Source organism: Dama dama, chromosome 29 (assembly GCF_033118175.1).
Source record: "Dama dama isolate Ldn47 chromosome 29, ASM3311817v1, whole genome shotgun sequence".
Taxonomy (NCBI): Eukaryota; Metazoa; Chordata; class Mammalia; order Artiodactyla; family Cervidae; genus Dama; species Dama dama.
In genome coordinates, this window is record NC_083709.1 from 69,183,765 (window position 1) to 70,332,754 (window position 1,148,990).

The following is a 1,148,990-nucleotide window of genomic DNA, read 5'->3' on the forward strand; positions in this document are numbered from 1 at the left end:
AGGACAGGGAAGCCTGGCGTGGTGCAGTCCATGGGGACACAAAGAGTCAGACACAACTGAGCGACTGGACAAAACAAAGAGCCTTTGAGACTGCAATATTTGTTTCTTTTCCCTTAGAGAGACAAGATAACTGTTCTCTCCCAAGGTAACCTTTTGAGAATAATTAGCCCCTAGAACCTCCTCCCCAAGAAAGCACTCCAAGCTTGAATACTGAAGGACATGGACCACAGCTCAGATGCCACTCCAGTCCTGGTATTTTGTTAACTCTTGACGAGCTTCTGGGTTTTCCTTTTACCGGTAACTCCCTCCCCTTGGGCTTCCTGACCTTCGTTAGCAAGTTTCGTGTAACTGGGTCTGAATTGTTAGCTGAAGCCTCAACCAGGCTAAAACCAAGGCTCCTCCTTGAGAGAAAAGAGGAGAACAGGCCCCAATCTGCACATCCCACACAGTGACAGAGGCTGCAGGGCTTGCCCAGAGCACAGCGGCATGAGTCATCTTGGTGGGGGCACAAAAGGAAAACAGGCGAGGAGAGAGCGGTAAACATGTTCTTGCCTCACCCATTCAGTGTCAGGAAAAATCCATGACTACACCTATTTTCTTGCCTTGCGCCTCTCACCTCCCAGACCAACCGTGCTCCTGGCTGAAAGAGGAGTAACGAGCAAAGCAAAGGAAGAACTGAAAGCCCCAGGGGAGCTTGAAAAGGAGCAGGCAGGTAAGAAGCCAGGAGGGGGGATGAAAAGCTTGGCAGCACTTCCTGATCGACCTCCTCTCTGAGAGCATCATTGGGGTTACTCACGCCCGAGAGGACAGGCTGTGAACATGCTTGTCTTCATCCTCTAGTAAACAGTCCATGTGCATGGTTTTCTTTTTTCACTTCCATTTTTACCCCTGGTTGCTGGGCTTTACCTCTTAAGGTAGCCACTTTGAACATCACTAGCAGAAATGTACAATAGAAGAATACCCATGGTAAGGAGCTCACCAAGTCGGGCAACTGTCTGGGATGAGCACACGGGGACACAGAAATTAGCCTGATCCTGTAGACCTATGTTGTATTGCTTTAGTAGCCCAGGAAATGCAGTCTCTTTTGTCTGTAACTGATACCCTTCTGGAAAAACTTAAGATTTCAACCTCCCTGAACCAAAAGATAAAGCGATTGAGGCAAAACCATCATATTGAAACCTTGATCCATAAAATGTATGTGCAAAGGGATTTAGAAGACCTCTTAAAGACTAACAACAATATTCTTTCCAGAAGCAATAAGAAGTAGGAAGGTCCAAACAATTCAATTAAGGACAGGAACTAGGAAAGATGATTATCAGTGCTGAAAGCCAAAATCTAGTCACCCACTGACCAGCACGGGCAGATCTTTTCCCACTCTGCATTCCCCAGGTCCTGAGTGTGGGCCAGGGGACCTTGCTTCTTACTGCCTTTTCCGGAAACCTGCCCTGTCTCCTTCCTTGGGCTCCTGTCAACCTCACGTGTGCTGGTATTGTGGCTCCTCCACATAAGTGATACCTACCTGCCTCCTTAACTAAATTATCAGGTCCTTGAGAGTTGGGACCATCTGGTTCATCCCAGTATCACCAGCACAGCATCTGCACAGAGTAGCTGCTCATTAAATGTTTGTGGAATTAAATAAACAGAATGAATAATGCTGAATAAACCTACTCAGAGGCCTCACCAGCACTGAAAACTCAATGTCCAAAGCTGAACCCGATAACCAACTCAGCTCTGGTATTTATACACCTGTGGAAACAGGGAACACTCTACTTCAGAATAGCTCACTCCACTGTGGCCTAGCTTTCGCCATTATTTTTTGCAATAATAACAGGAAACACTTTCCAGTTCAGTTCAGTTCTATGGTGCTTAGTATATTGTAGGTGTTTCTAAGCATTTAAAATTTATTAATTAATTTTTGTAGCTACTCAATGATTGTATTCACTAATCCCAGTTTATAGATGAGATAATAAGGTACAGAGATGTTAAATAATTTATTCAAGGTCATAATCTAGTGACAGAGCTGAGTTCGACCAGGCACAGTCCAGCCCCGGTATCAATAATCTCAAGCACTAAACTCTGAGTCTCGACATTATTAACAGAATGTCTTCCTCTTACTTCTCCACTAGTACTCATTCAGAGCCGGGATCAGAAACCAGGTCCTTCCAATACGCTACATGGCTAATACCCTAATACATGGTCCCTGCAATGCCCTTCATGGCTTGAAACAAACAGGACTGTCTCTGTTTGAAGCCTCGTTTGAGAGTTACTGTTGCCAGTCTTAAACAGGACCAAAGGAGGATGAACGTGACCCAGGGCTCATTCATTATGTGGGTGAACTCCAATCCACATAATGGGGTGATAGTCTTACGGTTCCTTGTTTTCTTACTGCCCCCAATTGGGGTTTTTGTTTTCCTTTCAATTACCTTTATAAAAAGAGTGGTTGCAACTTCAGACCACAAACCACTTAAATTTTATTGGCAAGTACTTCCTCTAATAGTTGGAGTCCCATTGAACAGTGAACTATTTGTCACCAGGCACACTTGTTTTTACAGTTTTTACAATGTTTGGGAATTGGATGAGTGCCTCTGCCTTCCATCCCTTCTCTGGTCCTACTGCAGGCCTAATTCAGCTCCCATTGTCTTCTGCCTGAACAGCCTCCAGGCTGGTCTCCCAGTCTCTGCTTCTGACCCATCTTACACTTGGTCTTACAGTTTCATTTTTCTAAAGAACAGCTTTAGGGAATTCCCTGGCAGTCCAGTGCTTAGGACTCCATATGCTTTCACTGCTGAGGGCCTGGGTTCAATCCCTGGTTGGGCAACTAAGACCCCACAAGCTGCAGTGTGGCACCTCCCCAAGAAAAGAGTACATCTTTAACCGCTTGCTCAAAAATCATTTGACCCCAGTTCAGTTCAGTTGCTCAGTCATGTCCGACTCTTTGCAACCCCAAGGACTGCGGCATCTGACACCAAGCCTGCAGTTAATCCCCAGCACGTGTTCCAGCTGCCTTGGGGTGGGGACTTACCCCCCATGAATTTTCACTGAACTTTATGCTCTATCTTTTTATCTTCTAGGCTGGTCCTGCATTCCTCTTGCTTCTGGACTATTTCCCTCCCTGCAATTCTTTTGTTCATACACTCCCTCATTCTTTCATTTGTACATACATTCAATCAGCAACTTTAAGACCCCACGCTCCAAGCGAGGTCTTCTGCTGAGGACCAGGGATACAGCGACAAATTAATGATGCGCCTCTCAGGAAACTGATTTCCATTTCCTTAAAGATTAATTATGTGGAGTATCTTTTCATGTGCATATTGGCCATTTGCATATCTTGTTTGGAGAAATGTCTATTCAAGATCTTTGCCCATTTTAAAATTGAACTGTCTTTTTATTATTGAATCATAAGTTTTTATATCATAGATATCCCAGTTTTCTAATTGTTTCCTTTATGCTTTTGTATTTTCTAAGTTTTCTACAGTGATGAGTGACTCTGATAAGCAGAATATCTAAAATATGATACCAACCTACATGAAAATGTAGAAATCGTACTAATCAAACTTACGAATGATATTAAATTAGGAGGAATGTTAATGTATTTGGGGGTTTTTGCTTTACAAAATCAAGATCCATTCTTGGAGGAGCATAACTATGGGTAAAATATTCAGTGTATTAGTGTGAACTTCCTCATTTCAGCAATCTTGTCAGGGTGTTTGATGAAGTGGTCTTTCTCTGTGTAAGTGGGAGCTGAAATTATATCCTGCATGTTCAACCTGCACTGTCTATGATTTTCGGTTAAGGTAGGGGTAGAACCCTCTTGACAAGTGTTCATGAAAAGGCAATCTGAAGGTCTTGGTGTCTCACAGACTCAGTGGGGATCAACATGTGATGTGACTGATGAAAAGAGAGGATGCAATCTGAGATGACAGGAATCAAAGCAGGGTGTCTGAACTGAGGGCGGGGCCTGTCCTGCTGACTGAGCTGCTCAGACCACACCAGAAGCATGTCCCTACTTCTGAACAGCACTCCAGAGCACCATCCGTGTGGCTGGATTGGGGAGGGAAGGGCTAGGAGGAAAGTGCTGGGAGGACGGCCACTTCAGAAAAGTCGTGATCAAGGCACTCCATCTCTGAAGGGTTTCCCTGGGCAGAAGCGTCAGTGTGGTCTGCCGGGCCTTTATCGTCTCACTAACTGGAAATTCACAGCAGCCTCTCTGGGCAGGATTTCTTCTTACCTTACACCACGAGACCCAGGACGACACTCAATGGCAGTTCCGACGGCCCCTCATCTCAGAAGCTGAAGACCCAAACAGCAGTCAGGCGAGAATCTGACCCAAGGCCCACAGAGCAGGAGCAAGGAGACACCAAGGACACTCTAGGGCAGCAAACTCAAATTGTCCCGGGGTCCAAGCTGGCGAGGGGACCAACAGAGCCAGTCGAGCCCTGCCTTCTGAACGTATGCAAGTTTCCTCACTTTCACAGATAAGTATGTTGGGCTCCATTTTTTTTTAAACAAATGACTTGGTCTTTTACTTTTCCTCTTTTTCAGAAAGAACTAAAAAAAAAGTTTTACTTTTATAATTAAAAAAAAAACAGCAATGTACAATGAGAAATGGCATCCTAGTCCTCATTTCTGGGAGGACGACAGGGAAATGAGGGGAGAGCTGTGAAAAGACTGCAGCAGGCCCAGTGAAGCCAGGCCTTCCACTCTGTTAAAGAGGAGCTGAACTTTGGGATTTTTATGTGAAATCATCCAATTTCTAAATCTTGATGCTGATGGAGGGGACATATGTATACCTATGGCTGATTCACGTTGATGTTTAACAGAAAACAACAAAATTCTGTAAAGCAATTATCCTTCCATTAAAAAATAAATTTTTAAAATATTTTTTTTTAATTTAAAAAAGAAAATATCATACAGGAGCTGGAAATCCCTCTACAACACCTCTGCTGGGGTCATCTTACCTCTTCTGCTTGCATATCTGAGAACTGGACCTCAAGCCTACGAATTCAGCCATCTCTGTATGTGGACTGCTCCAACTGATAGGAACAGATTCTTCAAATGAAACTGAAATCAATCTCTTTATAGTATTCAATACACCCGCCTGACCACCCCTGACCTGCACAGCCTCTGCCACTCAGCCACTCCATCGATCCATTCACTCATTACACAGACACACAGACACACCAGGGGCTCTGGAATCATGCAGATAGGGTTCCCCACAAGCTGAATATGTGCTTTCTCTATCTTTGAGTCCCTTGGAGCCTGGAACACAGGTAGGTCCCCCAGGTGGGAAGACGGTCTCCCAACCCCTCTCCTGTGTAAAGACTGCCCCGGGAAGAAGTTCCCTTGCAGACCCTGTGTGTGCTTCTCCTGGGCAGCAGCCTGGCAGAGAGTTTACGGGGTCTACTGGACATGAACCCTGGAGACATCATTGATGTTGCAGCCCAGGCCTCCCTACTGTGCAAACAGGCATTAACATCCAGGTCCTGGCGGATTTTGAGGGATGTACAGGTTGTTTTAACGGGACCGTGCTACACACAGTGTCAGGACTGTGACAAGTGGTATTGACACAGAGGAATGGAAGGTACTTGGGATCCCACAAAGCTAGGTTTGAATCCAGGCTCAGACACTTTGGGCAGAATATCTGATTTCTCAGTTCAGTTCAGTTCAGTCGTTCAGTCGTGTCTGACTCTTTGTGACCCCATGAATCGCAGCACACCAGGCCTCCCTGTCCATCACCAACTCCTGGAGTCCACCCAAACCCATGTCCATTGAGTTGGTGATGCCATCCAGCCATCTCATCCTCTGTCGTCCCTTTCTCCTCCTGCCCCCAATCCTTCCCAGCATCAGGGTCTTTTCCAATGAGTCAACTGTTCGCATCAGGTGGCCAAAGTACTGGAGTTTCAGATTCAGCATCAGTCCTTCCAATGAACACCCAGGACTGATCTCCTTTAGGATGGACTGGTTGGATCTCCTTGCAGTCTGAGGGACTCTCAAGAGTCTTCTCCAACACCACAGTTCAAAAGCATCAATTCTTTTTTTTTTTTCTTTTATAACTGAGATTTTATTGGTTGTCTTGAGGATCACTACACAGACATTTCAATTTGTACACAATTCTTCACATACGTACCAGAAATGTAAAATATGTAGTTGTGATTCTTAACAGTTATTCCAGTGACTTTGCAGCTTAAAATTTGGAGCAAACTTTCCTTAACAGGATATCAAGTACCAATATCTTCAAATATTGATATGTTCTTACATCATAAGTCCCACTGATTCACAATTTAATATCATATACACTACATACCCAAACTATCAATTGTTCACAGCACATTAACCAAGTTACTAGGAAAACTGAACTACCACGACCAAAGATGTTATAGTATAGTGCACAAAATTCTGACCAGGAGAGCCAAGATCAAAAAGTGGTTTGCTGTAGGAAATAATTCTACCAAAACAATATGGGAAGAGAAGTAATTTAAAGTGTTCAAGACATTAAATGCATAACTGACTTCAACTGCCATTTAGTATGCTTTTGTATTATAGGATATAAAAGCTACCCTCCATCTATGGAATGTTAAGCTGACACCCAAGAAATCAAAGCCTCCCGTATCCAATATCCCACTATTTTCTGGTTGTACCAAAAAATAAACAACCAGCAAATGATTTTACCTCTTAAAAAAAAAAGCATTTACACTTAAAAATGGGATGAGGTGGGATTCCCTCCTTTTTAAAAATGTTGCTAGAGCTACTAAAAAACTTGCATTTACAAAACAGTTGATAAAAATATTCCTCTGGATTGTACAAGAAGGGAAACAGGGACCACTGACAGGCCTGAGTGTGTGGTTATTAATCAGACTTGGCTTCTTTCTCTTCTGCTTCATCGGAGGCTGGGCTCTCCTCGTTTTTGGTCTCCCCATTTTCTGCAGGAAAGTCTTCTTTAGTCTCTTGGTTGGCCACTTCCGCCTGTTTTCCCTTTGCTCCTCTTTTCCCTTTTGTTTGCACTTTTTTGTCTGAAGATTTATCCTTTCCCGCCGCCTTTTTTGGCTTCGTTTCCACTTTTGCAGGAGCCGGTTTAGCTGACAACCTCGCCGATCTCCTCTTGGGCTCCTCCTTCGCCGCCCCCTCGGCAGAGCTGACCTTCCTCTTGGGCATCGTGGCGGCGGGGCGGGCGAAAGCCGAGTGCCTGAGGGCCCGGCGCGCCGAGAGCCTTCGCGAAGCTGAGTAGCCTGACCGCTGCCGCTCCTCCCGCCGCCCGAGCTACTGGGACCCGCAAAAAAGCATCAATTCTTCTGTGCTCAGCTTTCTTCACAGTCCAACCTCACATCCATACATGACCACTGGAAAAACCATAGCCTTGACTAGACACACCTTTGTTGGCAAAGTAATGTCTCTGCTTTTTAATATGCTGTCTAGGTTGGTCATGACTTCCTTTCAAAGAGTAAGCGTCTTTTAATTTCATGGCTGCAGTCACCATCTTCAGTGATTTTGGAGCCCAAAAAAATAAAGTCAGCCACTGTTTCCACTGTTTCCCCATCTATTTCCCATGAGGTGATGGGACCAGATGCCATGATCTTAGTTTTCTGAATGTTGAGCTTTAAGCCAACTTTTTCACTCTCCTCTTTCACTTTCATCAAGAGGCTTTTTAGTTCCTCTTCACTCTCTGCCATAAGGGCGGTGTCATCTGCATATCTGAGGTTATTGATATTTCTCCCAGCAATCTTGATTCCAGCTTGTGCTTCTTCCAGCCCAGCGTTTCTCATGATGTACTCTGCATACAAGTTAAATAAGCAGGGTGACAATATACAGCCTTGACATACTCCTTTTCCTATTTGGAACCAGTCTGTTGTTCCATGTCCAGTTCTAACTGTTGCTTCCTGACCTGCATACAGTTTTCTCAAGAGGCAGGTCAGGTGGTCTGGTATTGCCATCTCTTAAAGAACTTTCCACAGTTTATTGTGATCCACACAGTCAAAGACTTTGGCATAGTCAATAAAGCAGAAATAGATGTTTTTCTGGAACTCTCTCGCTTTTTCGATGATCCAGTTGATGTTGGCGATTTGATCTCCGGTTCCTCTGCCTTTTCTAAAACCAGCTTGAACATCTGGAAGTTCATGGTTCATGTATTGCTGAAGCCTGGCTTGGAGAATTTTGAGCATTACTTTACTAGCATGTGAGATGAGTGCAATTGTGCGGTAGTTTGAGCATTCTGTGGCATTGCCTTTATTGGGATTGGAATGAAAACTGACCTTTTCCAGTCCTATGGCCACTGCTGAGTTTTCCAAATTTGCTGGCATATTGAGTGCAGCACTTTCACAGCATCATCTTTTAGGATTTGAAATAGCTCAACTGGAATTCCATCACCTCCACTAGCTTTGTTCATAGTGATGCTTTCTAAAGCCCACTTGACTTCACATCCCAGGATGTCTGGCTCTAGGTGAGTGATCATAGCATTATGATTATCTGGGTTGTGAAGATCTTTTTTGTACAGTTCTTCTGTGTATTCTTGCCACCTCTGCTTAATATCTTCTGCTTCCGTTAGGTCCCTACCATTTCTGTCCTTTATGAAGCCCATCTAAGAGCCTCTACTTCCTCATCTATAAAATAAGGATAAAACTGCCTAGTGGAGGCCTGTGTTTTGAATTTGAAATTAGCAGTAACGGCACACACTGAATGTCCTGCACTGTGGGCGCCCAGGAAAGGGTAAGCTGGTGGTGGTGGTGGTGTAACTGGTAACCAGTAGAGGGCACCAAACTACTCCATAAACGAGGCTGGCCTGCCATACTCAACCACAGAAGCAACAAAGCCTTTCCCTAGGCAAAGCCAGTGGGACACACACACACAGTCACACACTCATACCCATCTTCGTTGAAAAGTCAGAAATTACGCTTTACGCAGGGGGTTGATTTATTAACAAAAGCAGCTTGTGGTAATGGAACGAGCACCCACAAGTAAGGGAAGCCCATCCTGGGACAGGGGTTCTTGTCCGTGCTCTGTGACCCTGGGAAAGCCTGGACCCTTTTTTGAAGCCCAAGAGGGCTGAAGCAGTTGATCTCTAAGGGACCTTCTAGATGTCTATGACTAAGATTCTGGGACATGTATTTCACGAAGCATGCAGGTGGTCAGGGTTGCGATGGGGAGAAATGGACTGAATGACCTCTGGATGCCCTCCTGGGGCTGCGATCTGACGTTTGTACACAGTCACGGGAAGCCTTGCACGGGCTAATCCTAGCCTCACAAAGGAGTGCGGTTAGAGTCGCTGGGTGGTGGCGAAGTTTTCCTACGCGCACTCATGATGCTTATCATCTTTTGTGCAGGCTGCTGCTGAAGCCACAGAGACCACCCAGCCTGACAAAGAAAGGAATTCTTGTCTGCAGTTGACAGCCTTCAGGCTGACGGCTTTCCATTTGCCCCGGAGGCTGTCACTGGCAAACAATGGCGAGGAGCAGGGTGGCTCTCACCTGAGACGGGGAAGGGGGGTCACTGCGGTCTCTCCTCCGGGACGTGGAGGATGTAAGCCAGCAGCTAGCATGCAGGAGCCGTGCCTGGAGAGGCTGTGGAGGATTCTTTCCTGTGTAGATGGGGTTGTACTCTACAGATCAGAAAGCAGTAAGTGTTTAGCACATTACTGTTCATTTAAAAAAATTATAATGAATTATTAATACACACAAAACATAGATTAATCTCAAACCTCAAATGGAGTGAAAGAAGCCAGACACAAAAGGTTACATACTATATAATCCCATTTCTGTGACCTTCTAGAGAAGATAAAACTTAGCTATATGGTGCTAGAAATGAAATCAATGGCTGATTCCTTAGGAAGGGGAGAAGCTGACTGCAAAGAGACAAAGAAGAACTTTCAAGGAGATGAAAACTCCATGTCTTAATTGAGTGATGACGAGATGGTGTACCTTTGTAAAACTGTTTACATAAAATCACTGCATTTGATTGTCTGCAAATTATATTTCAATAACACTGATTAAAAAACTGAACTGCAAAAACAAGTTTAGGGACTTCCCTGGCAGGCCAGTGGTTACAACTCAGCATTTTTTACTGCTGTGGGCCTGGGTTCAATTCCTGGTCAGGGAACTAAGATCCCACAAGCCACACGGCGCAGTTAAAATAGAAGCAAAAGCAAATTTAATGACTTTCTTATTATCGAAATAAACACACGCTGGTCGTTCTCTGGTGGCTGAGTGGTTAGGATTCCAGGCTTTCACCGTAGGGGAACTGAGATAGCACAAAGGTGCACAGCACAGCAAAAAAAAAAAACAAACAAAAAATCTATGTTCACATTAGAAGACTGAGAAAATACAGGTGTGTTTAAAAAAAATAAAGAAAAGCCATCCATAATCCCATCACCCAGAGGTAAACACGGTTATCATTTCGATAAGGCTAGTGCCAGACCTTTATTATCAAAGAAATGAAATAATAATCTGCATTAATTTATTTGTGCATTAAATAGCCAACATAGGTACATAGTTACAAAAGGGCATAAAGTAAAAACTAAATCTCTTTCCCAGTCCCCCTCTCTAGAAGCAATTACTCCCATCATTCACTTGTATATCCTCCTGGAGATATGTTATACTTTTACAAGAATATATGTGAGATGTTCATGAAGGAAAGATGGTAGCATACTCTACGTACAATTTTCACCTGTATTAATCTATATTTTAATATAATATGACATGAATATCTTTCCATGTTATTGAAAATTTCTACAGTGTCATTTTTAAGCAACTTTTGATTCAAGCAGAACATAAAAATCTAAAATATGCAAAAATTATAAGTGTTAAGTTCAAAGTGTTTTCATATATTGAATCTACTTTTATATCCAGCACCAATGAACCAAGAACTTCCAAATGTTCAAGCTGGATTTAGAAAAGGCAGAGGAACCAGAGATCAAATTGCCAATATCTGTTGGCTCATAGAAAAAGCAAGAGAATTCCAGAAAAACATCTACTTCCGCTTTATTGACTACACCAAAGCCTTTGACTGTGTGGATCACAACAAACTGTACATTCTTCAAGAGATGGGAATACCAGACCACCATACCTGCCTCCTGAGAAACCTGTATGCAGGTCAAGAAGCAACAGTTAGAACCAGACATGGAACAATAGACTGGTTCCAAATTGGGCAAGGAGTACGTCAAGTCTGTATATTGTCATCTTGCTTTTTTAACTTATATGCAGAGTACATCATGCAAAATGCCAGGCTGGATGAAGAACAGGCTGGAATCAAGATGGCAGGGATTAATATCAATAGCCTCAGATACACAGATGACACCACACTTATGGCAGAAAGCAAGAGGAACCAAAGACCCTCTTGATGAAAGTGAAAGAGGAGAGTGAAAAAGCTGGCCTAAAACTCAATATTCAGAAAACTAAGATCATGGCATCTGGTCCCATCACTTCATGGGAAATAGATGGGGAAACAATGGACACAGTGAGAGACTTTATTTTTGGGGGGGCTCCAAAATCACTGCAGATGGTGATTGCAGCCATGAAATTAAAAGACGCTTGCTTCTTGGAGGAAAGCTATGACAAACCTAGACAGCATATTAAAAAGCAGAGACATTACTTTGCCAACAAAGGTCCATCTAGTCAAAGCTATGGTTTTTCCAGTAGTCATGTATGGATGTGAGAGTTGGACCATAAAGCTATGCACTGAAGAACTGATACTTTGGAACTGTGGAGTTGCAGAAGACTTTTGAGAGTCCCTTGGACTGCATGGAGATCAAACCAATTATTCCTAAAGGAGATCAGTCCTGGGTGTTCATTAGAAGGACTGATGCTGAAGCTGAAGCTCCAATACTTTGGCCACCTGATGTGAAGCACTGACTCTTTAGAAAAGACCCTGATAGTGGGAAAGATTGAGAGCAGGAGGCAAAGGGGATGACAGCATGAGGTGGTTGGATGGCATCACTGACTTGATGGACATGAGTTTGAGCAAGCTCCGGGAGTTGGTGATGGACAGGGAAGCCTGGCATACTGCAGTGCACGGGGTCACAAAAAACTGGACATGACAGCCACTGAACTGAACTGAATATAAAACAACAGGTCATTACCAGCATTCCAAAAAACCTTTCACTGTCTCCTCAGTTCAGTTCAGTTCAGTTCAGTTCAGTTGCTCAGTTGTGTCCCACTCTTTGCACCCCCATGAGCCACAGCACACCAGGCCTCCCTGTCCATCACCAACTCCCGGAGTCCACCCAAACCCATGTCCATGAAGTCAATGATGCCATCCAACCATTTCATCTTCTGTCGTCCCCTTCTTCTCCTGCCCCCAATCCCTCCCAGCCTCAGGGTCTTTTCCAATGAGTCAGCTCTTCGTATCAGGTGACCAAAGTATTGGAGTTTCCACTTTAACATCAGTCCTTCCAATGAACACCCAGGACTGATCTCCTTTAGGATGGACTGGTTGGATCTCCTTGCAGTCCAAGAGACTCTCAAGAGTCTTCTCCAACACCACAGTTCAAAAGCATCAATTCTTCTGCGCTCAGCTTTCTTTATAGTCCAACTCTCACATTCATATGTGACCACTGGAAAAACCATAGCCTTGACCAGATGGACCTTTGTTGGCAAAGTAATGTCTCTGCTTTTTAATATGCTGTCTAGGTTGGTCATAACTTTCCTTCTAAGGAGTGAGCATCTTTTAATTTCATGGCTGCAGTCACCATCCGCAGTGATTTTGGAGCCCAGAAAAATAAAGTCAGCCACTGTTTCCACTGTTTCCCCATCTATTTCCCATGAGGTGATGGGACCAGATGCCATGATCTTAGTTTTCTGAATGTTGAGCTTTAAGCCAACCTTTTCACTCTCCTCTTTCACTTTCATCAAGAGGCTCTTTAGTTCCTCTTCACTTTCTGCCATAAGGGTGGTGTCATCTGCATATCTGAGGTTATTGATATTTCTCCCGGCAATCTTGATTCCAGCTTGTGCTTCTTCCAGCCCAGCATTTCTTATGATGTACTCTGCATATAAGTTAAATAAGCAGGGTGACAATATACAGCCTTGACGTACTCCTTTTCCTATTTGGAACCAGTCTGTTGTTCCATGTCCAGTTCTAACTGTTGCTTCCTGACCTGCATACAGGTTTCTCAAGAGGCAGGTCAGGTGGTCTGGTATTCCCATCTCTTAAAGAATTCTCCATAGTTTATTGTGATCCACACAGTCAAAGGCTTTGGCGTAGTCAATAAAGCAGAAGCAGATGTTTTTCTGGAACTCTCTTGCTTTTTCGATGATCCATCTGATGTTGGCAATTTGATCTCTGGTTCCTCTGCCTTTTTTAAAACCAGCTTGAACATCTGGAATTTCACAGTTCACATATTGCTGAAGCCTGGCTTGGAGAATTTTGAGCATTACTTTACTAGCGTGTGAGATGAGTGCAGTTGTGTGGTAGTTTGAGCACTGTCTCCTAAACACTGTCTCCTCTCCTGCGAAAGAAGCCACGATCCTGACGTCTAATTTCCAATGAGTTTTGCCTGTTTTTTTTTTAACTTTACACATTATTTATATACTAATAATAGAATTACACAGTATTTATTCTTACATCTGATCTTTCACTCCACAGTATATGAATGAGATTAGCTCATGTCATTGCATATAGCAACATTTCATTCACACCTACTGCCATAGAGTATTCCTTTGTATAAATATATCACAATTTATCTATCCATTTGGCTGTTGATGGACACAGGGGATGTTTTCACGTTTTGGCTATTATAGCTGTTCATGTTCTGTAGAACATGAACATTCTGTAGATGTCTTTTAGTGAACATATGTGTGCATTTCTGTTGCATACATGGCTAGGAGTGCAACTGCTAGGTCATAGATATGCACATATTCAGCATTAGAAGAAAAAAAGTCTCCAAAATGGTCACACCAATTTAAACTCTCTCCTGACTGTGTGAGAGTTCCAGCTCCTCTACATTCCACCTACAAAGCCAGTTTTAATGGCCATATAGCGTTTCTTATTTTACACAAATATGCCATACTTTCTTTTACCTGTTTCCTGTAGTCCAGGGATTCCTAACTCTCTTGGGGCCATAGACACAAATGTTTGATGTTCTGACAAAACTTGAGGACCCCTTCTCCGAATATGATGTAGTAAAATATGACTATACTATTAACATGCTAAGTGATAATACCTAGCAGCAGGTCTAATAATCACAGTAACATCAAAATTCCAAAGTGAGCATCAATATTAAAATGCTTATTGGCCTTTAGTGTTGCTTCTCCTATGAAATACGTATCTTAGTTTTTGCCAATTTTTTTTTTTTTAGTTTTTGCCAATTTTTAATGGCCTTTTTATTTTCAAATTTTTATAAAAGCACTCGTGTGTTACAGATATTACCCATCTCTGTGAAATGTTACAATTTTTTATTTGTCATTAGCTTTGCCATTGTTTGTTTTTAAATAATAGCTTTATTGAGGAAAATTTATATAGCATAGAATTCACCCTTTTTAAAGTAGAGACTTTGGTGGCTATTAGTATACATCAGTATGTTTTCAGGGCTTATCCATGTCATCGCAGGTATCACTATTTCATTCCTTTTTATGGCAGAATAATACCCCTTTGTATGGTATGGCAGATCAGATTTTTATCAGTTGATAGTCAAGCGGGTTGTTTCCATTTTTTAATTATTATGAATAATGCTGCTATGAACATTCAAGTAGCAAGTTTTTGTGGGGACATGTATTTTCATTTATCTTGGGTATATACCTAGGAGTGTAATTTCTGGGTCATATGATAATTCTACATTTAAACACTGCTAGACCATTTTGCAAAATGGCCACATCATTTAAAAGTTCCACTAGCCATGTATGAGATGCTTATGGTTTTTTAATAAATTAAAAAATTTAATTTTACATAGAAAAATAAGTCAAATCTATGTTTTTCTTTATGCTTTTGAGTTATTCTTAGAAAGACTTTCACCATTCCAAAATTGTAGAAATAGCCTCCTATACACACACACACACATTCTTTTAGTACTTCTGTGTTTTTCCTTTTTGTAAATAGAAACTTTAAACAACCACTTGGAATCTACATTATACAATGCCAGGCCTTCCTACTCTCTCTGCCATTTTTAATAGACTCTTTTTTTTTGAGAGATTTCTTAATCCAGTTCTGTCTGCCTTATAATTAACAGCAATTTCCCCCAGATTCAGAGGTATGGTGAATTGTGACTAGACTCTTTTCTTGTTTCTTCAGTTTTTATGGTTGTTTGAGATAATTCTAGCCATGTCTTTCTTCTTTCTGACATAGGATTTTTAAATAGAGTGCTCATCTGAATGCATTTCTCAGCGGTATAAACATTTTATCAGAACCGAGGAGGAAAGGACATGGATGGTGTTCCAGACACACTTTATCTCACGTGTCCTGCCTTTTCCTGCTTTCATCATCTTTAGAGTGAAGAGAAACTCTGTGCTCGGCAGGAAGAGAAAGGCTGTCGGATAAGTGCTGAAGGGACTAGCCAGGGCTGAGAGAAGTGTGGGCGTCTCTGGGGAACATTCGGTGGGCTTTCCAGCCTGTCCTCTGCATTTCCTAATTCTACCCACCACCTCAGAAACAGAAAGTAGACTGTTTCCACTTGAAACAGTGTAATGAAGCCTTATACTTCCAAATTTCCACACCATTTTTATTCTGTTTTATCCTCATCACAGTCCGGGGAGGTGAGACAGGACCAGAGTTTATGAGCCCCATGTCAGGGGAAATGCTGAACCCATAAGCCTGGGACCTGGTAAAGTGGGACCTTAACAGTCCAGGACTCCTGACTCAGAGCCTTGAAAACCCCCGTTCAGCAGGCAAAGAGGGTCAAAGGTCCAGGGTGTGCACACACAGCCCTCAAAAGGAATGTGGGGTTTTGCGGTTTGGGTTTTTCTCCCCCTTTCTAAGCACGCTTCGCATGCCAGCCAAGGGTGTGCGTGTGTGCGTTGGGGGATGGGAGGGGTGAGTTTCAGCAGTGCAGGTCCTTCCCGAGCCGTTTTATAAAGGACGTCAGAGCACGGAACATGGGATGAAGCTCACAAGTCCCTTCTGGTCGTCTGGTGTCCTATCAGCGCCCAGCGTCCACAGGGGATGACGGCATGAGCCTTAAGCAGACGGTGGGGGCTGGGTGACATGATCCATCCAGGGGTTTACTGTGACCCGCACCTGAGCTTCAGACAGAAGCTCTGTGACAACAGAGAGGGCCACACTCCGCTTCGTGGGCCCCCAAATTAAAGCTGGTAGGTGAGAGCTCAGAATCCCAGCCCCGGACTCCGGCATCCAAGTCCCTGGCAGAGATCCCTGCCACCTCTCTGGGCAGACCTGCACCCCTGCTTTCAGGCAGGCATAAAATGCCATATAAAACGTTACACCAGGGATTCCTCTGGCAATCCAGTGGTTAAGACTCAATGCCTCCAGTGCAGGGGGTCAGGTTCAACCCCTGGTCTAGGAACTAAGATCCCACATCCCTCTTGGCCAAAAAAACCAAAACATAGAACAGAAACAATGTTGTAACAAATTAAGTAGAGACCTTAAGAAAATGACCCCTGTTAAAAAAACAAAAATGTTAAACCCAAGTACAGCTGTCTTTGTCTGTGTGCCATTAGACGATGTTTCAACCCAATATAAAATCACTGGTGGCTCAGACGGTGAAGTGTCTGCCTGTAACGCGGGAGACCTGGGTTCAATCCCTGGATCAGGAAGATCCCCTGGAGAAGGAAATGGCAACCCACTCCAGTATTCTTGCCTGGAAAATTCCACGGACGGAGGAGACTGGTAGGCTACAGTCCATGGGGTCGCAAAGAGTCAGACAGGACTGAACGACTTCACTTTCTTTCTTTTCTTTTCTTTCTTCCTTTCAACCTGACAAAATGAATGGGCTCTTATTACCAAATCCTTGTAATTCCTCAGTCAGCTTGTCTGAGCCCCAGTTCTGGGCCCTCTGCGGCTGGCTGTTCACCTGTGGCTGACGGATGCTGCACATTCAGGATTAAAAGCACGCAGAACTGGAAGGTGGCTTTGGTTTTCACAATGGCCACAGGTGTTCTGCTCTGCCTCGCTGCTTCTCCCTTCATACGCCTTGCCAAACGACATGGATGATGGTGAAGACTGGTCTACCTCTCTGAGGTGTTACATAGCAAGGACGATGTGCTCTGTGGGGCAGCTTTCATTTGCCTCCCTGTGTTTTCCCTGGGAAAGTGGGACTCTTAAAAATAGCTTCAAAACTTTGAGTCGGGGGAGGGGTGCAGTTCAGGCTCTAAAGTTAGTAAGAAAACATTAGGAAAAAATTAGAGTGACGTATAAAGAAAAGTCACACAGGACATGTATAAGACTAGGGTTGAAATTTGCTGGTGATGGCCAGAGAATAGTAAGAGAGAAACCAAACTGTATTTTTCTTTAAAACAGACAAACCTCACCATGAAATGCAGGCTCTTTGCCATCTGACATCATTACAAATAAATACAGTTTCCCAAATGGAACTTTTCCATTTTTTATTCTAATCCTTCAACTTTTCCTGAAAGACTGGGCTAGAAGATGTAATTTCCCAGTTTGGGTCTTAGTTTCCCTGTCTATAACATAGAAGGACTTTGAACACAGAACCACGCAGGATCCTTCTAGTATAGTTTCTATTATTTTTACATAAATTCAGCTTAACACACACCACTGAACCCTTATCCTGATCATTTCTTGTTCCTGGCTCTGAGCATGCAGAAGATGCTTGTTTCCTGCCCACAAGGAGCCACTGTTCACTGGGGCGGATGAGACCAGTGGAGAAGCTTGTAATTCAAAGCCAAGCCTGGTATACACACAGTCAAGGGATGCAGACAGCCAAAGAGTGACAGGAGGAGGGATGCTGGCCTTGAATGATAAGGTAAGGGGTGTGCAGTTCATTTGGCAGGGACTGAGGAGTCACTGAAGGCCTGAAGGAAGAGATGTAATGTCATCAGAATTGTACTTTAGGAATATGAATCTGGCAAGATGGGACTACTGGCTTTCCTAAGGGTCCCCCCAGGTGGCAAATGGAGGCACTGACAGTAGAACCCACACAGGCTGACCCCCAAGCTGGGGCAGATAACTCTCCAAGAAAGCCACAGAAACACTCTAGACAAGCTTCAAAACAACAGCTGCCTAGACTGTTTAGACCAGCATCCTATCCAAAGGATACACTAGGGGAAAATAACCTCTGCCAGGAAGGGCTGACGATTTACTGCCCAACTCCTAAGTATCGAAAGCTGACCCCAAAATATATGTCCACACCCTAATTCCTGGTGCCTCCTGTGTGGCAAGAGACAAGAATAAATTAAGGATCTTGGGAGGCGGAATTTACCCTGGATTATTCAGACAGCCCTACATGCAATCACATGCATCCTTACAAGACAGACACACAAAGAAAAGGAGGAAGAAGCAATGTGACCACAGAGACTGGTGTGACGTGGCCACGAGTTAAGGAAAGCCTGGGCCCACCAGAAGCTGGAAGAGGCAAGCCATGGATTCCCCTGAGAACTGCAGAGAAGAGTGTGGCCTTGCAGCACCTTAAGTACACATGTCTGGCCTCTAGAACTGTGAGCAAATAAACGCCTGCTGTCTCAAGCCACCGAGGCAATGGTCCTGTGTTACAGCAGCCACGGGAAACTAACATACAGATCACTTTTTGTTACATTTAATTAATTCACTTGAATTGGTAACGCATGCATGCAGGGTCAACACTCTGAAAGGGGAAAGGATAAATACTGAAAGGGAAATCTCCCTCTTTTCCACGCCCACCAGTCACCATTTTCCTCATCAGATGAACATTAAATCTTGTGTATGTGCGCCTACAGATGTGCAAATTTCCCCCAGATTATGTGGAAGGTAGCATGTGGTCATGGGGTAACAAAATAGACCTTATTCTTGCAGACAGACAGAGGGACCTGGTTCAGATTCCACCCCAATTCCAACCCATATACGGAGATGCTCTGGACAAGCTCCCCAACTTTGAAGAGACTGTGTCTTCCCCTCGGTGAAGTGGAGACTGGGACTGCGATGAGGATGGAATGAGATGACGCGGGTGAACCTCACAGCAGAGAGAGGTGTGTGACTGCATGGCTTCCGTCGTGTGAAGTACGGTCGCTGCTGCCCGCTGGCCTGTTGGGGGCGCTTCTGAGCTCAGCCCTCAGGATCAGTCAGCACCTCTTCTGCCGGCAAGCCTTGAGAGACGGCTGCATTCTCGTCATTCCAGGGTTGTTTCTGATGATCTGTCTGTCTGTGGGCCCTTCTTTCAGTGTTGGTGGAAAGCCAAGGGTATGTAACATCAATAAGCCAATTCTTAAAACCATAAAGTAAAGAACATGAGGAAAAGTAAGGAACCGACGTGCCTGGGCTACACGGACAGGATTCCTGGCTTTAACCCACACTGCTCCTTCGCTTGCAGGAGTACAGGTGAAGGGGTACAAAAATTCCAGCCGCAACTCTGCACTGGGGTCTTCAGTGTAACAGGAAGACTGGACTGGACTGAAGGCCACCATTTACTTTTACAGATGAGGAAATTGGGACCCCAAAGAGACAAATTACTTGCCTAAGTTTACACAAGGAGTCAGTAGCTGAGGCTGAAACTCAGCCTTCAAGAGACAGCCCTTTCCTCTTTAGCACACTGATGAGACATAGGTGATAAACCATCACATACTATGTAAATGTCATTTGAGGTCACTGGTCTTAATGATGGCTGGACCTTGGCCTACCTGTTTGTTGTTCTAAAGCTCTATTCAAAATGGATGCAAGCCCCAATCTTCTGCTTTTCAGCCTTCGAAGGAAGAGTTAAGGGGGTATGTGAATAGCCCTGACAAGAACTATGAGCCTCTGGTCCTAATTCCCAACGGCTGCTCCCCAACCTGTGTGCCCTGGATCAGGAACGCAGAGAATGACCCGTGTGCAAGGTCACTTGACCTTCTGCGGCAGGGCATGGTGATGCAGACAGGGCAAGGGCATCTTCTCAGTTCAGTTCAGTCGCTCAGTCGTGTCCGACTCTTTGCGAACCCATGAACCACAGCACGCCAGGCCTCCCTGTCCATCACCAACTCCTGGAGTCCACCCAAACCCATGTCCATTGAGTCTGTGATGCCATCCAACCATCTCATCCTCCGTCATCCCCTTCTCCTCCTGCCCTCAATCCCTCCCAGCATTAGGGTCTTTTCCAATGAGTCAACTCTTCGCAGCAGGTGGCCAAAGCACTGGAGTTTCAGCTTCAGCATCAGTCCTTCCAATGAACACCCAGGACTGATCTCCTTTAGGATGGACTGGCTGGATCTCCTTGCAGTCCAAGAGACTCTCAAGAGTCTTCTCCAACACCACTGTTCAAAAGCATCAATTCTCTGGTGCTCAGCTTTCTTCACAGTCCAGCTCTCACATCCATACATGACCACGGGAAAAACCATAGCCTTGACCAGATGGACCTTTGTTGGCAAAGTAATGTCTCTGCTTTTTAATATGCTGTCTAGGTTGGTCATAACTTTCCTTCCAAGAGGTGAGCATCTTTTAATTTCATAGCTGCAATCACCATCTGCAGTGATTTTGGAGCCCAGAAAAATAAAGTCAGCCACTGTTTCCACTGTTTCCCCATCTCTCTGACATGAAGTGATGGGACCAGATGCCATGATCTTAGTTTTCTGAATGTTGAGCTTTAAGTCAACCTTTTCACTCTCCTCTTTCACTTTCATTAAGAGGCTTTTTAGTTCCTCTTCACTCTCTGCCATAAGGGTGGTGTCATCTGCATATCTGAGGTTATTGATATTTCTCCCAGCAATCTTAATACCAGCTTCTGCTTCTTCCAGCCCAGCATTTCTCATGATGTACTCTGCATATAAGTTAAATAAGCAGGGTGACAATATACAGCCTTGACGTACTCCTTTTCCTATTTGGAACCAGTCTGTTGTTCCACGTCCAGTTCTAACTGTTGCTTCCTGACCTGCATACAGTTTTCTCAAGAGGCAGGTCAGGTGGTCTGGTATTCCCATCTCTTAAAGAACTTTCCAGTTTATTGTGATCCACACAGTCAAAGGCTTTGGCGTAGTCAATAAAGCAGAAGCAGATGTTTTTCTGGAATTCTCTTGCTTTTTCTATGATCCATCAGATGTTGGCAATTTGATCTCTGGTTCCTCTGCCTTTTCTAAAACCAGCTTGAACATCTGGAAGTTCATGGTTCACATATTGCTGAAGCCTGGCTTGGAGAATTTTGAGCATTACTTTACTAGCATGTGAGATGAGTGCAATTGTGCAGTAGTTTGAACATTCTTTGGTATTGCCTTTCTTTGGGACTGGAATGAAAACTGACCTTTTCCAGTCCTGTGGCCACTGCTGGGAATCTTTTAGTGGCAAACAATTCTTACTTGGGCTGGGTAAACATTCTTTGAACCCACACACACCTCTTAAACCTCTGTCTCCGTGACTTGGACTTTATTCTTTCCAAATTGTATGAAACTTAAAAACAACTTGGGAGATTTCTAATAAATGTTTACCAGCATCCAAAATGAAATGTCTTCTTTCTTTTTACCTATTATTCAAAATAAAACAATAGAATATACTATCTGGAAAAACAAGGCTGTTTACATTGATGGGGGCGGGGGGTGGTATTTGAATTAGCAGGAATGGGCAGAGAGGAGATAGGCCACCCAACCCTACAACTACTAGATAGATCCAACACTGTTTCCTTTATCTCATAACTAGAGATGCCAGAAATAAATGAATAATTAAACTCAGTAGAATTTAAAAGAGTCAATCAATTTTCACTTACAACAGATTAGATAAGTCTCGAATGAAGACGGCTATAGGGAGGTCTCCTGGAAACTACCAGTGTGTTTTATACTTCCATTTGTTTTCACGTTACTAAGCAGCATCCTTTCATTTCAGCTTGAAGAACTTGTGTCAGCACGATGATTCTTATTTCAGCGAAGCTTGACCATGACGGTTGCAAAACAAAAATCTTCCAACCCTAACATTCTCTTCACATTTACTGGCGGACATTTTACTGTAAGTGAGAGCCTTTTCCTCCTGTTTGTTCATCCATTTATTATTGATCTATTTATTATCAGTACAGATTCACAGAATCTTATTTTTCAATGGTCTGTTGTTCCTTATTTTCTTCATTATTTTGATGCTCAAATTATCCCAGATTGGCTGGCAGGCTCCTCTTCAAGCAGATTCCCGTGTCCTTTTGACTTGCCCCCATCTTTTTTTTTTTTTTTTGAGCACTGCTTTACTTTCTAGCACTGGATATACCAAGCTCATCTTGTGGAAAAAAAAGAAAGCATGGAGATTAGAAAAAGATAAAGGGGCATTTACAGATTAGTAAAGATGATTGTGCATTGGCAAAGTACGGTAGTAACCAAGAATAATTATTCTAAGTTTTTAACACATAAAGAAATAACTATGCATAGAAAAAAGAAAGGAACTGAAGAAAATGCTAGGAAACTAGAAGACACTCGATATAGGGATTATGAAATTTTTTTTCATATTGGTTTTTTTCTTAAAAATAATGGGTTAAGCCAGCCTCTGAGAACATTACATAAGGACTTATGAGTATGCTAACAAACACTATTAAAAATCAGTGAAAACAATTCATCCACTATTCTATGAAAACAAAGCCCGGTGGTATGCCACACACACCAGGGCACAGAGAACAGGCTGCTACACCCGGTTCTGCCCTGTATCCCTGGGTAACTTCAGGCAATTCACTTAATCAATTTGGGCCTCAATTTCTTCATCTGAGAAAGGAGATATACTAATTTCTTCCTCTATCAGCAATGTAATGAGGCTCAAATGAAATCATGTGTGTGAAAAATCCTTTAAAATGCTGCAAAAGTAAATTTTTTAAGAGCTTTAAAAAAAAGTTTGCTTAATGCTTTATTGAAAGGCTAGCCTTTTAGCAGTTTCCTTTTGTGGTATTTTTCTTCCAGCTTTATTGCGATATAATTGATCTACAGCACTATATGAGTTTAAGGTGTACAGTGTAATGATTTGACATACATATATAATGAAATGATTACTACAATCAGTTTAGTGAATATTCAACATCTCATGCAGAAACAAAATAAAAGAAAAAAAATTTTCCCTTGTGATGAGAACTCAAGATTTACTCTCTTCACAGCAATATTAATTATATTAATCATGTTGTATATTACATTCCTAGTACTTACTTACAACTGAAAGTTCACACCTTTTCCAATTCCTTCTCCCTTCAAAACCCTAGCAGATTTCTTTTTAAAGTGAGTGACAGAAAAACAGAGGAGTCTCTGTGAGCCTGCTTGAGTTCTGTCTTACAGTCAAGATAGCAGCATCTCCACGGCTGCCCCTTAAATCGGGTTCTGTAAAAGCAACCTTGGTGGGAGGAGTCATGTGCAAGTGATTTACTAGGGAGAGACATGGAGCAAACTGGTGAGGACATGAGGAAGAAGAATCAGAAGGGAAAGGGGGTCCAGCAAAGGTAATGATGAAACAAGTCGCTCAGAAAACACCTTTGGCTCACCCCCCAAGGGAACGCTGGCGAAAGTCACACCCCAGAGCTGTCCTAGGAAAGGGCAAGGAGCTCGAAGGTTTACACCTCTGCATCCCTGGTTACCCCTGGTTATGGGGGCAGGGAGGGCAGTGGGCAATCTCCTGGTCACTTCCAGGTCTCCTGGGTGCAGGCAAAACAGGTTGAGTGACTTGCCCAGGGTCACAAAGGTGATCACACAAGACTCCAGCCTTGGGCTGTCTGGGAGAAGTCCCTCCGATGTGACCACAGCCCACAGGCCCCACTGTATGCTGTGTCCTCACTACACTGGGACTAATGCCTTTCCTATCGAGGGCCACTCAACAGGGAATCCTTCACGTGCCACAGACGCTCACAGACCACCCGCTGTCAGCAATCCCAGAGTCACCGTGTGTGTCCCAGGATGCCATCAGCGGCTCTTTCCCCATAGTCACCCTTCTCTTCTAGAATTGTCCAACACAAGGCACCAGGATGGGCTGAATCATGACTTTATGAATTCCAAAAAGAGACGCCCATGTCTCAGGTACAGGGTGGCCCATCTCCTGGCTGCAGAGACATTGTTAGTGATTTGGGGAGAGTCAGTTAGATAAACAGGTACCATCCCAAACAAAAGACCTTGTGAGCTCACCTGCTTGGTTCTCCCCTGTTGTATTAATACTTAAGGGCAATTTCCCCACATCCTGCACGCTGAACATGAGCGAACATGTGAAGGAGCAGACACACAGGAGCTCAAGTCACGCAGACCTTGCATGTAGGTAGCGAGAAAGGGTCCGGAGCCCCAGGTCCATGGCCAACCCCCACAAGCTAGCTGAGGGATCTCGGGTAAGTCAGAGAATCTTGCCAGCCCTGAGCATCCCAGTTCATAAAGGGGTTAAAGCAAAAACTACCCCATTCGGGTGCTGGGAGGATCTATGACATGTTTCAGTGGCTTCATAAAGTGTCAAGCTGAATGCACATGTAAAGGTATTGCTATCCACATTTGTCCTCCCAGTGTGATTTTTTACAAAACCAAACACGGTCACTCCTCTTTCTTGGGATCATTGATCCAACATCCCCAGACACGCAGACGCCAGCCAGGAGTTAGGATATAAACCTGTAAGGCCTCTGGGCGGCTGAACCACATGACAGGCACCTTCTTCACAATGAAGCAACCGGGCTCCAACACCCAGCGCGTTCTCTTCCCGGCAGTTCTAACGAGCGTCCTTATTGTGTCTGGTTCTTAGAGGAGAAGCAGACAAAGACTGGAGAAGCTGGCCTGCCGACCCTAGGGGAGAGTGGCATTCAACAGCCCGGCAGGAGAGATGTCCGCAAGAGTGTAAGTGACAGCTGCATTCACTCAGTCACGCTCTGCATTGAGAGTCTACACATTCCAGAGCTGCTAAAGACACAAGCCACTAAGAATCAAGCTGCTTTGTGATCTGGGCTCTCTATTTAAGACTGCAGCATTTTGCAATAACTGTTCATGGATTGTAACCTTTAAAAATTGTATAAAAATTTAAAAGACAAAAAAGGGGTGCTGGGATAACTAGAAAAGTTGACAGAAAAATGTCCAACAACACTGGAAGCTAAAACAAAAGCACATCACACAATCATAAAGTCTGTGACGTTTAAATTCGCATGTATTTTCTGAAATGAAAACACTTAATGCTGGTGATGATCAGGTAAAACTGGCTCTACACAGAAAACAAAAACTGTATACATTTCTCAAAGGAAAGGTAAAGTGAATTTTAATTAAATACGACATTATACATTCACTAATAGTGAAAATTTTGAAAACTATACAGGAATATGAAAATTGCTTACGATACTACATGAGAAGCCATAAGACACTAAAAAACAATAGCATGCCCAGACCGAATATATTAATAACAGCCCATAACTATATGCCTAAGAAAAAGAGACTGGAAGGGGTATCACTGTGCTTCCTTCTTTCCATCCCCTCTTTACACACAGGGAGACTGAGGCCAAGTGGCTGCCCTGCCATTGGGAACCTGTCCCTACGGTTTCCATGTGGCCTACAGGGCCAGCTGAAGGGGCAGAGTGACCCTCCTGTGACCATTCACAGGAGGGTCAGGTCATGGAAGGCCTCTGGGGCTGGGGTGGAGAGGACCGGGTCAACATGTGGCCTTGGCACACGCTTCCTCAACGACAGGCCCTGAAGGACAGAGGTAGATCAGACCTGGTGCCCACCCTCAGAGCAGCTGGGAGAAAGAGAAGGCTTCTGCCTGAATTAATCAGGGAAGACATCAAGGGGGAGGTGGCATTTGGACCCAGAATCAGAGTGAGGACACCTGGCATGCTGGAGCCAGTGCATGCCAGCTCGTGAGAGCTGACTGCTAAATTTTCAGGAATATTGAGTGTTGGTGCCTAAACATAGCCACGATTAAAAATAAATTATATGAACTTGTAATTTCATAAATAATATTTGAAACAAAGGTAATACTCAATACGAATCACTTCCAAATTATTTTACTTTACTCTGCTAAGACCTATGTCCTTGCGTTTGTTCTCACCTATTGTTAACTGTATGGTCTGCACCCACGCATTCGTTCCCAACTCCATGCTGTTAGTGACACCCTGTCTGTGGCCTGAAACTGGCAGTGGTGGGAGTATTTACACCATGGAAATGGGTGTAATGCTTTGTTGCTTTCTAGAGTCTAGACTCTGGACTTTAAAAAGTGACAGAGAAAATATTAATAATGCAGATTAAATTTAAAGACAGTCATGTCTACGGTTTTCTTAAACATTATGAATAGCACCAAAATATGAGGAAATACTTCTAATATTCAAACTATTATCTGATTCAGCAAAATATTTGTCATTGATGAATGAGTGAAGTTCCATTAATTATTCTTCATTATTTCATTTTTGTCTTACTCATTAATGTAAATTAAAATACCAGCCAACACTTATGAAGGAACTTGACTCTGTGACATGAGTGACTTCTTGGCTGAATCCTGTGGTAACCAAGTATTTGTTTATAGTGTGATTTTGTAACCCTATTATTGTTGATAGAGTTGTACACACTAATAGTGGATTTCACAAGGAACGAAGTGAAAGTGTTAGTTATCCAGTCGTGTCTGACTCTTTGCGACCCCATAGACTGTAGCCTGTCAGGCTCCTCTGTCATGGACTTCTCCAGGTAAGAAAACTGGAGTGGGTTGCCATTCCCTTCTCCAGGGGATATTCCTGACCCAGGGATCAAACTCGGGTCTCCTGAGTTTGCAGGCAGATTCTTTACCCACTGGGCCACCAAGGAAGAGCAGCGCTCAAGTTTAAGGTGCATGGAATTTACCAAAAGAGAGTATTTCATGTTATTGTTTGTAAATGGTGTGCCATACAGCCTTTATATCAGGAAAACATAAACTTACGCACAGGTATCTATGCAGGTATCTTTTTTTAAGAGAGTTTTTGTTAAACATTTACTAACACACCGCTGGCAAGGCTCAGTCAGGAAGAGACAGGGCGGGCACGGGTAGAGAAGCGCATACAGTAGGGATGGTTCAGTGGGTTCTGCAGTAGAGCGAAACTGTGGGAGACGACGCGGCTGCTCGCTCTCAGCAGGGGACCAGCATCCTCACCACCCTGGATTCCTCTGGCCTGGGTCCCTGGCCCAAACAGTTTTCGGGAGGAAGGAGGAGGTCCTGGGTGTGGCGGCTCCCGACCTCCCACTGAGTGAGCCTGGCTGGAGATACACTGAGCCCGACCACCCCAGGAGGAAGTGCCCTGGGGCAGCTGGAGAGAGGGACCTTCCACATCCAAAGCATCCCGGGGGTGAAACAGCCAGATCTAGGAGAGCCCAGAGATCTCTGCACACAGTGCCAGCCCTCCTAAGGTCAAAGAGGAGACAAGTGCTGGGGTGGGAGGTCTGATGGCTGAGCCGTCTCCAGGAGGCCCTGCACACCCAGTCTGGAGCCTGTGCTTCCGCCCTTCGAGAACACACACCATAACCCCTGACTGCACTGCTTTTTTTTGCCTGGTTCTGCCACCGTTTTGTTTTGCTTTTTTTTTTTAATATTGGGGGTGGAAAAAGGAAACTTCATCTGACGCAAACCCGTTTGTATTTTGCTTTTTGTTTTTGTATACCTGAAGTATAGTTGACATGCAAAATTACATTAGTTTCAAATGTACAACGCAGTGGTTAGGCATTTATATCTAAAACAAATTGACTGCCACAATAAGTCTAGTAATCATCTGGGGCCATACAAAGTAATCACAATGCTACTGACTAAATTCCCCATGTGTATTACACTCCCATGACTTGTTTATGTTATAACTGGAAAATTTCCTCTCAGCCCCCTTCACCTATTTCACCCAGCCCCCCATGCCTCTCCTGCCATTATTACTTTGAATCTCAGTGAGACAGGAAACTCCAGGAAGCTCACTGGACATGCCCATCCATAAGTTCCTTTTACCATATTACCTCACTACTTACTTGTTTTCTACAGTTTTAAATGTCTGTGTCTATAGCCAGATCTTCTAACCCCTGCCCTTATTGTTGTTCCTGGTGTTGTTTGTGTCTTTTTCTCCCCTTAGTTACCCCTAAGACCAAACTATTTTATCAGCTTTTCAAAGGACTGGCTTTTGTTGTGTTGATCATCTGTACTGGGTTTTTAGGCTTGATTTAGTCGTTTCTTTTTCAATAATTTCTCGTTTTAGCTGTATCAGTTTCTTCCTTACACTTCTCTGGGTTTGTTTTACTGCTTTTCTAGCCTCTGGGATTGAAAGTTTGCTGATTCCACTCCTTAAAGCTTTCTCTTTTAATAGTGAGGACAGTTAATGGTATAAATTTCCTTCTGAGTATTACCTTGACAACATCTCACAGATCTGATATCCAATCATTCGACAAATATTTAAGTTCCTTCTCTGTACTAGGAACTAAGAAATGGTGCTCCTATTATGGAGTTCTAAATAATGTAATTTCCACTTGGATTTCTCTTTAACTTAAGAGTTATTTATAAGGGTTTTTTTGTTTCCAGGTGTATGTAATTGCAAGGGGGAGCTATCTGTCAATAACTGAATTCTAGTTTTGCATTCAGGTGAGTGAATACAGTTTGCTTGATGGCAGCATTCTGTAGTTCATTGAGATTTCCACTACTTACTATTTTTTAATGTCAAAAAAAGTGACGTATAATACATTCTCAGTAAAGTGCATTACTTGCATACAGCTTGATGAATTTCCACAAATATATATGCTTGTGTCCATGCTGTATTACCTAGACCACAGAAGACTTCTTGCCCCTCTCCAGTTAATACCCCTCAGAGTTCCAAATACTAAAAATAAAACTACCATATGATCTGGCAACTCTACTCCTGGGTATATATCCAAAAAAAATGAAAACACTAACTTGAAAAAATACATGCACCTCAATCTCACAGCAACATTATTTGCAACAGCCAAGATATGGAAGCAGTCTTAGTGCCCACCAACAGATGAATGAATAAAGAAGATATGATATATATATATATGATGTATGTATGATTCTTCTTGCTTCTTGATATTTTTTCTTTTGTATTTATATATCTAGGATTGAGTTGTTTTCTTTTATTTGCCTTTATTCTCGCTAAAAAATGTTGTTATAAAATTCCTGGTTTACCTGGCTGCTTCAGGATCAGTATGTACATCAGTGAAGTTAGAATACCCCCTCACACCATACACAAAAATAAACTAAACGTGACTTAAAGACATAAATATAAGACATAATACCACAAAACTCCTAGAAGATAACACAGGCAAAACAGTCTCTGACATAAATCATACCAATGTTGTTTTTTATACCAGTGTTTCCTTAGGTCAGTTCCACAAGACAATAGGAATAAAAGCAAAAATTAACAAATGGGACCTAATCAAACTTACAAGATTTGTATAGCAAAAGCAACCATAAACAATATAAAAAGACAGCCTATAAACTGGGAGAAAATATTTGCAAATAATGCAACCAACAAGGTCTTAACTTCCAAAATATGCAAAGGGCTCATACAACTCAATAACAAAAACAAACAATCCAATCAAAAAATGGGCAGAAGACCTAAACAGACATTTCTCCAAAGAAGACAGACAGATGGCCACTAGACACATGAAAAGATGCTCAACATCACAAATTATTAGAGAAATGCAAATCAAAACTACAACGAGGGGCCACCTCACACCGGTCAGAAGGGCCATCACTGAAGTTTACAGAGAATCAGTGTTGAAGAGAGCGTGGAGTAAAGGGAACCCTTTCACACTGTTGGTAGGAATGTACATTAGAGCAATCATGGAAAACAGTATGGCGGTTCCTCAAAAAACTAAAAACAGAGCTGCCATGTGACCCAGCAATCTCACTCCTGGGCATATACCCAGACAAAACTACAATCTGGAAAGATACACACACCTCTATGGTCACGGCAGCACTATTTACCACAGCCATGACACGGAAACGACGCAGATGCCCACTGACAGATGAGTGCATAAAGAGGAGGTCACCCTCACACGCACGCACTGGAGTACCACTCAGCCACGAGAAGACTGAGATAATGTCGTTTGCAGTTACTTGGATGAACCTAGAGATTATCATGCAAAGCAAGTCAGAAAGAGAAAGACAAATACCACATGACATCACTTATACGTGGAATCTAAAATATGACATAAAGAGGAGTCTTCCCTACTGGTCCAGTGGTGAAGACTCTCTGCTTTCAGTGCTGGGACTGTGGCTTCGATCCCTAGTCGGGGAACTAAGATCCCACATGCTGCATGGTGTGGCCAAGAATAAACAAATAAACAAGTATCCCTTCTGTGGTAAAAACTTACTGCCATGTTAAAAAATATTTCAAAAATTTAAAAAATAAAGTATGGTACCAATGAACATATCCACGAAATAGAAACAGACTCACTGACACAGAGAACAGACATGGTTATCAAGGGGGAGGAGGAAGGGGAGAGAAGGATTGGGAGTTTGGGATTAGCACATGCAAACTAGCATATATAGGATGGATAAACAACAATGTCCTACTGTATATAGCACAGGGAACTATACTCAATATCCTGTGATAAACTATAATGGAAAAGAATACATAAAAGAATATATATGTGTATAACTGAGTCACTTTCCTATACAGCAGAAATGAACAAATATTGTAAATAACTATACTTCAATAAAATTTTTTAAAAAAGAAACAGAAATGATCAGGAAAAAAATGCACAGTCGTGTTCCTCCTGCCCCAAACCTATCACCCCAGTCCTCCAGGAGCAGAACCCAGGAATCTGCATTTTAGCAAGTGTCCCTGGTGATTCTGCAGCTCATCAGATGTGTAAGTCTTCCTGGGTTCCAAGTTTCCATGGGTACGGACCCAAAAGGTGACTTATCACCACCCCCATGCAGCCTGAGTCCTTCCCTGCCCTCTTCTGAGGACAGTTATCACCACTGGGGCCTCCCTTTGCCCCACTGGCTTTGCTCCTAAAAGTTCAAGTAATGAAAGTGGATGATTTGTCAGAACTGTCAATAAATTTTGGTGGATCTGGTCCCTGCCCTCACTGTACTCATAGGAAGACCAAGGTCAGAGGATGAAGGAGAGGCAGGGCCCAGGAAGAGCCTCTCCTCCCTACCTCTATAATAAGAAAAACATCCCTGCAGAGGGTGATCTCCCAGTCCCAATCTCCTGGGAGCATCAGGAAGACGCCTGTCTCATCACAGAATAAGCATGGCCTTGGGAATCAGACAGACCTGAGGTCCAATCCCACTTCCTCTCCCTGCAGCAAATAAATGGAGGTTTCTGAGCTTCAGGCCCCCATCTTGAAAATGGGATTAGAGCTGATTAAGATTGTTGTTCAGTCACACAGTCTTGTCCGACTCTTTGCGACCCCATGGACTGCAACACGCCAGGCTTCCCTGTCCTCCTCCATCTCCCAGACCTTGCTCAAAGTCATGTCCATGGAGTTGGTGATGCCATCCAACCAGCTCATCCTCTGTCGTCCCCTTCTCCTCCTGCCTTCAATCTTTATTAGAATTAATATATATGAAGTGCCTGGCACATGGTATGTGAAATAAACAGATGTGACCTTTCGTAGGAGACTCTGCCACCTGCTACACAGGCTGGGTGGCAGGAGCCGAGGGGCAAAGGAGTGTTGGCTTTCCCAGGGCTTTACGTCCTGTTTTCCTTCCTCCTGTGACCTGCATGCCTCCACTCCAAGTCTACCTGGGAGCCCCCCCACTTCCTGAGCAGTGACTGTGGGCTGGGTCCTGTGAGGGGCACTGGAGTTTTGGCCCCTACTGGGAGGGGCGCCCAAGCTGGCAGACGTTTGGGCATGTGAATGGAGAGCTCAGTAAGATCGCCAACTGAGAGTCAGGGGGAGGACGTGGGGGCTGGGGCAGACCTGAGGGGCCAGGAAGGTGGGAGCCAAGAAGAGCAGTGAGCATAAGCCTGGCAGTTCGCAAATGGGGAAGCCCAGGGTCAGGGACTTAGGCAAACACTCCTAGTGGCCCTAAAACCCAGCTGCCTTGCCTCTATTTCAGAGTTTACCTTTTAGGGAAAGCAGAATGGATACACTGTCAATAAAAAGCCTGACAGATATGCAAGGGCTTAGTGTGAACTTGTAGGCAGAAAGCAAATCAAATATGTGAAGCACAGATTCACAGTCTTTTGTATGCCTATCTGAGCTAATATTTCACAAAGAGGACCCTCCCCGCCTTACCCGCGAATTTGTGATAATAAATGCTGTTTACAAAGCATTCTGGTCTCAAAATCACATCCACGTGGATGCTCAAATTCAAGAGCAAGAACTTGCTTTCAACAGCACTTTGCTCTCTTCAGGGCCATGCTTGGTGAGTCAGGAGGCCTGTGTTCCAGCCAGACTGTGTCTAACTTGCTCTGGGTCCGTCCCTGGGCTTCAGCATCTCTGTCTTGAAATGTGAGCATTAGGCTAATTGCCTCCCAGGGCTCCTTCGGGTTCAGAGTTCTCAGACCTGCCTTCTTTTTTTAGATCCTTGTAACAACCCCGGGAGGCAAACATCATCGTGCCCATTATACAGATGGAGAGACGAGGCTCACAGGTCACCAGAGATTCAGAGGCTGAATCAGAATCCAGAGTCCCAGACTCAGAACCCAGAGTCCCAGACCTTTCCTGAGTACTCCTTCTAGAGAGTCACGTATGTACACATGTGAAAGTACATACATACGTGGGAATCAGGGCACATGTTCCCACATGTGCCCCTGGGCTCCCTGCAGTCATTGCTGGACGCGGCATGTGCAGACTCACGGGCTGGGCCAGGCGTGTTCCAGGCAGTTCCACCCTGTGGGGAGTTGGGGCGGAGAGGGGAAGGGAGGAGCGGAAAGGGGGCTACACCCACATTTTTCTGCTGCCCGCTGATTTCAGTTGCTGCAGCGCAGGCTCCTCACTGCTGTGTACTTAGCTAAGTCTGAGTGACTCCATACATGGGCAGTGAGCTGGAACGCTTCCCTCCAAGCATCACAGCTGTGAGTTCCTCTCACAGCTGGGGTCCAGGGCTACGGCAGCACCCATGTCCCTTCTTACACATGCACGCAGAAACTAACACATATACATACACACATGCATGTCACAAATATTTTTCCCCACTCTTGTCCCATCTTTCTCATCAGTAAAATGGGAGAGAACTCTTTGCCTTGCCAGAGGACCTTCTGAGTTCAGAGACACTGCGGTTAACTTTGCAACCTGTAACGAGCTGGGAAAGACCCTGCTGAGATAATGCTCATCCATGGAATGGCAGAGAATGGGACTTTTTTCCTTTTTCTTATGAAAGAAGCCACATGAGCTTCCTTTGAAGGAGACTACATAAATTTACTCTGGTTTTATCTTAATACAAAATTGATGATTTCAACCTCAGAATCATACTGTCTGGGGTACCCTCCTCCTGCCAAAACTGGAACAGTTTGCAGAAAATATCCTGATTTCAGCAGAGGAAGAGTTGATTCGATGGCATCACTGACTCAGTGGACATGAATGTGAGCAAACTCTGGGAGACAGTAAAGGAAAGAGGGGCCTGGCATGCTGCAGTCCACGGGGTCACAAAGGATCAGATGTGACACAGAGACTAAACAACAACCCTGATTCACGATTCAAAAGGGAGATAACACAGTGAGGTGGCGAACAGAGTGAACTCTGGAATAAGACTCCAGGCTTCTAATCGCAGTTCTGTTACTTGCTAATTGTCTCACACTGACTCGGATGTGCCATTAATTGCCTTGTGCCTCAGATTCACTGTCGGGGGCGGGGCGGGGGCGGGGGGGGACTATAGTGCCTACTTCATTCGATAGCTATGAACATCTGCACATTCAAAACTGCTTGATAAGAGTGGTTATTTCTGATGAACATATTCAAGGTCACTCAGAGCTTCACTACCAGTGCCAAAGCTAGCCCTGAGCGCTCCTGTATCCCCTCCAGTCTACACTGGCTTTGAGGGAACCCTCTGTTTTTGGAGAGAAAGGCAGTGACTCTGCCCCAACTCCCCGTCCACAGCCTTGTCTAAGGTCCCACAGGAGGTTTTAACGAGGGAAAGTGAAGCTCTCACTGGTTAAAAGCAAGAAGGTGGGGCTTTCTGCACCAGCCTCTGCCAGGGATAGCATCGGTATCACTGTCACCTGTGTCTGGACACGAGCATCTTGTGGCTGAGGGTTTGGAAGCCTGAGGGTTGTAAGGACTCAGAAATGTATTGGAAAAGGAATAAACTAAATGAAGGACTGGGCTCCAATTTCTGCTCTGCCCTGACAAGCTGGGCAAACTTGGCAAGTTACGTTACTTCTTTAAGCCTCTGTAGAGAACAACAGTGGCTGCAGTTCTCAAGACTAGGATTTCCTAGGATCAGAAATGTCACACTCCCAAGGACGTTGATTAAAAAGCACTTGCTCAGCTTGGTGAAAGTGTGAGGAGAAATCAAACATGGAGGCTGACTCTAAGCTGCTGAGGGCAATCATTAAGACCTCAATACCGAAAGTTTATTTATGATGCTAATTTTATTTGCAATTCAGTCACTATCCAAGAAGCCAAGACACAAAATGTCAAGTCAAGGAAACTGTTCTGAAGGTGGCTGCCCAGAGGATGAAAACCAGAGAGGCTTAAGGCTGTGAAAGAGTCTTGTGGCAAAAGGGCTAAGCACACAGCCTTTGGTGTCAGCCAGACCTAGGTCTGAACCCATGCCTGGCCACCTCCTAACAGCTGATTGACCTTCAGTAACTTCCCCAACCCTCTGCATCTCAGCTTCCTCATCTCATGGCCCTTTGTGCAGGGTGACCTAAGGGGATGCAGTGAAAAGCTCCTGGCGCACGATAAGCTCAATAAATGGAAGGTGCTGCTCTCATTTCAGATTCTCTTGCCTGGGGGCAAGAAAAATAAAGCTCAAGTAAAGTTTTGTTTCTTAACAAAGAAGGCTTAGGTAGAGAAGGGATTTTTATTATTTTAAGTAACCAATAAGGGCAAGGGTAGAGCCGGCCTCCGGGAGGTCTGGGACCAGGGACTCAGACATCAAGACACTTTGTCCTCAGCTTCTCATCTCTAACTGTTGGCTTCATTCCATCCTGCCAGAAACGGGCTTCTCCTTGGGTGACAACACGGCTTCCAAAAGCTCTAGGTTCACATCGCCATCATGTCAGGACAGAATTCTTTCCAACGAGCTAAAAGAAATTCCAAGAAAAGGACTCTAATTTGCCTGGTTTGGGTCACATGGTCATCACTGAACCAATCACAGTAGCCAGGAGGTTGGCGTCCTCTGATTGGCTCAGCCTGGATCATGTGCCTAGGGCCTCGAGAGGTGTTTCTTCCTAGAAGAAACGGGGGAAGGAGATGCTGTGCAATTTTTTCCTTAGAGAGTCCAACACGTGGGTGGAGTCAGGGAACAGCTCTCTGCAGCAGGCGCTGCGCATGGCATGAAGCCACTTCTTATTAACACAAGCGCTACATCCTCTTAGCGTGTCTTTGGTGCCATGTTTATCCTAAAATGTACTCTTTGTAGAAACAGCTCAACTTAATACAGCTTAATGCTGCCCAAATCCACCATCTTCAGCTGCTGTTTGCAGAGCTTACACAGTGCTCACGGCAGATGGAGCCCAGGCAGATGGTGGGCTCCCTGGAGGGCTCAGAGGGAATCTTTCCCTGCCTCCGCCCATCACCTCCGGACAGAGGGGCCCTGGCCTCTGGTTCCTCCACTGACCCCAAGCTGCAGATCCTGAGAAGACTGGGGGTTTTGTACTTAAAGTAAAAAATGACAGCACTAGAAGGGTCCCCAGGAACCGCCTGGCCCATTTTACAGGTGGGGAGACTGAAGCCACAGGAGGACAAGGGGCTTGCCCCCCTCTACCAAGGACACAGAGCTCCTTTGGGAACTGTGTCATCATTGAGCACCCTCAGCCTGTGGATATGGTAGGTCCTCAATAAAAGAATATTTCTGGGCTCCTGATTCCGTATCATTCTGCTTCCTCTTGAGCTTAAAAATCTTAATTTCTAAATCTAAAGTCCTATCCCTTTCTAGGAGGATGGATGCCTTCTAAGGGGGAGGGAGGGTAGGAATGACCAAAATGCTCACAATCCCAGCTGAAGTGCCTGAGAACTGGTGTGCGGTAATGGGGACAGGCAGACGATGAGAAACACAGGGAGCAAGGTGAATATACGGTGGTGGTGGTGTTCAGTCCCTCAATTGTGTCTGACTCTTTATGGCCGCAGGGACTATACCTCAACGGGCTCCTTTGTCCATGTGGTTCTTCAGGCACGAATACTGGAGTGGGTTGCCATGCCGGTCTCCAGGGGATCTTCCTGACCCGGGACGGAGCCCAGGTCTCCTGGTTAGCAGGTGGATTCTTTACTGCAGAGCCACCAGTGAAGCCAAGGCCAATATATATGTGTCATCTTACAATTTATGATTTGGCCCTGTGTGTGACAGGCAGGGCAGGGGCTCCCTTCTCTGGACGAAAAGACTGAAGCTCCCAGAGGACAACTGACTTGCTCAGCGTCCTCCCATCCCCTACGCCCCGGCAAACTCTGGAGGCACTTAGACCCCTTCTCTGGTGTCGGAGTCGCAGCTCTGGCTTACCAGTCGTCTGTGGCAAACACTTTGTTCCCCGCCCACGAGCCCACAGCTCCCGCCACTCTGCCGGGGGACTCTCTCTACTGGTCCTTCCCAGCACAGGCCAGATGTGCTGGGGAATTAGCAGCCCCTCCCTGGCAGCAGTTCTCCACCGCTGGCTGACATGGGTTGGGGGGCACTGTCTCGCGCCTCAGGCGGGCCAACCCTGAGGTATACACGCTCATTCCCAGAGCCTGCAGGACATTCACGCTCCGGCTGCTCACAGGGGCCACTTGCCGGGTAGCATGTCATTCACTGTGTTCTTTGCATCCCTGCGTTACTTTCAGGCTCCCTGGCAGCATTTCCTGGGATCCCATCCCAAACACATCAGTTGCCTTAGAGTCTTAGACAAAGTCTTGACAAAGTCTTAAGTCAAATCTTTGTTTTAGAGTCTCCTTCTCAGGTAACCTAAACTCAGACAATTGGCTTCGTTTAAAATAAAAGAAGGTGGACCAACTGGCTATGTAATGACAAATACAAACATAAGAAGTGAACTGAGGTCAGGGCTAGAATGCCACAATGCCGGCCTGCCCCTTCCCTGGCCCCACCCGCACCAGTTCTGCAAGCTTCTCCAACACCCATTAGGAGGGCACTACGTGTGAGAGTGTCACAGGCCACGCTCCTGAGAACCAGCATCGTGCAGGGCTGACTCCATCCCTGAGCCCTGGGTGACACTTTCCCAGGGCTCTCCCAGGCTGTCGGGAGGGAGTCGGCACACACTCCGCCTTCTCAGGCAGGCGGCTGGCCTGGCCTGAACTCACATGAATTCCGCCTCGGGTCACCCATTGCTGGACTGGCCCTCCCCCACAGGATGACCTGTGTGGGCCTGAGACCAGGGTCGTGGAATGGGCCATGGAATGCTGAAGCAGGAGACAGTCCCAGGGACTGGGAGGGCGGGGGCGGGGGACAAGGTCTGTCCAAGGTCACACAATGCATCAAGAGTGGAATAGGGTGTGAACCTAGGCACTTCTCCTTTCTTTTTGAGTCTGATGTATTTGCTTCTCACTATCAGACTACACGGAAAAGGAGACGGGAGCACTGAACCTAAGGCAGGCGGACCTCAGCTTAAAACCTGCTTTCTCTGGCTGTGTGACCTTAAGCAAGTAACTTGGTTTCATGTGCCTCAGTTTCCACAATCGCTAAGTCGAGATTCCATTACCTTTCTAAAGGCGCTATTGGGAGGCTCAGCAGAGATAAGGGAGGTGGAAGGCACCTGGTTCATAAGAGATGCTCAATAAACACCAGGCGACTGTCAGTCTCAGAGGAGATCCCTCCCATCGTACAGGCTCCCACGTGGGTTAAACTCCAGAGTTTAAACAGAAGTATCCTCACCAACGTCATCATCACTTCTGGAAAGCCTATAGCATGGACTAGTGCAGAATTTCCAGACGGTGTGCTTTAGAATAGGTACTACTTCTCTGTGAGAATAGGTGCCACCCGAAAAAAAGAACTGTACTGCCAAGGATGCCGGGAAAGAGCAGCATTAACACCGACCTGCACGTGCCCTCCACTCCTCCACATACGCAGTCCCCAGGCAGCATCTCCCAGCACATCTGACCATAGAAGTCTTTGTCAGGAGCACTGAATGTCTCCCAGTAGTTGCAGATGCTCCAGGAAGCAGCCTAGGAAACAACCACTGTCCACTGGAAAGACCACCTGACTGAAGTCAGCTACTGTCCCTTTCTGGTATGACCTTAGACACATCCCTGACCTGTATGGGCCTCAGTTTCCCCATCTGTAAAAGAGAGGGGGAGTGGAATCCCTAAGGCTGCTTCCAGTTCTGACATGCTAGGGTCTTGAAGCTCCTTTCCTCCACCCTGAGCTCCCTGCTTATAATCCTGGCTCACCCAGCTCTGGCCAAGGACAGTTCTGGAGAAGGGCAGAGCACTCTAAGCGGGCTCTGGCAAGCAGCCCGACGGCTGGTCTCACATCTTGCCTTTGAACGTAGGTGGAACGGTGCCGGGCAGGGCCGCACCAGCCTCCTGCCTGAAGAGAAGACAAGCGAGCGGCCGTCCTCCCCTACTTCCTCCTCTACCCCCTTCCGGGACAGTCAGCCGCTGGGGGATTAAGAGTTGGCCCAGCACCCATTCAAGCCATTCAACCAGACAGGAAGCCAAGCTGCTCCTGCCTGCCTGCCTCGGCCGGGCAGGTCGGCAGGATTACACGCACCGCGCTGGGGAATGGCCCAAAGGCGGGCCCAGCCCATCAGGGGAGGCCTCGCCTGGGCAGGACCGCACTGCCCAATGGCCGGGGTGCCCAGGGCCGCCCTCCACCTGCACGTGAATGGTTCGGGGGTCCCAGGGGCACCACGCGTGCTGTCCCTTGCAGCGCCTCCTGAGACAAAGTCCCCGCATCCACACACGCAGCTCCAGCCTGCGTGTAGCAGTCTTTTCTGAGCACGAGGCAGACGGGTGCAAAGGGCAGGCGGGTGAGGACAAGTTCACCTCCCCGAGCCAGAGGCTCCTGAAGGCCTCCGGGGAACAGCATGTCCATCGTCACTGCCTGCTTACTGCAACTATCAAATCCTTAACCAGGAGAATCCGGATCTGCCTTTGAGGGCGACTTCAGACAGAGATGTCTCAGTGGGTTCCCCTGGGCCGATGGGCCAGAGCTGATTGGACAGCCAGGCTCCGTTCAGGGGGGTCCCACAGGGAAATATGGGCATTCATCACATAGCATCCTGTGGAGATTACTGCTCCAGGTGGTGGCAAGTGCCCTGAACTCCACTCACACCTAATTTCAGCCATATCTGTGTGTGTGTGTCTGACTCTGGGCGACCCCATGGACTGTAGCCCGCCAGGCTCCTCTGTCCATGGGATTCTCCAGGCAAGAGTACTGGAGTGGGTTGTTGTGCCCTCCTCCAGAGGATCTTCCCAACCCAGGGATGGAACTCATGTCTCTTACATCTCCTGCATTGACAGGCAGGTTCTTTACGACTAGTGCCACCTTGTAAGTGTGGTATTACTGACAGTATTTTTCTTTTTATAAACTTACTTTTTAAATTGAAATAGCTTCTTTAGCTTTTTGCTAAGCAATAAAATCTATAAAATCATGGGTCTTACATGCTAGTATTTACTAATACAATAAAAATAATCTCCCAACCATAAAAAATGGTATGTCCATACACTACCTACAGTCAGCTTGGGAATTATCAGTGGTAAGTGATATAGAATGACACTAGGTAGTCTCTAAGGCCCCTTCAACTTTTGGGAGCTGGGTTTATAGGATACTGAGAACCCTCAATGCCACTGATTCCAAAATTCTCCATAGTCATCTAAGCCAGACCCTCAGGAGTCCTTCCCAGACTCCCCCTGCTTCCTCACGCCTCTGAGGTAGTCACCAGGCAACCCTGCCTCCAGAACACCTCTGCCAACTGGGGGGCCACTGCCTTGGTTCAGGCTTGCCCACTCTCACCCAGCGGTAGCCCTGGCTGGTCTGCCTAGACCTCCTGACTGCCTCCAATCCACTGTCCACCCTGCAGCCAGAGCACTCTTGTGGCCATGCACATCTAAAGCACCTGGAACACGGGAAACACGCCATTGACGACAGCTGTGATATTTTTTAAGAATACAAATCTAATCATGTCTCTTTACTGCTCAAAAGCTTTCCATGGTTCCCCAGACACCTCAGGATAAATGGAAATTCCATAACCCAGTATATGGGCATGGAGCAGGGTGCCGGGATCTTGAAGAATGAACAGAGGAAACAGATGTCCCTAGGAACACTTCCCTAGGCTTCCCTAGGCTTGCACTTGTCACACGCTCTTGTCATAAGATAAGCCTAAAGATGGTCTTCAAACATTAATAAGGCCGAGAGACAAGAAAACATCCCCCGCTTGCAGGTGGCACAGGCGTCCAGAGAAAGATGTGTAAACATGGAACAAGGCAGACCCATAACGGATTCAAAAGGAGGCCCTCCCATAGTCAAGCGGTTCTTGATCTTTGGAGACTGGGACAAACTTTCAACGACAGGGCTTCTAGAGGCATAGATGAGGGATTATACTGTACCCCAGGGGTGCAGCATTTACTTGCTGGTCTCTCAGCATCATGACATTGTTTAATAGGACTGATGGCTACCCAGGCTCTATGCCCTTGTGAGTGTGAGTGTGTGTGTGTGTGTGTGTGAGTGTGAGAGTAAGTGTGTGTGTGTGCATGAGTGTGTGTGTGTGTGTGTGCGTGAGTGAGAGTGTGAGTGTGTGTGTGTGTGTGAGTGTGTGTGTGTGCATGCACGCGTGCTCAGTCACTAAGTCACATCTGACTTTTACAACCCCATGGACTATAGCCCACCAGGCTCCTCTGTCCATGGACTTCTCCAGGCAGAAATACTGGAGTGGGTTGCCGTTTCCTGCTCCAGGGATCAAACCTGCCTCTCTTGCGCCTCCTGCGTTGGCAGGCAGACTCTTTACCGCTGCGCCACCCAGGGAGCCCCGGAAGCCCTACATACCCACAAAGAAGAGCTCTGTGTGTGACCCTGCTTCTCGCTCCCAGGGAGCTGCACTCTAGCTACCCTTGATCCTATAATCTCTCCAGCTCAATATTCCAACCACATCCGGAATTACTGTCGCTGAAATTGAGTCCACACCTTTGTAGTACTCCAGAGTACATGGGTTAGGAATTGCTGTCTTAGCCATACAGTTAAGTCAATGAGACCCTCTGACAAGGAGCTGAATATTTATGTCAGAGATCACTGATTTGTACTATACTGCATATACTCTTATACATGATAAATATGTTAAAATACATGTAATTCTAGCCTAATAATATGCTTCATTCTTTTTTAGTAGTACATTTATTTAAGGTATTAAATGCATAAAGTACTGCAAATGTCTTTTATCTTGATTTTGGCATATGCTTATATATTCCTATAAATGTTGGAAGAGGGTATTTGCTGTGACCAGTGCATTCTCTTAGCAAAACTCTATTAGCCTTTGCCCTGATCCATTTTGTACTCAAAGGCCAAACTTGCCTGTTACTCCAGGTATCTCTTGACTTCCTACTTTTACATTCCAGTCCCCTATGATGAAAAGAAAATCGTTTTTTTCTAGAAGGTCATGAAGGTCTTCATAGAACCATTCACAGAAAAAGCAAGAGAGTTCCAGAAAAACATCTACTTCTGCTTCACTGACTATGCAAAAATCTTTCACTGTGTGAATCACAACAAACTTTGGAAAATTCTTATAGAGACGGGAATACCAGACCACCTTACCTGCCTCCTGAGAAACCTGTATGCAGGTCAAGAAGCAACAGTTAGAACTGGACGTGGAACAACAGACTGGTTTCAAATAGGAAAAGGAGTACGTCAAGGCTGTATATTGTCACCCCGCTTATTTAACTTATATACAGAGTACATCATGAGAAATGCTGGGCTGGAAGAAGCACAAGCTGGAATCAAGATTGCCGGGAGAAATATCAATAACCTCAGATATACAGATGACACCACCCTTATGGCAGAAAGTGAAGAAGAAGAGCCTCTTGATGAAAGTGAAAGAGGAGAGTGGAAAAGTTGGCTTAAAACTCCACATTCAGAAAACTAAGATCATGGCATCTGGTCCCATCACTTCATGGCAAATAGATGGGGAAACAGTGAGAGACTTTATTTTTTGGGGCTCCAAAATCACTTCAGATGATAACTGCAGCCATGAAATTAAAAGATGCTTGCTTGCTCCATGGAAGAAAAGCTATGACCAACCTAGACAGCATATTAAAAAGCAGGGATTACCTTGCCGACAAAGGTCTGTCTAGTCAAAGCTATCGTTTTTCCAGTAGTCATGTATGGATGTGAGAGTTGGACTATAAAGAAGGCTGAGTGCTGAAGAATTGATGCTTTTGAACTGTGGTGCTGGAGAAGACTCTTGGGAGTCCCATGGACTGCAAGGAGATCAAACCAGCACATCCTAAAGGAAATCAGTCCTGAATATTCATTGGAAGGACTGATGCTGAAGCTCCAATTCTTTGGCCACCTGATGCAAAGAGCAGACTCATTAGAAAAGAATGACGCTGGGAAAGATTGAAGGCAGGAGGAGAAGGGGATGACAGGGGATGAGATGGTTGGATGGCATCGCTGACTCGATGGACGTGAGTTTGAGCAAGCTCCAGGAGATGGTGAAGGACAGGGAAGCCTGGAGTGCTGCGGTCCATGGGGTTGCATAGAGTCGGACATGACTGAGTGTCTGAACAACAAGATTCCTATAAATACTATACGTTCCTGGCTTCTTCTGTTCAGCATAATGTTTTTGAGACTCATTCACACATTATTATATATATCAGTTGTTTGTTCTCTGCCACTGCTGAGAAATATTCCATTGTGTGAACATACTGAAATTTGTTTATAGACACTAGCACACCTCCAGTTTACAGATACTTTGAATAACACTGCTATGAATCATCTCATCTTTTGGTGAGCTACATTTCTTTTTGATTTATAGTCAATAGTGGAATTTCTGGATCATGAGATAGGTGTATATTTAGCTCTAGCATGGGATTTTAATAAATTACTGAGGTTTTTTCCCTTCGTAAAGCCCCTCCGGGTAGTTAGATGCAGACCCCTACACTGACTGGATTCTGCCTAAACTTCAGCCTATATAATATAGAATGCTATCTTAAAAAAGCATTTTTCTACCTTGTCTGTGCTACAGACCACACAGGCACTGTCTCACACTCCACTGCAAACACTGTTTTATATTCCATGCCCCCCTCCAATCCCCACTAGACTGAGTGTTCTTTAAAAGCAGATATTCTGCCAACTATATAATCTCCCTTGCCTGGCATGCAATAGGTAATTAATGTTTAAAGATTAAATACTAAATAACTAATTTATCAGCTAGCTGCTGCTGCATGACAGATTACCCTAAAGCTCAGTGGCTTAAAACAACATTTGCTATCTCAGAGTTTCTGTGGGCCAGAGAGCCAAGAGCTGGGGAGTCTGGCTCAGAGTCCCTCATGAGATTGCAGTCAAGGCATGGACCGGGGCTGCAGTCATCTGAAAGCTGGGCTGGGACTGGGAGATCCACTTCTGAAATCACTTGCTGTGGGCTGATGTTGGGAGACCTCAGTCCCTTCCCAGAAGGTTCTTAAATAAAAGCTGGCTTCCCCAGAGCGAGTGGTTTGGAGAGAGAGAGAAAGGGCCAAGCGACAGCATCTTTCATGACCTAGATCTTGAAGTCACATTGTTATTTCTGCTTTATGTGCTTCATTGTCAGTGAGGCACTTGGTCCAGCCAATACTTCAGAGGAGAATTAAGCCTCACCTCTTGAAAGAAGGAATACTAAGGAAGTTGTAGACATACCCTAAAACCATCACCTGTAATAGCAGTTGACATTTATTGGGTGATTACTATGGTCAGGGGCACACTATGTGTGTTTTTACAGAGCATTTTGTTTAATCCTTATAAAGTCCCTACAAGGGAGATACTATCCACAGCTTTTTCAGGCAAGAAAACTGAGGCGCTGAGAGATCAAGGAATTTTCCCAAGGTCCCTCAGCCAATGACAGAGCTATGATAGGAACCCAAAAGACTCCAGAGCTTTTGCTCCTAAGCACTGAGTTACTCAATGAATGGGAGGCAGCGGATGAGCCTATGAATCTAGGTTCTCAGATGGAATGGTGGGCTCAACAGTGCACCAAAGGTATGTCCATTTCCTAACTTCCCAAGACCACTACCTTTCATGGCAAAAGACGTGATTAAGTTAAGGATCTTGAGAGGAGGAGCTTAATCCTGGATTACCTATGTAGACCCTACATGTAATCACATGTACCCTCCTGAGAGGCAGAGGGAATTTTGACACAGATGGAGGAGGAGAAGACACAGAGGAAAGGTGAGGTGAAGACAGAGGCAGAGACTACAGCGATCCAGTCACAAGCAGAGGAATGCTGGCAACAACCAGAAGCTGGAAGAGGCAAGGAGTGAATTCTCTCCTAGGGCCTCCAGAGGAAGCACAGCCATGCTGACACCTTGATTTGAAACTTCTGGCCTCTGGAACCATAAAAGAATAAATTTCTACAGCTTTAAGCCACCGAGTTTGTGGTACTTTGTTACAGCAACCACAGGAAGCTAATACAGATGGTGAAATGTGTTCTATCTCCCTATTCAACAGTGTCGCTCTTGAGGACAGGAATGGGGTGTTTCGGGTTTGTTAGCATGGTTCTCATCTTCGGATCAGCTTGGCATCAGCTCAACCTGAAACAGCAGCAGCAAATTAAAATCAGGTTTTTTAAAAAAAGGAAGAAAATGTATAAAAATAACCTATATTGTTATTTGTTTAGTTGCTAAGTTATGTCCGACTCACTGGCAACCCCAAGGACGATATAGCCTGCTAGGATTCTCTGCCCAAGGGATTTTCCAGACAAGAATACTGGAGTGGATTGTTATTTCCTTCTCCAGGGGATCTTTCCTGCCCAGGGATCGAACTCATGTCTCCTGTGTCTCCTGCATTGGTAGGCAGATTCTTTACCACTGAGCCACCTAGGAAGCCCCACATTGATAGTACTGAGCTTAAATTTTACTCTCATCTTCCTAGTAGCTGAGACTAAAAGAAAATAAGAATGGATTACCTAATTTTCATTTTCTGATAAATAAAGGAATCTGTTCTTCAAGAAACACACATCTTTCCCTCATATTATATTCTAATAAGAACAGAGCAAGTAGGTCTTCATACACTGAACAAAACAAAAGAGAAAATGTCAACAGTAACTTAAGAAGGTCAAGGGGCTCTCCTCACATGGGGGTTTCTCATGGATAAAAACTACAGCCCAGCAGAGAAACACAGTTCAACACCCTGGCCACACAGGCTGGAATCCAGGGGTGAGAGCTCACATGCATAGAGGGTGCCAGGGTTCACAAAGTGCTTCTACATCCATCATCCTAGATGTGTTCAAACCGCTCCTGAGGGCCAGGCAGGGCAGAGAGTGTAATGTGCATTTTACAGATGTATAAACTGAGGCCCAGAGAAGTGAAGAAAGTGCCCAGGGTCACATAGCTGGGGACTGGCAGGGCTGAGTTTCAGTGAGACTCCAAGAAGAGACCTCCAGGCACGCTGGAGCTTAGTCAGCTGCTGCTGCTGCTGCTGAGTCACTTCAGTCGTGTCCGACTCTGTGCGACCCCATAGACGGCAGCCCACCAGGCTCCCCCGTCCCTGGGATTCTCCAGGCAAGAACACTGGAGTGGGTTGCCTTTTCCTTCTCCAATGCATGAAAGTGAAAAGTGAAAGTGAAGTCGCTCAGTCGTGCCTGACTCTTAGCGACCCCATGGACTGCAGCCCACCAGGATCCTCCGTCCATGGGATTTTCCAGGCAAGAGTACTGGAGTGGGGTGCCATTGCCTTCTCCGGAGCTTAGTCTACACCCCTCCCATTGTTCTCCGAGGATTTCATGCCCATCTGTTGTATCTCTCCAAGCACACTGCGCCTCTGCAGGAAGGGTCCTCCTCTCATACTTCTTAGGAAACCCTTGGTACCTGGGGTGGTCCTGAAAGATGTTCCTCCACGTGTCAGGCCCTGCCCCAGGAGAGACCATGCCCCAGCCCCACCCTGGCCTGGTCCTTTAGATCGGGTCCCAAGGCAGCTGAGAAAGCTGCCAAAAAGGGAGGAGTTAGAGGTTGGACTGGGGGCTCAAACCCAGCACCTCACAGAGGGATCTAGGAGTGAGTGCAATGCCCCGCACAGTCAGGCGCTGTCCACCCCACAGTGCTGACCTGCCTCCGGCTGCTGGGAAAAGATGGGACCCCCGGGGGGCGGCTTTGGCCTCCCCACCTCCCCACCTTCCACAACCAGAGGCTGAGGTGGCTGGAGACATCTGGACCCTTCTGGACCAGGAAGAGAAAGAGAAGGGGGAGCTGACCGCTTCTGCTCTTGGTCCTCACTTTCTCCCCACCCCATGGCCTCTGGTGCGTCTTTTTTCCCTCGATTCATCCTCTTCCTGGGCTTCACCACATTCCAGCCTCCTTGTCATTCCTCTGGAGGCACTTTCTGTCCACCTCCCTCATCCCTATCCTCTTCTTTGTTCTTCCTACCTCCTTTTTTTAAAAATTAATTCATAATATTTGTTTCAGGTTTATGACATAGTGATTCAAAATTTTTATACACTGTACCCCTTTTAAAGTTACTACCAAATAATGGCTATATTCCCCTGTGCTATACAGTACACCCTTGTTGCCTATTTATACTATACATAGGGGTGTGGGTTTAAGAGACCCAAACTACTATCTCACCCCTCCCCACTTCCCTCCCCTCACTGGTAACCATGTGTTTGTTCTCTATATTTGTGGGTTTGTCTCTGTTTTATTATACACACTCACTTCTTTTATTTTTTAGATTCCATATATAAGTGATAACAAGAGTATTTGTATTTCTCTGTTTTACTTATTTCACTAAGTATAATACTTTCTTGGTCCACCCACATTGCTGCAAGTGGCAGAATTTCATTCTTTTTAATGGCTGAGTAATATTCTATTATGTATACTAAAGGCTCAGATGCTCAGTCGTTCCTGACTGTCTGTAATTTCATGGACTGTAGTCCTCCAGGCTCCACTGTCCATGGGATTTTCCAGGCAAGAATGCTGGAGCGGGTTGTCATTTCCTTCTCCAGAGCATCTTCCCAACCCAGAGATGGAACCCACATCTCCTGCATCTTCTGCATTGGCAGGCAGATTCTTTACGACTGAGCCACTTGGGAAGCCCCCTATTATGTATATATACCACATATTCTTTATCCATTTATCTATTGATGGCACTTAGGTTGCTTCCATATCTTGTCATTGTAAACAGTGCTGCTATAAACAATGGGGTGCACATACCTTTCCAAATTAGTGTTTTCATTTTCTTTGGATATATACTCAGCAGTGGAATTGCTAAATACGGTAGTTCTACACTGTTTTACACAATGGCTGCACCAATTTACAATCTCACCAACAGTGTACTACAGTTTCCCTTCTCTCTACATCCTTGCCAATGCTTGTTATTTTTAGACTTTTTAATGACAGCCATTTTGAGAGGTGTAAGATGATATCTCATTGTGGTTTTGATTTGCACTTCTCTGATGATTAGCAGTGTTAAGCGGTTTTTCATAACCTCTTGGGGAAAATGTCTGTTCAGGTCTTCTGCTCATTTTTAATTGGGACATTATATATCAAGTTGTATGAGCTGTTTATAGATTTTGGATATTAACCCCTTATCAATCATAACTTTGAAAATATTTTCTCCCTTTCAACAGGTTGTCTTTTCATTTTGTCAGTGGTTTCCTTTGCTTTGAAAAAGCTTTTACGTTTAACTAGGTCCCCTATGATAAGGTACCACCTCACATTGGTCAGGATGGCCATGATTTAAAAGTCTGCAAATAACAAATGCTGGAGAGGGTGTAGAGAAAAGGGAACCCTGAAAGATTGTTGTTGGAATGCAAATTAGTATAGCCACTATGGAGAAAAGTATGGAGATTCCTTAAAAAACTAAAAATAGAGTTGCCAAGAAAGTGAAAAGTGAAAGTGAAGTCGCTCAGTCGTGTTTGACTCTTTGCGACCCCATGGACTGTAGCCTACCAGGATCCTCTGTCCGTGGGATTTTCCAGGCAAGAGTACTGGAGTGAGGTGCCATTTCCTCCTCCAGGGAATCCTCCCGACCCAGGAACAGAACCCGGGTTTCCCGCGTTGTAGGCAGACGCTTTACTGTCTGAGCCCCCAGGGGAGTCCACCTGAGTTTCCGTGTGACCCAGCAATTCCACTCCTGGGCAAATATCCAGACAGAACTATAATGTAAAAAGCTATATATACCCCTATGTTCATATCGGCCTATTTACAACAGGTAAGACATGAAAACAACCTAAATGTCCATTGATAGATGAATGGATAGAGATATGGTGAATGTATCTGTGTGTGTGTGTGTGTGTGTGTATACACCCACACAGTGGAATATTACTCGGCCATAAAAAAGAATGAAGTAATGCCACTTGAAGCTACATGGATGGACCTCAAGATTATCATATACTAAGTGAAGTAAGTCAGAAAGAGAAAGGCCAATAGCATACAACACCATTCATACGCAGAATCTAAAATACGACACAAATAAACTTATTTATGAAACAGAGACAGACTCGCAGACATAGAGGACAGACGGGTGGTCGCCCTGTCGACAGAGGCGGCAGGGGAGGGCCAGGCCGGCAGTTTGGGACTAGCAGATGCAAACTATTGTATAAAGGATGGTAAACAAGGTCCTACTACAGAGCACAGGAAACTATATTCATTACCTGCAATAAAACATAATAAAAGCTTTAAAGTCTAATTAGGTCCCATCTGTTTATTTTCACTTTTCTTTCCCCTTAGGAGACAGATCAATATATATGTATGTACATCTATATGTATGTACATATATATGTATCTATATATATGTGTACATACATACATACATATTTTGCTATGATTTACACTGAAGAGTATTCTGCCTATGTTCCCTTCTAGTTTTGTGGTTTCAGCTCTTACATTGAGGTTTTTAAACCATATTGAGTTTACTTTTGTATACAATGTGAAGAGATGTTCTAATTTCACTCTCTTACATGAAGTTGCTCAGTTTTTCCAGCACCACTTATTTTGAGAGACTGTCTTTTCGCCTTTACACATTGTTGCCTCCTCCATCATAGATCAATTGACCATGGGTGCCTGAGTTTATTTCTAGGCTCTCAACCCTGTCCCATGATCTGTGTGTATGTTTTTGTGCCAGGATGATGTTGTTTTGATTACTGTAGCTTTGTGGGATCACAGTCTAAAGTCAGGGACCATGGTTCCTCCAACTTTGTTCTTTTTTCTTAAGATTGCTTTGGCAATTCAGTCTTCTCCTTCCCTTATTTTGAAGCATATCTCAAATATCACATATTTTTGTCCATAAATATTTCAGTGTAGGCCTTTAAGTGACAGTTAACTTAAAAAACATAACCAAAACATACTTCAGTTCATTTCAGTCACTCAGTCCTGTCCGACTCTTTGCGACCCCATGGACTGCAGCACGCCAGGCTTCCCTGTCCATCACCAACTCCTGGAGCTTGCTCAGACTCATGTCCATCGAATCAGAGATGCCATCCAACCATCTCAATGCAAGAGACACAGGTTAGATCCCCGATCCAGGAGGATCCCACGTGCCACAAAGCAGCTAAGCCCATGTGCCATAACTACTGAACCTGTGTTCTCGAGGGCAGGAGCCACACCTACTGAGCCCGTGAACTACAACTACTGAGGGCCGAGAGCCTAGAACCCGTGCTCCGCAACAAAAGCAGCCACTGCAATGAGAAGCCCGCTCACTGTAACTAGAGAGTAGCCCCCACTCGCTGCAACTAGAGAAAAGCCTGTGAAGCAACGAAGACCCAGTATGCTATAAAGTTTTCTTAAAAAAAACAGTAAGGGAGCATTCACATTTCTAACTATTGTCATGTTTCTCTGCTCTCCCCTTCTGCCTCTTTTAATAAAAATATGACACTTCTTTCAGTGTAAAGCTCTCCAAACACACTAATGCAAAGCCCTCCAAACAGAGTATTTAATGCTCATATGTGCCCTTGGAGGATGTTCCTCCTTCTAGAAATGAGGAAAATGAGCCTCACGGAGGTGAAGAGACTTGCCCAAGGCGCCACGTGAGCTGGAGGCAGAGCCAGGCCCTGGCCCAGGCCCCGCGTCTCCCAGCCCTTGCTTCTCTCCACCCCAGGGACCTCACAACGGAAGATTTCAACCGTCAAGCTCAGAGGCTCCAGAAGAGTCTGGAGAAACAGGCTGAGAGACTCTCCGCCAGTGGCAGCAGGCTGAAGGGTGTGCATCCCCAGCTTGGGAGGTACCTCCAAGCCCTTTCCTCCAGGGAACAACAGGACTAATTCCTTGGCTCGGGCTTATTTGCATGCAGGAGCTCCTCAAAGCCCAGGCAGTGGCCGGGGCTCCCCACCCCGCCCCCTGAGCAGCGAGCCTTAAGCCCCCAGCACTATGGCAGATTGGCTGCTGACACCCGAAGGGCAGGCACAATAGCCAGATCACTCGGCCAACCTTACCCTAATTCTGCTTTTTGCCTAAGTGCAGGCGGAGGGCAAAGGTCTCTCTGTTTTTCTTCTGGCAACCTCCTTGCCTAGCCAGCCCTGCACATGCAGAGAATGCCATGGATTCCATTCTAAATCCCCTGGCTTTTGTGGCTAATTCTTCCATTAGTCTGCAGACTGCAGAGCAAGCCCCTCAGCCTGGCATTCAAGACCTGCAGTCTGCCCAGCACCACTGATGTAACCTATCATAGAGACCAAAGGGACCATGCTACAATTTTAAGGAAGGCCAAAAAAAAAAAAAAAAAAAAAAGCGTTATATTAGTTAATTCCTGAAATTATCCTATTTGAGCTTCACTTCTTTAGCTTTAGATGATGCATCTGTTTAAATGCAAGCACTGTTCCTGTCAGCAGTATCCATTAACCTCCTTCCACACTTTAAATGTAATGTCCTAACGTTTTCACTTGCTACTTGTTTGCCCATATAAACTGTGGCACATCGTACCTCCTCCCCTTTGCTCATTCAGTCTCCTCTGCCTAGAACCTCATTCCTTCCTCCTTCACCCACTCACTAATGGGCGCTGCCTCCTCTGCGGGATCTTTTTGAATGCCTCCTCCTCTCACAGACTTCCAATCCCCACACTGGGCAAAGGGCCCTTTTGAAGGTTTGACTTGACCACAGTCACATCTCACTGCATGGTAACCAGCCCACTGTAAGCCCCGACCCTGCACCCAAGGGTTAGGGATCAGTGTTGTTCATCTAACCCTCCGTAGGCCTGAACACAGGGCCTGGCATCTAGTAGCATCTCCACTTAATGGGATGGCTGAAATACTTTATCTCAATGAACGTATGCAGCCCCATGGGTTAGGCTGCTCCGGAATGATGGTTCCTCCCATTTTACAGACACGGAGGTTGAGACACAGTGAGGTAAAGCAACACGTCCCAGGCGCCCAGCACCGAGCGGGGGCTAAGGCTCTCCCCGCATCTCCTGTCTCCTGAGGCAGCCACTGCCCCTGCTGCTGCCCTCCACGGCAGCCCTGGATCCCGGGGGGCAGAGGAGCCACACAGCTGGGGCAGACAGATGCCAGCGCCCCGGGCACAGTGGAGCAAGCAGCTGCGCTCAGACACCTCAGCACGATTCCCCGCTGCCCGGGGCGACGTCCACATTCCTCATCCCCGCCTCAGGTCCTCACTCGAGCCCACCTCTGCACCTTCCCCCTCCACGACTCCCTCTCACACGCGCCTGCTCCCACCGCACCTGCCTACTCAGCCTTGTCTGGGCTCACCTGGCTTTTCAGAACCCAGCACGGGGTGCCCCGACTCTGCCCCTACCACTGACCACGATGATCAGTGCAGCTGCATGCACAGGCAGCGCCGATGCTGACGGGAGTCCTCCCGCGTCAGGGTGACGGAGCAGCAAGCGCAGAACACGCGGATCAATCATTCACTGTTCCCGCAGCAGCAGCATCCTGAGAGGTGCCCAGAGCTCCCTCCACGGGAGCCCCCTGAACGAGGCAACAGGAGCGACGTGCTGAGTGCTGTGTCCCGGGCCCCTGCAGAGGCTTTTGCACGCGATGCTGCCTTCTGCCCTCACAACAGTCCTGAAAGGCAGGCTCCACTTCATTTTCTCTGAACCACAAACGAGGAAACTGCAGCTCAGAAGGGCGAGTGAGCTCCCCCACGGGCACAGAGCTAGAAGGAGAACCGGGATCCAAAACCCAGCCTCTGCTCTTATTCTGTGAGACTGCCTTTGTCTCGTCTGCTGTACTGTTCCTTGAGGAAATTCCAGGTGTGATGAAGACCTGAGGATTCTTATTTAAATTTAATGAAATATTCTGCACCAACCCCCCCCCCCCACCGCCCCTGCCACTTGAGGCTGGAACCTCACCACCACCTTTATGTTACTGAATCCCGTTCACACCCCACAGAATACAGCGTTTCCCTAAACTCAGTGTGGGGGACGTTGCACTAGAAGCAGCAGCTCTCACTGTCCTCACAACCTCAGAGCAGCGGGTGGGGGAAGGAGCCCTGCAGACCCGGGCACAGCCCCTGCATCGCACACGCCGGGCTCTGAGACCAGACACCGGCCCGGGCTCGCCTCCTCAGGGCCACTGAGGGGAGGGGACTCCCAAGAAAGGCCTTCACTCAGGGCAGGCGGGTGAGGCTGGCAGCTCGGAATTCTCTCGGCGGCACGTGGAATTCACACACCTTCCTGCAGAGGCCGCACAGGCTTCGGGAGATGGAAACTGTTGGAAGCAGCACCAACTTAACGAATAAAAACCCTAAGTTCCAAGGACCAACGAAGCAGGACAGCTCCGCAGATCACACCAAACTTAATTTCTCCAACGTAGAGGCCCAGAGAGGGAAAGGCACCTGTCCAGGGCCACACAGCAAATTCAAAGCACAGCCGGAACTGGAATTTAAGCCTCCTGCCTCCTGCTCCAAGGACCTGGCTGGCCTTTCTTGAAATGCTATGTGTGTCTGTCTCCTCAGCCTGGCCAGAGGCCCATCGAGAGTCAAAACAGCGTCCAGTTCATGCCTGACTTCCTGGCTCCGGACACTTAGGGCTAAAGAAAATTTTACCCAAAACTCTTTCTCAGCTTTATCACTTAAATGGTTGCTTCTGAAAATGACTGTACCCTCAAAGGGTAAACATACTCTACCAAAGAATAACAACACCACCTGGAGCATGCCTAATATACATGTGTGTATACACACACATCTACACACACCCATAAAACACCACTCTAAGAATTTTACCTATAATAATTATATTTAAATCTTACAGTGACCATAAAAGGTAGGCATATTATCAATATAATTATCATCCCCATTTTGTATACAAGAAAAAATGTGACACAAGAGGTTAACTAATTTGTGTAAAGTAACACAGCTAATAAATAATAGAATCAGGATTTGAGCCCAGCGAGCGCTCTAACACACAAACCACCACCTCTCGAAGGCCCTATCTTTATCACACCTGTAAGATGCTCCAGGCTCTATGTTAAACCACTTACATCACCTGTGACGCTCACAGCAAAGCCCAGAGCTAAATGTTATTTTCTATTTTGCATCTGGAACAGTGGAGGCTCAGAGGTATAAAAGGACTTATTTGCCTAAAGCCACCCAGCTAGGAAGTGACAAAATTGGGATTTGAAGCTGTCAATTCTAGTGATATGCCCATAGTCATCTCTTATGATTTATGGCTAAAAAGCCATATACAATTTAGTCAAAACTTAAGTAAAAACTAATGCGTTATCATCTTCCGTAACATCCTGTGAAACATCTTCCTCTTGTTTATTAGTTTTGCTCCTAAGGTTCTCATTCGTTTGTTTGTGCAAATACTTCCTGGGTTACATACACATACACACATGTGATGCATGTGTAACCGGCCAGCATGTGTTATGAGGGGTATGATAACAAACATCACAGATGCTGTCCCTACCACCCTTGCCTTCAAAAACCTTACATTCTGGGACTTCCCTGGCAGTCCAGTGGCTAAGACTCTGCACTCCCAATGCAGGGGGAGTTCGATCCCTGGTCAGGGAACTAGATCCCACATGCCACAGCTAAGACTCCACATGCCGAAGCTAAAGATCTCGCATGTTGCAATTAAGAGCCGGCACAGCCAAACAAACAGACACATTTTAAAATAAATATTTTTTAAAAACTGACATTCTGATTAGACAGATCATCATTCAACAATTCATTTCACAGTTAATTAGCCAATTAAAATGATGGTAATGGCTACAAAGGAGAGGTAGAGAGTATGATTACCTTGCTCAGAGTAGAAAGTATCAGTTAATCTGCTGAATGTTTTGAAGGCTATCATTAAAATTAAATTTTCCATAACTCCATATGGCAGTAATTTTTTAAAAACAGAAAGAAGAAAGAAGTTCTTATTTATCTGAGGGAAATATGAAGTAATCATTGACTAACCCATATCCCTAGATAACAGGACTACTTAAGAGTAAATTAGAGAGAAGACAGTCAAGACACACTCAAGGAGAATGTGTCCTGAGCACCTGCTACACTCTCTGGGGGGCTTTCCCAACATTACTATTAAATAGAAGCTTTTATCCCCATTGAAACAGGAGAAACTGAAGATGCAGGGAGGCTAGCCAACTCGCTGAAGGTCAGCACACAGCTATCAAGTAGGAGCGGGATTCAAACCCAGGCTGATAAGACAGCAACACCCAGAATCTTTCACTGAGCCACGACGTATTTTCTAATCTTAAAAGCTGATCAGCCAAGAGTTGAAACTTTGGACTCTGACATCATAGGTATGCAGAGCCTCTTGTCAACTCCATCTCTCCTCCATGGGGCCCTGGAGAAGAAACACTGGGTTTTCCGGGAACCAAGAGGATCGAAATGAGAAGATCATATATGATGCAAACCACACTTCTTGGGGGAATTGTTAATTACTGGAATGATTGCATTCCTTTCCCCTGAGATATAGGTTTCTTGAACAAAAAGCTTTAATATTTTGTTTATGCAAATAGAGAAACCATTCTCCATCTCTCAAATAAGATGCCCAACTAAGGTCTTTTCTCTGTCTTTCTGTGACTTAAGCAAACAAACATTGTTCTCTAAAGCAACTCCACCTCTTGGTGCAACCAAGCCTTGCCCAGAGTTCCTGACCCCGATTTCAGGAACAACACCATTTCCTATTAATCCAGTTTTCTCAGAATTTAAAAGGGACAGTGAGGCTTGACTTTTGCTTTGAAGAAATGAGGCTCATCTTTTCTAGACTCATCCTCTGAACTACGGATGATCTTTATCCGATCACCCAGTAAGTCTGACTCTACACAAATGCCCTTCTCCATCAACAACAAACAGTTTGGAACGTTTTCCAACATTGAGAAAGAATTCAACTTTGGAATAGAAAAGTGTAGATCGTGCCGTGGCCAGGGTGCATCCTGGCCTTGAAGGCCTACTGCTTCCGCCGCCCCCCAGCCAGGCCCACCACAGGGGCTTGGGAGCCCAGATGTCCACTGAACTGCTGCTCCTGAAACAGACATTCTGTCTTCTTGAGAGTCAACAGGAAAGAGGGCACCTAGACAGGCGTGTTTGAACAGCCCTCCCGCCTAAAGAGCTTGCCTTGCAGGTTTCCTAAGAGCTGATGTGCCTGTGGATTCTATAATGAGGAGGGATTTGTTTGTTGAAGGATCTTTTCAGCTTTATTGCTTAACTCAGAGGTGAGAAGGGGGTGGGGGCAAGAAGAGAATTACTCTGCTTTGCCTCCAAATATCCACATTTAGGCTTTGTCTACAGCCGCCCTGAAACAGCAGCCAAGACGGTTTTAAGAAAGCGGAGCCAGAAGTCTGACTCCTGGACTGGCCTTCTAACCTGCTCTGTGACTGGGACAAATCCTTCCTTTTTTCTGGGCTAGAGTCCCCTCATCTGTTCAATGAGAAGGTGGGAAGTATTTTGTGTGTCTCGGTTTCCTCATCTATGCCATCTGACTTCACTCTCTGGGCTGTTAGAAAGACCAACATGGAATAATATAAACTAGATCTGAGAAATGAAGGCTTCCGTATGTGAGCACTGTGTTAGAACACTGTTGTGTTAGAACTATAAAGCTGCGCCACATTCTCACTGGCTTCGAGATTTCCTTGGTGGTGGCTATTAACTTCTTTGTGCAATAGATATATTTTATTTTATAAGTTTTTATTTTGGAAAAGCTTTCATGTAAGAGTTGCAAAAGACAGAACAGAGAGTTACTAATCATCATTAACTGCATCTTTCCCTGATATGAACATCTTACAGAACTGTTGTAAAAGTATCAAACTGATAACTACAGACTTCATTGAGATTTTACCAATTTTCCTACTTGCGTCCTTTTTTTGTTCCAAAATCCAATGAATGGTAACACATCACATTTAGTCATCATATCTCCTCAATCTGTGACAGATTCTTTTTTTCTTTCATGGCCTTGACATGTTTTGAAGAGTACTGCTCATGTATTTTGTAGAATGCCATGAATTTGGGAGCATCTGATGTTTTCTCAGGATACAACAGAGCTGATAAGTTTTTAGGAAGAATATCACAAAGATGAAGCTTTCTTCTCATTGCATCATATTGTGTCTGACTCTTTGCAACCTCATGGACTGTAGCCCACCAGGCTCCTCTGTCCATGGAATGTTTCAGGCAAGGATTCTAGCATGGGTTGCCATTTCCTCCTCCAAGGAACCTTCCTGACTCACGGGTCAAACCCGAGTCTCCTGTGTTTCCTGTGTCGCAGGCGGATCCTTTTACCACTGAGCTATTAGGGAAACCCCCACGTCAGGGTATGATATACACGATGTTATAAATGGTGATGTTAAACTTGAGCACCTGACTCAGGTGGAATCTGCCAGGTTTCTCCACTATAACATTACAGTTTTTCCCTTTCCACATCCTACTCGGAGTTGAGAAAGACTGAGTTCAACCTACACGCCACACCCAGTTCAAGGGGTGAGAAATTAAGTTTTACCTCCTGGGAGAAGAATATCAAAGAATTTGTGGACGTATGTTAAAACTACCACATTTGGGGGAGGTCCCTTGAGGCAACACAAATGTCCTGTTTCTCCTTAAAGTTTTGCCTGCCAATTTTACCATACTCAGGGTTTCTTGCAGTTACGACTGTGGTGTCTACTAGTGACTTTCTACTTTCCTCATTCCTTCTACATGAATTATCTGGAATTCTCCTGTGGTGAAGATTTGGCACCTCTTCCTTATTTATTAACTATTTGTCTGTATCAATACAGACTCATGGATCTTTCTTTAATATAATCTGGGTTATAACCTAATATGATGTTTATTCACTTAATCCACTGGAAGTTCTTTCAGGTTGACTCTTATGTCCTTTTTTCAGACTCCATCTTTTTTTTTTTTTTTAATACTTCCTTCTTCCTGACACTACTTGAGGCATTAGAATTCCCTTGTACTTTCCCTGACTTAGTCCTGTAACTGGCCATTTCTCCCTGGGCGGGGGTGGGGGGGGGGGGTTGGTTCCTTTCATTGGAGAATGACCCTTAGGAACCAAGGTCTGAGTTCATTGCTTCTGGGGTGTCACTGTCCATCTCTCAGCAGACCAGAGCAAGGCAATGCAGAAGTATGCTAACCCATGCATGCACATGTATCTACATTTGTTCCTGTGTCTATCTGTACATATATTAAAATAGACATGAATTCATACTGAGACTTCTAACTCTGTCCCCACAGAGTTCATTCTAGTCTTTCCCCTGTGCTCACGGGAGACTTCTTCCTCTGACGTGAGAAACCCGGCTCCCATTATCCACAATTCATCCACTTATTTAACTCTCATATACATGTAGCTTCAGAATGCTAACTTCTACTCCTATGACAAATACATTTAACAACTAGAGTACAGTGTTTCTATTCTTTTTGTCCTTACCCAAACATAATTTTTAGTATTTAAAAGCATGCCCAGGGCACTTCCTGGTGGCCAGGACTCTGAGCTCCTAATGTGGGGGCAGGGTTCGATCCCTGGTCAGGGAACTAAATCCCAAGTGCTGCAACTAAAGATCCTGCAGATTGCAACTAAAAAAGATCCCACATGCTGAACAAAGATCAAAGATCCTACATGGTGCAGTCAAATAAATTTTTTTAAAAATGCATGGATTCAAATCCCATCTCGGCCACTCAATGACTGTGTCAGTGTGAGGAACATACTTAACATCTGTTTCATCTCTATTTGTTCATCCATAAAACCAGAATAATAGCCTATCTGCTTCAAAGCCCTGATGGGGAGGGAAGAACGAGAGGAGATAAAATATGCAAAGGGGCTCAGGAAAATCGCCCCGCACTCCTCCAATGTTTGACGTATTCTTAACATCATAGTCACTGTGCTCCAGGGCTGGGCCCTGCAGATGGCAGCTCCTGTCCTGAGGCTTATCCTGCTCTAAGGCACATACAAGGGTCACAAGGGTCCACTCCTTTCTGCATCCAACTCAGTGGGTCCGATCCAGGCCAAGCTGGGCGGGAGACCGGTCTCTGGCTAAATAAACACTAAGAGCAACGAGGCTCTGAGAGGCTCTCACTAACTGCTGGGGCATCTCAGCCTAACCGCCTGGCCAGAGCTCTTCACTGGCCTTTCTCTCCTCAGCTGCCTTTGCTTACACAAGCAGCAGACCCTTCCGGGGGGGACCCCTCTCCCCCTTTGTTGGGAAGATCCCCAGCATCCCGAGATGGGAATCTTTGTTCACACTGTGCTTTGCAGACTGGCAGGGCCCCTTCCCTCCTCTGGTCTTCAGTTTTCCCATCTGTCAAATGAGGGTGTTGGATCAAGTCAGCCACCCAAGCTGGTAGCTGGATCCAGCAGGCACATGTTATATTTGGCCCATGGGGCACTTCCAGTATATATATTTTTTAATTAATAGCCCTTACTTTTAGTGTAGCTTTTAGGTTTACAGAAAATTGAGTGGGAGGTTGAGAGCTCCCATATGCCTCCTCTTCTACCCCTATCTTCTGTCCACCAGTTTCCTTTTTGTCAATATCTTGCATCAATGTGGTACATTTGTTACCATTGATAAGTCAACATATTATTAGCCAAAGCCCATCATTTATATTAGGGTTCACTCTTTGCGTTGGATGGTTCTGTGGATTGTGACAGAGACAATGTCATGTATTCACTATTTCAGCAGCATAAGAATAGTTTCACTGCCATAAAAATCCCTTACATTTTACCTATTCATAGTTTTCCTCCCAAACTCCTGGCAACTGCTGATCTTTTCTCTCTATGGTTTTATCTCTTCTAGAATGTCATATGCTTGGAATCATATAGTATGTAGCCTTTTAAGACTGGCTTTTTTCACTTAGCAATATACATTGCTTCCCCCTCTCCACGTCTTTTCATGGCTTCATCCATCATGTCTTTTTACTGCTGAATAATATTCCGTTGCATGCGTGTATCACAGCTTCTTTATTCATTCACCAGAATAATTTTAAGCTGGGATTATTTGCCAATAGTTAAGAATGGAAGGCATTATACTGAAATCCTTCTTTTCAGCTTCTCTTAAAAATGGGAAGATCTGTAACACTGGGCCTATCTCTCCAGATGGCAAAAAAAAAAAAAAAAAATGGCTTGAATTGAATATTATCAGGCCTTCTTGGATAAAGCATGGGTGACTGCCCACTACGGTCACCTCCTGCCTTCCTTATGTGACCTGCCAGTTCCTGGTAAGCATTTATCTATTTTTAAACAATCCGATTTTTTTTTTTTTTTTCATTTTACTGCTTTATTATGCTTTGTTGACACTTTTTTTTTTTTTGACACTGTTTCCCCCTCCCCCCCCTGGCTTCAGTATTTTATTTTATTTTTTAATTAGTTGGAGGCTAATTACTTCACAACATTTCAGTGGGTTTTGTCATACATTGATATGAATCAGCCATAGATTTACACGTATTCCCCATCCCGATCCCCCCTCCCACCTCCCTAAACAATCCGATTTTTAAAATAATTTTGGCTGGCCCTTTTCTGGCAGTGACGACCTCCTCACGAGAACATGCCTCCCACAAAGGATCTTCTTCATCCCTCTCCGGAAGAGGAGACGAGGAAACACAAGAAGCAGAGCCTGGTGGAGAGCCCCAGTTCCTATTTCATGGATGTAAAATGCCCAGGATGCTATAAAATCACCACCGTCTTTAGCCACGCACAAACAGTAGTTTTGTGTATTGGCTGCTCCACTGTCCTCTGCCAGCCTACAGGAGGAAAAGCAAGGCTTACAGAAGGATGCTGTTTCAGACGGAAGCAGCACTAAAAGTACCCTGTATCAAGATGAACGGGAGACCATCCCAATAAACACGTTTTGGATAAAAAAAAAAAAAAGAAAAAAAAATTTGGCTGCAGCACGCAGCTTGTGGGACCTCATTTCCCAAACCATGGGAATGAACCTGGGTCACAGCAGTGAAAATGCCAAATCCTAACCATTAGACCACCAGGAAACCAGGTGAGCATTTAGACTGAATTTGTTTTCATATTATTAGCATATTATTAGCAGAGAGACTTCAAGCAAATGTACTGTTTTCTATTTGCACCATTTCCTATCCCTTAGTCCTATGTCTACAGTTTTTTTGTCCTGCTCTGGGGTCTGCATAGACTGCATCTCCCGGGTTCTCTTGCTGGTCGTCTTCCAAGCGGGCTTGGCTACAGGAGAACTGGCGAGAGATGAGAAGTTGAGGAGAGCGAGCACCCACGCACACGTCCATCATGCTGCCCCCACAGCTCGGGCCCCACCGTCCAGCAGGGGCTGCAGCCCTCCCAGACCACTGACGGCTCTTGCTGAGGCCCCTGCCCCGCAGCGCCAACCTCTGGGCGTGATCAACGCCGTCCCACGGTGGCCAGCCTCTGTAGTCTCAACATCTCATATCTAATCCCTTAAGGTCGCTGGTCCCATGCCAGCAGCCCTTTTACTGAAGTCTCTCTGTCTGAAGCATCCAGGTGATTCCGTTTCCTGATAGAGCAAGCTGTTTATGCTCTTGTGCCTCGGCTTCCTCACCTGGAAACAGGGATCAAGTTAGTGCCCACCTCACAGGGATGATACGACAACTAAATGAGCAAATATGATACCCAGCACAATCCTTGGCATAGATGAGTGTGCAGTGAATGTTCATTAATATTATCATCATCATTATTATCACTAAAATGTATGGCCCCAGGGCTACATCATTCCTATAGTTCTTTATAGCATGGATAGAAATGAATGGATGATTCACTACACAAAAGCTGCTGCCAATAAATCTCCAGAGATCACCTTAATCTTTTGCTCCTAAAGTAGAGGTGAGGCTTGGACAGTGTAAACTGTAATTATCTTTTGCCATTTATAAGCAAGAGGACTGGGCCCTTTACAGGGACTGTGATATCCAATCTTTCCTCACATGACTGGCCACATGGGAACTTTCATCCCGCTTACAGATAATGGCTAACATTTATGGAGTCCTTTCGCTGTACAAATAATCCAAGTCTTCATATGTGGAACTATGGAACCACTGCACATCAGTGCCCCCACAGATGAGAAAAATGAGGTTGGTGAGAGACTAAATGACTTGTCCAAGTTCACACAGTCACCTATGGACTGAGACTACATCCAGCTGCTCAGGCCCCAAGTCTAGTGCACTTTCCACCACAAACTCTGCCCCTTCGAAGGCAAGGACTCGGCCACACCAATGCCCAGGGCTTTCTTCACCACAAAGGACCCAAGGCTGAGATGTCTCCCAGGAGGCTGGCCTGGCTACCCCACTTCTGCCCATGAGGCTCAGGAATGGCATTCAACCCCAGAGTCCCTGGGTAGAGCCAAGCTTGGGGACCCCAGGGCACTTGGCTGCCCACAATGCCTTCTCTAGCACTGCCCCTGACCCAGCTGTCACAGGTGAGTGGGCAGTCAAGCAGGTGCTGGGAAAGAGGTGGCCCGGGCTCCGGGGGACACTTGACTTGTCTCTCAGTGGAGCCAGGTACATGCTCCAGTGACACCCACGGATGCTTCCTCTGAGGGCACACTGCCTTCATCCCTGCCAAAAGAAGCCAGTGGGAGGTAGTGAGAGGGGTCCTGCCTGAACTAAGCAGCCAGAAGGGTCTGGGTGAGCAGAGAGTCACGGACAAACTCATGCATTTCCTTACTCAACAACTATTCACCAACTACCTGCTCTCTGTCAGACTCTGCACAGGGGGGCTAGGGATTCTGTAGTGAAATGGGCATGATGTTTGCTCTTTATAATATAGCAAGATTTGGGCCCAAGTAGCCAAAAAAAAAAAAAAAAACAGCAGAAACTGGCAGGGTCCTAGAAGAGGAACTCCAGAATCATGCTGCCTGGTCCAGTCTGCACCTAACCCCACAATGCTGGGTGGCCGTGAACAAGTTGCTTAACCTCTTAATCTCAGTTTCCTTCTCCAAGAGCTATTCTAAAAGTGAAATGAAACAATCAGCTTGTAAGCACTCTGCAGACAGAAACTGAAGATGATTACTACTGCTTCATAATTTCATCATTAATGTAAAGGCTACTTATTCAGCATCTTCAAAGTGCCAAGTATCTATCCAGTATCAAATGTAGTTCTTCCTACAACCATAATGACAATGTTATTACTAGCTATATTTTGAGAGATAGGGAATGGAGGCTCAGAGAGGAGTGGTGAGTTACCCACGGTCACACAGGCTGTAAGTGACAGAGCTGGGGCTGGAACCCAGGCCATCGGGATGCCAAAGCTTGTGTTCTTTCTGGATTTCCCTCTATGGCTTCCTTCTTCCGCTTCAGTCTTTCATTCAGCAATGGCTTACTGAGCCCTTTCTACGTCCCAGGCATTGTGCTAAGCTCCAAACATACAGTGGGAGTAAAACTGACCTGGAGCCTTCCCTCAGAGTTTCACAGTCTACTGGGAAGGAAAGCAGTGAAGAATAATAACAAGCATAACAACTGCTGCCAAAGCAGGGGGTCAGAGCCTCACGGGAATGTGAACCTTACCTAGGAATCAAACAAGGCCTTCAGGAGAAAGTAGTCTTGGCGACAAAATCTGGAGGCTGACTGAGAGTTGGGCAGACAAGATCAGGAGGAGTAGGAAGAGCATGAAACCCAGAGCCGCAGGTGGTCAAGGAACATAAGAGAACACGCAGTTCAAGGAACAAAGAGAGATGGGAGTGCAGGCTCCAGGGGAAAGCAGCACAAGAGAGGCTGGAGGAGGAGGGAGGAGCCTCAGAGCAAATGCCAAGATTGGACTTGACCCTGAGGGTCCTTGGGAGCTGAATCCATAGGGTCTCAAACCCTTCATTTTATGTCTTGCACTTTCCTCTTCTGCCCTCTGACTGGCTGGATCAACAGCTGAGGAAGTAAATACAGACGGGGCCAGAGGAGCTGAGAATGACCAGACAAGTGAAGGTCGGCACAGAACTGCAGGAAGGGCAGGAAGAAGCTGGGCCGGGGCAGCACCAGGGACAGCTCTCAGGGGCTCGTGGGGCTCAAAGGCCATCAGAGATCAGCCACTGTCTCATTTGCTCATTCATTCTACAAATATTTATTGAGTGCCATACTATGAGGGCACTGTTCTGGGCACTGGAGGATACACCAGAAAACTCAACAGACAAAACTCTCTGTCCTCCTCAAGATTAGTTTCTAATAGGAGAGGACATAACAAATAAGACAGGCATGCGTTGTATTAGAAGGTGACATGTGTATGGGAAGAACAGAGCAAGAAAGGGGAATCAGAAGGGAAGTCAAGAAGGGCAGAGTTTATAAGTTTAAACAGGCTGATCAGAGAAGGCTTTACCCTGAAAGTGACATCTGGGCAAATACATGAAGGAAGTGAAGAAAGGGTCGAGAGCATTCACCGGGAGGAGTGTTTCAGGCAGAGGGAAGAGCTGGTGCAAGGTTCCTAAGGCAGGAAAATGCCAGCCATGTTGGAGGCTCTGTGAGGAATCTGGGGCGGGAGAGCGGCGGTCAGGGATGCAGAGATGGGAGTCAGGGCGTGGAGGGCTGGTGCAAGGACTTGGCTTTTACTCCAGGTGAATGAGAGCCATAGGGGGATTTTGAGCAGAGAGGTGATACTACTTGACTTATATTTTCATGGGATCCCTCTGGCTGCTGGGTGGATATTAGATTGTGGGGTAAATATCTCCACTTTTCAGACAAGGAAAATGAAGTTCAAGGAGAGGAAGAACTCATCTGGAGTCACAGTTCACAGAGGTGGAGCTGAGATTTGAACAGAGGTTCCTCTGATGCCTTCAGGCCCTGCTCTGGCAGCGGTGTATAGTCCAGGCAGTATTCCCACTGGGCTTTAAAAGCTGTTAGACTTTGGACGTGAAAAGGGAAAACTGGGATGTGGAAGGGAATAAATAAAAGGAATAGCACTGGGAGGAGGGTAACTATGGGTTTCTGGATTTAAGGATAGAAACATCTTTGCTTTAAAAAAATAAATAAATAACAGAGAGTACATGCTGGGGAGTAGCTGGAACTAAGTCTAAGAAGGCCAGTTTATGAAAAAGAGCCTTGAATGCCAGGCTAAGAAAGAAGGATCAAGGAGCAGCCCCCTTCTCTTGCACCCAGAAAGCTTCCAAACTGGTGGCCTCCGTGGCAAGGATTAGAGAGGAACCCAAAAACACGAAAGAAAATGGTTTCTTGTATCACATCTAACCAAGCAATTTTAGTAACCTTTGGAAGAGAAAGATACCTGCCAGACTTTGCTTGATGGTATCTACAAGGGAATTTTGGAAACATACAGGGTGTGGATCAAAATATAATGCTCACCACTTAACCAGCTTTATTTCTCAACAGTTATGTAAGCCCTTAAACCTCTTGGCATAAGGGAAGTAACAGGCATCACTGCCCCTTGTGGAAGACAGATATCCCAGTTTGTGGAGACCCTAGGCCCTAGCTCAGATCCTAAGGCGGAAGTGGTTTTGGAGGATGCAAGAGGGCAGAGCAGCTGCTGGGTGGGGAGGTATGTCTTCTTAGATCTTGTGCCTACCCTCAAGCCCCACCCTGACCCTGACGCCTAAAAGGGAAATATTTTGAGGCCTATTAGGGGCTGAGGAATGGATTTCAAAGAGTCTCAATTTCCCACTACTCTCAGCATCTTGCTGGGCTTCTATTTGCTTTGCTCTGGTCACCTACCACTGCAGGGCTTTACCATATGAGAACTGTTAAAAAGCCATCTAGCTACCCCCGGCCCATCCTCAACAGCCCACAACCCACCCACAGAGTACAGGTCTACCAGCCTCTATTGAAAGTCAGGAAGAACAACGGAATTGCATCCATAAAACTTCAAATAGAACTCTTCCAAGAGTCCAAAGCAAAGTAGTATCAATCCTCTACAGGAGGTCTCCTTGTGTTTCTTGCCTTGAAGACCACTTCCTTTTCCCTTCTCTGTCAGTCCTTCACCAGGGGAGCCTCTGCGGCTAGGAAAAGATCAGCCTGAATCACAGGGATGGCATTAACCCAGAATCAAGGAGAGCCACAGTATGCAGTAACCCTCTGACAGTATCTCTCCCAGAATCTGAATCTAGAATAACCACGCAGGGCCCCAGGAAAACATGGTGTGGGCTTGGGCCCTCCAAGGATGGTGCTCATCCATGTGTCTCTACTAGGATGAGATAAAAACGCCTACTCGTTCTTCCCATCATCCTCCAAATGGTAATGCTCGGAACACACACACACACACACACACACACACAACCTTCCAAAGAAAAATCATAATTATCAAAGTCACTATAGGCTCTACACCATTAGAAGAAAGTCATTTTTCTAAATCCACATAATCTGCCTGGATTTCTCTGCCCATACGGGGATCCATCTCATATTATCATGCAAAGCAGTACCACCTCCCTTCTTTTGCTCAAGTCAGTTGGGACTGAGTTTCTATCAACTTAAACTAAAAGAGTCCTGACCAATGTACCTCACCTCTCTGAAGTGATTAAGAAGCTTTTAGCTGCAAATAACAGAAATGTATTATCTCACACGGGATGGACTTCAGGGTGGGTTGATTCAAGGATTTAATGATGTCTTCAGGCTCTTTCAAGCTCCCCATTCTGCTCAGAAACAAGGTGACGATATCTGATTTCAGTTATCATATCCACATGACATCAGCCCAAGGAAGCAGAGGGACCAATGTCTACTCTGTCTCATCTGTGGGGTGAGTTTCTCCTGAAACTGTCTCCAGCAGATATTTTCTGTGCTTCACTGGCCAAAACTGGATTTCATGCCTTTCCTCAGCCAACAAGTTGGGGCAGGGACAACAGCAAGTAAAATGGTTTTCCTGAGACCAATCAGATTCATCTCTGAATGAGGTGCTGGTTGGAGTCTCCCAAGGGCAGCTGGCTGTGACCTAGTGTGTGTGATGGGGCTTCTGTTAAGAGGGAGTCAGAGGAAAAACTAGATAATAAGGACCTACTGTAGAGCATAGGAAATTCTATCCAATATCTATAATGATCTATACTCTATATGGGTCAAGAACCTAAAAAGGGTGGTTATATATACATACAAGTTATTCACTTTACAGTACTGCAGAGACCAACACAACATTGTAGATCAACTATACTCCAATAAAAATTGGAAAAAAAAAGAGAGAGAGAGAGAGCAAGAGGAGGCAGGTATTGAGCTGGCAGCTAGTGACGTGTACTGCCCTACATCCAAAGGCTACCCTCGCTGAAGCTTTCCTTAAACTTAGGCCACAGCTAATCCTTTTCTCCTACTAGTTTCTGCAAGAAGTTGGACTGGGGTGAGGCAGTGTTAGGGGCAAGAGTTCCAGTGAGGAAGTCAGCCAGGCTGTCAGCCCAGGGCCTGGGAAATGAGGAAACGGGCCAGCCCAGTAATGCAGAAGCCTGAGTCATGAGCAAGTTTTCGGTGGGAAGAGTGAGGACAGAAAGGGTGTGCTCTCGAAGAGGACTGTCAGGGATTCTGCGAAGGGTGAACAAGCAGGACCCTGAGCTCTTTCATCAAGACCAGGCGGGGAGACGAGACTCTGAGTAAGGGGCAGAGGGCGGGGACCCCCTCCAAAGACACCTCCTTCACTTGCCCTGAATGGTGCCAGGCCCTCACCAGGCCTGCCCCTGACGGCCTCCACCCATCAACGCACTGGGCATACCTTGGGTGACTGCAACAGAGAATCTGGGGCTATCTCCTGCCGTACGTGCCCTCCTCTATCCTCATACCAGCCTTCACTCCCTGGACACTCTGTGCTCCTTCTTGCCTTCAAGCCCTTGCTGATGCTGTTCCCTCCACAGGAAAGTTTTCCTGCCCAGATGCCCAGGTCATCGTTCATATGCAGTCTCTAGAGCACCCCCTGAGTGAGTGGCTCCCTCCCTTGAGGTCTCCACAGCTGTAGAGCTGTATGCCTCACCCTGGATTGTAGTTTCTGTCTATAGTACATGCCAATCTGTCCAGAATGAGAGGTGAGCTCTTCAGGGCAGGACCCTGCCGTGTTCACCTTGGTGGCCTCTGCAGTGCCCAGGGAATGCGGGACCATAGCACCTACTTAGGATGAAAGATTAGAGAAGATGGAAGGAAGGAGGTTCCTTTAGAGCTGAGGAGTCCAACATGGTAGCCAAGTAACATTTAAAATGTAGTTCCTCAGTTACACTAGCTGCTTTTCAAGGGTTCACTAGCTAGTTGTAGCCAGTGACCATTGATTAGATAGGATATTTCCATCAGGACAGAACGTTCTAGTGGACAACACTGTTCTAAGAGATTCAAACTTGCTGCAGCTGAGAGGAGCAGACCATCTGCCACAAACTCCCTCTCCTCCAATCCAGCACCCAGCACAGAGCCAGACACCTCTCCATTTCTCCTCCCTCTCCACCCACCTTCCTATCTCCCCATGGGCTCAGAAGAATTCACAGTGGCTTCAGAGTTCTCAGAGCCTTTTTATTGCCTGTGTTTCTCTGACCCTTCACTCCATTCCTGAAAGCTAAGCAGGATAGGGATTATAATTTTCATGTTATAGGTAAGCAAGACAAAGCTCAGAGAGGTGAAGACTCTTGCCCAAGGTCACCCAGCTGGCGAACGCTGCTGTCTGGAACAGACCTCAGGTTGGACTCTGGCCCCTTCTTTTCCACCAGTGTCATATCACCCCTCACTAAGGAGTCACCTAGTCTAACCTGCCGTCTGAGGCACTAACCCTTGCCACAGCATTCCTTCCAAGCATTTACCTAGCTTCTGCTCGAGTGCTCCCGGGGACGTGAACCTCACCGCCGTCCCCTGAAGCAGCGCCATCCACCTTCAGATAGCGCTGCGGGAAGGCTCTTGCTTATGCTGAGTCAAAATCAGACTTCCTGTAGCTTTTCTGTCCTGAGACCTTAGAAATCACGTGATACAGCCACTAACAGGCCTTCTGCAACACCAGTTAGCTTCCACCTTCTGCCTGTACACCTCCAGTTTGGGGGAGCTCAGCACTGCTCAGGGAACCCCTCCCTTCTTTGGTCCTTTGAAAAGCAGCCTCAATCCTGCAGCTCTCCCCACTGGCTTTGCCCTCTGAGTCCCAGACTGTATCTGCTCTCTCTACCCAGGGCACCCCCTCAGAAACAATGACCGTGCCCCCTACTCTGCTTCTGTCCTGACTGCAACCTATACACATCATCAGAGACAGGATGCTCCCTTCTTCTGGCTTTCCTCTCCCATTAGCACATGAACCCCCCCCACCCCCTGCACTCCCCTTATTCCACGGGCCCCATAGGAAGCCAAGATCATGTCAATAGTAATAATCACTGCCATTTATTATGTGTTCACCATATGCCAGGCAACTTTCAAAGTACCCTGCTTCCATCTCCAAAACCCTGCAAGGTGATCATTACTATTCCCATTTCAAAGATGAAATGACTGCCTGTGTATATGTCTGTCATCCCAGGTGAGAGGACAATGGCAGGATGGATTTAACCTGAGATGACCCAGATTTGGGTCTGAGTCCGACCCAGGTCCCCAGGCCCTAAGGAGGGTAGGAGTGCAAAAGTAATGTGCACGGGCTATAGGGGCAAAAGATTTGGGTTTACACAGCCTCTTACCAGCCGTGTGACCTTGAGCAAGGTCACATCAGTTCTCCAGCAGTACGGGACACAGCTCAAGGGTCCAGTGAATGCTTAGCACCGTGCATGGCACCGCGTGAGGTCTCAGCAACGGGAGCAAACGCCGATATTAGCATCAACACCATTACGGAGACACCGTGCCCAGGGCCGAGGCAAACGCATCTCACAGTACTACCCTCCCACACGGAGTCCGGTCAGACCCAGGGGCTTTTTGTATCCTGTTGCGTCTCCCAGAAAATGCCTGGTGCCTGAGTTCAGATGTGCTGATGGGGATGGGGCATGAGGAGGCATGAGGACCCGGGCTGCTCTTCAGATGAGCCAGGCATCACCTATACTTCTCCACTGAAGAGACAGGAGAACACACAGGAAATAAAGGATAAGGGAACTGGACGTGGCAAGAAAAGAGACTAACAATAAGGATATCTCACGTCTAAAGCAAACACAACTTTGGACAAGTTCTCTTCCTCTCCGAGGCTCCATGTGCAACTCTGTCAAATGGGGTAACAACACTCTTGCTGTCTTAGGACGAGGAGGAAGGAGCTGCTTACATGGAAGCCCCCAGCCAGGGTGTCACCCACGGGAGCTCCTGGTGAGGGTCTGCCCCTGAAGCATCATGAGCAGCTGTCTAGTGAGCTCTGGCCATCACCACAGTCAACAAAAGCAACCTCGTAACAACATAATACTTATTCCCTGAATTCCTGCTCTGGGCCAATCCTACACAACCCCTGAGGAAGCTGTCATTATCCCCATTTACGGATGAAGAAGCTGACAGTTCAGAGTGAATGGGGTGACACGCCCCAGCTCACAGTAAGCCAAGACACCAGGAGTGGTACGCAGGACGGGCCGAAGCCAAGTTCTGTTCCTTGATTCCAAGCTGTGGAAACCCTGGAACCAGGCCACAGGTGTGGCAGCCTTTCACTTCACCTTCCATCCCAGGAGAGGGACCACCACCACAGCCTGGGACCATGACGCGCATGAGGGGCACGCTGGACTAGTGTCCAGAGCCCTGAGCTCTGGGTCTTGCTGCCCTGCAGAGCGGCTGTACACTCCTACTCCTTCCCCTCGGCCTCAGTTTCTCCATCTGTAAAGCGGGAGTAAAAAGTCAGACTCTTGGGATTTTTCAACTCTTTGAGATTGTGCAGTAGCAGGAGCTCAGAGGAGGAAAGCTGCCCTAAATGGAAACAGTGCACTGTGTTGCCCCATCCCTTAATAACCACTAATTACTTAATCCCCGCAGCAGCAGGGTGAGTTATCAGGTATTATTATCCCCAATTTACAAGCAGGAGGTTGAATGAGAGAGGGATTGGCCCCAGGCTCAGGGCAGGGATGGGATCAGTGAAAATGCTACAAATTGCTTCAGAATTGGGGGAGGGCTCAGTAGAGGGATGAGGGAGGCCTCAAAGGGGAAAAAACCACATAGAAATGTACTTCTGAACCTCAGGGAGTTGAAGTCCCTTCCAGGGCATCTGAGCCAACTCTCTCTCTGCACAGAAGGGTAGATGGAGGCCCAGAGAGGGAGAGAGAGTGGCCCAAGGTCACACAGCCAGAATCACAGACCAGAAGCACACTATTCCTTGGGTTCTCAGCTGAGGCTGCTCTGAATGGGGCTGGGGGGCGACAGATGGTTCTTAGGAGCTGGGCTCCCTCTGTGGCCCTCCCTGAATTCCTAGAGAAAGCAGTAAGCCCGCAGGGATTCTGTGTGTAGTAATGGCCTGTGACAAAGGCAGCAGGATAAACAGCCTGCTCTGCAGACTAAACAAGATGCAAGAAGCCAAGTCACACGAAAGCTGAGGTTTGGTGCTGGCCTGGCTGGGGGGCTCCAAGCAGCCAAGCCTCTCAGGAGGCCAGGCCTCATGCCCCCACCCAGAATCTCCTCTGGAGGCCTTTTCCCCTTTGCCACCGAGGACTGGACAGAAGTGCGTCCAGGACACACGACCATCCCCATTCATAGCACAGAAGGCGCTTTAATGATGTGGCCCCCAAGATGAGGAAACCGCGGGTCGGGGAGGGGAAGGAAGGTTCTGTCCCAAGTCACATGGCGGGGGTTTGGAACCCAAGATCTTTTGACTCCCCGCTCCACCTCAGCCTCCCAGATTCTTCCTTTAATTAGAGCTGAGTCACAGAGGGAAGTGGAAGGCTCTACTTTCTATCCAAAGTGTTGTCCTGCCTGTTATCTCACTAGAGTCCACAGCGCAGGCTTCAGGGGCAGAGAGGCCTGGATTCAAGTCCTACCTCCGCCTCCTTCTAGCCCCATGGCTTTGGCAAGTTACTTCACCACTCTGAGCCTCAGTCTGCATCAAAAACAGAACAAACAATAGCACCCCACTCATAGGCTTGCTGGGATGGTCAAAGGAGTGGATGGATATAAAGCATTTTGCTCCGTGCTTAGCATACGGGAAGCACCTGATTACTGGACTTACTAGGTAGCCCAAGGCCGGGCCCTCAGCCACTCTAAGCTCCCGCAGTCCTCTCCCTCTAATGAGATGTCACAAAGACTTCTTCTAGCTTGGTGGTCTCTACCAGCAGCCTTTCCCAACCTAAATGAAACTGCAGACTCCAGAGTCAGCAGAGTGGGCTGGAAGCCTCTGTCACCTTCTAGGCCAGGCTGCTTGCCCCACCCTCAGCTCCGGGGTGTTCTGGGTGTGAGTCCCCTCAGCAGGCAGTCTGTCCATCCCCACAGCTGGTTCTGAGTCAATCCTGTGCTGTTTCAAAGGTTTGCAAGTGACTGCAAATCATGAGACCATGGGCCTTGCAAAGCTCGGAGCACGTGGAGAGCAGGGTAAGAGAGATCGGGGGGTGCACGGACAGCATCACAGGCCGCTGCCCTGGCAATGCTGCCCTGCGGGTCCAGGGAGTCCAGTCCTCCTGCCTGTTTCCGGTAAAAACAGCCGAAGACCCTGCTACCTCCAGAGACTCAGAAGCGGCTCTCAATGGACCCCTTTAGTCATGTGTCAAAGGGGCCCTCTCCACAGGGCTAATTGTGCAGGGATTGCTCTGCTTGTTTCTGAAAGTGGCTTCCTTTCTATATTGTAGAACTTACTTCTGCAAAATAAGAATGATCTGACTTCAGGCCTGGGGCCATTTCTCACTCCTTCCCTCCTGGTTCTCAACAGGAGCAAGAAGAGATCTGCCTGGTGGGGATTAAGGCCGCCTGTTCTCTAGCAGGTAGGGAGGTGGCGTGAGGAGATTACCTCCCTGCCCCTGCTCACCTGTCTGTATGTCAAGTTTAAGCCCCTGGAGGGTTTGTGTAACACTGTTTAGGAATTTAAAAAGTAGAGACCCTCTTTACAGGATTACAGGGTGTGGAGACATTCTTGGCCTTTCACAATGAGGCTGCCAAGCCCACCCAGTCCTGCCAGTTGCTGAGCCCTGCTTTGCAGAGAAGCAATTTATTCCCATCTATAAAAATGAGTCACATCCCAGGAACCCCTCGCTTTGGGATACATTCTGTCACTGACCAATTTGGACTCAAAGTGTTGTTTCCAAACGCAAATGTAGTTGGGAAAGTGCTGGGCTACATTAACGGCTCTGCCCCCTCTAGGTGCTTCTCTGTGACCTTAGGCAAGGCATTTTCCCTCTCTGAATTTCCATTTCTTAACCTGTTATTGTATAACTTTGATAAAAATAAAAACTTTTTAAAATTATGTGTTGATAGCTGTTCTACAGTTCAGTTGAAACAGTACAGAGTCACTAAAGAAAAGTACATAGAAAACTAATCAAAGCAGGAAAAATAAAAATAAGTACAAAGAAGAGAAACAGAATTTTACTTGCTTAGCATTAAACAATATTTATGAAGTCACACTTGTGAAAACACTGAACACTGATTGAAGTAGATATTCTGATAGTGTGGTAAGAGGCTAAAGGGAGGGGGAGTTAGAGGAGGTTAGTTAAGAGGGCTCCATCCTCTTCTTCAAAACAGAAAATCAATAGACAATGGCATCAGGAAATACCAGTAGAAGCATACCAATCGGAAAGGCAGATATAACTAACAGAAGAACAGGATATAAAATGTTGGAGGGGGCAGCCCTGGGGAACGAGAAAGGACGAGGAAGAGTCAAAAATGACTCTCACTTATTATAATAAGACTTTCAGTATTATTTTACTATTCAAGTTGTGTGCATATATTCTTAGATTAAAATTAAACTTAATTTTTAAAAAAGAAGCAAGTGACAGCTACAAGGAGACTAATTTAGGTTCCAGATAAGGAAGCACTTTTAATATCTAGAACTATCCAAAAACGTTACCTCCGCAGATGTTGAATTCCCTGTCATTAGAAGCATTTAAACAGAAACTGTATGTCCATCTGTCAGAAATAAGGTAGAGAGTTCTAGCTTTGGCTGGGCTTTACTAAATAAGCTTAGGGATCCCTTTCAATTCTAAGATCCCTTCTAATTTCATGCATCTGTGGAAGCTGGGGTGTCCTTATCACTATCTCATACCTAATTCATTTATCCTGTGTATTTAATTAGCATCTGCTTAGTACTTATTTTGTTTCTGGTGCTATACCAAGTCTGGGTTGGGGATAAAGGAACCAAAATAGATGACATAATGCCTGCCAACAAGAATCACTGAAACTCAGTACTAGAAAGTTCCTCAGCATTTGTCTGATCCAGCTACTCAATATACGGAGAAGGAAACTGAGGCCCAGAGACAGGCAGACACTTGTACAGCGTCACACAGCATTAGTGCCAAAGTCAGGCTCACATCCAGACCCCTTGATTTCTGTGCTAGTAATCTTTCCCTCACAATCCTGCCTCTGAAGAGCATTTCCTCAAAAAATAGTTCAACAAAAATGAAGTTCATTCTTCATGGTATTTTACTGATCTCAAGTAGACACATCATTATTGTGCAATGAATCATTACTATTTTAATTGTAGCAAGGTTTGGCTTCCTGGATCTCTGCTTTAGCAGGGCAAGCAGTGAGCTTTCTGGAGACACCCAGTAAAAAAAAGTTCACTGAACCCAAACTCCAAGTCATTCACCAGAAAGATCTAAAACAACAGAAATAAAACTAATTGGCATCACTTTGTCTCACCATCTCAAGAGGTGCGTGAGAATTCTTAGGTAGAGAGTTACTGCCTCTGTCATGGGTAAAATCCCAAATCATTTTGTGGAGTTTGTTATTATTCCAACAGCAGTGAGAGCCAACATTTGCATGTACCAACATCTCCGTGGAGTATCACTTCCTGGATCTGTTTTGCTCGATTTAGTAGTCTTGTCTTTGCCACTTTGAAAAAAGTCCCACAGCTCACTGAATTTCAGTTTTCCCTATCTGCTTTGTTTGTTTAGTTGGTTGGTTAGGTTTTCTTGTCTGTCTGTTTTAGTAATAATCACCATGAGTACTAGACTACATCAGTGGTTCTCAGCCAGGGGCAACCTTGCCCCACCCCAGGGGCCATTTGGTGATGACTGGAGACACTTTGATCGCCACAGCTGGGATGGAGTGATACTGGCATCTAGTGGGATAGAGTCCAGGGTGCTGCTAAACATCCTAGCATGCACAGGGCAGCCCCTCCCAACACAGAGTTATCTGGTCCAAAATGCCAATACTGCTGCTACTGAAAAATCCTGGGTTAACCTCTTCGGCTGAAAGGGACAGGAACCCAAGTCCAGCTTGCTTTAGTAAAAGAAGAAAAAGAAGAAGAAGAAAAAAAGCAGCGTAATTATTAGAAAAATGTTATTTTTAAAAGAGAGACCTAAGAAAAAACTCAGGATGGATACACTTTGGAAATCAGCATAAGTAATTCAACTCCCTCCTTTCTGTCTTCCTTCTGTTTTCATTCTTTTGATATGACACAGGCCTATCCATCCTAGTTTTGAGCTCATATCTTCACAACTTCACAACCAGAAGGAAAAGATCCTTTCCTTTCCCAGATCCATGATCATAAATCCCAAGGAAGGATTCTGATTGGTCAAACTTGGATCACATCCTCATCCCTTGAACCAACTAAGGCCAGAGAAGGTGAAGTGCTCTATATAATGACTGACCTTGCCTGGGCCAATGCCTATACCTGTGGATCGAGGGATGAAATCTGTTTCCTGAAGTGGAGGAAGTAGGTCCTGGATAGAGAAAAACAATAGCCACTATAGCATGAAATAATAAAGTACTGACTAACAGTCAAATATCTGGATACTATTCTTGGCTTGCCTCTAACTTGCTGTGTGATCTTGGATAAGTCCCTTTCCCTCTCTGGGCCCCAGTTTCTCACCTGTACAAAGAAAATATTTGATAACTTTTGATTGGTGGTTAAGTATTATTCATGTCTCCAACAATGACACTTGAAAATACTTACTAAACCTACCTAGCTTTTAAACCGCTCCTTTCAGGATACAATACAGTCTTGTTGTTGTTCAGTCACTAAGCATTGTCTGACTCTTTTGTGCTTTATTTTTAAATAAATTAAAAATATATATGAATAAAATCTGCTTTCAACTTGGTATATACATTTTATATTAATCCTTACTTTGAAATGTATATAGTCAAAAGAAATAGATGGTGTTGGGAAATTTCCAACAGTATGGAAGATGAGGCAAATATTTCAATATCTCCAACCACTCATTCATTCAACAAAGAGTTCCTGAGTACCTATTATGTGCCAGACACTATTGAACGATCTGCCCCTATGTAACTCACATTCTAATAGGTACAGCTATATTCTAGTGGTGGAAGAAGGATTTTTTAAATCCTAGCCCATCATCAGTGAGATGAAGCCAATACCTCTCGGTCCTGGGCCAACCTCTCCAGCTCCAAGAGAACTCCCACTCATAACCTGCACCTCATCAAACAGAACTGCCAGATGGCTACCTGCAAAATTCACTAGCTCACTCACACCTCTTCTAAATGGAACCCTCCTGCCTTCTCCACACTTGTATCACTGCCTCTGGGAAACCTCTTTGAATGATTCTTTCCTCCTGCCCTCCTCCAGGGTCCCCAAACCTCACACAGATCTCCACCACTCAGCACCTCTCACTTTATGTCAGAAATATTTTCTATGTTTTTGCTTCTCTCATTGGAATACAGATTCCTCTAAGAAAAGGAAAGGCTCTTATTAATACCTGAGGATTTGGTGAGCTTGGCGATCAGTACACACAGACCAGGTCTTTCTGCTCTATTCCCCCTTCTCAAGGAGTGGTACCCCAGCCCCCATTTTCCAAGATGCTCAGTTTAAAAGCCTGGGCATCCTCCTCAATGAATCCCTTTCCCTCACCACCCACATCCAATCAAGGCTCATCACCTCTGGATAAATCCATTACTTCCCTTGGCCTAAATCAAACCTGCCCCATCCCACATATCCTGGGTAGCTCATTATTCAGGGTTTACTTTAACCTTGACCTCCTCTCGGAAGTCTACCTGAATTCCCGTCCCTCCAGGTTGGGCTGAGTGTCCATTCTCTGGGCAGTTTAGGTTTCCTGTGCCTCCTAACTTATGGCAATTGCTCTTCTCTCCTAGTAGACTGTACATACCAAGAAAGAGTTCTTGTTTATGACTGCACCCCCAGCTCCTAGCTTATTTCCTGAAGTATGGTAAGTTATGACCAATGACTTTTTAAATGAATGAAGGAACAAATTCATTTGAAGTCAGAAAGCCTGGATTCTACTCAGATCTGCCATTAACTACTTGGGTCACCATGCACTTAACTTCTGAGTCTCAATGTTCTCATCTGTGAATTCCTCCCAGTCTACCTCCAGGATTGAATATAAAAAACAAATGAGATAATAAATGTGAAAGCTATTTATAACCTCTGGGTTGCTCTACACATGTAAGGAGTTTACTGCTAAATGTTCTGGAGTTCTTTTGTTTTTTTGCATTTTCTCTGGTTATTTTAAATATAATTAGGTACTGCTCCTACTTGGGAATTTCCTGTAGGTACGGAATACAAGAAGAAATATGTTGCTGCTGCTCATCTCTGAAAAGAGTAGTAGTTAGATGTCTTGATCTCTTTTTAATGTTTTAAAGAACTGTACTGGAGGCACTGATAAAAATAATCTAAATTTCACTTCAATGACTAACACCAAATTGATATAAATTAAACAAATTAATCCTTTATAATACTGACAAAAGAGGGAAAACAGACAATTTAGGACAGAAAATTTAGGACGGTAAAGCATGTTGCATCCATGGGATGGAATATTTTACACCATTAAAAGCAATCTCTATGGAGGCATGGCCACAGCACTCTTCGTTCTGCCCACAGAACTCCTGTGATTTTAGAAAACTTACAAATTTTTGCCTAACTAAAACATTCATGGCATTTTGCTTTCACTTGTTTGACTCAGTATGAACAGAATGCTAATTTCTAATGTAAAAAAATAGATATGCAACAAGCAACAAAGGTTTACTGTGTAGCACAGGGAAAATAGTGGAAAATGGAAAATATATATAATATATTGGAATATAATGGAAATATATATATAATGGAAATATAATGGAAAATAATTTCAAAAACAATGCGTGTATGTATAACTGAATCACTCTGCTGTGCCCCTGTAACATCGTAAGTCAACTATACACAGCTGAGAGACTAAGACATACATACATACGTCAATAAAATATATACAAACAAAATTCCTTGTACGTCCTGCTTGACGGCTTCTTCATTATCAAGGGAAGGCCAAGCTCCCAGAACAGACCCCTTCTCAAGTCCTCAAGCATTCAGGGCCAAGTTTTCCAAGATGTTACTGATGAAAGTGTTCATCTAAAGCCAGAGCCTACACGATACTGACAGTGGTGGCAATGGGCATACTGACATCTCAGGAGCTTGGTACCTTACTACTGACTCTGTTCATGACGAGGCTGTCCATACCCCGCTGACCTTGAGGGAGACTATGGACACCTGGAGCAAGGCTGTATCTCTTGCAGCCAGTTCCTAACCAAGAGGATGGCCAGACTCCCCGGGGAGGAGTCCAGTGCATCCAAAGATGCACTGGGTCGGGGAGGAGGGGTGTCTGACACTGGACTCCCTGTTTGTAAGAGGGCCTCAGGAACTGCCTCATGGTATTTATGTGCTTAGACAGTACCCTCTTCTTGACCTGGACCAGTCCTGGTACGTACTCACTTGTAACTACAGAATATGGCAGAAGTGAAGCTCCTGAAACTAGGTTAGGAAAAACTCTCCACCTTCTGTTGGGAACACTCTCTGAAAGTCACAGGCCACCAGGTAAGGAGCCACATGACCGCCGTCCTAGAGAAGTCACTTTTAGGTATCCTGGTTGACAATTCCAGCAAAGCTAAGCCTTTCAGTCATTCCCAGTAAGGCATCACACATCCTTCAGACTAGTCCATCCAAGAGATGAATCTGCCTCCAAGTGACTTCAGCACCATATGGAGCTGACAAGTCGTTCAGCTAATCCTGGACCAAAATAATGAGACATAACTGAATGGTTGTTGTTTTAAGCCACTACGTTTTAGGGTAATTAAAACACAATAGTACATAGCACATCACCTTTGGAGGATGCTTAAGAATAAACTCATAATTCCAGAAATAGGTAACGGTAAAGAATCAAACATTTATCTTGCCTTTCCTTTATGAACTGTACTTCAGTGTAACCAAATAGTTGATGAGATCAAGCTCTTCTTTATGAAATAATTATAGCTAATAAATAGTGAATATCAGAATATCACCATTTTGAAATCCCTGATAACAGCAATCTTCAATGACTACTAAAATCATTAGGCAAACCCCCAACAAGGAACATTATAACAGATTAGGCTAAAAACACCTCAACCTGCCGATCAGTATCTTTTTAATAAGCCAAGGAGAGAGAAAAGCAAACATTATGTGCCTCCTGATGTGAGGCATCGAGAAGTACATGGCACAAACTTTAAAACTGTCCCCACATCAAACCTGAACCTGACAACACTTCTAGATTTCATCCCAGGGACCAGAGGACCACATTATATTATCCCCTCTGAATGTAATCCACAAAATCCAAAACATGGAAAGTTCTACAGGACAAAGAACCAAATTTTATCAAAATATAATTTTTTTTTAAATAGAGGAAGAAGGGGATCCTATTGATTGGAAGAAACTCAGGAGATATATCAACCAAGTTCAATGTGTAGACTATCTCTAGATTCTGATATCTATTTATTTGAACATATTTATTTATTATTGTGGCTATGCTGGGTGTACGGTGCTGAACGGGCTTTCCTCTAGTTGCAGGGCACAGGCTTCTCACCGAGGTGGCTTCTCCTGTTACAGAGCACAGGCTCCAGGGTGCACGGCTCGGGAGGTGCGCCTCATGGACTCTAGAGCACAGGCTTAGGTACCCCGTGGCATGTGGACTCTTCCCAGACCTGGGATCCAGCCTGCGTCTCCTGCATTGTCAGCTGGATTCCTTACCACTGAGCCACCCAGGAAGCCCAATGAACATTTATACATTTGAAATATATATTATATATATATATGTATGTATGTATGTATAGGCTTTATAAATAATTTTTAAAAGATCTTTTCTGTTTTAGAGATAAGATACACATATTCCAATATATCTGGGATTTTTTTTTTTTTTTTTCAAAACAATCCAGTGGGGGCGTGGGGCAGGTAAGAGTGGACAGGATATAAATGAAGCAAGATTGGCCATATATTGATATTTTAAAGCTAGGTGACAGGGATATGGAGGTGTGTTATATTCAATACTAATACCTCTACTTTTTATATATAATTTAAATTTTCATTTAAAAGAAAACTTTAATACACATAGCTCTAGCCAAAAAAAAAAAAAAAGTGGGGGAAAGGATTTCCTGTGATGCATCTCTGAGTGGTTTGAGTGCAACAGAGGCGGTCTTTACCTCGTCCCTTCTCACCAAATCCCCCTGCACTTACGGAAACCTACAGAGGCATCTGAAGTCACATTTTAAGGATGCATAATGGAGGGGAGCTTGGAGAGGGAACGAAATCATTAAGGAGGATTATACTGTCACCACTCGACACAATGGGGATTGCTGCTTTTAACTGCCTTAAACGAGTCTTACTTCATACCAGAGCTTCGACTCAAGAAGGCGTCGCCATGGGAAGTGATCCTGCCCAGAAGATCAAGTCTTTCTCCCTGGCTGAGTCTTTGAGTGCATGCTCCTGCCCTCCACAGCATGAGAACAGAGGGGCTTCTTAGAATGCACTTCAAATTCTTTTTTCCTCTTCATAATGTCCTTGCAGGCAGGGCTCTTGGAAAGACTAGGAAAGAAGGCGCCTTGGATAAAGTAGCTCCAGGGACTGGGGGGACAGGTCAAGTTTCTGCCTTTCTGTGGGTCTCTACTTCCTGCACATGCAATGAGAAGCAGTATAGCCTAGGGTCAGCCAGTGGCCTCTGGACACAATTGGTTCTGCAAGCCACCAGCTGTGCAAATGTACCTTACTGCACCCCTGAAAGTTACACAGTTCATCAGTAGCTCTGCTGGAGCCACCCACAAAAATCAAGCGGAGTTCTAACTCTTACTGCATCTGCTCAAACTGACACTGACTGATCGGGAAATACAGCCTAACTGTGTGCCACCAGTATTTCCATCAGTCCACGAAGGATACAGGCGTCATCAAGGAGAACTAAGTGATCTTCCTTGAATGGATTATCCAAGACGTCTACCTGACAAAACAATGCTAGCTCCTTGTACAAAAAAAAAAAGAAAAACCTAACCTTAAAAAAAAGTAGGGATGATAATTTTCAGCTCACATTGCTCCTGAAAGGATAAAATCAGGTAACGTATGTGAAGCACTCAGCATGGATGCTAGAACTGAGTCAGCTCTCATAAAAGGTTATTACTATTATTTATTTCTCCACAAAATGTGGATCTAAAGATCCTTATGGTTCCTCTTAATTCCAGTGCTTGAGGATTCATTCACTTATGCAAGAACCATTTATTTCCAAGCCCCACACCAGGCGCTGGTGCTAAGGTGGAGACCCCTGACATGGGAGTTGGCGGGGTAAAGCCATCATTTAAGGCAAACACTCTGCATCCTCAAAATTACTCTTGAAATTCCTGCACCATCAACGGACCTCCCGATCATTTGCTCCTCAATTCAGAGGTGCTGTCAGAGATGCTGCTGGTTGAAAGAGCAGCATCTTCTGGGCCATGGAGTGGCAGTGGCTAAAGGGTCTCCCGGGACACTTCATCTTGTCTCCACCCAGGACCCGGAACATGAAAGCCTTAAGTTTCCCTCATTCAGAGCAACGCTGGGTTCCCGCCTTTGCCTCTGAGTCCTGAGCCCCCGTGTTGGATGAGAAAATGGAGGGCAGTCTCAAGGGACACCTTCCATTAAGTTCAGGGTCGCCCAGACCATGTAGATGCAGACTCCAGCCACAGTTAAGTAGGGTCAACAGGACCACAGGAAGGCTCAGAGATGGGTGATGAGGAGCAGGGGGGAGAAAGAGCGCCCTGCCCTTCCTGGGCGATGACACTGAATCTGACCCCCGGAGGCCAGAGAAGACCTGGGGGCGAGACATTAGGGAAAGAGTAATCTGGGCCGAGGAGACAGCGAGAGGCAGTCTGGAGGCAGGAGATGCAGGCTGGGTCTCAGTCACAGCAGGCGGACCAGACGTCTGGGTGAGGCAGGAGGTGAGGCTCGAGAGTCACCGGGGCCGGGTGGCAAAGGCCTCAAGGTCAGCCCAAGGGGAGCGGGCTTGGGTGTGCAGCCAGCAAGGAGCCGACGGCCTGGAACAGTCTGAGACACAGGACCCAGCTGGGGCGAGGCCCTCCTCCCAGGGCCTGCCCACACCCTCTCCCAGGACAGTGCCCAGCACCCTCCCAGGTTCGGAAAGCCCCAACTATAAATTCCTCAGCCCCGAGACTGAAGCTTGCCATAATGGCTTCAGCAGCAACCTTAGGGTCAGGAGAGGCAACCCTTTAGGTTTCTCTGCACAACGGCCCTGCACCGTGGAGAAGCCACACCGAGACGGAGTAGGAGCGGCAGAGGAGAGGAAGCCTAGGCCTGGGGAGAGGGGCTCCTGGCAAAGACGGAGACTAAATATTCTCAAAGCCCCCTGCTACGAAACCTCCAGAAACGCCGGGTGATGTTTGCTTTAGTCATCTGAAATGTATAGGAGGTGTCGCGGGAAAGTAAGGGTATTTCCAAGATCAGAACAAGGGCAGAGCCGAGAAGCAGCGCAGGCCGAGGGCTGCTGCCTTGCAGAGGTGCTGTCAGGGTAGCGGCGGAACTAGGGGCTTGGACACCAAGCATGCAGGAAGACTGGCCAGGACTGTGCTAGAAGGGCGGGCCCCTGGGAGTTTCACCCTGCATGCACGACTAAGCCGCTGGCTGCCCTCTGCTTACAGCGCTTGGAAAAGCCAGGAATGTCCTGTCTAGGGAGACAACTGGTGTGGGGGAAAGAACCCGTGGCCCGGCTCTGCTTCTAACCTCCTGCCTTCCTTCTTCCCTTCTCTTAGCCTCAACTGTATCATCTTTGAAATGAAGCCACAACTGCTGCCACAGCTGACCTCAGAGGGTTACCAATGCAGCCCAGCGCCTCCGCAGCATGTGGGCAGTGGCTAAAACCACAGGGGGCAGTGAGATTGCCCAAAGAAAGCCTGTAGGGTGACAAGAGCTACAAGACAAGAACGGATCCTGAAGAACAAAAAAGTTAAGGAAAGGACAGAGGAGGCGCCCGCAAAGCAGACAAGAGTAGAAAGAGGAAAATTCAGTGTTGTATGGGCCAAAGGAGAGATGCCTCAACTGTGCAGCGCAGTGAACAGGTTGAATCAGATAAGAACTGAAAAGTTTCTAATGGGTTTGGCTGTTAGTGGCTCTTGGTATCCTTAGGGAAACTTAGAACAGAGGCAGTAGATAGGGTACAGTGGGTCGAGGAGTAAATTAGGCAGTGAAGAAGTAGAGACAGTGATTTTAGACCATTCTTTGAAGAAATCTGGTAAGACTCATAAACCAGCTGAAAGGCAGTTACAGGAGAGAAAGGAGATAATTGTTGGAACATGGTCCTAGAGAGAGTTAGAACAGATGAGGTCCAGAACATAGGTGGACACATTAGCTCGAAAAGAAGGAAGGATACTCTGAGAATGAGATAGAGGGGGCTGTGCTGGATTTGAAGACAGGAACTTAGGAAGACAGGAACGATCACACTCGATGGTCTCAGTTTCTCCAGGAAGTAGATCACACAGAGGAGATGGGAAGCAATGGGATACGAGTAAAAGTTGAAAGAAGTGGTGGGGGGAGTGGGTACAAAGATTAACAAGTGGCACTGGGAGTCTGGCTGAGACTGAAGACCTTGAAGTTGTTTCTACGTGCGTTCATTCACTCATTCACCCCTCTCAGGTCACATTAGTGGTTTTTGGTTCCCAGTGGGACCATTACTCAATGACTCAGTTTGGGTTATACAGATACACATCAGAGTATCAAGCCAAGAGTTTGATTTGGGACAAGTCAGGATGGAGACACCTATTAAACATCCAAGTGGGGGTACTCAACAGGAGGCTGGATGCTTCTGAGTCAAGTTCCAAGAGGCCAGCAGAGCTGGAGAGAGAGTTTGGGGAGACAGGGCTGCACAGAGTGTTCTCAACGTCTGGGCCAGAGCAGGTCACCCATGGAGAAAGTCATAGCTAGAGAAGAGGACGATGGCCGAAACTTTGAGCACTCTGACACTTGGAAGTCAAGCAGCAGATGAGATCACCAGCTAGGCAGACCACAGAGGGGCACCCAAAAGCATACACTCCTCCAAGAACCAGGTAAAGAAAGTAGTTCAGGAAAGTAGTGGTCTACTGCATCAAGCTCTGTTGAGAGATCAAGTAAAGACAGAGACGTGACCCCTGGAGGTTATCGGTGACCTCATCAAAAACAGTGGGCTGGAGAGGAGGTAAGCCCACTACAGAGGGCTGAGCAGAAAACAGAAGTGAGGAAGGAGAGACAAGTCCGTGGGAAAGGCTACTGTGAAGGACAGCAGGGAAGAAGGCCATCAGCTGAAAGAAGACGGCGGGGGCGCGGGGGGGGGGGGGGCGCGGGCGGCGGGGAAGGAACAGCTCTGCAGAGACTGGAAATGACGGAACAGGTGTGAGTTTTGTTGGAAATGCTGAGGGGAGACAAAGAAACTGGGGATGCAGCAGAGATGGGAGAACTGAAAAAAACCAGAGGCCGGAGGATTCAGCTCACAAGTTAAAGGGATATCTTTCAGTAAAAGTAAGGAAACTTCAACTGTAGCAATATGAAGGCAGGAGGGAAAGAGAAACACAAATTCAGATGGATTAAGAGGTGTGGTGGGAGGATAAGGGTGTTCCTTCGTAACTGCTTCTTATATTATCAATGAAATAGGAGATGAGGTGATCAGACAAAGATGGAAAAGGGGTGTGGAACGGATGGCTCCTACAAAGAAGGAGGTAAAGACGTGAAAAAACTGTCTTTGGGGACGGGAAGTGAACACCTAGAGAAGGGTGGCAGGACTGCTGAACAGGACTGGCTGATCATCTGAGATTTGTTGTCATGAATTTAAAGTGAGGCCAGTTGGCTTAGGTGTGTGTTTTCTCTTATGCTTGAGTTCCAGCATGTAGTAGAAGAGATATAGGCTTTAAATAGAGCAAATAAGAAGGAAGAAAAGTGTGATAAGGGAATTAGGAGTGTTTGAAAAGAATTTGTCAACAAAGATCCATCTAATCAAGGCTATGGTTTTTCCAGTAGTCATGTATGGATGTGAGAGTTGGACTATATAGAAAGCTTAGCACAGAAGAATTGATGCTTTTGAACTGTGGTGTTGGAGAAGACTCTTGAGAATCCCTTGGACTGCAAGGAGATCCAACCAGTCCATCCTAAAGGAGATCAGCCCTGGGTGTTCATTGGAAGGACTGATGTTGAAGCTGAAACTCCAATATTTTGGCCACCTGATGTGAAGAGCTGACTCATTTGAAAAGACCCTGATGCTGGGAAAGATTGAAGGCAGGAGGAGAAGGGGACGACAGAGGATGAGATGGTTAGATGGCATCACTGACTCAATGGACATGAGTTTGGGTGGACTCTGGGAGTTGGTGATGGACAGTGAGGCCTGGCATGCTGCGGTTCATGGGGTCACAAAGAGTCGGACACGACTGAGCGACTGAACTGAAAAGAATAGTTATGGCAACAAACACAGAAATACTTGCTGGTTAAGGAAGACAGAGAACTTAAGGGAAATGAGATGTGAAAAAGTGGGAGGGGGAGTGCATTAGAAGCCTTGATGAGACAGTGTAGAAACATTACCCTCTGGGAGCTGCAATGAGAGGACGTAGTGGTCAGAGAGCAGGATGCCTAGGTTCCGGGTGATGATATAGTCATGAGTATGACAAAGGAATGAGTGGCTAGGGTGGGACAGATCAAAGGAAAAAATCAAAGAAAGGCATGAAACCAACAGGCCAACATGTTAGATGGCTCATCCACAGGGATGTGCAAGTCACCAGGAATGATGTCAGGAAAAAGGACAGACAGGAAGACAGCGTGTCAGTGCTAAAGACACTCGTGAAGGAGGATAAAGAGTGGGTTCATGTGAACTTCAAGGGAGTGGAGTTTTAAAGGAAAAAGGAGAAGAATTGGATTTAGACTCAACAACATAAATCAAGGTGGCCCCACCTAACCCACCACACTTACCTCACCCACCCTGCCTGCTTCATCTCCGGGCCCTCAGTACCCAGTATTTAAGAGGAAAAACACCCTCCACTTGAAAGGGTTGAGAAGAAAGACTATCGTAAGTGGACACTCAGCTTTCATTTGGTACAGAAACAGAAGTGAACAGTCAAAAAAGAGGTTGAGGATATTGGAGAGTGTAACTGACTCCACGAGTCCCCAAACCCACAGAGGAAGGGTCTGGGCATACCAGAGGGGGTGGGAAATTGAGTCAGATCAGAGACTGAGGTTAAACAGCGTTCCAGCATCTCAGGATTCGTCTCGAGGGTCTCCTAGGGAAAGGCAGACTTGACACGGTGGGCAACAATTCTCTTCCGTGCCAGCAAGTGGGGCAGAAACCACAAAGCAAGCCCCTGGGGGACTACTGTCTCAAGTGGCCAGCACTGGAGCTGTTTGTGAAGACTCCTGGGGAGCGGCCACCTGCCCTGAAAGCAGATCCTCAGGGTCAACTTTCCTCTCTGGTGGGTCCATGCAATGGAGATCTGGAGCACAAGTCCGTGGTCTGTCCCTTCGCTCCCGGGTCGTGCGGTGCTGCAGTGGGTAGCTTCATCTGGAGGCAGGGTTACTGGATGAAACCCAAAACTGAACAGATAAATCTGAATTTCAGATAAATGACTTCTTAGTATAACGTCTCCCAGCTATTGCATGGGATATACTTATTACTTAAAATGTATAGCCTATCCCTGACTACTGCCACATGGTGTCAGTGCTTGTATCAGGCAGGGTTCTCCAGGGATCTACAGGGTGAGGGGCCAAGTTGGGGACGAAGCAGAGCCAAGTGGTTCAGTTCTGGTCCAAGCCCAAAGGCCCAAGAACCAAGAGAGCGGATGGTGTAGCTCTGGCTTAAAGGCTGACAGGCCTGAGATTCAGGGGGGGGAAAAAAGCCCGTGTTCCAGTTCAAAGGCAGTCAGGCAGGAAGAATTCTCTCCTGCTCAGGAAAGGGTCAGCCTTTTTATTCTAGGCAGGCCTTCAGCTGAGTGGATGAGGTCTGTCCACATCAGGAAGGGCAATCTGCTCCCCTCAGTCTATCCATTTAAATGTTTCTCTCTTACAAAAACACCAGCACGGAAATACCAGACTAATGTTTGCCCAAATATCTGGGTACCCTACGGCCAGTCAGGCTGACATGTAAATTAACCGCTATAGTGCCCCTGTGTGTACTTTCTGAGGGAGGTGGAACTAGGCAGCGGTATTTTAATTATAATAGTTAACAAGAAGAGAGAGGCAGGCCTAATCTCAAGGCATTAACTGAAGATTGAAATATCACAGGCCTGTAAGCTTACAGCAGCTCAAATGGAGAAAGCTGTGGGAGAACGAAGTCATCTCACACACACTGGAGAATGGGCAAGACGGAGCCCAAAGAACCTTCCCCTTAAAAGGTCAGTCCCACTCTGTGGGAGAAGGCGAGGGTGGGATGATTGGAGAGAATAGCATTGAAACATGTGTATTACCATATGTGAAATAGATGACCAGTTCAAGTTCAATGCATGAAGCTGGGCACTCAAAGCCAGTGCATTGGGACAACCCAGAGGGATGGGATGAGGAGGAAGGTGGGAGGGGGATTCAGGACGAGGACACATATATACCCATGGTTGCTTTATGTTAATGTATGGCAAAAACCACAATATTGTAAGCTAATTAGCCTCCATTTAAAATAGATAAATAAATTTTTAAAAAAAGGTCAGTCCCAGAGCAGCATTGCAAATAACTATTTAGTGTCAGCAAGAAAAAAAAAAATCCATCACATTAAATGCATTAGTCTGGATTTGATAGGTTTTGTAGTGTCGTATTTGTTAGATTTGTTTTGATTTTATTATTTATAAAGAGGCTATACCTAGTGTTATATCTGTACATATTAAGATTAAACTAAAATACACCTAAGTCAATACTGGGGAATCTATGAGATTTTTGTCCTTTTAAATGGATCCATTAAACTATTATCCTTAGTTTAAGAAACACATTTATATGTAATTTAAATGCATTTCAGACCCTTTTATTAAGGGATTTATGTTTTGGAGCATTTCATCTGTAGAATTCATTAAACTAGATATTACTAAAGGGTTTTTTAATAAAAAGTTTCAAAAGTGTGTACTATGTGCTACACTGGATTTGGAAAATGTACGTCCTATCTGCTCTCTGCCAACACAAAGCATTTTATCAAATAAAAGGCTCTGAGAAATCCAACAGAAAAATATACCAAATGTTATTTTACCCGGTGTTTCCCAAGCTTATTTGTGTAAAGAATACCTCTACTGCAGCAGCTATTAATATCCTGAGGAATAGCTTTCTTTGAAAAACCAAAGTTAAAACACTCATGTATAATGCTATCTACAATAAAAATATTTTATTCAACATTTTTGTGCCAAGGACCTCTCTAGCAGTCTAGCAGAGCCAACAGGCATCTTAGAATGATGTATTTAAGGGCATAAGATAAAACTACTATAGAGGATTACAACAGAAACTAATTATACTGAAATATAATTTTAAAACAAATGGGAGTACCTGAAGGAGAAAGAAAGAGTTAGAGACAGGAAAAAATATTTAAAGAAATAATGGCCAAGGACCACATATTATATGATTCCCTTTATATGAAATGTCTAAAATAAGTAAACCCACAGGGATAAAAACCAGACTAGTTGCGTGAGGGGCCAGAGAGTTTGGAAGCAGACAGCTAAAAAACAGGGCTTCTCTCTGGGATAATGAAAGTGCTCTAAAACTGTCTGCAGTGATGGATGTGCATCAAACACATAGATAATAACATACATTTGTACACTTTAAATGGCTTAATTATATGTTACACAAATTCTATCTCAATAAATCTGTTTAAAAAACAACGACCCAAAACTTTCCAATCATTTGTACTGAAAACTCTAAATATACAGACCCATGAGGCCAAATAAATTCCAAATAGAACAAACATGAAAACTACATACAGGCATATCATAATCAAACTGTTCAAGACAAAGAGAAAATCTTGAAAGTACTCTGATGATGATACATATAAAAAGACAAGATGACAGCAAAATTGTTGTTGAAAACAATGCAAGCTAGAAGAAAGTACAGCAAAATCTTTTAACATCTGAAAGAAAACACAGGCAATCCAGAATTCTACACGCAGGGAAACTGTCTTTCAAAAACAAAGGCAAAACAATGAGATGCCACTTAATACCCATTAAAATGGCTATTATCCCCCAAAAATGGAAAATTGCAAGTGTTTGTGAGGGTATGGAGAAAGCAGAACCCTGATGCCTCACTAGAAGGAATGTAAAATGATACAGCACTGTGGAAAACTGCTTGGTAGTTCCTCAAAAAATTTAACATAAAATTACCATATTATCTAGTAGATGTTCAAATAAAAACCTATACATAGTACCTCTAACCAACAATAAATGTGTTTATTATACACTTAACACTTTGCTAGAGGACTTCCCTGGTAGCCCAGTGGTTAAGACTGTGAGCTCCAATTCAGGGAGCCTGGTTTTGACATCCGGCCAGGGAACTTGATCCCACACGCTCCAACTAAGAGTTCCACTGCCACAACTAAAGAGCCCACAAGCCACACCTGAGACCTGGCTCAGTTAGATAAATATATATTTTTAAAATGTGTTAGAAAGGCAGATCTCATGTTAAGTGAACCTATACACAGTATCTATGACCAACAATAATGTATTATACACCCAAAAATTTGTTAAAGCTCACACACTGCAACTAGAGAGCTGCCTCCACTCCCTGCAACTAGAGAAAACCCACACACAGCAACAGACGCAGCACAATCAAAAATAAATAATTTTAAAAAATTGTTAAAAGGTAGATCTCATGTTAAATGTTATCACAATAAAATTTAACAATTTCAAAAAGCTATACACAAATGCTTGTAGCCACTATTCACAAAACCCCAAAAGTAGAAAAAGCCCAAATGTCCATCAACTAACAAACAGACAAAATGTAGTATATACATGCAATGGATATTATTCAGACACAGAAAGGAATGAAGTTCTAATACATGCTACAATATGATGAACCTCAAAAACAAGCTAAATGGAAGAAACCAGTCATAAAGGACTACATGTTGCATTTTTACACCATTTATTTCATATTCCATCATGAAATATCCAGAATAAGCAAATCTACAGAGACAATAAACAGATTAGTAGCTGCCTAGGGCTGAGGGAAAGGGTATTGGAGAGTGACTTAATGAATTCGGAGTTTCCTTTGGGGGTAATGAAAATATTATGTAACTACAATGATTTATAATATTATTAATATGCTAAATACCACTGGATTGCACACTTTAAAATGGTTAATTTTATGTTTTTGTGTATTTTATCCCAAGTTTAAAAACCACAGTGAACTACACTGCACATCTATTAAAGTGATTAAGGTTAAAAAGACCAAAGGACTTACGTGTCAGCCTGGATGGGAGGGAGGTTTGTAGAGAATGAACACATGTGTAAGTACGGCTGAGTCCCTTTGTTCACCTTTGTTCATCTTAAACTATCACAACATTGTTAATTAGCTATATCCCAATACAAAATAAAAAGTTCAAAAGAAAACAAACAAACAAACAAAGAGACCAAAGAACTAATGATACCAAGCGTTGGCAAGGATGTGGAAGAACCAGAACTCTCCATATGCCACTGGTGGGAATGTATGCTATAACCACTTTGAAAAACAGTCCAACAGTTTCTTAAATGTTCAACATACACAAGCTCCATATGATCCAGACTTTCCTTTCCTAGGTATTTTAAGAAAAATGGAAGCACATGCCCATACAAAGACTTGTACATAGATGTTCACAATAATTTTACTCTAAATATCCCAAAACTGGAAATAACCAAAGTCTATCAATAGAAGATATATAAACAAATTGTGGTCTATCTATACAATGGAATAGTATTCAGCAATATAAAAAGAATGAGTTATTGACTAGAAAAATCTCAGAAGGATTATACTAAGTTATAAGGAGGCAGACAAAAATGAGCACATACTATATGATACCATTTAAAATTCTAAGAAATGCGAATTAAGCTATGATGACAAAAGCAGTTCAGTGGTGGGCTTGGTGGGAAGAGACAGGACAGAGAAAGACACAAGAAAACTTTTGTGGGAAGGGACATATTCACTATCATGACTGCAGTCATGGTTTCACAGGCACATACATATGTCAATACTTACCAAACTATATACTTTAAATATGTGGCGTTTATCATATTTCAGTTACATCTCAATGAAGCTCTTGAAGACATTTTTAAATATGTGATAAGGTATATATAAGGAAGAGATGGAAATCAAGCTTATGTTTTCTATTAGATTGTGCAGCTGTAAATCTATTTTTAAATAAATAAATCTTGTTTCAAAAGTTGAAAGTTATGTTTAAAAAACTGACTAAGCATTCAATGTGTTATACTGATTGATTAAACTATAGTAACAAAAATGCTTGAATCTGAGTGGCTTAATATCACTGAGGTTTATTGCTCACTTGCTCTGTGAGTGCATAACAGTTGGTATGAACCCAGGCCAATAAAGTTCCAATATCCTGGAATGTGACCTCCTTAGTCAATACAGCGGGAGAAGAGAGGACTAGAGTCAAGCACCTGCAACTCGACCGTTCCATTCCACAGGTGACGAGCACCACTTCTAATCACATTTATTGCCAAAATTAGTCACATGACCACGCTTTCAAGAAGATTGGAGATTGCATGACACAGGGGAGAAGTGGATATTGGTGAACATTAATAATCTACCACAATTACCCATAACACAAAATTATTTCCACACTGAACGACAATAAGATTGAAAGAGAACATACTAAAAAAATGTGAACTGTCCAGAGGTTCCACCCAGAAAAGGCAGGAAAATTGCAACTCCATCCACACTCAGAAGTCCTATATTCTCTCAGTATGTTCCCTGAATGGAGAGCCACAGCTCCAGATAACCCAGGGACAGCTGGGTGGCAACTCTATTTCACTTTTAAAAGTCTCTTAGCTGTCTAGATATCACCTCTTTCACACTTGATATGCAGACCATCAAATACCTCCACCACTCACTCCTTCCGTATCTGCCCCTCACCACTCAGATGCTGAAGAAACCCATCAGGTGGGGCCTGTCCTCAAGAGGCCTAAACAAGGTGCTACATGAACACAGAAGAGGAAGCAATGAATTTTTTTAAAGACACTTTAAACTCTGACCTGTCCCATTCTTTTCCTGCTTTTGTGACACTAAGTACCAACACTGTCACTCACCAGCTTCATGGCCACAGGCAAACCCCTTCGCCTTTCCGAGGCTCGGTTTCCTCACCTGTGAAAATGGAACAGTAAGGCTTACCTCCCAGGATTGTTGTGAGAACAAGAATGAGATCATGTCTAATGGAATTGCTTTGTAAACTTTTTGTCAGTCCAACTTATCAGCAGCATCACCATCAGCATGGCAGTCTTGCACTGCCGAGAAGGGGAGCCCCAGGGTTGGGGGAAGGCCCAGAGGAGAGAGGGGCTCCCAGCCCGACCCTGGAGTCAGGGCCTCTCTCTAATTAACTCTTCCTGGCAAGAGCTCCTTGCTGGACATGTTTGCCTACCATCATAAAGCCAGGTGAGGCTTCCAGGGGCCGCCCACTGGCCCTGACACATGGGGGAGGAATGGTGAGTCACCAGCCCTCTAACAGCCTCGCTGACAGGGCTCCCGGCCCAGCCCCTGGCAGGGGATGCAGGGGCTGGCAAGGGTGCAGCAGGGCCATCCAGGCTTGTAAGGAAAGAGAGAGCAGTGATGGGGAGGGGGTGCGGGGAGCAAAAAGAGAGATAAGGGAAAAGAAAGAAGGGCACAGAAAGACAAAAGGGAGAAAGGAAAAAGAAAGATGAATGTGATGGCCGGGGACTGGGGCCGGGGGAACCGGGAGGTGTTATCCAATGGATCTGGAGTTTCAGTTTTGCAAGATGAAATGGTTCTGGAGATTGGTTGCACAACGTGAAAGTCCTTAACACTACTGACTGTGCCCTTAAACATGGTGATGACGGTAAATTCATATTGTGTGCTTTTTACATAGGTAGAGATTAAAAATTATTTTCAAAAGTGAAGAAATGAAAAGGGGAGCAAGCAGAAGCAGGGAAGAAGGAAAGGAAAGGAGGGAGGCGAGGAAGGAAAGGAGAGGCAGGGAGGAAGGAGAAGGGAGCAGGGCAGGAGGGAGGCAGAGACAGAGGAAGGCAGAAGGAGAGAAAGCATGGAGCAGGGCAGGGAGGGAGGAAAGAAGGGGGAAAGGAGAAGAAGAAAGAGGAAGGCAGGAGGAAGAGGGCGGACCGGCAGGGATGATACGGGAAAGAAGGGAAGAAAGGGAAGAAATGAAGATAAAAGGAAAAGAAAGCCTCTCAGGAGATCACCCGGCAGTGTACACACCGCCCCACACGGCTTTCTACCTGAGGCGGTGGGGAAAGCGGGCGCGGGGCGGCTCCACGTGACATCACCGCGCGTCCCGCCCTCGGTCCCCGCGCCCGGCGGCGTTGGGCAGCGGCGCGCAGAGCTGGTGGCTGGCCCTCCCGCTGGGTACCGCTCTCCTTGGGTGGCTGCGAGTCCCTTCGCCTTTGGCCTTCTGCCGGGCCAGTCCCGGCGGCGGCGGGAGGGCGATAATTGCCCAGAGACGCAGCACTTATCCGGGCAGGTTGTGCAAGGACCGCAGGAGCGAGGGCCCCGGGCGTCCGCTCTCACGCCTCAGCGGCCAGGCATGCGCGCGGGGGCGAGGGATGGGCGGGGGTCCCGGGGGCGCCTCCAGGTGTTCCCACTGGAGACTCTGCCTTGCTCCACGGGAAAGAACCGCCGCGATCATTACTGGCAGTAAGGAAGACCTGGGTTCCCAACCCGGCCCTGCCACCTGCCACAGTGTGTGATCTCGCATAAGTCACTTGCCTTCGGGCCCCCAGGCCTCTCGGCGCACGGAGCAAAATCACTGCCTCCCCTTGTGGTGGTGAGGCTAACAAACAGGGCAGGTGGGGCCCAGAGCAGTGCGAACGCACGCCGGGCGCATGGTGATTGATGGCCGCTAATTACTTCTATCACCTACTCCGCGAGCTCACACTAAAAGTCTATATGCTAGCGTCTCCTGCTTGGCCCACACACTGCCTATCAAGGCCTGCGATCAAACTTGGTCTGCCACTGGCTTGCTGGATGACCTTGGGAAATTTGCCTACCTTCTCTGTTCTTCAGTTTTCTCTTTGCAAACAGCGGGATGAAGGTCTCCACTTTGACAGTTTGATGGGAGAATTAAATGAGGTGGCCCTTGAAAAGTGTGAGGGTCATACCTATATCAGATTCCGCTGTCCTCGGAGAATTCTTCCCCCTTGACTTCCATGACAACAGGCACTCCAGGTTTTCTTCCCATCTCTCTGGTCCCTCCTGTGCAGTCACACTGCAGGCTCTGCCCCCCTCACAAATCCCTTCGGAGTTGGTGTGCCTTGGGGTTCTCTCTTAGGCATCCCTCTTTTCCTTGGTGAGGGGTGACTACGTGACTGAATTCTCTCGAAGACCTCAGCAGGTGCATGAAGGCCAGACCTCCCTTCCATGGCTCCCAATATTTACGGGCCACCTCCGCTCGGATGGGAACCACAGGAACTTCACATTCAACATGTTCCAAACTAAACACATCATTTCCCTGCCCCAAAATCAGATGGCGATGTCCAGGCTCTTCATTCTTCCCAGGTCAGTGAGGAGCCTGAGGACCACCCTTACAGCTTCCCTCTCTCCCATCCTCCTACCAGCCAAGCACTCACTGTGTCCTGTCCTTCTACCTCTTTAATGTCCCTTCCGTCTGTTTTCTGTTCTCACTGTCACTGTCCCAGTCTTGGCGACTGCTGTGTTGCTCACTTGGGGGACTGCAGCAGCCCCCTCACTTGTCGCTCTGTCTGCAGTCCTGCCCCCAATCAGACCTCTACGCTGAAGCCAAAGTGACCTTACTAAAATGCAAATCTCACCATATTGCTCCTTGTGTTACTCGCCTTCTCTCAAGATTCCAACCACATGGAAGTTATTTCTGTCCTCAGTTGCCATGCCTCTGGGCCTTCTCACATGCTGTTCCCTCTGGCAGGAACAGACATTCCCTTCTAGCCTGGCTCAGTCCAACTTGTTCGACAGATCTCCACCAGGACACTTCCTTTGCATAGCTTCCCCTGCCCGTCAAACCCCTAACTACCTCAGGGACCTTTCCTATTTGCTCTTAAAGTAGGAATACATGAACGTTTATCTCATGGTGAATTTGTTTTGATGCCAGCTCTCTAGAAAACAAAAGGAAATGTGTATCAAAAGCCTTTAAAACGCCCTATATTCTTCTTTGTATCCGATTCAAATACATAGCAATGCCAGTGGAAAGATAAAACAGTTGCTCTTTCAGTGGAAATGGATACCAGAGGAATTTTCATTCATTGGAGGAACTTGGCTTGGGAATTTCTAGACTGGTGGTATTTACTAAGATTATGGAGATCTTCAAATTCCACCCCCTCATCTTGGAACTGGGGAGCTGGAAATCCAAAAATGATTGGTGACTTTCCAAACCTGTTCCATCATACAGGAGGGTAGTGGCAGAGCTGGAATTTGAATATGTTTTCTCACTCCCTGGTCTCTGCTCAGTCTAAGTTATGTTCCCACCCCATTCCCAGCAATCGACCCCAAGACTCCCTACATACTCCACACACACACACACCACACCAAGGCAACCTGCTGGATTTCCATCCAAAGTCCATACATCCAGAAAGCAGACCACCCTTGAATTTACTTAATTTTTTATGATCTCTCATACTAATCTTTGAGAAGCTGACCCACCTGAATCCCCCACCAAGCTCTGTTCTAAAGCATATCCAACTCTGTAACAATTACATTCCAAACTGCACAGTTTTCTGTAAAGAGCATCCTCTGTGCTAAGCACTTTCCATAAGATACTTTCTTTGGGGTTTTGTTTTTTGGTTTTTTTTTTTTTTTGGTATTTTTAATTTATTCTTCCAATAGTGCTACAGTGTAGCTAATATTGTCCTTTTGCCCTGTGAGGAAACGGATATTCAATGAGGTCAAATAACTATCTCAGGGTCACAGCCATAAGTGCCACCGTCGGCTTTCAAGCTCCTACACTCCATAGAACCCGCCATGTGCCAGTCTGGGCCTGCCCTCCTGGTGTATACACCATACAGAGCAGGCGTCCCTTTGTGAAGTCTACTGAGAGGCACCTCAGACTCACGGGAAATCAGAGCGAAGAGACCTTGGAGGTCGTCATTTCACAGTTCGTTCCATTCTTCAAACAAGTCATGTTGTACGAGTGGTTTGTACCATGCACTGAGGACAGAGGACCTTAAACGCTGGCTCTGCCACTCACTGTGTGACTTTGGGTGAGTTGCTCCACCTCTCTGTGTTTCATATTTCTCACCTGCAGAGATGACAATGCTGTTTAATTAATAGACTTGTCACAAGGATTACATGGGTTACAACAAAGGCACATCAAGCAGTGTTTGGCACACGGTTACCTCTGTGGGTGAAGAACTTTTACCACCATCATTACGATACCATCATCACTGCTACGAGGAGTTTACCACGCACAAGGCATGACAACAAGACAATGAATGGGAAAAACACAGACGACGCAGACACTGTCTTCTGCTCAGGGAACTCACAGTACGGGAAAGAGACTTCAGGAACTGTATATAATTACAATGTAATAAGTGGGAAATGCAGTACAGAGACTTGTGTGGACACTGAGGGCGAGTGTGACTTTCCAAGGGAGCAGCACAGTCAGGACGTGAGCCCAGGTAGCCCAAGACTTTTTCTAGCCCGCCTCATCCACTGGCAATTTGCCCAGAGCACATAAACGTGTGACCCAAAGTCCTTCCAAGTGGCACCAAATCAGACTCCGAAGGCCATGACTGCCTTAGCTGAAGTTGTTACTAACGTGTCAGTGTAGTTCGGTCGCTCAGTCGTGTCCGACTCTTTGTGACCCCGTGGACTGCAGCACGCCAGGCCTCCCTGTCCATCACCAACTCCTGGAGGTTACTCAAACTCATGTCCACTGAGTCGGTGATGCCATCCAACCATCTCATCCCCTGTCATCCCCTTCTCCTCCCACCTTCAATCTTTCCCAGCATCAAGGTCTTTTCAAATGAGTCAGCTCTTCACATCAGGTGCCCAAAGTGCCGGAGTTTCAGCTTCAGCATCAGTCCTTCCAATATTCAGGACTGATTTCCTTTAGGATGGACTGGTTGGATCTCCTTGCTATCCAAGGGACTCTATCCAAGAATCTTCTCCAACACCACACTTCAAAAGCATCAATTCTTTGGTGCTCAGCTTTCTTTATAGTCCAACTCTCACATCCATACATGACCACTGGAAAAACCATTGTTTTGACTAGATGGTCTCTGCTTTTTAATATGCTGTCAAGATTGGTCATAGCTTTTCTTCCAAGGAGCAAGTGTCTTTTAATTTCATGGCTGCAGATACCATCTGCAGTGATTTTGGAGCCCCCCAAAAAATAAAGTCTGCCACTGTTTCCATTGTTTCCCCATCAATTTGCCATGAATTGATGGGACCAGATGCCATGATCTTTGTTTTCTGAATGTTCAGTTTTAAGCCAACTTTTTCACTTTCCTCTTTCACTTTCATCAGGAGGCTCTTTAGCTCTTTGCTTTCTGCCATAAGTGTGGTGTCATCTGTGTATCTAAGGTTCTTGATATTTCTTCCAGCAATCTTGATTCCAGTATGTGTTACATCCAGCCCAGCATTTCTCATGGTGTACTCTGCATATAGGTTAAATAAGCAGGGTGACAATATGCAGCCTTGAAATAATCCTTTCCCAGTTTGGAACCAGTCTGTTGTTCCATGTACAATTCTAACTGTTGCTTCTTGACCTGCATTCAGATTTCTCAGGTGGCAGGTCAGGTGGTCTGGTATTCCCATCGCTTTAAGAATTTTCCACAGTTTGTTGTGATCCACACAGTCAAAGGCTTTGGCATGGTCCATAAAGCAGAAATAGATGTTTTTCTGGAACTCTCTTGCTTTTTTGATAATCTGACAGATGTTGGCAATTTGATCTCTGGTTCCTCTGCCTTTTCTAAAACCAGCTTGAACATCTGGTAGTTCATGGTTTCTGTATTGTTGAAGCCTGGTTTGGAGAATTTTGAGCATTACTTTGCTAGCGTATGAGATGAGTGCAATTGTGCCATAGTTTGAGCATTCTTTGGCATTGCCTTTCTTCGGGATTGGAATGAAAACTGACCTTTTCCAGTCCTGTGGCCACTGCTGAGTTTTCCACATTTGCTGGCATATTGAGTGCAGCACTTTCACAGCATCATCTTCTAGGATTTGAAATAGCTCAACTGGAATTCCATCACCTCCACTAACTTTGTTCATAGTGATGCGTCCTAAGGCCCGCTTGGCTTCGCATTCCAGGATGTCTGGTTCTAGGTGAGTGATCACACCATCGTGGTTATCTGGGTCATGAAGATCTTTTTTGTATAGTTCTTCTGTGTATTCTTGCCACCTCTTCTGAATATCTTCTGCTTCTTTTAGGTCCATACCAGTTCTGTCTTTTATTGTGCCCATCTTTGAATGAAATGTTCCCTTGGTATCTCTAATTTTCTTGAAGAGATCTCTAGTCTTTCCCATTCTATTGTTTTCCTCTATTTCTTTGCATTGATCACCGAGGAGGGCTTTCTTATCTCTCCTTGCTATTCTTTGGAACTCTGCATTCAAATGGGTATATCTTAGCTTTTCTCCTTTGCCTTTTGCTTCTCTTCTTTTCACAGCTATTTGTAAGGCCTCCTCCTCTACTAACGTGTAGAGATAGTCAATAAACATTTGCTGAATGAGTCAATGAGTCGAAGGTGTCAGTGAGACAACAGCCAACTTTCCCCTCGACTATCAGCTCCTCAACCTGCAGGTATGACCCCCTGGCAGACAGCGGGTCACCCTCTCTCCACCCTCAACAAGGTGGTTTGTTGGGGCACCACCATTCACTGGCTTCTCCTTCCCTACAGTTGTTTCTGAAATTTTTAGTGCACTCAATTTAATCACTTTCATCCACAATTCTATATTATTTGTATATGTCCAACTCTGTAAAGAGGAAGGTAAATCAGCCCCAGTCCCTGCCCTCAGGAAGCATGAATTCCAGAAGAAGAAATCAGTCGAGACAGATTGCTATCCTGAAGGTAGAAAGCGCTCACGGCCCCAAGAAAAGAAAACAAAGACAATTGAAATCCAAGTAATGAGAGCTCGCACAGAGAGGGTGGCAGGCTGAATACTGGCCCTCAGAGAGGTCCACGTCCATCCCTGTGACCTGTGAATAGCACTTTACGTCTCTGCAGATGCGTTTAAATTAAGGATCTTGATATGGGGACATATTTCTGGATTATCTGTGTAGTAAATTACACAGATAATGTACTTTAATGTCAGGCCCTAAATGTAAACACATGTATTTTTGTTAGGAGGGAGATTTGACCACAGAGAAGAAGTAATGATGAAAGCAAAAGGTTAGAATATTTCCAGGAAAGGGCTGAAAATGAGGGGATGCAGGTTGCCTCCAGAAGATAGAAAATAAAAGGAAATGCATTCTCCACGAGACCCTCCTGGAAGAACCAGCCCTGTCGACACCTTGAAATTAACCCAATGAAACTATTTCTGACTCCTGGTCCCTAGAACTATAAGACAATTAATCTATACTGTTTTAAGCCACCAAGCCTATGGTGATTTGTTTCAGGAGCCGTAAGAGCCTTATGCAAACAGAATCACTGGTTATATGTTAGGCATCTAATTGGATTTTTTTTCCTCAGTCATATCTTGAGCAAGTAGTTTATTTTTACAACGCAAACATAATACACTGAATAATGAAGCACAATTATCTAAGGTCACCTAAGTGGGTTCCATGGGGTCGCTGAATCGGACACGACTGAGCGACTTCACTCTCACTTTTCACTTTCATGCATTGGAGAAGGAAATGGCAACCCACTCCAGTGTTCTTGCCTGGAGAATCCCAGGGATGGGGGACCCTGGTGGGCTGCCGTCTATGAGGTCGCACAGAGTTGGACAGGACTGAAGCGACTTAGCAGCAGCAGCAAGTGGGTTTCGTACATGAGCCAGACTGCCTGCGTTCAAATCCTGGCTTCACCTTTTTACATCTGTGTGGCTTTGGTCAACTTACCTGTCTGGGCTTCAGTTCCCTCATTAATAGGAGAGAAATAATACTTAGTACCCCTCCCTTGGGCTTCCCAGGTGGCGCTAGTGGTAAAGAACCCAACTGTCAAAGCAGGTAGACATAAGGGATACAGATTCGATCCCTGGGTCAGGAAGATTCCCTGGAGGAGGGCACAGCAACCCACCCCAGTACTCTTGCCTGGAGAGTCCCATGGACAGAGGAGCCTGGCGGGCTACAGTCCATGGGGTCGCACAGAGTCAGACACGACAGAAGTGACTTAGCACGTACGCATGCACCCCTCCCCTAGGAATGGAATGAGGAGGGAGTTGTAGGCGATATCACTGATGCTCACCGTTATGTGATCCTCCTGTCCTTCCGTGGGGTCTACACGTCCTGCTGTCTCTCAGTAAGGTGGCATCACGTGACCACTTCTGGTCAATGAGCTGTGAGCAGTGAAAACCCCTACGGAACTTGAGCCACATGTGCCTGTGAGCCAGTCACAAGCTCGTTCAGACTCAGTGACACGATGAAACTTTCCACGTCCCTTCTAGTACTCACTCTCCAGGGCTCTGAGCATCATGTGAGAAGACGGACAGTCACAGGAGAGGAGGCGAGAAGAGATTTGAAAGGATTGTGGGGACAGTGTAGAACACATGGGGAGGGGATGTGGTTTGGGTTCCCCAGAGCAAATGCACACACCAGCAGAGGAGAAACTGGGGTGTATGTACTTATAATAACTAATTAATTTAATTATCGTAGATGACACTAGGCTTCCATTTAAAGTTTCTTTTTAGAATAAATTTATGTTTCCTAAATAGTGAATTGACTTGAACAAATATTAAGCAGTCTCACAGGTAGTTGATGGATACGGTGCAAATTGTAAAGGAGCAATTAAAAGACTAAAATCCAGTAACTTCCCTAGAACAATGAAAAGAACATAGGCTTTGGAGTCAGACAGGCCAGGGGTTGAATCTAGTCCCACTACTTGCTGGCAGTGTGACCTCGGTCCACTAACTCAGGCTCTCTGGGATGCTATCCTTATTGTTTTTTCATGAAGATCATTATTCCTACTTCATAGGGTGGATAAGAGGATTACAACTTACTTTCACCATTGCTGACTTTGTATTCTTCTTTCTTATCGTAATCTGTAAGTCTTGACTCAATTTGTATGTTGGGAGTCAATCCAACCCATGTTCCCAGAAGGCCTGGCCAGGCTCTGGGAAGGCAGAGCCCAGTTGAGCCAGCTTCCTGCCCTCCAGGAGCTCCCAGTCTTATGGGGCAACTGGACACAAACTCAGAGGACCACAGTCGACAGCCTGAGTGCCGTGGGAGAGAGATACAGCGGAGGTAATGAGGCGGCTCCACGGAGAGCTGCAGTACCAGAGATGGGTCTCAAGCCAGGAGTAAGATTTCAACAGGCAGATGTGGGCAGGGAGTGCATACTAGGGTGCCTCACCCCTCTGAGCCTCAGTTTCCTCTTCGGTAGGATACAAATCCTGCCACCTACCTTTTGCCTGCTACTGTGAGGATTAAGTGGGATAAAGCCAGGGAAGCACCTACCACAGTGTCTGGTTCATACTAGGCACTGGATAAATGAAGGCAATTACTTTTCTATTATGCTGGATAATAAAGCCCCATGGGTGGCCCCCTTCCATAATGGAATTATCTTCTCCTTCCCTGTGAGTCACCTCCAAGAGCTGGCCCAGGGGCTGGGATGTCCCAAGCTCCTGGGCAGGTTGGAACTACCAAGCTCCCTAGAGTAAGGCCTTTATTCAAAAGAGATCAGTGTTCAGAAGAGCTTACCTCATCTCACACCCCCACTGTGCAAACACAGATCCTTGGTCCCCAAGAGAAAGCTTGACCTCAAGTCCAGATTTCCACCATCTCAGAAGAGAAAGTCCAGGTCCTCCCAGCCTTGTCCTAAACAGCCTGCAACGCAGGAGTCCAGAGAGACCTGCTGGGAAGAAGTGGGAGCACGGGGCGCCAGAGATCTGGGTTTAAATTCACCCAGTTGCTATCTGAACCAGAGTCACAGCCCTTTCCCCTTCTAGGCCTCCATGTTCTGAGACTGGCTGGAGTGGGTTGAAATTCCCACCCTTGGCTGACGGTCAAAAAACCACGAGGATAGCATAGACCAACCAGTGCAGACACAAGCAGGGTCCTGGTGGTCCTGTCCCAGGCTGGGCATGAAACATTTGCTGGTGGGGGAAGGACAAGACGTGCAGAGCGTGCAGGACATGTTTCCCCAAGTGAAAACGAGTCAAGCACAACTCCCCGCCTGCCCCCTCCTCCTCTCAGGGCCCAGCGCGGTGTCTGATCCGTGCTGGCTCCACCTCAGGATGGCCAGTGTGCGTCCTGCCGGCGCCTCTTCCCGAGGAAGGTCCATATGCCTCAAGAAGAGGCAGGGACCTCATGAGTTTTTTTTAACTGAATTGAAGTACAATTTATACACCATTAAATTAATATATTCTAAGTGCATAATTCAAGACTCACAACACAAATCTACAGAACTGTGCAACCACCACCTAGTCCAGTTTAAGGATGTTTCCAGCCTCCCCCTAACCCCCTCATGCCCATCACTCGCCATTCCCAGCCCCAGCCCCAGGCAACCACTAATCTGCTTTCTGTATCTATAAATGTGCTTTTCCTGGACCCTTCAAATAAGTGGAATCATATGACATGTGGTCTTTTGTGTCTGGCTTCTTTTACTTACCATGATTTTTTTTTTTTTTTGGAAATTCATCCATGTTGTGGTGTGTGTCAGTACTTCATTCCTTATCTCATTCATTTCACACCCCTGGTACCCTACCAGTGCCCAGCACACAGTAGGTACACGGGGGCTGAGGACTCTCACAGAGGGATCAGAAGACCTTCCAAAATGAGAGCAGCTACGAACCAAAGAAATTCCAGTCAATCCCCAAGCTGCTAGATGATTGAGGTGTATGCCCACTGCCAATGATGTGAATATAGCAATTTGTTATCAAACCCATGATTGTACACCAGCTCTCAACTTCAGAGGTGTGCTGCAAATCCATCTACTTATTCTGAATTACTCTGCCCTTATTCCCCCCTCATCCTGTTTCTGAAAACCATGGTGACTCATTGCTCTGCAATTAACTCTCTTTCTTCAACAATGAATTGCCTGAACTAGGTGGAGAAAAATGATATTCCAGATACAAGTAGTCTCCAACTATTACCATAGAATTGTCTCTCTCTCCCCTCTAGTCTATCCATTATTCTTCATATATTTGGGGGACTCTATATTCAGGTATATGCATATTTATAGTTGTTACCTAATTTAATACTTATTGATGGATTAAATTTTTATTAACATGTATTGTCCTTCTTCACCGCTTGTAAAATTTTTACTTAAATCTATTTTATCTCCAAAAGCACAGGCAACAAAAGCAAAAATAACAAATGAGACTCAAACTAACATATTTTCACACAGCAAAGGAAACAATCAACAAAATGAAAAGGCAAGCTGTGGTAGGGGAGAAAATATTTGCAAACCATGTATCTGATAAGGGCTTGCCAGGTGGCTCAGTGGTAAAGAATCTGCCTGCCAATGCAGGAGACACAGGAGACGTGAGTTCCATCCCTGGGTCCGGAAGGTCCCCTGGAGGGGGAAATGGCAACCCACTCCAGTACTCTTGCCTGGGAAATCCCATGGACAGAGGAGCCTGGCGGGCTACAGTTCATGGGGTTGCAAAGAGTCAGACACAGCTAAGCAATTGAGCACACACCTATCTGATAAAGAGTTAATACCCCCAAGTATATAAAGAACTCATACAATTCAATAGCTAAAGAGCAAATAACCCTATTTTTTTAATGGGCAAAGGACCTGAATAGACATTTTTTCAAAAAAGACATACAGATGGCCAACAGATACATGGAAAGATGCTCCACATCACTAATCATCTGGGAAATGCAAATCAGAACCACAGTGAGGTACCACCTCACACCTGTAGGACGGCTATTATCTAAGTCAAGAGATAAAAAGTGTTGGTGAGGATGCGGAGGAAACTGAACTCTTGTGCTCTGTTGGTAGGAATGTAAATTGATGCAGCCGCTGTGGAAAACAGTATGAAGGTTCCTCAAAAAATTAAAAATAGAGCTATCATATAATCCAGCAATCCCACTTCAGGGTATACATCTGGAGGAAATAAAATCACTGCCTTGGGGAGATATCTGCACTCTAGTGTTCAGTGCAGCGTTATTCACAATAGCCAAGGTATGGAAACAACATAAGTCCATCAACCGAGGAACTGGTAAAGAAATGTGGTATATACATACTGTGGCATATTTTTTTCAGCCTTAAAACAAAAGGAAATTCTGCCACTTGCGACAACATGGATAAACCTATAGAACATCAAGCTAAGCAAAATAAGCCAGACACAGAAAGACAAACATCACACGATCTCACTTATACGTGGAATCTGAAAAACAAACAGACAAAAACAGCAGAACTCATAGCAACAGAGAATAGAATGGCCAAGAGGTTCCCATCAAGGGTGCAAGCTTTCAGATACAAGACGAATAAATTCTAGAAACCCAATCAGTTCTAGAAAACTCATGTCTGTAGTTAACAATAACATATTATATACTTGAATTTTGCTAGTAACGTAAATCCTAAGTGTAAATTCTAAGAAAGTAAATCCCACACAAAATGGTAACTATGGGAGGTGATTTTTATGTTAATTAATTTTATAGGGGTAATTAGTTTAATTCTTTCATATATATATGAAAGAAACATGTTGTAGACCTTATATATAATTTTATTTATAAAAAATAAGTTAAAAAAATTTTGATCTGGGACTTCCCTGGTGGTCCAGTGGCTAAGACTCCTTGCTTGCAATGCAGGGTGCATGGGTTCGATCCCTGGCCAGGGAACCAAGATCCTACATTCTGTGTTGCACGGCAAAAAACAAAAAGTCAATATTTCATTAGTGAAAACATGTTAAATTACTTAAAAATTTTTAACCTATTTTGTCCAATAATACTGTAGCCATCCCAGTGCTCTTTTGCTCATTATTTGCATAGACTATGTTAAAAACATCAGATACCCACTTCCACAGGACGACTAATAGACCTGTTGTATCCAGAATGAGGCACCAGGTCTCCATAAGTCTTGGTGGTATGACCATTAAGAAGTTTCCTGTTTCTGTTTTCCTTTCCTATGAATTTTCACCACAGTTCACTAGCAAAGCAGTAACCTAAATCTTCTTACCACCTGAAGTGGTTGAACTATCAGAGCCTACTAATAGAAGAAAAAAAAAAAAAACCATAAGGTAGGAGGCAAGGCATCTCATAAATATGTACATCGCACATCTAAGATGCTGTGGAAGACCTTCAACTCAAGTGGTTCATTCATCCCTTACCCCGGAGCCCCTGAGCGCCTCTGCTATGCTGTGGCCCGAGATGACACAGCTCTGGGGCATTCTTGACCCCTGTGCTCTATGATTTAGAGGATGATGCAGGCAAGAGAGGCCATTTTAAGACGTTGACATGCTATACTTATTTCCAAATCTTTGAAGTGGTGACAATAGCAAACCTCACAGGACTGCTATCAGGGTCAGATTAGTTTAAAACGTGTAGCGCACTCAGCAGAGCCTAGTACAGTAAGCTCTCAGTGAATGTCACTTCTCATCAATCATCAACATCGTCACCACCAACAACCATAATTATTTCTTTGGAACCTGTATCCCGCCAGTTAAATTTTAAAATATTGTACTATAAAAACATTTAGCATAAACATTTTACATTTTAGTGTAAAAATGTCTTAGTATAAAGTAAGTTGGAGAAGGCAATGGCACCCCACTCCAGTGCTCTTGCCTGGACAATCCCATGGATGGAGGAGCCTGGTGGGCTGCAGTCCATGGGGTCGCTAAGAGTCGGGCACGACTGAGCATCTTTACTTTCACTTTTCACTTTCATGCATTGGAGAAGGAAATGGCAGCCCACTCCAGTGTTCTTGCCTGGAGAATCCCAGGGACAGGGGAGCCTGGTGGGCTGCCATCTATGGGGTCACACAGAGTCGGACACGACTGAAGTGACTTAGCAGCAGCAGCATAAAGTAAGTTATTTTTTAGAGCTTATTACTAATTTCATATTTGCAGTTTTCTTTTTATGTTTGGGCGCTAATACACTTTTCAAAAGTGCTTGAAGAGGTCATAAGACCATCCATCCGGACTCCAGGGGATAAAGTGGCGCTGCCCAGAGTGACCACATAGAGCTGACCAGTGGTTTTTCCTGCACACCTCTAAGGAAAACCAGTCTCGTAGACCATGAAGGGAACGCCCTCATCCCCATGTCCAGAGATGTGTACTGCTGCAGCCCCGGCCCTGCAGGTGAGGAAGTCAAGACTGACACACACAATGCAATAAAGACCACCTCCAGTTGAGAGAAAAGAGAGGACTTCATGGAGGGATGACATCTGAGTCAAGTCACGAAGAGCAGAAACACTTCAGCCCACAAAGATGCAAAGATGCAATCCAGGCAGAAGGGATAATAAAGGCAAAAGCAGGGACTTCCCTGGTGGTCCAGTGGTTAGGACTCTGTGCTTCCACTGCAGGGAGCATGGGCTCAATCCTCCCCAATCCTTGCAGAGCAAGATCTCGCATGCTACTTGGCCAAAAAGAAAAAAGAACAAAGGCAAGATGTCCGTCTGTGGAAGAGTGAGTAGCTCTGTTTGGTTAGAGCAAAAGATGTGTGAAGGGCACGGAAGAAGGAAATGAGTTTGGAGAGAGATAAAGGAGCTGGATGAGAGATGGCCTTGAATGTCAGGCTTACAGTTTACACTTTGTCATCTGGGTAATAGGAGTCATTGTACATTTTTGAGGTGGACATATCATAATCAGAGCTGTGCTCCAGGACAGCTCCTCTGGCAGCTGGTATTGGGGGGGTGGACTGGAGGAGGCAGAGGCTGGAGACAGGAGCCCAGTAAGAAGATGGTTACAATTCATGAAACTAGAAGTCCAAAATCAAGGTGTTGGCAACACTCCCTCCAGAGGTTTGAGGGAAATCCGAATCCATTCGTGGCCTCTTCTGCTGGCCATAGGTGTTCCTTGAACTGGGCTCTTCTCCCCAGTCTGTGCCTTCTTCAGCATGTGGCTTTCTCTTCTCTTTGGTCTCTCCTCTGTGTCTCTTTCATAAGGACATTTGTCATTGGATTTAGGGTCCACCCAAGGTCTCAACATCTTGAAGTTAATTATATCTGAAAAGAATACCCTTTTTCCAACATTCACAAGTTCCAGAGATGAGCACATGGACATGATTGAAAGGGGCTCCCTTTCAACCCAACCTGTTGGCAAAAATGTGGAAAAATTAGAACCCTCATATACTGCTGATGTGAATGTAAGATGATACAACCACTCTGGAGAAGAGTCTGGCAGTTTCTCAAATGGTAACATAGAGTTACCATGTGATCCAATGATTTCACTTATACATATAAATCCAAGAGAAATGAAAGCATGTCCACACAAAAACCTGTACGTGAATGTTCATGGCAGCATTTTTCATAATAGCCAAAAAGTAGAAAGAACCCAAAGTAGAAAGAATGCATCAACGAATGAATGGATGGATAAAACGTGGTACATCCATACAATAGGATATTGTTCAACCATAAAAAGAAATTAAGTGCTGACTCATGCTACAACATGGATGAATCTCAAAGGCATCCCATTATGCTAAAAGAAAGAAGCAGTTCACAAAGGGCCATGTATTGTATGATTTCATTTCTAAGAAATGTCCAGAATAGACAAATCTATTAGTTAAGATTAGCGGTTGCCTAAACTTAGGCATGGGGTTATAGAAGAAGTGGGTGGGGTGGGGAGGAACCGGGAGAGACTGCTGATACCCACAGGGTTTAGCGAAGTGATAAAAATGTTCTCACACGGACGGCAGGGATGCCTGCACAACTCTGAGACTGCACCAGAAACACTGAAGTGTACCTCACCGGGTGAATTTTATGGAGTGTGAATTACAGCTCAGTAAAGGTGTTCTTTAACGAATAAACATGGGGCTTCCCTGCTGATATGGTGGATAGGAATCTGCCTGCCAATGCAGGGGACACAGGTTCCATCCCTGGCCCGGGAAGATTCCACCTGCCGGTGAGCAACTAAGCCCAAGCCCCACAACTACCGAAGCTGGAGTGCCTGGAGTCCATGCGCCTCAACCAGAGAAGCCGCGCAGTGAGAAGCCCAGGCACTGCAGCTGCCGCGCGGCCCCGCTCACCACGACGGGACAGACAAAGGCGAGCACAGCCAAACACCAAGTAAATACTTTAAAAAATAAATGTCTAGCACTGCACCTAGCCCACAGAGGGTCCTCAGTACCCCCGAGTTAGCTTCCACCGGCTGGCTTCTCTGTGAATACTCTCCAGGCCCCACCTGGAGACAGAGGTGCGTAAGTTAGGGGTGCATTCAGATTAGCTGGACATGGTTGCTCAGACACATTCAAACATTTCCTGGATACCAGCTACACGGAGGAAGCTGCAAGGATAGTGAAGACCCAGAGATGAACGGCCCATGCACCCCACCCGCAAGATGCTCTTTCAGGGATTCCCTGGTGGCCTAGAGCTTAGGATTCTCGGCTTTCACTGCAGTGGCCTGGATTCAATCCCTGGTTGGGAAAGATCCCACAAGCCTCACAGGAGGGGCCAAAAAAATAAATAAATAAATGCTCTTTCACATTATGAAAAAGAGCGTGGTCTTTTCCTTCCTGCTCCTCCAAAAGTGCCTTAATACTCTCCCTGGGACTGCCCTGGTGAGCCATTGGTTAAGAATCTGCCTTCCAACGCAGAGAACTCGAATTCAGCCCCTGGTCAGGAGGAAGGAAGAGCCCCACCTGCTGGGGGGCAGCTAAGTCCACCTGCTCTAGAGCCCAAGCGCCACAAGGAGAGAACCTAAGCGCTGCAACAAAGGCCCCGCCTGACACAGCCAAATGAATTAACATGTGTTTTAGTCCCTTTCCTCTCCCCGCCCCCGACACCACAAGAGTCTCAGAGAAAACTGCAGTAACCATGTATTCACCATGACCACCCTTTTCTCTTTTAAAGGGAAATAATAGTTAACCTCAGCAGATTTCCCAGATTCACTTGCTCACAGAACATCTTACAAATGATCTTGCCCAACCTCCTCATTTTACCAATGGGGAAAATGATACCCTACAGGGGTGGGGAGGAACCTCACTCATAGTCACAGAACATCAAGAGCAAAAACCAGACGCACACCCCAGGCTTCTAATCCCTACCCCAGGCTCTGTTCCCTTTAACGAGATGCTGATGACACAGGTATCTTGTCTGTCGGGATGCACTGATCTCTGATTACCTCTGTGCCCCTCAGTGCGAGAGTGAGGGGTAACCCAGAGGAGTGGGTAAGAGCATGGATTCTAGAGCCAGGCTGCCGGGTTTAAGTCCTGGCTCCACCACCAGCTAGGGGTCCTTGGGACAGTTAACAGAATCTCACTGTGCCCAGATATCCTCATCTTCAATGCGGGGAAGATGAGGCTAGTACTTCCCTCACAAGGTCATTTTGAGGATTACAGGATGTAATATGCATAAAGAAATGTGCATAACTTGCCTCAAAGTACGCCTGGTAAAAAAAAAAAAAAAAAAAAAAGGAAAGAAATCCTGACACAACAAATGAAACTTGAGGATGTTAAGCTAACCAAAATAAGCCAATCACAAAAAGACAAATACTGTATGATTTCACTTATATGAGGAACTTGCCTAGCGGTCCAGTGGTTGAGACACCTGTGCTTCCACTGCAGGGGACACAGATCTAAGTTCCCAGGGAAATAAGATCCCACATGCTACATAGTGTGGCCAAAAAAATAAGCTAAAAAAAAGGTATACCACTTCTATGAGATTCCTAGAGAAGTCAAATCCATAGGAAGAGAAAAGAGAATGGTGGTTGCCAGGGTCTGGGAGAAGAGGGGAGTGATGAGCTGTTTAATGGGCACAGAGTTTCAGAGCTGCAAGATGAAATGTATCTGGAGATACCGTGCACGATAATGTGAACAGACTTGCCACTGAACCGCACATGGAGGCTGGTATATCTGTGTCACGTGGAGTTTCCCAGACTCCTGGCACTCGGGGAGAGCTGCAGTCACTTGCTGTCCCGTTCTCCCACGGTTTGATGGCGGAAGTGACTGGGGAGGCAGCACTCAGCCTTGGTAGCTGCTCTAGGTTCCCTGGAGGAAGTTCCTCCCTCTCTATCAGGACTTGAACTCCTAACAATTGCACCACAGCAGTGGAACGAGTTGTCGTCACTCCCAACATGTTCCCTCCCAGAGGGCTCCCACCTGAGTCTCCTTCTAGCTGCAAATTCCCCCATTTTTCCTCTTCCGGAGCTGAGGCCAAAGCCCTGCTCTCAGAAGACCTCCTCCACCTCCAGTTCTATCTCCAGGCAGGCTGCCTCCAGTTCTTCTGCTTTTGAGAAGAGCTGACAGTCTCTCTGTGGCCTTTCTACCTAGGATTAGGGTCCCGGTTTTAAAGTCCAACAGTGTGTGAGTTCCTGCGGGCAGGATGCAACCCCCACCAGCAGAGGTGCTTAGCATGCTGGATGCACGACTGAATGGATGAGCTGAACTCTTGGAGCTTCCAGATCCACAAATACTTCCTGCAGAGTAATGTTTCCCTTTCATTTCATGCATCTGTATTCCATTCCTCTCTCTGACAGCACTGAGTACTCCCTGCTTTATATAACCGAGGTGTCTCTCCACTCAGCACCATGAGCTCCCCGAAGCAAGGGACCAGGGCTGAACCATCTTTGTATCCAGGGTATGTATCACAGAATTTTACTCAAGGTTGAGATATAAATATGTTTAACTAAATTGTTTTGCTATTTAAAAAAAATATTTTATATTCCAAAATATTAACCATATTTTTATACTAGAGAAAAACTGAAAAGAATTTAAATATCCAACAATAAGAAAATGACTGAGTTAATTACAGTGAAGCTTGATGAAATATTCTGCAGCCATTCAAAATAATAAGCATGAACAATGAGTAACAAGACAGAAAAGTTTTATGAATTGAAGTTAAGCAGAGAAAGTAGGTCATGGAGATGTTACACACTCTGACTACAGATCTAATTATCAACATGTATGAAATGCTAAGCACTATATAAACATTTTCTCACCTACTTCTTATGACTCTTTGGATTAGGTATTGTAATCCCACTTTCACAGAAAAGAAAACAGAGGTTTGTAGAGGTTAAGCACCATGCTCCAGGTCTCATAGTTCGTGAGAGACACAGGCATGATGACCCAGATCCAGGTGGTCTATGGTGGCCTCAAAGTCCAAGCCCTTAACCACTTTGTTATACCGTCTTCTAGCAAAACCAACTCTGTAAGTAGTATTCTCAGAGAAATTAAAGCTGAAACTTCAGGAAAGAGGTAATATTGTTGCTTAGTTGCTAAGAGTTGCTAACTCTTTTTCAGCTCCAGGGACTGTAGCCCACCAGGCTCTCCTGTCCATAGGATTTCCCAGGCAAGAATACTGAAGTGTGTTGTCACCTCCTTCTCGAGGGAATCTTCCCGACCCAGGGGTCGAACCTGCGTCTCCCGCCCTGGCAGGTGGCTTCTTTGCCGCTGAGCCACAGGGGAAGCCAGTACCATCTTAATAATGTCATTCAACATTATCTGAATAGTAATTTTAAAAGATTTTAAGGATGAGAAACAGGGTGGCAGTGATAGAATTTCATGAGGGCAGCAAAGGGGAAGGATATTTGGAGACAGGGTTAACAGCTGAGAGCTGGCTAGATCGCTGGGCCGTAGTGGGAAGGGGAGCATAATTTGTTCAGTTCAGTGAGGCCAGCACAAGGCACCTAAAGCTTGGGAAGAGCTTGGTGGATGAATGAATGAGCGAGTGAATGGGTAAGTGACCCTGAGAACTGCTTAGCAGGCTACTGGTGCTAACTGTTGGGAGAAGTAATGGGCTAGTTCCTGAAACAGAGTGTGTGAGTCCCAGGAGAGAGAGAACGTGTAGGTGGGACGGAAGGCAGGAGGAAGAGGCAGGAGCCTCTGAGAGGCTGGGATCCAAGCAGTTTGGGTTTAGTCATTCTCTCAGCTCTAACCTCTCTCAGCCAACAGTGTGGATCCAGCTTGAGATCACCAATACGCCTGCGGAGCGTCCAGGCATCTATCCTGGCTGTCCTACCCCAGCCCGAGCCCTAGGCTCCACCTCAGTGCCCACCCATGCCAACCTCGGTGGGCTTCAGTCTGCTCTCCCATTGCCTGAAAGGTCTGGGCTTCCTGCAGACACATCGTGACTGCTTGCTACTTCACCTCTGTTATGTCATCCCACCAGCAACTCTGCAAGTAGGGAGCATGATTGCTCCCTGAGCATAATGTAAATACACTGGGAAAGACCAAACAGGTCTGTGCCTCCAGTTCCTCGCACAGAGCTCCTCAAGCCTTTGAAATTTCCTGAGTGATGGGGATGACACGGCTGTCGTTTGTTACTTCTTTCAACCATACTGAGTGTATGCTAATGAGGTCATGCTTGAGACTTCCAAACAGCTTCAGATGAAGGCTAGTTACCCAAAAGAACAAGACTTGATTAGAGAAAGTTGAAACGTTCAGCCCTGCCTTCCCACTCCTGACCTGGGAGGGAGCAAGGGGCGATCAGCTGGAAATTGAGTTCAATCATCACTGGTCAGTGATTTGTATGAGTGTATACAATCGATCGTATGTAATAAAACCTCTATTTTTTACCATCTGAAACACCAGGGAAGCCCAAGAATACTGGAGTGGGTAGCCTATCCCTTCTCCAGGGGATCTTCCTGACCCAGGAATCAAACCGGGGTCTCCTGCATTGCAGGTAGATTCTTTACCAGCCGAGCTAAGCCTCTATTTAGACAAAACAACAACAACAACTAAAAGATGAGTCTGAAGAGCTTCTGAGTTGAGGAACACATCAAGGCAGTGGCACACCCTCCCTCCATGGGGAAAGAATCACCTCGACTCCGGACTCGGGGATATTATCCTGTGTACTTCCTCACTTGGCTGTTCATTTATATGCTTCATAATAAACTGCAGTTGTAAGTATAGCATTCTCTGGAGTTCTGTGAATTGTTCTAGCAAGTTACTAAACCCAAGGAGGGGAACTGCGGGACACCCTGACATTGTAGCCGAGTGATGTGGCACGTAACCTGGGGCCCCACTACTTGCAAAGTGAGGGAGTCTTGGGACTGAGCCCTCAACCCGGGAAGTCTGACACTGGCTCCAGGCAGTCAGCGTCAGAACTGACCTGAATGGCAGGACAAGTGGTTGGAGCCAGAGAGCTGAAGAAGCGGTCCTGGAAAAGAGAGCATATATTTGATGTCAGGGGAAGAAAAAGAAACCCTCCTTCCCATTTAACAGACGACGATCCTGAGCCGGGAGAGAGGAAACACATTGTCCACAGTCACAGCCCCGGCAAAGGCTGAGCCCAGGGTCGGCCGGGCTGAGCCGAAGTTCTGACTTTGTCATTAACTCCCTCACCTTCCACAGGGGGTTAGGGAAGCCTGCTTCCTTCCTTCATGAGAGGCCGCAGGGATCTGCTGAGATGATGAACATGGAGCCGCTTTGTAAACTGGGGCGTTAAGAACTGAGGAACAAAAGGGTCTGACCTGGGTTCAAATCCCAGCTTCACTGTTCGTTTCCTGGGTGACCATGAATCGTTAACCTCTCTGGACTTATTTCCTCGCCTACAAAATGAGGGAAATAGCACTGACCAGTGAAGATTTAATTAGATATCAGATGTCAGGCGCTCCACACACTTCCTGACACAGTAAGGTCTAGTAAATAGTAGCTCTTAACCATAGCAGCATGTTAAATACAGAAGCTCACTAACCATAGTGTTTATTTTTTTTAACCCAAAGACAGGAAGACATAGTGTCAAAGCCAGACTGATACAAGGAATGTGATTTACATGGAAATAAGAAAATTGTGAATAAACAAAACTAGCCACGCCAGGTGTGAAAATAAGACCCTGAGGCTCTGGTATTTTTAGAAGTCATTTTGCCTGTCACTCTTGCTTCATTTCCCTAGCTCTCTGTGGATCTGGGTTTTTAAATAATTTGACTGCTGATCTGCAAACAAATCCTCATTCAAGGTGATCAACAAGTGTCCTCCATTCATTTTCATTCATCCAACTATCTGACCATTTAGCAAACATTTACCCAGCAGCTGCTTTGGGCCAGGTCCTGCAGTGAGTGCTGGTGACACAGTGGTGAACCCAGACCCATTCCTGGCACCAAGGAACTTCGAGTCGAGTCCAGAAAAACAAATCAATCATCTGGTGCCAGAGGGACAGCTTCCCTGAAGAGGAGGCACATGAAGAGCCACCTGGTGAATGGTTGGGACAGAGAGGTGAGGGCAGGTCAGGACCAGGTAAGAGAAAAGCCAGAGAGCTGCTTCGGAGAAAAGGGCAAGTGAGGCGATGTGGTGGAGGAGGGGCCTGGTGATACATTTCTCATATGTGTATGTGTATTAATATATCTGAAAACAAGAAATAGACGTGTCATTACTCACAGATTATAGGATTAACTACATTGAAAACCCAAAGAAGTTTAGAACAAATTATTAGAGTTTTTTAAAAGAATTGAACCAGTTACTGGATACAAATCAAACTTAAAAAAAAAAAATCAGTTGTATTACTCTCCATCAGTAACAAACAAGTAGATAAATGCAGTTTAAAAACAGCTAACATTTCTTAAGTCAGACAAAGATAAATACTGTATGATCTCGCTTATATGTGGAATCTAGAAAAGCTAAATTCATAGAAGCAGAGAGTAGACTGGTGGTTGCCAGGGGCAGGGGAGTGGGAGGAATGAGGGGATGTTGGTCAAAGGGCACAAACTTCTACTAGAAGAGGAGTGAGTTCTGGGGATCTAACATATAGCATGGTGACTATAGTTAACAACACTCTGTTGTACACTTAAAAGTCATAAAGGAGTAGATCTTAAATGATCTTACCACCACCACACAACAAGAAATGGTAATCATGTGATGAGTTTACTAACTTTCCTGTGATAAACATTTTGCAATATACACATGTATCAAATCACTACATTGTACACTTTAAACTTATACAGTGTTGCATGTCAAATATATCTCAATAAAGCTGAGAGGGAAAAAAATAACACCGAGCATATCCAATTTTATCCAAACAAGACAAAGTATTAGAAATAATTTTAATAAATGTGCATGATCTTTATGGAGAAAAATAGAAAATATCATTGATGGACATCAAGGAAAACCTAAATTAAAATGATAAGTAAAACATGTTCATAAATTGGAAGCTTGAATGTCATGTAAACTTTTAGCCCTCATCACCAATGTATGGGATATACAGAAGATAGAAAATATGTTAAATTGTACCATAAGAACACAATCCAAAACATGGGAAACACTATAAAACCAACAATCCAGTTTCTTCAACAAAGTCCAAGGAAAAAACTAAAGATAGAGCTGAAATTTCTATATTAAATGAAATTTAAGACCAATCAAGACCAATCCCAAGTGTTATCACAATTTTAAAAATTGTTTAAATCCCAAAATATAAAAATAAAATAATTATGTTTATGAGCAATCAGAAACCTGAACCTACTTTTAATAAGTCATCAAGTTGCCCTTGATAATATTAAGGAATTATTATGGCTTTTCTTTTTTGGGTATTTTTTTTTTTTTTTTTGGTTCAACAATGATATCAGGGTTTTACCTTTTACAGATACATATTGAATTACTTAGAATGAGTGTATATGAGGTCTAGGATTTGTTTCAAAATAAGGTGATAGTAGGGGAAGATAGGGATACAGATGGGACAGAAGTGAACAGGACTGATGGTTTTGGAGCACCAGTGTCTACGATATTAAGTCTTGAGAGTACATCATATTATTTATTTTGTATATGTTTGAAGTTTTTAATTTTAGATTAAATGTATATTAATTATACACAATTTCTCTAATTCATTTATAGATTCAATACAATCCTAATAAAAATTTCAAGAGACTGATTAAATAAATGTAACATATGTGTTAATAAAACCCTCAGCAGGTTTTAAAATGCTGCTCTTGAAAAATATTTAAGCACATTGAAACTTGTTTACACATGTTGTTAAAAGGCCAATTAAACAGCATTATGTGTAGTCAATGGCATTTATGTAAAAAATAGACCAGCTGAGGACCAGAACTGAGATAAGAAGTTTCTGCAGGAGGTTAAGTATTGCTACTGCTACTGCTAAGTCACTTCAGTCGTGTCCGACTCTGCGACCCCGTCCCTGGGATTCTCCAGGCAAGAACACTGGAGTGGGTTGCCATTTCCTTCTCCAATGCATAAAAGTGAAAAGTGAAAGTGAAGTCGCTCAGTCAGGTCCGACTCTTCCGGCCCCATGGACTGCAGCCTACCAGGCTCCTCCATCCATGGGATTTTCCAGGCAAGAGTACTGGAGTGGGGTGCCATTGCCTTCTCCGAGGCTGAGCATTAAGAGAGGTTAATTTAGATGAGTAATTCTTAATCTTCACTATGCATTAGAATCACCTATAAGAACTTAAAGAATATGCAGATACCAAGGTCCCACAAAAATATTTCCATTTTAACTGGACCAAGATGAGATCAGGCATCAGTAGACTTTAAAACCTTAACAGGTGATTCTAATATGCAGGGCTGAGAACCAATGATCTAGATTTGCAAAGAGAAGCACAGATATATGGATGGAGAGTAGAAAGATGGACAAATGATAGATATATAGACAGATAATTCATAGATAAGTCATAAATAATTTATACAGATTTTTATTGCTAGATAGATGACTGGTACATATTAGTTGATGTGAAAGTCTAAAGGAAGGGAAGATGGGGGGAGGATACGAGAAGAAAGGAGGGAATACGGAATAACATATGCAGATCAGAAATGAGCCACAACTCAATGTCTAATTGAACAAAGAAGAGAATGATACACAAGTGAATGTGGGAAAATACGATAAAATAAAAAGTGAATATGTCTAGCTAATACATGAAATTTGAATTGCTTATTCTTTTGTTATATTTCTTTAGAATCCTTACTCTCTACTCACTTTACAAGGATCCTTTGATATCTTAAAAGTTAAAGAGCGGGGAATAGCAGCTTAATGAGTAAGCAGTTTCTGTGTGGGGTGATGAAAATGTTCTGTAACTTGGATAGTGGCAAAGGTTGTATAGTGCAGTGAGCGTAATAAATGTCCCTAACGGTAAATTCTACGTTGTATATATTTTATCAAAATAAAAAACACATTAAAGAAAGACTGATAAGGGACTTCTCTGGCAGTCCACTGGTCAAGAATCTGCACTTCCACTGCAGGGGGCACGATTTTATCCCTAATGAGGAAACTAAGATCCAGCTTGCCTTACAGTGGAGCCAAAAAAAAAAAAAAGATTAAAGATTACGATGAGAGCCAATTAAAAGGAGCAGAGGATGTTACCAGGCAATTGGGATGAGTTAACTATTGCTCTAGTACTAAATTTGTTCCAAGCCTCCTAGCAGTTAAGGCAAAAGAAGAAATGCGGCGGGGTTATCAGACCCTCGGTATAAATTGAGGCTCTTTGTACATCAGGGGCCACCTCTTGTTTCATGTTGCCCACTTGCGATATCACATGCCCCGAATTGAAAATGGGAGTCCTTTTGGAAGGCTTGACTCAGCTGAGAAAGGAGGATTTGCCTCGGCCGTGTGAGGCAAGTCGGAGCGTAGCTCCTTCCTCACTAGAGCGCATGGCACCTGCTTAGACTGTCGTTAAACTGCTCCCAAGAATCGCAGCTCCTGCCGCTGCACAGCCTCAGTCTCAGCTGGTGGGGCTGAATGGCTGTTTGTTCAGCCTGAGCCAGGCAGAGTCAGCCCTGACAGTGATGGCCCAGTCGGCATTATGTAAGGAGACCCAGCTTACCTGCCTGTAGACAGACAAAGCGGGTGATTTGACAGGCAAAACAGAGCCAGCCTCTTCACTCGCAGGCAGCCAAGGGGCTATTCAAAGCCAGGGCCTGGAAGATTTTCATGAGGTGCTGACATATGGAGCCGGAATGCAGCAGGAACAAGGCAGAACGGACACCCCGTGCAGTCAGGCATGGCAGGTGTCTCCGGCATCCAAACGGGGCCTTCAGGAGCTTTGACTGGGCCCCACCCATGAGGGAGGGGAGAGAGCGAGCTTTGCGAGAGAGGCCCCAGTTTTCAGGCCTGAATCTGCAGCGAACCTCACCTTTACCACTGCCCTCTTTATTGTTGAACCGAGGAAAACATTCCAAGCCTTTGTCATGAGACACAGGACTCAGGCGTAAAGAGCCAGGAGCACTTGAGGCCTTGGTTGGTGGTCAAGCTGCCGCACCAGGGCTAGGGGAGGCAGCGAAGGAACAGGTTCTCAGTGCCCACCACACGCCAGACACTATCTACGGGCTTCACCCCACGGACACTGATTTCACCCTCGCAGGAGCCCTACGAGGGAAGCGATCTCTACGCTACACACGAGAAAACAATCTTCCAAGGAGGAACTTGCCCAAAATCACTCAGCTGGGAAATGGGACACCTAGGATTTGAACCCAGGTCTCCTCAGCACCAAGATGTATGCTCCTTCTACCTAAAAGCTGGTTCACAAGACCCACAGGCCCCGGACTCACATCCTGTTTGCAATCAAAGTGGCTTCGGCACTCTCTGGCCCTGTGCCCCTGGTCATATCCCTTCCCTTCTCGGGGCTTCAGGAACCCCATCAGTAGTGTGAGGCTCTTGGGAATACTGGATGAGACAGTTGCTGAGGATATTTGGTTGTTCAGTGGTGTTGGGTCAGCGTTTCTGGGCTTCATCACACTTTTCTTTTTAATCAGTGGTTGTCTTTATTTTTTTTTAATTGAAGGATAATTGCTTTACAGTATTGTTTCTGCCATACATCAGCGTGAATCAACAATATGAATACATACGTGCTCTCCCTCGTGAAACTCCTTCCCACTTCCTACTCCTTCATCACACGTTTTGATTGTTCTCAAAAAACCACCTCCATTCCCAGGGCGGTGGGGTGGGGGGCGGGTTATGTGTATAGGCCAGACATACATAAATAACTTTCTTGGTCCCCTCTCAGGATTTTGAAAAAACATTCTCTGCCCAGTGCCATGAGCACCTTGACAGCAGAATTGCATCCAACTTGTCTGCAGACAAAATAGTCAGCACAGAGCCCAGCATTTACTAGGACTTAACTAAGCGATCAAAAACATGAATGAATGGTTTGCCACAAGATATATCACGTATTGTGATGAAAGCAGCTGGGCAACCGAACACCTGGTCCCGACTTTGCCATTAACTCACCGTGCGGCTTTGGGCCCTCTCTGGACCACAGTGACCCCATATATAAAATGAATTAGGCACTCTCTAGCAGCCCGTATCAGCTCTGATTTTATAGGGTTAAGAGGAAAGAAAGATCACACTTTCTGCCGTGATCTTCCCCCGTCCTTTAAAAGCTAAAGCTATACCACAGTCACATAATGCGGGCAGTCAGGAGACATCCTAAATAGATGGCACATCTGCTATCCCTGGTTCAGTCAGAAGCAGACAAGCAACATTCTCAAGTCAGGTCCTTTGGTCTACGGGACAGACACTCCCTCAGGTATGCTCAACCCTTTACAGTTTGCAAAGCACCCCGCCTCCCTTTTCTCATTCGAACCTCAGCACAGACTTACGAGGGGACAGGGCAGATGTCACCGCCACCTTCACTGACTTGCCCCCGGGGGTACACGGAGGAGAAGAGGTAGACTTGAGATGTGAACCCAGAACCAATTCCTGACCTCAAAGTCTGCTTCCTTCCCTTCACCGGGCTCACGTGTACACCGGAAGTGAGATGACCTGGTTCAACCAAAACAAGATTCGGAGGGTTTCCCATCCACAAGGTCACCGTCTGGGTGGAAAACCTGTCTGGCATGATGGAGCATTTTAAAGTCAAACTGGGGGCAGAAGGGTGTGGTGGGCTTGTGGCCTCAGAGTCAGCCGTGCAGGCGGGAAGCGCCCGGGCCCATGTCCAGGCTTTGGACGCCACCTCCGTGCAGCCGCCGGAGACTAAGATACTGAAATACTGCGATGCCCCACAGATAACCAGCCACCGCTGAGCCCCATGCCCCAAGCTGCCCTTCCCTGTGCCTCCCTGGAATGCCCCTGAGATTCTGTAACTAAAAGGTTAAAGCCTGAAACAGCACGAAGAGCCGGGCGGCTACTGTCCTAGCAGGCTTCCGTTCTGATCCGGCCTGGTCAAGCACATATACTCTAACTGGTCAATACCCTTGGCTTACTGATTTTTTTTAAACAGCTTTATTGAGCTTTACTAAGTACACAAAAACCTGTGCATGTTTAATGCATTATTTTGATAATTTTGGACATATGCATATATCTGTGATACCATCGCCACATTCAAAGTGACAGATCTGTCATCTCAGAAAGATTCATTATATCCCTTAATTTCTGTGTGTGTGATAAGAACATTTAGCATGCAACCTACCCTCTTAACAAATTTTTAAGTACACAACTATAGGTACTATGTCCTACAGGAGATCTCTACAACTGATTCACCCTGTATAACTGTAACTTTATACCCATTGAACAACACACTGTTTGCTAAATACGTTTACTGGTATACCATCTGGCTAGAGAGGCCATAGGGAGTCTTTTAGTGCTTTTCAATTGTTTTGAGTGTGAGAATACTTTTTAACAGCTATAAATTCCACAGTTCTCAAAATGCATATAAGGTAGACATACATGCATATAAGGTAGACATATTTTTCGGTAAACATTGATAAATTTCAGGTCCAAAAAATGACCAACATTTCAGTAACATCTTTAAATGGATTTGTATTTTATTTAAGACAAAACTTTGCACACACTTAAAAAGTAGTCATACATATAGAGACAAGACCTATGACTGACTTAATCAATAGACAAGGCCTAGTCACCTCGTGGACTGGAGCATACTTTGCATTCTCCTCTTCCATGGGGTAAGGACGACTGCTGACTGAGCCAACCAAATCTTCGGCTCCCATTCGATGGCTGAAGAAACAGCCTGGAGAGGAAACAGAAGCTTCTCAAACCCACTGTTGGGCTGCAGCTGCAGGCCTGTAAGCCCTAGACTTGCTCAGCCACAAGACAGAAGAAAGAGCTCAGAGACAGGGACACAGTGCTTTATTGGACAGGAGATCTCATCACAAAACGGTCCTGGAATGACACCCCTTCGTGCATGCGGACCGCAGGCAGCCATCTTTGCTACCGTGGCGGGAGGGAGGTTACCAGTTACAGAGGGAACTGACATCAGATGGGTTCATCGGTTACCAGGGAAATGGTCAGAGGCAGGTGCCCCTCACTGCCCTTTGATAAACGGTCCTAAGGGAGACCTTCTGAGCTAAAGTTTAGAACAATCAGTAGCTGGGGCCAGGGGGACAAGTACCTAGGCATTTGCTGACTAGGGTCTGTGATCAAGAGGGAAGGTCAGTCAGATGAGTAGAGTATAGGGGAGGCAGGGCCTGGCTGGCAGGGGAGGCAGAGAGAGAACCACCACCTTGGATGGCCTGATCACACACCCACTCACCACCTGGAGCTAAAACTTGAAGCCGTTTCACCACCAAAATTTGTTGCATCTAGGGGCACTGAAATAGGGGGTGTTGACTGGGCAGAAGACATCTCAAGCTGGGCCACAGGTGACTCTTCCTTTATAAGGCAGGTAACATTCATGAAGATAGCCAGAGTAGAGACTTACTGTCTTTCGCTGATGGAGGTCAACCTCACAGAGGCCACTCAGGCCTTTCAGAGGAGGGGCTGCAGGGAGCTTTTGCACCACAGCTCAGTCTCCAAGGAGGACCCAGGCTGGCAGCTGAAACTGAGGGATCAGAGGCCCTGCACATTTTACCGCCCACTAGAACTTACTCCGAGAGGCCTTCTGAGCCCCGGAGGCACAGGACGCCGTGAGGCCGCGCTGAAAGTGTCATAGCGTGTGAGCAGACGAGGGGGCCACAGTGAGAGGCCATGGGCTTCGACAGGAAATAGAGCGGGTTCAGCTCCTTCCCAGGCGTACGGCCTTGGTGGAGTTTTACTTAACGTTCCAGATTTCAGTTTCTAAATCTGTAAAATGGGACTGTTCTGAGGACTGACTAGATGAGCTACCATCAAAGCCTGATACAGGTACATCGTTCAACAAATGTTCTGTTTCACAGAATCATCAGGAAAATGCAAACTCCTCATCCAGTAAGGAAAACGACAGCTTGACAAATCTTTTTTCCCCCCAGAACTGTCAAAACTGACAAATTGTCAAAAATAACAATTCTGTCCATTTTTCCAATGCTTTCTTCTTTCATTTCTTCTTCTCCCCAATTTCCTCAAATCCAGCACTATTCGAAAACAGCCTTAAAGCTAAAGCTTTGACCCATTTTAAGATGGGTCAGTTCTGCTAACCATACCCGGCTAAGCCACACCCAGATTCCTGAACCATAGAAACTGTGACATAATAAATAATTGTGGTTTTACACCACTAATTTTGGGGGGTAATTTGTTACACAGCAATAGATAATAAACATATCATTAGTCCTGAGGGAAATGCAAATTAAAGCTATAATGAGATACCGCTATATACTAAAAGGGGTAAAATTTAAAAGATCGTACTAATAGGTTTTGGTGAACAGATGAAGTAATTCAAACTCTCATCTACTGCTAACAGAAATAAAAGAAATACAGCCACTTTGTGAAAAGTTTAGCAATTTCTTAAAAATTTAAGAAATTGGTCAGATGGTAGACACTTCTCCTACGTATTTATTGAAGGTATTTAGCCACACAAAGACTTATACAAAACTATTCATAGCAGCTTGTTTAAAAGAGCCAAAATTGGAAACAATCCAAATGTCTAGCAACAAGTGAATGGATAAACAAACTATGGTATGTCCATGTAATGGAATATTATTTAGTCAAAAAAAAGAATTTGATTATCATCATAACATAGTTGAATATCAAAATAATTACACTCGGTGAAAACAGACAAAAAATACACTGTTATTCCATTTATATAATGTTCTATAAAATGCGAACTAGTCTGTAGTGACATAAATAGATCAGTGATTGCCTACAGATATGGCGGGGATGGGGAGTGGACGAATCAATCACGTGGGGCAGAAGGAAACTTTTTGGGGTGATGGACATGTTAATTATCTTTTTTTTTTCATGTTAATTATCTTGATTGTGGTGAGCTGCAAGATGTCCTGGAGACAACATGGTAGAACCATATTTAAAAACACAAAAATGTTCTTTATTCCATAAATCTCACTCTTAGGAATTTATCTTAAGGACGGTTCAAAGTAAACACAAAGTTCTTTATATAAACACATAGCAACATCACCTATATCAGAGGTATTGGAAGTTACCTGATTGCCGAGCTACCATAAAAGGATTAAATCAACACAAGACCATGTCACTCCCAACTAAAGATGAAAACCGGGAAGTAAGGGGCAACATACAGCTATGTTTACAAAATATTGTAAATGAATTGTGTATAGACTGTAGAACTGTACACACTCTATTGTTACACCTATGCAAAAATACATAGGTGCATAAGAACACACAGGAGGAAAAAAACAACATAGAAAAACTCAGTCGATGAACGATAGGTAATTGGTACGTGGGTGACGTTTTTCTTCCAGCTGTCTTCTGTAATGTTATGATGTTTTCATAACAGTTTTTTAAATGTCTTCTTGTTGGTTCTGGCTCAGTCTCCCAACCTGGTGATGATTCTGAGTCTTGCACCTGTCAGCTACCGGCATCGGCACCTCAGTGTGGTCGGCCCGCAAGCCCAGTCAGCTGGCCTTCTGTGCCTTCTTCTGTATCACTGATCAAATGCCGAACAGAGCTGTGATGTGGTGTGAAGAGCACACTCTTTCCCTCCATTGCTGTGAGTCTGCGTAAGTTATTTCAATTCCATAATTGACTGAAAGCCAGTTTCCAAGGCACGAGGACTAGGAGATGGAAGGAAAGTGAACCAGAGAAGGAGGTGGAGATGCTTACCTGAGTTTGGACTGTATGAATCACTCATTGAGTTAAATGTCAATGTCAATGATCCCAGGCCAGCAAATGCCCCCACAATCAGCTCCACAAACTACATATAGGCCATATATGAGAAAGTTAGAACTTAGTGGGGAAAAAAACGATAGAAGCCTGTAGATAGAAGCTACTGTATTATTGCACTGACCCAGTGCTAAATTCCAGCAGTCCATTTGGTGCCAGGACCTGGGGTCAGTGTGGCCTGGCCAGGACTCAAGGAAGACAAGGAGCCACATACAACACTTACCAAGGGTGAGACCCCCTAAAGGCACCCCAGGAGCAGTCTCTCACCTCTTCCCTACTCTTGGTGTATGTCCAAATCCATATCAGGAGGGTAAGCCCATGGCCCCCGGGCCTCTACCCTACTGGGTGGCATGTCTTCAGGACTGAAAAATATGCCTCTAAATATGCCCAGTTCCATGTTGACGCTCTCCTCAGCCCTTGTGCCATAAGTTGGGCCAGATCTGCCTAGACAGAAACCAGAGATGCATGACAGATCCAGGGCCTTAAGTTACCAGGACACCACAGGGAGAGGCTGCCCCATGACACCCTCAGACTTCAGTCCAGCAGGATCAAGCTGAACCAACTGTGCCTCTCAGATGTCCCCAGGTTCATCCCAGAGGCCTCCACACCTGAACCTAGGGCAGAAGATGCTGTTCGGCATCTGAACCTTCCTTTAGGCCCCATCTACCATGGCATCTGGTCCCATCACTTCATGGGAAATAGATGGGGAAACAGTGGAAACAGTGTCAGACTTTATTTTTTTAGGCTCCAAAATCACTGCAGATGGTGATTGCAGCCATGAAATTAAAAGATGCTTACTCCTTGGAAGGAAAGTTATGAACAACCTAGATAGCATATTAAAAAGCAGAGACATTACTTTGTCAACAAAGGTCCATCTAGTCAAGGCTATGGTTTTTCCAGTGGTCACATATGAATGTGAGAGTTGGACTATAAAGAAAGCTGAGCGCCGAAGAATTGATGCTTTTGAACTGTGGTGTTGGAGAAGACTCTTGAGAGTCCCTTGGACTGCAAGGAGATCCAACCAGTCCATCCTAAAGGAAATCAGTCCTGGGTGTTCATTGGAAGGACTGATGTTGAAGCAGAAACTCCAATACTTTGGCCACCTGATGCGAAGAGCTGACTCATTGGAAAAGACCCTGATGCTGGGAGGGATTGAGGGCAGGAGGAGAAGGGGACAACAGAGGATGAGATGGCTGGATGGCATCACCGACTCGATGGGCATGGGTTTGGGTGGACTCCGGGAGTTGGTGATGGACAGGGCGGCCTGGCGTGCTGCAGTCCATGGGGTCGCAAAGAGTCGGACACGACTGAGCGACTGAACTGAACTGAACTACCTGTGAGACCCCTGCTTCTGGGCTCTGTTGCAGCTGTCCCCCTGCCCAGATGACATACCAAGTCACTATACCTTCTGCAGCCCGCGCTCCGTCGGTTCTCCTGGATGTCCCCCGGTGCCCAGTGAGTCACAGGCCAGAGACTTGCTGCCAGGTCCTCCTGACACGTTAGTGCACTTCATGCGCAAAATGGCTTAAAACTGCATCTGTAAACAGCAGAGTTTTGCAAGCATTTGCAGTTAATAAAAGTTACCTTCACAGCTGTCTTATGACATTAGTATTATCCCCATTTTGCAGATCAAAAAGCTGAGGTTCAGAGTGAATAAGTGGCAAAAGTCACACAGCTGAGAAGCGGTAAACATAGGCACTGCCCTGGGACTGGTGACCCTGAGTGACTGGCTCTCACAACAGGGCCACATTTTTTCCCTGGGCCAGGCTCTGTGCTGATGACCCAGGTGCCCAGTTGCAGGAAACTCCCAGAGAAGAACAGCAACAGTCACATAACCAAATTACTACACCACAAAAATGTGTGACAAGTGCCAAAACCCAAACCTGCTGGGGCAGGCTGAAAGAGGGAGTGTTCGACTTAGGCAGATCAGGGAGGACTTCCCAGAAGAGGAGACATTTGGGCTGATGGGGGAGTGGAGGGAGGCCAGTCCAGGCAGAAGGGAAGAACTTAAGTGAGAGAACTGGAGAAGACTTGCCAGGGAGTCCTCTGAAGCTGGGGGCAGAGAAGACCAAGGGAGACAGCAGGGGTGGGAAGGGGCTGTATTGTGCTGGAGGGCTCTGACCTGCCAGGCCAGGGAAGGTGTACTTGATCTTGCCCTGGAGGAGGGGAGTCATTGAGGGCCTTTGAGCAGCCAAGTAGCCCAATTTGTGCAGAGACAATCAGCAGAAGAACCATGCTGATGAGGCCTATTTGGACTCTTAGATTTTTCCAAGAGGCCGGCATGGGGAACCTTGTGTTCCCCTCGTCCCCAGCCAGGCTCAGTGGAGTTCAGCGAGCTGAGGGCTTCCAAGGTGCCTGGGCAGAAAAGCTGAGGATCAGGACAGAACCTGTGTCTGTCCCAGCCCCGACACTGCCTGCACCATCCTCTGGGAGGGAAGGGCTGGCATGGGCAGCCCAACCCTGGCTGAAGTGTTCAGGCTCTCTTCCAAGCGACTCTGGGGAAAGGTACCCAGGAAGGGAGGATGTGCAGGCCGGTTCATACAGACAGGCAAAAAAGGCGGAGGGTAAGACTCAGAAAGATATACACCCTCAGGCTAGACAAACAATGCCAAAAAGCCGGAAGGAAAGAGGCCAAAGGAAAGCCTGGCCACCCATGCACGCATGCATCCACAGACAAGGGTCTCTGGGCTCCCTCATTACTGCCCCGCAGCGCTGTGGGCCCTGAGCAACCAGCAGCTGCCCTGGGTCCCTGCCCGAGCACTGCACCACCTCTAACCTTCTGGGTCCGCATCCCGCTCCCAGCCCAGGAGCCGAGAGAGCTTCAGGGTGCAGTGCCCTGAGGGTCACAGCCAGGCAGAAGGCCTCAAGGAGTAGAATCAGAGGCCAGGGGCTGAGCCTGGCCTGGGGAGGGAGGACAGATCACTGTTTCTTCCTGTGTCTCCGACGATACTTGAATCCAGTCTGGTGCATTTCCGCTTTGAGGGGGAAAGAGGATAATCACTGGCCCTCTGAGATCCTCTCGCAAACCGGGAACTCTGTCCACTGAGATGAACATTCACAATCTTCCCCGCTTCTCCGAGTCCCAAGGCCACAGGTAGAGCTCAGAACACCCAAGACACCAGGATGCCGGGTGATTCTGGAGAGCCACTCCTGCCCCACAGGCCCTCGAACCCAAAGGAGGACGTGAGCCTGCTGAGAACTCACCTCCTCCTCCGGGGGCAGGGCCACGGCTTCCCCAGGAGAGGCCCCCGCCTCTCTCCCGCTGGTCTGAGCGGAATCTACCTCGCGCCCCTCTGTTCTCGGCTCAGGACCCTGCAGAGCGCCTGGGGAAGGGCGGAGGAGCTAACCTGCGGGCGGGGGTTGCTCAGGCTCCCCTCGGACCCCAGCTCGCGGTACGCAGCGGGACCGGTCCGCGTCCTCCGGGAGGTTTGCGCTTTTCGATGCAGCCGCCGCAGAGCTCCTGGGCCGTCCCGGCGGCTCCTGAACTCCACATTCCGAGACCGGGGGGCGGCGCTGGGAGAGGGCTCGGAGTCAGGGGTTAGGAGCTTCCTCGAGGTGAGCTGGGAGGCTGGCGGCCGGGAAGCAGAAAGCTCGCCTCTCTGGGCCCCAGGTTGTCTGCCGCATGATGGGAATTCTCTGTCCGCGGTAGTGAACCAGCAGGAGAAAGCGATAGAAACCGTGCTGTCCTGACTAAGCTCCGTGAGTCCCTCTGCCTCCTTGGAGCAAAATAAGGCCATACTCTTGCGAACTCGAAAACTTCCAACACTCTCCCTACATACATACTGCCTTCTAGGCGAACAGAAAACAGTTTGCTTTAATCTACGGCTACTTCTTTGAGGAGAGCATCTCATTCCCGCCTGTGAGTGGGAACGACTTTAATTTTCCTCAGCAGCCTGTCTTTTTTTAACAACCATTTTCGTCTTGAAAACAATTTAAAAGACAAGATGATCATGGGTTGGCGAAGCACCCCACTTCATCCTCTTGACCCAGTGGAAATGAAGTGACAGGAAGTCCAGCAATTCCCAGATGGGGAAACTGAGGCCTAAGAAGGACAACAAATAGTTCAAAGCTGCTGGGCCCAGTGACAGCTCCCACGCAGTACCACTGCTGCAACCAGCGGCCTGGCTGAGTGTGAGGCAGACTGACTGCCTTTGTGGCGCTCTGAGGCCATACCTGCAACCCACTGACCCTGACTGACTGTCCCAGAGTAATCCAGAAGTCCCTGTGTTCTAGCTGCCCCGAGATCCTTAGATCTGATTGGCAAGCATCTGGGCCCAGGGCTTCCACTGTCCCCCTGTAAGGAGACTGGAGAGGGCCCAGACTTCAAGCCCAAGTGAGGACGGAGAACTCAGGAAAAGACAGAGGCTGCAGGCCCAGAAGGTAAGGAGCCCAAATACCTGAGTTTCCCTTCCAGTGTAGAACCTCCTCTGCACAACTTTAAGCAAGCCCCTTTGACAATCTGGGCCTGGTTTCCTTCCAGCTTGAATTTCCAAGATATCCTTAAGAGCAGGGTACCTCTGTATCTGCCTTCAGGGGCATCTGGGTCAAGAAACATGGGTCAAGAGATAATGCCATAACTCGTAGAATCCCCTCCTTTATATTTACGAAACTCTCCGAGGGCACTTCAAAACTCGGTAGTTAGGGGAAGAGCTCTAGCATCTTCTACAGATCACCAGCACTCCTCCTCTCCCCCCAAAATTTAACATAAAATAGCCTGTGAGGGGGCAGGTTTTTCCAAAAGGTGCTGAGGATACACTCAGGGCTGTAGGCAGTCTGAAGAGGATGAAAATTACCCAGCATCTGTCCACATCAACATCAACCCACCCCAGCTGGACTAGAAGAATGATTTCCAAGGGACAAGAACCAACTCTGGAGCTCTCAACAGCTCTCCATGGGTCTGCTAACCCTACACACTTTCAGGAGCACTGCCCCAGAGAAGAGGTGAAGACTGGATGAGAAAACTGAGGAAGTGGCCTGGCACTGAGCGGATCTTTCTGCATAGTTTTGATCCAAACGGGTTAACTGTCCCAGTGCACTCAAATCCTTTAATTCAAATCTCACATCTTCAAAGTGCAGAATTTTGAAATGTGTTATTAGAATAAAACATTTATGGAACAGCATTTTTAGCACTCTTTGTTCATGAAATCCTAGAATCATAATCTTAATAATTCTAATCTCAGGATGCTAACGCTTGGTCTGATGCATAGGCAGAGCTCAGTAGCTGAAAAGTTTGAGAAAAAGGAATCGGGTTTCTAGAAGAGTGTGTCCACAGTCACAAAACAAAGAGGATCAAAACATCCTGAGACATGAGGCTTCTAACGATAGTAACTGGAGCTTAAAAGTCTCCATCCATCTTAAAGTCATTAAAGCATATGGTCATAAATATTATAAGAATTGTTAGATTATTTGAGTTATAGAATAGTGGATCTAGTACTAATATTTTAGAATTAAATAAGAGAGATGTGGATTTATAGGACCCAAATCTTCCAATCAGACATTCCTAGACAGGAATTAAAATTAAGCAATATGTACCTTAGAGCTGTAAAAATGTCTAAAACGGAGAAGCTACAGCTGGCAACAGTGGCATCACATTTTCAGGCACAAAATCTTACTCCCGGCATCTTAAAAATATAAGGAATATGCTTTTACACTCTGAAAAGAAGTTTAAAGTCATAGGAATACAATCACAGTCAAAGAATTTAGACACTGGTCATAGAATCTCAGAATTAGAGAAACACATTATTTGATTTAGGGATTCATGCTAGGATAGTAGTCCAAATTTTAACATTTGGAAATCTGAATCTTGGAACCATAAAATTCAGTATTAAAAGACTGCTATTTTGTAATCTGGTTAAAATTTAACAATTTTGAAGCTTTTCCCCCTTTGGAAAAAAAATAGGATGAAACCTGGATTTTCGCAGCGTGGTTACTTTGGAAGAAGGAAGCTGGGAGTGTTTTGAGCGAGTGAAAAGCCTCCCCAGTCGTTCGAGTGTGCATCCGCGGAGGAAGGTCCTCATGCACATTGTTCGATTGGCTTCCACACCCGGGTCGGTGGAACGAAGACTTGGACTCTTTGCCCCCTGCTTCCGAAGGCAGTTGCCCAGTGCTTGGTGGGGCTGGGCCGGCCCGGAGCTCGTCGCCACGAAGAACGCGACTTGAAGCCCTTGAAGGCTGGCCGCCGCGCTCTCGCGGCTCGCTCCCCCCAACCCTGCACCCGCAGCCGGAAAGCTGCATCTCGGCCGGAGCCTCTGGGGTCGGCACCAAGTCTCGAAATCCTAAGGATAGAAGCCTTTCTCCCTTCTCTTTCCAAGATCTGCACGTGCTTTTCCGCCTTCAATTCTCAAAAGAAAACTGTGGGCTTGCGACTGGGAAGGGACTGGCCCAAGGTCTACCTGCAAATGATCATAAAAAGAATCCAGACCTGCGGGGCCACCGATGCAGGAAGTCTTGGGTGAGGCCGAGCTCGGTCTTGGGAGGTGGCAGGAAACGAACTCAGAAACCAGACACCCTCGAAGCAAACGGGTCCCCGGTGCCCGCCCCTTTCCAAGGAGACTCGCAGGCCAACGGCCACAGCACCCCCTCCGCCGGCCCCCGCTTCTCTCAGCCCTCCGCCCTGCTTCGGGATGGAGCAGCTCGTCTTCTTGGAGCCTGCTTGGCCTGAGCGAACTGGAGGAGAAGATCACCACGAGAGGGCAGAAGCCCAGCCTTCATCCTCTTTAAGCTGTGCTTCACTCCCCATCATATAGAGAGGGGTCCCGATAAATGATTGGAGGTGGGGGTAGTGCGGTGTTTCCCTAAATATCAGCAACGGAAGGACACGAGGTACAAAACCTCGGTACAGTGGGGAGCCTGGCACCCAAAGAGGGGAAGTGGCTGCCTCTGGCACATGGCGAGGAAACGCACTAACAGACGCAGGCAGGTGTGAGGTTTGGGGAATCCGCGAAGTCGCGGTGGAACTGTAGCAAGTCACATCCTCTATAAGACCTAGGAATTATGTCTGAAAGACGAGGGACTGGATGCAGAATGGCCAGGGCAGCCTGGACTTAGGGTTTGAGAATCATCCCAGAGACCTTGCGAGCCAATAACCTGGGGTGTCTTCTCCCTTCCTCCCCCCCCCCCCCCCCCACTCACAAGAACCAAGCGCCCCCTCAGTCAATTCTCACCCTCTTCAGCCAAAAAAGTGAAGCGAGCCCTTCCTTTCACCTGCGGGTCCCAGCCTTCTGTACAGGCTGATAAAGTCCGGAAGCGCTGAGTTTGGGCGCCGACAGCTCCTGCCTCTCTCGGCCTCATTCTGCCCGTCGGGGCGCAGAGAGGACAGGCCGGGGGGATCTCCAAGCGCCCTCCGCGCTCCGATCGTGTGGTTCCCGCCGCGCCGCCACAGCTGCTCCTACCTGGGGAGGTGCGCCGGGGCCAGGGGGCGGGTAGTCAGGGGGGTGGGGGGCGGGCGGGGAACCGGCACCGCCCCGAGCTTCCCGGCGCCTTTAAGGAGGAGAAACCCGCGGAGGGAGGAGCCGGTCCGGGTGTGTGCAGGGGAGCGCCTCGCCAGAAGTATTGGCTGCTGGAGGCCAACCCTACGGAGAGGAACAGTGGCTGGCCACCGCGCCAGGCCCGCGCCGCGACCTCGCCACCGTCGCCTCGCCTCCTCGCCCTCCGCGTTTTCAGCGGCCGCCCCCAACACGGTGCCCCAACGCCTGCACTAACTGCTACCGTTTCAGGCTTTGGGGCCCGCAACCTCCTCTGCACTGGCGACCTCAACGGTTATCCTCAGAATCAGCGGGAAGCCCAGAACTGATGCCTGCGCCTCAGCCCCAGGACCAATTCCAGACCCGTTGACCGCCTGGCACCAGCGCGCAAAGGACCCTTCAGCGCGAGAGAGAAGTCTAGTTCCAGTACCAGCGTCGCTGCCGGCGCCTGGCGTCGAGGCCCAGAACACGAGCAGCGCCGTCGGTGGGCGGGACACTTGAGCCTCGGTCCGCAGACCGCCAGTCCGGAAACCGCGGGCGCCAAGCCTGCCGCGAGCCCCCTCCAGGGAAGCTGTGCTCCCGGTGCCAGCTGCGAGGACCCTCTCAGCTCTCTGCAGAGGGGCCCAGCGTCGGCCCCCGTGACCCGGTGTCCCGGGCCCCGCAGCTCCCAAAGCCGCCGCCCGATTCTCGAAGGCAGCGGGGACGCCTCGGGGACGCGGGACGGCTGCGCCATGACGGCCGAGAGCGGGCCGCCGCCGCCGCCGCCGCCGCCGGAGGCGCTGGCGGCCGTGAAGGAGGAGCGCGGTGAGGCGGGGGCCGGCGCGGTGCCTGCGGAGGCCGCGGGTCGCGGCGCCGGTGGGCGGCGGCGGAAGCGCCCCCTGCAGCGGGGCAAGCCGCCCTACAGCTACATCGCGCTCATCGCCATGGCCATAGCGCACGCGCCGGAGCGCCGCCTCACTCTGGGCGGCATCTACAAGTTCATCACCGAGCGTTTCCCCTTCTACCGCGACAACCCCAAGAAGTGGCAGAACAGCATCCGCCACAACCTGACGCTCAACGACTGCTTCCTCAAGATCCCGCGCGAGGCCGGCCGCCCGGGCAAGGGCAACTACTGGGCGCTCGACCCCAACGCCGAGGACATGTTCGAGAGCGGCAGCTTCCTGCGCCGCCGCAAGCGCTTCAAGCGCTCTGACCTGTCCACGTACCCGGCTTACATGCACGACGCGGCCGCCGCCGCCGCCGCCGCCGCCGCCGCCGCCGCCGCCGCCATCTTCCCGGGCGGCGTGCCCGCCGCGCGCCCTCCTTACCCCGGCGCGGTCTATGCCGGCTACGCCGCACCGTCGCTCGCCGCGCCGCCCCCGGTCTACTACCCGGCCGCCTCGCCAGGCCCGTGCCGCGTCTTCGGCCTGGTGCCTGAGCGGCCGCTCAGCCCGGAACTGGGCCCCGCGCCCTCGGGGCCCGCCGGTTCCTGCTCCTTTGCCCCGGCCGGCGGCTCTGCGGCTAGCACCGCTTACCAGCCGGCCGGCTGCGCCGGTGCCCGACCCGCCAACACTTCCGCCTATGCGGCCGCCTACGCTGGCCCCGACGGCACGTACTCGCAAGGGGCCGGCGGGGCCCTCTTCGCAGCGGCCGGCCGCTTGGCCGGGCCCGCTTCGCCCCGCGCGGGTGGCGGCGGCGGCGGCGTCGAGACTGCGGTGGACTTCTATGGGCGCACATCGCCCGGCCAGTTCGGAGCGCTGGGGCCCTGCTACAATCCTGGTGGGCAGCTCGGAGCGGGCAGTGGAGGCGCCTACCACGCTCGCCACGCGGCTGCCTATCCGGGCGCGGTGGATCGGTTCGTGTCCGCCATGTGAGCGGAGCAAACAGGCGAAAAGTCATAGATACCTCGACTGTCCTTACGAACTAAGTATCCACGAAACCTGAGGACAGGACTGGACAGACGGCCGGATTGAGAGCCACGTGGCAGGGACCGAGCCGGCGTGACAGGCGCAGACTCGGGCCACCGCGTACCCCGGGCGCCTGCCGGGCGGCTTTGAAAACGGGAGGTGGGGAGAAGCGTCCGAGGCCCACGGACTGGGACAACAGACCCTCATAGAGGCGCAACTCTAAAGGTCTTGCCTTTGACATTCTACCGGGGAGGGCCCTCGGCTCTAAAAGGGGCAGAAGGTAGCGTCTACTCCAGAGTCTAGAGGGATGGTGGAGAATCACATGATTTCACTCTTCCCGGTACTTTTAGAAACTCTATTTACACAGTTCGACCTCTTGTGCCTTTGATTACCTTATTACAATAAAAGACTCCTGTAGCGTCTTCCTACATAAGGTGAGGAAGACTAATTTGCAAAAGAAGTAACTTTTTTTTTTTTAATGGGAAAGATCTCTGTTTAGCTTGACCGAGGCCTGCTTTTTCCAAGCCTCTAAGAACTGCAAACCTGGCTCTGAATCTGGACTGTGCTGGGTTGCCACAGTGTGACCCAGTTCCATCACTCACACCCCCAGTGTTCCCATGTGATATACAGGAAGGCTGCAGAATTCAACCGGGCCTCATATGATCTTTAAGGGCCCATCAGGGTTGCTGCCGCCCTGCACATTTGGCAGCATGAGTGGGCCACCCAAGGCCCAACCTTACTCCAGGGAATGGGAACAGAGCTCATGGCAAGCAACTCTGGATTAGCTCCAGGCCCCGATTATGTCATAATTTCTTGAATCTTTTCAGCATGATGTGCTGATCGTTCGGCAGCTATTACTGCTGGGTCATAAATGTGGTTTTCCAATGAGGCAGGTAGAAGTACATTTGTCCATTGCCCACTCTTTCTTTTCATTAAGCCCTGGGCCCAATGGGTGAGTTAAAATTCAAAGAGATGACAAAACTCTCTTGAGTCTCTTGGTGACGGCTTTCATTTTGTGGGCTGGCCCTTCCATCCCCGGCACCCTTTGCCGTACCTCCGTAGCTTCCTCATGCAAAAAAGAAAGAGAAAAACTAACAGGGGCAGTCAGTTAGGCTTTAGAAAGAAACCGGTATTTAACTTTGTTTTGTTCCCATTTATTTCTTTTAAGCTACAAGATGACCAAGATCAGAAAAATAATAAATCCAACCATTTCCCCACCTTTCTCATGAGAAATCTTGTAAGTTTCAATTCTGGAGCAAAACTTTCTAGCATTAAATATTTCAGAGGCTCATTGTGCAGTTTCAGATAACCTTGAGTGTTCATATGAACTGTTTCTAATAAAAATCTTTGAGTAAGTGAGTTCTGGCAAGAGAAAGGCAGCCTCTTTCTGCGTAATTAATTTACTAGGGAAGAGCTGGGGAGTGTGGGAAAGAAGACTGAAAACCATTGGTAATTTTTATTTTTAATTTCGCGGATTGCTCTATCCTGTTCACAAAGACATGTGAACGTAATTCAGTCCAGAAGTCTATCTGTCTAATAAGTGCTGCCCAATAGAAATATCATGCAAGCTGCCCGTGTAACCAAGATTTTTCTGGTAGCTCCATTTATTTTAAAAACAAGTGAAATAGATTGATAATATACTGTATTTAACACAATCTGTCCAAACTATCATTTCAAGGCATAATCAGTGTAAAAATTGTTGAGGTAGTTTATGTTTTTCCTACTAAGTCTTCAAAATCTGGAGTGTATTTTACACTTATAGCTCATCTAAGTTTGGACCAACCACAAGCCAGGTGCTCAATAGCGGCGTGTGGCTGATGGCTACGATGTTAGCGCGTGTCTAGACACTGGTCCTTCCTGACCCTGATGGTAGTGAACGACCACCTGGAGGCAGGGAGCAGCTGCAGCGCTGACCCTACGACCAGTAGGTCCAGATTTCAGACCTAGCCCTGTGACCTTGGAAATGCTGGGTGTCAGGCCTCCCTTGTCTCCCTATGGATCCTTGCAGGTTGAAATTCAGAGGTTCTCCTGTGCAGCTAGACAGTCTGGCTCTCCCAGGCAGAAATCAGGATGCCTTGCCTAGCTGGCAGTAGTCAGAAATTGAAAGGCTTCCACCCCAGGGTCTTGTCCTTGGCTGCCTAAAGCCCAGCTAGGGGATTAGGGCTGGAAAAGGGCAGTCTATGCGCCCGGTTAGTGTGGCGGTTGACCCTTTCTCTGTGTTTTATTTAGCAAGTCCAATGCTTTGACAGCGTCATTAACCAGTCCCTTCTCTAGGGTCCTCATTTGTGAGTGGGAATGTGTGACCCCTCACTTAAGAGTCCTCCTGAAGTTAAATGAATCAGGAGAGGTAGATACGCTATGTAAACTGTAAAGCGCTTGGCACACGAGGGAAGAAGGGCTTTAAAATTAAAAAGCTCCGCCTTACCCCGAAGCCTCCTGGAGCATCGAGGTAAAACCCGGGCGAACGAGAAAGATGGAGAGGCAAAGTGCAGGCGTCTTCACTCCCAACTCTCCCTGGAAACCGGGACGATAGGTGAGATGGGGCCAAAAGCCAGAGTATGTGACAGGGGAGGGGGCGCTGCGAGCTGGGAGCTGGGTGCGCAGAGCGAGCGCCCGGAAAGACAGCTGGACCTCGAGGTTTTGGAGAACGTCGGCGCTTTTCGGCCTCCTGCCTGCCGGCGGCAGCCAAAGCTCGCGGGCCAGCCGGGCAAGCCAATCACAGACGGGCCGAGCCGAGCCGAGCCGACCCTCCACGCGGCCGAGCCGCTCGCGCGATTCTAGGATCTTGAGAGCAGCCACTGCTGCGTCTAGCGACAGCCCGACTCTCCGAACCCCCAAACCGCGAAACAGGACCTCCCCGAGTAGGGGCTCAAGGTCGGGAGGTGCGTTTCTCTTTTTTCTTCTTCCTATCTTGAAACCAAAAAAATCGTGTGCCCCTCTCTGGGCCCTGCACCCCCAGCGTCGTGTGCAGGCGCCCCCGGGCTGTGGGTAATTAGATGCGTTCTTCTCTAATTTCCCAAGGCTCGTTAGAATTCGCCCCAGAGCTGTAACATTTATTTTCTTTCAAATTAACTTTGCTTGCAATTAAGTTTAAGAAACCAGCAACAAAAGGAGTCTTGGCCCGAGGTCGTTTACTACGAAAACGGATTAAGGAATCTTCCCGGGTTTAAGGGGGAAGATTCCTGCAGCGCCAGGGGAAGCGTTCCCACAGCAGAGGCCAAGCGGGCGTAGGAAGCTGCTGTCGGCGGCTGTGGATGGTGACGGCATCGCCTTCCTCAACTGGACGACCCGTGCGCCCGAAAGAGTAAGGGTAACCTCGCTGAAATGAACTCGTGAGCGTTTGGGCTGAATTCCACATGAAGCTGCTGTACACAGTTGCAGTTTATCCAGAACACTCATAAACATAATCTCATTTACTAAGAACTTCGTGAGAATTTTTTCATTAAAATTACGTTTTTATTACAAAATTGGTACACTTTCATTGTAAAAAAAAAAAAAAAAACACAACAAAAAAGAGTCAAAGTAACATTAATTCACCCAGAGAAAGCACAGAAAACACCTCGGTGAGTATCTTTTCTAGTTTTCGTTTCTGTTTTTCCTTTGCTAGAGGCCTGAGTCCCAGCTTTGTCACTGAAATGCTTTGAGATCTTGAGCGAGCTTGCACCAGCCTATGTTGCACAAAGCTGGCGGCAGGTCCCCTTTCACGTTCACATTCTTGAACTCCTCTTTTTTTGGTCATCTGAACCCAGGATGCTGTTCTCCAAGAGCCAGTAGAAAGGCTGAGAGCAGGCTTGCTGTCCCTGCACAGGAGACAAAGGCCTTGGAGCTCTAAGTGTGGGCCATAGACTCCCAGCATGGGCATCCCCCTGGGGCTCGACAGAAATGCAGACTCCCAAGCTCTACCCAGATCCACTGAAGCACAAACTGCATTTCAACAAGACCTGAAGCGATTCTCTGCCCTAGGTAAAGAGGCAAAGCTTTAGAGAAGTGTGGGGTGGGCGGGGTGGAAGGGTCGGTGAGGAGTAAAATGTTACATTGTTGATCAGAGACCCCAGAATAACTTCCAGAAGCTTCCAGTTCCTGAGCAAGAACCCCAACCAGAGATGGCTGTGGAGAGAGACGGCTGGGGTGGAGCCCTTCACCTCCAGCCTTGGGTATACTTTACAGTCTTGGAATCCTAACCTTTCGAATGCATCTCATCTCATGTTCCGTGTCTGATGGGTGTGACTGTGACAGTGACTTAAATGAGTGTATCTGAAACCATCTTGAAAGCTGGGGTGTCACAGCCTGGCCAAGAACCCAGGCTCCTGACTCCCTGCTGAGCCACTTCGGAGACCTCGGGCTCTGGGCTCTATCCTCTAAGTGGCCGTCATTTGCCTAAATGCGGATTAAGCTGGGCAACTCTAACCCCAAGTCTGGGCTAGTTGGGGTTTAGGAGAAAAATAAAGCTCACTTCTCAGGACCCAACAGCCAGCAGGAAGAGCTGAAGGATCCTCCAGTAAAGCAGTTTAAGGGTCCATGGAACAGCCCAAGATTCTGAGTGCCCTAATGAGTCTTCCCCCGCCCCCATCCCCACAGTTCCCCCATCCCCACCCCAGATACACACAGCTTTTTAGAGAATTTAGTTTCTGTGCTCATCTTGTTCCTGAGAAGTGCTGACTGCTGGGGCCGGCATGACAGGATAACTGTGGGGTGGGGTGGGGGGGGGGGGGCGGGGAAGGTCCCTGATGAAAAGTGGTTGAGACAAGGGGCATGTACCAGACTGGATTCTCTTCCCGGGATCACAGAACAGCTCAGTGGAAGAACCAGGACTCTGATCTCAGTGTTCACATGAGTTTTCAATAATGGGAGTAAATAGGAATACGATGTGTGTGTATAGAGCTTCTACAGAGCTAAAAGGACACATGACTTAACCCAGCTCTCACAGCTCTAAGTGTCCAAGCCTGACTAAAACCTATTCCTCCCTCAAGGGAGACTACATTTGATTATCATCCTCATAAAAGGCAATGTGGAAATGGAAGTAACCAAATGGTGGTGAAGATGGGGGTTGAGGGATGGGGAAGGAGTGAAACTGGGTGGGGGGCCTCCATTGTATGGATGGGTAAAGTGAGCCTGGGATCAGTTAAATACACAGCTTAGAACTACCAGAGGGAAGGCAGTGTGGCTAGCGCTTTTCAGCCCAAACTGAGTAGTGAACTAAAGAAAAAGGGCAGACAGGTAGGGCAGAAGGAGGATGGGAGGCCCTCCCTCTTCTCTCCAGGTAGGGGCCAAAGCTAGCAGAGCTCCTGGGATGGAAAGGATGACTGCTCCAGGCAGAGCTCCCCATGCCCCTCTGCCAGCCCCACAAGCCCTCTTCTGAGAGCTGAGGCTCGGATTTCCAGCTCAGCCCAGAAGGGTTAACCGGGTGCAGAGGCATGTAGTCAGAGAGGCCCTGGGGATCGCCTGTCAGCCCCTCCCAGGGTGAGGAAGGGACTGGGAGCCAGAATCAGGGTGGATCTCTGCCCTGGTCAGAACACCGGCTTATCTCACTATCTGAGAACTTGGAGCGGCTACCCAGCTATGATTTTTCATGCATGGAGGCAATCAGCAACCAGAGATGAAGTGTGAGAAGCACAGCCTCATACAGCCCAACTCTCCTCCGCTCTCAGCCTGTTGCCAGCCAAGCCCGCCCCTAGATGCTGTTACCTCCACCCCCCATTCTGCCCACACTGCCAGCCTCACTTCCAGAAGCTGAGCTCCAGTCCTGTGGGCGCAGGCTCCCTTTTGTCTGTAGCAGAGAGCCCAGACTCCTCACCTGGCATTTGGGACCCTCCAGGATCCTTATGCCAACCCGCTTCCTGGCCTCATCTCCCATAGTTGCCCTTCCTACACCTCTAGGCTCCAGCCAACACCCCACTTGCTGTTCCTAGACACCCCTGTGTGTTCCAGTCACCCCAAATTTGCTTTGACCACTACCTCTCCAGGAATCAGCTAATCCCATCTTGCACCTCCAAGCACAAAACCCAGCAGGAGCCTCCATCATCCTCTCCTGGATCACAGCATCAGCCTCACACACAGAGCTCCCCGATCCCTCCACTCCTCTCCTCACTCATTGCCCACAGCAGCCAGTGTGTGACTCAGCTCAAACGTGAATGGATCATGTTATTCTGCTGTGGAGGTCCAGACCTCAGGACAAGGGAATGAGATCAGAAGCCTGTGTGTTCATGAGCAGCCTTGTGAAGGGTTTCTTTTTTTTTTTTTCTAATTATTTATTTTTAGTTACGCAGGGTCTTTGTTACTGCGAGCAGGCTTTCTCTAGGTGCAGCAAGCACAGGCTACTCTTCGTTGCAGTGGATGGGTGCTCCTTGCAGTGGCTTCTCTTGCTGCGGACCACAGGTGTATGGGTTTCAGTAGTTGTGACACACAGGCTTAGCTGCCCTGAGGCATGTGGAATCTTCCTGGACCAGGAATCGAACCCATGTCCCCCTGCACCGGCATCAGACGCTAATCCACTGTACCACCAGGGAAGTCCAAGGGTTTCTTACACTATGAGAAAATTATACTTAATATGAGCATTTTCAAAATCTCCCCCTCCCATGTAACACTTTCCTTTTATCCTAGATTTCATCCAAGCTTCATACAACGGCTCAACATTGGGGTGTGCCCATGTTTTCTCTGTCCTGGTGCTCAAAAGAAAGAACAGTGTCCCATCAAGGGGACTGGACAAAGGGGTCTTTACGGTAGAGCTGAGACGCAGCATACTGGGGACAACTGAACAGTGGGCAACCCTGGACAGAAGTAAAACAACACGCTCTTTCTGGCTTATTCAAGAAGAAGGTATGCCAGGTACTGATAGCTGTCCACCCATTCATTCTGCCCCTCTCTGCTCACAAGACCCTGATTTTGTTCAGGTTGCAATTGGTCATGTGTTGTAGGGCATATCTTACCCACTGGAGTGCCCACTGGCTCAATCTGGACTTGTCTAAGGTAGACATGGTGATGATTCCATCACTCCTGCCACTGATTATTGCGAAACAGGCCCAGGATACTTTTCAGGCCAGTGAGATATACAGAAAAGTCTGCTCAGGACTTCTGGGAACTATTTCCTTGTTTTTAAAGCAACAGGGGGCAAGAAATAGCCATTTTCTTCCTCTTACTGTTGTTAGAGTGTGACTCCTGCAAGTGTGACAGAGATGTTGGGGTTGGAGGGTACCAGCCTAAGAGAACAAGCCAACCTGCTGAGGATGGCAGAGCCAAAAGGTGGGAATAACCTGGGTACCTAATGACATCACTGAGCTACTGAAAGAACCAACCCTGGAGCAATTCATTATACCTGTGTGCGACAGCAAACATCCTGCCATTTAAATCTCTCTGTTACTTGCAGCCAAATGCATCCTAACTAAAGAAGGTGACCCTTTTGGAGGCAGGAAAAAAATTGATTCTTGGTTTTCCCGTTGAGATTTCCTTTGCCATTCTTATATTTAAAAAAACAAAAACAAAAAACATACAGCTGAAAGGTAATCTAATCTTACCCCTTGATTTATAGAAGGAAAAAGCAAGGTTGGGCTTTCCCAATGGCTCATCAGGTAAAGAATCCAACTGCCATGCAGGAGACAGAGGAGATATGGGTTCAACCCTGGGAAGGAAAGATCCTCCAGAGAAGGAAATCACAACCCACTCAAGTATTCTTGCCTGGAAAATTCCACAGACGGAGGAGACTAGTGGACTATAGTCCATGGGGTCACAGAGTCAGACACGACTGAGCACATAAATAAAGAAGGTGACTTTCCACAGCTGTACAAGGAGCTAACGTCTTAGATCCTTGTCCAGGGCTCAGCACACCATTGCTCTTCCCCAGCTTCAAGTGTCTCAGCCATGGCGCAGCTGACTAACATAACTCTCATATTATCCAAGAGTGGCTTTGTTCATGCTGTTCTAAGAACTTCCACGTGTGCTCTCCTTTAGATCTTCACAACTGCCCTGGAAAGTAGCAGGTTTCAGGTGCATTTCTTCAGATGAGAAAAATAAGGTCCAAGAAAAGAGGGCAAGCTCAAGGTCACAGACCTTTGTCTGCAAGGGATTCAATCCAGGTGTAACAAAGTTCACAGCAAAATGAATCAAGCATGTGAGGATTTGTGCTCCTTGGGTATGGGAACCGGGAGGCTTGCGTGTGGGTTTGACCGCAGCTTGGGGGAAATCCTTTCTCGTTGAGTAGGGTGGATCCTCCACACGCCCCTGACTTACCTCCATGGGGCGTGTGAGGCTTAAAGATAAAGTTTGCAAAGTGTGTGGATCTGCTTGCTCCAGATCCTACAAAGCAGGACGGTTAGTGCCAAAGCTGAGGGGGACGTGGCTTAAAACGAGCTCTACCACCATGGGCCTCTTTTCACCCTCCTGTCACCCCACCCTGACCCACCCAGCTTCAGCCAGCGATGGTCCCACCAAGGCAGAGGCTGCAGGAGCAGGCCTGCGGTTCACAGAACACCTGGGAGAGGCTGTGGGCAGCTGGGTGGTTTCCAAATTAATTGTAGGAGAAACCTAACAAAACAATCTGCAGGCTAAGCGTCCCGGGAGCTCTCCACGAGACTGACAGCCTGGAATCCGGCAAGTACAATGCAGCGACCACAGACGGGAGGGCCTTTCCTCCTTGAGGGGAGGAGGGCCAGCTTCCTTCCAACAGGGGCCGGTCTGGGCCTGCAGCGGGCCTGATAGGAGAGCAAAACCCCAGAACTGAAACAGGCTTTCCACCCAAACCCCAAACTATTAATGAACATAAATGACTTTTCTGAAACACCACTACAAGGCTGGTTGGCCGGTGAGTTACATGCCCTGGCAGACACCTCACTTCTCACTAAGTGGCTTTCAGGTCTCTTTCTCTTTTTTTTTAATTGTATTTATTTATTTATTCTGGCTGTGCTGGGTCTTCCTTGCTGTTGAGGCTTTTGTCTAGTTGCAGCGAGCAGGGGCTCCTGTCGAGCTGCAATGTGTGGGCCTCTCACCGCGGTGGCTTCTCTTGTTGCGGAGTGTGGGCTCTAGGGCGTGCGGGCTCAGGGGCTGTGGTTCCCAGGCCCTAGAGCACGGGCTCAATGGCTGTGGCGCATGGGCTTACTTGCTCCGTGGCATGTGGGATCACTCTGGAGGGATCGAACCTGTGCCTCCTGCATTGGCAAGTGGATTCTTTACCACTGAGCCACCAGGTAATAAGCCCTTTCAGGTCTCAGTTTGAAGATTTCCTCCTGAATCTATCCTCAGGAAACCTGGGCTGCCCACCCCCCCCCCCCTACTCCACACCGTTGCACACGAAATGAATCTAGAGTCTGACACGCTGTTAGTAAGGGTCAAATCTGAACACTGTTTGGTCCTTTCCTATTTTCTGAGCAGTTGCCCACCTTTGTCACAAATGCACGGGTTCGAATCCTGGCTCCGGTACCTGCACACGTCTCAGCCTCAACTTCCTCAACAATAAAATGGGCACGACGACGCCTTCCGCTCTGACACCAGTCACAACAGCTAACACTGCGGGGCGGGGGGGCGGGCACTATCTAGAGCTTTGTCTCCACAAACCCCCCCTGAAAGGTACTGATCATGAACTAGAACAGGGCGAGCAGTTTGAAGCCAGGCAGTTGAGCACCAGAACGTCTAAGTGATAACACTTTGCATCATGAGGCTCCTGGGTTAGAGGGGCACTAGGCTAGAAGTCAAAAGACTCAGGGCTGCTCTCTGATTGCACGGCCAGCCTTCAAGCTGGTGCCGAAGAAAGACAAGGAAGCCCAAGAAGTCAACCTAGAAGCTTAATTTGGATCTTAATCATCCAGGAGAAGATGGGATTTTTGATTCTGGAAATTTTGAACCGTCTCTATGTGAGAAGGTTAAAATGAATGGAAAACCTGGAAATCTTGGGAACAATGTTTGCACTGAATGCTTCAAGAATAAAATCATAGTTGTTTCTGAGAAACAGTTCTCTAAAAGGTATCTAAAATATCTTACCAAGAAATACCTTAAAAAGAACAGTTTTGGTGACTGGCTTCAAGGGTTTCATCTGACAAGGAGACTTATGAACTCCGTTACTTCCAGGTTAGTCAGATGGAGATGGACCTGAGTCTGAGGAGTAGTGAAGCCACCCCTTATAGGGCTTTGCTTGCCAATAAAACAAATGAAACATACAAGACAAAGAAAGATCCAGAAATTGACTTAGTTTATCAGTGAATGGAACACATTGTACTCAGTGTGTTTCTAAATAGTCCATGGGTAAAAGAGAAACTCTAGGAGTTGGGGGAGAAATTAAATATGGAAGTGAATGAGAATGAAAATACAGCATACCAAAAGTTGTGGGAAATAGCAAAAATAAAATGCTAAGAGAGAAATTTATAGCACTAAAGGCATACATTGTGAAAAAGAGAAAATCTCAAATCAATAACCTAAGCTTCCCCCTCAAGAAAATAGAAGAAAAGAATCCAATCAGTAATATTATAACTGTATGGTGACAGATGATAACCAGACTTATCAGGGTCATTATTTTGTAACATACAGAAATCTTGAATCACTTATATACCTAGAACTAACATACTGTTGTAGGTCTATTAGGCTGGAAGGAAAGAAGGAAGGAATCAGGGAAGGGTGGGAGGGAGCAATAAAGAGTCAAAATCATTGAAACTGAAGATGGAAAAACAACAGATGAAATCAAGGAAATAAAGAGCTAGTTCTTTAAAAAGATGAATAAAATGGACAAACCTCTAACAAAACTGATAAAGGAAAAAAGACACAATCACCAATATCAGGAATGAAATGGAAGCTATCACTACCACCCTACAGATATCAAAGTATAATAAGGGAATTCTACAAACAACTAAAAACACATAAATTTGACAACTTAGATAAAATAGACCAGTGTCAAAAAACCAAAAATACCACAACTTACTCAATATGAAATAGATAATTTGAATAACCTTATAAGTATAAAGGAAACTGAATTCATAACTTTTTAAAACTCCCCAGAAGAAATGTCCAGGCCCAGATGATTTCACTAGAAAATTCTACCAAAATTTTAAAGAAATAATACCAATGACACAATCTCTTCCAAAAAGTAAAAGAGGAAAATATACGTCCAATTTATTTTCTATAAAGTTAGTATTAACCTGATGACAAAATCAGATTAAGGTCATATGGAACAACAACCATTAACCAGTATTTCTCATAAATATAGACAGAAAAGTCTTCAATAAAATATTAGTGAATAGAATTCAGTGATATATGAAAATAATTATATAGCATAACCAAACACAGTTGACTTCAGAGGATGTGAGGCTAGTTCAATAGACAAAAATTAATCACTACAGTCCACCATATTGATAGACTAAAGAAGAGAAAAATCACATAATCATATCAATCACTGCATAAAAAGCATTTGACAGAATTAATACCTATCAAGATAAAAACTCTCAAAAATACAGGGACAGAAGGGTTCTTCCTCAACTAGACAAGGAATATCTACCAAAAATCTATAGCTAACATACTTAAGACAGAATATTTTTCCCAAAGATCAAGCTCAAGGCAAGATGTCCATTCTCATCACTCTTATTCAACATAGTACTGGAAGTTCTAACCAGTACCAAAAAAAAAAAAAAAAAAAAGGCTAGAAATTAAGAGTTACATAGAATGGAAAAGAAGAAATAAAACTTTCTCTATTGGCAGATGACATGACTGTCTACAATGAAAATCCAAGGGACTCTACCGGGAGAAAACAACACCAACAAAGCTCCTAGAACTAATGAGTTAGTCCAGAAAAGTCTACAGGCTATAAGACAAACATACCAAAAAAGTTATATTCCTATGTATTAACAGTGAAAGTGTGTATATCAAACTTAAAAATATAATACCATTTATAATTACTCAAAAAAAACAGGTGGTAAATCTAACAAAACATGTACAGAACTTGTATGTTGAAAAGTATAAAATGCTGATGAAAGAAACCAAAGACAGTCTAAACAAACAGACAGACCATATGCAAGGTTGGAAAACTCAACATATGAAGAAGTTGATTTTCCCCAGAGTAGACGTACAAGTTTAAAGTAATTCCTATCAAAATCTCAGCAAGAGTTTTTACTGATACAGACAGGATCACTCTAAAATATATGTAAAGGCAATGGAACTAGAATAGTTAAAACAATTTTGTTCAGACTGCTATAACAAAATAGCAGACTTGGGGGCTTATAAACAGTAAAGAAATTCTTTCTCACAGTTCCGGAAGGGCGCCAGCACAGCCAAGTTCCGGCAAGAGCCCTCTTCCGGGTGCAGGCTTCCGACTTCCCCCTGGATTCTCACGTGGTGGAAAGAGGACAAGAGAGCTCTCTGGGGTCCTTTAAAAAGGACACTAATGTCATTCATGAGGGCTCTACCCTGACCTCCAAAAGGCTCCATCTCCTAACACTCTCACATTGGGGATTAGGATTTCAACATTTGAGTTTTGAAGGGACAGGAATATTTAGTCCATTTCAGGGAGAGGAATCATTTAACCAAATTCAACACTTCTTATATCCTATAGTGTTCAAGACCATCTTGGTATTGGTAGACAGACAGACACACAGATCCATGAAAAAGAACAGAGAACCCCAGAATGGACCCCCACATAAATAACCAGCTGATCTGGGACAGAGGTGGAAAAGCAATCCAACAGAGGCAAGACAGATGGTGCTGGAGCGACAGGACAGCCGTGGGCCAAAAAAAAAAGAAATTTGATCCTCAGTCTAAATCTCATACTTTATGCAAAAATTAACTTTACGTGGATAATGGACTTAAACATAAAATGTAAAAGTACCCAACTTTTAGAAAAAAATGGGAGGAAAATCTTTGGGATGTAGAATTAGGCAAACAAAAAGTTCTTAGAAATGACACAAAAAAGCACAATGCATAGAAGAAAAAAAAATTGCTAAATAGGACTGTGAAAGTTACAAACATTTGTCTAGGAAAGACTTTGTTAAAAGGAAGAAAAGACAAACCACAAACCAGAAGAAAATATTTTCAAACCACATATTTGACAAAAGATTCCTATCTAGAATATATAGACAAATCTCAAACTCACCAGTAAGGAAACAGTCCAACTACAAAATGGACAAAAGAGATATTGCACCAAAGAGGATACACAGATGGCAAATAAGCACATGAAAAGATGTTCAACATCATTAGTCAATAGGGAAATGCAAATTAAAACCACAATGTAATGTTGCTACATACCTATCACAGTGACTCCAAAAAAAAAAAAAAAACAATGACAACACCAAACGCTGGCAGGGAGTTAGAGAAACTGGATCAGTTATAAGATGCTGATGGGTATGTAAAATGGTACTGCTGCTCCAGAAAACAATTTGGCAGTTTCTTATAAAGCTAAGTAGGTAACAACCATACAACTCAGCAATTGCACTCAGGGGCACTTTTCCCAGAGAAATAAAGACTATGTTCACACTAAACTTCCTATGATAACAGCCTCAAAACTAGCCTCCTGACTTCTAGTCAAGGGCTCATCCTCTACACCCAGACCCACAGCAGAGCTGCCTTTAAGTTCCATTCTCCTGAGCATGACTAGTGTGTTAAATCTGACAGGTGAAAGTCATCCAATCCAGTGCTGCCTGGATGTGCAACTCCAGGGTCACCATGCAAGTATGACACCGTCAACTCTCATCTCAGAGGTCTGCTTTCACTCCCAGAACATCCCCTTCAAGGCACTCTGACATCCAGGCCAACTAACCACGCCTCTGACATAGCCAGGAAGGAGCCGAGTAGGGAAGATCTTGTCTACAATGGGTTCTCAACTCAGCATGTCCACCCCATTCCTTCTGCCCTTTGCCAGTAGACAAATGGCAAGAAAGGAGGAGGGACCTACTCAAGATGACCCACCAAGTCAGTGGCAGTGCAGGATCTGAGCTGCCAGCACTAGGCTGGTGGCAGTGGGGCCCATCCGCCCATCCTGCATGGAAGCAGTCCAGGGAATTAGCACTGATGCCAACGCCCCATTCTGGAGCTCCTGACACCTCTTCTTGGACCTAGGCCCTTTCAAAAGGAGCATTTCAAATAGGAGCCATCAACACTTACAGAGGGTGGGTCTTAATCCACAGAGGATCACTAGCTTCACCCAAGTGATGGGACATCCATCGGCACCTCCCATTCTTCCACCAATTATCTATCTGCTAATTATCTGGGATTAAGACTTGACACGGAGCAACGTGGCCATTAAACACATATTTGCACGGCTATTCATGTCAGTGGGGCTGCTCAGTCCAACTGGACACGCCCACAACGCTGCACAACACACCTACATGTGGTTGGCTGTCAACAGCCAACAAAGGACTGCAGGACGTGTTTCCTTCCAAAGGGACTTGGCTCTCAGCGAAAGCTTTCTGCAGGCAAGCTGGGTGCCTTGGCTTTCTGGCAGTACTGACTGAGGCTTAACTCAGAGCATGCATTCAATCACTTGTCAGATAGTCATTAGCTTGAGCACTGTAGCAGCCACAACACTGGCTCCGGGAGATTTTACAAAGGTGTGTGGGACAGTGTTCCTGCCGCCACAGAGTTTACCACCAGTCAAGGAAACACACGTAAGCAGAGAGAGCTAAGGGCCCTGAGAGAGGGGGAAACAGCATGCCGTGTGAACACAAGCCCAGGAGAGATCTGTTTGGCCTGGGAAATCAAGGGAGGCTTCATAGAGGAGGTGGCATTTTCAGCGCAGAGACAGAGGGAGGAACCAGAAAAGCAAGGGCCCAGAGATGTGCGGGCAGAACGGGGTGTGACTCAGTGTGGACGGCACATGCACCATAGGCGGGAAGGCGATGCCCTGGGTCGTATCACAGAGGGCACTGAATGAGCTGCTAGGCTTTGGAGATGTTTCTGCTGGTTATGAGGAACGTGGAAGGAATTTTGCTTTGGTGTGTGGGTGGGTGGAGGGGTGTTGGTAAACTTTTAATTGAAGTATAGCACACATACAGAGAAGTGCAAACATTTTCACAAACTGACCACACCTTTGTAAACAGCATCCAGCTAAAGAAAGAAATCATTACTAAAAACCCAGTAGCCCTCTTTCAGGAACTACCCAATCACAAGAGAAAACAGTATGCTGATCTTAACGCCATAAATTAGTTGTCCCTATTTTATTGTATTTGGCTTCTTTCACCGAACACAATGTTTTCAAGGCTCATCCATGTTGCCATATATAAAAGTCATTTGTTTTTCATCTTTATGCTAATATCCCATTGTATGAAGATATGACAATTATTAATATTAACGAGCATCACCTAGTTTCCAGGTTGGGGCTATGAAACTTCTTGCATCTGACTTCTGGTACTTTCATGGATGTCCATCTGTTTGGTACATATCTAGGAGTGAATTGCTGGGTCATAGGGTATATGCATGGGCTTCCCGGGTAGCTCAGCTGGAAAAGAATCCGCCTGCAATGCAGGAGACCCCGGTTTGATTCCTGGGTCAGGAAGATCCCCTGGAGGAGGGCATGGCAACCCACCCCAGTACTCTTGCATGGAGAATCCCCATGGACAGAGGGGCCTGGTGGGCCACAGTCCATGGGGTCGCAAAGAGTCGGACACGACTGCAGTGACCCAGCACGGAGCAGGGGGCACGTGTGTCTACCTGAATAGATACGACTAGTTCTCTACAGTCCTTTTGTCCACGTGCACACCCACCTAACACAGAGTGTAGTGCTTAGAAAAGGGGGGGCTGGCACACAGCAGCCAGCCAGGAGGCCAAGCAATACAGCCCTGGGGAGGCATAATGAAATCAGCTGCAACAGAACTGGGATTTTAAAAGGCTGATAAAAAGAGGCACTATAGGATGGAACACATCGGATGTGGAGGCAAGGGAGAAGTGTCCTTGAGAGAGAGAGACAGAGAAAGGTTCCTGTGTGGGGTGGCTGGTTGGGTGAGGGGTGTCAGGTTCCAAGGCAGGAGAAAAACATCTTAGTTTGGGACACATTGTGTTGAGATGCAGCACTGATGAGATGATGATGTCCCATAAACTGCTGGCTACCTGGTCTGTTTGCTAAAGGATGAGGTCAAGGCTGGAGACACAACGTTAGAATTTATCATCACAGAGACAGGAATTGAAGCCAGGGGTGTGGCTGAGGTTTCCCAGGCGGGCTGTGTGGAATGCAGAGGAGGCAGAAGACCAGCCGCCCACCTTGAGGGGATGAGTGGAGGAAGAGGAACAAGAGACAACATCGCTTCCCTCTGAAACGCTGGCGGGGGCTGTGAGCCGTGAGTCAGGCCCTCGGAGCCACAGCAGCATCCTGGGGTCCGACCCACCAGCCGCAGTTTCCTCCTGAATGAACTTGCATCACTAACCTCAAGGCTGCGTTGCGAAATCCGCATCAGATTGCGTACCTTTGGCGGCCGTCCTAGGGACAACGGGCACCAAAGGCTCATAGCATCTCGGGTCTGGGAGTTCGCCTCCCACCGCCACAACGGCGCTGCCGAGATGGTATCCGGCACCCCGGGCAGGAAGCTCAAACTTCCCACGGCAGCCCATTCCTCAGCTGAGCAAGTGAGGCTACAAGAAACACCTTCCCTTATAAATGCCATCTCATGACACTGGAAGTCAAGGGAAGAGAAAACAGCGACCCTTCAATGGTTAGGACCCTGGATAGAGTAAGATGCAAGGGGCTTTGCATTCCGGAAGATCTTTCTGCTAACGTGTCCACGACCACCTTCCTGTCGGGGTCACGGCGCTCCACTCCTCACCGGAAGCTGCAGTGATTTCACCGCAGCTCGCACCTGGGCTGGGAATGTGCTCACCGCTGCAGGCATTCCTCTGGCTTCATCAGGCAGCGAGTCCTGCCCTGGATGGTGGCCAGGCTCTCAGGACTGCGGCGGTGCATGCCACGGCACGGATCCACCGGGCTGGACACGCGGAGAGAACGAGCGGCGGCTGGCAGAGCGAGCCCACTGCATGGCACTCTGCCATGCGGTTCAACATTTGTTTCTAAATATTTACCTGCACCCGCTCTGCGTGGGTCTCTGGGGAAGAAGAAGGAAGCCAGACAGGATTAAGAAATGACTTCCCCCATTCCCTGTCTTGGGGAGATCCGTACAAGAAATGGGTATAGGAGACGGGACGGTGGCTGAAAAAAAATTTTTTTTGTTTGTTTTGTTTTTAGAAATTTTCAAAATACCCACCTAAGCAACCTCTGCATGATCTGAAATATGGAGATCTGGCTTCTGGAAAAGATATCAAAGGAAAACTGCCCTTGAGCCTTGATAGAGAGGGTCTCATCAGCCACTATTAACTGACAGCATGAACCTCTGAAGTGTTATCCTTGGATACACGTCTGCCAGCTGAAAAGACATGCCTCACTTTCTCCCGACTACAAACCATCCAGTCCATCAGACCGCAGACAAGATTCTTAGGAATTTTCCAAAACTGACAGACTTTGGAAGTGGCTAGCTTCTATCCGAGTTGACAGAACAGGATTAACTTTCTGATTCTACAGAATCCTTTTTCTTTCCCTTTGCTTTATATAGACACTTATCTTGCCTATTATTAAACAGGACACCCTCTGTTTTCTCAATACGCCTCCCATTATCTTCATCCTATTACTTTGACCCCCTATGGGCATAAGAATTGCCTAATCCACAGGCATGGAATCCCACCCAGCACGGCATATGACCAGTCAAAGTGGTAGGGGGATGGCCCATGGTCATGGGATGAATAGCTGGATAATCACCCAATGAAGCCAGAGGGAGCCAGCCTCACAGAATATTGAAATGCCCTTCTAAAGGCACAAGTGATGTACCATGCAACACGCTGAAAGAACAGAGTGCCATTCTTCAGGACGCAGTGCACTTATTCAGTCGGAGACCTCGATAGGTGTGCGCGCCCCAGCAGGAAGGCCAGTGGCCTGGGAGGCATCTGTGGCCCACCACTAGACCCAGTGTCCTGCTATATGCATCTTTGTGCTTCCCAGCCCAGCACCTCTGGGCTCTGCAGGGTCACACCTGCTCAATCTCATGTGAAGCCACCAGTATGGGAATATATATTACAGTTTATCAGTTGGATTTCTTGATTGGAACTTGTTTTACTAGTTTTCTCATCTTCTTGATTGTGGTGGTGGTTTCACTGGTGTATGCCTATGTCAAAACTCATCAAATTGTACATTTTAAACAACTGTGCCTCATAAAGCTGTTAAAAAAGAAATTTTGACTATATGAAATGCATGATATGATCTCAAAAGACAAAAATGTTGAGATTATTTCAATAGAGAGGGTGGTAAAAAATATGAAAAGTAGATGAGAAAAATCAAGAAATCCTTCATAGGAGAAATAACCTTAGGCATGATTCAAAATTGAAAGAAAGTGAAAGTTGCTCAGTTGTGTCCAACTCTTTGCAACCCCATGGACAACACAGTCCATGGAATTTTCTAGGCTAGAATACTGGAAAGGGCAGCCTTTCTCTTCTCCAGGGGATCTTCCCAACCCAAGGATCAAACCCAGGTCTCCTGCATTGCAGGTGAATTCTTTACCAGCTGAGCCACAAGGGAAGCCTGATTCAAAATTAATAAAGTATATTTTCATGTGTAATCCCAACTACTGCCTTTAAAAGTTGGAATGCTTAAAGAGAATGCCTCGCCTACTCTTCAAATCAGGATGGGTTTGCATATGCAGGTTTGGGCAGGGCTTTAGGAGAGGGGAACTGCCGTGTGTAATAAGGGAGAAGCATTATAATGCTGGGAAACAGGGAGGCACCTGGGAGAGAGGAGGGAGGGGCCAGCAAGGTGGACACTGCAGGGGTGAAGGAGGGAGAGCTGAGGGCCCTGAGAGGCACACTCAAGCAAGGGGATTTTGAAAGAAAGGGAATTCATCAGAGAGGATTTTTAAGTTGTTTACTATGGTGTATGTTTATGAGCCTGTCTCCCTCTGGTCACTCCCACACCGTCTTTTAAAAAAGGCTGCATTGCTCACTAATTCTTTTATGTGTAAGTGGATTTTTCTGAGAATAATGAAGGGAGCAAAGGATGAGTTGTGTGTCTGTGTTGATGCAAGGAAAAAACAGATTATGTGGAAAGGCTGGAGCTGAAGACTTCAGTGTATATCCCTGGAAATGAGCAAAAAATTCCGGAACTGAAAGAGTTTCAAAGTCTATGGAATTGATGAAGTTCAGGTTGAGATTTCCCAGGGGTAAAGAAAGATCTGGTTAACATCTAGTTCTAGGTGGAAGAAATAGGAAATGGCATAAGATAAATGATATGATGAAAATATGGAGTGGAGAGTAAAAAAGACCCAGAGAAGAGTGGAAGAATTTAGAAAAGCTTGAGGGACTGCTAGGCTGAGAGGATATCTCCCCACCCCCCAATCACCACCCTAGAGAAACTGAAGATGAGCCCCCAGCAGAAATTGAGGGTTTTTCTTTCCCTTCCCTCTTCCTAGTTTTCTAAATTAACTATGTTGGCCCAGAGAAACAACGGAGATGGGAACTCTCATGAAAGAAGACACTATCATCTTTGTGGGAGAGAGAGGCTAGAATATAGACTAGCAGGGCCTTTGTCCAATACCCACAGGCCATCTGTTTGGTGTTGTAACTGGCTCTGGGGAAAAACCCAGCCATGCAATTCAGGGGCCATGGACTGGATTATTAAGAGAGTTCAGAAAAACTGAAGAACAGTCCTCAACACTGGTTCATCAGTCATATCCCACCCCAACCCTGCATCCAGGTGTCTTGGCCAAGCCTCTCCTTTGTGTTAGAGCTGATCTAAACAGCAATGCTGAGCCTCTAATCAGACGCTGAAGCCACAGTCCTGTCGTGGAGCAGAACCTCACCTTCTGGAGCAAATCCTATCTGAGAGTGTGTCCCTTTGTTCAGGAGAGGTCTACCAATGGAAGAAAATCAACTGGGGACCCCACACAGACAACTTTAGAGATTTATATATATATATAATCCATTTTATAAATGAATAAAATAGAAACATAGGGCTCTGTTAATGCAATGTAGAAAGATTTATCTGTGAGTAATGATTTGCCTAAAGAGGGGAGAACAAGAATTGAGTCCAAGCCCCTCATTCTCTTCTGGTTTTTCAGCATCAGTGTGGACGGAGGAAGAGGAACAAAGAGGGAGCATTTGGTAGGTTAAGGTTCTGACTATTCAGTCCATAGCACTCAAGGGTTAACCTTAATCTCTCCTTTTCCTGAGGCCCAGGTAGACATCCACAGTCTGCTAGAGCTCAACCCTCTTAGAAAACAAAGCCCTCGTCGGAGAGAGTCACAGGAAGGAGCGACAACCAAGCCAACTTCACTGGGTTCCTGCTAGGTCCGTCCTGGGAGTGGAAGAACGATGGAGCCGGCCGGGGGTCTTGCCCACCAGGGGGCAGTGTGAGACACAGTGGAATGGATATCCGGAGGCAGACCTCTTGGGTCCTGATTCAGGACAGATTGTTTTAACTTTTCTAAGGCTCAGATTTCTCGAGACACACGTGACCTTCATCCCTCACAGTGTGATTGTGAGGATCAGATGGGATAAAGTATAAAACACTATCCCATCTTGAGCCTGTCTGCTGTTATCACTGTTTGACTTTGCATGCTGAGGCTTGGGGCTCTTGAAATCTAGTCTCCCAAGAGCTTCCCTCAGAGGACAGTTTTTTCCCCCCAATCATTTATTCATCTATTCTTTGTTCCTTTGTTCATTTACACAAAATTTTCCCTTTAACAAAAACACCGAGTATCTGCAATATATAAGCCACGGAGCACAGAGCTATGCTCGATTCAAAGATGCATCAAAAGCCGCCCCAGTTATCTAGAAGACTGGTTCATTTGGTTTTGCTCAGTCTCATATAAGATTCTTTGCTCCTTCCTTCCCTACATGTGACCAAATCTTCTGATTTCCTGGGGGAATTTTCCAGAAAGGAGTGCATATGACATGGGACCCGCTTGCTCTTTGGGAAAGCAGGTACTGATGAATTTCTTGTCTTGTCCCCCTCTTCCTAGCATGGATTCTGTGATTGCAGGGCCCCCGTGCAACCGTGGTTGACATGGGAGGGTAATTCTACAGGGAAGGGGATGTGAGAGGGACCCTCCTTGAGGCATGAAAGTAGCACCTTCGAGTCAGTGATCTGGAGAATGTGACTCCTGCCCAGCTTGCTAACCCTCATGCCCCTGTCCTGCTCCCAGCCGTAGTTTAAACATCCTGTTTTTGCAGCCATCTGGGCAGGCTTCTTGATGAGGACAGTTTGTGGAAGATCCCTGCTAGGAGCACCATGACAGGGTGATTGTAGCAGTCACCTTCCAATGTCTGGGAGGCTGGGAAGTTGCAGTGGCCGCCACGTTCCTTTGCCTTCCACAGTTCAGAGGCCTCCCCTCCCTTGGAGGCTCCGTCTCTGGGGAACTCAGCCAGCAGGTGTGCTGAGCTGGTAGCCTATCTTCCTCAGCCCTGAGCTCCAGGGGCTCCTGGAGACACAAGTCACAAAAAGAACTCATTTCCAAGTTATGGAGGAGAGAGAAAAGGAGGAAGCAACTTACCAAGTAACTGAGGCAGACTACCAAGGAAATCTTCCAGGACCACTTCAGAGTCTCTTGTGGGCCCACAGGGCACCCACAGGCTCCCAAGCCCTGTAGAGCATCATAGACAAACCACCGGTGCTGCAGTCCGCGGCAGTTCACAAGTCCCAAAGCTCGAAGGGACTCTCTGCAGCAGAAATGGAGCCAGCTCTTTCAGGGTCTCCCCTCTCAGCATAGTGAGTCCCTGGGGCTACTGTCCTGGCCTTGGGTGGCTGGTCCCCACTAGTGACTCTCTTTGTCTTATTCAGTAGATTCCCAGTCCATATTCAGGCTAAAGAATCCCCACTGTAGCCCCAGTCCACTCTGATCTTGAATCCCACCCCTAACTCAGGCCTACATGCAACCTCTCTCCTCCTCTGTCACCCCAGACAGGGCCTTCGCAGTGTCCTTCTCCGAACCCCGGGATGAAGTACAGTCTCTCAGGCCTAACTCCCAGAGCGGCACTTAACAGCAGAAGCAGCTGGAACTCTGGGTCCAGAGATCTCAGGAAGACTTCCATCCTCTCACTCCCAGCATTCCTCAGTGTAACATGGCCTCTCTGCCCTCAGGTACGAGGCTCCACCCTGGCTGGAGAACCTCCTACTAGCATTGAGATCTGGGAGCAGCTTTCATCCAACACTGGGCCCAGCTGGTGCAGAGACAGCCTCGGGGCAAACCGCAGGAATCACGAAGCTTCGGAGCCCTCTGTGGTGGGGCCAAAGCAGCAAGGAAGAATCTCGGCCACAGGACACTGAGGCAGCCAGGACATTTCCATGTCAAGGTGCTGGCAAAGTGGCCCACGAGAGCCCTGGCACACTGCCCGAGGGAGAGCTCTCAAATAACCCAGGTTTTTGGAAAGCCACCCTGTGAGGAGGACGGGGTCTGACTCTGAGGAGACAGGAAGTGACCTGTATGTCACCTGGGGGACTCAAGGGAGAAATCAGATCAGAGGCAACTGGAGAACACCCTGAAGATTCACCTGGACAAGGAGTTGGGTGGATGACTCTGGCAGGAGCCGTGTAGGTGAGCGGAGTTCATGGCGTGTGGCCCCCTGTACACTGCCGCCTCCTGGGAGTCAGGAGCACCATCTGAATACCTCTTGAAAACTCTTTAAAACATTATTTCTTTATCACTGTTTGTGCTGGGTCTTCCTTGTTGTGTGGGGGCTTTCGTCGTGGTGAGCAGGGGCCACTCTTTGTTGCAGTGCCTGGGCTTCTCATCGTGGCGGCTTCTCTTGTTGCAGAGCACAGGCTCCAGGCAGATGGGCTTCAGGAGTTGCAGCTCGAAGACTAAAGCTTGGGCTCATTAGTTGTGCAGTATGGGCTGAGTTGCTCTGCAGCACATGGAATCTTTCTGGACCAGGGATCAAACCCTTGTCCCCTACATAGGCAGGTGAGTTCTTATCCACTGTCCCATCAGGGAAGTCCCCTCTTGGAAGTGTTCTTGCCTGATCCAGATGTTAGACAAGCACCAGAAGCCCAGATTATATGGTTTGGGGGTACAGCAAAGTTAGGGCTTACCTCTCAAGCTTCTTGAATCCATAAAACCATATAGCAAATAGAGACTCAATCATGGCCTCTGCCTCAGTCCACCTTGCTCTCTCAGCTGCCCTTGGGATGAGGAATGGCTAGCTGAGGGAGAAACCCTTGGCAGGTCAAGAGACAAGCTGATCACAAAAGTTCAGCCCCCATCTTGGACAGTCCTCTCCCGGTTCCTCAGTTGTAAACAAGGAAGCTCAGGTGGCCCTGAGATGTTGGCCATGGTCCACACAGGACCTTAAGTCTGAGGAGAAGAGCAGACAAACTTTTTAGCTTCTCACACCCATCATCATGGACAAATTGGGGCAGAGCAGGAATGAATGGGGGACAAGAGAGGCAGTCTGGAGCCACTCCAAGTCAAATAATGGCAGGACATGACCCAAGAGATGAGAGTGGGGTCATGTCCCAACAGACTCCAGTCACAGAGGAGCAGAGACTCAGAGGCAGAGAAGAGAAAGGAAGAGGTCTGGAGGGGAGCATCTTCTTTCTACTTTAGGAAAAGGATGTTGGAGATTAATTTAGGAATGCCTTTGAAGGCCAAAAAGTCCAGGGAAGAAGTCCAAGAAGACTGCAGCTCCTGAGCCACAACTGAAGGATGTCCTGAGAGCCAGTGAGCTGGGAAATGCACAGCAACTCAATGGGCGTCCGAGTGGTCAAGGGGGTCCAGGGACCGAAGAATCGTCCTCCCCCCTGAAGAGTGCTGGTTGCCCAAAATCTGGAATGGCCAAGCCTTAACGAGTAGCTTGCTGATGGACTGAGGCTGATACTTCAGGTAGAGATGCAGAGCCGGTCTCCGGATTTTCCCACTGAAGTTCTCCTTGGCTCAGAGAATCTGCCTGCTCCATTTCCTTCCATCCATAAACCAATTTGAGGAGAGCTTATATTTTATTTTAATGATACCATGTTCTCTAATTTACAAACACTGTAGATCTCTCAATGTATTTAGGCCTTCTTCCATTTCCCTTGGCAAAGTTCTGTAATTTTCTGTGTACAGGTATTACACATACCTTGATAAATCTTATCTCTATTTCATATTTTTACAGAAATGCTATTTTAAGTTTCCAATTGTTCACTGCTAATAGATAAAATTGATTTTTGTTTGAAATTCCACGGTGTTCCAGTGGTTAGGACTTTCACTGCCATGGGCCTGGGTTCGAACCCTGCTTGGGGAACTAAGATCCTTGCAAGCCATGTGGTGCAGCAAAAAAAAAAAAAAATTTAACTTTTTAAATTTAAAAATTTTTGGTTTTTTGACCTTATATTCCATATAACTTTTGTTAAACTCACTTATTAGTCCTGTGGCTTTTTCTGTTGACTATTTAGGACTTTCTACAGAGATGTATCACCTGTAAATAAGGAAAATTGTATTTCTCCCTTTCTAACCTGTGTGCCTTTTCTTTTTCTTGCCTTACTGCATTAGCTAGCACCTGCAGTACAATACTGGGTAGAAGTGGTATGTATAGACATCCTTGTCTTGTTCTTGATCTTAGTCTGGAAAGCATTTCGTCTTTCACACTAAGTATGATGTTGGCTGTAGATTTTTTTGTAGATGCCCTTTATCAAACTGAGGAAATTCCATTCTATTCCTGGTTTTCTGACAGTTGTTACCAGATTGACTATTTGGTCAAATGTTTTTTCAGCATCTATCAAAATGACCATAGAGTTTTTCTTTTTCAGTTTGTAAATATGGTGGATTGTGTTGATTTATTTAATGTTAAAACCAACTAGACATTCCTGGGGTAAGCCCTACTTGGTCGTGATATATTATCCTCTAATATGTTGTTATATTAAATTTCTTAAAATTTTGTTTAGAATTTTTCCAAATGAGAGATAGTGGTCTATAGTTTTCTTTCTTGTAATATTTTTGTCTGGTTTTGGCATCATGGTAATGTTGGGGTCATAGAATGAGTTGGAAAGTATTCCCTCATTTTCAGGATTTTAAGAGCTTCTTTAGAATTTTTTTTCTTCCTTAAATATTTGTTAGAATTCACCAGGAGAGTCATCTGCACCTGAAGTTTTCTGTGAGAAAAGGTTTTTAACTACAATTTTGATTCCTTTAATAGATATAAAGGTGCTTCAAGTTACTTATTTCTTTAGTCAGTTTTTGTAATTTGAATATTCATAGTTTTTATTCGTTGCATCTACGTTTTTAAAGTTGGCACAAAGTTGTTCATAATATTCCTTTTAAATATCAGCACAGCCTACAGAGGTGTCACCTCTCATTCCTGATACTGTTGATTGATGTTTTCTTTTTTTCTAATCAATCTAGAGAGTTTATCAAATTGACCCAAAATAACCAGCTTTTGGTTTTACTGGTTTCTACTTTTAATTTTCTGTTTCCTTGATTTCTGCTTTGGGTTTAATTTTCCCTTTTTGCTGCAATTTATTGGGATTTTAGCAGGGAGCAGAAACAACTGCATGGGTTCACTAAATGTTTATCCAGAAATCAGAGATGTGATTTGAGGGAGAGAGGTGGTGTACTTGGTTTTAGTTCCACTTTATCGTTCTTCCACTGGAGTTTATGGAACCACGATTTGTAGATTCTTCTAGGCTGGAAGGCTTCCCAGGTAGCACAGTGGTAAAGAAACTGCCTATCGATTCAGGAGACATAAGTTTGATCCCTGAGTTGGGAAGATCTCCTGAAGAAGGAAATGGCAACCCACTCCAGTGTTCTTGCCTGGGAAACCCCACAGACAGAGGATCCTGGGGGGGGCTACAGTCCATGGGGTCACAAAGAGTCGGATACAACTTAGTGACTAAACAACAATAAAAATGTTTCTGGGCTGGAAACCTTGGAGTTATTAATGTTTAAGATGTTGTCTGTGCAGTCTGATAGACTCAGGATTTATGTCCTAAATTTTCCCACTTTCTAACCAGGAAACCTTGTAGAGTAATTTAATGTCCGTGAGCCTCAGCATCCCATCTGTACAACAGAGATAACAGTATCTTTCCTTATAATGAGATAATCCATACCGACACTCTTAACTCTTAACCTGTTAGCTATTATTACTTTTTCATAACTTTCATCACAGAAATCTATCCTGCCTTAAAAACCCCTTTTTCATTTAAGCATTTTGTCATGTTAACCCTCCTGCTAAATAAACTCCAGTCTTCCACTGCTCCTCTCAAGAGAGTGGCAGTTAAATGCATAAGCTAGCTTTTCTTTTATAGCAAATCAGCCCAAAAACAGTGACATAAAAAAATGAACAAGTTTCCCCTCAAGATTCTGTGTGTTGGCTGGGCCATCTAGGCCAACTCAAGAGTTGGATGATGTAGGAGAGCTTCACTTAGATGTCTGGGGACCAGTTCGGTGTCAGCTAAGACTCAGCCATGTATCCCTAACCATCCAGCAGGCTAGCACAGGCTTGTCTGTGTGGTAGGATCCCGAGAGGAAGCGAGGGCAAGCTCTGAGGACCAAGCTCCTCCCACCGCAGGACCCAGCAGATAGTCCGTGCACGGCTTCACCAATCAGTGCACTTTATGTTGCTGATTTTCCCTCCCCGCCTTCTTATTTCCAAGCACTTCTTACTCCTGTCGTCCTCCTATATGTAAGGTAACTTTGAAGGTGATCTTTTATCTTGGCTAATATAGGATGCTGGGCAAAGAACTAAGGAATAAAAATCTCCAGCTCCAATGTGAGGGGGTCCCTGACTTCTTGTCCCTGAAGTCCCTGGATAACCCACCTACCCCTCTGGGGCTCCGTCCTGCCTTGGCTCTGCCAGTTCTCTCAGACCTCGATTCCTACCCAACCCAGGGAGAGCCTGAGCCTCCAGCCTGTCGACAGCCCCACTCCACCACCACCGACAGACTCGGCTCTGCCACCTGCCACCGGGCCAGCCTGCCCCTCCGCCCAGTCTGCCCACTGCCACCTCCCCCTGACCTAAGGGAGCAGCTCATTCCCAGTTCTCAGTCTCTGCTTTCCTGCTGACTGAGCTCAGAATTCCCATCCAGTGGGTAAAGGCCGGCCCTGGGGGCCCAGGGAGAGCAACCCCCATCAGTCACATGGCCTGTGAACTCACTGAATCCAAGCAGACGGACAGCTAGTGGGTGTAGCTGACACATAAATGCACCCTGCAAGCAGAGACCCATTCCTTCTTCCAGACTGGATGAACTGCACAGGTTTGGCAAGCATGGGTCTAAGGTGCTCTCAGCAGCTCAGCCCTCTGCCTGAAACACCATCCAAACAGGCGCCTGTCTTCTGCCTGAAGGCACAATGCTTCATCCAGAACCTGGTCTCTGGGAGGAGAAAAGGTCCGTGCATACTTGGGAACAAGCTGCCCAGCCCCAGCCAGTTCACCTGCCCCAAATGGCTCAGCTCCACAGCTGATGTGTGACCTGGGTGGTTTCTGGTTCCCTGATCCACAGGTGATGCTCTAGGAGAAAAAAAAAAAAAGTCTCTATTTACCAGATCTTTTTTTTTGGGGGGGGGGGGGGGGGGGAGGACAAAGATACATAGTTTCATATTTATGTAATTGAACTTATTTAAGTTAGGACATTTTATTCTCCTTGTGCTCCACATATAAAAACAACAGGGGCCAGACTTCCCTAGTGGTCCAGTGGTTAAGAGTCCACCCACCAATGCAGTGGTTAAGAGTCCACCCACCAATGCAGGGGACGGAGGCTCGATCCCTGGTCCAGGAAGACTCCACATGCCATGGAGCAACAAACCTGTGTGCCACAGCTACTAAGGCCAAGAGCTGCAACTCCTGAAGCCCACTCAGCCCAGAGCCCGTCCTCTGCATCGAGAAGGCCCACAGTGAGAAGCCCACGCACCACAGACAACAGCAGCCGATGCTCGCGGCAACTAGAGGAAGCCCGTGTGCAGCAACAAAGACCCAGCGCAGCCAAGAAACTAAATAAATAAAAAATTTAAAATAAATAAAAATTACATGCTCACGATTAGAAAAAAATCTACAGTAGACTGTAGAGAAAAAAGTGAAAAGTTCCCTTAGCTGCCAAAGAACATGCCTCCCCACCAAGCAACCATTGTTAGCATACCTATCTTTATCCTTCCAGAAGTTTTCTACATATGTGTAAACATGGATTTGTTATAATTCTGTTTTACATGTATGAATAGAACATTGTAACAGATAGTTTACTGTTTATGTTGTATTGGTAAATTTTCTCATGTGGCTATATGACTAAATCTTTCCAAAATGTACAGTCCATGATTTAGAAGCACGTGATAACTCAAAAACCTATTTCATAAATAACTTTTCTAGAACTCAAAACACCCTCTCAGAGAAATAATGTTCTAAGTCAGGGTCCGTAAACGTCTGTAAAGGGCCAGATGGCCAGTATTTTCAGCTCTGCAGGCTGTGATCGCCATCACTGGTTCTGTTGGGGGGCTGTTTGTTTTTGTTTACAACCTTTTTAAAAAGTAAAGATCAATCTTGTCTCTTAAGCTGCACAAAAACAGGCTGTGAGCTAAACTGGGCCTTCAGACTACAGTCTACTGTGCCCTGTTTGAAATACCAGTTAGGCTCCCAGCTTAGCACCCAGAAGCAAAATCCACCCAAAATGTTGCTAAGATACCAAATGAGTCAATATATTTTCAATGGCTTTGCAAACCATAACATCTACACCACTGTGAAGAATTACGACACTTCTTCAGTGGTTAGCCTGTGGGTAATTTTTTTAAAAAATAAAATTTGTTAACACTGAATTTAAAAGCTTTCTATATCTTGAATTGCCTGAAGAATCAGTGAAGAATTAGTGAAGAATCTGAATAGAATTCTCCAGTTATCTATAGGGTAGAAGAGGTGGGGAACTGTATTACATCCACTCCTACTGTTTTTGTGAACACAGTGTAAATATACGTGGGCCCAAACTTGGTTGGTTTGTGTGGCATAAGCTCATAGGCCAAGCAGCCCCCTCCATCAGTAAAGAGAGAGAGTACCACTGAGTTCCCGCCTCTTCCCCCAACTCCTGCGGCAGCTGAAAGGCTTCTGGTGTTGGCACTGACATTCACATGCACGGACCTATGTCTCGAGTTCTCCGTGAGTTGCATTTCTGGTGACTCACAAAGGCAAGAGAAGGGGCAGACAGCAGAGTAACAAGGATGCTGCAGAGTCATTTGATAACTACCTAGATGAGGAACCTTATTTCTAACAATGGCCAAAAATCCTTATTGTATTTCATTGAGCTTTAATCCTTATGATTCACCTCTTTTCTGTCAGAGAGGTAGAACTTACCTTAATAACTGCACTTCATGACTACAATTCTACCTTCATACAAAAGAAGTGCAGACTACCCTGAAATACTTGGGCTGGCATCAGGAAAGAAGGCAGGAGAGAAAGGGTGCTGAGAAGGCTCATGCGTGAGGAAGGGCCTGAGCTGGGGATGGTGCGCGGGCAGTGAAGGCAGCCCCTGATACACGTACAATTTCAGGAGGGAGAGCCAGGTGGGCAGGTGGCATAAAGTCACCTGGGTCCTTAAGATGGGGGCACTTTGTGACAGATCCCTCAGCAAAACATCCTGTAACTGGCGAAAAGTCCTTTAAAAGAAAATTCTGTAACGATGATAATCATCACCATAAAATAAGGCCTTCCATACGCTGGACATTAAGCACCCCTTGATTCTCCTGAGTCTGCTTATCCGGTCCGTAAGCCAGAGCAGACTGTCAGAGAAAGCGTGTTGATGATGACAGGTACAAGTTAAAAATGACCTAAGTTGGACTTCCCTGGTGGTCCAGTGGTTGGGGAGTCCACCTGCCAACGCACGGGACACGGGTTTGACTCCAGGTCTGGAAGGATCCCACCTGCCTTGGAGCAACTGGACCCGTGAGCCACAGCGGCTGAGCCCTCGCACCCTGGGGCCCGTGCTCCGCAGCAAGAGGGGCCCCTGCGATGAGCAGCCCGCGCAGTCGTTAGAGAGTAGTCCCCGTTCACCACAACTGGAGAAAAGCCCCGCAAAGCAGCAAAGCCCCAGCACGGCAAAAATCAATCCACCTGTGAGTCTGTTTCTTAAGAAATAAAATTAAAATGACCTAAGTTTACAGACCACAGAAGAGTTTAGAAAATACTTTCCCAAGCATTGTCCTTGTAACAACAGGTCCATGACGTCAGGGAGGTGGAGATGGGCTCGGTGACCCGCCCAAGGTCACACGGGTAGCAGGGCGCGAACTTTCCGAGGCCAGTCACGGTGCTCCCACAGCTCCCACGCCGCGGAGCTGCCAGGCAGAGCCAGTGGGAATGGACATCTCTGCCCTTATTCTCCTCCCGCTTCACTGATGCTTAGACCCCCATCGCGCGGTTCTTCACTTAGTTGTCAGCAGCACGCTGTGCTTACGAAGCATCTGTGTGGGGGTCAGTTGCTCGGCCCTGTCCAGCTCTTTGCGAGCCCGTGGAGGGTGGCCCGCCAGGCCCCGCGGTCCATGGACCCCCCGGCGAGGATGCTGGGGTGGGCTGCCGTCCCTCCTCCAGCGAGGCGTGCGGAGACTCAAGCACAGCAGCAGGGTCAGCGCAGCATCCGCCCTGGCCAGGGGGAGGCGTGAGGGCCACGCTGGGAAGGGGGCCAACCCCAGGGCCAGGTCGGATGACAGGATGACATCCTCAGCGCCTGGCTGGCCCTGAGCACACCACTTAACCCCTGGTCAGTGGAGGGAGAGCACGCAGCCCAGTGCCAAGGACCCACTACAAGCGTAGTAGCTGACACAGATGTCATTATAATGGCGCCTTTGTCCTTTGGGACCGCAGCATAAAGAGAAAACTACCAACAAGAACTTGACAAACCAACAGCTCATGGGTTTAGCTAATTCCAGCCTCCACACACTGGAATAATCCATCCCACACCTTGAGCCAACTACAATATTAAAATGTAATAAATGGCACTCACCCTTCTCCTTTCTATATATATGTGGTTGACAAGGATCAGCATTCCCTGCGCTAGTGACTGTTCTGGAAAGCTGGAGCCCATGGGCGGAAAGCCAAAATTACCTGAACGGCTTGAGCTCCTGGAGTTACTCTCCAAGCTAGTGAAAATTATCAGCTCTCAGGGCTCCCCCTACGGGCACCGGAAAGCCAAGGTTAACCTGGAAGGTGGACGTCATCTGTGTCCCTTTCTTCTGAAAAAGTTCCCGAGATGAGAAGGAATAGCAGGTTTACTTCCAATGATTTCTCTTGTTGAGGGATGGAAGTTCATAACCCAGATAGGAATTTCCTCATAACAGGACATTTTCTTGCCTAGAGACAAAAGCGCACATGAGGGACTCAAGGTTTGGGGGTGGGTAGAGGCTGGAGAACACGTTGTGCGAGAAACAGCTAAAAAAAAAAAACACGAGAGGGTGGTCAGCCTCACGCTCGATGGCCCCGCCAGAGAGTGGAGTCGCCAGAGAACAGATCTGATCTCATGTAAAGGAAGACGCCTTTAATAATGAGCTACACCGGGCAGGGGTGAAGGGTCGTCACTGAGGGGCTCATGCAGGGGGAAAAGGCCAATCACAGGGAATACTGCAGAGACTGATGAGCTGGCAGAGAACTAAGCTGTGTTACATGTAGGGTTTCAGTTCCAAAACCCTGAGAGTGTATGTTAAAACCGCAAACAATGGAAGAGTCCTCTTGCTAGAAAGTTGACTGCTATGGTCCTCAGAGTTACTTTCTCCATATTAAATATCAACATTTTGTGTTTCAAGACCTGAAAGTGAAAGGGAAGTCACTCAGGCGTGTCCGACTCTTTGCGACCCCGTGGACTGTAGCCTACCAGGCTCCTCCGTCCATGGGATCTTTCAGGCAAGAGTACTGGAGTGGGTTGCCATTTCCTTCTCCAGGGGATCTTCCCAACCCAGGGATCGAACCCAGATCTCCCGCATTGTAGGCAGACGCTTTTACCGTCTGAGCCACCAGGGAAGTCACTCAGTCTCAAAGGGATTTTAAGAGATAGGAATTCAAAATCAAAATAAAGGATGGATTGTTACCAATGTCAATTTCCTAGTTTTAACATTATACCATAGTTATGTAAGATGTTACCCTGAGAAGAAGCTGGGTGAAGGGGTCACGGGCCCTCTGCACTATTCCTGCAATTTCCTATGAATTTATAGGGCTTGCCCAGTGGCTCAGTGGTAAAGAATCCACCTGCAATACAGGAGATGAGGGTTTGATCCCTGGGTGGGGAAGATCCCCTGAAGGAAGGAATAGCAACCCACTCCAGTATTCTTGCCTGGAGAATCTCCATGGACAGAAGGGCCTGGCGGGCTACAGTCCATAGGGTCACAAAGCGTCGGACACATTGAAGCGACTTAGCACACACATGAACCTATACACAGCGACTTAGCACAGACATGAACCTTTTTTCTCTAAATAAAAAGCTTTTACAAATCAAATTAGTAATACTTCCCCAAGAGGTTCTAGGTAACCTCAAAGACAATGCGGTTTGTTTCCGGAATGCAGTGCCATGAGCCACAAATGACTCTGCAAGTATCTACGGGCAGCAGGGCTGATTTCAAAACCATGATCAATCAGCTATTAAGATTTATGGTTATGATTAGGAAAGTCTGTGTCATGTCGACAGGTGCCTAATTTGGTTATGCTGATCATAAATCTTCAGCTATCTGGGATCACATCGCTAAAATCACCTATGGGCAACACATTCTTGAAGCTGCTTCCCGTGTGGTGCTCACACAGGAGCCGTGTACAGACTTAATTACTCTGTTTATCTGATGTAATACAACAGTGCGCTTGTGTCTTCTTCCTCCACAACTGTGGCTGGCAACAAGAACCGCATCCAGTTTATCTCATTCCACCACTGAAGCCCCACTCACGGCAGTGCTCAGTGAATGGTCACAGAATTAATAAGAAAGAAACCAGTAGCTAAGCTATTTTTCTTGGACTTCTCAGAAGGACTTTCTTTTTTGACACAAAGGCAGCCAAAGAAATCCTAAAGTCACCATTTTGGAATCAGGATTAAATATATACACATATGTGGGTGTGGGGAGCAAAGTCTCTAAAGAGCTTTATAACAACTTTGTTTTGTTAGTTTCTCAAGATATCGTAACTCAGTTTGATCTAGAACAAAATAGACAGATCAGGCTTTTTCAGACAAAAAAAACCCAACATGAATGGCTGACCACATCCCGTAGCTTCTGCCCAATTTTACCAAGTACCAAGGACAACTGACTTCTTTCGGAAAACCCTGACATAGCATCACCTTTGGATTCTTCAGTATTAACTGATCAAAAGCAATCATGATATGGTGATTTCTCCAAATTCTATATCTCTTAGTTTATTAAAATACATGTTTTTCAAATACATATGGTGAACAACCCAAATCACATGAAAGCAGTGAGATCACAAAGCGTCATGTTGCTTCCTTTTGCAAAGAAGGCATGTCATTAGCTTGTACTGATAACCCAACAGCCACACCCAAGTCAATTAGGCTGTCTTACACGCTCCATGCAAATACTCACGACCCCAGAGACCCCGGGGATTCTGCAGCCTTGCTCATCTGAACCGGCTCAGAAGCTGGCTTGATCCTCAGGACTTCTGCAAAACCATCACCAAACCAGCATGTGACGTGTGCTGTGTCTACAGTAAAGTAAAAAAGACGATCTTGGCAGAGCTTCCGGCGATATACAGACCGAGGATCGGCTGACAGCACAGCCTCGATGGCATGCCTTGCTTCCTCCGCTGACTGAAAATACTGAAATGAAGCCTGACCAACACCTGCAGGAAGAAGAACAGAGTTTGGGAATTCTCCGGCAGTCTGGTGATGAGGACTCCACGCATTACCTGCCATGGGCCCAGGTGCAATTCCTGCTGGGGAAGTAAGCTCCCACAGGGTATACAGCCTCCACCCCCCACCCCCAAAAAAGACGCCAAGGCTTAATTATCAAAATCATGCAAGTGAAATTTCAGTGCAGCGAGTTTCAGTGTGGAGGCTGGCTGGACCCTTGAGTATCACTTGGAAATCTACTTAGTCATCATAAAGAGTGTCACCTTCAAGTGGTACTGTCATTATACTGAATTTATGCACACTCAACCCAAATTAGAAATCTGCTGAGAGCAAGAAAAACCATGGCGATAATTTTCCTCAGTCTCCTAGCTGGACAGCTGAGCTTTCCCTTTTGTGCACCCAAAATGTCACTTTCCTATGCTCAGTGTAGAAAGTGAAAGTTAGGCGCACAGTCCTATCCAACTCTCTGTGACCCCATGGACTGTAGCCCGCCAGGCTCCTCTGTCCATGACATTCTCCAGGAAAGAACACTGGAGTGGGTTGCCATCTCCTTCTGCAGGGGATCTTCCCAACCCAGAGATCGAACCTGGGTCTCCCGCACCACAGGCAGATTCTTTACCAGCTGAGCCACTAGGGAAGCTCAACGTAGACTTGAATTTAATTCCTTGTCATTTTCCTCTCAGAATGGAGGCATGCTCCCTGAAAGGCATGACAGTCCCAGCGTTCTCAGGAGGCCACACACGGCCAGAGCACTGCCTGAAGACAGGGCAGGGCGTCACACACCCACAGGTAAAGCCACGCTACTTTCTGTACGAGGGATGGGAGAGCCCTTGTCAGAACGGCGGAGCAGGTACAGCAAGCTCGGCGCCATCACCGGGAGGAGGCCACCCCGTTCCCCGGGCTCAGATGGCAGTGAACACAGGAAGCGGAAAAACCTCCTGTGTTTGTCACACTGTGGGTGCGTTATAATGTTTGAAAATACGTTACACACAAAACTTAAATAAAAGATTAACTGTGACCTAATTTTTAACAGCTGCCCCATAACACACATCCAAACGAGGACCAGGCTCTTCCAGAAAGGCAGGTGCTTTACAGAATGTTGTTCCTGTTCAAAATATCATCTGGAGTGGAAGTGGGGGGTGGAGGTGCTGTCTATCCTTCTGAAAACAAATTCAGATTTCAGAAAATAGCCAAATATCACTCTGGGCTATGTCCAAGTAAAAAGTTGCTAAGTAAAGTCTTGAAATACAATCTCTGGTCAAAAACTGAGGACTAATTATGTAGTGCTAAGATTCCTTTCCTGTATGGTACATAAAACAATTCTAAGGCCACTCTAAAAAGACGAGTTCCCAAAACACCACCCTCTTCAGCAACTGTTTCCTGTAGAAGCTCCAGGTCCTCGCTTGGCTGTTCATTTGGCTCAAGTGCCTCACTTCCCTGCCTACTTATGTTTCCAAGCTCAGCCCAAATACTCACCCTTTCCTCCAAGAAGCCTTCTCAGATTTCCTCCCCAAGGAGATGGAAGCCTCCTCAGATTTTCTGCTCCCCAAGTCAGAATACACTCTCCTGCCTGTTCCCACAGCACTTTTTCAGTGCCAATCCCACCTCCCCATTCCAACATCTTTTTATCCTTTCTAGACTCTAAACGTTCTGAAGTCATTGCTTATTCCTGTCCTGGCTCACAATTCTGCTGCTATAAATCAATCGGCCCCCATTTTATAGTTACAGTTCATTATTTCTCTTTTTAACCATTTTTTAAATCAGTAAGACATAATGCAGCCTCTCAAGGAACTGCGGTTTGAAAAACACAAAACTTTCCAAAGCAGAAAGCATTTCATGATAACCACCAGACAAAGGGCAAACATGTGGTGCCTTTTAGGCAGCACCACCTTGTTCTACCACAAAATCCTTTTTTAAAACTGACTTTCCTTGGCAATTCCCTGGTGGTCCACTAGTCAGGACTCTGAGCTTTCACTGCTGAGGGTGTGGACTTAATCCTTGGTCAGGGAACCGAGACACCACAAGCCAGGCGGGGTGTGACTTCCTGCTCCCATGAGCTATGCGGCTGTTGGTTAGTCACTAAGTCACGTCCCACTCTTGCGACCCCGTGGACTGTGGCCCGCCAGGCGCCTCTGTCCGGGGGATTTCCCAGGCAAGAATACTGGAGCGGGTTGCTGTTTTCTTCTCAGGGATCAAACAGGTGTTCCCGCATTACAGGTGGGTTCTTTACCCATGAGCCATTAGGGAAGACCCCCATGAACTAGATGAAGTGATTAAACAATGTTCACGAAACGTTTAAAATAAAGAGATCAATTTAAAAATTAAATGTTCGGTTTAAACATAAAGCCTTAGGATACAACGAGAAGCACTCACCACCAGGTGAGATCTGACATCTCCTTGGCAACAACTAACTAACTGGCTACTTCTTACTGGAGCCACTGAACCCCCTTCTTAACGGGCCCTTTCTTCATTCTAGACAGCTGCTTGGAATCTGCTTGTGGGCTTGAAAAACCAGATGACAATGTCTGTTAACATTATGTATTAAACAGGTGCCAAGGAAAAGCCCTGTGGCGGCTCTTCTGCAGTGCCGGGACTTTATAGGGACAATTTCTCTGGTAAGACACTCTTTCCTTCTTACTACTGGGCTCTGCGCCAAAGGCTGAGCTATTGGCCCCTGACAGTTAAAATAAGATGAGACATTTCTCTAGTCAGCGAGTGAAACAGACGAAAGAAGATCGACCTAAGTATAGAACAGGCACAACTGAGCATCAGAATGCCATTTGAGAACTCCAAGAACGACTGTTGTGAGCTGACAAGAGGCCCTATTCCTGGGCAGCAGCTGTCCTCAGTAAACACGTGACTGAGCGGCTGGGCCTCTGCTGAACAGGTGCTGGCTGAAAGCCATCGGATGATGACACTGTCCAAGCTTGACTCTACACTCCCACGTTGCTTTACAAGGCATAGTGACCAATACGCTATATACCCGCCCTCAGAAACACCAGTTTGGTCTATGGCCACATCACCCTGAACATGCCTAATGTCATCTCGGAAGCCAGGCGGGGTCGGGCCTGGTTAGTATTTGGATGGGAGAAACACCCAGTTTGCCAAATCCCCTAGCAAAGGCTCATCTCTTCTTCACAAACAAGAAGTGGGAAGTACCTGGTTCACCTGAGCCAAGGTGCTCAAGGTCCATCTCTGCGTGAGGAGTGAACCGGACTTCCAAGCTGGCCACCGGGGCCTCGCTCACCCAGGCGGGGACCACGGCGCGCTGGGCTGCACCGGCCGCCCTGGGAGGAGCCCTGGGGGGCATCTCTGGGCCGCGTCCTTCCGGGACCGCGGCTCCTGCCCCTCTCTTCAGCCTGCTATCTTCGTGTTCCTCTGAAGGGCTCTCCTCCTGGCTCTGTGGGCCACTTTGCTCCTGTGCCACCCTGGGGCCGGACTCTTCCCTCAGCTCTGCCGCTCGCCCCCTGGGCTCAGCTGAGCTTTGCTGGCTGTGGGCTGCACCGTCAGATCCCGCCTTGCTTCCCCCTGACGTCCTGGCTCCAGGACACTTGGGCATCTCCTCAGAGCGGCGGCGGGGCTGTGACTCCTTGTGCCCTGGGAGCTGTTGCCAGTCACAGCTATTGCTGTTGCCTTCAGACTGGGACCCGGTTTTCAGCTTGTCTTGGTTATTCTGTAAGGTGAAGTCCCCTGAAGACTCGATCACATTTTGCGGTGAGTCATAATCAGCTATGTAGGGCTTTATATCTAGTACGGGGGTGCCATGAATCATGTCAATTCCAGAAAGGTACACAGCTCCACCTGTAATGCGAAAAACACCTTAGAGATATTAACAATGAGGAACAGCACAATCGGAGACTCAACACCGTCCGCCTAAACCTCAGCAGGCTCAGTCACGACGCCCTCACGCGCCAGGCTCCCTTACAGCTGGGGCCAATACACACTTCTCTTTCTGCCTAGAAACCCATTCTCTTTTCAACCCATCAGACTGCCGTGTGCTCTTCAAGGCTCTCACGGAACGCCTCCTTTCCAGGGCCTTTCCGGCTCTCAGACAAAAGTGTTCTTTCCTGTGGGCTCTGCAGAGGAAGCTGTGTCCAAACTTCCCTGGAGCCCTGGTCACGTGGTCTGGCAACGGCCTGCTTAGAGTCTCTCCCCCTAGACAGTGAGTAGGCCTTCGAGCACTAGGTGGGGCCAGCTCACCTTTGCATCACGGGGAGGTTTCTAGCTTTGCTCCAAGTACATCAGAAAGAAAGATGGTTGCTCAGTCGTGTCCGACTCTTTGACATCCCATGGACTGTACTCACCAGGTTCCTCTGCCCATGGAATTTTCCAGGCAAGAATACTAGAGTGGGTTGCCATTTCCTTCTCCAGGGAATCTTCCTGATGCAGGGATTGAACCCAGGTCTCCCGCATGACAGGCAGATACTTTACCGTTTGAGGTACCAGGGAAGCCCAGGTACATCAGAGTCCTCTATTACCTCTGTGGGACTGAAGATGGTTTCTACGGTGGCAAACAGCATCTGAGGTGGCCCTGTGATGCTCATCACCTAATGGTGTATAATTCCCTCCTCCTGTGTTATGACTTGGTATCACTCCAGTGACTATGTTATCTAAGACTCCTGCATTTGCTGCATTCACTTGAGAGACTCTTCTTGTGGGCTTGATGAAGCAAGCAGCCATGCTGGGAAAGCCCATATGACAAGCCCCTGCCTGACATGCTATGGGCTGCCTCTAGGAGCTGGAGGCAGCCACCAGCCAAAACCAGCGAGAGGCCAGGACCCTCAGGATCACAACTGTAAGCAAGTGAATTCTGCCTACGACCAGAGTGGGCTTGGAAGTGGATCCTTCCACAGTCAAACCTCCAGAAAAGAACTCATTCCACGTGACGCCTTCACTGAAACGTCGTGAGGTGCTAAGCAAGGACCCAGCTAAGCTGTGTCCCAACCCCCTAACCCAGAGAAACATCATAGTGTCTTAAACATGTAATAAACGTGTGCTGTTTAAGCTGATAGGGTGTGGTAATGTTACACAGCAAGAGAAATGTAATATTCCATCACATAACTAAGCAGGATGTAAGTCACCGTTACCAAACACTAAGGAGAGGTCTCCTGCTGTCCCACTTACACAGCTGTTGTCCAGTAGACTCTGCTGCAGAGTCTTCTAACTCAACCCTTGGAAAACTGGTCCAATGAGAATCAAAAAACTCCATGTGATCACATTTGAGCATATCTTCATTTAAGAAAAACATGACTAACAAAGGACTCTGATTTCTAAAACATGCTTATTGTGAATGAACATGGAACTCTGGAAAGAAGATTTTGGACTTTCTAAGTGATAGATTGTGCCTAATGACATCTGCAAAAGACACGGGGGGTACAAGTGAGAGTTCAAGGGATTTGAAGTCAGACAGACTCTTGCCCCTGGATGCCGTTGGGTATCAAACATCCAAGACTTCAGTGCCCTCATCCACAACAGTCAGACTGCTACTCTATCAAGTCCATGAGCCACTGTAGATAACACACATGAACACGCTTTATAAACTGCAAAGCACCACAAAAACACTGGTTTTCCCTATAATGCTTACTTACATAAGAGTGTCTGTAGAGCTGCCGTGTTTGTCTTCACCTCTTTGATTTGATTTCCCCATGAGAATGCTAAGTTCCTCTGGAGGGCAGAGGTTTTTATCTAAATTTGTTTGCCACTATATCCCCAGCACCTAGAATAATGCTTGACACATATTCAGTGCTCAGAAAATACGTGTGGGTTGCAAAAACAATCAGAAAATGTCCTAGTACTACTACCCAAGTTGGTTAGCCATCACAAATTGAGAAAACTCAAGTTGGATTGGCTCTAGAATTTTTCTGGAAAACCTAACCAAGGCCCTGTTGAATATAATCCAGCAAGGGAGTTCAAGCTCTCGGAAAGAACAAATCAAGTAATGGCTCTCATCTTTTAGCCTGTAATGTACCCTTAGAGCCTTCGTAAGATCCTCAAAAAAACATTCCACAGTGAATCCTTCTCCTTTGGCCACTTTACAAACAAGCAAGCTGAAGCCTGGAATGTCCCCTGATTTCCCACATACCTGCCACTCCATCTTCTGCCTCTTTCACAAACGTGCTGATCAGGTTGGACGGATTTGAGAACCAGAAGCTTTCAAAAACAAACAGCTCAGTAACAACGTTATACACAAGCACGCAGTTGAAACTAATCTAGTATTCTACACAGGTTCTCCCACAATCCGACACATTTTCAATCTAAGGGGTCTTCATCCCAGCTCTCTGCCTCATGTCTCAGCGGACAGCAGCACTGCAGCTGGGATGCGCATTCATTCTTCGGGGCTGCAAGGAAGAAATGACCGACCACCCCATGCGCTGACCATATATGCACAAGCAACCTGCTGCTGTGTGTTAAATTTTGAACATGTCCAATTATTTTTAGATCATTTTGCATTTACAGAATTTCAAGTTAGAAAAAAATTTGGTTGCTAATTTAATGATTGTGAAATCTTAACAGTTATTTTGAAATAAAAACTTCTGATAAGTGCAGTGACATAAACTAACTCTGAGCATCCTATGAGAGCTTATCTCAAAGTGTTTCAATGCTCACATTCCTTTAATCATTTCGTTCTCTTCAATATCTGGTGGGTCTCAGGGGCTAACACCATTTGTATTTCTGTGAATAACAGCCAGTGCTGAGTACTATGTTGATTTTATTAGACTTCTTTTGGTTAAGGAAAAAAAGGTAAAAGTAGAAATTACCTTCTACCCTTTCCAGTTTGGCCAGGGTCAGTCCTATTGCATTGGGACGATGTGGGCTCCTTGTAGAGAAAACGCCAGTCTTTGCACCATTCAGTCTAGGAGGCTGTACTTTTGCCTTACAGCTCAAATGACCATTTTTGTGAAAAACAAACAAAATCCTGTTGAAAATAAACCAAATTACTGAGTAAGAAAAGAAGACAAAGAAATTAATCTATCATAATGACATGGAGGAGGAAAAAACTCTAATCCTCACAAACTAAAACAGAAAGAACGCCTTTAATGGTATTAAAACATGATCAGTGGGGGAAAAATTGCTGGGGTGAGGAAGAATGAACGGAGACAAAATTTAAGTGATGGCAAGTAATGATAGTTAACATAGGCCTTAATATAGCTAACACTTTACCTTAAAAGTATCAAGATTTCTAAGGTCTCTTTTGTCTTTTAGGAAGAGTAGACTTAATACTTCACAGGTCTAGAGCAAAGTCCACAAACTTTTTCTTTAAAGGAGCAGCTGGAAAATATTTTAAGGTTTGCAGGTCAACCAGTCTCTGCTATAAACATTCAACTCTGCTGCTATGGCACAAGAGCAGCCACCGCCAACACATAAATGGATGCTCGTGGCTGTGTTCCCACAAACTTACTTACAAAAACAGAAGAAGAGATGGGTTTGCTCCATGGGCCATAGCTTGCCGACCCCTGGTCTAGAAGACAGAATGATGACCCATGGGCAAAACTGAGGTCTATAGATTTCAGCTGAATAGAAGTCACCCATCACAATTAGAACAACTGCCCCCTCAGTGGATCCCACACTTCCCTGAGGGTGTCCAAGTTATGCCAACATTCACATTCATGTCTACAGTCCAAGAATCCCATGCAATACATAAGGGTGGTCTGGATGGCAGTCTCCAAGGGTACTTCCAACTGGAGTACTCAGAGACAAGTTCTGGTCCAGAGTACCATTTCTAACTATAAAACAACTTACCAAACATGAGAAAACTGTTCTAAGCCCATCAAGGAATGTTCAGGATTATTAAAGATGCTTTTTCTAATCCTCAAACAAGCCCGTGAATGGCTACAAATGGATGGCTGCCTTGGAGTACCATTCTTGGCTGAGAAACAGGATTCCAAGTAACCAATTGGCTCAGTTAAAAGATTCCCTACAGAAGAAAATTAGGTAAGAAATCATTAATCAAAAGGTCAAGTAGAATGAAATAATGCCATTTGCAGTAACACAGACAGACGTAGGGGCTTCCCTGGTAGCTCACCAGGTAAAGAATTCCCCTGCAATGCAGGAGACCCTGGTTTGATTCCTGGGTTGGGAAGATTCCCTGGAGAAGGGATAGGCTACCCATTCCAGCATTCTTGGGCTTCCCTGGTGGCTCAGAAGGTAAAGAATCCATCTGCGATGAGGGAGATCTGGGTTCAATCCCTGGGTTGGGAAGATCCCCCAGAGGAGCCCATGGTAACCCACTCCAGTATTCTTGTCTGAAGAATCCCCATGGACAGAGAGCTTGGCCAGCTACAGTCCATGGGATGGCCAAAGAGTCGGATGTGACTGAGCGACTAAGCACAGCACAGCACAGACAGACCTAGAGGTGATCACGCTAAGCAAACCAGACTTCATGCTAAGTGAGAAAGCCAAACACATGATATTGCTTATAGGTGGAATCTAAAAAAAATGATAGAAATGAACTTATTCACAAAACAAATAGACTCACAGACATAGAAAAGGGGAAGAGGAGGATAAATTAGGAGTTTGGGCTTAACACATACACACTATTCTACATAAAACAGCCAAAAATGACCTACTGTACAGCATGGAGAACTATACTCAATATCTTATAATAACCTATAATGGAAGAGAATGTGTGAAAAGAATACACACATACACATAACTGAATCAGTTTGCTGTACGCCTGAAACTAATACATTATATATCTACTATATTTCAATAAACAATTTTAAGAATATAAAAATTTTTAAAAGAGAAGGCACAATTTTCTACATAATAGTGTTAACACAATGTATTAAAACCCACCATCATTATTTTTCTTTTCCAAGCAGGCAAAAACAAACAAACAAAAAAAAAGGTCAAGAAAAGATGTAGGAAGACGTGTTTTCTTTAACGCAATGACTTCATAGTTTTAAAATCTAACAGATGTTTTGTGCACGCGTGTATGCTCTGTCGTGTCCAACTTTGTGACGCCCCAGGCTATAGCTGTCCAACTTTGTGATGCCCTAGACTACAGCTGGCCAGGCTTCTCTGTCCATGGAATTTTCCAGGCAAGAATACTGGAGTGGGTTGTCATTTCCTACTCCAGGGGATCTTCCTGACCCAGGGATCCAATCTGTGTCTCCTGCCTCGGCAGGTGTATTCTTTTTTTTAAATTTTTTTTTTCATTTATTTTTATTAGTTGGAGGCTAATTACTTTACAATATTGTAGTGGTTTTTGTCATACAGCAGGTGTATTCTTTACCACTGAGCCACCAGGGAAACCTCTACCAGATGTTCAGTTCAGTTCAGTCACTCAGTCATGTCCAACTCTTTGCAACCCCATGGACCACAGCACACCAGATGTTATGCAACTATAAAACAAGATTCTTAAAACATTCATAAGTACATACAAATATCCTCATCAATACATATGCATTGTTATATCTTTTTAGATAATAAACTGGAAAGAACAGGGTGAAAGGAAAAATTCCTTTTTAGAAGACTTACTATAATTCAAATTCTATGCTACCATAACTATGTATGTGACCTTGGTCAGGACTATGGAGCATTTCAAATAGAGGGAATAAGGTGCACAAAGTTAAATGACAAATTTTCTAGCATAAGAAGAGAACGAACCAGTTTGATTGACTGGAGTGTTAAATACAAGGCAAAGAATAATAAAAGATAAGGAAACCGGTTGCATATAAGATGCTTTCAATTGAAAACAACACAATACATGAGGCGAACTAGTTTTGAGCAATAAAGGGAGTGCATGGGGTCACAGTAAACAGTAGTTCTTAGTGCACGTGGCTTTTCTGCCAGGAGCTTGCCAACCTTAGCCACCAAAGATCAAGAGAGATGACATCATCCCGCTCGCCTCAGACACGTCACGTGGTCGCCTGAGCACATGACCCGTAACTCCGCAATAAAAATGAAAAACAACCCTTGTCCATTCAAGGTCTCGCATGTTCCGTCCCCCCTCTGCAGTGAAAGCGGTTCCCTGCTCTTGGAGGTCTTAACGCGCGCATAACCAGCAGCCTCTTAGAAGTTACCTGTCTCCAGGGCCGGCTTCACACACCCGCACGGGGTCGCTGCGGGGCGAGGCCTGGACTCTTTCAAGTCGCGCATGGCTACGGGTCACACCGGCGCCCACCCGACGCGCGCAAACCTTCCGCTTCCGGTTTCCCTACTTGGCGCCTGCGCAGTAGCGGTGCCGGCGGATGGCGCCAAGATCGAGCACGCGCGGGGCGGGGGCGCTAGGGGAGTGAGGCGCCGGGAGGGGGACGGCCAGGCTGCCGCTAGGTGGCGGCTGGAAGCTGGAGGGCTTATTCCGCTGCTGAATCTGTCTTGTGCTGTCTCGCGCGGACCCGCTTCAGTTTTAGGGTCCAAGTTACCGCCCTTTCCATTGAGAACAAGTCGATGAAGATTTATGCATAAAGATACTCGAAATGATAAGCAACCTACACATCCAACGCATGACGCTAATTTTTAAATAAAAGAATATGTGTGTGCAGTTATCACATCGCGAGAGGACGGGATGTTAGAAAATGTTACTACTTCTTGAGTAGTGGGAATACACAGATGCTCATTTATACGTCTCTGTATGCTCCCAATTTTCCCGTAAGAAAAAGGATGTTTCGTCAGAGAAGAAACCCAAGTAAACGTCGTTTCAAATCTAATGGATGTGTAGCTCTACACCTGACTAGGTAGGGGTAAGAAGTGGGGACCATTCCTTGTGCTCCGTCCCTCACGAGAGCTGAAGCGAGAGTGGAGGTGAGTCAACGGCCATATACATTGGGATTGTAGTGATTGCCTTGGGGAAGCTCTAAAAAGTTGAGGGCCTACAAGAATCAGTTTTAAGCCCCTGCGATGACCAGTTACCCCTGCAGCGCTAGCCCGGCCTCTTACGTGTGTGTGTGTGTGTGTGTGTGTGTGTGTGTGTGTCCGACTCTTTGTGACCTCATGGACTGTAGCCCGCCAGGCTCTTCTGTCCATCGAATTCTCCAGGCAAGAACGCTGGAGTGGGTAGCCATTCCCTTCTCCAGGACATCTTCCCCACCCAGTTACTGAACCCAGGTCTCCTGCATCGCAGGCAGATACTTAACCATCTAAGCCACCAAGGCCTCTTACCTACTTACTTGTAACCTTATCTCTCACCTGTATATTTATAAAGTTTCTCTGTATACTTAATTCTACTTTTGAGCTTTTTATCCTGTTTTTTTCTTGGGCAGGGGGAGGGAGAGAGACATATTGCCTGCAAAACAAATTATTCAGGATCATAAAACTCCACAGATTTAAAAGTTTAACAACCATGAAAAGCTGTTCCTAAACATGTTTATGTGTCATGAACTAATAGACCACTATCAGAAAATAACCATCAGGAGTCAAAGATTTAGAGAGGATTGTGGGTTTTAAAACAAAAACTTGAAAAACTGATAAAATTCATATCCCTACATGTCCTCTGATAGGTTTTTTCCACGTGAAATTTGGGAAAGAATGCCTTTATTATGTTTGCAGGAGCGGACGTTCTGGACAGCTATGAAACAAAAGTTGAGAACTGTTGCGCTCTTTGCACGATGTAAAACTGGGGCCGTAATGGCTGCAACTTTCCACTAGATGGGGGTGTTGCGAAAAGTGATAGTCGTTTTGTGGACCAACAGAGGTATTTGCCTTCTTGGCCTTAGATCTATAGAATGACAGTCACGCCAAAAATACGATACCAAGTGTGACATGTTCTGAAATGCACAGCAGACTTGGACACATTGGTGAAGTAGATTGCTACTTGATTTAAAGGAAAAAGTTCGTTCTCCTTGTGGAAAGCAGGAACTTAAGTATGTAGCACTTGCATTATATGATTTGCAATTTTTGTTATCCTGTCTAGAGGATCAATGATTATATAAATAACCATTACATGTGATTATTTGTAGTTTATGATATAACCTTTTCTCTAGAGGTAGGATCTAGGAATCTGCCTTTAAAAAAAAAAAAAACCCTAAATGATTCAAAGTAGGTATCTGCCTACACTTTGAGAAACACTTCTCAGTATAATGATTCTTTTTTTTTTCTTAGTTGCAGCCTGGAGGATCTTTGTTGTGGTGTTCAGGCTTAGGTGCCCCGTGGCATACGGGATCTTAATTCCCTGACCAGGGATCAAACTGCATCCCCTACACTGGAAGGCGGATTCTTAACCACTGAACGACCAGGGGTGTCCCAGTATAATGATTCTTAATCTTTCATTTGAGTGAAGGGTCCTTCTGAAAATAAATTAAAGCTTTGGATCTTATCACACATCATATTAGATTTAATATCATAAGATTCGTGAATTTTAAAGAACAACCGTTGCACCCACAATGAGAGGAGGGTAGCCCAAGGTAGGGCTAGATGGATTCTTGCCAAACTTTAATTCTGCTATTCCACGTGGGCCCTGCATTAACTGTAGTACATGGCATGCAGTTCTTGAACATACCTTGAATTCACCTTTCTCTGTGTCACATACAATAATGCTGCTATCCTCACCTATATTACAAATCTTCTCCAACTTTCAAGGCTCCACTGTGCAATTTTTTCAGGTCACTCTGGCAAAAAAGTGAGTATTCCCTTGGTTGTATCTTCTATCCAAACAGCATTAGCATTACTCTCTTCCTTTGTAATTCTTTGTTTTCTGTTTTGTTCCTCCATGAGACTATATTAAACTCCTAGTAGGTAAGGACTATGTGTTATAGATCTTCTGACCCTCACAATGCTTACCATGATGCTGTCCACACAGTTAAACATGTACTAATGATTTAATGTACATTTTGCACAATTACAATATTTTAAAAGTAAAAATAGAAAACCAAAATTCAAATATGCAAGTGCAAACATCACTCGAAAATATCTTTAAAGAAGTCCTAGAATGATAAGAATTGTTAAAATTATTAAATTACTAAAAGCCAACTGAAGCCTGCATACAATTTTGATACTATTGTTACATTAATAATTGATCAAAGTTTACAAGAAAACTATATACTTCCCCAAATTTTAATTGTTCAGCTTTAAAAATGGAAAAAAGGAGGGGTTGAGCAAGAGCAAACATTTCTTTGATTAATTCTTAAGGGGAGTAAAGCTATTAAGTCTGTTCCCACCCCTATCCTCTCCCCAGATTACACATACATACACATATGTGCACACACACGTGCACACACATACACACTAGCAGAATATTGTCCATGTGGTAGAGCCTGAGAAAAAACATTAACTCTCTTTCAGATATAGTCTATATGTCTATAGACTATATATCTATAGGTGGGGGGATATTGTTAAAAATTAATGAATATTATAGAGATTTCTACCATATTTTGAGAAAATCACACATATGATGTACTAAGATGTGTATTTTGTTGGATGACTATGATGGTTGAACATTGTTAAAACAAAACATAACTATAGATGTCATTTTCTGGGTTACTCTCTTGAAGCACATTTGGAATTTCTATTATCTCTGGTTCTTCTGCTTTGGGATTTTCCTTCATTTCTGTAAAATAAAAAAAAAAATGTGAAAGTAGATTCAATTAATGGTATTGGGACAATTGGCTATCCATTTGGAGAAAAAAAAAACTACCTCACACTTTGCACAGAAACAAATCTCAGATGAATTAAAGATTTCAATATTAAGATATAATAAATGTTGTAGAAACAATAGAATATTTCTTTAATCTTAAGATTTTAAAAGACTTTCTAAGCAGACCACAGACTAGAAGCCATAAAGAAAAAAGACTGACAGGTTTGAATCATTAAAAACTAAAATCACGACAAGTTTGAGTAACTAAAAACTAACATTAAAATTTTGGTCATATAGATGTCCAAACCTCTATAAGCAAAGTTAAACCACAAACAACAAGAATAAAAATGTTTATGACTCAACTTATATGTAGGCAAAGATTTAATAACTATTATTTAAAGATATTTTTAATCAAAAAGATAGATATCCAAAATATAAAATGGAGCAAGTATTCAAACAGGTGATTCTCAAAAGGAAAAACTTAAATTCATAATAATCATAAAAGCAAGCCTGGTATCATAGGTCATCAAAAAAAGTGGAAATTAAAACAATTAGGTTGGTTGGTCTTTAAAAACCTAGCAGATAGGCGCAGATTTTTAAAACATAATCCTGTGCAGTGTTGGCAAGGGCATGGAGACTAGGCACTTACATAAATTCTTGGATTCTGTGAATTGCTACTTTTGGGCTAGTCTGACTGAATGTATCCAGACTTTAAATGCTGGTACCCTTTGGCCCAGCAAGTCAATTTCTAGGAATTTATCCAAGGAAGCAATCAGATCAACTTAAGCTTCCAGTGCCTTAGTTTCCTTATCTATAAAATACGGACATATTATTTATCCACTCAGGTTTCTAACATTGAATAAAGTAATTCACAAAAAATGTTTAATAGAGAGTTTGGCAGATAGAAAGTGCTATATAAACTTTAGTTAAACAACCAGTACTTCCCATGATGTCCATTGAACATTGTTATAATAGTAAAACTTGGCAGTAACCTAGGTGTTCATCATTATAAGGACTGGTTGAATAAATTGCTGTATATATAACATAATACTGGACGACTGTTACAAAGATGTCATTCGGATGGCCACAATATATATGACATGTGAAAAAAAGCAGGTTATAAAATAGAATGTATTGTACCATCTCATTTGTTAAAACAAAAACTTAACATTGGGGATCAGAGATAGGAAGTGGTATCATAGGGCACTTTATAGTCACTTAGATATTGCTTTAATTTATTATAATGAACATTTATAACTATCACTATAGCAATTTTATAATCAGCATAAAGGAAGACATTTCTACTTGTTCGGCAAGACAAAGAAAAAACAAGATAAGCATTAATTGCCAAAAAGCATAAAATAACTAATTAATTGCCTGTCTTAACCTCACTGGGTTTAGAACAAAGCCCTGAGGATCTGGTGCTGTGTTGATCAGAGCCGCGTCTCCAGCAGGGGACTCCCGTCAATACAGGTGGTGTTTCATATGTCTGCTTTTACTGTAATTTTAAAAAGGTATTTCCTCAAAACCTATATTGCTTGGAACCCAACTTAAGCCCAGGTTTTTGTTGCACTCATATGTTAGGAGAAAGAGAAAATAAGCAACCAAAGGAATTTCTTTAGAAAACAATTCCCTGGGGATAGACTGCTCGGCTCAGCCCATTTTCTACACTGAGAACACTACTGAACAAGGAGAACCAAGGCTGTCAGTTATGTCCCTGAGACAAGTAAAATTGAATAAAGATCACATTGTTTTTAAAATACTATGCTTTTCAGGGACAAATATTGAAATAGAAAGGTAAGCCTGTTAACTCCTATAACAACGAGTTCCCTAGTATCAGGACCCTATTTTATGTCTTTGTATCTTTCTCAGTACCTTGTACCATGAATTTATTTGCTTTTAGTTTGCCAGGAAATGTTAATTTTCTAGGAAAAAAAACTTTATTCACCAAGATTTTATGTTAATATAAATGTAATTGTCCAAAATATTTTGCACATAATCGACTCTACATAGGGTTCATTTTTCTTCACCTACTAAAGCTTCCCAAAATGCATAGTATGTACAGGTACCCACTATATACACTTATAATTTCAATTATTTTCTTTAAATTACATGGAAATATACCAAATGGATATTAGTTGAATGATAAACATTTTTCACTTAAAACTGGACAAAGACATCAAAGATCCCTGTTGAGATAACTGGGATAACCCAGGATTGTCACAGAAGGCTATAAATCAGTGCTCCAAGGGAGAGACGCCTATCTGGTGCTCTGATTATGAACAGGGAGCAGTTAAGAAATGGCAGTGTCACTAACTTGACCCCAGTAAGAAACCCATACCTTGAGGAAAAGTATAAACATCCTTAGCATCTTCCTGCTGTGCTTTAGGATCCTGGTCTTGGGGTCCACCTATTGCCTGGTACAGTTTGGAAAAGCATTCTTTAGGAACATCTTTGTCTTTATATGTCTTAGTAGAGAGGTCTTCAGGTCCAGCTGTTTCTTGGTATATTTCAGGTGCACCATCTTCAGGTCCTGGGGTTTCTTGGTATATTTCAAGTGAATATTCTTCAGACCCAGGTGTTTCTTGGTACATTGCTGGGGGATATTTTTCAGGAACAGATGTTTCTTGGGCTGTTTTATGAGAGGGGGCTTTAGACCCAGCAATTTCTTCATTTATTTTACGAGAAAAGTGTTCAGGTTCAACAGTTTCCTGGTGTATTTCTGTAGAAAGCTCTTTGGGCTCAGCCATTTCTTGCTGTGTGTTAGAAACAAAACTTTCAGTCTCAACTATTCCTTGACCTGGTTCAGAATCAGGTTCCTCGGGCTCAGGTCTTTTCTGGTATGTTTCAAGAGAGCATCCCTCAAGGTCAGCTGTATCTTCAGATGTTTTAGAAGAAAGGACTTTGGCTGCAATGGCTTCTTGGCATGTTTCAGGAGAGACGTCTTCAGGCTGAGCCACATCACGGAACATTTTGAAAGGCTGGTCTTGAAATATAGCTATTTCTTGGCACATTTTAGGAGAGAGGTCTTCAGATTCAGCCATATCTTGGCATATTTCAGAAGAGTGGTTTTGTACCGCTGTTGCTTGGTACTCAGAAGAATTTTCCTGAAGGGTAACACTTTCTTGACCTACTTCAGAAACATGTTTCTCGGGCGCAACTCTTTGTGGGGACACTGCAGGAGGGAGAGCTTCGGTCACATGCCCAGGTGGCTCGATTTCTGTCTCTCCAGGTGTTGGCGCTTTCTCCATCACTTCCTTTTCTAATTGTGACGGAAGCTCCACCTTCATTTCTGTGTTTTGTTGTCTCTTTCTGCCTCTTTCACTTCTTTTCCCTGTTCGTTGCCACTTGTGTTTTTTCTCTCTATGGAGAAATCAGAATTACTGTCAAAAACAGGACTCCAGAATTCAAATAAACATTTGACAGTAACTGTCCCAGGACTCCCACTGCCTTGTCGTGTGACTTTGAACAAGCCACTTAATCTCTCCAGGCCTCAGTCTCCTTGTGTGTAAAATGAAGAAGCAGTATGCTAAATGTTCTCAATTGTCCGGAGAGGAAATGACCCTTAGGACTTTTTTGTCTTTGATGACTCGTTCAACAAGAACCTTCTTAGTGAGCGGTGTGTGTGGGGGGGGGGGGGTGTATGTGTGTGTGTGTTTGAGAGCGTATACTTACACTCTGGTTATAGAAAATGTATTACTGATATTATAAATGAACAGACTGGCATTCTGTTTTACATAATAGTCTCTTTGGGTTTGGCCTGTGTGAATTCGTTTCTCTGTGCCGGTGGGGAAAACTGATATGATTGTGTTGCTAGGTCTGCAGCACAGCCGGGCTTCAGGTCTGGGAAGCCTGCAGGTGATGAGCCTGGCTCGCTCGCTTCATACACTGCCTTGTGTAAAACAGGCTAAGAGGCTGCAGCGCAAGTCAGATGAGATGTACTAAAAGCCGGGCCCAAATCTACAAAAACATGCTCTTGAGGTAAAGCAGCTTGGTGAAAAGGTGTGAGTGGTCATATTACACCTACTTTGAACTGATAAAGATCTAGAAGATGGAAAGATATGCATGAGAACTGCAGCCAATGACAAATTGTTAGGTATTGCAAATATAACCAAATACAGAAGGCTAATACAGATGGGTTGGGGGGGGGGGGGGAGGTACTATAAATAAGCATTTCATCGCTTTCTAAACTTACTGAAACTCTTGTTCCATGCTATCTGCCCCATGGAGCCTTCTCTAACAGACCACAGGGCTGAAAGGTTCTCCATGCTTACCACTCCTATAGGGTTTATCAGGAGGATTATGCTTAATGGAGAAACCCAAATTCTTTTAGTAAACTGGACATTCTTTCAAGATGAAACCAGTGTTTTTTTACACCTCTGCAGTTCTCACAGTTCATGCACACTCAAAAAATGTATACCCTATTCTACTTTTGTTGTGTCTGAAAATTCCCATAATTAATTTTTTTAAGACTCTGTCTCACCAAAACCAGTTTGAAGTCAATATTTAAAAGGTTTGTATTGTAATAGTATAGTTTAAAAGAAGTATTAAAAATAATATAGAAGGTAGGAATAATATGATGATATGAAGGTAAAAATGATAGCCCAGCATTTTGAAGTTTAATTTCAAGTAACCAAGGTAACAAGATAAATTATAAAGTCCTTATTATCAAGTTTTTAAAAGATGCTGTATAAAATTTTTTTAATTTAAAACGTTTTTTTAAAAAAAGGAAAAAAAACGTTTTTAAAAACTGATGTATGTGAACTTTTCAGGAAACACTTATTATCCTAGAAATTAAATCCTAAATAATTTGTTATGTAGATCTCTATATGAGGGAGTCTGAGTAATACAATGTTTCCTGTTCTTCCCAGGAGTTTCACAAAAGATACAAATATATCTGTGTGGTCTAAAATTTAATTTGTACTCTTAATTATCAGCTATGTGATCATGGGCAAGTCAAACTCTCTAAGCCTCAGTTTCTTCACAGGTAAAATGTAGTAAATAATATCTGCCCAGCCTCATGTAGTTGTTGTAAGAGCATGGAATAACTTACATGGATGAATTGTCCAAATAGAAATCTGTACTCATATTAATACAGAATATACCATATATGTGTGTATATATATATATATATGTATACATATGGTGCTTCTTCCATGTCAGGCACTGTTTTAAGTAATTTACTTATTCTGTTATCTCATGTAATCTTCACATAAACTTACGAGGCAGATACTATTATAAGCTCCATTTTGCAGATGAGAAAACTGAAGCACCGTTTTCTGAGTAACTTGCCCAAGGTGAAATGGCTGGGACGTGAGGGAGCTAGTCTTCATATCAAGTTATCTGACTTCAGCCACCGGGCTCTTAACCATTGCACTCTGTCCTTTCTCTCTGGAAATGAGGTTTCACTGTAGTGAGTACAGCCCTCAGCAGTCTGGAAATGCGTCACAACAGCAAGGCCAGCCCGCTACCAAGAGGCTCACCAAGGTTCCACCTACTCCGGTGATGTCTTCAGGCTTGGACCCTCCCCCAACCCAACGAGCACAGAAACCCAATTCTAAGAACATACTGAAACCAGCCTCATCCATTTCTCCAGTCGGGACTCAGCAACCAGCTCAAGGGGACTTATACATAAACCTAAAGGCCAACTTTTAAATGAACTGTGAGAAAAGCAAAGTGAAAATGCACTTTCTCTGGAGCAAGTACTTGAGAAACCAGTAATGACCAGAAGGTTGCTTGGTGAGTATGGAATTCAGGGAGCTACCAGGTATTCTTCAACAGAGTCACCTGTCAGAGGACCTGAGTACAGAAGTTTCCGCTAGAACATATATCCATTCCTGAAAAACCTCACTTTCTGCAAATTCATGCACTAAAAGTGACAGTGCTGATGGGGAAAAAAACAATATGGGGCAAATGAGTCAAATTCTATGCAACTTTATAACACTAGGATAAACAATAGTTGGTACAGGGGAGATAACTGGGAGAGTCCAGACAGGCAGCTTTTTCTGCGGGGAGGCTGCCTCGGGGATGGTAAAAATGCACAAAAGCACCAGTGTGAATGCAGGCTTTCAGTGCTGAGATCATGCAAATAAGGATGATGCTCTGAGCCAGCAGGGCTGCCGCTGAGCGCAGGAGGAAGTGCAGCCTGCTATATGTGGCGACTTCTGCAGAGCTAGTGATGTCCTTCTCTGCAGAAGGAGCCCGGATGCAGGCTGAAAAGAGTCCTGTCTACACAGCAGCCAAGCTGAAGGCTTCTTCCTTTCCTGCTGAAGTTTTTAATTCTATTCCCACTATTCTGGCTTCTTTTGACGAGGGAAAAATTACAAACTAACACAACTTCCACGTTAAACTGACACCACTCTCCTATTTACCAATTACATGTGAGCTAACTGGTGTTATAGAAACACATGTTGTCACAGAACAGATAACATTCTGTCCACAGTGAGAATAGGAACTTAAAACACCTGCATTGTGTGCTGTTTCAAAAATGATGCATAGAAAAATGTATACCTATGTTATTTTTGCCACTGAAGGACACATTTTTCCAAAAATGAAGAAATGCAGAGCTAAATCTTAATCAAAATTTTGTAAGGAGACTTCCCTGGTGATACTGGATAAAAATCCAGCTGCCAATACAGGGGACATGGGCTCAATTCTTGGTCGGAAAAGACTCCATATACAGACGAGCAATTGAGCCCATGAGCCACAACTACTGAGTCCATATGCTGAAACTACTGAAGCCTGTGCACTCAGAGCCTGTGCTCTGTAACAAGAGAGATCACCTCAATGAGAAGCCCGTGCCGCACAATGAAGAGTGGCCCCTGCATCTACAGAAAGCCCACAGGCGGCAACGAAGACCCAGCACAACCAAAAAAAAAAGTTTGTTTTTTTTTTTTTTAAGAAGAAGAGCACTTAGATCAATGGCACTCAACTGGGAGCAATTTTACCTCCTCTCCCCCCACCCCATGAGGCATTTAACAATGTCTGGAGGCATTTTTGCTTGTCATAACCGAGGAGGGAAAGTTCCATGTGTTTCCAGAGGCCAGTGATTCTCCTACCCACAGCATCAGTGGCAGCGGCGTTGAGAAACCCTGGCTCAGATGGATGTCGTACTGGGGCTCTCTGGGTTCGCCTTGTCTACCTCCAAGCACGCAATACCTCTGTCTTCATAGTTATATTCTAAATGGGGCCGTTAGATGCGGCCTGCTCTATAGTCATGCCCACGTCTTCCCTCCCTGAGATTCCATACAGCTGACTTTGGACACAGGAACGCTCAGGCTCTTCCATCACTCACTTACAGACAGTGCTTTGGTTTACTCCATGGAGAGTTAACTACACTCATTAAAGATGAATTTTACTAACAGAAAGCTTGGAGAACAAGCTTGGGGGTCTTCTCAATGGTATCTCCCACTCCCAACAACAATGGTTATGTTACTAAAGTGGTTGAATAGCAGGCCTCTCTACAATACACATAATTTGATCACCTGGTAAAAGAGAGCAGAAATAAGATTCTGTTCCCATCACTTTACTAGCTGTGTGACTTTAGGCAAGAGATTTAACCTTCAGAGACTTGGTTTCTTTCTTTTTGGGGGGGTGGAAGATGAATATGGATAACAGCTCCCGATTTGTGGGATTGTTGGAAAGATGATCTATAGTGTATAAAAGTTCTCAGCACCTCTTAACAAGTAACATATGCTAAGTAAATATCAGTCCCTTCTCCCTTGCAGTGACACTATACCGAATTTGCCATTGTGACGTTTGCTTTTCTTGTGCTTCAGCTTTTCTTTTTCTGAGTTGCTCTCTGTTTCGCAAGCTCCAAGTTCCAATGACTTCTGTAGGATCAAAATGAAAGTTATGAGAGATAGTGATGAATTATGGCATTAACAGCAAAAAAGTCCTATAGCAAAATGATAGAATCCCCTTACTGAGTGTCTAAGCTTTTCTCCTACCCTTTTGAGGACAAGGACTATCTCTTATTTATCCTTGTGCCTCCTGAAGAATGCCTGGGAGCAAACATTCAGTCAACATTTTTTAAATGAGGTCAGTATTTGTATATAAATGTGCTACTAATTTCTTCAAAAGAGTGTGCATACTGTACAAACATAAAAGTAAAGAAAAAAATCAGCCATGTTCTGCCATCCTTAACATTATAACCTGCTTTTCATTTCATTCCTTGTATTCATCTGGTGGTGGTTTAGTCGCTAAGTCATGTCCAACTCTTGCGACCCCATGGACTGTAGCCCGCCAGGCTCCTCTGTCCAAGGGATTTTCCATGTATTCATCTAGTCCCTATATTAAAGTTGCAATGATTGCATACCACAGTTTTACCATTTATTAACCATCAGAAGTAAATTCCATCATCTAGTCCTCATAATTGTAACTTTAGTGACTACATGATATTTAATCAAGTTGATGTATTCTCATTTATCCACTCATTCCTCTTATACTGAACATTTAGGTTGTTGCCAGTTTGTTTTATTTTGTTTTTGCCACTGTAGATCAACTATCATAAGCATTTTCACACACACAAAATTTTTTTTCTTTTGTATTTTTTTCCTTTGGATGATGTTTCTCCAAGTTTCTTTGTAATATTAAAGTTACTATCAACAACAGTTCTGTTGCCATCCAAGACTGTGAAAAGTTAACAGGTCTTTGATGTCGAACTTCTTAGAGCCAGGGGAATGATTCCAAATTTGCACTGGGACCTCCCAAAACGAACACACCTCATGGACCATGACACCTTTTGATTTTAGAACAGTAGTCCTTAACGGTGAACTTGGATGGGGGAAAATTATGCCTTTATTTTTACCAATCTAAATGCCCACTTCCTTCAATTATGAATGTAGATAACAAGCCGCAGTGGTTTTAGCAGAATATGACTTTGTCACAAAAAGAAATTATGGATTTTTTTCCATATCACATCACAGTTATTACAGATACCTTAGAATATCATTTATTTGAGATGAAATACTTGATTTGATACAGTGGTAATGAGATCCACCACTGGATCTTATTATTATGTGCACCTGTAAATAAGCACATATATTATTATATCACAGTTTTTTATTTTGATAATTTTCTTAATGTAACTGCTTCCTTTGTAATCATATGTATTTAACTCTATGTATTTAAAAAATTTAGCCTAAGAAGGTGTCTAGAGCTTCAGCAGAAAGCCAAAGGGATCCATGGCATAAAAAATTTTTAAATCACTGTCTCAAGGCCTAGGGTTCTGCAAAAGCAGCCAAAATGCTGCTTTAGCATATATACAAAGACTAACATTAGTCAGTCAACAGAATAAACACTCTCATAGTTCTTGCTACTTATTGCCAGATACCTTTCCAAAAGTTACACTATATTTGTGTTACATATATGGTTGTACTTGTTTTACCACACCATCCATTATTGGGTATTTTCATTATCATATATATATATATATGTAATTATTTATTTATTATTTCCTCATGTTTCTCCTGTTTACTAGAATCTTAGTGCTAGAAGTCAGCTCAGAAAGTTATACAGTCCCTATTCTTCCTTTCTAATACATGAATGTACCCACCCAATGATGCCCCTTTTTTGCCTGACCCATACAAAGAGGAAAGTAATCATAGCCCAATCCTTCCCAACAGGCACTGTCTCTTAAGGTTTCTTTCATTACCTGGAACCTGGGTCTCTTCTTGACGAGGATCAGGTGTCTGATGGAGCTTTGAGAGAGATTGGTCCTTTCCCAAATCCATCTTGCTGCAGTATCTTCCTGCTTTTGGTCTGACTTCTACAAGAAGCCTTTTTTAAAATGTCAAAAGTAACTAACAGTTAAAAAACACACACATAGATGAGTTCACTTGTCACTTGACCTCCCGCCTTAAAGTTTTATCTAGTTGGACCACAGCTGCTGGCTACTTCTACTTTCTTTATCGTCCTGCACGGGTGTGAGCAGGGTCACGGCTGATGCTATGTCCTCGCCTCCAGCACAGTGGCTAATTACACAGGCAGCCCTGCAGCCACGGGCTAGCACACCCCAGCCTCTGGCATGGCAGCCGTTTGCCTCTGCACGCTAAGAAGCGCTCAAGTCTGACGTTCCTTTTCACATACAGAGGTGGCATAGCATAGGAACGAGCACCTAACCAGCTCGATATCCTTGAACAAATCACTTCCCCTTTTTGTGATTCTCTTTCTTCATTTGCAAAGCAGATGAATTAATTCCTGACTTGCCCACCTCACATAGTTCTTGTGAAAGTGAATATAATGAATGCGAAAATTATAAAGATGTAAAATTAATCTTGCAATGTTTTCCTGCATGTGGCATTGTTTCACCTTAACTGTATGCAAAATAATGGAAAGTCTTGCTGTTAGACTTAGATAATAGACAAAAAGATATAAATTCAAAAAGATAGGAGTTCAAGACAAATTTGAACCCTCTTCTGCTCACCAGATCATTCATAAGTGACTCAAGACAACTAGTTAAATCCTCTGTATCAACCCAGAGAAGGTAAAAAATCATTTCTCAATGAAAGTATCAGCACGTTATGTCATAGAAATTAAGTGAAACCAAAGGAGTCACCTGTCTTCAATTGGTCACCCCATTTGTGAAGGCAAAGGGTCACAGAACACCAGGATTGTTCTCCTAGGGAAGGAGCACTGACTACCTCCTGATACGGGCACCGAGTCTGTGAGATGAAGGGTTAACAACGTGTCGGGAGTCAGATGTTGGGTTGAAGAGTGTTTGAATTCCAGTGTTGCCACATTCCCTAATTCAGCTACCTTAGGCAACTTGGTTTTGGAGCCAGTCTACTCCCTACAATATGGGACAATATTGGTACGCATCTCATGAGGTTATTGGGATGACTGAATCAAACAATGTCCTGGACCTTCCCTGGTGGTCCAGCGGATGAGAATCCCCTCCCAGTGCAGGAGACATGGGCTCCATCCCTGGTCCGGGAGGATTCCGCATACCAAGGAGCAGCTAAGCCTGCGGGCGACAGCTAAGTCTGTGCCCTAGAGCCCACCAGCCTCGGCTGCTGGAGCCCACACACCCAGAGCCTGTGCTGCGAGAAGAGAAGCCACGGTGACGAGACACTCGTGCGCCCCGACAAAGAGCAGCTCCCGCTCACCACAGCTAGAGAAAGCCTGCACGCAGCAGTGAAGATCCAGGGCAACCAAAAATAATAACTAAATACATAAAAATAAAACCTGGAAGTGTTCATTAAATTTAAAACAAAAACAAAAAAACAACATACATAAAGCATATTATAGGTGCCTGGCATATTGAATACATGGTGCCTAGAATATCTCGCCTGCTTCATAATGTTTACTTTTCAGGCAAGAATACTGGAGTGGGTTGTCATTTTCTCCCCCAGGGTATCTTCCCAACCTAGGGATCAAACCCCTGTCTCCTGCGTCTCCTGAACTGCAGGTGTATTCTTTACCTGCTGAGCAATCAGGGAAGCCCGTTAATAAGTGTTAGCTGCTGTTATTAGTAATAAAAATATAGTGGCAAGGTTTTGGTAAGTCAAGTCACAGTTTAAATGTTTTAAAGAAACTCAGAGAAAATCTGAAGGAAATTCTTTATGAAGAGAAAACCTTTATCATGTGAATAGATGCCCTCCACATCCATAGACTCATAAGGCTTTAGCATCCCTTCCTAAACCATCTAGTCCCTCCTCCTATTTTATATACAGAGAAACTGAGAAACAAGGAGGGGAAGGGTTCACCTGTCCTAAATTTCCCTACTTATTGCTGTCAGCACATCTTACTGATTATAAGGTGGGTCATCTTATAATGCTTGCTGTCACCTGGGTAGGAAAATGTACGTGTGGTGTGAACATATGAGAGAAGCAAGCTTTTTATTTTTTTTATTAATTTTTTTTCCTTTTATTTTTATTAGTTGGAGCCTTGAAGCAAGCTTTTTAAACACACTGAGAATTCTATAACAAGCACTCCAGGACTTACCACCAAAACTTAATGTGGAATTTAATGACCAGATTCTAAGCTCTAGCTTTAAGTTTCTCGGTTCTGCAGGCTTTCTCATAAGTAAATCTCTATCTAAAAACTCAGATAGCTTCAGGAAGTCCCTATTTCATGAAGGGAATGCAAAGAGTGATTTGTAATTTATCTCATGGTAATTTTTAAATTTTCAGATACAAGGTTTTAAAAACTCAAATACAGGTTAAAATAACTTTGAAAATTATAGAATAAGAGTGTTTTATAATTTAAACAGGCATTTTAAATACTAGTAGCCTTATTTGAGATGTTTAAATTCCGACTGATTAGTTTCTTTCTTATGATAGTGAAATAAGATAAGCTTTTAGAATATTTCTGGGGTACCTTACAGAAGATGCAAAATTACTTCTTAAATACAGTTATCCTTAAAGCTTCTAAGGCCCAGTTCAGTGATTCAGCAAACCTTACTGAATGTCTCCTCTGTGCCATGTACTGAGCAAGCTGTCAGGCTGCAGAGATGAACAGATGTTTGTCTCTGGGTCCTGTGTACCGTGGGCCCATAGAGATACGCACATCTTTGTTGGAGGGAAATAACATTTAGACCCTCTACACCCTGACGCAGCCAGCCTCCCCAGGCTGATTCCACCCCTGCCTGCCTCATGTTCTGATATCTAGAAGCAGAATGTGGAGGGACTATGTGAAGGTGGGGTCTCAAGTTAACAGTAAAATTAGGCAGCAATATTGGGTGGAGGGAGCTGGTGGAGGGAGTGTGGAGCAAACAGATTGGAAGTCAGGCAAGGTGTCTCTGGTGTGATAAGCAGGCCACAGCAGGAACTTGTCTGGAACAGAAATAGCCACATAGTAAGTGCACAAGCCATAGTTCATTGTCCTTTCCCTCAGTAGGGAAGTCTAGAGCAGTTAGCAGAATGTATCACAGAATGTTAGGCATTAAAGACTGAATATTTTCAACAAAGGCTGCCTCTTTCTAGAGTTATTTGCACATCTACAAGACACCTCTCTCTAGGCCACAAATTCTCTGAGGGTGGAGACCACTCTCGATTCATCTTTCTATCTCCAAGGTATAATCTAGTAGGAGGCTTGACCCAGAGCTGTCCCCACAGATGCCCTCACTCCTGTGTGCAGTGTCAGCCTCACGGGCGTGCAGCCTGTGCAAGGACTGTGCACACTCAGAGGGGCTGATGCTGCTGTGACTTAATTATAGTAACATCATCATTTGTTCCAGAGCTCTTTCTACTGTCATTCACTGGCCCTGACCCATGTGCTGAAGACAGAGCCGTTAAAAGATAAGTCTCTGCCCTTGCAGAGCCTACATGCTAATGGGAAGAAATCAACAATATGCATATAAATACAAAGGTGTATTAATATCAGATGGTGATGAGAGCTTTGGAGAACAGTGAGCAGGGAATAGGAATGAGGACAGGATAAGGGTAGGATAAGGAATGAGGGAGGAAAGCTGCTAGTAGTTGCTATTTTAAACAAGGTGACAGTTGAGCAGAACTGGCGGAGACTGAGGGGGCTGGCGGGCCAGCTGGGCAGCCCTCTTGGAGGACCTGTCGGCAGAGAGGCACTGGTGAATGGCCCGAGGTGAGGGGGTGGCAGGAGGTAGGTCCTGAGAGGGAGCTTATGCTCCTTGTAGGGATTTCTACTCTGAGAGATGGATGGTCATGGGATGGTTCTGAACAGAGGACTGATGCCATCTGATTTTTTTTTTTTTTTGGGCTGTGCCCCACAGCATGTGGGATCTTATTTCCCTGACCAGGGATGGAACCCAGGCCCTTTTCTGCAGTGGAAGCGTGGAGTTTTAACCAGGGAAGTCCCTGACATATTTTTAAAGGATTATTCTGTCTACTGTATAAAGAACAGACCATGGGGACAGGGCGAGGAGGTGGAAGCAGGGAGGCCAATTATAAGGATCATGCATCATCTAGACGACTAAGGCTTGGACTATAATGGGAGTGGAGAAGAAGTGGTCAGACCCTGGAGTAGCTTACAAACTGGATATGGAATGAGTGATGAAGAGACAAAGACAAGGGTTTTGGTCTGATCGACCGGAAGCATGGAGTTACCGTTAACAGATGAGGAAGACTGGGAGGAACAGGCTTGCAGGAGATGATCAGGAGTTTAGTCTGAGACATGCTGATAGACTAAGGAGAAAACAGCAAAGGAGCAACCAGTGTGGATGAGAATAACCAGGGAAGTGCAGTGTTCTGGAAGTCAAATGAAAACACTGTTTCAAGGAGGCTGTGATCAACCCTATCAAATTGTGCTAATAGAAGATAGAAGAAAGATTGAGAATCATCCTAAGAATTTAATTAATTATGGACTGGAGCCCAGAAAAGTTAAGTGACTTGGCCAAGGACACACAGGCAGGGCCAGTGACATAATTTACAGGGCCCAGTCAAAATGAAGATACAGGCCTCCTACTTTGAAAAGTGTTAAAAATTTCAAGACAGCTACAGCAGAATAGCAAACGCATCACAGGTGCTTGCCTGAATCTTTGCAGCAAACTTATAAAACAGCTCTTAGTATCCTCATTTTTCAGAGCATGGCACTGGGGCTCAGAGTGTAGAGTGGCAGTCTCCGTGTGAAACCCGAGCCTGCAAGTCTGGCCTTCTTCCTACTTGGACACTAGATATGGAGGGAAAGAACTGCTTTCCTGTCTCCTGACCCACGCGGAGCAGGTTTAAGTATTGAGGCCCTGTTCATGCACGTCAGAGGTCTGGTTGAACTGGGCAGATGTGGGAAGAGGGAAGCATGCTGCTAAGAACTTCTGCCCTGGGACTCTTGATGACAGGGGTGAATAGGAAGCATTGGATACTATTCAGTGAGAAATAGGATTTGATGAAAAAGTGCCCCCAAACTCATGTAGTTTTAGGTCACATTGATAGAAATACAGAAATGAGGATGGTCACTTCACTACACGTTGACTTGTCATCCCACACACGGAGGGTTATACTGTGAAGACCACATGAGCGGGATTTGAAAGTATGTAGGAAAAAAGAGCAAGGGATCTGGAGCTCTACCATTTCCTGGCTGTGTAACTTGAGGGGAAATTGCTCGATTCTTTCTGGTCCTCAATTTCTTCCCTTATAAAACAGAGAAAAAGTAATACCTCCCAGGGATTCTGGGAGGATAAAAGAAATCGTGAGAGCTTTCTATAAAACAAGAAGCACTGTGCAGACAGACATGCCATAAACGCACTGTGTTAACAGTATTATTAGAGAGTTCTTATGATGCACCTGGGCATTTTCCCAAAGTGCTTTTGGGTGGAAAAAGGAAAGAAAGGGAAGCTATCATATGCCTTTTTTCCCCTTAGTGTTCTTTCCTTGCTAAAATACTTTTTCAAAATTTTCAATTCTTTTCTAAGAGTTGATCAAGCTTTGTTTTCCTGAGTGGAGAGGGAGAGTTTCTCAGTTCCCTCTTGTCTCACAGCCTGTTGATATGTGATAAATAAGTCCCCTGTCTCTGCTGAAACAGATGGGGCCGTACACATACAGATACCATGGTCCCAGACTTTAGAATGGCTGTAACCTGACTTTCTATCTAGTTTCCAATTCCCTCCTCCGACCTCCTCCACCAATATTGCTTTCTACTTCTTAACGTATAGACGGTTAGCATCTCTGGATAAACACTGATGTGTGGTCATTTACCTTGGGAAGATCAATACTGCTCCCACCTTGCTCCCCCATCACATCGCTGTCCTTACATTCCTGAACTTCCAGAACAGTGTACGCTCAAGTCGACCGCCTCCTTCCCCCACATCACTTCTTCTTTCCTTTGCACCTGCCATCTAGTTTTCTCTTCCAGACATTGTTCTCTCATAAGTCAGCAATGACTTCCTAATGGCCAATGCCAGTGGTCCCTTCTCAATTCTCTCTGTGACCTCGCTGTAACTCTCAATTCCTCTGAACATTTCTGTCACTCTGTTCTTGGTTTTGGTGGTAATGTTCTTCATCCCTCCCTCCTCCCCGTCATCTTCCTCCACACACTTCTCTTTCGCTCTTCTAGCTGTGAGAAGTACTACTCAAGGATGACTCCTCGAGTCTCTTCTCTCTCTCTCAGACAGCCAATCCAACTGTATACCTTTAGCTATTCTCTCTATGCAGACACCTTCTAAATAATTATCAGTCTGAATTCTAAGATCACATTTTCAAGTGTCTCTTGAATGTCATTCCTCACCTGAATATCCCACTGCACCTTAAACTTAGCATATCAAAAAGCAAATATATTTTCCCCCTAAAGCCAGGCTCTCCTGCGCTTTATTTCTGCCATTCTTAGCTCTTCTGCTATAGCAGAGCAAACAGCAGCACCATGCTCCTGGCTGTCCAGTTCTAACTGGCGATCCAGTTCAGAATTGTCTTTGCCTCTGACCCTTCACTTGGCTTTTCACATCCAGCTAGACACAGTTCTGTGAGTTCATTCTTCCCAGTGTCCCACACACTCATTGCTTTTTTCATTCCCCAAGCCATCATCCCAGTGGGGGACCTCAACTTTTCCTGGGAAGTATTGGAGAAGCTTCTTAAGTGGTTAATTTGCTCCTATCTCCCCTCACCTTCCCCAGATTGCCCTGCACAAACAGTCAAAACATTCCCCATAAAATAAAGCTGGCTCTAAGGGCTTCCCTGGCGGCTCAGTAGTGAAGAATCCACCTGCCAATGCAGGAGACATGGGTTTGAGCCCTGATCCAGGAAGATCCCACATGCCGGGAAGCACTGAAATCCATGTGCCGTAACTATGGAGCCTGTGCTCTAGAGTCCCAGAGCTGCAACTCCTGAGCCCACGTGCCGCAACTACTGAAGGCTGAGCGCCCTAAAACCTGTGCTCTGCAACAAGAGAAGCCACTGCAATGAGAAGCCTGCATATGACAATGAAGAGTAGCCCCTGATCACCACAGCTACAGAAAAGCCCAAGCAGCTATGAAGACCCAGCACAGTCAAAAATAAATAAATAAAATTTTTTAAAAAAAGAAACTTTGGCTCTGAACTGGTCACTATCCTGCTTAGAAGCCTGTAAAGTCTCAGTGTTACGCGTAAAATAAAGACTAAATTTGTCAGCCTGGCATTTAAAGTTGATTTCCCAATCCTCTCTCCCATTACTTTCCTGAAAATACCCAATGATCCAGTCAAATAGTGCCACGTGCCCTCCCAGCTTGGCCTTGAATCTATCCAACGCCCACAGTACCTTGACTCACACCTCCTGGCTGTTCAGCGCTCCTCCCTTGTGTCTGCCCGTCCACATAGTGAGGGCCTCTATCACAAAGCCTTTGGTGATGATACTGATGATGGCATGCTGGTCACTCTACAAACCATAATAGGCAGTGACCTGTTACAACATGTCACAAGCACTTGAGATCACCCAATTCTTCTAAGGAGCATTATCCCCATTTCTCTGACGAGGAAGTTATGGTTTAAAGAATTTAGATTACATCCCAAGGTCACATAAGCTCATAAGTGCTGTAGTTAGGGCTCAAGACCGAAGCAGTCTGACTCCAAAGTTCACAGATGTGACCATTCATTCTTTTCTACTACCTTGCCTACATAGAGGTGATTTCTCCTTTCTGAGCTGAAGTGTCACTTGATCTGAGCCTCTTTATGATAAATATCATGTAATGTTTTTCATCTTAGTGTTCACGGGCACACATCTTTTCTATAATGTTCATTCAGCAAACATGTATTGAACACTTACTTCATGCCATCCCCTTTTCTAAAAGCTGGACAAGAAACAAACAGAAATCCTTTCCTCCAAGGAACTTAGTCTAGTTGAGGGTGGTAGACCACAAGTAACTAAGTTTAGAATGTAATTCATTGTGATAATTTTAATACCAGTATTTCAGGATGTTCTAAGAGTAGAGATAGAGTCTTTCATTTTGCTGTCATAGAAGTGGAAAGATAAAGATATTAAATAGTGCATCCTTGGCTGTAATTCTCTTTCATTGTAACTGCTTTGGAAGGACTCCACATTGGTCAATAAGTAGAACTGGGAAAATGACGAGGTTCTCTGTGTCACGGTACTAGCTGTTTTCTTCACTTGGCTATAGTATTAACCCTTCCCCTTTTATGATGGAGATAATAACAGCCGATGTTTACTGAGTGCCTGCCAGTCAGTCTTCTAGGTTCTTTATACATGATAATTCGTTTGGTCTTTACAACAGCTTTTAAGGTAGGTACTATTGACATCTCTATTCTGTAGATGAAGAAACTGAAGCACAGGTATTGCACCTGTGTCCCAAGCCACACATCTAGTAAGTGGCAAAACTGGGTGGTTTGGATCTAGGAGGCCATTTGCTTAACCACCTTACTGTCCTGCCTCTCAATTCTACTCCTTTCTTACTTAATAGAATAAGGCAGCAATACATTTTCTTTTTCAGTCCCTTCTCTCTTTCCCTTTTCCCTCTCCCTCATCCTCTCCCTCTTTCTGCAATTTGTTGACTGTGTAATCTGTGCCCCCAAAGTATGTAGGGTGCTGGGAATACAAATGCAAATAGAAACCTCCACAGAAAATTAAGGGAACACAGAGGTGGGACATCCAACCAAGATGGAGAGATGAGGTCAAAGGAGTCTTCCTGGAATATGTGATCTCGAGCTTAGTTTTGAGGGTGAATAGGAATTTGCTATGATGACACAGTCAGGCTCAGAGGAACAAACACAGGCTCCAGAGTCAGATCTAAGTTCATTCAAATCAGGTTCTGTGCTGCCAAGATCTTCCAGCACCGATTCCCTCATATATGAAATGGGTATTACTACACTTACTTTACATGACTATTATGAGAATTAAGAATGATGACTCTTGAGGACTTCCCTGGCCATTCAGTGGTTAAGACTCCACCTTCCAATACAGGGGTGCAGATTCAACTCCTGCTTGGGGAATTAAGATCCCACATGCCATACAGTGCGGCCAAAAACAAATAAATAAATAATTTTATAAAAAGAATGATGACTGTTGGAAAGCATCTGGCACATAGCAGACTTTCCTGCTCTGGCTGTCATTATGATTGTTCATAATCTCAATAACAGTAAGTGAAACAGAACCACTAAATAATAAAGCTAAGTGAGACATGAGAGTTATTTTATACAGGGAGTCAATGTCATATGGGCCTAGTGGCAGCTGGAACCGGAATCCAGATCCTCTGAGAGTTCTACCCTATTCCCTTTCCCTGACTGCTATTCCGAACCCTTCTATTTACAAGTCAATCTACCTTATCCTCTGGTTTGATGAAGTATTTCCCAAACTTTCCAATTGTTACATTCTCTCTTCATGATTTTTGCCATATTCTTGTCATAACATCTTCTGTATTATTATTTATTTAAAGATTTCTTCAAATAAACTTATTTTTACTGAAAGTGTTTAAAATGAAAATTTCATATCCCTAATGTCAATGGAAAACCAACAATATCACCTATGAAGTCACAGGTTTGTGGTATAACAAATTCTTCTAAGGCACATTCAAATAAACACCAAACTATTAAAGTAAAAGATATTTCATTTGAAATTTTCTGTACTACCCCAAGCAGAATGAGTGCATACCACCTCTTAAGAATTGCTAGCCTAAAAAAAAAAAAAAAAGAAAAAGAAATGCTAGCCTATGCAATTAATCACTGAATTCTTTTTATTTCACGGAATTTCTAGATTATGTCCAAATTATCCTAAAACCAAACTGCCCTTTACAGTAACTCATTTATAATTCAAAAGGGACAGAGCAAAAGACTCAAAACCATTCCCTGTCCTGCCACTGACCCACTGTTATTCATATTAGCTACTCTCCACAGGGTCTCGGGTTGAACATTAACCTGTCCCATTTTTGCTCTTTCTTCATCTCTTGGAGTTTTAGCTACTCTGGCATAGAATATGTACTAGAACCTAACATGTTGCTTTCATCTTTGTAAAAATATTTTCTCATAATTAAAAAGAATTAATTAACTTGGCTGTGCTGAGGCGAGCGGGAGCTACTCTCCACTTGCAGAGCATGGGCTTCTCACTGCAGGGGGGGGGCGTCTCACTGCGGGGGGGGGGGGGTGGGCGTCTGACTGCAGGGGGGGACGTCTCACTGCAGGGGGGGGGCGTCTCACTGCGGGTGGGGTGGGGTGGGGGGGGTGTCTCACTGCAGGGGGGGGCGTCTCACTGCAGGGGGGGGCGTCTCACTGCGGGTGGGGTAGGGTGGGGGGGGCGTCTCACTGCGGGGGGGGTGGGCGTCTGACTGCATGGGGGGCCTCTCACTGCGCGGGGGGGGGGGGGGGAACGTCTCACTGCAGAGAGGGGCGTCTCACTGTGGGGGCGGGGGGGTGTCTCACTGCAGGGGGGGCCTCTCACTGCAAGGGGGGCGTCTCACTGCGCGGGGGGGGGGGGGCGACGTCTCACTGCAGAGAGGGGCGTCTCACTGCGGGGGCGGGGGGGTGTCTCACTGCAGGGGGGGGACGTCTCACTGCATGGGGGGGCCTCTCACTGCAAGGGGGGCGTCTCACTGCGCGGGGGGGGGGGGGACGTCTCACTTCAGAGAGGGGCGTCTCACTGCGGGGGCGGGGGGGTGTCTCACTGCAGGGGGTGCCTCTCACTGCAGGGGGGCGTCTCACTGCGGGGGGGGGGCACGTCTCACTGCAGGGAGGGGCGTCTCACTGCGGGGGGTGTCTCACTGCAGGGGGGGACGTCTCACTGGGGGGGACGTCTCACTGCAGGGGGGGACGTCTCACTGCGGGGGGGGGGGGTGTCTCACTGCAGGGGGGGCGTCTCACTGCAGGGGGCGTCTCACTGCGGGGCGGGGGGCGACGTCTCATTGCAGGGAAGGGAGTCTCACTGCAGGGGGGGACGTCTCACTGCACGGGGAGGTGGGGGGGCATCTCACTGCACGGGGGGGGGGGGGGGCGTCTCACTGCAGGGGGGGACGTCTCACCGCAGGGGGGGCGTCTCACTGGGGAGGGGGGAGCATCTCACCGTAGGGGGGGCGTCTCGTGGACGGCTTCTCTTGCGGAGGAGCACAAGCTCTAGGCGCAGGGCTTCACCAGCCGCAGCACGCAGTCTCAGCAGCTGTGCTACATGGTCTTAGCTGTCCCGCCTGAGACATGTGGGACCTTCCTGTATCAGGGATCAAACCCATGTCCCCTGCATTAGCAGGCAGATTCCTAACCACTAGACCACCAGGGAAGCCCCACATTAGTCTTCTTTATTTGGAAACTTCACCTCCCTGCTTCCAGCAGATTACATCCCCTGGGCTTGACGTTTAGAGTCAGAATAACCTAGACAAGTCCTTGAACTCGGCTGATGAATTGCAGCCTTCCAAATGGTTCAGTGCCCGCTGAGGGCCCAGCACAAGGGATACATTCAAGTAGACGGTCATCACCTGAACCAGCTGAGGTAGAGGGGACTCTCGCTAGGACTGCTGCCACTAGAGGGACATAGAAGGCAACTGCTCCATTCTGACCTGTCTGACCTAGCGGCTCTGGCACTTCCCCTTAGAGGCAGCCGACCTTGCTCCCTTCTTCTCTGACGCTCTCTGTTCCCCCTCCCTACAAGTCCTCTGGATGAATTAGCACTGAGGGTGTTTGCACACCGAACACTAAGCTAACTGGTACTCTGCCACAATCTGTTAAACAAATGTTAGGCTTTTTAGTATTGTGTGTGTGTGTGTGTGTGTGTGTTTTAGTGACACTTTGGTTGTATTTTTAGCCAGGTTGGAGAGCGAAGAGAGGGAACTACTTGGGCAGGCAGAAAACATATTTCCAGGTCTTTCCTCCTTGGCATCCTCCTAAGCGGCTGTGAACACTCTTAACAGAGGGAGCTCAAGATGTGATCGGATCTGATTTTATCAGCATGTGTCCTGGGCAAGTTCAACGTGAGGGTGAAGACTTCCTTTGTGCTTCTTAATGTTCTGTATTGTCACCCTTGATTGTTAACGCTCTCATCTCATTTTAGGAAAGCCGGCCTTTCTAAGCTGTGATAGACACCAGCGTGGGAGTCGTGTAGCAAAGTCTGACGTTCCACTGGAAGAAAAAAGCAAGCAGCTCTGGCCCAGTGCTTTGTGAAGAGTTTTTTATTATTATTAATTTTAAATTTTCATACGTATTTGTTTATTTGCGGTTGCACTGGGTCTCTGTTACTGTGAGCAGGCTTTCTCTGGTTGCGGTGAGAGGGGGCTACTCTTGGCTGCGGTGCAAGGGCCTGTCACTGCAGCGGCTTCTCTCGCTGTGGAGCGTGGGCTCCAGGGGCCCGGGCTTCCGTGGACGCAGCGCGAGAGCCCAGTGGCTGTGGTGCATGGACTCAGTTGCTCCAAGGCCTGTGGAATCTTTCCAAATCCAACCCGTAACCCCTACACTGGCAGGCAGAGTCTTATCCACTGTGCCACCAGGGAAGCCCTGGCCCACTGCTTAGCAATGAGCCCTCCCCTCCCCATCAGCAACATCTTACTTTTAAATGTCAGGATGTTCTTGGTAGTCAAGAGAGAAATGAAAACAAACCCCCACAGGATAACCAACTTCAGAGATATCCAGCAATATACCCAGAATTACCCATAGCTCTTCTATCTGATGGACTTGGTCTTCTTGATGAAAATAAAATAGGCTGTTACATGTTATTATTGCTATAGCCTTCATTACTGAAATTGGATACCATATACTTCACTTCTCAGCAAACACTAACTAATGGGAGTGATTATCACCCTGAAGAGTGTGTGGTGCAGCAGATAGAGCCTGGACTCTTGGATTAGAAGATAAGCGGGGTATCTATTTCCACAGAGCTGCTATTAACTTCTGTTTTTATCCAGTTCAGATGGGTGTACAATACTTTGTTCTCAAGCAAGGAGACTGGACAGAATTATCAGGCAGAATGTAAATAACTTCGTTCATCCAGCCAAGACAGACTTTCCTTTCTAGAAAAATCCTACTCCTACCCTGATCTATGTAAAACTCCATTCCTGTATCCCACTACCAAATATGGCACCCACAAGGATTCAGACATCTCTCTGAGGAGGAATGAGCACCACAGAAAGTGAAATCGCTCAGTCGTGTCCGACTCTTTGCGACCCCGTGGACTGTAGCCTACCAGGCTCCTCTGTACATGGGATTTTCCAGGCAAGGGTACTCGAGTGGGTTGCCATTTCCTTCTCCAGGGGATCTTCCCAACCCAGGGGTCGAACCCAGGTCTCCTGCATTGTAGGCAGACGCTTTAACCTCTGGGCCACCAGGGAAGCCAATGAGTACCATGAACCTTCACTAATCCAGTCAATTCAATCCCCCTTTAGTGGAAATTAAATTAAGATCTCAATAATACATGGTGACAGTTCTGCTTTCTAGTCTTAACATAGAAATTATACCCGTAGCTCTATATTCTAGTCATCTCTGATGAGGAAGTGAACAACTGGTCAAGTAGTAGAGTTGCCACAGAGTAGGGAGTTAGAGTGGAAAGAATAGATTGATGACTGGGTGATACACTAAGGAAGAAATGGGCTTGAGGCTTTTTGGTAAGTCAGACAGGGATATTTAAATGGGCAGGAGAGGTATTTGTTTTGGAAACTACTTGAAAACTTATAATTGTACTACATGGAGTTATGTGAACCTGGGACAGAGTAAAACACGGTTCATAGAATTTCAGAGCTGGAAGAAATCTTTCATGTCATCTAGCCAAATTTCCCAAGAGATGTCTGAAAACCCTGTACAGATTCAATTTACTAGAAAATGTTTCTCATTTCAAAAATTTTCTCACAGAAAACCCCACAGAGACTTTTACAAATAACCCCATGAATTATAGTTCTGATTATTACTTCACAACCAGCCCTGGGAAAGTCGCTTCATTTTTGCCGGTCTTTGCTCAAAACATGCCCTTGGGCAAGTCACTTCACCTCTCTGGATATTAGTTTCCTTATCTATAAATAACAACCCAGTTCTGTCTTGCCTGCCCCCCAGGGTGGATAATGGGCTCAAGAAGATGATAGAAGTGCAAAGTCTTGGTAACCACTGGATAGGCTGTATTTTCTAAAACATAAGAAGCCTTGCTACCAGCACCTTCATTCCCCTGCCAGTGACCTCTTGCTAAGCAAGAGTAGCAATGTGTCATCCCTCTCCATTCTATTAAGATGTTCCTCCCCCTTGCCCATAATTCTCCCCCATAGAGTTTACCCACAGATGTGTCACTTCAGGAATATTCTCCAAGGGGTCCTATGTCTTTTTTGTGAAAGACAGTGGATGGGCTTGTGCACATCACGGAGTCGGCGAGGGAACAAGTCGCATGCATACAGGGAAGCTTTCAGTGGGAGCAACTGCAGGCCTCCTGCTTTCCCACCCATCCTCAGCTACTAGCGCCTCTTGGCCCTCAGCCTCTATGAGTGTGGGTGAACCCTGAGGAGCGAGGCAGCAGACCACACAGAGGACCCTCGTAGCACAACCTCATAATGGCACAGACGGCTGTTCTTTCTAGCAGGCGTTTAGTAAGTGTTCGTTATGAGTCAGGTCCTGTGCTTGCCGCCAGGGGTAAAAAGATGAGTCAGACATGCTGCCCGCCCTGGAGACCTCACAGTTCAGTGGGAGAAACAGACTCAGGAGTGTTATGTACAGGCTATGTTGTGACCAAGGCCCACACAGTGTTTGGGAACAACTGATGGATCCCTTGAGTCTGTCTGAGGGCTCAGGGTGGGCTTCTCAGAGGCTGTAAGATTAAAATCTAAACAAGGGTGTAGACATAAAATCTAAACAAGGATCAAAGGTGGAGGGGGGAGCTGTGAGGATGCAGAGGCAGAGGGGTGGGAGAGGGCAGCTTGGTCCTGGGTGCAGGAAGAGAGGAGCTGGCGCGTGTGGTACACACCAGAGCCTGAAAGGACCTGAAACCCAAGGGCGCGCTGGGGGCCCAACGCAGAGCCCTCGTGACACTGTGGGGTTTCAGGAAGGAGAATGTCATGGTCAGCTCAAGCTCTTAGCGCGTTATGGGGGCTGGCTGAGAAGACAGAGAAGATAAATTTACGGAGGGTATTAGAGGAAAGGACAGATTCTAGACAGATTTAGAAGGTAGAATCGATAGATCTTATGAGAAATTCCAAGAGCAACGGCACAGGAAATTAACAGAGAAAGAAGGCAGACTGAAAATTTTGTGAGGGCCCACAGGTAAGATGACAAGATATCTTGCATCAAATAACACTTGCATCAAATAGCACCCCCTGATTTCCATTTCTTGACTGCCTGGCTGAGATGGCCTATGTAATGTTTATGGACAGGAGGTCAAAAGCTTTCATCACAAATTATTTTTAAAGCTACAGTGGTGGAGTCAGCAGTCCTGGAGGGCTAGGCCAGAGTTCCTCATCTTTCCCTTCCTGTCCCATGAGTCTTAGCCCCAAAGCTAATGGTTCTGTCCAGGAGGATGCCTTCCCCAGACAGAGAAAGGCCACATTTTGGTTGTGCTGTGCTGTGCTTGGTCGCTCAGTCATATCCAACTCCTCGCGACCCCGTGAACTGGAGCCCACCAGGCTCCTCTGTCCATGGGGATTTTCCATGCAAGAACACTGGAGTGGGTTGCCATGCCCTCCTCCAGGGGATCTTACCAACCCAAGGATTGAACCAAGGTCTTCTGCATGGCGGGTGGATTCTTTGCCAGCTGAGCTACCGGAGAAGCCACACATCCATTTGGTTAGGGATTGACAAGTAACTGTGCCGAGATCGCCATTCTAAGCACTGTCTAGACCCATGCGTGACCACTAACAACTGTGTAACTCAGAATGCCTGGCAGTCTATAGCATACACTCACAGATCATACATGTGGCGAATTCCCAGAAGAAGTGATGTTTGAGCTGGGTCATGAAGGGGAAAGCAAAGAGAATATAACTACATCACATTGATATCCTACCTGTCTTGGCCCTTACTTATTTATTGGCCACACCATGAAGCATGTGGGGTCTTTGTTCTTCAGCCAGGGATCGAACAAGCACCCTCTGCATTAGAAGCACAGTGTCTTAACCTCTGAACCACCAGGGAAGTCCCTAGCCCTTTTAAAGAAGTACATCTAGAATGTTCTAGACCAGAACTGTCCAATAGGAAATTCTACAGTGTTGGGAATGTTCTTCTGTCTGATCCAATATGGTAGCCATGAGTCACATGTGGCTTTTGAACATTCTAAATATGGCTAATGTGACTAAAGAACTGATATTTTAAATTTAATTTTTATGAATGTTAATTTAAATAGCCACCTGTAGCTAGTGGCTATCAAGGACAGCACAGCTCTGGAGCCTCTTAGCAAGCCAAGATTCTGTTTCATGTGGTCTTTCTTTGCTTCACTCCTTATGCCCGTCTCTGCCCTCTTCTGCCTAGGCCCTCCAGCTTGATGTACTAATGGACTAACTCCTAACTTCCAACATTGGTCCTGTGTCCTGGTTATTGATTTCCTCTGTCTCTCATCACCACAGAACCCTAGACTATCCTCCATGTGACTCATACCTTAATACCCACCCCCACCTCCCAGCCTGTATTGATGTGTTGGCCCAGAGAAAATAGCCTCAGAGAAACTGTATTCCCTTCACCAGGCCTTATCCACTCCCTCCTGTCTTTTTCTGTTTCTTTTCTAGGTCGCTTTAATTGGCCAGCTAGTAACCTGGAATATCCTTCGGTGTTTTCCCTCCCTGCCAGCTTGAGTTAGAGTTGGAATAGCGGTGTGCATATTTGGATGGGGAGGGAGAGAGACATTACTGGTTGAATGAATACTTTGATTTCAGGTCTCTGAAAATAGGTGAAGAGCTCCATCCTGAGACCTCGCCTGTCAGGCATTTTAAGCTTTGATTTATAAACAGATAGCAATATTGATAGGGTGATTACACTTGTTGATGGAAAGGATTGATTCAGGACACAGAAAAGGTTCTTGATAGACCAAAGCACTGGGCCAAATTTAACAAGATGTAATGTAATGGTGATAAATTTCAGATCCTGTCTTGGGGTCTAAATGGATAATTGCCTAAGTACCAATATATGGCTTAAAAGATTTGGTAGTTTTAGCTACTCAGGAATCAGTGATGGATAACGAGAAAGACAATATGCTCTAGAAAAGCACTAATGGAATCATATCCAACAAGAGCATTCACATCCAACAGAGACCTACTGATTTCCACCCTGATCAGACCACACCGGGATCATTGCTTCAGGTTCTGAGTGCCTCACCATTTTTATTTCAAGAGGGGACACTAATAAGTTGAATCGCCACAGTGGTAAAGCGGCTGGTAACCTGTCCCATAAGGACCTGAGGCAATTGAGCCTTACAAGAGCAGACTGTGGGGAAAATGTCACTGTCCTAAAGGATAGTGACTAATCTCTAAAGGATAGTCACAGGACAGAATGCAGACATGTTTACATGGCTCCAGAGGGCAGAGCCAAAACAGACAAGTGAAAACAGGAGCAGATTTCAGCTCAGATTGAGGAAAATGTTTCCAATTGACAAAACTGTGATTCAGGTAGTTTAACCCCTGCAGAGGCGAAGTTCGGTAGAGACCCTGGAGAAACGATGTTAAACAGGCCCCAAAGCCCGTCTGCTCAAATATTGATTGTCTCCGCAGTGATGGATAACTAATCCAAAATGTGTAGGCCCTGCATGTGCTGACCCATTTAGCTTTCAGGTTCTATATTAAGTGTCACTCCTCTCATTCTAGCTCAGCATTCTCAGTAAATAACCATGGCTCCTTGTATGTGGGAAACAGGTTTCAAGCACGGAGTCTCTAGCACCAAGCAAAATGGCAACATAATTTTAGCTCCTGAGCAAAATGGGTCTCACAATAGCGTCAGTTTGGTGTGCACATTAACATTTGAATATGCTGTATAATAAGCGTGCTAATTACTCAGAGAAGAATACTCGAAGAATAAAATAAGCTGTGATCATTGGAGGAGAAGGGGGCTAGCAATTTATGGCATGGCTGCTGCTTGCTATTCAAAAGTACATGACAGCTCTCGTCACAGGTAACAGGTAATTACTGTGATTATAAAATGTAATGACAGTTGTAAGAAGTGATCAGAAGTTTATTGGAAATCAATTTGTGGTACAGTTTTTTTTAAATCACATTTAGATTTATTACTCATAAAAATGTGTCCTCATTTGATGGTTTGGTTCCTTCAAGCAGTTCGAACATGAATCCACTGCTCTGTTACTAATCTCAGCTTTGCAGGAAGTAGCCAAGTTTTCATTGTAAATGAGAAGCTGAGGTGGGGAGGCCTCAGGTTGGATATGGGGACATGACCATCACTTTGTGCTGGGACAGAAGCTGTCATGGGGAGCTGGCTGACACCCCACACCCTGGATGACCTAGACCAGCAGTTCTCAGAGTCTGCTCTGCAGACCTCTGGGGGTTCCCGGTACTCTTTCAGGGGGTCCATAAGGTCAAAATTATTTTCATAATAATCTTAAGAGGTTAGCTGGCTTTTTCACAGCATTGAAAGACTTCAAATTATATGACTCTACTTACATAAAATGTCCATGAGAGGCATCTATAGAGACTGCTCTGTTACTAATCTCAGCTTTGCAGGAAGTGGCCGAGTTTTCACTGGAAATGAGAAGCTGAGGTGGGGAGGCTTCAGGTTGGATACGGGGACATGACCATCACTTTGTGCTGGTAAGGAGTTTCCAGGGTCTAGGGGAGGCCAGAAGTGGGGGTGACTGCTTAATGGGTACAGGGTTTCCTTCAAGGGGGAGTGAAGATGCTTTGGAACTAAGTAGTGGTGGTGGGTGCACAACTAAATGCTACTAAATTGTCTCTTTTTATATGTTTAAAATGGTGAGTTCTGTTATATTTTACAATTAAAAAAAAAAAAAGGAAAGGTTGCACATTAAAGGAAGCATGAGGGGAGTTCCCTGGCAGTCCAGTGATTAAGACCTCTGGAGCTTCCACTGCAGGAGGAATGGGTTTGATCCCTGGTCAGGGAACTAAAATCCCACATGCCACATTGCACAGCCCCCCAAAATAAAATAAAACAAAAAAATAAAAGAACCATGAGAGCTTCTTTCCTTCTAGAATATTAAAGCTGCTGAAGGGTTTTCTAACCCTGGAAGTTCTCTTTGCTAGGTCTTTCAATAGCTGTAACTCTGAAAGTATGAAACATTTGTCCTTATTCCCCTAACTGGCTAAGCCCTTCTTTGAACTTTGCCTAATGTTAGTCTATACTTGAAATAGCCTTTCTCTCAACCTGGAAGGCTACTACCTGTTGTTTGAAGTCCATCTAAAATGACATTCCCTTCAACTGCTGAAGCCTGCATGCCCTAAAGCCCGTGTTCCGCAGCAAGAGAATCCACGGCAGTGAGAAGCCCTCACGGCGCGGCAGGGTAACTACCCCCAACCCCCGTGCAGCAGCAAAGACCCAGCAAAGCCGCAAATGAATAACATTATTATTTTTTAAATGACATTCCCTTGACGAAATCTTCCTGGGCCTCCACCCCCAACCCCACCTCAGAAAATGTGGTCCCTTCCCTCAGTCTAGGTTCTTACAGAGCTTTGGTCGTGCTCCTTATGTGGTACTCCTGACATAAGATCTTGTCACCTAGTATTACGGTTACAATACATAACATCACTTTTTGCCTCTCTTCAAAGGTATTTCTTAACAGTATCTTCCTATTATCTCTGAAGCCCAGTACACACACACACACACACACACACACACACACACACAGCGCTCTCCAAATGTACTAATTAATAAATTTATGTTAAGTACTTTTCAAAAGGCTTTATAAACATTGACTAATTTAATCCTTACAACTTTATATACATTTCATAGGTGGTTAAACTGAGGAAAGAAATACTTTAGGGCACGAAGAGGTGTTAAAACAGCAAAACGGTGTGACAGCAGAACCACATGATGGCATTTGGAGTCACACGTGGCTCCTGGTTGGTGCTCAGGAAACGGCTGCTTCATCTGACTGTGAGTAAAACAACGTTGCCTGCCACATCAGTAAACAAAGGATGCTGCCGCCATCAAGCTATCACCTTACAGCACCCCAGCGGCAAGCCCCGAGGGAACTCAGGATACAAACCGGCTGCCAGCTATCAAGCCAGCAGCCCCTGCAGCCGCTCGCAAGGTGTACCCTGAGGAGACTCGGGGCAGGAAAGCACAGGGCGCTGGTCGCAGGAAGGCTGAGGTGCCATCTCAGGGATATGTCACTGAGCCCAGGCTTCTGCATCTTCCCATACACAGAAAAGTATTAAATTCGTTAACTTGAGTTGTCTGGTTTTCTTTAATTCACAATAATATTTTGGACTTCCCTGGTGGTCCAGTGGTTAAGACTCTGTGATTCCACTGCAGGGGGCATGGGTTCCATCCCTGAACATGAGTTTTAGCAAACTCTGGGAGATAGTGAAGGACAGGGAACCCTGGCATGCTGCAGTTCATGGGGTTGCAAAGAGTTGGTCACGACTTAGTGACTGCACAACAAATCTTTTGAAGTTCCAACCACCTGCTCTTTGTTGCAAATACTCCTATGTATCCTAGCTCCTCCTCCCTTACCTCCTCAGAGCAGTCTCAGTGGTATCTGAGAGGCTGTGTCCTGGGCTTAAAGCTCTGTTTTGTCTGCCAAATAAAACATAATTCTTGACTTTTAGGTTGTATATATTTTTCAGTTGACATGACAAAAGAAAAAATGGCTAACAATATTAAGTAAATTAAAGAGATTTATTCTCGTGACTTGTTATATATTTCAACATATTTTTTAGACCTCATAGCATGTGAGACCTGGGAGAGACCTTGGTTATCTCCTCATGCAAGTTGGAGATTGGGGAGGGGAAACTCCAAGGTGACCTGTGGAAGAAATATGGATCTGGAGACTAAGAGGTGAGATCAGGAGTAGCAGAGCAGAGTGCTTAAAATAATAAAGAGAGAAAGCGTAGCTTTAAATTATTATCAACCAGCATTTAAGAAACGCCCTAGCCAGAAGAAAGACAGAGAAAGGCCGCAGACCTAGGAGATGGGAGAGTCCCAGAGCAGTGCAAGCTGCCCGACGACATGCATTATCAACGGGTGATACACAGAGTTTCAAATTAAAGAGCACTTCAAGGCTTCCCAACAAAACCAGCTCCCTTGTCTCGTCCCATCCCACCCTGACGGGTCTCCCCAGAGGCAACTACTGCCAACGTTTTTAGCTGTTTCTTCTGATGCTTACCTCGTATTTATAGACACACACTTCTGTTCTATGCTTTGGTTTTTTCCACTTTAGATATTATCTATTGACTATTATTAGAAGTTGAGGATTCAGTTCTCTGCGAGCACCTCTAAAAGCTGAGTGGGCACTAGTAAGCTGGAAACCAAGTGACCCATCTTAAAGACAGGCAGCTGTTACTCAGCAGGTTATTGCCAGAGCATGCAGCTCCCCATTGGCAGAATGTACCAAAGCAACACTGACACTTATGTTCGTATGCACATAATTAAAACACAGCCAGAAAACTGACTTAGCGATGAAGTTCACACCAAAGCACCACATCCAAGTGTGCAGCGTTAGTCACTCAGTCGTGTCCAGCTGTTGGCAACCCCAAGGACTGCAGCCCGCCAGGCTCCTCTGTCCATGGAATTCTCAGTCAAGAATACTGGAGTGGGTTGCCATTCCCTTCTCCAGGGGATCTTTCTAAGCCAGGGATAAACCCGGGTCTCCCACACTGCAGGCAGATTCTTTACTGTCTGACCACCAGGGAAGCCCATAGGGTTGTTTTGATTCAGCCCAGCACCCACGTCATCAAAGCTGACCTCGATGTGAGATGGTTCCAGACAAGCCCCAGAACTCTTCAACCACATCCAGACGGGTACAGGTCACTTCTGGAAACCTTTCTCTCAGTGGGCCTAGCAAGTCTCTGTGGACTTGCACCTGTAGGAGATGCTATGGGGGTTCGCCCTGATCCCCTCTTCGGGGAATATATCTGTCCCTCAGCTGCTGGGAATAGTCTTGCTCTCAGCCTCAGGAAACCATGCCCGCAAAGTTTTATACCCCCTCCCAGGGTGCAGTCTGAGGCCCATGACTGGCTGACGTGGGAACTCAAACGTCTGGCCCCCTTACTTCAGTCTGTGACAACTCTGAAGGGTCATCCGCATCCTAGGGTTCTTGGGGTCAGCTGAGACTTTGGTTGTAACTGCTGCTGCACCTACTTTGCTGGTCAGTTTCTCTCCACACCCACCTCTCTTCTTTGCATCCTGATCAGTAACCTTCTCTCTCAGTAAACCTTGAGCATCCAAGTCTCATCTCAGAATCTGTTCCCAAGGAACCCAGTCTTACAACAGTGCTTGTTTCTGAATCAATAAAGGTGACAAAAGGTAGAATTATGCTGATGAATTCAGATAAGTTTGCATATCATGTTCTAGAACCAGGGATGGGATCCATCTTTCCCACACACATAGCTGAACCAGAGGGGATAGGGACTTTACGAAAGGGGGAAACTTTAGTAAATTTTTGTTTACTAAGGGAAGAATCATTGGTGAGGCAGCTACACAGATCTTTGGATCTATCAAGAGAAGTCAGAAACAGTTTATGTAAAAAAAAAATAAAGCCTTCCTTTAAAGTTTGTTTTTTTTAATGTGGACTATTTAAAAAGTATTTATTGAATTTGATACAATGTTGTTTCTGTTTTTATGTTTTGGTTTTTGGGCCAAGAGGCATGTGAGATCCTAGCTCCCCGACTAAGGATTGAACCTGTACCCCCTGCATTGGAAATCGAAATCTTAACCGCCAGGAAAGTTCCCCTCATGATGTTTTGATGTCAAAATCTAATTTAAATATTTTGAAACATGGTCTAGTACTGGCCCACATTTCAGCAGTTTGTGATCTTGGCCAGAGAGCACACAGGTGTATTTTGCAGTCCAAAGAGCTAAGTTGGCATTAATGGTGATCATGAAGTCAAGATTTCAGCTCAGTCCAAACGGTTTCCTAATGATTTGAGCAATATGAAAATGGAATGAAGCACCTCAGGAGGTAGTGAGTTCCTTGGAACCAAAGGCCATTGTTTGAGTCTTAGAATCTGAATTATATGATTTTTGAATTCCTATTCATTGATATCCATATGAAGTGCTGTATATACATATCACCCATACACCCTTCAGCTAATGTCAATAGCACACAGCAATGGGATTGCACCAATGGTTCTACTGAAACGCAACTCAATTTCCTTTTCCTGGAAAACACACTCCACTTGACGCATGGCTTTGGGATACTTCAGCATCAAAGGAAATAAAAGGTGAAAAGAGAAGCATGTGTTTCACTGCCCTACTCTACTCTTAGATACAAAAACGTCATCAGCAAATCCATTACGAGACACTCTGTGGCTTAGAGATTAGCATCATATTCTAGATATCAGAGCTGGAAGCATCTGAAAGATCATGCAGTCTTGCTCTTTCATTCAAGAGGAGAAACCACAGAAAAGAGAAGGAACCCACCTGAAGGACACAGCAGAGCCAGGACTAGAATCCCAATCTCTTTACTCTTGAAGCTGAGTTCTCGCTACAGCCCCAAACCCACTTTTTTTTCTTTGTCATTAAATTGCTATCGGCAAGTTATCCTGGAGTGATAGGACTTCTGGGCTAATGGCCATCAAGATTCTCACAGACAGGAGGTAGCCAGACTCTGTCTTCTTCAGCAGTCTAGAATGCCTAACCATTTATAGAGATAGTTTATTTGATTCTGTTTAGAATTTTTTGTAAAAGGTAATATGCTCACATGGTTTAAAAAAAAAAAAAGTATGCACTAAAAGTTTCACTCCCACTTCTTCCCCCAATACGTCTTACCCCTCCTATAGGTGATCTTATTAGCTTCTTGTGAATCATTATAAGAAATTTGAAGTTACTTCCCTTGATTCTCAAAACCATCTTGGTAGGGCGGGGATATGCACTCATCTTCATTTCACCTATGAGGAAACCAAGACTTAGGGAGCCTCAGTGAAGGAAAGAAGGAAAAACTAACCAAATCCAAACTCAGTGTTTTTCCCAAAATGTCACTACGACTTTCAATAGCCCCACCATGTGTGGTAAGAGCTTAGCTACCAGGCCCAGGATGAAACAAGTGGGCCCGAAAGGCAGGCTGAGCTGCTGAACCAGAGCTCCTCACGTTTCCCAACACGACAGAGCCTGCAAAGGGAGTGATCAACCCAGGTCCTTCCTAAAGAGAAGAAGGACATACGAGGCAAATGACTACCTGGAAACACTTGTTTCATCCTGCTCCTTCATCCCATACACCTGCCACAAAGCCCTGTCAAGCTTTCCTGTGAAACATTTAGCCTATCCTTCCCCCCTTCTCTTTTCACAGCAAAAACACTGGTGCAGACTTCAGTCACCCTACATGTGGGTTGCTCTCACAGGCTTTTAATTGGTCTCCTAGTCCACAAATAGCTCTAACCTAAATAAGCATGTATTATACCCAATTTCCATTTGCAACATGGGTGTAAATTATGCTGGTCCTTTAAAAAGTCTCTTTTTTAATCTTTCAACTCCATGCTGTGGAAACAAGTCCATTAGTGTGTTAGTGAAGAAAAAATGAAAAAAAGGTCACGTAAAGAAGACTTGCTCCAGCTCAGAAATAAAGCTAGTCAAAAGAGAGAAGAGACTTATTTAGAAAATGGATAACTAACTCATGATGCATCCATATGCTGGAAGAGTACTCATACATAAAGAGAAATGAGCTACTGTTTTACTCAACAACCCAGATGAGTCTCAAAAACATGTTGAGTGAAAGAAGTCAGACACACAAGAGTACATGTGGTATGGTTTCATTCACATGAAGTCCAAAAACAGGCAAAATCGTCTCTCGGGGATATACCTGAGAACAAGGGCTGCCTCTGATGGGGCACTGGAAGGAGTACAGGGGGAGGCTATAGCAATGTTTTCTGTCTTGACTGGGGTGCCAGCTACACAGTTGAACACCTTTGTCACAAGGAGCCAATTGAAGACTTTCCTGGTGGTCCAGTGGCTGAGACCCTGTGCTCCCAATGCAGAGGGCACAGGTTCAATCCCTGGTAGAGAACCTATGATCAGTGCAGCCAAAAGAAAAACTTTTTTTCAAATTTTTAAAAGTTACCCCAAAAGTCACCAATTGTAAGTTTAACATCTGTGCATTGTACGTAATTATTCTTCAATTTAAGAGAGAAAGATAGGAGAAAAAGCAAGTGAGAGGGAGGCTGACCTTCTTAGGCTGTTGCAGAAAGGAGAACCGGATGTCCAAATACAGTAGCTTCAGAGTAATCCCTGACCTCTCTCAACTGCTCTCTAAAACACATTTTAAGAAATTGGGAAATCAGGGATCTCCCAGTTCAGTTCAGTCGCTCAGTCGTGTCCGACTCTTTGCGACCCCAACACTGTAAAAACCTGACAGAAATGTCATGCCAGAAACTTGGCAACATCTCTGCTCTTATAAAGTGTGTGTTGCAGCGGGATGGAGCAAATCTGACCCAGTTTTGAGCTCCTATCATGCCCACCTCCATGCCAGAAGCAGACTGCCTCAGAAAGGGTGGGGAGGCCCTCGGTCTGTCCTCTGTGCTCTGGGGACGTCCAGCCCTTTTGGAATAGATCTCAGGCAGGCAGAGCACCTTTTCCCAGCATCCATACCCACAGTCAGGAGCCACCTCTGCCAGCTTGCACACTTTTTTTTTAAGGAGACTCTGCTCACCCTTTTAATCTATTTATGATGTGTACACACTGCTGTATTTATTTGCTAGTTTGGCGGCACGGGGTCCTCATTGCTGTGTGCGGGCTTTTCCCTAGTTGCAGAGCAGGAGCTGCTCTGTAGCTGCAACGCACGGGCTTCTCATTGAGGTGCACGGGCTTCAGTAGCTGCCGTACAGGGGCGCATCAGTTGTGACTTGTGGCCCGAGAGCTTGCAGGCTTCAGGAGTTGTGGCAGATGGGCGCACGGGTTCAGCTTCGAAGACTCTGAAGCATGGGCTCAGTAGTTGCTCCACTACATGTGGGATCTTCCGGGGTCAGGGGTTGAACCCATGTCCCCTGCGCATTCTAAGAGGCGGATCCTTTTTTCTCAGAATTTCCTCAGGAGGCATCAAATCATCCACTGTCTTCTAGTTACCCGTGTTCTATTAAGTCTCATGCATTTTGATTTTTGAGCTTTTCATTATAACTTTTTTCTCTCTTAGGACACTTTGATTTGTTTTTTCATTATAAGATGCCTTGATGGGCCATTTCAGTCTGGAAATCCAAAGGAACTGTGTTTGTTATTGCTTGATAATTTCATCCTTTACAGCTGTAGGTACTGAAAATACTGGCATTTGGAGGTCTCTCCATGGAAATGCCAGCTTGCTTCCTGATCACCATGGAGTGATACCCACTAGTCTCTAAGGCCTACCGGTACATCAGAGTTTCTGATCATCTTTTAAGTCCCTCTCTCGTAAATGTGAATAGATATTCAAGGATGACCATATACTCAGGAAAGACTTGTGAATATTAAGAAAGAGAAACCTCACTAAAATAGAGTTGGGAGGCCAGAAGGGGAGCTCTCATGCATGTACTACACAACATCAATACAGATCCCCGCGGGCAGAGACCTCTCTTGCATCTCTGGGAGGAAGTGACACTACTGTACTACCTTGGGAGGAAGAAAAATTTCTCCTTGCCCGGTAGCATCTCAGCCAGTTTCCTCCAATGGGCTTTTTGTTTCTAACAGCACATCCCAATTTCTCCTTCTCTTCTGTAAAAGAGTTTCCTTTCTTTTTCTTAACTGGACTTGCCAGTGGTTCACCACAGTTGTGTGTCCCAAGTTGCAATTCTTTGCTGGTCCCAAATAAATTCACTTCGCTGGCAAAATAACTGGCTGTTATTGTTGTCAGTTAACAGACTCTAATATAAGAGCCAGAAATCTGAGCTGGTAAAAAGGAACTTGGAGGGGACTTCCTGGTAGTCCAGTGGCTAAGAATCCACCTTGTAATGCAGGGGACACGGGTTCAATCCCTGGTGAGAGGACTAAGATCCCACATTCTGTGAAGCAGCCAAGCCCAAGTGCCACAACTAGAGAGTCCCTGGGCCACAGTGAAAGATCCTGAGTGATACAATCAAGGCCCTTTGTGCTGCAAATAAAACCCAACACAGCCAAATAACTGCAATTAAAAAAAAAAAAAAAAGGAACTTGGAGAAAATGGAGACAATTCAGAGATCACGATAAAACTTACCTCCTCAAAGATAAGAGGTGTTACATCAATGAAATAAAAACAGGATGCTATAAAAATGAATAATTATAAAGACAAAAAAAAGAGCCCTCCCTTGGAAATTACAGCTAAAATAAAACAAAATTTGGTTATCTTAGATGTTTACTCTTAAACCAGTCACTTTCCTCAGAAGAGAATCCTCCAATCTCCTGCCTTTGGAGATAGCCATTAGCATCCTGGAACTAAGTGGGGGAAGGGGAATCAGAGGGGAACCTACATTTGGGATGTGGACTCCAATTTATCTTGGCTCTATTTCTTGAATTCTGATTAGTCAGATATTGGACCTCCTAGACTGATCCTTTGATTTTATTTGTCCTTTAGTATATTTCACTATCTTTTTGTTCAGTTTCTGGGAAAATTTTCTCAACAAATCCGCCACTGCTGCTGTTGTTCACTAAGTTGTGTCTCTTTGCAATCCCATGGACCGCAGCACTCCAGGACCCACCACGACCAACCAGAAATCCCTCTGATACTATCTTACGTCTTGTCTGATTATCCAGTCGACTCTTGAACAACACAAGGTTAGGGTTGCCCATCCTCCCTAAAGTTGAAGGTTCATGTAAAACCTTAGAGCCAGCTCTCCATATCCCATGGACTGCAGCACTCCAGGAATCCACCACGACCAACCAGAAATCCTTCTGATACCATCTTACATCTTGTCTGATTATCCAGTTGACTCTTGAACAACACAAGGTTAGGGTTGCCCATCCTCCCTAAAGTTGAAGATTCATGTAAAACCTTAGAGCCAGCTCTCCATATCCAATTTGCATCCGTGGACTCAGTGAATCTTATATTGTATACAAATGTAATTTATATTTACTGAAAAAAATTCACATGTAAGTGGTCCCACACAGTACAAACCTGCACTGTTCAAGGGTCAACTGTGTATTCTTTGGGGGACGAATGATAAGAAACAGGAAGGGAGAAATACGATGGGCAGCACAGGACTAGTGGCGTCGCTGTGCGCTCTGAAAGGCGTGTTCTCCACCTTTCACGTGGTCAGTGGAGACGCACTCTCACCTGGGCCTGACGTCCCCAAGTCCAGCGCCGCTCCAAGCCCATGCCTCCAGAGAGTAAATTTCTGGTCTTCTGCCATTTGTCCACTGGCTTCCCATTTGCTAAACTGTCCCAGAGTGTATAGACAGAAAAATAAGTGAATAGAGAAGGCGGTCCAGAAATAGACTTAAGAATATGAAGAATTTAGCATGTGATACAAGTTACATTTCATATTCATTGAGGAAAAGATGGTTATTTAACACATGGTATTGAGGCAAGTAGCTAACCATTAAAAATAAAGAAAATTAGACCTTTACTTCAAGCCATATATTAAAATATTAATCTATATAGATTTCACACAAAAATGAAACCAGAAGTATCAGATGAAAATATATGTGAATACTGATATAATCTTGGGATGGGAAAAGTTCTCATGACATGAGAGCAACAAAGATTAATTTTATCTTAAATAAAAATTAAAAATTTTTCATCACCCTCACTAGTGTGTGTGCATGTTTATTAATACATATATACATACAATTTTAAAAGCAAACAACAGGTGGGGAAAAATAGCTTGAAGATCAATATCAGGCTAAGTGTTAATATTCTTAACATATATGGAGCACTTGTTAATAATTTTAAAACACCAACAGGACATAAACAGGTAACTTACAAAGGAAAACAAACAGCCTTAAATACTTGAAAAAAAATTCAACCCCATTAGTTATATGGGCTTCCCTGGGGGCTCAGAGGTTAAAGCGTCTGCTTGCAATGTGGGAGACCTGGGTTCGATTTGTACATAAGAACAAATTAAAGTAAAAATGATATATCACTGTCAACTTGCTTAATTGATAAAAAAATTTTACAGTTTTATTGAGATATAATTCAGATACCATAAAGTTCACTTCTAAAGATGACAATTTAGTAGTTTTTAGTGTATGTTCAGAGTACTGCAACCATCAGTATCAAATTCCAGAGCATTCCTGGGGACTTACCTGGTGGTCCAGTGGCTAAGACTCTGCACTCCCAATGAGGGGGCCTAGGTTGGATCCCTGGTCAGGGAACTAGATCTCACATGCACGCAGCAACTAAGACCCAGCACAACCAAATAAATAAATACTTTTCTTTTTTTCTAAATTCCAGAGCATTCCGGTTACCCTAACAGAAACCCCACACTCAGTTCTGTCTGACTCTGTGCGACCCTATGGACGGTAGCCCACCAGGCTCCTCTGTCCATGGGGTTCTCTAGGCAAGAATACTGGAGTGGGTTGCCATGTCCTCCTCCAAGGGATCTCCCTTACCCAGGAATCAAACCAGCATCTCTTCCATCTCCTGCATTGGCAGGCAGGTTCTTTACTGGGAAGCCCTCTTTGTACACTGGTGCCAAATCAAATCCTGCAGATAGTTTTGGGTGAAGTAGCAAAGGATAACTTTAGTGCTTTGCCAGACAAAGGGAGACACACCAAGTTTCTACCTCAAAAACTATGTGTCCCAGTCCCAGAGAACTTGATTCTTGTTTTTTATAACAGTGAGTCAAAGGTCTCTGACAAGATTAAGGTGTAAGCTGGCCTTGCACTCCCTCCTCTCAGCCTCTCTCAAGTGGTGGGTCTCCTAGTCCTAAGGAGCTTTTCCAGTCCCTTTAATCTTGCCTCAGCTGATTTCTTGGCGTACCTTTCTTGGAGTACCTCCCTTGATTAACAGCTGTTCAAATCTGCCCTTTGGAACTCATGGAAGGTCACTCAGACTCATGACTGGAGTCTTGACTATAGGAAATGGGGGACAGAAAGGCCTTTGTGCCTGGGAGCCCTACAGGGCCCCAGTCGGTTTCACTAGCAGTCGCTCCCAATTACTCCCAGCCTTTGGTGACCACTAATCTATTTTCTGCCTCTATGAAAAAGTGAAAGCGTTAGTTGCCCAGTCGTGTGGGATTCTTTGGGATTCTGTGGACTGTAACCCACCAGGCTCCTCTGTCCTCATGTAGCCCATGCATGCTCCCCTTGCATGGAATTCTCCAGGCAAGAATACTGGAGTGGGTAGCCATTCCGTTACTCCAGGGGATCTTTCTGATCCAGAGAGCGAACATGGGTCTCCTGCATTGTAGGCAGATTCTTTACCATCTGAGCCACCAGGGAAGTCCGTATGGATTTTCCTATTTTAGACACTCCATATAAGTGGACTCACACAGTCATCTTGTCAAAGTTCTTTCAGTTAGCATAATATTTTTACAGTTCATCCATGTTGTAGCACATAGCAGTACTTCATTCCTTCTGATGACTGAAAAAAAATCCCATTGTATGTATATACCACATGTTGCTTATCCATTCATCAGCTTATGGACATTTGGGTTGTTTTCCAGTTTATGACAATTATTAATAATGTTGCTATGAACATTCATGCACAAATTTTGTATGGACATATATTTTTATTCTGTTGGGTATATACCTAGAGGTGAAATTGCTGCCTCTATGTTTAACTTTATGAGGCACTGCCAAGCTGTTTTCCATAGCAGCTGCACCATTTTACATTCTCCCCAGCAATGCACAAGGGTTCCAATTTTTCCACATCCTCACCAACACTCATTATCCATCATTTAAATTACAGCCATCCTAGTGGGTGTGAAGTGGTATCTCACTGTAGTTTTGATTTTCATTTCCCAAATGCCTAATGATGTTAAGTTTCTTGCTTATTGGCCATTTGTATATTTTCTTTGGAGAAATGTCTATTCAAGCTTTTCTATTCATTTTTAATTGGGTTTTAATTTTGTCATTGAGTTCTAATATTTCTTTATTCTGGATACAAATCTCTTATTAGATGTATGATTTACAAATATTTTCCCTCATTCTATGTATTGTCTTTTCATTTTCTTGATGGTGTCATTTGAAGCACAAAAGTTTTAAATTTTGAATAAGTCAAATTTATTTCTTGTTTTCTTTGGTTTGTTGTACTTTCACCGTCATATCCAAGAAAGCTTTGCCTAACCCAAGGTCATGAAGATTTACTTGGTTTCCTCTGAGTCTTATAGTTTTATTTGTGTGTGTGCTCAGCTGCTCAGTCATGTCTGACTCTTTTCAACCCCTTGGACTGTAGCCCACAAGGCTCCTCTGTCCATGGAATTTTCCAGGCAAGAATACTGGAGCACGTTGCCATTTCCTACTCCAGGGGCTATTTCTGACCCACGGAGTAAACCCTCATTTCTGGCGTCTCCTGCATTGGCGGCCAGATTCTTTACCACTATACCACCTGAGAAGCCTCTTATAGTTTTAACTTTTGTATTTAAGTCTATGGTCCATCTTGAGTTAATTTTTGTACTTGCTGTGAGGCAGAGGTTCAACTTCATTCTTTTGCATGTGGATATATGAGAATTGACGCTTTTGAACTGTGGTGTTGGAGAAGACTCTTGAGAGTCTCTTGGACTGTAAGGAGACCCAACCAGTCCATCCTAAAGGAAATCAGTCCTGAATATTCATTGGAAGTCTTGATGCTGAAGCTGAAACTCCAAACTTTGGCTACCTAATGCAAAGAACCGACTCAATGGAAAAGACTCTGATGCTGGGAAAGATTGAAGGCAGGAGGAGAAGGGGACAACAGAGGATGAGATGGTTGGATGGTATCACCAACTCTATGAACATGAGTTTGAGTAAGCTCCAGGAGTTGGTGATGGACAGGGAGGCCTGGTGTGCTGCAGTCCACGGGGCTGCAAAGAGTAGGACATGACTGAGCGGCTGAACCGATATGAGTCCAAGCACATTTTGTTAAAAGACTATTCTTTCATGTTGAATTGTCTTGGCACCCTTAGGTCTTCCACCTTGTCATTAGGTGAAAAATGATAAAGATTTTTAAAGATTATATCCAATTTAGGCAAGAATGAGGGGAAGTTTTACACACTGCTGAGGAACAGCCTCTGAAGGGTGATTTGCCATGTATATCTGATTTGAAAAATACATACTGATTCAGGAGTTGTACTTCTAGGAATTTATTTCAAGGAGATAACTGTAAAAAGATGTATGAATGAACTGTCGCTCAGTTGTGTCTGACTTTGTGACCTCATGGACTGTAGCCTGCCAGGCTCCTCTGTTCATGGGATTCTCCAGGCAAGAATACTGGTGTGGGTAGCCATTCCCTTCTCCAGGGTATGGTGAACAACTGAAGTAACATAAGTGTTTATCAGAAGATGAGGTGAATAAATTGTGTTACAGCTATACAATGAAATATGATGCAGACTTTAAAATGATAAAATGATTTATTGACTTGGGCCAATAACTGTGACTTACTGCTAAGTGAAAAATAAAAGCATGTTACAAAGCACCCTTTAAAGTAGTATTCCACTTACATATTTTACATATGCATCTACATTCATAGAAACAGCTCACTGCTAACAAGAAATGTTAACAGTGGTTGCTGCTAGGTAATGGGATTTTAGCTAGCTTGTGTTTTCTTCTTTATACTTTTGGTGCTTTTTATGCATTTGCACCATGAATATGTATTGTCTTTATATTCAGAAAGAGAAAAGCTATTTTCATTTTGCAGAAAAATGTCCTCAAGGAATATATATCGTAGAAGACTATTCAATGGCATGGAAATGTGTTCATAATATGTTAACTGAAAAGAGCAGGTTACAGTATCCCACTTAAATTTTTTAAATGTAATATACACATTATTTCCTAGGTACTATGATACCTTCTTTCACCACTTACTATTTCTGAAATAAAAATGTTTCTTGCCATCAATATGAATATTTAATGTAGCGGCTTCCCCCTCCCTGTCTGCCTGCAAAGCTGTTATTAATGAGATGACGCTTCTGGCAATCTGAGACCTGAGAAAGTGCCATATGTGTGTAGAGAAAAGACTGGAGGAATAGACACCAAAACGTGAGCAATGCTTAGCCCTGAACTGAGATTTTAATTTTTTTGTTAAACATACTTTCCAAGTTTTCTGTAGTATGTGCATAAACACACATAAAAGAAATCATGAAAGTGGCTGCTCCACTTTTCAAAGAAGCAGAGTGTGAGGGTATTTGGGACTTTGGGCCTTTACAAAATAAGAGACTAGCAAATTAGGGTCACGCACGCCACCTCATAGTGGTAGTGTCAGAGTCTGCAGTAAGGGAGGACCACCTTGCCTGCCCACCAAGGGGCCCTGGCTGGGCAGCAGCTGGTAAAGCAAGCTTGAGAACAGATGGGAGAGTTCAGTGAGCAGGAGCAGGGCTCTTGGATCAATCTTAGTTCTGTGTGGACAAGAAAAGCCCTATGAGGTAGGAGAGAGTCCAGATGGTGGGGATGCTGGCTAATTATGGATGAGAAGGATGCCCAACACCGTGAAGCCACACAGATATTTTCCAGGAGTATGTTCCCAGCCACTCAAGAGAGACCAAGGCTGCATGAAAGAGAACATGAGTCCACCCGTCTTCAACGTCAACACTTACACTGGTGAGGGAATTCCCTGGTGGTCCAGTGGTTAGGACTCATCACTTTAACTGTGGTGGCCCAGGTTCAATTCCTGGTGGGGGAACTAAGATCCCACAAGCTGTGCAGCACAGCCCCCCAAAACAAAAACAAAACAAAAAATATCTTATATTGTTTTGAGGTGAGCCTTCCCTCAGCCAAAGGGGCAGAGCAAATACATGAGATGAAGAGCATGGAGCAGAAGTGGAAGATTAATGGCCAGAGTAGAACTTCAACAGCCCCTCAGGAGGCCAGCAAGCTCTGGGCCTCTGCTAAGGAGAAGGGAGGGGTGAGTATTAACTCATTGGGCTTCCCCAGTGGCTCAGCCGGTAAAGAATCCTTCTTCAATGCAGGAGACACAGGAGACATGGGTTCAATCCCTGGGTTAGAAAGATCCCCTGGAGAAAGAAATGGCAACTCACTCCAGTATTTGTGCCTGGGAAATCCCATAGACAAAGGACCCTGGTGGGCTACAATCCATGCGGTTGCAAAGAGTCAGACACGAGTGGACACATAAACTCATCACTTATCATAGTAGGTGGAAAAACAAGTATCTGACGCCAATATTGTTTTTAAAATATGTATAATAATAGAAAAAAGTTACAAGGATATACATCTTAATGGTGGATATGTCTCAATAGTAAGAATTTAAAATTTTTTTCTTTAGTTTTTTTTTAACTTCCTCTCCACCTCCTCCTTGAGCATGTAAATCTTCTTAAAACAGAGAAAACAAAAAGGATTTTCAGAAGCAGTTGTAAAGACTAGTGGATCAAAGTAATGAGAATAAATACAGTGAGATTTTAATTACATAGAAATCCAGGTTCTTACTAGCTATCTGTGAGTTCTACTTGGCTTTGCTAAGCCTGTTTCCTAAACAATGAAAGGGGATTATAAAGTCTTGTCCCAGCGAGCCGTTGCCAGGATGAACTGAGATGCAATGTACACGAAAAGTCCCAAGCACAGTACTTGGCATAAAGATAGTGCTTAATAAATATTAAACTCAACTCTTGGTGGTCAAAGCTCTCCCTTGCTGCCCCCGGAAGGCCAAGCACCTCCAGCTGTTTCCGAGAGCAAACAGAACCTGGCTCTCTTGGCAGAGCCCCTTCCTGGACCTGCAGCTGCCTGCGCGCCTGACTCTCTCCCGTCGGCTTTTTCTTGCCATCTGGAGACTAGCAGGGCCTCATCCTTAACCCATTTTCACCCATTTGCCTTCCTTCTCTGCCTCAGTGTCCCAGCTGTCTTTCCATAGTATTTTTGAGTACACGTGAGATTATTTCAACATAACATACAATTGCAGGGCACCTATGTTCTAAAGATGGCCCCAGGCTCCTGCTCTCCATTCATATCGCCCAGAAATATTTGTATGAGCTCATAGTCTCGCTGAGAATTTAGATCCTTCAACAGCTCCCACGTGTTGCCTAACTGCTATAAAAGGCATACACACCATGCTGTGGAGACTCAGAGGGTAAATTTACCAGTGCATGCACATGCGCATGGGAGAGGAGGGAAAGAATGGAAGTATTTAGGATTTAAAGAGTAATGATCTCTTCACCCACATGTGTTTCATATACTGTCTTTCATAAAGAGAAAAGGTGCCCCTTCTGCCAAAATGGTTTCAAGGCCAGTTAAGCCAATGCCTGTGTGGGGCTCTTTCCTCTCATCTTTAGATTTGTCAAAGTCTGTTCATATACTTAAAGTTTGTGGAAGGCTCGGATCGTCCGATGACGTTGCTGGGATGGAGAGCAGGTCCAAGGAGTTACAAACTAGCTCAGAGTGTTCTCCTCAGATATTTTGGAGATAGTTGGAACACATACATTCTGATTAACAAGCAGTTTTAAGACTCAATGGAGTGCCAAAACAAGGCGATGTTTGAGATCTGTATTACTTATTAGACAAACATTAACATCAATGGAAGTAAAAAGAGATTTACCCATAGTTCAGATTCCCTCACAAACTAAGATTTTTTTCTCTTTCCCTTATTCCCTTCTAGTCGTTCCAAACCACAAATTCATGGTCATGGTAATAATTGGGGCTTAGATGCAGTTCAATATTCTACTTCTTTCTCACAGCCAGATGCACACACAGAACGATGTTAAGTGCAGCAATATTCAGAACTGGGGCAGTGTGACAACAGCCCCTTTAGGCCCGGGGACTGACGGTCCAGTGAGACACACCCTGTTCTGCCTGTGATTTATGCCTCTGGCAGGGAAGCCCCTGACAAAGCCGCGTGTCACTGGAACACACGCTCTTTGTTCACGGAGGTGCGTGCCAGCACGGCTGTGTCAGAAGGGACAGTACCGGCTCTGTCGTCTCCCCTTGGGCGCTCTCGCTTTCTTTTTATTTGCTGCACATTGTGGCTATGTTTATTAATTACTTTGTAGCTTAATTTTATAAAACACACATTTATCTTCTGAGTCCTCATACCCCTGAGCTGGGCTTCCCTGGTGGCTCAGCTGGTAAAGAATCTGCCTTCAATGTGGGAGACCTGGGTTCAATCCCTGGGTTGGGAAGATCCCCTGGAGACGGGAAGGGCTACCCACTCCAGCACTCTGGCCTGGAGAATTCCATGGGCTGTGTAGTCCATGGGGTCACAAAGAGTCAGACACCATTGAGCGACTTTCACTCACTTCACCCTTGAGTTGCTCATAAGGAGAGGATAAAGACCCCCAGATTCTGCCTTCTTTCCATAAGGATTGATATCACTTCTCCCTTGAGCTACCAGGTTCTACTCTAGCACAGAGCTGCCACATCACATCACCTTCAGCATCTCCCCTTTACCTACAAGATGGCACCTGCAGCCTCTGTTTGACATTAAAGGCTCTCTACAGATTGTACCCAACCTACTGTTCCAAAGCAGACCCCCACGCTATATGACTGCATTCCACAGACTGATAGTGTACCAGAAGAGACTGAGGCCTTGGGGTCGGACCCATCTAACTTCAAACCCTGGCTCCACCTCTTGTCGGCCACTTCTGCATCTCTAAAAATGACTAAAATACAATCTAGTCGACATTAATTAATCTGAGGATTAAATTAGAAAGAACAGGATCAAGCCCTAAAAGCGGATGCTCAATCATTGCTTGTCAACTCATGTAACTAATTTGCTAGCTTCATCTCACGGCCCTGTGGTTCTCATAAGCTTACAGTTAACAGACTTCCTGTGACATCCTGAAGAGCACTTTCCTCACTTCCCTCGCTCAGAGATGTCTCTAAGGCTAACATTTTAAAGACTTAGGAAACAACATACTAGCAATTTTTTTTTCTTTTTTCCATAATCCTTCTAAAATTTTTTTGCTTTGGCATTTTAATGCATCTGATGTTTTAAAAATTGATACAGTTTTGTTTGCCACTAAATGAATTTAAGTTAAATGGAAGAGTGCAGTCTTTCTTAACATTAAGAAAAACTGAGGTTAACGCATAGAATTATGCTTTGCTCTATTCATAAATTGTTCTCAATATTGGAGCCCCTCGTCTATACTAGAATTAAGACGGTATCTGATCTGACAAGTGACGTATTTACTTATTTTAAGCGGAATGTAACCTTACATTACATCCTGGAGGTCTGCAAAGCCGGCCTAGGGCTCTAACCCTGTCTCTCAGGGAGCTCTCGGAGGCAGCCCATTACAAAGGCTACCTGCCAAGCTTCCCCGAAATGGAGCCCATCAAGAATTCACACACCTCACAGGGGTGCCCTTAAAGATAAAAGTATTTGGGGAAACTCCGGGGCCCCGTTAGAAATGCTAATTGCTGCCTTCGTTAGCCTATATTTAAATGTTAGAAAACCCAGGGAGATCCTCCAAGACTGGGGGACTCTCGGCTCCTCTGTGGCTTGGGCAAGCGGCCCGGGCTACCCGGTCCCCGCCGGCCGCGAAGGTCGACTCCGCCCGGTGCCACGCGGTACAACCCCGGACCGCAGCGCTCCTGCCGCCGACTGGGGTCTTCGCAACACTTCCAGACCCATCCGCCCAAAGAGACGCGGGGCTCGGGCTGCTGGCCCCACACGGTGCGGAGGCGCGAAAGGTGAACCCGAAAGCCCTTGTCCCACGCTCTCTACACCTTTCCCGCCTTCGCGGGTGTCGGGCTGGCCTGGTCGAGTCTTCGCGGAAGAACTTGGTCTTAGGGACCCCCGAGGCCGGGCAGTAATTTACTCCCCCCAGCCCTCCCAGCAAACGTCCAAGCGAGGGGGTGGAGACCCGCCTCCGGACGCGTGGAGAAGGGACCCCACGGTCTCAACTCAGCGGCAGGCGGGGAAGCCCCTAGGCGGGTCTTACATCAGCCACCCCACGTACGATCGGAGGGCGGGAGTAAGTCGCTCCAGTCCCCGGGGCTGCGCCTTTCTCCCCCTCCCACCCCAGCCTCCGCCCCTCCCGCCGCGCCTCGTCCCCGCCCCGTCCTTGGTGCGCCGCGGCTGCCGAGCCGAGCGGCGCCGCGCGGGGCCGAGTCGAGCCGAGCAGCCACCCGCGCCGCGTCGCCGGTTTAAGCGCAGTGCGGGGCCGCGGCCGGGGGCGGCGGTAGTGAGACCAGAGCTGCGCTCCAGCCCCCTTTTCCCTCCATGGTTTCTCTCCGCTCCCGCGAGTAACTTGGCTCCGGGGGCTCCGCTCGCCTGCCCGCACGCCGCCCGCTACCCAGGACCGCGCCGTCGGCCTCTGCCTCGAGCAGACCCCTTCCGACGGCCCTCGCTGCGCAGGCTGGGACGCCTCTCCCCCCTCCGCCCCCGCCGCGGAAAGTTAAGTTTGAAGAGGGGGGAAGAGAGAGAAACATGGACATGAAGAGGAGGATCCACCTGGAGCTGAGGAACCGGACCCCGGCAGCTGTAAGCAGACCCCCTTCGGGCGCCCTCTCCCCCCGATGACTTGCATGTAATGGTGGCCACCTGCGGGGCCCGGACCGCGGGTTCGCCGGCCCCGGCGCGGGGAAGAGCGCAGCTCGCGGGCTCGGACGGGGAAGGCGGGCGGGCGCTGAGGGGGGGAGCGAGCGCGCGGGGATTAACTCTTTGGCGCCCGCGGGAGCCCGCGGCCGTCCGGGGAAGGCAGTGGGGGTAGGGGAAAGCAAACTTTGAGCTCCTCGCCCGCCGGGGTCCTTTCCCTGAGGAGCGCGTGTGCGTGTGGCCGGCAGCGAGGGAGGGAGGAGGGGATTGTGTAACGCTGGGAGCCATGTTTGCAGCCTCCCGGGATGCGCGGCCGGGCGGAGCTCGGGCCTGCCGAGGAGCCGCGCGGCCAGCCGGAGCCCGGCCCGCTGCGGGCCAGGCTGGGCTCGGCGCGCCCCAGGCCGGCCGGGGAAGGGGCTCGGGGTGCGGGGCTCGGGGTGCGGGGGAGGGTCTCCTCAGGCTAGGCCTCGCGGCTGGCGCCGGCCGGACCCGGGCAGGGGCCGAAGGGCGAGAAGGGGGCTCTTCGCCTCTGAGGGGGACGGGAAGCCCCCTCGGGCGCCAGGTGGCTAGAGCGGGCGCGGCTGGGCGCGCGCGGAGCGGGGGAGGGGCGAGTCCGGGCGGCGTAGGTGGCGCAACCGCCGCCCCTCCCCAGGCTAAGTTTGAAAAAAGGACGCGGTTCCCGCCATTTTTCAAGCCTAAAAATAAAACTTTCTCTTCCATTTCTCTCGCTCCCCTTTCTCCCCCCGGCCTTCCCCTGTCCCGGCCTCCCAAGGCGGGCGTCGCTCGGCCGGGCCGGCCGTTGTGGCGTAGACGGCTTCTCCCTCCCCCCGCGCCGCGGCGGCGGAGTCCGGGGGCCCCTGCCCGGGAGGCTGGCCCCTCGGTGTGGGCGGGCGGCGGCTCCTCGCGTCAGCCCGGGCGCGCCACAAGCCGACACAGCGCCATGTTGGCTAGCGCTCGTCTCCCTCCGCCGCGTGAGCCAACAGGCTGGCTCGGCCTGCCAGGCCCCGCTCGTCTGTCCCGGCGGTGGCTGTGGGCCGCCGCTCCCCGGGCCGAGCCTGCGGCTAGTTTGGCGCCCGCCTCGCCAGGGCTCGGCTCGTTCTGGCGGGAGCTGCGCGCTCCGGCCGCCGCCGACTCATCTCTTGGGCGCACTGCCGTCCCCTCCCCCCTTCTTAAAAGGGCAACGCCAGGCGGCCGCCTCCGCCCGAGTCGGGCGTCTAGGGCGTCCGGGCGGGTTTCGGCCGGGCTTGCAGGCCGGGAGGCCTCTGCCCCCGCACGTGCTACAGGCCGTCGACCGAGGCCAGCGCTCGCCTGCCGCTGCGGGTGCGCCTTTTAAGACCCGTCTTTCTTCTCTTCCCCTGGTCCTCCTCGCGACCCAGAGCAGCTTCCTGCGGCCCTCGCCGGGGGGCCGCGCCGCTGCCAAACCCCCTCTCCGGGTGAGTGGCGTCCTCTGTCCCTGGGGCAGCCCAAGGGAGGTCCTTCCATCTCCGCCCGAGCTGGCGATGGGCTCGCTTCGTGCAGTCAGGGTTGTGATAACAAGTTGCCCACTTGTGGAAATTGGTCAGCCCGGCCTTCCCTTGTGCGCACGAGGTTTTGAATCCCTGAGGTCCCCACAAATGAAGTGCGGGGTTGTGGCACCTCGTGGCCTCCCGACTCGTCCCTGGAAGACCTCGAGGGGTGAGCGTCTCGACTCGGTCCTCCGAGTTTTAAGGTTGAGGTTTGACCGCGCTCGTCCCTTCCGTCCATCAGTCAGACATTTTGTTTCGGCCACGTGCTAGTGTCCTGAACTGTTAAGCTTCTTCACACCGTAAAACTTGCAGAGTTGTGGTCTCATTTTGAGGCGTTGTTAATTTAAGACGTTTGAATTATTACTGCGTAGTTCCAAGTCAGTAGAATATGAAGGTATTGGATTTAGCCAAATTTTCCAAAAGAAAATACACAAGAATCTTCACAGTGCCTTAAAATGTAACATTTGAATTCTTCGAATATTCATAAAGCACTATTAAAATACTCGGCTAAGAGCACCGTTGTTCCTTCTGGGAAACACAACTGGGCTGGTTGTATATGGACTTTTTTGTATTTGAAATAACTAATTATTGCTTTTTAAAATACACATACATGTGCACGTGTTAATTTCTCTAGAAATCAACTTAAGCTTTGCCCTTTTGCCAAAAACAGGCTGAAGTCATGTATCTGTTTAACTTAAAAGGTTAGTTTCTCAGTTGCACTATTCACATATCAGGTTCTCAAGCCACAGGTGACTGTTGGCTACTTTATTGAACTTCACTCTCCTACTATATAATCCACTGGTTTTATTAAATAAATATTTGTGTACCAACAGTATGGCAGGGCCTGGAAAAGCAGTGTGCACAAGGCAGAGAGCAGCCCGTTCCCTCCTGAAGCCTCAGAACCCCGTGGCGCCTGTTGCCTTGTGCAAGTTAGAGGCCGTGGGAGAGTGTCATGGGGGCCAACCAGGATTGTGGGGTAAGAATGGCTCCCCAAGGGACTTAAGGGAGCCTGAGTAGGCCTTAGGTGTTTAGGAGAGGAAAGCTTCGACCTTAAACAGAAGGCTTTTTGAGCTGTGGGCGAGTGGGGTTGTAGATTTCAAGGAAATTTTAAAAGATTAATTTAAAAATGTTTTGCACAAAAGTATCTTTCAGGTAAGTGAGAAGTTACAGAATGATTCTAAGTCAGCTAGTCATGTGGCTCCCTGTGTTAGAGTAGGCTTGACCTCTGGGGTCCTGTAGACTTTTCATCTGGGAAAAGAGGAAGATTCCTGTCTCTTGTAAACCTATTGGTTTAAGACAAGAGGCTCTTAAATGCACAACAGTATATTCCTTGGTTGACCTTGATGTCATCGAGTGAGGTAAAAGACTGAGGAGGGTAAGTGGAGGTTTGATCTTCAGAGTTTGTGTTTGAAGATCAGATGGGCTTTTTTTTCCTGTGAGTATGGCTGCTTTGTTTTTATTTTTTTATTTGGAAGTTTGAAGAAGACCCTGGTAACACTTCACCTTCTTGTGTTCTTTAACTAAAACACATAAGACAGACCAAGAGAGTAGGTTCCATTTCACCTGTTACTAACGTGTGCTGTTTATCTGAGGGAGTGGCTCGTAAAGAAGTACATAATCGAGTTTTTTCTGAGTCCAAAACACCTCTTTATATCAGAAGTTTGTTCTCATAGTGGAAAAATGGCTTAAAATGGCATTATAAAGTCATATTCAAAAAGAATAGTGATCACTATTTTAAAATACAGCCAAAGGGTAGGAATTATTTTATTCAAAACATTGGTGTTGTCAGTTGTTTCATTGAGAGCAAATTGTCTAGCAGTAGAACATACAGGTGCACCACAGAAATTGTTGGTGCTGGCAGATGTGGTGACACGTGCAGTAATGAGATACTGATGCAACCTATATCTAGATCTGAAATTTAGATATATTCCAGAATTGGAGGAACAGTGTCTTTATGTGAGACTATCATTTTCCTATTATGCCATACATGCCACTGATAGGAGCACCTCGTTAACAATGAATCTAGGGACATCTGCCCTTGATGTTCCAGTCTGTTCAGAGTTAGAAAGTCATGCAATTACCGTGGTTTGCAGACTGCACCTGGCGGGAACACTAGTGGCCTGTATGCTAAACTGAGACATTTCATATTCCACAAGTAAGAATACTTTTTCCTTAGTACCAAGATATTGACAAAAAAAATTTTTTAAATACATCATGTGAGGGTTCTTCCCTGATGGTCGGGTGGTTAATACTCCATGCTTCCAATGCAGGGAGCGTGGGTTTGAACCCTGGTCAGGGAACTAAGATCCTGCATACCGCATGGCAGTGGCCTTTAAGAGAAAAAAAAAAAAAAATCTATTACATGAGAAAAACCTTTCCCCCAACTTTTGGCATTTATTGTGTCTTGTTATTTTAAACTCAAGGGCTTATTCAAATTTGCTGCATAGCAGCCAGTTGGGTTCTTTTTCTTATATAGAATATATATTTCTTGTATTCTTTAGTTTACAGCATCATTGAATGAAAAATTAGATACAGATAAGCTAAAAAAAATAGTAGATATAGATTTAAAAAAACTTTAAAAAAAACCCAGGAATCTCACACACACATTCTACCACCAAGATATTCTGGTATAGTCCACAGGAAAAGTTTTTTCTGAACTTGGATCTTGCTATTAATGAATATAATACCTTGTTAAAGTATAGTAAACATCTATCTTGCATTGTTAATGTCTGCATAGATCATAATTTAACCATCCTCATTAGGTGGTTAGAAAGTTTTTTGCTGTTTTAATTAGCATTGTAACAAACATTTTGTATTGTGAATCTCTGCCAAATTGCTTTTTAGAATGGTTCTCTTTTTTACCTACCCCCCAGTAGGATGAGTGTTTCTTTCCTTCCTACAGGCAGTTTTGCCACTCAAACACATTTCAGTACTACCAATGTTCTATTGTCATTTTGCAGACATTCTTTTAAAATAGTAGTAGGGTGGAAGGTCTGAAGGTTGGTTAACTCTGAAGGATGGGAGTTGTCAAGGGTGGCAAGAGTTACTTTCCATGTGTTTGGATTATTTCACTCACTATAATAATCATGTATTTTCTAACTAAAATAATTGATGACTTAATGATCTTTAATTCTCCATATTGTCTTTTCCTCCTCTTATAACAGTTGTAACTGATAATTGGGGAAGGTCACCCCAAGAGTAGCTAGGTAGCTCGTTCAGTAAAGAAAACTGCCTGTAGTGCTGGAGACGTGGGTTCAATCCCTGGGTGGGAAAGATCCCCTGGAGAAGGAGTCGGCAACCCACTCCAGTATTCTTGCTTGGGAAATCCCATGGACAGAGGAGCTTGGTGGGTTACAGTCCATGGGCTCCCAAGAGTCAGACACAATTTAATGACTAAACCACCACCAACCAGGGAAATAGGAAATGAGACCAAGTGGAGAGGATGAAAGGAAAACTCGTGGATCTCCTCTGTGGCTCCTAGCCCCAATCTCTGTAACTTGGCTACCATGTATTTCAAATTTTTCATGGGAAAACTAGAGTATCAGCTTTGCTGATAGCTATAGAAAACTAAAAAGTTGCATAGGAAATAGTTTGGATTTTTGTTTTTAGTTCTTAAGTGTTTGCCTTAAATTTGTGTTTGAGGAAAAAGAACTAATTTAGTTGGAAAATAAGGGATGAGGAAGAGTGAATTTGGCCCCCAAAGTTGTCAGGTATCTTCAAGCGAAGGCCAAGCAACTGTGGCTTGGATCAAATAGTGGTAAGTGCTACACACAGAGGTACACGTGCCTGCCAGCATTCCCTCCCGGGGAGGGTTTGGGACATAAGGAGGAAAAACTAGGGCTGTTTTTCCTGGATTCGAACCTTCCATTTATTCTGGGCCTGTATCAGGAGGCAGTGACAACATCGGTCCCCCATCGTGTCACACTCGGGAAGGACTTCACGAAGAGGGAAAACCTAGTTAATCTTACATGCTGTTGACATAATGCCTGAGAACAGACACCTTTTCCCCAAAGTCCTGTTTAGAACTTGAGGCTGGCCGGAAGGGTGCTTATGGCAGGCTTTTCAGGCCTGTCGTCCTTGGGCACAGCCCTGAGGGAACCCTCCTTTGGGCTCTGCAGTAATTTCCACTCCGCTCTATGCCTGTTTGTGGCTCGTCTTCTTGCTGTGACTCTGGACTTGGTTCTGGGGTTAACACAGTTCTTTACTGCATCCTCAGCCTTGCTGGAAAAGTTCAGGGACATGACTTCACTGCTGAGCCGTAAGCCCTTTCCTGTACTCGCCCCAATAAATTGTTTCCTCCTACTCATGGAGAAAATTAAAGGTCTCAGGTGTGTATGCCCTGACATCTCACTCCCCACTTGTAAACTTACCAGCTCCTTTTCTTATCCTATCTCTTCTCCATCCTCGAGAGTAGAATGACATCTCATTTTTAATACGTATCTTTTATGATTTGTTGTAGTCAAATGAGTTTGTTTACTGATGATTTATGTTTTTATGACTTGTCTGCTTTTTTGTCAGTATTTCTTTTGGGGTATTTGTCTTTTCCTCAGGGTAAAACCAATATGCTCAAGAAAAAGGTAACTATATGCATATACCTAGAATTTCTATATATCAAGAAAGGTAACAAAAAAAATCTTGAGAGAGGTTGATTGTCATTTTAAGATAAAGAACTTGTAACTCAAAAAGATTCTGATGTTTGTTTTTTCACCTAGCAATAGATTGTGAGGAGATAATCCTTATTACAAAAGAAATTTCACATAAAAAGATAGCATGGCATTATTTATAATAGGGAAAGTTGAGAAACATGTTCATTAGGGAGTATTGTAATTTATTTTACATCATATCTTTTAATTTCTTTAGACATTAAAAAGTATAGTTATTATTAAGTAATACTGTTTCATGTTACTGTATTTAAAATATACAAAGACTGAAAAAAAAAACCAAAATATTAAGTGACAAATAGCAACATTCTTTGCATGTGATTATGCCTATCATCAGAAAGTAGTTTCTTTCTATATCCAGGTTTCCTGTTTCATCATTTCCTCAGTCCCTACAATCCTGACACAAGCTCCTATGCCAGTTTTTCCATTTTGACTGTTGTAAATGTTCTTTCTCATATTGAAATATCCAGTTCAGTTGCTTAGTCGTGTCCGACTCTTTGTGATCCCATGAGCCGCAGCACGCCAGGCCTCCCTGTCCATCACCAACTCCCGGAATATGGTGGTAACTAAAATAGGCATGACCCTGCCATCGTGATGCTTGATGAAATTTAAAATCTAGCACTGACTCTTTTTAAACTTAATTTTTTTAAATAGATCAATAATCTCATTGTAAAAATGTTAGATAAGATTATGGAAAAGTCCCCAGGACAGTCACTTTTACTCCCTGAGAATATAAGAAAGTGAATGTGTGACAGGTTACATAAATGAAAACATTTTCTGTATTCATCCCCCAGTGTCTCCTGGAGATGTCTCTCCTTGATGGAAAAATTATCTAGTTTTTTCAATCCTCCCGCTTGCCCCGGTGACTTCTTATGCCTTATTTCCTAAGCCTTTCTATGTGTTTGAAACTAATGCTTCACCTTTGGGTACTGCTACTCTTGATTCTTCTCAGGCTTCCTTTGCAGGATCCCCAGGATTCCATCCTTGGTCCTTTTCATATGAATTCCATCCCCTTCCACTACTCTCTGCTCTGATGACTTCCATATACAGAAGTTAAACCTTGAACTTCAAATTCTCCTGTCCAACTCCTTGGGGATACTTTCACCTGGACTTTTCATGAGAACCTTAAACTTGATATCCTTTGTAGTATTCATTACATACCTGCTCCCCTCCCCGCACCCAAAACTGTTCCTTCCTATTTCCATCCAGTTGCATAGTTCCCATTTCTTTAAACCAGAACCTTAATTCTTCTCCATCTTCTTTCAGACCCAACAATTCAGTTTGCAGATTTGGACCACTTTTAACATCTTTTTTTCCCTACCAGTTTCTCTTTCTTGATTCCTATTCTGCTGAAGCAACCAGCAGACTTGTTCTCTTTGACTCTAATTAAAGCGGAATTTTACCAGTTGAGAGGAATGTCCAAGAGGTGATTTCACCCATGGGCTGGGAGGCAAAATGGCCATCTAAATTCCTCCTTATTTGGCTATTCCTCCGTATAGCATTTTTGGATTCTCTGTCAGATATAGTCATAGAAAAGCCCCAAATCAAATGGAAACATTTAGTTATATTGCAATATACTGCTTAGGTTGGTGGGTAGTTACAGTTGACTTTTTTTTTTTAATGATTTTTTGGTTTTCTTTTTTTTAATGCAAAAGAGATACATGTGTCCTTGTCATTCTCCTACACCTTTTCCCAGAGGTTATTTTCTCAGCTTTCACTGCGTCTGAAGCACTACTTTCTATAACAGTTCTACTTCACCTTGAGGAAACTGAGGCACAGATAGGTTAAGTGACTTGCCTAAGGTCACAGAGGTTGTAAATGGCAGGGCTAGAAATTGACCCTAAGCATCTGTCTCTGGCGCCCAGCTCTCCTCAGTTTACTTTAAATTTTCAGATAGGCTAATTTTTATCAGAAGAGGGAAGACTATCCATAAAGAGAAAAGTGGAAGGAAGGGAAGAAAGAAACAGCTGTAATGGGCCTGTGTGCATGCTGAGAGCAAGGCTTCTGAAGAGGAAGTAGAGTAGTGGAGAGTGCGAAGTTGTGGCTGTGTGGGTATCCCTGACTCTTAAATCTATTTCCTTCTCTAATTGGGGGCAGGGGGGTATGGTGGTAAAAAGAATAATGAGTTAATTCTCCATAAATGTTAGCAATTGCTAGAGTATCATCTTTGGATTTTGTGTGGGAGGATAAAGATACTAACTCCTATTTTCATTTTAGAGCTATCAGCATCTCATACATGCTTGATTACGCATTAATGCCATTAAGTGTGTTAGATTTACTGCAAGAATGCCTTTGGCAGTTAAAACTTATTTGCATCCGTGTAAATTTATCAAAACGTGTTTAAAACTAGGAAGTGTCATAGTCAACCACAGAGCAAGAATGGCAGTAGAGATTAGCATGGTAGATATTTACATAGTAGACTTTATTAAATAATCAGTATTCCGAATTTTCACATGTGATACTCTTGGATGGGTTTGAATTCTGAATTTCAGGACCTCTAAAGGAGATTTTGTGGTCTGAAAAAGGAATCTAATATCTAACTGTTCTCTTCCCTAGAAATACTTTTTTACACATAAAACAAAGTGATCTTGGTTTTGAATTAAGAGCTGTTGGATCTTGGTCTTTTCCTAGTGTCAAGATAATCTTAGTAAGGATTAATAAGACCAGAGGTAGAAATGTTAGTCCAGAAACCTGTAGCCACAGTCTCTTAGTGACCTTGCTGGAAAAGTTAAGTTTTCTTCTTGTGTCAGTCTCCTGGGCCTTGTGGCCTAAAGGAGTTTATGGGTAGGATGGGCCAAGAAGAGAGGTGGGTAGCTTCTCCTGCATTTGTAGTTAAAGCGCCTCTTGGAACAGCCTTGGGAAAAGGACTAAGAGCGGGTGTTGTTTCTCTTCACTTAACATCTTAAGAGCTGTATTTTCTGTCTCTGGAAAGTAGAGTTAAAATCTTTATTTATAACCATGGTCTGACATTTCACCCTTGATATCTATTAGAATATCGTTGTTAAAGGCTTAATCATTTTTTCATTTATTTACAACTATGATCTGGGTCTCAGTAGAGGCTGCCCTTCTATGTGGGTGATTTGTTGAGTATTTATGGTTGGAGGTTTTGCATTGTTCTTTGTTTTCTATATGTTTTTGAAAACTTTTCTTCCCTGCTTTGTCACCCACAGGTTCGAGAACTTGTCCTGGACAATTGCAAATCAAATGATGGGAAAATTGAGGGCTTAACAGCTGAATTTGTGAACTTAGAGTTCCTCAGTTTAATAAATGTAGGCTTGATTTCAGTTTCAAATCTTCCCAAACTACCTAAATTGAAAAAGGTAAGTGCTTTTTCTTTTAACAATAGAAGAGAACCATTCTGGGGAAGGGAAAAATAAACAATTCTATCTGTAAGGAAGCATTTAGTGTAACAGAGAGCACATGGCCTTTGTAACTGGGCAGATCTGGAACTCAGCGTTCCATCCGGCTCTATCATTTCCCTGATGGGTGACTTTTTCTCAGGTTATGTAATCTCTCTAAGACTCAGTTTCCTCACCCATAAACTGGTGATACCATCTGATCTTGCAGAATTGCTATGATGTTTGGAAATAATACATGTTGGATGCTCAATAAATAGTTATGATGAATAATTTAGTACTCAATAATTGTTATGGATTTGTTGCTATAATGTTAACTACATTTTGTTCTTAGTATGCTCTGGTTTAGGAACCATGGGTTCCTCCTGCTTTTCATGTTTAACGTTGATTAAGGGAGGATTTAAGTATAGACCTTTCAGATTTGTAGCCTATGATATTTCAAATCCATTATGTAATTCTTAATGACTAGGGAGTTTAAAATGTGTTGTGACTGATTGAGAATTCATTTAAACCAAACTGTATTTCCCTTGCCTAGTTAATGGTCCATTGTTAGGGCTTTATTGGTCTAATTATAAACCAATCACTATGCTCTCTTAACACTGCCCACCCCCCCCCCCCCACACACACCCCCTCATCCTTGCCATGCACCAAGAAAAAAAAAATTCTCAAGAAAAATGTTTTTTTGTGTGTGTCTTTGCACATTAACCTGTCACAAAGCCTCTGCCAGAACTGAAAGAAACTTAGATCTTCTAGCCTTGTTCATAGGCGCAGACCCAGCAGTAGACCCAGACAGGTACAGTAATTTGCCTAAAGCCACCCACAGAAGTGGTTTAGTACTAGAGCCAAAACTAGAACCATATTTCTTATTTGCTGACCCACTACCTTTTCCATTACATATGAAAATGTGTGTGGTCTTGGCAGTGTTGCAGAATTCTCCACTGTTTACCTAATCTCTTTATTAGGGAGTTTAAGTTGAAGCTTCATCTAAGAAAGATACACATAGAAAACTGAAATGAAATTTAGGCAACAAATAGGTAAGCTGTTCCTATATGCTTGCTTGAATCTTGAGAGGGACTTGTTTTTTTTTTAAATACATGAATTAAAATCCAGTAGTGCTGTGTGTTTTAAATGCTCAGGTAGTCCTCATGAGTTTCAAGGCAACCCTGCTATTAAAAAGAATTCTGTTATATTTAAATTTGTACATTTCTTTTCTTTTTTCTGATCGGTATCTACTTTACAGGTTCAAGTGTAATCCATTTTTGTTTATGTAGATTATCATGACATGGGAAGCTCTAATAAGTCCATTAGAAATGATGGCATTTTAGCCTGTGTCTGCACAGACTTGATCTTAGCAGGTCCCTACTGTGTGCTATGTTCTCTTCTCTCCTGGCGCCTGGTACACTTTCCTGAATTACTGTGGTCTCTACTGCCATCCTTACTCAGAAAGTCACAAGAAACAGGTTCTGAGAGAAATGTCACGAGTGTCCTAAATTACACATTGATTTCATTTCAAAATAAATATGCCACCAAATGTTTTGGCAGATTGCCTTGTTATCTCTCCTCCCTAAGATACTCATGTTGAAAGGATGTGAATATTATATATGTCGATATTCTAACCAACCAAGAGAAATTTTAGGTATTTTACTGGACTACCCATCAGAAGGGGGAAACAAATGTATTGAAATGTGGTATTTTTCTCTTCTGAAATGCTTAAAAACACCTAAACAGACTTCTTGTCTTTAAAACTCTTTCAGTGAATGTTTCAGTTTTTTAGAGTTCTTCTGTTCTGCATGATATACTTCATTTCTTTGCATGCCAGACTAAATTACGTAGGTTTTCCTTCTATTCTAGGTACATAGCACAGGGAGGAGCACATTGAAGCGTGTCTCCCTGGCTGCAAATCATAGGTTCACAACTGTAACAGCTGTGTGATCTTGGGCATGTTGCGTAGTCTATTCTTAGTTCATTTTCCTCATCTGTAAATGGGGGTAATAATTCTACTTACCCATAGGGTGGTTGTGAGATCAAATGAGTTCATGGATTTCTAGTTCTTTGAGCAGTGCCATAAGTACTTGGGTACTTAACACTTAAGTACTGTGTAAGAATTAGATACACCCACTCCAGTGTTCTTGCCTGGAGAATCCCAGGGATGGGGTCGCACAGAGTCGGACAAGACTGAAGTGACTTAGAAGCAGTAGCAAGGATTAGATACAGTTAACCATTGTTGTTGTTGGCAGTTAAAGTAGAATTGAAACCAGCTCTCTAGCCTTAGTGCTCTCATCTGCTAAATGAAGAGTTTGAATTAGATGCTCTCAACTGTCTTTACTTTTCCAGGCTCCAATTTCTTTCACTGTACTGTTCCTTGGTGAAGGCTCATTCCTTCATTGGCATACCACTTACGACTCAACTTGACCTGCAGCAAAGAAATTAGAATTCTTGTAAAGGCTCGTGATAGATCCGTGTAAGAAGTGTCCTCTGGGGAACTGGCTTCCCCAGCCCTGAAGCTGTTGCCGCATCCCCTCTCTTGAAGTCGTGGAACTTCTCTCAGGGCCTGTACCATTCCCGTAGCCTTCAGGGTGGCCTTCCCTGGTGGCTTCCAGAAGTAGAACCCTGTGGCAAGTCCGCACTGTACGGAAACAGGTTGGGTTTCAAGTAGGGATCATGAGTTTTGCTTGACACACAGAATAGCCGCTTAGAATGCGTTTACCTTTCCTGGCACATACAGCATATTGCAACTTCTCAAAGAATTCTAATTTGCTTTGACCCACTTTTTAGGTTAGAAAATGAATTCACTGATGTTAGGGCCCAAACTGTTAAAATTAGCAGCTGATTAAGAAAATGCAACCCTCTCATCCTTACATGTCTCTCCTTCCCTGAAGAGTTCCTAGGATCTGTAATTTGGATTTAATCAAACAAAATGAACATACATGCCCTAATGAAAAATAGAGGTCATTTGATCTTGGTAAGTGTCTGAGAACTATATTTGTTGCTTCTAACGCTTCAATGACGCCTGTTTCTCTGTGTGTTTGTGTGCTGTGTGCATTTTCTCTTAACAGCTTGAGCTCAGTGACAATAGAATCTGTGGAGGTCTGGATATGTTAGCAGAAAAACTTCCAAATCTTACACATCTAAACTTAAGTGGGAATAAGCTGAAGGACATCAGCACGCTGGAGCCTTTGGTGAGTAGCTGAGGATTTGGAAGCCAGGACTTATTGGTCATGTTCATTTCATATTTCTTTATTGTGAGGGAAATACCTGGAAATAATGAGAAGGTGGTTTTTTAATAATACTTTTCTATAGAAGGAGTCCAGAGTAAAAGATCAGAACCTCTAATTACATGTATTCCTGTGACTTTGCTCTCCCTCCCTGTTTATTGTGGCCGCTAACTTCAAAGGGGAATTCTTTTCTTTTTTGTTCTTTTTAAATGTCATATATTGACTATAGCCTTAAACATTTATCTTAAAAAATTTTCCCCAGACTGGCCAGGCTATTCTATACTTTTATAGAAAAGGCTGTCTATATTGGGTTGGGCATCTCAAAGGCAGCTCCAGTGAGGTTTAGGTCTTCTGATTCACAATTTTGAGCTCCACCTGGATCACTGTTTGCATGGGAACCCCCAAATTCTCCTCCTCTTACATGCTGGGATAAACTATAGAAAGTTCTATTTAAGTGCCAGTTGGGTTATAGACTTTGTTGTGTGACCTTGGGCAAGTTGCTTCTTCTCTCTGGGCCTCAGTTTCCTCCCTTATGAAGCAGGAAGGATAGTGATCCCTGCCTTAGGAGTTCTGAGAATAAAATAAGGTAATGTACTTAACATTGTAAGTTGGGAAGCTGTGCTGATGGGGGTCTAGTTAAGTGGAAGTTGTAGTGACCAGAAAAGAGCTTACGAAGCACCGTTGGGGGCCTGTTGCTCTCCTTTGCTCCATGAATTTTGCCTTTTTTTTTTTTCCTTGTTACAGGTACACTCAGATAGTTGGGCTCCTTCCTTTCTCACTAGTCCTGTTTTCTTCCCAGTTAATGGCGGGTGGGGGATAGCCCCACAGACTCTTTTCTTTTGATGCCACCTGGAAATTCCTGTAATTTCAAGATTGTTAACTGACTTTTCCCCCTAAACACGACATTCTATTCACAGACGTACAATTCTATTTTAATGAAGCTGATGAAACTCAAGCCTGTTTCATACCACCCAAAGAAGCCTGTGGCGGCTTTCTTTTTTTCTGTTTTACATAAAGTCAGTATTTCCATTGTACTTAACTTACGGACATTAATTGGGAGAGGGGCTAGTCAGGAGATAGGAGCTGTCTTTCAGGATCCAGCAGAGCAGAACTCAAGAGGAAAAGGCATCCTTCTGCTGTCTCTTATCTTTTCTGACATCACAATATATTAAAATATTTGAGCTTCTTATCATTTGCCTAAAATATTGATATTTCAAGGGAAGATAAGAGTTAAATTATGACTTCCTTTAATGAAGATTTCTTGCTGGAACTAATAGTTTTTTCTCTCCTAATCAGTAATCGAGGCTGTACTCCAGTGTAAATTTAATCACTGTTTACCAAGACCCTTTGTTCTTATGTTTCATTAAGTGGACGGCATTCAGCTTATTTCTCATAAATGTTGGGGGCCTTTTGCCTACCTTTGCTCTGTTTTTTGCCCCTTTTTTCTGTTAGGTACACTCAGACACCCGGGCTTCCTCCTTTTTCGTATTAGGTACACTCAGACACCCAGGCTTCCTCCTGTTTCACTGTTGTTTTCCTCCAAGTCAATTCCCATTTCTTGTGTATAAGCAGACTTTTATTACAGTTTTCCTTATTCAGAGATGTTAACATTTGCCCATTGTATCCTCATGTAATGCAGAGAAGAGAGAATGTCATTTTAGAAATGAGGAGACTGAGTTTAATTACACAGTAGCTGTGGAATAAATGGTGAGCAGGAATTCAAGTCCAAGGCCATTCTTTCCACTGCCCTTGGAACCTGTTCTTCTCTTTTTAACCTGTAAATTTACTCCATACCCCAATAGACCTAAATTGGGAGTTCCAGTAGTAAATTAAGCGCTGATGGTCTCCCTTCGGTCCCATGGGCTATACTAAACCTTTGTTGTGTGTTTAATGACAGCCCTGTCAGTTCACAGTAACTGTAAGCATAGGAACTCCTTTTCTCTAGAACAGAGTACCGGGCCATACCTTGCCACGCGAGATCACTGGCCGTTGCCTAATTCTCATGGCAACCTTAGTCGTCTTTGATATTTCATCAGAAGCTTGTATCAGTGTCCTAGCATTCAGAGGCAGAGCAGAAGCAAGCATTGTGTAGGAATTGTTTGCGTGAGTGCTCCCGACCTGATCAGTGATTTATATGGTAGGACCCTTTGGCAATGAAAGTCTTAATCCCCTGAAACCGTGAAGTATGAGAAATAATCGTTATATTTACCGTTTTTGGAGGATCTACTGTGTGCCATACACGGTAGTGGGTGCTTTATGTATGTCATCCATTAATAATCTTCAACATTTCTACAAAATGGATAGGAACAACATGGCCCTCATTTTACACATGAGGAAGCTGAGGCTTAGGAGAGGCTGAATCCCTTGTCCAGAGTCACACACTTGGCCTGCCTGTGACAAAGCCATGGACCGCACGCCCAGGGCTGTGGGGAAGGCAGAGCTCCTGCTGTTCTCCTGAACTTGCTGTTCCAGGTCCTGGGGGTGCCAGGTGGGTCTCCTGAAGTCATAACTTCAGGATAAATAATATTGTAGGAGAAGGTGAAGGGGGGAAGTGTTGGGTCCGTTTTAACTTCTCAAAGTATTCTTCAGTGGGGAAAACACCATCTCATCCTCATCAACCACATGCATTTTGAACACCGTCTACGTTGAGCCCAGTTCTTACAGTCAATGCAATGATTGTGAATGCCTCTGCTTACTACAGGGACATTAATCGAGAGACAAAGAAGGCATCAATTCAAACTTCCTTGGACACCTTTTTTAAGAGACCTGGGCCATCCAAACCATCCCCCAAAGCCCTTCTAAATTCTAAGAAGGCAAGCAAAATTATTGTTAATAAAATGTTTACTGTTTATTATGGCTAGCCTATTAGTTGTAGGCCAAATTTCTGAAATGGTAGAGTTGTGATTTTTTTTTTTTTTTTTTTTTAAGCAGTATTTACATATTACATTGGGATCCTGAATAATCTGTGTGTAGTGTATTTGGGGTCTTAAAGCACAATTTTAGAGCTGTAAACAGTTCTAGAGTACTCCAGTTATTTGGGATTTTGTTGTTTATTTGCTTTCACTTCATTTTCTAGCATACTGTTCGGCACGTCTGAGTTATTCATAATGGTTCCGTTCTGAAGAAGTAGCAAAAAATGTTATAGATTCAGAGTTTCAGAAACTGGGAAGCCTTGGAGGCCCTGTGTACTAGGCTAGTCAAAGGAGTTAGAAAACGGGCCTGGGGCACTGTTGAACATTAAAGATCAGGAGTTGTATGTATTTTTGCACATCCATTCCTAGGAAATAATGTTGGCCAATAAATGGCTCGTTCCTTTGAGCGAAGAATTTTATACTGAGCCTCTGTGGGAAAGTTACCAGATTTACTCATGGTTCTATCTTAAGTGGTATAGTGTCAACATACTTGTGAAGAGAAAAGTTTCCCCAGTTACCTGTTGTGGTATTTCAGCATTTTTTTCCTCTTGGGCAAGAAGTCATACCTGGACTTCTGGGGGTCAGGCTGTCCAGTAGGGAGCCTATTCTGACAGCTACATGACACAGAAGTCATTCTCCCTACAATCAGGACTGGGGACAGCTTTCTTACGACTTTAGGAACTAACTTAATAAGCACATTATTGGATCCACAAACTCTTGGATAACTGCACATTGGTGTTTTGAGGAATACATTTGCCTGTTGCTATAACCCTGTTCCGTGTTCCCTGCCTGGCTTTATGTTCCCAAGGGCTGTTCAGTGAGAATAAAGCCAGTGTGGGTACCTTTTTGATAAGGAATATGAAGGTGGTGAGTGCAGGGGTCGGCAACCCTTGCCCCTACAGGACCAGGTAGTAGATCTTCTAGGCTTTGTAGGCCATATAGTGTCACAGCTTCTCCACTTTGCCATTGTAGCACAAAAGAGGCCATACATAATCATAAACAAGTGAGCATGGCTGTGTTCCAGTGAAACTTAGTTTACAAACACAAGAGGCAGGCCATACTGGGTCAGCCAACTGTCACTTGCCAAGGTCTGCTTTAGAACAAAGATTTTTAAGTCATTTTGTAACTCCCAACAATTACACAGATTCTTCAAGTTTTGAAGACAGAGTTTTGTTTCATCTCTGTGTCTTCCAGGTGCTTGTGAAAGTTGAAGGAGATTTCTCAAGAAAGCATCAGTCTTGAAACAGCATTTGTTTTTTGCAATTTACTTCATAAAGAGATCCTCTTAGTAATATTTAGAGAATGCCAAACTTTCTGTATTGACTCAGAACCATTAAAGAGTTAAGTTTAGGAATCCATATGTCTGTGTTCCCCACCCCCACTCCCTATTGGAAAAGGCACCAAGCCACGTAGTAGCTCTAGCTCGCAGTTTGTGTTTGCTCTTTATCGGCTTGCCCCCTCTCCTCCTCCCTGTGAGGGTCTGTTGTCACTTTCTGTTGCTCTCTGCTTGTTTGTCTGTAATACTACCTCTGCCCTCCCAATCTCTTAATTCACCCTTAATCAAAACTTAATAGACCTGGTATTGAAATACTAGTACACTGAGGTAATACCAAATGATCTGAATAGAATACACAGATATTTTCCTATCAGTTTGGCTGCTCAGAAAACTTCCTGGGCCAAGTTTTTAGATCTTAACTATTTTAGATAATGAAACAGGTTTCAAACAAATGAGGTATTGCAACAAAACTTCAAGGTATGGTAAAATCAGAAGATTTTTGTATCAGGAAGGTCTGGTAATAGTATCAGTCTTTGCCCCCAAAACTAAAATAGAAGAAAAGAGTGAAAGTTTCTCTACTCCCAAAGTTTCAACTCTGAGTTCCCCTTGTTTTCTGCCAGCTTGCATCGACTCCCGTCTTCCCAGAAAACACTCAGATCCCCACACCTTGTGGTTCACTTTGCTCCGTTCTTGAGTGTTTCGCGTCTGTGTCCCCACGTAGAAATGCCAAGGATCTTGATGCTGACTGAATTGGTGTGACTGAAAAAAATGTTTCCCCTGTTTTCCCACCCCAAAAGCACTGATTGCTTGATAACCCAGCGTGGTCTCATTGGTCATTTGATTACTCAAGTCTCTGATTTGTCTCATACTGTAAAAAGATCCACCTTTAATATTTAAAATTCATATTTCTTAAGATTATTCATTCATAGTGCCAGAAGGAAACAGTTCTCTGAGAGGATAGTGGTAGAAGGGAACACTAGTTAAAAATCTAGTGACCAGTCATAAAGGTTGTGATGGACTTGAGATGTTTTCCTATGTACAAGGCTGAATAGGCTTATTGAATTCAGAGCCTAGAATTTTACCTCTTTAGGAGATGGTTTTTGTTGCTTATGTTCCTTTGGTTTAGGAGGTATGTTTCTTGATCCTTTTCTTCAGAAAAAGTTGGAATGTCTGAAGAGCCTGGATCTGTTTAACTGTGAGGTTACTAACCTGAATGACTACCGAGAGAGTGTCTTCAAGCTCCTGCCCCAGCTGACCTATCTGGATGGCTATGACCGGGAGGACCGTGAAGCCCCAGACTCAGACGCCGAGGTGGATGGTGTGGATGAAGAAGAGGATGATGAGGGTGAGTGGGCACTGAACGCTCTTGCTATCAGGAAAAGTAATTTATATCCATGCACGTAGGCCTTCTGTTAAATTTGGAGTTCTTAGGACATTGAATCTGCCTGCAATGCAGGAGATCCAGGTTTGATCCCTGGGTCAGGCAGATCCCCTGGAGAAGGAAATGGCAACCCACTCCAGTATTCTTGCCTGGAGAGTCCCATGGACAGAGGAGCCTGGTGGGCTACAGTCCATGGTATTGCAAGAGTCGGACATGACTTAGTGACTAAACCACCAGGACTTTGAAGTCTTCAAATGATTCAAAATAGACAGTGGTTTGTTAGCTAATTAGCTTTGAATTTGGAGCCTAGAGATCATAAACTGTGCTCCAACCCATTGAAGTGGTTTATGGTTTACTAACAGGACCATTGCCTCAAGTCTCTTGCCTTTCTCCCAGCAGTTCCCCTTTCCTGACTACTGCCTGTTTATTCTTCCCGACGCACCTTTGTCAGCTCTTCCGGGCAGCGTTTTGTGGTGCCGGAGTTCCTGTGTGCCCGAGCACTCCCTCGCTTACCTTCCTCACGGCCCTTGTTACTCGGCCACTCTCGTCTCTTCTGACTTTGCTGTGATTACCTTCTTAGCTCTTCATTCACAGGCCCTTGCACTTAGTGGGTACTTGGTCCATGGTTTTTATATTCAAATATAAATATCTTTCCTACTTTCGATAGATGACTAGAGTTTTAAAAGGTAATGATTTGAAAGCACTGTATGTTGATTTCCATCTTCTCTTTAATAAAGGAAATAATCTCTGGCTATAACATGGAATTAGAATGTACTTTTTACTTTTGACATTTGATCAGTTTTTTCACCCTGGTTCCTCCAGAAGTCTTAATATCTTTTCACCCAAACTAATCCTGCTCAGCTTGTGCTCTCCCTACACAGTGACTTGTTTAGTAAGAGTCACTCTTAGGCTAAAAGCTTTTTCACCTGAGAGGCTTAGAGGAAGCAGAGCTTATATCTCTTTAAAGATAGAAGTTTATAAGGCAGAAGTAATCAAGAAAAGTGAAGAACACCATATTGCAATCAGTGGCATAGTACTCTGGAAACATTTTGCAGTTTTGTTTTGCAGCAGATTTGAGACAAGGCAAAAAGACATGGGATATTAGATGGTAAAGTGAATAGGATGCTTCATCTTGTTCCAGATGTTCATATCACTTAGTCCCTTCACTGCTGGTTCTCCGTTTCTCTTACAAATCCGTCTGGCTGGCTGTTTAAGTTCACCGTAAGTGGGTAGAGCAGCCACTTGTGTGCAGACACCTGTAGAGGAGACTCCGTGAGGAGTGAGAGGCGGTTGGGAGCAGGACCAGTCAGGCAGGCATCTGGGTCTCCTGCACGCCAGGCTGCAGAAAATGGTTTTAGGAACAAACAAACATGGTTCCTGTCCCCTTGTCTACTAAGAAGAGAAATGTTAAGTGATCAAACTAAATAAATAATCGTAAGTGAGCAAAGTCTGTGGTGACGGAGAAGGACCCCAGTACGTGTGTGAGAGCGTATAGCTGAGGCTGCGGGTCTGGCCTGAGGAAGTGATGTCTGTCTGAGACTTGAGGGCTGAGCCGGGGTTGGTCATACAGGAAGGAGAGGGAGGAGGCAGGAGAAGGCACAGTGAGCTCCAGGGCCTGGAGAGGTGAGAACAGCCTGACCAGGGGCCTGCGCCAAATGCAGTAAAGATACAGGACACGGGCGCCGGCCACCACTGTCCCCGTCATGGAGTTGTTACGGGTGTTCCCCAGGTTCCTGATTGGCACAGCTGGTTTGTGGTGGAACGGGTTAACGCCAGAGGAGGAGGTTGGTGGGGGGATTTTGGTTGTTTGGGGGTTTTGTGACTTTGTACTATGGAGAATTTGAGACATAAACAAAGGTAGAAATAACAGTAAAACTATTGTGTTCCCATTACTGAGTTTCATCTGTGATTGGTTCATGCCTGATCTTATTTTATACACATGCATTCCTACCCATTTCTCCCCTTCCTTATTTTGAAGCATATTCTAAACACTGTATCATTTCATCAGTAAGAATTATAATGTACATAGGACTCCTGGCCTCTGGATTTTATGGATCTTAGGTCAGAAGACCTGAGCCTCAGCAGCTTTTGAGGAAGGAGGTGACTGTGGTTCATGGTTTTCCCTGACATTGGTGCGGCCCAGCATTTGTCCGTGGGCCCACCCAAAGCTCCCTGCCACCTCAGTGGGTATTCCTTGATGTGTTCCTTTTGGGCTGTTTTCAGAAGGAGAAGATGAGGATAAGGAGGAGGATGAAGACGGTGAGGAAGAAGAGTTTGATGATGAAGAGGATGACGATGAAGATGAAGATGCAGAAGGGGAGGAGGACGAGGATGAAGTCAGTGGGGAGGTCAGTGCCTGCCCTGCTGCCCTCTGCCCTCTCGTAGTTAAAGTGTGGTTTGTTTAAAAGGAAAACTCTTCTGAAGAAATTATTATACTTGTAAATAGACTAATAGTGGTTTGACTAATTTAACTTTTGTCCCCCTTTTAGTAAATATTAATACTAAATGGAATACTTACTGAATGCTAAACTAGACAGTGCTTGGCTGTGCAGAGTAAGTCTTGACCCTTTAACTTTGGGAGGCAGTAACAAGTTGAGGATTCATTCAGTAGGGTGAGAAAGCTGGAAATATTGAGAACTGATGAGATGGCCTTCCTTCTGTTGTATTGAAATGAAAGGTATCTTTACCAACTCTAAACTTCTTGTATATCCAGCTTAATGAAATAAGTACATTATGTACCTTCTGTGATAAACAGTTAAGGATGCAGAGTTGAATAAAAATGTGGTCATACTCTGAAGGAGCAGGGAAGGGGGTCTAATTTATGGGACATGTAGTAATAACAGAATCTCCGAGGAGCTGAAGAAGAAGCCATAGCTATCCTTCTAACCATAGAAGGATAGGAGAAAGGAGTGACTTTAATCCTAATGGGGATTTGTAAAAACAGGCCAAGAAAGTTTAGTTCAGTCGCTCAGTCATATCCGACCCTTTGCAACCCCATGAATCGCAGCACGCCAGGCCTCCCTGTCCATCACCAACTCCTGGAGTTTACTCAAACTCATGTCCATCGAGTCGGTGATGCCATCCAGCCATCTCATCCTCTGTCATCCCCTTCTCCTTCTGCCCCCAATCCCTCCCAGCATCAGGGTCTTTTCCAATGAGTCAGCTCTTCACATCAGGTGGCCAAAGTACTGGAGTTTCGAAACTTCAGCATCAGTCCTTCCAGTGAACACCCAGGACTGATCTCCTTTAGGATGGACTGGTTGGATCTCCTTGCTGTCCTAGGGACTCACTCTCAAGAGTCTTCTCCAACACCACAGGCCAAGAAAATTAGATATCATTAAAAAAATGTTCTTTTATAGTACAAATATAAGACTGAGCATTTTTATAATCTTGTAGATAGCTAATGAAAGTAAGTTTCTGAAAGAAGCATTTTATTTATTTTAAAAATGGGGGTGCTGGATATAGAAATATTTGTCCAGGGATGTCCCTGGTGGTCCAGTGGTTAAGAATCCACCTGCCAGTGCAGAGAACGTGGGTTGAGTCCCTGGTCGGGGAAGAGCCCACGTTCCTGGGGGCAGCTGCGCCTCTGCGCTGTAGCTGCTGAAGCCCGCAGGCTCTGGGGCTCCTGCCCCACAAGAGAAGCCGCTCAGTGAGAAACCTGGTGCCTTGCAGCCGGAGAAAGCCTGCATGCCACAGTGAAGACCCAGCGCAGCCGGAAATTAAGTAATTAAGAAGAGAAATCTTTGTCCAAACCTGCTTTGAAGTTGAAGGTTTTAAAATTAATTCTGGAGTTATCCATTGTAAGTTGTATACTAATGAAAAATGTCTGGCAAATAAAGTGCTTCTGAAAAGCAGTTTTTAAAGAAAAATTTTAATTAAGCCCATTAAAGAAAAACCAGCAGCTCTCAGTATCTTAAATAAATAAAAGTAACGTTACAGTTTTCTCCTTGAATGAACTGTTAAGTTTATTGACAATTCTTATTTTTCTTCGTACTTCTCAGCTGGGCAGAATTAATCTAATGATGGTGTCTGTTTACCGTTCTGTAGGAAGAAGAGTTTGGACAAGACGGAGAAGTTGATGAAGATGACGAGGATGAGGACGAAGATGAAGATGAAGATGAAGGTGGGTTAAGGCATGCACTTTGGTCCCCCTCAGTTTAGCAATACAGAATTGGAAATCATGGAGAAGAAAATAAAATACCTTTGGCCCTGGTGGTCTTCAGAGGCACGGATAAAGGCCGTGAGTGTGTGTGTACCGGCCCGTCCCCTGCTCCGCAGCAGGTCGTGATGCCCGTGTGAGGGAGGAGGCCCTGGCCTCAGTCCCTGCACGCTGTGTTTTTAGACCCCGTCATTTGTGTCACTGTTAGGCAGGCGATTCCTGTGTTCAGAATTTATTCATTAAAAAAATTTTTTTAATTGGAGTGTGATCTTTGCAGGATAGATAAATAGCACTGTTCCAGTTCTCCTTTCCCCGCCACAATTAAAACCAAAGAAACACTTGTTTATTAAAAAGTAGATTTTAACACTGGTGTAAGTTTCAGAGCACTGAATTGTTTGCTGAGCTTTCTGTGAGTTTATACTTCCCAGCAGCATCTTCGCTCTGTGCCCATCTCGGAACTAAATTTACTTTGGATACAGCAGTGATCAGGGCCTGGTCTTTGCCTTCAGGGGGATTTTTAAAACAGCGTTTAGTGCAGATTTAGTTAACTTCATAAAAGTAATCATGAGTTTAGTAGTTGAAAAGACAGAACGATGTGAAAGTCTCTGGGTCTCAAATACCTAGAGTCTAAGAAATCTCTTAAAAGTTAATGTGAACTGCAGTTTGAGTCTTGCCGTTTTCTAGGCTAAGTACTTTGCACTGGTTCACTTAATCCTCAGAATAACCCTATGGAGTCAATGCCATTGTCCCTATTTTACTAATGAGAAAATAGGCTTAAGGAGCTCATCTCCTAACCATTAAATTCATTTTTGTTGCTTCCAATTGCAACAGTTAGGCAAAGTACATATATGCCTTTCCAATTGTCTCAAAGTGAATTTTTGTTCTCATACAGAAGAGGAAGAAAGCGGGAAAGGTGAAAAGAGGAAGAGAGAAACAGATGATGAAGGAGAAGATGATTAATAAGACCCCAGTAACCTGCAGAAAAAAGAACTGTTCAGTATTGGTTGGACTGCTGACATGGATTTGGTAGCTGTTTTTTTTTTTTTTTTTTTTTTAAAGAAAAAAAAAAAAGGTAGCTGTGATACAAACCCCAGGACACCCACCCACCCAAAGAGCCAAAGAATAGTTCCTGTGACATTCCACCTTCCTCCATTTAGTCCCTCTTGGAAATCCACCACCAAGCTTGGGGACTTCACCCCAACAAAATTGTAAGCGTTGTTAGGTTTTTGTGTAAGACTTGCTGTAGCGTGGATAGCTGTGATTGGTGAGTCAACTGTCCGTGGCTACCAGTTACACCAAGATTGTAACAGCATTTTTACTTTCTGTACAACAAAGAAGCTTTGTAAATAAAATCTTAACATTTTGGGTCTGTTTTTTTCATGCTTTTCTTTTCAAAGACTTTTTTTTTTACATTAGGACATTGTGACAACTGGCAAAAAAATATTTTTAAGAATTTAAGTGAAATAAACACATTCCTCTTTGATAAAGCCTAGTTGTATGCTTACATTTGTAAATTAAGACTTTGTAAGCCTGTGTTAAAACACACTAAAGAACTGGTTTCTTTGGTGTTTTTTTTATTAGTGGTTGTTGAGAAATACACAAGTGTGTAGGATCTTTGAGCATTTAAACCTAATCCTCATTCTTGATGACTGTGGAAGTAAATGATGTACACTTTTGAAAAATGATGTTTGAAATTCAGTGCTGTGGAACCCCGGAAAGGCAGTAAAAAAATGTTAGGTCCAAATAATAGATGAATTAAGGAAAGGAGGGTCATATAACAGAGAAGAGTCCCAGGAGATCTGAGTTGTTCTGGCTCTGCTACTGGTTTCCTGTGTGGCCTTGTGTTGCCCTCTGGATTACCTCCCAGTCTATAAAATTGAGGGGGTGTGACCAAATGGCTTCTGAAAGTTTTTTGCAGCACTGATGGTCTCTGACCCTCACTGACAGGAAGGTCTGAAGGAAAAAATGAGCTTTGTGCTAAGGCTGAAACATGTAGGGATTGACTGACAGGTGAAGAGAGTATGGTTATCAAGGCAGGCGTGCTAAGGAGGATGACGTGAGAAGCTTGGCTGGGGAGCGGGTCAGCACTGCCTGAGGTCAGCTCGGCTTTTTTTTTTTTTTCTCTTTTGCAGAAAGATGGAAATTTGCTCTCTTACAGATCTTAAAAGGACTTGGGGGAGGGGTAAAATACTCTGCAGTCTGTATGCAGTGGTTCAATACACGTGTGACTTGTCAATAATTTTTTTTGTAGTGGAAGATCTGAGGATTGTTTTGGTAACTCTTAGCTGTAAGCTACTGGAATGAGTGGGTTTTTACACATGTAAAAGCAATGTTAAAGGTTGGAACCTAATCTGAATTTAGTTCTAGCAAAAGTTTCATAGTGTCAGTGGACCCCTGGATATTCCGAAAGACTGAAGGCAGGAGGAGAAGGGGACGACAGGATGAGATGGTTGAATGGCATCACCAACTCAATGGGCATGAGTTTGAGCAAGCTCCCGGGGATGGTGATGGACAGGGAAGCCTGGCATGCTGCAGTCCATGGGGTCGCAAAGAGTCGGACATGACTGACCGACGACAGCAGCAACTAGGCTTTAGAGTGGACGTTGGTTTTTACAAAGGAATATTAGGAAAATCAGTTTCTGGTTTGACATATTTCCCCAACCACGAGGTCTTTCTCAGTGCCCTTTGGCACACCTTCAGTACATTAAAGTTATTTGTACAACCTGAGCGTCCGTAGGTTTTGCATATTTTGTCAAACAATGAACAGTAACTTCGGATGCTTTTGTTTTCCTGCATTTTCAAGTTTATAGAACTTTTTGATATCTTCCAAGCTCCTGGGATATGCCAGGCTCTCCTTGGCTGGACAAGAGGGAGGGGGTTGGGATAGAGACAAGGCAGCTCTTGGATGCTCACTGGAAATGTAAGGAAGAGAAGATGCGGAGTGATGCTTACCAAGACCTAGAACAAGTGGTCTAGTAAGAGGGTGATTCAGAGGTGGGAAGGGTAGCTTTCAACTGGGAGGATTAGGGAAGAAGTTCCCTAGAAAGGGAAGTATTTGAGCCACACATGTGGATATGGGTGACTAGAAATACAAATGGAGAAAGGAGGGAAGAACATGATGGACAGAGGTCAGAGGTAGGGAATTGCGTACGCTTGGCTTCAAATAGGCAAGTTTGACCAGAGAATGAGGAGGAAGAGAGGAATGGCAGGTGAGACATGAGCAGTGATTTGGGACCTTATCCCATGGGGACTTGAACGGCAGAGCTTTTCTGCGCATTCACTTTACAAAATGTCAGTTTGACCTATGACCTGTGGCCAATGAGGATTTCTAGGGAACCATCAGACCTGCTTTTCCTTTTAAAATGAAATTTTCCAGAAGCCTGTAACGTGCAGACCTCTGATAGGGCCTTGAGGCCTAGGTGCTCTCAACTGAAGACTTAAACTTCTTGAGAAACAGGCTATTTGGTGATGAGGTCACAGAGCAAACCCTGTTTCTGGAGTTCTCTCTCTGAAGGAGACGTTGGAGTGGACTTGCTCTCCGTTTTTGCAGTGAATGTTTTAAGTTAAACATCTGAGCTGGGTGGGAGCTGTGATGGGCTGGATAACTGGTCCTTACCTGCCTCCTGCAGGGTGGGGAGAGGGGTCTTTCCCACACGCAGCTGCCCTCCAACCAGAGTAACGACCCTGTTTTGTGTGACACGGAATGTCATGATTGCATTTGTCTTTTAAAAACAAAGGAAGGGTTAGGAACTTCCTTGTTGGTCCAGTGGTTAAGAATCCGCCTTGCAATGCAGGGGGCGCAGATTCAATCCCTGGTCAGGGAACTAAGATCCAACATGCTGCAGAGCAGCTGAGCCCGCGCGCCACCACTCCTGAGAGCCCGTGTGCTCTGGGGGCTGTGTCCCACACACGATGCAGCTAAGACCTGAAGCAGCCAAATAAACATTTAGAAAACAGAACTCTTGCTCCTTGTACATACGGGGAAACAGGCATAGAAAAGCATCAAGGGCTGGCCCAAGGCTTCCTGAGGAAGTAGTGAAAGAACCTGGCCCTGTTCTCAACTTGGCTCTTACCTTTAGTTTCCTCCTGCTGTAGGAATCCAGGCCCTAAAGAGTGAATGACACTTCTGATGGAAACGCAGAGCAGTTTGTGTAAAATGCGCGCCCACGCTCCTCGTCACCACCGCTGGGACTCCTACCTGGGACACATGTGAGCAGAATTAGAGTCCTTTTCATTTCTGGCGTCCTATTTGGGCTGCACCACCCTCCCATCAGAGAAAGATGAGACAGAACCACGTGGTTCTGTCCCTAGGCTATGACCTTCCCTCTGCTCCAGCCCTGTCAAGTTGTGCTGACATCAATTTTAATGAGACTGGTGATACCACTGTGTTGACAGTTTGAAAAGGGACTCAAGTTACCAACTGACTGAAGCTTCACCTGCCAAACAGTTGCTCTGCAGGAAAACCACCAAGATTGAAGCAAGTGTAGATGCTCTTTCTAGAGCCAATTAGGTCAGCTTCGTAATCTCCAAGTATACTACAACTTGTCCCAGAGGTGTCAGAAGGGCATTACAAAGAAAATGACCCTTACTCTGTCTTGTTAAGGGGATTTGACCCAGACCAGCTTGTGTATGTTTGTTAGAACACTGCCGCAGCCCGGCCCTGGAGAAGAGGAGTGGAGGTGTGGTGAGGGAAGCCTCAAAGAGAACCCAGAGATCTGTTCTAGCCCCAGCCTAGCCACGAGCTGATATTTGACTCTCCTGAGTCATTTCCCTTCTGGGAACCTTCAGTTCCTCGACTGGAAAGATGAAGCCCAAGCTTAAGTGAGCTTGCAGCCCTGATAGAGCTATATACATCGGGACGAGGTATGTATACTCCAAGTTCTAACCAGCAATAGACGTGATAGTAGTTACTCAAGCTGTTACTCCCACTTACCCCGCCTTCCTGAGGATCAGGTAAGGGTTTGGGCTGGTGGAAAATATGAAAGCTGTGCCTTAGGCTGATGGAGTAGAAGGGGATAGACCTGTAGCAAGAGGTCAGTGAGGAGGTGGTTACAGTTATCTGGACAAGTCTGCATGAGGGCTGCACCACTAAGACTGATGGTGAATGAGATGTCTTCCAAAAACTGCAATAGGGATACTAGTAAGTCCATTTTACGACTGCAGTATTGGAGAAGACTCTTGAGAGTCCCTTTGGACTGCAAGGAAATCAATCCAGTCAATCCTAAAGGAAATCAACCCTGAATATTCATTGAAAGGACTGATGCTGAAGCTCCAATACTTTGGCCACCTGATGCGAAGAGCCAACTCATTAGAAAAAGACCCTGATGCTGGAAAAGATTGAAGGCAGGAGGAGAAGGGGATGACAGAGGCCAAGATGGTTGGATGGCATCACTGACTCGATGGACATGAGTTTGAGCAAGCTCCAGGAGATGGTGAAGGACAGGGAAGCCTGGTGTGCTGCTATCCATAGGGTCGCAATGAGTCCAACATGACGGAGCGACTGAACAAGTCAGACTAGTCAGTCTGGGGAGTATCTATAGCATTATAGACTCACCGTAGCATGTGCAGGATGGATATCTGCCCCTGGGGGGCACTAATGTTCTGAGTTGGAGGGAGGGAGGGAACTTGTATTCCTCACTCCACAGCTGTGGAAACTGCAGGATTTAGAGGTGAAGAGCCTCCAAAGTCAAGTAGCCAGTAAATAGCCATCCTGGCTGGAGTTCCAACCCAGCTCTGCCCAAATTCACAGCTTCTGCTGATGGCTAAATGCTCCTGCTTAGGGCTGTCCGGCTCCTGACTCTGTTCTAATGAGCATGTTAGTGGACCTATTTCTTCTCAGTCTGGAGCAAAGGAGATGCAGGCTAACATGAGGTTCAGGGCAGAGTTACAACAGAGCTAGTTTTTAGAATTGGAGCCATGAAATGTTTTAGGGGTGCAGATAAGCACTGAACATTCTACAAATACAGCTACCATGCTTAATCATAATACTTCCACACTGAGAGAAGCAGCCCTGCCATATACCAACTTAGCGAGCCAGCGAAAGACGCTTTGCTTCTTGGAACTCAGTTTTCCGTTCCTAAATTGGGACTGCCCTGCACACTCTCTGCCTTAAGTTAATGAGTGTGAAAGTGCTGGACACTGTGAGGGGTAACGTGGGGAACGGCTGGGAACAGCCAGCCCCTGAGGAAGGGAATTCCTTGACTTTGTCCATTCTAGTGCTAGGTCAGGACCCTGCCTGTCCCCGATCTGTCATTTGGCTCCCTGACTGCTGGGACACCGGCCCACCATAACCCTGTTTTTGCAGCCACCTGGTGCTCCCTGCCTGTCGACATCCTATTCTACCACCTCTCTGCCAAGCTCAGGCCTGACTTGTCCTAAGCCCCACTTCTGACACAAGGATGACGGTCCCCAGGTTTTCCATAGTATGCTGCCGTTTGCAGAGCTCACATCCATTATCTTGTTCCAGAGAGGCAGTGTGAGGGTTCCCACCCCGTCTTTCAGATGAGGGAACAGTCAGGGTGCCTGTTGCAAGGCCCCCAAGTGCAGAGCCCTTGTACTGATCGAGGGGAAAAGGCCAGGGATGAGCCAGTAACTAGACTACAGGACCCAGTCCTCTGAGCTCGGATGAGCTCATCTCAGAGGATCCCTGACGTGGATGGGGACTTCTGAAACTCAGAGCGCTCCACAATACAGGTGCTTCAGCAGGAGGAAGATAGAGGGAAAGGGAAGACATGAGGCCGAGGAAATCCAAGTTCCCACATCAAGGGCCACTGGAGGTCTTGCAGTGTCCCACCCAGGAGCCCTCCTCTCTAGGCTGCTCAAGGGACCTCGCCACAGTTGGGCTCTCCTGATGCCACTCAGGAACTTTCAGTGACTTTCCAGCACCACCCCCCTCAAGTCCGTGTACACCACATCCCAATTTTCCTTTCAGCCCTACTTCCTTCCCCGAGGCCCCACACACCCTGCCAGCCATCTGAACGTTCCTGTGTGTTTCGCCTTTTGCTCCTGCTGCCTCCTCTGTCTGCACGCTTCCTGCATCTGCATAAGCAAGTCGATCCCAGGGCCTTCCGTGGTGGTCCAGTGGTTAGGGTCTGCCTACCCATGCAGGGGACACAGGTTCCACCTCTGGTCCTGGAACGAAGGCCCCCCATGCCGTGGGGCAACGAAGACCACGGGCAGCAACTACCTCCACTGGAGGGAAGGCCCACGTGCCACAGCAAAGATCCTGCATGCCGCAACTCAGACCCGCTGCAGCCGAAAATAAATATTAAACAGACAAAACCCAAGCAAGAAAAAGACCCATCCCGGTTTCAAAAGCCAGTGCAAAGGCGTCAGCCTCCCCCGTGAGCCAGCAGACAGGAGACGTCCGTCCCCGCGTTCCTTGTCCAGTGACGCTGACGGCCTCGTTCTCCCTGCCCTGGCTCTGGCTGCTCTGCTCGCCGCCTCGCCTCCCCTGCCGGGAAGTGAGAGCTCCGGGCTGCAGGCCGGGGCCCCTTTGCTGCGCCTCACACTGCGGTGCTCCGTGCAAACCTCCGCAGTGATTTTTACGCACGTGTGTTAGCTTCCTGGGGCCGGCGTAACCAAACACCAGAGCCTGGGCGATATCAACAGCAGACACATGTCATCTCACAGTGCTGGAGGCTGGAAGTCCAAGGCCAAGGACTCGGCAGGGTTGGTTCCTCCTGAGCGCTGTGAGGGGAGGGTCTGTTCCAGGCCTCTCTCCCTGGCTGGTAGATGGCCATCTTCTCCCTGGGCCTCTTCAAGTGGCTTTCTTGTGTACGCGTTCGTGCACAAATTTCCCCGTTCTATAGGGACATTTATCTTGGGTTATGGCCCACTCCAATGAACTCAACTTAATTCATCGGCAATGACCCTTTGTCCATGTAAGGTCACATTCTGAGGGACTGCGTGTGAGGACTTCAACACACGCATTTAGGGGAGGGGTCACACACCTCCCAGAATATCGGAAATAAAAGCAAAAATAAACAAATGGGACCTAACGAAACTTAAAAGCTTTTGCACAACAAAGGAAACTATAAGCAAGGTGAAAAGACAGCCCTCAGAATGGGAGAAAATAATAGCAAATGAAGAAACAGACAAAGGATTAATCTCAAAAATATACAAGCAACTCCTGAAGCTCAATTCCAGAAAAATAAATGACCCAATCAAAAAATGGGCCAAAGAACTAAACAGACATTTCTCCAAAGAAGACATACAGATGGCTAACAAACACATGAAAAGATGCTCAACATCTCTCATTATCAGAGAAATGCAAATCAAAACCACAATGAGGTACCATTACACGCCAGTCAGGATGGCTGCTATCCAAAAGTCTACAAGCAATAAATGCTGGAGAGGGTGTGGAGAAAAGGGAACCCTCTTACACTGTTGGTGGGAATGCAAACTAGTACAGCCACTATGGAGAACAGTGTGGAGATTTCTTAAAAAACTGGAAATAGAACTGCCATATGACCCAGCAATCCCACTCCTGGGCATACACACTGAGGAAACCAGATCTGAAAGAGACACGTGCACCCCAGTGTTCATTGCAGCACTGTTTATAATAGCCAGGACATGGAAGCAACCTAGATGCCCATCAGCAGACGAATGGATAAGGAAGCTGTGGTACATATACACCATGGAATATTACTCAGCCATTAAAAAGAATACATTTGAATCAGTTCTAATGAGATGGATGAAACTGGAGCCCATTATACAGAGTGAAGTAAGCCGGAAAGATAAAGACCATTACAGTACACTAACACATATATATGGAATTTAAAAAGATGGTAAAGATAACCCAATATGCAAAACAGAAAAAGAGACACAGATGTACAGAACAGACTTTTAGACTCTGTGGGAGAAGGCGAGGGTGGGATGTTCTGAGAGAACAGCATTCAAACAAATATACTATCAAGGGTGAAACAGATCACCAGCCCAGGTTGGATGCATGAGACAAGTGCTCGGGGCTGGTGCACTGGGAAGACCCAGAGGGATGGGGTGGTGAGGGAGGTGGGAGGGGGGATCGGGATGGGGAACACATGTAAATCCATGGCTGATTCATGTCAATGTAAGGCAAAAATGACTACAATATTGTAAAGTAATTAGCCTCCAACTAATAAAAATAAATGGGAAAAAAAAGAAAAAGTAAAAAAATAAATAAATAAAAATAAAAAATATGATGTATAAAAAAAAAAAAAGGAGAGGGATCACAATTCAACTCAGAACACCAAACACAAGACCTGTGAAATCCTCTGGGCAGAGAATGGCAGTCACGTGCTGAAAAGCCCCCACTTGGGTGTTTGGACTTATAAGCAATGTGATGAAAAGCTGGACCTGGGTGCTCAGGTTTGGACAGGCGAGTCAAATACAAATTTTTTGTGGACACATTTTTTTTTTTCTCTTGGGCATATATTTAGGAGTAGACTTGCTGGGTCATATGGTAATGAGATGATTAACCTTTTGAAGAACTACCAGACTGTTTCTCAAAGTGGCTGCACCATTTTACATTCCATCAGCGGTGCATGAGGGTTCCAGTCTCTCCACACCTTTATCTGTCTTTCTAATTCTAGACATCCTACTGAGTCTGAGGTGGTATTTCACCATGACTTTGATTTGCATTTTCCTGATAGTTAATGACATTGAGCAACTTTTCATGTGCTTGAAATATTGGAATATTATCTTTTAACACATTAGGATCAATCTGGTTGGGCTTGAGTTGGCAGTATCACACAGTTGAGACCGGGTTGCCATAGGGTGTTCTGGCGTACTGGGGCTGTTTCTAGAGATGGTTGTGAGCTGAGCAGGCAACCAGGTGAGCAGTCAGACTGGGGTTGGTGATGAATATCTGGGAGTTGCCCATGAGGGTGTACATCTTGAAGCCCTGTGAATGGATGATATTCCCAAGGACAGCATGAGGGAGAAGGAGTGAAAGTTGTTGAAGTTTTGGGGACTCTTGGAAGTTAAGAGTGAGAGGACGAAGGGGAGACAACAGATTCACTATTTTTGGGTTTTTTTTGGCTGCTCCGCACAGCTTGCAGGATCTTAGTTCCCTGACCAAGGATTGAAACTGGGCCACCACAGTGAGTACCTCGTTTAATCACTGGACTGCCAGGAACTTGCCGAGACCCACTGACCTTAACTGGGGTGGTGAGGGGGTAGGACCTTCCGGACAGCGGGGCATGGTGGAGGGTGAGGAGGACGTGAGGCTGGTGACAGGTATAGACTGTCAAGAAGATGAGATATGAGGAGGGGGACGGTCCTCCAGGCCACAGGCCGTGGAAGCAGGCCAGGGGGCGGGAGCTCAGGATGAGACTTCTCTCTGTGTCTCTGCGGCAAGAACTCTGGGCAAGCGGGCCCAGCTGTTAGGGGCCTCACGAGCCGAGTCTCACACATTCTCACTCCTTCTCTCTGGGGGTGGCTGTTTTCATTCGGCAGGAAGTTGAGAAGGAACAGGGCTGGGAGGAGAACCCGGGCGTCGCTTATTCCAAACACTGCGATTTTTTTTTTCCAGGACACTATAATGTTTCAACCTCCTGTGGGGACCACGCTTGCAAATAGATTATTATCATGTGGAAGGAATTTGGGAGGGGGGCCTCAGCTTCAGTGTTGATCCTTCAGACAGACCCTTCCTGACCACCTGTGTGAAAAATGTCCCCATGTTAGTCACACACAGCACTCAAACGCTTTCCTCATGCCCTCCCTATTACAGCTCATGATTTTATAGCAATGTGTGAGTATAGTTTACTTTTATCATAAACTACATTTACTGTAAAATGCAGTTTATAGGAAGAGGCCCCACGCTCTTTGTTCCCCATTCTATTCCTGGTTCTTGGCATGGTGCCCGGCATGCAGCAGCCCAAGAATCATTTGTTGGACGGGTGAGTGAGGTAGCATTTGGAAAGTGGAGGCAGGTATGGTGTGTACCCCAGGTCCAAATCCTTCCAACAGAGATAGTGTGAAGTGACTTCCACCTCCCATACTGCCCCAGGTGTGACAGTGGGCTTGTTCGCTCGGGGACAGTATAAAAATGATGCTTCTGTTCCAGGGATGAGGATCAAGGCTGAGGAAGCAGGAACTGGGTGTTAAGTCAGGGTGTGTCCATCAAGGGTGCCTATAAATGGAGCAGACTCTTTGGCCATTTGACACCAGGGCAGGTCCTTGGCGCGGCTTGGGGTTGGGGAACTTGGGTGGATTAATACTTGACTTCTTCCTCGGAGGAACTTTCCAGAAAGCTGACTTCAGGGAATGGTTGTGTTCACCTAAGAGGCTGAACGCAGCCTGAAGAGTAAATGTGTGAAGTCCGTTATGCCTCAGTCTTCACCGTCATCTTTCCTTTCCTGCGCTGAGCCATTCGGAAAGCGTTTGTCCGCACCTAAGAAGTGTTAAGTTCTGTGCTTGTTGCTACGGATATAAGAGGAAACGGGTGAGGCCCTGCTCTCAAGCAGCTCTTTGTCCTGGAGGACACAGTTACAATACAAGGCTCTAAGCCACGTAAGGGCAGAGGCCTGGTCTGTTTTGTTTGTTCACCATGGTGTCCCTAGAACGCTGCCCTGGGTTTAGCACTGACTAGGTACTCCAGATGGTTCCAACCCAAAGGAGCTCACACTCTATAGAGAGAAAGACAGACAAGAGAAGAAGCAGTTCCATAAAGGGGAGAATGAAGAGGGTCATGCAGGAACGTAGAGAAGGCTGTTGGGGAGATCAGAGAAGGTCCTGAGAGGAAGTGACTTCTGCCCTGGAGGACTTGCAGAAGGCAGGGGCTCAGCATGGTGGGTGTAGGGAAAGAGGGAGTGTGCAGGTTCAGGAAACCGCCTGTGTCAAGGCCTGGAGGAGAGAATATGATCTTTTAGAGGAACTCAGAATAGTCCACTGTAACTAGAACATGGAGCGGTGACAAAAAATTAATCAGAGTTCTAGATTGGAGGAGGCTTTGCAGGAATCAACTTCAGGAGGGGCCGAGCACAGTTGAACTAGCTCCTGAGGTCCCAGGCCCCAGCGTCTCAGTTCTAGGATCTATGTCCAATCCTTGACCTTGACCCTTATGACCCAGCACTCTGGGTACCCTAGTTTCTCCAAAAGTAAGTTCTTCCTTGCCCTTTCCTGCAAAAAAAAAAAAAGTCCCTCACTGGTTTTGTTTTTAAGGACCTTCCCACATGTCCTCATCCATTTCGACAGACCGAACACTGACTCATTACCCAAGCATGGAAACTGGCTTTAAAAACAAGAACAAGAGTGGAATAAACATTGCATATTTTCCTCCTTATTTGTGGTAGGTATTAAATAAGTGTGTATTTTAATTTATTGAAAGTTCTTATTTAACCACAAGTAACATTAGCCCAACTTCCTTTCATGGTATCATATTTTTAAATGTGATGTCACCTTTTTTTCTTTAAACTTAATTTCCACTTATATATGAATTGTGCAAAACCATAATGGTTTTCTTTAGTCAAGTGACTGAGTTATTTTAGTGCTGGGTTTAATTTTCTCTGTAATCAAGGCCTGTTGCTCAACCTCACCCAGCTGTGAAAGGCCATTTAAACTTGAGAGACCTAAAGCACAAGGCATCTTAGTCTAGACATATTGCAGATGAATGGACCCCGCTGCAATCTCCTTGTTCCTTGGTTACTTTCTTGCTGTCTATCCAAGCTCCTCAACCCCAGCCACTGAAGACCTGCTCTGGTGTCAAGTGTCCAAAGAGTCTGCTTCTCCCAAGGCTCTCAGCTGCTCCATTTATGGGCACCCTAATCTACACCCACTTCCTGCTTCTAAACTTGCACTTCTTTGGAACCCCTCCACTTTAGGACAACCCCACCCCCATCCCCAGCCCATGGTCCATTTTCCAGCTGCTTTATTTAAAAAAATATAATTTTAGTTATTTGTTTATTTTGGCTGTGCTGGGTCTTCACTGCTGTTCAGGCTTTTCTCTAATTGCAGCGAGGGGGCTTCTCCCTGCAGTGGCTTCTCTTGTTGCAGAACACAGCATCTAGGGTGCATGGACTTCAGTAGTTTTGGATCATGGGCTCAGTGGTTGGGGCTCCTGGGCTGTAGAGCATAGGCTCAGTAGTTGTGGCCTATGGGCTTAGTTGCCCCGAGGAACGTGGGATCTTCCCAGCCTAGGGATTGAACCTGTGTCTCCTCCACTGGCAGGCAGATTCTTTACCACTGAGCCACCAGGGAAGCCCCTTCCATCTGCTTTTAACAACTGATCTTTTTTCAAGGAAAGATCCATTTTTGCCTCCTCTGTTTCCCCATCGTCCCTCGGCCACCAAATCTGTTTTCTCTAGCATTCCCCCTGCTCCCCATGTCCCCCACCGAGTTCTTGCTCCCCGTTCTCACGCACTGCTCTGGGCCTTCAGCTCTGCGGGTCTCCCCTCCTCAGGACACACCCTGCTTCTCCGTCCTTCCAGGGCAGCTGCACAAGGCTCACTCCTCCACCGCTCAGTCCTCTGCACACTCTCTCCTTTGGGCGTCTACCTAGTCAGTTCTTCCTCACTCAGAATGGCTTCCGGATTTCTATCTCCAGCCAAGACCCACACTGAGCCTCAGAGCTGCCTCTCCTCCTACCTAATGAACAGTTTCACCTGTATATTTATTTTTTAATATTTATTTATTCTGGCTATGCCTCGTGGGACCTTCAGTCTTCTGTTGCAGCATGTGGGATCTAGTTCCCTGACCAGGGATTGAACCTGGGGCCCCTGCATTAGAAGCCTGGTCTTAGCCACTGGACCACCAGGGAAGTCCCGCATCTGCATATTTATACCAAATGTCCCAAACCTACCCTTCTCCCTTCCACCCAGAAGTGCCTCTTCCTCTCTCTTCTGTTGTTACTTTGCTCATTAGTTCTGGAAGTCAAGCGGAGAATCAAGTTTGCTTTTCCCTTCAAACTTATTTCTCAATTTTGTTTGCAACTCAGTATAGGGTATTGCAAGGGCCCTAGGTTGGAAGGCAATCCAGGGTCCTAGTCCCAGCCCCACCGCGGCTTTCTGGATGGCTTGTGGACAAGTCAGTGAACTTTTTGAACTTGTTGCATCTCATATAATAGGACCAGCAACCACTTATCAAAAAAGCTTACAGGCCAAGTGCTGTGATCAGGGTGATCTATACGCTATCTCACGAACCTTAGGATGTAGAGTGTATAATTTTTCCAGTTTAGAGAAAAAGAAGCTCAGAAAGTGTAAGGTATTCATGATCAAGAGCAGGGGTGGGCTCGAACCAGCTCTAACTGTAACTCCAGAATCCATTCTTTCCATTACACCGTAGGGCGCATTCTGTCCACGCCGAAGGCAGCCAGGCTTCACCCTCCTGAGGGGAATGTTTGCTCACCGATGCACGCAGCCTACGACCGTCGGAGGTTAAGCTCGCTGCCGCGAGCCACATTCCAAGCTCCAGAGAAGGCTGCCGGACTTCCTTCTTCCGCCGCACAGCGCTCCTAGAGGGTGGCTCCGCCCCCTAATCTGATTGGCTGTCGGGAGTGAGGCCGTGCTTGGGGATTGGCTGCCCGGCGACCAGGACTGACGTGGCGGGGCCGGCGTGTGGGTCCACCTGGGCTGCGGACCTAACCCACCGAGGCGGCGGGACCCTCGTTGGTGGTGCAGCAGGGAAGCGTGAGCCGCCACCATGCCGCTGGAGCTGGAGCTGTGTCCTGGGCGCTGGGTGGGCGGGCAGCACCCATGTTTTATCATTGCCGAGATCGGCCAGAACCACCAGGGCGATCTGGACGTGGCCAAGCGCATGATCCGCATGGCTAAGGTGAGGGGACAGTCTAGACAACTCGGGCACTAGCCCGGGGGCGGGGGCGGGGTAGGGAAGGGCCTGGAGGAAGAGCGGCCTGTGCAGGGGTGGGGCGGGGCTGCGCAGAGCCCGAATCATCCTCGCTCTGCCTCTCGGTGCCCTGCGTCCGGCCTGGCGTCCAGCTCTCCAGGTCCAGTTCCAAATGTTTCGAATCCTGTTCTGCATCCCTTTCCCACCCTCCTGATTTCTTTGCATCACTACAGTTGCCCCCTAACCCGACCTCTCTCGCCCCTTGCTGGTGGCAGAATGATCTTTCTGAAACACAAACTTGATGAGCCTTCAGTGGCTATGCACTGCCACTGTAGAGTCGAAACCCTTTAATAAAGTCTTCAAGACCTTAATGACCTGACCTCTTCCAGCCTATCATTTTTTAAATCTCTGACATTTTCTGCGACAGTGAATTACTTCCGGGAAGTTCCTGAAAGTTGCTGCTGTCTCTCTCATATGCCATTCCTTGTAATTACTTCATAGAATTTTGAGAATAAAATAAAGATAAGATGTAAAGCTCTTAGTACAGTACTTGGCAAATAGGACTCAATACACGTTAGCTGTTAGTGATATGATGTTAATGAATGCTCATGCTCCCTCTTCTCTTGGATGCTTTCTCCAACTCCAACTCCAACCAGAGTTGGGTTCCTGTAATTTTTCCCATGGCATTGCATTGTCACTGTCTGTTTAAACTCACTCTGTTAGACTGTGAATGCTCTGGAGGGGGGACCTGTCACATTCTACATTGTGAACCCAGTTCCCAGCATAAGATCTGCACTATGAGTCCTTGGTTTAGAGGTAGTTCACGAAATCTTTTTTTTCCTTTCACTTCCCTTCAGCCAGTGCTGTTCTGTCATTTGTGATTAGGTTTTCTTTTACTTTTTGAGGACTAACTCTGCTTTTATGGAACAGAATCATAAAGATACTTTATTTTGGGACTTCACTGGCAGCCCAGTGGTTAAGACTCTGCTTCTACTGTAGGGTATGTGAATTTGATCCCTGGTTGGAAAACGAAGATCCTAGGTGCCACGTGGCCAAAAAAAAGAAATACTTTTATTTTAAAATTTTATTTATTTTTTCATTGAAGTATAATTGATTTGCAATAATATTAGTTTCAGGTATGCAACAGTGATTCAACGTTTTTATAGATTATACTCCTCCATTTAAAGTTATTGCAAAATAATAGTTATATTTCCCTGTGCTGTATAGTATATATCCTTGTTGCTCATTTATTTTATACATAGTAGATGGTACTTCTTAATCCCACACCCCTTTCTTGCCCATCACTCCTTCCTTCTCCCCACTAGTATCCATTTGTTTGTTCTCTAGATCTGTGAGTCTGTTTGAAACCTAAGTGTCCATCAACAACGAATGGATAAAGATATAGTACATATGCACAATGGAATATTATTCAGCCATAAAAAAGAGTGAAATTCTGTCATTTACAATGATGTGAATGGACCTGGAGGATATTATGCTTAGTGAAATAAATCAGAGAAAAACAAATACTGTATGTTATCACTTATGGGCAAAATCTAAAAAGTAAAATATGCTTTTAAAGAGGAACAATTGTTAACATTTTTGAATGCTTACTGGGTCAGGTGCCTTAAAATGCACCATCTAACTTTCAAATTTGATGCAAAGGGTGTGTTTAAGACTTATTTGGTAGTTTGCTTTTTTGCCAGTAGAGAAGCAATAAAAGCTTGAACAAAGAAACCATCGGCAGTAGGGTAAAACAGGGACAGTGATTGTGTTTTCTGAACCTGGAGTTGACCGTAGCATTAAACAGATACAGAAGGGTATCTCGTTTAGGAAAGAAGCGGAGAAAAGAAGGGGGGGAACCTTTCTGTCCTCCCAGTACCATTGTTGTCATGTGGGATGTGGTAGAACTTTACCTGATCTCTTATCATTAGAACTTTCTGCTGTTTTACTTCACTTTACTACTTCCTATAAAGGGAGGGTTTGCCTAGATGGAAACGAGCTTTGTAACTTGCCTGAGGCCAACTCGAGAAGAAAGGAGGGGAGCATTGCGCTCTGAAGACCATGTCGTGCAGCCTCCAGGAAAGCCCTCTGGCAGCCACCTCTGCCAGAGAGTCTCTGCACAGTTTTGGTCAGGTCCCTGTAGGCCTTGGGATCTGTATCCAGACAATGAGGACTCTGTCGTCCAAGGTCACTTTCAGGTCTAATGTTCTTTGAACTTCTTTCTAGAATTAAGTTCTGACCACGCCGTTTTGTGACTTTGCCAAGTGAAAGTGATGCTCTCAGCACAGACATTTCTGGAGCCCAGGTTGCCAGCAACATGAAGACCTGTGTGTCTCCAGCAGTGTCCGTGAGCTGAGACTTGAGAGAGTTTTCCTGAATCTTTCTACTGAGTGGTTTTAAAAAAACAATTTTGAGAACTTGGAGGCTGACTGGCAATAAAATTATAGCTTTTATAGTCAGACAATCCAGCTTTTATATTATAGCTTCTGTTCGGTAAAGCCGGGGCATTTCTAAATATTTTTTGCTTGCCGTTGCCCCAGAACCTCTTGTTCAAACAAGATGCCATACAGAAACCACATGTGCAAAACAGCTAACAGCCACCCCCATCAGGGAGTCCTCAAGTTATAGACCTTGGAGCTGTCCCACATGGCCATTTGTACAGATAGAGAAACTGAGGCCAGAGACAGGGAGTGACTTATCCAGGAGGGTCAGAGTTAAGGCAGATTCTTTTCCCCCTAAATTCTGGTCCAGTGCTCATATCCTCTGCTGAGTTATACAACTTAAAATCTTGATTGTTTGATTAATTATTTTTAATATTATAATGTAAAGTTCCCCCCCCCCCACTTTTTTTTCTTTTTTTTACAACTTAAGAGGGAAAAACAGAGGGGAAGCCCTATCCCCAGCCTTTTCTTCTTTTGAGACTTCCTTACTTCTCTTGTTTCTGTTTTTTTGGAGTTCTTAAGAACTCTGTCATTCAATGTTGGCATTTGTTTGTTTGTTAAATTTTTGTTCATTTACTCATTTGTTTGGCTGCATCAAGTCTTAGTTCCTGAGCCTGAGTGAGAGAATGAGTGGTCTTAGTTGCGGCATGCAGGATCTTTTAGTTTTGAGGTATGTGGAATCTTTAGTTGTGGTAGGTGGGATCTAGTTCCCTGACTGGGGATTGAACCCTGGCTCCCTGCATCTGGAGCATGGAGTCTTAGCCACTGGACCAGCAGGGAAGTCTCCTTGATGTTGTTTATAAAGATAATGGTTTAATAGCAGTTGCCCCAACATTTCTCTTCTCTCTGAGAGCCCTTGACCGAAAATTAAAGGAACCCTAACATGTGTTGCAGGAGTGTGGGGCCGATTGCGCCAAGTTCCAGAAGAGTGAGCTGGAGTATAAGTTCAATCGGAAAGCCTTGGAGAGGCCGTACACCTCGAAGCATTCCTGGGGGAAGACATACGGGGAGCACAAACGCCATCTGGAGTTCAGCCATGCCCAGTACAAAGAGCTGCAGAAATATGCCGAGGAGGTTGGCATCTTCTTCACTGCCTCTGGCATGGATGAGGTGAGCCCTCTGCCATTTTAGCAGACCTAGGGGACAACAGGTGGCCTGGTGTCTTTGACTTCAAGCCAGCTCCAGGCCTTGCTCACTTTAGACTGTTTCGTGTTTTCTGAGCTAGAGCTTCCCATAACGTTGACCAGGTAAATGTCCAACTAAACAGGAGGCCGGGGGGATTGGAGGCCCAGTGAGATTTGGAGGAAAGAGAACTATGGTTTTCAAAACAGGCTGTCTCTGGGAGTAGGGGGCAACCACCCTGGAAAGCCAGAGTCCCTGAAGCCCCTTGGAGACCCCACTGGGCCAGTTTGCTGCCAGTGGAAAGTGGCCTAGACTCAGAATCAGGAAACTGCAGTCCTAGCAGGAGTCCTCCTGTTGCCAAGTGGCTGTGGGTGATCTGGGTGGGGCGACGCTGCATCTCCCAGAAGGGAGTGGCTCCCCGGATGGCCATGCCCACATCCTGGAAGAGTCTAGCTGGTGCCAGGTCTCAGGTTCCGTCTGCTCTGTGACCTGCCTCAAGACTCCTTCGTGAGCTCTTTTTTCAAATATAAAAAAATTTAGTTATATGAATAATGTCACAGAAAGTTTAGAAAACAGGAAAAAGAGAAAAACTGACTCATAATCTCTACACGGCAGCTCTCTGTACATATTTCCTCCTGAACTTGTTTTATATGCATATTTTATTACCTGGTTGCTATATTTGTGAATGTTTAGTTCTGTGTTTGCTTTTTCCGGTTAATATTATACCACAGCTTTTACCCATATCCTGGTTTTCTTTCTCAGCTTTATTGAGCTATAATTGACATGTAATTCTCCATATCTTTTGCTGAAAGTTATTAATGGTGGTATAGTATTTCTTTTGAGAATTTATAATGTATGTGACTATTTCTTTATGTTTGAACATGAGGTTACTTTCAGCTTTTTGTGCTTTTAAATGACGCTGAGATGACCATCTTTCTGTGTTTTGAGTTGTTTCCTTAGGATAACTTTGCAGAAACGGATCAGTAGACGAAACTTAACATTTTTAAGGCTCTCGGCTTGTGATTCTTTTAGTCAGCTAGGTTATTTGAAGAGACTCCAGTTCCTTCTGTAGGCCTCTGACCTCTTGTGTTACTGCCCCAACCCTAAGCTGTGTCCGTAAGTTAAGTCAAAAGAAGCGTCACTCTAGTCTAGACCATTAGTAGAGTAAAAAAGGAGGGGAAGCAGAGCACCTAGACGTCTGGGAAACTTGACAAGTTCAGGCATCAGTTCTGTAGCCCAGATTCATTCTTTAATTGACAGCATTCATAAGCATGACATTCTTCAGATCTAGTGATTCATCTAATAATCATAATTTCCTACATCTGAATTCGATGTTATAGTTGATGAAGCATCTTCACTTACAGTAGCATATCTTATCCCTACTATGTCCCATTTTACAGATAAAGAAACGGAGGCTCCAGGGGCTAGAACGTCTATGTGATGTCGCACAGTTGGGAAATGGGTCTTGAGGGCAGATCTGACACCTTTCTGGGATCCCCCAGCGGCCACCTGGGTGCTGGTCCAGGCATGTGCAGCTTCCCAGAGCTCAGCAGAGCCTTTGGGCTTCTCCCTGTTCTTCACCGCCCTCCATGTTGGTGGCTAGAGAGTCTTGGACCCACCTTGCCCCCAGGACAAGGGGACAGATTTTTTTCTTTTTTTTTTTTTTAGCCTCGTCATGTGGCTTGCAGGACCTCATTTCCAACCAGGGACTGAACCTGGGCCAGGGCAGTGAAAGTGCCAAATTCTAATCACTAGACTACCAGGGAATTCCCAGGGATAGGTTTTTTAATAACAGCTTTATTGACACATCATACACTCAATTAATTTTAGAACATTTTTATCACCCAAAAGGAAGCCCTATACCTGTTAGCTGTCATTCCTCAATTCCTTCAATTCTCCCAGCCCCGCTGCTGCTAAGTCACGTCAGTCGTGTCCGACTCTGTGTGACCCCATAGACGGCAGCCCACCAGGCTCCCCCGTCCCTGGGATTCTCCAGGCAAGAACACTGGAGTGGGTTGCCATTTCCTTCTCCAATGCACGAAAGTGAAAAGTGAAAGTGAAGTCGCTCAGTCGTGTCCGACTCTTAGCGACCCCATGGACTGCAGCCCACCAGGCTCCTCCGTCCATGGGATTCTCCAGGCAACAGTACTGGAGTGGGGTGCCATTGCCTTCTCCGCTCCCAGCCCTAGGCAACTTCTAATCTGCTGTCTGTCTCTATAGATTTGCCTTTTCTGGACACTGTATATAAAAAGAATCAGACAGTATGTGGTCCTTTGGGTATATATATATATTTATGGTAACTCAGTGTTTAACTTTTTTGAGGACCTGCCAGACTTTCTGAAAGTGGCTGCACCATTTTACGTCCCAGCAGCCATGGTGAGGTTTCTGCCTCTCATTCCTGGGAAGTCCGGGTGGAGGTTGTTTACTTTCTTCGTGCTTCTGTGTCTTCAGCTGGGCTCATCTCGCAGGGCCGTGGTGAGGACTAAGTGTGATCGCCCACAGAAGGTGAAGCGCTCAGCCACGTTAGTTACAGCTGAGGAGGCGGCCCGGGCCGAGGGTCAGGAAGTCCAGGTCCTGGCCCTGCTCCGCTGAGATCATCTCCATGTGCGCTTGGCGAGTCGCTGCCCACCCTGAGGCCTCCATTTCCTTTGACGTGTGAGGACGCTGCCATCCACAGGCTCTCCCCGCTCTCTTGTCCCGAGTCAGCGCAGAATCTGGCAGGGACACTCAGGCGGCTGGGACCCGGAGTGAGGACTTCCCTGTTCAGGCTGTTTCCGGACACCCGCGCGCCCGGATGTGGGCTCCAAAGGGAAAGCCTGGCCTCTGCTTGCGGCTGGGCCGCCGCTGCTCAGGCAGTCACTTCTGTAGGTCTTCTGCTGCTGGTGGCTTTGAGGCTAAGAGTCGGGAGCAGCAGGGGAAGGAGAGGAGGCTGGGCGCTGGTGACTGGCCCTGCCTCTTGCTTTCCCAGGAAGCCGTTTGGTGTCAAGTTGAGCTCTGCAGCCGCCCTCTGAGCTCAGGTGCTGCGAGTGCGGGCTGGTCATGCAGCCTTTGGGTCACAGGTGTCCATGCGTGAAAGGGAGGTGATCAGGATGCCCACCCCTCAGCTGCAGTGAGGGCCTGGCGAGATGGACCAGGGGCTTGCAAGATGTGTACCCGTGACTGCTAGCTGTTGGTGCTTAGAATCCTTTTCTCTGCTTCACGCTTAACGGGGCAGGGAGTCTTCCCTGTCCTAGGAGTGCCGCTCGCTCCCCACTGGTGTCCGACAGACCAGGGCACAGGCAGCGAGGAGAAAGGTGTTCTTTGTTGTTTTAGGTTTGTTGGTTTACTTTTGCTGGGCCGGGTCTCTGCTGATGTGACGGGCCTTCTCTAGTCGCGGAAAGCAGGGGCTGCCCTTCCGCGCTGTGCGAGGGCTTCCCGCAGCGGCATGCTTAAGGGCCTTTGCCAGAGTGCCCTTTGCTTTCCCTGCCAGGGCCCTTTTCGCTGAAGCAGCAAGTCCTGTCTACCCGGCTGTCGGAGGTGGGTTGGTCCCTTGTTCCGTGTCTGCCTGGCGAGTCGTTCTGAGAATTACCCACCCCGACCCCTCATGGACTGCAGGCGTGTACTGAGTGCCGTCCCGGGGCGTTCCTTGCGGGCTGAGGGAAGGTTAAGGCATGGTGCAACTTTATGAAGGCCCAGAAAATACCCGGGCACCTGGTCAGAAGCTGCACAGAGGCCTGTGGAACTCGACTGCAATGCGCAGAGTGCCTTTGGTCGAAATGGAGAGTTCTATTGAGAGAGCAGATGGGAGCCATGACGTAGAGGCGGCCCTTGGCGGACCCGTCCCGGCAGAGCCGCCCTCCCCTCCTCGTGCCTGCCTCCGCGGTGCCCGCCCTCCTTCCTCCAGCACCCCTGCTCCAGGGCACCCCTGCCTGCCTTGTGGTGTACTCTGGCTGGGCTGAGGGCCGGCCGGGCCTTTTTGGCTCCATGCTTCCCCGCCTCATCCTCTCCTCAGCCTGGGCAAGCCCTCCGGCACCGGTTCTCCCGGCTCATCATCATAGCTGCGGAAATCAGGGGAGTGGAAGCAGCTGTAGAAAACCCCCCAGCTCCACTCCTGTCTTTTCTGTTACCCCTTAGATCAGCAGGCTCCCATATTTCTCATGGGGTACATTGTGCAAAGGGGGTTCCTCATTAATTCATTAATTTAGAGTCAAAGTCCCTTCCCCAAATAAACAAAAGTTCTGTGCTGAATTAAGTGTGGGAAAGACTAGGAGTAAAATAGCCAGAGGAGTGTATTCACTAGGCCCCTCCAAGGTGAGGCCATGCAATGCAGCGCTGCACCCGAGCCAGTTTGCTGGGAGGACCCTCTGCTCCGTGTTTAGCCCAGCTGGATGCCCAGGGAGGGTCATACTCGATGGAGTTCCTTTCAGACCAGGCTCAGAAAGCCCTGGTGATATGGGGCAGAGGAGAGGAGAAGTTATGAGGCTGCCTGGCTGCCTTTTATCGATATCCCGTAGACGGAAGGGGGACTGAAAGCAGCAAAGACAGAGGAAGCCAGGAAGTCCACAGAGAGAAAGGCAGCCACTGGCGCTGACCCAGCCTGACGAGGCCTGGGCCCAGTAATACTTCCAGATAACTACTGAAACTGGCACCCTTTGCAGAAGAGATTAATCCAAGATGCCAGTTTTCTAAGTGGCCACGAGGTGGGGCTGGCTCCCTAGGAAGGCTGCAAGAAACCAGCTGCATCTTTCTCTGCCAACAGAAATTTACCCCTTTGCTCGCTTGAAAATTGTAGAGCTCCATGCATATTTTCCTGGAGAAGGAAAGGGCAACCCACTCCAGTATTTTTGCCTGGAAAATCCCATGGACAGAGGAGCCTGGCAGGCTACAGTCCATGGAGTCGCAAAGGGTCAGACACGACTGAGTGACTTCACTTTATGCAGATTTTACAATCAGCATAGGTAAACTTTTGCAAAGCATTTTTGCTACATTTGGCCCCTCCTTGCCCCTCCGCGCCCTGCGCCTCTCCTGATTGGGCTCATCCATCTCTTTACGCCCCCGGGGACTCCGATCATGAGCCATGCTCTCACAAAGTAGAGCGTCAGAGACGGAATTTTGCGTAGGATTTTCCCTCTTAAAATGGAAAACACTCTCTTCATCTGCCAGACAGAGTGGGGAGAGTGGGGACACTAGACTTTACTCAGTAAATATGTTTGAAACAAATGCTTTTCAGTTTCATCTTAGGGCTGGTTAATAGTGTGAGAGACACATACACAGGAGAGAATGACAGCAAACTGTGGAAGGGAGGAGAGAGACAAGCAAGACATAAAGCAGAGGGGAGGAGGTGGCGGCAGCTTAGCGCCTTGGAGGTGAGTGGCGCTTCAGCCATCCTGGAAGGTGTCTCCTAGACAGAGGAGAGTGCCGTCTGCCCCTGGCCTGTTCACTGGCTGCTTAGTCACCGTATGTCTCTCCAGCAGCGCTGCTGCTGCTGCTGAGTCGCTTCAGTCGTGTCCGACTCTGTGCGACCCCATAGACGGCAGCCCACCAGGCTCCCCCATCCCTGGGATTCTCCAGGCAAGAACACTGGAGTGAGTTGCCATTTCCTTCTCCAATGCATGAAAGTGAAAGGTGAAAGTGAAGTTGCTCAGTCGTGTTGGACTCAGCGACCCCATGGACTGCAGCCCACCAGGCCCCTCTGTCCATGGGATTTTCCAGGCAAGAGGACTGGAGTGGGGTGCCATTGCCTTCTCCTCCAGCATCTCTAGCCCCTACTTATTAGAGGAAACTGATTCTCTGAGTGAGGCCAGCGATTAGAGTAGCTCATCATCTGCTGGGAAGATGGAAGAAAGCTCAGGCAATAATGGTTTGATTCAAAGAACCTGCTGGCAGAATGACCTCATACTGTTCCTTACTACCCCTGAACCCTTTGGACTTCCATGCCAGTAACCTTGCTCCTTGCTAATCTGTTTCACAGAGCAGTAACACTGGTATTACTGAGGAACTTACAAGAAACGCAGACTCTTGGGCCCCACTCTAGATCAGTAGAGTCAGAACTTGCATTTCATCTGTCCAAGACCCATGGCAGGTTCGTGTGCCTGTGTTAAAGTGTGAGAAGCACTGACCTAGCTAATCAAGTCTTCCAAACTTACTTCTGAGACTTGGCCAGCATTTTAAGGTAGATGGAACTTAGACACTGGGAAATATTCCAAGGCATTGACTCTCCCTGCTTCTGATTTTCAACTTCAATTAAAAAAAAAACAGTAATGAAAAGTAATTTGGGAGGTTTTGGTAATTGAGATTTTACTCTTAAAACTTGTGGTCCACTAATTCTTTCAGCAGGTGTTTGCTGACATTTGCCAATTTCCTGAGGGTTATTGATGAAGCCCAGATAAGGATGGTGAAGGGCCCTAGAGAGGTAGCCTCAAACAGTCAGGTTGGTTTTTTTTTTCTGTGGGCAGCATAATTTGAGGTCTGAAAGGGCTTGGGTTTGATGGGCCCTGCCAGCCGTGGATCAATGGCCCAGCCCTGACACACTTCACTTCTTCTACTTTTGGCAAGGATTGAAATGGCCTCTTTTCCCGGCCGTTGGGTCCTGAGGCGAGGATAAGGCTGCTGAGGGACACTCCCTTTCTCAGTGCCTACTTGTCTGAGTCAAGATTAGGTCATGACCCTTCTTGTTTGTTCACTGGGCCTAGGCCCCTGGGGAAAGAAGGTCTGGCTAGGGGTCTGATTCTTTTCCAGATTTTCATAGAAAGTGTGCGCCAGGGTGCAGTGTTTGTTGGACAGATGGATGGGTGGGATATGAGTGAAGGAATGTTTGAATTTGAATAAAATGACTGATAACTGATCTGTGTCTGCTTTCAAGTTGCTGGGGAAGAGAAGGTGTTTCTATTTGTAGGTGGCTCCTCGCCTGTCTTGAGGACGGTGATTTTGAAACGTGGTGAATGTGAACTCCCTCTTTGACTTTTGTAGATGGCAGTTGAGTTTCTGCATGAACTGAATGTTCCCTTTTTCAAAGTTGGATCTGGGGACACCAACAATTTCCCGTATCTGGAAAAGACAGCCAAAAAAGGTGAGTGTTCAATTTTCGTCATACAATCTGAGTCTAGACTTTTTGTGTTTTTACACCATTGGTAATAACCCACTAAAGGAGTCTCCTGAAGACAGATTTTTCCAGTCAGCATATACTCCCACTTTTTCATGTGCTGACTTGAGAGAAATGAAAGATATACAGTTTTTATAAGAATTTTTAAAGATTTCTTTTTTTTGATGTGGACCATATTTTAAAAGTCTTTATTGAATTTGTTGCAGTATTGCTTCTTTTTTATGTTTCAGTTTTTGGGCCATGGGGCATGTGGGATCTTACTTCCTTGACCAGGGATCGAACCCACACCCCCTGCATAGGAAGGTGAAACCTTAAGCCCTGGACCACTAGGGAAGTCCCCATAAGAATTTTTAAATGAAAATTATTTTTAATTTCTAATAAAATATTGATATAAAATGAAGGCTATGACAGGATAAATGAAACGCCTTAGAGGCAGCTCTGCCTTTGAGAAGTACTCTCTCGGTATGTTGGAACATCCAGCCTCTGCACATCAGAACTTGTACAGTGGTTCCACGTGAGTGATCTCATGTGGGCCTGAGTCAGTACTGGGGCTGAAGCAGGTCATATGATGATGCTTTCTACTTACTTCATAGCCGAGGATCTGAGACCACACAGGTAGGACGTGGCAGCTCGGGGCCTCACCCTCCTGAATCTGGGGCATGCTCACCCTACCACGCAGTGCAGCCTCTTAATACAATGAGATGCTCATCCTTCTCTAAAGAGTGTCAGATCCCTCTTCATTTGGTTCACTTTGCTGCACAATAATGTTGTGGGGTAAAGGGAGTCTACGTTTCCGGTGGTTGAGGACAGAAACCCACCAACCTCACCTGTGTTCCCCCACTGTGTAAGAGCTGTTTGAATGATGAGAGCATCAGCGGGGGTGTGCTTAAGGGAGAGTCAGGACCCCTGAAAATAAGGTGATGATGGTACTGGTGTTGGGTCCTTCAGGCCGCCCGATGGTCATCTCTAGTGGGATGCAGTCCATGGACACCATGAAGCAAGTCTATCAGATTGTGAAGCCCCTCAACCCCAACTTCTGCTTCCTGCAGTGCACCAGTGCCTACCCCCTGCAGCCTGAGGACGTCAACCTGCGTGTCATCTCGGTGAGCGTAAGGAGGGCGCCTGTCTGCCCGGGTCACTGGCTGTGGGAAGGATGCAGCCAAAACTAACCAGCCTTGACATGCTTTGTCACTGGGACCTCCTTCCAGTGTTCTGGCCTGGAGAATTCCACGGACTGCATAGCCCATGGGGTCACAAAGAGTCAGACATGACTGAGCGACTTTCACTTTCACTTGATAGTCTTGCTGTTCCAGAATCAAATTAGAACCAACTATGGAGTTAAGCAGTCAGATACATTCTAAAGATTTTAAATTTTCTTAACACCAATCTTAATGTCTCTCATTATAACATTTAAGGTGGAGTCTTTCGGGGTTTTATTTTTTTTTGTTTTTTGTTTTTTTGTCGTTTTAAGGTGGAGTCTTTGTAATTGTCCATATACATTTTCTTTACCTGTGTGTATTGGCCATTGGGGTCCCTTTTCTGCGAATTGCTGGCTTTTCTCTTTTCTTCATGAGTGGTGGATTTGTTTTTGTAAGATGTACATAAAATTTGCCATCTTAGTGATTTTTTGGTGTCTAGTTCAGGGGCACTAGGAGCGTTCACACTGCTATGCTACCATCGCTTCGTCCATCTGAAGAACTCTTTCCCATCTCAGAGTCGCATCACATTCTATGCTCACTAACACTGCCATCCCCCACCCTGCCAGCCCCTGGCAGCTGTCATTTTAGTTTCTGTCTCTATGAACTTGACTACTCTAGGTTTCTCAAATAAATGGAATCATACGGTATTTGTCCTTCTGTGTCCATCTGCTTTCACTTCGCATAATGTCTTCAAGGTTCATCCATGTTCTAGCATGTATTAGCATCTCATTCCTTTTTAAAGCTGAATAATATTTCACTGTATGTGTATACCACTTATGGTTTATCCGTTCATCTGTTGATGGACATCTGGGATGGTTCCACCCTTTTGGCTATTGTGAATGATGCTGACACGAATGTTGGTGTGCAAATATTCACTTTTCTTCACACTGAATTGTAGGAGACCTTCTTGAAACTTCTGGTTTTTCCTGTTCTGTTATTTACCAGCTCTCTGATTCTTTCAGTACAGTATTTGACATTCTGAGGTTTTCTCCCCCTGATTATGTAAGCTTTTATACATTTTTCTAGAGAGTCTTTCATATTTAACTTTTAAAAAAGTAATCTTTTTTTGAAATGACACGGCTGTCTTTTTAACTAAAGTTTTAGTCCCTCCCAGTTTTGTAGTCTTTTCTCCATTCCTAGCTCATCTCTAAATCATATTATTTTTAAAATTAAAACATGATTTAAGAAAAAAAACTCAGCCCTGATGTATATAACATAGAAAGTGAACATCCTGTATAATCCCATCCCACAGAGATTACCGTAATTGACAGTTTAGTGTGTGTGTGATGCCAAATATTTCCCTCGGTTTTCTTCCTTTGTGAAGCGCAGTCGTTTCCCTTCCACCGTCCCCCCTCACCTCCCTGGTTGCTCGTGTCCTTTCTCCTGAGAGCAGGGCATGACCAGAGCTGAACTGCCAGCCTGCTGCCCACCCCTGCCAGCCCAGCCCAGTCCATCACAGCAGCGTGGGTGCTCCAGCCTGCAGCCTGCCCTTCCTCGCCCATCACACACCCTTGGGCCTGGTTCCTGAGGCCTTTGCCCCTCAGCCGCCCTAACCTTTTATTAACTCCCATCTGGGTCTTTCTGCTGCACTTAAGCGTTCTGGTGACCCTCCCTGACAAGGCTCCCTCGACTTAGCACGTCTTTTGTTCCATCCAGTGAATTATAGATAGCCAATTAATTAATTATTTAACACTTCCACCGAAGGATTGAGATTGGGCTGTTTGTATCACTGACGCTGATCTTTGTGCATGTAGTGCGTTTGCTCTCAGCAGCTCAGCCTGATTAAATGTGCCAGATGCTTTCTGCGTGAGTGGAGGCATTCGGGTACAGTTCCGGTGTTATTCCTGGTGGTTTGCGATGTGTTCCTGATAAGAGCAGCCAGTGGCTTTGAGCCTTCACACTGTGCTGAGCGCCCTCCGCGCGCTCACAGCAGCTCCCACTCGGCTCCCGTCATCCCCAGGAGAGGCTCCGAGAGCCTCAGAGACTTCCTGGAGCCTCACAGATAGTGAGTGGCTGAACGGGGCCTCAGGTCCATCAGCCTGACTCTGGATTGTATGTGGAAAGCACCACTGTTTAACTTTCTTTTCCTTTTTCTATTTTAAAGGAATACCAGAAGCTCTTTCCTGACATCCCCATAGGGTATTCTGGGCATGAGACTGGCACGGCAATATCTGTGGCCGCAGTGGCTCTGGGTGCCAAGGTCTTGGAGCGTCACATCACTTTGGACAAGACCTGGAAGGGGAGTGACCACGCAGCCTCGCTGGAGCCTGGAGAGCTGGCCGAGCTGGTGCGGTCCGTGCGCCTCGTGGAGAGGGCGCTGGGCTCCCCGACCAAGCAGCTGCTCCCCTGTGAGATGGCCTGCAATGAGAAGGTGGGCTCTGCCGGCCCGCCGGCTGCCAGCGCTGAGAGGAGCTGTGGGGGCTTCCCCGAGAGGCCGTGGGAACCAGCCCCGCCTGTGCCCACAACGGTGGGGTGATGCAGGGATGTTGCTGCGAGCCTCTGAGGTTTTTGGAGTTCTTGTTAGCAGCGGGAGGAATGTATTGAAGGAACTTTAGCTGTTCCTCTGGTTCCCAGGCATCATATTATGGTTTTCCATTAAGTCTCTGAAGCCTGTGGCCCCAGCGCTCAAGACCTTGGTGGTGTGTGGGGCCTCATGAGGCATGCGGAGGTTGAGTCTGGGGTCCCACACTGTAGGTAATCCTAGAGGCATGTTCAGGTGGAGGGTTCCATGAGGCAGGGGGAGGAGGGCTGTGATAAGTCGAGGAATCCCGAAGCACGGGGAGACACTGGAAGCTGGGGCAAGGGTTCTCACGGGCTTGCTGGGGGATGATGCATACATTCCCCTGGGAGCCCTTTGAGCCAGCTGTGTAGCATTAACCTTCAGGCGGAGTGGACGGGGGGAGGCCAGCACACTCCGCCTGGAACAGGGGCCGTGGGGCGTTCTGGAAGCCAGGGCCTAGACCTGGCTCAGCCTCTGAATCGGGGCTGCGAGGGGAGCAGGCACTCCTCCGATGCTGCGGGCTGTTTGGGCCGAAGCCGAGATCCCACACCAGGCCTGTTCCGGGAGGGTTGTCTTTTATTCCAGTGGGGCCTACTTGCTGCTCTCAAAGATGTATATACACCGGAAACTTAAAATAACGGTAAAAAGAAACTAACTGCCTTATAGGAGAAGAGAGGAGCAAGCTGGCTCAGAAACTGGAATAAGTTTCAGCAGCTGCGCACTGAATTTGGTTCTGAGCATCCTGGCTCCGTGGGTAGACAGTGAGACACCACAAGACACAACATCTGACAATCATTGGCTATCAGACCTTCCAGAATGGGTTCCTTGGCCCTCACCTGGAAGATGCAGAGTTAGATACTTTGTGGGACAGCATTTATAGACCAGACCTTAGAGATGCTGGCTCTGAGCTTCACGTCCCCATTCCCCTCGTTGCCCATCCTGTCTGCCCCTTCCTAAGAGGCCCCCTTCCATGATTGTCTCGTGAGCCCTCCGTATTCCTGTTGTACTGAACGAGGAGGCCGTAAGGTTTGTGTCCGTTGAGCCGCGGGCCAGGGGTCAGGAATCCCAGGTTCTCCTCTTGGCTCCTTGCGACCTTGGCCAGCTTACCCGCCCTCCGTAGACCTCCGTTTCCTTGTGTTTAAAATGTGATACTGAACTGGATGATGACAAAAGTAATCACCATCTTTACTGACCAAGTCTGTGTTCCAGGTAGATTACGGGCATCATCATCACAAATCCTTATAGTCGTCCCACGGGATAGAGGCACTGTTATTTCCTGTTTTACAGAGACTGTCAGCCACGCCTTGTCCCCAGGTGCCTGGGATTCGGGTCTTGCTCTCTTTGGCTACATAACCTGAGTCCTTGATTGTAAAGGCCACCCCTCTGAGTCTGAGTCCACCCCACACTGGCCAAGACCCTGCTGTGCGTGAGCTATTGTTCTAGGCACCGAAGGGGAAAACAGACTCCCTGCTTTCCAGGCACCTCGTATGAGAACACTGGTCAGGGACCCTGGGGATCAAAGACCATGCGCTAGTTACTTGTGTGGCTGGCACTGAATCTTACATTTCATCCACAGCTGGGCAAGTCTGTGGTGGCCAAAGTGAAAATCCCAGAAGGCAGCATTCTGACACTGGACATGCTCACTGTGAAGGTGGGGGAGCCCAAAGGTTACCCTCCCGAAGACATCTTTAGCCTGGTGGGCAAGAAGGTCCTGGTCACTGTGGAAGAAGACGACACCATCATGGAAGAATTGATAGAGAATCATGGGAAAAAAATCAGGTCTTAAAATAAAGTGCCATTCTCTGAATTCTGAATTGCCTTGCTGGTACCATCAGGTGCATTTGCGTGAGGTGGGCAGGACTGCTGGTCACTGGGGATCCCCAGACAGCAGACATTTCGGGGCCAGGCCCTGGGTCAAGCCCATTGGAGAGATACAAGGGGCAAATATAGGCAGCCTCTGCCTCAGGTTGGCTGGCCCAGAAGGTGCAGTGGGCTCAGAAGCTTCTCATCATTGCCCATTGCAGTGCAGAGGGGTGAACGCTGGCTGCATGGGCCCTTCCTTTCAGCCTGCCTTCTTCCGGCCTGCAAAGCCAACCCTAATGACCCCAAATGTCCCTTCCTTCCGGCTCTCTTCCCTTATCTCCTGCCTGCCCTGGGGTTGAATCCAATTAGCTGTATAGTGATCACTTGGCATTAGAGAAGAAGGTGTTGGGCAAAGTGTCTTACAGGCAGAGGAATGAGCAGAGAGGGAAACGGCATTTATTTCTTCTTTCAACAAGTGTGGAGGGCTTGCCACGGGCCAGGCCCTGCTCTGTGGCCTGAGGATGCAGGACTTCCGTTCTGATGGGGATGAATGCTTCATTAACCAGCAGCACAGGAAGTAAACCAGTGTTAGGTGACACGTGCAGTGAGGCATGTGAGGGAGATGGGGCTCGGCGTGTTTGCAGCTTGTGGTGACTTGTACGTATGCCGGTGATGCTAAAATCAGCCTTTCCATGATCTGCAGTGAAATTACACCCAGCTAACAAAGTAGCCTCAGTGCTGGGCTTTATTGAACTACAGCATGAACCTTTCACAGGCATTCCGTATCATCTTCCTCTTTGAACCAATACTGAGATTATTCTCAGATTCTTAGTCTTTGTTCGTATTTATTTGACCTGGTTACTGTGACTCGTGTTTCAGAGAGTGTCTTGGAGTCTCTCTTCAAATATGTGAATTTGCCTTCTGAAGGTTCTTTACTTGTGAAGATAGGGCCTCCCTCTCCTGTGGGTCCCAAAACAGTTTCTGGAAAGGTACCTACCTGTGTTTGTATGTGTGGGTGGGGTGGGGTGGGACTCTTGGGTCACACGAGAATCCATAAAATTGACATGCTGAGAGCTACAGTGTGACCGCATCCATTTCTGGCTGCTGTTTACTCCTTTCACTTCTCTGTATAAACAATCATGAGCAGAAAATCAATTTTTCTGATTCCATAGCCTTTTTTCCTAAAAGACTAGAGATGACATTAAACTAAATACCCGAGACTTCCTAGTGAGAAGAGACTTGGCTCGGCAGCAGACGGACGTGTTCCGGGGCCTGGGAACAGGATGTGGGTCTGAAGGGAAAGGGGGGAGGCGCCCAGCTGGGCTCCAGCAGAGACGGTTTCTGGTCAGCCGCCTCCAGGCCCTGTCAGACCGGGATGTCGCTCCCAGGCTGCTCTGTAGACCTCAGAGGGCGGAAGCCAGGGGGCCTCACACTTTGAGGAGCAGCTGAGGGCATAGGTCTTTTGGGACGAGGACTGTGAACATGCTGGCGAGGAGGGCCGTTACCTAGAACATGCTTCCCACTGGCAGGCAGAGGTGACAGCCTGGGTGTGACGTGTAGGGGTCAAGTATGGGGCTGCCTGCGCTCTCTGCAGGAGGGCCGGCCGCCTCACGCTGCGCCAGGCCCTGAGGTCAGGAGGGTGGACATCTGGGCGCAGCTCTGGCCCATCTGCATGTCCCCAAGTACCTGCCAGGAGGGAGGATCCAGTGCTGAGTGCGCAGTGTGGCAGCAGACAGTCCCTGTCTGCTGGTACCTCCACAAGCAGGCCCTGCATGTGTGAACTGCTGAAATGTTTTCCAAGCCATGGGAGCTAGAAGAGTGGGCCTAGGAGAGGAGGCATTGGCCAGGGAAGCTCTCCTGGAGGCCGTGGCACTCTTAGATCAGTCTTGCAGGTTGAGAAGCGACTGAGGGACGAACTGTGGGATGTGAGGCATGGGAGGGGCTGTGGGTGTCCAGGTGATAGTTGGGCAGGGATGGCCACATGGAGAGGAAGGAAAAGATTTGGAAGGTGGTCAGGAAGCACGCAAGGGCTTAAAGCCTGCTGACTTTGAACTGCATTCTATAAGCAATGGGAAGCCACGGAAGGCATCAGAGCAGGACATGGGGAACTCAGCCTTGGCCCTCTCACTCTTAACGCTTATCCACCCCACCTCATATGCAGCTTGGCTGCTTGGGCAGGCGGTCTCCTCCTCACGGCATGGGCTCTGTCCACCCGGCCTGGCTGTGCCGGGCCATCTCTGTGCCCTCTGCTAGGCTGCCTCCTGCAGGCTATCATCACTGTCCCCTTCTCCCTGACAAAGAAGAACTGCAGAAACAGAAGAGATGATGGAGGGTCCCTGAAATCTCTAAATATTAGTAAGTGACCACAGATGGCTTCGATGTCAATCAAAAATTACATAATATTATCTTGGATAGGAACAGCTGGAAGGCAGGATTTATTTCCACATGAGCAAGAACTTAGTGAACTACCTTTAGAAATAGTGACCACCTCCTGCTCTTAGAGATACTCCATCAGGGACCAACTGACCGCAACAAGGCATTTGTGGAGGGGGTGGGAGATGAGCAAGGCCCCGTCCAGGCCTAGGTGCCGGGTACTCGAAGCAACACAAACTCCCAATGAAGAACATGGTTAAAAGGGATGGTATTCATGTTTTATTAAAACAAACCACATCTGCAAGCAATTTGCTCTTATTAATAAAAAAATTTCTACAAATTCAAGTCTGAAAGACAGTAAGTGATGGGCACCGTTTCAGACCTGGACCCCGAGAAGGTTCAGTCCTGTGCCGAATGCTGCCGGAGGCGCCTGCCCCTGCCAGATGGCGGCTAGGAGTATAGGCTGTGTCAGCACTGCCAGGCCCAACAGGAGCCCCGCTGGGATGCTAACAGGCCCTGGCATGGTACGGCACTGTCGTTTTCAGGGTAGTTCACATCCTCTGGGCGCGTTGGAGCCTCACGGCACTGGTAGGTAGGGTCATTAATCCCACTTTACAGATGATCTCCCAAGTACAGTGACTAGCCTGAGGTCACAAATGATTGTGCAGTTTTTGTCCTTTATAGTTCAGCTCTGACTCCTGCTACAATACATGAGTCCCAAAACCTCAAATCTCCCTCGGGGTGTAAGACTTCCTCTCAGAGCCCACGGAAGGTAACCCCAAGGCAGACTCAATCCCACAGTGTAACCAGGGAAAAGCGGGGCATCACAGGCCTCATGAGAGGGGCCAGAGCAAGTAGGCACCGGCTAGAGACTGGCTGCATTCCCCAAACACGGTGGAAGCGTACAGACCCCAGCCCCACCACTAGCTGTGAGACATTGGGCATGTTACTCATTCTCTAAGTTTTGCCACGTGTACCACTGTCAAACTATCTTTATCCTAGGGGTGATGTAAGGATCAAATGAGTTAATAGTTGTAAAGCATTAGAACAGTGCCTGGCAAAATAGCAAGGATTTTTACTTGGGCCCTGTGGCTGTGAGTCTGGGAATAAGTCTTGGTGCGCAGAGACGAACAGAGATGTGGGGTCAAGCGTACCCATCTCCCTCTCTCAGGAATGCCCTCTACCTGTCAGAATTCAGCTCTGGGCCATCCCCAGTAGACTTAATTTCCCTTTTCCTGGAGTGCAGTGTTTAACACATCTAGCCAAGCTGGAGGTTTAAATCATTTGGTTAGGACGAAAGCCACTTTCGAGGTTCCTCTCTGCCTTGTATTCTACTCGTGTTATACTGCCTCATATCAAAGTACTGTTTTTAGGTAAAAAAAAAAAAAATAAAAAACCACTGGAAACGGGCAGTTTTATATGGTTCAAACTAACTAATGCACTGACAGTCTGTTTAAACCCCAAGGGAGACACAGCCTTGCATGTTCCTCATCCTACCACTGCCCTCCTGCCAAGCACCTAAGGAGATAACTGAGGACAGTGTAACTTCAAAACCACGTAAGGGACTTGACAAACAGGACGCTGAACGTTCAGAACCGAGGCACAGACCCGAGAAAGAGGCCTTTCCCTCCCTCCCTCCCGGAGGAGCCGACTTCCCCGGGAAATCCTGCTGATTTAAGCCTTCTCTATTGACAACATCTCTACTTTCTGGAAAGCAGGGGCTCTCCGCATTTCCTTGGCAACATTTTGGACCTGAGGAAAATAGGGATACCTGAGCTGCCCAAACCCCACTCATGGTGAGTTCCTCTCCTTTTGATTCCAAGACCATTGGGAAAACTGCCTGTGGTTGCTTAGCAACAGTCATCTGCTGATTTCTTCCCAACATCCCCTAAGATATGAACAAGCAGTAGAATCTTTCAGGCTGAAAGCTGGGCTGGAAGGGCTGGGCCAAAGACACATGGCTGAGTGCTGGCCCAGTCCTTAATCTCTGTGGGTGACTTGAGGCAACTTTCTTTCACGACCTTACTCTCCCCAAATGTACAATGAGGTCAGGCTGGGTGATCTGTGAGGCCCTCCCAACTCAGCAGTTTTGATTCACTAGCAGTTGGCTAGTGGTCATCAACTCACTGCCTTGGAGGGAAGGGACATTCTGAATTTTTCAGGGTGAGGAGGGCGTAGGACATAGCTGCCCTTAGAAATCTTCCAATCTAACTGGAAAGACAGGTCCCAGACTGTGGATTTCTTGTGGTTTGGGGAGAATTCCTGGAGCAGTTAAGCCTGGGGCAGACAGACAGGCAAAAAGAAGAAAGGGCTTTCCTGTATAAATGTGTTTGTATGGGAAACGGCAAAGGCAAGCATATACAGGTGGAACCATATGACCCAGTTCTGATTGAAGGGTCTCTTTAAAGAGTAGTAGGAGCTAGATAAGGGTATGTACTTTGGGGCAGACTAGAAAAGTCTTGAATGCTAGGGTAAAGTGATTCCCCCGTCCCCCTCCCCATTGTAGTCCTTGGGAAGCTTTTGATAGTTCTAAGAAATAAAATGAGGTTACAGGCAGATCACTGGCTGTAAGGCAGAAAATGAGCTTGGGAAAGTGTTCAGGCCAGGAGGTGGTAAGAACCTCTTGCAGCTGCTCGTAAGGGAGGTGACATGGACAAGCTGAAGGAGAGTGAAGAGCAGGAAGCAGATCCAAGGGACATTAAGGGATAGAAGAGTCTTAGCGACTCTCGCTCATTCACATATTTACCTTGCGCCTACCGTGTGCCAGGCAGTTCTGGGTGCTATGTGAGCGGATGCTGGGGATCATGTTCACTGACATGGTCAGGGTGCTTAAGGCTCAGCTGTGGCTGCGTGCTTTCGGGAACCTGAACTACAAGCAGTGTAGTGTGCGTGTCCCGGTGGCGGTGGCGAGGTCGCGTGAGAGAGCAGCAGGAGAGGACCTGCAGGCTTAGGGCTCGTTGGCAACTCGCCTACTGGGAGAGGAGCTGTACAAAGCACAGGCCAGGACTGGTGGGGGAGAGGATGGGAACGCTTACGGCGGAGGCCGTAGACCAGCTCCGTCTGGATGCGGTGAGAGCAGAGCCGTGGAGAGCCCAAGGCGCTCACTAGGGTCTCGGCCACTAGGGCAGCCGGGAGATGCTGATGGCCCCTTCCCAGAGCCGCAGGGCCGGGTAGAGCGGCTCCTGGAAGGCGGCCCGGAAGGTGTGTAGGTGGCTCATGCCGCCCGTCACATCGTAGAAGGCCAGGACTCCGGCCTCGTAATCCAGGAAGACGCCGAGCCGGTCAGGGTCGTGGCGGGGCCGCAGGCGGCTGCGCTGGCCGTCGTGGAAGGCCCAGTACTCGAGGTCATAGCGTTTGAGGCACCAGGACTGGCGGTTGCAGCCCAGGCGGGCGGCGTCCGACGCCCCGTGGCGCCGCAGGGAGCCGTAGGCCGCGCCCACCCACCAGCCGACGCCCGCCTCCTGCACGTCCACTTCCCAGTAGTGGCGGCCGGCGGCGAAGCAGTCGCGGCCCAGCACCTGCCACAGCGCGTCGAAACGCAGCGCGGGAGTGGGTCCCAGGCGGCCGAGGAGTCCGCAGCGCACCGTCAGGAGGTCAGCAGAAAGGCGCAAGCGCGCGTGCATCGTGTCCCGGTCCAGACAGGGCGTGCGCGCGTCTGCGGAGGGCGGGGACACCGGGCCAGGCCTGAGGGGCGGGGCCAGTGACCCGGCCCCGCCCCGCCCCCGGGAGAACGGCAGCGCGGCAGCGCGAGCGCCGGCTGTCCTGCGCTTGTTCACGGTAGAAAACTGGAAACACGCAAATCACCAGTGGGGAGGTGATCGGGGAACACGGGGAGGAGACAGCACTTTAATGCGCATCCGTTGTACAGCTTGAATTTTGTACAATGGAATTTGTTGCCAATTTCTAAAAATTTAAAAATAACCCTATCACTATTTTAACACTTAAGTGTCCTTCCAACTTTTTTTACTTGCCCCTTTATGGTTTTTTCTTTTCTTTTTTTTTCCTTTCTTTATTTTTTCTTTTTTTTTCTTTTTTGGTTTTTTCTTAACATTGGTGTCATGCCATACAGACTCTTGGTAATTTGTTTTTTAAAATGTATTGATGTATTTATGAACATTTTACCACGTCGTATAATATTCTTTTATAAGAGCATTTAAATGGCAACGTTAAGATTTTTATGTATAGATGAATTAGAATTTAACCTATACCTTCCCCCTGCTTTAAAAAAATATTTAAACTTTTAAGAAGACTTTTGAAAACACTAATGAATCCATTTTTATATATCTGATTATTTAGGCTATATTCCTAAAAGAATTGCTGGGTCCATGGGAATGATTGCATTTTTAAGGCCTTTGCCAAATTGTCCTTCAGAAAAGTGGTGGTGATTTGAACTCCCAGTTACAGTTCTTGTTGCATTATACACATTTGGAGACATGAAGTTAGAGAAAAGTCTAGGTCTTAGGGCATGTGGATGTTCAACTTTAGTAGATAACTACCAGATAATTTTCTTGGTAATATTTTGAAGTTTTCTGAAGAGAGGTTTTATATATCTTTTGTTAGATTTATTCCTAAGTTTTTAGAAAGTGTTACTGAAAATGTTTTTTAACATTTCATTTTCTAATTGTTTATTGCCAATACATAGGAATACAATTAATTTTTGTATGCTGACATTACATCTGGCAGCTTTCCTAATTCATTTGTTAACTCTAATTGATAGCTTATTTTGGGTTTTTTGTAAACAATCATGTCACCTTTGAATAATGGTCTTTTTTTACTCTTTTCCTATCCTTATAGCTTACATTTCTTTTTCTTGCCTCAAGGCACTCTCTAGGACATCTAGAACAATGTTGCATAGTAGTGGTTATAGTGCACATCCTTTTCTCCTATTCCTGGGTAAATATCCAACAGAAATGCATATAGTTGCATCAAAAGATATGTACAAGGATGTTCATAGCAATATTATTCATTATAGGCCAAAGCTGAAACAATCCATAATGTCCATCAATAAGCACTAGGTATGCTATGTTCAAATGATGGAATACTACACCACAGTGAAAATCAACAAACTACTGCTACACACAATCATATGGGTAAATCTCACAGATGTTGTGTTGTTCTGTCGAAGAAGATACAAGAGTACAGGCTGAGTGATTTAAGTATATAAAAGTCAAGGACAGGCAAAAGTAATCTATATTGTTATAAGTCAAGAGAGTAGTTACCCTTTGGGAATAGTGAACTGGCATGAAGAAGGGTTCTGGGAGCTGGAAATTTCCATTTCATGGTCTGAAGGAAGTTATTGAATGTGTTTACTTTTTAAAATCATTGAGCTGTACACCTTTGATTTGTATTCTTTAATGTATTTTATATCTGCTAGCGATTAGTTTAAAAAAATACATGCCCAGTAATTTCACTTTGAGAAATTACTCTTAAAAAAATAATCCAAAAATGAACTAAGGTGTATTCAATCACTTATTAATTCAACAAATAAGTACAGGAATGGATGTTTATTGTAGCATTGTTTACAGAAATGAACATGTAAAGCAGCCTAAATGTCATAATGTATGAGATTGATTTAAACATGGCATACTCAATGGAATGCCATGTATCCTATAAAAAAAAAGATGATATCTGTATTTATTGAAATAGGAAATTGTCCAACCTATACTATTAAATTTTTTTAATTACACAAGAATCTCTATAATATGATTCCATTTTAAAAAATCTGTACACACATGTACTTTTAAAATGTCTGAAAGAACATATGCCAAAATACTAACATTTATCTCTGGGGGAGGCAATTGTTTTCTTTTCATATAAGTAATTTGTAATTCTCTACAAGAAGCATGCATTACTTGTAGTTTTTTAAGGAACAAAGATATCCATAATATATCAGTAAATGAAAACAAAGATTGCAAAACAGTGTGTATAGTATGACACCATGTTTGTAAAATATATATATATTAAATATTTATCATTGTATGTATATATAGATATGCCAAAGAAAGTTAAAAGGGCAAATAGTAGTAATTATCTACTATTACGTGTCTGCTTGGTAGGTAAGCAGAAAAATTTCCGAAGCTCTTCAGTGATTTATAAGTGATTTTCTTTTAAAAAATTTTGTTTTCTACAGTGAACATGTATTATTTCTGCATTAATAAAAACAAAAGCTGATAATAAGGGTTGGAAAAAAACAAAGGTGTGTCTCTCAGGAAAAAAGGGAGGCCCCTCAACTTCAGTGACCCTCCCTCCCCACCATTACACCCCACCCTCTCTCCTCTCTCCCCACACCTGGGGTCTTACATTTTAAGAAGAGTGATCGCTCTGCTGAAGGGCGTGTTTTCAACAAGGAACCCGGCTTGACGCAGGAGGAGCCCGAGAGCTGACAGTTCCTACCTGTAATGAATTGTGAGAAATCAGTGCCTGGCGTTTAGGCAAGCAGCACAAACTACAAAACATTACTAAAAATATTACAGAACTGGAGATTCACATAATCTCTCCCCCAAGAATGGCATATGCAAATTTAAGTAGGAAATGCAAATTCACAGTAACAGGAAAACTCCAGGACAAGGCTCAGACCTACAGAGAGGCACACTTTCCAAGACTGGAAGCAAATTAAGCACTGGCAGGCCAGTGTGAGTGAGCCCTGGACATGGGGAGGAAACTGCAGCTTCCAGGACCATGCTGAGAATCAACCACGTAGTCAATGGTCAAGGAAGGGGGCAATTTCATGGCAGACGTGCAAACTCTAGGATAAAGATAGAAAACAGGAAATTAAAGCTGAGCCCTCAGCAAGGTCATATTCATCCAGGTAAAAGGTCATACTCATCCAGGTAAAAGAGAGTTCAGGGGAAACCCAGGTCACAATCCCTGTCTCTAACAATTCAGTCAGGTCAGTGAGGAGAGAAATGGGAGTGCTTGAGCTATACTGCAAGGCAGAAAGTGCTCTGGATCCAAGAAGAGACATGAAAGGGTTCCAGGGCTTAGAAGGGTCAGCGAAGGCTTCCTGGGGGAGGAAGCACCTCAGCTGGCCCTTAGAGATTTGGGGAAGGTTTGGACACCCAGAAAAAGGATGAGAGGCTTTCCCAAGGATATAGCAGGAGCAAAGACAGGTGCTTGGAGTATTATGTAAAAAGTGAGGAGCCAAGGAAGGTGTTTGAAGGAGTGTAGACATGAGCAGAAGAATTTCCAAGGCTCCCTCTGATGGGGAATGGACGGGGGAGGCTGAGAGTAGACACATCCTGTGGGTAGGCTCAGGGCTGACCTGGGGCAGCAGGGATGGAAAATGAGCCAGGTTCAGGATATACTGCAGTGGTACAAGTTCCAAGGCTTGACTCTACTGGGAGCAGGGAATGAAGAGTAGATTGGAGGCAAGAAGCAGCAGTTTGGGGGTTAGCGGGTGGAAGATGCTGGGTTCCATTTCAGCCTGTTGGACCTGCAGTGTCTGTGGAACTCACAGGTAGGGCGGTGAGGCGGGATGTGGGAAGCGCAGTGGTGCTGCAAGACCCCCATCTCCTCGGGGCCTTCCTGGGAGGCAGTAGCTCTCGGTATTACCTGTGATAGTGAGAATGACGGCCTCATCTGGAGGTGGATGAGGAGGAAACAGATTCCCGCGGAAGAGAACACAACCCCTGGGACCACAGTCTGTCTGAATTCTGCCTCGACTCCCACCAGCTGTGTGACCTAGGGCAAGTCAATTAACCTCTCTGACCCTCAGCTTCTTCACCTGTCAAACGGGGGTGATGAAGGCATCTACCACATACAGGCGGGGGTGCTGCTTGTGCTTTTTAGCAAAGCGCAGAGAATACATGAAGCAAATGACCGCTGGTAATCTTCCCATCAACCTGCGCGTCAATCATGGTCTGCCGTTTTTTGATCATGGAGCATAGTTTGACATGGATAAGATCCATGCCATGAAAGGCAGTTTTGCCCTTAACATCTTGGAGCTTCCCTGGTGGCTTAGAGGGTAAAGTGTCTGCCTGCAATGTGGGAGACCTGGGTTCGATCCCTGGGTCAGGAAGATCCCCTGGAGAAGGAAATGGCAACCCACTCCAGTATTCTTTTTTTCTTTTTTTTTTTTGAGGGAATCCACTTAATTATTAAATATTTATACCGAGAATATGGTTAAGTTAGTAGCTTTCTTCACATTTTCACATTTTTAAAAGAGCCACAGAGGTTCCATTCACATTCTAAGCAGTTGAGTTGGCAAATATCCATTTCATAGGACATAGATCACATTCAATTACTCCTCACAACAGCCAACTGGAAGACTATTCCATTGCTTTTGAAGCACTGGTTGGGTTGGCATCTGCGATGGTAGCCAAATAAATGAGATTTCTGTGTAACACATGCTGGTACTGGACGCACTCATTCGCCCGGCCTTTGTTCTGATATTCCACGATACAGCGGATCAGCTGGTCATTCTCCTCCAGGAGCCGCTGGATGGTCTCCTGATTGACTTCTGCCTTCCCTCTCAGCCAGTCCGGTACGAAAGCCACCGACATCCCGGGAAGCCAGGGTGGAACTCGGCCTCAGGCCGGGCAGATGCCCTCACATCTAGACCTGAACGGACCTGCAGCTCCAGGCGCACTAAGGCCGCAGCAGGGACCAGGATACACTCACCCACTCCAGTATTCTTGCCTGGAAAATCCCATGGACAGAGAAGCCTTTTCGGCTACAGTCCATGGGGTCACAAAGAGTCGGACATGACTGAGTGACGACACGTTTTTGGGAATTAGCTTTAATTCTCTAAACGCAGCTTCATCATTCTACAGATCAGCAAGACTCACTTCAAAAGGTGACCTTCGAGGCCATCAGATGCAATTTGGGTTGCTAGAGTTCTTGTGACTAGGGTTTTTCCAAAATTTCTTATTTGGAACATAGCTGCTGCTTTCACCACCTTTCTTAGAAAACGGATCAACCACTCATTTTTCTTCTTGGCTTCCTTTTTGCTGCCTTTTGTCAAGCACTTGCTCTTGCAAATCCCTATGGTGCTACTCAGACAGCCAAAAGCGCTGTTCCTTCCAATTCTAAGCGCTCTTTTTCATCTCAGAATATGACAGCTTCTTTCTAGTTGTTCAGTTCAAAATCTTTGAAGTTTCCTTGGTATCGCTCTCTCTTCTTCCCTTCTTGTGCCTACATCTACTCCAATTGACTGCTTCCGCCCCTTGCCCTTTGCTCTTCCCCCAGCAAGTCAAACTCACCCTTGCCTTATGCCTCAGGACCTTTGCACTTGCTTTCCCCTCTACCTAGAAGACATTTCCCCCCAGATAACAGCAGCAGTAACAATAATAGCTAATGCTCACAGGTGCTTATTACGCCTGAGCACTTTACATGTAAGAACCCACTTAATCCTTGCAACAACTCTATGAGATGGGACTATATTATCATCTTCATTCTATGGATGCGGAAACAGAGGCATAGAAAATAACTGCCCTGTTCAAGATGGCAGGGTTAGGAAGTGGTGGGCCTGGGATAGGAACCCAGGCAGTTTGGCTCCAGAGTCCATGCCTGTGACCACTAAGCTCTCCGGCCCATGCTTCAAGTCAGCTCCCACATCCCCTTTTCAAAGGGGCCTTCCCCACTTCCCCACAGAAGATAGCTCTTTCTCCTGGGCACCCTCTGTTCTCCTTACTCAGCATTTAAAAAAAAAATTTTTTTTTTTCAGCATTATTTTTTCAAGGCCCTTCTTATTGCTGATACGTATTCATTAGTTGGCTGTCTTCCCCTTAAAAGACTGAGCCCTGCAAAGGCAGGATCACTGTTTTGTACCCTGCCGCGCCCAGCACATAACAGGGCTCAATGACTGTTTTGGACGAACCCTAATAACAGAGATGAAGGGATGGATATTTCTGAGCAGCTGCTTTGTGTCAGGCCCTATGGTGACCTCAGAGATGGACCCAAAGTGGTTCTTGCCCTCCAGGCATTTAAGAGGCAGAGAAGGGCCCCTGTATCCAGCTCACAAACACCCCCAGGCAGGAGATGGAGAGGGCCCAGGACGGCTGAGCGAGCAAGGGAGCCCATGGAAGGGCTTCCCAAGTAAGGGCAGCTGTGAGTCTTGACCAGGCAGAGGAGGTGGGGGGAGCTGGTCCGTCCAGCTGGAAGCTGAGTGCAGGCATAGCTGAGGTGAGGCAGGACCCCGGGAGCGACTGAGGGAGGGGCAGGAGAAGAGCCGCGCGGCTGTGAGAGACAGGACCCATCTCGGGACCATAGGAGGTGAGGCTGGCAGGGAGGACTGGGCCCAGCCTTGGGCCTCTGTGCGGGAGAGACATGACTCAGACTTGACTGCACCACCTCTAGTGACGGCACCAGGGGAGTGAAGGACCCAAGGGTGGACACAGTGACTTACTCTCCTTAAGGCGGACATCCAGCGGCGTCTGCAGCAGGCTCTGCATGGCTTCCACGAGGTCCTTAAAGAAGCTCTTGACGGGCTCGAAAGAGTGGGGCACGGGGTGGCACAGCTCCCCCAGGCTCATCTGCTGCTGTACCTGCTGCTCAGCGGCCGTGTACTCCTGCCAGGGCACGCGGGGCTCAGGGTCGCCTGGGGCCGTGTTCCAGTCTCCACCATCACGCCAGGGACAAACCCAGCCCGCGAGCACAGGGCCCACCCGGCCCTGAGCCCTGCTGCCAGCCCAGACCCGCCCCCAGGAGCAGACCCCGCCCCCAGGAGCAGACCCCGCCCCAGGAGCAGACCCCGCCCCCAGGAGCAGACCCCGCCCCCAGGAGCAGACCCCGCCCCAGGAGCAGACCCCGCCCCCAGGAGCAGACCCCGCCCCAGGAGCAGACCCCGCCCCCAGGAGGAGGCCCCACCCACCCAGCCGACCCTCAGTACTCCCTCCCTGCGCTGTGTACTGAGGTCCACTCTGAGCGTCGGGGGCGAGGGAGGAGGCAGGGTGATTGCCCTGGCCTTGAGCTCACCGCCTTGAAAGGGGCCCCAGAGCTTTACAGACACTGTGACAGGGACTGGTCTGCAGTCCAGGGGAACAAAAGGAGGGGCCAGTTTTCCTGGGGGGAGGCGCTCCTGGGGCATGTCCAAAATGGGGAACAGAAAACCATGTCCCCCAAAATGAAAGCCAACGACTCTGGAAGCTCAACCGGAAAGCGAACTGAGGGGGCGTGCCCACCACAGTGGGGGGCTGTCCTGTTTTCTGTCTGGGCAGTGCCTTTTATTAAATAACCTTCCTGCGTCAAGTGTGGCTTTGCTAAGGAGAAGCTTGAAAACGGTCTTGATCCCCCTTGCACCCACAGCATCTCCACTCCAAGTTCTGGATGTGGAAGTGAGGGTGGGTGGGACAGCGGCGTGTGGCTGTCATGGGCAGCAGAGGCGTAGGTTCTGGGGGCGGCCCTGGGTCGGTGGTGTGAGCCAGTGACATCTCGCCCCGGGGAGAAGCGGTGGGGTCTACACTGGAGCAAGCCTGTGCCATAGCCTTGGCTTCACTCCTGTGGCCTGGTCTTTATCCTGACTTTCCGGCCCTCCTGCAGATCCTGTGTGCTACCTAATACTTTCAGAAACTGCTTTCCTGCTTAAAACAGTTACAGAGGATTTTCTTGTTTGCACCTAAGATCCGTGTCCACACTTTCTGGAGAGTAGTCCCAGGCAAGGATTTAGAAGATAGCAGATTGCCTTAGGCGAGCAGGCCCCGCTGGTTGGCAGTGCTGCCTGAGATGGGAGGGGCAGATGGACTCCTCAGGAAGGAAGGCAGGAAGGTGGCTCAGCAGTCGGCAGGAGAGATGCTGGGCCTCGGGAGGGGATGTGGATACTCTCTAAGCCCTGTCTGCCTAGGAAGCTACAAGTCTAGAGCCGGTCTTCATCTGGGCGGGGAGAAGGGAATTTGTGGGGAAAGAGGGCTAAGGTCACACCCAGAGGGCTGGCCAGGGAGTCAGAGCACTGGCAGAGAGGGCAGGGGGCGGCTCTGGGTGGCCAGACGGTGGCCAAGAGGGAAGATGGGGGGTGAGGGACAAACGGGACGACCTGGTAACACCAAACTGCAGCGTTTAGCACAGAGCCCGACACATAGAAGGTTCCTGATAAATGTTCATAATGGAATAAATGAATGAAACCAAGAATATCTACCTCTTGCCTTTGCAAACTCAAAGAACAGCCATATAGCCACGTATCTCTCTGCCAGAAACCAACTGTCATCTTGGATTCCCCTAATCACCAATCCTGTCACACCTCTCAAACCTGCTTGCTTCTCCCCATCCCCACTGCCCCTTCACTGGTCCAGCCCACCGTCGTCTCTCTCCTGGATACCTGTGGTCTCCTCCCAGCTTCCCTTCCAGCCTCAGTCCTGCATGCCCAGTCCATCCTCCAACCTGTTACAGTGACCTCTCTAAACCATTGATCTGACCATGTCATTCCTCGGTCCCAAACATTCCCCTGACCCCTTTTCTCTTTACAAGACAAAGTCTAAGCTCCATGACTAGGCACGTAAGATCCTTCGTCAACTAACCCTGGCCTCCTTACCCAGTTGCATCTCCTAACAACCCCTCCCCTTTTGTAACCCTGCCCCGCCTCCAGCCAGGCTGAACCCAAGCGGTTCTCCAGCCTGCCGAGCTCCCTCAGGCACATGGCTCCTCCTGCCTGCTGTGTCCTCTCTGCCCATCCCTCTGTATACACCCAGTGAGCTCCTCCTTATCCTCTCACACCAGCGCCCCTGTCACCTCCTCTTGGAAGCCTTCCCTGATTCCCCACACAGAGTTGGACTTTTTTGGACACACCTTTACTTGCTAATTTGAGCTATGTTATGTTATGAATATTTCTGAGCACATTTCCCCACCCAAAAGCTCCTAATGTGAAGCAGGGGCCTGTTGTAATCACGTTGTTCAGTGTATATTAGATGAAAGAGTGAGCAAATCAAAGGAACAATTAATGATGATAATCAGTAACTCTGGAACCAGGGAATTTAAAAAAAAAAAAAAAAGCTCTGAAACTGTATCTATGATGAAAGATTAACACTCTTCTCCATGGAAGCATTCCTTTGCAGTAGATATTCTTAAGTGTATCATCATTTTAAAAGAAAGAAAGAAAAGTATCCCTCTGCATCTTGCTTCTCAAGTACAATGTCTAAAGTGCCTGGAAGAGCACCTCACCCAGAAAATTGTTAGGCTTTTTGTTGCTACTGTTGCTATTATTTGACAGCGATTCACAGGCTGAACTGACCAAGGCCACATAAAGGTATAAGAGTGGAAATATCCTCCAGGGACTGGCTTGACTAGTTTTGTACTGACTTATTTCCCTGCCTTATTTTGCAACCAGAGCCCGTGCTAATCTGTGGTTATTATCAGTGCCATCTTTACTTAGTTGTACTCTCATCCTACAAACCTTTAAAACATCTTACAAAAGTTATCTAATGCTGCACAATTTGCCTTTACTGAGAAAAGTGAAGCCAAGAGAGAAGAACCAGGATAAGAATATAAGCTAGAAGGCAGTGAGATGAGGCACAAACTATATGAACAAAGTCTGTTCCAGCTATATGGAACATATTTGGCTCTGAGCTTCCCAGAAGCTATGCCAAAGAGAAAGAGGAAGAGTCAGATGAGTAGAAAAGGAGCCTGGTGGATCAGATGGTGAAGAATCTGTCTGCACTGCAGGAAACCCGGGTGCGCTCCCTGGGTTGGGAAGATCCCCTGGAGGAGGGCATGGCAACCCCTTCCAGTGTTGTCTGGAGAATCCCATGGACAGAGGAGCCTGGTGGGCTATAGTCCACGGGTCGCAAAGAGTCGGACACTGAGCGACTACACTTTCACTCTCACCGACAGAAGAGCTTCTCCCGTGGCTCCCTGAAGACAGGAACTCCACCCTCAACAGCACGCTTCACTCAGAATAGCAGTGAGCATCACAGGACTAGTTTTTAGATGCTCCTTCAGTAGAATAGCCTCCAACAGAGCCCCGTGGCCAAGGAGGCCCGTTCTTCTCTCCCCTTTGAGCAAACTGTGACTCAGCTCTTGAAGTCTGCTTAGTAGATTTTGCAAGGATACCTGATTTTCCCAGAGTGATGTTTCCATTAAGACTGTATAGTCAGAGGACCGGGCAGAAATGTCTTGTGGCTTTAGATTCAGACAGACCCGATCCCTGATCTACCACCTACCAGCTGTATGACCTTGGATGACTTCCTGCATCTCCTGGAGCCTCAATTTCTCCTTAGTAAAATGGGGTGAGAATGTCCAATTTGCAGAGTTCTTAGTAAATATTAGAGCTAAGATACCTAAAGTGCTTGGAACACAGAAGCCCTCAAAAATGGTGGCTGATAATGTCATTTAACTAGTCCAAGATGTATATTATCTTCCTAACAATGTATATCTTCTGACTTGCGTGGGGGCACGGAAGTCTATGTGCTGGCAAAGCAATTCTCTGTGTATTTACTCAACGTATAAACCCCGTGTTCAGCGCCACATTAACCAAGATGAAATAACGGCGGCCAGAGTCCACTGTGGAGCGGAAACCCAGCATTACCTGCAGCAGCTGTACGGGATTAGTTTCTTGGCTGATCGTCCAGACCCTGTTGGACAGAGTGTTCATGACATCAATTTGTTCCCCACAAGACTTGATTTGCTCCGTGTACGCCTGCAGGGCAAGCTGTGTGTTTTTATCAATGAATTTCTTGGCCAGAGCTTCCTCTTCTTCAAGTAGTAATCTGAGTTCAGTAAATTTCCCGGTCAGCCAGGTTTTACTTGACTCTGCCTGAGCCTAAAAAACAAACAACACAAAACCAGTTGTGGATGATATAATTGCCAACCAGGAAATCTAAAATAACCAACATGAAAAGAAACTATTATAACTTCTAAAAAGAGAGTTCAGCACTTTAGCTTTTTTATAAAAAGCTTTCCTAAGTACTAGCTATAACCCGTTGGAAAATGTATGGAGAAATAAAGATCATTTTTAAAGCAGCAGAAAAAACAGCAAAATTTTTAAAATTAAACCCAACAAAAACTGTAAAGGCCTAGATAAATAAAAGCATAAAATTGTATGGAAAGACAGAATCTGAATGCATGGAAGAAAAACCATATCCTTGTCTGGGAAGATTGATTACTATACAAATGTCATTTGTCTCCAAATTGCTGTATAAATTGGATACAATCCCAATCAAAGTCTTAACATGCATATTAACCAAATGTTAATTTACTGTGAGAGAGAATAAGCACAGGAAAAGTCAAAAACTGTTTTTTAAAGGATCAATGAAGGGGAATTCTCTGGCGGTCCAATGGTTAGGATGCCATGTTTTCACTATTAAGGGCCGCATGTGATTCCTGGTCAGGGAACTAAGATCCTGCAAGCCTCATGGCATAGACAAAAGATAAATAAATAGAAGATCTATGCAGATGAGCTGCCTTGTTAATCGCTAAGTCATGTCCAACTCTTTGCGAGCCCACGGACTTGCAGCCCAATCTGGCTCCTCTATCCATGGGGTTTCCCAGGCAAGAACACTGGAGTGGGTTGTTCTTTTCCTCTGCAGGGGATCTTCCTGACCCAGGGATGGAACTCGGGTCTCCTGCATTGCCGGCCTACTTTTTACTGTCTGAGCCATCAGGGAAGTCAAAACGAACTGTGAAGGTACAGGATTTAAAACCACGTGGTTTAGGGACAGACAAAAAGATCGAGAGAAAGAACAGCTTAGAAAAGTATAAATATATGTATTTGTTGAATCATATATAATTATATATTAATATGTATAATTGTTTATATAATTATATATTAATATTATATACATTATATAATTATATATAATTCAAGAGCTGGTATTGGTACAGCATGCAATTAATCATCTATTTGATAAAACTATTAGATACTTACTTTATTCTGTATACAAACATAAAGTCAGACAGAACCCCACCTGTGAAGTACTCGTGTGAAAAATGTATATCTGAATCTGATTAAGCCTCTAGATCTAACTTAGAGATATAATTTAGAAGACACGTGGAGGACAGAGGAGCATGTTTACCATCAACTTAAGAAATACACCAATCAACTGCATTTTGAAAACTTTATTTCACTCGTAATTCAAACAAACAAAATGTAACATTTATAAAACAACTGGGAATGTGACTACTGGTTGGATAGTTGATGATATTAAGGAGCCATTGTTAATATGGTGATATTAATATCATCTTAATATAATGTGATATATATGATATATATATGATATGATGTATATAATATGATATATATCATATAATATGATATTAATATGATGATACCGATTTAAAATGATACTTTTTTATGTATTTAAAATTGATACTTGATTTTAAAAATGAGTCCTTATCTTATAGATACAGGTAATATGCTCAGAATTTTACCGATGAAATTATATGTCTGGATGACATCTATGTATGTATGCTTGAGGTTTTCCACAATAAAAGCTAAACAGACTATTCTAAATAAATTAAGGCACTATACATTAAAAAATAATAAGCCTATCAAAATGAAATATAGAACAATTTTATGTTTAAAAATTTGGGAAGGGAGGACCTCCACAAGACTCAGAGCAAAAAGGGAGTCATGACAGGTTGGATCACATGAAAAAAGAAACGCTTCGCGAGAGGCAAGGCAGCGTAAACAAAGCTACATGACAGGTGACCAACTACACAGGCTTCCTGTCCATAACGTATAAATCACTCCATTTAAAAACGGACCAGAGATACACAAGTGTCAGCAGACATATGAAGAGGTGCCTCAGCATCCCAAACAATCAAGATCAGGGAAGTGTATATATTGGCCATCAGACTGGAAAAAGTGCTAACTGATGGATAATATCAAGAATCCGTAAGGGTGTGTGGAATAGGCATTTACATACACCGCGAGTGGCGGTGTCTGTTAGTAGCTGTTAGAATTTGTAGAGGGTGATATAACATCGAAATTTTAAATGCTTAAATCCTGTGATGCAGCAACTCCTCTTGCAGGAATTGATCCTAGAAAATGTCTTCACATGTGCATAGAGGTTTGTGTAACAAGACACTCACTATAGCCTTGTTGGCGACAGAAAAGTTGGATAAAAGTTTCAATATGAGAAGTGTATGTATGTTCATTGTACAAATTATGCCGCATTCACACACTGAAATAATATCCAGTGATTAAAACGAATTCAGTGTTCTGATATGTGCTATGATTCGGAAGAATCTTGAAGATATGATGCTAAATGAAATAGGCCAGACCAGAAGAACAAATGTTGTATGATTCCACTGACATGAAATATCTAGACTAGTCAAATTCATACAGACAGGAGGTAGACCAGAGGTTACCAGGAGCTCGTGGGAGGGGAACAGGAAGCACTTCTTAGTGATGACAGAGTTATGTTTAGGGTAATGAAAAAGTTTTGAAAACAGGGCTGATGGCTGTACCACACTGTGAATGTAACTAATGCCACTGAATTATACGCTTAAAAATGGTTAAAATGGTAATTTATATGTGTATTTTGCCACACACACATACACACACACACACACACACACAAAGAATGCAGTGGACCTATATATCCTGTCGTGGAAAGCTCTTCAAGACATCATGTGAAAAGGGGCTAGCTGCAGAATAATACATGCAGGATGGTCTCATTTATGTAAAAAATCACAAAAGAAAAAACATATATGGATATCTTCATCTGTATGTCTGCCAAGTGCATTTTAAAATATCTGTCTGGTCATGTCTGGGGAGAGGTGTGGGATTGGGGAGAGGGTCAAGAGGGATTCTCACTTTGTACTTTCCAAAGTTCTACACTATATTCTAATACACTATTTAAATTTTTAAAACTGAGATGTGTTTATGTATTACTAGTGCAATTAAAAACTAAAATCATAAAAAAAATTAGGCCAGTATCTTTCCTCAGACCAAACATTTATACAGCCCACAAGCAAGAAGATCCTTGGTATCCAGGCAGGCGTGGGGGTGAGCAGGCTCCCCTGTGATGCCACGTTCTCTCCTTGGTTGGGCAAGAATGTGTGGTTTGTCAGGATCTAGGGGACGAGTTCCCAAAGTCTGTGTTTCCCATACAATGTTCTACGCACGGTCAGGCTCTGAGTCTAACTTATGCCACCACATGCCATAGAGATTAAACAGTTTTTGGCTACCTTGGGAATTAGTCTACAACATGGTTTCTATGAGTCAGCAAGCCTGGAAAGCACATCTTTGTTGAATGACTGACTGAAGGAAAGAAAATGTGTTCTAAACCCTTGATTTATCAACACATTTGGGAGGCAACGTATGTACGTGGAGGACATTTTTCTAGAAACTGAGAGCAAATATCTTCTCCCAACAAACCTGTACTCCAAGCAGTGTCCACAGATGCACTTTTTAAAGAAGAATATACAAAATAAGCTTAATGACAGTACACATTGTTATAAATCTCAACACAGAAAACTTAAGGTGTAAGCAGCCTGAGACTGATTATGCAATATGGTTTCAAAAAAAAAAAAAAAGACTGAGAGAATTCTGGCAATGAAACAAAGAAGTACACTGGTTTGGGCCACATCAGTTCAAAGTGAACCAATATACTATATATATATTATATATATTGTTGTTTAGTCGCTAAGTCATGTCTGACTCTTTGCGACCCCATGGACTGTAGCCCACCAGGCTTCTCTGTCCATGGATTTCTCAGGCAAGAACACTGGAGTGGGTTGCCATTTCTTTCTCCAGGGAATATTCCCAACCCAGGTGTCAAATCCACGTCTCCTGCTTGGCAGGAGGATTCTATACACTGTGTATCTATATACATTTTTGTTGTCATTTACAAAAGTATCAAAAGCTCGCTGTAGAAAATTTGGAAGATTTGAAAGAAGACTACAACCACTCTGATATATGGTCATCTTATCCCAGTTTGAGTAAAAAGTTAGGGCAGCAGGCAAGTGCTGATTTTCCCCACACCTGGATGTATCAGCCCCCTGAAGAGCCGTGATGGGGAAGCAAAGAGCCTATTCAGGAAAAATCACTTACAGGGTATTGGGTGGGGACTCAAGATCAAGCCCTTCTTGATTGCTCTCTGGAAAGGCGTGACTGGGTGGGCCTGGTTGTTGGCTTCTGATCAGCAGACTTTGGCCAGTTATGAACTTTATTGGTTTTAATTTGTTTACCAAGCTGTTTCATGGGTTAATTTCCAGGCTGATGGTCTTTGCCCTGGTACTGCCTCTGAGAAAGCAGGGACGGAAGGGCGTGGTTGCCCCAGACCTCTCTGCCACGAGGCCTGCGCGCGCCGGCCGCAGTTTGGTACAATGCACCAGGGCCCCCACAAACGCCTGTGGCTGTTGAGCCAGCTGACTCACGCTGGGAACGTGTCCCAAAGGAAATAAATCAGGTGCCAGTTATCACTGCGGTGTTGCTTCACCTGAGTGGAAACAGGACGCGATCTACATGTTCAACATTCGGAAAATGGTTTCATGAGTCATGGTTGAGCCATATAATGGCACATACAGCCTCTAATACCAACACTGATAAACAACTTTTAATAACATAGGACAGGGTTAGGATCTTAAAAAACAACCACAGCACCCTACCCCGTAATGACAAATGCACTGCGCTCAGCCGCTCATCCGTGTCCGACTCTTTGTGACCCCATGGGCTGTAGCCTTCCTGTCTAAGCCACCGGCGAAGCCCGGGAATACTGGAGTGGGTAGCCTACCCCTTTCTCCAGGGGATCTTCCCGACCCAGGAATCGAACCAGGGTCTCCCGAATTGCCGGCAGATTCTTTACCAGCTGAGCTACCAGGGAAGCCCAAAATGACGCGTGTGTCTGTGTCAGTCGCTCAGTCGTGTCCGACTCTTTGCGGCTCCATGGGCTGTAGCCCACCGGGCTCCGTCGTCCATGAGATTCTCCAGGCAAGAACACTGGAGTGGGTTGCCATTTCCTTCTCCAAAATGACATAGTTGAGTCAAAAAAGGGAGAAGGAGCAGACATGGGAAATCTTCCTTCCTACTACTTTCAAGCACATGGAAATGCTGAGCAAATGTTAAAGTTACACGACCAGCTTAAAAAAAAAAAAAAAAAACCAACCCACAATCAAACAAACAACAGAAAGGAAATCCCCAGGTCCCCCAAACAAAGAGGAAGTCAGTGTCAGAACCATAGGCAGGAGCTGCGCTGAGTGACTGGGTGGCTGGAGGTGGAGGGGCGTGAGAGGGCCACAGCATGCTGGAGCCCGGGTCACCCAGGAGGGCTCTCTGGGCACCTGGCATCGTTCCCGCGGGAGTGGGACCAGGGCCATCTGACCGCATCAGACCAGACGCGCAGAGGGCCGCTCCCTCCATGGACCAGGCACCGGAAAAAGTCTATCCGCTGGCCTGGGGAAGGGGCAAGGAACCTTGTCATCTACTCAGGGTCACGCACTGCTTTTCCAGCTTCCCAGAAACCTGTAATTACTTCAAAATAAAGTTTAAGTTGGGTCAGTGAGTGTTAGTCGCTCAGTGGTGTCCAACTCTTTGTGACCCAATGGATTGGGGCTCACCAGGCTCCTCCATCCACAGGATTCTCCAGGCAAGAAGACTGGAGTGAGTTGCCATGCCCTTCTCCAGGGGACCTTCCCGACCCAGGGGTCAAACCCGGGTCTCCTGCATCGCAGGCAAACTCTTTACTGTCTGAGCCACTAGGGAAAACTAAAGTTGGGGAAAGCTTCAAAGACAACCATTCCTTAGATTAAGCTGAAACCTGCCCCCCTTAAGACTTTCCACATGGACACTAACTTTTTCCTTGGGAGTCTCCAGACTATATCTGCTCAGAGATTTACAGACAGTGAGCCTGTTCTCGGGTCTAAACATCCCCAAGCACCTCCCCTATCCCTTTGGGTGTGCCAACTTTTAGTTCCCATATTGTCTTAGACTGATGCAGTTGCCTGAGCCCAGAGCCGTGCTCTTGAAGATGACATGATTAATAATTAAGCCAGGGCCACAGGTGTAAGACATCTGTCCTCAGTAAACTGGGGCAGGCTGTCACTCAAAAGATAATGGATGTTGGACAAACAGGGGGCCAATTCTCTGGCCTAGTCTGGGTGCTAACTACTCCCATGGTCAGAGCCAGTCTCACTGCCTGACTTGGGGTAGCCAGTCTGGGTTCACAGAGCCCTCAGTGAGTCAGGCCTTGGGAGGGCATCCCACCCCAGCCCTCACTTTGAGGAGGCAGCAGATGTGGCTGAGAAGGGAAGGGACTAGCCAAGTTCACCTAAAAGGCTCCTAAAGAGCAATGATACCATTCTCACAGTTAAAACAGCAGCTAGGATCATGTCAGTCCTAACTTCCTACCTAAAACTCACAGAAGAATCCACTTAAGTAAACATTATTATGACAGGATAAGCCTGAAAAACATGTCATGAAATATATTTAAACCTATTTCCTTTGTTTCAGCAGTGAAACTGAAAGTGTGATTTGCATGTTCCTTACCTTATATTTTCTTTGCTTAAGGCAATTTGGGGTGCAGGGGGTGGAGGACTAGTCTGTTCAAGAGGAGGGCCTTGGCGATGGAAGGAGAACAGGCCATTCCTCCACTTTGTCAGGCGCTTCCGGACAAGGCTAGGGCTCCGGGTAGAGGCAGATTCACTGCAAAGCTAATGAACGAGAAGCCCCAGGCCACTCTCTAGAATGACCCCTTCATGGTCTTGCAACTAATTTTGTGCTCTTTTTCTTCAAAGGGGTCCCCTAAATTACAGAAGCTCCAGGCCCCACCAAACCCCACTTTGAGGTTGGTTTTCCTTTTCCCTGGCTCCATACTGGGGAGAACCCTGTGCCGGAGCAGAGAAGTGGACATCTCGACCAGGATCAGGAAGAAGCCCCCACTTGCCTTGAGCTTCTCAGCAGCATCTTCTAGTTGGGTTATGTTGTCAACTTGCTGCTGCTTCTTGGTCGCCAAATGCGTTAAACACTCTTGGGTGAATTTCTGTATGTGAAAAAGTTAGGACGAAAGTCTTAATGTTGTCACTTCTGAGATAACAAGTCACCCCCAGGGGTCATCTCCTCTCACCCCTGTATATTTTTCAGTGGAGGTATCTGAAACTCAGAAGGTATGGCGACTTGCCCAAAGTCATGAGGTGAGTTGGAAGCTGAGCTGGAACTGGGGCCCCTCTGATCCTCAGAGACCCACATCAGGTATTCTCCGAACCCTGAGGTGTTCCCTTCTTTCTAGAACAGTCCTACTTGGGACCTGCTTTTCCAGGCCCTCTAACAGGATTTTAGGGAAGCAGCTTGGGGTCAGCCGAAGAGCATGCACTTCTAGAGTGAATCCTGAGTACTGTTATGCAGTGGGCCTGTTCTAGGAGCTGCCTTCACGGAACCTCCCTCCAGGCTTGGTCTGTGGTCCTCTGGCCTGGACTGGTGTGCAGAGGGCCTGCATGTGTAAGAGGTCCCTCTCCCACCTACATGGCTCCGGACTCCCTTCCATGTCTCTGCTCTTTGCAATTGCCGTTTCTTCAAAGACCTGCTCTGCGGTGCCCCCTGCAGCTGTGACCTTACCTCCACCTCACCTTCTTGCGGCTCACCTTACATTCATCTATGTGCTGGACCAACTATGAACTTTCAGAGGGCAGATCTGCTCCCTTCTTGGCTCCTGCTCCCCGACAGGGACAAGGGGGTGTCCCTAAAGTGTTTGCTGAATGGAACAAAACTACCAGGGGCTGCCAGCTTCAAGTGGAGAGCTGGAGCTAGCTATGTATGAGCCCAAGTCCCAGAGTCAGACAGGACCTGCTGGATCTGAGTCCTAGCTCCCCTTCCACATGACTTAGGCAAGTGGCCTCACCTTTCTAAGCCTCCGTTTCCTCAGCTGAGAAAAAAAAAAAAAAAAAGGTGGGGGGGGGGGACAACCCCACGGAGTCGCTGTAAAGAATGAGGACACACAGTGCTTGCTTCAGTGCCTGGCACACAGAATGCTCAGAAGGTGTCGCTTCTGCGGCGGATTGGGAGTGAGCGGTGGGCGTGGGAACACAACAGTAACCCAAGGATAAGCCACAGCCTCACCTTCCGCCTTCCAGGAACACATCCTCCATCCACCCACCCCCCACCGCCCTTGAATCTTCTGGTCAACCTCCTGTCTGTCAGCCAAGGATAACGTGGCATCCTGGCGCTTGAGCCCTCCAGTCACAGCGTGCCTCTCCTGTCTAGGTGCTTGGTGAAGCCCCACTTACTGTCATGGCCAGTTTCAATGGCACCCCCCCCACCCCCACCCCCACCAGGAACTCTTCCTGGGCTTCCAGCCCCTGGTTCACATTTCTGCTCTGTGGCTCCCACTGACCACTGCCTCAGGCTCCCCGATTACAGTCCTTATCTTACTGTGTTGTCACCGGTTTGTTCTTCCCCTACTAGCCAAGGAACGCCTCCAGGTCAGGGAAGAATTGCTCTGTTCCTTGCCTCCAGGCACGGGTAGAAGCTGAATGGATGTCTAAGGAATGAATGGGTGGGTGGATGCAAAAGAGGGAGGTGGACCTACCTATTAGAAGACGTATCTCTGAAAGCAGCCTTGTTAACTCTGAAAACAGCATTTTGAGGAACTATTGTTATTACTATTTTATAGATAAGAAAAAGAAGATCTAGGAGACAAAACCCACTGAAATGTTGTGAAGTAATTAGCCTCCAACTAATAAAACAAAAAGAAAAAAAGAAAAAGAAGATCTAGGAGGCAGAGGAAAGCCTTGAATCCTGGGCTCCACCCGCTAGATTAGCTTCAAAGTCACAACGGCTAAGTCAAGTGCAGGGAATGGCCGCAGGACTGGATGAATCACAGGCGGCTTCCTGAAGGAAAAAGTGGTAGAATCAAATCAGGGAGGGGAGCACCCATCTAGCCCAAAGAGGGCTTTGCAGGGGTTTGCCCAGTCACTGGACAAGTTGGCCACCAGGCGGCAACAGGAGTCCAGAGCCCCCTTCCACTATTAGGATTAAGCATGGATGGGCCCAAAGTGAGACTGGGCCCGTGGGGAGCAGTCCTGGGTTCAAGGCCCAGCCTCTGCCTCCAGAAGCCTCTTTTTGTCTGAAAACGGTTGACCTAGCTCCCAGCTGACTGTTAGGCGCGGGGCGCGGGGCGCGGGGCGCGGGGAGGGGGAAGGGCAGGCCGGCCCAACCCCAGGGCCAGGGGGTCCGCAGCCCCTCCCAGGAACTCCAGGAGGGAAAACCGGAGGAGGCGTGTGTGTGGCTTTCCTGAAACAGTCGTTTTCTAAGCGGGAGGGGTTTTTCCGTCTTTGTTAAAGGCAGCTTTTCTTTAGGTCCAAAGGCCGTGGGGTGGACCCACCGTGGTGGATGAGGTCCAGGATACCCGGCCAGCCGGGCGCCCAAGTTCTTACTCCCAAACCCACCTCTTCTGACGCTTAAATGATGGCCTTGGCTCGCCGGTGCCCCTCCTCAGTCTCTCTTTCTGAACACAGGTCGGCCGCCGAGACGGTCCCCGGGCCGCCTTGCCGGTCCTGGTCCCCCGGGAACTGCCAGGGCACCCGGCACGCCCCTCCCCGCCCGTCGCTGCGGGGCTGGCGCCCCAGCGTCCCCACCTGCACGCGCGCCGCCTCGTCCAGCGCCAGGCCGACCGGGTGGCCGCGGTGCGAGCCGAGCACCGGGCAGAGCGCGCAGACGCAGCGGCGGCAGCGGCGGCAGAAGAGCTCAGCCGCGCGGTCGCCGTGCTCTGAGCAGCGCCCGCCGCGCGCGTCTTCGGGCTCCGCGGGGCCCAGCCCCCCAGGAGTCCCCTTGAGCACCGCCGAGCCCGCCATTCGCCCCCCAAGTTTCTGGGCCGCGGCCGAGCAGCCGCGAGAGGCCTGTGGGGAATCGAAAGCTGGGCGCTGGGGCGGGGCGCGCACAGTTCCGGCAGGGAAGGGCGGGTGGCAGGGCGCCGCTCGCAGGCCGGCGGGGGGTGCTGGGGGTGGGGGTGGGGTGGGGTGCTGGGGGTGGGGTGGGGGTGCTGGGTGGGGTGGGGTGCTGGGGGTGGGGGTGCGGGGGCTAGGGTGGAGGCGGTGGGGTGGGGTGCTGGGGGTGGGGTGGGGGTGCTGGGGGTGGGGGTGCGGGGGCTAGGGTGGAGGCGGTGGGGTGGGGTGCTGGGGGTGGGGTGGGGGTGCTGGGGGTGGGGGTGCGGGGGCTAGGGTGGAGGCGGTGGGGTGGGGTGCTGGGGGTGGGGTGGGGGTGCTGGGGTGGGGTTGGGGTGCTGGGCGTGGGGTGCGGGGGCTAGGGTGGAGGCGGTGGGGTGGGGTGCTGGGGGTGGGGTGGGGGTGCTGGGGTGGGGTTGGGGTGCTGGGCGTGGGGTGGAGGCGGTGGGGTGGGGGTGCTGGGGTGGGGTTGGGGTGCTGGGCGTGGGGGTGCGGGGGCTAGGGTGGAGGCGGTGGGGTGGGGTGCTGGGGGTGGGGTGGGGGTGCTGGGGTGGGGTTGGGGTGCTGGGCGTGGGGTGGAGGCTGTGGGGTGGGGTGCTGGGGGTGGGGTGGGGGTGCTGGGGTGGGGTTGGGGTGCTGGGCGTGGGGTGGAGGGTGCTGGGGTGGAGGGGGGTGGGGTGGGGATGCTGGGGTGGGGTGGGGTGAGGGTCAGTGGAGGGGGGTGGCGGGTACGGCCGCCGCGTCAGCTCCCTGAGGACTGCACCGTGCCGTCCCGCCCATCTGCCCCGGCAGTGAATGAATGCTCAGGCCTGGGCTCCCGGCTGTGTCTGGCCCAGAGGCAGCCACAGCAGAAATGGGGGTCACGTCGAATGGGCTACCTGAAAGGAGGTGGGCTTCCCCCGCTAAGTGACCCATGTCTTGATCAGGAAAACTGCGGCCCTGTGGGTGGGACCAAAGTTGGCTGTGGCCTTCTGGGATGTTGTGCATTACCTACATTTTTCATTTTCCCTTAATTCTCTCTTGCCTGATTTCCCCGAGAGACATAACCATTCCCGCAATTGTGAGAAACCATTCTGGAAACTCCAATTGCCCCCACGCTAAAGTCTCAGCATCTATGGAATGTCAGTTGGCATTATGGGAGTTCCTCAAAAAATTAAAAATAGGACTACCGTATGATCCAGTAATCCCACTCCTGGGTGATTATCCAAAGAATATGAAGTCAGGATCTCTGAGCTATCTGCCTCCCATGGTCACAGCAGCACTGTTTACAATAGCCAAAATATGGAAACAAAGGTGTCCATCCATGGATGACTGGAGAAAGAAGGTGTGGTACATGTATGTACAGTGAAATGTTATTCAGACTTAGAAAGGGAAATCCTAACATTTTCTAAGTAAATGAGCCTAGAAGACATTATGCTAAGTGAAATAAGCCAGATGGAGAAAGACAAATACTGTACCATATCTAAATATGTGGAATCTAAGCAAAAAAAAAAGTCAAACTCATAGGAACAAAGAGTAGAAAGGTGGTTGCCAGGGGCTGACAGAAAAAGGTAGGGTGGGGGAAAAGGGTACAGACTTTAAGTTATAGAACCCATAAGTTCTGGGGATCTAATGTACAGCATGGTGACTGTCATTAATAACACTATATTGTGTACTTGAAATGTGTTGAGATTGGCTCTCAAATGTTCTTACCATGCACAAAAATGGTAATGTGAGGTGTTAACTTGATAGTGATGACCATTTCACAGGGAATTGTGATGAGTAGTCCCAACTGCCCCCCACAGTCCAGGGGAAAGAGAACCAGTGAGGTTCACCCACTTCTGGCAACATGGAGTATACACAGGAGTGGCTATGGGAAGCATAGCCTTCCAAGACCCCACGTGCCCTGGATTTCCTTGCACCCATAGCCGCTCCTCTGATGTCATCTCATCCTCCTCAATCTCAAACTGTCCAAAGAGTTCATAACCATCTCTGCGGGACACTCCCTAGGCATTGCAGCTCTCCATCCAACTGCTTTCCTGGCTTTTCGAAACAGATCTCTCCTCTGCATCTGTCCCTGCAAAATATACTCCACTCCCAGGCTCCCTCCGAAAGTTCACTGTATGCCATCTTGCTTTCACAAAAGACCTACATGAGTATTTGTTTTCACTAACACAAAACTGAAGCGGATTCTCGCTTTTCTAAAAAAAAAAAAAAGAAAGAAATTCGGCATCTGTTTTGCGGAGTTATTACAGAGGCATCAGTCACCTCCCAGCGCCCCCGGGCAGCTGGAGTGGCATTGTCATGCTCCTTCTGCAGGAACGACACTCTGCATCCTTAACATGACGCTGTCTTAGCTTTGAACTGCGTCTGTGAGCATCTGTGCTTCCCCTTGACTTATTTTGCATTAAGGTAATTGCTTCTTCACGTTTCAGCCATTTTGGCTTATGAAAGTTTTCATGAGCACCTTCTACTTTCAGATAGCGAGGGAAACCTGTATTTGTGAAACAAATCAAGGAAAACTCCATGTATTAAAATGTCTAGGCAGATGTTTATTATTTTGTTAACTTCTTTCCATTGCACAATTCCACATCTATTTATCTTCACTTTTAGTTATTTTTTTATAAAGGTACAAGGAATTTCAGAAACAATATTAAAACAATCAAAGGGTTTCAGGCACGGTTTCGTATTAAAAGCATAGCTCGATTTCTGACTTCTGCTTCTGTCTATGATACAATCTCAATGATTGTAGATAGATGCCAGAGCTCATCTCCCAGTGCTGTCTTCACTCTCAGAAAGTTCCTGAGTCAACAGTCAGGGGCTCCTTAGGGTATGGAGTAAGGAGATGAGAACACAGTCTGCTTGTCCTGAGCCTGAGGGCCCTGCAAATGCTGGGCAAGTCCTACTTCATCAGTCAACAACAAAAACAATTTTTAAAAAATGACTTAAAAAAATATCTGATAAAAATTACCTATCCCTCTCCCTTGCTGTGAAATAATTTAAATAATTTATTGTAGATGTTAAAAAAAGAAAGGAAAAGAAGTTTGTTCATGGATGCCTTCGTATTGTTTTTAAGCACGAGGTACGGGTCCCTTGGGGTGAGGAGAGCTTGAGCAGGAAGGAAAGGCTCCGTGTGGAGGAGGCATGTGGGCAGCTCCCCAGACAGGACCTCACCTCCCAGCCTTTCCGCTTGTGCCTTTGGGCTTGATGATTCTTCATTCTCTGAGACTAGGTATTCCCTTTTGAACTTGGGGATAACAACGCCTAGCTCACCTGTATTAGAGGAGGACGTGTCAGTGAGTGGGGGTGAGAGGGCTTTGTAAACTGTGAAGTGCTGGTCACAGACGAGGTGGGGGGAGGTAACCCCATTCAGTGGAGCTCTGCTTCCCCGACAATGCCTGAGATTTGGCCTTTGGCAAGCTTGGCAGGACCCAGCAACTCAGTAAACACGACAGGGAACGTGGGCGTATCTGGTGTGTGTGGGCAAGTGAGGGGACTCGGCCATGGCAAGGGGAGGGGGCCATCAGGGGCACAGAGCCCTCATCGTGTTGCAGTCGGGGGTCCCAGAGACCCTCAGGATGACGTTTCCTGCTTTTTAGGAGCTTTCAGCCTGCACTTAGAAGATGGGGTTGGAGTCCCAGATCCTGTCTGGTGCTCACGATCCCCATCTTCACTGAAAATAGGTACAGATGGGCCAGTCCACTGGGTCTCTGTCCTGACTGTGCTGCAGAATCATCTGGGAACTTAAAAAACATATAGCAGGCCAGGCCCTACTCTGGAGATTCCGCATCAGTGGTCTGGGGTTGGGCCTATATGTCTGTGGTTCCTGAAGGCTCCCAAAGGAATTCGAACATACAGCCTGGGTTGAAACATACCAGGCCGGAGTGGCCCTCCTGCAGTTCCCATCTTAGTTCCAGGATCACCCTGTGTTTTGGGCAAAACTCATGGCTGGCACAGCCTTGGTAAGGAGGGGCACATTTAACGTCCAGCATTCCCTGTCTCTAGCTGGGTTGTACTGACCACGGAGAGAGAGAGCGCCTTAGAGAAAGGGCTCAGAATACACAATAGAGAGACACAGAAAAACTGTCAGTCTGGAAGGGAAGTCAGGGTCATCTGGTCCCAGTTCCTTGCCCACTACAGGCATCCCTCTCCAGAAGCCCTCCTGGGTGGGTGCCACACTTCCAGGGCTGGGGCTCCCCACCTCCTGGGGACCTCTCCTGTAACCTTGGGCTGAAACCTACATACATCATCCTGGAGGAGGCAGGCTCTATGACCTCGGGGCTTTGGTGGTGGCGGTCAGTGGTCACAGGTACCACTCTGCTGTCTGCATCCCCACCCAAGGGACAGTGTCTACACATACTTGGCTGATTCCAGTTGAAGGGAGAGAGGATGGCCTTGTGTCTGTGTTCCACAATTAGGCGGAACCTTGACTTATTTCCTGGAAGTTAAACTTCCTCTGCCCCTTTGTCAATATCTTTTTGAGTTCCTGCAGCAAACCCAGATCATCACCCTGCAAAGTAGCTTTCCTCAGGTCAAGGCCAAGGCTTTTTCATTTCAGGTGGCAGATCCTCTAAAGGACAGCACATTCCAGGGGCCTCCTTGCTCAGATGGAGAAAGTGAGGCCAGAGAGTGAATGACTTCGGAGAGGTCACAGAGCAAGTCAGGGGCACAGATGAGCCCAGAACCGATGGATTCCTGCCCCGTGGGCTGGGAACCGCACACGTGCTGCCTCACAAACAGCAGACAGACCCAGGAGACCAGGAGCTCAGCCCAGCCCAGCCACGTACTCTCTGGGGACCTTGATTACTTGCCTGTCTCTGGGCCTCAGTTTCCCCATCTATGGAATAAAGAAGCTGGACCATGCCACTTCTTCACAAACTTCTGATTTTTAGTAGGAGAATTATGTATTCCATAGAAGCCAGTATTACAAAACAAAACAGCCCTCCTGGCTTCACCTTCCCCACCCTGCCTTGCTATGAACCACAGCTTGAAAGCCAGAGGCAGCTTCACCTCCTAGGTCCTTCCAGCTCTAACTTTCTACAGTACTGTTTTCCCCTTGAGAAGTTATCATGGACCCTTCAAAGCAAGTCGACCGAAGGCAAGGTATCATCTAAAAAGATTCAGTTCAGACACCATAGTTTGAAGAAGGCAATTGGAAAATCGGCAGCAGGTCCCACTGGAATCTTTCAGCGACCAAGAGTTTCATTTCTGGTAAAAAATATAGAAACAGTAGCTGTTCTTGGAGGACCTGTGGTTTGGTTCCGGACCTCCGCATGGAGCCGACTGGTGTCCCTGAGGGCGAGGAGGGCAGAGGACTCTGCTCAGAGCCTTGGTGAGCTCATACGCAAGTTTCTGATCTCCAGTTCCAACTGTTTGGCCTGGACCTCGCGCTGGGTCACCAGCTCCCGGAGCCTTCGGATCTCATCTTGTTGCCGATAGAACATCTGCAGCAGCTGGGAGAGCAAAGAGCGGAGGGGAGGGTCACCGGGAGGGCTGTCCTGGGATGCAAGGGGGCAAGACACCAGCAGGAAGCACTGACACTGCCCCTGTCACTCAGAAAGGGGGGTGATTGCATTAACAAGGCTGAGACTGGAGGGGGCAGCCATGGTAGATCTTTTACAAAAACCTTGCTTTCTTCACCCAGTAAATGAAATTCAAAAAAGAACTGACATTTCAGATATTTCATGTCTCCTTAGACTTCCCCACAGGTGGAGGAAAGGATACTTGGCCCTGAAGTCCTGGAGACTGGAGTTTTCACCACCACTAAACTATGTGACCTTGGACAGGCTACTTATCTGCTCTTGAACTTCAGTTTCTTCCCCTGGAAACTGGGGGTCAAAAAACTAACCTTGGCATTATTACAACTGCTGCCGGTGTACGGGATGGCACTAGATGTTGGGTGTTTCCCCTAAGGATCTTCGTTATTCCATTGAACGCTCACAAGACCCCATGAGGGCGGGAAGTAGCGTTAGTGCTCCCACGTCACCGCTGCGGAAGCTGAGGCTGGGGGAGATTCAGCCCCTGGGTCCCAGAATTAGCGCTCAGGAGAGCCAGACTCAGAATCCCTCCACGAGACACCAGCCCTTATATCTCAGAGCTGCTACTTACTCCCTGGGCCGCTGAGAAAAAACAATCAGATGATATGAGTGCCTGTCTAACTGGGACCTGGCACACGGGATAGACACTTAACAAAAGTTGACTCTGAGAGCACAGAAAATCCTAGAGAGTCAGAACCAGAAGGGACTTTAATACCCAAGTCAAACCCTCAGCTTTTTACACCATCTGTAAGTAAACCCACCATATCTTGGCATGCGGATGGTGCTCATGACCTGCTTGTTAAATGAACCAGCAAGGTGGGTTCAGTGGCCAGGCCGGGCCACACCGCTGGTCATTTTTCTCGCCCTCACTTTCTGCCTCCCCACCCCAGCTGCTCCCCATCCTTGGTAGACCCACCCCCACCGCGTTCGCACCTCATTCTCTGTCTTCGGTGGGGGGCATTCAAAGATGTCAAAGCCATCTGTGAGCCAGGTTTTCTTCTCCTCCAACCTGTGTTCTGCTGCCCATCTTGGCGCCTTCTCCTCTGGCACGGAGAAGGGCCCCCGGCCATCCTCTGCAAGCAGCCTTCCTGTCTGGTTGAGGAGATGAGGCGAGGTGGGGGCCGTGGGCACGGATGGGGTTCTCTCTGAGGGCAGAGGCTGCGGGCTCAGCGGCTCGGCACCAGGCCTGAGGGACATCAGGACAGGCTCTGGGAGGGAAGCAGAGGGCTGTGAGAGGTCGGAGAGCCCCTGAACAGACGCGCCTGAGGGACGCTGATACACACGGAGCCACACACAGACCCAAAGATGCATGCCACACGTGTGGCCCCATGCAGACAGGCACAAGCCCACAGGCCAGAGCGGAGCGTAAATGCACGCATGTGGTTAGGCGAGGCTGGGTTTGCAGGGGCCGCCCCAGAACACCGCGAGCTCCTCCTGCCTGTGGGGCACTCTGCCATCTACCAGGTCATGAACTCTCCCAACACCGGCCTCCCACTGTGCAGGCCCTTGTGTTGGCAGACCCAGGAGGGAGGGTCAGGGTAGGCAGAGCGGGCAGGAGGGCCCGGGCAGGGGCCACTGCCTACAAGGTCTCTGGGGTCAAAGAGTAATTGCAGAAGTGGTGGGCGGATGGGCAGGGGATCCAGCTGAGACGGTCCAGGCACTCTGCACAGCCCAGGGTAAAGACATTTTCCATGGAGCAAAATTCCTTGAATTGGGGGGAGTTTCCTGAGCCACTCTGGGAAAGCCCCTTCCTGCCTCGATCCACGTGTATGCATCCTAATGGCCGGAGTTTCACCCACTGGACCCCCAGGAAAGGCCCCTAGTTGCTCTTAACCAGCTGTCAACCACCAGTCCTCTGGGGTTATGGGTTATGGGAAGACACAAATATCAGGCAGACCCTCTCAGTCACTTGGGGCCACTGGACACTCCAGTGTCCCCCACATTTACCCAAGCCTTTTCTCTGCCTTCCTCACCTTTATTCATCCCACTGAGCCACTCCTGGGCTGTCAGAGAGGGCTGGGCACTGGCCGTGGGCGGGTAGATGTCCTCTTGGTAGGATTCTGACTGCAGGAGCAATCAGGACAGTGAGTGGGGATGGTTGGGGGGACCTCTTAGAGAGCCTGGGGTGCAGACTCTCCCCCAAGCCCTGTGAGTGGAGGAAACTGAGGCCCAGAGCAAAGGGCCGTGCCCCAGCTCACGGAGCAACTCACTGAGAAAGCCTTCCCTCTGAGGAGGGGCCACCAGCCTCCGGCGGCTCCCCCGGGGCACGGGCGCCAGGCTCCAGGCCCCAGGCTCCTCCTCCTCCAGGAGGGGCTCCTCCCTCCCTCGGAGATGGCTCCCACCGCCCTTACCCGTCGGGGTACAATCATGGATACGGGCTCGATGAGGCTTTTGGTTGTGATCAACTTGTAGAAACGGAAGATCTCACAGGAGGACACGTCGAGACCTCTCTTTGGCATAACACCTGTGGGTAGATGACGGAGGAGGGCCAAGAGATTCCTCAGCTGGGGCCTGGGGCAGCAGGGCCCCAGGGCGAGTGGCAAAGCCAGGCTGCACACCTGGGTGTGGACAGAGACCACCTTCCTCCCACAGTTCTTCCCTCAACAAAGAGTCCTGCACTGGCTCAGGCCCCGTGCTGGGGAGACGGGGTTGGAACCATCAGACTTTGCCTGCCATCTTTAAGGATTTTAGCCAGACTTTTACAGGAAGTGTGCTCTGCTCAAAGCCCTCCATCACTATCCCCACAGCTCCCAACCCAGATGGCCTTTTTTTAAAAAATTTATTTATTTAGGTTGTGCCGCTTAAAAAAAAAAATTTAGGTTGCACCGAGTCTCAGTTGCAGCATGTGGACACTTAGTTGCAGCATGCGGGGATCTAGTTCCCCGACAAGGGGATGAACCCAGGCCCCCTGCTTCGGGAGTGTGGAGCGTGGCCCGCTGGACCGCCAGGGAATTCCCCCAGATGCCCTTAATACAGCGACTCCAGCTCCCCTTTGATTAATGTCAGCACGCTCTCTTATCTTTCTCCACCTTTACTTTTAACCTAGCTGTGTCTTTATGAATAAGTGGGTTTCCTGTCGAGGGCACAGAGTTGTATCCTGTCTTGTTTTGCTTCTTACCCCTAAACATACTTAAAATCTAGGGCCTCTCTTAGGTCAGGGTCCCCCACCTTCTTGCTCCTGTTGTAACTGCTCAGCTTTCAGCTACAACACCTCCACACTCTCCCCAAGTCTCCCTCTGCTTCCCTTTTGGCGCCTCGGGTCTTGCCTCCTCCAGGAAGCCCTCCCTGGCTTCTTCCTATGTGCTCCCAGAGAACCTCCCACGTACGTCAAGTAGAGCTCCCATCAACTCAAAGTCTTGACCTGCTGTCTCCCCTTCCACATGGGGACTCTTTTAGGGCCGGGCCTGCAGCTGACTCGTGCCTGTCTCCCCAGGCCCCACGTGGCCTCCGCGTCCCACACTCACCGATCCCCTTCTGTGGATTGTAGGAGTGGTATTCCGTCAGGTAGTTCAGGTGGGGTTTGTTGGCACTGATCTCATAGTAGTGGATGTTCCTGTCCCCCTGTGGGAGAGAGGGCACTGTTCAGGGCTGGGTCCCGTGAGCCCCACTCCTGGCCCCACGGCCACACGTCAGACACCTGATGCTCACTATGAGTGTGACTTGGCAAAGCCACCTCACACAAGGGCATACCAGGGGACCGTCTCCACGGCAGCAGGGGGTCCTCACTTTAACACTCAATTCCCCCAACCATGACCCAAAGCCCCCCCGTGTGCCTCCAAGGCAGAGGCGTGGGGAGCACAGACCTGAACCCCACTCCATCCAAGAGCTACACACGAAGGTCAAGAGTGCGGAGTCCTGAGAGCATCCAGCGGGTCTCACCCCTGGGGCACTTCAGGTTGTCACTGTCATAATGACTGGGTGGGCAGGTGGGTGCTGTGCCTGACCCTGGGGTGAGGGGCCAGGGATGCCAAACACAGGACAGTCCTACCCGGTGAAGACCCCCCTCTGCCCCAAATTCGAAGCTGCCCGTGCCAAGAAATACCAGCTGGCCCTCCTCATCTGGACCCAAAATCTGGGGGGTGACTAGCTCACGGTGTCCGGCCAAAGCCCTGGCCCCAGGTGCTCCTGTGGAGCCCGGAAGGTGGGACAGAGCTGGGGGCTCACCACGGGGGGAGAGGATCCAGCCACTCCTGCCTGGCCCTGCCCCTGCCCTGCACTCCAGGGGCCCCAGGCCGGCGGGACCAGGCAGCGGCTCCCTCCCGTGCCAGACTGACCTTCCCCACCACGTAGAGCATGCTGGTGTCCGCGTCGTAGAAGGGAAACAGCACACCGGAGGAGCCGTCGAGGTCCACCTCTGTGACAGGCACAGACAGGTCATCCTGCAAAGGAAGGAGGTCCGGGAAGGCCTGTGGGTCACCCACGGAGGACCTCGGCGGTGCTAAGATAAGAATTCCTGCCCCGGGGCTGTGTGTGTGTGTGTGTGTGTGTGTGTGAGCCGGGGTGTGTGTGTGTGTGTGTGTGTGAGACAGACCACCTCCTTTTGCCTTGCTGGCATTTTGCCGGGGTGTGTGTGTGTGAGCCGGGGTGTGTGTGTGTGTGTGTGTGTGAGACAGACCACCTCCTTTTGCCTTGCTGGCATTTTGCCGGGGTGTGTGTGTGTGAGCCGGGGTGTGTGTGTGTGTGTGTGTGTGTGTGTGTGTGTGTGTGTGTGTGTGAGACAGACCACCTCCTTTTGCCTTGCTGGCATTTTGCCTTTAACAAATCACTTCTCATACTCATGAAGTCACTCCAGCCTTCCTCCTCCTGGATTATATCTACTGTGAGGCAAGGAGATTCAGAGATAGAGAAGAAGCAGCCTGTTCAACTCTGGCCAAGAGCTCCTTGAAATCAGTACTACTTGGCCTGGTCCTCACCCCCCTTCCCCACCCCCACCCACACTGAAGAGGCAGCTCTTCTTGCTCACATGCCTCCCTATTTCATCCTAAGTCCTTGCCCCAGCTTTTCCCCCCATCCAGAAGGCCCTTTCCTTCTCCCACCCCACCCCAAGTCCTGGTCCCAGGCTCAGCCACCTCCCCTCCCTGACACCGAGGCTTCTCCTAAGTCCTGACCCCTCCCCCTCCTTGAATGACAAGATGCACAAGATCTGGGTGATTGCCATCAGGCTGTTGCACCTCCCTGGTTTTCATCAGTTTGGTCAGTGAGTGAATGCGTGAATGAACAGATGAAGCCAGCATTCAGCGAAGGGGTGCTGGGGGGTTGGTGTGGTGAGGGGTGCTGGTAGGGCTGCTCTGGTGACTTACCTGGTCCCAAAGGGCCATCTGCCGGTTGTTCCACCGGGATGTGCCGGTGGACAGCAGCTTCTTCAAGTTCCCCAGAAATAGCACTTTGCTGGCCCGGTGCCCTTTATAGTTGGCTTCCTGGAGTGACATGTGTGGTCAGGGACTCCTTGTCTTCCACCCGAAATGCCTTCTTTTCTCATCCCAGTTCTGCCTGGGGAATCCTTCCAGAGGCACCACCTCCAGGAAGCCTTCCTGGATCTTTCCCAACCACATAAAGTCTCTCCCACTATTTTTGTTGCGGGTTCTTTTTTAAATTAAGACAGAGGCAGACTTCAGCCCAGCTCCACGTTTTTGCTAAGATTATTACTGAGCATCCACTACATGCAAGTGGGCACCATCACCTGGGTTATTTCATTTAAACTTCCCAGAGGAAGGACTAATGTCCTCTTGTTGCAGATGAGAAAATAAAACCTCAGAGAGCAGAATGCGCTTGTCTAAGGTCACACAGTGGATAACGGTGGTACCTTACGGTCTCCTGACTCCACATCACGCCTCTTGACAGAGCCGAGGCATACTGACAGCTTTGGAGTTAGACCCGGTTCAAGTCTCAGCTTTCAGTGTGGGCAGGTCCCTTAGCCTTTCTTAAGTCTCACTTTTCTCAACTGAAAATGGGTATGATATATTCAACACCTCCCAACAGATGGGGACACCATGCATAAAGACCTTGGCTAGAACACCGACAGCATTACTGCTCTGTTCTCAGAAGCCCCTGTGCTTCCCCCATGCCCACTCCACTCCTGGCTCCTCCGACCCCAAGCCAGACCCCAGCCTGGCACCAACCTGGAGGACGGTGCCTGCTCGGGGGTCTAGAACCCGAATCTTGCGGTCTTTACAGGCGGTGGCCAGCAGGCTGCCGTTGGTGTTGAAGGACATGGAGAGGATCACGTCCTGGTGACAGTTAATTGTCTTCACGGGGCTCATGATTACAGTCTCCTTTGAATCCAGGTTCCAGACCATCACCTGCACAGCAGAGAGCCGGCTCTGAACCCAGCCCCGCCCCCAGCCCCCACAGTCACACGCCAGCCAGGCTGCAGTGAAACACGGTATCCCCGGGAGGGAAGCCACAGATGGCAGTCTGGCCAAAAGGCCTCGGGTGAGAGGATGGATCTGCCCGCTGACGTGGCCATGTGGCAGGAGGGGGAAGTCAGCAGTCAGGCGGTCCAGCGGTGAAAAGAAAACACCATCTGCTTGGAGCAACGCAACATCCACGCTGGGAGGACCCCAGGGAACTGGCTAATCCAGGGGGTTTCAAACAGTCATTAGCAAGTTTCCACCACACAGTTAATAAGGGATGCCATGTTTAGCTGCAGAGGCTGTATACAGCACAGCTCCAGGGCAGCCCATTCCCACAGTCCAAGATGTGAACCGGGCCCCCTGGAGTTGTGTGCAGATAGAACTGCACAACCGTAGGCAGTGAAGTGAAAGTCGCTCAGTCGTGTCTGACCCTTTGCACCCGTGGACTCTAAGTCCACGGGATTCTCCAGGCCAGAATACTGGAGTGGGTAGCCTTTCCCTTCTCCAGGGGATCTTCCTGACCCAAGTCTCTCGCATTGCAGGCAGATTCTTTACCAGCTGAGCCACGCGGGAGACCCATGAGCAGCAGCACACCCTATCTAGACAGACAACAGAGTCCTTTTGGTCAGAATGGGGCAGAGGACCTTTCAACCACTCCCATCCCACCCTCCGATCCATCACAGAGGCTTCTGAGGTGCCTCTGTAAAGCCTTATCGAGTTGTGAAAGGAAGAGTTCAGAAGTCAGGATGGCATCAACCCCATTGGTGTACAGACTGAGGCCCAAAGGACGGGGACTTTCCCGGGTCACACTGTAAGTCAGAGACTGGGACAGTGGGAACAGAATCAGATCTCCTGTGCTGTGAATGTCCTCATCCCACAGGCCCATGGCTTGCTAACTTGACAGTCAGTGAAGGAGGGTGAGGCATCTCTGAGCAGGGTCCAGCTCACCCCCTCCAGGAAGACTAATGGATGGAATAGTGTCCCACACCAAAACTTATGTCTACCCGAAACCTCAGAATATGACCTTATTTGGAAATAGGGTTTTGACAGATGTAATGAAGTATCAATACAATCAGGCTACACTGGATTTGGGTGGGCCCTACTATGACCGATGTCCTTATGAGAAGACACGTGGATACACAGAGAAGACAGAGATGGAGGCAGAATGCAGTGAGGCAGCTATACCCCAAGGAAAGCTTGGAGCCCCTAGAAGCTAGAAGAAGCACAGAAGGACTCTTCCCTATAGCCTTGGAGAAAGCATGGCCCTCCTAACATCTTGACTTTGGATTTCTGGCCTTCAGAACCGTGGGAATACACTTCTGTTGTCTTAACCCACCCAGTGTGGTTCTATGTCAGGGGAGCCCCAGGAGACTAATACACAAACCCACCTTGTAGTCATAGCCGGAGCTGAAGAGGATGTTGGCAGCCGTGGGGTGCCACTCCACCAGGCCCACTTTGCGGGCATGGCCCACCAGCTCCTTCCTGAAGGCTGTGAGGTTCTTGGTCAGCAGCTGCTTGGGGATGTCCCAGAGTTTAATCTGTCAGGAGAGACACGGCCCATGGGGAGTGTTAGCTGGGGTCCCCTCACACCCCGACAACCCTGAGCAGCAAAACCGGCAGTGCTCCGCAGAAGGGCCAGGGCAAGTCTGTCTGCATCTACCTGTTACCCAGTGGAGAGGCAGCTGGGGCTCCTCAGAGGGACAGGGGCTTTCCCGAGGTCCTCCAGCCCAAGCAGGGGCTGGAGATGAGCCCAGGCTTCTGGGAATCTGTGCCATCCTAACCGGTAGGTGAATGGACGGGCCACAGGCCTGATTCCCAGGCTGGAGATTACAGCAAGTCCACCTCTCAGCCTAGAATATCCCTCAGAGTACCGTGGTCCCAAAGGCTCAGGGGAGAGCTCCGAATGCCAAGAGGAAGGGTTTATGCTATATCCTTAGGGTACTGGGGAGCCAGCGCAGTCTCCGGAGCAGGACAGGGCAGGGACAACCCCCAACCCCTTCTGTGAGAGGGGCCCCCTTGGATGGCCCAGAAAAGGAAGACTAAAGGCGAGAAGGTAGGCATTTAATGCTCCCAGTCTTATCCTTTTAAATCTTCCCTCCAAGTAAGCTCTTCCCTCCCCACTCTCTATGAGATTATATGGCATAATATTTTCAAGCCACAGTAAAAATGCCCTTCACAGCATTTTTTTTCCCCTTCAAAGCATTTTATAGTTTTCCCAGAAGACATGCATTCCCATCAGGAAATGACACTGATCCTCATTGGAGGGTTGGGAGCTCTTAGGCCCATTTTATAGATGGGACCGAGGCCCATAGAGAGGAGGGGCGGCACCCCAAGTCCCACGGAGCCCAGAACTTCTCCTCTCTCTAACTCATGCCCTCCTCACACAGTGACCTCACCTTGTCAAGGATGGAGGAGTCAGGAGCGTCAGAGCTGCGTCCAGATGCCATTCTGTCTCCCTCCACCCCAACCCCACTCCTCTTGGGAAAGGGGCACTCACCGTGGCATCTTCAGAACAGGAGGCGATCTCAAAATCATTGAAAGGGTTCCATTTGACATCTAAGACATTCCCTCTGTGCCCGCAGACCTTCGGGTAGTGGGGGTCCAACTTTCCTGTCTGTAAAACAGTACCCAGGGAGGTTGAGGAGAGGATGTGGCTAATTCCACGTTAGCACCTGGAGGAGGGCCACTTGGGCAGCCAGCAGTCACTGCGTGGACAGGAAGACGCAGAGGGCAGAGCTAACAGTGAATCCAGGACCTCCCACTAATCCCTGTGTGATCCTGGGGGAGTCACGACAGCTCTTGAGCCTCAGGAAAATGGAGTCAGTAATAGATATTTCAGAGTTTAAGTGAGGTTCACAGGAGGTGAGGTATGGGAAGGGTCTAGCGCAAGTGTCTAGCACATGGTAGGTGTTTAATAAAAGGACGTTTCTCTTCATATACTGCTGGCAGGAATGCAAAAATGGTGCAGCCACTGAGGAACACAGTCTGGCAGCTCCTCAAAAGGTTAAACAGAATTACTACATGACCCCATAATGCTACTCCTAGGTCCAGCCCCGGGAGAAATAAAAACATAGGTCTACAAAAAAACTGTACGCCAGTGCTCACAGCAGCATTATTCAAAATAGCCAAAAGGTGGGAACAACCCAAATGTCCATAAATGGATAAATAGATTATAAAACCGTAGTATAGTCATACAATGAAATATTTTTCAAAAAAAGGAAGGAAGTCGTGTCCAACTCTTTCCGACCCTGTCGGCTAAAGCCCACCTGGCTCCTCTGTCCATGGGATTCTCCAGGCAAGAATGCTGGAGTGGGTTGCCATTTCCTCCTCCAGGGGATCTTCCCAACCCAGGGATAAGAACTCGTGTCTCCTGCATTGCAGGGAGATTCTTTTATCGCTGAGCCACCCAGGAAGCCCCAGTATATTCATGAAATGAAATATGTTCAAAAAAGGGAATGAAGTACTAACACAGGCTACAACGTGGGTGCTAGCTGGCAGACACCAGACATAAAAAGCCTCATCCTGCGTGATTCTGCTTAGATGATGCACCAGATGTAGCTTTGCTACTTGAGCAAAGGAACACACCCCCTGGTACCTAGAACTCTGAACCCTGACTGATGCATGTGAGAAGTCCAGGACAGGGGTAATTCCCTGGCTGTCCAATGGTCAGGACTCTGCTTTCACTGCTGGGGGCCTGGGCATGTCTCAAGTTGAGGAACTAAGATCCCAGAAGCATCTAGGTGTGGCAACAACAACAAAAATCCAAAACAGTTAAATCCATAGAGACGGAAAGCAGACTAGTGGTTGCCTAGGACTGGGGGAGAAGGGCATGAGTGGCTGTTAATGGGAATGGGGTTTCTGCGGTGATGAAGTTATTTTCAAATTAGTGGTGACGGTTACACAACACGTGAGTATCTAAAACCCACTGAATCACACACTTAAATGGTGAATTTTACAGTATGTGAGTTATGAAGGTGAAAGGCGCTCAGTCATGTCCGAGTCTTTGCCACCCGTGGACTATACAGTCCGTGGAATTCTCCGGGCCAGAATACTAGAGCGGGTAGCCTTTCCCTTCTCCTGGGGATCTTCCCAACCAGGGATCGAACCCAGGTCTCCCGGATTGCAGGTGGATTCTTTACCAGCTGAGCCACAGGGGAAGCATGTGAGTTATACTTCAATTAAAAAGAGTGGGTTTTTCCTGGGGGCACAGTGGATTAAGAATCCAGCTGCCAATGCAGGAGACACAGGTTCAATCCCTGATCCAGGAAGATCCCACACACCATGGAGAAGCACGAGAAGCCTGCGCGCTGCGACGAGAGAGGAGCCCCCACTCACCGCACCTGGAGAGAAGCCTGCGCAGCCAAAAACACATCAATCAAGAAGAGAAAAAAGAAAGGGTACTTCCTCCCTTCCCCTCTTTCCTGCTGAGAACTCCTGTCTCGGGGCTGGGAGGACACACAAGGTTCACAGCCCTGCAGCTGAGAACTCCTGGGTCACGAGAAAACGACACCGGTTCAAGCACAGAAGCTGGCGGCTGGCGGGGACCCGCACACGGATTTCACACATCACGCTGCATGGCCCTGGCAGTACAGGGCCCAGAACCGGGCCCTCTGCCTGCCAACGCAGACACCGCCCACATCCTCAGGTTCCAGAGCCCACCCACTGGAAGGCTCCACCTTACATCTCAGCGAAGGAGACAGGGGTAAAGAAAACTGGCGGACACCCACCCCTCTGGCAGATCATTACAGGGAACCTGGAGGACAGGCCCAAGGCAAAGTGCTGGGTGAACACAAGACGCAGTACTTGACCTCACAGAACTAACAGTCTCGGGGATATTTAGTGAACTCAGGGCTTACCCACAGGCTCTTCTTCCCTCCCCTGCCCAGCTCGGCAGAAACCCCTGCACTCTTGTGGGATGCCCTGAGACCATGCCCAAGGGAGAGGAAGTGAAGACCAGGGACGCTCTATGGCCTTGCCGCCCAGGGCTCCAGAGAGGGCAGCTGCCGTGACTACAGACACAGGGCACCCCATTACCTCGGGCAAACTAGGAGACAGACACCTGAGCCTCTGGTTCATGCATCTCAGCTCTGAAAACAGGCCGTGGTCCCAGGCTCCCCTTCAGAAATCCTCTGCCCAATTCTGATCTCATTCCTTGGGAAAGGGTCTTAGACATCTCTCCCTAGACTGGATCCCTTCCAGGAGGGGGAACCCTATAAAGCACATTATTTGATACATTGGGACGTGAATGGTAGATAAAAGTATTGTAAAGCTCAACTGAGTGAATTTGACAACGTACTGTGGGTACGTAAGAAAAAAAATCCTATTTTTAGGAAACATACTAATATTTAGGGATAAAGGGCAAAGATATAGGTAACTTACCATCAAAGGGTTTAGGAAACAAAAAAGTACTTTCACATACATTGGGAAAGACCCTGAGGCTGGGAAAGACTGAAGGCAATAGGAGAAAGGTGTCAGAGGATGAGATGGTTGGATGGCATCACCGACTCAGTGGACATTAATCTGAGCAAACTCTGGGAGATGGTAAAAGAGAGGGGAGCCTGGCGTGCTGCAGTCCATGCGGCTGCAAAGAAGTGGACATCACTGAGCGACTAAACAACAACAGACATTCAGAGAGGGAGAGAGAGAGAAAATAAAGACTTTGGATGTGTCATTTGATAGTGCTGTGTGAGGAGGTGAGCAAAAGATTAACGTCCTTCAGATGGTTTAGCCTTCTTCACGGATGAAGAAAACGGGCCCCCGGGCGGGGACGGGAGCAGCAAGGCAGCACCTGGAGTGAGGGCCCAGCACCCACGGGCCCAGCTCAGGTCTCCCAGGGACCAGCGCTCCAAGCCCCCAGGTCATTCTCCACTGTCCCAAAATACGACGAATAATCTGTCCCTTGCAGGGTGATGAGGGTAAAATGATGTCCTGTGGCTGAAAAGTCCACCAGTGATCTGCTACAGGAAGTGCTCCAATAAGAGCTTTTATCACACGTACCTGTGTGTGCACACGCACATGCATGCGTGCTAAGTTGCTTCAGCTGTGTCCGATTCTTTGCGACCCGAGGCACTGTAGCATGCCAGGCTACTCTGTCCGTGGGATTCTCCAGGCAAGAATACTGGAGTGGGTTGCCAACACACACATGCATCTACATATGTGTATATATACATATATATATAGATTTTTAAATAAAAGTTTTTGGTTGTGCCTCTTGGCGTGAGGGATCTTAGTTCCTCCCTGATTAGGGATGGAACCCACATCCCCTGCATTGGAAGCACAGAGTCCTAACCATTGGATGGCCAGGTAAGTCCCACACATGTACACTAAAGTTGAGAAAAAAAGACTGGGAGGAAATGCATCAAAATGTTACTCATGGTTATCTCTATACGGCGAGCTAAATGGGTGTGGCTTTTTTTAAAATCATCCTCTGTATCTTAAAATTTTGTCTTCTAAACTATAAAAACTGTGTAAAATTTTGCAATAAAAAGGTATTTAAGAGGGAGGTTCAAGAGGGAGGGGACGCGTATCCCTGTGGCTGATTCATGTTGATACACGCCAGAAACCAACACCACATTGTAAACCAATTATCCTTCGATTAAAAATAAATAATTTTTTTTAAAAAAAGGTATTTAAGACTACAGACTTTCTGAAAAGATCAGGTCCTTGCAGGATTAGCTAAAAATTTCTGATAAAACTGCACAGCCTGAGGGGCTCTGCGATCAGGAATGGTAAAAAAACCCAGCAAAGCTCAACTAGCCTGCACCTGTGGCAGGTATCACCAATGGATCCCTGACCACCCCCACCCCCGCCCCCCAGACTGGAGGAGGAACTGGCCCAGGGTCACGGGGAAGGTGAAGGGCTGGAGCCCAGGGTGAGCCTGCGGCATGCTCACTGTGGTCAGAGGGAGCACCGGCCCTCTCTGAGTCGGTGTCCTGACCCCCTCCCTGCACACAGGCTTTCCCTTCTCTAGGATCGTTTTCTGGGCCAAAGCAGTCAACAGCGCTGTCTTTGGCTGTGGCGCACCCAGGTGCTCATCAAGGCTCCAGGCCTTGATCTCTGCACTCTGGCCCAGCGCCAAGCCCCAGTCTCTGCCCTGAGAAAGGTTTCTCGAGAGAGCGGATTGTCCCTGGCCTTAGCTGACTGGAGGCAATGTGCCCAGGAGCCCCGTTCAGACTCCAGCCCCCGGCTCTGTGAGCCTCAGACTCGGAGGTGCCTGAGAGCCAGGCCTGGCTCTGGAGGGCACTCCTCCCAGCCCTCCGAGAGCAGAGGCCCCAGCCCCACACAGCTTCTCTTCCTTCTTAATGAACCAAGGATGGCAGGTGGTCCCCAGAGGCTGGTCGGCCCTGTGCCTAAGAGGGTTTCTGTGGGAGGACCCACATTAATAGACATTAGCCAGTCTGATGGGCTATTGACCGGGCTGCTAAAAGCCCTGTCAGGACAGGGATATTTATAATCCAGAGGCCATTGCTGTCTTTCAGCCCATTAGGCCAGCAGTCAGCCAAGGACAGGACTCTGATTTATGTGTGTGTGTGTGTGTGTGTGTGTGCGCGCGCGCGCATGTGTAGGTTCTAAATGGGGGCTTCCCAGGTGGTGCTAGGGGTAAAGAACCTGCCTGCCAATGCAGGAGATGTAAGAGATGTGGGTTCAATCCCTCAGGAAGATCCCCTGGAGGAGGGCATGGCAACCCACTCCAGTATTCTTGCCTGGAGAGTCCCCACGGACAGAGGAACCTGGAGGACTACGGTCCATAGGGTTGCAAAGAGTCGGACGCAATGAAGCGACTTAGTGCACACAGCACAGACTCTCATCAGAGGAGGCACGCCTGTCCTCCTCGTGGACGCCACGGAGCTGCTCAGCCCGGAGCCTCTGAGGGGCTGTCCTGGGGCAGAGGAAGTGGATGGGACTGTAGGACCCAGAAGGCAGGAGCCAGGTGGGGGGGACAGGAGAGGTGGTGGGGCTACTGTCGTGACCTTAGGGCTCACAGGGAACCTGCCTCTTGGTCAGCATCCTCACCTACAAAATGGCAAGGGCAGTAGAATCTCAGGGTGGAGGTGAGGATTAAACGGGTTCACACACACACAGTGCTTAGGACTCTGTCTCAGGAATCCCCTGGTGGCCAGTGGTTAGGACTCAGAGCTTTCATGGCCAAGGCCTGGGTTTGTATCCTGTTCAGGAAACTAAGATCCCACAAGCTGCGTGGCACGACCAAATGAAAAAAAAAAAAAAAGACTCTACCTGGTACATGGTGAGCTCTCAGGAAATTCACTAATATAAGTTCATCAGAGCTAATCACAACTAGCCAGTTTTATTGTTGCTCGGAACTCTGCAGGGGCCAGGATGTACTTAGTGAGGCCAAGGTGTCCCCAGTGAATGCACTCAAGCACATTATTACACCTATAAGGAACATGTTTGCAAGTATTTTTCTTTAGGAACCATAATTTCAAGAGTCATTTATGTGCCAGGCCCTGTGCTAGGGGCTCTGCTCAATTATTTAATTTCCCTCCAGCCACCCCAGGAAGGAGTGCAAGAATCCCCATTGAGAACGCAGAAGCTGGGGATAGGAAGGGTTGATAATCAGAGCCACTCCAACCACGGCAGAGCCGCGAGAACTGGGAATGCTTTCTCTCACTCATGGTCTGCCTCTTGCTATCGTCACACCATAGTTATGATCAGCATCAAGCAGGCCTTTCAGTGAGGGCCGACTATGTGCCAGATCTTATGTCCCATGCAAGTGGCGGCAGAAGATGAATTACTCATGATCTGTGCCCTCGAGGAGCTGCCAACCTGTGGAGGAGGCAGGATATAGTGCACTCAGGGCTCAGAGGCAGAAGAAATGCCCTGGGGGATCAATCAAAGAAGGCTTCCTGGAGGAGGATGCCTTTGAATTGGGCCTTAAAGAAAGACTTTGATCAGACTAGGTTGAAGGGGAGGCACTGCAAGTCAGAAAGGCTGGGCCATACACAGATAGGTTTTAAGTGGAGAGATCCTAAAGCAAACAGGAGGAAAGGTAGGCTGATGGGTAGGAAGGTAGAGAAGTCCAGACAGGAGGGGACAGGTCACCTTGCATAGAGAGAGATGCACATGGAGAGATGGACAAGTGGACAGATGAGACATGTCCTAACTAGAGTCGGTGAGACTTAGCCAGAGGGCTGCTCAGAGGAAACAGCTGAGGGGAAAAGAGGACAGGAGTGTTCCCTAATCTTGTGAATACATGTGCTGCTAAAATGCAAATCACGTTCCCAGGAGGATTTAGGGAACGCATCATTCATCAGCCCTCCTCTCACAGGCACAGAGGAGCCTGGGGAGGGTCCACTATAGACCCCACACCCAGGGCTGGAAGTGGTGGACAGCAGAGGCTATCTGGTAACCTTGCCTGGTCACCTCCAGAGGTGGGGAGCCCGCGTCCCCGCTAGGTGGCTTATTTCACTTTCAGACCTTGTTACAAACTGTGAGCAAACACTTCTTACTCGGAGCCTAGTATAGCTTCCCCGTGGCCCTCCCCACTCCCCTTACTCTCCACTTCTGGTTCCAGCTCTGTCCTTTGGACCCTGAAGGACACCTCCACCCCACGCCACCTCCCTGGTCCCAGGCCAGCTCCCTCCAGGCTGAACAGACCCTCAGAACTGGAAGAGACTTTCTCCCCCAAAGAAAAACAGTAAAACAGTCTAGCACACAACCTGCATCTCTCCATTTCTAGAAGGGGAAGCTGAGTATGGAGGGGACGGGTGTGTGCTGTGGGGGGCTCTGCGGTTTACGGCGTCAGCTGGGATGTGGATGGAGAGTTGTGGTGAGAAAGGCAGGACTTTGTGAGCAGGCAATGGGAGGGGGGTGGGTCCCAGGAGGGACGTGGCATGACGCAGGCTTAAGCAGGGTCTGGCTGGCCTCCAAGGGCACGGCAGTGAAGTGCCCCCCTCCCCTGCTCCCAGGCACCTGTTCACCACGCGTCCCTCCGGCCCCCAAGCCCACACCCTCCTCCGGCCTGGCCTACTCCCAGCGATGCTGCAGGGCTTGACCCCAGAGCTCTGCCTGTTCTTGCTGGCATTCCTCCTGACCTCCACACCTCACAGCAAAGTCTACCTCCCACCTGATCAGGTGGGTCTGCGGGAGGCCTGGTGCCAGGGTCCAAAGCCCAACCTGGCCTGTGCCCCAGGCTCAGGGCGGGCGTGTCCCCAGACCTTCCCATTGAGCCTTTGTTCCCTGAGTGCAGCCCCTGGTTGCCTAGGCTGCCAGCGCCACCCTGCAATGGGTTCACCCTGGGGCACAGGGCGGAAGAGAAAGGGACTGTGGAGTCACTCCCTTCGGGACACCTGACACCGCATGGCCAGCCTGGCCCTTCTGAGAATAAATCCCATACACGGTGGGAAAGCCAGGAATCTTCCAGTCCTGCGCGAAAATGAAGAATTCGCTAGCTTGTCCCTTCGTTCCCTCCTTTACTGACATTCTCTGTGCCTGGATGGGACTTAAACCCTGGTAACTGACAAGGAACCGACGTGAACCAGAGCCAAAACTCAGGAGTGCAGGTCGGCTGAATGAGGGTGGGGCCCCAGGACCATGCCCAGGTCTGGGTCCACACCTCTCCTGAGCAGGGTCCTTTAGACAGTTCCCTGAGCCTCGGCATCCTGATGCATATAATGGGGCAACACCTCCCATAAAATGGGTTAATAAAGGTGCAGCCTAAGCCCTGTCCCTGCTGACTACATGGAAATGGGCCCGCAGGCCTGTCTGCCCAGGTAAGCGCAGCACCGTGGGACCAGCACGGGTCCTTTTCCTATCTCAGCCTCTGCCTCCTGCTCCGTCACGCTGGATGTGGTTACTTAAGAAAATGTCAACCAAATGCAACACGTGGACCTTCTTGATGCTGATTCAAACAAACCCGGAGCAAAGAGGCATTTATGAGGCAATCAAGGGCTTCTTCACATAATAGGAAATTGCTGTGATCCTGGCATTGTGGTTATGTCACATTCTGTCAGTAACAGAAAATATTATTTTATAGAATTGCAAACTGAACTCTGGGGGTAAAATGACAGTCTGGGCTTTGCTTTAAAATATTTCAGGGAAAAAAAAGGGATGGATGAAGCAAGCATGACAAAGTCTTCAAAATTCTTGAGTCTGGGTGTGAAGAGTTCATGATATTGTTTTTCCCTACCTTTGTGTTTGAAAATTCTTTTTGTAACGATAAAAAAAAAAAAAAAAAGGAACTAGAATAGAGCCTGGCATCACCTGGGAGTCGAGACGCCAGATTTAACAAATAAAAAGAGGATACCTGGTAAAATTTGAATTTCAGATAAACAGCAAAGGATTTTTTAGAAGTTATGTTCCATGTAATACTTTACTTATGCTATAAAACTATTTGTGAAAATAGCTTGGCAGTTTCCTATAAAATGTAACATGTAACTACTTTATGATCCAGAGGTTGCACTCCTAGGCATTTATCCCAGAAAAATGGAATTTACTTATGTGCACACAGAACCCTGTATACAAATGTTTATAGTAGTTTCAGTCCTAACAGCTCCAAACTGGAAACAGTCCAGACGGCCTTCAACATCCAAGGGTTCAACAAACTGTGCAACCACACCACAGAACACTACTCGGCAATAAAAAAGAATAAGCAGCCGATACGTACAACCTGGATGGATCTCCAGAGAACTCACTGACTGAAGAAAGTTAAGCCCGAAGGCCTACATACTGCATGGTTCCATTTGTATGATATTCTTAAAAAGCAAATGTATAGAAACAGAACAGATTTGTTCAATCAGTGAAAACTGATAAGTACCAACTGTGAGTGCCCACGGGGTGATATATGGGGAAGCAAAGTACTGGTTCTCCCCAACCCCTCCCACACTGCAAATACATTAAGAAGTACTACCAGAAGGACACAAGTGACTCTGATTCAAAGTACTCAGGGCACGGTATCCCAAGAAAGCAATGTGCTATGGAATACAGAGTGAAAAGGAGAATGCTCTGGACATTTGGAGGAGGGTGGAAAAGTGACTATTCATGAACATGGCACACGTTTCCATTTACTGAGGCCGTCTTCATTATTAGCCTGTCCATGATGCTCTGTAATTTTCTCCTATTCAGTTTTGCTTATTAATTCCTGGGTATTTATTCTTCTCACTCTACTGGAAATATTTACATTTTTCTAAGCACTCTTGTTGCGTAAAAATGCAACTCTGACTTAGATTCTGATTTTTCATCCAGTCACCTTCCAAACACTTATTATTTTTCTAGTAATTTGACTCTGTGCTCTTCTGGTTTTCTATGTAGACAATCACATCAGTGAATAATATGGTTTTATTTCTTCCTTTTCAATCCTTATACCTTTAACTTATTTTTCTAGTCTTACTGCGCAGGCCAGCACCTTTTATGTTCTTTTTTTTTTGGGGGGCGGGGAGGGGGTTAGTTCCCTGACCGTGGGTCAAACCTGGGCCACGGTAGTGACAGCTCAGAGTCCTAACCGCTGGACAGCCAGGGAATTCCCTAAAGGGATGTTCCTTTTTCATGAGTGATGTTTGCACCATATTAACAAAGAGATCAAACATCACCAGTATCACCAAAAATGGGACAAACTGACCTCACGTGTCATATGACATAATGAACTGAGGATACAACATCACTTATTTAACATTCTTGCCAAAAACGTATAACATGAATCTAATCACAAGAAAACAATGGGTTAAATTCAATTTTAGCAACATCCTTCAAAACAGCTGGGCTTTACAGCTTTAAAATGTCAGTATTGAGAAATGAAGCAAACTAAGCAATCTAATGAGTAAACTGACAACGAAATACAATGCATGATCCTGGGTTACACTTGACCAGAAATAAAATTTGTTTACGCACACGTACAGAGAGAAAGATATTTAAAAAACAGTAAAGTAAATTTGGCAGAATTGACAAAAAGTAAATTTGACAAAAAGTAAATTTGGCAGAATCTTAACAACCAGTGAATCTTGGTGAAGGATAATCATTTATTCAACTATTTTTTGCAAATTTTCTGTAGGGTTGAGAGTCTTTCAAAACAAAAAGTTTAAAAAATTCTGTTTCCTAGAAGACAGGAGCCAGGTGGGGTGGGACAGGAGAGGCTGTGGTGCTCCTTCCCTCGTGGCTCAGTGGTAAGGAACCCACCTGCCCAGGCAGGAGACACGGATTCGACCCCGGATCTGGGAAGATCCCACGTGCTGCGGGGCAACTAAGCCCACGCATCACAGCCACCGAGCCTGTGCGCCCTGGAGCCCATGCTCCGCATCAGGAGAGGCCACCGCAGTGAGGAGTCCGAGCACCGCAACTGGAGAAAAGCCCGTGCCCAGCAACCCCGCACGGCAGAAGATAAATAAGTTTTTTAAAAATTCTGTTTCCTATGTTAGTGAAGATCCCTTTTCCTAGTGTGCAAAGACCTTTAATTCTGCTCATGAATGGACTGAATTCTGTGTGTGTGCGCACTCGATTACTGTAGTTGTGTCTGACTCTTTGCGACCCCAAGGACTGTAGCCTGCCAGGCTCCTCTGTCCGGGGGATTCTCCAGGCAAGAATTCTGGAGTGGATTGCCATTTCCTCCTCCTGGGGAACTTCCCAACTCAGGGATCAAACCCACGTCTCCTGCGACTCCTGCATTGGCAGGCAGATTCTTTACCACTCCCTGGGAAAGCCCAGGCTTTACCTGTGAAGCCCAATATAAGCATTGCTGCTACCGCTAAGTCACTTCAGTCGTGTCCGACTCTTAGCGACCCCATGGACCGCAGCCTACCAGGCTCCTGCGTCCATGGGATTTTCCAGGCAAGAGTACTGGAGTGGGGTGCCATTGCCTTCTCCAAATATAAGCATTAGTGCTGCACATTTCCCTTGAAGCACCACTTCCCTGCATCCCCATTTTACTGATATATTTCATTTTCATTCATGTCCAAGTATTTTTAAATTTCCATTTTGATTTCTTCTTTGATCTAGAAGTTATTTAGGAAGGTGTTTTTATTATTTTTTTCAGCCAGGCTGATTGGCATGAGGAATCTTAATTCCCTGACCAGTGATTGAACCTGTGCCCCCTGCAGTGGAAACATGGAGTCTTACTCAATGGACCACCAAGAAAGTCCCTAGAAAGGTGTTTTCAAACTTCTAAATGAATGAGAATTTAAAATTTCTCTTTTGTTATTGATTTCTAACTCAAGTGCATTGGGATCAGAAAACCTGATCTATGAATTCGTTTTATGTGTGGTTTCAACTTCTAAAGCCCTTTAGGACTCCAAGTCTGTTGTTTGTTTTTTCAGCTGATGCTTACTCACAGGGGCTTACATGCTTGGTAGCTCTCAGCTTATGAACTTCCCTAATCTTAATCTGTGGGAGTCCTGTTCACACTGAGATACTTTTCTCTGGAGAAACTTTCTATCTGCTTCTGTCGCAAACCAGAGGCACCACCAAGCCCTCCAAGTCCCTTCACAGATGCTGCCTCAAGGCAGAGACTCAGGATCCTGAAAAGATCTGCTGTTAAATTAATCTATATGAAACTGCCATTTTGGGGATCAAAGTCTGTTAAACATCAGCAATTGCATACGTCCCAACTTCTGCTGTCAATGATTGCCACAAGACAAGCCTGTTCTTCCTGTTCGCTTGCTGCTTACCTCTCCTTGGATTTCGCCTCAAGGTCCTTTTCTCTCTTGGAGAGAGGAGCTGGCTTTGGAGACTTCCCCAATGTCTCGTGAGCCCGGCAATGCATTTAATGTTATTCAGGAATGAATGAATTTGCAGTGGGGTGGAGGGTTGGTCATAGGAGTCCTAAACAACTGCAAGAAGCTGAAATAAGACACCAAGACTGAAGGGGTGAAATGACTCATTCTTGGTCACACAGCAGGGCTGGGACTTGAGCCCATGTATGGAATCCAAACTGAGGCTCCTTCTACCTTCCCTCTGTCCTATGCTGCCTCCAGAGAGCTGTGTGGGGCCGGGCCTAGCAGGCGTCCTTACCTGGTGCAAGGGGATGACGAGGAAGGCACCCCCGCCGGTACACTCAGTCACGACCGCGATGAAGTGGGGGTTCACAGCGCAGAAGTGATTGTCTTGGACGCTGTGGGTGATGGGCACGGAGTCGTAGCAGTTCTCCTTGCTGGCTGGTTTGCCAAAGACGTGGCGGAACTTGGAGCTCCGGTACTGGGGGTTCCATGACATCTGGGAGAGACAAATGGGACAGAAGAGACGTGAGGTTCGCCAGCTGAGAACAGGACATACGGAGTCTCACCTCCTCTCAAGGTGAGGGTGTGAGCAGAACAGTGGTCAGTTCTATGAGGACAGTGATGGGCTAGGAAAGGTACCCAGGTGAAAAGGCTAGAACTGCGGCTACTTGGAAGGGCCTGGTGAGATGGTGTACAAGTACTACTGACCCGTGTGCTTTTCATTCCTTCGAGTGCAAACACAAAAAAGCAGAAAAACTGGAGAGACCTCACCCCACCCCTTTCCTTATTCAGCACCTCACCAGAGAGCCCAGCCTCCCTACCCAGCCCCGCCCAGCCACGTGGGTTAACAACTGCATCCTCTGGAGCCAGCCTGCCTGGGGTTCCAATTCCAGTTCGGAGCTTACCAGTTGGGTGGGCAAATAACAATTTCTGAAGTCTCGGTTTGCTTATTTATAAAATGGGGATAAAGAAAGTATCTGTCTCAGATGCATCATGAGATTAAATGAGATGATACACTAAGATCCCTTGCTCAATAGTAATAATTACTACCACTACTATCATCCAGGCATCTTGACCTCCCCTCATCCAGCCTTCTATTTGTTCACTCAATATGTACTGAGCATCACAGCGTGACTAGGCCCTGTGCCGGACACTGGGGGTTTGGAGAGAGCAAGCCTGAGCCCAGCCTTACAGGAGAGAAGAGTCCCATGAGTGAGGCCATCAGGGGAGTCTGAGCCGCTGGGACGCAGTGTACCGTAGGTAATAATGGAGGTTTGTACGTGGCAGTCAGGAGGACTTGCTGCCCTCAGAGGAAGTGACACGTGAGCTGTGATTTGAAGGATGAGGAGTTGGCCGTGTAAGCTAGACCAGGGTAAGCTGGGAAAAAGGTGTCCTAGGCAGATGGAACAGCCCGAGCAAAGGCCCTGAAACAGAGGCCAACATGGAATGTTTGGAGAACTACATATGCTATATATGTAAGATTAGCAAGATGCTAAAAAGAAAAATAAACACACACACACACACACGTATCCATGTAAACTGGATGATGTGAACGAGAACAGACGCTGGAGGGGTAAGCAGGGCTATGTCATGAATGGCCCATAAGAGGACCCAGGGTTCATGAGTGGCCAGATCAACAGGGCCGTGTGGCCTCCTCTTGCCCCTGCTGAGGCTCAGTTCAAACCCCTTCCTCTTGGTCTTGTTGACTCACTGGGCCCTCCCGCCCTCTCTCCCCCTGCAGCCAGAAGGACTGTTCTGCACAGCAAGCCTGGCTGTATTCCTCCCACCAGGCCCCCACCTCAGAGCTCCCTTCGATGCTTCCCATTCACTGCTGCTTCATAGGATCAAGGCCAAACTCAGCTTGGGTGTCACCCCATATGCCAAGATTCCCTTTTCCTTGCTCATCTTCTAAACAGCACCTTCCAGATAAAGACCACCACCCAGTCTCCCTGGTACCTACTCCTGCATCTTCGGTCCTCTGGGCCTTCACCCGTGTCTTTCCCTCTGCGTGGCCTGCTCTTCCCAGGCCCCTGGAGTCTGCACTCGTCTCTCCTCTCCCCCAGCTCCCTCCCAGGCGGCCTCCACCAAAGCCAGATTGAGCAGCAGAGATCTCATTCTCCTGTCTCTCCTCCCTGCTCTGAATTGGAGCTTGGGGTCAGGGCTCCTCTACCAGCCTGGAGGTTCCTCAGCGGAAGGCCTGGGGCGGCCCCAGGAATGCCCGGCACAGTGCTTTGCCCACCCCATGCTCCCAGGCACTTCCCAGGGGAAGGCAAGTTTGACTGAGAGGTCAAGACAGGGCTGGTGCGGGCCCAGCCTGGGTAGTCTGCCCCTGACGCTCTTCTCTGTGCTCATTCCAAAGGCACAAAATCAGACTGTTGACCTCAGGAGGTCACAGTGATCAGGGGCCTGACACATGAGCCAACCCCTTATACAGCACTAGGTAGCCCATCAGCCTCATGGCAGGAGGTCTGTCCTGTGAAGCTCAGACATTTCAACCCTCCTTTCGGGAGCTTTGCCCAAAACCCTGATGGCATTTGCTAGAGCTACAGGGAGCAGCAAAGAACGCAGGGACTGCTTAATTAATGCCCATTTGATCCCAGAAAGGATGCGAGAAGCCTTACAGAAATAGAAAGAACACAGGTAGAAGGAAATAAAAAGAAAAAGCCATGGTGAGGAAATGGGCACAGAGGGAAAATGCAGAAAGAAAGAGATCACTAGGAAAGTAGGAGGAGCAAAGCTATGAATGTGGGTTACCCGATCCCGTACACAGAGGAGGCGGGCCTGGGGGATTTGTGTCTGAGCTTCCTAGCAGTCAATTTGGCAAGGAAACAAAATCAAAAAGGGATTTATTTACTCAGTGCCTGTAAGACAAATGCCATCATTTGCTAAGGAGCCACACGGCTCTTCTCTGCACTGGGTCCCGAGAGAAATAAGTCCTATAGATTGTCCTAGGAAGGAAGAGCAAAGATAACGGTCTCCCTTCAGTTCAGTTCAGTAGCTCAGTCATGTCCAACTCTTTGCGACCCCATGGACTGCAGCACGCCAGGCTTCCCTGTCCATCAGCAAGTCCTGGAGCTTGCTCAAACTCATGTCCATTAAGTTGGTGATGCCATCCAACCATCTCATCCTTTGTCATCCCCTTCTCCTCCCACCTTCAATTTTTCCCAGCATCAGGGTCTTTTCCAATGAGTCGGTTCTTCGCATCAGGTGGCCAAAGTATTGGAGTTTCAGCTTCAGCGTCAGTCCTTCCAATGAATATTCAGGACTGATTTCCTTTAGGATGGACTGGTTGGATCTCTTTTCAGTCCAAAGGACTCTAAAGAGTCTTCTCCAACACCGCAGTTCAAAAGCATCAATAGATTCAAGGGATTAGATATGATAGACAGAGTGCCTGAATAACTATGGATGGAGGTTCGTGACATTGTACAGGAGGCAGGGATCAAGACCATCTCCAAGAAAAAGAAATGCAAACAAGCAAGAATAGCAAGGAGAGGTAAGAAAGCCTTCCTCAGAGATCAATGCAAAGAAATTGAGGAAAACAATAGAATGGGAAAGACTAGAGATCTCTTCAAGAAAATCAGAGATACCAAGGGGACATTTCATGCAAAGATGGGCTCAATAAAGGACAGACATGGTATGGACCTAACAGAAGCAGAAGATATTAAGAAGAAGTGGCAAGAATACACAGAAGAAGTATACAAGAAAGATCTTTACAACGCAGATAATCACGGTGGTGTGATCACTCACCTAGAGCCAGACATCCTAGAATGCGAAGTCAAGTGGGTGGGCCTTAGGAAGCATCAATATGAAGAAAGCTAGTGGAGGTGATGGAATTCCAGTTGAGTTATTTCAAATCCTAAAAGATGATGGTGTGAAAGTGCTGCACTCAATATGCCAGCAAACTTGGAAAACTCAGCAGTGGCCACAGGACTGGAAAAGGTCAGTTTTCATTCCAATCCCAAAGAAAGGCAGTCCCAAAGAATGGTCAAACTACTGCACAATTGCACCATTCTCACCCGCTAGCAAAGTAATGCTCAAAATTCTCCAAACCAGGCTTCAACAGTACATGAACCGCGAACTTCCAGATGTTCAAGCTTTTTTTTAGAAAAGGCAGAGGAACCAGAGATCAAATTGCCAACATCCGCTGGATCATCGAAAAAGCAAGAGGGTTCCAGAAAAACATCTGCTTCTGCTTTATTGACTATGCCAAAGCCTTTGACTGTGTGGATCACCACAAGCTGTAACTCTTAAAGAGACGGGAATACCAGACCACCTGACCTGACTCCTGAGAAATCTGTATGCAGGTCAGGAAGCAACAGTTAGAATTGGACATGGAACAACAGACTGGTTCCAAACTGGGAAAGGAGTACATCAGGGCTGTATATTGTCACCCTGCTTATTTAACTTATATGCAGAGTACATCATGAGAAATGCTGGGCTGGAAGAAGCACAAGCTGGAATCAAGATTGCTGGGAGAAATATCAATAACCTCAGATATGCAGATGACACCACCCTTATGGCAGAAAGCGAAGAACTAAAGAGCCTCTTGATGAAAGTGAAATAGGAGAGTGAAAAAGTTGGCTTAAAGCTCAACATTCAGAAAACTAAGATCATGGCATCTGGCCCCATCAGTTCATGGCAAACAGATGGGGAAACAATGGAAACAGTGTCAAACTTAATTTTTTGGGGCTCCAAAATCACTGCAGATGGTGACTGCAGCCAGAAACTAAAAGACACTTGCTCCTTGGAAGAAAAGTTATGACCAACCTAGACAGCATATTAAAAAGCAGAGACATTACTTTGCCAACAAAGGTCCGTCTAGTCAAAGCTGTGGTTTTTCCAGTAGTCATGTATGGATGCAAGAGTTGGACTATAAAGAAAGCTGAGTGCTGAAGAATTGATGCTTTTGAACTGTGGTGTTGGAGAAGACTCTTGAGAGTCCCTTGGACTGCAAGGAGATCCAACCAGTCCATCCTAAAGGAAATCAGTCCTGAATATTCATTGGAAGGACTGATGCTGAAGCTGAAACTCCAATACTTTGGCCACCTGATGCGAAGAACTGACTTACTGGAAAAGATCCTGATGCTGAGAAAAATTGAAGGTGGGAGGAGAAGGGGATGACAGAGGATGAGATGGTTGGATGGCATCACCAACCTGATGGACATGAGTTTGAGCAAGCTCCGGACTTGGTGATGGACAGGGAAGCCTGGCATGCTGCAGTCCACGGGGTCGCAAAGAGTCGGATACGACTAAGGGACTGAACTGAACTGAACTGAACTGATGAAATATTGCTCTTTACGGCATCGGACTTTACTTCCATCACCAGTCACATCTACAACTGGGTGTTGTTTTTGTTTTGGCTCTGTCTCTTCATTCTTTCTGGAGTTATTTCTCCACAGATCTCCAGTAGTATATTGGGCACCTACCAACCTGGGGAGTTCATCTTCCAGTGTCCTATCTTTTTGCACTTTCATACCGTTCATGGGGTTCTCAAGGCAAGAATACTGAAGTGGTTTTGCCATTCCCTTTTCCAGTGGGCCACGTTTTGTCAGAACTCTTCATCATGACCCGTCTGTCTTGGGTGGCCCCACACGGCATGGCTCATAGTTTCACTGAGTTAGACAAGGCTGTGGTCCATGTGATCAGGTTGGTTAGTTTTCTGTGATTGTGGTTTTCATTCTGTCTACCCTCTGATGGAGAAGGATAAGAGGCTTTTGGAAGCTTTCCATAGGAGAGACTGACTGAAGGGGAAACTGGGTCTTGTTCTGATGGGTGGGGCCATACTCAGTAAATCTTTAATGCAATTTTCTGTTGATGGGCGGGGCTGTGTTCCCTCCCTGTTATTTGACCTGAGGCCAAACTATGGTGGAGGTGATGAAGACAATGGCGACCTCCTTCCAAAGGTCCCTGCAGCAGGCCACACCTCCACCAGGGACTCCTGGACACTCACGGGCAATCCTGGGTCAGTCTCTGTGGGGTCACTGCTCCTTTCTCCTGGGTCCTGGTGCGTACAAGGCTTGTCTGTGCCCTCCAAAAGTCTGTTTCCCCAGTCCTGTGTAAGTTCTGGCAGCTCTGTGGTGGGGTTAATGGCGACCTCCACCAAGAGGGCTTATGCCATACCCAGGTCTGCCGCACCCAGAGCCTGTCCCTGCGGCAGACCACCGCTGACCCATCCCTCCTCAGGAGACGCTCAGACACCGTCTATCTCGGTCTCTGTGGGGTCCCTGCGTCCTGGTGCGCACACGGTTGGTTTGAGCCCTCTGAGCGTCCCTGGCGGGAATGGGGTTTGATTCTAAACGCGAATTCGCCCCTCCTACCGTCTTGCCGGGGCTTCTCCTTTGCCCTTGGACGTGGGGTATCTCCTCACAGCTGCTCCAGCACCTACCGTCTTACCGGGGCTTCTCCTTTGCCCTGGAACGAGGGGTATCACCTTAAAGTTGCTCCCGTGCCTCGCAGCCGCCACTGTGGCGGCCCGCAGGTGATTAGTGCAGCTGAGGAGTTGCCTGGGGCCTGGGCTGGGGGCAGCAATGTAGGCCGGAGTCAGCAGGCTCAGCTCCTGGCCCACACCCCGGCCTGGAGCAGCAGTCGGGGAGGGAGGGGCATCTGCCTGTGGCCCTGATGCTCACCAGACACTCCATCACTCTCCTTATATCCCGGCCGCCCTGCAGTCAGTCCTAGCCTGGGCTTCTCAGGTGGCTCCGTGGTAAAGAATCCGTCTGCCAGTGCAGGAGAGGCAAGAAACTCAGCTTCAATCCTAGGGTCAGGAAGATTCCCTGGAGAAGGGAATGGCAACCCACTCCAGTATTCTTGCCTGGGAAATTCCACGGCCAGAGGAGCCTGGTGGGCTATAGTCCATGGGGTGGCAGAGAGTCGGACGCAACTGAACACATTCGTCCTAGCCAGTGGATCGTGGGCGGACGTGATATGTCACCCGCCTGTGGCCCTCCAGAACTCTCGTCCTCGGCTGGAGGGATGAGGAGGCCACAGGTTCCAGATGGTGCAGCTTCCCTCATCCTGAGTCCCCCAGGCACTCTGTGAAGACGGTACCTCTTGCCAACTGACTCATGGTGGACACACAGCGCGACAGAGAATTAAACTTGCAGAGTGAGCCACTGAGACACAGCAGAGGTATCTGTCACCGACCATAGCCTACCGCTGGTGGCTACCGGGCTTCCCTGTGGCTCAGCTGGGAAAGAATCCGCCTGCAATGCGGGAGACCTGGGTTCGATCCCTGGGTTGGGAAGATCCCCTGGAGAAGGGAAAGGCTACCCACTCCAGTATTCTGGCCTGGAGAATTCCACGGACTGTATAGTCCATGGGGTGGAAAAGCATTGGATACGACTGAGCGACTTTCACTTTCACTATAGCCTCCCACTCCTGGCTAACACACAGGGCTGGATGTGACTCAGTGACTGAATTCACAACGGGCACTGCTCCTGCGTGCATGTATTTGTCAGGTCACGAGTGAGTTTCAGGATGCAGCAATTCAGAAAGCAGGAGTTTTACTTTCCCCACAAGCAGGTACTTGCCTGGAAATGAGCACTACAGTGGGCCCTCAGCACTGCGAGGCCGCTGCCCACAGGCTGGGCCAGAGCCCAGATCTGGGCCAGGTCTACCCCGTGTCACTTGTCCTGTCCTGCCTAGTCCCATCCAGCTGGGCCCACATCAAAGCCGTGGCAGGCCTTCTCAGGTGGAGCGGGCCAGCCCCCCGGGGCACAAAGCAGGCGGTGGCTCCTGCTGCTGCTGCTATCCCAAGGGTGCTGAGCGGGCCAGATGCCACCGGGTTAGGCTCTTTGGGCTGTGAATTCCCTGCCCTGCAAAAAGATTAGTCATCACCGGGTTTAACATCCCACTGAGGGTTTTTTAGGGAAAAAAAAAAAAAAAAACTTTTTATTTTTTGGCTGGCCATGCAGCATGCGGGATCTTAGTTCCCTGGCCAGGGCTTGAACTCACAACCCCCGCACTGGGAGCACGGAGTCCTAACCACTGGACCACCCGGGAGTCTCCATTGAGATTATCTCTTAATGCCTGGCAGTGGAACAGCTCGATGCCCTTACAACCCTCCTGAGGCCTGTCGTCCTCATTTGGTGCTGAGGAGGCGACTTGACCGAGATCACAGCAGTAGGAGCAGGGGAGTGGGTAAGCAGAAGCCACGACCTGGTCTAGATGCTGCTCTTCTGAACTCCTGCTCCTCTGGGACTTTTGAGAGAGGTGGAGACATAGATAGGGCACAGAGACCCAGAGATTGTCCTGCCTGGCCCCAAGGGCCTGTCTTCCCAGCCCAGCCCTGAATCATTGCAGGACAAGGGTTAGCTGCAGGGTGGCTGAAACCGAACCCAAACTGGGTGTGGTTCAAAGCAGCATAGCAGATTATTCATTAATGGTGCTGATTCTGGCTTCAGGGAGAGAATGAAATTACTTGATTTGGTCTTTGAATGTCAGGGGTGGGGAGGGTTATCCACCTGTTCCAGGCTACTACTGTCCCCTTAGTAAGCTTATGTTCCACATCTAATATTTGGAATTACATTTTATTCTTTCCCTTCAAACCCAACCTTGTGGTCATCAAGCTGCCTCCAGACACACCTCCTGGGAAGGTATGAATCACATTTAACTTCAGCCACAATTAATAGAAGGAGATTAGAATCAAAAGTTTCTTAGCTTCACAAAGTGAAAAAAGATGATCATAACTGTAGTTGAAGGTGATCTACAAAGACCAAGAATGAACACAATACCGAGAATTAACACTAATTATAGATAGGTCCCATATCTTGACTTCAATCCTGGGTTGACAGTTATGGAACAGGAAGGAAGAGGGCAGGGCACAACCTTTGAAATAATGTCATAGCCCGAGGGCACAGCATAAACGGATTAGAACCAAATGGGTCCAAGACGGCAGACAAGTCAACCTGACTAGACCTTGATCCTCAGGATACCCTCACTACCATGTCAGCAAGCTAGCTGACACACCCAGAGGTGCCATGACAATCATCAAAGACCAAAAAGTGGGCAGGGGCCCAACCCCCGACGTCCACACCCTTTCCCCAAAATAGCTGGAATAATCCTCCTACTCATCAACCTATGAAATTACTCAGCCCATAAAAGCTAACCACACCACGTCTTGAGGCTGCACTCACCCTCTGCAACGGCCCACACTCCGTGGAGTGCGTTTCTCTCTGAATAAAAGCCGCTTCTCACCCATCAGTTTGTCTCTCGCTGAATTCTTTCTGAGATGAGACGTCAAGAACCTGAGCTTCATTTGGCTCTGAAACCAGGCCTGTGATCGCAGTTGGAAGGCCATGGGTTTTGACTGGGTTCAAGTTCCATCTACTTCGTTTTGGCGGGGCTGGAATCCCAGCACATGGGTTCAAGCCCCATTCTGAGGTAAACGGTTTCAGCTTTCCATCACAGAGTTTATTTTGATCCTGGCTTTGACCCTAAACTTGACAGGAAGCTTCTAATTCACTCTCTAATTCCTTTCTAATTCACCCTCTCAGATCCCCCACCCTCACCCCCAGGACGGGGTGAGATATCTGGTTCAGGAAGCCAAGGCCCCCCTTGCTGTCAGGACAGGTCTCTGCCTAACCATGGAGCCCTCCTTTATTACCAGGCAGAAAGGAGAACCCACAGGTCTCAGCTACTTCTCCCAATAAGACTTCTGTCCATCTGAAGCCAGGCCCTGGCTTAGCTGTCACCTCTTGGCACCGGCTGTCTTTATTTTTGCCTACAACAGGCCGGTGACAGGGTCTGAAGTGATGCGGGAGGGCGGTGGGGTGGGGCGGGGTGGGGCAGAATCCAGGGAACTGGGACCTCAGGGTCTCACCCCACAGGCTTTTCTTCCCTCTTTCGAGGCAAGTAGAGTCCTTGTTGCTCCCCACAGAGGCAGGGACACCAGTTGTTCTGGTTTGTCCAGGTTGGGGTGTGGGGTGGGTATTCCTGGGACACAGGGCTCTCAGTGCTAAAATCAGGAAACTGTTGGACAAACAGGGAAAAGTTGGTCAGCTTGCCACCTACCATAGAGGCCTGCAGAAAACTTCTGTCCTGTTCATATGCCACGATTCTACTATAAGTCACGAGTAGCCTTGACTCTGACAACTTGCCTATGAGACAGAAGGCTCCAGAATGACTTCTTAAAGAGCCTGTCATACTGAATCAAAGAACAGAGCATCTCAAAGCAGAAAAAGCCAAGGTCTGTGAAGAGAGGTGAATACGCGTGCATGCCTGCATACTCAGTTGTGTTCCCACTCTCTGCCACCCCATGGACTGTAGCTCCTCGACCCATGGGATTTCCCAGGCAAAAATACCGGAATGGGTTTTGCCATTTCTCCAGGGGATCTTTCCGACCCAGGGATGGAACCTGAGTTGCCTGCATTGGCAGGCAGGTTCTTTACCACTGAGCATCAGGGAATCATTTAATTCGATCAGCAGATTCATCCATTCATACTGACTTAGTGCTTATTCTGTGCCAGTCCGAGGCTGAGTGCGGGGGTAAGGGGGCAGTTCAGTCACTGTTCTCCCCCTGTGTGTACTTCTCAGGGACGTGGCTGAGAGCAGGAAAGAATGAGAGGCCGCGATCTCAACAGGATGCTAAAGCACGGGGCAGTGGTTTGCAATTTTGAACGCACATCAGACTCACTTAAGTCAGATCATCCGGTGAGGGACCCCAGCACCAGCTCTGCCCAACATGGGAGTCTTTAATCACACATGGCTTCTAAATTAAAGTTAAAATCAACTAAAATGAATTAAAATGTAAAACTGGCTCCTCAGTTGCACCAGGAACATTTCCATTGCTCGGCAGTCACACACAGCTGCCAGGTACCCAGCTGAACAATATAACTAGAGAACACGTCCACTGTGCCTGTGTGACCTGGGGCCAGCTACTTAACACGTCTATTTCTCACTAGCAAAATCAAGCATAACAACAAATAACAGCTAACACATTGCTTACTGTATGTGAAGTATGTTCCAGGTACTAACTTGATCCTCACCAGGTAAGTATAGCTGTTAGGGACCCGTTGACTGGAGCTGCCCTCCCTGGCCAGGCAGGATACTGTTATCTCACAAGAGGAGGGCCCAGCAAGGAACATGCTACCTCCAGACTGCAGAAACCAGGGGGGCCCAAAATATAATATACCCTACCAACCTCCCAGAAGCCTTTGCATATCTGGTTTCCATCTTGGCTGAGAGATGCAGGTGACACGAGGAAGGACCTTGAGTCAGACCAAACACGGGCACAAGGAAGATGACTGCCTGGAGACAACCCAGAAACTAAGCTTTACCATAATACCTGAGCCTGCCATCCATGTGGCAGAGCGGTTCTCCTGGGCCCCCTCACCCCACGCCTCTCCCTTTAGGGGCCCCTTTCCAATAAAGTCTTCTGCTTTCTCAGCACATGTATTTCCTGGGACAATTTATTTTTGAGTGTTAGACAAGAGCCCACTCTTGGGCTCTGGAAGGGGTCCCAGAGCAACATTATTATCACCCCATTATTACAGATGAGAAAACTGGGGCACAGACAGGTTAAGTAATGTGCCCAAAATCATGCAGCAAGTAAACGGATGAGCTGGAATCCAGAACCCAGTTGAGTCCTGGGTCCACACTCTCCCATTGGGCTGCCCCGACAACTAGAAAAGATAATCCATAGAGTACATGGACCAATGCCAGTGCACATCGTTCCCAGCAGATGTTTGCTGTGAATGTTAGGGGAACCATTGACTGAAACTGCCCACACTGGCTAGGTACCATAGTAACCACTTGCATGAGTTGTCTTAAACAGGAGGTCCTGGTAAGGAACGTGGAACTAACAAACTACTACCAACTGGAAGAATTCGGGAAAGGTCAAAAGGAGAGAGGAGACGCCAGTCCTACCAGCCTCCCAGAATTATTCTTACTGGAATTTATCTTGGCTGGCAGATGTGAAAATTGAGACTATTCACCTGATGTGAAGAACTGACTTGTTGGAAAAGACTCTGGTGCTGGGAAAGATCAAAAGCAGGAGGAGAAGGTGATGACAGAGGATGAGATGGTTGGATGGCATCAGCGACTCAAGGGACATGAACTGGGGCAAACTCCAGGAGGTGGTGAAGGACAGGGAAGCCTGCTGCAGTCCATGGAGTCGCAAAGAGTTGGACGTGACTGAGCGACTGAACAACAAAATGTGATTTAGTACACAACGGGTACGTGCTGAGGGCCCAACATTTTGGGGATGTGAGTAAAAAATCCCAAACCAGAAAGGGCAGAGCAGCCTGCTGGTGCAGAGTTCTGACCCTCAGTAATCATCACACTGATGAACCACATGAAAAGCTAACGACCCCTGTAGATCCAGAAGAACCTGGAGAGGAAAGGCATATATTCACCCGTGTCTCTGGCCGCACTCTCTAGGGTACAAAAGCCTGCAGCCTCCTAGACTTCCCCTTAGCTCCAACAGGCAGATTCAAACACTTTTTAATCTTGGAGGTGAGGGAATGCAGAAACAAAGGAGACGCAGTCAAACAACAGCACGGTGATAAAGAGTTCTGGTTCCTCCTTAAGGGATATACGCAACAATATATCTCTGGGCTCTCAACAGGAACTAAGGCCCCCCCTACCTAGATGAACCAACTTTTAGGCTGAGCACAAGATTCCTGGAACATCACTCAGTTGCCTCACCACCAACCAATCAGAAGAAAGTCACATACCCTGAAGCCCTCACCCTAAATGTTGCCTATAAAAACTATCCCCCAAACACCACGAGGCAATTTGGGTCTTTTGAGCAAGGACCACCCATTCTCCTTGCTTGTCCCTGTAAGAAACCTTTCTCTGCTCCAAATTCTGACTTCTCAGTTCATCTGGCCTCACTGTGCATTGGGCACGTTGACTTGGGTCTGGTAGCAGAGGCCAGCAGCCTAGTTCGTCCCTGTGCTGAGGGGACCAAGGCTCTTGGTGGGAGTGGGAGAGGAGGGTGGAAGGGCAGAGGAAGCCCTTTGGTTCTCTCCATGGGCACAGCCAGGGCTTCCCTGATGTGGTTCAGTGGTAACACATCTGCCTGCAGTGCAGGAGACCCAGGTTTGATCCCTAGGTAGGGAAGATCCCCTGGAGAAGGCAATGGCAACCCACCCCAGTATTCTTGCCAGGAGAATTCCATGGACAGAGGAACCTGGCGGGACTACAGTTCATGGGGTTGCAGAGTCAGACACGAGTGAGTTACTAACACTTTCACTTTCACACGGGCACAGCCCAGGCCGGAAAGCAGAAAGATGCTGCCTGGGGACGATTCCCTCACCAGCCAGTCCTCAGCTGCCCGGCTTCAACAGCAGTGGAGGCTGAGCAGCAGCCAGCGTGGAGACACAGTCCTGTCCCCAGGTTCTCTTTCCTCGAGCACCCTCCCGCCTCTGCCTTTCTCACCAGCTCTGCGGTCCTTCTGGTCCACACAGATGCCTCCCCGCAGGCCCACAGGAAATACAGATGGAGACAGAGAGAGCCAAGAATGCCTTTTTCCTCTTGATGAGATTAGGCCTGAGCTAGTGCCTCCTCCAGACATCTGACACTGCCCAGAGCCAGGTTCCTGGGCCCCGAGGGCGAGCAGAGCACCTCCTGAGATGACCCAGCCTCCTGGCCCCACGGCGCCCTTGCTCTTGACCCTTCGCTTAAGCTGTGCAAGGCCTGGCCAGCCTTTTTTCTCATTGACTCTGTTTCTCCTCCACCCCAGCCCAGGCCTCGTACCCTGCCCCCACCCTAACCCTGTCATTTCCCTTAAGAGCTCCCCCTACCCCCGCCTCACAGATCACCTCCGTCCTCAGGATAAAGCCCTCTGCTAGACTTGCGTTTTGAGGCCCCTGCTCATTTCCTGACAGCCTTCCCCTCTGCTCCACACACCTGCCCTTTGAGCCACACTGGTTTATCTGAGCTCCCCTCAAAGTGTTGGCTTTCCCAGACACCCGTCTTTGCTCACACCCCTTCCCTCGGCCTAGAGCCAAGTCAGCCCAGGTAATGCCAAGGCTGGCCCTCAGCTGGGTTCCTAGGATGCCCCCTCCTCTCATTCCACATTCCTGGGCTGGCTCAAATAGGACTGCCCCCAGGGAGCCTCCCAAGTCCAAGGCCTGGGCAGTCTCTCGAGCCCATGAGGACCCCATCCTGATACTCGGGGAGGGGAAGAGGAGGCACCTGGTTCAAATCCTGGATCTCCATTTGTCCTTGGGTCTGCCTGCAATGTGGGAGACCCTGGTTTGATCCCTGTTTTGGGAAGATCCCCTGCAGAAGGGAATGGCAACCCTCTCCAGTATTCTTGCCTGGAGAATTCCATGGACAGAGGAGCCTGGTGGGCTACAGTCCATGGGGTCGCAGAGAGTCAGACATGACTGAGTGACTAACACGCACGTCTCCCTCACGGGGCCTTGTCTAGGATTAAAGGAGGTAACAGACGTAAAATGTCTTGCCTGAGTCTGGTACTGTAATTGGACACAAGTTCTTGTGCCCGACGCGTGGTGAGGACAAACCAACTCAAAGTACGGAAACACTGGAGTTTGGAAGAAAGAAAGTTTAATTGCAGCGCCAAGCAAGGTGCTCATGCTCAAAAATCCCAAACTCCCCAATGGTTCTGGGGGAGGAGATTTTAATAGGAAAAATTGGGTGTGAGGGCTGCAGGGTGCGTGACTTTTTTCTGATTGGTTGGTGGTGTTCCAGCAATCTTGGGTCCAGTCTGAAGTTTCCATCCTTCTCCTGGGTGGGGGCCTCAGTTCCCACAGAAGAGCACAAAGGCTCTTCCGCTGAGGAGGAACCTGGACCCTGCTTTAATCGCTACTCTACAGCTAATTTTTCTTTTTTAAATAGTTATTCATTTGGCCGGGCCAGGTCTTAGTTACTACATACAGGGTCTTCGATCTCCGTTGCGGCTTGCGGGATTTGTAGGCGCGGCATGTGGAATCTTTAGTTGCAGCCCGTGTGATCTAACTCCCTGACCAGGGGTCAAGCCCAGGCCCCCTGCACTGGGAGCTGGGAGTCTAAAGCACTGCACTCTAGTTTCCTGATCATTTCTCCTTTGTTTCTGAATTCCTTATTTCCCTAATTAATAGCTTTTTGCATCTGCCCTTTGGAACTCTGGGAAGATCTAGGAGACTGAAGCCTTTATCCTACAAAGAAGAAATGGGGAAGCCAGGAAGGCTTTTGGTGAGACCCGGGGGGCCTCACAGGGTCCTACTTGGCTTCAGTACTAAGAAGAAGCTCAGCTGATGGATGTTTCATTCCATCTCCTCTGTTCTGTTCCCTGTGTTCCTTCCTTCTTTCATCCAAGCCATCCAAGCCCAAATGGTCCTCTCCCTTCAGCTCTGGCCACCCACAGGCCAGACCCCACAGGCGGGTACCCAGGAGGAGATGCCCTAGCTGCTCTTCTGAGCGCTCACGCACTCCACAGGCCTCTCCCGAACACCCTCTCTCTGGGCACTGGGAGCCGGGGATGGGCCCTGTCACTTCCACAGGAGGTTTGCTGGTCAGGCTGGAGAGTCCTAATTCTGATGCCAATTTGCTACATGACCTTGGGCAAACCTGTCCCCTCTTGGGTTCTGTGTGTCTACTCATAAAAAGGTAATGCCTCTGCCCTACCCACCTGTTAGAACCATTCATTGAGGGTTCTGCAGCCTGTAGGCGCCAGACCCGGAGGCCGTGAGGGCATTGGGACTGTGAGCCTGGCTGCTACCCCAGTCCTCATAGCTGTTCCTACCTTGACCTCTGGAGATAGAGAGCAGGGCTGCTTCCTGTCTGTTCCCCCTGGCCAGGCCCCAACCCAAACTCCACAAAGATTTATTGCCCCACAATTTCCTTATCTGGGAGTTTCGAGAGACAAGGGTCACAGAGACTTTTTAAAGATGCCTCCTGGAGGTTGAAAATCTGGTAGCTTCACTTCCTGCTCAACTGTCCACCCTCTGGCAGAGCCTCTGGACCTGTCTTTGGACAGAGAGGGACACCGAGACCCAGAGAGGGAAAATGCCGCATTCAGAGCCCCACGGTGACTCTGGGGGAGGGCTGAAGCAGCCCCATCCTGGGATGGGCACCCAGCCAGGGGGCCTAAACTCTGTGGTCAGGGATCTGGGGCCCAGAGTGAGTCCAGGTAGCATCCCTGGGACCCTCTCTGAGCCCTGCCTGCACCAGATGCTGTAGGACAGAGGCAGGAACAGTGCTTACCCCGCCGGGAGCCCAGACTGAAGGGGAAGGCCAGCGAGCTCAGTTCAGGGCAGTGGGGAGACTGAAACCCGGTGAGGGGGTGAGGACCACCAGGAGGCTGTTTGATCCCAGCTTTCAAGGCTGAGCAGAGCGAGCCCAGGACACAGCAGGGCCCGCGCTGCAGCAGGAGGGCTCAGTGAGGGCGGAGCAGGGCTCACGGGGCGGGATGGGCAGGCAAAGACATCTTCAGGGCACCTGAGGGTCCAGTTCAGCTGGGGCCTGCGCAAACGCAGAGAAGCAATGAGGGCTGAGGACTTCCCAGGTGGCACAGTGGTGGAGAACCCGCCTGCTGACGCAAGAGACGCGGGTTTGGTCCCTGGGTTGGGACGATCCCCTGGAGGAAGAAATGGGAACCCACTCTAGTATTCCTGCCTGGAGAACTCCACGGACAGAGGAGGAGCCTGGTGGGCTACACTCCATGGGGTGATAAAGGGTCGGACACGACTGAGCGACCGACTGAGTGAGTGAGGGCCGGACGCTGGCTGGGCGAGGCTCTGAACACCCGCTGAGCTGGCACTTGAGTCCACGGAGGGTCAGGTGTCAAAGTCTGTAACCAGGGTGTGACCTGCTGTGGCTGAGGCAGATTAGGAGGGCAAGAATTTTCCTTCCTCAACTACGGGCTGTGTTCAAGAAAGAAATGAGTGGGTTCGTTTCATGCCTGGCTCCCATCTGCTGGAGGGGCTGTGGGGCAGGATGAGATGAGGAGGATTCTGAGGCCTTCCCTGTCTGGACTCAGGAGGAGAGGAGCCTCACTGACCAGGGAAGAGCTGGCAGGTAGTTGACCAGGGGTCAAGGCCTGACTGACTCCCCCCACCTCCCAGACCTCAGCTCTTTGAGAGAAACGCTGAGTCAGGAGACCCTGCCTCGAGCCCATTCCTGGGTCACTTCTCAGCAGCTGGAGCTTAAATCAGAAAAATAGTTTCCTTCCATCATTCAACCCATCTCCCTGTGGAGAGAGTCCCCAGGTATGACGTGGGGCTGCCTGCTCCCGCCTGAGCCTGGGTAGCCCAATATTTCATTTCCTGGTCAAGCCACACACACACAGAGGATGATGGAAAATTCCTACCTGCTTCCCCCCACTTACTTATCCACCTGGAGATAAATGCCCCTGCACAGCCTTAATCCATTCCCCAGGCATTGTCTGCAACAGACGCCAGGAGAGGATAGTGAGGCCTTCTCCCCGTTTCCAGCCTCCCTGGACTCTGCCCACATCTGTTCAGGCTGGTCCTACAGGCCAGGGAGGGGTGGGGGTGGGCGATCCAGTGCAGGACAAAGAGTGGAGGAGAGATGTCAGCACCTCCGGCTGGGGAGGCCCTTCTGCTCCGGGACTGACTCTGCCAGGACCTGGGGCAGTATCTCATCTACACTTTGTAAGAATCTCTCCCACAAGGTGTTCCCTGATGATCCAGGGGTTAGGAATCCACCTGCCAGAACAGAGGACACAGGTTCAATCCCTGTTCCAGGAAGATCCCAAGAGCCACGGAGAAACAGCCCATGAGCTGCAACTCCTGAAGCCCACAGGCCGGGAATCGCGGGCCTGCAGTGAGGGAGGGCATCGCGACGGAAAGCCCAAGCGCCGCGATGAAGAACCATCTCTCTAACGGTGGTTCTAGACTTGAGAGCGCATCAGGGCTTCCTGGAAAGCTGATTACTACTCGGACTGCTGGACCCATTCTTGAGTTTCTGATTCAGCAAGTCTGGGGTAGACCCTGAGAATCCTGCATTTCTAGCAAGTTCCCAGGTAGCACTGATGCAGCTGGCTCAGAAACCACGGTGAGAACCACTGGCTTACAGCCCTGCTCCGCGATCTAGAGACCTTCCCATTCACGGTTCAATTCACTCCTCACAACCACTGTGGGGTGGGGAGGACCAGCCCCGCTTCCTGGATGTAGCAAGCTGCACTCAGCTGGGAGCGGCGGAGGCACTTTCCTGAGGTTACACAACAAGGGGGAACCTGACCTCCTAACTCGGGGCTCCTGGGGGCCGTGGTCCTGGGCTTTCTCTCTCGGGTCTTCTTCCAACACACAAATACAGTTCAGGCCAGCATCAAGAATTGGGCAGGTGTTCTCACGACAGCTTCTGAACAGCCATCTGAATAACAAGCATCGAGGGCGGGTGGTCAAGACGCTGGCTTCAGAGTCAGAGACCTGCCCACCAGCCCAACTCACCTTCCCTGTGTCTCGGCAGCACACGGCCCCTCCAACAGCCAGGCCGCTGTGAGATGAGGCCAGTGGGGGATGGAGACCCTCGCCTTGGCACACAGTGAGGCCTCGAGGAACTGGTGCGCACAGACGAGAGCGGTGAGGGGTGTGAGGAAGACCCAGGATCTCTCTGCGTCCCAGTCTCCTTAACCGCAGACTAGGGTCAAAACCAAAAACCACCTTCTAGGGGAATCACAAGGATTCCACTGCCTCGGAGCAGCAGCTGGCACAGGGCAGGCTGTGTCAGCGTCCTACGTGTGGTCCCTTGGCTAACACGATGGGTTAGCACTGAGAGCTCACGTTTCATCCACACACGGAAGCAAACCACTCAAGAACAGGACACAAAACAAAAAAGAAAACAGTAAAAATCAAATCAAAACCAACGAACAGGGCAGGCGGCGAGCGCAGGCGTGCTAAGTGGCTTCAGTCCTGTCTGACTCTGTGGGACCCTGTGGACTGTCGCCCATCAAGCCCCTGTGTCCGTGGGATTCTCCAGGCAAGAATACGGGAGTGGGTTGCCATGCCCTCCTCCAGGGGGATCTTCCCAATCCAGGAATCGAACCCTCATCTCTTGTCTCCTGCGTTAGCAGAAGGTTTCTCTACCAGGAGGGCCGCCTGGGAAGCCCCAGAGCAGGCTGTGGGCAGTCAAAATGAATGTGCTTCATGACACAGAACGGGACACTTAAAAATGGTTAAAGTGATACATGTGATGCTTTGTGTATTTTACCACAATAAAAAAAAAAAGAAAAAAGCCCAGCAGCCCCTGCCAGACCAGGGCCCAGCTCCCCTGCATGCCTCCACGGTCTCCGTCTCGGCTCCCACGCTTGTTTTCCTGGGGAGCTCCTGCTTTTTTCAACGCTCCCCGAACTCTGTGCTTAGAGTTGGTCCCTGGTGTGACTTCAGGGGGTGCAGGACAGGTTGGTTCCCCCCGCACCCTTTCATTCTGGCCTTGCACAGAAGGGGCCCCGTGGGGGAGGCTCCTCACTGCTCTTCCAGGCAGGTGCCTTCAGGACAGCCTCGCCCCGCTCCCAGAAAGAGGGTGGATCTCCCATCGACCTCCCTCTGGCTTGCTGGCCCTGCTCCTCGTGGTGAAGGAAGGGGCCCCTTGAGGGAGCAGTGCCCTCCGTGAGCAGGCTGCAGCTGGAGGCCTGCTCTGGACAGGGAAGGTGCACGGTTACTGACGCCAGGGGCTGGGCTCCAGGCTGCTCTGCCCTCGCTTGCTGCATGACCCTGCTCAGGTCCTTGTCCCTCTCTGGGCCCCAGTGCCCCAGCCATAAAATGCGAACGTGCATCCCGCCTGAGACCCTTCCTAAGGCTTTAGGGAGGCACTGAAGGGAGAATAAAGGCAAAGGTGCTTTCCTTCTTTATTATATGACATGACCATGTCAAGAGGCGGCAGAGCAGTGGTTACAGACACGGTCGGGAGCCCGCCGACTGGGCTTGAATGTCAGCACCTCCTCACACCAGCGGGAAGACCTTGGACAGGTTAGTCGACCTCTCCAGACCTCAGGTTTTCCGTCTATAAAATGGGGTGGTAATTGGTAAGTGAATTCATGTCTGACAAGCACTTACAGTGCTGCCTGGCCCACGGTAGTTACTAGCTAAGTTGTGTCCAACTCTTTGTGACCCCATGGACTGTAGCCCGCCAGGCTCCTCTGTCCATGGAATTTCTCCAGGCAAGAATACTGGAGTGGGTTGCCATTTCCTACTCCAGGGGATGTTCCTGACCCAAGGATTGAACCCGGGTCTCCTCCATTGCAGGCGGATTCTTTACCGGTAGTCTGAGCCACCAGGGAAGTCAAAAAAGTGTTAGTCGCTCAGTCGGACGCAAGATAAATTCAAAATAAGTAACAGCGGCTACACCGTGGGACGGACCTAGACTACTATGCTAAAACACAAGAATGCATACAACAGAGCAGAAACAGATTCGCAGACATAGAGAGCAAACTAGTGATTTCCGGTGGGAGAGGGAATGGGGAGACGGGGCATGGGATTAAGAGATACAAACTACTATGGATAACATAAATAAGCACCCGGGATATACTGTACAGCACAGGAAAATGCAGCCATTATTTTTTAATAAGTTTAACTGGAGTGTAATCTACATAAAGATACTGAATCACTATGTTGTACACCTGAAACTAATAAAATATTTTAAGACGCCTATACTCAACAAAAAACAATTTAAAACATAACTGATAACTTCTATTGACTACTCACCATGAGGAGGCACGGTTTTAAACTGTTTACCTGTATTGATGGATTGAAATGAACATTTAGCAAAAATGAGTCAGGACTTTGAACAGGGCTTACAGATTAAACCAGAAGCACAAAGAGCCCATGTTCCTTTTCTCTTCAAAGAGGCAACACCTAAAGACCTAAAGATCCAGGGATGGGAAGGGTCATCTGTGCTCAGAGCCAGGAAAATCTCCTTAATTGGAGGAAAACAGAGGAAGCCTTTCACCCCTCCCCCACCCTCAGTGAAGATTTTGAATCTAAAGCTCTAATTCTTATCTAATCTAATTCTTAGCCAGGCCCACTAACTCCGTCTGTCAAATGATCTTATTAGATCTGGAGGCAAGAAGCAGACGCAGCATCCCAGGACTGCCCAGGGTCAGGGACCCAGAGGGGCATGCAGCCCAGCTCTCCGCTCTCCTCTCCACACCATTTCATCTGAAAAGTCTGCAGGTCTTAGGCTTGCCCCATTCTACTACAGAGAAGCTCACCCCTTCCGGGAACAGAAGAGCTCAACGGTTAGACTTCCTCCTTTTACTGAGCGGAAATCTACAATTTCCCCTACGGCCCTGTCTCCATCCCTGAAGCCCCGCCAACCACAACCGTTTCTCTGCCCCACAATGGCCCTTCCAGAGATGTGAGGCACCTGATCACCTATCCCCGGGGTGGCTCTGCTCCAGGTTGGGGAGCTTCTTGTGTGACTCAGTTTCCCATTTCCCCATTTTCGTTACCTCCCAGTAATGCAGCTGGCTCCATCTCTCACCCCGTTTGGAAGGATCATAGCCAAACCCTCCAGATGGAGGCTAAGAACCACTCAGCAGAGCAGGTCTCCAAAAATATCCCAGGCTTTGCATCTCAGAGAAGCAGAACTGGCCAGACCCCACAGAGATCATAAGGTAGAGATGGGGAAACTGACTTACTGTGCCTAGGGCCCCCCACACAGGGCAGAACCAGGAACGGGACCCAGGTCTGCAGCCCTCAGGTCTAGGAGAGTCCTCTAAGACGCGGAACAAAGTTTCCTTTGATCCTGCGTCCGGATACAGTGTCAAATATTTTATTCCTTATCTGTGCTGCTGTTCTTGAAGGAACAAATTCCAAGGATAGCGGGGGAAGGTCTTCTAATTGTGAGGCCGAGGGTCACATCCCCTAGCTAGGGCCTCCCAAGGCTCCCCTTTGGAAGGTGGGCTGTCTCCAGAGTGAGGTTCAGACTGGGAGAGATGGGGCTCCTTAGGATATGGAGAGGAGACAGACCCCAAGTCTTTGCTGCTAGAAAGTCCAGCAAAGCATGAAGGGTAAACTGAAGCACATGAACTCAGCTCATATTTTCTAAGTTCCTGGTTGGAGGCAGACCCTTAGGTTGGGCTCTGCAGGCCCAGAGGTAGTCTCGGAGTCTCTGCCCCTGGCACGGGAAGAAAAATGAAGAAATCGCATCCTACTCAAACAAAGGACGATCACAAACGTGGTGGTTTGTCAGAACTGGCAGCAGCAACGAAAAGACCAGGAAGTTGGAGCAGCGGGACCCTAAATGTTTTGATCATTTACTACTTTCAAAGGGAAGAAGACTGAGCTCACCCACCCACATATATTACATACAAGTAACCATGGGCTTCCCTGTAACTCAGATGGTTAAGACTCTACCTGTGATGTGGGAGATGGGGGTTCAGTCCCTGGGCTGGGAAGATCCTCTGGAGAAGGGAATGGCTACTCACTCCAGTATTTTTGCCTGGAGCAGAGAAGGCTGGCAAGCTATAGTCCATGGGGTCCCAAAGAGTTGGACACGACCGAGTGACTAAAACTTAGGCACTTAAACATCACTAACAGACATAAGGTACAATCTATACAAGAGGCAAGATTTAATATTAACCAGAGTGACTAAATCTCTACTTCAAATAGTGTCCTCCCCCTCAAAAAATCTTGGACTAACTTCTTGTCTCATGGTTGTTTTTTTTCCTTTCCTTGTGGGTGATGAATTGATTGTGCTAAAAAGCAAGTGTTCATTCTCTCATATTCTCTTATCCTCACGCACTAGCATTATCAGAATTACTAACAATTCAGCGTCCTGGTAGGAATCTTTTAAAATCACTTGCCCATTTATTGAGAGTTAGTTTAGTTAAAACTAGTCAATATAATCCACAAATCCAATCTGGATTAATTAATCTAGAATGACCTGAATTGATGGACCAGGTTAATTAGTTATTACCTGCCTAAAATGAACTAAAGAGTGGGGTATCCTTGTCACCCCTTTCTCAGAGACTTCTGGGGACATGAGACATGGGGCTGCCTGACCCCTTCCTGGAGAGGGGGTCAGTGTGTCTACACCTGGCAAATGATAGCAAACTTGAATTATTTTCTTGTTTAGATAATATTTTTTCCTGCACCGCACTGAGCATTTTGCGTACCTTGTCTTGGATGCCACCAGAATAGAAGACAGGGAGATGCTCAGAGAAGATATTCAGGCTGCAAGGGACAGGAGGGATCAACCAGTTTAACCCCTCATTTTGCAGGTGGAGAAACAAAGACCCGGCAAGGGCTGTAACTGGTCCAAGGTCACCAGGTTGGTCAGTGGCCGATCCCAGAGGGAATGCAAACCTCTAGTTCTAGTATTAGCGAATACCTCTCTGTCCTGGCCACAGTCAGCCCCTTTTGGCCTCTCTCACTGGGCCATAGGCAGCTCCTTGACCTCTCAGCCTTGGAGCTGCCTCTCTTGTGATGTAAGATCACCTGCTGGGTGGCAGGGAGATGTGCATCTCAGCAAAGGTTACAAGTGCTACCAGGATGGAAGACACGGTGTCTCAGTAGGCCCCGGTTCTGACAGTCACTCTGAAGCCTCAGTTTTGTTATCTGTGAAATGGGACTAATCAGGTCCAGCTGTTGTCTGAGTGCCCATGCGGTCCCGGCAACATCTCTGTAGGGGGAAGTAACCCCAAAGGGTATTACTACTACTGTCCTGATGACTCTGGAAGGCTCTGTTTAGGAGGGTGAGACCTGGGGTGCCCTTAGAGCCCAAGCATTCTGCCTCTGACCACCAACTGCAGCCCAGGACACCGTAGGACTTGGAGCTCTGCAGCACAGTGGTCCCCAGGCCTGGTAAGGTGGTGGGCATTTGTAGGCGTGGACCCTGGGCCTTCTGAGGCATTGGCTAGAATCCTGCTCCTGTCTCTAGAGCTCTCTTCTCTCCTGCTGTGAAGGGGAAGCCGGGGCGGCAGAGAGACAAAGGCAATAGGGAGCTGAGCAGTCAGCTGGGTGTAGAAAGTAAAGGGGTGCTTTTTCTATAGAGAACTTAAAAACAATAATAAAATCAACAAAAAGCCCGGCTTCATTATCATGATGTGCCTACAGTTCTAAACAATGTCGGTGATAAAGCATTCCTTCCTGCCAGCGTAGGCTGCTCCCACCTCTCTGCCCTTGGTGTCTGGCCAGCATCTGATACTATCCCCTCTGGGTTGAGTCAGACCAGACTGCATGTTTACCACATCCCAAAGAGGCTCAGGGTGCCGTTCCAGCCCTTGGCCTCTGCTGTTCCTTGGCCAACACCTCCCTCCTTATCACTCTGTAGGTCCAGTTGCTACAAGGCCCAGCTTAGATGCTTCCTCTTCCAGGAAGTCTTCCCCCATGCAGTCCCAGCCATCCCTTAGCTGCCTCTGACTGTCCTCCCAAGATGCAGAGTAAGCAGTGTCGTGTTCTCAGCTCAAGAGCAAGAGTGAGAGGGATCACCCTCTGAAATCTGGAATCCACAGCACAGAAAACCACACCAGGGAGTCACTTCTCAGCTGTGCGACTTCAGACGAGCCCCATGACTGAAACAGTCCGGCCCACTTCCAGAGTCACTAGTTCAAGCACCCCTTGCTGACCACATCCTCCCTGCTTCCAGCTTACTGGCACCTCCATGACGATGACCCTCTGTCATCAGCCCCGATGGATCAATAAAAACAGGTTCAGGCTCAAGGAGAGAGCTTTGGACCAGAGGCCCCTCTCCAGGACAACATAATCCCTCAGGCTTGGCTCCAGTTTTTCTGAAAGGCCAGCTTGTAGGATGGTGTCTGGGCCATGTGATATGTGCATACCATGATGCCCATTCCTTGTCCCAAGCAACCTGGGACATCAGGCCAGGCTTCACCCACCGCAGACGCCTTCATCCAGGAGAGTTCCATCACTGGCTTCCTCTACCTTCTCTACCCCACCTGCCCATTCTCCACTCTCTTTCTTTTTTTTTTTCTCCACTCTCTTTCTTCCAGCCAGTTCTGTGGTCTGTCGTCTCACTCTTAAGAACACCATAAAATCTTTCTTCCTCCTGACTTCTCATTATCATCTGGCAAAACCCTGATGGATGAACCAGGATATCTAAACACTTTGGGGGAAAAAAACAGATGAAAAACAAACGAAAACCCACAGGGTGAGGTCCTTCTCCACCACTCCTGTCCCCCCCAGCACAGATCCTCTGTCAGGCCTTGTGAAAGGCGCAGCGGGGAGGTGCGATCCCAGCGGCGTCCTCCACATGCATCCGTGTGCCGTCGCTCAGCCATGTGTGACTCTTGGCGACTCTGCGGACTGCAGCTTGCCAGGCTCCTCTGCCCCTGGGATTCTCCAGGCACGAATACTGGAGTGGGTTGCCATTTCCTCCTCCAGGGATCTTCCCGACCCAGGGATCCAACCCACTTATCCTGCACTGGCAGGAGGATTCTTTAACACTAAGCTATCTGGGAAGCCCCTTTCTCCCTGTATCTAAAGCCAATCCATCATTCACTCTCCCTCCTCCACCTCCTAAACATCTCTTAAACCATCCACATGGGCTACGGTGCCCACGGCTACCACCGTGTTCTTACCTGGTCGCACAGTCTTGGATATCAAACACCTTGCCCCTGATCTTTTCAAAATATGGAAATTCAGACTTCCCTGGTGATTCAGTGGTTTAAGAATCTGCGTTCCAATGCAAGGGACATGGGTTTGACCCCTGGTCGGGACACTAAGATCCCACAGGCCACAGGGCAAATAAAGCCCGTGTGCCACAACCAGAGAGCCCGTGCGCCACAGCCAAGACAAGGCCCAACCAAAAAAAAAAAAAAGGTGGAAATCTGCCCATGCCACTTCATGGCCACTGTTGCAAGGCCTGAAGGGTTTGGCTCACTCTACCTCTCCAGATTCACCTTGGTCAGGGATCTGAGCTACAGACACTTGGGGCTTTGAATTCCTCAACAGTCCATTTCCTCTGGCCTCAGGGCCTTTGCACAGGCTGTTTCTCTGGTCTAGCATGTTCCATTCTCATGGAGCATGTTCCACCCTCACCCTGCTACTCCCTGCTTATCTTTCAGATCTCAGCTCAAAAGTCCTTCCCTAAGAACAGCCTTCTGCAGTGATCCTGGACTAGGCACATTTCTCCTCTCTGCATGCTCCATATGCCCTCCCTTCTCCAGGTTTTGAGGGACCCTCTGGTTACTGCCCAACTCTCCTTTGATCTGTGAGCTCACTGGGGCAACCCCGAGGTTATCTGTTTTGCTCTGTTTGATATCCCTAGCACTGAGCTGCGTGATGTGGAAAGTGATCAATATATGAACAAAGGTCTTGTTCAAGTAACTCAATTGAAGAATTACTTATTTAGGGAATGAATGAGTGGGCCAGTCTAGGTGAGGTTCTAGGATTATCCGTGCGGGACAGGCCTCTGCAGTCTCTTCAGGGCAGGCCATGGGCCAACCTACTCTTGGAAATGGTCATAACAAGGATGAGATTAATGACTCAGCCAGCAAGCTCTCAAGCCTCCTTCCTGTCCATGAGCTCCTCAGCCCTCCTCCAGGCCCCCCATTACTCAGAGCACCTGGCATTTAATGGCCAGTCCACCAGGGCATTTCTGCACTGACAATACGTTTACTCTGCTGAACATTACTGCCAACAGTCAGAGCTCAGGAGTTGGTCTTTGTGGAGTTGGATTAGGAGAAAGTGGTGGAATCCAGTGAGAACAGGGTTCAAACCTTAATTTTACCTCTGGCTGACTGTGTGATCTTGCAAGCCAATTCTCTGGGCCCTGGTTTCCTCGTCTGTAGAAAGAGGCCAAGAATATCTAGGTACTAGGTTGCCGCACGTATTAAATGAATGGATATGTAGTAAATCAAGAATCTAGGTAGGGGCTGGTCACATGTTGTATTTAACTGATTCTAAGACACACAGTTTTCAACATCTCTGAAACTGGGATGCAACTTATAGTTTAATTGCTTGCCCTTTTTCTTCCTAATGGATTATAAAATAATGGTGTATCTTACAACAGGCGGTGCTTTGCATTCCATGAAGTAGCTCAGTAGCTCGATTTTTCTCTTCTCTTTGCAAAGAGGTGGGACAGTCTGTGAGAGTCCCAGGGACCAAAGGCTGAGAATACATGTCACTGAGGACAAAGGGTCTTCTGGGGTCTGGCACGCTGAGGCGGAAGCCTGGAGCATCGGAATGAGGCGGAATCTGAGAGCACAGGCTCCTCCCCAGCCTGGCAGCCTCTGGACCACTCCCAGCTGGCCCAGTCCCACTTGGGGGACAGCCCAAACTCCAGCAGGACCCTCACTTCTCTGGATCTGACTCTATGCTTCTGCTGATGTCACCCGGGGTCCCTGGCTTTGGGCAGTTGGTCATAATGCTGACTGCTGACCTAAACTTCTAGTCTTTGTCCTAAAAGAGAGCCCTGGGAACCACTCTGGAGACCCCCGGAGACCTCTCCTCCCGTGTGATACCTACATCAAGCCATTCCTGGCCCCTGCCCTCAACTGTTCTGGAAGATCAGCACCAAGGATCCACTCCCCAGGCTTTACCCAAGTCCTCATGCTGCGGGTACCTCCTTAAACCCTCCAGCCTGGAGACAGGAGACTGGCTGGATTACTATACCATCTACATTCCATTTTAACACACATTACATACAGCCACCTCTTTATAGAAATAAAATGTCTACTACAAAAACTTCAAAATACAGAAAAAAAAAAAAAAACCCACCCAAATTTTGCCATCTAGTGATAATCAACCAGCTTGATGTGTGTCGGTCTGAAAATTTTTCTGTATCTACATGTGTGTAGATCTAGTCTTTCTTCATATTCAAACCAAAATGGACTCACTCCATACTCTTTCCATACTCCATACTCCACGCTCTTTTCCTTGATTTTCCAGGGAAGACAAATTCGCAGACCTCTCACTACACAAGCTGGTTTCTTCCTGGTGACCTCACGGCGCCCCCATCCGCTCCATCCCTTCACCTGGCAGGTCCCTACAGCCCCCTTGATCAGGTCCCTGAGGCCTGGCCTGGGTGTCCAGCCTCTAGCAGGATGCAATGCTTATGGCCTGGAAGGTTCCTATGGACACGTGCCCCCCTTCCTCAGGACAGGGCTGTGACTGGATTGCAGTCACCCTCAGGGACTCCTCAAAGCACAGCCGCACCCCATCACAGAAACATTCTAGAACGCTTAAATCCAGGGTGTGAGGTGAATAGTGGCTGTCTGCCCCTGCTGGGCTTGGCCACAGACCTTTGAGAACAGACCGAATGTTCTCCTGGACTCGTTCTCCTGCTGCCCCGGTATTTCCCTAAGCCCTGGGGACTTCAGAAAACATAGTAAACAGCAGTGAACAGGTGCCTGGCGTTCACAGTTCACTGAGTGTTCGCATGTTCTCGGTCCAGTTTGGGAGCTCACAACCACCGTATTCATTAAGCAAAGCAGGTGTTTATTATCCCCATTTTACAGGTGAGACTGAGGCTCAGAGGTGGGGCAATTCACCCATTGACCTTTCTCGCTTCTCTCCCCTTCAGAGTCTGGCCAACTTCAAATCCCACTAACAACCTGGCCCAAGCATTACTTCCTCCAGGCAGCCTCCCCACTCCACCCGCCTCCCCAGGCTGCATTAGATGCCCCTCCTTGAGGGCCCACAGCTCTGGGGCTTCCCTATCTGAACTGAGCCCCTCACCAGAACGCGTGCCCTTGAAGGCACTGATGGGTCTGGCTTATTCCCATTCTTACTCCCCAGGCACAGTAAAACCTCAATAGGTGGCTGCTGAGGATAACAGATCCCAACAGATGGAATGAAGATGGTTACGGTTATTAAGGCAGGAAATGCCCTCCCCACTTTACGGAAGAGGACAAGGGGTATAAAGAAGGGACAGGACTTGCCTACAGAGCATGCCATTGACCAGGACAGGTCTCCCTCCCTCTTCAGAGGGCTCTTTTGTTCCACTGTGCTCCTTGTTTGCCATCTTAGACTCCAAGCCTCTGCGTGGGGTTCATTTCCGTCTGCTCCTGCACTGGCGAGGCCTCCGTGGCCAAGCAGGTGTGAAGGGGAGCACTGAGACGGGGGCTCCGGCTGGGAAGGCTTAGTCCCCTGGCCTGGGCCCACACCCTGGCGTAGCCCTAGGAACAGCAAGAGCAGTTGGCTCTCCATTGAGCTCTTCCATGCACTACGCCCTGTGCCAGAACTTTCCATCTACATTTCCTTAGTCCTGCAGCTAGCAGGTGGGGAGGGAAGGATCCCGGCCTGAAGCTCACCCAGTGGCTGTGTTGGGATCAGAAGCCAGGGCTGCATCCCCAGCAGCAGGCGGCCCGGGGAGTCTGCTGGCACCAGCGCCAGAAGTAAATGCACAGTCAGAGTACCAGAGACAACTCCCAGGGGGCCTGCAGGCTTGGCAAGGTCCCAAACTCTCCTTCCCTACCCTGGTCACCTCCCAGCAAGGCCTGCTATAGAGCTGAGCCTCCTGGGCCCAGGGAAGACAGGCCTGCCCTGGAAATGCCCAGCACTCTGTATGAGCAGGTCATGGCACCTGCCAGCCCCCTGCAAGCTCTGGGCTCAAGGCCAAGCTGGAAGCAGCTGTCCCATCAATGCTACAAATCCTCAGCTCCCTGTTTCTTCTTAGAATGAGATCTCACATGTCTGCTCCCAACTGGCTGAGCGAAGCTAACTAAACAAGACCTCATCCCTCACCGGGCCTTAACTTCCCTGTCTGTGAAATGATGCTGGGCGTGGGCTAAGTGGGGGCCGTGAGTCTCAGTGGAACTTACCAATGGACATTCTAGTTTGCCTACAGGCAACATAGCTCAGTGATTAAGACCCTGAACATTGGAGTCAGATGATATGGGTCCAAATATATGACCCCGGGCAAGCCGCCCAGCCACTCTGGGCCTCAGTGTCCTTATCTGCAAAATGGGGATAACAGTGGAACAAAAGACAAAGTAGATATAACTAAAATATTTATATTGATTATCTGAGATAGAAAGAGAAGACTGAGTGATGTGTTTTGTTTCCCTCTCTTTTTTCTAAATTCTCTATTATCATCAAGTATTGAAAACAGAAAAAACAAATATACTTTCTTGGCAAATTAACTTCATTGAGATATAATTCATATATAATATAATACATCCATTAAAAATAATAAGTAATAGTAACTATTCTACAGATTGTTTTGACGATTGACTGGGCCAGTTAAAATCTTAGATGGTGCCTGAAACAAAAGAGGTACTTAAAATATTAAGTATTTGTTAATACCAAAATCAGATTGATTATATTCTTTGCAGCCAAAGATGGAGAAGTTCTATACAGTCAGCAAAAACAAGACAGGGAGCTGACTGTGGCTCAGATCATGAACTCCTTATTGCCAAATTCAGACTTAAATTGAAGAAAGTAGGGAAAGCCACTAGACCATTCAGGTATGACCTAAATAAAATCCCTTACGATATACAGTGGAAGTGAGAAATAGATTCAAGGGACTAGAGCTGATAGACAGAGTGCCTGATGAACTATGGATGGAGGTTCGTGACACTGTACAGAGACAGGGATCAAGACCATCCCCAAGAAAAAGAAATGCAAAATGGTTGTCTGAGGAGGTCTTACACACAGCTGTGAAAAGAAGAGGAGAAAGGCGAAGGAGAAAAGGAAGGATATTCCCATTTGAATGCAGAGTTCCAAAGAATAGCAAGGAGAGATAAGAAAGCCTTCCTCAGCGATTAATGCAAAGAAATAGAGGAAAACAATAGAATGGGAAAGACTAGCGATCTCTTCAAGAAAATCAGAGATACCAAGAGGACATTTCATGCAAAGATGGGCTCAATAAAGGACAGAAATGGTATGGACCTAACAGAAGCACACGATATTAAGAGGTGGCAAGAATACATAGAACTATACAAAAAAGATCTTCACGACCCAGATAATCATGACAGTGTGATCACTCACCCAGAGCCAGACATCCTGGAATGTGAAGTCAAGTGGGCCTTAGGAAGCATCACTATGAGCAAAGCTAGTGGAGGTGATGGAATTCCAGTTGAGCTATTTCAAATCCTGAAAGATGGTGCTGTGAAAGTGCTGCACTCAATATGTCAGCAAATTTGGAAAACTCAGCAGTGGCCACAGGACTGGAAAGGTCAGTGTTCATCCAATCCCAAAGAAAGGCAATGCCAAAGAATGCTCAAACTACCACACAATTGCACTCATCTCACACGCTAGTAAAGTAATGCTCAAAATTCTCCAAGAGAGGCTTCAACAGTACATGAACCATGAACTTCCAGATGTTCAAGCCAGATAGAGTAAAGGCAGAGGAACCAGAGATCAAATTGCCAACATCTGCTGGATCATTGAAAAAGCAAGAGAGTTCCAGAAAAACATCTATTTCTGCTTTACTGAATCTGCCAAAGACTTTGACTGTGTGGATCACAACAAACTGTGGAAAATTCTTAAAGAGATGGGAATACCAGACCACCTGACCTGCCTCTTGAGAAACCTGTATGCAGGTCAGGAAGCAACAGTTAGAACTGGACATAGAACAACAGACTGGTTCCAAATTGTCAAGGCTGTATATCGTCACCCTGCTTATTTGACTTATATGCAGAGTATATCATGAGAAACGCTGGGCTGGATGAAGCACAAGCTGGAATTAAGACTGCCGGGAGAAATATCAAACACCTCAGATATGCAGATGACACCACCCTTATGGCAGAAAGCGAAGAAGAACTAAAGAGCCTCTTGATGAAAGTGAAATAGGAGAGTGAATAAGTTGGCTTAAAACTCAACATTCAGAAAACTAAGATCATGGCATCTGGCCCCATCACTCCATGGCAAATAGATGGGGAAACAGTGGAAACAGTGAGAGACTTTATTTTCTTGGGCTCCAAAATCACTGCAGATGGTGATTGCAGCCATGAAATTAAAAGATGCTTGCTCTTTGGAAGAAAAGTTATGACCAACCTAGACAGCATATTAAAAAGCAGAGACATTACTTTGCCAACAAAGGTCTGTCTAGTCAAAGCTATGGTTTTTCCAGTAGTCATGTATGGATGTGAGAGTTGGACTATAAAGAAAGCTGAGTGCTGAAGAATTGATGCTTATGAACTGTGGTGTTGGAGAAGACTCTTGAGAGTCCCTTGGACTGCAAGGAGATCCAACCAGTCCATCCTAAAGGAATCAGTCCTGAATATTCATTTGAAGGACTGATTCTGAAGCTGAAACTCCAATACTTTGGCCACCTGATGCGAAGAACCAACTCGTTTGAAAAGACCCTGATGCTGGGAATGATTGAAGGCAGGAGGAGAAGGGGATGACAGAGGATAAGATGGTTGGATGGCATCACTGACTCAGTGGACATGAGTTTGAGTAAACTCCGGGAGTTGGTGATGGACAGGGAGGCCTGGCGTGCTGCAGTCCATGGGGTCACAAAGAGTTGAACACAACTGAGTGACTGAACTTAATTGACTGAAATAAATAAGGCCAAAAGCCAGTGTGGCTTCCTCCTCCTCTGGCTTGGATTCCTATCTCACCTGAAGGACCAAGCTCGGCAGATCCTCTGCCCCCATGTTCAATGCTTCACGCTGCCCTGGTCCAGCTTCATCATTCCAGGCCTGGGCTCCTTCCACAGCCTTCTCTATGTTCGCCAAAAGAATTGCACTTACACTCAAATGTGGCCATGCTCTTTCCTGTTCAAAGCTTTCCATGGCTCCCACTACGCTTGACCAAAAGCCCTAACTCCTCTATGAGACAGTCTCACCAAGTCACTGAAACTCTCTGTATCTCTGTTCCTTTAAATGAAAGAGAGAAAAATCCTACCGCCTTCAAACTTCCAGGATTCCATATTGCAGGAGACGGGGTACACAATCTGACCCCGGGCCTCCCTCACCTTCAGATTATGAGACTGACGCGCTGCCTACTGCGCTGAGGAGGCAGATCTCCCTCACCTGTGTCCTCTTCCCTCTTCCCACTACTCCAGTCTGCTCTTCCTGAAGGTGCCAGGCGTGGTCCTACCTTAGGGCTTTTGCACTGCTCATTCCTTCTACCTGGACCGCTCTTCCCCCAGGAAGCAGCCAAGCCTTCCTCCAAAGGTCACCTTCTCGGTGATTCTCCCCACCAGCTATTTGAAACCACAACTCTTCCCTTCATCCTCCCTCACACGCTTGAAATATGCTCTTATGTTTTATTTGCTCCATCTCATTTATCACCACCTATTTTATTGTTTGCCTGTCTTCTTTTCCTATTAGACTGTAAGCTCCTTTAAGACAGATTTTTTTTTTTAGTCTATTTTGCTTACTGTCAAGAACCCCTCCCCACCATACCTAGAAAATAACCTAGTGCAGTGAAGGTGTTTAATAAATGAAACGTTGAATGATCAAATGGGAAGCCCTTAGGACAATCAGGCAGGTGGTAACTACTCAATAAATGTTAGATTATTATTGTTATTGATTATTCAAGGTAAGGCTCCCGTGTTCTTCCTCCGTGACTTCTCTGAGCTTACACAGTAATCACTCTTTCCCCCACCACACCCTGCCAATCTCTCAATTATATGGTAAGGAACACAGTGCTTTTTAATTATCTTTTTCCATTTAGGTTGAACCAAATAAAATGGCCATTTCTTGTAAGTCAAAAATAGCCAGATATTGGCCTTTTCACATAGTTTAACTTAATACATTTCCCATGGTGGCCTGCAGACCCCCGGGAGGCACCTCAAGGCCTAGTACACAGTAGGTGTCCAGTAAATGTTTGTTCCCCAACTCCTGGCCCTTCATAATAGGTGTGATTGCTAAACACCTATAATCTGTTCTGAAGGAGGCAACATAAAATAATACATGGAGAATCTTGGTGAATTATTTTCTGATCCTCCTGGAAAGTCTCTGTCCCCTAAAATAATCCAGGTTCTGGCCATTTTGAGATAACAAAGCTCTATAAGGCTGAGGGAAACCCCTTCCCTAGAAGAAAAATGCTAGCTAGTTGTTTGCCTCTAAGGGGATTTATTTAATGATGGGGTCATGGAGTAGGGAGTCTGGAACATTCTTTGGTTATCCTTGTGTTCCCTGCTCCTCCTAATAAAGGCTTCTGCTACAGAGATTTGCTCAGTCTAGAACATGAGTTGTCAAGAGCTCAAGGAAATTCAGGAATCACTGAATCTACCCCACTTCACAGACAGGGGAAGTGAGGTATAGAAAAGCGCAGGAATTGCCCTGAGATCACAGGATGGGGTGAGGAAGAATCTTCGCTGAATCTATGCTGACATGAGTCTTGTGGCTTTTCCTCTGGACCACACTGCTCCTGTATTAGCCAGACTCTGGCAATGGAAACTTCAGTATCACTATTTTAAAAGGTGTACTTTTTAAATGAAATGCTTATTCAGCCATAGTAAAACACCAAGCACTTCTTCACCATAAGATACCTTCTTGTAAGTAACAGCACTACACTCATGTCTCCTATAATTACTTCCTTACGGCAAAGTCCTCAAAGTAGAAGGCTAGGGGCAAACGGAAGTTAGGACCATTTTCATGGACTTTTGGAACAAGCTGCCAGATTGCCCTGCAAAATTAAATGCTACTGGAGAATCCCTATAGCTTTACCAGCATAGAGTTTTATCCTTTTATATTTATTTCTGCTAATTTTATAGGAATAAATAGAGAGCTTTCATTTACTATATGGTATGTGTTTTCAGACACACACACACACACACACACGTCCTGGAATCAAGACCCCTGGGCCTGGTTGCTTGTCTGCTGTGTGATCTTTGACAAGTCACATCCCCTCCAGGGACAGAGGATATCTACCTGTAAAATGACGGGGTTGAATGAGATGATTTCTTAAGATTCCTTTCAGCTTAGATATTTCATAATTCCATGGTGCATTTTAAAATTATTGGCCTAGGATGACTGTTTAATACCCAGGACCTGCCATACCTCTAAATCAAGGCCCAAACAGCTTGCACTAGGGGAACAGGAAAACAGAGCCCGGACGATATACGGGTAGAGATGACGGGAGACATAGGTAGCACTTAGCTGTGCGAGGGCGCTGCGCTTGAGTGACAGTGAAGATCGTGAGTCTGCTTGGACAAGGGATAATAACACTCATCTGTGGTCTAGCCTCCAGTCCCGTGCAGCTCCACCATGGCCAGAAGGTAAGGTCGTGGTCACTCTACTTCAGCCCGAGAGTCCCAGACTTGCAGTCAGAGGTGGCTCACCCTCAGCAAGGGCTTGGCCACCCTCTGCCCACTCACCTCTGAGGACCCAGCGGGCACCCCCTGCCCCAGCAGCCTCGTCCTTCCTTTGGCTGTAAGAAAGCTCCCGGGTGAGGGACAGTCTCGCGGGAGGACAAGGGAGACCAGAGGCCCAGACCCGAAGCTCTGACCCGGCGCCCTTGATTAGGGCAGGTGACTGGGGAGGATAAGGCCTGGAGACGGGCTCCTCTGGCTCTTCACTGCAGACCTAAGGCAGCTGCTCAGCTGCAGGTAAATCCTAAGGAAGCGGGTTGTGCACAAGCCCCAGGCTGACTACTGCCCCCTCTGGGGCAGACACTTCAGCTCCCTGGTCCCGCCTTAGCTCTCTTCAGCTCCAGCAGGAGAAACAACACTGGATGTGGGGCTGTTCATCCCTGCGGTGAACTGACCTAAGGGTCCAGAGGACTGCCTCAGGGTGGGGGGCGGGTGGGCAGGAGTCGGATGCTGCCCGTGCGCTCAGAGCTGGACTAGCGGTAGCTCTGTTTACAGCTAGTGAGATTCCCACAACAAGGGGTGTGCAACTGCGCAGCAAGACCTTCCAGAGGGGATCTGACCAAGGGGCTGGGCCAGATGCCAGGATTCTTCTTTACACGGAGAGCCTGGAACCACACACAGTCCCCCGGACACCTGCTCTGTCCCAGCCCCAGCCCCACCCAGACATGGCTCTCCCGGTGCCGGAGCCCCGCTGGGGTCCAGGCGTGGACCTAGCCCTACGGCAGGCTGGGACACCCAGCTGGGCGTCAGCAGCTGGTAGGGAAGGGAAGGGAAGGGAAGGGTATGGGGCGGGCAGGTTCCACACATCCCCTAAATCCAGGTGCCTGCACAGGTCTGGTCTAGGCAAGTCTGGGGCCAAGAGCCCCACTACCTCAACCCAGGGCTCCCGCCGCCCCAGACCGCGAGGTAGACTTGGCTGGCAGGCTCTGATGGCCCCACCCTGCATGCCCAGGCCGGCTCCACGGGTACCTGGGGGGTGTCCGCTCCCCCTGCCTATGTCTCATGCTGGGAAGCTGAGGCCCCGCAGGTTTCTCAGCCAGGAGCAGGTAGAGCACCACACGGGTCCCGCGGGGTACCCAGGCCGCTAGCGGGGGGCGGGAGGGAGGCTGACGGTAGGGCCCGCCACACCCAGCATGAGCCGCGCTCACTCCGGGTGGGCCGTGCAGACAGTGCCCATGCGGGCCCCGCGCCGTCGGGAGGCCGGAGCTTGAGGCGGCCCCTACTCCAACATCCTGGCGAGGAACGTGCCACCACTGCGCCCGCGATTCCGATGGGGAAACTGAGGCCTGGAGAGGAGCAGTGCTTTGTGCAAGGTCACGCGGAGGGGCTGGAAGCCAGGTCCCCCGCGCCCCGCCGGGTCCCCCGCGGTGCGCCGAGCCCCAGCATCCCTCCCCAGGCGCTGCAGCCCCGAGGCGCAGCGCGCACACATCGCACAAACTGGGAAGGTATGGCCGGCGGCCCGGGGCCGCCCTACCTTGATGACTGCCGCGCAGGTGGCGGTGGCGGCGGCGGCGGCGGCGGCGGCGGCGTCCAGCTCCGGCTCCGCTCTCTTCGCCGCCGCCGAGTCCCCGCGCCCAGCGCCTCCGCCTCCTCCTTCCCACCGAAGTCGGCGGGCGGGGCCGGTGGGCGGGGCAAGGGCCAGGCACATGCCCCGCCCTGGCGCCCCGCGAGTCCGCGGGGCGCCCCTCCTTTCTCGAGCCCTCGGCCGCGCTCCTGGCCCCCGGGGCTGGTCCCGGGGCGCGCACACGCGCGCAGAACGGGCGCGCACACCGGCGTGCACACGCCGCAGTGATTGGGGCGGGCTGCCCGGCTCACCGAGCCGAGGCTGGGGACAGCCACACTCGCCTGCCTTCGCGTCCCGCCGCCCCCTCGCCGAGTGGCTTGGAACAAGGGACTCGACCTTCCGGGAGCCTCAGTTTCTCCCCTGGTGAAAAGGAAACAGGAACCGTGTCTGCCTCAGAGAGCTGTTTGAAAATTAGATGAGACGATCTCATTTACCCGCCTGCTGAAGTGCGTGCGCAGAGGCGGCCTCGGAGCGGCGCTCGGTGACCTGGGCCGGTGGAGTCATTCCTGAGGCTTCTCAGCCCGCCTGCAGGAAGAGGGCGGGGAGGGCCCCGAGGCCGCCCTTCTTTCTCTCTGCGGCCGGGAGGGGCGCTGCTGCCCGTTCTCTCCGGCTACGGGGTTTTGCACGCTAGGCGCTGGGACAGAGATGGGGGTGGTCCAGCCTTTTCGGAATACCACCAGCCAGCACTTAATAAGCCGGGCACAGTTCTAGGCACCTTCAGTGCATCACCATAGCTTACGTCACACAAACCTATGAGGTTACTCATCTGTTTTACACGAGGAAGCTAAGGCACAGAGGTTAAGTAGTTTGCCGCAGATCACACACGGAGTGACTCAACCCTAGGCAGAGTGGCTCCCAAGCCCAAGCTTGTAACTACACACCACACCACCTCTCTTGTGAAGAGCTCTTTGTTTAGCGTTGTGTGTCCAGGAGCTAGAGCAGTGCGTGGCTCAGTAAGTGTTAATTCGCCTAGTGCCGTGGCCAGTAACAGGTGCATCCCCCACCCCGCGCTCTGTCACATGTCTATGCCTTTGTTCACGCTGTCCCCTCTGCCTGGACTTCTCTTCCCTCACCTCCTACTGCCCTTCCTTCCAGGGCCGGTACCAACGTCCCTCTCTGGGAAGTCCTCCCAGATTCCAGCGGATGTGCCCTCCCAGCCGCATATCTGCCTTTTACCCCTCCGTGCCATGATAGTGGGTGACTGGGACTGCGTTTGGGGAAAGGCGGGTTGACAGGGACCTTTCAGGGGGGCCTGGACATATGGACCAGTGGGCCAGAGGGGAGGCCATTGGAGGGTTCTGCAATAGACACAACCTGGGACTCTTCCTAGAGATGCTCTTCATCCTCCCGCCCCTTCCGTCCCCCTAATGCTGGTCCATTTGATGAAGGCTACCTGCCCAGTGATCACGTACGGTTGTGAGAGCTGAACTGTGAAGAAGGCAGAGCGCCAAAGAATTGATGGCTTCGAATTGTGGTGCTGGAGAAGACTCCTGAGAGTTCCTTGGGCAACAAAGAGATCAAACCAGTCAATCTTAAGGGAAATCAACCCTGAATACTCGTTGGAAGGACTGATGCTGAAGCTGAGGCTCCAGGATTTTGGTCATCTGATGTGAACAGCTGACTCATTGGAAAAGTCCCTGGTGGTGGGAAAGACTGAGGGCCGAAGGAGAGGGTGTTAGAGGATAAGATGTCTGGCTGGATGGCGTCACGGATGCAATAGATGTGAACTTGTGCAAACTTCAGGAGGTGAGGGACAGTGAGACCCGGCATGCCTCTTTACGAGGCCATGGCATCGTAAAGAGTCGGACATGACTGAGCAACTGAACGTCAACAACACCCACTCTCTGAATTGCACACGTGGAGAAACTGAGGCCAGAACAGGAATGACCTATCCAGGCGTCTCTAGCTAGGAAACACACAATAGGTCTGGTCCCAAAGTTGGGTCCATCTGCTAGGACCTTCTATTGGGCCTTATTGCTGATTGAGATTGGCCAGAAATCCAGCACCTTCCTGTGTCAGCATGGCCTTTGTTTAATTTGCTGTATGTTGGGACGTTCCTGGTGGTCCAGTGGTTAAGACTCTGTACTTCGAAGGCAGAGGGTGCAAGTTTCAACCGGTGGTTGGGGAAGTAAGATCCTGTATGTTGTGCGGTGGGGCCAAACTCCGTTTTTTTAAATTAACCTGCCATGTGTGGGTGAATGTCTTCTGGGTGACCAGAACCTGTGTGTGTACGTGCGCAGGTGTGTGAGAGAAAGTGGCAAGTTCTCCCCTATCTGCCCCCCACGGAGCTTTCTCTACGACGTGGTACTGTGCCCGAGACAGGCTGAGGTGGGGAAGGAGGGCACGTGCGCGCCTGGGAGGGCAGGTCAGGGGTTGGCTCCACGCTGAGCACAGGCGTGTAGAGGTGCACGTGCGTCGCCCACTGCAGGGCGGGGTCTCCCACAGCGCCCCCCCCCCCCCCCCCCCGTTTTGCAGCCCCTTTATTCTTGGGGACATTGCCCCAGGAAGGTACCCTGGGCAACTCCTTTCCCTCACCTGTAGGATGGAGCGTGTCCTGACTGCTGGGGGCCTCGTGTCTGGGAGGGGGATGCTCTGAGCCTGGGGGCCCGGCCCTGGGGTAGGGAGGTGGGGCTGTGAGGGATCAGATCCTCCAGCCGGGAAGGCAGCAGTCCCTGGGGACGGTGGGGGCGACAGCTGTGGTGCGGGGCCAGGAACCTGACACGGGCTGGGCCCCGAATGCCTTTCAGGAAGAGCTGAGGGCTGGTGGGCCGGCTCCCGAGGCACAGCAGCGCCCCGGAGTCTCAGAGTTCGCCCCACCCCCGCCACCCCCGAGCCCCTGCTGCAGCCTCTCGTCAGGCAGATGGTCCTTCCTCCCGGTTTCCTCTGCCTGGGGTATCCCCACCGGCCCTCACGGCTCAGAGGCCATAGGCCAAGCTTGCCCTTTCTCCTGGGTTCCGGGGGAGGTGTTCTAGCTTGGAGGAGCTCTCCCTGGATTTTCCAGTTAGCAGCCTCTCAAGCTTAAGCGTGGCTGAAACACTTGTGGCTTTTGTGACTTTGGGCAAGTTGGTTAACCTCTCTGAGCCGTGGCCTCATCTGTCAACCAAGCTCTGTTCTGAAGTGAGTGGGTGCTCTGGGACAGGCAGCTCACATTCCTGGCTCCTGCTCCAGCTCCCTGATGCCGGGCTGGAGGCCCCCCGGTCAGTCCTCGTTGCCAGTGGTCCCCAGCCCTGTCGCTGGACCACAGCACCCACGCCCCCCAGCAGGCTCCGAGCCAGCACTCAGCTGGTACTGCGGTGACACGGCGCTGACTCAGCGGCGCAGCAGGGGAGGACACTCAGCTTCGGGCAGAACTTCCCTGCCCGGGCGTGGTGTGTGTGTGTGTGCTTCGGGCAGAACTTCCCTGCCCGGGAGTGGGTGTGTGTGTGTGTGTGTGTGTGTGTGGTGGGGGCGGGCAGGGAGAGATGATGTGTGTGTGTGTCTCTGTGTGTGTGTGGGGGCAGGGAGAGATGATATGTGTGTGTGTGTGTGCAGAACTTCCCTGCCCAGGCACGCACGCGTGTGTGTGTGTATGTGCGTGTATGTGTGTGTGGAGGGGGGCGGGCAGGGAGAGATATGTGTGTGTATGTGTGTGTGTGTGTGTGGTGGGGGGCGGGCAGGGAGAGAGGAGGCAGAGGGAAGGCAAGTGAAGAGGAAAGATGAGAGGGAAGTGGAGGCAGAGGCGGGTGGCAGACGGGCCGGCAGGGGTGGGGATGCTTTATCCAGCAGCCCCGGTCTGAGCTGGGGTCACGTGCTGTATTTTTGCTGAGGGGGGAATCTGGTTTTACAGGCTGGAGTCAGAGGGACCAGCTGGACCCAGTCTCCCCTGGAACCGCGGGCCTTTCCTGGCCCTCCGGGCCCTCCTGGTGATGCCATCTTTATGGAGGCCGTTCACTGCCCAGGCTGTTGCTTCACTCTGCCGGGCAACCAGACTCAGCACCAGCGTCATCTCCTTTAACCCTCCTGGCGTTCCGGGAGGCTGGACCCCCGGTCTTCCTGGTGATGGCCTTGAGGGATACAGCCTGCAACCTGTTGGGGGTGCAGCCAGGGCCCCCCCACTCCCCCAGGCTGCCCTAAGACCACCATCATGCTTCAGTTACTGTTTGGTGATGAAAGGACCTCAGCAGATGAAAAAAGTTTAGCAAATATGAAAGGGCCATCAAGCCTTGGTGTAGCGTGTTCACAGGAAACGGAGCTGGCCAGCCGCCCTGATGGATGTGGGAGGAAGGGAACCCTGAGGGTCCCCTCCCTGGAGCTGGTGGGGGTGGTGATGGGAGGGAACAAGAGGTCTGCTGCGCCAGCCCCTCCAAGTTCACACTGTGGGTGAGAGAAGGGCCTGTCCCTTGTCCCCAGCAATGGGTGTGGCCTCCTTCCCAAGCCTCGAAAAGAACCTTGGATCAGAGAAGGAGGCTTTTCTCTGAGAACCCCCACCCTAGTCCCTCATAGCAAAGACTGCTGAGCCCAAGGCTAGCCTGGCAGACAGTCACAGGCTTTGCTGAGGAATGAGCTGCCCACATCACTCGCGCAGCCTCGACCCCTGCATGGAGTGGGATGGGGGAAGCCTGTCTGCTGAGGAAGGGCCTGGAAGAGCCCAAAGAGCAGGAGCTGAGTTCTGCACAAGCCAGCCCTGACTTGGCTGCAGGCTGTCTGTCTCACCACCTTTTTCTCACTCTCTCCCAACCACCCAGTTTTCAAAGAGGTGACTCTTCTTGCCCCTGACTATGAAGTTGGTGGTGGGAGATCAGACTTTGGGCAGCTAACTAGGGCTCTCTGCTCAATCCCCGCACCAAGTTTCTCTTGCTGGTGGACAGGGGTTTCCCTGGAAACCCCCCAACACCCCAGATGGGCTGTGAGGAAAAAGGAGAGGGCAGGTGCAAGGCTCAGGAAAACGGGTAGGTGGGAGCTGGGCCTGGATCAAAAGCCCAACCAGTATTTGAGAGACGCTGTCACCTGCAAAGACAGGAGCGGTAAAGGCATACGGACCCAGCTCCTCTGGGAACCAGGACTGGCCCTGCAGAGGCAGCGTGAGAAACAGCAGCCGGGACGTCCTGGGCTGAGAAGGCCCTGGTGGTGTGACATCCCGGAGCCCCAGGCCCACCCAGGGACAACCAGTTACTGCAAACTGTTTAGGTTCCAGAGCTTGTGAACTATTTCCAGTATTTACACTGTTGTACACAGATAAAACTTAGAGAATGTTCAAGGCTACCCTATAAAGACAGCACTCTTGCTTGTCCGGGTGCTAAAGTGCTCTGCGGAGGCAGTGAGAAGGGGTGCATCCCGGGTGGGCCGTCAGCTCACGAGGAGAAAACGCAACCAGCGGCTTCAGAAGCCAGCGTTGCAGTGGGGAGACTGGGCCCCGGAGAGCAGAAGGGACCTGCCCAGGGTCACGCAGCGCTCCACGGCCGTCCTGCTCTGGGCCTGCCGGCCCAGGCAAGAAGGCGCTTGGGGAGCGCGGGCGGCCACGTCAGGGCTCTGCGTCCCCCTCGTCCTCGCTGGGGCAGCCCTCGGTTGCCGAGGGGCCCTGGGCCGCCCGGGTCTCCAGGTATTCGGCCTTGAGCTGCTCCAGTTCATTCAGCTCCGCCTGCAGCCGCTCCCGGTGGGCCGCCCGCAACTGGCGCAGCTGTTTCATGGGAAACGGGTTCATGTCGTTGAAGGCGATGTGCATCAGCTTCCTGCGGGGAGAGCCGAGTCAGGGTCAGCGGGTGTCCTGGGCGCCCCGCGCTCACCCCTTCCTGAGAGGAAACTGACCGAGAAGACAGTTTCCACCCAAAGGGTAAGTACTGAGGCCGGAGGCAGCTTAGGGCTGAGCGACCTCTAACCCTGGAAGAGCAAGTTGGTCAGGGAAGGCTTTCTGGAGGAGGGGACTGTGAGCTGAGTTTTGAGGAAAAAGCACTGGTGGGCCAGACAAAGACGGGGCTGGTGGGAGTGCAGGGGGGCATTCTAAGCAGAAGAGCCTGTAGGGCCAGAAGCTCAGAGATGAAGGCTGTCTTGGGAACTCACATAGCTCTGTTTGGCAGGATCCTAGGGCATGGGTGTTGGGGGCAGGAGAAGGTGGGCTAGAAACAAAACTGCGTGGGGTCCTTGAAGGCCATGTTAAGGGGACAGAGAGATTCTGAGGCAGTGGAACGTCCCTAAAGATTTCTAAGCTGTGATGGAGGATCAGTGTTGCTAATGAATCTACACTGGGAACACCAGCCTCCTCTCTGCTCTATGTCCTGGGGTGGTGGAGGGGCGGGGGCAGGAGCGGGTCTCACCGGCTGTCACAGATGGTCTTGGTGAAGAAATGTAGGTACTGGTAGATCTCCAGGCTGTCCTGTAGCCTCAGGAGTGCCTCCTCATTGTACTTGAAGATGGCCAGGGCATAGCGGAACACCACCTGGGGGGCAGAGTGGGGTTCAGGGTGGGGAATGGGGAGCCAGGGCAGGGAAGCCCCAGAACCCACACTCCCAGGCGGTGTGGACAGCCCTGGACAGGCTGCAGAGATTGGAGGCTTGGAAGAAACATGTGGGGCAAAGCCAAGGCGGGGGGTGGCTGGAAACCCCACGGGGGAGCTCAGCTGGCAATCTGGGAATTGGGAGCCTGTCTGTCTATGCAGGGAGCCTGGGCAAGCTGTTGCCCCTGTTGGATCTAATGAGGGTAACCCTGTCTTTACATGGCATGCCAGCAGGAGTTGCATGGAGAGATGGATCCGAGGGCGCCTGGTGAACTGTGAGGTCCACCGCCATGGGGAAACGTGGCGGAGGCCAGGGGAGGGCCTGCCCAGGGTCTCCTCACAAGGAAAAGGGCAGAGCTGGGAGCAGCCCCCCATCTAGGGCTCAGTCTGAACAGGAGGAGGAGGCAGTAGTGATGGGCCTCCCAGGGCGGCTGCAGCCCCCTGTCCAGGGGAGGGGAATCCTCCCAGCTCTAGGATGGTCTTCAGAGGCAGAAGCGCCACTTCCTCTCAGGGGTGCAAAGCACTTGAGCTGATGAAGCCAGGCTCCCTAGAGAGGTCCCCCAGAGCCCCGCTGGGTGGGCTCCATCCTCCTGTCATCCAGGGGCAGAGTCAAGACCCAGAGGAGGCAGGGACTTGTCCAGGACCCTCCCACTCACCCTCTGCAGCGCCCTACCTTGATGCCCTCGTAAAGGAAGGCGTCCCAGACCTGGAGGAGGATGTTGCTGATGAGACTGTCCGCAAAGACCACAAGGAACCAGTTGAAGGTGATGAAGGACAGGTCCACGTGGCGCTGTCCCAGGTGGGCCGTCAGCCGGGGCAGCTTCTCCAAGAGGAGGTCCTGGAGCACCCGCTGGTCCACCTGCAGCCAGGAGAGGGCCTGTCGGCTGCCACCCCGCCTGCTTCCCCTCTGCCCCTCACACCCAGCCGGCCCACACACTGCCCTGGGGCTGCTCCCAGCGGGGGCTGCCCCGTCTGCGGGCACAGCGTGTCCGGAGGAGCTGGTGCAGCCTGACAGGGAGACACGTCACTCCACAGGCGAGTAGCCTTCCAGGTTGGAGCTCTGATGCAGAGGTCTCCGTAGATCAGAAGTTCTGAGCCCGTGGGGTTTGGGCCCCTTTGTCCTGAACCCCAAGCCAAGCAGGAGCTGAGGCTGGGATCGGTTGACCACAGCCACGACTCGGCACCTGTTTGGGTCTGATGCACGAGAAGCTCAGGGCGAGGTCGTGGGCCCGGAGGTGATGCTGCGGAGCGTGGTCACTGTCGTGCCTCCGTCCTTGTTTCACTGGACCTGGCTGATCACTCCCAGCACCGGCTCCTTCCCTGCCTAGGATATGGTTGTTCTGTGGTTGCCTCCTATCTCAGTGATGAGCTCATTTTAGGGTCCTCTTGCTCTTCCTTGGAGCTGCTGGTTTCTCAGCCCTCTCCCCCGTCTAAGTCTTCTTCCAGGCTTAGCTCTCGGCTGTGGTGAACACCCTCTTCCTTCCTTCCTCACCCTGGACTCCAGGTCCGCTGTGGAGCTCAAAGCCTAGGGTAAGTCACTAAATCTAAGACGCCTCTGAACCCACTGAAGGATGCATGGATGGACTGATGATGTCTGAGATTTACTTCAAGGCCATCAAAGTAGGGGGAGTGCTGTGAGCATAGATGAGAACAGTACTGGGCTCCCGGCGTTGATAATTATTGAGGCTAGGTAATGCATATGTGACGGTCCACTACACTTTCTGTTTTTGTACATTTGAAATTTTCTGCATTTCAGAAAATACATGACCAGCAATGGTGTGGCCATCCTGTGATCAGAACAGCCAGCCAGAAGGAGACTTTAGCTTTCTCATTGTCTGTGAAAAATAATCCCCCATGTAAGCCACTATTAGGAGAGATTAGCTCAAGTTGGAGGAGCAGAAGGAAGTGAACTCACCCCTTCTTATGAAAACACCAAAATCACAAACAACTGCTGAACAGCCACCAACAAAAAAGTCGCTGGAACCTCCCAAAACAGGCGTTTTTAAGTTGGGCCTCCCTGCCACAGAGCAAAACACAAGCCTCACCTGGTTCACTACCTGTTTCCTGATGACTCCTAAGTCTTCATCTCCACCCCGATCTCTCTCCTCACCTCTCCACCCAGAAGGAGAAAACAGTGTCGGGTGGTTGAAGTAGGAAGGGGGAACAGGATGGGGGTCGCGGTGGGGGGTGTGCAGGTCGTGGCTTGGCAGGTTTTGATGGGGAGTGAGAAGGTTCCCTCTGAGTAGCATCTGTCTCTTCATCAAGCAGATGCACCGATACAGCAAGAATAGGACAAGCGGTGAGGAGGGTGAGGCTGGAGGGAGGAGGTGGGGGATGGTCTCGCATTTACACCTCTCAACAATCCCAGGAAGCAATGCTACTCCCGTTCAGAAGCAGGCAGGCCTGAGGTTCGGAGAGGGGATGCCACCTGCCAAGGGCACAAGACTGTTTGCCGAGGGGCGGGTTCTGACCCTAGCTCTGCCTGACCCCAGGGCTGGCCTGCGCCCAGAGGGCGGTGGAGGGGTTGTGAGGGGACAGAGGCAGCTGTGCTTCTCAATAGGTGATTATGTGAGCGTGTGAAGCATCCCGGTCATCCCGCCCTCCCAAGTCCCAGCTTCCTTGTTACCTGACCTCTCTTCTGAAACTCTTAGCTGGCAAACACCAAGTTACACTAGATTTTCTCCTCTTCTCTTCCCTAGGATATCTGCTGTCTCTCATAACATAATGTCCTCACTGGAGTAACAGCATCCTATGGTGTGGGCAGGGCCCTGACAATTCTCAAGGCCATCAGCTCACTGGAATATCACAGCAGTCCCAGAGCAGGGTTTATTCATTGATTCAGAGATTCATTGGCTCCTAGGAACAATTCAGCGGCACCAGCCTGCATGGCCCCCAATCTTCTCCCTGCCCGCTCACCTGGGATGCCAAGAGCGTCTTGCTGTAGTAGTCGGCTGGCATGATGGTCTCCACAATGGCCACCAGACACCAGAAGGCACTCTCCTCCTCATCCAGGACCAGCAGAGCGATGGCCGCCAGTCTGGAGCGGGAGGAAAGGAGGCCTGGAGTGACTTGCGGCTGTCACACGGGGGCAGGTGCAGCTCCCTGGGGCGTGTCCTCCCCACCACACTCCCTAACCAGGCTGGTGTTCCCAGAAACTGGGGCGAGATGAACATGCTTTTTAAGAGGATGACCTAGTGGATTTATGGAGCAATGGGGATCATCTTAGAGCAGGGCCTCTGGAGTCCTGTTGCCTGGGTGTGAATGCCCGTCCTGTAGCTTCCTTGCTGCGTGATGGTGAGCAAGGCACTTACCCTCTCTGAGCCTCAGCCTCGTAATAATCACAGGACTGATACAAGGATGAAGAGTAAATGCACACGAACTGCCTAGCGCAGTCCTAATAGGCTTCCCAAGTGGCGCGAGTGGTAAAGAACCCACCTGCCGACGTGGAAGACGTGAGACGCAGGCTCGATCCTTGGGTTGGGAAGACCCTCTGGAGGAGGGCATGGCAACCCACCCCAGTATTCTTGCCTGGAGAATTCCATGGACAGAGGAGCCTGGCAGGCTACAGTCCATGGGGTCGCAAAGAGTCGGACACGACCGAAGTGACTTTGCAGGCATGCACGGTGCCTAACGTGCAGTGAGATCACTTTATCAGGTTTAGCTACCCTCATCTTAACATTCATGGGCTTTGAGACCTCGGCAAGCATGTTAATCTCTCCCAGCCTCACTCTCCTTACCTGTCAAGTGGGGCTAACAGTCTCCCCCTCCCAGGTCTGTGAGGCGTGAAGGAGACAGACACCAGCGTCTTGCTCACTGTCTGGCACCTACCAGGTGCTCTGGGCTCAGGGTTCTCTATCTCCTTTGCTTCCCCTCTGCCCCAGAGTTACCACGAGGCTCTAGAGACCGTGGGTAAAAAGGAGAAAACTCCCCAGTGCTCTGCCTGGAAGAAGCACTATTTTCTCTCCTTCTCTGGCAGATTTCACCCAGGGTGAATCCTTTATTTTTTTTGTCTTTTTGGTTGTGCCAAACAGCATTCAGGATCTTAGTTCCTGACCAGGGATCGAACCTGTGTCCCCTGCAGTGGAAGCACAGGTCTTAACCACTAGATCGCCAGGGAAGTCCCCAGGGTGACTCTGAGAATACATTGCCCAGGAATGTTCATGGCGTTATTCGTAACAGTCAAAAGGTAGGAACAATCCAAACGCCCATCAGCTGGTTAGTGGATACTCAAAGTGTGGCATATCCATGCAGTGGAAAGTAGGTTGGTAAAAAAAGAACAAAACATATGGTATGACAAGGATGAACCTCAAGAACATGCTAAGGGGAAGAAGCTTGATGCAAATGACCACACATCATATGACGGGCATATGAAATGTCCACAACAAGAGCACTCACAGAAACAGAAGGAAGATTTGTCATCCAGGGCTGCAGGTGGGAGTGGAAAGTGACTGTGAATTGGTACAAGATGTCTTTTAGGGGTGATGGAAATGCTCTAAAGTTGAATTGTGGTGATAGCTACACAATGCTGTGAATTTACTCCAGATTGTTGAGTTTACACTTAAAACCGGTGGGGAGAAAATGGTCAGTGATGAGAGGCTGCTGGTGTTCACTAGGGGCCTAGCAACCTCTTGGGGCTACAGCCAGACTCCAGCTGAATACATTCAGGCCTGAGAAGGTCTGCAAAGGAGGGTGATGTGGGAAAGAAAAAAACTATTAATACTTTAAATAGCTCTACTTAGATATTAGAGAGAAACGAATTTTAAAAGTTTGTTCTGAATTAGCATTAAATCATTACTATGATATCTGTCTTGCTCTAAACAGGCTGGGTTTGTTGCATATAAGCAGGTTCTGTCCTCCTGAGATGCCACACATGCAGTTCTAATGGATAGCAGCGCTCAGACAAATGAAAGGGGCCAGATGTGAAGGGCCTCTGAGAGAATACAGCACACTCTCCACATTTCAACAGGCTCTATTACAAATGTGTGTGCACGTGTGTGCACGCGTGTGCGCTCCGTCATGCCCGACTCCTTTGGGATCCCATGGACTGTACAAATAACCTTCTGTTTAAAGCAATAGTATGAATATCTGCCTAAAAGCCAATAAATACAGCGTTCAAAGAAAGTAAAGAAATTCCTCAGGCCTTGGTCTCAGCTGTTCCTCTGCAGCCCTCAGCAGCCGTTGTGCAGCCTCTTTCCACCCTGGGAGAAGCTTCTTTCCTTCCTGCTATGGGAAGTTCCCCCTGCTCCTTCAGCATAGATTAGACTCCAAAACTCATATGTGGCTAACCCCATTCTTGCTCTCAAAAAAGTTAAATCTGATCAGGAAGAAAAGTTTCTGCGTGCTCTCAGCACACTCTGCCACAGCTCCCTTTGTGAGTATGGGCAGACGGTAGGAAGGACCAGGTCTGGGGGCTGGAGACCAGGGTTAGCAGCTGGCTCAGCCCCTATGCATAGTGAGACCCAGGTCAAGTTCCTTAGCTTCTCAGACACTCTCTGTGTCAGAGGGGCAATGTGGGCACCAACGCCTACCTCTCAGGGCTTTCCTGAGGATTAGATGACATCAGATATGTACCTGGCATCCAGCAGGCTCTCATTAAGCCTTAGCTCCTACCTGACCTTTGCATGAAATGTACAAATCATTCATACTAATCTCACAGCTTTCAGCTCCCTTCAAATCTCATCTTAAAGAGGATTCAAAGGTTTGTTCTTTCTGAATTTTAACATGTTCAAACAGATAAGTGAGCATGTTTCTGCTCAGCTGCTGAATGAATAAATGTATAAATTTCTACGGACATCCCCTATAGCGGATGTTTAGAGTAGTGTGAAATCTGAACAAGTTTCCAAGGGCATTATTGTTCAGGTTTAACTCTGAATTCCCAGAAACTGTACATGTACAGGGCTTCCCTGATGGCTCAGTGGTAAAGAATTCGCCTGCCAGTGCAGGAAATGCAGGTTCGATTCCTGGGTCGGGAAGATCCCATGGAAAAGGAAATGGCAACCCATTCCAGTATTCTTGCCTGGGAAATCCCATGGACAGAGGAGCCTGGCGGGCTACAGTCCATTGGGTCGCAAAGAGTGGGACATGACTTAGCAACTAAACAACAAATCCTCAGTTTCAGCCAATCTGAGCTGGGAAAAAGGTATTAAAAACAGCTACCTTTGGGAACCATTCCAATTTGAGTAGGGACACTCTGAATATTTATTTGGTGTTAAGTAAATGCATACACTTACTATTCTGAAAAAAGAGCTTATATATGAATGGCTTATGTAAATTTTGTCTGAGTATATATGTGTTTAAATTAAGTTGAACCAAAACTTGCTTTAGGAAATATTTGAGATTAGGCCACCTCTATGGGGACAGCCTTGAGAGCTCCCCACAGTACTGGAAAGGCACCTCTCTGTCTCTTTGGAGCCTCCCAAGAAGTCAGAGAGGTCAAACGGACAGGGACAAGCAGGCGAAAGGACATGTTGAAGACAGAGTTGGGCCGGAGCCCCGGCCCTACCAAGTCACCCCGTCCCAGCCCCACCCTACCATCCCTTGTCTCCTGCTGTTGAACCAGAATTAATCCAGGCTGGGCCAGACTCCTTCCTTTGGGAATTTAGGCCTGCGACATGAGGGTGTCAACAAGTGGGCTGCTGAAAGCCTTGACTCAGGGGCTAAGGTCTCTGTTCTGACAGTCCTGATGGGCCGGAAATATCCACAGAATGAGTGAGGCTGGTCTGCTGAGAGAAGGAAGCCGCCGTGTATCACGAGGGGTCAGAGACCTCCAGGGAGGGCTGCACAGTCTCAGGGGACGGCACGAACGGCAGCCCTGGGTTGTGCTGTGGCCCCACTAGAGACAGCGGTCGCTGTGGCTTGCAATGACCGTCTGCCCCCGGCTCTGCTTCCTCTCCCGACTCCCGGGAGCTCCCTCTGGAACATCTACAAATCTCTTTTCCTTGGGCTCCTCCGAGTGGCTTTTGTTCAAAGCCATGACCCCTGACCCAGGCAGTGAGCAGGACGGGAGCCGGCAGCGGGCCACACGACCCCAGCGGCCCTCTCGCGTGCTCTCCGTGGGAGCGGCAGCACCCCGAGGACGCGTCACGGGGCGGGCACAGGGCGAGGAGCCTGGGGCTCTGGCCCAACTCTGTCTTCAACTTGTTCTTGCCACTGCCTGTGCCCGTCTGCTCGACCTCCCTGGCTCCTTGGGTGGCTCCAGCGGGACAGAGAGGTGCCCTGGAAGGTTGCGGCCGCGTAGCTTACCTGTTTAGGCCCTGGCAGTAGCCAATGGTGGGGTTCTGCCAGGAGAAAGCCAGCAGCACCCGGCGGAGCTTGTCAGGGAAGCCGGAGGTGGGACAGGTGAAGTGCTTGTTGTTGGGGAAGGTCCGGTTCAGGTCCAGCTCGATCTGGCGGGCAGCAGGGTGCTTGCAGGCCTGGCTCCGGCTCAGTAGCTCCTGGTAGCAGCCGGGGGCCTGCAGGTGCTGGACGCGGAGGCGGATCAGCCACCTCCAGACACGTGGCCGGTGCTCGTGGGGCACGCCCGCCCGCAGCAGCTGCTTGAGCTCTGCTGAGGGGGCCAGCTCGCCCAGGGCGGCCCAGCGCTCCCGCAGTGGCCGCTGCACGGCCTCGTGGGCCAGCAGCTGGTGGGAGTGCACTTCCAGCACCTGGATCTTGGCCAGCAGCCTCAGGTCTTCCACCTCGTAGCTGGGCACCGTCAGGAAGCCGTACTCGTCATACTCACTGCCAGCAAAAGCCCAGGTCAGCGACACTTTGCAAGGCCCTTCCCCAGATAAGGAGCAGCGAGGAGAGCGCGGGCCCGGGCAGGGAGCCTGCGGGGCTTTACTGTAGGTTGGCCATGTGATTCCGGGCAGGCCGCTTCAGTGCTCCGGACCTGTTTGCTCTGCACAGTGGGTACGGGGCCTCTGCACTGCCTCATGGAGACCCAGTGAGATCCTTGGATGTAAACTGCTAGGGGCTAGACAGTGCCTGGTACATAGCAAGTGCTAAATGAGATATGCTCATTCATTCTGTGCAAATATAAAGGGCCCTCGGGACTTCCCTGGTGATCCAGTGGTTAAGAACTTGCCTTGCAATGCAGGGGACGTGGGTTCAATCCCTGCTTGGGAAACTAAGATCCCACAGGCTGTGGAACAGCTAAGCCCATGCACTGCGGCTAATGAAGCCTGTGCGCTCTGGGGCGTGTGCACTACAACTAGAGTCTGTGCGACACAATGGGAGATCCCGCAGAATGCAACAAAGATCCTGCATGCTGCAACTAAGACCTGATGCAGCCAAAGAAATAAGTATTAAAAAAAAAGAACCCTCTTATTACTCCATGAAGCCGTAGGTCCGAGGAGGCCTGTACTACCCTTGGACAGCCACACTTCCGCAGCCAGGAAGCCCGAGGCCAGACGGGGAGCAGGCAGCACAAGCAGCAGCAGGACCAGGCAGCAGAGACCCACCCCACACAGCCTCTCACCAGTCAGCATTCGTTTGCCCCTATTACGTGCTCTGCCTGTGCTGTCTCATTTAATCCTCACGATCCTGCGAAGCTGGTGATCTTAGCCTACGCCTTAGGGAGGCTGAGTAGGAGGCTCAGAAAGGTAAAGTGACTTTCCACGGTTCCACAGTGAGAAAGCCAAATCCGGCTCCAAAGCCTGGGTGCTGGCCACTGGACCACCCAGCCTCTAGGGACCTTTGACCTCAGCCACAGCCCCTTCTGTTTTATTTAACTGCCCAGGTCCACTGTCCTCAGCAAAGGATTGGCTCAGAGGAGGCAGATGGCTTGTGTCCCCTCCTCCCCTCTCTGACAAAGATCTCTGGGAGACAGTCTGGGGCAGCGGGAAGAAAACAGAACTCGGGAGCCAGGCCCATGTCAGCTACACTAACGCGCTGTGTGGCCTCAGGCGGGGCCTGCGCCTCTGTGCCTGCAGGGCCTCTCGGCTATAAAATGGGGTTCATCCCATCCACACGCTCATCTGTCTGAAGCTCCAAGGAGGTGAGGGGTGGGCAGCGCTCACACACGGTCAGCAGGACGGGCAGCAGGGTGGCCGGCGGCACCCGGGGCCTGCAGACCCAGCCCTGCTCTCGGCTCACCTGACGGCACTGGGGCTGAGCACGGCGCTTTCGGCCGAGGCCTCGCTGGCTTCCCACTGCAGCGCCTCCTGGATGAGCTGCCTCAGGAGCCCGGAGCACTCGCCGGCCTCCGCCCCCAAAGCCTCCTGCAGCCTCCGCAGGCCCGCCAGGTACTTGCTCTCCACCCGACAGTTCTGGGCTTGGAGGTAGGCGCACTGCGGGAGGGAGGGGTGGCGGTGGTCAGGCCGCCTGGCTGGGCTCGGGCCAGAGCCCCGGACCGCTTTAGGCAGTCCAGCCCTTCTTCCAGCTCTCACCTCCCACCGCTCCCCGCCACCCCTGCCACTCATATGAAGAACAGGAGAGGAGCCCCGAATGCAGGAGTTTACAGGAAGGCAGAAAGGGCTCCAGGCGAGAGAAGCAGGCCCAGGGCTGCAGCTGGACTCAGAAACACGAGGGGAGAGGTGGGCAGGGGCAGCACCGGCCCTCACATGGCCTGCAGTCCCGTCCTAGTTCAGCCCTAGGCGGGGTGACCAGAGCGGAATTATTAGCCTCTGTGCGCTTTAGTGTCTTCATCCGAACACTGGACAACAGACTCTGCCTCAGAATTCCTGTGTGACTCAGATGAGCCAAGGCATCTGAAGCCCTTGCAGGGCACTTGGCCCAGAGCAGGCTCCCGGTAGGGGGTACACCCGAGCAGTGCCCCGGGGATGGACGTGGAGCTCTGGACACTGCCCTCGTGCCTTCTAACGTCACCTGGGGGGCTTGTTCTAGTCCTCCAGCACACCACCTCTCCCCCACCTCCTGGGGCACACACTGCACATTCCCCATCTGCCTGCCCCCATATCTTCCTGTTCCTCAGGATGCCTCGGGATGTTTTGTTGCAAATGGAACATCTGAACCTAATAAGGTGGGGTGGGATGAATTAAAGAAAGCTCAGCGAAGAGAAGAGTCCGGTCAGGCCTGTATGGGGACCTCTCAGGTCCTGGCACCTGCAGCACTGACCCCTCCAAGCAGGAAGAAGCGCACACCTACATCTCTGACGGGCAGGCGCCTCCGCTTCATTCTCCAGCAGGAAAAGCAGAGACTTCAGCAGTCCAACCAACGGGCAGCCTCCATACCTGGGGCTCCCAGTTTCCTCTAGTGGACCTTCTGGTTATCACAGTCCCTCCTAACCCTTCCCGTTTCCCTATAAAAAGCAAGTTTCCCTTCCCTGTTCCTTGAATTTGCCTGCAGTTCACCACAGTTCATGGATCCCAAGTTGCAACTCCTCTGGTTAGTCCTGAATAAACGCGCTTTTGCTTGTAAAATAACTAGCCACTATATTGTTAAAGCTGACAGTGGTAACTCTGGAGATCAGATTCCCCCTGTTACTCTAGGGTTTGCTGTTTTTGTTTTGACTGTTTACACCTCAAGGGCAGCCTGAGGTACAAACTTAAGTTCTTAGGTCTTTTCTGCGCCTTTCCCAGGACATGTGTAGTCACTTTCTAATTTCCCCCACATTTGCAGTTGTTTTGGAATATATAGGCAATACCTGGCTCCCAAAAGGGGAAAAAGAGAAGTATGAAGTTGGCAGGGGGTGGGGGGGAAGGCTGCTGGTCCTTTAAATCCCTGGGCAGTTACTTTAGACGGGGGCCAGGGCTTGCTACAAAGTGGGGAGGTAGGACAACGGTGGCTGCCTGCCCCTTCCTCTCACCCCGTGGTCAGAAGCGGCAGGCAGCAGAGCACAGATCTCTGACATGTGGACAAAGCTCACCAAGGGCGCAGTCCGGAGGGCGAGCAGTCGGATCAAGAGGAGAGAGTGAGACAGTGGTGAGGGGGTGAGTGGGCGGGAAGGGTGGCCGGAGACAGAGCTGCCCAGACCCGGGCCCCCAGCCCTCACCTTCATCAGGAGGGCCTTCTCCTTCTCAGCCACCTTCCTCCAGATCTTTGTGACCTGGTGGATCTCAGAGTTGAGAAAGCGGTTCTGGGTCCGGTATGCTTCCATGTCATCCTGAAGAAGAGAGCAGAGCATTGAATGGGCTGCACCAGAACCATCTCCCTGGTCCTCACTCTCAGATGTGCTGCCAACACTTCCTTCAGAAATTTCCAATAATTCCCAATACTGGCAAACAGAAAAGGAACTCTGAAAGAAAAAAAAAATATTGATAGTCCCCGTCTCTAATCTTGACACCAGTGAGATATGGGAGAGAGAGCATCAAGCCTAGAGTCCAAATCCTGGCTCTGAGTTCCTGGGTGGGAGGCCCACTGAGTCACTCTGACTCTGTCCCTCTTCTGTAAAAGGGGCAAGTTTCAACAAGCTCAGTGAGGTGATGTGTACCCTGCTACAAGAGCAAAACAGCAACCCTTCCGGTAGTGCTTGTGTTTTAAATAAACATATTTTGTCACATACTGGTGGATCATATTGAGCAATTTTGGGTGACAATTTTTTACTTAGTGTCACTTTGTCAATATTTTTCTTTCTACAGAAGCTTCCTAAAGATGAGTTTTGATGTCCAATGACTATACCATTAAGTGAATTTACCATAACTTAGATATAATCCTTCTCCTGTGGCTGTTTTTCCATCTGAGCCCTAGATGTTTTTGGTTTGCCTCTCTCATGAATAAATCTGTGAGGCTTATCCCTAAGCCGAGAGTTCTCCTTGTTGCCAGCTGTCCATTGGAGGCAGCATGAGTCCTCCCGCCTGGGGCAAGGAGAAGCTGGCCGCCACTGAGAGGGTCAAGCAGGAGCCTGTAAGAGCGACCCCGGCCACCACAGCCCTGGCTCCATCTTCACTCTGCTTGGAAGGACTCTGCAGAAGCAGTGGACCACATGCTCACGTGATTCCAGGGCATTTACTAGCTGAAACTCAATCCCTTTCTCTTGCATTCAAAAAACTGTACTGGGCTGGCTGTAGGTGAGTGTGAGAGACTGCTGCAGGTGTGACTGGATAGGACCGATAGGGGCAGAGTGAAGGGACAAAGTAGGTGATTAAATAATTAATAACTCAGGAAACTCACACCGGGGCTCTGTAACAACCTAGAGGGGCGGGAAAGGGTGGGAGGCGCAAGGGAGCTTTAACAGTGAAGGGAGATATGTACACCTATGGCTGATTCATACTGATGTTTGGCAGAAATCAAACCAATATTGTAAAACAATCATCCTTCAATTAAAAATAAATAAATTAAAAAAACAGCAAGTCCCACTAGGGGATTATAAATAGAAAAATCATAGCAGACCCTTGTGAGTTAGTGATTACTTGGAAAAGAAGGTTTGCTTAACCACAAAACCAAGCAGGCTTGCTTAGCAACCAATCCATGCGATAGAAGCATGAGACATGCCCCCAGGTAGTAAAACAATGGTGGCCTGAGACCACAGCCTGCTCAGTGAGCTCAATAAGTTAGGACATGTTCTCTGCACACATAGAAAACAATAATCTGTGGACCTAGCTTGACCATGGAAGGACAAGAAAACTCTCAAGCTCAACTTGGAGAAGCTGATGATGGAAGCATGATGTCTTCTCAAGAAAGACAAAGAAGGTCTTCTCCCTCGCCATATTTTTGATTATAAAACTGTAGCCCAGTAAGCTCTCAAGCATGGCACTCTCTCACCTGGCCTCTTGTAAGCCTCACAAACGTCCTATTTCAATAGATCACTCCTTATCTATCACTCTGCGTCTGGTTGAATTCTTTCTGTGCTGAGACATAAAAGACTATGGTACTGGAGCGCCTCGGAACCCCCTGAAATGCCACCCGTCTCTTTCAGGCCCTGGTTAAGAACAGCACACCTTGCCTGTGGCACTTCAACCACAGGGACGGGTCACATGCTCACGGCTGACAGGCCATCCTGACCCCGATCCCTCCCAGCCCAGGAGCTCCGGTTCACGTCCAGGGGCTCTCCCAGGCTTGGGACGTGTTGCGCAGGGTGCCCTGCTTGCAGTCCCAGACAAGGAGGGCAGGGACGAGTGCCCCGTGGATCAGCTGCGGGCCTGGTGGTGTCCGGGGGCGGCGTCCGGGCAGTGCCTTCCCGTCCACTCGCTGCCCGAGCCTGAGTGTTCTTCTCGGCTCAGAACTGTAGGAAGGAGAGACAGACCTCAGAGAGGAGAAAAGCCACGCGACCGTCACCAGGGGAGCACATGAGCAGAGCACAACTGGAGAGGGACAGGGAGGAAGAGTCTGCCCACCTGAGCTCACAGGGCCGAGGGGGCCGGGACTCCTCTTTGGAAGCGGTGTGTAGACCAGCCCTGGTGCTACTGTGGGAGCGAGTAGATTGGACATGGGGAGACCCAGGGTCTGGCTGTAGCCCTGTCCCTTCTGTGGTGTGACCCTGGATCAGTCCTTCCTCCTCTCCAGGACATGGCTGACCCTGCCAGCCAAGCTCTGATAGTCAGGAGGTCAGTGATTCTGTTCTCGCGCTGACAGTTTTGACAACAAGGGGGGATTTCCTCAAAGTTGAGTGTCCTCAACCACAAGGGCAAGCAGGAAATGTGAGCATGTTCTGTCCCCAAAACTACAGACAGTGGAGTTTTGATGGATCCTCTATTTTTTCCTGGATCAGAGACCCAAAGGCTAAAATTAAGGGAGTCTAGTACGGACAACTCTTTCTAGCATAGAACACCTGCAGGGTGTCAGCTGAAGGACTGATGGCCTTCTGACAACCTTGGAGGAGCAGCCGTCAATGTAAGCATGGGAGATGTGAGTCGTACCAAGTCTCTGCATCTCTGAGCTCAGTGACATACTCCTGGACATGCAAATTCAGGGGCGCATTCCGGCTCCTAGGTGAGTCCAAGCTTGCGCAAGTCCATCTCTCTCACCCCCATGCTGCTCCACTGGGGCCTCAACAGTGGGTTCCCGCAGAATGGGCACAGAAAGGAGGAAGACACTTGGCAGGCGGAGCAGAGCAGGAAAGCGATCTGATGGAAGCAGTTTTTACCACTTTGTGAGGGACTCAGGGCTCCCCTTACAGCTCAGCTGGTAAAGAATCCACCTACAATTCAGGAGACCTGGGTTCAATCCCTGGGTTGGGAAGATCCCCTGGAGAAGGCAAAGGCTACGCACTCCAGTGTTCTGGCCTGGAGAATTCCATGGACTGTATAGTCCATGGGATTGAAAACAGTTGGACACGACTGAGCGACCTTCACTTCAGAGCTTTCTAACAACCTAGCTACATCTGCATTTGAAAGATTTTGTTTTCCTTTTAAACTCAAAAGAATCTCTGATTTTAGACCAAATAAGGGAAAAGGTTCAGAGACTGGTTATGTGCTTTTTCCTGATGAAAAAGAAAGGCCAAGAAATTTGGGTTTCATGTCATCTTTTATCCTTCTAGCAACTGTAGACAGGCTAGGCCATGTCATAAAGGCGAGGTGATTTGCCCAAGGTCACACAGCTAGTAAGAGGCAGTCTGCCTGACTTCAGAGCTTGGGCAGTGGCTACTGCACCACATGCCCACTGGTTTCTCAAAAGCTCCTGCATTTCTTTATTTCTTTTTTCCTTTCCCCTTCCTACGCCTGCCACCCGTCACCCCCTCCGACCCCCACCAAGAGCAGTTCTTTGAGTTAATGGTTTGGGATTCCCGTGGTAATCCGAAGTATATTTATGTGGCTGTGAGTGTCAGGCTGTGAGTCCCCAGCCCCTGTCACCACCCGCCGGGGAGGAGGTTGTGGCCTGTGGCAGGCATCACACCTATCATAAAGTCCTCACCTCCTGAGCTCTAAGTGGTCCCTGGGAGATGGGTGAGAGACACGGCCTGCACGAGGGTGAGAAAGGGATGGCAGTGGCGGCTAGAAGCACCGGGAAGGCAGCAAAGCGGACAGAGGTCAGAGAAGGGAGCTGGAACCCGGGTCAGTCCCCTCACTTCCTCCACACAGCCCTGGGCAAGCTACTTCCCCTTTCACAGCCCTGGCATCCTCATCTGTACGTGGGGAGCACGTAAGTGGCTGCCTTCCAGGGCTGGTGCGAGGATTAAATGGAGTGATGTAGAAAAAGCACTTGGGATGGTGGACGCCTCACCAAAAACAATCTGTGTGTGGGGGTGCCGACTGCTATCATCATCGTGACCAAGTCACAGCAGCACAGGTCGCCGCTTGTATGCAGGACTGCTGACGAGGGCCACTGGGCGCCTCGGTGGCTTCCAAGGACATCGATATGGCACCGACGGAAGCCGACCAGGCTGGCCCCAGAGTGCTTAGGAGTTCTGACTCCATCGTGGGCTCTTCCATCTTTACTCTGATAATTTAGAGATACGTTCACTTTTCAGCTTAGGGTATCATGAAAACGTTAAGCTGCATTGGGTCCTCTGGTTAAGAAAGTAAGGGGGCGTGCAGCGACACTTTCACCAACCTCTGTCTCAAATGTGAATGCTCCAGGATTAAGGATCATCCCAGTTCCACCTAGAAAACCCCTGGGGTCAAGATCGGCGTCCTCCCCGGGGCCCAGGGCCCTGCCTACCTTCAGGTGCTCCATCTTCTCCTGCTGGCTCAGAAAGTCCCTGCCGGCCTCCTCCGGGGCCTTCATGAAGTCCTGCGTGACCTTCTCGGAGAGCTTGCAGATGACCTGCTGCTTGGCCTGATTCTTGTCCAGGAGCAGCTGCACGTGCCGCTGCAGCTCCTGAATCTCCTGCTCCCGCAGGCTTGCCGTCTGCGCCAGGCTCTCCCGCTCCCGCTCCAGGACCTCCACCCGCTGGCCTAGCTCCGCAATCTGCCGCACTTTGTGGCGCACCAGCTCCAGCCGGTCCTTGTCCTGGGCGGCTGCCAGGTATGCGCTGGACACCCTCTTTTCCTGCTGGGCTGCCTCCAGCGCCTTGTGCAGGATCTTCACCAGCTCCTGCGTGGGAAAGGAGACGCGCCCCGTGAACTCGGGGACGGCCTGTGAGGTGCCGGAGGCAAGGCGTACACCGTCACCAGCTCTAAACGCCCTGGGAGGTGGTGGGCGTCATCTCCTGCACGCTGAGTGCTTCCGTCGTGTCCGACTCTGTGTGACCCTCTGGACTGTAGCCCGCCAGGCTCCTCGGTCCATGGGATTCTCCAGGCAAGAGTACTGGAGTGGGTTACTGTGCCCTCCTCCAGGGGATCATCCCGACACAGGGATCAAACCTGTGTCTTTTATGTCTCCTGCACTGGCAGGCGGGTTCTTTACCACTAGAACCACCTGGGAAGACCATCATCTCCTGGGATATCTCATTCTAGCACCCACATTCTCTCTTTCTATTTAAAAGAATTTTAGGGACTTCCCTGCTGGTGCAGTGGCTAAGACTCTAAGCTCCTAGTGCAGGTTCAATCCCTGGTCAGGGAACTAGATCCTGCAAGGTGCAGCTAAAGATCCAGCAAGCCACAGCAAAGATCCAAGATCCTGCAAGCTGCAACTAAGATCTGGTGTAGCCAAGTGAAAAAAATTAGTGTACGTGTGTGTGTGTGTGTGTGTGTGTGTGTGCTCAGTCTGGAGAAGGAAATGGCAACCCACTCCAGTGTTCTTGCCTGGAGAATCCCAGGGGCGGCAGAGCCTGGGGGGCTGCCGTCTGTGGGGTCGCACAGAGTCGGACACGACTGCAGTGACTTAGCAGCAGCAGCAATGTGCTCAGTCGCGTCCGACTCTTTGCAACCCCAGGCAGGACTACTGGAGTGGGTTGCCATTCCCTTCTCCAGGAGATCTTCCCAACCCAGGGATCAAACCTGAGTCTCCCACACTGAAGGCGTATTCTTGACCGTCTGAGCCACTGGGGAAGCCATCAAAAAAATTAATAAATACTTTAAAAAAGAGAGTTTTAGTTAGACACATGGATCCCCAGCAAAGGATTACATTGCCCAGCCAAGCTCATAGCTAGATGTGGCCAAGTGATTATTCTGCCTAAATGGGATATGAGAAATGCTGGGGGCAGCTTCTGGGTCATACCTTCCAAACCACTGCATGCACACTGCCCTGGCCTGGTTCCCTTTCCTTCTGCCTGGGAAGTCGCAAGAACTGAAGTGGCCACGTTGGGCTCACAAGCAGAACGTGCATGCTGAAGACGACACAGTTGTCCTGCCAGCTCAGAACTGCGCACGTCACTCTGGATTCTTCAGTGTCAGGGAGAAATTAACTTCCAATATGTTATAAGCCACAATACTTTAAGGCTTCTACCCGTACCCTAACACATGTCTGTTTCAGAAATGAACAGACGGAGGCCCAGCAGAGGGGAATTTAATCCCAAGGCTTTCCGCCACTGAGCCCTGTGCTTGGTCAGCACTGAAGGTGGAGAGGCAGCGGTGGGCACTTGGGCACGGCTCCTCCCTCTCACTCCTGAGGCAGACGTTAGCACTCAGTCTCAGTGCTCCTTCCTGCTAACCCTAGCCGGGGCCTCAGAATCCTTCTGAACATGGCATCCACGCAGTCACTACCAATCGAGTTGAGGCGGCATTCGAGAGAAAACATGCTGGCAATCCTCACACCAAGCCAGAACGCCTGGGGCTTCATTCAATCCACCTGTGTGCACGCCTCTGCCCGCCAAACGATGCCTGTGAGGCTGGTGCAAGGAAGCAGCACGGAGTTCAGAAGCAACAGACCTTGATTTAGTTCTTGGCAGGGCCACGAGATTCATTCAAGTGAAGTGAGCATTCAAGGTTTGGTTCCCTGTGCCTTTGAGCTTCCAACCTTCCCAGCACTGGAGACCTGTTCTGCCCCAAGGCCGGGATATGAATTCATCCAGGGCCAGGACCAGGATGTCAGAAACCAGGCAGCTCAGCGGGCAGCCTCCTGTGAACCTCAGGCTGCAGCTGGGGTCTCAAGGTCACACTGCCATGCTCCGTGCCAGTCTCTCCTGGGAAAACGTGGTTCCCCGGAGACACATTAACTGTATGTGAGCCAAAGCATTAAAATAGATGACTGGCTGGACAGGGTGGTTTGCTAAGAACAATTCCATTTTGGAGGAGAACTGCCCCGAATCATAACTTCATTTGAGAAGCTAGTGATAAGACCAAGTTAGCACACAACTTCTGAAACCTTGGTGTTACTGACGGTCCCTTCTCTGGTTCTCTCTCTTCTATCCGGCCATCTAACCTGTATCAGCTGCTCACTCAGTGCCGGGCCCCATGCCAGGCCCTGGGGCCCAGAGAGGGACCAGTCACCGTTCCCACCCTCAAGGGCCACAGAGGCTGGTGGGAGCAAAGGCGAACCACTGCTGTGGAGTGATTTACTGCGAGAGACGGAAGCAGGGGTGTCTCCCGGGGTACAGGGCAGTGGGTAATGACTTTCCTCTGGGGTGGAGGCAGGGCTGCCAGGGGGCGGGGCGACCAGTACACTTCATAGAAAGGCGGAGCCGCTTAAACTGATCCTGAAGAAAGAGGAGGCCCAGAGAAGGTCAAGCAGCAGGTGGGAGACCCGGGGCAGATGGAGGGAGCTGAGGATTGAGAGGATTTTGCAGATGGGGCTGAGCCAACTGCTTAGGCAAAGCCTCAGTTGAATGAAAGAACAGGTATGGAGCTGCAGGTCCTGGGTGTGGCGGGAAGGTGGGGTGGGAGGGCAAACCAAACCGGAATGTTAGGAATTTTTAGAACTCAGCTTCCCAGGGCTGTGCAAAGAGAGATTAGCATTCCTGCGGCTGCGGGTAACTGAGAAGCCCAGACCATTTTCTGCTTCAGCTGAGATTTGGAGGCTACCCTGGGTAACTTCCTGGTGAGTTAACCCCACACAGGCCACCGCCTGGACTTGCCCTAGTCTCTGAATCGGGTGGGTATGTCGCCCAGGTTTGGCAGAGTCAACTCTGAGGCCCATTTCATTGCATCAGCTGTCTCCCGCTTCCCACATCTGGCTCTCAAAATCCAAAACCAAAACACCAGGCCAGGAGTCTGTCCTCTCATGCCAGGATCCGGGCACCAGAATGAGACAGGAAGAAAGGGACCCGGAGATAGTGGAGCCAGAGCAGCAAGTGAGGGGAGAAGCAGAGTGGGTCATGGATTTGGGAAACCTGCAGGCTGGGCGGCCCTGGGAGGCCACCTGGTCCCGTTATCACACTGTCACATGGGGAGACTGATGCGCAAGAAAGCAGAGAACTAAAGGGACCTGGTGGATCCCCACGAGTGGGGAAACTGCAGCTACAGCAGAGGGCTCCCAGTTCCAGTCCTAAGACCTTTGACTTCTATGATGTGTAGTTAATGGGTTTTGCATAGAAATGCTTCTTTTGATTTCTTTAAAAATAGAAATAACCCATATTCATAGCAGCATTATTCACAAAACCCACGAGGTGCCAACAACCCAACTGTCTACTGATGGTGCATGGATAAATGAAATGTGGCATACAATGGAATACTGTTCGGTCTTAAAAAGGAAGGAAATCCTATTACATGTTACAACATGGATGACCCTTGAGGACTTTATGCTAGGTGAAATAAGGCAGTCACCAAAACGCATATATACATCAAATAGAAATACTAAAAACAAAAAGAAAAGCTAGAACATCCCATTTTGAAGCTGCTTTTGTCCTTACAACACGTGAAAGCAGCTCTCCAGGTCAGTCATTATCGAACAACACTCATGTGCAACAGTTCAAGAGTACTCCTTGTATGGATCACACAAAGCCCTTCATCTCAACCCCGAGGATGGACACCTGGCCTGTTTCCAGTTCCCACAATCCCCAGCAAGGCCTTAGGACCAAGGCTTAGAAGAGCTGGCTGAGTGATACTTTTCATATTTCTTAATTGAATCATTGTTTGGTCCACCTTAGATTTTAACAATGGGTAATAAGTTGTTGTTTTAGTAAGTATTATAAAAGTCAATAAATCATTTATCTTATGAACGAGTTGATACCTTCATCACTCACTAAAATCAAGGTGGGTGGGTCCAACAGTGCTTGCAGGAAGACCACTGGACTGGGCATCCTCTTACCCCTAAGGGGCTCAGGGCCAGCTGTGAGTAGGTGAAGGAGCACTGGCTTCAGAGTTACAGAGGCCTCGGTTCCCATTCCAGATCCATGAAGGTGGACCTAATGTGGGTGTTTCAGAAAACTGAACCTCAGCTTTCTCATGTGTAAAACAGAGATAATGGTCCTACGCCACCAAGAGGCACCAAAAGGATGAGAGAAAGTGTGGCAAGCGTCCTTCCCCATGCTGAAACACCCCTCTCAATCTCTCAGTGCTGGAGGGGCCCTCTCAACCCTCCCTCTGTGACCCCAGGACCAGTGTTCCTAAGTCTCTGGCTACAGTTCTGGGAAGTGAGAGGTTGCACTTTGCTCCACCCAAGTTTCCTAAGCGAGTTACACGCCTTCACCAAGTAATCCTGAAAGCGCTAAGCTGGCCCCAGGCAGGGCCCAGGAGGAGTTCGCCCTGCCTAGGAGCCAAGAGATGGCCAACATTACCACCAAGAGTGGCCAGCCTTCCGTCTACTGGAGCAGACAGCCTTCAGACTAGGTGCAAGGCTCTCGACTCTAAAAGCCTGATTCACTGGGCCAAAGCGGCCTGGTGAACTCTGGACACCTCCCAGAGTCCAGATCTCCCCTGGGGCCAGCATTGCAGGGGCCTAGGATGGGTAATGGCCTCATGGGTATTGGAATCACAGGAAGTGTGTTCATTTCTCCTGAAGAGCAGTTGCGGTGCTTGTGACTGACACGGGGCTATCCTGTGAGACTATAGAGGAGGCAGCTGGGCTGTGAGGAGTCCTGGACTTGGGGAAGGATACCAGTGCCCAAGGCCTGGCTCTTCCAGCTGTGTGACCATTAGCAAGTCACCCACCTCCTCTGAGCCCCTTGAACAGGGTGCAGTGGAAAGGGCAGAAGCTCTGGAGGCAGACTCCAGAGCCTGATCCCTGGTTTGGTGCCCAGGAGGTCATGGGCATGCAGAGCCTCCCAGGACTTTGGTGTCTGTCAGGAAAGGCAAGGATAACTGCTGTAAGTTAAGGGGACAGCGCCGGAGCCGCACTGCACACCAGCGGTGACCTGTGCTCACACCTCCTCCATGTACCGGACAGCCAAGGAACTCTGTGCCCTCTAGAGCAGCCAGCAGAGCCTGAGATGCAAACTCTCTAACAATCACCAAAGCTATTGGCAGTGTCTGCCTGGCTGGCTGAGCCAGGATAAGACCCCCCAGGTCCTGGGTCCTTTTACAGCCTGAGGCAGGAAGGTGGTACCTCCCCACTGAAGAGACACAAGCAGGTATCTTATAGCTCCAGGCCCAGGAAGTCCAGTGGACTCTTTCTGCAGCTGAAGAATTAGACTTAGGTGGTTTCAGATGGAGAGTTGCTCTCTGAGCAGCATTTCTGAGTGCCTGGGATACCACTGGGCACCCCAGGATGGTGCCAGCCTCCTCTGTTTCATCTCCGGGTCAAGAGTCCACCTCCTCTCCTTCCTCTTTTTGGTGTTGATATTTGGGTTGAAGGCAAAACCCCAGAGTTGGTAAAACTGGGGTCCCCGCTCCAAATGTGGAATAAAGGTAAGGACAGCCTCTGTCCCACAAGTAGAATTCCCAGAGACCCTCGGGGTGTGTGCGGGAAGGAATCAGCAGGGAGGGCAGGGAATGCCCAAGTCACAGCCAAAATGACCACACTTGCATGTGTGGGGCAGATGCTGGGTGCCAGGTACTGGGTTTTGTGAGTGTTGACACAGGCCTTTTCAGTAAAACATGATGATAGCTCCATTTACAGAGGAGGAAGTGGAGGCTGAGAGAGGTTAGGGAACTTGCCCAGGGCCAGGCCGTCTTGTTTAAAGGCCTGTGCGCTGAATCGCCCACTAGACTGAAGTGCATCTGGGAGATCGGTCGGAGAGCATGCAATTCACTCATTCCCTGAGGCAAAAGCTCAGCCCCAGGACTTAATCTCCTCCCACTCTCTGTCCCAGGAAAGTGCATGGTAAGAAAGTCCAGATTCTCTAATGCTCGAGCAACTTCCCCCTGATGTTTTCAGGTTGGCTGTAGGCGAGCTGTCAACAGCCTGGGCGGCCCTTACTAATGTCCAAGAGCTTGCCTCATTTACTGAAGAGCGGAGAATCCTCCGGGGTTGCAGAACCACTGGGGGCAACCACTAGGTCTTCACTTCACTTGACAATAACTAATGCCCAAGAGGAAGGGCCACCCACATTTCCTAGAAAGATGGGAGAAGATGCACAGAATGTAGATGTCTGCATTCTACATTTCTCTTCCTCTCCAGGTCAGGTTTAGGGCTTCAGCTGTCCTGGTCCAGGAATCAGGAAACTGCTGCAGCTCAGCGTAATGCCCTTGGTTCTCAGGAGCGGGCTCACGACACTCATGACGCGAACACAAAGGTGACGGGAGGCAAGAGTGATGGCTAGGCTGCTAGGTGGCGTCAGAGGAGACTTCATGTGCTCTAAGGATATATTTGGGTGTCTTTTCTCACTGTTCTCCAGCGCCTAGAACACTGTGTGCCCGTAACAGGGCCTCAGAGAAGGCTGGGTAAATAAACAAATGAGTAGAGAACACAGGAATGGATGAGCTTCCTCCTTTGAGGACTCTAATCACCTGCTGCTTCATTAACTGTAACCCCTGACCTGCCAGGTATAAAGGCACTCCTGGTTCCCAAAATAACTGTTTAGGGGTGTGAAAGGCAGAGATGGGGCAAAAATGAGGTAGGGAGAGTGCTTTTCTGGACTGTGTTCTCCAAAAACAGAACAGAAAGGAAAAGAAGAAACGAACAAAGGAGAGAATATTTATAAGTAAATACAGTAAACTCTTTACCCCCCAGGAGCAAGAGCAGAAATAACGCAAAAAGAGACTCAGGGTTTCATGGTAACTTTCATGTTGGGTCTTAGCCAAGGCTCAAGCATGAGAGTGTAGGCCTTTCTCTCAGAGGGAAAGGAGGCTGGGACCCCAGTGGGGCCCGTCTCTAGAGCACCTCAGGCCCCGAGCTCGGGATTTTAGGTAACAGCTGTGCTGGTGTCGTCACCCTTACTGTGCTGAGAGAGCCTACTGCCCCTGCTGCGTCCCCGTCGCTGCTCTGCCACGTGACCCTGACCACTTCGTGAGGTCGCTGCCAGATGTGAACCTGATTTACTCTCTGGGTGGTAGGATTTTTGAAGGATTTGCACGTCTGTGTATGTGTGTGACCTGTTTACTACAATGACCACGTAGCTCTTTAACTGCTAGCATTAACTTCTCTCTCTACAACGCCTGCATCTTCCTCCCTGTCCTCTGTGCTCAGCCTGTCTGCTTTTTCTGTCCCGTGACAGTCCTTCAGAAATCTGTATCCAGTTACCAGCTGCCAGCTCAAAGATCCCCCAGTTCCTTCAGTGGCCCCTCCCAGGACCCTGCATGCAGATCTCTCCCCTCCAAACAGTCCCCCTTCAGGTCAGGTCATCACAGTCTCCCAGGGGAGGTCTGAGAGGCCCTGTCCTTGGTGGCCTTCGGTCACCTAGTCTGAGGGACAGCATGTTCCTGACTGATCAACAGCACAGCATTCCCAGCCACCTGCAGTCTGGCCGTTTAAGGACCTTGACTAGCGAACACATCTCATCTGACTGTCCAGGGGCACCAGAGCACCAGAGCCTGGGGCCTCCCTGGGGCTGGAGCTCACCTTCTGAGCCTTTAGCTCCTTGGTGAGCATCAGAACCTGCTGCTCCAAGGCCAGGACTTTCTCCTGGGCAGTTCGGTTCCGCACGAGCCCTTCGCTGAAGAGCGGGAAGGTGTTGCTCTGGCTCTTGGCTTTCTGAATGAGATTGGTGGTCAGAGAGGACTTGGGTGTAGGCTTCGGAGAATTCGCTGGATCTTTCCCTGCTCAAAAGGAGAAACACAGAGGTTGTGATCAGCAGCCTCAGTAGTTCTCAACCTTGGGGTTGCTGCAGAAGCCCTGAAAGGCCTGGTAAAATGTAGATTGGGGACCCGACTCCCAGAGTTTTTCCATCAATAGGCCTGGGGCTTGAGAATTTGCATTTTTAACTGTTCCTAGGTTCGTGACATTGTACAGGAGACAGGGATCAAGACCATCCCCACATCCCCATGGAAAAGAAATGCAAAAAAGCAAAATGGCTGTCTGAGGAGGCCTTATAAATAGCTGTGAAAAGAAGAGAAGCGAAAAGCAAAGGAGAAAAGGAAAGATATTCCCATTTGAATGCAGAGTTCCAAAGAATAGCAAGGAGAGATAAGAAAGCCTTCCTCAGTGATCAATGCAAAGAAATAGAGGAAAACAGTAGAATGGGAAAGACTAGAGATCTCTTCAAGAAAATTAGAGATACCAAGGGAACATTTCATGCAAAGATGGGCTCGATAAAGGGCAGAAATGGTATGGACCTAACAGAAGCAGAAGATATTAAGAGGCGGCAAGAATGCACAGAAGAACTGTATAAAAAAGATCTTCACGACCTACATAATCACGATGGTGTGATCACTCACCTAGAGCCAGACATCCTGGAATGTGAAGTCAAGTGGGCCTTAGAAAGCATCACTATGAACAAAGCTAGTGGAGGTGATGGAATTCCAGTTGAGCTATTTCAAATCCTAAAAGATGATGCTGTGAAAGTGCTGCACTCAATATGCCAGCAAATTTGGAAAACTCAGCAGTGGCCACAGGACTGGAAAAGGTCAGTTTTCATTCCAATCCCGAAGAAAGGCAATGCCAAAGAATGCTCAAACTACTGAATGATTGAACTCATCTCACATGCTAGTAAAGTAATGCTCAAAATTCTTCAAGCCAGGCTTCAGCAATATGTGAACTGTGAACTTCCAGATGTTCAAGCTGGTTTTCGAAAAGGCAGAGGAACCAGAGATCAAATTGCCAACATCTGATGGATCATCAAAACAGCAAGAGAGTTCCAGAAAAACATCTATTTCTGCTTTACTGACTATGCCAAAGCCTTTGACTGTGTGGATCACAATAAACTGTAGAAAATTCTGAAAGAGATGGGAATACCAGACCACCTGACTTGCCTCTTGAGAAACCTATATGCAGGTCAGGAAGCAACAGTTAGAACTGGACATGGAACAACAGACTGGTTCCAAACAGGAAAAGGAGTACGTCAAGGCTGTATATTGTCACCCTGCTTATTTAACTTATATGCAGAGTACATCATGAGAAACGCTGGGCTGGAGGAAGCACAAGCTCAAATCAAGATTGCCGGGAGAAATATCAATAACCTCAGATATGCAGATGACACTACCCTTATGGCAGAGAGTGAAGAGGAACTAAAAAGCCTCTTGATGAAAGGGAAAGAGGAGAGTGAAACAGTTGGGTTAAAAATCAACATTCAGGGGAGGAGCCAAGATGGCGGAGGAACAGGACGGACCACTTTCTCCCCTACAAATTCATCGAAAGAGCAATTGAACGCAGAGCAAACTTCACAAAACAACTTTTGATCGCTAGCTGAGGTCATCAGCCGCCCAGAAAAGCAGCCCATTGTCTTCGAAAGGAGGTAGGACAAAATATAAAAGATAAAAAGAGAGACAAAAGAGCTAGGGATGGAGATCCGTCCCGGGAAGGGAGTCTTAATAGAGGAAGTTTCCAAACACCAGGAAACCCTCGCACTGGCAGGTCTGGGGGAAGTTTTTAAATCTCCAACGGCAAACTAACTGGGAGGGGAAAAATAAATAAAACCCACAGATTACGTGCCTAAAAGCAACTCCCAGCAGAAAAGTACCCCAGATGCCCGCATCCGCCACCAGCAAGTGGGGGCTGGAGGAGAGGAGGCGGTGGCATTGCTTAGGGTAAGGACCGGGCCTCAGTGCCCTGAGGGCAATCGGAGGGAGCGTTTGTGAGTTACCAACTTAAACTGTTGGGACAGCAAAAGAGAGAGAGAAAATTAACCTGCCCGAACACACTGCCGGCTCCCGTTCACAGAACAAAGGGACTGAGCAAGTCCGGAGGAGCTAGACGGCTGCGGACCAGCCCAGCCCCGCTGGAGGCAGGGGGGAGGGGAAAGGGGCAGGCTGGCCCCAAGGCCGCATCCCCCACCGCGCTGCAAACAGGCCCCCAGTTTCTAACCAAAGACCTCCTGAGATTCTGGATGGTCGACATCCGCAGGGAGGGTCGCGGGGAGACACAGGGCGCAGGCTCCCAACCGGCGCGGGCGGGGACTGGGGCTGGGACCGCGGAGGGGAGAAGGCGCGCCGCACCGGGGAGAGCGCGCCCGTCAAGCCCCTGGCTGCCTGGGCCGCTCGGACGGGGAAGGCACAGAGAGCAGGCGCAGCTTTGTGTTCCGCGCTTCTGTGGAACACCCGAGGGCTGGAGCCGCGCGCAGCGCAGGGCGCGCTCCATACGGAGCAGCCGGGAGCCTGAGCGGCGCAGGGAAAGCAGCGCCCGTCCCTCCCCGCGGCGCGACGGAACTAGCGAACCCGAACAAGACACCACCTCCGCCCGCCTGTGTCAGGGCGGAAATGAGGCTCTGAAGAGACCGGCAAACAGAAGCCAAATAAAGGGAACCGCTTCAGAAGGGACCGGTGCAACAGATTAAAATCTCTGTAGAAAACACCGACTACACCGGAAGGGGCCAGTAGATACCGAGAAGCGTAAGCTGGAACGAGGAGCTATCTGAAACTGAGCCGAACCCACACTGACCCCAACAGCGCCAGAGAAACTCCTAGATATATTGTTACTTTTTTTCCTTAAATTAAAAACAATTTTTTTTTCTTTTATTTTTTTTAAAAATTCCCTATTACTCCCCCGTTACTCCTTAATTTTCATTTTCATAGATTTTTACAATTTTTTTTAATTAGGAAAAAATTTTTTTTCTTTTATCTTTTTTTTTTCTTTTTCTCTTTTTTCCTTTTAAAGTCCTCTATTACTCCTCTACTACTCCTTAATTTTCATTTTCATTTCACTATAACCTTGTAAAAAAAAAAGAGAAGTCCTATTTTTAAGCCGAACTTCATATATATTTCTAAAATTTTTTGTTTTTGTTTTTAATACTGTATGTTTAAGAGTCTAACCTCTACTCTAGATTTTTAATCTTTGTTTTTCAGTATGTGATATAAATTGTGGACATTTAAGAATGCAATATTCAGATCCCATTTTTATTCAGGAGTGTGTTGATTGTTCTCTCCCAATCTTGACTCTCTGTTTTCTACCTCAGAACACCTCTGTTTCCTCCTTTCCCCTTCTCTTCCCAGTCCAATTCTGTGAATCTTTGGGGGTGTCTGGGCTACGGAGACACTCTGGGAACAGACAGCTGCGTAGATCTGTCTCTCTCTCCTCTTGAGTCCCCCCTTTTCTCCTCCTGCTCATCTCTATCTCCCTCCTCCCTCTCCTCTTCTTCATGTAACTCTGTGAACCTCTCTGGGTGTCCCTCACGGGGGAGAATCTTTTCACCATTAACTTAGAAGTTTTATTATCAGTGCTGTATAGTTGGAGAAGCCTTGAGACTATTGGAAGAATAAAACTGAAATCCAGAGGCAGGAGACTTAAGCCCAAAACCTGAGAACACCAGAGAACTCCTGACTACACGGAACATTAAGTAATAAGAGACCATCCAAAAGCCTCCATACCTACACTGAAACCAACCACCACCCAAGAGCCACTCAAGCAGGCAGGATTTATTAAGCAAGCAGCAAGCAGTGTTGCTTGTCCTCTGTCAACTGGCTACCTTGGACCCCTGAGCTGGAGCAAGAGAGGGAAGACTAAGACCACCGCTGCAGGATGGCTTTGGATTCACTAGACCTGGCAGATGTATAGAGCTGACTACTCTGTGAGCACATTTGTGGTCACTCTCCAGGGACTTCTTGCCAAGGACCACGCTTGGAGACTTCTCACAACCTTGGCATGGACACATGTTCCTTCACAATGTCCACAGCCCCTTGAAATTTCTTAGTACATCTCCAGATTCTGTCTCCTGAGGCCCTATCATGCTTCCAAATAAAGATACGCTACATTTGGTTAAAAAAAAAAAACAACATTCAGAAAACTAAGATCATGGCATCTGGTCCCATCACTTCATGGCAAATAGATGGGGAAACAGTGGAAACAGTGTCAGACTTTATTTTGGGGGCTCCAAAATCACTGCAGATGGTGGTTGCAGCCATGAAATTAAAAGATGCTTACCTCTTGGAAGGAAAAGTTATGACCAACCTAGACAGCATATTAAAAAGCAGAGACATTACTTTGCCAACAAAGGTCCATCTAGTCAAGGCTATGGTTTTTCCAGCAGTCATGTTTGGATGTGAGAGTTGGACTACAGAGAAAGCTGAGTGCTGAAGAATTGATGCTTTTGAACTGTGGTGTTGGAGAAGACTCTTGAGAGCCCCTTGGACAGCAAGGAGATCTAACCAGTCCATCCTAAAGGAGATCAGTCCTGGGTGTTCATTGGAAGGACTGATGCTGAAGCTGAAACTCCAATACTTTGGTCACTCATGCGAAGAGTTGACTCATTGGAAAAGACCCTGATGCTGGGAGGGATTGGGGGCAGGAGGAGAAAGGGACGACAGAGGATGAGATGGTTGGATGTTATCACTGAGTCGATGGACATGAGTTTGAGTAAACTCCGGGAGTTGGTGATGGACAGGGAGGCTTGGCGAACTGTGATTCATCGGGTTGCAAAGAGTCGGGCACGACCGAGTGACTGAACTGAACTGAACTGAGGAGATACTGATACAACTTTTGCAGGCATCACATTCTGAGAGTCAAGGGACTAAATCCACGTTGTTTACACTGTGCTGGCTGGCTCCTCCAGCCCATCCTCCAAACCATGCCTATTCCCCACTCTCCAGTCTCAGCCTGCAGGTGCTACCTCCTATGACCCTGCTGGTGTCTGCCAGGTGGTCATCTCCTCAGCCACAGGCCCAGGCTGGGTACTTTTTCTTATTTCAGGATTCCTCCTCTACACTCTGGGCCATTTTCAAAACACAGATCTGTCCACTGCTAAGAGCACAGAATATCCATACTCTGCCTTCTTGCCCCAGTGAGTAATGGAGACCTTTTTTTGATTCTAATTACAAGCTAAATTAGGAGAGACATACTTTCCATAGCTGAATGAGGCTATATCCTTTTATTTCCTCTAGAGCCTGGGTCAGCAGCCAATGGCCCATAGGCCAAATCAGGCCCTGGCCTGCTTTTGTAAATAAAGTTTTATTGGAACCCAGCCCTGCTTATTTATGTGTGCACTGTCTGCACTGCTCTGGCACCATAAAGGCAGAGTTGAGTACTTGCCATAGAGACTGCATGGCCCACAATGACTCAGATATTTGCTATTCTGGCTCTTTGCAGAAAATGTTTGCTGAACCGTGCTAAATTTTATTCTTAAATCAAATCTAGTGTTTGAAAAATCACTTGCCCAGACCTTCTTGTCCCACCCTACTCCCAGCCTGTGCTTTAGGGCTCTGCCATGAGCCTGCATGCAGGGCCGTGTAATGGTCTCAAGGTTAAGAGATCTTGAGAATTTTGACTGCATGGCATACATCATGTCTGTTATGAGGCCCCAACTGAAATTCTTCTCAGCTCTCAGTGCCAGAAAAAGCTTTGATTCTTTCAAGAAAATGTGTTTAGTTTTATGGACACTGAAAATAATCTAACTGCTTACATTTCCCGCTTTGCCTTGGCTGCTGAGAAGCTCAGAGCCACATTTGCTGCCCACTTTGTACAGTGTAGGATTTTTTTCTTGAGCCATCTAAATTTTCTAACTCAATTTACTCATTTATATTCCCCCAATAGTATATCTTAGTGAGACATACCTAGTCATTTTAGGACTAAGATGTTAAAACTAAGGATGAGGTATGAGATGCCAGGGGAAAGGACAGATTGGACTTGCAAAATGAGCTGGATGACTTTAGCAACTTTCTTCAGGGGCCAGGCCAAGGGACAACCAGATAGTCTGGAACAGATGAAAAACAACTCCTTGGCCTTGCTGAAGGTAGGAACCGAATGGTCTTATTCCAGACTTAAAAGAAACCTGATTGCTGTTATTGAGTCGCTTGGTCGTGTCCGACTTTGTGAACCCATGGACTGTAGCCCACCAGGCTCCTCTGTCCAGGGATTTCCCAGGCAAGAATACTGGAATGGGCTGCCACTTCTTTCTCCAGGGGATCTTCCCAACCTAGGGATCGAACCCTCATCTCCTGCTTTGTAGGCAGATTCTTTACCACTGAGCCACCAGGGAAGCCAGGGCCGCCATGGAAGCCTAAAAGAAATCTGGTTGGGCCAGGTTCAAAGCAGGCTGCAGTGCGCAGATGAATGCAATGCTTCTCTCTCTCTCTCGCCACGGGGTCTAAGAGAGCAGGGAGGCTCCCTGGAGCCCTGCTGCCCTGTGATAACACTGCTGTCCACCAGCCCTGAGGGCAGGCAGTGTAGCACCACTGTGCCTATCTTAGAGTTGAGGAAAACTAGGCCTAAGGCAGTGGTTTTCAATCAGTACCCTAGGATTTCACAGGAGAGCCTCAAAGGCTGACTAGGGAGAGGCTCTGGGAGAGCCTAGACTCCCGGTTCTGCTTTTATCTGCTTTGTGTATCATATTTTGCTTGTGGGGACAAGGTTTCGTGGCAATAAAGAGGTAGATTGCAAAGGCAAGACTTAGAAATGAGGCTTCAGGCAGCAGTATGGGGCCAGATTGTTGGGCCTGAATCTTATTCTGGACGCACTGTGCAGCCGTGAGCCAGTCACTCCACACATCCGTCCCCAGTCCACTCAGTTGTTAAATGAGGAGAACAACAGTACTTACTGCTCAGTCGTTGTAAAGACTAAACGGATTAACGGAGTGTACAGCCTTTCGTGCATGTGGATGAAACTTGAAAAGATTCTGCGTCAGTAAAAGGCACCCATCACAGAGGACTACATGTGGTAGATTCTGTTTCTATGCAATGTCCAGAAAAGGTAAATCTATAGAGGCAGAAAGTAGATTAACATTTGCCTAGAGCTGGAGGAAGACGGAGACTGAGGCTGATGGCTGAGTAGTACAGGATTCCTGCTGAAGGTAATAAAAATGTTTTAAGGACTTCTCAGTTCAGGGGCCCTGGGTTCAGTCCCTGGTTGGGAAACCATATCCCACATGCCACAACTCAAGAATTCATAAGCTGCAATTAAAAGATTCTGTATGCTGCAACTAAAACCTGGCATAGCTGAGTAAATAAAATAAGAAAAAAGAAAAGTTTTTAAGTAGATTACGGTGATGGGTTGCACAACTCTGTGAACAGACCGAAAGCCACTGAACTGTATACTTCAAAGGGGTGATTTGCATGGTATGTGAATTACTGGCAATTTGATCTCTGGTTCTTCTGTCTTTTCTCAATTCAGCTGGTACACCTGAAAGTTCTTGGATATCTTAATGAAACTGTGACCCACCCCCTCCAAAAAGAAAGAAAAACGTTTAGGGTAGCCCTGGCACAAAGAACCTGCTATTGATTAGATATGGTGCTGATCTTCTCTTGGGCTGTTGGTTGTGATCTTCGGGGCCTCACCAGACACTGCTCCATAGTGGTGCTTTTTCTAAAGTCACTTCTGTCCAGCCCAGGGGTTCTCTTTACTATAAGGCTTAGCTAGTTTTTTCCCCAATTGTTTCCAAGTTAAAATATGTTCTAAGGGTATGAATGCCCATTTCAAAGATGCCAACCCACCCTGATGGGTCACTCATATTTTGAAAAACAAATAATAAAGTGCCATATCATGGTAGGAAAGAATACTTTGAAGTCACTTGTTCTGCTTCTTCAGGCTGATCTGATTTTAATCATCCTAGAAAAGCATTTTCAAATCCTTTCCTTATAAATTTTAAAAAAAAGGAAGAGAGAAAAAGTGAGAGATATTTTCCTTTATTACTTCAAGAATCATTGCTTGGTGTTTCAGTTTGGGAAAATGAAAGGTATTCTGGAAATAGATGGTAGTGATGGTAGCACGAGAAATGTGCAAGTACCCTACACTTAAAATTGGTTAAAGTGGTAAATTTTGTTATGTATTTTTACCACAATTTAAAAATAAAAGTGGGGGGGACTTCCCTGGTGGTCCAGTGGCTAAGGCCCTGCATTCCTAATACAGGGGCCCAAGTTCAATCGCTGGTTGTGGAACTAGACCCCACATGTCGCAACTAACGGTTTGCATGCCACACCTAAAGATCCTGCCTGCCGCAAAGGAAATTCAGCACAGCTGAATAAATTCAATTAAGAGAAAAAAAGAATCGTTACTGCTGCTAGACCCACGGAAGCCCAGGACTGATCTGGAGCAGTCCATCTTTGACACAAAAGCAGGGACGCTGGTTTAGGGAAAAACAGAGGACACCCACATAGCCTCTGGAGGCAGCTGGGACCCGGGCAGGGCTCACCTGGGGCACCAGGGCCGGGGGGAGAGGCCTGCTCCTCTCTCTGCGCCTCCTCACTCAGTGGGGAGTCTGCACCGGGGGGTCTGTGGCCTGCTCCGGGGGTCTGCTTGCTGCCCCGGATGTTGCACACTGTGTTTCTGAAAGGAAAACAGAGGGTCAGGAGGCTGCTGGCCCTGCTCTGCGGCCCGCTGCCCGCTGCCCTCCCCGCTGCCGCGGCTGGTGCTCAGGCTGCGTCCCCAGCCCCGATCACAGCCTGATCAGCCTGCCAGACTCCAGGCTCCCTGCAGGATTCGGCCCCTCTGAGCCTCTCCCAATACCTGCATCCTTCCCCTTTCCGCTTTTTCATCCCCACATCACCTTCCGTAGGTAACGTTCCTCGTAAGCAATGCAAGCTTGGCTCCTCTGCCTCCAGCCCCACTGCTGGAGTGTAAGCTCCATGAGGGCAGGGGTGTCTGTCTTCTTTGTTCACTGAGATGGACTTGCCAGATTAACTTTCCTGAAACCTTCACCTGGTCTTATAATGATTTGGCTTAAAAAGCACTAGTGGCTCCTGACTTCTGCTGAGAAAAGTTCCAAACAACTCCCGGCCTCCTGCTCCCCTTGCTTTCTTTCCCTGCTCAGACCTGTTCCTCGGCAGCCTTCACTGATCACCTCACAGCCTCCAAGGAGCTTATTGCACTTCAGGGGTGGGCCACCCTTTGACCAAGCACTTGCCTAGGCTAAGTAATGGTGTCTTTTCTTCAAGAACTGGGCACTAACCTACCTGCATGCCTGTGGGTACCTGGCACTGGGTCACATGCGCCCAGAGTGCAGACTCAACAGACTTTTTTTTTTTTAATGTGGACCATTTATTTTTAAGTCTTTATTCAATTTGTTACAATATTGCTTCTGCTTTCTGTTTTGGTTTTTTGGCCAGGAGGCATGTGGGATCTTAGCTCCCCCCGACCAGGGATCAAACCTGCACTCCCTGCATTGGAAGGCGGAGTCCCTGATGAGAAAAGTTCCCTCATCAGCTGTTTGCTTTGCAGGAAGGAACTCGGTATAACAGACAGCTGACCGGGCAGTGCAGACCACAGAGAAATTCAGTGAGTTGAAATGGATGAAAAGGCAGTTTAACTGCATTTATTTTCCCTTTGCAAAGCGATAAAAGCAGATATATTCCAAAACATAAACAAGGAAGAAAAAAATGACTGAAGAGTTCACTACGTCCATGTTTTTTAAGCAGGATATGAACCATTGTGCAAGCTCAGTTGTGTCTGACTCTTTGCGATCCCATGGACTGTAGCCCTCCAGGCTCCTCTGTCCATGGGACGAGAACACTGGAATACTGGAGTGGGATTGCCATTCCGTTCTCCAGGGGATCTTCCCAACCCAGGGATTGAACCCGGGTTTCCTGCATTGCCGGCAGAGTCTTTACCATTTGAGCACCAGGGAAGCCCTTGGTAGACTGAAAAATCAGCTTGCTATCATGATAAACATCTAAAAAATGGAATAGAAAATATCAGAATGCACCCCACTTAGAAAGGGTTTTCTTTTGTGTATTACATATATGCATACTGAGCTATAAAATAAGATGGTCCTGTGTGTGTGTGTAAGTTTTTGATAATTAATTCAATCTCTTTGTTATAGGTCTACTTAGATTTTCTACTTTTGAGTCAGTTTCAGTAATTTGTTTTACTTGTAATTTGTCCATTTCATCTGAGTTATCTAATTTGCCAGCATAGAATTGTTCATACTATTCCCTAATAAACCTTTTTATTTTTGTGAGGTTGGTAGTAATGTACCCCTCTCTTGTTTCTGACTTTAGTCATCTGAGTCTTTTTTTTTCCCTTGGTCTTTCTAGCTAAATGTTTGTCAATTTTGTTAACCTTTTCAAAGGACTATCATTTGATCTTAAACTTGTTTTTAAAACAAAATCCAGTTTTTTAGTATAGTTGGGTCCAGAATAGGAAAAGAATGAGATTGTTCTCTTATGGCGAGTACAGCTGACTGATGGAAGGTAAAATTAATCAATTAAATTAAGAACAGAGAAGAAATTAGAACTCAGCACTCCTAACACCTGAACTTGAATAAGGTACCCTTGACTCCTTGGGCTAGACATTTCCTCTTCCTAGTTCTTACTTTGAAAGTATTAGTTGCTCAGTTGTGTCTGACTTTTTGCAACCCCATGGATTATACAGCCTGCCAGGCTCTTCTGTCCATGGAGTTCTCCAGGCAAGAATACTGGAGTGGGTAGCCATTCCCTTCTTTAAGGGAGATCACAACCCAGGGATCGATCCTAGAGGAGCACTATTACTGATTATCACTCTGTGCCGGGTCTTGTACTGAGCCCCATCACATGAATCTCACACATGATTTGGTGAAGACCCTGGGGAACATCCCTGCAGCCGGAGGCACGGTCTGGTGGGATGAGTGCACTTTGCCTCGCCCAGGGACTGCAGCCTCCCCAGCATGTCCAGGGCCTCACAAGTAGTCACTCCTGGGGTATGGGAAGGCATAGAAACCCCAACTTCGGTCAGTAAAGATCATTCTAAGCCCTAGCATATGTCTCTGCTGGGGACAGGCAGCTCACTAACCACTGTCACAGGCCCGGTGGCCACAACCCAGCCAAACCACCGTGCTTAGAAGAGGCATCTCCACTCTATTGACTTTGCTTAGAGCAGTTCGTGGATCATTTTCTGTGTAGGTTTAAGTAGGTCTGAAAGGCCTGGTTGAGCATGGGGGCAGTGGTCATAAAGCCTTGTTCTGGAAGGACAGATAACCTTGGGCAGGTCATTTATCCTCTCTGAGCCTGGGTTTTCTCATGTGCAATGAGATGCGGGATATATCCACAACCAACAATGACCTGGCCCTTGCATGGGCCAGGTTCCAGATAAAGAATAGGAATTCACTCATCTCATCCTCACCTACACACATTCAACTCATTTACTCCTCACGGGAGCCCAATGAGGTTAGTCCTATTATACCCTCCACTAGACAGGGAGAATTGAGACTTGGAAAGGTTAAGGAATCAAAGCCACAGAGCGAGCAAGTGGTGGAACTGAGCCACAGATGCGGATGTCTAACCCATGTCTGAGAACTCAACCATTAGATGCCACCTTACGGGTTTGTCCAGACGTCTCAGTGAGAGCGTAAAGCACCTAGCACAGTGTCCTTCTTCGAGTATGACCAGGGCTCATGGCGTTACCAAGAGCAAACACCAAATCCAGTCAGGCAAGGGCGTGCAGGAGACAAGGGTCTTTCCAGGGCTGTGGGCAGACAGGGCACTTGCAACACCATCTCACATTTTCTGCGGGTTATTTCAAGTGACTGAGTGATCCTCGGAAACTTCCTTTTTTGCATGTTCTTGGTTCCACTTCTGTTGTTTGGTGGCCGTCAGTAGGCATGACCCTGGCTTGATCTTCGTGAGACCACTCTGGACACACACTGGCTGGGTGGTTGGGCTCCTCAAGGCCCCTCTCCCCGCAGCAGGCTCACCCCCCGTACCCAGCTCCCTCCTGCTTCATCCCAGGGAAGACTCTCTGCAGTGCACCCTCCTCGGCCACTGATCCTGGGGGGCTCAATCATGCTGCATACCCCCAAGTCTCTCTCTCCAGATCAGACCTCTCTCCTGAGTTCTAGGCCTTTCCATCCTAATGCCCGGGGGTGGGGGTGGGGCAGTTCCATCTCTAGCCAGTAGGCCCTAAAGGACACTCATCGTTCTTTTCCCTAAAATCTGTTTCTCTCCTGGGAACAGCACCACACCCCTACTAGTTACCCAAGCAAATTCAAACACTGAAGCCGACAGAGAGAGGAATGCTACGCTTGAGTCACACAGAACCAGGGTCTCTAATTCAAGTCCAGCAAACTATTCTGCTTTCTAAAAGGCCCCAGCTCATCTGACGTCCACAGAGAAAACAAGCACCCAAACAGGATCACTACTGGGTATCGTCTGAATTCCCCAAAGCTTCTATCCCTTCGATTAGAGCAACAATAAAAGCAGCAGATAACATTCAATATTTAAGTGCTCACTGATACCCAAGCACAGTTCTAAAGCATTTTACCTTTAAACTTCTTGCCCCAAACACGCACACGAGGCAAACATTACTGCATTTACATTTACTAACAATCTGAGTGAAGCACAGAGAAATCAAACATCTTGCCAAGGGTGGAACAGCCTATGACTGGTGGGGCCAGGATACAAACGTAGGCAGTGTGGTCTGAGAGCCAGGCTATACTGCTGTCTTGTTATAAGCTGTTTAAAACAAAGCCTGCCAGTAGGAAATATAAATTATATATATCACACATGAGTAAATGAAAAAGAAGCTGAGACATAATCGACATACAGTAAATTACACAGGCGAAAAGTGAATAATGATGCATTTGACATTTGTAGAAAACCGTGAAGCCATCACTCCGTTAAACTGAATAGATCTCAATTATGCACATATCTATGGGTTTCCCTGGAGCTTAGTGGTAAAGAATCTGCCTGCCAATATAGGAGATAAGAGTTCTCTTCCTGGGTTGGGAAGAACCCCTGGGGAAGGAAATGACAACCCACTCCAGTATTCTTGCCTGAAAAAATCCCATGGACAGAGGAGCCTGGTGGGCTACAGTATATAGGGGTCACAAGAGAGTTGGACACGACTGAGCAACTAAACAACAATGTGCATATGTATATGGAAAATGTGAGGGAGGAGATGCTAAGAATGCTTGCCTGGGTAAAGGACTATGGGTAATTTTAAAATTTATACTTTTCTGGGTGTTTCTAATTTCTTACAGAGAATGTGTACTATTTTAAAAATCAGAACAAATGTAGTATTTTAAAGTAATGATGTCATTAATTGAAAATAAAGAGCCTAACCCCCAACCCAGGTCCACCTCCCCTCAGGGGAGTAATACCAGATCGCTGTAAGCTCTGGAGGAGGGGCTGCCTGCAGCTTGGCAGGCCCCTCAGCTGCATGGCACTTACTGTATTTCAGTTCCCAGGTGCTTGAGGGAAATATTCTGAAGGGCCGAGGGCTTGGCATGGACTGGCTGCCAGGCAGCCGCCATGCCCACAAGCTCAGTGGGTGTTTTCACGGGACACAGGAACGCCTCCTGCTCCTCCTCCTCTTGCTCTGGGGAACAAAGAAAAGGGAAATCATCCATGCTCTAAGTCACTGCACTTAGGAAGACAAGCCGGGCAGTGTCATGATTGGCAGCAAGTGAGAGTCTGTGAGCTGCAGAGCAAGGCTTCTCACTAGGTTAACAGCAACCAGAGGCAGGCTTTTCGCCAAAGGTTTTGCTGGGACAACCTTCCTGGAAACCCCCTTAAAAATATGCAGAACTGCAGATATTTCTACATCTGAGAATCCATCCCAAAGAAGTTGTCGGAAATGCAGACTAAGCTTTATGAGCTAGGAGGCTCATCCTGGCACTGTTTGGCCTCACACTGGAAATAATGTTAAGGATCTGGGGATAGGTTAGACACATCATGATGCCTTCAGGCAGTGGACTATCACTCCACCATTGAGAACAATGCTAATGAAGAATGCTTAGGAATATGGGGAACATCCACGGGATATAAAATGGAAAAAGTTGGGATTCTAGTATGATCTCAACTGTCCAGAAAAAGTCTCAAAGATATACACTCTGCAATCTTAACAGAGGTCAGAACTGCATGATGGGGCCAGAAGTGGGCAGGTTACGCTCATCATAGTTTACCTCTCCCGCCACCTCACCAAAGTTTCTACAGTAAACATGGATTCTTTTTATAAACAGAAAATATATATTCATCAAAAGCAGATTTTAATAGTGAGATTTTGTAACAGGGAAATTTTAGGGTGCCAATACTGAGTGCCAAAAAAGCCAAGTGCCTTTTGTATTATTACACGATCAGAGGTATGTTTAAATAAAAGGCAGGCAGGAGTCCATGACATAACATTAACACTGGCTGTCTCTGGGTGATAGGCTTATGGTTACTTTTTCTTCTAGTTTTCTGTGTTTCCAATATGTCTGCTACCTCCAAAATGTTTAATAGTAAGGAAGGTTTCAAGGCTAAGGAAGCATTATTTGAAGTATAAGAGAGAGGGAGGCAAAATATTTTGAGGTCACTTTTGAGTGTTACAAAAAGTGGGAAGAACGAAGGCCACTTGAGGGGTGGCATGACCCTGATCAGGCAGCCCCTGAGGGTGACAGGATAGCAGACACTCTTCGTTTGGAGCCCTCTCACTGAGAGAGTAAAAGATTGCAGGGGTAGAGGAAATTTATTTTTGCAGTACATCTACACAGAGGGCACGGGTGCAAAAACATATAAAACACAGGCTCACCTCTGAAGGGCTGAGGGCTTGGCATGGACTGTTTTACGGGTTCAGTTCCAGACAGATGCCCCCATAGAAAACAGAACTGATGTGACCCAAGGCTCTGGTCTAGGGTCTCTGGGCCCCTCTCCAGCCTAGAGAGGGAGGTGTACCTGCCCTCAGAGAGGTGCCCACACAAAGAGCTTTCAGCAGCATTTACTTGTAATACTCTTTTTGCCTGAACTCTAAGGCCTGCCACATCACCAGTCTGAAGAAATCACCACAATGAAATTGCCTACCCAGAAGGTCGCTGCTTCCCCAAAGGGCCCTGAACACATGACCAGCTGTCCCCACAGTCTGAGGGGTGTCTGGGGTGTGTGTGTGAGTCCGAAGACTAGGGTTCAAATTTCAGTGCTGACATTTTCTTGCTGTCTGACCTTGGACAGGTCTCTTTTTTTTTTGAACACTTCACGAATTTGCGTGTCATCCTTGCGCAGGGGCCATGCTAATCTTCTCTGTATCGTTTGACCTTGGACAGGTCTCTTAACCCCTTCGAGCCTCAATTTCCTCTTCTGCAAAATGGGAATAAGTATCTACCTAAGATCTCTGTGAGGATTAGGGAACTTGAGGCACGTGAAGTGTGAGAACACAGTCAGTAAGTGGTATACATATTTCTATGATGATATACATAAACATCCTTCGTAAACTGTGTCCTACTTTGGCAAAGTATTATTATTATAGATCTGCTGACTCCCCCTTGATCTTCCATGGCTCTTATAGAGACCAGGGTTTAGGGCAACTATAAAATAAAGGTGTAAACACTTAAACGCTGCAGAGAGCATGCCTTGCAGATTGCTCAAGGACATGACTAGACACTTCTGTAGAAGATGAGGTGTCCGTGACTCAAAGTCAGATGCGAGTCTGTTGGTTTTTGCTCCCCTAGGAGCATGCCTCTGCTTCCTCCCAGGAAGGGCGGAGGCTGGAGAGGTGGGGCAGTCTGCTCTAGAGGCTGATCTGGGGTTGGCCAAGTCACTTAAGACTCCGGAAATGTCTTTCTGGGGATGGGATGCTGCTATGGGATAAGAAAGGCTTCCGAGGAGAAGCCTTACCCCCACCCCATCCCCCTACCCCGGTCCCCCGCAGGAGACTGGCACCTGGTCATTAAGGCAACCACTCCCCTCCCCCCGTACCCAATGCAGGGGCAGGCCCAAAGAGGCCCACCGAGTGTGCTGATCCAAAGGCATTCTTCTGCTAACCTGGTTCTTTGGACACTTGGGAGTCCTGTCAACGGAAGGCTTCCTTGGTACTTCTAGTCTGAGGGTGATCTGGCAACTGTGTCATTCAGCCACAGGTTCTGGCCTAGTCAGGGTTATTGGCTCTCCCGGAGATGGGAGTGGAGGGTGAGAAGTGCAGAAGCAGGAGGTGACAGTGTAGCGTGGCCGGAGAGCATCAGCGGGGATGCGTCAGGGGGACAGCAGCAGGCGGGGACGCCGCCAGTGCTGCTGAAGGGCACAGCCCAAGGTGGGCATCGGGTGCACAGGCAGAGGCGAGGCCGGGGAGGACAAGGCCCGAATCTGTGCTAAACTGCTGGGCTGGGACACGGAGGGCGGCCGCGGAAGGGGTGGGGCTCAGGCTCTCATCTGAGAAAGCTCGCTCGGGCTGCAGTGAAGGGGTCGGGTCTGCGGTGGCAGGCTGGGGTGTGCGGATGCCAGAGGAGGCTGCTGTGGTTGCCCAGCTAAGAGTGGAGCCCTGACCCAAGGCAAGAGCCGTGAGGGCCTGGATCTGACGTGCAGGCCAGAGAGCAGACATTGCTGGCCCAGGGGACGGACTGGACTGACCTGAGATTCAGGAAGGGGCAACTGTAAATGAAGTAAATGAAGGGGCAAATGGTAAATGAAGGCCATTTGCTGAGGGAAGGAAAAGTGGGGAGAAGGATAAAGGCAGATGAGCTCGGTCTGTAATGCATCTGGGTACCAGGGTCTAGGAGGCAGCTGGCCACAGGTCCCGCCCTTGCCCACAGGGGTCCCTGTCAACTGATGGTGAAGCGCGACAGACACGCTCCAGCCCTGTGGGTGGTTTTCTGTCTCACTTCTAAAGCCTGCCAGTCACAGTCCTGGCTGCAATACGGGGGTGGGAGGGTATGAGCCCCAGGACTCCTCCGTGCTGAGACGTTTCAGGATTTGGGTTCTTATGGGTCACCTGGGGGTGAAGGTTCCGCCCTACAGAAACATGGGATTTGATCACGGATCTACTTGACTCCAGCACAAAAGCATTTATGTCAGAAGCAACAATAACTGCATTTTCTCATTAACCTTCCTCACAGGTTGTGAAATTTCTTGAGACCTTCACATAATTGCCATCATCATAATATTAGCTGACGTCTACTGAGCTCTGACAATCAGGCATCATTCCAACCACTTAAGCCGCGTGGATTCATTTAATCTTTATAACAACCCTAAGAAGTAGGTATAGTTTATTAACCTCATTTTACAGGGAAAGAAATCGAAGCTCAGAAACATTAAGCAACTTGCCTGTGACTGCACAGGATGAGGATCTAAAGTCAGCCAGCGTGGCCTCAGAGCCTGCGTTCTTGCCATGGATGCTACACTGTCGCCCTAGCTGATCCTGAGCCACATCCCTGGCTCTCTGCTTCTTTAGCAGAGGACTCCTCCCATTCACTCCCAACAGGTGGGTAGAGGCTTGGTCACCAAAAGCCCTGGGTGTGTGGGCAGAAGGCAAGCCCGTTGGGTACCTAGCTCAGGGCGCAGGGCAGGCCCATTCCCAGCCAGAGCAGCGTCGGGGGCAGCAGGAGGTGCAGGCAGGCTGTTGTGGAACTCCCAGCGCTTCATCTGCAGTTGCTGCAGCCAGTACAGCATCACTTGCTTGGTGGCAGCCTGGGAAGCACAAGGGTTAGTTGGCAAGGCCCTGCGCCCACATGGGGGCACTGGGGTGGGAAGTGAGGTTAGGGGAAGCTTGGCAACTCTCTCCTTCCTGAGAAAACAAAAACCAAACAAAACACTGCCACTGTGGATGGGTGCCCATCTTTGCAACACCACATGTTCCTCAGTCACAGGAGATAACCAGCCTCTGAGCTTCTACTCAGAGATATCTTAACCTTTTTGGGCCTCAGTTTTTTCATCCGTACTACAGTGATGATAACACTCACTCCATAAGGTGGCTATGAGAGTGAAATGAGGGGAGGAAAGTGTCCAGCAGAGTTCCTAACATGCAGGTGCTCAAAAAGTGCTCAGTGGATAAAAGAGTCTGGAGACATTGACAGCGAGGGAGAGAGCTTTGACATTCTGACTTGGCTGGGGCCCGGGTAGCCTCACTACCTTCTTGTGGGACATCGCAGTGTCCTAGTCAACTTTGTGGAATGAGGAGAATCCCTCCTTTTTGAGAATGATACGACTGGGACCTGGAAAGTTATACACACACAACAACAGAGTGGCACCTCCAGGCCGCCCCCACGAGGTGTGCCTGATGCTGGTCATCAGTCCCCCAGTACTGGATGGTCCGCACACCTACTCTCACATCCATTACGTGGCCTGACCCTCCACTGGGGAAGCCGGGCAGGAGTGCTTGGCCCCTTCTATAGACGGAGAAACTAAGGCTCTGAGGTGGCCCAGGCAGGTGGTGATAGAGCTGGTCCCAGAACCCGGGTCTCCCACTTCCAAGCCAGAGACCTGTTATAATTTACGGCCAGGAGATTGTGACTTATGGAGAGAAGGCCGGGGATCAGATGGGCTGCAGAAGCTGGGCAGTTCGCTAGGATTGGAAGGTGAGCCTCACAGAGATGACCACAGTCAAGGCCACGTGAGAACATGAGCAAGCAACCAGCGCAAGCCCTCTTCTCAAGAGGACCACTGGTGAGGTGTGCAGAAGGTGGGGGCTCCATGAAAGGGGCCCTCAGCCTGCCATGGAGGGATCAAATCAGGTAAAATGCTGCCACCATTCTCTTTCTATATATCAATGTTTTCCCTGAGAGACCTCAGCTTCTCCCAGGGCTTCACCATGACCTTGTGCTCACAAACTCCCACTCATACCCAAACATCCCATTTTATTAATTCTTTGGACACGTGTGTATTGAGCATCTATGGCATGTGTCAGGGACTGTGGTAGGCAATGGAGACACTGGTGAGCCCACACGGCCCCTCTCCTCTGGAAACTTAAGAATCTACCAAGGGCACACATGACTGTATGTCCTGTTGTTCCCTCCTCTGGGGTTCCCTTCCATCAGTGACTGGCCCAACCGGGCCTCCTCTCTCATATCCATAGCCACCTGCATGTGTCTCCTTCCCCAGTGCCACAGCTCAGCCATCATTCTCTCCCGGCAGACTCTTCCCCACCCCCCCATTGCAGCCTGGTCACAAGACTGGCCTGGCCATTAAAGTGCAACTAAAAGCTCTGAGCTATATCCAAGGGGCTCAACAGATTCCCCATTGGCAGGAAGTGGGGGTGGAGGCGCAGGAAGACAGGGTAGGGGTGGGAGGGATGCAGTCTCCGGGCACACTCCTCTCTGAGTGTAGATTCCAGGACTCCGAGCCCACACCAGTCTTTCTCTCCAGCTAAGTTCTAGGCACTTTCACTCAACAAGTACTTTCTGACCTTGGTTCTGTCACTATGTGTGTTCATTCAGAAAATACGTATCGAGTACCCACTACGCGCCAGCAGGAGTCTAGGCTGAGATTAATTCCACAACTTGTAGCTGCCTGTCATGTGCCAGGTGCTTACGTAACTTGTTTTAGTCTCACAAACTATCTAGGTACTAAGAGGTTAACTTGCCTTGAGTCACACAGTGAGTAGCTGATGCAGACTTTGAATCCAAGCCTGTCTGATTTCAAAGCACGTGGCCTTTGCAATGCTTCAGGCTTTTCCAGTTAAATATGATAATAAAACAGAACTTACTGATGAGAAAACAGGTTTGGATATGCTTCAATGAACAATGTAGGTTGATCAGTGAAACCTAAGTATTTATCTCCCAATCTCTGCCAACGTTTTCTCAGCATTCACTCCCCTTGGCTACAACATCAGGAAAAGTAATTCAGAATCCAGGCCTTGAAAGATGATTGCAAAGCTCATATCTTGACTATACTTCAGTCCTAAGTAAGAAAGTTACGGTAACTGCCTAGTTTTTTGTTGTTAAGCTGGTAAGTCTTGTCTGACTCTTTTGCAACCCAATGGACTGTACCCTTAAAGTTTTGATAGGGTACTGAGAGTTGGAAAGCTATGAGATTCCAAGTGTGGGCTACACTACTTTCTAGTGGTGTGACTCAAACCAGGCCCTTTACCCCTTTATGACTCAGTTTTTTGATCCGTAATATACGTCCATCATCCCGGCCTTTACTGCAGGAACCTAATGAGGAAACGGGTGTGACTGCGCTTTGAAAAGCACAAAACCCTGGGCACTCAGGGCTCACTGAGGTGATCGGGGTCGGTGATTGGGGAACGTTTATTGTGACCACCCACCTGTGCTTGGCGGTGCCCCGGGATCCCATCCCGGCCAAAAAGGCGAAAAGAGTGCTCCATTTACCTTCAAGGTAATTATCCGGTTGGGAGTCTTGATTTCAAAAGTCCCCTCCTCGGCGTCCGCCTTGCAGTCAAAGACCGCACTGGAGAGGTCGATGCTGTCCAACGGATTCGCATCCTGCGCGGTCCGCGAATAATACAGGTGACATTTCCTCTCGTCGAAGAAGAACCAGCGGGATTTCCAGCCCCGGATGGGCCCCTTGCCACCAAACTTACTTAAATATCCACAGAGTTTTTGGGGGGCCGCCTCCAGGGGCCGGGTGCAGCCCTCCGACTCCTCCGAAAGCGACACCTCGGGGACCCTGGCCGAGTCAGCAGGCTCTTCGGACCACGGGACGGAGGAACCAGACTCCGCGGGGTTCTCCTGCGCGCCCTCCATCGCAGAGGGACTGGAGGTGAGTGGCCCAACCCCAGTCAAATCTTCAAAACTCAGGTGATAACCTTCCAAGAGGGAGTGATCCGACCGGGGCGCGGCCAGTGGTGACCCGCCTCCAGGAGACGACGGAGGGACTCGGTTGGCCGCATTTGTGAGCCTCACAGATCGAAAGCCCAGTAGGGGCGGGCGGCCACGCCCATTCGGGCCTCGCCCGCCAGGACACGCCCCGACACGCCCCTTCCGGCCCCTCCCCATCCCGCCTTTTCCTCGTTGCCTGTCCGCCATCTTTACTGGGGGCAGCTTCCGGCGTGAGGCGGTCCACAGGTTGAAGGCGTGGTGTCTCCGGGTTAGTTCACCCGCGGCAGGGAAACGGAAAGAGACATCGGTCCTCGGGGACACTGCTCTGGTAACTCGCGTCATGACGTGGAAGGGTGGCCCTTTCTCGCGCCTTGTGGGCCTCCCGCCTTTTCTCCTCAGGTGCCGCTCCGGTCACCGTCGGACGGCGGACAGCGCGGCGATTGGCTGAAAGGGACGGCCTTCTCAGTGTCGCCACTTCCGGCCCCGCTCAAGGCGTGTGGGGCTCGTGGGCTCTGCCAGGGTCTCATTACCCGCGGCTGTTTATTCGTGGCTCACCCCTGACCGCGGCGGCCTCTCCGCCCTCCGTCCCAGCCTCGTTTTCTGGCTGCCAGCGTTACGTGGGGCGCCTGGTCCGGCTGCTGCCCTGACGGGGGTCGGACTCCACAAATTGCAGACAGACAGTTTGCCTGGATGTGTACCTAGGCCCTGACTGACTCGCTCAACTTCATGTCTCCTCCTACCACTTGACCTTAAGTTTTGCCCCTTCCTTCCTGTCTTAGGTGCATCCCTCCACGTCTGTTCACCTCATCCGCGGCTTCATGGTGCCCTGGCCCTTTCTTAGCTCCCCTCCCTTTAGCTGCTCTTTCTCTGCAGCCCTTAACAGAATTCTCATTTTTCCGGGTAAATTATGCCCAGAGACTGAGATTGTCTTTGCCAGTACAGTAATTTTTTTTTTTAATATAGGTTTACTGCAGAAATTATAATTTATAATAACAGTATTTCCCAAGTCACTAGTATACGGGATAATGTCTCTTAATAAGCTAATGAAGACGTAACATCCTCCGAACCGTAAGAGGGCCACAAGGTTAAAACTGTTTTGATAGATGATTTCTAAAACTGTTTTTCCTGTCTTCCCCTTGCTTTGCTGGGAACTAAATTTGCATTCTTTGTTACTGATTAATGCTGGCTGGCCTTCTTGCTAGTTTTGCTTGTCCCTCAACCCCAGTCTTAAGACTTTCCTTAAATACTCCTGGTTTCTCCCCAGAAGGCAGGCTGGTAATTGTCAGGAAGTTAGTCTGCTACTGTCCTCATTTGCTGGCAAATCAATAAATTTTGCCTTCCTTTATCCTCAGAACCTTCTCATTATCCTCAGTCTGCATTGGGAAGGAGGACCGAATTTTCAATTACAAAATCAGTGATATGTTAATTATACTGTTGTTCCAGCCAAAGGGGAGAATGAAAGCAATAAAATCCAACTTTAGTTCAGGTGTACCTTTCTATGAGTCGGTTCCTGGTATAGCCAGTCATTCCTTCCAGTTGGGTCCCATTACCGATGTTTGTAGAGGTTGCTCCAGAGATTATTCCTCCAGAGGTTATTCCTCCAGGGACCCTTACACGGCTTGTGCCACTGTCTACAAGGACTGGCACTGCCAGGTTAGGACCAGGTCTCCCTTCTCTTCTGAGACTGCTGCACAGTTTAACGCTGCTGTTGACCAGGAGTAGCCTGGCTGGGGCCAGAGCAAGTGTCTGCAGAGCTTCACCGAAATATTTGAATCAGCAAAGAGTAGCCTTGCCCAGACGGAACACCCTAGACTTGCTCATCAGACCTCTTGGTTTTTATCCTCTAACAGTCCATCATCTGATGGACACTACTGTCTTTACTCTAGTATAATGATGTAATGGTCCTCTCCACTCTGGGTGTGAAAGTTCTGTAAGAAAGTCCTAATATCCTACTTCAAAACAGTTTTTTCAAAGCAAATTCAAACCACAAACAACTTTGTCCCCAACAGCTAGTTTTCCAAAGATGGATTTGAAATCATCATCAGTCGATATCAGACACTGGTGCACTCTCAGTGATGGTGACGAGAGGCAGTGGATGAAGGTGAGGGTTCTGTGGTCCCTTTCCAGCTCTGCAGTCTTGAGCAATTTGCTCATGCAAGGTCTCAGACTTCTCATCTATAAATATGGGAGACAGATTTAGGTAAAGTTAATGAAACATAAGCTCACCTTCAGGGACTACTCAATTTGTTATATTTATTTTTTTATTCTGAAAAAGCATCCATCTTTGTATCTAGCTTTGTGTTCATAAATGTTTTTTTTTTCCCCTCAAGTTGTACAGATTTGATAGGCTCATTTTCTTTTCTTGTTTTTTAAAAAATATTTACTTATTTATTTGGCTGTGTCGGGTCTTAATTGCGACATGCGTGATCTTGAGTTGCGGCAAGCAGAATTTTTGTTTGTGGCATGCGAACTCTTAGTTGTGGCATGTGAGATCTAGTTCCCTGACTAGGGATGGAACTCAGGCCCCCCACTGCATTGGCAGCATGAACCACCAGGGAAGTCCTGTGTATTATTCTTCAATACTGTATAAATTCCAGTTTCCATAAATCTGGATCCACATGATCAATATTGCGAGAGTTACTTTGCTTTTAAAGTAATTTGTGTGAAACTACAAGCACAGAGGGTGGGACACAGTAAATGTTAACTATAATTAAAACTCAGTAAAGAAGACCTCGAGGCAAAAGGCAGTAAACCACAGACAGGATGGTAGATTATATAGTAGAATTCATACCATTTAAAACTTGGAAATACTACAATTACAATTGGAGATTGTAGCACACCACTTTTAGCCTTTGTGAGATTTGCTGGAAAACAGCCACAAAAAACAAAGATACAGAGATCAGAATGCAATGATAAGGTTGAATCAATTAAATAGGGATTTTTTTATGTTATGCTCCATGTCAAAAAGACATTTTTTTATCTAGAAAGATTTTGTGTCAGCAAGTACCTTGTCATGAAAATTTGAAAATAATAACAAAAAAAGTTAACCAAACAATCTATCTCGTAGAAGTAAAAACAAATTTTCTAAATAGCTATTGGGTAAAAAGGAAAATAGCTGCCATTATGAACTATTTGGTGGAGGAAGGTAAAGACAATAAAAGTTGTGCTTATCAATATTCAGCTTTAATGCTTAGTCACTGGTGTCATATGGACCTCCAGTATTTGAATTCTAGCGCCAATGATTATTGTGTGATCTTGGGACATAGACTAGAACACTGCCATTCTTGTGGGTAAAGAGTTGGAAGGGGTATTGCACGTTTCTCAACTTTTTCATCCTGTTATAGGTTGAATTGTCACCCTTAAATTCGTGTGTTGAAGTTGCAACCCCAGTATCTCAGAATGTGACAGTATTTGGAGATAAAGTCTTTAAAGAGGTAATTAAGGTAAAATGAAGTCAGTAAGGTGGGCCCTACTCCAGTTTGACTCATGTCTTTATAAGAAAAGATTGGCACACACATACACACCCACAGTTACTAAGATCTGGGGAAGACAGCCACCTACCAACCAAGAAGAGTGACCTCAAAAGAAAACAGCTCTGTTAACACCTTGATGTTGGATTTCTAGCCTTCACAGTTGTGAGAAAATGAATTTCTGTTGTTTAAAGCCCAGTGTTTCTTTAGGGCAACCCTAGCAAACTAATACATTCCCTGAACAACAGAGAGTTTCCTTGGAAACCATCACAGGCACAGTTCATAATGAATTAGAGCGCCATGAAAACCCTCTGAAACTTTATTTTATAAACATAAATAGATGCAAATTCATGTCAGTTTAGTATCAAATATTTTACGTTAATTTCTAAAAAGCTGAACAGTGGGACCCTACTCCCAACCACTTCCACGCCGAGGGATGGAGGAAAGGAAGAGTGTACAGGTCCCAGCTGGGGTGGTGTGTGTTGGGAAAGCTGGTCACTGGAATTTTCATTGGCCCATTATAACCCCTCTGGGTTTTGGTTTCCTCATCAGTAAAATAAGGATAACAATTCCTCCTCAGGGCATCCCATCGAGTGTTTGTGAAGACTAAGAAATAATTATGGCAAATTTGGGGGTTGGTATCCCTAATCTGCTGTAATGTTAACATGCTCATGGTGGGAATTCCATGGTGGGCCAGTGGTTGGGCCTCTGTGCTTCCACTGCAGTGGGCACGACTTCCATCCCCAGTCAAGGAACTTGGATCCCTCCAGCTGCAAAGAAAACAGAAAAACGTGCTCTGGGTTGCTCCAGGGGAAAAGAAGATGAAAACGGTAAAAATAGATTTAAGTTTTAGGTTTAGGGATATTAGAGGGAAACTTCTGTTAATCTGGATGCATTAATTGCTGTGTGTTCTGGTGGATGCACTTCTGGTTATTGCATCAAAATATAGTAACATCCTCCTTCTTCCCCTTCAAAATTTGGTAACATCCTTCCCCTTGAAGAAAAGTGTCCGCTGCACAGCTAGAGGTGGTCAGAAAGCGACACCTTGTGGCCTTTGTGGTGTACTGTCCTTGGGTATATTGGGCGTTCCCAGGCTCTCTGAAAAAGTTGGCTTAGAACTCAACATTCAGAAAACTAAGATCATGGCATCCGGTCCCATCAGTTCATGGCAAATAGATGGGGAAACAATGGAAACAGTGACAGACTTTATCTTTTTGCGCTCCAAAATCACTGTAGATGGTGACTACACCCATGAAATTAAAAGACGCTTGCTCCTTGGAAGAAAAGTTATGACCAACCTAGACAGCATATTAAAAAGCAGAGACATTACTTTGCCAACAAAGGTCCGTTTAGTCAAAACTATGGTTTTTCCAGTAGTCACGAATGGATGTGAGAGTTGGACTGTAAAAGAAAGCTGAGTGCCGAAGAATTGATGCTTTTGAACTGTGGTGTTGGAGAAGATTCTTGAGAGTCTCTTGGACTGCAAGGAGATCCAACCAGTCCATCCTAAAGGAAATCAGTCCTGAATATTCATTGGAAGGACTGATGCTGAAGCTCCAATACTTTGGCCACCTGATGCGAAGAACCGACTCATTTGAAAAGACCCTGATTCTGGGCAAGATTGAAGGCGGGAGGAGAAGGGGATGACAGAAGATAGGATGGTTGGATGGCATCACCAGCTCAATGGACGTGAGTTTGAGTAAACTCTGGGAATTGGTGATGGACAGGGAGGCCTGGTGTGCTGCAGTCCGTGGGGTTGCAAAGAGTCGGACACGACTGAGCAACTGAACTGAACAGGCTCTTTTGCTAAAGGGCTTAAAGTTAAATAAGAGTTGCTCAGTGGTGTCCAACTCTTTGTGACCCCATGGACTACACAGTCCATGGAATTCTCCAGGCCAGAATACTGGAGTGGGTAGACTTTCCCTTCTCCAGAGGATCTTCCCAACCCAGGGATCCAACCCAGGTCTCCCGCATTGCAGGCGGATTCTTTAGCAGCTGAGCCACAAGGGAAGCCCCAAAAGGCTTAAAAGAGGTACCAAATAATGTTCCCTTTTCCCCACAATATATCCTAAACAGGCAGGTTAATAATTTGACATCTTTAAAACATATATATTTTACATATTCCTGCAGCCTGTTTTTTAGTGAAGGGTAGAGAAACAGATTTTCTATTAACAAAATCATGTATTTCTTTGTATTCAATATAAGGGTTTATTACACGCACTAATGAACATTTTTTCTTAAGTAATTTAGAGTTGCCTTCAATGTTGAGATTTTTTACTTATTAATACTTTGGGACAATTTCAGTTCTCTTATTAAAAGGAAGGAGTACTCATGCTGCTGCTGCTAAGTTGCCTCAGTCGTGTCCGACTCTGTGCGACCCCATAGATGACAGCCCACCAGGCTCCCCCGTCCCTGGGATTCTCCAGGCAAGAACACTGGAGTGGGTTGCCATTTCTTTCTCCAAGGAAGGAGTACAGTCTTATTTAAAATATGATTTTAAAATTTTAGGCTTTCTGGTCAGGAAAACGTCATCATATAATGTCTAACATTTATTTTTGAGTAATATTTTCAGTTGATAATAAGCCCAAAGAATTCATGTTTATTTGACAGTTTTTATTTTTAAATACATTTATGATTTTGTTCTTCCAGTGTTACTGAGGCATAATTGACTTACAGCACTGAATAAATTTAAGGTGCATAGCATAATAATTTGAGTTACATACATCATGAAGTGATTATCACAATAAGTTTAGGAACATCCATTATCTCATGTAGTTACAAAATTAAATAAAAAATTTAATGGAAAACTATTTTTTCCTTGTAAAGAGAATTCAGGATTTACTCTCAACTTTCATATATAACATACATACAGCAGTATTAATTATCTTTATCATGGACATTTTATCCCTAGTACCTATTTATCTTATAACTGGAAGTTTGTACCTTTGACTTCCTTCATCCATTCCCGCCATACCCTACCTCTGACAACCATAAATCTAATCTCTTTTTATGAGTTTGTTTGTTTTTGAAGTATAATTGACTTAAGACACTGTGTTAGTTCCTTGTACAGAACATAGTGATTTGATATTTCGGTACATTTCAAAATGATTACTGCGGTAAATCTACTTATACTCTGCCCCCATACAAAGATTAAATAATTATTGATTATATCCCCCAGAATGTACACTGCATTCTTGTGACTCATTTATTTTGCAACTGGAAGTTTGTACCTCTTAATCTCTCTCACCTATTTCTTTCCTCCCTCAACCCCCTCTTCTCTCACAACCACCTGTTTGTTCTCTGCATCTGTTTAAAAAACCCTGTTCTGTTTTGTTATATTTGTTAATTTGTTTTATTTAGTTTATCTTTTTGGCCACACCACTTGGCATGAAGGATCTTAGTTCTTCAACCATGGATCGAACCTGTGCCCCCTGTAGTGGAAGCTAGGAGACTTAACCACTGGATTGTCAGGGAAGTCCCACTTTTCTTCTTTTAGATTCTGCATATAAGTGAAATCATACAGTGTTTACTTTTCTCTGTCTGACTTTTTTTTTTTACTTAGCATAATGGCCTAACTTTATCTGTATTGTCACCAATGGCAACATTTCATTCTTTTTTGTGGCTTTGTAATACTCCATTGTGTATATATGCCAGATCTTCTTTATCCATTCATCTGTTGATGGGCACTTAGCTTGCTTTCATATCTTAGCTATTGTAAATAACACTGCAGTGAACATAGGGGTGCACGTGTTTTTATCAGATTTGTGTTTGCTGGATTGTATGGTGGTTCTATTTTTAATTTTTTGAGGAATCTCCTGTTTGCCATGATGGCTGCACCAGTTGACATTCTCACCAACAGTGCATGAGGGTTCTCTTCTTCACAACCTCACCAGCACTTGCTGTTTGTTATCTCTTTGATAATAGCCTTTCCTGTGGGTGATTTTAATTTGCATTTCCCTGATGATTATGATATTGGGCATATTTTCATATGCTTGTTGGCCAGCTGTATGTCTTATTTGGAAAAATGTCTGTTCAGATCTCTGCCCGTTTATTAATAGGATTGCTTGTTTCTTAAATATTGAGTTGTATGAATTCTTTGTGTATTTGGAATCTTAACCCCTTATCATATAAATTGCTTGTAAATAGATTCTTTCATTCAGTTGGCACCCTTTTTGTTTTGTTGATAGTGTCCTTCACTGTGCAGAAGTCTCTTAGTTTGAGGTAGTCTCATTTGTTTACTTTGGTTTTGTTTCCCTTGCCTAAGGAGACATCCCCCCAAAAAAAAAAAAAAAAAAAAAATGCTGCCAAGATTGATGTCAAAGAGCATACTGCCTATGTTTTTAAGTCTTTAATCCATTTTGAATTAATTCTTGTGTGTGGTGTGAGAAAGTATTCCAGTTTGGTTCCTTTTGCCTGTAGCTATCTAGTTTTCTCAAATACATAATTTTAAGGGAATTTTATTTAAATTTATTTATTTAGTTTTACTTAGACACACAAGTCACTTGCAAATAGGATTCTCACTGACAGTTTTCCTATTAAAATATTGAAGTAGGCAGACAGAGAAACAATGTTTAGTTTTGCATGTATACTTCATAATGTCACATGATCTCAGAAGTTAAGATAGGCTTCCCAGCTACCTGGCAGGGTCACTGTAACGTAACGAATGTTCACTACATTGATCAAATATTGCATGATTGAACATAATGGAAACTCAGTTCCACGTGTCCAGCACACATTTCACAGCGTTTAGTTGTAGACTCTTGAAAGAAATGACCTGACATTGAACAGTTTTATTTTATATTCCCTTTCGAATTCTGAATGTAAACCAGATTCTGGAAAAGGAACTTCAGTTCCAAGGAAACTTTCCTTTTTAATTGTTCTATATTTTAAAGACTCACATAGTGTGGGAGAATATTTTTAGTTTAATTTTCACAGATTTGTAAACCAGAGAAATGAAAGTCTGAACCTCTGTGTTTTGTGTTCTTAGTGGGCTTGGCCAGAAATGTAGCCACATCAGTTAATGGGCAGGGAAAAGAAATTCCTGTGGGAAATGAACTGTCAAATATTGGTGGCACTGTCATCATTTCTTCTCTAGCATCTCTGGAGTTAGACTGTCTGGATTTAAATTCTGGCCCTATCATCACTAGATGCGTGACTTTGGGCAAGTTACTTAACCTCTCTGTGCCCGAGTTTCTTCTGTATATCTGAGGATAATCTTTTTTAAGAAATTAAAAAGTTTTTTTTTTTTGAAGTACAGTTAATTTACAATGTTGAGTTAGTTTCAAGTATACAGCAAAGTGATTCAGTTATAACTAAGGATAATCTTAATACCTATTCTGTAGTGTTATTACATGTGAGATAAACCACCTAAAGTGCTTACACAGTGTCTGGCCTATAGAAAGCATTTAGTAAGTGTTGGCTACTATTATTAGTATGAGTTTTAGGAATCATAGGTTTTTTTAAGCTAGTAGGACTCTCAACATTCATTTGATTCAGGTCATTGTCCAAAATCTCTTATTTTTATTCCAGTCTAGCAGATAAGATAGTTTTTCTATTTATTAGAATAATAATAAATAAATAATAATAAAATGGTTTCATTAACAGGATGCTCCAAACTCTTCTAAAAGGTAGTCAACTAGATGGCAGTCTTCATTCAAGGAGGAATAATGTTTCTTTGAAAATGCAAATACTTTTGAACTGTGGTGTTGGAGAAAACTCTTGAGAGTCCTTTGGACTGCACGAGATCAAACCAGTCAATCCTAAAGGAAATTGGTCCTGAATATTCATTGGAAGGGCTGGTGCTGAAGCTCCAATATTTTGGCCACTTGATGTGAAGAACTGACTCATTGGAAAAGACCCTGATTGATGCTGGGCAAGATTGAAGGCAGGAGGAGAAGGGAACACAGAGGATGAGATGGTTGGATGGCATCACCAACTTGATGGACCTGAATTGGAGCAAGCTCCGGGAGTTGGTGATGGGCAGGGAAGCCTGCCATGCTGCAGTCCATGGGGTCGCAAAGAGTTGGACACAACTGAGTGACTGAACTGAACTGAAAAGCATAAAATGGCCACTCTCCTGGAGGTGGTGTTCTTGGTAATGGGTGCATGACCCATTCGTCCCTGCACATTTCAGGAGCTGCCTTTCTCCTTTCCATTGGGTTATTGGGAAGCTTGCTCCAGGGCTGAGTGCAGACAGCCATTTGGTGATTTTCCGTGCTGTTGACATGCATTGCAGATGTTTGGGAGCACAGGGAGAGAGGGATAATTGAGATGACATAGCTCTATGCTCCTGTTTCAAATGAAGGTTGAGAGTTGATAGAGTACAGCTGAAGTCACTTGATCACTCACCTGCAGAGAGAAGGCAGGCAATAACATACATGGGTTAAGTGGGTTGAGTACAAGGGGAAAACCCTGCAGTGCAGGCAGAGTAATAAATGTCAGTGAGCACGTGGCTGTGATATTGGGTAGAGTGGGGAGTGGTGCTGGCCATGGTGAGCTAAAGAACATAAGACCCGTGGAAAGGGGCACATCCGCTCAGCTCTGTCCCCAGTAACAACAACAGAACACTCCGAAGGCACACCGTGTACTAACAAGAGCAAGTGCATCTGTTTGCCCCATATGACATGCATGTCATCAGTTTGCAACCTCCAAACAAAGGTCTTTGGGCCGCATTCCAACTTCTCACCTGCTATAGGGATTCCCTTTCTCACCTCCCTATTTGAACACTTTTGGAGAGTGGCCACTTCCTCACGAGGCTCTCTGCTGAACCGAAACTGTCTCTTTGAGCTGGCTGCAAGTTGTCCTCCTTTGTCCCTCTGTAGAGATGAGGAGTAAGACACGTCTTTGATAGATGATAACTTCCCATAGGAGGTAATAGTTGTCATGCTGCGCTTCCCCACTGCCCCCGTCCTTCTTCAGCTGTGACATGACATGGTTTCTAGGCCTCACTGTCTGGTTCCTGTCCTCCAGAGCTGCTTGTTCAGAAGCCTCATGATGGGAACTGCAGGTCTGAGGGTAAGGCGGCACTTGCACACACCTTGTAACTTTGATCTCCAAGAGGCCAAGCAAATAGGGACGTCTGTCCTGCCAAGTCCTGTCTTCCTCCTCTGACATATTTTGGGTCCATCAGAGAATGGCGAAGGAAAGATCTCACTTTTGCAAAGCCATGTGGAAAAGTGGAAGGATTTTCCTGAGAAAGGAATTTCTTTGAAGATGATAGGTGTTTGCCCTGGGACCCTGAGCTGCTCTGAGAACAGAAGGAGATACAGAAGCCTACTCTGGAAACTCAGCCTTCTCCTCTCTCCTTAGCCTCTCAAGATAGTTGCAACCCCCACAGCCTTCCTCAGTGTTCATTCAACCCACGGGAAACCTGTATCCCATTTTAATCCACTTTATGGGAATGCTACTGACCACCTTGGCCTCCTCCTCCCCTCAGGCTGGGCCATCTTTTCCAGCCCCTTTCTCCACACTTCAGCAGCACCAGCTCTAGGCATTGGGCAGTCCAGCGGTTCTGAGATTTTCAGATAAAAGGTGTTGCCAGTCCTTTATTGGTGAAGGGGAGAAGGTATGTACAAATACTTTGGGTGCCCTTAGTCTTACAGGGGTAGGAGAACTTGTCTAATGCCCACCCTGCTCCCTAGGGCATGGGAAAGCAATGGGTGTTGCTCCATGAACTCTACACTTTCTTACCTCCTCTGCTTTTGACCAACAGTCCCCACCTCTGCCACCCTTCAGGCTGTATGTATGGGGTCAGAAGTGATTAGTGAGTGAACGTGCATGTTGGGCCTGCTCTGCAGAAATCACATGAAATCACAACTCTGTATAGGCCCTGCCTTAAGATAACAGCCTCACATCTGGTGGCCCTTTGAACTCAGAATGGAAGCTCTAAAATCAAATCCAGAAATGCTGGTAGCATTCCAGCGTGCTTTCCCAGTGCTAAGTTAGAATTTACTTCCAAGTAACCTCTACAAACAGTGGGACGAGGGTGGCCTGGATTTTCTCCCTTCCCCAGATTCTTCCCATACAGTGCAGACTGCTTTAGCTTTGATAAATGTGCATGAGACACTTTCTCTAGTTTCAAGAAATGGTCTAGGTAGAATTGTTGTATGGATTTCCCCCTGTTGGGTGAGCCTTTGTAGCATGAAGTTGTGAGAGGGAAGGGGTTCAGTGCATGGGCTTCTTTTTTAAAAAATTTTATTGAAGTATAGTTGATTTACAGTGTTGAATTAACTTCCGCTGTACAGAGTGACTCAGTTTTATACATATATATGTATATATGTTCTTTTTCATATTCTTTTTCATTCTGGTTTATCACAAGATATTGAATATACTTCCTTATGCTGTACAGTAGGACCTTGTTTATCCGTCCTATATGTACTACTAGTTTGCATCTGCTGTTAATAATCTCAAACTCCTTCCCTCCTCCACCTCCCTTCCCTTGGGAATCACAAGTCTGTTCTCTCTGAATGTCTGTTTCTGTTTCATAGATATGTTCATTTGTGTGGTAGTTTAGATTCCACATAGAAGTGATACCAAATGGTATTTGTCTTTCTGACTGACTTGGCATAACATGATAATTTCTAGGTCCATTCATGTTGCTGCAAATGAAATTATTTCATTCTTTTTTATTTCTGAGTCATATTATATTGCTTATATATGTAACACGTCTTCTTTATCCGTTGATCTGTTGATGGGCATTTAGGTTGCTTCCGTGTCTTGGCTATTGTAAATAGTGTTGCTGTGAGCACAGGGTGCGTGTATCTTTTCGAATTAAAGTTTTGTCTGGGTATATGCCCAGGAATAGGATTGCTGCATCATATGGCAACTTTTAGTTTTTTGAGGAATCTCCAGATTGTTTTCTATAATGACTGCACCAGTTTACATTCCTCCCAACAGTGTAAGAGGCTTCCCTTTTCTCCACACCCTCTCCAGCATTTATTATTTGTAGACTTTTTAATGACGGCCATTCTGACTGGGGTGAGGCGGTATCTTGTTGTTTTTCTTCCCTGGCTGCACTGGGTCTTTGTTGCGGCACGTGGGTTTCTCCCATTGTGGCTAATGGGACCTTAGTTCCCCAACCAGGGATTGAACCCATGTCCCCTGCATTGGAACGCGGATTCTTAACCACTGTACCACCAGGGAAGTCCTTCATATAGCAGTCTTTATTTAAAGTCTATTTTGTCTGACATGAGTATTGCTACTCCGATTTTAATTTCCATTTACATGCATACCTTTCTGTATCCCCTCACTTTGTTTGTATCCTTAGATCTGAAGTGAGTCTCCTGTAGACAGCATGTATATGAGTCTTGCTTCTGTATCCATTCAGCCAGTCTCTGTCTTCTGGTTGGAGCATTTACTCCATTTACATTTAAGGTAATTATTGATATGTTTGTTCTGATTGCCATTTTGTTAATTGCTTTGGATTTGTTTTTGTAGCTGTGTGTTTTTTTTTTTTAATTCCCTTTTCCTTTTGTTCTCTTGTAATCTGATGACTCTCTCTCTATCTCTCTCTCTCTCTTTTTTTTTCCAGTTGTGCCGCTGTGCCTTGCGGGATCTTAGTTCCCTAACCAGAGATTGAACCCAGGCTCCCACAGTGAAAACGCCAAGTGCTAACTACTGGACTGCCAGGGAACTCCTTGATGACCATCAAGGAGTGTTTGGATTGCTTTTTCTTTTGTGTGTGTGTATCTGTTGTAGATTTTTGGTTTGCAGTTAACAATGAGATTTTGATATAGCAGTCTGTATATATACAAGATTGTTTTAAATTGGTTATCTCTTAATTTCAACTGCATTTCCAATGTTCTGCGTTTGTACTCTCCTCATGAGAGAGTACAAAACCTTGCTGGTTTTGATACCATATTTGTATGCACATGATTTCCTGTTGTTACTGTATGTTTGCTTTTACCTGTGGGCTTTTCCATTTGTAATTCTCTTGTTTCTAGAAAAGTTGTTAGAGAAGTCCCTTTAGCATTTGTTGCAGAACTGGTTTGATGGTGCTGAATTCTGTTAGCTTTTGCTTGTCTGTAAACCTTTTGATTTCTCTGTTGACTCTGAATGAGGGCTTTGCTGGGTGTAGAGTATTCTTGGTTGTAGGTTCTTTCATCACTTGAAATATATATTGTGCCACTTCCTACTGGCCTGCAAGATTTCTGCTGAGAAACAGGCGGATAACCTTATGGTAATTCCTTTGTATGTTATTTGTTGCTTTTCCACTGTTGTTTTTAATATTTTTTTTCTTTGTCTTTCATTTTTGTCAGGTTGATTATGATGTGTCTTGCTATGTTCCTTTTTGGTTTATCCTGCCTGGGACTCTCTGCACTTCCTGGACTTGGGTGACTGTTTCTTTTGCCATGTCAGGGAATTTTTCACATGTCAGGGAGTTTTTCACATTTTTAAAAAATCTCTCCAAATATTTTCTCAGGTCCTTTCTTTCTTCTCCTTCTGAGACCCCTATAATGTGAATGTTGATACATTTAAAGTTGTCCCAGAGGTTTCTTAGACTAACCTCCTTTCTTGTCATTCTGTTTTCTCTATTCTGTTCCACAGTGGTGATTTCCATCAGTCTGTTTCCCAGGTCACTTATTTGTTCTGCCCCATTTATTCTGCTATTGATTCCTTCTAGTGTATTTTTCATTTCAGTTATTGTTCATGTCTGTTTGTTCTTTAAATCTTCTAGCCCTTTGCTAAACACTTTTTGTATCTTCTTGGTCTGTACCTTCATTCTTTTTCTGAGATCTTGGATCATAATTGTTCTGAATTCTTTTTCAGGCAGATTGCCTATCTTCACTTCGCTTAGTTATTCTTCTGGGGTTTTCTTTAGTTCTTTGTTTGGAACATATTTCTCTGTTATCTAATTTTGTTCGACTTTCTGTATTTGTGGACTTCTTTCTGCAAAGTGAAGGGCTGTACGTCTTCTTCCTTTTGCTGTCTGCCCCCTGGTGGGTGAGACTAGGCCAGGGGCTTGTGCAGGCATCTTGTGGGAGGTAACCACGAATAGGTTTACCTGTGTTTTCATTTTAAGGTCCTCTAAAACAAATTAGTAGGTATGTTCTGGGTCACCTGAACCCAGCTGCTTCTGCTGAGGCTCTCCGTTGAGCTGCGCTCAGTGGCTTCAGTCACGTCCTGGCTCTGTGACTCCGTGCACTGCAGCCCGCCAGGCTCTTCTGTCCGTGGGGATTCTTCAGGCAGGAAGACGAGTGGGTTGCCATGCCCTCTTCCAGGGGATCTTCCCAACCCAGGGGTCGAACCCAGGTCTCCTGCATTGCAGGAGGATTCTTTACCGTCCGAGCCCCCAGGGAAGCCCTGAGGCTATTTAAAAAGTATAAAGAGGGTATATTACGGCACTGGACTGCTGTGTTCAAATTTCCTCTCTCCGTCCCAGCTGGGTGATACAGGACGGCACTCACACTCTGAGCGCCTTTAGCTGCGAAAGTGCGGCAGTAATTGTTCCTGCTCTGGGGTCCCCATGAGCTCTAGGTGAGATTATGTTTGCAAAGCCCTTTGCCTAGTGCTTTATGAGCATCAGCACTCAATCATTGTTCGATTTGTGTGTATTATCTGGATGGCCCCACGATTGTCAGTAGCTCATGAGAAAAAAACATCGGTGGATTTAATAGAGAAGTGATGTGTTAGAGCTGAGTGAAGGCCAAGTGATATTACAGTGTGCTGAATAAATGAAGTTTTCACAGTACTTTAAATAAAGAAAAGCAGTGTGATAATTGAGTCATCACACCAGGCAGGCTGAACTCAAAGAGACATGCCCGGGAACAATTGGTACTGTGCTTGTGTTAAGAGCTGCGCAACTTATTTTTCAGCAAAACCTCATTTATTCCTTTAAATATCTGTGTTGTTAAGATGTTTTTATTGGTCTTGTCATTTTCTGTGCATTTAAGTCATAAGTCTATTTGGCTTTTATATGGAAGATATAAGCATGAGTTTACATCTAGTTTGAACATATTTAGGTAACTCACTGTATAATAAAGCCAGTTACCTAATGCATTTGAAAAGGTATCCCTGTGGTTTCAAGTACTACCCTAGGTCTTTTGCATTGGAATTCAGATGGAGGGAATGAGCAAATGTTTTTCCTTTTGGTGGAGGGCTCTAACTCTCCAGTTAGGGTGTGGTGGACCAGAGTAGAGAGCTTGAGTGTGACCTCAAAAGCAAAGCCTGCCGAACTGACAGCTCTTCAGCACCAGCATTCTGAGTGCAGGCTGGCGGCTTCTCCAGTTCTAACCCCCAGAGCTTTCTGTGTGGACTTGATTTTGTGATCCAGTTGACCACAGTGTTACTGGCTGTGTTAGTGTTGTGTTAGTTGCTGCATCGTGGCCGACTCTTTGTGATCCCATGGACTACAGCCCACCAGGCTCCTCTGTCCATGAGATTTTCCAGGCAAGGATACTGGAGTGCCACTTCCTTCTCCAGGGGAGAAGGGATCGAACCCGGGTCTCCTGCACTGCAGGCAGATTCTTTACCGACTGAGCTACTTTCTGGTATTTCCGCCTTTGCAGTCAGGATCTTTGAGACGGCTCTAAGGGATAAAATGTCTCCTGTTACTTATGTAACCTGGATGTCAGCAGGGGTTCCACTGCCTAGTGAGATCTAGAGGGGATTAATCCAAACTTCCCATCCCTGCCATACCTGACTCTGGAAAAGGCCAGTGCCTTTCCGGCACATGTGTGGATTTCCACAGACCTTGTGCTCATGCTAACGTCTGGCTCCCTGTTTCTGCTTGTGCAGGGAGATTATTTTCCCCTCTGCATCTTCTTTTATCCCCACTTTGATTTCCATCCAGATGTAGAATTTGTCCCTTTCTTTCATTTCCACTAAAACCCCCAAGACTTCTGCTTGTATAGTAAACTAAACTGGAGGTTTAGGGGTATTTGGTGGGAGAGAGTGTAGGGAAGGGTAGAGGAGATTTTATTTTATAGCCTGGCATTCTGCAGTCCAAGGGGTGACCAAAGAGTCGGGTATGACTCAGTGACTGAACAAAATGACTGGATGTCAAATGTTTAATGCTTCTGTTCTTCCAGGTCTTTTGGCCACTCTGCCCTCTTCCCCTCTCACCTTTCTCTTTCCTTCTACTCCTAAATTTCTAGTCCTTTCAAACCTAACTGTTCTCCTGTCTCTATTTCAGCCTTGTCTTCAGAATCTCACTTTTCTCCCCCACCTCTTGTCAAGAGAGTCTCCCTAACAGTGTCCTTCCCAAGATGGATTCCATTGTTGGGGAGCTAGACTGTGGGGTGCACCTTGCGCTGATTGAAGCTCTTCACTTTACATTCCTCTTGTCTGGGAATGAAACAAATATCATCTGAGTGCTTACAAAGCACTTTCACCTACATGAGCCCTTGGGTGAGATATGCCCATTTTACAGATGTGGAACAGAAGCTCAGAGAGGTTGAGTGAATTATCCAAAGCTACATAGCCAGATGAGTTGGGGAGTAGAAATCTGCACCCAGATCTGAAGATTTTCATCTGTGACCTGTGTCATCGTACACAGATATGATGTACACAGGATGAATGCTGTCTGAACCTTCCGGCATCAGGGGCCACACGGATTCCACTGTAGATGATTAACATGGGCTAAGCCAGTCGGCCTGAACGGGGTGTGTCGGGGCAGCCCCGGCAGCCGCAGTCGGTGTGTGCATTCTGTGGGAGTAGGACTGCCGGTTCCCACCCCATCCCTACTCTCCCTTCCCTCTTTTGCTGGCTAGCTCTTTCTCATCTTCAGGTCTAGGTGTAGAACTGGCTACATAATGTATGGGACTCAGTACAAAATGAAAATGTTGGGCCTCTTGTTCAAAAGTTATTAAGAATTTCAAAATGGCAGCAGAACATTAAGCTAACTGTTGGACTCTTGGAAGCAACTATACCATCACATGCCCAGGAAGGCAGACCTGTAGGGACGTTACACCCCCCAGGAAGCATCTTCTGGCTCCCCATTCTGAGCTCCCCACTTTGAGCTTATTACACGCTGTCTTTGTTTCTTCTTTATGCACCTGTTCCCCCATTACCCTGCGAGACCTGTGTCCTGTTCACTGCTGTTCCCATGTTCCCAGCACAGGCCCTGACAAAAAGCAGGGGCTTAGTAGATGCCCTCTGGGGGATTGGGGCCCCTGAAAGTGGGACCTGGAGGAACCAGGTGGTGAATAGTCATGTCCAGGCAGGACCCACGAGGCCCGTAAGAGTTTAGACCAGTCATGACTGAGGCTGTGGGACTGGCAAGGATTTAGGGCATGGGGTGCAGGTTGGGTAGGGACTGATTTTCTCTTAAGGAGACTGTCAATCATTTACCGCCCAGAGCCTCAGAGGCCCTACTGCTCAGGACCACGCAGGGTGTGAGCAGCCGGGAGATGGGGCACCGGCAGAGGACCGGCTCAGAGAGCATGGAAGGGACAGCCTGACCCACACTGGGCCTTCCCTAGCCTCCTTAGGCTTCTCAGGCCCCCTCTCCCCTTAGCTGCCCTCCTTGCTCAGTGGTGGGTGTGGGAACAGATGTATTTTCCTAATGTCTCCTCATAGCCAAGGGAAAAGAGGGGGCAGAATTCTCAAAGTTTCAGACAGCAGAGAGCCTCTAAGGCAAGTATGTCCTTAGGGATTGCTGATCCTTGAGCCCGGGTGATGTCAGAGCTCAGTTTCTCTTTTCATTTCTCTCGGGTTGTAAGGCAAGATTTGAGACTAAGATCTGGCTGAAACCCCGAAAGGGCTCTGATTGGCTGGGCTTAGGTAACGAGCACATCTTTAAGCCAATCTCTGTGTCCAGGGAATTGGACAGCCCTTGTGGCTCAGCTGCAATGTGGGAGACCTGGGTTTGATCCCTGGGTTGGGAAGATCCTCTGGAGAAGGGAAAAGCTACCCACTCCGTATTCTGGCCTGGAGAATTCCATGGACTGTACAGTCCTTGGGGTCACAACGAGTTGGGACACAACTGAGTGACTTTAACTTTCTTTCTGTGTCCAGGGAAGGGACCAAGGATGGTTCCTCCAGGGTCCCTCCCATAGGTCCCTCTCGTCCCCCAACAAACAGAGCCCTGCTGCCGGGGGAGGGGCAGGAATGGGCTGGACAGGCGGAGCAGCCAGTGACTACTGGTGCGTTTTCTGTTTTCTTTTTAAACCCAGCACCACGTCCTCTCCCTGACCTTGGCTTCTGAGCCTCTGGAGTCCGATCCCGTGAGGATTCTTATAGAGGAGACTGCTGAGCATGGAGAACAGTCTGGAAGGTCAGGGCTCTGGCTGGTGCCCCAGGTTCAGTGTTTTCTAGAAGCCTTTCCCACCTTGCTTCAGAGCATATCATCCCAGGGTCGTCTCCGCAGCACAGGGCAAGGAGACTGCCAACCAGCGTTTTCTCAAAGTTCTTCAACTCCGGAACACTTCTCGTTGAGGCTCGGAAATAGTCTTCAGTTTCACCTCAAAAACAAGCTAATCATAACCAAAGAAAGTCAAAGAGACCCCTAAATGAAAGAATGAGGTGCCCACCATTCTTGCGTCCTTTCCTTTAGACTTCAGTTACCATAGAGCTGCTCCCCGAGGCCAAGCAAGGCATGAAGAACTCTACTCATGATGGTGATGAGCATTTTCTTCAGTCCCGAGAGAATTTTCAGAAGTGTTAGGAGGAAAGGCCAAAATTTTCTTCACTTGATTCCGTATTTAGTGGGGAAATAGGAAGACTTCTCAGTAACCTGAGGTGGTGGAGCAGTGTCTCCGTGCTGTGGTTGTTCTGGGTCAAGTGTGAGGAACGAGCTGGATCTCAAAGTGAGAGAATCCAGGTTCCATACCTCCCTCTTAGGACTGTCTGCTTGACCTTGGCTCCTGTCATTGGTCCTCAGCTCAGCCCATGTGTGAAGTGAGGCGCTGGACAAGCTGACCCCTGAGGTCCTTCTTAGCTCCTAATTTCTGTGAGTCTAGATCAGGTAGAGAAGGCGGACTAATCAGGATTCTGGTTCTGTCCCTGCCTTCACCATGGCTCATTTGGTGACCTGAGATAAACTTGTTGGACCTGTTCCCCACTCTTGACCCTCCTGTGTCGCAGAGGGGGCTGTGTAGAAGGTGGCCAGGGTTCAGGAGCCCTGCTCCCTACAGGCTCACCACTGAGGATCCTGTGCACTGGGAAACCCCAGCCTGGACCCGCCTTCTCGTGAAGTCTGTGCGTCCAGCCCCCGTTCTGGGCCCCCCCACCCAGTCCCATGGCCTCAGGCCTCCCTGGCCGGCTTTGGCCGCGTTGGCTCTGCTTAGTCTTCCAGACCTGGAAACCAACACGGACACGCCTCAGCCACACGTTCAACTCTGCAGGAGCCTCGTCAGGGACTGTTCCGAGCCAGTGGGAGAGCTTGATGCTGGGGGAGGTGGGGACATGGAGGAGGTAGACGTACCTCCCATCCGTGGGGAACTCATGGTCTGGGCTGGAGAGGAAGGGCCAGCGCGAGCCTGTACCCAGTGTGGTGGGGGAGGCACAGCAGAAGAGAGCATCGCAAGTTGAGGGGACTGAGAGGGCATTGGGATGAGACCTTGAAGGGTGGGGTGGGCTTGCGATGGAGCTGCAGACTCGGGGCCAGTGTGGTGAAGGAAGTGCAGACAGTCTGCAGGGTCCGGGGGAGGTGGGCCATGTGTCTGGAAGGAGCTTGGGACCGAATCTCCACAGGCTGTCATGGCCTGGAGTGGGAGTCAGGGCTAGGGAGGCAGTGAGGCTTCTGAACTGGTCAGGAACCTTCTGGTTGCAACTGCTGGGAACTGAACTTGAACTAACCTAGGCAGAAAGAGTGGCTCATTGAGAGAACTGACCATCTGCGGACCAGGGGTCTGCTGTCCTTCAGAAACAGCTGGCCCGGTGCTCAGACACCACCAGCAGGGCACATCGTTTGATCCCGTTTCTCTCTGTGCTGGCTTCGTTTTCCTCTTCTGTGTTGGCGACTTCTCTGCCTTGGAAAGAGACTGACTGGCCCAGGTGAGGTCAGCTTCCCTCCCCAGGACTGTCACCAGAAGGCAGCAGGGCTGCTCTGCTCCTGTCTGCAAAGGCAGCGTCTGGAGGAAGGGGCATGCTGGGCAGACTCTCCCAGAGCTACCCCCGAGTTTCTGAGCAGAAGGATATGGCCTGATCTGACCTGCATTTGGGGAAGAGTAGGCATTAAAGACAGTTTTTTTCCTTTTATTCATAAAAACAAATTTGCAACAATTTATTAAAAATTGATACCATGCAACAGGGGTACGAGAAACTCCTCATTTACATTTGATTCTGGCAGTTCCAGCCTAATTTAAAGCATTTGTGCACTAACGTTCATTGGAAAACACCTTCAGGCTGAAGCCTCTTAGGAAATGTATGGTGTGTTTGCTGCATATAAAAGAACAGAACTGTTAAATAGCTAGAGTCACTTCTGTGGGTCTTGTTATTTGTGGGGAAATTGAAAAAAAATCGGGTGAACCTACAGTATCATTAAGACAGAGAATGTACTGTGTGGGTTAATCTAGAAGACTGTGCACGCTCAGGAGTCACAACGGGTCACGGACGCACACACTTACCTCCGACTGTCTGATACTTTTGTGTTTTTTTCCTGCTATGTTGGATTAATATTTCTACAGGTATTGTTTGTGTGTGTGTGTGTGTGTGTGTATACATTATGTACAATGAATTGTCTCTTTCCCCTTGAAAAATTAAATGTGATCCTTTAAATTAAATCTGGTTTGGTTAAATCAAGAAAGCAAGTAAATACTGTAATACACAGTGAGTGACAACACCGATTTTTAGTGCCTAAACAGACAGTGACTTCAACTTGACCTGTGATGTGTTAGCATTCTTTTCCCCCCTAAAAGCTACATTCCTCCATAACCTCTCTTTGGGGGAGGGGAGGGGAATGCTGTGCTACGTGAAATAGGGTGTTTGGAAATGTTGGTGATGGTTGAGATTCCCGTGGGCCCTTTTGTGGAAACCTGGTGGTGACAGCGCTGTATTCCTGACTTCAGTGGTCTGGGAAGAGATTATTGCCTGCCTGCTGAAGCTGCCGTTAGGTTTCTGTAGGGAGCTGAGCGAGTGCTCGGTTGTGGAGACGTCCCGGACGTTGTCACTCAGGCCTTTCTTTAGCAGAGAATGAACCTGTCTAGGAATGTCACAGACGTCATCGGGAGCCCCTCTCCCGCTGGGTGGATCCTGGCAGAGGGCTGTGCTGGGTGCTTCTCTGGGCCACAGCCCTGACTGTCCTGAAGGTCATGGTCATCCTGATACCTCACGGGTCAGGGCCGCTTCACTGATCGGTAGGAAGCTTTTCTGGACAAGATCAAGTTTTGATCCTCAGAGCGACCCTGTGAGGTAGGCAGGACGGGTGTTATTTCAACCCCAGTTTGTTAGTGAGGGGAGACAGGCTCAGAGAGACATGACCTGCCCAGGGTCATGGAAGGACTTAGCAGTGGAGCAAGGGCCCCAACCCAGGTCTGTCTCACTCCCAGGCCAGTGCTCTCTGGGCTTCCTTTAAAAGGGAAGAGCGATCTTATGAATGCGACTAAGTATGCTGATTGATCACCCCCACCCCGCCCCGGCCCCCACCAAGGGCAGAGCCTGCAGCTTGTCTGGATGAAGGCCGCCTTCTGGAAGGTAAGGGAAGCTCTCAGCTAACAACATTCTCCCCATGACTGCGGGATGTTCTCTAGCGGATGCCCCCGATTCACTTTGGTCAGAAACAAAGTCAGTGGAAAAAAACAAAACAAAACCCCAGCCAGCCCTTGGGCCCTGATGAGAGAGGTTAAAGTGCACAATCTTTCTTTATCGTGTTTGCTGGGAACAGACATTCTGTGATTAGCCCGGGTGTTCCCCTTATTATGGGGAGCACCTGATAGGAACACAAAGACATGGGCGGCGTGGAAGGTGCATGGCCGACTGTGGGTGAATGCTGCAGCGCGTGTCTGCAGTGACGTGCCCTAAATCCCCACGGTCCCGGAATGGGTGTTATTGTGTTAATGTGTGAGTCGGCCTACGGGTACCCCAGCCCTTGGCCCGCAGAGCTGTGCCTGGCCCCCCTTCCCGCAAGACTCCCTGTTCCAGGAAGGCTGGGGTTGGCTGGGCTGGCCGCTGGAGGCTTGGCTGCCCTGCCTGCCTCCTTCCCCAGGGGGGAGACGGGCTGGCCCGGGGGCCACTGCCAGTGGCACGTGTGGAGCGGCAGAGGCGGTTTCTCCGGAAGCCTCCGCCTCGTCTCAAGGCTGCTCAGGGCCACTCAGTGACTTCTAGCTGGAGTTGTAGCGACTTTCTCCTTGTCTAGGATTTTTTTTTTTTTTTTGCAAAGTTTCAAATATCCTAGCTGCTCTTCCTTGGCAGACATGAAGGAAGAGGTCATTTTCATTCCTCTTCTTTGTGAAAGAATAAAAACTTCACAAATAAGGCGCGAGGTCGGTGCCAAGTGCCCCCCATCCTGTGGACCGCGTGCCATCTGAGCAGCCCCACAAGGCCAGCCGTGGCGCCAGCTGCTCCACAGCCAGAGCCGACAGTGTTCCCGCAGCAGCGGCCTCTGCTCCGTGTGGTTCTGTCGTGGGGAGGCCCCGGCCCCAGGCCTCCCACCCTCACAGGCCTGAGACCATAACTCGGAAAGAGGGTGGCACGTGTCTGTGACGGGGGCTGGCGGTGGGGCTGACGCAGGGGCTGACGCAGCTGGCGTCCACGCCTCCAATGGACGGGAGGTAGGCGTGGTGGAGGATGGGGAGCTGGAGGGACAGCCGGCGCTGGATGCTGCGGCAGGAGAGAGAAGAGAGGAGCGTTAGTGAACGCTAGCTGGCTGCGCTCACCAGGAAGGCCCCTGGACTCGCCTGGGCCAAGAAGCTGATGGTAGGATTGCAGTTCTCGCTCAGTCCAGGGTCTGACCATCCTGTCATCCAATCACTTACCTATCTGGCAGGTGTCTAATGCAGGCCTACCTGTGCCAGCTGCTGCCCGGCAATAACCACGGTGACAGTAAGCAGGGAGGAGGCCGGCTTCTTGAGCTTCCAGTGCTTCCTAAGAACAAGACTTTGCCCTTTGAGCAGGGCTTTGCTGCAAACACAGATGGTTCTCTGCTCTTGCAAGTCTCCAAATGGACTTGGCTTTGGGTTCCATCCCTGAAAGGCTTCTCAGCTGCTCTGTCCTACCTCATTGGTGTCCCTGATGCTGGCCAGTTCCAAAAGGTTCCCTCCTGGTCTTTGGCTTCTTTGGTGACTAGTGTACTCTTTCCAACACTGGAGTGGGGCATTCAGGGCTCCCCAAGATCTGCTTCTTGCCAGGTTCTCCAGGTGAATCTTCTACCCGCTCCCACCAGACATTTTACCCTCTTGTGGCTAGTTTCCCCTAAAACCCTGCTCATGGGCAGTCTTCCAAGCCTCTGCACACGCTGTTTCCCCAGCCTAGAAAGCTCTTCCTCTGCTTTCCCTTTAAGGTCCAGTTTAAATGTCATCTGTTTTGTACTACCCACCCCCACCCCCCCCCCCCCACTCCCCCCCGGAATGAGCTCTTTCCTCCTCTGAGTCCCCACAAGTCTTGGTAAATTCCAAGAAATGCAGTAAAAAACAAAAAACCAAACCTGGGGCTGGGCAAGCAGGATGACAGAGGAGGAGCGGAGAGTCCCTGCTCACTGCCTGCCCTTCTGCCTGCCTTCTCATTAGTCCCCGTGAGCAGCAGGCAGCAGGGCCACCTCAGCTGTCGTGAAGACTGCCTTGGGGGTGCGCATGGGCCACTGCTCCCCTGCCCTGCTGCACCTTGCACAGTGCGCCGCTGCATCTGGGAAGTTGCCTTCCCTGGACTCTCAGGCCACCTTGTGTCCCACAGGCCACTCGGGGGAAAATCCCTAGGCCTTCACAGAAGCCGCTAGGCAAAAGAAGTACTGCTGTTTCCATTAGAAAGATGAGGAAAGGGTACAGAGAACCTGCTCTTCTGGGTACAGAAACAACCAGGACTGGGAAGGTGGGACTTCTTCTGTTGAAAGACAGTGCTTCATGGGGCAGTAAATCAACTCACAGGTGCCCCTGGTGTGCAGGCAGGGTGTTGGTGGGGCTCTGAGATGCACGGAGCCAGAGGCAGTGCTGCCCTCATTCCCTAAGGCCCTGCTGGCCAGAATGGTGTACCCAAGTGCTCATGAGAGATGAGTGTGTTGGAGACCTCATTTTGAAATTCAGGTTGAACTTGTATAGTGTCATCGGTATTGGCAAAGAGTCCAGGAAAATGGGGAGCTGAAGGATGAACCTGACCTGGGAAAGGGTGTTGTGCCTGAGCATCCTGAGCAGGGTGGGATCTGTGTGTTGCTGTCAGAGCCTCGCGTTCTGCTGTCTGCTAGGATCCTGTTTGCTTTTCCCTGAATTCAGTGCTGGAAGCTGTGTTCAATCCCAGGGACATAGGAAGGACTTACACCTTACCTTCAAGGTGCTTGCACTCTAGTGCACGGAGCTCATAGGTGGATCACTGATGAGTGCCATGTAACCATCAGTGATTATACTGGACCCATCAGCTTCAAGGCCTTGGAGCTAAGTGGGTCGAGAGGCTCTCAACTCTGTGACCACCTGGCCCCAAATGACACTGCAGTTGGTGAACAGGCTCCTTTTGCTGGCTCCTCCCTGTGCTGTTACTTCCTAGGGAACAAGTTTCAGGGTTGACACTTCTAATTGCTGCTTCTAATCTGCCGTAAACTGGGAAGAACTAAAAATTACCCGTGGGGACAAAGCTACCAGAGATGTCCAGGGCTTTGCTTAGATGTCACGTTCTCACTGAGCCTGCTCTGACTTTCCTGTGTAAAATCATACTCTCTTAATTTTTCTCCAAAGCACCTACCATTTACATACAGGGGTTTGCTTTTTTGTTACGTTATTGTCTTGCCAGATAAAAGGTAAACTCCATGAAGGGAAGGATTTTTATTTATTTTCTTCACTTCTGTGCTCGATACATATAGGTCTCAGTAAATTAGTGTTAAGTAAATGTATTCATTTTACATGTAACAAAGGCTGTGTGCCTCCTCAGTTGGTTCAGTCATGTCCCACTCTTCATGACCCCATGGACTGTAGCCTGCCAGGCTCCTCTGTCCATGGGATTCTCCAGGCAAGTATACTGGAGTGGGTTGCCATTTCCTTCTCCAGGGGATCTTCCTGACCCAGGGATTAAACCCGTGTCTTCTGCACTGCAGGTGGAGTCTCCTGCTGAGCCATCTGGGAAGCCCAACAAAGGAAGAGAACATGGGATTTGATGTTGGACAGACCCAAGTTCAAACCCTATCTCTTGCACTTGGCAACTGGTAAGCTTTGGCAAGTCACCTCGCTTCTTTGAGTATTAGTCTTCTTATCTGTAAAATAAGCATTGTAATTTGATCTGTATCATGAAATTACCGTAGAGTTCAAATAAAGTAATGCATGTGAAAACATGGTGCCCATTGTAACTCTTGTGCAGTGCCCTTTGACAGTAATTCCAAAGGAGAAGGTACTTACTGTTCTGGGGAGTTTATATCTTCTATAGGATCTTTGCACGTTCGAGAGGGCTCTGTTGTGTTCCACTGTAGCTGGGGATTTTGATCGAGGTGATTTTTTAAAATGGCCTTTCCCCCATCTGAATGCAGAACAACAATATTGCAATAATTCTATTAATTTTAAAAAATTAACATTGTATCTATTTTTAGGATACTGCCCAAGAAGACAGAATGCAGAAGAGCCCATCTCCCCTGAGTTCTCTAAGCCCTTGTCCCTGAGTTGCTCTCTTGAGCCCAAGGCAGGGAGCCTAGAAGCTCCCATCCAGGGATGGACATGGCGTGCTGGAGATGTGGATGGTGTACCGTGGGACCTCCCTTTCTGTAAGAAAAAAGGGAATCAAGTTGACCAATGTAGGTAACATAACTTAGTAATGAGAGGTTCTAATATGAAGGTTCTTTTCAAGGGTGTGTTAGGAATGTAATGACAAAGGAAAAAGAACTCCAAGAATGCCACGGATTGAAAAGAATAATAATCATAAACTGCTGGTGGGAGTATAAACTGTCATAATCTTTCTGGGAGGTACTGTCAATAAGTATCAAACACTTTAAAAAGTATGTTTCTTTTACTCAGAATTTCCACTTTGAGAAACTATCCCAAAGAAATAGTTAACAATCTGTGTGATGATATATACAAGATGTTTAAATCACTATCCTTTACCATATCAGAAAGTTACAACTAACCCAAATTTGTGCAGTAATAATGGATTTGTTATTTTCTAATATGTTCAAATGGGGCCTCCAAAGAAATACTGTGTAGCCACAAAACATGATGCTTTCAACCTTCTTTATGCTTCAGACCCACCTGAAGAGAACTAAAGAAATATAAAAACATGACCTCGACCTGAGAGATCTGGATTTATTTGGTTTGGAAAAGAGCTTGGGTGTTTTCTTTTTCTGCTACAGGGGGCAACCTTATATGTATGCCATTTTGCATCCACGTGAGCACAGTCAATTCTCTTCATTCACGGATTCTGAATTTGTGAACCTGCTGACATCTATTCGTAACCCCAGAGTTGCATACCCATGATGCTTTCACTGACATTTGATAGCACACACAGCATTAAAAACCTGAGTCACTCTCCCAGCTGAGGTTGAACAAGGCTCTGCCTTCTTGTTTTCGCTCTCATGTTACAAGTATGCCTATTGTGGTCTCTCAAGTACCACACTATTCGCAGTTCTGGGTTGTGTTGGTGATGATTTCATGGTTTAGAATGGCTCCCTTGCCTAAGGCTGAAGTACCATCCAGTGTTCTGGTCAGCCTCTTCTTTTGTGGTTTCTCTGTTTTACATCAAACTGAAAAGATTCCCCTTCCCCTGCTGCGATCACAAAAGAAACTCTCCTATGGTTTCTTCTGGTACATCCATGGTGTCACTTTCTTATATTTAAATCTTCTATCCATCTGGAATTTATTTTTGGGTAAGTTGTGAGGTAAGGATCTAACTTTATTCTTTTCCAGGTGGCTACCCATTTATCCCAATGAAATGTACTGAATAATTCATATTTCTCCGCTAATTTGAAGTGCCCAATTTCCTTGTTACTTATCTCAGTCTAAACTTTTAACAATCAACCCTCAATATATAAGAATTATATTGTTTATAAAATAAAATACTTCTTACTTATATAATAAAAAAGAAACTAAAGATTTTTCACTGATTTAAACAAACTGATTTTATAAAATTAATGACTATATGCTAATGACAGGATGCAGAGTAGAGAAGTATTAATGAGTAGTATGCAATAATAGAGAATTTATATAAAATTAAGTTAGTTTTCTCACCCACTCTCCTTACATACTGTCCCTTTCACACAGGTGGATACTGTTAATAACCTGGTGTTTATTCTACCAAATCTTGTTTAAAAAATGCACCCATACAAACACATATACATACATGTGTGTACATTTGTGTATATCTTAATTCTGGTCTTCATTGGACTTTTCTTCGAGATCTTTCCATATCTGCACAAATAGATATTTGCTGTTTGGTTGCTGAGTCATATCTGACTCTGCAACACCATGGACTATAGGCTGCCAGGCTCCTCTGTCCATGGGATTCTCCAGGCAAGAATACTCGAGTGGGTTGCTCTTTCCTTTTCAGGGGATCTTCCTGACCCAGGGATCAAACCCACTTCTTCTGCATTGGCAGGCAGATTCTTTACCACTGAGCCACCTGGGAAGCCCTGCACAAATAGATACACCTCACTCTGTAACAGCTGTATCATGGGCCTTGTTGGGGCTGTATCATAGTAAGACCACCCCAAATGACAGGCAGGGAAGTTAATTCCAGCTTTTCTCACCTAGCAGGTAGTGTTACAATAAGCACTGTGTGTCTACACCTTTGACCATGTGCAACTGTTTCCAAGTGGCAGCCTCTTGCTAGGGGAGTTGCTAGTGAATGAGCTTAACACCTGACATTTAGACAGCGCCAGACCAACTTCCCGAACACTGCAGGAAAATGTCCATTTCTGTATGCTCTTAGCAACAGTGGTGCCCTTTTAAAAGATTTTGCCTAAATGTAGGCAAAAAATGGACTGTTGTTCTTCAAGTGGTTGGTGGGATTGAGCATCATGTCATTTTACAGACTATCCCTTTCCTGTACATAGATGAGGTGTGTTTGAAACTGTAACGCTGGGAGAAGTCTGAGTACCTTATTCACTAAGAACAGTGTGCCCCCGAGACAAGTGCTCCGGCCTGGTGCACTGGGAAGACCCAGAGGAATCGGGTGGAGAGGGAGGTGGGAGGGGGGATCGGGATTGGGAATACATGTAAATCCATGGCTGATTCATATCAATGTATGACAAAACCCACTGGAAAAAAATAATAATAAAAAAAAAAAAATTTAAAAAAAAAAAAAAGAACAGTGTGCCCCTAGTCAGAACACCGGGAATACCAGCAGTGCTGTGGACACGTGGAGCTGAAGCCTGGGGGACTGAGGAACAGAAGCGCTGTGTGTAGGTGGGTCCCCAGGTGGGGCTCCAGACACTGAACTGTGCTCAAAAGTCGTGGGTTTCAGACCCACTTGTGGGGCTTCAGGCCTGCCCTGCACCGCCCCTCTGCGCCTCAGCGTCCTCAGCTGTAAAACACCTCGTACCCAGAGTCCCGCCGCCTCCTACCTGTGCTCTCGGTGAAGTTCCCCAGGCTGAGGATGTCGTTGAGCTCTTGGTAGTGGTTCTGTTTAATGTAGGTGGTCTTTTCTGGCGTGTCCTGCAGCTGCATGGTGACCTCCTCCAAGTCTTTGTCCAGCTAGAAGACACAGGCTCCAGCTGAGTGAGAGCTCCTGCCCTGGCCCCAAGTAGGAAACTCCGTTTTCCCAACTCATTGCTCTAATCTGGGGGCTCACAAATCTCTTAAGAACTCCTGTTAAAGAATGTCTTGAGTCGGGCATCACTGGACCCCATAGCCTGGGCCAGGTGGGCAATAAACTCCTGTCAGATTCTGTGTAGTTTCTGTTCCCCCAGTTCTTGCTGCAGCCACAGTGACAGGAGATGGGGCTGCAGCATCACGACGTGGTGATGCTCTGGGGGATGTGGGGGGAAGCGGCAGCCCGGGGAGTCCCTGCCCGAGGCAGAAGGGCCCGGGTGGGAGGACGGGGCCCTGAGACCCGCCCTGTGGGAGGTACCTCTGTGATCTTCATGCGCAGGCGATGGTTTTCTGACTGCAGGCCCTCCAGGCGGGATGTGCTTGCTTGGTTCACGCTGGTGACTGAGGTGGAGGTTTTAGAATCTTCTTTCTTCTGATTCTGAGTGAACTGGAATCGTCTGTTCTGAGTGGCTGCGTCTGGGTTTGTTCTCAGAGTGATGAGCTGCAAGGACAGAGGAGGGCTGAAAACAGGACTCTGGGGTCTACACTCCCCCCTGTCCCTCCAGCTGCTTCCAGGGGCCCTGTCCAGAGGCAGCAGGGGACCCTAGGGACCACGCAGCCTGGGCGTCGGGAGCCCAGGCTCAGCCTTTCTCTGTCCTTTTGTCTGGTGTGTGCCCTTGGGCAGGCCCTTCCTCTTGCTAAGTCTTGGGTTTTTTCCTTGCTCCTAGATGTCTGGTCTCCTGACCCTGATTCCATGAGAATCCCAGCCATCCTGCAGAGCCCACCCAATGCCCCTTAGCCTCACTCCAACTGAGCCTCATTCCACCTTAGGCCTTACTCCACACAGAAAATAAAAACAGCTGTAGGCGACAGCTGTGAAGACAGTGCGCAGGCTTGTGCTTTTGTCAGAACCAAGGCCACAGCCTCTGTTCGCCAGGACCTCATGGTTCAGAGGCAAGGAGCAGGGATGGAGAAGGGATCTTCCCCAGGCCAGAGTGCTCACCATGCTGCTCTGGGCCTGGGCTCAGATCCAGGGAGGGTCTGTGCAAGGATGGTGAGGATGAAGGAAGTCTGGGGAGAAGGGATGGCATGTGTGAGCATGGGAGGGCTGGGGCTCAGGCGCTTATAGAGAAGGGCGGCTGTGTGGGGACAGGGCTCTCTGGGAGAGACAAGGAGATCGATGGTCCTGGAAGGCAGGCCCGTGGTGGGGACCCAGTCCTGGAGCCAGGAGCGCAGTGAAGAGCTAGAGAGGGTGAAAAAGCAGAGTGACCCGATAAGAGCTGGGCTTAGACTCATCTGGCATCTTCCACAGGGTGGAGAGGAAGTCAGCATGCAGGCAAAGAAGCTGTGGCATTAACCTGGAGCCTGGGAACGTGTTGCCAGCTAAAGGAAGGAGTGTGTGCCAGAGGCCTTCTGGAACAGAGCCGACGCTGCCTACGCTCGAGGCTGCAGGAGCTGGGGGACCCCCAGTGGTCTCCCTCCCCCTTTTCTAAGGCAGATACTCCCTAACTCGGGTCAGTGGCTTCTCAACTGTTTCTGTGTCCTGCTCCTCCTCTTACTCTTTTTTTTTTTTTTTTTTTCCTCTTACTCTTGAAGGTCAGGTTTCCCTCTACACAGATCAGCCTCCTGCAGGGGTCAAGGCCTCTGGGTCACCTGCCCACTGCTGGATAGGATAATGTTTGGGAAATACCTCTCAGGTCAGCCCTTCAGATGAATGAAAAATATAAGTGGTTATTAAAAATGCTTACTCCTTTTGACCCACTGACTACTTTTGACCCACAGAAGTACTACTTCTGTGACTCCACCTTAAGGTTATAATTAGAAATAAGGAAAATATATTATGGAGGAAAAAAAGTTCATTTATAATATAAAAATCTGGAAGGAACTGTAATACTCACCAATAAGGGAGTATTATTTACTCACTTGTGGATGAGTCAGTTATGGAACTTGCCCTCCATGATGATCATAAAATGTGGGCCAGTACAAAGGGCAGAAGTTAAAAAGGCAAACCACAAAGTGTATGGTAATTGTAGCTATATCTGAGAAAGCGTCACTGCCTAAATCATTTAAAAAAAAAAAAAAAAGACTGTTAATCAGAAATACTAACAGTAAAAAAACCAAACCATAATATTACCAGTGATGATTTTTGGGCAGCAGGACTATGTAAGATTTCTGAAAAATCTGGTTTTGCTTTTCTGCATTTTCCATACTTTCTGAGATGTGAATTGTGGTCATTATTTTTTTTTTTAAGTGTATAAAACTTTCAGAACGTGGAAGAAACATAGCAATCCCCTGTGACAGAGCCAGAGGCCAGATGCCAGGGTGGGGAGGTTGGGGGTTGTCTGTGGCCGCCCCGTACCTTTGGCACAAACACCAGGCAGAGGGTGATGGTGCTGCAGAAGATGATGACTAGGGCCACGATGCAGAACTGCACGTTCGGCTGGTCCCGGGTCAGGAAGGAGACGGCCGCCCCAATGATGCACATGATGCCCACATTGTAGACGCTCATCCCGATGTACTTGCTGTCGTTGAGCGCGGGGATGCTGACATTTCGGGTCTCCCAAGCCAAGAAGCAGCCGAACAACTGGAACGGCGAACAGAGAAGGGGGTGGTTGTTAGCAAGTGGCAGCATACACGCCTGCTCTGAGAAGCTGCGGAGCCGAGGGTTTTTCTGTTACTCCTGCCTATGCTGAAGTGAGGACCAGAGAGGGGGAGGCTGGGGGATCGCTGCTGGCCAGGTCTTCTGGGTATCACAGTCTGTCCCCACTTGTGGCCCTGGGTTGAGTCCTGCCAAGGAAATGCAGAGTGGGGTGTTACACTGTCTCTTCTCCTTGACTTCCACCACTGGTTTACACACAGATTCCCAGGAGGCCACAGTGGGAAGGAGTTTCAGACAGTCTCAGCCACATCCCCCCCTTTACAGAGAGCTGGAAGGCCCAGAAAGGCCGATGGGACTTGCCCAAGGCCACAGAGCAATATGGTGACAAAAGTGGACTGTGTCTTTAGACATTCAGGCTAGTCTTTTTTTCTGTTAAACCAGGCAGAACTCATGTGTCTAGGACTTCTATTATCCTCCAATGCACCTAGCCACCCAGAGTAGTGAGACTCCATTTCCTAGCTGTCCTTGAAGCTAGATGTGGCATATGACTGGGTTCAGGACAATGCCATGGAGGTAGAAGTGGTGTGCATAAGCTCTGGGAAGTGTCTTCAGAGGAGAAGGCTGTTCCTCTTCCACCTTCTTAGTAGATGGAGTGGAATGTGATGGCAGGAGCTTGAGCAGTCATCTTAGACCATGAAGTCATCTTAGACCATTGTGTGGAAGCTATATGATAAAGGTGAGGGAGACAAGATGCAAAGGGCTCAGATTCTAGGAGCCTCCACACTAGCCCTTCTGCTTACCTGAGAGGGAAATTATTCCTAAACCCCTATTATTGTGAGTTCTCTGTCACTTGCAGTTCTGAAAAGTGAAAGAGTTAGTCACTGAGTTGTGTCTGACTCTCTGTGACCCCGTGGGCTGTAGCCTTCCAGCCTTCTTTGTCCATGGGGTTTTCCAGACAAGAATACTGGGGTGGGCTGCCATTCCCTTCTCCAGGGGATCTTCCCAATCCAGGGATCAAACCCGGGTCTCCTGCATTGCAGGCAGATTCTTTACCATTTGAGCCACCAGGGAAGCCCTCACTTGCAGCTCTATTCCTGATCAATACATTTCCAGCAGAAATGAACAGGATAGAGGTCAAATGTGATCTGAAGTAGGATGTGCTCTGAAGTATGCTCATCCCAATGTACTTGCTTTCATTGAGCATGGGATGCTGAGGTTTCAGGTCTCCCAAGCTAAGAAACAACAGAACAACTAGAACAGTGAACAGAAACGAGAGATGGTTGAGGGTGTAGCCTCCCCTCAGGGTTGTCTGAGGGGAGGGCAAGGTGCAGAGAAAGTGCAGATGGGGTGCAGATGGGGTGCTGGGCCGAACGGCGGTGTGGGTGGGAGAGCTGTCCACAGCTCTTGACTGGTGCAGGGGCCTCAGCTGGGGTCCAGCCCCTCCAGGAGGCCATCCTACAAAGTGTTCCTTTCCCCCTAGCTCTATCACTGAAGACATTTGGGCGTCCAACAGCTGCATGAGCCAGTTAACATCATCCCAAGGGCCTACACTATCTCACAGGGCTTCTATCCAGATGAAATGAGAGGATGGATGTGAAAGCATTTCATAAACTGGTATATCCATTATAAGTTAATAATTATTTTGTAATTTGTATATTTTTACAACCATAGTTGTTTTCCTCTCCTCTAGGTGTGTTATCTCACAGACTGTTTAATTGTTATTTTTAATTCCAATCAGAATGGGAACCAGAAGCCCAGGAAGCAGATACTGAGAGAGGGAAGGAAACCACACTGCTGAAAGCCGGCTTCATTCTGGCTCCTTCAGTCCTACAGCTGGGTATGGCTGTCTGCATCCCAGAGGGGAGGAAGCAGAGACCGGGCAAGTCCACAGCCCTGCCTGGGTTCTGTCGGCAATGTGCAGCAGGGCTGGGGGTGGGTGCCGGGACGCCTGCTCTCTGACAGGGTGTCTGGGTACTTCTGCCACAGAGGCAGACGGTGGCTTAACTTTGCTGTGGAAGGGTCTGAGGGTGCAGTGGCCCGTGTCCTGACCCTGAAGGTATTTAGGTGCGGGCGTGTTTTGCACAAGATGTGGAGAGAAGATTCAAGGGTCAACCCAGGATACGGTCGGGTGGAACTGCCCCTTCAAGTCCTTTCCAACCTTGAAACTCACCAAGTCGTGTGAGGTGGGCTTGGTATGTGATCTTTGTATAACAGATGAATGGAGTGGAAAGAGTATTGGGTTTGGAGGTTACCAGGTGGCCGCCAGCAAACCCTTGAACTTGTCTGAGCCTGACTTTCTGTGTCTGCAAATGGAGATGGTTCCACTTGCCTCCCACAGGATGTGAACGTGCGTTGGATGTCAACAGACTGCTGTCGGAGCAGGACTGTGGCAGCCGGGAGGCACACCCGTAGGTCTGGGGCTTATTCTGCCACCTACCACCAGCTCGATGACCTGGGGCAAACCAAGCCTCAGCGTCCTCACCAGTGAAGTGGGGATGCTGTTTGTACCTCTCTCGTATGGTTGCCATGGGACTGAACCGGTCCGTGCCGGGCACTGAGAGTGGCAAAGAGCACGTGCCTGGTCCTGGGGGTTCCGTTCACTTTTATGGTGACGGAGGCCCCGAGGAGAGGGAGCTCTGCCAGAGACGTGTCTCCCCACTGTGCCTGCAGCTCTGCACCTACCATGAGAAGCCCCTTGTAGGCGTAGACGATGCCAAGCCAGATGGTCATGTGGGTGTTCTCACAGTGCTCCAGGAGAGGCCGGATGGAGATGTCCCGTCCCGCTGGGTCCGGCTGTGCGAAGAGAAAACAGAAGCCCAGGGATGGCGCTGCACACCCTCCTGACAGCCAGGTCCCTGTTTCATGGCCCACTCCATCCCGGGAGCCACAGCCAGGGCTACCATCCAGGAGGCCTTCGGAACCCCATCTCTTGTCATCATTGGGCTCAGCCCTCAACCCGCATCGACTGCTTTCTGTTTGTTGGTTGTGATTCGCTCTACACCTCAATTATCTGAGTTTTCAATGCCTGTCCAGCTTGAATCAGAGCAAAGAGAGTAGGGACTGGGTCACGCCTGTGCCCATAGTACGTAACACAAGACCTGGCCCAGAGCAGGCATCCATCCGTAACGTTTGTTAAAAGAGTGAAAGCAAGAATGAGGCACAGAGTCAGGTCAGGAGGCTTCAGGTTTCTCTGGAATTAACTTGGGTCGTTGGAAATACAGTATCTAGTGGCTAGACCAAGCATGGGGCCTGCCAAGCCCTGTTAAGGAGATCCTCTTGCCCACTACCTCCACGGAGGAAGCGGTGGGTAGCAGCCACGTTATGTACCACACGGCGCGCTCTGGGCCAGGGCTGATTTTATAGGGAATGGGCCCCTGAACTCAGGCAGCCAATCCAGAGGCCTGTCAGAGACCTGTGCACTTTCTAGTGCAAAGTGCTCTGCCTCAGAGGGTGGTAGAGAGGATTCAACCCAGGCGTCCTTCTCTGAGGAAAGTGAACCGAGAAACTCCAGGGAGAATCAGCCAGATGGTGGTAAGAGGAGAAAAATACAACCAGAGAATGAAAAAATATAAACTCTGCATATATTTTTAGTGAGCCATTTGAGAGTTAAGCTTCAGACATCATGGCCCTTCTTCATCCCTAAATAGCATGTATTTCCTAAGAACAAAAAGATTCTCTTATATAACCACAGATGCCTACCAAATTCAGGAAATCTAATATTGATACAGTATATTATCTAATACACTACCTATTTTTAAATTTTGCTGATTGGTCCAGTAATGTCCTTTAAGGACCCAGTCAAGGACCATGTGTTACCTTTACTTATTGTGTCTGTAGTCAGCCTTGGAACCAGCCCTTTCTCTTTCAACCTCAAGACCTCAGGAAGCCTAAAAGTAAACCCACATACAACTACAATCAATTAATCTTTGACAAAGGAGGCAAAAATATAAAATAGGGAAAGACAGTCTATTCAGCAGTGGTGCTGGGAAGGTTAGCTGTATGTAAAATGATCAAGTTAGAACACACCCTCACACCATGCACACAAAAAAACCGAAATGGCTTAAGATTTAAACATAAGATAGGACACCGTAAAACTCCTCGAAGAGAGCATAGGCAAATCATTCTCTGACATAAATCACATCAATGTTTTCTTAGTCTCTCAAGGCAGTAGAAATGAAAACAAAAATAAACAAATAGGACCTAGTTAAGCTTAAAAATTTGCACAGCCAAAGAAGCTATTTTAAAAAAAAAAGCCAGGAACTTCTGTGGAGCTCCAGTGGTTAAGACTCCAGTCCCACTGCAGGGTGCAAAGGTCTGATCCTTGGTTAAGATCCTGCATGCTATGTGGTACAGGCCAAAACCCAAAGAAGCAACAACAAAAACCCCCAAACAGTCTGTGGAATGGACAAAAATATCTGCAAATGAGGCTACCAACAAGGGCTTAATATCCAAAATATATAAACAGCTCACACATACAATTCAAAAACAACAATGAAAAACCTCCAAACTGAATCAAAAAATGGGTGGAAGACTTTAAGAGACATCTCTCCAAAGAAGGCATAGAGAGGGCCAACAGGCATATGAAAAGATGCTCAACACCACTGATTATTAGAGAAATGCAAATCAGAACTACAATGTGGTGCCACCTTATACTGATCAGTATGACCATCATTAAAAAGTCTACCAATAACAAATGCTGGAGAGAGTGCAGAGAAATGGGAACCCTCCTACACTGTTGGTGGCAATGTGAGTTGGTGCAGCCACTATGGAGAACGGTATGGTGGTTCCTCAGAAAATTAAAAATACAATTACTCTCTGATCCAGCAACCCCACCCCTGAGCATGCACCTGGACAAAACTATAATTCAAAAAGATACATGTACTCATATTCACAGCAGCACTATTGACAATAGCCAAGACATGTCCAGTGCTGGGTGACTGGATAAAGAAGATACACATATACAGTGGGACAGTACTCATAAAAAAGAAGGAAATAATGCCATCTGTAGCAACACGGGTGCAACGAGAGATGTCATTCTTGGTGAAAGAAGTCAGAGAGAGACAAATACCAAGTGATATCACTTATATGTGGGATCTAAAATATGGCACAAATGAATGTATCTACAAAACAGACAGAGACCAGCATTACGGTTGCCAAGGAGGAGGGTGAGGGGGAGAGGGATGGACAGGGGGTTTAGGGCTGGGAGGTGCAAACTATTAAGTTTAGAATGGATAAACAACAAGGTCCTATTGTATAGCACAGAGAACTATATTCCAGTCTCCTAGGATAAACCATAACGGGATATAAAAAAAGTATGCATATAACTGAGTCACTTCACTCTACAACAGAGACTGGCCCAGCACTGTAAATAAACTTCAATATAAAAAAGACCTCAGTCCACGTCAGTCTTTCATGTCATTGTCATTTCTGAAGATTCCAGGTTATTTTGTAGAATGTCCTCCCATTTGGGTTTGTCTGAATGTGCTTTCATGACCAAATTCTAGTTATACATACTTGGGAGGAATTCTGGGTAAGTGATGTTCTCATCTCCTCAGTGTTTCAGATCACGGTCACTTTATGACACTTTGTCCCATTATTGGTGATGTTTGTGATCATTTGGTTGAGATGATGTCTACCAGATCTCTACACTTCAGAGGTACCTATTTCCCTCTTGTAATTAATAAATAATCTGTGGGAGATACTTTGAGACTGTGTGAGTATCCTGTTCTCCCACAAACATTAACTCAGTGGTTGCAGCTTGCATTGATAATTCCTATTTTGAGTCATATTACTTTGGTGACTGCAAAATGGTAATTTTCTAACTATCATTCCATTTAAGTACTTGGCAATATACTGTTAATAAGATATTTCCTTTCCTGCCACTCATTCATGTATATCCGTGTAGACTTACGGGATCCTTTTAGATTCAGTGTCTTATAATCCATTACTGTTATTCATTTTGTTTGAAATTTTCCAGATTTGGCCAGTAGGAAACCCCTTCATGCTGCCTCCTGTGATTTTTCAACATGTCCTCATAGTTTTTTGGGCGCACTTTCCTACTTCTAGGCACAAGATGTTCCAGGCTCTCCTTATATTCTCCTTGCTCTAGTCTTGGAATCAGCCATTTTCCTGTGGAGTTCTGGTTCTTTTTAGCAGAGAATAGTATTTAGAAACATATCTGGGTACTTGATGTGCTCACTGTTCCTGGGCTATCATTACTTCTACACCCTTTTATCTGTCTTTCTATCTGTCTATCCATCCATCCACCCACCATCACTCTAGCTATCTCTTCATCATCTATCTATAGGTATAAATAAAACCAAATACCACTGCTTCTTGCTTACTCTCCCCCATTCCATATTTGCATTTTTATTCTCCCACAGTAAGATCCCTGGTTTCTAGCAACATCAAGATAGTCACCCATTTCCTCAATTCTATAACAGACACAAAATAGTTCAAAATTGGTACATCTATACACTACCAATAACAAATTTACTATGCTGAAGGTTTCCTTGTAAATTTGTTTGTCTGTAGCACAGATCCCACTGAGGGTATCTCATCAAAGAACTGTGTTCTGGATGTTGCCTTTTAAGGCCCATAATAAAGCCCCACTTCTGAGGGTGAAAAGCAGGCAACCCCCAGGGTCAGTCACAAGGAAGAAGGGGCATGTTGGTGGGATCCAGGGATGGGAAAGGTCTTGGTCAGGTGGAGGATGGAAACCCTATTTCTCTTAGCCCTGCTCACTAGGTTTGACCTTCAAGGCATGCCATTGGGTACCCAGGGAAAGATGATGCTCTCACATGGATGCAGGAAGAGCTGGGAGGGATGGGGCCAGTGGCCTCAGGCCATTTTGTAACTAGATCATCCAGTGGCATGCTCTCAGGATGATTCCCCTTTCATTGTCCCAAGCCACAGAAAGCCTCAGCTTAGCCTCTGCAGTGGTGGCCGTGGGGAGACACCCCAGGGTGAGGTGGTCCCCAGGATCACAGTCAGAGAGGCTAGGTCTAGAGATTTCCTCTCCACTGCTGCCGACCCAGATTCCAAGAGTGGCAGAGGCTTCTTGGTGTCCTTTCAGTGTTTAATTGAGGAGACTGGGAAAGGACTTGGCCCCAAGGTCAGAGTGACCTAGTGGCACAAGTTGGTTTCTCCAGTGTCTGACAAGTAAGCAGACCTCAGAATGCAGTGAGTGGCACAGGCCCATCACAGCCTTGCGTGAACAGCAAGCCCGTTAATGATGGTTGTGTCTGTTGTTCTACAATGAAAGGTGATCATTTATGATGAACTCTTAGGTTCTGGGTAGAAAGGACTGATTCTGTCATACTCCATTGTTCAATGTAATGAACAGTCCATTCATGGGAAGCTGACAATGACTGCTTGGCTTACATACTGCCATGGACAGAGCCCCTTCCTCCCACTCTTGGTGAGACGGCTGCACAGGTTTTTTTTCTTTTCTGTTTTAATTGAACCAGAACCTTCTATACCTCCCACCACTGATATCAAACTCTCTCCTGTGTCTGCATGCTCTTCCTCAGAAGGGCAAGATCTAAAGTGAAGCATATGTCGTCTCTCCCCACGACTTGCCTGGTCCTCCTAAACTGCTTGAGTTTACTTTTGATCGGCAAACCTAGAGCTGAGCTCAGCACTTCAGGTGGTACTAAGTACCTTGCTCCAGATCCCTGTGGCTTTCTAAGTAGCTGCCTTCCACTGGTGATTCACACGTTCCTTATGGTTAGGACCCCCTAGGTGGAGACTTCCCTAGTGAAGGCTCCATGCTCCCAATGCAGGGCACCTGGGTTTGACCCCTGGTCAGGGAACTAGATCCCACCTGCCACAACTAAGAGTTCACATGCCACAGTGAAGATCAAAGATCCTGCCTGCCGCCAACTGAGACCCAGCCCAGCCAAATAAATGTCTTTTAAAAAGAGCCCATAGGTTGTTTTCATGGAACTGCAGCTAGCTCTGTCTTTTCCCTTTGGCAGCTGACATTCCAGCCTCATTACCCTTTGCCTTGTTAGTAACCTTCTCCTCATGCCCTCCATCCTGGCCTGCTCTGCCCTCTTCGAATCCTGAAATCCAAATTCTTGTATCTGGTCTTTCAGTCCCCCATCCACCCCATTAACCTCAAGCACAGCCTTACCTGCAGAGGTGTGAAGGAAGCGAAGAAACAAGGGTCTGCCTAGAGTCCGAGGGTCATGGTTGGTAGACATGGTTCTACTGCATCTCCCAGCATGCAGGCACTGACGCAGAAGTAATGTATCTGCTGGTCACCAGTGTCTCTCTCACAACAGCCCCATGTCTGCACACTGGTCACAGATCAGTGATCTGGGGGGTTTCATGAGCGATGAAGTTTATGTACTCACGGGGCTGGAGGGCAGGGAGTCTGAATACAAAGTCAGATGAGCCCTGCATTGAGTCTCGAAGCCAACTATAAGAGCCGTGCCTTCTCTGTTACGATCCATCCCGACAGTGCCTGGGGCTGGAGTTCAGAGCGCTCTGAGCAGTCACACACATTCCTGACCAGGGACGGGAGAGCAGGGGACCTGGGCCGCTGCCCGAGTGCTTAGTTGGGGTCCTTGGCGTGCACCGAAGTGCCGCTAGAGGGCACCAGAGAACCGCGTGGGGGGGTCCGCCCTGCTGAGGCCCACCCTCTGCTGGGCGGACAGAGCTACTCCTGAGGCTCCGGGGGGCCACAAGTGGTGAGCTGTCAGCAGCATCCTGTGCTATTCGAGAAGGCACTCACCTGGCCTTAAATGAGGCCAGACTTCAGGCACATTGGAGGAGCTACCCCTCTACCCCGCCCCCCTTTGGGGCAGTGGGTGAAGCAGAGTTGGGGGGATATGGGGGGATACTGGGGAAGGAGGGGTCAGAGGGCACTCCCCCTGCTTCTAGTGGGCTGGCCATGCAGGCCAGCGTCAGGGAGCACAGGGCATTGACCCCTGGGATCTGATGTCCGGGCTTGAGCCAGGATTTCAGGCCCACTTCTCTGTACAGTTGTGGACGTATTATTTCCACTGGCCTAAGACTGTTTCCCTTTCCCCAGATGACTGGCCTACAGGAACTTTCAGCTTGCTTTTTCCTCTCTTTTCATTTTCCTTCCTTGTTGTTCACCTGGGCAATTTCCTAAGTAATCATTTATTCATTCGTTGCATAACTGTTAAGTACTACACTGCCATCTTCCAGGTAGCTGTTCTGGGCATGGGGAAGGCAGGACTGATGAGAGCCGTGTCCTCAGGGGGCCTCCACTCTAGTAAGATCAGGACAGTTTCATGAGAGATGACCTCAGAGGGGAATGGGCTGGCCTCAGCCAGTAATAGCTGCCTTGTCATGAGTGACAGGTGTGCCAGTTGTGAGCCTTGAGCTCTATACGTGTTGCTGAAGGTGCACAAGAACCTTACAAGGTGTTAGTCGTTTTACATGAGGAAACAGGCACCAGGAGGTTACAAAACTTGCCCTAAATCTCCAGCTGTTAAGTGTCAGAGCTGAGATTCAAACCCAGGTTTGTCTGACTTCCAAACCAGTGTTTATGCTTTCCTCTCTGTGTGTGCCCCCTGACCGGCCCCGCCTCAGATTCCAAGGAGACAGTGGGTCTAAACCTGCTCTCAGGGAGAAACGGCTTAATTGCTCACCATTCAACAGGGGCCTCCCTGAAGCCCCCGGAGCTCTGGGAAGGCTGTGCTCTGGTGCTGCGAGAAATCAAGCTGATAAAGTGCTCTTTCTGCCTAACGGGGCGCAGTGCCCAGCAGAGCGGCCATGCCTGTCTGTGACGGCCGGAGGCTGCACGCGCTCACACCTGACTCTTGGTCCGGCCGCTGCTCAGCAGGAGGCAGGCAGACGTGGCCCGGGAAAGCCTCCCCCATCTGTGCAGTGAAAGGAGAGCAGCTGGCCTGAGAGTCCCTCTGCATGATGCAATTGTTCACAATGTAGGTCAGTGGCCCCTGCAAACATCCGGCTCTGTCAGGCCGCACAAGTGGAGCAGCAAGGGTCTGAGCATGGCTTGCAACCTGGAGGCCTGAAAGGTCAAAGAGCTGCGTCCTGCTCTAGACTCACCGGGTGACCTTGGGCAAGTCCTCGCCTTTTTCTTGACCTCAGCTTTCCATCTGCGAATGAGCCCAGGGGTTAATTTGAGTACAGTTAATGTAAGCCTGGGTAACTGAGAGATGACGCTGTTTGTATCACATCTCACAAGTGTGTTTGTCCTGCATCCACTCACTCAGAATCGATTTGGCCAGTGGTTCCGTGCCTGCTGCGTACCGCACGCTGCCCTGGATGCCGGGGCCTGGCTGCATGAGGATGGGGAAGGCAGGACTGATGAGAGCCGTGTCCTCAGGGGGCTTCCACTCTAGTAAGATCAGGACATAAGGATGTCCTGATATATATAAGGATGCTTGTCTTCTTGGAGCGTGCACCCCGGGGAGGGTGCAGCAGTGTGATGAACCGCAGGCCACAGGTACAAGTAGAGGGGTGAGAAGTGTTCCTAAAGGGAACACAAGGCTCTGGTGCTACCAGCCAGAGGACCCACTTCAGATCAGGTTGTTTAGTGGTTAGGTTATTTATGACGATATTTAGTCTGAGACCTTAATGGTGGAAAGACCAGTCAAGTGAAGCCCTTGGGGGAGCGCATCCCTGGGAAAGGGAACAGCAAGGACCTGAAATGGCAGAGACTTTGGCACATTTTAGGAACCAAAAGGAGGCCGGTGTGGCTGGAGTGTAGTAAGTGAGGGGCCAGCATTGCTCCTCACTCCTTATATAATGTGCACACAAACCACCCCCGGGGCTTGTTAAAGTGCAGACGGCTCAGTAGGTCTGGGCGGCGTGAATCTCAGTAGCTCCCAGGGATGCCTGATGCTGCTGGTCCAGGACTGGCCTTTGGGCAGCAAGGCCTCGAAGGATCTTAAGCAACAGGATGACATCTGGTCCTCAGCTTAGCAGGCCTGTGGTTAAGAATGCAGACTTCTTGAAAAGGGAACCCTCCTACACTGTTGGTGGGAATGTGAGTGGGTACAGCCGCTGTGGAGAACAGTGTGGAGGCTCCTCAGAAAACTAAAAACAGAATTACCACATGATCCAGCAATCCCTCTCCTGTCCTGATACCCGGACAAAAGTACAATTCAAAAAGATACGTGCACCCCTATGATCAAAGCAGCACTCTTCACAATAGCCAAGACATGGAGCTACCCAAATGTCCGCTGACAGATGAATGGAGAAGGATGTGGGACATATATATACAGTGAGTAATGAACAGATAGAGAAGAATGTGGTACGCATATATACAGTGAGTACCACTCAGCCGTAAAAAAGGAAACAATGCCATTTGCAGCAACGTGGATGCAACTAGAGATTATCATACCAAGTGAAGTGAGTCAGAAAGACAAATGACACCTGATATCACTTACATGTGGAATCTAAAGTACCGCACAAAGGAACCCATCCATGAAACAGAGAGACAGACGGACGGAGAGGACAGACAGGTGGTTGCCACGGGGGGGAGGGGGTCGATGGAAGGACCGAGCGGGTGGTCGGGGTTAGCAGATAGAAGCTTTAATATATCGGATGGATGAACAACAAGGCCCTACTATATAGCACAGGGAACTATACTCAATATCCTGTGATGAACCACAGTGGAAAAGAATATATAAAAATGTATATATACATGTGACTGAATCACTTTGCTGTCAGCAGTAATTAACACAACATTATAAATCAAATATAATTCAGTTGAAAAGTGCAGACTCCTTCTGTCACTCACACGCCTCTGAGACAGAGTGACAGGTAAGCACAGGGGCAGACTTGTCATCACACGTCTGCGTGTTCAGACCCTGGGTGGGGGGTGAGGAGCCTGGTGGGGGCATGGAGGGCGCCATGTGCGTCCCCTGTGATTGTGGGGCCCTTGGCTACGATCTCAGACCTTTCAGGCTGCCTCTGCTGTAGGTAGCTCAGCTTCCCAAGCCCCACCTGGCCAGAGCTTCTATAAAGGAGGGGGTTCCTTCCACCTTTTGACCAGCTCCCAGAAGCTGGCTTTTGGTCTCTTTTTTAAATTTTAATTTCAAAGCTGACTTTTGAAATAGATGGTAAAATTGGTAGGTTTCTCCCTTGGACGTGTGTGTATAAATGTGAGTTTGAGAGTGTGTGGCAGGGAGAGGTGGGAGCATGTCTGATGTTTCTGGGCTGCATTTCCGTCTCGAGATGCTTCTCTTGTCCTGGGAAGGCATGTGAGTCAGCACTGCCTCTTTTAGGGGAAGAGTGTGGGGTGGGGCGGGGGTCCCACCAAGGAAGCCAAGGCAGGGAGACAGCGGCCACTGGGCTCAGATCCCAAGTCCATCCCTCGCCAGCTGTGTGACCGTGAACACGTCCCTAAGCCTTTCTGAGCCGTGATTTCCTCATCTGCGACCTCCCAGGTTTGGCACAGTGATCAAAAGTGGTAACTAGCATGTTTAGCAGGCTTTTGAAACTGGAAAGCCTGCTCCTTATGTGTAAACCATCATCATTATCTCCCACTGCAGAGAGCCGCAGAGCGCTGGAGCCAGGAGGAAACTTCCAGACTTCTCCGGGGCCGGCTGCTTATCTCAGCAGCAGCAGCCCCACATCTCCGAGGCAGCAAAGCTCTAAGCTGTCACTTCAAGGTAAGATTTTCTTTTTAGACTGTTTGATCATGAGTTTAGGTGGATTTTTTTCAGAATCCCAGACCCAGAAGGGACCTGTGAGATCACCCTCAAGGGTTTCTCTCTGGGGGCACTTCCGGCAATTATTTCCACGTGATTCTTTGTCGGGAGGGACCGTCCTGCTCAGTGCAGAGCACTCAGAAGCTCTGGTCTCTCGGCACTGAACGCCAGGAACGTCCTCTGGTCACCATGGCAGCCAGAATCTCCCTCCCCAGGCTTCCTCACTTTTAAAACACTTAAGGGATTATGTTCTAGTCTGATTCTTCTTTTTACAGATAGGGAAACAGGCCCAGAAAAGGACTCCTGGCAGGGGGGTGACTGACTGGGGACACAGGCGCAGGTGTGTCCTGACCCTGATCCCGTGCCCTTTGCTGCGCAGCCTCGGGGCTGCCCCCCGGCCAGCGTTCGCCGGAATGTACCGTTCCCAGGCGCCAGTCGTGGCCAGGTCAGCCCCCGGAGCTGGCCTGAGGGCCGGCCTCTGGCTTGTGGACTTACCCAGCCTGCTGGTACCGGGCACCCTCGCTCAGGCGTGCCGGGGCCCGGAGCAGCTCGCCCTGTCCTCCCTGGCCCCACTGCCTGCAGCCCTGCTGTGTGGAGGGGAGATGAAGGCGGGGAGGTGGCTTGAGCCTGGGCTCAGCATTCGAATCCCTGCCTGGTCCTGTTCAGAGAGGCGTCCTGAGTTTGACCTTGGGATCTAACAGGAAATTCTGTGGTTGTGTCAGGGTCATAGCGGAGGTGAGAATGATCTTGGGGGAAGTTAAGGGCTGACAAGTGTGATAATAGGTCCTAACATCTCTAGCCTGTCACAGCTCATACACGCATTCATATTAAGGTCTCTCTTTGATTTTGACCTCAGGAGCCAGGAATTTTATACCCATGTTACAGGTGAGGACACGGAGGCTCAAAGAAGACGAGAGACTTGCTTATGGTGACAGAGCAAGTCAGAGGCAAAGCCAAGCCAGACCTCTGTCCTACAGAGCAAGTGGGGGCAGCTCAGCGTCTGTGGCTGGCTTCTGGTCCCCTTCCTGCGGATACAGGCCAGCTTCTGGTCCCCTTCCCGTGGATACAGGCCAGCGGGGGTGCCCTGCTCGCTGTAGGCCTTTGTCTGAGGCCTCTGGGGCAAGCTCAGAGCAGAACTCCCAAGAGTTGCTGCTGAATGCAAAGCCAAGCGGTGCTTGACAGGGTTGGGGGCTCCCCCAAGGCACTCTGCCAATGGGTAATGGTGCCGCTGCTCCGCCTGACTTCACGGTCTGCGGCGCCCTCCCGGCACAGGGGCAGGGCGTCACACACTGTTCAGCGGGCCCGGCTGTGCTGGGCAGTGAGAGACCAGGGCCCACACTGGCACTTCTGCAGAAGAGATGATGACCCAGTGCTGGGGACGGGGAGGGGCCAGCACTGCCCAGGAGAGAGTCACCAGGCCACGGCAGGGCCCTGGCTGGGCAGCCCTCCTCCGCCCGGGAGCAGAGGGCCACTCGTGCCCCTCAGGCATGTGCAGGGCAGCGGGTGTGTGGAACTTCACCTCGACAGCATTTAGCGTTGTCAGATTTCATAGTCAGTGTTTAAACCTCAGGTGATGCCACGCAGCACCCAGATTTCTGGCCTCTTTTGGAAATGAGGACTCAGCGGCGCAGGACCGTGCACGCGTCACTGCTCCTGAGCTGGGCCCATCTCCGCCCTCCCGTATCCTGGCCAGCGCGGCTCCAGTGTTCGTTACAGAATCAAATGCTTGGAAGGGCTTATGATTCTAAGAGCATGTTTGAAGCAAGTGTGACAGCTGTCCTTTCTTAAGTTGGTAAAAGAACTGGAGAGAGAGAGGTGGCTGAAAGCAATGGATGTGGGTGAGGACAGGCGGACTTCACCGTTGGAGAAATCACCGCTGTCTCAGCAGCTGGAGGAGGATTCCCTTTGGGGGAGCAGTGACTTTGGTGGAAAGCGCTGGCTCTGGGAAGGTGAGCGCCACGGGCACCACGCGTTCAGAGGAGGCCAGATGCACCGCGGGAGCCAAGAAAGAGACTGGCTTGTTTCTGGGAGAGAGGACCGAGGAGGCAGGCAGCTGATCCGCCGTGTTCCTCCCCCGCAGGCTTGTGCAGCTTTAGGGAGTTCTACTAAAATGCAGGACATGTTTGGTTGGTGAGAGAGGAATGCTGAGGAACCTGGCAGAAAGGCCTGAGACTTGTCCCGGGTTCTGTGGGATGGAAGAGGGATGGCATCCATGACCTAGGAGCTGGACCAGGCCTACCAGAAAGGAGGGAGAGAGCCACCATCTCTGGTGGGCCTGGGATGTCCCGAGGCGTCCCCACCTTGGGGCTGGAGGCAGCTTTTCCCGGCCTGCCCTGGAATATGCGGAACATGGGGGAGCCGTTCCCATGACCTCCTGGTGTGTGTGGGGTCGGTGTTGAGCAGAAAGGTCTGCAGGCCCACTGTGGGCAGGCGAGCCCTTCCCCTCCGAGTGCCGATACTTGTGGTTCCGCAGTGGCAATGCCAGGCAGGAAGCACAGTGCCCAGCTTGGCGGCCTGGAATCTGGCATGCGCCCATGTTCAGCGGGACCGGGACGCCGAGACCGTCATGCTCTAGCCTGCGGGGGCCCCTGTGTTTCCCAGGGGGCGCGTGAGGACCATGTGTGCCCACATGCCCTCCACCCTGAGAGCACAGCCTGCTTCCTGTGGTCCTGGGACCTGCCTGACCCACCACAGCTGGGCGTCTGGGCCTCGGCCAGGGGTGGGGGAGTGGGGCGGGGGTGAGCAGAGCAACGAAAGGAGAGCAGACAGCAGAAGGGAGCCCCGTGTCCCTCAGATACTGATGCGGGACAGTGAGGCTCTGCGAAGCTATAACCTAGGCCCCGAGAAGGAACAAGAGCTCCGGGAGGCACCAGCCACTGGCACCGACTGATGGGTGATGAGGGCGGGACACCCTCCCCCGCCTCCCCCGCCCCACACACACTTCCTGCTCCCTGAGGCCTCTCTCCTGTGGGTCACTCTGCTGCTCTGCCCCAGCCGGGTCCAAAGCTCCTTCCTGCTTTCTGCTTCTCAGGCGATCTGGCCCCTTTCTCTGGCCTCCAGTGGAGTTTTCCGAAAGCCTCCCTGTACCCCATCCACATTCCCTACCTCCTGCCCTGAGCAGGACTCCCCATGGACCCAGACCTCCTCGTGGCCAGAGGCAGGGACACGGGTTAGTCCTGACTCTCATTTCCAGGCCGGGTCCTCTCAGGGTTCTGTGGTCCTTTGCCCTCCTTAGCTCAGCTCCCTACTTTCACGCCCTCCATCTGCTGATCAGCCCCCACCCTATCTCCTGAGCCTTTCCCAGCCGGAACTCACCACTTGCTCCCTATGCCTTCATTCCTGTTCCTCCCGGGTTCTCTGGCTCTGAGAGCCGTCCCCGCATCCGCTCAGGTCAGACCAGGACCTGGGCCGATTCTCAGGACCTCTCGATGCTCCTGTGCCGTTTGCCTTCCCCCGTCTCCGCCTACCCTGCCCCAGCTCCTCCTCTGTGCTGCTTCCAGAGTGGTCTTCCACACAAAGTTAATGCCACGTTCAGAGAGCTTCAGTGGCTCCTCAGACCTCAGCAAAGTCACCCAGAGCCTGAACGGGCACGGTGACCCTCTGTGATCAGACCCGGCATATCTGTCCAGCCCTGACCGGTCACCCAGCCTCATCCACGGCCCAGTCCCCTGATCTCCCTCCCGGCCCTTCGCTGCCCTTCCTTCACCCCATTCCTCCGTCTCTGAAATCTTCCCAGGCCTTCTCACCCCAGGCCTGCCCCTCCAAGGCCCCTGTGCTTCCGGCCTCTCTGCGGGGCGGGCTGCGGCCTCGTGGTAGACTGGACTTCCTCCCCCCTCCCTGCCCCCATCCCCGCCACCGCTCATGCTTCCTGTCCGCTGACTCGTGCTAGCTACTCGCGGCGTGCCAGCTTCGGAGCTAAGTCCCACTTCCTCTAAACTGTCACCACGAGAGTGAACCCCAGCACACCCCCCATGTTAGGGGGTGCTGGATAGGGCTCAGAGAGGCTGAACCACGGGCTCAGGATTACACGGGCATCTGCTGACAGCTGAGGCTTGAACCTGGGTCTGCCTGACTTCCCAAACCTTCGCTTTAGACGCCAACCCAGAGCTCCCTGTAGTGATGCCTGTTACCCGTGTGCGGGTAACAGATTACAGACGTCCCAGGACGGTGTCCTCTTGTCTCGGGGTGCAGGCCTGGGGCCAGGCATCTCCAGCCACAGCAGATGGGGCCACCCAGGTCCCATGAGGATCATGTATCACAATGTGAAAAAGGATGGAAAACCCTGCCCTAAACTGGACTTGGTCTTGGCCCTTAGCTGGCCCAAGGCAGTTTGCTCACCTTGTGATTTCAGCCTGGCCTGGGAATACCTGCTTCCCTCCGACATCCTACCTCTTGGCCAGCAGCCCCCAGGCCAAAGGATCTCCATGTATGTGTAACTGTCCCTGGCCTGGGATAGGATCGGTGGCCCCAGATGTGACTGGAGCTTCCAGGGGACACTGCCCAGCTCAGCCCTTGGCCAGAGAGGCCTCTCGCCTGCCCAGCCTTCAGACCTCTCAAGCTCAGGCCTCAAATGTGAATGGAGCTTCCAGGGGACACTGCCCTGCTCAGCCCTGGCCTGGCCACACCCATGCCTTGCCACCCTCTCACAGGGGTCTGCTGTGAGCTCAGGGCACGACCTGGCTGGTGCTTCATGGAGACCCTGCTATCAAGTCAAGGCCAGCTTGGTGTGAACAGGGAGGTGACAGAACTAGGGTGCAAAGATGCTCTAAACCAGGAGGCTGGAGCACTGGGATCCTGGACAGACCTCCTCTCTCCACCGCTGCTGGGCATACCACTCAAGTTTATGCTTTTCAAGTGTCTTTAGGTCTGCCTAACCGCGCTAGGAGTTTAGCTTCATTGCTATTTTGCATAGATCTTGAGCCCAGGAACAGACTTACTCACCCAAGGTCACACAGCAAGAAACCCGAGGAGCTGGCGCTTGACCCCAGGGTCCTCTGTTGTCTGTAAGCCTCCCTGGGAACTCTGGCTAATTGTGGGAGTCCCAGCTCCCAAAGGAAGGTGGCTGCCTGGACAAGCCTCCGGGGTCCCCTCTCCCGTGCCCTCCTGCATCTCAGGGTTTACAGTTGGCCAGTAGCTAAAGGCAGCCACCTGCCTTGCCTCTGAGCGAGGTTCTGGCCCGGGGCGGTCACATGCTCATTCCACGCCCCAGATCCTCCTTTGGGACATGCTGGAGTCACCTGCTTTGTGAGTGGTTCTGAGCATCGAGCAAGAGCATTGAGACCAAGGGCCACGAAGCAGAGACGCACCCCCTCGTTCCCGCGTCTGTTTCATCTGCCTGTCGCCGTTCAAGGAGGCAAGCGTACTGGGAGCCCGACAAGGTGGCAGAGATTGCTTCATTAGAGGAGGGGATCCCTGGGCAGCAGCGGGGTGGGGGCGTGTGCACGACCCTCTTCCCTCTGCAGGGGCTCCTTTCCTGGGGCAGGCTCCTCTTCCCGGTCAGTGCTTCCTCCTCCGCAGCAGTGTGGGGTTTCCGAGGGGAGCAGGATGCTCCAGTTCACTGCAACCATAAAGCTGTTGTGTGTCTTTCACACCCCAAAGCAACAAATGGAAGTCTTCTGAGGTCAGCCATTCTGGTTTGTAATCACACAACTTCTGGGCTCAGACGCACTCAAGCGTCTTCTTTTGCCTCCTCCCGGTAGTGTGCCGTCCCTGCCAAAAACTCGTCCAACCTTTCTTTGCACAACTCTGGTGATGAGACACTACCCTCTCCAGAAGCCCGGTGAATTTCTGGATGGGGCAGACGGAAAGGTGGGTGTTCTTCCTCATCCTGAGCTGAGGCCTGTGTCCCCAGAAGTGGCCCCGCTGACCTTGGCTCTTCCCTCCGGGGCCCTGCAGGTCCTGCCTCCTGTCTGGGACCCGGGACAGCCCTCTGAAGTGCAGTGACGGCGACAGTGTCCCTCTGAGCCTCCTCTTGGCCAGGCTGACATCAGCCTTTTCTGTGCGGCGGAACAGTTTTTTGTTCTTTGCCTGTTCTGGCCGCTCTTCATCTTGTCACCGTCTCCACAGGGTCCAGGGCCCAGATAAGACACAAGACCCCAGGAGGGTCTTAGAGGGTGAGCCTGCTGCCCCCTCCCCATGCCCAGGGCCCGACGCACCGGGGGCTGCCTTTGAGCTGGCGCTGGTTATTCTGCAGCCAGGCGTCACCGTGAAGCTGACGGCCCACACTGTCAGTGTCCGCGTTCGGGGGCCTGCTGGTGCTTGGAGCAGCCACGTGCACCCCGCCCCTGCCCCGGTGCTCCTTAGAGACCTGCGGAACCCTGGAGCACATGGAGAGGCACCCCGGGAGTGTTCCCGGCCGTCCGGCAGGAACATGCCGGTGGCCTCCTCACTCCTCAGGGCGTTCCAGGGTCACGTCTTCCACGCGGGGTGTGCTTCCTGGTGTGCCGTTCCAAAAAAGAGGCCACCAAAGGCTACTCATAAGTGGCCTCAATGATCTCACTGAAAAATAGTTTCAAAGACTCAAACAAGAGGAGGAGTGGGCGGTCCAGAGGTGAAGTGGACTTGGGGGAATAAGAACAGCAATGTCGATTTAAAGAAGGTTGATGTCATAAGTTTTTCCTATGAACTGACGAGTGTGATGTGGCTTTGGCAGAGCACAAAGTAAGCGTATGCGCACTTCTAACTTTGACTTAGCATCTTTCACACACATAATTCCGTGTGCCCCTCTAACACCGCGATGTGAGGCAGGACGGGCCGTGGGATGAAGGGCTGGCAGAGGCTACAGCTCCCCAGACACCCCACCTGCAGGCCCATGGTTCTCAGCCCCTGTACGTTGTGGGAGTCACACGACTGATTCTGGCTGGTGGGCAGTGGGCGGACGTGACATTTGACCCTGATGGGCTGAAGCACAGAAGAGCTGTTTGCAAGACCCGTGTGCTTCCTTGTGTTGGGGTTCAGATCCTGGAGCTGTCTTATGGGAGATGGTTGCTATGGAGACCACCCAGCTCCACAGGTGGACTTTGTAGGAGTGAGGAGTAGAGCTTTGTTGCGCCCGCCTGTGAAGATTTAGGGGTTCTTTATTACTGCAGCCTCGCCCAGCCTGCCGTGACTTATATGGAAAGGCAGTTATTTGTTCTTACGTTATCGTATGTCAGGCACTGTGCTAATAAGGACTTTGCACACGTCCCCTCACACATCCCTGAAGCTGTCCCGTGAGGGAAGGGTTGTTCCTCTCTGCTCTAGGGGGAACGGAGACACAGAGGGGCAGAGCCATCTTCCCAGGGTCACAGCGCCACGGAAGTGCGGGCTCGGAACCTGCGTCTGGGTCTGTCCGCCAGGAAGACCTCGATGAGCTCTGATGAGTTGCAGAAACAGATGCTATCGTGTCCCAGCACCCCGTAGGGCTAACTGCTTCCTTGGAAGATGGAAGACTGCACAGACTGCTTTTCTCATTCAGATTTTAAGCCTGAGTAAAACCCTTGTACTGTGATTTATTATAGCAACACTGATTTTCCAATTTCAAGACCACAATGCAGCTTGAAATAAAATGGAAAGAAAATACTGAAACATTTGAAACCTTCACTTTAGATCCTTATTCTGTCTTGCTTGAACTGTTCCAGGCCTATATCATTTTCTCCTCCTTTCTCCAGTCTCCCCTCATTCCAACTGACTGCCAGAGCCACCTCTGTAAAGCCAAATCTAAGCACGCCCTCTCCGATTCAGAACCCACAGAAAGGTTCCTGGTCTCCCCCACCGGTACTCCCTAAATTACATTGCTCATATATGTGATGTAAATACGCTACATCATGCAAGTGAAAAAGGAGTTCCATGGCCAAAGAAGCTTTGGAAATGCTGATTTAAAATATTTACTATTGACTTCCCTGGTGGTCCACTGGTTAAGAATCCGCCGGCCAATACAGGGACATGGGATCGATCCCTGGTCTGGGAAGAGACCACACTCCGCAGAGCAACTGAACCTGCCCACCACGACTGTAATCCTGAAGCCCGTGCCGCCTACGGCCTGTCCTCCACAGGAGAGACGCCTTCGTAGCGGGAAACCCAATACCTCGCCTGGAGAGTAGCCCCTGTCTGCTGCCGCTGGAGAAAGCCCACATACGGCAACAAAGAGCCAGCACAGCCAGAAATAAATAAGCAAATTATTTATCGCTGGGACTCTCCTAGTGGTCCAGCGGATAAGACTGTGCTCTCAAGACAGGGGCCCCAGGTTCAATCCCTGGTCAGGAAACCAAGGTCCCACATGCTGCAACTACTGAGCCCAAGAGCCCCAGTGAAGACCTAGTACAGCCAATATGAATGTAAATTAATTAAATATTTATCATTAAGAATTAACGTTAAAAACTTCTGGTTAAAAATTGTAAACTGTAGGGCTTCACAGAGCCTTTAACATGCTAAAGCCCACTGTACTTTTCCAAGAGGCAGATTCATCATTTTTGCCATTTCTTAGACTTTTGGACCATGAAATCTCGCCAGTCCCTTTCATGTGGGGATACCTAATGGAATTAGTATTCCATGATGTACACTCAGCAAGGATGCTGGCTCTTGGGTAAAGTCTGGACTTCTCAGCTAACATTCAAGGCTTCCTGAGACCTGTTCCTAGGTCACTTTCCAGTCATCTCACAAACCTGTTCCTCCATCTACCCCAGGGTTCAACCCCTCTCATCCTCCTCCTGGAAATGTCACTACTCATCACTCAGTGTTAGGCTGTGGGACCCTCTGAGCTGTGACCGGAGAGGAAATGAGGATTGAGGAACAAAGTCAGAAGCAGCACAACATAGCTTCCGTTTGGGACAATGTTAAAAACACCCGACCAGTGACACGGCTGAGAAGAAAACAGGAATGATGACTATGAGACTAATTGAAAGCCACGTGTTTACCGAGGCTCAAAGAGTCCCTTTTAGAAGCGGGAACTGGGCCCGCATATGCCAATGAACAAGGCAGAATGGGTGCATGCTAGAAACAAAAAGCGCCAAGATGTGCTGGGCAGAACCAAAGATATTAACGTAATTAATAAAGTAATTAACATGCAAAGGAATGCAAAAGCTGCCAGGAGGCTGATAAGGGAGGGTTATTAAAGAAGAATGAGCAATGTAGCAGGGAAGAGAAATTAAGTTTTGCATTTCTTTTTTTATTATGGACCCCCCCCCAAAATACTCTATGAGTAATAAATAGGCCTTGATTTACTGCAAAAATACCCATAGGCTGGGGCCAGAATTTGCTGTTGACCCTCTCCCTGGCAAAATAAACTGACCGATCAATCACTCAGTCAGCCAGTCTCTGAGAGTATGGGGGGATCTGGATCCAGTGCTGTAGTTGGGAGCAAGGTGGTTAAAGATGTCAGATCAGAGGCCAGAGTGTCTGACCTCTAGTCCCAACCCTGCCACTTAGAAATGCTGAAACCCTGCAGCAGCTATCCAGCCTCACTGTTACCATCTGTAAAATGGGTCTAAACACAGGATCTCCTCATACAGTTGGGGATTAAATATACGGATAGGAGTAAAGCCCCCTGACCAGCACCTGGCCCAAGTGAATGACTCAGAGTCAGCGGTTGCTATTAATCACCCCATCTCCACCACCCTGCAGCAGTCTGTACAACAGAAAGTTCTCAGTTAACATATAAATTCAGAAAATGTCTCAAAGGATTCACTAAGAAGATCAGAGCAAATTCTCGTTTCTCCTGTCTGGTTCCCAGAGCACTAAGGGGATGGGCAGGAAAGGAAACAGGCACATGAGGACGTGTGTGAACTGGTAGCTTGTCCCAGTCACTTCTCTGGCTTTGGGACTTTGGGTGAGTCTACACCTCGGTTTCTCCATCAGGGAGATGAGGGGTTGGTTTAGGTGATTTCTTAGGTCATTTCACGCTCTGAAATTCTATGAGTCATGTGTTATGTTAGTCACATTAGCGAGCATCCATTACCAAGAGAGCAAAAATGACCCTCCGTGGAGGCTCCTCTTCCTCCTTGGCCGTCTTGCAGCTCTTTTCCTGGCCCTGGGGTCCCCCTGGGACCTCAGGCTGGAAATTGCAGTCATGAGACGACTGTGCCTCCCTCATCTACATGCCCACCTGCCCCAAGCCCTGTGTCTCGGGTCTCTGCCCATCTCAGCATCGGGCCACCTTTGGCCCCAGACCATGGGGTTTGGGCTGTCATGCCCTCAGCGCACCAGTTCCCCAGCCTGTCCCTCCCTCAGAACGGTCTGTCTCTCCCACTGCCACTTTTCTTCTTTTCTCAAATTGTTATGAAAAGCTAAATAGTACAATGAACACTTGTGTACTCTCCTTCAGGATTCAAAAATTGCTAACATTTTGCCATATCTGCTGGCTCCCTCTCTATATATACACTGTCCCCCAAACCATTTGAAGGTAAATTTCAGGCTTCATACACTTCAGCATGTAGTCCTATGTGACCACAATATTATTATACCTACAGAAAGTAGCAATATCTCCATAATATTATCTGAGAGCCAGAAGGAGCTTTTTCAGGAGTCCCTCACGCTGCTATGCTGCTGAAACTCCTTTCCTGGCTCCCCACGGCCTTCAGGTTATGGTTCAAGCTCCCTTCAGCTCTGCACTTACTTTCTGTCCACAAGCAGCCAGATCCAGCAGATTCCTGAACTTCCCCCAGACACACCCTCTACCTTCCTGCTCACGGATTTTCATCCTGGAACGCCATTGCCTCCAATATTTTCTCCTCGAGGTTTTGTCCATTATGTAAAGCTCAGCTAAAATTCCACATTGTCCAAGGAATCTTTTAAGGTTTTTCTAGTTGAAACGTATCTTTCTTTTCATATCTCCATAACACATGGGAAGCTAGTATGATGACAGAGTTCAAATATGGAGGAAGGCAGAGACAAAAGAGACAGAGAAATGGACTTAATCTCGGATCAAACTGTGCCTGAACTCTACATTACCTCTGGAATTTTCCAGGGTACTGATAACGTTTCCTCTAGGCTCAGTGGTAAAAGAATCCACCTGAAATGCAGGAGATGCGGGTCTATGGGTTTGAGGCCTGGGTCGGGAAGATCCCTGGAGAAGGAAGTGGCAACCCACTCCAGTATTCTTGCCTGGAGAATCCCACGGACAGAGAAGCCTGGTGGGCTACAGTCCACGGGTCGCAAAGAGTCCGACACGGCTTAGCAACGAAACCACCACCGCTGTATACTCCAGTTTGAATTAACTGTAGCCAAAAGCACCCTAATGAATACTGTAGGGATCAGGGCTGACAGTCCTTCAGCCTTCTAAAGCTGTGAAGCAACGGTAGAAAAATACAGTGCATTAGACCCGAGGTACACTGGATGCTTCCTGTTCCCCAGACCGTTCCCCTTCCTCCTACCCTTGCTCTGGAATGCCCTCACTGACCTTGTCCTGGCTTTAAAAAAGAAAAAAAAAAAAAAGAAAAACAGGTAAAATTCAGAAAAATTCACGACTTAGCCATTTTAAAGTGTACATTTTGAAGTTTACAACGTGGTTTAACCATACTATGTAATTTCAGATAATTCTCACCACTTCAGAAAGAAATCTCATATCCATGAGCAGTCACTCCCCCATTCCCCATCCCTCTAATCTAGGTTCTATCTCTATGGATTTGCCTGTTCTGGATATTTCATATAAATGGAATTGTACAATATTTGGCCTTTCGGCATCTGGTTTCTTTCACTGAACATTATATTTTCAAAGTTCATCTGTGCTGTAGCATGCATTCTTATTTATGGCCGAATAATATTCTATTATATGGATATACCACATTTTATTTATCCATTCATCAGTCGATATAGACATTTGGATTGTTTCCACTTTTCTGGCTTTTATACATTATGATGCTGTATTTGAGTATACATTTTCATTTCTCTGGAGTGTATACCTACGAATGGAATTACTGGGTCACATAGTAATTTTAATTTTTTGAGAAACTGCCAGACTGTTCACACAGCTCCTGTTTTCTGTCTAAATCCAACTGTTCTTTCAAGAATTAGAAGAAAAAGTACCTCCTCTTTCAAGAAACATTTCTCAAGGCAGGATGACTAACCACGTCCTCTGTGCTCCCCCAGGGCTGGAGGCTAAGCTATCCCAGCACTTACCACCTGCAGTGACATTCTCCATTTATACACCTGTCCTTCCTGGACTGGGGGGGGGTCCTAAGAGCAGGGGTTATACCTTAGCCATCGCTGTGACCCCAGCATGTGGCACACAGTGAATGCCCAGTAACGTGAGTTTGGCCACTGAATGAACAGCATATGTCTCTCGAGTGTCCCTGTGGTACCCAGCCTAGCTTACAAGGGCTTCTTCATCACAGAGGGTGGGCTGTGCTGAGAGCCTCCTGGGTGCGGGAATGAGGTCGCGAGGGTGGAGCAGGGGGTGCGGACGCATGAAAAGGCACGTGGAGGGGGGTGGGAGTGTGCATGTGTGCATGCAGTTCTGCAAAGCTTGCCTGAGTTCAGAGACTGCCGTGGAGCCAGCTGAATGAGACTGACCCCACTGGCTTATCCTGGAAGACGGAGGACAACACAGGTGGGTGAAAGGCTGTTAGGATGCCTGATGATCAAGGAGGTGCTTGAGATAATCACAGTGACAGACCTCAAGCTGGGGCAGAGCTCTGCTCCCCAGGAGGCAGCTTCCCATCCATCATCTCACTGAAGAGTCAGCATGGGGTATGGAAGGAGCCTGCCTGTGGGGAGAGGCGGCCTGGCTGAGTGCCTCTGAACCTCACTTGCTGCCTGTGTGGTCCAGAGCCCATCAGTTCAGTTCAGTCACTCAGTCATGTCCGACTTTTTGCGACCCCATGGACTGCAGGACACCAGGCCTCCCTGTCCATCACCAACTCATGGAGCTTGCTCAAACTCAGGTCCATCGAGTTGGTGATGCCATCCAACCATCTCATCCTCTGTCATCTCCTCCTCCTGCCTTCAGCTGTTCCCAGCATCAGGGTCTTTTCAAATGAGTCAGTTTTTTGCATCAGGTGGTCAAAGTACTGGAGTTTCAGCTTCCACATCAGTTCTTCCAATGAATATTCAGGACTGATCTCCTTTAGGATGGACTGGTTGGATCTCCTTGCAGTCCAAGAGACTCTCAAGAGTCTTCTCCAACACCACAGTTCAAAAGCATCAATTCTTCAGCACTCAGCCTTCTTTATGGTCCAACTCTCGCATCCATAAAACCATAGCCTTGACTAGACAGACCTTTGTCGGTAAAGTAATGTCTCCAGAAATGCATCCAAAGGTGTGAATCTACTCCACAGGCAGCAGCACTGCTCAAGACCTCCCGGGAGGCAGGGCGAGCCATCATGTCACTTTCCCTGTAAAGGCAGGAAGTTCTGAGTCGGGGGTGGGAACAAAAGTCACAGTGATGGGTCTCCTGGGTGTCAGGCTTAGCGCCAGGCACTTGAACACATCACTCCAGTCAGTGCTTATGGTAAACCTGTAAGGGAGGCGCATATATTTCCTGATGGCCACTGAGGCTCAGAGATGGCGAGTCACTCACACAAGGTCACACGGCCAGGAGGTGGCAGAGTATGGATCCAACCTTGGATCATAGTGGTTAAAGCGACCTTGTTATTCCTCCAAAGCCCACGGTGCGGGAGCCTGGGTTGGTGAATGCATTCCATTTCCTTGGTATGTGAATGCATCTTCAGAAGGCTGCCATATATGTTTAATAATTGGTATGACCATATAATGTCTTGTCAGCCAGCTTCCTTTCTGCTGCAGGACGCGGATAAGAAAGAGCAAGCAGGGTGGACACAGGAAAATCCCGCACACTTGTTGGCAGATTTCACTCTGGCCCAGAGTTACCTTCTTGATTTAATTCCCCAAGACTTCTATGTCTGAATCATGTAGGAAAATGACTTCTTGGGTGAAACATTAAAAGGCCACATGTGGATGTTCACAGTCTTCCTCTCACAGCTCTGGTGATGATGGCTCAGAGGGAGAAGTGGGCTCTGCAGCCTGCATCTGGGAGTCAGACTCGAGCGCTCTGAGATTCCTAAGCCAGGAACATGCTGGGCTGGGCTCAGGGGGCCCAGTGACAAGGAGTCAGACACGGGAAAGTGGTAAGATGAGGGACGAGCTCTGAGGGGGCTCAGGGCAGGGCTGCTAGAAGCAGGTGATAGATAACGCTTCATCTCATATCTCACCTTCATTGATTGGTTTCAATATGCTGGCCACATGCATGTGCTTCATAGGCACACTGCCCCTTTTAATCCTAACCCCAAAGCCTTATGAGGTGGGACCCATATTATGCATGAAGAAACTGCGACCCTCAGAAGTTGCCACTGATTCTACTAGTTTCCTAGGATTGCCAGAAATCTCCATAAACTGGGTGGCTTAAAAGGAACAGAAATTTATTCTTGCACAGTTCTGGAAGCGAGAAGCCTAAAGATGCTGGCAAAGCTCCGCGCCCTCTGCAGGCTCTTGGGGAGAATCCAGGGCCTGTCCTCACTTCTGGTGCTCCCGGCATCCCTTGGTTTACGGCCGCATCTCTCCTATCTCTGCTTCCATCTTCGTGTGACCTTCTCCCCTGTGTCCTCTCCTGCTTCTTTGAATGACACTGTAACTGGATTTAGGACCAACCTGGGTAATCCAGGATGATATCATTTTAAGATTTTTAGTATAATCGTATCTGCAAACCTCCCCCCCCCCCCCCCCCCAAGTAAGGCTGCATTCCTGGGTAAGGATGTTGATGTATCTTTTGTGGGTCACAATTCAACCCACAACACTTACGTAACCTCACACAGTAAGTGGCTGAGCTGGGATCTGAAGGTTAGCCTAACTCCACAGTTCATCTGCTTGACCACTGTGGGCTAAAACCGTGTACTTGCCTGCTATGTGGCTGTGGCCATGCTATTCAACCCCTCTGGGCCTCAGTTTCCTCACCTGCAGACTGGGGTAACAGACAATGATGGTGATACTTCATGAGGTTGTTGGGAGGATAAACGAGTTGATAAAAGAAAGCACTTGGAACAATGTCTGGCACAAAGTATGAACTCAACCAAAGCTGCTGCTATTATGACGTTTGCTATGGTTACTGTGAAGACAATGCAGCTTTGCTGGCATCTTGGATGGAGGCTGAGCAGACCTGCTACTGAGGATGAGGCTGGACCTGGAAGAAATGCTCTCAGATCTGGATTTGCTGGGTTTGCTTCACTCTTAATGAAACATCAACCAGACAGTCACAGGTGAGAGACTTAAATATCTATAAGACAGCCCTCTGTGCAATGGATTATGATAATTTTCAAAGCATCAATGAAGGGAATGTTTCTTTAAAACAAAACCAAGTAAAACATAGAACCAATGCAAAAAGAAGCAGGAAGTATGAATGGACCAACAGACCAATCCCAGCAGAATGGACCTGAGTCATCTAATGCCACCTGGCCCAGGCTGGGTGTGTTTCCAACATACAGGTCTTCTCAGGTCAGTCAGTTCATCTCTCCAGCCTCAGTTTCCTCCTCCAAAATGGCAATGGCAAGGTGCTTTGTAAACTGTGCCTGCCGTAGAAGTGTGGGGCATTCTTATTATTACAGCATGTATTTGCCAATGTGGGACAGACTGGGCCCTGGGGGTGGGGCCCCAGCCCAGAAGAGGGCAGAGGGTGGGGCGCTGGGCACTGATAATTGGGATGACAGCGCCGTGGTCCCCTGAGCCCTTAGGAGGGACCCACGTGTTGTGTCCGTGTCTTCCGAACTGAACTGAGCGTCTTCGGGTCATGTTAAGTGTTCCATCCTATGTCAAGGTCAAAGTGACCCAGTGTTTGAGGCTTAATCCACTGTCACTTTAGGGAGACACTCTTGGCCAAACAGTTGCAGAAAGAATGAACATCCCACCAAGTGGCTGGTGGTTCTGTCTCAGAGCTGTGGGTGCTGTGGTGCCCGGACACGCTGGTTCCCTCGTCCCTTGCTTCCCTGGCAGTTTCTGTGGCCAACGGCTTCCTGCAGCTGCAGGCCAGGTTTTTTAACCTGCCTAAAGTTCCGGTCTGCAACTTGCTCACCTTCTGACTCTCAACTGCAATGAAAAATGCTACAGAAGACAGAAATCTCCTAGTTTTTCCTTCTTTCCTGTCCCTTGCTCTCTGTCTTCCACAAGGGAAACAAATGTTCAAATGATGATTCAGGACTTTCAGGAAAACGTGAGTGTGGAGGGACTCATTCAGGTCTGTGGGGTCTGCACATGTGAACCTCCCCAAGTGGCACCCCCCCCCCCAACTCAGTCTTCATTTTCTTTGTCCCCATCATGGTCTCTCGCTGGGGGTCGGAGGGGGGGTTGGTAGGGGGCCTGGGCACCTGGACTTCAGGGCTCTTGGATTCAGGTTTTTCTTCCCTCCTCTTTGAGCCTTAAATGTACTGTCCTGGATCTGTTTCTAACTCTGGTACCCAAAGTGCAGTCCTGGCCCTTCTTAGAGGGTGGTGAGGGTCTGGGTTCAGAAAGTTACAACCCTGGCTGCACGCTAGAACCCATGGCAATTTCTAAAAGATCCCAATGTCCAGGCCTCTTTCTAAACCAATTAAATCAGAATTAATGGAGTGTGTGGCATAAGTACCAGTACTGTGACAAAGACTTTTTCTGGGGTGATGTGGCCAGGATTGAAAACCACAAATCTAGCCTACCTTTATGTAAATAACTCTTACAGCTCAACAATTAAAGGATAAATAATTCAATTACAAGGAATGGGCAAAGGACTTAGGTAGACACTTCTCCTAAGAAGATAATACAAATGGCCAATAAGCACATGAAAAGTTGCTTAACGTCATTAGTCATTCAATAGTGAGTCTTATCAAAACCACAATGAGACACCACTTCATACCTGGTCGGATGACTGTCATCAAACGTGCAGGTGAATAACAAGTGTTGGCGACAATATGGAGGCCCTGGAACCCTCATGCATTGCTGGTGGGAATGTAAAATGATGCAGCCACTGTGGCATGGTCTAGCAATTCCTAAAAATGTTAAAAAGAGCTACCATATGACATAACAATACTACTTCTATATATATGTGTGTGAATATATACACGTAAACACATATGTATACACACACACACCATCGTGGTTATCTGGGTCATTAAGATCTTTTCTTGTACAGTTCTTCTATGTTTTCTTGCCACCTCTTCTTAATACTTTCTGCTTCTGTTAGGTCCATACCATTTCTGTCCTTTATTGTGCTGATCTTTACATGAAATGGTCCCTTGGTATCTCTAATTTTCTTGACGAGATCTCTAGTCTTTCCCATTCTATTGTTTTCCTCTATTTCTTTGATTGGTCACTGACGAAGGCTTTCTTATCTCTCCTTGCTGTTCTTTGGAACTCTGCATTAAAATGGAAATATCTTTCCTTTTCTCCTTTGCTTTTTGCTTCTCTTCTTTTCTCAGCTATTTGTAAGGCCTCCTCGGACAGCCATTTTGCTTTTTTGCATTTCTTTTTCTTGGGGATGGTCTTGATCCCTGTCTCCTGTACAATGTCATGAACCTCTGTGCATAGTTCATCAGGCACTCTATCAGATCTAATCCCTTGAATCTATTTGTCACTTCTAATGTATAATTATAGGGATTTGATTCAGGTCATATCTAAATGGTCTAGTGGTTTCCCCTACTTTCTTCAATTTAAATCTGAATTTGGCAATAAGGAGTTCTTGATCTGAGCCAGTCAGCTCCCAGTCTTATTTTTGCTGACTATATAGAGCTTCTCCATCTTTGGCTGCAAACAATATAATCAATCTGATTTCTGTATTGACCATCTGGTGATGTCCACCAGTCATCTCTTGTGTTGTTGGAAGAGGGTGTTTGCTATGACCAGTGCGTTCTCTTGGCAAAACTCTGTTAGCCTTTGCCCTGCTTCATTTTGTACTCCAAGGCCAAACTTGCCCGTTACTCCAGGTTATCTCTTGACTTCCTACTTTGGCATTGCAGTCCTTTATGATGAAAAGGGCATCTTTTTTTGGTGTTAGTCCTAGAAGGTATTGTAGGTCATCATAAAACTGTTCAACTTCAACTTCTTTGGCATTAGTGGTTTGGGGCATAGACTTGGATTACTGATATTGCAGACATCCTGAAATGTGAAGTCAAGTGGGCCTTAGGAAGCATCACTATGAACAAAGCTAGTGGAGGTGATGGTATTCCAGTTGAGCTATTTCAAATCCTGAAAGATGATGCTGTGAAAGTGCTGCCCTCAATATGCCAGCAAATTTGGAAAACTCAGCAGTGGCCACAGGACTGGAAAAGTTCAGTTTTCATTCCAATCCCAAAGAAAGGCAATGCCAATGAATGTTCAAACTACCGCACAATTGCACTCATCTCACACGCTAGCAAAGTAATGCTCAAAATTCTCCAAACCAGGCTTCAACAGTACATGAACTGTGAACTTCCAGATGTTCAAGCTGGATTTAGAAAAGGCAGAGGAACCAGAGATCAAATTGCCAACATCCGCTGGATCATCGAAAAAGCAAGAGAGTTCCAGAAAAACAACTATTTCTGCTTTATTGACTATGCCAAAGCCTTTGACTGTGTGGATCACAATAAACTGTGGAAAATTCTTCAAGAGATATGAATATCAGACCACCTGACCTGCCTCCTGAGAAATCTGTATGCAGGTCAAGAAGCAACAGTTAGAACCAGACGTGGAAAAATGGACTGGTTCCAAATTGAGAAAGGAGTATGTCAAGGCTGTATGCTGTCATCCTGCTTATTTAACTTACATGTAGGGTACATCATGCGAAATGCTGGGCTGGATGAAGCACAAGGTAGAATCAAGATTGCCAGGAGAAATATTAATAACCTCAGATATGCAGATGATATCACCCTTATGGCAGAAAGTGAAGAGGAACTAAAGAGCCTCTTGATGAAAGTGAAAGAGGAGCGTGAAAAAGTTGGCTTAAAGCTCAACATTCAAAAAACTAAGACCATGGCATCAGGTCCCATCACTTCATGGCAAATAGATGGGGAGACAGTGGAAATAGTTACAGACTTTCTTTTCTTGGACTCCAAAATCACTGCAGGTGGTGACTGCAGCCATGAAATTAAAAGATGCTTTCTCCTTGAAAGAAAAGCTATGAAAAAACTAGACAGCATATTAAAAAGCAGAGACATTACTTTGCCAACAAAGGTCCATCTACTCAAAGCTATGGTTTTTCCAGTAGTCGTATATGCATGTGAGAGTTGAACCATAAAGAAAGCTGAGCGCCAAGGAATTGATGTGGTGGTGTTGGAGAAGACTCTTGAGAGTCCCTTGGACTGCAAGGAGATCCAACTAGTCCATCCTAAAGGAAATCAGTCCTGAATATTCATTGGAAGGACTGATGCTGAAGCTGAAACTCCAATACTTTGGCCACATGATGAGAAGAACTGACTCATTTGAAAAGGCCCTGATGCTGGGAAAGATTGAGGGCAGGAGGAGAAGGAGATGACAGAGGATGAGATGGTTGGATGGCATCACTGACTCGATGCATCTGAGTTTGAGCAAGCTCCAGGAGTTGGTGATGGACAGGGAGGCCTGGTGTCCTGCAGTCCATGGGGTCGCAGAGTTGGACATGATTGAGCGACCGAACTGAACTGATACACATACACACACAAGTACACACCCAAGAGAAGTAAAAATACATGTTCACATAAAAACTTGTACATAAATGCTCATGGCAGCGCTACACAAAACAGTCAAAAGTGCAAAGTACCCAAATATCCGTCGGCTGAGAAGTGGACAAATGAAATGTGGAATGTATCCACACAGGGGGGTAGGACTGAGCCATAAAAAGGAATGAAGCACTCATACATGCTACAACATAGAAGAGCCTTAAAAACATTATGCTAAGCCAAAGAAGCCACACACAAAAAGTCACATGTTATTGTATGATTCCATTGGTATGAAACCACCAGCGTCAGCAAATCCACAGAGCCATGAAGTAGATTAGTGATTGCCCGGGGCTGGAGAGGAGGAAAATACAGGGTGATGGGTAAAAGGAATAGGGTTTCTTTTAGGAGTGATGAAATTTTTTCTGGAAGGGGATAGTGAGGATGGTTGTACAACTTTATGAATGTACTGAAAACCACTGCCGTATATATTTTAAAACTGAACTTTATGGTACGTGAATTATATCTAAGAAAAGATATCTGCCATGCAGAATGGCTTGGAAAGGGCTACAAGTGGGAGCAGGCCTGCTTAGAAAGTCGTGGTAACAACAGTGAACAACTGAGTGAGACCTACACAATGAAGGTTCTTGACTCACTGTCCCTGTTGCGCGGTGCGTGTCAACTGTAGCACCCCACTGGGATGGGAGACGATGCTCCTTTGGACCTCCGTGGAAGGAGTGAAGTGGTGGACTGGGATAGGGTTTGGTAGTAGAGTATGCAGGACTCAGCACAGAACTTCTCAGAGAATATCCCACTGATCTCATAATAAGATTGCCCTGAGACTGGCTTCATTCAGTTGCTCAACTAGTATTTACTGAGTGTGTTCCGTGTGCCAGGCATGTTTGCCGGTGCTGGGGATACAGCAGTGAATAACACACAATTCTGCCTCCTCCCTCTTCTCATGGAGTTCACCCTCGTGGAGGGCAGGCAGCTGTGACAGTGATGGGAAGTGGATGGGAGGCACCACAGTAGGCATTACGGCTGACATCAACACCTATTTCCTTCTCTCCTGGGTGCATAGTAGGACTGCTCTTTCTTGCCCTGATGAACCCAGGCATGAGAATTAAAATATTAGGGAGAATGAAACATGAGTGGAAGTGACATGTGACGGTTTGGAACGGAAACTCTTGCCTCGCGTTCGTTCCGTTTGCCACAATAACCATCCTAGAAGGTGGCCCGCCAGGGGTGTCCTGTGGTGACGCTGCTGCGGGTGGAGGCTACAGTTGATTCTCTGTGAACAAGTGCTATGATGAGCAAAACCTTGCATACCCGGTTCTCTTCCACTTTTCACCCTCTGAGGGACATTGCATCCAAACCCAATCCTGGCTCGTATTCTAGAAAAGCAAGCCAGTATCTCAGCATATAAGGCCAGCATAAACCCAGTAATCTGGAGACACGTGTCACGGAGAAGACGACAGCCCGTCCCGTGTGCCTCTCATCCCGCCCATCAGGCTGTGCAGGCCGCCCGGGAGCCAAACGCGGCGCGCAACAGGACTCCCGGCAGCGAGAAGGCGCTGCTGGCTGACACCGTTTACAGAGAGGTGGGCTGGTCGGAATCCCCCCAAAACAGGCGACGTCTCTGTGTTGCCACAGCCCGTGTTTCTGCCAACATGGACGTGGCGGGAGTCGTATTTAAAGGCTATCTTTGCTCAAGAACTGGAATGTCTTTACTAAGTGGTCAGAAGATGCCGGTATGGCAGATAATTTTCCAGCTGTTTCGCCCCTCGGCACTTGGGAATTCCTAGCACACAGCCCACTGGCCTGCGGAGCACCTGGACAGGGAGAGACCAGAGGACGTCTCACCACAGGGCCGTCCCCTGGTGCCGTGGGTTCTGTGTCTTTAGCTTTGTGTCCTGAGGGGCCTCAGCAGCCCAGGTACCTCCTGAAGACACTAGGGAAGTCAATAAGGAGGCTGAAACAAACTGCAGTCTCCCATGGGCCCAAGATGCCTTCTGAGGAGAGATGTTCCAGAAACCCAGCTGTGGGTTTCCGGCAGAGTGGCCTGTCCATCCCCGGGGCGCACAGTGCCGAGGGCAGCTGGAGCTGGGCCGGGATTCCTGCCAGAAGGAAAATGTGTGCGGGCATCCTTACGATGTCTCTCTGGCATATCATTCCAATTAAATCTCACCTAGTTTTCTCATTTTAATAACTTAATCTGGAACTTACACCTTGTCTCTTCTCCCAGAGGACCTGAGGTAGCACACAATAAAAGCCCAAACACAACAGGACAGTTAAAAATAAGGATAAACGATCAGAAGGCGAGATAATCCTTCAGGAACTTGAGAAACGATGGTTATGACGCCTGAGCGTTGAGTTTGGCTCCAGCTTTCTGGCAGCCAAGGTTAAACAGGAAACAGAGTGGCTTATTCAGTTAGGATTGCTTGATCAAAGGAAGGAAGTAGATGCAAGTTCATGCCGGGGCGGGGTTGGGGGGTGGTTTGGGGTGAGCACAGCCCATTTCCTGGCACTTTTCTGAGGATCTATCCTGTGGATCTTTATGTCGGGGGCATTAAGTCACACACTGAACAACAGTCTTTTATAGAAAATGCTGAATCATTCTTCAATTGACAGCTTTAGCTTCATAAGTGGGCCCTTGATAAAAGGTAAGAGTGTAATATTAAATTAAATTGCAACTTGGCAGAGACATTTCTTAGAGAAGTCGGCTTAATGGGCCCAGACAGATGGGGTGAATTCGGACATATGGAGGCACAGGGAGAGAGTTCCAGGTGGAGGGAACAATTTATTCAGTAAATATTTACTGAGTACTTACTGCGAGCTAGGCCCTGCCAGTGGGTGTTGGGGACTTGCAGATGGCCTTGGCCTCTGAGGAGGTCCCAGACTAGGCGAGGCCAGGTGCGCAGACAGGTAATGACCAGTGTTTGACCAGATGAGGGGCCAGCAGGGTGAGGCAGGGCCCAGACGGTGGCGTCCAGGGCAGCCTGCTGCTCCAAAGGCTCCCGGAGAAGATGCTTCTGACCGCCTCTTGAAGGTCAACTAGGAGTTTTTAGCACGGAGAAGGCACACTGGGGTGGGAAGGAGGGTGTCCCGGGCAGAGGACAGCAGGTACATGGGCGTGGAGGCAGAGAGTGGGACGCTGTGGAGAAGTGTCAGTGTTAAGGGGAGCTGAGCACGGGCTGAGGGAGGGGTCTGAGAGACGAGGTGGGGCAGGGGTGGAAGTGAGGCCAGATTTGAGGGCCTCCTGAACTGCGAAGGAGTGAGCTCACCCTCCGGTCGATGGTGGCGGGAGGATTTAAATGGCAGAATGACAGGGCCAGGACGTCAGATGGTGTGACCCCTCCCCTGGGACGGCTTAGGGTGCTGGGGTGCTCTCAGCGAGTGGACCCAACCAAGGTCCAGCGGAGTCCCACGACCCTGGCTGGGATGAGGTTTGCCTCAGGTGGGGCCTGAGCAGGGCCATCCAGAACCCACGGATGGCTCGTGATGAGAGCCCTGTCCTGCCGCTCAGGGCTGGCAGTGATGACCCACTGGTTGGATTGTGACCTTGGCATTGGAGCCTTGGGCCACCAGGATGCCCAGGAGCAGCCCACAGAGCACACCCCTCACCCCACCATTCTCATCTTTCTGATTTCAAAATGAACAGTGGGAGATGGAGCTTGGGCAAGCTTTATGAAGATACCAGATGTTTCTGAAAGAGTCTGCTTTAGGATTGGATTTTCTTTTTTTCTTTTCAGTGCAACTATAGAGGGAGGCAGAAGATAAGAGTTAAAATTATTTAAAACTCTTATGTATTTGCCTCTTCCAATATCTGTTTCCATAGAAACGTAACTGGAATAAGACACTAGTTCCAGCGCCAAGTGCAGCCCGTGACTTCCAAAGCCCCCATCTGCTTCCACCAAAAAACACGGCCAAAGCAGAGAATTTGGAGGGAAGTTTGAAACACTCCTCTGGCCCAGCGTGCCCTTTACTCAGTTGCTGTCTGGATGGCCAGAAAGCCACAGGGCCCAGCACCTAGGTGGTTCCTGGGGTGGAATGCCTGGCAGCCCGTGCCGCCAGCCTGCTGCCATTTCTGTGAGTGAACGTCACAGGTGGCTCCCGGGGGTGACCATCTGCACGTGATTCCATCTCTGCCGCCACCTGTCTGGGAAGCAGATGGGAGGCACTCAGGGAACACAAGGCAGCCCGGGGATGCTGCCTGAGGGGCTGCTGGGGCGTCAACGCTGGTGGTCTTTAGTGCTGTCGGCCTTTAGAGGTCATCTCCCCTCCCTTCCCAAAGCCCTCCAGAACAGCCAGGTGGAGGCATGGTCAGTGGCCCGGTAGAGAAGGCAGGCTTGGAAGAAAGCAGACAACCCTTCCATCTAGATTCCCAGGCTGCCCTCACACCATCCTTACACACTGCTTTCACTATGGGGGAAATGATCTCAAATTATTTTCCTTAAAAAAAATTCCACATGGGTGTGTGTGTGTATGCACACACATCCACGGTGTCAGTTCTTGGTTTTCATCTTACTTGATCTAAAAGCAGCATTTGACACGCTTCATCAAAACTTCCTTCTCGAAACATTTTCTTCATTTGGTTTCCTAGACACCAGACTCATCTGATTTTCTTCCTGTCTCTATGGTTTCTCCTTCTAGGTCTCCTTTGCTGTCTACCTCCTACTTCCCAGACTTCCAAGCACTGGGGTAACTGAGGGTCCGTCCTTGGCCCCTTGGTGTCCCCACCTATGTGCCCCCCGCTGGCCCCGGGGCTCTCAGCCACGACGTGGGTCATCTATATGCTGACTGCACCCAAGCTCCCCTTTCCAGCTCACATTCGCCCTGAACACCACACCCATATGTCCAACACCTACTCACCATCACCACCAGTAGAGTAGGTAGACAAAAAAGGAGAGTTTCCCCCTTTTTGCCAAGAATACAAATTGTATTTTAAAAATCTTTTTAGCATATTTGGCAGACTTGTCCACACCTGCTGCATCTGAAATACAGAGACAGCCAATCTTCCCATCAGACTCCATAAAGCAGAGGATGCAGGGCTGAGGTGCCAGGCAGGAGCACCGAGGCCCGGGACAGGCCGTCAGGGTGGAGGGGGCCTGTGAGTCCTGGTCTTGGCTGGAAGCCTTCGTCTCTGGAGACCTCTCCCTCCTTCTTCAAACACCTCCCAGGCAGGGACAGCTTCCTCTCCCTTGCCCCCATCTCCGGGGAGCTCTCTCTCCTGGCTACCCCCGTGCTTACTGATCCCCAGGTCAGAGTCCCCTGGCCTGACCGCATCCTGTTTCCATCATTGCTTAGTGATTCCTTGGGCTCCAGTCAGGACGTCTTCATTCTGACCAGACCCACTCCCTGGGTGACCACACTCAGCCCCACATCTCCTACGCTCAGCGTGCTGACCACCCCTCTCCCAAATCCCTGCCCCTTGGAAGAACTGCTCCCTGGGCTCTAGGACCCTGCATCATCTTCTGAGGCCCTCTGCCCAGAAAGGAACCCCTCACATTCCCTCCAGAAACTGCTCCTCATCCTGCACCTGACCTCCGTGATGAGGTCCAGTGTCCATCACCCAGTCAGAGGTCCGGGCACCGCCCTTGCTGCCTGCCTGTCCTTCCCCCTTGGAGCTGATCAACCGCCAACACCTGTCACGTTTGCTTCTGCAATGTCTCTCAAACCCACCCTCTTCTCTCTGTGCCCACTGCAACTGCCCCACCATAGATCTCCGTCAGCTCCTGCTTGGATTACTGCACAAACTGTCTCTGGGCCATTTCGGCCCTTTGGCCTCACCCCTTCACCTGTTCTCCTCCTGCAGCCCGGAAATCTGACCATGCCACTCCCTGATTAAATGTCTTTAATTCTGAATTTTAAACTCCTCTGCTTAGCAAACAAGGTCCCTAATGACCCAGGCTCCACCTCTGTCATCGTTTGTCCTTCCTGTCAGCTCCCCAAAGGCACCCTCAACTTTGGACAGCAGAACCACACTATATATATTTTTAAACCATTTAGAGAAAAATGATAAACTAACATCAAGTTTAATGTTGAGAAGCTAGGTGCTTTCCCTCTAAGATCAGAAGGCAGGCAAGGCTGTCCTTTTTCACCTTCCTGATCAACACTGCACTGGGAATGCTGGCTGACACAGAAATAAGACAAGAAAGGAAACAGAAGCCCACAGATTGAGAAGGAAGAAACAAAACTGTCCTTTTTGCTGACGACATGATTATGTAGAAATTCTTAAAGAATCAACAGAAATACTCCTGGGACTAACAAGCAATTATAGCAAGGGTGTACGACTCAAAAGACTTTGTAAGATGCAACAGTCAGTTGCTTTCCTATACAATGAGCAATTGATTTGAAATTTAAAGACACACCATTTATATTAGCACTGAAAACAAAGTATAATACTTAGGTATAAATCTAACAGAATATGTATAAATTTATGAGGAAATCTATAAAGTTCTGACAAAAGAAATCGACGTAGATCAAAATAAAAAGCTATTCCATGTTCATGAACAGAGACACAATATTGCCAAGATACCAGTTTTTTTCCAACTTGATCAATAAAGTCAACACAGTCCCAAACAAAATCCCAGCAAGTTACTTTGTGGATGTTAACAAACTAATTCTAAAATTTACACGGAAACACAAAGACCCAGAATAGCCAACACTATACTGAAGAGTGAAAGTCAGAGAACTGATATTATTCAACTTATTTGACTTATTAGGACTTGGTGGTTTCACTGCTACAACCCAGGGTTCAATCCCTGGTTGGGGAACTAAGATCCTGCAAGCTGTGAGACATGGCCAAAAAACAATAACAACAAACAAAAAACTGAAATATACAAAGAATTCTTAAAACTCTAATTAAAAAGTGCATAAGAGATATAAATATATACCTCACCAAAGAAAAAATATAAGTGGCAGATAAGCATACGAAAAGATGTTCCACATCATACGTCATCAGGGAATTGTGCATTAAAACAGCGATGTGCGACCACTACACGCATTACAAGGGCTAAAACCCAAAATACTGACACCACCAAACCCTGGCAAGGACGGAGCCACAGACATGCCCACTCGTTTCTGATGTGAATGCAGATGTCACTGCCGCAAGATGGTCTGGCCAAACTAAACATCATCTTAGAATATGATCTTAGCAGTCTTGCTTCTAGGTGTTTACCCAAATTAGTTCAAAACTTATGTCCACATAAAACTCTACACAAAAATACTTACAGCAGCTTTATCCCAAACTTGGACGCAACCAAGATGTCCTTCAGTGGGCAAATAAACTGGTATATCCATACGACAGAATACGACTCAGTGATAAGAAATGAGCTATCAAATCATGAAAAGACATGGAGGACTCTTAAATGCATGTTGTTAAGTGAAAGAAGCCAGTTTAAAAATGTTACATCATGTGTGATTTCAGCTACATGACATTCTGGAGAAGGCAAAGTCAGGCAGACAGTGAGAGGTCAGTGGTCTCCAGGGGCTGGTGACACATAGAGGGTATTTCAGACGGCGATACTGTTCTATGTGACACTGTAATGGTGGATTCACAACTTTATGCATTTGGCAAAGCCTGCAGCATGTACGGGGCTTCCCTGGTAGCTCAGCTGGTAAAGAATCCGCCTGTAATTGCAGGAGACCCCGGTTTGATTCCTGGGTCAGGAAGTTCGCCTGGAGAAAGGATAGGCTGCCCACTCCAGTATTCCTGGGCTTCCCTGGCGGCTCAGAGGGTAAAGAATCCGCCTGCAATGTGGGAGATCTGGGTTCAGTCCCTGGGTTGGGACGATCCCCTGGAGGTGGGCATGGCAACCCACTCCAGTATGCTTGCCTGGAGAAACCCCATGGACAGAGGAGCCTGGCGGGCTCAGTCCACGGGGTCCCAAAGAGTCAGACATGACTGAGCGACTAAGCACAGTGCATAAGAATGTACAACAGGAAGAGTGGATTCTATGTGAACTATGCACTCTAGCCAGTAATAATGTATCAGTAGTGGTTCATCAGTTGTAACAAACATACCACCTAATGAAGATGTTAATAGTGGGGGAAACTACGGTGTTTGGGGGAGGACATACGTGGAACTCTCTATACTTTCCATTAAATTTTTCTATAAACCTGACAAGTACAAAAACTTTTAAAAACTGCTGAACATCATGTATTTAGAATAATATCTAGCACACGACAAGTGTTATACAAATATTTGTTACATACAAATGAATAAATGTGGAGCTGGGAAGCCCCCAGTGGGACTCCAGAATCAGTTTCATTCCCCCGACACTTCCACAAGTTGCTCCAGGTCTCTTCTGTTATTCTCGAGCCTGTCACCCTGTTTACTGACCTCCAGCTGCTCCCAGAATCTGTGCGGTCTCACGTGACTGTGCTTATCTGCATGTGTACTGTCCGCCCCCCACTAGCCTGTGACCCATGAGCTTGAGGTCACACTACGGTGTTCACCCCCATCTCCCAGGCAGCTGAGGTCTCGGTTCAGGAGGCTGATCTACAAAGCGCTGTCCTGCAGATGCGGGCGGCCCCGCACACAGCAGGGGTGAGCCAGACAGGCTGCCTGTCCTCAGAGGAACACCTAGATGCTGGGGACAGGAGTGGGGCAGAGCAGGGGCTTAAATCTGGTGGAGCTCAGGAACCCATCAGCTAATACAGGGGTCTGGAACTGAAGTTCTTTTACTTGTCAGAGAAGGTTCTGGAAGAAGGGGACAGCACGGACAAAGGCTTGAAACTACAAACAGAGCCAGGCCTGCAGGTGGACTCCTGAGGTGTTCAGAGCATCCAGGGAGACCACAGGCATCCGAGGTCGGTGTGGTCTGAGGATGGGAGAGAACAGACCACAGAGACCTTTCATCACCTCACCCCCAAGCATAAACGTTCCCTCTCGCTGGGGGTTCCGGAGAAAACAGCCCCTCGAGGAGAAGTTAGCACCCTCAGTCCCTGGGCACACTGCTCAGCCATCCTGCTGAGTCTGACAGAGGAGGGTCTGAGGGAAATCAACCGACAGCTTGGCGATGTTTGGTGGAAAAATGACAATAGGCCGACAGGACTGTGGGTCCACAAATCAAAGGTTCTGCTGCCATGGCGACAGAATGACAGGGTGCCCTGAAATTAGAGAAAAGAGGATCCTGCCAGGGAAGGTTCGGGGAGAAGTCTCAGCAGATGCTTAGAGAGAAACGCACAGACAGGGGCCCGGGGCCTTGATCCAGGGCTGTGGCCAGACCCCCTTCAGAGCCTAGAGGCCACCAGCAGGACCCCTCCTTCCCGGGCTCTTCTATACAGAGAAGCACTTGTGTGGCAGCCGGCACCTCCTCAGTTTGAGAGCCATCCCTGGAAGGTCTGGAAAGGGCTCGGCCTCTAGGCACAGAGCCATGGGCAGCAGCAGAGCTTACCACAGAAAACGAGGGAGGAAGGTGATGTGAGCGATGGTGACCTGTCACTTACACTGATGGCCCGCACAAGGTCCATCTCCTGTAAGTGGTCCAAGGGGCAGGCTTCCTGCATTTATTTCCGGAGTCAGCTTATTCAGGCAGACTCTAACCCTGCAGCCTCTCCTGCCACAGCCGGATCCCGGGGACCCTGTTGCCCCTCGGCCCCACCTTAACCCTGAGTGAAGGTGGCAGCGCCCGGCCTTGCCGGCGGCCGTGGGGCTCAACACCAAGCCGTCGAGGTCTGCTCCCTGCTCCCTGCCCCAGCTCCAGGTCTGCCCCGGGCTCTGCCTGACTATTTCTGTTAGCTAACTTTAGGCTTTATCTGCAGAATGTGAAAGCACTTCTTTGCCCAACCCACTTCACAGACCAGTCAACAGTCTATGACAACACCTGAAAACTACGAAGCACTGTCGTGTACCGAAAGACGGGATGGGGACGTGGGTGAGGCAGTAGCTGGTGGTGTTGCCTCTAAACCGCAAGGTGACCTTCGTGTGACAGTCGCTCAGTCCTGTCCGACTCTTTGCAACCCCGTGGACTGTAGCCTGCCAGGCTCCTCTGTCCATTGAATTCTCCAGGCAAGAATGCTAGAGTGGGTTGCCATTTTCTTTTCTAGGGGATCTTCCCAATCCAGGGATAGAAACCGGGTCTCCCGCATTGCAGGCAGATTCTTTTACCGTCTGAGCCACCTTAGGTGCCTTACATAATCTCTCTGGGTTTCTGTTTCCTCATCATTAAAATGGGAATTCAGGATAGCACCTATTCCACAGAGTCACTGAGACAATTCAGTGAAATTAACACACACCTCTAGCTACTAGCATCATCATTATCATTACTCTTATTAGCATTACTGCTTATGATTATCACCTCCCGAGCCAGGGGGCCCAGTTAGCCAATAACAGCTCTTCCTCCTGTTCACAGCCTGTCTGGATTTCCAAACCCTGGTGGCGGGTGGTGAATTCCCCTGGGATGGAGCTGGGGGCGGGGCCACTCCTCTGTCAGCTGGGCAGACAAGTGATGACCAGACATCACCTCCCCTCCAGCCACAGCCTGTCTGCCTGAGGGACCTCAGCTGAGCGCCTGCCCCCTTGGCCCACGAGCACAGCCAGCGCAGGTCTGTCCTCTGCTGAGTCTGGCTCTGCCTGTCTGGAGTCCTGCTTCCTCCCAGGATGGACACTTAAGGCAGTGAGATAAAGGCTCACAGCGCTAAATCCTTCCCCTAAATCCATGTTGTCAGGAGACGGCATTCTCTGCCACTGCTCTGACTGTGTAACTTCTTAACCAGGCTCAGCGAACCCTCTGCCTGTCTCCAGACAAACGAGGCTGGGTGACTTACTTGCTAGAAAACCTTCTTGCCCAGAAGGATAAACACCTATGTCCCCAATGCATAAAAATTACTGTTTCCAGTTTAGTTTTGAAATTCACACTAAATCCCACAAAAAGGTTTCCCTGATGATGCAGTGAGAGCCCTAGAGAAAACTCCAGTTTTCTCGATAGAACCTGCTAACCTACAGGGAAATCAGATAGTAAAGCCACTGCCTTCAAGCTGGCTCTTTCCAACAAAGGCGTCCTTAACTCTTCTAAGAGAAAGTCATCACTACAACTTCCTTAATTGTGAACTTCCCTAACTGGAGCATCCTAGAAGACCAATGTGAGTTAAGAGCAAGGCCAAGTGCAAGACTACTAAAATATATATTTAACGGTACTTTTATGTAAGGTTCTCCTTTTTGACAAGACATCACTTTGAAGATTCTCTAGTAACTAGAAGGAGCTTTCAGAGTATTTATTCCCTAACAGCAGTCCTGAGGGAACTCACTTTAAAGGAGAGATTAAAAAAGCAATATAATTTCTTGACTGAAGCATCGTATAAATGGGGGCTTCCATAATGTGTAAAGAATACACTGGTTTAAACGAACCAAACTTTCTCCTTAATTCTGCATATAGTAATACATCTAGGCAAACTCACCATATTTTCCCAGGAGTGATGACCTTATACTTGGCCTTCCTGAGTAATACAGATCTCAAGGGAAAGGAACAGAAATAAGGAGATGTTCCTGATAGGGATCGTGGGTCCACACAGAGCTATGATGATTTCCTCGTAATCACCTTGATTTCTTCTCAAGAAGCACCTCTGGGGCAGCCGGGGAGACTGCCTCCCTCCGGTGGTGCCGGGTGCTTACCTCCACGCTGTACCTCTCCACCGTCCTCCTCAGGGGGTCCACAGCCTGCCAGCAGATCAGGATGCAGAGGTCGATCAGCAGCATGCCCCCGACGATCACGAGCAGTTTCTGGTCCTTGATGATCTGCAGGGAGGGCCGGGGCAGAAGGGACGTAAGAGGGCTTCCCGAGCAGCAGCCAAGGGTGGCTGAGCAAATGGCCCCCGGGCTCCTCATCACCCACGGGGTGAATCCAGACACGCTCCCTTGCTTAGCATTCCAGGCCTTTCATGAGCTTGGCTTATCCACGCCCCCCCCTCCCCCCACCCCCCCCACACACATGTGCTGAGCTAAGTTTGATGACTCTCAGGCTCTGGCCCTGCCGTGATTTTTCACCCCAGGCCTTCGTGGGTGCTGGTTCTTTTGTCTGAAACATTCTGCTCTATGTGACAGGCTGCTACAATCCTTGGAGACTCAGACACACTGTCGCCTCCTCCAGGAAGCTTCCCTAACTCCCACTGCAGAACTAATTACCTTTGTTCCCATGCTTCATTATACTTAACAAGTTCAATACTTACTATTATGATGACTAGTAATAGTAGTGACTCCAAGAAGGAGAATAAATACAAATGCTACCATTTAGTGAGCACTGTGCCTGCCTCGAGGTTGACTGTTTCATATATATCATCTCATATAAAGGCAGACACTGTTATTATTCCCATTTTTCAGCTGGAGAAACTGAGGCTAACACTGGGGGCTAAGTCACTTGCTCAGGGGAATAGAGCCACTAAGAGGTAAAGCCTGCAAGCTCCTCCCCTCGCCAGAGAGCACACCCTCAAACACTTATAGCACCTACCAGATGCTACAGTGACCAGGTGCCGTATTAAGCTGTATACAGTCTACCCTCCTCAGTAAAGTGGGGAGCCCCAGACAGAAGGGAAGCCTGTTTTATTTATTTGTTTACCTTCAGCACCGAGCAGGGCCTGGCATGCAGTTGGTACTTAAAAGTTTGATGGATTGAATTGAGATGAAGGAATAGAGAAGAAATATAACTCCTGTCCCACTTTGCAGCTGGGGATATCTTTATTACACTGTGAGATTCCCAGCCCACTTTATGTGCATTTGATGGGGACTGACCTGGCGACAAATGCTGTCAGGGGCAAAGCTAGCCTGTATTTCCCTCAGTGGGTCTTTATGTGTCCTCGCCCCCCTCCCCTAGCCCTGCCCCAATGCCAAATAAAAGCTAATGTGATGAAGCAGTTCTGGAAAAGACTGTAGAAAAATAAACAACAAAACTGAGGTAGAAGCTTAAGAAATATCACCAGGTCTGGCTTTTAATGATTAAAGCCATCCTTAAAGGAGAAATAAAAACTCAAGAGGCCTCTCTGTGGCTAAACTGTGAAAAGAACAAGAGGGCACTGCCGAGTTAAGGCCAAAGAGATCAAATCCACCAAACCACCTGACCTGGGGGCGGGGCGCTGACCAAGTCCCATCACCTGAGATTTTACAGAAACATTCAGGGAGCCCATGATAGCTTTAGAAACCTGGCTTGACCCTTGCCCTCAGGGGAACCAGGTCATACCCCATTAGCCTTGAGAAATCGGGGCAAAAGGAAGAAGTGCCTGAGGAACTCAGGACAGGCTAGAAGTGGACTCCCTACTTGATGCTCACCCAGCTTCCCTGACGTCCTTCCTGATTTTTCAGCTTTCTCTTCAAAAGCTGCACAAACTCTCCTCCGTTAAGTCTGCACAGTGATGCTGTAAAACTCAGTTCTCTCTCTGAGACTAGGAGGTTACCAGTGCTCCGCCCTCACTGAAGGAGAGGTTGGGAGTGAAGGTGCCCAGGAGCAATTAAACATCAAGTTCTGGAATCAGAGCTGAGTTTAAGTCTTACTAACTAGCTGTGTGTCCTTGGTGAGGTTCCCAATCCGTCCGAGCTAGTCTCCTCATCTACACCATAGGGGATGATGACCACACAGATGGATAGATTACCATAGTCTGGTCGACTTCACTTTCACTTTTCACTTTCATGCACTGGAGAAGGCAATGGCAGCCCACTCCAGTGTTCTTGCCTGGAGAATCCCAGGGACGGGGAGCCTGGTGGGCTGCCGTCTACGGGGTCGCACACAGTCGGACACGACTGAAGAGACTTGGTGGCAGCAGCATGGTCTGGTTTACAGTTCCTGATCAATAGATGTCAACTATTATTATTAAATGTTACTCCCCGTGGTTTTTCAGGGCACAGATCAGCAAACTGAATTTGGCCCCCTGTCTGCCTTTGTAAGTAGTTTTATTGGAACACAGTCACATCCAGGCATTTATGAGTTTGTCTCTGGCTGCTCCTGTTCCACACCAGCAGCTAAGTGGCTGTGACAGAGACTGTGTGGCCTGCAAAGCCGAACATATTCACTATCTGACTTTTAACAGGAAAAGTTGCCCGACATCTTCTTTTGAGAAGATGGCCTCTCTTTATTTCTTCAAAAGACTTCAGATATTTTGACTTGATTGAGACTGGTCTTCCACGAGGCTCAGCTCATTGCCTGCTTCTAGGGATGCCATTCCAGAGGGAATAAAGCATGGATGGTGCCCCTGGGTTGTACAACCAGCGGCGCTGCCTTCCTGCCATCACTCAGATGACAGATACGCTCCTGGCATTTTCCTAAAGCTGAGCCTGGATGAAATTCTGAGCCTGATGGTATTATTTACAACAGTACCAAGCTATATATGTAGTAAACTTTCTTTGTCTTCCAAAAAACATCTGGCTGCAAAACAGAAGATCTCATCTCTGAGTTACTGCTCTCCTCTCAATGTTTCAACTTGGTCCTTAGTAAGAATTAGAGGCAGAATAAAGATGGTGGTAGTGAGGTTTCTCAATTCAAGATTTTAGGATTGATCTTTAGGAAGAAAATGGTTACATACTATAACGATACTGAATTTAGAAGCGTTAAGTCACCACCTGTCAATACTCCCTTTACCAGGCTTTGTTTCGCTTAATGCCTTTAAGGATGCAGCCAAATGGGGTAAAGTTTGTATTTGTGTGTGTTTGGGGAAGGCATGACACGGTGGGTGGAGGGAGGACAGATGAAGTGGGAGCCAGGGAAGGAAGAAAAGGATAAAGAGACTGAAAAAGAGTGTCAGACTGCATTTAAAAATTCAGTTAAATCTTGTATATGTGTCAGTAAAAAAAATTAAGGGGCTCACTTTTAAAAAGTCTAAACTTAAAAAAAAACCCAAGAAAATACAAAACAATGACAATAAAAACCGACCTTATGGCTCCATAAAAGGTTGGAATCATGGAGAATTCAATCCTACTTTTGCCCTGTGACTGCCACAACCCTTTCAAAGCGATCTGGTTCCCGACTTGAGATTTTGATCTGTGAAAGGTAAACATTTCTCTTCTATACTCCTAACCTCCTCTAATTTGGCTGATAAATGATACTCAAGCTTTAGGGCCACAAGGCTGTTACTGGAATAACTAGAAAGCCTAGAGCAAAACATGTCTCACATTGGAAAGGTGTGTTCATCTGGCTTAAATCATTTTCACAACAGACTCAACTGGTGACTGAATCTTGTACTCAAAGCCTTTGACAGTGTCTCGGACAGACCCCCTCCCTGGACACCTGCCTGGCTGTCCCTTGGCCCAACCCCCGGGGGTGCAGCAAGTCCCCTTGTCCCAGGCAGCATAGCCGGCTGGGGCCACGTCACAGCTCCAGCCTCCGTGGAGTTTTCAGACAGCTCAACTCCTGACGTCTTCCCTGGCATGTTCTGTCAATTGTTGCCAGACAATCTGAGTGTTCTTGCTTAGTGATCACATGAGTATTGGAAAACAAAGGCTAGTTCTTTATTACCAATAACAATATGCATGAATCACATATTGACACAAAGGAACCAATACTGATTCTTCAAAACCTCGATGGACTTTTCATAAACGACAGAGCCACAGAGCAGGAGGGGCCCCAGAAGTCACGAGTGCCTGTCAAACTTCGGCTTGCATCAGCTTCACTGAGAGGGCAGGTGGAAACACATATTCCCGGGCTGCAGGAACCTGACTCTTCGGGCTGGGGTGGGGCCCAAGAAACTGCATTTCTAACAAGCTCCCAGGTGATGCCAGTGATGCTGCTTTACGACTTATACTCTGGGTAACCCTGGTCTAGACAGAAACCCAGGCTGTATATTAGTATAACTCGGGGAAGTCTAGTAACTCCTACTGGTCAGCTCCAGCCCAGGAGGTGCGGGCTGGGTTACTTGTTGTAGTTTCCAAAAGCTCCCCTTTGATTGTAATGTGCAGTCAGCTCTGAGAAGGACCAGGTGGCCAGGCTCCTCATCTGACAGACAGAAGGGTGCGTCACAAATGCCCCTGAGGCCCGGTGAGAGCAAGGCCTTCCAGGTGAGCACAGGCAGTGGGTGGCAAACCTGAGCTCTTTTCTCCCTCCAAATGCAGCCTGTAGTTTCCCAAGATGGTCAGTAAGGGGGGTGGGGGGGACAGAGACCGAGGCTACAGTCCCCTCCCCCAGCTGGAGAGCAGTTCCTAGAATAGCCCTGGTGGTGAAGGGGCAGGTGGTGGGGCCGCCGCCTGAGAGGGACCAGAGGGCAGAGACAGAGGCACAGCTCAGGAGACAACACCATTTCAGGGCGCCCCTGTTGCACAGACGAGGAATCAGAGGCCCCGAGCGGTGACGTGTGTGTGTCCTTGTTGCTCAGTCGTGTCCTACTCTTTGCAGCCCCATGGGGTGCAGCCCACCGGGCCCCTCCGCCCATGGGGTTTTCCAGGCAAGAACACTGGAGTGTGTTGCCATTTCCTTCTCCAGGGGATCTTCCTGACCCAGGGATCAAAGCCGGGTCTCCCGCATTGCAGGCAGGCTCTCTACCATCGGAGTCAGCAGGGAAGCCCCTCATCTCAGCAGGGAGGAGACGGAGAGGTTTGCCCAAAGGACCCACAGCAGGTCAGCGGTGAGGCAGGGAGGAGAAGCCTGCTCTCCTGCTGGCCCCACCACCTTGGGCTCGCTGCTGTCTGCCACGGGCGTGGGGGCTCATGACCCAGGTAACGGGATGGCAGATGCAAGTCTGGGATGCAGAACGGAAAAGAGGCACCATGTTCCAGAGCAGGGTGAGGTCATGGGGCAGGATCTTGGAAGGAGAGGTCTGTGAATGGGTTTTACACACATCAGGGGTTTAAAAAGTGTGTGAGGGGGGACGTGGGCGGTAGAGGGGGAGTTGAATCAAGAAGAGGACTTTTGGAAAGTGGTGTCATGATGTTATCTCACCTCATCTCCAGGTGAGAGGATGGGGGATATGCTTCCTCTATGACCTCAGATCAAGAGGGAGGCTTCAGGAGAACACTCAGATGGCTTGAATGCTAGGCTCCCTGCAGCCTGGGGACCTGGTGAGCCTATGTCTGACTCCCGCCTGAGAAACCCCCGGGGGGATGACGGGTCAGCAGAAGAGGGGACGCGGCTACAGCCGGGTCAGTCTCCACCTGCGAGTGTGCAGGAGTGAAGGGTGCGTGAGCGCCTCGGGAGCAGCAGTGCGGGCGCCAGGAAGGGAGGGCTGTGCCCAAGGCGAGCTGGAGGGGCGAGCCCAGGACTGGGGCACTGCTGCGTGCCTGCGGAAGGAGCTACAAGTGGCCCACCGGGGGCGGGGTATTTCCCCCATGCTGGGGGCACTGCAGGAGAGTAAGTCCCGGTAATGGGGCTTTGACAATCACACAGAAGGACTCCATGAGCGCCCAAAGTGAAAGTCGCTCCGTCGTGTCCGACGCTTTGCGACGCCATGGACTATACGGAATTCTCCAGGCCAGAATACTGGAGCGGGTAGTCTTTCCCTTCTCCAGGGGATCTTCCCAATCCAGGGACCGAACCCAGGTCTCCCGCATTGCGGGCAGATTCTTTACTGTCTGAGCCACAGGGGAAGCCCAAGAATACCGGAGCGGGTAGTCTTTCCCTTCTCCAGCGGATCTTCCCAACCCAGGAATTGAACCAGGGTCTCCTGCATTGCCGGCGGATTCTTTACCAACTGAGCTATGAGGGGAACCCATGAGCGCCTAAAGGGCCCGCTTATCCTCTCAGGAGCAGCAAGGTCAGTGCTGCTCCTGAGAAGTGAGGTCTTTCCTGCCCCTTCCTCCACTTGAAGCCCCAACTCTGGAGGGTTCAGAAACCTTGGAGATGGGATGGTGGGGAAGAAACTCAGCCTGGCAAGACAGAATGGCATCTCATCCACAGCCCCTCCTCTCCCAGGGCAGCTGGGGGAGGGAGAGGCGCTGCCGCTGAGTGCAGTTTGGGGTTTTGAATGTAACGCTGGACTCCATGTATTAGTTGTTGACCAGACAACCTTCTAAGTCAGGAGACTTGCCTGAATTTTTCTCTAGGAGTAAGGGAAAATAAGTGTCAGCTGTCGGCGGAGTTAAAGAAGGCCAGTGTGGGGAAAGCTCTCTGAATGCATCCTAAGGGCTGAGCTTCACCAACACTGGTGTTGACGGCCAGTGACACGGGTGGCAAACGCTTTCCATCCACACGAAGGCAGGGCTCCTGTCCTCTAAAGTCCTCTCTGAAAATGGAAGCACTGCATCAGGCCCCTTCCCTGTTTCACTTTCCCCTTTCAAGCCTTCTCACTGCCCACAGGTTACAGTTCAAATTCCTGACTGTGGCTCCTGCCTTCCCCTGCAGCCTCCTCTGTACCCTGGCCCCAGGGGCCCCTCAGCAGCTGAGCTCTCCCCTCCCTTCCCCAGGCCTGCCTGCACGTCGCTCCCTCTGGGGGATGGCTAGGCCCTCAGCCTCTGCCTCCCGCTCAGCCTCCAGGTCTTAGCACGGGTGTCATTACCCCAATCCCTGAGTGCTGTACCCCAGGACCCCCACACGCACACAACCAGCCCTTATTACCCTGCCTTGTAAACAATTTGTCACGTGTCTGATCTCCCCAGGAGGCTGAAGGAGTTGGGGGTTTGGGTTGGGAAGAGGGGGGCGGGTTGTGTTTAGCTTGAATCCCCAGCAAGCAGCCCAGTGCCTGGCCGTACAGTAGGCGCCTAAGAAGTCTTTTAAAAACAAATACGGGTGAACACTGCAAACACTCTGCGACAGAAGGAGCCATTACCTTCTTCTTCATTTTCACGTTTTTGAAGATGGCGTGGACTCTCCATGTCTTAGCAAACATTGCCCCGAAGGCGGTGGTGTAGCCCACGGTGAGAATCCAGGTCCTGACCTAGAGGCCGTGAGAAAACAGAGGGTCAGCATCGCCCAGGTGGACGGACCTGGTCTTTTATGATAGTGTCCCAGTAGTGGGACTCCGGATGGTAGGGGCAGATGCTCTACTTTACATGTGGTGGAGTTTCACTGGCCTCAGCAGTCCTTCCATCGCGTGTCAATCTGATAGACCTTTGGTTCTATCAATCACTCACCAGACCCAGGGCCCTAGGTGCAGAGGCATGTGAGATTCAAACTTTGCCTTCCATAGGCCCACAGCCCAGTCACTCAGCGAGGCACAGAGGGTCCCCAGGAACACTGAGGGGCCACAGACCAGCCTTCCGGTCCTCCCTTCCTCCTTTCCTTCCTCGATGGCCTTTTGCGTGCCTGCGAGGGGACCGTAATTGCTGACTTCTCCGCGTCCTCACCCAAGTCTCTAGGAGACCAGGCGGCCCCAGGAAGCTCTGCTACAGTCCTCCTTGCTCCCGGGGTGTAGACAGCGGGGAGGGGGGGTGCTGAGCCCCGGGGGCTGAGATGGGGCAGGACAGCAAGCTTGCATGGCCCTCCTTGGGCATTAGTGACCCGGCCACTCCACGAGGCAGGAGGACTGCCCACTCTGAGGGCAGGACTCAGACAGAACCGGCCCCGGGGACCCCTGACTGGCAGCCGCACCAGCCCAGCTCCCGGCCGTCATTCGGGGCTGCTCAGTGAGGGGTGGAAGGCCAGAGGAGAGGGGCTGAGGCCTCCCCACTCCCACCGTGGGCCTATCTCCTCAGGCCTTTAGAGAAAGACAGGAGCAACGCTGCCTGGGTCTAGCCTTGGTCCCCGAGCCCACGTTTGGACCTGAGGTCCTCGCTTAGGACTAGGGCTTTATCTGGCTCTCACCTGACCCCAGGGCTAAAGTGTGCCCTGATCCCTGGCCCCAGGCTGGTGGCTGCCGGAAACCACCAGCCCTGATAAGAGCAGAGAGCCTGATTCCTGCAGGCGGGGGTGGCCGGTAACCATCTGTTAGGTCGTGGGGGCATCCTGGGTGCCCACTCTCCACCTGCACGGCCATCGTGGCCAGGCCCCAGCCTTTCCTGAGTCCACCCTCACTGGCTGGTCTGGACAGCCTCCAAGACCCAGGAGACGCATCTCCCGGGCCCCCAGACACGGCCCAGCCCTGGGCTGTGTGCCACTACTTTCTGGGGCCTCCCACTCACGGGGACGGAAAGGCTGTGAGCCCCGGCTCTAGGCTATGGTCTTTCCTCTGCTCTCCTGAGTTAACCTCTGAAAGGCCCCCACCTGGACTCAGCAGGAAGGTGGGTATGGAAGGGAAGAGAGAGACGGCTAGGGTGGACAGGTCAGCTCTCCGTGTCAAGCCCAGCAGGTTTGCCAGGCCTCAGCGGCCCATCCAGCCCAGGGCTGCGGGCGGTCGTGTAGGAGGTTCCCAGATACGCTCCCTTCATGCAGTCCCTTCACTCTGCCTTTTAGCAACTTGGCTCCCCAGCTTCTTAGAGACAGAACATTTCCTCTTTCCATTTTATCTGCAAAAATAGGAACTGGCTAGGGAGATGGAAAGACCAACCCCCTAAGCGAAGACAACAGTATTACCGCAACTGATCAGAAACACAGACACGTGAGGCGTGAACGCTGGTAATGGCACAGGTGAGGACTCAACCTTTTTTTCTTTAAATTTTGAAAATTTCAGACAGGCAAGAATGAATCACAGTACTCTACAGAAGGTGTAGGATGGCCATATTATAAAACAAGGATGCAAAAAAGTAAGCAGAGCAGAGACAGGGAAGGAGTCAATTATTGGGAACTTAGACCTGAGCTTATTCAATGATAAGATTTCATATTCCTAGACTGTTGGAGTTACATAGGACCTTACAGATCATTTCATTCATTCATTCATTTGTTCATCTGTTCATTCAACAAGGATTACTAGGTCAGAAGCTAAATATATAATGATAAAAACAAATGAATAAAACAACCACCACCAAAACCAGGGTGATTTTTTTGGAGTCATCAGTTGAGTGAGAAAAGCCCTTTGCAGAGACTCAGGGCATTGAGGTTTTTCTCTCAACCATGCAGCCTGGCTCCAGAGCTAAGCCTGGAACTCAAGGCCGTGACCTAGTCCAGCCCTTTCTCCTCTGCATCCTGCTGCCTGTCCCTCAGAGAGTCCCCCGACCCCAGCCAGGTCCACCCTGCCCAGGAGGTAGCCGCCAGCACAGCACACCTAGGGAAGCCGCTGACCAGCCTGGGAACACTTCCCCGGCTGACTCCAGCACACTTTGAGAGCTAGTGGTTGTGTAAAGACCAGTGGTCTCCAAGTGTTTTTGACCATGTTCCTCTATCAGCAAAACCCATTTAAAACATGAACACACACAGAACAAGCAGATTTTAAAAGGACGGTCAGAAAAAATAAAAAAATAAAAAAATAAAAGGACGGTCAGAGACGGAATATTTTTCTTCATAAAGTGGCAGACAAAGACCTCATACTCTGGGTACAAGTATTACTCCAATATGCTTGGCATTATTATATTTGCTTTGACTTATGCTTTCTCTGGAGCCATTATTTTCAGGCCACTTGTCTACTCTGCAGGGCCAAACTCATTAAGACATAATAGTACAAATGAGTTAAGTTACTTAAAACTCGACAATATACATTTAACTGGGCATCTGGAAACTGCAATGTGGTGCCATAAACTGAAAGCAAAGAATGGGTGAGGATGCCTGGGCAGAAAAGAGGGAGCCTACAGGGCCCAAAACCTGCTGCCAAGGTTCGCTTAAGCCGGTGTCTGAGGAGCTGGGTTTGGGGAGGCTCCCACCACTTGCCCAGCGATAAGAGTGACCCTGTGCCTGAACGGTTTGTGCAGACAGCGTCTTTTATGCCGCAAATCTGCCTTCCTTCTGAGAGCCTGGAGTTTGGGTAAGTGTTCAGGAGAGGGGACCCAGGTGACTGGCCCCCAGTAAAAACCGCGGGCGCCGAGTGTGCTGAGCTCCCTGGTCAACATTCCACCTGTTGTCACAGGTCGGTGCTGGGGAGTTAAGGGCATCCCGCGAGACTCCGCTGGGAGAGGCTCTGGGACGCTGGCACCTGGTTCCCGTGACTTCCTCACACGTGCCTTTTCGCTTTGCTGACTTTGCTTTATGTTCTGTCCCTGTAATTAATCATTGCTGTGAGTACACGTCTATGCTGAGTCCTCCTAGAGAATCACGGAGCTGGGGCTCATCCTGGGACCCTGGACACCATGCCCTGGGGCTGGCTGGTGTCACAGCTGACCAGCCACTGCGTCCTCAGGAGAATTTCTGCATGAGACCCCCAGACACACCCGCCATTAGATTTTAGTAAAGCTTCATTTCTTTCATTTTTTCTACATATAACGTAAGTCAAGGCTGTAATATATTCTTCCACAGCCTCCCTGGCGGCTCAGACAGTAAAGAACCCACCTGCAATGCAACGACCAGGGTTTGATCCCTGGGTCAGGGAGATCCTCTGGAGGAGGGCATGGCAACCCACTCCAGTATTCTTGCCTGGAGACTCCCATGGACAGAGGAGCCTGGCAGGCTACTGTCCATAGGATCGCAAAGAGTCAGACATGACTGAACAACTGTCACCTTCAATTTCTTTCATTTTTTCTACATATAAAGTAAGTAAAGGCTGTAATATAGTCTTCCACAAGATGATCCCAGGGGATTCACCTCCCTTTGGAGACAATCTGGAGCTCTTTAGAGCATAATGAAACAACAATAGAAGAAATATTCTGAAAGCAGGACAGAATCGGACCTGTGGGACCCCTACCAGCAAAGCCGCCCACCTCGGGCTGCCCCTGCTTAGGGTCACCCCTGGGCTTGGCCTTTGCAAAAGGAGGTAGAATTTCTCTCTCCACTCCGCCACCATCATTTTAGATGGGAATGGACACTGGGGCTCAGTCCCGAACCCGACGTGTCCTGAAAGGGCCTTCCCTAGGTTATCACTCCCGTCCTCAGGTGTCAACCATGGTCCTTGTGCTGACGATTCCCTTAGCCCTGTCCCAGCTCCTCCCTCTCTTCTGACTCCAGGCCTGCGTGTGCCACCTTCACTGGAGACCAAGGGGACACGCAGGTGCTCAGCAAACCTTCACACTCTGGAGCCAGAGCTGAGCCCATCAGCCCTTCTGCTGAGCAGCCCCACTGCCAGCTGATTCAGGGATGGTGCCTGTACCCACCTGTCACTGGAAATAGGGACTGGAAGTCCCCCAGGAACCCTCCCCTCTCCCTCCAACACTTCCCATTCAGTCCCCAGTGCTTCTCCTTCTGCCGCCCGTCCCATGCCTGAGAGCCGGGGCCCTGCTCTGGCACCTCCCAGCTCCTCTGCCCTCTGGTTTCGTCTTGATGGAGGGCACCATCAGGAGACTGCAGAGGGCAGGAGAGAGAGAAGACGGGGTGTGCACTCCCTGTGGCCAGCTCTGGCTGCAGCTGGGCTCCACGTGTGGCCTGGCCTCTCTGGGTAAAGCAAAACCCTGCCTCTCTACCCCTTCAGGCCCAGGAGTGGTGAGGGCTTCCTGCAATGGCCTCTATGCCTGCTTCCTTAACGCCACCCACACCTCTGTAGGTGGTCCCCTCACTGCCCCTCTCTAGGGAAGCACCCAGGTGGCCTCCGCCTGCTTCCAGGACTCTGACGACAGTCTTACTCCCACAACTCCTGTTTGTAACCCCTCCTCTCTGCTCCCGTGTGCGCTCCAGATGGGCCGTCATGAGCAGGGGCTCTGGAGAGAGACTGACAGAAGTTCCAGTCCTTGCTTTCTCACTTACTGTCTATGTGAACCTGCGCAGGTCACATGACCTCTGTGAGCCTCAGTTTCCTCATCTGTGAAGTGGGGGCAACTAATGTATCTGATTTCGTGGGGTGGTTGTGTGGATGAGATGAACGAAGGTGTGTAAAGGACTGAGGTTCTTAATCAAGACTTGGCTTCCGTCCATGTATTCCTTATCACTGCTGACAGGACCACGGCACGAGCCTCCTGCTGGCCTCCCGCCCCTCGGCTCAACACCTGCTCATCCATCAAACACCCCCCAAGAGGAGCAATCCTCCACAGCAAATCTAAACAAGTCTCCTTGAGTTTAAGCCCTTTACTGCCCCATTGAGCCCACGGGTTAAACTCCAGATTCTTAGCAGGGTGTGCCCTCCGTCACCCACACCCCTCCTGCCACTCCCCACATGGCATTTCACACCCAAGCAATTCCACACCGCTTCAGCATCCCCATACACCACACGGCTCACGCTGCGGGCCTGGCACTGGCTGCTTCCTCCACTCAGAATGCCATCCCCTCTCTCCAAGTTCCTTCGTAAATTTTCATGAGTCCTCCAAAATCCAGATTCACAGGCCACCCCCTCTGAGAAGCCCTCCCAGGTCTTGCAAGGAGGTCACAGCTGCCTCCTCCCCACGACTTCTGTCCTCATGCATGTCTCTGCTGTGCTCACACTGAGATCACGTCCATCTGATGACCTGCCTGCTTCTCCTATGATATGGTGCAGGGCCTACACTGCCCACCTTTAAATCTCTGGATTCAGCACTGAGGGGGTGACTGGGCTGGGTGGGCTTGCTTAGGAGGTAATGAGATCTGTCACCAAAACTGAGCCAGCACATGAAAGGAGGACCACAGAGGGAACTGGAGCATTGCATGGCGAAGGAGGCTGAGCCAATGGCCTCAGGGGTCCCTTCCTTGCAATGAAGTATCTGTGAGGTAGTGAGCTCCCCATCACTCCATGGATTCAAGCATGCCTTGAAGGACCCCGTGTATAAGGGTGTTACAGGGCATTTCCTGCACTGGGGAGTTTTATTTGATTTCATCCCATGTGTCTCCCTTCTGGGTGGTTCTATGATGCCAAATAAACTAGAAGGTTCTGCAGGGCTGTAATGATTCTGTTTCTCATTGTTGTTGTTAGTTGCTAAGTCGTGTCTGACTCTTTCGTGACACCAACCCCTGGAGGAGGGCATGGCAACCCACTCCAGTATCCTTGCCGAGAAAAGTCTCGTGGACAGAGGAGCCTGGCAGGCTACAGTCCATCAGGTCGCAGAGAGCCGAACACGACTGTAGACAGCAGGGCACAGACTGTAGCCCGCCGGGCTCCTCCATCCGTGGGATTTCTCAGGCAAGAGCACTGGAGTGGGCTGCCATTTCCTCCTCCAGGGGATCCCCCTGACCCAGGGATCAAACCTGCATCTCCTACACTGGCAGGAGGATCCTTTACCACTGAGCCCCCTGGGAAGCCCCTGTTTCTAATACAAGTCTAAACTGATGCGTCGACATAAGACAAATAGCTACTCCGCTCTCTCCCCGAGTCTTAAACATATTTATTCTAATTAAACATAATTATTCTGATGTTAAAGTCTGCCTTTTTCTCTCCTGAGCCATAAAGTTTCCTGGCCCCTCTGCACACAGTGTGATAACAACCATGGGGGAGAGCATGAGGCAAAATGCTCATCTCAGTCTCAACTACGAAGAAGGAAAAAGCAGTGCACATCTCCAGATGGAAAGAAAAGTCCACACCTGAAACAATTCTGTTTAGATGCTCGCTCAACTGATTTGGGGAAAGGCCTGCCTGGCAGAGTGAAGGGCTTTCAGTGCTCTCTGGGGACTAGTAGGAAAAGAGACACACAGTCCCTCCCCCAATTCCGTCCTGCCGATGTCTGGGGGTGGAGGAAGCCTTGTCGGCTGGGTGGATGCTGGGGGGCAGGGTGGTTAGCTGTTTGCCTGCTGTCCGGAAAGGTTAGAAAAAAGGGCCTTTTGTTTCATTCTGGCCATCCACCCCAGATGATCAATAGTGAGAAGGCAGGCAAGCGAGACCCAGACCATCCAAAAGCAAGCCCCAGACCTCCGTTACCATGAGGTGCTGTAGCCTGGAGCTGAAAGGCTAGGGTTCCACCTGGGATCTCCAGGGCCTGCCTTGTCTTCCCGGGGAGAGTGTGGGTGCAGGAGAGGTTCGCAGTGCTTCCAAAGGCGGGGTGCCTCTGGAGAGATGCTCCAGAAAGAGCTCCAGAAGACTCTGTCTTACCCAGGGTCCTTTAAGTAAGACCTGCATTGAAAATCCTTCCAGAGTTTATAGAGTACAGCAAAGACTTTCTGGGCTTCCCCGGCGGCTCGTGGTAAAGAATCCGCCTGCAGGAGATACGGATTCAATCCCTGGGTCGGGAAGGTCCCCTGGAGAAGGAAATGGCAACTCACTCCAGTGTTCTTGCCTGGGAAATCCCACGGACGGAGGAGCCCGGCGCGCTACGGTGCTGCTGCTGCTGCTAAGTCACTTCAGTCGTATCCGACTCTGTGTGACCCCATAGACGGCAGCCCACCAGGCTCCCCCGTCCCTGGGATTCTCCAGACAAGAACACTGGAGTGGGTTGCCATTTCCTTCTCCAATGCATGAAAGTGAAAAGGGAACGTGAAGTCGCTCAGTCGTGTCCGACTCTCAGCGAACCCATGGACTGCAGCCCACCAGGCTCCCCCGTCCGTGGGATTGTCCAGGCAGAGCACTGGAGCGGGCTGCATGGCCTTCTCCGGAGCTTCAGGGCACAGGGTCCCTGAAGGGTCGAGTACTACTTAGTGACTAGACAACCACACAGACTTTCTAGGGGAGCAATCCAAGGGCTCATGGCACAAACAAAGGTGTTCTGGGACTCAAGTTAGGGCCAATGGGGTATCTTAGGAGCCCGGGTGCAAATCAGAGAAAGCTGCCCCTCTCTCTGAAAGGAAGAGTTTCCAACAGGAACCCCTCAAGACCCTTTTTGAAAGAGCCCCACCTCCATAAGACCTACTGGCTGAAGAACTCGATCCAGAGAGCAGATCACAGGCTGAACTCAGCGCCTGCCCACTCCTGACACCAACAGCCTGACGCAGTGCACAAACACACAACTGTACTTGGCGGCCGCGGCTCAGGCTCTGAGACAGGGAGGAGGCCCTTCTCCCCTCCCCGCACAGCCCTGGCGGTGACTGGAGGCTGGGGAGCTTCCTGGAAGCACGGCGTCCTCGAGCCGGGCAGGGGAGACAGGGGGTGTGGGGGGGTGCTGGGGAGGGGGCCGATGTGCGGCTCCACGCAGCTCTGCGGACTGAAGACGTGGCTGAGTGGGTGCGGGGGCAAGAGCGGAAGGGAGGCAGGCCCCGGGCTGAGGAGCTGCAGCTGGTTCAGGCCCCAGGCTGAGCAGATGCACCTGGTCTCCTGCTGACACGTCAAGATAAGACACCAGCGGGAGCATATGATCCTGATCAGGGGAAGGACAGTGAACACAACATCTTCATTCTCATGGCCAAGGGGAGGGCCCAGAAGAGGCCCTCACTCGAGGGGAGGGACAAAAGCAGGAGGAGGCACCAGCTCCTAATATATCCTGCCAACCTCCCAGAAACCTTTGTGCTGGAAGCCATCTTGGCTGAGAGATGCGCCTGCCACCAGGTAAGGACCCTGAGTCAGACCAAGCATGAGCACAAGCGTGATGACTGGCCAGAAACAACAGGAAAACTGCCCCCTCCCCGCCCCCCGCCCCATATAAGCAACCGAAGCCGCCCCGTTGCACACAAAACACAGTTCACCCACGTGCTCTGCCACACACACTGGGCTTCCAATAAACGCTTTTATCTGTCCACAGTCGTGGTCTCTGCTGAATTCTTTCTTCAAAGAAGACAGACTGAGGTCTGTCTTCCAGCCATTCCACCGCTGGAATGAGAAGGGGAGGTGGATATGCCATCAGGACTGCAGCTGCCAGGGAACTTGTGAGCAGACAGGAGGCATCTTTCGGGACTTCCAGAAATAACTGCAGCCCATTCTGAAGGGGTCTCCTATTTTAAGTCTCCCCTGGTTGCTCCCTCTGCATCTGGCCCTCACTCCCGCACGCCGGCCTGTCTGCATCAAGGCGTAAAACACGCTGAATGGGAGTTATTCAACTACAGCCTCCCATCTGCACTGGGGACTCCCTGCGGGCAGTCACCTGAGTGTCCAGCTCGGGGCCTGCAGAGCCTGGCACACAGTAGGTGCCTGGGAAATACCATCGCATCAATGAATGAACTGTAAGACAAGGATCGGGGCTTGCAGTAACCCATGTGAGGGTGTGTGGGATGAGGGGACATCATCTGTACATTTGCTGGGAGATTTGGGGAGCCCCTGGCACTCTCCTCAGCCCCCTCCTCTGGAAGCCAGAGGTCCAGGGAACTTTTCACAACTAAAGGCCCAGAGCAGATGGGGGTGGGAAGGCTGCAGCCTGCCCAGGGTCCTAATTGGTCGAAACAGACTTTGTTAGCACCAGTCCCTGTAACCACAGCCCTAAGTCGCTCTAAACCAGCCAGGAAAGGCCACCATCAAACCTTGCGGGCATCCCCTGGGCTAGCTTTCCAGACACCTTCTGAAATCACAAAGCGCTTTACTGTGGCCAGCCACAAAATCATGGGGTCACATGCTGAAACAGTCCCCAAAACACTTTCTTACATCAGATTCTCTCTCAAAGGTCTCAAAAAAAAAAAAATTCTCTAAGCAAAAAAATAATCACAGATATTTATGGTCTTTCACTTGAAAACATCACTAATTCCTATCCCTCTTCAGTTTACTGGGAGGTCAGTTGGGTGTTCCCAGGTAGCCTTGTGAATCAGTTATAAAATCCTAGTATCTCTGGGGGGCTTCCTGGGTGGCACTAAGTGGTAATGAAACTGCCTGCCAATGCAGGAGACATGGGGTCAGGAAGGTCCTTTGGAGGAGGGCATGGCAATCTATTCAGGTATTCTTGCCTGGAGAATCCCATGAGCAGAGGAGCCCGGCAGGGTTACAGTCCATAGGGTCGCACAGAGTTGGACATGCCTGAAGTGACTTCGCACAGCGTCTCTAGGGGGCTGGAAGAGGACACTGTGCTTCTGAATCCAGTATCTGTACCCCTCACGAATTCAACCCTTCCCAGCTGCTGCCTATGTAGAGCTCGTCCATACACCTCTGAGAGGGTGGACGGCTGAAAGCATGCTCCAGGACCCAGAACCCAGCGCTCTGTCCTGTGACGGGATGGATGGCCCTGCTTCTGAGATTCCGAGGTGGAGGTCTATGATCCCCTTTCCTCCTCCCACTGATCCTCACGGGACAAGGTTTCTGGTGCTTCCATTGTCTTGCATCACTGGTTTCCAACAGACAAACTCAATAATAAAGCATGGTTTCTAATCTTGACCGCGCTACTCCCACTGTGGTCTGTGGATGCAGCAGCAGCACCCCAGAGCTCATTTGAGCTGTAGTGTCTCCGTCCACCACGGACCTAACAGTCACCTGAATTCCCCAAGATCTGCAGGTGATTTACATGCCCTTTGAGCAGCGCTGTCTGTGCAGGCAGAAGTTAGGATCGTGGTTACTCTGGGGAGAAGGGTACAGACAGTAGCTGGAATGGGGTAGGAAGGGCTTCTGGGAATAAGGGCCTGTTTGTTGATGTAGATTCACAGTTGAATCCAGTTTGTGAAAACTCACTGAGCTATACACTTATGAAATGTGCATGTGTGTATTTACTTTAATAAAAGGTTAAACAATAAAGGAGTCGGGATTCTCAGCAAGTGGAGGTAGCTGGGAGGTAAAGCGGTGCTGTACTCCTCTGCGCGGCTGAACTGGCTTATGCAATGACTGGGGACTCACGTCCAAGAACGTGCCCTTGGAGGTCTCACGAGCATCATTCTCCCCTCCCCAACAGCCTGCCTCGAGGCCTCTCTCTGCACTCAAGGTGGCAGACGCACAGCAGCTGGGCTTTGACTTAGGCTGCCCCGAGTCTGTCCCTGACCCAGATTGAGCAGAGCAAGATGGAAAGATGGAGGTTTTGCCATGGACGCACTGACACCAAATCGATCGGCATCAGCCTCGGTTTTCCAGCCTCTTCTTCATCCCAAGTTTACTCTGTTCTATTGGTAACTCTCTTAGAGGCGTCCAGAGGTAAACACAGTGGTCCAGACACAGTCTCGTCACTCATTCACAATGATGGTGACTAGCACTTACTGAGTCTCATGCGACAGGCACGAAGTCCTGTACATACACTATCTCATTTAACCCTCACAATCCTATGAGAACGCCCATTTCACAGAGGAGTCAACTAAAGCTCAGGGATGTTAAGTAACTTCAAGTCACAGAGCAGGGAGGTAGTAGAGTTAGGATTTGAATGCAAGCAGTCTAACGGAAATTCTCTTATACACCAGGCACTATGATATTACTTTGGGGATGTATAAAAAAATAAATGAATAAATACACTAAAACAACTGAATTATACACCTTAATAGGGTGAATTTTACAGCATGTGAATGATTGTCAGTCTCCGTATCTATGTGGAATACCATATCTATGGATTCAAACAACAGGGAACAAACTGAAAACATTTTTTTAAAAGTTCTAGAAAGTTCCAAAAAGCAAAACTTGAAGTTGCCACACAGGCAACTCTTTACATAGCATTTACATTGGATTTACAACTATTTACATAGCATTTGCATTGTATTAGGTATTATAAGTAACCTAGAGACGATTTAAAGTACATGGGAGGACTGCATAGGTTATATTCAAATATTACACCATTTTACATAAGAGACTTGGACAACCTCACATTTTGGTATCTGTGGGGGTTCCTGGAACCAGTCCCCAGTGAATACTGAGGGATGACTGTATACCCCAAGTTTAAAAAATCTGAATGGACAAATATTTTGGTTGAGATACATATTGCTCACATCTCTAAGAATTTAGTTGACCTGTTTCTCCTGGCATGAACCAGCTAACGAAAAAATAAAAATATTTCTTTAAAAAAATGAACGAAATGTCCCAGACATCTCTGTATTCTGAGAGGGCTGGTTCCATATCTCAGCCCCGCCACCCAGCCACGCATTAGAGCTCCCTTACGAAGCAGGGACAGGGAACCTTCCACGCAGGTGGCTGTGGGATCTGAAGGAGAGGCTGCACCTGGCGGCCGGCCCGAGGTGAATCACAGCGGAGAGAGCTCATTTATGAGGGCACGAGCTTGAGGGGGCGCAGGGCACCCCCAGAGAACACTCTGGGCGCCCCTGCGGCTGTGGAGACCCGCCCGTGACTGAGGCTGCCTGGGTGGTCTTGCCCTGGCCTGCAGAGAGCTTCCTCACCCCCCACACTGTGCCGGGCTTTCTGCCCGGGACCCCACGAGGGAGGCAGCACCTTGTCTCTGCCCCACCTGCCCTGCTCAGGCTCTGGACTGCCAGGGGCTGGGTTTCGGAGCTGCGTAAGCGAGCGTGAGGGCTCCCCATCCCCCCGGCGCCGGGGCCCTGGCCCACACCCAGCACTGTCCTCACAGGTAGCCCTGTGCCCACCGGGGCCACGTTGCTATGGCGACTCCACTACCCACACAGTGTCCAGGGAGACAGCCCGGTGTAGCTGGAGCTGTTAGCAAGACTTGCTGAAACTAGGCTGGGAAGAGGCCAGGAAGGGTCAGAGGGAACGGGGGGTGGATCTGAGTGTAACTGCTTCCCTAGCTCTGTGTGTGTGTGTCTGTGTGCACGTGTGTGGATGTGTGCTCACACGTGCACTCAGCCCACGGCCCTTCTGAGCAGAGGCACTGCCCCGTGACTGTCACAGGTCGCCTCCTGAGCTGGTATTCACTGTCTATCTCCGTGTTTAGCTCCTATGCTGAAAACTAAAAGGGGATCGCGTGGCAGTCGTATGGCAGCAGAACAGAGTGAAGGGAGACCTCTGCAGCTCCACGTCTGAGGCTGCTTCCTGGGCCACCCTGTCTCTTGTCCTCCAAGATTCCCTGTGGAACACAGAGCGGACGCCAGGAGGCTGTGCCTAACAGGGAGCATGATGCCCCCTTCTTCCTGCTTGCCTTGTGCCCCAGGTGGCTTCTCTGAGTCGTCCCATGAAGGCCACACCACAGTCTTGCCTGGGGCTTCGCAGGTGGCACTAGTGGTAAAGAACCTGTCTGCCAATGCAGAAGACAGAAGAGGCGCGGATTCGATCCTTGGGTCAGGAAGATACCCTGGAGCAGGGCACAGCAACCCACTCCAGTATTCCTGCCTGGAGAATCCCATGGACAGAGGCGCCTGGTGGGCTACAGTCCATGGCGTCATAAAGAATCGGACACGAGTGAAGTGACTTCAGCATGCATAGGGGTGACACAGTCGTGCATGGGGGTTTATTGTGCTCATTTTACAGACGACAAAGCTGAGGCTCAGAGGAGCTAAGTCACTCCCACAGTCTGGAGGCAGCATGTGTACGAGGTAGGGGTGAAGCTCAGGCTGTTGAAGACCGGTGCTCTCTGCACTAGGGGGCCCTGCTCCACCTCCGTCTCCCCACTTGGTGAGAGTTTACTGGGGCTGTCTGCCAGGTTCAGAAGGAACGCAATCCAAGGCACCACATGAAACAAAGAGCCAGCCCCCCTGGAACAGCAAGTGGAGGACCACCCGAATCACACCCACTGAGACGGGCACTTAGGCTCTAAATTCAAGAGCAACACTGCGGATTATTAGATAAGTGACCCTGGTGCTAACCACGTACACACTGGTGCTGACCCAGTTCAACCCACAGTAGTTATGCCTTTCCCCCACAGTCACGAATGTGGGCGCCCCCTTGCAGAGCCTCTGAAGCAGCCCTGACTGCAAACAAAGGAATCCTTGGGGTGGGGAGAACAGGCCCTAACATCTTCAGGGCCCTCATGCTCCAGCTAATGCTTATTTGTAAAGCACTTTATGCTTTATTCATGCCGCCTTGCCAGGCTTCCCAGGATAGCCTTCCCCTCACACAAGTGAGCGTGACTCCCAGGACCGGACGTCAGGCTTCATTAAAAGAAGGCACCCGGGTGTGCAGGATGTCCTCAGCCAGGCTCCCTCGTCTGCGTCACCCGTTGTCTGAAATTTGGGGCACACGGCAGGGAGCACGCGTGCCCTGACAGCCTTTGGCTCGTGAGGCGGCAGGAGCTCCGCTCTGGGAGGGATTGGCTCCCCGAGGGCTGGGACTCGGATCTCGGCACCAAAGACTGGACCTCAGGCCAGCGGCTGTGTTTCCGGGGGGCAGGTGCCAGTGACAAGGAGGCGGGAGGGACCAAGCAGAGCTCTGCCCCCCGATTCTCAGCTAGGAGATGGAGGCGGGCCCCGCGGCGCTCGGGGAGTCACTGCGAGAAGCGTAAACGAGAAGACACCAGGCTGGCCCCAGCACCATTTTCATTATTGCCGTCGTCACGGTCTCCTCAAGCGTGGGCCGGGCGTCCCCAGGGACAGAGGGGAGCGACATACTCTCCTCGTTCAGCTTTTTCAGGGTGCCTGGGGGACAGCCCCTTCCTCAGGCCTCCCTGCTGCCCAGGAAAAGCGGCCACAGACACACGCGGTGCCCATGAGCCCACAAGGCTGCACAGGGCACGTAAGTCACGCGGAGGCAGAAATGAAGGGGGACCTCATGCGCTTCACAGCATCCCCAGAGAGCAAGACACAGCCTGCAGTCACCATCCTCGTGTCAGGGGTCACACGTCCGAGGGGGCAAACCACAACCCACAGCCACGAGGCCTTCCAGCCGTCTGACGCCAGGCATGTGGGGGTGCGGTGACTCCAGACTTCACCTCCTTGGCCCCCAGAAGGGCAGAGTGAAACGGAGGCAGAATAAAAAACTCTGAGCGGGAGGCCCGAACCAGGTGAGCTCTGGAGCACGTGGGGTCTGACGGCCCTCCAGGTCCACCCCAGAGAGGAAGGCTGCCTGAGCCGCCCAGGGAGCCCCAGGGTACTGGGGACTTGACTGTGGACTTGTCAAGGGGAACCTTTCAAAGTACGTGTTGCAGGGACATCTCACTAGCCAGACAATTCATGCTGAAGTTACTGGTGGTCAACAGAGTCAGTCCAGCGTCATCATCTGCAGGAATCAGGGGAACATCATCACGGGCTCCGGGGCCCTCCCTCCGGTCCACGGGCTGTCCCAGAGTCTCGGGACCCACTGCGGTCCTGAAAGTCCAAGGTGTGGCTGGTGACCTGCCGCACATTTGGGGAGGTCCTCCTTTTGTTTATCCCTCGATGGCAACCTATACTTCATAATCATCTGGTAGTGGGCCACACTGGGACCACAGAACAGCGATCATAATCTCTTAATGAAAGGGACTGCGTCTCCCAAAATGGACCTAGATTGCTCTCAACACCTTAAAGGAAAATAACCTTAATACAAGAGTTGATTTTGGGTTAATATGGTCAACCCTGATCCTTTGCCCGTCCCTTCCAGCTAATACCGGCAGAGTATTAGATGAACTACTGCATTAGGGACAATAGAGAGACCCAAACGTCTAACCCAGTTTTGAAATATCACCGTAAAGTCCAGAAATAAATCCCAGCTGGTCATCCTCATCTTAAAAGGTCACCAAAGATACTTTCAACTGAGAGTTCTACACAATTGCTAAAAAAATTAATTTAAAAACAAAACTAACAACAACAACGACTAGGCATCAACGTTTTTAAAACAGGTTAATTTTCAAAACAACATTGCTAAAATACAGTAAATAAATTACACTGTTTTGGGCTTCCTTAAATTTATGCATTCTCAATGGGAGTGATAGTAGTTCCCAAGGGGGACAACACTGGTTCTTGAATGTGAATAAATATTACTCTTTTATGTAGAAAGTATACAGTTGCAAAGAGTAGGGCACGACGCAAGCATAAATGTATATATGTACAGCACATAAACAGACATACAGCATATCTTTGGAATTTAAATTTCAAGAATGGAAAATCAGAAAAAAGTCTAAAGAGGTTTCTTAGAGGGGCAGTTAGCAAAAAAAAAAAAAAAAAAAAAAGGGGGGGTTGAGAAACAGTGCTATTAAAAAGAGGATAAGGATCATGATCTTTTCTGCACAACTCGAAGTCATCCATGCAGACATCTCTCCTTACACTCTGTGATGGCTGTTGAGGTTGATGGGCAGAAGTGTTCCTTCTTACGTGGCTCTGACCCTGACTCCAGGCACAATGCTTTTCTGGGGAGGGGGTGATTTTTCTCCCTTGCTTTTCAAGATTACCCAGTCAATCTTAGTGGGCTGTCTTCTAGCAATGGCCTGTTAAATCCATGATCTTAATTTTACAAGCACTACTTAATTTTATAAGCAATATTCTGTTCTGGTCCGAAAGCTACACCATGCTTGCCCTGCTGAACTGCCTGAACGGCTGAACAAGTTGTCTGCCACCTGTTCATGCATTTTCACGCAATTCTGGGTTGTATCTGTATTTCTGGTGATCGTGGCCACCAAAGAAAAGCTTATATCACAAACCACTAGAACGTGCGGAATGACTTACGGTGCAAAGGGTTTCGAAAGTCTTTTCAGAGACAAAGGACCCATCAAGGCCAAAGAGAAAGATGGATGCATAGGAAAGCATTCCTCCCAGGATGATAAGGTTGTTCATATACGGACTCGACATCTTTATCAGCCTGACGAGAGAAAGAGATAACTACAGTTAACAGAACTGCTAATGTAGCTATTCCTTCAGCAAATATTTTCTGAATGTGCATCTTGTCACCAAGACTAGAGGGGGAGAGAAAAACGGAAGCCCTGGTTTCGTCCACCGCCCCCTCCCCAAGGCGCTGCCACCTCCAAGGGGCTCGTCTGCCCCTCACTAAAGGACCCAATGCTATCGATTTCTAGGTGTTGATTTTCCTGTCTTCTCGGTCAAGTTCACCTATCACTTCTCTGGGGATAGCTTGTAGTGTTGGCTTCTTCAACCATTAATTTTTAGTTTACACAAAGACATTAAGTCAAAATTTTTTTGGGGGGGCAGGGCGCTGGGTCTGGGAAGACAGCCAAATCTAGAGAATTCTGAGTTCAGCAACCTGTCACAATGCTGGGCTATACCACACTCTCCCGTGCTGAGTGGACCAGATCTAGGAGGCATACAGGTGAGAATCCAGGGCTGCTCAGAGCTGCGGTCATCGGGCGGTGAGCCAGCATTACCGGGGCTGCCTGAAGCTCACACCGTCCAGAGCACAGACAGGGCCACCGCACAGCGCCTCTCAGCACCAGATGACGGGGGGGATGGGGTCCCCACCCCCGCTCTCCCCGTCTTCAGCAGGCTGTGTTAAACCATCAGACGGCTGCCGTTTACCCTCAGAGGTGCCTGGCTCCCCAGCACACTCTGTTCAGAATGTCCTGGACTTTCAGGTGCCCCCATGGTCCAGGTGATCTTTTGCAGACTGCAATTATAATGTTGTTCCCTGAGCATTTCTTTTGCATTCTGCAGTTCTGTTTATCCTTCCACACTTAAATGCAGCGTCAAAGTACTAATAGGCGAGAGATAAAAGACCGGCTATCAATTGTGGACCCCCCCATGGGCTTTTGAATTAGGAGCCCTAAGTCCAGCAAGCGCCTGTGTAACCCCTCAAGGCACACCCCCAGCAGTCCAATTAGCACACTGAGTTTCCTCTCCTATAAAAGCACAGACGTCCTTGACTAGGGCACATGCAAAGCTGAGAGGGGGCTGCGTCCCTGAAGGTCCTTTTGCACACCATGAACCCCTAAGGCTCCTTCATTCTTATTACCATAGGAAGCTGGGGAGGGGAGAGGCCAGGAGTCCAGGCAGGCTTCCTGAGTGGGGCAGACCCTAAGGATGAGCAGCATTAAGGCAAAAGGAGACGAGAGCGGCAGAGGATGAGATGGTTGGATGGCATCACCTACTCAATGGACAAGAGTTTGAGCAAACTGTGGGAGATGGTGAGGGACAGGGAAGCCTAGCGTGCTGCAGTCCACGGGGTCACAAAGGCATTAGGAAGAGAGAAGAGGGGGGGATCTGAAACTACAGGGACATCTATTTCCTATCTCTTTGCAGACTCTTTAATCTGCAAAAAATTTATACAGAAGCCAGCCTACTGGAAAGAGTAACCCCCAGGAGGCCAAGAGGGGGCAGTTAAGGAATTAGAGGAGCATAGTCATACTACAGGGACCGCGTGCTGCTCTGGTGAGAACTCTTGCAACTTGTAGGAAGGAAATCTAACACTGAGAGCTGACTATGTGCTCAGACCTTGCACCAAGTGCTAACAGGCATGGTCATCATTTAAGGTCCTGCAGCCCGGGAGGCTACCCTGTGTGGCTTCTGGGCCCGATGTCGGCAGAGCCGCCCCGCTGGGGATAGGCACGGGCCTGTGAGCTTGATGGCCCACACGCTGAGCCCCTGCTCAGCACTCCTGCAGCAAGGCGGGGAGCAGGGTGCGGGGATCTGCCGTGGAAACCAGAGAAGATGGCCATCCTCCGTGAAACCACTGCCTGGGGCGGCGGCCCGTTCTACCCCCGGCTGACCAGAATAACTCAGAAAGTGAGCTGCTCTCCTCCGGAGATGGAAGGGCAAGTGTGCGGGAAACCCAGGGGATGGCCTCTGCCCCACGCAGCAGTGCAGTCTCGGGTGATGGCGCTCCAGCCTCCACCACTGAGCCAGCAAGGTCTTGCGGAACTGGGATCATTATTCCAGGGTCAGTTGAGGCGATGAAGGAGGTCACTTCCTGCCCATGATGTGCTGTACGGATGGGGATGCCCTGACTGACCTCAGTGGTCCCCTTGCGGCAGCGCTTCCTGAAGGCCTCGGGCAGTGGGGCAAAGACGTGTGCGGGATTCTACACTTTGTCTACGAGGCTTGTCAATCCAGAAAGCGCTATCCAGGAGAAGGGCCTGAGTGACTTACTTCTGATTCCGATTCTTGATGTTGAAGAAAAGAAAAGCGCTGGCCATGATCATTCCCAGGATGGTAAGGGCGGAGAGGATGCTGTAGAGAGGCAGGGAGATCTTACGAAGCTGCTCCAGGATGATGGTCTTGTCCTTTGGCGGTTCGGACCCTAGAAGATCAAGGAAAAGGCGTGAGATGAGTCCAGTGCCCACATCAGACCCCGAAAACACCCCTGCCTGGCTGTCCTTGGCACTGGCCCCCTGCACACAGTCTGCGCAGCACGTGTCCCTGGGCGAGCGGACCCCAGCGGCTGGCCGGTGTGCCCAGCAGGGAGCCTACGTCAGGACTTCTTTCTTTCTCAAAACAGAATCAGTAAGGGATTTGTGATGCATTTAATAGCCATTAGCCATTAGAAGACTAGAATTTGATTTGGTCTACCACCATGTTGAAAAACCATCACCGTTTATTCCCCAAAAGGTACTAGTGGTTTGGAAGGGGCAGGGCTGGGTGCTGGGAGTGGGTACCCCTGGGTGCCTCTGAGGATGAGGAACTCGGCTTGAGCTCTCAGGGATTCTGTTCCAACACATGATCAAGGTGTCAAGGGCTGGACACCTTGCCTGTCAACTCCATGAGACATACAGGTGCTCTGGCTGTGGATTTTTCTGCCTCAAGGTCACTATGTTACAAAAGCTCTTTCAGGTTTTCCACTCTCATAAGACTCACTAACTGCGGGAGGCAGAAGCGATGGGCAGTCCTTCCCCTCCCCGCGGTGCCAGGACCGGACAGAAACTGTAGGATTCATCCTGCCATGTGACTGCGGCGATGGCCCTGCTTATTTTTCAGGGACACCAGGCACCTGGGGGGAGCTGCGAGGGCCTCAGAGTAAACTCACCTTTATGGGTGGTGGCAAAATCGTCCTGTTCTACCAGGAACAGACTGCAGGGACACCCCCTCCTCACCTTCCCACCCCTCGTTTCTTACAAATCCCCCCTTTTGCAGTTGCTATTTCAGGCCAGGTTTCTGCTGTGGGACTGTGAAACTTTGGAGTGTATCTCCCAGTGTGGAAATGTGGAACCAGCCAGAGGCTCAAAAGCGCTCAAGCCTGGGGGAACCACCAGGATTCACGGTGACCCCACCAGGGCTGTGCCAGCCTCGGTTATGCCTCCACTCCCAGGAGACGAGCAGAGGATGGGCAGATGGGGTTGCAGGAACCGAGAACTCCCCTGAACACCTGTGTTTAGAAACTCTGTAGCAAGTTCAAGTGTGTTTGGAAACATTCCGTGGATAAAAAGAGGATGGACCATCTAAACAGTAGAGGGGAGCTGTTAGGTTCAAAAGCAGCTAAGACGCCTCCGGCTTGATTAATGTAAAGCATTAAGCACATCTATGCAAGGTAATACATGAGCGACTTTGAGGGCCAAAAGCCAAGGCAAAAGCACACTCAAGGTGACAGAGGTAACCCCTGGAAAACTTTCCTGCTACCTCCCCCACTCCTCTCCTCTCCCCATCCCCCGCCCCGACACGCAGCGTGGGCTGCACTGTCCAAGAGCCTTCTGGGTAGAGAGGATTCTTCCCCTTTGACGGGCTGAGGGAGCAGTTTTCCAGGGGCTAAGTGGTTTTTATAGAGAGGGGCAGAGCTGGCCGGACTGGAGCCCGGCTCGGCCTCGCCAGAAGCCTGTGCCCTAAGCACGCTGCCCGTGGTGCTGGGTGCGGGGGTGAGCACCAGACGCAGGGAGGCCGGAGCGGGGAGCAGGGAGCGGGGCGCAGGCTCGCCCCGCGGGCCCAGGACAGGCTACAGAGAGGAGACGGGTGGGAGCCGAGTCTCGGGGGAAGGTGGGCAGTTGGCTGTTTGTGAGGGAGACATGGACGAAGGGGGCGTGCTGGCAGTGGGCCCGGTGCAGGCGAAGGCACGTTGGCAGAATTGTCAGCAGTCCTGTCTCGGAGGCTGCGGAGGGGAGACACAGAAGTGGGGGCAGGGTGCCATCCTGGGGGTCCGGACCCGCCCTCCCTGTGAGCAACGGGGGCCGCGTGAGCCTCGGAGTGGGCCGTCTTTCACTGCAATGTGACGGTCAAGGGCACAACAGGCTTGAGGGGGCTGGACTGGGGGTGGGTGGGTAAGACCCGGCGGCTGGATGAAAGCTGAGCCCAGGCGGGGTGCGGACAGGAGAGCTGGGCTCTGCCCTGCGTCCAGAGGCGTCCTGACTCGGCTCTGGGCTCAAAGGCTGGTCATCCACCCTTGGGGAGGCACGGGGAAGCTCTAAGAAGCAGGAGGTGAGACAGGAACAGCGGCTGCCTCAGGGTCACCTTGGCCTCATGCTTCCTAACGAGAACCAGCTACTATCCCGGCGGGGCTGTTAACGCTTTTCGCTCACATTTTCCCTCTCAGTTATGTTTTGTGTTTTTTAGTTTATTTTTTGTTTGATTTTTTCTTTCAGTTTGTAAACCCAGAATCCTTATTCAGCAAACCCAGATCTCCCGCGTCCAGGAGCAAATAGCCCCGTCTTGGGGATCAGACTCTCGTGGTTAGAACTGGCTTTGTCTCTCACAGGCTGTGTGAATTTGGGGTTTTCTGAGCCTTTTTCTCATCTGTACAACAGGGATGACGGGACTCACCCAACCACCTTTCAGAATTTTTCTGTGGCTCCACGAGGTAATAGGTGACTACGGGCTTGGCGACAGCTCCCTCAGGTGGGAGCAGGAAGATCACACCTCCTCTCTGAGACCACCTGGAGCTGGGGGGAATCCCACAGATCCAAAAGCGAGCCAAACGATTCATGGGATCGCCTTTTCTGGTGGTTTTGGATTTAGGAAGGAACTCCAGGTACAGAAAGCCAGATGTCTATTCTTTGCATTCCCGGTGGAATCAAAGTAACAACATCCTGGTGCTGTGGGGATGCAAGCTTCCTTCCCAGACACTCCATGACGAGGCTGGCCATCTACCAGTCCCCCATCTATCCATCCATCCACCCACCTGTCCTTCCACCCATCCATCCACCCACTTCCTCACTGACTAATACGCTCACCCATTCACTCATTTATTCACCCACCCACCCATCCACTGACTTGATCAATCATGAATTATTTTTTTATCACACATCACTGAGCCCCCAACATGTGCCAGACCCCGGCTGGTGCTGGGAATTTAAAGTCAAATAGGATCCAGTCAGGGAGCTCAAGGTCGAATAGCCTAGTGATTTCAATGCAAAGGGACGGTGGCCATGGGAGGGACAGAGATGAAGGACTGTGGAAGCAAAGAGAAGAGCGCCGTGAACTCAGGTGGGGGCCACCAGGGCAGGCTGAACGGAGGAGGAGTCATCTATCTGGTTCTCGGTGCTGAGGAGGAGTTCTCCAGCAGAAGAGAGGGAACAGTCTTCCCAGAAGAGCAGCAGGTGGAGAGGCCTGATTACCAGCCCATCCACATCTTCTCCGAGGGGGAGACACAGCAACATTTAACTGGGCCACACGTGAAAAGGATCACTCCTGGTGACTCGGTGGTTGAAACACAGATGCCTTGGTGAGAGCTAGCACTCCACGCAGATACAAGTGGCCCGTCCCAGGGGCTGGGACCCAGTTCCCATGTGAGCGAGGGTGGCCCATCCTCAGGGAGTGAGTGGACTGAGGATGTTCCCTCTTTCCCCTGAAACCAGTGACTCTGAGCTTGTCCCCAGCTCTCAGACAATGCCCAGGCCTGGGAGGACCTGAGCAGGCCCCCTCCTCTGAGAAGTCCACCTGCCTTACCTTGGAACCTAATGGTGTCGTTGATGATCTCCAGCGTGTCAGCCACGGCATTGTATTCTCCCACCTTCACCTCCCGGCTGTCTGCGGGAAACAAGGGGTCGTGGCTGGTTAGATCCGAGTCCTGCGTTTGTGGTCTGGGTGCTCCTGTCTCAGCGCTTGCTTGTCCGCAGGCCCCAGCTATATTCTTGCAGGCTTTTCCTTTACCCCAGGGCTTTTTCCAGGTGGACTCACGAGACATCCAACCTGTTCTGGGCTGGGACACTCTCTCACATGGCTCATCAGCTGGTCATTCATTCTCTGCCATACATCTATGGATAGGGAGTCTATCCCCCACCAAGAACCAGACGCTCCGCCTGTTACCAAGTCTTCTGTGCATTATGGAGCTGAATGCTTTCTCTGTAACTTTACTCTGCCATCTGGCTCTGCCCTCCAGGACCACACAGACCACCCCCGCTTCCTCTGCCCCGGGAGAGCTCTAGAGACTTGAAGACAAAAACGCATCACCCCCCTGGCCGTAGCCCCGAACCCCACCTTTTGTTGTTGTTTAGCTGCTAAGTCGTGTCCGACTCTTTTGTGACCCCATGGACTGGGGCCCACCAGGCTCCTCTGTCCATGGCATTCTCCCAGCAAGAATGCTGGAGTAGGTGGCCATTTCCTTCTCTGGGGGATCTTCCCGACCCAGGGACTGAACCCACGTCTCCTGCATTGCAGGCAGATTGTTTATCACTGAGCCACCAGGGAAGCCCCCGCCCTCCAACCTCAGTGCCCACGGATCACCGGGATGGAGACATCCTCGGGTCTGGAGCTGGAGGAGCAGGGGTGGGGGGTGGAGAGAGCTGGGGTCACTAGCACTGAGCATCATCACTGAACATCATTTCTACTTCCCACCATAACCAGGCCCAAACTTAGACCACACCTCACAATATCACTGTCTGATAGGGTGTAGAAGGACTGACCAATACCCTTCAGGCATGATCTAAAGTCATGGAAGTAGTCAGCAACAAGTAGACAGGACAACCCCCTCCTTCATTCTGCACCTTATATTCCTATTAATTCATCCTGAGGCAAAATTCACATCCTTCAGAGGCTGCACTGCTCTATGTTACACCCAGCACCAAGCCTCTTTTATACTTCCCTATTCTCGGTTCCTCCATATATACGCACTTGTTCAGGTATCTTTTCAGATCCAAGTGATCCATGTGAATTTGCCTTTATCTTTGATACCATTCTGTTGGCAGGTTCAGATCATGACGAAGACTTGCACAGGGTGGTGGTAGGAGGAGTGGAGAGGTGGGGATGAGATTTGACAAGTTTTTTTTCTCCAGGTAAAATGTGGACCACTGGGTGATCAGTGGGTGGAGAAGATGGGGAACAGGGGAATGAAGCAAATGAGGGGGCTCAGGGCAATTCCCAATGGGGAGCCCAGGAGAGGTCAAAGAAGGTGGAAAGATGACAAGTTCCAGTTTGGACATGCTGAGCTTGAGGATCATTGGGACAGAGATATCCCTGGGTCTGGAGCTGGGGGAGCAGGGGTGAGGGGTGGAGAGAGCTGGGGTCATTAGAATGTAAACTGGGAGTTGGAGCAGGGGGCAGGAAGGAGACCTCCAGGGACGGTGCCAAGGGAGAGGAGAAGAGGACCGAGGGCAGACCCTGGGGAGCACCGATCTCTGGGGTGGGCAGAGCAAAGGCGAGGCAAAGAGACTGGGGAAGAGGGGCCGGGACGCCAGGATACAGTGGGCGCGAGGAAAGGCACAGCTTCATGAGGGAGCTGGCCAGCCATGCCACATGCCACCAAGACAGGGACAAGGATCCCTTGAACAGAAGGTTCATTCAAGGTGGGGTGAGAGGCAGAGAGACAAAGGCAAGGAGTAGAGAGTGGGCCCCGGAGCTGAGCAGACTGGGACAGGGTGGCGGGTTGGCGGGGAAGGGCCAAGGGGATTCAACTTTATGTGCCTGTCCTCGTTTAGTTCTCACAGTTGTGTGGAGTTGAGTGGTTTCAGTCCCACTTTACAGATGAGAAAACTGAGGCTCAGGCAGGTTACAGCCTTGCCTAGGGCCCCACTGATCCTCAGAGCAGAGTTGAGGCTCAGACCCAGGACTGTTTAGACATGTGGCTACCTCAATGGGACCTCTGAGAGGTGACAGCGGGCCTGAGCTGCCCACTCCCTGGACCACCTGGGCATTCTGAGTGTAATAACTACAGAGAGGAGTGCCCACCTGCCCACCAGCAGGGCAGACCCTGGTGCTCAGAATGCCCAAGGGTCATAAGGAGACACGGCAGCAGGAACTCCAAGACCGTGGCTGGGGGAGCTGCCCCCGGGGGCTCTGGCTCTCAGCGGATTTCTCTGCAGAGATGCAGGTGTGCTGCTGGTTCCTTATAAAAATTCAGGAAACGAAACGGAATCCCACCGGCCACATTTCCGCCTGCCTTCCTTTGACTGTGGGGTGGAACACAGGGCTGTGAAAGTCACTTCCTTCTCCCTGCAAAGGTCTCCCTGCCACTCGTGGGGGGGCCTCATGCTGTGTAGGCGGCTGTCACTTGCCGGGGTCACCCAGCTCCTAAATGTCACATTAGCAGACTCTGCTGGGAGCTCCAGCATCCCTGCTCTGGCCTTTTGAAGTCTCAGCCCTAATCAGCTCCCACTGCTCAGAGGAGGCTCTGATTTATTTATTTGGTGTGGGGAGGCAGCACATGAAATATGCAGGCTGATTGGAATAAATCACCAGGAGCCGGAAAGCGGTGTGGCTGGCACCTCACCGCGCCCCCAGCCGCACAGCCCGCCCCTCTGACTCACACACCCCACTGTGTCCTGTGGCACCAAAATAATACTCAGCTTCCTGCGACGGCCACAATCACCGTAATCTCTCCCTGGGGGCGCTGCTTGGAGGCTGGGGGAGGGGAGCGTCACACATTCCTGCATCCAGAGTTTCCCAGCAAACCCTGAATCAGGCATAATTCACCCCAGTCTGCAGGTGAGGGAGGAGCCTCAAGTTGGTAAGTGAATAGTGAGTGCCACATGCTGGGCAGCGACTAAGGAGTTGCCTGAACTTGAGTCTCAGTTCTGAATTCAGAGCATCTTCGCTACGCGTACTGAGCAACTCGGGCTGCTGGTTATTCAGCCTATGCTTATTGAGTGCCTACTGCATGCCAGGCCCCGCCTAAGCTATTTCATAATGAAGAATCCCTCAAAAGAGCAGGTGGTAGAAGGTTAGCTATGTTCTCTCCCCTGACCGAGCTGACCTTGGACATCTGGGTGCTGAAGGCTGTTTATATTAAATCCCTTAATCACTTCATTCATTCAATAAACGTTGGGGTGCTAGCTCTGCGTTAAAGTTACAAAGATTAAAAAATAATTCATAATCTCTGACCTTGTGGTTTCGTGACTGTGACCTCACCCAGCTCTACTGGGTGGGCAAAATCTTCCCAAGTGCAGGTCCTACGTCCCTTCCCGCTGCGCCCTGCGAGCGGCTGGGCTCTCAGAGAGGCCGTGAGGACCGCAGAGGAGGCTCCAGGCAGCTTCTGGCCCGGGGCCTCATCACAGCAAGTGCTCAGTAAGCTGCAGCTATTGAGTCACGACAACAGTAACCGTGAGCTATCTGTGGGGTTCCTGAACACGCTGTCACTACACTACGGCGCTTCCTTACTGCCGTTGTTTCCCACAAGGGTCTCTCCGCTTGGAAGGTGGCTTTCCCCTCCCGCTAGCACACCAACACGTCCGAATCCTATTCACCTCTTCCAGGAAGGCTTCCCCGAGAACTGCTCCTCTCCAGACGCTGTGGGCTCAGGACGCTGGGTGACATGTGAGCTATGCTGGAGCCGTGCCCTTGGTGTGCCCAGGCCTTGGGACCTGAAGTCTCGCTTCGGCGGTCCTGGGCAGCACTGGGGCCCCTCCCCGGCACTCGGCCCAGCCAACCCCACCCCGCCTGGCTCCCAGGGGGAGGATGGTATCCCCGGTGTTTCTCCCTTCACCCACAGCCCAGCCAGGTGGTGACCACGAGAGGTGGGCACTTGCAACTTTTAACTCTGGGAGTCCTCGGTAACTGTTGTGCAAAGAACATCAACCACTCATGCCGACCTGCAGACGGCAGCACAGGGGACTATGGACAGGCTAGAAAGAGGACTCACAGGGGCAGAGAGAGCAGAGCAGGGTGGCGGGGAAGGGGCCGTGGACTTGCATCTGCCACTGGCTCGCTTCCCTGCCCGCCTGTCCTGCTGGAAGTTGCTGCTGACTTATCGTGTGATCCTGGACAGATCATTCTCTTTTTCTGGGCCTCAGTTTCTCCACCCACAAGCAGGGGTTCCAGTAGTTCTCAGTCCTGGCCAGGCACTAGAGTCACCTGGGGAATTTATAGAAAATTCAGATGCCTGGGTCCCAACATGGATCCATTATATTAAAATTTCCCGTTGCGGGTGGGGTCGGCTGGGGTTGAAGGGTGAACCCTGTGGCAGTACTTTTAAAAGCTCCCTAAGTTGACTAACGCATAACTAGAGTTGAAAACCGCTGGATAAAACCAAGAACCCTGCAGCACTGACACTTTCTGTTCTCAGAGGCTCAAAATACTGTAAAACGCAGAATCCCTTTTCCTGTAGGTAGGATAATACCGGCTCCTTGTTGTGGTGCCAAAAAAAAAAAAGTGTTTTCCTAGAAAAGTGCATTTTTAATTTTTCTTTATTTCAAACTTTGGATTTGGATGATACATAAAGAAAATAAGTCCTATTGGTGAAAATTAGGCTGCCGGAAAAAGTCCAGTCTGAAAATACTCTCTGGCTGTGGGCCTGAGAGCATCCACAAGACAGCTGGGGGCCGCTTAAGTCACAGAGTGACCCTGCCTCCCTCCTGCCTGAAGCCCGCGGGTGGGAGGGCCATACGTACGGTCGCCCACCTCCTGCTGCAGCTGGGACCCCACATCCTGCTTCCTGTTCTCTATTCCCCTCCCCACCAAAGGTTCATTCTTCCTCAATGGACTCAAGGTCTGCACTGTGGAAGTATGCATGTGCGCTCAACCCGTTCAGTCATGTCTGACTTTTCATGAGCCCATGGTTTGTAGCCTGCCAGACTCCTCCGTCCATGGGATTCTCCAGGCAAGAATAGTGGAGTGGGTTGCCAGGCCTTCCTCCAGGGGATCTTCCCGACTCAGAAATTGAACCCCCATCTCCTGCGTCTTCTGCAGATTCTTAACCCACTGAGCTACCTGGGAAGCCCGAGGGAAGTATATGTGTTCTTTAAGGTTTCATTGTTGTTGCAAACATCTAGAAACGTAAAACTCTGAGATGTAAAACAGAAGACAATCTTGGCTCAGCGAGAATCAAAGATTCTATAAAATTACTCCATTCTAGGACTCAGGAAAAGGAAAGAGCTCTGGTTGGAGGATAGGGCCCCTGGAAGGGGTCTTGGTTTTGCCGTCTTCTCAGTAACGAGTCCTGGAGAAGTGCCCTCCTCTGCCTGGGTGTTGATAAAACAAGTGGGCTAGATGGGGAAATCTCTGTGCCCTCCTGCTCTTGTTCCACGATTCTGCAACTGCTCTGAAGGGTCTTCCTCACTCCAAACTGAAGTGTGCACCTGAGACTTCCCCTCCCAGTCCTGGCTCTGCCTGGGGCCACACATCATAGCCACTCCCACTCCTGACCAGGCTTCAGAGACAGGGATATGGCGATTTTGAGTCTTGATTCTGCTTTTCTCCAGGTTGGCCAGCCATCCCTCGGGAAGTGATTTTTTACTCCCTTGACCCACCCACCCCATGGACAGAGCAGCCTGGCGGGCTACAGTCCGTGGGGTCACAAAGACTTGGACACAATTGAGGGATTGAGCAGGCATGCACACACCCCATCCCGTGAAGTCTGGTCACTGCCTGTGGACAGGAGCTAGACGGTCACTGTCTTCCCACGGGGCGCAAGCAGGTCTCAGCAGAACCTCTCAGCAGCACCAGGCAGAGAGGGCTCCCTTGGCCTGGGGCCCTCCCCCGCAAATCGTCTCTATCACAAACAGACGCCATTGCCACATTTTTAATAAGTTAACTTCATCGACATTTGTTTTGAGATTTTTAACAGGCTAAGTGGACACTGGCCAAATGCCCCAGGAGTATGATACTTTTGCCATGGGTAGACTTGTCCACTGATTTATGCAAACTGTCCCAGAGACAAAAGCTGAATACCTGGGGAGACACAGAACATGGACAGACACAATGGGCTATTTGCGTCTAAAACACCTTTCCTCACTTCTTCTTGGCTAACTCCCGCTGGTCCTTTAGAGTTTATCTTGAATGCTGCCTCTCCCAGGTAGCTTTCCTGGAATCTGCCAAGTGGAGCAGATTCAGACTTTCCTCTGAATGCCCTTATCACCTGTATCACTCAGGTGGGGGTCCTGTGTCTGCCCCCCTACTAGACCAGGGTTCCCTGATGGCGAGGGCTATGTGTTGTTCATCTCAGTACCCCGTGCTGTGCTGATGCCAGGAAATGACCACTGAGAAACTTCAAAAGCCCAAAGTGTAGGATGGAAAAAAAAAAAAAAAAACAAAGGAATGAAAATTAGTACATCAAAATTAAGAACTTCCGTTCAATAGGGACTTTAAGTCTAGAGACAAATGACCGAACGGGAGATCTTTATATCTTCTAAAGCCCCAATAAGGAGCTGAAATCGAAATTATGTGAGGAACTCTTGCAAATCAACAAGATAAAGACAATACCTCAAAATAAAAGTGGTCCAAGGATCAGAACCGACAATGAACAACAAATGGCTGACAAGCACAGAAAGAAATGCCCAAACTCATCAGTAATCAGAGACAAATGATACCTAAAACCACAGCAAAATATTCCTTTATGTCTTTAGACTGGCAAACAATGAGAGAGCTGGGAAACACCAGCTGAAGGTGGGAGGCAGGGACATGAACTCCGCATGCTGGGAGGAGCTGCGGGGCCAGGGACATTTCTGAGAGCTGTCTGGCAAATCTTAGGCATGTTTAGTGTTGACACATCTTCTGACCCAACAATTCAGCTCACGGGCATTTGTCCTCAAGAAACGCCCAGTTGGGTTCACAGGGAGCATGTACAAGGACACTCATTACGTGTGGAGGCAGGGAGTTGAAGGTGATCTAGGTGGTGTCATCAGGGGAGTTGGAGGGCTACGTCCTGTGAGGGCCACAGCCTAGATGTACACCCGGCCATGTGGAGTAGCTTAAAAGCAAAGTGCTGAGTGGGAAAAGAAAGAAACATCCAGTTGCCTCGATGCAAAGTCAAAACATGCACACAAAACAGCAAACCACATTTTGCAAGGACACATACAAACACAAAAGATGCATTAAACGTTGAGAATGCTTGCCTTTCTTGGGGTAGGCGGGAGTGGCAGATGAGAATAAACAAGGGAAATAAAGGTATAACCAAACAAGCAGAGGGGCTTCCACGGACCAGTGATAACAACATTCCACGGAATGAGGAGTGGGAAGTGTGTTCTGAGGAAGCAAGCCAGCACCCTGCTCAGGCAGTTCTGGACGTGGGAAACCTGGGATCATCGTGAGGAGCGTCCGTGAGAAGCAGAAAGCCAGTAGCTGTCATGGCTCTTATCTGTGCTAGTCACTGAGCCAGGCTCGTTCAAAAACTCAGGTCAGTGGATGCTCACCGTTACTTTTAAGCAAGAAAAACCTTTCATGTCACTACTTTAACTCATTATTGACCAGAGAGGTATTAACACACCCTTTCTTAGCCAACTGTTATTCACAGGAGGTATCTCAATACTCACTTGCATAACAAATCGCCAGTCACAGGTGTTAGTTTCTGCAAAAATCGCCTGGTCAATAATGTGTTAAAATAAGTGCTAAAATCATGGCTCAGATAAGCCACAGAGCATGGCTAGCAATGATTAGGTATGCCTGCTTCGAAGCTCATAAACTTTCCACATAATAGGAGGTGAGTTCCCTGTCACTGGAGGCATTCAAGCAGAGGCAATGCTGTAAAGAAAAGTCAGGGTTCCCCTCAACATGGAGTGTTTGTGGCTCAATGAAAGACAAGGTCTGCTAAATAATTCTGTCTTTCCAAGCCATCTTCCTTGAGCTCCAAGAAAAAACAAGCCCTGGATCATGAGGCCTGGGAGGCATCAAGCTCAGGGTCAGACTTCCAGCCATTTCCGCTGACCCACAACCCATCAGGTGTAACCTGCAGTTGAGTGGACTATGTCTCCACTCAACCACGTCAAGCTAAGTGGCAGTCCAACAGACTGCGCTTTCCAAACCCACGGCTTAGTGAAGAGGGCTGCGATACATGCCTTCACGGAAGGAGAAGGATGTTAAAAAATCAGCCTTGAGTTTCAAACTGGAGTCAAACTAGCTCCGAAAGTTTTCTAGTAGGTTCTTGGAAATGATCTTCCCTCCTGGGCCGGGCACTGGCACCGGCCCAGGGAGATGATGAAGCCCCTGCGGGGAGGGGCTGTATCTTATTCAACTTGGCTTTCCCAGAGGGGCTGCTAGAGCACCTGGCAGATGCTCAGGAAATGAACACTGAATAGAACCTTATCTGTTACCCTGAAGACCAAACGGTAATTAATGTTTGCAAATGGGGAGGACAAGCCTGCATTTCATAGGCACCTTCTGAATGACAATTATGTCGTTAGATGGTGGAAGACCCCATTCTTTCAGATCAGGTGCTGAAGTATAAAACTCCAAAGTCGGAGTCCTTTATGCTGCAGAGAAGCAGTGCAGAATTCAAGCAGATTGTCATTCACCGAATTCTTACAAACGGGCCTAATGAAGGCAGGGGTGGTGAGCTAGAGCGGCAGATGCTGGGGTTTCACCAAGAACAGCATAAACAAGGCGCTAATCATGGCTTCGCTCAACTTCCTTCCCCTGCTGCAGATTCTGAGCCATGTTTAGACTTCGTTAGTAACATGGATTCTTTCCTCTCTTGTGGGGGAAAAAAGCGCCAATTCCCTAGTATTCATCCTTATCTACACGTGATTTGGTGCAAGTCAGCAAAGGCGTGGAGGGAGGGGTTCTGAACTTGGAGCTGAAAGGGGGTTAGGCCCACTGCACCCCAGGTGTGTGGTGAGGGGATCCTAATACCTGCCTTACCTACTGCCATGGGTGGATCCCTCAGAAGGGTGCCTGAGGCAAGAGAGACAGTGCATGTAATTTATTTGGGAGGTGATCCTTGAATACTCTAACAGGAGCTGGGAAGGTGAGGGAGGGAATGGAAGGGAGCCAGGGCAAGGTGCATTAACGAGCAGGTTCCTGAGAGCCCAGCTGAGGCTCAATTCCACGGGGACCTCGGACAGAGCAGACACACCTTGGAGTCCTTGGGAGTTTCCAACCAAGGGAGGAAGGACGCTGGGGGATTAATCCTCTACTCCTCATCCATCCCCAGCTCAGGGCTGCCCTGGAAGCATTCTCTCCCTGGATATTGGCCCTGCTCCTTGCGCAGGGTGAAAAGTACAGGTGCTGTTAATAAGACGATTGTTTGGAACCAGGAATGCTCAGGGACTACGGTGGGTGGGACAATGATGGCATCCGCCACACCTGCCCTCTAGGATTGTCCTGTTGGGAGGTAAGGTCCCTGGGAAGTCTTGAAAATGGAGTGAATGGAGGGAAGCCAGGAGTGAGGAAGGTCATGCTTGGGCTTTGAATCCCTCTCTGGATTCAAAATGTTTCACCCTCAAGAGGGACCAGGAGGTCCCTGACAAATTATTTTAGAGGTAGTTCTGTCTATCTGGCACTCCTAAGTTTGCAAAAAGAGTTCATTTCTCTAGCCTGGGACAGCAGTGGCCACCATTGTAAAGTAGCTTTGCTTTATGTTTCTGTTGTCAAGACCAACCGCTGTTTGTCAGACATTCTGCCTAGACTCAAGCCACTGGAGACCACGAATAAATGAACATGCTTTCAAATTTCCATGAGCTGAATCACTCTCCAATTCGGTAAACATTTACCAACTGCCAGTCAGGAACGAGGCAGCATGCTAGTAATGTGACTAGTTTCCTATCACCCAGAATTTATAGAGCAAGATCTCATACAGCCCAGGCCCAGGGGACAGGTGGGGTTGGCATTAGGGTCATCCATTTTCCAGAGAAGGAAACTGGGGCTTAGGGAGATGAAGAGACTTGCCCAGGGTCACATTGCTGGTAGACTTCAGAGCACAGGCTTGAATTTAGGTCTTTTGCCTGCAGATTAATTCAATAGACTTGTACCAGGGTCTACTGTGTGCCACGCTCTTGCGATACCAACCCTACAGTTCTGGAATCAAAAAATCAAGCAGGACCATGGATTCCTGGCTCTCCTTTTCATCTTTTCCCCTAAACTGCCTCCCATTTCCAGCTACTTTGTGTTTTAGTTTTACAAAGACGGTAACAGAGCTTCCTACTAAATGTTTCCTCTACAACAGATAAAAGGGTTTAGAAGGCACCAGGAACTTTATAAACAAGAAGCCAAAAACAGCATCTTTCAAGGTCTTCAGAGGGAGGGTGGGACGGGCCAACTTCCAAGATCCTGCCAGCGAGCACTGAGACAGCCTGGGTGTCTCTGCAAAGGTGTCACTGCGGGGCTGGCTGTTTGCAAGTCAGCTCTACTGTCCCCGCTTAAAGAGAGCAGGAGGGGAGGCAGAGAGAAACAGACAGGGAGAGGGAGGACGAAGGGCACAGCAGAAAACAGCACAGCGACCTCATTTAGAAGCCTTTTTTGAGGTCAATGGCATGAGGCAATTTAGGATCTAGCAACCCCAAGGTAGAGGTCAGGCCCACCCTCTGGGTAAATTCCAGAAAGGTCCCCGAAACAGTCTAGGCCAGCCTCTCTTGGAGGTGAACGGTGAGCCAGAGAAGTGAAGGAACGAACTCACTGTCCCAAAGCCAGTTCCTTCCCACGTCTGAGCCTCAGCTTCCCCTCTGAAGTCTGATGATAACCAGGAGCCCTTCCAACTTGGGCAGCCTACTCAGTAAATCAATGCCTCTCCATCCTGGCAGTAAGGCACATCTGAGATCCTATGAATTTGGAAAACTGTTGTGCTGATGTGAACATGCTCCCAGCACAGTATCCTCTGCCAACAAAATCAGTGTCTGTTTTAAAAACACGTAAACGGGGGTATCTGCAAGGCCCGGCTCTGACAGTCTATAAAAGCTGGACACAAGAGTGGCGAGGGGAGGGCACTTGGGCATAGGCGGGCATCTGCGCACCCAGAGGTTGGCACTCGGGGAAAGCTGAGGTCGAGTCCCTGCTATGACACCGGCCAGTTGGGTGTCCCTGGGTGGAACACCTCCCTTCTCTCAGTTTCTCCATTTATACCAAGAAGTAGTGGGGCGAAATCACGCCTAAGGCCCTGCACACATGACACCGTACATGACATTAAGTGGGGGAGCATCTCTAGGAGGCAGGCGGGCTTCCCACGTGGTGCGAGCGGTAAAGAACCTGCCTGCCAACGCAGGAGACATGGAGAGACAGCGGTTTGATCGCTGGATCCCGAAGAGTCCCCCTGGAGGAGGGCACAACAACCCACTCCAGTATTCTCGCCTGAAGAATCCCGTGGACAGAGGGGCCTGGTGGGCTACAGTCCACGGGGTCACAAAGAGTCAGACATGACTGAAGCGATGTGCACGCAGGAATCATAAGGGGCAGGCAGAGAACGTGGCGCCCAGAGGGTTTCAAGACGCCAAGGAAATGTGGATTTGCCCCAGGTAAGTATCATAATTTTTGAGTAAAAGCTAATCATGATAGCTACTACTTGCTGAGCAAGAAAGACATGCACACGTTTCTCTGTGCTGTCTCGTGTAGCTCTTCCCACATCCCAAGACGGTAGATAGGACCATATCCCTGTCTTACAGATGAGTTCCCTGGCATGTGACTCAGAGCGGTGACTCGCGTGCCTATACACCTGACTTGTGCTCAGGAGGTTTTCAACTCACCTCTGAACTGCTGTTTGCTACAATGCTTTCTTTACAAATGCCTAAGACCAGTCACTGGAGTTGGCGTCTAATCCTAACATTTAGGGGGAAAAAAGGCAATAAAACTGGCATTCACTTGTAGCTGTGATTGGCCAATCAATATTTTACAAAATATTCTCCCAGAACGATATAATTTGAGAACTGGAAATGTGACAAGAGAATTTAGTTGCAATCACTCAAAAAAAAAAAGAAAAAGTAAGTATATCTTTGCCAAGATGCTTACATTGTTCAGCCAATGAAGAAGTAAGACTTAACAAATGGAAAAATAATTACGTTTGCCTAAAATTACATCTTTTGTGCACAGCAGAGAGCTGACATGCGTTTCAATTATCCGCCACAGGAAGACAGATGGGCAAATCTACAAGGTCGCGCCATGGAACGGTGGTACCAGAGAACACCTGATTGATCCAAATCTGGTTGAGATTTGCCTGAATGGATCTGAATGACTCGATTTCATTTCTTGCTTTTCCCGGATGATTCTGGGATCTGCTCAAAATGAGTGGACGCAGGAGGCACTGCTCATTTCTGGATTTTCCAGAAACATTCAGATATTGAAAAACATCGCATTAATGAATGGTCTGTCTCACGGTTCTGCCTAACAACCCTACTAATGACCATAACAGGCTGAATCGAGGTTCCTCCAGGCAGAACACCTGGCCCCGTTCCTCACAGATGCCCTCTGGGCCTCCATTTCCTCATGGTCACCTGGGGAGAGTTGTCTGAATGGCTGCTGAGGTCCCTTCTGATTCTGACAGCAGGAAAATCCAACAAATGATTCGTTTTCTTAAACAAAACAAAACAAAACAAAACAACAATAGTTGTTTTGCAAATAGTGTGTGTGGGATGATTACAGATTAAAAGGGACTAAAGAAACACATCAACCAAACGCAATGAGTGGACCTGAGTGGACTCCCTGACAAACCAACTAGAGAGTCGTTTTCAAGATAATTAGAGGAGCAACAGACTTGGAATAAACATATTAAAACCTGTTAAATGCTGAAGGTACAATAATAGTATTGGGGTGATGTTTTAAAAAGTCCTTATCTAGTAGAAATGCATACTGTGATATTTATAGATTGAAATGAGATAATGTCTGGGAGCTGTTTTAAAACATTATAGCAAAAAATGGAGGGGATGGGGCGAGTCAAGATAAAGCGAGACTGGCAAAAAGGAGGAAACAGTGAAGCTGGGTGACGGGCACGTGAGGCTCACTGTGCTATGATCTCAACTTTAGAGTCTGTTTGAAAATCTCTATAATCAAAAGAGAAAACAACGCCAGATTCCTCAGGATCCTGGCACCGACCTAACTCCCCGTACACTCATGTGCCTGAGTCATGTGGAAAGACTGAATAGCCCTGAAAAATAATGCAGTCAAGAAAAAATATTCTGAATAAGTTGAAACTAATGTTTTCACAGAGTATTTTCTATTGACTTTGCCTTCTCTTATCTGGAACATTGTACTTTCATTTCTTCTGACATATTTTATTGCATAAACATAACACCTCTGAATATACAATCCATCAGCTAGAAAGAATAAGCATCAAAAAAGCCTACCTTGAAATTGAGTAAATTTAATGGTCCCCATTCTCTCCCCGTTCCGGAATACAACTTGACCCTAAAAACAAAACAAACAAGAACAAAGAAGAAATGCCATATTAGCCCAAACACTGGTGATCTCAACTGAAATTCATTAATTGTAGAATGCAATTATTACTGGAGAAAGAGCAGACTCCTGAGGAACCACAGATGCAAAATTAAACTAATTGGTTTTAGAATGGTTGTGACTTTATCTGGATAATTTGAGGAGCACAAAATAACGAAACCAACACATGTATATTAAGGCCAAGATATGCACCATCATTATCATCATGACTATTTATTAAACACCCATGTGCCCTGTGTCATCCCAGGACAAGGTCTTCCAGGGTGGTTGGAAAGATGGAGGAAGAGATGAAGCCAGTGGAGCCTGGCCCTGGCTCTGCTCCTATGCCCATAAACATGTGGGTCTTTGCTGAGGCTCTTTATCTGAAGGGTCAGAAGGGATACAGGAATGCAGGGTCGAGGCCTATATATCTTATTAAGGACAGAGAATGTTTCTGTGAGTTCTTCGTGAGTGGTGATGTCAGCCCCAATTATAACTGGGCTATGGGGCAGCACAAAATTAAGCTTCTGGAGCCAGTGAGACCTGACTAGTATCACAGGCAGCTGAGCACCCCTCATTAGGGACCCCAGGAGCTAAAGACAAGAGTCATCTGCTGCATCTGCTTTGCTGGCTAATACCCGGCTTCCATATGCTGGGCTAAATAAGCCAGGAGCGTAAACAGGGGGTGTGGGCTCTCTTTGTCTATTTACGGTCCCCCTAAAATTCTGCAACCGAGCAAGGAAACTGACACAGGTTATATCAATGAATCTTTATGACACGCTTGAGTGGAAAGAGGGGACGATTCTAACTTTACAGATCAAGAAACTGAGATTGAAGGAGGTTATGCCAAGGTCATTGCAAGTGAGGCTGCTGGATTCAAACCCGAGTTTGATTTTAAGGCCTGGGCAACTGTACCGCAGCATGTTGTTTCTGATCCAGAAATAAAACTCTTCCATTCTTTCCATTAATGTGAAATTAAGAAAATGAACTGTCTTAAAGGTACACAGCTTTACGAGCACAGTTATGAGCTTGCATCGTCAGGGAACAGCACAGACGATACCACGGATTCTGTGCAATTCTCAAGAGAAAGTGACAGAAAGTACATGTCTTCCCATGGTGGAAATCCAAAGTCTGAGGCCCTGAAGATTTTGGAACAAAGAGAATCACTCAACCTGTTGTCGGAATGAGAGACACCTTCTAAGGCTACTTTGACACCTTTTTGAAATCCTGAAGACAGCTGTGAGTAGTATCAGTTTGAAACTAACGCCCACCGAATTCTATATTCAGGTGACGGTAAGCAATTCCCTGAAGTGTGAAAACACTTCAGCGTAAGGTGAGACAGGAGCTGTGATTTTATTTCTAGGGATGATTGAAAAACACAGAACATCTTCCAGAGGATCACTTTTATGCAAATGGACCACTTTGCAAGGGTAGAAAGGATGCAGATACTGTTCACAAGACATTTCTTTGACAAAGGTGGACATCTAACTAATTCACCCATCTTCTGCCAAGCTTTGAGGAGCTCCAGAGAGCTCTGGATATAAAATGTGGACAAATTCCAAAGAATCTTTATTAAATGAAAAAAGTATATTGAAAGGTATTCCATGTGTGGATGGAATAATACTGGAGTGGAATACAGGATGGGAGTGAGAATCTCCTTTCACTTTTGGGTTTTCTTCTTTTTTTTCCTTTCTCCTTTACTTTTTAGATAAAACTAATTAGTTCATCTTGGAAGTGAGGTCTGTCATATTTTATTTTTCTCACAGTAACTATGTTTGTAAACAGGAGCTCCTCCTATCTCAATTTTTCAGGTAATGCAGTGGAAGGAGGTCAGCGTCTGAGCCTCTCAAAGCTGGATTCAGGGCCCCCTCGGGCAAGTGCCTGAGCACCTGAGTTATGGACCTAGCACAGCTCCTGGTCTTCAAGAGGCACTCAGTAAAGGGTACCAGTAATTTTTATCTAAACACACTTAACAGCAGAGAGCTGAAATAAAAAAAAAAGATTTCAAGCACCAGGAAGCTTTACATCCTTTGGGAAGACATTCTCAACATCACATGATTTCAGCTGGCAGAGGGGTAAACTGTTGGGCCCTAAGCCAAGGTGACGTCACAGCTCAGAAACGCCAGCCCCTAAGTGACTGAGTTTCCAACCACACGGGCCACTGTGCGCAGTCAAAGGCGGAACGCGGAGAGCTCTGTGACTGTGGTCACGGACAGTCACGTGGCCGTGTGGGCGGGCGACTGGCTATGACCTAGGTCTGTGCCAGAGGAGGGCGGCGAAGCTCGCCAAGCCCCCTTCTCAGGGATTCGGCACGTGACCGTGGCATCTGCTGGCCGACTCTGCTAACTTGACCATGGCCGACTGGATGGGGAACCAGTGTCCCAGCCAGGCCCAGCTGGATAAGACGACGCGAGTGAGGAGGGCCGCAAGCCAATCAGGTGATGTTCATGACATTCTGCCTGATGGATGTCCTCTGCGTGAGCAGGTGCCCAACTCACGATATCCCACAAATGTTTACCTGCTCCGGGCCGAGTCCTCTTTTAGGTGCTGATTTCTGCTCTCAGAGACCTTTACATATGATCAGGACAGACAGGCAAAACGTGTTCACCAATAAATGAATGAGGTCACGTCAGTCACGAAAGAGCGCTGGGAAGAAAATCAAAAGGCAGTGCCAGGGTGATGGAGAGAGTCTGGAGGCGCACACGGTCAAAGAATCTGCCTGCAATGCAGGAGACCTGGGTTTGATCCCTGGGTCAAGAAGATCCCCTAGAGAAGGAAATGGTTACCCACTCCAGTATTCTTGCCGGAGAATGCCATGGACAGAGGAGCCTGGCGAGCTATAGTCCATGGGGTTGCAAAGAGTCAGACATGACTAAGCGACTAACACACTTTCAGGGAAGGCCTAATTGAAGAGGGGACACAAGAGCTGAGGCCTGCACGGCAAGAAGCAGCTACTCCAGGCGAAGGGAAGGGCCAAGACAGAGGCCCTCGGGTGGGAAGGATCAGAAAGGGCCAGCGGGGGAGCGAGGCAAGGTAGGCAGAGTCTGGGGGCCCCGACTGGGCTCTGGAGGGGATGCTAAGTGCAATGAACAGCCATGGGGGTGGGCAGCCTAAACAAAGAAGTAATGTGATCTGATTTAAGATTTGAGAAGATTGCTCTGGGTCTCGGACAGAAAGTGGGAGAAGAGACACGGGAGGGAGGCTCAGGCATCTGGTCATCCAGGTGTGAAGCTCCAGAGACTTAGACTATGGCGGTGGTCACACTCTCCCTCTGACCAGTTCAGAGCGCGTCGCCAAGGTGCCTGAGCACTGTGGCTGGGCAGCAGACACTTCCCTTCTACTTCTGTCCTCTGGGAGGGGATGTGGTGAGCACCATGGTGTGTGACCAGATGTCCCCAGGATACAGACATATTTCCCTAGCATCTTGGCTGCCGCTGGGTTGCTCAAAGGGTGATGATTAAGGTTAAGTCCCTCCCTGGGGGCAGCCTACATTCACTGGTCAAAGTGAAGGCACACAGCGGCTTGAGTCCCCTTGCTCAGGGCAGCTGTGAAGGACCGTGGGCTTTCCAGAGGTCCCCTGGGGTGACTGAGGCCGGGACGGCCACTGCACCCAACTCAGCTCGTTGCTTCCCTGATTCTGCTTCCCTTCCTTTGGCTTTGTCCCGAGAGCCTCCCTGATAAATCTCCTGTATGTGGATCTCTGCCTCAGAGTCTGTTTCATGGGTAACCTGGCCTAAGACATCTGCCATCAGGTCACTGGAACAATCTCTTTTTCACAAACCAAAGGAGCCTGAGTGATAACCAGTAATGGGTTAAAGTCTGCATGGCAACTAGACCCTTTGGTTTCACGGTGGCCTGGCATCCTAGCCAGGGAAGCCGGGCTGACTTTGGTTTCTAAAACCCCAGCTTGATCAGGGATTATTCTCTGCTCTTCTCCCCACACGCATATTCTTTACGTACAGAGAAATGCTGAGACTCTCCTTAGCTTTTGTTGCATGCGGTCCAGGCTCTAACAGAGGATCATCCCATCAACCTGAGACCAAGCCACGTGATGCCTTACATTCCAAAGCAGTGGGGTTCGATAACTTTGGCTGGGGTGGGGGCTGGGATCTGTTGGCTCCCAGTCCACGCTCACTCTACCATGTGCCCCTCTGTGTCACAAGGGCCCACAGCCCAGAAACCACACTCCCCAGAAGCCCCTGCCAGGTGGTTTCTATTTAGGTTCTGCTAATGAGAAGCATTCACAGGGGGTTAGAGAGTGTGCAGCAGGGAAAAGCTTTTTTCATTCTTGTTGCTTCTCTGGTCGCAGCAGCAGGAGCTGAGTGACTGCAGGTGTCCAAGGCCCCAGCAGCTCCGCACCGTGAGTGTCTGTAGCGGGGCTCCGACTAACTGCTCAGTAGCAGTGCTGGGGTCCCAGCGGCAGCAGAAATTGCAGTGGCAGGAGCCTCAGAGGCCAGAGTGCTGGGGTCTCCATGATTTTATCTGCATTTCCAGTCTGCTCTGTGGCCACTTAAAGACTCCGTGGAGGTTGGAATCCATTACCAATCAGCACGCAGCCAAGAAAACAGAACGTACCTCGGGCATGTCAGAGGCAGTGGCAACACCGGCCCACTTACTGCTCCTGCAGCCCAAGGGGCCTGGTCATTTTCTGTAAATACTTATCTCTGGTGACAGCGCCTACCTGATTTGCTCCTCCATCCCTTCCAACAAAGTTGGAACCAGTTCCCTGTATTAAATCTCCCTCTGAAATGCCTGAAGTGCTTTCTGCTTTCTTGACTGCGTGCTGATTGATAACGGATTCTAACTTCCAAAGGAGCTTGTCAGAATGACCACAGAGCTGATTTGGAATGCAAATAAAATAATGGAGGTAAAACCCCAAGTGGATAGTTTATAAGGAATTTTCTTCTTCCTGAAAGAGATGTTGCTCATGTCAAAGACAGCAATCTGTTTCATAAAAGCTGATCCAAACAGTCCAGGTTGAATTGGGACCAGTAAAGCTGAATTTTCTTTTTTAGAGGAATCTTCAGAACACACAGGATAACATATGGAAAAAAGAGTTTAGTTTCTGCATTTACCAGACAAGAGTAAATTAGCCATCAGTGTGACCTTGAACAGTCATTGAATGTTTCTGAACATGAATTCTCCTACTTGAAAAACAGGAAGAAAAATACTTCTCGGGATTGTCTGTGAGAACTAAAGAAGACAATTATGAAAAAAGCAAAACCCAGAATTGCCGCACACAAAGATTAACTCTTATAATCCTCCAGATAATCTGAGTTTGCAAAATTCCACCATGATGTCAGTTGAGAATCCCCAGAAAAATCAGGGGAGTAAAACGTACACTAAGGATTCCAGCAGTCAGTAGGACTCAGTGGCACCCTCTTAGAAAAATCAATTCTGCTTTCACTGTTCATCTTTAATGTTTCACCACTAAGCATGAAAGAAATTTATTCCAACAACAGTTTATGAATTGCACAGGCCAAGCCCTACATTGGAAATTTTTTTTTATCTCTTTCAATTTTACATTAAAGGGCAGGGACGCCCTGCCTGGAAAATTATCTGACGTCGGGCTGGAGCCGGAGGCTCCAGAGAGGGAAGACTTGCTTGGCTCAGCCTAATCTCATGGAACTCTAGGCCCACTGAGGGACACAGTCTCAGCCAGACACACTGCATTTAGGGAAGGCGTTCTGTCTTTAATACGGCTCTGACTGCACTCTTGTCTCTGGGCAGTTGTGTTTGTCTTTGGGAGGTGTGAGCAAACACGATCAGCTGAGTGTTTGATTTACGCTGTGCGGAAACAAGATCTGCCCTGACGTGCCACACAGACAGCAAAACCTCTAAGGAGATGGAAGCTGGAGGGTGCTGGGGGCCCTGGGGGACCCAGCCCATCACTGTCTGTGTGGATGATTCAAGACCACTGTAGGCTGCACAGCTGCGAGCCCTTCACCTGGGACAACAATGCTCTCAAATGAATAACGAGGACTTTGAGAAAATTTGGGGGTTACACTGCTGGTCAGATTTTCCATAAAGAGCAGAGCTTCTCATCATGTAGGCTTGAAGATGAAGGTGTTTTCTGTTTCCCAGGGGATGACAGGGCACAAAAGAGAAATACCGAGAAACTGGGTATATCTACCCACATGTTCCGCAAAGGTGAAAAATACTCCTTTTTCCCCTACATGGCCCTTGGGCTATAAGACAAGGCATATTTTGCATACTATTTAAGATTTCTTACAGAAAAACGCTTTTGATAGACCTAAGTCTTGAGGAAAATGTGATGTATCCATTGAGTCTTCAGCAGCTGGTTTTCGGGGAACTAAAAGGAGGGGCAGGATGGGAAGGGTGCCCTGTCCACCGCCATCCTTCTGCTGGTGCCATTAAATGCAGGGGCATCCTTCTGCGGGATCGTGATCAGACGGCCCATAGGGCTAAAGTGGTGTCCAGCCACAGAGGGAGTGGTGGTCTAAGGCAGGGTTTAGTGAAGTGGAGAACAGTGGAGACCAAGAAAAGGTGGCTGGCAGGATGGCCCAAGACAGGTGGGGCCAACTCTCTCTTTGTAATGACACAAGAGTCAAGCTTATTTAGAATAGCAAACTATCAGATATGACCAAGATATCCAAGAAATAAGGAAACACTGAAGTAAAGTGAGACAGACGCCTGATGAAATATTATGATACACGCATTCAATCAATCAGCTCTGTTGAGCACCTATATGTCAAAGCTGGGCCAGGCAGGCACTGGATAAAGAGTGAGCAAAGGTCATGTGGTCCGAGAGTACACGGAGTTTGCAGTCTGGTGGGAGCTACAGACATTAAGCAATAAATACACTGATAAATATATAATTACAAACTGCAATAAGTGATACAGAGGAGAAGAACAGGGTAGTGGAAGAGAGAACTGCAAGACCCCGATTAGACAGGGGAGCAAGGAGCACTTCTGGAGAGATGGCATTTGCATTGAGACCTGAAGGAGTTAGCTAAGAGTGAGGGGAGAGTTTCCCGGGAAGAGGAACTGCGGGTACAAAGGTCCTGAGGCAGGAAAGAGCCGGGGAAGTGGGAGGAGCTGAACCAGAGCCAGAGGAGCTGAGGGGAAGGAGAGCACGGAGTGGAGTGGGCAAGGCGGTTGTTGTCAGTCGCTAAGCTGTGTCCAGCTCTTTGTGACCCTATGGACTGCAGCACTCAGGCTTCCCTGACCTTCACTATCTCCCAGAGTTTGCTCAGTTCATTCTCTGCCACCCTCCTCTCCTTTTGCCCTCAATCCTTCCCAGCATCAGGGTCTTTTCCAATGAGTCAGCTCTTCACATCAGGTGGCCAAAGTATTGGAGCTTCAGCATCAATCCTTCCAATCAATATTCAGGGTTGATTGGTTGTTCCTGGGTTGTGGGATTATGGCTTTTTTGTCTTTTTACTTTTCAATATTTTCCAATATCCTCTAATGAGCATGCATTATTTTAATAACAGGAAAACTTTATTGAAAGGCTATTATAAGGAGGCACATTTTTTACAGATAAAAATAGCAACATCATCACCGACAAAATAATACTCCCTCTTGGAATAGATTAAGTTTTACTGACAGCTTAGAGTTTTCCTGAATAAGAGCCAAGGATCTGTGCAAGCATAAGCACATTTCCCCCTCAACTTAGGAGAATGGAAAGAGCAATGAACAAGGGGTCTGAGAGGCAGATTTGGGCTGTGCGCTGCCATTTTCCAGAAAGGGAAGCTGGGGCAAGCCCCTTTTCATCTCTGTTCTCAGGTTTTTCTCTGCAGAACATGCAGTGATAACAATCTTTAACTTATTTTTAGCTCTGCTAAAACACTTGTGTATGTTATCTAAGATTTTTTTTCCTGGGGTTCTCCTTTATTAATTAATTCTCAACAACAACCTCAATGGAATGCACTACGCATTATTATTATCATCTCCATTTTAAGGATAAGAAAACTGAGGGCCAGAGAAGAAAGTTGCCTAGGGTCACATCCAGAGGCAGGAGAACTGAGACCCACCCTACTCATGTCTAATTTCAAGCTCAATCTTCTAACCACATACTACCCGGCCTTCCTTTCAAAAACGAGTCACCGATCAGAAGATTAGCCCTTTGTGGGAGTGAGAGTGAGTGGGCTCGGGGGAAGGAGGAGGGGTGGAATAGGAGGTAGGTAGAAGAAGGAGTCAAGAATGTGTTGGTAACTGTGAAACTGGCTTTTTGGGGTGGGGGCTGACCTGTAGTGTTTGCCAGTTTCCATAGTATAAATATTCTCACCAAGGCAGATTTCGAGTGATCGACCATTAACAGCTGGCTCCGGGCGGCCTGCAGGAGCTGGTTCCAGCACAGTGGCCTGGTCAGTCTTCTCAGGAATGTGAAGCTGAAGAGAAATTCAAATGCCTACTTTTTACTGGCTCAAGGGATGGACGAGAATCTCTTCTTAAAGCGGGGGCGGGGGGGGGGGGGCCTTCACGCTGCCCTGGTCCACTGGGCTCTGGGTGGCTGGGCCTGGGACTCCGAGCCATGTCTCCCAGCCGCCTTGCCAGCTCTGCCAACAGCCAACCCTAGAGCGAGCGGAAACTGGGAGGAGACACAGACGCTACTGTACTGGATCCTTGACACTTGCTAAAGGGGCAGATCTTAAGTGTCCCCAAGACTGAAAAAGAAAAGAAAAACTAAAGATAAAGAAAAGGTAAATCTGTGACGTGATGGCTATGTTAAGTGGTGATCATTTTACAATGTACTCATACATCCAATCATTAGACTGTACCCTTAAATATATATCATTCCTATTTGTCAGTTATATCTCTATAAAGGGAAAAAAAAAAAAAGAAAAGCTACTTTGGCTGCTGGGTGGAAAATGGATGGTTACGAGGGCAAGACTTGAGACAAAGAAGCCAGTTAGCAGCTGATGTGGAATCCAAGTGAGAGATGAGGGAGACACAGGCAGAGAAGAGCTGGGAAGGAGATGGACTCCTCGGGGTCTAGAGGCGGCTGGGATGTGAGGCGTGAGGAAAGGCTTTTCGATGCGGTGGTGCCACTTCTCACCAGCACAGCTGGAGCGGGGATCTGGCGGGGCCAGTGCGTGGGGTCCTTGCCCGGGTTCCTGGGTGAGTGGCCATGTAGCTCTAACGCCAAGCATCATGGAGCCTCCTCTAAGCTTTTTGCCCGCACCCTGGTCTTTTGCAGATGCAAGCATCCCCACGATTAGAAATATTTAATTTTGCTTTACTATATGTTCTATTTTTGTTAAATAGATTAGTCTCCACAAGGAAAACCAAACTGCTGACCAGTCGACCTGAAAGTCTGAGACATGCAGTTTGCAATCTGTTGGAATCTTCACTTTAAGCCAGGTGGGCTGCAGACTGGCCTGGGGGCCAGAGACAGAGTTCAAATGAGGCAGCTGGTACCGCAGCAGTCCAGGCAGACCGCCAGGGGGCTCGGGCTGCAGGAGGCAACCAAGCAGAAATAAGGGCACAGACTGGAGAAATAATAGAGAAAAAATGGTCAGGACTTGGTGACTCAAGGACCAGTGTTTCAGAAAGGGTGTGGGGCTGGGAGGTAGGCTGCTGAGGTTCTAGCCTGGGATCCTCCACTCGATTTGGTTGTGATCTCTCCTATTATATAAAGAGAGAAAATTTATATTATCTGAAAGCTGGGCTAAGAATTCCCCTTACAGAGGGAACAAGCTTGAGGTAGAGAGGAATCTTGATGAGAAGAAAATGTAGGAGAATATCTTCAAAGCCTAAGGGCAAGGAAAAACTTCTCAAACAAAACTTCAAAAGGACAAACTATAAGGTAAAAAATTTGATTAATTTGATTATATCAGAATTGAGCGTTTCTGTTAGACAAAGGCCGCTGAACAAAGTCAATAGGCAGATGACATAATGGAAGATTTTGTAAGGTCTACAATCAAGATGATATTAACATCCAGATTGGACACAGCTGAAAATTAACACTATATACAAGCAGCAAATCCATCAGAAAAATGGGCAAAGCACAAACAAGCAATTTACAAAAGGCGAAACCCAGAGCAAAGAGGCACATGAAAGGATGCTCAATATCATTAGAAGTCAAACTTAAATTGATGTCATTTTATACAAATGAAATGGCAAAAATGAGAAATACAGATCATGCAAGTACTGGTGAGGACTTGATAATGACCTAGTGGGTCACTGGTAGGATGTCATAGGAGCAGATGTTCTGAGCAGCATCTGTCACTGCTTGGTCCAATTAAGCGTCCACACACCCTCTGACCCAGCATTCCACTCTTAGGATACAGCCTCAAGAAGTTCTCATGGGGGACTCAGAAGAGTGCTAATTATACACATTACAGTGTGTGTGTGTGTGTGTGTGTGTGTGTGTGTGTATGTGTCTGTGTGTGAGAGAGATGGAGGTGACCTGGGGAGAGTCATCAGCAACAAATTAGGTATACAACGAGCAAAATGAATGGATGCATACGACTTAATAAAAAAGTAAGAAGAAAAGATAACCTATAACACAATACCACTTACATAAATTAAAAACACACACAACAATACACATTTTGCAAAACTACATACAAGAAAAAAGGTATATTTAGATTTATTAGAGTGCCTGTTGTGGAGAAAGGGGGGTGGCAGAGGAGAATGGGGATAAAAAGGAATGAATAAGTGAATGAAGAAATGAAAGAGTTGGGCCAGTTCTCTGCAACCGAAGGAGGTTAAACAAAATAAAACAGAACCTAGACTTTGTCTTAAGGGCATTAAAAGCCAGCTGGAGTCAAAGAGGCTTGTGGTATGTTCATTTGTATGTTGTTCATTCATCGCTTCTCGGCCTTTTGGCTAAGATCCAGTGTATGTTGTTCATTTCGTCAGTCATTCGTACACTCATTCACTCATCAGGTATTGGGGACCTTTCTCCCTTGGGCCAGGCTTGCTGGGCTCTAGGGACAATGTAGTGAACAAACATATTCCTGGGCTCTGGTCCTACTTGCCAGGCTAGGTAGTAAATGGATCCAAGTTTGGGTGAACCAGGTGGCCCGCAGGCCTGGGGATATCGCCATCTCCCATTTCTTGGAAGAGGAAAACGAGGCTCAGTCCGGTGAGTCACACGCCCTGGGTCACTGCTGTGAGATGCAGACCTGGGCTGTGAGCTCCGGTCTGCAGACTCTGAAACCTCCTACTTTCCCTCCTGCCCGACTACAGCTCTGCCCTAGATGGGCTGTGGTCCCAGACTCAGCTGCCGTAGCTTACTCACTCAAGGAAGGCCTGTGAAGGCTTCAAGGAGGAGGCATAAAAGACCCAGGCTGGAACCTTCCAGCTAAGTCACTCCTGAATTCCTGACTCACAGAAACTGTGTGAGATAATAAAAGTTTATTGTTGCTTTAGGCAACTACATTTTGGGATAATCTGGTATGAAGTAATAGATAATAAACACAAGGTCACAGGAGGAAACAATTCACCCTGAATGGTTCAAAAGGGACTTTATTAAGGATCACTTACGGAGCGAGGGGCAGATTAAAGGAGCAGGCAAGGGAAGGTTATGTGCCTGTACACTAGCAAAGGCGTGAGCTGTTATTTGAAGGCAAAGAAGGCGTGTCGGTGGAGCTTCATGAGATCGGGAGACACAGAGAAGACTCAGCCCTGGAGGAAGGGCACCACTGTTTCAGGAGGCGCAGCCCCCAAGTGGTGGTGGCAGAGGGGCCCCTCCCGCCCTCAATCTCCTGCCCATGTTCTCCACGACCAAATTCAACCGGAAGCCCAAGGACAAGAGACCCTGGGTGACCTACGAAATCAGCCTCGCAGGGCACAGAGAATGGTGGAAAATGGGTCCGTGGGAGGGAAGAAAAAGAGAAAAAAAACCAACAGAGGGATCTTCTAGACTCTACTCTCGGTCTTGAAGTTTTGTGAGGCTGAGTCTATGCAGGGCTGGATTGCATGACTTCAGTTCAGTCGCTCAGTCGTGTCCGGCTCTTTGCAGCCCCGTGAACGGCAGCGCACAAGCTGGCCCACAGGACTCGGCCCGAGCCAAGCCCACAGCCTGGCCTCCGGCTGCAGTGACTGGTTCAGGGATGCACACACCACCCAAGACCGCCAATCAAGGCTAAGAGGGGTCTCCAGGGCTTTTGTTGGCACCTTTGGGGAAATGGCTTCTCCACCCCCACCACCCCAGGCTTGGTGCTGCGATAATGGGAAGAAGCAGCAACAGGGCAGAGGCTGAGGGCGGAGCGGAGAAAGCAGAGCCAGAGATGGAGAAACGAAGATGCCTCGTCCTGAACCTCACAGTGGTCTTCGGCTAAGCACGGCTTTCAATTACTTGCACCAGAAGAGTCCTGAATGAAACAGTCTCACCCATAGCTTTGATGATCTTCGTGGCCCCTCCCTGGGGTAGGCTGGGCAGAGGTTATTAATTCCATTTTATAGATGAAGAAAATGAGGTTCAGTTCTCTTTATCACTTGGCATCCAGTTCATTTAAATTCATAATTAAGTTCATTACGCTAGCCTAGGTCTTTGCTGTATATTTTGTCCTTACATTGTACGGTTTTAGATTCCTGACTTCTGTTTCAGTGGCCTCGATGTATGTATGCCTATTATTGAAAGCCGCTGCAAACTCTTTGTAAGTAGATGGCACTCAGTAGTGATTTTGATCAAACAAGCAAGCAAAGCGTGGAGATCTCCACGGCTCTCCTTCTCTGTGCAGCTCTCTCCTCTCTACTGCTCTGCCTGCAAATCCCAGCCTCCTTGGACGCTCTCAATTCAAATTTTCAGCTCCCCTCAATGTGGAGAAGCGTCAGCCAGGCTCTGTTTGCCTGCCCCCTCTCCCCACGTTGTGGCCTGGAAACTCTCCAGGCAGTAGGCTGGGCAACCATAAAACTCATGATCTTTGCGTCCCTTCTTGCAGAGGTCACTGTCCTCTGTGATCTGTAGTCCAACGTCAGAAAACTATTGTTTCACACCATCTGAATGTTATTTTAGTTGCTTAAGCGTGCATGCATGCTAAGTTGCTTCAACTGTGTCTGACTCTGCGACACTATGGACTCCTCTGTCCATGGGATTCTAGGCAAGAATATTGGAGTGGGTTGCCATGCCCTCCTCCAGGGGGTCTTCTCAACCCAGGGATCGAACCTGTGTCTCTTATGTCTACCTGCACTGGCAGGAGGGTTCTTTACCACTAGCACCATCTGGGAAGCCCAATTGCTTAATGCAGGAGGGTCTATCCAGACCTTGGATATTATTTCTCTATCCTGACCAGAAGTAGAAGCCCCCCTCCCGCCGATCCAAGTGCTCCAGACACGCTGCCCCTAGACTCTTGCACTGGCCGCCCATTGCCTGGATCACTCTTACCCCAGTCATTGCACGTTTCGGTCTCTTACTTCCTTTAAGTCTTTTCCTGTATGTTACCTTCCCAGTGAGGCCTCCTCTCACCATCCTGCTCCCCTTCCCCTCCACTGGTGGCATTTCCAGTCCTCCTTTCTCCTGCATGTTTTTCTTTTTCTTTTTTTTTTTTTCTGTTTGAATAGCAAGCATGCCTTCTAACCTACGATATAATTTACCTATTTACTGTGTCCATTATGGACTGCCTCCTTGCACTAGACTGTAAGCTCTCTGAAGGATCTCTGTTCACCTGCTTCACGGCTGTATCCCTAGCTCCCAACACAGTAGCTGGCCCAGCGTAAGTTCTCACGAATGATTCATTAAATGAATAAATGATTGAAAAGATGACAGAAAAAAAAAAACCCATGAGCACTGTCATTAAGGTTAAACATTATGATGCGCATGGGGGAGAGCTGCTAGCACCCCTTCCGAGTGAAGATCAGGCTGAGGAGAAGCAGCTGGGAATGCAGCTCAGAGCCTGGGGTGGGGGGTGGGACTCCTCAAATGCCAGGCTGTATCCTGTAGGCAGTGGCGGGGGGCCATGGAAGCTCTTAATAAGTAATAACACAGTCATAGGTTATTCAGGAAGAATAATGTGGTGAGTGCCCAGTGAGAGCCAGAATAAATGAGCGGCAAAGGGGAGAGAGGAGAGAGGCAGGACTGGATGTCAGAGGCAGCAGAGACTGGCAGGGAGGGAGGAGTGGGGCTGACGCCTGGAGACGGCTCTCTGGGAACACGGCTGGTGCGCTAGAGCAGACTCGGATGCCAAGGATCCCATGGAGGGAGGTGGGCAGGGCCGTACAAGGCTCCTGGGCACTGGAGGCGGCAGACAGAGTGCCTGAAGCCTGGGCACCATTCGCCCTTCCCACCGTGTGAACGTGGGCAGGCCACACAGGCTCCTGAACGCTGGTTCCCTCCTCTACGAAACAGTACTGATCACATCTCCCTCAGCGGCAGGGCTTGCTCCCTGGACATTCAGTACCTCGGGGATTTAGTCAATTTTGGTTCCTGTTTTGAAAACCTTTTCTCTTACACTATTTCAGCATCACAAGAAGCCTGAGAGATCTGAGAGGCCCTTCTCTGATCACTTGTCAGACAAGGTCCCCCCACCCCACAGATGAGCTGAGGTCCACAGCTGTCCAATGGAGGGGACGTCTGATGAATCCCGCTGCCTATTATGGTTGCTGCTACTCATAAAAACGGGTAGGAAGCAAGAGGCCAGGGAGGAGATGCCAAGCTGGACATCTGCTCCGAATCTCGTTTCTGTGGGGCTGCGGTGGGGGAAACTGGACTCCCTTCCATTACACTGGAGTTTAGAACCTCAGGATACCCTGTTCACAAGAGACTTTAATTCCCAGGACAGCTGTCTAGTGGCTAAGGCCATTAAACATGGATTACTGAGGCAGCTCTTTATAAGCTAGTTGATAGGATGACTAGATTTGAGGACAAACGGAATTTTTTTGTGCATCTCAGAAAGCACTGGAGAGCCTGCACATACTGCAGGGACCCGGCCAAACTACTGCAGGGGATTGACAGTGGTTATGGGGATTAGCGATCACTACATATGGCTTCCCAAAGATCCTGTGTGCTGCAGGGAGAATCTAGGTCACTGTTTTATCACATACTGTGGGCCTGTTCTAATATACACAGGAGTACGTGCATGTATAAGATACATACGCACTCATACAAAATCATGCACTCTTCATCCATGTACACTAAGAGGCTACAAGAGCTGATCAGTCACAAACAGTAATTAACTGTACACACCCTGAGCCCTCCAAACCTCAACAGCCCTCCAAAAGACGTTTTCAAGCCAGCCTATACCCTGTGTTAGGGTGTGTAACACCCTATGTAATTTTTATTATACATATTCAAGATGAAATTGCATAACATGCCCTCAGTTAACTAGACTCCAACTAGCGGGGATCAACTCAGCAGAGGCTGGCATGGAGGAGAAAGGAGATGGAGTCAGTTCCTCCAGGCCCAGAAAATTGAGGCCCACACCAAGGCAGAACATACTGAAGGCCTCTCTGACATTTGCTCCCACCCTTTCTCCCCTATCTGCCCCGCTCTTTTCGAAATTGAATCACCAAGCAATATATTATAAACAATCTATGCCATTAGATATTTTCCCATAACAACTATTTTTAGTGGCTGCCAACAATTGTACTGGAAAGATGCATCGCAGTTTATTTAGCTAAGCCCAACCACTGGGCCTTTGGGGTTATTTCCAGGGTTTCCTCTGCCCCTACTCTGACAAACCACACCGTCACGAGCACTCCAACTGGCCGTGTCTTTGCTCACGCCATGACTGCTTCCAGAGCAAAAACTCCCTTTGCTAGAAGGACAGTATTTTAGGTCTAAGGGGATATAGTCCTCCTCACACAGGGATGGACAAGTCTGGGTGCTTCTTTCTAGAAAACATTTTCTTCCCTGCTCTAATTATCTCTGATTTTCCAAACCCAACCTGTTCTTTGAAGTCAAGCCCAACTGTCTAGACTAAAAGTCTAGGCCACTGGCCCAGGGGCTCCTTCAGTATTTAAACCAATAGGATATGAGTCACGAATGTCACTTAAAAGACTTCAGGAACCAAAACTAGTTCATCACAGGAATCAAGTGTTGTTTCTGCAGCATCAGGAGGGACGATGGCCCCATCCAGTTTTCCCTGGGCCACCGTGCAAATTTTCAGCTTATCTGGTGTTAAAATGTACAGGATATTATATAGTCTATATACGAATTTTTTTAATTTACTGCAATAATCTTCACAGTGTATATAATTTGAGAACCATTTGGTTCACAACAGGAAGCAACTGCATGAGGAGCACGTACTGGATCACCCCCTTTCCTACCATAGCTGGTCTATAACCTCACCCCGCGGTTCTTCTCCTGACACGTGCCTCGCATCCACCTGCCTCTCTGTGCCCTCCACTGCCGTGGTTGGCACCTCATCCCTGCAGTTGCTCTTGCCTCCTTCTCCACTGTTCCTTCCCACTGCAGCCAGGGGAAGCTTCTTGAGAAGAGCAACCAGGTTCCTGCTGATCTTGGGATAACAGGCACGACATGACCTGTCCTCCACCTACTCATCTTCCCCACACCCAGGCTCGTCCCATCCCACCCTCAGCTCGTTACATGGGCTTTCTGTTGCTTTCTCAAAGGTGCCCCCACCTCAAGGCCTTTGCATTGATTTTTTTCCTTTTTCCAGGAATAGCCCTCCAACCTTTATGTAAATATCTGAGACTTTTTTGAGGTTACCACTGGTAAGGTGGAGGGGACAGCATGCAAACCTAGGTCCAGGGACTGGATGTCCAGCGCTCGTTCTGCCACTCCTAGCTTCCTCTCCCAGCCAGCTAAACACACACCCAAAGGAGTGTCACTTCAGTTTTGCCTGGCATTTCTCTCAAATGCTTTCAGAATCATTTTTGCAACTGAAACATCTCTCAAAGGAAGAAAACTAGTTCATCACAGTAATCAAGTCTGTCATAGAGGATGTGTGATGATGTTTGAAAATATAATCCTATGAACATCAGAACTGACAACTCTGAAACATCTCTAGGCTAAGTCTGCTAATAACAGTCTTTAGCATTCAGGCTGGCACTCACATGGGTTTGGTGTGATACATTTCACAGCAGAAATGCCCTAACAAGGAGCTTCCTCAAAGAGTAACTGGATAGAGGACAGATTTTAATGAGGCCCAGTCCCTGAAAGGGTGAAGTGTGAGGGAAGAATAAAGGCCTGAGATGAAACATGGATTTCTGTGTGAGTCCGATGACAAGTGGGACCTCACATCAGAAAACGTGGCAAACACTTTCTAGAGAGGTCAGGACTTGTACAGGAAAGGAGTCAAGATGTCAGGGCTATCACCTCTGAAGATCCTCCCGGAAAAAAATGTGCTTTGATTAGAATGAAGCAGACACATATGAACTGCCAATGCCTCTTCTAAGTCTGATATTCACTCATTCACTCCTTCTCACCCACCTATCCACCCACCAACTTATCCACTCATTCATCTGTGTCTATCCACCCACCTGCTCATCTACCTACCTATCACCTACCCATTTATCAATCCATCTGTCCACCTACCCACATGTCTATTCATTCAGTCACCTACACATTCGTCCATTAATCCATTTACTGATCTTGCTCCCTCTTTCTCCCGCACCCATTCATCTACATCCATTCACCTACCCACATATCCATCCATCCACTCACTTATTCACTTGGCCATCCAACTACCTGCTCATCTGCCCAGTCCTCTCACCCATCCAACTGGCTAGCCAGTCTTTCCTGTATACCTACTATGCACTAAGCCCTGAGGAGATGCTGAAAGAGGCTGGAGACAGGAGTGGTCAAAAAAATATCTCCGATGTATTTGTCCCTTTACTGTCAGCTGGAACTCAGATACAGGCCAAGCTGTGGACCTGAGAACAGAGAGGTGAACCTCAGACAGACGGCGCCCTCTAGGAGCGGGCAGCAGAAGCCTCTGCTGGAAAGCTAGCCAGCTGCCTGGGAGTCAGAGCAATGGCGCAGCAAGGAGTGACGGGAGGATTTCCACTCCGCGCTGCGTGGGTTCAAGGGCCGTGTTTCCACGGCCACCACAGGCAGCTCCACCTGAAGAGCTTGGCTCGTGCCTGTTGAGTGGACACCCACCCCCTGAAGAAACCCATTTTACTACTAATACCACACCGATGTGGTGAAAGGGGATCAAACAAAAAAGGCTATGAACCCTACCACCAAAAACTCGTGTGTACAAGGACAGCACCATTTGCTGCTTGGATAACTGCACATGCTGGCTGAGGGAAACAAAGCTAAACTGCTGGTCCATCTCTCCCTTGTTCTCTCTCTCATTCTCTCCTACTCTTTCAAGATTCATTTCTTAACCTTTTAAGAGGATGACCATAGTGCCTTTCAAGACAAAGTGAGGATAAATCATCATACATGTTCCACCTTCACAATTTTCAGCCATCTGTGCTTTTATTAACTACCTGCCTTTTAAAAAAAAACTAAAAGAGAAAAAGAAAACATATCTCACTACCTTAAATACCAGCTACACTTTTACAGTACAGATTAAAATCAAACAGAGCTATTAAAATAGAGTATAGGTCCTCAAAAAACTAAAAATAGAAAAATTACCATATCATTGAGCAATTCCATGCCTGGGTACATACCATAAGAAAATGAAAACAGTGATCCAAAAATATACATGTACCCCAGTGTTCATAGCAGCATTATTTGCAATAGCCAAGATAGATATGGAAGCAACCTAAGTGATCATCAACAGACAAATGGATAAAGAAAGTGTGATATATACATATATACAAACATATATGCATATATATATATATATATATATACATGCACATATATACATACACACACAATGGAATATTATTACTCATCCATTAAAAAAAGAAATTCTACCATCTGCAACAACATGGAGGTATCCAGAGGGCATTATGCTCAGTGAAATAAGTAAGACAAATACACTGTGTTGTTACTTACATGTGGAATCTAGAAAATAAAATGAATGAATATAACAAAACAGAAGCAGACTCACAGATACAGAGAATAAGCAAGTGGTTAGAAGTGGGAAAAAGGAAGCAGGGAGAAGCAAGATAAAGGCAGGGGATTAAGAGGTAGAAACTAATATATATAAAGTAATTGAGATATTAGGATACATTGTATAATACAGGGAAATACAGCCATTATTTTATATATAATAATTTTAAATGGAGCATGATCTGTAAAAATATTGAATCACTATATTGTACACTTGAAACTAATATTGTCAATCAATTATACCGAATGTTTTTTTTTAAAAGAGCGGAGGCTTGGGTACCAGCTAAGACCATCCCCTCCGCCACCTCCGAGGCACCGTCAAGGGACCTGCCGCCAAGGCAGGCAGCCTTGAGTCCTTCTCAGGGGCCTGACCAGGCTGGGCTGAAACGATGGTCCAGGCCAGATTCCCCCTTAAGCCTTTGCTTCATCTTTACTCCTGAAGAAATGTGTTTGCTGAGTTTTAAACAGAAAAGAATGGTTCATGAAGTCTTCCAAAGAGGAAATTTGAAAAAGATAAAGTAACTTTAAGTATAATTTTAATGTTAATGTAGATGTTAAATGAGGAACTATGATATTGGGCTTATATGTAAAATCTCCTTTGAAAAACAAGTTTGAAAACTAGTGGAATAGACTGATAAATCGCTCTACATGCAATGAACGTGAATACCCATAAATCACCTTTAGGAGTGTGTGTGTGTGTGTGTGTGTGTGTGTGTGTGTGTATGACTGTGCCGCTGTGTCTATGAATATGAGAATGTGAATTACCAAAGACAGCAAGAGCTGCAAGAATGTAACCGAAGCAGTGATGTGGCGATTCACTAACCCCGATATCTCCTGGAAAATTAATTATAGGTGCTTGAGGGTCTAGAGAACTGTGTGTCGTTGGTATCCAAATGGATCCTTGCTCATTATCCTTGTGCTAATTTAGGGCTTACTATGGCCCAGGCATTCTGCCTGTCTAAATCTCTTTAATCCCCCAAACCCAGGACTTCCCTTGTGGTCCAGGGGTTGAGACTTCGCCTTCCAATGTAGGGGGTGCAGGTTTGATCCCTGGTCGGAGAGCTAAGAGCCCACATGCCTCATGGCCAAAAAACCAAAACATAAAAAAACCCCCAAAACCCAGAAATTCAATAAAGACTTTAAAAATCGTCCACATCAAATTAAAAAAAAAAAATCCCCACAACCCTTTAAGGTGGGCCCTATTGAGGGTCTCAGAGAGGCCACTGCCATGGGGAACTGCCTTACCTAGGGACACATCTCTCCTGGGCCCAGCCATGGCCAGTGGCTGACTGACAAGAAGATCCAAAGGCTCATGCCCCGCGCCTCACTCTGGACAGTGGTGAGGGCCATCCCGGCTCCAGAACTCCTCTAGGATTGGCTGTAGCCTCAGCTGCAAACTTCAGATCAACTTCTTGCTCTGCCCAATCCTGCCACCCTCACTTCCTTACAGTATATTTCCTAAGCTCATTCTTCCACAAACCTTCTACATCTAAGACTCTGTCCCCGAGTCTGTTTATAGGACGTCCAAACTAAGGTGTCATCCCATTTCAGAGATGTGAACCTAGGAAGTCTGTCTCCAGAGACCATGCCCTTAAAGCATTTCACACTATTGCCTCTTAAGGAAGACAAAAGTGGGCACCTCCCTGCATCCAGTCCCTTCTGGACTTACCCCCACCTCCACTCCTTGCTCCACAGTCTACATTGCTCTGTTTAGACTCCAGGTCTCTTTTATTGTCATTTAGTCACTACGTCATGTCTGACTCTTTTGTGACCCCATGGACTGCAGCCGGCCAGTCTCCTCTGTCCATGGGATTTCCCAGGCAAGAATACTGGAGTAGGTTGCCACTTCCTTCTGCAGGCGGTCTTCCCGACCCAGGGGTCAAACCTGTGTCTCCTGCATTGGCAGGTAGATTCTCTACCACTGAGCCACCTGGGAAGCCCCCGGGTCTCTACTCACTGAAAATTAATAAAATTTCACTAAAAATTGTCGTCAGGAGGCCAGAAGGGGGAGCTCTCACACACAAATCACTCATATTATTCACTCTCTCAACATCCCAACAGGAAGAGACATACCTTGTATCTCTGGCAGGAAGCCACCCTAGCTTACTATCACCAGCAGGAAAGAAGATTTCTCCTTGCCTGGCAACAGGTCTGCCAACGAGAGACTGCCACAACTCAGCCCATAAAAAGCCACTCTGATTGGAACTCCCCACTTCCTTCAATGGACTTCTGTTTATAACGGCCACTTCCGACGTCCCCTTCTCTATAAGAGTTCCCTCCCCCATGCTGAGCTGGACTTCCATGTGGTTTGCCATGGTTGCATGTTCTGAACTGCAGCTCTTTGCTGCTCCTATATAAACCCCTTTTGCTGGTAACGGGCTTCTTGATTGTTTTAGGATAACATTACCAAACACTGGTTTAAGCAAGAATTTTAGAAAGCTTGAATTCCACTGAAAAAGAAGAAAGGGGGTGAAACGGCATTGCAGTTCCATGAGAAAAGGAATCTTTCCAGCTTCTTTCACCCCTTTCCCACAGGGCTGGCCATTAGCTTGGCAGGCACAGGGGTTACATCCAAGTGTGTGTGAGTAACCCCCGCTCAAGTACACACAGGCTGAGCGGGCGTCCATTAGCGTTCAAAGCTTGTCAGCTGAAATTTACGTCAGCTGTCCTGCCCTGACCATAGACGACGTCCCTCCTGCTCAGCAAGCTCACAGGCTAACAGCCCTTGACACACACTGAGAGGCATGCTGATCCGATGCAGAGAGAAACGCACGGCGGGTGTTAGTATTACAGACCTATCCAGATTTGTTTCCCGTACAGGATCTGGGTGTATCTTTATCTAAAGATTTTCCTTAATAGTGGGGATACCATTAATGTCTAACTATATTACTTACTTTAAAATGTTTGCTCACTATTTATATTCTCAACATTTTAAAATGTACATTCTTAGGTTTCTGTATTGGAAAGGCAAGCAAACTTTTGCTGGGTTAATAACTGTTTGGTTGGACACAGCTTGCAAATACTATAATTTCCCTTTAAAATGACTTAGCAAATAACTTATGATATCTTGACAAACACTTGAAAATAACTAATAAATATCCCCGTAACAAATCATAGCTTTAAAATGATCACACCTAATGGGGAGCTATTGTTCAATGAGCACAGAATTTCTGTTTGGAAAGAGGAAAGCATTTTGGAGATGGATGTGGTGATGGTTTCACAACAGTGTGAATATGTTCAGGGTCAGTGAATTGGATACTTACAAATGGTTAAAATGGTAAATTTCATGTCACATACATTTGATTATAATTTTTAAAAAAGGAGAGATGAGGTAAAAAGGTTGAGAACCATTGCCACAGAAGAAGCTTTATAATGTGAGGGATCAGAACAAATGGCTGGAAAGAATTAAAAAAAAAAAAGATATCTGAGTGTGAAGTGTAAGTGCTTACAGGACCCCGCAGGTCTGTCTGAATGGAAGTTATGGTGACTTCAGCTTTCTTTTTGGTGCTTGTCTTGTGCTGTTTACATTTTCTGTAATGGAAATGTGATATTTCAGTAACCAGAAAAAGGAATAAACATGTATGTGTGTATAAATGTAAATATATATGAATAAGAGGGTAGTAAAATTCCCTCCCTCTCCCCAATCAGGGACGCAGTGAGTAAAAGCCAAGCTGCTGCTTCTAGGATGACCTGGCCAAACTGAGACCTGTAGAACATACCCCCAGATAGCAGCAGCTGGGTATCAAGGAGGGTCGCCCACCTAGAAATGAAGGACCAGAGTCTTGGCTTCAGCCTTGCCTCTTATTTATACAGAAAGCTGAGCACCAAAGAACTGATGCTTTTGAACTGTGGTGTTGGAGAAGACTCTTGAGAGTCCCTTGGACAGCAAGGAGATCCAACCAGTCCATCCTAAAGGAGATCAGTCCTGGGTGTTCATTGGAAGGACTGATGCTGAAGCTGAAACTCCAATATTATGGCCACTCAGCTCCTCTCTCATGAGCTTTGTGATGCTGGGTAAACTAACCTCTCAGTTTTCTTGCCTGAAAAATGCTGATAATAACAGTCTATAACATCTCCACTGTGTGGGGTTGTACTGAATATTAGTTTGGTAGGCCTGCCTTAACAAAATACACAGACTGGGTGATTTAAAAGAAATTTCTTGGTTCACAGTTCCAGAGGCCCAAGACAAGGGTGTCAGCAGGGCTGGTTCCTTCTGAGGGCCGTGAGGGAGAATCAGCTCCCCAGCTATAGGTAGCTTGCTGGCAGTCGTCGGCATTTCTTAGCTTACGGACTCCATCTTCTCGTGGAGTTCTTCCCCGTGGGTATGTCTGTCTCCAAATTTCCTCTTTCGATAAGGACACTATTTGCACTGGATTATCCTACTGCACTATGACCTCATCTTGACTAATTACATCTGTAAGGATCTGATTTCCCAATAAGGTCACATTCTGAGGTACTTTTCATTAGAGTTCAACACATGGATTTTTGTTGTTCTTCAGTCGCTAAGTTGTGTCCAACCCTTTATGACACCCATGGACTGCAGTACACGATGCTTCCCTGTCCTTCACTATCTCCCAGAGTTTACTCAAACTGAGGTCCATTGAGTCGGTGATGCCATCCAACCATCTCATCCTCTGTCACACCCTTCTCCTCCTGCCCTCAATCTTTCCCAGCATCAGGGTCTTTTCCAAAGAGCCAGCTCTTTGCATCAGGTGGCCAAAATATTGGAGATTCAGCTTCAGGATCAGTTCTTCCAATGAATATTCAGGGTTGATTTCCTTTAGGATTGATTGGTTTGATCTCCTTGCAGTCCAAGAGACTCTCAAGAGTCTTCTCCAGCACCACAGTTTGAAAGCATCAATTCTTTACTCTCAGCCTTGTTTGTGAAAGTGGTCCAACTCTCACATCCATACATGACTACTGGGAAACCCATAGCTTTGACTATACGGACCTTTGTCAGCAAAGTGATGTTTCTGCTTTTTAATACACTGTCTAGGTGTGTCATAGCTCTTCTTCCAGGCTCCTAACAGGGGTTATTATGAGAACGAAATGAGACACGACATTTAAGGGCCTCGCAGATCACCCAGCACACAGTGAGCAGGCAACACTGTTAGCCGTTCCCAGCATCATGACCTCAGTTATCACAGCAAGGTCAGCACAGCCACCGAGTCACTGAACCTTCCCTTAGTCTGCTTCTTGCAGGGACCCGAACAGAATCCGTACACAGGGCTTCTGCCGAAGTTCTCATAAGACGGGGCACTCCCCCACACTGCTTCTCACAAGGAAACAGCTATTTTTGCCCTGACTTGAGGAAGTCAAACCTTCAAGCTCTGGAAGGCTAGGCATCAATTCAAACAAATTGCTAAACCACATTATTTTGATCTTTCAAATTTACCTGGCGGCAGAAGGAGTAGGCTTCTTCCCTGCGCTGTACATTATCTGCAGTCATTTGTAACTGTGTTTAAATAAACGGGGGGAGAGCAGCCAGGCAGTACCCAAGAACAGATCTGGAGACACTTGCATTTAGAATCAGAAGCCTTGGGATGTGGATCTGAGACAGGCTCCCTAGCAATGCACCGTGGGACCCAAGCACAGCTACTTTGCCTTGCTGAGACACAATTTCCTAATTCATTCAGTCAGCAAACGTGTTTCATGGAGTAAGGGCCAGTGTTACACAGGGATAGAGAGGATTACAGGCCCCAGGGCCGGGAGGGGCTCAGAGACTCACTGTCCAACGGGGAGGGCCAGGTGGACACACAAATGACCCAGTGCAGAGGGGGGACCTCAACATCCTCTCCTACTAACACGGGGAGAGCGGTTCCTGCTCTCCCTCCCGAGCATCTAATGTGGCTGTTTGGACAGTGAGTTCCTTGCCGGGCAAGCCTTTTATCTTACTCTTCCTGCCTGGCCCAGGCCTGGCTGATAGGGTGTGCTGGAAATGCTAGTTGAGTTAATAGAACACCTAAATGGTTAAGAACATGGGCTTCTGAGTCAGCCAGACTGGTCAGCTTTGAATGCAGTGACACTGGCTATTTGTCGGATGCTCAGTAAATCATTTATCTTTGCTCAGCCTGCTCAGCCTTTTTTTTTTTTTTTTTTTAAATAATGATATGGTTGCTAATTAGCTAAATCATTCACTCATTTAATAGATATTTAGTAGGCATCTACTACGTCCTAGGTACCCAGTTCTAAGTCTCAGCGATATGGCAGAAAATGAAGCAGACAATGAAGAAGAAAAAGAGTGCACATCAAGTCAGGTAACTATTGTGAAGAAGAACGAAAGGGATGGGACTGCAATTTTGAATAGGGTGCCAGGGAAGCACGTGTGGATGTGTGGACAAAGACGCGACATCGGTCAAAGAGGCAGATGCAGCTCACTGGGAGGAGCATTCCCGGCACTGGAAATTGCACACCCCCTGCCGGGTGGCCGTCTTAAACATCACGTTCAACAACATGTGTACGGTGCTCAAGATGCTGCCTGGGATGCAGTAGGGTCTCATTAATGGAGAGCTATTATTAGCATGACATTAATAAATGTAATTGTATTGAGGAAAGAAGAAGACAGAGACTATAAATGTACCCTCTGCACACGGCAGTCACATCGAGGGTTATTGTTACAGTTGCTGTTTATTACTAGCAATTAATTACCTCCAGGAAATGCTCCTGACAGTCTGAAGTTACAGGGGGCCCAAGAGCCAGCCCCTCCCTCCTCAGGCTCTGGGACTTGAGTCCTAGCGAGATGCTGATGGGGAAGACTCGGGGCGGGGTAAAGGCTGGGTTTCTCTCCTGCCTCACAGAGGAAGGAGTGAGAGCCCCTCATGCCCACCCCCACACATACCTGGGTCAGGGAGATTTCCACAACCTGCGTGAAAGTGACACCAGCTGTCACGGCAGTAATTTGGGAATCGCCATCAGCAGATTCAAGAACGATAGACCCTGTTAAAACTTCTGTTGTCAGTTCTGATTATTTACTGGATAGCAAAAGTCTTTCGTTTATAGCAGCCTGGAAGGCAGCAGAGTAGGCGAGTGTGACCGAATTTCTCCATTGTGTGTGGATTCAATCCCAAGAAGTTAACTCAAGGTTACCAGTGTTTACTGAGCTTCCTCCAGGTGTAAGTGCTAGGCAAAGTACTGTGGGGACCGGAGGGGTGAAAACTGTGGCTGCCACAAGTCCGGGAGCTGCCAATTCATTGGAGAATATGAATACGGCTTTCCCACAGGCAGACTGCAAGAGGCAGGGATAGGAGCCGGGTGCAATGGACCATAAGGGAGAGGAGTCTGGAACTGGCTACCTGGTGTAGGGGAGGAGATGGGAGAGACTTCATGCTAAACTTAATGCACAGTTAATAATTAGCTTACAGTAAACATTCCCTCTTTAAAATGCTTAAGATTCCCACACAGACACCTATATGTCTCAGATGGGGTCCCCTGGAAGTAGAGCCTAGGACAGGGACTCATGTGCAAGGCATAGATTAAACGCGTGTTCTTGGGAGAAACCTGTAGGGGGAGAGGAAGAGCGGGGAGGCCAAGCTCTGTGGGACGTGTTTCCGAGTGAGGCAACTCCCCGCCCGATCCTCCCAGGAGCCCCTGGAGGTGAAAGGCGCCAGCGTCACACCAGCCAGCCACGGCTGCGGGCTGCGGGGGGCCGGGGGGTGAGGCCCAGGCACCTCCAGGCTGGGAGGCTCCATCCGCGTGGGACACTGGCGGGGCACACGCACGGCCGCGGGACGGGCAACCCTCAGCTAACTCCTGAAAGGGCAGGGCTCTGGCGGGGGCCCCAGCAGCGCTTCTGGGAACGAGACCGAGTGAAGATTCTTAGGGCTGCGGGACCCTCAGTGCCATGGGGCTCGGCGACAGGGAGGGACGGGGACTGGGCAGATGCCTTCCATCTGCACGGTGACAATCAAATCCCCAGCCTGCATGGAGGCAGCAGGTAGAGAACGCGAACGTGCCCCGACAGCCTTATACGAGTTCACAGGTGTGTTGAGAGAATTAAATGAGAATTAAATACGTGAAACAGACTGGCACTTCAGAGAGAATGATTGTGAGACTTGATTCTGAATATTCCTTGATTTAGACCTGCATAAACTGGGCTTTGAAAAATCATCATAATAGCTTGGGGATAATAATAATAGTCATGATGATGATACTACTGGGTACTGAACACCATTGTTACTTCTCATATCAACCCTATGAAGTAGGTTATATTTCCCTACATAGATGAGGGAACCGAGGCACAGATAGGTAAGCAATTTTCCTGAGGTCACACAGCCCTAAGAGCTGGACTGAACTGTGGCCTCCTTTTGCCTGACTTTTCAAATCTTCATTTCCTGTTACAGTTCATCACTGCCATGCCCTGGGAAATGGTGCATTTTATGTGAGTTTGAGGGTAGGCTGCTTAGCCAGGGAATAAAGGGAGAGAGATTAGGTTCCCAAACCAGCGCCCATGTTAAGTTTGTGGATAATGCAATTTCAGTGGAACTGCTTGGGTCTGGGACAGGGTGGAGACAAGTGGGGTGCAGGGGAGGTTCTGCAAGGGTTTGCTGTTGATCCTGGGCAACGGCCAAGAAACACTCATGAAGGGAGACCTTAGAACAGAAAGCAGAGAGTGACGTCGGGAACTAGTACGAGGTCACTGGGACAAGCCCCGTTTTCTGAGACGCGCAGTTGGCACATCACACTTGGACCACGGCAGAGTTTCTGACAAGCTCTCGAGGGACTGCTTCGAGGATAAAATCCAAACAGGTGGGATCAGGAGAGTCCAGGGGATGGAGTCATGACTGGTTGAATGACCAGCCCCCAAAGGGGTCAAATCCTAAGTTGGTAGGGTTTTCTCTACTTCTGGGTGGAGTTCCTATAGTATTCCAGTTCTTGTCTCACTCAAATTCAACCTAAAAAAAAAACTATAGGCAAAATGATGATATCAAATATAAGGCACAAATGGGTCACTGGTGGGAAGCTTCTGTATTGGAGAATAAAACCAGGACCTCAAAGATCAGAGAGGCAGGAGAGATAGGCAGACTTGAACAACATGGCGTTTAATTCATGTGTGTGTGTGTGTGTGTGTGTGTTTGTGTGTGTAGCGTAAAGTTTCCTGTTTGATAAAAAAATCAGCTTCAGGATCACAGCGTGGCCAGGCAACAGTGGGAATGAAATAAATGAGGCTTCAGTCAACAGTGCGTCATTTTCCTGGGACGAGGAGCTGGTTAGCTTCCTCTAATGACCTGGTTCCAAGAACTTTGTTAGTGATTGGGATCCCAGCCAAACAGCTTCCTCTAGGATGTCCTCTTTTCAGGCAAAATATTGATTGGGGATGGGGGCAGTATTTGAGTCTTAGTAGAGATAAGAATCCCATGGACAGAGGAGCCTGGTTGGCTGCCTTCTATGGGGTCGCACAGAGTCGGACACGACTGAAGCGACTTAGCAGCGGCAGCAGAGATAATTTTTTTAAAATCTCAATTAAAAACTTGAAGTTTAAGGGGCACACCGATGAAGGCTGGATTCCCATTCTTCAGCAACAAACACAAACAGATCAATGAACTCTGCAAACTGCCACCTGCTGTCTTCGTAACCTTCTTGGTGAGATCAATTAGTGATAACAGCCATCAGAGGTGACTGCATGAACTTAAGGCTGCAGGCCTCTCCCAAGATGTTAAATTGAGATGTCTAGGCCCGCAGCTGTTTGAGAGAGTCTGGGCGGAGGATGAAGATTTGGTCTATTATTATATCTGGAGGAACTCATGGGTCACCCTCTTTGCAGCTGCGATCGCTTCTACATGAGATCCACCCACAGGGAGTGAGGAGGTGATCACAGGAAATAGTTTAGAAAGAATGGGCCCCCTTCTCACGGTCAAAAATATTCCCAAGAGCCCCTTTCAATTTCTCTGTGCCCAAGTGCTCTGGTAAGCCTCACAGCCCTGACCCAAGCCTGGGGTAAAGGCTCTCAGTGACTTCCTGGAGAATCTGGTGCACACAATAGGATATAACGAGATTCTATGAATTTAACCTTTGTCAAAGGCACCACAAAATAAACATGGTGTCGTTTCAAAAGACAAACCAGAAGAAACATTCACTAAAGGACGGACACTGCTGGTTAGAGCCCTCCTATCTTGGTCTGACACACCCAAAGGATGTGTCCATTTCGAGGGCTGGAACATCATCCTTTTTTGGGGAAAGAGACTGGAAACTGGGAGGAATTAAAACATGATCACCCCCCAAAAATTTAAGCTTTGGTTTTTTCACCTGTAAACTCAGCACACATTCCCAAGTAGCCTTTGAAGGGTTATGGATATTAGCTTGTTGATGAATTCAGTGCCTCTTTGGTAGAAAAGCCTTCTTGGAGGAGTCTATTAAGCCACAGTGTATGTCCTGAGTGCTAGGGAGGAGGGAACTTGGCATTGCACCCTCACTCCCCAGGGCGTGGCAGAGGGAGAACTCACAGCCCAGGCACCTGTGGTTACCCACACATGGAGTTTTGCTTACTGAACTGCAGGAAAATCCAGGACAGCTTCCTGGTTTTCACTCTCATAAGCAGAATGGAGTCCCTGCTCCAAGGGTCTGGGCTGACCTTGGACAGTGACTGGCAATTGTTATCTACCATCTCTCTACCACGGGGTAGGGAACCCACCGACCACATCATTCTTCTTTGTGCTCCCAGCTCCTAGCACCCAACACAGGATCTGCTAAGGAGTGAATGAATGGAGGAACAAATACATCTGACAGAGCCCCAAGCAATTCTCAACGTCGCTATTTGAGACTCACCAGGACTACCTGTTAATAATGGGAATTTTTTGGCGCTGCTGCAAAGCCACTGGATCAGAAGTTCTGAGGCAGGGCTAGGAAATGTGCATTTTTAACGAAGTTCCCTGGGAGATTCCCACCTGTGTATAGAAGTTTATGAATCGCTGCCCTAGAGGAACTCTGCTGACTGGGATTCTCAGAATACTCTGGGCTTTTGAGACCTAACAGCCAATTGGAGCCTGAGTTTTATCCGGTGTTTGTTAGAAGAAGGGTTTCCAGGTGAGAAAGCATTCTGAGATTCGCAGCCCAGAGAGAGGTAATGACAGGGTCAGAAGCCGGCACTGTGGGCTCGGGGAATCAGAGGAGCAGGTGCCTGGACCATCGGGGGCGGCTGGGGACACAGGTCCTGTTCGCCAGTATTCTCAGAGGAAGGCGGCTGGGAGGAGAGCTCTTAAGAAAATTAAAGAGACGAGGGCCCCAGACCAAGCCAGAGTCCCGACCTGGGGTGCCCGAAGAAATCTCTGTAACACACCAGCTGGCAGCCACAGGCCTGGCTCCCAGGCGAGAATGCATACTGAATCAATTGAAATTGAGTCACGGATATAATTAATTTAATGTGTTTAAACGATTTTCCGTATAGTAAACATGCTGAATGAGGGTGACCCAGAATAAACTGACTGCCTCAGAACGGAAAAACGGAGACCGTGTGCACTGTATAATAAAAACCCTTCAGCAAATAGAAAATGCTTCAATTTATTTCTACCTCCTGTTCCTTTCCTTTCCAACTCTTTATTTATGTCTGAACTTGGCCTTCTGCGGTCTCCTAGGACCACAGGGACACTTTTTATTTTGTCAGAAGTCGGTCTTTTTCCTCTGATCAGAAGACAATTTTAATGAAACCTGTCTCGAGCCCAGCGACAAGCACATATTAATGTGTGACGAAGGGAATGAGGAAGGGGAAAAAAAACCTGAAGACCTGTTTCACTACTGCAATCCTTCCCTCAACTAATGGAAGATTTGTATAAAGAGGAGAGAGACAGCACCAGTGTGGTGATGGCAGGCCCATCTGAGCTACTGTCCTGCCTCAATCGAACCTTCTTTCTATGTGACTTTGAAACTCCCCGGCCGTACCTCACATACTCATCCGTGACCCAAGGGGGTTGAATTTGAGGACCTCTAAGATCGCTTTCAGTTCTGACATTTGCTGAATCATGAGCCACAAATGAGACCAGGCGTAAATACGCATCAAGGAATGCCCCATCAAAGAGAAACTCATCTTCAAGCCGTGCAAAGCCTTTCGGGCCTCAGGCAGGGATCGTGTATTATTTGGCAGCATTTAGGAGTAGTTATAAATGATCTCCACCTAAGCTACATCAGGCATCCAGACACAATGCTGCGTTCCAGGATTAGGAGAGGCTTCCTAGATTCTGTAGCTCTCTATCCAGCCGCTTCAACTTGGGGTACCACAAATTCATTCTCTTAAATGGGAAATAAAGCATGACAAGATGGCCTGAAAAAGTGGACCCGTATTTTGAGACAGCTTCGCCACAATGCTACTAGTGGGACCCCTGGTGAATTCCACCCTTCTCTAAGACCCTGTCTGTGAATCTGTTCCATGGATAGAAAGGACTTCTGAGGCCTCTGGTGCTCTGTGGAGACTTTCTGAGGGAGAGGTTTCAGGAGAGGAGAGGTGGGACGTGGAGGGGGCTGATCTGGAAGGGCTCTGGGCTCTTCTTCCATTCACCCGAGAATCTCCTCTTTAATTTATATTACACACCAGGGACCACATACAATCTGATAACAAGAAGTTCTAAGGATGAAAAAAAAGAACTTTTTGAAACCACCAGGCTGAGGAAAGTTGTTAAAGTTTTCAGTCTGCGTCCAGGCTGCCCTGCAGACATGACCTTTACCGATAACTAACAAGAGCCTTCACTTCCAAGTCGTGGGAGCAGATGTCCAGGTCTCAGGTCGAGAGGGGCTCCATTTAGGAACTTGGAACTCTCCTTCTTTTCAGCAAACCTCAATGTTCCCCAATGCCCAGAGCAGTGGTTCTAAACTCTACTGTGCATTAGGGGGTCTGTGATGGCTGTGCCCCAACCCTGAGATTCTGATCCAGTGGGTCTGGGGTTAGGCTCAAGAATTTGCATTTCTAACCAGCTCCCAGGAGATGCTGGTGCTGCTGGTCAAGGCACACTTGGAAAATTGTTGGCCTGTAAGATAAGGCCAGCCTCCTTAGCTTTCCCTACAGAGCTGTGCCCCAGCTCACCCTCCCAGCCTCACCACCCTCCCTTTCAATATTCCCAACAAAGTACATGCACCCCACCACACTCCATCTGGCGTGACCGCCAGCCCCCTGTCTGCAGGTCTAAGGCACAACCCAAAAGATTCCACTTCCAAAGTCTTCCAGGACTCTTTGTTAAAGGTCACAGAAATGCGCCTAGGCTCACACAGTCTCTCCCATGGTGCGGAGCACTTTCAACCTCTTAATGTCATTTAAGTCCAGGTCTCACCCCTGCATCTGGACCACAGACTCCAGGACAAGGAGTCCACCTTACTCTGCAGTCCACACCACAGTTTACCCCCAGCACCTGCACAAGTTCTGGCCTGTCAGACCAACCGCCCAAGCCTGAGCACACGCACAGAGGAACATGGACATGTAAGAAATACCCCAGTCAGCTCATCTCATATACTCCCAAGACAGACTGATTCTCCAAATGCCTTTTTAAATTAGAACAATGGGCAGCACTTTAGCCATTTCAAACTATTCTTTAGGCAAATTTCCCTAATTTTCTGGGAGCACAGTCAGTAACAAATACATCATCATGAGACATAAATGACGACCATTTATGTTCATGACGAGAAGGTAGTGTGATGCAGCTATTAAGAGCTAGACCCAGGTTCAAATCCTAACTCTACCTCCGATTAGCTGCTGTGGTACTTAAATGTTCCAAGCTCCAGGCTCCTCAGCTTTATCAGGGGTGGTAACAGCACCCACTTCCTAGGGATGGCACACAGATGCAGTGAGACAATTATTAACTACAATGACCACTAGCATTTCCTCCGTGTCTACATGTGCCTAGCACTGGGCATACACCATCAAGCTAATCTACATAAATGCTTAGCACATACCTAGCACATCATAAGCATTCAATAAGTAGTGATTCTCATCATTGCCAATTTTCCTGACTTCTCTGCAAGCCAGTCATTATTATTCCCATTTGCCAGCTATTTCAAGAATCTTGAAACTCAGAACAAGTAGCTTGCTCAAGCAACTGCTAGGGCAGTTTTTAATCTATAACAGCTAATGTTTATGACTGCCTTGCCAGGTAGGTATTATTCCCATTTGGGGGCTGAAAAAACCCTGTAGTCTGAAGACCATAACGTGAAAGTGAATGCCCAGGATTTGAATCTGACTCTGGATCTAGAGCTTCTGTTGGCTCACCCCCACCCCGCCAGCTGGTGGGTTCCACCTGCTCTGTGTCACCTCACTATGGCCTTTCCAATCCTCGAGTTACATAGAGAGGCAGTTTCCCAACACATCGAGGAGCGTTACTGGCCATGCCCGTTTCAGCAGCCTTGCAATCCCAGAGCCCACAGGAAGTTATTTCAACAAGCGAGAAAATGAACCATATATCAGAGGGCCTGTAACACAGTGCCTCTTGCCCAGGACGTCTCCAAGAGGCGCTAAGGAAAGCAGAGCCCGGGGGCCTGGGACTGACCGTGACCCCGAAGAAGTTGGTCTCGTTCATGGCATTGAGGATGATCTTGCCCAGCGTGTGGTCTGTGTAGTTGAAGTCCTGGATCCGCTGGTGCCGGCTGCTGGCGTGCAGCGTCTCCATGGCTCTCTGAAGCGTCTTGGCGATGACCCAGATGCCGTCGTAGGCGTACCCGTGGAACTTGCTGGGTCCTACCCCTGACCGCTTGTTGTTGTATTCTCTCTCATACTGCTGCGGCGTCTGGAAAATAAGGAGGCCAGGGAACACCAAGTTACAGGCAGCTGGGACATGAAGCATGCCGTGCTGAGAGCTGACCCTCCCCAGTGCTTATCGTCAGCCAGGCACGGTGCCAGGCTCTTAACGGGCATCACCGCATCTAACCCCCACAACGACCTTGTACGCCGGGACTGTTACTGTCCCCATTTGCAGATGAGAAAATTGACTCAGGAAAGCTAACTTGCCTAGGACCAAGTGAGTGGCAGGGCTGGTATCTGAACCCTGGCTGTCTGCCAAGACCAGTGGGAGGAAAAATGCATCCTGAGCAGGCCTCCTCCTGACATTAGCTGGGCCTGGAGCTACAGTAACAGTGGAGGCCCATATACCATATGTCTAAATAGTAAGTTATAGACGACAAACAGACTGTTCAATAAAATATTTTCTATCTTTTTGTCATAATGGGTTAAAGGAGGGTAAATAAACCATCCTAACAAGCTGGAAGGCCAGGTTTGAATTCAGAAGTCTGACTCCTCAGAGCTTCAGTCTGGACACAGAAGCACAGGGGAAGCTAACTTTGCTCCGGGGCCCACCCCCTTCTCTTCCCACTGGACTCCACCCCACAGGCCAGTCAAGCTCAGTCCACCTTCTTCTAGCATCAGTAGTCCCATGACCACCCAGACGCTCAGACCTCCCTGAAGAGGCTCCTTGGACCCTGGATGTGGCTCCAGGCTCTTGGGCAGGGAATTCAGGGTATGGCCCAGGCTTGGGAGGGGCGCAGTGCAGGGGGGCAGGTCCCTGTGGCCTTGTGGAGTTTGAACCCCGTGGGGCTTGAGTGAGGTCCTCTTAGAGCATGGGGTCCAGGGCTGGTCCTAGTTGTCCAGAGGTAAGGTCCCTTCTGATCTCTACATTGTGCTCTTCCCTTTCATCTTCCATAATGTAGCAGGGTCTGCGAATAACTTCACATTAAAATTTTTTTTTCTCCCATTGAGCTGGATTTCATAAAAGAATTTCATTGGTAATATTAACATTCTGATTGAGGCCACAAAGTAATGAAACTGCCTTTTTACTCTAGTCCCTGAGGCTTATAGATCCAAATGAATGCTGCTCCAGGGGAACCCATTACCCTCAGCTCTTCATGGGCCTTTTCTCAAATCACTTCTGGACTCCTCTGCCAGAAATGTCATCAGAGCCCATGGCTTAGTCTTTGGATAAACCCTCCTTGGGGACAAATCAAACACAGAAACCAGAACTCACTGTCAGTTTATACCAGAAAAGGCCCCTTGGAGACGGTCACACACGCCGTCTCAACCTGCAGCAGGGGACACAGAGAGGTCTAGCGACTTGGCCAAGGTCACACAGCATTAGTGTGTGTGTCTCTGTGAGTATAGCTAGACTGTCTCATTTTATCTTTGCTGCTTCTCATATGTTTGAATTTTGAGGTCATAACTGCCTTTTGAAAACCACTCCGAGTTGTTCGAGGCCAGTTTTGGTATCCGAGTAGAGTGGTGAAGCTGAGCCATTGAAGGCTGGGTCACTCCGTGGCTGGATCTCAAGTCTCTCACCCTTGGCTCGAGCTGTTAGCAGAGCCTGGGTACAACCAAGCCCCTCCAAATGTGGAATCTGCAGACAACCAAATGAGGAATCTGCCTGACCAAATACGAATGGTATCTCAGCAACAAATCCACCACCTTTAAAAAAAAAAACAAAAAAACATTTTGGCTCCTACTGGATAGCTCAGGTTTTATCTATTTATGATTTCCTTTGGAAATGCATCATGTCCAGCCATCACTGTTTTGTTCATCAGTCAAAACACCCAGCAGAAGTTCTTCAATTCCAAGGGTTCTTCAAGGAGACAGCACCGTCTCTAGCCCAGCCCAGCTCCTCAAGCCCCTTCTCATAGGGAACTGCACCCCTCCACCTGGAGGCTGGCTCTCTCCACAGGCATCCTTTGCCTGCTCACTTCTTATCAGGGAGCATGAGATAGTGTATTATGAAGCTTTCTCTCTTCCCTGAAGCTGCTGGGTCTCCCTCACTCACACCAAATTTGTTTGCACTCGAGACTGTTGCATTAGATGCCTCCTCTGCCAGGAAGCTTCTACCCCAGCTCTTGCCTGATATTCTCAGCACACAAACGTCAACACGTGTCATCTCTCAGGGATGCTTCCCTGACCTACCCTTTCCACAACTTCCTCCTGCCAGGCAATCTCTATCCACTAGTTTTATCTTCTCTATTGCAATTTTTACTTCCTCCAATGCATCTACCCAAAGAATTAAGCTCCAGTGGGTCAGGGGTGTTATCTTGATCACAGAACCCAAAACAATACCAGCAGATACCCTTTCTAAGCATCAGTTTCTCCATCTGAAAAGTGAAGAGGTTGGACCAGGTGATCTAGAAGCTTCCTCCTGGTGAGTGATCCAGGCAGGAGCCTGGCACAGTGGTAAGAACACAGGATTTGGAAGCAGGCTCACCTGCCCTCCAGTTAGCCCAGTGGTTTGGTAACGTGACCTGGGGCTGGGGTCCCATCTGCTGCAGGTCTCTGCAGCCTCCCGTCTAGGTGGCTGTGACAGCTCGGTGAGGTGAAGTGTGCGCAGCACTGGTCCTGTGTCCAGGACGCGTTGCTGCCCCAAGCACCCCAGTCACCGCTAGTGACAGCACAGGTGCTTGCTCACCTGGCCACCTGGAACCGCTGCTCGCCCACGATGCCCTGGAGACCCCGGACTTCGCCTGTGCCGATAGCGGGTAGCAGCCCTCCCGTGTGTGAATGGCCTACTTTTACTTCCTTAGCTAATTTCCAATTATTGGACATTGAGGCTTTTTCTAATTTTTCCCAATTACAGGAATGCAAAAAAAGCATCCTTGTATCTAAATTTTCTGAACGCACACTGCTAATTATTTTTTCGGAAGAAATTCCCAGATATATAATTGCTGAGGCAAAAGGTATAAAAACCTTCAATGCTATTCACACATCTAAAGGGCCAAATTATCCTCCCCAACCATGAAAAGCTAAAATTCCACTTCATATGAAAGTGCCCATTTCCTTGCATCCTGGACCACAGTAGGCATTTCTTTCTTTCTTTCTTTCTTTTAAGCTGCTGAGCATGCAGGATCTTGGTTCTCCAACCAGGGATCAAACCTGTGCCCCTGCAGTGGAGGTGCAGAGTCTAACCACTGGACCACCAGGGAAGTCCCTCAATTTTTAAAATCACTGTCAGTTTCCCAAGTTAACAAAAAAATGTACATCCCTTTTCATTTTAATTTGCATTTCTCTGGTTAACTATGAAGAGTGATCTCCTTTCACACACTGATGGGCAACTTTCACTTCTGAGACGTGTTTCCTCTTTATATACCATATTGCTATACTGAGAGTCACAACTTTTAAAGCTTTGTTTCAACATATCCTTGTTATTTTTCTATTTGGCTATATTTTTCTTAACTTTAAAATGTAATTTGGGGGAATTCCTTGGCAGTCCAGGGGTTAGGAGTCCATGTTTTCACTGCAGAGGGCCTGGATTCAATCCCTGCTTGGGGAACTGAAATCCTACAAGATGTGCGCTGTGGCCAAAAGAAAGAGAAGAAGAGAAAAAGAAATTTGGGTCTATTTCAGGCTGTTAATTCAGCTATTGGCTATTTTTAAAGTATTAAAAATTTACCTGAATGTCTATTTATCTAATTAATTGCTTAAGCATCAAAGGAACGAGGCCTCTTGAACTCTTCTCTCCAAGACTGCTGCTGCGAGGCTTTTTCTGATGCAGGCAAAGGCATCCAAGGGTTGGTGGTGTCTCTCTGAGTCCTGTTTGTTCAACCTAATGAGTACATTCAGATGACGTTTTGAGACTTCTTCGCTATCCAGGACATGCCACTGGGGCATCCTTGAAGGTTTCTGTGACATTCTTAAAGGTGTTGTGGGTGGGGGAAGTCAGACCTTCGGTAAACAGACAGAGTATTGCCTCACCAGGAGGTAAATGAGTGTAGTTTTAAAACTTCTTTGATATAGTTTATTGGCGATATTTTCATATGTGTAGATAATAGAGTGGATCAGGATCAGACTGTTTATTCATTTGATACTGGGGCCAACACAAGCCCCTATATATTTTTTAGGTGTACCTCTTATAAATCCCTATATTTTTCCATCTCATAAAACTGTTCATCAGCCAGGGGAAAGGGGTTTGGAGAACACTGGCAACGTGCCTCACTTCTGTGGGTAAAGTCCTTGGAGTGGGACACCCGGGTAGCTTAGCCCTGAAAGGTGACCTCATCCTCACTGTCTTTGCAAGCACCAGGCTGAAGTCATTGCTATCACACTATGTCCGGGACCATTCATCACTGTTCCCCGGTGAAGCTGGCGCTGATCTCCCTCAGGCAAAACAATGACAGCAGGAAGAGACACTCTCACAATTGTCTGAGAAAAGCTAATAGTTGTTCTTAAAGCAGGTCTCCAATTATTCAGGGCAGAAGAATTCCTTCCGCTGTAAAGCAGACACTGAAAACTGATTGATTACTCACGCTCTGAGGTCAAGTTTATCTTGAGAGGCTAAAAGTTTCTGAGAAAACAAGTTTTACATGAAGAGTCCCAGTTACTGACAGGTTATGCCCCACATATTTTTGAGAGGCAGTTGCTGGAACGTGGAACATATTTTCATACAGAAATTATGTTATAAATAGTGGTTAGGTTCCCAGGCTAGCCCACACAAGTTAGCTACCCCACACCGTGACTAAACGTTATGGGTCTGTCATTCCAACAGAACCAGGCTGAGTCCTGCTTCTTGGGGGAGGGGAAGTCTCACGGACAGAAGAGAGGAGAAGAGGGAAACATCTCCCTCCATGTCTCCAACTGCCGCCCCCAACCCCACGGAGCGGCAAAGCCAGCAGAGTTTCTCTCTAGCACCCTTTGTGGGATGCTGCGACCACAGTCTCCTTTGGAAGGTCCACTAGGGGACAGTCTATGGGCTCTTCTAGTCTAGTTTGTAGGTCACCCAAGGAGCCTGTTGAGAATGCAGGGCCCTACATTTTGTTTTGTTGTGTCTGTGGGATAACTCGGACAACTGTATTTTAAAAGCTCTTTTAAGACTTTAAGAATACATAAATTGGTTAACATTGATTAAGTCCCTCTTACAATCTGATTATTGGATTTTCTCAATAGCAACCTCCAGGTGTTTTCTGAGCTCTTTCTCAGACTCTTTCAGTGCTGGTAAAGTCACTATGTCTTCAGCGAGAGCCTTCCACTTGAGGAATGCCTGACATCTATGAGATCAGTCTTCCAGATACAGAGATTACACCTACCTCCCTGCAGCTTGCTATGTCTTTCTGTGGAGCTGCAAAGAACACGTCTGCATCCTCTTATCCATAACATATCTCAAAGAGCCGAAGTCAGTGACACGCTTACCCTGTCCTCAATGTGCTATATTCTTCACCTTTTAAGCAAAACAGTCTCAAGTCAGACATCCACTCTATGACGAAATAGGTTATATGAGACTAAAGCTCCCATGAAGAACATTAAGGAAAGCAGAATAAAATATAAATATAGCTATCCAAAGGTATCAGAAAGAGACCAGGACATCTATGACTTGAAGAACCAAGATCCTGGAGGAAAGAGAGATGTTTTGAATAGAGTCCAACACTCTTTGCTGCTTCCCCTGGAGGCAGCAGTATTTGTTGATCTGCAAGTGGGAAGGCCAGTTGTAGGAACAGAAAACAGTGGATCCGTGTTTTCATCAGTCCCTCAGAGATGGGAAGACAAAAAACCATAGTTCAGGGTTATCAGGGTGGCAAGGCTCATAGGGCCAAGGTCTCAGAGGAAGGGGATCCACAGGGTACCAGTGTGAACACTGACATCTGCACTTGCGATATTTGCTGATACCTAAGCTGCATTTGGTGATGGACAGGGAGGCCTGGCGTGCTCCCATTCATGGGGTCGCAAAGAGTCAGACGCGACTGAGCGACTGAAATGAACTGAACTGAAGCTGCATAAGGAGGATGGCATGGCAAACCACTCCAGAATTCTTGCCCGGAGAATACCCATGGATGGAGGAGTCTGGCAGGCTACAGTCCACGGGCTCGCGAAGAGTCGGACTTGACTGAGTGACTAGGCACGCACACGCCGCATGAAACGGGGATGAGAGGCCAGGTGAGAAGTGGTGGCCAAGGGGATAAGAACACAGGCAGGCATGTTCAAAGGCTCAGGACATTAGGAACAGAAGTTGGAATCCAGGGTCAGTAAACATCCCAGGATTTTAGTTTAGAATGTTGAAGGACAGATAGGAATAAAGTCAAACCAAAACAGACCAGATATTATGGAAACTAAAGCCAAGCCTGGAACCATCTCAGTTCTGGGCTGGATAAAGTGAACTGCCCCTATTCCACTTGCTCAAAGAGAAAAGTCTTCTCTGAAGAAAGATAATGCCACCTGCAGCTTCTTTAATTTTTCATATCGAATTCAATTAATTACACTTACTAGGTATACCAGGTAATAGGATCAAATCTTAAAAAAAAACAAAAGAAGGAAAGAAGGAAGAAAGAAAGGAAAGAAGAAAAATAGGCAAGATCTACAGGTGGTTCATATCTTGAATTTATTAGGCCTGGACTTTAATGTAGCAGGTTTCTATGTTCAAGAAAATAGACAAAAGATACAGAATATCACTGGAAAGCAGTGAGCAAAGAAAGAAAAAAAAAGAATAAAATTAAAATCCTAAAAATTTTAAAATATTAATACAGCAAATGAAACTAATAACTCAACAGATGGATGAAACAGCATATTAGACACAGCAGAAAGCAGGTTAGTGAACTGAAGAAATGTGAGTCGTGAATATTCAGCCTGAGGCACAGGGAGGGAAAAAGGACAGAAAATAAACATAAGAGACATAGGGAATGTGTTGAAAATGTATAGCGCATGTATGACCGGTGTCCTAAGATGTGAGAAAAGGTTAAAAAGGTAGAAGCAGTATTTAAGGGATATTTTCCTAGAATTTCCCCCAATACATATCAATCCACTGATTCATGAAGTTCCATAATGCTTAGACTCCAACCAAGATAAAACCAAGCAAAACCATACTTCAGCACAGCATATAAAACTGCTGAAGAGTCAAGCAAAGATAAAATCTTAAAAGCAGTTAGAGAGAGAGAAAAAAAAAAGGATGTATTATCTTCAAAAGAGCAACAATTAGTCTGATGGCTGATTTAACAGAAACAAGGGATTATAGAAGACAATGAAATGGCCTCTGAAAGTGCTAAAAGAAAATAGCAGACCACCTAGAATTCTACACCCAATTAAAATATCTCTCAATATTAAAGGTGAAAGAAAATTTTAGACAATCAGAAACTGAGAGAATGTGTTTCCAGCAAAACCAAAAAAAGTCTTTTCTTTCTTTAAAAGAAAGACCAAGAGAAGTTCTACAGGCAGAAAGAAAATGATCACAAACAGAACAGAAATGAAGGGAGGAATGAGAAGTAAAGTGTAAATATATGAGTAGATCTAAATGAAACATGACATCAGGTTCAAGGACACCCAAGAAAATCTTCTAGAAGAAGAACAAAGATGAGGGACTTAACATTACCAGTCATCAGGTCTTAAAAAAACTTCAGTTATTGAGGTAGTGTGGTACTGCTTAAAGGATAGGCAAATAGGCCAGTGGAAGAGAAGAGAAAGTCCAGAAATAGATCTACACACACTGAGACTAAGTCGCTTCAGTCGTGTCTGACTCTTTGCGACACCATCCACTGTAGCCTGCCAGGCGCCTCTGTCCATGGAATTCTCCAGGCAAGAACACTGGATCGGGCAGCCATTCCCTTCTTCACGGGATCTTCCTGACTCAGGGATGGAACCTGGTTCTCCCGCATTGCAGACAGATTCTTTACCGTCTGAGCCACAGGGCAGCCCCAAGAATCCTGGAGTGGGCTGCCATTCCCTTCTCCAGGGGATCTTCCCAAACCAGGGATTGAACCCAGGTCCCCCACATTGCAGGCAGATTCTTCACCATCTGAGTCACCAGGGACGCCCGCCTTGGATGTTACATAAAATCAGTTTCACATGATTTCTGTATCTAAAAGTGAAAGGTAAAACAAACTTCCCAAAGACAAGATAGAAAAATATCTTCATGAGCTTGGGTAGGCAAAGTTGCTTAAATAAGACACACATGATGTAAGTAATAAATATAACTGTCTAAGAATTCATACCCAGAATACATAAAGAACTTTTACAAATCAGTGAGAAACATGCAGAGAATCCAAGTGGAAAAATGGGCAAAAGACTTGAATAGTCAATTTATAAAAGAGAATATCAAAATGGCCAATAATGATAAGAAAAGATCAACAACTTAATTACTTATCAAAGAAATGTAAATTAATATAAAAATGAGATACCACTACTCACCCACTAGATTGGCTAAAATTTAAAGGCTAACAATGCCAAAAGTTGGTGAGTGTGTGAACCAAATGAAACTCACAATGTAAATTGGTACAACCACTTTAGAAATCTGCTTGGCAGTGTCTATTGTAGCTGAGCATATGCATTCTCTATGACTCAGAAATTCCACCCCTAAGTATGCACCCAATAGTACTGTGCACATATATTCACTAAAATACATCAAATACCTATAAATAAATCAAATAAAAAACATGTGAAAGTTCCACACAAAAGATTTCTGAGAGACACTGGATGGAAAGATTCTGTATTACAAAGATATCAGTTTTTCCTAAATCAGTCTATAGAATCAGTAAAATTCCAACCACAAGCCAGAGAAGGTTTGTGTATATAAATTGACTCATTACTCCTTTCTCCTGACCTCAAGGCTGCTGCACTGATGAAGGAAGAGAACTACAATTTGTTGAACACCTATTGTGTGCTTGGCACTTAGCAAGGTATTTTCCTCTGTATTACTTCATGTAATCCTTCTAAATCTGTAAAAGACATATTACTCCAGCATAATCAGAAACAACTTGAGAAAGGCCAAATGACTTGCCCAATGTCACTGCATCACTGTTGATTAGGTTCAGCTGTATAATAAAACAGACAAAAAATTATTGGTGACTTAAAGGAAACAGTTTATTTCTTTCTCAAGTAAAAATTGTCCATGGGTAGGTGGTGCAGGGCTTCTAGGGCAACTCCACAGTGTAACCAGAGACTGAGGCTCTTATCTTCACGCCCCGCTATCCTAGTCTCCCTCTCAAGGTCACCTCTTGATACAAAACGGCTGCTATAACTCCAGCCATCTCATCCATATTTCAACCAATACAGAGGAGAAGAAAGAAGAAGGGTAAGCTCTCCTCTTAAAGTAGGCTTTTAGAAGTCTTGTATAATACTTCTCCTTAAATCTCACTGGTTAGACTTAGAATCCTGGCTCTATCTAGCTACATGGGAGGCTGGGAAATGTATATTTTTCAGATGAGTGGCAACATACCCAGTTAAAAATCAGAGTTATGCTACTGAAGAGGAAGAAGGGCTATGGCTGTTGCATGGACAACTATCTGCCACACCACACCCTTCCTCCTGAGCCCATGTTCCTCTGCCACACCGCCCGTCTCCCAGGGACGTGAATATCTGGGGAAGCAGCCGGTAACAGGAGCTTTGTGGGGAAGGTGGGGGCAGAGGCAGCAGCATCGGAAAGCTTGACTCCCTGGGGAGCATCTCTACTTTTCCATAGCACCTTCTCATCCTCCTCTCTGGAGCCCAGAGCTTCCTAAAAGCCCCAGGTTCTTTGTTATGGAGCTCCCATGCCAGTGACAACGAGATGCGTGCAGCTTTTCCCAGGTCATTGCTCTAATTTGAGGACTGGCCAGATTTCTGTTTCCTTTTGTTCTGCTGTGTTGGATAAACAGTCGTGGGTGGCCACAGAAGTTTCTTGCTGGAAAACACTACAGAAGTCTTCAAAAGAAAGAGCCTGAGCCTTTAGTAGAAGGCTGGGGCCACTTCTGAGGTTCCCACGGATTCCGGGGTTCTGTGAACACTTCCGTCTGGTGCCTTGGCCCAACTGTGTGTATCTCAGCAGGAGAATGGTAGCAGGGAAGAATATGTCCTTATTGGAAAGGCTAAGCCATCACTGGAATTTTATACCAAAATTATAAATACTCACAGTGGAAACAATCCCAATGGGACACTGAAAAGTGAAAGCTGACACTGGAAATCACCAATGTCAACAGAGTCACTTTAGGGGAATAGAGTGGTGATGGGGAAGGGAACTTTAACAAGGAGAAACAGACATGAGAGCCAAAGCAAGTATCCAGAGGCTGTTTATGGGAGGTTCTGGAAAACTGAACTCTGAACGTGGCCAGGGAAGCCCCAAGGCCTGCACTTGTCCCGTCGCTGGGAATTCCAGCCGGCAGGGAATGATGAGTGTGCCGGGAGGGAGACCCTGTTACTCCTCCTCCCAGAGATTCCCTGGACGCCAGTGAACAAGCTGGGGCGGCGCGGCCTGGAGGCAGGCACATGGAAGAGGGAACTGCAGAGAATGCATTCCGGGAGAGCCCACCATTCCACCCGAGTCTGTGACTTTATCACGGGTCACCTCTCTCCTGGGGGCTCCAGTTTAACGTTATAACCACATCACACAGCTCACTGTAATAACTCAATATCATACCTACACAGAGTCAGAGAATTTTACTGTGAAAGGATACCAGGGGTTATATGGTCCAAACCTCTCGTTTTCAGTGGAGGAAACTGAGGCCCAGGGATGGTGAGGGTCTAGCTGAGGCGGCAGATGAGTTGGTGGCTATGCCAGGATTGGCACTAAATCTCCTGATTACTAGACTTATGCTGTCCTGTTCTGCCACTTACTAACAGGTCCACTAAGACATCACAAAAGGGGCCAACTTGGATGTGCTCGGCTCCTAGGCATGTCACACATTGAGAGGAAGAGCATGGTAGAGGGGAAGGGGCAGTGAGCAGGAACTTAGCCGTCCTGGTTTCCAGTCCCCGGATCTGCCCCTGACCTGCTGGTGACATTATCAGTGTCCTGGGGTAGCCATAACAAATTCCCGCAAACTCGGTTGTTTAAACAGAAACTTATTGGCTCACAGTTACAGAGGCCAGGAGACTGAAACTAAGGTGCTGGCAGCGTTGCTCCCCTCTGGAAGCTCCAACGGGAATCCATTCCAAGCCTTTCTTCCAGATTCTGGAGGCTGCCAGAAATCCTCGGATTTCCTTGTCTTGTAATTCCAATCTCTGGCTCCATCTTCACACGATCTTCTCCAAACGGGAAACCTCCCTCTGCCTTTTCTTTATGAGAATATTTGTCATTGGATTTAGGGTTTACTCAGGTAGTGGTGCTAGTGGTAAAGAACCTTCCTGCCAGTGCAGAAGATGTAAGAGATGCAGGTTCTATCCCTGGGCTGGGAAGATCCCCTGGAGGAGGAAATGGCAACCCACTCTAGTACTCTTGCCTGGAGAAGCCCATGGACAGAGGAGCCCGAGGGCTACAATCCACGCAGTTGCACAGAGTTGGACACGACTGAAGCGACTTAGCAGGCACGTATGCAGGTAGTCTAGGATGATCTCATCTCAAGATCCTTAAATTAATTACATCCATAAAGACTTTTTCCAAATAAGGTCGCGTTCACAAGTTCTAAGTGTTAGGAACTGGACATATCCTTTTAGGGGCCACCATTCCTGTTTAACGTGCTACAAGGATCCTGGGTGTGCTATTCCCCTCTCTGCTCCTCAGCTTTCCTATGTGTAAGCAGTGAGGGTGGATGAGTCCACTGACGCGGTTCTGTAAGTGTTTGCTTGTTCTATGGATACTGACGGACCCCAGAATACAGGTGCTTACCCAACAGCCTGTGCCATGCTGACCAAGGTCCCCAGCAGTCACATATACCACAAAACCAAATTCAATAACTACTTCATGACTTTCTAGAACATTCTTGAGCCATATATTCTTGAGGGTTGGTTGGGGAAGTTGGCTTGTGGTCAGACCACAAATAGGAATGCCTCAACTCTGGGCCCCACACCCTGTTGAGAGCGCATTCAACACGATCAAGTACAGAGAATGGGCTGAGCACGGGCCGGGGCCTGACAAACACAATCTGTGCAGGGCAAAGGCCAAGGGGAGGTGAGCGAGGCCTTCCCTTCAGAAGCAAAAGGAAGAAGCCGCCTAAAACCTCAGTAAAAAAAAAAAAAAAAAATCAAAACTAATGCCAAAAAAAAAAAAAAAATCCACTGAGCAGAAATTTAAATAAAGACAAGATGTGTTTCTGTAATTATGTGACTCAAATCAGTTCACCTTAATGGTGGCCTTGTGGATCCTGTCTTTATTTAACATTTTGATATTTTGTTCATCATGGATTTTCCCACTGAGGTCCTTTGCACCCCCTTAAATTCTGCCCTTAGACCTGGCCCTAGAACTATGAGTTACAACCAGAGGGGTGGGCCCACCAGGGACAAGGAATGCCTACAGGGATGTGGTGTTTGCCAACAGGACCTGTGGAGGCCCAGAGGGGCCAGAGGGGAAAATTAGGGGATAAGTAGTAAGACCTGTGCTACTGGAAGGATCTGAGAGTCTGATGGGAGGCTGGTCTACGTGACCCACTGTTGTTGTTTAGTCGCTAAGTCACGTCTTTGTGACCCCATGGACTGTAACCCATCAGGCTCCTCTGTCCATGGGACTTAAACCAGGCAAGAATACTGGAGTGGGTTGCCATTTCTTTCTCCAGGGGAGCTTCCGGATCCAGAGATTGAACTGGAGTCTCCTGCATGGCAGGCAGATTATTTATCACTGAGCTATCAGGGAAGCCTGCTAGGAGAGCCCTAAATCCAGAATCCCAGAGGCAAAGAGGCTGAAAAGTTCCCTGTGTAACTTCAATCTTTCGACCTTGAGAGTGTAAGAAATGCTGCCTCTTGCCTCAGTGACTGTGGGACAGGGACTGGGTCACCTTGAATGTCAGAGCTGCCCCAGGCAGGAAGGCTGCCTGGCTCTGCTCCTGATGGCATAGCTCCACCTGGGGAAACCCAGGGGTGGGTAGCCCAGACCGTGCGGTGAAGTGAAGAGCCCCAGGAGCAGCTCCAAGCTGCCCACTCGTGTGTTCAGTGACACAGGGGTGAGGCCAGCTCTTCGTGCTTCCTGCTCAGTGGCTGCAGTCACGTCCGCCTCTCTGCTGCCCTGTGGACTGGAGCCCGCCAGGCTCCTCTGTCCACGGGACTCTCCAGCCAAGAACACTGGAGTGGGTTGCCATGCCCTCCTCCAGGGGATCTTCCCGACCCAGGGATGGAACCCTCGTCTCTTGCATCTCCTGCACTGGCAGGCGGGTTCTTTACCACTAGTGCCACCTGCAAAGCCTCAGACTCCTCACTGGACCCCAAATTTAAAAATTCAAAATTGAAAAGGAAAGCCAGTGACTTGGGAGATGTTAAGATTCCCAGATAGCTCCAATGGTAAAGAATCTGCCTGCAATGCTGGAGACCTGGGTTCAATTCCTGGGTTGGAAAGATCCCTTGGAGAAGGGCATGGCAACCCACTCCAGTATTCTTGCCTGGAGAATTCCATGGACAGAGGAGCGTGGCAGACTACAGTTCATGGGGTCGCAAAGAGTTGGACACGAGACTGAGCAACTAATGCTTTTTGGGAGATGTTGTAAAGTCAAAATGTTTAATGCAAAAAACACTGCCAAAAAATGATCTTCCCAAAATGCATTCCTGTGCATTTCTACATCCATGCCTAGGTAGCATTCATGCTCCTTGGAATGACATTTGCGGCCCCTGGGGCATCTCATGGCTCTTAACCATACTTAGCTTCACAGATCTCATGTGTAATCATTTTCATCTTTGGTCTTCCTTAAGTTTCTCATTTTAATTATTATACTGTCTGCCTGCATGGAAATTTCTTCTTAGTTTTTGTACTTTCCTCAAATTTTATACTATTTTTAGATTAAAGTATAGGGTATCCCTGGACCCAAGTATCTTCTAATAAACTGCAAACGTCAACACCTTTAAAAATAACATTTAGTGAAATAAAAATGAGTTGTCCCTACTCATTATTCAGCATGTCCCAAAACTTTATATGGTCACTGACTCAGGCATGAAAATACTTCTTTCAACATTTTCTACCCAGAATGTCTTTCCAGGACCTCTCAGGTGCCACATGATTTAAAGAGCTGCTTATAAAATGTGTCCTAATGATTTGCCATTTTTGGACAAATCAATAAATCATTCTTGTAGTGTTGGCTCTGAGAATAAATAATGGATAAAACTAAATATATATTATATATTTACTTTACTATGAAACTGACTCTTTAAGTGAAATTGAAGGTGGGTGAAGGATTTAAAAATCTGAGACTGGAGGAGACAGAAAAGAATCACGTGCCCTGCTGTACTAAACTTTGGCTGGTGGTTAGAACTGAGAGATGGATGTTGCCATCTTCACTGGGACTGTCATCATCCGACTGTTGATAATGCTTTCAATGACAGAGAATAGTATACTTTGGAAATACTTTTACATACACCATGCTACCTGTTCTCTCACAGCCCTATGATAAAAGCAGGCCAGGGGTTAGTCGTCCCTAGTGGGAACATCGCTAGTGGAGGCCTGAGGACGTAAGCACCCTGCCAAGGTCCTCCTCCCAGTTAGGACAGCACAGGCGCCATGCCAGCCACCTTGCACAACCTGCCAACCAGTCATCCTTTTGACCCCAGAGGAGGATATCTGCACTGCCAGGATACAGATGAAAAAAGCAGCAGCTCAGAAAACGCAAGCTCAAGGTCACACATCTGGTAGGTGGCAAAACTGGGGTTTGGACCAGTCTTTCTGGTCTTCAGTACCTATTTCCCCAAGTCTACTTGAGGGGTTATTCTTCTCCTCCAGGCTGACAGCATCAGTGCATCAGTGAGACTGAGAAATGACATTCCAGGTCAGAGGGTGCAGGGGATGAGACGGTGGTCTCGTCTGAAAGTCAGTGCCTGCAGCTGGTGCTGTTAACAGTCACGACTCCATCCCTTACACTTACACTGTGTTATGTGCCTAGAAAGCATCCTTACCTCATCTGATTCCCACGATTCCCTAGAAGAGGGAGACGGCCAGATATACTCCTTTAACAAATAAGTGAGGCTCAGAGAGGTCAAATGATTTGCTCAAAATCACAGAGCAAAGGCCAGAACAAGATCTGGGCGCTTTTTGCCGACATCACTGGACAACACGGCACTGACCTTCCCGGAGATGGTCTTGATCTGCTTGGAGCTCAGAGGCTCGAAGTCCACGCCGATGTAGCCCTCCATGGCAGCGAGCAGATGCTTCCGGAGACAACGCGATGAGTTGGCTTCTGTGTGCACCTGCTCCCACCAGGAAGGCTCATACCAGCCCGGGATGATCCACTGGTATTTGCTACCATACATATTCTCCTCATATGCCTGCAAGAGATGGGTTGATCATGAAGGCACCAAGAGACAAACATTTTTTCCAAAGCTTTGAAACCTGTGGGAAAGGTTGGCGGCGGGGGGGACTTGGACTTCCTCATACCAGAGGATTTGTTAATTTTTCCATTACTTGCTTGGTCTCCTCATCATCATCTCTCAAGGTATCCAAGGTAGTTAGTTTATAGGAAATGTATACTAAAATAATAAAACACTGAATAAAAATGAAAACATAAGTGCCTGGGAAAATGTAAATTACAATATGCTTACTGGAGGTAATATGCTTATTGGCAGTATCTTCCTGGGTCAGGAAGATCCCCTGGAGAAGGGAATGGCTACCCACTCCAGTATTTGTGCCTGGAGAATTCCATGGACAGAGGAGCCTGGTGTGCTGCAGTCCATGGGGTCGGACATGACTTGGCGACTGAACAACAACAAATAAGAATCCGCCTGCAGTGCAGGAGATCCCAGTTCAATCCCTGGGTCAGGAAGATCCCTGGAGGAGGGCATGGCAACCCACTCCAGTATTCTTGCCTGGAGGATCCCCAAGGAAAAAGGAGCCCGGCGGGCTACAGTCCATAAAGTCTCAAAGAGTCGGACACGACTGAGTGACTAACACTACTGGAGGTAAAGGGGACAGAAGACAGATGAGCCCACCGAAGATCCCAACGCTATAGGCGATGAACTTCCTGGCAGCCCGAGAGAAAAGGGCAATGATGTTAATTGCAGAGCTCTCACTTTCACTAAGGAGAAAAAACACCAGTCCCTCAAGGACACAAAATGTTTTCTAGGCTTTAATCCCTAAAAAAAAAAAAAAAAAAAGAAAACAAAAAAGCCTCATATGGAGGATACTGTCAAATTAGCTAGCATGGTATCAACAGTGTCCCCACAACAAACAGATTTCATAAGGCTATTTTTGTATAGATTTTTACAAAAAGCTGGGATCATAATCTTAAAATATAACTCAGGGGGGAACAATTTTGCAAGGGGGCCAAGAAAATTTAATGTAAGCATGCAACTTATATAAGATGCCACTTGGCAAACTGAACATCCCTCTGAATCTTTACCCAAAGCATGGTGGGCATAAATCCAGATCCTAAAAAAAGTCCTTTTTATTTATATGCTTTATGCCCATCTTATTGGTCCTTCATGTTCACCATTTGAGATGGTCTGGGCAGACTTTATTAACCTCATTTTAGAGATGAAGAAATTGAGAACCAGAGAGGGAAAGTCACTTCTGCAAGGTCATAGAGTCTGGAACCTAGGTCACCTCCTCTTATGCTGCAAAGCCACACTGCCTAACTCCCATTTAAGCAAAAAATTGTCAGACTGTTCTCATACACCCCTACTTGGCTTTAATTCTTACTGTGATGATTTTGCATCAGGAAAAACATGCTTTTTGATAGCTTATATGCACCCAGAAAGTCCCAAAGTGTAGGAATGTCACATTCCATCAAAGCTGGGTCCAGAAGGGGGTTTCTGAGTAGAGCTCACAGCCCTCTCAGGAATCAAAACGCCCGGAAGTGACTACAGAGAGTGATGGTTATGCAAATGCTCTAGGTGTGCTGTAATGAACTCCATGCATTTAAAATGTGAGCCTGAAACAATCCAGCAATTCGTTCCTGGGGAGTTACCTATGTTAGGAGCACACATGGGGAAAACAATTCATGTCACACACTTTATGTTCCTTGACTTACAAGAAAGACAGCATAGAGGCCAAGAGGGTGTGAAGGGAGGAGCCTGTAGGATGGTTCTGGATGCCTGGGGGGTTTTGGTTGCCCTCCACTTAGGCTCTAGCATGCTAGGCCAGGGTCTGCCCAGAAAGGTGGGCCAGAGCCCCTATTATTTGTGTCTGGTACAGAATAGTTATTATCAAGTCCATGAATGAAGGAGTGTTCCTTTCATTTCTACATCTGGGGAGGCAATTCTAAAATTCTCTCAACACCTGAAAAAGCCCAGCCTGCAGTGTGAAGCATCTGCTTGGGGGGTAAAGGTGAGTTAGAATATTTGTTCCTTAACTTAAGCTCAGATTCCATCTCCATGGCCTCTATTCACTGATTCAGTGAAGACTCCAGGCAGTAAACAGATTGTTTCATAAAACAGCTCCTCAACTATCTCAAGTCAATGATCACATTGCCTGTTCTCTAGAATCCTCCAGTGATACGGAACTTTCACCTCCCTCATTCTAGACACTGAACTTTTCATGATTGCAGCCTCACATCCTAGTCATTTCCCCAGGAACTACATTATACTGTTGCCCCAATCAAAGCTATTGTAGAAAAACACAGCCCTTATATTACAATCACATAACAAAACCGCAGTTCAACAAAAGAAGGCAGCCACCTGGGCTCCCCTCTAATAAACGGGATTTAGCCCACAGAAACTTTTTTTTATTTTCTAAAGAAAATCCCGGATCCTACCTGTGGGCTAGACTTCTGAACAAAAAGGGCATTCCAACGATCCCAGGTTATTTAATCAGTGGTCAAACCTGTGAGGGGGATTCCCTGGTGCCCAGTAGTAAAGAATCCTGCATTTGAGGAGAAACAGGAGATGCGGGTTCAACCCCTGGGTCAGGAAGATCCCCTGGAGCAGTAAATGGCAACCCACTCCAGTATTCCTGCCTGGGAAATCCCATGGACAGAGGAGCCTGGCGGGCTACAGTTCATAGGGTTGCAAAGAGTCAGACATGACTGAAGCGACTTAGCACTCACTCACTCAAAACATGTGAGACTTCACAACTCTCATCTTTCACTGTCAGGGAGGAACTCACCTATATTGAACCCCTATTATGTGCTTGGCCATTTATATACAGTATCTTATTTTATTCTCACAACAACCCTATGATGTGTATGCTATTATCTCTATTTTATAGATGAAGAAATTGAGCCTCACAGATTGAGGAATTTGCCCAAACACATTCAGTTAAGTCAAGAAGACAAGACCCAAAGTCTATTTTTTTGTTTTAATTTCCTTCCATTCTTAGCAAAACAAAGTAAAACTTCTCTGAAACTTTCTCAATCTTTTTTTATTTTGGCCATATCAGCTTGTGAGATCTCAGTTCCCCAACCAAGGATTGAACCTGGGCCATAGCAGTGAAAGCCCAGGATCCTAACCACCGGGCCACCAGGGAACTAAGTTTTCTCAATCTTAAAAGGTGAGGCCAGATCGCCCCACCTATTAAGAACGTATGTATGGTAAGTAAGAGTGAGTAGAGAGGCAACATGAGGAGGTCTTCTCATCAGACACAAAGGCAGATTTCCATTCCTCTCTGAGATCAAAGACCATGTGATTACTTGGAAGCAGCATGGCGTGGGAATCCAGGAAACTCCCAGGAATCTGCTGTGATAGCTGTTTGACTGGCCTCTGTTCTATTAGGTGTTCCTTGTGAGTGAATTTTCCAGAAAACAGAAGCTCAGTCTATTTGAACGACAACATATTTTGTTTAAAACATTAGTCAATTTCGATGAAGGTAAAATATTTTCCACTGATCTCCTGGGGAAAAGAAGACTATATAGTCAAGCTGATTCTGTGCCACATAGCATCTGGGTAATCTGGCCCATAGCTCCCTGGATCTTGCTTTTCTCACCAATATCCTGTGGAAAGCAAAGCCCATCTCATTAGGTTGGTGTCAGAATTAAATGAAGTTATATGTGAACAAAAATGCAACCTAATCAAAAATAGGCAGAAGATCTAAACAGACATTTCTCCAAAGAAGACATACAAATGGCCAACAGGCAAATGAAAAGATGCTAAACATCACTAGTTATTAGAGAAATGGGAATCAAAACAATTAGATTTCACATCACATGATCAGAATGGTCATCAGTAAAATACAAACAATACTGTATTTACAATATCTACAAATAATAAATGCTGGATAGAATGTGGAGAAAACGGAACTTTCTAACACTGTTGGTACGAATGTAAATTGGCACAGCTACTATGGAAAATAGTATGGAGGTTCCTTAAAAAACCACAAATAGAATCGTCATCAGTTCAGTTCAGTTGCTCAGTCGTGTCTAACTCTTTGCGACCCCATGGACTGCAGCACGCCAGGCCTCCCTGTCCATCATCAACTCCCAGAGCTTGCTCAAAATCATGTCCGTTGAGTCGGTGATGCCATCCAACCATCTCATCCTCTGTCATCCCCTTCTCCTCCTGCCTTCAATCTTTCCCAGCATCAGGGTCTTTTCATCTGAGTCGGTTCTTCACATCAGGTGGCCGTATTGGAGTTTCAGCTTCAGCATCAGTCCTTCCAATGAGTATTCAGGACTGATTTCCTTTAGGATGGACTGGTTGGATCTCCTTGCAGTCCACGGGACTCTCAAGAGTCTTCTCCAACACCACAGTTCAAAAGCATCAATTCTTCAGTGCACAACTTTCTTTACAGTCCAACTCTCACATCCATACATGACTACTGGAAAAATCATAGCCTTGACTAGACGGACCTTTGTCAGCAAAGTAACATCTCTGCTTTTTAATATACTGTCTAGGTTGGTCATAGCTTTTCTTCCAAGGAGCAAGCGTCTTTTAATTTCGTGGCTGCAGTCACCATCTGCAGTGATTTTGGAGTCCCCAAAAATAAAGTCTCTCACTGTTTCCATTGTTTCTCCATCTTGCCTTGAAGTGATGGGACCGGATGCCATGATCTTAGTTTTCGGAATGTTGAGTTTTAAGCCAACTTTTTCACTTTCCTCTTTCACTTTCGTCAAGAGGCTCTTTAGTTCCTCTTCACTTTCTGTCATAAGAGTGGTGTCATCTGCACATCTGAGGTTATTGATATTTCTCCAAGCAATCTTGATTCCAGCTTGTGCTTCATCCAGCCTGGCATTTCACATGATGTACTCTGCATAGAAGTTAAATAAGCAGAGTGACAATATACAGCCTTGACGTACTCTTTTCCCAATTTGGAACCAGTCTGTTGTTCCATGTCCGGCTCTAACTGTTGCTTCTTGACCTGCATACAGATTTCCCAGGAGGCAGGTCAGGTATGATCCAGTCCTGGGCATATATCTGGAGAAAAATCTAACTTGAAAAGACACATGCACCCCTATATGTGTGCACATATAGAGCTGAGAATACTTTGCTACACAGCATAAACTAACACGACATTGCAAAGCAACTATACTCTTTGTATAAAATAAAAACTTAAAGCTTAAAACAAATCAATAAAATAAAAGATACACAGAGCCCCTGTGTTCATAGCAGTACTACTTATTTACAATAGGCAAGACATGGAAGTAACCTAAATGTCCACTGACAGATAAATGGATAACAGAGATGGGGTACATATATCCCATGTGTGGGATCCCACATATCCCATATGTGGTACATGGAACATTACTCAGCCCTAAAAATGAATGAAATAATGCCATTTGCAGCAAATGGATGGACCTAGAGATTTCATACTAAAGTGAAATGTCAGACAAAGAAAAATACCATATGATATCACTTATACATGGAATCTGAAGTATGATACAAATGAACTTACTGACAAAACAGAAGCAGACTCACAGACATAGAAAATAAGCTTACGGTCACCCAAAGGAAAAGGGGGAAGGGATAAATTAGGAGTTTGGGATTAGCAAATACAAAGTAGTATATATAAAACAGATAAATGACAGGCTCCTACTGTCTAGCACAGGGAACTATATTCAATATCCTATAATAAACCATAATGGAAAAGAATATGAAAAATGTACATATAACTGAATACCTTTGCTGTATACCAGAAACGAATACAACATTGTATGCCAACTATACTTCAATAAAACAATAACAATAATAACAAATGAGGTAATATGTGTACCTGCTTGGCCAACGCCGCGTGCAGGAACAGTCAGCTGCTCCTTCTCATCCCATTCTCCTTCTAGTAACTCAAGGCTTTATTCTGAACATCAGCCATTGTTTGGGCTATGGGCAGTGACACTTTTGAACGTAGGGAAGATTGGTCCAAATACCAAATGGCCCCAGACTGTTGCTCTTGGAGTTTTTGATCTGTTTTCGATGGCTCTGTCTCCTTCCTAGCTGCCAGGTCTAGGCTGTCACTTTCACTGTCATTAAATCCCTCTCCCCACTCTGAATCTGCTGCTTTTAAATTGCTATGGAAAGCGGGGATTGTTAAACGTTTGTGTAGAAAAAAAGTACACCGGCTTTGAGTGAGGGTCTAAAAGGCTCTCCTGCAAGGGAGGTAGACTGGGCTTCTACGGCAACTGCAGAGAAGCCTCCAGGCCTCTGTTTCAGCATTCCCACATCCAGGAGGGCTGAGACTGTGGGACACTGACCTTTATGAAGCTGCTGGTATCTTTGTTTGTCTCCTCTGCCAAATAGGGAGTTTTCGGGTGGGGTGGGGGTGGGGGGGTCTCTGCTCTTCCCAGGACCCCCCCCCAGTGCCTGATGTATAAAGGGCATCCAGTAACTGGTTGTAGAGTGACTGACTGGACACATTTTCAGTTGACTTGGTCACCTTGGTTTTCACTTTTTTTTTGCCTCTAGTAGCAACGTGGTCTCAGGCCCTGTGGCCACCAAACAGCCCCGCCAGGTGACGATGGGCGGTCCTGAGCCCATGTTCTCCAGACCCATGGACCCTCTGTCCTCATTAGCTGCAGACAGGTGGCCATGAGGTAATTAAAAAATCCAATTTCCTCTTTTTATTAAGTTTCGTTTTGCCTTCTCACCTCCCCATGCAAGAAGGACATTTCCCTTTTACAGGCATTTCACACCACAGTAGCAATAAGTCCTCACATCAGTAAAGCAGTTCACAGGTGGGATGATGGTCATCGTTTGGCGACCTTGTTTAAGACTCTCGAGCATCCAGTGAGGCACAGAAGGCAGAGGTCATGGCTCCCACTTTAGGGGTGAGGCGGCTGGGGACTGGAGGTGCACAGTGGCCGGTCTGAGGTCACACAGCTGGCCGAACCAAAACCAGAACCCAGGTCAGAATGCTTGAGAATTTAGAACAGACCACCCAGCAGAGAGGAGACAAAAGTGACAGGTCACGCTCATCCTTTGCTGGAGCTAGAGTGAACGTTTTGCCAGAAGGCTATAAAGAGGCTTTGCATTTGCTGGAATCTGCTCTCCCATTGGTGGCATGAACATGCAGCAACATGCTGCAAAGTCTGCACCGCGTGTGGCATTTGGATGGCAAAGACGCAGCTGTCTCCATCTGGTTGCGCCTAGACCCTGACCCTGACACAGGCGGCAAGGCCCTGCATCTCTGCTCTAAGCAGCCTCTCCCTCCACCACATGCCACAGTCTTGATCCAGTGTGAAGAGCAGACTCGCCTTGGGATCTTCCATGCCTGCCAGAAGAGCTCCTTCCGAAGCACATAAGACAGAAAGTCCTGACAGGGAGGTCCATCTGAGGATCTGACACACGGAATAAACACCGAACACAAAACTTCTGAGAAACACTTCAACGAATGAAGCTGCCAGCAAAGACTCTAAGAGAAAGGCCGCTTCAAAATACCCAAAGTCTAAGAGAAAGAGGAAAGTGGGATGAGGAGGTAAGATGATGTCCTGTGTTGTGGAAGGCAAGCAGCCTGGGGCTTTTGGTTAAGAGGGAGACAGCCACGCTGCCTGTTCCGAAATGGAAACCACACGGCTGCAAATGCCACTCGGAAAACAGTCCCAGCATGGAGGGAAATCACAGCCACACCCTGGCTTAGGGTTTGGCTCAAATCAGAACAGGAGGTCTGTCTACATCTTGTGCAAACAGGAGATGGCCAGGGCCCAGTGTGAAGTCTTTCCAGGTCATTTTTATTGATTTATTTTTCCTATTGGATCAATAATCACTCACCATGTGCCAGTTGTTTACAAGGCTTCGGGGATATGTGGGGATAAAATTCATCTTCTCTAAATATTTATGTCTTCTAATTTGGAGCATTATTTTCCTTTTTCAAATGGGCCATTTCTGAACCTTAGATGGTAACATGCAAGGTATTATGAGTTTGAAGTAAAACGTATCAAATCAATTTGCTCTGTTTTTTCAATTTTTCTCATGCTCCTCCTTAGATTTTCATATGAAAGACTCCTTGTTATCCTTAACTGAGACATAGGATGCTTAACACAATCTTGTAAAGTTCACCAGTTAGTAACCTTGCCAGCCCAATGGTGGTTAGGGTTCATTCCATCCTCAGAAACCTACATAAACAAAAAAAGATTGCTGACATCTGTGGAGAGTTCACTGCATGTCAGGTATTATGCAAAGTGTTTTTGCTCATTTAATCTCTGCAACAACCCTATGAGACAGGTGTTATTATTATCCCCATGTTACAGATGAGAAAACTGAGATTCAGAAAGTGTCAACAAGCCCACATTCAGTTACTAAGCTGCAGACCAGGGGTCCAAGCCCAAGCAGACTGACTTTTGAGCACTAAGTGCTAAACTCAAGAGACGTCCCTGAAACGGCAGCCGGTAGCTTCTGCCTCCTCCCTTCTATTTTGAGAAATCAGGCGGTTCCCACTTTGCTCCTAAGCCTTCACAAGGAAACATCCCTGTGTGACTGTGTTTTCCAACCACTGCTCTCTCCTCACTCCTGGCCTCTTCTCCGTTCCTTCACCTCTTCTGAAACAGGTCACCAGGAGTGGAGCAGGACGCCCTGGGTGGGGTGTCTCCAGCAGACAGCAGAGACCACCCGCCCTGGGGTGGGTGTGCAGCCGGACGGTCACCTCGGCCCCCTGGTGGCTGTGCTCACGCTCGTTACTCACGGGAACCTTGAGGTTGCCGGAGACGCCAAGTCTCTTTTGCTCTAAACACAGAGTACTCACCTGTGTCCCTCAGACACAGGCAGCCCAGTTTGTTCTAATATAACCTTATATTGTATGTTAGTCGCACAGTCGCATCCAACTCTTTGTGACCCCACTGACTGTAGCCCACTAGCTTCCTCTGTCCATGGGATTCTCCAGGTAAGAATACTGGAGTGGGTTGCCATTTCCTCCTCCAGGGGATCTTCTTGAACCAGGGGTTGAACCCGGGTCTCCTGTGTTAGATTTAGCCTTCCTAGATTTAACCAAACATTCCGGGTTGGTAAGGTTCGTTGCATCCTGGATCTATCTTCCAACATAATTCACAACTTCTAAAATTCCTATAAGCATATTTTTATAATCACATCCAAGTTACTGAAAAAAGGTCAAAGAAAACAGAGGCCCGTGGCCCATCACTAGAGACGAGACCCAGAAGAACCTCACTCTGAGAGGAGGACCTTGCTGGGTTGACAATGACTCACGTGACTCGGCTCTCTCTCTGTTGACTTCTCTCTTGACCCTGAGGTGCAGGAGGGGGAACCAGGGCATCAGAATAAAAAGGCAGAGTTCCCGTGTTAGAACTCTCACGTGTGCTCAGGTTAGATTATCGTGTGGAGAAGAGAGGGTCTGACTGGGAATCAGGTGAACGGGGACGGAGTCTCGGCTCTGTCCTCGGACAAGCCCCTCCACCTCTCTGGACCCCTAGTTCCTCAACTATAAAACCAGGGTAACAACAGAAGTTTCACTCGGTTACTGAAAAGCTTTTAAAGGAGAAAAGGTTTAAAAACATACTTTGTCATCTATCACACACCAGACCATGAAAAGGATTTGGTGGTAAATGCTGAACGGTTGACGGTCTGTGCTAGGCCTGACACTCCGAGCCCTGCTTTCAGGGCAGGAAGGGGTTGGAGGCGCCCCTGTCCCCCCGTGGAGTCCTGTGTCCCCCCGTGGAGTCCTGTGTCCCCCCGTGGAGTCCTGTATCCCCGCTGTGGGGTGCACGCCGCGCTGCTCCATTAAGGGAGACTTAGAACTAGCCGGCAGCACAAAGGCAGTGGTTAGTCAGTTAGTGGGTTGGTAAACTGAGGTTCCTGGTTTCTCCACAACCAAACTGTTCTGAGCCCTGGGGTTTTAGCTCCCCGAAAAGAGCAGTGAGAATAACGCGTCTGCTTCCAACACCCTGGACTCTGGTCCTACTGAAATGGATCAGGACCCAATGGTCCTTGCCCGCTCCATGCCCCCTGCCTGCCTTTTGTCTGTGGAAAACTTTGGTCAAAGAATAAGTTTAATCAGAGAAATGAGACCACGTGGAAACAAAGGAAAACAGTCAAAGAAGACCATATAATAATAACGTAGTTATGAAGCACAGTCAAGGACCTTTAGTTTCTTCTCAGGGGCTGTAGATAATACTCTGAGCCATATCCTGCGAGTTGTCTTATAGAGACTGAAACTCCAGGTGGAGAAGTTAAGTGCATGATGGCCAGACTATACCCATGACAGAAGCTGCCACAATTCTGAGAAATGGCCTCAAAGAAATGGAAACAGACAGACCTGGGAACTGAAGATTAACTGTACCCCATCAACCAAGATGACACAGGTCAGACCTCTGATGACCAATTTGACGATGACTGGCAGAGCTGACTATGCTGTTTCTGAATGTAGCCCCCTCTGTCTGTCTATAAAAGAGTGTCAGTGGTGGGGAGCTGGCCTTTGGACTGACATCCACCTTCCTGCCGAGTTGCTGCCATCTGAAACAAAGCAAACTTTCCCTTCCACCAACCTGGTCTGTATATTGGCTTTTGAGCAGCGAGCAGCCACACCCATCTTTCCGTAACACTGTGATGCTATTTAAGGATCAGGCAGTAAGCATGAATCCAAGAAGAAGCTTCATGAACCTCCCCAAAGACACGAAGGATGCAACCGAAGTGTTACTTACACAACAGAACACTTTTGCTGCCATATTCTGGTCAAATTGGCCGAGGATGATCCGCACGTCATTGCCCTGTGGACAGAAGACACGGATGTGGAGGTGAGCGTGTGATCGGCACAGCCCGGAGGCCGCAGGCTGCAGGCCGAAGCCAGCGGCTTGGAAGGGCCGCGCCCTCCCCACTCTTCTCCAGCAAGAGCAGGCAAGCGCTGGGCGACGCCGACACAGCGTCTGCTTTCCATCCGCGCTCTACGCTTAGGGAAACTGAGGCCAGACGAGAGAAAGCACCTTCCAAGGTCCCCAGGGGAGTTGGCGGCAGAAACGAGCTCCCAGTCCACACCCCGCCCCTCAGTATGCGAGGCTTCCCCCTTCCAGGAGCCCACAGAGCTTCCCAGTTAAGGCACTGCAGAGTCTCTTCGCGTTCTGAGCTTTGTTCAAATCTCAGCTCCACTCGGGTGGCCTCAAGTGGCTCTTTCCCCCAACTTGGCCTCAGTTTCCTCATCTGCAAGATGGGAATAACGGCAGTACTTACTTATAGTGCTTACTTAGAGGGCTAAATGACATTATCCTTATGAAGTGCTTAACACAGTTCCTGACAAAGAGGAAACACCCAGCTAGAATGATTTTTTTATAACCTTCTCCCAACCCATTCTTCTCCTTTTATTTCAAAGGAAAATCTATATTCAAACGTTCTATAAACAGTTATCATCTTATTACCGCAGTGGGGTTAATAGGTACATACTCTACCATAGGTTCTATGTTGCATGCTAAGTCATTTCAGTCATGCCCGACTCTTTGCGGCCCCATTGACTATAGCCCACCAGGTTCCTCTGTCCATGGGATTCTCCAGGCAAGAATACCGGAGTGGACTGTCATTTCATTTTCTAGGGGATCTTCTCAACCCAGGGATCGAAGCTGCATCTCTTACGTCTCCTGCATTGGCAGGTGGTTTCTTTACCACTGGTGACACTCGGGGAGCCCCACCACAGGTCCTGTGACTCGTTTATTCATTCAACAAAGATTTACTGAGTGTCTGCCTGAAGTTCTCTCCTGAGTCAGGGTAAGGGGTTCTTGGTTGCTTTCTAGGGGATGGGATCCAGGCTGGGCCGTGCCCCATGGAGAACAGGCAGAAGGAGGTTGAACAGGCAGAAGGAGGATGTACAGGCAGCCCCCAGGAGACAGCCAGGCCTCAGCCCACATGCTTGCTCCCCATCGCAGTCCTGCCCTCTGCACTGAGATTCAGCCCTGCAGGTGATGCTACCTTCCTGACATTTATCCCGTCCTTCCCAGCAGGTCGCAAGGCTCTTTGATGCATAAAGAAGAGAAACATCCCTTTAAAGATCAGTTTTTAGCATCTTTCAAAATTGGAAAGTGCTGACTGGGAGGCCATTTTACTCATCATGTACTTTAGCAAAATAAAAAAGGCTTGGATTCTAAAATCATCCTTCGTTTGCAAGCAAGAATGGAAAGACGAAAAAAAAAAAAAAAGCCTTGCTCTGAAAGGACTTTAAAAGATCTTTAACAGAGCCCAGTCGAAGGAAGGCAAGCCTTTGTCATCACCACGTCTGCAATGCTATAAAAAGTTCTAAGCTGCTTCCGTTCTGTGGCCTTGCTCCTGGGACACTTCAGGGTCTTTCTGCTTATTTGTTGAATTTTTTATAATATCTCTTGCTGCTAACACTATTCACCTGTCCATATCCATCCAACAAACATCTATGGAGCATCTGCTTTGTGCCAAGCGCTGTGTTGCTAAACATGGTACAGTAGAATCAGCTTATTGGATTTTGGAGTCAGAGAGACCTTGGCTCACATCCCAGCTCCAGCACCTACTAGGTGCATGACCCTGGGTCTTAATCTCCTGCAGCCTCAATTTTCTTATCTCTGAAACAGGCATAACACTCCTTACCTGACCCGGTGGCTGGCGGATTCATGATCAATGAGCCCCCCTCTGCCCCCTGGTGCTGGCTTCCATGATGCGGCCCCCTGCTTCCTGGTCGTTCCCGCTCAGATTCTCACTCAGCCCCTCACCCTTCTGCCCACCCCGAATGCTGGTGTTCCGTACAGGTCTGCCCTCATCACTCTCCCTGGGCAACCTTATTCACGACCCCAGCCACAGCTCCCCTCTGAAAGCTGGGGACTCCCGAACCCCTCTCCCGAGCCGCCTTTTCTCTAGCTGTCCCTTGGATACCTCCATGTGGATCTTCCCAGGCACCTGAAGCTCAACGTGTCCCAAGTGGACTCACCATCATTCCCAAAATGCCTCTTTCCTCCTCCTGTACTGCCTGTCTCTAGAATGGTGTTGCCAACCTCCCACTCCCTAAGATAAGAAACCTGGGAGCCACCTGAGGTCCTCTCCTCATCCCAGTCCTAGCCAGGACCTGTTGGTTCTGTCTGCTCACCAGCTCCTGAATCCCTCTGGTCTCTCCAGCCCCATTGCTCTGGGTTGAGCCATCATCACTCCCTACCTGATGAACTACTACAGCCTCCCAGCTGGATCTCTCTGCCTTCAGTCCTGCCCCATCCATCCAGTCTCCGCAGAGCAGACAAGGGAATCATTCCAAAATTCAAATCTGATTGTGTAAAATCTTTCCATGGCTTAGACCTTGACAGATCAAACTCTGAGCTCCTTAGAACATCGCAGATTCTTTACCAACTCACTCCTGCTCATTTCAATAACCACAGTTCTTGCTCCTCCACATCCCAGAGAATGAGCCACCTGAAGTTCTCTTAGATGGTCTGCCACACACTCACTCACTCACTCACTCACTCATTCATCCCCTTTCTCACCCGTCCTCTCTTTCTGTATACAAGCTCACCTCTCCAGAATGCCATTCCCTCCACCCCACTCGTTCTGCCTGGAGGGCTGCTGCTCTCCCTTCCTGCCTTAGCTCAGGAGCTCCTACTTGGAAAAATCATCCCTGTCCCCAGGCTTGGGCCACTTTCTCCTCTGTGAAGTTCTCTCCTGGGACCCAAGGGATCACGGATCTACTTAACTCCTTCCTAGAGATGCAAAAGGCTTTCCCAAATCCAGCACAGCTCCCCAAAACCAGCACGCTCACCTTGGTGTCCCCTGACCATTAGAGGGCCCTGGAGAAAGAGCCTATCCAGGGCTAGGTGGCACTTGATGCAGGAAGATATTCACACCCACCCTGATTCTAGATGGTGAGAAAAGGGGCAAGGTGCTGCAAATCTAGGAGAAAAGAGGACAAGCCAGCAACTGTGCAAGTGGAGCCTGGATCCAAGGGTTGGGAGAGGACAATGGGAAATGTGACTGGAGTGATACTTGGGGGGTGCCTTGAGAAGCATAAAGAGTTGACGGTGTTCTCAAAATGGGATATGTGTGCTCCCAGGGCAGAGGAGTTCTGAGAGTACAAAAACTGCAGATATACCTGGTTCTTTCTGGGGTAGCAGTTTGTTGGAAGATTCAGGGGTGAAGGGAAAATTTTGGATTGGAGGAATCTTAAAAGTTTTAACACACCCACATTATCACAAAAGTTCCAGAATCACAGCTTTCAATGTTGCATAACTTGTATGGTTTCCTTAAAATCCTGAGAAAGGAAAGAGCTTTGTTGGCAGAGGACCCGCTTCTGGCCACGGCCACGCACCTCCCTGCCAGGGGTATAAAGGCACTTTTCTCTATAGGTGAAAGGACTTAGGGGGCAGTTGAAGGATTGTCAGAGAGGAGGGGAGGAGAGCCATGACCATCTCTGAGGATGAGCGTGCAGAACAGTGCTGTGACGTTAGAAACCCTGGAATGTGGCAGAGGGCAGGGTCTCAGAAGTCCCCGCAATGGACTCTTGCTTGGCTCTGCAGGGGGCTGTCTGGAGTGAACATAGATGTCCTGAGATCAGACAAATGACAGCTTCTTCTTAGAGGGCTAGATCTAAAGTCATGGAGGGTAGCGGAGACCTATGTTTACACCCTCAACAGGCCACACTCATAGGCGAGTGCAAAGATGGAAGGGAACAGCCATGGGGTGGAGGCCCCGAAGGTGCGCTCAGTCCAAACCTTGGGTGGATTTCCTTTCCTTTTTCCTGGCTCCTCTCCTCTGTTGTCTAGAAAGAAGCCCTTTGTCTCTGGGGCCCTTAAAGGGAGCTAAAATCTCACACAAAAATAACACTTAAGAAGCATGACTCAATTCAAAGCACCAGTGTACAACCCTCACAAATGACAGCTCCTAAACTCTTTCTAGCTATTGCCTTAGGAGGTGGGTGCTATTATTATGCCCACTCTGGACACTCTGGACAGTCTCATGTGCAAACAGAGCCCCAAAGCCTTAAGTGACTTTCCTAGTCACAGCATATGCTGGTGGTCCTATGGGACCCCCTCCTCGGGGCTGGAGTACCAACCCAGTCCCAGGGAGGGTGGGCTGCCACCAGCTCCCTCCCTTTCCTGGAGAACTTCCCTCAGCCAAGGGGAGCTTCCAGGCCCTGGAAGGTCATGCTGCACCTCACCCTCCATAGCGGCCAGTGGCTGACTCACACGGTAGGAAACTCCAGCCCCCTGTTGAAAGGTGGGACCAGCTCTGCGGTGCAGAGAGCCCGCAGGGCCAGAGTAACCCGCCACCAGCCAGAGGCATTCTGACCGAGCCCCCCTCTCGCCCCACCCCGCTTCTGTCCCCTTTTCCAGAGCACACTCCCAGTGAATCTCTTTCTCAAGGGCCTCAGACTCTGTCTCCAGGGCGTTCAACCTAAGACACTAGGTCACAGAGATAAGAAGTGGTGGCTTCAGCCTCGACCCAAGGTGAGTTTGGCCCCAGAGCCCAAGCATTTGACCACTCATCCCTATATATTCCCTCCCAAGCCGAGAAGGCCACCGCCCCGGGGCCTGGGCTGCTGGGGCTCAACACCCAGTCTGCTGCAATGACAAAATGTACCTTGGATTTTGAAGTGGAAGGACTTGAGGGGCAAATGCAGTCCTGAGACATTAAAACAGCTGATGTGCATTTAAAGGGGCAGGAAAGCAGAACGCCGTCCATCTTGCTTCCCTGCGACAGCAGAGTGGGGGTTCTGCTAGGAGGTCAAGGTGGACCCTGACACTAACCTGTGAGTTATCTGACGTCTCCCGCCACCTGTGCGTCTGTCTAAGCCCACGTTTAATAGCTTCCTGGCTTTTTCTGCAGCTTGCTCTACCCACTAGGGAGCTGAAAAATCAGAAGGCATCATCTTCCATGTTGTAGAACGGGGTGCAGTGCAATGAGCACAGGACGGCTGCGCTATTAGAGGCCAGCCCGATGTGGGCCGGGAGGAGGCCTGGCCTGGGCAGTGAGTGCTGGGGAAAGGGTCAGAAGCCCGGGCCTGCTCCCGCTGCCTCACTTTGGTCATGAGACCTGGGGTAAGCCTGAGGGGATTTGCCTAGATGCTTTCCAAAGTTCCCCCTGGCTCTGACAGACTGATTCCACACCCGGAATGAGTATTCTCTTTCATTTAGCTAAAATTAGTCTTTCTTAGACTATTTTTCCTTCCCCAGAAGTGTCCCTAAAAGCGGAGAATCAGGAGCCGTCTACTCTTAAGGACAGGAGTGAAAGAGGGAGCGGCCCCAGCAGCCCTGGCGAGGCACGGCGCTCCTTTAGAGTTTATCATCGTATCTTGAAAATTCATGTATACTTAGCATTCTGATAACATATGTATGTTTATCTGAGGATAAAAGTTATGCTTTCCTTCCCACGTCTCTGAGAAAAGCTGGCCTGATGGGAAGGTACACCACACTTATTCCGTAGCTTCGAGTCCCTTTGGGGTACTTGTATGAACCTCAAGTGCAGGCAGTCAGGCTGGGCTCCTGGCCCGTGGGGTAGAGAGTAATTCCCACTAGGACTTTCCCATGCAGCAAAGTGGGGAACAGTCCTCCTCAGCACCTGTCTTTGTGGCCTTCCTGTAATGGCTTCCCAAAGATGTCCATGTTCAAATCCCTGAAAGCTGGGGACAAGCTATGACACAGCAAGCGGGAGTTAACCTTGCAGATGAATTAAGGTTGCCAGTCATCTGATTCATAAAACAGGGAGATTTCCCTGGAGTTCGAATCCTGAATGACGGGTTGGTGGCTGCTCCAATGAAAGCCAATAAGGCAACTGAAATTGATAGGGACAGTGTAAAGAGACAAAGCAGGCAATTAAATAGTTAATCCCACTAAAGGATCATAAATAAAGAAAAAAGCATGGGAGATCTTGTAAGTGACTGATCCATCAAGAGAGCAGTCTTGCTTAGCAACGAGTGCAACAGAAGCGTGAGACGTGCCCCCAAACAATAGAACAGTGGTGGAATAAGACCCACGTCCTGCCCAGTGAGGTAGGTGAATTAATGACTCCTAGGACGTGCTCCTCTGTGCACATTAAAAACAAAAATATAGGGAAAACATGGCCTTAAACTGAAACCTGAGATGATCTGCCATATTTTAGTATATTTTACCACCTTCCTGCTCATTTTCATAGCTCCATGACAGTCCTAGTTTGACTATGCAGGGACAAGAAAACTCCCCTACCCAGCATGGAGGAAGAACTGATGGTGGAAGCCTGACGTCTACTCAAGCATGAGGAAGAAGGTGGCCTTCTCCCCCTCCTCACTGTCCCTTTGGTTATAAAACCGGAGCCTGGTAAGTTCTCAGCGCAGCACTCCCTGGCCTGCCGAGGTGCGTCTCTCACAGCACCGTATACTAAAAACTCTTCCCTTACCCGTCACTCTGCCTCTGATTGAATTCTTTCTGCACCAAGACAGAAGAACCCTACGCTGTACTATGTTCTGGAATGCATTCTGTGGCTTCAAAATGAACAGAGGGGTACATATGGAGCCTGGTGTTCTTCCCAACACAGCCCTGGGCTTCAGTGTGAGCACCATGGAAATATTCAAGGTCCTGAAAGGGGTGGCCTCCTAGCCCAGCCTGGTGACCACTTACATTAAACATTCCCGATCAAAACAGATCCATCCAGAGTGAGCTTAAAGGCCTGGGGTCTTCATCTCACAGAGATGGTTTTATTTCCTGACTTTCTTTTAGACAAACTTTGATATACGTATCTGCTAAATCAGCCTGATCAATCCGATTATTCAGTTCCTCTATGTTCTTGCTTATTTTTGAATGGCTGATCTGTCCAAGACTGAGAGAAAAATGTTGCGGCTCCCAATACTACTGTGTTTGTGTCAATTCTTCTATAGCAGGCCATTCTCTATATATTTCAGTGAGGTGTAATTTAGAGCAATAATGGTCCATGATTATGCTATTCTCAGGGTGAAATGTACCTTTATCTATAGAAACCCATTTATCCTGGTCAATGCCTATAACTTGAATTCCCTGTATTCTAATATGAACCCTGGATCCTTGCTTCATATACCTTGATATACCTTTGCTTGACCTTTTACCTTTGACCTTTCTGTGTCACCGTGTTGTAAATATAACTATAACTATAGCTAATTCTTTAAAACACAACCTGCAAGTCTTTGCCTCTTCGCAGGGAGTTTGACCTATTTGAATTTCTGGTCAGAATGACTATATTTGATTTTCAGTCTTACTTTATGTTTTCCGGTTTTCACTTTTGCTTTGTTTTTTGATATGTGGACTAGATTTTCTTTGCTTTTATCTTCTGTGTTTCAGGAGCTTTGGGTTCTGCTTATATTATAGTATTAACATGTTTGCTATTAAGTTATTCAAAGCCTTTTAAACTTATATTTTTCTAATTATGAAAGTCATAAGCAAAATAGTCTCTTTTGAGCCCCACTTCTAATTAAGATCAGGACTTTTTTTTAACGCACATTTTTACCCCTGTTAATGGAATTTGGGTTTTTATATCTCCATTACTGTTATTACAGTATTTATTTGCATTATATGTATATTCATGTTTGCTTCAAAATGAACTTCTGCATCTGCACGCACTTTTATAACAACTACTCAGCTCTCTCTACGGCGTCCATGATCCCTGCTCACCTGCTTCTGTCACGACCTCAGCTATAACGTTAGCTGTTGTTCAAGGCAGGCTGACATAAGACTTCAAGGGTTAACTTCAAGGGCACCTGGCTAGTGAGCCTCACATGGGGGAAAATGTCTCCTAGCTGCTCCATCGTTTCCGGGATTGAACGTTGCAGGGGCGTCGAGGAGGACTGGTTTTGCACCTTTGTGGGCAATTTGTTTGATTTTTTTCTGGCCTAGGTACTTGTAGATTTTCCCTTTTATGTTTTATTTCAAAACTTTTAACAAAATGTGTCTGGGTATGACTCTCTTTTCACCAATTCTGCTAGAATGTAGAAAGGCCAGCTGGTCTGCACATATAGTCTATGCATTTCCTTATGAAACTGTTGACTTTGTAGTTTCAAAATGGTTCAGTATTGGCAGTTTCGTATGGTCCAGTCTAGGAGTTCTCTCTTGAATCCTCTTAAGTTTGTTGCTTATTTTTTAAAATAAATTTCATGAGAATAGTTTTAGATTTATGGAAAAATCACAAAGGAAGTATAGAGAATTTTTATATGTCTCTCACCCAGTTTCCCCTATTAGTAACATCTTACTTTAATATAGTACATTTGTTATAATTAATAAATCAATATCCATTCATAATTAACTACAGCTCATACTTTATTCAGATACTCTTAGTTTTGTTTTTTTTTTTTCCTCTAGTGTCCTTTTTCTCCTCCTGGATCCCATTCAGGATACCACATTATATATTGCTGTCATGTCTCTGCAGGCTCATTTTGGCTTAGGCATTCCTTAGTTTTGAAGACCTAAAAAGTTTTGAGGAGTCCTGGTAAGGTTATTTTGCAGGATGGCCTTCAACCAGAATTCACCTGATGTTTTTCTCATTGTTAGACTGGGTTTATAGGTTTGGGGGAATCATATCAAAGGTACAGACTATCAACAAGACTTATCCTGTAAATGCTGACCTTGGTCTCTTGGCCAAAGTAGCGTTTGTCAGGTTCTTCCACTCTAAAGTTACTCTTCTTTTCCCCCTTTTCATCCTGTGCTCTTTGGAAGGAAGACACTTAACAAGTGAGTTAAGTGTCCACTGCTCCACTTCCTTGGGCCTGAAATATCTACACAAATCATTTGGAATTCTTTGGCACGGAAGATTTGTGTATTCTCTCCCACTTACCTACTCGGTCATGGGCATTTGTTTTATACTTTGGGTTGTAATCCAATACTACTTTTATTTTATTGCTCAAATGTTGCAGTTCTGGCCACTGGGAGTTCTTTCAGTGGCTACTTTGGTTGGCTGGTGGACAATTCTGACACCGCTCCCCCCACCAAATCAGGGTGTGTTGTTGACGTGGTTTGAGCACGTCTTCAACTTTTTGGCACTACAGGACGCTCCAGGATCATTTTGTATGTTTCTTGTCTCAGTCCCAGGTCAGCCATTTCTCCAAGGATCCCCGGGTCCTTTCCATGGAGAATGGCATTAGAAACCAAGATCTGGGTGGGAGCTGAGCTTACTGATACTCGGGTGCCTACTTTGTTTTAGATTTTGGTTCTGTTTCATGTGTCCCAGTGTTTGGTTAGCATCTCTCTTCTCCCGTGTCCATAACTTATCTTTCCTCTCATTAGATTGATCTCTTTGACCATTTCCTCTGAATTTTGGGAAAGCATTTCAAGTTTGTCCTGCATATTATTGATTTTTATTTTTCGTGGCATTAACTCTGCTCTCTACTGCCTCCAAAGCAGGTTTTAATTCCGCTAGTCACTATTTAGTTTCCTTCCTTGTCCGCTGTACCTCCTTCTCTATCTTACCCCACCAGATATCTGCTTCTTCTCTGAGCTCTCCAGAAGTTACTTTTCTCTGAGTGCTTTATCCTTGTGTTCTGTTGGCTTTGTCTGTCCAGATTTGGTATTTGGTTTATGCCCACTCAGCAAATTTGTCAGGCAAATTAGGTTTGGTTCCAGGTGGTGGGGAATAAAACAGTGATCCAGACATACAGACACTGCTGCTTCCTACAGCTTTCATCCTAGTGGGAAGAGACAGATGACAAAACAACCGGGAAAAACGAATAGGAGGTCAGATATTGTTATGGGTTGATCTGCATCTCCCAAAGAGATGTTGAAGTCTTAACCCCTGATACCTCAGAACGCGACCTCATTTGAAAACAGCATCATTGTATTAATAGATGAAATCAGTTGAGGTAAGTTCACACTGGAGCAGGGCAGGCTCTTAATCCTCCAAGACTAGTTTCCTAAGAAGAAAATGATGTGAAGGGAAAGAGGGGAAATGTCAGCTGGGGCAAAGGAGTTACACAGCTGCAAGTCAAGGAATGCCAAGGATTGCCAGTCGACACTAGAAGCTTAGAGAAAGGTATGGAAGAGTCCCCGAGCCTGCTATAGAGCATGGGCTTGCCAACATCTTGACCCTGGCCTTCTGTCCTTGAGATGTGAGAGGATAAACTTCTGTGTTTTAAGCCCCTTGGTTTATGGTGCTTTGTTATGGCAGCCCCAGGAAACTGATACGGATCTCCATCAGTGAAATGGAGGAAATTAACAGAAAGGGGGAGTGGGAGTGTGAGGACCTGGGATTTAAATTTTAAATAAAGCCTCCAGGAAAGGCAGACCCCTGAGAAAAGACTAGAGGCAGGTTTGAGAAGTAGCGATGCAGGTGGTGAGGGAAGAGCTCCATGTTGAGGGGAGCCTTTGCCAAGAGACTGAGCGTGCTGTCCTTGGCTCTGCTCTCCCGGGCTTCTGTGATGCTGGAACCCTCTCTCAGAACCGCAGCTGTGCGGGGCGGTGGGGGAGCTGGACCGTGGTGTTGCCCAGATCCGAGTTTGAATTCCAACGCACCACTTTCCAGCTGGGTGGCTAGGGGTGAGGTCCTTAACCTTGCTGCGCCTCAAGTTCCCCATTTGTGAAATGAGGATACAAAAATTCCCTCTGTCCTGGGGCTCTGGGGAGGGCTGAATGGGCAGGTGAAGCCGAGAGCTCCAGCCCTTGCTCAGGGCACTGGAAAGGCCAGCTGCTATTTCCATCAGCATTCAGATCACTCCCGCTTCTGGTGGCGCTGGCTGGCTGGTTAGCAGAGCACCAAGTTCTATCCCCAGTTTCTTGCAGACTTTCAACTCGTGCGTCCGCTCCACACACAAAGGCTCTTCACATTTTAAAGCCCGCAGAATTCCGCCGGGCCCCTCAGGTGCAGGAAGCTCTTTCCAGAGCCCGGCCTGGGGAGACGCTGCGTGGGGCAGGAGCCTGTCCGCGCAGCACCGGGGTGCCGATCACCCCAGGCGGTCCCTGCAGAGCGAGCACTCCTCCCCTCCGGATGCACTGGGCCCCACACAACCCAAGGCCACCCCCAGACCACACGGCCTGTGGGGCCAGAGCTGGGCACACACCTGGGCTGCCTGCGGGCCCTTCCTCACTACCGCTTCCTCATCGGCAGAGGCTTCCGGGGCTGAAACTCCACGGGCTCATGCGGTGTCTGCGCCCGAGCAGGTGACAAACACTGCTGCCTGCTCCCCGTCCCCATCCCTGCGTCTCCGCCTCCCCACGTGTGAACAGGGGGCTTCATAAGCTCTAAACTGCCACCTGCTCTGATCGGTAGAATCTGGGATCAGGCCAAGAGAGAAGGGACATGTCAGCAGCTGGCATCTGCGGCCCCAGGCTACTTTCAGTGTGGGCATGGGGCCTGGAAGAGTAGGTGACAGCTCTAACTATGTCTGTACCTGCGTACGACCCCCAGCAGCTCCCCGCTGCCTGGCATAAAAGACCAAACTTCTTAGCTCAACATTCAAGGCTCGTGGAGACTGGCTCCAAATTCTATTTCCACCCTTGGCATCTTTTCCGTGTCCCCATCCCGACACTCCAGCTTCCTGGAATTCCTGCTGATCCCCAGGGCACGGTGAGCATGGCTGCCCTGCCCTCTGATTTTCACCCTGTGGGTCTCCACCCTGCCCATCCTCCAGGGCTGTCCCTTCTCTGCAGCCGTGTCTGAGCCCTCTCCTGGGTGGGATGAGTCACTCTCTCCCTGTGTTCCCCGGCCTCTCTGTTCCTGCTTTCCCTGGGAGGTATCTGCCTTCAGACGCCTGAGGACACAGGCAGGCCTGATGATAGCGGTGAACCCAGGAGAGGGTCTGGCACAAACATGGCATTTGAGAGAGTTTGGGAAATGAATGTGCAGATGACAGCGGGCGACTACTTAGAACCGCAAACATCTAGTTGACCCTTCTGTTCCTGGAGTGAGCATCACCGGAGGGGGTCAGGAGCCTGAGCTTTCAGTTCCAACCACATTACTTCCTTGCTGTGGGTCTGGGCAAGAGAGGTTCTCACTGTGAGCCTCTTCGCAACAGGAAGGAAGTCCCCTGAAGGCAGGGGCCAGGTCTGAGTCATCAGTGTTCCCCACTAGCCTGTCCTTGAGTGGGCGCCAGGGATGTCTGCCGTGCCCTGCTTGCCTCTCAGGCTGTGCTGAGAGATACGAAATCACCCAGTAATTCCACATGGTCACACACCCGGCAAGCAGACCTCTGGCCAGTGCTGGACAATAAGCAAGGGACAGCCAGCTCCTGGGGGCTTTTCCTCACATCTCAAATGCCAAGGACAAAATGGAACAGCCTGAATTCAAGACTCCTTCGAAGTCAGGGATTTGGAGAACCCCAGGAGCATGCCATCAGTCTGGCCTCCAGGCCCTGGCCAGCTGCACCTACCTTAAGCTTTTTGACACTGGTGCAGGGATCATTGGAGAAGCTCTCGGTGTCCGAAATCTCGATGTCCTCACCGTAGAGAACCCCGGTCAGGTCGTTTCTCACCTGCCAGCAAAGAGAGGAGAGAGGGTGGGTGTGCCGGCAGTCACAGGACGGGCCACTTCACAGGGGTCTGGGAAGCGGCTAGAACAGGTGAGGTGATTTTCTCCACCGATGTGAAAAAGGAGTGGGTTTTATCTTCATTAAAAACTAGATTGCCCCCTGGGACTTTGGAGATTCCCCTCCCCTGAGGACACACAAGCAGAAGGAGGCCAGACAGGGAAGGGACTGAAGTTGCCCAGGAATTTCCTGGAAGAATTAAGACAAGCATCCAAGTCGCTGGACTTTCAATGCTGGTGTCTCATATCATCTCCAAATCAGATTAGGCAAATACATCACACTGTCTCCAAATTAGACTATTCAAATACTTCTCTATATTTTTCATTATTTATCTGCAATATTACCTCATTTCTAGGGTGAGGAAATAGCTGAGATATTGAGATAGACAAAGCAAAAACAGAGGAGAGGGTGAGGGGGCGCGGAACCAGCCTGTGATGTTAAACACAACGATGTATCTGCGGGCACAGAATGACTAACATCTATGTGCTTAAAGCAGAGAGCTGCAAACCCCAGTGTTCACACGCACTAACCAGTGTGCGACTGTGTGGAAGGATACTAGGGAGGGGTGTGGCAAACTAAAGCTTCACCTAAAGACAGACTTGCTGCTCAACTCCAAACATGCTATGCCGGAGTGTGGCTCCAGAATCACCAGACCTTCTGATTTGGAAGGGAGAAATAAGAAATCTACATTTTTATTTATTTTTGGGCCACACTGCACAGCATGCAGGATCTTAGTTCCCCAACAAGGGATTGAACCCGTGCCCCCTGCAATGGGAGCATGGAGTCTTAACCATTGGACTACAGGGAAGTTCCTAGATTTTTAAACTAAAGTAGGATCCCTCACGTCTTAAAGGGCTTCCCAGGAGGCACTGGTGGTAACAGGAAGATCCCCTAGAGAAGGAAATACAAGCCACTCCAGTATTCTTGCCTGGAGAACCCATGGACAGAGGAGCCTGGCGGGTTACAGTCATACAGAGCATCTCAGCATGAGCACATTTTAAAATGTTGACACTATTTTCAAATTAAAAAAAAAAATAAAGTTAGGATCAAAACAAATAAATCTGAAATCTGTATGTGGCCCATGTCTATGACTGTACACCCTTGGACAGAAAGCCATGGAACTAGACTGTGTTTTAGTAGAAATAACCAGGTGGGATTCTGGGGACCCAGGTTCCAGGTCTTGCTCTGTCACTGACTTGCTTGTGACCTCAGCCTCTCTGAGGGACGCTTTCCCTCTTAGCATTTCAGTCTCTTCCTCTTTAACTGAAGATGAGCTTTGAAAGCACTTCTTGTCTATACCTATTAAGATAGTTATTATCAAAAACCAAAACCCTGCAAGTGTTGGTGAGGATGTGGATAAACTGGAAACTGGAACCTTGAGCACTCTAAAAATTTCCCACAATATGGTAATATGATCCAGCAAGTCTACTTCTGGGTATATACCCAAAAGAAGTGAAAACGGGGACTCAAAGAGGTATTTGCACACTCGTGTGCATAGCAGCATTATGCCAAAAGGTGGAAGCAACCATCTTTAGGAAGCAATGTCCATCAACAGATGAGCGGATAAACAAACTGGGGTTTATACATACAGTGGAATATTATCCAGCCTAAAAAGGAATGAAATTTTGACACGTGCTACAATATGAATGAAGACATTATGCTAAGTGAAATAAGCCAGATGCAAAAGGACAAAAGTATGATTCCACTTAGGTGAGGTACTTAGAGTAGTCGAGTGCATAGAAATACAAAGGAGAATAGTGGTTTCTAGAGTTGGGGGGTGGGCCAATGGAGTTGTGGGTACAGAGTTTCTGTCTGGGATAATGAAAAGTTCTGGGGATAATGGGTGGTGCTTCCTGCACAACAATACGAAGGTACTTAGCACCCCTGCACGTAAACTGTAAACTTTACAGTGGTAAAATGGTAAATTTGATGCTACGTACATTTTACCATGATAAAAAAGTACTTCTTGTTTCAACAACTGATAGATCCTCCCAATGTATATATCGAAATGTTTTGAATAATCTGGCCCTGAATGTTGCAGGATGGTCACTGGGAAGCCCCCACTACAGAAGGGGAACAAAAAGGGTTGTGGTGGGAACTGCCATATTTCATTTCTTAAAAAGAAATGTGATGCCAATAGAGGAAACCATGAACACATTAACTCTGGGCAGCAAGACCATGGGTACTGAATGCTCTGTGCTCTGCTGAACACTTGAAATACTTTGTGATATGCACGTTTGTAAGAAGAATGAAACTGTCTCAGTCAGGGTGAACCTTGTCCATCTTTAGTTTTTACCTGTATTTTGATGGAAGATTGGGAACTAGTTGGCTGAAAAAAAGTTGACTTTGCCATTATGGCTTATTTCTGCTGTGTCAAATCCTTTTTGGATGCACATGGGTTCCATTGTTAGGTTTATGTGTCATGGGGGTGCTGTGGACCAACAATTATTGATATGCAATATTAAAATGTGCAAGTTTGGCCCTGCCAGAAGGCAGAGCAGCCAATGCACATACTACTAAGGCATGCAAAGGCGAGCCGTGGCTCTTCGTGTCCTCGCCACCCAAAGTGAAGGAAACTTCTTGAACTCTCTTGAGTCTCGGTCTTTTCACCTATAAAATGGGAGTTAAACAGCATGTAACTTACAGGGCCCAGCAAAAACACTGAGGATGGGAAATGGCTTTGTAAATTCTAAAGTTCTTTACGCTGCCTAAAAGCTGGAATGATCATTTCCAGGTATAAGACCCAGCATCAAGGCTGTCAGTGGCTTGGAGTATCTATCTGTAAATAAGTGTGGGCATGAGAGCTGTATATAATTATGGCAAATATAGGCGCTCAGAACTCGAAACAAGCCAACCCCAAACACCCTAGAGGTCATCTCATTTTTCTCCTAATTTCACAAATGAGGAAGCTGAGGCATGACTCCCAGGCCAGTGCTCTCTGAATGGTCCCAAGCTGGCTCTTTTGGATCCTGCCAGATGTGGACAGCTCCTGAGGCTTATGAGCCAGAACAGGTCAGAACAGACGGCTGGGGCCGTCAGCCACTCACTGACCATAATTTCAGCACCAAGAAGTCTACTCAGCTGGAGTATTTACTCTAATGGACATTTTTAGGGAAAACAAATGCAAAAAACTAGTAATAAATGGTATTTTAAAATAACCAAAGCATGATAAAGAACTAATGCAATTGATCTACCTCACAAGGAAATAAATTCATACTCTCACATGTAGAAGGAAAGATCATTCAATGCACTGGTCAAAGATTACTAAGTTAGAAAAAACACCTTCCTTTTTTTTTCCATTCTGGTACTGCAAATATCTCTTGTTTTACAGGGCCAGTGTCTTTTATCAGCTTGCTATAAATTGCATTTCAGCAAAGTGAATCCTATTTTTTATTCATCTCCACTATAAAAGCAGAAATATGTTCTTCCTGGAAAGGAGTAACACTTAATTTTCAAGAAAATAAAATACATTCACACATACACACATGCTCAAGTACAGCCAGAGTCCAACTGGGCCCTCATCTGCATATGGGGCCTCGGGAGGCAGCCATCAGGAGTCTGATTTGCTAAAGGCCCCGGCCATCCTGGGAGGAAGGGAGAGAGATGGGTGCTGATTGGGCCGGGAGGGGATGGAGAAGGCTGTCGGTCGCTTGGAAGGGAGGGTCAGGCTGCCAATGGAATGAGGAAGACAGTGAGTCAGGCCCCGAGCGCTGCTACAAGGGGGACGAGGAAGGGCTGGGAGTCCTCGAAGCCTGGGTCCTCAGGGCCAGCTCATAGGGCTGAGGCTGCCTGAGGGAAGAGCTCCCCCTGCTTCTGGAGCGATGAGTCCCGGCCCGGGCCACTGGAGCAGATCTGGAAGGAACCCAACCCACGTGGCATCAGGGAGAACCAGGGGCCAGAACTCTAGGAATACATGATAGAAAATAGGCTCAGAGGCAACAGCTGTTGATTTTTCTCCCTTTAAGAACTGGTATGGACTGTGGATGCAAAGTCACACCAGAAAGCCTGTCCCTAAAGCAGTGGTTCTTAAAGTGCAGCCCTGGACTAGTAACACCAGCATCATCTGGGAGAACCTGCTAGAAAGGCAAATTCCTGGGCCCACCTGAGACCCACTGGGTCAGACCCTCCAGGGTGGGGTCTAGCAATGTGTGTTTTAATCGGCCCTCCAGGTGATTCTGACATATGTTCAAGTGTGAGGACCACTGTCCTAAATGAGGCAGGATAACTTTTAAGTGACCCATTAAATGATATGAAAAAAGTGCTTTCTATGGCTTGGATATTGTCCCCTTGATTAGGAGACCAGGATGTGTTGCTGTGAGTGAGGCAGTTGCCAAAGGGGTGAGTAGGACTGGGACCCACATTTAAAAAGACATCACGTCTAGGACGATGGAGGGGACAGTCACCCTCCAGTCTGCCCGCCGCAGACTGCACCTGGCGTGCTGGGCTCAATTCTAGTTGCATTTATCAGGGACCATGACAGCGTGGCTCAGGCCCAGAGGAGGGAGGTGTGGCTGCAATAGGGACCAAGAATCTTCTAAGAAAGACCGTGGACATGGGGGCAGAGGGGTTGGGAGGATAAAGGTCACAATGGGTGATATCAATGACTCCTCAGGGATTCCAGTACAGCCTTGGGAATCACAGATCCAAATCCAAGAATTGTAACACTTAAACTCATATTTCAAGCCTAGGGAAATCCAACATCTTGAAAGAAGTCAAGAGCCAGGCAGAGTCAGTGGCTTTAGGGGAAAGCTCAGAGCTCGAAGAACTGTTCTGCTCAGGCCAGCAGGAGAAGACGCCATCAGGTCAGATCAGCTGTCTGAACCTCGAGTCCCGGGGGCTGATCCACAACTTCCCTCCCAGCTTGGTTCACGGACTGTGGGAGAAGGGGTGACAGGGACTTGTCACTTCGATGAAGCCATCACAATGGCCTCACTCCTCAACTGCGCACACAGTCTCTATCCACAGGCTTGGGACCGGGGACACACAGCTGGTCCTGCGAGGGCAGGCTGGAGGGGGAAGAGGGGATCAGAGGAGAAGGGGAAAAGCTAACAGAATCAGGAGAAGAGTTAGAGGTGAACAGACTCTTGGGGAGAATTTCTTGGCTTAGTGTGGCTGCGTTCATGTGACCCATTTTGAGCGTAAATGGGTCCACCTTTTCGAGGAGGGAGGCTCGTCACTGCCTCTGAGCAGACCACAGTGCTGGGCCACCTGCAGGCCTCCTCCCTGCTCCGAGGCAGCACCTCTCCACTAACACACCCCAGATGCCCAGATGATTCTCCCTCTCTGGAAATCACCTAGAGATTGGGCTTGTGAAATAATGGCATCATGTGCTCCACCCTAAACAACAGCCTTGTGGGTCAGGCTGTTGTCCCTGCTTCGGGTCCTGGGACCACATCTGCATGTCCCGCCAGGTTCCTGTCCGCCTGCAACCTTCTGCCCGCGAGCTCCCTTCCCCTAGAGAGGCCCCGCTGCAGCCCTGGAACCCTCTTCCTCTAGCACGGGAATGTTAGGAGCCTGAGGCCAGGGAGCCAGCGTGGCGAGGGGCCTTCTTACACCTCAGCTTTTCAGTCAGGGCTCCTGCTTCATTTCTGGGGCTGGAATTCCATCACTCCCTAGCCTCTGGGCTTCATCCTTTTCTGGACTGCTACCGAGCACCGAGGCACCATCTTCCTTTATATCTGGGCCTTCTCTCCTGCCCCCATCAATATTATGTCTCTTCTTTAATCCCTAGATCTTTCCACTCCTGGCCCCCAGCAGCACGAGCAGATCTGGCCATGTCAGAAGGCAGAATGGTGAGAAGGGGGGAAGAGGGGATGAGAGAGGGAGACAGGAAGAGAGAAGCAAAGGACTGTCAGAGCTGCAGGCTCTCACCCTCGGGCCACGCGTAACAGGCCAGCAGGGCTCTGACGGAAACGGGGAAGCACCAAGTGGAGGTCTATCAAGACCCCAGGACACTGGGGGTCAGCAGTGCCCCCAGACACCTTCCCTGAGGAGGCCACTGCGCCAGCTGTGGAACCATCCAGAAAGGCAGAGATCCAGGTGAAGATGGGGAGAGCCAGGCCTGCACCACTTGCACCTTACAACTCTTTGAAAATTCTAATTAGGTTACGAAATGAACTTGAGAGCAAAGCGAATTCCCAGATCTCCTATGGAAGCTGAGGTAACCTACTTTGTCATTCAAATACACTCGCTATATATAGCCCTAGATTGTGCCGAAATGTCACTCCTCTTACCTGACTAAAGTGTATAATTATAGATTTACTTCTATTCATTCATGAAATGTGTCTTCACTTGATTAAACAGTTCATTCAAGTAAAATCCATTAAAATATGGAACATGTGAAAATGTGGTTCGTTAGAGGCAGAGGGCACTGCTGTAGTTAAGATGCTAATTAGGATAAACAGGCATTTGAAACACTCAGATCTTTGAATATTCAGGTCACTTTTACTGGGGCTGGAGCTCCCCAAGAACCACCATTAATTTAAGCTAATTAAAAGATTAGCCTGGAGAAGAGTAAACCAAGGCAGGAAGGCTGGACGACTTCAAACACTGAAGGACTGTCTCCTGGGACGGAGGGCACCCCTGTGTTGGAGATGGGACCAAGAGATGGATGAGTCAGGAAAGCAGATTTTGTTTTAAAGCCAAATGAACTTTCGAATGGTGGAGTAGGCAACCTTGGTATATAGTGAGCGCCCTGTCATCAGGGGTGTGCAAGGAGAAGCTCATCAGGATGCTGAAGAGGGGATTTTTCTTTCACCACCAATGTTTGTGATTCTAGAAGAGTAAGTTTCAAAACCTTACCTGCGCCATCCCCCCACTCTTTGCCTTTCTGAATTTTACAGTTGCTAAAGCAGCCCTCTGCAGCTCTGAAGTTTTTCAAAGATTTGAGGCATGGACTTACAGTCCCAGAGAAGTTATCCATGTGACTGTATTTCTACCTTTCTAATACTGATGAGCACTTACTGAAGAAGCTGTTCCTTTTGAAAAGTGGAGCCATCTAATTTTCAGATTTCTATTAGCTCTTAATAACCTATAGCTGGAGTTAAGTATAACTGAAACTTGTTAAAAAGAGTCAGTACATAAGTGAACACGAACGGGATCTACTGCACATATGTGATACTTGCACATGCCCCATGACATCTGCATGTTCACACTGCAGAGCCAGTGGGTTGGATGGCCAAAAAAGGTGTGTCCCATCCTAATCCTCAGAACCTATGCAAGTGACCTTACTTAGAAAAAGGGTCTCTGTAGATATAACGAATTCAAGGATCATCTTGGATTACCTGGAGTGGGCCCCAACTCCAATGATAAGTGTCCTTATATGAGAAAGGCAGAGGGAGACTTGGGCAGAGGCCTAAGGGAGAAGGTGACGTAAAGAAAAAGGGAGGGACAGGAGCGATGCAAGGACAAGCCGAGGAGCGCCTGGGCCCACCAGAAGCTGGCAGAGGTAAGCAGGGGTTCTCTCCGAGAGCCTTCAGGGAGAGCGTGGCCTCACTGATCCCTTGACTTCAGAACTCTGGCCTCCAGGACTGTAAGAGAACGAATGTCTCTTGCTTTCAGCTTTCCGTTTGTGGTGACTCATGACGGAAGCCCCAGGAAACTAACATACCTGGGGCCTCCTGAGACCTCGTGACTCGCTGGTTCAAACCACGCTGCCATGATTAAGCCCAGGTTTCTTGTCCTGCTTACACCCTCCCATCACAGGCTGAAGTTTTTCCTGAAGGAACCCCAGTTTCCCTCTATTCAATGGCCACTGATCTGTTCCCCCCCAAATATGGTTTTTCTCACTTCCCCAGAGTTACCAAGAGCCGGAGAGCAGGCAGCAGACCATGAGCGGCGGTGTTGAGACGTGGGGGTCTCTGTGGGGGCCGCCGGCCTCATGGGCCTCCCTGGAGGGCTCAGGAGTTCGGGTCACTGGCTCTGTGCTGCTTTGCAGAGCTGACCACAAGCGCCAAGGCTGTCACATCCCTTCCCCAACTCACCCGGCAGTGCTGCAAACTGGGGAGGGGGGCGCTTTGTTTCATTCCCAGGGTCCAGCATCACGCTTTGCATGCAGTTGGTGCTCAAAGCTGTGAGATGAATGAATGAACACTGCCCATCTAGTCTATTGTGTAGATATTCTGAGCCCAGGAGGGTTTATGCTACATCTTGAGATGGTCATGCAGGGCCGAGACAAATGCCCAGGGGCTGGGCTGCATGCCTCTGCCTGAAGACACAGCCTGCTGATGTGAGGACCAGGCCTGGGGACGGGACTGGGGTCTCTGTGGGCACCCCTGTGGGGATGCATGGGATCTGAGGGCAGAGAGTGTCCCCTGGGACAGCTCCTGTCCTCCCATTAGTTAGGCACAGAGCTGAGGGGACCTGTGACCTGAGCTCTGCCCAGACACATCAGCCCTTCTGACAGCGCCCACCCGCTGGGGCTTGTCCAACGAGTGCACCTGCTGGCTTTGAAGGTGAAGGATGGGGCCGAGAGCCAAAGAAAGGCGGCGTCTAGAAGCTGGAAAAGGCAAGGAAACAGATTGTCCTGGAGTTGCCAGGAGGAACCAGTGCTGCTGACACCTTGATTTTGGCTGAGAGAGAGATTTTAAACTTCTGAGCTCTAGTACCGTAAGATAGTATATGTGCTATTTTAAGCCACAAAGTTTGTGATGATTTGAATAGGAAATCTGAAATCCTACACATCCTCAATCGCCCCTGAGTACAGGAGACTTTCCCTCATTTCCCAGATAGCGGTGACCACCCCCACTGCTGCCACCCCCACTAAACTACAGGGTCCTGTGCTTAATTAAGGCCACTCTCCCTGGCTAAAAAGAGGCTGTTCTGAAAGTCTACACACCCTCCATCTTGAGATCCCCAGGGCCCAGACCAGGGCTGCCTGAGGAAAGGGGACCAGGCCCAGGCCCGCTTCTCAGATAAGGCATAACCTCCTATTCTGGACTCCCCAGCCAGCAGCCTTCCCTCTGCCAGCAGTCCCAAGGAACTCACCACTCTGCTGGCGGTCCCTGAAGTCAGGCCACACGAAGTTGTTGGGAATGAAATTAGCCTTCGGAACCGCGTTGCTTTCCTGTGACAAAGTGCCTATGGCTTCAATTGCAGCGGTCTCCTGGGACCAAACCAATATTTACAGAAACATTTGGATATTAATAAAACAGGAATATTATCCAGTCAAGATGATGAGCGCAAACCTCTATAGGAAATCAACAAGATGCAAAGTGCACCTCTGACGCCAAAACAGAGCAGCAATATTAGAGAACTCACACCTGTGAGCACTAAGGAACGCAGAGCACAGAGTCCTCCTCTGGTTTCTTGAGCCCCAGGCCGGCTCCCTGTCACTGGAGGAGCAGCTGAAGGGACAGGAGGGAGCCAGGTGGACAGGAAGCCCGGGCCCGTGAGACATCCCCCCTGCCCGTCCCAAGGAGCTGTCTCCAACACTCGGGGAGTAGCACGGCATCTGGGAGCCAGGGGAAGGGTCAGCATCAGTCGGGGAAGCCACCAGGAAATAGATTTCAGCTCCCGCAGAGGCGGAATTTTCTAACAAAAGAGCAAGCTAGGGGTGGAAGGGCCTCCCCGACACCGGAGTGAGCTCCCCACCACTGCAGTGGTGCAGGCAGAGGTGGGGTTGCTAGAGAAGGGATTCAGGCATCAGATGGAGAGGCAGAAAAGATGGCTGGATCCCCAAGGAACATCTGGGATTCTCGAGTCTGTGCCCTAGTTGAGCGGGACCCTTGCCGAGGGCAGCCCGGGAGGCATATGTTCACCCCTGCAGGAACAAGACCACCTAATGCAGCTCCACAAGCTGGAGAAGCAACCGGATCCGAGGCCCAGCCGCTCACTTCATGCTGGAGCTTAAAGGACTCCTCTCAGGCCCTGGGGCCTCACTGCCCTTTTAATGCACAGCTTTGTCTCCAGCTCTATATTCCAAGGTGGGTTCTTTGACCTCCACTCCAGTGTTCTGCCAGGACATCCTACAGCCTAGTATTTGAAGCCCTCCTCAGCCTACCTGGACTCTCTTCTTCCTCCAGGACTTCAGATCTAGGGGGCAGGTAGGGGAAGGAAGTGACGGTACAGGGGCCAATGGCTCCCCAGAGCCTGCCTCTCTTCCCCCGACGCTTTCTCAGCCCCCTTCTCCCACCCCTCACTGTAAGCCCTCAGGGAGCAAGCAGGCTGTAGAGGGCACAGCAGGATAATCCTGGAGTGAATTTCATCCTCTCAGCAACCTTAGGAAGCAGAGGTCATCACTGTGCTCTTTTCACAGATGATGGACCCGAAAGGTTGCATGACTCACCCAAGGCCTTACAATGAGTAAGCCAGAGGTCTGAGGCTCACACTCGTGTTTCCAGGAGGGCTGGGTGGAGGGAGAAGAGAGCAGCGACCTAGGAGGCACCACTGACCACGGTGCTGTGATCCCCAGTGACAGCACCCAAGTAGGGCTTGGTCACTTGAGTGTCTTCCCCAAGACTGGGAGGCCTGGAGGGCTGGGACTGTGTTGGAACCTCTTCATGTGCCCATGTGGGACACACATCATGACCAGAACATTCGGGAGAGACAAGAGGGCAGAGCTGGGCACGTCCAGGGAGCGATCATTTCGACCAGAAGGTGAAAATGATGAGGAGATGGGCAGATGCCCCAGGAGCACTGTCGCTCCTGGCCCCAAGGTCACCGCAAAGGAGGCCTTCGGGCAGTGCCTCCACCCCAGGCCACTGCCCACCCCCCGAGGGAGGGGCTGAGCTCAGAATGGGCCTGGCTGTCCCACCAATCCACCAGCCCTCGCTGGACAGGGGAAGAAACTGAGGTTCCGAGAGGGGCTGGGACACGCCCCGAGTCACACAGCTCTCCTGGGGCAGAAATGGACTCAAACAGTTTCCTGCCTCCCAAATGCTGCCTGTCGCCCTGTTGCTGACAGCAGCAACATCGGCAACTCTGCAAAAAGCCACCACCCGGGGCCTTTAGGACCCTTTCCCAAACCCCTATAATACAAAAGCTGCTCGAGGGCACTGCTGGGCCCTGTTCCTTGGTGTCCAGCACCCAACACAGGGCCCTGCGAAGAGACGGCACAAAACCGGAAATCTCCCTGACATCAACTACCCTTGGGTTCAGAGATTCATGAGCAGTGGCTCCCAAGCCTACAGTGTATCATGTTCCCTGGGAGCTCTGCAGAAATACAGACTCCTGGGGCCCACCCAAGAGAGCGGTATGAGGGGAGCAAGAAGGAGGCTGGGATCCTATTTGTATAGAGTGCCCTGGGGTCTTGGTTACACAGCCAGATTGGGGGCCACTGGCTGAATTATGCCATTTCAGCTGCCCTGGGTTGACTGGTCCGTTAGCCTAAAGAGAAGCAGAAGATATTAAGAAGAGGTGGCAAGAATACACAGAAGAACTGTACAAAAAAGATCTTCACGATCCAGATAATCACGATGGTGTGATCACTCACCTACAGCCAGACATCCTGGAATATGGAGCCAAGTGGGCCTTAGGAAGCATCACTACGAACAAAGCTAGTAGAGGTGATAGAATTCAACTTGAGCTATTTCAAATCCTAAAAGATGATGCGTGAAGTGCTGTACTCAATATGCCAGCAAATTTGGAAAACTCAGCAGTGGCCACAGGACTGGAAAAGGTCAGTTTTCATTCCAGTCCCTAAGAAAGGCAATGCCAAAGAATGCTCAAACTACCACACAACCGCACTCATCTCACACGCTAACAAAGTAATGCTCAAAATTCTCCAAGCCAGGCTTCAGGAATATGTGAACCGTGAACTTCCAGATGTTCAAGCTGGTTTTAGAAAAGGCAGAGGAACCAGAGATCAAATTGCCAAGATCCAGGATCATCAAAAAAGCAAGAGAGTTCCAGAAGAACATCTATTTCTGCTTTATTGACTATGCCAAAGCCTTGGACTGTGTGGATCACAATAAACTGTGGAAAATTCTGAAAGAGATGGGAATACCAGACCACCTGACCTGCCTCTTGAGAAACCTGTATGCGGGTCAGCAAGCAACAGTTAGAACTGGACATGGAACAACAGACTGGTTCCAAATAGGGAAAGGAGTACGTCAAGGCTGTATATTGTCACCCTGCTTATTTAACTTATATGCAGAGTATATCATGAGAAACGCTGGGCTGGAGGAAGCACAAGCTGGAATCAAGATTGCCAGGAGGAATATCAATAACCTCAGATATGCAGATGACACCACCCTTTTGGCAGAAAGCGAAGAAGAACTAAAGAGCCTCTTGATGAAAGTGAAAGAGGAAAGTAAAAAAGTTGGCTTAAAGCTCAACATTCAGAAAACTAAGATCATGGCATCTGGTCCCATCACTTCATGGCAAATAGATGGGGAAACAGTGGAAACAGTGGTGGAGTTTATTTTTGGGGGGCTCCAAAATCACTGCAGATGGTGACTGCAGCCATGAAATTAAAAGACGCTTTGCTCCTTGGCAGGAAAGTTATGACCAATCTAGACAGCACATTAAAAAGCGGAGACATTACTTTGTCTTCTCTAAAGGTCCGTCTAGTCAAGGCTATGATTTTTCCAGTGGTCATGTATGGCTGTGAGAGTTGGACTGTGAAGAAAGCTGAGCACTGAAGAATTGATGCTTTTGAACTGTGGTGTTGGAGAAGACTCTTGAGAGTCCCTTGGACTGCAAGGAGATCCAACCAGTCCATCCTAAAGGAGATCAGTCCTGAATATTCATTGGAAGGACTGATGCTGAAGCTGAAACTCCAGTACTTTGGCCACCTAATGCGAAGAGCTGACTCATTTGAAAAGACCCTGATGTTGGGAAAGATTGAGGGCAGGAGGAGAAGGGGACGACAGAGGATGAGATGGCTGGATGGCATCACCGACTCAATGGACATGAGTTTGGGTAAACTCTGGGAGTTGGTGATGGACAGGGAGGCCTAGTGTGCTGCAGTCCATGGGGTCACAAAGAGTCAGACACGGCTTAGAGACTGAACTGAACTGAACTGAACCTAAACTCCCCTTTTCCCAGGGCCCTATGATGGATACTACAGTGCACTCCTGGAAACTTCCATTTTCCCAGCTTCTGACAACTCACATATTGTTGGCTACTGACAATTCACATCTGTGTGTCTCCCTGGGATTTGCCCTTGAGTAAAGGGGGTAGCCTTGTCTAAGGTCACACCCCTTTCCCCAGGGCAGCATGTACAAAATGGGCAGTCCAGCCTCTTGCCTCGATTTGGGACAGTCTGAAGGGCCAGCCCAGCTCCAGAGCACTTCCTCCCCACGGGCTTGGCTCAGGACTCTATGACAACTTTATTTTGTGTCAACTTTTTCTTCCACCTCATTTCCTCCTCTGAGCATTCCCCAATAAACCTTCCACAAGTCTCAGGTTCCTAAGGGAACCTGACTGAGGCAGGTTCACCCATGTTTACCTTGGCTCAGCTTAAGCCAGTGGTTTGTTCTCTGTTTTTAAACAATGATAACTCTTACGCTGAGAACTGAGGGACAGCTGCTTGCTTCAGGGTACTTCTGTGCAAAAAAAGGCCTCCTACCAGTTCAGACAAGTTGCAACCTTTTGACTCAAAGACTTTAAGCTTGTCCAAGTAATTTCTAAACTTCACTGAAAGTCTGAGAAAAGGGGAACAGTGATACAATTATCCATATTTCCAATACAATAAGCCAACTAGTATAATATTTTGTGTTCGTTGCCCTCACCCACACTTTCCAACCTGCTCTCTGCTACTGTATTTCTGGAATTGGACTTTTACGTATGGCAGGACTTGGGCTTCCTCGTCCTGTGACTTCTAGGTAGGCTTGGTCAATAGGAGGTCCTGGCAGGAGTCAGAGGGCTAATGGGAGGTCGTGGCAGGGGTCAGAGTGCCAATGGGAGGCCGTGGTAGGGGTCAGAGGGTGGGAGGAGAAAGAGCTCACAGCCTCTCTCCCCACCTGCTCCCTGGCTTAGTTCCAGCCCTTGTCAAGCAGCTCCTCCTCCCAGCCCCAGTAAGCTGCTCCTTCCCCTCATTCTCCAGGGCACATGGGTGGTCTGCCTCCCACTGTTGCTAGTCCATGGTTGACTCCCTGGTCCTGTTCAAAGTACTTCTTCACTATTCGAGTCCACTGCCCCGTTGGGCTTATTCCAACGGTCAAGAGAGGTGAGATGACATGTGTGAGGGACTCTGCGTGTGACAGGCACTCGGGAGACATGAGCTGCCATCATTACCGCTCTCACCTAGCACAGATGTGCGGCCTTCTCCACTTTCTCTGCAGCTTCCTTTCAGGAGCATTCTGACATTGCTACTTGAGAACCCTTCATCTTCTCTAATACCCCACAGCACAGACGAAGCACAGATGCTTCCCTAGCCTTCTCCTTAGAATCCTGGGCAGCAGGCATAGCCTCTCCCCCCTGAAGTCCTTCTGGATTTTCCAATGAGCTGTGCTCACCCTCCTGAATGCCTACATTCTCAGCCCCTTTCTCCGAGGCCTACATTTTCTTGGCCCAGTTCTGGAGGAACTGGGAAGCTCCTCAGGTCACCCACACCCCCATAACAGCACATATCACAATATGTCCTTGGCTTTAGTGAGGTGGCTAGGGGAGAATGCCAAGGCCTCATGGACTGATGGAGAGGAGCTAAGGCTGTCAACAGCTCCTCCAAGATCGGGAAAGATGGTCTGCCCTTGCCCTGGCCCAGAGCCCAAGGAGACAGCCCCAGCCCAGAGAGGTGCTGAGTATGTGTCCTGGGAGGGAGGTGGTGGGTCAGGTGAGCCAACCACGTCCTGGGGTGGACCCTGCATCAAAGAGCTGAGCATGCCAAGAGCCTAGAGTGGGGCTTGAAGGTGTGCTAAGCTAAGCAGTTTCTGTAATGTATCTTCCTGGGAGCAGCATGCAGATGCTGGGGAACAGGTACCTACTCTGCAGACTGCAAGGGGAATTTTCCAAAGGGGACCAGAGTTTGGATGCACCATGGTTATGGCTATTATGGTGGCTATTAACCCGTGCAGAAAACCTGGGTTCGAATATTGGGTCAGGAAGATCCCCTGGAGTAGGAAATGGCAATCCACTCCAGTATTCTTGTCTGGAGACCCCCATGGACAGAGGAGCCCAGCGGGCTATAGTCCATGGGGTCACAAAGAGTCAGACATGACTGAGTGACCACTAACACACACTGCCCCCAAGCTGAGAGCTCCCATAGGACGTGCAGCCCTGCTGAGGCCCCGTCAGACTTCAGCATGTGGGTCCGGCTCAGTCACCACTGACTGACTGAATGAATGAGACCAACAGAACACACCATTCATCCGCCTGAGGTGAGCATCACTTATCCCTGCTACCCAGGAGTCTAAGGAGAAGGCTCGGGAAGCATCTGTGCTTCGTCTGTGCTGTGGGGTATTAGAGAAGATGAAGGGTTCTCAAGCAGCAATGTCAGAATGCTCCTGAAAGGAAGCTGCAGAGAAAGTGGAGAAGGCCGCACATCTGTGCTAGGTGAGAGCGGTAATGATGACAGCTCATGTCTCCCGAGTGCCTGTCACACGCAGAGTCCCTCACACATGTCATCTCACCTCTCTTGACCGTTGGAATAAGCCCGAAGGTATTGTTGTGACTAGTTTATGGGTAAGTAAAATGAGGTTCAGAGATGTGAAGTCAGTTGCCCAAGGTCACACAAGGGAAGTAATGAGCATCTGATTTAACTTCCAGTCTATCTCTTTCCACAGACCTGATGTAAACCATGGTCAGCAAATGTTTTCTGGAAAGGGCCAGATAATACATATTTTAGGTTTTAAAGGCCATACGGTCTCTGTCACAAGGACTCAACTCGGCCTTTACACTGCGCAAGCAACCACAGACAACAAGATGAATGCTCATGGCTATGCTCCAATAAAACTTTATTGACAAGGCAGGGGCTGGATGTGGGCCACTGGCCCACGGCAGGAGACCCCGGCTCTGAACCCATGACAAGGGCCTGTGGGTCTACTTTCCCCTCGGGGAAGGCAGTGGGAGAGAGGAAAGAGTACACACTGGAGTTGGCTGGCTGCAGGCTGGAAGTCCTTGGCTATGCCTCGTACTGGGCCACCTCGGGCCAACAAGGGACTTCTTGAAGCACCTTCCTCACCTGTGAAAGGGCCATAAGCACAGCTTACCTTGAGATTGTTACACAGACTAAAATACACTGATGGCATGCTGCATCCACCACGGCTGAGGTCCAGGCAATGGCGGTGTTTAGCATCAGCCGTGATACTGGGCTCGGGAGAAGGGAGGAAAGAGCTACTGGTGCCGCTGGAACCAAAGCCTGCTGGGAGCATCTTCTCACGAACGGTGGGCACTTTGGGCTTTCTTCAGGGGGATGTTATTCCACACCCCACAAAGCCCCCAGGGGAATTCACAGGCACCCATGGTGGCAGGAATCTCTGCGCTGTCCACGGAAGGAGCAGATGTGTGGTGCGCGGTGGCTCCCTGACAAGGGTACGCAGGCAGCTGTTCCCAGACTTGAGATGGCAAATGGTGTGATGTGCTGTCTTCCTGGGGCTGCTGGCCAAGCAGCGAGGGGGGCCTCTGCCACCCTCTCCCCCACCACCTGCTGCCCACGTCTGCTGATTCACACGGGAGGGCCTGCGTGCCAGAAGGAACCCGAAATGGCGCTAGTGCAACAAAAGGCTTAGAAAGGAGACTAAGGGCTTGGGGGCAGGAGGAGGGTTCCTTCTCTGTTTCCGTCTGAAGGTCATAGCTCCGGCACAGAAAGGAGGATGTGGGAAACGCCATCAATACTGCTGGAACCCTGGCTATGGCCTGTGAAGCCAGAAGATGAGCCCCTGGCAAGGGCTGGCACTCACCACCGTAAGGCTGGAACACCATGTTTGCTGGGAGCATTTATCCATCTGATCAAGAGGATGCTAAATTGAAATTTGAGAGGGAGAGGAAAAGTGTTCAGAAAAAATATAAAACCAGATATGATGCGGGCCAGCATACATAAGGAATTTTCAAAGGGGGCCGCAGAAAAGGAAATGCCCAGGATCTGTCATATATCTGTATTCCAAAGTACAAAGTATGGGTAACTGTTAACTGTGAAACTTTTGAGAAAGATGGTAGAGCTGAGCACAGATGTCCAACTCCCACCTAAGCTACCTCCTTCTGCAAGTGACAGAAAGGACCAAGGGAGTGTAAAAATAGGGGAGATCTGCTTCGGCATTGGAAAATAGGAAAGCATGCCATCGGTATGCCACCAACTTTGAGGAATTTCTGCTGGGGAGAGTGCCAGTGGAGACAGATTGAAGGCTGACTCACAGCTCTCCTTCCTGAGAAAGCAGGACGGGGCTGCAAGGAGGGCGGACGTGCCCACGGCGCCCACCTCACAGCCCTCGGTGGCCAGTGACTGAGTGCTAGGGAGGCCGGGCCGCAGGAGCGGTGCAGAGGCCACGCAGGGGGCCCGCCTCTCATAGCCAACTGTCTCTAGGAGTGGCTGGGCCATCTGATCCAGGACAAACAAAGCCTACTCAAGCCCCGTTCTCCCAGGCACAGAGAATGGAAGGACAAGGAAGAGACCAGAAGGGATGAGATAGGACATGTTGGACACAGCTCTGCCAAAAAATCAGAGAAGAAATGTGCACAGCACGAAGTGACCCCCAACCCTTGAGGCTGCGTGTCCCTAGTTGGTCATGTGAACATTCATCACCTGCTCTTCCAGATTAATGTCGGAGGGAAAGCATCCAGACAGAGTAATGAGGGGGTCCCAGGAGATGTGAACAAATACCGGGTCAGGGGTGACCTAAAGTGCACATGGAACCTATGAGATCTTCTAGAACATAAAGGAGACAAGCAAGGAATGCACACGGAGGAGGAGCATCACCCCTAAAAAGATTCGCCACAGGAGCCAGAAGTAAACTGTATCGTCTGTTTTGTACTTCAAGGAAGTAAAGAAAACCTGGCCTCTGAGGTGTAAGAAATAGCATATGCAACAGAAGAGATTGAAACTAAAAGAAAGCTGGTAGAACTAAGATGATAATGACAGGAAGTGAATAACTTTATGAGAATTTTGAGAGGCATTAGAAGCAGTAAAGAACAGAATTTAGCTGTAGGAAACCAATCGATGTTGTGGAGTACAATAATGAGATATTTTCTCAGAATATACAGAACAAGGACTGAGACAAAAATGGCCAGAGAGAAAATAATAACATGGAGAACAAACAACAGAGACACACTCATAAATTATTGGTATTTCTAAAAAAGATACCAGAACAAAAGAGTCTGATATAATTAAAGATATACTAAAAGAAAACTTCTGCAATCTGAACACTCATTCTTCAAATCAAAAAACGGTAATCATATTTTAAACAAAATAGACAAACATCTGACATGAGCCATACTTTCTTTTTTAATTCCAAAGATTAAGAAAGAACCCAATAAACATCTAGCACAGGGGAAAAAAAAAAAACTTATTGACAAAGAGATCAAATCATATTACATCAGACTTCATTACAACATTGATGTAAGTCTACAGAGGTTTGAGGAAAAGTATTACAATCATAAAAATCTACACTTCATAGGAGAAGCAACAGAGACAGACTGTGGTCTATGCAATGGCACAGCAGATAGAAAAACCATATGCTTCCTGAAAAATATTATTCAAAGATGTATTCATGCCACAGAGAGATAAATCAAGATACAACTCATGAAAGATATGTCAATAAAAATTGAAGCCATATAAATACGGATCTAAATCTTAAAATCATAGTTATTGTAACACAGTTTTCAAATAAAATCAGTATTCTAAATAATTATTGCAAAGGAATATCCATAAGCTCCAATACTTTGCCCACCCGATGTGAAGACTTGACTCATTGGAAAAGACCCTGCTACTGGGAGTGTTTGAAGGCGAAAGGAGAAAGGGGCGTCAGAGGATGAGATAGACAGGTAGCGTCACTGGCTCAATGGACATGAATTTGAGCAAACTCTGGGGATAGTGGAGGACAGAGAGCCTGGCGTGTTATAGTCCATGGGGTCACAAAGGGCTGGACACAACTTAGCAACTGAACAACAACAAAAAGAATAACGTCAAAACAGACAACAAGACTTGTGGCTGACAAGGGGGAGGGGAGGGCGGAGGGGGAGGGTAGACTGGGATGTGGGGATCAGCAGATGCCAACTGTTACACACAGAATGGATAAACAGCAAGGTTCTACTGGATAGCACAGGGACCTATATTAACATCCTGTAATACACCATAATGTATGAAAAAGAGAAAAAATATATAACTGAATCACTTTGCTGTATACCAGGAACTAGCACAACACTGTAAATCAACTATACTTTAATAAAAAAAATAAAGTCAAATAAAAACTCAAAGTATAGCAATTCAAAATTAGAGATGGTGAGGGATGCACAGTAAATAAACGTGCTGATTTCTGTAGCTAACGATAGATATTGTATTTTCATATTAGTACTTACAGGAGTAGATGCCTAACGTTTTAAACTGAAAATGCACTTATAGAATAGTCTTATTACAATGAGGATGCCATATTATTTAGCTAAAAATATAGGATTTGGCTAAAGTTGTAATCAAAGGCAAATGTATTGGCTTAAATACATTTGACAGCAACTAAAAAAGAGTAAAAAATAAATATGCAAATCAAATAGTTAGAAAAAGAATGGCAAAACAAACATAAATGAAGAAGGATGGTATTAATAAAGATAAAAACAGAAGAAAATAAATTAGAAAGCAGGCAAATAGAATCAAAGCCAATAAAAACCCAAGTGCTGGATCTTTAAGCCAATAAAAACCCAAGTGCTGGATCTTTGGGCTAAAAAAAAAAAACCAAGATAACAGGATGTTTTTAAACTGAAAATTTTCCTTGTGTTTTTGCTTTATGTTCTTTAGCAAAGGAAATGTCTGGAAAATTTGTTTATCTCTGGGGAGGGGGATAAATCTTTAAAGGGGAAGCAAGTGGGCCCCCAGAAGAAGCCAAAGTGTCCAATTTAAAGAGGATGAGCAAAATGGAACAGGACTGTTTAGGGGTAAGGCTGTAAAAGAAATCTTTCTGATTCTTGAGGAGTATGGTATCACAGTAGAAGACGCCAACAAAGGTTCTGGACCCACAGGAGGAAAATGACCAAGTCACCTCTGACAAAGTGATCCTGCCTCCTGGGAGCGGCTCCAAAAGGAGCCTAGAGCTGGGCCTGCAGATGCCCGGAAGTGTGTCCAGGGACCTCCAGCAGTGGAGGTGGCCAGTTCAACCAGTATCAACAGCACCACTATGTGGCTGCAAAGGACAGCCTCTCCCAGCTGGGCCAACAGGCTACTTTGGAGGAGGGTGTGACAACGAGAGAGAGGAAGAGGCCGACCCCAGTAAACCCGGCTGGTGGGCTGCCTGGTGCAGGTTTTCATTTAATTTGGAAAAACTACAAATGGGACCATTTTTTGCACCCTGAATTTAAGATGTTAATACCAGTTGCATCAGTAAAGAAGCAAACCAGCTGGCTTAATCAAGATAAAAGTGGGGAAACATCTGCAATGAGAAAGCATATGACGAAAGAAAAAAAATATCAAACTGCACCGAAATACATACTAATAAGTTAGAAAGTCTCAAGCAAATTTACTATTCTCTGGAAAATGTAAGTTCCAAAATCCACACAAGAATCATAAATCTAAAGTGATCAAGAAGCAGGTAGTAGCAGCAGTAGTTAAGTCGCTAAGTCGTGTCCGACTCTTGTGACCCCATGGACTGTAGCCCGCCAGGCTCCTCTGTCCATGGGATTCTCCAGGCAGGAATGCTGGAGTGGGTTGCCATTTAAACCAAAAAGATAACTTGCAACAAGGGGGGGATGGGGGACAAAAAAAATCCTGAATGGTTTCACAGACTCACTGTTTGATTTTCAAAGAGCAGCTAATCTGTATATTCTCTAAACTGTTCCACAGCACCTAAAAAAAGATGGAAAGCTTTCTGATTCATGCTGTAACACCAGAATAACTCCGACAACTAAACCTGATTGAAGATGACATAATCAGAGTAAAATATAACTATTATCATGTGTTTACAGAAAAAAATGAGATAATTAAATTGATTAAAGAATAATTCAGCATAACAAAGAAAAGTCTATTTTAGGAATATCAATAGGGTTTAATGTAAATGTGAATTCCAGATCCATTTATGTTGCTGCTTAGTCAACATCTCCATCTGAATATCCAATAAGCATATCTAAACTACCTGTTGATTTCCTTCTCTAAAATTTTCTCCACTTCAAGTTAATAAGTAGTAACTAATTCCTTCCAGTTGCTCAGATCAAAAATTTCGGTGCTGTCCTTAATGACTCATTCTTTTTCACATTGCGCATATATTCCATCAAAAAATCTACTTTGCCAGCTCTACTGTAAAAGAAATATCCAGGATCCAGTTGGTTTTCATTATCTAGTTCCAAGTGACCACCTTCTACTCAGCAGCCAGGGTAATCCTTTTAAAATGTACATCAGATCATCCCCTTCTTTTTTTAAAAAAGTTCTCAAGTGGTCCAGATATAAAACCATACCTCTATGGTCGACTAATTTTCAACAAGGATGCCAAGACCATATAATGGAGAAATAAATCTTTTCAACAGATGGTGCTTGGACAACTGGACAGCTTCATACAGAAGACCCTTACCTCACACCGTATATAAACATGAACTCAAAATGTAAAAAAGATCTAAATGTAAGAGCTAAAACTATAAAACTCTTAACAGGAAGCATAGGTTTAAGTCTTCACGACCTTGGATTAAACAATGGCTTCTTAAATATGACACCAAAAGCACAAATAACAGCAACCAAAATAACCGAACAGATAAACTAGACTTCACCAAATTAAAGGTTTTTGTGCAAAGGACGCCATTAAGAAAGTACAATGACAACCCACAGAATAGGAGAAAATATTTGCAAACTAAACATCTGATAAAGGTCTGCTTTCCAGAATATATAAAGAACTAAAACTCAATAGCAAAAAGACAATAACCCAGTTAAAAACTAGACAAAGGATTTGAATAGGCATTTCTTCAAAGAAGATATACAAACAAGCCAGACACAAAATGCCATGTATTTTATGGCCCCCCTTTTTCTTAGTTTCACTGGGACATACTTGACATATCATATCATATAAATTTAAGGCATATAATATAATAACTTCATATATGTATATATTGCATGATGACTATCACACTGTGTGTGCTCAGTCATGTCCAACTCTTTGCAACCCATACATAGACTGTAGCCCATTAGGCTCCTTTGTCCGTGGGACTTCTCAGGCCAGAATACTGAAGTGGCTTGCCATTTCCTAATCTAGGGGGTCTTCCCAATCCAGGGATCAAACCCTCAACTCTTGGATCACCTATATTGGCAGGTGGATTCTTTAACACTCCACAACCTGGGAAGCCTGAATACCAAAGTAAGCTAGTATCCTTCATTGCTGTGGTTGTTCTGTTGCTCTGTCATGTCCAAATCTTTGCGACCCCATGGACTGCAGCATGCCAGGCTTCCCTGCTCCTCACCTGTTCTCCTGGAGCTTGCTCAAACTCATGTTCATCGAGTCGGTGATGTCATCCAACCATCTCATCCTCTGTCGTCCCCTTCGCCTACTGCCTTCAATCTTTCCCAGCATCAGGGTCTTTTCAAATGAGTTGGCTCTTGGCATCAGGTGGCCAAAGTATTGGAGCTTCACCTTTAGCATCAGTTCTGCCAATGAACACCCAGGACTGATCTCCTTTAGGATGAACTGGTTGGATCTCCTTGCAGTCCAAGGGACTCTCAAGAGTCTTCTCCAACACCACAGTTTAAAAGCAACAATTCTTCAATGCTCAGCTTTCTTTATGATCCAACTCTCACATCCATACATGACTACTGGAAAAACCATAGCTTTGACTAGATGGACCTCTGTTGGCACTTAATGTCTCTGCTTTTTTAATATGCTGTCTAGTTTGGTCATAGCTTTTCTTCCAAGGAGCAAGCGTCTTTTAACTTCATGGCTGCAGTCACCATCGGCAGTGATTTTAGAGCCCAAGAAATAAAGTCTGTCACTGTTTCCATTGTATCTCCATCTATTTGCCATGAAGTGATGGGACTGGATGCCATGAGCTTCATTTTTTTTTAATGCTGAGTTTTAAGCCAGCTTTTTCATTCCTCTTTTACCTTCATCAAGAGAAGGTAGTTCAGTTCCTCTTTGCGTTCTGCCATAAGGGTGGTGTCATCCTCATATCTGAGGTTATTGATATTTCTTCCCGAAACCTTGACTCCAGCTTGTGCTTCCTCCAGCCCAGCGTTTCTCATGATGTACTCTGCATATAAGTTAAATAAGCAGGGTGACAATATACAGCCTTGACGTACTTCTTTCCTGGTTTGGAACCAGTCTGTTGTTCCTTGTCCAGTTCTAACTGTTGCTTCTTGACCTGCATACAGGTTTCTCAAAAGGCAGGTCAGCTGGTCTGGTATGCCCATCTTTCAGAATTTTCCACAGTTTATTGTGATCCACACAATCAAAGGCTTTGGCATAGTCAATAAAGCAGAAATAGATGTTTTTCTGGAACTCTCTTGCTTTTTCAATGATCCAACGGATGTTGGCAATTAGATCTCTGGACCTCTGCCTTTTCTAAAACCAGCTTGAACATTTGGAAGTTCACAGTTCACGTATTGCTGAAGCCTGGCTCAGAGAATTTTGAGCATTACTTTACTAGCGTGTGAGATGAGTGCAATTGTGTGGTAGTTTGAACATTCTTTGGCATTGTCCTTCTATGGGACTGGAATTAAAATTGACCTTTTCCAGTCCTGTGGCCACTGCTGAGTTTTCCAAATTAGCTGGCATATTGAGTGCAGCACTTTCACAGCATCATCTTTTAGGATTTGAAATAGCTCAACTGGAATTCCATCACCTCCACTAGCTTTGTCCGTAGTGATGCTTCCTAAAGCCCACTTAACTTCTCACTCCAAGATGTCTGGCTGTAGGTGAGTGATCACACCATCGTGGTTATCTGGGTCATGAAGATCTTTTTTGTATAGTTCTTTTGTTTATTCTTGCCACTCTTCTTAATATCCAGCATGTCACAAAGTTAATTTTTTTTTCTTGTGATGAGAATTTTTAAGGTCTATTCTCTTTGTTGAGAGTTGGACTATAAAGAAAGCTGAGCATCAAAGAATTGATGCTTTTGAACTGTGGTGTTGAAGAAGACTCTTGAGAGTCCCTTGGACTGCAAGGAGATCCAACCAGCCCATCCTAAAGGAGGTCAGTCCTGGGTGTTCATTGGAAGGACTGATGTTGAAGCTGAAACTCCAATATTTTGGCCACCTGATGTGAAGAGCTGACTCATTGGAAAAAACCCTGATGCTGGGAAAGATTGAGGGTGGGAGGAGAATGGGACGCCAGAGGATGAGATGGTTGGATGGCATCACTGACTCAATGGACATGGGTTTGGGTGGACTCCGGGAGTTGGTGATGGACAGGGAGGCCTGGCGTACTGCGGTTCATAGGGTCGCAAAGAGTTGGACACGACTGAGTGACTGAACTGAACTGAATTTTCTTTGTTGTTGTTGAATCAGTAAGTCATGTCTGACTCTTCTGTGACCCCAGGGACTGTAGCACACCAGGCTCCTCTGTCCTTGGGATTTCCCAGGCAAGAATACTGGAGTGGGTTGCCATTTCCTTCTCCAGTGGATCTTCCCAACCCAGGAATTGAACCCACGTCTCCTGCATTGGCGGACAGTTTTTTTTTTTTTTTTTACCACTGAGCCACCAGGGAAGCCCTATTCTCTTTAGTAACATTCAAATATACGAAACATTATTATTAACTACAACTACCATCCTGTATATTACATCCTCAGAACTCATTTATCTTATAATTGGAAGTTTATACCTTTTGTCACTGTCACGTATTTCCCCTGCCTCACATCTCCATGGTTCCATTTATATGAAAAATCTATTATAGGCAAATCCATAAAAACAGACCAGTATTCTGGCTTCCCTGATGGTTCACTCGGTTAAGAGTGCCTGCAATGAGGGAGACCTGGGTTCAATCCCTTGGTCAGGAAGATTCCTTGGAGAAGGAAATAGCGAAATAGCAACCCACTCCAGTATTCTTGCCTGAAGAATTCCATGGACAGAGGAGCCTGGTGGGCTACAGTCCACGAGGTCACAAAGAGTCGGACACGACTGAGTGACTAACATTTTCACTTTCACTTTTCATGGATACAGAAAGTAGATTTGTGGTTGTCAGGGGCTGGAGGGAGGGAGTTACTGCTACAGTAAATGAGTTACTGCTAATGGAAATAAAATTTCTTTTTGAAGGGAGGAAAACGTCCTGTGTATATACCAAAACTATTTACCAAAATTATTTATTATAGATAATAACATGGTTAAAATGGTGGATTTTATCTTACATGATATATCCTCACTAATGTCTTGTGAGGGCCAGAGACCACCCCCCCAACTCTCCTCCCCCTAAAAACTGCTCCATCTCCTCCTCACCTGTTCTGTGAGGGGCTCCCCAGGCAGCACCAGTGGTAAAGAACCCGCCTGACAATGCAGGTAAGACATAAGAGATCTGGGTTCGATCCCTCGGTCAGGAAGCTCCCCTGGGGAAGGAAATGGCAACCCACTCCAGCATTCTTGCCTGAAGAATTCCACAGACAGAGGGGCCTGGGGGGCTGTAGTCCGTAGGGCTACATGTTGGACATGACTGAAGCAACTTAGCAGCAGCATGTTAATGTGAATTGCTTCTCAATAAAAATAAAACCCCAAATACTCTCTAGTAGCTTCTCAACTGACTCAAAATAAAAGCCGAAGTCCTCACCAATGTCTTGTAAGGGCCAGAAGCCCCCAGCTCCCCTTCCCTCTAAAAACTGCTCCACCTTCCCCTCACTCATTCTGCTCCAGCCATAACGGCCTCCATGACGTGGTTCAGCGCCATCAGATTCACTCCCGCATCAGGGCCTTTGCACGTGATGTTCTCTCAGTCTGGAAACCAGTTCTCCCAGACATCCTATGACTTGCCCCTTACTGCCTGCATGCATTTACTCAAATGCCACCTCATCTTTGAAGCTGTCCTTGACCTCACCCCACCTCCCATGGCATATTCTATTCCTCTTACCCTAGATCAGTTTTCTACCTAATATTTACCATTATCTGATATACCATATGTCTATTTGCTTAACTGTTTTTTTAAAAATCATGTGTCTCCCCAACTAGAATGCAAGCTCCTTGGGCAGGGATATAGCTTCATCCACAGATGTGTCCACAGGGCCTAAAACAGTGCTTGATGTGCGGTAGGTACTCAATAAACAGGTGTTAAATGAATGACACATTACAGAATGAACACAAGGAAACTTACTCCTGTAATCTGCCACACTAATAGAGCAAAGAAAAAAACCATGCAAGTTTTTATATAGATTCTAAAAAGACATCTGATTTTTTCAGCATGCTTATCTTGGCTTAAACACTGAATAAATAAAATAAAGCATCCCTTAAAATGACGATGAATATCTGTTCTTCTAACAGACATCATACCTTACAAACAGCATTCTCACTGAAGTCAAGAACAAGACAAGAATATTCACTATTATCATCATTTTAAATGTAATACTAGAATATTTAGTGAATAAAACAAAGATAGTAACAATAATAATAGCCATAATATATTGGGCACTCTTTTGAGCACTGTTCTAAGAACTAAGTGCTCTATATGCATTCATTTATTTTAATATTCACAATATCTGAGGTAATATGAGTACATTCCCATTATCAGGAACATGGAAAAGTTACATGATTTGCCCCAGGTCACAAAGTTGGTAAGTGGCTGAGTCAGAATTGGAATCCAGGAAGTTTCTCCGTTCTAACCATTATACACTACCTCCTCAACGAAAAATTATGAAGATAAAAATAGCGTAACTGTGGAAAACAGAAAGCAAGTTTTCTCTTGCTCCAGATAGCATTGTTGTCTGTCTGAAAAACTCACACAAATTAAGAGAGGAAAAACTACCAGAAGTAATAAGAATTCGATATAGGCAGTCAAAGACGTAAAAACATGATCAACAGCTTTCCTATATTCTAGCAAGAACCATTTTTTAAAACGTCAAGAAAATTAGATCTCATTCCCAAAAGCAATAATAAATATAGAATACTTGAAAATAAACCTAACATAAAATGAAAAACATCTATATGAAGAAAATGACAAAGCTGTACTGAGGACCTTTGAATGGAGAGATGGTTATTCATGAATAGATAGACTCAGTACTATAAAGATGTCAAATGTCTCCTAAATTAATTCTGGATTTACTGAAATTCAAATAAACACACCAATGGCATTTTTAGAATCTTACAAAAACTAATGGGTAAAAATAGAGACAACTGTGAAAAAGAAGGCAAGACTGCACATAAAAGTATATCAAAGAAAGAATATTCAAAACACTGGGATGCCAATTCCAGAATAGTTAGATCAAGGGAACAAAATTTTAAAAATGCATAAACAGTCTAAAGGTGTACTGTTTAACAGGTGGCCATTAGCCACATGTGGTTCCTCTGCATTTGAAATGGCTAGTGCCACATGTTCAAATGATAATGTTTGGGGTCCACAGCATTAAATAAAATGTATTATTAGAATTAGTTTTTCTGATTTCTTTTTTCTTTTTAAAATGTGGCTACTAGAAAATTTTATTTTCTTGGGCTCCAAAATCATTGTGGACAGTGACTGAAGCCATGAAATTAAGACACATGCTTCCCGGAAGGAAAACTATGACAAACCAAGACAGCATATTAAAAAGCTGACACATTATTTTGCCAAAAAAGCCCTGTATAGTCAAAGCTATGGTTCTTCCAGTAATCATGTAAGAATGTGAGAGTTGGTCCTTAAAGAAGGCTGAGCACCAAAGAAATGATGCTTTTAAATTGTGGTGTTGGAGAAGACTCTTGAGAGTCCCTTGGACTGCAGGGAGATCAAACCAGTCAAACCTACAGTAAGTCAACCCTGAGTATCCACTGGAAGGACTGATGTGAAGCTGCAGCTCCAACACTTCAGCCACCCGATGTGAAGAGCTGACTCACTGGGAAAGACCCTGATGCCGGGAAGACCGAAGGCGAAAGGAGAAGGGGGCGACAGAGGATGAGGTGGTTGGATATTAATAGCATCACTGGCTCAATGGACGTGAATTTGAGCAAGCTCCAGGAGACAGTGGAGGACAAAGGAGCCTGGCGTGCTCTAGTCCGTGGGGTCGCAAAGAGTCGGACATGACTTACAACACGAACAACAACTAGAAAATTTAAAATCACATACATGGCTTATATTATATTTATATTATATAGAACTGGAAATTAAATGCAAAAAGCAGTATGTTATTTTCTAAAGATAATATTTAGCATAGGCATTTTAAATGGGTCAGAAAAAGATAGCTTCATTAAATGCTGGAGAATTACTGAATGACTATGGGGGCAGAAAAAAGAAAGGTTTGATCTCAGGCCACATGCTGAAATTCTGGGCCAATTAGAAGTAAAGAAGAAAATGAAGGTGAATTTATGGAAATTTGGGAGGTGGGAAGAATAAGACAAACTAAACTTAAAAGTGAGGAAAAACAGTCTTCTTAAACTTGACTATATTAAATATTAAAATTTTTAATATTATCAAAGAACATAAAAAAACAAAATTGAATGTCACTTGAAACATGAGGGGATACTTGTAACAACTGTGACAAAGAGTTGATATCCTTACTTTATAAAGAACACTTATAAATCAGTAAGAAAGACTCCAACAGGAATATGTGCCAATAACATTAACAGCCAATTTACAAAAGGAGAAACAGAAATGAGAACGATTCCTAGTAAAAAAGAAATTCAGTCTTAGTAGTAATCAAAGAAATGCAAATTAAAATAGCAATTGCCAAGGATCAAAAAAGAATAATATACAGTGTTGGCAATGAGTAGTCTCATATACTGCTCTGAAACTAAATTGGTATGATCTTTCTGGAGGACAATTTGGCAACATGTACAAAGGTTGTAAAATGTGCACACGTTATTTCTAGGAATTTATCCTTGAAAAGTAATCAGAGATGTTCACACAAAAATACAAGCATGGATTTACTGCATTGCTGTTTGTAATCAGGAAAAATTGGCAAGTATCTATCTCCACGTTTAGTAATGGGAGCTTCCTTGAGTAATTATGGTATATCCAAAGGGTAGAATTTTTTTTCACCAGCTATTAGGAAAAAAAAAAAATCAGCAACAGAGAACACTTCCTGTACCATCCCAGATTCCTCAAAATGTCAAAGATTTTTTAAAAATCTCTAAACGTTCTGGAAAATGATTAAGAAGACCACCGATGGATAGACTATTTGCAGAACTATATTGGAAGACAGGAAGGGAACAGATCAAAGGATAAAGAAGACTGGAGAAGAGCAAACCCAAACATATCAGGCTGTGGCAAAGGTGGGGACATTTCATGGGGTCGCCAGGCCCAGAGCTGCCAGGCCATTACAAGTTACAGTGGTGGAGAATATCTGCCAGCTGGGGAAAATGTTCCCACTGGGTTCCAAGATTATGGAAGCCGTTGCTATAGTCAGAGCATGTATTTGTTAAGGCAAGTTCACTCATGTGTAGGGAAAAAAATGGTAAAGACATATGCCTATAGATGTTAACACTGACCTTTCAGTGGGTAGTTATGGCCAATTTTTACTTTTCCCTTTTTTTGTTCTGTGTTTTCCAAGTTTTCTGCATTGAGTCCATATCAATATCATGGTTAGAAAACATCATATGAGTATTTTAAAACAAGCAAAAACTAATAAACAGAACTTGAAGTTTTTATGTAAGAAAGTGACTACAGTCTTATTATTTTTCTTTTGAATCCCTGCAATAACCTTCTGGCTGGTTTCCCAGACTCTAGTCTGCTCGTCCCAATCATTCCTCAAGATTGCTAACCATCTCTCACCCGTGATCTGAAACCTTCCACGGCTCCCTGCTACTCCTGCTGACAGGTGGAGTCCAAACGTGGAGGCATCACCATCACGTGGGGCTTCACCATCCATTCGCCGGCCCATTCTTCCCTTCTTGCCCTAGCTACCTTCCATTTCCCGAAGGTTCCCTACACCTTCCAACTCCACTCCTTTGCACACATACCTTGGCACGACCAAAGCCAGGCAGAGGGGCCCTGGGGGTGGGGAACCACAGCCAGAATTACCAGAAGAGCTCTGGGGACCCACACGTGACAAGACGCAGCGCCCTGTTAGCCAAGCTCAGCCAAGGCTGCGACAGGGTCCCCTGGGACACTTCGCAGGAGCAGATGCGGACGGACGGCCCTGAGATTTGGGATCTGGGAAGGTCGTAAGACGTGAATGCAGAATCTCAGGGACTGTGAGGAGCCCTGCTTGAGACCTGGATTGCTTGTTCTGGATACCTACGTCCTTGCTCCTTAGGTGGGTGTTGGGTGGGATGGATGGGAGATACAGGCCCAGGCCCATGCCCCCCTCTCTTCACAAGGAGAGGCAAAAACCTGGGTTCACACCTACACCTGCCCCTGCTTGGTGAAGCCTTGGCAAAGTGACTTCACCCTCCTGAGTCTGTTCTACCAAATGGAGACAGACCATGCTGGGCGACTAAACGTCATCACCTGCGTATGGTAGGTACCCCGCAAATGGCAGGAGATGATGTCATAACTATTAAATACATTTTCCTACCCAGGTTCTGGAGCAGCGGATGCTTCATGGGGCTGCAGCCATGCTCCGGGAACCTGGCCCAGGGACTGTGCAGGGTCCCCCGGGAAGCACCCCTGTTCAGGGCTGTGAGGTGGGCGGCCAGGACTCATCCTCTCTCCCCCTCTGGAGACCTTCAGGAACTCCTCTGGGCCCTCACTCACTCGTGTGTTCCAGGGTCCACACTGCCTGGGTGGAGATACAGTTATCTAATATCACAGCCCTGGTGAGCAGTGAGTGTGGCACTCACCCTGGCCCCCCAGGCAAGCACCCCATCCTCTCTGAGCAGGGTCCAGGGCAGCTCCTTTCTTCTAAGAGTTGGGGTGTGTGAGGTGGGAGGGTGCTTGGCTTTGAAGACCTGCAGGGGAGTGTCAGGAGGAAGCATCTGCCATCTCCTCCCCAGTCTGAAGAGGAGAAGGGAGGGTGTGGGCCATCCTTCCAAGGGTGGAGCTCTAAGCCCAAACAAGGCATTCCCCTCAGAGGCCTGCCTTGTAGGCTCAGCCTCTGCAGCCACCTCTGGATAGGAAAATATCCTAAAAGCATGAGCAAGGTCTTCAAATAGAAGTTGGGCCATAGAGTAGAACCATCAGGGTCAGAATCTGATCTGTCAGGAGTCCCCTCTGGCCTCCTAATAAGAAAAGATCTGCAGGTCTGTGGGTGACCCTGCAACCTAGAGGAACGCCAAGGACAAAGACCAGAGCTGGCTCTGGCCCTCCTTTCTGATAAGCACAGGGGCCTCAGTTGAAGGCTTCCCATTCCTCTAACACAGCGATTCTCCAACTCCAGTGTGCTGAGCCCCACCCCCAAGGGTCTGATTCAGGGGGCCTGGGGTGGAGTCCTCAGATTTGCTGGGAACAAGTTCCCATTGCCAGTGCTGCTGGTCAAGGGCCACACCACAAGAACTGCTTTAGGGGATGGGATGACCTGATCCTGGTACAAGCGGATACTGAAGTGATGACAACTCAGAATGAACATCCCAGAGAGCCAAAAACACAGCTCAGACACAAACTACAGTGAGCTCATTCCCAATACCCAACCCTGACACCACCCAGAAGAACCACCGAGCAGGTCCCAGGTCACTGCTGCTTCCAGTGGCTGGCCCAGAACCTTCCACTGAGATCTCTAGCAGAATCCTCCACCAACAAACAATGCCACATCCAAACAAAACTCAGTTAACAGATGTCAGAATGACCTGAGCTGAGCTCTGTGGGAACGTGACTTCCCAACTTTGTGGGTGCCCCCCTCTCCCCGATGGCCTCTGTGACTGACAACAGGGACTGACATGTCCCTGCAGCCCCTCACCACCATCTCACCATCCTAGTGACCCCAAAAAAAGAAACCACTGCCTTGGCCTCTAAGAATCTGGCCTAGGAGACAGAGATTGATCTACTGAAATCCTTACTGAACACATATGTGCCAGGCAGCACGCAGGGTTAGGGGACAGAAAGGCTCTTGTCCACAGGGTCCCCCCACCCTCCACTGTGGGCATGTCCTCCAAGCCATATCAGTGGCAACTTTAGAGAAGGTGACCAGAGGCGACCAGACTTTGGTTGGGGCAGATGGTGACCTGGCAAGCAAGGAAGGGCTCCAAGGGCCATGGAGGGCTGAAAGGGCAGGTGCTTTGAAGAGGAAGCTCTGCAGATGGTGCCCTTTTGGTCTTGGACAGATCAAGGGCTTCAGTGGGTCCCAGCTCTTGAGGGAGGCTCTGTTACGGAAAGCTCAGCCCCAGCAGCGCCGAGATCACTAAGGGCCAGCGACTGGGCAAGGCGTCTTTGAGCCCGCCTGCAGGAGCAGAGGAGACAGGACTGGCGCTGGGGCAGGCACTAAACCCCACCGTATGCCTGGGTTGCCGAACGGCGGCCAGCCATGGGTTAAGGAACCAGATTCTAGATGACAATAAAAATAACTGCCACCCCTTGCAGGGTGCTTATTATGAGTCAGGCACTCCTCTTAGCACTTTCAGAACACATGCAATCCTCACACGCACCCTAAGAGTTAGTTATCATTATTATCCCCATTTTTAAGAGGAAGAAACTCAGTAATTCTCATGGTCACACCCCTGGGAGTGGCAGGATCAGGGGCAATGACCCTGAACCTTCACCACAAATTCCTTGAGCTAGGAGAGCTCTCAGAGGTCAATCGACCCAACTCTCTTATCTTACAGAGGGGAAACTGAGGCCAAGAGAGACTGAGGGGTCTGTTCTTAGTACCAGTGGTACTAAGCTGGTTAGTTTAGCATCTTGGGATCAGGAATCCAAAGAATAACTTAGTGCAGATGGTTTGGTAGACCACAGAACCAGGGGCTGGGAGAATAGGTTCAAATAAGCCTCTGGCTGTCTGCTGGTCCTCAGCTACCCCGGCTCACTACCTTCATCCCCACCGCATCCCCGCCTCATCCTATGCCTTCGGTGCACACACAGACACCACTCAGCAGCCCTAACCCTAATCCTAGTGACCTCTGCCTCCACTCAGCTCTGGCTATTCATTCATCACCAGGGCTTGCCCCCCAGTACCTACATCCCTCCCCAGCTCTGCCACAGCTTCCCATTCTTCGAGCTCCTTCATCCCTACACTCTCAAGCTTTCCAGAGACTTCCAGAGCTACACTTCCTTCAAGCCCACAGGCCACCGCCCCGGGTCCCACGGACCACCCTCTCAGCAGTACCCTCTTTATCACCACTTTTACCTTTTCTTCCACCTGGTGATTCTGATGAGCAACCAGAGCTGAGAACTCAAAGGAGGAGGCCTGACACTTACTGACCTTGAAGCCAGGTCCACTCCTCCCTGGCCTTCCATGGCGCAGGCTCTGTGCCTTCACAGATGTTGGCACATCGTAGGCCATATCCATATTTTTTGAGTGAATGGATATGCATTCCTAGGGCTTGTCCCAAGTACCAAGGGAGGCGAGAATGTCTATTTAATGAACTCCAACTACGCAGAAGTTTTTCATTTATGTTTTTTCATCTAACCCTCTCATCTCCCAGTGCCTGTGAGGTGGGGATAAATATCTCTACTTTATACAAGGGAAACTGGATCTCACTGAGGTGTAGTGAATTGCCTGGGGCCACAAAGCTCTTGCTTGGCAGATCTGGGCTTAGAGATCTTCTGGTACCAAGTCTTTCTTTCTCTCCTCTGATATAAGTCTTTGACCCAGAGAGGGTAGAGCTGAAGCAAGTGCCATCTTTCTGGTCACTAGTTCCCCATGGACCCCTGATTGTCCTGGCAGCAGCTTTAGATCTGGTACACCCAAGCCAACAAGGTGAAGTGAACTGCCTGGGGTCCACAGCCACTGCTTGGCAAAGTGGGGCTCAGAGATCGGCTTATCTGATCCAAGGCCGAAGCAGCTCTGGGTCACTGCACACTAGCTTTGAATCTCATGGACGGGGGCTCCAAGGAGCAGCTGGTTCCAGGGTGGGATAACCCTCAGCCCTCTACCCCTTTCAGTAGGTTAAGGTTTTAATTAAGGCTTCCCCCCATTCCCCTCTAACTGGAGGATTGCTTTCATTTGACATTCCTTCCAGAATTCCGGAACAGAAGTGCTTGATGCTGCTGATCGACCAGTTTCATAAAAGGAATCCAGTTTCCTCTGCACTCACGAAAAGCTGTTAGCCCCTGGCGAGTTTCCAGGGTCTGCACTCCAGTGATGCAGCCAGACATCGGGAGAGGGATGCCAAAGCCCTTGGGCACAGAGAGGAGTCAGCTGGGCTGAGAGATTAAAATCGAGAGGGGTCCTTGCCAGCAATACCACCAAGCAACATCCTGTCCTTAGAAAAGAGGCTTCCCACTGAGATGTCCTGAAACCTGGCTGAAGGCTCTCACACAGCCGTGCGGGGACAGACAGGTGGCACCAAACTGGCATCTCCTGACCCCCGTGAGGTCAGAGGAAAGGAGAAAACACTGACCAACAGTCTGGCAGGCTTCCAGCCTCAGCTGGGCTCTTTACCAGCAAGTGCCCCGGGGCAAGAAGGCACCTGCCCCCTGTGAGCCTCAGTTTCCTCATTTGTAAAATGGGAACCATAACCTCTCCCTAAAGGGCAGCTAGCTGTTTGCAAATCTACAAAGCTTGGGGCTGATCACATATCCTCTTTAAACCAAAGATTGGGGTTTTTCAAACCTCTCTACACAAAGGTAGTTCTCATGTGACTTCAGGTAGTTAGTTAGGGATGGAAAGAAGGAGTCAATGGGCTGTCTGGATCTGGAGTCTAGATTCTTGGATTCAGTCTTGACTTCTCTGTCAACAATCTTTCATGACTTCAGAGGTGCTTGGAAGCCCTGAACTTTGTTCCTTCCTCTCTCTGGGCCTCAGTCTCCCCTTCTGTACAATGAGGAGGTTGGGGGAGATGTCTCTAAGAGCCCTTCAGGCTGCGTCAGCCACAGACTCCATTGCAAAAAAGCAGGTCCCTCCAAGTCTCGGCAGAGTCTCACGTGGATGGGGCCACAGGACTGGCCCTGCCCACCCTCACCATTAATCTGCTTCACACTCATACCAGAACTTTCGAGGCTGCCGTATAAAGGGCAGGCTTCCAGCAACAGCCTCTTCAGGGTTTGGCAGTGAGTCGCTCCCACTGGAGGTCAAGTTCTCTCTGCACCTCTGCCTGGGGACTGGGAAACAGAGGTGGGAAGCGGAGGGCCATTCTTGTCAGGGAAAAGCTGGCCTGGTTTGGATGACTGCAGACCACTTCTGCTTTTCAAGCGCCTCTGAAAATATCCCTCTCGGCGCATAAACTGTACAGCTTGCAAAACTCTTTGAAATTCATGACTCATCTGATTTTGGCAGGAGGTCTGCAGGATGGGTTTGGGAAGGGTTATTGTCCCCATTCTATAGGGGCAGAAACTGCAGCTCAGAGAAGTGTGGTGACTTCGCCAAGGTCTCACAGCTAACACATGGAGTGGCCTCTCCTTCCCAGGGAAGGATGCGGCAGAGCCTCGGAGAGGTAAGTGCAGAGCTGGCGTGGAAACCGGGTCTGGGGGTCCCCGGCCCTGCTCTGCTCCACCTCCCCCACCTCATCCCCCCACTGATAGAAGGGGTGAGTCCTCCCCAGCTCCTCTCACAGAGGTCTGCCTACACACCCACCTCACACATTTCCCTGAGGATCTGCTCACAGTGGTTTCTCTTTTTTTCTCTTGGGCTCCTAAGCAAACCTGGACTGAATCATCTTGTGGGGAAGCTCCAAGGACCAAGAGCACACTAGAAGAAGACAGGAAAGTAGGGACTCTAAAGATGAGGGGAAAAAAGAAAAGAAACCATTCTGCACTCCGCTGAATGGAGAAAGCTTTTTAAGATTTGCTAATATCCGCTGTTTGTAAAAATGTGTGGAAATTTTCAAAGCGGTTGGAGGAACTAGAAATTAGAACAGGCTTTCTGGAGGTCAGTTTGTCTGAACGTTTTAAATGTCCCAGTAATTCTACTTCTAGAAATATACTGTGAAGACGCACGCCTAGGTGGAAAGGTGCTGGCTGTGATATCAAAAAGCTGTAAACATTCAGTAATTTACCATCTATTCACCCGACAAGAACATCATAGCCCATTAATAAGAACGAAGTCAATCAAGATCTCGAAGACCTGTTGCAAAGTGAAAAATGCAAAATATCTACCTAGTATGAGGACATTAGGTTTAAAAGTACTGAAAAAGGTCTGGGCAGATGAACAATACACAGAAAGCCAGCCTTGACTTGGAAGAGAGAGTGGATTCAGAGGAATTGGGTAAAGCAGCCCTTTTCTTTCTTTCTTTTTTTTTTTTTAACTATATGTAATTTAACTCTTCTTTTCCTTGCAACAACAACAGCAAGCCTCAGAACACCAAGTATTGATGTATATTTGTAAATCATGCAAACAAACAAAAACTAAAAAACACCCCCCCCAGTCCACAGTGACTTTGGAATCTTCATTCCAAGCCGGCTTCTCACCAAATTCTCCTCACAGGAGAAACACTCTTGGTGGCACCTCATGATTTTAGATCATCACTAGGTTCGGCAGCAAGAACAACACATCTACAGGGGTGGTGAGGGAATAAACCACATGATTTAGCCAAAAGGCACAGTGGAAGGGAAGGTTCCACTCCTGAGCCAGTTGGAGGTCTCCAGCGGCCCCACGCACAGCCGAACGCCTCAGCAGCTCCGAGGCCCGGAACAGCGCCCGCCCTGACGGAGCGGGCTCGCCCCTGGCCTGGAGGTGGTGGGGGCGCCTGCCGGCAGCCCGTACCTCTGAGAAGCGCTGCACATCCTGGGTCAGCGTGCCCACCCGCCTCCACTGGTAGTGCTTCAGCAACTTCAGGATGGCTGGATTCACCGCGTTATCCGATGGGACCGTCCGGAAGAAGTAAGGGTATTTCTTCTTATCTGCTAGCACAGGGGTGGTGGCAGCAAAGGAGAGCTGGAAGACACAAAAGAGACAGCATTTTACTGGGGGGACCTCATAGCTGTGGGCCCAGGATCTCTCCTAAGGGAACAGAGGTCTTTAGTTCTCACTTCAGGTACAAGCACACCGGCAAAATACTTTTAACCTTCTTACTGCAGAAGTAACATGTTACAACTGAAGAGGCTTTTAAAAATGCAAAATAAGGAGAAAGAACCTTCGTTAATGTTGTCGTCTGCCTCCTTCAGACCCTTTCTCTGTGCATGGCGACGAACTAAAAAAAGATTGAGCTCATTCTATATACACATTTGAACTGTTTGTTTATTCCCTCATTAAACACTGTCTTAAAAGCATTTAACCATCCTGTTAAAACTTCTTGCAAACATTTTAGCATGTAAACTTTTTAATAGTTCCATAACATTCTAGCATCTGAACATACTGCAATTTACTAAATTGTGTTTAATTTGGGGACATTTAGACTATTTCTAATTTGTCATTATTTTCATATTATTCTACAAGCACCTTTGTGCTTAGCATTTCCCCCCTATATTTCAGGTTTTTTCCATAGGATAGTCTAGGATGTGAAATTTCCCAGAGAAAGAATGTGAGCTTTTAAAGACATGGGATGATTTGAGAGAATAGCACTGAAACATGTACATTAACATTTGTAAAATATACAACCAGTCCAAGTTCGATACATGAAGCAGGCCACCCAAAGCCAGTGCTCTGGGACAACCAGAGGGATAGGGTAGGGAGGGAAGTGGGAGGGGGTTTCAGGATGCGGGGGACACATGTACACCTGTGGCTGATTCAAGTCGATGTACGGCAAAAACCAGCACAATATTGTAAAGCAATTATCCTTCAATTAAAATAAAGAAATTAATTAAAAAAATAAAGACTTCACACTTATTTCCAAAAAAGACTTCATCAATCTGCACACCCACTAGCCAGGTATAACTATAGAGGATCAATCTTACCACATTCTTGTCAACAGACAGAAATAAAACATCTTTCTATCTAATTTATTAATGATTTATCACTGAAAAACTGGAATCATATTGCATTTATTGGTTATACATTATGTTGAACCTTTTTCTATGTGGCTGATTACTAGTCATAGGTCCTATTTCAGGAATTGCTTTTTCATGTCTCTTGTTTATTTTTTGAGTGGTATTCTAATGCTTTTCTTATCAAATTTAATGAAGACTGTTGTACGTACAGCATTCAAACTCAAGCTATTACAGGTGCTGCAAACACCCCAGCTTCTTCGCTTTTACATTTCATGTGTGTATATTCTAATTTATGGTCAGTAGTCAAATCTGTCCATCTTCCCCTTTATTAGTCTTTCTTTTTCTTTCAAGTGCCTATGAGTTGCTAAATTGGATTTTAATTATCTGTCCTACAGGGCCCAGCATAAATGTCACCTCTTCTATAACATTTCTTCTGATCTCTGCTTTCTCTTCCCCTCAGCCTCATCCACAGAAGGTGGTTATCAAATTTTTTGATCTTTGCTGTGTGATGGTGGAAAAATGGCACCTTCTTGTAGTTCTGATTTGCATTTACCCTATTAAGAGTGAGGTTGAGGATTTCTCTGATGTTGAAGAACAATTTGCAGTATCTTTCTGGAAAGTATTCTCATCCTTTGCTTGCTTTCCAATTGGACTTTGAGTCTTTCCCTCACTGGTGAGCAGAAGTGAGGAGACTCGCCCTTTGTGATGTAAGTCGCTAATTCACCCTCAGTCTGTACCTTTGCTTTTGATGTTTCTCATGATGCCCTTTGCCATACAGAGGAGTCTGTGTGCGTGTGTGTGGCTGAATTTATTAATTTCTTTCCTTTCTGTTTTCAGGCTTCATGTCATATTTAGAAAAATCTTCCCCAGCCTGAGTGTAAAAGAACCCCTCCACAGTGCCTTCTAGCCTGTCTGTCGTCCTCACGTCTTTTCTCCAGGGTGTCGCCTGGTGAGGGAGGAGGAAGATTCTGTACCCGCATGTGACGAGCACTGACCCAGCTGATGGTTAGGCTTAACGTGATCCTGTGGCCTCTGACAGATTATTTTGTTTTTCATGTGTCTAGCAAGTATTTTGGAGAAGGCAATGGCACACCACTCCAGTATTCTTGCCTGGAAAATCCCATGGATGGAGGAGCATGGAAGGCTGCGGTCCATGGGGTCGCTAAGAGTTGGACACGACTGAGCGACTTCACTTTCACTTTCACTTTCACACACTGGAGAAGGAAATGGCAACCCACTCCAGTGTTCTTGCCTGGAGAATCCCAGGGACGGGGGAGCCTGGTGGGCTGCCGTCTATGCGATCACACATAGTCGGACACGACTGAAGTGACTTAGCAGCAGCAGCAGCAGCAGCAAGTATTTAATAAACTCTTGTATAGTTTTTTGTTGTTGATGAGAACTGGTAGCTCCAGAATTTTGTGACCACTGCCATGGTTATGTCTGTGCATCACTTGTTAACACTACTTGGTTTAGGCTAACCTTCTTCAGTATGCTTCATTTACCAAACTTCGTGCCCAGAATGCCTAAGTATTGTTTTATTTTTGGCCATGCTGCACAACTTCCAGGATCTTAGTTCCCTGACCAGGGTTGAACTCATGCCCTCAGAAGTGAAAGTGGGGAGTCCTAACCACTGGACCACCAGGGAATTCCCAATACTATTTTTAAAAAGTAGTATTTCCTTCCTTGTTTTGTTTCGTTTAAATCTTTGATCCAGAGAGGGCAAGGCTGAAGCAAGATCTCGCTTTGCTGCTACCAGCTTTCTCCCCCAACGTTTGCTACTCCGGCAGCTTGAGATTCAGTACAGCTCAGAGTCCAGCTTCAGCATCTTGGGAAGAAACATCCTGGCACCCCCAGCCCCCAGCTGAAGTTGCTTTGCTGCTCTTCCTGTGATCTGAGGAAGTACTCCTTCCCCACCAAGACTTCAGCAGAGCAGGGCAGTGGCAATCTTGCCCCTTCGGTGACCTGGCTCGGGCAGTAGGTCGCCACTACCTAGGGTCCCCGGATCTCCTCGGTTCACTTGGCAGCCTCAACAGGTCCCATTTGTTGGAGCTGAACATACAACAACCCATCAGCTGTCACCAGAGCTAGAGAGCACCAATAGAAAGCAATTTCTAAGATCCCCACAGACACAGGACACCATCCTAAGTTTGGTAGAGGTCAAAGATAGATCAGCTGTTAAAAAAACTGGGGGGTAGAGTAAGCCCCAACAGGGAGTAGCCAGAGAGAGGAAATCCCAGTTGGACACAATGAGGACACTCATATCCAGAGCGGTCCAGCAAGGGAAGGCCTGCTGACAGAAGTAGTGAGATCCCCGTGTCTGGAGGCGTGCAAACGGAGACTAACCCATGGCCCAGAAAGAGCACAGAGGGGCCTCAAAGTGTCTGAGAACTCTGGAAAAGCTCTATGAAAACACCTGTGGGCATGCATGTGCATTCAGACACACACGTTTTTCTGAAAAGGGGATCCACGGCTGCCATCAGATTTATAACAAGGATCTTACAATCAAACAAAGTGAGCACACCTGCCTGAAGGTGATACTTAGGTCCCATAGTGATGTAAGAAAACAGAAGCTCTCTACAGTCTGCTCACACCCAGTATCTGGGACTCTTCTCTCAAGATTAAAACAACACTTCCAGTTTCCTACGGTCAGTGTAAGAAGGAGCTATTAAAAAGTCAAGGAGACACTATTTCAGAACCTGGGATGGTATATGTGCAATTGCATCCCCAAAAATGCTTATCTAATACAATTTGGAAAATATTGGTTTTCTGATGTGATTTCTGAATCACACTCTGGTTGATACTTTGCTGTTATTGTCCCATTAGTTCCAGGTCCACAATTAATTGTTGCTTGAACAACTTCATATGTTTGCCCTGTAGGTAATTACAGTGGTTACTGTTCAGTGAATAAATGGCCCATTGTGTTTACAATGGGCTTGGAGTACAATATATGCCCCGGGTCTAAATCATGTTGGGTGCAAAATATTAACTGGCACTGACATTTTCTGCACCATTTGAGATAATGCACACTTTGATTAGATTGCTTTGCATCACTGTTCTTCTAGCTTTAGCCTCCTAAAACTTTCTTCTACCGGCAAAAGCTACAGGCGCTGGGGAGCACTGCTGGATCACTTGAGAACCGAAGGAACCTGAGAAGTCATCTAGTTCTGGGGTTCTCTCTGTACTCTGGCTACACACTGGAGTCACATGAGGAGATAGTTTAAAATATTGATGACTTCGTCCCACTCCAAACGAAGTGAATCAGAATCTCTGGGCATAGAGCCCAGGTATCAGTATTATTTAAAAACTTCCCAAGGTGATTATGGAGCCCAGAGAAGGTTGAGAATCACTGATATAGCTCAACAGCCCTAGTTTTGAATAGGTAGACTAAGGTCCTAAAATGGAAAGACATCGAGATACCCACCAAAGTAAGAGGTAGAAACAGAATTCGAACCCAGAGCTAAAGCACTCTAACATCTGTGCCCTTTCTTCCTCTGACGACCGTCCTCTGTGGCCTGTGGGCCAGGCCTTCCCCCTCCAGCACAGTCACCCAGTATTTGCGACACGTGGCCTGTCAGCATCAGGAACCCCATTCAAAGAGCCAATCTCTTGCCTCGTTTCACATAGCCAAGTCCATTTCTAGACAGACTATGATTGAGGTTTCAAGTTAATCCCTACCAAGGATTATTTCAGAGGGTACTTTTAAATTTATTTTACAGTTTTGTTATCATTTCTAGTTTTATTGTATTGTTTTGAGAATTTGGTGTATACAGTGTCTGCTTTTGGAATTTATTGAGATTTTTTTTGGGGGTGGCTTATTATACAATCAATTTTTGTGAAAGTTCCATGGTAGTCAGAAAAACAGATGCAGTCTCTAGTTGTAAGCTATAAAATTCTTTATCAAACTTTTGATGTATAAGAGGTATAACCCAACTAACCAATTATATTACTGCTTTGTATTTTTGTCTACTTGACAATCAAAGACTGAGAGGTATGTTGAGCTTTTTTCTATTGTCTCTGACAATTTCTCCATGTTACTCAAATTTTTTGCTTTTTACATTTTATGTTGTTTTGAAGATAAGTGCTCATTACATTGTTATTTTTCAGCAATGTATATATGCCCTTCCCTGGTGCAAACTGCAGGTGCTTACCAGAGAATCACTGAATGATTTGAGAATTAAAATATTTATCAAGATAAAATAGCCCTGTTTGTCATTTATTGCTGTTTGTTTCATATAATATCTTGCTCAATATTAATACTGAATTAATATCTTGATATTAATGTTGAAACCCTTTATTTTTTGCTTGCATTTACCTGTCATAGCTCTGATTCTCCTTTTATTTGTATTCCATTAAGATTGTTTTTAAGAATATTTCTTGAAATGAGGACATGAATGGATCTTAAAATACATGCTTATTGCTGCAATAAATACTTGACATTGCATTCATCATCTTGCTGGCAGTCGTTTTTTAAAAAAATGTTTCCTTTTGTTCCCTTCGGTATTAGACTTCTCCATTCTTCTCCATTCTGGATATATTAATCTTGCTTTTTGTCTTAACCTGTTAGACTATCTTTTCAAATTCTGAAGAAGGGTGAGGGGTTGAAAATTTGCTGAGGATGACCCTATGTTGCTCTGACACATGGCAGATATGGATCTATATCTGTACAGATCTATCTATATCTATATATATTTTTTATCTGGATATAAAATCCTTGGGCTACCATTTTTCTGCTTTGAAACTACAAAGTGGTGCAGAGGAGAAATCCGAGGATAGTTTGACTGTTATTCATTTCCAGGTAACTGATTTTCTCTGTTTGGACACCTGAAGAGTTTTTTCCTTTATTCTTAGAATTAAAAAAATTTGCCTAAATAGATGTGGATGCGGCACTCTTGATTTTATCTGGAACACAGGGAAGCCTTCAGTCTATATGCTCAAGTCTTTTAACTAAAAAACATATATATATGTGTGTGTATGTACATACACACATATATACATAAGTATAAATACATTATATAAATGTGGCATTTATATATAATATATAATGCTATATATTCATTATATTTATATTACATTAATATTCATATATATTCTTGCCTCTAGACTACTTGACTATCTACGTGTTGTCTTTCATTCCCCAAATCCATATCTGTCATATTTTTTCTAAGATTTAACATCTTGGTCCTTCTCCTCTACATTCTGAAAGACCATCTCATTTTATCTCTTATTAGAGGGTACCTGAAAATTCAGTCTCACTAATTTCTGGCAAAAGGGCCGTATCATCCACAGTCCCAGCGACAGAGCACCACGGTTCTCATTTCTTCACATACTAACCAACATTTCGCATTACCTGCTTTCTCCCTTTTTGCTCATCTTTCAGGGATAAGGCAGCTCTTTATTAATAGTTGCTTCTGCAGCCCGCTGAACATAATGTGGTCGAGAAGCTTTACAGACACGCCGTTCAAGTTCTCTATTCAGTGGGCTTGCTTTTCAAGTCACTCTTAGTGTTGCTGTCCTTGCCATATTTTTTATTGCTATTGACTTCTTCCATTTTCTAGTAATTTTGTAATGATCAGAACCCTTTTTGCTCCATCCTATCTCATGTTTCATGGAGACCATGTCTTTTCTGCATACGATTGAAGCTGCCGGAAGTCCAAAGTTTTTTTCTTTATCCTACAATAGCTCATCTTCAGAACTGAATTCTTCCTCTACTTCTGGGTATTGAGAGTCTTTGGTTATTTTCACAGTATTTTTTCAAAGGCTGAATGTTAGGTATTTTCAATGTACTCATCCTCAAAAGCAAGGCAGGTATTTTGAGAGGTGGCCTATTAAGAGACGATACATGGATTGCCCACAGACCTATTTTCTGTTTACATTATAATTGAGTATTTTTTCTCAGAAAACTGAGGAACAAGAATTTGAGCACAGATTTTGGTGTCTAGTACACTCCCACCTTACATAGTTCTCTGTTAATGAGTGCCTTATTTTCTGATTCTCTGGATCAACACAGTACACTAAATTTCTGTCATGCATTACTGCCAGGAATTTTCTTTTCTGCCTATAAAACTTTACTTTGGAGATTTCTGTTTAAAACTTCTTGTGCTCTCCTGTCTACCCTCTATCTAGCTTTTTCTAGGAATTTATAGCTCTGTTTGAATTTAGAAAGATAAATGAAAATGAAGAGAAAAAAAGCATCTTGATTGCCTCAAAGATCAGCAACTGTGACTAGAGGCATAGTTGTCCAATTTTCTGATTGGGTGGTAATGAATCTACCTGCAATGCAGGAGACCCAGATTCGATCCCTGGGTCAGGAAGATTCCCTGAAGAAGGAAATGGCAACCCACTCCAGTATTCTTGACTGGGAAATCCTATGGACAGAGGAGCCTGGTGGGCTACGGTTCATGGGGTCGCAAAAAGCGGACATGACTAAGTGTTACCCAAGGAAGGAAGGATCTGGGTCCCTAATAGATTCTGGGGGTGGGGTGGGGGGAGAGAAAAGTCTTTTATTTTACAGGGCAGCTGTAATTTTATGTGGCAAGGTTCCGAGTGCCAAGAGACGACATCTGGTAGAATTTTCTCAATCATGTCCCAGCTACTTTATAATCAGTGAAGCTTCCAAACATCTAGATCGTCAGTGAGTCTGAGTCCCTTAGTTCTTTGAGGTGGGATTTCCTACCCATTTTACAGCTAAATAAACCGTGGCCCAGAAAAGTGACACAATCCATGAAAGTTCAGAGCAGGAAAATGTAATTGGTCTTTTGACTTCATATCTGGTTTTCTTTCTTTTTTTTTTAATAAATTTTTAATTAATTTATTTATAACTGCACTGGCTCTTCATTGCTGCACATGGGCCTTTTTCAGTTGTAGTTGTTACATCGCTGCGACCCCATGGACTCCAGCACACCAGTCTTCCCTGTCCTTCACTGTCTCCAAAAGTTTGCTCAAACTCATGTCCACTGAGTCAGTGATACCATCCAATCATCTTGTCCTCTGTCACCCCCTTCTCCTGGCCTCAATCTTTCCCTGCATCGGGGTCTTTTCTAATGAGTCGGCTCTTTGCATCAGGTGGCTCAAGTATTGAAGCTTCAGCATCAGTCCTTCCAAAGAATATTCAGGGTTAATTTCCTTTAGGATGGACTGGTTTGATCTCCTTGCTGTTCAAGGGACTCTCAAGAGTCTTCTCCAGCACCACAAATCGAAAGCATCGATTCTTTGGCGCTCGGCCTTCTTTACGGCCCAGCTCTCACATCTGGCTGTGGTGCGAGGGGGCCCCCCTGTGTCACCGGGCGCGGGCTTCTTATCCCGGTGACTCCCCTGTTGCAGCACACAGGCTCCAGGTGCTTGGAATTCAGCAGCGGGGCCCACAGCTTCTAGAGCACAGGCTCAGCAGTTGTGGTACATGGGCTTAGCTGCTCCGCGTGGGGTCTTTTCAGACCGGGGATCAAACCTGTGTCCTCTGCGCTGGCATGAAGATTCTTAACCATTTAACCAGAGAAGTCCTGGTTCTCTTTCTTCAACCAGCTCTGACCCATCAGTCCAAGATGAAGTGGGGCAATGATCCAAGGCTTGCTCTCTCTTCTGAGACCCACTAGCAAGAGAAGAAACTGCTTATTTCAAGGCTTTCAGGGTGTCTCAAACATAGCTGGTGGGCATGGTTGGTCCTGGGAAATTCTGGGGGACACACCCTTAACCAGAAAAGTAGAAGAGGAGGCAGCCATCAGCATCTCTCTCTGAGTTCTGGCTTGCCGTGGAATATTCTGTAAAAGTTTAGGGTGAGAGTATGGAACTGTGAGTCTCTTTCACATTAAGGGCCCACAGGTAGAGAGAACAGGAGAGTGAAGACAACTATACAGGCACTCAGGGAGCTGGAAAACTTGGAAAAGTTACCCTTGTCTCTATGGCTTTGACAGCAAAGTAGAGCATTTCCCCTCTGTGGTGTCTGTTTTTCTCATCTCTAAAAATGATGGGTTGAACCAAAGACTTGAAAGCTTCCTTCATCTGTATACCACACAACTCTATACTTCTCTCTCCAACAACTGAGGAGAATGATTAAAGAGTTGGTTAGTTTTGTGTGGGTGTGTGTTTCATTTGATCTGATTTATTCTGATAATTGCCATTGTGTTTCACTTCTCTTTGCAGATTCAAGCCTAGATGAAAAATGTAAATACACCTCCCAATTTCAGGGTCTTTATTAAACTCTCAGCCACTGATGAATTCTTCTCTATATGTAATTCCTTCTTTACCTGGTTTGGGGCCTCTAGGTTTAACTTGTCTGCAGAAATAAACCATTTTTCAAGTGGAAAATCTAAGCAAGAGCAGCCCGGGTTGCTAAATCCTAGGTGAGAAGTGCAGGCCAGATGCCGGGGGGGAGAAGATGATTGAGGCTTGCTCTTTTCTCCACTTGGTTTAATCTCCTTCCATGGGTTTGCTGACTGTTTCTGTAATTAAATGAGGGAGGTATTTGTCATCTAGGGTTCCTTTCAGCCAAGATGAATGGAATGCAACTTTCTCAGGAAGCTTCTGACAAAACCCTGTTTGTGGCCAGTGCCAGGACGTATACAAAGGCGCCAGGCTGTGTGCGTTGGGAACTGGGGTCCACTTCAGATCTGCGCCAGGTCACTGCTGTGCCCAAGCCCTGGAGAAAAACTGTTTGGACACAAAGTGCCTCAACACAGATGCCTGTGAGACTAATGTGACGTGGGGTGGCCACAAAGCATCTCCCAAGTTAAGGAGGGAAAATGAAAGCCTGGCATTTGGGCGAGTTTCTGCAGCCCCACTCCAATAAGGCTTGCTGAGCAGCACAAGCAGACTGGCTCTGGGGCTTGAAACTTCTTCTGGAACCCCCTGGGGACAATCAACCTCCTTCCTATTGATGAAATTTAGTGCTAATCACTCAGAGATGCACAGCAGTTGAGTTGTTACCACCCATGTCCATTGTCGTGTCCTTGAAAACTGGGGACTCGCAACGACTGCTGATGGAGGCAGAGAGGGCATAATAGTGTTTGCTCCTCATGGAGAGACTGGAGCTCAGAAAGCCACAGCGCCGTGCCCAAGTCCCCATGAGCAGCAAGGGGCAAAGCTGGGATTTGAACTCAGATATTTTGCCTCCTTCAAGGTATTGCCTAGTGAGCACCTACCTTGGGGCCAGCACTGTGTGCAGGGCTTGACGTGAAGGGCTCACTTTGTCACTGAATGTGCGAAACCACCTATGGGACAGACATTATTTTGATCTGCATTTCTTGATGAAGCAACGGAGGCTCAGAGAGGTTAAGCCACTTGCACGTGATCACACGCCAAGTGACTGGCAAGCAGGGAGACTAATGTCACCAGCTTCCACTCCACAGACTGTTACGCTTCTTCTGTGTGATGAACAACTTCCAAAATTCATTTCCTGCTTTAGCCTAACTTTGATCTTCACAAAACTCCACGATACAGAGTAGACTTTATTGCCCTAATTTTATAGATGAGGAAACTGAAGCTCAGAGAGATAAGTGACTTGCTCAGAGTCACATGTGAGCAAGTGGCAAGGTTAGGGCTCAAACTTGGGACTTTTGTTCTTGAAATCTGGTTCATCTCTCCATCAAAAAGGCTGTTTCTTAGGAAGGCATCCAGGTACAATACGGGAAAGCAAGTGGAACCATTTAAGAGAAAGCAGAAGAAAAAAAAAGATTTGCTTAAAAGAAGAAAAAAACAATACTAAATCCATGGCTTATTATGCTTCAATTGCCTGAGATGCTACAATTCAATTATATGAAGCAAAACTCATATGTATATTTGACATTTCATTGAAGACCAAATTCTTCACATTTTTCTTTTTAAACTTTTATTAGGATTATACACTACATGTATAAGTATATAAAATATATATGTTCAGTTAAAGGAGTAATAATAAAATCAATATTCAACTGTCGATCACCCAGTTTAAGAGAAAAGCTTTTATTTATGTGTAAATATTAAATTGTAAAGTAACTTAATTTTTTGGTCTTTAAGATACTTTTTTTTTCCCCATGTGACATCCTGTGACTTTTATTTCTTTCTTTACTCCCCTCTATAGTATTTCTATCATTGTTTTATGTAAAGAAGTTTGCAAAACAAATATTGCTTCCTCAAATCCTTTTTTTCCTCCTTTAGAGTGAAAAGCTGGAGTTAAGTAGAGAAACCACAACCAGGCCGGTGCTGAGAAAGCGGTACGGTTCCAGCTTGGACAGGCTGGGGCTGAGTGCGGGCTACACCGCTCCCCACACGTTCCCGGAAAATCACTTCACCTTTGGGGATCGGTCCCCTCCAAACCAGGGTGATGAGCCCCCTCCCCAGTCTTAGGGCTATTCTGAGGATCTGAATGCACAGGCATCCAGTTAATGATTGTTAATGTTAGATCACAGTTTCTAGACTGAGAAGTTATGAGAACTGGATGGTATTTCTTACAATTAAGAAAAGCCTTTTTTACTGACAAAATACTTTCCTTCAGTAATACCTCAACCCCGTGAGGGCAGAATGGAGGAGAGTTTACCCATTTTAACAGGAGAAACCTCAGAGAATAGAAGGGTCTGCTCACAGTGACGAGGCTACTACCAGGCTGAGACATAATTCTAACTCATAATTAGGATCTAATTCTAAATCCTAAGCTAGCAACTTAAAAATGTCTTGTTAATTGGAGGACTTCCTTGGTGGTCCAGTGGTTAAGACTCCATGCTTCCAACAAAAGGGGCACAGCCTCCATCCTTGGACAGGGAACTAAGCTCCCACATGCTGGGCAGCATGGCCAATAAATAAATAAATAAATAAATAAAATCACTTTAAAAATGTCTCATTAATTTTAAAAAAGTAACGATTGTTTTGCTTGTCTAACTGTGCACAATTATAACATATGTCTTTAATTTTTATTAAACTTCTGGTTAGATGCCTCATTCACTTCTCCCTTACAGCTGCGTAGGTGACAAATGCAGGAAATTAACAAATTACAACAGAAGACTCCGGTTTCCTCAGCTCCTTTGCACTTTGCCTTCAGCTGATGTCTTTAAGGGTAAGAAGCCCTTGTGTGTGATCACAGCTGTGAAGCCAACTGCCTTTTCATTACCACACTGCAAAAATCATGTCTCCTCATGTCAATTTAGCGCCTCTAGTTAGTCGATAAGTTGACATCACATCTATGGAGGGGGAAAGGCATGCTGGGGCCCAGCTCGATGCTTGCAGTGGGAGAAGATACAGCATTCCCATCTGCTGAGTCCTCCCGTCTCTTTAGAACCAGCTCCTGCTCATCTGTCCAGGCCCGCTCACAGCCACCTCCTCCAAGCAGGCTTCCCTGCTATCCCTCAGTTCTTCCAGCACTGTCTCCTTCCCTTCCTGTGGCGTGCTGAGAAGTGATTGATGGCTAGGCCCGTTTCACTGACTGGTCTGGGTGCATTTTGTGGGCTGCTGCCAATCCTCTCTGTAGCTATGAGAGAAAAGAAAAGAAAAGTGGACAGAGGAGGCAATAGGATAACAAGAGGCCTCCATGCCTGCCTTCCAGACAAGAACTCACCATGGTTTTCACACAGAATGGGGCTGAGGAGGAAATGGTTTCTGTGGCTGAGGAAATCATGGTTTTAGCAGGGCCTGTGACCTTGGCGTATCTAAAGGGAGTCCAGGCAAAGCTCTGGGCTGTAGGACTCGACTCAGGAATCACTTCACCAGGACAGGCCAAGACTCCTGAGGGGACCCTGCAACGCCTGCCCCTCCAACACAAAGACAGAGAGCCCACACAGAGGTCAGAGGGCGGAGGTCACCGGCATCTCAAAGGCCAGCCAACTGGGCTCTAAAAGAAGGGGTCACTGTAGGTTCTATTTACAACTGTGAGCCAACACCTCCCAGAACCGAGGAAGGAGAAGCAGAATGTTGGACTCCAGACCTCTCAGATTTGCTTCATGATCAGTCCTGGGGAAAATGAGTAAGTTAAATCAAGATAAAAGATTCAAAGGTGCTTTCCAAGAATGTGAAGTCTTCTTCAGGGGGACAGAGAAGGTCATCCTGGACCAGTGAGGCTGGGGCTAGGGCCACAAGGAAAGGAGCGTGACTGTGGAACAATCAAGACCCAGCTCTTCCAGGGTAAGCTGCATGCCCACCAGCAGTCCATTAAACCTCAGCCTCCCTACCTGTGAAATGCAGAGAATAAGTCCTGTCAACTCTCCGGGGCTCTTTTTTTTGAAACGAGAACTTAAGTGTGAAAATGTCCCACAGGAAGTAGGTCCTTGTGCTAATGGGACACGGGGGTTCTGTCACCGCCGCGTCAGCGCATCCGTCGCCACCGCGTCAGCGCGTCCGTCACCTTTCTCTATCACTCTAGCCTCCTTTCTCACCCTCCCTCTCCAGCCTTTTACTTCCCAAGGCATACCAGGCTCTCTCTCATTCCCCCACGAAGAAGCCTTCCTAAACACCTCCCTACACCTCCAGTCTGAGCCAAGCGCACCTCCCCGCCCCCATCACATCTATCACACTGAACTGTGACTGCATCCCTGGCTTCCCTCCAAAGACAGTAAGATAACAAGCACTCAAGTTGTTACGTAAGAAGCACACAAATATTAATATTTGTTAAAAAATAAGAAAGCTCTGATCAAAATATGACTGTTTCAGGGAGGCTAATATGAACCAATAAAGAAGAAATACTTAGTAATAAGGTATTCAAGAATGAATCAAAATCTTGCCAAGTAATGAGTTCCCCATCACTGCAGGTATTCAAGGAAATCTTGAGGATCGTCCACCAGGGTCAAGGATGGGATTCCCAAACCAGCAAGGAGTCTGCATGAGACGGTGCTATGTTTTATGTGAACTCGTGGCACTCCCAATGGTTTTAGGTGAGCCCCAATCTAATATTTTATATCTTAATAGGTATGTTTTTCTCTTCATTTACTTTTATACTTCTTCTTCTTAGTAAGTGATCCTGATTTTCCATCCATGGTATTTAAATAAAAGGTTGAGTTAATTTAAAGGAAAATACTAAATAAATTAATAACACAAGTGGTATGGAGATTTGGCAAAATCAAGAAAGTCACAGCCAAACGGTGTCTGGGAAATATGGTGTTGCAGGTGTACAAGAATATATGGCCCTTGGAAATAAAAACCTCAAATCTTCATCACTTTCCACTACATTAAACCATAATATGAATTTAAACAATATAGAATGAGCTAGATTCTTACCTTGAGACTGGAGAATGGGCACTATCAGAAGTACCAAAAAGAGGGTGGATCTCTCAGATGAAATTAATTACATAGAAAAGAAGAGAAATATCTGTAGAAGTAGAAGTGACCTAAGAGTGTTGCCATATTTAGAAATATCAGGGACAACACACATGTACTAAAAACTTATTCTTTATTTACCTGAAATTCAAATTTAACTGAGTGTCCTGTAATCTATCTGGTAATCCTAAGTAACCATCTAAGCCAGAGATGATAAATAAATAGGCTTGAGCCTATGTGACATCATTGACAGGCTGACAGTGGCTGGGGAGAGAGATGGGTTAAACCAGTGAAGAGCGTGTGGCAATCAGTTCGTTATGTCTGCAGTTAGCACAGGATGGGGGAAATAATGGCACTTTATCTGCCATCCTGGACTTGTCCAACTCCTGATTTTACACAGTGAGGACCAGGGAAGACAAGGGACTTGACCAGGCTCACAGCACAAGTCCACAGCTGGGCTGAGCTAAACTCATTTGCTGCTCTATGCTGCCTGCTTGGAATCAAAACAGAATGCTACCAACGCCATGATTATGTAATTTCCGACTACACTCAGTAACCATGCCCACCCACATCATCAGCCAGAATGCACACAGCCAGCCAATCCCTCCACCTGATCCAGCTTACCGTCATGACCACATTTGAATGCCCCAGAATAACATAAAAGATGCGAAACAAAATCCATTTAAACTCAGAGAGCTCTGTTTAACGAGAGGTGGTTGAGACAGAAAGCACTCGGGGGTCTGAACAACCATGCCTTTCACATGCGATCTTGGGGGTACCCGGTAGCACAGTTTTACATTTGACAGTCTGCCTTATTACAAAGCAGATATTTCACCTACTGTTCATTGAATTGGGTGGAATCAAACTAAATTTGTGTCTTCTTTATCTTTCTGTTCTCTTATATTTCTGGGCCTGAGGTTCCTTACTGCTAAAATAAGGAGACTGCACCAGGTGGATTTTTAGTTCGGCTCTAAAATTTCATGATTTTGTAATTCTATGCTTAATTTACAAACCAAGGCAAAATTCTCTCTTTAGGCGAGAAAATAAAAATCACTGGACTAGAGACGTCGCCAGAAGGGTTTTAAGCCAGCCTCTTTCACAAAGAGAATTATTTAGTCTAATTGCTTTATGTCTCCATTTAGATACCAGCCTTTTACTTTCTGCTCTTCTTAATCAAGTTCGTTCATTAGTATTCTCATTCATTCAATAAAGCTGTATTTTCTAGAAAAATTAGAGATGCACTTTCACTTTGACCTAGAAATTCCACTTCTAGGAATTCATCCCCAGCTTACACTCAGTCAAATACAACATGTGACCAAGGTTATTCCAACAGGTTGGACACAACCTAAACGTCCATCAATCGGGGACCTGCCATAAAAATTACAGGGCACGCGTGCTAAGTCGCTTCAGTCGTGTCCAACTCTTTGTAGCCCTATGGACTGTAGCCCATCAGGCTCCTCTGTCCATGGAATTCTCCAGGTGAGAATACTAGAGTGGGTTGCTATGCCCTCCTCCAGGGGATCTTCCCCACCCAGGGGTTGAATCCAAGTCTCCTGCGGCTCCTGCACTGTCAGCTGAATCTTTGCCGCTGAGCCACTGGAGAAGCCCACAGATTACAGTATATTCACACAAAGAAGTGCTACGCAGGTGTAAAAAGAATCAGCAATGTCTTTAAGTAGTGATAAAACAGTAAGCTCCAGGAAAATTAAGTGAAAAAGCAACTCGCCAATAGCATATATATAGTATGTTCACTTTTACATAAGGAGAAAGAAAATTAAACACACACACGCACCCGTTTGTGCTTATCTGCAACAAGAAACACGAGAAGAATGTCTGAAACTAATAAAAATTGTTATCTACAGAGGTGGCATGGAATAAGAGGGATGTTAGATTGGAGCCAAGAATTCTCTGCTTGTTAAATAGTCTTGACTATAGAGTCATATAAAAGTTGTAAACATTTTACATGCTTTCCCAGAGGTCATACAATCAATATAAAACATAACACCAAAAACAAGGCACTTAAACACAGATCTATTTGTTCTGAAGCAATTCAATAAATTGTAATCGAATTCAACTGAAATTAACGACACTGAACTCGTCCGACTGCATATGTACAAAGATTGTGTGCTAGCTGGGGCTCTCCAAGAAAACACCACAGGATAAGCCGAAATGGCACAATTATTCAGATGAAGGGGAGAAATAAATATTTTAAAATGGCTTAAACCATATTTTGCAATCACTTAGCCTAAGAGAGGATCTGAGAAATAGTAACTCTAGAAAGGTTAGTTTGAAATGTACCTAATAGGAAACATCAATCACAGGAAAGTTAAATTAATTTAATTAAATGTAAATTAACTTAAAATTTTAATTTAAAAATTTGTTTATATTTAAAAAATAAAATTAATTAATAGTAGGAAAAACATCAGACCCTGAAAACTGAAAACAAAGGCACTTTAAAGTATATAAATTTTTTTTTAAGTATATAAAGCTGCTAATGTAATCACATGGAGAAAAATCTGTAAAGGGACTTTTGGACACATCTTTATTGACCAAATAAGGAGGGCTATAGTCTCTCCCCAACCCAAACCCCACACAGATTCATAGCTTTTTATTGTGAGAATATTCAAACCTACAAAAAAGTTGAAGAAACAGTAGAATGAATACCATATATGTCCTTCGCCATTCACCATTTCCATGTCTGCTTTCTTTCCCTATAAATACATACATATATATATGAATATATATGCACACAGACACACACATACATACAGATACACTTCTGTTTCCAATGCATTTGAGGTTAACTTATAGGCCTTTTGACAGTTTACTCCTAACTAGCTCAGAATGCTTCTCCTCATAATGACATTCTCCTGTATCCTTACAGTATTAGTATCACACTAAATGAACAGTAATTCAGTATTGCCTAATGTATAGTCCACATTCAGATTTCTTCAATTTCCCAAATATGCCCTTTACATTTTAAACATTCAGGATCCCATCAACACATGAGCCTTGCCTTTGATTGTTATATTTCTTTTTCAATCTCTTTTCATCTAAACTAGTGCTCTGCCCTTCTGCCACTGTTCTTGTTTTCTGCAACATTAACTTTTTGGAAGAATCCAGGCCAGGTGAATTGTAGGATGTTTTATATTTGCATGATTATCTCCTGGTGGTCAGATTCAAATTAAACCTTTTTTTTTTTTTTTTGCTTAAAACATTAAAAATTATAGTTTCAACCTGAGTTCACTGAAAAAACCCAGAAGCAGTGAACCCCAGTAGCAATGAGCATGCCTAGCAAGCAGGTCGTGGTTTCTAAACATGATTCCCCATCAGGAAGAATCAGGACTCTTGGGAGAAGTAGCTGACTCCAAGTCTAAGGCAGAGAAAGGAGGGAGGGAAAGAAGCAGGCAGGAGGAAGGAAAGGAATGGTCAAAAGGGAACACTCTTCTGTAGATAAGAATATCAGCTTAAATGTGGAAGGAAAAATAGAACTAGAAAATGACCATTTTTGCAACCCCAATATAATTAACAATGATTCAGGTAAGGACCATCAACAGATGCTAAAACCAAAGATCATGGGGGAAAGGATATTCACAGGGTCTCAAAGTTTCACCCCACAGATTACATCAGAATTACTCAGGGGAAAAGGAATTGTCACAATAAATCTAGCAGATACCACTGTAACCTAGTGATCAAACCTAGTGATCAAACCCAGCATCGCTGATAACAGCTCACACGTGGGCCTCCTGACACGCTGCACTGATATAAAAAATGTAGCTCCACCTTGCCCAAACTGTTTAACCTGAATCTAATTGTGAAGAAACAAATTCAGATTCTGGTCTTGTGGGACATTTTATAAAACAACTAGCTTGGGATTTTCAAGAAGGACAATATCCCAAAAGTACCCCACCCCAACTCCCACCGAAGTAGGAGGAATGTTCTAGGTTAAACAGACTGAGCACATGATAACAAACATAACACATCCTCCCAGCTGGACCCTTGATCCCTTCCCACCTACCTTTGCAAATAAATGGCAAAAGGGACATTTTGGGGACAAGTGGGAAAATTTGAATATGGACCATATATTAGGTAGCATTACTGTATCATTGTTAGTTTTTTAGATGTGATAATTATACTATTATTAAATAAGAGAATATAACTGCTCTTAGGAAATTCACACTGACATATTTAGGGATGAAATATTGCCTCTTCAAAGTATCATCAAGTGCTTTAATAAAAGATAAGAGTGTAGTGGCAGGGTCAGGCAGAGGGAGACAGAGGGATAGGGAAACTCATAGGGCAAAATGCAAACAACTGGAGAATCTACATAAAGGGTGCATGAGGTTCACTGTACTGTCTTTTAACTTTTTTGATGGTTTTGAGATTTTTCAAAATAAAAAGCTGGAAAGAAAATTTGGAGGAAAGTCAGAAATATAAGTAGAGCAGAAAAACGGCTTTAATATCTATATTAAAAAAATGCCTGCAGCTGATTGGAATACAGTCCATTTAATATATTTTTAAAAATCCACGAATTCACAATGTTACCTTCCTAAAAGTGAGAGATTAAGAAAGAAGGAGCTCCCAAACAAAAACAAAACAAGGAGTCCTTGGAGGTTCTCCTGTATTCCAGGCCACATGCTGGCTCTGGGATTCCAGCAGTGCCGCAAAGGAGATGTGTGGTCTCACCCTCATGAAGGGAGCTGACAGCACTCAGGCAGGCTCAACAATGAACCAGGATTGAACCTGCGATGATGCTGCAGGGCTGGGAGAGGTGGGGGCCATGGACATGTCTACTGGGGGCTGTGATCTGGCTAGAAAGGCTTTCCAGAGAAGTGGCGTTGAAACCGAGAACTGAGCAAAGATCCCTTCTTGCTAGTGTGGGCGCTGGGTTGGTCTGGGACTGCTCTGCTGGGCTGAGGGTCTAGGCATCCATTACTTTAGCAAGGGGCCTGGGGTTTTCGAAGAAACCCAGGACAAGAAGGGAGCCGTTTCCTGGTCCTGCAAAGCCATGTAACAGTTTGTGTGGGAAGCTGGGGAAGTGTGAGAAAATGATGCCTACATCTGCATTTGGGCATAAGGTCTCAATAGTCATCTGACCTCGGATTGTTTTTCTCAAGTTGAGTGCTTCCTACTGAATAAGGCTCAATCTCGGCATCAGGGAAATAATCAATTATTTAATCTTCTTAGTAAACAGATTCAAGGCAAAAGCCTTCTATATAATTCAAAACGAAAGTAGGCTATGCTCTATTTTTTTTAAAAATCAAGCCATTCATTACAAAACCACCTAGAGTAGAACTCTAAGTACTGTATGCTTGAAATACTTAGCATGTTATTGATTTTTATGACAACCAGTCCATCTATTTTCTGAGTTCAAAGGAACCATTCATTTTTTATATACAACAAGTTACTGGATGAGTAATAAGTCTAAAAGTGTGTGTGTGCGCATGCACATCATGAATGATTTACAGCGAGAACTCTGTCTGCAGAGACAGACTCACACCAGCCGGGGTCGTCATCTGCTGACAGGCAAGTTGGGCTGGGGAGGAACCCCAGAGACACGGCGGGAGCCCCCATTGCTACACCCTGAGGCCTGCTCGCAGCGGGAAGCAGGGAGAGTCTTGCTCTCGGCATCTCCCTTTCCTCTCTCCGCCTCTCTAGGATGACACCCGCTCTTCCCTCCCCGCGGTGCTGCCCTGAGGACCGGATGAAGTCGTGAGAGGCAGTGCGCCGAGGGATGCCAGCGCAGGCTCCAGAGCTGCTTCATCCCGGCGGTCCCTTGGCAAGACACTCAGCCTCCCCGTGCCTCTGTCTCTTCATCTGTGAAATGAGGAGAGTGTCCAGGTCACGGGGTTGGTGGGTGGCGAAAACGAGCTCATTTATGCACAGTGTTGAGAACTGTGCCTGCCCCACGGCCAAGGCCAGTGGTCCTGCAAACAGATGGGCTCACTCACGCTTTCTGAGCGCCGACTAAGCGCCAGGTCCTACGCAAGGTCCTCTGGGTACAGCCGGGGCTCAAGGAGCCCACAGAAGGAGTTCACAGTGTGGTGGGCAACACACAAGCCTCATGCGAGAACTGCCGTCCACCGAAGAAGCGGCACAGGTGAAATGAGGGAAGAAAAGGCAAAGGGAGCTGGCAGGGAGCTCCTGCCGCTGGAGCGGGCTGGGGAAGATCGGAGACCTGCAAGGACGCAGCGCTTGGACCAAATATCAGAAAACGCAGAGGACCCTGCCAGGTGCAGAGGGGATGGAGAGGGCGTGAGCGTGGACAGCACAGGCAAGGGCCTGGGAGCTGCAGAGAGCAGGTCTATCCCTCAGCACGCAGGGAAGGAAGAGGGGGGCACCCAGCAGAACGCTGGCCCCGCAGATCTGTCACCGTTTGTGGTGTGACCTCCTGCAGGCCGTCTCACCCCTCTGGGGTCACTTCCTTCCCCTTGGAAGGCAGGGTTCTCTGCCTGGAGAGCCCTGGGGCAGACTGCCGTACCTAAGTGGTAAGCAGCTTAGAAATGCAAGGGGAACCAGGCCCTGGGCTGTGAGCCCCGAGGGCAGGGAATCGCATGCAGGCCCCAGGGAAGCTACCAGGGTGAAGGCAGGTGCTGACGGCTCTGAGCCACAGGAGGTACTGGGAATCAGGACACGACATTATCAAGGTCATCTGGCCCATCGGCCGTCCCAGGAGGCCCCAAAAGGGATGCACCGAGGCTACACAGCCAGCCTCAGGGAGCCGGCCCAGACCCCACGAGCCTGCCCGTACCTGGGAGGCAGAGCAGGAGGCCGTGTGGGTGCCCTGGTCCTTGAAGGAGTGTAAGCATGGATCATGTCAGATCATCTTACAATCAGCCAGGTCAGTACAGTGCCGCTGAGGTCACGAACGAGGAGCTGAGCTGAGCATGGGAAAGGCTAAGTAATCTCCCAACAGTTCAGTTCAGTCGCTCGGTCGTGTCTGACTCTTTACGACCCCATGGGCTGCAGCACGCAGGGTTCTCTGTCCATGACCACCTGCTAACAAGTGCCAGAGCCTGGGTGGGAATCCCAGCCCGTGTGACCGAAGCCCAAGGAAAACACTGCTATTATTAGTATTAGGAGTTGACCGGACACATTAGCCCCTCTGGGCCTCCGTCTCCTCCTCTGTACAAATGGGCAAAGCCCACCTTATCCAACAGGACAAGGACGGGGCCGTCGGCGCCTCACTGTAGCACAAAGCCTGTTATTTCTGCCCCAGAGCAACCAAGCAGCCCAGGCTGTGCCCCAGGTGAGCGTCACCACGGTCCGGGGGGAAGCAGGCAATCACAGACAGGACGCTCAGGCTCCAGCAGCAGGAGGTGCTCTGTGTAAAGCCACGCAGCTGAAGACGGCAGGCCCAGGATGGCCAGCCAGGGGTGGCCGTGCTGACCCAGTGCCCTCTCCTGCTCCCCGTGTGGAGCTCCAGGCCCCTCTGTGCTCCTGGCCACCATGGCTGAAAGCGCCTCCCGGGTCAGCCGTCACACTGAGGCTCGCGCGGCACAGTTTGACAAGAGCCCTGTGGCCCCTGATGCTGAGAGGAGCTGAGAACACTACTGAACCGCAACTTCACTCTGATATTCCAAAAGCGGATCCTCAGCCCGAATCCGGAGAAGGCAATGGCACCCCACCCCAGGACCCCTGCCTGGACAATCCCAGGGATGGAGGAGCCTGGTGGGCTGCAGTCCGTGGGGTCGCGAAGAGTCGGACACGACTGAGCGACTTCACTTTCACTTTTCACTTTCATGCATTGGAGAAGGAAAATGGCAGCCCACTCCAGCGTTCTTGCCTGGAGAATCCCCTGGACAGAGGAACCGAGTGGGCTACAGCCCATGGGGCCACAAACAGTCGGACACGACCGAGCACACACGCACTTTGTCCTGTCACCCTGTTTTACACACTGGCCCTCCTGGAGGAACTTCCTTTTCTGATTCCCTTTCCAGTTCTTTCCAGATTCAACTTGTAATTCCAGACTCGACTCAACATAATGTGCAGTTGAGCTGCTTCCTAGCAGCATCAGCCGTACCGTAAGCAGTGCGAGTAATTTATTTATTTAGAATGAATTATTTACACCCAGCATATTTCCAGGCGGTGAGAGATGCATCAACAATAAGGCCACTGGAGTTACACGCTGGGAACTGATATTACTTTAGATACCGTGGTCTTGAATTAAAAATGGGGGTCAGAACCTTGAATTGAATCTTTTACCAGATGGACAAGAAAGATATGGGTTGGGTCGTTGGCAGGAATAGACTGGAAACCGCCATGCACTCGATAGCATCATGCCCTTCTTTGCTTCTGCTTCTCTGAAAACTCAACCAGGAAACAGGGCGTGCACATTGCTTACAGATGCCTTGGGCTTGTCTGGCCTCTCCTGCAGGGTCTCTGTTTTAATATCACTGTTCTGAATCACCTTCCCGGTTTGTGATAGTTCATTTCACCCACAAAACTTTTAATCTAGAGACAAATGAAGACAGTTTTTCAAGGAATTTCCCCCTGCCTGGGGCCTGGCTGGCATTTCCGGTGCCAAAAGCGTCAGTAATGGTAATATGAACCTTAATCTATCGGGGCTGCAGTCTGAGAAGGGCCCCCACCTGCTCCACCTTCCCTGGCCCCAGAAGGGCAGGTTTAGATAGCCCATTTCACAGATGAGTTCCGTGAGGCTCCAGGAGCTGGCCAATTTGCCCAAGCCTACTGTCAGTGAGAGACCTAGGAGGGACAAAGACCCAGAGCTTCTAGATTCCCGGTCTCTGTTCCAGCTACTAGGCCTAACTGCTCTTCTGCCAACACCCACCTGCCCTGGGGTAGCAGCACTGAGCAGTGGGATTTGCGCTGGTCTGGGAGAGCGCACACAGGCACTCCTTTGTTAAAAAAGGAATGAACACGTAAACATGAGCATGAATGAGCGGGGACAGGGCGCTTCCCTTTCCCCACAGACTCTCGCTGGGTTCTGCCAGCATCCTGGCTGAGGCTCATACTTCCCCCCACCCATCTGCATGCAAACCAATAGCTGGAAACCTTCGCTCCCCTCATGAACGCCCTCCACGTGCTCTCAGAACCTTCCTTGCTGCACCCGGCCTCCAACGTCACCGCCATGAAGGGCCATCTGTAATCTCCAGTCCTCAGGGCTTCTCCTGCCCCCCTCCACACAGCCCATCGTGCACGCTTTTCACATTTCTTCTCTTTCTCCTCCCCCACCTTTCTTTCTTTCTTTTTCTAATGACTCCAGAAGGTGGAAGCATCTCATAGATTATTAATGTGCTAAGTGGCCCCTCTGGAGACCAGTGCCGAGAAATGGCTCCAACCCGCCCTGGATCACTGGCCTCCGTTCTCTTTCTTAGAGAGCTGCGCGGCAGCAGCAGAGTTCCTAGCCAGGCCTGAGCCCGCCACGGCTCCTGCGTGGTTTCCAACCAGGCCCACCGCCCCCATCGCCCACCCCATGGCAAGGGCGTGGCAGTCCCGTGGGCTGGGCAGTGGCAGGGTTCCGGCCTGTTGGACTTTGACCCCAGGGGGCTGAGAAGCAGAGGTCATGTGCACTTTGAGTGTCTTGCTGAAGAACCCCCAGCCTGCCCGCTGTGTCTTTGTTTCTGGTCTGCAGGGCCAGAGTAAGTAACCTTTGCTATTGACGCAAAATGGGGGCAATCATCAGAGGTCTGCTTCTGGGAGGAGTCCCTGTCACTGTGACATTGTCATATCACGGCATCATAACAGCAGTCTCTAAAGGTGCTTTCAGCCAAAAAAGGAAACACCTTCATCAATTCTCACAGCTGTACAGAACATATGAGGCTACTTTGCTATTTCCATTTTACATGAGAGAAAAAAGGGAGGCTGAGAAAGAGAAAATAAGGCCAGGGGGTAATTACAAAGCTCTGGGAGTGAGCCACGGGATCCAGCTTTGCTTGAGAACTTGGTTAACATCCTACCCACTTTGGGCCTCTGCTCCCAGTCTATACAGCGGGGACGCTGGACCCAGTGATTGCTAAGACCTGATGTCTTTCTATGAATACTTGTCAAAGTCCACAAACTGCAGCTAAGTAAGAAACAGTCTTTTGATTTCTCAGGCAACCAACAGCTTTCATAAGATAACCACATGAACAAATCAAGTCAGATGACAAATTTTCTGTTCCTATAATGGAAATGGCATTGACTAACAGTTTAGGGCTATGCTGGAATTCAGTAAATAGCAAAAGGCCTGATTTAAGGGTTTTCACAGATTTGGTTTTTTTAATGTCAAAACCAAGCATGATTCAGATTTTTCAGAAATCAAGTTCTAAATGTGCCAACATTTACACAGTCAGGGTTCTCCCGTCCACATGCCCTCCTCACCTCCACTCCCTCACGAGAGCTCTGCCAAGGAGACCGCCCCATCACACAAACTGAAATGGTCCTGCCCAGGAAGGTCCTCAAGGGAGTGTCACGGCCGTCCAGGAGGCAGGGTGGGCTGCCCGCTGAGGGGAGGCTTGGGACGGTGCCAGGAGAAACGCATCTACAATTTAATAATCTGCTCCAGCTGCCTCTTAAAGGACAGGCTCTGCGGGATACGGTTCTTGACGAAAGAGTGTTTGCGTTTTCCAGTGAGCAGCCCTTTATCCCTTTAGGAACCTGACTTTATTTTCATCAGCGAGACTATTTCTGTCTGCAACCTGAGGCAACTATCATCTCACTCCCTAGGAAGAATTTTGTCCTGGTCTCAGGGTTTGAACCCTCTCTGGCCACATCTCTTGCATTTTTGCTGGCTTTGCTTCCATCTCTTGTTCAAGCTACCCTGCCTCCATCTTCCCCACCCAGCTCCAAATCCTCCCACTCACCCCCAGGCTCCGTGCTTTCAGGGGGACAGACTACACTGGGGGGAGGTTTATGGAACGTCTCCAAAACTGTGCAAGGCAGAGTCAGAAGCTAGCCACCTTCAGATCTCCAAGGAAAGGATGCTGAGCAGGTCTGAAAACATTTTCAAAGGAAGCATATCAGTTACAGAGCATCAGGGCCAGAGATGGGAGATGTGGGCTAAAGCCAAGCCAGAGATCATTTCAGATGCCCCTCCACATCCTTTTACCAAGGGGCTGCAGCTGGGAAGCCCTGGGGTCCCCCTGAGTCTGAGTCTGAGTCTGCCGTCATCATTAGGGACGAGCCTAAGGTGCAGAAGTCAGGCATCCAGCTCCAGGGACCACTCAAGATCTGAGTTGGGACCACACCAGGCCCTGCCCTCCAGCCACTTGAGGGCGGGGGTGGAGGGAGGCGTGGTAAGACTACGCGGGGAAGGGAGCTCAGGGGAAGAACGGGGAGCTGCACAGAGGAAGAAGCGGCCAAACCGCATCTGGACGAAGGAGCAAGCTCCGCCAGGGGGAGGGGCCACAGACCGAGCAAACAGCCTGTAAGTGGCCGCGGGACAAAGGAGCCGGTGGGTGACAAAGACGGGGCGCGATGAAGGAGAACTTCCTGCCACGCGTGGGCTGCGGCCTTGGTCCTGGGCTGCTGGCCCCAGCAGCAGCCCCCGCTGCCTCCTCCTGTCCTCTTTCCAACAGGGGCCGCGGAAATTAAACCTGTGTGAACCAGGAGCACTCGTCAGCGTCCTGAGGTCTGGGAACCGAGCAGGACTTAGAGATCACCTGGCCGAGCAAGTTCCCAGAAACCGACGGCCTCTGTGTCACCTGAAACGACCGCGGGCATGAGGAGCGGGGTCCACAGTCCCTGAAGGATGTGATGAGTCCCTTGACCTGGACCTGCTCAGGGGGGAGCCGGACGTTTGCGTTAACAGGAGCACATCTTTGGCCCTCATAAATGACGCTCACCATATAGTGTGACAGCCAGCAACCTGGTGTATGCCTACTCTGGGTATTAAATCTCCCTAACAGTAGGACCGGTGAGACCAGAATGTTAGGGGAAACTGGGCAGCAGGGAACTCACTACTTTGCAGCCAGGAAGCCTGCTCCATGCCCGATGCCTCCAGCAGCAAGGGCATGACGGCAGGGAAGCCCTGCTTCCCTCTCACTTCTGCCTTGCTCCTGCATCTCCCCACCCACGTCTCAGAAGCCCGGCCAAGTCTCTCAAAGAGCCACGCAGCTCGGGCGGCTAGGACTCCTCTGTCCTCCCCAGCGGCACTGCAGGCTCTCCAGTCTAAACACGCTCAGCCCTCCAACAGCCAGAACCCTCCCCTCCCCAGATGCCCCCCAAGGCTATGCCCTGGTGGGGCTCCCGCGGGGTGAGGCCCAGATCTGAGCCCGCACCCTGAGTGGGATCTGACCAGGAGGACAGGGACAGAGCCCGCACTGCCGCCCTGGACTCCATGAAGATCCTCCGCTCTAGTTGGAGGAGCTGACGCTCCCAGTGACTCACATCACGACTTAAACAATATTAGCCTCTCGATGCAGCAACCATGAATCAAGAAGCCCGGCAAAAGGCAAAAGTTAAATTTAACTGATTTTAGCACCAGGGTGAATTTTCACCCCTTTGTGGCGCAAATCTCTATTTTTGTAGCAGCAGGAAACAGAAACAACTGATTGTGCATTCCAGGCTGCCTCTGTCCAGCAAGCATTGTTCCCCCAAAGGGCAGTCAGAGCTCCTTTTCAATTACACAAATTACATGCATTTTCCCATTTGTGAAACTCGGTTTCAGAGCCCAGTTTTGAATAAGTTAAGGGACTGATCAAATCCCTTGAGCGACGACAGACTCACCCACCCAGTCCTCCATCGTCTCTTCAAACTCAGTCTCAGGGGGTGGGGGGTCCCCAGAATCCAATCCACAGCAAATGGGGCTGTGTTCTCCAAGAGCAGGGAGGCCAGAAATTCTCCAGGGCTACTCTCCATCGGGAGGGACCCACATCTTTGTTCCTACCTCCTCCTTGCCTGGCTTCTCAGGCTGAGCTCCCCCTGTGACGCAGGCCCCAGGAACTCTCCAAATTGCTGGGCACCGCCCAGTTCGAGCCCCTCGGTGTCCCTCACCCATGCACAGCTGGAGCCCTGGATCCGCCCCAGCGTCTGGCAGCAGATGCCTAGGGCAGCGGGGGATGGAGACGAGAATCGCCCTGTCGACAATGCAGAGGGACCCTGCTGAGCTGCAGGCCGAGGGTCTGCATTGTTCTCCCCAGTCCTTGGCCTGCTCACGGTCAGGTCCACGTCGTGAGAAACCCTGCCACGGAGGGTTTCAGACCCCGCGCTGATTCCCTGCAGCTAGTTCAGTGTAGCGCTCTGTGAGGACCTCCTTGGTACCGGGCAGGCCTTGTGCTGGGCACTGGTAACTAGGAGATGAAGAAAACGAGAGTCCTCTGCCCCCAAGAAGCTTACAGTCTAGCAGGAAACATCTGGATACAGGATAGACTATTCTCCACACAGTGTAATCCATTTATTAATGGAACACGCTATGTGATATGGAAGTGATGTAGAACCATGCTCTTCAATCTTTTTTTCATTATCATTCTCCTAAGAAGCCTGTATTTTTCCTAACCCCACCACACTCATGAAATTGTGATACCACAGACATACTGTTTCTGCACTGTATGTGTGAGTGCTAAGTCGTTTCAGTCTTATCCGACTCTCTGCAACACCACAGACCCGCCAGGCTCCTCTGTCCACGGGATTTTTCAGGCGAGAACACTGGAGTGGGCTGCCATTTCCTCCTCTAGAGAATCTTCCTGACCCAGGGATCGAACCTGTGTTTCCCGTGTCTCCTGCATTGCAGGCAGATTCTTGACCCACTGAGCTATCAGGGAAGCAATAAATAATACAGCCCCCACCTCATAACCCATTTCTTGTCCTGTCAGCTTCTCTAGGCCAGAGGCCCTTGTGTGCATATACCAAGGCTGCAGACCCACTAGCTGCCGAGCCGGGCGTGTGCAGCGCTGTGCTTGCTCCTGCAGCTCCTAGAGGACTCTGAGGGCAGGCAGTTCCCAGAGGGGCTGTGAGAAGGCCTGGGAGCTCCTGGATTCCTCTCTGGATGGGGATTTTCCAGGGAACTCACGTCAGGGCAAAACATCCATCTGCAGATCCTTCCATCCCTCCCAGCCTCCCTCCCTCTGACTGTTCAACAGATACCTAATAAGGTCTGTGAAGTGAGAGGCACCAGAAAACACGGGAGTAACGCAGGCCCGTTTTCTGTCCTCAAGGAATTCACAGCCCAACTAAATACGTCCCCAGAGCTGCAAAGTCCCAAGAGGGGGAAAGGCTGAGGGGCTTGGGGCGGGGTGGCCTGTGTACACGCTCTGCTAGAAATAAACAGGGGAAACGGAGGGAAAGAATTTCCAGAGCAGCTACTCTAGATAGTGCAATAGGTAAAGGCTTCCTAGAAGAGGCAGCATTTAATCTGTATCTCTGAGACGGGATTGGTCTTGGCATATAGGTCACGGGGAGAAGGGGATATTTCAGGCAGTGGGAACGGTGCTTCAGGAAAGACAAGGAAGTAGTGGGGGGATGCAAGTGGGTAACCAACTCTGGGAGCAGCAGAAGGCGGGGCGGGGTGTCAACAGCAATGAAACAAGAAACCCTTACTGCTGAGGACGCGCCAGGGCACAGTTCTAACCCCTGTTTACTAGCTTAGCCCCCACAGCGGTCCCGTGAGGTCCACCCTCTTACTGCCCTGCGCTCCACAGGGAAGGCTGAGGTTCAGAGAGGCAGCACCTGGCGCGACCAGCAGGAGGCTGGCGTGCTCCGGGGAGCTGGGGAGAGGCTGCTCAAGGACAGAGAAGGTCCCTGACTCCACTAAGGTCTCACGGCTGTCGGCAGCACCCCAGACAGGTGCCCCTGGGAAGCCAGGGGCCCTCGGCACCCTTGAGCTGCGCTGGGTCCCATCACGTGGCTAGGTTTGCACCAAAGCACTCTGAGCTGCTTTCCCGGCCTCAACCACGGTTGCATCCACCCACACTCCGCATGGCCTGCTCCGGCCACAGTGAGTGACTCACTGCTCCCCGAGCCCACGTTCCTTCCCACCTCCCGCTTTTGCCCGCCCAGTTTCCTCTGCCAGCAGCGTGCTCCTCCACGTCTCCAGCTGTCCAACGCCCTCTCCTCCCTCGCAGCCAGCTTCACGTCACCTCCCCTGAGAAGCCCTCCTGAACCCAGCGCTGGCTGAGTGGGTGGCTCTCCCTGGGGACCCCGCCCTTCCCTTGCCACAGCTCTGCTGCTGCGGCCTCCCTCCCCTCTGGGCCCCCAGCTTGGGGCTCCACCCTCAGCACCCCATACACCCAGGGCTGGACTCAGAGGGGACTTCAGTCACTGTGAACAGAAGGGAAGGGCGGGGTCCCCGGGGAGAGCCACCCACTCAGCCAGCGCTGGGGACTGGCTCCTGCCCACCCCTTCATCCTCACCCTCCCCACCCTGACTCCCCGCCCTCCACTCCCACACTGCAGCCCCAGGGTCGTCTCTGCTGTTCCCCCAGCAAGCCAGGTTCGTTCCCGTCACGGGCTATTGTGCTATTACATCCTGACGTAGAATACTCCTCATCCAACCAAGCCCGTCTCGCCCTTCAGGTCTAAGCTCCTCCGAGGGGCCTCTCCTGTCGAGGGGACAGCCACTGTTTACCCCTCAGCCTGTTTACCTCTGTTCCAGCCGTTCCCTCACCCCAATCTTATTTCAAGGGTGAAACTGCCTGAGTTTAGATCTTGGCTATATTACCTATCAGTTGTGGGTCCTTGGGCAAGTTATTTAGCTTCTGTGTGCCTCGGTCTTCTTATCATAAAATGGGTTACTCAATAGTACCGACAGCATAGAGCAGCCATAGTGAGTAAATGGGTTAATGGAAATACAGGCTCCGAACGGTGTCTGATATGTTGCAAGTCCGACATACATACTACACAAGTATCGCTTTTAGCATTATTACAACTTACTTGTTTATTTGCTTCCTGCCTGCCTCCCTCCTAGAATGTAAGCTCTGAAAGGGCAGGAACCACGCCTATCCTGTCCAACACTATATCCCCAGCGTCTACCCAAATTCCAGGCACACAGTAAGTTGTATTATATTTGTTGCATGGATGAATGGATGGTGGATGGATGGATGAAACAAAGAAATAAAACATGTGCCTGGGCCACCACTCATCCTAGGTTCTCATTTTTTATATTTCTCTCTCACATTCCAAATAAGAGTTAGCACTGGTGATTTTCACCCGCAACAGACCATATACTCATTGGTGGAACATTTGACAGTGTGTAACATTTGCCAGTGTAAAGAGTGAGTAACAGCCAAAAGCACCAGGAAAGGCTTAACCAAGGAGACAGGCAGTCTTAGCAGACCAAATAATTTCAGTGAGGGAGGGAGGTCTGGATCACCAGGTTAAGGAAATGTCTAGAGGAGGACCCTGAGGCTGAAGGTCTTGGGTGTACTTAAGGAAAGGCGGGTTGTGCATGGAGTGAGTGGCAGGGATAGAAGATGAGACTGGACAGAAGGACTAGTTTGATGTCAATGGCCCTGAAAGTCGTGCTAGGGAGTCACTGATATGTCTCAGACACCCAGCGATGGTGGCAGGGCCACCCTTTAGAGACCCACTGTGTTGGCCAGGACAGGACAGAGAATCAGGTCAGGAGGTGAGGACAGTGGGAGGCTGTGCAACCATCCAGAAAAGAGCAGGGGAGGCCTGAACCTGGCAATTTAGGAACCATGTTGGGCAAGGAACCATCCCTGAAAAAGACTAGTGGCCAATCAAATACAGCTCCCCCACCAAAGGGGGCCCAGACCTTACCTGTACCAGATTCCAGCCTTGGAGGGACTCTGCGATGATGGACGTAACAGATGGACAGACTCCTCCAAACACCATCAAGTGGTTCGGCCCGTATTTTATTGCATCGTAGAAGGCTTTCAAGCCTTTTGCATTATCACACTGGGGAACAATACAGAAAGAGAAGTCAGAATGAGAAAGAGCTTTGCCCAGGGACACTCACACAAACAGAGCTCCCTCAAGGGAACCTGGGCATCGGTTTCCTATCCCGAGGCCTCGCTTCAAGCCAGTCTTGAGCCCATACTGTGAGCACTATCAGGTGTGGTCTCAGGACCCCGCTTCCCACCTCTCCTCCCTCTGAGTGCCCTCCAAATCTAGGACCTTAGGCTCCTAGCTATCTTCCTTCAGACCACCCTGAGGAAGGGGCCCCAAACTCCTCAACCTGGGCCTCTCCCATCACGGTCATCTGTATTTTAAAAGAAGATTAAATCCACACCCATTAGGATGGCTATGATCAAAAAAGCAAAAAACGAAGTATTGGCAAGGATGTGGCGAAATTGAAATCTTGGTGCATTGCTAGTAGGGATATCAAACGGTGCAGCTCCTACAGAAAACAATACTGCAGTTCTCCAAAACAGAATTCAACAGAATTATTACAGGATCCAGCATTCTGCTTCTGGGTTTATACCCCAAAGAACTGAAAGCAGGGACTCAGAGAGATGTTTGTATACGCATGTTCACAGCAGCCGAAAAGTGTAAACAACCCAAATATTCATCAAGAGATGAATGGATGAACAAATGGTGATTTACACAAACAATGGAGTATTTTTCCGCCTTAAAAAAGGAAGGGAATTCTGACACATGCTAAAACGTGGATGAAACTTGAAGGCATTATGCTAAGTGAAATAAGCCAGACACAAATGGACAAATATAAAATTTCTCTTAGATGAGGTACCTATAATAGTCAAATTCACAAAGATAGAAAGTTACCAGGGGCTGGAGGAGGGGTAATGGGGAGATTAGTGTTTAATGAGTTTTGTTTCAGTTTGGGATGATGGAAACATTCTAGAAATGGATGGGGGAGGGTGATAGTTGCACAACAGGGTGAATATACTTGATGTCACTGACCTGTACACCTAAACATAAAGTGGCATTTTTTAATGTTATATATATTTTATCACAATAAAAAAGGAGGAGGAGCGTGAGGTGAATCTAAGTGGAAGAATTCACTCAGCAGACACTTGGCAAGCATCACCCTGTGTTCAGCCCAGGGCTGGAGGCTGAACAGAGAAACTTGGACGCAGCCCCCACCAAGGAGCTCGCGTGTGAGAGAAGAAAGCAGATCCTGGTGACCCGCTATGGAGATGAACAAGGACAGATGTCCTCGGATGTTGGGAGTCAGTCACAGCTCACCTCCCTCCTGTCCACCTCCTCCTCCCTCATCCAGTCGAGGGGCCTTCTCTCCCTGGACAGAGGGATTGGCTGTGAACGGGGTGTCTTGCTCCCCTGAGGCCCAGTTAAGCCTGTTCATCACATCACAGTCTGAGGCTTCTTTGTAAAACATAAATTAGTCCTTTTTACTCTGCTGCTTTCTGTGCACCTAAAACCCAAACTTCTATCAGAATATAATTTTCAAAAGGTTAAAAACATAATTCTCGTGAAAATCAATAGTGGGTACACATCAACCTTTTATTTAACTCATTAATAAAGGGAATTTGCTGGACAACAAGGTGGATTCAAAAGAAAATTTGAGATAGGGATTTTTTTTTTATAGGGAATGGAAAAACAAGAAATAAGACTGCTAAATTAGGTACAAAACTGGTTAATGTCCCATGGGGCAATAAAGCGACCACCTTTAGGGACAGAAAAAGAAATTATTGAAAACCAGCACATCTTACCAGTTTTAGAGAATTGTAAGATGTCTGGGCCTTAAATTTCACCCTCCTCCCCATCAGATAACCCTAAAGCAGGGCTGTTAGAAAATGCTCTACCTGGGTTATATAATAACTGTTTTATATTACTGACTATAGTTTGGTATGATATGCTTCACCCTCCTTATCATAATGGATGCAAGAAGCCACAAGATCTAGCCCTGCCTCCCACTCTGACCTGATTTCCCTCCACCCTCTCCCTTGCTCACCAAGTACAGCCTCACCAGCCTCTTTCTTGATCCTGGAAAGGAAAAGCAATTTCCCTCCTGCCTCCGGGCCTTGGCACTTGCTTTTTACTGTGACGAGAATACTGTTTGCTTGCTTCTCAGCACGGCTCACTCCTGTCATTCAAGTCTCAGCTGAGCCGTCACCTCCTCAAGGAAGTCTCCACCGTTGCCTTCCCCGAGATGGTCCCCACCCCCGTCACTCTCTAACACGCCACCCTATTTAATGCTATGCTGGAGTTCCTAAAATCGTCTGAAGTCATCTTTTCTGCTCTTGTTTTTCTGTGTATTCACTGTCCTTTAATTAAAAAGAAGCCGCCTCGAGGACAAGGCTTTCGGTCGCCGTCTCTGCTGCCGGCTCCCCAGGATCTACACAGGGGCCTCCCCAAGGACCCAGGAAGGGTCTGCGGGATGCCCGAGGGGCGCAGTGACTTCCTCCCTGCGTCCGTTGCCCCGCTTCCTACTTCCTCATATCCCGTCCGAGTGTCGTCTTCCTCTCCACTCTGTCTTCCTCCTTCCCTTCGCTGCCTCCTCCCCTCCCCTCAGGTGACGCCAAGGGGACCAGCGCGGGGTAGTATCTGCCCCTCTCTCCTCCTCTGTTTGAGAGACTCCAGGCTGAGAGCCACTGCGGGCGTCAACAGCGATGGAAACACGAGTCTAACGTGGTTCCTGGCCCCAGAGATCGCACTGGCCAGTGAGACAAGGGTACAGGTGGCCCCAGGAGGGGCGGGCAGGGCTCAGGGCGGGGGCAGAGGCACCGCAGGGGAGTGCCAGGGCGGGCTCCGGGGCTGGTGCTTAAGACCTAGGATGAGGACACAGTGCCTGGGCTAAGGCTAAAGAGCGCTCTGAACGACAGCCTAGAGAGTGTGGTCGGTACTCTGCAAAGGTTCAAGAAATGATTAAATTTGAAAATTTTAATTTAACTTAAAATTTTGTAGCTACCTGGCTTCCTAGGTGGCACTAGTGGGAAAGAACCTGCCTGCCAATGCAGAAGACTTAAGAGATGCGGGTTCGATCCCTGGGCAGGAAGATCCCCTGGAGGAGAGCATGGCAACCCACTCCAGTATTCTTGCCTGGAGAGTCCCATGGACAGAGGAGCCTGACGGGCTACAGGCCATAAGGTCGCAAAGAGATGGCCACGACTGAAGTGACTTAGCAGGCATAAAAATTAGCCAAGCTAGTTTTTCTTTTTGCCAAGAAAGAGAGAAGGAGAGAAAGATGGGAAGGAAGGAGGGAGTTCAGAAGGAAGAAAGATGAAATTCTTGTTGTTTCTTGGGGCCCTCTATTAATTGTTCCTGTTCCTTGATTGAAAGCAAAACTTCCTTCGTGGGTGGAGCACAAGCAGATATAACAGAGCAGTTCATGCTTTAATTGTTTCTAACGTGATTTACTGAATCATTTTCCATTTTAATACATTCCTGTAATGACTTTAGCTTGCTTTCTAATCTGTACTAATGACCATGATGATACAGTACCATAAGATTTATAATCAAAGCTGCATTAAAATAATATTAGCAACAATGAACTTATTAATACCTGTTTGTTCAGCGAACATTTCCCCAGTACCAGTCCCTGCAAGACTCTTCATTAATAATGATTTCCTGCCTTCTCACAAACAGATATCTTCTGAATATGTCAACTCAAAAATCTGAGCATATTTGGACATGGGTATTCGAGCTGCAGAAGTTTATCTGAGTCAGTTTTCACCAGACTGTGTGGAGGGCAGAATTCTGGCTCCCATGACATCCATGGTCTTACTCTCAGGAATATGTTATGTTTTGTGGCAAATGGGACTTTGAAGATGTGATTAAGGTTACTGATCAGCTGACCCTAAAGTGTTACCCAGGTGGCCCAGTGTATTCACACAAGCCCTGAAAAGCAGAGATGTTTTTTGGTTGGCAGCAGAGGGGTAATCAGAGATTCAAAGCATGAGATGTACTTGACGTGCCATTGTTGGCTTGAAGTTGAATTCTGCCAATAACCTGAATAGTCGGGCCTCCAGAACCCAGCCCCGCTAACACCTTGATTTTGGCCTTGGGAAGCTCTGAGCAGAGGGTTCAGCAGGGTCATGCAGGCCTGGATTTATGGCCATGGACTGTGAGACAATGTGTGGTTGTGGTGTTTTAATTTGTGGACATTTGTTGCAGCATCAATAGAAAACTAATGTAAAATGAGAAAAATAAGAATAATATAGCAAGATTTTCCTTAATGTTAAATGTACTCCATTTAGACAACTATCCTTAGTTTAAAGATCCTTTGTGGTTTGTATGGTGTTGAAACATTTTTCTGTTATAAAATTGCAGATAGTAGCAGGATTTTGTTCTTAATTTCCTAACGTGGCAAAATAACACATTAACACATTTTCTAACCTATGTACACTTCTGTTCCATGCTCCCCTGGGACCCAGTCTCTTTAGCCTTTACTGGAGTGTAAGATCCAAATGTGGGGGCATTGCCAACCCAGCACCCTCATTTTCAGATACAGACAATGAGGACTAGAGAGGTGAAGAGACTTGTCCACTGTCCTTTCAGGATTAGGGGAGATATTTCGGGATCCCCAGTTCAGAGTTTTCTCAATAAACTAGAGAACTCAGCTCAAGGGGTGGAGGGAAGGGAAGTCAGCAGTGTTCTGGAAAGGACCATTCCCCTCAGGGCAGTGCTGGGAGCCCAGGCCTCTTCCAGATCAGCACACTTGACCTGAGGCAGGAGAAATAATCTACCGGACACCAAGGAAGAAAGAAAAGGAGAGAAAGATGGGAAGGAAGGAAGAAGGGCGCTTCTCCGGCTCCCCCGAGAGAGCACGTCCACAGTGAGGAACAATGTAAAATTCACATGCGTCTACCTGTCCCATTTGAGATGCTACTGTCCCTCCCCCTCACTTCTAATATTGTCTCTTCCGAGCTGACATGGTCAGTGTCCCCAGTAGATGGGCTCTCCAGTTGACCAAAGCTGAGTCTCTGTGGCTGGACCAGCTTGGAGGTTTTCACATTCAGTCCATCAGGGGCCTATGACCCAGCTGAGATGTTTGGGGGCCACAGTGAGAGGGGCTCTGGGAGCCTCGCTCTGACTTCAACCAGCAGTTCTCCATTATCTGTTCTATACACAGCATCAAGGGGCTATATAATACTTACAGTGGAAAAGAGGATTTCATGGAGAGCTGCAAAAAGAGGGCTGAAAACCCCAGAGGAGATGCCCCCAGAGGTCCCTGCCCGTGTATGGCTTTTGTCTCTGGCTCAGGGAAGCGCGGCGGGAGCCCTGCAGGCGAGCCTGGGCACACATGACAAGCCTCTCACCGAAAGTTCACCCACTGCACATCAGTTTGCCCGACGATCAATTCTCCAAACCACGGGGGGATTTCTCTAAACTTGAGTTTCTCAAGGGATTCCTTGCAGATACTTCACATGGCTATTTCACAAGGATTGTCCTTGAGGCGCAAGTGAAAGTCAGTTTCAACTGTATTTCATATTTCAGCTCTTCCTAAATGCTGTACTTGGAGACGTTCCCCTAATGCCTGTTTATTACTGTCCTCTTCTTGTGGGGTCCAGACCTCCCCCTCCAAGAGCCAGGAAAACGCTGAAGCTTTTCTATTCCCCACTTAAGGTGTCTGTCAGATGGCTTTTAGTGAGCTGGTCACTGGGCAAAACCATCATTCTGAGAAATTATTTATGACATGTTGTCTTTGAGCGATCTGGCTTTTGAAGAATTGCCCTCAGAGCCCCTGTAAGGGGGTTCTTGTGTCCTCTAAGAAAGCTACAGACTTTATCATGTTCTCTTACTTTCCCCTCCTCCCCCACTAGGAAGCTCTCCCCTCGCCCTTACCCTCCCCCACTTCCCCATCACTCCCCTTTGCAGGGTATTCTGACAGCCAGCACAGCCACACCTGACCCGCAGGCACGGAGCTAAATGCACCAGACTTCACGTTCTCCTGCAAGAGTTTAAGGCTAAATGACCAGCTACAGCCTCTGATCTGCAGTCCTGCCACTTGGACGCGGGCTCCGGCACACGGGAGGTCCTCATGCTCACCCCGCTCCCTCCCTCCCTTCTCTTCACCAGTATTTCCACCCCCTTGCCTTCCATTGACTTCACATTTCCAGTAGCTCATGGTCACTCCCTCCAAACTCCCTTCCCGTTTCACTTCCAAAGGGTTCTCCTCCCCTGCCAAGATGGACTTGTCACAGAGAAATCATAATGGACACATACAAGCTCTTAAAATTCAGCACCTATAAATGGGAATAGATCCAAAAGCCATGAAAATCAATTTTTTTTTTAATGAAAAAGTAGAACTCTAGAATAAAATCCATTTTCATTTAAATCTCATTTTTAAAGAATTAAAAATACTTTTTTGACTGAAAAATTTCAAAGGAAATGTAGCTGAGAGTTAAAATGTAGAAACGCCAAGAAAATGTCAGAGTTAATAACGACCAATTTGAGACGGGGGATTACTCTGCACAGAATTTCAGAGTTGAAGGAGAATGTAAAAGCTAATGTGTCCAGCTCGTGCCCCCCGGTACAAAGTCGTCCTCTGGGCATCCTGCTCCTGGAGTGGTCAGCATCTGCTTACATCCCCCCAGGACCACGGGCTCACTGCCTCACCAGGGAGCTACTTTGCCTTAGGGCAGCTCCTCTTCTTAGAAGTTCCTATGCTAGTCTTGAGATCACCCTGCTTTTGCATCCCCCATTCTAGAGCAAAGGTCTGCAAATTTTCCTGTAAGTGGCCAGGTAATTTTTAGGCTCTGTGGGCTACACGGCCTCCGTTGCAACTTCTCAACCCTTTGGAGCAGGAAAGCAGCCGCAGACAATATATAAATGAATGAACACAGGTGCAATCCCATAAATTTTTATTTACAAAACAGGGAGCAGGTGGATTTGGACCACTGACTGCAGTTTGCCTACCCCTGCTCTAGAATCTTACAGAACATGTGCAGTCCTCCACCCCCACAAGAGCCCTACAGATACGTAAACTCAGCCAGCTTGCCTCCAGGAGATGCTTTCAGGCCAAATGACAGTAAGCTCTTCTCCCATCCAAGTAATAGCCAGGTCTGACCCTGCTTAGCTTCCAAGATCAGACAAGATCAGGTATGTTCGGGGCAGTATGGCTGTAGACCCCTTAGCTCTTCTAAACATCTCTGAATGATATGGTTTCTTATCCTTGTCATCTATGGACACCCTCAGGAATGCCTTCAGAGGACAGATATTTCTAGGGAAGCACCCCAAAGACCTGCATCTGCCCTGCAGAGGAAAGCAACACGAGCTAATGTGTATCGTGCACTCGCTCTGCATCAAGCATGGTGATAAGAACGTCACATAAATCATCCTACCTGTTCCTCACAGTATTATGTAAGGTAGGTACTATTATTATTTCCATCTCACGGAGAAGGAAATGGAGGCTCAGAGGATTTAAAAATTTGCCCCAGGTCCTAAATGGTAAGAATTCCATCTCTAGCCAGTGTCATTTCAGAGCACCGTTTTATTTTAAATAATAATTTATTATGAAATATTTCACTCCTAGGAAAGAATATATATACACATATAACTTATACACAGGATGGAAAATAGTGATGTGAACACACAGTATGCCCAACACCCAGCTTATGCTGAAGCCCCTGGCGCCTACCCTGCCCGTGTTCGTCCTCGCAAGAAGAACCCTTAGCTGAATTTTGTGTTTATCCTTCCTTGCTTTTCTTTGTTATCACATGCATGTTTCCCAGACACTGTATTATTTAATTTCACTTTGTTTTAAGTCTATATGTAAATGGAATCATGCCTGAAACATGCTTTTATAGCTTCACATCATGTTTGTGAGATTTCTACTGTTGAATGAAGCTGAAGTTCATTCATTTTGACAGGTATTCCGTTGTGTGAACGTGCCATGGTTTATTTGTTAATTCCCTTGTTGATGGATACTTGGGTGGTTTCCAGTGCTTTATTTAGTTGCTGTTGTAAACAAGACGGCTAAACATTTCTGTATGTGTCTCCTGCCACACATATGTAGAGCTTCTCTCGGGTATAAACCCAGAAATGGACTTGTTTGTTCATAGTATTTCCCACATTTTGTCAATGTGATTTTATCCGTTTACACTTCCACCGGCAGTATTTGAGATATCTCATTACTCCACATCCTCACTGACTTTAGTTTTTGCCAGTCTTGCGGGTATTTGATATGTCACTTCAATGTGTCTGTTCCTGATCATTGAAGAGGATAAGTCACTTTTTCGTACGTTTGTGTTTCTACTTCCTCTTTCGGACCGGTGGCTTTGCCTGCTTTTCTGTTGGATGTGTGTCTTTTCCTGACTGATTTGATTACAGGACGCCTAGCCACAACTGCTAAAACAAATGAAATGGTGACCTCCCACATTCTGGGCACAGATTTCTATTAATGCAGCCTCAGGCCACAGTCCCCATTTCACACAGCGTTTCCTATCAGTGAAAATCACAAAATCAGCATGTGTAATCTTGGTAAGAAAACACCTATGAACCGTTCTTAGAAAGAAAAAAAAAAGGAAGGAAGGAAGGAAGAAAGGAACTACTTGATGTTAAAAATCCAGCCACCCACAAAAAGAATCAAAGTATAGATCTCAGGAAAGGAGGGCTTGTGATAAAAAGGAGTGACTGTGAGAGATGGACGGTTTAACATGAAACAATGTGAAGATAATAATGTAACATCAAATTCAGAATGTGGAGGAGGGAAACGGAGTGGTGAGACTGCGAAGCTCCTCTCCTTCCATGTAAGGACTTTAACGGGTACCACCTAAGGCAGAAAACTCCCGTTTAAAAGCCAGGACTCTAACCTCACTGCTCCTCATCATCTTTTTTATTACCCTCATATATTTTAAAAACAAATAATTTCTAGAGTGAAGAAAAATTGTTTAATGTTGAGCAATTTCTTCTGCTTTACGCTTCCTTATTTTCTTCTGTTACATTCATATGAATAAAATTTAACAGTAACTTCACATAACATGTAATAATGATCTTTTTATAAAAGTGTTCCTGTCCATCTTTTCTGCTCATAACATCTGCCTAGAGAGATGTCTGGACTAAAAGTCATCTCAAGTTAAAGATGGTGAGATTTTGAGTGAGTTTTTAAAAATTCTCCTCTTTGTACTCACTTGTTATGCTTGAATTTTTAAAGCACATATTATTTTTATAGACAGAAACTCATTTTTAAATTGGTAGGCTTTTCACACTCCAAGATGCTTTATCAATCATTTGAGTTCATCTCTTCCTGTTCTTTTGTGATTGACTTTCTGAGCCAAAGCACAGGACTTAACATTTATTATGGTTAAACCATGTTTAAAAATTAGTCCAGCACCATGGCCAACTGGAATCCAAAACCCTGTATTATTTTTTTCATTGAAATTAATTCATTCAAACATTTCCTGAGCATCCACTAAGTGCCAAGAGAAGCAAGTAAGTCCCCGCGACACTTAATTCCTTGAATAGAGTAGTTACTCAAGAAGCATTTACTGACGCATTAAATCTGGAAATAAGAATGGCAATAATAGCACAGCAATCTCTATAAAGCATTTTTGTTCCAGACACGACTATAATTTTTTAATATTTATTAACTCAATCCTCCCCAGCAACACTGTGAAGCATGTCCTGTTAATATCCGTATTTTAATAGGTGGAGAAACGGAGGGGCAGAGGGGTGAGTAATTTGTCCAAAGCTTGACACAGTGAGCAGGAAGCAGAGCTGGGATTCGGTCCCGCCGGACGCTCAGCCACAGTCCACTCCCCAGTTCCCCTTGCAACTGGGCGTGACCGCTGAGTTCTGGGCAGTGGGAGGCGAGCAAGGGTGATGGGTACTATGCCCGGGATCGGCCTAGAGCGCCTTCCCACGGGGGCGCTGTGCTCGCCTCCCATCTACAGTGTGAGTGGGGAAGCCACCAAGGACCCAGACCTCCCTAAGCCCAAATCCTCATGCCCACCGTGGAAGGCTACTAAAGCTGCCACAGAAGGATCACAGGGCGGGCAGCCTCCCAAGGGGACGGGCTCCGGGGACAGCGCCTGCAGCACGCGACTCACTCTTCGCAGGCGACCCCAGCCCCCAGCAGCCCAACAGACGCTCACCATCGTTTCTGGTCGGCACAAGACTCAGCTCTGGGCAATCGTGAGCCCCTCTGGTCTGGCTGAGACTTCCTCAGAGCTGCACCGCTGCCTGAGTCTCCTTCTACCCACCTCTCCTTCCTCCCCCTTCTCCTTTCAGAGGCGCAGACCTGCCCACACACTGAAGGCTTGCTTGGCCTGCCCCTGCTCTCGCCCTCTTTCTTTCACAAGCGTTTCTCCCAAAGCACCTCTAACTCTGGGCGTCTGCTTCCCAGAGGACCCAACCAACATGCCCTCTGACCTGCACTTGACTATGACATGAGCAAGAAATCACCTTACTACATTAACCGATGGAATCCAGGGGTGTTTGTTACTGCAGCTAGACTGCATTGACCAGTAACATTCTTAACCACCTGCTAGAAGAAGGATGAAATGCAAGGAAATCAACACACCTGGGAAATTATTACAGCAAGGTGGGAAGAATTTGGAGACCAGAAAAAGATCAGGGGAAAAGGTAGAAAGAAATTACGCTGTGCAGTTAAAATCTGTGCACTATCATTCAGGACACTGACGTCAAACCAAAATTCCAGGGACGTGACCAGATATGACTCAGATTTGCTGCGCTGGGAGGTCTTCATCCCCTCTGCCCCTCCTGTGCCCACAAAGGGCCTGGCTCCAGACAGGTGTTTAGTATGTACTGGCTGGACAAAATTACTGTTGCATGGCGGATACAAGACCTGCTGGTGGATACAGCCTGAAATATAAGTAACCATAGCCGTAGCTCTGTCCCAAAGAGCTTATTAACTCCAGCCATCTTGAGTTTTTCACACTCCTTCCCCAGGGTGATGGACAGACCATCTGCTTCTATAAGTCTCCAGAGAGCCAGACTGTCCATCTTGGATACTGAGAAAAACTGGCATTTCTGTATTCTCCCTGAAGCTGTCACTCAGAATTCCTGGCTGGCTGCAGACTGTGTTATTTGAGAACGATGGAGTCGCAGCACACATCTCTCCTCTGCACTGGGAAAGCCAATTACCCAATTTACAAAACATTTTTCAAAGACTGGAAGATACCAGTTCTGTTTTCTAATTAGCTGTCAATAAGTACCCCCACATACCCCCGCAAACGCAGGTGTGACATTTTAAAAAGTCAGGGTCAAGAACACAAGGCGCACACGGGCTGCTTGTCGGGAGGGTTGGGGGTGCTCCCGATGCAGGCGTGCACAAACATCACGCGTTGTCAGCCCGTGCCCTGGGGGTGGGGACCTGGCCACCTGCTGAGGAGGGCCCACACTCCAGTTCTGTGCCGCCAAGCCTTCTCCACGCCTTTCCAGCCCACATGCGCCTCTGCAGCCTGCCAACTGCTCCGGTATTTGCTGAGGGCCTGGGCTAGGTACAGGTAAGACATGGCCCCTGTCCTCAGGGGACTGATGACCTAGAGGAGGTACCGGAATAACTTCACAGAATGTGGGAGGAGGTGCAGTGGAGGTTCAGAACCCTCACTCGTTCCATCCACACTCACGGGATGATGATTTAGAGCTGGCCCCTGTGACAGGTGATGGGGACACAAGGAAAGGTTACATGCAGTCTTGGCCGTGATGGAGCTCTCACTTCCGTGGGGAGAGAAGGCTGAGACAAAAGGCCACCACACGAGGCAGGATGGGAGCGGAAACTATGGTAGAGACACAAGCCATGCAAAAAGGTGGGGATGGTCGAATCACACTGAGATAGCCACCCGGACTTCGTGGAGGAGGTGGCATTTGAGCCTTGGACGATGAGGAAGAGAGTGAGGTGGTGGGAGGGCACCCGGGGCCAAGATGTCACCGTGAGTGAAGTCTCAGAGTCGGGAATGCGCACAGAAGTGAGTGCTCCCTTCTGGGGCGGGAGTGCAGGGTGGAGAGGGGAGGTGGCCGGGGGCATGTGGGTCAGACGCATGGTGGGGGGTGGGGGTCGTCCGGCTGGTCCCTGGGGAACCGTGAACATCCGGCAGGGAGCGCTCTCTTGTCCAGGCAGCGGAGTCACTGCGGAACTTTAAACAGGGGAATGCCAGGATGGAGGCTCTGCTGCCGGCAGATGACTCTGGCAGCTGGGGTAGAGGAGGAAGGACTGGCGGGGAAGAAGGTGACCAGCTGGCAGGTGGGAGCAACGGCCCAGGTGTGAGCCTTGATGAGCAACCTGGCCCCACACTCTGGACAGGACATGGGTCCACAGTGGGGTTCACCTCCCAGAGGCCCGTTAACTAAGGGGATTGGAGGCTTGGGTTTGACCAGTACATGATGTCAATGGGACTCGGTCCAATGGGCCACCTCAATCGCCTCCTTAATGGGAGGTCAGTAATGGGGAAGACCAGTGAGGAAAGACACCAAAGAGAGAATAAAGCCAGCTATGTCAGGCACAGGATGAGGGCTTGATGAGGGCCCTAGGCCCCTGTGTGACCACCTCTTCACCTGGGCATCACTTATAAAACAAGAAGGTTGAGTGAATGGGTTTATCAGTCAGGAGAGGCTAGGCTCTGCTGTAGCAACAAATACCCCCAAATCTCAATGGAGCATCCCAGGAAAAAGTTGGTTTCTCTCTTAGCAAGGGGGAGCTTGACACACCCTAGTCACTCAGGGGCCCAAGTTTATGGAACAACGGCCATCGTCAATGCTGCTTGCTGCCAAGAGAGAAGGAAAAAGAAAACTTTGGAGAGAGTCAATCAATAATTAAATGGAACTCACTGGCCAGACTTGGCCCCATCCAAGTACAAGGAACATGAGGCACAGCTTGGCCAGCAGAGGAGGGGAACTAGCTGTTAGGGAACTACAAGCAGCCGCCACAGGCGATCTCTCAGATTCCTCCCTGCCCTAACTGTCTGCGTTTTGGTTTATGCATCAGATCTTCATTCAATGTATACATATCAAGCTAACATTTCTTTTGCACTGACCTACGTGTTGGGCACTATGCTAGATTCTGCACATCCATTATCTCCTTTTCTTTTTATAATGTATCTCGTTGAATATTTGCGATGCCTCTGTGAGCTGGATACCATTTCAGACATACCCTGCTTTATTGAGTTTTGATTTATTGTGCTTTGCAGATGTTGTTTTTGTTTTTAAACAAATTGAAAGTTTGTGGCAACTCTGTGTTGAGAAAGTCTATCAGTGCTATTTTTCCAACAACATTTGCTCACATCATGTTTCTGCGCCACATTCTGATAATTCTCATGATATTTCAAACCCTCTACCAGCAAAAAGATTTGACCCACTGAAAGCTCAGATGAGGGTTAGCATTTTTTAGCAACAAAGTATATTTAAATTAAGATATGTACATGATTTTTTAGACACAAGGCTACTACACACTTAATAGACTCTGGTATAGTGTAAAGATGACTTTTATACACACTGGGAAACAAAAAAATTTGTGTGATTTGCTTTATTGTGACATTTGCTTTATTGTGGTGTCCTCAAACCAAATATACAATATCTCTAAGGTTTGCCTGTATTGTCCCCAGTTAACAGAGGTGAAAACAGAGGTTCTGGGAGCTTAACTGACAAGCTCAAGGTCACACTACTAGTAAATCATGAAGCCAAAACTCAAATCCAGAGAATCACACTCTAAACCCTAACTCTCATCTCTTACAACCTGAGCTGTCCAGAGATGGGGTAAAATGTCTCATGAAGCACTGGGCTGCCTGTCACTGTGGACGTGATGACAGAGGCCTGCAGAAGGACATTGAAGAAAAGGTAATTTCACTGAGTAAAGGAATAGATCCAGTCCTGAATTTTTAAGAGGAGAGGCGAGGACACAGGAAAAGTGGCGGTAAGTCTTGGGAACAACAAGTGGCATTCAGAGTCGGAGCACTCTATAGATGAAGAAAAAACGGAGAGGTGGAATTGGAGAGGGAGGTTGGGGTAGCCATGGTGGGCCTTGAGCCAGACTCTGGGGAGTTTTTGTTTTGGTTTGGTTGTTTAATGATTTTAACCATTTTTCAAGTGACAACTCAGTGGCATTAAGTGCACTCTCTCTGTTGTATAACCAGAACCACTATCTATCTCCAGAACTTCTTCACCCTCCCAAACAGAAAAACTGCACTTATGAAACCCCAGGGAGTTCTTAAAAGGGCCTAAAACTTGACAATGACATCTTCAGAGCTGAGATGGTGATGACACCCTCAGGGGGACAGGACAACCCTGGCTACCATTTGAAGGCCATTATTGGAGGGAAGAGAGGCTGGACAAGGGGGTGGTGATGAAGCCAGCACAGGGGTCCAGGTGAAAAAGGCAGGAACCAAAGGCAAGGCAGCCAGAGGGGCAGAGAGGCAGGTGGTCAGATTTGGAATTACCGGAAGGGAAACCGCAGAGGAAGAGGGGAGTCCTAGTTTCCCCCAGGGACCCTGAGAGTCCTGGGCCACCAAACACTGGGGCAGAGGAGCGAGGAAGGGGTCACCACTGAGTCTTGCGCTGGACTGGACCCAGGGGAGCCACTGGCTGGCTGCGGGCTCCACCATCTTTCCCAGGGGAGGCACATCCCCAGACTGGACAGTCCTTCCTGTCACAAGGGCCAGCGCTGTCCCTGGGGCTCCGCAGAGGTCTGCAGCCTGACACGGACCCTGATTACACTCAGACACTCACCAGGTGCCTGAAAGGAAATGAAGGGTGACGGCAGGAAGGGTGGGCGTGTTGGCCCCCTGTCGCGGGTGGCCGCACTCATTCCTCAAAGCAGCCCGCCCATGTCAGCAGCAGCTCAGCTGGAGTTAATTACCTGCCTCTCTCGTCCTCCAGCTGGGGACACGGAGGTCACTCCCCCGCCTGATGGATGAGGGATGGTCTCTGTCACATATCGTCACAGCCTGGGGACCCTACTCAAGGGAGCTTCCAATCCCTCAGCCTGGCCACAAATCCTTCCCCCTCTCTGCCTCGTGGGCTCCTGCGAGCACCTGACTTCAGAAACCTTTCTGAGAAGCAACTTTCCCGACAGCCCACCACTCGGGCCTGCTCCCCCAGCCCCCAGCCCCACCTCCGCCTGACCGCTGGCACAGGCTGCCCTCACTTGGAGGCTGACTCCGGGGGGCCGTGCCTCCGAGCAACCACGGCCCTCGGCCATCCCAACACCCTGTTCTCAGGCCCCACCTCCTCCAAGCCTAAAGTCCTGAAGCACCTGTCCAGGTCTCCATCCCCAGAACGCAGTGCCGCTCCCCGCCCCCACGGCTGGGCTTCTGCTAAACGGTCCCCAAGCCCATCACAGCACTGCCCACCCAGGCGGCGCTGCTCGGGGCGCTGCTCGGGGCCGCCGCGGACCCCGAGGGACAGGAAGCACCACCAGCTGAGAGAGCGGCAGAGTGGCGTCACTTGAAGTCTAGTTAGAGAGACAGACCCCAAAACAGATGCCTCTGAGTGCTGGGAGGGCAGCAGGGGGGCTCCAGGAGGAGGCCGCCTGGCGAGGGCGGGGGCTCCTGTGGCTCGGGGGGCAGCCGAGTGCAGTGCACGTCAGAGGACGACCCACTCTGAGGGAGCCCCTTCACAGGACCCCTTGCCTGGGGGGCTGGCAAAGCTCCAAGAGCAGCAACCTTGGGAAGGCCAAGCGGAGGTGCAGACCCTCAGAGGGCAACCTGGCCCAATCCTCACCTCTCTGCACCTCTCTTCTTTGTAAAACAGGGAAGCGATGCTGGGACGGCCTAACCCTAGGGCCCTTCCAGGGCTAAGCAGGGCAAAAGCCTGAGAGCCCTTGGACAGCCGTCAGCGCTGCGCTGACGCAGTCTGACGCACGAGGCATTTGCTGAGCACCTTCCAGGAACCAAGCTCTGTGCCAGGCGCTGGGCGAGCAGAGGAAGCCAGTTAGAGCACATCCTCAGTGAGTTCACCGGTTAGGGGAGACGAGAGAGGAGCCAGGGAGTACGGGCTGGAAGCGCACACCATGGAAGGGACAGCAGACAGTGTGGGGCCCGGAGGCCACTGAGCCTGCACCAGCAATCAAGGTAGGCTTCCTGCAGGAGGAGGCACGTGTGCTGAGCCTCTGTACCTAAGAATAAATTAGCTAGACAGAGAGGGTAGAAGAGAGTGGCCTACAGTGACAGGAACATTCATTCACTCGTTCTACAAGAATTTTTTTTTTACCTTTTTTAAAAAAAATTTTTATTTATTTTCATTGGAGCCTAATTACTTTACAACATTGTAGTGGTTTTTGCCATACACTGACATGATCAGCCATGGGTGTACATGTGTCCCCCATCCTGAGCCCCCCACCCACCTCCCTCCCCATCCCATCCCTCGGGGTTGCCCAGTGCACCGGCTCTGAGTGCCCTGTTTCACGCATCGAACCTGGACTGGTGATCTATTTCACATATGGTCATATACATGTTTCAGTGCTATTCTCTCAAATCATCCCACCCTCGCCTTCTCCCACAGAGTCCAAAATTCTGTTCTGTACATCCATGTCTCTTTTTCTGTCTTACATATAGGGTCATCGTTACCATCTTTCTAAATTCCATATATATGCGTTAGTATACTGTATTGGTATTTATCCTTCTGGCTTACTTCACTCTGTATAATGGGCTCCAGTTTCATCCATCTCATTAGAACTGATTCAAATGAATTCTTTTTAACGGCTGAGTAATATTCCATGGTGTATATGTCACAGCTTCCTTATCCATTCGTCTGCTGATGGGCATCTAGGTTGCTTCCATGTCCTGGCTATTATAAACAGTGCTGCGATGAACATTGGGGTGCACGTGTCTCTTTCAGATCTGGTTTCCTCCGTGTGTATGCCCAGCAGCGGGATTGCTGGGTCATATGGCAGTTCTATTTCCAGTTTTTTTAAGAAATCTCCACACTGTTCTCCATAGTGGCTGTACTAGTTTGCATTCCCACCAACAGTGTAAGAGGGTTCCCTTTTCTCCACACCCTCTCCAGCATTTATTGCTTGTAGACTTTTTGATAGCAGCCATTCTGACTGGTGTGAGATGGTACCTCATTGTGGTTTTGATTTGCATTTCTCTGATAATGAGTGATGTTGAGCATCTTTTCATGTGTTTGTTAGCCATCTGTATGTCTTCTTTGGAGAAATGTGTATTTAGTTCTTTGGCCCATTTTTTGATTGGGTCGTTTATATTTCTGGTATTGAGTTGCATGAGCTGTTTGTATATTTTTAAGATTAATTCTTTGTCAGTTGCTTCATTTGCTATTATTTTCTCCCATTCCAAAGGCTGTCTTTTCACCTTGCTTATAGTTTCCTTCATTGTGCAAAAGCTTTTAACTTTAATTAGGTCCCATTTGTTTTTGCTTTTATTTCCATTACTCTGGGAGGGGGGTCATAGAGGATCCTAATTATTTGAGCACTCACTACGTGTCAGGCCCTGTGATAGGTGGCAAAGACACAGCAGGGAGCAGAAGCCCCACCCATGGAGAGCTTCCATTCCAGTGTGGGAAGGAGGGAGTAATGAGTAGGGTAAGTAAAATGCTGATAAAAGCTATAGAGTAAAGTGATCAGAAAAATGCGTTGTCTACAACAAGTGTTAAAAGGAAAAACACAACGGGGAAAAGACTGTCCGGGGTGGTGGTGGGAAGGGGGTGCACTAGGAGCTGTCGGCAGTGACTGACACCCAGAACAGGGCGCGGGGAGGCAGAGAGTGGAGAGGCCGTAAAGGGGTGCGAGGGACGCCGGGGAGGAGACCGCAGAGCGCTGGCCCTGGAGAGCACCACGGGGACTCAGCAAGAGAAATCCTGATTATCATCAAAACACAGCCATTGGCTAGCGTTCCCTAACGTGTATCTGAAGGTCCAAAGCAACTAAGAACTGTAATGATTTGGGGAAAAAGCCCCTCCAAACTCCAGAAGAATCCTAACCTTGCCAATGAACACAGCCACTCAGAATCTCAGAATCGGAGGGGCTGAGAATTCCCTACATGGCCACACCCCAACCTGGCGTGACCTGCCAGGTAGAGAGCAGCACAGAGGCAACAGTAACACGGAGGGGAGATGACGGGGACACGGGGGGGAGACGACGGGGACACGGGGGAGACGACGGGGACACGGGGGGAGACGACGGGGACACGGGGGAGACGACGGGGACACGGGGGAGACGACGGGGACACGGGGGGAGACGACGGGGACACGGCGGGGGGGAGACGACCGGGACACGGGGGGAGACGACGGGGACACGGGGGGGGGGAGACGACCGGGACACGGGGGGAGACGACGGGGACACGGGGGGAGACGACGGGGACACGGGGGGGGGGGGAGACGACCGGGACACGGGGGGGGGGGGGAGACGACAGGGACACGGGGGGAGACGACGGGGACACGGGGGGGAGACGACGGGGACACGGGGGGAGACGACGGGGACACGGAGGGAGACGACGGGGACACGGGGGAGACGACGGGGACACGGGGGGAGACGACGGGGACACGGGGGAGACGACGGGGAGACGGGGGGAGACGACGGGGAGACGGGGGAGACGACGGGAACACGGGGGGAGACGACGGGGACACGGGGGGAGACGACGGGAAGACGGGGGAGACGACGGGGAGACGACGGGAACACGGGGGGGAGACGACGGGGACACGGGGGGAGACGACGGGAAGACGGTGGGGAGACGACGGGAAGACGGTGGGGAGACGACGGGGAGACGACGGGAACACGGGGGAGACGACGGGAAGACGGTGGGGAGACGACGGGAAGACGGTGGGGAGACGACGGGAAGACGGTGGGGAGACGACGGGGAGACGACGGGAACACGGGGGGGAGACGACGGGAACACGGGGGGGGAGACGACGGGGACACGGGGGGAGACGACGGGAAGACGGTGGGGAGACGACGGGAAGACGGTGGGGAGACGACGGGGACACGGGGGGAGACGACGGGAAGACGGTGGGGAGACGACGGGAAGACGGTGGGGAGACGACGGGGACACGGGGGGAGACGACGGGAAGACGGTGGGGAGACGACGGGAAGACGGTGGGGAGACGACGGGAACACGGGGGGGGAGACGACGGGAAGACGGTGGGGAGACGACGGGAAGACGGTGGGGAGACGACGGGGACACGGGGGAGACGACGGGGACACGGGGGGAGACGACGGGGACACGGGGGGGAGACGACGGGAACACGGGGGGGAGACGACGGGGACACGGGGGGAGACGACGGGGACACGGGGGAGACGACGGGGACACGGGGGGAGACGACGGGGACACGGGGGGAGACGACGGGAACACGGCGGGGGGAGACGACGGGGACACGGGGGGAGACGACGGGGACACGGGGGGAGACGACGGGGACACGGGGGAGACGACGGGGACACGGGGGGAGACGCGCTGAGCTGCAGGACGCGGGGCCCTGGGAGCAATGCCTCTGGTGGGACCAGCAGTCACGGCCCAGCCCCTACCCTCCAGTCCAACTTGTAGGTGGGGACCACTGGGGCAAGCTCAACCCTCCTAGGCTTCTTATAGAACAGGTCTAGTGACCTCCCGCCTTCACAGGGCAGAGGCCCGGTCAGGCTGGAAAGCACCTGTGGGCCCGGGAAGCAGATGCACGTTGAAGGGCCCTTGTGGCTGCTCATACCCAGACCCGGGGGCAGAGCCTGCCCCAGGCTGGAGACTGAGCTCTTGTTTTTCTGCCATTTGTGGGGTGACCTTGGGTTGGGTCCCCGCCCCCCGTCTCTTGGCTTCAAGATCCTTGTCCCAGGACAGCCTCCGGCCTCTCTGAGCTCCAAGGTTCTGTGAGGTGTCTTACATACAGTAGTTTGTTATCTTTAGAGTGAGTCCTGCCAGAACCACCCCCCAAAACTGGGCCAAGTTCTAACCAAGTTATCTGGGTGGGACTCCCACCCAGGTACAGAGTAAGGCCAAGCTGCCTGTGGCCTGCACGCCACCCCCTCCTCAGGACTGCTCCACGCACGCCTGTCACAGCCTCCTGGGCCCCTTCCCAGGTTGAAGGCAGAGAAAAATTACTTTCATAAATCCTGCAAACAGAATAGGAGGACTTCTCAGGGCTTATTCATCCTCATGCAGAAAAAAATTACGATTATTTTTTCCCAGAGTAGCAGCTTTGCTGTGAAATTCTTACTTTGTTTTCTGTAACAGATCCTTCCTGAGCCTTGAAAAAATGATTTGAATGGGTTTTCTCAAAAATTTTTAAAAAACAAGCAGGATGAGAAATAAACCAGACAAAAAAAAGGACAAACATTACGTGATTCACTTAGATGAGGTACCTAGAGCCGTCAGCATAGCAGTGGCGCTAGTGGTAAAAAAAAAACAAAAAACCCCGCTTGACACTGCAGGAGACATAAGAGACCCGGGTTCAAGCCCTGGGTCGGGAAGATCCTCTGGAGAAGGGTGAGGCACCCACTCCAGCTTTCTTGCCTGGAGAATCCCACGGACAAGCAGCCTGGTGGGCTGTGGTCCATGGGGTCACAAAGAGTCGGACACAACTGAAGCGCCCGACCAGCAGTACAGAGCAGTCAGCCTCACAGCAAGGGGAAGTAGAATAGTGGTTCTCTGGGGCTCGGGGAGGGAGGAACATGGCATTATTGTTAAATGTATGCGGAGTTTCTGTTTGGCAAGATGGAGAAGTTCTGAAGATGATGGTGCGATGGCTGCACAAGGAAATGTGCTTAATGCCACGGAACGGAACAGCTGGTCAACAGTGAAAATGGTAAATTTGACGTTATGTGTATTTTACCACGATTAAAAAAATAATAAGCAGGAAGGTGATATTTTCCCTAGGACAGGTCTCATGGCCTCCCTGGGCCTCAATTTCCTCATCTGTAAAACGGAAGAGAAATCCACTCCTCCCTACTCTCTGAGCCTCAGGATAGAGAGAAGCCACCACCCCCCACAGAGAACCTAAAGAGAAGCCAAAAGGCGCCTAAATAATGACTACCAAGAAGCACCAAAAGGCCTCGTGCCTAGAGGGCAGACTCACAAGCTCTCGGAGCCTGGAGGCCTCCACACCCGGCTCCCCTCTGCCTTCTCTCCGAGAGAGAAGCAGAGCGGGGTAAGGAAGTTGCCCCGGGCTCACAGCAAGCCGCCTAGCGCAATGGGCCAGACCCTCCTTCCAGACCCCACACTCTCCTCAGCCAGCAGCAGGCCCCACCTCCTCAGACTGCTGTGTGGCAGGTGGCTGGCCAAGCCCAGCCATCTTGCCTCCTCCCAGAATCCCTCACTGGGCGAGACACCCTTCCCATGGGTTGACCTGGCATCCTCTGGGGTGGAACAGCCCAGGGCAGCCCCTGAAGTGTGGCTTTCTAAGGGTGGGGCTTCTCCCACACCTCTGCAGCATAATGGTCAAGCATCCAGCCCTGGAACGAGGTACCCAGGTTCAAATCTCCCATTTAATAGCCTACTGACCTTGAACCAATTCTTTAGTCTTTCTGGGCATCCATTTCCTCCCCCGTAAAAGAGGATAGCATGTCTACTGCATACAGATGCTGTGAGGGTTAAACTGGTTAATTCAAAGCCCTTGGAAGAGTGCCCGCTACCGACTGACTGCCTGATAGGTGTTAGCTGTTCTCTGTACTCTCCTCAGGAGCCGGCCAGCCCTGGCATGCATGGCACACCCAGGAGTTCTGGGAACATTTGCTGAGCCACGCTGGGCAATGAAAGGACTCATGCAGCCTTGGAGGTGGGCCCTGGCTTGTGAGTTTCCTTCCCAAGCTTCACATTAAACAGCAACGGAGACCCCAGAAGTGCCCACCCCTTCCGGTCCCTCACAAGCCCCTCAACCCGCCATCTAATTCCTCTCCCAGCCTGATCTAGCCCCAGTCCTGCCATGGAAGGAGCGGGTGCTATGGTCACGACAGGCACCATATGGGGACCCGCCCCTCTCTACTCTGAGCCAATCTGTTGACATGACAACCAGGCTTCCTGACCCTGATGCCCAGTCTCCATCCTTGGGTTCTGCCAAAAACATCCTTCACTGGCTGCCCTGTCCGTTGGAGCGAGGTTTTCACAGATTCCATCAAGACCTTTTCCCCACAAAGCAGCAGGTTTGGGACACCATACCAGGCACCCCTGCTCATAATGGAAATGAAACTGGCCGCTCTGCTCCCCAGAGTCCCAAAGTAGGGCTGAAGGAGGCACAGAGGGAGAAGCGCCCCCCGCCCAAGCTTTCCAGGAAATCCTCAACCAGGAGCGGAGAGGGACCCGCCCCATGCGTCGCCCTGCAGGTGCTCACACGCTAGGGAACGGCAGGTCAGGAAGAACGTCAGGAGGTCCTCCGAGTCGAGCTCCGCCTTCTACTGTTGGGGAACCCAAGGAGCATGGCTTGTCTGAGATCACAAAGCGCCCCCCACCCTGCTGGCCCCGGATTCCCTGTTCCCCGTCAAGAGTCTATTCACGCTGCTCTAAAATAGACAAAAGAACGTGCAGGATTCTTCTGCATAACTACAGAGCATAGTAAATGTTAATTCTAAATGGGGAACCTTGAGACCATAATACACGAAGGACAAGACACACAGACTGAGCGCCCCACAGGGTGGCAATAACAGCAAAAGAAATAATAATAACAACTCTCCACCCCTGAGGCTCACTACACGCCAGGTAAAATCCTAACGTCTTCACAAACGTCTCAAGAAACCAAGTGTTCATAGCAAGCCCATTTTACAGATTTGGGAACAGAAGCTCAGAGTTTAAATAACAGTTCAAGGACATAAGGCATAAGAGGAGCTGGTCTATGCAGTTTCCCATGACCCCACGAGGCCAGGGGTGGGGGGAGAGGGAAGGGAGTTCTCCGGGAGAAGAGCAGCAAGTAACCTCCAGCCACCTCGGGTGAGGGCACAGACAAGGAGACCTCCAGAAAAGTGCTCAAAGAAATGAATGACTGGGGGAGAGTGGAGAGGAATGTTCATTTGTAAACAGTTCCAAGAACCGGGCACTGAACTAGTATTTTTGATTATACCATCTGTCCACCTTGCTTAACAGTTTCTTAGGTGGGGATGGGGGAAGGTCAGTTGACCAGGAGTAAAGAGCTTCTTGGAGGAGGAGGCCTTCAACCTGGAAGGAAGACAGGCCTGTCTGAATTCTCCACAGCTCAGGAAACGCATCACCTGCTTCGCGGTACCAAGTATTCCATCTTGACACCACACCTACACTCAACTCTCTACAGTCTCTAGAAACAGAATGAATGTAAAATTCCACGGGGAGATGTATTGTTAACACAGTGCATAACAGAAGGCAGCAGCGGAATTTCACTAGGAGGCTGGCTGATGCAGTCAGCTGAAATAAATACATTAAAACAGGGTATTGTTGCCCCCTTTGTGTACGTTAGTTTTAATCAGTGTTTGCTGAAAAACTAAGACTTCACATGTGCAAGAAGGAAAAAAGGTCCCCAAGACCTGAGCACCACCAGTCTCCGTGGAATGAATCTATCTTGGGGCGGACTGTGGCTTTCAGCAGTCGCAGCAGGGCCAGCCGGGGGCGTGGCACAGCAGATGTTCACCAGGCGCCTTGAGCGTTTTTCCACGTGGCTGGGGGAGGCACGGACCTAAACCTCATCCCGCGCTCATGGATGCACACACACCTCCTCAGCCTCAGCGCCCGCCCCAGGCCTTGGGGGATGGGCAGGATTTTCTGTTTGGTCACAGCACACCCGCCGTGTCCTCCGCGGGTTTCGCTCTTTTATTAAAAGTCTGCTGTTGCCATAGCAGGCTCTGCCGCCCCTGGAACTGGGCGTACCTGAAGGCTAGCACCGTGTCCAGGCCACGTCTCCTGAGGCTGGCACTGAACTGGGGCTCTGCTGCGCTGCCAGGCTGGGCATAAGACAAGACGGGCACCCTCTGCTGTCAGACCAGTGGCGAGAGATGTGGGGGCTGTTGCTCCTGCCTGGGGTCGTTGGTGGCCTTGAGGGTGAGGACTCCCACCTAGGGATTCCACACGCAGCTCCTCAGGAGCCCCCTCAAAGCACTAACCTGATGGGACCCCACTGGGAAGGCTCTGGGTTCCCACCTTTGCCATTTAACCAGGAAAGTTCCCTTCCGCCTATTGCCAGGGCTTTCTCTTGACCTGACTGGGGTTGAATTACAAATGACCTGTATCATAGTCTATCCACGGTACGATAACAAATACCACTAACTGAGTGGCTTAGAAAACACATATTTATTTCTATTTATCTCTCACAGTTCTGGAGGCTGGAAAGTCAAAGATCAAGGCACCAGCAGTTTCAGTATCTGGTGAGAACCTGCTTCCTGGCTCATAGACTGCAGGCTTTCACTGTGTCTTCCTATGGCCAAAGAGGCGAGGGAGCTATGGAGTCTCGTTTATAAGGGCACTAGTCCCATCGTGAGGGCTCCATCCTCATGACGTAATCAGCTCCTGAAGGTCCACCGCCAAACACCATCACATCAGGGATTAGGTTTCGCATACAGATCTTGGTCGGGGCTGGGGGGGTACACAAATATTCAGTCGTCGCACCTTGAATGCCAGGCTGATGGGCACACCTCTGTCCTGTGGAGCCTGTGGGCCCAGACCCCTAACACACAGTACATCCCGGGGGGCTGATGGGATCCGTGCAGGCTACGCAGACATGCTATGACCAGCCCAGGGAGGCTCAGATGTAAATGCAGGGTACAAACCAATCCGGGCGACTCCACCCCAGGTCAGCACCAGGAAGATTTTCTGAAGGGAGGAAGAAGGGGCACAGGAGGGTGTTCTGGAGTAGAAGATGAGGCAGGACATTAATAGGCAGAGACCGGAGCGGGCAGAGGCATGGTGAAGATCTGACAGTGCAGAGTGGCTCACGCAGACCACAAGGGAGATGGAGGTGAACGCGGGCGCCTGGACGCTAGGAGAGGGACCGGGAAGGGAGCGGGCACTTGCTTGCTAGCTGCTGAAACTGGATGATGGCATCACAGAGGCTGTTGGCCCTACTCTTTCTACCACTATTTTCCTGAAATCATCCACGATAAAAAGTTCAAGAAAAAAACAAAAGAAAAAGACAGCGCCACGCAGACCCCAAAATCATCCTTTTCCTCATTTCAGTGATTCCAGGAACTCCTACGGAAATAACCAAACGCCCAAGTCAGCTCAGAAGAGAAGCATGGAGGGCTGGGTGGCAGGATAGGCCCCACCTCTATCTGCCAGGCGATCTCCCCCACTGTCCCACTGCATCAACCATCTCCTGAAACTGATGACCCTAAACCCCGACCCCTACCCTTGCTGCCTGCCCTCAGCCCCAGACTGACCCTGTCTTCACCTGCGTGACCCACAGGTCCAAACCTGCATTCACCACCTTCCCCTCAAACTGGGCCAATATCCCAGGAGGCAGAATGCAGATGTGACAGGTAAGAGACAGGCTAGACTCTCAGACCCTGAGAAAACTGCTTTCTCCCTGGAAGCCTTCTTTACAGGTAAAGCGCTCCGCAGGTGCCCAGTCCACAGAAGAGCTCAGTAACTATTACTGTTGAGATCTGCGTCAGAATTAACATGAATTCTCCCCTCTGCAGGTCCCCTGCCCACCAGCTTCTCATGACCCCTTGCACCCAGCCAGCCGCCTGAGCCCTGAAGGGTTTACTGGCTGCAGCACCGCACCAGCCTCCCTGCCCCCCACACCATGTGCTCCGGTCCAGCCTCATCATCATCCCCTGACCGCAGGCACGCCCCTCTGCTTTCAGGCCTGCTCCCTCCCCTCTGCTGCTCACCTTCCCTCTGGAGTGATCTCCCTATATGACACGCTGCTCGTTTCACTCTCTGCTCGAAGGATTTCACGGCCCTCAACGGCCAAGAGCACTTAGTCCACGCTCTTCACCTGCCTCCCCCATCCTCCTGCAACGCCCCTTCCCTGATGCGCACCTTCTCACCTTGCTTTCCAAGGTGCAGCTCAGGTGTCCCTTTCTGCCCCCACACATTCCCGATCCCAGCAACCAGACACACCACTTCCTCCCTGTGTCCCACCAACCTCACACACTTCCTTACTGGCAGTGCCCAGACTCCTGGTTATCATAAAACACACAATTCCTCTGTTCACCACCCCCCAAATCAGAGTGCCAATGAAGGTTGTCAAATTTTATTTTCTCAAGTGAAGAATAAAAGAACAAAACAAAATGAGCAAGCAAATCCTAACATCTACCACCATGGTTTAATTTTTTTAAAGGATGTGATAACAAGGAAGGAGGAGGAGAAAAGGAAGAGCACCATCTCAAAGTAAAGGATGGCTTTAAAATAACAGCATGAGCTCATCTTTACTTTTCTCATGGTGATACGTCAGTGAAAGCTCTGTCAAGGCCAGGATGGGTCAAGGGCTGGTCACTGTGAGCATTTCCTGGATGGTCCACATCTCCCTGGGGGACTGTGAGCCCCAAGGCCCAAGGCTGAGCTGGGAGATGCCCAGTGTGTTCATGGATGGACAAACACCCAGGCACGGCTGCCCGGGGCAGTGAGTGTCAGGGTCTCCCCCTCCCCCACTACCTGGAAAGTGTTTTCCCATAACACACTTCACAAGCCCATCCAACCACAAGCCCATCCATCCACCAGCTGGGCTGCCGACTTGGTTTTAGAAAGATTTTACTAATCAGCTGCTCTTGCTAATATCATTTAGGAAACACTTCTTGCAGTAATAATAAAATACAAACAAACCTGTCCAGGCACTTGGGAACAATTCTCAACTGTTAATTAATTCAATGGGCGAGGGAGAACATGGAGGAAAGGGAACTGAATCTTTCATAGAAAGGCACGCTTTCTTTTCTTTTTTAGCAAACTACCTTGTACCTGCTGCCATCTCTACTTTTCTTAAACACCCCAAAGAGCCATTGAATTCCCCCGGTCCTGGGTACAGGCGGGTGGCCTCTCTGGGACTGAGCATCCTCACTGATGTAGTGCAGTGACTCCTTTTCAACCTGCCTCCTAAAGCTGTAGGGAGGGACTAAGCCGAAACACAGGAGACTCCAGGACTGAGCAAGTGCACGGGACTGCTGCCAGAATTATCGTTATTGTTGTTGCTAATAAGACTGCTAACAAGTGTAGGCTAAGAAAGAAATGGGCCGTGTGTACACAAATAGCCTGCTCTCTCTGGCCTGTCTCGGACAGCGCACCTCATTTCTTTGGCCAAGGCATTCCCTGTTTCGGGGAGATAACCAATATCCCTGAAGGCTGTAAATAATTCTTGCAGCAACTTCCTCCTTGCCTGCTGCAACCAAGACCCAAGTGGACCTTCTCAAGCAAAGAATTTGGTCTGGAACAACTTTTCTACTGTGTTTCCTCAATAGTCAGCATTCATTCATGCAGGAGAGAGAAGGAATTTAATATTTCTAATTACTTTGTAGGGAGTAGTTTATTCCTGGAAATTTTGTAATTGATTTTTCATCCGGTTTCCCCTTGGTTGGTATTATTCTCTCATGACCCTTACTAAGCCTCCCGACTACACTTCTTTTCCTCTTCATATTCTAGCTGTGTCTTTGCTTTTTTGGTCCTCCCTGAAGGGCAAAGATCACAGTCTGCGAGTTGCGGATTCCAGCCCTGCCCTCAGCACACAGAGGAGCTAAACAAGCCAATGCACTGGGAACAAAGACCAGAAGAAGAAATTATTTCCCCTACCCATGTTTTCTCTAGCTGCAGCTCAGAAATCCCAAATGGTTCAGGTTAAGAAACTGGCCCAGAGATGATTAATTTTGCAAAACAGACCTTCCAGGATAGCATGCAAGATCTTCAGAAAAAAATATTCTGATTTTCACTTCCCACTGAGAGCTGCCGGGACCATAATCAGAGCAGTATGGAGCAGCAGACTCAACTTGAATTCACTAAACCCCAAGAAGCTTCCTACCGACAGGCACAAAAATAACATCCTGTTCTGTTTGAAAATACCACCTCATGTTCAGATGTGTGCTGTCCCATTGTGTTCTGTGCATTTCTAAGGAGTTCTGTTTGGCTGGGTTTTGACAACTGGAAGCTGGGGCACAGAGGTCCACTTCAGGCACAGCGCAGTGGACGACTGTGTCCGAACCAGGCAAGGGGCTCGTTAAAACGCCACTGGTCAAGTTCTATTCCAGACCACCTGTTCCAGACCACTAGGGCTGGTCTGTTTTTAATTAACATCCCTGATAATGGAGATGTACACTAAAGCCTGAAATGCCAACTAATTTTTCTGCTCCCCCCACCTTTCGCCCCCACCTCAGCTCCTCCCCACCCCGTATACATTTATTCTTCGTATTTTACTGAGCAACTATTTCCGCAGGACAGGACATCTGGGGCTGGGGCTCTACGAGATTCAGAGACCGCAGACTCCAAAGTTCTCAGGGCTTTGGTCTGTAGTCGAACATTCTCCTTACCCTTTCTGCGATGGTCACCAGTCCACTTTAAGCTCCTACTGTTTACTTTTGTCACAGAAGACTGTGTTTTCACAGCTTCATTCCTCCAATGGCAATGTGCGGAAGGCTGGGCATGGGACAGGTCCTGAGAAATTGCCTGTCGACTGCCCATCAGTTGGAAACACCTCCTCCATGGACTGGAACCCCTCAGTGGAAGGCCATTCCTTGAATATGCACGCATTATTGAACTAAATATTAGTACTGACAACAACAACAGTAATAAAGATGCTAGTGATATTCCTGATACGAAGTCCTTTCCACCTCACCAGAGACAGGTCACACTTTCCCTCTGATTCTCACAGTCGCCTGCAACACTGCCGGGACAAACATGATCACACCCACTTTACAAATGGGAAACCAAGGCTGAGAAAGGGTGAGTGACTTTCCCGAGGACCTACAGCTAGTTGGTTACAGGAACGGTGCTCAATCCAGACCTCCTGACTCTCAAGAGTCAACCATTCTTTCCTGATCCAATAGATAACATTGAGTACGGGCAACATGCCATTCCGCACACTGGTGCTGGGGATGGACCAGCTCCTCAGTCACATCTAACCGCACGGCTGTGAGCCCCAGAACAGGAAGGCCAGGGAAAGCAGCGCTCTCGGCACAAACAGGGCACTGTCCAGAAAGGGGGAGCCCAGGGCCCGGGGTAAGCGGCACAGGCACCAGCAGAGAATCGCTGTGACTGAGACAGAATCACTTCCTACAAAACCTCTGAGCCTCGTGTCTTCATCCAGAGAGAGGGAATGACAACAGAACTTATTACAGGGCTGCGGCGTGGCCTAAAGGAGCCGGGACGTCTGAAGTGCTGAGGCCCCCGTGCCTGGTCCACAGTCAGCACCACCGAAGTGCCCGCTTAGTCATTACCTCTCAGGACCATATAATGAGCGGCACGGTGGCCGCAAAAAGATGTCCTAAGTCACAGAACCTGTGACCTTTACCTTACAAGGTAAAGGAGCGAATATGACCTCATGTGGCAAGAGGTGTGAAAAGTTATGGATCTGCAAGGAGATGCTTATCCTGGAGTATCTGGGTGGGCCCTACGTCTCATGAATGAGGCAGAGGGAGATGACACAGCAGAGAAGGCAGCGATGTGACTGCATAGGCAGAGAGTAGAGCAAGGCAGATGTGGGGTCAAGGAATGCAAGCAGTCCCCAGGGCCAGAAGAGCAAGGAAGGCAAGAAAGAAACGACTCTTTCCCTAGAACTTTCCCATGGCCCTTGATTTCGTAGTCTGGCCTCTGAAACTGTGACAGAACACATTCTGTGGTCGCAAGCCACTGATTGGTACAGTAGCCCCAGGAAGCTAATGCAGGCACACCCTTGACATCAGCCTCTCTCACACCTTCCCGCCATTCTCAAGTCTCCCTGAAATGAGTCATTCCACCTTCTCCAGTATCAGCACAGTCCCCGCTGCTCCCTATGAGGTTATTCCCAGCCCCATCTATTTTCTTTCATTTTTATTTTTTGCTGCACCGAGAGGCTTGCAGAATCTTAGTTCTCCAACCAGGGACTGAACCTGGGCCCTCAGCAGTGAGAGAAAGGAGTCCTAACCGCTGGGTCGCCAGTGAATTCCTCCCATCTACTCTCTACTCAGCAGCCGCAGGGATCTTTCTCATGCCCCTCCCATACCAATCCAGGTTAAATGTTGCAGCCAAGATCAAAATCCCGCCCACAGCCTACAAGATCCTGTACGCGCTAGCCACTGCCACCGCCTCTGCCACCCTGCCCCATCCTTCCTGCCCAAGGATCCGGTCACAGTCCCTCCTACGTGCCATGTTCCCTCCAGCCACAAGGCCACCTCATCTACTGTCAACCCTATCTCATCCCTGACCGATGTAATCTGTATTTAAGACTGTGCAGACTACATCCTGACTGCACTCAAGGAATGGATCAATGGACGGAGGGATAGATGAATGAACGAATGAATGAATGAATGGTCTACAAAGATTCTCAACAACCCAGGCATAGCTGATTGGACAAGGTATACAATCCCAACCTATAAGCTCCCACTGACCTACAATCTGGGAGGTGACGGAGCAATGAGCTGGCCAGGCAGAGATTTCCTCTCGTGAGAATCTAGATTTGGAAATGTTGAGAAAACAAAGACATCACTTCCTTAAGGGAAGTCTCTTCAAGCCTGGTTGGGTCCTGCACACCATGTACCTAGCCCCTGCAGCCTGATCACACAACATCTGTCTCCCACACCAGGCTCCAAGTGTCACGGCAGTCTGGATCACCGCTGCGTCCCTGCTGCACCCAGGGAATGGATGAGTGACGGCTGACCAAGGGTTCGTGGGAGTCCACCTCATGAGGTAGCTCACGGATGCATGTGAAGAGAAAAGGTCCCAGATCATGGAGATGGGGGAACAGAATTTCTCGGTTTCTGATTGACCCATCTAACCCACCTTTGAGGCTCAATCCAGACCCTGCCTATGAGAGACGGGGGAAATGGGCGGAGTGTCTGTGGAGATAGCCACGTGGGGAGAGGATGGGCCATCACACCCTACGAGTTCAGGCTGCAAGTCCTGGGGCTGCTCAGCCTGGACAAGAAGAGGCCCAGTTACGGCCTCCGCATTCTGCCACGTTCTCAAACAGAGCACACAGATGTGGTCTGACTTCAGAGGAGAAAACAGAACCACAGTTAGAGGAGGGGGCTTGGGCAGAGAAGTTATACAGAGGCAAATATCAGTTAAGAAAGAACAGCTTTTTAAAAAACCAAAGCTATTCAGAGACAGGACGAAGAGGTGACAGACCAGTCATCCAGGCACTAGAGGCCCACCTCTGGCACAGGCATCAGAGGGGTTAAAGCAAAGAATGTTCCTTCTAACCCTGAGAGTCTGAGATTTTGTTCTTACTGTCACAACTGTGTACATTCTAATGCGGCTGTCACATCCTCATCTGTTTCCTGCAGAAAGTGACAAGCACAATTTTATGAAGAAAGTAAACATAGGAATCCCAGCCAAGGTGTATCACAAATTAAATTCGTATCCTGAGGTTCCCTCCTCCCCACCACACCAAGCACAGAGCAGTGATCGCTGAAATGCAAAAATAGAAAATTTAGAGATGTAACATTACTCAAAAATAAGATAAATTTCTCAACTAGAGAAAAAGAAGACCACAGTGCGGTAGGTGGAGATGAAGATGCAAGCTTGATGGGCTCTGAATGTGAAACAGCCAAAGGAGCGTGGCAGTGTGAATTCCCCAGGACAACAGAGGCTCACAGCGTCCCCAGGAAAGGCAGGGGCAGGGCCACATTCAGTGTGAAGGGGGGCCAGAGTCACGCTCACTATTTGAAGCAAAGCAGGCAGAGGATGGCCTCCTCTCCTCACGAGAAAAACAGAAGCACAGCTCTCCTGCTGCCTGGCCCCACACGCAGCATGGAGCTGGGTGCTCGGGGTCGCGGGACAAAGAAGCAGAAACAAGCGATGGGCTGAATGCAGAAACGGCCGTAAGTATTCAGTCTTTCCCATACCTGTGGCCTCTGCAAAACGACTCTGCAGTTCCTCCCATCAAAAGATGGAAATTACCTTCCCACCTCTTGAATTTGGGCTGGGCTTGTGATTTGATTTGGCCAGTAGAATACAATGTAAGTGACAGGAAGCTGCTTCTAGGCATAGGCCTCAAGAGCTACCCGGAAATGAGAGTTTATAATCAATAACCAGATAGACAGCAGACTTCTCACCAACAACAATAGACCTAAAAGACAAAGTTCTGAAGGTAAATAATGGTTTACCAAGGATTCTGTGCTCTGCTAAACTGCGAATCAAGAGTGAAAAGAAAACAAACATTTTAAGACATCCAAATGTTAAGAGAGTTGACCACCCTTGACACCCAACATATGTACTTGACTACAACTTTTAAGAATGAACTTGGCAAGAAGAAAAATGGACCCGGAAAAAGGAATGGGATGCAAAACATAAAAAACAATGGTAAGCAAAGATGTTGGCAAAATGTGTTGGCAAGTTAAATTATTAACTAAAAAACAAAAATAATAATTAAAGTTTTTTTTTTTTTAATTAGTAGACCCAACATTCTTTGAAACGATAAGAAATATAGAGCAGGTATTAGTGGGTTTGTTTGACACTGTTACAATTCTTGTCTGATTCAGTAGAAGAGAAAGATACTGAGCAGCTTTACATTTCAGGAGAAAGAAGAAATACAATTCAGAATGTATGCGAAAATGTTAAGGGTATAACCACAGTCAGCAGAGGGAAAAAGGGATGGCAGAAGGAACACCCAAAATAAGATGGTAGAAATATGGCAGCAATCACAATAAATATAAACCAATTAAGATCACCTATTAAAAGACAAACTAAAATGAGTATAACGAAATGAGATAACAAAATGTTATTTACAGTATGGTGTTTATATAAAGATTTAAAAATACTATATTTTGTTTATGGACATGTAAATCTGTAGTAAAATATAAAAATAGAGATGGAAAAAAGACAACCAACTTCCAGACAGTTGTTTGTTCTGTGGAAGGAAGAAGGGAGGGAAGTGGGAACGGGGGAGGGTAAAAGAGGTGACTCGGGCTGTGCTTGCAATGCTTTAGTTCTTTGAAAGTGAGATCTGGAGGGAAAATATTCACATTTTCAAATCTGAATTATAGGAGTAAGCTATACAGTAGCTATATTTTTTTCTGTATGTTTGAGATATTTTGTGATATGTTTTAAAATTGGAAGGGAGGAGGAAAGAACTAAGGAAGGAAATAAGGAAGGAGGATTAACCATCTCTTTTATGTTCTGTTCTCTGATGCTTTGACATCTGGGGCCTTGATGACCCTGGAGGGCCTGCCCCTCCCAACACGTGCAAATTCCTAGATAGTCAGTAACTAGACTGGGAACCTTTAACGCACAAGAAGTTCAGAGCCCATACCCCCAACCACTTTCGTGGGCTCTGGGCACTGTGCCCCTGCCTTCAGCACCCCCGGGACAGGTACTAGACAGTTAGGGACAGCCCTGGGCCCCAGAGCCCCTGCAGTTATTCAATCCCAAGCCGCTTATCCTGCCTGGCCTATTCCTTCCAGCGCAAACCACAAGAAAGGCTCCAGCCTACATCTTCCCCTCACTCCCTTGCCTCCTCATCAACCACGGTGCTTCCCTATGTGGGAAGCGCTGTGCTTCCTGTTTCTAGGGGGCCGCAAGCATTAACTTCACGACAGTCATTCCCACGTTGGCATGTCCCACTATACCTGGTTAAAACAAATCCCCAGTACCCTAAAAACAGGAAAAGAAAAAAAAAAAAAAAAAAAGATGGGAGGGAGAGAGGAAAGATCAGTCCTAGCACGTGACCAGAAATTGAGAACTGTAAACTCAGTTCATCCAGGGACTAGCCCTTTTTAACCCAGTTCTCAGTTATTTTATGGCCCAGAAATAGACTTTCAAGGTAAATAAAACTGCTTCTCTGTCGCTGTGGTCGTCTCAGCCCTGAGGAGCTTCTCTGCCCTGCAGCCTCTTCTGTCAAAAACCTTCTCCTTCTGGGCTCGGTGGATTCCTTCCTTATCTCTCCACAGAAGGAACTTTACCCCCAGGCTGGTCCCTCACTTCAGCCCAAGCCCGGCTGGCCCACCCCTGTCACCCTCCGCTGACGGGCTCCTGAGGCTGAGATGCTGCTCCAGTCCCCTCTGGGTCGCCAGCCCCCAGCACGCACGGGCAGAGCGGAGCGCACCACACCTGTCCTGCAGATCAACTGGAGACAGTGGCAGCCCTCGGAGGCATGCGGGGCTGCCCGGGGAGCGAGCGTCTGAGAAACCAGGAGCCTGCAAGCCCTCAGCCCAGCAGCAGGCAGCATCCGCAGTGGGGCCGTGAGGCCGCACTGACTCTTTCCGGAGTGTGTATCTTTATATGTCCAAACTTCCAAGGTACTTTTTGATGGATTGATTTTTAAAATGTACACACTGTTAGACTCACCTGCAGGTTTTAAACATGTTCTTATTACTTACAACTCATCCTCTTTCCCCCCATAAGCATGTGTTAAATTGCTAAGGTAACACATGCATGTAGACAATTCCAACAATATAGTAATGTATCAAGTAGAAATTACTTGATACGAGCTCCTACCCTCTCCCCTAGACAGCATATTAAAAAGCAAAGACATTACTTTACTAACAAAGGTCCGTCTAGACAAAGCTATGGTTTTTCCAGTAGTCATGTATGGATGTGAGAGTTGGACTATAAAGAAAGCTGAGCACCAAAGAACTGATGCTTTTAAGCTGTGGTGTTGGAGAAGACTCTTGAGAGTCTCTTGGACTGCAAGGAGATCCAACCAGTCAATCCTAAAGGAAATCAATCCTGAATATTCATTGGAAGGACTGATGCTGAAGCTGAAACTCCAATACTTTGGCCACCTGATGAGAAGAACTGACTCACTAGAAAAGATCCTGATGCTGAGAAAGACTGAAGGCAGGAGGAGAAGGGGATGACAGAGGATGAGATGGTTGGATGGCATCACCGACTCTGTGGGCATGAGTTTGAGCAAGCTTCGGGAGTTTGTGATGGACAGGGAAGCCTGGCGTGCTGCGGTTCATGGGGTCACAGAGTCAGACACGACTGAGCAACTGAACTGACCCTCTCCCCTTGCCTCCAGCCTCACCCTCCAGGTGTGATCACTGTTGACCCCCTGCTCTCCTAAACAACTGGTGTGGTACACAGCCTGAATCCCTTATTCAGACCACTCGGCATGTGTGTGAAAACTAGGCACCATCACGCAGGTTTAAGCTAACCCTGTAAACAGCTCTGTGAGGGACGCATGATTACTGCTCCAAGGAAACCAGCCTGGGCCCAGATGTGACACGGAGCCTGGCTGCCAGGCTTGGAATCTGGTTCTGCCATTTACAGGCTCTGTGGGCTTGGGCGGCTTTACATCTGTGCTTTCATTTCTCGGCGTTAATAAACAGTGCGCACTTCATGATCAGCTGTGAGAACTGAATAAACGGACACAGGTAAAGAGCGAAGAACACACAGGAACCCAGTAAGTGACGATTTCCACTTTACAGCTAAGGTAACGGAGGCTCAGAAAGGCTAGGTCACTTACCAAATCCAACATGTGACTGTGAAATCACACATGAACCTGCCAGGAGAGCAGGAAGCTGCCCTCCTCCCGGAAGACACAGGAGGCGAGTGTAACTCTGCCCTACAACTTCACTTCCCCCGATGTTTTTTTAGCCCATTCGTCCTTCTCTGACACGCTTCCCTCTCTCACCCTCTGAGTCAGGAGGGAAGCTGTCACTTTTTGCTGCCAGTTCCCCACCTCCATCAACCTATCATCCACTCTCAACAGGTTGATTTGCTGTAGACTGGAAACCAAATATAACTTGCTGGAGAGAACAGTGCATGAAGCAAATATACGCAGGCATAGAGCGAAGCCCTAAGCAGAGTTCCTACTCATAAACTGAGTGAGTCTAACAAAAGTCTTATTTCCTAGCTTTTAAGAGGCCTGCAGATATTAATAGATTCCAGGCTGGGTTCTGGAGAACTGAGGTGCTAGGCTCATGTCCTGTGGATGAGTGAGTTACTGACACATGAACGGTGTGGTTCAGCTGCTATGTTACGTCCGACTCTGCAACCCCATCGACTGCAGCGCGCCAGGCTCTTCTGTCCTCCACCATCTCCCAGAGTTTGCTCAAATTCATGTGCATTGAGTCAGTGATGCTATCTAACCATCTCATGTTCCCATATTTTAAAACTAAAGTTTCTGATTTGTCTCTTCTGGTTTTTTTTTTGCTATTCTATATGATTTTAAGTTTTGGAAAGGAAGTGATAAATACCAAGGGTCACATTATAGATGTCTTCTTAGCCAACTTAGCTACAGATTACATTTATGGAAGATGCTGCTTAAGTATTTGGTCACTTAGTCTTTTATAGAACAATTCTAATTCTTCCAAGCCTTTTATTCAGGAAGTAACAGTATTGTTAGACAATAATCCTGAGAAATCACTGAAAATTGTGAAAAAAGTGTACTTTCTAAAATTTTACGAAAAATTACTACATGATAATGTGTATGTTGACCTTTACCACACAACTAAAATTTTAAAAATTGATCCTTGACCTAGTGGCTGAAAGAATAAACAAATGATGAAGCATATTCACATATTAAAAAAAAATAGTTTCTGTGTTAGGCATTTTTCAATTTCTCTGCTCTCACAAGGCGGAGTGCGAATCACAGTCACTCTGACAGGGTATTTCACTTCACACACAAGCATTTCAGGCTCCCCCAGGTACCACCAAAACCTAGGCGCATTAGGAGGTGCTGTGTGGCATTTAAACATCTTCCCAGGTCAGCACCGTGACTCTCATTATGATGATTGGCCACACATTTCTGTCAGGCATGTGCATGTGTGTGCGTCTTAACAGGGGAACCAAGGTAAGCAAGACCCAGGTCGCACCCTGAAGAAGGTGAGAGTCCAGAGGGTGAGGTGGGGCGGGTCACAGAGAAGTAAAAGGCGGTGTGAGTTCTATTGAGAGGCTAAGGATGCCTGGAGGGGGGGGTGCAAATAAAGCTTGGGGAGAGCTGGGGACACGGCTTGCTTTGCGGCCCCAAGGCCCTCTGAGTTCTCTGATTTCGTAGTTACATCCTCGTGTTTGCTGAAAGCATGTTCATCACACACTGCTGTGGTTTACGCGAAATACCAAGATTCGGCGGGAGGAGAGACAAGGGAGACCGATTCTTTGGCTTACATGCACCATCAGATAACCCGGGTTCCCAAATGGATTTCTTTGGCCTTCATTCTCTGATCAGATCGCTTTGATATCCCTACTTCTGGTGCATATGGGAGACCCAGATCATCTGCTATCCAGAGAAGTTTCAGGAAAGTGGGCACCCACATCATAATGGGGTAGGCTTGGCGGGGAAGCAGCGCCATTCATGGGGGTCCCTGTGGAGGCTCCTGGTTGAGGGCTTGGTTGGGAGACCAGGCTGAGGGGCCAGCCTCACAAGGGAGAGAAGGCATTTAAGGGCTGAACACACTTAGCAAACCGTGAGCCTGCAGGCCAAGCGCCGGGATGGAAGCGGAGAGGCTCAGAGGTGTTGGACTGCCTCCGTGAAGTCTTGATCTCCTGGTGAGACCTGGACTTACAGCCAGAGAGACGTGGGTCCAGTTTGGCTCCACTAGCTACAGACTGTATGACCTTGGGCGGTTTGAGCCTTGGTTTCCTCACCTATAAAATGGGATGATATCCGTCCCAGTGGGTTGTCTATGAGGGCTAAAAGGAAAAAAAGGTACATAAAAGTCTTAATCAGCCCCATGCCTGGGATATACAAAGTGTTCCTGAAAAGTTCTTGCCATCATTCAGAAATGTGTTTTTTACTCATGTCAGAGACCTTGTCCCCACTGCAGTCAGGCCTTGGGGCGAACTGATCCTGTAGAAAGGCAACCACCTTTGCTCCACAAGATCCCTCTAAGTGGCTTAATAATAGGGGCCCTCAGAAGGGGAGCCAGACTCAACATAATTACTGCTCTTGTGCCCTCTTTGTAATCTTGACTTTGTGGGGATTGTTTGATCACAATAGTTGGGGTTTGTGTGCAGTATTTAATTAAGCAGATGAAAGCATGTTAGAATGAAACAATAGTGTCTCTAATTTAATGGCCTGTTTTGCATCTTATCCTAGAACCATGACAAAAGACGCTTCCATTCAAAGAAAAGAACTCCTCTCTCCCTCTCTCTCTCCCTCCTTCTCCTCCCTCCCTCTCTTTCTTCCCCCAGCTGAAATCCAGCTAACATGGTTCCCACCTGCCCACGATGTTCTGGTGAATAAACCATTGCTAACCGTTCTTCACGTGCATATGTGTGGCCTGCCTGATGGGATTCAGAAGACAAAGGGACCGGGCAGGAAGTGTGGTGCAGAGGTGAGTGCCCAGCCTTCCAAGCCCAGCTCCAGTCCCAGTTCTGACCTCGTGCCACTCACTCCCAGGCCAGACTCCTCCTCGGTGAAGTGACGTCTTCAGTTTAAGCCTATCCTGGCTCTTCTTTTGGAAAATAAAATATTTATTAGAACGTGTGCTTGTGAAACCAAGATGTGGGGAAGATTTATAACAGTAAATACACTTTAAAATGGGGTAATTAAACATAATTAAAATATTGTCCAGCTAAGCAGAGTCTAGAAAGAGATATTAGCAGATAACAGGATGATCCCTGAACTCTTGTCTAGCTCTAAAATTCCATTATTTTAATTCTGAGCTATAGAATGCCAACATTTACCCAAGTCAATAAACATCAAGAGACTGATATTTCATCGGAATCCAAGTCTGATTTTTCAATATTGATTTTTCTGAAGTCAATTTTGGTTTAAAGTGCCTTTTTAAATTGGTGCTCTGTGGTGTCAAATGTCAACATTTATTTTTCCAGAACTCTCCATCCTGTGGGGACTTTGGTCAGTGAATGAAGCTTTCGATACTTGGAGTTCCTATTTTTCTTGCTCCTGATTGAGGACCCTGCTGACTAGTGTAGGGTGTTTTACTGAGCCCTAGGTTCCTGTTGGGATATGAAAGGTAACTTCCCTGTGAATGCCCATCATGTAAAAGCCAGAGAAGGTGGAGGGCTCATTTCGGGTCTAGCTAAATGCTTCAAAGGCCTCATGCAGACCTGTGGCTCACCATTCACCTGCTGGGTGACCTTGGGAAGGTCACTCAACTTCTCTGAGCTTTGTTGGGTTGTTTGCAAAATGGGGATAAGAATATCTATTTCATAGACAGGCTGTGAGAAAGAGGTGAGATAGCTCACGCCAGTGCCAGGCCCACAAAAGGCATTCAGCAAATGATGATGCTCCCTCCACCCCTTGAATTATTTTCCCTCCACTGCTATATTTTATTGAAAAACTTTCAAATTACAGAAAAACTGTAAGAATAATACAACTAACACATTAATATGCCTTTCATCTATTCACCAACTGTTAACATCCTTTCACATTTGCTTCTCTCTTTTTCTGCTTTCCCCCCCTGAATTATTTGAGTATAGACTGCAAACAAAAGACCACTTTACCTCTAACACTTTGTGATGTATCTCAGAAAAATGAAGAGCCTCTCCCAAATAACAGCATTCCTACTGTACACCTTAAAAAGTGATATTCGTAAAATAATATTGTTTAAAATAAAATTTGCATTTTTGTGATTTTCTTTAATTCCAAATTCTGCTCAACATTCTGTAATAACCTAAATGGGAAATGAATTTGAAAAAGAATAGATATAAGTATATGTATAACTGAATCACTTTGCTATATACCTGAAACTAACACAACACTGACAATCAACTATACTCCAATATAAAATTAAATGAAATTTAAAAATTTTTTAAATCACACATGGGACTTCCCTGGTGGTCTAGTGGTTGACTATGCAGGGGCACAGGTTCTATCCCTGGTCAGGAAGCTAGGATCCTGCAAGTCATGTGGTTAATAAAAAAAAAATAAAATCATACATTATATACTTGGTTGTCGATTTCTCTTTGCCACTCTGCCCTTAATTTTTAAATGATATGAGAAAAGAGATATTCTCCTGGGCAAGCAGGGGCAAAAGTGCAGATGTTAACTTAATAGCAGAAGAGGCAAGAATTGAGTTCAAATCCTGTCTGAGCCACTGGCTCTGGGTGACCTTGGGCCGAAGGCTTCCTTCTTACAGATGCTTTCATCATCTGTAATTGATGGTTTGCACCACTTCCTCTCAGGACCCATTTTCCCTCAAAAAGAGGGAGCTGAGGTTCACAAGCTTTTGAAGTCCTCCAGAGCCCAGCTTAAATTCTACTTCACTAGCAGTGTGACTCTCAGCATTAGCTCCAAATTATCTTATGTCTCTGAGCCTCAGTTTCCTGACCTGCAAAATAGGTGTGCTAATATTACTGTCCACTTTATAGGACTGTAATTAGAATTAAATATCACAATTCATGTGAAGCACTTAGCACCGTGGTGGGCACAAAGTAACGGCAGTAAAAGGAAAAAAAGCTATTATTGTTATTAATATTCGGATATTACAGACACTTCAGTCAAAGCGCTTATCTGCACAGCAATTACCTCTGGCTTATGAAGAGCCCTTCACAATTTATAAAGCACTTTGCCTATTATCTCCTGGAATGCAGTCTGGAGAGAGGGCAGCATGGGGACAATTTTCCCCACTTCAGAGAGGAAACCTGGAGGCTCAGAGAGGTTGAGTGGGCTGGCTGAGGTTACCCAGGGGGCTACAGAGGGAGCCAGGACTCAGAGGGGTCCACCTGGAGGCTCAGAGAGGTTGAGTGGGCTGGCTGAGGTTACCCAGGGGGCTACAGAGGGGGCCAGGACTCAGAGGGGTCCACCTGGAGGCTCAGAGAGGTTGAGTGGGCTGGCTGAGGTTACCCAGGGGGCTACAGAGGGGGCCAGGACTCAGAGGGGTCCACCTGGAGGCTCAGAGAGGTTGAGTGGGCTGGCTGAGGTTACCCAGGGGGCTACAGAGGGAACCAGGACTCAGAGGGGTCCACCTGGAGGCTCAGAGAGGTTGAGTGGGCTGGCTGAGGTTACCCAGGGGGCTACAGAGGGAGCCAGGACTCAGAGGGGTCCACCTGGAGGCTCAGAGAGGTTGAGTGGGCTGGCTGAGGTTACCCAGGGCGCTACAGAGGGAGCCAGGACTCAGAGGGGTCCACCTGGAGGCTCAGAGAGGTTGAGTGGGCTGGCTGAGGTTACCCAGGGGGCTACAGAGGGGGCCAGGACTCAGAGGGGTCCACCTGGAGGCTCAGAGAGGTTGAGTGGGCTGGCTGAGGTTACCCAGGGGGCTACAGAGGGAGCCAGGACTCAGAGGGGTCCACCTGGAGGCTCAGAGAGGTTGAGTGGGCTGGCTGAGGTTACCCAGGGGGCTACAGAGGGAACCAGGACTCAGAGGGGTCCACCTGGAGGCTCAGAGAGGTTGAGTGGGCTGGCTGAGGTTACCCAGGGCGCTACAGAGGGAGCCAGGACTCAGAGGGGTCCACCTGGAGGCTCAGAGAGGTTGAGTGGGCTGGCTGAGGTTACCCAGGGGGCTACAGAGGGGGCCAGGACTCAGAGGGGTCCACCTGGAGGCTCAGAGAGGTTGAGTGGGCTGGCTGAGGTTACCCAGGGCGCTACAGAGGGGGCCAGGACTCAGAGGGGTCCACCTGGAGGCTCAGAGAGGTTGAGTGGGCTGGCTGAGGTTACCCAGGGCGCTACAGAGGGGGCCAGGACTCAGAGGGGTCCACCTGGAGGCTCAGAGAGGTTGAGTGGGCTGGCTGAGGTTACCCAGGGGGCTACAGAGGGGGCCAGGACTCAGAGGGGTCCACCTGGAGGCTCAGAGAGGTTGAGTGGGCTGGCTGAGGTTACCCAGGGGGCTACAGAGGGGGCCAGGACTCAGAGGGGTCCACCTGGAGGCTCAGAGAGGTTGAGTGGGCTGGCTGAGGTTACCCAGGGGGCTACAGAGGGAGCCAGGACTCAGAGGGGTCCACCTGGAGGCTCAGAGAGGTTGAGTGGGCTGGCTGAGGTTACCCAGGGGGCTACAGAGGGAGCCAGGACTCAGAGGGGTCCACCTGGAGGCTCAGAGAGGTTGAGTGGGCTGGCTGAGGTTACCCAGGGCGCTACAGAGGGAGCCAGGACTCAGAGGGGTCCACCTGGAGGCTCAGAGAGGTTGAGTGGGCTGGCTGAGGTTACCCAGGGGGCTACAGAGGGGGCCAGGACTCAGAGGGGTCCACCTGGAGGCTCAGAGAGGTTGAGTGGGCTGGCTGAGGTTACCCAGGGGGCTACAGAGGGAGCCAGGACTCAGAGGGGTCCACCTGGAGGCTCAGAGAGGTTGAGTGGGCTGGCTGAGGTTACCCAGGGGGCTACAGAGGGGGCCAGGACTCATCCTGCCTCTAGCTCTGAGCTCTTATTCTGTTACCATGGCATCAGTATCATGTGTTTCTCCAGCCTTTTCTGCCTTGAGAGCACTCATCTTATTTAATTTCAGTCCTTTCACCGTCCAGTCAGATGTGGACACCACTTGCATCCGACTGTGTGACCACAGGAAAGAGGTGCTGCTTCTCTGAGCCTCAGTCCTCCCGTCTGTGGGGCAGATACGAACCCGTTGCCCCACAAGCTGCGAGGGGTCTGAAATGCAAAGCAGAGAATCATGCTGTGAACTGCTGAGCATTTTAGAGAACGAAAGAGGCCACTGTTCTCATCAGACTCTGTGGGCCTACTAAGGGCTCCTTTCCTAGAAATGCACTCCTTTACATGCGGAGCTAAATAAGCAGCCCAGGTTTTGAATCATAAACTACAGGAAACAAAGTCACTTTGAAAAATGGCTTTTCATTTGTCATGATTTTTTCATTTCCTCCAAGAGAAGGCAGACTGTACTAGGCAAAAATCAATGCTTCCCCATAATAACGTGCTTACAAGAGATCCGGGGCAGAAAGCCTCACAGAGATGGGCTGGAGGCTTATCTATAAGACACGTCAGCCACAACAAGAATCTGAAGATCAATACCTTATGGACTTACGTTAAAAATGCACAACTTTTAATCAAAATACAAAACAACAGACTATAAGGTTTTAAGACAAAAACTATGTCTTGCCATTGAAAAAAATGCCTGCAAGCATCCCAAGTTTTTTTTTCTTTTAATGTATTCTTCTATCAACCTAAATATTATCATTATCCAAGTATCCTCCATATTCCAAGAACCTAGTCACTCCACCTTCACCCCACCCACAGCACATATATTTTAAACCACTAAAACCAGATCCTATGGCTATGACAGGAAAGAAGGAACAAATGTTTGTTAGGTGCTGGCTACATGCCATGGTCTGTGCAAGCTGCTGGAGAAACAGGGATGCTCAAGCTGGATCATGTGTCAGACCGTAGCCCTCTCGAGCCCTAAATCTTCTCGTGGCACCCCATTTCACTCGGAGTCAAGGCCCCTATGGTGCCCCCCCACCTCATGTGACCTGCTTGTAGCTACGTCCACACTCGTGACACCTGCTTTACTATTCAGCCATGCTGGCCTCTTCACTGCTTCTGCGTGCTTCCCAGGGTTGCTCTAACAAATTGCCACAGTTGAGGGGGTTAAGACAAGATAAATATATTCCCTCATAGGACTAGAAGACAGAAGTCCAAAATCAAACCATTATCAGGGCCATGTTCTTCCAAGGCTCTGGGGAGAATCTGTTCTATGCCACTCTCTTAGCTGCTGGTGACAGCTGGCGATTCTTGGCACGCCTTGGCTTATAGACATTTCGTTTCAATTTCTGCCTCTGCCGTCACATGGCGCCCCCTCTCTCTCCGTATGCCTCTGTCTCTCTGGGTCTTCTTTCCTCTTCTTACAAGGACACCAGTCACATTGGATTACGAGCACAGTCTCGTGCGGTGCCATCTTAACTAATTATGTCTGCAACAACCACACTTCCAAACAAGGTCACATTCACAGATCCTGGGGACGAGGATGTCAACTTATCTTTTGAGGGGACATAATTCAACCCACAGTGCATGCCAAGCCCCAGGGCCTTTGCACTTGCTATTCTCTCCATGTGGAAAGCTCTTACCCCAGGTAGCAACAGGGTTCAGTCCTTCATCTACTCCAAGTCTTGGCTGAAATACAGCCTTCTCAGTGAGACTTTTCCTGGTTACACTGTGTAAAACTGCAACCCCCATCACAACACTCTCTGCCTTCTTTTCTTCCGTCTTACTTATCTTCTGACTGTACAATTTACTGATTTGCTTCTCTCTCTCTCCTTTCTAGAGCAGAATTTAAACTCAAGGTGGACAGAGATTTTTCATGCATTTTGTGAAATGTTTCCCCCGTAGCGAGAACTTAAAATCATATCGCAAGGTGACGGGGTCTGTAGCGCATAGCACAGGAGGCCGTGGTCGGGCTCCGAGCTGCTGAGAGAAGCGTCAGGGGTGGCTTCCTGGAGGAGGTGTTATCTGAGCAGAGTCAGGAAGAGCGAATGAAGTAATCAAGAGCTAAGGCTGGGTGGGACGGGGAGAGCAGACGGGGCTATGCCAGGTGGATCAGCAGTATTCTAACAGAGACGGGAACAATGACAACAACAGAGGCAATAACTACTGATGTCTCCTGGGCACTGATGGGCCAGACATTCTTCTAAGCATCTGTCTTAACTCCCCGAACCTTAATAACTTAGGAGGTAGGTACTTCTACTGGTTTCCTATTGCTGGTATAACAAATTACCACAAATTTAGTAGCTCAAAATAACACAAGAATTCTCTCACTGTTCTGGAGGTCAGAAATCCAAAATAAGTCTCCCTGGGCTAAAAGCAAGGCACTGGCAGAGCTACTTCCCTTCTGGAGGCTCTGAGGAGAGAATCCGTCCCTCGCCTCTCTGCTCCTAGAGGCTGCCTGCTCTCCTTAGTTCACGGCCCCTTCCTCCACCTTCAAAGCTAGCGGCGCGGCATCTTTGCATCTCTCTCTGGCTTCCACTCTCCTTGTCACCTCTCCTTCTCTATTTGAACTTTCTAGTCTCCCTTATAAGGACCCTTGTGATGACACTCAACCCACCCAAATAATTCAAGATAATCTCTCCATCAAGTTCCAGAAAAACATCTATTTCTGCTTTATTGACTATGCCAAAGCCTTTGACTGTGTGGATCACAATAAACTGTGGAAAATTCTGAAGGAGATGGGAATACCAGACCACCTGACCTGCCTCTTGAGAAACCTGTATGCAGGTCAGGAAGCAACAGTTAGAACTGGACATGGAACAGCAGGCTGGTTCCAAATAGGGAAAGGAGTACGTCAAGGTTGTATATTGTCACCCTGCTTGTTTAACTTATATGCAGATTACATCATGAGAAACGCTGGGCTGGAGGAAGCACAAGCTGGAATCAAGATTGCCAGGAGGAATATCAATAACCTCAGATATGCAGATGACACCACCCTTATGGCAGAAAGTGAAGAACTAAAAAGCCTCTTGATGAAAGTGAAAGAGGAGAGTGAAAAAGTTGGCTTAAAGCTTAACATTCAGAAAACTAAGATCATGGCATCTAATCCCATCACTTCATGGAATATAGATGGGGAGACAGTGGAAACAGTGGCTGACTTTATTTGTGGGGGCTCCAAAATCACTGCAGATGGTGACTGCAGCCATGAAATTAAAAGACGCTTACTCTTTGGAATGACTGATGCTGAAGCTGAAACTCCAATACTTTGGCCACCTCATGCAAAGAATTGATTCATTGGAAAAGACCCTGATGCTGGGAGGGATTGGGGGCAGGAGGAGAAGGGGACGACAGAGGATGAGATGGCTGGATGGCATCACCGACTCAATGGACATGTGCTTGAGTAAACTCCGGGAGTTGGTGATGGACAGGGGGGCCTCGTGTGCTGCGATTATGGGGTCGCAAAGAGTCAGACACGACTGAGCGACTGAACTGAACTGAATATCTCCATCTCCAGATCCTCAATTTACTCACATCTGCCAAGTCTCTTCTGCCTTATAAGGTGACATATTCACAGGTCTTAGATTAGAACAGAGACATATTACGGGGCCACGACTCTGCCTACCACAGTCCTCATGCAGTTTTCAGATGGGGACCCTAAGGCTCTGAGTGGTTCTATAACTTCCCAGGCTTCTTGGGGAAGGTGGCTGAGCCAGGATTCAAAGCATAGTCTGACTTGCAGAGGCCATGCCCACCCCCGGACTCCATGAGACAGCTCAGCTGGCACACAGATCTACAAGTAACTCCCCATGGCTAGAGAGCTAGGGATGACGGAGGAACAGCAAGAGCTAACGCAGTCACAGCAGGGCAGGTGAGATGGCAGACCTGTGAACTAAGAAGGAGCTGGACTTTCTCCCTTGGGAAGTGGGGAGCCCCAGCAGGGTGTGGCCTCACTTGCAAACAGCATGGGTGTGTGTGAAGGACAGGCTGGCAGCAGCAAGGCAGGTGCCTACAGGTCTCAGCAGAAATGCACTCACCACAAGGGTGCAGGCAGAGCAGAGGAAGTAAAAGATACCTTCACCTTGATTGTCTCAGCCTGCGATGGTCCAGAGGGAACTCAAACTTTATCCCCACTGGGACATGGGTGTCCTGCCCCCGTTCCATGAAAGGTAGGTATGTTTTGGTCAGAATTGTGAAAGAGAAAAACTTCAATTATCCTAATTGTTCAAACACTGTCTTCTAGGAGAAAAGAAATGAAATGTTAAACAAAAAGTGGGTGGGTGGCTGCAACAAAGATGAGAATTAGGGCGGGAGGCAGAGAGTGTGGAGAGAGAGTCACTGGTGGGGGAGGGATGGGAGGGAGAGGAGCTGCTGGGCAGGTGGCAGGAGTGCCCGGGCTGGGGGCGGGTGGGCCTGAGCAAATGCGCAGACAGTGAAGAGCCCACCAGACCAGGAGCCCGAGTCAAGGGCAGACAGGCTGGCAGCTTGAGCTGACTTACTGCAGGGCCTGGACAAGAACCGCTCTCCCTCCGGGCCTCCGTTTGCTAATGTGTGTCAGCGGCTATGAGAGACACGGGGTCAGCCTGATGTTTTCCGGGGTTTTCCGCAACACCCAAACTTTCTCCTGCTGTCCAGCTGACAGAGCCCCCAGAAGCCCTCCTCCAGCCTCCTGAGGCTGTGCTGGTTGCCTCCCCACTCAGGAAGAATACCCTTGCTGGAACCAGGACGCTGTTGGGAGCCTGAACCTGGGCGAGCACACACTGCCGGGTAACCTGCAAAGGCCTCAGCTGAGGTCCCTGCAGAAGGCGCTGAAGCCTAGCCTGCATCCTAGTTGCCATGGTGCATGCCCACTTCCAAAAGTACACCCATGCTCTCTGCACGCACTACCTCTCCCGGCATTCCACTCCGCTCACCTAACTCAGGAGAGAAACCCCAGACGGTCGACACCAGCTCAGGACTCCGGATTGTCTGGGAGATACCACCCCACCAATGCCTACACCACCTCCTGTGGTTCCTCTGCCTCCTGCCAATGGCTCCCTGTCCTCAGACCCCATGTGTCCTCAGACCCAAGTGGCCCAGGCCCCGAGGCGCCGTGCTGAGAGACCATGAGGCAGAGAGAAGGCAGGCTCAGTAAGGAACCACCTCTGCCACTTCCTCCTGGGGTCCTGGGGAAGATCCCGGGCTTTCTCTTCAGGGAACCATGACGCCCCTTCACCAGGCTGCCAAGAAAGTCAAAAGAGAAGGCAGAACGACTGTCCCGCACATTGGAAGGCTCTACACAGAGGCAGAGATGGTGAGGATCATTCCTCGTCAACGACTCACGCAGTTAGGGGCTCAGAGCCTCTGAATGTCTCAGACAGGCCCAAGACCAATCAAGTCCATACTCCACTGGCCCCATGGCCCATCAGTCTGGAGGAATGCATATATGCAACCATCTCCTTCAATCCTCACAGCAAAGACTGGTTTACACCCATTTCATAGATGAAGAAACCACGGCTCAGAGAGGTTTCAGCAGCTTGCCAAAGAGTACACAATACGTAATGCTTGGCATCTTGGCATTCACACCGAGTCCACCTTCCTTCCATGCCTGAGCAGGGACGTGCCATACCCAGGGAAGCCAGGGCTCAGAGAGGACAGTGGAGGGAACATCCCTGCCAACCAGGGCAGGGCCACTGCAGGCAGCGGGAGCAGCCCAGCCAAGCCCTGGAAATGAACCTGGAAAATGATGCTAAATAAAAAGAGCCCACTTAGAACAGACCACATACAAGGTAATTCCATTTACAGGGACCATCCAGAATAAGAAAATCCATGCAGAAGGCAAGCAGACTAGTAACTGACAGGGGCTCAGGGAACTGGGGTGCGGGGGGAGGGAAATAGGGAGTGACTGCCAATGAGTACAGGGTTTCTTTTTAGGATGATGAAAATATTCTTAAATTGATTATGAGAACGGCTGTTCAACAATGTGAATGTGCTAATAATCACTGAATTATATGCTTTAAATGGGTGAATTATATAGTGTGTGAATTCTCTCTCAATAAAGTTATTATTTTTAAAAAGGATATGGAAATGGGTCTGACCTCTGGTTTAGCTTCGCCTCTGGTGAAGTCTTCGTGAGGCAGTTAAGAGCCTGGCTTCAAATCCTGCTCTACTTGCTACCTGAGTGATCTTGAACCAGTTACTTAAGCTTTCTGCATCTGCATTTCCCTAGGCATACAACCGAGGCAATAATACCTCTGAGGATTATGAGATTTAAGTTAAATAATGTAAATACCTGTTCTTAGAAAGGCCTCACTCATTATAATTTCTAGACAATTACTTGTTGCTATTTTTATTACCTGAAGAAATACCAAGCATGAGGGCCTTTAGTCCAATTTGCATATTGTTTGTACAAAGCTGCCTACTCTGTTCTAGCTATCGTGAAGTGACTTAAAATGCTTTCTCTCTGAAGGAAGAGAAACAAGCATTCAGTCAACAAACATTCACTTTTGCTTCCGACTGGAACTTTTCTGGTTTCCCCTGGAGAGCTGAGCCAGCAGAGAAGTTTACAAGGAAGCGAGTTGTAAGCTACAACTGAGATCATCTTGCCTTGGGAACAAGGAGGACTTGAAACGTGAACAGGCCCCAGTCTGAAATCCCCTTTCTCAAATGAGATGAGACAGATGTGGGGTCTGGCTTCAGGCGGGTTAGCTCAGGCCCTCTTTGGCCAGTTTGTCAGAGGGGCCCCGATTTCAGATGTGCCCGCCATGCTTCGGGCCCACGCTGACTGCAGGCTTCCTCTTTGAATAAGCTGTTGGACACTGGAGGTCAAGCAGCCAACAAGCTGAAACTGGCCTCAGCATCTTCCTTGGCAACCTCACTCCTCCCTGGGAAGGGTACCTGGACCACAGGAATGAAGCCAGCTTCTGGGACCCAGACAGAGGTGCTGGGAAGAACAGTCACAAGGCACCCAAGAAACAGGCGGCCATGTCAAGGGTTTAGGTGCCATGAATGAGAGAGAGTTGGAATAAATTATTCCCCAATCTCTTATCCTCTGTTCTGGCTACTGCTGCAAGCATCTAGAATGATCACATGGAATATTGCATTCAGAGGCCTCCCTAAGTCGTGCCTGACCATGCGTCTGTTAGTCTCATTGTGAATGCCTTACTAAGAACTGGAGCGGCAGGAGGGGAAAGCTGTTTCATGAAGTAGAGTCTTCCCTGTCACAGGGAGATGACATCCACATGGCACAGATGACAGGTAAACACCCATCAAGGATGTTTTGAAGGGGATGCAGATGCTGGCTGACCATCTGTGAATTCCCATGCCCATCCTCCTTGGTTTCTGAGACTCTCAGCAGTACTGCAAACCGAGGCTCAGCCAGCTACGAAAATCACAAACCGAATGAGCTGGAAGGGACCTCAGAGACCATCTGGTTCAGTCCCTCTATTTCACCAAGGAAAAAACTGACTTTGCAGCTGAGAAGTTAACTTGCCAAAGGTCACTCAAGCTCTTTGGGCAGAGCCTGAAGTCTTAAAATGGGCCTCTTCAATTGGGCCTGAAGTTGGGCATTGGCAGCCCAACTTTTCTGCTAAAAAACTGTTTCAAGACTTTTTGTTTCCATGAATCATAGCCAAATAGCTTTTCATCAGATGAGGATGCTTCTCAAACACAGAGAATTTTCGAAAAATGTAGCTTTCTCTCAGTACCATTAACAAACAGCAATCAGAATAAATGCTTTGAAAAGTTGTAAGATGTGAGATACAAGAATAATGGCTTACATGTGTTTAAAATGATCCCACTTGAATCCAAGAATAAACTTTTAATTTTAGCCCGATTTTACAGATGAGGAGGTTGAAGACCAGGAAAGCTTGAGAGAAGAAAGAACTAGAAGCATAAGCTGACTTCAAACTTAGGACTTTTGCTACCACCCAGGTGTCCTAAAGTGACATGTTATAAAGAGATACACAAATTTTCAAAGGAAGGGGAGCTAATTATCTAGGCTGCCTGCTGGCTATAATCTCCCCCTGAATCACACTTGCTGAGGCCAGAGCCTTCTCTGAGCATTTGCTGGAGTTTGGCCAGCTCCAGGGCACCTCTGGGCTGCAAAACACTTGAGCTTGCTGTGAAATTGCCCACTTTCGGTGGTAACACCTCTCTTTCTTTCTCTTTTATATAAGAAGTGCATGTAATGCTATTTCAAAGTGTTTCTATTAGCTACACCAGTGTACTTGACTTTTCCTCTGAGCAATCACACCTCACTCTCTGCTCTATGTGACCCAAACTGCCCTGAAAATGGAAGTTGCCTTTGCACACAGCCCTGCCTCCAATGCTTCCTGCCAACCGCTACTCAAGATATTTTCCCTGAGACAAAAGGGCAAGGATTTGCTGCATGACAGAGTGTGGGTCCCCCACCAGCCAACTTCTCTTCCCTGCCGCGCTCCCAGCCTTCGCCATGCAGCTTAAGATAACACACACCTTGTAAGAACCGGGCTGAGCTCCTCTCCCCTCGAGCATGGGGAGAGGATTTGTTTGCCAAACCTGAAACTAAGCCTAAGACAAAATCAAGAGTTAATCCCAAATTCTGGGTAAAGAAAGAGATCATTGCTATACACACCTGGTCCTAAACACCAAGAGTTCCTCTAAGCAAAGACGAAGTTGAGGTTGATGAGTGAGGCAATTCATCTGTGCTTGATATTTACACTTCTCCAAATGTGTTCCAAAATTATCTGCACTTTAACTTAGAGAAAATAGAGAGTATTCAAGTTTATGCTATTATTTTAATAAAGAATCATAATTTTCACAGGAAAGTCTAGAAGTGATCAGATGATGAGCCTAGAATTTCTGCTTGCTCTTATTCATACCCAAGCTGATTCTAATCATTAAGCTGAGCAAGCACATTTACTGAGAGAAGCTCTGTAAATCATAGGCAATTTTCTTTTCCTCAAGACTAGATCATATAAACCAAACCTGAAAGCAATGGCCATTATTTTCCTTATACCCCTAACGGCTTTAACATCCTCTGTATTTCAACTTTTTAAGTGGATATAGTAGACAATGTACTCTTGCCTGGAATATCCCATGGACGGAGGAGCCTGGTGGGCTGCAGTCCATGGGGTCGAGAAGAGTCAGACACGACTGAGCGACTTCACTTTCACTTTTCACTTTCATGCATTAGAGAAGGAAATGGCAACCCACTCCAGTGTTCTTGCCTGGAGAGTCCCAGAGATGGCAGAGCCTGATGGGCTGCCGTCTATGGGGTCACACAGAGTCAGACACGACTGAAGTGACTTAGCAGCAGCAGCAGCAGCAGACAATGGTGGTTTCCTATCTAAGTATCCATCTTTCTCTCCCCTGATAGACCCTGATCTTCGTTTGGGCTCCCCCCTCCCCGACATGCAACAGCCTGCTCTGTGCCTGTGAGATCCTGGGCCATGAGTGGAAACAAATTATGGCTTAGCCCCTTTTCCTTGATCATGATTGGTGCAGCTGTAGCCAGTTAGAACACACAATGCCTGAAGGAATGTGGTTGGAAAATTTGGGCCAGTGGACTATGAAGAAAAGTTTCCTGTAGTTACAGAACTAGACTCCATTATGACTAGGGTGAGCCTAGGTATTTTTGCTTTCCTAGGCCCCTTCTTCAATAAACAAACAAATGTGAATGTGTGTGTACTAAAAATTACATTTTATGACTGTACTGGTATTTGTTGTTTAGTCACTAAGTTGTGTCGGACTCTTTTGCGACTCCATAGATTGTAGCCCACCAGGCTCCTCTGTCCACGGGATTTCCCAGGCAAGAATACTGGAGTAGGTTGCCATTTCCTCCACTAGGGGATCTTCCCGACTCAGGGACCGAACACGTGTCTATCTCCTGTATTGGCAGGCAGATTCTTTACCACTGAGTCAGCAGGGAAGCCCGTGTACTAGTATAAAGATCAATTATTAATATCACATATCAGTGCATTTTCTCTAACTTCAAAGTTCTTTCTTCTTATTAAAAAAAAAAAGAAAAAAGCATTTTGTGGCCTTTTAAAAGTACCATGGGCCCTAGATGTTGTGCCTACTGTATCTTACAGATAAGATGACTCTGTTACAGGCTAAGTTGACCCCAAATATCCCCCTTACTCTGGACTTCTCATTGTGAGCCTATGGACCTCCTTATGGTTTATGCCACTCTGACTGGCTTTTCTATTACTGACAGATGAGAGCATCCAGACATCCTGGAACAAAATACATGAAGGATGGCCATATGAGAAGCATTGAAAGGAGGTAGATGAGCCCAAGTCGGAAATCAGACGTTGGCTTAAATCCCCATAACACTAATCTTTCTGGGTCTCAATTTTTGCATCTGTAAAATTATGACATTATGACAGGCGGACCTGCAGAAATTGGGCAACAGGTAATGGGCACAATGATGAACTATGAACTATGAACTGATGAACTATGGATGGAGGTTCGTGACATTGTACAGGAGACAGGAATCAAGACCTTCCCCAAGAAAAAGAAATGCAAACAAGCAAAATGGCTGTCTGAGGAGGCCTTGCAAATAGCTGTGAAATGAAGAGAAGCGAAAAGCAAAGGAGAAAAGGAAAGATACTCCCATTTGAATGCAGAATTCCAAAGAATAGCAAGGAGAGATAAGAAAGTCTTCCTCAGTGATCAGTGCAAAGAAATAGAGGAAAACAACAGAATGGGAAAGACTAGAGATGTCTTCAAGAAAATTAGAGATACCAAGGGAACATTTCATGCAAAGATGGGCTCAATAAAGGACAGAGATGGTATGGACCTAACAGAGGCAGAAGATATTAAGAAAAGGTGGCAAGAATACACAGAAGAACTGTACAAAAAAGATCTTCACGACCCAGATAATCACAATGGTGTGATCACTCACACTAACCTAGAGCCAGACATCCTGTAATGTGAAGTCAAGTGGGCCTTAGAAAGCATCACTATGAACAAAGCTAGTGGAGGTGATGGAATTCCAGTTGAGCTATTTCAAATCCTGAAAGATGATGCTGTGAAAGTGCTGCACTCAATATGCCAGCAAATTTGGAAAACTCAGCAGTGGCCACAGGACTGGAAAAGGTCAGTTTTCATTTCAATCCCAAAGAAAGGCAATGCCAAAGAATGCTCAAACTACCGCATAATTGCACTCATCTCACATGCTAGTAAAGTAATGCTTAAAATTCTCCAAGTCAGGCTTCAGCAATATGTGAACTGTGAACTTCCAGATGTTCAAGCTGATTTCAAAAAAGGCAAAGGAACCAGAGATCTAATTGCCAACATCCGCTGGATCATCAAAAAAGCAAGAGAGTTCCAGAAAAACATCTATTTCTGCTTTATTGACTATGCCAAAGCCTTTGACTGTGTGGCTCACAATAAACTGTGGAAAATTCTGAAGGAGATGGGAATACCAGACCACCTGACCTGCCTCTTGAGAAATCTGTATGCAGGTCAGGAAGCAACAGTTAGAACCGGACATGGAACAACAGACTGGTTCCAAATAGGAAAAGGAGTACGTCAAGGCTGTATATTGTCACCCTGTTTATTTAACTTATATTCAGAGTACATCATGAGAATGCCGGGCTGGAGGAAGCACAAGCTGGAATCAAGATCGCCGCAAGAAATATCAATAACCTCAGATATGCAGATGACACCACCCTTATGGCAAAAAGTGAAGAGGAACTAAAGAGTCTCTTGATGAAAGTGAAAGATGAGAGTGAAAAAGCTGGCTTAAAACTCAACATTCAGAAAACTAAGATCATGGTATCCAGTTCCATCACTCCATGGCAAATAGATGGGGAAACAGTGGAAACTGTGGCTGAGTTTATTTTTTGGGCTCCAAAATCACTGCAGATGGTGATTGCAGCCATGAAATTAAAAGACACTCACTCCTTGGCAGGAAAGTTATGACCAACCTAGACAGCATATTAAAAACCAGAGACACTACTTTGGCAACAAAGGTCCGTCTGGTCAAGGCTATGGTTTTTCCAGTGGTCATGTGTTGATGTGAGAGTTGGACTATGAAAAAAGCTGAGTGCCAAAAAACTGATGCTTTTCAACTGTGGTGTTGGAGAAGACTCTTGAGAGTCTCTTGGACTGCAAGGAGATCCAACCAGTCCATCCTAAAGGAGATCAGTCCTGGGTGTTCATTGGAAGGACTGATGCTGAAGCTGAAACTCCAATACTTTGGCCACCTGATGCGAAGAGCTGACTCATTTAAAAGAAAAGACCCTGATGCTGGGAAAGATTGAGGGCAGGAGGACAAGGGGACGACAGAGGATGAGATGGTTGGATGGTATCACCGACTCAATGGACATGGGTTTGGGTGGACTCCGGAAGTTGGTGATGGACAGGGAGGCCTGGCGTGCTGCGGTTCACGGGGTCACAAAGAGTCAGACACGATGGAGCGACTGAATTGAACTGAACAGGCAGAATTATCAGGTGCTTCAGGAGTTTGAGTAGCGCCTCAGTGACTGGCTGGTGTAGGAATGACTCAATTTCCACTGCCTCTTGTGTTTTGTTTCTTTAACTCAGTAGCAACAGATTCAGAGAAAAGATCCAAACAAAAAGAGCAAAAGGAGGAAAGAGAAACAAAGGGAACTTATTTGGGAAGTCAAGAGACTATTGGGAATTGGGAAACTAAATTGAGAAACTAAAGTCAGCAAGAACCACACAATAAAGGCAAAGAGTCAGTGAAGGAAGTAGGACCTTGGGGTCCTGGCCCATGTCTACTGTTAACTCACAGCAAGCCCCAGGGAAGTCCTTTTTTCTCCTGGGCCTCAAGTCTCCCTTTGTTAAAGAAAAGAAAAAGAGAAGAACGCCTTTTTCAAGTGCTCACTAGCCCTATTTGGTTAGTGGCTACCATTCTAGAAACTGCAGATATACAATTCCATCATCACAAAAATTTCCTTTGTACAGCACTGCCGTAGAGTACATAAACCATTGTTACATACTATGTTAATATAAAAACTGGGCTTCCCAGGTGGCACTACTGGTAAAGAACCGGCCTGTTAATGCAGGAGACACAAGAGACACGGGTTCAATCCCTGGGTCAGGAAGATTCCCTTGGGGAAGGAAATGACAACGCACTCCAGCACTCTTGCCTGGAAAATCCCAAGGGGAGAGGAGACTAGCGGGTTACAGTCCATGTGGCCACAAAGAGCCGCACGACTGAGCACACTTAATTTTTAATAAATAAATAATATAAAAACTACCGGTGATAGTTGAAGGGGATTCACAAATACCTCATGAACTTCTCTGGTGCTTACACACGTAAGGAAAAAGAAACACCGGGCAAGGAGTCCAGAAATTCGGATTCAAGCCTTGACTCTCACTTCCGGGCTGTGCGACCCCAGAAGAGACAACTTACCTTTCTAAGCCTCAGCTTCCTCGTGTGTGAAATGAGAAAAGCAATAGTTTCTATCTCGTAGGGGCACTGCTCTGATCACAAGACATGAATTCAACGAATATTTATTGTGTCTGCTGTGTGCCAATAACTATCGTACACACTGGAGATAAGCAGGTAATGGGACAGACAGATATCCCTGCCCCCAGGAAGCTGACATTCTAACATTAGATTTCAGCAAATGCGAGCTGTCAATCCTGATAATCATACAGCAGAACTCTGATTCATATTGTCATTGTCATTGTTATTGTCAGTGTCATCATCACTGACGGAGACTCATCTCTCAAGCAGTAAGAATGTAATTTCAATTTTAAAATATTGGGCCCTCTAACTTATCTCGCTCCCCAACACAGAGCTCAACTAAAAATCCTTTAAACTTGTGCGCTGCTATGGGTTACATCATAAAACCAAAGACTTCCCTGTGACATCTGAATCTAATTCAAGAAAAAAAACCTGACTTCAGCAGCTTTTAGTCCAGACTTTAGAAAAAAATTAATTATGCATGCATTCAACTAGCAATGAGCAAACTTGATAATTTAAGCAGTTTAGCAATTGGATTGAAATTTTACAGCTAATTTAAAGTACTCCACACTACTGACTTCAGACTTGAGGTTACAAAGCTGAATTAGCCTGGACAAGAGCAATTACTCAGCACTTTCTGTGCACGTGGCCTTGACTGACTTTTAGGCAGAAAGAAGTGACTGCTCACATCCAACCACCGTCAGCTGGATGCGTACATGCCACACGGACCTTGTCTATGTGCTCTCAGAAGCAAGGCTGGGTCTTATTTATCCTTGTCGCCCCAGCCTGACAAAAGTCACCGCACACTCCATGAATTAATGAATTAATTAATAAGTATGAACGAATTAATTCATATTAATGAATTAATAAGTAAGTCTTAGTAGAAGGGTCACAGTGATAAATTTATCGCTGTGTAACTTTAGGCAAGCTCCTTAACCTCTCTGAACCTGTTTCTTTATCTGCAAAAGAGAAATAATAACAATACCTTCAAGATAGTGGTGAAAAAATAGAGATGATGTATATACAGCATCTGGCACATAGCAGGTACGAAATGTCAGTGTGGCCATTTGAAAACACGGCACCAAAACTCGTAGACATATCTCCCTTTAGAGGAAGACTGTGTGTCTCCGTCCTCGCCTCTCAAATTTGAGAAGACTTGTGAGTGTTCTGGTCACAAAGTATGGTAAGAGTGAGGCTACACGACCTGTCAGATGGGGTCATAAAGGCCATGCAGCTGTGATCTGCTGCTCCTGAGACATGCACTCAGGATTTCTTCCTGGGCTCTCGGGAGGCTCCATCTCAAAGCCCGGCCACTTGCTGGGAGAAACCAAACCACACAGAGACCCCGTGTGCTGGGCCTCTGACAGTCTCAGCTAAGCTCAGACGTCAAATCTTCCCAAACCACAGGGCAGGACAAGCCATCCCTGCGACTTCCTGCCCCACGAGGCCCCTGAGCATCATAAAGTGATGGAAGGATGGCTGTCCCACCCCAGGTTTGCTGACTGGTAAGCAATTGGAACACCCAGTCAGTGTTGCTCACTCACTCAGCACCCCCCGTGGCCTCTGTGTGTGAAGCAACGCGGCGCACTCCACAGAGTCTCAGAAAGTGCACGTGCTAGTGGAGAAACACAACTGTACGCAGCTGGGGGTGTGCTGGTCAAGGTCTCATAAACACCTGAGTGTAGGGGACAGCCTGGTTAGAGGCAGTGGACGGTTTCTGCCTTGTGAATACTTCCATCATTGCCCATACCAAGCTACCAACTTGGAGTCAGCCAGCTTCAAACATTCCCAAGAAGTTACCTTGAGCTCTTTTGAGCCAGTGCAAGTCAGTTCCAGATGCCACTTGTCAGAAGACCACAGTGTGAGAAACTAGATCTGAAAGAGACACGTGCACCCCAATGTTCATCGCAGCACTGTTTATAATAGCCAGGACATGGAAGCAACCTAGATGCCCATCAGCAGATGAATGGATAAGGAAGCTGTGGTACATATACACCATGGAATATTACTCAGCCATTAAAAAGAATTCATTTGAACCAGTCCTAATGAGATGGATGAAGCTGGAGCCCCTTATACAGAGTGAAGTAAGCCAGAAAGATAAAGACCAATACAGTATACTAACGCATATATATGGAATTTTAAAAGATGGTAACGATAACCGAATATGCAAAACAGAAAAAGAGACACAGATGTACAGAACAGACTTTGGACTCCGTGGGAGAACGTGAGGGTGGGATGTTCTGAGAGAATAGCACCGAAACAAATATACTATCAAGGGTGAAACAGATCACCAGCCCAGGTTGGATGCATGAGACAAGTGCTCAGGGCTGGTGCACTGGGAAGACCCAGAGGGATGGGATGGGGAGGGAGGCGGGAGGGGGAATTGGGATGGGGAACACATGTAAATCCATGGCTGATTCATGTCAATGTATGGCAAAAACCACTACAATATTGTAATTAGCCTCCAACTAATAAAAATAAATGGGAAAAAAAAAAAGAAAAAGAAAACAACAAAATATTTAAAAAAAAAAAAAAAAGAAGAAGAAGAAGAAGAAGACCTCAGTGTGGGGTCCTCCTCCTCACCACAAAAGGGCAGCAAAAATGCCAGGGGCAAAGGAGAGATTTTGGGGATGAGGTGATGCAAGCCATCTAAGTCCCGAACTCCCAATACAGTCTCCAAGGAACAGTAAGGAACAAGAAGAACACATAATATGCACACCTTTAACAAGATAGAAGATGCAGATTCCCCAAACCTCAAATTACCTAGAAGTGGAAAAGCAAAGTCAAAATCTCAGTGAGAGCAAGTGCTGAGAACAACTGCAGTTTGGGGAAAACTGTAGAGGGGAGAGGAGCCGGAGGCAGGCAGATGGTTTTAAAGCCCATCTAAAGCCATCCTAGAACAAGAAAGGCCCTGGAAATAAACATCAGTGGGTCCAATCACCAACTCCAGGGAACGGATCTGTAAGGAGGAGAGGTAAGGAGATGGTCTTTCCCAGGTGATGCCTGGGGGAGGGGGAGAAGAGGATCAAGGAAAACAGAGGTGCCATGGAAGTCTCAACAAAGAGGAACAGAAACAAGGGGAGAGTCTAGAACCTGGCAAGACAAAGAAAATCAAAGAATGTGCAATCACCCCCCTCGCCTCTTCCTCAAAAGAAAAAAGACGCCAGAGATGGTGACTGAGTCTTCCCAGGGCCAACACTGTCCCATCTGTAAAAGGAGGCTGGGTCCCAGTCTAAACGTGTATGAGCCCATGTTTTAAATATCCTTGTAGGAAATCGAGGCTTCCTCCCAATCTGCATTTGTGTTAGTTTCCCCAAGAGCAGAGCTTGCCTGACAGTAGAGAAGCCAGCCATCCTGCAAGGAAGCCAAGAGGCAAGACAGACAAGAAGAAAATGTGGATGCAGGGCAAGTTGTTGAGCCAGTCATTGCTGTGGGTAACCTAGGGACTGGCAGGAATGCTTCTCCAAACCAGCCCTCAGGAGGAGGAGGCCAAGGCATCCAGCCTGTGTTGGTCTAATTCCTCGGAGAAGCAGACGCCAGGGCAGGATTAGATGAGAAAGACTGTCACAGGGGGAAGGCCTCTGAGAGAGAATGGGGCTGGGAGAGCAGGAGACCACAGTGTCGGTCTGACCCCAGGAGCGGGACAGAGAACACTCGGGAAGGACGGACAGTGGCAATGCAGTTCTAGGGGTGCTCAGCAAGGCCGATGGGGAGCCTTTGAACCCACGGTGTCATCAGAGGAGACCTGTGTCTCCCTTGACTGGGTCTGATCTAGAGTCCCTGCTCAGCTCAGTGCTGGCTGAGAGCAGTCCCTGGGAAGCCTGGTCTCCACACAAAAGTGGTGACAGATTTCAGAAGGCAGCAGCTGAAGTTGTGTTGAATCTGTCTGCCACCCATGGGTATGGCTGAGGTGCCTTTTCAGAGCTGCCATATGTGGCCGAGTGGCCTAGAGACAGGGACCCAGAGAAGGGCAGCGGGGCCTTTAGGGGGGACCCCATCAGCATGCAGGAGACACAGATGACCTCAGGGGTGTTCAGGAGATGGGCAAAGAGCCTCAGCATACCTCCCAGCTGGGTTCCCCTGATGTGGCCCCTTGATAGAAACATCATTCCCATTACTCCAGTCTATCCATGTGAAGGCCTAACCAACAAGAATATGGTTCTTCCTGGGGCAGGGCATTAGAAGGTGAGCACATTCCTGGTGGAATGTTTTACACGCATTTTTTGTGGGTGAAGTAGTGTTCCCCCAAATTCACATCTACCTGGACACTCAGCATCTGGCCTTATTGGGAAAGAGGGTCTCTGCAGATGTAATCAGTGAAGGATCTTGAGGTGAGACCATCCTGGGTTTGGAGCGGGCCCTAAGTCCAGGGTCTGGTGTCCTTCTCTATGTCTGAGAGAAGACAGGGAGAGATACACAAGGAAGAAGGCCATGTGAAGGTGAAGGCAGAAATGGGAGGGGTGCTGCCGCAAGCCCAAGAACGTGAGGAACCATCAGAGAAGGCGAGGAAGGATTCTGCCTGAGAGCCTTCAGGGAGAGCAGGGTGCTGCTGCCACCTTAACTCTGGACTTCCAGCCCCCAGAAACGTGAAAAAGGCAAATTTCTGTTGTTTCAGGCCACCCAGGTGGTGGCCTTTGTTATGGCAACCTTAGAATACTAATAGACTAATAAAGTATTGTTAGTAAATATAAAATGATAATAAACTAATAATTTATGCCCATCAAAAGTGTAGACATCCGGTGATTCCTGACACTGGAATGTATGACAGCCAAGCCTCTCAGCCTCTATCAAACCTCTGAGCAGAGTTCAGTCAAATTCTGCTCGAACACCCCTCAAGTGATGGGAAGCCTCTTGGTTTCTGGCAACTTTGACCGCCAAAGCCCTTCCTATTACTGACCTAAAATATCTGCCTCCCTGTGATCCCTTAACTTTCAATCTAACCTTGGTGTATGACACCCAGCCTGTTTCTGAGAGTACATCTCCTGCTAAATCTTCCTGGAAGCCACTGGGCCCCAGCTCCTTTAAGGAATAACGTAACTTACTCGAAATACAACAATGAACCGGAATATGCAAATTATCTTATCAGCTGTTCTCTATAAAGACAATCTTTCCCTGATTAGCATACTGCTCTGTCTCTATTTTCATCAAAGATTCACAGAAATGGCACGTTCAGAGCTTAGAGCGACCAAGGGGCATTTTGGGACAGCCACTGAGGCTGGGAGGCCACGCCAGGGAAAGTGTCGGAGGTGAGAAGTGGCGGGGTGGTCCCTGCATTCCACACACGTCTAGAGAGTGACCCTGCCGAGGGAGAGAATGAGAGAGACCGCCACCCAGTTAATTCCCAGAACAACAGTGTGGGAGACAGAGCCAGGAATACTATCTGGAACTCATGACACAACTCATTGAACTGTCCTACTCTAGCTCAGACAAAGCAAAAGGCAGGAGGTGTGACTGCCTCCCGAGGTGGAATCAGGGAAGGCTTCCAGAAGGAGGCATCTGTAGGTTGAGCCTTTAAGTCAAATATGACCAGACATCTCCGATGGTCCAGTGGTTAAGAATCCGCCTGCCAATGCAGGGGACGTGGGTTCGACCCCTGGTCTGGGATGATTCCACATGCCATGGGGCAAGTGAGCCCAGGGTACCACATTACTGAGCCTGCCCCAGAGCCTGTGAGCTGCGACAAGAGAAGCCGATGCAATGAGAAGCTGTGCACCGCAACTAGAGAAAGCCCTCAGAGAGCAACAGAGTCCCAGCACAGCCAAAAATAAATAATTTTTTATTTAAAGCAACAGACCAGGCAGAAGGAACTGCCCAAGGAAAGGAAAGGCAATGTGGACCTTCAGGCCATGCTGGGGGAATGCAGACCACCTTAGTGTGGCCAGAGCAGGTACAGGAGTGTTTGCAGGAGGAAGACAAGAAAGCAGAACAGGAAGTAAAAGATGGTCTCTCTAGACCGGGGAAAGGTTGCCTCTCTTTAGCTCCTTTTGCCCATGAAGCTGAGTATTTATGGTGGTTCTTAGCCTCCAGCGTGCATGAGAAATCACGCATGTGCCTAACGTGCAGACTGCAGCCTCCACCACAAGCCCACCACGCCACCCCTAGCTCCCCAGCTCCCTTGCACATCCCACCATACCCCTCATTTTGATTCTGTGTTACAGACCCTGCGTTTCTGCATCATAAATATGCTCCAGCAATGACTGCAAGAAGGAGGTGGCAAACCCCACCAAGGAAGCAGGCCTGTGCTCCCCACCTTTCTTCATCGTGACAAATGATGTGGGTGGCATGACAACATATTAGGTTACGCCAGAAATTCCGGCAATTTAAGTCCATGTGAAAAGACGCACTGGGGAGAGAAAACCAATTTCAATTCTCCATCAAGGTACTTGGCGAAAACGAAAGGCCAAGAATTTATCAGAAATTACCTCCGTGGCCAGAGAAATGAATCGTGGGGCGGCCCAACCCTTCTCCGGACTCTGAGGGTCGCCTGTAACTTGCAAAGGCAGGCCCTCAGGTTGTTTCACGCTGAGCAGAGGGTTCAACCCCAAGAGCTTTCAGGAAATTGAAGCACACTCTTAGAGAGCAGTCAGTCCCTCACAGAGGAGCGATGGAGATTTAAGCACACAGATTCATTTGGTTTTTGAAAAGCAAAAAAGAATTTCAGGAGCAAAGCATCTCAGGGGTGAAAGATCCTTTGGGTCAATGTCTCCTGTTAGTCAGAGTCCCAGGCCCTCTACTGGAGACTCTGTTACAGTGGGTCTGGAGTGAGGCTCTGGGAAGCTGCTGGTGAGAGACGTGTGGAAACATTGATCTAGCTTGCTGGGCCTCCGCTTACACACCTCCAAGGACAGGGAGCTCCTTCCCTTCGAGGGAGACCCATCCCAATTTTGAAGAGCTGTGACCATTAAAAACGTCCATCAGACATTACTGAGCTGAAACTTTCCTCCAGCACCAAGTCCCCTAAGCTTGGGTCTCTGCACTGACTCTGAGTAAGTTCAATCTCCCTGCCACAGGTAGCCTGGTACAAAGGTGAGTTCCACACAAGGCCTAACCCAGCGGCTCTGCACTCACCAACTGTGGAAAAGGAAGGTGCATCTAGCGGCTTGGAGAGCCTTCCCCTCCCCCATTTTTCCACATCCCCCCCTCACTCCTATTTCCAAAGGGAAAGGTGGGAGTAATGGCTTTCATGAACATGACTAATAATTGTAGGCTTGTGGTCAGCAGAAATAACGGTCCCCCAAGAATGCATGCATCCTAATATCCGGAATCTGTGACGGTGCTGCATGGCAAAGGAGAATCAAGCAACAGACGACATTCAGGTTGCTAATCAGCTGACCCTGAAATAGGGAGCGTATCCTGGGTCACCTGTGTGGACCCACTATAATTACAAGGGTCCTTAAAAGTGGGCATTCTGGCATCCCTGGTACTCAGATGGTAAAGAATCCACCTGCAAATGCAGAAGACCTGGATTTGATCCCTGGGTCACGAAGATCCCCTGGAGGTAGGCATGGCAACCCACTCCAGGATTCGTGCTGGAGAGTCCCGTGGACAGAGGATGGAGTGGGCAGAGTCAGACACAACTGGGCGACTCACACTTTGTGGGAGAGGAAAGCAGAGAAGTGAACATCAGAGCCACGCAGCCTGAGACGCGAGTGCCCGTCACGGCCTTAGGACAGACCAGGAGCCAAGCAAGAGCCTGCAGTCTCCATGAGATTCCCCCTCTGATCTTCCCGAATGCAACAGTGCTGACAACATCTTGACTTTATCCCACCAAGACCCTGTCGGATCTCCTACCACCAGAACTGTGAGATAATAAGTCTGTGTTGTTAAAAGCCAAATTAGTGGTGACTTGTAATAGACATAACAGAAATCGAATACACTTATTATATGCTAGATAGGAAGTATCACTACAAACAAAGCTAGGGGAGGTGATGGAATCCCAGTTGAGCTATTTCAAATCCTAAAAGATGATGCCATGAAAGTGCTGCACTCAATATGCCAGCAAATTTGGAAAACTCAGCAGTGGCCACAGGACTGGAAAAAGTCAGTGTTCATCCAGTCCCAAAGAAAGGCAATGCCAAAGAATGCTCAAACTACCACACAATTGTACTCATCTCACACGCTAGTAAAGTAATGCTCAAAATTCTCCAAGTCAGACTTTAGCAATATGTGAACCGTAAAATTCCAGATGTTCAAAGTAGTTTTAGAAAAGGCAGAGGAACCAGAGATCTAAATGCCAACATCCACTGCATCATCGAAAAAGCAAGAGAGTTCCAGAAAAACATCTATTTCTACTTTATTGACTACGCCAAAGCCTTTGACTGTGAGGATCACAGCAAACTGTGGAAAATTCTTCAAGAGATGGGAATACCAAACCACCTGACCTGCCTCCTTCAAAACTCTATGCAGGTCAAGAAGCAACAGCTAGAACTGGACATGGAACAACAGACTGGTTCCAAATTGGGAAAGGAATACGTCAAGGCTGTATATCGTCACTGCGCTTATTCAACTTCTATGCAGAGTACATCATGAGAAATTCTGGGCTGGATGAAGCACAAGCTGGAATCAAGATTGCTGGGAGAAATATCAATAACCTCAAATATGAAGATGACACCACTCTTATGGCAGAAAGTAAAGAACTAAAGAGCCTCTTGATGAAAGTTAAAGAGGAAAGTGAAAAAGTTGGCTTAAAACTCAACATTCAGAAAACTAAGAACATGGCATCCGGTCCTATCATTTCATGGCAAATAGATGGGGAAACAATGGAAACAGTGGCAGACTTTATTTTGGGGGGCTCCAAAATCACTGCAGATGGTGAATGCAGCCATGAAATTAAAAGACACTTGCTCCTTGGAAGAAAAGCTATGACCAACCCAGACAGCATATTAAAAAGCAGAGACATTACTTTGCTGACAAAGGCCTATCTAGTCAAAGCTATGGTTTCTCCAGTGGTCATGTATAGATGTGAGAGTTGGACTATAAAAAAATCTGAGCATTGAAGAATTGATGCTTTTGAACTGTGCTGCTGGAGAAGATGCTTGAGAGTCCCTTGGACTGCAAGGAGATCCAACCAGTCCATCCTAAAGGAGATCAGTCCTGGGTTTTCATTGGAAGGACTGATGCTGAAGCTGAAACTCCAATACTTTGGCCACCTGATGCGAAGAACTGACTCACTAGAAAAGACCCTGATGCTGGGAAAGACTGAAGGCAGGAGGAAAAGGGGACGACAGAGGATGAGATGGTTGGATGGCATCACCGACTCAATGGACATGATTTTGAGCAAGCTCTGGGAGTTGGTGATGGACAGGGAAACCTGGCATGCTGCAGTCCATGGGGGGTCACAAAGAGTTGGACATGACTGAGCGACTGAACAGAACTGAACTAGGTCGTATACCTGAATATCTCATTTAATAACAAAACAATCAGAGGATAGATATTATTACTATTCCTGTTTGACATATGAGTAAACCGAGGCTTATATAACCTATAAATAATCTGCCAGGGGTCACACAGACAGAAGTGGTACAGCCTGGATCCACACCCAGGTCTGTCTTCCCAAATCCTTTTGAAGAAAGTGAGGAAAAAAACAGGAGGTAAAAATAGGAGTACAAAATGGGAACAAAGAGATGAAAAGACCTGGAAAGAGACCTAGAACAAAATACATAACTCTGCAGTTATCCAAAGAGTGTCCTAGATTAATGAGAAATGCTTGCTGTCTAATTCTAATCACTGACTCAAAATGTCTGAGGTCGCGTGCACTTAGAGATAACCGAGTTCAAACCTTCCAGGTTAAAGCTGGAGAAGACCTGGAGAAGGAAGCGACTTGTCCAGGGGAGCAGAGAGGCTGGTGGGGATAGGCAGGAGCCAGGGCCTCATTTCCCACGCAGGGCTGGTTCTTCCTCTCCCCTTGCCCTGTACTTCCTTCCTTCCTTCCAAAAGACTCGGTGATGACCCACAGGCAGCGAAGGTGCGTGTGTGGCTCTGCCCAGAGCACAGTGATGGAGAACGCTGGGAGCCCCGTGCCTAAGACATCTCAAGAGAGCGTCCTCTCCAGCAGGGCCTCTTGCTCCGAGACATCCAGCAACCACCACGGAAACAGGTCCTATTTGCCCAGAGTGTCCACTGAGCATGCGGATGCCTGTCACTCACTGCCTTGCGTGGCTGGGGTAACCTGGACCGCCACACCCATGGACGTGACAGCTGCCAGGAGCCTGGCATTGCCTTGGGATGGACAGGACCACTGGGTACCGCCCCGCTCCAGGAAAAGAGAAACTGCATGCCTTGTAGTGACACGCTTTTCCTACAAACACAACTTAATTAACCTGGCATAAATTTCAGCCTCATATCGAATCATCATCTCTCTCACACATGCATATGCAGAAGAAAAAGTTTCAAAGACAAGACACATTTATGATGGGCCAAGAAAACCTTCGTTTCCCACATTGTACTTCAGGGAGACCCTCCCACTCACCCTCTCCCTGGACCCAGGAGCCCCTTCCTGAGATTTAGCTGCCCACTCAGTGCCAGCCTCTCCCTGCCAGCTGCTCCCTCTGAGAGTCTCATACCTTAGCACACATAGGAATCACCTGGTGGCCTCGTAAAATGCAGGCTCCTGGGCTCCCTCCACACCCCTCCACCTCTGCACAGACAGAGAATCTGAATCAGTAGGTCTGGGATGGGACCCAAGGATCTGTGTTGTAACTGACATATACACATACCATATACAACACACATGACACACACACACACACCATGCCTACTACCCCCCCACACACATGCATGCGCGCACACACACACACACGCCATGCACCCCACTCCCACACACCACATGTCACGCACACACACCATACCCCTACACACACAGGTAATTCTGACTGGAGGACTGCTTACAGATTCATACAACACCAACCGAGTTACTGCAGGACAAACCGTCCAGTGTAAATAAAGCCACAAGCATGCAATTGCCACATTACTGGTGTTCAAAAAGTTATTTCTCCTTCCTTCCTCTATCTTTGTTCCTGAAGATTTCTGCACCAGTTTTAATAAGGCAGACATTCCATTCTGCCTTCACTTTAGTTAAGCTACTTTTATGCATAGTATCTTTGCGTTTCTCTGTCTGGTTCCCCAGTAAGACTATGAGCCCCTTAAGGGAGGGACCAAATTAGCATCCTCAGCATCCAGTGGGCCCCTGGCCAGGTAAGTGTTCTGTGAATGAACCGCAAGAACGCAGTACCAGCCCCCCGCCCTCCAAGCTGCTCCATCTGAATCCTGCAGTAAGTAGGTTGAGGGGCTGGGGGGAGCCAGAGGGCCTCACCCAAGGGGAGAGAGGGGTGCTGTGTAGAGTCGTAGAGTGAAATTCATCAAGAAGCAAGGCGGCTGCAGCACGATTCCTTCCCACTTACGACAGCCCTGGGAACAGTTCTGCTCCCTGGATGCATTAAGCACAAGCTGCTTGACCAGTCAACAAGTTCTTTATGACGTTTCCAGACTCGCAGACCGGAATAACATTAATGAAACTTTCATGCCCTGATAAATAGTTCATCAGGAACCAAGGCAGGCGCTGGCCCCGCCCTCCTCCACTGAGCCTCCTGGAGCCCCCAGCGTCTCTTTCTTCCTTTCCTTGGTCTTCAGGTCCAACTAGGCACTAAGGCCAGGTGCCTTCACCAGGGAGTGGCTCCCACCTCTCCACCCCCTCCCCAGCTCTAAGCAGACCCTGGGGCATCTCAGCGGGACCACAAGGCAGGCTCCTCACAGGTCTCCTGGCTTCTTCAGCCCCTCCCCTACACCGTCATCATAAGCTTGCTGAAGCTCATCTTTACTGAGAAGCCTGCAGTGGCTCCCACCACTCCCAACCAAGCGCAGATGTTTCAGCTTGACATTCAAGCGCCTCTGAGGGTTCATCTAACCTAACGTTCTCCCCTATCACCAGTACTCTGCTTCTTACCCCATTGCCTCTAGTCCAGTGTTTTTTAAACTGCATATCCCACTTTATAAGTGAGACACCAAATTGATCTAGCAGGTCCTGACCAGGAATTTTTCTTAAAATAGAACAGAATAAGAAATGCCAGACTGCATCGCACACAGGAAGCTTTCATTTCATGAAAATTCTGTTTTAGATATGTCTATGAGTGTGTGTGCGTGTGTAGGTGTAGGTGTACTGTATCACGCTATAAAATGCACATCTTACTATGGATCACAGTCAAAAAGATTTGAGAAGTGCTGTTTGGGCCAAACTGAATCCACTGTCTCTCTTCTGTGTTCTGTGAACTCTGTTCCATCTCCAAACTTCCCCTCGCGTGATTCCTGCGTTGTTTCTACCTTCCCTCCACCCTAATCACCTCCCTCCCTCAGGTGGCTCAGTGGGTAAAGAATCCATCTGCCAATGAAGAAGACACAGGAGAGGCGGGTTTGACCCCTGGGTTGGGAAGATCCCCTGAGAGAAGGAAATGGCAGCCCACTCCAGTATTCTTGCCTGGAGAATCCCATGGACAGAGGAGAGGGCAGGTTACAGTCCATGGGGTCACAAAGAGTCAGACACGACTGAGGCAACTGAGCATGCATAAACATCCAAGTCTTACTTATTCTTCCAGGCTGTCTTAGCTGCTTTCTCCAGAAGCAGACTCTGGGATGAGGATGTTTATTTGAGAGATGACCCAAAAAAACACCAGTAAGGAAAAGCAGAAGTGAAGCAGAAGGGGAGTTGGAATTCAGAGCGCTCTGTCGAGCAGGTTCCTGCCGCAGGTGACTGGACTCAGTCCACTGGGGACTTTGGGGTCAAGGGAGCTGGGATAAACATCCACCTGCTAGTGCAAGATCCTGGCAGGCGGTCAGGGCAGCATGGCGGTGCGGCATGGTGAGTGCCCAGAGGCTACCAGTGGGGCAGCGACAGTGACAGAGAAAGGTCCTTTCCAACAGGAAATCCCCGCTTAGGCTCTGCCCATCACACACACATAGACACACACACACACACACACACAGGCATCACAGTTCCACGCGTGTAGCAGACTTTCCTCCCTCTGTCTCTGTTCCTGAAATTTGCTGATATAAAGATTTTAATAGAGCAAAAATGTCATTTTGCCTTTATTTAAGTTGGGACCCCTTTTGATGTTTCTGTGTCTGCTTCCCCCAATAAGACTGTGAGCTCCTTAGGGAGAGGGAAAGAATGAGCTCAATGCCCATGCCTTCCTCTTCCTGGAAACACAGCCTGTATTTTCCATGGGCTTTCCACCTTTCCACATATCCCCACGGCCACAGTGCCAGGGGCAGAGATGGGCGCTGACCCCAACAGGTCCACTGAGGCTCAATCTGGGGGCTTCTGTCTCCTCTGTCAGCAAAAAGAATCTGTTTTTTTCCCTGGTGTTGCTGAGAGCAGCTGGCTGCTGTCTTCCCACCAAGAGGAGAAAAGCTACAAGACAACGCAGCCAACACAGAATCAGAAAAGGAGGGGAGAGAAGAACCAAGTCCGGGAGTGACTGCGTTCCTGGAACGATTCTGTTCCCACCCAACTGCTTCCTTCTCCCCCCTGAAGTCAGCTTGATCTGAGTTCCTGTCACCTGTGACCCCAAATCCCACCCGATGCAGCCTGCCTTCCACCCCTCGCTGCACCGTCACCTTGAGAAGAGAGCACATGACCCGCGGCACTCGGTCAGGAGAGACAGCAAGCGTGCAAGTGCCGCCCGAACACGCCTTCCTCTGCACCGCAGCTCCTGGCCGCTGGCGGTCACAGACACACGGTCACTGGCCCAGTCGTAACCCATGACCTCCAAACACAGATGTACTGGGCAGCTACAGACACAGACGTAGGCAGCAAACAGCAGAAGGGACAATATTGTGAATGAGGAAAAGGAGGCTGGGGGCTGAAGTGTGTCTGGGTTGCCTGGGTCAGCCTAAAAGGACCCCTGGGTTCTAACACGGAGACCTCAGAACTTGCCGGCATATTAACCCAGATTCAGCCCCAGGGAGGCCCCTAGAAGCACAGTTTGCCAGAGCTGGGGGACTCTGGAACATCCTGTCCAGCCCCAAGGAGTGGCAGGGGCCAGCCCGAGGTCTCTGAGCAAGCTGGTGGCATGGCTGGAACTGGAAGCTCTTTCCACCACACACGGAGGAAGGTGGACGAAGGGGTCAAGCTCATCACGTCACTGCCGTCAGACCGCTGGACGGCTGGCCTGTGCCTTCAGCCTTTCCCGTCGCCATCGACCTCCTCCGGAGAATTTTCTCCAGTGCAGATTCCTCTATGCTCAGGAGGCCAACAGTAACCGAGTCTCCAACCCCCTCAGGCTCTAACGGTCCCCGGGTGTATAAATGCCCAGATCCAGCCCTGCCTCAAATCAGACATGGCCTAAGTAGGCCATTTCTAGTATGGTTCCTCAGAAAGCTTCTTGACTGCAACCAAGCGTGTATATTTAGTGCCTCAGAACCTTAAATTATATCCAAAATAGTAATAATGGTAGCAGCTAAGCTTGTATTATTTAGTGTTTTCTATATGCCAAGCATTGTTGGCGTGCTTCACACAGACTAACTCACTGAGTCCTCATCCAACTCTGTGAGGTGCGTACTATTATTCTCATTGTACAGATGAGGAAAGAGAGGCACAGAACCGTTAAATAACTGGCCCAAGATTACCTCCACAGCAGACAGCGGGCCAGGATGGGAACCCAGGCAGCCCGGCTCCAGGTTCCCTAGGGAGGACCACCGTGCAATACTGCCTCTGTGGCCAAAAGGCTAGTGGAACAGGCCAGAGATTGTATCCTCAGAAAGGCCTGCTCATGAGGGCGGTCCTTGGCTGGTACCTGGGAACTTGGAATTTGAGGAGGGTTCCCCCCATTTCCTGGTAAGAGCAACTTCCTATCCCAAAACTGTTCATGCAGGTATGGTTTACGCTCCACACCTACTTATCTTCAGGGAGTCTAGAGACTTTGGGGGATGTGCTCAGCAGAGGGTGCCGAGGCAACCGGCTCCCAGTAAAGACCCTGGGCAGAAGTGTCCGGGGAGCTTCGCCGGTAGACGGCGTGTCCCGCACGTGGCCACTGCTGGGGAATTAAGTGCGTCCCGTGTGACTCCACTGGGAGAGGCTCTGTGAAGCTCACACCTGGTCTCCCTGGTCTTCGCCTCTGAGCCTTTTCCCTTTGCTGATTCCGTTTTACATTCCTTCACTGTAATAAGTCATATCTGTGTGTATGATGAGTCTTGAGAGTCCCCGAGTGAATCACCGAACTTGGAGGTAGTTTTGGATAACTGACACATCCTCAAAATCCTTAAAGCTAAGCACCTGTGAGAACATCGTAGAAAGTCCTGACTCAGCTGCTCTTGGATGATATTCTTCTCAGGTGTCTACTTACATATTACATAAGACTATCTCTCTGGTATAACAAGGTGCCTTAAAGTGGGTTGTCCAGCACTGGGCTGGCACAAGGTCCCAAGGCTGGCAGGGATCTCAGAGTACTATCTCTAAGAGGGGCCCCCCCACACCCATCCTGGCCTCATAGGGCACCAGAGATAAGCCTTCAGCCAGCAGTAATACCAGCAATGTTGTTTAATCTGAATGATTGTGTAATGTTCTTGAAGACTAGAACCTCTGTCCCTTGACTTTCCATCCAGGGATCACTCATGATCTATCCCAGGCACATGATTAGATGGGGCCGGGAGAATATTTGGCTGCAATATAAGGAACAATACCCCTCCTATAATAGGGGATGCTCTCAATGCATTGAACAAACACAGGAAATGTGCTAGGGAGGCAAGAAGACACAGTTCCTGTCCTACAGAGCTCACATCCAGGGAAGGCTTTACTTAAGGGACTGGGCTCCCCATTGCTAGGGATGCTCAAACAGAGGCTGGGGGGCTGCCTGTTGGGAATCCCTGCCTTCTAGCACCTGGTACTGGGATTTGGCAATCCACGTTATTGAGTAATTTTTATGTTACTTTGCCCAATGATGCCAGAGGAGCAGCTCTGAGGCCTGCTATACTCTTTCTCCAACTCTTCCTCACTGCTCCATCATTCTCCCCAGGCCAGGAAGCGTGCGGGCCGTCAGCTCAGAAGACGTAGTGGGCTCTGGAGACAGAGGGCCCCAAATTTGGTCTCGGCTCTATCTATCCCACGCTAATTCTGGGATTCTGGCAAGAGCTGTAAGCCCTCTGACTCTGCTTCCTCAACTGTGCATAGCAGAGGCCCTGGAGGCTGCATGAAATCCGTACCTGGCTCCATGCCTGTTTCCCAGCAGGAACGTAATAAAATTGTGCCCTACCCCCCTTGATGCCCGGAGTGCTGGATGTGCCAGTTTTATGAATAGGCCACCTACTTTCCCTTCTTCACTCCACCAACAGGAGGAAGAATTAGGTTAATTACACTGAGAAGAAATACAAGAGGGTAATAAGATCTCTAATCCCATCTTTTGCTCATAAGTTAAATAAATGTAAACGTTGTTACCCAAATGATGGTAAAATATTTGACCTCATTACCGTGAATTCTGGCCATGGTATGGGGGCTAGTCATTTGGAAGAAGATTCCAACTGTTCACATACAACGTCCATATATAAGAATGGTATTTATTTGAAATGCTATTTATCTTTTAGATTTTTTGCCCTCCAAACAAGTTCACAACAAAAGGAAAGAAGGTATCCACCAGTCATATACCCAATAGAGAACTATTTCTCTAAATCTCCTTCCTCCATTCTATCCTTATTTATATGTGGAGTAGGAAATGGCAACCCGCTTCAGTTTTCTTGCCTGGGAAATCCTGTGGACAGAGGAGCCTCATGTGCTGCAGTCCATGGGGTTACAAAGAGTTGAGCTCAACTGAGCGACTAAACAGCAGTAATCCAGGAGGCACTACTATCGTTTAAGAACATTTTTTCAAAGCACTCCCAAGTTTGGACGGCACCGTCGTAGGTGCAGTTTTCTCAGGGTGTAGAACGGTAAGTGTCTGAGAGCACCTCTCAGACCCAGCTCTCCCACCAGGTAACACCCCCAACCCCACCCCTTCTCCGTGTCTCCATCTCCTTACCTGTAAAAGGATGAGCTTGGACTAGACCAGCAGTCACCAAACCCAGCTGGGTTAGCATCGTAATCAAGGGAGGAGCCTTTAAATACCCAGATTGCCAGACCTCACCTGGATCCATAGAATGAACTTGTTGAGAGTGGGGCCTAGGAACCTGAATTTTCAGCAAGATTTCCCACCGCCCACCTCCCAGGGCACTCAGATGCAGCCAGTCTGGCATCCCACCGCAGACCCGCTGGCCTAGATGACGTCCTACCTACCTTTTGGATGACCCCACAGAACTAATACCTGGTGGTAATCTTAACCATTCCTCAGTTTCTAGGTCATCATTTTAGGTGTCTGAGTTACTTTCCATTTTCCTAAATATGACTCTTTGTAAATGGGTCGTGCTGGCCATCATTTTTCCTCATTCGCAGGCATCCCCAGAAATCACAGAGCCCAAAAGAATGTCCACATCCATTAAAAAGATCCATTAAAAAGTGATGGATGTCTCAAAATCCAGGTCAGTTTCAAAGGTAGATTTCTCCTGATTCATCTCTCAGTGACGACAGGGCAAGGCTGGGTAGATTTGATTTAAATCTAACTGATTTAACTCTCCAGTCAGGAGGACTCAATTTGACCAATTTTTCTCCTACAAAAGATGTGTTCTTTTTTTCAGAAATATAACCTTAAAGCCTCCTCTACAGCTCAGAGACAAATGCAGCTTTCATTTTTGTTTTAAAAAATTGTGATTTCTTAGCATCCAAGCATCCTTAAACGTCAAAGCTGTGAAGGCCCAGCGGTCCCCCAGCTTGACCCAGTGAGGCCCCACAGAGCGTTTGTGGCAGGGCCGAAGGAGGCGGACAGCGCTCTGGACCTTTGGGCACCCGGAGCCTTTTCCATCACAGCCCCCTGCCTCCAACTCGCTTCCCAGTCTTCCGGGAATCCCAAGGCCACAAAAGAACCCTCAACAACACATGGGTTTTACTTTTACCCAAAGCTAATTGGAGCAGTGGGATACAAACAGCAGCAAAAGAAAGAAAATGTTCTCCTTTCAGTTCACAAGCCCAGAGACTAAGGTTTCAGACACTTCTAAAGCACTGCAGCAACCAAAAAATATGTACACATTTACGCCTACCAGAATAGAAAGACTGAGAAAAACCGACCTGATGGAGTGGTGGGATTAATGATTTTCTCCACTTTCCAAAAAGGTGTTGTGTTGTTGCAAACGTACTTATAAACTTTACAACCATAAAAACATGCAGCTCTTGGAAATGGGGCATGGGGCTCTCGGTAAGACAGGCAGCCACTCTCCTGGCTTTATTCTGCTGAGTGGCATGCCTGTCTATTCTGGATATGCTCTCTAGCAACAAGTATTCACAACTCTGTTAACAAAACACCCTGTTGGGGACTTCCTGGTGGTCCAGTGACTAAGACTCAGCGCTTCCAATGCAGGGGGGCCCGCCTTCCATCCCTGGTCAAGAAACTAGGTCCCATGTGCCACAACTAAGCGTTTGCATGCTACAGCTGAAGATCCTGTGTGCTGCAACTAAGACCTGGCACAGCCAAATAAATAAATAAAAGTAAATATTTAAAAAATACCTTGAGATGGTTCATGTGTTTACATTGACTTCTGAGAGCTATGAAGAGATTTCTCCTCCGTTACTAGCCACTGATACTCACACTATACCTTACTCATTTGGAAGGTAATTTAGGTGTGGTCTGGTAACATTTCCTGTTAACTTGAATTTCCACCTCTTTTTTTTTTTTATCATGTGTGTTTTTAGTTTTTTTTCACATGTTTAAGTCCTGTCTCCCCAGGAATCTAAATCATGACCTCTTTTTGAGTGATTAACCCCTCAGCTTGAATAGCAGTATATAGCATAATCCAACTTGATGGCCTGGCACAGAATCCTGCTCTGCACATGCTAACTGGGTGATCGAGGGTGAGTCGTTTAATCTCTACTTCACCTGCTTCCCTCTCTTTAAAACGGAGGTTCAAAGAACAGTACTTCCTGCATAGGGTTAATTCAGTGCATACATTTTTAGGTGCTGAGAATTGTGCCTGGCACAGAATGAGTACAGTATAAATGACAAAATGTAAAACACCTTCACCAGCCCAGGAGTTAATGAGGTCATCAACAAGATCCCAGATAGTGGGAAGCGCGACAGGACAAATGACCCAGTTTCACCAACAAGTAAATTGCAAGGAGAAAAAAGGGAGAGAAAAGGAGAGTGAGGGAAAGAAAGGAAGGAGAGAGTTGAAGGGGGTACCCACAGATTAAAAGCCACTTGAAATATTTACACACCCCTGTTCATAGCAGGATTCTCCACGATAGTCAAAATAGCCAAAAGATGTGGGCAACCCAAGTGTCCATCAATAGGTGAATGAATAAACAAAATGTGGTATATAAATACAATAGAGAATATTACTCAGCCTTACAAAGAAATTAAATTCTCACACACGCTGCAACATGGATAAACCTTAAAGACATTATGCTAAGTTAAATAAGCCAGTCACAAACAGATAAATACTGCATGATTCTACAAAAAGACCAATACTGTATGATTCCATTTATATGAGGTACCTGCAGTAGTCAAATTAATAAATACAGAAAGCAGAATGTGGTTCCCAGAGGCTGGAGGAAGGGAGGAATGAGGAGTTACTGTTTAACGCGTGTAAGGCTTCAGTTTGGAAAGATGATAAAGATCTAGAGATGGATGGCTGTGATGGCAGCAGGACAATGTTAATGTACTTAATGCCTCTGAACCATACATTTAAAAATGGTTAAAATGGTAAATCTCACATTATGTACATTTAACTAAGTACTAAGTGAAGTCGCTCAGTCGTGTCCGACTCTTTTGTGACCCAGTGGACTGTAGCCTACCAGGCTCCTCCATCCATGGAATTCTCCAAGCAAGAATACTGGAGTGTTCCAAAAAAAAAAAAGAATACTGGAGTGGGTTTCCATTTCCTTCTCTAGGGGATCTTCCTGGCCCAGGGATCGAACCCAGGTCTCCTGCATTGCAGGCAAACACTTTACCCTCTGAGCCACCAGGGAACTCTTAGATTTTACTACATCTTTTTTTAAAAAGATGCTTAAGAGATATACCAACAAATCTCAATGTGTGGACTTGATTCAAATTAAACAAAAAAAGTATGGCACTTATGAGACAATTGGAAATTTGAGCACCAACTGGATATTTGAGGATACAAAAGAATTAATGTTGATTTTTTAAAATGTGTGATCATAATTATTGAGAATCCTTATCTTTTAGAGATACAAATGAAGATATTTATTAATGAAATGATATGATATGTGAGATTAGCTTCAAAATAATAAGGGAGGAGAAGAGGTGAATGGGGATAATCATAAAACAAGACTGGCCCCAAGGTGATAACTGTTGAAGCCAGGTGATGAGCACATGGGGATTCCTTATACTATTCTGTCTACTGGAGGTATGTGAGTTTCTATCATCAAATAAGGTCAAATAGTTTATTATCATGGGCTTCCCTGGTAGCTCAGCTGGTAAATCCACCTGCAATGCAGGAGACCCCGGTTCAATTCATGGATCAGGAAGATCTCCTGGAGAAGGGATAGGCTACCCATGCCAGTATTCTGGGGCTCCCCCTGGGGGTTCAGATGGGAAAGAACCCACCTGCAATGTGGGAGACCTGGATTTGATCCCTGTGTTGGGAAGACCCACAACTCACTGCAGTATTCTTGCCTGGAGAATCCGCACGGACGGGGCGCCCAGCGGGCTACAGTCCCTGGGGTCACATGGAGCAGGGCATGACTGAGCGACTGGGCGCAGGGCAAAGGCCGTCACGTTATTACCTCTGTATTATCACGTGCGTTATCCCCGTTCTCAGCGGGCTAATGGCTTCTGGTGCACCACGGCTGCTCTATCACTCGCCTGGTTAATTCCAGGTCATTTCAGTCCCCAGACTAAGGACTACGGTAAGCCATCGACCTTCCCTCTGACCTCGCACCTCACTCTCAGTTGCAACGCAGGCTCTTCCTACCACTGTTCATCCATCTAAAGTGTTGAAGGAGTCAACAGCCTCAGACTTGCCTTGTAGAGCTCTTTTCAGCAGAATTAACCCATTTGAGAGATGAGGACGTGAGTACCCAAGAGTCTGGTGACTCACTCTTGCCAACAAGCTGCAGAGTCAGTATGTAAACCTGGCCTCTTCTACTCTGCCCGAGCAGCCACCTTCCTCCTGCCTTTCCATACACCCATGTCTTCTCTGCTCTCCTTCAGAGACAGTCTGGGACCCATTCCTATCTGCCTTCCTCAGTCACACTAGGGCCTCTTCCCAGGGCTTCCCAGGTGAGTGGGAATTCTCGCTCTTCTTGTCCAGTATGCGCCCTGAGACCTGGTCCTCGCTCAGGCCTGCAAATCAGAAGAGCTGCCGCCAGGAGGCCTCACCAGGAGGCTCTGTGGTCTGAACAACCAGGCTTCCCAGTACCGGCTCCCAGGAGTGGTGGCTCTCAACTCTGGTTGCACATTCAGATCACCAGGGGAGATTTCAAAATCACCAATGAACGCCAGGGGCCCACTTCCAGAGATACTGACCTAATTGGTGTTGGTGGCCCCAGGCATCGTGTTTCTTTAAGCTCTTCAGCTGTCCCAAACTGCAGCCAGGGTTTCTGATACAGGCTCAGAGACAACAGCATCCCTTTCTTTAACTAGTTAGCCTTCTTGACCTACAAAACAGGACTCTCTCTTTTTTTTTTAATGGCTGAGAAACACTGATATTGGAATAAACATTGAAATATAAACAGAACATACAGTAAACACTGATTGAAAAGATGAACTAAATTAGAATATGATTTAAAGAAATGCAATCTCTGAGTTTCCTCGGAAGAATCAGGGATCTTCAACTGTCTCCTCTTTGTACTTGGAAAGGAGAAACATCTAAGTTCTTCTGGATATGAATTCAAAAGCCGCCAGGATATGATATCATCCCTCTGCTCCTGGCAGCGGTTAGCACAGCCCCTCCCTCTCATGCCTAAAGGGCCTCCCCAGGGGTTTTCCGTGTAGCGGCACGTGTGCGAGCAAACACACACACACACACGCACACGCTCAAGTCTCCTTTAGTCTCAACCTCTGGGCTAAGACCATGCAAAACCCTGGTCTTTGGCATCACAAGCAGTTAAAAGAATCTTTCAGAGGGACGGGGATCTGTACACGGTGGGCCCTTTAGTTCATGGAGAAAGTAGTTCTATCATTACAAAACGCATGTGGCGTGCCAGGTACTCGGCATTTCACATGCGCCCCCGTGCCCCACTCCACTCCTGAGGAAACTGGGCTTGGAGAGATTCAGTGACGGCTTCAGTGGTCTTTGCACCTTACCGCCACAACCACCCCTCCACACGCCCACAAAAAGTGTGCACAGACACAGAACTACAGTCACCTGTGAAGCCCTGGCAGGGACGCTCATGGCCGTGACAAGCAATTCCTGGTGCCCACTCTTCACGTGGGCACCATGGAAACGCAGCTGAGGATCGTTCCGGGTCCCTCTGCAGCGGGCACACAGCTCCATCACAGCCCATCTCCCCCCCAGTATAACCGTCTATTTAAATACCTGTCTCACGCGCAGGCTCCTCTGAGGGCCCATGATGGGGCAGAAGTATTCTCCTCACCACCATTCATTCACTCAACAAATATTTATTGAGTGCCTTCTGTGTGCCAGACAGTGGGGACTCAGCAGGGAGCTAACGTGGAACTCATATGCCAGCGGTGAAAACAGGTGTTATTTAGTCTAAGAGTTATAGAAATATGTGTATAATGACAAGCTGACAAGTGCTACAGAAAAACAGGAGGTTAGGGAATATGCAGCAACAAGAGGAGGACCTGATCTCAAGGAAGGACGGCTCAAGGGAGATTCCTTGAGGAAGCGGGGTCAGAGCTGAGCTCCGAAGACGTGGTGGGGTTCACTAGATAGGGTAAAGTAGGATGTAGGGAGTGGTCCATAACAAGAGAACTACAGGCACATTTGAAGATACGAAATAGGTGCAGATGCTGGAGCCAGAAAGCAAGGGGACCAAAGCAAGAGATAACAGTAGTAATACAGATGGAAGGTGGTCTTATACATAATCTTAAAATGATGTTAAGGATTTTACTCTTTATGCAAAGAGCAATGCAACCCACTGGGTGGGTCCCAAGCAAAGTGGTAATATACAAAATTTCAGTTCTGAAAATCCTATCTGACTGCAGCGTCAGGAGTGAACTAAGAGGGGATGACAGTGGACACAGGGAGGTAGTTAGAAGGCCAGGGCATCTGCCAAAGAGCAGGAGGGTGGTGGCCGGGAGGAGGACAGCAGCAGGGATGAGGGGAGATATTTAGGATGGATATGGCGGAGAGGCAGAAGGCGTGTACAGCATGTCCCCTAGCCTCCAGCTTGCAGAAATGGATGGATGGTGGGGCCATATACTACGATGGGGAACTCTAAGTGAACTGCAGGACCAGGGCGCAGAGGCCAAGATGCTACATTCACATCCGACAGGCTCCATCACTGGGCTAAGCCCAGCTTGCATTGCTGTCTTATCATGAAGGGAGAAAAAAAACAGTAGAGCTGATATTTTGAGTAATAAGTGGGCAAGCACTTCAACATTTAATTTATATGTCACTAGTTTCAAAACTCATTTAAAAACCTTCCTATAATCTTACCAGGTTTACGTACACTGACATTATAACACCCAAATTATTTCTGATCTAAAAATAATTACCCCATATGTTGCTTTGTCTGAAAATGTGTTGAGAGAAATTATTGGCAAGCAATACTTTTCCATTGCCACAGAACAGTGAGCCAGTTACCAGTTATGCCTTAACTCATTTCATCTATTCTTAAGAAAACCTTATCAGAGGAGAGACACATTTTTCAAGAATACTTAGGAATGAGGGTGTCCTGACAAGAGGGCAGAGCACTGATTATGAAAATGATTATGGAAACATGAAATAGGGGGAGATCCAGACAAGAATCAGTCAACAGTTGGGAGGTCTGTTAATGGATGAGTGGGCAAGGAGTATTGGCAAGAGTAACCAGGTCTTTGATCCTGGATCAGAGGTTGCAAACTGGTAGTTCCTGGGCCATATTCAACTTTAAAATGTTTTACTTGCTCCCATAGTGCTATTTTTAAAAACTGAGCCAATACGTTTTTTTTAAAAAATCCAAATTTCTGGCTTCTCTTGAAAAAAAAAAACCAGTAGATTTGTTCAATTTGGCCACATTCCCATTTGGTAGTGATCAGCTGGAGCTGAGTAGCCACAGCCCCTTCAGATGGGCAGGGCCTTCCTCTCCACCGTGTCTCCATGACTTCCCATCTTTATCCAATAGCGTCAGCTGACATTTATCATTGCACTTGCAATGTTGTCTTTCCTATGGTGAAGAAATATTTTTCTCTACCTATGTTTTGATTAAAAGTGGGAAAACAAAACAAACCACAGAGACAGTATGTTTCCAAGAAAAATGGAGAAAGTGTATTTCTTAACAGAGTTAAAAAACTAGTCTGACAAATGTAATGCGTGAAGTGTGCCTGCATCAATTCCTCTTGCCCCCGTTCTCTTCACTCGTTTATATTACCTGCCGACCCGTGTGTGCTCTTGAATTTGCAACTTCTCAAGGCACTAAGGCCCCAAGCCTGGGATTCAGATACAAGGAAGGGTTCCTGTTTAAGGGGAAAGGGTTATGAGAAAGACATGGTCACAGAAATGACTACCATCCAGTTCTTAGAAACAGGCTTCTTCAGGATAAAGGCCAACTCAGCCAATTCAATGATAATGACGACTCTGACCCCGACCTTCACAACAGCTTACTGTATTAAACTACAACTTAACCAGAAATAACCACCGTATAAATTGCATATGGTACATATCTTTTAAGACATTTTCATATACATGTTTTAATAAAATCTGGATTATATGATAGATACTATTTTGTGACCCACCTCTTTCATTTGACAATAAGTCAACATTTTTCAATGTCAAAACTGGATATAGAGGTATTGTACAGATATGTCAACATTTATTCAAACAGTCCCCTCTCCTTGAATATTTAGGAAGTTCCCATTTTTCACTTTTAGATTATTTTAAATTAGTTTTTCATTTTTACTCCAACCATTACCTTTGGATAAAGTCTTAGAAATGGAATTTCTAGATCAAGGAAGATAACAAATTTTATTAAAGTCATTGGATAAATATTCTCATATAACCCTCCAGAAAAGTTGTACCTATTTACACAACATTCCCACCAGCACTATTTGAGAATATTTCTTTAATCCTCTTCAATAAGAACAAGTTTTATTTCTGCCAGTATGATAAAAAGTGGTATCTTATGGCTTTAATTTAAATTTCATTGATAGCTAGTAGAGACAAACGTAACTAGGGAATATATTTTTAACTGCATTTGTATTATATTTGTTCTTTGGTGAATTTCCTGTACAGGCCTGAATTAGTTTCTTATTGTAGCCATAAAAAATCACCACAAACTCAGTGGCCAAAGCAACATCAATTTATTCTCTATAGTTCTGGAGACAGACGCGCAAAATCTTATGGGACTAAAGATAAGACGTCAGTAGGGCTGTTCCCTTCTGGAGGCTCCAGGAGAGAATCAGTTTCCTTGTCTTTTTCCGCTTCGAGAGCCTGCCTGCATCCCCTGGCTCACTGCCCCTTCCTTGTAGCACTTAAAGACTTCTTGATCCCACTGTCACATCTCCTATTACTCACTCTGGTCCCCTGCCTTTTTCTTGTAAGGAATTTTGTGATTACAACAGGCCCACCCGCATAATCCAGGGTAATCTCCCCATATCAAGATTCTTAACTAGCTACATCTTCAAAGTTCCCTTTGCCATATATGGTAACATTCACAGGTCGCAGGAACTAGAATGCCGGCATCTTTCAGGGGCCATTAATAAGCCTACACGGTCTTTTGACCATCATTCCTTGGAGTGTTCATCTCTTTCCTATTTTTCCCTTTGTACATTAGGATACTTTGATTATCATGATGGATGCTACGGTGCACTGCCCAGATCTCCCCTTCAGGACCAAAACACTCATTTGCCCAGCTGCTAGGAGGCTGGCTCCTGGTGACACACAGATGTCTCTCTCTACAAATTGCCCTGGGCTGGAAATTACTATTCTGCCCTAGACTCCCAGGAGCAGCCTGCATCCAGCATGGCAGTACCAAAGGCTGGCCCTTGCCACATGTTAGGACATCTCCAGAGCTTCCTGGGGAACTGATGGAGGCTTCTTTGCAACTGCATTGCAGTTCCACTTTCTCCTCTGACCAGTCCTGCTTCGTTCACTCCTTTGCAGGCAGTGTTCCTGAGAGCACTTGCCAAAAAAGTTCCTGGATGCAAATCTCAAAGTCCTAGTTTCCCAAGAAACCCAATCTAAGGGGATGGCTTCAGAAGTCATTCTAGGAAGCAGAGCCACTGTGAGATTTTGGAGATGCAGAGAGAACCCCGTCACTGGTGGCAGGTGAAGCACTCACAGTCCAGGGCACGCTGGAGCCGTGAAACTGCTAACCTTCCTCCATGGTGGATGGGAACAGGACACTGGTGGGAGCAATATCATGGGCATTTGAGAGATATGAGGGAAGCAGTAACTATAAGGAACTTGGAATCAGATGGCTGTTTCTGGGTACAATCAATGGGCTTGAGGAAGAGAGGCTGAGAATGATTAATCACCAACTTAAGTGAACTGTGAAAATCAGACACCTTCCTTGGCATCACAGAAAGAGACATATCTCCTGTAAGCAAAGCACAGAAAAGGCTGAGGTTCAGACCCAAGACTCTGACTGGGGAATGAGACCATCAGACTTGGGAGACATCTGGTCAGTGCACTCAAAAAGTTAAGTCCTCAGCCTTTCCTAAGCCCTCTGGGCCTGCAATCATGACCCACTGCTCCCTGTGATGGGCTAGAGCTGTCCCCTTGCTTGAAGATAATGCAGAAACAATATGACATATGCTCATTCCTCGAGATTCATCCCCCATCTCCTTCCCTGACCATCAGGCCAAAAACTAGAGTCAAATCACAATACAGCCCAATCAGGGATGTCCCGAGTCTGAGAAGGCTTGAGTTACAGGACCAGCCAATGCAGGAACAAGAAGATTATGTATGGACCTGGATTCTGAGGGTGGCACATCAAGGGGGATAGAACATGAAGCTGGTTAAAGGCAAGTGTTATCAATATGGGAGCACCCTCCCATGATACAGGATATAAGACCCTGGCAAGTATCCTAAGAGGTATTAACACAATGGCTTTTAGAAGCCTGCTCTACACTAAATGAAGCAGAAATGCCATAACTCTTATGAAGACAGTGGAGAAAGGGATCAAAAAGCTAGAGAAGGAAGCAATACTAGAGTGAATATACTACCAAGGCTGAGAAACCCACCAGGAGACTGTGTTCTGCTGAGGGGAGGAACCCTGGTGGAGAGGATCAGCATGGTGGAGATGCTCTGGCCCTCAGATCTTCCCTGTGGGCCAGAGCTGATGGCAGGAAACGCTGCTACAGCCTGGACTGCCTGATAGCAACGGGAACAACAGGGCCCCAAATAACAAGAGGTCAGACGGCAGCACTTAACTGTTAGAAGCAAGGTGGGTGCAATTATCAAAACGAGCAACGGGGTCAGAGTGGCAGTCAGAGGGGCCTACTCTGCTGAGATCTAGGAAGATGGATAACAGAACACAGTGTACCTAACGGGAGAGACAGACGGGCAGCCAATGAGAAAACTGCTTAGTTTACACAACCAAAAATAAACGAATGAACGGACGGTCAGGAGACGGAAGGCAGCTATCCAGCTAAACAAGTCACAATGTCTTGCCCAGTTAATGCACCTGAGACATTTTTCAGACCTGAAAACCTCTGTCTGAAGGAGCAGCTAGGGATTCTCATGAGGAAGGATCCTAAAACACCACAGCAAGGATATATAATAATGATCCTCCCCAGTCTTTCCCTAGAGGCACCTACATTTCCTGTAAACACAAACTTAGGGAAGAGAAAGACTCGGGCATTTCAAAATTAGTTAAACACAGGATCTGAGTTGATATGAGTATCTGAGGTACCAATGGATTATCATGGTGCCCTGTTAGAATGAAATTGATGGGGGACAGCCAAATCTCAGGTGATGCAGTGGTTAAGAATCTGCCTGCCAACGCAGGAGATGCAAGAGATGAGGGTTCTATCCCTGAATCGGGAAGATTCCCTGGAGTAGGAAATGACAATTCACTCCAGTATTCTTGCCTGGAAAATTCCATGCATAGAGGAGCCTGGCGGGCTACAGTCTGTGGGGTCACAAAGGGTCGGGACACAACTGAGCACCCACACGCACACGCACACACATAGCCAATAAAAGGAGTTCTGGCCCAGGTCCAGATCATAATGAGTCCACCAGATCCATAGACCTCCTCAGTGGTCACGTCCCCAGATGATTCACCAAGGTATCTCTCAGTGGTTCTTTGCACAGTTTTGACAATCAATGGACAGTGGAAGTGTAGCACTCACGGCTTCAAAAGAACACAGTGGCCAGGGGTCTAGAGCCCTCAGGGTCACCCCCATCCAGGAAGCCACCGAGATGAGCAGAGATGCTGCGGATCCAGAACAGACAGCAAAGGAGAGAGGTGATAAGTATCAGTGTCCCCAAGACCAGCTGCAGTGGCGAGGGCTGCAGCCTGTGCCACTAACTTCCTCTTAGAAGTCTCTGAGGAAAGAGATCACGGAACTGTGGAGAAGACACTCGAGATGGTTGAACTTACAGTCCAACAAATGGAATGCAGGTGGCAGAAGCTCTGGGAAAGGTGGGCGCTGTGACGCACCTCCCGGGCCCTCCCCTTCAGGACCCAGGCATGTGTCCCCCAGCTGTGGGGAGTGCCGGCTGCCGACCTCACAAGGGAACCCTCTGCGGGGCAGCCAAAGTGAGTTGCCTCACCCAAGCTTACGTCCCCTTCCCGGAGACAGCCCTGACCCAGTGACTGTTCCATTCGGGGCTATACACGCCTGGAACCCTCGCCCTGACTCGGGACACTCTTCAGAGCTCCCTGGAGGGTCAGCTGAGGTCTCTGCTGCAGCTGCCTGGAAGCTCAACTTCTCCACCAGCCCCATCCTGCCTCCCTCCCTCCCTGACAGGTGCTGCTCCAGAGCATCCCTCGGTGGTGTAAACCTCCCGTGTGCAGACCTCTGCATGCAGGGTAAATATCTACCCTGACTCTTTAGGATCCTGTGGGGCTCCACCCAGGTCCCCTTTGTTGTCTTCAAAGCCCATCCCCCGACTTCTGGAAATGGCTTATAACTGAGTCCCTTACTGGAACCTGCCCTCAGCCTCAGGAACTGCCTCATCCCACAGCCAGTGACTGTCTGATGCAGGGAAACAAAGACCCAGGCCCAACGCCTCGGCCCAGGACATCCCTAAAGGGCCCTCCCAGCTCCAGGGCTCCCCATGAAGTCAGCTGAGGCATGCCTTGAACCAAAATGGTCCCCTCCTGCCATCCTTGCTCTTAACTCTAGACTCTCCCAAGTAAGCCTTTTGCATGCACATCTCAGAGTCTCCTGGGAGCCGACTCAATATAGAGTGGTTTTGATTTTCAGACATTTAAAATTTTTATATCCAAACTTATCAGTCTTTCCGAAAAACGGCTGCCCATTTTTAAATTAGGTTGTCTTAATATTTTAACTTTAAATTGTGATGAAACAGTCATCCTCAACACACTTTGTAGAATAATTCAGCTTTTATCAATTATTCTACATTTTGTATATATGAAATTATTGTACTTATTTAGACATGCTCCTGGGAGTCCTACCCTGTTCCTCTGATCAGTCCAGCTCTTTCTATGGGATATACCTTTTAATCAGTATAGCTTTGTAAGTCATACCTATTAACTGATATTTTATTTTAAGCTTCATTGAATCATTTTAGAAATAGGGAATTAATTTTTTAACTATTTTATTTGGCTATGCCAGGTCTTAGTTGTGGCATGCAAGGTCTTTGACCTTCATGGTGGCATGCATGATCTTTTAGTTGCAGTATGCAGGATCTAGTTCCCTGACTGGGGATCAAACCCACGCCTCCTGCACTGAGAGCACGAAGTCTTAGCCACTGGACCACCAAGGAAGTCCCCTATACCAACAATGTAAATGATCCGTAATGTCACAAACACTTCTGAAGCATCATTGCTAGGACCTGAGAACCCCAGACATACGGAGTAGTCGGGGGCTGTGGGGAGAGGCCAGGGGGCCGGCACGCACGGTTAAGCACAGGCGTGCGGGAAACAGTAAGTGCCTGTTGTGGGGAATCTTTTACAAGGAGTCAGGAAAGGCCTCCTCAAGGAGGTGATGCTTGAGCCAGAATCCGAACTAGGTAGAATTAGGAGAACTCGTCCAGGAGAACTAGGCAGGTGACGGGGTGGAGGTGGGAGGGGAGGTACTGCGGGCAAAGGGCAGCACGCCATGTATGCAATCTCTCTAGCTAAGGCGGAACTCAGGAAGGAGGGCCACGGGCAAGATCCCAAGGGCCAACTGAAGGATTTGGACTTTTTTCCTATAAGGAGTAGGACATCATTTAAGGCTTTGGAAAAAAAAAAAAAAAAACAAGCCTTATTGAGATATAACTCATATACCATACAGGTCACCTACTCAAAGTGTACAATTCAATGTTTTTACTACACTCATACCTATGTGCAAGCATTTTCATAGTCAATTTTAAAACACTCAAAAAGAAACTCTGAACCCTTTAGAAACCACTACTCCCAATTCAGCTTTGTGAGGTGAAAGTCGCTCAGTTGTGTCCAACTCTATGTGATCTCATGGACTATACAGTCCATGGAATTCTCCATGCCAGAATACTGGAGTGGGCAGCCTTTCCCTTCTCCAGGGTATTTTCCTGACCCAGGGATCGAACCCAGGTCTCCCACATTGCAGGCGGATCCTTTACCAGCTGGGTCACAAGGGAAGCCCAAGAATACTGGAGTGGATAGCCTATCCCTTTCCAGCGGATCCTCCCAACCCAGGAATCAAACCAGGGTCTCCTGCATTGCAGGCAGATTCTTTACCAATTGAGCTATCTATCAGGGAACCCAAGTTCAGCTTTAAACAACCACTAATCTAGTTTCTATAGATCTGCCTATCCTGGACATTTCCTGTAAATGGAATCACATGTTATGTGGTCTTTTATGACTAGTTCCTTATTTCACTTATAATATTTACAAGGTTCACTCATGTTGTAGCATGTATCACTACATCACTTTTATCCTTTTTTCCCCTTTTTTTTTCAGGAAATGAGCTATAACTAGATAAGATGGTTATATATCCTGGAAGCATAATGCTTGAAACTGAGTCACTGTCACGACAAGGTCTTAGTATAGTACCGTCTACAGAGCTTTTTGCATGATGGAAATGTTCTATATCTGTGTAGTCTAACAGGCAACTACTGACCACAAATAGCTATAGGATACTTGAAATGTGGTAGTGCTACTGAAGTGCTACATTTTTTACTTTAATTAAATTCAAATTAAATAACTACCTGTGGCTAGGAGCTATTGTGTTTATCACTTCTTTTGATGGCCAAATAATATTCTATTTTGTGGATATACCATATTTTGCTTATCCATTTATCAGCTGATGGATGGTTTCCACCTTACTGGCTATTATAAATAATGCTGCTCTGAACATTCATGCACAAGTTTTAATGAAGACATACGTTTTCATTTCTCTTGGGTACATATTTAGGAGTGTAACTGCCGGCTCATATGGTAACTCTACTTTTAATAACTTAAGACATTGCCAGACCATTTTCCAAAGCAGCTGCACCGTTTTACATTACCATCAGCAGTGCATGAGAGCTCCAATTTCTGCACATCCTCACTAACATTTGTTATTATCTGACTTTATTACTCTAGCCATCCTAGTGGACATAAGGTGGCATCTCACTGTGGTTTTCATTAGTATTTCTCTAATCACTAAAGGCTTTTAACAGAGCCTGCTACAATCAAGACTTCTGTAGAGTTCACTCTGGAGAAATGATTTGAGGACAGACAAAAGGCCATTAGAAAGGTGATAACGATGGCCCTATATGCAAGACAGAAAAGGAAACACAGAAATACAGAGCAGACTTTTGAACTTTGTGGGAGAATGTGAGGGTGGGATATTTCAAAAGAACAGCATGTATACTATCTATGGTGAAACAGATCGCCAGCCCAGGTGGGATGCATGAGACAGGTGCTCCGGCCTGGTGCACTGGGAAGACCCGGAGGGATCGGGTGGAGAGGGAGGTGGGAGGGGGGATCGGGATTGGGAATACATGTAAATCCATGGCTGATTCATATCAATGTATGACAAAACCCACTGGAAAAAATAATAATAATAATAAAAAGAAAAAAAAAAAAGGCCATGAGATGATGTAAAGAGGCCACTGCAGTGGTCTGGGAAAGATGATGGTAGCTTAGACTGTGATGGAAGAGATAGTAAATAGGGGGTGATAGTTGGAGAAATAGGAGATAAAATCTACAAGGTCTAGAGATCACTGGACGAAGCACGCAGAAGGAGGGCAAAGGTTTCCGGTTCGTAGAACTGGGTAGATGGTGGTACTCCCACTGAGAGAACACAGAAATATTTTATAACTTGTGATAAAATATACATAACATAAAATTTACTGTCTTAACCATTTTTACGTGTATAGTTCAGTACTGTTAAGTATATTCACATTGTCATGCAATCAGTCTCCAAAACTTTTTCATATTGCAAAACTGAAACTCTATATCCATTAAACAATAACTCTCCATTCCCTGGCAACCACCATTCTACTTTCCATCTCTGAATTTGATACTCTAGATGCCTCATATAAGTGAAATGATACGGTATTCATCTTTTTGTGACTGGCTTATTTCACATAACACAATGTCCTCAAGATCCACACTGGAGTATGTGTCAGGCTGCCTTCCTTTTTTAAGTGAAAACACAGAAACAGTTCTTTATTGACCAAAAAAAAGCAGTTTCTTCAAAACTACTTTTTTTTTCCCTCCCCTCCCTGCCCCTCCCACCCAAAACTACTTTCTTATTCAAAATATACTAAGTTCTAATCTAAGTCTTCTTCAGATTCATTTTCAAGGTTCTTCCAAATCAGTGCTTGACTCAGCCAGATATGCATAGCATGGTGCTGACGCCCTGCTGTTCATGAACCCCTCTTCATGAACCCACCGGTATCTTTCAATTCAAAGAATAATCCTCAGGCAATCTGATGGATAGGAAGCTTTGATCTGATTTCCCTATTTGGTTATTTGCAGGTCCATTTTTTCTTAATTAAATTCAATCTATTGATAAAAGAAACTAGATAGTTTCTCCTGAAAACAGTCCCAAGCTTTTAATAATTTGGAGGACTTGACATCCCTCCATAACACAAATTTGGCCACATGTACCTCTCTTAACTCTGAAAATTCTAAGATCTATTCTGAGAGAGTCAGCAATTTCTGCTGCCTTTAATCATCTTACCTGGCATGTGACAGGCAATCTTCTGCATTCACAATAATTTTATTACTTCATTATAGCATAATCTTTCGGAACACATAATGAGAAATCATTTAGGAAGTCAAATGCAAGTTGAAATTCAAGTAAGTGGTAAGATCTCCAACAAAATAAGTGACCATTGCAACTAAGGTGGAAATAGACGAAATTCCATCTAAACACAGACGACAAGAATCTTCATCAGAACTTACTCCTCGGCCTGCTGGCAAGACACATCCCAGTTTCAACAATATAAACATGCTAAGGGAAGACTTGCATCTTAGAATCAGGACGATGTGGTACATGGGGAGAAGCAATGGAACGCGAAGAAGGTTTAATACAGCAGCGGACCGTGCCAGCAGGCGCAGAGAGGGAGAAAACCACAAAATAGACGGCAGCCACACACAGCACTCTCTATACTCAGGAATCATCGTGTAGGAGCAACAAAAAGCCCTACATCCCTCGTGTAGCTTCCCAGAGAAAAAGCAGAAGACAACTGGAGACTGAAACGAAGATACTGAACCATCCAGAAAAGATTAAATGAAAAGTGCCACTTCTTAGAAGGTGGGATGTTAATAGTACTTCCCTCTGAGAGGAGTAAGGTAAAGTTTTTATTCCTTATAAGTATTTTCTTGGTTTTTTGCTACAATAAACATGTACATGAAAAAACTGTATGTTTTTTTTTTTAAATTAGAATATTGTAAATCAACTATATGTTAATAAAAAATTTCAAATATGTATTTTAGAAAGAAATACAAAATGTCCAATATTTTCTAAGAAAACAGTTTCTGGTGTTTAAATATGGAAACCTTAGTTCCCCAAAAATAAGTGCCTCAGTTCAATTCATGTCCCGAAGGTCCTGAACAAATGAGGCGTAACTGAACAGGGGACCTTGTGTAATCACCAGCACCACTTCAGGTTGGCTATAAAGTGGTGCTCAGCCAACAAGCCCCTGCCTGACCCCAGCACTAATTCTTCAGCTGCTCTCGCTGAAGGTCACCAAGAGGCCTGTGGAGGAGATAAATGGCAATGGCTTCTGCAGCAAGGAAGCCTGCGTGGAGCCCACAAGCCACTGCAAATGCCACCCACACACCCCACGTCAATCCTCTCGGGAAGGAACAAAGGTTTATAAACTTTGCTTAACGGCCAGACCCTCCATCCTTTGGGCACCATGGATCCACCCTGCAGCCTTCTGAGGTTCGTGATAGCTGATCATTTTGGTCTCTGTCATCGTCTAGAGAGGGGACAGAAAGGCTTTATGAACCCTGCTTAGCAGTTCCCTCCAGTGCCCAGGATGGTGCCTGGAATAAAAAGAAAAAGAGCCTAAGAATTTGCTGCTGAATGGAAGGTAGAGCCAATCCTCCCCCAGATTCCCAGGTCCAGACTCAGTGACCTCACCAGGCCTGACAGGCTGGTGAAACCCATCAACACAGCCCAGAAATTACAGGGATCCTGAGAGGAAAGAGCACCCTCACCTGTGAAAGCCACATGAATGTCCGGGGACCCTAGGATCCTTCACTCTCCTGTTCGCTCCTGATTCGGGGGCCCTGAGGGCTGGTGGGATGGGGTGGGATGGGATTGGGGGCTTGGCAGGAAGCAGAAATGAACAAGAGAAGATCCTGCGCCAAGGATACCAGCCTACTGGGGGAACAGCCCCTGGCACATCACTCGCCCAGGTACAGATTCACTGCTCAGGCCGGATGAAGGGGATGAGACGGCTCCACTGGACAGTCAATGAGAGATGAGACAGGAAGAGAGGCCACGGGGCAGCAGTGCGGCCGGCCGGCCCTTCACAGCTGACGAGGCCCTGGGATGCCCTCCCTGAGAGCGCTCTCGGAGACTGAGCCAGCGGTCCAGTCTGCCCTCAGGAGTGCGCACAGGCGCCTGAGGAGCCCCCGAGCCAGAGGGTCCACTGCCAGGGAGACAAGGAGGCACTCGTGGGCATACTATGCAGGGAGCCAGCCTCGGCTCCCTCCAGACCCTCTTGTCTTTCCGGCTCCCCAAACTCTGGCTAGCAGGAGTCCGGCCAGGTAACCATGTTGGAAAGGAATCACCACTTCTTAGGAGGAGAGCTCAGCGGGCCAGACCCACCCATCTTGTGAAGAAGGAAACTGAGGTTCAGAAGAGAGACATGTCTCACCCCTGCCTCACAGCAGGTCTACGGCTGAGGATAAGACCCCGAGCTGGAGGCTCTGATCCCAGGGCCCTTTTCCTCTTTCCACCTTGGTCAAACACATGAAGACTGAGAGCAGATGAGTTTTTAGCTGATGGAAACAGGGAGCCCAGTGGAGATTTCTGAGCATGGTGGGGGAGGGCAAAGGTTCTTCAGGCAGTGAGACCAAAGCAGGAGCCCCTGCGGACAGCAGAGGCCTGAAGGAGGAAGGACTAGATGGGTGAGGGTCCAGGAGAAGTGTGGAGAGTGTGCCAACCGCAGGGAGGAGGACCGGGGCCAGTTCTGTGAGCCAGTTCTGTGAGGCTACCAAGAAAGGGTAGGAGTGAACACCTTGAGATCTGGAAATGTGGCGGCTAGTGGGGAGAGGGGCTGATCAAGGGAAGGGAGTGGCCAGAGAGGAAGCCAAGGCCTTCAGCCTGTGTGGTCAGGAGGAGGACCGTACAGGCAAACCAGGAGAAGGAGCCACACTGGGGGCCCTGGGCGGGAGGCTCAGGGTTAGCTCTGCAGAGCCACGTGTCCGTGGAAGGAGGCATCCGGCCCCAAAATGTCCATCATTCTGACGGTGGGGGCAGGTGATGGAGTCCATCAAGGGCCTAGAACTTGGCAATAACAGAGGTGGGCAACTGATCTGAGCATGGGCTTCCTTCTAAGTTCTCTTGTCCAAACTTAGAGCATATATCCTTAAGGACCAGCACAGGACACCTGACACCCTTTGCTTTTCTATAAAGAGATACTAGTTAAACCAGTGAATTTCAGGGTAGTGAGCAGCGGCACTCAATGTCCAAGCACATCATCTTGACGTCATCACAAAAGCCCTTAAAGAGGACGTAGGCGACCAGAATGAGTAATAGGAGATGTGACAACAGACTCAAGAAGTTTGAGTGATGCAAGGAAGGAAATGGCCATGAGCCAAGGAATGCAGGCAACCTTTAGGACCTGAAAAAGGAAATGAATTCTCCTGTCAGAGCCTCCAAAGGAACCAGCCCTGTCAGCACCTTGACTTTCACAAGACTCATCTTGTGTTCCTTACCTTCAGATCTGTAAGAGAATAAATTTGTGTTGTTTCAAGCCACTAAGTTTGTGGTAATGTTTTATAGCAGCAATAGGAAACTAATATACCACATCATTAAATTTAAGCTCAGCATTTACCATCAAGCTAGAGATCAAATGTAACCATCCTCCCTTGTAGCTGGGCATGACTATGTGACTAATTTCTAACAGACAGAACAGAAGTGATATTTACAGCTTCTGGACTGTCTTCAGCTTTAAGACAGGATGCTTGCTCTAGATTCCTGCACTTTCTCTCCCCGCTACGCCCACTGTAACACAGACGTGGCTGGGACCCTGTTCAGTCACAGCAACAAGGACAAATCTTATAGGCATGACGGGACAGCAAAAGTTAAGGAACTTGAATCCCTGAATTATCTGGTAGAGCAGAGATGTCCTAAGCCTGGACCAGCCGGACTATAGGTTGACGGGAAAATAAATTTTTAACTGATTTAAGATGCTATATTTTGGGGTCCCTCTGTTACATGGCAGCTCACCTATCACCCTAGTACACTGCCGAAAGAAGGTCCCAATTTACTCAGACAAACAAACACAGAAGTAGATCTTTACACCATTGTAAGAAGATGCCATATTATAGAGGCGGCCAAGGTCCAGGCATACAGGAGGCCTCTATGGTGGATCCAGGATCTCAGATGGTCATTCACTCAACATAAGCCCTCAGTCCAACCTTTCCTGACTTATGGGCCTTATAAAACACAGTAAGGATAGTATTAAAGATGAAACAAGACCAAGAGGGCTCTCTGTATCACGTAAAGCCTAAGTGCACGACCGTTGCCTGAGCCCTGCCATCTGTGGCAGTTATTTTCAGCTCAAGACAAAGATTCTGAGCTACCTATATGCCTCCAGACCCAAGCTCCTGACCAAAAGGCGGGATCTGGCAAACTCTACACTGACCAGTCCCAGACAGATGAAGGCCTGATCCAGATAACAATCTGATCAAAAAAGGAAGAGTTCTACTTATAGACTTTTCCCATATTAATAGCCTGAGGGCATCTGAGACAAGTTTACAGTATCTTATAGGTATTCGGGCATTGTTGTCAATTTTTCAGAATTTTTTTCTGCTTTCTGTGGTGGTGGTTGACTACTTTTTCCGCATATCTTTCATTTTCAGCCAACTATGTCTGCGCTGCCAAAAAAAAATTTCAGAAATGAACCCAAAATGCCTAAAGATGGAGTTTGGAAAACGGCCCTAAAACACAAGTCAAATCACGTCATTCCTCTGTGCAAAATCCTTGAACGTCCCATGGCCATCAAACACGATGAAGTCACACCCTTCCCCCTCACCAGCTTGGTCCTGAAGCACTTCATCACCTGGCTCCAGCCCCAACAGTCTCTTTGCTGGTCATGAATTCCCCAGGGAAACTGCCTCAGGACCGCTGCATCTGCTTTGGCACTGGCCTGGACATCACAGGACACCACAGGCTCCCTGTCTCCCTCCATCCAACCTCTGTTGAAACGTTATCTCACAGAGGCCTTCTCTGGACACCAACTTCAAATAGAGCTCATCCAGCCACTAAATCATCACCACTCACCCCCTTACTGGGCTTTATTTGTCTTTTCTAGCTCTATCACCATCTGCCATGGTTTATGGTCCACTAGCTAAGATGTATGTTCATTTAGGCAACATTTCTCCATCTCCATCATCAGATCCAAGCTCTCTGGAACAGTCTTTGTGGCGTCCACTGCTGTACCCCCATTGCTGACAACAGTACCTGACACACAGCAGACAGTTACTATTTGTTGAATAAATGAATAAAGCACCCAAACTACCCACATGTGAAAATCCAGCAAAGGGGGAATGATGCATTTTTTGCCAACTCATAATTTTGGACCTGATTTTCACCTTGATCATACTGTTTTCAACCAAATAGTTTTAGAACACCTTGTTTTCAGCCAAATGGACTGGCACAGTCCTGGGGGCACTTCCAACCATTATACAGCTCCTCACCTGACTCCTGAATCCCTCATTTATTTAGAAAGCACATCTAATTCCCTAGACAAACTTTGCCCATCACAGCCACACCTTTACCGCCAGCTGCTTGCTGGGAAGGCTGCCTGCCAGCCCGGCAGCTGGCATGATCATGAGGTCGGTAATACCAGGGCTCAGGAAGACTACAATTAGTACCTGACAAGCACGTTATGGCCCTCAGTTTAAACATCTACGCCATTGTAATTCAGCTCCTTGATGAGGCAAACACGACAGCAACCTCATCTGGAGAACTGGATGAAATGCCTCCTCCCACTGATGGCGCCAGATCAGCGCACAGGGGAAGGTGAGGCTCTGCAGCCTCCCCGCCTCTGAGTTCTGAGGGTGCTTCCCGACAACAGCCTTCTGGAATTCATGACAGGGACACAATGTATGTCCACTGACTCTCACACCATTGACTGAATATTGACTGCAAGGGGGCGAGTGGAGGATTGAATGGTTTTAGCTTGCTGTTTCTCCACGGGGTCTCAGAACAGCTGGGGATGGATGATTTTAGACGATTTTGAGGACAAAGCCCACTCACAAAGTGTCTACAGTCTAGCTGCAGATATGCAGTCGCCCACTGGGCCTGCTGAAATAACTCCTTGAAATGCAAACAGTTCATACAGAAGATGTTGAAAACACATTTAATAAAATTCACTTAAATTTCTGATTTAAAACAATAAAACCCAACCCTCCTAGTAAATGAGAAAGAAGCTACCTCCAGGACACACCAAAGCCTGTCACAAACCACAGCCAGCATTCCCAGCAACAGAGAAACGCACCATCAGACAGGAATGCTTGTGCTCACAACATCTACCTGGTTCTGCTCTCACAGTTTATGACAATTCAATCCGTGGACAAAGAAGCCACACAAAAATATTGAAAAAGGAAGAGGTATAAGTATTGTCACTTGCAAAAAAGGATGACTGTCTACTTGGAAAATCCATGGGGAACTATTTGGACCAATGAGAATGCTCAAGTAGGTGGCTGGTTATGCAATATTCACAAATGAAAGCTTTCTACATACCAGCAATAATTAGAAAATAGGATGATGAAGGGGAGCCACTATAAAATAAAAGGATATCGCTCACAATAGTAACAAAGATATAAAACACTGAGAAATGAAGTGAGTGAAACGAGTAAGATTCATATGAAAAGGGCTACAACGTCTGGAACTACTCAAGAAATATTTGTGGGATGAATTAATAACTACCAATTCTTTGAGAGGGATATATAAAAGGTAAGAATGAAAGAAAAGATGCACCTTGTTTCTTGAATGAGATGAACCTGCAAAATGAATCTGCAAACATTTCAATCTCTAAGTTTGCCAAGTTCCAACCAAAATTTCAATTAATGATTATTATTTTTAGTATTCAACAAAATAATTTTTAGTTCTAGCATGAGGATAAATGGATGAGGATAGCTAGGAAAGTCCTTGGAAAGAGAAGTACTAGTAACATTATGGAGAGGACTTACCTTATCAGATATTAAAGACTAATAAAAAGCTAAGGTGATTTAAATAGTGGGGCACTGACCTAGACACACCTTATAAAACCTAGAAACCTAGAAATTCAGGAACAGACCAACTATATATAAGGTGTCATTTCAAGTAAGTAGGGAAATAATTTTTTCAACAAATGGTATTGGAACACTGGATTAACCATTGGGAAAATAAATATATCATTAGAGGTTCACTTTATTAAAAAATAAATGTTAAATGTATTAAAGAGTTAAATATTTTAAAAATTAAATCATTAGTATAACCAAAAGAAAATCTAAATGGGTTATTTATAAAGCCATGGATTATTTGCAGGATGTTCTAAGTATACACCAAAAGCAAAAATTATAAAGGTATCAATCTAGCTACATGAGATTTTTAATGTTAAAAGACAAGAGAAAAAACTGGAAAAATATTTAGTATACACATTAGCGTTGGGGGTGGGTAAAGAACTGTAATATATAAAAAGCAGTTTCACAATTCAGTAGGAAAGAGCTATGTATATTAATAAAAATACTCAACAGGTATGACAAGCCAATTCACTAAACCGGAGCTCATTAAACACTGAAATACATTCAACCTTTCTGATAAACAAAGAAGTTTATCAGTTATCAACTGCCCAACTGGCAGAGCTTTTGTTTTTGTGTTTTATTTAGTAACATCTCCCAGCTACATGCTCAAGGGAAGGCCTCCCTCCCGCACCCCCTACCCGCTGCCGTCTGAGGACAGACAGCTTAGCAATCGGTAGCACGGGGTTCCACTGTGAGCCCTGCAGCCAAGTAAGCGGGCTTGATTCCCTCCACGTCCTGGCTCTGAGGTCTTGGGTAAGTTACTAAAATCCTCTAAGACTCAGACGCCTCATTTTAAAAGAGGAATAATAATAGTTCCTAGGCATGTTATGAAAACTAAATGAGATGATGCATATAAAAGCACTTGACTCTGGTCCACAGTAAGCTTTCCAGAAATGGCATAGATAACTAAGTTTTAAAATATTTAAATTTTGCATACCCTTTGGCTCAGGCAATGCTAGTCTAAAGAACTAATCACAGAGAAGCACCCACATTACGTTTCAAGGTTGTATGCTGCAGTGTTGTTAAGACTCACACACACATTCACACACACACACAAACCAAGAAACTGCACCCAATCGACATTTCAACAAGAGATTATCCATGTATGGCCTGGTGGAATACCGGTAAGCCACTTAGAAATAAGGAGCAGAGGTTCTGAAATGGCCCAGAAAGCTCTTCATGATATAAAGTTAGAGAAAATACGAGCAGGTAACAAGGAGCAAATAATCTGATTTTGTTTTAAAAAAAAATATGAGAATACATGCCAAGATATCTACAGTGATTATATTAGATAGTGAGGTTATGAGTGATTTTAATTTTCTTCTTTTAACTTGCATTTTCTTAATTGTCTTCAATAAACATAAATCACTTTTATAATAAGATACTACAAGTTTGTTTTTTTAATCTTAATGTAAACTCTCCAAGTACAAAAGTCGGTTATTAGGATGGCTTTTCAAAAGATGCAGAGGATCTTAAAAGCAGGCCTTTCTCTTCCCAGCTGGAGTAGGTCCAGCAGTGGAGATGGACTCCTCTCGCACGATACTGACGGAAGTCCTCAAACAGAAATTGCTCAGCTACTCAGAGATATGTTTATCCCTCGGTACCTTTGTCCTCATCCTGGGAATAGGGCTATGATTCCAAGATAATGTACCTATCCCCAAAGATCAAAGCCAAATACATTCTGCTATACACTACAATAACATTTTTCAAAAACACAGAGTAAAACCAACATCTGTGATAAGAGATAAAACCTCATCCCAGCCCAAAGCTTCCATCTTTAGAGATCTGTATTTTGCCCATGTGATGGCCTCTGCCTGAATCTCCTGCCCTAAGGATGCAATTCTCTCCTTTCCTCAAGGCCTTGCTGCCTCACCACCACTCTTCACCGGCCGACTGAGAGGCAGAATGAACTATTCTGCAGGACAGAAGGCATTCCACCCCAGGCTGCCCCCCCTGGGCTCACCTGTGTGTACCTCAGCTCCTGACCGCACCTCTGCCTGCCTCAGGATGCCTGGACTTTCCCCAGAGACCCTGGCACCCCCTACTCACACGCTGCAGAAAGACATGGGTCATCAGCTCATGAAGACAGGGGCCCTGTTTGGTACCGTCCACCAGTGCCCACTGCAGTGCCCGGCATCCTGAGGTCTCACATGACAACCATCGGGAGAAGGGAGGGAGAGTGTGAGGAGGGTGACCTGAGATAAAGCCCAGGTCGAAGCCAAGGTCACCAACAGGAGCTCCTCTCTACTCCAGATGTCTTCCACGGTCCTATGGGCCCTGCCTTTCCCAGCACATGCCCTGAAAGAGGTCTCATTCTCAGCAGACTCAGGACGAAGAGCGGCCTGCATTTGCATCAGCAGAGGCGCGGAGCTTCCAGCTGCTCCCTCCCTTCAGAAAGCATAATGAGTCATGGTCAGCTAGGGCCTCGGTCTCTCTTCACACCTACTCCCTTTAAGCCTCATCAACTTTGTCCTGTCCTTAAGCAGCTGGTTGTCAGGACCCAAGAGCCAGTTGATGTAGTGAACCCTGAAAAAGAACTCTTGGAATCCTGCAGCAATGGCGTGAATGTAACAAGAAGAAATTTGTTTTCTGGCTCTGTCATCTGAAATATTTACTAATCCTCTTAGCTTGACATCATTAGCAAAATTTGACCTGTAAGACTTCTATGATTTTATTCAAGTAATTGATTAAAGAAAGAATACATATCTTCTCTTAAAGGCAGATACATAGACAATGATAGATCTTCCTCAGTTTACAATGGGTTAAGTCCTGATAAACCCATCACCAACCAAAAATACTGTTAAGTAAGAAATGCATTTAATACATGTAATCTAAGAACATGATAGGCTAACTTACCTTAAGAATGTTCAGAATACTTATCCTACAGATTTGGACAAAATCATCTAACACAAAGCCTATTTCTTAAGAAAGTGTTGAATGTCTCATGAAATTTATTGAACAGTGCACTGAAGTGTCAAACACAATGGTTGTCTGGGCAGAGGACGGTTTTAAGTGTGTCGGTTCTCACCACTGTGACCGTGGGGCTGAGCAGGAGGCCTGCTGCTCACTGCCGCTGCCCAGCATCACGACAGAGCGCTTGCACTGCGCTAGACCATGAAAGATAAAAATTCAAAATCTGAAGCATGCTTCCTCAGGATGCATACCACTTTTGCACAAACCACCATAAGCTGGAGGCCATGTATAACTTTTTTAAACGCCCAGGCAAAGAACAGAGTCCTGCAGATCAGCAGTCCTCAGTCTTTTTGGTACCACGGGCTGCTTCTGGGGAAGACAAGCTTTCCACAGACTGGGGGCGGTGGAATGGTTTGGGGATGATTCAAATGCATTACATTTACTGTGTACTTTATTTCTATTATCATCACATGAGATCATCAGGCTTTAGATCCCAGAGGTTGGGGACTCCTGCTGTAGACACCCACCCCAGACTACTCCCAGATTAACACCTCCTGGGTTTGAGATGCAAACAATTAACAGATGCCTCTAAATGGACCATCTTCTCTACCTGGTTGAAAATTCACAAGAGATTCTGTCAGATACCTTCATGGAGTTCACATTTGCTAGTTTCCCAGTTTCCCTAACCTTGTCAGCTTGTAACTTCCTCACCAAAGTGGTAAGGTCAATGCAATCCATCATGTTTTTTAAGAACTCAGAGGGGTCTCCTCATCCTTTTCTAATTGTTCAGGCTACCCTCTGAGCTTGCGCTGAGCACCCACCTTGGAATCACAGCTGGTGAAGGTTCCTGCCAGCCTACCTGTACCCCTCAAGCAGCCTCTGTGGGCAGAGGCGAGGGCCACTGCAGGGAGGGGTCCTGGCAGCCAGAGTGAGCCCCGCAGCAGAAGGAGGACCTGCGGGTTCGAGAGCGGAAAGCCTGCCAGGGATGAGGACGAAGAGCCTCATCCGGGCCACATGCCGACGTGGCTCTCACTCTCTCCGAAGGAGGAAAGATGCCCCAAAGGCAGAAACTGCTGGGGAAGATCCTCTCCGTAAAGAAGAGCAGGTTCCAGGTCCAGTTCACCTGCCATCTCACTGTGCGGCTTCAGCAAGTCAGGCCTCTTCTTCTCTTGGTGTCTAGCCCGTTGGAGCTTCTAGAACAGACACCATGGGCTGTGTGGCTTATACAACACAGAAACTTATCCTTCACAGTTCTAGAGGCTGGGAAGTCTAAGGTCAAGGCACCAGCAGATTCGGTGTCTTGTGAGAGTCCAATTCCAGTTTCACAGACGACTGTCTTTTGCTATAACATTACATGGTGGAAAAGGCAAATGAGTTCTCCTGGGTCTCCTTTTAAAAAAGACACAAATCCTAATCACCTAATCACTTCCCAAAGGTTTCAGCTCCAAATACTACCACACTTGGAGTCAAGATTTCACATATTAACTGCAAGAGCAGCAGGTAGGGAGGGTAGGGGGATACAGACATTTAGTCCATAGCACTGGGCCTCAGCTTTCTCATCTGTAAGATGGGGATAATGATAGGAAGGCAGACAATTCGACCACTTGATCTTTTGAAGTGCCTTTGAAAGCCAGAAACAAAGACCAGAGCTTAATGTTTATACACGTGAGCCTAGAACCACAGTGTGCATGTTCAGTCGCTCGGCCAGGTCCGATTCTTTGTGACCCCATGGACTGTAGCCCACCAGACTCCTCTGTCCAGGGGATTCTCCAGGCAAGAATACTGGAGCGGGTTGACATGTCCTCCTCCAGGGGATCTTCCCAGCCCAGAAATCGAATCCATGACTCCTGCATTGGCAGGAGGATTCTTTACCACTGAGCCACCTGGGAAGCCCCAGAACCACAGTGCCTGGGTTTAAATTAGTCAGTTACTATCCATGCCAATTTAGGCAGATAAGTAAATTTCTCTGTGCCTCAGTTTTCTCATCTGAAAAATAGGAGCAATAAGAATGCTTATCTGCAAGGACCTTGATGAAAAGTAGACAATTTACTCCCATAAAGAACAGAAGCTAAGCCCATGGAATGCGTTTACTCCGATGATGCTGTGGTCCTGATGGGTTTCACCCGGGTAAGCTCATGCCTGCTCCCAGGGGACCCAGACAATAACCAGAATTCCTACATTTCCAGCGCCTGGAGGATCTTGTTGCGCTCTAGACAAGAAGAGCTGGACTGGAGAAAGCAAACAGTTTCAGCAAGCAGAGAGGCTGGTGTCATCCTCCAAAATGTGCTATTGCAGACGTCTCCTAGCCTGACTTTTCTCCAAAGGAGTCAGAATGGGAGGGGGTTGTGGCAATGTCATGCTCTAGGATCCTAACACTATTGGGTCAATTATCATGATTTATATCACATGAAGATCTAAAAGCTTTTAAGCCAGCTTCTTATACACATCCGAGCCACATAAGAAAATCTTTTCAGGATATATTTCTTTGTTTGTTCTGGGAGCCCTACATCTCTGACATTCTGACTTCTAACTCATACAGGATGAAAGAATCCTACTGCCCATTTTCTGCCCTAAAAAGTAAATTCTGACTTAAAAACAAGAATAGATAGCTCAGTCTTTACATCCACTGCCCTATTTCTTCCTTAAACCTAAATGAGACCTACTTTAGTTCCTATTATTTTCGCAATACTCCTTTCTCTGTAGCTTTCATGATTTCCTTCTTCGTGCATCCAGGCAAATGCCACTATAGGGCTCTCTCACAGAAATGCTTAACAATCCCAGATAGTCCCATCTTGACTTTTCTCAAGAGCTCTCCACTGCCATAATCTGATTTAAGCAAGGAAAAAAAAAATCACCCTGGGAGGGTAATTGAAAAGGGTACCCTACCTACTTTACAGATAAAGAAACCAAAGCTCAGAGAGCCCAGCTCTCATGAAAGACCATGAGGTCAAGACTTGCAAGGGCCATACTTATATTCTGAACACGACCCTCCTCCTCCCTTCAGTTCCCCCTAAGGCATTACAACTCTCTTTCTCCAAACATCCAACGGGAGTCAGTTGGGTAAAAATCCAGTTGAGTCTTTATACATCAACTTCTTTATCAATGGTTTTGAGAAAACCACTCTATTGCTCTGTTCAGAGCCTCTTCTATCCACATGGGTTTCAGGAATGGCCTGTCGCTGCTCAGAGAAGCATGTTCTGTGGCAGGTGGGAAAAAGGCTGGAACCTACAGATCAAGCCATCCCGTTCCCCAGGTGGCCCTGGTGGTAAGGAAGCCGCCTGCCAATGTTGGAAACGTAGGCGACGTGGATTCGACCCTTGGGTTGGGAAGATCCCAGGCAGCAGGGAACAACAGCCCACTCCAGTATTCTTGCCCGGAACATTCCACGGGCAAAGGAGCCTGGTGGGCGACAGTCTGTGGGTTCACAGAGAGTCAGACACGACTGAGTGACTGAGCAACCCAAGAACTCCATCCTCTCAAGGCAATCTGCTCAATCACTAGACTCAAAACGACAGCCACCCCCCGCCACCAAGGAGACTTTCTGTCTCCAAACCCAGAGCCTGTCCTGTGAGGGGCGGGGGGCAGGGTGCTAATCCTTGCCCTACATCCAATATCCAAACAAAGACAGGTCTCCAGGACCATGTCAAAAAGGGAAACCTCTGCAGCCAGACCGGCTACCCATCAGGCTGACAGACAGCCTTGGGGATGACAGCACCAGTCTTCTGCCCTCATATCACAGGCCCGGGCCTGCCAACCTGGCTTCTGGCTGCCGAAGTTCCCACAGTTATTTCGGCATGGATCCCTGCTACTCTCTGCTTCCCTTCATCAAGAAAGCCATTAAGAGAAATGTAAAGCTGATTGCATCTATTATGTCCACCTACAGACCCAACTTGGAGTAAGCTCTGAAATCACTCTGGGGCCCTCTTCAGACCCTGAGTCATTTTTTTGGTTGTTAAAATTAGAATGGGCTCATAGCAGACTTGCTCCTGAATCTAATCGGTGTCAAACATGGCTGGGTCCTACTCCCATTCAATGTTCTCAGAGGGTACTTCCTCTCATCCCTGACTTCCAGCCAGTCCATCAGGCAGGAACCCACATCCCAATTGTACAGAAGAAAGAAGAGGTTCAGTGGGATAGGGGCTTGCCCAAAGATGCGTCTCAGCAAGTAACGAAGCCAAGATTAACCAAATCTGCCTGATCTACCTTCTTTCCCCTGCACCCTAATCTTTGCGATGTCCCTGGAGATGACCTTGTCCAGCTCCCCGGTGACGTGGGGGTGTGTCCTCCAGGGTCAGCCACAGACAGCCTCAGCGTTAACCCCTCAAAGCCCCACCTCTCTACCCTGCCCAGGGCAGTTCCCTCCCCCCACAGGGTTCTCCTCACATCTCCACCTCTGCAAGCCCAGCTCCAAAGTCACCCGCTCTGAGAAGCCCTCCCAGGCCGAACCCAGTGAGAATTCACGCTTCCCTTCGCGCTCCTATAGCCTCTGCTTGTGCCTCCGCAAGAGTGTATTCAAATCAGCCTCATATCTTTTGTTTTACTTGACGACAAGTTCATGTCCCTTACGATGTATTGTGCAGCGGTTGAAGTCTTCAGCCAATTTAGTTTTCACCGCTGTTCTTTGAAATGGGCGCTATTATTATCACCCACTGTACAGATGAGAACGCTGGGGCACGGGAGGTGGAGTGGCTCGACCAAAATTCACGCGGTTGGTGAGTGACGGCGAACGAGTCGCGCCGAGCCACGCGCTCCAGCAGAGTGACCTGCTCACATGCGAGCCACCCACACTGCCACATATATTCGAGTCATGTTCAGATGCCCACAGCCACGGGTGCATCATTCTTGTTCCTGAATGGAGCTCAACGTCCAACACAAGGTCACCTCTCCCCCGTGATCAGCTGACACTGGCCTGCGTGTGGATTCTGGTCCAAACCTCCAGCCTCTCTGAGCGTCTGCCTCCCTGCTGTGGATGGCCACCTCTGGCAGTCCTTCCCGAGGCGCTTAGGAGGATGAAGTCGGAAGCACTTTATCATCCATGAAGCCAACAGCATCTGTAGACACAATTCTCTTAAAGGGACTTCAGGAACGCCCATGATGGATGGCTCCCTGGCATCTGACTTGATCCCCGTAAACCCAGAGGATAGGACAGAGCCACACAGCCCATCTGCCCAGGCCAACATGTGCCCGGCAGCTGTGAGCAAGCATTTGGCAGTGGGCTTAGAGCCTGGCAGACTTCGTGAGTCTCTGCTTACCATCTCACCCTGGGCTCACCACTCTGAGCCTCAGTTTCCCCATCGATAAATGGGGCTAATGGAAGAACTCCTCTTACCAGGTTGTTATTAGATGATGCATTTGGAAGAAATAATAGATTCTAGCACTACACACAATCCATAGTTCTTGTTTAATTGTTGAAAATATCAACTAAATAAGGTCATTATCATAACAAAATAAGAAACCAAACTGCACTTCACACTATACCAGACTGGGGCAGAAATAAGGTAACACTTCTCTGAATGTTCAAAGATGAGAGGGATGGGGCAGCTCAGGCGCCCTGGGAGCGCCTTGCTCAGCGCACCCCAGCCCTACAGGTGGTTTGTGCTGACAGGCTGATGCGTCTTCCTCATCTGCACCTCTCGAGGTCACCCGGACCCCATACCTGGGGCCAGGCCCAGCTGCCAGCCTCACCTGCATTCAGCCGCCACGCTGGCCACCGAGGCTTGTGATCTGCACTCAAACCAGGGCCCTGAGGGGGCCAAGCCTGGGCCAGCCCGGCCGGAGCCAAGATGAAAACTGAGGGTTGCAGTCCTCAACACTGAGCACCTTCAGTTTATGTTGTATACGCAGGTCCCATCCCCAGGGCCTCCCCAGGGTATCTTAGAGGAGGAGGGATATTTCAGCATCAGTTCCCATCTCCAGGTCGCCTGCCCTCGACACCCCTGTGCCCTGGGCCCCCCCACTAAGTAACGCTCACCTCAGAGCTCCTCTTGCCCTTTCAGGCAGCATACCCTTCTCAATGTTGTATCACCGCTCAGACCTGTCCTAACAATTTCCAGCCCCAGAGAGAGGGATCAGAGTCTCATTCCTCTCTCTCCCAGGGGCCACATTGTTCTTTAGACAGTGAAGCCACCGACTCCAGCAACCTTGAAGCTTCCGGACGTAAGGGAGGGGCTTCTAAATCACCTGAATACAGAGCCAGACCAGAACAGGACCTTCTTCCAGTTACATCCACCTCCCTGGTTTCCCAAACTAGAAGCACCTGGCTTTATGCGTGTGCAGGAGCAAGTCCCCCAGGGGAACCAAACTAAAACCCACACAAGTCCCTATCCTCAGGAGCCAGAATCCAAGGCAATTCTCAGAGGCCAGTTCTGCAACTTCCCGCCTGCTCCTCACACCAAAAGAGAAGTATGTCATATCCCCAATGCATACCCCACCCTGTGGCGTCTGCCAAACACCCACTGGGCACCAGATCCTATGCTTTTATTTAGTCTTCAAAACAACGCTGATCATGTTATCAAACTTCCATGTTATACATCAGGGAAGGGAGGCCCCAAGCGAAGTGACCCTCAACAAGGCCGCCCGGCAGGGCTGTGAGCCAGACCGGGGCCTCTAGGGCTCGGAAGTCCAAGCTCTTTGTACTGCACCTTGCCTTCTCTGGGGAGCGCATGAGACCCCTGGCAAAGGGCCTGGAGCATCGGAGGGGCTCGGGAAGGACCTGTCGCTTTGTTTTGTCCACGGTGGAGCCACCAGGCTGGAACCAGGGCCACAGCCTGCTGAGGATCTAGAGTGGCCAAAACGAAGTCAATCAGACCATCTCAAGACCCACCGTCCACAGGAGTCCAGCAGGTAGGATGGGTTTAGCTGCGGATGTCATAGCTGGGGGGCTTCTGGGATCCCCAAATCTCTCAAACTGAACTCATCATCTCCACACTGCCTGGCCCAGAACTCTTGAGGTCTCAACAAAATGCTTGCACATCTGTTGGCAAGAATCAAAGCTCTTTTTGGAGAAAACAAATAGTATTGGCTACCCACTCCAGTATTCTTGCCCGGAGAATTCCATGGACATAGGATCCCCACAGGCCTCAGTCCATGGGATCACAAAGAGTTGGAGAGAACTGAACGACTAACACTTTCACTTTCATCCCAGCCTCCCATTCCTGGGCTGCATGAACTGGCCCAGTCTAGGCATTTCACATTTCGATCAGATATGCCAGGCTTTGTCCCAGTCCCCAAACCTAGCAGCCCCCCATGCCTTCCTGGCTGGATCGCAAATCGCTGCTTACAGCAGACAGCCCTAACCCCCACACCACCAAATTCCTGCCTGGGACCCTGTTCCACAGTTCGCTTGCAGATGGCGTCAGATCTGACACCTGCCAACGAATGGCTGAATTCTGAAGACGCCTGACAGATGACAGGAAGATATGTTAATCACTTCTTGTTCTAGACACTTCTTTCTGTAAGACAGCCTGCAGAGGTCAGGAAACCTCAGCTCCCTGGCTAACTGCTTCCACAGTATTGTTATCTCACACTGTGCTCTCCTCACTTAATAGAAAGTTGAATGAATCACCTATGTGAACAACATCTCTGTGTCTTTGATAAAGATGTTATTGGAAATAGCCAACAGCCCTGGGAGAACAACCCAGAATTAATTACTCTTTGTGCTTAGTTTCAGACACAGTTGATATCTATAACTCTTTATGACTTTTTAAAGCCTTTTCACATTAATCTATTTCTCTCTCTCTCTCTCCCTTCCTCCCTCTTCAATGATCTCTGCAATAACTCCATGGACAAGCAGGGTGGGCATTGTTATTATTCCCATTTTACAGATGATAAAACTAAGGTGTACAGAAGTTAAACAACTATTTCAAGGTCACCCTAGTGAGAACCAGAGATGGGTCACACATGGCAAGTACAGAGCCCTTTCCACTGAATCACCTGGCCCTTGAGCTAAAAGATCTCTCTCTGGCACCTAGAGGGAAACACGTTCTCCTGACACGGTAACCCCAGAATCTTGCTCCCTTGCCTGCAGCCCCAGTATGCGGGTGGAGCCGTCCATTCCTCACAGATGCCTGATCGTGTCTTCTCCCTCTGCTCCCTTTAGAGGCTCGGTTGTGACTTTATCCAAAATGGTCATGCTGTACACTGCGTTTATGCCGCTCGTGCAAAAAGCATCTGCTAAGCGCTTACAACGAGCCAGTGGCCACACTAGGTGCTCAGCGGCATGGGCAGTCGTTCACTCACAGATATGGCCGCGGGCCTGCAGGCTGCGTCCTGGGTGTGGGGGCACAGCAGATACGATACAGATGACACACCTATCCTCACATGCTGGCCCAGCTCACGGCCAGGCTTGGTCGTGGACAACAGCCAGCAGCGACAACACACAGCTATAAGGACTCCAGGGGTCAAGAGCTCACCCTGGGCCCAAGGAGATTCAGCCCTGAGCTCTCAGGGCACCTCAGCTCCTTCTGGAAGTGGACAGGGATTCGGGAACAACCACTTCACACTTAGAACCTCATTCAGCAAAGCTCGGACACAGATCTCACACACTACTTTGCTAGCCTCAAACACAGCCCTCCACTGAAATAAGAGCTGGTTTTTATGTGACTATACATATGTCATATGTGTTATAACAAAATGACAATAATAAAATTCAGTGACTGCCTATCAACGTGGCCCCCTGTGCTTAATGCTTTATATGAACGTTCTACGACAGCCTTCAAAGTAACCCATCCTCATTTCACAGATGAGGTCACCGAGGCTCAAGGAGTGAGCAGCGCAAGCACACACACCCAGTTTCTGATGCCATGTGTGAGGGTCTCTCCACAGTGCCCAGCTGTCCTCCCCACATTCACACTGATGTGGGAAAACACACGGATGCCATTATAGACAACCGGATGGGGCCTCATAAATCCTTCTGCGCTCACCCATTCATTCCGCAAATGCTTAATGAGCATCTACCACGTGCTCAATAAATGTCCGCACCAGAGGGCTTCCCTGGTGGCCCAGGCAGTAAAGAATCTGCCTGCAGTGCAGGAGACCCAGGTTCGATCCCTGGGTGGAGAAGATTCCCTGGAGAAAGAAATGGCAACCCACTCCAGTACTCTTGCCTGGAGAATTCCGGACAGGGGAGCCTGGTGGGCTACAGTCCCCGGGGTCGCACAGAGTCGGAGACGACTGAGCGACCAACACAAGTACAATCAAGCGCTAGAAGCCGCGTGGGGCACGACGGTGAGCCAAGCAGACCACGTTCCCAGTCCCCTGCCAGAATGCGGGAAGACCAACACGGATCGAATATTCCAGCAATTTAAAGCCGCTTCTGTGACAAGCACTACAAAGGTTCGAGATTCTTGGAGAAACTGTAGTAGAGGTTTCTCCCAGGGAGGGAGGATAGAGGAAGCACACTTGAGCTGGTATTTAAAAGATGAAGGAAGATGGCAAAAGCCCATTCCAGACGGTGGAGACAGCCTGTGAAAAGGGCCCGCGCACACTCTCTGAGCATGATCACCAGAGAAACTTCCAAGTGGCCCATGTCTGGGCCCAGAGAGAGAGGGAAGAGGGCTCAGGAATGAAGCTAGGAGTGCACGGGGCAGACTGCAGGGCTTGCAAGGGCACAGGGAGAAGTTCTGCTCCCATTCCCAGAACAATGATGAGTCCCTGCAGGATATTAAACAGGGAGGCCACCTGACCAGTGTGCTGGGTCATGGTCCCAAAGGTCCTCTGTATCTGAGGACAGCCCCTGCACCTGCCCCCAGGCTGCACCATCACGCTTCTGAGGCTGCATGGAAACCCCCAGTGGCCTCCCTTTGAGAGCATCACTGTTTTAGACTCACCTCCACATGCCCTGGAACCAGCACTGCGCCTGGCACCAAGGAGGTGCTTAGCAGGTATGAGCTACACACAAAGGAAGCATCACGGCGGCTCGCGACACGATCTAAGTCTAAAAGGAGACCCACACAGAGACACAAACACCGATGCCCCAGAGAAACACGCGGAGGTGAGAGGCTCTGCAGAGAGCGGATACCTGCGAGCCAGCTGTGTAGACAGACGCGCGTAAAGTGAGTGGAGAGCACAGCGCTGGCTGTGTGTGACGAGTGGGCGGACAGGGAAATGGGTGAGGATGAGGCTGAGTTAAAGGGAGAGGCAAGCGGCCGGGTGAAATTCATCAAAAAAAAGAGAGAAGCAGCAGCTACTGACAAAACGTGCCACTTGCTTTCATGGGAGGCAGAGAGCTCCCATGTGAAGATGCTATTTCACTTTAGAGTTTAAGCAGCAGAGATCAAAGTCAGACCATCCGGACTGAAATCCCCAGCTCACCACGTGGTTGGTTGTGATGTTAAATAAGTCACTTAACCTCTCTAAGCCTCATCTGTAAAATGCAGACAGTAATAGCACCGACCGCATCAAATTGGCGTGAGGACTAAATAAGTGCTTGACACAGGGCGGACACGCGCTGAGCACGGGATGAAGGTGAGTCACTGTTGTTGTTGTAATCTCTTTCCTCACCTACTTGCAAATCATGTTTTCTTTTCCTTTTTCTTTTTTAAATGACAATAGATTAGAAGTTCTCTAAAGACTTCCCAATGTTTCTAGAATTCAGAGTCCAGCAAGGAGGGTCAGAAGGGTCAGTCGGGCCCTGAGAGGACACTCTGTGGAGTGATGGGTGAGCCAAAAGTCTATCACCGTCAACACACTGGGTGGAATCATTTGCATGGACTCTGATCATACGCCCTGGGGTGGGCTTCCAGGCCCCCGGCTGCCAGTTAAATCCCTGAAACAATTCTGGGCATTCTCAGACAAGCTTCAGTGAACGGGTAGTTTCAGAAACAAAGTGATTTGGATAATCGATTTGTATATAGTGATTATTATTAGAATGGTTGTTGCTTTCAAAATCAGTTCCCTCTGAACAAAGTCAAGTGGATCATGGGCAGAGTGTGAAAATATCATTTTCTCTCTGCCACCTCCCAACCCTGCACCATGAGAACAACAATAATGCATCACTCCACAAAGTCCTTCTTTGGCTAGATTTTATCCGAATGGTGACTGATGATGTCCTTGCCAAATGGCAGGAGAAGGGGTCTACTTCAGCCAGCAGCTGTGGAACATGGGCACTGATGAAGACAGACGAGTCCATTTACTCAGCACTTTGGATCTACCACTAATTTTCTAGATGACAATGACACTTTATCCTTCCAGCAACGTAGACTGTTCAAAAAAGACTGAAAAAGTAGAAAGTTGGGTGAAAAGAACGCCCCAGTCAGCCCCCAAAGATGTCATAACATTCATGCCCTGGAGTCAAGGAAAAATTCTCAAATCTTCAGACATCAGCTCATAACCAATTTACTTGTACTTTGCACATGATTCTTGTAAACTTGGCTATTTGATTTGGGGTTCAGAGCAAAACCAGATCAGAGAAATAGTCACCTCCAGATGGAGCTTACCCAGTTCCTGGATCAGCCCTGACCACAGAAGGATAAAGAGCAGAGACTTCCAGCCCAGGAGCTAGGCACCTGGAATATGTCTTGCTGTTCAGGGGACCCCAGAACACCCCTTTATTCATTATATTCAGACTTGCACTAGACTACCTGGCTCGCCAAGCCTGATGACTTGGCTTCATTCCCACAGCATCTACTGGGACCAAAACTCAGCCCGGTCTCTGTGACCTGATAACTCCCCGGAGGTGGGAATGGGGTATCAGAACCTTATTCCTACAGCCGCCAACTGCCAGTTAGAGTATTGCTCCAACAAACTAATCTCCTAAAACCATAATACTTCTCAGATGCTGGAAAGTATTTCTTCCCCAGGCTTGATGTTGGAGGACCTTGGAGGATGGTGTGTGAGTTTGTCAGGGGAGAGGAGACTGACATTGACTCTGCACAATATCTTCTGTTGGAACATCCAACAAGTACCCTTTTCCCTCTGCACAACAACTGGGTCCCTCAAAGCACCAAAGAAGGAATAAAGAGCAAGCAGAAAGCTCACCCCACACAGCCGGGCATAAAAAGCACTTCCTCAATTTGTTAAAACTATACCCATTAATCCTCTTCGAATCAGAGAGCTGAGTTCCAAGCTTTTAGGTCTATTTGCTTGTTCAATAAATATTTATTGAGCTCCTGCCCTGTGCCTGGCCCTGAGATACTGCCTAGAGGGGTGGGGGTGTCAAGGGAGCCAGACACACCCAGTGCCCGCCCTTACAGTGCTCACAGCGGAGCAGAGATCCTCAGTGCTGCGATTCAGAGAGAAGAGCAAAGACTTACTAACTAACCGAGCACCAGCATCGAGGCCATCACGGTCTTAGCAACCAACCGAGCACCAGAGCCCGGACCACTGACCCCAGCTGAAGCTCACGCTCCTGTGGTCAGCCAGGCACACCTGCTGGCTCCTGGGAAGGTACAGAGACAAAGGCATCTCACCGGCCTCACTGCAAACTGTTACATAAGCAGAGAGGATAAGAATAAGCAAAAGGAGCAGATGAATGCGATGCTCACTGGGCAAATTATGCCATTTAATTTTCTCACCTTCCTAGAACCAAAATAAATAACCAAAAAAGTAAGCAAGAAGCAGCCACTGACATTTCATCCCCAAACAACATGGGGAATGACCAAACAGGTGCCTCAGGAAGGGTATGCCTTCCCCATCCTCCTCCCCGACCCCTCCTGACCATGGTCAGGTCACACTGTGTGACCGCCAGTTGGGCTGTGAGACCCTCAAGGGCGGGATCCATGTCACATCCACCTCTGTACCCCAGAGCCTAGAAAAGGGCCTGGCAGAAAGTTCTCTCCATCACAACACGTAGCATTAGTATGATGGAGCAGAAACAGGCGGAGCTGAGACAGCCATCTAGGTGGGCCTCTCAGATCCCCTTTAAAGAGAGAATCTACAGGACAAGTGCCCTCAGCTAAGCCTCCAGCTGTAGCTTCAAGATCTGTGCAGTGTTTAATTAAGACAAGGACACATTCTTCCCAGGGAGCCTTGCAGCCAGTGACCAAGCTGGGCAGGGATTCTAGAGCCTGAGTTCTTTTGGTCTCCGATATGTGATCCCTCAGGCTTCCCTGAAGAATCTGCCTGCAATGCAGGAGGCCTAGCTTTGATCCCTGGGTCAGGAAGATCCCCAGAAGAAGAGACTGGTCACTCCAGTATTCTTGCCTGGAGAATCCCATGGACAGAGGAGCCTGGCAGGCTACAGTCCACGGGGTCACAAAGAGTCAGACATAACTGAGCATTACTTTCACTGATCCCTCTAACTGGCAGCCGTTGCTCTGGAGCACCCCAACGGGCTGGCCAAGACTTTCTGAGACTCTTCTCCCAGCCCACCTTCCTTCCCCTTTACTTTCACAGGGGTCAGAACAGCACTGTGATCTGAGGGCTTCACTACCTCCTCTTTACCTTTCACGGGTATTACCCCTAAGATCTCTGGAACTCGTATTTCCATGTTGGCCTGTAACTCTTGATGGACCCCAAACGATGAGCGTCCGTGACATCCACACGCTCCTTTACATAACCCAGCCTCCTTTTAAGTTAGGTTGGTCAACAACTATTTCTGATCAATGAAATATGAGTAGAAATAATACATGCCACTTCCAAGTAAAGATGGCCAAAACTCTCGTGTGCCTTCCCCTGAGGATTTCTTCCTGCCCCCGTCTTCTTGAGGCCAAAAGATGGGAGAGTGACAACACAAGAGCAGCCTGGAGTCCTGTGTTCTCACTTGGCGGAGGGCCTCCCAGGAGGTTCTGACCCACACTGGATTTGGCTGAGCAGTATATAAATTTGACTGTGTCAAGCAAAACAGATTAAGGATTTGTTGATGCAGCACTGCCAAGTCCACCCCGACTAACAAAAGTTATACATCCTCTGTGTGTGTGTGTGATAAGTCGCTTCAGTCATGTCCGACTCTGTGCAACCCTATGACCAGCCCACCAGGCTCCTCCGTCCATGGGATTCTCCAGGCGAGAATACTGGAGTGGGTTGCCACGCCCTTCTCCAAGGGATCTTCCTGACACAGGGATTGAACCTGCATCTCTTATGTCTCCTGCATTGGTAGGCGTGTTCTTTACCACTAGCGCCGCCTGGGAAACTCAATGAATTTATTTAACACTTCTATTTTCACCCCTGTCTTACACTTTCAGCTTGTTCATTTCCCTGTTGAGATTTCACATCTCTGCATAAAGAAGTTGATGATCTTCCTTAGAGGGGAGGCCAAACACATGAAGAAGAGTCCTTTAAAAATACAGGTAGCGAGCTAAAAGTCTTAGCGCAATATCTAGTTCTAAAGGTATATTATTCCACGCACCTTCTCCTGGGTGCCTAGCTAGGTCTGAGAAATTGGTTGGGAGTAGGCATGGCATGACCAAGGGCATTTCCCTCACGCCAGGAAAGCTCGGGGGTCGGTGCTCGTGGGAACATGCAGGAGGCAGCTCATCTTAATCCTGATACATGGGGTCTTCTAAGTCCGCTGGTGATGGGGAGGTGGAGCTTCTCTGAGGAAGTGATCCAGAGAAATCATTCATACCATGGGAAGCTAACTCAGAAGGCAGATTCTAATTTATTCACTTATAGTTCAGTTCGGCAAACATTCACTGATGCCCACTGCATGTAAAACCCGGGGGCAAGCTGTGGTACATATACACCATGGAATATTACTCAGCCGTTAAAAAGAATTCATTTGAACCAGTCCTAATGAGATGGATGAAACTGGAGCCCATTATACAGAGTGAAGTAAGCCAGAAAGATAAAGAACATTACAGCATACTAACACATATATATGGAATTTAGAAAGATGGTAACGATAACCCTATATGCAAAACAGAAAAAGAGACACAGAAATACAGAACAGACTTTTGAACTCTGTGGGAGAGGGTGAGGGTGGGATGTTTCAAAAGAACAGCATGTATACTATCTATGGTGAAACAGATCACCAGCCCAGGTGGGATGCATGAGACAAGTGCTCGGGCCTGGTGCACTGGGAAGACCCAGAGGAATCGGGTGGAGAGGGAGGTGGGAGGGGGGATCAGGATGGGGAATACGTGTAACTCTATGGCTGATTCATATCAATGTATGACAAAATCCACTGCAATGTTGTGAAGTAATTAGCCTCCAACTAATAAAAAAAAAAAAAAACAACAACAAAAAAAGTAAAACCCAGGGGCATCAGACTGGCTCTGCCCTCACAGAGCTACAGTCCAGCAGGGGAGAAAGAGACAAATATGGAAGACATGCTGGGAGATACACATGAATAAAGATCTTGCGCTCACATCCTCTTTCTCCAACACCCTTTTCAGCAACATGGCACCGGAAAGTGATTACAGAGAAACATGGCTTTACATCATGTTTTGAGATTCCACATCCACTACGTTTATTCCTAATTCAGCTTGCAGAGTCAACATCATCATATCCACTTTGTACAGGAATAATAAGACTGGTGGCAAAACTGGCATGAATAGTTACTGAGCACTCATAGGACATCAAGAATTGAATTACTTTACCGAGATAGTCTTCTTTGATCCCCATATCCTATCAAGCAGTTAGTGTATTAGCCCCATTTTACAGATGAAGAAACAGAGGCAAAGTGGCTTGTCTAAGGTCACCAGGCAGCTACATGGTACCCAATGGGGATATAGACCGAGGTCTCCTGACATGATGAGATGCTCATCCGACAGGTGCTTGGAGCTATGCGAGCTGAAGGGTCTGACTTTGCGCCCAGCCTCATCCCCTCGGGGACTCTCTCTCCTCCTTCCCCTGCAGTGCAACTGACTTCAGTTACTGTTTGGTCTGCCAGACACCCCCACTCTTAAGCTCCCCTTTGCCGCCTCTCCCACGCAGTCAGGCCTCAGAGCACCTCCATCCCCTCCCACTGCCTCTCCATCTCTGCTCAGGGCCCAGCATCTCCCCCTTCAGTTGCTACACCAGCTTCCTGGCTTCTCTGTCTCCTCCTTCTCCTGTCCACCTTCCCGCCTCTACATCCCTATTGTCCGTTATCTTGTCACATTCATGTTCAAACATCTCCCACGGCTCCTCACCATTCCAAAATGAAGGCCAACCTTCTTGACACGGCATTCAAGGCCCTCCACACCCACCACCAGACTGCCTTTCCTTCTACAAACCCTGCACTCAGGTGAAAACAGAGTAGGTCAGCACTCCCCAAACACACATCACACTCTGTGTCCTCCATCCTTTGATCTTGGTGATTGTTTCTGGGATCCAACCTCCATCTGCCTGAGCCCACACCTCTTTGGGTCAACATTATATTCACCCTTCCAGACTCATCTTGACCTCCTCTCTCCCAGGAAATCTAGATGTGGTCTTCCTTTTCTCATAATGTTCCTGGCATCTATTGCTTCTTTCTCGAACTTAGCATTTCCCAAGTAGATATCTGTGATCAGATCCACCTGGCATCCACCCCACTTTAACAGCCTCTGATGTACTCTGAGGAATCACCTCTTCTCCACTCTGTATTCAGTGTGGTTGGATGGGGCTGACCTCACCACCCTGTTCCTCCATGAAAGGCTGATGGATGTCCCAGACCCACCAATATCATGTTATTGGTTCGAGGATGGACATTTGACCCAACTCAAGCCAATGAGAACTGAGCTTAGGATTTCTGCTGGAATAGTCAGGAAAGAACCGCTCTTCTTACTGGAGTTTCTAAACTGGGAGGGTGTAGACTCGCAGCTGCTAGGGGCCATCTGTACAGCCAAATGGGGAGAGCCTGGCTGAGGGTGAAGCCAAACACAAAGGAAGTCAGAGCCAAGAGACAAAGAGGGAGACAACTTTTAAGATATTTCAGTTCTTGGATTCAGCCATACCTGAACACAGGTCACTCCAGGATTTTTCAGCCACACGAGCCAGTTAAAGTTGGGTTTCTGTCACCAGGCAGTGGGGTTTAACCACAGAGATGTGAGCCTGATCCTAGAAGACCTCATTTTCTCTTTATTTCTAAAAACAGCTATATTGAGATATAATTCATATGCCGTAACATTCATTCTTTTAAAGTGTGTAGTTCTATGGGTTTCAGTATAGTCACAGAAATGTCCGGACATCAGGACGGATTACTTTCTATCTTGAGCTGAAAACGACGAACGTGCGCTTGTTGTGTTCTGCCCTATCCACCAGCTCCTCTCCTGAAACCAGGACTGGGTTTGCCCCTGCTTTCTGCAATACCAATAAACGCAGCAGGTGCTCAGTTAATGCCTACTAAGCTGTACTCAGACCTCCTCGAAAAGCTTGGCCTCCATCCCACAGGTGTTTGGGTCCACTCTAAAGCACAAAGAATGAGACAACAGATATTTGGCAACCCCCTCAAGGAAAGGACATACTCACCAATCACTAGGTTTCCTAAGCTGGATCCCTGCGATGGGGTAGACTTTCTGAGAGGTGCACACCTGGAGCGTGCTCCTTTGGCTTCCTGGACTTTTCCCAAGTTTATTACAGAATAATTGAAAATAGTAACAAGTGGGAAGACATACAAATCCAACAATAGGGGAATGACTTAAAACTTATGGGACACCCATAGGATAGGATAGAATAGAATAGTAAACAGCCACTAAAATTCATCTTTGCAAAGAGGATTTGAGGGCATGGAGACATAACCATGCTATAACATTAAGTGAATGAAACAAAATATAAAAGGATGCATAGAGATCTCAAGCACACCAAATAGTAAACACCAGCAACTGGAAGGGAATAATGCTAATTATTAGATGCAATTATCTTTGCGTAGGTGGATTATATGCAGTTTTCTCATGTTTCTCTACAATTTTTTTTTCAAAATTAATATTACTTTAAATAAATCAGGAAAGCCAATAATATCTGTAACTCAGCCCTTGGTTATTATTTAATTTTATTAATATGACTACCAAAGAATGAGAAACAACCACAGGAAGAATATTTCTGAGCCTGTAAAACTTTTATTTAAAAAAGACACTGTCCCTCGGAGTCTTTTAAACAAACATATAGGTAATCTAACCCACCATGTTTCCTTTTTAATCTTGACTGCCAAGAAGCTCAGAGCTAAAATTTAATTCACAAAAATACAATAGTCGTCTTAGCCCAGGTTCTGGGTTCAGTAACGCCCATTTATCTACGTGGTTTCTGCTGCTTCCTCTTATCTGTATTTTCCGTTGTCTTGCTTGTCTTTTCATATATTCACATGTTCCTTGGAATACATGAAGAAGTACTTGCCGAAGTGACTGGAGGCGCACCCAAGAAGAGAGGCCCTGCCTAGCAGATATTCTGCCGGGATGTTCCATTTTCACAAACACGTGGCACTGAGTGGGGCTCTGAACCCTTATTGCCATTCCAATTACAGCAGAGGGGCGACTGAATAAGAGTGTGTGGGAGGCTCCTGGATGGAGACAGGCTGGTCCCAGTGATCAGATTAAGCCTTGTCTTGCTAATCTCTGTCTCCGAAGGCTGTGTGGACAGCGGTCCATCCCGGCTGCCCACAGTTTCTGGCCATTGACTGAGAGCAAACGATAGCGAAGCTGCCACAACATGCCCACCACGTCCATCCTGCGTTCACGTCCACAGACATCAAGTGACGCTGCCAAGAGTGCCTAGACAGTACACCCAACCCCTAAAGACATCCTGTCTGAATCAAACAGGATCCACGCGCTCTAAGACGAGCCCCAAACACCCTTCAGGTTTTATTGCAATTACCCAGCCCGATCCTTTACTTTGGCTTTAGAAAGAAAGCCCCTCTACTCGATAAAGATGGGCCACTTGAAAAAATTAAGTATTCTGTCACCTGGGTGTTCTCCCAACTGTGGCACCTCATGGCAGGAGATAACATACTTATCTGATCCTAAGCCAAGATTCTTTTTTTCTGGTGATAACTTCACTGACTCTTCATGAGATGAGGAAAAACAAGTAAGCAAACTCAACATTTTAGTTGTGACCATTTTACCACATCTAAAGTCGCAATGTCTTACTTGTGAATCCACGGCAGAGGAAAGGGGAAGCAGGAAAGGAAAGGAAGGCAGCAAACACTTATTTAGTGCTTCCAGCATGCCAGACAGAGGACTGGCCGCCGTGCTGTCCACTCAAGGCATCTTCCCTTCCAGCCAGTTATCTCCCTTAAGCGTCACAATACCATCCTGCGGAGTACATATAATAGTCCCAGTTTTTCAGAAATGGAAATCTAGGCTTAGAGAGATTAAATCCCTTGCTCAAGGTCACCCACAGGGAAGATACGAGGTTTCTGACCAGACTCAGGTCAGAGCCACCCCAAAGCCGGTGCCCTGTACCCCTTCAAACGGCTAGAAACGCCTCTGCTCACGTGAGGCTAAGATTGCCCTCTGCCCTCCTTCCCTTGAGCTCAAGTGCCTTCTGACTGCCTCATCCTCTTGACTTTGGGCCCCCTCTCACTCAGAAAGTCATCAAGACACACTTGAAAAATAAAATATAAAAGCATCAACCCACATCCTGAAATTGAGCATCCTTCCCTTTGCTGCCACTAACAAGCTAATATGAAATCTCTTTCAGGGAAGCTTTCTGAATGGAATAAATTGGTGAAAACATTATGCAGTTGACAATATTTGGTGATGATGCAAACAGGGCTGCCCTGTCCACAAATGGTTTTGTCTCCAAAGAACCTGCTCTCCTGTGTCCTTTTCAAAAAAAAAAAAAGATGGAGCAACAGAGAAACAGTACCCAGAAGACCGGCTCGGTATAATTGCACTGCCCTCTCTGCTTATGTGTGTCGGACAAGTACCCCCAGAGAACTTGAAATGTTCTGGAGAAGACAGGAATGTCATTCAGAGATGATTCCACAGGGGCTGGCTCTGCACAGCTCCCCAGCTTACATCCTCCCAGGGCAAAGGAAGCCTCTCCGCTTGCACCTCCGTGCCCCGCCACCCACTGCCACCCGTTCCTTCACCTTTTATTTACATCGCAGAGAAGACCGGTTCATCAGTGAAGGGGGGAGGCGGGAAATAAGACGCAATCCAGATTTCTGCTTTTTCCTGGGACCCAAAAGCGGGGGGGGGGGGGGGGGGGGGGGGTTCACACAGAGAAGGAAGTGGAGCCTAGGGTGCCCGATCAGCGTGGCACGGCGACCCTCCCCTCCGCTTCTGCACCAGGGCTCGAGCAGAAGTGCCCAGGGAGCCTCAGGAAGCCGGGTCAATTAAGCCCGTTGCCTTGGCCGGCTTGGCGCGGTGAAGAGGCGCCAACCGAGCGTTCTGCACAGGAAACCACTGCCCCCTTCAGGCCGCGTCTCAGCCGCTGTGGCCGGAGCGGAGGGGCTCCCTCAGTCTGGAAAAACTCGCAAACCCGACCTCACGCGGCCAGCGACTGCTCCTGAGCCCCCTCGGCGCACCCTAGTTCTCGGGCGGCGGCGATGTGCGCTGTTGCCACAGCTGGAACACAAGCTGAGGGTGTAAGGAGGGGGCTTAGGACGGAAATCTCTGGGCTCTTCTGCTCCCCTCAGAGAAAGAGGCCGGGAAGGCAAGCCGACTGCTTGCGCTCCAAGTCCGCGCCCCGGGAAACTGCGCCGGCAGCCGCCCGGCCACCAGCAGCGGCGCGGCCGCACACCCTCCCGCGTCCGGGGCGAGACCTGCTCGGGCCACTCTGAGCAACTAACCGGAAGAGGTCTCAGGAAGCCGCTCGGCCACAGGCAGCGCCAGGCACCTGCAGGCAGCAAGCAGCGCTGCAGAGCCGGCGGCCCCACACCGGCCGGACCGGTGCGGGTTCCGAGCTGCTGGCGCGCACCAGGCGCCCAGCCCCGATGCGCGCTCCAGTCCCTGGGTCCCCGAGTCCTCCGGACCTCAAAAGCTCAGTTAGGCTTTTCTGAGGCCCGCGAGCAGGCCCGTGGCTTCTCCAGCCCCTGATGGCCCAGTTTATAGTCAATGCGCCTGTTCTTCCCACCTAGCACTCCACAGCCCCACCAGCGGGACTTGGGCAGGGGTGACCACTGCAGGCCTTTCAGGAGGTTCAGTTACCACCTTCTCCACTCTTCCTCTGGGCAAAGGAGACCCTAGTTTTCTACCCCACATCCCACAAGCACACACACATACACAATCCCAGAGGGGAAAGATGCTCAGCAAATCTGGGCACCAGCTTTGCGAGCCGAGCCCGGCAGGGCCCGGAGGGTAAGCCCTGAGCCCCAGCCGGAGGTGCCCTCGGCGGGCTCAGCGAGGGCTCTGCCCAGGGGCCGAAGCTCGCGTCTGCCCAGCACGCCCTGCCCACCGCCCCCGCGGCCCCGACGGCGCGGCCGGCCGGACGCTCACCTCGGTGTCGTAGAGCCGCAGGTCGAGGAAGTAGGGACGCAGGAGCGACTCGTTGCGGATCTGCTCGATGGCCAGCTCCACCGCGGGGAGCACGCCGCGCCCGATGCTGCCCTTGGCCACCTCCTTGGTGAGCGGCATGAGGCCCATGATGGAGAGCGGCGGGCTGCTGGGCGGCGGCCGGGGGGCACCCCGCGCCCAGCCCCAGGCCCCGGGCGCGAGCGGCAGCAGCAGCGGCAGCAGCAGGAGCAGCAGCAGGCGCGCGGGCGGCGGCGGCGGCGGCGGCGGCGGCGGCCCGGGCTGCCCGGAGCTAGGCGGGGAAGCCATGCCGCGCCGCGGGCTGCGGGCGCCGGCTCACTCGGCCCGCATGGCCTGGCCCGGCCCGCCGCCCCGCGCCAAGATCTCCCCGCGGCGCCCGCGCAATGGCGCCGATCCCCGCTCCGGCTCGGGCTCAGGCTCCGGCTAGGCACAGAACGGCCGCGGCGGCAGCGACAGCGGCAGCGGCGGCGCCCGTGACGGATCAATCACGCCGGGAAGGGGTGGGAGCGAGCAGAGTGCGGGAGGCGGGGAGCCAGCGAGCAAACGCGAAAAGGGGGGCCGGCGTCTCCGCGCGCGCCTCTCCGGCGCGGCCGCCCCGAACCCGGCCGCCTCCGCCCGCCCCCGTGCGCGCTCTGAGCTGCTCTCCCGCCGCGAGCCGTTCGGCAGCAGCCCCTGGAGCCCGGCCGGGGGAGGGCGAGCGGCAGGAAACGCGGGAGGCGAAGGCGAGGCTGCTCCGCGGCGGCTCGGGCCGCCTCCGGGGACAGGGACGGGCCGTGCGCGCCGGGGGAGGGGAGGCGCTGGCGCTGCGGCGGCCGCGGGGAAGGCCGCCTTCCCAGCACACGCACACCCGCGCCCCCGGCCCTCCGCCGCGCGGGCTGCCCCGCGACCGCCTGGACCTGAGCTCCGGGGGACAGCGGCTGAAGGAACGAGGACGGCGTGCTGGCACACGCAGCGGCCACGGTCGCCTCGCCGAGCGCTTCCTGTAGCACCTGCACGATGATGTGAGACTGCCTCTCGGAGGTCTGGCTGGGAAGGTCTGGTCTGCGAGCGCGCCACGGAGGCGTCCTAGAGGCACCTGCAGCCTACACTCCCCTGCTCTACTGTGGTATCTGGGGGGGCCATGACTGAGCCCGAAGCGGCGGCTAAAAATGCCGCCGGCGGTTGAACGCCCTTTGGTGCTGAGGTTTCTGGCCTTTAAGGTGTGGCTGAAAGCCCCCTTCTTCCCCCTACTCTGAGTTTTCCGTTGCCAACCTCAGGAGCCTGGAGTCTTCACCTTGCGTGTGCTATCGCCCCCTCCAGGCGTTTGACCTCCCCCGTGTCCCCGTTCCCAAAGGGGGCTCCGCCCTAGAATTCGCCCACCCTTGCCTCTCCAGGTCGGAGTACTGTCCTCAGGCCACAGTAGATCCAGGCTCCCCTTGACTTGGCCCTCTGTCTGACAGGTCGGGCCAGCTGCTCTGTCTCACCTTAATTAGCAGTCCTGTAATCTGACCTGGACCCTCGGCCGTGTACCTCTCTAAGCCTGAACAATAGGAATCATGGTCATCAACATAGAAAATCCCAAGAGGTGATCAATAAGGGGGACACAGTAGGCCATCATTTCAGAAAACCTTGGACCAACCATTTGTGGGCAATAGGACGACCTTGTAACAAGGTTGAGAATTTAACCTTCACTGAACACTTGCTACATTTATGAAACCCTCACAATAGCCCTGGGAACCAAGAACTTGTATATCATCCTCACTTTACAGACCAGTACATCGAGAGGTTTCATAGCGTGTTGAAGTACAAAGAACTATTGACAGAGCACTGGAACCCAGAGCCAGCAGGAGCTCTGGACACAGTGTGGGGGAGGTCAGGACCAGAAGCATGTCCCCTGTGGGAAGGGAACTGCCCGGACTGGACTGTTTTGGACCTTGCTTCCCTTGGGCATGTGGTGAAGGAGCTGGACCACGTGCTGTCCACAGACTTGATCTGGAGTGAGGCAGGGGCAACCCTGAATCACAGGCTAGGTTATTACCAGGAATCATGAAGATGGAGAGGAGAGGCTGAGCCCAACTCCTGGAGAGTAACTTGGACAGCTCTGGGGAAACCGGGCCAAATCCTTCCTATCCAACTCCTCTTTCTAGGCTTCTGCAGACACCACCTCCCAAGCTCCACTTAGCCTTTCCAAGCTGGAGGGCTTGAAAGGGGCAGAGCTCACTTGGGCATCTCCACCAAAAAAGGTGGTCCAGAGGACAGTGTAATCCTCAAGATATCTGTGATGTGATCTTGACATCACAGATATCCCCTAGTCATAGGCTTCCAGCAGCTACCATTCCTCAACTTCTAAGCTCAGGTTTCTGAATGAGCATTTTCATTTTTTTTCCCCTTAGTCATTTATGTTTTCCTTGTAAGCCATGCCAATATGGAGTATCTGCTGACACCTACATCTGGGAATAAGTTGAGAGCTTGAACAACTTTGCTTGACATTTACTAAGTGATTGAAGGCCCTGCCTGGCAACTACCTTTCCGCCTCTCAGTCTCCATTTATGAGGTGACCTGACCTCTAGACACCAGGGATCAGCCCTGACCCAAGGAACTGCAGTCTTACTCTCCATCAGTCTGGCTCCAGGCCAAACTGTGATCTCATACCCCACTTCTGATGTCAGGGCATCTCTGTGGTTCCCAGATCCTACCCTGGTCTGTGTTCCAGTATGGGTAACTGGATCACGGGCATGCTTCCTTGGGTCTGAGTTCCAACCTTGGTCACCAGTTTCAACTCCATGTTCTTCTAGAGCTGGAGTTCAGCCCTCTTGCTTTATAATAATCATTCATTCCTTTAATCAATGTTTTGTAGGGTCTGCTATGTGCTGGCCAGTGTCCTAGAAGCTGAGGATACAGAAATAAACAAGCAGACTAAAATCTCTGCACTTGAATAGATTCACAGACATAGAGAATGGACTTGTGGACACAGCAGGGGAAGAAAGTGGAATGAACTGACAGAGCAGCGCTGACATATATACACTGTTGTTGCATTTGTTGTTTACTCACTAAGTCGTGTCTGGCTCTTTGCAACCCCGTGGACTGTAGCCCACCAGGCTTCTCTGTCCATAGGGTTTTCTAGGCAAATTATTGGATTTCATTGCCATGTCCTCCTCCAGGGGATACTCCCAACCTGGGGACTGCATTTGCATCTCCTGCATCTTCTGCATTGGTAGTCAGGTTCTTTACTGCTGAGCCTCTGGAGAATGGGCACATGTACCCCACCATGCATAAACAGACAGTTAGCGGGAAGCTGCTATATAACACAGGGGGCTCAGCTGGGTGCTCTGTGATGTTCTCAAGGGGTGGGATGGGGGTGGGAGGGAGACTCAGGAGGGATTGGGTATATGTATGTTTATAGTTGATTCACACTGTTGTAGAGCAGAAGCTAACAACACTGTAAAGCAATTATTCTCCAGTAAAAATAAAATAAAATCCCTGCCTTCATAAAATTGACACTCTAGTGGAGAAAGAGAGACAATAAACAGAAAGAAGAAGGTATTTTAGTATGTCAGTTTATGAAAAGTTCTACGGAGAACAATAAATCGAGAAAGAGGATTGAAACTGACAGGGTGGGGCTGCAATTAGAAATAGGGAGGTCGTCTACGGCCATCCCACCCTGAACGCGCCCGATCTCGTCTGATCTCGCAAGCTAAGCAGGGTCGGGCCTGGTTAGTACTTGGACGGGAGAAATACGGAGGTCATGGAAGGGCACGCTGAGGTGACTTTTCAGCAGAGACGTAGAGGAGGTGAATAAGACAGACGTGCCAACAGTGTTCCAGGTGGAGGAACAGCAAGGGCAGAGGCTCTGAGACAGAAGTGTGCCTGGCATGTTCAAGGAACTGTCAGGAAGCCAGTGGAGCTGGAGTGGAGTAAGCAAGGGGCAAAGCAGTAGCTCCCAAGGTCAAAGGCAGGCGAGATCGGGTAGCACCTGGGCTCTGTGAGAACTCTGGTCTGCACACGATGACGTGGGGAACAACCCGGAGGAACTGGTGATCTGCAATGTGATCTGATCTGTCAAGTGAAGAGTTGCTGGCAGGGGCACGAGAGGAGGCAGTGAGACCAGTGAGGAGGCTACTGCGATAAGCCACATACGGTAGCAAGAACCAGGCTACAAGCGGAGGAGCTGGTGAGAAGTGGCAGGTTAATAATCGTTCATATTGTTAATGGGAATAAAATGCATTGTCAGATGCCAAGTCCCAGGACTGTGGTGAAGAACTGACAAGGAACACAGCAGAGACTTTAGAAAGCAACGTGCTCAGGGTCACACCCTTAGAAAGCAATGAAGCACGAATGTCAGCCCAGGTCTGTGTGGCTTAAATACTCACCTTCCTCCCCAAATCCTGCCTCCTTAAGCAATCCTTTCTCCCACGCCCTCTGCCTATACGCAGGAACCAGAAAGCTAGTCTCCAAACTCGAGCTTCGAGGTTGGGGCTGTGTTGAAAGAGGATACCTGTCCCCTTTCTGGGGATGTGAGGGGACCATGCCTAGTCCACTGGCTGCCTGGCGGCAGGACGCCGCATCCCTCTGAGCAGGACCCTGACAACGGGAGGCTCACCAGGCCTCCCCCGCTGTCTGTCCTCCTTCCACACTGGGCTGGACAGCTTTGGTGCCCGTTGCTCACCTCTCCATTCCCATGGCCACCTTCTCCTGGGAACTGGGTCTAGTTTCCAACCCTCTGTTCTCAGCCCGTCCTGTCAGCCATGCCTGCCTCTGTCCTACCTCCCAACAACAGGGAGGTCTTCTTTTAAGCTTTCTTTAAAAAAAAAAAAATCTTTGTAAATATCTCCCATGTATATTTCTTACTCATGTTTACTTTACATTGAAATGTTTCTTTCAATCAAGTAGCTCAGCTGTTTTTAAGTACATCGTTTGTTTTCATTTCCATTTTTTAATGGGTAAGTTATGAATGAAGGATCCAAAAAAATATCCTTCAAATCCTGAATGAATCTAAGTTGCTTTTCTTTTTTCACAAGGCATGTTTTTTAAACCATAAAATTGGGTTTCAGGCATCAGATGTGGTCTGGTGACACAGTTCGAGTAATAATAATAGCTACCATTTATTAAACGCCTACCTATTCTGTGCCAGACACCTTGGTATGCATCATCTTAATCTTCATGACTGCCTGAAAAATAGGTGTTAGGATCCGAGTTTTGCAAATCATGAGACGGTGGTCCAGATGGATTAACTGACGTGCCTGCAAGAGACCAGGTTTGATCCCTGGGTCAGGAGATCCCCTGGAGAAGGAAACGGCAACCCCCTCCAGTATTCTTGCCTGGAGAATCCCATGGACAGAGGAGCCTGGTTGGCTATAGTCCATGGGGTCGCAAAGAGTCGGACACGACTGAGCGACTTCACTTTCAATGATACTCGGCAGAGGCAGCAACAGGGCCCAGACCCAATCTGTCTGACCCCAGACTCTCCTCCACATTTGCCTCTCCTCCACATGCCTCTCCTTGGAGATGCCCTTATAGGACTTATAGGAGGAAAGAGTCTTTCAAAAGTAAAGAATGCTACTGATGGTCAACATGAGAAAGAGGTAAGATGATTTGGCCAGGATCCCCCACTGGAGAGATGAAGGTGGTTCTCCTTTATCAGGGGAGAACGTCTGGCCTGGAGACAGTCTGGCTAAACCTTTCAGGAGTCAGTGCCAAGCCTGGGGTGGGGGCTGGGGAGGGACTGGGGCGGGGGGACCAGCAGGGCCTGCTCTTCCTACAGTCTGAGGACAGGAGGAGGATGGGGCTGTCACCATGCTCCATGTCGGCCGGACAGGTCCTAAGCGTGGATAGGCAGGAAATTTAGCTCATAACTGAGAGGTCTCCAGAAGGACACCTCCTCCCATTTAGAGGTTTCAAAAACATTAAGATCCTTTACAAAGAGGATCAGAGATGGACAAGAGGCACAGTTTAGGAAGAGCCTTAGATGGGGAAGCATCCTATCAAGTGTCTGGTCCAACCACTCACCAAACCTTAGTGGTAATGGTGAGTTTTGGAGTCAGGCTGACCAATTATTAGTGGTACAATTCTGGAAAGTCACCCACCTTCCTGAGCTTTAGTTTCCTCACCTCTAAAGTGGGAATAAATTATTCATCTTTCACATCAAGGTTGTTGTAAGGATTAAATAATAAAAACAGCGAATATGTATTGAGTACTCACATATGCAGGGGACTCTTCCAGGAACTTCACATATAATTATCTCCCTCATTAAGTAAGATGATGCACAGTACTAGTCACTTATTAGGCAAACAACTAATAATGATATTAATAGTAATAATAATACCATCAAAGATGACAAGAGCAATGCCTCCTGAGGCTCCCACTCCATTATTTCATTGATGGGATTTTTGTACATTATTTCTTAGACTCCACCTATAGCCTTCCCACAGCATTCATTATGGGTCCCAACTTGCTGCTGAAGTCCATGGTGGCCCCTGACCAAAGACAGCTCACTTTGGTACCTCCTCATTCCCTTCCAAATTAAGTCTTCCAAGAGAAATATCCCCAGATCCCTCAATCTTCCCTGGCCAGCAATCTGTCCATGGCTCTCTTAAAAAATGATATCCAGAGGGACTTCCCTGGTGGCCCAGTGTCTAAGACCCTGGGCTCCCAATGCAGGAGGCCCAGGTTCAATCGCTAGTCAGGGAATAGATCACACATGCCACAACCAAGCCAAATAAATTATTTTTTTAAAAAATATTTCAGGGTCATCCCTCTGTGCTCAGGACTCTGGACCGCTGTCCTGCTGCCTTCACAGTCCAGAGTGACTTCCACTTGGCTAAGGCCATATCACCCCTTTGGATCCCAGGAAGCTTGTGGCTTCGCAAGAGCCCTGGGTTGGTTTTCTGTGGAGTTGTTATGTTATTTCAAATGAATGGAAAACTGGATCTCTCTGATCCTGTTTATCAGCAGTTTAACTCAGGGACTTATGAACAGGTTTGAAACATTCCATGCATGATTATGTCCCACTGTTCCAGCCTGTTGAGGGCATTCTGCATCTTAGAACTGTTCTCTTTCAGGACTTCCCTGGTGGTCCTGGGTTAAGATGCCTCATTTCCACTGCAAGTTCAATCCCTGGTGGGGGAAACTAAGATCCCACATGCATGTAGGATCAGCCAAAAACATAGGTTAAAAAAAAAAAACTGTTCTCTTTCACAGTCATCATCTCTCCCAGTTAGTGCCATTACTGTTGGACAACCTGATTTTCTTCCTTAACCTGAAACATTGGTCAAAATGGTAAAAAGGAGAATGATAAGGATAGAGTTTTGTGACTACCCACACTGGGGGCCATCTGCCCTACCTAGCCTTGTGACCGAACCCACTGAAAACTCCCCCAATTTCCAAATTCTGCAGCCCATGTCTCACCATCTTGCACTCCAAAATATTGTGAGAACCTTGTTAAAGTTTTTGCTGAAATCCTGATGCCTATGGTCTCCTTATTTCTCTGACTTGCCAGATTAGTGACTTTTCAAATACAAGTGATTATGTATTTAGGCTTCATGGGCTTGTTTTTGGTGAGCCCACCTCCATTCCTAGGGACGACCCCCTCTCCTCTGTGCGATCACACACCATTTGTATAATCAGTCCATCTCAAACACTTCTGAAGGTCAACAGCCAAATCCCTTTTGCTGAGGTCACCCTTTTAGTCTTTCAGAATATCAAAACTCTGCTGTGTCCCCCACTGCCTAACCCCTAGCTTCCTTTCATCCCCCAAAGATCCTCAGATGCTCTCTCTGATTCCGATCCACAGTTTCATGCCTGGCCCTCACAGGTCCTCATCTGAACCTAAGCTCATTGAGAGCATCTAGGTGCCCTCCGAGAGTCTTGTCATCTATCCGCTCTTAACCATGCTTGTTCTGATATTTCTGTTTGCTGGTCATTCTCCACCAAAACGTCCAGTGTTTCTCTGTCAGAAGCCTGGAGGTGAGAAAATTCTGTGTTCCCTTCATCATTCTCCCTTGTTTGCTCCAAGTGCACCCTGCAAAGCCCCTAGCGTGGTCTGTGATGTTCTTCCAAAGCCTCAGCTCATTCTGAGACTGAGTGCCTGTGAGTTCCAGCAGGTTCTTCCTGTCTGGACCTCTACTTCCATGTTTTTCTCCATGGCCCTAATTTGTGTGTGTGTGCAGGGGGCCGGGGGGTGGGGTTGCGGCGTTAATTGTATTGAACTACAACCTACATATACAATCAGCAAAAACAAGACTGGGAGCTGACTGTGGCTCAGATCATGAACCCCTTATTGCCAAATACAGCCTTAAATTGAAGAAAGTAGGGAAAAACCACTAGACCATTCAGGTATGACCTAAAATGAATCCCTTACAATTATACAGTGGAAGTGAGAAATAGATTTAGGGGACCAGATCTGATAGAGTGCCTGATGAACTAGGGATGGAGGTTCATGACATTGTACAGGAGACAGGGAGCAAGACCATCCCCAAGAAAAAGACATGCAAACAAGCAAAACGGCTGTCTGAGGAGGCCTTACAAATAGCTGTGAAACGAAGCAAAAAGCAAAGGAGAAAAGGAAAGCTATTCCCATTTGAATGCAGAGTTCCAAAGAATAGCCAGGAGAGATAAGAAAGCCTCCCTCAGTGATCAGTGCAAAAAAATAGAGGAAAACAACAGAATGGGAAAGACTAGAGATCTCCTCAAGAAAATTACAGATACCAAGGGAACATTTCATGCAAAGATGGGCTCAATGAAGGACAGAAATGGTATGGACCTAACAGAAGTAGAAGATATAAAGAAGAGGTGTCAAGAATACACAGAAGAACTGTACAAAAAAGATCTTCACGACCCAGATAAACATGATGGTGTGATCACTCACCTAGAGCCAGATATCCTGGAATGTGAAGTCAAATGGGCCTTAGAAAGCATCAGTACGAACAAAGCTAGCAGAGGTGATGGAATTCCAGTTGAGCTATTTCAAATCCTAAAAGATGATGCTGTGAAAGTGCTGCACTCAATATGCCAGTAAATTTGGAAAACTCAGCAGTGGCCACAGGACTGGAAAAAGTCAGTTTTCATTTCAATCCCAAAAGAAGGCAATGCCAAAGAATGCTCAAACTACCTCACAATGGCACTCATCTCATATGCTAGTGAAGTAATGCTCAAAATTCTCCAAGCCAGGCTTCAGCAATACGTGAACCGTGAACTTCCAGATGTTCAAGCTGGTTTTAGAAAAGGCAGAGGAACCAGAGATCAAATTGCCAACATCCACTGGATCATCAAAAAAGCAAGAGAGTTCCAGAAAAACATCTATTTCTGCTTTATTGACTATGCCAAAGCCTTTGATTGTGTGGATCACAATAAACTGTGGAAAATTCTGAAAGAGATGGGAATACCAGACCACCTGACCTGCCTCTTGAGAAATCTGTATGCAGGTCAAGAAGCAACAGCTAGAACTAGACATGGAACAGCAGACTGGTTCCAAATAGGAAAAGGAATACATCAAGGCTGTATATTGTCACCCTGCTTATTTAACTTATATGCAGAGTACATCATGAGAAATGCAGAGCTGGATGAAGCATAAGCTGGAATCAAGATTGCTGGGAGAAATATCAATAACCTCAGATATGCTGGTGACACCCCCCTTATGGCAGAAAGCGAAGAAGAACTAAAGACCCTCTAGATGAAAGTGAAAGAGGAGAGTGAAAAAGTTGGCTTAAAGCTCAACATTCAGAAAACTAAGATCATGGCATCCAGTCCCATCACTTCATGGCAGATAGATGGGGAAACAGTGGGAGACTTTATTTTGGGGGGCTCCAAAATCACTGCAGATGATGACTGCAGCCATGAAATAAAAAGATGCTTGCTCTTTGGAAGGAAAGTTATGACCAACCTAGACAGCATATTAAAAAGCAGAGACATCACTTTGCCAACAAAGATCCATCTAGTCAAAGCTATGGTTTTTCCAGCAGTCATGTATGGATGTGAACATTGGACTATTAAGAAAGCTGAGCACTGAAGAATTGATGCTTTTGAACTGTGGTGTTGGAGAAGACTCTTGAGAGTCTCTTGGACTGCAAGGACATCCAACCAGTCCATCCTAAAGGAAATCAGTCCTGATGTTGAAGCTGAAACTCCAATACTTTGGCCACCTGATGTGAAGAGCTGACTCATCTGAAAAGACCCTGATGCTGGGAAAGATTGAGGGCAGGAGGAGGAGGGGACAACAGAGGATGAGATGGTTGGATGGCATCACAGACTCAATGGACTTGAGTTTGAGTAAACTCCGGGAGTTGGTGATGGACAGGCAGGCCTGGCGTGTTGCAGTCCATGGTGTCACAAAGAGTTGGACACGACTGAGTGACTGAAGTGAACAACACACATATAGAAAAATGCATGAATCTTAATGGCACAACTCAATTAATTTTCATGAAGTGAACACACCCATATAAACAGCAGCAAGAACCAGAACATTACCAGCATTTAGAAGCCCCATTAGGTCCCCTGCTGGTTACTGCCCTCCCTCGGGGCAGCCAGTCCTGACCCCTAACTCATAGATCCTGTTGTTGTTATTCAGTCGCTCAGTCACATCTGACTGTTTGAGATCCCATGGACTGCAGCACACCAGGCTTCCCTGTCCTTCATCATCTCTCAGGGCTTGCTCAAGCTCATGTCCACCAAGTCGGTGATGCCATCCAGCTATCTCATCGTGTCGTCCCCTTCTCCTCCTGCCCTCAATCTTTCCCAAAATCAGGGTCTTTTCTAATGAGTCAGCTCTTCACATCAGGTGGCCAAAGTATTGGAGCTTCAGCTTCAGCATCAGTCCTTCCAATGAACACCCAGGGCTGATCTCCTTTAGGATGGACTGGTTGGATCTCCTTGCAGTCCAAGGGACTCTCAAGAGTCTTCTCCAACACCACAGTTCAAAAGCATCAATTCTTCAGCGCTCAGCTTTCTTAATAGTCCAACGTTCACATCCATACATGACTACTGGAAAAACCATAGCTTTGACTAGATGGACCTTTGTTTGCAAAGTGATGTCTCTGCTTTTTAATATGCTGTCTAGGTTGGTCATAACTTTCCTTCCAAGGAGCAAGCATCTTTTTATTTCATGGCTGCAGTCACCATCTGCAGTGATTTTGGAGCCCCCTAAAATAAAGTCTGCCACTGTTTCCCCATCTATTTGCCATGACGTGATGGGACCGGATGCCATGATCTTAGTTTTCTGAATGTTGAGCTTTAAGCCAACTTTTTCACTCTCCTCTTTCACTTTCATCAAGAGGCTCTCTAGTTCTTCTTTGCTTTCTGCCATAAGGGTGGTGTCGTCTGCAAATCTGAGGTTACTGATATCTGGATTTGCCCTTTTTTGTCCTGATATAAATGGAATCACTGTCCTCCTTTGTGTCCGGCTTCTTTCACTCACTGTGGTGTTTGTGACATTTTCCCACAATGTTGTGTGCGGCTGTGGATTTTTTATTTTCACCGCTGTCTGGCTGCCTCAGTCTTTTACAGTCTGATTTCCTTCATGGACCTGTATGCAGCACCCCAGTTTTCTCTCCACCCAACCTGGTGGGTTGCGACAGTCTCTCTTGTAGCCTTGCCTTGATTCTTACTCTTCTCCAACCTAACCTTCATCCACCCTGCCAGACTAATCTTTCCAGAGCTTGGCTCTAATCACGTCTATCCCAGCTCACACTAAGCTATGGTTCTCTGTCATCTGTGAGTGCAGACCCCAGAGCTGGGACGCGGGCTATTTACAATCTGGCTTCAGCGATTCCCGCTTCAGCAACCAGCTCTCCCTCTCCACAGCGTCTGTGTTCTGTTGCTCAGGATAAATTAGTTGGTCTGTAAAAACGCCTGCACTTTTCTGCCTGGATACCTTTGCCCATGTTATTCTTTCAACCCAGAATGTTTTCCCCTCTTTCTCGCCCTGGCAAAGTCCTTCAAGACCCAGATCAGACGTCACCTCCCTGTCATAGCTCCTCCAGTCGTCCCGGCAGAAATAACTGCCACCTTCTCTCAGTTTCTGTAGCAAGGTTTGGCTCATGCTGAGAGATATCACTTATCACTTCTTTAAAAGTTAATTACCACACTTCACTCATTCTAAGACACACATGTTTATTCATCTCTGGAATAAGGATGCACCTTTCCACTGATGGCATTTTATAACCGGCAGTATTTTTTTCTTTCTTTCTTTCTTGGTAGTACCCAAAATGATGCTGTCTTGGATTTGATAAATACAGTATTTCACTTTTTATCTCAGCATATTCTAGAAAGACTCTGTGATATCACTGTACATTGTACAGTTGGTTTTCTACATCTCTGCATCCCTCTCCTTGGATGAGACCATAAGCACACATCTGTCTTTGTTGAAAGAACATGTGCATTATTCACTACTACCTGGATGACTTCTGCATGTATTTTTATACTGAGGAGAGGAGGGGGCATAGGGAAGCCCTTTCTCTGTGGCTTTTCGTGAGTTTCCTCACAAAGAGGAGAGAATTATCCTTTTCTGTAGGGGTGCTGAGGGCCAGGTGATGGTCAGGGGGGGCTGGAGTCAGCCATAGAGGTCTTGTTTTCTGTGGTTGGCATAGCTTGGGAGTGGAAAAGTCACAAAGGACTCATTTAGTGCCAAATCCTTGATCAGCAAAGAATAACACCCTTCCTATTGGGTAAATGTGCCTTGCTTTTCAAGGATATGATTTACAGCCTGGTTTTCAGGAGCACACTACAACCAGAAGCAGCACATCCTACCCCGCCACCTTGTTCCAAGCCTCTTCTGTGAAGAACAACAGTGAGTCTTTTCATTTGCTTTTTCCTAATGAAATCTGTTATTCCCCCTGCTCCGCCAACCCACCTCTATAATATATCAAATAACAAAGGACAGAGAAAAGATGGCATCTAATTTAAATGATATTCTAGTTACTCTCCGCCTATTTCTTAATATTCCAGCCACTCAAATTTCACAGATGATTTTAGTAAAATCCAGCATATAGTTTTTCAAGTGCTTCTAAAATTTGGAAATGCATCATACATTGTCAAATGCTTTGGGATGATCCACTTTATGTGATTAATGATACTGTCTTTTTCTGATATTATACCACCTTGCACAACTGTGTAAGCCTAAAGAGTCCTTGACTGCAAATGGATCCATGTCTTTGTTTATAGGATGGGTTTGGAATAGTCTGTTTCCTTGTTCATTAGGTAACAGTTTTATAGGATTTTTTTCCAGTTTTAGGTCAGTATAATAAAGAAGTCACCATATGTACGAGACACTGCTTTCTGTTGGATGGTTTTCATGGATGTTTCAAGGGCATGGAGACAGCAAGGCTGATGAGCATGATAAAGTTCAATTGCATGGCCATCTGGACTTCCTTTGGGGAGTTTGATTGATATCTTTATTTTGTCAGGATCTTGGAAAGCACTTAATCCTTTCACACAAAGTTCATTCTCTTTTGGCAAATTAGATGCCTCTGGGAATTTTCTAAATTTCATCTTCTCCTTCAAAAGATGGACATATCACTTGTAATATGAAAACAACAAATAAAAAGTTTCTTATAGTCAAGAGTGGCAACCTCTGGCTAATAAGACCAATTGTTGTTTAGTTGCTCAGTTGTGTCCCACTCTTTAAGACACCATGGACTGCAGCCCACCAGGCTCTTCTGTCCATAGGATTTTCCAGACAAGAATACTGGAGTGGGTTGCCATTTTCATCTCCAAATAGGACCAGGAGTGGGAAATAATGGAGAGGTGAAAAGAAACCTATTTCTCACCTTACATCCTCTGTACTGCTTGATTTTTTTTTTTTACCATGAGCATGTATTCCTTTTATTAAAAAAAAAAAAGTTTCTTGTATCACTTTGCTCTCTGTTTTATTACTTTTAGTTCTGTTTTTCTCTTATACTTTTTTTTTCTCTTATACTTTAATTTTGAGAAATGCAGCCTGCAGATGACTCAGTTCATTAAAAAAAATACACCCAAACAACAAAATGATTTTTAAAAAACTACATTTGGATTCTATTGCTTACTATTGCCTTCCCTTTTCAATTTCCTTTTTATTTATGCTCTGATTTTTTACCCAATATTAGATTTTATCTTATTATAGAAACAAAATAAAACCCTTATGTCTCAAAAATAAACTTATTTGGGGAGAGTTAGTGACCCTTTTGGAGAAGGAAATGGCAACCACTCCAATATTCTTGCCTGGAGAATCCCATGGACAGAGGAACCTGCCAGGCTACAGTCCATGGGGTCACAAAGAGTCGGACATGAGTAACAACAATAATAAGTGACCCTTTAGGAAATCTGCGGGAACTACAGACCCCCTCTGCAAGGGAAGGAATAGACATACAGCTTTGGGGTGCACCCCTGAATATCTATTCAATGTAACAGAGGGTGCATATATTACCTCATTTAATTATCTCATTAACAATTCTTATAAGGCACTTTTTGGCCCATTTTACAGAAGCAAAAACTGGAATCTTAGCGAGGTTGAGTAATTTGCCCAAGCACAGGGAAAGTGACAAACTATGGGCTGCCATTCTGGACTTAAGACCAAACTGGTCTTCTCCCTCATACCACAGCTTCAAGCCCAAGAGGACTGTTGAATTCCTAGCTTCTCATATTGCTTTCCTTGCCATCTCTTTTGGCAAGTTCCCCTGTGACTTGAATGTGCTTCTCTGGACATCATTTTCTGCTGGGTATGAGTCTCTAGGGTGGTCACTGGACTTTGTATCACTTTGGAGGTTCTCAAGGAACAACCCAGAAGAAGTCACAGAGTTCGACCTTTCTCACTTCAGCACCCCTGGCATATAACAGCAGGTAAGGCAGGGAAGGGGAGTGGGGGGTCACAAAAGAGAGACAGAGACATGGGAACTGCACTCTGTTCCCAGTATGCTGGCACTTGGAAAGCTCCTTGGCTTCAGCTTTCTCTTTTTACAACAGCGGAAATGATGATTGTGAGCAATTTTAACAAGAAACATCCTGGGCATCTACCACATGCCTTACCCTGTGCTCAGCACTTTAGAAATGAGCAAAGCTGGGAATCTAATCTTGGTCTGAGAGCCTCTAGGGCAGGGGTCCCTAACCTCTGGGTTATGGACTGGTACCTCCTGTCAGATCAGCACAGACATTGGATTAGAAATAAAGTGCACAATAAATGTAATGTGCTTGAGTCATCCTGAAAGCACTCCCCTCACCCCTGGTTTGTGGAAAAACTGTCTTCTGAAAAATCTGTCCCTGGTGCCAAAAAGGCTGGGGACCGCTGCTCTAGGGCTTTCTACACTATACCCTACCCGATGTACTATGATACCCCAACAGGACCACAGCTCCTAACTGATGGGCAGAAGATCAAAGGGACATGAAAAGAGATGCCACACTCACACTCGGCCCTGGTGGCTTAGATGGTAAAAGAGATGCCACACTCTTCCAAATATCTCTTTCCTCTCTTTTTGTGAAAAGCATTTCTTGCTACAGGTCTGCACTTTAAGTGCTCATGAAAATAACAGTATGATCAATTAAAAATTAACAGTCTATGGCTTTTCTTAGGCATTTATTTGTCTCCCAATCCATGATGATAATGTGAACTAATGTGGGAGAAATTCCACCCATTGGGTTTCATTTTCTCCCTAAATCACATAACCAGAGTGTTACTAGGGTTTGCTTTAATTTTAAAATATTTCTGCATAAATTTGAGAAATTTACCCAAGACAGAAGGTAGGACTACCCTCTTCATTGGGATGATCCGATCTGCTTTCAGATCGGCCAATTCCATCGCCCTCAGAGCCCAAACAGCCCAATTTTGTGCCTTGTGCACACAAAACCCTCCACCTGGAAAGCTTTTCCCTCCAACTCTAAATGGCATCCAGTTTTCAGGGTCCAAATTAAATCCCATCTTCTCCGTGAAGCCATCCCTGCTTTTTCCCTCCAAGGAGGCGACCACTCCATCTTCTGAACTTGCCCTTGACCCTTAACCTCCTGTAGGCAGTAAGCTTGTCTGACCTTGCACCATCACTGCCGGTGCTCAAGGCGCCTCTTCACAGGCTGTGTCCGTCCCTCTCTGACTCCTCTTCAATCCCTACCCAGGGCCTGGCACACAGTGGTCCTCAGCAAGACATCTGCTGAGACACACTGGTGATACCCCAGACTCATCATCTTCATTTTCTATCATTTCTCCTATTCCCCTGTTCAGCTCTCTGACTCTTCTGGATCAGACGGATTCTCACTCTCTCTAACCCTCAACCTATGATATCCTTCTCAGTTTTATTTCACACTTCACTTGATGCCACATGTTCTGGTAATCTATCGCTGGCATGACAAACTCCTCCACAATTCTACAGCTTAAAATAGCAGCCAGTTTGTTTGCTTATGACTGTCCTCTGGGTTGGGCTCAGCTGGGCAGTTCTTCTGGTCCTGCCAGTGGTAACTCATGTGGCTATGTGCAGTTGGCAGGTCAGCTAGGGAGGGTAGGCATTTGGGAATGTCTGCTGGAGGAGCCTGGTAGGCTGCAGTCCATGGGATCCCTAAGAGTCAGACACGACTGAGCAACTTCACTTTCACTTTTCACTTTCACGCATTGGAGAAGGAAATGGCAACCCGCTCCAGTGTTCTTGCCTGGAGAATCCCAGGGACGGGGGAGCCTGGTGGGCTGCCGTCTATGGGGTCGCACAGAGTCAGACACGACTGAAGCGACTTGGCAGCAGCAGCAGCCTCCAGTTAGTCTTAGAACTGCTCCCTTTCCATGAGGCCTCTGCATATGGAGTCTTCATCGTGGTAGCTATACTTTTTATATGGCAGCTCAGGATTCTCAGGGGGCAAAATCCCCAAACTTCTTAAGTCTTAGGTCCAGAACTGGCACGATGTCATTCTTCCATTATACTCTGTTGGAAAGGAAGTCACAAACCCAGCCCAGATTCGAGGCGGGTGGCGGGTGTGCCATAAAACAGCATGGGTACCAGGAGACGTGGTTCACTGTGGCTACAGGTCACAGACCAGCACACCGCACGTGAGGACTATGTGACTCTGTGTCTGTCCCCTCCCACAAGTGGGCGGAGACTGTTTCCCCGCGACCAGCACAGTGCCCCCACGGAGCAGAGGACTTGGTGGAGAAGACAGAAGGGGGAGTTCCCCAAACAGGAGTCCGGAAACCTGGGCTCTGGACCAGTTTTACTACAGTGTGACTTTGGGCCAGTCCCTGCCCCTCTCTGGACCTCAGTTTCCCCATCTATACCATGAGAGTTTGGACAGATCTCTAACATCATTTGGGTGTAACTGGCATTCCATGATTCCACCAGCACAGTACTGATTACAGACCCGTGTCTCAGCCACACCCCTACTTCTGGCTGTTCCCCAGATGGGTCATTTTTAGGCCTCTCCCCTGTTTCATATGCTATTCTCTCCACCTGGACTATCACATTCTTATCTCACTCATCCTTTCAAGGCATAATGTACATTTTTAAAATTTCATTTGCAGAGGGTGAGTTGACTGTCTCCTCACCTTGAGACACTCATCGTGGATTCCATGCAACATTCTTCTCCCGTTTTGTTTTCCCTTTATCCCCAGTCCCCCTTCCTCCCCCGACACCAACGTGGCCACTCCACCAGTAATCACATGTTATCTATCCTCACAGAACTACTCCTCTGGCAACCAGTGTCCATGCTACTTCCACCTCTCCATTTTCCCAAACGCCACCCTGCAAATGTCCCTGCACGTCCCTCCTTAGACACCTGCAGGAGAGTCGCTCTAAAGTATATACCTGGGGCGGGGACTACTGGATGACAGGGGTGTGAACTGTCTGTCCAGAGAAACAGGAACTGCTTGAGTACTTAAAGTACTCAATGCAGGGAATCGGTTACTGAGAGAATGAAAGAGCTGAGACGCTACATGGGGACAATGAGGCAGTCAGGGATGAGCAACAGCGGGAAACTTCTGCCTTCCCCGGCTGGAGGGCCAGAGAGAGGAGGGGTTAGCTGGTAAAGCTGGAATCATCCTGACCTGTTCTGACCCCGGGAGACCTGAAACAGAGAGAGGGGAAGAGAGATACCCTGTCTTCTCCCTTCCTCCCATCCTCAGCTTCCTCCCAGTGCCTCTCAGTGGAAGTCAGCTGATGAGGAGCCTCAGAAACACAACCTGCAGGAACCAGACCCCCATGATACAGAGCAGAGCAGAAGGACAGGAACAGATCTCAGGGCACACAAACCTGGGGCTGGCACCTTCAGTTCAGTTCAGTTCAGTCGCTCAGTCTTGTCCGACTCTTTGTGACCCCATGGACTATAGCACGCCAGGCCTCCCTGTCCATCACCAATTCCCGGAGCCTACTCAAACTCATGTCCATCACATTGGTGATGCCATCCAACCATCTCATCCTCTGTCGTCCCCTTCTCCTCCTGCCTTCAATCTTTCCCAGCATCAGGGTCTTTTCCAATGATTCGGTTCTTCACATCAGGTGGCCAAAGTATTGGAGTTTCAGCTTCAGCATCTGTCCTTCCAATGAATATTCAGGACTGATCTCCTTTAGGTTGGACTGGTTGGATCTCCTTGCAGTTCAAGGGACTCTCAAGAGTTTTCTCCAGCACCACAGTCCAAAAGCATCAATTCTTCGGTGCTCAGCTTTTTTTATAGTCCAACTCTCACATCCATACATGACCACTGGAAAAACCATAGCTTTGACTAGATGGACCTTTGTTGGTAAAGTAATGTCTCTGCTTTATAAGGAGCAAGCGTCTTTTAATTTCATGGCTGCAATCACCATCTGCAGTGATTTTGGAGCCCCCCAAAATAAAGTCTGCCACTGTTTCCCCATCTATTTGCCATGAAGGGATGGGATTGGATGCCATGACCTTCGTTTTCTGAATGTTGAGTTTTAGGCCAACTTTTTCACTCTTGTCTTTCACTTTCATCAAGAGGCTCTTTAGTTCTTCTTTGCTTTCTGCCATAAGGGTATCATCTGCATATCTGAGGTTATTGATATTTCTCTGAGCAATCTTGATTCTCCAGCTTGTGCTTCCTCCAGCCTGGCATTTCGCGTGATGTAATCTGCATATAAGTTAAATAAGCTACATACCCAGCATCTCTAAAACCTGTCAGAACACTCTCTTGATGGCTGTGTCAGTCTCACACAGCCACATGCTTGCCAACACTAAGCACTACTCACCTTTCTAATTTTTTAAATTGCTGAGAATAAAATGGAATCTTGCTATTGTAATTTGCATTTCTCTCAGTCTCTGGTGAGGCAGAGCATCTTTTCATATATTTATCAACCATTCAAGATTCTACCTCTCTGAAACTGCTTTTTCTTGGTTTCTTTGTGACCTTCATTTAAAAAGAAATTTTTCATGTAGTCAAATCTATTATTTTTTGATTCTTCCTTTTTATTGAGGTATAGCTGATGCACAATAATATGTATGTTTTGGGTGTAGAACATAGTGATTCACAATTTTTAAAGGTCATATTCCATTTATAGTTATTATAAAACATTGGCTATATTACCTGTGTTGTACAACATGTCCTTGTAGTTTATTTATTTTATGCAAAGAAGTTTGTACATCTTAATCCTCTATCCCTAGCTTGCCTCCCCTTCCTTCTCCCCAGGTAACCACTACTTTCTTTTCTACATCTGTGAGTCTGTTTCATTTTTGTTATATTCACTAGTTTTTTTTTTTTTTTTACTTTTTAGATTCCACATATAAGTGATATATATAATTGATATCATACAGTGTTATCTTTCTCTGTGTGACTTATTTCACTTATCATAATACCTTCCATGTCCATCTGTGTTGCTGCAAATGGCAAAATTTCATTCTTTTTATGACTGGGTAGTATTCCATTATATATACGTACCACATCTTCTTTATCAATTCATCTGTTGATGAGCATTTTTTAATGTTGCTTCCATGCCTTAGCTATTGTAAATAATGATACTATGAACATTGGGGCACATGTATTTTTTTGAATTAGGGCTCTTTGCTTTTTGCATCTTATTAAAAATTTCTCCCCACACACCAGGTCTTTGACCCTGGGCAGGTGATGTCCCTTTGGTTTCCTATACTGCAATTCTATAAACCTACAACTGCAGAGAGAGAGAGGAAGAAAATTGGTCTTTTCTCCAGATTACCTGCATGGCCCCATTTTGAGCTATTGCCTCAGGGAGAGTCTCTGCTCTGTTCCCCAGGCTGAGTGTTCCCCAGTAAAGAAGGTTTTGTTTTCTGGGGTGTTAACTTTCCAGAGAACATACTAGACATCATCTTCACGAACAACGCCAAAGTCGGAAATAGCACGGCAGAATATGAAGAAAGATGCATGGAACAGAACTGGTTTCCAAATTAGGTCCCTCTCAGGAAATGGAAAGAAAAGGGAGTAAATAAAAGTTGTAAGTTTGCATTTCTCAGTTCTCACTTTCCTCAGGTGTCATGTCTCAACGAAATATACCTGTCCCAAGTTTATTTTCATTTCCATAATTCCTTCAAAGGGTTTAGAAAGTGATATATTTCACAGTTGTGACGAGACAAAAAGGGCTTTGGACTTAGATGTTCCACAGACCCCAGTCTAACAAGCAGCTAGTTTGTGATTTTTCACAAGTACCATACTTCTTTGAGCTGCGGTTTTACCTGACCTGGAAAACGAGATGTGCTGTGTATCTCTTTCTAAGATGCATCAATCAGAGAATAGAAGCGGAAATGCTTTGCAACTTTTATAGTTTTTTAAAAGCACCCAGACACTGGAGTTACTCTTTCCTCTTTAATTCTCACAATCACCACAGGAAATTTACTATTTCCATTTTACAGCTGGAAACACTGAGAGATTCAGAGTTTCCGAGAGATTCAGTTCTGAAGGATCAAGCAGCTAGGATTGCTCTGCTCCTGTCCTTGGGTGGACTGGAAACATTGAGCTATTTGGTGTGAAGACTAGCTCTTCTATTAGATATTTCTCCAGTTCTTTCAGACTGAACCACTAACTCCTGGGAAATGTGAAGGAGCTACAGTTCCCATTCTCCTGTCTTGGGAACCAGGATGGAAACAAATTGCAGATGGTGCTGTCCAGACCTATCCTCTGCAGCTTGGGCACTCTAGCAGCCCTGGCAGCCCCAGGGATCCCCAAACCCAGCTGCCAAGGCTTGGGGGCTCCCTTGAGATAGTTACGAAGTGGTTCCTATGGCTCCAATTAAGTGGAAAAAAGATGGGAGGACTCACCTACCCCAAGGGGCAGAAAGCGAGTATGAACCCCAGGAGATGCAGCTTCCAGTGAACACAACAGAACCCAGAAATGGCCAGAAGCATCCCCCAGGAGCCAGGCTTCCCAAACTCCACTCCTAGGAGATGAAGCTGCCCACAACCCCATGGTGGGACACAGGATCAAAAAATCTGAGGGCAGAGTCTGGGTGGCTGAGGGTGCGGTGGGGCGAGTCGGGGGTAAACGTAAGCACGGGCATCTGCTCTGGCACTGGTACCCTTGGTGTTAGCTGCAAGCTGCGGCTACAGGTCCCAGAGCCTTGATCGAGAGCAGCAGCCTCTTTCCCTTTAGACTGTACAGAGTGTCTCCCTCCAAAGCTTATTCACAGAAAATCCCCAGGACCTAGCCAGAAAGGAGCTGAAGTGCCAGGGCTGATGTCTCTCAACTCAGACACCGGGCAGCTGATAAACAAGGCATCAGGGTGAAAGAGCTTTAGGAATATGGGATCTCCTTTCCTTTCTTAGAAAATAGCTATCAAGTCACAGAATGTCAGAGATGAAAAGTCACATCAAACCTGCCTTATGGTACACATGGGAGAAACAGGCTCAGAGAGGGCAAGCCAGCTGGCAGCAACCACGCTGGGCCTGCATTCCCAGGAGTGTTCTCTGCTCAGATGATTCCCAGCAGCCCCCACGAAGAAGTCCTCAACCACAGGAGATTTTCTTTTCTTTTGTTTTTTTTGCTGGATGGGGGCTGCAATGAAACCAAGATATTCCTATAGATTTTGAAAACTCAAAGGCATATAGCCCTCTTGTTTTTAAAATTTCATCTTGATTCATTTGGGCTCATGTGGTTTACAGAAACCTTGTTTCTTACAATAAAAATAACAAAGAAATGATGGCTCCCTGTGTCAAATCTCTGGGAGGTGTAGGACACAAGAAACATTCTGCTCAGAGAGTCTGTGGGGAACCAGAGAAATCCCAAGCCTAATGTTTCCCAGGGAGTAGCACTATGATGCTGGAACAAATATCAAAGGAAGATGCAACTGGCAAAGTGGAAAAACAGTGATTTAAGAATTGAGAGATTTAGGTGCAAGTTTCAGTTTTGTCATTGATGTTCTTTGCGACCTTGGGCAAACAACGTCCCATTCCAGGCCTGATTCATTACCAATAATTTGGAGGAATGAAAACAGGAGGCTCTCTAAACACCCTTCCAGCACTAGCTCCGACTGGAGTCCCAGGTCTCTTCCTGTTATCCCTGGACACCACCTCCAGCCTTCCCTCTGTACTTGCAAAGCCTGGGCGGAGGTGAGAGGGTGTCTCCCAGCTATGTTGTATCTCCATTTAAAATCAGATTTATTCAGTGACTTGCCCACTTTTCTCAGGAAGTGACAGCTGATGCACAAGGAGTTCCTGAGGTGCTTTGTCCAGATCTAACCAGGGAAATCAAGGAAAAGACAACCTCCAGATTGCTCTGGCTGACGCTGCTGCTATAAGATGATGTTAATTCTGCTGTTTATAGAAATAAGTCCAGTGTGAGTTGAGGCTTTTTGGTGTGTTTAAAGCCAGATGGTACTTCCTGCCTTGATCAGCCTCAGAGCTTTGGTTCCCATGACAACCTCCAAGTTCCACCTACTGCAGCTTCTCCATTCTCTGAGCTTCTTCCTCTTCCACCATTGTGCCAGGGTCCCCGGAGAATAAAGCCACTAACTAGCAGCTTGTGCTTGGGACTTTACAGCTTACAACGCACCCCAGAATTTATTACTTGATTTACTCCTCACCACAGCCTTGCCAGATAACACTTGCTATTTCCTCCATTTCACAGATGGGAAAACCAAAGACTCAGAGATGAGGCGATCTGCCCTCTCAGCCGGCAGTGGTGTCAGCAGGACTCAAACCCAGGTTTTATGACTTTGTACCACATGTACCCATCAGACCACCTACTCACTTAGGATTCCTGCGGTCAATTCCATACATATAGGGATCTAGATCAAGGTGTGACATCCTTAGGAAAGTTATTTAACTTCTCTGTACCTCGCTTTCCTCATCTGTAAAATGGGTAGCAATAGTGGTCCTTCTAGATGGACGGGAGGATTGAATTAGCAAAACCACAGTAGGGCTTCCCAGGTGGCTCAGTGGTAAAGAACCCGCCTATCAATGCAGGAGACACTGGTTTGATCCCTGAGTCAGGAAGATCCCCTGGAGAAGGAAATGGCAACCCACTCCAGTATTCTTGCTTGGGAAGTCTCATGGACAAAGAAGTCTGGCTGGGGTTGCAAAGAGTCAGACAGAACTCAGCAACTAAACAACAGCAAAACCACAGTAAATGTTTGCTGAGAAACCTGGGTGAGTCTCAGTTCTGTTTGAACCATGCTGTGCCCTCGGGTGGGTCATTTTGTTTGCTGGCTCCTGCTTCCCCCTCTGTAAGAGCTGACAGCATCACAGTGCTCACATGGAAATCACCTGTGATGAGATTAGGGCCCAGAAGGTGCCCTGGAGGGACACCCTCTCACACTGCAGCTCGTATATGGATCCTCTGGGGACCTTGTGAGGATGCAGATGTTGGCTCAGGAAGGCATTTCTCACCAGCACTCAGGGGATGCCGAAGCTCCTGGTCCATGGCATGCTTTGAGAACCAAAGCCATAGTGAGGAAACCACCATGCAAGTATTATTAACGACCAGTAATGCATAGCGCTCAGTGAAGCTGTCTGGTCCTGGACTTTTGTTTACAGATTCAATTTTACTTTTAGTGATCAGTCTGTTCAAATTATCCATTCCTTCTTGATCAAGTTTTGGTGGGCTGTATGTTTTCAGAAACTTGTCCATTCCTTCTAGGTTGCCCAATTTGTTGGCATATAATTATTTATAGTGTTCTCTTAGGGATTTTTGTATTTCTGCAGTATTGGTTGTGATTTCCCCTCTATCATTTCTTATTTTGTTTATTTGGGTCTTCTCTCAGTTTCTTCGCGAGCCTGGCCAAAGGTTTGTTGATTTTATTTACCATTTAAAAAAAAACAACTCTTGGTTTTATTAATTTTTTAATTTCTATTTTATTTATTTCCTCTCTGATCTTTATTATTTCCTTCCTTCTACTGACTTTAGGTTTCTTTTGTTCTTCTTTTCCCAATTCTTTCAGGTGGTAGGTTAGGTTGTATATTTGAGATTTTTCTTGTTTTTTGAGGAAGGCCTGTATCACTGTGAACTTCCCTCTTAGCACTGTTTTTGTTGTATCCCACAGATTTTGCAAGATTAAGTTTTCATTGTTATTTGTCTCAAGGTAATTTTAAATTTCCACTCTGACTTCACTGATTTTTTTAGTAGCATGTTGTTTAGTTTCCATGTAACCATTTATTTTTTTTTCTCTTTCTGTGGTTGCTTTCTAGTTTCACGCTGTTGTGGTCAGAAAAGATCCCTGAAATAATTTCTATCCCCTTAAATTTGCTGAAGCTTGCTTTGTATCCTATAATGTGGCTTATCCTACAGAATGTTCCATATGCCCTTGAAAAGAATCTGTGCTCTGGTTTTTGTGGATGCAATGTCCTGAAAATATCAATTAAGTCTAACTATTCTACTGCATCACTTAGAATCTGTTGTCTTATTGATTTTCTGTCTGGAAGATTTGTCCTTTGATGTCAGTGATGTGCTTGTCTCTCACTATTATTGTATTCCCATCAGTTTCTCCCTTTATGTCTGTTAGTATTTATGTATTTAGGAACTCCTATATTGGGTATACATGTGCTAATATCCTCTTCTTGTAGAGATCCTTTTATCATTATATAGAGTCCTTATTTCTCTTTCTTTATGGCCTTTGTTTTAAAGTCTACTTTGTTATGTGAGTGTTGCTACCTCATGCTTTCTTGTCATTTCCATTATTATGTTACTATCCAAAGCAATCTACAGATTTAATGTGATCTCTATCAAATTACCCATGACGTTTTTTACGTAACTAAAACAGATAATCCTAAAACTTATATGGAACCATAAAAGACCCAGAATTGCCAAAGCAATCTTGAGGACAAAGAACACAGTTGGAGATACAACACTCCCAAATTTCAGACAATACTACAGAGCTACAGTAGTCAAAACAGTGTGGTACTGGCAGGAAAGCAAACAAACGGATAAATGGAACAGAACAGAGAGCCCAAAAATCGACCCACACACCTACAGTCAATTAATCTTTGACAAAGAAGGTAAGAATATACAATGGAAAAAAGACAGTCTCTTTAGCAAGTGGTGGGGGAAAGCTGGACAGCCACATATAAACCAGTGAAGTCAGAATACTCCCTCATACCACAGATAAAAATAAACTCAAAATGGCTTAAAGACTTGAATATAAGATATGACACCATAAAACTCCTAGTAGAGAATATAGGCAAAACATTCTTTGACATAAGTCATAGCAATGTTTTCTTAGGTCTGTCACCCAAGGCAATAGAAATAAAAGCAAAACTAAACAGATTGGACCTAATCAAACTTATAAGCTTTTGCACAGCAAAGGAAACCATAAACAAAATGAAAAGACAATTTACAGACTGGGAGAAAATATTTGAAAATGATGTGATCAACAAAGACTTAATTTCCAAAATACATAAATAGCTTATACAACTGATAAACAAAAAAACAACCCAATCAAAAAATGAGCAGAAGACATAAATAGACATTTCTCCAAAGACATACAGATAGGCAATAGGCACATGAAAAGATGCTCAATGTTGAGAATTATGCAAATCAAAACTACAATGACATATTACTGCACACGGATGAGAATGGCCATCATTAAAAGTCTACAAATAATAAATGATGGAGAAGGCATGGAAAAAAGGGAACCCTCCTACACTGTTGGTGGGAATGTAAGTTGGTACAGCCACTATGGAAAACAGCATGGAAGTTCCTTTAAAAATTAAAAATAGAGCTACTATATGATCGAGCAATCCCACTTCTGGGCACATATCCAGAAAAGATGAAAACTCAAATTCAAAATGATACACGTACCCCTATGTTCATGGCAGCACTATTTATAATAGCTAAGACATGGAAGCAATCTGAATGTCCACCAATAGATGAATAGCTAAAGAAGACGTGGTGTATACACATACAGTAGAATGTTACTCAGTCATTAAAAAAGAATGAAACATGCCATTTGCAGCAACATGGAAGGGCCTAGAGATGATCACACTCAGTGAGGTAAATCAGACAAACACCATGTGATATCCCTGATATGTGGAATCTAAAATATGATACAAACGAATTTATCTACAAAACAGAAACAGACTCACAGACATAGAAACTGATGGTTATCAAAGAGGAAAGGGGGAAGGAGGGATACATTAGGAGTTTGGGATTAGCAGATATAAGCTATTATACATAAAACAGACAAACAACAAAGTCCTACTGTATATCCCAGGGAACTATATCCAATAAAAGAATATGAAAAAGAATAACTGAATCATTTGGCTGTATACCAGAAACTAACACAACATTGTAAACCAACTATACTTCAAATAAACAAACAAATAAAGCAGAGTGCCATGTCCATAGGCCTCCAGTTATAAACTTAGTTGAAAATTCAAGAAATTTGGAAAGCCCACTGGAAGTGTCAGCAGGAACCCATTTGGAGGGTTTTTCCAGGTGGGAAGTTTCTATCAGGAGAAGGGCTCCTTATGGGTCACAGCCCCAGCCCACTGGAAGTGTCAGCAGGAACCCATTTGGAGGGTTTTTCCAGGTGGGAAGTTTCTATCAGGAGAAGGGCTCCTTATGGGTCACAGCCCCAGCCCACTGGAAGTGTCAGCAGGAACCCATTTGGAGGGTTTTTCCAGGTGGGAAGTTTCTATCAGGAGAAGGGCTCCTTATGGGTCACAGCCCCAGGCTTTGTGCATCCTAGAACCCCCACAGGGTTCTTGGGAAAGATATATCTAATCTTGAGGCTCAAAAGAGGATGTAAAAAGTCAGCGTGTTATATCAAGTACCTCAAAATATACTCACCGGGATGGGGTGGGGTGGGGTGGGGGTGGGGTGGGGTGGGGTGGGGGTGGGGTGCGGATGGGGATGGGGGGGTGGGGTGGGGTGGGGGTGGGGTGCGGAGGGGGTGGGGTGGGGGTGGGGTGGGGTGGGGGTGGGGTGGGGTGGGGGTGGGGTGGGATGGGGGTGGGGTGCGGAGGGGGCGGGATGGGGTGGGGTGGGGTGGGGATGGGGGTGGGGTGGGGTGCGGAGGGGGTGGGCTGGGGTGGGGGTGCAGGGTGGTGGGGTGGGGTGCGGGGGGGGGGTGTGAGGAATCTAAGATCCCGCTTGCCGCGTCGTGCGGCAAACAACAACAAAATCCCACAGAAGTCGCTTACCTGAGGAAGCCGCCATCATGTACAGGACGGGCGGCACGTCTGCCGCCTCAGGCGGCCTGACAGACACTCCCCCAGAGGACTCCCTGTGACTCGGGCTCTCGGCCACTGTCCCTTCTGAAGAGTGAGTAAAGTTCGCTTCCCGACACCACCTCAGCAGTGAAGCGAACCTCCAGAAGCTTCAGGAACTCTGGAGTACCGTCTCCGGTTCCAGGTTCTTCGTTACAGCTCGGGCGCCTCTCCACACACGCTCCGCCTCACACTCACCGTGCCCAGCTCCCAGGCCCGCCTCCGCGGGCGCGCACCCTGAGGGCACGCTGGCCTGCGGCGCCTCGCTCGGGCAACGGTCTGGCGGTGGACACCTGCGGCAGGGCGCGGAACGCGGAACCGGCCGGCGGCGGCGCGGGCCTCGTCACCGGACGCGCGGAGGCTGGTGGTGGAAGCGGGCCTCGGGGCACCTGGGGCCTGTCGGCGGCCTGAGTGTCCAGGCCGGCGCTGAGACTCAAAGGGAGTGTTTCTTATTCCGAGCAAAGTGGAGACAATTGTTCTGTGGAAGGACTACGGACAAGTGAAGCAGAGAAGCCCCGAGGCGCGTGCAGATAGGAAATGGGACCAAGAGAAGTGGCTGGAGGGCAAGGGAGCATGAAGTGCCGCACCGAGCAGTCCCGCCTTCCCAGGGGGTCGCTGCCCCCGGAGCCCGGGCGAGGCGGCCCCAGCTCCTTCCTGCGTGTTTTCCGTGCCGGGCTCTGCTTGAGACCGTCAGTCTGGACACCTCTGATGAGGGGGACAGAAATGTGGGTGTACACACGGGCAGAGGGGAGGGAGCAAGACCACCCGTGGATACCTGTCCTTCACACTGAAGAGCAAGGACGAGAAGTGAACCCTAACAGAGGGGTGGAAGACCAGCCAGGTCATGAGCTCTCCTTTGCTTCCTTGTTTAAAAATTACAGCAAAAAATACGTAAAGTTTTACCATTCTAACCATTTTTTAAAGTGTACAGTTCAGTGGCACATTGATACACCCATCACCATTACCTAGTTCCAGGGCTTTATCCTGACCCCAAAAGGAAATTGCCTACACGTGAAGCAGTGGCCCCCCATTTCCTCAGCCCCCAAATCTCAGCTTTCCATTTCTATGGATTGACCAAGTCTATACATTTCTTATAAATGGAAATCACATCCTCTGTGGTCTTTTGTGTCTGGCTTCTCCTTTTCTTGGCTTTTTTCAAATTTCATCCATACTGTAGTGTAGATCATTACTTCTATGGCTGAACAATATTGCATTGTGTGGCTAATCCCACTTTTGTTTATCCATTCATCTATTGATGGCCATTTGGGTTATTTCTACCTTGTAGCTGTTGTGAATTGTGCTGCTATGAATATTTACAAACCAGTTTTTGCTTGAATATCTGTTTTCAATTCTTTGGAGTAGGAGTAGAGTTGCTGGGTCATATGGAAGTTTGATATTTATTGAGGAACCACTTCCCCTTCTTTTTATAGATTTTCACAGACTCAGGACGCTGGAAAGGACTCAAAAGTGATCTAGAACAATGTTTCTCAGATTTTGGATTTCACACACCTGTAAAACTAAAACTACCATTACCACCACCCCCACCCTTCAAAGTAATACAGACTTGTGTCAGGAATAAGGCCACCCTCATAAAATGAGTATATTTCAAATCAGGTAAACTCTTTGCCTTGTACTTTTTTCCCTATTACCTCCACCATTGGGTCATTTGGCAGACACTTGCCTGGTCCAATCTGCATCCAAAGTCCGAGTTTCCCTCTCCAGCTGCCCTGGGCTTGAGCAGCCTCTGGGGGCCCATCTGGGGGATGCTCTCCCTTCTAGGTAGCTCTGGTCCCTGGAATGTTCTTTCTCATGGACAGTTGGTCCTACTCCCAAGGTCTCCCCAGTTTTTGCTCCCCACTCTTGGACTGCAAGGAGATCCAACCAGTCCATCCTAAAGGAGATCAGTCCTGGGTGTTCATTGGAAGGACTGATGTTAAGGCTGAAACTCCAATACTTTGGCCACCTGATGCGAAGAGCTGACTCATCTGAAAAGACCCTGATGCTGGGAAAGATTGAGGGCAGGAGAAGGGGACAACAGAGGATGAGATGGTTGGATGGCATCACCGACTCAATGGATGTGGGTTTGGGTGGACTCTGGGAGTTGGTGATGGACAGGGAGGCCTGGCGTGCTGTGGTTCATAGGGTCGCAGAGTCGGACACGACTGAGCGACTGAACAGAACTGAACTGGGGGTCTCAGACATTGGCCTCATTTCACTTGTTTTGGGACTGGGACCTATGTGACTTTCTGTTTCCCTAATGCTCTATATGGCTGAATACAGCCAGCATGAGACACTGACAGCAGAAGAGGTGGAGATGAGGGAGTCACCCAATTTGTAAAGATTCTTAGCAGAAACAAAGAGAATCTCCAAGCTGTATGGGTGTGTGTGTGTGTGTGTGTATAGTATTATAGTATTTCATGAACACCTCTCCTCCCCCACACACACACAAAGTTGTGAACAAGCTATAAAGACTAACAAAGCTTTGTTTTGTGGTTGGCTTGGCTTATCCCAGTTCAACATTTCTGTGTGGCAAGTTAGCAAGATAGCATGAGGAGAATTCAGAGCTGAGGCCTGCACTCAAATCAATCTTCCCCCATTACAGGGTGACCCTGGTGAGGTTAATATGTGTGCCACACTCACCAAATTGGTGGAAAAGGGATTTTAAGGCAGACTCATGAGATTATCATGAAGGTGAGGCTACAGAAGTGCCCAGCACACCATAGGCACTTGCTCCATAACAGTTCTCACTGGAAGAAATCTGAGCAGCATTTTATACTTTCTATGAGCACAATCAAAGTGAGAAGACATTATTTAATATACATTCGGCAAACAAAAATCCTTCAAAGAATCAAGTCCCTTTATGGAAAAACAATGATAGAAAGAAGTGTTTGACGGTGAGGAACATGGGGACACACAGAAGGGCCGAGACAAAATAGCACTTGGGTCTCTTATCATAGGATCCAGTGGCTGTGCTGAGGTCAAGCCCTGTCCCAGACACCTGGACAGTGGGAACAAGGTCTCGCAAGAGGATGGCCATGCCCTGTATCTGTGAGCCCCCGGGAGGCAGTTCCAATGGGAACTGGGAGGGACCTTACACGGAAGGGATTTGGCTCAACCCACTGGGCAGGAAGGACCCTGAAGAGGGGCCCTGGGTGGTCCCTGCCTTAGGAAGGAAGCCATAAAGGGGACTCACCACCCACCTCCCCTAGGGAGGAGATTCAGTCCCTGGCTGGTCCTGCAGAATTTGGTATCAACTTCAATAGGGAAAGAATCAGGTCTCTTTATATGCTGACTAGGATCTGTCGGTTGAGATATGATTATTTTGCCTGAAAAAAAAATACAGGTGGTGCTTTACAACACCTTCAATCTGGGCTGCAGAATCTTCCTAGGAAGGGTCCCAAGCCCTCAAGACGTGCTTTCTTGGAAGGTCAGTGTAGATGTCCACAACTGTCTAGCCCAGGCCTGGCCTGCTTGGCAGTGTCCATAGGCAGCTCTGAGGCAAGAACAAACTGGAGGAGTTTCCTGCTTCCTTTTTGCCCTGGATCAGCTCCTGTAATCAGGCTGGAAGGCCTTCCTGCTGCTTTCTGTCCACCCAGTGACATAAACACCAGAGTCAGCCACAGCTAGAGGGTGGGATCCGCCACCAACCCTCACTGCCTCAGGGCTCCAACGCCAGCATAGCCACCCAAGCTGCAGCCATCTCGGGCTGGAGGCTGCTGCTTCTGGCCTCGCCCGCCTGGCCCGACTGCATCAGGGCAAGCAGGAGTAGGCAGAGGGAGAAACAGGCAGAGAGATTTCAAATCGGCAACCACCGTGGAGATTTCTCACATCTGCCGAGCTCCATATAGTGTGAAAATGGTCTTCCCCTTCATCTGACCCTCAGAACACTGCCCCCCTGGGAACCAAAAGGGAAACCGAGACTCAAGGAGGGGAAGAAACACAGCACCCATTAAGATGCAGCTGAGCCAGAACCCAGTGCTAGGACTGGCTATAGATACAGTGCTATGCGTTTCAAAGAAAAGAACCAAAAATTGGAGTAACAGATATCTAACATACCCCCAATGTTTAACCCACAAATGTCATACACTGCCTGCCTTCACACACACTGTCCCAACTGGGGAGCACTGTCTTCCCCGCATACCAGCTGTGCTGACTCCCCCTTTTGGACCCAGTCTTTCCAACAGGGCGCATCCAAGCCAACCTGAGGTGTCAACCCACGATGTCCTCAGTCGAGCACACACACCTTTATTGTTCCTCACGGACACTTACGTGCTTGCCTCCTCTAAGATACTGTGGATTCTTTGAGAGCAGAGGTGAGTGTTTTTCTTTTTTTTTTTTTTTTTAAATCTTTTTTTTTTTATTAGTTGGAGGCCAATCACTTCACAACATTTCAGTGGGGAGGTGAGTGTTTTTCATCTCTGAATCCAAAGCACAAGCAGAGGATGGGCACAGGGTAAATGCTCAGTAAATGTACGGTGAATGAAAAAGCAAATGTCTTCTTACAAAACTTGCGGCCTCCGTGTAATGGTCTAGTGCTGAAGCAAGGAGGTGGGAGCCTTCTCCTGGCCACTGGGGACAGGGCTCAGACACGCAGCACTTGCCAGACAGGACACCGTACCAGCACTGGGAAATGCTGCTCTGACCCTGCAGGAGACACCCTGGATGCAGAGCCCTCTGGGCAGGATCCTGCTCAGATCCTCTCCATCAGAGGATGCCCTCACCGTGATGTCCCACTGCCAAGCAGAGAGGTGCTGGGAAGAGGCAGTTTACCAAAGACTCTGACCCAGCTAAAGGCCTTGAGCACCCCCTGGGCCCACCCCCAGCTGCTGTGAGGCCTCATGACTGCAGCTGCCCGGTCACAGCAGGGTTTCCCTGACAGTGTTCAAGGAACCCGTCTTGCAAGAGTGCTATGAAGCAGCATTCTGTGATCAAACATGTGGGAAATGCTACCAGTCATATCAACTCAATGGACATGAGTTTGAGCAAACTCCAGCAGATAGTGAAGGACAGGGAAGCCTGGTGCGCTGCAGCCTGGGTGGCAAAGAGTTGGACATGACTGAGCTACTGAACAACAATGATAGTATGGCCCCCTTGAAGAGATTCCCCCACGTGTGGAGCTTTAAGGATTCTGAGGTGTATACAGCAAACATTACGTGACTGGGTTTCGGTATCTGCCAAACCTGTTAAACACAGAGCCTCACTCCCACTGTCACATATAAATTCCCTCCTCCTTTACTTTTTATAAAAAAACCTGTTAACATTCTATGGAAGTAGGGTTTCAAGGAACATACTTTGAGAAATGCTGATGGATCACCTCATAGGGCCACCACGAAGTGGGTGACCACGGTCCAGAAAGGGTGCCAAGGATCTCTCACCAACCAGCCCACAAACTTCTTGGGAGAAAAAGACTCAGAACCACTGGGTCCAGTGAAAAAGACGAAGGAAGCAGCTGCTGTGAGCCTGTTTTCCCATCTGCCAAATGAGAATGAGCAGACTATCCATCTGAGGTCACTAGATGAGATCTCGGAGGTGCACGTTTGTGGAAAGCTGACCCCCAGCACAGCTCCTGCATGTGACACAGATTCCATCAAACTTACCCAAGTGACATCTGCAGATACAGGATGAAAAGGGCAGGAGAAGAGCAGAGAATGGACACCAAACCTCACAGCACCCAACTCAGGGGTCCGTGTGTGTTTTAGGGACAAACAACCGTACACACACTGATGGGCTCTGAAGATATGAATACATTAAAACCATGAGAACCCCTGGTGCCTCGAGCCCCAGGAGTCTGTAAGAGTCGGCAAAAGCATGGGCTCAGAAGCCCACTAGACCCAGGTCTCAGCCAGCTCCGCTCCTTCCCAGCTGGGGAACTGGCCTACAGCTCCGCTCTTCCGTGTCTGTGTCCCCAGCATGCAGGATGAGGTTAAACCATGGCGGTGCCCAGGCTGGGGGTGAGGACAGATGACGCTGGGGTCAGCGGCCGCACAAAATAGGTGCTCAGTGAGTGTGTCTCCTTAGAGAAGGCTGGGATGCGAGGAACATGTGTCAAGGCGTCTGTCAGTGATGTCTAAAATAAAACCTCTTTCTCCAGTCATGCAGGAAGTTGGCTTCTACAGGGGGGAGGATGAGAGGACGAAGGAGGAATAGCACCTGCTGGATCCACTGATGGGAGGGAGAACATGATGAGACTCCGGGAAGCATGGTCATGACTGCCTCTAGCAGCCAGCAGAGGAGGAAGGGGCGCTCATGGCCAGGAGAGGGGGAGATGAGAAGCTGTACCTAAGGAGACCAGTATGCAGCCAAGTAGAGATCACAGCAAAGGTGACGACGCTGCAAAGGCTCCCATCCACTGTGCATGTCCCACAGATCAGGCACTTGATGCACGCTGGCTCTAAGCACCAACAGAGAAGCCAAGTTACCTGACCCTGGCCACACAGCTGGCCAGCCACGGGGCTGGACCAGAACCCTGAGCCTGAGTCCAGAGCACATGCTCTCTCCACTTGTCCGTGCACCCCCTCAGGACAGGACCATCCATTCACATCTTCTCTTGCTGTCCGGGTCCTCAAGGGTGGGGACTGGATCTGACTCATCTCTGCATCCCCAGCACATGGCAGAAATGCGGCAAGGGATGGTCGAATGAATTACATGCTTGAAAACATTTCAGAAACCTGTTGGACCTAAAAGTCAAAGTCCCTTTCCCAGAATATGACATAGTATAACACTACACGCACTGATTCCCTCCTGAGGAATGTGGCCTGAGGAAAAATTCCAAATTCGCCTAGAAAATGTGAGCACCTAAGTCCTTCTACAATGTAATATATGAGTTTTCTGCTCCCACTCAAAGTGGAAAAGCCCTACAGTGTTATGGGGTGAGCAGCGTGGAATATCAGAGCATTGTCTTGCCTGACCACAGACAAGGAGACTGAAGGTCAGGAAGGAAAAGAGATTCCTCAAAGTGACACCTTGGGCCTCCCCCTTTTCCCTCTACAAAAGGCTGCCTCTGCGAGAAAGAAAAATGCATTCAGCACACACATCCTCAACAGCTGCTGTGTGCCGTCTGCAGCAGGTGCAGAGACACGCTAAAGCAGGGGCACCACACAGAACAGTCAGGGCCCCGGCGGCTGGGGGAGTGAGATCTGCATAACGCAGCTGGGAAAGGCTTCATCTGATCGGCGACATTAGGGACCATCAGGGATAAGTTAGAAGGCCTAAGGGAAGCTATGGAAGAGTGGCTAATCTTGCCCCAAATACATGTTCCCCCATTAAAATACAGAGTTCTGTATTGTGAGGCCACCACCTGAACATGACTACACTTCCCAGTCTCCTCTGCATCCAGGTGGGGCCGCGTGACTAGGAGTGGCCGATGGGACATAAGAAGGAGGAACCAATGGAATGTGAGCAGTTAACAGCAAGACAGCTAAGAAATGCTTATGCCTTCTTTACCATCCCTTTCCCCTCTGCCAGCCAGAAACAAAGACTCGGAAGCTCCCATAAGCTCCCATGAACGGCAGAGCCAGAGATGAGAAGAGCAGGGTCCCTGAATCACCATGTGCCTCTGCCAAGCAGAAGCAGCCACACTGGACTTCATGGGAGAATAAGTCTCCACCGTGTCGGCCTTTTGTTACAGCAACAAGCATCACCAGCTGCTGCAGCAGGCGGGGGAAATGGGTGTTTCAGGCATGGGGACTAAGGCACAGTGGTGTGTCAAGGTGTAATGTGTTTCAGGAATGGGGAAGGTCTGATGATGGCGGGAGCATCGGCCATGGGAAGAGGATACTGAGGTTCAGAAAGCTCACGCTGCTGACCACGAGGAGGGTCACGTACAAGGATTGTTTCCAGGGGCCCTGGTGTTGCTGGCGCTGCTCTCGAAGGAAGAGTGGAAACTGTGAATGGTTTCCTGTAAAATCTGTCTCTCGCGTCCCTGTGGAGGAAATTGAAAACAGACACAGAAAGTCTTGTTAAATCTTTTAACCATTAATTCAGTTGACACAGTGCTGTTAACATTTAACTCATACTTGAAAAACCCATGGGCGTCTTGGGGAAAACAAATTACCTAATTGAAAGAGCACTGGGTTTAATAAAAACATTCTGAGTCAGCACCCACAAACACAGCATGCCAGGGCTGGAGAGCCCCCCAAGATGCAGAGATCCAACCTCCCAGAGGAGGATGGGCAGCAGAACCCAGAGAGCAGACATGACTTATCTCGGGTCATCTGGCCCAGAACGGACACCTCCTACCCGGCCCTGCGCTGTGCATATTTCCAGGGAGTTTTCCAGGAGCCGAACTTCCTGATACAGACTCAGAGTCTGAACTGCCTTGACTCCCCCTTGTCCAAAAGATGACAGGTCCATCTCCATAGTGATTCACTTCTCACCCCATCCCTGCAAACTCCCCTCCTAGTTGCCACCCTTTACTCACACATTTTAAGATGGGAAAAGAGGGGGGATGTGGACATTACTTTAAGTCCAAAGAACATCTTCACTGAATACGTAACTGAGAGGCAGTGATACAGAGTTAATAACAGAGACTGGAATCAAACAGCCTGGGTTCAAATTCCAACCCCTCCCATTTACAAGCTGGGTTACCTTGAGCTAGGTACTTCATCTCTCTGCGACTTAATTTCTATAAAATGAAGATGATAATTATAACTTAAAGGGTGCTGCTGACATTGGGCTGTGTGGGTGGGTAGCAGGAGGCTGGCATGTCCTGACCTCAGAGGGCAGTAGTGTAAATTACAAAAATATTTTTAAACCCACAAATAAATGTGGTCAAAATCTAAAGTGAAACAGCCAGCCAGCGCGAGTTGGCTGTGTGACACAGGAGCCCAGCCCAGTGTTCTGTGACGACCTGGAGGGGTGGGATGGGGTGGGAGATGGGAGGGAGGTCCGAGACAGAGGGGACGGTGTATGCCTGTGGCTGGTTCATGATGATGTGTGGCAGAAGCCAGCACAATGTTGGAAAGCAAGTATCCTTCAATAAATTTTTTAAAAAATAAAGCAAATTAAAAGTGAATAATCTCTGGAAAACTATTCCCTGCCAAGAGTAGGGAGAAAAAAAAAAAAACAAACCTCTATCAAACATGACTAGACTTTAACCTTCCTCTTCTTTCATTTCATGGACTGCCCTTTCCAGACCCCCAAGCAGGGACCTCTACTGCTGATGAGGCTCCTGGACACCCGGAAGGGCAGGAAGAGTCTCCCTTCACAGAATCCATCCCAGACACCTGGAAAAGTGCCTTCAGGACTCCATCAACACACAACTAAGGGCTATGGGGCAAAGGTCAGAACATCAGAGGTGGGGCCAGAGGGCCCCGAACCCCTGCTCCACCACTCACTCTGTGTCAGGCGTGACCCCACGCTGCTGAGTTTCTATGTCTGTAATAGGGGAAGGCATTGCATGCTGGTGCTGTGATGTGGCTCAACCTGAGATAATGAACGGGGTGAAACTGTGCAAACTGCAGAGGGCTAAAAAATAAATAGAAGGGATGACAGCCACGTCATTATTAGACCACCTTAGCCTTAATTGCTTGAGAAATGAGGTCAGGGTGAGACAGGGTTCCAGCGCGCGCCTAACCTCAGGAGTGAGCCGTAGATGATGAAAACCATAATCACTCCCTGCATCCACAGCTGATTGAAGATGATAATGATAATTGCCCTTTAGAAACCCCAGGCTTCAAAGGACCATCCAGATAATTCTCAAAAGAAAAAAAGCAAATGGCCATTAAAAGTAGAAAAAAAAAAATGTTCAGTCTGTCTAGTAGTTAAAGAAATGCAAATTAACACAAGGCATACTTCTTGGCCTATCAAATTAATAAAAATTAAAAAGCAAATGCATAGTACCCAGTGCTGACAAGGGTGCCCCTGGAACTTATATCCACAGCTGGTGCAGATGTTTACTACCTCTTTCTGGAAGGTATTTCAGGATGAAGTACCATATACCACGATTTAGACTATTTGGCTCCATAATTTCACTTTTTTTTTTAGATATCTATTCTGAGGAGATAATTAGAAAGGCTCATACATGAAGTTGCCCACTGCAGCACTATCTATATAAAGTTTGAATATCTACATATTCAACAAGTAGGGATTAAAGAAAAATAATTTTAGTGCATCCTAGCAAATTTTATTATATTAAAAGAGTTCTTAATGACATGGATAACTGCATATATTTAACATTAAACGCAGTAAGTAGAATATAAAATTATAGATTTAAATTTATCTCAGCCACATAAAGAAAAATACTCAGCACAAAACACTGCAGAGTGATCTTCCCAAATACCAACAGCACTGGCCTCTGGGTGGCCAAATTATGATTCCTTTGTAAGTTCTTTTTCCCTTTCTGGTACTGCATAAATGTAGTACAATGAATATACACAGCTTTGATAATCACCAAAAAATGGGAATGGAAAGAAGCAATGGCTTAGGAGCAACTAAAGGTGAAATTCAGGCTATCATTTCTGGTTAACCTTTTCCAATATACCACTTGTTTGAAACTAACAAACTAATAAGCAGACTCTGCTTATTCTAACTCGAATACTGAGGTGGGTTCATCAGGAAGTCAAATGGCTTGCAGGCGGAGGGGCCACACAGCTTTGCTAACATTCACATGGCTGAGCCAGGTTTTGGGTGAATATTCATTAAAACAAATTTGTTTTGGCTGAAATATTCAAACTTTTTTGATTATGTAAGAAATACATTTTACATCACAACTCATGTAAATTGATGCAACTGAAACAAGCTTTAGTCTTCTCACCTGCAGAGAATGTTGATACTTTCTACTCTATTCTACTTCCCTTGTTAAAATGCTGCTCATGAACTACTAAAAAATTGATTCCACAAGCCCCCAGTGTGCTGTGGACTGCAGCTAGAAAGACATGGGGGTGAGGGGGCAAGGAGAGCTGGGCTTATCCTCTCCCGTGTGTCCTGAGTTCTCAGATACGTACAGAGCATTTGAACCACAGTGGGTACTCTCTTGGCCAAGGTTGGGTTTCAGAAGTAAAAGGATGAACGTCAGGAGAAGCTCATGCCCTGGAGCAATCAAAAAGACAGGAGTTGGGGTCAGGCGGGTCCAGCCCAGAAGAGAAGCGGCCCCAGGCATCCAAAGAGCTCTTAGAAGCCACACTCAGTCTGGGAAATACTTTGCTCTTTCTAAGAAGCAGCACAGACTTGCAATGGTGAGCTAGAGTAGGGAAGATACACTTGCTTTTGTGACATTCAGCTTCTCCCAATCGCATCTTTGCTCTCAGACACAGTTGATAGACACGGTCTTCATTTCCACAGGACTCTGGCACTGCTGACCCTCCAATAATAGGGTTATTATACGGCAATCTGTTCAGATCAGCCCCTTCCCCTTGTACCGATCTCATGGGGGATCGCTTGACTTTGCAGGGTGGATACTGCCTGTGGGGAGGACATGGATGTCCTGGCATGTTGGAAGCACCTGGTAACTTTCAGCTGGGAGGTGGTCAGCGGAGAGCCCCAAGAAAGATCACTGTTATGGGTTAAATGTTTGTGTCCTGTGTTGAAACCCTAACCCCTCAAGTGATGGTGGTGTTAGGAGGTGGGGCCTTTGGGAGGTGATTAGGATTAGCTGAGGTCATAAGGGTGGAGGCTCCCGTGATGCCATCCATGTCCCTATGAGAAGAGATAAACAGAGATTTAGCTTCTGTCTACTTTGGGCCACATGAGGACATGAGAAGGTGGCAACGTGCAACTTGGAAGAGGAGCCTCACCAAACTCAACCACTCTGGCAGCCTGGTCTTGGACTCCCAGTCTCCATACTGTGGGAATTAAACTTCAATGATAAGCCACCCCAGCTGAGGTACTTTGTTTTGCAGCCTGAACTATGACAATCACCAACAGCTGTTACTCTGCTTCTCTTGACGGGGCCCTGTTTAGTGAGCAAGAAGGGGGGGGCCAATGGATTTGAGAGAAAACTAAAAAGAAAAGTCCTAGTCTGTACAGACTTTAAGAAAAATATCCTCCTGTGGAGTGGGGCTCAAGACGTCATATCATCCACTCTGACGATGACTATTAAGTTGCCTAAGATGTGCAAACCAACCCAGTGTGTATTCTTTTTGTGATTCTGGACCAAGGAGGCCATGGCCACAGACGGCAGAGGGGAGGTTCCAGAAATGCTGGCAGTTATCATCTACCAAGACTCAGACCCTGGACACCCAGCTCCAGTCTTCCCACGCCCTCTAAGGTCCTTACCAGCCCTCCATCTATAACCTCTTTTGTCCTTCCTTTTCGACTGGTCTAGGCTTGGCTTTCCTCACCTCCATGCTCTCCTTGGCTCACACGTCTGGCCCTTGCAGGCCTGAAGAAGGAAGGATCCTAACTCCTGAGCTAGAGCCTCCTGACCATCACTCACCTCGTCCTCCCACAGAAGCCTCTGTGTACTTGACTGGGTTACCCCGCGACCACGCTGGGAGCCTCATCTGTCCCCTCCGGCCTCCTCTCACACCAGGCTCCTTGCTCTCCATGATTCAGCCACTTCTTTAGCTCTTTTCATTAATCAGTTTTTAAAAACGTTTGGCCACGCTGCACAGCATGCGGGATCTTAGTTCCCTGACTAGGGATTGAACCTGTGCCTCCCGCAGTGAAAGCCTGGAGTCTTACCACTGGACCACCAGGGAAGTCCCCTTTAGTTCTTTAAATACACCACACATGTCAACACAGCGCCTGTGCACACACTTGCTTCCCTCTGCCCGTACCCCTCTCCTACCCCTTTGCCAGGGGGTTCTCATCTTCCTTCAGATGCGGCCCTCCGGCCCTTCCCCGGGGAGGTCTTCCAGGCACCCCCCTCTCACTGGCAGCTCTCACGGCAGCTTGCCTCTCCTGTGCTTGTGGGCTGCACCGAGGCAGGACACAGACACTGGATTCTAACCCTGGCTCTGCCACTCACTGACTGGGTGACTACGGGCAAGTTCCCTGACTTCTCTGGGCCTCAGTCCCCACATCTGTAGACTGGAACCAGCCGCAGAGGCCTTCCGCGAGGGTGACGTGAGTGACGAGACGTGATGTGCTCAGAGCAGTGCTGGGCTCAGAGTGATTCTCCATGCTCAGCACTCACACAGTACCTGGGACATGGCAGAGAGTCAAAGGACAAGTTTTTCATGAATAAATCAATGGTCCAAAGACTTCAGTGCTTGCTTCGGGTGATCCACACACAGTAAGCCACCCCAAGCTTTCTGTTCCCTGGATGAACCCTTCCTAGCAGCCAAGACCTGCCCATCTCCTGCCCTTCATGTCTAAGGCAAGAGCAGAAATGGTGCGGGTCTGGGGGTCAGGGCTCACAGTCCCTCTCGGAGCCTCTGCTTCCCTCTCTGTAAAGTGAGGCAGTGAGTGTCTTGGACAGGTAAGCAGAATCAAGGAAAAGACTCTACTTACAGAGCAGAAAAGACCTGCGGGAAAATACTCAGGCTCACATACGTGGGTAGCAATGCCAGCCACAACATTTGGAAGGCCCACTTCACAGCCTAGATGTTGTTGGTTAGTCTCTAAGGCGTGTCTGACTCTTTTGTGACCCCATGGACTGTAGCCATCCAGGCTGCTCTGTCCATGGGATTTCCCAGGCAAGAATACTGGCGTGGGTGATCATTTCTTTCTCCAGGAGAATCTTCCTGACCCAAGGATTGAATCTGCATCTCCTGCATTGGTAGGCAGATTCTTTACCACTGAGCTAGCAGGGAAGCCCACCCCAGAGCCTACAGACAAGCAAAACAGCGATGACAACAACGGCAGTAAAACCAGCCCCCAGCCTGAGCGGGCGAGGGGCGGGCTGGGGAAGAGCGGTAGGGTTGGCTGGGGGAGCTGCCTCCATACAGATCCGCCCTCCCCATCCCCAGCTCTGCTCCTGGGCTGAACAAGGGAACTGTGAGGGTACCGGTCCCCCAGATTAACCAAGGACATGTACGTGGAGTGATCTGCGAATGACAAGATGCTACATGGATGTTCACTTGCCATCGTCACTACAGGTCCGATCAATATTTCTGTGCCTACCCGGCAACATATAGACAGAACCATAAAACGGTCACAGTCTCTGACATAACCTCATGTTGTGGAACACAGCCTGAGGAACACAACAGCAGGAGAAAAAGCATAAAGGCAGGGAGGTCCAACCTGATACTGTTTACAATGGTAACATCCCATTACTGCCCAGCAAGTGAGGAGCTGTAGGCAAAGTGTGAAGGAGCATCACGTAAGCAAGTATATTGGCTTGGCCAAAAACTTTGTTCAGGTTTTTCAGTACGCTGCTATGGAATACGGGACAAAAAACTCCAGCCCCCAATAGAAGAAAAGGCAGAGGGCAGAGGAATGTGAGCAGCCCAAGAGCAACTGCACGGCTGCAGGGACCGGCGCCTCGCTTCTGTGTTTTGTCTGCTTTTTGCACACGTGCCTTTGGGTGGGTGGGGGTGTTGCAATCTTGAACTTTAAAGCTGATGACTGAAGTGCAGGGTGCCAACAGTAACAACAGCGACTGGCAGATCTCTGAGCATCTCGGTCCTGGCAGTCTGCCCACCACCCCCACCCTCCAGACCAGAAAGCTAGGCTCAGAGAGGGGTGCAACTTGCCCAGGGTCACTGTAAGTGGAGGAGCTGGGTCAGCCTGACTTGGGGGCCTGTCTTCATCAACTTCCACTGTGCTCCAGAGGGCAAAACCCAGCCCTGAGATGATTGGAGGGAATATTTGAACTGGATCCAAAGAGAAACCATCCTATGAGAAGAGAGGCCTGGGAAAGGAACGGATATACTGGAAGGCAGTGACCCGCTGGCCATGAGAAGTGTGTGAGTGGGGCCAGCCTCCACCAGGTATGTAGGGGAGACAAAATCAGACCACGAAGGTCCCTGGAACACCAGGGCCAAGGAGCCGAGTGAAGCTCTCGGCTGTTTGAAGCAGAAAGAAAAAGAGACTGAGAACAATACCTTGCCTGCGTTCAGTTCAGAAATTGCTGCCAAGATCTGCTGCCTGGAGCCGTCTGTCTTAATACCCAGCTCCTTCAGGTCCCCGTCGGTGAGCGTGAGGAAGGCTTCCATATCCACCTGGGCAGAGAGAGGGGGATTTGCTGCCATCTGCTCGGTGCCACCCCTCTTTTCTCCCAACCACAACCGGACTATCGCGATTATGAGCTATCAGTGCTTACTAGTAGTGAATTAATGATGATTCACTAATTTCAATTCCCGGCTTTATGCTGAATGTTTATTTGAAAATATCATTAAAAATAAGCTCTCCTCAGCTCTCACCCTGGAATGTTTAGAAGTGCATTCTGGAAAGACTCTGAAAATAAAATAAGTAAGGGAAGTCTCTGAGACGGTAATCTGGGTGACCAGGGTGGTAGAAAGTCAAGTCCTGCTGATAGAAAGTTCATCGCAACATTGCTGCACTTTGAACAGCACAGGAGGCCGACAGAAAATGCAAGTATACGGCGGTGCTCACCGTGGTCACCCCCCAAGGCCAAGAGAGATGCCGACTGTGGGAAGACAGAGTGAGAAAATGAACAAGCAGAAGCAATGAAGGCAAGAAAGACCGTGGAGAGCCGAGGCAGAGAAGGGCTCAGAAAATGGGCATCTCAAAGCTGTTCCATCCCTGGTTTTTACCGGAGAAATTCTAACATTTCTGGCATCCCTGCCGGGGCCTCAGCTCCAGGAGAAATTTCTTCCCTTCCTTTCAGTTTTCATTTTACTTTCCTGGGTTAAAAAAAAAAAATCTTGAACCAAGTTTGAGTCAGTGGGGAAGGGCCTGCTGCCGTACCAAACACCATGATCTCTCTGAGATGCAGAGAGGGCCCCTCTGATAACGATAAGCTCCCTGCATCTCTCTGGGGCTTTACAGACCACCAGGCACTGACAGGCTGAAGGAACAGGTGACGTGGTTTTGATGGAAAACATCTGCCCCCTGACCCTGCTGGACACTCCCCTCCCCCCACCATCCCAGACCTGAGGCAGAGACCCCACACCCAGCCCGCGTGTGGGTCCCCGTGGCCAGCTCCTCAGAAAGCATGGAACACATGAAATAAAAGCAGGCAGCCATCTGCAAACAGGAAAGATTTTTTTTGACAATGAGAAAAACTGCCACTGAAGCTTACGGCATCGAGAAGGCAGGAAGGACAGACTGGATAGTGCAGAAAAGCAAAACAAGGAAGAAAGTCGTGGCACCCCTGACTTCTTGAACCGAAACACAAACTCCTTAACTGGGTCTCAAGCTTGCCAGAGACAAGGTGGGATTCTCACGCCACATTAACTGTGACCGTTGTCGTGTACTAAACTGGGCACTGGAATGTTCTAAGCCCGTGACTGTACCCTGGTAGCTAATAGGCCCACTGAGGAGTTTTATTTCGCTGACAGTAAAAATTTTAACATCTTATTGAGATGTAATTCACTTACCATACAATTCACCCATTTAAAGTGTACAACTCAATGATTTTTTAGTACAGAGTTGCGCAATCGTCACCACACTTAATTTTAGAGCATTTTCATCACCCCAAAAAAGAAAACCCATACTCATTAGCAATCACTCCCATTCTCTCCTCCCCACATTCCCTGGCAACCACTAATCTACTTTCTGTCTCTACAGATTTGCCTATTCTGGACATCGCATATAAATGGAGTCATACCATATGTGGCCTTTTGTGACTAACTTCTTTCACTTAGCACAGTGTCTTCAAGGCTCATCTGTTTTGCAGAGTGTATCAGTACTTCTTTCTTTTTAATGGCCAAGCTACATTCCAGGGTAGAGTGATAACACATTTTATTTATTTATTCATCAATTGATGGGCATTTGGACTATCTCTGCCTTTTGGCTATTATGAATAGCGCTGCTGTGAACACTGTTTGAATGCATGCTTTCAATTACTGTGGGTATATACCCACCTACGAGCGGGATTACTGGGTCATGTGGTAATTCTCTTCAACATTTTGAGAAACTGCCAAACTGCAGAACAGTAATTTTTAAGAACGTGATTGTGAGTGCTTTTAGGATTGTGAGTGTGAGCAAACAGGAATTCTCTTAGATTAATAGACACTTTATGTCCAGATACTTAACACAGATTCATTACAGTTTGCTTTTAATCTACTTTAAACCTAAAAACTGGCTAGGCAATCCCCTTCAACTAAAGGAGAACAGAACAGACACAAACTTTACTACAGAGAGCAGAGCTCAAAATTACAAAATTTTATTACAACAAAACAAGCCGTAAGGTCCCCAGGACTTCACTGTCATGAATGAACCAAATGTGCTGAACACAAATTCTATTTCTTCAGCCATCTCAATGAAAAAGATCAATCCAGGCTTAAAGAATGACAACCTACATATTTAGACAACTGTTTTATGCTAAGATTTAAGTGGACACTCAAAAAGAATATGCTTACCTCTTGCTCCTCAAAAATGGGCTGATATTTCTCAAGTGATAATTTCTTAAGGATTCCAGTCAGTTCATCTTCAAGAGGGAAAGAATGTAAAATAAGGTATTTTAGAATTTGGTAAAATTGCCTCAAGAGTGGTCTTCAAACTTTCATAAAGTCGTGGTAATCTTTTTTCAAATGAAATTCTACAAGAAGCCCTGACACAGAAGACAGGACTGCACTGCACCCCTGGGGTGCGCTGCCGGTGGGTCTCGAGCTGCGTGCTGGTCACACTCCTCCCCCAGGGCAGGCTCCCAGCATCCCCCAAACCCCAGGTCGGGCTGTGAAGACAGAAGACGGGGAGCTGCATGGCCAGGCTGACTCTGCAATGGCTGCAGCCACCAAGTTCTCAGAGTTCTAGCCCTGTGCTCTATCCAAGAACAATTTTAAGTTATGATTTCTCGACTGTGGCTAGCTACACTTGGAATAAACACTCAGCCTAGCACCCCTCAGCGAGACGGAGAAAGACCTGGGGAGAACAGGCAGCTGGGCTTCAGGGTCAAGGTGTGGTTTGAGCATCTGGCGACTGTGGGCTTCCTGGAGAAAAGGCGGGTCTGAGGGGAACGGGAGAGCCAGATGGACACAGACCAGGGGAAAACAGAAGATCTGGGCTATCAAGTTATCAGACAGGGAGGGAGAGAGGGAAGGAGACCAGACCAGCATCTGGGGGGCTTAGAGAATCATCCACTCACACATTCAAAAGGGGTTTACCAGACTAGGCACTGGGGACTCAACAGGGACCAAAACAGACCACAAGCAAAAGATGACGGGTCAGCGAGGAAAAACAGAGCAGTGTCGGGGAGGCTGACAGGGGACGCGAGGATGCTGTTTTACAGAGGGTGGTCGGGGACGGTCTCTCAGGAGGCGACGTTTCAGCGGTAAACGAAGGAGCAAGCTGTGCAGACACCGAGGCGAAGAGCGCCGGCAGGATCCAGGCAGAGAGAACAGCAAGTGCAAAGGTCCTGGGGCAGTGGGTGCCGCTTACAGAGCAGTGGACCGGAGGTTAGGTGGCCAGAGGCCCACTCACTCATCAAGCAGCAAAGGCTACCGTGCCCGCTGCACGCTGGGGATGCAAGTACCGGCAGGTCCCTGTGGCAAAGGAACTCGACGTGACTGGGAGGAGATGCTGAAGAGGGTGACGGATGATGCGCCGTGCTCACCATCAGGCACCCTGGACAGGATACCCATCGGCTCTTAACAACCGCACGAGGCAGACCCTATCACTGCTCCCATTACAGATGGGGACGGACAGAAAGCTGGTGCCGTATCTCGGGTGAGACCACACCACTAGTCCACAGCAGCGGGGATGCAGACCCGGTGGTTTAGCTACCAGGCCTCTGCCACACACCGCTCTGCCACAGGTGGTGAGCCCATGGTGAAGGGCATGACGAAGGGGACAGAGAGGACAGCTGACCCGCCCAAGGGACCAGAGAAGCTTCATGGAAGAGCTGCTAATGAGCTATGATGTTATGAGATGAAATGAGTCCCAGCCCACACATAATCCATTATAGATTCAGGATGCCTATAATGCTGTTCCCTCCATGAGTCTCTCTTCACATCTGTGTGCTGGCTTTCTGGGAGGGGGAATATATGCATGTATGTAGATACAAAACTTTACAGCAGATTTTACTGATGGAAGGATGTATGTGCACAATTTATATATGATAATACATTACATGAAACTCTATATTATAAACTCCATATAGCCAGTGCCTTTATTGGATATCAGGCATTTTACTGAATGTCTTCACTGATTTTTGGATCATTCTTGTAGCCAGAGCCAATGAGTATAGTTCCTACATGAAGGCTTGCTGATGCTTCTGTTTAGGTGAAAACGTGAGATGAAATGAAACGACGAAGACAAATGTTAGAACTTCATGTGAGCAACTTTGCTCAGTCAGATAAAGGTTTTCAAATCCTGAAAAACTATTTAGACTATTTTCTCAATTTTCAGTGCCAGAAGAGCTATAGACATGACACTTTAAAGTTTAACCTGCAAAATCAACTTTGTCTAGATGACATCCAGATGATCAATACAACATTAACTCAAGTCCTGGTGGGTATCTGCTGATTTCCATGGTGGAAATACATCAAGGCTGATTTCAACCTGCCAATGTCGTGTTCCTGGAAATGGAACTGGGAAAGACGCACAGAAGTAATACATCAGTACACAGTATTCCCACCACAAAGAAAAAAGAGACATAAAGAACCTCAAGAGCACAGATATTAGAATGCAGTAAAAGACTAGAAAATAATATATTTTGATTTAAATGCCACATACCTTAACATGTAGCATAATCAGCTTAAATATAAGTTCATGTAATTTGACTTATCTATTTTTTTAACACATATTTTCGTTGTTGTTGTAACTTGACTTTTAACAGCTGTGTTTAATTGCCAGCTCATATGTTTCCTTGGAGAAGGAAATGGCAACCCACCCCAGTATTCTTGCCTGGAGAATCCCGTGGACAGAGGAGCCTGGTGGGCTGCTGTCCACAGGGTCGCACAGATTCAGAAACGACTGAAGTGACTTAGCATGCATGCATGCATTGGAGAAGGAAATGGCAACCCACTCCAGTATCCTTGCCTGGAGAATCCCAGGGACGGAAGAGCCTGGTGGGCTGCCGACTATGGGGTCGCACAGAGTCGGACATGACGGAAGCGACTTAGCAGCAGCAGCAGCAGCATAAATTTATAGGAAACATAACAATCGGCTATGGCCCAGCTGCACACTATCTGCTCAGTCCCTGCAGCCCGGCCCAAGGGCCACTCTTCAGGGAAGCCCACAGTGATGCTCCACACCTTGCTAGTAACACAGGTTAAATCCCACCTTGGGTTATAATCACTTAATGTTGTTATGCAGAATGTATCTGAATCCCCAGCCCGATGAACAATCAGGACACCAGCACAAGTTATAGCTCCTGGGCTGCCTCAGTCACCTTCATGGAACGAGTGTGAAGCTTACACGACATTGTCACCACCTCACCATTTCCTTCAGCAGGAGTGAACACAGCGACACGGCAGGAGCAGGGCAAAGGCTTGCACGTGACCCTTCACCGAGGCTACAGGTTTTCCACAAAAATATCATCAAAAATGGCTCTCCAGTGATGGACTTCAGCCTCTGGTCTATGATAATCTAATGCCTGCAGGACAAGGGTCTTGCTGCCTCGGGACCCAGAAACCCCAGGAAGCAAAAACAGGCTTTCTAAGCCAGAGAAGGTAACCTTAAAAAAAATCTGCTCTCAAGTCCTCCTCTGTTTTTTATCCCAATGAGGCTTTGCAAACGTTTTTTTTCCAATAATGAATGAAAGAGGAGAAGAGTGGGCACAGACAGGGCAATCAGATATCTACTGTCTCAACTTCTTTGGGGGAAAATGTAGGGCACAAACCCCAAACTGAGCCACTAGGAGTTTAGATTCCTGAGGCCTTCTGAGGCAGGAGAGTTCATGGGCGGGGAACTTCAGATGCCACACAGAAGTTCTCTGGTGGTCTCGTGGTTAGGAATCCATGCTCTCACTGCAGAGGACCCGGATTCAATCCTTGGTTGGGGAATTAAGATCCCACAAGCCACGTGGTGTGGCAAAAAAAGAAGATCATTATATGTATATATATATAAAGAAAACACAGAGAGGAATGGGGTTGCTAGCCAACCTCTGAAGCTCTCATAAATGATCACACTAGATAGCACAAAACAATAAAAGCAGTCCCAAATAAAGAGGATGCCCGTGGTCGTGTACATTTATCAATGCAGCACAGACCATAGCCTGTGCAGTTGATTTCAACTTATCACTTGCCGGGCAGAGCCTGCTCTTCACTCCCTCCCAGCAGCTGCAGTGAGACGCCTGCAAACCACACACAGTGAGAATCTCCTCGCCTGCCTGATGCATACTCTGATTGCACCTGCCTGGTCCCGAGCTCTCATCAAAGCTCCGCTCCCTCCTCTCCCACCCCTGCTCCCAGGAGCCACCAGAGGGCAGTTTTTAAAAGGATGACCTTCTTCTCTCCTTGTCATTTCCGTCTTCACATCTGGGACCTCACTACAGGGCCCCCAACTCCCTCCCTGCCGTCTGATCCATCTCCCTTTCCTCATCGCCCCCACTCACGCAGGTTCCAATGTTCTCCCGGTTACACCTCCTGCTTTTACTTGCCCTCCATCCACTTCCATTTTCCTTGAAGGAGCTACTTCCCTCCTGCTCCCAATCCACACAATCTGACCGTAACCGGCCCTGGCTCCAAAGGTAGACACACTCTGCCCTTGGGGACACAGAGATCGTCAAGGATGGGCAAACAACCCAAGTCATTACAAATACAGCCAAGACAGGACAATGATCTTTACCCGTGGGGTTTTCCCGGAGCTGCTAAGAAAGGAGCACACTTTCTACTGGGGTGTCTAGGTTAGTAGGAAGAAGCATGAAGCTGCAGGGGGTGTCCCTGCCACCGCTTGAAGAGAGCCTACCTGCAAGATGGAGTGAAACATTCCAAGGCACATGGATTTAGACAGGCTTGAAGCACACCCTAGATACTTCCATTATGAGCCCACGGATGATCAGTGTTTTGGTTTTGTTTTTGCTTAAATCAGTTTGAATGGAGATTTCATCCTTTGCAACTGACAGGCAACTGTACGAGGCTCGGGGAAAGGTATACAATGGGCGGCGGAAAAGCGATTTTACAGGCGCACACCCGTGTGCACAAACAAAGCCAACCTCATTCGGGGACTACTGTGTACCTCTGAGGTACCTAAGCTCAGTGAAAACGAAGATGCAAGGTACAATCAGGGAAGGGAAAGATGTTTTCGACTGAAAAAACCAAAAAACACCTGAGCCAGGACAGCTCTGGCAATGCAGGGCGCCTGCCCGGCCACCGTGGTGAAGGGGGCAGGATGGGGTTCCAGGGCCTTTTGGGGGCTCACCCTCGTCAGTGATGGTGCCGCTGCTGGAGCCCCCGCTGCTCCTGGACTGCCGGTGGGACGAGGAGGAGGACACGGAGGACTCGGCCGCATGCCCTTTGGGAGAAGGGGAAGGCGTGAGGGTGGGGGAGGTGCTTTTGGAGGTCGTGGAGGTTCCAGACGGAGGCCTCTTGCTCGTCTCCAGTTTCTGCTGAAAAGAGTAAGACAAATATGCAAGCCATCACCCGGAGGGCAGACATGATTCAAACAGACACCCACAACAGGGAGCACAGGTGATATACGACGCAACGAGATGTCCAACCAGGACTATGAAATCCACTTCATAGAAAACATGCAAAGCAGAAACCACAATATCAAACCAGGTTCAGGAAAATCCCCCCCTGAGAAGAGACGGGGAAGGGGATGGAAAAGGCGGCACAAGAGGAGCCAGGAAAGCCCGGTCCCGGCCCTGTCCAGAGAGCGGCCAGCATCACGTCCTTGGCCGAGTCCCCTGACCTCACTGCCGTGCCACGCTAAGTTGATGCAGTCGTGTCCGACTCTGTGCGACCCGAGGAACTGCAGCCCGCCAGGCTCCTCCGTCCATGGGATTCTCCAGGCAAGAATACTGGAGTGGGTGCCATTCCCTTCTCCAAGGGATCTACCCGACCCAGGGGTCGAACCCAGGTCTCCCACATTGCAGGCAGATTCTCTACCGTCTGAGCCACCAGGGCAAGTCCTTGAACCCACATCTCTCTGGCATCTCCTGCACTGGCAGGCGGGTTCTTTACCACTAGCGGCACCTGGGAAGCCTGGTGACTGCTCACTGACCAGCTCGAAAATGAAAGTGTGGCTTCTTAACACACGTAGGCCCATTCTGCTCTGGACGTTCTCATCTAAACCAGTCACTTTCAACCACTCACCACAGAACACTTACTATTTTTCCTCTGTATGTGTTGCACACGAAAAAAGCCTTTTTATTTTGAAGTACTTTTGTTTATTTTATAGAAGCACAGTTGATCCACAATGTTGTACCAGTTTTGGGTGTACAGAGTTAGTGATTCAGGTGGGGCTTTTCTTGCAGCTTATATTCCATCATAGGTTATTACAAGATATTGGGTATCATCCCCTGTGCTTATACACAGGGATTTACTGCTTCTACAGTAAATGCTTGTTACTTACCTATTTCATATGCAATAGTTTATATCTGTTTATCCCATACTAATTTGTCCCTGCCCACCCCCTCTGGTAACCTCAAGTTTGTTTTCTGTGTTTGTGAGTACTTTTAGACTTACAATTATGGGAACCAAGAAAGTAACACTGGGATGGCACCATCAGCTAAAGTGCTGGTGGTACTCAAGTATCTGTAGTTGTTTCACTGATTCTTCCTTTGGTCCAGGATTCATGCTGCACTGACCCATTTTGTCTTCCTATACTCCTCCAACCTGTGATAACTCCTTGGTCTTGCCTCGTCTGTTATGACCTTGTTACTTTCAAAAAGTCCTGGTCAGGCATTTGTCAGGTATTTGTAGTGAGTTTGTCCTGTTTCCTCATAATTAGATTTCCTTATGCATCTTTAAGTTGACAACCACAGAGGTGATGGGCCTTTCTCAGAGCATCACACCAGGAGCTACAAAGCACCAATACCTTATCCCTGATGATGATTTAGTTAAGGTGGGGGCTGTCAGGTCGCTCCATTATGAAGTTACTATTTTTCCCTTTATAATCAGTAAATATCTGGGGAGAAATTTTGAGCTAAATATTTTTTTTTTCCTGCTTGTCTGTCAACTTTAACATTCTCTGGTGCATCTTCTCTGGAGCAATTACTACTGTGAGGTTCTAATGGTGATTTGTTATTTCCCTTATTCCTTCCACATTTATTACTTGGAAATCTGTCCAGAAGAGTTGTTCCTTCTCCCCCATTTATTTATTCAGATCAGTATGGGCTTGTGGATATATATGCTCTGGGCTATAATCCAACACTGTTGTTATGCCCTGGTCCCTTTTATTGGAGGGTGGTATTCAGATGATAAAATCTGGATGGTAGGCTGTTCACGGCTCCTGGGATCTCACTCCTAGGTCCTCTCAGTGAACAGAGCGAGGAAATACATGAAGTCTACTCACCGACGCACACACATGTAGCCATACTTAGTCCTCTAAAAACCTGTGCATACATGTGTACTTACAAGCATGCATTCATACTGATTCATACTGATAGCTCTGACTCCAATCCAATATCCACAGGGTTAGTTCCACCATTTTCTCTATGACTCAATCTCTGACAGCCAAAAACTGAGCTCATTATTTGTTCAACCTTAGTATATGTGTTAAGTGTATATATACATACATATATACACACACACACATGTAAAGCAGCTTCAGAATTGCTAGCCTGTAACACCTACAAGAAAAAAACAACTCAACCAGAATGCAATGCTTATGTGCAGCTCTTTCTGTCTCTCATCTTACGATCTCCACTGACATGCTTGGCCCACCCCCTACAGAGCAGGTATGTCAGTAACTTGTAACGCAGCTAGACCTGTTGTCAGTCTGCACACATCCTTAGCTCCTGGTTGACTTAAAATCCACATGCAGTAAAAATCACTTCTGTGTACAACTCTTCAGGTATTGATAAATAAGTAGAGTTGTGTATCTGCCAACAGAGAACCATATGGAACAGTTCCATCATCCCCCAAATTCCCTTGTGCTGTCCGTTTCTAGTTAACTCTTTCCCCACTCCAATCCATAGAAATAACTGATCTGTTTTCCATCCCGATAATTTTGCATTTTGAAGAAACTGTCATACACATGGAATCACATGATATGTACACTTTTTATTCTGGCTCAGCATAACACTTCTAAGATTCATTTAAGTTACTGAACGTGTCCGTACTGTATTCTTTTCCATTGCTGAGTAGTATTCCATTGTATGGGCTTCCCAGGTGGTGCTAGTGGTAAAGAACTTGCCTGCCATTGCAGGAGACTTAAAGAGACATGGGTTCAATTCCTGGGTGGGGAAGACTCCATGGAGGCAGGTATGGCAGACCACTCCAGTATTCTTGCCTGGAGAATCCCACGGACAAAGGAGCCTGGTAGGCTCCAGTCTATGGCGTCGCACAGAGCTGGACATGACTGAAGCAACTTAGCGTGCATGCACATATCCCACTGCGTGGGTATTACCACAGTTAGCGTACATATTGACCTGTTACGAGATGTTTCTAGTTTAGGGTATTTATGAAAAACTGCTGTAAACATTCACAAACTGACTTTTGTATAAATATAATTTTTTTAAAAATCTATTTGGGTAAGTATCTAGGAGACAGACGGTCAGGTCACATGCTCAATGTACGTTTAGCTTTATAAGAAACTGTCAAACTTTTTCAAGGTGGCTGTATCATTTCTGCATTCCCATCAGCAATGAATGAGAATTCCAGTAGTCCCACATTCTCACTGCTCTTGTAACTTAATTTTTCTTTTTAATTTTAGGCAGTCTAATAACAGGTGTAGAGTGCTATTTCATTGTGGCTATAAGTAGCATTTCCTAAATAATGATGCTGAACATTTTATCAGATGTTTACATGCCATCTATATATCTTCTCTGATGAACAATCTGTTCAGATATTTTGCCCATTTTTAAATTTGTTGGTTGTTTACGTATTGTTGAGTTTTGAGAGTTCTTTATTCTGGATACAAAACCATTATCAGATACATGATTTGCAAATATTTTGCCTAGGGCGTGGCTTGTCTTTTCATTCTCTTAATGCTGTCTCTTGCAGGGCAAAATTTTTATGAAGTCCAATTTAACATTTTTCCTTTTATGGATCATGCTTTTGGTACTATATCTGAAACTCCATGCCAAATTCAAAGTTACACAGATTTTCCCCTAGGAATTTTATAGTGTTTCATTTTATATTTCAGTCTATGATCTATTTTGAGTTAATCTCTGAATTCACTGTGAGATATATGTGGAGGTTCATTTTCTTGCATATTCAATCGTTCCAGCACTATTCGTTGAAAAGACTACCTGTTCTTTGTTGAACTGGCTTTGGACCATTGTGAAAAAAAATTTAGTTGACTCTTCTTGTTAGGTCTATTTTTAGTCTCTCTATTCTGTTTCAGTGACCTATGTGCCTGTCCTTCCCTAACACCATACTGTTTTACAGTAAGTCTTAAAACTAGGTATTGATAGTATGATTCTTTTTCATAATTCTTTTGCTTATACTTTCTTTGCATCTTAAAATAAATTTCAGAATCACTTTCCAGATCTCTACAAAAAGAGCTAGCTGGGATTTTAATTTGGATTATATTGAATCTATAGATCAAACTGCAAAACAACTGATACCTTAACAATATTGAGCCTTCTATCTCTCCATTTATTTAAGCTTATTTATCAATGTCTTGTGGTTTTAAACCTATAGATTCTGCAGATACTTTATTAGATTTATACCTAAGGATTTCATTCTCATAATACATTTTCATATAATTTCATTTTTATATAATACATTTCTAATGTACTGTAAATGATACTTTCAGTTTCAAATTTTAAAAGTCTGATTATTCTAATTCTAATTGTTCATTGCTACTGTATAAAAATACAATTGACTTTTGTATATTGACTTCATATCCTGAGACCCTGCTGAACTCACCTTTTAGTCCTAGGAGGGTTTGTGTAACTTTTTTGCACTTTCTGAGTAAACAAACATATCATCTAAAACTAAAGATAGTTTTATTTCTTCCTTTCCTATCTGTGTACTTTAACCTGTTCCCTACCTTATCACACTAGCTATAGGACAGGTTTTGGTACAAAGTTGAGAGAGGCAACATCCTTGTTCCTGATCTTTGGTGAAAAGCACTCAGTCTATTATCATCAAGGACAGTTCTAAGCACAGGTATTTTATATGAGGTCCAGGAAGTTCTTTTCAATTCTTGGTTTGCCAGAAGTTCTGATCATGAACGGAGTTTGAGTTTTGCCAGGTGCTTTTTCTGCATTTTATTCTTCAGTCTGTTAACCTGGTGAATTACGCTAATGAAGGGCTCTTTTTCAGTATTTATCCTATTCCGTGTTCCCTGAGCTTCCTGGACCTGTGGTCTGGCATCCGTAATTAACTGGGGGAGAAATTCTTGGCCATTAAAAATATATATATTCCTTACGCCCCACCATTCTCTCTCTCTCTTCAGGGGTTCCAATTACCTGTGTGAGAGCATTTGTTACCATCTCACAACTTTGGGGTGCTCGGCTTTTGTTTTTGCTTTGACTTCATGTTTCAGTTTGGGTAATTTCTATTGCCCTATCTTCAGGTTCATTGATTCCTTCCTTGGCTGTGTCAAGGAAAGAATCTTTCTACTGAGGAGCCCATCAGAGGCATTCCTCATCTCTGTGTTTTTTATTTCTAGCATTTCCATTTGGTTCTTATAGTTTCCATTTCTCTGCTAAAATTGCTAATCATAGGAGTCTGCATGCTGTTCAGATTGTCCACTAGAGCCTTCAGCATATTAACTGTAGTTCTTTTAAACTTTCTGTTACATAATTCCAACACCTGTTTCACATCTACATCAGATTCTGATGACTGCCTTGTTTGTTGGAAGTCTGGTGTTTCTTGCCTTTTTACATGTCTTATAGTTTATGTTAAAAATTGAACATCTCATATAGGATAGTAGAGACCAAGATAAATAGTTTTCATGCCTAGAAATGGGTACACCTTTCCTTCTGCTAAGCCTTTAATGTTCCTTCTTGCTAACTACATCCCAGAGTGGAAACAGAAGTCCCTTTCTTAGACTTTAAAAAACTTTGTCAATAAGCTGTCTATATTATTAATGGATTCTTCCTTCTGCTTTTCTGTAAAGACAGCCATTCCATAATAAAGCTTCTGATTAAGCAGGAGACAACTGGGATATCCCTACAAAACAGATTCTATTTCAGTCAAGGGCAAAGAAACACAATACTCTAGGCCTATAGGCAACATTATTGGGGAGGAGGCAGGTAAATATAAGATTTGGGATGCTCTGAAATATTTGAACTATTCCTTTCATCTCCAGTGTGGCAGACTGATCATGTCATGGCATCATCTCCACCCTTCCTGTACCCATACTCTTTGCTACATAACTGTGGTCTCCTGCAGTGGGTGTGATGACTTGCTTAAACTTCATTGGTTTTCAACTAATGCCTTTGACTGTTGCCATGAGAACATGTCCAAACTTGTTGTGGACAGACATGGTCCCATTGTTCTGATCACCCTAGCCAACAGTCAAACATGTAAGAGATCCCCTCAGTCCAGAAGCACTGCCTAGCTAAGTCCAGACTAGGCTGCCCAGCCACAGATGTGCAAGCGTAAGAAATGCATTGTTTTCAACCATTGTCCTTTTGGGTGGGAACAGAAAGCTGATATTCCCAGGGGGCCTTTGGGCTTTCTGAAATCTGGGAAGTGAAGCACACTCCGGCCCCACCCCATCTCCATTCTGTATCTGCTAAGGCACACTTCACATCAGAAGTCATGCCTTACAAATATTCTACCCCTGCAGAGTGCTTGGTTTAAGCAAAGTGCAAAACCCAGAATCATCAGGCTCATATTTTGAATACTAATTTCTAATTCTTCCTAAGGGAGTCTTTGAAAAGCACTTCATGTCTCCATTTTGCTGCTAAAGCCTTTGACAGAAAGCCCACTCCTGTGTCCTTTGATTTAGGGCAGTGATTTCTAAGAACTTGGGCTGGGCTGGCTGCAACACTCCCGGAAGAGAAAAACAGATTCCTCAGACCCTACCCTGAGAATCTCATTTAGTTAAGCTGTGTGGAACCCAGAATCTGAGTTTTTAAGAAGCTCCCCAAGTTTACAGCATATTCTTATGCTAGGAATATCAGGTGATCATTGAACTGGATTGTTTCTCCAGTTTTCTGTTTCCTGAATGCATCTTCTGACACAATTTTCTTTCATCAGAACATAGCCTGTACATACCTTAAATATGACAGGTGCATCCAGGTGATGCAATGGTTAATATAATTTATAACTTAGATGCCTCCCTACTCCCAACACCAATGAAAGGAAGCTAACAATATATAACACATCTAATAAGACCATCAAAATAGAAACACAAAATTTTAGACAACAGAGAAGAGGAAAACTGTATCAAAATTCTAGAGTAGCAGATTTACTGTAATGAGAAGCCAAGTTTCCTAGCAGCAAAGGCAAAAAGAGAAATATGCTAATTATAGAATTTTTACTATTGGATGAAATAAAATATATTGAATTATCAGTAGACATTTTGTACCTAGAGTTGAATTCTAAAAGGAACTTAATTTCATAAATCCTAGTACACAAGTGATTTTGAACATAATAGAAAATATGCTTACATATACAGAGACTTTTTTTTCTGGAGTTACACTGTAAAGAAACTAATTATATAGGACCAATTGCATAAGAGACTTTGAATAATGAAGAAAACTGTGTAACTAACAGTGGTTGGACAGAAAACAAAGACTATTTCTCGTACATCCATTACGATATTAATCTCTGAAAGCACTTCTGGGCAAAGGTCCAGGGCTGAGGCCTTCAGATGATCTAACTTTTCCCAGGGAGAAAGCTTAAGACATCTAGAAAATGAAATGAAAAGTGGGGCTGTGCCTGGACTTGGGGTCCTCTCAGAAGAGGGAATGGGCTAGGACACCCCTATGGAGAATCCAGGGAACCACCTGTTAAAGGAGCCAGTTCATGTTCATGCCTAGGACCCACACTCTGGGGCTTACCCCATCAATCAACCCAGGCGGGGGGACTAAGGGGGTGGGGGGCAGATTCTGCAGACACTGGCAGACCTCCACTCCCTGAGGGGTGTGGGGTGTCTCCCCCACTGCAGACCCCACAGGTGCTAACAATGCGGTAACTGCTCTGTGCCTGCATACTAAGCTGCTTCAGCCGTGTCCGAGTCTCTGCGACCCCCTGGACTGTAGCCCGCCAGGCTCCTCTGTCCATGGGATTCTCCAGGCAAGAACACTGGAGTGGGTTGTCATGCCCTTCTCCAGGGGATCCTCCCAACCCAGGGATCGAACCTATGTCTCTTATGTCTTCTGCATCGGCAGGCAGGTTCTTTACCCCTAGGGCCACCTAAGAAGCCCGGTAACTGCTCTGGGGCTCATTAATGGAGGCAGACGAGGCCTCCGCTCTGTCCTGCTCAGCATCCTTCCTATAGCTCCTTTCCTATGCCACACACTCACCTCTGGAGCCCTGCACGTGCCATCACCTCACCCTGGGACAGTCTCATTCCATCCCACCCTTGCCCCTTTCACCTCGCCCTTCAGATCTCCATTGAGATGTCACTGATGCCCTCAAGAATCAGCAAGGACGCATGCCCCACAGCATCCCCCCTTCTCCAGGAGACACAATGCTGTCTGTAGTGACACCAAGAGAACGGCCCCCAAGCCCTTCACTCACTGCTGGACCCTCGCTGCTGGAAGTGAGCACAGAGCAGATACCCCAAAGACGTGGACGGTGGGAGGACAGGGTCGGAGGGCGAGTGCTACCGCTACGACTGCCAACAGTGACACCCGACACTTACACAGGTGTACCGGGTACCGGCCCCACTCTAAATGCTAAAATGTGAGGCTGAGATCAGAACCCAGGCAGTTGCTCCTGAAACCACTAGGAACCCTTCTGCTCTAAATCAACGAACAAAAACATGTGTTGTGTGAGACTGGATGACCAGCGCAGGACGGCAGAATCTGGCGCTCACCCCAGCAGCACCCCGCGCCTCTGCACCCGTCCCACCTGGAGGTGTCTTGGAGATCAGGTGGGAGGTGAACACACGTGCACACAACACCAGGCCATGGGGTGTGACCTCAGAAACCACCCTTCTCGGAAAGCCCAGGGGCAGCCCATGCAAGGTTTAGTCGTCCCATGATGCGGCACTGCCCACGCTCCCCAGGGGGTCAGCAGTGCTAGGACAGGACCGATGAGCATCAGAGGAGGAGGCGGAAACAGAACAAGCACCTTGCCACCAGGAACACTGCCGCCTGCTGGGGAGACCGGGGGTTCAGACGGGCTGGAGCTGGGCGCTGGCCCAACAGGACTTGACCGGTGGCTGGGCTTCTGCTCAGATAATCCGGCTGCTTTTTTCCTCTGGGCAGCGATCTGGGAGAGGACACTGTCTATGCTGCCACCTGAGGAGAGAGGAATAGGAATGACTGCCAAGGTCCGGAGCACTGCAGCGTGGGCAGGGGACGTCAGGCGCTGACCCAGCTGAGCTGAAACCACACTGCCCAGACCAGCCCCTGGCTCTGGGTCAGGGCTGGCCACAGGACTGCGATGACAACTGGCAGGCAGACAGGCCCCCAAGGCCCCAGTGTGTCCCCGCTTTCCACCGTGCCACGGCCAACTCAGCCGGCCTTCAGCAGGCCAGACACCAGGCCGGCCCCGGGTGACCAGAGAAGCCCCTCCCAGCGCCGTCTGACAGCTGCATGCGCTGCCCCGCCAGGGCTCCTCCGGCACTGTCCACCCCGTCCCCATCTCCCCACTCTGAGCCTTCACACCCCAGCCACTCCCACAGGTGGGTCAATAGCTTTCTGACTCCGTAACACTCAGGGGCTCGGCTTCCTTGATCAAATCCTGATGGCCATGGTCCCTCTCCCTGTTTCTCCAAACAGCGACCCTGACTTGTGATGAAGGGAAAGGGGAAGATGATAATATCCAGGGCTAGGGAGGGCATCAGAGGGGGAACGCCGATAACTCTGACTTACAGGGCACTGGCCGGGTGTCAGCACTGCTGTAAATATTTTACGTGTAAACAGGGCCGTTCCGGAGGGCAAAATGGAAAGCTTCAAAAACAGACAAACCCATTGACCCCGCCACCCTGACTCAGAGGCACTTACATTAAGCAAATCACTAAGCAAGTGTGTAAGCCCAGCACTCTGAAGCCATTACTTAGAGTGGGATATACAGGAGCAAAAATCTGCAACAGCCTCAGTGTTCAACAAGAGGGAACTGGTTAATTAAAATTGTGACACCTCACAGGAGTGGAAGGCTGCTTGGTTATTTAAAAGATGCTATCCACAGGGAACCCTGTTCAATGTTATGTGGCAGCCTGGATGGGAAGGGAGTCTGGGTGGGAGTGGATACATGCATACGTACGGCTGAGTCCCTTCCAGGCTGTCCACCTGAACGTATCTCACAACATTGTTAACTGGCTATGTGCTAAGTCACTTCAGTCATGTCCAACCCTTTGCAACCCTATGGACTGTAGCCCACCAGGCTCTTCTGTCCACGGGATTCTCCAGGCAAGATTACTGGAGTGGGTTGTCACGCCCTCCTTCAGTGCTACTTCAATATAAAATAAAAAGTTTAAAAAGTGAAAGATGCTGTAGATACACGTGCATTGGCATAAAAAGGTGGTTACGACGTGGGAACAGGCACAAAGAGGGAAAAGGTTGCAAAGCAGGGAACACTCAGAAGTCAGCCTGCCTGCACGCGGATCTGGCTCCGCCGTTTCACCACTGTGGGACTCTGGGGGAGTTCATTGAACTCCCCTGAGCCCGAAACGGGGGAGGATACCTCACTGGTTGTTGGAGGACTGAAGGAGATAACCCACTTAAAGGGCACTGTGCCTGGCACACACTAAGTGCTCAAAAAATTATTCTTCTTTCATAAATAAGCGAAATGCACCTTGCAAGATATATATCAAAATGTTAACAATGATTCCTAGTGGGTGAGACTATAGTTTTTTTTGCCTTTTGCTTTAGCTGGTTTTCAAGCTTTCCCACAAGAAGCATGCATTACCTTCCTACGTAATGGCATAAAGCATGTGCCTTCCTGCAAAGCTCGCTTTCGTTAATCCTGGATGCCCCAGGAGAAGACTAGGAAGTTTCCTGTAACCAGCCTCATCACCTTTTCCCATACTCTGTTCTGTTTGTTTTTTTACAGTATTTACTATTCTCGGATTTTAAAAAAAAATAAGTTGCCAGGCACGAATACCGGAGCAGGATGCCATTTCCTTTTTCAGGGGATCCTCCCAGACCAGGGATTGAACCCACGTCTCTTGCATCGTCTGCATTGGCAGGTGGGTTCTCTACCACTAGCGTCACCTGCAAAGTCCCCACTTAAAAATCTATTCTTAGTTGTTGTTTTTTTTTTAATTATCGGTTTACACCAGAATACAACTTCCTACAAAACTGACTTTGAACTTTTTATTGCTACGTGCTCTATCGCCTAGACTTTGGCTTATATCTAATAAGTGGCCAGTAATATTTTCTCAAAGAATATGGTAAATAAATGTAATGACTGAAAACAAGTAAACTTAAAGAGAAGGAAAGTATGCCACAAGCCCAAAATAACGGGAGGGCAAACGGCTTTGAGTTTTAATTGTCACCTCCTAGCTGTGTACTCCTGGGCAAATCCATCAACCCCTCTGAGCTTCAGTTCCTTCATTTGTTCACTGAAGAATCAGGATGAGAGGATACCTAAGGTTTAACCTTCAAGGATTTTAAACACCACAAAAACACTATTCATTTCTATTAGTTTCCTGCAAAACTTTCTAACAAAATAGACCATTACAGACTATCTCTTCCCTTACCACTCCCCACTCCCTCGCCCTAAGAAACTGCATCAAACAAACGCAGAATTGTGAATTCACTGAAAAATCCTTCGGGCACATCCGTGAGAAAGACAGCGTGCATGCGGTGGTCTCAAGGACGGTCTGCAGCTCACACTCTCGACCCCCAGTGCTCTTCCTGCCTTGCTGGAGGGGGCGGCCTGGGTGCACACCTGAGCGGTTATGTAGCTCCCCGCCGTGCCTGCTCACGCCGCCTCCCCCGCTGGAGCCGCCAGAGGAATGAGGTGAGTGGTTGAAGTTTCCAGAATTGGCGGGGGAGGCTGGGCTTCTGGAGAGAGATGGAAATTTAACCGGCCTGACGAGAGTCTGCAAGAATAAGGCGGATATGGCAGTTAGGGTGTGCTGTTCATTGCTTCCGACACACAGGTCACGACGGGGAGGGCCCTGGAGTTCAGCTGGCCCATCCCTGCTGATCCTGGCTCCGCCTGCTAGGAGGCCCCCAAGGGATGGGAGTTCACCTGCTACCTGCTGACAACCGGCCACTAGGTCAGGCTCAGTCCCTGTGACAACACTTCCCACAGCTCACCCGCCGCCTCCTGTGTGTGGACTAACACGAACCCACTCCATCCGTTTTAAACACTCCTAGGCACCAGGGCTTTGGTCTCCAGCTAGTGATTTGGCGCTAACAACAGTCCAGGAAGGCAGCAGCAAGCACCAGGGGGTCAGACAGAGACGGGGGCTCTGAGTGTCTCCAAGCAGCAGGGTCAGGGCCTAAGTCGCTGAATCTCCATTGTCTGCAGCCTACTCGTGAGGGTCTCAGCCCCCACATTGAGAGGGACTGCCTCAGCATGTCACAGAAACACACTGAGGGCCACCAGATCAGAAACCACCGGGGCCAGAAGGGCAGAAGTCACACTCTGGCTGCAGGAAAACTCTAGGAGCACACACAGTGGTCTCCAGTGTTTGAGTCTGGTCCTGAACCTGTGCAATAATGTCGTGTGGAGCCTGATTAGAGCCAAGAACCTGATGTTTGGCCCCAGCATCCTCAACCCCACTCGGCTCGGGGACCCTCAGCAACTACCTCCATTCTCTGGGCTGTTGCTTCATCTATTAAAGGGAAGGGGGGATTAGATCAGGTCTTCAACCTGTGTTCCTCAGACCTCCAGGATTCCAGTGAGAGGGGCTTCCACTTTCATTCACGCTAATCTACTTACATATTAAATTCCTTTGTAGGGTGTCATTAGACAAAGGAGTATCACTCACTTAAAAGAAAATAAAAAGCTACAGCCCCCCTATATCAGAAGGGATCCAAGGTCCCTCTTCCTGCAATCCATTACGACATCAGAGTGGAAGATGAAACGTCAAAGTGTGTGAACTGGACAACTTACACTGTCCGTGCTCCCCCCAGCCGTGGGGGGGCCTCTGCCGGCTCTCGGAGGCAGCACAGTCTTCATGGGGTCTGCCTTCCCGTTGTGACATGTCCGGGACCGATCCGAGCTCCACAGCTCAAAGCTGGAAGGGGGCAAGAAAGGGGGGATGACTGCCTTCAGCTTGTCGCTCGGGAGTCTGGTGAAGGGGGCTCCATTTCGAAGCTGAAAAAGACAGGCTGTGGGTTAGGCCAGCCCCAGGAGGGCTCCTGGCTCTGGGAGGAAGACTCCAGGTCTCTCCTGCTTCTCAGAGAATGGCAGCGCCCCCGAGCCCCACCCCCCACCACAGCTAAGCCAGAAACCCACGTGATGTCCTCAGCTCTCCTCCCAGCAACCGAGGGATACCCACGTCTGCTCCGCTCCACGCCCCCAGGTTCTCCTGGGTCTGTGCACAGCAGCGAGACTGGCACGGGGGAGGGACTGCGGAGAGCCACGGGGGGAGCCGAGAAGCGCTGGGTGTGCTGGGCCGGGAAAGGGCCTGCAGACCAAAGGAAGGGAATGCAGGAAGGACTGGAGACAAGAGGAGCAAGACCAGCATGCAGAACTGCAAGGAGGCGGGCGTGGCCAGGGCCGGGGCTCCAGGAGGACGGGATGAGGGCTCCGGCAGGCCCAGGCTGGCTCTGCAAGCCCAGCAGACGCTCCCATCCCCCACCCACCACCTCCTTCCTGCTCGAGCCACACCTCCCACTGCTGACATTTTTAACTGCAATTTTAAGTTTTGAAAATGCAATTTGGGGTCAGTATAAAATCCACACCATGATGACTGGTGGATCGTCAAGGAAAAGCTTTCACACGGTCCACAGTAACTTTAATTAAGAAAAGACAGTGAACTTGGCGCCAGATGGTGCTTTGCAGGGAAGGGCATCCCACAGCTAAACCTGCCTCGGGAGCCGGGCAGGCGGGCATCTCCGCGAGGATGGCTGCAAACTCCTCCTCAGCAGAGCGCCCTGGCCATCCTCCATCTGCCACGGGGCAGGTGGGCACACCGCCGCCCCCTACAGGGCGTAGGGAGGCGGGACAGGAGAGAACAAGATGGGAAGTGGCGCCTCCCAGGTTCCCACCCAGGCACTGTCCTGCTTTTCTGAGAGTCTGTGAACAAGGGTCGACCCCCCTGGACCTCAACAACCTCATCTGCATAAGGATAATTCATCAGAGCTGTGAAAACAAAAACCAGGAACCCCAAAGTCCGGCAGGTCAGTCTTGGATAAAGAGATGATGGAATGTTACATCACTTAGTCATTGGACACGATGGGGCCAAAGGGTGTTTCTGACACAGAAAAGATGGTCATGACATCTTTTACGGCAGGTTCAGCACAATGGGGGAAGATCCCAGTGCATCACCGACTCAGTGGACATGAACCTGGGCAAACTCCTAGACAGTGGAGAACAGGGAGGGCTGGCATGTCGCAGTCCATGGGGTCACAGAGTCGGACATGACTTAGTGACTCAACAACAGTGCCTGGCCTGGCATGGTTTTTTGGGATAAAAGTGAGTGAATATATGCAAACTGCAGCAAACACTTAATAAGCATTGGGCTGGTACATATTTAGTGCTTCTAAGTATTTATTATATATATAGCATGATATCATATTCATAGATACAAAAAATGATTAGGAAAAATACTCAAAAGATATATGCCACAAAATGTCAATCATGATTATATCTGGATGTGTGACCAAGGGCAATTTTTTCTTTATACTTTACTGCATCTTCCAAAAATTCAGTAAGAGCATTTCTGTCTACATACTGAAAGCAATTATTGCTATTTATTAACATTATCAAACGTTGTAAGTCCCACGGTCAGTGTGCAGACACCAGTTTATACCTATCTCACAGCAGGGCAGAGCAGACAGACCCCAGCAGGGCCCCAAACGTCCTGGGGCAGCTTAGTTCTGTGGGGGCACCTCTGCTCCCGTCTTCTCTCCAACACTGCCCTCTCCTGGCCAGCCTGCAGATTAGGGCCTCAGAGTTAAAGGGACTTAGCCCAACTCCAACCAGGAGACTCATTTCAGAGAAATGAAGCCCAGAGAAGTGATGTGACACATCCAAGGTCACACAGCAGATAAATAAGAGTTCACTCTGGGTCAGAGGTTATGTTAAGATCTTCCTGGGGATGATACTTAAAAACTACAACCATGAGGGATAGCATCTCCTACGTAAGAGAAGGCTAGCTATCGCCTAATATCCATCCTCCGTATATCCCTTGCAGACACGCCTGATAGATGAGCACATGACCAACTTGGAACAAAGACTTCTATGCAGTGTGAATGGGCCATGTGACTAAATTCTGGCCCATTTAATGTAAGCAAAAAGTGATGCGTGAATTTCCAGGAAACTTCTTTACAGACACCTGGCCTGTGCCCATGGCCACCTCTTCTCCAGTCATCTTTGGGGTCAGCTGGAATGAAGCAGTAATGGATGGAGCTCTGGCAGCCACCTTAGACCAAGAAGGAACCTTGGTAGTAGAGGCCATGCCAGGGAGACCAACAAGTAAAAGGAACCTAGGTCCCTAATTCTACAGATCAATGAACCAGTCTTGAACTTCACTTACTTGAGAGAAACATGATCCTGTCAAATTTATGCCAATCATTTGGGGATTTTGTTACTCATAGCCGAACCTAAAATTAATACATCTCTAATTTATAGATGAGGACACTGAGGCCTCTCTCAAGCTGGAAACATACTCTCTTCTTTGACTCCTCTCTCCTTGGCTCTCCACAACCAAAACGGTAAGTCCAAGGTCACCATCAGTTCCTACCCTGACACGGCCCCTGTACTCAGCACTACGTCCCTGATGACGCGATCAGGGCTTAGCCCTGGCTGCTAAGCACCAGCACAGCCTTACCCAGAATTTAGGGCTGGCATCTATTCTGATTCCTTGGTGCCAGAGATATACCCATTGCTACACATTTTGACATCGACCCCATCTGTAACCACCACAAAGAAAGACAAATGTGCCCACATCCCTCCTCATAAATCAATCCACTAACGATTGGAAGAGACCTGAAATGCTTTTAGAAAAGCCCCAGACTCACCATGGTTGTCAATAACACATCTTCCTTTTCTCCTCTTGTGCTCCCAGTACCTGAGAAACAAATGGAAGTTTCCTGAAATGACCCACTCCCCCAACCATAATGAATCCACAACATGAGGACAAGTGACCAGGTCAGCCTTCATCCTGGAAAATCGACTCTCTTGAGTGATTAAATATTTAATAATAATTGCTATTCAATATTTGAAGAGAAGGGAAGCATTTAAAAGGTATCTTAGAGTGTGTTTTTCCATAAACCATTGTCATGCTGGGTCAGACAGTGGTATGTTGAGCTCAATAGTCTGTCTCAAATAGTGGTACCCAAGGAACTAGTCTGGGTATGGACAGTCAGACTGTTAGAACGGATCTGGCCTAATCAGTTTTCCAGTGTGGGAATCTTCTTCAGTGCCCTGGCAAACTCATCCAAGCTGTTGAATACTTGCAGTGGTGGGGAGCTCACCACCCCCACTCCAACCCCAGAAACTCACTCTACTTCAAAACACTGCTGGTGGGTGCAGACCAATCACATGTGGCAAGTGGGAAAATCGCCTGTCGTAGGCAAGGGAGAGACAGGGACTGGCCACAGGTTTCCCAGCAGGGCACGCGGGGCAGGAAGCTGGGGCCTGCTGCCAGCCTCCCTTTCTACCCTCAGCAGCCGGTCCCTCAGATGGACTTCTGTCCCTTAAGTCCTCACCAAACTCGCCACTCTGCACCAGCGTCACATCCCATCAGCCCCAGAGGGAGGACGAAGGGCAGAGGAAGAGGGCAGAGAGGTTCAGGCTTTGACCACTCTGGAAATTCTACCGCACGTGCAACTTTTTCTTACCATTGTCTTTGGTCATGGGGGCCACATCGGGGAGCCCAGAGCGGCTGGTCTTGTCCAGGGGTGCCGCCCTCATTGTGGAGTCCAGCGCTGGCTCTGGCTCATCACGGAAAGGCAACGGCTGGTTGCCGGACAGCCCACGCGGCAGTGTCTGCATCAGTTTCAGCTTCCGGAACCGATTGGACATGCGGTTCCACCAGGACTGCCAAGTGAATGCAGAGCAGCGGTCAAACCCCAGTACGGAGCCCAGGGAGAGCAACCACACTCCGCACGAGCCCCCTCCCCTCTCCTGGGCCCACTGCGGGCGTTACCATCGACCATAGGACCCTTAGTTCTCTCTAAAGCCTTCCTGACCCAGCCCGCAGGGGGCCTTCCCAATAGCCTGGAGGCAACAGGGAACCCAATGTGCTAAGGCTCTGCAGCAATCTCCTCATTGCACAGTCTGAGACAGAGACCCAGCGATGTCAACTTGCTGGACGTCTTCGAGTCAAACAGGGACGGACAGATGGACACAGAGGCAACGCCAAACACCTTAACATCTCAGACTGCGTTACCCCCTTCCTCCTATTCCAGTAACAACGTGAGAGCTATCAGGCTGTCCGCTCCAAGGCCTGGGCCATCTGCTCCTGCAGCTGACGCCTCTTCACCTAGAGAGAGGACAGGTGCCACTCCCAGGGCATCTACACAAGCCCACGAGAGCTCAGAGGCGACCGGCACGGCGCCAAAGGGAGGCTGCAAGGCCCGGCCTAGAGACGGCAGTGAGGCGAGGATGACGAGATCTATGCGAGCAGCGCTGGGAGGAAGGATCCAGGGCCTCGGGTGAGCAACAGACATGAGCAGAATGCCAAGTCTGCAGATCTGAGAAAGTGCTGGAACCCCAGCCAGGAAAAGGGAAAAAATAATTCTGATTTTCAACAAGCAGAGCAGGGCTGGGAGGATAAGACATTCAAAGAGATACATTCAACTTGCAGTTTAGAAATCAGCAGCTGGAGCTCGGTTCTGGTGCTTCCAGCGGCAGCTGATGGGGGCCTGGGGACCGCAGTGAGGCCCTAGAATGTGCAGTCAGCAAATACTGTCCACACGAAGCACAGGCCAGACAGATGGCCAGGGAGGAGAGGTTCGAGGCTAGCCAGCTCAGCAGTACATCATGCAAAAAATGTTAACCATTCTCTACATTTAGAAATTGCGTCTCTGCATCAACATCTGGGTTTTTAGTTTCTCCTGAAAACGATGGGAAGAGGTAGCAACGTGGACCTACACACTTGCAAGCAGCCGCGAACTGGCTACCATCACCTCCGTTTCCCCTGGTCACCTCCATTCCCCACTGCTTGCCTCCAGTTTACCTCCTGCCCCTGCTGTTAACCCCGCTTGTTACCCTGTCCTAAAGCAGCTCTGGGTAATGAGGAAGTGGCCAGCACCTTCCTGCTTCACTATTCGGGCACGGCTCTCTGGCACCTTGTAAGACAGCAGAGGGCAAACCTTGAGTCCGCCTTTGTCATCAGGCAGCACCGGGACACTCCAGGGCTGTCGGACCTTCGAGTGGGGCAGAGGCGGCGGGTGGCTGGGCCGGCCTTTGTCTTTATTCACCTGCATGCAGACAGATGCCAGCAGTCGAACAAGTTCCGTGTCTATGGACACAAAAGGCAGCCTTTTACCTGCAAATATGACTGTTGGGCCATGGGGGGGGGGTCTCAAGACGACCCCCAGCAGCCTGAGAACTCAGTCCTGCAGGGCCAGAGCCCGTGTTACTCCAGGATCAAGCTGCCCCTGCCCCTCCACCGGCTCTTCAGGAGGGGTGAACGTGACAGCAGGGTCTAATCCACTTAAACAGAAATAAAAACCAGATGCCCTGTCCTACCAGGAGGGCAGCGGATGGAGCGTTTAAAAAGTAGAGGCTCTACAGCCAGATGACTGAAGTTGGAATTCTCACTCTGTTCTTCCCAGGCTGTGTAACTGCAGGTCAATTAAGGGGTGACCGTACCCACCACATAAAGGTGTCTGAAGGATCTGAGGGAGTTCCTAACTTATGGTAAGTGCTTAAGAAGATTAAGTGGTATTAGTTATTATTAACTCAACTAGGCTATTAAAAAAGCAACAAGCAAGATTGAGAAGAAAATACTACAAACTATGAATATGCTTTTCTCTTGGCTGTTGCTTTTTTTTTTTTCCCCTCCAGCATGTGTCTCTTTGAAAATTTCGGGCAAAAAATTAAATAAATAAATAAGAAAATTTCAGGCAAAAATTTCATTTGAAAACCCATTAGGAAAAAAATCCACTGAGGTAGGTTGTTTTATTGGGAAAGGCAGTGAGGGAGAATGCAGGGAAGGAAGAGACACAGTGGAAGAGATGAGGCTGGCGGAGAAAAGCCTGTGTGCGATGCAGCCCAGGGTCCCCGGCAGACTGCAGCCAAGGACTGAGACCACTGGACCTGGGCGGAGGGCCCCACCTCTCCAGCCAGGGTCAGTCACTGCTGGGCACATCCTCTCTGCGAGGGTAAGATGGAACCAGCATGGATCTGTGACAAGGGGGTCTCACGGGAGTGGGGGTGAGGGGGTGGCGGTGCTGGAGGTGAGGAAGGGCACTTGACCTGCGGCCCCCACACTGAGAGAGGCATCGGGAGCCCCTCCACTCATGGAGGCAGAATCCCCCCCTGCCCAAGTCAGTAGGGGAGGAGCCAGCTCAGGACTCAGAGCCTGTGAGTCAGCAGAGCCTCCCAGCTTCTCCCTCTCTGGGCTAAAACTTGAGGGTCCCAAGAGAGATGACAGGTAGAGAGACCCCTTATCCCTTGAGTTTGCTAGTGGGGAGCCACAGGTTCCAGAGGAAGGTCTGTCAAAGTGGCAGAGGGTCCGAGGCCCTAGCAGGTGCTAGCTGGGGGTCAGCAGTGTTTCCAAGACCCTTGACCCGGAGCTTCCACCGACACCAGAAGCCAAGGCGGTCACTGCTCCTTCTCCCTGTCCACGGGGGCCTGTTTCTTCCTGAGTTATGCAGGGTCTAGCTGAGAGGCACAGACACCATTCCAGGATCTGCGTGGACGGCCAAGGCCTTCCTGCCTGGAGACTCCTGAAGGCTGGAGCCAGAAGTGGCCTCAGGGACTAGCTGGTCCCAGCTGCGCCCATTCTCCCCCACAGCCTTCACTTGGGAGCAGTGAAGACTTGCCGGAGGCTGTGTGGGGTGCTCTGGGGGCTTCAGAGTGGCTTCCTCCTTGAATAAGCACGTGCTTACACACAGGGGATGATCTGGATTCCCAGCCAGAAAACCCAGCACCTTTAAAACGCTTTTCCTAAAACGACCCACCAGGATCACTGAGCAGCATCACTAGGTCAAAGGCCGTGTACCCATTTTTTGCACGAAGAGTAACATCAGCTCCTTGGTTTAGCAGATATTTGACAATCTCTTTGTTCCTGTGGAAGAAAGAAAAAGCCAGAGTGAGACCCGCTGGAAGGGAAAGCGTGGCCTTGCTCCTGGGCCACAAGAGCGGTGGCTGTAACTCCAGCAGCATCTGTGTCTGTGACAGAGGGCTCAGAAAGCTGTCTCCCAGCCTCTGCTCCCTACCCTGCAGGCAGGCACAACAGAAGTCAAAGCCTGAGCGCTCCTTCCATGAACAAAACAAAAACACAAGTCTCTGCCCCAAAGCCACTGGCTCCCAGGACCACACACAGGCCCCACCCCTCCTGCCCCTCACTGGGACCTGACTGAAATCCTCTGGCAGGCCAGAGTCTTTGATGTGGAAGTCTGAGGATCAAATGAGGAAGAAAACCACTTTCAGAGGACACAGTAGAGTGCTCTGATCACCTGAAGCGGGGCAAGGACGGAGCCCCTAATTTGGAATCAGATCACCACCAAGCAGGTGCAAGGCTATATGCAGACCCCTGCCCCTTGGTCAGCCTGCCCCAAGGAGGAGGCATCCAGGAAGGTAGAGGGGTGACTGGATAAGAAGGGATGTGGAAGCACCAGGTACCACCGCCGAGGCAACAGGAAATCTGGACACAAAGGGGAGGAACGCAGGACGGACCAAGCCTGCATGGTTTTGAGTGTCTCAGCATCTTCACAATGGGCGGGGTGCTTCTCCGTAGCATCTCAGGACCAGCACCCCATCAGCACCCTATTTCAGCCGGGGGCACCCTCTCGGGCTCCCTGCTGGGGCTGGGGCTGGGGCTGGCGCTGACCCGTGGTAGGTGGCCTGCATGAGGGCCGTCCAGCCGTGCGCACTGTCCTGCTTGTCCACGTCGGCATGCCTCTCCACCAGCAGCTGCACCAGAGGCAGCTGTCCCATGACCGCCGCCAGCATCAGCGGGGTGGCCCCATCCCCGTTAACCAGGTTCACATGGTTGGGGTCTTCATCAGCAATCTCTTTGACCAGCTGGAAGTTTCCTGCCAACAGAATCAGAAGTCCTGGTGATCCACGCAGGATGATTTACCCAATGGTTTCCCGTAACAAATGTGCTGAGCCGGCCTCTGTACTGGGTGGCTGGGCCTCGCAGGGGCTACACAGATGAGCCAGAGGTAGCCCCCACTCTCCAATCCTTCAGTCTACGAGGGATGGAGGCAAGCACGCAAATAGGTTTACTGAGAGGGAGAGGTGTTATTGATATCTTAAAAGAACAGTGATGATGAGGGGCAACGCACATGCAGAAAGACAGCCCAGGTCTCCCTCAGAGGTGAGGATCAGGGTGGGCTTCCTAGAAGTGGAGGTTTGTTTCAGGAGAGGCAATACTAGACTAAATAGCTCTTCATTACAGAGACTGGAGTAGGTTGGTGGGCAGCCAGGCCTTTCAGAGGGAAGTAAAAGTTAGGACATAGTCACAGGATCTAGCAGGAGAGGCAGAGGGGGCCTGAGAAAATAACCTGAAAGTTGTGTGCAGAGCACCATAACTACCAGCCTCCAAGGTCTGAACCTCCCTGGGTGAAACCAGAGTCAGGAAACAACAAAACGCTTGCTTCTTTCTCAAATACTCTGGGCGGCCTTGAAAAGGACTATCAATTTGAGTTTGGGAGAAACAGTACTGTATTCTTAAATATCCCAAAAGGTTTTCTAAAGTGCTTACCCATTTTTAATGCGTGGAAAATATCAGGTCGCCTTTTCTCCTCATCTGGGTAAACAAAGATTTTTAAAAGTTAACCACGGAAAGGTGTAAAACAACAGAAAAGTCACAAGGGTGTAACGACCCAGGCTACCTTTAAAAATGATTTACTTTTCATAAGCAATCTAATCAGAGACCTAGGGAGTGGACTAACTCCAGCAGCCCTTCTGGAAGGGTTGTCGTCAGACTGTCTGAAAACGCTTCAGAGACAGACCATGGGAGGTCATCTGGCCAGGAAAACATGAATGAGCAGACCATTTCCGGATCCCACAACTCATAGAGCAGTCTATTTTTAGGCATTCCAAATTTTGGAATGTCCTTTCTCAGATATAACGGAAAAGTATAGTCTTGGAAAAACCTGTATTCCTATGAAGATTTTAAGAAGAAACAATGATTCTTTTATTCTAAAAAGTAAATGTACAACCATGAAGTAATTCCAGAGCAGGTTTTCATTCTAATACCTAAGACATTGGGCAGCTAAGCCCAGAGGAGGTCATGGTTGCCAATGCTAATATTCGCTTTCTTTCCCAAATAAGCAGCCATCTGAGTGATTCTGAAGGTCACCCACGACCCAGACCTGCAGATGCTCCCATCTGATGTCTTCATGCTGGGCCTCACTGCACCCACCCAATGCAAGCCCCTTCCTCATCTGCCATCACCTTCCCTGAAGCTAGAGCTAGTGGGTAACCTGCTCCCTCCTATCAGAAAGTAGCCATCCTCACAACTAGTCTTCTCGCTGGTGAGAGCGAATGCAGAACTTCCTCTGACTAATACTAGAGGATAGAGCAGCCTCAGGAGAAAACCTGTGACTCTGGGCCACATCCCTGGCCTCGAGCAGCCTCCACCAGCAGCCGGAAGGAGGTGCAGAGTGGCACAAGGAGTCTGGACCAGGGTATCCGGATCCACGTATTTCCAGAGAGATGTGTCTCCTCATCACTGATAATGCAGACAACATGCTAACACGGAGGCCAGGTGGTGGCGGCAGGACTGGATAATACAGACGGGAACACGCTCCAGAAATTTGTAAGCCCTACGCAAACAGCTTCCCTCATAGCTCAGTTGGTAAATCATCTGCCTGCAATGCAGGAGTGAAAGTGAAAGTGAAGTCACTTGGTCGTATCCAACTCTTTGCGACCCCGTGGACTGTAGCCCACTAGGCTCCTCCGTCCATGGGATTCTCCAGGCAAGAATACTGGAGTGGGTTGCCATTTCCTTCTCCAGGGGATCTTCCTGACCCAGGGATCGAACCCGGGTCTCCCGCATTGGAGGCAGACACTTTAACCTCTGAGCCACCAGGGAAGCCAATGCAGGAGACCCAGGTTCAATTCCCGGATTGGGAAGATCCCCTGGAGAAGGAAATGGCAACCCACTCCAATATTCTTGCCTGGAGAATCCCATGGACAGAGGAGCCTGACAGGCTACAGTCCATCGGACTGCAAGAGTCAGACACAACTGAGCGACCAAACCACCACCACACAAACAGCAATTTTTGTTATCTTTTCTAGTGACCAGCACCCAGCCCAGAAAGGGTACTAGTTAACTCCAGGGCACTTATAGGAAAGTATAGACAGGGCCATGGAACCAAGCGCCTAATTCTGCCTTTGAGATACTATATAAAGAAATGATTATGAAACTTCACTTTACAAAATGTGTCTCATTCCTTTAAGTGTTTAAGAGTCTAATTTGCTATAGGCCACAGCCTCCTTCATGCCAAGACTCTTTGACGGAAAAGAATGTGTCAACTGGGCCTAGCGTTGGTTGCTAAGCAGCCATCTGCCACAAACGAATCACTGACAGTCTAGCCTGACCTCAGGAGGCTGGAGCAGCTCTGCTTGATGCCCACTGGCCCTGGGCTGGTCCCTTCCTCACTCTGGGCTCCAATTATTGCATCAACATCAGAGCAACTCCAGGGACCCCTCCACAGCCCAGGCAATGACCACAGTGGGGGTGAGGAGGGTGTCACAGTGACAATTACAGCCTCAAGGGTACCCTGTCCTGCAGCTAGTGTGAGGGAGAGAGCTGGGAGTCTCCAAGGCCCTGACGGGGGCAGGGGTGGGTTCCCTGGCACCTCACAAAAAGAGCTGGGGCCAACTACTATCTGTTTAATAATCTGTCACCACTGGCAACACGGCCTTTGAAGGCTCTGCTCTGAGAGCCTGAATGGCGCCCCTTCTCAGCTCCCGCAACTCGGCTGAACTCTCAGCCCCCCTCGGGGGCCGCCCAACGGCCCTGGCTCATATGGAGGCCCGCCCCACCCAGCTCTCTGCCGCTCCCAGATCCCCCACCTCGCCCGTTTTCTTCCTCACCACAGTACTCACCACCCACCGTCCTATGTGACTCATTTAACACGCTTACTTCCTGTTTCTTGCCTGCCTCTCCTCCAGAAGCCAAGGTCCTCAGGGGCAGAGGTTGGATCGGGCTTGTTGACTGGTGCCTAGAGTGGTACCTGGTACATTGGCAGTCAACGAGTACGTGCAGAATACTGGGATGAACGAACGGGGAATACAAACCCATTCTGGTAGCTTCCGCTCACTGCTCTCTACGTGCCAGGCCCCGGGGTACTCCGGAGCACAACCGGCATTATCGTCCTACTGCTCACAGGACCTCACAAGCCAAGTGCATTCATTACGGCTGTTTTGTGAAAGAGGACATTGGGGTCCTAGGGAGACAATGAACACGCGAGGCCTCCCAGCCCCAGAGTGAGAGCTGAGCCTCCAACCCGTGTCTGCTCGACAGGGGGGATCTGCTCGTGACCGTGACCGGCCCTGTCAATCACAACAGCGACGGTGACGGGTGAGGGCAGCTGCCAGCATCTCTCACGTGCTCTCTCTGGGCCGGGGGGACCTCACTTGATCCTCACCGTGGTTCTGTGAGGCAGGGGCACTTCTGCCGCTCACTTATGGGAGACAAATGCAAGCTTGGAGAATGAAGGCAACTGGTCCAAGGTCCCTCAGCCAGCATGGGCAGCAAGGCCAGGTGGAGCCAGGAAGAGGGTGACCTTGGCTACGCCCACCTCTGTGTCTGCAGCTCCACGTTTTGAGGAGAGGAGGGCACTGCTTCCCCAGAGTGCCAGGGCAGTCCATAAGGAGGCCTGTGGGGAGCTAAGACCCCAGAAACCCGGCTGGAGGCATCTGAGGAAGGAGGAGTCGGCTGCACAAGAGGCCCAGCTCAGCACCCATAGGTGGGGCACACGTCCCCGACCATCCACTTCTAGGGCAGCGGCCTCGAGCAAGTTGCTTGACCCCCGCCCCGAGCCTGACCTCCCTCACCTGCAGCATGGATGAACGGCCCCACGGGGGAGGTGAGAGCCTGCCCGTCAGGCGTGGAGGCACAGCAGGGACGGGGGGAGGCGGCTCCCTTTCCCATCTCGGCTGCAGTCACACCACCCAAGCCTTTAAGGGAGGGCAGTGGCCTTGAGTCAAGAACAGCGTGGGTGAGACCGGAGCCCTGACTTCTAACTGCAGCTCTGCCTGGGACCTGACGCTGCTGCCGCGTGCTAAACTGCCCGAGGCTCCCACACCAGAGGCCAGCTTGCTTCCTGCTCATGGCCTCCTGGGAGCTGTCACTGATCCATTCTACACAAGAGACACAGGGAGGCTGAGAGAGAGTTACAAGCGTGTCCAGATCCCAGAGGCCCCACAAAGGCTAGAGCTGGGTGGGGTCACATCCCCGTGCCCTTCCCACGGAACCCCCACCTTCCAAGGGTCACACAGCTTCTAACAGGTGTGGGACCTGCGACCAGCCTCTACTCCTCTCCGGCCCTCACTGTCCCCATCCGCACAAAAGAAGAGGTCTCCTGGCTTCAGGCAGGTTTTCTTAGACTTTCCTTCTTTTTCCCTTCTGTTCTGGTGTTCTCTTCATTTCTGCCATCTCTCTGTTGTTACACGGTTTTACACCATGTTTATTTCAGAGCTTTCTGACCAGAGAGTGTGTTTCTAATAAGCATTTCTCAAATTTGCAACATCTTTTGATTGATGGGTCTTTTTTTTTTTTTAATGGGTCACTTGAATTTTTTTCTAAGTTGAAGTGTAGTTGATTTACAATTTCATTGACGGGACTATTTGTGTATTCTCTGGATGGTATCAAACTTTGCAGTACTTTCACGTATTTTCAGCCAGTTTGTCTGAAGACCTTTTCTTCCAATTTTTACCTTTCAGCTTTAAATGCTCACATGCTGCAGCCTGGCCTTACAGCCTGGGCTATCTCAGGAAAGACACAGAAGTCAGACCCATTGCTGAGGGCACTGCGGCTGTGGAACTCTACGTTACGTGATTCTGTTACACGTGATGAACTAGGGGTCTTGAAACATGGCATGTTCTGTGGCAGATTTGCTAAGGACTGCTTAGACAGCTCTTTATATGCCAGAAAGATGGCAAAAAGAAAAAAGAAACAGGATACACTAATAGATGTTGAAAAAACACAACTCAAAAGTAGGCTGAATTTTCTGTGAATTAGTCTTTGGGGACCGGTCATCGGCAGCTGAGGTTAGGCACAGTGCCCCGAGAGCGGAGGTTGCCAAACCTGCCCGACGCCTGTTTTTCAGAATTAGAGTTTCCTGGCACACAGCCCCACCCACCCCTGACATATCACGTAGGCTGCTGCTACGCCAGCAAAGCTGAGGAGTTACAGCAGACTGCATGACCCACAAAGCCTGAAATGTTTGCTGTCTGGTCCTTCTCAGAAGTTTGCTGACCGCCTTCTAGAAGGGTCCCAGAACCTCCTACACCAGAATCTTCCGGTTAGGAGGGACAGGCCTGGCCGTGCCGGAGTCCAGGCCCTTCTGAGAGCTACAGATCGCCCCCTGGAGGGTGGGCCGGGCGCCTGCAGGCCACGGCTTAAGTTCCCCTGCCCCGCGGGCTGGACTATGATTTCTGCAGGCCCTTGTGTCTGGGCAACCCTTGGCTTTTGCTGTTTAGACACAAGCCGGGGTCCTCTGGGAAGCCGCGGCGGGGCCCACGGGTGGGTTAGTGGCGGCGCAGCCTGACCTGTTTTGGGCCTAACGGTGGTCAGCGGGTCCAGGTAGTCTGCGAGGTCCCTGTGCTTGCGGTCAAGTGCCACCTCGAAGGCAGTCTTCTCCAGCACACTGAGATGGTCAGGGTTGGCCCCCTTCTCCACTAGCTGCTGGGCCAGGCCAAGCCTCCCGATGAGTGCTGACAGCATCAATGGGCTCCAGCCCACAGTCCGGGCCTCGTGGTTGGGGTCGGCGCCCCACTCCATCAGCAGACGCACCACAGCCTCGTGGCCATGCTGGATGGCGGCCATCAGGGCCGTGATACCCAGCAGCTCGTCCCCGCCGTCCCCCTCGCCTGAGGGTTTGTGATGGTCCACGAAGGCACCAGCTTCCAGGAGCAGCTTCACCACGCCCAGGTGTCCACCCCGAGAGGCCACGGTGAGCACACTGGCCCCCAGGCGGTTCTGGGCATTGACATCAGCCCCGTGATCCAAAAGAAGATGTGCCACACTCACGTGCCCAAATCTGCCAGGGAGATGGACAATTAGTGACACAAGACACCTGATGAGGAGAAAGATGTAATCACCTAATTATAAATTGTTAGGGCTTCCCTGGTAGCTCAGTCGATAAAGAATATTCCTGCAATGCAGGAGACCTGGGTTCTATCCCTGCATTGGAAAGATCCCCTGGAGGAGGGCATGGCAACCCACTCTAGTATTCTTGCCTGGAGAATCCCCACGGACAGAGGAGCCTGGCAGGATGCAGCACATGGGGTCGCAAAGGGCCGGACATGACTGAGTGACTAAGCACATCAATTGTTAAATTATTAATCACTGAATCATTAATTTTTAACGTTGTAATAGCTGCTTGTAATAAAAGGCGTTCCTCTGGTGCCAGGCACTGTGCTGGCCCTGCAAGGCACCGCCCTGGCCAGTTTTGAACCCAGCTCTGCCATCCGCTGCATATCCTGGAGAAAGAATTTCGGCTTCTCTGTGCCTTCACGTCCTCATCTCTAAAGTGGGGATATGATTGTACCTACTAAAAGAGCTGTGGAGGATTAAATGAGTTAATATATATAAATATATAATATACATAAAGCACCTAGAACAGTGCTTGTCCAAAGGAAACACTACATAAATGTCAGCTATTAGAATGGTAGTCGTTTAAACATTTTTACATCACACAACGTGCCAAGGTCACCCCGCTGGTGAGCGACAGCCACAGGGTCACAACCCCAGTCTGCCTGAATCCTGCTGCCCCACACCTCGCTGCTGCCTGCGCGGCAGAGTTCATGCGATTCTGCTTCAGAGCTGGGTGAGCTGCCTCTCCGCCTGTGCCCTCGCTCCCCAGGGGCAGGGCCCACGTCTGACTCACATCTCCCCTCCGCAGCCCCAAACACAGCAAGTCCACAGACCCCACGCCAAGAGGCGGGGCAGAGCTGCGGTCAGCAGAGGCGGGCCGGGGCTCCTCGCCCCAGAGGCCTGGTGCCCCCTGCTGGCTGGAATGTCCCCTGCTGGCGGCTGAGAATCTGGTCTGGGCCAGACCCTCTCCAGGGAAACTTGAGCGACCTCCCCGGCCGGGGAGACAGACAAGTACCCACCAACTCTGATACCAGGAAGAGGGAAACAGACGACTCTTCCCAGGAAACTCTTCCTCCTTCTGCCACCAGAGTGCAGAAGAGTGCTGTTTTGCAGCATTTGAGGCTAGCGCACTCCTGGGCTCCGAGCTGGAAGGAGCCTTGGACTAAAGGCAAAAAACAAGGAGAGGAGCCCCGGGCCAGGTTTTAGAAGACCGTAGTGTCGGCGGGAGGCCTGCATCTGTGAGGCGGCTTTCGAACGTATCCCCTGTGGCGCGCCCTCCTTTCCGGAAGCGGTTTTGTCTCTCATCTAAACCCAGGGCCTCCCTCCTCCCCGTGGAGGCTGAGCCAAGGCTGAACAATGTTCTGAACTTACAAATACCTTCTGGGCCGTGAACCTTAACAGCACCGGGTCACCCCACCTGCAGAGTGCGGAGGGAGTGCTCGGTGGACTGGCTTCCCCAGCGGCAGGGGGGCCAGGCCTGTCCCGCCCCTTCTCCAAGAGTGGACAGAATCGGGCAAAGAGGCAGAGGGCTGTAACCCCAGCCTGTCTCCCTGCCCGTCCTTCACAATGATATTCTCCAAACCTAAATCTCATGGCTACTGCCCCATGTCCCACTGCCTGGAAAGGACTGCCGACTTTGTCAACCTCATTTCTTCCCAACTTCCACGCTGTCCTCCGGCCGTGCTCACCTGCACTCGGCAATTATTCTCTGTCCACGCCTCTGCCATCCTGCCTTTCTGACCCTCCTGTCCTTACTGACTGAGCACATCCTTTATCCTTCTGCAGGACTCAGTTCAGATCCCGCCTCCTCTGAGCGGCTTCCACATGATGCCCCCACATCAGCTCAGGCGCACCTCACCTGAAAACCCACAAGCCCCTGTCTTCGCCCTCACTGATGTGCCTGGGCCCTCCTTCTATAATTACGTCTTCCTGTTAGACTGCACTCCACCAGAGCTCGGGCAACTCTGTCAAATGAATGAGTGAACTTGGCATAACCAAAGAGGATGGTCAAAACAGGCAACAGAAAGCGCTGAAGAACTGAGTAGATAACTATAAAAGATTACACTATTTAGTCATCAAGCATGAGATAAAAATCTAGCAGCAGATAACAAGATACTGTCCTGTTTTTATCAATTGGATCTCAGTAAGCCCCGAGATAAACTGCTAATAATGTATTTCACAGATGAGGAATCTGAAGATTACACCGGAAAGCAATAATCCACAATCTCTCAATTTGGAAATGATAGAGTCAAAACTTGAACCTAGACCCTAGGATCTGAAGCTCCGGTTCTCCTGGTATAACAAACTCACAGAGGAAGGAAAGGCCTAAATCTGAGCAGGGATGCTGACACTCGGAATGCTTTCTGAATTCAGGAGTGGCCCAAGAGGCCCCTGAAAATTAGGCTGAAAATATAAAAAATGATTCAACGAAGGCTGAGATAATTTGGGGGATGCTAACTCTCTAACTGGTAATTACTGAAGATAGGGAAGCTCCGGCTTTCTGAGCGGCTGTTATGATTACCAATTAATCTCCGCAATTAACACCTGTGTTGAGAGACCTGGCATACACCCCCACTCTCAGAGAGCCCTGGGCGGAGAGGCCAGCCCCGCCACGCTGGCAGGCAGAGAAGTGAAGGGCAAGAGAAGGGAAGTAAGGAAGTCAAAGGTAAAACTGGAGCCAAAACAAACACCACGCAGCCTGTCCCTTTAGTGTTAAGCAAACTTGGCGAGTGGCTTCCTTGTGGCCAATACCAAGAGGAAAATAGTGAGTTACGGGACTCACAGCTGGGGGCACAGGCTCTGGCGCACCTGCCTCGGTGTGAGTCTGACTCTGCGCCTTCGTAGCTGTGTGGCCTTGGACAAGTGAACTAACGTCTCTGAGCCTCAGTTCTTCACCTGTAAAATGGGGAAGACAGCAGCAGCGCTTCCTCAGATTTTGCGTAGCCTGAAGGAACTAACTCATTTGCAGCACTTAGCACAGAGCTTGACCCAAAATAAGCGCTCTACCGGTTATTTTAAGGATAGGGAAAAACCAAACATTAATGACACCATCTCTGATGCCGAAACAGTCACAAGAGACCCAACTGCAGTCCAGGCACACCGTCTCTGGTGGTCCTGATCCAATGCTGAGCTCCGGAACACAGAGAGCTGTGACGATAAAAAGATGCTCACTTCGTTGAAAGTGGTGGCTGCCGGGAGCACCACCTCTGAGGCACGTCTACTTTCACGGAGGAAAAGCACAAGACTGGAACGTGTCAGCACACAGCCATGCGCTTGGCCGTCCTGATCTAAGCGAGCCACTGTGGGACACACACAACCAAACAGTCATTTCAGAAAGATCTGGAAGCTCTACAGAGGAGGGAATGCAGAAGGCACACTTGGAAGAAGAGAGAGCAGTAGGAAGCAACTTGTAAATGTGTGCCCTGGACTAAGACAGGGGGAAGGAGAGACAGGATGGCACGGACAGGTCCTGGAATGAGCACTCACCTGGAGTTTTAAAGCCTGGAGAGTGGATAGGGCCACGAAAAGAGACAGCGAGCCTCAGAAGTGAGGTCCATAGCCCAAAAGACACTATGGGCACCCCTAGAGAGCGCTGGGCAAGAAATCAGGTGTCTTAAGACAAAGGGTCCCTGACACACGGATAGATGCATAACACACTGCGTTACCCACGTGAATGGGCAGCCGAGTGTTACAGCTGGTATGCACTCCCTAAGTGTGTTTACAGACGGAAATAAATGCCCGAGGGCTAAGGTATGGTTAAGCAAAGCACAGTGCTGCCTGTGGATGATACATCACAAAGCAGTTGAAAATGACATATTTGAAAATAATGCAGAATAAAAATTTTCCTGCAATACAAATTAGATTAGAACAACTGTGTGACACTTGGAAATGAACTCAGAAATAAAATATAACTGGGTCATAATGAGAAGATTATGAATGAAGATTAAGAATGTTGTGATTTCAATGCCTTTGAGAAAATCAAATGGCTCATACATATGCAAAAATGTTTTACTTCACTCAGTTTAACAAGTGCAAATCACAGCAACACTGAAATATTTCTCATTCATCAGACGCAAAAATCCAGAAGTTTAATAATATACTCTGTTGGAGAGGTTGTAGAAAAACAGGCACTCATAGACACTGTTTTGGGGAGGGTAAACTGCACCACTACTGTGTCAGCAGAGTAAGGGGCTCCCCAAAGATGTCCAGACCCTAATTCCCAGAACCTGTTAAGTTCTGTAGGAAAGGGGAAATTAATCAGCTGACCTTGGGATGGGGAGATTATCCAGATGAGCTCAATGGAATCACAAGGGACCTTTAAAAGTAGAAGAGGGAGGTAGAGGAGTCAGAAAATGTGATGACGAAGCAAGGGTCAGAGTAATGTGGTTGCTGCTAGCTTTGTAATAAGTTGTAACAGCACCCACTGGAAAGTAATACATCTGCATGGAGAGCAATCTGGCAGTATCCATCAAAATTACCTAGTAGCTCAGCTGGTAAAGAGTCTACTTACAAAGCAGGAGGACCCCAGTTCGATTCCTGGGTCAGGAAGATCCTCTGGAGAAGGGATAGGCTACCCACTCCAGTATTCCTAGGCTTCCCTGGTGGCTCAGCTGGTAAAGAATCTGCCTGTAATGCGGGAGACCTGGCTCGATCCCTAGGTTGGGAGGATCCCCTGGAGAAAGGAACGGCTACCCACTCCAGCATTCTGGTCTGGAGAATTCCACAGACTGTATAGTCCATGGGGTCGCGAAGAGTCGGACAGGACTGAGTGACATTCACTTTCACTTTCATCAAAATTACAAATGATCTCTGTTCCTTCCTTGGGAAATTTCTCCAAGAAACTAAGTGGGATCTAAGTAGATGGCTGACAGGAGTGAGACCTCACAGTATACCCGAGTTTTTTCTTTTAAAAAAAAAATTTATTTATTTATTTGGCCGCACGGGGTCTTAGTTGCCGCACACAGCATCTTTAGTTGTGGCATGTGGGAACTGGCTCCCTGACCAGGGATTGAACCCGGGCCTCCTGCATCGGGAGCGTGAAGTCTCAGTCACTGGACCACCAGGGAAGTCCCCCCAGAGTTTCTTTATACCAGAATTTCAAGTCTGGTTCATCCTATTTCCTGAATACATCTCCAGCTCATTTCTTTGCTCTCCCATAGCCATCTCTGCTCTGGTCCAGGCTACCATCACCTCTTTCTGGGTTGCTGCAATCCCTTCCTAACCAGACTTTCTGATTCTAGCTCACTCCTCCAATCCATCCTCAAACTGCAATAAAAGTGACCTTTCCAAACATAAATCTCATTCTGTCACTTGCTCTGCCTAGAACACTCCTGTTACTCGCCAGGACCCTGACCAGCCGGCATCCGCCTCTTTCTCTCCAGAGGGGACTCATCTCCCACTACTCCCAACCCCTTCCAGCCACAACATCGTTCTAGCAGTCCTACGAATGCATATTCCACTTTGGCTTCCAAACCTTTTTGCACCCATCACCCATCTTTCACTCCCTCTATCCAGGTCAACTCTTAGGTATCCTTAGGTCTCGACAATATGCACCTCATCCTTACCAGAAACCTTCCCTCACTTCCTGAAACTGAGTCGGCTCTCCAGGAGCTCCCTAGTTCATCCCAGCCTAGTTCATCCTAGCCTCATCACCCAGCCTTAGATCGTCCCCTTAAGTCTGTTCCTTTGCCTGGCCCGCCCACTGGCATATGCTCTGCTTCCGTGGGGATTTTATCTGGGTACCGCAGCATCCCCAACACCAAGCCGGGGTGGATAGATAGGTTCTGCGGGAAACCCTTGCTGCAATGAACATCACTAAGGTTCTAAGTCTCTAAGATTCTATTTGCTGTCTCCAGATTTTGTGTTTGAAAGGCCGATGCCTTTAGGATTCTGATTTTACGTTATTAAAAAGCGCGTCCACTTCTAGTTCGCATGCCTAGGTGCTCAAAGTTTACGATTTCAACTCTCTCGAACCAGTACTTCACTCTTAACCTCCCGGAGCGTCTGCGGCGGGCCGCCGGGCAGGTTCGACCGCCTGAGCCCCCCCGCGCCCAGGGGGTCACCTGACACCACCCAGGCTCCCCGGCACCCCCGACCCCCTCACCTGGCCGCCTGCATGAGCGCGCTCCAGCCGTAGTGGTTGCGGCTGTTGACCGAGGCGCCGCGTCGCAGCAGGAAGCGCACCAGCGGCTCGTGGCCCCCGGCCGCCGCGAACTGCAGCGCCGTGTTGCCCGCCTCGTCCGAGCAGTCCACGGGCACTGGCGCTCCGGCCGCCGTCCCGGGCCCGGCCGCCTCGGGCCCCGCCGGCTCCGCGCCCGCCTCGGGCTCCGCGCCGCGCTCCGCGGGTTCCGCAGCCCCCGGCTCCAGCAGCCGCCGCGCAGTCTCCGTGTCGCCCTGATCGCAGGCGCGCAGCAGCAGCTGGAAGGCCGGGGGCAGCCCGCCCTCGCCCATCGCGGCCCGCAGCCCGGGTCCGTGAGCTGGGCCCGCCGCGCCGGCTCCGCCCCCGGATACCGCACGCCGGCGCCCACTTCCGCCGGCCGGCGCGCCTACTGTGTGCCGGCCGCGTGCGGGGGCCGGGGCGCGCGCCTACTGGGCGCCCGGCGCGCGCCCGGGGCGGGAGCGCGCCTCAGCCGCCCGCACCGGGGGCGGGGAACCGGGCGGGGGTGGGCCGCGGGTTCCGGGAAGCTCCAGGCAGCGTCCGCCGCCGAGCTCGCGAGGGCGAGTTTGAGGTTTCGGCGCCCGCTTGGGGTCCTCCTCGCCGCTCCAGAGACTTCCTGCCAGAGAAGGTCGCAGCGACCTCTCCAGCGCTCCTCACGCCGCGAGCTCCCGACCACTGGCCCGGGGTCTGAGCCCACAGCCTCATAGGCCTGTGGCGCGCGCTGCTGACCCCGGCACCCGGCACTAACCCGGCGCCTGCTCAGTGGTCGTTGGCTGAGTTGAGGTGCGGTTGGGCCCACTCTGTCTTCCCGCAATGGCCTGCCCGGCCATCAGTGCCGTTCTTGTCTGGGACGGGCGTCAGGGCTACAAGCACCTCCTATAGCTTCATGCCTCCTCATCAGTGGTCCCTGAAGCACCACCATCTGCGACATTTTACAAATGCAACTTTTCTCATCTTACCCAGACCTACTGAATCGGAAACCGAACATGGAGTCCAGTCACTTGTATCTTAAGCCCTCCAGGCGATTCTGAAGCAGGTTCAAGTTTGAGACCCACTGTCAGTCACGGGGAAGGGCCCAGACTATCACGTCCAATTTACAGCAGTAGCTAAGGCTGATACGAACAGCCCACTCATTGGAAAAGACCCTGATGCTGGGAAAGATTGAAGGCAGAAGGAGAAGAGGGCGACAGAGGATGAGATGGTTGGAAGGCGTCAAGGACTCCATGGACATGAACTTGGGTAAACTCCGGGAGATAGTGAGGGACAGGGAGGACTGGCCTGGTACAGTCCTTGGGGGTTGCAAAGAGTTGGACACGACTTAGCAACTGTACAACTAAGGCTCGAAGACGCTATGTCTTGCTAAGGGCCACACAACTGTCGTGCGGAGAGCTGTGACGAGGACCCGGGTCTTCTGACATCTAGTCCGGTTCTCTTTCTATCTCAACAAGTATTTATTGAGTGCCCACTGTGTGTGCCAGGCACTGTTTTAGGCGCTGGAGAAACTGCAGGGAAAGGAAAATAAAATCCCCTGCCATCCTGGGCCTGACAGTGGAAAAAGACAGGCAGAAGCAAGTAAGTAACTTGTATGTCAGATTGTGATGTGTTTTTAAACAAGAAACAGAACATAACAAAATCGAAGCAAATGGGCTAAAGGATGGGATGTCGTTTTATAATAGGCTGGGTAGAGAAGAATCACTAAGAAGGTGACATTTTCACAGAGACCTGAAGGACTTGAGCAATCAAGTAACACTGACATTTGGAGAGAGTGCAATCCAGGCAGAGGGAAAGACAAAGATTCTAATAAGAACAGCCCGGCCAGCAAATTGCTTTACGCTACCTTCCTATTCATCGCGATAACAGAGGTTAACATTCTGATCTGGGGTAATTGGTTTCCGAAGACTGTGAGCTGCGGCCCCAAAGTCTAGCAAAAAGCTAGATGTTGAGTAGGTGTTTAGTACATTATTGTTTAAAGGACTATGTCGTGTATGTAGAATTATAACACAGAACAAAACTGGATGAGGGTGTGAGGAAGGAATAAGGGTCATGGCTTTGGCAGATCAAAAGAAGGTGGTAATGCCCTTGGGGTCTGGGCCCGCAGGCTGGAAGAGAAAGTCTTTCAGGTGAAGAGTAAAATGCGGGAAGTCTTGAAAGTACACAGGGCTCAGATTGCAAAATGCTTCAGTACCAGGGATTTATTCTGTGTGTAATGGATAATCATGGAACATGTTTGAGCAGGTGAGTTAATGGGGACAGAGCCAATCACTGGCAGTGCTGGAGGTGGTACAGTGATATCTCAGCGATAACGCGGGTTCGGTGCCAAGCCATTGCAAAAAGGCGGGTCAAGTGACTTTTGGTTTCCCAGTTCATATCAAAGTTATGTTTACACTGTACTGTAGTGAGTGCACCATAGTCTGAAAACACATTGTAAATACCTTAATTTAAAAATACTTTTTTGCCAGAAGTGCTAAGCATCATCTAAGCCCTGTGAGTTGTAATCTTTTTGCAATAGTTAACATCAAAAATCACTGATCACAGATCACCAAAACGGATGAAATCATAATGAAAAAGTTGGAAATACTGCCAGAATTACCAAAATGTGATAGCGATACAAAGTAGGCAAATGCTGGTGGAAAAACGGTGCTCATAGACTTGTTCCATGCCGGGTTGCCACAAACCTTCACTCTATAAAAGATGCCACATCTGGGAAGCATGATAAAGGAAAGCACAATAAAACATGGCGTGAGTGTACACAGTCACTCATTTCCAGATTTGGCCTCATTCACCAACAGAGATGAGAACAACTTCCTATCAATGTCTAATGAAGACTTGGTTCCTTGAAAATCCTGAGCAACTGCTTCCTTGTATTATTCTATTTATTAAGGTGTCTTATACTTTACTAACTAGTTATTTCATCGTAAAAGTAAGATCAGTTCAGTTCAGTCGCTCAGTCATGTCCGACTCTTGGCGACCCCATGAATTGCAGCACACCAGGCCTCCCTGTCCATCACCAACTCCCGGACTTTACTCAAACTCATGCCCATCAAGTCAGTGATGCCATCCAGCCATCTCATCCTCTGTCATCCCTTTCTCCTCCTGCCCTCAATCCTTCCCAGCATCAGGGTCTTGTCCAATGAGTCACCTCTTCGCATCAGGTGGCCAAAGTATTGGAGTTTCAGTTTCAGCTTCAGCATCAGTCCTTCCAATGAACACCCAGGGCTGATCTCCTTTAGGATGGACTGGCTGGATTTCCTTGCAGTCCAAGGGACTCTCAAGAGTCTTCTCCAACACCACAGTTCAAAAGCATCAATTCTTCGGCGCTCAGCTTTCTTCACAGTCCAACTCTCACATCCATACATGACCACTGGAAAAACCATAGCCTTGACCAGACAGACCTTTGTTGGCAAAGTAATGTCTCTGCTTTTTAATATGCTATCTAGGTTGGTCATAACTTTCCTTCCAAGGAGTAAGCGTCTTTTAATTTCATGGCTGCAGTCACCATCCGCAGTGATTTTGGAGCCCAAAAAAATAAAGTCTGACACTGTTTCCACTGTCTCCCCGTCTATTTCCCATGAGGTGATGGGACCAGATGCCATGATCTTAGTTTTCTGAATGTTAAGCTTTAAGCCAACATGTTAAGCTTTTTCACTCTCCTCTTTCTCCAAGCAAAAGCTCCTTTCCCATTTCCACTTTCCCAGTCCTACTTCCCACAGGTAACCAATATTCACATTTATTTTATCCTTACAAAAATATTTCATATGTATTCAAACACGCACACCTACTTATAGGCATTAATCAAGCTTCTTGATTGCAAGTAGCAGAAATTAACTCTCTGGATAATTTAAGAAGAAAGGGGATTTAATATGAGGTTTGTTCATAGCTCACAGATCCCACAGGGCCAGAGAACCAGCCCCGAAGATTCCACAACCAAGAACAATGCCCTGAATCATGCCAAGCTGCACCTCACACCGGGATGGAGTCTGCACAGGCCCTTTTTGGTGTCACTGGTTTCAGAGTCCGAGCCAGAGATGGGAGCATCTGAGTGGCCTGGCCAGCTAGTGTGTTTTGCCTTGCAGAAAGGGAGCTGGGAAAATGCATTTTTAGCATTTTCAGCATGTATAATGGGAGGTAGGCTCCACTGTGGTGCCCCAGAAGGTAGGGTACCTGGATAGGAAAGGGTTTTGATGCTGGGCAGCCAAAGGATAATAAAGGTCTACTACAAATATTCCCTCTAGGGTGGATCTCTGTTGCTTATACCTGTCTTGCCTCTCCTACTCGGGAAAGAGACACTCTGTTTTCTGGGGGAGCCTCCTTCCCCCATTCTCAGGCTGAGTGGTTCAGTGATTAGTGTATGTCCAAGCCCATTCCAATTTCTTCAGCCCAGGATTTCTTGTTAAAGCAGATGGGAAGAAGACCCTCTCTGCTGAGGTCCTCAGCTGTCATAAGTAGGCTGGGGCTTGCTCTGTCCCCACTTAAAGATGGTCTGCCTGAGACTGAAGCCACTCTACAGAAAAGCAGAGACAAGTGATGGAGAAAGATGGAGTCAGAACCGCTACCCATCTCCCAATGCTTTTCAGTTAGGTTTGTCTTGAGCAGGGTGGTTGTTACGTGCAATCCAAGCCTTAACAAATGCATTTTTTAAAAAAGTTTTGAAAGCAATGGGTTGCTACTATGCATGCTATTTTGAACCTCCCCCCCCACCCTTTTTTTCATTGAACAAGTGCCTTAGGCATCTTTCCATGTAGGTGAATGTAGATCTATTGCATCCTTTTCAGTGGTTGCATATAACACCATTAAGCAGATGTACCATAATTTATTTAATCATTTTTTAATGATGCACAATTAGGTTGTTTCCAGTTTTCTGCTGTTATTAAAAAAAAAAATCTGCGTTGAATGGCACTTGTAGCAGTCAGGGTCCCAGCAGGTGACAGATGGTACATTTGGCTGGGGAAATGAGGACCATTTACCAACGGACTAATTACAGATATGTGGGCAGATACTAAGAGCCACAAGGGATGATGCAGTACTCAGAGGCTGATGACAGTAGGGAGCCATTACCAATCCAGGCCTAAAGGGGGAAGGGAGAGAGCAGTTACCAGAGTTCTGCAAGAAAGAAAACTGGAGAAATGTACCTGATGGGAGTTGTGGTCTCTAATAGAGGGGTGCAGCCAGCCTATGGCAACCCAGCAGAAGCAATCCCCAGAAGAATAAAAACCTCTGGCTTCATCCTCCTCCTGCCTGCTGATCTCTTGCCAGTGCTTCTCATTGGTCAAACCTGTTAGCCAGAGGTTCAGAGCCTACTGACATCAACCGCTCCCAGGGAGGAGAGACTGAGGGGACAAATAAAGAATCCAGTCACTTGCTGCTCAAACTGGTCCCTGGACCAACAGCATCAGTACCTCCTAGGAGCTTCTTAGAAATACAGAATCTTGGGTCCACCAGACACCTATTGGACCAGAATCCATTTCAACACCATTCCCAGGTGATTTGTGTGCACAAAGATTTTGAAGAATGGATCCAGCACATCTTGGTACATAAATCTCTTCTGCAAGTGTATCTACAGTCTTATTATTTATGAACTCTCTTCTAGGATTTTTTCACTGATCCCTATTTTGATCTGGGTCCTCTGAGAATCAAATGCCATAATGGTTTTTGCCTGGGAGAAATGCTTGTATAGGATAAAGGTGGAAAGGAATTGGGAAAGAGAAGGAGCGCCTTCAGACCAAGATGCAGGTGTAAGTGGGAAAAGGGAGAGGGAGGGAAGGAGGCTTGGGTAGAAAGAGCTTCAGATTGCCCTGCGATTTGGGGGATGACTCAGCCAGGCTGATGGGGAGTACCCAGGCCAAGGGAGTCTGCTAAGGCTTCCTGCATCAGACAGAAGTGGCTGGCTTCTGGTGTCGCCACCATGGGAGAAACCAGAAGAAGCGTAGCCTCAGGAAGAACATCACAGCTAGAGGTTCTCCGTCCGCTGTTCTCCCTGAAGCAGGTTCTCTTGAAGGGCCAGCTGAGTGGTGCACCTCCATCACAGACACAATCCCTGTTCGACCAACGTTGACTGCCTCCTGTGTGCCGGACATTATGTGCGTTGAGATGGTCCCCAGGGAATCCCACATGATTGTGGAACAGGGCAGACTGTAAGCTTTCGTTGTCAATTCAGAGGAAAGGGTTAGAGTTTGAGAGTGTCACTGACAGCTTCATGGCAGAGCTTGACCACAAGTTGGGCAGAAAGATTGGACGTGATCTGGGTAGTTGTGCAAAAAGAGAGGAAACAACGCTGGAAAGAGAGAACAGGGATCCAGAGATTGGTGCAATGGATTAGAAGGGAGGTAAGAAGAGTGTAAGTAACCTCTAAAGAATATTGATTTACCTTAAAATATCTTTTTTTCCTGATAAGATGATAATATTTGTTGCAAGAATTCCAGTGTTGTAGAAATATAGAATGTTGGCTTCTTTAGCTCCATGACTTTGGGTATTTACCATCATATCCCTTGAATCTAGTACATTGACTGTCGTAGTAGGTGATCAATAAATATTTGTTGAAAAAATAGTAAATGGAATGAAAATGAAACGGCCAAAGAATCTCACTGATCAGAAATAAGTATGACATGATTAATGGTTTGGTGAATATTTCGTTAGAGTTTTTCCTTTGTTCGTATCAACATACTTTACCCAAATAGGATCATATTATTCATTTGGCTCTACAACTTACTTTTTTTTTACTTAACAATGCACCTTAAGCTCATTTGTATGTTAAACACCTAGAATTAATGTCACTCTTGTTAATGACACTGTATGGATGTGCAGTACTTTATTTTATAGTCTCCTATTAGTGGATATCTGGGTTGTTTCCAACTTTTTGATTTTACATACGATACTGCAATAAGCTTCATGTAAGCTTATCTCTTGAGCACTTGCGAATCTGTTTCTGTTGAATAAATTGGTAGATGTGAAATTGCAGAATCAACAAGATATAAACACTAACATTGCAAATAAATCTTGCCTAATTGCTTTCCAAAAGGTTATACCAGTTTGCATTCCCACCAACTGGATAAGAGTGCCTGTTTATTCACATCCTTGACAACACTGGAATTAATAACCTGTTTTATCTTTTCCAATCTGATAGGTGAAAAACTATTTTGGAGTAAGTTTAGTTTGCATGCTTTTTAAGTAGAGAAGTTGAAGATATTCTGATACATTTATAGACCTTTTTAGATCTCTTTTTTGTGGGAGCTGTCTATTCAAATCCTTTGGTCATTTTTATTTCTATTTTTTCTTTTTATTTCTCTGTTAATTTATATATTGAGTAAATGTCATCTGCAAATATGTCTTTCTGACTTGTCTTTTGTCTTGAGCTTATATTATTTTAGACCTTAAAGAATTTAAAAATTTTATGTAGTCAAATTTGTAAATCTTTTCCGTAATGAATCTCTGGGTTTTTTCATCCAATCCTTTTATCATTGGATTTTATTTTATTTTTTTGTTTACTTTGACATTCTTTTTTTTTTTTTTTCCTTTATTTATTTATTTATTTTTTCAGTGGGTTTTGTCATACATTGATATGAATCAGCCATAGATTTACACGTATTCCTCATCCCGATCCCCCCTCCCACCTCCCTCTCCACCCGATTCCTCTGGGTCTTCCCAGTGCACCAGGCCCGAGCACTTTCTCATGCATCCCACCTGGGCTGGTGATCTGTTTCACCATAGATAGTATACATGCTGTTCTTTTGAAATATCCCACCCTCACCTTCTCCCACAGAGTTCAAAAGTCTGTTCTGTACTTCTGTGTCTCTTTTTCTGTTTTGCATATAGGGTTATCATTACCATCTTTCTAAATTCCATATATATATATGTTAGTATGCTGTAATGTTCTTTATCTTTCTGGCTTACTTCACTCTGTATAATGGGCTCCAGTTTCATCCATCTCATTAGAACTGGTTCAAATGAATTCTTTTTAACGGCTGAGTAATATTCCATGGTGTATATGTACCACAGCTTCCTTATCCATTCATCTGCTGATGGGCATCTAGGTTGCTTCCATGTCCTGGCTATTATAAACAGTGCTGCGATGAACATTGGGGTGCATGTGTCTCTTTCAGATCTGGTTTCCTCAGTGTGTATGCCCAGGAGTGGGATTGCTGGGTCATATGGCAGTTCTATTTCCAGTTTTTTAAGAAATCTCCACACTGTTTTCCATAGCGGCTGTACTAGTTTGCATTCCCACCAACAGTGTAAGAGGGTTCCCTTTTCTCCACACCCTCTCCAGCATTTATTGCTTGTAGACTTTTGGATAGCAGCCATCCTGACTGGCGTGTAATGGTACCTCATTGTGGTTTTGATTTGCATTTCTCTGATAATGAGTGATGTTGAGCATCTTTTCATGTGTTTGTTAGCCATCTGTATGTCTTCTTTGGAGAAATGTCTGTTTAGTTCTTTGGCCCATTTTTTGATTGGGTCATTTATTTTTCTGGAATTGAGCTTCAAGAGTTGCTTGTATATTTTTGAGATTAATCCTTTGTCTGTTTCTTCATTTGCTATTATTTTCTCCCAATCTGAGGGCTGTCTTTTCACCTTACTTATAGTTTCCTTTGTTGTGCAAAAGCTTTTAAGTTTCATTAGGTCCCATTTGTTTAGTTTTGCTTTTATTTCCAATATTTTGGGAGGTGGGTCATAGAGGATCTTGCTGTGGTTTATGTCGGAGAGTGTTTTGCCTATGTTCTCCTCTAGGAGTTTTATAGTTTCTGGTCTTACATTTAGATCTTTAATCCATTTTGAGTTTATTTTTGTGTATGGTGTTAGAAAGCGTTCTAGTTTCATTCTTTTACAAGTGGTTGACCAGCTTTCCCAGCACCACTTGTTAAAGAGGTTGTCTTTTTTCCATTGTATATCCTCGCCTCCTTTGTCAAAGATAAGGTGTGCATAGGTTCGTGGATTTATCTCTGGGCTTTCTATTCTGTTCCATTGATCTATATTTCTGTCTTTGTGCCAGTACCATACTGTCTTGATGACTGTGGCTTTGTAGTATAGTCTGAAGTCAGGCAGGTTGATTCCTCCAGTTCCATTCTTCTTTCTCAAGATTACTTTGGCTATTTGAGGTTTTTTGTATTTCCATACAAATTGTGAAATTATTTGTTCTAGTTCTGTGAAAAATACCATTGGTAGCTTGATAGGGATTGCATTGAATCTACAGATTGCTTTGGGTAGAATAGCCATTTTGACAATATTGATTCTTACAATCCATGAACACGGTATGTTTCTCCATCGGTTTGTGTCCTCTTTGATTTCTTTCATCAGTGTTTTATAGTTTTCTATGTATAGGTCTTTTGTTTCTTTAGGTAGATATACTCCTAAGTATCTTATTCTTTTTGTTGCAATGGTGAATGGTATTGTTTCCTTAATTTCTCTTTCTGTTTTTTCATTGTTAGTATATTGGAATGCAAGGGATTTTTGTGTGTTAATTTTATATCCTGCAACTTTACTATATTCATTGATTAGCTCTAGTAATTTTCTGGAAGAGTCTTTAGGGTTTTCTATGTAGAGGATCATGTCATCTGCAAACAGCAAGAGTTTCACTTCTTCTTTTCCTATCTGGATTCCTTTTACTTCTTTTTCTGCTCTGATTGCTGTGGCCAAAACTTCCAACACTATGTTGAATAGTAGTGGTGAGAGTGGGCACCCTTGTCTTGTTCCTGATTTCAGGGGAAATGCTTTCAATTTTTCACCATTGAGGGTGATACTTGCTGTGGGTTTGTCATATATAGCTTTTATTATGTTGAGGTATGTTCCTTCCACTCCTGCTTTCTGGAGAGTTTTAATCATAAATGGGTGTTGAATTTTTTCAAAGGCTTTCTCTGCATCTATTGAGATAATCATATGGTTTTTATCTTTCAATTTGTTAATGTGGTGTATTACATTGATTGACTTGCGAATATTAAAGAATCCTTGCATTCCTGGGATAAAGCCCACTTGGTCGTGGTGTATGATTTTTTTAATATGTTGTTGGATTCTGTTTGCTAGAATTTTGTTAAGGATTTTTGCATCTATGTTCATCAGTGATATTGGCCTGTAGTTTTCTTTTTTTGTGGGATCTTTGTCTGGTTTTGGAATTAGGGTGATGGTGGCCTCATAGAATGAGTTTGGAAGTTTACCTTCCTCTGCAATTTTCTGGAAGAGTTTGAGTAAGATAGGTGTTAGCTCTTCTTTAAATTTTTGGTAGAATTCAGCTGTGAAGCCATCTGGTCCTGGGCTTTTGTTTGCTGGAAGATTTTTGATTACAGTTTTGATTTCCTTGCTTGTGATGGGTCTGTTAAGATCTTCTATTTCTTCCTGGTTCAGTTTTGGAAGGTTATACTTTTCTAAGAATTTGTCCATTTCATCCAAGTTGTCCATTTTATTGGCATAGAGCTGCTGGTAGTAGTCTCTTATGATCCTTTGTATTTCAGTGTTATCTGTTGTGATCTCTCCATTTTCATTTCTAATTTTGTTAATTTGGTTCTTCTCTCTTTGTTTCTTAATGAGTCTTGCTAATGGTTTGTCAATTTTGTTTATTTTTTCAAAAAACCAGCTGTTAGCTTTGTTGATTTTTGCTATGGTCTCTTTAGTTTCTTTTGCATTTATTTCTGCCCTAATTTTTAAGATTTCTTTCCTTCTGCTAACCCTGGGGTTCTTCATTTCTTCCTTCTCTAATTGCTTTAGGTGTAGAGTTAGGTTATTTATTTGACTTTTTTCTTGTTTCTTGAGGTAAGCCTGTAATGCTATGAACCTTCCCCTTAGCACTGCTTTTACAGTGTCCCATAGGTTTTGGGTTGTTGTGTTTTCATTTTCATTCATTTCTATACATATTTTGATTTCTTTTTTGATTTCTTCTATGATTTGTTGGTTATTCAGAAGCGTGTTATTTAGCCTCCATATGTTTGAATTTTTAACAATTTTTTTCCTGTAATTGAGATCTAATCTTACTGCATTGTGGTCAGAAAAGATGACTGGAATGATTTCAATTTTTTTGAATTTTCCAAGACCAGATTTATGGCCCAGGATGTGATCTATTCTGGAGAAGGTTCCGTGTGCACTTGAGAAAAAGGTGAAGTTGATTGTTTTGGGGTGAAATGTCCTATAGATATCAATTAGGTCTAGCTGGTCCATTGTGTCATTTAAGGTTTGTGTTTCCTTGTTAATTTTCTGTTTAGTTGATCTATCCATAGTTGTGAGTGGGGTATTAAAGTCTCCCACTATTATTGTGTTACTATTAATTTCCTCTCTCATACTCGTTAGCGTTTGCCGTACATATTGCAGTGCTCCTATGTTGGGTGCATATATATTTATAATTGTTATATCTTCTTCTTGGATTAATCCTTTGATCATTATGTAGTGTCCTTCTTTGTCTCTTTTCACATAGATCATTTGAAATTTGCTTTGGTGTAAAGTGTGAGGTTGGGGCTTCCCAGGTGGCGCTAGTGTTAAAAAACCCACCTACCAATGCAGGAGACAAAAGAGACGCAGGTTCGATCCCTGGGTCAGGAAGATCCCCTGGAGGAGGGCAGAGCAGTCCACTCCAGTATTCTTGCCTGGAGAATCCCCATGGACAGAAGCCTGGCAGGCTACAGTCCATGGGGTCACACAGAGTTGGACATGACTAAAGAGACTTAGCTTGCATGCAAGGTGTGAGGCTGGCATTTAACTTTATTTTTCCAAATGTTTATCAAGTTGCCATGATCACTGATTGTATCAGCTGTCTTTTCCCCACTAATGTTTCAAGTACCATTACCATATATCTTACTAGACTCTAAAAGAAATGTAATGACCCTCTCTGAAGGGAACTAATATGACAAATCAAAAGTGCCTTCTACAGAAATCTATCTGTTGGTTGAGCAGCAAATAAAGATGGTGCAGTCAAAGAACAAATAAGCTCCTCAAACTAACAAGAAACCCAAGGAGAGGGTAAGCTACTCAATTTGGGAAGAGGTATGAGAAGAATTAAGGTCCCCACTGAAATTGCCCTCTATGGATGCCAACTTATCATCATTAGTAATATTTACATAATACTCTGGGTAAGCAGAGTAACTTGTTACTTTACCTCTATTAACACACTATTTTAGTTCTATTAGTTCCCCGGTGGTACCAGTCTGCTGATCTAAGGACCACACTTCGAGTAGCAAAGCACCAGGCATTTTCCATTTGCTCTTGCAAAAGCTCTTTCCACCCTTTCCAAAAACCTTACTCGGGTACTGTTATTATCACCAGCACTTTAAAGATCAGCACTTGGAGTTGAAAGAGGTTAAGTAACTTTCCTAAGGCCTCACAGCAGTCTGTGATAGGGCTGGGGCTTGAGCTCAGGCGAGCGGGCTCTAAGGAGCTGGTCCTGCCCACGAGGCTAAGCTGCCGGTGGTCTCACAGCAGCCTGCCACTGAGCTGTGGGCGGGAAATCCTGAACTAGGTCCTTGACACCTGGACTCAGATCCTCATTCCGCCACCTGTGTGTTGTGTGACCATGGACAAACTGCCTCACTTCTCTGAACCCGAGTTTTCTCATCTGACTACCTTGCAAGGTTGTCAGGGGGTAAAGTGAGATTATACATGAAAAATAAAGTCTAGCAGTCCATTTATATACATATATATATATGCAGATATAGTTAAGGTCTAGCAGTTTATATAAAGTCTAGCAATTTATATATGCATAGACTTTATAATATGCGTATATATAAATAAAAAGCAGCAGTTTATATATATGCATATTATAAAGTCTATGCATATATATGTATATATAGATAAAATGCTAGACTTTATATATATAAACATGCCTGCCTAAGTACCTTCTGTCATGGCCAACACTTTTCGACCCTGTAGACTGTAGTCCGCCAGGCTTGTCTACCATGGGATTCTCTAGGCAAGAATACTGGAGTGGGTTGCATTCCCTCCTTCAGGGCATCTTCCCAACCCATGGATCAAACCCATATCTCTTATGTCTCCTATATCGGCAGACAGGTTCTTTACCTCTAGCGCAACCTGGGAATATATATATATGTACATATGTATACATATGTGTGTATATATATACATATATATATATATAATCTATATGGGTGCTCAATATTATATATAGATAGATCCTCAATAAGTGACAGCTTGTATGCATTAGCTGGACTTAGTCAAGACCTGGTTCAAGACCTAGGTTCAAGCCTAGACTTGAACCTAGGTCTTATAAGGCCTAATTCCATCACTCTTTTCTCTGCAACTGAACCTCTATTGGGAAGTATTCCAATCTGGTAAACTAACCCAAGTTGTAATCCTTGTCTGTTTTCTAATCTGACCACAGATCTTAAATGTGTTGAGTGTTTGGACAGAGGCCAAAAGACACAGCTCCAAGCCTTTCCTCACACCTGCTTCCAACCAGCAGACTCTGTTGTGGATGGAGTCACCTCCCACTAGTCCGATAGCAGCAGCACTTCTGGGTTGGAGCTGCGCTTCCTGGTTCACTCCAAACCCCATTCCTGTCCTGGAGCCCTGGGGCAGATGCTCATGGAAGACCCATATCCTCCAGGGAGCCCAGTTCCTGGAGACTGTAAATCAAAGCAGATGGCAAGTTAGATCCTACTCGGCCTGAGCCATCGACTTGTTGGAGACCGTCTCCCCTCTCTATGTCTCAGGCCCCCCGTGTGTAAAATGAGAGAATCAGACCAGGCTTCTGCCTCTTAACTTTTGGCTTAACTTTTTAACTTTGGATCCCTTTGAAAATAGGGAATATCTGATGAAAAGCTTTGGACTAGTTTACACACTCTAACTTTCAATAGGAGATACAAGACTATCAATTTCCCTGAGTTGGGCACCAGCAGAAGGAGTTCCGGATTAACCAATATAGGATTTCAAATCTCTGAAATCACTTTAACATTCAGGTATCCATAGAAACATAACTTCTTCACAGAAGCCTTCCTAAACCCCTAAACCAGACTCTACTAGTATAAGTCCTTTTAGCACCCTGTAATTTTTCTTCAAAATACTTATCACAACCCTAATAAGTTGTCTTTTTATTATCTATCCATTCCATCACACTGTCAACACCATGATGTCAAAAGTGTCTGTCTTATAACAAAGATTCTCTCTATGACCAAACTCTAGACGGGTTCCTCCAAACCTTCTTCTTGACTAGGGCTCAACCATGGGCTGTAAAAGCTATAGACTCAACACAAATGATTTTATCCACCCACTTCCCCTCACATTAAAAATACTTAAACACTAACATAGTTTCAAAGACTATGACCCTGGGACTTCCCTGGCAGTCCAATGGTTAAGACTCCAGGTTCCCACTGCAGGGGGAGCAGGTTTGATCCCTAAGAGGGAAACTGAGATTCTGCACGCCATGCAGATCAGGCCAAAAAAAAAAAAAAAAGACTATGATCTCTTAAGTGCCTGCCTGAGAAAGCTCAAGGCTATCCAAAGAATTTGCTGTTTGTTCTGTCCAACACCTAACCGGAGGCCCCTGACCACCTTTCCTTACAGCATTTACTAAAAGGGGCTTACAGTTGTAAATCTTTCTCTGTCCCTTAAGATGTGTATATATCTCCTAAAATTCAGGAGTATCTTTCTTAAAGACCTGGAAGCCATTCTTTTAAAATGCAATCGTCAGAAAGGACAGGGCCTCTGTTTCCCAGCCACAGCAGGAGCATTGAATCTGACTTTGATGACTGCCAGCCAACAGACATGTCTGGGCTAATCATTTACACTGGCCAATCCTTTGTAATTTTTCACTTCTTCGACTCTACTTAAAACTCCCAGTTACATCTGTGCAAATCAAAGTTGAATGAATCCATACTGGACCCTCTCTCCTAGTGCAATAGTGTGTTACTGATTCAAATCTGTTCTTCCCACTTTAACTACTGTCCAGCTGTGTTTATCATTGATACACACTCATTATAGCGTGCCTATCCCCTAGCATGGTACCTGGCACATCCCAGATGCTCAATAATATTTCCTGCTGAAATATGTTGATTAACATCACCCATTTGTTCCAGTTATCTATCGTTGTGTTACAAACCACCCCAAAACTTCATGGTGTAAGACAATCTTATTCTGTTCATGGATTCTGTGGGTTAGGGGTTTGAAGACCACACTTCTCTGGTCTATGATGTCTGGGGACACAGCTGAGATGATGTGAAATGACTGAGGAGGATCCACTTCCAAGATGGCTTCTTCACTCACCTGTCTGATGCCTGGGCTGTCTGGGGTGGCTGAAGGTTGGGTTCAGCCGACACCGTTGACTGGTTGTCTGCCTATGGCCTTTCTAGCATGATGGCATCAGGATAGTCATATTTCTTTCCTGGCAGCTCAAGACTCCAAGAACAGTGGGCCCATGAAGTTTCCAAAGGTGGAAACTTCATGGCCTTTTATACCTAACCTAAGAAGTTAAACCTAACTTCTTTGCTAACTTCTTTTCTAGTGTAAACCTAACTTCTTTGCTACCATATTCTATTGGTTGAAGCACTTATAAGTCTGCCTTGATTCAAGCGGAGGGAGTTTCAAGGAATTTGCAGCCTTGCTTTATTTATTTGTATTTATTGATTGGCTGTACTGGGTCTTGTTTCTGCGTATGGACTTTTCTCTAGGTGTGGTGGCCGGGGGCTACTCTTGTGTTGTGGCGCATGATCTTCTTATCGTGGTGGCTTCTCTTGTTGCAGAGCATGGGCTCTAGAGCACGTGGACTTCTTTGGCTGTGGCTTGAGGGCTCCAGAGTGCAGATTCAGTGGCTTGTGGTGCACAGGCTTAGTTGCCCTGCAGCATGTGGAATCCTCCCAGACTAGGGATCGAACTCCTGCATTGACAGGCGGATTCTCCACCACTGGAGCACCAGGGAAGTTCTGCAACCTGGTTTTAAAATCACCGTAGTATCAGAGTCAGAGTTGGGAAGAATTCTCATGCAACTAATCTTCAGTGAGGATTAGACTTGAATGCCTAGAACAGAAAACCCATAGAAACAGTGGCCTCAATACTATAGAAGTTTATTTCTCTCTCACATAAGCAAAGCCTGGAAGGAGGCCATTTGGACTGGTTCAGTATCCACAGTGTTAAGGAACTGGACTCCTGCCCTGGTGTTTCACCATTTTCAGTGCATGACCCAAGGAGGTTGGTTGAGCTCCAGTCTTCATAGCCACAATCCAGCCAGCACGGAGGAAAGGTAAGGAAGTTTCCTTTCAGGACATGACTCAGAAGCCCCATCTGACACCACCACTTATGGCCCATCAGTGGCACAATTAAGTCACTTGGCCATGCCTAGCTGCAAGGAAGGCTAGGAAATCTAGTCTTTATTTTGGAAGATCATGGGTCCAGAAAAACAAGCAATTTTTTTTTTTTTTTAAAAAAGGATTCTACTGTTAAGGAAAATGAGAAGATTGGTTGTTGGCAGGTATCTAGCAGTCTCTGCCACACCTTTTTATCCTGTTCTATTTTCTGTTCTGCTACCGATCAGCAGTGGGCCTGAACAAGATGCTTCCTCTGGCCTGGTTACCAAGTTCTCTGGTAATTAGGGGTGAGGATGCTGCAATCTAATAAGGAAGTTGAAAAGATTAAGCAAATAAAGTGTCAAGGCTCTGATTTCAGGGAGGAGAACTGGGAGCACCACCCAATCAGCCTCCTTTCTACTTTTCTGGGTGGTTTTCCCCTGGGATTTCTGGGAGCAGATTTTGAAAACTCCCAAACAGATTTGCTAAGTTCTTTCTAGCAAGAAGACCTAAAGAATTCATGTCTGTTACGTTTTGGGAGTAACTTCTCTCTGCACTTAACCAGGCTGAGCCCTCCATCAAGTATTAATACTCTCCCACTGAACTCAAATAGGCGCCTGCAGAAGTGAGTGTGTGACACAAAGTCAGCCATGAATTGGGCACTTATTCTGTGTCTGACACTGAACCAAGTTCTGGGATCGTAAAGTTACCTCAGCCTTAGTGAAAACTGAAAGTGAAGTCGCTCAGTCGTATCTGACTCTTTGGGACTCCATGGACTGTAGCCGACCACGCTCCTCCCTCCATGAGATTTTCCAGCCAAGAGCACTGGAGTGGGGTACCATTGCCTTCTCCAAAGGATCTTCCCGACCCAGGGATCAAACCTGGGTCTCCGTTGTAGGCAGACGCTTCACCATCTGAGCCACCAGGAAGGGCTCAGCCTGAGTCCTTTATGTTCTTTTTGCTACAAGGCCAGGTTGTGAATTAAACACAATTCATTCCCAGGTGGCGCTAGTGGTAAAGAGCGCACCTGCCAATGCAGGAGACAGAAGAAATGTAGATTCGATCCCCAGGTGGGGAAGATCCCCTGGAGAAGGGCATGGCAACCCATTCCAGTATTCTTGCCTGGAGAATGACATGGACAGAGGGTCCTGGCGGGCTACAGTCTGTAGGGCCGTAAAGATCCACAGGGTCATAAAAAGTCAGACACGACTGAAGTGACTTAGCACACAGTGTAGCAAGAGCGTTGGATTGTGTCTCTCCCCCCCAGAGATCTTTACAGATGTAATCAAGTTAAGATTACACTACAGTCAAGCTCTAGAATCAGGGCTGGATTAGGGTGAGATGAATGAGGTGAGCTGTGTAAGCACAAGGTCAGATTCTGCCTTTATTAGAGTGGCCCACATCGAATGACCTTAGAAGATAAGTAGAAGGGACAAAGAGGCAAAATCAGAAGAGTGTCATGTGAGTATGGAGGCAGAGATGGGAGTAAGGCAGTCAAGGAATGCCAAGGATGGCTGACAAGAGTGGAAGAGACTCTCTCCTGGAGTCTTCGGGGAGAGTGTGACCCTGCTAATAAGACTGATTACAGACCTCTAGCCTCCAGAACTGAGGGAATAAGTCTGTGTTGTTTTTAGCCACCTAGTTTGTGGTGCTCTGATACGGCAGTTCTTGGAAACTAATAGACATGGCCGGTTTGAGTGTCCTGGTTGGCTAGGCTTTAATCCTCAGTCATTCAATCAAACAGTAACCTAGATGTTGTCTTGAAGGCATTTTGTAGATGTGATTAACATTTATGGTCAGTTGACTTTAAGGAAGGAGGTTGTTTAGGTGAGCATGATTTCATCAGTTCAAGCCCTGATGAGCAGAACTGAGATTGCCCTAGAAAATAAATTCTGCCTGTGGGCTGTCACAGAGTTTCAGCCCGTCCTTCCTGGTGGCCTGCCCTCTAGATTTTGAACTTGCTTGACCAGTCTCCACAACTGCATAAGCCAGTTTCTTGCAATAAATCTCAGTATATCTCTTACTGCTTTGTTTCTTGTGTGGAACTCTGACTAATATACAAAAGGATGATGTGAACTTCAAATACGTTTACCTCAAAAACTATGGAATTGCTGAAGGCTTCATGGAGGAGGTGGCTTTTGGCAGGGCCTTGAAGGATGGGTAGGAGTTTGTTAGGTGGGGAAAAGCTTTTCCAACAGAGGGAACAGCCTGTGGAAAGGCCTGGAAACCATGCCTCCTCTACCCTCAGTGATAGGCTTACAGAATTTGGAGTCACATTCTGGGGGCCTCTCCGGTCAAGCTGAGGACGTCAGCACTTGTCCTGGAGGCTAGGGAGTCTCCTTTATTTTTTGTTCTTTTTATGTATCTCTTTTATTTTTTGCTTTTTAAACACCGAGATATAATTTTCATGGGTCCAGTGCATAGGTTTTAAAGAAGAACTTGGTGAATTTTTAGATATGTATATATCCATGTAATCCCCACTATAATCAAGATATAGAATCTGGGTTGGGATTAGGATGAGGTGAGTGAGGTGAGCTGTGTAAGCCCAGGGTCAGATTCTGCTTTTAAGATTTTGATATTTTGTTCATCATGGACTTTTGGCATTCGTTTTGATTTTGAAAACTATTGTTTATTTTGATTACTTAGGTTTATTTGGCCAACATTCGAATTTTCCACCTTGGAGAGAGCCCATGCCTCACTATAGTTTCAGTCAGTCAGTTCAGTCACTCAGTCGTGTCCGACTCTTTGCGACCCCATGAACTGTAGCACGACAGGCCTCCCTGTCCATCACCAACTCCCGGAGTTTACCCAAACTCATGTCCATCAAGTCAGTAATGCCATTCAGCCATCTCATCCTCTGTCGTCCCCTTCTCCTCCTGCCCCCAATCCCTCCCAGCATCAGGGTCTTTTCCAATGAGTCAACTCTTCACATGAGGTGGCCAAAGTATTGGAGTTTCAGCTTCAGCATCAGTCCTTCCAATGAACACCCAGGACTGATCTCCTTTAGGATGGACTGGTTGGATCTCCGTGCAGTCCAAGCGACTCTCAAGAGTCTTCCCCAACACCACAGTTCAAAAGCATCAATTCTTCAGCGCTCAGCTTTCTTCACAGTCCAACTCTCACATCCATATGTGACCACTGGGAAAACCACAGCCTTGACTAGATGGACCTTTTAGATCCTATTAAGTATTTCCAGCAAGCCTCCCTAGGGAAACCCTGGGGCCAAAGCCCAGGGTACTTAACATGAAGGGATGGCCTGGTTTGTGTGCAATCATGGGATGGGTGCCTATGCATGTTTTTCTCAAGGAATAGTTCATTCCTTTGATCAATTTCTTGGAGGCATCTATAAAGTGAGGAATAAGAAACAGACTAGGTATTGACTAACAGGGAGCCAGTGGAGGGCTTGTTATGCAAGATATCAAAGCAATATGTCCTAGGTCGGTATACCTGCAGGCCTCAATGAAATAGCCTGAAGTCAATTAGCCTCACTGTGCCTGGGTCTCCTTATCTGTAAAATGGAGTAGTCCAATCCTCTCTTACTGGACCTGCATTCAATCTCTGGGTTGGGAAGATCCGCTGGAGGAGGGCGTGACAACCCATTCCAGTATTCTTACGTGGAGAATCCCCAAGGATGGAGGGGCCTGGTGGGCTACAGTCCATGGGGTCGCAAAGAGTCGGACACGATGGGCGGCTAAGCGCGCAACAGCACAAGGGTCAGAGGAGATAATGGCAGTGAACTCTGTAGCGCCCTGCACAGCGCATTCGGCCAACACTTACGGAGTCCTTAGGCCGTGCCAGGAGCTGAACTGAGCCTATACCTTTTCAATACGGCCCACAGTTCGGCGAGAAAAGTCCGCGTCTCAGCTAGCCGGCGTGGGGACCCTGCAAACGCCGTCGCCTCTGCAGGCGGGCGGGGCGGGAAGGGGGCGGGGCGCAGGGGGCGGGGCGGGGCGCAGGGGGCGGGGCGGGGCGCAGGGGGCGGGGCGGGGCGCAGGGGGCGGGGCGGGGCGGGGCGCAGGGGGCGGGGCGGGGCGGCGCGGCGCGGCGGTTCCGGGATCCGGGTCGCGGGCTGCGCCGCCGCCTGGGGCGCGCCGGGCGCTGGCCGCAGCTGGCGGGCGCATGTTGGGGCGTGCGGCGCGGAGACGCTGCCCGCGAGGGCTGCGGCGCGGCCGGGAGGTGCTGCTGGCGCTCTTGGCGTTGCTAGCGCTGGCCGGGCTGGGCTCGGTGCTGCGGGCGCGGCGCGGGGCCGGGGCGGCCGAGCCCAGACTCCAGCGCTCCGGGCGGCGCGACCCGGTCCTGCCGCGGCCGCCGGCGCCCGAGGACGCTCTGGGCGCCCACGGCGAGGCCGTGCGGCTGCAGTTGCAGGGCGAGGACCTGCGGCTGCAGGAGGAGAGCGTGCGGCTACACCAGATCAACATCTACCTCAGCGACCGCATCTCGCTGCACCGCCGCCTGCCCGAGCGCTGGAACCCTCTGTGAGTCCGCAGGTGGCGGGAGGCGCAGCGCCCGCGGACTCCGCGTCTCAGTTTCCGCGGCGGGGTGGGACCCGGCGCTCCAAAGACCTGAGGAACTCGCGTCTTGTTGAGTCACTCGCAAGTGGACAGTGAAAGTGTTCGTAGCGGGTGGGAGTGAAGAAACTTTTTAAAGTGTTAGTCGCTCAGTCGTGCCCGACTCTTTTCGACCCCATGGACCTCAGCCCACCAGGCTCCTCTGTCTATGGGATTTTCCAGGCAAGGATACTGGAGTGGTTTGCCATTTCCTTTTCCAGGGGCTCTTCCCGACCCAGGGATCGAACCCGGGTCTTACGCACTGCAGACAGATTCTTTACCGACTGAGCTACCAGGAAAGTTTTAAAAAGTGACAATTTAAAAAAAAATCTCGGAAATCTACAAATCTGCAGACAGATTTAATATGAGACTGTTAGGGCGCCCTTCTTGGGCTGTAAGGGACCCCCAACCCCTAGTCTAATTCCTCCTGAAAGCTTCTGCGCTGGCTAGGCTAAGGACCCATGGGTTTCAGACAGGCTTCATTCACTTATCTGTGTGTGCCCGTGGGCACCAGGCCCATCAATGAACCAGGAGTGAAGGGAGCCTCCAGCAGGTGAGGTGAAAGGTGCCTAGAAGGGCAGGTCAGAACCAGCAAGCCTCCTTCCCCCTCTCTGGGAGCTGGATTCCTCAGCTTTACTATAAGGAAGACGGGGAGGAGCAGCTGGTGGGAAGGGCTCCTTCTGGCAGCGGTTCAGCCTAGCCTGCTCCTGTGGGTGACACAGCCCTGCGACCTGTGTGGTCAGAGGCCTCATTCCTGGTGGAGCTGTTGGCTGGAGGGGTTGTGCCCACTGCTTAGTTAGGAAGGGAACAGGCTGGCGGGTGGAGCCTGGCCTATCGCCCGTCCTCTTTTGGCAGGGGTCTTCCAGGTCCCTGCTGGAGTCCCCTCCTTAAAGACTTGGCGGGAAAGAGGGCGCAGAGAGGAGATCCTGGGAGAAGCCAGTGGGGCGGGAAAGAGGGCGCAGAGAGGAGATCCTGGGAGAAGCCAGTGGGACGGCTTCCTGTGCACCGACACCACCCTTCCCTGCTGCTTGCCCTTCCTGCTCACAGGTGTGGAAGCAGGCTTAGGTCAGCTGACTCACTCAGGGCCCAGAGCTGGAAAGTGACTAACTGGCCTTGGGGGACATGGCCCTCCTGGCCCCTTGGGCACTGTGCTGATTTCAGGATTTTAGGGAACTGCCCTGTGGATTCTTGGCCAGAGAGAGCATGGATGTCTGCAGGGAGAGACCCAGCTCTGCAGCCATCGGCAAAGTGCGGATGGATTGGCACCTCACTGTCTCTGCTGCTTTTCAGGATCTGCTCGTGTCTAGCCTATGCTTTTACCTTAGGCATTTTCAGTGTTTATCTTTTTGAGCAGAGCTTTCTTTGTTAGGGTTGGTAGTAGTTCCTCCCCTTCAACCAAATGGTTGAACACGTTTATCTCCTTGAAACTCCACGGGCGCTCACTGAGGCAAAGTCTAGGGGAAGCTTTCAGGTCTGACTCAGGGCTCAGACCCAGTTCCTAGGAGATAAAACCCTGGCTCTTTTGCTCATCAGCTCTGCGATGTTGGGCAAGTTACCTGGCCTCTCTGAGCCTCTGCTTCCCAATCTACAAAATAAGGGATGAGTAGAAATAACACAACCTAGGAGTTGATGAAACACCTGATACCTGGGAGCATACTGTGTACTCAGTTCTTATTTTTACTACTTCCCAGTTGCCAACAGTACCCTCAGGAGGTTGCTTTTAAGAGTCATCCAGGGATCGGTCATAAAGTTTTTCTTTTCCGGGTTCCGGCTTCCTTTATCATTCAAGGTTGTGAAATCTCTTTGAAACATTGTGGGGTTTATGGTATCCCGTCTCCATGGTGACACAGCCGCCCTGTGTCCTGTCAGGATTTGCTTATAGAGCCTGCTGTTGCTTTGACCCTGGGAAGTTAATCCAAACCCAGCATGATAAGGAATGTGAAGGCCTCTTGCCTTTTCATTCCTGCAGCAAGGCCTGTTGGATCATTCTTGCTGAGCTGGAGAGAAAGGTGAGCTCCACCTGTGTTAGTCTCAGCCCAGCCAGGCCTTCCGATATAACTGAGGTGTAGCCAGTCAGGGCCTTTCATGAAGACTCACTTGTTTACTCCATACAGGAAGGGAGGACCTGATAAGGTCTTGAGATTTTAGCCTGAGAAACTGCAGTAGCAGCTTAGGAGTTCAGTCAGGATCTTGATAGGGAGAGGGTTGGAACTATAATCAGTAACAAGCAGAGGTGTGGTTAGGATCCTTGAATGTCACAGCAGAAATGGCCCTGAGGGGGCATCCAGTCTTGCTCGAGAGGATAATCTGTGCCTCCAAAGTAACACACGGATCTGGAGCAGAGTCAATCTAGAACCGAGATCTTTTATTCCCTCCTCCCTTTCAAGATGGAAGCAATTACTTATCTATTAATTTTAATTACCAAAACAATACATGCTCACTCTAGAAAATTTTTCATATACAGGGAAGCAAAAATGAAAAAATTATTCATTAAACATGCCACCCTGGGGAGAACCACTGTTAACATTTTGCTGTGTATCCTTCTAGACTTTCAGGTATACAAAATAGATTTTGAAAAAGATACACATGGGTGTGTGAGTGAGAACATATTCAGACACAAGTATATACAAGGCCCGCACAGATTGGTAACCAACAGGGGATAAACCTGTTATCATAGGCAAGGAGTTAGGAGCTACCATGTGACTATTTGGCTTGGTTCTTCTGGTGTCTGCAAGCCTTAATAGCTGCTAGAGACATTTTGAAGTATTGACTCTAATTCCTCAAGATTTGACATGGACCCCCGCCCTTCTGCAAGGCTCATTATTCGCACGCCAGTGGATTAGCTCACAGCTTTTATTTATTTCTCTTTTAGTTACGGCACTGAGTCCAGGAGGAGGAGGATAACAGCACATCCTTGCGTGGTAGTTTAGAAAGTGTCGGGTTTGAAAAACTCTTTCACAAATACTGTCTTATGTGAGCCTAGCAAAGAGAGGGGATTTTCACTCTGAGATGGCGGGGGGCCGAAGTGGGGAGTCAGGTAGCTAGGTTTGTGGCCTTGGGGAACTTTGAACAGTTTTGTAAGGGACCTTCCGCAGAACAATTGGGAAGAGCTTTGGGTCGGGCCGAGGCTGGGGCTGATGTGCAACTAGGGTTGAAAGCCTAGAGCCTGTGAATTTCTCACTCCGAAGAGGAAGGATGGGTGTTTTTGAGGGTGTGGGAGAATGCCAGGATTAGATAAAATGGGGCTTGATAACAAGTTAAAAGTTGAAACTAGTGGTTAAATCACATCCAATTTACCAAGTAGATGCTGGCCAATAATGTACCAACACTTGGGGAAAGTTAGTTTTCATGGATCAGTTCTTGAGGTAATTGTCTTCTTCATTCCCATTTGCATCCTGACCTGTTATTTCAGCAGGCTAGAGAGTCAGGGTGATGGCACCCTTGGGGCTGTGCGTTTCTACCGCACATGTGCGGGGGTGCCACGCATGTGCATGTCAGCTGTCTCTGCCGTCGCTGACGAGTTGTGAACCACTGGTTAGAAAAGCATGTAAATACAACACACAGGTTTTTGCATTTCTTGAATGCTTTGCTCTGGTTTTAGCCTCATTAGTGCTATAGTTGCAGGTGTGTGTCCGAGTTTAAGGACCAGGACTTGGGTGGTAGGATGGCAAAGAGTTTCAGCATACCTCCAAGCAGATAATTCAGCAAAAAGTAATGTTTGTGTCTTGCAGGGAGTTGGTTGGGATTTCTCTTTTTGCAGAGAGGTAGCCTGCTTGTCTGTTCTCTTAACATTACCTTTGGAAAAACACATCACACATGGGGTGGAGTTTATTAGACTGTTGTTTCTCTGATTTCCCAATAAAGTTGTAAACTGAGGCTGTTTTACTGGTTCTTGTTAGACCCATCTTGTGGTTGTCAGTATGGCATCCATTCTTTGAGTCAGTACTTTAAGCCTATAGAACAGGTTCTTTTTAGTTAAAATTTTCATGATGCCTTCTCCTATCCTTCTCCTTCACTTCTTCTGTGACCTTGGATTTTAGGCATGTCTCTAATCAACATGTTGCTGGATTTTGTGTTGTCACTGAAAAGAAAAATCCAGACTGACAATCTTTAACGAAATATTTATGTCCATTTATATTTACTGTGCTTACTGAAACTTTAGTGTTTGATTACGCCCTCTTATTTATGCTTTCTGTTTATTATGCTTTTTCTATGTTTCTTTTTCTTTTTTTTAATACTGCTTTTTTTAATTGATAGAGGTCCCCACCCCCCCACTCCCCCGCCCTTCTGGTTCCATTTTTCTCACTCTACTGATTTGGCAGTTATCTATTTCCAATCTTTAGTGGTAAATTTGAAAGTATATATTTATATATTCAACTCAAAAAGGTATAAATTAATCAGTGAGTCTTGGAATGCTTTAACATTGATCACTTTCTTTCCCAGTTTGTATGTCATTTTATTCCAGTATTTTAATTCTGTCTTGCTTTTTAAATCAACACATTGAACATTTTAAAAAATGCAATATTTGTTTACATTTATCCATAAATTTGTCTTTTCTTCCCATCATTCTTTCCTGAATGGTGGTCTTTGTAGCTTGGAGATCTTTCTGGAATTCTTTTCTTCTTTCTGAAATATATCATGTATTTCTTGCTGTAGACAAAGTTATTGTTGTAAACACTCAGTTTGACTTATATGAAAATGTTTTCTTTTTTTTGTTCTTGTTCTTGAAAAATAGTTAGGTTGGGTATTTAATTCCAGGTTGATAGTTTTGCATTTGAAGATAGTATTCCACTGTCCCCTGGCTTGCTCCATCACTGTGAGATGTTTACACTGAGTTAAATTTTCCTGTTATTTTTGGTTTTTTGTCCTTCATTTGAGGTTCTCTTATTTAATCGTAATAAGCACTTATTCATGCTCTATGTCTGCTACTTCTAATATCCAGGTATATATATTTTCTTGTTGTTCCTGGACTCTGTGGACTTTTGTTTTTTCTAAGCTGATCCATACATTTTTTTTGTTTGATCCATACATTTAAAAGTTTTTTAAAAGTATTTTATCAAGAATTTTTTGAGTGTCCTTAACCACATGTGAAAGTGTGAAAGTGTTAGTCGCTTAGTCATGTCTGTTTTTCGACCCCATGGACTGTAGCCCCCCAGGCTCCTCTGTCCGTGGGATCCTCCAGGCAGGAATACTGGAGTGGGTTGCCATTTCCTTCTCCAGGGGATTTTCTTGGCCCAGGGATCAAATCTGGGCAGAGCCACCATCTGAGCCACCAGGAAAGCCTAATCTTTCATACTGCCATGAGTGGAAGTCCTAAGAAAGAGAAAGAATGAAAGTGAAAATCACTCAGTCATGTCCGATGCTTTGTGACCCCCTGGACTGTAGCCTACCAGGCTCCTCCGTCCATGGGATTTTCCAGGCAAGAGTACTGGAGTGGGTTGCCATTTCCTTCTCCAGGGGATCTTCCCGACCCAGGGATCAAACCCGGGTCTCCCGTACTGTAGGCAGACGCTTTACCACCTGAGCCCCAGGGAAGTCCTGGGGAGAATAAGGAGATATAATAAGGACAGCTGAGGGGTGCAGTTTCTGTTACCCTTGTTGTTTTGTCACTAAGCATGTCCAACTCTGCCACCCCATGGACTGTAGCATGCCAGGCTCCTCTGTCCTCCACCATCTCCCAGAGTTTGCTCAAATTCATGTTCATTGAGTCTCTGATGCTATCTAACCATCTTATCCTCTGCCGCCCCCTTCTCCTTTTGCCTTCAATCTTTCCCAGCATCAGAGTCTTTCTCAATGAGTCGGCTCTTTGTATCAAGTGGTCAAAGTATTGGAGCTTCAGCATCAGTCCTTCCAATGAATATTCAGGGCTGATTTCCTTTAGGATTGACTGGTTTGATCTCCCTGCTGTCCAAGGGACTCTCAAGAGCCTCCCTTCAGCACCACAATTTGAAAGCATCAATTCTTTGGCGCTCAGCCTTCTTTATGGTCCAACTCTCACATCCATAACATGATGTTATGGGGGGGGCCCACGGGCCGGTGGAGGTGGAGTTATATATGTATATGTGTGTGTTTATTCTTTTCCATTTTGGTTTATTATAGGATATTGAATACAGTTCCCTGTGCTATATAGTAGGACCTTGTCATTTACCTGCTTTACTTATAGTCGTGTGTATCTGCCAATCCCAAGCTCCTGATTCCTTCCTCCATCTCCTGCGTTCCCCTTTGGTAGCCATAAGTTGGTTTTCTGTGTCCGTGAGTCTGCTTCTGTTTTGTAAGTAAGTTCATTTGTGTCATATTTTAGATTCCACATATAAGTGATATTTGTGTTTCTCTGCTAATAGTACCTACCTCCTGAGACTGTGGAGGCCATTAGATGACTTAATACACAGCTAGTGCTTAATCTCATCCTAGGGGAGATCAGTCCTGGGTGTTCATTGGAAGGACTGATGCTGAAGCTGAAACTCCAGTACTTTGGCCACCTCACGCGAAGAGTTGACTCGTTGGAAAAGACCCTGATGCTGGGAGGGATTGGGGGCAGGAGGAGAAAGGGACAACAGAGGATGAGATGGCTGGATGGCATCACCGACTCGATGGACATGGGTTTGAGTAAACTCCGGGAGTTGGTGATGGACAGGGAGGCCAGGCGTGCTGCGATTCATGGGGTCGCAAAGAGTCGGACACGACTGAGCGACTGAACTGAACTGAACGGAGTGCTTAATTCAGAGAAGGCAATGGCATCGCACTCCAGTACTCTCGCCTGGAAACTCCCATGGACGGAGGAGCGTGGTAGACTGCAGTCCATGGGGTCACTAAGAGTCGGACACGACTGAGCAGCTTTACTTTCACATTTCACTTTCATGCATGGGAGAAGGAAATGGCAACCCACTCCAGCATTCTTGCCTGGAGAAACCCAGGGATGGAGGAGCCTGGTAGGCTGACGTCTGTGGGGTCGCACAGAGTCGGACACGACTGATGCGACTTAGCAGCAGCAGCAGTGCTTAATTATGTCTGGATTTAGCATACCTCTGAGTACTAGACAGGTTGCATAGAAAAGCTGCCATAGCCCACTAGAAGCATCAGAAAGAACTAATTGCTTGTACTACATGAAAGAAATGTATTTTTCTGAAACCTAAAGTTAAAGATTTTTTTAATCTTTAAAACAAAGAAAAGCTAAAAAAACAAAACAAAAAAAAAACAAAGGAAAGCTAACATTTAGTTCCACATGTGCACATATCCAAAGAGAAATGGTGGAAATAATGACAGTGAGGTTTTCAAAATGAAATTTATTCAATTTAAAGAAAGGGTGAACATATTCAACAAAGACTTTAAAAATGGTCCACATCAAAAAAGTCTTTAAAAAAAGAAATAAAGGATGCAGTCTGGGCGAAGGCCCAGCAGTGGGGTTGGAAAGGCGTGGAGAGATGGGAGAGGTGTCAGGCGGGGAGAAGTGATAGTACCCCCTCCTTTCTGAGTCTGCTGAGTTTGAATGTTGCAGAAATCTGAAAATCACTTTAAAGTTTAGAACCAGCATCCTGCAGGTCAAGCTCATTAGGTATCATTTTAGAACCTTTTAAAGAATCTGCTGGGATTCTACTGGATCATGGGGGACTCTGGAAGATCCCAGCAGGTTATTTGCCATTCCCCAGAGGGAGGCCCTGAGACCATGACCTGTGTTCCATTCACTCCATCCCCAGCACCAGCCTGGGCCTGGTATACAAGTCATCAGTGGGGTCTTAATTCCTAAAACTGTGTTGTATTTGCAGGTGCAAAGAGAAGAAGTACAATTATGATCAATTGCCCACGACGTCTGTCGTCATAGCGTTTTATAATGAAGCCTGGTCAACTCTCCTTCGGACAGTGTACAGTGTCCTCGAGACCTCCCCAGACACCCTGCTGGAAGAAGTCATCCTTGTAGATGACTACAGTGATCGAGGTGAGCCCCTGACTTGGGCTCTTGGAGGAGCCTGCTCTTTGGACTGTGCCTGCGAGGCGGGTGTGACGCGGGTGCGTAGAACCGGCCGGGAAGGATGGGCTTCCTGCATCTCCGTGCGCCTGGCCCCTGCCCTCGGGGAGCTTGGAGCTGGGTAGGGGGATGCCAACGCCGTGGCAGAGTACTCTACCGCTCAGCGCTATAGGAGGCAGAGGGGAGGTACTCACCTGCCGGGGTGCTCAGGAGCGGGTGGTTGCCCACAGTCTTGAAGGCTGGGTCGTTTGTGGACTGCAAATGAGGAGGGAGGGCGTTTCTAATGGAGGGCACAGGATATGGAAGGGCTTAGAGTTGCAGTGCTGTGTGGACTGTGCCGGATCTGCAAGTGGTTCAGGGAGGATGGGGAGCCGGCTGTCTCGGGAGGAGCAGGGGAGGAGCGGGAGGAGGGCGCAGGACTTAGACTCAAGGCTGAGGAGCTGGGGCTTTGTCCTGAGGGAGAAACCAAGGCAGCATTTCAAGCAAGAGACCCGTCTGCTCTTTGGGGAATCCCTCTGGACTGGAGTCTGGAGAATGGGGTACTGGGAAGCTCTGCAGGGAGACCAGGGGGCTGTGGAGGTGACCCAGGTTGGAGGGGTGGGGAGGGCAGGCAGGTGGGAGGAGGGACACTCAGGAGGCAGCATCTGCAGGCCTGGAGACTGGCTAAGCTGTGAGGAGGACCCTCGGGCTTCCGGCTGGGTCTCCGGGGAAGTGGTGGCGCCCTCTTTGAACTGGAAAAACCACAGGGCTTTGGCCTTGAAGGTACTGACTTTGAGATGAAATAGAAAAGGGGCAGTCCAGACAGAAGAAGAACTGAAGCCAGGGCAGGACATTCCGTTGAAAGGATGGTTGGTGTTCCTACAGGCCTGACCAGTGACCTGGGATCCAGCAATTCACATGCAGTCTGAGGCTGGCCCTTTATTATTCAGGAAGCTTTTTTTGAGTGTGTGCTGGGTGCTGGGGATTCCATGGGAAACAAGATAAGTCCCTGCCCTCAAAAAACTCACATTCCAGAGCTGTGGGTTGAGATGGTCAATAAACACACGAAGAACATAACACATGCATCACATAATACAACACGCTCTCTCTATATATATATCTATCTATCTCACACATACATCACATAATACAGTACACAGCATGCCATAATAGAACATGGTACTATACTACAGCATGGGTAGAAAGTGCCCTGAAAGAATAATGGGAATAGGAGAACGCCTAGAGCTTGGGGACCAGGACTCCTCTGGCTGATGGAGATCACAGAGGCCTCTTTAAAGCCAAAAGCTGCAAACTCTGGGACGGTGAAGGACCCGGAAGCCTGGTGTGCTGCAGTTCATGGGGTTGCAAAGAGTGAACACGACTGGAAACAACAGTAAGAAGAAGGAGGCAGCCCGGTGAAGGTCTGGGCAGGGGGCCGGGCTGGGGGCAGCAGGTGCAGAAGCTAAAACAAGCAGCCATTCTCGGCGTCAGACCACCAGCCAGTGGGGGGTGACCTGGGGGGTGGGATTGCGGGGTGGATGGGGCCAGATCAGGTGGGGCCTTGGAGGACAATAGAAGGAATTTAGCTTAAATAGGAGCCTGTCGGGAGCCGCCTGAGGGCTGCTGGGAGAGCTGTAGGATTGCTAGGTCTCGGGGCCTCCGTGCTGCCCTGCTGAGACAGGCTGACTGATGTTGGGGCTTGCGGGGTGAGGGTGGAAGGAGGACCGCTGCAGGGGCTGCTGTGGCCTTGCCTGGCTGTGGTTAGTGGTGTCAGTGAAGCAGTGGTCAGGTAAGCTTAAGTGAGGGGAAGTGTCAGGCCTTCCCACAGGGAGAGCTCTGGGTGTGGTGCTGAGCCTGCTCCCACCCAGTCCCCGGCCTCTGGGCCCCCCTTCAGGGCAGAGCCGCTGCCCATCTGCCGCTTCAGGCCCCGAGGCTGGTCTGTCTGACCTCAGAGCCCGTGTGTCTGTCCTGACTGGTAGGTGTGCTGTTCTCACAGAAACACAAAATAACAGTGATTTACGGGAGATCAAAGCTGATTTCTCTCTCTATTGCCAATCTGGGGTAACAGGCTCGGGCAGGTGTGGCAGCTCCCTGGTGTCAGGGCCCGGCTCCTCCTGCCCTGAGTTTCCCCTTTCTCGAGGACGGCATGGCCCGGGCTGGCTCTTCCCCTCCTGTTTACTCCTGGCAGTCCGCTCGGAAGTCACCCTTACATCCCCTTGAGTAGAACAGAGTCACTTGGCAACACCTACTTGTGAGGGAGACTGGGCACATCTCTGTGGTGGATGGCCGTGTGCTCAGCTGAGAGGCATGGGGAGCGGGAGTCGGGACAGCTGGCATCCCCCTGGCAGCACACAAGCGAGGCTGGAGGCTGGGGCCTGTGGTAGTCTAAGGCGCTGAGGGACAGGGTCTGCGGCTGGACTGAGCTTTCCCGTGAAGCTCTACCATAACCTGTCGCGGCACCCCAGGCACGTCACTTGTCTTCTGATTCTTGGTTTCTCCTCTGTGAATGGGTTTATCTACACTTAAATCAGGGCTTCCCAGATGGCACTAGTGGTCAAAAACCCGCCCGCCAGTACAGGAGACATAAGAGACTTAGGTTCGATTCCTGAGTCCGGAAGATGCCCTGGAGGAGGGCATGGCAACCCACTCCAGTACTCTTGCCTGGAGAATCCCATGGACAGAGGAGCCTGGTGGGCTACAGTCCACAGAGTCGCAGAGTTGGACACGACTGCAGTGACTTAGAACAGCACCTTTAAAGCAGAGATTTGTGGTGAGGAATGAATGAGGTCACGTGTGGCACGGAACCTCATGTAGCAGCCAGCATGTAGTAGGCGTGTGTCTCCATTTTCTCTCCTCCCAGGGTTGTTTTAAATATGCCTGTGTGCACTCTGGTTCTGCATCATACCGCATAGCCTAGAATCCCAGCTCCAACACTTTGCAGCCATATAGTCTTGAGCACGGAGCTTAACCAGTTTCAACCTTGGCTTCCAGTCCTGTAAAATGGTATAATAGTAGTTCTTACCTTTCAGGGTCATTGGTGAGGATTAAATGAGGTGGTAGCTTGTTAGGACCTGGCCCATTGCTGGCAACTGTTCAATGATAACTTCAGTTTTTAGGAAATATTTTAAAAACTGTAAAGTGCCCGAAACGTTCGGAAATGTATTCATTCAGAAGTTGACATCAGATGATTTTCTTTTTATGGGACGAAGCCGCTGCTCAGCAGGCAGGAGTATGGTATGACCCCTTCAGTGCAATTCAGTCCTGTAAATACAAGGTTCGGTGGGGCCAAGGCTCTCGGTCCCCGTGGTGGTGATGCATGAACCAGCAGGATTCTCCCCTCAGCCTGTATGGGAGGAAGAAGCCCTGCCCTGCGCTGTCCTCACACCCTTCCTGCAGTGTCAGCCTGAGCCGATGAGGGTGTCAGCACTTTCCAGGATGGGGTAAGACAGCTCAGGCAGACAGAAGATTGATGCTGACCAAACCCATAATGAGGACTGGAGAGCTGCAGCAGCATTTTCCTGTGTGTTCACTGGGCCCTGCTACTAATTAGCTTTGCTTGGGAAGTCACCTCCCTTATTCCTGCTATCCACTTGTACGAAATTATATTTAGGGTTGGAAAAAAATCAGTCAATGAATGTTTTTGTTTTTTTGTTTGAGTATCAAGAATATTTAGAGAAACATTTCACCACCAACAAAGCAACTCTGGGCATTTTACAAAGTTCTCCCCTTCACTGATGGCTGAGGATGGCTTTGAGACAAAGCCTATGTATTAATAAATGTGGGGAGATGCTGTCCTTTTAATTTTCCTGAGTGGTTCCCGCCTGACCCACTGAGGGGTGTGAACTGGGGCCTCTAGTTCCAGGGCCTGTGTGTGGAGTCAGGAGTCCAGGGGCCAGTTCTAGCTGTGTCCGTCCTTTCAGCTCATAAGGACTCGTTTCCTCTTCTGCAAAATGGGGTAAGCATGTCCTCCTGACAAGTTTTGGATTTGTTTAATAAGGATGAGAAACTGTAGGAGAAAGCTCTGGAGGCAGTGTTAAGGCTGCAGGCTCGAGCCTGAGTCCTTGGGTTCAAATCACAGCTGCTCTGCTCTCTTGTCTGGGGCCTCAGCTCGTCACTTAGCCTCTCTGGCCTCAATGTTCTCATCCATACAATGGGCACAGTAGTAGTATTGTGGTAGTGGGGGCTTCCCAGGTGGCTCAGTGGTAAAGAATCCGCCTGCAATGCAGGAGACACAGAAGACTCCGGTTCGATCCCTGGGTCAGGAAGATCCCCTGGAGGAGGAAATGGCAACCCACTCCAGCTTTCTTGCCTGGAAAATCCCATGGACCGAGGAACCTGGCAGGCTACAGTCCTTAGGGTCGCAAAGTGCAGGACACGACTGCATGGCTGAACACACACATTCAGTAGCACTCACTGCATAGGGTGAGTTACGTGAATCACTTGGACAGTAGTAGTCAGCGCACTAAGCCTTCTAATGTTGGCTGCCATTATTATAATTACTGTGTCAACTGAATCATGCTTCTGAGAAAATTTCCATTAATGTAATTATAAATAAAACCTGTGTTAACATAGTTCCATGTAAATTAAAATCTTATGATGTATTGCATATCAACATAAATTAACATTTATATAAGAATTTTCTGGAAAAATTGTGGATGGGTGGTTCTTGTGCTTTTATTTAAATGTTCACAAGTCAAGGTACTTTTGGTGGGGGGGATAGCTTTGTTGAGATAGATCCACATGCCACATTCACCCCTTGCAGGAGTAGAGATCCACCTACCTGTGTGTTGAGGGGGAGCCCTTCAGTGGTTCTAGAATCCTCCACCCCTGCCTCCCCGCCTTCCGGGGGCTTCCAGGCTTGATTCCCAGCGCAGTGAGGATATCCCTGGTGCAGAACAGAGGAGGCTCGTGTCTATTTAGGCTTCTTTGTGGGACAGGGAGGCCCGGGAAGGACGCGGCTGGGGGTGTGGGGCGGTGACCCTCGTTGTCCTGCTTGCCTCTGCAGAGCACCTGAAGGAGCGCCTGGCCACGGAGCTGGCGGGGCTGCCCAAGGTCCGCCTGGTCCGCGCCAGCAAGAGGGAGGGCCTGGTGCGAGCTCGGCTGCTCGGGGCCTCCGTGGCCCAGGGCGACGTGCTGACCTTCCTGGACTGCCACTGCGAGTGCCACGAGGGCTGGCTGGAGCCGCTGCTGCAGAGGTGCGTCTGTGGGGGCGGGGCGGGGCGGGGCATGTGCGTCTGTGGGGGCGGGGCGGGGGCGGGGCCCCGACAAACGCGTGGGAGGGAGGGGGCTGGGCCCAGACGCTCCTTGGCCACAGCCTCCGGTCCCCTGGCTGGAGGGGATGTCTTGGGGCTCTGGAGGCTGTTAAGTTAGTATATAGCCAGCACTTAGAACATGCCCGTAGACAGGAGGCCCCAGATGAGTGTTTCATTTTATTACCGCTAATTTTACACATTTATTGTAGAAAACTTAGTATGATCAACCAAGAAAAAAATATTGTCAGTCACATAGAATTGTACTCCTAGAGAATATGTTTTGATGTATTTCCTTCAAGCCAGCTGTCTTATCCGTTATACCAACAATGCCTAGGGCCCACCTGTAAAACTTTAAGGGACCCTCCCCCCAAATTATGATAATTTCTTTTAAACTCAGAATGGAAAATGAATATTACAATAATGAATATAGCCTGGGTTGTCTTTATACCTATAATATAGTCATAAAATATGGGCTTCCCTTATAACTCAGTTGGTAAAGAATCTACCTGCAATGCAGGAGACGTGGATTCAATTCCTGGGTCGGGAAGATCCCCTGGAGAAGGAAATGGCAACTCACTCCAGTATTCTTGCCTGGAGAATCCCACGGACAGAGGGGCCTGGCAGGCTACAGTCCATGGGGTCGCAAGAGTCGGACACGACTTAGCGACTAAACCACCACCACCATAGTCATAAAATATTATTTTTAATATCTATTTTTATGGAGTCATGAAAGCATAAATACAGCCACGTCTTCAACGCCGTTTCTCCTGCTGCCCCACAGCCTCTCAGGGCTCACCCTCGGCTGACTTTTGTTCTCTTCCTTTCCCTGTTTCCCTCCCTGTCCTACTGATTCTGCATCAGGAGCTGGGCTGGCAAGCCCTGAGTTCCTCCAGGTGCGAGAGGAAGTCTAGGGAGGAGCAGGTTCTCTGCTTGGTCCCCACTGTATGGAGTGGGTAGAGGGCTGGAAGATCTGAGTTTGTGCATTTGGAGAACTACTTTCCGCTGGCCCCCAGTGCCTGGTTGCCAAGGTCTGTCTGGAAGAGCTGGGGACCCCCCCCCACCCCCCTTCCTGCATGAGACCAGACTCTGCCCTGACACGTCTCCCGTCCTGGTCCTTCGATGCCTCGTTCTCCCCGCTCAGCTCTAATGGGCTTCAGCAGCGGCAGGGACTCACGGTTCCTCGGGCTAGTGCAAGAGTCTGAGATCATTTAAAATGTAGTGACAGCCAGGTGCTCCCTCTGGAATCTGGCCTGGTGGGCTCACCCTGCCTCCTGCCTGCTCTGTGCCTACAGAGGGCCCCCTCCAGTCCTGTCTAACACCATGGGAGGGCGGCGCACTGTTCCCTTCAGCCGATGCGTGAATGCCATCTGGGATTCCATTTCACTCCAGGCCACCCTTTGGAGAGAGTGAGGTGGCATTCCTCATAGTCACATCCTTGTTCCATACCTGGAGTCAGAGGGATTCTCCCCTGGTTACCCATTAGAAATAGCTGGGGAATTTTAAAAAGTCCTGGTCCTTAGCAGACTATTTGGATTGGAATTTCTGGGGTGGTTCCTGGCCTTCTGGATGTTTCAAAAGTTCCCTAGGGAGTTGGGTATGCTTCAGAGTTGAGACACTGGACTGTAGACTGTGGCTCAGGTATGGTCTCAGCCAGGCACAGTAATCCCTTCCCTTTAGGGGCTTTTGAAAGTATTCTTAATTGTCATATTAATGAGGTTGTGCCCCTGGCATCTTATGAGCTGCTGTTGATATCTGGGGCAGAACCATTCTTTGCTGTGTAGGACTGGACTGTGGGATGTTTAGTATCCCTGGTCCCTGGGTCACAAGATGTCAGGAAGCTCTAGCCAGTAACCGCTGCAACTGGGCCTGCACATTCTCTAACCATGATTTAGAATCCTTTACTCCAGTACTGGCTACCACCCGTTTTCCCTTTCTTGTAGAAATTAGACGACCCCTGGTTCCAACCAGCTGGATGCAAGTCACAAGTTTATGGTTTAGAGGTCTCAGATTCTAGAGAAGTGCCCCCAAAATACAATCCAGAGAAATCTAATGTTCACATATGGTCCAGTCTCAGTTCACGCTTCCTGCTGTGCTGTCAGAGGCAAAGAAACACAGTCTGGAAGCCTGCTGAAAGATGGCTGGGCTTGTAAGAATCATTGTGGAGAGAATCCCTGAAGCCTGTGCACAGGCTGATGGCTGCAACGAGAAACTGTCACATTTTCCACTGTTTGTAACGTTTAATCATAAAGAAGATTAAAAGAAAAGTATAGCTATAGTTCCAGGGTCTCTGCCAGCCTCTTACAAACATTCTGTTAGGGAGTCCACATTAGCCCTCCAAGTGTGTATTATTGTTTCAGAGGCAACAGGCTCTTGAGTGATTAAATGGCAACACTAATGTCACACAGCAAAGAAGGGGCAGGATTAAAATTTATTTGCTAGTTCCAAAGCAGACCCTTTGGTCTGGGTGCATCTCTGTTCATAAGAAGATAATTATTTCTTGACTTGAAGATGTTTCATTGTGATTACATGAAGAAATCTCTTACAGTCTTGAGAAACTGAAAGTCTGCTTTCTGTTTTAAAAGTTAGCTTGGATTTTGACATTGTGACTCTCACAGAAGGACTCAAGTTTAACCAGAATATCTCTAGACAGAATCAGAGTATTAAAGCTATGGGACTTTACACATCAGGGCTAGAATCCTTGTGCCCGCCCCGCCTCCGCCCAGCACCCCCATGGTGTTCACCTGCCGGGGCTGACCTGGCTGTAGACGCCTGGAGCAAGAGAAGCAGGCCTTTCTCACACAGGCGTCCCCCCTCTTAGCGGAAGGCTGAGGAGCCTCAATCCTCAGGTCCCCTGGTGGTCCTCCTACTGCCCAGACCTGGCAGAACGTCAGGGTGTTCTGGTTCTTTTCAGGATCCATGAGAAGGAGTCTGCAGTGGTGTGCCCTGTGATTGATGTGATTGACTGGAACACTTTCGAGTACCTGGGCAATGCTGGGGAGCCCCAGATCGGCGGTTTTGACTGGAGGCTGGTGTTCACGTGGCACACGGTCCCTGAAAAGGAGAGGCTCCGCATGCGGTCCCCCATCGATGTCATCAGGTCGGGGGCTGCTGCTTTGGGTGCCTCACTGCGTCTGGCCAGCTTGCCAGTGAAGGCCCTCGGGAGGGGTGGTTAGCTGTTGCTTCTCCTTTCATTTTCCAGAGTATTTGTTTATCTTTGATAAAAATCTTTGCTATACATGTGGATTTTATATTGTTATATATATTTTAATAATTTTGGTAAGTATGTGTAACATAACATTTACCCTTTTAACCGTTTTTAAATGCACAGTTCACTAGCATCATACACATTGCCAGTATTGTACAAGCATCACTTCTATATATTTCCAGAACTTTGCCATCACCCTGGGTTGTTGTTGTTTAGTCGCTAAGTCATGTCTGACGCTTTGTGACCCATAGACTGTAGCCTGCCAGGCTCCTCTGTCCATGGGATTTCCCAGGAAAGAATACTGGAGTGGATTACCATTTCCTTCTCTAGGGGAATCTTCCCAACCCAGGGATTGAACCTGGGTCTCCTGCTTGGCAGGTGGATTCTCTACCACTGCATCACCTGGGAAGTCCTGTATAGAAACTCTGTACCATGAAACAATACCTCACCTTCCTCCCCTCCTCCAACCCCTAACTTCCCATCTCTGGATTTCCCTCTTTTATGTACCTCATATAAGTAGAATCACACAATATTTATCCTTTTATGTCTTATTTCTTTTCCTTAAGAAGAATCTTTCTGAGCAGTGCCGCCCAGCCTGGCTCCTGCCATCCTCTCAGAACTCGGGCTCTCCCCTCTCATCTCTGTCTGTTGTCTGTGCTCCTAGAAGTTCAGGGCTTTCACTCACCCTTAGGCCTTTGGTCATGCTCCTGTCTTCTCGGAGAACCATTGATTCCTCTTCTGGGCTAAATCCCCTTTGTGCTGCAGGCCGTGCCTCCTCCGAGAGGCTCAGCCCTGCCTGCCTCCGTCCCCATCTCGTGGCTTCTTCTGTATTTCCGCAGGGTCCCAGGTTGACCTTAGTCACCCACAGAGTTCTGTGTTGCCTTGTGAGGTGTCCACGAGCTTCCCCAGGGCAGGGGCTATGGGGTAGGGGCTGTGGGGGACATCCAGCTGCTGGCCCAGCTTAGCTCCAGGCTAAGAGAGCGTGAACTTGGGGTGTGCTTATGTGAGTGAATGGACTCAAGGCTTCTAGTAGAAACCAACTGCGATGATTTCCTGCTGCTTACCTCGAATTATGATTCACATGCTTCTAGATCTCCAACGATGGCTGGTGGGCTGTTTGCTGTGAGTAAGAAATACTTTGAATACCTGGGGTCTTATGATATAGGAATGGAAGTTTGGGGTGGAGAAAACCTCGAATTCTCCTTTAGGGTAAGTATAGTCTTCTGTTCCCACTTGTTCTTAACCTGTTTTTGTCTCTCTCTGGGAACGGTGGCTTTGGTAGGAGAGCCTGGTGGACTGTCCCTCTATATTGGCAGTCTGTCCAGCAATCCCGAAAGAATACAATGGCACAGGCATCCTGTAAATACTCTTAAAATACACATTTCGTAGATTTGGGGCTGCTAAAGGTCTTGGGAGTTACCTAGTTCTCTTACTCTACTGAGGGAGGGGTGGCGGGTGGAGGGGGAAGTGACTGGCTCAAGGTCACTCAAAGAGTGCATGACAGATCCGGCACTTAAGCACAGGCACCTGCCTCCTGATCCCATGCTTTGGAGCCTTGATGGGCTTGACTGCTTGATAAAGTCGCCTCTTTATTTGGCACGTGTGTGCTAATTAAGTCACTTCAGTTGTGTCCGACTCTTTGCGACCCCATGAACTATAGCCCACCAGGCTCCTCTGCCCATGGGATTCTCCCAGCAAGAATACTGGAGTGGGTTGCCATTTCCTTGTCCATTTATTTGGCACAGTGACTTTCAAACTTTGACACATATGAGATTTGTTAGGGAAACTTGTTAAAAAGGCAGATTCCTATGCATGGTCTCTGGAAAGTCAGATTTGATAGACTTACGGTGGGGAGTGGGTGTCTGCATTTTGTAACAAGCCCATACATTGCTTCTGCTGTGTGTGACACACAGATGCCCCTTTGGGAAAGCATTAGCATTCTGGGGGATTTCCTAATTAACTGAATCTTGCATTTTAAGTATCAAAGCCTTAAGTCGATGTTCGTGCTTTTAAATGGAAAATTTTCAAATTGAGGAATATCTTATGTGGTTTGCTGCTTTAAAAGAATTAATAAATAAAACTTTGGCCCTCCACTGAGGACTCACGCCTCCTCCCCATTATAAGCACCAGATGGCAAACCCACTCCAGAACTCTTGCCTGGAAAATCCCATGGACGGAGGAGCCTGGTAGGCTGCAGTCCATGGGGTTGCTAAGAGTCGGACACGACTGAGCGACTTCACTTTCACTTTTCACTTTCATGCACTGGAGAAGGAAATGGCAACCCACTCCAGTGTTCTTGCCTGGAGAATCCCAGGAATGGGGGAGCCTGGTGGGCTGCCGTCTATGGGGTTGCACAGAGTCGGACACGACTGACGTGACTTAGCAGCAGCAGTAGCTACCTTTGGTCATATGTCCATGAAAAGGCTCCAGATGACTGTGTGCTGAGTTTTGGGGTGTGCTTTTAACACTCTTTCTGCCTCTTTCCTAGGTGTCAGGCTGCTCTGCCTGCCTCTAGAAGCTCTTCCTTTCCCCCTTCCAAACCTCTCTTCTTACTTGCTGCTTTCCTATCTTCTGTGGCTAGGAGACCAGGTAATCGGCCTGTGCTTTACCTAGTAAGTAAGTGAGCTCCCAGTGAAGTCCACTGTGGGTGCTCCTAGCCCTTGTGCATGGACTTTGGGGTCTGGGTTCCGATGGCTTATTTGTCTTTGGGGCTGTTTTCTTGCTCTTTGACTGCATCCTGTGTCCTGAATATCCCGGGGACGTGGCCCCCTGCCTCATGGAGGGTGAGGTCTTGGCAGTGTTCGCCATGACCTCTGTGTGCCGAGCCTCCTCGCTGTAGGCGTTGCGGGCCAGCAGCTCGCGTCCCTCTCAGCCCCATCACCCCGCCTCCTCCCCGCTCTGTGCGCAGATCTGGCAGTGCGGGGGGACCCTGGAGATACACCCGTGTTCGCACGTTGGCCACGTTTTCCCCAGGCAAGCTCCCTACTCCCGCAACAAGGCCCTGGCCAACAGTGTCCGCGCAGCTGAAGTGTGGATGGATGAATTTAAAGAGCTCTACTACCATCGCAATCCCCAGGCCCGCCTGGTGAGTCCCCCTGCACACCCACACTCCTTCTGGCTACATCCAAACAAAAGCAGCTGATTCTGGCCTCCTCCTGCAGTAGATCTGGTTCGAGAAATAGAGAGGAAATCAGGTGCTCACAACCCAAGAGGAAAACTGTATTCCTTCACTTATAATAAACAACAGACAGTTGATTCTCACTCCTCACCATAATTATGCTCCATACGGTCACCGAACCACAGTCACTGAATTTGGGACTGACTACTTAGCCATTGATCATGGGGGAAATACAGGATTAGGTTCCTGCAGGCGTCTTGCAGATAGACATTTTTATCAACGGATCTATACATAACTTGGTTTTATGTGTGCTTCTGCTTAAATAATCTATTTAACGTATACTGTTGATTGGTTGCATTGAGCTCACACCCAGGTGAATCTCATCTGACACACCTCTTTTCTCCCTCCAACACATCACGGCCTTGCCCTCGGAACACTGGACAGCCCTAACTACTCTTGGGGGCCATTTTAAACAGTGGCGTCACCAACACAGTACAGAACAGTCTGAAAACCATGGTACTGAATAGTAAACAGGACACTTGCTTTCAGGACGAGAGCTGAGATATAACCTCAGCTGGGAATGTGCACGCTGGGGGACTCTCATGTCTGAGAATGACCGTGAAAGTGTGAAGACGCCGCAAGTATTGATTTGAGTGTTAAAAATAACATTTTAACAGAGAGCCCCACTGCCACTCACAGGCCACCCTCCGCACACGCCGGGACGGGGCTCCCACTGACCTGTGTCCATGTAACTAAGGGGCCATGTGGCAAGACAGGAAAGTTGGCTCCAAGGCCTCTTTCCCGGCCACTTGATGTAAGTCTCTTCTTGTGAATCTTTACAGCGGTCCTTCAGAGTAACTTGGAGATTTTCATTTTGTGGATGAGAAAACTGAAGTTCAGAGAGAGAGTGATTTGAGGAACTTGCCCAAGGGCTCGTTGCAGATGTGGGAGAACTGGGTCCACTCCAGCGGCATGCTCTCTGCTCTGCGGAGCCCGTGGACACCCACCTTGACCTCTGCTGTGGCCTTTCTCTGCCTCTGGGCTACAGGGTCACTGCTTCCTCTGTCTCACCCAAGGCTGCAGGGTAGAAATATCTGCTCTTCCCTGTCACCCAGTCTAAAACCCACAGATCGATCCCTCTTTCTGAGGGTTCCCAAAGAGTAATATGTTAGAAAGAGGGGCACTCATGCACCTTTTTTCTGAATGCCCAGTGGCAGATTGTTGAAGTGGATATTTGGTTGAAGATGAGGACACAGTGACTCTCATTGAAAAATGAACTTCTGGAAAGCAAGCAGAAACGAAATTTTATTCAGACTTTTTCCTTATTGTTATCATTTTGTTGAATATTTTAACTTGTCAAATTTTAATCATTTAGCATCATAACACAGGGACCGTCCTATCTCTGCCTCAGCATTGCTCTCATGGTTGTACATTTGCTGTGCTAAATAGATGCTTGCTTTATTTGATTATTCAAAAATTCATAATCCTTGGTTTTGTCCATAAAACAAGTATTTATCATTATAGCATTTTGCTCTTACTATCGGAAGAATATATTTAGACTTGAATAGATTGAGCACATGAGAAAGTTTTCATTCATAATTACCTCTAGAGTACTTACCTGTGTTTAGAAGTGAGTGTCCAGGTATCAGTGGTTAAAGTATGAGAACACTATGACCTACGTGTGCTCCTGACGTGCCGCTGACCTGTGACCACAGGGGGCCGGGGATGCCCGTGCAGCCCCTGGATTCAGCTCCTGACCCATCAGCAGGGGCTTTGTGTCCTTCCTCCGGCACCTCGCCACACCCCTGCAGCGAGAGCAGCTGGGGACGTCATTGTTTGGGCAGCAGGATCTCCCACTGGGGTGCTGCCACGCTGTCTGAGACCGTTTCTCGTCCTCTCTGTCCTATGCAGGCCCCGCACACAGTCGGTGCTCAATAAAGGCTTCCTGGGTGAATGAAAGTCTTTAATAGGAAGTGCTGTGCCTTGCAGGGGCTCACCGTTTTGTCCTTTTCTCAGGAGCCCTTTGGAGACGTGACAGAGAGGAGACAGCTCCGTGCGAAGCTTGGGTGTAAGGACTTCAAGTGGTTCCTGAATACCGTGTATCCAGAGCTGCATGTGCCCGAGGACAGGCCTGGCTTCTTTGGGATGGTGAGCGAGCTGGGCCTATGCTGGGCAGTGTGCTCCTGGCCTCCAGGAGTGACCAGGCCTCCAGAGTGACCACCCCTGCAAAAGAAAGGCCCCTTTGTGGGGACAGCTGACCTCTCTCATACGCCTCCCCCTTCTCATCCGGTGTCCTTCTTTCTCCCCTTGAGTGTCTGGGCCTCAGGTCCAGAATGTCAGCACTGGAAGCATCTCACAGTTGGTGAGTACAGCCTCCTGTTTTACACATGGAAACTGAGGATCAGTTGGTGTCTCCAAGTCTTTTTTTAAACTAACTCCTTATCACATGACTTCAAATTTCAATAACTGGACCAGTTACTAATTCCCAACTCAAGGATCCACAAAAGCCATAGTAAGGAGGAGGAGTCACTTCTGTTATTTCAAAAAACCTAGAAGAGATATTGGTGGGATGAGGTCAACTAACGTGTCCAGCACCTTTGGCTCTTGCTTGGAACTCCACCAACTCAGGGAGGCCTCCTCGGCTCTGTGGTGTTCATCAGAAGAGCTGGTGTTCCATTCTGCAAGTTTTGATAAATGCAAAGCAGGGTATTTTTAGTTTTCACTATAAAAATGTTCAAACATGCAGAAATGCAGAGAGAGAGAGTTGTATAATGAACTCTGTCCCTGAGATTCTGCAATTACCAAGATGTTGCCTCTTTTGCGTTCCCTTTCCTCTGCTCCACCCTCCCATTGACATTGTGACCCTGAATAAAGTTAAAGATTCCTTTGAAGCTCTATTTATTTATAGAATATATTTCACTAAGGAGGTATAGTCAAACACTCTATGCTCTAAAATCATTCTTTAAGTCTATCACCAACTTGATAGATTTAGCTTAATTAATCTATTAATTAATTAATTAGTCTAATAAAGTTTTAATCTTTAGAGGTTTCTCCCTTTTCTTCTTCTTTAGTTTTTTTTTTTTTTTAATTTCCAGATTCTGTGGTAGACCAAATCTTTTGAACATAGGGACCTCATCTGAGGTTGAGGTCCTTTGGTGGTCAAGAGTGCAACTTGGCTTCATAACATTTGAGTTCTTTTAAACCTAAGATGCCCTGATTATTCACCTCTCCTGTTCCCAGGCTCCTTCACAGAGCTGAGGGACCTCAGGATCATGGAGGTCTGTGTTTTATGAGCCAGTGGATTATGGATTCCTTCTTTCTATATGGCTGAGTCTTATTCCCAGAACCAGGCTAGACAAAGGTGGACAAGGGCCAGGGCCAGAGTGGGGTTCAGAAGAAGCCAGTGAAGGTTCTTTGAAAGTGAAAGTGTTAGTCAGTCAATCATGTCCATTCTTTGCGACCCCATGGACTGTAGCCTGCTAGGCTCCTGTCCATGAGATTCTCCAGGCAAGAATACTAGAGTGGGTAGCCATTCCCTTCTCCTGAGGATCTTTCCGACCCAGGGATGGAACCTGGGTCTCCTGCATTGCAGGCAGACTCTTTACCAACTGAGCCACCAGGGAAGGTTCCTTAAACTCTCCAGAAAGGGATTTGGAAGGTACTTGATGCTAGGAAAATTCGAAGGTGGGAGGAGAAGGGGACGACAGAGGATGAGATGGTTGAATGGTATCACTGACTCAATGGACATGAGTCTGAGTAAACTCCAGGAGTTGGTGATGGACAGGGAGGCCTGACATGCTGCAGTCCATGGGGTCGCAAAGAGTCGGATGCGACTGAGCAACTGAACTGAACTGAGTTTCTCTCTGGAGGCTCCTGGAAGGGAGGTTGGAGCATGGAACCTTTCAGGTCTTTTTGCTCTTAGAATGATTAAAGGGATTTAGATCCAAAAGTACCTTAGAGATGACCTTAGATTTGAGAATATTGAGTGATGGAGAGAGCACTGGACTTGGAGTCTGAGGTCCTGGATTCAGGACTCAGGTGTCTCCACTTAGGTGTTGTATGACCTGTGTGCAAACCACTGGCTCTGTATTATACTGTCCTTGTGCTCCACACTGGTGGACTTCTGATCTGAAAAGTGCCAGGTCTCCTAACTGGGGTATCCTCTGAAGATAACGTAATATCAGGAGCTCTTTGGTACCCAGGGCTTCTGAGGTGGTTTTATTTATTTATTTTTTTTTTAATTTTTTTTTTCCGAGGTGGTTTTAGTGGTGAGGAACCCACCTGCCAGTGCAGGAGATGCAAGAAATGCAGTCTGATCCCTGGGTCAGGAAGTGGGAAATGGCAACCCACACGAGTATTCTTGCCTGTGAAATTCCATGGGCAGAGGAGACTGGTGGGCCCAGTCCTTAGGGTCACAAGAGTCGGACAGGACCGAGCACACACTTGGTACAGATGTGAGGGGACAACTCAGCTATGCTGGACTAGTAAAGAAATAAGGCTGCACTGATGAGACATGGGAGAAGGCAGTGGCAGCCCACTCCAGTGCTCTGCCTGGAGAATCCCATGGACGGAGGAGCCTGGTGGGCTGCGGTCCATGGGGTCACTAAGAGTCAGACATGACTGAGCGACTTCACTCTCTTTTCACTTTCATGCATTGGAGAAGGAAATGGCAACCCACTCCAGTGTTCTTGCCTGGAGAATCCCAGGGACGGGGGAGCCTGGTGGGCTGCAGTCCATGGGGTCGCTAAGAGTCGGACACGACAGAGCGACTTCACTTTCACTTCTCACTTTCATGCATTGGAGAAGGAAATGGCAGCTCACTCCAGTGTTCTTGCCTGGAGAATCCCAGGGATGGGGGAGCTTGGTGGGCTGCTGTCTATGGGGTCACAGAGTCGGACACGACTGATGCTACTTAGCAGCAGCAGCAGCAATGAGACACGAAGCAGTGTGAGCTCTCAGGCCATAAAGATTTCATCTCTCTGCTCCTCAAATTTATCTTCCTGAAATGTTTATGAATCATATGATATCACTTAGATATGGAACCTTTAAAAAATGATATAAATGAACCTATTTACCAGACAGAAATAGAGTCACAGATGTAGAAAACAAACTTAGGGTTACAGGTAGGGAGAGCAGGGGAAAAGATGAACCGGGAGATTGGGATCGACGGGCAGTTACTATTGTATGTATAGAACAGATAACTAGTAGGAACCCGCCATATAGCACAGGGAACTCTGCTCAGCGCTCTGTAGTGACCTATACGGGAATAGAAACTGAGAAAGACTGAATAGATGTGTGTGTGTAACTGATTCACTTGGCTGTGTGGCAGAAACTCACGCGACGGTGTGCGTTAACTTCACTCCAGTAAAAATTAACTTTAAGAAATGGGGGTTGTGATTCCTGCCTACGGTATAGAACGGGAAGCACGTTTAAAACTAGAAATGGGAGGGGCTCTCAGCTCTGAGCCTGGTTCTTCAGGCCGCCGCTCCTGTCCCTCTGTTTACCTGTCGTCACGGCCCTGGATGGAATCTGCTGTGTGTAAACTGGACCAAATGCCGCCTTTCTGTTTTGCTTAGCTCCGGAACAAAGGACTGAAAGGTTACTGCTTTGACTATAACCCTCCCAACGAGCACGAGATCACAGGACACCAGGTCATTCTGTACGGCTGTCATGGGATGGGTCAGAACCAGGTAGGGGCCGCTGCGTTAACAACTTGACCTTCTCAGGCTGAAGGGCAGTGGACAGCGGGAGGCCCTGTGCTCAAAGGATCATTGGTGTGGGCCTTTAAAGAGGTAGATGAGGGGAAATCTGTGTGTTTTTAAAACAGTTACTATATCGCTTCTCGGCCTTTTGGCTAAGATCAAGTGTAGTATCTGTTCTTATCAATTTAATATCTGATACGTCCTCTATCCGAGGACAATATATTAAATGGATTTTGGGGATTAGGAGTTGGAATAGGAGCTTGCTCTGTCCACTCCACGCATCCACCTCATATTGCAGTACTTCTGGGAATGGTGTACCCCCCTCTGGGGGGAAAAAATTAAAAAAATAAATAAAACAGTTAATATGTGATTTCTTATTATAAAGGTAATATATGCTCATCATAGAACATTTAGGAAATATAAAAAGTAGAAGCAAGTAGTAAATGACAAGACCCAGAATGACCACCATTATAATTAAGATATATTTACTTCCCATCTTTTTTAATGCATGACCTTGGGATTATGTATTTTAAATAGTTGTTGTAATATCTACATGTTTATAGTCTCTCATGTCCATTACTTAATCATACTTTTCATGTGTTGTTAGACATCCTTTGAGAACATCATCCGTAACAGCCTCTTGGTATTCCTTTGTTTGACTGTATTAATTACTGTTGAGGAAACCAATTCCTTCCTCCCTGTTTTTGTGATTATAAATAACCCTGCTGCTAACATCTTTGGACAGAAAGAAAAAATGAAGGAAAGCAAACAGCAGATTTGCATTTCAGATGACTTATTCAGAATTAAATCTTACATGGAATTACAGGATTTGATATGTAGCGCCACACTGCAAAGCAGTTTTTAGGGCGGTTTCCTCAGTCAGGGCCCAGGTGGATATGTCTGGGTTAAGTGCTCAACTGCAAGCTGGGCAGGGGAGCAAGACCTGGAAGATTTGAGAACCGGAGCAGGACCCTGGCCTGAGGAGCAGGCACACTGCCGGGGGGAGGCCAGGGAGGATGCAGGAGAGAGCAAAGCGTTGGTTTTAGGCATTCAAAGCCTGCTGTCCTGAGTAGAGTGTCAGATACTGGAGACGAAGGGTGGGCCTTCAGATTCTCCTCTAGGAGTCACTCCAGTTCCGTTTAAATATTGGGCCCCATTATGGTCAACAGTAAACTTTCATCATTCAGACCTCTACAGCCTTAAATTTTTCAGGTTCTTCTACCCCTTTGAGAATAGCTGTCCTCAGAGGTGGTACCGTCAGCGTCACCTGAACTCCCAGACCCACCCCACGTAGTCTTGACTGGTTTTCGGGGAGACTCGCTTGAGAAGCACTGCTCCGTGTGCCTCAGGAACCTGTCACCTGTGTCAGGCTCTCCTGGAAGCAGGGGGTGGGGCGGGGTAGATGGGCAGCTGCGTGTCTTGTTGGAAATGTGAAAGTGCAGCTTCTTCGGCCCCATCTCAGACGGAGGGAATCCTCATTTCCTCTCTGGGACCAGGGCCCCGAGTCAGCACTTTCCCGAGGCGCCGAGGGTAAGGAAACCGTTGCTCTGAAGAGCAGGTCCTCCCGTTAGCCGTCCTCTGTCTGCTGTGTCCAGCGCTTTGTGGTCTCCAAGGCATGATTGCATCCCCTTTATTTCGTGGGAAGGAGGAGGAAAGGACTGCAGAAAAGGAGGGGAAGTGGCTGGTCAAGGTCCCAGAGAGCCCTCAAGGTCTGGGACCAGTCTCTTTCCTGCCGTTCTACACCAGCCCGGGGTTAGGCACAGCAGGTGCGGGGTGACCCAGGCCATCCCCACCCTCACGCTCTTGGAAACGAGAAGGGCCCCTCCGTTCACGTTGGCTCCACACTCCTCCAGAGGTATACAGGCTACTCCGGGGACATAGGCTGGTGTTAGGACCCCAGCACCCATGCCCCGGTAACCCCAGGTTCTCCTTCCTCTTTCTAAAGATTGCCCTCTTTGCACATCAGAGGCTAACTGGTGCATGTTGGCTACTCCATTTCTAGTTTTTCGAATACACATCCCAGAATGAAATACGCTACAACACCCACCAGCCAGAAGGCTGCGTGGCGGTGGAGGCAGGAACAGACGTCCTCATCATGCATCTGTGTGAGAACACCACCCCAGAGGACCAGAAGTTCATCCTTCAGGAGGTAGGTGGCCCTGCTCACGCCTTCCTTCTGTGGCTCCCCATCCCGTGGACTGCAGAGGGGGTGGTAGAGGTAGAGTGAGTCCCTAGTACGTCTCAGGGATGCGGCCCCTGAGGAGATCAGACGCTTCACAGTGAGCCCGAGGGGTCCCGTGGCCTCCGGCGCCAGAAGCCCTGCCCTTCTTTCCTCCCTGTCCGCCCCTCTCAGTTCTCCTGTCCCCCTTACGCCTTGAGCTGTGGCTGCCTGGAATAGGAAGAGGCGCTGCCCCCGGTGCATTTGGAGATCGCTTGGGGTTCAGGGGTTCAGATGAATGAAACAAACCTCCAAGTGTAAGGACATGATATTAGACCCAAGATTACCACTCCCGTTGTCTAAGGCTCATCTTTCCCAGCTCTAAAGTGGGGATAGTAATCGAAGCCTTATCTACCTCTAGTGAAGAATAGATGTGCGGTCAGAAAGAGTCTTTGGAAACTGTAAAGCTCTGCATTGTTAACTTGCCATGCAGTAATGAAGATACCCTCTCTGATGGAGTTGGTTCTCCATCAGTCACTGCTCCAAATCAGTCACTGCTGGTTTGGAACTGGGAGTTATTTCAGGTCTGAGAGGCACTACCTCCTCCACGTTTGTAAGAAGCTCATGGTGGGACTCATACATCAGTCATATCTAGTGACTCTCTAAAAAGCACTTGAGGACATAAATCCGAAGAATATAATTCAAAAGAAAGAGTTAGTTCACTTTTATCTCCATGAAGAGCTTTCATTCCCAGCCTGGCCCCAGGGAAGGAAAGATCCATCTGTACTACTTATAAATGAATTAATTCTAATTAGACGTTAGAATATGTTTTATTGTAGAAAATGTTATGATCAGCAATGAAATTCTCAGGTTTCCTGGAAAAGCCAGGCACTGTAGTGCTATGTGATACAAAAAGTAATAGGGAAAATATTTCTGTTAACCCCAAAAGTTTTGCCCTTCCCTTCTTTCTTCCAACAGGAAGCCATTGTAAGACCTCAAAGAAGAGTAATGCAAGGTAGAAATCACGAAATGGGTTTGAAATGCCATTAAAATTTTATCTTAAAAATCTTAAATTTCAGTGAACGTTTAAGCAAGTTTCTTTAGAGGGGTGTGAGGAAGGATGCTTTATTTGTTTACTTTCACATTATTCTGAAGGCAACTTGTGAACACTTTTAAGGGCTTCCAGATTAATATTATTGAGCTTACAACAGAGAGAGATGGAGGGAAAAATAAACTCCGGAAACTGGGGAGAGACTTGGGAAGTTAGCTCAGCAACAGTTGGGGATAGAGGAGATGGAGAGGACTAGAGCGGGCCCCTGTCCTTTGGGGTTTGGAGGTTGGCATCGTTTGCAGGCCCTGCTTCCTCTCTGGTGCCGTCTCCTCACCCAGCTGGTCTGTGGCTGAGCTGGGACTAAAGCCAAGTCCCCTTGTTCTCCACTTAAATACGGGAGAAAGAGGGCTCCAGAGACCTAAGAGACGTGGAAGAGATTAATAAAGGACCTTTGGACCTGATTACTCTGAAGGGAAAGAACATCAGTAGGGGTGAGATAGGGTCCTGATCAGGTGGCGCCACGATAAAGAATCCAGGTGTCAATGCAGGAGATGCAGGGGACACAGACTCAGTCTCTGGGCTGAGAAGATGCCCTGGAGTGGGAGATGGCAACCCGCTCCAGTATTCTGGCCTGGGAAATCCCGTAGGCAGAGAAGCCTGGTGGGCTACAGCCCACAGGGTTGCCAAGGATCTGCCCTGCCTGCACACACACGAGGGAGGAGGTGCAGGGTCTGAGCGATCCCAGAGAGCCAGCAGGTGGCACTTCGGCCCTGACGGTGGAGCCCAGGACGCCTGGGGCGCTCCCGGGACAGGCAGGCGTGACTCACGTCTCCGCGCCGCCTCTGTGTGCGCAGACGGTCGTGGGCTGCCTTCCCGCCTGCAGACACTTACTGCTCAATAAGTATTTCTGAAGTGATGAAAATCACCCTGAGCACTTAACACATTTTAAGGAAAAGGTACTTTCTCAGGAATTGCTTGTAATTCTCTTGAACACACAATGTCTATCATCTTTTGTAGGATGGTTCTTTATTTCATGTACAGTCCAAGAAGTGTGTTCAGGCTGAGAGGAAGGACGTGAGCGACAGTTTTGTACCACTCTTACGAGACTGTACCAACTCGGATCATCAGAGATGGTTCTTCCAGGAACACATGGTGTGAAGTGTCACCGTACGACCAAGCCCATCAGAGTAGATGGGGGAACCGCTGGACTGTGTTTAAGAGACACTTAGAAGCACAGAGACCCACCACACACTTGGCTGCTGTTCGTTTTATAAGGAAATCGTTTTGTGATTCATGAAACGAATGTTGGCTTTAGTAAAAATGTGAATAACAACTTGTATTGATTTTGAAAACTAAAATTGTTCCCAAATACCCTGTTTTCAAAGGGTAGTCATAAAATGTTAACTCTTGGTACTTAGAGAATTAAAAACTTTACCTATTTTTCTATCAAGATGTATTTTCTACTGTCATGTCTTTTTATTCCCCTTAGCAAAAAGGTAAATGTTTTATTTTGGTATTTGAAAGGATCCCCAGATAATGAAGACGTCTGCTTGGAGAATCGACTCATGTAATGTACTTTGCATAAACTGACAATACCTTAAACATTGGGTTAGATTTTTCTCAGTATAGGTGTGTGGACACTGGGAAGATACTGTTTCCTTCAGGTCCTTGAGATAATCTAGATTTATTTAATTAAGAATGCTCCTTGGTTATGTGTTGCTGCCGTGGTCAAAACTGCTGTTAAAGTTTATGTTAGCCAAAGAGGACTAACCAAAGCTGAAATTTCAAGGGAACAGTTTGACATAGTGGGCTAATATAAACTTCCACCACACAGAGTGGGCTTCTGACAGTGCCTAACCGTGCTATGGATGGCGACTTTAGCAGCCACCAGGATGACTTTAAAACATGTTCATATCATTTTCAATTTTCATTACACGTTAGTGTCAGGGAGAAATATAATGCTCTTTGTGAAATTCAGTTTTCAAATTTGTCCATTAATAATAATTGGTCATTGAAATCCATATTGGATTTTGTGCTGCAGCAACTGCTACAGTTTCTCTTCATAATTACGATTTGTGAACAATTCCAGATCTATTGATATTCTGAGATCTTGTCATCTTGATGAAGTCAGGAGGAGTGATTAAAAAAAAAAGCAAGAGCACTGCTAATCTTTGTTTTTGCAATCAGTCAGATGTGAGAGATGAAGACACATGTCTTCAACTGATGAAAAAGCATCAACTTCCAACTTTTGTCTCAGGCTCTTTTTTTACATGTTTCCCTCTGAGAGATCCAGTTTAACAGTTACCCAGGAACAAATCCAGTTGACCTGGCTTGGATCAACCTGATGCATCTTAACCACTCTGAACTTTACTTCATCTGTGAAATGAGAATAATGAAAGCACGCTTGTGGGGTAGTTGCAAGGACTAAGTAACATAGAGCAGGCTGGGACTTAGCTTAGTCCCTGGCATGCAGTACGAGTTCATTAAATTTCCATTTTCATAAATGCACTTTATAAAATGTGAAGCACAATAAATATCAATAGGAGTTTATTCAAAAATATTAAATAATTTAGTGGTCTTATCTTTACAGGGTTAAGTAGCTCCTCAGCAGGCAGGAATGCGGTATGAACTCCTTCCAGCACAGCTTTGTTCTCCTGTGAGTGTAATGTGCTGTGGGGCCAAAGCATCCCTCCTCCACTGGGGTAACTTATGAAATGGGAGATGCCCTCCCAGCCTGCAGTGGAGGTGAGAAGTCTTGCCCTGCACTCTCTCCCCCGCTTCCTGCAGTGTCCGTCCCAGCTCCACTGAAGGGGAGCCGGCCCCTCCCAAGGTATAGGAAGACAGTTCAGGCAGCCAGAAAATGAATGCCAGTCAAACGTATCGTGAGTGCTGGGAGGCTACACAAGTATTTTTGTGTGTGTTCACTGGGCACTGATGGTAATTAGCTTTGCTTGAAAAGTCATCCCTCTTACTCTTGCCAGTGGCTTCTACTTGGTAATTTTTAGGGTGGAAGAACTAATAAAAATATTCAGGGTGTCAAGGAAACTATTTTCACAGACCAGAAGACAGTTTTCAATATTTTTTTTGGGCGGTTGCCTTGTCTGGCGGATGAGGAGTCTCGGCCTGGGTGGGTCTCCACCCTCCCCGCTGCAAGGTGTGGGCCGGCCTCCAGTCCTGGTGTGTGGAGTCAGGTCCTGGGTCCAGCCCCAGGGGGGGTCGGTTGTTTCACCTGCCAGCACTCGTTTCCTCATTTGCACAATAGGGATAACCATGTCCTCTGTTACGTTCTTAGTTATATTTTTAAGTTACATTTTTAGTGGTTGCCCTAAGGGATTACATTATGCTTCCTGGATTTATTGCAGTCTTCTTCACTCTTAATATTGTGTTAATTCCCATAAACTTTAGCAAATTTGTAGCAGTATAGCCCCTATCTCCTCCCTTGTGCTATTATGGACATATATGTGATAAACTCAGTAACAGAGTGGTTTGCCTATTGTTTTAGTAAGACAAAAAGGGAAAACTATGTATGTACAAAATACAGCCTTTTATGTTTACCCACGTGATGTGCCGTACTCCATGCTCTTCATTTCTTCCTATAAATCTGAGTAAACTTCTGGTATGATTTTCTTTCAGTATAAGGCCTCTCTTTGGAATTTCATCTAGGTATGTTAGCAATAAATTCTCTGTTTTTGTTTATCTGGGAATGATTTTATTCTGATTACCAATTTTGAAAGATAGTTTACCTGGACACAGAATGCTAGCCGACAGGTTTTTTTCTTTCAGCGCTATGAATTTGGGATTAACACCACTCTAATGTCACCATTGTTTTGGATGAGAGATCATCCATTAATCATTTTGCTATCTGTATGTGATGAGTCATTTTTCTCTTGCTGCTTTTAAGATTTTCTGTTTGTCTTTCAGCAGTTTAAGATATGTCTAAATGTGGTTTGTATTTATTGTACTTAGAGTTCATTGAGCTTGGAATGTAATTTAACGTTTTAAAAAATAAATTTGGGAAGTTTTTAGCCATTATTTCTTCAAACATTTTTTCTGCCTGTCTGTTCTTCACATTGGGTAATTTCTGTCTTTAAGGTCATTGATTTCTTCTGCCCACTCGAAACTGCTCTTGAGCTTATGTAGTTATTTTATTTCAATTATTTTTCAAATCTGAATATCCATGTGGTTCCTTTTGGTAGTGTCTGTTACTGCCTTGAGATTTCCTAAATATTGACTTATTGTTAGCGTGTTTTCCTTTAGTTCTTTGATTTTAGTTTTTTTAATTATTTGAACATGCTTTTAATAGTTGCTTTGATACCTTTGTAACTTAGCAACTTAAAACATTAAATGTGTCACCATACAGTTTTAGCAATTCATGTTGTCCTCAATAATCCATATCCCTTCTACATGCAAAGTACAATCATTCCCTCCCAGGGTTTCCAGGAGTCTCATCTTATTACAGTGCGAGTTCAAAGTCCATATTTCTATCATCTAAATCTAAATCTCATCAGAAAAAGGCTAAAGTCTAAATCAGGTTCGGGTCCTGGTGTGGCTCCTGGGCATCATCTCGGCGCAGCTGCTGGGACGCAGTTGCTCTGGAGACTCGTTACACTGAAGAGGCCGTTTATCCAACCCAACACTCCCGACATACAGCGGTGGGAAGGAATAGGGTAATGTTTATATCCTGGCTCAGAAAAGAGGCAATGAAAGTCAAAAGGAAACACAGGTCCATAATGGTTTTGAAATCAGGTAAGTGTTTGACTTCTTGATTCAGTTTCAAGACCTGGGAATAATCCTCAGGGGCTCTTGGCTCGCTCTTCTGGAGATGTGGTTCCACCTTCTTGTCATCCTTCCTATTTTATGACAAGTAACACATCTGCCGTGGAGTAGTTTTCTGAGCCTGTTTCTTGCCAGTAGAATTTTGGGTGTCCAGCCATCTCTTCCTATATTCTTCTTTTTCTCTGTTCCATTTAGTCCAAGTTGGCAGTATTTCTGCTGAGATAATCCTCAAGAACTTGGTGAGTCTTGCATGGATTCACTGCTTTTCACTCCACTTGACAGAAGCCACACCCACAGATTGTTTCAAATAAATCCCCTTTTTCTCTTGGCCTCCTATGTAGATGGCTGGGCGATAATGACCTTAGGCTTCCTGGGTGCCCCCGGTTTAGTCGAGAAGATCCATGACGTGCACACGCTCTTAATCTCTTAGAAAGGTCCTTTGTGTGACTATGACCTTTGGATCTTTCTGAGGTCTTAACGAAAGATTGTACAGTCACATACTCAGCCTTTTCTCTGTGACCCATTTTCAGCGGTCATTCTGACTTTTAGCATCTTTTGCCAACTGGAGAGGCTGAAGATTTTCCTAAATAAGTCCTGCTTAATTTTTGTGTTATGACTTCCTGTCAATCTCTCTTCTCTTGCACTTTACCATAAGCAGCAGGAAGAAACTAGACAGCATCTTCAGCACTTCTTGGAGATCTCCTTCGCTGTAGAACTAGGTTCCCTTAGCTATCTAATTAGGTTCATCTCTTAAACATTCTTCATAACTGCCAGAGACAATCTGCTAAACTTTCTGCCACTATATAATATGGCTCTTTCCCCACTTTCTAATAACATGCTTCTCACTTCCTTCATAACCTTCAGCAGCAATGTCCTCAACATTTATATTTCTACTAACAGTCTGATCAAGGAAATTTAAGCTTTCTGTATCCTGGCCTGCAGAATTCCTCCAGCTTCCTCTTCCTGCCCAGTTCTAAAGCTGCTCCTACATTTTAGGTGTTTGTTATAGCACATCTCACTCATAGGTACCAAAATCTGTGTTAGTTTTCTATTGCTGTGTAATGGACTGCCCCAAGCAGAGTGGCTTAAAACAGCACAATCTATTGTCTCCCGGTTCCCGTAGGTTATAGTCTGGGCATGGCTTAGCTGAGTTCTCTGCTCTGGGTCTCACTGGGTGAAATAAAGATGTTGACTGGGGCTGCTGTCTCAGCTGGGACTTGGGCTCTTCTTCCAAATCCACTGTTTGTTGCCAGAATTCAAGTCCTCGAGGTTGTAGGACTGAGAACCTCAGTCTCTAGAGGTCACCTGCTGAGAGACTGTCCTGCTGGCTTTGAAGAAATCAGCTGTCATGTCATGATGGGCCATGTGGTTAGGACCTGAGAAGGCCTCTGGGAGCTCAGAATGGTTAAATTCATTTTGAATTTGAATTCTGGAAGCAGAGACTCATCAGTATGATTATTCCACTAGTAACAATGTAGACAAGTGCAAGTGCATTTGAAACTCTGGTTCAGGGATGCCCATATCAGATGCCTACTTACCATTCCAGGAGGTTCGTTTTTGAAAACGTGCAAAAATTCCCAAGAACCTAACCCTTCATTGCATGATAGTCTTCTTAAGTGTCAGTTGGGAAGGATTTGTTTTATTTATATGGGTCAATTCTGAATGTATATTAAAGTTAAATTTTCTGTCCTGACTATCTTCCCTTTTCTCCTCCTATTAAAGCAGTGCTTTTCAAAATTTAATGTTTCTGAGAATCACTTGGCATCTTGTCAAAAGGTAGATTGAGATTCAGCAGGTCTGGGATGGACCTTGAGAGTCTGCATTTCTCACAAGCGCCCAGATGATGTCAGCGCTGTTGGTCTATGGGTCACATTTTGAGTAGCAGGTTATTCAAGAGAGAATAGGAAGGTCCTGGTTGGCTGGTCACTGGTGTCTGTTCTCAGGCTCACACTAGGTGGGGGTGTCAGCTCAGGAAATACTACAATGCCTTAGCTGTGGCCATGTCTGTTGGTCTAAAAAAATCTTCCTATCTTGGGTCCCTGGGATGCAGACCTGGATGGCACCCAGAGATCATTCCGTGCCCAGTGTAGCTGATGGAGTGGGGAACGAGGCCCATGAGGGGAAGGGCTTTGCCTGAGATCACACAGCAAGTTAGGGATAGCATTTTCTTTGTCAGTACTTTTCATTCTATATAGTAATCAGTGTTCTAAATTTGGGCTGGGTGTGTTTTCTTAAAGTGTTAAATTGATACTCTTAAAGATCGTATCTTCAAATATTGGCTTTGCTATATTAAATTATGAAGGAAAGTTAGTTTCCTATCTCGATAAAAAGTTCTAAAGACGTTTCTTCGTGGTTGGTTGTATCATAGCCACAATGTTTATTTAGCAAGTAGAGTTGGAAATGCTAAGCCTCTTACAGTCTCCTAATGTTTGTGAGAGTCAATGCACTGCACATCAAATTTCTCACTTATATATAACTTCAGAGTTTCGTTTTCAAGAGTTTTATTTTGTTCAATCCTGTAAAGTCAACTGAATGAGCATTGCTGTCTCCTTTTCATCATCAGTAGCTGCTGCTGAAAATAATAATACCATGAGTTGGGCAGTGTTCTAAGCACTTCATGAAATGAGCTAATTTAATGCTGAAAACACCCAGTGAGGTAGGTGTTGGTCCTCCCCTTCACTCTTCCCAGCACCACCCTGGCCCCCAATTTAAAAGTGAGGACACAGGCTCAGAGAGTGTGGGAAACTTGTCTAAGGTCACACAACTAATCAGGGCAGTGCTAGAATTGAACCCAGAGAGTCTTACTCCAAAAGTTCAGTTGTAACTGCTGTGACCTGCTGCCTCCTGAAAGGGAGGGGAGGCGACTTGCCCAAGCCAGGCGGCTCGTAGGCCCTGGCCACAGCGCTCCCCTCACTCTTAGTCCTGTTACTGCCGGTCATGGCCCGAGAATGAATGAAAGTCTGTCCTGCTTGGAAAGTACAGAGGTCACGGAAGAGCCATGTCTCTGGGCAAGTGCCAAGTTGGGCACAGAACCAGGGACAGAGCCCCAGGCCCAGGCCGGTTCCTCCAGGGGCCGTTGTCCAGGGGGAGCTCCGTTTGGCCCACACTCACACTCTGCCCTCTTTCTCTTTAAAACAAGGCAAGAATGGGAAGGCGGGACTTGTGGAGGTGGGGGGAGCATTTCTTCAAGTTTCCCCTTTGAGAGTCTTGCTGCAGAGCCAGGAGGCCCGAAGTACATGGCCAGATCCACAGGCTGCCCCCTCCAGCACTTCGCCGTCTTGGAGGGTTTAACGCCCGTCGGACTGAGAGTTGGGTCCCATCTGCCACGTCACGATTGCCCTGTGAATCAGCTCGAACCTTCTCTTACAAGGCAAAAGTCAGTGGAACTGATTGCTCATCAGACTGTCAGGATGGTTATTTCAGTGTCCTAAAAGGAAATTGCAGATGGGCGTGACTATTGGGCAGCTCTGGTTATTAACTCAAGAGTGATTGCAGAGCACCACTGGCCTCAGATCGCAAGCTGTTAGAAAAGGAAGCAAGTTACTGGGTTATAGAACTTGCAGGGACGTTATAAGTCATGTATTCAACTCCCTCCCAAGCAGGATTTCCTTTTCTTCCCCAGACAGCCCTAGCTTGTCCACGGCCAGTGGGGGCATGTGCCCGCCTTCACAGGCCATCCGTTGTGTTCTTGGATGACTCCTTAGGAAGCTGAATCTGTCTCTGTAGCTTCCTTCTGACTCTGGACCCCCCTCGGAGGCCACCCAGTGTGTGCTCTCCCTGTCCCTCAGAGATTCAAGGAGAGAGGTTATGTGTCTAAGTCTTCTCTGCTCCAGGCTGTCTGCCCTCCCTTCCCCAAACCATCGTTATGGGATGTGGTTTATACTGGAGTTCTGGGAGGGAGTAAAGATAGACGTTTGCATTAAACCTGCTGCATTTGACTGGAGGTCGAGGCTCCATTCCCTGGACTTCCCTGGTGGTCCAGTGGTTAAGCATCTGCCTCGTGGTGCAGGGGACGTGGGTCCCACCCAGGTCGTGTAACTAAGATCCCACGTGGTCCAGAGAAACCAAGCCCACATACAACCAGAGTCTGGGCCCCGCAGTGAGAGGTCCCACACGACACAGTGAAGATCCGATGTGCTGCAACTCAGACCTGGAATGGCCAAGTAAATAAATTACTAAAAATTCAAAAAAAATAAAGGACTCCATCCCCCATCCCTTCAGAGAGGTCTAGTCTAGCTCAGGCTCCCCCAGACCCTTTGAGGACAGGAAAATGAAATCAGTGGGACAGCAAGAGGGAGAGAAATGGTGTAAGAGAAGCTCCATTTTCCATGATAGGAAGTCAGTAATAATGGTCTAAAAAACCATGAGAAAGCAGAGCTAACGTGTTATTTGAAATTCAGAGGCAAATACTGGAAGAAATTGCTGGAAATGTTGAGAGGAGGGGCTGTCTTGAGAACCAGATCTGGGTGGGGCTGGGGAGGAGCAGAACTGGGGACTGCTGATTTTATTATAAACCTTGAGTACAATTAGGCTTTTTAAGCTAAGTACATGTACTTAAGCTAAGTATATTTATTGAAAATGATCTTTAAAAATTCTCCCAAATGGAGTCTGACCCCAAAGTCTTTGTTAGTAGGGAAACAATTAGGGACCTAGGTTTGTCTTTATTTAGCAGCATTTGTGTGCGTGTGTGTGTGTGTGTGTGTGTGTGTTCAGCAGTAGACACTTATCCACAAAAGAGGTCAGGATATGTAGAAACATAGACCTGGATATAAATTCAGTCTGGTGAACTTGCCAGCTTTGTGACAAGTTACTTAACCTCTCTGAACCACAGTTCCTCATCTATAAGTAGAAGCAGGGCTAGGACCTGACTCCAGGGGGGCATGAGGATTAAGTGAGATGAGGCAGGCTGAGGACACTCTGAAGAAGAGCGGCTCAGGGACCATTTCCTGGCCAAGGATTTTTTGTTGCTCAAGCCCAGAGATATCCCTAGGACCAGAGAAGCTGTCAGAAAAGCACATATCTCAGCTCCCACTGGCAGAATGTTTGTTCTTCATGAAAGTCCTGGATTCAGTGCCTTGTGGCAGAACAAGCAGGAGCCCTTAGTGGTCCCCAGACCTCCTTCCCTCTCCATCCTCAAGGATTTTAACTTTTTAACCCTTCTGTTGTAACAAGTTTATCTCCAGGATAACATTGAATCCAAAGCAGCAGGGGGTTGAGGATCACTTTAGTCCAATCTCTTTGCCATAGAGTGGGGGCAGTGGTCCTCAAGAGGGGTCAGGGAGGGGCCAGGAATGGGCCCCCAGGCCAGTTCATCCTCTGTGCCTGCGAGTAGGGGACAGAAGCATGAGCCTTGGCTGCTCTGCAAAACCCTAGCAGGCCACGGGCTTCAGAAGACTCGAGAGCTTGTCCCGAGATGGACTGGGCTCAGCTCACTCCTTTTGGAACCAGAAACTGAAGCGAAATAAAACTGCCTTTTTCTGGGTCGGATTCTGGACTGTTCTGGGAACTGGTCTGCAGAACAAATTGATTTATGGGGATCCAGCTGTGAGGAGCTGAACAAAACAGGGATCGGAGGAGATACACTCCAGATGTGGCTTCATTAAGGGCAAGGGTGGAACAATGGGGTTGAAAGACTTCTGAGGTCCACTGGGCCATGGAGACTTCAAAAAAGCATGGCCAAAGGCCCGTGGCTTCCAGCTGCTGATTTCAAGCTGAAAAACAGCTTACAACTCGTTCTGTCCAACCTCTTGAAACTACAGATGGGGACCCCGGGGCCCAGAGAGGGAAGGGGCTCACCCAGCATCACACAGTGAGGAGAGACAAGGCTGGGACCAGACCCCACATCTGCTGCTGCCGGTTCCAACATCCGTCTCATCACCCGCCCCTTCCTTTTAGAATCCAGCCCAAGGTTGCTTTCTTAGTCAAAAGTTGAGGGAAAGCTTAGTTCTGCCACGCTCTGATGGTGAGTTGCCCCGAGAGGAGACCAGGCTGACACTAACGCTGGCGGGGAGGAAGCTCCCTCCCCACCTCACTGGCTGCTGAGACCCCGGCAACACCTTCTGCTGGAGCAATTGGTCCCTGCGCTCCTGAAGCGGGCCTCAGCAGTGCGTAGTCAGGTGCCCATTCCGCTGTCAGATGTCAGGTCCCTCAGGGTGAGGATGGGACACCTTCCTGCTGCATTGTCTGTATTGGGAATGGATTTCAGTTTTTTGAAACTTGGAAATGAGATTCACATTTGCAGAATCTCAGGTCAGTCTGATCTCCTGTTGCCCTACAGCATTCCTGACGTATCTCTTCTTTTTTATGAAACACTTTCTTTTTTCCAGAATCAGTTCAGTTCAGTTCAGTCGCTCAGTCGTGTCTGACTCTTTGCGACCCCATGAACTGTAGCACTCCAGGCCTCCCTGTCCATCACCAACTCCTGGAGTCCACCCAAACCCATGTCCATTGAGTCAGTGATGCCATCCAACCATCTCATCCTCTGATGTCCCCTTCTCCTCCTGCCCCCAATCCCTCCCAGCATCAGGGTCTTTTCCAATGAGTCAGCTCTCCACATCAGGTGGCTAAAGTATTGGAGTTTCAGCTTCAACATCAGTCCTTCCAGTGGACACCCAGGACTGATCTTTAGGATGGACTGGTTGGATCTCCTTGCAGTCCAAGGGACTCTCAAGAGCCTTCTCCAAAACACAGTTCAAAAGTATCAATTCTTTGGCGCTCAACTTTCTTCACAGTCCAACTCTCACATCCATACATGACTACTGGAAAAACCATAGCCTTGACTAGATGGACTTTTGTTGTCAAAGTAATGTCTCTGCTTCTTAATGTGTTGTCTAGGTTGGTCATAGCTTTCTTCCAAGGAGTAAGGGTCTTTTAATTTCATGGCTGCAGTCACTATCTGCAGTGATTTTGGAGCCCAGAAAAATAAAGTCAGCCACTGTTTCCATTGTTTCCCCATCTGTTTGCCATGAAGTGATGGGACCAGATGCCATGATCTTAGTTTCCTGAATGTTGTTTTAAGCCAACTTTTTCACTCTTTTCTTTCACTTTTATCAAGAGGCTCTTTAGTTCTTCACTTTCTGCCATAAGGGTGGTGTCATCTGCATATCTGAGATTATTGACATTTCTCCTGGCAATCTTGATTCCAGCTTGTGCTTCTTCCAGCACAGGGTGTCTCATGATGTTCTCTGCATATAAGTTAAATAAGCAGGGTGACAATATACAGCTTTGACGTACTCCTTTTCCTATTTATCAAAATATATATGCTCAGCTGAAAATTTGGAAACTGCACAAGAATATAAAATCATTTAAGTCCTCACAACCTGAAGACAGCACCATTTGAAAGTTTTTCCTTCTAGCCCTTTTTCATTATTGCAATTCCTTTGATTTGGCTGAAATTGGCTCAGTATCAGCTTTTGCCAGATGAATGCAGTTCTGTACTTTGGGGAAATATAGAACTGGTCTCCTTCCTCTGCCTATAATAAGAGGGCAGATCAGTCAGTTCAGTTCAATTGCTTAGTCGTGTCCGACTCTTTGCAACCCCATGAATTGCAGCACACCAGGCCTCCCTGTCCATCACTAACTCCCGGAGTTTACCCAAACTCATGTCCATTGAGTCAGTGATGCCATCCAGCCATCTCATCCTCTGTTGTCCCCTTCTCCTCCTGCCCCCAATCCCTCCCAGCATCAGGGTCTTTTCCAATGAGTCAACTCTTCGCATCAGGTGGCCAAAGTATTGGAGTTTCAGCTTCAGCATCAGTCCTTCCAATGAACACCCAGGACTGATCTCCTTTAGGATGGACTGGTTGGATCTCCTTGCAGTCCAAGAGGCTCTCAAGAGTCTTCTCCAACACCACAGTTCAAAAGCATCAATTCTTCGGCGCTCAGCTTTCTTCACAGTCCAACTCTCACATCCATACATGACCACTGGAACAACAATAGCCTTGACTAGACAGACCTTTGTTGGCAAAGTAATGTCTCTGCTTTTTAATATGCTGTTTAGGTTGGTCATAACTTTCCTTCCAAGGAGTAAGCTAGGTGATGACAATACACATCCCCAGATTCTTCCCTCCTCTAGGAGAAAACCACAACTCCATTTTATTTTATTTTTTCAATTATTTTTATTAGTTGGAGGCTAATTACTTCGCAACATTGCAGTGGGTTCTGTCATACATTGACATGAATCAGCCATGGAGTCACATGTATTTCCCATCCCGATCCCCCCTCCCACCCCACCCCCGCCCCCCCCGCCCCAATTCCCCTGGGTCCTCCCAGTGCACCTGGCCCGAGCACCTGTCTCATGCATCCCACCTGGGCCGGTGGTCTGTTTCACCATAGATAATATACATGCTGTTCTCTCGAAACATCCCACCCTCGCCTTCTCCCACAGAGTCCAAAAGTCTGTTACAACTCCGTTTTAAATGCCAAGTTTTTTAACAGTATGATCCTTGCCATTTATTAAGAGTGTACTACTTAAAAGGCACTATAGTGACTGATTTTCATACATTGTTTAATCTTCACAACAACATTACAAAAGAGGTATTTTCTAGCTCAAATTTACAGGGGAAGAAACTGAGACTCAGAGAGAATGGGTCCGCTCTGAACTAAGGGGAATCAAGTTCAGAGAGATTACCACCTCCTTTAATCTGGTCTTTTTATCTTTATTAATATGATCTTACTAAAACTGCCCATCTTGAATGCCAGACCTGCAAAGCAAGCCTTTACATTTGTTTCTGATAAATTTAGCTCCTTCATTCTGGCCCACAAAGACCTTTTTTTTTCCCCCCTCGTGGCAGTTTCTCTGATGCAACATGACTCATGTAAAATTCCTAGCAATAATTTAAAAAACAAAAGAAAAGAAAACCCGCCTAGCACAGAGCATTCACCCAGTACCTGTTGCTATTATTATTACATAGGATGGTGACACTGTTTGTTCGGTTCCCTGGGTTTCTCTCTTGCCCACAAAACACAGAACAATGTACTAAAAGTAGCATCGTGCTAAGGAGGGGCCCATCCACCAAGGTTGGTCTCTGAGGTGGCTTCAGAAGCATCCTTCCTTTCCAGCTGTTGGCAGAAACAAGAAGCCCAGAAGATGCTCCCTTGAATGTGGGCCCCTCCACCCCACACCTGACCCCACCCTTCCCCTGGAGTCTCAGCATCCCACCCGTCAGCTGGTGCGGTAGGTCTATCCTTGGTGGGAAGACCCCCTCCCTGCCACCAGCCCCCTCATCCAGACACAGCAGCCTGCCTTGCTGCTACTCCTCCTTCTGGTCCCTCTGCAGAGACATTCCTTTCAGAGGGGTGGAGCTGTCAAAATGGATTTTAAAATATGGGTTGTATTTTAATTTTTGGTTGTTTTCTAAATTTGGTCACAATCATGTCGTCTTGTTCTAAATAGAGAGAAAGGAAGCAGCTGCCCTCTGGAAATGCTCCAAAGAGGAGAAGGGAAGAAAGTCCTCACGCTCCTGCTGATTGTTCAGCTTCCTTCCCGAGCTCTTGAAAGCCCCCTCTGGGGGAGCAGAAGGGACAGGAGTGGTCTCTCTGACCTGGGAACTTCATGGAGGGCAGACCGCCTGTCACCCGCCCCTGACAGCACTCACTAAGGCGAGTGGGCCCCCGCAAGTGCCAGGCTGCACAGACCCAGTCCCCACCTGGACCCAGGCAGTATGATGCAAGGTAGACACAGGGAGATGGGAGGAGCCCGGGGATAGAGCTGGCCTGGTCTTCTTCTGAGAGCACTGGCAGCTGGGCCGTCTTGAAAGGCTGCAGGCAGGGGCTAGGCAGGGGGCTGATGGTCCAAGGGGGAAGGCAGCCGAGCCAGGAATGGCGGGCGGTGGTGCTGCCTGGATGTGGAGAGCGTCTCTCCCAAGAGCTGCAGGTTCTATCACCCTCTGTGGTTTGGCTTCTCCCCACAACCAGGCATGACCCTCCCCAGCCAAGGCCCAGGACCTCTCGCTTGCTAAATCCACTGATGAGTTTTCGTCCTCGTGTTCCTGCATCTCACTGCCGCGTCTGGCCTGGCCCACGCCTGTCTCCTGGCCTTCTCTCCTCTGGTGCCAGTTCAGTTCTCCACTCACCCCAGACTTTTGAGGGCTTCTCTACAACATCCTTGAGCCACATTCCCCAGGATTCCAAGGGACCCTCTATGTTCTCTCTCTGCCCAAGATCTCTAACACAAGTGTGGCTTCAATGCCGATGATTACCATCAGTTAGGAACTGTAATCAGCTGCAAGTAGCAGAAAGCTGAAAAGCAGTGGCAAAATCAACTTCAAGGGGATTCCTAAGTGACTCAGTGATAAAGTATCTGCCTACCAATTCAGGAGATGCCTGTTTGATCCCTGGGCCGGAAAGAGACCCTGGGGAAGGAAATGGCAACCCATTCCAGTATTCTTGCCTGGAGAATTCCACAGACAGAGGAGTCTGGCAGGCTACAGTCCATGGGGCTGCAAAGAGTCAGACATGACTTAGCAACTCAGCAACAAAAACAATCAACTTCGAGGCTTCCTTTTCCTTACATGAGAGGATGTCCAGAGTTAGACATTTCAGGGCTGATCTGCTGGCTTATGGTGCTGCTAGAGATGGTGCTCATTCTGTCTTCCCATTCAGCCATGCTTAGCTTGTGTCTATCCCCCTGTGGTTGTAACATGCCTGCCCCTGACCCGGCTCTCACCAAACATCTAGTTTGTCTTCATTCAAGGAGAAGGAGAAGGGTAAAGAGCAAAAAGCCTGCTAAGTCTGTCACCCATTAAAGAGTTTTCCCAGAAGACTTTTCCCATTTCTATATTAGTCAGTTATGGCCACAGTACTGCTCTGTAACAACCACTCCCAAACTCAGCGGAACAAGTTGATTCTGGCCAGGCTCAGCTGGGGAGCACTCCAGACTTGCACCAGCCAGTCTTGATCTAGGTTAGCCCCTAATGCACTAGCTCTGGATCCTAGGCTGAACAAGCAAAGATGACCCAGGGCAAACTCTTCTCATGGAGAGTAACCAGAACAAAAAGCAAGCCAAACCGTGCAAGTAGATTTAAGATCTCTGCTTATTCCTTCTGCTAATGTTTCAGAGGAAGTCATGGAACTAACACCATCAACAGCGGGTGAGTACCCACCTCCATGCACAAGGGGAGAGGAGAGGGCGTGTCTGTGGAGTAACACCACGTGCGGACAGTCTCCATCCAGTCCTGTGTCCCGGCATCCCTCCTCCGAACAGGAGGCTGACAAGTGTGGACTTTCTGGCTGGTGTTTCGCCATCTTCAACAAACTAGAGGTTTCGATGATGAGGAAGGAGGGAAGAGCAGAAATCCAGTAGGCACACTTCGGCAGGACTTCTTTCAGTAGCTGCAATCCAGGAACTACCAGGTAAAAGCGATGAAGTGAGGGACCACTCTGTCTGGCAGAGACCCTGGTGATTAGCCTTCATGTGCGGTTCCTGAGGCGGGTAGCCCCGCATGGCTTCCAAAGCCCGAGGCGTCACTTGCCCTCCTAAGCTTCTCTCTCCTCACATACACAGCGGCGACTCGCGGATCTCCTCCCAGCCTGGGTCTCGCCCAACCTGCTGCCTGCTTTGTCTGGTTGTCCCATCCACCCTGCAAACCCAACGCATTCCAGCCTGGACTCATCATCTTTTCTTTCCCTAACCTGCTATTCCTCCGCCCTTGCCGTTCACAGAGCTGGAAAGATGTGGTTTATCTCCCTGACCTCCACTTCCCTCTGCCCTGGCAGGAGCCCCAGTGTGTCTTCAGGATCCACCCCTTCCCCTCTTAGTTCTCTGCAGTCTGTATGACTCCAGCAAAACTCACGGATCAGGTCCAAGTCAATGATCATAATCGTAACTGGTTCAGAGGTGAGCCTGTGACCTAAGCTTACGAGTCTCAGGACATTCGTGCAAATGCTAGGACACAAGCTCTTTGTTTCTGTTGGAATTAAACTTGGAGGACAGAGCTCTGAGAGAGGCAGATGAAGCCAGAGCCTGTTACGCAGAGTGAAGTAAGTCAGAAAGAGAAAAACAAACACAGGATGCTAATGCATATATGTGGAATATAGAAAAACAGTACTGATGAACCTATTCACAGGGTGGGAATAGAGAAGCAGCCGCAGAGAACAGACTTGTTGACACCGCAGGGGGAGCAGAGAGTAGGATAAAACATATACATTAGCATATGTAAAACATACAGCTGGTGGGAGGTTGCTATGTAACACAGGGTGCTCTGTGACAACCTAGGGGGTGGGGTGGGGGAGGGGCAGGGTGGGCGGCGGGGGAGGGGACATGTGTACCCCTGTGGCTGATTCATGTCGCCGTATGGCAGAAACCAACACAACATCGTAAAGCAATTATCCTCCAGAAATTTTTTAAAAAATCACCTTGGAAAAATCAGAGTGTATTAGTTTCTAGGGCTGCCATATAAAGTATCCCAATCGGAGTGGCTTAAACAGCAGAAATGGTCTCACAGGTCTGGAGGCTGAAAGTCTGAGATCCATCTGTCAGTAGGGTTGATTTCTTCCGATGCCTCTCTCCTTGTCTTGTAAGTGGTCGTCTTCTGTTTCATATGATCTTCTCTCTGTGCTTCTCAGCCTCATCTCTCTTTTTCCCCCAGTTTTATGGAGAGATATTTTACATATAAGCTGATGAGGATGTGGACAACAAGAATCCTTATACACGATGGGAATGTCCATTGGTGCAGCTATTATGAAAAGCAATATGGAAGTTCCTCAGAAATTTAATGATAAAATTATCATATGTTCCTAGAATTCTGCTTCTGGGTATTTATCCAAAGGGAATTAATTCTCTATCTTGGAGAGAGAATTCTACCATCATGTTCATTGCATCATTATTTACAATAGCCAAGACATAGAAACAATGTCAAGTGTCCATGGGCAGCTGAATGGATAAAGAAAGTATGGCATATATATATATACACGATAGAATGTTGTCCTCGTCTCTTTTTATAAAAACACCAGTTATATTGGATTAGGACCCACCTCCATGAACTCAGTCAACATTAACTATCTGCTAAAGACCTTATCTCCAAATACAGTCACGTTCCAAGGTACTGGGGCTTAGAACTTCAACATATAAACTGCCCGTAATTTGAGCCCAGAAGACAGGGTGTGCATGGGAGGGGCAGGGAGCAGGAGCCGTCAGCACCTTCTCTACGCCAGACTTGGAGCAAAGCAGTCTGGGCCTGTTTTCTCGCCGAATCCCCGAACAGCCCCGAGAGGTACGACAGTCACTGTCGAGATCCTTCCTCGCAGTAACCTTGGGCCAGGCATGTTTTTAAGCGATCCCACTGAGTCCCCACAGACACTCCTTCTCACCGTCACAGGTGTGGAAACTGAGACCCAGAGAGGAGAGGGGACATGCTCAAGGTCATTCAGGGCATTGGCGCCAGAGCTGGGTTCAAGACTCGGGTGACTGTTCTCCCTGCTCACTTCTCCCTCTCCACATCCCTGCCCCGCTCCTCAGGAAGCCACATTAGAGGTCCATTTACACTGACATCATATAAAGCTGGGAGGGTCTCTCATTGTGAAAGACAAAAAACAGTGACTTTTTTTCACAGGGACTTTCCAGGTGTTCCAGCAGTTGAGACTCTGCACTCTCAACGCAGGAGCCCAGGTTCAATCCCTAATCAGGGAGACGGAGCCTCCCCGCTGCAACCAAGACCCAGTACAGTCAAATAAATTAATTTATTTTTTTAAAAATATCTATGGTATTAATGTTCTGCCTTGTTCCTAAACTGATTCAACACAACTTAAAACAAAACAAAATAGCAGCTAGTATGACTTACAGAGATACATTGATTTAAAAGGTATGTTCTATAGCCAGAAAGAGCTGGACTGGATACAGGAATAGAATATGAACCCCAGGAGTGTGCCCAAATAAATACAGTAATTTCATATGTAAAAAATGTAAAACTAAGAGCCTGCATGCTATAACTAAAGATCCCATATGCCACAACTATAATCCAGGGCAGCCAAAAAAAAAAAAAAAGGTAATGGTAATATTTAAAAAAAGAAGAAGAGGTGACCCATAAAAAGAAATCTGCTGGCAATATCCCAAGTGCTGGGTGGGTCTGGTGTGTGACAAATGTGGGATGCCAGGACCCTTTGCAGGTGAGGGGCTGGGTTACTCCAGCCTCAGGAAGGAGGCACCTACTCTGCTAAGTGGGAGGTTTGTGTAGCTGGACTTTACAACAAACCCTGGGTGGGGGCACTCACAGTGGCTTCCTCAGTCCTAAGAGCCCCTGTTTCCTTCTGCCACTGGACTGCCCTTCCGTATCCGTCATCCCTGGGGATGTTTGTGCATCTACACTGGGGCCGTGGGATCCTAGAGTGGGCAGAAGCGCCCTGGAGGTGCCAGTGACCAGCCCACTGAATCTTGTGTGGATCACAGACTTCCTCTGAGAATCTCGAGGAAGCTATGGGCCCCATCTCTAGGAGAACATGCATGGGTGTGTGTGTGTGGCTGCCTGGAACACAATCGCCGCTGACTGCACACACCCACAGGAGCCTCCAGGGAAAAGCTTCTGCCTTAGAAGAATCCTTCTTTCAGCATCTCCAGCCTTGTTGGGAGCCCTCCAGGCGCTCACCACCTTCCACACCTGCCACACCTGCATTCCACTTTGTTGCTGCCTGTTCTTGGACCTGCTTATGCTTCCCAGTGACTTCTCCCCACTGGTCCTTGTCTTGCTCCTCAAGGTCACTTAGTCCTCCCGGGACAGAGATGAGAAGATAAGGAATTACATCTCCCAGAATCTGCCCTTCTCCATGAGGTTCGGCTGCTGTTCTTTCCTCATGGGACGGGACATCCAGACCTTTCTCTGCCCGTCTTGGCCCCAGACACCCTCTGTTTCTCATTGTTCCCATGAAAGGCTGGTCCCAGGACACGGCATTCTAGGTGCAGCCTGCCCATTCTGGGGAAAGCTGACCACTCACCCATTTGTTCTGAACACTATAGCTCTGGGGACAGACATACAACAGCAGATACACTGAGCTAGAGTTCAACTCAGACCACCTCAGATTTTCTCCCGTAAACAGCTGTTTGGTCATAACTTACTTTTGTTGTAGGATAAAATGGGGCACAAGAGGAGGGTCATGTCCCAGGTCTCGAGTGAGTCCCTGGGGTGGGCTGCCAAGTGAGGGTCCTTGGCTTCCAGCAGAAAGAGTTCAAGAGCAAGTGATAGCGTTGTGAAAGCAGGTTTACTTGGGGAATTACACACTCCACTGATGGAGCGCACCATCTCAGAAGGTGAGAGCTGCACTGGGAGATACACATCACCAACTTTCGGACCTTTTATGGCCAGCAATCTGCCTGCCTGTGCCAGAGATGCAGGAGACACGGGTTCGATCCTTGCGTTGCAGCCACGCGTCCCAGGAAACAAACTCACTCGGAAGGACAGTGCAGGTGGTGGAGTGCAGTTTATTACACCGGCGGGCCCAAGGCAGAGTCTCCTCTTAGCCAAGGACCCTGACCAGTTTTTGTGAAAACCTCACACACCCTAAGCATACGTGCCCAAACCCGCCTCCCCAAATTCCCTGAAACTAGTCTGAACAAAGGAAAAAGAAAGATACAGTCAAAGTTAACCTGTGATTCACATGCCTTAAGCCTATGTAGTTCTTGTGGCCATACCCCAATAAGCATAATAGAATTTGGTTACACAGATAATTAGGGTATTTGGTTACACAGACAATTAGGGTATTCTTTTCGGTGGACGAGAGCCCTGGGGCTCTTCCTTCCGGCGGCCTGGTTTTCCAGTTGGTACGTCGTTTCCATAGATACTGGGCGTGGAGCTCCAAGTCCACAGTCCGGCGAAGATGGAGTCCTGCTTTCGAGATACAGCCTGTTCTGTTTCGTCCTTCACTTGGGCTAGGAGGATCCCCTGGAGGAGGCACTGGCAAACCACTCCAGTATTCTTGTTTGGAGAATTCCAGGGACAGAGGCGTCCTGGGGCTGCGAGGCGTCCGAGAGGACTGAGCGCGCGCACGCTTACAGGAGGAAGCGTCGGGCGGCTGTGGGCGTGTCGCTTAGCGTGTATGCTAATGCAGTGCAATGGCCGCAGAGTGAGGCGCAAGGCCTGCTGGGAGCTGGCGTTTCTGCCATCTTGGGACGAGTAGGTTCTGACTGGGTTCTGTGGTATCTATTCTTCCTAATGCTTGTGTCATTCTTTTAATAGCTGTTCCCTGCCCTCTTCCTTCCTGTCTCACTTTCCCCTTTTCTAGGATTTGGGAGATCCTAAACTGAAATCTCAGGTTAGACCACATTCAGGTTTCTGGCCCGTTCCCTAACTTTCCGTAGTGCCCTCACCCAAAGACATTTCCACCCCTTCCCTACCCAGCCTCCGTTTCCTCACAGGTTTGTGGACTGGTCAAATATATAATGAAAATATTGGGGCTTTGAAATATGTTTAAAATGTTTTCTGTTACTTGTTATTTCAGAAAAGATTTCTGGTCACTTTTGTTGACTAAAAAAACCACACACAACGTTAAAGTTGAGAGTTAGGTTTTATTCAGTGGGAATGTCAGGACTTGAGTCCAGGAGACAGTATCTCAGGCGACCAGGAGAGAACCGACTCCAGGGAGGCAGAGGAGGAGCCAGGTTATGTACAAGTTTGCAGCAAGGGGCAGGTAATCTGAATATTAAAAGATTACTGTTAATTAAGAGAAAACTAAATCTCTCACATGAAGAGATTTAGTGATCTTCTATGTACGGGAAGATGCAAGCATCTGAGCATCTGGGCTTGCTGAAATAATTTTTTTCATATGCATCTAGCTATTTGGGGCCAATCCTGCTTTCTTTATTGCTCATTCACTAATTCCTTGCTTACCGAGACAGATGGCAGAAGTGGCGTATGGCCGCCTCAGAGTTTACTGGGGAGGAGGTAGCTGATGGCTTCCAAATAGATGGCTTTGTTTCACCTGAGCTCAGAAATTTGCATTTGGAAAGGCTTGTTCACTGGTAGAGTGTAGAGCACAAAGTACTTTGTTTCACATTTCCAAAATACATTTCCCCTCCCTTTCATAAGAATAGAAATTTAGCACACAGATACTCAGCTTAAGATCATAAATCCTAGCCTGACTTGTGTTAAATGTGGCCCTGGGAAATGAGAGGAGTGAAGTGGAAGTTGCTCAGTTGTGTCTGACTTTTTGTGACCCCCATGGATATACAGTCCATGGGATTCTCCAGGCCAGAAGAGTAGAGTAGGTAGCCGTTCCCTTCTGCAGGGGATCTTCCCAACCCAGGGATCAAACCTAGGTCTCCCGCATTGCAGGAAGATGCTTCACCAGCTGAGGCACAAGGGAAGTAAGAGGAATGGTGCACTCACAGTGGGGTCATGCCTTCAAGGGAGAGCGCGCCTTTCCTGCCTCTGCCCCTCCTGTGGCTGTGGGCCTGGCAGCGTGCCATTGTGAACCACAAGTATGAGCGCAACACCCCGGCAACGGCCGAGCAACAAGACAAGGAACAAGGAAGGTCTGTGGGCCTGTGATGACTTCGAAGAGCCCCCTCCTCACACCCGGGACAACGTTCATGTGAGTGAGAAAGAGCTCCTGCGTCCTTGAAGCCTCTGTCATTTGTGACGCTCTGTGTGTGTGCTCCGCTCACTTGCTTCGCTTATGTCCGTCTCTTTGTGATGCCATGGACTGTAGCCCACCAGAGCTCCTCTGTCCTGGGGGTTTTCCAGGCAAGAATACTGGAGTGGGTTGCCATTTCCTTCTCCAGGGGCTCTTCCTGACCCAGGGATCGAGCCTACATCTTCATCTCCTGCGTTGGCAGGCAGATTCTTCACTACTAGTACCACCCAACCTCCTTTAAGCCACTGTGCTGCTCAGCTCTGTTTGATCCCAGCCTAATGACTGAATTTTTTTGAGGCATGTTAGTTTTAAGAGGAAAGTGTTGGTTTAAATCAATAGGGAAGAGTTAGGGACCTGCAAATACCCTGAAGAAACCTATATTTCCCTCTTTCTTTCTACTTCTTTCCTTTCTTTCTTCCATTTGTCTCTCCTCCATCCAGTTCGCCAGAATTTATTGGGCTCTTCTTCTGTATCAGGCCCTCTTCTTGGCACTGTGGATGTGAGATGATTAAGGCACAGTGCCTGCTGAAGGCTAGCAGGGGAGACAGATATAATGACTAATTGTCCTCAAGTCACAAGATCATTGTGGAGGTGTGTACAGGGTGACGGGTGAACCCAGCCACGACTTTGGCTTGGGCAGGCAGGAAGCAGGGACCTGAGTTGGTCCATGAGAGTTGAGTCAAGGGTCTCTAGAAGGACTTGCTTTGCTGTGATTGCTTTGCGAGAGATCAACTTCCTTCTGACAAGCCCTAAGCAAGGAAGAGACAACTGCTTTGCAAACAAACACCTCATGTATTATTTCCTCCATTCTCCTCACATATCCCATCTCCTCCCCTGAATAATATGCCTCCCTGTGTCACTTAATTTCCACAGGAAGCTGGAAAGAGCAACATCTGTCTAAATTTCCCGTAACTCGCTCCAGATTTCCAAGGTCAGAACGTGGACCCTGGGAGATGGAGACCCAGTCTCCGTGGGATCAGAGGTGACAGCCCCAGGACTGGTGGCCTCCCACACAGCTCCTGTGGTGGCCAGGCTGCCCTGGCGCCCGTGCTCTGCACAATACAGATGTTCTGCTCAACGAGACTTTCACCGGGAGCATAATCAGCGGCTGAGGCGGCCCCTGGAGAGGCGAGTGCAGGCCTCGTTCCCACGGGCTCCTGCCCAACGTGGCTCCTGCGTTTGCTGTTCCTAGGAAAGGGGGTGGCCAGCAAACACTCCAGCTCCCACACCAGCTGCTCCGGGAAAGCAGCTTCCTCAGATGGCCTGGGGCCGCTCCCAGCCATGGGGACATAGTTTCATTCACAGCCTAGTGCTAAGGGCATTTTTTAGGGGACACTTTCCCTTCTGCTACCCATAAGGAAGCAGCTTGGAGCAGGGCAAGGAGCAGAGATCTGCCTTTAGGGGTCGGGTTCTAGCCCTTGGAAAGCTGCCTGGTCTCCCCGAGTCTCAGTCTCCTCACCTATAAAAGAAAATGGCAAAAAACAACAAAAAAGAAAAGAAAGAAAATGGGTCAGTCCAGGTGGCATCCAAGGGCAGTGCATGCTCAAGGTGTGATTTTTGGAGACCAGCAGACGAGGTCTGAATCCCCCCCGTGCTGACCTCATGGTCCTACCTCGGAGGCCCTGCACCTCACCAGCCTTGGTTTCCTCATCTGTGAATTGAGGGAGGTGGGACCCAGTCACCCCCAAGGGCCCTGAGGGCTCTGTAATGATGGGAGCGTCTGCCTTCCATAAGGTGACTGAGGAAAAGTGTTTTACTCTCTCCTCATGGTCAATCTTTCTAATCAGTGCCTGGTGAGGATAAGCAGGGTCAGCATGAAAGAACTGGCCTCCACCAGTTACCCTTTTGCCTTCTGCCCCCACATGGCTGAGTCTCTGCAGATCAAAACACCATTTTTCTAAAGCAAGAATCTTCTAACTCCTTAGGGCATCCTCCCAGATCCTGTAGGATCCAGCCGCTCCTGATACCCCCCAACAGTTCTCTGCCCTTTCACTTGCCCTGGCCCATTTCAGGCCCCAAAATGGTCTATGATAGACCCCCAGTGGTGGTGCCAAGGGGTAGCTGTGGGTGGGGGCGGTGGATTAGCTCTTCCACATAGAAGTGGACCTGTGAAGCTCAAACCCATGTTACAAAGGGGTCAACTGTATTCCCATGGCCTAGTATGTGTGTGTGTGTTAGTCGTGGCCAACTCTTTGCAACCCCATGGACTGCAGCCCACCAGGCTTCTCTGTCCATGAGATTTTCCAGACAAGGATACTGGAGTGGGTTGCCATTTCTTTCTCCAGGGGGTCTTCCCTACCCAGGGATCGAACCGGGTCTCCTGCACTGCAGGCAGCTTCTTTACCAACTGAGCTACAAGAGAAACCTAGTATAGTATAGGTGACTCTCAATAAATAATTGATGAATGAGTGAGTGAATGAACGACTCGCCCAGAAAGTCTAGAATTTGGTGGTGATGACAATGGAAAGAGTCTTCATCTGCTCCTCCAAAGCCACTCCCAAATCCTTGATCTAAGTAAAAGCAGAGTGCTGTTGGTACAGGAGAAGGCCATGGATCGCCCTTTCAAAATGCGGCACCCCCACCCCCACCCCCACGCCAGGCCCCACAATGGCATTTCCTCTGCCTGGACTTCTCCTCCCCGACTCTCAGATCTTCCTGCCACCATCCTTCTTCCAAACGGCATTTTTGCACATCCTGCCAGTCCCCCTGCGCTGTCTTCTCTCAGAGCATCTGGTCCTTTTCTTCAGAGAACTCGTCACATTGGTAATCACACTGTTGCAGCCACGCGTTCCGGGAAACAAACTCACTCAGAAGGACACTGCAGATAGTGGAGTGTAGTTTATTGCACCGGCGGGCCCAAGGCAGAGTCTCCTCTTAGCCAAGGACCCCGACCAGCATTTGTGAAAATCTTCTATACCCCATGTGTACGTGTCTGAACCTACCACCCCAAATTCCTTGAGACTTACATAAACTAGAATCCCAGTAACCCCATCACCCATGTGCCTTGGGCTCAGACAGTTAAACAATTAGCCAATAATCAATAAGCACGAGGTTACACACCGATAGGTACAGAAAAATTTATGGCCTGTCTGGAGTTAGGGGTGATTAGTGTGTGTGTTCTCTTAGGCGATGAGTAACCTGGGTACGATCTTCAAGATTCCCCTGTCTGGAGGGAGACTTATCCTTCTGTTGTCGTTTCCATAGACACTAAACACAGAGTGCAGAGTTCATTGGCGAGGCGGCCGAGCACGATCAGCATGGACAGGCCTGAGACGGAGTCCAGGCCCTATGAATTCCTTCTTCAACACCTGTATCTTGTACTTACTTCCTTAGTGCCTGACTCTTATCTTGCTATACAGCTGACCCTTGAGAACATGAGGTCGGGGGCAGTTAGGGGAGCCCATTCCCTCTGGGGTCGAACATTAGTGTATAACTTTACTGTCAGCTCTCAAGTTCCATATCCTCGGATTCAGCTGACCATTGGTTGTGTAGTTGTGTAGTGTTTATAGAAAAAGATTCACATAGACGTGGACCTGTGAAGCTCAAACCCGTGTTATGCAGGGGTCAACTGTATTCCCATGGCCTAGTATAGTGCCAGTAAATAGCTGACTCTTGATAAATAACTGGTGAATGAGTGAATGAATGAGTGACTTGCCCAGAGAATCTAGAATTTAGCAGTGAAATGATGACAATCAGAAGGCAGATGGCTGCAGGCAATGCTGCGGCACAAGGCTTTGGCGCCAGCACTGGGTACAAATCCTGCCCTGGAAACATGGGTCTCTGGGAGGGCAAAGTCATTTTTCCTCTGAGCCCCAGGAGAATAGTATCTCAAGAAAGATAGGAAAGTCCCCTGTGCTGAAATGTTTCTGGGAGGTGCAGGGAGGAAGTAAAGGTCTGAGACATGTCTGTTGGTTCTGCCAGGGGAGGTTATGGTGACCTTGAGAAGAACAGTTTCAAAGGGTTGAGGAGTTGGAAACTAGACTGCAGGGGAGTTAGCGGGAGGTGAGGAAGTGGAGGCTGTGACTTCAAGACTATTTCTAGACCCTAGAACAGGACTGGCAAAAGAGATGGTATTAGCTATTTCTTGCCATACAGGATCACATCAAAAAAAATTTCTGAATAATAAAAATGTTTCATCTACTGGATGGCTAGCAAAATATGATGCCTCAGCTCCTTTCTCTCAGAAAAGTACTATGTCAGAGTCGAAGGGATCTCAAAGGACAGAGGTTCCAACACAACCCTCTCATTTGGTAGACGAAGTTTCTGAGACCTAGAGAGGGGCAGCCACTTGCTCAGGGTCACAGAGCAGATGAGGAACACAGCCAGATTTTAAACCCAGGCTTCTGTAGGCTCAGCTTGAGGTTCGTTTTCATATTTCATGTCTTTCTTTCCTCTGTCCTTTCCAAACAAGCTTTATTGGCTCCAGGAAATGGGGAAGATAGTTATTTTTAGTTTATTCAAAGTGAATAAAATGGGTAATTTTTTTTCCCATATATCAGATCCAAAGTATGTCTTATGTAAGAGCTAAATGGGATGAGAAATGGTTCCACAGCAAGAACAAAGATTCCTTTGAATATTTAAAGTTCCAGAGTGAACTCCAAATGGGCCCAAGTGACTGGGACCAGCTTCCCTAGCCTAGCTGACTGCAGAAAGCTGTGTGTGTATATGTGTGTGTGTGCGGGTGAGGGAGCAGGTAACAGACTCCATCTGTGGGGTGTGATTGCCGGAGCACCAGAACAAGCACCACAAACCTCCTCAATACTTATTATGATAATTATTTTAAAATATTTTTAGAGCAATTTTAGATTCACAGCATAGTTGAGGGGCAGGTACAGAGATATTTCCCATATACCCCTGCCGCTACACACGCACAGCCTCCCTCACTGTGAGCACCTAGCCCCAGAGTTAAGCAGTTGGCCCTTGAACAACATAGGTTTGAACTACATGGGTCCACTTACGTGTGGATATTTTTCAATAGTAAATACTATAGTACTATAGGATTGCCAGATGTAGAACCACCACAACAGAGGAATCTCAGTCGGATATGGAGAGCTGACCATAAGTTATACTCTGATTTTCAACTGTGCAGAGATCAGCGCCGTTAAACCTGGTGTTGTTTAAGGGTCATCTGTATATTCGTTGCAATGGAAGAACCTTCCCTGACGCATCACTATCACCGAGTCCATAGGTTACATCAGGGTTCATGGTATTGTCCATTCTAAGGGTTTTGATGAATGTGTAGTGATGTGACCCTGAACCTCCTCAATGCTTCTTTGTTATTATTATGGTAAAATACACATAACATTTGCCATCCTGACTAACCATTTTTAAGTATTATTCACACTGTTGTGCAAACATCACTATCATTCATCCCCAAAACCCTTCTCGTCTTGCAAAACTGAAACTCTGTACCCATCAAATGCTTGCCCTCCATCACCCCCAGCCCCTGGCAACTCCTTCTGCTTTGTGTCTCTGTGACTTCCACACTCAATCTCCATCACAGAAGTGGAATCCTGCAGTATCTGACCCTCTGTGACTGGCTTCTTTCACTTTTAGTCCCTCTCTGCGTGTGATTCCACCACTAGAAAGCCCCACCTCTGGCAGAGGATTTGATTCTCTGCTGAGGGGCACATGCCCTGAGAATAAAACACTTCAGGTGTCATTATTATTCAGGTGTCAGTAGGCAGTTTTTCTTTAAGGCGCATCAGTGGATGATTTCTTGAGAGCAGATTTTGAAGGGGGTGGGGTGACCCTGGTTGAAAGCACTGGGAGAGAGAGAGGGAGAGACATTAACGACAGGAAAAAAATTCCTGTCTGAAAAAAAATGTTGTTGGGATGATAATACGTGAAGTTGTGTGATTGGTTTTATATCGTAGCCACCCCCCAAATTTATGTCTCTGGGTCTGTTGACGTTCTGTCCTTTTCTGACTTAACTCCTTGGGGCATCATGGCTGAGGCACCCCCGAACGACTGCTATAGTGATAATCACTAATAGCTTAGTGTTTGTCTTGCAGTCTACGATTTAATTTAGTGCACGTTTTAAAATTACAGTTGATTTACAATGTTGTATTAGTTTCCAGTGTATGGCAAAGTGATTCAGTTACATATATATATATAAATATATTCTTTTTCAAATTCTTTTCCATTGTTAGTTATTACAAGATATTGAATGTATTTACCTGTGCGCTACAGCGCATGCGTGCGCGCATGCTCAGTCGCTTCAGTCATATCCGACTCTTTGCAACCCTCTGGACTGAAGCCTGCCAGGCTCCTCTGTTCATAGGATTCCTCAGGGAAGAATACTGGAGTGTGTTGCCAGGCCCTCCTCCCGGGAATCTTTCCCATCCAGGGATCAAACCTGCATTTCCTGCGTCTCCTGCGTTGCAGGTAGATTTCGTTACTGCTGAGACCCCTGGGAAGCCTGTGCTACACAGCAGGTCCTTGCTGTTTATCTGGTTTTTTATTTCAATCCATTTAGTTGATCAGAATGACAACGGTGTGAAGTATTTAGAATAGGACTTATTATCTTTATTTTTCAGGGCTGTTTTGACCTTCTCTACTTGTTAGTAGAACTGGATCAAGAACCCAAGTCTTTAGTCCAGGGCTCTTTTCAGGGCTCCAAATTTCACTGGCATTTATTAACTTAAAATATCTAAGGATAACATTTATTTGCAGACGTATGGTCCTCTCCTCACCCCTCATACTCAGCCTTCCATTTGATCTCAGACCCAGTCCTTCTCCAAGAATGACGCATCACCATCCAGATGCTCAGATTAGAAATCCAGGAGCTGTCCTTGACATTTCCCTCTCTCTTGCTCCATAATCAATCTTCAATTAAGTCCTGTGGTTTTCAGTTCCTAAATATATTTTCAGTATACCTATTTGTCTGCCTGTATCTAGGCCTCTGTCTCTCACTTGGGAGTTGACCCTTTGTGTGGTTAGGCTATTCTTTCTACTCATCTGTTCCTCTGTGATTTCTTGAGAAATGTGGATTTGAACAGTGTTAATCGGGTTTCTGTGTTACAGGATTTCTCTTTGGTATGCTAATCATGGTCACAGCGACTCTTCAAGATGAGGGATCAAGTATTTTGCAAGCCCCAAACCTAGTCATTCTGGACTCTTGCAGTCCATTCTCCAAACCAGAGCCAAAGTGACCTCTAACTGCCAACTTGACCATGTCTCCTGCCCTCCCCACACCTCTCCTGCTCCCCTGGCCTTTCTGCTTCTCTGCCGTGGGTAGGACACAAAACCGTGCCGACGATGACACCTCCTCCAGGCTCCTGCCTCCATCTCCAGCTGCAGCAGCCCTCACTGCTGACACCCACAGCTGCCTCTTCCGGGAAGCCACCTACCGAGGAGGCCACATACCCCCACCCTCCCCAAGCATCTCCTAGCCATGATCTGATGGCGTGATGGGTCCACAAAGGGCCGCCCACCCTCACCTCGAGGAGAGAAGCTCTGCTGTGCAATTTACGGTCCCAAGCCCGCCATGGACCAAGAGCCAGTGAGACTTTACCCAACAGTACCTCCTCACTCCTGTTATGCCTCCTCACTGTACGTGGCTTTTCCTGACAATCACTCCCTGGATACTTCCTTTTATTAGCCTCCAGCCCTGAAAAGCTCTCTCTGAGACACCTGCCACCTCTCAGCTGCCAGACACGGCCTCGCACACGTCCTTCACTCTCCTGCCGCACTCTCTCATAAAGCAGGTCTGTCTCCCCCATGGGGCTGCCAATTTCAGCAGAGACCATGTGTGTTTCTGTCCACAACTCCATCCCTGATGCCTGGGGTGTTCTCAGGATTTGCTAGATGAAGTTAGAAAGCACCGTAGATACCCACAATGCAAATGAAAAATATTCATAAAATATGGCAGGCAGCAAGGTGACAATCTAGAGCATATTAAAAGCTTTTGCCAACAAGAAGAGGCAAATGTCTTAATACAAAAAGGAACATGACCAAACAATTTATGCACACAAATGGAGATGATTGTTACGTCTATGGGAAAGTACCTTAATCAGAGAATAGCAAATTAAAACAATGGTTGACAGAACAATTTTTTGACTATTGGGTTACCCAAGGTTGATTCTGAGAAGAGTATCATGCTGTTGAGGGGAGGAGAAGCCAGGCATTCTCATATATGCTGGTGGGAAGATAAGCCATGTTACAGCATAGCTTCCCAGGGCAGAAAGTTTGTCTTATTCTCTGTTGTATTTCCAGGGGCCCAGAACCATGCTTGGCATTGGGCACCAAATTAATATTTGTTGAACAAACAGAGGCAATTTGGCAGTATCTATCAAGAATCTTAAGTTTCTCATACCCCTTGCTTTATTAATTTTACTTCAAAAAGAGACCTTTGAAGAGTAGGACAAAGATATAATATAAGTCCCCTACATACAAACAAGTTCCATTCTGAGAGTGTGTTTGTAAGTCCAATTTGTTCAAAAGTTAACCTAGGTACTCAGCTAACACAGTCAGTTATATGGTACTATACTGTACTGTACTGTAGTAGGTTTACAATAGTTTCCACCCAATACAAAACGAAAAACCAAACATAAAAAAATAAAGAAAACATTTAAATCTTATCATACAGTATCTTGAGATATGGTACAGTATCCCAGTACAGCAACTGGGCATGGTTGCAACTTTGAAAATTTGCAGTTTAAAGGTTCTTATGTAAGGGACTGGTTTCCCAGGTGGCACTATTGGTAAAGAATCCGTCTGCCATTGCAGGAGATGCCAGAGCTGCGAGTTTGATCCCTGGATCAGGAAGATCTCCTGGAATAGCAAACGGCAACCCACTCGAGTATTCTTGCCTGGAAAATCCCATGGACAGAGGAGCCTGGTGGGCTATAGTCCATGTGGTTGCAAAGAGTCGGACATGATTGAGCTCGCACCCACAAGTAAGGGACTTACTGTATTTGTATCAGGACATTTTGTACATTCACTTATAGAATCAGAAGACTGGAAACAGCCTGATTGTTCACAGGCAGATGACTAGTTAAATTAATTATGGCACATTCACACTGATCAATCTGATATAAATGATAAAAATGACATATTTGAAGGATATTATGTATATAGGATTAAGCTACTGATAAATGCTAAGTGAAAAAGAAAATAAAATTCATAGAGTGTCGCTTCAATTTTTGTAAGAAAAAAAACGAGTTATTAATCGTGGGTTACAGTGATTTTTATTTCTTTGTTTTTCTCCTTATTTTCCAAAATTTTAACAATGAATATGTACTGCTTTTATAGTCAGGAAAAAAAAAAACTTAAAAGAAAAGCGTGGTTAATAACAAAATTGTGGGCAGCCAGGAAAAGTAGGAGTGAGTGGTAATCTTATTTTTCCCATTAATACTTCATAACAGATCATTTTATGGTGGGTTAGGGAACACAGTCCCTGATTGAATTAGTTTGGTTTTATTTAGACAACAATGAGAAGTAAATTTTGTGCTGTTGGAGTCACTTGTATTGTTTTCATGTTCTTAGTGTATATTTTTCCATGACCTAGAGAATCTTAAAATATTGGCTCTACTTTTTAAAAGGATTTCACAACTCATTTGACTGGAATTGATTTCTCCTGTGGCTCCTGGGTCTGTAAAAGGCATCAGGATGCGACAGGTCGTTGACCTTTATTCTTTGCCTTGGCCAGAGAATTTCCCTATGGCTGGCTCAAGGTTTTCAAGAGGAAGGCAATTAAATGACCTAGCACAATTGCCTGGATTCTCAATGCAAACCTTATCTTGATTAGGAGGAAGTGGATAGCTAGTTGTTCCAAATTTAGAGCACAGAAAAGAGCCAGATGTTTGAGACTCTCAGTGGAGGAAGAATTAACCCCTTAGGGCATCTGATTTACTCACCACTCCTCAGATTATCTGCTCCCGCCCATCTTGACACAAAGCAAAGGAGTTTTAACTTCCATTTTCCCTTTCCCAGGAAGTCTTTCCTGGATTCTAAGTTCATAGCACGGCTTGTGGGATCTTAGTTTCTTGATCAGGGACTGAGCCTGCGCTTCCACAATGAAAGGGCTTTCCTGGCGGCTCAGAAAAAGCTGCCTGCCAATGCAGGCGATGTGGGTTTGGTACCTGGGTCAAGAAGATCCCTTGGAGAAGGAATTGGCAACACACTCCAGTATTCTTGTCTGGGAAATCCCATGGACAGAGAAGCCTGGTGGACTACTGTCCATGGAGTCGCAGAGTCGAATGCAACTTAGCAACTAAACAACAACATCAAAGTGCAGAGTCTAGACACTGGGCTGCCAGGGAATGCCCCTGTTGGCTGATGTTAAACTTTCATCGAGTCCTGAATTCAGAGCCTGGTAGTCAAGGTTCTTTACTACCCGGCTCCTGCCTCCATCTCCTACCATTCATCCTCGCTACAGTGAGAGCGCAGCATTTGAGAGAACAAATTTCAGGCACTAGACACAGATTTGGCCCGTAGGGTAGTGGGGAGACAGATGTGAAGCAGAGAGTACATTCTTCTGACAGAGGACCTAGGTTTGAAGACCAAGTACGCCTCTTACTAGCTGTGTGATCTTGGGGAAGTTATTTCACCCCTCTTTGCCTTAGTCATTTCCTCTGTTAAAGGGGAATAACAATAATAATATTAATAATAGTAATTATCATGCTTCATGCCTTTGTTCACTTGTTCCTTTTGTCAGTAAATCTTCCCCCATTCTCTGCCATTTGAAGCCTTTCAAGATGCATCTTAAACGGCATCAACATCGTGAAGCCTTCCTGACCCCCAGATTATGACCTCACCGTTGTCTCTAGTGCTCTGACTCAAGCCTTCCCACTTCCATCAGCGCTGAGCAGATAGAAACGTCTCCCAGTGGACTGCAAGCCCCTTGAAGGCAAGTGACTGCCTGACTCATTTCCATGTCTCTGTGACAGCACGGGGCCAGGTGCTGCAGATGTTTAAGAAGTGTTTGTGCTTGAACGAATGAATGAATGAGCGGGCACCTGACGTCATAGGAGAAACTGCTGCATTGACGGGGAGATGAAGAAGAAGGATGCTTCCTTCCTGTAACAGTATTTTATCTGCTCTGCAGATAGTGGGATCCCTCCTACTAATTCCATTTATGGACAAGGATAAGTTTACATAATCATTGGAAACTTGGAGAAAGTGCATGTTCGCAGCAGTATCTGCCTGAGAAAGCTCTCCTGAGTGTGGCTTTCAAGTTGCTAACATTATCAAGAGCATCTTGAAAGGGTTAAGACCCTTGTCCCGGCGCTGGTCTTGTGCTGTTTTCCATTCTCTTTTCACTTTGTGAGAGACTGTTTAAATGGAAGTGGAGTTGCTCAGGCTGATATTGCAACAGAAATAATTGGGTATACAATCACGTGTGCTTTGGGGACTGGGATACAGAAATTTAATTATTTAATTCTAGTTTCCTTACTTATTTGTTGGGTGACCTAGGGATGACTTTTTCTCCTTTCTGGACCTCCTCCATTAAACAGTGATTGTAGGAGGCAAGAGTTAGGGTTGTGAGACTGATTGCTCTCTAAGGTTTCTTCCCCAGCTCTGATAAGCCATGTCTGTAACTTGCATGATGTCAAGTTGACCAAAAGCCCATGACCCGGGTTACTGGAAGGTGATGTGGGGTTCTGGAAAGAATCCCAGTCCCTGTGAGTTCATGGCCATGGTTTAGGAACCAGAAGCTCAGAAATGCTCTGTAACCACAGATGGCCAAATCTACCCACTGGAAGTTAAGCACAGACTCATCAAATGTGTAAACTATATGCAGAGTTTCTTGAGTTGCTGGGAGGATGCCGGTAGTGGGTGTTTGGGTTGACTTATCGTAATGAGGGAGAGCTTCTCTGGAGCCAGCATCATGAAGTGAGGAAGCATATCCCTGGTGAGTCCACCCTGGCCGTCAGAATGTAAAAATCCCTTTAGGGAGTCTTATTCAGGCACCAGGTATTAATGATACCATAAAGGAGTTCTTTTTAAAAAAGTTCTTTTTTTTTCAAGACATTTACTTTACAATATTGTGTTGGTGTCTGCAGTACAGCTTTAAAAAAGGATGCGTTTGAGTCAGTCCTCGTGAGGTGGGTGAACCTCGAGCCTGGCTTACAGAGTGAAGTCAGAAGCAGAAAGACAAATATTGTGTATTAACACATGTGTATGGAATCTAGAGGGCTTCCCGGGTGGCGCCAGGGGTAAAGAATCCACCTGGCCATGCAGGAAACATAAGGAGATGTGGGTTCGATCCCTGGGTTGGGAAGATTCTCTGGAGAAGGGAATGGCAACCCATTCCAGTGTTCTTGCCTGGAGAATCCTACGGACAGAGGAACCTGGCAGGTTACAGTACAAGGGGTTGCAAAGAGTCGGACATGCCTGAAGTGACTTAGCGTGAGCATGAGCACATGGAATCTAGAAAGATGGTGCTGATGACCCTATTTGCAGGGCGGCAAGGGAGATGCAGACACGGAGAACGGACTCGTGAACACGGTGTTCGAGGGAAGGTGAGACAAACCGAGACAGTAGCTTGGAAACATACATTACCATATGCAAAATGTCCAGTGGGAATTTGCTACGTGACAAGGTTCTTTTAACTCACCGTTATAGAGGCAACAACAGGGTCAGTTGAGAACTGAGCCCACTCTCAGTAGTGAATTGCAATATTTACTTTTTAAGCACATGAGATACAGTTCACACACCATAAAATTTGCCCTTCAAAGTGTACAGTTCAATGGTTTTTAGTATATTCACAAAGTTATGCAACCATCAGCAGTGATTCCAGAACATTTCATCACCCCAAAGAATACATTAGCAGTCACACCCCATTCCTCTCTCACCTTAGTCCCCAGCAACCACGAACCTGCTTTCAGTCTTTATGGATTTACTTATTCTGGACTTTTCATTAAAACAGAATCTTACAACATGTGGCCTCTCAGGTCTGACTGCTTTCATTTTAGCATAATGTTTTTAAGGTTCATCCACATTGACTGTATACTTTTTGAACAAGTAAAATTTATATATGCACATCAACTTCTAGCTAGCACAGAGGCAAAACTGTAGTGTGAGTTTGGTGAGATCACCAGCTCATCTTTGTAGACCTAATGAAGAACAAGGCTAGCTAGGTCCTCCTTACTTCATTATTCCAGTTCCATTTTTTGCCTTTTTAAAAGATTTATATATATATAAAATCAAGTCAAGTTAATGAATTTTTTGTTTCATCTTTGCTGGCAGGTTTAATTTTATTTTTCCCAACCCAAGATTATTTAAATGTACATGTATTTTCTTGTCATAGTTTTATGGCTTTATTTTTCCATTTATAACTTTAATTTATCTGGAATTTGTGAATAATGTGAGGTAGGCACCTAATTTTAAGTGTTCCTGTGTGGTTAGCAAGTTGCACCACCAGACATCGTTTTCTCGTTGATTTGGAAACAATAGTATTAGCATCTACTGCTTTTTATATACAGTTGAGATTATTTCAGAACTTTATTTTCTGTACTAATCTGTCTTTTCTTAAGCTGCTAGCATACTGTTAAATCTTTTGCCCTTTTATGATACAATTTAATATTTGTTTGGATGAGTTTATATTATCACTCATTTTAAAACATGCCTTGTTATTATCCTATGTTTATTATTCTAATTTAGCCTTATTTGTTAAAATGACATACTTATTTTGTATAATGTGTATTCTTTGCTATTAAAAATTTTAAACTCTTGACTCTGAGAACAATAGAAACAAGCAGCTGTGTGACGTATTATAGACAAAGTTAGTAGAGCATGGACAGGTCTTACGTTGGTGGGAAGGACAGAAGGACCAAGGAAGCACTAAATATTCATAAGGTCCGAGACATCAAATGCATGTGAAAGCTATAACAGAGCTACAATATGAGAGTCACCTTGGTGATGACTGAGCAGAGAACTAGAAGGTTTGGGTCTCTGGAATCCTAGAATTGCTGCTACGCCAACCTGACCTGCTCCCTCCAACTTAGGCGAGTGTGAAAGACATTTCTATTTTGTTTAAGCCAATGATTACATAAAATTGAACATAACCCTCACTAATATCACCTCTAATTTCATTTTTGTATTTGGTTGTCTGGATTAGGATTTGCAGAACAGTGTTAATAACACTTCTGGTTACTTATGTGAATGGAATGGATCATTAAGAATCCCAATGACTTTGATTTTATAGAATACATTTGTCACCTTAAGAAAATATTCTGTTTCTTGAGATAATGATGATTGATGATGATGGAATATTGAATTATCTCAAGTGATTTTTGTTACCTATCAAAAATTTTTGTGATATTTCTGCTTTGCCTTACTGGTATGATGAATTAGACTAATATGTTTTCCTAAAGTTGAAACATTCATGCAATTTCAATTTTTTTCTTTATCTCCTCTGTTCTCTTCTCTATACAGAAACTCCATTACAGCTATTGGTTCTCCAATTTTTCTTTCACCATTTTTTATCTCTTCAAGTATTTCTTTTGCATTCTGGGAGAATTGTTCATGTTTGTCTTCTGATTTCTTACCCCTTAAAGTGTGGTCTAGGGACCAGCAGTATCAGCATCACTTGAGATTTCTTAGAAATGCAAATTCTTGGGTCCCATCCCAGACCTACTGAATCCGAATCTGCATTTTAATAAGACTCCTAGGTGATTTGTGTGGTGCCATAAAATCGCTCTTGCCAAGTTTCAGACTTTCCCCATTATTACTGTAGTGTAAATTTGGAAGGAGAAGTTCAATGCAAGGCTTTAGGTCACCTTTTGGGACTAGAACCCACAGGCTCTTTGTGGCAGGATATGGGGAAGGGTGGGCTTCCCAGGTGACTCAGTAGTAAAGAATCCGTCTGCAGTGCAGGAGACACAGGTTTGATCCCTGGGTTGGGAAGAGCCCCTGGAGAAGGGAATGGCAACCCACTCTGGTATTCTTGCTTGGAGAATTCCATGGATAGAGGAGCTACAGTCCATGGGGTTGCGTAGCGTCAGATACTACTGAGAGACTAATACACACACACACACACACATGAGGAAGGGCAGTCAGCTACTGTGTGTGATTACATGAGATAAAGGCATCTCAAAGGTCATCCAAATCAGGCATCATTAGCCCAACAAGAAAAGATCCTTGTGCTGCAATTCTGAAGAGCAGTGTGTATCCTCCAGAGGGCTTTGCCCACACAGTTCTTCACTGGTATCCACATGAAAACCTCTTGTCCTGAACTGACAGAAGGGGGAAGGGTTTCTGAGAGACTGGTTTTGTGTCAGGCATGAATTTCCCTCTTTCCTTGGTGAGTAGAAGAGACTTCTATGATCATTGATATTCTTTGGGGCTCCAGTATTATGCCTGAGGGCTGCCTCGAAGGAGGCAGGGTACTCACAGACCTAAATTGTATAAGTAGTAGCATGGGGGAAAGATTTTCCTTAAATTTTTTGAGGAAAAATTTAATTGAATAATACCCAGTTCTCCTCAGTCATGGCAGAATTGACAGGGAAAGTCTTGGTAAGGCACGAACGCTATTGAAATGATTCTAAAGAGAACAAGAATCTTTAGGACAAGTTGGCTCATTCTTTACTGCTATCAAACTCTTTATTCCCTGGAGATTCTTGAAACAATACAAGTGCATAACTCTCATTGTGGAATTAACAAACATCCTACTTTTCTTAATGGTTTAGTGAAGTTGTTGTCTCAACAGGAAATTCTGGGCATTGTCACACATTCTTCTTGTTTATTATTAGTAATAATAACTTTGCATCATAAGTGGGCTCTAACCTTATAAGGCTTTTCCACACAAAGTAGGTGATTTGGTCTTTCCTGAGAGTCTGCGGAGATAGGAGGATCAGCAGGCATTAATATACCATTTCTTTAGTAGAAAAAGGAACGAAGTTGTCCAAGAAATTAAAGGATTTTCTTAAGGGCAAGATGTACAGTAAATGGCAACCTTAGGCCTCAGACTTCTGTTTTCTGGCTTCGGGAAGATCTCTAAATCATATATGGCCAAGGGTCTTTGATCCATAAGCTTCCCTGTCTCCTCAGTGATTTCTGCTTTTTTGCAGTGCCGTACATATACAAAACATTGAGAATAATCTCCATCTGTGTGTAAAGCGCACTCTCTGCAATTTTATGCTGAAATGCCACATGTAACTTTAGTGAAATTATAATCTTCAGATTAGATTTGCATGGTTAGACATCTCCAGTTCTCTGTACACTGTTTAGATTTCCCCTACTTATGACAGACTTTTATTAAACTTCTGCTAAAGATCTACTCCAGCCCCAAAGGTGAGATTCGTTACAAACCAACAGGAACTATTTATAAGTTATTTTTTTAATTTCCTAAATTTGATTCATCTCAACTGATGGGAAGAGTGAAGTCATCTTATTTCTGCTCTTTTATCAACTAAACTTCCACTTCTCATCGTTCCATTAAAGAACTCACTGAATTTCCCTAATGTTCTTTTTATTCTCCCTTCATATGTTCTCTTCCCTTTCTTTCTTCACTTCACCACTTTCACAGTTTTTATCCTTAATGAGACCCAGCTCAAAAATTATCAGTCTAGGTGATAAGAAAATCTTAGAGAAGGACTACTTAAATAGAGCAAGAATGAGCTATAATAGCTGATACTTTTAAAGGACAGGAGGTACTCAAAACTTGCCTCATTGGTTTATTTGTTCCTTTACGTCTCCCAGGCTAGCCATGTTAGTATAGAGCTCTTTATCAACATCTTTTATAATTTTGTCCAGGGCCAGGCCACCTTGGGGGGTTCAATAATTTCTTTGGTATTAGGGCATTTTTTTCCAGCTCCTTTACAATCAGGAAATTAATACTCAATAGTTCTCAACCGTGGCTGTAAATAAGAATCACTTAGGGAGCTTTAAAAATTACTGATGTGAAATTTCATGGCCTTAAGTGTCTCGCTGAGCACCAAGCTGTGCGCGCACGGATGAGGCTCCAAGAGACGCGGCAGGAAGCAGCACCTGGGGGGCTGTGAGCTCAGCAGAGGTTTGGGTGGTCTCGCAGTGCTGATAGATACTGGATTTCTGTCTCGCCATGTTAGAGAGACATCACTGAATGCTCTGGATATTTAGTTGAGATCCCAGAAAAGCTGTGCCTTTCTGTCTTTAAAATAATGTCAAGTGCCTGCCAGAAAAAAATGAGACTCTTTAAAAGGAGATAGCAATCTAGACTTTCAATATCGTATCTACAATGTCCAACAAACACAAAAATGACTTTAAACATGAAGAAGCCAGGAAATGTATACCAAACTAAAAGAGAACAGTTAGTAAATACAGGTCCAGGGATGTGAGATGATGAAATTAATAGATGAGAATGTAAAAATAGCTATTATCAATATGCTCAGAAAAGGAAGAGATGAACAAAATGAATAAACAGCTGGAGAAATCTCAGCAGAGAAATGGAAACAAATGAAAAACTCAATAGAAATTCTAGAACTAAAAAATACAAGATCAGAAATTTAAAAACTCACTAGATTGGATAATAGCAAATTGTACACTGGAGGAGGAATAAAGACTAGCGGAAAAGGTATATAAATATATGGATACACTGAAAGATTTTTTCTCAGTACTTCAGCCAGATGATTGAGGTCATCATCAGCTGTCAGAAGTCACATTAGTAGTATGTACCCTTGATATGATGTGATGAGAATGATACTTCATCTCTGTGGTCTTCTTTCTCAGAGTTTATAATCCAAGTCTAGCTTCAAGAAAAAGCATAAGGCAAATCCCAACTGAGGACACCCTATACAATACCGAGCACTCCTCAATGCTGACAAAGTCATCAAGAATGAGGGAAATCTGAGACAGTCACAGCCAAGAGGGGACTAGTGGGAGACAGGATGGCTAGATGTGACGTGGCATTGTGAGTGACACGCTGGAACTGAAAAAGGACACTAGATAAAAACCAAGGAAACCTGAGTAATGAATAGACTTTACTGAAGAATAAAACATGCTTACAGTGGTTTACTAAGTGTAGCAAATGTACCATACTAATGCTGAGTGTGAATAATAAGGGAGACTGGAGCAGGATATATAAGAACTCTCTTAGCTACTTTTACAATTTTTTTCTGTAAATCTAAAACTGTTCTAAAATAAAAATTTTATTCAAAAAACTACACTGACAATAACAAGTGCTAACAAAGATGTGGAACAACTGGAATTCTCATCCATTGCTGGAACGCATGTAAAATTTGCACAGTTTGGAAAACAGTTTGGAAGTTTCTTTTAAAGTTAAATCTCTATTTACGGTATAACCCAGCAACATCTCTCCTGGCTATTTAACCAAGAGAAACAAAAATGTATGTCCCCACAAAGACTTGCTTGTGAATGTTTATAGAGGCTTTAATCAGAATTACCACAAACTAGATAAGACTAAAATGTCTATTGACTGCTGAATAGAGAAATAAATTGTACACATCCATACAATGAAATGCTCAGTCACATCCAGCTGTTTGGGATATCATGAACTGTAGCCGCCAGGCTCCTCTGTCCATGAGATTTTCCAGGCAAGAAAACTGGGGTGGGTTTCTAGGACCTCCTCCAGTGGATCTTCCCAACCCAGGGGGATGATTCTGCATCTCCTGCATTGGCAGGTGGATTCTTCACCTTCTGAGCCACCTGGCAGGACTGGCAGGGAGTGGATTGTTATGCTGGCGGGAGTGCTTAGCTGGAAGTGGGCCAGTGGAGGTACTACTGTGGGCAGGGGGAATTATTTTTCCATAACAATTTTGGAAATGTTTCTGTCTTCAGTTAGCTGGTACCACACACCCACACACACAGGAAGGTTCCACTGGATTCTGCAATCCTGAACTTCATCCTGATTTTGTCCTCTTGGTAATGTCAGGAAGACTGAAAAGAGAGACAGCGGGACATGCCCATGAGTTGAGCAAGTGCCCTGCACTCTGCTGGAACTTCACTTCTTCTTTCTACTTTGGGGTTAACACTGTAACTGCATAATTTTTCTATTAGCGATTTTTCTTCTTTTGAGGTTGACAGGCAACCCATTAACATTTTCAGGGAGAAAAAACACTTCTCTTAAAACTTTATCCAGCATTAATAAAACTGTATAAAACAATCTGAAATGATAAATCACAGCAGTTGTTCCATGGATGCTCTTTGTCTGATATGTATAGCAGAACACATGGCCATGTTTCTGAGAGATCTCATTAATAACTAGGACTTTGACTAGCCATTTCATCTAGGGTGCATCAATAAATTATAGACCTAGACACTCCCAGGTAAAAGGAACTTTAGAGGTGACTAGCCCACTCCTCTCATAGAGTGCCTGAACAACTGCTAAGTGGTACCCAGTCTCTGCTTGCACATGTCCCAAAACAGGGCGCCTTAGAAGACAACCAACACACCTATGAGCAATTCCAACAGCAAGGTTTTCCTGGTGAAGCCACACCTGCTTCTCTGTAACTTTTAGAGAGCAGGAGATCCCTTTTTCTGTTTGCTGTCCTTGAACCTTTTTCTGCAACAAGTTAAACATCTCCAATTACTTAAAACCTTCCTCCTCTGATTTGGATTTTTCTGCACTCACCAGCTCATTTCCTCTTTCCCTCATCACTCCTAGTCTATTTCCATCCACATCGGCACAGTTCATCTGCACCAACGTCACCCAAGCACCTTCTCAGTGCCAGGAGGCACTAGGCTTAGTGCTATGGGAAAGACAGGAGCAAGTCAGCCTTGGTCTTGTAAGAGAGAGGGGGCTTGTCTGTAAATGCCGAAGAGAAAGGGCTGTGACCCAGGACCGGGGAGAGGGGCAGTGTCCTGTTTTCTCCCAGATCTTCCAGGTTCTCATCGTTCAGAGCAGCATGCTGGCTAAAATATATGACTATACCATCTCAGGGCATGACTAGAGGAGAAGAAGTGAAAGTGTTAGTCAGTCAGTCGTGTCCGACTCTTTGTGACCCCGTGGGCTGTAGCCTGCCAGGCTCCTCTGTCTGTGAGATTCTCCAGGCAAGAATACTGGTGAGGGTAGCCATTCCCTTCTCCAGGGGATCTTCCTAACCCAGGATTGAACCAGGGTCTCCTGCATTGCAGGCAGATTTTTTGCCATCTGAGCCACTAAGGAAATCCTGATTAGAGTAGGCTAGTCATCAAAAGTTTGATGAATGCATGTCAGTTGACCAAAAGTCTCTGTGTTACAAATTCCTGGGGGAGAGTGTGATTGGCTCAGCTTGGGTCAAAGGTCCACCTGGGTCCATCACTTGTCTCAGAAGAGGCTGCATCTGCTGGTATGAAAAGCCACAGTTTTTGAACTAGGAACAAGGAAAGTTCCATGAGGAGTATGAGTGACATTGTGGAGGAAATGGTAGGCATCTTAGAGATATATCATAGATGTAATCTTCATAATATGTAATACTCGTAGGTATACATAAGCAATATAAAAATATCCATAAGCATCAATCCTGGAAGATGGGCATTTTCTCCATCTGGGAGAAACAGATTTAGAGAGGTGAAGTGACTTTGCCAAAGTTAGTGGTGGTTAATGGCAAACTTGTTTGGATTCAAGACTGCCACATTGACTCCCTGCGTTTCCTCAGCAATTCTTTCTGGAATTCATTTAGTCATTCACTTATCTATTCTTATATTCATTCAACTAAAATTTCTCCAACAACGACCATATGTCTGGCATTATGTGAGGCTGTGGGCTGCAGCAATTAACCACATAGACATGCCTAGAAGGACACTTGTCAAGAGCATAAGAGAGGATTCCTGCCCTGCTCAAACACATGGTTTTACTGGAGATGAGGCATACCATATGAACACCACAGGTTCAGGCAATGTTGCACGAAATGGCTCCAGGAGTGACCGACATTGGGAGGGCTAGATGTCAGAGTAGAGAGAGATACCTGAGGACTGGCATGATTGAAGATGCCTTCTGGAGGCAGAACTTTGATTAGGTGCTTGAAGATAGAGAAAGAAGGAAGAATTCCAGCAAGCAGAAAGTTACACTGAATTCTGTCTTCTGAGTATTGCTCGTTTATATCCACTTCTCTTTGTTCCCCACTGTGCCCTCCCCTGGTCCATGTCACCAGCTCCTCTCACCTAGACACAACAAAAGCCTCCCCAGCAGAACTGCCGCCGCCTTGCCTCATTGTCCACAAATCCATTAAAAAGTTTAATCGACAGAAACTTCAAGCATATCAAAAAGTAGAGGGAACAATGCAAGGGCCACAAGACAGTAACCATTTTTACTCGGGAGAGAATAACATGTCACTATATTTGCTTCAATTCTGTCTTTTACAGAATTTTAAGAATATCATTTCCGCTAAATTCCTACCCTATCCCTTAACCCTCTCTCCATCCATACGTGCATGTTAAGTCACTTTAGTTGTGTCCAACTTTTTGTGACCCTGTGTGTGTGTGTGCCAGGTTCCTCTGTCCATGGGATTTGCCAGGCAAGAGTACTGGAGTGAGTTGCTATGCCCTCCTCCAGGGGATCTTCCCCACCTAGGGGTCAAACCTTCATCTTTTACCTCTTTTGCATTGGCAGGTGGGTTCTTTATAACTGGGAAGCCCAACCTTCCCTCCACAGAGTAAATATTATCCTAATTTGTTGTGATAGATTCTTACATGTAGATTCTTTCATATCTTTTTCTACTTATGATCCACAAACCACAAGGTATTACATTCATATCCTTTTGCAAGTTGCCTTTTTCCCCCACTGCTCTTTATATTTTCAGCTTTGTCCTTGATACATGGAGATCCAGTTCATTCATTTAGTTGTTGGGTAGTATTCCAGCAATAAGCAAATTGCAGTTGACAGAGTTGTTTGTCCACAAATGCCTGAATAGGTTATTTCTACTTCTTTTGCTAAGACAAATTGTACTTCAGTGAATATCCTCACATATGTCTCTTTGGGTAGGAACCAAAAATTGAGTTGCTCGGTTAAGAATACCCAGCTCTTCAACTTTACTAGGTATTGCTTAATGGTTCTTTAAAGTGATGGTGCAGGTTATACATTTATATCCCATTGCATCAGAGTGTGGGAGTTCCAATGGCCCCACAACCTCATAGACGCTTGGGATTGGCAATCTCTTCTGTTTTTAATCTGAGCCCCTCTTCCCTTGGCAGACAGAGGGGTCTTTCCAAAGTCATGCCTGACCATGTGTCTTCCCTGCTTGTCACCCCGCCAACCCTCCCCCACTTCTCTGTCTGTACCATCCAGAGTCTTGCTCTGTCAAAGCTCACCCATGCCCGCTTCTCCAGGGTCACCTCTCTATCCTCTGCTACTCCAACATTCACGAGTGCGCACACAAACCCAGGCATGCACACACACATATACACCCACACACACTCACGGGCTATTGTCTAATCAAACCAAACCATGTTTGTTCATGCCCCCTAAACTTCTCTTGTCTTTGGGCCTTGGTTCAAGCTACTGCCTCTGCCTCGAATATTCTCATTCTCTTCTTCAGAGGGCTGATTTCTACCAGATCTCAGCTTAATGTCTCATCCTTTGGGAGGTCTTTGCAAGCCTCCCAGGCCTGACTTGGATGCCGTTCCTCACGTTGCCCCAACACCCTTGACTTCTGGCATCGCAGTTCTCAGAGCACTGTCTGATAGTTCCTGTCACTTCTGCCCTGCTAGTCTGCAGACTCTTTGACAGCAGAGCCTGTGCAGAGCTTCTCACAGGAGTGTGCTCTGCACCCAGCCTACCTATTGAATGGATTTGTTAAGTAATCCATGGGTGGAGCAAAGGGGGCAAGAAGGGGAGCAGTTGGAAATCAGACTGCAAAGGCATGCCCCACCACCTTCACTACCCCATTTTCCAGGGAAGGAAACCAAGACTCAGCAGGCGACTGACCTCTAGAGTCATGCATTTAGTAAGTGACAGAGCGTCTTTGATTCCCTTTCTCCTGACTCTGTGTCTGTGCCTGGGCTCTCTCTGCTGCCCCTCAGCTGCAACCAGTGGGAAAGAGCCAGCAGAGCCTGAAGGAAGGCTGGGCAGGAGAGGGAGGCCTCGGGGTCTAGGACACAGGTGGAGGGCTTGGCCCGACAGCTACGGCCCTGGGTCCTCTGAGCCAGAGAGGAAGGAAGAACATTGGGCCAAATTTCTAGATCAGATAGCTGTTCAGACCATCCTGGGAGACTTGGGTGGGCCAGTCCTTCTCTGGGGAGGAGCAGACTTGTGGAAAGTAACTCAGCATCTCCCACAGCACCCAGCCCACCCGAGTGGCCTCTTCCTGCTGCATCAGGAGAATGATTTCTCAAGGCCCCCTCTGGTAAGAGGGAGACCAGAGCCAAGGCCAGCTGGGAAGAAACAGGAGCCTAACACAAACAGGCGGAAGCTGGCCCAGGGCCGAGGGCCCAGGTGGAGAATCCATGGGTCAGGTTCAGAGACTCCATTTAGTTATCAGACATCTAAAGAAGCTCACATGTGCCAGGGCAAGTGGACATCAGTAAAACAGGGACAATAAGGCCCATGTCTCATGTGATTATGGTGGGGATTAAGTACAATGAAATATGTAAAAGGATTAGGATAATTCTCAGCATGTAATATTGCCCAACCAACTGTAGTTATTTTTTAACAGGGTTATTGGGAGGAGTCTATAGGATCATATGGTGGACAAACCTATAAAACTTATGAGTGTTGGTGAGCAGTCTTTTTCTCATCAGGAACTCGATAAATGAATGTGGACAATGTGGAACATCCAGTGGACAGAGAAAAGGGGTGTGGACTCAAGTGACCCTGGGACCTTCCTCCGTCCCTTTGGTTTCTTCACCTGACAAGTGCACCAGAGACTACGTGAGTCGGCTCTGGGAACTGCTTAGAGATGGCACAGCCTAGTCCTCCAGCTTCTCATGAGCAACTTGACCCGGGCCGCGCACAGCACATCACCAGCTCAGACCCAACACTGTTCCCCTGCACGCTCAGGTCAGCCCCAGCTCAGGACGTGCCTCTCTCTGCCGGGTCAGTGGTGGGCTTTTCTTCCACAGTGGTCCGTGCCCACCGCCAAAGTCGGTGGGTCTCTTGCCAGCTCTGAGCACCTCTGTCTCCAAGAGCTCCCTGCGTTGACACTCTCGTCCTATCTTCCCACAGAGGGCAGCTGAAAGTAACTGAAAGCCGCTTCCAGCTCCGTCTTCCCCTACGGAGTTCTCCTGCCCTGGGCCTCTCTTGGAGAGGTCGGGGGCAGGTCAGTGGCATGTATGCACCCGTTGCCTTCCCCAAGTTTCCTTCAGCGCTGGGCAAGTGTGAGCATTGCCCTTCCCCTCAGACAGAGTCCCCTCCCTCCTTCCCTCCCTCCCCACTCTCCTCCCTCCTTTCTTCTTAAAATGACACCCCCATCCATACACACCTTGCCGTTGAGTTTGCCTGGCAAGAACATTTCTGAAGGACCCTGAGTCTGTGTTCCTGTTACACAGGTGGGGTTTCTCTACTGAAAAACAATTGCCAGAGAAAGCAGATAATGAAATGTCAGACTTGCTAAGAGCTCATTTGACCCCAAGGACAGGCTGACATCCAGAAGGCAGATTGAGTAACTGAGCTTACATCTTACTAAATCACTTGGATTTTACTTTCTGGGTAAAAAGTTATCAGTCTGTGGCCACTACAGTTACTTGGAAGATGATCATTCTTATGGCCTCTGGAAGGAAAACCCCCCCGACCCTGCCTCCCATTTCCCAAAGCAAGGAACACCAGACCTCACTCATCCTTCCAGCCAGGAGAGCTGAGAGGCCAGCGCAGGACATGCTTAGAGAAATGGAAGAAGGAAACTAATAGTATTTCTCATGAACTGGGCTTCCCAGGTGGCGCTAGTGGTAAAGAATCCATCTGCCAATGCAGGAGATGCAAGAGACTTGGACTCGATCCCTGGGTCAGGAAGATCCCCTGGAGAAGGAAATGGCAACCCATTCCAGTATTATTGCCTGGAAAATTCCATGGACAGAGGACCCTGGCGGACTGTAGTCTGTAGGGTTGCAAAGAGTCGGACACGACTGAGCACACACACACGTGTAACACACTGCTATGGACAGGTGTGGTCGTAGGCTTTTACATATAAAAGCACAGCTGGGAGGTGGGTGTCTCGGGTTCAGTTCCAGACCACCACAACAAAGAGAATCTTGAAATAAAGCACATCACACAAATCTTCTGGTTTCCAAATGCACATAAAATTTATGTTTACACTACACTATAGTCTAGTAAGTGTACAACAGCATTATGTCTTTAAAAGAAAGTATGCACTTTAATTAAAAATGCATTATTGCTTAAAAATGGTAGGCAAAAGGAGAAGAGGGAGACAGGATGAGATGGTTGCATAATATCACCGATTCAAATGGACATGAACTTGGGCAAACTCCAGAAGACAGTGAGGGACAGGGAGGCCTGGCATGCTGCAGTTCACAGGGTCGCAAAGAGGTGGATACGACTGAGCGATTGAAGAGCAAAAACTGGTAACCATCATCTGAACCTGCAGAGAGTTACAGTAGTGACGTCAAAGATCACTGATCACTATACTAAACATAATAATGATGGAAAGGCTTGAAATATTTTAAGAATTACTAAAACTGATACAAGACACTGAATGAATAAACGATGGAAAACGGTGCCAACAGACTTGCTCAGTGTTGAAGGGTTGCCACAAAACTTCACTTTGTTAAAAAAAAAAAAGTGTTGCCTGAGAAGCACAACAAAGTGAAGTGCAATAGGAAGAGGTCTACCTGTAATACAGGGGCTTCCCAGGTGGCGCCAGTGGTGAAGAACCCACCTGCCAATGCAGCAGACATAAAAGAGGTGAGTTTGATCCCTGGTCCCGAAGATCCCCTGGAGGACGGCATGGCAACCCACTGCAGTATTCTTGCCTGGAGAATCCCATGGACAGAGGAGCCTGGTGGGCTACAGTCCATGGGGTCTCAAAGAGTCGGACGCGACTGAGGCGACATAGCATGCACATGCATGCATGCACCTATAATATGTGTGTATGCATTTGCTTACAACAGCCCAGGGACAGATCCTGGGCTCTCTCTGGTCCCCAGAGGAAGAAAAGGAAGCTCAGCAGCCTGATAGCAAGAGTAATGGAGATTGGATCTGAGTGTTCGATTCAGTCCTCTCTGAGATCTTCCCACCCAGCCTTTCTGTACACTGATGACATCCAGAGAAGGTTGGTGCTGCTTTTTTCAGAGCTGGAACGACAACATTAAAGGCCCCTGGAGCTCGTCTGACCACCTGGGGCTTTCTGCTCTCCCAGATGCTGTCCTTCACCCCAGTCTGTCCCGCTGACGTCCCCTGAAAAGAGCTGGCCCGGGCATCCAGAGGTGAAAGCTCTGTCCTGGGCCAGGGGTTACTTGTCGGTAAGAGACCAATGCTGCTGCTTCCCTGGGAGGGGATCCATGAACCCGGCTGACAGGACGTGCTGGCTGCACAGGTTTGCCTGTTATCGGAGCCAATGCAGTTGGTCATAGGGAATTTGACGAAAATAATCAGCTGCAAACTGCTCAAAAACAAACAGACTATGATCCAGAGGTTTGAATAACAGCCCCCTCAGCCAGATGGCCTCAGGAGCCTTGCCAGGGAGAAAAACTGATCTCCCACCCTGAATTTCCTCTTTGTTCTGGACCTTGCTCTCTCTGGACGTCATTGGTTACCCGCCCCTTTCATGCGCCAGCCACCCAGACTGAGTCTTGTGTTCAGGGAGTTTAAGGAATCTTTCCCCTAGATTAGGATTTGGGGACAGGGAATCCAGGCAAAGAAACAGCTTTCTCGTCCCAAAATGAGTCACCCTAGTTCACAGCTGTATGCATCTGGACCTGGAATGCTGCTTCCTCCTCTGAGGACACTCCCAAGAATCGGGGACCCTTGTGGGTGCAGAGCAGGAAGTCATAAACAGGGCCGCCCTGTGTGGGGCAAGCCCTCTGGACTCCCCAGTCCTCACCAAGAGACTGTCACGTCTGAGCTATTGGGAAACTGAATGCTGGCCTGTTTCCACGTTAAATTAAAACCATCCCTGAGAGAATGGTGGCCAGTATGTCCTGCCAAACCCAGCCTCTCTATGGCTCCAATACAAGCATCGATGTAAGGGTGAGGCCAATGTGAGTCTGAATCCTCCCTCTGCTTGTGGACAACGTCTCTGCCCCCTGGGCCTTAGCAAGAATGATAAAGAAGTGGTATCTTCACTGCATGCAGCACAGTATCTGCTACACGGTGGGCACTCTCTAAATACTGGTTTCTTCCCTTCCAGCCCTCTGGTCTAGAGATTTTTGGTACTATTGTTTTCTATTACCCACTCCTAAATGCTTTTGCTGATCCATAATTTAATACTTCTTTCTTGACTTCTAGCAAGGTTCCAGGTACAGTCTTCTCTGGTTTTTCCCTGAGTGGATTCCGATTTCTCCTCTGTGATTAAGTTAGTTACACTGTTTACCAATATGTGTTTTGACTTGCTAAGCTACTACAAACCTTGTTTGGAAGGAGACTAAAAAAGGTAAGTGTTAGTTACTCAGTCCTGTCTGACTCTTTGCGACCCCATGGACTGTAGCCCACCATGTCTCCTCTGTCCAATTTTCCAGATAAGAATACTGGATTGGGGTTGCCATTCCTGTCTCCAGGGCATCTTCCTGACCCAGGGGTTGAACCCAGGTCATCTGCATTGCAGGTAGATTCTTTACCATCTGAGACACTAGGGAAATCTGGAAGGTGACTAGTTCAGTTCAGTTCAGTCGCTCAGTCATATCTGACTCTTTGAGACCCCATGAATCGCAGCACGCCAGGCCTCCCTGTCCATCACCAACTCCCAGAGTTTACTCAAACTCATGTCCATCGAGTCAGTGATGCCATCCAACCATCTCATCCTCTGTCGTCCCCTTCTGCTTCCACCTTCAATCTTTCCCAGCATCAGGGTCTTGTCCAATGAGTCAGCTCTTCGCATGAGGTAGCCAAAGCATTGGAGTTTCAGCTTCAACATCAGTCCTTCCAATGAACACCCAGGACTGATCTCCTTCAGGATGGACTGGTTGGATCTCCTTGCAGTCCAAGGGACTCTCAAGAGTCTTCCCCAACACCACAGTTCAAAAGCATCAATTTTTCAGTGCTCAGCTTTCTTTATAGTCCAACTCTCACATCCATACATGACTACTGGAAAAATCATAGCTTTGACTAGACGGATCTTTGTTGGCAAAGGAATGTCTCTGCTTTTTAATATGCTGTCTAGGTTTGTCATAACTTTTCTTCCAAGGAGCAAGCATCTTTTAATTTCATGGCTGCAATCATCATCTGCAGTGATTTTGAAGCCCCCCAAAATAAAGTTTGTCACTGTTTGCACTGTTTCCCCATCTATTTGCCATGAAGTGATGGGACCAGATGCCATGATCTTAGTTTTCTGAATGTTGAGCTTTAAGTCAACTTTTTCACTCGTCTTTCACTTTCATCAAGAGGCTCTTTAGTTCTTCACTTTCTGCCATAAGGGTGGTGTCATCTGCATATCTGAGGGTATTGCTATTTCTCCCAGAAATCTTGATTCCAGCTTGTGCTTCTTCCAGCCCAGCGTTTCTCATGATGTTCTCTGCATATAAGTTAAATAAGCAGGGTGACAATATACAGCCTTGACAGACTCCTTTTCCTATTTGGAACCAGTCTGTTGTTCAGGAAGGGTATAATCACCTGAAGTCACAGCAGTCTTACTTAATTTACAAGTTTACTTAGAACTTTATTCCCCCATAAGAGATAATGACATTAAAAAAATCTTATCAACAAACAAATAAATGAAAAAAAAAAAACAAATAAATGAATATGTATTCAGTTTATAAAGCATATTAGTCAGAGTCAGCTGGATTTTGCTGCAGTAACACACACTTCCCAAATACAAAATGCTTAAGACAGCAAAAGTTTGTTTCTCCTTCAAGCTGCATATCCACTGTAGGTCAGTGGAGTCTCTGTCCAAAGCTGACCTCTCTTAGATACTCAGGGTTCACCATCTGGAGTGTTGTTTACCTCTGCAGCTTGGGGAGGAGAAGGGCTGCTTAGCTCTTAGCAGAACTGGAATGCCTCTGCCCTGGTGTAACACACATCACTTCATATTTCATTGGCTATAGCAAGTCACATGATCTTGCCTAACCTCAAGGGAACAGGCACATCCAATCCTAATGTATTCAAGGTGGGAGATAATTGATGAACAACAACAGTGCTGTCAACCACTTGTAATCTCAATGTTTTTAGAAGAACGGAGGAAACCCTGCAGGCAGGCAGATTCCACCCCTGCCAGCTACCACTAGGGATTTGCTTGTCGTTTGAAAAGCAGGATATGCTCAGATATTTGCAAAGAAGTTTCTTTTGTCCCTCCCTTTATTATATTTCTTTGGTCCTCAGTTTCCCGTGTGCACAAGAATTATTATCTGATATCTGAAAACATTGTGTATACAAGGCTAAAGGGTTTCCCAATTGTTTTAAGCATACACAGTTTTCCCTGTTTGTGCTGAATTTAGGACCTGACCTGTTAGGGTGTGATTCTATAGTATTAATACTAGTGCCTGATTTTATTGTTTTTTTAAACCATTTTATGGAGGTATGTGAAAGTTGCTCAGTCACGTCTGACTCTTTGCAGCCCCGTGGACTATACTGTTCATGGAATTTTCCAGGCCAGAATACTGGAGTGGGTAGCTGTTCCCTTCACCAGGTTATCTTCCCAACCCAGGGGTCGAGCCCAGTTCTCCCGCTTTGCAGGCAATTCTTTACCAACTGAGCTACAAGGGAAGCCCCTGTTGAGGTATGATTGACATGCAAAGAGCTGCACAATGGAATGAATACAATCTGATGAGTTTGGAGATAAGTATGCATCCAAGCAGCCATCACCACAATCTACGCCATAAATATGCCCATCACTTCCAAAAGTTTCTTCCCACCCTCTTTAACTGCCTCATTGTTCCAGCGTTTAATTGCCTTCTCTTCTGTGCTTTATTTAAGCTCTTAGGGGCCATTCCATCTCTGAATCCAATTGCAATTAATGTTTTTTGATTTTGCTTATGCACTTGACAGTAAGACAGTAAATCATAACTGATTTGTATCCAAAATGCTAAAAATGTCTTCCATATATATGATGTCATTTAGTAATTCTCACCGTGACCCCAAGGAGTTGGATTACTAGTGGAACATTTGCATTCCACTGATGGAATAATGGAGGCTCAGAGAGGCTGAGTGAGTTGCACAAAGACACACAGTACAGATGTGTTGAGGTTAAGTTTTAGAGATTAATTCTGTGCCTTCGAATTCCGCAGGGACTGCTCTGGGCACACAACATTCAGGAACTTGGACGTCCAGGAATTCCCGTCAGTTAGGCATTTATTCGTGGAATAAACATTTCCTTGAAGCGCTCTCCACAGCCGGCCAACTGATGGCCCCGCCACACTTTGGTCTGGGTAGTGAGATGCCCATTCGTCCTGGAGGCGTGACATGTAACACGCACATTCACAAAGGTATTGACCTGCCAGTGTGTGATGTGTGTGTATAAGCTGGGTTCTGTATGTGGCGCTGTTTGTGTAAGCTTCCCTTGATGTGCAGGGTCGCTAGATAAAATGCGGACACCTAGTTAAGTTTCAATTTCATATGGACAACAAATTATTTTTAGTATAGAAAGTCTGTTCCACGCAATATTTGGTATGTACTTATACTAAAAAATAGCTTGTTATTGACCAGAAATTCAAATTTAACTGGGTACCTTGTGCTTTTATTTGATAAATCTGGCAACTGCAGACGTGCAGGCGTATGTGCAGGTGTAAATAGCCCTGCTCATGTGTGTCTCACGTGAATCTGAGCATGGGTGTGTCTGCGTGTTTTCGTGTGCTCACAGGGATCTGTGTGCATGTGTAGCCCGGCTGGAGAGGAAACAGCAAGTGGTTAGGAATAAACAGGTCCACCACCCAGAAGCTCGTCACCTGCCAGGCCAACCCCACTGGAGCAAACGAGGTCAGGAGGGGCTGTGAACACCAGGCCAGGGAGCTTGCCCCTTCTCCTGAGGGCAGTGAGGGGCCATGGAAGACTATAGGCTGGGAATGGGACGCCTGAAATGTGTGCTAAGATGGCCATCTGACTGTGTGACTGGGAAAGCTGGAGGGGCTCACAGCAGAAGGAGGCTGAGGATGTCGGGAGGGGGGCCTCGGGGAGACAGGAGGAGGATGAGGATCTGGGCTCAGGCCTTGGCAGCGGAGATGGAGGGAAAGGGGCAAACTGCAGGGCTTGTTTCATGTTCCTGCTGGGGCTTTAAGAAGCGGGGAGTGGGGGTTATGCTCAGCTTTCTCGCTTGGGCACCTGATGGGCTGTAGGCTTCTTGAGAGTTTGTCTTGCTCCCTTCCTCATCCTCAGTGTCAGGCACCGGTGCTGGGCATGTAATGGATACGCTCTTGGTGTTTATGGCGCGAATCCGTGCTTGCATGAATAAGAGAAACGGGATCCCAGGAGGAGGCAAGGAGGAGATGGGAGAGGAAGTAAGCTATCCTCAGTTACTTGGGGAGACCTTGAGTCCGAGGCAGCAGGGGAACTTCCCAGGGAGACGTCCAGTAGGAAGCTGGCCATATGGCCAACTCAGGAGATAGTCCAGGCTGGAGAAGCAAACTCAGGGGATGTGAGTGAGTAGAAAAGGCATGAAGCCACCAGCTGGGGTCAGCTCACTACAGGACACAGTGAGGAAGGAGAGGGCAGCCAGAGAAGGAAGGCTGGGGGAGAGCGGCATTTAAGGGGCTGGAAGCAGGATACCGAGAGGGTCAGTGTTCCCGCCCACTGTGCTGCTGGGGGTTAAGTGAAATACTCATGGCCTGGCCGCTCCAGGAGGGTCAGGCAAAGGTGATAAACAGAACACTTAACAGGCACTGGCCAGTCAGATCCGGCTGAGCCGCCGACTTGTGCCAGGTCTTCTGGGCTTGCAGCTGTGCTGGAGTCAGCTCTGGAGTAGCTGGGTCTTAGGGAAGTTAGTGGGGAAGGATGGGAGGAGGGCCTGGGGCAGCTGGGGAAGGGAGGGAGGGGACACTCGGGGGCTCGGGGCAGCTGCTGTATAAAACAGCATTACAAAACATGTAAATATTTCCAACAAGCAGGCAGTTATATAGGGACATCCTGGCTGCACGTTAGCCCTGGGGACCAACAGTATGTGTATATTTCATTCCCGGCTGTGACCTCGCACTAGAGCAGCGCCTGTGCATGTGTGCTAAATTGCTCCAGTCGTGTCCAACTCTGCGCTACCCCATGGACTGTAGCCCACCAGGCTCCTCTGTCTGTGGGGTTCGCTAGGCAAGAATACTAGAGTGGGTTGCCATGACCTCTTCCAGGGGTTCTTCCCGACCGAGGGATCAAACCTGCATCTCTTATGTCTCCTGCATTGGCCAGCAGGTTCTTTACTACTAGTGTCATCTAGGAAGCCCTGCATAGCGCCCAGCAGTCAGTAAATGATAGTTCACGTCAGATCCTCTCACAGGGCCTGGTATTTAGCAGGCTCTCGATAAGTGTGCTTGCCTGAAGAATCCCAGAGACGGGAGCCTGGTGGGCCGCCATCTATGGGGTCGCACAGAGTCAGACACGACTGACGTGACTTAGCAGCAGCAGCAGCAGCAATAAATGTGTTTCCAGTCTTCTTTTCAGGGACTAAAGATGCCTCCGTAGTAACAAGGAATTTCCTCCCCTGAGCACGATTTTCCTATTTTAGGGAATCAAATTTTCTTTCATTTGGGAAAACCTGTCTTTTCTGCCACTGAATCCCCAGGAATTTCAACGGCACCAACTGGGCTGCAAGCTCGCTGAGGCTCACGGGATAGTCACAGCCCACGTGAACCATGGCCTGATCTCGAGGGACAGTTCCAGTCAGGGTCAGCCCTCTGGTAGCTCCCCTTTCCTTCTGACACAGACCAGTCATCTGTCGGGAACCTGGGCTTCTCCTGGGCCTGGCAAACAGGCTGTGCTGTGTAAGTGTTTGCTATGATTATTTTTGTTATTACTGTCCCTGGGTCTGGTGTTTCCTCAAATTGAATCTTTTCTGTGACTCTAAAGCTTAGTTTATTTTACTTTATCCAAGCCTCAGACTAGTACCTCAATGGTTTTGGTGGGAATCCAAACAGGGTCATTTTGTAGTAACTAATTCGAACATAATCTCTTTCCGGTGATTTTTTAAACACTCACAGCACAGAGGAAGATAGGCTTCCTTCAAGAGCTCACTTAGTTTACTTAAATATTTGGCCTTGTGGATATACAAACAGTCCTAAAATGTACCTTGTCTTAGGTATAAGGTCTTAAAAGGATTTTCAAGATTCAACACGTATTCATTCAGTTATCCATCTGTCAGCTTACTTTTTCCCACTGGAATGTCAATGAGGGTAGGGCTTTTTGTCTGTTTTATTCACAGTTGTAAACCCAGAGGCAGAACAGTGCCTGTCACATCGTAGGTGCTCAGGGCATATTTGTGCAATGAATAAGTGAATGAGCATCTATGTGTCAGGATGCCTGGCACTGGAGAGCCAGACTAGGACACAATCATCCTGCTGACCCTGAGATCGTGGTCTTGTAGAAGAACACCCCCACTTCCCCACAACATCTGAAATTCAAAACAGATCAACATAACTCCCCATGACATATGTAGACCCCCTGGACTGGTCACAGGAGCCTGGCGGGGGGATGACACTGCTGCTGGGAGCGCCAGTGAAGGTGTCCTGGAAGAGGTGGCATTTGAATTGGGTTTGATTTCAGCAGGAGGAGTTGCAGAAGACAAACTGTAGGAGACAAGTTCCAGAGCAGGGAACACTGGCTTCGGAGAGGACGTTGTGGGAAGGCAGCCCTGGTTGTAGGTCCCGGGGGTACAAGCTCCAGGGGGGCTGGGCTGTGTCTGTCTTGTCCCTTGTTACGTGACACTGCAACTGGTACATAATCGGTGCTCAGCGAATGATAAACTGTAGCTTAAGAGTGAATCAGTGACATGAGAACCGGAAGGGAAAGATGAGACCTAGAAATCTTTTTGGAGGATTGTTTAGCACCTACAACGGATTTCATTTTCCCATCCTCTGGAGTAGGAAATGGCAACCCACTCCAGTATTTTTGCCTGGAAAATGTCATGGACAAGAGGAGTCTGGTGAGCTGCAGTCCATAGGGTTGCAAAGAGTCGGACACGACTGAGCTCGCACACGTGCATGCTTCCATCCTGTGTGAATGCTCATGTCTGGAAGGAACCTTAAGATCAACCCCAGTCACCTCTGTAACACCCCACCAAGGGATCAAGTAGTTTTGGTTGGGATGCCCTTCAGTGATGGGGTGCTCCCTCCCTCCCACACGCTGACCCCTTTTTTGTGTAGATCCGATTGTTAAAATATCCAGCCTTATACTGACCACGTAGAAGCAGAGGGGCGGCAGGGGAAGACCCCTCAACTTGCCCCTGACTCATGTGGTTCCTTGGGCAGGGCTGGTGTGGCCAGTGATTTTAAAGTGGGCTCTGGTGTCTGACAGTTATTTGATATCTCTGTGCCTTAACTTTCTTATCTGTAAAATGGGGATAGTAATAACAGAGCTTTCCTCACAGGATCCTTGTGGGGAACTGCAGTCCATGGGGTCACTGAGAGTCGGACACGACTGAGCGACTTCCCTTTCACTTCTCACTTTCATGCATTGGAGAAGGAAATGGCCACCCACTCCAGTGTTCTTGCCTGGAGAGTCCCAGGGACGGGGGAGCCTGGTGGGCTGCCGTCTATGGGGTCGCACGGAGTCGGACACGACTGAAGCGATTTAGCAGCGGCAGCAGCAGCAACTGTAGCCCGCCAGCTCCTCGGTCTGTGGGATTTCCCAGGCAAGAGCCTGGAGTGGGTCGCTGCGCCTTATTAGCGTATTAGTAAGTGCTCAGTGTAAGCTAGCCATGCCGTGTCCTGTTACCGCCTCCTCTCTGCCTCTCAGGTTCTTCTTCTGCGTAATGGGACTGAGAGCACCGGGCTTGGACGTCTGGGGTGGTTGGTGTGAGGAGCCAGAGAGGAGAGGTGAGAGGCAGCCATAGCTCTGTCAGAGTGCTGCCCTCAATATGCCAGCAAATGTGGAAAACTCAGCAGTGGTCACACGACTGGAAAAGGTCAGCTTTCATTCCAGTCCCAAAGAAAGGCAATGCCAAAGAATGCTCAAACTACTGCACAATTGCACTCATCTCACACCCTAGTAAAGTAATGCTCAAAATTCTCCAATCCAGGCTTTAACAATACATGAACTGTGAACTTCGAGATGTTCAAGTTGGTTTTAGAAAAGGCAGAGGAACCAGAGATCAAATTGCCAATGTCTGCTGGATCATCAGAAAAGCAAGAGAGTTCCAGAAAAAATATATTTCTGCTTTATTGACTATGCCAAAGCCTTTGACTGTGTGGATCACAACAAACTGTGGAAAATTCTGAAAGAGATGTGCATACCAGACCACCTGACCTGCCTCTTGAGAAACCTGTATGCAGGTCAGGAAGCAACAGTTAGAACTGGACATGGAACAGCAGGCTGGTTCCAAATAGGAAAAGGAGTACGTCAAGGCTGTATACTGTCACCCTGCTTATTTAACTTATATGCAGAGTACATCATGAGAAACGCTGGGCTGGAAGAAGCACAAGCTGGAATCAAGATTGCTGGGAGAAATATCAATACCCTCAGATATGCAGATGACACCACCCTTATGGCAGAAAGTGAAGAAGAACTAAAGAGCCTCTCGATGAAAGTGAAAGAGGAGAGTGAAAAAGTTGACTTAAAGCTCAACATTCAGAAAACTAAGATCATGGCATCTGGTCCCATCACTTCATGGCAGATAGATGGGGAAACAGTGGAAACAGTGGCTGACTTTATTTTTGGGGGCTCCAAAATCACTGCAGATGGTGACTGCAGCCATGAAATTAAAAGATGCTTTTAAGGAAAGTTATGACCAACCTAGATAGTGTAATAAAAAGCAGAGACATTACTTTGTCAACAAAGGTCTATCTAGTCAGGCTATGGTTTTTCCAGTAGTCATGTATAGATGTGAGAGTTGGACTATAAAGAAAGCTGAGCGCCGAAGAATTGATGCTTTTAAACTGTGGTGTTGGAGAAGACTCTTGAGAGTCCCTTGGACTGCAAGGAGATCCAACCAGTCCATCCTAAAGGAAACCAGTCCTAAATACTCATGGGAAGGCCTGATGCTGAAGCTGAAACTCCCATACTTTGGCCACCTGATATGAAGAACTGACTGACTGGAAAAGACCCTGATGCTGGGAAAGACTGAGGGTGGGAGGAGAGGGGACAACAGAGGATGAGATGGTTGGATGGCATCACCAAGTCGATGGACATGAGTTTGAGTAGACTCTGGGAGTTGGTGATGGACAGGGAGGCCTGTCGTGCTGCAGTCCATGGGGTTTCAAAGACTGAGTGACTGAACTGAACTGAACCCACAGAGGGGAGGGTTGTGTGCTGTTCCTACCAGCTGTGGCATTTGCCATGGGAGACCTCACCGCACGGCTGACCCCCTAAACGACTCCCACCCCACCCTGATCCCAAGTGTTCTCTCTGCCTTTGATGCTGGGTTTCTACGTCTTGCCGTCTTATATCCTGACTTCTGAGAAATATATTTAGAACAGGTCTGCAAGGAATGGAAGGAGGAAATGAAGGAAAGGAAACAGGCAATGTTCTCTCTTTCAATAAATCCTTGAGGGACTGAGGACTGAGGTTCCTTTGCAAAGTAGGCTCGCCCAGCCTTTGAAATAGCCATTTCCTTCTCTCTTGGCGTTTTCAGATCAGAGAGTTTGGAGGGGTGTGGAGGTTCAGTAGGAGGCTGCAATCTTTCCTCTGATGTGCCCCCTTGTCCAAGGGCCCTGCCCCCGGGAGACAGGACTCTGGGCTGTGGCCGCGCCTCCTGGTGTCTGCTCTGGACTCGCCGCAGACCCAGCTGCTATTGACCACTTGGATTTCTTTTAAGGGGTTTTGGCTATTTTTCAGCAGGATGTGTTATCAGAGCTGGAAAAACTATTGAGACTCCTGGGCAGCAGTTCCCAGGCTGGGAGCCTCTGGGTGCTGGGTTCCTCAGATTATTTCCAGTTCTTTCAAAAGCCTAAAAGAAACAGACTATGGCCCCTATGGAAGGGCTCACAGTCTCTTAGTGTCAGGTGCCTCCATGTTTCCAAAGTCAATTCAGCATGGCCCCTCTGTACCCTCACATTTGGAGAAAATAATAACAGCTTCTTATTGAGCCTCTCCTCTGCCAGGAACTGGATAAAGCCCTTATACATATCACCTCACTGATCTTCAACCCAGCAAGGTGGGTGCGTTCAGGATTCCTCTTTTGTAGATGGAGAAACTGAGTGTCAAGGGGCTAAAGCAAGCCGCCCAAGGCCACACAGGTCGCCGACATTCCAGCCCAGACAGGTTGGTGCCCAGCTCCCGCCTCGACCACTAGGCAGAGCCTCCTGGAAGCTCTCTTACGCGTCTCTGAATATTGCAACAGGGAAAGACATTCGTCATTGCTCGGGAAAAGGTCCTAGCAGGGAAGTTTTTTGCGCGCCAGCACTCGGTGTAAGACGAATAATAACAGAGATTGTGAGATAGAGCGAACCAGCCTCCTTATGTGGGCTTGTGTTGTAGAACTAAGGCCCAGAGAAGTGATGGTCTCGCCCAAGGTATTCTTGTGAACTGGTGACTGGGAGAAGAACTTGTTTTACTTCAAGTGGACTCCTTGGGCTTGACTCCAGAGCGTCCTTGGCTAGCCAGGAAGCAGGCCAGCAGTGGGTTTTTTCCAAGCTGATGTCTCATACCTGTGATGGCATAGGCCTGTGACTCTTCCTGGCAGAGACTCTGAGCTCCCCCCATGCCGGCAGGCTGCTCCTTGACATGGGTCAGACCACATATCCTGACTAATTCTCCACCAGTCCCCACCTACCTCCCACCAGCTGCACAGACTTTGGTCTAGCCACTGCACAGGGCTGCTGAGTGCTGGAGTCGGGGGCCCGCGGTACTCGTCTTCAGCAAAGTCTTCCTTCACCACCTCTGTGACTTCCAATTCTATGCTTGTGCATGCACTTTAGAGTGTGCAACGTGCTTCTACATCTATTATTTCATTGGAGACCCAAGGCTGGCTGCCCTGGGAGCTGTGCAGGGCAGGGATAAAGCCCTGTATTGCAGAAGAGGAAAAGGAAGTTCTAGGAGGTAAGTACCTTGTTCAAGGTCACACGCTCAGCTGAGAAATGTTGGAGCCAGAAGCTGGAGCTGAGTCGGCCTGTCCCACCTCACCAAACAGTCTTGCCCCTTTAGAAATGAGGACTCTCAGGGAGCAGTGATGAGTAAGGTGCTAAGCAGGACCCTGCAAAACACTTTGGCTCAGTGGGTAAAGACTCCACCTGCAAGCAAGAGACACAGAAGGCACGAGTTCAATCCCCTGGGCTGGGAAGATCCTCTGGAAGAGGAAATGGCAACCTGCTCCTGTAGTCTTGCCTGGAGGATCCCATGGACAGAGGAGCCTGTCAGGCTACAGTCCACGGGGTCGCAAAGAGTCAGACATGACTGAGCACCTAAGCACAGCAGCATTAACCATATCTTTCTTTCTGTTTTATGTACAAATCCAGGTACCTCACTTAAAACAGCTAAACCTCTATCAACTAAGAGTCCAGTCCTGCACTCTGAGAACTCATGATGTGATGCAAATACACAGATGCTCAAGTCAGAAGAGGTTTCTGTCTCATTGTCACCTTGGAAAGATGGTTCATCATCTGAGCCTTGTGGCCCAGGGGACAGTGAAGGTGATGATAATACTTACCTTGCTTCTTATGAAAATGAGCAGGGCCATCAAACACAAATTTCTTTGAGAATTAGTTATACAACTGTTACACGGGACAATGCATATTCATAAGCAGGGAAGGCAAGGGAAATTCACAGTTATTGGCTGATGATTATGAAGTGCTTCCTGAGTAATTTACATGAATCATTCCATTAATTTGAACAAGAGTTACATGGATCATTCCATTAATTTAAACAAGAGCCTTTAGGAGGCTGGTACCTTTATCATCTCCAGTTTAGATGAAGAGACTGACACCCAGAGATTTTAAGCAACAAACAGCAAATGGCAGGATCAGAATGTTAAATCTTGGTAATTTAGTGCTAGCAAATGAGCATTTTAACTATCAGATGCCTCAACACCACCTGAAGGTCTGGATAAAACAGAAATTGCTGGGCCCCACCCCAAAGGTTCTGATGCAGTAGGTTTGAGAATTTGGTTTCTAACAGGTTCCCAGGTGACACTGATGCTGCTGGCCTGGGGGCCACACGGTGAGAATCCTGTGTCACACAGAGCTCTCCTGGTACTTCCTGCCCCATCAGTGTCTGAATCGGGACCTCTGAGGCCTATTTGCACAGGTGAGCTGGACATGTGTGTGCACAAGGCATTTGATATATGTCGTGAAAGACATATGTTACACTAATGGACAAAATAGATGGGGATGCTGAGGAGACTCTGACTTCTTCAGAAGCAAAATGAGAGAAGTTGCTGAGTGCTTGATCGCCTTGCTGGTACCCAAATCATTGTAGCTCTGGCTACTCAGACCCTTCCCCAGAGCTGGCCAGGAGGTGGGGAGGCCACTGTCTGAGGAAGACCCAGAGAACAGACTCATAGCCTGCTTCCTTGGCTTCCTTCAGTTTGGCCCTTTTAGCTGGTCACACTCTCGGATTTCAGAAATCATCTATGAATGGAGAGATAAAGCATATCTTGCAAGAAGAGAAAGCATAGACCAACCATATTTAAACTTAATTAAGATTAATTAAACTTATGTTTTTTAAAAGGAATAAGATAATGATCTCTAGAAGAATAATAGGGGTTGAGCCAAAAGTAGAGGTCATAGGCAGAAGAGAGTTAAAAAAATCAAGACATATAGATATACTGATGTTCCAAAATTCTATTTGTTGAAAGGACTACGCTTTCTCCACCAAACAACCTTCATAGCTTTGTCAAAAATCAGTTGTCCAAATTGAAGAGCCAAAACAATCTTGGAAAAGATGAATAAAGTTGCTGGACTCAAACTTCATGATTTCAAAATTTACTACAAATCTACAGCAATCAAGACTGTGTGGTACTCACATAAAGATAGACATATACACAATGGAAAATAATTTGAGAATCTAGAAAGAAACCCTCACATACATGGTTAATTGATTTTCTGCAATGGTGCCAAGACTGTTTAGTGGGGGTAAAAACAGGGTCTTCACCAAAAGGTATTGGGATAACCAGATATCCAACATACAAAAGAATAAAGTTGGACTCCTGCCTCACACCATATACAAAAGTGAATTAAAAATGAATCAAAACTATAAGACTCTGAGAAAAAACATAGGGGTCAATCTTCGGGCCTTTGGATTAGGTAACGGGCTCTCTCTCCATTTATTTAGATCTTATTTAGTTTCACTCAGCAACATTTTATAGTTTTCAGCACAGGTCTTACACATCTTTTGCAGATTTATACCTATTTTATGCTATTATAAATAACAATTTTTTACATTTTAAATTCTAATTTTTATTTCCATTAGTATATAGAAATAATGTTGATCTTTGTACATTGATTTGGTACCCTGCAGCCTCACTAAACTCACTTAGTTTTAGTAGCTTTACTGTAGATTCCATCAGCTTTTCTCCGTAAACAGTCATGCCATTTGTGCATAAAGGCAATTTTACTTCTCCAATGTAGATACCTTTCATTTCTTTTTCTTGACTTAATGAAATATCTAGAGCCTCTGATACAGCATAGAGTCACAGTGGGAGTGACATTCTTATCTTGTTCCTGATCCAAGGTGAAGAGAAGCATCTTCCAGGAAGATATTAGCAGTGAAGTTTGTGGGTGTCCTCAGACAGAAAGAGAAAGTACCTTTCTATTCCCTTTCAATTCTTAATTTGCTGAAACTTTAAATCAGGAATGGAGGATGGATTTTGTCAAAAGCTTCATTGGTTTCTACTGACACAGAAAATATCATAATCACAGATGGAAGAGAGTCCAAACTCAAGAGTGGCCTCTGCTTCTCTCAGAAAGAAGAAAACAGGGAAGAAAAAGCCCTGCCCAGTGAAAGGAGCCTGTTTCGGGGAGCTGGGCTTGCTCCATCTCTGCTCTGCACCCCTCTCCTTGGCTGGCGTTCCTAGAGTTCAGGTCCTATCCAGCGAACTCCAAAACCAGTGCTCTTGCCTCTACACTAAAATGTCTAAAGTCTTCGACTCTGGAACATCGCATGGTTGAGGCCCCGAAGAGGGATGATCCCTCAGGAATATAAAATAGTAGTAGCCATTCACAGAGCACTTTTGGAATATCAAGAATCAGGGCTGGGACGAGGGTGGGGTGAGTGAACCATCTCTGGATGCAGAATTTAAGGGGGTGCCCACAGGACCACAGGCATCTCATTCACCTCACCGTCATCCCAGCCCTACAAAGAAGAGTGCTAAACACTACTTGTATTCCTTCCCTTAACCCTCAAACAAGCCTACAGTGGTAGGGTGCTATTATCATTCTTGTTTTGCAGATGAGGAAACAGGATCAGAGGTGAAGTGACTTACCTGAGTGATAAGTGGCAGAGCTGATTTTGAAGCCAAGTCTGTCCATGATCCGTCTGTGCTCTTAATCAGTAGTTCTTAACCCTAGAGGAGCAGAATCTCCTGGAAGGTTGGCGAAAACACTGATGGCTGGGCCCCAGCCCAGAATTTCTGATTCAGTCAGTATACTGTGTGGGCAGGGCAATTTGCATTCCTAACAAGTGCCCAGGTGATGCTAATACAGCTGGTCCAGGGACCACACTTTGAAAACTACTCATTAAATCTCAGAGGGTATGAAGATTCCAAGAGTAAAAGAGAGAAGTCTGAGAAAACACTGCCAGATCCCTCTGGCTTATGAAAGGAAAGAAAGTATCAGTTTCCCAGGACTGGACCAAGAGTTTCTATGTCATTCCTGCCTCTGTTAGAGCCCCAACCCCATTCCAGAACGCCTTTCAAAGAATCAGTGAACAGTTATTAGTTGAACTGAGGGATTAACTGACCAGTCATGATGGACCTCTGTAGGGACTTATTCATCTGAAAAGAATGCTTGACATTTATTCTGAAAGGCGTCTTTCTATAGACCCTCAATCCTTGTAGAACCAAATGACACTTGCCCCTATATATATTTCAATAAATTTCAAATATTTTCTAATTTAGTCTTAGACATGTGTATCAGAGGGACATCATTCATCAAATTTTGCAAGCCTTTGAATAAGGGCCATTGCAAAATAACAGGGAGGGGAAAAAACCAACACAGAACTATTCATCATGTTATTAAAAAAAAGCAAACTTAAACTGGGTTTGGCAAAATGTCCAAGCTTTAAACAACATTTCAGACATGACCCTAGTGTCCAAGGGGTTAAATTTCTTTAATTTCCCAAGTCTGTGGACCTCAAGACCATTCAGCTGCACTTGTCCCTAAAGTGCAATCAGGAAAAAGCTAATTTTATTCATTAGCTTGATCTTTATCAGTAGTATCACAAGGAATGCTCAGCCCTGGTGGCCCACTGGAATCACTTGGGGAGCCTCTAAAAATCTCTTTGCTCCTGGCCACATCCCAGACCAAGCATGTCAGATCTCTAATGAAGCTTGTGAATCCTAAATATCTCCCTTAAAGTGAGACCCTTGCTTTAGATTATGGAGACAGCTACGGCCCACCGCTCTGACTGAAGGGGCGATGAATTGGGGAGAGAACTCTTACTTGTTAAAGGTCTTTTGATGCCAGCCTTGTCCCAGCCACTCAACAGGCCTACAAGACAGGTATTACCGCCTCCACTTTGTAGAGGACACTGCTGCCAGTCAGGGAGGTGAGTGACTTGTTCAAGGCGGCAAAGCTGGAATGTAGAGTCAGACTCCACTCTTTCCTCCTCAGGAGAGAGGAGAGTCCCTGTGACATCCTCTGCTTGCTTCCTCCTGTGTAAGGCGACGCCTCTCTGTCCCTTCCACCTGGACCTCTGTGCCCAGCTTGGAAACAGTTCATGACCTTCTCCAGTTCTGAGGCCTCTGCAGCCGATGGTCAAGGTCAGGACTCCTCTCCCTTCCCCGCGCCCCCAGGACTCACTGTCAAATGGTAGGTGACAGGCCCTGCCGGCTTCCCTCTGAGACTCTCTTCCGGCGTCCTCTTCCTTTTTGTGATCTGACCAGTCGTCAGCCACTCAGCAGCCGCTGAGGTCCCCGCATGTCCTCTCTCCTCATAGATCAGGGGCCAGGGCTCTGGGTGACCTGACCAAGCGTGGCTAGAGCTTGTGCCTTATGCTGCTCCTAATGTATGCACAGCGCTCAGTAGCCTTTCTCCCCCAAACAGGCTGTGATATTTATAACATTAAATATGTATTTGGTCTCATCCCTATTTCTGGCACAGAGCTCCTAAAATCCTTGGAATTTCCCGTGCTGAGAGGGATGAAGGTGACTTTTGTTATATTAATGAGGTGACTTTTAGAGCTGCACCTAAGAATGGGGGCTCCTTGCCAGTCAGAACTTTCATTCCCACCTCTGGACCCCTGGGGAGGGGAGAGGGGCTGGAGGTTGAGATCAATAGCCAAAGTCCAATGATTTCACTAATCATGAATGTGATTGAAGCCTCCGTAAAAACCCAGAAGGATGGGATTCAGAGCTTCAGGGTTGGTGAACACGTGCAACTGTGGGGAGAGTGGTGCACTCCCAGAAGGCTTATATGCTCTGAGCTCTACACTCTCCCCTGACCTTGTACTATGCCTCTTGTCCATCTGGCTGTTCCCGAGTGATATCCTTTTATAATAAACCACTGATCTAGTGAGTAAAATGTTTCATGAGTTCTGTGAGCAGCTCTAGCAAATTTGAACACAAGAAGCAAGTCATTGGAACCTTCAGTCTACAACCAATTGGTCAGAAGCACAGGTGACATGGACTTGCAACGGCCTCTGAAGGGGGTGGAGGAAGTGGGCAATCTTGTAGACTAAACCTTTCACCTGTGACCTGATGCTACCTTGAGATGAATTTTAGGCCATCCAACTGGTACCAGAGAATTGTTTGGTGGTATGAGAGATGGAACCTGCCCCTCCCAACACACATCCACCGTTTGGAAACTGGAAAAGGTAGCTCAGGCAGCAAAGAATCTGCCTGCAATGCAGGAGACCCAGGTTTCATCCCTGGGTCAGGAAGATTCCCTGGAGAAGGGAATGGCAACCCGCTCCAGTGTTCTCGCCTGGAGAATTCCATGGACAGAGGAGCCTAGCAGGCTGTAGTTCATGGGGTTGCAAAGAGTCGAACACGGCTGAGCGAATAACATTTTCGTACTTTCGAAGAATCTCTAAGGCGTCAAACAGCTTCACTGGTGCATCGCAAGGTAAGATCTTTATTCTTGGTTAATGGCTGAGGAAACTGAGACTTTGAGGGCATAGGACTTGAAGCAGCTCCCCTGGGGCCAGGGCCAGGCCCCCTGTCTGTAAGAACCTCTCTTGAATTCTAGGATCTCCACTGCTCAGGTTCAGACCTTCCTTACCCCCAGGTTCCTCATGGCATCCTTTCCACATCATATCTGATTCACCCCTCCAAGGCACTGTCTGGCTTATTCCTTCATTCAGCAAACTTAAATGACATTGAAAACAAACACTTTTTTTAATTATAGAAACTTTTAAAGAAATATAGAACACCCTTCCCCCAACTGCTAACTCCTCACATCCTTTCATCTTCACCCCAACCACTGCTCCCACCCCTCCATATTTTGGAGAGCAAACCTCAAATTTCATATCATTTAATCTGTAAACATTTCTGTATTTGTCTTTAAAAGATAAGGACTTTTAAAAAGTATCTACAATAAACATTATCATCTTTAACAAGATAAAACAATAATTCCTTAAGATGAACAAAAGCCCAGAGTTCAAATTTCCCCCAAAGTCTCTTAAATGTTCATGGAACAACTGACTGGTTCCACACTGAGAAAGAGTATGACAAGTCTGTACATTGCCACTCTGCTTATTTGACTTATACGCAGAGTACATCATGAGAAACGCTGGGCTGGATGAAGCACAAGCTGGAATCAAGATTGCCGGGAGAAATATCAACAACCTCAGATAGACAGATTATACCACTCTAATGGCAGAAAGTGAAGAGGAACTAAAGAGCCTCTTGATGAAGATGAAAGAGGAGAGTGAAAAAGCTGGCTTAAAACTCAACATTCAAAAAACTAAGATCATGGCATCCAGTCCCATCACTTCATAGCAGATAGAAGGGTGAAAAGTGGAAGCAGTGACAGATTTTATTTTCACTGTGGATAGTGACTGTAGCCATGAAATCAGAAGGCACTTGCTCCTTGGAAGAAAAGCTATGACAAACCTAGACAGTGTATCAGAAGGCAGAGACATCACTTTGCTGACAAAGGTCCATCAAAGCTATGACTTTTTCAGTATTTATGTATGTGAGAGTTGGACCATAAAGAAGGCCGAGTGCTGAAGAAGTGATGCTTTCTAATTGTGGTATTGGAGAAGACTCTTAAGAGTCCCTTGGTCTGTAAGGAAATCAAACCTATCAATCATAAAGAAAATCAACCCTAAATACTTTTTGGAAGGACTAATGCTGAAGCCGAAGCTCCAATACTTTGGCCACCAGATGTGAAGAGACAACTCACTGGAAAAGATCCTGATGTTGGGAAAGATTGAAGGCAGGAGGAGAAGGGGGCGGCATAAGATGAGATAGTTAGATAGCATCAATGACTCAGTGAACATAAATCTGAGCACACGCCGAGAGATAGTGAAGGACAGTGCTGTAGTTCATGAGGTCGCAAAGAATTGGACACATTAGCAACTGAACAACAAAAACAAAATAATTCATTTGTTTGGATCAGGATCAAAATAATGCCCAATTATTGTAATGGGTTGACCAATCTCTTAAGTTTCTTTAAACCTCTAGATTCCCCTTCTGCTTGTTTTTTCTTTTCCTTGTAATTTATTTGTTTAAAGAAAATTGATCATCATGTCCTATAGAGTTAGTGTCACTCACTAAATGAATTTTGCTGTTTGTACCCCCTACAGTGTTGTTTAACGTGGTTCTATGTTCTTTACATTTTAAAGAAAAAAAGTCTAATAGGAAAAGTAATGATCTAATGCCATTGCCCTCATAAAACTATTTTTATTCCTGTCTGTTCTCCTTTGGTCCCTGTTTATATGCATATAACCTTTGGTGTATTTTTTTTTTTTCTGTTTAACACCACACTGTAAATATTTTCCATGTTTCTATGTAAAATTTTCATAATTAACATTCTTACTAGCTACTTACTATTCCAGAGTGGTGTCAAGCCTTAATCATTTTCTTACTGTTGAACTTTAGGTTTTGTGTACTTTTGTTAGTCTGATTGATAATAGTAAATCTTTCATGTCTCTGGTATAATTACTTTAGGGTAGACAGATGCCCAGGAGTGAGACAAGGGCTCAAAATGGATGAATAGTTTCATGTATTATGTACCTACAACAAGGTGCCTTCTCCAAATGTCCCCGTTCACATCATCACCAGCAACGTACACACGAACTCTGCCCCAGGTCTTTACACTCTGCTTCCCCCTGTGGTTTCCCCCAGATCCATGTATGTCAAATGAAACTGTCGTACATCAGAGTTGACCACAACTTTTTGCTATTTCTCCCATTTTGAGGTGGAATCTTATTCTACCCCACCTTGAACCTGGGCTAGACTTACTGATTATCTGACCCATAGTATGTGACTGAAGTGATGTTCTAGAATTTCCAGCTAGTGTGCAAGAAGTCTAGGTCTCTGAATGCTTGCTCTGGGCAATGCCAGCTACCATGTTAGAGCTCTAACTTGCTGAGGGGACTGCGGGGCTAGAGAGGCCTGGTGCAGCAGCTGTGGTCAAGAGACCCAACCCAGTCCAGCCTGCCAGCCTCCCCAGGCGTCAAGCACGGGAGGGAACTTCTGAATCCTCTAGACTCATTTGCCAGCTGTGTACCACAGATGCCCTCAGATGCCATGAAGAGCCTTGCCTGAATTCCCGACTCAAAACCGTGAAATACAATAAAGCAGTTCTTATTTTAAGCTGCTAAATGTTAGGGTAGTTTGTTATGCAACAATAGAGACTGGAACAGGTGCCTTTTTGCCCTCCCCAGTATTTTTCTTGTGTTAAGAACTATGTTCCTTTGGTTTAAATTTCCAGTTTGCATTTTCCCAGCGATTTGGATTTGTGGGGTTTTACTCACCTTTATGGAGAAGGAAATGGCAGCCCACTCCAGTGTTCTTGCCTGGAGAATCCCAGGGATGGGGGAGCTGCCGTCTATGGGGTCCCTGGTGGGCTGCCGTCTATGGTGTAGCACAGAGCCGGACGCGACTGATGCGACTTAGCAGCAGCAGCAGCATTCACCTTTGTGGGCTTCCCAGGTGGCTCAGTGGGTAAAGAATCCACCTGCAATGCAGGAAATGCAGGAGTTTGACCCCTGGGTCGGGAAGATCCCCTTGAGGAGGGAATGGCAACCCACTCCAGTATTCTTGCCTGGAGAATCCCATGGATGGAAGAGCCTGGTGGGTTAAAGTCCACAGGGTCGCGCAGAGTCAGACACAACTGAAGCGACTGAGCTCACACACACGTTCACTTTTGTAAATTGACCTTGTTTTGCCCCCGAGTAGAACTTTGACTCTGGATTCACATTTATATATTGTGTCTGGGACCCTGCATGTCCCAGCCCCCTGCCCCCCAACTCACTGGGACATGAGTGGCTCCTGCCAAGGAGATTTCTACCTGAATGACCTGGATGACCCGGAGTTTCCTTCCAATTCTTCCATGATTCTAAGTGTCCTGGATGGTGGAGGGAGAAAATGAGATTTGTTTTCTAAACCCAACACCCATATCCACTGGATCATGGCATATCAAGTGCTGCAGATGACACAAGAATTGTAGTTAGACATACACATCATTTCAGTGTTCCTTTACAAGAAGGAACTTGTAAGTTTACAAGCTTACAAGAAGCCCCTTGTAAGTGGATCCATAACAACCTGAAAACATAGAAATAAGAGAACTTTTAAACCCTGAACGGTTTCTGCAGTAATGTAATTTGGACTCTTTTGTGTCTTAAACAAGACTATATTTTTACATATGCTTTTTGCATATATTTTATATTTATTTCATAAAACATGAAACTATTATAACACAGTATTTGGGCAATAAGATGGGCAGTTTCTCAAATTACCCCCCAGTCTCTACTAATGATATTTCTTCCTACTTAAAGCATTAATAATAGCATTGATTGCCTTCTTTTTTTTTTTTAGGGATTGAACTCCTTTTTTTTTTTTAAAAGAAGAGATATAATACTAACAGAGAAATTTGAAAACAAGGTAAAAAAAATCCATTAGGCTACCATATTGACACAGTGACATGTACATTTTTATGTTCCCTGCTTGTTTTTATAAGTCATGTGTGCAAGTATTTTCCAGACCATGTTTTAACTTAATACTTTATCATAAGTATTTTCTTTGATCCTTCATAAACTTCATACCATCATATTTAATGGTTATAGAATATTTCTTCAAGGCTTATACCCTAATTTATTTTACCATCCTCTCTCCCCTTTTTGAATATTTGGGCTGCTTCCAGTTTTTCACTAAGCAACTCTTTGATGAGTATTTTTCTGTATATGGCTTTTTCCATATTTCAGGGTATTTTCTTAGGCTAGCTTCCCAGAAGGGGATTATGGAGTCAGAGTGTATGAACATTTTTTATGGCTTCAAAGCATCTTTTGAAGAAGGTAGGTGTTCTATTTCATGAGGTTCACAAACATAAAAGAGGAAACTTGGCTTCAAAAAAATCTCTTGTAACACACGCATGTAAAAATTTGGGCAAAGAGCTGTTTTAATAGTTTTTTAAGTTATTAAAGCTTGCCCTTTTAAATTTAAAAAAGTTACTTTTGATTCTATTTGTTTTTGATGACAGTCTTTGCTAAGATGTTTTACACTTCTGAGCTTTTCTGAAAAGAACCCACAGAGCACAATTTAACCTTTTCTTGATGACTCACGTGGTCAGTATCACCATCAGCTGTTTCCCTGGGCTGAACACCCAAGGACTTTCAGGAATTTTTCAGGTGGAGAGGCTACTGCTCTCCTTCACAAAACAGCCAGAGACCAGGAAAGCTTCTGGAAATCTACCCCTATCTCTAGTTTCACAGCTCTGCATCTGAGCTGCTGGCTACTTGCAGTGAGCTGCCTTCTCAAACACAGACTTGTCTCGCCAAAGATGCCAATGACTGCTCTGATCTCTCCTCTTCACTCACAGGCCACAGGCAGTTATTCAGATTGGTCTGAAGGATCTGCTCCTATCAGACAGCAAGCTACCCACATCAGCAATTGTCCCTCTTGGCAAATACTATTTATGAAGCACAAATACTGAAGTGGTGAAAACTGCAGGTTAGGATTTCCCTGGACTCACTGTTGGAAACTTCCATCTCCCACTGAAGTCCTGTGAGACTCCTGCAACTCCCCACGTGAAGGTGAAAAACTGCCAGTTGTCTTTTTGTGTCTCTTCTGGATAACGAGGTAGGTGAACGGAGTTCTGAATAAAGGCTGGGTGCTTTACTGAGGTGGTAGAGACCGTGAAACGTGAATGGAATATTCATGGGAGGCCAGAAGACTCAAGTTCAAGTTCCAGCTCTGCCCTTCAACAGCCTACTGGCCCTGAGAGAGTCAGTTACTTAACCCTTCTGAGCTTCAGTTTTCTCATCTCTGAAAGGGATAATAAGATGTGCCCTGTCACCTCCAGGCTTATTGTGATGATAACATGAGATAAGTGGTAAGGAAGTTATGAAGGCCCCTACCTATGTGGGTCATCATAACCTTGTTCAGATTGTAAGAATACAGACCGCTCAGGTCAGTGCAAGCTAACATTTTACTTTGTTAGCTTTCTGGTGGGGAAACGTATGACATTTCATGTGTTGTTAAGAATATGAGCCCAGGTGCTCGCTTCGGCAGCACATATACTAAAATTGGAACAATACGGAGAAGATTAGCATGGCCCCTGTGCAAGGATGACACGCAAATTCGTGAAGCGTTCCATATTTTTTACAATATTGTAAAGTAATTAGCCTCCAACTAATAAAAATAAATGAAAAAAACAAAAGAAGAAAGTTAATCAGTAGTTCATGGCTACTTTAGCAATAAAGTCTCCTAAATTAAATAAATAAATAAAAAGCATTTAAATTAAAAAAAAAAAAGAAGGTGAGCCCAGGCAGTGCTGGCATCCCCAGAGCATGGAGTGGGTGAGGTGAGGGTTTGAGGAGTTGTCTGAATCCTTGCTGGCACTGGGGTGCCACAGAGAGAGTGTGATACTCCTCAAGGTTCTGCACGTGAGAACACCAAGTCGCAAAACCCAGGAAGCAGGAAGAGCACAAACCAATATAGGAAGGGACTGTCCATGGAGAACAAAGGGGAGGGCCACATTTTCTGAAAATGGTACCATTTAAAGTAATATGTTAATATGATGGTTGTTACGAGTGCAATAAAATATTAGAGGAAGCAGCTGGAAGAGGGGCTCAGTCTACGACTGACTTCAGTGGTTAGCAGATGTCAACGGGGAGCCGAGTGTCCCACTGTCAGCATCACAACCCCACCCCTTGAGTCTGACCTTGCCCTGGGCTGCCCGGGTGGCATCTACGCTTGTACTTTTCCCTCCATTTTAGAGCCTGGCCTTCTTCCACACAGTGGCAGGGCAGGTTGGCATCGAGTTGGAGAACCAGGTTGACCTCTGCCATAGGTGCCAGGTTGTAGTTCAGAGAAGGGGAGAAGAACTGTCTTAAAGCCTTTCAGCTGAATTCAGGGTCCTCAGCCCTACAGCCAACTCCTCCCTCCGTGGCTAGTTCCACTGTCCACTGTGATGCAAGAGCCTTTTCATTGTTGGACCCATTTGCTCCCACTGTGGGAAAATGCAAAACACATGGGCCTCTTAGCTCAGAGCAGGGTCCTGTGAAAACCGCAGGCCTCAACGATGGACAATTGTCTGTCTCTCTTTAGGCGTCTCTTCGGGAGACAAAGCACGACAAGCTGAGCCCATCAGAATTCACTGGGGATTTCACTTTAGCTCTGAAATTTCCCATGTCAAGTAGTGTGGGTGGAGCAAGCAAATGATTCTTAACAGTGAGAGTCATTCCGTATTCTACTGCTGCTGCTGATCACAGTTTTGACAGATCACATCCTAAAATGAGTTTTGGCCCATTTGGAGGTCATGAAATCTATGTGGTAAGGTGTTTTTTGGGGTTTTTTTTGGTAGGTTTTGACCAGCCTCTCTCTTTTTAATTGAATGGAATAGTACAGAACAGAGTAGAAAATACCCAAGTTCATACATGTAATAAGGGCAAATACTGTACCCTGAAACTTTAGTTTCAGAAGGGTGTGTTTATGCGACTGTGAGACCAAGTGTCTTGATCGAAAAAATTTGGAAGTCACGATCTACTAGCATTTCACAGTCGGTAATTTTGCAGGGCTATTTTTCCCTGGTGTTATATAGATTGTCTCTGGTATTGTAGAACTCAGCATCCCTGGCCCCTGCCTGCCAAATGCCAGCTGCATCCTCATTCAATGACAAAAGAAACTTCCCTATTTGGATGTTTCCAAACACTAGGTGCAACTGACCAAATACTTGAACCTGTAGAGTTGTGGAAAGAGGAAGACACAACCTACTGCTGATTTAAGAGCTCTCCTGCAGATCTGCAGTCAAGGCCAGCAGAGCCAGGGTGGGAGGGACATAAAGGAGGAGAGACAGAAGCTGTGGATTTTGGAAGCCACACCACTTACCGGCCACTCTCAAAAGGAAAGTGTGGTCTTGCTATCGGGGCTCATCAGTCTTCAGTCAGTGATAAAACCCTGTTACTTTCGACGGATTTCAAGTCCTGCCCTCTGACTTATCACAGAGACCTATTTATCAACGCTCATCCTCCTTCAGATAAAAATAGCAGGTAACTTGAATGATTCCATATTCACGACACCCTTCTTTACAGATACTGGGGAAAGGACAGTTATTATCTGGTGTTTGGGGTTGGGTGGAAAATAGGTAGCCCCCCAGGGGAGAGATGTGCCCACACATCCTCTCCAACAGGTTTCCTTCTCCAGCCAAATGGCAGGCAGGGGACCCCCTGGTTCCATTATTTCTTTAAATTTGCACAGCAGAGGTGGATTTGATAGGACTTGGGATCAGGTGCAAGGCCCCTTCCATTTTGGGCTGCTTTGTTTCCAAAATCTTGGCCTTAACAATGCAGGACCTCTTGCTCTATCAAGGGCGTGGCAAATGGGAAAATTCATCCAAGAGAGGTTGTGGCAGCCTGTCTGAGCTGGAAACTGCAAGTGCATCATTGTAGGGGGTTATATTTGAACAGTGAACTGTCTTAAAGCAAGAAATGTCAAGATAGAGGTCAGAAACCAGGTGTTATAAGAAATAAAAAAAAAAAAAAAGAAATGTAGATGCGAATTTTAGGCCAATGGAAATGAAATCTCAGCATGCATAAGATGGACCAGAGGAGCTTCTGAAAATTCAAACCCCTGGTTCTACCTACAGACATTTTGATTTGGTAGGTGTTGAGTAGAGACTCAGAAGCTATACTTTTAATATTTTCTCCACAAAATGATTCTGATGCACGTGGGCCACAGGTTAGGAAACACTGGTCTGGACTGAGGCTGACTGATACTGATTGGCAGAATAACTAACTTTTATCCTTTAAGGGTCTGCCCTCTTAGCTACCTTGATTATCTCATTTGCTCACTTACCATCATTATGGAATGTGGAACTACCAAGAAATCTCCCCCAAATTACCTGAGTTCCTCTCTGTCCCCAATAAGGTAGTCACTGGTAATACTTCTCATGGTAATCAGGGTTCTTATCCCCACAAATACAGCCACACTTTTCTTTGTCTGCTGGCTCTCTGGCAAGAACAACTTAAAATGGCCAGGTGGTACTCTCAGCTTCAAGTGGCCTTACTATATTTCTTGGAAGAATTCTTCCCCTGAAAATCAGCACCTTTACCTCAAAAGAGTCTAGGGTTTCAGTGGATCACTGGAAGAAGTAAAGGGCTCAATCCTAGTACTATCTCTTGATTCCCAGACCCAAGTATTCTAGCTCCTGGGGACACAGGCCCAATCAGTGACCATGAGTTCCATGTTCTGGAGCAGAGTGCCATAACACTGCACTCTATCACACCTAAGCTGATGCCTTAGCTGAGCCTTTAATAGGCCCGTCCACCGTTGTGTTAAGTTAGCTGCTTCTTGTGATGCGGTAAAGCTAAAACCAATGTATCCCTTGGTCATTCATCCATTTTCACACCTCTCTTGCCATAAAATGGGTCCCTTAATTTGAGACAGTGTCATATGAGACACCACATTGATATATCAAGCATTCTGCTACTCTGAGTGGTGGTGCTGACAAAGGTACTTGGTCAGGGAAGGCAAACCCATACCCAGAAAGGTATCAAGAAGCTTGCACAAGCCTCTTAGCCTCATCTACCAGAGGACAGAAAGAAGAAGGAAGAAGATTTGCAATTCTGTAGCCCGCAGAATGAAAACCACAATCGTAAAAGTTAATCAAAGTGAAAAGGCAGAGGATTATATTCCAGATGAAGGAACAAGATAAAACCCCCAGAAAAACAAATAAATGAAGTGGAGACAGGCAACCTTCCAGAAATAGAATTCAGAAAATGACAGTGAAGATGACCAGGATCTTGGAAAAAGAATGGAGAAGATGCAAGAAATGTTTACTGAAGACTTAGAAGAACCAAAGAACATCAGAGCAGGATGAACAATACACTGGAAGGAATCAACGGCAGAAAAACTGAGGCAGAGGAACGGGCATGTGACAAAACTGTGGAAATCACTGCTGCAAAACAGAATATAGAAAAAGGAATGAAAAGAAATGAAGACAGCCTAAGAGACATCTGAGACAACCATTAAAGACACCAACATTTGCATTATAGGGGTCCCAGAAGGAGAAGCGAGAGAGAGGAAGGACTGAGAGAATATTAGAAGAGATAATAGCTGAAAACTTCCCTAACATGGAAAGGAAATAGTCAACCAAGTCCAAGAAGCTCAGAGAGTCCAAGGCATGATAAACCCAAGGAAGGACACATGGAGACACATAGTCGTCAAACTGACAAAAATTAAAGACAAAAATAAAAAAAGCAGCAAGGGAAAATGACAAACAACATACAAGGGCTCCCATAAGGTTATCAGATTGCTCAACAGAAACTCTACAAACCCGAACAGAATGGCATCATATATTTAAAGTGATGAAAGGAAAGAACCCACAACCAAGAATACTCTACCTAGCAGAAAGGTATTGATTCTGGTGAGGAGGAACTGCTCAGAAGGGGTCTGAAGAAACCCCCCTGTCACCAAGTGGCCAGGCGGTCTCTCTGAGGAACGGTACCGTATTGAGGATTCAGCGTCAGTCTCTGTAGCTGGCGGGCTGGCCATCCCACAAATTCGGGAGGTAGATCAGCTCCAGAAGGATGGGGCCCGTGTTGCTGGGTCTTTACCTCCCATCTGCCCCTGCCATCACGTGACTCTTCCCAAGGCCCCGCCATGTCAGGCCTGGGACAGCCACAGTGAGAGGCCCGCTGACGCCCGCAGGGTGAGTCCCCGTCCACCTGGCCGTTGCACGTCTCCTCTGTGCCGGGTGCTTTCTGCTGAGCACCATGAGATCCAAAGACCAACGCATTTTGTGCCCATTCCTAGACATATTCACATAATACTGAGCTTCCAGCAGAACCCTTATATTAACTACCTGACTTACAAAAAGGTTAAGTGGAGGTCCTTGAAACTATCTCCCTTTTTCCACCTCCAAGAGTAAATCAGAAGCAGTACCACATCCCAGGACGTACTGCAGAATTTAGAGCTACTGCATGAATACTAAGTCACTTCAGTCGTGTCCAACTCTTTGCTACCCTATGGACTGGAGCCCACCAGGCTTCTCTGTCCAGGCAAGAATACTGGAGTGAGTGGCCATTTCCTTCTCCAGGGGCTCTTCCTGACCCAGGGTTCGAACCCGCATCTCTTCTGTCTCCTGCGTTGGCTGGCAGGTTCTTTACCACTAGTGCCACCTGCGAAGCCCTTAGAGCTATTATTAACACTGAAATGGTATAGGGGCAACAGGTCCCATTTTTATTTCCACTAATTCACTAGTGTGGTCTTTGCAAAAGCCAAATGGATTATGGTGGATAATAGTGGATTGCTATAAACTTGGCCAGATGGTAGCCTCAGTTGCAGCTGCCGTGCCAGATGTGGTAGCTACTGGAATATATAAACAACATTTGACATATGGATGCACCATGATTTGGAAAATGCAGTCACAGTCTCCATGGAGGGGGAAATCAAAAGCAGTTTGCTTTCATATGGTAAGGAGAATAGTCCATATTCACTTTTTGTTCCCAGAAATATGTTAACTCTCCTGTTCTCTGTTATAATATAGTCTATAGGGACCTTGCCATCCTAATGCTCACCCCCTATTTGGTAACATCACGCTAATTGGACCTGTAAGATGGAAGTGACAACCAGTTTAGAAATGCCATTATTATCATGAATATGAAAGATAAATTCCACCATCTAGCTTATTCTGGCTCACACACTGAGGTGTTACTCAGTCTTAGGTGCCTCTTTGGTATTAGGGAGTAAAATCCTAGGGAGCAGAAGTACAGAAAAGGGAAATGAGTCAGGGAAGAAGAAACTGCTGATGAAAGAGATTATATGATTGATCCCTTAGTCTTGTGAGAGTGTCTCTCAGATGCCTTATAAATGACCATCTCAGGACAGTGCATCTGGGAGAAATAGGGAGAGAAAGGTATTTTCTGGCTTCCGTTGGCTAAATATTTGCTTCCCGGGGTGTTATTTCTACTGCACTTCCGGGTTGCTCAGAGTGGACTGTACAGTGGGTCACAGGTCAGCATCCACAGGATGGCCCCGAGTAGGAAGGGACAAGTGCTCTGTGTGGAAAAAGGGCAAGGGGCTAGGACACGAACAGGGACTCTGGGCGCCTAGAAATTCCCACCCACCGGGAAAGGGAGCCAAGGTTTTTATCCACGAGCTCCTGCAGGCCTCTGGGTGAGAGCAGCTGGGAGGTCAGCGTTAGTTCCCCAGCACCTCCAGCCTGCTTCAGCAGCCAGAGAAAGCGCTCGGGTGACGGGCCGCGGTCACTGACGGTGGGATGGCCTTGTCTACGCTGCACACGAGTGGCGGAGGCGGAGAGCAGGCACTGGTAGTGGCGCCTGAGGTGTTTTACACACTCGTCCCTTCTTTTGCTTTTGTCCCCTTCCCAGTAAGATTATCAGATTTTCAAATCATCTCACATATGAAGAACAAATCGACTCGTCTCAGCCCATGGTCCCCTCTGCCATATCCAAACACATCAGGGTGCTCTTCAGAACTAAAGCATCCTCTGTGGAAGGCCCTTTGGGGATTTCACTGTCATTGTTTTCTCTTGATTACCCCAAAGGCAGTGCTTTTCTGTGAGTAGTTAAATCTTCTCTGGTCCACTAGCTAGGTCTCTTGTTTTTCTGCTCTTGAAACCAGAGGAGGGTGCAAGCTTTGAGTGTCTCTTGTGATCTTTCTCACCACGACTCCCCAAGAGAGGTGTTATCCCCATGTTCTGAGGAAACAGGTTCAGAAAGAGGTGTGCTGTGTGCTTATATGGGCATGTGTGCAGTCGCTAAGTCATGTCCGACTCTCGGTGACCTCATGGACTGTAGCCTGCCAGGCTCCTCTGTCCATGGATTCCCAAGGGAAGCATACTGGAGTGGGTTGTCATTTCCTCCTCCAGGGGACCTTCCTGACCCAGGGATCGAACCCGTGTCTCGGGCAGCTCTAGCATTGGCAGGTGGCGTCTTTACCACGGAGCCACCTGGGAAGCCCCACTTTGTCCCAAACCACAACCCAGAATCCTTCTGATTTTTGTGCCCTTTCTAACTGCTTGAAACAGTCTGGAGAATGCTTTTGGAGACCGAGTTTACTGGGACACTTGAGTGGTACATAGGAAAATGCAACAGCCCGTTAATTTAATTGATTCCTGGAAGAGCTGGGACATAGATCCACCATCTCCACACGTCTCGATCTTGTGGATTGTACTGAAGCCACGGTAAACAATTTAGACCAGTTCCAGCATGACACAAAGCTTCCTCTTGGCTATTTCTACAACTTCATATTGAATAGAAGGAAATTGCTTAAACCCTCAAAACACAGTCTGGCAGGAGGCGAATGCCTTGCTTGGCATCCTGCCCTCATGCCTCCCACACCAGCAGCTGGGACCATTTGGTCCCCGTCAACTCCCAGGCTGGACACCCTCTCTGCCCTCCACCATCGGTCAGTTCATGGTTCCCACCTCCAGGCCCAGCTTTAAAATGAGAGCCCTGATTACTGACAAACATGGTCTGACTTCCCAGGTGAAATAAGTACAAAATTAGAAATATTAACATGCATCTATCTCATCATTTATAGGAAAGAAATGTGCTCTTGGGATGTTTAGATTCTAGTGAACTGGAAATTATCAGATACCAACAAAGTATAAAATGTGTACACAGGACTTCCCTGCCAGAGTAGTAAAGGAAACTGCTGCCTTATGCATATGTACCTTGGACTGATAAATTGGGCCACAATCAAGCCCACCAATCAAAATGCATCTGTTCATTCATGCATCAGGTAACATGCATAACTGAGGGCAGCCAGGTGTGTTTCATCATGGCATTTTAGTTTTCATTCTTTCAATGTAGATATACTTAATCTGTGTATTAAACATGAAGAAATATGTTCTTTCACATCTTTCTTGAAACATGCCCACCTTCTCTATCCACATATCTTTCCCCCCTATTTTTAACAGAGACATGAGCACTCAATCTATTCCACTTTTCTCTTTCTTATAAAAGGCAGAGTGCATATGTGATGATAAATGGCAAAAGATTCTTAGTTTTGGTGTTGGGGAACAATAGGGATGGTAGTGAAACTGAAAGTTACTCAGTCAGGTCTGACTCTGCGACCCCATGAACTATACAGTCCATGGAATTCTCCAGGCCAGAATACTGGAGTGGGTAGCATTTCCCTTCTCCAGGGGATCGTCCCAACCCAGGGATCGAACCCAGGTCTCCCTCATAGAAGGCGGATTCTTTACCAGCTGAGCCACAAGGGAAGCCCAAGAATACTGGAGTGGGTAGGCTATCCCTTCCCAGCAGATCTTCCCAACCCAGGAATCGAAACTTGGTCTCCTGCATTGCAGGTGGATTCTTTGCCAACTGAGCTGTCAGGAAAGCCAGGGATGGTAGGGACCATGACAAACTGGAGAAATTGGCCTTGACTGAAGGTATGAACCGCTTTCAATGCAAATCAATCACTGGCATAAGGAACACAAGTCCCATGTTACCAGGTTTTCCAAAAATTTAAAAAGAAGCCAGAAATCTGGATTTTAACATAAACCAACTAATTATCAAATATAATGCTAACTAATTTAATTTGGAGATTGACACCAGACACCTGAACAATACCTATCTATGGGCCAAACTGAGCCAACAGTTCACAGCTTTCAGTTTTAAGTGTGAAACAGAACAATAGAACTATTATATAACCATAGTTGATGTGACTCTTTCGAAGCAATATAGAATTATAGTTATAAGAAAGTCAATTACATTCCCAGTCAATATGGTACTTTATAAACAATAAAAAATATAGAACTAAGAAGGCAAATTCCTTATGGTTAGTAAATCATAATAAAATGATATGTCCAGCACACCATGACTGCAAGTGGGAAAGAATTCATACTCACAGAGAATATGAAGAGCTAAGAAAGAAGCCTGACCGTGTTGTTAGAATGCACTGGATCTGGTGGATTAGTTTCACATGGGCCACCCTAGCTCCAGAGCTGCCTTGGCTGTTTTACCCCTCCCTCCCGCTTGCACCCGCAGACCCCCAGTCTGGGTTAACTTTACTACTCTGTTGAAGCCTCTCCCGCCTTCTCCTGGCCATGCTGAATTTTCTTCCAGCCCCGACCCCTCACATCTGCACAGCACTTTACAGCGGACAGAGTGCGGCTGCATGCACGTGATCTCGCCGAGACTCACAGCCACGCACTCACAGCAAGATCGTTACATCCATTTTATAGATGATGAAATAAAGAGTCAAGTGAGGACAGGATCTGCCCAATGTGGGCCAGAACTGGATGGGAACCCAGGCTCCTGACTCCAGGCCCGAGCTCCCTGTGGAGCCCTTACTGCTGCGGGTTTTAACCCCTTCATGCCCGAGTGCCCCGTAACTCCAGTGCGATTTTGCTCTTGAGGGTGGGGAAGTGGGTCTCATCTTGTTGTTAGACAGGTAGCATGACTGGTGAAGAGCATGGGTGTTGGCCAATGTCACGCACTAGCTTGGCACTTTTTAGACATCAGCTTCCTCATCTATGAATTGAGGACCACTGAAGGACCACCTATCCAGGACTGTTGCATGGATGGACCGTTGTCAGCAAAGCATTTAGCGCCGGGCGGGGGACACAGTCAGCACGTAATACCTGTTAGCTACTATGTCCACCACCATCCCATCTCTGCAGGGCCAGCTCATGTTACTATCTCACTTGGCAGGTGGTGACTTATCATCTAGAGATGAAAACCAGGAACTGACCACAGAGCCACAGCCCAGTGTGGCTACTTGGCACATGAGGGAAAGAGGACCCTGCGCCTGCCTGGCTTTAGAACTGTCCAAGTCTCAGCTGCCCTCAGCTGCGCCTCCTCTCCCCCAAATATCTTACACTACTGGGCCGGGCGGTAATCACAACAAAGAGCCACCATCTGAGGGTTCAGACAGGGCCAGGACCTGCGCTAAGCTCAGTGCAGGTGGAACAGTCTACCCCCGCTCCTCCTCCCGCTGTGAGCTCTCCCGATGGCTTCTGGAGACTGAAACTGGTTTATTTTTCCTCAGTCATCACACTGCCTGGAGTGGTATCTCACCTAAAAATTGTGTTCCTTCCCCTGTTTACTGGCATCTCCTACGGCCAGGTACTACTTTAGACAGAGAACAGAACAGATGTAAATTCTTGCTCTCCTGGAGCTTATGTTCTGGTGGCGGGAGATGGTGGTGCAGGCAAGGCACAAAGAAGAGAAGCTTGGAATATTAGATATATTTACATTTTTAAATTAGGATTCTCTTTATTGCATTTATTTATATGGATCACATATTCCCCCTACCCCCACACCCACCAAATGGGCCATTCCTGGGCGTTCAAGGGGGTTGCGAGTCAGGGGTGCAGGGCAGGGTCCAATCCAGCTGTGAGACCTGGGGAGATTCCCTGCATCTCTCTGAGCCTCCAGGTTCTTCGTTGTCATTTAGGGAAATCACAGCGATTCCAGCCTCCCTTGGCTGGTGAGAAGATTCCATTGGCCCTTGAAAAGGGAGTGTTTTGTCGGCCGGGCAGCCCGGACACCGATAGACTAGAGGGCGGGAGGGAGCTGCCCGCTGACCCAGACGAGCGCGGGCGCGGGGCTTTTCTTGGTTACCCAAGGCCGCCCGGGTGGAAGCTGCGGCTGGGGGCGCGCATCCGTCGAGGGGGAAAGGGGCGTGGGCAGGCGGTAGTTGCCAGGAGTCCCGGGGCTTGAGTGCGCCGCTGCAGCACTGCCCGAGGTGGGGCGCGGCTCTGCCCGAGGTGGGGCGCGGCGCGCGCGGGAGCGCTGGGTGCGGCGGAGTCGGGTTTCAGAGCGCGGGTGACTCAGGACGCGGGCAGTGCTGGGATCCTGCCCGCCGCTGCCGCTGCTGCTACCCCTGCCCAGCGCCGCCTTTGTTCCCGGCAGGAAGGACGAGCGGTCCGCTCGCAAGGTCCGTTGCCGTCTGCGGAGCTCGGCTGCCCGGTGCCCACGGGGGCCCGCGGAACTGCGGGATGGCGCCCAGGTATGACCCGCTGCCCCGCGCCCCAGCCCCCCGGCCCCTACCGCCCGCCTCACCTTTTCTCCCTCCACCACTTCTTGCAGGAGGGACGCACAGTGCTGGCGCCTGCTTCTGCTGCTTTCCACCTCCGCGCTTCTCCCCGGGGTCACTCGGACCCGCTCCGCGACAGGTAAGCAGCCGGGCCCGAGCGCTGCACCGGCAACCTCCGCGCCCCAGAATAGCTGGTCTTGGCGGCGGGAGCGGCTGCGGTGCGCGCCTCATTCCTGGACATAAAAGGGAGTCCTCGCCGCTCGGGGCGCACTGGCGGTTCGGCTGCGGCTTCCCCAGGCGGTGCAGGGGGTTCGAGGGGTGAAAAAGTCTCCGGGCGGCCGAAGCGGGTGGAGCAGTATCCTGGAACCCGAGGTGTCTGAGCTAGGCGCAGCCCTTTCAGTCTTGGGCACAGAGCGACTTTGGAAGCCCAGTAAGAGTGCCAGCGGCCTCCGCTGGAACACTTCGCTCCAGCTCGCCCCGCGCCCGCGCTCAGGTGGTGCGTGCCGGTTGGCTCAGTGCAGGGCAGATGTGATGACCCGTCTGAACACAGGTGCGGAAGCAGGCCGCCACCACCTGGCGCTTGGCCGCGCAAGAAATAACGGGACCGAATTGCTCTGATACCTAACTTAGCCCTGAGTTACCTGGAGAGCCCCATCCATCGTGGGCAGTGACTCTGTGGATGATGGGGAGAGCTATAGACTGGGAACCAGGGGATCTGGTACCTTCTGTTCCTGGGCCTCTCTTTCCCCACCAGGACCCGGAGGCAGTTGTATGAAAAGTAAGAGTCTGAGTTAAAATAGTTTTGGTCTAAGGTGTGTGGCTGGGTTAGGTGCCACTGGACAATGAATTTCACTACTCTGTGCCTCACTTTCCACATCTGAAAAAGGGGAATACTTAGACCACCTTTCCTGCTAGGGATGCTGTGAAGATTAAAAGAGATATTAGAAATAATATGCTTTCCACACCGTGGCACGAAATAAGTGATGGAAACTACAAGCTGATCCTTGCAGTAGCTGCGTTGGAAAGCATTGCAGACATTTTTACAGCAGAGGATACTCAGGGTGAGACGGGCTTTAGGAACTGTTCTGTGCAAAAGGCAGGGCTTGGGCCCAGGTCTCTAGGCTTTCCTTCCCTGCTCAGCCCTTTCTCCGTGCAGTTTTGCAGGAGAACTACTGCTCTCCAAATAGCAGCCTCTGCCTGCTTTGGGATTTAGGAGATTAGTGCACAGTCTCAACGGGAGTAACTGTGCAGTGTGCAGGGAGACTGTGGGGGCAGACAACCTCTGTCCCTTGAAGGAAACTGAGAACTGCCTTGCAGGCTGTGGTTAACTCTCTGTGTGCCAGAGGAAAGCTGGGACAGCCCAGACTGTGTCTCCTTGGGAGCAAGACTCAAAGGCCATGACAGCTTTTCCTGCCAGAGCGTCCAGCCTGGCATTTCTTACAGGTCAGAGGGCAGCCGGAGCCCAGTTTTGGCTTCTCAGCACTGTGGCCCATGTCAGAACGTTTCAATTTTGCATGTGATGTAGGGTACTGCCAACTCAGTGGCAGAGGGCATCTTCAGATTCTGTAGTCTTTTGTGAACTTTGCTGTAACCCCATCCCCCAAATGGAGAAGGTTCTGGAGAAACTGGTGTTTCTTTCTCCTCCTGCATTTGTAGGCTGGCTCCCTCAATGCCGGGTCAGGGCTGTTTTTCTAACACAGAGGAATTCCCGTAAATATCCATAATGTAAAAAGGGACTGCCAGGAAGCCCTCAGGAGATGAAAAGGGCCTGGAGAGGGCTATTTGTAATTGATGGGTAATTGAGGAATATTCAGTGTCCCTCTGGGATTCTGGAGAGAATCTTCCCAGATGTGGAATATCCTCTGCAGGTCAAATCTTGCATGAAGTTTATTGAGGCTAATGCTTGTAAACCACTTCATAGGTGTGTATGATATGTTCATACTTCATTCACCCAGTCCTCACAATCACTCCAGGAGCTGGGTACTGGGGCTGTGCTCAGATGAGGAAACAAGGTCCAAAGTCCCAAGGCTTCTCAGCTTCCGAGGGTTTCCTGGCCCACCCTGTTTAAAGAGACCCTTGTCATGGGCTCCTTGTCCCCCCCACATCGACCTTTTGTGTCTGATTTCTTTCACTCAGCATGTTTTTGAGGTTCATTGATGTTGTAGCATGTATTAACTTCATTTTTTTCTGACCGAATAATGTTCCATTGTATGGATATAGTGCAATTTGTTTATCCATTCTTCCATTGATGGAGCCACTTGTGTTGTTTCAGCCTTTTGGCTGTTATGATTAGTGGTTTTGCAACATTTGGGTACAAGGACTTGAGTACTTGTTTTCAATTATTTTGGTTGTATACCCAACAGTGAGATTGCTGGGTTATATCATAATTCCATGCTTAAATTTTAGGGAACTCTTAAACTGCTGTCCATAGTAGCCGAACCATTTCACATTCCCACCAGCAGTGTACAAGGGTTCCAAGTTTTTCGTACCCTTTCCAACACTTGTTACTTTCTGCTTTTTAGGCTACAGTCATCTTAGTGGTACCTTTCTGTGGTTTTGATTTGCGTTTCCCTAGTGACTGATGATGTTGAGCATCTCTTTGTGTGCTTCTTGGCCATTTGTGGGTCTTTTCTGGGAGAAACTCTGAGTGCTAATCAGGGCAGGTTCAGGATTTCCCGCTAATCCTCTCACTCTTGCTGGTGGCCAGCTGATGTGCTTTCCTGAGTGAGGGACAAGGGGATAAAAGTCACCCCTAGGATTTTACATCCCTGGCCTCCTGGCTTACCTGTGCTCTAGCCTGTAATGAGTTTCTGTTGTCTACATGCCATTAGAAGTTGTGATGAATATGAGTGATTGTTGTATTTTAACTGCGGGCTAAATTTTTGGTTTTCTCTAAAGTGTGGAATGCCTGTGGTGGCATAAGGTCCTCCTTATGTGATTTACAACAGATTGAAAACTTTTTTAAAGCAGGTTGAGGCTGAAAACCCCCGGCACCCTGAACCACTCACAGCTCCCCATGTGTATTTGGGATTTTGTAGTCTCCTTGACTGAGCACGAGATGTGAATGAATCTCCCTGTCTGGAGCACACTTCCTTACCCTGTTTCTCTTTAGGGTCTAATTCTACCTCCCAGTTTAAACAGCATGTCTCCCAGGGAGCCTTCCCTGGGTCTCCCCAGCTGATCTTTCTCGTCGCTAAGCCACCACAGCCCTCCGTCTGTCTTTCCAGCAGCAGCCACTATCTCACCCTGTGCTGACAATATATTTATTTCACTCTTTTTTCTGTGAGAGCACCTTGAGGGTGTGGATTATGCCTTATTCATTCAGAGTCTGCCACTTGGACTTTGGCCATTTCATTGTTATGATAAATAGTGCTATTGGGAGCATCTTCAGACAAATGGCCTTTGTTTCCTTTTGGGATTATTTCCGTTAACTAGATTTCCCCAAACAGATTTGCACATCAAATAACAGACTGGTTGGATAGTTCTTAATGTATATTTCAATGGGTCTTTCTGAGATACAGATTGAATCATGTTGCTCCTTAGTTTAATTGCTCTTGCTGGCTTCTCCGTGCACCTAGGATGGAGTAATGCTTCTTGCCTCCAAGTCCCCCTTGTGTCCCACCTCTGTGTCTTTGCATGGGCCAGTGCCTTTTTGAGAATGCCTTTCCCCTTGTTCACCTAGCACCCCCTCATTCATCCTTTAGGACTCCTCTCTGGGAAGCCCTCCTCTTCTAACAGGCGTGTTGAGTGTCTCTGCTCTGGGCTAACACTGTGCATCACCACCTCTCAGTCACAGGGCTTCCCAGGCTGGACCATGACCACTGGTTACTCATCTGCCTCCCCTCCTACACGGGGATTCTGTGAGCCAGGGATTGGCCTTGCCCAGATTCTGAATCCCAGAACCTAGCACTGGGCCTGGCACAGAGTAGGTGCTCAGTGACTCAAACAGGGGAGGAATGGGCAGGTCCAGCCTGTGGTCTGGGGAGAATGCACCCGTTTACCACGTCCTCTAGTGTCTAAGTCCTCCCCATTTTCCCACGGCTCTGCCAACTGTGTGTGGAGTGGCCATGGCCGAGTAATCAGGGCACGTTATAGGGCTTTTAGTTTAATTTAATGACTTTAACAACTAGTTAGGCTGGAATTTACCCTAATGTTACTTTGCTCTTTATCTTTTTTTCCATTACATCTATTTGTGTAAACAATGTATTTTCTAGGTTATCCCTCTCATACCTGAAAGTCTATTTTGTCAAAAGCTGTGCATTTACCTTTCTCTGCTAGCTTAATATATGAGCTTATTTTCAAGTTTTCCTTGAATGTCCACAGCTTGATCCATTTAAAATGGACCATTGATTAAATAGATTACATAGAGTGTATGCTGAGGTTAGTTCTTTTTCAAAGTGGTACCCAGGAGTCCCTGAAATACTAATTAAAATATAAGCTATTTTTCCATCATAGCATTGCTTCTGGTTATCTTATAAAATTTTCCTTTTCATGATAGAATTCTTTGTGTAATCTTTATACTATTCTTATGCATATGTGTTATTTTTTTTTTTAAAATTCCACATGGTCCTGATAATTATTGTTTTGTAATATGTCTTAAAATCTGGTAAGGGAAGTTACCCCTTCCTTCTTCATTAAGTCATAAATCCTTAGCATAGACTGATTTATCACATAATTTGCTCATGATATGATTGGATACTGGGAGTGTTGTAGTGGTGGTGGGTGGGTGAGTGTTATTAAAAGTGAGGTAATCTTACAATAAGATTCAGTTTAAGACCTTAATATGTGGTAAGGAGAACAGATAAGCAACTCAGACTTCACAGTCAGAGGAGCAGGTTGTGGGGCCTGAGTTATTGCTGTTGATATAGCATGCAGTTTGCTGAGATGGGTCAGAAGTGTTGGGAGGGGCCCAGTTTGCTCGCTGACCTCCTTCTTCCTCTCCTTTACAAGAGAAAAAAAGTATAGGGTTAGAGCAGACCCTGGAGAAGGCCCAGACCTCTTTCTGGGCAAGATCTAATGAGGCAACACGTGAGGCTTAGGTCACCCAGTGAGTACAACCCACTCCTTACCTCCAATCAGAATCAACTCAACTCAGCCCAACCTAATCCCAGTGCAATCCATCCCAACCCAACTTTATCCAGTCCAGTTCATCTCACACTTGTTACCTGCCTTGTTACATGGATGACTTAAAGAACTGGACAGGGCAGAAAATTGTTCTGAGGGCCTTCACATCTCTCTTGAGTGAGCAGGACTCTTGATTTCAGGTGTTGGGGGAGCCCTTTTTCAGTTTGGAGAGCTTGGCTAGAATCTGGGCTGCAGAAAGCAGTGCTGCCTCGGTCTTTCCCGGAGTCACCCCTCCTGTCACCGAGAGCCTCACATAGGGCCCAGCTTAAAAGCCTGCTTCACCGCTGGGAGGTCTTTGCAACTAATCTCCTCCCAAAGTAAATGTCTGCTGAGGTCTTCAAAACTGTCAGCTCTGTTCTGTGTTCAAGCTGCTACTGTAGATTTCTGTCTTTCTCCTGTATTTCCTGGCCGCCTGCCCTCTCCAGGGCCCACTGGGGTGGATGGCGAGGTGACTAAAGAGCCACATGGGACCCTGTGCCCTTTCTGGAGGGCTCATAATCTAGTAGGAGAGACCGGGGTGCAGCCGCTGGCTTGAATGCTATGGAGATTGTCCTGAGTGTCCTAGTGGGGATGCAAGCAAGCTGCTGCACCACTGAAGTGGGGGTGTCCATTTACACCAGAAGGTGGGGGAGGCGGAGGGAGGTAAGCAAGCTTTGAAAGAAGAGATTTGTATTTTTCAATAACATTACAATATTTTGATAATAAAAATAATAGTCACTGTACAAATCTAGGTTGAAAAAAAAGGAGTTTTAAAAGGTCACATGTTATCTCATGACTTAGAGATAAACTCTGCTAACATTTGTGGACTGTTTTTCAAGTTTATTTTCCGTGCCTAAATATGCACATATGTTATAACATGAATAAATCATTCTGTACATTGTATTTTGTTGCTTGACGTTTTTTCCCCTTAACTATTATCTAGACACTTCCTCTGGAACATTGAATATTCTTCCCTAAATCCTTTGTAATTGACATAGTATTTCATTATGTGGATTTCCCGTAATTAACCTAGGTCTCTTTTAATCTTTTAGGCTGTTTCCAGTTGTTCTTTCCATAAACATTGTTGTGATAACCCTACTCTTTTTTTAAAATTTCATTTATTTTTTATATTAATTTTTATCCATTTATTTTGGCTGTACTGGGTCATCATTCTGCGTGGGCGTCTCTCTAGCTGTGGAGAGTGGGGGCTACTCTCTAGATGCGGTGCTCAGACTTCTCATTGCAGTGACTTCTCTTGTTGCAAAACACAGGCTCTGGACGCACAGGTTTCAGCCATTGGGGAACCTGGGCTCTAGAGCACAGACTCAGTAGCTGTGGCACACAGAATTAGTTGCTCCACAGCATGTGGGATCTTCCTGGACCAGAGATTGAACCTGTGTCTCCTGCATTGGCAGGCAGATTCTTTACCACTGAGCCACCAGGAAGCCCAGTGATGACCCTATTCTTGTGTCTCTGTATTTGACCTTTTCTGTAATTATTTCTTAGCACAAACTCCTAAAACTGTTGGGTCTGGTGCTTGCCCAATTTTTTTCAAAGTCTTTCATTGTGTTTTTTTTTTTTTTTAAGGTATAGTGACTTATATTCCCTGCAATGGTGTAGGAGAATACCTGCCTAGCTTACTCCATGTTGCCCACTGCTGCTGTTTTTCTCACTGAAAGGAGAGAATGACAACAGGGCAATGGACAATGCCCAGCATCGCTGCTCCAAGTTGTCCTTAGTTGAACGGTGTTGGGGATTTCCTCCTCCTCCCTGCCATTTGTTCATCAGTTTGGCATGGGCCTTCTGGCAGGGCTGGAGGAGAAGAGGGTTATTCAGGAAATTAGAATGTAGGAGCTCAGGTCACAAGGACTTTGGTGGTTCTCAACCCTGGCTGTACCTTGAACCCTGATGCGCAGTCCTCCCCACGTCCAGGGTTCTTAATTTGTCTGGGGTCTGGTCTTCTGCAGGTTTTAAAAGTTGTTGGTGTGATTCTAAAGTGAGGCCAGAGTTGAGAACCAGCAATGCAGTCCAGTGACTTCCTTCCAAAGGTGGCAGTCCTGAGTCCTGGAAAGGAAGGGTCTGACCCGTGGGTGTCACACACCCGAGAGGCAGAGCTGCCCTGGGCCCCAGACGAGCTCTGGGCGCCCACGCCCTGGGCTCAGGTCTCAGCTCCCTACCCCCTGCAGAGTGCCCACCCTTACCCTCATGTTCCTGGTCTGTCCGTTGGGACAGTAATTCCCTCTGTGAGGAATGATGAGGGAAGCACGGGGCCTGTGATTGGTTCGGTTCAGTACCCCTTTCCTTCCTGCTCCCACATTACTGTGAGTCCCTGGAGGGCAGGAACCCTGCATTATTTATCCATGTTTCCTCAGCGTCTGACATGGCACCAAATGGACACAATGAGCATTTGAACACGTTTATGAAAGAATCATTCAAAGCCTGGGACTGTGGAGATCTGAGTGAAAACCCAGCATTAGGAACCCTGGACCATAGCAGAGTCTCTGTGAACCTCCAGCTGGGCTGGAAGACCACCCACAGCCACCCACTGTGATGAGGCTGCTGCTGACGGTGGTCCTGGAGGGGCCGACGCGGGGTGGGCTCAGGGGCTGTGTCCAACAGATGCTCCAGGGATGTAGAACCTGCCCTGAAGGAGGATTGGAGGGGTGCTTTTCCAGTCCTAAAAAGTTACAACCATTGCATTCTGTAGAACAGGGCCCAAAAGCGGGTGACAAACTCAGGCTAAATCCATGCAGTTGCAGCAGTGCCCCGCACTGTTGGGTCAGCCAGCTGCTTCTCCCCTTCCGCCTGTAGAGTCTTACTGCCAGCTTGTCCCGTCTGTTTTAGGCAAGCAAGTGCGTCTCCTGGCCTCCACGGTCTCCACCTCCCCCTGTATTGCAGCCTTAGGAGTCTTCTAGCTTCTTTCCACTTAGGTGTGACTCACCAACCCCGCCGTATCTGCATCACCTGGGGACTTTGTCGAGCTGCAGACTCTCCAGTCCCACTCACAGACCCAATGTATTAGAATCTGCATTTTAACAGGATCGCAACCTTTGAGCAGCAGTGTAAAAACAGCTCTTACTATGTCATCCCCTGCTTTAGAACCTTTTGTCATCTTCTCAAGCTAACCAGCTGTGATAGGAAAAGTACTGGCCCTCCAAATATGCCCATGTCTTAATCCCCAGAAACTGTGAATATGTTAGGGTACCAGACAAAGGGGAATTAGAGTGCGTATGGAGTTAATATTGGTAATCATCTAACCTTCAAAAAAGGAGAGGACCCTGGGTTACCGAGGTGGGCCCAATGTCATGACAAGTGTCCTTGAAAGTAGAAGAGGGGGGTGATGTGAGAAGGACTTGACCTTCAGCAAATCAGTTGTATTTGCTGATGATGAAGATGGAGGAAGGGTCCCTGAGCCAAGGAATACATGTAGCCTCTAGAACCTGGAAAAATCAAAAGAAAAAAAAGAGAAGATTTTTTTTTTTTCTTTAAAGCTTCCAGAAAGGAGCATGATCTGCTTAATTTTGATCTAAGATCTGTGTTGGACTTCTGACCTACAAAACAGGAAGGTATTGGTCAATTCCATAACATCGTATGGAAAAATCCAAACAAACTTTTTGGCCAACCCAATAATACATTTATGTTGATTTAAGTCACGTAATTTGCAGTAACTTTTTCCAGCAGCCATAGAAAATGATTTTCACTCTCCTTAGCATGGCCTTTGAGGCCCTCTGAAGTCCTCCCAGTATGCTGTTTTAGCTGCATCTCCTGGAGTGTCCCTCCTCATAGCCGTATCTCAGACTGCGCAGTCCCCAGGGTGGCCGGAATGCTGGGAGGCACCCTGAGAGCCTGGACTAACGTCCTTCTCCCCTGTGCCTCCCGCACCTAGCCCCATGCCTGGTCTGGCAGGTACTTGGTCAGTGCTTGTTAAATGAAGACCCCAGTGGAAGCCTGCTGTGTTCTTTCAGATCGCCACCAGCCACACAGGGTCCCTAGGAGGCTGGAGGCAGATACGGCAACAGAGGGGCTCTACTCCTTTGTTTTAGGCAAATGGTTGGTCCTCTATGAGCCTCAGCTTCCATATCCTGGAAATGAAAGAGTTGGACCAGATGAACCCTAAATGCACTGTTAGCTGGAACTTTCTAGGATATCTGAGTTCACTTTGCCCAAACTTTTGTGGTGGCTGGGGGAGGTGATTCAACTCAGCAGCTCTTAGTCCGGTTCCCACCCTTCCCTGACATCCTTTTCCATGGGTCAGGGTACAGAACGGTGCCCGATGGCTATGTGTATTCGGTACAAAACGACGACCACAGATTTTCTCCTTCCGTCTCGAGTTAAAATGTCAAATTACTCACTCTCTCACAGGATGAAAAAGGGAGAGAAAAAGAAACCATTTCTCACTGCAGAGTTTTTCCATGTGACACATTTTCTAATTTTATTTCAGGTTTAACTGTCTAGAGTAGGTGGTGCCATTTCTGCGCCTCCCCCTCCCCTTTTAGAATATGAGCTTCCAGTTGAAGAAGTGGAATGGTTTTGCTTGTTTAACATTTGCAAGTGTGGGCTGCTATCAAGCTGCAGCTGAATGTCTTCATTTTCTCTGCTGGAGGAAGTGCTCTTAGGCACACATTGCTAAGCTAATAGTAGGATTCCTGGGGTCTGGACCCTCTGTAGGGAGCTTGACCGAGTCACTTCCACTCCTGGACTCAGACACTTAACCTGCAAAGAGAGGGAAAGGCTGGGTCACCATAGAGAGACTGCATGGCCCATTTGAAGGACTATTTGGTGGGCCCCGTTTCTTTTCTTTTTTTGGTGGGGGGCCTGTTTCTAAGAGTAGTTTTCTTTGAAACTTTGTTGGAATCATGTGCACCTAAGCTCATATTTGCCATCAGCTTTGTCATCTCTGCCCTGTCCCTGGAAGTGCATGGGATGGCTGAGAAGTTCTCAGTGCCTGGGAAGAGTGTTGTGACTTTGTTCCAGAGAAACTGATTCTGCCCCTGCAAGGTCGGTTTCATCCAGTCTCACCCTTTCATTCCTTCACACCGCTGGGCTCAGGCCTGTGTCATGCTCAGTAAGGGGCTGTCACAGCAGTCCCTGGCCAATGAGACGCCCCATCTCTCTCACCTCTAGTGCATCTTCTCACTGCAACCCGAGTGGCCGGCCCATCATGTCACATCCCATTAGAACTCTTCCCTGCTTTCCATTACAGCACCTGAAATTCCACCCAAAGCTCTTCGTAGAGTGCCTGGAACACCATGAACCCTCAGTGAAGGGTGATGGCCATGGTGATGAGGTTCAAGCTCAATGCTAACTGATGCGTGAAACTAACTGACGACCCCCAAGCCTTCCTGTGGCCTCTTTCAGCATAGCTTGTACCTGATTTCTTCCATCAGAATCACTCGCAAGTCCATCTCTCCAAGGACGGGGAGAGCCAGGGCAATGCCATTCATCTTTGGAGTTCAGAGTCATTGACCCTGAAGTGGAGGGAGATAAACAGACATAATCCGATGTGGGAAAAATGAGATATAGTTAAGCAAGGACTTTGCAAGTATGGTTGAGTGAGTTGGATAGATTTTTTTTTTTTTTTGAGTTGGATAGATTTAATGCCAAAATTTCTTGATATGAATGGTCATCCTGCCTGTCACAGCCTGGTAGGTTTTTCAGCCACTCATTTGTTCCCTCGCTTTTATTTAATAAATATTTATTAGCTGCTTACTGTGTGCAAGGCAGTGTGGTACATCCTGGGTGTAAAATGATGAACAACGCAGGCATGGCTCCCCCACCTTGTGGAGCCTAGACTCTAATGCGGGACGTAGACACTAAACAAGAGGTTGTACAAAAAGCCCTAAATACATATGAAGAGTAAAAGGAGTATGGAGAAGTAGGGAGCTACGAGAGGCTTCCCGGGCGGCTCTAGTGGTCAAGAACTCACCTGCCAATGCAGGTTAGACATTAGAGATGCGGGCTCGATCCCTGGGTCAGGAAGATCCCCTGGAGGAGGGCATGGGAACTTTCCAACCCACTCCAGTATTCTTGCCTGGGGAATCCCTTGTTCAGAGGAGCCTGGCAGTCTGCAGTCCATGGGGTTGCAAAGAGTCGGACGCGACTGACACGACTTAGCACACACGTACGCAGGGAGCTGTGAGTGTGCGCTCATGGCCACTCTGATCTGTCTGTGGTGTCAGGAAACGCTCCCCAAGTTATGACAAGTGAGATAAGATCTGAGGTGTGACGAGATTTAGCCCGGAAAGGGATGGGGCTGGTGGATTCAAAGAGAAGGCAAGTGTTCTAGGTAGAGGCAAATAAATGAGGAGAGGATGGAAGCAGCCTCCTGGTGTGTGGCCTGAGCAGTTAACGCTCCAAGCCTAGTCAGGAGGGAGGCTGGGATGGGATGGGACAGGACGGGATGGGATGGGGCTGGAGTGTGTGTGTCGGGGGGCGGTCTCCAGTCTCCAGCATGAAAGCAGAACCTCCGTCCAGTAGCTGCTTTCCTGACCCTGGCTCTGGGCGAGCCTCTGGGCTTCCGCCATGCCTTGGGTCCTGCCCAGTGCTCATAGCCCTGGGTGAGGGCCTCTGGATGCTCCTTCCTGCCCAGCTCTTGCCTCTACTTACCCAAGAGCTAATGGCTTCAGTGAGGGGCACAGGGTCTCCATCTTTGTGTTGCCCAGGAGACATGTTTGTGAGAGACTTGCAGTAAAGTGATAGGGAAGCAGGGGTGAATGAGAGCCCAGAGCAGAGTCTCTGGTCCCACCTCGGCCACCCAGAGCCTCGTAGGCCGCCCCAGCTGCCCAGCTGAGAGGTTGGGAAGGGCATGGGGAAAGGATTCTAAGAATTGCCCTCTGCAGTTAGTCTTGGCTCTGAAAAGCTTCTTCCTGTCTGAAATGAAGGGTTGGGCCCGCCCTGAGGCTCATCCAGATAGTATCTCTTCCGATTTCTCTCTCTGGGTGTCTGTGTTCAGAATGTGTATCCACAAACACAATGCAGAATCCTCTTGCCAGGGAATGGAGACATCTCGGGAATAACTCAGGTGGGAAGTTTTTAGATGTTTTCACTTGGGGACCAAGTCCTTTAGAGATGGTGGCAGAAGACCGATGCACTGCCCACTTCTGTCCCGGCCGTTCTCAGACTTGCTTCTCAAACAGGGTGTGCTTGCGGTCCCTGGCTGTGTGACAGTGGTGTGCAAAGCCACATTGTTTATTTCCCGCATCCATTTTACCCAGCGGTTGGTAACCTGGGGAGTCCAGTGACAACTGGGAAGTAATTTAGAACATTTTTATACTAAACAGCCCACAGTTATTATGGAGTGGAGTGCAAAACTTAAGTGCTTTTAACAATAGAGCAGGAGACTTTAATTAAATTTCCAAGCTCTGAACGGGGGTGGGAAGGGTGGTTCTTTGGGTAGACCCAGGCCCCGAGGTATAGGGTCCCCTCTCTCTGCTGGTAGGATGCTTTAGTGGAGATAATGTTATATATAGATTTGAGATTCCCAACTGGTGGGAGGCTTGGAATTTTTGTAGGGGCTGCCAGAATCCATTCTTGTACAAACATTTCCTCCGTCGATAGTTACCTAATGCACTTGGTGTGGAAAAGGCTATGGAAGTGTTTTTAGCTATTGACAGGATGGAAGTCGCTATTCTCCATAGCTCTTGTACGAGAACTTTCAGCTCCATGAGGGAAGAAACTTGTCTGTCACTGCTGGATCCCCAGTGGTTGGAAGAGAGCTACCATACAGTAGGTGCTCAATAAATGCGAGTTGAATGAATAGATGTATGTGTGTTGGTGGCTATAAAAAGCTTCCCTCTCTCAGTCAGGAATTACCTTCCCAGGAGTAAGTGTGTAGGGTGCATGAGCATGGGGAGGTTGGGTGGAATGTGAAAAATGCCGTTCATGCATATGCATGCAGGCGGCTGGCCAGTCCTACCCAAGTTCAAGGTTTCTAAGAATCCTTTTGAAGGCAGCCTCCTACCCAGCGTGGTCCAGGCCCGTAGCGGCTCCTTGTGGGAGGCGGCACAGATCGCCATTCGTGCGCCTGGGGTAGCCGGGGCTCCTAAGCTCCCTTCTTAGGGTCCGTGTGTCCCTCGAACACCTCAGTCCCACCAAAACCCACTGGGGACCTTGAGGACCCAGAAAATGTTGGGCTTTCAGGGTCCGCTGTCTGGCTCTCCTAGGTCACAGAGGCGGGTGGGGGCTCAGAGAGAACGAGGGCATGGTGAGTCACACAGTTCAGATGTGAGGAGCTGGATCCAGAACTGGCTCTTCTGACGTCCAGGTGGCTGGCGTCTCACCACCCTCAACGTCCCAGGTTTTGCTGCTCTTTCACCATGGACGCGTTGTCCCACCCTCCTCAGGGATGTGGGAGGAAAGCTGGGGACAGGACTTGGCAGATGCTGAGGGTCTCCTCTGTGCCTGGCAGCCTGTGGTTACAACGAAGCCTTGGAAACATCATGTGGACTGTAGCCTGCCAGGCTCCTCTGTCCATGGAATTCTCCAGGCAGGAATACTGGAGTGGGTAGCCATTCCCTTCTCCAGGGGGTCTTCCCGACCCAGGAATTGAACCCGGGTCTCCTGCATTGCGGGCATATACTTTATCACCTGAGCCACCAGGGAAGCCCTTGGAAACATCAGATGGATTTCAAATCCCAGTTCTTCCATGGATCAGCTGAGTGACTTGGGAAGATTGCTCAGAAGGAAGGTTGGTTCCCTCATCTGGACAGGGGTTAGTCAAGGTCTTGCCTCCCAGACTGTGTGAGGCACTCAGCGTAGAGCCTGAGATGGCAGGGCCTTGGTGGGTGAGGGCTCTCCCTGGAACCATGAACCTCACCCTGTACATATAACAGCGTCACTGGGGAGCTCTTAAGACATGCTGAGGCCTGGGCCTTACCCCCAGAGATCCTGACTGGGATGGAGCTGGGTCTCAGTCTCCTAAAGCCCTCAAGTTCTTCTAAAGCCCAGCTAGGAGCTCAGTGCTAGAGCGTACATGCCGTGAGGGCAGGGGACACGTCTGTCCTGTTCACTCGTAAAGCTTCCACAGTAGCGGTGCCAGGCATGTGGTGGTTGGTGCTTGAGAATATTTGTTTATGAATGAATGAACAGACAGATCAACAAGGCTAGCTTCCGTCTCTCAGTCCACACTTACCTTTTCAGGAATAAGTATGTAGGCTTGTGAGCTCAGCATCTGGCATTACCCTGTCCCGCCACCCTGGGAACTGGCATTGGCATCTCTATGTCCAGGAAATGAAACTAAGGCTCAGAGGAGTAAATGAACTGGCTCAAGGTCCCCAGCTAGTAAGTGATGAGTTCTCCCTGGAATGGAATCCCATGTCCTTCCCTGCATCCGCTGGGTGAGGCTCAAGGCTCAAACTCCTGGGGTCCTCTGCCCAAGGTCACCCTCAGTTTCGGGTCTCCAGTCAGGGGCGTCTCCTGGGTACCCAGCTTGGAAGGCCTCGTTCCCTCTCCCGTTACTCCAGAAGTGCACAGGCTCTTCCTCCAGCTAACATTTGGAGGCCATCAAGCTGTACTTTCATCTAGATTGAACAAGAGTCAGCCTGTTTCAAAATATGACTTCAGGGTCACCATCTGTTCTGGCCGTTCTCTTAAACTCTAGTCCCATTTCGGAGCCAAACAGGGCTCCGGCCGCCTGCAGGGAGCGCGTCCCGGCACGGTGGAGCAGGAGGACCTGTATGAAGCGGCGGCGTGCTTGCTAACAGCTGTGGGACAGAGTCCTCACGTCGTTCATTTCCCCTGCGCAGAGGCATTGAGTCGTTACATGTGTGGACCACAAAACCGCCGCCACTATGCATCCATCCCCATATTGGGCACCTACTGTGTACCATCACTTCCCCATGCCTCACCCTCTTAGGAAATGGGTGGGAGTAGCCTGGATGGTGGGGACACGATACGCTGGGCAAGGCTCATTGTCAGTCTGGGCCTCAGTTTTCTCATCTCGGGGACACTGGGCTGAAGTCCTTCCCAGCTCTGGAGGTCACCCCAACTCTCCAGGCTGCCATCAGCCTAGTCAGTGTAGGCAAGACTGCGCAGTGCCTGCTGATGCCATGAGCTCATTCTGCTGGCTTCCTCCCTGCTCTGGCTAAATTCACACAAGCTCATCTGTGGACGCCCTGGGCCATTCCCAGGGCAGCTTGATTTTGCCCAGGGCATAACATGCCAAGTGTTGAGAGGCTGGAGGAAAGTATGTCTCCTGCTGTTGCCAGAAGACCGCCTTCGCTCCGCATTCCAAATCGCCCAGTCCACCCTCGCCTTGGCAAGGGAAAGGAAGGGGCCCGACTGCCGGGAGCAGCAGCTCGAGGTGAAGTGGTGATAGCTCCTAAAATGGTCAGCGGCAGCCTTCCTCAGAAACCTTTCAAGGCACCCCGTAGCCTGCAGCATAAATTTTAGTCTCCTCAGCTTGACATTCAAGGCTCTCCCGAATCTGTTTCCAATCTCCCAAGTGAAAAAGCGATTAAGAGTAGAGAGAGCTAGGAAGGACCTCAGATGACCCACATGTGGGCTGCAACCACCCCATCCCAGCTCTGTGGTCTTGATCTCCTTCAGCCTTGATCTGTTCATCTGCAAAATGGGAGAGCAACAGTCCCCACTGTATCAAATTGTCCTGAGAGTGAATAAGCTGGTGTTGGCTTCGCACTTCTGAATCTGGCTTCATAATTCTCTCCTTGCTGCTCTGATGGTGGAGGTTACCCGAGCGTCCCCTTGCTCCCATCCCCCAGGACCACTCACAGACCCATTGCTCCCGTCCCCCAGGACCAGTCACAGAACCCTCAGTTTCCTGACTCCGTGGGTTGGCTGTGCCCTGCTTGTCCCACTGTGTTCACCTGCGCTGGGTCCTCCGGCTCAGACTCCTGTATCAGGGCTCTGGGTGTTGATGTCTTGCCCCCTTTTCTAGGCTGAGAGCTTTTCGGGACCAGAGTCTGAGTTTTCGTGATCTCTCAAAGTCCAGCCCAGGCCTGAGTCCAGAAGAGGGTGGCCACTGGGTCCTGGTTGTGCACAACGCCAGAACCCTCGGCGGGGGCTAGGGAGAGGGAAAGACAGGGAGGTCTGCTCCTGCCTTCCCTCCCAAGACCCATCCTCCCCTGGCTGGCGGCTGCACTCTCTCAGGGCGGCACAATGTAAATTGTGACTAAATTGCATGTGGTTAGCAACTCTGTAGGAGATTTAATGGACCATGTGGTGTCTACCATGGGAGAAGAACTCAAGTACCTAAGGACATGCCTCACTTAGAGACTTAGAAAGCTCCAGAATTACTCTTTCAAGCTGCTCCCATCCCAGTGATGCCCCTCCCACCCCAGTACCTTACATCAAGAGGCAGGGTTGGGGGGAGGGTGGGACATGGCAGTGAGGAGCGGGAGTCTTACCCTTCTTCCAGGACCACGAGGGCTGGCCTGTCCCATCCCATCTTGCCCAGTGGCCCCAGCTCATGCCCTAGCCCACAGGTAGGCCAGGAGCAGCCTTCCTGAGGTCTCCAGCCAAACCTCAAGAACCTTACGGTATATAACGAAGGGGAAGCATATGTGGTTCACAGTCCCTACCCAGACGCTTGTTTCAGAGAGGGAGGAGGTGGAGGCAGCTGGAATTCAGTCTGAAGTCTAACAGGCCAGTGTGTTTTAGAGCAGCACTCCCAGCTCAGTCGGTGGGTGAGAGCCAAGGCAGGCATTTTTCAGAAGACTGGTCATTCTGTGCCCTCCTGCTTAAGGGTCAGCCAGAAGGATGGAAAATCGCAACACTCAGAAAAGTTAACATCGGGTCTCTGTGTGGCTATTAAGGTTACCTTATACTTAACCGTGGGATCAGCTGAGAGCTAGACTATTAGGTGCATATTGAGCTAAATGGTACTGGTGGGATGACTGCGACAACAGCTGGTGTTCATTAGAGTTCTTGGTAATTGATGACAAAGACTATTGATTTTATCTATTGGTGAAAATGTGATATGGCAGGACAGATCTATGGTCACTCTGGTCCAGAATCCGCCAAGCTCATTTATTCACTTACATGTGCATTATTCATTCATTGATTCCTCCATCAATGCTCAATTCTTGCCTAACTCCGGCAAGCCCTGTGCTTGAGGGGTGGGGGTGAAGTTGGGAGATACAAACATGAAACAGATGATGTCTGCCTGCCCAAGAGTCACAGACTGGTGGGAAACAGAGGCAAATAAACAGATAATAACAGAGTATTGAGGAATCGGACCTTCCTGGGAAATTTACCAAGGGAGGGTTTCTTGGCTAGATTGGGTGATTCATTTGTAGGCATTTAGAAAAAGTCAGCTCTGAGGCCCTTCCCGTGTAGCTGGAGAGGAGTTCCCCAGAGTCTTCAGGCCCCTTAAGCCCCAGGCAGGGCAAGGGGACAATGGGGAGGCAAGGGAAACAGCTGTTGCTACCCCTCCTGGAAGGCGTGGGCTCCTCCTGCTTGGGACAGGCTTCCTCTGGGGCAGCAGCCCCCTGGGAGTCGCAAGTTTCCTCTTGGCTGCAGAACCCTCGCCGGCATGCCCAGGTCCCCTGGGCTGACCTCCCAAGCCTCTCTGCATCCTCAGACCACCAGCCTCCTTCCCCCAGCTGGGTTCGCCTGGCTGCCCCTCTCTTAGTGGGATCTAGTCACTCAGGGGACTCAGCCTCCCGTCAGCCTGTCTGGGAAGCAGTCCATTCGCCGTGGCTGTGCTGGGGTCCGAGGGAAGCCCCGTCTTGGCGGGGGCCCTGCCTAGCCCCGTGCCCAGATCTTCGCCCCTAGGTGGACTTCTCTGCTGCTGGCTGCCTGCTCACGTCTCCTGCTCCGTGCTTCTCCCGCTGCTGGCCTCCGTGCAGGTCTAGGCCTCCAGCTTCTGCTCAGCAGCTCAGTGTAGGACAGTGGGTCTCAAACTCGAGTGTGCGTCATTACCTGGGGGCTGGGTAAAACCCTGGGTGCTGCTGCCCTCTTCCCTGCAAAAGCTCTGATTCGGTAGGTCTGGAGAAGAGCCAGAGCGCTGGGATCTCTAGTACGTTCCCAGGTGAGGCTGAGGCCGCTGGTCCGGGGACCGCACGTCGAGAATCATCGTTGTGATTAAGCAGGTGGGCTGTGGAGCACGGACCCAGGCTGGGCCCTCGTCTTGTCTCTGCCACTTTCCAGCCGTGTGACCTCCTCTCTCTGCATCTCGGTCTCTTCATGAAGAATATACAGGTAGTAACACCCTCCTCCCTGACTCAGTCCAGGCCCTGCACTCAGAGTAAGACTGGGCATACCGTTCAGTCCAGTCGCTCAGTCGTGTCCGACTCTGCGACCCCATGAATCTCAGCACGCCAGGCCTCCCTGTCCATCACCAGCTCCCAGAGCTTGCTCAAACTCATGTCCATCGAGTCGGTGATGCCATCCAGCCATCTCATCCTCTGTCGGCCCCTCCTCCTTCAATCTTTCCCAGCATCAGGGTCTTTTCCAATGAGTCAGTTCTCCGCATCAGATGGCCAAAGTATTGGAGTTTCAGCTTCAGCATCAGTCCTTCCGATGAACACCCAGGACTGATCTCCTTGAGGATACTTGGCACACAGTAAGTAGTCAATGAATGTGTTAGGTTCCTTGTCCGCTGTAACAAACTACCACAAACTGGTAAAATTCTAGAGGCCAGAAGTCCAAAATCAAAGCATCAGCAGGGCTGCGCTGCCTGTGGAGGCTCTGGAGGATGTTTCTTTGCCTCTTCCAGCTCTGAGGGCTGTCCACAATCCTTGACTGCATCACTGTATTACTCCGGTCTCTGCCTCTGTCTTCTCTGTCAGATCTCCCCTTTGTCTTATAAGGACATGGGTTATTGGATTTAAGGTCCACTTGGGTAATCCAGGATCGTCTCTTCATCTTGGGATCCTTAATTATATCTTCAAAAGACCTTTGTTCCAAATAAAGCCACATTCACATTTCCAGGTACCCATCATTTTGGAGGCCATCATTTCGGTCCTCTGCAGTGAACACGGGCCATTATTATTGTTTAGCTACTATTTCTTCCAGCTGCTGCAGTTAGCCTGCCTTTGGGTCAGGAAGGGATGGGGTGGGAATGCTATACCAATTTCTAAGTTCCAGCTCCCCTTGGTCAGCCCCATTTTATTCAAGCCATCTCCAGGCTGGGGCAGGAAATTCTGTTTTTGAAGTTACACTGGCCACATTATAGCGTTTCAGAATGTTCAGATTTCACTAATCTGAGAACAATAGCACTCTCCTCCCCCAGCCACCAGTTTAGAGTCGTCTGTCCCTTTTAGTTGCTCCTCATACCGGAGCCGGCTACGCTTAACAAAGCATTTTCACATGCAGACCCACATTTGACCCTCACTGCAACTAAGCTGAAGGAGCTCATATCACCCCATACGGCAAGTGAGAAAACTGAGGCCCAGAGGGAAAATTGCACAAAGCTACCTTTCCTGGCAGTTATAGACAATGGTTCAGCGGGGAGAAGAGAAGGCTAATATCACTGATGATGACTGCAGTAACAACAGCCACGGTGCGGTGGAGAACATATGCTTTGCTAGGCCCCCGGCTTAGTGTTTTACGTCTCCTATTGCAAGTCATTCTCAAAACTCTCTGCTGAAGCAGGTGGCATTACTTCTGTGTTACGGGTGTCGGCTCCAAGGCTCAGAGAGATGAAGTGCCATGTCCAAAGATGCACAGCTTTTAAATGATGAACTGGGACTTGAAGCCAGAGCTGGCTGAGACTTTCTCCCCATTACTGTGCTGCTTGGAGGTCCTTTTCCAGTTTGGCCCATCTTGGAGCGGCCAAGATGGGAGAAGTGTCTCTCCAGGTCCCTCCCCGATCTGCTCAGGAGATGGAGCTCATGAGAGACTGTCTCTGTCTGGTGGGGAGCGCTGATGCTCAGAGCAGTGGGCAGGGGAGGGGGGCAGCAGGGAAGGGAATAGAGAGGCAGGTGGGCCCAGGGTCCCTGAGTGCTGGGACAGTCAGGGTGTGCTCCCTGGAGTGGGCCACCCTTGGCTTGAAGTGATGTTCCTGGGCAGCAGAGGGAGACTCAGCTCCTTGCCTCAGGCAGATGGGAGTTTAGAATCGCTAGTTCTGGGACCTGATAACTGTGTGCCCTGGGGCAAGTTATGGAACTTCTGTGTGCCTCTGTGACCTCACCTGCTGACTGAGAACGTGAGAGTGGAGTCGTCGTAGAGAACTGGGTGGGGGGGTGGGGGTGGCCTGTGAATCAGCATCAGTTGGGGTGCTGGTGCCCAGGCCCCGCCTGGACCAACTGAATCCACACCTCCGGGGGTGGGCCGCTGGCATCCGCGTTTTCAAAAATCTCCCCACCCAGTGATTCTGTGCAGCCAGGGTTAAGGACCCCTGCTCTGCAGCTAAAGTACATGGCCCCCAAGACACCTAAGGGCTCCGTACACGTGGTCCGTCATTTACGTCCCTCAGACAGCCGTGAAAGTCACACTTATCAGGGTCCTCCCTGTGCCAGGCTCGACCCGGTGCCCTCTCTGACCTGCATTCTCGCTCAGCCGTTTCTAGCCCTGATTCCGAGAGCATGAGTTAACTGGGCTCGATGCTGTATGAAGACATGGTCCAAATCTAATATTCTAAAAAGAAAGTTTTACTGACAAGGGGGAGAATCTGGAAAATGTGCCCACATCAGAGAAACAGAAACCCAGTGGGTAGGAAGTGCAGTCAAAGATCTCCAGCCCTTTACAGAGGCAGCTGGAGAAGAAAGAGTGGGCTGCAGGCTCTCTGTGGGTCCCCTGCTGAATACCTGACCCTACAGTGCCCTCACCTCAGCATCTATAATGTGGAAAGGTTTCTGTTGGGTGACTCTGTATTGGGGGGTTAGTTTTTAGCTGCAAAAATCTTTCCAAATGAGACCATAATTGGAAGCCAATAAATTAAGCAAGAACTTCCCTGCCACGCAAATCCCCGGGGGCGTGGTAAAGAATCTGCCCGCAGTGTAGGAGCCGCAGGAGATGTGGGTTTGATCCCTGGGTCAGGAAGATCCCCTGGAGGAGGAAATGGCAACCCACTCCATTATTCTTGCCTGGAAAATTCCATGGACAGAGGGGCCTGGTGGTCTATAGTCCATGGGGCTGCAAAGAGTTGGACATGACTTAGCAACTAAATACAGCATACTAAGCAAATCAGATCTGAGTTGCTTTGGTGTGAGTGTGTGGATCAGGGTAGGTGAGTGAGCATGTGTGAGAGTCTCCATGAACAATTTGCAGGTGGATGTGTGTGTGTGTGTGTGAAGGCGTCCCATGTGAGCATGGGATGAATGCAGGTGAAGGTTTGTGTCTGTGTGAATGTGTGTGTGGGTAACTGTAGCGGGGTGTGAGTGTTTTCATGGAACTGTTGTGAATAGGTGAGAGTGTGTGTACGAGTGTGGCTTTCGAGTGTGAACCTGTATGAGTGTGTGGCAGGCATGTAGGACTGTCCGCGTGTGTTAGGGGCTGGGGGGCCGGCCTCCTCCTTAGCCTCTCCCCCTGCTGGCCTCCCCCACATCCTGCCCTGCAGTCCTGCCTCCCGTGCCCCTGGGGAACAGTTAGGAACCATCTGGTCCACACATCTGCCCTGACCCCGCCACCCCGCCACCCTTGGTTCTAACATAGAACCCCTTGCAGTGCTGAGCCAAGCATTGTCAGGAGCTCCTGAAATTGTCCGCTCTCCCAGGTCCCCACCTGTTCCTCTCTGGTCCCCCTCCTGTGCCCGGGGCAGGCCCCTTCTCCTCCAGGCCAGTGACTTTTCCTTGCAGAGCCGGGGCCTGAGTCCTCCGGAGCTGCTGCCCAGAATGATGACTCACCGCAGCTGATGTCATCCTCAGGAGCCTAGGCCTCCATCACACTCAAAGAGGCTTTGTTCCCCTCGTGGAAAAGGGTGGGCCATAAACTGAGAGAAGTCACTGCAAGGCTCTCCCCCGATGCCCATGGCCCTCACGCCCGCCCACACCTGCCAGCCTTCGCTGTAACACGTGATGCATGTGGGCCCTGTGGTGGCTCTGAACCCGGTCAGGGAAGGCCTCACTGCAGGAGGAGAGCAGACACACTGCCTGCGCCCTGGGGCTCAAGTGTGGCTCTTACCCTGGGGCCAGTTCCGCCAGGCTCACGGTGCGTGTGTGTGCACGCGCGTGTATGTGTGTGTGTGTGTCTGTGTGTGTGTGCGCGCGCGTGTGTCTGTGTGTGTGTGTGTAGCGGGTGGGGCAGGCCCTGGCCACAGGAGGAGAGCCATCCCACTGTCCAGGCTCAGCTGGTCGGCTCCCTGATCTCTGGGCCTGCTCATCCGACTCTCTTCTTCATTCTGTGACAGCTGAGAGCTGGGGGCTGGCGTGCGGAACTGCAGAGGCCACAGGGGTGCCTGGCTCAGGGCCATGAGTGCTGGGCCCTGAGTGCTCCTGACGCGCTGCGCTGAGCACGGCCCTCGTCAGGCCGTCCGTTCTCTCCAGGACAGCAGAAGGCCGTCCGTTCCCTCCAGTCTCTTCTATTGCTGCCCTGCCCTGCAGATTCGTCTGCAGCTCAGAGAAGCCAGTTGGCTTGGCCACCCCAGTTAGTGGTGGACCTAGGGCTCACGCCCAAAGCTCCCAAAGCCCAGGTGGTTAACCCCTACCTGTGTCTGCCAACCAGGTGAGGACATCAGACTCACCCAGGCCAGACTCTGGAAGACTCTGATTTGATAGGGCTGGGCAGGAAGGGCAGACCCCTGTCTTTTCAGAAGCTCCTTGGGTGACTGATGAGTGGTTAGGGCTGGGACTTTCATGCCACGTCACACTACATACATAATCAGATTTGAATTCTGGCTCCAGTTGCTCGTTATTTTCATGGCCTTGGGGGCAGTAGTTGACTTTTCCAAGCCTCAGTTTTCTGTCTTGTAAAATGAGGTTAATAATATTATCTACTTCATAAAGAATCAAGGGTGAAGAAATGATGGAAAGCTCTTTGAATAGTGCTTGTCATGTGGCCCGCCCACAGTAAATCTTAGCCACAGATCTTACAGTTTCTTTTCATCCCTTTATGGGTCACCTTTGCCGGACTGTGCTGGTAATGGGGACCGAGAGATGGGTCTGCATGATCCATGCCCAGGAGCCCATGTCTATGCGTATCAGGGAAGGAAGGGAACCAACCACCAGAATGCAGAGAGGAGTGTGTTGAGGTGGAGGGATGGTCAGGGACTGTGGGGACACAGACGGAGGGCCGTGGGGGAAGCCAGGAGGCCGTGGGCTATAATAGTTGGCTCCTGCTCTGGGGCTTCGGGCGAGTTACTTCCCCTCTTTGGGGCTTGATTCCTTCCTTTGCCAAATGGGAGATGGACCCCCATCTTGCCTTCCTTCTGGCAGAGGGAACAGATGAGAGGATGCTTCAGAAACCACAGGGGATGCTGCTGGGTACAGACTGACTCCTTCCGGGGCTCCCAGCTGGACTGAGCTCCTTCCAGCTGCCGGGCAGGGCAGCCAGGCTGCAGAGCCCACACCCTGCCAGGCCTCTGACCACCTCCAGGCCCCTTCAAAATCATCCTTTTCTCAGTTGAGGTCAGAGGCCTGAAAGAAAGAGAGACAGAGCGAAAGAGAGAGAAAGGAAAGCTCATACAGTAACTTCATTGAGCAGGAAAATTCTTGCACTATATATGAAAACCGGAAAAGGGAAAGAGGCGTTCTAAGTTTACATGTAGAAAAATGCTCTTCTGTAATTCAGAAAAATGAGGTCTTTGATTGTTGGCAAGCCCAGGTCTCCCTTCTAAGTTGATCCAGGATTTTTTTCCCTGGCAGGGAAACAGTTCTTTTTTCTAAGAAATGCATTGGGTGGTAGGTTTTTCTAAGAACCTCTTGAATCTTTGCTGGGTGCAGAGAGAGCCCCTGCAGCAGGAATTCTGTTGCACTCATTTTCCTTGGGAAGGGAGTCAGGTAGAGCTGGGCGCCTCGGGGACTCCAGGCTGGGTGGGGTGGTGCTTCCTCCCAGGCAGAGCCATGACATTTTCCTGGGCATAGTGCTCATCGCCTCCGGCCAGGTTGCACTGCCCAAAGGCAAGGACATCTGTGAGGGGAGGGCTGGATTTGTGCTGGTCCCTTTTGGAGTCATTCCTTCCAGGCCTGAAGGCTGTGGGCTGAAGGAACCGGCAGTTAAGAGTGGTTAGAGAAACTGGAAAACAGATGGGAGATGAGGATGCAAAATTGGAGACATTCAGACCTGGCAAGGGCCTTTGGAAGCCATCTGATGCAAGCCTCTCATTTCACAGATGAGGAACCTGAGGCTCAGAGAGAAAGGAGACCGCCACATTGGGCTAGTGGCAGAGTCTGCCTTCCAGGCCAGGGTCCCACCCTGTATAATGTCTGAGAGGCCGTGGTGTGGAAGTCCAGGCTGACTCGTGTGTGGTCCAGAGGGCAGAGTTAGGCCCAGCCAGGCGGGTGGGGGCTACAGGCGGACATGCCTCAGCTTACTGACTTCGATTTGCCCAGCAGTGGCCAGGGTTGCCCTGGGGTGGGAGATGAGCTCCTGGACAGTGGACATAGGCAAGCAGTAACCAGATGGACTTTCGTTGTGGGAAGGGGATGTGGCGGAGGGAGCTCCTTCTCCAGATGGTGAGCTGCACATTTTCTGCATCACGTCTGTGGCTTGATGAACTCGCAGCAGGCAGCATAGGAGGCTTTGGGGATCTCCCCTCCGAGTGCAGGGAAACCCAGGAGAGAGATGCCCTGCTGGAGCCCGCAGGGCCCTCACGCGCACTTTACCTGTGCATACTTAGCCTGCCGGCTCCAGTGACCTGGGGCCATCTGGACCCCTGTGCCTGCCCCAGTGGGAGCAGGAGGAGTCAGTGAGTTGCTGTTTAAGCTGGCTGAAGAGTTCTGTAGTCTTCACAGCGGCAGGTGGAAATGGGATGTAGGGAGGGGAACACCCTTTGCCTCCCCAGACGCCCGGGGTAGGAAAGGAGCAGAGGATGGGAGGGAGGCACTGGGTTCTAGTCCTGGCTTGTCCACACTTCCCCACTGACCTCAGGCCTGCTCTCTTGGGGCACTTCCAGACCTGACTCTGAGTCTACCTCTGGGGCCGCATTCTGCCAGTTTCGCCGGGCTCAGGCCGCGTCCCTCTCAGCCGCAGCCCGGGAGGCCGTTCTTGCGGTTCACGGGCGCAGTTCTCCGTATGGCCACCAGGGGCCGCTGCCGCGCGCGCTCCTGCCGTGTCCCCAGCCTGCCCGTCTGGCTTCTCTGCAGCCCTCTTTGACCCAGAGCCAGAGGAACGCTCCTCGGTCCCTTGGGGCTGACAAGCACGAACTCTGGGCTCAGGTCCCAGATCCTCATCTGCGAGATGAAGATGGAGCTGTGCAAAGCCAGATCCGGTTCCCTAAGGAGGCAAAGCTCCGTAGCCCAGGCTCACCCCAGGCACCGCCTGGGGACCCCACAGATGGAAGGGCGGAGCCAGCCCATTACACAGAGGGAGAAACTGAGGCCCGCTGGGGAAGGGCGGTGTAGGCTCTCCTGGGGAGGAGGAGAGGGACGCGCTCCAGCTCTTCACCTCCGCGGGCCTCTGGTCACTGTCGTCTCTGTGGAAAGAAAGCCTGAACCCTGCCCTGTTGGTTTCTTCATCACTAGGATTCTGTCCAGTTTCCATGGAAACCAGCTTTGGGCCCCTGGGAGGAGAGTTGCAGCGTGTGGTGACCGTTCAGATTTTCCTCTGCCCAGCCCGCCTCTGAAGCTGTCTGGTTCCTCCTCCCGGTGCCCTCGGGAGGGGCTGCCGCAGAGCTGTGCTCCGGTGCCCAAACCACAGACTTGAGGAGAGTGGGGCCCAGTGGCATCCGTCTGTCCCCTTTCCTCAGGCCTGCTCTCTGCCAAGCTCTCAAGTGGGTATTTGAACGGGGGAGTCATGCCTGTGGCTCTGTGTAGGGTAGGAGGGAAGCCCCGGGGTCTTGGGGTGCAGTTGAGCGAGCTTAGAAAGATTCAGTTGTGAGACGATAGGGGACGGTGTTACCAATAGAAGGAACAGAGTGAGCCAAGACCAGAACAGGAAAAGGGCGGGGGGGGGGGAATGAAGAGATGAATCAGAAGGTGTCTTGAGTGGAATTTTGACTTGATTCTGAAGGTGCTGGGGAGCCATTGAAGGCTCTGGAGTTTGTGAGTAGCATCAATGGATGACTGCTAACAGAGACATCTGGATCAGGAGCTCCTTGAGAGCCTGCATTCTGGTTTCAGTTCCACATCCCCAGCTGCACACAAGGCATGATGTGCGGTCTTCACAAATGTTATCAAATTCACGAATGGAAAGGTGGGTTGGAGAACCCCCATTGAAATGAAGCCCTGTGTGCGTGCTAAGTCGCTTCAGTCGTGTCTGACTCTCTGCCGCCCTGTGGACCGTTGCCCGCCAGGCTCCTCTGTCCATGGGATTCTCCAGCCAAGAACACTGGAGTGGGTTGCCATGCCCTCCTCCAGGGCATCTTCCCAACCCAGGGATCGAACCCACATCTCCTGCATTGGCGGGTGAGTTCTTCACCACTAGTGCCGCCTGGGAAGCCCAGAAATGAAGCTGTCCCTATGCATTAATGAAGTGAGATTAAGACTGGGGTCAGATGTCCTGTGAGACAGGCAGTTATCTGTGAAGTGTGGCACCCTCCAACAAAGGGGCCCAAGATTCCCGAGGCTGGAGAGTTCTGTGATCAGTCCCCTGTTAGCACCGCCCCCTCCAGTCTTGCCCCTCAAGGATGGTGGAACGTCCCCACCAGCTGTGATCTCCATCCCCCCGCTTCCCACCCAGCACAGAGCCATCCCAGGACAAGCCTATGGACCTAGCTGCTGGGCCTGTTTGTCTCGGCTTTCTGGCTTCTCTCCCCTCCCTGGTGGCTGCCTGAGCAGGTGGCCCTCCCGCCAGAGGCCAAGGGGAAGTGAGCCAGCAGGCCCAGGCGCAGCCCTGAGCGTGGGTCACCCCAGGCCAGGGGCCACTCCCTGCCCAATCACAGCGTGCCGTGGGACAGTGTGTGTGTGTGTGTGGGGGGGGGGGGGTTGCTGAGAGCACAGGGGCTGGCTTGGGCTTCCTTTAGGCTGTGGCTTGGCTCCCCCTGCCGCTGACCCGGTGGAAGCAAGGCCTGCCGCTTGCACGCTGGTTCCCCCTCACAGCTGAGGTCTGGGCAGCAGGGGCAGGTAGCAGCAGGAGAGGCTCTCTTTGCAGACTTTGGTTTCTGCTAAGCTCATACCTTTGGATCAAGCAGAAGACCAGTTTCTACTATTTGTTGAGCACTTGTACTTCTCTTCCATTATCTCATTTGGTCCCCGTGTGTGAGACGGGTGGGACAGTCCTACATCACCAGCAAGTTATCCACCCAAAAGCTGCCCACTTGGCAACTGGCACAGGCTGGATCTGAACCCAGCTCTGCCCAGCGCCAAGGCGGGTCTCTACAGCGGCCTCTTCCGTGCACTCTCGAGCTGGCCCACTGGTGGCCTGTGCCGCGCGTGGCTCGGGCAGCCCAGGGGGTGTGGGGGCACCAGCTGCAGACACCTGCCGCTCCAGGTCGCCCCTAGGCAGAATCACATCTCCCCTCTGCTGTTCTCGCTTCTCTGCTCCACCTGTCACTTCCTGGATGTGAGTCCTGGCCATGAAACTCTCTCCCTGGCCGTTATGTCCCTGTCTATACAATAATGAGGTTGGCTAGATGAGGGATTTTTTAATTTTTTTTCCTGAAGCAGAATCCTCCTGGAACTAGGAATTCCCAAAATGGCCGTGTGGAAGCCTGAGCTTTACGGCTTTACATGGCAGCACTGGGCTGGCTTAAGCAGGCTTCTGGGTGGGAAGCTCTCAGCCCCTGTCCCGGAGTCCCCGGAACCCTCACCTGTCCCTTGAGCCCTTGGGACACCACTTAGAAACAAGCCTCTGGATGAGAGGCCTGGGTCAGATGCCCCCTGTGGACACACGTTCTGCAAACCACACGTCCCACCGGAAAGGGGCTTCCTCTCCTCTTCCCAGCAGGAGAGAGAGACGAGCTGGAGGGAAAGCGTTCCCTGGATCAGATGGAGAAGAAAGCAAAGCTGTCAGCAGGGTGCTCATGCTTTTATTTGGTTTTTATCTTTAAACCGTGGAGGGGAGAAAAGTCTCCGTGGGGTGCTTGCTCTTATTTCTATTTCTTTTCTTTTCACTCTTTTCCCCTTTCTATACAGAAATGGGCTCTCTTTGAGTGAGTGAAAACATGAAGAAAAGATTTTGTACTTTCTAAAAGAGGATGTTAATATCTTTAAAAATATGTAAATGTCTATTTTTCACATCTTGTACTTGAGGTAAAATTCAAAAAGTAGAAAAGAATATCCAGTGAGAAGAAAGTCTCCTGTTGTCAGCCAGCCACCAGCTTCCTTCCCTGGAGACAGTCTCTGGCCTCAGCTTCTTGTGTATCTTTCTAGAGATATTCTAATATATGTTTTATGCCTTTAATATGTATTCCTATAGGTACTTCCAGTGGACAGCAGTTCTGTTCTGCACCTTGTTTTTCTGTTTGTTTCTAGTTAATACATCTTGATGTTCAGTTGCTCAGCTGTGTCCGGCTCTTTGTGACCCGTGGACTGCAGCTTGCCAAGCTTCCCTGTCTTTCTCTGTTTCCCGGAGTTTGCTCAGGTTCATGTCCATTGAGTCAATGATGCCATCTTCCATCGCTCCCTACTCCTCCTGCCCTCCATCTTTCCCAGCATCAGAGTCTTTCCCAATGAGTCAGCTCTTCTTGTTTCATATTAATACCTAAGGAATCACACCTCTTTAAGGGCTTCACAAGCGGACTTCCCTGGGGGTCCAGTGGTTAAGGATCTGCCTTGCGGTGCAGGGATTGTGGGTTTGGCCCCTAATTAGGGAACCGAGGTCCCGCATGGCACAGCACCGCTAAGCGTGATCAACTAAGACCTGAGGGAGCCGAATAAATAAATATGTTTTAAAAATAAATAAAGGCTGCATTGGATTTCATTGTGGAATATAACAAAAGTTAGGATTTATTTAACCATTCCCCAAGAATTCCAAGATGGAATGGTTTAGATATGTTCAGATACATTTTAAACAACGCTGCAATGGATATTCTTGTAAGTTCTCTATATGTCACATATATAACTTTATCTGTTTTAAAAATTCATAGAAGTATAACTGCTGCGTCAAAGAGTGCATATGCACTTTTAATTTTGATAAATATAGTGAAAATGCTCCTCCCACAGATGTTATCCACTTTACACTTCTCCCAGCAGTGCATGCAATAGCCTGTTCCCGCAAACCCTTGCTAAACAGAATGTTACGCAACGTTTTGATCTTTGCCAGTCTGATAGGGAAAATGCTGTCTCTTCATAATCTTGCCTTGTATCTTCCTTGTTCTGAATGAGGCTAAGTATCTGTTCATATGTTTAATAGCCTTTTTTTTCTTTTACTGTGGAAAGCATTTCCTATTCTTTGCCTGTTTTCTCTTTTGGGTTATTTTGTTACTGTTCAGTCGCTCAGTCATGTCCCACTCTTTGCGACGCCGTGGACGGCAGCTCACCAGGCTTCCCCGTCCTTCACCGCCTCCTGGAGCTTGCTCAAACTCCTGTCCATTGAATCAGTGATGCTGTCCAACGGGCTCATCCTCTGTCGTCCCCTTCTCCCTCCTTCAGTCTTCCCCGGTATCTTTGGATTATTGACCTCCTGCTTATTCATTTGTTTAGTGTATTAAGGTAATTTATTTGTTGTCTGTGATATATGCAGCAAATGTTTTTGTCCAGGCTGGGATTTTATTTGACACTATGGGAATTTATAATTTGTGTGTCATTAAATTTAACCAAATTTATGAATCTTCTTATTTTTGCCTTCTTGGGTCTGCTATACTTTACTTTCTGTTTTAGTGCAAATTGCAAGGTGGACAGAAAAAGCATTGGATTGAGACTCAGGTCTGTTTATAATTGCCAAACCCCTTCCCTCTTTTAACCTCAGTTTTGCCTTCTTTCTGTAGACTGAAGAGGTTGAATTTCATTTATTTGTTCTTTTTTTTTTTTTTCATTCATTCATTTCTCAGCACTGAGCTGGGTGCGGGAACATAGAGATGAATGGTGTGGTCCAGTGGGGAGAGAGACCAGTGACCCAACGGGGCTGAGAGCGGGGGACCCTGGTGTGGACCCCTCGAAGGAGGAGGATGTAGGTCAGGAGGTGAAACAAGGGATTTCGGGGCGGGGGTGAAGAATGAGGAGTTATTCTGGTAGAAATAGCCAGTGGGATGAGGTGGCGGAGGGGAGGGGCCTGCGATGGCCCGGGGGACGGGAGGGACATCGTCGGGCGTCCTGGGCAGTCAGCGTGCTGCTGGGCCTGGACCGCAGAGGCCTCTCCAGCCAGCTGCCCAGGCCGCTGGGGACACGGAGAGCACAGATGACCAGAGAAGCCTTCTCATCAAGGCCTCAGCGTGATCAGACTGGCCCTTTTGCCGAAGATGCAATAATCATTTTCTTCAGTGTTGTGACATATTTACCATGACAGTTTTTAACAGAGAATACTACAAGGAATACTTTCGAATATCACCTAGTTTAAGAAATAACATCATCGCTGTAGTGGAAAAGCCCCATGGCCTGCTCCCCAAATCTCGTCTCTGTACCTCCCCTAGATGTTGGCAGGGATATGCTTCTGGTGGGCGTGTAAAATAGCACAGTTGCATCTTAATGATAATTAAGATGATAATTGCATCAAAAAATAAATGATAATTATGGCATATGATGTGGGCGTTAACTAATGCTAGAGTGGTAATCATATTGCAATATATAAGTGTATCAGATCAACACTTTGTTCACCTTAAGCTTATACGATGTTATTTGTTGGCTATATATCAGTTTTTTTAAATGGCACAGTTGCTTAAGAGAGCAATTTAGCCATACTCAGTGAAGTTACAGCTGCAAATGTCCATATCATTGAATAATTCCACCCCTAAGTGGTGGACTCACTTGCACAGGTGAGTGCGAGGAGATGTGAATAAAAAAGTCCATAGCAGCAGGGGTTAATAGTGATGGGAAGCCTCACTTTCCATCAGCAGAAAGGTGAAGTAATCCACAGCGACTTAGTTATATGTAGAATACTGCTGTCAATGGATGAACGTATAGACAAAATGTGGCCTATTCATGCGATGGAATATTATTCAGCCATAACAAGGAGCGAAGTGCTGACATGCTAAGGGAAAGAAGCCAGACACAAGAGGCCACATGTTATGTGATTCCTTTCAAACGCAATATCTGAAATAGGTAAATCTAAAGCGAGAAAGAAATTAGTTATTGCCTAGGACTGGAGGTGGAGTGGTTTAGTAGTGACTGCTAAAGCGGTTCAAGGTATCTTTTGGAGATGATGAAAATGTTTTAAAGTTTGACCATGTGATACTTGCAAAACTGTGAATATATTAAAAGAGTGAATTCTGCATTTTAAATGCATGAAATTTATGATATGTAAATTATGTCTCAATAAAGCTCTTTTAGAAATAATAATAATAAAAAAAGAATACTGCTGTGAAAACATGAGACTTGGAGCCACACTCAACAGGGATAAGTCACAAAAAATACAATGTTGAGTGGGAAAAAGAAGTTCCAGAATGCACGTAGCCTGCCAATACTCATGAGGTCAGGAGACAGGCACTGCAGTACCGCGTTCTCTAGAGACATATCCTCACGTGGTAAACACACAAAGGCATGCGTGGGGATGATAAACACCAGACCCCTAGGGTGGCTGCCTCTGCGGCATGGGCAGGGGGAAAGGATCAGAGAGCTCCCGAGAGCTTCGGCTGAGTTGATATTTCCTTTCTTAAGTGGGGTGCTGGGCCCATGCCTATTCCTCATGTTATTCTTGTCTTAAAAATGTTAATAGTATATTTTATATAGCTCAGAGTTTCCCCAAATTATCATCTCAACATGTAATCAATCTAAACAGATTAAACAAAATGACAATCTTACATTCCTTTTTTCAAACATTACTTTTTCAAAATCCAGTTTGTGTCTATTGTCCATCTGCAGGGTTCCCGTCCACCTCTCCCTGGGGCCTGCATTCTTATCTCATCACTTTAGGTGCATGTGGGTGCAGGCCACTGCAAGCCAGCCTGCAGCCTTCTCCCAGGGAATAGTGGTTGGGTGGCTCAAGGCTCGTGAGCCTAAGTCCTTTCCAGGCCGCCACAATGGAGCCCTGTGTTTCTCCCGGCAAGGGGTGGTGGTTCAGAGCACAGCCTCTTTAGTCAGTTGCTCCGGCTTTGGACTTCTGATGGGCTTGCTTTGGGCAAATTTTTTACCTTCTCTAAGTTCTCGCTGGGGTTTCCCAGGTGGCGCTAGTGGTAAAGAATCCAGCTACCAATACAGGTGATGCAGTTTCCATCCCTGGGTTCAGAAGATGCCCTGGAGTAGGAAATGGCAACCCACTCCAGTGTTCTTGCCTGGAGAATCCCGTGGACAGAGGAGCCTGGTGGGCTTCAGTCCATGGGGTCGCAGTGGGGCTCCACTGAGCAACTGAACACACACAAGTTCTCTCTGGAATGGAATGGGGATAGTAGTGCCTGGCCTCATAGCGTTGTTGTGAGGAGTGAATGAACTAATGTCTGTGAAGAGCTGAGAGCCTGCTAAATATGAGAGCTCAGGGAATGTGGGTGATGCTGTCATAATGACGACAGGGACAAAGGGAGCTGACCGTGCGTGAGAATGATGCAGATTTCAGTTGTCCCGAGGTCTGGGAGCACTTCTTTCTGTCCCTGCTTTTCCCCCACATCCTGAGGCACTTGAACAGTAGACCTCATTCAAAACACAACAAAACAAACCTGCCCACTTTTACAGAGAGAAATGGGGGGAAATCCCTATGTTGATGTGGGGGAACATTGTAGAAATATTCTAGGAATATTCTTACATATTTTCCAAACTGCTGATAGTGACTTGCTCGTGGGTAATGAAATCAATTTAGTAGGTTGTTTCCAGCATGTTTTTTAACGAAATAAAAGAGAAAAAGAATTGTTAAATGGAAAGGAAAACACCATAGTGCCTGGTGAGTATTAAAAGCAAATAATGTTTTATGAAACATCTGTTTCAGGGTGACAGATATATATATTTGTCTAAACGTGCATATTGGGTGGCCATGTACTTGTACTTCTTATTATGGGTCATTGTCAAAGAAGTTTGACAAACAATGATTAAGATGCTGCAGTGGGGTTCTTGAAGGATCCCGTTTCATTTCCTGAGTATATTTCCTCCTTGTCTCCAAGCAGAGTAGAATGCATGTGTGAAGCATGGCCTCTTCCCTCCCTCCCCGCAGGGCTGGCTGCCCAGGGCCACCTGGACCTCACGGAGCTCATCGGTGTCCCGCTGCCGTCGTCCGTGTCCTTTGTCACCGGCTATGGTGGCTTCCCAGCCTACAGCTTTGGGCCTGGTGCCAACGTCGGGCGTCCTGCCAGGACCCTCATCCCGTCCACCTTCTTCAGGGACTTCGCCATCAGCGTGAGGGTGAAGCCCAGCAGCCCCCGAGGCGGTGCGCTCTTTGCCATCACGGACGCCTTCCAGAAGGTCATCTATCTGGGCCTGCGGCTCTCGGGCGTGGAGGATGGCCGCCAGCGGGTCATCCTCTACTACACAGAGCCCGGCTCCCAGGTGTCCCGCGAGGCCGCCGCCTTCCTGGTGCCCGTGATGACCCACAGGTGGAGCTACTTTGCTGTGGTCGTCCAGGGCGAGGAAGTGACCCTCCTCGTGGACTGTGAGGAGCACGGCCGCGTCCCCTTCCCGAGGTCCTCCCAGGCCTTGACCTTCGAGCCCAGCGCGGGAATCTTTGTGGGCAATGCAGGAGCTACAGGGCTGGAGAGATTCACTGTGAGTTCAAGTCTTGCAGACGAGGAGGCTGCTGGACACTGCAGCAAACACATGCGACTGCTCTTATTATCATTTTATCCTTATGTCCTCAAAGAGGCATGCATGCTCGTGGGACGAACGCTAGGCTCGGAAGTCAGAACTAAGATTCTGGTCCTGAGTTTTCAGTGTAGCCTGATGATTTTAGACAGCAGCTGAATTCTCTGATCTTCTGTGTTTTCTTATCTGTGAGTGGGGATTAGAAAACTTGGGGTTGTAGACTCATGTGAGCTAGCCTGTGTGAAAGCACTTTGTCTGTTTTTAGGCATTATAAAAAGGGTAAGGTTTGTAATATCTTTCAGTGATTTTATCTTTGGAAAAGGTGACGGCTGCATATAATTTCTGCAAAGGTGGAAGAGCTGAGATGAGATAGTGTGAGGTAGTTGCTCTCTCTCCTTTGGGACAATGTGCCTTGAAGAAATATCGGAAGACTGATTTTACTGTCAAAATGGATTTTTATGAATGAGCCATTCTAAAGCAAATCCCAAGTTATTGTAGTCATTCATTTAGTCACCACTATTCTTACTGGGTTGGGAGGATCCCCTAGAGGAGGGAACGGCTACCCAATCCAGTATTCTGGCCTGGAGAATTCCGTGGACTGTATAGTCCATGGGTTCGCAAAGTCGGACAAGACTGAGCAACTTTCACTTTCACTTTGATTCTTACTGATACCTTCCCAATTGATTCAAGACAGGACTGGGCTGGAGTTTGGGTTTATCTGTAATACAGTGGAATATGGATTTTGAGAAGGTGGAATCCAATGAACAGTTCTGAAGCTCTCACTTGGAGATGGGCTTCCCTGCTGGCTCAGATGGTAAAGAATCTGCCCACAATGCAGGAGACCCGAGTTCAATCCCTGGCTTGGGAAGATCCCCTGGAGAAGGGAATGGCAACCCACTCCAGTATTCTTGCCTGGAGAATTCCATGGACAGAGGAGCCTGGCAGGCTACATACAGTCCATGGGGTCACAAAGAGTTGGACACAGTTGAGCAACCAACACCACCACCACATATGCAGAATGGGCTGTCGGGGGTAGGGAGGGGAGGCAGAGTGGAAGCAGGGAGCCTGGCTGACAGCCACTCTGGGGACAAGTCCTTCCCGCTGGAAGCTTTGAGCCATGGGGCAGAGACTTTCTGGTGGGGGAGGAGCATACTGTAGGGCTTATTGCTGACAAGTTAGGGACCTGGGGCCCTGTCAGGAGGCTGCTGTTACTCTGCACTTTGAATATTGAGCTCTCCAAGGACCTCTCTGGTTAGTGGGATTCATTTCACCTTGTCCCAGGGAGAGTCCCCCGTGATGAGCGCAGGCCTGGAGATGGCATGGTTTTCTTCTCGTGGCCTCGGGCAGCACTTCTCACTCCTGTCCTTTCACTGGTTCTGCTCTGTATAAAAGCAGCCACGCATCCCACTGACACCGGGTCTGTAAACGTGGCCTCTGACCCCTCTGCTTTCCTCCAGGGCTCCGTGCAGCAGCTCATCATCCACCCTGACCCCAGGACTCCCGAGGAGATGTGCGAAGCTGAAGAATCCTCGGTGAGCCCCCCCCACTTCTCCCTGTCACCCCCACAGTGGGCCCTGAAGCCCCAGCAGCCAGAGAAGGGCCTGGGATCCAGGCAGTTTTTCACCCCAAACGTCATGGAGTCTCTGAAATCCCTTATCCTGGCAAACGCTGCATCAGGTCCTATTTTGAGCTTTTTGGCTTCGTTATTAGTTTTGAGAACTTCAGCCATGTCTTTGGTGTACGGTGGCGGGTTGGTGGGGGGGAGTTGTGTTTCTTCTAAGGTGTTAGGTTCTTCCATGGCTGTGCCAGTCAATGGTCTGGTTTCCAGACTTCCTGCCAAGAAAGGGTGTCAGGATTCTAAAATTAAAGTTAAAAATTCCAAGACATTCTGAATGTAAATTCTTATAAAAACAAACCTAAATTTAGCTTTTATGCTTGGCAAATGAATCAGTTCCTCAGTTAAAGGGGGTGGTAAGCAGGGAAAAAAAGATGGGTCCTTTTCCGTTTTCCTCCCTCCTCCCTCTCCCTCTAGGACTGACTGAGTACATGCAGGCTGACAGACCTAGGGAGATGCTGGAGGTAAAGAGATGAACTGGGGGTCGTCTGCATCCTCATGATGTTCAGACATACCCAAAAGCAGTGATAGAGCTGAGTGTGATTGGCCCTCAGACCCAAATTCTACAAGTCAGACAGGGCGGGAAGGTGGAAAAGGAAGAATAGGAAGCCGGTCAAGAAGGAGTTGATACCTGATCAGTGACAAGCAAGAGTCAGCCAGATGAAGAAGAAAAGGTATTCCCAGCAGAAGACACCGCACAAAGAAGGAAAGTCATAGGCCAGCAAAGCATGGGGTATTCGTAGACCTTCCGATCCTCTGTCAGCCCCAAAGCTAAGCATAAGCTGCTTTCATTCATTCAGTAAAAAATGCTGCCAGTGTAGTTGGAAAGCCAGCCCCTCAGAGGTAGAACTTGGCCCTGGGAGAATATTTGCTCTCCTCGAGTCCATGATTCCAGCCTGGCATTCCCATGACGCTGAGAGAAGGGAAAACTTGTATGTGTATATTGCTTAATCTCTATGGTGCTATTAAAATTGAATGAACAGAAACAATCCAAGGGTCCACAAGTAGGTTACAAAATCATGGCACACGGTGTCCTGGCTGCCCTCAGGGGGCTAATTGTGAAGACTAGGTAACAAGGGGAGGATGTTCTTCAAAAGTAATGGTTCCCAGTGAGAAATTCTGGTGACAGTCACCAGAGCGGGAGTGCCTTTCGATCAAGATAGGAGGGCACTTGGGCACAATGTAAGTAGGTATGTTGGAGAGACTACATTGATGATATTTTTTGTTTGTTTGTTTGAGCAAGAAAATGTGGAAGGAGACAAAAAGAACAGCTAAATCACATGCTTTCTCCTCCATCCCACTTTCTCTGTACACTTCCATCTACATCTTTCCTTTTACATGCACCCTGTTTCTCCACAGGAGTCTGTTTCTATGACTCCCCAGTTATAAACTTTTCTCCCCCCTCTGCCCACATGATTTGTCTCCACACAGGCATCTGGAGAGACCAGCGGGCTCCAGGAGACAGATGGAATAGCTGAGATCTTGGAAGCGGTCACCTACACTCAAGCCCCAGTGAGTACTGGGTTCTGTGCAGTGGCATCTTGGTCCGCTTTTAGAGGGCTCGGCATTGTCCAAGAGGACCCAGAGTCTTGGTCTGGAGTCTCTGTCCTCACATCTGTGACTTCGTTCTGCAGCTCACCGGGGGAAGTCAGGAAAATACTGGCCAGTGGGCATTTCGCAAACTCCTCAGTGTAGCGGAATGCCAGTACCCAGCTGCCGCCCTGCGCTGTGACCAGGGGAGGGCTGTCCAAAGGCAAACTCTGCCCCATCGCCTCCCAGCGGTGTGAGCTTCAGTGACTTACTCAGCCTCTGTGAGCCTCAGCCTTTCTTCCCCCAAACAACAGTTAGAGTGCTATCTTGTGGGGTCCTTGTGAGGTCCGATGAGGCTCTGCAAGGGAGAGGTCTCGGCCCCGTCCCTGGCACATGGGAACTGGCTGCTGTCACCCTTGTTCGGGGCTCTGGCTATGAGAGGGAAGTTGGGGTCCTCACTCCTATGAGACGCAGAGCCCTCCCAGGAGCTCCTTTCTGCTCCCGTGGGAAAGGCAGCATCCTCCCAGTGGTGTGGGCCTCCTCCCTCCTGGGAATGTGTCCCGCGGCCGAGACAAGGAAGTGGTTTTGAAAGCACTGAATCAGACTGTGGAGACACCGAGGAGCCTGTTCTAATAAAAACAGCCAGCAGTGTCTGAGTCACTGGACTCGGAAGCCCCAGCCATCTCTGAGCCTGGTCTGGCTCAGTCCACAGGCACATCTCTGATGGCAGAAAGTAGGGAGCGGGCAAGAAGTCAGAGGCTGTAAGTCATAGACCTCCAGGGACCGAGGTGTGGGCGGGGCAGAACAGGACCAGAGTCTGTAAGCGTGAGAGGGGCTTAACGGTCTCCTCTTCCTGTTGCGAGGTGTCCAGAAAGCTGCCCTTGGTACTACGGAACAAATTGAGGTCCAAAGAAGGGAAGAGACTGGGCCTCGGGTGTGCGGCTGAGCCGAGGCTAGGGCCAGGGTTTGGCCGCGACCCTGCGCTGCTGGCCTGGGTGGTGTTGCAGGGGTTCCGCCCCCGCCCCGCGGGCCCACAGCCAATCTGGGGGTAGCCGTGATGGAGGAAGCGAGGGGTCCACGGTGCCCGCCTGGGTGGTGACTCGGGGTGTCTGCTGAGCTGAGCTGCATCCCATGGGCCCGTCCCCCCACTGGCGTGTCCGGGACGTCGGGCAGCAGGGCACAGCGCCACGGTCCTCCTGGCTCCCTGGTCTGATGCTGCCCCCCTGTGAGCCAGCTCACAGCTCGGAGCGAGGCTGACTCGGGCAGAGAGCCTAACAGCCCAGGTGGCCCTGAGGGACGGACATGACGTGGGGCTTAAGAGCACGGGGCGCCAGGGAGGAGGAGGCGGGTCGGGCACGGCTGTAACCGCATTCGCAGGGCGAATGCGAGGAGGAGCCACTGAGGTGCGCGGAGTGCAAAGTGTGGCCTGAGGGTGTGCAGCCTGGAGGCGGCAGAGCCGGGCTTCTAGCCTGGTGCGGGCCGCTGGCAGTCACGTCAGCCCCAGACTGGGGACGGCCCCCTCTCCCCCTGCCCTGGAAAACTCCCCTCCCCGGCTCCCCGCCCCAGGACTGGGGAATTTCCCTCTTCGGCTCAGACGTGCCCCTCCCTTCTCTATCTGACTTTTCTCTTGGAATGAGTCTCACTTCCCTGTCCTCACCCTTTGCAACCTGCCACCCTCCTAGATACAAGCCATGACCCTCAGACGGAATCATGGACTGCCTGAGCCGTCAGGGCCTTGGCAAGCCAGCCCCTCCTCGCCTCCTTCCCCGTTTAGGGCAGAGTCCCTGCTGCCCCATTCATCCTCCTGCCACGTCAGTGTCTGCTGGCACACCTTTCCATTTCTGGAAAGTTCTATCTTTGCTGAGTTAGAATTAATGCCCTCTGGTTCTCAGCCCTGGCTGTGCATCAGAGTCCTGAGTGTGTGTGTATGTATTTATATATAGCGTGTGTATGTATGGGGGGGTGGGCGGAGCTGCGAGACGGTCTTAGAAAAAGCCCCTTGCCTGGGCGCACGCCCAGACATTCAGATGCGTGAATGAGTGGAGTGAGATTGAGGGTCTGTCTATCACAAAGCTCTGCAGAGGGTTTTTCTCCACATCCAGGCCCTCTCTTCCAGCTGCGCCCGAGGCTCACAGACGCCCAGCACACCCAGCCCTTTCATCCCTTGTCCGTGCCTGGATCCTGCAGTTCCATTTGCCGGGCGGGCCCTCACCCATCCCATCTCTGCCTGGCCAGTTCCCACGCCTCCAGGGTCCAGTCCGAAGCCCCTCGTTGGAGGCCACGGCCACGCGCCCCTCCTCACGTGTGGGTGTCTGTCCCGTAATCTCGCAGAGAGTAGTGTCTGGGTCTGTGTCTCCCCAATCGTCCAACAGTTCAAGGACAGACGCCCTTCTTATTAATTCATTTCCATATCCCAGGGATCAGCCAAGCCATGGAACATAGTAGGGCCTCAAGAGATATGTGTTGAAGGTGGGCCAGCAAATTACCAGATTTTAATTTAAAATTAAAGACTCAACATTCCCATTTTGTCGCAGGCCACACTGGTTCTCCATCTACACTAACCCCTGAAAGCCAGCAGCAGCCTGTGGGAGGCAGGAGCCCTGACCCTGACCGCCCGGGGTCAACTCACCAGCTCTGCCGTGAGCCCAAGCTTCATGGCTACGTGGGTGGGAGTTTGTCTAAAGAGGTTTTTAGCTGACAGGCTGGAGGCAGTGACTCCCTGTCACTCAGCATTTGCCACATGGAGTTACTAAGCTGAGCCCACCCTGCCCTGCCCTAGCGGCCTCACCTCAAATCCCACGTCCCTTATGAAGCCACTTGGCTTCCGGCCACCAGCAGCCTTGCTCCAGGGTAGACACGGGCTTTCTTGGCCCCATCAGGGGAGCGTGTGAAGTGGCTTCCGCTGGACCCTTGGCAGGGAGAGGAGAGGAGAGGGTCTGCTTGGGGCAGAGGTCCTTACTGCTCTGCTGGACCGCCATGCAGCTGGGAATGCGGAGTTCTTCCTCGGGGCTCTTCCCAGCCTCTCCTCGGGCGGGAGCGTGCCTGCGTCCTGCTCCCACTCCTGGTTCCTGCCTCACCAGGCTTCTTCAGTGCCTCCTCCTGGCCTCCTGGCCGAAACCTCAGCCCCCCAGGTCCATGCTCTCATTAACCACAGGGTGAACTCCCTACAGGACACACCTGCCCGATTCCCCCGTCCTGATCCCCAAGGGAGGCTGTTTGTTGCTCCTAGGACAAGCCCAGACTTCTCACCTAAGAGCCAGTGCCATCCCTCTTGCTGTCTCCCCCGGCTCCCTCCCCCTGCCCATTCTCCGACCCTCTCCAAGCGCTTGTCCCTTCTTCCCTCAGCGCCTTCCTCTGTTCCTGCTTTCTGAAACAGTTTATTCTTCCAGGCTCCACTTCTCGAAGTCTTCCATCCTTGCTCTCACCTTGGAAACTTTATAGTGCAGTAAACTGCATCTTTTTTTTTTACTACAGAAATATTCCATATTCATTATTGAAAAAACAAGTGCAGATGAGCAAAAACATAATTATTACCTTTAATATCAATACCCAGAGAAATCACATCTAGTGATGTGGATGATGGTTACCATTTATGGGCTCATGCTCTGGACCTGGCCCTTTACCAAGCACCTCTGTGCACTGTATGCCTTTTCAGTAGTTATTATTGGCCCCATTTTATAGGGGAGGAAGCTGAGGCTCAGTGAGGTTATATGACTTACTCAACATAACATAGCTAATAAGAGGGAAGTTGGGATTTGACCTGAGTTTGATTATGAGAACTGAACCATTAAATCCTAAGTTGCGGGGCCCATAAGAATCTCCCTTGTTCTGATGGACTAGAGACTCATCATTTATATACTAGGTTCTGACCTTAAGGAAATAACCTTCTGTTATTAGTCACGATAGGTAAGTGATGGTTGTGGTAAGAAATTTACCCTGAAACCTTAATGTCTTAGTTATGTCCTGTTCATACCACAGATCCAACACTGGTCAGCGAATCCTTCTGTTCACCCCAGTCCCTTGAGCTCAGAAAATGATGAGACTGTTTGACCACTGATGAGCCCTGGGTCACAGGAACTGCTATTTGATTCTGGGTCTGGGGATGACCTTTGCTACCCTTTATCAGGATTTCTACCTAGGTCTCTGAACCAACTGTTGGTGGTTTTGTTTGTTGTTTTCTAGTTGGCAAAGGTGGTTAAGATACAGGTTGGCTTTGGAAAAGCTGCACAGAAACTGAAGTTTCCTAGAAAGGAAACCATACGTGTCTTTTATTTTCATAGGCCTGCATGATCAGTATACATCTGGGGTTGGATTTATCCAGCTTTCACTGAACACAGCCCTCTTCCCCATTGCTCCCTCTCTTCTTTCCTTCTTCCCACTCTCCTTCCCTCCCTTCCTCCCTCTTTCCTTTTTTTCTTCCTTCCTTCTGTCCTCCCTTCCTCCCTCCCTCCCTCCTTCTGTCTCCTCCCTCTAACACATCTTCACTGAGCACCTTCTCCGTGCTGACCTGGGATGCAGGGGTCACAGGCATGCAATCTCTTCTCCAAGAGCTTCATCTGAGAGTCGCAGAGTCTCGCTGTAAACTGAACAAAATTTAATTACCTCCACATGCACCTGTTTCAGGGGCTGGGGGAGATCCGTGATGACCCAGGTACACAATAGGCAGGATAAGGCTTCCTGGGTTTGCTCAGCTTTTGTGGAGATACTGTTTTCTCCAGTGATATTCATCGCCATCTTTTCTGCTCTCATGCCAAGTAAATCCTTCTGGGTCTCATTTTTCCCCCCCTGCAGTCTAAAGAAGCAAAAGTTGAACCCATACACACACCTCCAACTCCATCCCCTGCCTCTGAGGATGCAGAGCTTTCCGGTGAGCCTGTACCTGAAGGGACCACGGAAGCCAGCGACTTGACTGCTGCCCCGCACAGCAGCTCTGAGCAAGGCAAGTCCCCGGAGCGCCTTCACACTCAGTGGGATATGTTGAGTGACGACTGGGTGATGTGTTTATGTACAGATGATGTATGTGTGGAGCATCTCACTTGACTTTCCCCTCAACCTTGAGTAAGGGGCGGCAGTCATCCTCATCTTACAAATAAGATGGAGAAGTCAAGTCATGGAGAAGTGATATCACCCCGCTGAGACTGTACAGCTCATAAATGGCAGAGCTGGCATTTAATCTTGATGCCAAGAACTTTTAACCCCCAGACTCCACCCCTCTAAGAGGGCCTGGGGTGTGAAAAGCTTGTGATCATTGTAACTGTTTACTCAATACCTACTGTGTGCCAAGTGTTATATACTTCCTCTCCAATCCCCACAACACATCTCCTAGTTGGTAGTATTAGCCAGGATTTTACAGATGGAAAAACCGATGCTTGGAAAGGTGAGCAACGTGTCCACAGTCACACAGCTAGTGAGTGGTAGAACTGAGCCAGCACTCAGGCCTGACTCCAGAATCCTCACTCTTCCCAGCCTTAGCCACAAACTCACCGACTCTCAGAGGATCAGGCCATGTAAACTCCTGTTGGCACTTGTCAGAAACTAACTGATGGCCAGAGAATGGCAGACACCCAGGAGGTTATCAGCAGGCCCTGGCCTCCCGGTTCCCCACCCAAGGCTCTCAGCATGGATCAGCCATACAGAGGAGCCCCGGCAGAAGGCCACGGTCTGACAGATCCCCCAGGCAGCAGCTGGACATGTGCCCACAGCCTGAGATCAACCTGTGTTTTCTGCCCTTAATCAGAGGGGTAGCTATTCAAATTGAAGTAAGTTATAGCTAACACCAGAGCACCGAGATTTAGGTATAAGACACCCCACATTCACACGTGCAGCCCTGGAACTGGTGACACAGAAGAGTTAATTACCCAGGGACATGGTTGTGGTGAGCTCTGTAGGAAAAGCAGCTTTCAAAACTATATGTGTGCTATGACCCTAAATATGAATATATGTTGCTGCTGCTAAGTCACTTCAGTCATGTCCGACTCTGTGTGACCCCATAGAAGGCAGCCCACCAGGGTCCCCGTCCCTGGGATTCTCCAGGCAAGAACACTGGAGTGGGTTGCCATTTCCTTCACCAATGCCTGAAAGTGAAAAGTGAAAGTGAAGTTGCTCAGTCGTGCCCGACTCTTAGCGACCCCATGGACTGCAGCCCACCAGGATCCTCCGTCCATGGGATTTTCCAGGCAAGAGTACTGGAGTGGGGTGCCATTGCCTTCTCCGTTGAATATATGTTACTTATATCTATTTATATATTGCCACGTAGAGCTGTGTGTGTGTGTTTGTATGTGTGTGTGTGTGTTAGAATGATATAGAACGAAATGTTGTGAGTAGTTATCTCTGGGTGGCATGATTATAGGTGGTTTTCATTTTCTTTTTTCTTCCGTATTTTATAAGTCTAAAAGGATGACTTAGATGGTGAAGAATCTGCCTGCAATGCAGGAGACCCAGGTTCGACCCCTGAGTCAGGAAGATCCCCTGGAGAAGGAAATGGCTAACAACTCCAGTATTCTTGCCTGGAGAATCCCCTGGACAGAAGAGCTGGTGGGCTGTAGTCCATGGGGTTGAAAGAGCCAGACAAGCCTGAGCTACTAACACTTTTACTGTCATCAGTAAATGAATGTTATTTTAGCAAGTAAACTTGGGAAGTCTGTTCATGAGAGAAGGTATACAGGACTGAATAAAAAAATTGTGTAATAATTTAATAAAGTCACAATACCAGCAAGGAGTCAGGGCGTAGCTGTGGAAAGACTGCGGGCTGAGAGAAGACCCTTGGACGGAAGCCCTGCTCAGCCACCTATTTGCTGTCTGGGAAGGCTGCTCAACGTTTCCAAGCTTTGGATTCCTCCTCAGTCCTCCGGGAGCATGCACAAGCCCTGCCTCCCGGGTGGATGAGAGGGTCGAGTGTTGCCGCTGCGGGTGTGGAGGTGGTTTGTGAGCTGCGCCTGCTGCTCTCCGGGGCGTGATTAGGATCACAGAGAGCGGAGCAAGGAGCGGGCAGAGACTGCGGGGTCGGGGGCGAGGCCTCTGCTGGAAGTGCGTCCGTAGGAGCTGGGGCCCGCTCTGAGCGCAGCTCGCCTGTTCCCAGCGTCTGCCAGATTCCTCCTGTGGCGGGCAGACGCCCGGCGGAGACAGCAGAGCTGGCTAGAGATCTCTAGAGGAAGGAGCTGGACCCCGAGCCCCAACCCTGGAAAGCCTCCCAAGACTTGTATTCCAAGGGTCGCTGACACCATCCCGGCACAGGACCTGGGGGCCACCCTCAGCCTCACCCTTCAAGGGGCGGGGAAGCAGAGGCCTGGGGTCCCCCGGCTGCTTGCGCGGCGCCCCCTGGTGGCCAGAGTGGGCAGAATGCGGGAGTGAGTGGCGAGGGGCTGGTGACTCGGGGGCATTCAGTTTTTTAAACTGCACGTGGGCACAGCGTCCCTTGAATATTCAGCACCTCCCTTCGACCCCGTCCTTACCGCGGGGTGTGGCTGAGCACAGCGTGTGTGTAAATGGCTGGCTCAGGGCCCCTCCCAGCCTCTTGTGTGGGATTTGTTTCTTCCTCTGCAAAATGGGACTAATACTCACAGGGTGCTAATATGCAGGTCCCACGCCATGGGGTGGCAGTGGGAGACCGAAGACGTGGGACTCCTACCTCGGCTCTGCCCACCGACTGTGCGGTGGTGAGAGGCCCTTGCCAGCCGGAGGATTCCTGGAGGGAGTGCATGGCCGAGATAGCCTGGGACCGAGCCCATAACAGGAAGGCAGTCGTGTTCGTTTAACGTCTTTTTCTTTGCTTTAGGACTCCATTTGTTTCTTAAATTGCAAAAGAAATATGTGCTTGCGGTAACAGTTCAATCAATGCAGAGTCGTACGAACCAAAAAAGTGGTAGTTTCCTCTCCCGTCCTCTGGAGGAAACCAATATTAAGTACTGTGGTTTAGCCTAGTATGTGTGGTTTATCTGCACACACACGTATATGTATGTATCTATATATTTTATATGTTATGTATAATAATATTAATTATATATTGGTGATAATATATCTAAAGATAATGAAGCATGTATTCTCATACAAATACTTTTTTCCTTTTACAAATACAGAATCACACTGACAAGGAGCATTTACCCATTGCTAACTGTGTGTCAGGCACTGTCCTCAGTGCTGTGCTTGTGTTAGTTTAATTAATCTTTGTAACACATAATCTTCAAAATGACCCTATGAGATAGGAATTACAATCCCTTCTTTATAGGCAAGCAGCCTGAGCCACACGTTGAATGACTTGCCACAGGTCACCTTCCTAGTAGATGGCAGAGCTGGGTTCTGACCCTACAGCTGATGCTGGAGCCTGTGATTGAAACCACCTTGCAACAGTGCCTTTCAGAGTCTTTCTGCAACACTTTTTCCCTCTTAATCCTGTGTTACGAACATCTTTTCAAGTCATAGATGAAAAGAAACCTCATTCTTTTTCACTTGCAAAGTGCAGTTATTCATTGAAAACTGCCTGTTTCCTGTAGGGTCTGGTGAGATCCTGAATGGCACAGTGGAGACAGTTGAGACTGTGGAAGGTTCCCCGGCTACAGACACTGGCTCAGGGGATGGGGCCTTCCTGCATGTCACTGAAGAGGTGAGTGAATGGTAAATTTCATGTAAGTCAGTAGTACATTTGCTTGCTTCTTTCAGACTTGATGGTGACTTGTCTTGGGCACTGCAGAAGGCTGCAAGAGTTTTAGATGAGCACCATGGAGACTGCCTCCCTCTTTCTGGTACAGAGGAGGTGGGAGTCCCAGGGCCCAAGATGCTCCCCAAGGATGTGCCAGGACAGGGGAGGAGACACAGCTCAGGCTGGTCCTCAGACCTCCCCAGAGGTGAACACTGGGTTCTCAACACAGAACCTGACTCCCTCCTATTGTGAAGATGCACAGCCTCTTCTGCCCTTTGAGCCCCTTCAGGATAGAATCAGATTTGTTGCAGGTGTGTCCGCTGTATTGTTTGGAAATTGGCTTTTACACGTGCAAAGCCAGTTGTTTAAAATACTGGACATGGGAGGGTGCCAGATTAAAACATGTTTCTCACCTCTGTTAGTTGCTCAGTCGTGTCCGTCTCTGAGACCCCATGGACTGTAGCCTGCCAGGCTCCTCTGTTCTTGGAATTCTCCAGGCAAGAATACTGGAGTGGGTTGCCATTTCCTTCTCCAACTCAGAACCTTCTCACCTCTGGCCTTTGCTAAGAACTGTGTGTCAGCTCATTCCTTCCCCTCTCCTGGGATGAAAATTCAAGATGCTTCTCTCCCAGTCACTGTCTGGTAAACAGCCTATTTTCACAGGTATTTCCAAAATCCAGTCCAGCGAAATATCAAAAATCTAATAAAAATACAGATACAACCAGGAGCCAGGCAGGGAAGGAAGCACGGGAACTTCCTGTCTATTTTCTTACTTCTTTCTCCTCTCTCTCATCACCACCCACCCCCCAGCAACTGTTTTCAGCATCTGCAGAGCCTGGCCCATCTGGAAAAAAACGGCAGTTTTATGTGGCTGGTCAAGACTATGATCTGGGCCTTTTGTGGGGAAGTTGCCTTATTGTTGGAATATTCTCTCATGGGGGCTTTTGTGATTCCCCAGAGGTCCTCCTGCAAGGGATCTAGGACCCCAGTCCATTTTTGACCTTTTAACTTCCTCCTGGGCTTCCACCCTCCGGTCACCCTGAACCTCTAGGGGCCCTGTGGGTTGAGTTCATCTCAGGATGGCTTTAATGGCTCTTTTTGGAGCGGTTGTTATCATTCTATCTCCAGGAAAGCAACAGCAGGACAGTTCTCTCTCTGTCTCTCTCTCTTCACTCTGCATCTAGATGGCTCCCTGCTTTTGCCTTTGGTATTTCCCTGAAGGAACCAAACACCAGTCCCTCTGTCTCCCAAAGTCCAAAGACTGTGTATTCTGCGAAACAAGTGGTGGAGGGTGGGGGGAGCCACAGCACACAGAAAGTTGTCTCCAGAGGAAGGTTTTTTTAATAATTTTTTTAAATGTATTTATTTATTTTTGGCTGTGCTGGGTATTTGTTGCTTTCACTAGTCATGATGAGCCAGTGTTTCCTCATTGCAGTGCGTGGGCTTCTCGTTGTGGCAGCTTCCCTTTTTGTCGAGCACAGTCTCTAGGGCAAATGGGCTTCAGGAGTTGAATTCCCAGGCTCTAGAGCGCAGGCTGAGCCGTCATGGTGCACAGGCGTAGCTGCCCAGCAGCACGTGGAATCTTCTTGGACCAGGGATCAAACCTGCGTCCTCCGTTGGCAGGCTGATTCCCATCCACTACCACTAGGAAATTGCCGAAAGGAATTCTTACTCTCTAATTGCTTAGCCCCTAAATGAATTCTTTCCCTTTTCTTACATAGCCCGGCCAATAGGATAGGATAGAGCTGATTCCGTTTCCTTTCATTGTCTCTATGCATGTCCCACATAAGTAGTCTGGCTCTTTTTTTTTTAGAGGTTAACAGAGGTTATCTGAAGCCTGTTGAATTATACTTGCCCTTTGGAACTTTAGCTGACACTGAGTCAGAATAAAATCTCATTTTAACAACTTATTGACCAGAGATGTATTAATGCGTCTTTTGCTACTCAAACATTATTGACTGGAGTGCTTCAATATTCACTTATATAACAAATCGCCAACCAAAGGCTTTAGTTTCTGCAAAAATCCCCTGGTCAATAATATGTTAAAATCCTATAACATCATCTTTTCTGTTTTTTGGGGGGACAATAATTCTATAAGGATTCAATGTTATATGGGAAAAGAGTTCTGTAGCCCAGTGAGTTTGGGAAATGGTCCTTTCTGTATTCTGGTTATAGGCTCTAAGTCCTTCAGGAAAGAAATCTAACTGATCAGCTTAGTGTTTTTAGTATCAAAAGAACTATTTTCTGCAATGAAACAGCAAAACCCCACCCCAGATTTTTTTTCAAAACCAAACCTTTGTGAAACCGAGATAAAGCACAGTTGGTCTGGTGACACCAGCAGCCAAAGCCGCTCTTTCTCATCATATCCTGCACCTGCTGTGTAACCTTCAGAGAATCTGCCTGTGAATTTTCTAAGGAAACGGAGTCACAGGGGAAGGGAGTGGTGTCCAGTATTGAGAAGGCTGAGGAGGACAGGGTTTCTGCCTACATATCTCTGGAGCACTGTCGTGGGGGAGGACACTCACCCTTTTTCTGTGCTCCGGATGGGCTCACAGGAGTGGTCACGGGGAGGCAGACGGGGCTAGACTGAAGTGTCCAGTCCTCGGGCAGATGTCTCAGGAGGCAGCGATCTCCCAGCCACTGGTGTGGCAAACAGATGCTTGGAATCAGACGGAAGGCACAGAGGCCTTGCAGTCTCTCCCGCCACAGGGATTCTGGGGCTTTTGTGGAGCTGGGGCAACGTCATAGATAAGAAAGTACTTTGAGGAAAGAAGCTACAGAGATGCAAATTGCCAGCCACAGCCATCTTGATCAGGGCCGGTCCCTAGTGATGTCTTTGTTCCCAGGGTCCATACACAGAAGATTTGGCAGCCACAGCAGCAGCAGGGGAGGCCAAGGTGCCCGTCAGCACTGCTGGGGAAGCAGAGGCCAGCGGTGTGCCCACCGGGGGACTGACCCTCTCCATGTCCACCGAGGACCCCGGGGAGGGCGTCACTCTCGTAAGCAGCTCAGCGTGCATGCTCTACTTCACTTGTTTCTGGAGTTCGGTGGCATCTCGAGTGGGAGCAGTCACTGGTCTCCCTCACCTGCTTGCAAAGTACAGGGTGGCAGCCTTGTGGGGCCAAGTCCAAGTAGACTCGGATCTGGAGGCCCGGGCCTCCGTTGACTGATTCAGCAGCTGTTTGTGGAGTAGTGTGCTATCCTGGGCCCCAGGTGAAAAGGACAGACCCAGCCCCGGGGGACCGCGAGGGATGAGGTGAGATAGGAGGAGCACAGGGGAGCCCCCAAAAGGGGGCCCAGAACCCAGAGCTGGGGGTCCAGGAGGCCTTTCTGGGTTAGGGGTGCTGAAGGGGAGATCAGGGAGATGCTTAGAAGTAGCCTCATGATGGGAGTGAGACAGGTCTTCCAGGAGGCAGGCCAGTAGGAGCAGAAGCCGGAGGCATCAAGATGAACACGAAAGTCCTACAGAAGTGCAGAGTGCCTGCGGGCCAGGCGCGCGCAGTGGGGAGGGGAACGGCTGGACAGGCCTCCGAGACCACAGATGCTGGGAACGCTCAGCGGAAGTGGGGAGTCCCTGAAGGGTATTTCGGAGGAAGTGACGTAGTCACAGCAGGATCTTAGATCCCTTGACTCCTGAGCAGGGAAAGAAGGAAATAAGCAAGCCGGGAGGTGGGCAGGTGGGTTTGGGGGCTACGTCTGGGTCTGCACCAGGGGTGTTGCCTTGCTGCAGGAGAGGTCAGTGATGCCAACTCCTGCTGAGAATCCCAGTGAGTAAAGGCCTGGAGAACAGCCGTCAGATCTGTCACAGGGACGGTTGGTGGCCTCAGGGAGGGCAGTTTCCCTTCCCTCCAGCCATAGCGCAGCAGGTCAGTGACGGTGGCCCTGCTGATGTCTTGCTACTCAGGGTCCAGAAAACGAAGAAGGCTCAGCAGCAGCAGCAGCCGGGGAGGCCGAGGAGCCCGTCAGCATTGCCAGGGGAGCAGAAGCCGGCAGCGTGCCCACCGGGGGACTCACCCTCCCTGTGCCCACCCAGGACCCTGGAGAAGCGGTCACTCTGGTAAAGAGTGTAACGTGCTGGAAGGCTGCGGGTCACAGCTGGGAGCAGATCCCAGCCTTCTGAGTGGGCTGGTCTCCATTCTGTCCAGCAAATCCAGAAGAACCTGAATGGGGAGGGGGCACCTCTCTGACAAACACTCCCTCAGAGGTGGGGTCTGCCGGTGCCCGTGGGTGTGCTGGGCCCCGGAGGCCCGGGGACAGCGCAGGGCTGATGCAGGGCTCGGGCGGGGAGTGGAGGCGTGCTGGGTGTGAGTGGGGGCGGTGATGGCAGCCACAGCCATGCCCACTTCTGGGCGAAGCACAGGTGGTGAGGGCGCAGTGGAGGGTCCAGGTTCAAGCAGGCCCTGGCAGGGTCCACCCTCCTCTCAGGCATCATGGAGAGGCCGCTCCCGTCTCCTGAAGGCAGGATGCAAGGATCCGAGGACACGGCCAGTCTGTCCAGTGACACTCTCATAATGCCTATCCTGCACGTCCTTCAGACGCCACAGATTCAAACCTAGGCTCCTTATTTCCACTCCTAGGTTCCCGTCTCAGACGACGGAGTCCTTATCCACCAGCTGCCAAATCCAGAATTCTCTTCCGTACTTCCCACGTTCTGTCACACTGCGTCAAGTCTTGATTTTTCTGCCTCACCATATCACACTTGTGTCTCTCTCTACCTTTCTCCAGTGCCAGGCCCCTGGATCGAGCCACCGCATCCCCAGCCCAGACGATGGCTAAGGCCTCTCCTGGCCACCTCCACCCTCTCTCCCAGCTCCTCCTGGTGGGGGCAGCTGTCTATGGGAGACTTCCCGCCACCCTCCTTGCAGCCCCTGCTCCCCGACCTGGGCGCCGCAGCCGGCAGGGTTCAGCCTCACCAGCCCCGGGGCCGCGTCTAGGGCCACTGTCCCACTCTCGGTGCTCCAGCCTCACTGGCCTTCTTTCAGTTTCTGGAACGTGCCTCACTCCTGCTTGCCTTAGAATCCTCCCACCCCCTCTCCTGTCTGCCTGGACCTTTTCCTCCTCCGCCTTCCCTCCTTTAATTCCTGCTTATCCTTAGAGTTCAGCTCAAACATCACTTTATTAGGAAGGTGCTTCCCACGCTGTGACGTCTGCCTGTCAGACACGTTCACAGCACCCCCGAATGTCTCTTTGGGAAGCCTCATCACAATCGTAATTAAGAGTAGACTTGGTAAATTGCTCATTTCTGGCTCTCAGCTGGGCTGTGGGCTCTGCGAGGCTGGGGAGCACACACATCTTGCTCATAGATCTGTCTGCATCCCTACGGATGCTGGGGACTCAGCAGATGCTTGCTGAGTGTGTGAAAGCGGGGGGTCATTAGGCCGTCACACACCAACACTGGTCTTTGAGATCCTTCCACACATTTGTTCTTGACCTTTCACCTCTGGTACTGATGTCCAGACAAGGACACTTTCCAGTGGGGAGGGTATGCGCGTGCCAGGTGATGGGGCTCCCCAGGCCACTTGGTGGTTACATGGATTATTTTAATTAACTAATCGTCACTGCCACCTGCTCTTTCTTTTTCTTCCTCTTCTTCTTCACCTTGCTTCCCTCCCCGCTTACGTTCCCTTCTTCTTTAAAGGCAAATCCCTTGTCACAGGGTGAGAAAACTGGGGATCAGGTTCCCGTCTTTACTGAAAAGAAACTAAACTAGCAGGGCTGTCTGGAGATAGAAGGGCTTCCTGTGCAGGCGGGGAGTTCCCGTCACTGAAGATGTGCTTCCAGCAGAGATGTCTTGGAGGGGACTCTGGGGCAGGGAGGAGATGACCTGAGGGGTGCATTCTAAGCCTGGAGTTCTGGGGGGGTCTGTGGGCTAAGGCTGGTCCTAGATGAGCTATGGCCATGCTTTTGTCTGATGACCTCAGTCGTTTCCTCCCTGTGGTCACACACCCAGCAACCCAAGATATGGATGAGGTGGACAATCCCTTGCACCAATTTCCTTTCAGAGTCCAATCAGTGAAGAAGGCTCTACAACAACAGCATCTGTGTCACTCGGCACTTTTGAGGAAGAAGAGGCCAGCGGGGTCCCCACCGATGACCTGGCTTTCGTCACACCCACAGCGGCCCCCGAGCGAGGGGTCACTTCTGTAGGTGTCTCCTAGCATCCTCTCCAGCTCACAGTGGGGAGGGAGGTCAGGGTCATGAGACAGGAGCAGTTGCTGGCCTTCCCAGAGCCAAATGCACAGGCGACTTCGTTAGGGCACGGATTTAGGTGGGGACCAACAGAGGGAGGCAGGATGTAACTGAGGAGCATGGCAGAGGGGGTCGGGGGAGCAGGCTTGGTCCTGACCCTCCTACGCCCAGCTTTGTCCGAGGAGAACTTTAGACCGCGTTGCTGGGGTTGGGGGGAGGCAGTGAGCACTGCTAGGGAGGAAGGCTTAGAGGAGATGCATGTTTCAGAAGAGGGTCATGAGCCTGTGCTTCAGTGAGTGTGTCCGGGGTAATGACAGTTGTAAGTAGGCAAGTGCTTTGAAACTGGGCTAGCACCCCTCAAAGGACCATCGACAAAACGCCCCAGCAGCAGTGGGCACACGGCCTTGTGGGTGAGGCGACACGAGTCCTTACGTTGCTTTGGCTTCTCAGGGTCCTGGTGACGAAGACGTCACAGCAGCCATGACAGAGGAGCCCCTTACTGCGGCTGCGGCAGACGCGCTGGGCAGCGCCCCCCCTGAGGGGCCCCCGCTCCCCTCACCCTCGGTAGCCGCTGAAGGAGGGGCCCCTCCGGTAAGTGAGAATTTCACTTCACGTAGAGGTGTGAAGATTTGACTTGGCCAGTCTGACAGAGGATGGACAGAAAGGCTAGAGTCGTGGGAAGGGCCTGGGTTTTCATCTTGGTTTGCAACATGCAGAACTGGGGCTTTTGAGCGAACACACTGCAGTTTGTAGAGATAAAGCAAGAGGAAAGAACCTCGGGCGGCTGGCTTTGTGTCCCAAGTTGCCCACATCTTTAATTGAAGTGAGTCTAACAGGCAGACCTGCCGAAAGGTACAAAGGCCCATTTAAAATGTCATGAGATTCCCATTCTGAAGGTGAGAAAGCTTATAAGATGTGGCAGAGACTGCAAAGTAAACAGAAGCATCAAAGGTGTGTGTGTGTTGGGTGGGGAGAGGGTTGCATTACCTTCAGCGCCTTGTAACACGAGTTCCTATAATTCTGGGTCGAAACTATATGACTTCAGGCAAATCCTTTTCTTTGGGCCTCAGTTTCCTCATCCGTGAAAGAGGGAGGCTGTGATGTCAGGTCAGAAATGCAGGTCAGCGAATGTTTGGAAAGTTCTGTGCGCAGGTGTGAGGTTGTCACTACTTAAGGGCTGTGACTTTGTCTTTTGGAAGTGGGAAACCCAGAGCCAGTCCTCAGCATGGGCTTGTGTGAACTGGGGAATTAAATTGCCCTTTAAGTGTCAATATTTTTAAAGGAAAGTATTCCATTGGTGACCAGCGTGGGCTTGCCAGCTCCGCGAGTAGCACTTGGTCACACATGCTTTCAGAGCCTTGAGTCAACCTCCAGGCACAGGTCCCTCAGCCGCAGTGCTCCAGGGCTGACCCGGGACTGGAGGGCCTATGGGCTGGTGCATCCGAGAGCCAGCTGCAAGTCCCAAGCGCCCACTGTGCGGCATCTGGTGCTTATCAAGCTCTGCGGTGTCGCTTTATTTTTCGTTCATTCACTTGTTGATGTTCTCATGACTCAATGCACAGCAACTCAGGGCCTCAGTCTATACACTGGGAAACTGAGATGAATATGACCTCGTTCCTATCCCCAAGGAACTCACAGTGAAGGGGCAAGAAATAAGCCTTTTGCATGGACATTGATTAAGCACTCTGGGTTCCAAGTTGATCTGATTCTCCTTGCACTCTCTGGTGCAAGGAGCGTCATCTCTGTTTCCCAGGCAAGGGGAGCGACACTTAGGTAGAGGGACCTGCCTGCTCTGGCATGCCCCTAAGACCAGGGCCAGGATTTGAGCCCGGGCACGCTGGCCTGCAAAGCTCATGCCCTGGAGCATCCCCGAGAGTGCGGTGTAGTGAGGAGGCCTGAGGCTGGAAGCCGGGAGGCTGAGGTTCTGACTTGTGGTGAGTCATGGTGTTGCTTTCTGTAAAAGGAGAAGGTGAGCAAGAGCTCTGGTTTTTAAACGTTTCTGCATCTTGGAGACACCTGGGGTGCTTAGGTTGCTGCAGGCGTCTGAGTCCACTGCCACGCCAGTGGAGGAGCTCCTGATGCCAGGGTTCACGCTCCCAAGAGACTCGACTAGACAATGAACGTGGAACCCACTGGGCTGGCTGTGATGCCCATGGCCCCCAGCTCCTGTGCTGTGACTCCCTAAGTGAAGTCCCCCTGCTCCTCTGCTCCTCACCCCAAGGAGCACACGAAACCCCAAGACTGCATCTCCCCACGGAGATGCCACATCAGGGGCAGCTGTGCTGGCTGGCCATGCGCCCTCACACAGAGCCAGCTCTCCTTCTTCTTTTTGTAAAACTTCTTAATTATGGCAACTCTAAAAAGTCCCGAAAGGACTTACGATAGTATAATAAACCTCCTCATATACATCAGTCAGCAGCATTATGTATCTTCCTTTTATCTGTTCCACCTCCCACAGCTATCTTTTTGGAGTGGAGGGAAGGGGAAGGCTGGAGTGTTTTAAAGCAAATCCCAAGCATCATATCATTTAACTCAAAAACATATTAATATGTATTGTTAAAAGGTTGACCTGGGACGTTTTTCCCCTTTGCCACGGTATCATCCATCAGTGGGTGATAATGGATGTCATTATCCATCTGAGCCGACAATGGTTCCTTCACATCATCTAATACCCTGGCCATTTAAAAATGCCTTTTTATGGTTAGTTTGGTTCTGAATCCAAACAGGGCCTACACTGTTTGGTTGATGTGTCTCTTAAGTCTGTTTTAGTCTATGATTGTCTCCCACCTACTTGGTTCTTTTTGCCATTGATTTGTTGGGAACCCTGGTTCAGTTGTCCTTAGAGCCTTTATATTTTGTGCTTTGAGAAGCTGGTGTTTGGTGAGGACCTGGTGAGACCACGATGCTGGAGGCAGTGTAGTGGCTGACTGCTTCTGAGAAGTTCTGTGTCAACACATATAAGCACCATAAATTGCGTTTTGTTGACCCAGGCACTTCTGTTCTAGGAATCAATGCTAAAAGAAGTAGTCTTATATTAAAAAAGCTTTCTGTACATGGATGTTAATCTCGGTATTGCCCCTAATGGAAAAAGAAAACTGGATACAGTTTAGCCAACAATAGGGGAGTTAACTGAATTCAAGGATGTTCAAATAATGGGACATTATGCAGCTATTAAAATTAAACTTACTAGGAGTATTTAAGAACAGAGGAAAATACTTACTGTATAATGCTAAGTGAAAAAAGCCAGTTATGAAATTCAGTATACTGTGTGGTCTTAACTATTTAAAAATAGACACATGCAAAAGCCTGGGAAGGAAATGCCCTTTCTAAATGTCAGCAAGTATGGCCTTCAAGTAGCAGAACAGTGGTGGTTGATAAATTCTTAATATATGGTGGTATTTCCACCAAGGGTGCTTCTGACTTTTCCAATGAAATTTTTTAAAATTTCTGAGAAGAGAGGTTGGGGCTTCTCTGGTGGCTCAGTGGTAAAGAATCTGCCTGCCAACACAGGGGACACGCTATCCGTCCCGGGGTCGGGAAGATCCCCTAAAAGAGGAAACGGCCACCCACTCCAGTATCCTTGCCTGGGAAATCCCCTGGACAGAAGAGCCTTGCGTGTGGTCCTAAAACAGATATGACTTAGTATCTAAGCAACAACAAAAAAGAGGAGAGATGGGGAGGGGGGAGAAAGGAGAAAGGGAGAAACGAGTGTGCGGCATTCCACCCTGCACATAACCTGCGGAGATACATCACCCTGAGTGCCCGTGTCTGGAATCTGTGACGAGCTGAAATAGGTACCCTGATGCCTCAGCAAATGGTTTAAAAGCACAACAAAGACAGTGACAGGAGCACCCACTCTGAAGTATCTTTTGGATGATTTTGAATCTTAGACTCACCCAAGGTAGTGGGTGAGAGGGACACCCAGGCCTGGCCCTGCCACACCCCTCTGTCTGTTCGTGTGTATAATGGGGATGTAGACCTTCTCCCTGGGCGTGGTGAGAATCAGATGAGCTAATACCTGGAAAATTTTACCTGGCGTGTGGTACATGCTCAACAAATTAGGTTTATAAAGCTCCTGCATAAGCCTCCTCTGAAGATGAGCATCGTTTCTGCAGAGAGACGGGGACAGGAAGAGGGAGTGCCCAGTGCTCCACTGACATCTTGTTCTCTTTAGGGTGAAGCTGAGGAGGGGTTTCCTGGCCCCACTGGACCTGCCGGGCCTACTGAACCCACGGTGAGGTTCCTACCCATGCTTGTCGCGTGCGCAAAGTGCCAGGGCCAGGGATGCACGAAACAGCCCCAGAGGATTCTCCTCCCAAGTGCCCTCCAGGCAGAGCTCAGCGCTCACTCCTGGACCAGGACTCTCTCCTGGAGCCCAGGAGTTTTATATTTATAAAGCGCCTTTCTATCCTGTGCCTGGAAAGGCCCCTGGGTCCCTCGCATCCCAAGCGGGACTTGTCACCATGCTCCTAGGCCTGCTGTCCCTGCAGGGTTCCCCCGTTCTGGGAGTGGTACCCCATCTTCCTGATCACCAAGAGAGAAGCCAGGAAATGTCCTCAAGTGCCTTCCCCGCCTCGCTGATCCAGTCAGTCCCCAAGGCCCTCAGTCTGGTTGTACAGTGCCTCCTCACCCCTCGGACAGTGACAGCAGCCTCCTCACTGTCTCCCCACTTCCACGTCATCACCTCTCTTCTCCCACCCCCACACACACCACCGCAACCCGCCCAGACTCAGCTCTAACCCCTGTCCCAGATCCTCCTTACTTGATGATTGAAGGAGGCTTTGCCTGGTTCCCAGCCTCAGGAGTTAAGTACCAGAAAGGTGTTTTGGAAGTTTCCTTTTGTTCTTTGGAGGAATTTGATGACATTCAACAAGTAGACATTGAGTGCCTTCTTGGTGCCAGATCTCATGATGGACCCTGGGCACCCAGAGGTGTCTCAGGACTGGGCCAATTCTGGAGTCCCAGCCCAGTGGGGCCGACAGACACACACAGCTGAGCTTCAAAGCCAGGTGGCCCTACGGCCAAATCCAGACCTCCACAGAGGCTGGTGGGACACAGAGCAGGAGAGGTGAATTCTGTCTGAAAATGGGGTTGGGCAGGGCTTCCTGGAGGAGGTGACCATGGAACTGGACCTTGAAGGATGAGTCGGGATTGGAAACGCAGGAAAAGAGAGGATGAGAGGCTGTGAAAGTGTCCTGTGTGTGAGCACCGGCCGTGTGTTGGCTGCACAGCCGGGAGGGAGAGGAGGAGGAAGGCAGCGTAGAGGGGACCGGGCGTGAGAGCCAGAAGGGAAGTCCGCAGCAGCCTTCACAGGGGCCCAGAATGCTGGAAAACCTTCAGGGACATGCCTGTCCTTGGAGCGTGATGGTGAAACCAAGCTGGGGAACCTTTTCTCTCTGCAGGTGGGAGCGGAGGCTGAGGGCTCCGGCCTGGGCTGGGGCCTGTATGTCGGCTCTGGCTCTGGTGACCTGGTGCACAGTGAGGAGCTGCTAAGAGTGAGTGTGAAGGGTTCAAAGGCCTGGTGGCGGGTGGCGAGAGGAGGGCAGCCTTCGTGAGGATCCGGGAGAGGGGACACAGGGACTGATGACAGATGAAACCAGCTTGGCCTCTGCAGATGACTGCTGAGGCTGGCGGTGGGCTCCTGGGACTCGCTATACTTCCCATCTACGTTTACGTATGCTCAGCATTTCCATCTTTGGTCAGTTTTAAGTGAGCCTGGCCTTAGTTTATCGTCAGGAGCCCCACTTTACACTTGCAGCCTCCTTCCCCTGGCAGCCTTCTCCAGCAGCTCTTCCACAGCAGGTATGCTCATGACCTTCACCTCTACCACCAGCTCTGCCCCCCACCCCCTTACCCATTACAGAGACCTGCTGGCCTCTTCTCTACATAGCATTTCACACTTTGACTTCCAGACTCTTCTCAAAACCCTCCCTACCCCGGGGCAGCCCCCTCTCTATCTCTCCAGACCACTCTTTCCGCCTCCTTGGCAACTCGCCCCCCAGCCTCTTGCCCAAGGCCGGGCCCCCACTGGTCCCTCTAGGTTTCCCCCTGGGAGCACCGCTCCTCTCAGCTGGATCTCACGCATCTGTCCTCAGAGCCCCAGCCTCGTTCCACCCCTTCCTCTGAGCCCGTCAAGAATCCCCATCTAGAGGGCTCTGCTCAGCTGCCTTCCTGCCCACTCATCATCCCAGGGCTGGGAGCGCTCAGGACCTGCTGGATGAGTGGGGCAGGACCCACTTAGAACGTCCAAGCTGGCGGCGTCAGCAAACCCAGCCCCAGGCTAAAAAGACTAGTACATTGCAGGGGTATTTTAATAAGGCTTAACAATAGGCCTTAACTCAGACAGTAAAGAATCTGCCTGCAATGCAGGAGACCTGGGTTCGGTTCCTGGGTCAGGAAGATCCCTGGGAGAAGGGAATAGCTACTAACTCCATTATTCTTGCCTGGGAAATCCCATAAATAGAGGAGCCTGGCAGGCTATATAGTCCATGGGGTCACAAAGAATTGGATACAACTGAGTGACTAACCCTTTCACTTTCTAACAATAGGCAGTTTTGGACTAACCGCTCAGGTAATCAGAAAACTAAAGTAAAGCACCTCTGAGAATTCTGACAAATTGCATCTTTGTTGTATAATACATCTGGGGAGAAAACATTAGATAAGGGCTTAAAAAGACTTGGGTCCAAATCTCAGCTCTTCTCCTTATTAGCTATGTGTGTGAGCTCTTAAGCAAGTCACATCATTTCACTGAGCCTCACTCTTCCCATCTTCTAAGGAGCAATGCCAGTTTCTACCTTAGGGTTGTTGTCAACAATGGAGTGAATGGAACATATTCATTTGTCCCCTCCTGTGCTGTTTTTTAACCAGGTGTCCTTTTTTAGGGTCCTCCAGGTCCCCCAGGCCCACCTGGCTTACCTGGGATCCCAGGAAAACCAGGAACTGATGTTTTCATGGGACCCCCTGGATCTCCTGGAGAAGATGGACCCACTGGTGAACCTGGTCCCCCGGTGAGCTACTGAAGTCATCGCCCCCTCTCTGGACCCAGGGGGCTTCCTTTAGCCAGAGAGGGGGTACAGGCTGCAGACCCCAGTGCTAAGGCTTATGGCTAGGACTGAGCAGCTAGCTGGCATTTGTAAACAAAATCCTCCTCAGCCAAGACATTACTAAGACTCCAGATAAGAAGCAACAGCCAAGGAAAATATCATCCTACATGTTGTTTCACTGCTTCATCTTAGTCTGTGTAGGAAATACAGGCTCATGTAAAATCTTGGAATCATAGTCCATCAGTGCTTGGCCTGGGGTGGGAGGCTCCAGAGACCATCTAGTCCAGCCCTGCCCCCGACTCCCCCCCAGAAGAGAAAACACAGCCCAGAGAGTGAAGGACACTCGTCTACTGGTGCACGGCCAGCAGTGGCCAGGCTGTGGGCGGGACAGTTGTTCCGCTACAGACTGACACGGGGCTTTAGACCCACCAGCTTCACCCGCTGGGCCTTCTCAGCTCTGGCCTCCTTTTCCAAAGAGGGTCTGTAATTGATACTTATCAAAGATATTGCAGGCTGATTGTCCTTGATGTTCTTCAGGGCCCTGAGGGAAAGCCTGGACTTGATGGAGCCTCTGGCCTTCCTGGAATGAAAGGGGAGAAGGTACGGGGAGAGGGGGAGGGGCGTTGTCACAGCGGGAACCCCCAGGCCCATCCTGCCTGTCTGTCCTCTGAGGCTGACCTGGCCTCTGATCCCGTCCTGTTCCTCCCTGCTGGGTGTCTCTCCCCGGGGCTCTCTATGCCCAAACCTGCACTCAGCATCTTCTCCCGTCTACTCCTGCACATTCCCAGCTTCCAGGAATGGCCCCGTCATCCTCCCAGTCACCTGGACTCAGAAATAGAGTCTTCTCTACTCCTCCCTCCTCTCCCTTTCCTGCCGCCATCCGTCCATGGCCAATCTTAAGTCCACATCTCTCACCTCTCTCTCTGCCCTGACCTGACCTTCATTCTTCCTTGCCTCCAGGGTGGCATCATGCCCCTTCTCCCCACTCACAGTCCAGCCTCCACCCACCTGCCAGTCCATCTTCCGAGAGCAAGCTCTCATCACTCACTGTCTTCCCACTGAGAAAGCACCGCTGACTCCCTCATACCTGCAGGGTGGAACCTTCACCGTGTGCAGATCTTCAAGTCCCTTCCTGACCTACCTCTTAGCTCCCTACCACCGCTCCCTCACACACCTGCCTCCGGGCCAGCCAGCCCTCCTGAAAGGCCCCAGGCCTGCACAACCTCCTGGCCTCTGCCTCCAGGCCAGCCAGCCCTCCTGAAAGGCCCCAGGCCTGCACAACCTCCTGGCCTCTGCCTCCAGGCCAGCCAGCCCTCCTGAAAGGCCCCAGGCCTGCACAACCTCCTGGCCTCTGCCTCCAGGCCAGCCAGCCCTCCTGAAAGGCCCCAGGCCTGCACAACCTCCTGGCCTCTGCCTCCAGGCCAGCCAGCCCTCCTGAAAGGCCCCAGGCCTGCACAACCTCCTGGCCTCTGCACAGGGCTTCCTCTCCTTTCTCTTTCCTCATCCTCCTCGGCCCAGTTCAGATCTATCCTCTGGGAGGTTCTCCTGGACTGTTTACGAGTAGAAAGCGCCCCTCCTTCCTCCACTTCCCTTTAGCTCAGTATTGCTCCTGCTGGGACCCCTCCAGCCAGGGACACTAGCTGTTAGTTCACCAGTCTGCTCCCCACCCCACTCTGACGGGCAGAGCAGAAGCACTGTCTGTGTCTCCTTAGAGTCTAGCACAGGCTTCTGTGAGCAGCTTGATGACTCCTCCATTTCCGAGTCTCACACGCCTTCATCCTCCTCCTCCTGCATAAACCCATGTGATCTTCTGTCTGCTAAGCCCCCTTGGTGCTGGGGGGTGGGGCTCCTGCCTGTCATGTTCCTGGCCTGGTTGATGAGATAAGCTGTGTTCTGCAGAGGCAGACAATCAAGATAAGGTGAGCGTCCTTCTAGAGATGTAGTCCTGAGCTTCACTGGGGTTCAGAGGAGGGAGGGTTCATCCACACAGCTAGGGGAGTGGAGACCCACTGTGTACCCCACCTGGACAACGCTGTGGGAAACGCTGACTCCCTAGACACCCCCATCGTCACTGAACTGAATTTCTGTTTTCAGTCAGCTCTCAAGTGTGTTTAATTGAAACAGTAACTCAATTTTCATGGGAAGCTCATTTCTCAGAAAAAGAAGAAACAATTGTCGCGTTTTGCAGAACTCATTTTACATGGACCAGCTCTTTCATAAGAAATTAAAATTTGCAGAAAACATTACAAGACTTACTCTCATCTTCCCTCCTCTTCTTACCAGCTCCCCTGCCCCTTCCCCTCACACTTCTACCCCCTCCACACGCCTCGCTGTTCTGGTCTCAGACTAAAAACTGCCCAAGCTCACGCCCACATCCGCCCACAAACACCCGTGCAGGCTCACCCTGCAGCCGCTCAGACACTCGGTCATGCACAACAGCGGCAGGCTTGCTCAGAATAATTGTGGCAGATAAATCACTTTTTTCTTCCTGGAACTTGCTATGAGATCTAATTTGTTGCCCTAATTTGTGTGTCTGTGATGGTTTCTGGTCAAGGAAAAGCAGACTCTAGAAACACCTGGAAATTTGCTTCAGGAGAGCTGAAGGGAGACCTTGTACATGACACTTTACGGCCCCCTGCCCCGCCTCGAAGTAAACCAAGGAGAATAGTCTGTCGGTGAAATAACAACAAAAACATGCTAAAGAAAGTGAATAATCTCAGGGATGTTACACCACATAAAATCCAGTGATGCGTGTGATCCTTGACTCTCCTCTGATCTCTGCTTCAGTTTGCATGCCTCCAATGCCAGAGGACTCATTTCCTGCCCAGGCGGTGCCTTCCACAGCTAGGTGGACACTTGTAGGGAGGTCTTTCTTCACTGTCACCAGGACATCAGCCTCTCCTCACCTGCAAGACACACGGACCAGTCTAGATAGTTGAAAACCCCGAAGAATAAGATTTGGTTTACTTGGCTGGAAATAATATTGTTATAGGTAATCATTTTCAAATGTGAGATTATCATCAAGATGTGGATGTCATTAAGAATTCATCAAATAGATTATTCTGTGTTGAGTTTGATCATAGGAATATTCCATAATTTATTTTCCCCAAATTAAGATGAGCAGCCACTCTGAGATCTTTAGCCCATAAAGGGATGGGCAGGGGATGGCTTGCTTTCTCATCCATAGAATGGTTCTGGAAAGGCTGCTGAAAAACTGGAAATGGCTCTCTGAAAAGTTTCTTTCTGCTTTTGCACTGTAGATTCTGCTGTCTTCAGCATGGACCTAGGACTAATGGTTGTCATTCTTTTCCTTCTTTCATAATCTGACTAATACATGTTATTCTTCAGTCTCAAAAGGCACTGGGATGCCCAGGCAAAAGAGAGTTAATGTTTTGAAATTTTCTTCAGTGCCCAGCATTGCTGAGGACTATTAAGCTCCCAGTAACTGGCTGTGAGGGATCTCACTGAGCTCCTGAAATGTTATTGCTGGGCACTGTAAAACCAGCTCTTGCATGAGATGTGTGAGGAATGCAAGTAAATGACAGTCGCCTTCCCTTTCTCCAACCAGTCCCAAACTGGCTTCGATCAATTCTCTAAATCTTGTGTAGTAAGGAACAGTGTACCCCTTCCCAAGAACCTGAGTGGTGGTGAGCTGAGTTGCTCTTAAGTAGAATCTAGTAATGGGTTTAGAGCTTATAACAGCTTGTTTCAATTAAACGCTATGATATTGGCTGGATTTCCTATTTTATATCTTCTTTAATCATCAAATGTATTTGGTACAAAATCTGAATTGTACATGAGTTTGAGTAATCTCTGGGAGTTGGTGATGGACAGGGAGGCCTGGTGTGCTGCGATTCATGGGGTCGCAAAGAGTCGGACACGACTGAGCGACTGAACTGAACTAAACTGAACTGAATTGTAGGCCTCCATGAAACCATATAGAGCATAGCTGATTTTAATTGTGACAAATTGAAGTTATCAGTGTAACACAAAATCAGCAGACATTGACAAGGCAGTAAGTAAGAAACCACAACTGCAAAGGTCTTTGATGTCATATGATGAAGTCTAACATTGTTCTTAGCAAACTCAGCTACCATAATGAGCCAGAATTTTTTAAAGTATTTATTTATTTGGCTATGCCAGCAGTGTGGAATCTTCAGTTAGTTATGGCATGCAGGATCTTTTAGTTGTGGCATTCAAACCCTTAGTTGCAGCACATGGGATCTAGTTCCCTGACCAGGGATTGAACTTCGGCTGCCTGCCTTGGGAGCATGGAGTCTTAGCCACTGGACCACCAGGGAAGTCCCCAGAATTTCTCATAAATTCTAAACCATCATTTTGAAACATGCTGCACGCCCACACCTGGTTCTTTCACAGTATTTCTGCTGTAGAACAGGTCTCTCCATACCCCATCATCATATTCAGACTCGCAACCCTGCTGGTTGCAATTCCAAGACAGCTCATAGCCTCACCACACAGTTCTCTCACCGAGGAGTGAAGTATAGGTCTGCCTTCACCATCCTAGCTATGGGGTCTTTGCTGATCCTTTAAAATGGAGCTACCACTTTGACTCTGCCTATTCATGTACGTTACAATAACATAAGCTCTTGCATCCCCAAACTGATCTACTCATGTTCCAAAATGGTGGTCACCAAATGTGTGAGCCATTGAAATGAGTCCAGGTACTATCTCTTCATACCTACAAGCTGGATAAAATCATCTGTTTCTGAGACAGATAAATCAAGGTCTAACATATCTTCTGGAACTTCCTTTGAAAGTGCTACAAGATGTACTCTTGATTTGAAAAGTCAGAAAGAGAATTGAAAAAGTACAGGTTTTCACTTTATGAGCATCCTTTTCTTGAATGGAGTCAACAGTAATAATGTTTTCAGAGGACAGAGTCCAAAAATCAAGAGACTGGGCTAAGTTAACTTCTATTTCACAATATCTCTGACCGAGATTTGACTTATTACTGGGAAAATGCATAAGGATGGTACTTCCTTTAAGGACAGATTGCATTGGATAGCAGGCGATGGTGGCTGGTCACACCCAAGAAAAACAGACGCATGAACTGTACCCTGCAGCTTGGGCAGCAACACTGGAACCCAGGTCTTTCTGTTTCTGCTCTGGATGTAAGGCCACGCTTAGTTTTTCCCAGGTCAGGTCGGCAGACAGGGAAGCAGCAGGACCCCAGTTACCTCTGCTTCCTTCTGTAAGCCCTCCTCTCCTCCCGCCACCCCATAGAGAAGCCGGGTTCTCTCTGAAGTTCTCTCTTTAAGTATGTCTGTTCCGGTATTCAACCTTTGTATAGAGTATTACCTCTCAGCAGTTACATATCTTTGTCTCTAAGATCTCTAACTGATTTTTTTCTGTAACCACTGTTCTTATTTCATAGTAGTTTGTCCTTGTTTCTTGGCTGCGATCATATCCTCCGTTTTCTCCCCGAGAGTATGTAGTGTTTACTTAAGAGTCCTGTTGGTCCGTGTTAGCTCCGTTTCCTCAGGAGTCTTTGCGTGGTTGAGTCTTTCTCTTTCAGAGGGTTTGCTTTTGCTCAGATGTCTAGGGTTTCTTGCTTGTGTGTTGATGCTCTAGAAATTGGAATCCCTCTGTAATCTGTTTTCTGCCTCTGTTTATACACAGTACTGGCGAGTCGGGTGGTTGCTACCTCTGCAGGTTTTAGGACAGGAGGATTGGGATGTGCCTCAGCAGCTGAGCTTAGGTGTGTGGGGTATCCTTGGACCTCCCAGAGTCTGCTAGCCTCCTGGGGCTCTGCCATATCCCTTCGCTTCACCGAACAACTCTTACTGTTCTTGTAGTGAAAATGGAAGGTGAGGGCAGAGGGGCAGGGCTCCATGGCTATCTAGCTCCGGAATGTCAGCTCCTCTCTATCAGAGCCAGAGTCTGCTCTTGGCTTCCACTCCTCCCCTACCTGACATTTCTCTGCCTGTGGTTTGTCTCCGTGGCTGAAGCCTCTGGCTTCAGCTTCCCGTGTTTTCTCGTCGGCATTCCTCACGAGTTCAGGCTCAGTGTTGCTCCCCGTCTTATTTTTGAGCAGGAGTGTCTGGAGCCGTCCACGCGTCACTTCTGTGGGTTTGACATAGGAAGGGGAAGAGGGGCTTGGGAGAAGGCGCAGCCTTGGACTGTGGCTTCGTCGTGGTGTCGAGAGCCTTCTCTGTGGCCTTGCGGTTTCTGGCTTCTTCCCTCTAGGGCGCTTGGGCGGTCTCCTTGCAGGTTCTCCGGCTGGGGGCCCCCGGCTGCAGTCCTCTGGTGTGGGGCAGTGTGTCCTGGGCCGGCCCCTCCTGACCGGCAGCTCCCGTTGGTCCTCCCCTCTGCTTTGAGCTCAGAGCTGGCTCTTTACCTTGGGGTCTGCATCTAACCCCCTAGAAAACCTCTACCGTGGCCCCCACTGGTGGTGGCCACATAAGCTGTTTTAGAGACCCTCCCCCTCAATTCTGGGGCTATTCCAGCCAGCTTTCGGTCTTTAGATTTTTCCAGAAGAGAGTCAACCATTATATACATATCTCCAAAAGCCTAGGGAATACACATCAAATTCTTGAAGCCCCTTTTCTTGGCTTCAAGGAGGAAAGGCACCCCTTTCCTTCCATCCTGGGGAGGTGGGGAGAGGGCCCACTCAGTACACGGACAGCTCTCCAGGGAAATCCTTCCTTGACAATCTTTCCCTGGTTCATCTTCATCTTCTGCTTTTCGGTAGGTAATGAAAACTTCTGCTTGAGGTAGGTAATGAACTAATGGTTGAAAAATGGGTTTCACAAGCTTTCAGCATGACCTGCCTAGCAAACTCACAATTACTGTAATGGGCTCCGGTTTGAGACATCAGTCAAAACTGCACAGGAAGAGTCCCATTTTAATGTCCTGTTACTTAAGTGTCTGTAATCCTGCATTTTCTTCTAAACGTACCTAATGGAAGATATGTTATTATACTATGTATAATCGGCCATCGTTTTTTTTTTTTTCAGGGAGCTAGAGGACCTAATGGCTCAGTTGGTGAAAAGGTAAAAAATGAAAAAGAAAAAATTTCTCCTCCTTCTTCCTGTCTCTCTGGGTTTAGTATCATTGAACTGTTGGGCTGAAGTACTAAAGATGTAAATGTCATGGATCAGAGAAAAACGTCTGGACGGAACTGCTTGGGGAAGGCAGAACGGCTGGGGCTGGAGGAGAGTAAATGGCCTGCAGGTTTTCTCCTGTCACTCCCTCCACCCAAATGCTTTCAACGAGCGCCGTCAGCTTATCTCCAAGGAAAATGTCAATTGGCAAGACAGCTATTTCTGTACCATTAAGCAGTACCAGTCACAGAATCCGTCCATCTAACAAAGTTCAAAGAACAGTTTTCTGACTCAGGTGTGAATGTTGTTCCTTCCATGAATGAACCCAAGACTAGATACTCAGCCTGTCCCCTTCCTCACAGGGTGATCCCGGCAGCAGAGGCTTACCAGGACCGCCAGGGGAAAATGGACAAGTTGGCGCTCCTGGGATCATGGGACCCCCAGGGCCTCCTGGACCCCCTGGGCCTCCAGGCCCTGGATGCACAACAGGACTTGGATTTGAGGTATTTTCCTTCATCCCTGCGGTTAAAGAGCAACGTGTATTAAGGATGACTGGAAGGGCCAGCTGACGACGCCATGGCGCTACTCGTTCCCCGGAGCCCCAGCTCCCAGCACCGTGCCTGGCCCAGGGAGGGGTCTGGGAGTCAGATCTGAAATTCTTCTTCTTCTTCCTCCCCTAGGACACCGAGGGCTCAGGCAGCATCAGGCACTTACATGAGTCCCTCTCTGGGCCGACGGCTTCAAGTGTAGGTTGACTTTTGAAACCTTCACTTTGCGGATTGTCATGCTTTCACGTTGGCGTGGGGAAGCTGTGGGGTGCCAGCCTGCTCTGTGACTTGCAATAATTCACTCTCTCTGAGCCTCCAGCTTCCAGCTGTGCGGTGGGGAGACCAGGTGCTGGTTATAGCTTGTTTCTTTGAGGAACAGCATAGAGGTTTTGCACAAGATATAATATGGGAAAACTTGAAAATCATCTTTCTCTCTTTCTCCCCAGTCCCTAACCATCAAGTATCTCAGCCTCGTTGCCTCCTTTCTGCTGCCCTTTCAAGACTCGCACTTCGCCACATTTCAGAATCCTATGCTCCTAGCAGGTGCCCCTGCCCGCTACATCCTCCCCCAGGGAGGTGTGGTCCATCCTCTGCTATGATGCTTCTCTCAAGAAGACCAGTCCCCAGGATCTCATTACATTTGTCAAGTGGTACCCAGAGCTGGGCACACCAGTACAGGGGGAGCTGAGCCTCACAGAGGAGAGCATCGCTGCCCCCTCCATGATTGAATAGGAAGACCTCCCCCACCCCCAGATGCAGAGGGCTCTGAGGGTCACGGTCAAAGGACACTCGGCCAGTGCTGGGAGGGGACCTCTGCTCCTCCTGCTGTCTGAGATGTTCCTTCCTTCTGACTCTGTAAGGGGAATTTGCTCTTCATCTTTTGCTCCCATTATCAAGGATAAAATCCTTGTGAGAGCTTAGGGAGAGATGGCAAGATGAAAGGATAGATGGAAAGTGGGCCAAGTGAATAGAAAAAAATTCAAAGAATATTTGTTTGTTTTGCCAGGGTCCCAAAGGAGAAAAAGGAGACCAGGGACCTAAGGTGAGGTCATCGATCCGGAGTAGGAGTGAGAGAAGTGTTCATCCCGGTTCTGGGAGCATTATCCATGTACAGTGAACTTTTTCCCACCCTCACTGCTATATCCAGGGTGACAGAGGGATGGACGGAGCCAGCATTGTGGGGCCCCCCGGGCCCAGGGGGCCGCCAGGGCGCATCGAGGTCCTGTCTAGTGTGAGTATCCCCAGGTCAGAGCGTGGCTGGTGTTTCAGACTTTGCTGAAGGGGAGGGAGGGTTGTCCACAACTTGAGCGCCTTCAGGGCGGCTAGTTCTGCAGGGGGTGTGCAGCTGGCCTCTGATGTTGGGGTTTCTACCTGCCAGCATGGGCCGTCTGTCTATGCCTACTATGATACCTCTATTGTCTCCCATAGTGTGTCCCCAACCTTCTCTTCTGGTTGGCAGCATTTGCAGTCAGAAAAATAAGTATAACAGAGCTGTAACCGACAGGCAAGGAACGTAAGTGGGGAAGCCAGGGAGGAAAGATGGTTTATGATATGAGAAATCAACACAGATTTTCTGGAAGCAGTATCTTTGAAGAGGGACTTGAAAGCTAAGCAGGATTTGCCAGGTAGGCGTGGAGGACAGGACTTCCAGAACTCAGGGGGTCGGGACTCTCAGAGCTGAAGCACAGAATAGAAGAACATGGGTGTATCCAAGGCCCAGGGAGCTGATGGGCATGGGGTTGTGTGGAGATTGATGGAAATTTGTAGAGAAGAGTGGGATGTGCTGGGACCTGATCGCAGCCCACTGGACATTAGAACATCACATTTGTGAAAAATCATGGCCCTTAGGAGAGAAATAATGTCGTACTGGTAGATGACAGAAAGACAAAAAGTCCCAAATAACTGAAAAAAAAAAAACAATGATTAGAGATTTTTAAGTATAATTCAAAAATATCAATTGTAGATAAGGATGTGGTGAAATAGAAAAATCTCTTTGTTGGAAGTATAAATTGTATAGTTCCTTTAAACAGCTCTTTGGCGACCTGCTAATATGTTCATACTGAAAATTTCCACATGGAAAGACCTCCATGTCATATGATTGAGTTAAAAAAAAGCAAGCTGAAGAATAATACGTATAGCCTGGTACCATTTATATAAAATAACCACTTAGATATATATAAAACACACACACACACCCCCAACAACACTACTTTCTGTGGGTATTAATATTATTATTAATTTATAATTATATATTAATAACATAAATATAATATTGTTTCAGTCACTCGTTTTCGTGTCCAACTCTTTGAGACCCCATGGACTGCAGCATGCCAGGCTTCCCCATCCTTCACTATCTCCTTCACCATGTATATATTTTAAATTATAAAAATTTATAAAATTTTAATATTTAAAATTATACAAAAAAGAAGACACTCATATACTGTGCAATTTGAATATTAATCAGAAGAGAAAAGTGACAATGTGGCTCAGGGCCGCCTTAAGAAGCGGGTGGAGTGTGTGTGTCGGCAGTGGGCGGGGGTTGTCACTGTCTGCCTGCATCTGCCATCTGCAGGGTGACTTCGGTTCAAGCCTCTCTGCCGGGGACAAGGTGGGATATGTGCCAGCCTCTGTCTCTTTGTCTGATTTTTCTCTTTTCAGCCTCTGACCAACATCACCCAAGGGTTCATGAATCTCTCGGACATTCCTGAGCTCATTGGGCCTCCGGTGTGTATCCACAGCTGCCCGGGAATGAGGGTCCTACCCAGATGCCCCAGTTGAACCTAAGTTGGGTGGGTTTAGAATCTTTGGGCTCCTGAAGCGCAGAGCGCACGTGTCTCAAAGTGGAATGGAAAGAGAGCTTTGCGTCTCTGAGAAGTTGCTGCAGCATTAATTTGATTGTGCTGGGAGTTTTGTCCAATGCGGTGGAAGCTTCCAGTCCCTTGCATCAGAAATGTGTGTAATGGAAATCAGAGAATCAGACGTAACAAGTTAATTGACGTCTGAGCAATGCTTTGGGCCTGCTTTTGTTTACGTGGTCTCATTTCCCAGAAGGGGAGGAGCCTACTGCTAATGGGGAAACTGGCACACGAGGAGGGAATGTGCCTGGCTTCAGTCTTCCTGGCCCCGTTTAGAGATCAGGAACACACAAAGAAGCTCCCTCATTTCTTCAAGTCCACAGAGTCGGTTTGTGTCTCACCGGGACCTCAGAGGAAGGAAGCTTCCTCCTGCAGCCCGTGTGGTGGATTCCATTGCATCTTCCGTATCTGCTGGTGACAGCTGGGGCAAGAGCGAAGAGCTCTGGCCTTGAAAGCTTTGGGTTCCCAGTCCCCAGTGGGGTTGGCCTGGGCCCCTGCCAGCCACATCCTGGGGAAAACTCAGCTCTCTCCCCAAGGCTCTTGCAATATATATCCTGAAACTAAATATCTGAGAGATTCCTTTTGAGCCAGTGTCTCCCGCCGTGAGCCTCTGTTCATGGGTCATTTCACTCTCTTGCCCGTATCTAAGGGGGCTCCCTTTCCTTGATTTCTGCTAGAATCACCCAAAACACCCCAATAAGCAAACCCTGTAACAAAGAAGCAAAAGTCATTTCACAAAGTTTTCTTCTAATTATTGGAAGCTTAGAGCATTAGGTGGCTTAATTCTAAAGCAAAACACGGCCTAAGATCTAAGAATCGGCATCTCTTTTCTGAGTCCTTGGGCCTTGTCTGCCCGTACCCCAAGACTCTTCTTTCTATCTCAATCCCTGTCCTTCTCTTTGGCAAGTCCAGGCCTTCAAGGGTATCTCTAAGGGAGGGTCAAGGTTTTCCTGTTCAGATAATTCCCTCCCAGTTGCACCTTTATGCTTTTCCACTCCGCTATATCGATCCCTGGGTTGGGAAGATCCCCTGGAGAAGGGAACGGCTACCCACTCCAGTATTCTGGCCTGGAGAATTCCATGGACTGTACAGTCCATGGGGTCGCAAAGAGTCGGACACGACTGAGCGACTTTCACTTTCATCACTTTTCGTATGTACACTATATATATATATTAGTATATAGTCCTTTGTACCTGTTGCTTCTGCATCTACGTATTCAACCAACCTTGGATTAAAAAAAAAGACTGAAAAAATATCTAAAAGTTTTAAAAAGCAAAACTTGACTTTGCTGCATGCTGGCAACTATTTACATTATATTAGGTATTATAAGTAATCTAGAGATGATTTAAAGTATATGGAGTATGTATATTGGTTATATGCTGACCATTTTATGTAAGGGGCTTGAGCATCTGAGGATTTTGGTATCCGCAGGGGATCCTGACACCCATGCCCCTCAGATACCCGGGGATGACTGTACATTGGGGAAGTTGTTGTTCAGTTATATCTCTGTATGTGTATTCTGCCAAGCTCTGTGCCTTTAACAGGTGTGTGGGAGCTGGGCTTGGAGGAAGAAGTGTCCTGGCACCATGTGGAGTGAACCACAAATTTTCTGTTTCCTGGAGCCTTTAAAGCGGCTGGCCATTTAAAATTCTCCCTCTCACTGAGGGAAGAGAACTGAGTCTCACCAACTGCCCCCACTTCTAACCCCAAATACCCCAGCACACCCTTGGGGCCCACTCCTCAGAGTTTGGGAAGTTCTGAGAATACTTGTGAAGGTGAAGCTCTGCGTTCATTGCCCCAGGGATTTCTGAGGTCGAGAAGGAGGAGGAGTGGCTGGGGGTGGGGGAGGCTGGGACTTGCGGAGCCCAGAGTCCTGACGGGGGTGCAGAGGCTCCAGGCTTCTGGGCATTTCCTGGTTCTGTGCTAACTAGCTGTGTGACTGCATGGTCCCTCTCCCCGTGGAATGGATCACAAGTCCCACTGGGTGGGGACATGCGTGGGCCTTTGGGAGGCGCCAGAGGCAGTGAGCCCCTGGGTGCAGGTTCCTGCTGGCCTGGAAGTGCTGCTGCTGAGCTGCCTCTTTGTCCTTCTGTGTTACAGGGCCCTGAGGGCATGCCTGGGCTGCCAGGATTCCCGGTGAGCACCACGCTAGCCATCCTCCTCTGTGCCCTGTGGCTGTGCTCGTTCTGTTCCTCCCATCTGGAGTGCTGTTCCTCTCCATCTGCACGGCTGAGCCCTAGTAGTCCTTGCTCATCTAGCCTTTCCTGCTTTCCTCACCCAGAGGGATCGTTCCCACCTTTGAGTCTAAGAGGACTTTATTTTCACCTCTTTTCTGCCTTCAGTAACAGTTATTTATGCCCCTGTTCTTTTTTCCTCAACTGTACCATGATCAGCTTGTAGAGGATCGGGTCTTGTTCATCTCTTTCTAGCCTAGGGCCAGCCAGAGCCAGAACTGGATCCCACGGTTGGCTTCCTATAAATGCGAGTAGATGAATCAGTCATTTCAGGTAGCTAGAGTCAGAGTGGCAAATAGATGGGGAAACAGTGGAAACAGTGGCTGACTTTATTTTTCTGGGCTCCAAAATCACTGCAGATGGTGATTGCAGCCAAGAAATTAAAAGACGCTTACTCCTTGGAAGGAAAGTAATGACCAACCTAGACAGCATATTAAAAAGCAGAGACATTACCTTGTCAACAAAGGTCCGTCTAGTCAAGGCTATGGTTTTTCCAGTAGTCATGTATGGATGTGAGAGTTGGACTGTGAAGAAAGCTGAGTGCCGAAGAATTGATGCTTTTGAACTGTGGTGCTGGAGAAGGCTCTTGAGAGTCCCTTGAACTGCAAGGAGATCCAACCAGTCCATCCTAAAGGAGATCAGTCCTGGGTGTTCATTGGAAGGATTGATGCTGAAGCTGAAACTCCAATACTTTGGCCACCTGATGCAAAGAGTTGACTCATTAGAAAAGACCCCTAATGCTGGGAAGGATTGGGGGCAGGAGGAGAAGGGGACGACAGAGGATGAGATGGTTGGATGGCATCACCGACTCGATGGACATGGGTTTGGGTGGACTCTGGGAGTTGGTGATGGACAGGGAGGCCTGGCGTGCTGCGGTTCATGGGGTCACAGAGTCGGACACGACTGAGCGACTGAACTGAACTGAACTGAACTGAGAGTCAGAGTAGATAAAATTCCTAGAGAGAGAAGATGGTGGTGATGGGGGGACCAAAAGGGGGAATCAGAGCCTGGAAGTCCAGTAATTGGTAGTCTGTGTGCACCATGCTATGGGGCTTCCACCATGGAAGGTGAAAGTGCGTTTCTGTGTAGGAAGTGATCGGTTGAGTCTAAATGTCTGCCCCTGCTCTGAAGCCCACGGCTCCAGAGACCTGCACCAGAGTGAGATCTCTGTACGTACAGTCCTGAAAAGGCCTCAGTGCCACTGGTGACGTGTGTGCCGCTCCCAGGATAGATGAGGGAAATTTATCAAAAAATGTAATAGAAATTTGTCATTGATGGTAGAATTATAGGTGGTTTCTTTTTCTACTTTTTTATATTTTCTGAGGTTTTGTATTTTTTTAAAGGAGCATATGGTATGCTGACACTAAAAATACAGGAGAACTTGACATTAAAAAACAGGAGAGAGTGATAGCCACAGGCAAGACCTCTTGGTTAGGAAGAGGAAGCGAGACCTCTGAGCTCCAGGCCCAGCTTGGCTGCTCCAAAACCAGAGCGTGTTCCAGACACACTTGCCTCTGAATGACTGGTTCTGTGTTCCCGAGGGAGCCTTGGGCTTCTCAGAGGAGCCTTTGGGACCACTTGAAGAGTAAGGAGGGGGGCCAAATAAGCAGGATCCAGGGCACTGACAAGGCTCCATTTGATGTATTTTGTATATTGGGCTTTTGTTTAAGACTTTACTTGAAAAAAGGAATGAAAAGAGTTTCACTGCTAAAAAATAATAACAAATATTTGAGGGCCACTGCATTAACCCAGAAGAAAGGGACTTGTGAAAAGCTAAATTACGCTAAATTTCAACACTAAAAAGTGTTGAAACCCTTTTTGGGGGGCAGACGTCTGGCCGTGTGAGTCATCGTCACAGATCTTAAGTGTCTGTCGGAGTTGAGACGAGGTCACCTCTGACCGGGGGTGCAGGATTGGTTCTGCAGGGGGGATGGTGGAGGCAGCGGTGGGGGTTGGGGTGGGAGCAGAGAGGCTCAGGGGACAGGCTCACCCCTGCTGGGGTGACGGGAGTGGAGGGCGACGTGCCAAGACCAGGTGGGGTCACTTTGAGAGTCAGACTAGGGTGTCTGGATCCCATTCCTTAGGGAGTGGGGAGCCGGAGAAGGAGTGGGAATCATGGAGGATGGGTGATGGGGGAAGCGGGCTGCAGGACGGGCCCTAGGACCCGTGGGTGAGCAGAGGCAACAGGCAAGGCTGTTTTAGTGATGCCCCTTGGAGGCAACCATAGTTCAAAGAGAAATGGGGCCTCTAGGGCTCCTAACCCTCTATGCTGTCTTCCTTCCCCCAGACCACTTAAAATGAGGAAAAACATCGTAACTGTGACTCCCACTGGCACTCTGTTCTTTTACTTTTGGGGGAAAAAGAAAGAAACCTTCGTTTAGTTAAAGCATTTTAATTTTAACAAGCAACCAAATACTCTCCAATAACTCTTCTAGGGCCCGAGAGGTCCAAAAGGTGATACTGGCGTCCCTGGATTTCCAGGACTAAAAGGAGAACAGGTAAGAAGGGCCAGGTATCTGGGTGGGAGAATTTGCTAAATATTTCAAATGGGTTGAAAGTAGCTGTTCACTTTTTTAAAGTTTGAGATATAACTCACATACCATCAAAGACACCCCTTTCAACTGTGAAATTCGGTGATTTTTAGTATAGTTGCAAGGTCGTGCAGCCACCCCCACTACCTAATTATAGAACGTTTTCCTCATGTTGCAAGAAGCACTGTGTCTTGTGGCAGTCACTCCCCAGCTGTTCACGTTCATGATGTCAAGGTTCCTCCAGGGTGCAGGTGCGGTGCATGGAGAAATAGATTCTTATCATAGTTGCAAGGAGAACTCAGCCAACACTCCTCTGAATGCCCTTCCCACGAGTTCTGTGCTGGTCTAATTGCCTCCGCCGGGCTCTCCGGTTAGAATGTGCACTCCCTGAGGGCAGGCAGATCCACTTCTCTTTCTGTGGCTCCAGTACCTAGCACTGTGCCTGATATATGAACGGCACTCAAGATATTTACTGGGTGAAAGGATGTATGAGTAATGAGTGCAAGAAATTCTTGTTATGTTATTAAATCTTTATGATTATTATAAGCTGGGGCATTCTGCAGTTGGTTGGCAGTCTTGGTCCAGAAGTTTTGGAATAAATATTTAGCATGCAGAGCGCTTCCTGAGATTCCTCGGACATTGATAATGGCCTTTGTACCCATCCACATTTGTGTCTTAGAATTGATTTCCCAGTTGGTTTTTATAGGTAGGGGGAGAGTAACATTTTCATAAACACTGCAGTGACTCTGAGTTGGATTCATTTGTTCATCCATCCATTTATATACTCATCCTGCTTACATCCATTCCCTTTGATGCACCAGCCATGTTTCTATGCTAGGTGCTAGGAACAGTGAGATAAGATGTGAGGAACAGACATGTGGAGAGCCACAGAGAGACTGGTTATTGCTGTAACGGGGAGTCTTTACAAAGCCAGCAGGAGCAACCCTGAGCCTGCGGTGTCAGGGAAGGTGGGTGCGTCTCTAAGAGAAAGGACCATTAGCTACTCTCTCTCCTTCCTTCTCGAACCATTTCACGCTAGCCCCAAGGAAGCGGAGAGAGTCTCTAGCGTCTGTTGGACCACAGTCCAGGGGGCAGAGGGCTCAGTGTGCTGGCTCTGAGTTAACACTATGTGAGACCTTGTCTTGGGGTGCCTTTTGCTGCCTCGGGCCTGCAGAGAGGGTGTGGGGCCAGGGCAGCTCTGGCTTGCGAGGAGGCCTGGTCAAATCAGATCAGCTCTTGCCTTAAACACTCTGTTTTCCACGTGGCAAGGTCAGGTGGATCTAGAAGGACCCACTTGCTATCCCTGCCCCAATCCCCTGCCACCTTGAAAAGTGGGAAGAGCACCCAGACAGCTCTGCTCTGACCCCTGCGGCAAATGCACTTTCTCTGGCTTTACCTCTAATGCTTTTGTGCTTGCTTCTTCTTGCTGCTGGCGTGCTCAGGACCGCTTTTCCTCACCAGTTGAGTGGTAAGATCCGAATATCAGGTGTGGGCGTGGGGGCCAGAGAGGAGAGGCTGCTCGGATTGTTTTGGCGCCACTGCCCTGGCTGCTTCTAGCCCTGTTGAAGGGAGACTTTCGTGTGGTCCAGTCCAGCTCTTCAGGGGCCAGCACTGAAGTTTGGAGCCAGAGCCTTGAGTGGCTCCTCTCCCTGGCCTTTTCTCTGGACACATGTCTTCTTGGAAGCCTCCTGGGATGGTAGGTAGCCCTGCAGAGGTGCAGGATTGGGGGCAGGATTCTGTGTCCTTGCCACCAGTTTCCCCATCTCCCCTGTGTCCCAGCAACTGAGGTAACTTTGCCTGATCAGGTGAGTGTTTGTACAGGAGGCAAAATTCCACATAGAGACTCAGGGCCCCTGTGTTGACAGAGGCCTCCACTGATCATGCTCTCACGGCTGTCCCAATTTTAGATATTTTAACAAGAATAAGGATTTTAGGGGAGAACAGATCTCAAGTTGAGCTGTTAGGAACACAAGCCACCAAATATATTAATGTTAGGAGCCAGAGGTTCTCAGCAGGGAGCATACAGCCAGAGGTGGGGGGTACCTAGCGGATTAAGGTTCCTGGAGAATTAAGGTGGGGATGCTGAGCAGGCAGCAGCAGGAGCCCTGGAGGGGCTTGCAGGACCTCATCTGTGCTTTCAGACGGTAATGAAGTACACGGAGGCAACAGAGTAGACAGTATTTAACCGCTTGGGAGGCTGTGCAGTATCGCAGCAAGAGGTCATGTCGGAGCAGGGTGGTTGGAGAGGCAGTTTGAAAGCCAATGAAATCATGGCGGCGAGCTTCTGGACACGGTGGCGAGGCGAGGCCCAGCTTCATCGAACGGTTCTCTGGATTGCAGGGTGAGAAGGGAGAGCCGGGTGCCATCCTGACGGGGGATGTTCCTCTGGAAAGGCTGAGGGGCCAAAAGGTAACTATTCCACCAGACCCTGAAAGAACGTGTCTGCTTCAAATCCCATCTTTGTTTCTGGTGCTGACTGTGTTCCTCTGAGTGACAGGTCTTTGTCTCCCTGTTTTAGGGTGAACCTGGTGAGCATGGAACCCCGGGACCAATGGTAAGCCAGAGCATGTTGCCCCTAAACTGGGGTTTGAAGCATTTGTCGTACTTTGGCTCAACTAGATTGAGTTGTGAAAATAAAAATGATATGGCAATGTGTGTGTGTATCAATGTATCAATGTATCAAGGGTAGGCTGACTGCGATTAAATAAAATCTCAGTGGTTTAGCATAATCATGGCTTAGTTCTGACTTTTACAAAATCCACGGTGGTGGTTGCCAGTTGGGCATCTCCCCTCCAAGCAGTGACTCGGGAGCCCATGATGCTTGGGTCCTGTGACTTCACTGTCTGGTGGATTCAGGTTCACACTGGCATCTTCCAGCTGGCAGGCCACTCTTGGGGAGGGGACAGACCATGGAAGATGATGAGCTCCACCTCTGGCCTCCACTGATGCAGGTGGTGGTGGACCTTGGTCTAGCTGTGTGTCCAGAAGGAAACAGGGAAGAAGATGGTGGTGTGCCCCACAGTTGTACCATGGGTCTTGCCAGTCACAGATTACCATTGCCCAAGCAACCTGGGCCTTTTGGCTTCTGGTCTTAGATCTGCTGCTCATTTGCTGTGTGACCTCAGACAAGTCCCCTTCTCTCTCTGGGCTTCTGTTTTCCCATCTGTGAGTGAGTACTAAATGACATGATTGGGCCTTTTCTGCTTAACTGCTCCAGGAACCTATAACTCATTCAGGCTTCTGAGCAGTTTTAAACTACTAGTTCTCTCCAGATAAACCCTAAACTTCCCTGTCATATATTTCTCCTCAAAGAACAAAGAAAACTCATGCAACATCCACTATGGGTTGGACAGTGATGCTTCAACACAGATCATCTCATTTAATTTTCACCACCCTGAGCAGTGAATGTCAGAATGCCCATTTTATAGACCAGGAAACTGAGGTCAAAGAAGTTAAGTAGCTTGCCCACTGCTACACAGCTTGTTAATAACAAGCGGGGATTTGAACCGAACTTGTCAGAGTCTGCGTCCTGGTTTTTCCCAGCACACCTCACTGCCTCCAGTGAACACCTTCATTCTTCTGAAACATTTGGGGCTGGGGAATTGCACACTGGGATTTGAATGTGGGATTTGTTTGAAGCTGGATCTCTGGACTGGGGAGAAAGGACCTCACATTGCTTTAACAGGCACGTGTCCTTGATGAATGGTGCGTAACCTTCAAGGTGCATCCTTCAGATGACTTTCTAAGGCCTTTGGTCCCTTCAGTTCAGTTGCTTCGTCGTGTCCGACTCTTTGCGACCCCACGGACTGCAGCACACCAGGCCTCCCTGTCCATCACCAACTCCCAAAGCTTGTGCAAACTCATGTCCATCAAGTCAGTGATGCCATCCAACCATCTCATCCTCTGTCATCCTCTTCTCCTCCTGCCTTCAGTCTTTCCCAGCATCAGGGTCTTTTCCAGTGAGTCAATTCTTCGCATCAGGAATTTTAGCATCAGTCCTTCCAGTGAATATTCAGGACTGATTTCCTTTAGGATGGACTGGTTGGATCTCCTTGCAGTCCAAGGGACTCTCAAGAGTCTTCTCCAACACCACAGTTCAAAAGCATCAATTCTTCAGCATTCAGCTTTCTTTATAGTCCAACTCACATCCATACATGACTACTGGAAAAACCATAGCTTTGCCTAGACAGACTTCTGTTGGCAAAGTAATGTCTCTGCTTTTTAATATGCTGTCTAGGTTGGTCATAGTTTTTCTTCCAAGGAGAAAGCATCTTTTGATTTCATGGCTGCAGTCACCATCTGCAGTGATTTTGGAGCCTCAAAAAATTAAGTCTGTCACTATTTCCATTGTTTCCCCATCTATTTGCCATGATGTGATGAGACAGGATGCCATGATCTTAGTTTTCTGAATGTTGAGTTTTAAGCCAACTTTTTCACTCTCCTCTTTCACTTTCATCAAGAGGCTCTTTACTTCTTCTTCACTTTCTGCCATAAGGGTGGTGTCATCTGCATATCTGAGGTTATTGATGTTTCTCCCGGCAATCTTGATTCCAGCTTGTGCTTCCTCCAGCCCAGTGTTTCTCATGACGTACTCTGCATTTAAGTTAAATAAGAAGGGTGACAATATACAGCCTTGACGTACTCCTTTCCCTATTTGGAACCAGTCTGTTGTTCCATGTCCAGTTCTAACTGTTGCTTCTTGACTTGCATATAGATTTCTCAGGAGGCAGGTAAGGTAGTCTGGTATTCCCATCTCTTGAAGAATTTTCCACAGTTTGTTGTGATCCACACAGTCAAAGGCTTTGGCGTAGTCAATAAAGCAGAAGTAGATGTTTCTCTGGAACTCTTGATTTTTCAATGATTCAATGGATGTTGGCAATTTGATCTCTGGTTCCTCTGCCTTTTCTAAATCCAGCTTGAATATCTGGAAGTTTGGTCCCTTAAGTCAGGCAGAATGGATGCCCTGGAGAGGTGTCCTTGGTCCTAGCTGCAGGCTAGGGCAGACTGGGAGAGTTTTGTATTAACCACTGGTTAACCACTTACTAGGGCTTCCCAAATGGTGCTAGTGGTAAAGAACCCACCTGCCAATGCAGGAGACATAAGAGACTTGCATTCCATCCTTGGGTCAAGAAGATCCTCTGGAGGGGGCATGGCAACCCACTGCAGTATTCTTGCCTGGAGAATCCCATGGACAGAGGAGCCTGGCGGGCTACAGTCCATAGGGTTGCAAAGAGTCAGACACAACTGAGTACTTTGCATCCATAGCCTGTCTCAACACAGTCTATTTGCCATTTTTTCAGGGCATGGATGAACATGTTATTAGAGCAGAAAGAAGTGGCTTGATAGGCCCCAGGGTTAAACCAGTCATTCCCTGGGAGGCAGGAGAGACCCAGCTGTGTCCACTGGACATAGAGCCTGTCCTAGGAGGAGATCTTGCATTGTATGCATCCAGGCACTGGAAGGCAGGAAGGCTCCTGCAGGAGGGTGGAGCAGTGTCTCTGGGAGCAAGCGGACTCGGAAAGCCAGCACTGGAATGGGGTCCATGGGCAGGGGCTCATCTGGAGAGCTGGGATGCCAGGCCAAGACTCTGGTCATTAGGGACAGGTGGGAGCAAGGCAGGAACCAAATCCTGGAGCAGATTATTGGACTGGGCTGACGTAAGGTGTGGGGCTGGGCTGGATTATTCCAGCAAGGGGGTATGGAGAGCCCTGGGACGTAAGACTGAAAGCAAAGGTCCATGTTCTGAGCTGGTCCAGCACACAGCTCCCTGGGAGCTGAGGCCTGAGGCTCCTGACCTCTTGTTTCCTTGTTATTCCTGCCTGGCTTGAGAGGGTTGGGTCCCGTGTCTGCGATGGGGGAGAGCCTGTAGGAGGGATGGAGCAAGTGGGTCCAGCTGAACTCAGAGAGACCAGCGGCCAAGGAGCCAGGCAGGTGGACACCTCGTAGGTTCTTGTCCTCCATCCTCCTAGCAGTGGTTCATTGTCACCACTGCCCACAGAGGTAGGCTGGACACCCCCCATCTCCCTGGCCTTTCAGTTTCTGTTCACTTGTTCCTTTTTTAATTGAAATATATGTGGCATACAGCACTGTGCACATTTAAGGTGTGCCTGTTTATTTGATATGTTTATATATTGTAATGTGATTGCCATTGTAGAGACAGCCGCTCTCTCACATCACGTAATTATCATTTCTGTTTGTGGCTGGAGTGAAGATCTCGGCTCTTAGCGAGTCTGAGGATTATAATACAGCGTTGTATTCCCTGTATTGTGCGTCGTTAGCTCTCCAGGACCTAGCTGTACTAGTTGCAAGTCTGTACCTTAAGCCAGACCTCTCCTGTTCCCCCACCCTCCTGCCCCGTAACCTCCTTTTTACACTGTTGTTTTTTACCATTTTGGCTCTTTTAGATTCCACATATAAGTGACATCATACAGTATTTTTCTCTTTCTAATCTGGCATTTACTTTGCCTCCAGGGACCCAAAGGACCACCAGGACACAAAGGAGAATTTGGCCTCCCTGGGCGACCTGTAGGTATCCGAGCTCCTCAGACTGCAGGTGGGGGAAGGACATGTGGGCCAGGCTGGCCTGTGGGTTTACTGAGGCCTCTCTCCTGGGTTTCAGGGTCGCCCAGGACTGAATGGCCTCAAAGGCGCCAAAGGAGATCGAGGGGTCATGATCCCGGTGAGTGCCGCACCAGAGGCCCAGCCCCACAGCACCCAGGGCCAGGGTCGGGAGGGGGACTGGCCGGGCGCCAGGTCCCAGCGGGCAGACAGAGCGCTCAGGAGCGTTCCTCTTCCCCCGCCGCCCCTTCCAAAGAGCCGCAGCCCAGCCCTGTCCTCAGGCTCGTTCTCGGGGGTCCTGCACCAGATCCACCACAGTGGAGCATAACTTCCTCATCCAGAGGGGAGGGTGGGAGAACACGGTCTGGGAATCCTCGAGAAGTCTGGCTTCAAGTCCCAGGTGTTCTGACTCGAGTTATATCGTGTCTTTCCTGGATTACACCTTCCTGGGGATTTCACAGGTCACTGGTGTAGCTGGGGTGGGGCTGGTGAGCGTTGAGAGAACATAGAAGCTCAGTCAGCTGCGTACGCAGAGCCTCACAAGATGGCAGACCCTGGGACATCCGCAGTGTCCCGCATCTGTGATACGGAAGCCAGTGTTTACTGGTGCTTTTGAGGACAGGATCTCAGTCTTGATAATAGCTCTCCTGAGAGACACTCTGCAGAGTCCTTGTTTTACGCAAAAGGAAACTAGGGCCCGTAGAAGTTAGTCACCCGTTGGAGGGCCCCCCATTTTGCTACATGCAAGTGCAGCTTGAAGTATGTTGTTGATTCTGTCTGGTCTCCAGGAGGTCTCCAATTGGTCTCCAATTTGGTATGCCCAGAATTGCAGAAATGAGGTGACGCTGAATCAGCGGGCACAGACTCACTCACCAGTGCTCCCAGTCTAGTGATCACGTGGAGCCTGCACCTGGGCCAGGCGCCCCTCACCTGCGGTCAGAGCCTCCCCTCCCCCATGTCTGCTGAAGCTGCAGCTTGGGCTCCAGGACTGGCAGAGAAAGCACTGCATGCTCTCACGGCCAGGCCGACCTGGCTCTGCCATGGACTCTGCCATCTAACAGGAACCGGTGTTTATCGTTACATTTATGCGGGGCCCTTTCAGGCCCCGTATCCCAGCCAGGCCCCACCCCACCCCCTCTCCCTCAGGGGGATGCGTTGGTAGAGGTGGTGGGTTCTGTGCCCACTGAGCACTGCTCTGCGGGTCGGAATCTGGCTTCCAGTCTCCATCCTTCTGTGAATTGCTGCGTGACCTTTAGCAGGTCACTTCCCCTCTCTGGCCCTCGTTGCCTCCCATTGTAAACCAGCAATGATACTTGCCCTGCTGTTGTGAAGATGCAGTGAGGACACAGAGGCAGACTGCTTCAGGAAGAGGCTGGCCTCCCCGTGGGAAGAGTTAGTTGGCTTTAGAAGACCCTCCTCTCCTCGTCTCCAAACCCTGGGGGAGTACCCTGCAGCTGCCTCTGTGCTTACAACAACCCGAAATCAGGAATGGCCTTTCTTGCCCCCTTCAGGGTCCACCTGGCCTACCTGGTCCTCCAGGCCCCCCAGGACCACCGGGAGCTGTGATTAACATCAAAGGAGTAAGTTGGGGTGGGAAGGGAGAGAGACCTCCTGGGAAAGCGGAAACGGTCCCCTACTGGCCTGAGCTGGAGTTGGGTGTCCTCAACCCCCCTCTCATTCTTGTTTCCAACAGGCTGTCTTCCCGATTCCAGTCCGGCCACACTGCAAAACGCCTGTAAGTAGCAAACATTCATGGCCTTAAAGAGCAGGCTTTGGCATAGAAGGCAACTCAGAGAAGATAAGTTTTTAGCTTTTGTTTTGAGCCACTCTGTCAGTGTTCTCTCTGATGTCTTCAAGTGAGCAGGTGGCTCTGAATCATATTAGGGCTTCTAAGGGCACACATGTGGACAATGTTTCTTTGCAATCAAAAAGCAGGGTCTTTTGTTATCTTCATGCGGACGCGTTAGCTTCGTGCTTGGAGCAGTATAAAAAAGGGGGAATAGATACTTTAAAACAGAGGAGAATAAAAAGGCAATTCTGACTAGTGATCTTCACATTGGGAGCTTCAGGCTAAAACGTGTAACTATCCTTTCTTAACTGTCCTGTTTCTGCCCAGTACACAACGCTGAGAGGAGGGACTTCCTCTCGCTCTTTGTAATGACAAAACCAACTGTGACTCAGACAAACTCGCCAACTTGTCCAAGGTCACAGGAAGGACACAGCTGGGCCATCGCTCGGGCTCCCTGGCACCCCTTGGCACCCCAAGGGGTCAGGCACATGCCTGTTCACCCCTCTGGTCAGCGCACTGTCCCTAGATCCATATGAGGAGGGTCTAGATTTTGTGGGGACATGCCGGGAGGGTGGGCCTCTCCCCAGGCACAGGCATTAGTCACTGAACATAATAGTTCACTCAACAAGTATTTATCAAAGATTTACGAATGCCAAGTACATGTGAAGCCCTAGAACTGCAGTGGTGAACTAGACAGGCGTGGCCTCTGTTCTCGGGAGCCTGCAAGTTACGATTTAGAAAGGTTTTTTGAAGCGGGTTCTTAATTCATGTCTGTAGGGGTGGTGATGAGACTTCGGTCAAGGGCTTTAAAATGACACGGTTTGAGTGTTTGCCCAGACATCTGTCCACGTCTAAAGTTTGAAACAATCGTTTCTGCAATCCAGAGCCTGGGAACTCTGGTCCTGAAGGCAGAGGGTAGGACCCCCCTGTATAGGGGCCTATCTGTGTAAGGTGACCTGAGAGATGGCTGCCTCCCACCACAGACAAGGAATCGTAGCCTGGAGAGGCAAGGTCTCTCTATGAGTTGGTGCCCAAAGCCGCTCCCAACAAACATGATATCAGGCTTCAAATGGACTGACCGTGGGACAGAACTTGGAAAACTCAAGAGTATTGTATAATGCTACCACAATTACTGTGACCTGTGCTCGGATCCTTTGCAGTGACCATGGCCACTGGGGGTCATGATGTTACTTTAAAAATGCCAGAGATGAGCTAAGAGCATTTGTTTTTGATTTCATGTTGCCTGGCTGGACACCATGCAGGCTTGAGTGTGGATGTTTCTTGACCAGCTCTCAAAACGGACAGTTTAATAAGAAATGCCTCCTCTAACATCCAGCATTTCACTGGATGAAAGGCTGCTTCTCGTTTCATCCCCTTTCTAACACCGTAACAATTAACAGCTCCCCTTGGAGTGAAGGAACTTTATCAGCACAGCTGTAAGATACTTGCTTGGCACGGCTGCCTTTGTCCTTAACTTAGAAATGTTTTTCCTGGAAGATTCCTGTCCCCTCTGCACATCTTCTGTTGGTGACAACCTGAGCTTGTGACCTTCTACCCAAAAGTATGGGAGGATCTGGGATCAGAGGGATCATTTTGATTCACATATTAGCTGGGAAAAAGCTGGAGGTGGGCTTATAAAAGGAAGGTGGCAGATAGCTCTGTTATTGAAAAAAGAAAGAAAGAAATGCAGGAATCTGGGGATGAACTGTGAAGGAATATTATCTTGAAAAGCTTGGACTCCAGACCCCTGACACATAATGGGAAGTCCAGAATAGCGCCCCAATCTAATGATAGCTCCTCTTTATTAATTATCACCACCATCAACTCCTGTTCTGGGTACTCGTCTTTGATTACACTTGGTAGCATAGCTAACGGCTGGCCCAGGTTCATGACTTAAGTACATCACTTACCATCACTTGACCTCTCATATGAGTCAGTCCTACCTGATCAGAAAGGAGGCCAAGAGTGCTCATGGTTGTCCAGACCAACATTGCCATGACTTATCTTTCCCTTTGCAGAGTCGTTTAGCCCGTAGATCTCACCCTCGCTCAGCTACAGGCTGCACCCCCCACCCCTACACCTGCCAGTTGAAGGCCTGAGATGCTTTGCATTGAGGGGCACTGGGGCGCTCAGGGCTTTGGGGAACTCCAATATCCAGGGCAGGCCTAACTCCATGACCTTGCCCCTTGCCCCTAGGACAGGGGACTAGCTCCCTGTGCATACAAAAACCAGAACAGGGTTTACAGTGTATGACCTTGGCTTTCTCTCTCTCTTTCTAGGTTGGTACCACATATTCTGGGAATTCAGAACTCATCACTTTTCATGGTACACACTCCTGTCTTCACCTTACGTTTCTCTGGGATGTTTGCTGACCCTCCTATCTCTGCAGAGGTGGTTTCCATTTGCCCAGTTCTGGGCGTAAACTAGGTGCTCTGAAAAGTCTGACTGCATCGTGGGAGGGGTGGTCGTTGAACCAAGGCTGAACCAAGGGCACCTCTGTTTGCTTGTGTATTTGCGTGTGAAGCACCTCTGTTTGCTTCAGCTGCCTATTTTATGCATCTTGTCTGATAATATTCCTCCTAGCTAGTAGCCAGCACTCCATTTTTCCATTCGTGTGTTAGTTTTTCATGATGCATCCACCGATGGCTTCTCCTCGCCCGGGGCTGTCCCGTTCACTGGGGTGAGACAGATGGATCCCAGGCTCTTCTTGCCACCCAGGCCCTTAGACTCTGCTGGGCGAAACCATTTAAGAAGCCATCACAGTGCAGAGCACCGAGAGCTAAGGCAGGGAGGCCCTGGCGGCTCAGAAGGCCTTTGCCTGCGAGCGCTTCCGGACCGGCAGCATCAGCGCTCCTGGAGCTTGTTAGGAATGGAGGCCCCTGGGCCTCATCACAGACCTGCCGGGTCAGAAGCTGCATTTTCACAAGCTCCCTCTGAGGTGTGTACACACGCAGTGCGTTGTGAGACACGCTGGCTCTGAGTGGTGTGTAAACATGAGCATGTTTGCGGCCGGTGGGAGCTTATCAGACAGGAGATAGGCCAGGAGACGGGCGCCTGCAGGCGAGCAGTGACCCTGGTCCTCTGTCCCCACACGCTGTCACACCACCGGTGCCTGTTTCGATTGAGGAGTCTGGACACTTGCGGTTTAAACAGGGAAAGGCGCATTTTTCCCCTGATCCTGACCTCTGGCTCGGCTCTGTCGCCCTGGCCTGCAGGCGGTGGTCCCCCTGATGGGGTCGAGCGTCACAGGGTTTTGTCACATTTGGTCACAAAATCCAGGATGTTTGAGGCTTCTTGTTCAGATCCAGTTCAAGGTTCTCCCTTCCTCTGGTGCCAGGTTGACCTTGGGGAGGAGCGGGTGGCGCTGGGCTTGTTTTTGTCGGATCCCCTGTGTGTGGGCGCACGCTGGTCATCCTCTCTCGGGAACAGCTCAGAGCTCTGGTGTCCACCCCCTCATCCAGGTGGGAAAGGGCACTGCCTCCTTTTCCCAACGCCGCACTCCCAAGAGGCTCCCTCGGAGCCCGTCTTCAAGATAAAGAGCTGGGGAGGGGGGAAGGCTCTCAGGCTGGTTCTGCAGAAACAGTGCTTCTCACAAGCCCTCTGGGAAGTGGGATACCACACTGTTGGCATTCTTCCAGCTGTGAGCGGAATCCTTAGCACCCTAACTGTCCTCTGCGGCACTCCTGGGACCTGCCTCCCTCCCCCTTACACCGCTGTGCTGCCCAGGCTTCCGTGATGTGGGGCCGAGCGCTTGACTGGGTGTCGAGGCTCAGTCCGCGTGCATGAGGCCATCCGCGGGAGCCCACTGTGGCCTCTGCTGCGCTCCCATGATGCACTGCTGGCACCTTGACGATGGTACGTATCACGTCCTGCCTGGTGCTACCCGGACCGTGTCTGTCTCCCTGAGAGCGTCCCAAGGTCAGGAATTGTGTCTACTGCACCTACCTCTGCCTCTCCATCCTACAGCAAAGGATTTTATACCCTCAATAAGCTTTTGTATGTTGATTGGACTTAAGAGGCTCCATTTCAAAACCTGTCTCAAAAATGTCTTATATAGAATGAAGGTGTTTTTCCACTATCTTTTTTTTTTTTTTTTTTTAATATGTGTGTATTTGGTGGCAGGTGTTAAAGGAGAAAAAGGATCCTGGGGCCTTCCTGGCTCAAAAGGAGAAAAAGGCGACCCGGGGCCCCAGGGACCACCAGGTATCCCAGCTCTCGTTCTGGCTATTGCCCTTGATTTTCGTTCTTGAGAAAGCCATCAGAGCCAGTAAGTGAGGCTAATTACATTACCACCCTGCCTGCAAGCTCCGTGACATTCCAGAGAAACCCAGTCATGGGTGATGCTTGTTCAAGATGGAACATTGTCAGGAGAAACCAGAAGTTCCCATCATTCCAGCTTCATATGCAGAACAAGCCCCAGAGAGGACCAGGGAAGAGCCTAGGATCCCACAGGGTCACAGATCCTGGACTGGGGCTCATTTCCAAGCTGTGTCCCCTCTACCAGCTAAACCAATATGAGGTCATTTCGTCTAGGTACTCATCATGTTCCTAGGCACTTTGGTGTTTGAATCTCTGAGACTGACTGCAAATTTTAGGAAGCATTTCTCTTTCAGGCCCTCCTGTGGATCCAGCTTACCTGAGGCACTTTCTGAGCAGCTGGAAGGTGAGCTTTCTGAACCTCTGGCCTGCGTTCCCAAGTTCTCAGGCTTAGTCAGAGACTAGCTCATCCGACTCTTTCTGAGTGTCCTCTGAATGATCTTCCAGGGGGAAAATGGCGACAGGGGACTCAAAGGAGAAAAAGGAGACTCCAACAGCGGCTTCCCTGGCTTCCCTGTGTCGGGGCCACCGGGCCTGCCAGGCAGCCCAGGTCTGGTGGTGAGTAGTGACCCCTCTGCGTCCCCTTCCTCAGTGAATCCTGGAGTCACACCTCCCAGTGTGACTAGGCAGCTGGGAAGCAAGGCCCAGTCACAGGCTAGAGGCAGGCCTCGGGTGTCAGCCTCTCTCCCCGACACTTGCTAACCGGTGGGGAGCCTGGCCGAGGCCACGGAGGAAAGGGAGCTAGCTGGCCAAGGCCTTGTGTATGCAGGTAGCTTCCATGTCACCCGCTGCATCGCCTTATTCACACCAGTGGTGGAAAATCTGCTCAAGGCAAAGAGTTGTTAATGGTAGACACGTCAGATGATAGAGGCAGAAGCAAAGGTGAGGAAGATATTTTTAGAGTGGCTATTTGATTCTTCTGGAATTTCATCAAACAAGGAGCCCCTAAGTCAGCTTGGTCTTCTTAGGATGAGAAGCTCCTCCAGGTCACAAGAAAGAAATTCAGTTTATGTGTCCAATGAGATTATGACGAGATCATTGACCGTCAGGGGCCTGGAACGCGCCAGGAGCAAGACACAGCAAGCCGGGAGGCCAGGACTCTCCTCCCAGCTCTGCTGCCCATTTGCTCTGAGACCTTGGCCAAGCCCCAGCCCTCTCTGGGCCTCTGTTTCTCCATCTGTGAAATGCCAAGGCTGAACCAGATGACCTCCAGTGGACCTTGTAAGTCCAGGGCTCCCTGGGCTTCTCTCCTGTCATTCAACAAAACGACTAGGCCGCTGCTCCTTAAGTCTCCCACCACCCAGCTTGTGCCCGGGATTGAGGACGAAGATAACAGTAGCGGGAGTTTACGGACTTCTTACCAACGTCCTGCCAAAAAGACCAGGCTTGTCGTGACTGATAGTGCTTCCTCTCTTCTGTTATCGTGCAGGGCCAGAAAGGGGAAGCCGTTGTCGGGCCACAGGGACCCCCAGGTGCTCCTGGCCTGCCTGGGCCACCCGGCTTTGGGACACCTGGTTCCCCTGGGCCACCAGGACCCCCGGGGCCACCAGGACCTCCAGCTATCCTAGGAGCAGGTCAGTACATGAGTCACCACTTCTGGGTGGCATGTCGGAGCCACACTGTCTGACAGAGGCTGTCTCCTGGATTGAGCCTTCTTTCTTTTCTTTTGTTTTAAACTGAGATATCATTTGCATGCCAAAGAATTCCCTAACTGAAGTGGACGACTGAATGGTTTTTAATATATTCACAAGGCTGAGCAGCTTCACCTCTCCCTATCTCAGGACATTTTCATCTTCTCAGATAGAAATCCTATACCAATTAGTAGTCACTCCTGTTTTCAAACCTTGATCTTTCCCTGATCTTGGAAACCACTGATCTACTTTCTGTCTCTATGGGTTTGCCTATTCTGGACATTTCATACCAGAGGAATCACACAGAATGTCACCTTTGGCTTCTTTCACTTAGCATAATGTTTTCAGAGTTCCCCATGTGTAGCGTGTATCATTTTGTTTGTTCATTAATCAGCTGATGGACATTTATTTCCACTTTTCTGGCTACTATGTGTAATGCTACAGTGAACATTTATATACAGGTTTTTATGTGAACATGTGCCTTCAGTTCTCTTGGGTTTAGACCTAGGAGTAGAATTGCTGGGTCATACATGTGATTGAAGGTGAAGGTGAAGTCCCTCAGTCGTGTCCAACTCTTTGCGACCCCCTGGACTGTAGCCCACCAGGCTCCTCCATCCGTGGAATTTTCCAGGCAAGAGTACTGGAGTGGGTTGCCATTTCCTTCTCCAGGGGATCTTCCCGACTCAGGGATCGAACCCGGGTCTCCCGCATTGTGGGCAGACGCTTTAGCGTCTAAGCCACCAGGGAACCCCAATATATGTGATTACTCTATATTTAACCCTTGGAGGAACTGCCAGACTGTTTTCGAAAGTGACTATAACATTTTGCATTCCCACTAGCACTGTACAAAAGTTACAATTTCTCCTTGTTGTCATCATCATTTGTTATTATTATATCTTTTTTATTCTATCAATCATTCATTCTTGTGAAGTGATATCTCATCGTGGTTTTGCTCTGCATTTCCCTGAAGACTGATAATGTTGGACATCTTTTCATGTGTGGGTGGAAACTTCTTGGCTGCTTTGTCAATGCCTGGGCCCAAAGGGACTTGAGGACCAGCATTGATTCTAACCCTCTATGTAAAAAATTTTTTTACCCCTTGGTACCTCACTTCCTCAAATGAAAAATGTGTGAAATAGAAGAAAATCTCCATTTATTGAATACTTACCAAGTGCCAGGCTATCTGCTAGTCACTCTCCTACATTATTTTATGGATTCCTACAAAGCCTTTCAAGGAAAGTATTAGCATCCCCATTTTATAGATGAAGAAAGTGAGGCCCAGAGATGTTTAGGAACCTTTCTAAGGTCACAGAGCCAATAAGTGGCACCAGATCAGGACCCAGGTCAGAGTCACTCTGAAGCCTACATTCTTTCCACTGTGCTTATGGTGGAAGACGGCAGTAATAGCATGAATACCTCGTTTTTTGTTGCTTGGGTCGGCATGAGCCAGGAGTGGTGGAAGCACATCTGGGAGAACTTTACACAGGATTGGCTGGGGCAAGCGACAGAAATGGAACTCAAACTAGTTCAAGTAACAGGGAAGCTTACTGCATGTGAAGGAGGGGTGAACAATCCGTTTGCGGGAGGGGATGGCATGCAGTGAGACTTCAGATACAGCCAGGACCAGGGATTCAGTCGCTATGAGGATTCTCTGTCTGTTGCTAAGCTTCTCTCTGAGCACAGCTTCATGCTTCTTCACCACAGACCACATCCTCTGCATGGTGGGAAATACCGACAACCTACAACTTCCACTGTCATCTACAGATCTTGGCCTTCTTTCTCAGCTTTCATTTGAAAAGCCTTGGCATGGGGATGTTGTGGGGACAGATGCTGACTGACCTGTCCTGGGCCAGATGCCCAACCTTGGACCAGTCCCCTGTGGCCAGGAGGTGGGATCACATGAGAACATGGCAGCTCCTTCTGGACCTGAACGGTCCTAGAGGTGAAGGGGAAGATCTCGGGAGCAGGCACGGGTGCTGGTCCCATAGGTGCCCAGACAACCTTGAGGGATAGATGGGAATTGCAAGAGGTGGCAGGACATTGCAGGGTGAGTGCAGGATGCAGAGACTCTTGTCCACAGTAGCCCTAAACTCGGGGCCCCAGGACTCCTTGCTCCATTGGAAAGAGTTACCCTTCACACAGTATGTGACGGTTCACAGTTTACAAAACACTCCCGTATCCATTATCCCATTTCGTCTTCACAGCAACCAGGAGGAAGGTGAAATGGATAAGATTATAAAACTCATCTTATGGATGAAGGCACCAAAGCTCACAGAGGTTGAGAGACTAACTCAAGGTCACAGGTGCTAGGAAGAGGCATGGCTGGGGTCCAGATCAAGTCCTCAGACCCTCTTTCCACTAGAGATATTCGCTACTGTGTGAATGTCCAGGTCCTATGTCAGAATTGCAGGCTGGTGTGCACAACCTGAAAAATCTCATGCAGTAGTTTTACTTTGCTGTATTAAGTCGCTTCAGTCCTGTCTAGTCCGACTTTACGATCCCATGGACTGTAACCCGCCAGGCTCCCCTGTCCATACGGATTCTCCAGGCAAGAATACTGGAGTGGGTTGCCATGCCCTCCTCCAGGGGATCTTCCCGACCCAGGGATGAACTGAACCTGCATCTCTTAACTTCTGCATTGGCAAGCAGGTTCTTTACCACTAGCACCACCTGGGAAGCCCCAAGTTTTACTGGGACTTGTACAAATATCCTTAACCCTGCCAAGAGTTTTGCAGATTTTGAGAGGTGACAAGAGGTTAGAAAGATAGAAGGAGAACAGCAAAAGAGCTGTAATGATATTTGTGTTTGCCTAAAATAAGAGCTATTCGTTTGGGAACCGTGAACTCCTAGGAAATGCAAGGATGTGCCTCAGGGAGCTATCATCCCACTAACATTCTAAGTAGGAAGGTGTGTGTGTGTGTATCTCTGTCCTAGGGGAGAGGGCCTTGATCTGATTTTTAAGGGCACTTTGACTTTTCAAAAGCTAAGAATCTCTGGTTGGATACTATACAGTTTGCAAAGCACATTCCTAGTTTGTATTTTTCTCAGTTCTCAGCATAGGCTAGTGAAGAAGAAATATCTGTTTATATTTCACTGATGAAGCTGGGGTTCAGAGAGCTTGTTACTTTCCCAAGCTCACACAGCTCAGAATCAACAAATCAGGGTCTTCAGTCTCCTGCCTGGAAGGCAAGGGCCCTGTCACTGCCCTACCCTGCCCTCCTCTAGCTTGGCACCTTCTCTTTTTTCTGAGTCTTCTTCCTCTGTTCAGTAATTACCTGTTTGTTTCTTGGGACAAGTAAGTTGTATGAATCAGGGCATTTGGGGATGCAAGTGACAGAAAACTCAACTCAGACTGACTTATACAAACAACAGAAACAGAAGACATGTATTCACTTACAAAACTGGGAAGTCTTAGGCATGACCTCATTCAGGGCTGCAGTTAAGAGTCTCAGCTCTGCCCTGAGCCAGCCACATGTGGCTGAGTCAGAGCTGGGCACAGAGCTCCTAAGATTCAGTTACAAGGTGCCGCGTTTGCAGCGTTGTGAGCACGGTGCTGAACACTCTCTCAGTAACTGGCTAACATCAGAGGCATTTTGCAGACAGTATGCTTTTCTATAACTTCTCTTTCCTGCTTTATCTTAGCTGTGGCCCTTCCAGGCCCACCTGGCCCTCCAGGACAACCAGGGCTTCCCGGATCCAGAAACCTGGTCAGTATTATCATCAGGGAGTCTTCATCCTTCTGCTTTGGATGAGTTTGTTTAGAACTGTGGCCGCAATGTTTAGGGGCTAGCGCACCTTCTCTGGTGGAGTTGGGCCTCCATGACAACAGAATTGGTAAAATTCCACAAACAGGATATTGTCTCTTTGGGTGACTTAGTAAGTAAAAAGATGCAGACGATAAAATCACTTATGATTGTATTACATCAAAAAACACAAGCACAAGAGTGTAAACAGCATTATGGGAGACCCTGTGCTGGTCACATTTCCCCTGGGTGACGCAGCATTCTCCATTTTACCGAAGAATGTCTCTCGTACCTTCGTTGCCCTGCGGATCGCCTCACTCTGTATGACACACGGGGACTACTATGAGGTACAGAAAGGGGAACAAATGGCTCATTAGGATGTCAGAAGTCCTAGCAATGTACATTGGTCTCTGATAGATTTTTAACTGGAAATTTGGGCTGCCAGATGAAAAACTGTCCAACAGTTGGTGAAATTTTGATATTTGGTGCCTTTGGGGGATGTCTGGGTCATTTTAATGCACAAAGTCGTTATCTTCAAAGCTAGGCAAAAATTAAGTTTTTATATTCTTTCTCAGTTGAAAAGAATAATAAGAGTTTCCTTGTCTGGTATTTCTCTGAGATTTGATACTTCTTGATAGATTTCTCCTGCTTTTATGTCTGTGCCTAGAGAGGCCAAGATGATTTTCTAACCTTTGGCAATTGTCTAGACGGAGAAATTATAGACCCCTATTTTCTTCTATTTATTTATTATTGGAACTACTCAGCCAGGCAAAAAAAAAAGGTTCAGGACCTAGGTAGAGTCACTGTCTTGTGTATATTTCTTAATCCAAATGAAAACACTTTTGAAACCCTGTAAGGAGCAGCATGAGCTAACGTAACACATGTAACAATGCTGCAACTCACGCCAATGGAAGGGGCAGAACCTACCCATGATTTTACCAATACCAACGCCCAACAGAGCCAGCTCTACTGACAGTTTTTAAATGTCTTCAAGCTCACAGGATATTATCTTCTCTGTTTAATTTTCTAATTGTAAATGAGATTTACGTTTCAAGGTAATGAATGTTTTTGTTTGATCAAAAGGAAAGTCCTTTGGTCATTGATGAAGTTATATATCTCTGTGGTGCAATAACGTTTTCATTGACTGGGAGGGGATGACTTTACAAAGAGGCTGGGCTTCCAAATCGCACCATTGCTCTAATTGGTAACCACAGTGTTTGATATTTAAAATTACCTAACAGGTTACAACGTTTAGCAACATGGATGACATGTTACAGAAAGCACATTTGGTCATAGAAGGGACTTTCATCTACCTGAAGGACAGCACCGACTTTTTCATTCGGGTCAGAGATGGTTGGAAAAAATTACAGGTAATTCTTAAACCCCTTTTTTAACTGACTGTCTCCAAGTACCCTCTAAAAATCACAGTCTACTCCTGTAAATGCCATTTTTCTGATTTGAAAATGCACAAACAGTTTCCAGTTGATGTTTCATTTTCAACATCCTCTTTTCCTTAAAGCTGGGAGAACTGATTCCCATTCCGGACGACAGCCCTCCTCCCCCTGCACTTTCCAGCAATGTGAGTGCTCTCCCCACCTACTTCTGGCTCCTGCAGTCATCAACACTGACTGTGTCCCCTTGGCATCCAGCATCCAGCTCTCTGACTCCCGACAGCCAGCCCTGCAGGGTTCACTATCTGGCAGAAGCCCAGAAATTACCAAGTGCCAAAAGAACGTTCTCACACTGGACGGCGGGGGCGGGGGGGCGGGTAGGGGTGGACGCTGGACCCAGAGGCTGGAGACCTGCCATTCCTGTGTCACAGCTGAATCCTCTTGGGCAAGGGACTCCCCTTCTCTTGGCATCAGTTTACTGATCTGTGAAGACATGGTTGGTATAAGCAATCTAGAAGAACCCTTTAATATTTGATGCTGAGACTTCCTTACCTGATTAGAACATTAACAACTTGCATTGTCCACTGTTTTAACCTTACAGCTACCCTTTCAGGTGGGTACTATCATTCCCACTTTGCATGTGAGGAAACTGAGGCTCTGAAGAGGTGCCTTGCTCTATGAAGTGAATGAGTTTTTTGTAAAACATGGGAATTCTGCTTTTTGGTTCAGTGCTCTTTCTAAAAGTCTTGAGAATATTGCTCCCTTTCTGAGGATCATTTTTCATTCATGCATGAAATTCTTCAGTTAAGTGTGGTCCAAAGACCATGACAAACTGTTTAAGACAGCTTTTCAAGAAACAGTGCACTTGTACCTTGATGTACAGTGAAGAACAGCGTGAATGCATGTTCAGGATGTTTGTTTTCTTTTTTTACCCGACAGCCTCATCAGCCTCATCTTTCGCTGGCATCTATTTCAAATGTCAATTACGGCAGACCTGCAGTAAGTACCGTTTATGTGTTCACTCTACAAACGCCAGAAGTATGTCTGCCATGGGCCAGGCCCCATGCTTGGTATGCAGTTTGTTTAGATAATTGCCGGAACCTCAGTTGCAGGAAACACAACAAGGCCTGGGGACTCTGTCCCTGTTGAGTCTGTCCCACCGTCTCTACAGACCAGCCTCTGCAAACGTCTTTCCTCCTGCCTCCTCTCCACCCCACCCAAGGACACAGACATAGGTTACCTCTGCAAAACTTGCACACAGCTTAGGGTTGCCATGGCGCTGATCCTGGCCCCAGCTCTGTGTGATCTTCAGCTGCAGGGCCCAGTACTACCTGGCTCCATTCAGAGTCTTGGGAGAGGCAGTCCACAGGGCTCAGACTCCCTCCCAGCCAAATAGAGAGCAGCCAGGAGAATGAAATGGAATGGCCTAAGGCCACTCTTTACCAAATATTGTGGGGACACTCTTCAGAGCACAAGGCGTGAACTTGGCGGGCACTGGGCACATTCCCTCTGCCCAGCAGGGGATCCTGTGGGGCATGGTGAGTCTGCAGGACCTGTAGGATACCTGAGTGGAGACCCCCAGAAGGAAGCAGCATCGGAAAGTCTGCAGCCCTGCAGTGGGTCTAGTCTGGAAATGCAGACTTGGGAGTCTTCAGTAAAGCCATGGCTGTCGTCTCGGGGATGGAAGGATTCCTAAAAGAGAATCTACATGGTGAGGAGAGACTGGATTGTGAGGGGCAAAATGCAGTGACCGGAGAAATATGAGAAGGAAACTGACGCTATTGCCAGAGAGGAAAGAATGCCAAGCAAGGTAGAAGCGGACAATGTCAAATGCTGCCAGGAGGCCCATGGAAAGAGCTAAAAGGTGTTGTTCAAATTGAGAAACTCGGGAAAAGCATTTCTGCAGCATGGAGGGACGCCAACAAGGTTCTAGGTGGTGGCAGAGTAGGTGGGGGGTGAGGAAACAGAAGCAAGTATAGGTAACCCTTCAAAAAGCTTAGCTATGCGGGGAGACATCAGTAGCTACAAAAAGTTTTTAAATAGTGTGTTATAAATTCTGAAGTAATACATATCCATTTTAGAAAGTCTAGACAATGAATAAAAAGAATGGAGAAGAAAATAATCACATAATTTTACAAAACTATCCACAAAATAACTATTTTAACATTTGATTGTTGAAATGTCATTGTCTTCATAAAAATGATAGCTATTCATTATAGAAGTGGTCCAGCAGTTAAAGATACAGGAACGTGAGGACACAAAAGCCCCCAATCCCACCATTCAGAAGCAGCCATGGCTCCAGACCTTCTTCTGCGTCTCCTTGAAGAGGGGGACGTGGCGGTGATGGGGTCAGAGGTGTGGCAGGGAAGCCCCTCTCACCGCTGCTCCTTGCCTAGGTGTCCGCTAGGAAAGCGCGTTCTTGTGGAGCCTCTTGTGACCGCCCTTGGGTATAGTCCCCAGAGGCCCAGCGGCTGGAGGGTGATGAGACCAGAGGGTCTCTTCCCTCACGTGCCACGGTCTTCAGACATATAAGAAGAGGAAGATGGGTTTAAGGTATTCTTCTTTCCTGGAGACTTGGGCCCAGGTCCTGCACCAGCTCTGTGCTTCCCCAGCTCTATGCTAATGAGATAAAAGTTACTTCTGACATGAGGTTGAAGAGGGGGATGACTGCTCCTTGATTATGAAATGTAATTCAGAGGCTGCAGCAGAAAGTGCTGGGAAAGAAGGCTGGGTTTGGGGAGAGAAAGTGTGGAGGAAGAAGATAACAGAATGGCTTTTATCTGGGCTACTGACCAAGGTGTCAGGAATGTGAGGCTAGAATTATTATGTGGTCCCTGGTTTCTAAGAGTCTGTCCCAACAGTCTTCATAATAAACGTCACGGCCTTCTCCTTTCAAGGCCTTTTTCCTCTGGTCCCCCAGGATCAGCCCCAGACCTACTCAGGAGGTGGGAGAAAGGGCAGGAGGCAGATAGTTTGATGCACCTCTGAGATCTAGGACCAAAGCCAGCTTAAAAAGCTCCTAGAAACTCAACGAAGGGCAGACCCAGAAGTCTCCAACAGATGGCCTGCCTGCAGGCTGAATTCAGATCTCTGAAGTGCTTTAGTTTGTTTTTCTCATACATTTAATAAGAAATGTCTACTAGTTAGAGTGGTTCAGATTGCTGAACCAGAGTGCTTTGGGAGACCTGGGCTCTCCTTCACTGGAGATGGTCACACCTGGGCTGGGAACCCAGTGTCAGGTAGAGGATGAACAAGGTGACCTCCAGCGTGCCTTCCAATGCAGCGAGTCTGGGATCTTATTAGCAACATGTGATGGTTATGGGAGTTGGAGTTTGCTATCAATTCTCCAACTGCACTGTCTTTTCTCTCACTTTTTGCAGCTACACTTGGTTGCTCTGAACACGCCATTTTCTGGGGACATTCGAGCTGATTTCCAGTGCTTCCAGCAGGCCAGGGCTGCAGGACTGTTGTCCACCTACCGAGCATTCTTATCCTCCCATTTGCAAGATCTCTCCACAGTTGTAAGGAAAGCAGAGAGATATAGCCTTCCAATAGTGAACCTCAAGGTAAAACTAAATATGGTTCCCATCTCCACAGGGGCTATAAGGCAGTTGCCACTCCTAACACCTTCAGAAGTGTGCTATTTCGAGGCCCTGATTAGTTGTGTGACTTTGGGTGGGTTACCTTCTCTCTCTGGGCCTCAGTCCCCTTATATTTACAATAGCCCTTCCTGCTTAGATAGTTTGTGACCCTTGGAGCAAACAGGAGGGATAGTAATAACCTCTTTCATTCATATAGCTTTTCTGTTTGTTTATAAAGCACTTCATATCTGTTCTAATAGATATTTCCAATAAAAATGGGAGTTATTCTTTTCTCAGTTTGTTGGGAAACCGAGGCTTAAGGGAGAAACAGTTCACTCAGAGTAACTATAAACTGGAATTGGTGTCCTTGATCCGCACGTCCAGGGCTCTTGTTCCACCCAAGGGCGCCTTCTGGAGAGAACTGCCTGAGTGGCACCAAACCACGGTCCTGCACCCTGGCTTGATTCCCTCGGGTATTTCTGTGCCCGTGTTCACTGGCAAGGCGGGGCCTCCCTGCACCCTCCATTGCACAGTGGAAATAGCCTACTCCTTTAAGGCTACAGAAGAGCAGCTCTAATGCTGCTCACACGTATCCTGGGTCCTGACTCCTAGCCAAATCTTAAAGGTACTTTGAGACCCTTTGATCCCTGTGATCCCAGTACTCCAACCTGGAAGCTTGAGCCTGGCAAGTTCATCCTGACCCCACACACAGCACTTCCTATCCCCTCTTCCAAGGGTCTGTTCTACCATTTCAGCCACTCAGATTGTCTGTATTCTTAGGCTATAAATAACTGAAGGAAGAGGAGTGAGAGATTCGTCTCCACATCACCCACTGTGCTGTGCATAGTCGTGTCCAGCTCTTTGTGACCCCGTGGACTGTAGCCTGCAGGCTTCTCTGCCCACGGGGATTCTGCAGGCAAGAATACTGGAGTGGGTTGCCATGCCCAACCCAGAGACTGAACCCAGGTCTCCCACATTGCAAGCAGATTTTTTATCATCTAAGGCACCAAGGAAGCCTCACCCATGTGTATATTAGCACAAATTTGAAGCTCAGTATATAATTATAAAGGCTTCCTTGGTAATTCAGATGGTAAAGTATCTGCCTGCAATGCAGGAGACCTGGGTTTGAGGCCCTAGTCAGGAAGATCCCTGGAGAAGGGAATGGCAACCCACTCCAGTATTCTTGCCTCAAGAATTCCATGAACAGACTGTGGGGTCGCAAAGAGTCGGACACAACTAAGCGACTAACACTTTCATTTTCATATAGTTATACAATGTTTAAAATAGCAATAATAAAGACCTAAAACACATTTTTGATGGGGAAGAGACATTATGCACATATAGTAAAAGAAATTACCTCAAGAAATAAGGCCATAAAGCTGAAAGGGTTCCAAGGATAGATTATAAAATCAAACCAAAGTATTTCCCAAGTTCTCACTCTGTCCAGGATATGGGATTAGAGTTGGGGGCTTCCAAGCTTTGAAGAATGGATAAATACTTGTAAGCTGTTTGTATAATGATTCTAATATAGCATTTTTGTCTCTACAGGGTCAAGTACTTTTTAATAATTGGGACTCAATCTTTTCTGGCCATGGAGGTCAGTTCAATACACACGTTCCAATATATTCCTTTGATGGCCGAGATGTAATGACAGATCCTTCCTGGTAAGTAGAGGTTGAAGCCTTTGAAGTAAATCATATGATAGATAGCTTTAGGAAACAGTCTAACAATGGGCTGCCCTTATCAGCTACTCCTCTGAGGTGTTGCCAGGATAAAACCCCAGTGAGGCAGCCAGAGGCCTTGGAGAGAGCCTGGCCTTGAAGTTAGGAGACCTGGGTCCAGTAAGTTCATATGGGACCTTGGGTAAGGCACTTCCACTCTTTGAGCTTCAGTTGCCTCACTTGTCAAATGGGCAGAATAATCATATCCATACCATAATAATGCTGTGAGAATAAAAAGGTAAGTGTGAGAATATCTAGTATACAGTAGGCACTTAATTAGTGGTAAGTAATGCTATTGTTGGTGATTCTTTAACCCTCTCCTGTGAGTTGCACTCTAATTCTTTGAAAATTATGTATGCTTTTAAGAATACAACAACTCAGTAAATCTTTCCTCATTGTCTACTGTATGCCAGGCCTGATGTCAGGCCTGGAAGGCACAGTAATAAACCTACATACACAGCTCCTCCCTTTTCAAAGCTTATAGTCTGTGGGAAGACAGACACAGACTAGCTACCATTCTAGACATGATATTGTCATTGGAAAATGAAGAAACAGCTAAGATGGTAGGAGCACAGAGGAAATAGTCATCATTCCTTAGCAGTGAGAAGAAGGAAGGCTTCCTGTAAGTTGGGTCATTTAATGGACTTGGAAAGATGACAAGGAATCGCTGAAAGTGGAAGTGAGGCCATTCTAGACTAAGGGAACTCATCAAAGGCTCAAATTCACAGAAGTAGAGAGTAGGATTTCGGAGCAGGTAGAAACTGGATATGGTCGGAATGTAGTGTGTTCAGAAAGTTGGAAACAGTGATAAAGACAGAAAAGTGATGTGCGGAGAGTTCAGGAATTTGACTTAACTTGCTAGACTTAGGCTGATTTCCTTGCCAAGATATGCCACAAAGAAGGGTCATTTCAAAAAGTAACACAACAAACTTCCTTTGTAGGCCCCAGAAGGTCGTCTGGCACGGCTCCAGCACCCACGGAGTCCGTCTTGTGGACCAGTACTGTGAAGCGTGGAGAACCGCCGACATGGCAGTCATGGGCTTGGCCTCCCCGCTGAACACGGGGAAGATTCTGGACCAGAAAGCATACAGCTGTGCTAACCGGCTAATTGTGCTGTGTATCGAAAACAGTTTCATGACAGATGCGAGGAAGTAACAACCCTCCCATGCTTCTTAAGAGTTTTCCAATTTTTTTATGTGAAGAGTTGACACTGAAATCTAAAATGTTTAAGCGTTGTAAATATTAGTTTTTTATTACACATTCATCACAACAGCAACCAAAGAAAACATACCTCAATACACTCAAAACTGAAGACATAAAGGACTCAGATCAAAGACAAAATCTGATCCATCTATTGGTGCTAGATTCTGCAGGAAACCCCATGCAGTGTAAACACATCCCAACACGGTTAAGAGCAAGTTAAAAAAAAGAGCAGGTTTAAAACAAAGGCCTTGGCATTCCGCCCACTGCATCCTTCAGAAAGTGATTTCCTCCTTTTAACCATTGTTGAGTATAAGATGTCCTTCATGTTTTCTTACGAAGTCAGTGTTCAGAAATGTTACCCCTTTCTAAGTTATGTGCAGACCAAACACTTTGTTCTTTAGTATACATCCATTGTTTGCAACTGCTGTTTATATAGACAGAACTGCTCAAGATGATCCTATTTGTATTTTCTGATATTACAGACTTTAATGTTTTCTTCCGAAAATATTATTGCCATCATACTTTAGGAGTTTTATATTTTTACACAATCATATTTCAGTATGGCATCTGTTTATATGAATGACTTGCTGTAAAAGTTTAAGTTCCCAGTGATCTGAAACTAGAGAAGAAATACCACATAATTACTTCCTTTCCCTTGGTGGCCCTTTTCCCTACCCCCATCCCGATTTTATGACTTCCATTTGGCGATTCTTGAGTTATAACTCCCTTTGAACAAACAGGTTCATGAGGATAAATTTTCTGAGACACATATATCTTCATGCTGTATACGTTGGCTCTTTTTTTTCCATGTAATAAGTGAACATAAAAACATCTTTTCCAGGCGCTTTCTTCTGTTTGACTTTTCCCCCTCCGCTCCTTTATTCCTCATCACTGATGTGGAAGTGGCTCTCAGGCAGGATTGCTAACCCTGTCACTGCCACTTGTGTGTCCCCTCAGGAGATGATCAGAAAACGGGAAGATTTTCCCATCATCCTCTGCTGCTCCTGTGTGTTGTCTTCCACTCGGCGAGGGCAGCATGGGGCACGCAGAAGAGGCCCAGTGTGACAAACAGGATCAGCTGTATCTTAACACATGATGTGGGCAGATCTGCCTTTTTCTCTCAAGGAGGTTGAGATCAAATAAGTAATATCAGCTCTCGGTTCTAAATATCAGACTTACATAAGTCCCACTTATCTTTCCCAATAACCTGCAAGGTAAGTATTTTTATCTCTGCCGTACAAATGAAAACAAAATTAAGAACTTGAGGCTCAGGAAGTCACTTGTTCCAGGTCACAAGGCCGCTGAGTGGTGAGGCTGGTTTCACGCCCAGGGTCCATCTCACTCCAGTGACCAGGATTGTTTCAAGGAGCAGCTACACGAGGCTGCCTTTTCGCTCCCTCTCAGCTCCCAGGCTGTGACTCTCTGGCTCTCGGCTTGCTGCTGCAGGAGACACAGAATCGCCAGGCAAGCAGCATGCCAGGATATTTCCTCCCATTCAGCCAGGCTGGCCCAGAAACTCAACAAAGTGAATCCACCCTAATGGTCCTTGAGGTAGGAAGGAGGTGGAGGACCAACAGAAAAAAAGCAGATAGCCGAGGACCTCCACTTAGGGGCTTCCTACATGGAAGAGTGGTGGGAGTCTGAGTCATGGGCTGAAGACACATGTAGGTTGGAAAGACCCAGCGGCGGGCCGCTGAGGACTCACACCCCCACCAGTGCCTGGCGGGCACAGCACCTGAGGGAGGAGGGCAGTGGGAGGTGCTGAGGTCGTGAAGTGGAGGTGCTGTCCCACCCACTTGAGCCAGAGCCCGCCGAGGTCCTGGGCCACAGAAGGGACAGGGTGGGCTCAGGGTGTGCTGACCCCAGGAAGGAGGTTGACATTCATGCCCTGGCTCCTCAGTCCTCTTGGTGTACTGAAGGAGGGTGTGACCAGCTGTCCTCCCAGCAGAGGCCTTGAATGAACCCCAGCCCTGGTTAGACTCAGAGTGACAGTCAAAAGCCTGGGTCTAGCATTCAAGGCCCTTCACTGAACATCGGGTCTCTCGTCATTTGCCAAAGGCCACCAGCCTGAGGCCCTCATGATTCCTTATGTGAGCCGTGTAGACCCCTGTGTGGGGCTGCTGTCCACGCCCTGCCTCATCTTGGGAAAGCCTAAGGTGCTCTAGGTCTAACCTGGCCCTCTAGCCAACAACCAGTGCAGATTCTGCTTCCTCTGTGATATCCCTTGCTCCTCTGAACCTGACAGCCTTTTATCATGCTTCCTCTTCTGAACACCTAGTGTTTTAACACCTGGATCTTGTCACACAAGTAAAACACAAAGATTGAAAGGTCTCCAGCCTTCACTTTACCCCTGAGTGTCCTTCAAGTCTGGGGAGCAGGCTAGCATTCTCTGACATAATATGGCATGGAATACACTCCTCAGTTGTTGGACTTGACGGTGTGAGAGGTCTTGGGGTACTTTCTCTGAACTTTCTCTGAACCCATATTGTGGACTCTCAAGGTCTGAAGCCAACAGCATCCACAGTCCCCTGTCCAGAAGCAGAAGGGCAGAAACAGCTGTCCCATATCCACCCACGTCCCATGGGAAGGCAGACTCACAAAAGCAGCCAAGAGACTGGCGAGGACCGGGAGGTATGGGAGACGGAGCACGAAGCGGGAAGTGCGGGGCAAGCTCTTGGCCCCTGCGAGTGGCCACGTGGTGCCGGCGGAAGAACCGAGGGAGTGAAGACAATGGATCACAAGAGTCACGCTCAGATTTCCTGCACCCTTGCAGTTAGATGGCTCGGACTGTGTTGCTTGAACCTGTACGGAGGGAAGGAGACAGCATGGACCCCAGGGAGTGTCAGCAGTCCAGTACAGCTGAATATTGATCAGTGAAGGAAATACAAGTCAAATGCATGAACCAAAAAATGAACAACCAACAAAATGGAATGTATTGGCTTGTGAAACCAGGAAGAAGAACAGGGAATCCAAGAGACTCAAGCTACATAGTCACTTAGTCTGTTTTTTCTTCTGTGTGTGTATGTCTCTCTGTTTTGCTTTTGCTTTTCTCTGTATGTGGCTTCCTTCTTATGGTGAGAACAAGATTCCTTCATGTGGCAGGGATTGTTCCCAGCTCAAGGCTTACGTTATCCCAGCACCCCAGGGAGTGGCCTCAGAGGAAAGAGAAGACTCTCTCTCCTGTCTGGAATTATATTAGTCCCCCAAAAGAATTCTGTTGAGTCCCACTCATGTTGTGTGCCTAATGATTGCGATTGGCAGCTCCACCCAAGATGAGTTGTGCAGAAGAAACGATTCCTCCACACAAAATGTGAAGGAGGTTTGCAGTGACCAGAAGCCAGAGCCCAGGAGGTTAAGAAGACCAAAAAGAGAGAGATCCCAACACCCAACCACAGGAAAGGGCTGAGTGTGGGGCATGTGGTGGTAAATGGCACCCTGGCCTTGAATTCTAGGGTGAGGTGTGTGGACTTCATCCTGCTACTGAGAGAGCACCTTCGGAAGATTTAAGAGATTGGGGATTAGTTTTATGTTTGAGAAAGACCCAACAGGCCTTTTGTTTGTTCATTTATCCATCCAGAGGTATTTTTCAGTAATGCTTTTTTACCCAGAGTCATGTTTAAATTTGGAGATGCTAAGATAAATTTGGCTTCCCCAGTAGTTCAAACAGTAAAGAATCTGGTTGCAATGTGGGAGACCTGGGTTCGATCCCTGGGTCAGGAAGATCCCTTGAAAAAGGACATGACAACCCACTCCAGCATTCTTGCCTGGAGAATCCCATGGACAGAGGAGCCTGGTGGGCTACGGTCCATGGGGTTGCAAATAGTCAGACATGACTGAGTGACTAACTCACTTTCAAGATAAATGGTGCCCCCGCTTTTCAAATCCACTAAGCCCATTCTGCCACAGATTGTTTCGAATTCCATGTCTTCCTCCAAATCCTCAAAGACCTTGCCAAGTGTATGTGTGCAATTCTTGCCTAACCCATCGATGGAGGAGTACCTCTCTGGTCATTCCTTGAGCTTCTGAGTCACCAAGACACCGCTGAACCTCCTCGGAGCTCTTTGATCTCCGTTGGCTGATTTCCCCCTTTACCTTCCATCCGTACTCTAACTTACAGGGCAGATGAATGTAGACAGGCCTTCATCTGGGTTTGAATTTGGGCTCTGCCACCTACCAGCCATGTAATCACAGGCAAGTTACTGAAAATCACACCCTACACTCAACACTTCCCTGCAGTTCAGTTTCTTCATCTGTAACACAGAGGTAGTAAATGAAACAACTCTCCATTGAGTTACCTTGTTGGAAGCTCTAGGAATGGGGTTGTGACCCTGAGTAAGAAACCAGTAAGTAGTGACTGTCCTTATGACCTGCCCCAGACGTCTCTCAAGATGAGCTGGGGGCCCTTTCTCTAGACTTGCAGGGTGGCGTCTTCCAACCTGGTTTCTCTGCCTTCAAGCCCAGGGCTCCGACTCAAGCTGTATACCCTAGTGCAGCTGTTACCTGCTGATGAATGTCCACTGCCCCAGCCCCTGGTGTCCTGGCTCCCCTGCCCCACTGCTCATTCTCCCCCTAAATCTGCAGCTAAAATGCTATCGTCTGTCCCAGTAGGGGCTCCACGGTTCCACTCTGGCACTGGGGCTGGATTCCTTCAGATTGACAGGAGCATATGTGCCATAATGACTGTGAGATAATCTGATTATTCCCCTGCCTAAGCCTGCCCAGCACCCTTAGTTCCAAGCAGGACCCAGAATGCCCTGTTACCTGCTATTCTCATAGAGGAGATGCCCCACCCCTTCCTCCAGACTTGCTCCCTCTCCTCTGGTCCCTCCCTCGGGGAATGGTGCCACCAGCCAACCAGTAGCCTGAGAGCCACCTGCTCACTAATCGGGGTATTTTCTGGGTGCTTTCGTAGTAACAACAGCAACATAATATTACAACGTAAAGTAGGTTCGAGGAAGTTCAGCAAAGTCTGACTCGTTCCATGATGGCTACTTCTTCTCAATGTCAAAGTGTTTTTAAAAAGATAACTCCGGGGAGTCTTGCTTTGCTGCACATGTTGGTCCTCCTTTGAGATAAAGAGCTGTCTCTGCTTTTGCTTCCGTAGGACTGTATCTCCCATCATGCTGATCTCCTGGCCCACAGCATCTCCCTTCCAGCTCATTCTCTACACCAGGAGAGACATCTTTCTCAAAAACCTGCCACACTGTCAGTGTTTGGAATTGGCATCCTTCCTAGATGAGGATTCGTTTTCCAGGAGTTTATGTGGGAGGTGATCCCAGGACCCCAGGTAGGGGAATGCGGATGTGAGACTGGGAGGGGAAGGCAGACTTTCAAGGGGGCATCTGGTCTCTGCTGTGACCCGATAATCCTCTGCTTTTAGGAACTCTAGGGTTCAGGGTAGGACAGGCACCTCAGAGTTTCCCACCCAAGGGCCAGGGAGCTGTGCTATTTAAATACCAACCCACAGCAGTCACTGAAGGGCGGAGCGCATTACCTTCCGGTATCTGACCTGCTGGGCTCACTCACGGTGGGCTCTGACCGCCAGAGAAAGCTCTCAGGCGAAGAGACGCAGATGCTGGCCGTCAGAGGTCTGTGGGCCGGCGCCACAGAGCCTGTTTCATCAGGCTCATTCAACGGGAAGCCATGCAGCTTTTATTTCACAATAATAATTTGAGCTTACAGTAAGTTCCCCAGACCTCGTTGAAGTGATAAAAATAATAAAAATAAGAGGAGGTAACAAGTTCTGAAATACCATTGTTGCAAAGGAAGAGCAACATCAACCAGGCAGAAGCCTCGAGGACTTCCTGGAAGAGGTGAACCTGGTGTGATTGGGTATCTTACAACCGCAGCAAGGGCAAGGCCTGCGTGAGTCTGCCCTGGGATGCTGGTTTGCACAGCACTGTGCCAGCCGGGGCTGGAGGCCAAGAGACTCTGGGACCTGTGAAGGGAAGCTCACGGTGACCGGGGCGCTTGCTGCCAACACTCAGAAGAGTTATCCATCCTTTTCAGTACAGGCTTTCAGACTTATAAATAGCAACATATATTTGATTTGACAAATCTCCAGTCATCTGAGAAGATTAAGCAGTCTCGAAAAGGGAACCAGCAGATCAATCAGAGCCAATGGCTTTTATTAAAAAGAATTATTACAGAAAACTGGAGCAAATGTTTGAAAAATTCAAATTTGCTTTTCAGTGAAATGTCAGAGGATAAAAGAAGCATAAGATAGGATACTAGGAGAACAAGAAACAGTTCTTGAAAATAAAATACATGATTGTATGAGCCCAAAATAAGACAGGACTGCAATGTATATATCATTGAAAACTTAGTGAATTATTCACTAAAGTGATTTAGTGAATTATCAGTAAACTTGTAAGAATTAATACAGTCCTCTCAGAACACAGACAAGAAGATAAATTCATGAGATAAAAATAGAGTGATAGATATAATGTCCCGATGTTCATATAGCAGGAGTCATAGAATAAGAGAGAAGAATGGATAGAAGTGAAATATTAGTTAACAAAATAATGAAAGGAGATTTCCTGAGCTGAAAGAGTTTTAGTTATGGGTTAAAGAGATTCACTCAGTTCAGTTCAGTTCAGTCGCTCAGTCGTGTCCGACTCTTTGCGACCCCATGAATGGCAGCACGCCAGGCCTCCCTGTCCATCACAAACTCCCGGAGTCCACTCAAACTCATGCCCATCAAGTCGGTGATGCCATCCAGCCATCTCATCCTCTGTCGTCCCCTTCTCCTCCTGTCCCCAATCCCTCCCAACATTAGGGTCTTTTCAAATGAGTCAACTCTTCACAAGAGGTAGCCAAAGTATTGGAGTTTCAGCTTCAACATCAGTCCTTCCAATGTACAACCAGGACTTATCTCCTTCAGGATGGACTGGTTGGATCTCCTTGCAGTCCAAGGGACTCTCAAGAGTCTTCTCTAACACCACAGTTCAAAAGCATCAATTTTTCGGTGCTTAGCTTTCTTCACAGTCCAACTCTCACATCCATACATGACCACTGGAAAAACCATAGCCTTGGCCAGACGGACCTTTGTTGGCAAAGTAATGTCTCTACTTTTTAATATGCTATCTAGGTTGGTCATAACTTTCCTTCCAAAGAGTAAGCGTCTTTTAATTTCATGGCTGCAGTCACCATCTGCAGTGATCTTGGAGCCCCAAAAAATAAAGTCAGCCACTGTTTCCATTGTCTCCCCATCTATTTCCCATGAGGTGATGGGACCAGATGCCATGATCTTAGTTTTCTGAATGTTAAGCTTTAAGCCAACTTTTTCACTCTCCTCTTTCACTTTCATCAAGAGGCTTTTTAGTTCCTCTTCACTCTCTGCCCTAAGGGTGGTGTCATCTGCATATCTAAGATTATTGATATTTCTCCTGGCAATCTTAATTCCAGCTTGTGCTTCTTCCAGCCCAGCGTTTCTCATGATGTACTCTGCATATAAGTTAAATAAGCAGGGTGACAATATACAGCCTTGACGTACTCCTTTTCCTATTTGGAACCAGTCTGTTGTTCCATGTCCAGTTCTTTTTTTTTTTCCATGTCCAGTTCTAACTGTTGCTTCCTGACCTGCATACAGGTTTTTCAAGAGGCAGGTCAGGTGGTCTGGTATTCCCACCTCCTTCAGAATTTTCCACAGCTTATTGTGATCCACACAGTCGAAGGCTTTGGCATAGTCAATAAAGCAGAAATAGATGTTTTTCTGGAACTCTCTTGCTTTTTCGATGATCCAGCGGATATTGGCAATTTGATCTCTGGTTCCTCTGCCTTTTCTAAAACCAGCTTGAACATCTGGAAGTTCTCAGTTCACGTATTGCTGAAGCCTGGCTTGGAGAATTTTGAGCATTACTTTACTAGCGTGTGAGATGAGTGCAATTGTGTGGTAGTTTGAGCATTCTTTGGGATTGCCTTTCTTGGGGATTGGAATGAAAACTGACCTTTTCCAGTCCTGTGGCCACTGCTGAGTTTTCCAAATTTGCTGGCATATTGAGTGCAGCACTTTCACAGCATCACCTTTCAGGATTTGAAATAGCTCAACTGGAATTCCATCACATCCAATAGTTTAGTTCGTAGTGATGCTTTCTAAGGCCCACTTGACTTCACATTCCAGGATGTCTAGCTCTAGGTGAATGATCACACCATTGTGATTATCTGGGTCATGAAGATCTTTTTTGTACAGTTCTTCTGTGTATTCTTGCCACCTCTTCTTAATATCTTCTGCTTCCGTTAGGTCCATACCATTTCTGTCCTTTATCGAACCCATCTTTGCATGAAATATTTCCTTGGTATCTCTCTATCTCTAATTTTCTTGAAGAGATCTCTAGTCTTTCCCATTCTGTTGTTTTCCTCTATTTCTTTGCATTGATCGCTGAGGAAGGCTTTCTTATCTCTCCTTGCTATTCTTTGGAACTCTGCATTCAAATGGGAATATCTTTCCTTTTCTCCTTTGCTTTTCACTTCTCTTCTTTTCACAGCTATCTGTAAGGCCTCCTCAGACAACCATTTTGCCTTTTTGCATTTCTTTTCCATGGGGATGGGCTTGATCCCTGTCTCCTGTACAATGTCACGAACCTCCGTCCATAGTTCATCAGCCACTCTGTCTATCAGATCTAGTCCCTTATATCTATTTCTCACTTCCACTGTATATTCATAAGGCGCTGACTAGCTCAGATCATGAACTCCTTATTGCCAAATTCAGACTTAAACTGAAAAGAGTAGGGATAACCACTAGACCATTCAGAGATTCACTAGTCCTGGGCAAAATTGTTGCAAAAAATTCACCCAAGGGCATATCTGGTAAAATTTCAGAATTGCAAGGTTAGTATAAAAATCCTATAAACTTTCATCCAAGAAGAAGTTCAGACCGGCACTGGCGTTCTTGTTTGTGATATTACTGGGGGCTCAGACAGGAAACAACGGAACAATGTATAAATAATCCTGTTGATTAAGAATTAGGGCATTAAAATTTTGCAGCCAAACTGAGAACAAAAGAGAGATACTTCCAGAAATGTCAAGACTCGAAATTATAACACCCAGGTACGTCCTGAGAAACAAACTTAGTAGAACAATTATAACCCCATAAAAATGAACAGAGAATTAAGATCTCAGAAAGTAGAGGGCACTGTAATACACTAGAAATCTAAAGAGAAACAAAATAATTTTTAGCTTTATCTAATCAGTGTTTCCCAAGTTGTAATATGTATACCACACCTAGATTGAAGTGATTTTTCCTTTGATAGTTATATACCTATTTTCACATGTGATTGAAATATACAGGGAGCCCCGAATAAAAAACTTGACATTTATTTTTAATTTAATATGAAGTGTTCAGTGGGTAGTTACATTTTTAAAAGTTTGTTGATTTAGGACTTTCCTGGTGGTCCAGTGGTTGAGACTTCTTGTTTCCAATGCAGGGGGTGCAGGTATGATCCCTGGTTAGGGAACTAGGATCCCGTATGCCATGAAGCACAGTCTTTAAAGTGCGTTGGCTTAAAGAAAAATATTAAGTAATTAACAGTACAGATGGTATATTTTTAAGATAGTACAAAAATGAGCAAGTTTTGGGAATGGCTGGACTAAACAATTGTTGATATTGTGGTTATAAAATATGTTCCAGACTTACCAGTTTGTGATGACAGAATAGGTTCAAGTTTCTTTTAAAACCCAAATTACGAGTCTGATGTCCTAGGTGGGAAACTAACACAAAGTCCAGTCCTTCTCTTCCCCAAATACCCGTCAATAACTCCACCTTCAAATAATCCACGCTTGCTTGTATTTTCCCCTGGGATCAGGTCTCCTCACCTTTACCTGTGGGTCCCTGCGGGGAGAGAGGCACTCAGGGACGGCCCTTGTGCCAAACTCACTGCCCCGGCGGCAGTGCTCCATCCGCAGTGCGGGGGGCCCTCGTGGGGCTGCGAACTGTGCTGCTGGCCCTTGATGCAGGTGATCTCGGGGAGCAGAAGAGAGACAATGCGGAGCGCGAGACAGAGACGGGGGAAAAGCCCATCTACGGGTGCATCATCACGGTCACTACTGTCAGCAGAGGGGGTTCAGCTCCACCAGCACCTCTGAGAAGTGTACAGAGCGGCTTTTCAAACTACCCATCTGCTGGACGGGAGGCTGGATCCTTTGTCCACTGGCTGCCATTCTGTACTGGTCAAGCGCTGCCCATAGGGTACTAACTGCTTTTCACTTCTAAGCTGAGCTTATAAGCCAGCCCAGAAAGTTCCCTGGCGTTGAGAGAAGGCCCTAGCACAGTATGGAGCAGACAAGTGGTGAGTCTGAAGGCAGAACAGCAGCAGCAGAAGGCGAATGGGAACTACCCACTACAGCGAAGGCTGAAATCGAACCTGGTCTGGAGGGGCGGCTAAAGGTGCAAACGCAGAGGTGTCTACTACAACCCCTGCAGCAGGTCAGCTCCCCTTCTCCTTAGAGTCAGTTTCAAATCAGGGCCCCAATATCCACACTGTTCTATAAAATATAGATATAATCAATCACGTGCTATGAAAACATAATGATCAAAACTAATGCAAAAATACATAGAAAAGCTCTATATTCCAACCACAAATGTAAAATATTATTAAGAAACTCACTTCCCCATATCCTGCATTCTTTGTTTTATGGCCAGGATAAGAGTGATTCCTCAAAGAAAGGGGATGCTACAGCAGAAAGGAAAAGTGAATTGGCAAATGAGAAAATAAAAGGTGCCTATTACATTCGGCCTCTTGGGTTTCTCTCTTTCTCCCATATCTACAATACAGTTAACTCACACACAATGAAAATGTACTCAGCTCCCCCCTTAAGATTTGACAACCAAAGTGACATTCAGCTGTCACGCCCAGCTGTTGCAAGTTGAGGGTCTCTGGATGATGTACCGTCCATTCCTCGGTCCTCATGCTAGTCACTCAATTACTAAGTATTTACTGAGCAAACTGGGATATTGTCGTTGCTGCTGTTTAGTTGCTAACTTGTGTCTGGCTCTTTTGCAACCCCTGGTTGTAGTCCGCCAGGCTCCTCTCTCCTTGGGATTTCCCAGGCAAGAATACTGGAGTGGGTTTCCATTTTCTTCTCCAGGGAATCTTCCCGACCCAGGGATTGAACCCATGTCTTCTGTATTGGCAGGCGGCTTCTTTGCCACTGTGCCACCTGGGAAACCCAAACGGGGGGTATAGAGGAAGAGTAATTGCCCTCAAAGATCTTATATTCCAGTGTGAGGGGAAATAGACCATAAGCATGCAAACAAACAGATTAGATGAAATCAGGTACTGATAATTGCTAAAAATAGACCAATTAATGAGGTATGATTGGAGGTGGGGAGGATGCTGAGATACCCTTCTTAAGCGATGGCATTTAAGATGAGATGTTAGCAACTGGTGTCTTGAGATATCTTGATTAAGGTGAAAACATGGAACTATTAGACTACAGACCCTCATGAACCTCTGGGGAAGTATATGAGGTAAGGTCCATCCAAACTGACCAAAAGCATTCTTAATATTTGAAACAGAGGGAATCTGATGCAGACAATTAGTTACACAAGTTCTGGGAAAGCCGAGACTGAACAGGACACAGTAAGACTATCCAGATATTACCCAAAGTGGAGCAAATAAAGGAGGATGTTACCAGAGCTTAGAGATGAACACCAAACAGCAAAAGCTGGACCGCATTGACCTGGGGTCGTAAAGGAAGATGAGCCCACAGCTGGAAACTGCTACAGACGCAGATAACATGGAAGAAAAATGCCTTGATTCATTCCTTCCTCCTGCTTTCCAACCCCTCACCTATCAAAGGTAGTCATCTGAGCCAACGGCCCGGGCAGCTTGGCCAGCCAGGATCAGGTCCCCACCCCCAAAACAGGCAGAATTGGGAGAGAGAAATACACCTTGAGAGCAAACAGGTCCAGACAGACACAGGAAGATTCCACAACTTCCTGGTTATTAAAAGTTTGATATTTCAGTCGCAAACTATTCCAATCTCTTCTCCCTTTTCCCCTTCCCTCACGCTGAGCATTCTTGAGCTAAGTTCCTGCCTTCTAGGGACGAAGATGGGGAGGAATGTGATTAGGGCCTAAGGTACCTTCTCCTCTTCCTTCATCAAGGCTCAGCCCTTCAGGTGTGTTTGCCATGGAAGGAAGGAGAGGAAACAGGACAAGAGTTTCTTTACTCACCTGACCAGGGCTGTGGTCCTTCGAGGCTGGATGTTCCTACTTGTCTGGGTGACAGGGGCCACTGACACCCTCTGCGGCAGGCAGTGAATGCTGGTGAATCCTCTGGAGGACCTTCCTATGGGAGATAGGACCGACTGCCTTCTCTGATGTCCGCTTAGCCCAACTGGGAACCTCACCAGGACAACAACAGAACATAAACGTAGCTCCACTTCTGCCCCAGTTCCCGCCTTGAAGCAAAATCAATCTTCTTCCACCTGACTCAGCTAAGCCCGAGGGCAAATTAGGAAATGATAACCAACGTGGGAGCAGCACATCAATTTCCCCTCCTCTCGGGGGCACCTCCCATGGCTGAATCTTTGAAGCCGCCCCAATCTTTGGCTTGGGGGAGAATTACCTCTCACTATACACACTGCATTCCCCACAAGGCAGAGGGTGCTGACCCTAACTCCCCTCCGTCTCTCCTTCCCTGTCACCTCAGTGAAGATTAGAAAGGAGGGATGCTGGGGAGGGACTGTCTGTGTGTCCCAGGAAAGGAACCTGGTGTCATGGCGGGCTGCTGTCTCAAGATAGAGCTGTGCTCCGGTCCTCATCTCTGGGCTTCAGCTGGAATTCCTGGACGATGGCTGTGCTCCGGTCCTCATCTCTGGGCTTCAGCTGGAATTCCTGGACGATGGGGAAAGTTCCAGGAGTATCCTGTTACCTTTGAACGATGGAAGGGAGGCAAGCTTGCAGAGACCTAAGGGTAGAGTGTCTCGGGAACAAACAGCAAATTTCGTGAAGGTCTTGAGATGCAAGCTCACTTGGTGTGTCCAAGGGACAGAAAGACTCTGGAAGGCGCTGGAGGGGCCGTAAATGGGAGAGAAGACACGGCAAGCCAGGGGAGGCCAGGGGAGGCAGCTGCAGATCACCTTGGCTTTTGTAAGTGAAGGTATACGGTATGGATTTTATGTCTGGTTGCTCTGAGAAGCTCCTGGAGGCCTTCAAGAGGCAGAGGGACATGAACCGGTTTTTACTTTTATTTTTTGAGGCAGTAATATCATCAAGACATTTTTTATGATCAGAAAATACAAAACTGGCCTTGACCCTTTAAATACATAAAGAGAGTCCTCACAAACACATACCTCCTGCAGCTAGTGCTCATTTTATTGTGGAGATAGATACAACTATCTAGGTTTTTGCTGTGAACAAATCTGTTAGGTTTAAAAGTATATGAACTGACTTTTGTTTGGAAAGACCGCCGTGGCTTATGTATGCTGAATGGACTCTGGAAGCAAATGGACCAGTTAACGAACTCTTGCCGTCATTTTGCTGATTGGTAATGATGTCCTGGGTTAGGGCTGAAGCACTGGAGAGGGTGAGAAGTGGACAGATTTGGGATGGAATTAGGTGGAGCTTTGCTGAAAGGTCTCAGTTATGAGAGGATGATTCCTGGGATTTGAGCCTGGATGGGTGCCTGGTTGGTGGTACTATTCCTGGTCTGGGAAGGAAGATAAGGGCATGCGATTTGGTTTTGGTTGATTTGTTTTCTTCATTATCCTATCCTCAGGGTCTAGAAGAATATCTGTCACTAGTGAGTGCTCAGTCAATATGTGTTGAATAATTGAAAAAGCAACAGTTTGATCAGGTTCTAGTTGGGAAGCCAAATGGCCACACTCATGCTCTTGCCACCTGTAATTAAATGGCACAGTGAACCATTCCAAGTATTTTGCAAAATTCTATTCAAAAGACGGAAGGGGGAACAATTCCAGTTAGTTGTCATTTGCCAAGGGACAGCACTGGGACAGCAAAAACTCATTTCTCTGGCAGAGGAGCAGATTCCTCCTGTCCTCCCATAGGTCCTGCTTCTTGGGGGACTTGGGAGAGTTTCACTGAGAGATGGCATCCTGGACCCCAGAGTGGACTATCCTCTGCTGTTCACCACAGGCCTAGAAGAAGGTCCATTTTCTGGGGACTCGGCCCCTTGGTCTGAGCTTCCTTGGAGCTCCGAGCAATGACGAAGGTCCCTACAGGCCCTGGGCTGTGGTCTAGTCCCTGTGGCTTTGGGATGAGATTCTCCCTCTTACCCCAGCTCCCCCAGGGCATCCCTCTTTCCTGGCCACAGATTCCTGCTTTAAGGAGAAAGATCATCAAACTCTCTGCACCCTGAGAATCTCGCTGCAAGAAGGGCCTCTGTTTTATCTGCCTGCTGTTCCCTTCTGCTTTCAAACAGCCCAGCTTCAACAGAAGCATACTTTTGGGTAGCACACAGCCAACCCCTCTGACATCCTAACATCCTAACATCTTTGGACCTCAACCTCCCATTAAAAAAAGTACTTGTTTTGATGTACATATACATAGTAAAATGATTACCCCTCTTGTGGCCAGGAGTCAAGAACCAGTGACTGGCAGCCTCACTAAATCTACCAGCCGGCTGTAGCAGGGCAGGAAGAGATCTGTAAAGAAAGAAGGTGAGTGTGCTGCCCCTCAAGAAAGGAGTTGGTAGACGGGGAAAAACAACAAATCCCTCTTACAGGAAGTCACATTTAATGCCAGGAACCAGAGAAAGAGTACCCGTTGGGACGCTGCTTTTGTTTTCTAAGTGAGAGCAGAGAAATGAACCTTGCGGGCGGGAATTGTGATGAGGAAGTGCTGCAGGGGCCCTACTCGGCGCAGAAAGACGGAGGAGGACGTTGGGGGGAGGCCGGCCCGCAGCGCGGCCGCCCGGGCTCTGGGAGGCGGTGATGGTCACCGCGCTGCTGATGACTCAGCGCGGGCCAGCGCGTCTTCCCCCGTTCTGCTTGGTCCGATTCTCCAAAGCCAAACAAATAGGAAGTGTGGTAGACGGGGTTCTTTTTAGCAGCAGTACACTTGGGTTTGCTTTCTTGGGCGTGAATCCAGTGGAAAGCAAGTATTCTCTCTGGCCTCTCTGCTACATCACAGAGATGGAGCAATCGCTGCCTCAGAGGAACAGAGCAGTTTTAAAGACATTTCAAAGAAACAGTCTTGTAACTTACAAAATGGATCACAGTAACCACAGAGTTGGCTATGCTGATATGTCCCATGACTGGTTCTCCTTTTCATATACATTAAAAAAAAAAAAAAAAGAAAATTCTATGTATTTAAAATGTACACGTTTTGGGAATTCCCTGGCGGTCCACTGGTGAGGACTCAGCGCTTTCACTGCTGAGGCCCAGATTCAATCCCTGATTTGGGAACTATTAAGATCCTACATGCCACACAGAAAAAAAAAAGTACTTGTTTTGATGTACATATACATAGTAAAATGATTACTAGTTAAGCTAATTAACGTATCCATCTCTCCACATGGTTACCGTGTGTGTGTGTGTGTGTGTGTGTGTGTGTGTGTGGTGTGGGTACCTGAGATCTATTCTCTTAGTAAGTTTCCATTATACAAAACAGTACCATAAAAGGTAGTCATCCTGAGGTACATTAGATTTTTAGAATGCATTCATTCTATTAACTGTAACTTTGTACCCCTTGACCAACATTCTCCCACCTTCCTACCCCTGGTAACCACATTCTACTTTCTGCTTCTATGAATTTGACATTTTTAGATTCCACACATGAGTGAGATCATACTGCATTTGTCTTGCTGTCTCTGGCTTTTTTCAACTAGCATAATGTCAGCTAAGTCCATCTATGTTGTTGTACATGGCAGATCTCCTACTTTTTAAAGACTGGATTATATATGTATATATCTTTATCCATTCATTTGTTGAAAGACACAGGTTGTTTCCATATCTTGTCTATTGTGAATAATGCTGCAATGAACATGGAAATGTAGACATCTCTTCAAGGTACTGATTTCATTTCCTTTGGATATATACCTATAAGAGAGATTGCTAAATCATATGGTAATTCTATTTTTAATTTTTTGAGGAATCTCCATGCCGTGTTCCATAAAGACCAATTTACATTCCCACCAATGGCATACAAAAGTTCCATTTTCTTTACATCCTCTCCAATACTAATTATCTCTTGTCTTTTTGATGACAGCCTTTCTAACAGGTGTGAGGTCTTACTGTGGTTTTGATTGCGTTTCTCTGATGATTTGTGATGTTGAGCATCTTTTCATGTACCTGTTGGCTGTTTGTACATCTTCTTTGGAAAATTTTCTGTTAAGGTTCTTTGCCCATTTTAAAAACCAGATTGTTTTTGATTTGCTATTGAGTTGTGTGAGTTCCTTATATTGTGGGTATTCACCCCTTACCAGATACATCGTTTGCAAATATTTTCTCCTATCACAGAGGTTACTTTTACATTTTGTTGACTGTTTCCTTTGCTGTGCAGAAGCTGTTTAGTTTGATGTTGTCCCACTTGTTTATTTTTGTTCTTGTTGCCTCAGCTTTTGGTTTCCTAACCAAAAAAAAAAAAAAAAAAAAAAAATCACTGCCAAGACCAGTGTGTCAAAACTTGTTCTGATCATATAGTTTCTATGAAAATGTTAGCATGCCAGAATCAGAAGGGATCTTAGAAATCATAGCCAACCCTCTCACATTCCAGAGAAGGAAACTGAGGCCCAGAGAGGGGAGGAGGGGGATTTAAAGGCTCCAGTGTGTTAGAGGCAGAGTGAAGCCTCACCCTGAGGTCTTCTGAATCGTTGTACAAAAATCTTTCCATTATGTCGCTTAAAGATGCTTATAAGGGAGTGTCTGCTACAAATTTGCTTCTAGATGTCCTTGAAAGCAGTTGATGGGAAATTTCAGCCTGCTGCATCGAGTGACATTGCTAAATGAATTTGATTCTTGCATGCCAAAAATATCTCTGCGAAGATGTGACTTCGGCATGGTTTAATCATGGGACACTTGAATTCAGCCACCAAGGATGTGCCCTCACCTCCCAGTGGCCTTTCTGTCTCTCAGTGCCCGTGGTCCGAAGGTAGTCTTTCTGAATCACCTCCTTGATTGTGCTTTGTCCTCTGGCGGCCTCTGGGTTCCCCCAGCATGACTGTGGGGCCCTGTTGCTCAAGACCGGCCCCCACTGGGCTGCCCCCCAGGTTCGCAATGAGGCCGTGTGAGCCAGCCGCTCCATCAGAGCCGCCTGGCTCTGCGCTGCAGGCTGACCCGTCTGGAACACAGCTTGGGCTTCTCCTGCTCTGTGGGACCCGGTTAGGTTTGGCCAAGTGGCGATGGGAGGCGGGGAGGAGAGTGAGCTCAGGGCACTGATTCGCCGGGTTCCACGTCTGTGGTTTCTCCAGGTCTGGCTGCCTCCCTCTGTTGAAAAGCTCAGCTCCTGTCCCGCAGCGCCCTGCGCATGGCTCTCTGCCCCCCACCCCATTCAGCCTGCACTGGTGACAGCGCCTTCTGTTACCCGTGCCTCCGCGAGCCCCGGGGCTTCTGCATTCTCCCTCGGGGTTTCTCCATTCCCTGCCATGCCTTTGAAAACTAAGCCTTTTTAAAACTCCCCTCAAATGACCCCACTGAGTGTGCCCCTGTCCAGCTGGGACTTGGGCTGATGAACGGTCGACCTGGTTCTAACCTGGGGTCTCAGCCTTCCCCGAGCCCTGAGATATATTCTATCCCAAGAGAGAACCTTCAGAGCCTCATTTCAGGTATCAGTTTGTCTGTGGGGGTCCTTGAACCCGAACTCCTACGTCTTAATAACAAATTCTAACCTTCTTCTGGAGAACAGGCCTCCGAGACGCTAACGTGACTTCCGGCAGGGAGCCGAAGTCAGGGCCGGGAGTCGGAGCCTGCAGAGCGGCAGGGCCGGGCTGGCCGCCGCTGGCGTCAGGTGTGAATGCGACGGAGGACCGGCACTCCGCGAAGAGAGCCTCCCCGGCAGTGCTGGGGGCCAGAGCGTCCCTGAGCTTTCTGAGGCCGAGGAGAGGCGGGGGAGGGACCTGTGTCCACGCTCGGGCCAGAGGCCTGGGGAGCTGCGGCAGCGGGCAGGGCCCAGTGTGGTCGTGGTGGGGGAGTCCCGGCCGGACGAGCCCCAGGGAAGGTGAAGCGCAGCGCTCTCCTCCCAGCTCTGCCCCCCGAAAGCCTGCGCGTCCTGGGCCTCCATGGAGCTCTTAAACTGCAAGTCCTTGTTCTGACAGGGGTAGCCGATGACATCTTTATTTGCTTCTTCATTGTGCTAGACACAAAATATGTTAGATTGAGAATAATTTACAGTTGCTTACAACCTGCTTCCTTCAGACTACCACTCGGGTACAAAACTGTGGGGTAGCGCCTTCACAGAAGAAGAAATAGACAGTTGCAAATATGCCCAAAGTGAAAATATTATCTCACATTTCTTACAGTTTCACAGTTTGTCAGAGATTTTTTTCATGCATCACATATCAATTGACTCTCACAATAAACCTAATATATATGTGTGTGTATGTGTATATATATATGTATATATACAACAAGACATATATATATAACAAGACATGAATATATATAACAAGACAAGTGACAGATATATACATCTGTCACTTGTCTTGTTATCTGTTTATCTATCTGGCATCTATTTGTCTATCTGTAAAATGTATCTGAAAAGCCTGAAGCTTCAAGAAATAAAGTAACTTACCCAAATTCATATGGTTAGCCAGAATGGATCGCTTCTTTATATTTCTTATGATTTCATTGTGATATATATTCGTTGTGATTATGGCTGTCTTCTACTCAAATCTGTGAGGTCATTAAACAGAGTTCATGGCTTACTATATTTTTTTGTCATGCATACCGATAGATGTGTGTATGTGTATACAGACAATGTGTCTACATTGCATCGTTAATGTTTAATAAATATTAATAACAAAACAGCCAGCCAGAAATCCACCACTTAGATTAGGAAATAAAATATGGCTGTAACTGTAGAAAGACCATCTATGTCTCTTCTCTGTAGCTTTCTTTCTCAATCTCAGCTGCTATTTCGAATGTTGTCTTTATCACTATTCTGAAAAAAGTATTGTTTACTTGCATATGTCATTTCACTTTGTATAAATGTGTACGTGGCCTGTTTGTTCTCATTCTTCCCGCGTATCATCTACATACACAGACACTGCCCAGCACACAGTAGGTGTGCAGACTAGCCTGGCCCTAGCATAACCAAAAAGCATCTGTCTGCTCCCCGTGCTCTCCAAAGGATTGACGAAGTCTAGTCTAGTTGGAGTGGGTTCTGGGTAAGAAAAATCACAGAACCAAACATCTCAGGGCACCCAGCTATATGGCATGAGCATATTGGCACTCCAGGAGAGGCCCTTGTAGCCCAAGTCCAATCTAATCAGGGGAATAGTCCTGGTGGACTGTCTCACTCCTTGAAGCTGGAGTTCCACCTTAGAGCTCAAAAGTGTCTTCTCTCAAGGCCTTTTCACAAGTGGCAAGTACCACCCCCACCCACTAAATGACCTTGTACACTCTATTAACCCAACTTCCACTTCCCTACACATTTCCCTCTTAAATTCCTGGAGAATTTATGACATGTTTAACAACCATTTCAACAATGCAAGCAGTTTCTGCAAGCCTTAAGAGTGGCATTTTTCACACCGTGGGCCACGAACCATTAGTGAGTAGTGAAGTCAATCTACTGGCTCAGACCAGCATTTTTAAAAATTGAAACAGAATTGAACATTACCTGGTCAAGAAGCTGGTATTACAAAATATGAGTGTGTGTTCCCAGGAGCAAGTGGTAAATACTATCTTGTGAAAGTCTACAGTGGGATTACTTTGTGGTTCGGATGGGCTCTAGGCATTTGTGTGTCCATGACTGACCTTAGCAATGACCATAACCCCAGGCAGTTGCCACCCCTTGGCCACACGGTGAGGTGACACATGCCCCAGCTGACCCAAAGCTCTGTCCCTTAGGGAATCCAACCAAGCCCTTTGATGGGCCTGGAGACGTCAAAAATAAATACTTTGGAGATGCCCAATCTGGTCTGAAACACAAAAGGGCTATTCACTGTCCACCCCACCCCCATCACAGGCCAAAATTTGCTGGGTAGGGAGGAGAGACCAAGAGCAAACAAATAAGACACAGGGTAATTTCCAAGTTGCATCATCAATAACCTACTTATAAAAGTCATGGTTTTGCTGCCTTAAAGAGAGCTTTGTTGACAACCACAGGTCCATCTCAAGCTCTAGGTTACCCTAAGGAGTAGTTTACATACTAGAAGAACCTGGGCACTTAGGAGGCTGATTTCCTGGGGAAACAGGGCTTTGGGAGTCAGCTGCACATCCATGCCAGGGGTGGGTGGCAGGCGGGAGAGCATTTGAGGTTGTCCAGGAAGAGCTGTAATCTGAGTCAAAGTGAAAAGATGCGGGCTAGACCCCGGCAGGGGGCAGGGTGGGGGGAGGGGAGCAGTGATGCTTGGGGATTGACAGAGAGAGCCGCAGTCAGATTCCTCTTACACGGGCAGCACGAGGGTCCACCACCGCACGTGGTACTGTTGAATCGTGGTAACACAGAAGGAGGGAACGCTCCTGCCTGCAACCTCTGGCAGCCTGCCAAGACCTGGTCCACATTCGCCTGCCAGATTCGCAAGGGTTTTGGGACAGAGATCTGGGTGGCAGGAGGCGTGGAAGGGGACTAACTGGACATAGGTTAGAAGGGATAGAGGGCCTCTCAGAAGGAAGGTGGCACATGTACAGATTTCACTGTAATCTTTCTGGCACCATTTAACATTTTTCAACAAAAATTTAAATGGTTTTTCTGTGTTTGAGGGGAAATCAGACCACTATTTCTTTTGATGAAACATTATGATGAGGGGAGTAGGAGGTGGTCAGCTCCAGTGGAGTGATGACACTGTGATAGGTGTTAACTGTGTGTCAGTTCAGTTCAGTCGCTCAGTCGTGTCCGACTCTTTGCGACCCCATGAACCGCAGCATGCCAGGCCTCCCTATCCATCACCAACTCCCGGAGTTCACCCAAACTCATGTCCATCGAGTCGGTGATGCCATCCAGCCATCTCATCCTCTGTCGTCCCCTTCTCCTCCTGCCCCCAATCCCTCCCAGCATCAGGGTCTTTTCCAATGAGTCAACTCTTCGCATGAGGTGGCCAAAGTATTGGAATTTCAGCTTCAGCATCAGTCCTTCCGATGAGTATTCAGGACTTATCTCCTTTAGGATGGACTGGTTGGATCTCCTTGCAGTCCAAGGGACTCTCAAGAGTCTTCTCCAACACCACAGTCCTCACTATACTATGGGCTTCTAGAAGGAAATAAGAGCTAGACTCAGAGGAGGTGACCTACCTGCGTTGATAAAGGAAAGCACAGTTGAGTGGAAAGATCTTACACTGAAGTCTCACCCCTCCAGGGGTAACTGCCCTTCCTCCATTCAACCCATCCCATGAGAACCATCCAGGAGGCCTGACCCCACACTGGCTTTGGTTGGAAGGAAGAAGTCCACCTCAGAAATACTAGGGATTCATGCATAAAAGGAACTCAAATAGAGTGTGGAGCAGAATCTCCCAGAAGCTGAGACACATAGATTTCTATAAGCTTGGTGGATATATGGCATTTTCTTCTTTCATTTCATTTAGCTTCACAGTTAAATTTCTTTGGAAAGTACCACACTGTCTCAACTATCTTACTGGAAATGAGGAAGAAGTTTGAGTTATATTCTGGAGTCTGAAGGAGGAGTCAAGAACTGTCCTCTAGGGTGAAGCCCCGGGGTAGGGGGAGGGAGAGCTAGCGATGCTGGCATGGTCTGCCCTGACCTGAGCAGTGTTCTCTGAAATCTCTCCTAAAAATGTGTCCTAGCCTTTGCTTTTGATTCATGTGAGATGCTTCTCAGAGTCTGGTTCCTGCAGCCACATCTCTCATCCCTCAGCCCAGCTGTGGAGCCATGAAGACACGGGGGCTCCTCCTTCCCTCTTTCTTAGAAGTCTGAAGGTGGCCAGGCCCTGGGAACACCACATGGCCCGGTTCTGATAGGCTCACCCAAGGGAAACGGCACTTGCTCGGGTGTGATTAGTCCACGGAACCTCCCTCCTGACTTTCCCTCTGTCCAGCATGTTCGGTCCAGCTGACTGTTGGTGCTGACCGGGGACATAAGGAGCCTTGACCTCTAGGGGCCAAGGTCCAGGGAGCATATGGAGGAGTCAAAAACTCAAGGGACCCGGAAGGCCCCCATGACAGGTGAAGGGGGATCGGGTTTGAGCTGGAGTCCTGAGATTTTAGGATGTGGAGTGGCGGAGGCCTGGCTTGGCAAAAGGGGGCTGATAATTCTTCCCTTGGGTAGCACTCACGTTTCCCCTGAAAGATGGGGGCAGAGGCCTGCAACCAACAGCAATGGGTCTCTGTCTGCACAGCATCCTTCTGGTAACAGGAACCTGGTGATAATTCCTTTGGGAAATGACTCCTTCCCAGCCACAGGAGCTTTGTGATGGGTCTGGCAGGGTTGCCAAACCCAGTGGCCCGTCCATCCTGCTCTCTACCACAGGAAAGGGCAGGTGGCAAGGGCACCCATCACCAGGCCCTGGGCCCCTGGCTTCAGCAATTGGCCCAGGGCGGTGGTTCTCCACCTAAGGCAGTACCGCAGCCCACAGCCCTGGCCTTGGAAGCGGAGGGGTGCAGGTGATTGTTGTCTGGGAATCACTTTGGCATTTAGTGACCAGGGACCCTGAATACTAGAAATGCCCTGAACAGTGCTTCAGAGCAAAGAATTGGCCTATTCAACAGCTTCTCTGTTGAGAAACCCTGACCCAAGTGACTCAAACGATGGGCACCGGACCCCAGCTGGGCCAGCCAGAGTCTATCCCTGAGATTTTGTTTCAGAATGACTCTCAGGTGTCAGGTAGCCACCCCTCTACCCCAACACATGCAAGAGTGTGTCTGAAAGAGAGAATGAGGACTAGGCAGAGAAAAGGCAGAGATGAGAGATGGAGAAAGAGAGCTTGAGAACTAATGACATCATCTACCCTTATCCTTTTCAGCTATGACGGCCAATTTTTTTCTTTTTGTGCTTAATGCCTTTGAATTTGGTTTCTTTCTCATAACCTTAAGAATCGTCAACCACCATGAGGGTTCAGAAAGCAATGTTCCTCCTTGCTGGGCACAGATATAGGGGATCAAGATTTTAGAAAGCAGCTTTTACTCTTTCTCCAAATATGGAAACAGGTCCAGAGAAGGGTCACACAGCTATTGAACAACAGGGACCAGGCCATATGTCCAGTCTCTTGCTGAAGAGCTCGGAACAGAACAACCTCCTCCTGTCTAATGAGATCAAATCTAAGCTCCTGCCATCTGGATAGGGGTGTGATTATGTCTTTAACATGCCATTTGGCACTCAAGGGAATGCTAAGAGACCCCAGGGGGAGGTTCAGGACCTCTGGGAAATTTCAACCTAGTAGGGACCACCATGCCTGCCTGGATCCTGTTGGTTTGGCTTAAAAAGTGACATATTCAGATGGAACTGGAAATACAGGGCATCCAAACTAAAGGGCAGGGAATTTCAAACAGGCTAAGGCTCCCTTTCCTTCATCCTAGTTTTTCCAGTTTAGGTAACTTAATGGCTCTGTATGTTCACCCATTTCCTTTGCAAAACACCATCAGGAGACAGTCAGCATCTCTGTTGGGCCCAGAGAATTTTTAGACGTTGTTTGTGGCCAAGACACTATAATTAGATGAATGAGATCCTTTGCCCTTCCCCTGTAGGTAGGAAGGAGTTATGTAAGGAAGGCTGGTGCTTGCTGACTTGGGTGGGTGGAGGCTTCCTTACAGACTGCAGGGCACCTGCTTGCCTGTAAGTGCTAACTTGGATCCTGACCTGTCCAGGGACCTGATCCTCTGGAATGTTCACCGTCCACTCTGCCCCTAAACTTCTCACTCCCCACCTCCCTACCCACTGCATAAACTTAAAGTAACTGTCAGTTTTTTCTGGTGCTAAAATCGTTTTCATTGTTATCAGTATTGAAGAGAATTCAAATAAAAGATATTGACAATACAGTCCAAGAAAAATTCAGCTTCTGGCATTATCTCCCCTTTTCCAACTGTGAGAATGTGTTCACAGGCTGTCTCTCCTCCTCCCGCTTTCAAGCTGATGTCTCCAAATACTTGGGTTACTTAGAAAATTTTTGTATGTGTTTTGAATATTTTGTTTTGCTTTCACTTGAACTTTTGTTACAAATGCCCAACTTTAAACACACCAGAGACACAAGGATTTATCCTCTACTGTTTCTGCTTTGAAGGAATTTGTTGAGGTTTCTTAATTTATGATCAATTTTGTAAATGTCTCTTTGATACTGGAAAACAGAAGAAAGTACTCTGCATTTTGTGCTTGTGAACCTGTGTGTGTGAGAGAGAGAGAGAGAGACAGAGAGACAGAGAGAGACATAGAGAGCATTAGTGCATACTTATTCTTGGAAGTTATCCTTGCTTGTTTCTTGACTGCTTGATCTGCCAAATAGAGTTGTATTAAGCTCTTCCCAGCACTTCTGTGTTTCTGTTTAATTATCTCATTGAATGTGGGTGCTATTTTTCTATGTATGGTTCTAAATATGCAAGTCAATTTGCGTGTGTGTGTGTGTGTGTGTGTGTATAAAATTAAACTTGTGCAGATCTCCTACTAAAAGGCCACATGGGCGTGTGTTCCATGTCTTCTGGCTTTTTTTCTCTTTGCACAATACTTTTTAAGGACATGTGATTAAAGGGAAATTTGATCCAAGGGGAAAGGGCCATGGCAGCCTACTGAAAACCTTCCATTTGTCTTGGCCACAGGGAATCTTCCTGGCTGATCAGGGGGGAAAAGCCAGGCTCTCCCTGAGATAATGCAACTGGAGAGGGCAGACCAACCCAGAGGAAGATTCTGTGACCTTTGTGAGGCACTGGGTCTAATGGGGGCAGGCAGTAACCAAGGGAAGAACATGACCACGGGTAAGCAGTCAGTTCCAGAGATGCTGTAAGGAGCGAGATGCTTCCAGGACAGCGAGAGCAGCAACAGCCACCTGAAAAACATAGGCAACCACATTAGAATATCCATCTCCACGGAGCGAACACTCATCCACTGAGCTTGGTTTTGGCCAGAGATTCCAGTCTTGGAAGGGGGGTGACAAAAAGGAGTTTGGGCCAGAGGGAGGATGTGGGCAATACAGAGCACCAGAGCAGCGGCCTAGACCTAGGAATGAGGCAGACCCTAGCTGTCGGTCGGCTGGAGGCTGAGTCGCAGAGAGGGAAGCCGGAGGACTGCTCGACGCCCGGCTGTCTGAGGGCAGGATGGTGCAAAGGGAGCCCCAGTCTGCAGCTTGGCCAGAGGAAAGACAGCTCCAGCCTGCAGGTCCCCAGCCCTAACACAAGGGCCAGGAAAGTGGCATTAATTTTTGCTTCTCTGATGAGGTAAGGAACCTGGTCAAGACCAGAAGATGTGTCTCTGGGGAGAGAGGGAAAGCAGAGGAAGAGAGATCAAACAGTCAAAAATAAGCAAAGGTGAACTACCAGGATTAAATATACACACACACACACACTCACAAATTCACATGAGTAAAAGAGAGTTCACTTCTGTTTTCCAGGATCTGTGGGGCATTTATTGAATTAATCTAAATAAAAAAATAAAATTTTCAAAGCAGAGAAACTTTCCATGGAGCAATTCTTTGTCAGTAGTGTGTTTAAAATTAGACTTTCATAATGAAGGTCCAATTGAAAACAAAACAATACAAAACAGAAAACAAAACATTTTCTTGAAAGTAACCCAAGCATTTGGAGGAACCAGCTTGACAGAGGCGAGTGGAGAGACAGCCTGTGAACATATTTTGATTGTTTGAGAAGTGGTAGAGAGGCTGCCAGAAGCTGGTTGTTCACGTCCTGTATTGCAAAACAAGTTTTGTTTGAAACCGTGTGAGATCTATAACAGTTACGACTGTATTCTGTTCTAACAGATAAGCGATAACCGGATAGCGGTTTTAAGGTATCTGTAGGATGTTAGGCAGTAGGAGTTTCATTCCTGATCACTAGTGGATTGACTCTCCTAAGGAAAAAATTTCAAATACAGAGAAGATGTATCTTCCTAAGTGCATTTCTGAGTTAGCAAGAAAGTAAGAGGTTCAGCCCAAAATCCTAAGTGAGTTCTACGTGAAAGAAGGACTATGCCGGCTGGGGCTCTGAGGGCATTGGTTAAGCAGGTGGACTTGAGCCTCTGTTGTTGGGCCTCACAGAGGACAGAGAATCACGAAGGGCAGAGATCAGGGCCATCCAAGGCACCTCTCCCATAAAGGTGAGACCCCAAATGCCTACACTTCCAGATTGTATAAACTGGAAATAGTTATTAACCACCTTAACCATCAGGGAGTTGCAAGACCCTAGGTCCTGAGCAAAAAAGGAAAATTAATGTCATTACTGAGCATCTGGGACCACAATCCGTCCCTCATGTAGCTTGAGGCCCAAGTTCATACTACCTGTGTATTCTAAATAGTAAACAACAAACCACCCTCCGCCCCCAACACTCAAGCCAATGCTTTGTTAGGTTAATCTGAGACTGGTAGTGGTATAGATGGCAAGAACTAGTGCAAATCTCTGATAGAGGAACCTACCTTTATCTCAGACCTTAAAGAATTTCCACAAATAAAATCTCAGGGAAACGCACGGCTTTCAATAAAAAGAAACAATCCTCACACAGAGGCACTATAAATGAGAAAAAAACAGACTGCAGAAATAGACCCACAGGAATTCAAATACTGGAAACATCATACACAAACAAAACTCTGAAATAACTATGATTTGCTATATTGTTTTTTTAAGAAAGACCAACTTGATAAGCACGTTGGAAATGAGGAACTATAAGGAAAGATCAAGCAGATTTAGACAAAGTCCAAATACAACTTCTACAAATGAAAAATAAAGTGAAAACGAAAACTTAATGGAAATGACAATTAGAAAATGAAATTTAGTAATTAATTCCAGTGAGTTCCCTAGTGGTCCAGTAGTTAGATCTGGTGCTTTCACTGCTGAGGGCCCAGGTTCAATTCCTGGTCAGGGAAACAAAATTCCTCAAGTTGCGTGGCACAGCAAAAAAGAAAAAAAAACAACTCTACTTATAATAATGTAAAAATTTACCTAGAAATAAATTTAATAAATGTTACAAAAGGCTCCCACCAATAAAAAACTACAAAACGTTGTTGGAAATTAAAAAAGTTGTTGAGAGAAATGAAAGACTTAAATAGAGAAATATACCATGATCACAAATTAGAACAATCAATATTATAAAGATGTACATTCTCCTAAAATTGATTTATAGACTCAAGGCAACTCCGATAAAAATTCTAGCAGAGTTTTGTGTAGATATTGACAAACCATTATTCAAATTTACTTGGAACTGTGAAGGTCTTAGAATGGGCAAAACAACATTGAAGAAGAACAGAGTTGGAGAGCTAATGGTACAAGATTTTAAGACCTACTAGTGATATTGGCACTAAGATAGACAAATAAACCCTGTAAAAGAAATGAAGGTCCAGATAAACCTACAATCAAGTTATTTTTGACAAAATTACCAGTGTAGTTTTATGAGGAAATTTTTTCAATGAGTCAACAAATTATTTATAATTTTTATTTGTTTATTTATAAATATTTTATGTCTAAAATATAAAGTCTATTTAAAAAGCAGAGAGAAAAGATAGATTACCTACAAAAGAGAAATCAACTAATACCTGATTTCATAAAAACAGCCATGGAAGCCAGAGACAGTGGGATGATGTCTTCAATTGTTGAGAGAAAACAATTATCATCCTAGAATTCTACATCCAGTGAAAACACTGTCCCATAATAAAGATTAAATATAGAGATTTCAGTCAAATGAAAACCAAAATTGTTTGCTAGTCAACTCTCACTAAAGGAAATACAAAAGGATGTGCTTCACACAGAATGAAGGTGACCTGAGATGGAAAAATCTAGAGGTAAAAAGAAATGAAGATCAGAAAAGGTAGTAAAAATGTTTTTAAAATGGCCACACCTATTCCTCTCTTGGTCTCCATACCCTTTTGCAATCTGGTTTTGCATCTCCTTATATCAAGAGATGGGAGTCTATTTCTCCACCCTTTGAATTTGGGCTCAGCCTAATTCATGCCCAAACCAGTGGGACGAGGCAGAAATTATGTTGTGCTAGTTGTAAACTTCCATTTAAAAGCTATTTTGGACCCCTGAACTGTCATGTTAACAAGCTTAGGCTAGCCTGTTAGGATTAGAAACCACATAGAAAAGTGATTGAGATTATTATAGATCTTTTCGGCATCAAGTTGATTTGCGACCTGACAGCAGATTCATGTGTGAGCTCAGCTGAGATCTGCTTAAATTGGCCTACATCAGAAACGCTGCCCAGCCTACCCACTGCCTTTTTCTACCCACTGGTGAGAAATAATACATGATTACTATGCTAAGCCTCTAAGTTTTGAGGTGATTTGTCATTTAGTTCGGAGCACCAAGAGTTAGCAGTAGATAATAATGAATGGTATGGGCTTCCCTTGTGGCTCAGCTGGTGAAGAATTTGCCTGCAATGCAGGACACCTGGGTTCGATCCCTGGGTTGGGAAGATCCCCTGGAGAAGGGAAAGGCTCCCCACGCCAGTATTCTGGCCTGGAGAATTCCATGGACTGTATAGTCTATGGGGTGGTAAAGATTTGGACACGACTAAGCGACTTTTACTTTCAATAATGGTATAAATCGATAAGGCCTTGTGGGTTAAAAATTAAGATAGAAAGAAAATATATAGCAGCAGATAGCATAGGGCTAGAACTGAAGTGTTCTAGAGTTAAAAATATATATATTTATTTTTCTCATATAATAAGAACTCCAGGAGTAAGCATTTCAGAGTTGGTACAGTTGCTTAAGGAATTTATCAAGGACCCAGACTGTCTTTTGTTCTCCTGTTCATTATTCCTAGTCATGGCCATCCTCCTGATGTTCACAAGACGGCTGCTGCACTTCTAGGCACTGCAGCTGTGTTCCAGGCAGAAAGAGGGTGAGAATGTGGGATGTCTGTCTCTTCTTTATGAGGAAAACAACATCTTTCCCAGAAGTTCTACTTGGTAGACTTCTGATTATATTTCTTTGGCCGGAAATTTGTCATATGACCATATCTAGGAGCCAAGCCTGGGAAATTTTTAGTTAGGTGAACTACTTTGCCAAAGGAAATGAGGATTCTGTTATAAAGTGAATGTGGGAATGGACGTAGATTAGGCAACTAGCAGTCTCTGCTCTCTACTTGAGAGAAAACATCTTACGTGAAGAATGATGAAAAGCAAAGCAAGCAATGTACTCTGCATACAGATGGAGAGACAGATTGGAGGGACTAGAGAGAATCTCCGAGTCTTAGCTCTGAAGATGACTTGCTGGAGGACTGGCCCTCACTTTCTTCCCCTTTAAATCACAGCGTTGGTGGGAACAAACTGCATTTCTTTTTGAGGACCTACAGAAACCGTGAAGGGAAGTCACATCATAGATTCTTCATGTGCAAGAACACATTTAGACCTTATAGCAAATATATGAGTCAGTGTCATTATCTCATTTTACACCAGGGTGATGTAAAATCTCAGAGAGATGGGGCAGAAGGCACAGATCCTACATCTAGGAAATGGCAGAGCCAGAGTTTCAGCAGAGCCTTCCTTCCATTGCCCACCCCTATTTCAAAAGGTGAAATAAGCACATGCATTTTTAAAATTGACTTTTAAGGTCACATTTCCTAAACCAAGTGTCTTTTAAAGCGTGACCTGGTGACATCAGCAACTAAATTCCCTGGGGGTGTTTATTACAAATGCAGACTCCTGGACCTCCTTCAGATGAACTGTAGCAGATTCTCTAGAACTGAAACCTGGAATCTGCATTTTAAAAAGCTCCCCTGGTAATTTGGAGACATTTTAAATTTGAGAACCATGGTTATAAACTTATAATTTATCATTCCATTCTAATGTAGTTTATTTATGGATCTGTGGCTCATGGAAATTTCCTCCACATTCAGGAAAACAAAATTTAAAAATAGTCTTGTTTCTCCTTCCTGTTCCTCAGTTTCCTAATAAACACATTCAATTCCACGGAAAATGTGAAGGCCCTGGAAGTGTGTCACAGAAGATATCCCAGCACTGATTAACTGAGGCTCTGTAAGGCAAAAGAGTGGATTACCATCAACGTGAATGCTGATTAGAATCACACAGAGCTGGAATGGGATGGGCCGAGGAAATGACATTACTAAATATTTACTATGTTCCAGACACTGTTCAGACACATTACGTCATTTAAGGGGCCTAAGATGTGATTTGATCCCTTTTATTTATAAATGGGGAAGGTATTCTTATATTTCCATTTTAGAGATGAAAAACAATAGTGAGAAAAAAACAATCGCTTGTCTGAGATAAATCATTCATTCATTCACACAGTAAGTATCTCTGAGTGTTTATCTTAAGTAAGATACTGAGAGTAGAGCAGCAAAAAAAGAAGTCTAGAGACTGCAGACGTCACAAAGTCCTGACTGACCCTCCAAGTGCCCACTGAGGAACCAGAACAGGGAAGCAGATGGGGGCTGGACCCTGGCAGGCCCGGCTCTCTGGGCTTCGCCTGCCTGCTGCAGGGAGCCAAGAACAAGGCTTCCTGCTGGCGATCTCAGGCGCCCCCAGAGAGCAGGCTGTGACCTTGGATCCAGCAGTAGCTACACCCCTGGCTAGGTGGTCTGGTGTACGTATACCAGCTCCTTATTTGTCCAGAGGAGAGGAGCAGGTGAGGGGTCCAGAGAGAGAGTGTATCAGCAGAATTTCAGAGGGAGGAAGGGGAGCCCCCAAGTCTTAACATGCTGCTGCTGCTGCTAAGTCGCTTCAGTCGTGTCCGACGCTGTGCGACCCCACAGACAGCAGCCCACCAGGCTCCCCCGTCCCTGGGATTCTCCAGGCAAGAACACTGGAGTG

General features: G+C 47.9%; 15 protein-coding genes, 2 long non-coding RNA genes and 3 other non-coding genes across 35 annotated transcripts; 9 read left to right on the forward strand and 11 right to left on the reverse strand.

Moving 5' to 3' along the window:
* Positions 1-6,846: 6,846 nt before the first annotated feature.
* LOC133048906 (non-histone chromosomal protein HMG-14-like) lies at positions 6,847-7,265 on the reverse strand. Its single transcript, XM_061132838.1, has one exon. It carries the CDS (start codon positions 7,150-7,152, stop codon positions 6,847-6,849), a length of 306 nt encoding a protein of 101 aa, XP_060988821.1. The 5' UTR covers positions 7,153-7,265.
* A 52,790-nt stretch (positions 7,266-60,055) lies between these two features.
* LOC133048713 (small ribosomal subunit protein eS27-like) lies at positions 60,056-60,367 on the forward strand. Its single transcript, XM_061132495.1, has one exon. The coding sequence runs from the start codon at positions 60,056-60,058 to the stop codon at positions 60,308-60,310; it is 255 nt and encodes an 84-aa protein (XP_060988478.1). The 3' UTR covers positions 60,311-60,367.
* A 67,915-nt stretch (positions 60,368-128,282) lies between these two features.
* On the reverse strand, positions 128,283-130,140 carry LOC133048723 (uncharacterized). Its single transcript, XR_009691117.1, has 3 exons — positions 129,771-130,140; positions 129,396-129,484; positions 128,283-128,402 (listed from the first exon to the last, which is right to left on the reverse strand). It is a non-coding gene; the product is annotated as an uncharacterized LOC133048723 (long non-coding RNA).
* A 1,917-nt stretch (positions 130,141-132,057) lies between these two features.
* FOXE1 (forkhead box E1) lies at positions 132,058-133,481 on the forward strand. The gene has a single exon (XM_061132072.1). It carries the CDS (start codon positions 132,058-132,060, stop codon positions 133,177-133,179), a length of 1,122 nt encoding a protein of 373 aa, XP_060988055.1. The 3' UTR covers positions 133,180-133,481.
* A 32,958-nt stretch (positions 133,482-166,439) lies between these two features.
* On the reverse strand, positions 166,440-177,069 carry TRMO (tRNA methyltransferase O). Of its 4 annotated transcripts, none has more exons than XM_061132189.1 (5): positions 176,941-177,069; positions 174,656-174,830; positions 173,674-173,831; positions 170,075-170,716; positions 166,440-166,905 (listed from the first exon to the last, which is right to left on the reverse strand). In XM_061132189.1, exons 1-5 carry the CDS (start codon positions 177,014-177,016, stop codon positions 166,646-166,648), a joined length of 1,311 nt encoding a protein of 436 aa, XP_060988172.1. In that variant the 5' UTR covers positions 177,017-177,069; the 3' UTR covers positions 166,440-166,645. The 4 variants fall into 4 exon arrangements, with proteins under 4 accessions (XP_060988172.1, XP_060988175.1, XP_060988173.1 ...); XM_061132192.1 differs by lacking the exon at positions 174,656-174,830 and adding an exon at positions 172,998-173,065 and having other exon boundaries at positions 176,941-177,039; XM_061132190.1 differs by lacking the exon at positions 174,656-174,830 and having other exon boundaries at positions 176,941-177,033.
* A 2,625-nt stretch (positions 177,070-179,694) lies between these two features.
* On the reverse strand, positions 179,695-190,539 carry HEMGN (hemogen). The gene is made up of 4 exons (XM_061132315.1): positions 190,084-190,539; positions 188,167-188,260; positions 182,770-183,791; positions 179,695-180,401 (listed from the first exon to the last, which is right to left on the reverse strand). The coding sequence occupies exons 1-4, from the start codon at positions 190,160-190,162 to the stop codon at positions 180,295-180,297; spliced, it is 1,302 nt and encodes a 433-aa protein (XP_060988298.1). The 5' UTR covers positions 190,163-190,539; the 3' UTR covers positions 179,695-180,294.
* A 37,859-nt stretch (positions 190,540-228,398) lies between these two features.
* On the forward strand, positions 228,399-252,316 carry ANP32B (acidic nuclear phosphoprotein 32 family member B). Its single transcript, XM_061132791.1, has 7 exons — positions 228,399-228,746; positions 238,137-238,286; positions 241,379-241,501; positions 246,881-247,070; positions 249,330-249,454; positions 251,154-251,229; positions 252,158-252,316. Exons 1-7 carry the CDS (start codon positions 228,693-228,695, stop codon positions 252,223-252,225), a joined length of 786 nt encoding a protein of 261 aa, XP_060988774.1. The 5' UTR covers positions 228,399-228,692; the 3' UTR covers positions 252,226-252,316.
* Positions 252,317-265,771: 13,455 nt separating this feature from the next.
* NANS (N-acetylneuraminate synthase) lies at positions 265,772-282,178 on the forward strand. Its single transcript, XM_061132556.1, has 6 exons — positions 265,772-266,016; positions 269,364-269,579; positions 276,540-276,639; positions 277,621-277,775; positions 279,976-280,242; positions 281,948-282,178. The coding sequence occupies exons 1-6, from the start codon at positions 265,885-265,887 to the stop codon at positions 282,155-282,157; spliced, it is 1,080 nt and encodes a 359-aa protein (XP_060988539.1). The 5' UTR covers positions 265,772-265,884; the 3' UTR covers positions 282,158-282,178.
* A 2,625-nt stretch (positions 282,179-284,803) lies between these two features.
* TRIM14 (tripartite motif containing 14) lies at positions 284,804-309,233 on the reverse strand. Its single transcript, XM_061132555.1, has 6 exons — positions 308,986-309,233; positions 306,300-306,395; positions 299,000-299,233; positions 294,893-295,055; positions 290,848-290,940; positions 284,804-288,202 (listed from the first exon to the last, which is right to left on the reverse strand). The coding sequence occupies exons 1-6, from the start codon at positions 309,199-309,201 to the stop codon at positions 287,667-287,669; spliced, it is 1,338 nt and encodes a 445-aa protein (XP_060988538.1). The 5' UTR covers positions 309,202-309,233; the 3' UTR covers positions 284,804-287,666.
* On the reverse strand, positions 290,848-294,848 carry LOC133048794 (SS18-like protein 2). Its single transcript, XM_061132558.1, has 2 exons — positions 292,002-294,848; positions 290,848-290,940 (listed from the first exon to the last, which is right to left on the reverse strand). The coding sequence occupies exon 1, from the start codon at positions 293,046-293,048 to the stop codon at positions 292,815-292,817; it is 234 nt and encodes a 77-aa protein (XP_060988541.1). The 5' UTR covers positions 293,049-294,848; the 3' UTR covers positions 290,848-290,940; positions 292,002-292,814.
* A 2,568-nt stretch (positions 309,234-311,801) lies between the features above and the next one.
* On the reverse strand, positions 311,802-373,000 carry CORO2A (coronin 2A). Of its 4 annotated transcripts, none has more exons than XM_061132702.1 (12): positions 372,901-373,000; positions 336,116-336,316; positions 323,658-323,774; positions 322,549-322,698; positions 320,927-321,106; positions 320,108-320,224; positions 319,082-319,186; positions 318,272-318,368; positions 317,159-317,271; positions 316,781-316,871; positions 315,741-316,015; positions 311,802-314,723 (listed from the first exon to the last, which is right to left on the reverse strand). In XM_061132702.1, exons 2-12 carry the CDS (start codon positions 336,314-336,316, stop codon positions 314,592-314,594), a joined length of 1,578 nt encoding a protein of 525 aa, XP_060988685.1. In that variant the 5' UTR covers positions 372,901-373,000; the 3' UTR covers positions 311,802-314,591. The 4 variants fall into 4 exon arrangements, with proteins under 4 accessions (XP_060988685.1, XP_060988684.1, XP_060988683.1 ...); XM_061132701.1 differs by lacking the exon at positions 372,901-373,000 and adding an exon at positions 372,377-372,475; XM_061132700.1 differs by lacking the exon at positions 372,901-373,000 and adding an exon at positions 357,368-357,488.
* Positions 373,001-377,627: 4,627 nt separating this feature from the next.
* TBC1D2 (TBC1 domain family member 2) lies at positions 377,628-423,422 on the reverse strand. 7 transcript variants are annotated; one of them, XM_061132248.1, is made up of 13 exons: positions 422,890-423,422; positions 420,109-420,250; positions 416,048-416,195; positions 411,100-411,233; positions 402,450-402,646; positions 394,413-394,787; positions 389,869-389,979; positions 388,011-388,204; positions 386,178-386,654; positions 381,852-381,972; positions 379,642-379,794; positions 378,757-378,878; positions 377,628-378,174 (listed from the first exon to the last, which is right to left on the reverse strand). In XM_061132248.1, exons 1-13 carry the CDS (start codon positions 423,262-423,264, stop codon positions 377,967-377,969), a joined length of 2,757 nt encoding a protein of 918 aa, XP_060988231.1. In that variant the 5' UTR covers positions 423,265-423,422; the 3' UTR covers positions 377,628-377,966. The 7 variants fall into 7 exon arrangements, with proteins under 7 accessions (XP_060988231.1, XP_060988230.1, XP_060988233.1 ...); XM_061132247.1 differs by having other exon boundaries at positions 379,609-379,794; positions 422,890-423,421; XM_061132250.1 differs by lacking the exon at positions 394,413-394,787 and having other exon boundaries at positions 379,609-379,794.
* LOC133048990 (U6 spliceosomal RNA) lies at positions 417,809-417,913 on the reverse strand. Its single transcript, XR_009691161.1, has one exon. It is a non-coding gene; the product is annotated as a U6 spliceosomal RNA (small nuclear RNA).
* Positions 423,423-423,529: 107 nt separating the features above from the next.
* On the forward strand, positions 423,530-450,090 carry LOC133048547 (uncharacterized). Its single transcript, XR_009691063.1, has 3 exons — positions 423,530-423,667; positions 448,921-449,028; positions 449,407-450,090. It is a non-coding gene; the product is annotated as an uncharacterized LOC133048547 (long non-coding RNA).
* Positions 443,932-802,556, reverse strand: GABBR2 (gamma-aminobutyric acid type B receptor subunit 2). Its single transcript, XM_061132246.1, has 19 exons — positions 802,233-802,556; positions 682,166-682,303; positions 651,136-651,306; positions 614,154-614,255; positions 601,573-601,638; positions 590,693-590,893; positions 575,355-575,591; positions 541,922-541,982; positions 528,459-528,539; positions 524,739-524,889; positions 522,369-522,501; positions 506,047-506,154; positions 498,986-499,108; positions 457,836-457,946; positions 454,914-455,138; positions 452,874-453,056; positions 452,368-452,497; positions 449,219-449,336; positions 443,932-446,507 (listed from the first exon to the last, which is right to left on the reverse strand). The coding sequence occupies exons 1-19, from the start codon at positions 802,554-802,556 to the stop codon at positions 446,342-446,344; spliced, it is 2,829 nt and encodes a 942-aa protein (XP_060988229.1). The 3' UTR covers positions 443,932-446,341.
* A 29,996-nt stretch (positions 802,557-832,552) lies between these two features.
* Positions 832,553-885,956, reverse strand: ANKS6 (ankyrin repeat and sterile alpha motif domain containing 6). The gene is made up of 15 exons (XM_061132864.1): positions 885,610-885,956; positions 878,960-879,450; positions 873,939-873,983; positions 873,060-873,264; positions 872,188-872,294; positions 870,373-870,521; positions 868,897-869,095; positions 868,075-868,124; positions 865,001-865,204; positions 863,825-863,978; positions 861,059-861,228; positions 852,111-852,294; positions 847,169-847,236; positions 844,727-844,843; positions 832,553-837,720 (listed from the first exon to the last, which is right to left on the reverse strand). Exons 1-15 carry the CDS (start codon positions 885,954-885,956, stop codon positions 837,616-837,618), a joined length of 2,595 nt encoding a protein of 864 aa, XP_060988847.1. The 3' UTR covers positions 832,553-837,615.
* A 20,002-nt stretch (positions 885,957-905,958) lies between these two features.
* GALNT12 (polypeptide N-acetylgalactosaminyltransferase 12) lies at positions 905,959-938,887 on the forward strand. 2 transcript variants are annotated; one of them, XM_061132697.1, is made up of 10 exons: positions 905,959-906,343; positions 914,179-914,348; positions 919,363-919,552; positions 922,521-922,706; positions 923,906-924,023; positions 925,723-925,899; positions 927,949-928,080; positions 931,509-931,622; positions 933,637-933,783; positions 935,861-938,887. In XM_061132697.1, the coding sequence occupies exons 1-10, from the start codon at positions 905,988-905,990 to the stop codon at positions 935,999-936,001; spliced, it is 1,731 nt and encodes a 576-aa protein (XP_060988680.1). In that variant the 5' UTR covers positions 905,959-905,987; the 3' UTR covers positions 936,002-938,887. The 2 variants fall into 2 exon arrangements, with proteins under 2 accessions (XP_060988680.1, XP_060988681.1); XM_061132698.1 differs by lacking the exon at positions 931,509-931,622.
* LOC133049017 (U2 spliceosomal RNA) lies at positions 931,767-931,957 on the forward strand. The gene has a single exon (XR_009691182.1). It is a non-coding gene; the product is annotated as a U2 spliceosomal RNA (small nuclear RNA).
* A 68,137-nt stretch (positions 938,888-1,007,024) lies between the features above and the next one.
* LOC133049043 (U6 spliceosomal RNA) lies at positions 1,007,025-1,007,131 on the forward strand. Its single transcript, XR_009691201.1, has one exon. It is a non-coding gene; the product is annotated as a U6 spliceosomal RNA (small nuclear RNA).
* A 10,440-nt stretch (positions 1,007,132-1,017,571) lies between these two features.
* Positions 1,017,572-1,118,856, forward strand: COL15A1 (collagen type XV alpha 1 chain). 3 transcript variants are annotated; one of them, XM_061132938.1, is made up of 42 exons: positions 1,017,572-1,017,690; positions 1,017,858-1,017,954; positions 1,018,035-1,018,120; positions 1,051,252-1,051,799; positions 1,053,293-1,053,367; positions 1,054,882-1,054,962; positions 1,059,772-1,059,919; positions 1,063,470-1,063,579; positions 1,066,462-1,066,614; positions 1,067,520-1,067,672; positions 1,069,618-1,069,758; positions 1,070,255-1,070,395; positions 1,073,979-1,074,038; positions 1,075,207-1,075,299; positions 1,076,686-1,076,811; positions 1,077,385-1,077,447; positions 1,083,825-1,083,860; positions 1,084,274-1,084,414; positions 1,084,592-1,084,657; positions 1,085,466-1,085,501; positions 1,085,607-1,085,690; positions 1,087,118-1,087,183; positions 1,089,415-1,089,450; positions 1,091,984-1,092,046; positions 1,094,420-1,094,488; positions 1,094,598-1,094,633; positions 1,098,551-1,098,604; positions 1,098,699-1,098,758; positions 1,100,149-1,100,217; positions 1,100,331-1,100,372; positions 1,102,706-1,102,751; positions 1,104,549-1,104,629; positions 1,105,040-1,105,089; positions 1,105,191-1,105,301; positions 1,106,173-1,106,317; positions 1,110,017-1,110,081; positions 1,111,359-1,111,487; positions 1,111,637-1,111,696; positions 1,112,448-1,112,507; positions 1,114,889-1,115,074; positions 1,116,638-1,116,753; positions 1,117,752-1,118,856. In XM_061132938.1, exons 2-42 carry the CDS (start codon positions 1,017,944-1,017,946, stop codon positions 1,117,963-1,117,965), a joined length of 4,110 nt encoding a protein of 1,369 aa, XP_060988921.1. In that variant the 5' UTR covers positions 1,017,572-1,017,690; positions 1,017,858-1,017,943; the 3' UTR covers positions 1,117,966-1,118,856. The 3 variants fall into 3 exon arrangements, with proteins under 3 accessions (XP_060988921.1, XP_060988920.1, XP_060988922.1); XM_061132937.1 differs by lacking the exon at positions 1,017,572-1,017,690 and having other exon boundaries at positions 1,017,720-1,017,954; XM_061132939.1 differs by lacking the exons at positions 1,017,572-1,017,690; positions 1,089,415-1,089,450 and having other exon boundaries at positions 1,017,720-1,017,954.
* The last annotated feature ends 30,134 nt before the right edge of the window (positions 1,118,857-1,148,990 follow it).

Coding starts and splice junctions, on each gene's coding strand:
- COL15A1 (XM_061132938.1), top strand. Junction 1,053,368..1,054,881: donor GCGAAGCTGAAGAATCCTCG/GTGAGCCCCCCC, acceptor GTCTCCACACAG/GCATCTGGAGAGACCAGCGG. Junction 1,094,634..1,098,550: donor ATGGAACCCCGGGACCAATG/GTAAGCCAGAGC, acceptor CTTTGCCTCCAG/GGACCCAAAGGACCACCAGG.
- LOC133048906 (XM_061132838.1), bottom strand. CDS start 7,152: ATGCCCAAGAGGAAGGTCAGCTCTGCCGAGGGGGCGGCGAAGGAGGAG.
- CORO2A (XM_061132702.1), bottom strand. CDS start 336,316: ATGTCATGGAACCCCCAGTACCGGAGCTCCAAGTTCCGCCACGTCTTT. Junction 320,225..320,926: donor GAGCAGGCACCGTCCTCCAG/GTTGGTGCCAGG, acceptor ATGTCACTCCAG/GAAGCCAACTATAAAGGGCA. Junction 316,872..317,158: donor CCATGATTGTACCCCGACGG/GTAAGGGCGGTG, acceptor TTGCTCCTGCAG/TCAGAATCCTACCAAGAGGA.
- TRMO (XM_061132189.1), bottom strand. CDS start 177,016: ATGCGCGACTTGAAAGAGTCCAGGCCTCGCCCCGCAGCGACCCCGTGC. Junction 170,717..173,673: donor CAAACTGGAAAGGGTAGAAG/GTAATTTCTACT, acceptor TTCGCATTACAG/GTGGAGCTGTGTACCTTTCT. Junction 166,906..170,074: donor CCTTGGCTCAGGTGAACCAG/GTACTTCCCACT, acceptor TTCTTCCTGCAG/GTGTTGGTCAGGCTTCATTT.
- GABBR2 (XM_061132246.1), bottom strand. CDS start 802,556: ATGGCTTCCCCGCCTAGCTCCGGGCAGCCCGGGCCGCCGCCGCCGCCG. Junction 541,983..575,354: donor CCAACTTCTTCGGGGTCACG/GTCAGTCCCAGG, acceptor TTTTGTTTTTAG/GGTCAAGTTGTATTCCGGAA. Junction 506,155..522,368: donor CTTTCGAAACCCTTTGCACC/GTAAGTCATTCC, acceptor CACGGCCTCTAG/GTCAGGACCTGGATTCTCAC.
- TRIM14 (XM_061132555.1), bottom strand. CDS start 309,201: ATGGCGGGCTCGGCGGTGCTCAAGGGGACTCCTGGGGGGCTGGGCCCC. Junction 306,396..308,985: donor ACGAGGCGGCGCGCGTGCAG/GTGGGGACGCTG, acceptor TTTCACATACAG/AAATTCACCCAAGAGTGTTT. Junction 295,056..298,999: donor ATCCCGTACAGCTGCTGCAG/GTAATGCTGGGT, acceptor GTGCCCTGGCAG/GAGTACACGGCCGCTGAGCA.
- GALNT12 (XM_061132697.1), top strand. CDS start 905,988: ATGTTGGGGCGTGCGGCGCGGAGACGCTGCCCGCGAGGGCTGCGGCGC. Junction 925,900..927,948: donor GCAATCCCCAGGCCCGCCTG/GTGAGTCCCCCT, acceptor TCCTTTTCTCAG/GAGCCCTTTGGAGACGTGAC. Junction 933,784..935,860: donor AGAAGTTCATCCTTCAGGAG/GTAGGTGGCCCT, acceptor CATCTTTTGTAG/GATGGTTCTTTATTTCATGT.
- ANP32B (XM_061132791.1), top strand. CDS start 228,693: ATGGACATGAAGAGGAGGATCCACCTGGAGCTGAGGAACCGGACCCCG. Junction 238,287..241,378: donor AACTACCTAAATTGAAAAAG/GTAAGTGCTTTT, acceptor TTCTCTTAACAG/CTTGAGCTCAGTGACAATAG. Junction 247,071..249,329: donor TGAAGAAGAGGATGATGAGG/GTGAGTGGGCAC, acceptor GGCTGTTTTCAG/AAGGAGAAGATGAGGATAAG.
- HEMGN (XM_061132315.1), bottom strand. CDS start 190,162: ATGGATTTGGGAAAGGACCAATCTCTCTCAAAGCTCCATCAGACACCT. Junction 183,792..188,166: donor ACGTCACAATGGCAAATTCG/GTATAGTGTCAC, acceptor ATTTCTCCATAG/AGAGAAAAAACACAAGTGGC. Junction 180,402..182,769: donor TGTTTATACTTTTCCTCAAG/GTATGGGTTTCT, acceptor TTTATTTTACAG/AAATGAAGGAAAATCCCAAA.
- FOXE1 (XM_061132072.1), top strand. CDS start 132,058: ATGACGGCCGAGAGCGGGCCGCCGCCGCCGCCGCCGCCGCCGGAGGCG.
- ANKS6 (XM_061132864.1), bottom strand. CDS start 885,956: ATGGGCGAGGGCGGGCTGCCCCCGGCCTTCCAGCTGCTGCTGCGCGCC. Junction 873,265..873,938: donor TTTCCACGCATTAAAAATGG/GTAAGCACTTTA, acceptor TTCTGTTGGCAG/GAAACTTCCAGCTGGTCAAA. Junction 847,237..852,110: donor CGGCACCATCACTGACGAGG/GTGAGCCCCCAA, acceptor TCCCTCTTGAAG/ATGAACTGACTGGAATCCTT.
- TBC1D2 (XM_061132247.1), bottom strand. CDS start 423,264: ATGGAGGGCGCGCAGGAGAACCCCGCGGAGTCTGGTTCCTCCGTCCCG. Junction 379,795..381,851: donor AGACGCTCTTGGCATCCCAG/GTGAGCGGGCAG, acceptor TCCTGGCTGCAG/GTGGACCAGCGGGTGCTCCA. Junction 378,175..378,756: donor AAGACCATCTGTGACAGCCG/GTGAGACCCGCT, acceptor CTCTCCCCGCAG/GAAGCTGATGCACATCGCCT.
- LOC133048713 (XM_061132495.1), top strand. CDS start 60,056: ATGCCTCCCACAAAGGATCTTCTTCATCCCTCTCCGGAAGAGGAGACG.
- NANS (XM_061132556.1), top strand. CDS start 265,885: ATGCCGCTGGAGCTGGAGCTGTGTCCTGGGCGCTGGGTGGGCGGGCAG. Junction 276,640..277,620: donor GGAAAAGACAGCCAAAAAAG/GTGAGTGTTCAA, acceptor TGGGTCCTTCAG/GCCGCCCGATGGTCATCTCT. Junction 280,243..281,947: donor AGATGGCCTGCAATGAGAAG/GTGGGCTCTGCC, acceptor TTTCATCCACAG/CTGGGCAAGTCTGTGGTGGC.
- LOC133048794 (XM_061132558.1), bottom strand. CDS start 293,048: ATGTCGGTGGCTTTCGTACCGGACTGGCTGAGAGGGAAGGCAGAAGTC.